The following is a 1068336-nucleotide window of genomic DNA, read 5'->3' on the forward strand; positions in this document are numbered from 1 at the left end:
CGATACGGTCCTTGCTGGGCACCCGGGGGCAAGAGCCACACTGGATCTCATCGCTCGGAGATTCTGGTGGCCTGCGCTTCGTAAGTCGGTTGAGGTTTTTGTGGCAGCTTGCGAGACTTGCGCTCGTGCCAAAGTCCCTCATTCACGGCCATCAGGTCCTCTCCTTCCCTTACCCATTCCTTCCCGTCCTTGGACACATCTGTCCATGGACTTCATAACGGACTTGCCTCGTTCCTCGGGGAAGACTGTGATTCTGGTGGTGGTGGACCGTTTTTAGCAAAATGGTGCATTTCATCCCTTTCCTGGTTTGCCCAATGCTAAGACGCTGGCGCAGGCATTTATTGACCACATTGTCAAATTGCATGGTATTCCTTCAGACATAGTCTCTGATAGGGGCACGCAGTTTGTTTCCAGATTCTGGAAGGCTTTCTGTTCTCGCTTGGGGGTTCGGTTGTCATTCTCTTCTGCTTTCCACCCGCAGTCGAATGGCCAGACAGAGCGCGTCAATCAGAATCTGGAGACATATCTGCGCTGTTTTGTGGCGGAGAATCAGGAGGATTGGTGTTCTTTTTTGTCCCTTGCTGAGTTTGCTTTAAATAACCGTCGTCAGGAGTCCTCTGATAAGTCACCATTTTTTGGTGCATATGGGTTTCATCCGCAGTTTGGGACTTTCTCGGGAGAGGGGTCTTCTGGTTTGCCTGATGAGGACAGATTCTCCTCGTCTTTGTCATCTATTTGGCAAAAGATTCAGGATAATCTAAAGAGCATGAGTGAGAGATATAAGCGTGTGGCAGATAAGAGACGTGTGCCTGGTCCGGACCTGAATGTTGGTGATCTGGTGTGGTTGTCTACCAAGAATATCAAATTGAAGGTTCCCTCCTGGAAGTTGGGTCCTAGGTTTATTGGGCCTTACAAGATCCTGTCTGTCATCAATCCTGTTGCCTACCGTCTTGATCTTCCTCAGACTTGGAAGATCCATAATGTTTTTCATAAATCCTTATTGAAACCTTATGATCAACCTATTGTACCCTCGCCTTTGCCTCCTCCTCCGATTATGGTTGATGGAAATCTTGAATTTCAGGTCTCTAGGATTGTGGATTCTCGTCTTGTCCGCGGTTCCCTCCAGTACCTCGTTCATTGGGAAGGTTATGGTCCTGAGGAGAGGATGTGGGTCCCTGTGACGGACATTAAGGCCACTCGTCTCATCAGGGCTTTCCATAGGTCCCATCCTGAGAAGGTGGGCCCTGAGTGTCCGGAGTCCACTCGTAGAGGGAGGGGTACTGTCACAACCAGACAGTTGAGAAGCTCTGACAGGAGCCTTTCAGATCCTCCTCCTTGAATTTCTTTGTTTTGGTTGAGTTCCTCATCTCGTTAGTCTATCTCAGCTGTCATGCAGTTGGACTGATTGCTGCCCTTTAAGTTCCTCCCCAGAATGCAGTAGTGTGCGGCTTATACAACTTCCTGGAGTGTGTGTGCATGCTGTTCCTAGTTCTCAGTCCACAGTCCACAGTCCCCAGTTCCCAGTCATCTGCAAGATAAGTACTGTTTATGTATTTATGATTTTCTGTTTTCTGGATCCAGGTGACCCTGACTCCCTCCGTGTCTGTTTACGGAGCCGGTGGTCGTATCCCCTCACTATTGTAGGGTCTTCAGGTGTAAGATAGTCGAGGTACGTGGATATGCGCCCATCCACCTTCGGGGTGGTCGCATAGGCTGAGCAATAAGGGAGAGCGGCAGGTCTCATGCAGGGGTCTCCCTTTTGTTCCTTAGTTGTGGATCCAGTGAGTCATTGTTTATATTGTATTGTCTTGTTTCCTGTACACCATCCGTGACAGTCTAATGGTGATGGTCATTCTACATCTAAAAGAAAGGCTTCAAATGCTTTGCACTGTTTGCACTGCTATAACATGGAATAAAACCTTTTTTTTCTCTCTATTACTTTATTGGTGCTGCCTCCATGTCCTTATTTTGTTCCACTAAAGAGTCACTGGGACACCTGCAGGGGCACACAGATTTTTTGTTGCTTTACTGATTCTGAAAGATGCTGTATGCTTTTTTGGGGGTTTAGCTGGGGGTCAGATAGGAATATTGGTGGCCTGCACGATGATGTGTGCAACCAAATATGTGACCTTCATACATACAGTAACTGTTTTGCTACCAAAAATGACTAACTATGCATGTTTCTGCATGGCATAGGGATGTACACAAGGATACATTCTCCCTAAAGTTTAACTGCAGGATGGGATAGACCTGACTTAACGCACTTCGTGACAAATTAATTCTGACCGAATCAAGTTTTTAAAAACCTTGCTCTTCTCTATTCAGTGCCTAATCAGTATGGGGAAGATTTATCAAAACTGTTACAAAGTAAATCTAGCTTAGTTGCCCATTGCAACCTATTGTACTTCACCCTTCATATTTCAGAGTTCCTTTGGGAAATGAAAGGCTCACTCTGATTGTTTGGTATGGGCAATTAAAGGGCATCTGTAAGCAGATTTGTATCAATGAAACTGTCTGAAACTGGCTGACCTGTTGCATGTGCACTTGTTAGCTGAAGGCATCTGTGTTGGTCCTACTATGTGCCCATATTGTTGAGAAAATTGATGTTTTAATATATGCAAATAAGCCTCTAAGAGTCGCGGGAGCTACACCTAGATGCTCTGCTCTCTCTGCAACTGCCGCGCCCTCTGCACTTTGACAGGGCCACGCAACAGGTCACAACCAGTTTCATAGGTACAAATCTGTGACATATGCCTTTTAAGCCAGTTTTCCTTTGCACCAGATCTGATAAATCTTCCCCTATGTGCATTTTTTTTCTTTTTATATTTTGACTTTTGTCAATGATAGAATAAACCTGTATGAGTAACATGTACAACAAAATTAGGTATTTACTTTGTTTACTTGCACTGAAAGCATGGCAAAATATTGACTTATTTTTACAATAATAACAACAAAAAGTCCAACAGTAAACATTGATGCTGGCCAGAAAAAGCATAAAATCATCTTTTGAGGTCCAAACTTTCTTATTAAAATAATACTCTTCTGTCTTCCTTTGGGATCAAAATAGCAGGTAAATGAAGCAGACTTATTAAATCTTCCTTGAATTTCCTGTACATGCATTGCAATTTCTGTGTAGTTTTCCTTACAATCAGGAATGTAGGAGCACTGCAAAGATAAAAGAATCACAGTTTTATTAACTATTAGCACATTATAAACAAGATCAGTCAGAATATCCTCTGAAGGAGTTCACATTAAAAAAAATCATATACAGGTGCATATCAATAAATCTGAATATCATTGAAAAGTTAATTTATTTCAGTAATTCAATTCAAAAAGTTATATATTACTGTATATAGATTCATTTCACTGATGTATTTCAAGCATTTATTTATTTTAAAAGGGTTTTCTGACATGTTATTACTAATGATGTATCCTCAGAGGTCATCAATATCTGATCAGTGAGGGTCCGACACCTGGGACCCCCGCCGATAAGCTGTTTGAGATGGCAGCGGCACTCCTGTGAGCACCGTGGCCATCTCCGTGCTCACCAAGAACGGCGCCATATATAGTATAGTGGCTGTGCTTGATATCGCAGCTCAGCCTATTTCACTTCAATGGGGCTGAGCTGTGCCTAAGCCACATGACAGATGAACATGCCATCACTGGCCTAGGAAAGGCAGCAAGAAGGCTGCTGCGCTTACAGAAGCACCGCTGCTTTCTGGAACAGCTGATCGACGGGGGTCTCTGGTGTTGAATCCTCACCAATCATATACTGATGACCTATCCACATGGTAGGATATGCAGTGTGTATCGGACGGCACTATGGAGGTAGCACGTGTCCTAGGGCAGGCGTCCCATGAAAATAGTGATAAAGAAGGACGGGCACTCACTGTTAGTTTCTTTTGGAATGCTTTGTTTATTGCCACATGCTAGTGACGCGTTTTGGCACAATTTGTGCCTTCTTCAAACTGTGAATCTCCAACACCATTACATTTAAATAGCCTGCCAAATAACAAAGTAGTGACGCCATGTTGTCATGACGACAGGGTAAACAATCAAAATAGAAAAAAAAGGATCACGTGTAAAGTCAAAACAATATCGTAAAGTCCATCTTGGTATTCAAGAATTGTGTAGTTCATATAGTTTCAGTTCCTCTGTGAAAAAATGATAGATAATAGTATATAATAAAATATAAATCCCAAAAAGCTGTTCAACTCATAGTTGCGATTGAGGCCTCTCGGCTCCAGTGTTTGGAGTCTGTGGATCCAGGAAGCCTCCCACTTGAGTAATAATTTGTTCCTGTCTCCCCCCCATATTCAATAATCTGGAAGCGTAGTTGCAAGAGGGTATGTTTTTGTTGGTGGAAATGGTATGGTATGGGTAACAATAGGTTGCCTTTCCTGATGGTAGACTTGCAGAATCTTTCATTCTGGTGGACATGCCACATACAGGTATTCTCTCTCCTGTGTATGTGGATGGGTAAGATGTGTACCTTTTATAACGTTAGAACAGTGTATACAATCCAGGCAGGGAAAGGTTCCTTGCTTAGGGGAGGAGAGTACACTTTGTCTGAGTTCTGTTCTATTGCTCCCAATGTCCACTCTGATGATTTGGTCCCTAATGTTATCCGCTCTTTTATAACAAATCATGGGTGGGCTCAGAAATTCCTCAATTTGTGGGTAGAAATTGGTTATAACATGCCAATGTTTATTAATGCAGCAAGTGATGGCCACAAAAAGAGAAAGGCGCTCATAGGGTGAGTACGTAAAAAAAAAAGGATCTGTCCAAAAGTCCTTAGGAAGGGGCCAGACCGCCGATCGAGTAAACTCTGGTACTGGAGCTCCACTAGACTATAGAAGTCTAGCAAGCGTGTGAACACAGGGCGCAGGCTCACAACCAGATGACAATTATAACAAGGTTTATTTGAAGACGGAACCCTTTATCAAGTCTAAAAAACATAAAGTGGAAAGTGATATATATCTCATATATATATATATAAATGAGTTTCTGTCTGTCTGTCTGTCTGTCTGTACTTTATGCGCGACCAAACGACTGGTCCGATCTTCACCAAATTTGGCACACAGGTACATCAGGTGTCCGGGAAGGTTTTAGACCGGGTCTCATCTCTCTAAGACGTACCGTTCCTGAGATATTTGAGGAGGTCACTGTTTTTAAAGGGGCAGGCACAGTGGAGGTCACTAATAAAGGGGCGGGCACTGTGGAGGTCACTGTTATTAAATGGGCGGGCGATGTGGAGGTCACTGTATTTAAAGGGGAGGGTGCTATGAAGGTCTTTGTTAAAGGGGCAGGCACTGTGAAGGTCATTGTTAAAGGGGCGGACACTGTGGAGGTCACTGTTAAAGGGGCAGGCACTGTGAAGGTCATTGTTAAAGGGGCGGACACTGTGGAGGTCACTGTTAAAGGGGCAGGCACTGTTAAAGGGGTGGGCACTGTGAAGGTCATTGTTAAAGGGGCACGCACTGTGGAGGTCAATGTTAAAGGGGCAGCCACTGTGGAGGTCACTGTTGGGGGAAACTGTCGATATCTTTTTACGACACACTGAAACATAAAATGAAATAGATGAAATACAGTCAGGTCCAAAAATATTGGGACATCGACACAATTCTAACATTTTTGGCTTTATACAATACCACAATGGATTTGAAATGAAACAAACAAGATGTGCTTTAACTGCAGACTGTCAGCTTTAATTTGAGGGTATTTACATCCAAATCAGGTGAACGGTGTAGGAATTAAAACAGTTTGCATATGTGCCTCCCTCTTGTTAAGGGACCAAAATGGGACATAATAATAATAAAACTTTCACTTTTTAATACTTGGTTGCAAATCCTTTGCAGTCAACTACAGCCTTAAGTCTGGAACGCATAGACATCACCAGATGCTGTTTTTCATCCCTGGTGATGCTCTGCCAGGCCTCTACTGCAACTGTCTTCAGTTCCTGCTTGTTCTTGGGGCATTTTCCCTTAAGTTTTTTCTTCAGCAAGTGAAATGCATGCTCAATCGGATTCAGGTCAGGTGATTGACTTGGCCATTGCATAACATTCCACTTCTTTCCCTTAAAAAACTCTTTACTTGCTTTTGCACTATGCTTTGGGTCATTTTCCATCTGCACTGTAAAGTGCCGTCCAATGAGTTCTGAAGCATTTGGCTGAATATGAGCAGATAATATTGCCCAAAACACTTCAGAATTCATCCTGCTGCTTTTGTCAGCAGTCACATCATCAATAAATACAAGAGAACCAGTTCCATTGGCAGCCATACATGCCGACGACATGACACTACCACCACCATGCTTTACTGATGAGGCGGTATGCTTAGGATCATGAGCAGTTCCTTTCCTTCTCCATACTCTTCTCTTCCCATCACTCTGGTACAAGCTGATCTTGGTCTCATCTGTCCATAGGATGTTGTTCTAGAACTGTGAAGGCTTTTTTAAATGTCATTTGGCAAACTCTGATCTGGCCTTCCTGTTTTTTAGGCTCACCAATGGTTTACATATTGTGGTGAACCCTCTGTATTCACTCTGGTGAAGTCTTCTTTTGATTGTTGACTTTGACACACATACACCTACCTCCTGGAGAGTGTTCTTGATCTGGCCAACTGTTGTGAAGGGTGTTTTCTTCACCAGGGAAAGAATTCTTCGGTCATCCACCACAGTTGTTTTCCATGGCCTTCCGGGTCTTTTGGTGTTGCTGAGCTCACCGGTGCGTTCCTTCTTTTTAAGAATGTTCCAAACTGTTGTTTTGGCCACGCCTAAGGTTTTTGCTATCTCTCTAATGGGTTTGTTTTGTTTTTTCAGCCTAATGATGGCTTGTTTCACTGATAGTGACAGCTCTTTGGATCTCATCTTGAGAGTTGACAGCAACAGATTCCAAATGCAACTCTGGACCTTTCATCTGCTCATTGTAATTGGGATAATGAGGGAATAACACACACCTGGCCATGGAACAACTGAGAAGCCAGTTGTTTTATTACTTTTGGTCCCTTAACAAGTGGGAGGCACATATGCAAACTGTTGTAATTCCTACACCGTTCACCTGATTTGGATGTAAATACCCTCAAATTAAAGCAGACAGTCTGCAGATAAAGCACATCTTGTTCGTTTCATATAAAATCCATTGTGGTGGTGTATAGAGCCAAAATGTTAGAATTGTGTCGATGTCCCGATATTTATGGACCTGACTGTAAACCCGTGCGAAGCCGGGTCCTTCTGCTAGTCTCTTAATTATATAAAAATCTGTGTCTGTTAGTTCTTAAAGCACGACCAAACGACCAGACCGATCTTCACCAATTTTGGCACACAGGTACATCAGGTGTCCGGGAAGGTTTTAGACTCTCAACTCTCTAGGATGTACAGTTCCAGAGATATTCACAAAAAAATTACTCACATTAGCCAATACAAGCCTGCAAGTCTTTCTCTTCAAATCCCAACTGCCATAAACAGTTTTACTCCAGGTTTCCATAACAACCCAGCCATTTTCTTTACTGCTTAAAGGGGCGGGCACTGTGGAGGTCACTGTTATTAAAGGGGCGGGCACTGTGGAGGTCACTGTTATTAAAGGGGTGGGTGCTATGAAGGTCCCTGTTAACTAGGCGGTAACTGTGAAAGTCACTAGTAAAGGGGTGGCCACTGTGAAAGTCACTGTTAAAGGGGCGGCCACTGTGAAAGTCACTGTTAAAAAAGCGGTCACTGTTAAAGGGGCGGTCACTGTTAAAGGGGAGATCACTGTTAAATGGGCGGGCACTGTGAAGGTCACTGTTAAAGGGGTGGTCAATGCTAAAGGGGCGATCACTGTTAAATGGGCGGGCACTGTGGAGGTCACTGTTAAACGGGCAGGCACTGTTAAAAGGGGCGGGCACTGTGAAGGTCACTGTTAAAGGGGTGGTCAATGCTAAAGGGGCGATCACTGTTAAATGGGCGGGCACTGTGGAGGTCACTGTTAAACGGGCAGGCACTGTTAAAAGGGGCGGGCACTGTGAAGGTCATTGTTAAATGTGGCGGCCACTGTGGATGTCAATGTTAAAGGGGCGGGTTCTGTAGAGGTCACTGTTATGAGGGAAACTGTTTATATCTTTTAACGACACACGGAAACATAAAATGAAATAGATTAAATATACCCGTGCGAAGCTGGGTCCTTCTGCTAGTATATATATACCGGATTTTTTGCCCTATAAGATGCAGCGGCCCATAAGACGCACCTAGGTTTTAGAGGAGAACAATAAGAAAAAAATATTTTCCATTACACCTCAGGTTAGACCAGCAATCAGACCCCCAAAGTTAATCAGACCTTAGCTTACAGCCCCAATCAGACCCCTAATGTCAACCAAACCTCAGATCAGACCCTCAATGCCTCAGATCTACCCACCAACCTTCAGCCATCTATCAGCCCCTATATGTCACCCATTAGCCCCTATATGTCAGCCATCAGCCCCATATATTCAGCCATCAGCCCCTATATGTCAGCCATCAGCCGTCATATGTCAGCAAGCAGCCCCTATATGTCAGCAAGCAGCCACCAGTGCAAATAAAATAAAAAAAACTCACTTACCTCTCCTGCTCCTGGACGTCACCGCTCCTCATCATCACGATCCTCTTCATCCTGCTGTCGGCTGTGTATCGCGGTGCACAGTGTGAAGTCACAGAGTGCCCTCACGCTGTGCGCAGCCCTGCACAGCCAATAGCCAAGCCAAGGACCAGAAAGCAGTGAGTACAGAGCCTTCACCGCTTCCCGCTCCTCCGGTACTAATGAAACGCTTACATAATGGACGCGCTTCATTAGTATTCGCCCCAAAAGACGCAGGGGCATTTGCCCCCAACTTTGGAGGGAAAAAGGTGCGTCTTATGGGGGGAAAAAATTATATATATATATATATAGAGAGAGAGATGAAACAAGGACAGCACTCCAAGTAAAAAAGTGGTATTTAATCACCCATGCAGATGGCAACGTTTCAGCTCAAACAAGAGCCTTTTTCAAGCCTCTTGTTTGAGCTGAAACGTTGCCATCTGCATCGGTGATTAAATACCACTTTTTTACTTGGAGTGCTGTCCTTGTTTCATCTCTGTTCATCTGGGGTAAGCAGCTATATCCCTGGACGTAGCACCCATACTGCCTGTTTCCAGTGTCGCCATTATTTTCCTTTTATATATATATATATATATACACACACTGCTCAAAAAAATAAAGGGAACACAAAAATAACACATCCTAGATCTAAATTAATTAAATATTCTTCTGAAATACTTTGTTCTTTACATAGTTGAATGTGCTGACAACAAAATCACACAAAAATAAAAAAAATGGAAATCTAATTTTTCAACCCATGGAGGTCTGGATTTGGAGTCACACTCAAAATTAAAGTGGAAAAACACACTACAGGCTGATCCAACTTTGATGTAATGTGTGTGGCCTCCACGTGCCTGTATGACCTCCCTACAACGCCTGTGCATGCTCCTGATGAGGTGGCGGACGGTCTCCTGAGGGATCTCCTCCCAGACCTGGACTAAAGCATCTGCCAACTCCTGGACAGTCTGTGGTGTAACGTGACGTTGGTGGATAGAGCGAGACATGATGTCCCAGATGTGCTCAATTGGATTCAGGTCTGGGGAACGGGCGGGCCAGTCCATAGCATCAATGCCTTCGTCTTGCAGGAACTGCTGACACACTCCAGCCACATGAGGTCTAGCATTGTCTTGCATTAGGAGGAACCCAGGGCCAACCGCACCAGCATATGGTCTCACAAGGGGTCTGAGGATCTCATCTCGGTACCTAATGGCAGTCAGGCTACCTCTGGCGAGCACATGGAGGGCTGTGTGGCCCTCCAAAGAAATGCCACCCCACACCATTACTGACCCAATGCCAAACTGGTCATGCTGGAGGATGTTGCAGGCAGCAGAACGTTCTCCACGGCGTCTCAAGACTCTGTCACGTCTGTCACATGTGCTCAGTGTGAACCTGCTTTCATCTGTGAAGAGCACAGGGCACCAGTGGCGAATTTGCCAATCTTGGTGTTCTCTGGCAAATGCCAAACGTCCTGCACGGTGTTGGGCTGTAGGCAGTGCTCCTCCTGTTACTTTTTGCACAAAGGCGGAGGTAGCGGTCCGGCTGCTGGGTTGTTGCCCTCCTACGGCCTCCTCCACGTCTCCTGATGTACTGGCCTGTCTCCTGGTAGCGCGTCCATGCTCTGGACACTACGCTGACAGACACAGCAAACCTTCTTGCCACAGCTCGCATTGATGTGCCATCCTGGATAAGCTGCACTACCTGAGCCACTTGTGTGGGTTGTAGACTCTGTCTCATGCTACCACTAGAGTGAAAGCGCCGCCACCATTCAAAAGTGACCAAAACATATCTCTTCCGACTCCCCAGGTCGCTGGTTCAGATACCTCCAACTCCGTAATTTCGTAAGCTCCTTGGCTCCTTGGCAACTATCCGCCCCTCTGACTAACGTTGAAAAACTCTGCACAGCAGCGTCAGGACCTTGTCATGGCATATCTTTGATCTACGGTCTGATTGGTGCAGTGGAGGTAGGGGATGGCACGTTAACCGAACAGTTGAAGGATTGTGTCTGGTTGGGAAGGTGAATTAGCGGTCACCATTTCCGCTGATCAATGGAATCGCTCCCTTCTGTTCACTCATAAGTCGACTGTTTCTTGTCGCCTACAAGAGTTGAATTATAAAATTCTTACACGGTGGTATAGGACTCCGGTCAAGCTACATCAGTTTTATCCCTCTGTTCCCAATACATGTTGGCGATGCCACGATGCAGTGGGCTCCATGCTCCACATCTGGTGGGACTGTCCTGGGGTCGCCCCCCTGTGGCAGGATGTTTTTGCTCTATATAACGCTTTGTACCGGACCTCTATATCACCGTCTCCTCAGATAGCTTTACTTTCTATCTATTCGGGTAGAATTCAACTTGTCAAGAAAGGTGCCCTTAGGCTATTTGTGCAGGCTGTGAGACATATCATACCGCGCCAGTGGAAATCAGCAGATAGTCTGCGGAGACTTACTTGGGTCCATGCACTGGACACTCTGGTCTGGATGGAAGAGCTGAGAGCTGAGGCCCACAATCAGACGCGTTCCTACTCGCAAACATGGGACCCTTGGCTGCAATTCAGAAGCTCTCCTAGATTTCACACTTGGCTAGATACTGGTAGTTGTACCTGGTGAAGTTCAGGTTTCTTTTTACACATCCCCTCCCCTCCCCCTGCATATCCTTCCCTTCCGTTTTCCAGCCCCTTGTCTTGTCTTGGTCTTATTTGTTCAGACTCATCACACTTATTTACATACTTATGATAGCCATGTTTCCTTTATAATTGGGCACAGGTTATATTGCCCTTTTCCACACTTGTCATGTGACTGTGTATCTCATTTTCATTTTTGCTTCAATAAATATGATTGAACCACAAAAGTGACCAAAACATCAGCCAGGAAGCATAGGAACTGAGAAGTGGTCTGTGGTCACCACCTGCAGAACCACTCCCTTATTGGGGGTGTCTTGCTAATTGCCTATAATTTACACCTGTTGTCTATCCCATTTGCACAACAGCATGTGAAATTTATTGTCACTCAGTGTTGCTTCCTAAGTGGACAGTTTGATTTCACAGAAGTGTGATTGACTTGGAGTTACATTGTGTTGTTTAAGTGTTCCCTTTATTTTTTTGAGCAGTGTATATATATATACAGTCGTGGCCAAAAGTTTTGAGAATGACACAAATATTAGTTTTCACAAAGTTTGCTGCTAAACTGCTTTTAGATCTTTGTTTCAGTTGTTTCTGTGATGTAGTGAAATATAATTACACGCACTTCATACGTTTTTAAAGGCTTTTATCGACAATTACATGACATTTATGCAAAGAGTCAGTATTTGAAGTGTTGGCCCTTCTTTTTCAGGACCACTGCAATTCGACTGGGCATGGTCTCGATCAACTTCTGGGCCAATTCCTGACTGATAGCAACCCATTCTTTCATAATCACTTCTTGGAGTTTGTCAGAATTAGTGGGTTTTTGTTTGTCCACCCGCCTCTTGAGGATTAACCACAATTCTCAATGGGATTAAGATCTGGGTAGTTTCCAAACCATGGACCCAAAATGTCAACGTTTTGGTCCCCGAGCCACTTAGTTATCACTTCTGCCTTATGGCACGGTGTTCCATCGTGCTGGAAAATGCATTGTTCTTCACCAAACTGTTGTTGGATTGTTGGAAGAAGTTGCTGTTGGAGGGTGTTTTGGTACCATTCTTTATTCATGGCTGTGTTTTTGGGCAAAATTGTGAGTGAGCCCACTCCCTTGGATGAGAAGCAACCCCACCCATGAATGGTCTCAGGATGCTTTACTGTTGGCATGACACAGGACTGATGGTAGCGCTCACCTTTTCTTCTCCGGACAAGCCTTTTTCCAGATGCCCCAAACAATCGGAAAGAGACTTCATCAGAGAATATGACTTTGCCCCAGTCCTCAGCAGTCCATTAACAAACTTTCTGCAGAAGATCAATCTATCCCTGACGTTTTTTTTGGAGAGAAGTGGCTTCTTTGCTGCCCTTCTTGACACCAGGCCATCTTCCAAAAGTCTTCGCCTCACTGTGCGTGCAGATGCACTCACACCTGCCTGCTGTCATTCCTGAGCAAGCTTTGACTGGTGGCACTCCGAACCCACAGCTGAATCCTCTTTAGGAGACGATCCTGGCGCTTGCTGGACTTTCTTGGACGCCCTGAAGCCTTCTTAACAAGAATTGAATCTCTTTCCTTGAAGTTCTTGATGATCCTATAAATTGTTGATTGAGGTGAAATCTTAGTAGCCACAATATCCTTGCCTGTGAAGCCATTTTTATGCAACGCAATGATGGCTGCACACGTTTCTTTGCAGGTCACCATGGTTAACAATGGAAGAACAATGATTTCAAGCATCACCCTCCTTTTAACATGTCAAGTCTGCCATTTTAACCTAATCAGCTTGACATAATGATCTCAAGCCTTGTGCTCGTTAACATTCTCACCTGAGTTAACAAGACGATTACTGAAATGATCTCAGCAGGTCCCTTAATGACAGCAATGAAACACAGTGGAAAGTTTTTTTGGGGAATAAGTTCATGGCAAAGAAGGACTATGCAATTTATCTGATCATTCTTTATAACATTCTGGAGTATATGCAAATTGCTATTATAAAAACTTAAGCAGCAACTTTTCCAATTTCCAATATTTATGTAATTCTCAAAACTTTTGGCCACGACTGTATATATATATATATATATATATATATATGAAACAATAATAGTAATTGTAAAAAATATAAGAGGAGGAAATTCCATGGGTTAAAAGGATACTTCTAAAAACTTATCTCAATAGAAAAGATGCTTAGAGGAGGATGAAATAATGCATTCCAAATATGGGGAAAACAGATAGAAATAATAAAAAAATATATATAATAAATAATATAAAATCAATAAATGAGTAAATAATTAATTAATACACAATTAATACATAGCCAAAGTAATATAGGGGGTGTAGTTACAATATCACATATACATATAGTGGTATATACAAATGTTAATATGAGCCCAGGGTGGTGTCGCGAGGGTATCAAGAGCCACGTCTGACTCCGTTATACCCGGGGTCAGGAAGTCGCAGCGGGTGGCTGCGCGCTCTATATCTAAAGATCATGGTGTTTCTTAGTTATTGTTTTCTGTGTTTGCCTTGCTATCCTTTTTGTCTCTCTCAGGGATCCGTAGCTTCTCCTCCTCAGCTGTTTCTTGTCTGCCACTCCCTACCTCCTTATATTCTCCCCTCACACTTCTCTAGTTGCCAGTTATAGAGCTTCCTGCCTGGACATCTATACTGACCCACTGGAGTGGTTAATCCTGGTTGTTGTTCCTGTGTGCTACCCTCCGGATCCCTGTTTGGCTTATTGTTGTCTCCTGTTGTCGCCCACCTGGGAATATATGTTGAGTCTGTGTTGTCTGTCCTCCCCTTGGTGTTTTCCCTTAGAGTTAGTGGTGCGGACTAGTGTTCCCATCGCCCTGTTCACTACCTAGGGCTCAGCTCAGGGAAAGCCAGGGCTTTAGGCACGTGATCGGCGTACGGGTGAGGAACCCGTCTAGGGACGTCAGGGCAGCCAGGTGCCAGCCGCCAGGTGAGTCAGGGGTCACCATCTTCCCTCTCACTTGGGCAGGGCCTTCCTCGTTCCCTCCCTCTGTGTCACGTATGTGATAGCCACGCCGACCGTGATAGGTGGCCGCATTCTGGGTAATACAAACCGGATTCCAAAAAAGTTGGGACACTAAACAAATTGTGAATAAAAACTGATGCAATGATGTGGAGATGGCAAATGTCAATATTTTATTTGTAATAGAACGTAGATGACAGATCAAACGTTTAATCCGAGTAAATGTATCATTTTAAAGGAAAAATACGTTGATTCCAATTTTCACGGTGTCAACAAATCCCAGCAATAAGAGGCTGGAAAAAGTAAATTTGAGCATAACGAAGAGCTGGAAGACTAATTAACACTAATTAGGTCAATTGGCAACATGATTGGGTATAAAAAGAGCTTCTCAGAGTGGCAGTGTCTCTCAGAAGCCAAGATGGGTAGAGGATCACCAATTCCCACAATGTTGCGCAGAAAGATAGTGGAGCAATATCAGAAAGGTGTTACCCAGCGAAAAATTGCAAAGACTTTGCATCTATCATCATCAACTGTGCATAACATCATCCGAAGATTCAGAGAATCTGGAACAATCTCTGTGCGCAAGGGTCAAGGCCGTAAAACCATACTGGATGCCCGTGATCTCCGGGCCCTTAAACGACACTGCACCACAAACAGGAATGCTACTGTAAAGGAAATCACAGAATGGGCTCAGGAATACTTCCAGAAACCATTGTCAGTGAACACAATCCACCGTGCCATCCGCCGTTGCCAGCTGGACTCTACAGTGCAAAGAAGAAGCCATTTCTAAGCAAGATCCACCAGCTCAGGCGTTTTCACTGGGCCAGGGATCATTTAAAATGGAGTGTGGCAAAATGGAAGACTGTTCTGTGGTCAGATGAGTCACGATTCGAAGTTCTTTTTGGAAATCTGGGACGCCATGTCATCCGGACCAAAGAGGACAAGGACAACCCAAGTTGTTATCAACGCTCAGTTCAGAAGCCTGCATCTCTGATGGTATGGGGTTGCATGAGTGCGTGTGGCATGGGCAGCTTGCATGTCTGGAAAGGCACCATCAATGCAGAAAAATATATTCAGGTTCTAGAACAACATATGCTCCCATCCAGACGTCATCTCTTTCAGGGAAGACCCTGCATTTTTCAACAAGATAATGCCAGACCACATTCTGCATCAATCACAACATCATGGCTGCGTAGGAGAAGGATCCGGGTACTGAAATGGCCAGTCTGCAGTCCAGATCTTTCACCTATAGAGAACATTTGGCGCATCATAAAGAGGAAGGTGCAACAAAGAAGGCCCAAGACGATTGAACAGTTAGAGGCCTGTATTAGACAAGAATGGGAAAGCATTCCTATTTCTAAACTTGAGAAACTGGTCTCCTTGGTCCCCAGACGTCTGTTGAGTGTTGTAAGAAGAAGGGGAGATGCCACACAGTGGTGAAAATGGCCTTGTCCCAACTTTTTTGGGATTTGTTGACACCATGAAATTCTGATTCAACATATTTTTCCCTTAAAATGGTACATTTTCTCAGTTTAAACTTTTGTTCCGTGATTTATGTTATATTCTGAATAAAATATTAGAAGTTGGCACCTCCACATCATTGCATTCAGTTTTTATTCACGATTTGTATAGTGTCCCAACTTTTTTGGAATCCGGTTTGTATATATATATATATATATATATATATATATATATATATATGTATGTATGTGTATATAGTATGTTAATTTTAGCCCAGGGGCTTGCTGAAGCAAGGATATGCCATAGACATATATGTGAGTGGCCACATTGTGGATAATATACAGGGTGGGCCATTTATATGGATACACCTTAATAAAATGGGAATGGTTGGTGATATTAACTTCCTGTTTGTGGCACATTAGTATATGTGAGGGGGGAAACTATTCAAGATGGGTGGTGACCATGGAGGCCATTTTGAAGTCGGCCAGTCGTATCATCTAAAGGCAATCGTCTATGCTGTGAAGATACGAGATGTGCAGCACCTGAAACTACGGATACTGGAAGCCTGTGCTAGCATTTCTCCTGCGGTGTTGCTATCAGTGTGTGAAGAGTGGGAGAAGAGGGTTGCATTGACAATCCAACACAATGGGCAGCACATTGAACACATTTTATAAGTGGTCAGAAACTTGTAAATAACTCATGAAAGAATAAAGTTACGTTAAAACCAATAAGTTTGATGTGTCACATGACCCTCTTCCTATTGAAAAAACAAAAGTTGGATTCAAAATGGCCGACTTCAAAATGGCCGCCATGGTCACCACCCATCTTGAAAAGTTTCCCCCCTCACATATACTAATGTGCCACAAACAGGAAGTTAATATCACCAACTATTCCCATTTTATTAAGGTGTATCCATATAAATGGCCCACCCTGTATATAGAAAGTCAATGTGTGGCCATATGATGGATATCACCAGATATAGCCCAGCAAAGAAGAGACATATACATATGCATGTGAAAGGTGGCCTAAAGTAATCGCTGTTCTCGGTTGAGAGGCAAAGACCTTTGGGGAGAGAAAGGAGACCTGTGAGGCTGCAGCAGATGATTTAGCACTGCCGCTTGCTATCGGCACGTGGGGCGCCTGATTCGCTGTGCGCTCACAGCGAAGGATTAGAGGAGTGGAGTGGGCGGGACTGGGAGCGCTGATTGGATGGCGGCTCTAGCGGGAATGGTCTGGATGATATTTAGTAATGCACTCTGAGAGTGGGGAGATGCAAGGGGGACCTATTTTGAGAGGTGACAAAACAAGAGGGTATTGCAGCGGGGTAAATGGTGACAGGAGCCTGCATTATTAGAAACCTCACATTGCAAAGGCACTTTGCCATTGAGACCAGGCTACCTAGTTCTGATACACAAGGGGACGACCCAGGAGGCACAGATCCTATGACCATGGTTCACACCAACCTAAAACTAAAATCCACGTTCAATCCCACCCACCATAAAGGGAAGGGAACCACATCAATACTTTTTCTCTCTAGTATCTAAAGATTTTAGAAGTATTAATAATGGCATCAAGATTAGGGATGAGCAAACCCGAACTGTACAGTTCGGGTTAGTACCGAATTTTGGGGTGTTCGTGCAGTGCAGTTTCTAGCTAAAATTTCTCTCAGGGCGAGTGTCAACCCCCCCCCCCCCCTCAAAACTGCTCGATGAAATAAGTGTCTCCCCGTTGTAGAAAATGTGGAACCACATTGCACGGACGGTCACAGTGACGCACCCAGTGACCCACTGTCCCACAGACTCAGGCTCTCACTCACAGCAGGCTTCTTTCTCAGCACTGCTCCGGGCGGGCGGTAACAGGCAGGCTCTGCGGGCGGCGGTGCTCACCTCACTACTGTACGTCACGCAGCGTGTGAGGTACAATGAGTGAGCGCCGCCGCCCGCACTGCCTGCCTGTGGGGGGACATTATTTTTAATAAGGAATCACTATGGACATTATTTAGAATGGAGGCTGCTGTGGGTGTCATTATAACTGTATAATGTCTGATAGGCCTAGTCCTGAGTTATATTACCCTGCCCTGTATAATAATGTACCCTGATACCCCTTAGTTATATTACTCCAGCGGGTAATATAACTAAGGGGTATCAGGGATGGGTACATTATTATACAGGGCAGGGTAATACAGTGAGGAACAGAAGTATTTGAGCACCCTGCGATTTTGCAAGTTCTCCCACTTAGAAATCATGGAGGTGTCTGAAATTCACATTGCAGGTGCATTCCCACTCTGCGAGACAGAATAAAAAATAAATAAATCAGGAAATCACATTGAATGATTTTTTAAGAATTTATTTGTCTTGCCCTGCTGAACATAAGTATTTGAACACCTGAGAAAATCAGTGTTAATATTTGGTACAGAAGCCTTTGTTTGCAATTACAGAGGTCAAACGTTTCCTGTGGTTCTTGACCAGGTTTGCATCCACTGCAACAGGGATTTTGGCCCACTCGTCCACACAGATCTCCTCTAGATCTGTCAGATTTCGGGCTGTCGCTGAGCAACACAGAGTTTCAGCTCCCTTCAAAGATGTTCTATTGGATTTAGGTCTGGAGACTGGCTAGGCCACTCCAGAACCTTGATATTCTTCTTACAGAGCCACTCCTTGGTTATCCTGGCTGTGTGCTTCGGGTGATTGTCATGTTGGAAGACCCATCCACGACCTTCAATGCTCTGACTGAGGGAAGGAGGTTGTTTCTCAAAATCTCACAATAAATGGCCCCATTCATCCTCTCCTTAATACAGTGCAGTCGTCCTGTCCCCTGTGCAGAAAAGCACCCCCAAAGCATGATGTTAACACCCCCATGCTTCACAGTAGGGATGGTGTTCTTGGGATGCAACTCATACTTCTTTTTCCTCCAAACACGACAAGTGAAGTTTAGACCAAAAAGTTCTACTTTGGTTTCATCTCACCACATGACTTTCTTCCATGCCTCCTCTGGATGATCCAGATGGTCATTGGCAAACTTCAGATGGGCCTGGGCATATGATGACTTGAGCAGGGGAACCTTCCGTGCAATGCATGATTTGAAACCATGACTGCGTAGTGTTCTACCGACAGTGATCTTTGAAACTGTGGTCCCAATTCTCTTCATGTCATTGACCAGCTCCTCCCTTGTAGTTCTGGGCTGATTCCTCACCTTTTTTATCATCAGTGATACCCCACAAGGTGAGATTTTGCATGGAGCCCCAGTCCGAGGGAGACTGACAGTCTTCCATTTTCTAACAATTGCTCCAACAGTTGATCTATTTTCACCAAGCTGCTTGGCAATTGCCCTGTAGCCCTTTCCAGCCTTCTGGAGATCCACAGATTTGTCTCTGGTGTCTTTTGACAGCTCTTTGGTCTTGCCCATGGTAGTAGTTGGCGTCTGACTGACTGTGGGGTGGACAGGTGTCTTTAAAGAGCTCAGACAGGTGCTACTAAGTTAGATTAATAAGTGGAGTAGAGGTGGACTTTTTAAAGGCACAGTAACAGGTCTTTGAGAGCCAGAATTATTGCTGTTTCTCAGGTGTTCAAATACTTATGTTCAGCAGTGCAAGACAAATAAATTCTTTAAAAGTCATACAATGTGATTTCCAGATTTTATTTTTTTATTCTGTCTCTCAGAGTGGGGATGCACCTACAATGTGAATTTCAGACCCCCCCATTATTTCTAAGTGGGAGAACTTGCAAAATCGCAGGGTGTTCAAATACTTCTGTTCCTCACTGTATAACTCAGCTCAGGACTAGGCCTATCAGACATTATAGTTATAATGAGTAATGACACCCACAGCAGCCTCCATTCTAAATAATGTCCATAGTGATCCTTATTAAACTTAATGTCCCCCACAGTAACAGTGGCCCCCATTTTCATGTCTCCCACAGTGGCCCCCCCATTGTAATTAATGCTTTGTACTGGACATCACTATGGCCTACAAGTTACCAGACGCTGGGGATACTCTCGTCTCCATAGGCTGCAACTAAAATAAAACTAGGAACATTCATCCTGGAGCCAGCATGGTGTTTAATAGGGGTTCTCCAGGAATTAAAAGAAAATACTTACATGCACATACTGCACATCACACATGTTATTACATATAGGCACATAGTACACATCACACATGTTATTACACACAGGCACATACTACACATCACACATGTTATTACATACAGGCACATAGTACACATCACACATGTTATTACATACAGGCACATAGTACACATCACACATGTTACTACATACAGGCACATAGTACACATCACATGTGCACTCACTTTTATTCAGGATTCCTGGGGCTCCATCATGCAGTGGAAGGGCAGTCCTGCAGCTAGTAACACTGCCTCTCCTGACAACCCTCCCCCTCCGACCCCGGTCCAGACTACATAACTGCATCATTTACACCAGCAGCTGTGTAAATAAGAGGGTAAGGGTTAACAGGGCACCAGCTAGCCATGGGGAAGGGAGGCAGTGACCAGCAGTTCTTACTGCAATGTCGGCTCCTCTGATCAGGAGCAGGCTGGGAGGAGGAGTCTTCTTATGATGTCTTCAGGCTTCTGAGTGCCGGACCGCAGGGCTGGCAGTATGATTAGACGTCACCACCAGCTACCTGCTACAGAAGTCGGGAGAGTAAAGAGATCGCTGTGCCCGGGTCTGAGAAAGTCTTGAACCCGGGCACAGGATTACAAACCCGGACTGTTCGGGTCAATCCCGTACGGGTGGCAACCCTAGGCAAGATGTCAGAGGGAGGGAGCCAGGGTGCATGGCAGAGAAACGACAAGAGGGCGCCCCTGCTGGCGCCCCCCTTCTGACAGCGCCCCGGGCGGCCGCTCGTCCCGCCCGCCCCTAGAAACGGCCCTGTGTTCGTGACACGGACCCGAACCCGAACATTTACGTAAAAATTCGGGTTCAGGTTCGTTGTTCAGGGATTTCTGTGGCGCATTTTGAAAGCCTGCAAAGCAGCCAATCAACAAGCGTCATACTACTTGCCCCAAGAGGCCATCACAGCCATGCCTACTATTGCCATGGCTGTGATTGGCCAATGCAGCATGTGACCCATCCTCTATTTAAGCTAGAGTCAAGTAGCGCTGCACGTCACTCTGCTGATACAAGCGTAGGGAGAGGATGCAGCTGCTGTTAGGGCGAGATTAGGCAGGGATTAACTCAGCAAAAACACTTAATGAAGTGATCGATCTACAGCTGTGAATCATTCAACTTCTGCTAGTTAATTGCTCACAGTTTTTAGGCTGCCCAGAGCGTTTTTCTGTCACTTTTTTCTGGGGTGATCGGCGGCCATTTTGTGTCTTGTGGTGCGCCAGACAAGCTGCCACCAAGTCCATTTAACCATCAATAGTAATTTTTTTTTTTTTGCTATATCCTACATCAGGGTCTTGGCTGTGCTTATTGTCACCCCTAGAAACTCAGGATAAAATTTTCTATATTTTATTGAGGGGTGAAATTCACTTGCAAAAATAGCAATCCCCTAAATCTGGTGTTCCAGCTGTGGCTAGCAAAGTGTAATACTGTCTGCTGTCTGGCAAAGGATATATTTTTTTCTGGGGTGAAATTCAATTGTCAAAATAGCAATACAATAAATCTTGTGTTCTTGCTGTGGCAGGACAAGTGTCACGAGTTGGAGGTCCCAGGAGAGACCACCGCGTCGTCAAGCAATAAACAAACGGAAATCAGGTACAGACACATAAGAGTTTATTGCACAAACAAAAACCAGGGAAGGCAGCACAGACAAAACATGAGCTCTATGTACCGTCAGCACAGTGGGAGAAAACCCCCACTGCGCCACTGTCTAGTAATACTCCAGAGGGGCGTGACTAAGCAACTCCTGGTATTCACTAGGGCCCCAGATGGTAGGGTTAGACTTTGCAGCAGGAAGTTGCCAGGGTCCACTCTGGAGCGTGACCTAGACAGTGACAGCAGGAACGAAAGGACAACAGGTACCAGAAGGTACCGACGGCACATAGGCAAACATAACAGACAGGCCAATACAAAACAGGGCAACTAATAACACAAGCAGAAATACATAGCAAGGAAACAGGAGTGACAATGAGCAGAGAAGGACTTGCTCCACCAGTAGTAAACTGCATGGCCTTGCGCATTGCACTCTGCTGCAAAGAAAGGTGCAGCAACGGCTTGCTGAACAGAGACATGAATACACACAAGGTAACTAAAACATAACTGACAGAACAGATAACAGAAACACAGGAAAGAGGACATCAAAGAGGACGGAAATGAACAAGTAGGAAACCCACAAAGCACAGACAGACAGACAGACACGGATCCCATGGGTCAGCAGCATGGGAGAGAGAGTACAAACCAGGAGCAGGACAAGACAACACACACCAGGAGAGCTGACCCAGAACTGAGGAAACCTCAGCCTTATATACAGGTTCCATGGGTGCAGCAGAGAAGCCACACCCATGGAGCAGACAGAGGATTAACTCCTTATAGGCACACAGGGGAGTTAACCCAAAAGGAATCAAAGAACACACAGAAACGGAGCTGCATCGAGAGCATAGACAGAAGGTCACAGCCAGAGGTAACGACTGTGACAACAAGTTTTATAGTGTCCATCAAAGCATAATTTTTGTTCTGGGTTGAAATTATAATAGCAATACCCTAAATCAGTGGTTTCTGCTGTTGCAGGCCAAGTGTAAATCTGTCCGTAAAAGGTGATATTACACTCAGCGTGCATCTCCAAGTGTATTTTTTTCCGTAAAAGGGTATATTACACAAAGTGTTAAATTACAATTTACAATTGCTGATAGCATAAGCCTTTAAATTTGCACGCACTATTGTGCATCTCATAGTGTATTTCTGTCCGTAAAAGGGCATTGTAACGGACCGTTTCAGCAGACAAGGGGTTAAAATCCGTTTAGGCGATAAGCCCCTTTCTGAGAGACAGGCCCAGCTACTGCAGAACACCAATGTCCCGAACTGGATACAAAGTAGCACTCCGAACTGGAACCTCACGAATAGCTGCTAGCAGACGAACAGGAAAAGCATACAATCCTGGCAATCGGTCTTCTAACAGCATACAGTGAATCCCCCCAATAACGAGACAAGGCTCCGTGTTGAGGGTCAAACAGTGGTCTGACTGTACTTCACGTACAGCCTCTTTTATTCACAAAAAACAAACATAGTACTGCCCACAGGGGTTTGAAATACAACCAATCAGTATATTACAAGACATACAATGTAACTACAGCAACCAATCGTTCACGCCCCCAAAGGACCAGAATGAAGACTGTAACATAGGACAACATATCCCCACAATGCATCATGGTTTCCTCCTCTCTGTCCAGACAACCTGAAGAGCAATCCAATTATCTCTGAGGACAAAAGGAGATCCCCAATACACATGTGAGGACAACAGAACAGACATCACCATTTTAAACACACAATGGGACAATAGAAACACACCCAGCATATTCCCTCCCCTTATCCTGAGAGGAGACTCAATTATACATACAGTTAAACATACTTTCTACCCAACTTTCATAACTCTAAAACCATACATCACATTCATAATAACTTCACACGCTACCGTGCATCTCTAAGTGTATTTCTTTCCGTTAAAGGGTATATTACAATAAGTGTTAAAATACAAGTGCTCAAAGCATAATCCTATATATTTTTTCACACGCTACTGTTAATCTCCAAGTGTAATTCTGTCCGTAAAAGGATACCTTTCATCCAGGGCATAAATACTAGGCCTACAATTGATATTCCCCTAAATATGTGGTTACTGCTGTGCCTGTATTAGTGTAATACGGTACATAAATAGATAGCCAGATAGTGTTCGGTGCCTGTAAAAAAAGGCCTGAATTTGAATTCAATACATTGGGCCAAATATTTTTTTTCTTATTGTGGTGAACGGTAACAATGAGGAAAACATCTATTAAGGGACGCGGACGCGGACATGGTCGTGGTGGTGTTAGTGTACCCTCTGGTGCTGGGAGAGGACGTGGCCGTTCTGTGAACCACGTCCTAGTGAACCAACTACCTCAGGTCCCAGTAGCCGCCAGAATTTACAGCGATATTTGGTGGGGCCCAATGCCGTTCTAAGGATGGTAAGGCCTGAGCAGGTACAGGCATTAGTCAATTTTGTGGCCGACAGTGGATACAGCACGTTCACATTATCTTCCACCCAGTCTTCTGCAGAAAGCGCACAGATGGCGCCTGAAAACCAAGCCCATCAGTCTGTCACATCACCCCCATGCATATCAGGGAAACTGTCTGAGCCTCAAGTTATGCAGCAGTCTCTTATGCTGTTTGAAGACTCTGCTGGCAGGGTTTCCCAAGGGCATCCACCTAGCCCTTCCCTAGCGGTGGAAGACATAGAATGCACTGACGCACAACCACTTATGTTTCCTGATGATAAGAACATGGGAATACCACCTCAGCACGTCTCTGATGATGACGAAACACAGGTGCCAACGGCTGCGTCTTTCTGCAGTGTGCAGACTGAACAGGAGGTCAGGGAGGAAGACTGGGTGGAAGACAATGCAGGGGACGATGAGGTCCTAGACCCCACATGGAATGAAGGTCGTGCCACTGACTTTCAGAGTTCAGAGGAAGAGGCAGTGGTGAGACCAAGCCAACAGCGTAGCAAAAGAGGGAGCAGTGGGCAAAAGCAGAACACCCGCCGCCAAGAGAGTTCGCCTGCTACTGGCCCCCGCCACCTGGGACCAAGCACCCCAAAGACAGCTTCAAGGAGTTCCCTGGTGTGGCAGTTCTTCAAACAATGTGCTGACGACAAGACCCGAGTGGTTTGCACGCTGTGCCATCAGAGCCTGAAGCGAGGCATTAACGTTCTGAACCTTAGCACAACCTGCATGACCAGGCACTTGCATGCAAAGCATGAACTGCAGTGGAGTAAACACCTTAAAAACAAGGAACTCACTCAGGCTCCCCCTGCTACCTCTTCTGCTGCTGCCTCGGCCTCTTCCTCCGCCTCTGGAGGAACGTTGGCACCTGCCGCCCAGCAAACAGAGGATGTACCACCAACACCACCACCTCCATCACCAAGCATCTCCACCATGTCACACGGCAGCATTCAGCTCTCCATCTCACAAACATTTGAGAGAAAGCGTAAATTCCCACCTAGCCAACCTCGATCCCTGGCCCTGAATGCCAGCATTTCTAAACTACTGGCCTATGAAATGCTGTCATTCAGGCTGGTGGACGCAGACAGCTTCAAACAGCTCATGTCGCTTGCTGTCCCACAGTATGTTGTTCCCAGCCACCACTACTTCTCTAAGAGAGCCGTGCCTTCCCTGCACAACCAAGTATCCGATAAAATCAAGTGTGCGCTGCGCAACGCCATCTGTGGCAAGGTCCACCTAACCACAGATACGTGGACCAGTAAGCACGACCAGGGACGCTATATCTCCCTAACTGCACACTGGGTAAATGTAGTGGCGGCTGGGCCCCAGGGGGAGAGCTCTTTGGCGCACGTCCTTCCGCCGCCAAGGATCGCAGGGCAACATTCTTTGCCTCCTGTAGCCTCCTCCTCCTACTCGGCTTCCTCCTCCTCTTCTTCCACCTGCTCATCCAGTCAGCCACACACCTTCACCAGCAACTTCAGCACAGCCCGGGGTAAACGTCAGCAGGCCATTCTGAAACTCTTGTGTTTGGGGGACAGGCCCCACATCGCGCAGGAGTTGTGGCGGGGTATTGAACAACAGACAGACAAGTGGTTGATGCCGGTGAGCCTCAAGCCCGGCCTGGTGGTGTGCGATAATGGGTGAAATCTCGTCGCAGCTCTGGGACTAGCCGGTTTGACGCACAACCCTTGCATGGCGCATGTGCTGAATTTGGTGGTGCAGAAGTTCATTCACAACTACCCCGACATGTCAGAGCTGCTGCATAAAGTGCGGGCCGTCTGTGCGCGCTTCCGGCGTTCACATCCTGCCGCTGCTCGCATGTCTGCGCTACAGTGTAACTTCGGCCTTCCCGCTTACCGCCTCATATGCGACGTGCCCACCAGGTGGAACTCCACCTTGCACATGCTGGACAGACTGTGCGAGCAGCAGCAGGCCATAGTGGAGTTTCAGCTGCAGCACACACGGGTCAGTCGCACTGCGGAACAGCACCACTTCACCACCAATGACTGGGCCTCCATGCGAGACCTGTGTGCCCTGTTGCGCTGTTTCGAGTACTCCACCAACATGGCCAGTGGCGATGACGCCGTTATCAGCGTTACAATACCACTTCTATGTCTCCTTGAGAAAACACTTAGGGCGATGATGGAAGAGGAAGTGGCCCAGGAGGAGGAGGAGGAAGAAGAAGGGTCATTTTTAGCACTTTCAGGCCATTCTCTTAGAAGTTAAAATATACAAGGATATTTATACCCTCCAGTGAAGTTGATACCGGATAAGCATTTTAAATTAATCTAATATATTTTGTTTTAAAAGTTTTTATAACATATTTTAAGACTTATATTGTATATAATTGATATAATTCATATATTTATAAGTAAGGAACAACAAAACGCACCTTCTCTAGAAAAATCGCATCCGCGATTTAACCGCATCAATACCGCATACGAATATTTATGTATAATAATGACAGAATCCAATGGCAAATGCTAAAAAAGACTATTGCTGAAAACTATCATACAAGTATATACCTTGAATGTGCTCTTTTTTCTACATAAGTTCCCATTTTGATTACTCCATACCAGATTTTACATCCGATCGGATCCATTCCATACTTTTGTTCCACCAGACCCTAAAGGATGTTGGGTATAAAAAGGGACATATTCCTTTGGCGGGTCACCACTGAGGAAGGGGCCAGGCAAAGACCCTGAAACGCGTTTGGTTACTGCAAGACCCGCACATCAGCTGATGAAAACGTACTTTGATCCTAACATCCTGGAATTGGATTATCACTCTTTCAAATTTTCGACTCTTCAACATAGAGTGAATACCTCGACTTAAACAAACTGGGTCCTGATTCCTACACACCTGCCAGACCTGAAAAAGCTGGTGAAGATCACTGGAGACTGTTCATATTGGGGACTACAGAACCACCCGAATCGCTCCAACGGATCTACTATAATCAGGTACCGCCGGATCTGTCATTGTGAGCCACGTGGGACGCCATTGTGAGCTAAAGTCAGACGGCAATTGAACTGTATTAAGAGGTGTATTCTATAGAGTGAACATATATTGAATATGTCTAAATTATCGTATTGAAATTATCGAATATGAACTTTGTCTAGAATATTATCTGAAAAAACACTGAGCACTTTACTGGCGAAGATTCTATAGATTTTTTCATCAATTTTTTTCATAGATTTTTTCCTTTCCACCGATCTTTCAGTATTTGGCATTTTTATCGATAATATTTATTCCCAAAGGTTTTTCTTGCCATTGTAGAAATTCCAATACTCATCATCTTAGAAAAGCTCAGTTTATATTTATACTTATATATATATATATTGGATGTATTGATATACCTTGTGATTTATTTTTTTATGTATAGATTTTATATATTTGTTTTATGATCAACTAGTTATCATTGTTTTAATACTGCATATTTTAAATTGTTGTCACCATTACCTATTTTTTGTCCGGATCTCTGTTTGGTCCAGGTGGAGAGTGCTCAGCCTTCCCATCTTTCACATTTTTACCTTTTATGACTGGGTGAGTCATTTTAGGCTTAGCAGCACCCAACCGATTACTATAAACGGAGTGAGCCACCATATCCTTGTATATTTTAACCTCGATTTAATCACCCAATTTAGTGAGCTCCTCCGGATTTAGTTATGGACATCTGGAACCATATGGAGACCAAACGTCAAAGTTGAGATGTTCAATTTTGATCCGAGAGAAGAAATACCAAACATTGATCAAACCACGACTGAGGTATTCAGGGAACTTGAAACTCTCCTTCATAAACAACTTAAGCAAAGATGGGAAATCAGATCTCTCACACAATATATAGAGAAAGGACATATCCCTAAAGGTCTCCTATTATCTAAAATCCCGGCACAAGACCTTGTCAACATTGATTTTGGCAAAGAATGGGATAAATTCTTCTTTGATCAGTCAGTGGCATTAATCCAACTGATTATTAAAAGAAGAACTCAAATATTAGAGGAAACCACAGTTAAAATCTCCAAAGTAAAGGAAGCCATAGACAAATTTCCAAAAAATGAGGAATTTAATACCTGGCAGGAAAGACTTTGTAAAAGTATTGATATATTAGAGCATGACATCATAGAAAAAAAGTTCAAAAAAATCAAATCTTTCACAAGCACAATTTATAGAAAGTACACAATCACTAGATACACATAGCAACACAAAAGATTCCAAAAAATTAACTAACACTAACCTAAATCACTCGACACAGGACACAGCACAAATTAAATCTATTATTCCAACCTCTAATAGGTATGAAGCCTTAATGAGTGATCATTTTTTAGACCGGACACCACCACACCACAGAGCACGAACGAGACAATAGGACACCAGGCACTCACCGAACAGATCACGTTATTCCCCTCCACCCACCTTACACCCATACAACCTGAGGAACAGACAAGAGAATGTAGACTGGGACCACAGAGCCCGTCGCGACTTATCGCCTCAGAGATGCAATCAATATCAGGAGCACGATTGGCCACAAGAGAGACAGAAAAATCACAAAAAATACACTTATCAAACAGAAAGAGAAAAACACGGAGGAGTCAACGAAAGAGATCACAATCACAACAGGAATTAAATGTATATCAACATGCCATAATTAATCTAAGTGATGTCAAATTAACTGAATCCCAAATCAAACTTTTAAACAAAGGGCTAAAATTTGCCCCTACTGCCAAGGCAAATAAATTCGATACGTATATAGAAATTGAAAAATATATCCGTAAACTTTGTCTTAAAAAATACTTCCTAAAGAATCCAATCATTGTAAATTCGGAGGAGAACTCAAAATATATACATACAGAATTGAGACCAAAATCTCTAAAATTCCCTAGACAAGAAATCAGTCCTGAAATGAATACATTTCGTAAAAGTGTGGAACAAGATATAAGATCATTAAATACTAAATTTATAAAAAACAATCTCTCTAATTTAGAAATCCAAGCAATAAAAAACTTACAATCTATGGAAAATATCACAATACGCCCCGCCGATAAAGGTGGGGCGATTGTGATTATGAACACTCAAGATTACAATGAGGAATGTAAGAGACAATTAACTGATACAAATACCTACACCAAATTAAATGCAGATCCAACAGAAAATTTTAAACTTATTTTAAAAGATTACTGTATTAAAGGCACACAAAATAAGATTTTATCAGACTATGAAGCAAAATTCATCGTAGACACACGATGTAAACTCCCTGTCTTTTATTGTTTACCCAAAGTCCACAAAAATCCAGTTAAACCACAAGGCCGCCCCATTATTTCGGGAATTGGCTCATTAACAGCAAACCGTTCTCAATACATAGACAATCTACTCCAACCTGTTGTAAAAAAAACTAGATCTTATATTAAAGATACAACTCAAGTAGTAGAAATTATTGAAAAGTTAAAATATGATCCCCAATGGATTTTGGGTACTTTAGATGTCCAAACACTATATACATCAATTGATCATACACAGGGAGTAGCAGCGATGAATAGCCAACTTAAAAACAGTAAACTATTTTATGACGAACAAATCAACTTTATAGCAGAGGGTGTAGAGCTGATTTTAAAAGCTAATTATTTTTATTTTGATGCAGAATACTATCTCCAGACCACTGGTACAGCCATGGGCACCAGGTTCGCCCCCAGCTATGCCAGCCTCTTCATGTCGGAGTGGGAAAAATTGACAATCAATCATATGCTGGGGTCGGACCTGGTGCTGTGGTACCGTTATATTGACGACGTGATCTTCATTTGGAGGGGAAGCGAAATAACATTGGCCTCCTTTCTAGAGAGGATTAATCAAAATCAATGGAACCTACGTTTCTCCTCCAAAATTAGCAAAACACATTTAGAATTTTTGGATTTAAATATCAGAGCAGAACAAGATCAATTAATATGCTCGACCTACCAAAAACCTACAGCCAAAAACAGTTTCATCCTCCATTCAAGCTGTTATCTACCTAGATGGCTGCATAATATTACGAGCAGCCAATTCAGACGTCTAAAGAGGAACTGTACTGATAATGACACCTTTGAACAAGAAGCTGAGGCATTAAAATTACAATTTAAAGAAAGGAATTACCCCATAAAATGTATTGAAGACTCGTTGAATAAGATAAAACAACTAGATAGAGAAACTTTTTTCAACAAAATTCCTAGAGACAGATAATTTTATAAAACATGAAAATACGCCAGAATTGGAACGTATAAACATCATTCTCCCTTTTAATACACACTATAAAAAGATCGAAAGAATTATCAATAAACACTGGCACTTTATCCAAAAAGATAAAACTATAGGAGCATTATTGCCAAGAACACCAACCATAGTTTACACTAAGGCCGCTAATTTAGGTTTGAAAATTGCTCCGACTGTTAAATCTAGAAAGTTTACTACGAACCCGTCCATGCATAAATGGCTTCATTTGAAAGGTTTCTTTAGGTGTAATATTTGCCCTAATTGTAAAAAGACACATTTCCCTAAAAAAACAATGAAAGTCTCATCCACTTCTAATGGTTTTATACAGGAAATACAAGACTTTTTAACCTGCAATAGTAAAAATTTTATTTATATTCTTCAATGTCCGTGCGACAAACAATATATAGGACGCACTAAAAGAACTTTAAAAGAAAGAATCTCTGAGAATTTTACTAAAATTAGAAGTGGATCGGACAAACATACTGTCTCGAGACATTTTAAACTGCATCACAATCAAGACCCAAATTGTCTTTCCTTTGCTGTTATTGAAAGGGTTAAATCACACTGGAGAGGAGGGGACTTCATCAAACAAATGTCCCGAGTGGAAACGAGATTTATTTTCATCCTTGATTCAATAATACCTATGGGCTTGAATGCCGAATCCGAACTCTTCGGTTTCCTTTGAGTCGGATTCAAGGGTGGCAGCCCTCCACCCGATGTTGGCCCAGAGGTGGTTTGCTGTACCCACTCTGGTCCCCTTGGGTGGGGGGCTTCCACTCTTTTCCCTTCCCTCCAGTGAAGTTGATACCGGATAAGCATTTTAAATTCATCTAATATATTTTGTTTTAAAAGTTTTTATAACATATTTTAAGACTTAGATTGTATATAATTGATATAATTCATATATATATATATATAAGTAAGGAACAACAAAACGCACCTTCTCTAGAAAAATCGCATCCGCGATTTAAAAACCGCATCAATACCGCATACGAATATTTATGTATAATAATGACAGAATCCAATGGCAAATGCTAAAAAAGACTATTGCTGAAAACTACCATACAAGTATATACCTTGAATGTGCTCTTTTTTCTACATAAGTTACCATTTTGATTACTCCATACCAGATTTTACATCCGATCGGATCCATTCCATACTTTTGTTCCACCAGACCCTAAAGGATGTTGGGTATAAAAAGGGACATATTCCTTTGGCGGGTCACCACTGAGGAAGGGGCCAGGCAAAGACCCCGAAACGCGTTTGGTTACTGCAAGACCCGCACATCAGCTGATGAAAACGTACTTTGATCCTAACATCTTGGAATTGGATTATCACTCTGTCGAATTTTTGACTCTTCAACATAGAGTGAATACCTCGACTTAAACAAACCGGGTCCTGATTCCTACAACCTGCCAGACCTGAAAAAGCTGGTGAAGATCACTGGAGACTGTTCATATTGGGGACTACAGAACCATCCGAATCGCTCCAACTGATCTACTATAATCAGGTACCGCCGGATCTGACATTGTGAGCCACGTGGGACGCCATCGTGAGCTAAAGTCAGAAGGAAATTAAACTGTATTAAGAGGTGAATTCTATCGAGTGAACATATATCGAATATGTCTAAATTATCGTATTGAAATTATCGAATATGAACTTTGTCTAGAATATTATCTGAAAAAACACTGAGCACTTTACTGGCAAAGATTCTATTGATTTTTTAATCGATTTTTTTAATCGATTTTTTCCTTTCCACGATCTCTCAGTATTTGGCATTTTTATCGATAATATTTATTCCCAAAGGTTTTTCTTGCCATTGTAGAAATTCCAATACTCATCATCTTAGAAAAGCTCAGTTTATATTTATACTTATATATATTGGATGTATTGATATACCTTGTGATTTATATTTTTTTATATATTATGTATAGATTTTATATATTTGTTTTATGATCAACTAGTTATCATTGTTTTAATACTGCATATTTTAAATTGTTGGATCTACATTAGGTGTAATAAATATTGTCACCATTACCTATCTTTTGTCCGGATGTCTGTTTGGTCCAGGTGGAGAGTGCTCAGCCTTCCTATCTTTCACAGTCTCTTAGAAGTGACTCAAAGGGAGGTGTTTTGCAACAGCAGAGGCCAGGTACAAATGTGGCCAGCCAGGGCCCACTACTGGAGGATGAGGAGGAGGTGGAGGAGGATGAGGATGAAGCATGTTCACAGCGGAGTGGCACCCAACGCAGCTTGGGCCCATCACTGGTGCGTGGCTGGGGGGAAACGGAGGACGATGACGATACGCCTCCCACAGAGGACAGCTTGTCCTTACCTCTGGGCAGCCTGAGCGACTACATGCTGCAGTGCCTGTGCAATGACAGCAGAGTTGCCCACATTTTAACATGTGCGGACTACTGGGTTGCCACCCTGCTGGATCCCCGGTACAAAGACAATGTGCCCACCTTACTTCCTGCACTGGAGCGTGATAGGAAGATGCGCGAGTACAAGCGCACGTTGGTAGACGCGCTACTGAGAGCATTCCCAAATGTCACAGGGGAACAAGTGGAAGCCCAAGGCGAAGGCAGAGGAGGAGCAAGACGTCGCCAACGCAGCTGTGTCACGGCCAGCTCCTCTGAGGGCAGGGTTAGCATGGCAGAGATGTGGAAAAGTTTTGTCACCACGCCACAGCTAACTGCACCACCATCTGATACGGAACGTGTTAGCAGGAGGCAACATTTCACTAACATGGTGGAACAGTACGTGTGCACAACCCTCCACGTACTGACTGATGGTTCGGCCCCATTCAACTTCTGGGTCTCCAAATTGTCCACGTGGCCAGAGCTAGCCTTTTATGCCTGGGAGGTGCTGGCCTGTTCGGCGGCCAGCATTTGGTTAGAACGTGTATTCAGCAGGGGACGTCATTACAGACAAACGCAGCCGCCTGTCTACAGCCAATGTGGACAAGCTGACGTTCATAAAAATGAACCAGGCATGGATCCCACAGGACCTGTCCATCCCTTGTGCAGATTAGACATTTATAACTACCTCCCCTTAACCATATATTCTTGTACTCCAGGGCACTTCTTCATTCAATCCTCTGTTTTTAATTTTACCATTATATTGCGGGGCAACCCAAAGTTGAATGAACCTCTCCCCTGTCTGGGTGCCGGGGCCTAAAAATATCTGACAGTGGCCTGTTCCAGTGGTGGGTGACATGAAGCCTGATTCTCTGCTATGACATGAAGCCTGATTCTCTGCTATGGGACCTCTCTCCTCTGTCTGGGTTCCGAGGCCTAAATATCTGACAGTGGCCTGTTCCAGTGGTGGGTGACATGAAGCCTGATTCTCTGCTATGACATGAAGCCTGATTCTCTGCTATGGGACCTCTCTCCTCTGTCTGGGTGCCGGGGCCTAAAAATATCTGACAGTGGCCTGTTCCAGTGGTGGGTGACATGAAGCCTGATTCTCTGCTATGACATGAAGCCTGATTCTTTGCTATGGGACCTCTCTCCTCTGTCTGGGTGCCGGGGCCTAAATATCTGACAGTGGCCTGTTCCAGTGGTGAGTGACATGAAGCCTGATTCTCTGCTATGACATGAAGCCTGATTCTCTGCTATGGGACCTCTCTCCTCTGTCTGGGTGCCGGGGCCTAAATATCTGACAGTGGCCTGTTCCAGTGGTGGGTGACATGAAGCCTGATTCTCTGCTATGACATGAAGCCTGATTCTCTGCTATGGGACCTGTCTCCTCTGTCTGGGTGCCAGGGCCTAAAAATATCTGACAGGGGCCTGTTTCAGTGGTGGGTGACATGAAGCCTGATTCTCTGCTATGACATGAAGCCTGATTCTCTGCTATGGGACCTCTCTCCTTGGTCTGGGTGCCGGGGCCTAAAAATATCTGACAGTGGCCTGTTCCAGTGGTGGGTGACATGAAGCCTGATTCTCTGCAATGGGACCTCTCTCCTCTGTCTGGGTGCCGGGGCCTAAATATCTGACAGTGGCCTGTTCCAGTGGTGGGTGACATGAAGCCTGATTCTCTGCTATGACATGAAGCCTGATTCTCTGCTATGGGACCTCTCTCCTCTGTCTGGGTGCCGGGGCCTAAATATCTGACAGTGGCCTGTTCCAGTGGTGGGTGACATGAAGCCTGATTCTCTGCTATGACATAAAGCCTGATTCTCTGCTATTGGACCTCTCTCCTCTATCTGGGTACCGGGGCCTAAAAATATCTGACAGTGGCCTGTTCCAGTGGTGGGTGACATGAAGCCTGATTCTCTGCTATGACATGAAGCCTGATTCTCACATGTACCTTCCCGGAAATGTTCGGGTTCGGGATCCGAACCCGACCCGAACTTCGTCCCGAACCCCATTGAAGTTAATGGGGACCCGAACTTTTCGGCACTAAAAAGGCTGTAAAACAGCCCAGGAAAGGGCTAGAGGGCTGCAAAATGTAGTTAAATCCCCTGTAAACAAATGTGGATAGGGAAATGAATAAAAATAAAAATAAAATAAATACAAATTAACCAATATCAATTGGAGAGAGGTCCCATAGCAGAGAATCTGGCTTCATGTCAGCAGAGAATCAGTCTTCATGTCATAGCAGAGAATCAGGCTTCACGTCACCCACCACTGGAACAGTCCATTGTCAGATATTTAGTCCCCGGCACCCAGGCAGAGGAGAGAGGTCCCATAACATAGAATCTGGCTTCATGTCAGCAGAGAATCAGTCTTCATGTCATAGCAGAGAATCAGGCTTCACGTCACCCAACACTGGAACAGTCCATTGTCAGATATTTAGGCCCCGACACCCAGGCAGAGGAGAGAGGTCCCATAACATACAATCTGGTTTCATGTCAGCAGAGAATCAGTCTTCATGTCATAGCAGAGAATCATGCTTCACGTCACCCACCACTGGAACAGTCCATTGTCAGATATTTAGGCCCAGGCACCCAGGCAGAGGAGAGAGGTCCCATAGCAGAGAATCTGGCTTCATGTCAGCAGAGAATCAGTCTTCATGTCATAGCAGAGAATCAGGCTTCACGTCACCCACCACTGGAACAGTCCATTGTCAGATATTTAGGCCCCGGCACCCAGGCAGAGGAGAGAGGTCCCATAACAGAGATTCAGGCTTCATGTCAGCAGAGAATCAGTCTTCATGTCATAGCAGAGAATCATGCTTCACGTCACCCAACATTGGAACAGTCCATTGTCATATAATTTATGCCCCGGCATCCAGACAGAGGAGAGAGGTCCCATAACAGAGATTCAGGCTTCATGTCAGCGACTCAGCAGAGAATCAGTCTTCATGTCATAGCAGAGAATCAGGCTTCATGTCACCCACCACTGGAACAGGCCACTGTCAGATATTTTTAGGCCCCGGCACCCAGACAGAGGAGAGGTTCATTCAACTTCGGGTTGCCCCGAAATATAATGGTAAAATGAAAATAAAAATAGGATTGAATGAGGAAGTGCCCTGGAGTACAATAATATATGGTTAAGGGGAGGTAGTTAATGTCTAATCTGCACAAGGGATGGACAGGTCCTGTGGGATCCATGCCTGGTTCATTTTATGAACGTCAGCTTGTCCACATTGGCTGTAGACAGGCGGCTGTGTTTGTCTGTAATGACGCCCCCTGCCGTGCTGAATACACGTTCAGACAAAACGCTGGCCGCCGGGCAGGCCAGCACCTCCAAGGCATAAAAGGCTAGCTCTGGCCACGTGGACAATTTGGAGACCCAGAAGTTGAATGGGGCCGAACCATCAGTCAGTACGTGGAGGGTTGTGCACACGTACTGTTCCACCATGTTAGTGAAATGTTGCCTCCTGCTAACATGTTCCGTATCAGGTGGTGGTGCAGTTAGCTGTGGCGTGGTGACAAAACTTTTCCACATCTCTGCCATGCTAACCCTGCCCTCAGAGGAGCTGGCCGTGACACAGCTGCGTTGGCGACCTCTTGCTCCTCCTCTGCCTTCGCCTTGGGCTTCCACTTGTTCCCCTGTGACATTTGGGAATGCTCTCAGTAGCGCGTCTACCAACGTGCACTTGTACTCGCGCATCTTACTATCACGCTCCAGTGCAGGAAGTAAGGTGGGCACATTGTCTTTGTACCGGGGATCCAGCAGGGTGGCAACCCAGTAGTCCGCACACGTTAAAATGTGGGCAACTCTGCTGTCGTTGCGCAGGCACTGCAGCATGTAGTCGCTCATGTGTGCCAGGCTGCCCAGAGGTAAGGACAAGCTGTCCTCTGTGGGAGGCGTATCGTCATCGTCCTGCGTTTCCCCCCAGCCGCGCACCAGTGATGGGCCCGAGCTGCGTTGGGTGCCACCCCGCTGTGAACATGCTTCATCCTCATCCTCCTCCACCTCCTCCTCATCCTCGTCCTCCTCGTCCTCCAGTAGTGGGCCCTGTCTGGCCACATTTGTACCTGGCCTCTGCTGTTGCAAAAAACATCCCTCTGAGTCACTTCGAAGAGACTGGCCTGAAAGTGCTAAAAATGACCCCTCTTCCTCCTCCTCCTCCTGGGCCACCTCCTCTTCCATCATCGCCCTAAGTGTTTTCTCAAGGAGACATAGAAGTGGTATTGTAATGCTGATAACGGCGTCATCGCCACTGGCCATGTTGGTGGAGTACTTGAAACAGCGCAACAGGGCACACAGGTCTCACATGGAGGCCCAGTCATTGGTGGTGAAGTGGTGCTGTTCCGCAGTGCGACTGACCCGTGCGTGCTGCAGCTGAAACTCCACTATGGCCTGCTGCTGCTCACACAGTCTGTCCAGCATGTGCAAGGTGGAGTTCCACCTGGTGGGCACGTCGCATATGAGGCGGTGAGCGGGAAGGCCGAAGTTACGCTGTAGCGCAGACAGGCGAGCAGCGGCAGGATGTGAACCCCGGAAGCGCGAACAGACCGCCCGCACTTTATGCAGCAGCTCTGACATGTCGGGGTAGTTGCGAATGAACTTCTGCACCACCAAATTCAGCACATGCGCCAGGCAAGGGATGTGCGTCAAACCGGCTAGTCCCAGAGCTGCAACGAGATTTCGTCCATTATCGAACAACACCAGGCCGGGCTTGAGGCTCACCGGCAGCAACCACTCGTCGGTCTGTTGTTCTATACCCCCCCACAACTCCTGTGCGGTGTGGGGCCTGTCCCCCAAACATATGAGTTTCAGAACGGCCTGCTGACGTTTACCCCGGGCTGTGCTGAAGTTGGTGGTGAAGGTGTGTGGCTGACTGGATGAGCAGGTGTAAGAAGAGGAGGAGGAAGCTGAGTAGAAGGAGGAGGAGACAGGAGGCAAAGAATGTTGCCCTGCAATCCTTGGCGGCGGAAGGACGTGCGCCAAAGAGCTCTCCGCCTGGGGCCCAGCCGCCACTACATTTACCCAGTGTGCAGTTAGGGAGATATAGCGTCCCTGGCCGTGCTTACTGGTCCACGTATCTGTGATTAGGTGGACCTTGCCACCGATGGCGTTGCGCAGTGCACACTTGATTTTATCGGATACTTGGTTGTGCAGGGAAGGCACGGCTCTCTTGGAGAAGTAGTGCCGGCTGGGAACAACATACTGTGGGACAGCAAGCGACATGAGCTGTTTGAAGCTGTCTGTGTCCACCAGCCTAAATGACAGCATTTCATAGGCCAGTAGTTTAGAAATGCTGGCATTCAGTGCCAGGGATCGAGGGTGGCTAGGTGGGAATTTACGCTTTCTCTCAAATGTTTGTGAGATGGAGAGCTGAACGCTGCCGTGTGACATGGTTGAGATGCTTGGTGACGCAGGTGGTGGTGTTGGTGGTACATCCCATGTTTGCTGGGCGGCAGGTGCCAATGTTCCTCCAGAGGCGGAGGAAGAGGCCGAGGCGGCAGCAGCAGAAGAGGCCGAGGCGGCAGCAGCAGAAGAGGTAGCAGGGGGAGCCTGAGTGACTTCCTTGTTTTTAAGGTGTTTACTCCACTGCGGTTCATGCTTTGCATGCAGGTGCCTGGTCATGCAGGTTGTGCTAAGGTTCAGAACGTTAATGCCTCGCTTCAGGCTCTGATGGCACAGCGTGCAAACCACTCGGGTCTTGTCGTCAGCACATTGTTTGAAGAAGTGCCATGCCAGGGAACTCCTTGAAGCTGCCTTTGGGGTGCTCGGTCCCAGATGGCGGCGGTCAGTAGCAGGCGGAGTCTCTTGGCGGCGGGTGTTCTGCTTTTGCCCACTGCTCCCTCTTTTGCTACGCTGTTGGCTCGGTCTCACCACTGCCTCTTCCTCCGAACTGTGAAAGTCAGTGGCACGACCTTCATTCCATGTGGGGTCTAGGACCTCATCGTCCCCTGCATCGTCTTCATCCCTGACCTCCTGTTCAGTCTGCACACTGCAGAAAGACGCAGCAGTTGGCACCTGTGTTTCGTCATCATCAGAGACGTGCTGAGGTGGTATTCCCATGTCCTCATCATTAGGAAACATAAGTGGTTGTGCGTTAGTGCATTCTATCTCTTCCACCCCTGGGGAAGGGCTAGGTGGATGTCCTTGGGAAACCCTGCCAGCAGAGTCTTCAAACAGCATAAGAGACTGCTGCATAACTTGAGGCTCAGACAGTTTCCCTGATATGCATGGGGGTGATGTGACAGACTGATGGGCTTGGTTTTCGTGCGCCATCTGTGCACTTTCTGCAGAAGACTGGGTGGGAGATAATGTGAACGTGCTTGATCCACTGTCGGCCACCCAATTGACTAATGCCTGTACCTGCTCAGGCCTTACCATCCTTAGAACGGCATTGGGCCCCACCAAATATCGCTGTAAATTCTGGCTATTGGGACCTGAGGTAGTTGGTTCACTAGAACGTGTGGCTGTGGCAGAACGGCCACGTCCTCTCCCAGCACCAGAGGGTCCACTAACACCACCACGACCATGTCCGCGTCCCTTACTAGATGTTTTCCTTATTGTTACCGTTCACCACAATAAGAAAAAAATTATTTGGCCCAATGTATTGAATTCTAATTCAGGCCTTTTTTTACAGGCACCTAACACTATCTGGCTATCTATTTAGGTACCGTATTACACTAATACAGGCACAACAGTAACGACAGATTTAGCTGAATATAAATTGTAGGCCTATTATTTAGGCGCTGGGTGACAGGTATACGTTTACGGACAGAATTAGACTTGGAAATGCACGGTAGCGTGTGAAGTTATTGAGAATGACCCTATCCGCACCTTCAATCTAATATACCCTTTTATGGATAGATTTAAAGTAGGCCTGATACAGCAGAAACCACTGATTTAGAGAATTGCTAAGTTGGGAATTGTATTTCAACCCAGAAGAAAAACTGTGCTTTGGCGGACACTAAATGAATTGACCAGCCTCAGCAATAAACACAGATTTAGCTGAATATAAATTTTAGGCCTATTATTTAGGCGCTTGGTGACAGGTATAGGTTTACGGACAGAATTAAACTTGGAAATGCACGGTAGCGTGTGAAGTTATTGAGGATGACACTATCCGCACCTTAAATCTAATATACCCTTTTATGGATCGATTTAAACTTGGCCTGATACAGCAGAAAAAAAATATTTAGGGAATTGCTAAGTTGGGAATTGTATTCAACCCAGAACAAAAACTGTGCTTTGGCGGACACTAAATGAATTGACCAGCCTCAGCAATAAACACTGATTTAGCTGAATATAAATTTTAGGCCTATTATTTAGGCGCTGGGTGACAGGTATACGTTTACGGACAGAATTAAACTTGGAAATGCACGGTAGCGTGTGAAGATATTGAGGATGACACTATCCGCACCTTAAATCTAATATACCCTTTTATGGATAGATTTAACCTTGGCCTGATAGTAATTACCTAAATTTGTGGTTTCTGCTCTAAGTTGGGAATTATATTTCAATTCAGAACAAAAACTGTGCTTTGGCAAACACTAAATAGATTGACCAGCCACAGCAGTATCAACAGATTTAGCTGAATATAAATTTTAGGCCTATTATTTAGGCGCTGGGTGACAGGTATACGTTTACGGACAGAATTAGACTTGGAAATGCACGGTAGCGTGTGAAGTTATTGAGAATGACCCTATCCGCACCTTAAATCTAATATACCCTTTTATGGATCGATTTAAACTTGGCCTGATACAGCAGAAGAAAATTATTTAGGGAATTGCTAAGTTGGGAATTGTATTCAACCCAAAACAAAAACTGTGCTTTGGCGGACACTAAATGAATTGACCAGCCTCAGCAATAAACACAGATTTAGCTGAATATAAATTTTAGGCCTATTATTTAGGCGCTGGGTGACAGGTATATGTTTACAGACAGAAATAAACTTGGAAATGCACGGTAGCGTGTGAACTTATTGAGGATGACACTATCCGCACCTTAAATCTAATATACCCTTTTATGGATCGATTTAAACTTGGCCTGATACAGCAGAAAAAAAATATTTAGGGAATTGCTAAGGCCTCTTTCACACTTGCGTTGTTGGGATCCGGCATGCACTTCCGTTGCCGGAGGTGCCTGCCGGATCCGTAACAACGCAAGTGTACTGAAAGCATTTGAAGACGGAACCGTCTTCCAAATGCTTTCAGTGTTACTATGGCACCCAGGACGCTATTAAAGTCCTGGTTGCCATAGTAGGAGCGGGGAGCGGGGGAGCGGTATACTTACAGTCCGTGCGGCTCCCCGGGCGCTCCAGAATGACGTCAGAGCGCCCCATGCGCATGGATGACGTGATCCATGTGATCACGTGATCCATGCGCTTGGGGCGCCCTGACGTCACTCTGGAGCGCCCGGGGAGCCGCACGGACGGTAAGTATGCTGCTCCCCTGCTCCCCGCTACACTTACCATGGCTGTCAGGACTTTAGCGTCCCGGCAGCCATGGTAACTATTCAGAAAAAGCTAAACGTCGGGTCCGGCAATGCGCCGAAACGACGTTTAGCTTAAGGCCGGATCCGGATCAATGCCTTTCAATCGGCATTGATCCCGGATCCGGCCTTGCGGCAAGTCTTCAGGATTTTTGGCCGGAGCAAAAAGCGCAGCATGCTGCGGTATTTTCTCCGGCCAAAAAACGTTCCGTACCGGAACTGAAGACATCCTGATGCATCCTGAACGGATTACTCTCCATTCAGAATGCATTAGGATAATCCTGATCAGTATTCTTCCGGCATAGAGTCCCGACGACGGAACTCTATGCCGGAAGACAATAACGCAAGTGTGAAAGAGCCCTAAGTTGGGAATTGTATTCAACCCAGAACAAAAACTGTGCTTTGGCGGACACTAAATGAATTGACCAGCCTCAGCAATAAACACAGATTTAGCTGAATATAAATTTTAGGCCTATTATTTAGGCGCTGGGTGACAGGTATACGTTTACGGACAGAATTAAACTTGGAAATGCACGGTAGCGTGTGAAGTTATTGAGGATGACACTATCCGCACCTTAAATCTAATATACCCTTTTATGGATCGATTTAAACTTGGCCTGATACAGCAGAAAAAAATTATTTAGGGAATTGCTAAGTTGGGAATTGTATTCAACCCAGAACAAAAACTGTGCTTCGGCAGACAGCAGACAGTATTACAATTGGCTAGCCACAGCTGAAACACCAGATTTAGGGTACTGCTATTTTGACAATTGTATTTTACCCCTCAATAAAATAGCAAGCACAGCCAAGCCCCTGATGTAGGATATAGCAAAAAAATAACCACACTATTGATGGTTAAATGGACTTGGTGGCAGCTTGTGCTGGCGCACCACAAGGCGCAAAATGGCCGCCGATCACCCAAGAAAAAAGTGACATAAAAACGCTCTGAGCAGCCTAAAAACAGTGAGCAATTAAATAGCAGCAGTTCAATGATCCACAGCTGTAGATCGATCACTGAATTAAGTGTTTTTGCAGAGTTAATCACTGTCTAATCTGGCCCTAACAGCAGCTGCAACCTCTCCCTACACTGATCAGAGCAGAGTGACGTGCGGCGCTACGTGACTCAAGCTTAAATAGCGGCTGGTTCACATGCTGCACTGGCCAATCACAGCCATGCCAATAGTAGGCATGGCTGTGATGGCCTCTTGGGGCAAGTAGTATGACGCTTGTTGATTGGCTGCTTTGCAGCCTTTCAAAAAGCGCCAAGAAAGCGCCGAACACCGAACCCGGACTTTTACGAAAATGTTCGGGTTCGGGTCCGTGTCACGGACACCCCAACATTCGGTACGGTTCGGGTTCGCTCATCCCTAATCATACATTATATACTTTTTATGAAAAATGTATTTACTACATATATATTTTACTGAATGTACGATTCATCTTATTCTGCCACAGATGTACGTTAGAGAAAATCCCCTGATTGATTGTGAGTGATAGCCCCTGTACAAGCAATGGTAGATAGCTGAACTCACTAATATCTCCAAATATAGGCACCAGTTGCATGTGATAATCCAGTGAGGAGAATACAATGGTAAAGCTTTGATCATTTATTGATTTGCCTTGAAAACAAATGCAGGGAATCAGGGAATGCTAGAGGATATTAGAGGTCAAAAAGAATTGCTCTTACCAGCTTAAAGGTCTGCGACAAAGAGGAAGTACGAAGGACCTTACAGGGAGAAGAGCAATGCAATGGATAATTTACATAACACACTATAAGATGTATTATAAGAATAACCACAGGGTGGCAGCGTTACACAACATAGTAAAAGATAAGATAATGCAAACACAACAATTGTAGAATAGAAGAATAAAGGCTGGAACAGCACACTCCCAATCTGAAATCCTTGGATTTCACTATATATGCAACTACAAAATGTCCGTGAAATGTTGGAACCTGAAAGACAAAAAACTAACCAAAAGAACACACTGGAAATGGTAGACTGGAACAGTCCAACGCCTTGAGTCTTCTGGATCCCAGGAATAAAGTTCCTCAAGTAAAAGAATCATTCCTCTATGGGTAAGAGGAGAACAATCTCAGATTCAGGTCTGATAAAGGATTTGGGATGGCCTTGTTTTGCGATGGGGACTTCCACCTTGCGAACTTTGCCATCTTCACTGATGAAGACTTTTGAGATGAGTCCCATGGGCCAGGAGTTTCTTTCCACCTTCTGGTCTTTCATGAGTACAAGATCTCCTATCTGTAAATTTGGCTTGACCTGTTGCCACTTTCTACGTGCTTGCAGAAGCGTTAAGTACTCTTTTTTCCACCTGCTCCAGAAACAGTTGGCCAGATGTTGAACGTGCTTCCACTGTTTCAGATATATGTTACTAGAAGAAGACTCTTCAGGTGGATTAGGAACAGATCCAAACTTCTGAGTGAGAAGAGTTGCTGGAGTGAGAATGGCAGGGGATTCTGGATCCATAGATACAGGTACAAGAGGTCTTGAGTTGACAATAGCGGATACCTCAGCCAGGAAGGTAGTCAAAGTCTCATGGGTGAGCCTTGAGAAGTTTAAGTCCATCAGCATACAGTCCAATATTTTGCAGGTGATGCCTATCATTCTTTCCCATGAACCGCCCATATGAGAGGCATGCGGGGGGTTAAAGATCCATGTACAACCATTATTGGTAAGTAGTCTTGAACTGGTTTAGAGTCAATTTGCAACTCTCGACAGGCTCCTATGAAGTTGGTTCCACAGCCAGATCTTATTTGCTTTACTGGTCCTGATGGCGACCACCAACTCTCAGCATGCCACGATCATCAATTACTGGTTTCAAGTTGACAATGGGGCTGCCTTTTGGTATATCTTGCTTGTCATGTATACATTTCAGTTCCATTTTAAAGGCACTCTGCTGTACGTTACGTATCACAAGCAATTCACTTAGAATAATGTCTTCTGCCGTGAGAGGTTTATGGCACAGGTGCCAACTGCGACAGTCAGTGTTATGCTTCTCTGCATGAAAACAATGAACAATGTGGACTAACCTTGCAATGATGTGAATGAGTCTTGACCATCTAGAGAAGCGTTCAAATCGATGACAGCCCAAGCCAGCCCTCCTTTCAGACTTGGTGAGGAAGGTAATAACTTCAGGCCGAATCTCTGGATCTTCATGAGGGTCCTGGAGACTGAAGACGTCTTGGGTAGGAGTTTCTTCATTCTGGTTCAGCAGAAACTCTGGACCTGTCAACCAAGAAGAAGTTGCAGAGACTCTTCCAGATGCCGGTCTGGTGGCGCAATCTGCGGGATTGAGATGAGATGGAACATAGTGCCACTGTTCAGGTTTAGAGGATCTTCTAACCCTTTCAATGCGGTTACTGACATAAATGTAGAAGCGTTTTGACTGGTTGTAGATGTAACCCAGGACAACCTTACTGTCTCTGTAAAATTGAATGTCATCCACCTGAATATCCAGCTCACGTTGTATAAAGTCCGCAATCTCTACAGCTAGCACAGTCCCACAAAGTTCGAGTCTAGGAATGGTGTGCTCAGGTTTTGGAGCTAATTTTGCCTTTCCAAACAGAAATCCAACATGTGCTTGATTGGAATAGTCTATTACCTTTAAATAAGCAACAGCTGCGATGGCTTCAGTAGACGCATCTGAGAAGATGTGGATTTCTCTCCTTCGAGTGGCTGTAAGGGGATGTTGGAGTGTAACACCTTGGTATGGGAATCCTGTCTAATGCATGCAAGCATTCCTTCCACAATTCCCACTTTTGTTGTTTGTCAGAGGGCAGTGGAGCATCCCAGTCAGATACAGACTCTGAGAACTGTCTTAACAGGAATTTGCCTCGTACAGTCAAAGGTGCCACAAATCCCAGGGGATCATATAGGCTGTTCGCAACTGAGAGAACTCCCCGTTAAGTAAATGGTTTATCTGCACAGTTAACTTGAAATCCAAGGGAGTCATTTGCTAAGTCCCACCTCAGGCCTAGACTTCTCTGTACTGGTGGATTGTCTATCCCTAGATTCAAATCTCTGAATTCTGTGGCATGATCGCTGGGCTGGAAGGCTTTCATTACGGCGGCACAGTTAGAGGCTATCTTATGTAACCTTAGACGAGACCTTGAAAGCATACCTTGTGTCCTTTTGAGAAGATCTATGGCCTCCTCCGCTGTAGGGAAGGATTTAAGTGCGTCGTCCACATAGAAGTCTCTCACAACAAAGTTTCTGGCATGTTCCCTAAATTCTGACTCACCATCTAAGGCAGCCCTACGTAGGCCATATGTAGCAACAGCAGGTGAAGGACTGTTACCAAACACGTGCACCTTCATGCGGCATTCAACCATTTCTTTGCTGGTGTCATTGTCTCTGTGCCAAAGAAACCTGAGGTAGTTTCTATGATCTTGCCGCACGATAAAGCAATGGAACATTTGTTTAATGTCAGCAGTAATGGCTACTGGCTCCTTTCTGAATCTCATGAGCACTCCCACCAGATTATTGGTCAGGTTCGGACCGGTGAGAAGGACGTCGTTCAGAGATACGCCGTTATGTTTGGCACTTGAATCGAATACCACTCTTATTTGGTTTGGCTTCCGTGGGTGATATACCCCAAAGGATGGAAGGTACCAGCATTCTTCATGCTCTTGTAAGGGTGGAGCCAGCTCTGCATGATCATTGTGAAATATCTTTTCCATGAAGGCCACAAAATGACTTTTCATTTCTGGTTTGTTTTTTAATGTACGTTGCAAGGAGATGAATCTGGAGAGTGCTTGTTCCCGGTTGTCAGGGAGTCTGGCTCTTACAGCACGGAAAGGTAAAGGTGCAACCCAGTGGTTAGATGCATCTTTGAAGAATTCATCGTCCATTATTTTAATAAACTCTTTGTCATCCATGGACAAGGCTAGTTTGTCGTTGTCTGGTGTTGTACAAAACACAGTTTTTCCCAAGTTGTCATAACTGGTAGGAATGATGTCTGGTGTCTTTAAGAGGTTAGAAAGCCTTTCCTTCACCTCATAATGATGAACACATGGCTTAAAATGAGATGTGTGACCATTGTTGAGCACAAAGGTTTTGAAGGAGTTCACTTGAGATGGTTTGTGGCTCTTATTTATACATACATCGCCCACGATTACCCAGCCTAAAATCGAGTCTCTGTGCATATGGGGCATTATCAGGACCGTTGCATTGTTGACGCACCTTGTGGACCCTCAGAATGTCTCTCCTAAGCAGAAGTAGGATGTCAGCATTCATGTCCATAGAGGGAATCTCACTAGCTAGATGTTTCAAATGGGAATGATGATATGCCGCTTCTGGAGTAGGAATTTCATCTCTTTCATCTGGTATTTGGTCGCATTCAATTAACGTTGACAAGGGTATATGAACGTTCCCTTTGATGGAGGAGATAAGGTATCCAGTGGCTCTTCTGCCATAAGTCTCTACACGACCAGAACAAGTGTTGAGGGTATATGGTGTTGCTTCTCCTGCTATGTCGAAAATCTCAAAGAATTTAGGTTTTGCCAGAGACCTATTGCTTTGTTAATCAATAATTGCGTACATTCTGATGGCCTTTTTAGATTGCCCTTCTGGGTAGACGTTGACCAAACACACCTTTGCACAGCACTTAGAATCAGCCTCCTTGCCACATATCGCCATACAGGAAGAGGAAATAGTAGTTGTAGCTAATTCTTGAGCTGGTGGCTCCCCGCCATGAAGTGCGACGGCATTGGTTGCAGCTTGAGATGGTGCGTTGTCTGAAGGCAAGGTAGGATGCATTGCTGTAACGTGCTTGTCACTGCTGCATTCTGCACACTTGATAATAACCTTACAGTCTTTCGCCATTTGATTATATAAGGCACAACACTTGTAACACACTCCAAGCTCTTTGAGTATCTCTCTGCGTTCTTGCAAGGTCTTTGCCCTGAGCCCACGACACTCCTTTAAAGGATGAGGTCTTTTATGGATGGGGCACATGCGGTTAGGGTCCTTTTCTTTGAGGACAGGGTATTCCTTCCTAGTATTGCAGGTTGAAATGAGTGGAACATTGGTTTTCCTAACGGATACTGTCCCCCTTAAGTCTCTACGTTTATTTGTGGTGTTGTCATACCTTGAACATGAGGATGAAGCAGGTAGAGTTGATTCAGTGAAGTCAAAGTTGGGGTCATTCTTCTTCCGAGCTTGGTCACTGATGAATCTGGTAAAATAAGAGAAAGAGGGAAAATACACATTGTGTTCTCTCTTGTATCTGGAGCCCTGGTCTGCCCATTTCTCTTGCATGCCATGTGGTAGTTTTGACACTATTGGATTGACGCCATGTGCGGTATCAAGGTAACTCAGTCCTGGCAGACGTGGGTCCATTTTTGCCAATTCAAGTTCTTTTAGTAGGTCGTTCAGATCCTGGAGTTTGCGATTGTCTTTGCCAGTTATCCTTGGGAAGGCTTGAAGTCTCCTGAATAAGGCACTTTCTATAGCTTCTGGACTGCCATAGGTCTGTTCAAGTCTCTCCCATGCTGCAGCGAGACCTTCCTCTGAGTGGCCTGCATGAACCACTCTTAATGTCTTTATGCGTTCTGCAGATTCTGGGCCTAACCATTTGATGAGCAAGTCAAGTTCCTCCATGGCAGTGAGGTTTATATCACCGATTACTGCTTTAAAGGTCGATTTCCAGGCCCTGTCGTTTTCGGCACGGTCATCAAACCTTGAGAGACTAATGTTAATCAGCTCCCTGCGCATCATGTTTCTGGCAAAGTCTGACATGTCTGATCTCCCATTCCATATTGCAGTATTGCATTGTGGTGTCTCTAGAGCATGTGGGGGCTCTGGCAGATAAGGTTGAGATTGATCAGGATGGAATGATGTGGCATAAGGATTAAGCTGTGGTTTAGTCTCTGGATGGTCAGCCCGCTTGGTGCTAGATATTACCTTATTACTGGGGTGTAGCGATTTCTGGTACTCTGTGGGTTCGCCCAGTTGGTGAGTTAGAAGTAGTGTTGGTGCATGCGATTTGACAGGAGGAGTAGGCGATGGTTGCCTTAGCACATACCTGGCAGTGCGGTCGGCTGGGTCTTCCTCTTCTCCTGGAACGAAACAGTCTGGGTCGGTACCTTGCCCTAATGCTTGCTCTAGGACCTTTATTTTAGCTAAGGTAGCTGCTTCTTCCCTTTCTGTCTGGAGGATCTTTAGCTGGGCTTCTGTCTCAGCCTCCATTTCTGCTTTCTTCTTCGTAATCTCCGCCTCCTTCTTATCAAAGGAACTTCTTACGCTAGCTTCCTCTGCTTCTGCCCGGACTTCTATAAGCTTGTCATGCAAGGCTGACCTTCCGGAACGAGAGGTTTTGGAAGATGAAAAGGTATGTTTTGTATGTTTACTTGAAGTTGATCGATAGGATCTCGCCTCCTGTAAGTGTGCGATGCAGAGTTCTACCTTGCTCTTAGCATCTTGTACTAGGGCATCCTTCTCTTCAAGGAGATTCTTTCTCTCACTCAGCTCCTCTGAGGCTTCGTCAAAATCAGAGTCGCTCAGGAAAGTGATGTACTTAGCAGAGAGTCGCTGATAGCGGACATAGGAGTTAGTTAAGCGATTCAACGTTGTGGTTAACTTTGTTGGGTTGTTGTTATATCGTAAAAGAGCTGCTATATAGTGTTCAGTTCTTTGCCATAAATCGTTTAAATTGTCACTGAACTCTTCTTTGGTCGTCTCAAAGTTCTCTCTAATCTTTTGTGTTGGCTTGATAACACGTTTAGATCGTACTGCTTGTTCTTCAGTTAACATGGACTCTGCTTCCTCCATATCTGAGTTTTTGGGAGCAGGGTGACTTTCTGTATGTTCAGTTACTGAGAGATCCACTAAGCCTCTTGTGGACATGTTATTCCTGTTTAAGCGGTACTGTCTCTTTAAGAGGGTATTCCAGCTTGTGCACTGTGCTTATGAAGCCACGTGCGTGTAAGATGGCGGACAGCTCTAAGCTCGCTGGCAGACTGTGTGTAGACATGCAAGACTGTAGATTTAAGCTTCTTTTTGACTATTCTGCCACAGATGTACGTTAGAGAAAATCCCCTGATTGATTGTGAGTGATAGCCCCTGTACAAGCAATGGTAGATAGCTGAACTCACTAATATCTCCAGATATAGGCACCAGTTGCATGTGATAATCCAGTGAGGAGAATACAATGGTGAAGCTTTGATCATTTATTGATTTGCCTTGAAAACAAATGCAGGGAATCAGGGTATGCTAGAGGATATTGGTCAAAAAGAATTGCTCCTACCAGCTTGAAGGTCTGCGACAAAGAGGAAGTACAAGGACCTTACAGAGGATGTGATGTCACAAAAGAGGGAGGAGAGCAATGCAATGGATAATTTACATAACACACTATAAGATGTATTATAAGAATAACCACAGGGTGGCAGCGTTACACAACATAGTAAAAGATAAGATAAAGCAAACACAACAATTGTAGAATAGAAGAATAAAGGCTGGAACAGCACACATATATATATTTTTTCTATTTTTATCTTTATCCCTTATATTATTTAATATTCGGCTTATTTTATTCATTCATCAATCATTCATTCATTATTTAATATTTTGGATAATATTTGGCTTGTTTCATTCCCCTTCCCTTCTGGAGGAATATAAGGTCAAGGTACATATATGTATATATATATAAGAATTGGTCCTTGGATAGTCCCCTGGGGTGGACATCCTGGACACCAGCGATGCCATCCTGGGCGGGGCCGACGGCCCGTCCCAGAGTGTAGCGCAGGATGGCGCCGGAATCCTCGCCGGAAGGTGCTGTGCGTTCCACTGTGGAACGCACAGGAAGTTACATTGCAGGCCACCTACCGGAAGTGGCCGTGCGTTCCACACTGGAACGCACAGGAAGTTATGTTGCAGGCCGCCTACCGGAAGTGGCCGTGCGTTCCACACTGGAACGCATGGCGATCCGGCCGGTCTCGGGCCTCTAATCATGGCTTTAAGCCAGGATATATATCAAAGGAAGCATATTCGGCCGAGATAATTTATTATTATACATGAGGGAAGTGGTCCTTCTGTGCACTATGACCATTTGTCCATTTTATATTGGAAAAACATTTACTTCCGGTTTCGTGCCCTCCTCCCCTGGGACGCCACCCCCATGTGCTTTTGTAATCCTATTTAAGCATCAATTAAAGGGGAAGTACACACAGTAGGATTATCTCCTCCTGAAGCACTGGAGACCTCTGTCAAAAGACCCCTGAAGGTAAATTTAGGATATCTCAATATGGTGTCAATAATGCAAACTAATTTTACTTGGAGTGATGATCCGGTTTAAATCAAAATCTGATAGTGAAGAAATATTCACTTATGTAGTTAATTGTATATGGTACTGTCTATAAGTTGAATACCTAACAGTCTGACTTTCAATTGGAACCACACTGCATTGGATGTCCATATTGTAGTTGTTCTTACATCTGGTCTTTTCTGCATATTAATCTTTTATGTATTAGAATATGTGCTTATTTATACATATGATTTTTTTGTGTATTCGGTTATTCTGTATGTTTTATTCTTTTCTTAATACCCCTGAAGAAGGAGGGTTGTGAGACCTCTGAAACGCGTTGGGTTATTCATATTTTCTACTGAAATAAACTGCATTTGATCAGAAGCCTTGTCGTTGGCTGCCATCAATTGATACCATCTGATATGCGATCCTGGCTAGGGGGGCAGTTAGTCACGGGTGTCTTGAGCTTTATTCTGTGACTACCTCCCCCCCCCCTCCCCCCCCCCCACTGTGAAGTGAGTACTTTAACTTTCAGAATCATCAACCTCCTCTTAGGAGATTATTCTGTATTATCTCATTATCTGGTATAAGGGGGTATTACTTACCACACCTATCTGCTCCATACTCTTGGGAGTGGCGCCTACTATAGTGTTCTCTTTCTTTGAATCACGTCTGGTTGGATCCATTCAGTTGGTTTGGAACCACCAGACTAGTTTCATCCATTACTGGTATTTGTCTATTGGGATTGAAGAATATTTTTTCACTTCCCTATAACACTTGTGCTGCCTTCCCTAAATAGTTACTGAACGGCACGTAGACGGTGGTGCTATTTTATTTTTCTTTATCTACACCAGCATCTTCTCCATCCCTCTGGCGCCTTTTCCCCAGGGCTGATACCCTGGTGGAATCACTCACCTCTTTTTTCTCTTCTCCTATTGTGTTATCGGCACTGGCCATGTTGGTGGAGTACTCAAAACAGCGCAACAAGGAACACAGGTCTCGCATGGAGGCCCAGTCATTGGTGGTGAAGTGGTGCTGTTCCGCAGAGCGACTCACCAATGCGTGCTGCAGCTGAAACTCCACTATCACCTTCTGCTGCTCGCACTGTCTGGCCAGCATGTGCAAGGTGGAGTTCCAACTTGTGGGCACGTTGCATATGAGGCGATGAGGGGGAAGGCCGAAGTTACGCTGCAGCGCTTACAGGCGAGCAGCAGCAGGGTGAGAACGCCGAAAGCGCGCACAGACGGCCCGCACTTTATGCAGCAGCTCTGACATATCGGGGTAATTTTTAAGGAATCTCTGCACCACGAAATTCAGCACATGCGCTAGGCAAGGGATGTGCGTCAAACCGGCTAGTCCCAGAGCTGCTACGAGATTTCGCCCATTATCTCACACTACCAGGCCGGGCTTGAGGCTCACTGGCACCAACCACTCATCGGTCTGTTGTTCAAGGCCTGTCCACAGCTCCTGCGCTGTGTGGGGTTTGTCCCCTGGCTGTGCTGAAGTTGGTGGGGAAGGTGTTAAGCTGACCGGATGAGGAGTCGGTAGAGGATGAGGAAGCGGAGTAGGAGGAGGAAGCAACAGGAGGCAAACTGAAGCGCCCTGCAATCCTCTGTGGTGGAAGGACATGCGCCAAACTGCTATCCGCCTCAGGCCCAGCCGCCACTGCATTTACCCAGTGTGCTGTTATAGAGCTATAACGTCCCTGACTGTGCTTACTGGTCCACGTATCCGTAGTGAGGTGCACCTTGCCACAGATGGCGTTGCGCAGTGCACACCTGATTTTATCCCCCAATTGGTTGTTCAGGGAAGGGATGGCTCGCCTGGAAAAGTAGTGGCGGCTGGGTACGACATACTGTGGGACAGCCACTGCGATAAGACCTTTAAAACTCTGGGTAGGGGGATACTTCCTCTTCCTCTCCAGTGTTTGGGAGATGGAGAGCTGAACGCTTCCGTGGGACATTGTGGAGATGCCTGGTGACCCAGGTGGTGGTGTTGCTGGCAGATCCTCTGTTTGCGGGGTGGCAGGTGGCACTGTCACTCCAGAGGTGGAGAAGAGGCTGAGACTGCAGCAGAAGAGGAAGCAGGAGGAGCCAGAGACCTTTCTTGGTTTTTGAGGTGTCTACTCCACTGCAGCTTGTTCTTTGCACTTAGATGCCTCGTCATGCAAGTTGTGCTCAGGTTGAGAACGTTTATGCCTCGCTTCAGGCTCTGATTGCACAGCGTGCAAACCACTCATGTCTTGTCGTCAGCATATTGTCTGAAAAATGCCAGGGAACTCCTTGGAGCTGGCTTTGGTGTGCTTTGTCCCTGGCTGCGGTGGGCAGTAGCAGGCGTACTGTCTAGGGGACAGCCGCTCCGCTTTTGCACCCTGCTTCCTCTTCTGCTGTGCTGGTGGCTATGTACGAACACCGCCTCTTCCTCCGAATGACATAGGTCACTCGCATGACCTTGATTCCATGTGGGGTCGAGGACCTCATCATTCTCCACATCATCTTCCACCCAGTCTTCACCGCTGCCCTCCTTGTCAGTCTGCACACTTTCGAAAGCCCCAGCAGTTGGCACCTGTGTTTCGTCATTATCCGAGACGTGCTGCGATGGTCCTCCCATGTACTCATCTTGAAACATAAGTGGTTGGGCATCGGTGCACTCAATCTCTTCAACTTCTGGGGCGGGGATAGGTGGATGGCTCTAGGAAACCCTGCTAACAGAGTCATCAAAAAGCAGAAGAGACTGCTGCATGACTTGGGGCTCAGACTGCTTGGCTGATTTGCAAGGGGGTGAGGTAAAAAACTGATGGACATCGGCTGCAGGTGCCAACTCTGATCTTTCAGCAGGAGACTACTGATCCAGACTAGGCCGGAATTTTAGTTTTTTGCACAAAATGGCTGTTTTCAAATAACTGAATATAACCACAGTATCTAAAGTGTGCATCTCACAATGACATTTGCAGCAAAGGCTGCAAAATTAACTTTTTGCCCAAAACGGGTGTTTGTTTAGTTTGTAAAATATTTTATTGTACATATCATAAAGAATGTCATACTTTGAGGACAAAAATTGCATCATAATGTGCTCCGCACAATGCAAGATAATGTTGACATCTACATATACAAATTTCAGTGAGTTTGTATAGCAAAAAGAAACAATTAACATTAACATTAAACAGAGAATAAAGTCATATTCATTGCATCGTATACCTTCTTAGTTATATTCCTAGGAGTTAATCGCTATATTCGCTGAATATCTCTTAATGCGGAAGACAGTTACATAAACATAGCAGGATTGGTCCAATCTAGGAAAAATCTCTTAATTTTTTCCAAACCCCCCAAACTCTATCGAACAGAGAAGTGTTATTAATCTCCCAGTGCGCTATCTTGCTCTAACCTGTACACTTGGTCACAGCGAGCCATCCATTGAGGGATAGTAGGCACACTCCTTGACTTCCAATTTGAAGCTATGAGGAGTCTGGCCACTGCCAGGAGCTGTTGTTGTAGGCGATTGGTATGTGTAGAGTGACAATTTGATGGTCTTAGGCCAATCAGGCAATGTTGTGGTGAAAAAGGGAAGGTCTTATCCTGCAATTTGGAAATGATATCACACACTCCCTTCCAGAAGGCTTCTATTAAGTGACAATCCCACCATATGTGTTTGAACGAGCCCTCAGTGTCGAGGCACCTCCAACACAACGGCGAGGAGTCAGGAAAAATCCTGTGCAGCTTTGCTGGGGTGTAGTACCACCTAGTGACCATTTTGAAGTAGTTCTCCTGCAGTCGCACACATCTGGATATTTTGCTGGTTTGTGATAGAAGTGTTCTTAATTCATCAGAAGAAAACGTAGGTACCCAGGCCTTTCTCCCACTCTTAATGAAAGGGGGGGCAATTGTTTGAGGAGATTCAAGTAGAGAGCGTATATTTTGGAGATTTTTTTACTTGATTACCTCCTCCCCATGGACATTTGTTCAAAATGAGTGGGGGTATTCCGGACCTGTGTTAGTCTCCCTGCAGTTGCTTTTAAAATGTGGGCATATTGGAATTGGGTTAGATTCCCAATTTGGGGTGATCCAGAGACATATCATCTCCCTCAGGAGAATTACCCAGTAGTCAGGTATTGGGGTAGAATTCGCTTTAATGCCCTTCACCCAACGTGGATCTAAATTCCGGGGAGGAATCCCATAAGACATCTCTGACTTGCAAAAGTAAAGAGATCAGTCCTGGGACCAGTTTCTCTGATATGCCGCGAACCATACTTTGAGAGTGTTGCGTATTAGGGGGTTAGTTATTTGCTTCATGATTGCCTGCCTGTGGCTTGTGAGTAGTGCTAATGAGCGCAAAGGGAAGCTCACTAAATCCTGTTCCACCCCCACATCCAACCTTTCTGGTGGGTTACGCATCAATCTAGGACCCTTAGGCCATGAATTGCTTTATAAATACAGAAGGAAGTCTGGGACACCCAAGCCTCCCAGCTTCTGAGGTTTGATCACTTGGCTGTACGGCAATCTAGGCCTGGCACTGCTCCAGAAGAAACACGACAATATCCCTTTCAGTTGAGTGAAAAACACTCTTGGTATAAAAATTGGTAAAGCCTGCAGGTAGTACAGGACCTTTGGAAGGGATCAGTGTTTTAATTAAGGTTCTGCGGCCAAACCAAGATGTAAATGGTAGAACCAGGAAGTCATAAGATCTTTAAATATCCGGGTATATTTTTTAAAATTTTCCGTATACAGCTGTGAGTAATGGGAAGTAATGTTCACCCCCAAGAAGGGAATGCTACTATTAGACCACTTGAATAGGGTACTAAGCTCTAAGAAAGCTTGTGTTTGCACGTCAAGAGAAATGTTCAAGACCTGCGACTTGGTGAATTAACCTTGAAATTAGAGAGGGATGTAATGATGAGGAGGAGGTCGTCTGCAATGCTGCAAGTGAGTGGGTTCTCCCTTTGATGGTCATTCCCGGATCTTTTCATCTCGCCGGAGAGCCTGTAAGAGTGGCTCCACTGACAGGATGAAGAGGAGCGGAGAAAGAGGGCCAGCCCTGGCTAGTACCATTGCTAATTGTAAAGGGCGGGGAGAGTATGCTATTTACAAGAACTCTGGCGCTAGGATTGTTATACATAGCCATTACTACTTCAATAAAGCTTAGAGGTATACCAAAGACCTTCAACGCTTTACCCATAAAAGTCCAGTCCACTCTATCAAAAGCCTTCTCGGCATCTGTGCCGAGAAGAACTAATGGAGTAGTAGTGGCGTGTGCATGGTGGATGATATTGATCAAGCGGCTGATGTTCATCCTTCTTTACGCCCTCCCACAAAGCCCACTTGTTCCATGTGGATCAAATGAGGCAAGGAGTGACTGGAGGCGGGAGGCCAGCATCTTGGCTGTAATTTTAGGTCCATATTTAGCAGGGATATCGGCCTATAACTGGCACATAACGCAGGATCTTTCCCTTCCTTGGGAATTATCGTTATTTGGGCAGCTAGCATATGGGGATGTAGGGGTTTTCCTTCCCATAATGAGTTGCAGACTAGTAGGAATCTAGGCAGGAGTTTTTTTTGGAAGGAATCATAGTATTTCATTGGTAACCCGTCTGGACCTGGACTCTTATGGAGGGGGGAATCCTTAAGGGCCTTTTCCAGTTCTGCAGAATTAAAGGGGCGGGACAATGCAAGTGATTGTTCGCTCGTTAGCTTAGGGAGGTCAAGTGTTGAGAGCCATTTCTTCATATCTGAGAGTTTAGCTACCCGGTCTAGAGGCGATGTCCCTTGGTTCAAGTTATACAGCTGGATATAATAATCCGTAAAGCAGGTCGCAATCTGCTCAGTTTAATAGACCGTTTGCGCTACTGGGGATTGTATTTTCTAAATGTATGACTGGGCTTTCCGTTTTTTAAGTTGGGACAGCATAAATTTAGAGGCCTTATCACCATGTGCATAGTATTTGAACTGGCGGACAAAAATAGTTTAGCTAACTTAGTGTTCAATAAGTTTTTCAATTGCATCAGATGTCAGCCTTTTTTTATGCAGAGATTCTGCTTTATATATCTGGCTTTGCAAATCAATTATATCTGCCTCTCTACTCTTTTTAAGGTACTAACCTAAAGATATGAAGTGTCCCCTCACTACTGCCTTATGTGCCTCCCACACCGTCCCCGGGGGATATCTCCGGTGAGTCATTGAGGGCAAAGTATTCCTCAATCTTCTCCTTCATGCTATCTCATGCTGCGGATTTTGCAGTAGGGTTTCATTGAGTCGCCATATCATTTCTCTTTTTGGGATATTAGGCATTTGGAAACTCATGAAAACCGGTGCGTGGTCCGACAATATTATGGAACCAATTGATGTCTTAGTACAATAAGGCAGCAGTGAGGTGGACACAAAGACATAGTACAATCTTTGGTAAGACTTGTGTGCTGGCGAATAGTAAGGCCTCATGCACACGACCGTTTTTTTTTTTACGGTCTGCAAAAACGGGGTCCGTAGGTCCGTGATCCGTTACCGTTTTTTCGTCCGTGGGTCCTCCTTGATTTTTGGAGGATCCAACGGACATGAAAAAAACAGTCGTTTGGTGTCCGCCTGGCCGTGCGGAGCCAAACGGATCCGTCCTGAATTACAATGCAAGTCAATGGGTACGGATCCGTTTGACGTTGTCACAATATGGTGCAATTTCAAACGGATCCGTCCCCCATTGACTTTCAAATGTAAAGTCTTAATATACCATAGGATCGGAGTTTCTCCAATCCGATGGTAAATTTTAACTTGAAGCGTCCCCATCACCATGGGAACGCCTCTATGTTAGAATATACTGTCGGATATGAGTTACATCGTGAACCTCAGATCCGACAGTATATTCTAACACAGAGGCGTTCCCATGGTGATGGGGACGCTTCTAGTTAGAATATACTACAAACTGTGTACATGACTGCCCCCTGCTGCCTGGCAGCACCCGATCTTTTACAGGGGGCTGTGATCAGCACAATTAACCCTTCAGGTGCGCACCTGAAGGGGTTAATTGTGCGTATCATAGCCCCCTGTAAGAGATCAGGGGCTATGATACTTAGCAATATTGGTTACTTAGCAATATTACAATATTAGAAGCATCATACTTACCTGCTGGCTGCTGCGATGTGTGTCCGGGCCGGGAGCTCCTCCTACTGGTAAGTGACAGATCAATGCGTCCGCACAGACCCTGTCACTTACCAGTAGGAGGAGCTCCCGGCTGACACACATCGCAGCAGCCAGCAGGTAAGTATGATGCTTCTAATATTGTAATATTGCTAAGTAACCATGGCAACCTGGCCTGCAGTAGCGTCCTGGTTGCCATGGTCTACCGATCGGAGCCCAGAGCGATTAAACTGGACTCCGATCGGAATCTCCGCTGCCACCAATGATCGGGCGGGGGGGGGGGGGGGGAGGGGGGGGCGGCCGCACACTGGCCACCAATGAAATTACAATAGAGGGGGGGGGAGGGGGGCCGGGGGAGGGAGGCCACACACTGGCCACCAATGATATTAATACAATAGAGGGGGGGCCGGGGGGAGGCCGAACACTGGCCACCAATGATATACAATAGGAGGGGGGGGGCCGCACACTGGCCACCAATGATATTCAAACTGGGGAGGGAGGGGGGTCTGCCCCCTGCTGCCTGGCAGCCCCTGATCTCTTATAGGGGGGCTATGATATGCACAATTAACCCCCTTTAGGTGCAGCACCTGCTGGGGTTAATTGTGTGGATCACAGCCCCCTGTAAGAGATCGGGTGCTGCCAGGCAGCAGGGGCAGGTCATGTAACACAGTTTCTCAGTATATTCTAACTAGAAGCGTCCCCATCACTATGGGAAACGCCTCTGTGTTAGAATATACTGTCGGATTTCAGTTTTCACGAAGTGAAAACTCATCTCTGAAAAAGCTTTTTATGCATACGGATCACGGACGCGGATGCCAATCTTGTGTGCATCCGTGTTCTTTCAACGGAACCCATTGACTTGAATGGGTCCGTGAACCGTTGTCCGTCAAAAAAAATAGGACAGGTCATATATTTTGACGGACAGGAAACACGGATCACGGATCGGCTGCAAAACGGAAAACGTCACAACGGCCACGGATGCACACAACGGTCGTGTGCATGAGGCCTTAGTGTAATCTTTTTGCCCCGGGTGTGATGCGCCCTCCAACTATCAACTAATCCACTATGTTGATGTTACTCTTAATAGATCTCAGTGCTCCATGGGAGACTTACGACCTTCCAAGAGAAGTATCTACGTCAGGGGAAATAGCGACATTCAGGTACCCTCCTAAGATTGTCGGGCCTTCCGCAAACCCCTGGAGCAGTGCCAATGTGTCCTTTAACCATGCCGCTTGTGCTGTATTCGGTACATATTACTACCAAACGTGTACATTTGCTGTCCTATCAGACCTTTGACGAAAATATACCTGCCCTCCGTATCTACAAGTGACGAACGCACACTCCAGGGGGACATGTCTGTGAACTGCTATACTGACCCCTTTAGAAGCAGATTTCGACGAGGTTGTTATGAAACCACTGATTATACGTCATGTGACTGAGCTTGGGCACATGATTCGTCCTGAAGTGAGTCTCTTGTAAAAGTAGATATTAGCTTTTAGTTTTTTCATTAAAGCACAGATCTGTCCCCTTTTGGCAGGCGCGTTCATCCCCCGCACATTAAAGGAACACACACTGGTTACAGCCATTCACAGTATAAGACACACAAGTTAATTTAGGCTAACCAAGAAGGTAATACTGGCATGTACAATACAGGAGCATCTCTGTCAAAAATAACAAAACAGAACAATGCTGGCATCTGGAGCGTCGGCACGTCTCCTAACTATTGCAGCAGTTTCTGTAATCTGCAGACTCTGCACCGGCGCTACTGAAAGCATCATATAAAAATAAAAATAAACTAAAGCTAACAAAACCAAAACCGTAGCTCCTTTAAGGAACAACTGATGATCCACACGGAGTAATGTGGGAATCGTGGGCGTAGGCTGCCACCTAGAGGATCTAGGAGGGAGAGCAGGCAGCTAATGCAACACAGGATCTACAAGGGGTTATACAGCAAGATAAGGCACATATCTTATAAAATCATATGCATAAGCAGTGTATACTCTGACGTTGGGGTCGTCCCGGACCCACCGGTGTCCAGGGGGCTATCAATGGTAACGCTGGAAGCTGGGTTAATTCCTGGACCGGGTTCCAGTCCTCGATCTGCAGGTCAGCTATGTCCAACTTTTCATAGACCCTTCTGAGGTCAGCAGGTGACCTTATTGAAATCTTCCTGTCTGGAAAACTTATCAGCAAACCGAATGGATATAGCCAGCGGTAAATTATTTTGCGCTCTCTCAAAATGTCCAATAAGGGCTTGAGCGCTTGCCTCTTCCTTAGGGTCAGCGGTGAGAGGTCTTGATAAATCAGGATATTAGAGTCTGCAAATGAAACGTGTGGTTTGGCACTGGCTGCTTTAAGAACACTTTCTTTTGCTTGGAAGCTAAGCAGCTTACATAACAATATCTCTTGGGGGCTCAGTAGGGCCCTGGCGGTGGGCGCAGGGCTCTGTGTGCTCTCTCCAGAGTAAAGTCCATGCTTTCCCCTTCCTGCATTAAGCTCTTGAAAAATTCCATGAGTGGGCCATAATGGCGTCAGCCTGTATAGACTCCGGGAATCCTCTAAGCCGCAAGTTATTTCGCCTGCCCCGATTATCCTGATCTTCTATCTGGCTATAAAGAGAATTCAAATGAGGCCTGTGCATGGTCCATATTGTGGGAGACCACGGTATTAAAATCAACAATGGCCGCTTGTGCATTCTCCAGCACTTCCACCCCGGTCGTTCTGTTGTTTAAGGTCATGTTTAAACTCTTTTAGCTCCATGACCAGGGGATCCAGTGCCTCCGACAACAATTGCCTCATAAAGGCTCTAGAGACAGGTAAGTCCTCTTTTACCCCAGGTGCTGCGGCTTCACTGCCTGCTCCGTCATCCGAATCGGAGACCTCCGGCGTCTCTGCTCTCTGTGCCATTTTGTCATTGCGCTTCACACTCTAAGGAGCCGCTTTTCTCACAAAGCGGTCCAAGTCTCCTTGACCTGGCAGCGATTTGCCGGTTCCAGGGGTCTCCTTCGCCTTGTCCCTTGTAGTTTTGCCCATGTTGGTGCTATAAAAAGAAGCTGAAAAGCCTGCTCACCGGCGATCCTCTGCAGAGCTCACACGGGTGTGTGCATCCGGCTCTGCAGCTAGGCTCCGCCCCCCAAAACGGGTGTTTGTTTGATAACTGAATATGACAGCAGTATATAACCCTTGAATTTCATTCACACGTGCTGATGCTGCAAGGGCTGTAAAATTGTGTATTTTGCCAAAAAAGTGTGTTTTTAAAAACCCAGAAAATTATGGCTGTATTTCTAGTTTAAATTGCACACTGAATAATCCAGATGTTGGATAATGCCAAAAATTGGTGCTTTCAAAGCCAGAGAATTAACATTTTTAAAACTTGTTTTTAACAATCACAGATGCAGCAAAGGATGCAATATTAAGTATTTAGATTTTTTTTTTTTATAACAGAATATGAAAGCTGTATAAAACGATTGAATTTCACATGTGCAGATGCAGCTAGGGCTGTAAAATAGTGTATTTTGCACTATATTTCTAGCCTAAATTGCACACTGACTAATCCAGATGTTGGATAAAGTTGTTTTTTTTGTAACAGAATATGAAAGCTGTATTTAACGCTTGAATTTCACACGTGCAGATCTGTAAAATACTGTATTTTGCAAAAAAAGGGTGTTTGTAAAAACCCTTAAAATTATGGCTGTATTTCTAGCTTAAATTGCACAGTGACTAATCCTGCAAATGCACCAGAAAAGGGTGTTTTTTTAAAACCAGATTATTAATGCAGTATTTCAAGCTTGGTTTTGAATGTCACAAAAGCTCAGATGTAGTGCTGGTGCACTGAGCTTGCATAAAATGTCCGCAGCCGCCGCCGACCTAACTAACAGACGGATAAAAGTTTTTTTTCTCTGTCACTGAGGAAAAGCAGCAGAGGACGAGCGGCCGGGCTCCTCAAAGACCATCCGGGAAGGTAGCCAGGAAAGACTGCAGATTATAGGTTGGACCTCCATATCCCAAATAGACATGCAGGGACACAATGGAGGCAACCTTGACCGCTCAGTGGGAAACCTCTGCCCATGTAACTCAAAGTGGATCAGGCACTGATTTAGGAATCCACGACAGGTCTTTGGATCACCACCATAGCGGGTTGGCAGAGGGAGTTGCACACCAGTGGCACTCATATCCGGATTCACCGATGTAATCGTAGCAGGGGTAGCAGCGACTGGCAACCCTGCAGTGGCTGGTGAAGAGATGGCATCCAGACAAGCAGCAACATTTTGCATTAACAGCATTAAGACATCCTGCCGTTCACTCTGGCGCTTTAATTCCTGTAACAGATCATGAACGACAGCCTTGGGATGACCAGCAGGGTCAATGGCCTGAGTGTACTGTCACGGATCAGCAGATGTGGACCCACTGTGACACTGACTGGCTGTACCCTGGAGGGGCATGACTAAGCAACTACCTGGTCTTCGCTAGAGCCTCTGATGCGAGAATAGACTTGGGCCATTAGGGTAGTTGCCAGGTGCCACTCCATAGCAGTCCTAAAGTCAGCAGAAGCTAGTCCAGGTGGACCAGAAGATACCTGAGATAGGTACCAGTAGTACAGGCGTGGTATACAGGCAGGGTCATTACCAGGAGCAACAAAGCAGGAACCGAAGGATGAGGCAGAGGTGTAGTCAGACAGGCAGAAGGTCAGAACAGGTGGCACAGGTACAGGTCAGGCAATCCAGGTCAGCAACGGGAGAGACAAAGCAAGCAGGCAGGGAATCAGATGATAAGCGGAGTCCAGGGACAAAGAATAGATCAGTAATACAAGTGGTTATGAAGCTCTTTAGCAACAGACTAGGACCTTGACACTCAGGCATCTGGGAAAAGGGCTGAGCCCTTAAGTATGGGTAGGAGAGCCAGGGTTGGTCAATGAGATCACCTGACCCAACCCAAGGAGTGATGGGTACCGCCCTTAGAGCGATGACACATGAAACCAGCTGAACTCATGCTGTGCCCAGGGCTGAATGAAAGCTGTGGAGCAGAATCCTCAGAAGCAACATCACTCACACAGAGTGTCCTGGACTGCAGCAGTAATTGGGAAGCACTGGCCACTGATCACCGAAGAGCACAGCGCCCGGGACCGCGGCGGTAAGCAGGGGAACAGCATCGCACAGCAGTCGCTGTTACAAGTATGCATCAGGATGTCTTCCGTTATGTCCCTTGTACTGTATTTGACCGGACAAATTACCGCAGTATGCTGCAGTATTTTCTCCGGCCAAAATCCTGGAACACTACCGCACTTGCCAGATCCGGCATTAATTTCCATTGAAATGTATTAGTGCCGGATCCAGTACCAAGTGCCAGTGGTTTTTTGATCTGTGCATGCGCAGTTCTTTCTAGCTTTGAAATAATTAAATACCGGATCAATTATTCCAGATGATACCGGAAAGACTGATCCGGTATTTCAATGCAAAAGTCTAACGGATCCAGATATGGATCCAGGAAAAAAAAAGATACCCATTTGCATATGGATTTCCGGATCCGGCAGGCAGTTCCGGCAACGGAACTGCCTGCTGGATTCTTCTAACGCTAGTGTGAAAGTTCCCTTATTGAGGTCTGTACTGCTTTAAATCGCAGCCATATACTGCTCTACAACTTGTAGCTCATCTATTGATTTTAATGCTGCTAACTTCTCACAGCTGCTGTCTGTAGTAACTTATTAACAATCCATCTCCCCTCTGTGGTTTTTTGCTGTTTCTGTAATTATGTTCAACACTCTGCTATGTATCGCTACAAGAGTATCATTCCAGTATAGATACAATGTTTCAACCGCCTATACACACACACACACACACACACACACACACACTTCCACTTCTCCCTGCCTGACTTCTAAATCTTTCCCTGTATCTCATTGAAACACAGCCCATGTTATCTGCTGTGTGCTGCCAGCTGAACTAAAATATGAATACAACCCCCCAACATGCGTGCCATCTTACGCCAATCTATACTTGGACTGGTGGGAGAAAGAAATTGTGTTTGGAGATGAACTAACAGAGTGGTCGTCCCATATTTCTTTTTGGTTAAGATACTTCGACGACGTGCTGATTTTTTGGACAGGAACAGCGCAGGAATTTGAGGATTTTGTGAAGGCCCTGAACATCAATAAATGTGGTCTCTTTTTTACATCAGAGATCAATTCAACTAAAATTATGTTATCGAACCTAACCATCATGAAGATGGACGATGGTAGAATTCACACTAGCCTCTTCCGCAAAAAGACGGCTAAAAACAGCTTATTACACTGGGATAGCTGCCATCCTCTCCCCCTTAAGAGAGTGATTCCAAAGGGGCAGTATCTTCGTGTACACCACAACTGTTCCTCTGTTTCAGATTTTAAGTCCAAAGCCAGGGATCTTGAGAATAGGTTTCTGAAGCGCGGATACCCAAATAAAATTCTAGCATCTGCATACCAGTACTCGGTGGCATGTACACGAGAATCTCTTTTGAATCCCAGAGAAAAACAGATAATGAACAGATTCGTTTAATAGCGACTTTTGATGCAGCCAATGGACCAATCCGTGATATTATACGTAGACATTGGAGTGCCCTTAAAATGGACAAGGACAATGAACATCTGGTAGGAGATTATCCGATTATCACCTACCACAGAGGACGGAATTTAAAGGACCGTTTGGTTCACTGTTTTTTTCAGACCTCGAGCCCCATTACATGGTTGACTAATCCTTTGCAAGGCACCTTTCGATGTAGTGGCTGTGTGGCATGTGAATTCATTAAATTGGGTGCCACGTTTGTTAGCACAGTCACTTCAAAATCCTTCAACATTCAGTGCTTTATTAACTACAGATCCTCTGGTTTGGTCTACTTGGCCACTTGCACAACAATTCGAGAATTTCGACGGAGAATTGGGGAACACATAAATGATATAAAGAAAAATGCTGACACCCCAATTGCACATCATGTTAACCTACATCATGCTGGCTATGTGCGATCGATTTAATTCCAAGGAATAGAGATTGTGAGACAGTCTCCCAAGGGGGCAACTTTGACCAACGTGTTCTCCAGAAAGAAGCCCAATGGACCTTAGGCTGAGTACAGTCTGTCCATTGGGACAAAATGACCATATTTCTTATGCATGTTTTATTGATCGTTAGTTCCTTGTTATGTAAGGGATATATTTCTGGTTTAATTGCGCCTGATATACACTCACCTAAAGAATTATTAGGAACACCATACTAATACGGTGTTGGACCCCCTTTTGCCTTCAGAACTGCCTTAATTCTACGTGGCATTGATTCAACAAGGTGCTGATAGCATTCTTTAGAAATGTTGGCCCATATTGATAGGATAGCATCTTGCTGTTGATGGAGATTTGAGGGATGCACATTTAGGGCACGAAGCTCCCGTTCCACCACATCCCAAAGATGTTCTATTGGGTTGAGATCTGGTGACTGTGGGGGCCATTTTAGTACAGTGAACTCATTTTCATGTTCAAGAAACGAATTTGAAATAATTCGAGCTTTGTGACATGGTGCATTATCCTGCAGGAAGTAGCCATCAGAGGATAGATACATATTCTCATTCTGTTTACGCCAAATTCGGACGCTACCATTTGAATGTCTCAACAGAAATCGAGACTTATCAGACCAGGCAACATTTTCCCAGTCTTCAACAGTCCAATTTTGGTGAGCTCATGCAAATTGTAGCCTCTTTTTCCTATTTGTAGTGGAGATGAGTGGTACCCGGTGGGGTCTTCTGCTGTTGTAGCCCATCCGCCTCAAGGTTGTGCTTGTTGTGGCTTCACAAATGCTTTGCTGCATACCTCGGTTGTAACGAGTGGTTATTTCAGTCAACGTTGCTCTTCTATCAGCTTGAATCAGTCGGCCCATTCTCCTCCGACCTCTAGCATCCACAAGGCATTTTTGCCCACAGGACTGCCGCATACTGGATGTTTTTCCCCTTTCACACCATTCTTTGTAAACCCTAGAAATGGTTGTGCGTGAAAATCCCAGTAACTGAGCAGATTGTGAAATACTCAGACTGGCCCGCCTGGCACCAACAACCATGCCACGCTCAAAATTGCTTAAATCACCTTTCTTTCCCATTCTGCCATTCAGTTTGGAGTTCAGGAGATTGTCTTTACCAGGACCACACCCCTAAATGCATTGAAGCAACTGCCATGTTATTGGTTGACTAGATAATTGAATTAATGAGAAATAGAACAGGTGTTCCTAATAATTCTTTAGGTGAGTGTATATAAGGATGGATAATATTCTACAATGCCCCCTTTGAGTTTCATCAAAAATAGGGCAGTGATTTTAGTTTGGTACAAATGTCCTCAATTTGGCCTTAATAAATTCCTTATATTCACATCTAAATATTTAGGGCAATTAACAAACTATCCCAGATAAGGAACTATTATCAATTTAATGTCCTTCCCCTTCATTAGTTCAACTCCAGTGTCTACCTCAATAGCTCATCCCGATTGTAAAGTTCGCTGTTTGGAATTTTGATTGTTATTTCCACCTATCTGGGTTCATTGTTTGATAATTGTCATCTATTATACAATGTCTTGACATTCAGTGTCATCTTACTCACTGACATTTTGTATATCCATTTTAAGATAATATACTGTACATCAATCACTCTGCTTTATATTATGTCACGCATCGCCCTATATTGGTAATTAGCAGCGCCGATGTATCGCTGCCTCATGGCAGTTTATCACCTTCCCCTGTCCCTGTTTGTCTCCACTATGGCACCTGTCAATGTTGTCCCGTTATTAATGGGGTTGAGCAAGCCCGAACTGTAAAGTTCGGGTTCGTACCGAACTTTTGGATTTTTGGACCCCGGACCCGAACCCAAACATTTCAGTAAAAGTTCGGGTTCGGTGATTTCTTGGCGTCTTTTGAAAGGCTGTAGAGCAGCCAATCAACAAGCGTTTAACTGTGTGCCCTTAGAAGCTATCACAGCCATTGCTACTAATGGCATGGCTGTGATTGGCCAGTGCAGCATGTGACCCAACCTCTATATAAGCTGGATTCATGTAGCGCTGCACGTCACTCTGCTGTTACTAATGTAGGGAGAGCATGCTGCTGCTGTGAGGGTGATAATAGGAAATAAACTTTAATCAGAACTGCAATTGAACTCAGCGATCTACATAGATTTAGTTGTGTGCGTGCAGTGCACAATCTTTTTACCCTGCCCTGAGCCCAGTGACAGAGAAAAAGAACTTTTATCCGTCTGTTAGTTAGGTGGGCGGCGGCGGCCATTTTATGCAAGCTCAGTGCACCAGCACAGCATATGTGCTTTTGTGACATTGAAATCCAAGCTTGAAATACTGCAAAAATAATCTGGGTTTAAAAAAACACCAATTTTTGGCAATATCCTACATCTGGTGCCTTTGCAGCATTAGTCAGTGTGCAATTTAAGCTAGAAATACAGCTATAATTTTCAGGTTTTTAAAAAACACCCTTTTTGGGCAAAACACTCAATTTTACAGCCCTTGCTGCATCTGTCAGTGTGAAATTCAAGCGTGATATACTGCTGTCATATTCTGTTAGTACAAAAAACACCCATTTTGGGCAAAGTACTTAATATTGCAGCCTTTGCTGCATCTGTTATTGTTAAAACAAGCTTTAAATACTTAAATAATTTTCTGGGTTTTAAAAAACACCAATTTTTTACAATACCCTCCATCTGGGGTCTCTGCCACATTAGTCAGAGTACAATTTAAGCTAGAAATACAGCTATAATTTTCTGGGTTTTAAGAAACACCCATTTTGGGCAAAATACTTAATTTGCGGCCTTGTCTGCATCTTACATGTGAAATTCAAACGTTATATACTGCTGTCATATTCTGGTATTAAAAAAACACACATTTAGGGCAAAAATCTTAATTTTGCAGCCTTGTCTGAATCTGTACGTGTGAGATACACGCTTTAGATACTGTTGTTCTATTCTGCTATTAAATAAACACCCATTTAGGGCACAAAACTTAATTTTGCAGCCTTTGCTGCATCTGTTATTGTGAGATACACCCTTTAGATACTGTTGTTCTATTCTTGTCACAGCGGACGTGCACTCAGACTAACAGATAAACCACCAACCAGGCTCTAGGCGAGAGGCAGGGGAAGGGTCACCTCCTAGCTAATCCCTGACCTCTCTCCCTGCACTGCTCAGCCCACATGCAGACCTTGGTGGTAGGTATGATGTGTCCCCGTGCCTTGGCTTAAACACCCTAAATTCCCTGAGATGGTGAAGAGGGGAAATAGGAGCAGCCTGCTCGCACAGAACCTGGATGGGAGAGATGACACAAAACAACCAAACTTGAAATCACACTTATCTTTCTAAGCTGGAACAGCCAACCTTCCTTCCTAGCTTCCAAGACCAAAGTGATTCCTATAATCCGCTCAGAGCACTGGGATGGAGTGCTATTTAAACTAATGACCCCACCCAGTGCACCTGATGAGAGGCGGATCCAGCACGGCTCCAAAACAAAACACTAAACTCGTGCTGCTATTCTGGCCGACCTTCGCACATCGTCAGGGCCGGGCATGACAATTCTGCTATTAGAAAAACACCAATTTAGGGCAAAAATCTTAATTTTGCAGCCTTGTCTGCATCTTTACGTGCTAGATACACCCTTTAGATACTGTTGTTCTATTCTGCTATTAAAAAAAAAACAATTTTGGGCAAACATCTTAATTTTGCAGCCTTCGCTGCATCTGTCATTGTGAGATACACCCTTTACATGCTGCTGTGCTATTCTGTTATTAAAAAAACACCCATTTTGGGCAAAATATTTAATTTGCGGCCTTGTCTGCATCTGTACGTGTGAAATTCAAGTGTTCTATACTGCTGTCATATTCTGGTATTTAAAAAAAACACACATTTAGGGCACAAATCTTAATTTTGCAGCCTAGTCTGCATCTGTACGTGTGAGATACACCCTTTAGATACTGTTGTTCTATTCTGCTATAAAAAAAACACACATTATGAGCAAGATCCTAAAAATATGAGGAGAGCGTCAAATAAGGGACGTGGCCCCGGTCGTGGTGCTGCTGGTGGAGCTCCTGTTGCAGGGAGAGGACGTGGTCGATCTGTGCCAGCTACACGCACAAGTGAAACACCTTCCTCAGGTGCGAGTAGGCGACAGAACTTTCAGCGTTATTTGGTCGGGCTTAATGCGGCTCTATGAATGGTGAGGCCAGAACAAGTACAGGCAATAGTAGATTGGGTTGCTGACAGTGCCTCCAGTTCCTTCACATTGTCTCCCACCCAGTCTCCTGCTGAAAGATCAGAGTTGGCACCTGCAGCCGTTGTCCATCAGTCTTTCACCTCACCCCCTTGCAAATCAGCCAAGCAGTCTGAGCCCCAAGTCATGCAGCAGTCTCTTCTGCTTTTTGATGACTCTGTTAGCAGGGTTTCCCAGAGCCATCCACCTAGCCCTGCCCCAGAAGTGGAAGACATTGAGTGCACCGATGCCCAACCACTTATGTTTCAAGATGAGTACATGGGAGGACCATCGCATGATCTGGGAGGACCATCTCGGATGATGACGAAACACAGGTGCCAACTTCTAGGGCATTCGAAAGTGTGCAGACCGACAAGGAGAGCAGGGGTGAAAACTGTGTGGAAGATCATGTGGAGGACGATGAGGTCCTCAACCCCACATGGAATCAAGGTCATGCGAGTGACCTGTGTAGTTCGGAGGAAGAGTCGGTGGTCGCACAGTACCACCAGCACAGCAGAAGAGGGAGCAGGGTGCAAAAGCGGAGCGGCCATCCCCTGGACAGTAAGGGACCGAGCACACCAAAGCCAGCTACAAGGAGTTCCCTGGCGTGGCATTTTTTCAGACAAAGTGCTGACGACAAGACACGAGTGGTTTGCACGCTGTGCAATCAGAGCCTGAAGTGATGCATAAACATTCTCAACCTGAGCACAACCTGCATTACCAGGCATCTAAGTGCAAAGCACAAGCTGCAGTGGAGTAAACACCTCAAAAACCAAGAAAGGTCTCTAGCTCTTCCTGCTTCCTCTTCTGCTGCAGTCTCAGCCTCTAAATCCACCTCTGGAGTGACAGTGCCACCTGCCACCCCACAAACAGAGGATCTGCCAGCAACACCACCATCTGGGTCATCAAACATCTCCACAATGTCCCACGGAAGCGTTCAGCTCTCCATCTTTCAAACACTGGAGCGGAAGAGGAAGTACCTCCCTACCCACCCGCGATCCTTGGCACTAAATGCCAGCGTTTTAAAATTACTGGCCTTTGAAATGCTGTCATTCCGTCTGGTGGAGACGGAGAGTTTTAAAAGCCTTATGGCAGTTGCTGTCCCACAGTACGTTGTGCCCAGCCGACACTACTTTTCCAGGCGTGCTATCCCTTCCCTGCACAACCAAGTTTGGGACAAAATCAGGTGTGCACTGCGCAACGCCATCTGTGGCAAGGTGCACCTAACTACGGATACGTGGACCAGTAAGCACGGTCAGGAACGTTATATCTCCATAACAGCACACTTGGTAAATGCAGTGGCGGCTGGGCCTGAGGCGGATAGCAGTTTGGTGCATGTCCTTCCACCACCGAGGATTGCAGGGCGCTTCAGTTTGCCTCCTGTTGCTTCCTCCTCCTACTCCGCTTCCTCATCCTCTACCAGATCCTCATCCGGTCAGCGTAACACCTTCACCACCAACTTCAGCACAGCCAGGGGTTAACGACAGCAGGCAGTTTGAAAACTTATCTGTTTGGGGGACAAACCCCACACCGCGCAGGAGCTGTGGATGGGCCTTGAACAACAGACCGATGAGTGGTTGGTGCCAGTGAGCCTCAAGCCCCGCCTGGTGTTGTGCGATAATGGGCGAAATCTCGTAGCAGCTCTGGGACTAGCCGGTTTGATGCACATATCTTGCCTGGCGCATGTGCTGAATAAAAATTTCCCCGATATGTCAGAGCTGCTGCATAAATTCCGGGCCGTCTGTGCGTGCTTTCGGCGTTCTCACACTTCTGCTGCTCGCCTGTCAGCGCTGCAGTGTAACTTCGGCCTCATATACGACATGCCCACAAGGTGGAACTCCACTTTGCACATGCTGGCCAGACTGTGTGACCAGCAGCAGGCGATAGTGGAGTTTCAGCTGCAGCACGCACAGTCGCAGAGTCGCTCTGCGGAACAGCACCACTTCACCACCAATGACTGGGCCTCCATGCGAGACCTGTGATCCTTGTTGCGCTGTTTTGCGTACTTCACCAACATGGCCAGTGCCGATAACGCCGTTCTCAGCATTACTATCCCACTTCTATGCCTCCTTGAAAAAACGCTGCTGGCGATGATAGAAGAGGACGTGGCACAGGAGGAGGAAGAGGGATAATTTCATAGGGTTTCCGGCCAGTCATTCACAAGTGGCTCTGAGGGTGGGTTCCTGCACCAACAAACGCCAGGTACACAATTGTCCAGCCAGGGCACAGTTCTGGAGGATGACGAGGTGGAGGATGAGGAGGAGGAGATGGAGGAGGAGGAACCAGCAGGGTGGCACCCAGACCAGCTCATGGCCATCACTGGTGCGTGGCTGGGGGGATACAGAGGACACAGACGATACACCTCCCACAGAGGACAGCTTTTCATTGCCTCTGGGCAGCCTGACCGATTACATGCTGCAGTGTCTCCGCAATGACCGCCAAGTTACCCACATTCTAACTTGTGCTGATTACTGGGTGGCCACGCTGCTGGATCCCCGTTACAAGGACAACATACCGTCCTTAATTCCCTCACTGGAGCGTGATCGTAAGATGCACGAGTACAAGCGCACGCTGCTGGTGGTATTCCCACCTGACAGCGGGGGCACAGTGGAAGCAAAAGGCGAAGGCAGAGGAGGAGGAAGAGGTCGCCAACGCAGCTGGGGCACCGCTAGCACCTCAGAAGGCAGGGTTATCATGGCCGAAATGTAGAAAAGCTTTGTCAGCACGCCACAACAACCAGCACCACCAGCTGATATGGAACGTCTTAGCAGGAGGCAGCATTTCACCAACATGGTGGAGCAGTATGTGTGCACATGCCTACACGTACTGAATGACGGGTCTGCCCCCTTCAACTTCTGGGTCTCCAAATTGGGCACATGGCCTGAGCTTGCCCTTTACGCCTTGGAGGTGCTGGCCTGCCCTGCAGCCAGTGTATTATCTGAACATGTGTTTAGCATGGCAGGGGGCGTTATCACAGACAAGCACAGCAGCCTGTTCACAGCCAATGTGGACAAGCTCACGTTCATTAAAATGAACCAGGCATGGATCCCACAGGACTTGTCCGTACCTTGTGCAGAATAGACATGTATACTGGCCTTAACCAGCCATTGTTATACTACAGCGCAATTGCTCATTCTTGTATTTTGGATATTTCACACTCTTTGAGTGTACCCTAATTAAATTATAAAACTTAATTTTTTTAACCAAAAACCAGTGTTGACTACCTCATCCTCCTCCACCACTGCTTCCACCTACACCGCTACGTCCACCGCCTCCTCAAACTCCTACTCCATATGGATCTCCACCTCATAAATAAAAAAATTTTTGTTTGTTTTTTTTGTACGTATTTTATTTTCGCTAATTTGTCTGTTACATTTTCGGGTGAAATTCACCAATTTTTGGGTGTGATATACCACTGCTCTACCTAGTAGACAGGTTAAAAAAATTCATTAATTTGTCTGTTACATTTTCCGGTAAAATTCACCAATTTTTGGGTGTGATATACCACTGCTATACCTAGTAGACAGGTAAAAAAAATTCACTAATTTGTTACATTTTCGGGTGAAATTTACCAATTTTTGGCTGTGATATACCCCTGCTCTACCTAGTTGACAGCTTAATAGACACTGCTCAAAAAAATTAAGGGAACACAAAAATAACACATCCTAGATCTGAATTAATTAAATATTCTTCTGAAATACTTTGTTCTTTACATAGTTGAATGTTGCTGACAACAAAATCACACAAAAATAAAAAAATGGAAATCAAATTTTTCAACCCATGGAGGTCTGGATTTGGAGTCACACTCAAAATTAAAGTGGAAAAACACACTACAGGCTGATCCAACTTTGATGTAATGTCCTTAAAACAAGTCAAAATGAGGCTCTGTAGTGTGTATGGCCTCCACGTGCCTGTATGACCTCCCTACAACGCCTGTGCATGCTCCTGATGAGGTGGCGGACGGTCTCCTGAGGCATCTCCTCCCAGACCTGGACTAAAGCATCTGCCAACTCCTGGACAGTCTGTGGTGCAACGTGACGTTGGTGGATAGAGCGAGACATAATGTCCCAGATGTGCTCAATTGGATTCAGGTCTGGGGAACGGGCGGGCCAGTCCATAGCATCAATGCCTTCGTCTTGCAGGAACTGCTGACACACTCCAGCCACATGAGGTCTAGCATTGTCTTGCATTAGGAGGAACCCAGGGCCAACCGCACCAGCATATGGTCTCACAAGGGGTCTGAGGATCTCATCTCGGTACCTAATGGCAGTCAGGCTACCTCTGGCGAGCACATGGAGGGCTGTGCGGCCCTCCAAAGAAATGCCACCCCACACCATTACTGACCCAATGCCAAACCGGTCATGCTGGAGGATGTTGCAGGCAGCAGAACGTTCTCCACGGCGTCTCAAGACTCTGTCACGTCTGTCACATGTGCTCAGTGTGAACCTGCTTTCATCTGTGAAGAGCACAGGGCGCCATTGGCGATTTTGCTAATCTTGGTGTTCTCTGGCAAATGCCAAACGTCCTGCACGGTGTTGGGCTGTAAGCACAACCCCCACCTGTGGACGTCGGGCCCTCATATCACCCTCATGGAGTCTGTTTCTGACCGTTTGAGCAGACACATGCACATCTGTGGCCTGCTGGAGGTCATTTTGCAGGGCTCTGGCAGTGCTCCTCCTGTTCCTCCTTGCACAAAGGCGGAGGTAGCGGTCTTGCTGCTGGGTTGTTGCCCTCCTATGGCCTCCTCCACGTCTCCTGAAGTACTGGCCTGTCTCCTGGTAGCGCCTCCATGCTCTGGACACTATGCTGACAGACACAGCAAACCTTCTTGCCACAGCTCGCATTGATGTGCCATCCTGGATAAGCTGCACTACCTGAGCCACTTGTGTGGGTTGTAGACTCCGTCTCATGCTACCACTAGAGTGAAAGCACCGCCAGCATTCAAAAGTGACCAAAACATCAGCCAGGAAGCATAGGAACGGAGAAGTGGTCTGTAGTCACCACCTGCAGAACCACTCCTTTATTGGGGGTGTCTTGCTAATTGCCTATAATTTCCACCTGTTGTCTATCCCATTTGCACAACAGCATGTGAAATTGATTGTCACTCAGTGTTGTTTTCTAAGTGGACAGTTTGATTTCACAGAAGTGTGATTGACTTGGAGTTACATTGTGTTGTTTAAGTGTTCCCTTTATTCTTATGAGCAGTGTATTTAAAAAAAAATTCTGTTACATTCTTGGGTTGACATTTTACATTTTTTGCTGTGAATAAACCCCCGCTCTGCATAGGTGACAGGGACCGAAATTCTTAAAAATAATCTGTTCCATTGGTGGGTGACATTAACCCATTTCCTGCAATGAAAAACCCCTGCTCTGCATAGGTGACAGGGACTTAAATTTCTAAAATTGGCCCTTTCATTTGATCCTTCTGCTTTAATAACTTGTCCCATATTTCCGCTTCATCCCATTGCAGCCATTGACCTCCCTTGAATGAGTTCTCCCTTTCTCATGCTCCCTCTCCGGCGTGGAACCCTGATTTGCCGATAACCGTGATCAACATGGTAGGCTCAGAAAAAAACGAAAGGGACGTGCGATCAGGCAGAAGTTATCTAGAATCAACAAAGCAGCAGCAGCAGGGCCTCTCCTGTCTAACGTTTCCTAGTACAAAATACCCCAGTGACATTCCATATAATTTTTTATTAATTATTCCAATAACAGGGCATCCTAAGAGTCCTGCATTGTTATTTATCGTCACTACCTCCCGAGTCGGGAGTGGGTAATTGCCGCTCGCCCCCTCCTTTCCTTCAATTCTTCTGTTTTAATAGCTTCTCCCACATTTCTGCTCGATCACAATTAAAATTCATCCTTTGATCTCCCTTGGATGTGGTCTCTCTTTTTCACGCTCCCTCTCCGGCGTGGAACCCTGATTCGCCGCTACCCGTTATCAACATGGTAGGCGTAGAAAAGAACATCGAAAGTTGATAGAGCAGATATCCAATTGGATCGTGAACATCGCCGCCTACTTCATTCATAAAGTAGGCGGCGCAGGCACGTGACATCAGTGATTTACGGCAGGCCGCCCGTCCCGCTCTGCCTGCTACAGGACATTTAGTAAGTAGTACAGATGGGGCTGGAGATCAGAACTTCAATGAAAGTTTTTATTATAAAAGGTTTAGGCTTTAAGGAAGTGAGTGAGCGGCGTGGCTGGAGTACAGTGACCGCACCGGCCCCGCCGTATTTGCATGACACTCCCTCCCCCCTCCAGCTGATACATCGCAGACTGCAATGCAGCATCGCAGACTGCAAAGTAAAATGGCAAATGTGATCACAACAATAGACAATCACAGTCTGCTTAAACTAATAACACACAAAGAATTAAATGTTACCATGTTTTTATTGAACACACCATGTAAATATTCACAGTGCAGGTGGACAAAGTATGTGAACCCCTAGACTAATGACATCTCCAAAAGTTAATTGGAGTGAGGTGTCAGCCAACTGGAGTCCAATCAATGAGATGAGATTGGAGGTGTTGGTTACAGCTGCCCTGCCCTATAAAAAAACACACACCAGTTATGGGTTTGCTTTCTTAACAAGAAGCATTGCCTGATGTGAATGATTCCTCACACAAAAGAGCTCTCAGAAGACCTACGATTAAGAATTGTTGACTTGCATGAAGATGGAAAGGGTTACAAAAGTATCTCCAAAAGCCTTGCTGTTCATCAGTCCACAGTAAGACAAATTGTCTATAAATGGAGAAAGTTCAGCACTGCTGCTACTCTCCCTAGGAGTGGCCGTCCTGTAAAGATGACTGCAAGAGCACAGTGCAGACTGCTCAATGAGGTGAAGAAGAATCCTAGAGTGTCAGCTAAATACTTACAAAAGTCTCTGGCATATGCTAACATCCCTGTTAGCGAATCTACGATACGTAAAACACTAAACAAGAATGGATTTCATGGGAGGATACCAGAGGGGAAGCCACTGCTGTCCAAAAAAAACATTGCTGCATGTTTACAGTTTGCACAAGAGCACCTGGCTGTTCCACAGCAGTACTGGCAAAATATTCTGTGGACAGATGAAACCAAAGTTCAGTTGTTTGGAAGAAACAAACAACACTATGTGTGGAGAAAAAGAGGCACAGCACACCAACATCAAAACCTCATCCCAACTGTGAAGTATGGTGGTGGGGCATCATGGTTTGGGGCTGCTTTGCTGCATCAGGGCATAGACGGATTGCCATCATCGAAGAAAAATGAATTTCCAAGTTTATCAAGACATTTTGCAGAAGAACTTAAGGCCATCTGTCCACCAGCTGAAGCTCAACAGAAGATGGGTGTTGCAACAGGACAACGACCCAAAGCATAGAAGTAAATCAACAACAGAATGGCTTAAACAGAAGAAAGTACGCCTTCTGGAGTGGCCCAGTCAGAGTCCTGACCTCAACCCGATTGAGATGCTGTGGCATGACCTCAAGAAAGCGATTCACACCAGACATCCGAAAAATATTGCTGAACTGAAATAGTTCTGTAAAGATGAATGGTCAAGAATTACTCCTGACTAGAGTTGAGCGAACACCTGGATGTTCGGGTTCGAGAAGTTCGGCCGAACTTCCCGGAAATGTTCGGGTTCGGGATCTGAACCCGACCCGAACTTCGTCCCGAACCCGAACCCCATTGAAGTCAATGGGGACCCGAACTTTTCGGCACTAAAAAGGCTGTAAAACAGCCCAGGAAAGGGCTAGAGGGCTGCAAAAGGCAGCAAAATGTAGTTAAATCCCCTGCAAACAAATGTGGATAGGAAAATGAATAAAAATAAAATAAATAAAAATTAACCAATATCAATTGGAGAGAGGTCCCATAGCAGAGAATCAGGCTTCATGTCAGCAGAGAATCAGTCTTCATGTCATAGCAGAGAATCAGGCTTCACGTCACCCACCACTGGAACAGTCCATTGTCATATATTTAGGCCCCGGCACCCAGACAGAGGAGAGAGATCCCATAGCAGAGAATCTGGCTTCATGTCAGCAGAGAATCAGTCTTCATGTCATAGCAGAGAATCATGCTTCACGTCACCCAACATTGGAACAGTCCATTGTCATATAATTTAGGCCCCGGCACCCAGACAGAGGAGAGAGGTCCCATAACATAGAATCTGGCTTCATGTCAGCAGAGAATCAGTCTTCATGTCATAGCAGAGAATCAGGCTTCATGTCACCCACCACTGGAACAGGCCACTGTCAGATATTTTTAGGCCCCGGCACCCAGACAGAGGAGAGAGGTCCCATAACATAGAATCTGGCTTCATGTCAGCAGAGAATCAGTCTTCATGTCATAGCAGAGAATCAGGCTTCATGTCACCCACCACTGGAACAGGCCACTGTCAGATATTTTTAGGCCCCGGCACCCAGACAGAGGAGAGAGGTCCCATAACAGAGATTCAGGCTTCATGTCAGTGACTCAGCAGAGAATCAGTCTTCATGTCATAGCAGAGAATCAGGCTTCATGTCACCCACCACTGGAACAGGCCACTGTCAGATATTTTTAGGCCCCGGCACCCAGACAGAGGAGAGAGGTCCCATAACAGAGATTCAGGCTTCATGTCAGCAGAGAATCAGTCTTCATGTCATAGCAGAGAATCAGGCTTCACGTCACCCACCACTGGAACAGTCCATTGTCGCATATTTAGGCCCAGGCACCCAGGCAGAGGAGAGAGGTCCCATAGCAGAGAATCTGGCTTCGTGTCAGCAGAGAATCAGTCTTCATGTCATAGCAGAGAATCAGGCTTCATGTCACCCACCACTGGAACAGGCCACTGTCAGATATTTTTAGGCCCCGGCACCCAGACAGAGGAGAGGTTCATTCAACTTTAGGTTGCCCCGCAATATAATGGTAAAATGAAAATAAAAATAGGATTGAATGAGGAAGTGCCCTGCAGTACAATAATATATGGTTAAGGGGAGGTAGTTAATGTCTAATCTGCACAAGGGATGGACAGGTCCTGTGGGATCCATGCCTGGTTCATTTTTATGAACGTCAGCTTGTCCACATTGGCTGTAGACAGGCGGCTGCGTTTGTCTGTAATGACGCCCCCTGCCGTGCTGAATACACGTTCAGACAAAACGCTGGCCGCCGGGCAGGCCAGCACCTCAAGGCATAAAAGGCTAGCTCTGGCCACGTGGACAATTTGGAGACCCAGAAGTTGAATGGGGCCCGAACCATCAGTCCAGTACGTGGAGGGTGTGCACAGGTACTGTTCCACCATGTTAGTGAAATGTTGCCTCCTGCTAACACGTTCCGTATCAGGTGGTGGTGCAGTTAGCTGTGGCGTGGTGACAAAACTTTTCCACATCTCTGCCATGCTAACCCTGCCCTCAGAGGAGCTGGCCGTGACACAGCTGCGTTGGCGACCTCTTGCTCCTCCTCTGCCTTCGCCTTGGGCTTCCACTTGTTCCCTGTGACATTTGGGAATGCTCTCAGTAGCGCGTCCTACAACGTGCGCTTGTACTCGCGCATCTTACTATCACGCTCCAGTGCATGAAGTAAGGTGGGCACATTGTCTTTGTACCGTGGATCCAGCAGGGTGGCAACCCAGTAGTCCGCACACGTTAAAATGTGGGCAACTCTGCTGTCGTTGCGCAGGCACTGCAGCATGTAGTCGCTCATGTGTGCCAGGCTGCCGAGAGGTAAGGACAAGCTGTCCTCTGTGGGAGGCGTTATCGTCATCGTCCTGCGTTTCCCCCCAGCCACGCACTAGTGAGGGCCCGAGCTGCGTTGGGTGTCACTCCGCTGTGAACATGCTTCATCCTCAGTCCTCCCTCCACCTCCTCCTCGTCCTCCAGTAGTGGGCCCTGTCTGGCCACATTTGTACCTGGCCTCTGCTGTTGCAAAAAACCTCCCTCTGAGTCACTTCGAAGAGACTGGCCTGAAAGTGCTAAAAATGACCCCTCTTCCTCCTCCTCCTCCTCCTGGGCCACCTCCTCTTCCACCATCGCCCTAAGTGTTTTCTCAAGGAGACATAGAAGTGGTATTGTAACGCTGATAACGGCGTCATCGCCACTGGCCATGTTGGTGGAGTACTCGAAACAGCGCAACAGGGCACACAGGTCTCGTATGGAGGCCCAGTCATTGGTGGTGAAGTGGTGCTGTTCCGCAGTGCGACTGACCCGTGCGTGCTGCAGCTGAAACTCCACTATGGCCTGCTGCTGCTCGCACAGTCTGTCCAGCATGTGCAAGGTGGAGTTCCACCTGGTGGGCACGTCGCATATGAGGCGGTGAGCGGGAAGGCCGAAGTTATGCTGTAGCACAGACAGGCGAGCAGCGGCAGGATGTGAACGCCGGAAGCGCGAACAGACGGCCCGCACTTTATGCAGAAGCTCTGACATGTCGGGGTAGTTGTGAATGAACTTCTGCACCACCAAATTCAGCACATGCGCCAGGCAAGGGATGTGCGTCAAACCGGCTAGTCCCAGAGCTGCAACGAGATTTCGCCCATTATCGCACACCATCAGGCCGGGCTTGAGGCTCACCGGCAGCAACCACTCGTCGGTCTGTTGTTCTATACCCCCCCACAACTCCTGTGCGGTGTGGGGCCTGTCCCCCAAACATATGAGTTTCAGAACGGCCTGCTGACGTTTACCCCGGGCTGTGCTGAAGTTGGTGGTGAAGGTGTGTGGCTGACTGGATGAGCAGGTGGAAGAAAAGGAGGAGGAAGCTGAGTAGGAGGAGGAGGAGACAGGAGGCAAAGAATGTTGCCCTGTGATCCTTGGCGGCGGAAGGACGTGCGCCAAACAGCTCTCCGCCTGGGGCCCAGCCGCCACTACATTTACCCAGTGTGCAGTTAGGGAGATATAGCGTCCCTGGCCATGCTTACTGGTCCACGTATCTGTGGTTAGGTGGACCTTGCCACAAATGGCGTTGCGCAGTGCACACTTGATTTTATCGGATACTTGGTTGTGCAGGGAAGGCACGGCTCTCTTGGAGAAGTAGTGCCGGCTGGGAACAACATACTGTGGGACAGCAAGCGACATGAGCTGTTTGAAGCTGTCTGTGTCCACCAGCCTAAATGACAGCTAAATAACTTGACCAGCAAAAGCAGTAATGACAGATTTGGATGAATATAAATGTGAGGCCAATTTTTTAGGCGCTGGGTGACAGGTATACTTTTACACACAGAATTAGACTTGGAATTGCACAGTAGCGGGTGTGTGAAGTTATTGAAAATAAATTGGTGACAGGCTCAGCTTGACCCTGATGTAGGATATAGCCAAAAAATAACCACACTATTGATGGTTAAATGCACTTGGTGACAGGCTCAGCTTGCCCCTGATGTAGTATATGGCCAAAAAATAACCACACTATTGATGGTTAAATGCACTTGATGACAGCTTGACCCTGATGTAGGATATAGCCAAAAAATAACTACACTATTGATGGTTAAATGCACTTGGTGACAGGCTCAACTTGCCTCTGATGTTGTATATAGCCAAAAAATAACCACACTATTGATGGTTAAATGCACTTGATGACAGCTTGACCCTGATGTAGGATATAGCAAAAAATAACCACACTATTGATGGTTAAATGTACTTGGTGGCAGCTTGTGCTGGCGCACCACAAGCCACAAAATGGCCGCCGATCACCCCAGAAAAAAGTGACTGACAAACGCTCTGGGCAGCCTAAAAACAGTGAGCAATTGAATAGCAGCAGTTCAATGATCCACAGCTGTAGATTGATCACTGAATGAAGTCTTTTGGAGGAGTTAATCACTGCCTAATCTCGCCCTAACGTCGCAGCTGCAACCTCTCCCAACACTTGTATCAGCAGAGTGACGTGCAGCGCTACGTGACCCAAGCTTATATAGAGGCTGGGTCACATGCTGCACTGGCCAATCACAGCCATGCCAATAGTAGGCATGGCTGTGATGGCCTCTTGGGGCAAGTAGTATGATGCTTGTTGTTTGGCTGCTTTGCAGCCTTTCAAAAAGCGCCAAGAAAGCGCCGAACACCGAACCCGAACTTTTACGAAAATGTTCGGGTTCGGGTCCGTGTTACAGTTCGGGTTCGCTCATCCCTACTCCTGACCGTTGTGCACGTCTGATCTGCAACTACAGGAAACTTTTGGTTGAAGTTATTGCTGCAAAAGGAGGTTCAACCAGTTATTAAAAATAAGGGTTCACATACTTTTTCCACCTACACTGTGAATGTTTACATGGTGTGCTCAATAAAAACATGGTAACATTTAATTCTTTGTGTGTTATTGTTATTAGTTTAAGCAGACTGTGATTGTCTATTGTTGTGACTTAGATGAAGATCAGATCACATTTTATGACCAATTTGTGCAGAAATCCATATCATTCCAAAGGCTTTACATACTTTTTCTTTCAACTGTATGTCCAGACATATCTCAACCTCCACTGACAGAACATTCCAGAATAGATAACTTATTGAACACCCCTCATACTAGCTCTTTAATAAAAATGGTGGCAAGGTGCAAATGTTTATACTTTAGCAGCAGGCACGATGTTTAAACTTCTCACAGTTTCTCTCCGTATCTGAGTCTGAATGTTAGAGGTAAACTGCTCCCTGAGTCAGTGTTCCAATATATCTATACTTTCTCTCAATCTGCACTTAATGTCCTGACAAACTTTAAATATGTAGTTGTATAATTTTTTTGATAATTTATTAAAAAGAAATTTTTTATTTTTTTGCATTGACAAGTATACTGACCTTTTGTTATGACACTTTGTTGGTTCTAGGGGCCTTCCATTTCTCTTGATCATCTTTGAGATATTTCTACACTTTGATTCGAGTCCACCTGGGGTAAAGGTTCTGTTGACTGGACATGATTTGGAAAGACACACCCCTTTCTATGTAAGGTCTCACAACTGACAATGCATATCAGATCGAAAACTCTTCCATGATGAGGAAAGAACTGACTGCACAGCTCAGAGACATGATTGTCTAGATGTTCAGATCTAAAGGGTACAGAATATTTCTGCTGCACTGAAAGTCCCCAAAACACAATGACCTATAATTTTTAAATTGAAAAGTTTGGAACAATCATAACTCTTCTTAAACCAAGAACCCAATGCTTAATCTGGCTGAGCTCCAAAGATTCTGTGTACAGATGGGAGAACCTTTCAAAAGGTCAACTATGACTGCAGCACTCCACCAATCTGGGCTTTATGGCAGATTGGCTAGAAATAAGTCTCTCCTCAGTTAAAGACACCTAAAAGCCTGCATGGAGTTTTCAATAAAATAAAAATCACCTGAAGGACTCTTAGGCCTCTTTCACACGAACGTGTGCACTCCGTGGCTGTTTGGTGGACCGCGGGTACCGTTTCGTGTACATTCACTTCAATGGGACTGCAAATCCGGAGATGCGGAATGGTGCGGGGTTTCGTCCTGCACTTCCGTTCCACAAAAAGAACATGTCCTATATTTTTGCGGAACGGCCGGATCGCGTACCCATTAAAGTAAATGGGTCCGCGATCCGCTGCGGCTGCCCCACGGTGGGTGTTCGAGCATTGCGGCCCGCAGCACGGCCACAGGGCGCACACGTTCGTGAGAATGTAAGAAACAAGAATATCTGGCCTGAAAATCTGAATGGCGCAAAGTACAGAGATATTCTTAATTAAAACTTGATCCATGTTTTAAACTTTAGACTAGATTGTCCACCTTCCAACAAGACATTGACCCAAAGCAGACAGCTAAGAAAACACAGGAGTGGCCTAGGAAACTGTCAATGTCCTTGAGTCACCCAGCCAAAGCCCTGACTTGAACACAATTGATAATATCCTGAGAGATCTGAAAATGGCTGTACACAGACAGTCCCCATTCAATTCATAATATTTACAGATTCTTTAACCCCTTCATGCCCAGCGCCGTACATGTATGGCGCGCTGATCGGGCGGGTGCAGGAGCTGCGCCCGCCCGATCAGCGGCAGGGGTCCGGCAGTCACTGATAGCCGGACCCCTGCTGTATGTGCCGGCATTGGTAAAAGCACCGAAGTCGGCGCATTAACCACTGCACAGCCGCGGTCAGCGCGGACCGCGGCACGTGCGATGTCCGTGCAGGGAGGAAGCAGCCATTGGGTCACTGCGCTGCTGTGACCGGGGCCCGATTGCAGGGAAGACAGTCTATGCCTTCCTTAGGCATCGTGGCTGCCTTCCGTAACAGCCTGTGAGATCCAGCCCCCTGGATCTCAGTCAGGAAGGCTGTAAGTGTATTACAGAAGTATTGTCATGCATTGTAAAGGGGATCAGACCCCCCAAAGTTGAATGTCCCAAGTGGGGACAAAAAAATAAAAAAATTTAGTTTACAAAAAATTTAAAGATTATTATTTTTTTTAAATAGGGAAAAAAAAGAAAAGTAGACATATTAGGTATCACCGCGTCCGCATTGACTGGCTCTATAAAAATATCACATGACCTAACCCCTCAGGGTGAAAACACCGTAATTTAAAAAAAATAAAAACTGTGCTAAAAAAAAACATTTTTTTGTCACCTTACATCACTAAAAGTGTAACTCCAAGCGATCAAAAAGGTGTATGCCCCCCAAAATAGTACCAATCTAACCATCCCCTCATCCCACAAAAAATGAGCCCCTAACTAAGACAACGCCCCAAAAAATATTAAAAACTATGGCTCTCAGACTATGGAGACACTAAAACATGAATTTCTTTTGTTTCAAAAATGATATTATTGTGTTAAATGTAAAAAAAAAAAAAGAAAGTAGACATATAGGCTACTTTCACACTAGCGTTCGGGTGTCCGCTCGTGCGCACCGTTTGAAGGGGCTCACGAGCGGCCCCGAACGCATCCGTCTGGCCCCAATGCATTCTCAGTGGAGGCGGATCCACTGAGAATGCATCCGCCTGCCAGCGTTCAGCCTCCGCTCCGCTCAGTGAGCGGACACCTGAACGCTGCTTGCAGCGTTCGGGTGTCCGCCTTGGCCGTGCGGAGGCGAGCGGATCCGTCCAGACTTATAATGGAAGTCAATGGGGACGGATCCGCTTGAAGATGACACCATATGGCTCAATCTTTAAGCGGATCCGTTCCCCATTGACTTTCAATGTAAAGTCTGAACGGATCCGCTCAGACAACTTTCACACTTAGAAAATTTTCTAAGTTTTAATGCAGACGCATCCGTTCTGAACGGATGCGAACGTCTGCATTATCGGAGCGGATCCGTCTGATGAAACATCAGACGGATCCGCTCCGAACGCTAGTGTGAAAGTAGCCTTAGGTATTGCCAAATCCGTAAGGACCCTGCCTCTATAAAAAAAACACATGACCTAACCCCTCAAGAATTATTTTTTTTTCAAAAAGCCATTTGCCACCTTACATCACAAAAAGTGTAATACCAAGCCATCAAAAAGTCATACACACCCCAAAATAGTACCAAACTGTCATCTCATTCTAGCAAAAAATGAGACTCTACCTAAGACAATCGCCCAAAAAATAAAAAAAACTATGGCTCTCAGAATATGGAAACACTAAACATGATATTTTTTATTCAAAAATGCTGTTATTGTGTAAAACATAAATAAATAATAAAGTATACATATTAGGTAATGCCGCGTCCGTAAGAACCCCGATGTTTAAAAATATCACATGACTTAATCCCTCAGACGAACACCGTAAAAAAAAAATATAATTGTCACCTTACATCACAAAAAGTGTAATAGCAAGCGATCAAAAAGTTATATGCACCCTAAAATAGTACCAATCAAACCATCATCTCATACAAAAAATAATAATTAGCCCCTACATAAGACAGTCGCCCAAAAAATAGAAAATAAACTATGGCTATCAGAATATGGAGACACTAAAATGTTTTATTATGTAAAACTGAACCAAACAACCATATTTGGTATTGTTGCTTGTGGAACACCTAAAGGGTTAACAAAGTTTGCAAAATCAGTTTAAATACATTGAGGGGTATATAGTTTTCTAAAATAGAGTCATTTTTGGGTGGTTTCTATTATGTAAGCCTCACAAAGTGACTTCAGACCTGAACTGGTCCTTAAAAAATGGGTTCTGGAAATTTTCTGAAAAATTTCAAGATTTGCTTCTAAACTTCTAAGCCTTCTAACGTCCCCAAAAAATAAAATGGCATTCAAAAAATGATCCAAACATAAAGTAGACATATGGGGAATGTAAAGTAATAACTATTTTTGGAGTTATCACTATCTATTATAAAAGTAGAGAAATAGAAATTTGGAAATTTGCAATTATTATACTGGAACTGGAATACGTGGTTCAGTTCTGGGCACCAGTCCATAAAAAGGATGCCCTGGAGTTAGAAAAGTACAGAGGAGAACAACTAAACTCATAAAGGGCCTGGAAGATCTAAGTTATGAGCAAAGATTAAATTAACTAACTGAATTTGTTTAGCCTTGAAAAAAGATATCTAACGGGGGGCAAGATTAACCTGTAAAAATATATAAACGGACCATACAAAAAATATCAAGGGAAGCTATTCTGTGTTAAACCCCCTCAAAAAACAAGTGGCCACTCCCTACGCCTGGAGAAAAAAAGATTCAGTCAAAAGAGGTGACAAGCATTCTTTACAGTAAGATCTGTGAATCTCTGGAATAGCCTGCCGCAGGAGCTGGTCAAAGCAAATACAGTAGATGGCATCAAAAAAGGTTTAGATTACTTTTTAATTCAAATAACATTGAGGCTTATGACAATGTATAGAAATCTTGTTCTACAAACCCTTTCCCCATGGTCCAAACCCTTTTTAAAAGGAAGATGGACATTGATCCAGGGCTTTGTTCCGTGGATCAATATAGCAGGATTACAAGTTGGACTTGATGGACTTGTCTTTTTCCGACCTTGACAACTATGTAACTATGTAACCTGACAGGGCTTGAGAGGATCTGCAGAGAAGAATGGCAGTAAATTCCCAAATTTAGATTTTAAAGACTGGAGACCCTAATTTCTGCCAGGGGTGATTCAACTAAGTACTAAGTAAAGGGTCTGAACTATGAATACTTATGCGAATACAAGATTTTAGTTTTTCCTTTTTAACCCCTTATGGACACATGACGTACCGGTACGGCATGTTTCCCGAGTCCTTAAGGACACATGACGTACCGGTACGTCATGGCTTTAAAACGCGATTGCGGCGCCGCTGGGGTTAATCGGAACAGGATGCCTGCTGAAATCATTCAGCGGGCATCCTGTCACAATGCCGGGGGGTCATGTGACCCCCCCATATCGGCGATCGCAGAAAACCGCAGGTCAATTCAGACCTGCGGTTTGCTGCGTTTCCCATCCATTTGGGTCTCCGGTGACCCGATGAACCGGAAAAAGACTGATCGGTGGTGTGATTACACACCACCAATCACAGTACGAACATTTGGGAGAGGCGGTGCTGGCCGTGGTGCTGAATGTCGCTGTCCAGGGTGCTGATTGGTGCAGGGAGAGAGGTGCGAGATTCAAACTTCCAGCGCTCCTCTCTCCCCTCCTCTTCCTGTTCAGCACCTGCACCCTCCAGCACCGTCCTCACCAGGCTTCTGCAATCCCCCCCATCGGCACCCATCACCCCCCTGCACCCATCACCCTCCAGGTAGGTTAGGGTCAGTGAGGGAGAGGCACCGTTAGGCAGGAATAGAAGGGAAAAGTTAGTTAGGAAAAAAAAACTTTATCTAAACTTATTGTTTTTTAGCTTTGAGACCCTAGACCCCCCCCCTGCCGAGATGAGGACATTTTGGGGCCTCGTGCTGCACATGGGTCTAGTGCAAAAACCCAGTGTCAGGCAGTACTGGAGTGGGGACGTCCTTTACCAGACCCCATTCTACAGTATGGCCATGACACACTCCCGGTTTGAGGCCATCTGGAAATGTCTGCATTATTCAGATATTGCAGCATGTCCCCTCCGAGGTGATCCTGCCTATGACCGTCTGTATAAGATACGGCCGGTCATCGATCACTTCGGGGCCAAATTTGTACAGGCCTATGTTTCTGGAAGAGAGATCGCGGTTGATGAGTTTCTCGTTGCGTTCAAGGGGAGACTCAGTTTCCGCCAATACATTCCCACTAAGCGGGCAAGGTATGGCGTGAAGCTGTACAAAATTTGTGAGAGTGCCTCAGGGTACACTTACAAATTTTGTGTGTACGAGGGGCGAGATTCCTGTATTCAACCCCCAGAATGTCCCCCCACTCTGGGTGTTAGCGGGAAACTCGTGTGGGACCTTATGTACCCACTGCTAGATAAGGGTTACCACTTGTACGTGGATAACTTTTATACTAGCATTCCCTTGTTCAGGTCCCTTGCCGCCAGATCCACGTTCGCTTGTGGGACCGTGCTGAAAAATCTGCGCGGCCTCCCTGCCCACCCCCTCCAGGTACCTATCCCCAGGGGTAAGACCTGTGCCCTTACCAGTGGAAACCTGTTGCTGGTCAGGTATAAGGACAAGAGGGATGTCCTTTGTGAGACAGTGACAGGTCTCACTCAGGTTAGAGGCATGGAAGGGGTGGATAGTGTGGTCCACACCCCTGTTCCACCTCAGGTGAGACAGCTGGAGGTAATCAGCCTGGCATAAGGCACCTCCCAGAGTGTCAGAAAGGGGGGAGTGTGTTACCTGTGGACAGAGGCCTGGAGGCTCTGTCTGTGTGGTCTCAGCTGGGCAAGGCTGAGGGACCACAAGGCTGGGAGATAGCCTGGAGTTGGGGGACGCAGCGACGCCTGGGAGGGTCGCAGGGCCATAGTCAAGCAGACTACTGAGCCCCAATCCCCCACAAGAAATACTGGACTGGAGACAGTGGGCGTACTGTGCTCTGTACAGCCAGGAGGCTGTGGGACATTGGCTGACAAAGCCGCATGTGTTCACAGGGTGTGAACTGTGACTTTAGGTGAGTCAGGATATTATATGTTTAGTTAGAGCCCAGCCGGGCAGGTGTTTATTTTGTACCATTTATGTTTGGATTGCTGAGGAGCCAAATAAAGTGATGTTTGGACCAGAAACTTGGTGTCTGGCGACGATATTTGTGTGAATCACCCCCGGAGAAGAGCTAACCCCCCACACCTTGTACTGTCCACAATCCACGGTAACGGCATCACCCCTGTCCCTGTGCGAGGTACCGCGGCAACGGTCCTCAAGCCCGATTGTATCATCGACTACAATCGGTATATGGGAGGTGTTGATCTCTCTGATCAAGTCCTCAAGCCATATAATGCCATGGCAAAACCCAGGCATGGTACAAAAAAGTTGCGGTCTACTTGGTACAGGTTGCCTTGTACAACTCTTTTGTACTATTCCGAAGCGCTGGCAGCACAGGGACATTCCTCCAATTCTATGAGGCAGTCCTCAAGGACCTGATTTTTTCAGACCGGGAAAGAGCAGGCCGAGTACCTTGGGAATTGGAGGCGCCCGGATCGTCCCTGGCCAACATTTTCCAGGTGTGGTCCCCCATACTGGAAAGAAGGGACAAACCCTAAAAAGATGCAGAGTGTGTCACAAGAGGGGGATACGGAAGGACACCACCTCTCAATGTGACACTTGCCCCGATCATCCGGGCCTCTGCGTTATCGATTGCTTCAGGGAGTATCACACTTCCATGGAGTACAACATTTTTATAATCCCCAACATTCCCCTAGAGAACATAAAAAACTATGGCTCTCAGACTTGAGACACGGAAACAATTTTTTTTTTCCAAAAAATATTAGTTTTAGTGCAGGCATCCTCAAACTGCGGCCCTCCAGATATTGTAAAACTATAACTCCCAGCATGCCCAGACAACCTACAGCCATCAGCAGGGCATGGTGGGAATTGTAGTTTTACAACATCTGGAGGGCCGCAGTTTGAGGATGCCTGCTTAGTGTCTCCAAAGTCTGAGAGCTATACATATTGGGCATCGCCGCGTCCGTAAAAATCGTCTCTATAAAAATAATATTTAACCCAACCCCCCCGGATGAACAGCGTTAAAAAATAAAAATAAAAAAACGTGTAAAAAAAAAGCCATTTTTTGTCACCTAACATCACAAAAAGTGTAATAGCGAGCTATCAAAATGTCATATGCACCCCCAATTAGTATCAATAAAACCGCCATCTCATCCCGCAAAAAATGAGCCCCTACATTAGATAGTCGCCCAACAACAACAAAAAAAAACTGTAGCTCCCAGGCTATGGAGATACTAAAATAATTTTTTTTGGTTCCTAGAATGATAATATAGTGTAAAATCTAAATACATTTTAAAATGTAGACATATTAGGTATCGCCACGTCCGTAAGAATCTTCCCTATAAAAATAACATTTGACCAAACCCCTCGGATGAACAGCGTTAAAAATATAAAATAAAAACGGTGCCAAAACACCATTTGAATCCTTTTTTTCTGGTAATAAAGCAAGGGTTAACGGCTAAACAAAACTAAATATTTATTGCCCTGATTCTGTAGTTTGCAGAAACACCCCATATGTGGTCGTAAATGGCTATATAGCCACACGGCAGGGCATAGAACGAAGGGAACGCCATATGGTTTCTGGAAGGCAGATTTTGATGGACTGTTTTTTTTTGACACCATGTCCCATTTGAAGCCCCCCCTGATGTAGCCTAGACTAGAAACTCCAAAAAAGTGACCCCATCTAAGAAACTACACCCCTCAAGGTATTCAAATGTTACTTTACAAACTTTGTTAACCCTTTAGGTGTTCCACAAAACTAAATAGCGAATGTAGAAACAATTTTAGAATTAAAATTTTTTGTTACCTTGCCTCAAAAAAGTGTAATATAGAGCAATCAAAAATCATATTTACCCTAAAATAGTCCCAAAACAACAACCACCTTATCGCGTAGTTTCCTAGATGGGGTCACTTTTATGGAGTTTCTACTCTAGGGGTGCAGCAGGGGGCTTGAAAGGGTACATGGTGTAAATAAACCAGTCCAGCAAAATCTGCCTTCCAAAAACCCCTTCTTCTATGTCCTGCCGTTTAGCCAAATAGTAGTTTACGACCAAATATGGGGTGTTTCTGCAAACTACAGAATCAGGGCAACCTATATTGAGTTTTGTTTGGCAGTTAACCCTTACTTTATTACTGGAAAAAATGGGTTGAAATGGAAAATTTTCCAGAAAATTTTAATTTCAAAATTGACTCTCCATCTGCCATTAACTAAAGGGTTAACAAAGTTTGTAAACCCAGTTTTGAATACCTTGAGGGGTGTACTTTCTTAGATGGAGTCACTTTTTTGGAATTTCTATTCTAGGGGTGCAACGGGGGGCTTGAAATGGGACATGGTACAAACAAAACCAGTCCTGCAAAATCTGCCTTGCAAAAACCATATGACGTTCCCCTCCTTCTTCTTGTTCTCCCGTTTAGCCAAACAGTAGTTTACGACCACATATGGGGTGTTTCTGCAAACTACAGAATCAGGGCAACCCATATTGAGTTTTGTTTAGCAGTTAACCCTTGCTTTGTTCCTGGAAAAAAATTATATTGGAAAAATTTCCAAAAAATTGAAATTCTTAAATTTTATGTCCATTTGCCATGAAGTCTTGTAGAACACCTAAAGGGTTAAAAAAGTGTGTAAAATCAGTTTTGAATACCTTGAGGGGTGTAGTTTCTAAAATGGGGTCATTTTTGGATGGTTTCTATTACGTAAGCCTCACAAAGTGACTTCAGACCTGAACTGGTCCATAAAAACTAAACTTCTAAGCTATGTAACATCCCCAAAAAATAAAATATCATTCCCAAAATGATGCAAACATGAAGTAGACATATGGGGAATGTAAAGTCATCACAATTTTTGCGGGTATTACTATGTATTACAGAAGTAGAGAAACTGAAACTTTGAAATTTGCAAATTTTTCAAAATGTTTTGTAAATTTGGTATTTTTAATGCAAAAAAATTTACTTTTTTGACCCAATTTTAGCAGTGTCATGAAGTACAATATGTGACGAAAATCTCAGAACGGCCTGTGTAAGTCAAAGCGTTTTAAAGTTATCAGCACTTAAAGTGACACTGGTCAGATTTGCAAAAAATGGCCTGGTCCTTAAGGTGAAATAGGACTGTGTCCTTAAGGGGTTAAATATATTAGCAAAACTTTTGAATATTCTGTTCTCACTTTGCAGTTATGGGTTATTCAGTGCAGAATGATGGGGTAAAACTTTAATTTTTTTATTTTAGCACAAGGCCGCAACATAACAAAATGTGAAAAAAGTGGAAGTGTCTAAAGACTACCCAGATATACACTGCTCAAAAAAATAAAGGGAACACTTAAACAACACAATGTAACTCCAAGTCAATCACACTTCTGTGAAATCAAACTGTCCACTTAGGAAGCAACACTGAGTGACAATCAATTTCACATGCTGTTGTGCAAATGGGATAGACAACAGGTGGAAATTATAGGCAATTAGCAAGACACCCCCAATAAAGGAGTGGTTCTGCAGGTGGTGACCACAGACCATTTCTCAGTTCCTATGCTTCCTGGCTGATGTTTTGGTCACTTTTGAATGCTGGCGGTGCTTTCACTCTAGTGGTAGCATGAGACGGAGTCTACAACCCACACAAGTGGCTCAGGTAGTGCAGCTTATCCAGGATGGCACATCAATGCGAGCTGTGGCAAGGTGGTTTGCTGTGTCTGTCAGCGTAGTGTCCAGAGCATGGAGGCGCTACCAGGAGACAGGCCAGTACATCAGGAGACGTGGAGGAGGCCGTAGGAGGGCAACAACCCAGCAGCAGGACCGCTACCTCCGCCTTTGTGCAAGGAGGAACAGGAGGAGCACTGCCAGAGCCCTGCAAAATGACCTCCAGCAGGCCACAGATGTGCATGTGTCTGCTCAAACGGTCAGAAACAGACTCCATGAGGGTGATATGAGGGCCCGACCTCCACAGGTGGGGGTTGTGCTTACAGCCCAACACTGTGCAGGACATTTGGCATTTTCCAGAGAACACCAATATTGGAAAATTCGCCACTGGCGCCCTGTGCTCTTCACAGATGAAAGCAGGTTCACACTGAGCACATGTGACAGACGTGACAGAGTCTTGAGACCCCGTGGAGAACGTTCTGCTGCCTGCAACATCCTCCAGCATGACCAGTTTGGCATTGTGTCAGTAATGGTGTGGGGTGGCATTTCTTTGGAGGGCCACACAGCCCTCCATGTGCTTGCAAGAGGTAGCCTGACTGCCATTAGGTACCGAGATGAGATCCTCAGACCCCTTGTGAGACCATATGCTGGTGCGGTTGGCCCTGGGTTCCTCCTAATGCAAGACAATGCTAGACCTCATGTGGTTGGAGTGTGTCAGCAGTTCCTGCAAGACGAAGGCATTGATGCTATGGACTGGCCCGCCCGTTCCCCAGACCTGAATCCAATTGAGCACATCTGGGACATCATGTCTCGCTCTATCCACCAATGTCACGTTGCACCACAGACTGTCCAGGAGTTGGCAGATGCTTTAGTCCAGGTCTAAGAAGAGATCCCTCAGGAGACCGTCCGCTACCTCATCAGGAGCATGCACAGGCATTGTAGGGAGGTCATACAGGCACGTGGAGGCCATACACACTACTGAGCCTCATTTTGACTTGTTTTAAGGACATTACATCAAAGTTGGATCAGCCTGTAGTGTGTTTTTCCACTTTAATTTTGAGGGTGACTCCAAATCCAGACCTCCATGGGTTGAAAAATTTGATTTCCATTTTTTTTATTTTTGTGTGATTTTGTTGTCAGCAAGTATTTCAGAAGAATATTTAATTAATTCAGATCTAGGATGTGTTATTTTTGTGTTCCCTTTATTTTTTTGAGCAGTGTAGTATATACATTTTTTAATTTTTGGAAAAAACAAGTTTTTTTTGTGTCACTGTATTCTATAAGCCATAATGTTTCTGTTGACAGAACTGTATGAAGGCTTTTTTTTTTTTTTTTAAGCACGAGTTGTTTTTTCTACCAGTGCCATTTTGGGATACAAATGGCATTTTAATCAATTTGTTTATCCCATTTTTTTATGGGGTTTGTGGAGACACAAGGGTCAGTGGGTGCTCTCAACTGCCGGCCTGGCTATTTTTATAAAGACCGTGCAGGGCTAGCACTCATACCACCAAACGTGTTCCTTTGCCATCGGTGAAACACTGCTCAGACAGGTTGAGGGTACAATGGTCCGGTAAGACTATTGCATAACCAACAGTCAGCAGCATATATTAAAGTCCCAGCAAGGACACAGAATGGCACATGTGACAGTGATTCACCTTACCACTATACAGATGACTGTGCTGAGGCAGGGGAGAGGTGAGTCCCTTTCCTTTCCTCTGACAGGCTGCAGGCACTAGGCCGGCAGCCTATCAGAGGCCGGGGGAATCCGGCGCAATGACGTCATCGCGCTGCCTGAGCTGTACAGCCCGGGACACAGGCCGGAAGAGGCCTGCATCGCATCGCTGCCAATGAGGTAAGTATAAGTGTTTATTTTTTTTGTGTACAATACTGGTGGCTACTGGCACATAATGGGGGGCTCTGGCTACTGGCACTTAATGGGGGGCTCTGGCTACTGGCACTTAATGGGGGGCTCTGGCTACTGGCACTTAATGGGGGGCTCTGGCTGTCATTACTGGCACATAATGGGGGGCTGTCATTACTGGCACATAATGGGGGGCTGTCATTACTGGCACATAATGGGGGGCTGTCATTACTGACACATAATGGGGGGCTCTGGCTACTGGCACATAATGGGGGGCTCTGGCTGTCATTACTGGCACAAAATGGGGGGCTGTCATTACTGGCACATAATAGGGGGCTGTCAATACTGGCACATAATGGGGGCTGTTATTACTGGCACATAATGGGGGCTGTCATTACTGGGACAAGGGGGGGCTGTCATTACTGGCACATTGGGGGGCTTTTATTACTGGCACATGATGGGGGGCTGTTATTACTGGCACATGATGGGGGGGCTGTCATTACTGGCACATGATGGGGGTCTGTTATTACTGGCACATGATGGGGGGGCTATTACTGGCACATTATTGGGGGCATCTACTGAGGCCACGAAGAAGAAGTGTTTTATATGGGGGGCTCTGTACAGTAGAATTTTATACTGGGACACATTATGGTGGGTACTATGAGGAAGGGGGGAGAGGAGTACTATGGGGTTATCTACGGGGGACACTAAGAAGGGGTATTTTATACTTGCAAATTATGGGGGACACTGAGGGCATCTACTGGGGCATTTTATACTGGTACATTATGGGGGGCACTAGGAGGAAGGGGGAGAGGAGCACTATGGAGGCATTTACTGGGGGCACTATATAGGGGTATTTTATACTGGCACATTATGGGGGCACTATGGGGACATTAGCTCAACTGGGGGCATTACAAGGGGGTATTTTTTGCACTGTCACATTATAAGGAGAATTATTTCTACTGGGGGGGGGGGGGGCATTATGGTGGGCTTTATTACTCCCCCATGGTGTGAGCTCCCTAGTAGCAGCACCATCCTCTCCCTGCTCTGGTATCCCTCTGCCCTTTCTACAAATCCTTATTATGAAATCTTTCTCATTAGGATAAAACACATCAGCTCCACCGACCCCCTGGCCAAGTGTTGAAGTGGTGTCCGAGATCCCCAAGGGCCAAGCCAAGTAATTGTAAGTTTTCATGTGAAATATGTTTGTTATACACATATAGCCTACACTGTGCCACACAGTATACAGTATACCTCTATACTGTGTAGTCTGTTCTATAAGCACCATTGTTTTGTGGCGGCGGACAGAAAATAATCTGGAAGTGCCCCTCCTGAGACCAGGCTCTGGATCCGCCACTGCACCCAGTTAAGCCAATTATCTCACACAGCTTAACTCTGTAAAAACTGGTTTTGGGCAGAAAAGCCATGCTTCCTTTGGTCACAAAGGACTTTTACTAACTTTTGAACCCCTGGTCTAATTCGTGCCATTTTTTGATATGTTGTTCCCATGAATGGATTGATTCTGAAAATATAAGTTTTATGTGGATGTGATGCATACTTTTAAAGTTATGAATATTGTATAAAACTGTATTTTCCTGCCTGTGATAATTACATTAACCCATTATGTAAGGTAATTGTATCACAGGCAGAGGGGAGGATTTTGTGTGGGAGTGTCTGAGTGTATTGTACATGTTTACTGGTTGTTTTACAAAACCCTGTGGGTGGTACTAATGTGTATATAAGAACAATAAACCCACAGCTCTGGCTGTCCACTGCTTTACCCTCAACACAGAGCTTGGTCTCGTTCTTTGGGGGATTGTATGCTGTTCCAGTCCGACTGCTAGGAGTGTAAACCTTTCATATGGTTTTTCCTATTCGGCTGTATGCAGCATTCATATGGTTTCCAGTTCGGGAGATTGGGGTCTTTAGTAGCTGCCTTTACATCTGGAAAGGGAATATCTCATAAACTGCGTTTACCCCCTTTTTATGTCTGGGGTGCCGTTACAGTCCCCATACAGCAGAAGATAGAAAGTGCAGAAGCCAAATTCCTGCCACAGTTTAGAGCTACTAAGCAGATGTCCTTTCCTGCAAGCTCCAGGTACATGAGAGTGCAGAAGATAATTTCCTGCCAACCATTGCCAATACCTGCTGTGACCTAAGACTAAAGCTGTATCTTGCTTGGATGAAAGTTACAATCAGTAAAGACAAGTTTGAACTTTACTCAAGGTCTGGATCTCAATTACTGCTGCAAATTCCTCTATTACTCCTACTAGCACCACATTCAATTTATTGAAAGTGAGCCAGGATCTAGGAGTCCAGCCGTACCCAGGTAGGAGACACTGTTGACACCATTACCACTACCATACAGAGACATTACACCACTCTGGCATTCCTAACCTGGTATGTGAGTTGCAACATCTTGGAGGGCCCTGTGACAGCACCCTGCGCACGCTGCAATTGGCGTCACGAACAAAACTATAGACTATGACCTACACCTGACCCAGCCATTGCATAATTTGGTGTCCGTGTAACTTTACCCACAGTCCAGCTCATTGCATATTGTATTACAGGTAATGTGCCTGGTTATGCAGCAGATGGCAGCGTATCCGGCAGAGATAGATCTTTAGATAGAATGGAGCTGACTATTCCATCCTCCACCTTTTTGGGCAGAAGTGGATTTGTCCTGTTTCCTACTGATTACTACAGTCGCTATGGAACACAGTATCTAAATGATTTAACGGCAGAGGGGATTATAGTTTTTTTTAAATTCTATTTCCTGAACATAATTATGGGGGCTTCCACCTCTCCTGAACTGTTCATAACATCATTTAGAAAACTTTTTAAAAGTTGCTTTACAGCAGTCACATGGGCCATAGACACACTGTACAGGAGGGGACCTCATTGACTTTTATGGAACAGTTTTCTAGGCATGCTCTTTTACCTGTGCAGAGGTCATCTTACAAGCAAGGAGCAGATACGCTTTGACAATCACCTATTGTGAATAGAGGATCCTGTGTTATCTATACACATTGGGCTGATATTTGTCATTTTAAACCTGCCTGCGTTGATAAGGCGATAACTGCATTAAAGTGATATGTACAAACCAAGAAGTGACACGGATCAGCGGGTGTAAACCCACTTTGCCACTGACTGGCTATACTCTGGAGGGGCGTGTCTAAGCAACTACCTGGTTTTCACTAGAGCCTCTGATGGTGAGGATAGACTTGAGCAGTTAGGGTAGTTGCCAGAGGCTACTCCAGAGCAATCCCCGAGTCAGTGGCAGCTAGTCCGGACAGACCAGGAGGTACCTGAGTTGGTACCTGAAGTATAAGCGTAGTCAGGCAAGCAGAGACATTAACAGGAGCAACGGTGCAGGACCGAAGGACGCAGCAGAGACGTGGTCAGACAGACAATAGGTCAGGCAGGCGGCACAGGTACAGGTCAGGCAATCTGGGTCGGCAACAGAAGAGTCAAAGCAAGCAGGAAGGGATCAGACGATAAGCAGAATCCAGGAACGAAGTATAGGTCAGGAGCACACATGAGTATCAGGAACTAACATACGCAAGGACCTTGACACTGAGGCATCTGAGGAGAGGGCTGAGCCAACTTAGTACCTGAAGGAGAGCCAGGTTGGTCAGCAAGGTCATATGACCTAATCCACACAGCCCAGGGAGTGATGCGCTCCGCCCATAGAGCAGTGTAACATGAAACCAGCCGAACACAGGCTGTGACCAGGGCTAAGTTGAAGCTGTGGAGCAGACTCCTCAGAAGCAATAGCAGAAACAGACCCCAGGACCGCAGCGGTGAAATGGGAAGCACGGGCCACAGGTCAACGCTGGGCAGGGGAACAGCGGCGTACAGCAGCCACTGTTGCATAAAGCATAGTGCCCAGTGTAAAAACTGCAGGTCTTTATGGTTTTTGTTTAAATATAGATATTGCCATGGAAAATTTAACTTATTAATAATTCTTTAAAAATGTGTTTAACATAAAAATGTAATTTAAACAATAGGTCATTTTCTGATAATACATTCCCATTAAATTACAGTTAAAAGGACATTTCAATGAGATTATTTTTAACTTAATATTTTTGAAGAGCAACTTTTAGAATTTGTAGCTGTTTTTCTTTTTCATTTTGGCAGTACTAAACCATTGAAAATTAAATCCACATTATTGTAGATAGGGAATCCATAGTCAGTTTACTGCTGCTGTGAGGGAAGATGATCCTCATTATAATAATAGGTGTAAAATTGGAATAACTGCATTATACTTCTATTTTTCTCTTGATAGGTCTACACAGGGGTGTAGCTATAGGGTGTCCAGAAGTAGCAGTCGCTACTGGGCCCCGGAGCCTGAGGGGGCCCAAAGACCCTTTTGCTGCATGTGAAGACAATGGTATTATAGAAAGTGCATGCTATTCAAGTTACACCTCTGGCTAGAGGTAAGGGGTTAGGTCAAGAATTTGCCATGGGGGGAGGAATGCCGTTTCAATTTTTGCCTCAGGCAGCACAATGGCTATGTGCTTCCCTTCCCCTGGCCACAAAGCACTGAGAGAAGGGGGGCCCAAGCTGAACTCTTGCACCAGGGCCCACGAGCCTTTAGCTACGCCCCTGAGTCTACAGTAAATAAAGATGCCCACAGAAGAACATTCATTAAATCGTCTCAAACACTTTCAAGCTCACTTCCGTAGTATAAAAACTATATAAAATGATCTCAAAAAGTATAACTTTACATTAACTAGTCTAATATGTGATGCTGTAATTGAGTTACTACAGGGGGACTCTGACGGTAAAAGTTAAGCAAGAGAGTTTGCCACGCTAAAAGTCCAAACTGAAAGAGCCAGGACAGGAAGTAGAATACATGGTGTAACTTAATAAAATGATTTCCACAAATCCATCCACCTGTTATCAATAGATAAAATTGTTGATGGAAATGTCTTTTTAAATCGCAAAACTGGTCATCATGCAAGTTTTTATTATTGAATAGGTTATTTCAAATAGGGAGATACCATAGGGGCATAGCGAGGGGGTCAGACGGGGCATGTGCCCCGGGCGCAGACTGTTGCAACATTGAGGGAGCACAGCCAAGCAGAAGGAATAACTGAGAGAGGAGGACACAACAGATTTGGCAGATAGAGGCCGCTTGCTTTTCACCCACAGCCCGCTCACACACTGCAGAGCTGCACACCTGCACTGCTTCCCCACACCCCCACTCCTTCCGATGCGGTCAGCTGTTCTGGACTTCAGAACAGCTGATCGCTAGTTAGCTTGCTAAAGGCTGTCTCTGCCGATAGCCTCTAGCAAACGATCCATCAGCCAGGGCGGCCAGGGCTGCACTCAGTGCAGTGACTCTGGCGCAGCCCTGGCAGGCCCGGCATAAAACAGCGGGAGAGAGGAGCATGGGAACAGTGGCCCCGACCACCATGCTGTGTTTCTGGTGTGTGCAGTGTCCAAGAGGAGAGCCTGAGAAGCCTGGAGGAGCTGTGCCCTGCCCTGCTGAGCTGTTGCCCTGGCCTCAGTGGCCTGTAGTCAACTGAACTGACCCCAGTCTCCCTTCCACCTTCAGCCAGGAGGATTCAGCCAGCCCAGGGCAGGTACAGTCATTGGCCATGTTTTTGACCAATACTGTTGTAGTGACTCAGTGATAGAAAAGGGTCCCCCCTCCCCCATAAACATTCCTGACTCAAGCCATACATACTGCCCACTGATCAAGCGGTTGCAGAAGCTGCAATTGCTTGATCAGAGGCAGGTGCCTACCCTGGCAGTCAGTTACTGACAGTCATGCCTGAGGCCTCTTCTGTACCCACTGGCATCAAGCGATGTCTGGGTACAGCAAGGGGCATAATTACTGTGAGGGGGCACAATGTGGGCATGAGTACTGTGTGGTAGCACTAAGAGGAAATGCTCTAGCTTACCCTGTTATACATTGAAATGGCTCATTCTTAAAGGACCAGCACAGCACCTCCTGCTGGGAATTTCACGGGGCAGTCACCATCCCTTCCTTATGTGGTTATTCTTTTTTCTCTGTCACCACAGGGACCTTAGTCCGTATCCTGCGGACATCACGCCGATGCCAGCAAAACCCTGGATGAGGTAGGACCAGTTGGGTCTTTCGTTTATTGCAAGGAGTATTAGTACGGCTGTGTACCCTATGATAGATTTTATTAGGTGGGACTAGGTGAGTATAGTCATGCATTGGGTGGAGTTAAAGGCACGCTGGGTGCACCGCTTAGCTACTGCCTCTTTATGTAAATTTGAGTCGGGGGGAAAGAGCAAATCTGAATCCTTGCCCCAGGTGCAGGAAAACCTAGCTACTCCTCTAGATACCAAATATATCTATATAATTTGCACTATTGTTACAATGGCACCTGTCAATGACAGCAAGTGAACAAGCATATATCAGTTCTTGAAGTTTTGCTGGGAACAGAAAAAATGGGCAAACTTAAAGGGGTTGAAAATGAGCTGTGTATAACTTGATGGACAATACATTAGTAAGTGCCTTGTATTAACTTTCTCTACATGATAAATGCCACTTACTGAAGTGAGACAATCCTTTTAAGGATCTGAGTGACTTTGACTATTATGATTGCTAGATGAATTGGTCGGAACACCCCACAGGCCTTGTGGGGTGTTCCAGTTATGCAGTGGGTAGTAACTACCAAAAGTGGACTAAGGACACCCATTGATAGGTCATACATGCCCATTACTTATGGCTGTTGCATGTGGGGAGCTAAGGCTAGCCCATCTGGTTCAATCCCACAGATTGCTTTAAAAGCTAATGCTGATCATTTTCAGAGGCTGATCATTATATCATTATTCAGGGAAACAGAAACAGAGTACCTCCCATACACTCTATTGTTCAAACAGCAACACTTTTATAAAATTGCAAAGCATTATCAAATTGCAACAAGTCATTAACAGTTTCAGGACCAATCCAATTTTGGTGGCAACGATTTCATTTTTTTCCTCCTCGCTTTCCAAAAGCCCTTTTTTATTTTTCGTCTTTTTGAGGGACGAGTTGTATTTTTTGTGGCACCAAGTAATGTTCAGTATGATGTATTGCAAAATAAATAAATAAATAAATAAATAAATTTGCCAGGTAGAGTGGAGAGTAAAGGAATTTGGCCATTGTTTTTTTTGGGGGGGGGGGTTCATTTTTACAGCCTTCACTATGCAGTAATTTTTATAAACCCCCCATGATTGTATTTTGGGTGGCAATCTGGTTCTTTTAAAGCTGGTCTCATGCGTGTTTTGTGCTTGCTTCACACATTACTGTTAACTATATAAGACATAACAGGCAGACAAATAAAACTTTGGCTTGTCTTACCATACCTTGTTATTCAACTCGGAAGATTCCTCTGTGTGATAAAGCATTAGAGCATCTTCTGAAAAATTCAAATTTACCAATACCTCCAGGCAGGGGTATTGTAATATACTTTCAGGCTTTGTGTTGGAATTATGAATACAGTTGGCTCTCTCTTTGAAAGTAGCTTGAACGAGGGTACACTTAGTTTCTTTAGTCCACACACTATGAAAACAAATATAATATAAGCTTTGTTGTTTATTAAATACGGTATTGACTTATGGAAAGCAGTACATGTAACATATGGTATAACTTTATAGTAATGCACTTTAGTTGTTTGATCTAACTGTTTGGTCCTGTGGTAAAAATGAAACTTGGATTGCTATGGGAAATTTGACTGTTATTGACTGTTATTTCATGATTCGTTTGAGTCTGTAAAATCAGTAGACTGTGCCTGCCATGATCTCACTGATCCTGGTGGGCATGGTCGCTGGAATGCTCATCTGTCCCTCCAGAAGTCCATGATCGTCAACGTTTTTCTGCCCCTTCACAGTGAGTCAGGGACGGGAAAAGAAAAAAAGAGTGTTAGTCACTGGACCTTCAGGTAGAGGGTCCCGAAATAACTTAGCAGGGCGCCAGAGGGAAGGCAAAAAAGAGCAATATATGAAAAATATAGATTTAAATAAGAAAAAATTATATTATACAAATATATTTCTTAGTGAAACATAGGTGGCCAGGCTGCCTATGGTCTCTACCTAGCCTTAGAGAACTCAGGGTAGGTGATAGAGAATGAGGATAGTGGTGCGGGAAACATGCTAAAAAGACCAAAAGAAGAGGCGCCAAATTCCCTAGGAGATAATCAGATAAAGGCTATGAGGTGGATCATAGAGACCCGTATAATGTAATCTATATAGACTTGTTTCCTTGTATCTCAAAGGATAGAGATATAGAGTAGCAATACTTACACATATCGAAAATTACGTGTTACAATCAAAATAGATTCATATAAAATCAAATATTAATATAAAACCATATAGAATCAAAGCCAAATTGACGATTATGTTCCATTATTTTGAACATTCATTTTAATTTATTTTAGCATTATCTATTTTAAGTCTTATCAGCATGCAGTCCCTTACCCAGATGTTTAGTTTAGTTTATTTTAAATTAATATCTACTCGTTCTTTTAACGTAAGAACTATTTATATGAATATGTAGTCTATAATCTACATGATTATTTGCCTGAATGTGTGGGTTCTAATGGCTGTCTATCATTATCTTTACGAATTTGTCTATGTACGCATGTATCTCTTTGCCCATTTGTTTATTTTTATTTTTTATTTGTATATATGAAAAGGTAGCCTTTCCAAAAGAAACGAGACACTGCTAAGGTTGAACAATGGAGTTTACGATTATAATTTAAATTCTTTCCTTCTAGTATATGTACTCTGGGCCCCTGCGTTCCACCGGTGCATGCCAAGTGACGACTGGTGACGCAGGCACCCGATCACACGACTCGGCACCCGATCATGTGACCTAACCATCGAACACTACATTTCTTTCGTTCACCTGAAACCGGAAGGCCGTAGCTTTCCTCCCTTTATTCTTTGGTGAGGTCACGTGTACTCACGGCCTGGTCTAAGTCACTGGTGATCATACTGATCAGGGCCCGCTGCCACTTGACCCCGCCTCCTAAGTGCCCCACATATTCGAATATTATGACAAGACGTATATGGTTTATTCTTCTGGTGTGCGCGATGTGTGGCTTCCGGTTCGGATATGCGTTCCACAGTGGAACGCACCAGAAGTTCCAGGGTGCGTTCCACTGTGGAGCACACCGGAGGTGGCGCATCGCCATTCTGGATATCTGAAGATTGCTGCAATGTTATAGTTATAGTGTCCTTTTATACTTATCCATGTGTTAGCTGTCTGTGTATTAATTTGAATTTAAACTTTGTGTATTAATTCCAATTTTAACTATATGGGCCGACAACTTGTTTCCGGTGCGTTCCAGCGTAGAACGCATGCGGAAACCAGAGGTGACGTCGCTAGAAGCCTTTTTGGCGTTTTTTTCATGTCTATTTAAATACCACCTTTTGTTATTGTACTCATATCTGCTCCTGATGAAGGGGACCCACTATTAGGCCCCGAAACACATTGAGCTTCCTCTTCTCCCCTACCCTGGCATTGGAATAAAAGAAAAAGTTCAAGATACACTGTTGAGTTTTTCTTGAGCTTTATCCCACATTACCCTCCTGGGTGAAGTGAGTCACTAACAATTTGGCTTTGATTCTATATGGTTTTATATTAATATTTGATTTTATATGAATCTATTTTGATTGTAACACATAATTTTCTATATGTGTAAGTATTGCTACTCTTTATCTCTATCCTTTGAGATACTGCAGCGTCCCACTACGTGTGTGTGGGCACTGCTTAAAAGTACTTTTTGATCTTAACAATTACATTGTGCAGTATGGTATAACTCTGTATGTATGTATCTGCAAAATCCCTGTTTCCAGGCAGATTAGGTGTAATTTATACATCCCGCCACTAGATGGGGATAAAGTTCAGGTCCTATATATACCCAGGTCAGGCCTAGTTAGTTAGTTGAGACAGATGAGAGTTGAATAGAGTGGTACCAGAGTTCAGTGTGGAGATCAGTAAGTAGACTGATACTGAGAGAGTGAAAAGGTGCAGATCCAGCACTTCAGCTCTGAAGAAAAGTTTTAGTCCAGAAAGGGACAAGATAAAAAGGACAGACTTAAATACATCCAGAGGATAAAAGCCGTAAACCAGGCATAAAGGACCTTTGGGATATTCAGGTGCAGGATACCATACCCTCCGGCAACCTAACCAAAATTGCACTGATATTGAAGCTAACCCACTGCTCCAAAACTAAGAAACCTGAAAAGCCTAGAAACAGTGGATTTGCAGAATTGACTCTGTACCATCAAAAGACTGCATATCTGTACTGCTGCAACCTAAGACATCTAAAGTAAAAGTTGTGAGTTGCATCTTACCACTGTCTACCTCCTTTTTACCACTACTGGTTGTACCACCATTAACGGTACTGGCGTCACGACAAAAACCATCAAGTGACTCAGCCGCAACAAGCACCCTAAGCACCCCTAACATCAAGGGCACCTCAACCACCATCTTGGCTGATGCTTCCTACCACAGAGCGTGCCCCGGAGGATTTCGTGCTGTCCACCTCAACACTGTGCTGCCAGCCCAGGGAGGCATTCTGCTAACCGTGAGTAAACTGATGAACTGTGTGTTATATTATTTGGCCCCTCATCGGTCCACCGTGCACCTCACGTGTTGCCCCTGCGACTGGCTGGCTGCAATACAAGGAAACAAGTCTATATAGATTACATTATACGTGTCTCTATGATCCACCTCATAGCCTTTGTCTGATTATCTCCTAGGGAATTTGGCACCTCCTCTATTGGTCTTTTTTAGCGTGTTTCACGCACCATTATCCTCCTTCACAGTGAGCACAGCCACCAGAGTAGTGTTTGGCCTGTCTACTCCACACTAAAGATGTGACCTCTATCTTCTTCCTGCAATCCTCTCTGCCAACAAGGCAAGCGCCCTGTCTCTGGCTCTCAAAGTGTGAGCATGTGTCCTAATCTGTCCCAGCCTATGACTAACTTTTCCAGGATATATAAGGCACCTTAGACTGTGGAAGAAACTATATGGATAATGCATGGATTGTTTCCCAGCATAATTAGGGGGCTGAAACTCTACTACCTCATTGGCCTTATAAATGCCCTATTGATCTTTTGCCTGGAACTACTGGGAACCAGTATAAATATAATACTGGCACCACAAATTTTAATATCTTAGTAGCACACAGGTGTATCTGCACATACTAAATACAATAGTTCTAAAAAAACCCTAAGAAAATGCCAAAAACTGATACGCACCGTATAATAAATAAATATATAAAGCTTTATTGGACAACACATGCTAAAAAACTATCCAGATAAATACTGGGAAACTGAAACCTGTGGATCTGAAAAGAAACAAGTTCTTGGCAATAACCAAAAAGAATGACCTTCCCTAACCTGTACGACATCCAACTAGAGGGACTTAGTATAGAGTAAAGATGACTGAACTTCCTGAAATTTGCTTTGTGTCCGATTCAGCAAGTTTTGCAAAATATTTGGTTTGGACCGGAATCAAAGTTTCTCCAGTTGTCCTGAAATTTGGTATATGACATCTAGTATCCTATGAGTCAGATTTTTTAAATGAAAAGATGTTATCTGTTTTTGTTAATTTTTTTTTTTACAAACTTTTGCTCTTTCTCTCCCCCCAACCCCCCCTCCCAACCTTCAAAGCTCTCGAACACAATGACAGCAGTAAAGAATAATGTCAGAGTGACATATATGTATATATGTATACTGTGGGTAAACACATGTTTAAAAACTGCACTGCCGCATGTGTTATGCTTTTTCATATTAGGCCTAGTTCATACATGAGTGATTTTAGCATATGTGGCAAAAGAGGTAAAGGCGCTCATAGGGTAATAGTTTTTTGATCAGTTGATTAAAGAATAAGTAGTAAATATGCTCACCTTTTGGTGTTGTGCAAGCATAGGCACAACACTAGTGTAGACGTGTATTTAAATAATGGTCGGTGCTGCCGGTATCGTTCGCTCCTCATTAGTGGAGTTGCCAAGTTTAAAAGGTGATCAGATTCCATAAATTAGGACAAATAGTGTTATACTAGTGATATATATAAAATACAGTATTAATAGGGTAAGGTACAAGCGGATACATAAATACATATATAAAAAAGACATATATAAAAAGGGGGATTCCTTCAAAAATTCCATCAATTGACGGTAAAAGAATTGTTTCTGAAATATAGCATGAATAAAATCATAAAACTACTGCGAGTGGGTGGTCATCATAGTTGGTTAATAAATATGTAAAAAATAAATATATATTAAAATATATTATTATTATATTATATATTATATCATTGTGTTTATATTAAGAACATAGTAACATGATAACTTGATAATATAATGGTGGTGACAGTTTATGATGTATTATTATATTATAAATAGGATAGCATGATGATGGGTTGTCAATCTGATGGTGCTGACAGTTCATAATGAAGGATTTTAATTGGGCTGAGAGGAAAGGGATAGGATAATACTAGTGACTAGTTGTAGATCACCCAATTTATTATGCTAGTAGTGATGGCCTTGCGGTTCGCCTGGCGGTCGGTTCGCGGCAAACTTTGCTCGCCTGCGATTCGCCGAACATGCGAACATATGGCGATATCGCGCCCGCCATATTCTTTAAAATTGTGAAGAACTTTGACCCATGACACATCCATCAGGTGGTACAGGCCAGCCAATTGAAAAGTTTCAGCACATGGACATACCCCCTACCTTATAAATAGACCCGATCTGGCCACCATTTTACATTCAGTCTTTTGTCAGTGTAGGGAAAGGTTGCTGTGTGGAGCAGGGACAGACTGTTAGGGACAAAAACGCTATGAAATAGGTCCACAAAAGTCCTTTTAAGGACTGGTATAGGTGTTCTATTGATAAGTGTGCAGTATAGAGGGGTGTAATACACTTATAATATACTTTCTAACATAGAAAGCATATTATAGTGGATTAGTATTGTGCAGCAGTGGTGAGCGGTTCTGCTTCGATACTGCAGCTACACAGAGTGACAACAACAGTTGGCCAGATCAAAAACACTCTCCAGGAGGTAGGAGTGTGTGTGTGTGTTAAAGTCAACAATCAAGAGAAGACTTTACCAGAGTGAATACAGAGGGTTCACCACAAGATGTAAACCATTGGTGAGCCTTAAAAACAGGAAGGCCAGATTAGAGTTTGCCAAACGACATTTAAAAAAGCCTTCACAGTTCTGGAACAACATCCTATGGACAGATGAGACCAAGATCAACTTGTACCAGAGTGATGGGAAGAGAAGAGTATGGAGAAGGAAAGGAACTGCTCATAATCCTAAGCATACCACCTCATCAGTGAAGCATGGTGGTGGTAGTGTCATGGTGTGGGCATGTATGGCTGCCAATGGAACTGGTTCTCTTGTATTAAATGATGATGTGACTGCTGACAAAAGCAGCAGGATGAATTCTGAAGTGTTTCGGGCAATATTATCTGCTCCTATTCAGCCAAATGCTTCAGAACTCATTAGACGGTGCTTCACAGTGCAGATGGACAATGACCCAAAGCATACTGAAAAAGCAACCAAAGAGTTTTTTAAGGGAAAGAAGTGGAATGTTATGCAATGGCCAAGTCAATCACCTGACCTGAATCCGATTGAGCATGCATTTCACTTGCTAAAGACAAAACTAAAGGGAAAATGCCCCAAGAACAAGCAGGAACTGAAGACAGTTGAAGCCTGGCAGAGCATCACCAGGGATGAAACCCAGTGTCTAGTGATGTCTATGCGTTCCAGACTTCAGGCTGTAATTGACTGCAAAGGATTTGAAACCAAGTATTAAAAAGTGAAAGTTTGATTTATGATTATTATTCTGTCCTATTACTTTTGGTCCCTTAACAAGTGGGAGGCACATATGCAAACTGTTATAATTCCTACACTGTTCACCTGATTTGGATGTAAATAGTCTCAAATTAAAGCTGACAGTCTGCAGTTAAAGCACATCTTGTTCGTTTTTTTATTTCAAATCCATTGTGGTGGTGTATAGAGCCAAAAATTTTACAATTGTGTCGATGTCCCAATATTTATGGACTTGACTGTATGTGGGAACCTCACCACCTCAGTGATTAATAACTGGACTGTTCAGTGTATGAAAAATGTCCCAATAAATGCAATGTTTGGCCCCGAAAGCTGCGGTGGACAACGATTCTTGTGAGAATGACCCCCCCCCCTTCAAGTACAGCGATCCCTTACACCACATAATCACTTGTTCTTTTCTGTGCTGTGAATGCCTAATGTTTGTGGCCTGTACTCCACTGGCCTGCAGTAAATTTGTTATCCACTGACCGCCTAATATATCTCCAGCCACATAATCACTTGTTCTTTTCTGTACAATGAATGCATAATTTTTGGGGCCTGTACTCCACTGGCCTATAGTAAAATTGTCATCCACTGACCGACTAATATACCTCCAGCCACATAATCACTTGTTCTTTTCTGTCAGGTGAATGCCTAATTTTTTGGCCCCTACTCCCATGGCCTAAAATAATGTCCATGTTGTGGGACTATTTGTGCACTTCTAGTAAGTATTTGGTGGCTGCAAATATTAACTGAAGGTTTTTTAGGTTCGCCTGCCATTAAAGTGAATGGGGCCCACAGCGAACGCACAGTTTGCAAACATATGATTGCGAACGCGCTTCCGCGAAACGTCTCGGCCGATGTTCGTTCATCACTATTAGTTCGTATCACAGGATGATAGCTATACTAGTGATACATGAGCCTTATTTCTGTTCATTTATTGCTCAGTAACTGTTTTTAATAAAAAATAAAAGCACTGCAATACAAAACTAACAATGGGCTCCTGGAAATGATATAAAGTAGCACAGACAATACTTCAAGGGGCTGTCTCACCTCATTAATCCACTGTATATCAATTCCTTGGCCTCCAGTAATGGTTTCTTCAATATACATCCCTTTTTTAATCTGGATTTAACTCCTGTAATTATCCTTTTTCTACCCCCAAACTGCATGCTCGTTTCTCAGGGTTACAGTAACCGCTGTAATGTTAGGAGCGGTGGCCGGGCAAGCATACTAATCCCCTCTGCTCTGGCTGCAGAGGTTGTTGGGTTTCACGGGAGCGAGCGCACACTAACACTTGCGCATGCGCATTCACTCCCAGCCCTGGCCACCTCGTATGAGCTATCAGGAACCATTATCACAGTTACAGGGCATGCATTACAGCTCTGTAACTGTGATATATAAAGGTAATTGTTTTCAGTAACACTAGGGCAGTAAACTGTGTGTTGATGACAGGAGGGGAAACTTTACACAGCACACAGAACAGATTGTGACAAGCAACTTACCATTGGATGTGGCGATTAGTGTTGAGCGCGAATATTCGAGCAGAGGAAGGCCTTTAAAGATTTCTTGATCATGCAGGCGGACCAGAGAACTCCCCTGTGTAACTTTGACATTAGCCAGTGGCAGCTCATGTGTGACACCTGCCGTTTTCTCAGGCCATTTGAAGAGGCCACTTTGTCAGTTGCAAGGACTACGGGATGAACAACGGGCTGGCCAGGGAATAGGAGATGTGGCGGCCCTTTATCTCACTGGCACCTGAGCCCTGTGGGGGCTGAACTGGAGGAGGACATTAACGCACAAGCAATGTATACAGAAATGGGTGGTTTTTCTGCACAAGTGACAGAAGAGGAGCAGAAGGAGCTAGAGGGCAATGAGGACCTGGCAGATGATCCTGACACACTGTGCAGTATGCAGTGGAGATGGAGGCACGGAGTCCCATATTATCAGGCATCAGCAGGAGGTGGCACCCGTTTCAAGCTTGGAGGTCAAGTATCAGGCTGTGGATACCAATCCCGCTGACCTCTAAACTGTGAGACAGATGGTACTAACCATCACTCTGTCTATCTATCTTTGCCACCTTACTGCATTATTTATTATTTATCTATTTGTTTATCATTTCACCTAATAATATACTGACCCCCTGAAGAACCCACTTTGTTGGGGGAAACGTGTCGGGGTCTTGGGGGGTTTCATACCCCCAAAACACCTGTAGGGTGATTTAGGGCAATTGAGTTCGGGAACGAGGACAGAGAGTGTCCACCATCTGGATTTGTATCTGGGCTGAGGGGTACAACATGGTAAACAAGGGTAAGTGAATTGGGAGTTGTTCTTATGACAGATCAGAAGGGAAAAATAAACAGTGTCATTAACACAAACTTACTGCTGACACCCTCTCCACTCTGTCATGGGGCCACTACTTGTAACTTGTAGTGTGTAACAGAACAGGTTCTGTAGAGATCTATGTGGAATAAGCTGACGGTGTAAAAGGAGTGCGCTCTTTCACGCTATAGTACAATCTTGGGTCACTGCGCGGTTCTTTATACCTAATGAAAACACTTACCTGTAAGGATAAGTTCGCAGTTATTTGGTCAATTTTGGCCCCATAACTGACCAAATAAGGGAAGTTTGAACTGATTCTAAGAGTGACACCTGTCAACTGTCTGTCATACTGCAGCACAGAAACTGTTTCACTACCACAGTGGACTAGCTATTCATGTTTTTGCAATGCACAGCGTTGTACAGCGATATACAGGCTGTCTGCAGATGGGAAATAGCTGATTTTTAATGCGCTTTGTCCGGAATAAATTCGGATCAAATAAAAAATGTTGGGAAAGTTCTCTAGTGGTTATTAACAGCAAACTGTACTAGGGACAAGAACCTTTTTGCCTGTTTTGACAGTCGGATGAAAAGTATCTCAAAAACTGTTTCAAAACCTGGTTGACCCTTTTAGTTTGACCGTTTCAGGGTGGAACGTGGATGAGAAGGACAACTTGATTACCAAACTCTTGTCGAATTTCGAGAGAAACTGTACCCCTCTGTCCAAGGTGATAGACTCTGGAATACCACGGAATTTAAGAATACTGTCATGAAACAAGATGGCAAATTTTTTTAGCATCAGGATTTTTTTTTCAACTGAATAAGATTACATTTTGAAGAACCTATACACTACCACCCAAATGAAAGTTTTACCCTGAGAAGAAGGAAGGTATGTTCTAAAATCTATAGAGACTTGGGTCCAGGGTCTCTGAGGAATGGGATAAGGTAAACCTGCAGGACGTCTCCTGGGTACTTGGGCCCTTGCGCAAACGTCACATGCAGAGACAAGGGCTGCTACGTCCCATGACTAAGTAGGCCACCAGTAAGAAATGGAAACCAGATGCCTAGTACCAGTGATTACCGGATGACCTGCAGGTACAGAACAATGGGACTCTTGCAACACCTTTAGATGAAGAATTGGAAAAACAAACAATTTGCCAGCGGAAAGATTACCAGGAGCCATGTTTTGACACCTTTTTATCTCGGAGGCTAGATTAGGATTAACGGCAGCAATGACCATACCTGGAGGAAGAATATTAACAGGTTCAGTCTCTATGGGATCACTAGTGCTAAAACTATGCAACAAAGAATCTGCTTTCACATTTCCAGATCCAGGATGATATGTAACAATAAAATTAAAACGCGTAAAATACAAAGGCCAGCATGCCTGTCTCGGGTTCAAGCACTTAGCACTATTTAGATACATCAGGTTTTTGTGATCGCTAAGTTCAATGATCTGATGCTGATCCTGATTGCCAATTTTATAATTCTCTGAGGAAAATTTTCTTGAAGAATGCACATGGCTTTAGATTCGTTAAGGAAGAAGATACCTGAGACAGTACTGCACCCACTCCTACCTCGAAAGCATCAAACTTAACACTGAATGGTTTGGTGGTGATGTCAGGATGAATAAGTAAAGGTACGCCAATGAACTTTTCTTTCAGTGTTTTAAAGGCGGACAGAGCATCAGGGACCAATGGAACAAATCCAACCTTCCTGGTTAAATCAGTCAAAGGCTTGGCATTAACTGAAAATTTTACATGAATTTTCTATAATAGTTTGCAAAACCAAGGAATTATTAACAGGCCTTAAGAGAAGTAGACCTAGCCCAATCAAGTACAGCTTGCACTTTAGCGGGGTCCATACAGAAACTTTGGGGTGGCAGGATATAACCCAGGAAGGAGACTTCTCTTACACCAAGTTCACATTTACTTGGCTTAGCAAACAGTTTATGGTATCTCAATATTTGGAGAACCTTTCTTACATATATACCATGAGTATACCAACCAGGATTGAGACATAGAACAACAAATTGACCCAGGAACTCTCAGAAAATATCATTCATCAGGTTTTGAAACACAGCGGGGCATTATACGTCCCAAAAGGCATCACTAGGTATTCAAAATGCCTTTCAGGAGTATTGAACACAGTAGACTCTTCTGAGATCAATTTTATTTTTTTAACTGCTGTGCCCTAACAATTTGATCGAACAGATTAGGAATGCGAAAAAAGCGATACTGGTTTCTGACTGTGATTTTCTTAAGTTCTCTGTAATCAATGGAAGGTTACAATCCCCATCTTTTTTACTCACAAAAAAGAATCTGGCTCCTATGGGAGCTACAGGCGATCAAATATGCCATTTTTTCTGACTATCTTTCATGGCCTGTCTTTCAGGCCAAGAAATATTGAAAATTCGGCCTTTGGGAGATTTGGCACCAGGGACAAGGTCAATGGTGCAATCATATGCGCAATGAGAGAGGCAAGGCTTCAGAGGCCTGTTTGGAAAAAAACATCTTGGAAGTCCTTGATGAGTTCAGGTAGTGGTCATTCCCCTAGTTCAAAACCATAGAGTTGGATAGCTAATCAGTGAAGGAGCACTAAGGACCCCATTTTACTAATTCTCCAGAACTTTAATTAAATACAGGACTATACAAACTCAACCAGGGTAAACTCAAGATGACATCAGCAGACAAATTTTTCATGACATACAAATAACACTTTTCAGAATAGATAGACCCGACCTTCATAACTTCATAATTCATACCCTCCAGCCAAGGGAGTAATATCCACCCCAGAGACCAGAGTGGGTTCAGGTAGTCTATGCCCCAGAGTCCCAAGGCTGACACGCAATCAAATATAACAAAATTAGCTGTCACTTAAGAACTCACAAAAGCTAAACAAAAACAGACCCTCCTGGTGAAGACAGATTAACAGCCAGTAAAACCCTATAAGTATTTTTCCAGAAATACCTGGGCTTCTGAGGGACCGCCTCGATCATCAATCAGACGCTGACGTTTTCTGCCTTTGGTGTTGGTGGAGCAAAGGCCATTCTTCATGTGGTGTTCCTTCCTTTGCTAGGAAGACATGGTGCCCACTTGCATGGGCACCTCAGACTCCACTGGCGACTTGAACACAGAGGCTATTGAGTCAGATAGCTAAAGCCATAATTTCATCTAGGGACCCTGGGGTAGGGTTACTAACTAAGAGGTTTTTCAGAGTGTCAGAAAGACCCAGTCTGAACTGTGACCTAAGGACCGGATTATTCCAGCCAGATGCATACACCATTTACAGAATTCAGAGCAATAATCTTACACTGGTCATCTGCCTTGATGTAAGAAAAGAGGCTGACTTTCAGCATAATCTGCCCTACCTGACTCATCATACAAGAGACCGAGGGCTAAAAAAAAAAGGCCAACAGAACAAAGTTCAGGAGAGTTTGGTAATAGCGAAAATGCCCAATCCTGAGGGTCCCGTGAAACAGAAATATGACAATGCCTGCTCTCAGTGCTTCAGTACCTGAGGAGCATGACCTTAGATGAAAATAAAGTTTATAGCTTTACAGCTGCAGAAAGTTAAAAAAAAATTACGGTCACCAGAGAAGTGGTCAGGAAACCTGACCTTAGGTTCAACCAATGATGGGGCTGTTGAAGCAGGGGAACTAGTCTGACGGGACTCTTGCTGCTGGACTTTCTCAGCTATATCCTGTACCAACTGGGCAATACCCACCATCTGTAAGGCCATGTCTGACATGGCGTCCATAATAGTGCAGGTGGACAATTTTTTTTATTTTATGGCCAGTAATAATGTAATGGCTGTAATGACGAGGATGGTGAGTCCCTGAACTAGAACCCAGTGCGCTTTCCCTACCTACTTGCAGGGTAAGCCCTACATGGCCAAACCGCAGCTGGACAACAGTCTCTACACTAGTATAGGTGCAGGACAAACAAGACACATAATACAGACAACACAAAAACATAGTCATATGAAATGGGTCAGAATCATATGAGCTATGCAGTACCAAACATGAGACAGAGAGTGGTCAGTGGACAAGCTGGGGTCAGAAACACTGGGAATAAATAACAATACAGGAACCAGGAACAAGGGAACCAGCTAGAGCCAACAAAGTCTATCACTGGCAATGGTGTATGGCCAGGAAGGGATTTAAATAGAGTCCCTGGACCAGAACCTGGTAGGACCATGACTCGGAGCAACATTAGTCAGAAACATAGGTACACTGTAATAGAGCAGCTGTTAGGGCAACGCTAGTGTACACTAGCCCCAAAACAGACTGCACCATTCAGAATCAAAAGACATCTAGAAGAGAAATTAGCTTAGTCAGGGAAAAAAGGCGATAAGGCATTCTTCAGATACATAAATTAAAAAAGGAAACTAAAACAAGGAATTACAAAATTAAAAACAAAAGAAGGAAGGTATATAGAAGAAGATAAAGAACTAGCTGACTGCCTCAATGAATACTTCTGTTCAGTTTTTACAAAGGAAAATGAAGGAAAAGGACCTCAGTTAGGAAAGAAGACTAATGAATCTTTTGATGCATGTGTCTGTACAGAGGAAGAGGTTCTAAGTCAGCTGTCTAAAATTAATACAAATAAGTCACAGGGGCCTGATGGGATACACCCAAAGCTATTAAAAGAGCTCAGCGGTTAACTAGCAAAACCATTAACAGATTTATTTAACCAATCACTGGCAACAGGAGTTGTCCCAGAAGATTGGAAATTAGCAAATGTTGTGCCCATTCACAAGAAAGGTAGTAGGGAGGAATTGGGCAACTATAGGCCAGTAAGCCTGACATCAATAGTGGGGAAATTAATGGAAACCATACTAAGGCCTCATGCACACGACAGTATTTTTTCACGGTCCGCAAAACGGGGTTCCGTTGGTCCGTGATCCGTGACCGTTTTTTCGTCCGTGGGTCTTCCTTGATTTTTGGAGGATCCACGGACATGAAAAAAAAGTCGTTTTGGTGTCCGCCCGGCCGTGTGGAGCCAAACGGATCCATCCTGACTTACAATGAAAGTCAATGTGGACGGATCCGTTTGACGTTGACACAATATGGTGCAATTGCAAACGGATCCGTCCCCCATTGACTTTCAATGTAAAGTCAGGAGTTAATATACCATAGGATCTGAGTTTTCTCCAATCCGATGGTATATTTTAACTTGAAGCGTCCCCATCACCATGGGAACGCCTCTGTTAGAATATACCATCGGATTTGAGTAAGATCGTGAAACTCAGATCCGATAGTATATTCTAACACAGAGGCGTTCCCATAGTGATGGGGACGCTTCAAGTTAGAATATCCTACGAACTGTGTACATGACTGCCCCCTGCTGCCTGGCAGCACCCAATCTCTTACAGGGGGCTGTGGTCCGCACAATTAACCCCTCAGGTGCCGCACCTGAGAGGTTAATTGTGCGTATCATAGCCCCCTGTAAGAGATCAGGTGCTGCCAGGCAGGAGGGGGCAGACCCCCCTCCCTCCCCTGTATTACATTCATTGGTGGCCAGTGCGGCATCCCCTCTCCCCCCCCCAATTAAAATCAAGTTCCAAATCCCCCATCATTGGTGGCCAGTGCAGCCTCACCTCTCCCCCCCCTAGTTAAAATCACGTTCCGAATCCCCCATCATTGGTGGCCAGTGTGGCCTCACCTCTCCCCCCCCCCCTAGTTAAAATCACGTTCCGAATACCCCATCATTAGTGGCCAGTGCGGCCTCACATCTCCCCCCCCTTGTTAAAATCACGTTCCGAATCCCCCATCATTGGTGGCCAGTGCGGCCTCACCTCCCCCCCTAGTTAAAATCACGTTCCGAATCCCCCATCATTGGTGGCCAGTGCGGCCTCACCTCTCCCCCCCCAGTTAAAATCACGTTCCGAATCCCCCATCATTGGTGGCCAGTGCGGCCTCCGTATCCCCCATCATTGGTGGCCGGGCGCTCCTCCTACTGGTAAGTGAAAGGTCTGTGCGGCGCATTGCTTATAGCAAAGACCTGTCACTTACCAGTAGGAGGAGCGCCTGGCCGGTCACAGACATCGCAGCTCGCAGGTAAGTATAATGCTTCTAAAAATTGCTAAGTAACCATGGCAACCAGGACTGCAGTAGCGTCCTGGTTGCCATGGTTACTGATCGGAGCCCCAGCGATTAAACTGGGACTCCGATCGGAACTCTCCACTGCCACCAATGATGAGGGAACGTGATTTTAACTAGGGGGGGGGGGGAGATGTGAGGCCGCACTGGCCACCAATGATGGGGGATTCGGAACGTAATTTTAACTTGGGGGGGGGGGGAGAGGTGAGGCCGCACTGGCCACCAATGATGGGGGATTCGGAACGTGATTTTTTTAACTAGGGGGGGAGAGGTGAGGCCGCACTGGCCACCAATGATGGGGGATTCGGAACGTGATTTTAACTAGGGGGGGGAGAGAGGTGAGGCCACACTGGCCACCAATGATGGGGGATTCGGAACGTGATTTTAACTAGGGGGGGGGGGAGAGGTGAGGCCGCACTGGCCACCAATGATGGGGGATTCGGAACGTGATTTTAACTAGGGGGGGGGAGAGGGGAGGCCACACTGGCCACCAATGAATATAATATTGGGGAGGGAGGGGGTCTGTCCCCTCCTGCCTGGCAGCACCTGATCTCTTACAGGGGGCTATGATACGCACAATTAACCCTTTAGGTGCGGCACCTGAGGGGTTAATTGTGCGGATCACAGCCCCCTGTAAAAGATCGGGTGCTGCCAGGCAGCAGGGGGCAGACATGTACACAGTTCTCAGTATATTCTAACTTGAAGCGTCCCCATCACTATGGGAACGCCTCTGTGTTAGAATATACTGCAACTTAAACCACTGCAAGTCTCGATGCAGCCTGGCAATCCACGTTCACCGCCGCGCCGCGTTCAGACACCGTGATGTATTGAACATTGCAACTAATGTAAGAGCAGAAAATTTTATATTTTATATTTTTGCACTAATTACAGGATATTACCCTATAGTTAAAGGCATGAAATATCCATCTTACTACCGGTCTCAGTGTGTGGGGAAAAAAAAAAAAGCTGAAAAAGCATTTATGCGATCCGTCTGTGCGAAAGTTGCCAACGGTCACAGATTACGGACGCGGATGCCAATCTTGTGTGCATCCGTGTTTTTTTACGGACCCTTTGACTTGAATGGGTCCGTAAACCGCTGTCCGTCAAAAAAATAGGACAGGTCATATTTTTTTGACGGACAGGAAACACGGATCACGGCCGCGGATGAACAACGGTGCATTTTCTGAGTTTTCAACGGACCCATTGAAAGTCAATGGGTCCGCAGAAAATCACGGAGAACTGAACAACGGCCACGGATGCACACAACGGTCGTGTGCATGAGGCCTTAAGGAGAGGATTGTGGAAAATCTAAAATCCCATGGATTGAAAGATGAAAAACAGCATGGGTTTACTTCAGGGAGATCATGTCAAACTAATCTTATTGATTTTTTTGACTGGGTGACTTAAATAATAGATGGAGGAGGTGCAGTAGACATCGCTTATCTAGACTTTAGTAAGGCTTTTGATACTGTCCCACATAGGAGGCTTATCAATAAATTGCAGTCTTTGGGCTTGGACACCCATATTGTTGAATGGATTAGGCAGTGGCTGAGGGACAGGCAACAGATTCAGACCAAGGTCTTGTTACCAGTGGGGTACCTCAGGAATCTGTTCTGGGACCCATATTGTTTAATATCTTTATCAGCGAAATTGCAGAAGGCCTCGATGGTAAGGTGTGTCTTTTTGCTGATGACACAAAGATTTGTAACAGGGTTGATGTTCCTGGAGGGATACACCAAATGGAAAAGAATTTAGGAAAATTAGAGGAATGGACAAAAATCTGGCAACTAAAATTTAATGTTGATAAGTGCAAGATAATGCACCTGGAGCGTAAAAACCCAAGAGCAGAATATAAAATCAGTGATAAAGTCCTAACCTCAGTATCTGAGGAAAGGGATTTAGGGATCATTATTTCAGAAGAATTAAAGGTAGGCAGACAATGTCACAGAGCAGCAGGAAATGATAGCAGAATGCTTGGGTGTATAGGGAGAGGCATTACCAGTAGAAAGAGGGAGGTGCTCATGCCGCTCTACAGAGCACTAGTGAGACCTCATTTGGAGTATTGTGCTCAGTACTGGAGACCATATCTCCAGAAGGATATTGATACTTTGGAGAGAGTTCAGAGAAGAGCTACTAAACTGGTACATGGATTGCAGGATAAAACTTACCAGGAAAGATTAAAGGACCTTAACATGTATAGCTTGGAAGAAAGACGAGACAGAGGGGATATGATAGAAACTTTTAAATACATAAAGGGAATCAACAAGGTAAAAGAGGAGAGAATATTTAAAAGAAGAAAAACTGCTACAAGAGGACATAGTTTTAAATTAGAGGGGCAAAGGTTTAAAAGTAATATCAGGAAGTATTACTTTACTGAGAGAGTAGTGGATGCATGGAATAGCCTTCCTGCAGAAGTGGTAGCTGGAAATACAGTGAAGGAGTTTAAGCATGCATGGGATAGGCATAAGGCAATCCTTCATATAAGATAGGGCCAGGGACTATCCATAGTATTCAGTATATTGGGCAGACTAGATGGGCCAAATGTTCTTAACTGCCGACACATTCTATGTTTCTATATTGTTGTTGTAAGATCCTCACCTGTCTCGCACTCCAGTGTGACCAAGAAGGGTCCTGGTGGAGCTGCGGGATAGGTTACGCATGTCTCCATTGATACACCATCTCCAACCCCCTTTGTAAACCGACGCAGGGATGTGTTCGCATGTGCGCCAGAGGGGAAGACAGCATGGCTTTCGGGGACAGCTTGGCCGGGCTTATCTCCGGTGCCTATTGCGGATTCCATCTCAGTGTCCATGTAGACATGCTTGCGCACTATCGCAGAGCCTGTTTTGCATCCGCGTTAACGTTTGAAACGGGTTCGCAAGGGGATACGTGGTCGCGTGTACGTGCTTCATATGCGCTTCGCCGACCAGCAAAGAGAATAGCACCTAGCCGCAAGTTCAAAGTAGATTAGGGTGCCGGCATTGGTATAATTGACTAATGACCGACCAAAGCCTTGTACACAGGTGTAGGGCAGGATCATGACCTATGGGGAGTGGACACTTGGCGCCCTGGGATTTGTTAGAAGGCACATAAAAGGTGGACTCCCAGGTCGGTCAGTGCCCTCTGTTATCCTTCCTTATCCAGGTGCAGGTCAGTATTGCTAGCTACTGGCTGAAGATTGCTGGGACTCCATCTGTTCCAGTGGGACCCAGGACCCGGGACTTTCCGTGATGCATCCGTTTACCTGCCAAGTTGCACAGAGACTTATGCACGGATCAGGAATACGGTTGGCTTTCCTTTGTTTTTTGTTTGCCTGATATTTGCCCAGTAAAGTTTACCTGGACTTTGTTTATTTTGTTAATAAACCCCTTTGACTTCATCCTCACTGGTCTGTTTCGTTGGTGCCTTGCATTACAGTTCTATATTAAAGGATTTGTCAGAACTTAAAATCGGTCAAAATGCAATGAAAGCGATAGAATAATTATACTAGTTATACTAATGTTCAAACCCTCTCTGCTTCTGAAACCACTTCAATGCTTTGAACACCTTTCATGCCTTTAGCCATTCTTTTCAACTAAGACAATACCTTTAATTAGGAAATATGTATTTTTTTTTCTTTTTAATGGTGAACAAACTAAAATAAATTTAAGATACAGTACCTTTTTATATACTTAGGCAGCACAGTCACTCCAAGTAGAAAAAACATCATTACGGAGCAGATAATCATTCCAATGCCCAAACAAACTGCTCGAGTTTCTCCTCTCTTTTGAGCCATGAAAAGTTTCTTCCCCATTTCTTCATTCATGCATTTAAGTTCAGAGTCAATAGGTCTTTCAGCAGTCCAACAACAGAAGTATGTGGTCTTTTTCTTTGTAGCTGCAAAATTCAGAATGTGTTGATTACCCCAGATGAGAACCATAACACATGTATCAAACAATGCATAATATTTCTCTATGTAAGAAATGACCTTGCCAACCACTTCCATTCAGTGTTGTATTAGTTAACATATACAATAGATTTTGCAATGCGAACACGGTCCAAAGCTAGTTGTTACAATGATGTTCAACAAGTTGCTGTCACGGCAGGGAGTGGGGGAAACCCCCCACCGTGCGGTGTCAAAGGAAAAAGGGGATCAGCCAGGCCAAAATGAGTGATAAAGGAGCAGGTCACCTCCTACCGCGTCCCTAATCCTCTCCCTGACTCCTCATATGAGTGGACCCCGATGGTGGGACGGCTCATACACTGGATACCCAATATCCTGAGTCGCCATGGAAATCCCTCACTTAGGAGCAGGGGAGAGACTACCTGTTCTTCCACAACACGGAAGAACAGGAGTCTCTAACTAAGGCCAGGCTGCAAGGAGGGGAAACACATACAGCTAAAGAAGATGGCAGGTAAGTGAAACTAGTAACACACTGACTGGAACCTGCGCACAAGTGCTAGTGTCCACACCAACATTAAAGGACACAGCACACACCGCGAACCACACAGGACCCAGGACACCATAGCTGCAATAACTTGAGACAGGGGAATGTCTAGTAAACATGACACCAAACACAACCAGACATGTAACACCAAACTAGACATACAAACACCCTGAACATAACCCACACCATACAAATAGGGACAGGAAGGGAAGGAGACACCGGGATGACATAGAACATCTACCACCACAAGGATGGCCCTCACTGGACAGATGGAACAAGCCGTGAACCACCAGCATACACCAAGGCTGGAGGAACCCAGAGCTTCAGGCATCCAGCAGAGGCTAAATACCCCAAGCAGCCACACCCACACACACATAAACCCAGTGTTCACAAAACACTAGGAAGGGCATTAACCCTTCCAACACCAGACAAGGGAAGGAAGCCACTTAAAGGGGAAGTGCACACACAAGCATACCAATCTACATGTTACCACCGGCAGCAGCATGCGCGGCAACCATGTCCCGGCAATCACGCAGAAGGCCGCGGGCAACCGCAAGTGTGGCAACAGTGTCACAGCGCAAACCAAAGGCCATGACAGTTGCACAAAATGAAGAAAAAATTGTAATCCAAAAATAGAGTGCTTATTCACCACAATGTGCAATGTTTCAACCCAGGTTCGGCTGAACTTCAGGTCAAAGTTCGTGTTCGGGACCCGAACTTGACCCCGAACCCGGACCCTATTAAAGTTAATGGGGACCCAAACTTCACTTTATTATTTTCCACTATAACATCTGTGGCAATTTGAACATTGAGGTGGTGTTTCCCCAGGTTCCAGTCCGGGACTTAGGGCATGCTCATGTCCAGGGATCCTATTTAATCCTGCTACTGGATCTTGGGTGTGTCTCACTCTGGAGAGTGTGCAGACAGAGGCCTGGTGAGGCTCTGTCAGTGTGGTCTCAGCTAGGCAAGGCTGAGGGGACACGAGGCTAGGCAATAGCCTGGACTTTGGGGGACTTGCACACAGAAGGCTGGAGTGGCTCTGTGTGGTCTGAGCCGGGAGGGCTGAGAGACCACTACCCCACAAGAGACACTGGTGTGGGAGCAGCCTGGAGGCTGCTGGAGGTTGGGCTAGGAAAGCCGCATCTCATCACGGGGGTGAACTGTGGCACGCTTTAGGTGAGTCAGGGAAACCTATGTGTTTAGATAGGGCCCAGACGGGCAAGGTATTTTATTTTGGCTTTGTGTGTTTTTCTTTATGCCGTGTGCCACAATAAAGCACAGTTTGGCCCCTAAATCCTGGTGTCTGTGAAGAAGTGTATGATTGCAACCACCGGAAAAGAGCTAATCTTAAGATAGAATGCTAAATAAAATGGACATTGAGGGGTTAAAAAAAAAAAAAACCTTGCCTCATCCACTTGATCCAGCAGCTGGTATCCTTTTCTTTCTTGTTTCTGCAGGACCTGCAAAAGGACCTGCGATGACGTTACTACGCTCACCACGTGGTGAGCGCAGTGACATCATCGCAGGTCCTTTTGCAGGTCCTGCAGAAACAAGAGGATACCGGCTGCGCGATCAAGTGGATGAGGATTTTATTTTATTTTTTTAACCCCTAAATAGCCATTTTATTTAGCATTGGGTTTTAAGAATGCTATTATTTTCCATTAGAATGGAAAATATTAAAATTACCCTAACACCGAACCCGAACTTCAGTGAAAAAGTCTGGGTTCGGGTCCGTGTACCCAAACTCACAAAGTTCGGTAATGAAAACTTTGCAGTTCGGGTTCGCTCAACCCTATTTCTTAACTTAAAAGGTTCTCTCTCCAAAAACACACAGCCACCTCATGGTATCTCCTACTCCCACCCAATAACACTTTCTCTGTTTCACCTTATTGCTGATGATATATCTCAAAATTCTGGTCCTCTTCAGCAAATCCCCACTTTCATATCGACCTCCCACTATTGATCTCATTCGACAACCCTTCAAATCTTAAAAACATTTCCCTTGCCCCTGTTTCCCCTGTCCATCTTGCATACGCATTATGGAATGCTCGCTCTGTCTGCAACCACCTTTCCTGCACTCATGACTTTTTGATCTCTCATAAAATTTTATTTCTGGGTTTAATAGAAACATGGCTGACACCCTCTGAAACTGCCTCCCCTGCTGCATTCTCTTAAAGAGGATCTCATTTTACTCACACCCTCCGTCCTGGCAGCAAACATGGTGGAGGTGTTGGTTTTCTTTCATCAGACAACTGCTCCTACAGCCCAACTCCACTGCCACCCTTCTTTATGCTCCCTTCATTTGAAGTAGACTCTGTATTTATCTACTCTCCCACTAACCTCCAAGTAGCTGTCATCTACTGCCCCCAGGCCCAGCCACCATCTTTATTGACCACCTTAACACCTGCCTACTTAACTTACTTTGTGTTGACATCCCCACTATCATTATGGGTGACTTCAACATCCCCATTGACACTTACCAGTCAGCTGCCTCTAAGCTGCTAGCACTCACTTTATCCTTTGGTCTCTCACAGTGGTCCTCCACTCCCACCCATAGAGATGGTCACACACTGGATCTTACCTTTACCTGCCTCTGCTATCTAAACTTTCTAACTCACATACCCCTATCTAACCACAACCTACTCAGATTCTCTTCACTGGGCTCATCAGCTGCTCCCCAGTCTATATACTGCGGGACAAGTAATGTGATATCAAGTTTTTTATGTGTATCGTATTTAGCAATTAGTGTATACAAGGACCCAGGTATCCATATGGGTTAATTTACCTTTAGCAAGGGCGTTATAAGGACGGGCAGTTGAGGCAGGTGGACAGAGTGCTCCTACCATCCAGGTGCATCTCTGGGCTGAGGATATTTTGAGGGACACCCTAGGGACAGACATTAGGGACCCATACGTGTTGCCCCTACTTCTATTTGTCAGCATCAGTCCTCTGCCTGGTCCTCAGTAGCTCTTCTATGTATTAGTCCATGTCTATATTGGTCCCCCTGTTAGGGACCTTGATTCAATGATTTTCAATAAAAGTTATGTTTTAGGTAGTTGATTTCAGTGATAGTGATTTTGACTCTACAACTACCCTTCAATTATTTTTCCCTTGACGAGCATATACTAGCACACCCTTAAACATCTTGACTTTGCTTGCTTTCTGACTCTTCTGCCATTCTCTACCATATGTTTCCTCCATGATGCAGATCCTGCCGCCACTCAGTATAGTGGCCCCCTCACACACACAACAAAACCAGAAAACCCTGGCAGACTAGCCTGACAAAATAACAGAGACAAGCTTCCAGGGTTGCAGAGCGGCGATGGAAGACATCCCATTCTAAGAAGCCATTCACCATATACAGTACAAACAATCCCTCCTCAATTTCTTGCTGCTAAAAACAGACCTACTGCGCATGTCTAGGGATAAGTGAACCCGAACTGTATAGTTCGGGTTCGTACCGAATTTTGGGGTGTTCGTGACACGGGTTCAGGTTCGTTGTTCGGCGATTTCTATGGTGCATTTTGAAAGCCTGCAAAGCAGCCAATCAACAAGCGTCATACTACTTGCCCCAAGAGGCCATCACAGCCATGCCTACTATTGGCATGGCTGCGATTGGCCAGTGCAGCATGTGACCCAGCCTCTATTTAAGCTGGAGTCAAGTAGCGCCGCACGTGACTCTGCACTGATCAGTGTAGGGAGAGGATGCAGCTGCTGTTAGGGCAAGATTAGGCAGGGATTAACTCAGCAAAAACACTTAATGAAGTGATCGATCTACAGCTGTGAATCATTCAACTTCTGCTAGTTAATTGCTCACTGTTTTTAGGCTGCCCAAAGCATTTTTCTGTCACTTTTTTCTGTGGTGATCGGCGACCATTTTGTGTCTTGTGGTGCGCCAGCACAAGCTGCCACCAAGTCAATTTAACCATCAATAGTATTTTTTTTTTTTTTTTTGCTATATCCTCCATCAGGGGCTTGGCTGTGCTTATTATCACCCCTAGAAACTCAGGATAGAATTTTCTATATTTTATTGAGGGGTGAAATTCACTTGCAAAAATAGCAATCCCCTAAATCTGGTGTTCCAGCTGTGGCTAGCCAAGTGTAATACTGTCTGCTGTCTGGCAAAGGATATATTTTTTTCTGGGGTGAAATTCAATTGGCAAAATAGCAATACCCTAAATATGGTGTTCCAGCTGTGGCAGGACAAGTTTTATAGTGTCCGTCAAAGCATAGCTTTTCTTCTGGGGTGAAATTCAATTGCCAAAATAGCAATACCCTAAATCAGTGGTTTCTGCTGTGGCTGGACAAGTTTCATAGTGTCCGAAAAAGAATAGCTTTTGTTCTGGGTTGAAATTCAATTGCCAAAATAGCAATACCCTAAATCTGGTGTTCCAGCTGTGGCAGGACAAGTTTTATAGTGTCCGTCAAAGCATAGCTTTTGTTCTGGGGTGAAATTCAATTGCCAAAATAGCAATACCGTAAATCTGGTGTTCCAGCTGTTGCTGGACAAGTTTCATAGTGTCCGTCAAAGGATAGCTTTTGTTCTGGGGTGAAATTCAATTGCCAAAATAGCAATACCCTAAATCAGTGGTTTCTGCTGTTGCAGGCCACGTGTAAATCTGTCCGTAAAAGGGTATATTACACAAAGTGTTAAATTACAATTGCTGAAAGCATAATCCTTTAAATTTGCACGCACTATTGTGCATCTCATAGTGTATTTCTGTCCGTAAAAGGGTATATTACACTCAAGGTGTAAATACAAGTGCTGATAGGGTCATCCTCAATAACTTCACACACTACCGTGCATCTCCAAGTGTATTTCTTTCCGTTAAAGGGTATATTACAATAAGTGTTAAAATACAAGTGCTCAAAGCATAATCCTATATATTTTTTCACACGCTACTGTGAATCTCCAAGTGTAATTCTGTCCGTAAAAGGATACCTTTCATCCAGGGCCTAAATACTAGGCCTACAATTGATATTCAGCTAAATCTGTGGTTACTGCTGTGGCTGGACAGGTTTCATAGTGTGCGTAAAAGAATAGCTTTTGTTCTGGGTTGAAATTCAATAGCCAAAAAAACAAAACCCTAAATCAGTGGTTTCTGCTGTTGCAGGCCAAGTGTAAATCTGTCCGTAAAAGGATATATTAGACTCAGCGTGCATCTCCAAGTGTATTTCTTTCCGTTAAAGGGTATATTACAATAAGTGTTAAAATACAAGTGCTCAAAGCTTAATCCTATATATTTTTTCACACGCTAAAGTGTAATTCTGTCCGTAAAAGGATACCTTTCATCCAGGGCCTAAATTCTAGGCCTACAATTGATATTCCCCTAAATCTGTGGTTACTGTTGTGCCTGTATTAGTGTAATACAGTACATAAATAGATAGCCAGATAGTGTTAGGTGCCTGTAAAAAAAGGCCTGAATTTGAATTCAATACATTGGGCCAAATAATTTTTTTCTTATTGTGGTGAACGGTAACAATAAGGAAAACATCTAGTAAGGGACGCGGACATGGTCGTGGTGGTGTTAGTGGACCCTCTGGTGCTGGGAGAGGACGTGGCCGTTCTGCCACAGCCACACGTCCTAGTAAACCAACTCCCTCAGGTCCCAGTACCCGCCAGAATTTACAGCGATATTTGGTGGGGCCCAATGCCGTTCTAAGGATGGTAAGGCCTGAGCAGGTACAGGCATTAGTCAATTGGGTGGCCGACAGTGGATCCAGCACGTTCACATTATCTCCCACCCAGTCTTCTGCAGAAAGCGCACAGATGGCGCCTGAAAACCAAGCCCATCAGTCTGTCACATCACCCCCATGCATATCAGGGAAACTGTCTGAGCCTCAAGTTATGCAGCAGTCTCTTATGCTGTTTGAAGACTCTGCTGGCAGGGTTTCCAAAGGGCACCCACCTAGCCCTTCCCCAGCGGTGGAATGCACTGACCCACAACCACTTATGTTTCCTGGTGATGAGGACATGGGAATACCACCTCAGCACGTCTATGATGATGACGAAACACAGGTGCCAACTGCTGCGTCTTTCTGCAGTGTGCAGACTGAACAGGAGGTCAGGGAGGAAGACTGGGTGGAAGACGATGCAGGGGACGATGAGGTCATAGACCCCACATGGAATGAAGGTCATGCCACTGACTTTCAGAGTTCAGAGGAAGAGGCAGTGGTGAGACCGAGCCAACAGCGAAGCAAAAGAGGGAGCAGGGGGCAAAAGCAGAACACCCGCCACCAAGAGAGTTCACCTGCTACTGGCCACCGCCACCTGGGACCGAGCACCCCAAAGGCAGCTTCAAGGAGTTCCCTGGCGTGGCAGTTCTTCAAACAATGTGCTGACGACAAGACCCGAGTGGTTTGCACGCTGTGCCATCAGAGCCTGAAGCGAGGCAATAACGTTCTGAACCTTAGCACAACCTGCATGACCAGGCATCTGCATGCAAAGCATGAACTGCAGTGGAGTAAACACCTTAAAAACAAGGAACTCACTCAGGCTCCCCCTGCTACCTCTTCTGTTGCTGCCTCTGCCTCTTCCTCCGCCTCGGGAGGAACGTTGGCACCTGCCGCCCAGCAAACAGAGGATGTACCACCAACACCACCACCTCCGTCACCAAGCATCTCCACCATGTCACACGGCAGCGTTCAGCTCTCCATCTCACAAACATTTGAGAGAAAACGTAAATTCCCACCTAGCCACCCTTGATCCCTGGCCCTGAATGCCAGCATTTATAAACTACTGGCCTATGAAATGCTGTCATTCAGGCTTGTGGACACAGACAGCTTCAAACAGCTCATGTCGCTTGCTGTCCCACAGTATGTTGTTCCCAGCTGCCACTACTTCTCCAAGAGAGCCGTGCCTTCCCTGCACAACCAAGTATCCGATAAAATCAAGTGTGCACTGCACAACGCCATCTGTGGCAAGGTCCACCTAACCACAGATACGTGGACCAGTAAGCATGGCCAGGGACGCTATATCTCCCTAACTGCACACTGGGTAAATGTAGTGGCGGCTGGGCCCCAGGCGGAGAGCTCTTTGGCGCACGTCCTTCCGCCGCCAAGGATCGCAGGGCAACATTCTTTGCCTCCTGTAGCCTCCTCCTCCTACTCGGCTTCCTCCTCCTCTTCTTCCACCTGCTCATCCAGTCAGCCACACACCTTCACCACCAACTTCAGCACAGCTCGGGGTAAACGTCAGCAGGCCATTCTGAAACTCATATGTTTGGGGGACAGGCCCCACACCGCGCAGGAGTTGTGGCGGGGTATTGAACAACAGACCGACGAGTGGTTGCTGCCGGTGAGCCTTAAGCCCGGCCTGGTGGTGTGCGATAATGGGCGAAATCTCGTCGCAGCTCTGGGACTTGCCGGTTTGATGCACATCTCTTGCCTGGCGCATGTGCTGTATTTGGTGGTGCAGAAGTTCATTCACAACTACCCCGACATGTCAGAGCTTCTGCATAAAGTGCGGGCCGTCTGTGCGCGCTTCCGGCGTTCACATCCTGCCGCTGCTCGCCTGTCTGCGCTACAGCGCAACTTCGGCCATCCCGCTCACCGCCTCATATGCGACGTGCCCACCAGGTGGAACTCCACCTTGCACATGCTGGACAGACCGTGCGAGCAGCAGCAGGCCATAGTGGAGTTTCAGCTGCAGCACGCACGGGTCAGTCGCACTGCGGAACAGCACCACTTCACCACCAATGACTGGGCCTCCATGCGAGACCTGTGTGCCCTGTTGCGCTGTTTCGAGTACTCCACCAACATGGCCGGTGGCGATGACGCCGTTATCAGCGTTACAATACCACTTCTATGTCTCCTTGAGAAAACACTTAGGGCGATGATGGAAGAGGAGGTGGCCCAGGAGGAGGAGGAGGAGGAAGATGGGTCATTTTTAGCACTTTCAGGCCAGTCTCTTAGAAGTGACTCAGAGGGAGGTTTTTTGCAACAGCAGAGGCCAGGTACAAATTTTGCCAGCCAGGGCCCACTAAAGGAGGACGAGGAGGACGAGGATGAGGATGAGGTGGAGGAGGATGAGGATGAAGCATGTTCACAGCGGGGTGGCACCCAACGCAGCTCAGGCCCATCACTAGTGCGTGGCTGGGGGGAAACGGAGGACGATGACGATACGCCTCCCACAGAGGACAGCTTGTCCTTACCTCTGGGCAGCCTGGCACACATGAGCGACTACATGCTGCAGTGCCTGCGCAACGACAGCAGAGTTGCCCACATTTTAACGTGTGCGGACTACTGGGTTGCCACCCTGCTGGATCCCCGGTACAAAGACAATGTGCCCACCTTACTTCCTGCACTGGAGCGTGATAGAAAGATGCACGAGTACAAGCGCACGTTGGTAGACGCGCTACTGAGAGCATTCCCAAATGTCACAGGGGAACAAGTGGAAGCCCAAGGCGAAGGCAGAGGAGGAGCAAGAGGTCGCCAACGCAGCTGTGTCACAGCCAGCTCCTCTGAGGGCAGGGTTAGCATGGCAGAGATGTGGAAAAGTTTTGTCACCAAGCCACAGCTAACTGCACCACCACCTGATACGGAACGTGTTAGCAGGAGGCAACATTTCACTAACATGGTGGAACAGTACGTGTGCACACCCCTCCACGTACTGACTGATGGTTCGGCCCCATTCAACATCTGGGTCTCCAAATTGTCCACGTGGCCAGGACTAGCCTTTTATGCCTTGGAGGTGCTGGCCTGCCCGACGGCCAGCGTTTTGTCTGAACGTGCATTCAGCACGGCAGGGGGCGTCATTAAAGACAAATGCAGCCGCCTTTCCACAGTCAATGTGGACAAGCTGACGTTCATAAAAATGAACCAGGCATGGATCCCACAGGACCTGTCCATCCCTTGTGCAGATTAGACATTTATAACTACCTCCCCTTAACCATATAGTCTTGTACTCCAGGGCACTTCTTCATTCAATCCTCTTTTTTTAATTTTACCATCATATTGCGGGGCAACCCAAAGTTGAATGAACCTCTCCTCCGTCTGGGTGCCAGGGGCCTAAATATCTGACAGTGGCCTGTTCCATCGGTGTGTGACATGAAGCCTGATTCTCTGCTATGGGAACTATCTCCTCTGTCTGGGTGTCAGGGGCCTAAATAAGTAAAAGTGGCCTTCTCGATCGGTGTGTGACATGAAGCCTTATTCTCTGCTATGGGACCTCTCTCCTCTGTCTGGGTGCCGGGGCCTAAATATCTGACAGTGGCCTGTTCCAGTGGTGGGTGACATGAAGCCTGATTCTCTGCTATGGGACCTATCTCCTCTGTCTGGGTGTCAGGGGCCTAAATAAGTAAAAGTGGCCTTCTCCATCGGTGTGTTACATGAAGCCTGATTCTCTGCTATGGGACCTCTCTCCTCTGTCTGGGTGCCGGGGCCTAAATATCTGACAGTGGCCTGTTCCAGTGGTGGGTAACATGAAACCTGATTCTCTGCTATGGGACCTCTCTCCTCTGTCTGGGTGTCAGGGGCCTAAATAAGTAAAAGTGGCCTTCTCCATTGGTGTGTGACATGAAGCCTGATTCTCTGCTATGGGACCTCTCTCCTCTGTCTGGGTGCCGGGCCCTAAATATCTGACAGTGGCCTGTTCCAGTGGTGGGTGACATGAAGCCTGATTCTCTGCTATGCGACCTCTTTCCTCTGTCTGGGTGCCGGGGCCTAAATAACTGAAAGTGGCCTGTTCCAGTGGTTGGTGACATGATGCCTGATTCTCTGCTATGGGACCTCTCTCCTCTGTCTGGGTGCCGGGGCCTAAATATCTGAAAGTGGCCTGTTTCAGTGGTGGGTGACATGAAGCCTGATTCTCTGCTATGGGACCTCTCTCCAATTGATATTGGTTAATTTTTATTTATTTTATTTAATTTTAATTCATTTCCCTATCCACATTTGTTTGCAGGGGATTTACCTACATGTTGCTGCCTCTAGCACTTTCCTGGGCTATTTTACAGCCTTTTTAGTGCCGAAAAGTTCGGGTCCCCATTGATTTCAATGGGGTTCAGGTTCGGGGCGAAGTTCGGGTCGAGTTAGGATCCCGAACCCGAACATTTTCGGGAAGTTTGGCCGAACTTCTCAAACCCAAACATCCACATGTTCGCTCAACTCTACGCATGTCTCATATTGCCCTTATCTCACAACCCTGAACAACTTTTTAACACGTTTACCTCTCTCCTCCATCCGCCAATGTCCCCACTCTCTCCCCTGATCTCAACTGAGGACTTGCCATATACGTTAAACAAAAGATTGACTACATCAGAGAAAGCTGCAGCCTACAGAACCCACAGTCCATCTACACAACTACTCAGTCCTCTTCCCCTACTCTCAAGATCACATCCCAAGACTTGTGCACTTGAATCGATTCCATCCAACCTCATCCCCAACCTCACCACCAAGGGCGGAGTGGCCATAGACCCTACAGGCAATTTTCCCGGTGGGACGATGCCCACAGGGCCACCCAAGCCCTCCTCACTGCTGCTGGGTTGGTATATACTACTGGGGGAACTATAGAGGACATTATTAGAAGTCCAGGCAGCATGCTGAATGTAGGGCTGGCTTGGTATTGTGGCCCACATCTCACCTCCTAAGCCCCCTGCATCATATCTTAATTAGAGACAATTGGAGGAGGAGGAGGACAAAAAGTGGCAGCTATTAATGGCTACCACAGAGGGACAGCTTCTAGGGAAGTATTCTGTGCTGCACTGTGGTATTTCTGACCCTGTCAATTTGTATTGGCCTCCTCTACTTGTGTTGCCCCACCTTCTGTCAATTTGGACCCACCAAGAACATTGGGACAACCTTTTGTTTTTTTTGCAGGGCCACTATAAGTTCCCAGTCTGCCCCTGCTCACCATAGTGTTTTATCCCTGCCCTAACTCATCTCTTCAACCTCTAGTGAAGACTAGGTAGTTGCTTAGTCACGCCCCTCCAGAGTATAGCCAGTAGGTGGCGCAGTGGGTCTACACCCGCTTGCATAACAAATATTACTCTGTCCTCCTCCTCCTTGAGCTGTCCTCTGCCTTTGACACTGTTGACCACTCTTGTTACAAACTTTCTCATTTCTTGGCATCATGGACTTGGCCCTCTCCTGGATCACGCCATACCTCACAGACTGGACACTTAGAGTCTTCTACTCCAAAACCATTTCCTCGTGTCATCCCCCATCTGTTGGTGTCCCTCAAGGCTCTGTCCTAGGACCCCTGCTCTTCTCAATGTACACCCTCAGCCTGGGACAGCTCAGAGTCTGGATTTCAGTATCCCTTTTATGCAGATGACACGCAAATTTACATCTCTGGTACAGATATAACTACCATCCTATTCAGAATCCCACAATGCCTATCTTCTATATCCTCTTTCTCCTCTTGCTATTTTAAAACTTAAAATGGATAAAATAGAATTTATCATCTTCCCCACCCATCTCATTCAATCCCCCAACAGACCTATCTATCATGGTGAATAGCTGCACACTCTCCCCGGCCAACCAAGTCTACTGCCTTGGAGTAACCTTTGATTCTTCCCTGTCCTTCAAACCGCACATCCAAGCCCTTTCCATCACCTGCTGCCGCCAACTCAAAAATATCTCTGGAGTCTGTGCATTCCTCTGCCAAGAGTCTGCAAAATGCTTGTACATGCCCTCAGGGCTGGGACAAGGCCATTTGGTGCCCAGGGCGAAGATGGCAAACTGCGCCCCCCCCCCCCTCGTTTTTAAGAAAGAATCAATGTTGTTTCAAAACAAGAATATACTTAAAGCAATAGAACAAAGGACTGTGGGACTTTGAAAGTCACAGACACTATAAAGTTCCCCCCCATCATCATGTGCCAGTATAAAGTCCCCCCCATCATCATGTGCCAGTTTTGTAATAAGCCCCCCCAATGTGCCAGTAACACTATTGTAAAAAAAAACACTTATACTTACCTAAGTGTCAGCGATGCGATGCAGCCTCTTCCTGTGTCCCACGCTGTAATGTAAGGCTCAGGCGGCACGATGACGTCATTGCGCTGGCCTCTGATAGGCTGCCGGCCTAGTGCCTGCAGCCAGGGGCGTACATAAAAATCACTGGGCCCCATAGCAGGAATCTAAATTGGGCCCCCATTCCCCTTTTATAGCCCCTCCCTTTGTTCCATGAACTATTCTTGCTGCTGCGTTTTATAATTTATGCCATCAGGGCCGGAATGGGATTACAAAACAGCCCTGGCACACAAAAGAGGTATAATAGATGCAGATGTATATTATATACAGCAGTGTACAGTTATGTGAGGTACGCGGTATAATAGATGCAGTGTGTATAGGTATATAGTATATTCCCTAGTGTTCTGATATGTGAGGTACAGGGTATAATAGATGCAGTGTGTACAGGTATATAGTATATACAGCAGTGTACTGATATGTGAGGTACGGGGTATAATATATGCAGTGTATACAGTATATACAGTAGTGTAATATGTGAGGTACGAGGTATAATAGATGCAGTGTGTACAGGTATATAGTAAATACAGCAGTGTATTGACACCTCGTACCTCACATATCAGTACACTGCTGTATATACTATATATCTGTACACACTGCATCTATTATACCTCGTACCTCACATATATAGTATATACAGAAGTGTACTGATATCTGTACACACAGCATCTATTATACCTCATACCTCACATATCAGTGCACTGCGGTATATACTATATATCTGTACATATTGCATGTATAATACTGTGTAATATATGCAGTGTGTGCATGTATATGTGTGTGTATATATATATATATATATATATATATATATATATACAGACTAGTGTATTGATGTGACACATAGAAGGTATAATACTGTAGATGCAGTGTTTATAGAAATATGTGGTCAGTTATGCATTATAGTCACTGTGAGGTACATGAGGTAGTGGTAACTGTCTGAAGTAGTATACATGAGTGAGCAATGAGTAAAAACAGGGCATGGAGGGGGGGGGGGGTAAATGATGAAAAGTGGAGGACCTCCTCTTACCTCTCCATTCCAGTCTGTATGGATCAATACAGAGCTGCTTGTGAACTTTTAATACTTGCTGTTAGGGGTTGAAGGACCTGTGATGATGTCATCACAGGTCCTGGCAGATGTACCTTTGAAACCTAGGAACTACACCATTTTTGGTGCAGTTCCTTTGCTAGATTCTGCAGGACCTGTGATGTTGAAGATGATGTCATCACAGGTCCTGGCAGATGCACTGTTCTAACCTGGGAACTACACTTTACACTGTGCAGTTCCCTTACAGGACCTGTGATGACATCATCAAAGGTCCTTTAGCTTTAGAAAGGTAAACAGGAGTAATTAGGGGGCGGGGCCTCTCCTCCACTTCGGTGCCTGCCTGCAGCCTATCAGAGGAAAGGGAAGGGACACGCCTCTCCCTCCCCTGCACCTCCGCTGGCACAGACAGTTTACAATGGAGATGAGCGCAATGGAAGCGCTCATCTCCCTGTGCCCGGCGGCGGCTGCTCACTTGGGGGGGGGGTCATTTTAGTTGGGGGGGCACAGCATGATGTAGGGGGGGCCGTGGCTGGCACTTCACCTGCGCCCCCCTCCTGTCCGCAAATGGTAGCGCCCAGGGCACCCGCTCCTTCGGCCCCTGCCTTGTACCGGCCCTGCATGCCCTCATTATCTCCGACCTAAACTACTGTAACATCCTCCTCTGTGGCCTTCCATCTAGCACCCCTCCAGTCTATCTCAACTCTGCTGCCTGACTAATCCACCTCTTCCCCGTTACTCCTGTGCCTCACCCTTCGTCCAATCCCTTCACTGGCTCCCCATTGCCCAGCAAATTCAGTTTAAAATACTAACAAATACATATAAGGCCGCCCATAACCTATCAGCTCCATATATCTCTGAGCTACTTTCCTGATACATCCCCACAAATAGGGATTCTCAACAACAACATCCTCCAAAAGTTTTTTCTTAGCTATCCCATGATGCATGTGTTCACTTGATAAAGACTGTTCTGTCCCAGCACAGGGAGATTCATTTCAGTTTAATTAAAGATCACATCTCACATCATTGGGTTATAGCACCATCTAGCGGTCTTAAAAATATATTACACATTGTTTGTCTGTTAATAAAGATTATTGTATTGTTGGGAGGTGCAAAGCACTGTGGGAGTGTAGTGCATTCTGGGAAAGAGAAGCCCAGTCTCCATGTTACAGAACATCAGCAGAGCTGTCTCCTGCATATCTTCTTCTTAAACTCCACCATCCTTTTGCAAGTATATCTGGTAAGACATACAGCCAGGTCCATAAATATTGGGACATCGACACAATTCAAAAATTTCTAGCTCTATACACCACCACAATGGATTTGAAATGAAACGAACAAGATGTGATTTAACTGCAGACTGTCAGGTTTAATTTGATGGTATTTACATCCAAATCAGGTGAACGGTGTAGAAATCACAACAGTTTGCATATGTGCCTCCCACTTGTTAAGGGACCAAAAGTAATGGGACAATTGGCTTCTCAGCTGTTCCATGGCCAGGTGTGTGTTATTCCCTCATTATTCCAATTACAATGAGCACATTAAAGGTTCAGAGTTCATTTCAAGTGTGCTATTTGCATTTGGAATCTGTTGCTGTCAACTCTCAAGATGAGATCCAAAGAGCTGTCACTGTCAGTAAAGCAAGCCATTATTAGGCTGAAAAAACAAAACAAACCCATCAGACAGATAGCAAACACATTAGGCGTGGCCAAAACAACTGTTTGTCACGGCTGAGGATGGGGAAAACCCTCAGCCGTGCGATGCTCAGAAATGTCCGGTCGCTACTCGGCCAGGGCAACAGCATTAGGGAGCAGGTCACCTCCTATTGCGTCCCTAGCACTGACCCTGTCTCCTGTCCGCATGAGCCGACCCTGATGGTGGGAGGACTCATACACTGGAACCTAATAGTCCTTGGAAGCCCTCAGGACGGCCCTGAACTAGGAGGAGGGTAAGACTACCTATTCCTCCTAGGCACGGAGGAACAGGGGTCTCACTGGCCAAGCAGCAGGGAGAAGGGGAACAAGAACAGCCTATGAATATGACAGGTGAACCTAACTGTTCCACACTAACCTGCCACAGCCTTGCTGACTGGAACCTGTGCTCAGGAATGCTGTCCACACAAACATAGACAAACAGCACACACATAAGCACACAGAGGAACCAGGACATTCATAGCTGCAATAACAACCAAAAGCATAGGACATAAACTAAACATCTGGGATAAGGATTTTATGACCGGAAGGGTGGCCCTTACTGGAAGGATGGTAACCAGCAGGAGGATGTCTCCAGCAGCATGGCTGAAGCACCCTTTGACTACTGCCTTCCACTGAGGCTTTATAGGGCCAAGTAGCCACACCCACAGTCAGACACACCCAGTGCACACACACACTAGGAAGGAGGTTAACCCTTCCAACACCAGGGAAGGGAAAACACCACTTAAAGGGGACGTGCACACAATAACATAAAACCAAGTGCACACATACACACATCACACGAAACCGCATGCACAACATAGCAAGCTGCAATGACACAGCTCAGACTGCTATGCTGCCACATACATACTGTTGCCAGCGGCAACCACAGGTGAGGCAAATACCACAGGCCTCACCTGTGATTGACAACCAAACTAAACCGCTGACAACCGCATGCGGTTCAGGAGTCACGGTCATAGCCATGGCCGTGACACTGTTTGGAACATTCTTAAAAAGAAGGAACGCACCGGTGAGCTCAGCAGCACCAAAAGACCTGGAAGACCACGGAAAACAACTGTGGGGGAAGAATTCTTTCCCTGGTGAAGAAAACACCCTTCACAACAGTTGTCCAGATCAAGAAAACTCTCCAGGAGGTAGGTGCATGTGTTTCAAAGTCAACAATCAAGAGAAGACTTCACCAGAGTGAATACAGAGGTTTCACCACAAGATGTAAACCATTGGTGAGCCTCAAAAACATGAAGGCCAGATTACAGTTTGCCAAACGACATCTAAAAAAGCCTTCATAGTTCTGAAACAACATCCTATGGACAGATGAGATCAAGATCAACTTGTACCAGAGTGATGGGAAGATAAGTGTATGGAGAAGGAAACAAACTGCTTATGTTCCTAAGCATACCACCTCATCAGTGAAGCATGGTGGCGGTAGTGTCATGGCTTGGGCATGTATGGCTGCCAATGGAACTGGTTCTCTTGTATTTATTGATGATGTGGCTTCTGACAAAAGTAGTAGGATGAATTCTGAAGTGTTTCGGGCAATATTATCTGCTCATATTCAGCCAAATGCTTCAGAACTCATTGGACGACGCTTCACAGTGCAAATGGACAATGACCCAAAGCATACTGCAAAAGCAACCAAAAAGTTTTTTAAGGGAAAGAAGTGGAATGTTATGCAATGGCCAAGTCAATCACCTGACCTGAATCCGATTGAGCATGCATTTCACTTGCTGAAGACAAAACTGAAGGGAAAATGCCCCAAGAACAAGCAAGAACTGAAAACAGTTGCAGTAGAGGCCTGGCAGAGCATCACCAGGGATGAAACCCAGCGTCTGGTGATGTCTATGCGATCCAGACTTCAGGCTGTAATTGACTGCAAAGGATTTACAACCAAGTATTAAAAAGTGAAAGTTTGATTTATGATTATTATTCTGTCCCATTACTTTTGGTCCCTTAACAAGTGGGAGGCACATATGCAAATGTTGTAATTCCTACACCATTCACCTGATTTGGATTTAAATACCCTCAAATTAAAGCTGACAGTCTGCAGTTAAAGCACGTCTTGTTTGTTTCATTTCAAATTCATTGTGGTGGTGTAGACAGCCAAAAATGTTAGAATTGTGTCTATATCCCAATATTTATGGACCTGACTGTATAGCTTTGTTTCAGGGACAGTATGTTATGCCCTATACTTATACGAGCCATTTGTATTCTTGTAGTTTTACCAATTCACAATCCTATTGTACCAATAAACAGGTTAGACTACAGAAAACAGTCCTCTTATTTGGAAGACAGGAATGGTTCATGCTGAGTGTCAGACTGCACACTGTGTGAACGTGTATGAGGACAGAACAGTAAAAGAGATGCTAGTCACCAGCGATAGTGGATCTGACTATACAGAGCCACCATCAGACACACGGTCCTGCGTAAACAATTGCAGCGGCTGCCATACAGCCACAAGAAGTGAGAGTGCAGCCCCCAGCAAGTGCAGCATGACCCAGACCACACTGAAGTCCGTTTCTACATATACTTAGGGCTCTTTCACACCTGCGTTATTGTCTTCCGGCATAGAGTTCCGTCGTCGGGGCTCTATGCCGGAAGAATCCTGATCAGGATTATCCTAATGCATTCTGAATGGAGAGAAATCCGTTCAGGATGCATCAGGATGTCTTCAGTTCCGGAACGGAACGTTTTTTGGCCGGAGAAAATACCGCAGCATGCTGCGCTTTTTGCTCCGGCCAAAAATCCGGAACACTTGCCGCAAGGCCGGATCCGGAATTAATGCCCATTGGAAGGCATTGATCCAGATCCGGCCTTAAGCTAAACGTCGTTTCGGCGCATTGCCGGAGCCGACATTTAGCTTTTTCTGAATGGTTACCATGGCTGCCGGGACGCTAAAGTCCTGGCAGCCATGGTAAAGTGTAGTGGGGAGCGGGGGAGCAGTATACTTACCATCCGTGCGGCTCCCCGGGCGCTCCAGAGTGACGTCAGGGCGCCCCAAGCGCATGGATCATGTGATCGCATTGGACACGTCATCCATGCGCATGGGGCGCTCTGACGTCATTCTGGAGCGCCCCGGGAGCCGCACGGACTGTAAGTATACCGCTCCCCCGCTCCCCGCTCCTACTATGGCAACCAGGACTTTATTAGCGTCCTGGGTGCCATAGTAACACTGAAAGCATTTGGAAGACGGTTCCGTCTTCAAATGCTTTCAGTACACTTGCGTTTTTCCGGATCCGGCGGGCACCTCCGGCAACGGAAGTGCATGCTGGATCCCAACAACGCAAGTGTGAAAGAGGCCTAAGTCTGCAAAGAGACATTAAACAGCCAGCAAAGGCACACAATGTATGCTAGCCAGGCATCCTCATACAGGATCAGGTCACGAGCAAGCTGCTCTAGCAAGTCCTCAATAAGAGAAAAGACTGCTCTCGGCTGTGCAGAAGCTGAGGCTGCAAAAGTAAGGTATTCCTTTGTGGCACAATAGATGCAACTAAAGAAAGAAAGCATCAAGGGAAAAAAAGAGAGCACGCCTGCAAGCGTCACTGGGAGAAGAGAAAGCACGTCTACAAGTGTCAAAGGAAGAGGAGAGAGCAAGTCTACACAGCAGCCGCAGTGGCCAAAGCAGCGTTCCTAGAAGCCTTGGAGTTTCCCGAATTCGAGAAACACAGCCAAGTACTTGGGCCAGACCTAGATCAACAAGATACAGGACAGCACATCTCAGAATATGTCGATCAGCATCCCGAGACAGATGACAACTATGAACCAGTATATCAACCAGCTTATACAGAGTGTCAAAGATCCTACCTTGAACCACAGTACCTCAAGCAGGACGGTATGCGACAAAGCGATGCTGACCACAACTACCGCCCTACAGAACGAATGCTACAACCTTTGCTTCGACTTAAAGGGATACCATTCGCGTTAAAACAGTATTATACAGACTTCCCTAAGCTAGAAACCCCTTAAAGGTATGGTGATACACCACACATGCAGCATAACAACACACCGGGTAGTATTGGCGCCAACAAGGCCGCCATGGACTTAGCTAAGTTCTTTGCTAAACAGGAGCTGGTTACCAAAAGACTTATAAATAGATATGTCGCGAACATAAAATTTTCCGTTCGCGGACGGCGAACGCGAATTTCCGCAAATGTTCGCAAACAGGCGAACCGGGCGAACCGCCATAGACTTCAATAGGCAGGCGAATTTTAGAACCCACAGGGACTCTTTCTGGCCACAATAGTGATGGAAAAGTTGTTTCAAGGGGACTGACACCTGGACTGTGGCATGCCGGAGGGGGATCCATGGCAAAACTCCCATGGAAAATTACGTAGTTGACGCAGAGTCAGGTTTTAATCCATAAAGAACATAAATCACCTAACATTCCTAAATTGTTTGGAATAACGTGCTTTAAAACATCAGGTATGATGTTGTATCGATCAGGTAGTGTAAGGGTTACGCCCGCTTCACAGTGACAGACCAAACTCCCCGTTTAACGCACCGCAAACAGTCCATTTGCACAACCACAAACTCCCCATTTGCACAAGGTTGGATACCAAGCTAGCCATGTCCCGTTCCTTGTCCTCACTGACGTCATTGAAGGTCTCTTCCTCCACCCAGCCACGTACAACACCAAGGGTCCCCGAAAGGTGACAACAAGCCCCCTGGGACGCCTGCTGTGGTTGGTCTTCCACCTCCTCAAAGCCACCTTCCTCCTCTGACTCCTCTTCTTCAGACTCCTCTCTCTGCATTGCCGCAGGTCCAGCAATCAACGACGACAAGGCTGCTTCTGGTGGTGATGGTGACCACAACTCTTCCTCTTCATGCTCATCTACGGCCTGATCCAGCACTCTTCGCAGGGCACGCTCCAGAAAAAACACATATGGGATGAGGTCGTTGATGTGCATTGGGTTTGACTGACCAGGTTTGTCACCTCCGCAAAAGGACGCATGAGCCTACAGCCATTGTGCATGAGCGTTCAGTAACGCGGCCAAAAAATACCCAGCTCCGCAGAGGCTGTCCTCTTTTTTTTTTATTAAAAAAATCTGTTCTTACCAGTTTAATCTCTGTTTTGTCCCCTATCAGGGGCCGGTGTATGGAATAGATTTTAGGAACCGAAGATGGAAAAAGGTGGTTGGTCGGTCCTCTTACTTCCAATTTGGGGCACTGAGCATGCGCCATTCAATGTACTGTGCAATCCCAATATGAGTGGTATGTTAAAGGACTTCTGTCACCCCACTAAACCTTCTTTTATTTTTTGTTTTGCTTACTTATAATCCCCACACTGCGATTTATGGCTACATAATCTAATTAATCATTTTTGTCCTGTAGATTTTGTTTAAAACATGCTTTTAAAATATGCAAATTACCTTGCTACCAGCAAGTAGGGCGGCTACTTGCTGGTAGCAGCCGCATCCTCCGATCCTAAAAAGGCCCCCTCCGCATTGTGATTGACAGGGCCAGGGAACGGAATCGTTCTCTGCTGGCCCTGCCTGTTAGCATTCAAAATCTGGCGCCTGCGCCACGGCCATACCTGTCTTCAATTGGCGCAGGCGCACTGAGAGGCAGCCGCTCGCTCGGCCGCTCCATCCTCAATGCGCCTGCGCCGGGTGTAGATGTGACGTCATCGGCGCAGGCGCATTGAGGATGGAGCGGCCGAGCGAGGGCCGCCTCTCAGTGCGCCTGCGCTGATTGAAGACAGGTACGGCCGCGGCGCCAGATTTTGAATGCTAACAGGCAGGGCCAGCAGAGAACGATTCCGTTCCCTGGCCCTGTCAATCACAATGTGGAGGGGGCGTCTTTAGGATCGGAGGATGCGGCTGCTACCAGCAAGTAAAAATAAAAAATTCCGCAGCACATCCAAATAGAAAAAAAAGTCGAAAAAGGCTTTATTCACCAGACATGCGACGTTTCAATCCTCTCAATGGGATTTTTCTCAAGCAGTCACTGCTTGAGAAAAATCCCATTGAGAGGATTGAAACGTTGCATGTCTGGTGAATAAAGCCTTTTTCTACTCCTTTACTATTTGGATGTGCTGCGAAATTTTAAATTTTTATATTTTGGAGGTGGATCGCCCCCACAGCCGCTGGCACTCCGACTGTACCTTACAGACAGTGGTGCTGCCCACACTTTTTTATCTGTATTGCTACCAGCAAGTAGCCGCCCTACTTGCTGGTAGCAAGGTAATTTGCATATTTTAAAAGCATGTTTTAAACAAAATCTACAGGACCAAAATGATTAATTTGATTATGTAGGCATAAATCGCAGTGTGGGGATTATAAGTAAGCAAAAAAAAAAAAAAGGTTTAGTGGGGTAACAGAAGCCCTTTAAGTAGTACTATTCCTATCAGGGGACGTGTATGGAATAGATTTTAGGGACCGGGAGATGGAAAAAGATGCTTGGTTGGTCCTCTTACTTCCAATTTGGGGCACTGCGCGTGCGCCGTGCAATTTACTGTGCTACCAGATATGGTATGTTAAGAGTACTATTCCTATCAGTTTAATCCCTGTTACGTCCCCTATCAGGGGACGTGTATGGAATAGAGTTTAGACAACCGCAAAGAGTTGTCAATAGTTGACACACTCATGACATAAATTTTATTCCTCTATGCGTCAATCTTGGTGTAGTGATGACTGTGCTCGTGCGCACGTTTGGGAGATTGCAGGCGATGGCGGTTTTTCAAAGCCTATGGTCGTGCTGAGGTAGTTCAGTGACAATTAAGTGACCCAGAAAACAATGATTCTGCAGTGTGGGCCCATTGTTGGCCTAGTAGGCTTTAATGATCACATTAGATGATCACAAAGAAAATTTATGTTTTTTCTATGCAAAATTATCCAGCCGATCGCTTTTGGTCTGTTCACAATGAAGCAACGACATTATCTCATCTGGGGTGTGCCAACATTGCCACTGCCGACACACTCATAGAGGTGATCGCTTCATTGTGATACGCAAGCCCCTTCACCACAACAAGGTAACGATCACGAAGGGGAATTGACACATGTATGTGCCTTTTTTTTTTGTTTGTTTTTGCAGCCACAGTGCAGCACCAGAGGCCAGAAAAATTTGACATGTACAGTCGTGGCCAAAAGTTTTGAGAATTACATAAATATTGGAAATTGGAAAAGTTGCTGCTTAAGTTTTTATAATAGCAATTTGCATATACTCCAGAGTGTTATGAAGAGTGATCAGATGAATTGCATAGTCCTTCTTTGCCATGAAAATTAACTTAATCCCAAAAAAACCTTTCCACTGCATTTCATTGCTGTCATTAAAGGACCTGCTGAGATCATTTCAGTAATAGACTTGTTAACTCAGGTGAGAATGTTGACGAGCACAAGGCTGGAGATCATTATGTCAGGCTGATTGGGTTAAAATGGCAGACTTGACATGTTAAAAGGAGGGTGATGCTTGAAATCATTGTTCTTTCATTGTTAACCATGGTGACCTGCAAAGAAACGCGTGCAGCCATCATTGCATTGCATAAAAATGGCTTCACAGGCGAGGATATTGTGGCTACTAAGATTGCACCTCAATCAACAATTTATAGGATCATCAAGAACTTCAAGGAAAGAGGTTCAATTCTTGTTAAGAAGGCTTCAGGGCGTCCAAGAAAGACCAGCAAGCGCCAGGATCGTCTCCTAAAGAGGATTCAGCTGCGGGATCGGAGTGCCACCAGTGCAGAGCTTGCTCAGGAATGGCAGCAGGCAGGTGTGAGCGCATCTGCACGCACAGTGAGGCGAAGACTTTTGGAAGATGGCCTGGTGTCAAGAAGGGCAGCAAAGAAGCCACTTCTCTCCAAAAAAAACATCAGGGACAGATTGATTTTCTGCAGAAAGTATGGTGAATGGACTGCTGAGGACTGGGGCAAAGTCATATTCTCCGATGAAGCCTCTTTCCGATTGTTTTGGGGCATCTGGAAAAAGGCTTGTCCGGAGAAGAAAAGATGAGCGCTACCATCAGTCCTGTGTCATGCCAACAGTAAAGCATCCTGAGACCATTCATGTGTGGGGTTGCTTCTCATCCAAGGGAGTGGGCTCACTCACAATTTTGCACCAAAACACAGCCATGAATAAAGAATGGTACCAAAACACCCTCCAACAGTAACTTCTTCCAACAATCCAACAACAGTTTGGTGAAGAACAATGCATTTTCCAGCACTATGGAGCACCGTGCCATAAGGCAAAAGTGATAACTAAGTAGCTCGGGGACCAAAACGTTGACATTTTGGGTCCATGGCCTGGAAACTCCCCAGATCTTAATCCCATTGAGAACTTGTGGTCAATTCTCAAGAGGCGGGTGGACAAACAAAAACCCACTAATTCTGACAAACTCCAAGAAGTGATTATGAAAGAATGGGTTGCTATCAGTCAGGAATTGGCCAAGAAGTTGATTGAGAGCATGCCCAGTCGAATTGCAGAGGTCCTGAAAAAGAAGGGCCAACACTGCAAATACTGACTCTTTGCATAAATGTCATGTAATTGTCGATAAAAGCCTTTGAAACGTATGAAGTGCGTGTAATTATATTTCACTACATCACAGAAACAACTGAAACAAAGATCTAAAAGCAGTTTAGCAGCAAACTTTGTGAAAACTAATATTTGTGTCATTCTCAAAACTTTTGGCCACGACTGTACACATGCCTGAAAAATTAGGTATTGTTGCAGCCGCTGCTGTAGCAGCGTCTAGAAAAATTGATGTTTTCCAGGCATAAAGTGCACTAAAACATTGCGGCTTGAACCCTAGTTGGTGGCGGAGAAGTCACGCACGTCATCCGGCATGCAGAGATTAAATACAGCAGCGTGTGGACCATTTAATGGCCCAAGGCATCTCATCAGGCCTTTTTTAGTCAAATGCATCCCCCACTGTCAGTCCCTTCGGGATTCATGCCTCATTCATCTTAATAAAGGTGAGGTAATCTAGACTTTTTTGACCTAGGCGACTTCTCTTCTCAGTGACAATACCTCCTGCTGCGCTGAAGGTCCTTTCTGACAGGACACTTGAAGCGGGGCAGGCCAGAAGTTCTATCGCAAATTGGGATAGCTCAGGCCACAGGTCAAGCCTGCACACCCAGTAGTCAAGGGGTTCTTCGCTCCTCAGAGTGTCGATATCTGCAGTTAAGGCGAGGTAGTCTACTACCTGTCGATCGAGTCGTTCTCTGAGGGTGGACCCCGAAGGGCTGTGGCGATGCGTAGAACTTCGAAAGCTCCGCATGTCCTCCATCAACAACACGTCTGTAAAGCGTTTTGTCCTTACCGGTGTGGTCGTGGTAGGAGGAGGATTACTTTCACCTCTTCCCCTGTTAGATTCCCGTTGTGCTGTGACATCACCCTTATACGCTGTGTAAAGCATACTTTTTAACTTGTTTTGGAACTGCTGCATCCTTTCCGACTTCCGGTAATTCGGTAACATTTCAGGCACTTTCTGCTTATATCGGGGGTCTAGTAGCGTGGCCACCCAGTACAGGTCGTTCTCCTTCAGCCTTTTTATACGAGGGTCCCTCAACAGGCATGACAGCATGAAAGACCCCATTTGCACAAGGTTGGATGCCGAGCTACTCATGTCCCGTTTCTCATCCTCACTGATGTCATTGAAGGTCTGTTCTTACCCCCAGCCACGTACAACACCACGGGTACCAGATAGGTGACAACGAGCACCCTGGGATGCCTGCTGTGGTTAGTCTTCCTCCTCCTCAAAGCCACATTCCTCCTCTGACTCCTCTTCCTCAGACTCCTCTTCCAGCGTTGCCGCAGGTCCAGCAAGCGATGCTGATAAGGCTGTTTCTGGTGGTGATGGTGACCATAACTCTTCCTCTTCCTCTTCACAAATGGGATGATGTCGCTGATGGTGCCTTCGGTGCGACTGACTAGGTTTGACACCTCCTCAAAAGGACGCATGAGCCTACAGGCATTGCGCAGAGGCTCTCCTAGCACCCCGGTCATACAAATACTCGGTAACGGCTTTTTCTTGTTGGAGCAGGCGGTCGAACATTAGGAGTGTTGAATTCCAACGTGTCGGGCTGTCGCAAATCAAGCGCCTCACTGGCATGTTGTTTCGCCGCTGAATATTTGAAAAGTGCGCCATGGCCGTGTAGGAACGCCTGAAATGGCCACACACCTTCCTGGCCTGCTTGAGAACGTCCTGTAAGCCTGGGTACTTATGCACAAAGCGTTGTACGATCAGATTACACACATGTGCCATGCATGGCACATGTGTCAACTTGCCCAAATTCAATGCCGCCAACAAATTGTTTCCGTTGTCACACACCACTTTGCCGATCTCCAGTTGGTGCGGAGTTAGCCACTGATCCACCTGTGCGTTCAGGGTGGACAGGAGTGCTGGTCCGGTGTGACTCTCTGCTTTCAGGCAAGTCAACCCCAAGACGGCGTGACACTGCCGTATCCGGGATGTGGAATAGCCCCTGGGGAGCTGGGGGGGTGTCGTTGATGTGGAGCATAACGCAGCAGAAGAGGACTCAGACGAGGAGGTTATGGAAGAGGATGGAGTAGGAGGAGTAGAGGAGGTGGCAGCAGGCCTGCCTGCAAGTCTTGGCGGTGTCACCAACTCCTCTGCAGAGCCACTCATTCCATGCTTGTCAGCCATCAGCAGGTTTACCCAATGCGCAGTGTAGGTGATATACCTGCCCTGACCGTGCTTTGCAGACCAGGTATCAGTGGTCAGATGGACCCTTGCCCGAACACTGTGTGCCAGACATGCCATTACTTCCTTTTGCACAATCGAGTACAGGTTGGGGATTGCCTTTTGTGCAAAGAAATTTCGGCCGGGTACTTTCCACTGCGGTGTCCCAATAGCTAAAAATTTTTGGAATGCCTCAGACTCCACCAGCTTGTATGGTAAAAGCTGGCGGGCTAAGAGTTCAGACAAGCCAGCTGTCAGACGCCGGGCAAGGGGGTGACTTTGTGACATTGGCTTCTTACGCTCAAACATGTCCTTGACAGACACCTGACTGTGGGCAGATGGGCAGGAACTGCTCAAGGCGAGAGACGGAAAGGAGGACAGCAGTGGTTGACGTGGTTGAAGATGCTGGACCAGGAGGAGGATGGCGGCTTTGAGTTTGTGTGCTGCTTGTACTCATGTGTTGATCCCATAGGCGTTTGTGATGTGCGATCATGTGCCTTCGTACCTAGGTGGGTGTTGGACTTCCCACGACTCAGTTTCTTTTGGCACAGGTTGCAAATGGCATCGCTGTTGTCAGAGGCAGACACACAAAAAAAATGCCACACTGCTGAGCTCTGCAATGACGGCATTCTGGTGGTGGCAACAGCATGCGCTGATTGGCGTGCTGTCTGGCTGACCCTGGGTGCCGATGCATGCTGTCTGACTGTGCCACTAGCTCTTTGCCACGACCTCCCCCTGCTTCCAACTCGTCTCCTCCTCCTCTCTGTCTCCCCATCTGAACTTTCCCCCTGTTCTTCTTCTCTTCTAGCGGGCACCCACGTGACATCCACGGACACATTGTCATCATCAACCGCTTCACTTGTATCTGACAACTCAGCAAACAAAGCAGCAGCGGGTACAACATCATCATCATCATTACACCGTACGTCCATGTGTGTAATGCTGCCTGACTGAGACATATCCCTGTTATCTACATCCTCTGGCAATAATGGTTGCGCATCACTCATTTCTTCCAACTGATGTGTAAATGACTCCTCTGACAGATCAAGTGAGGCGGCTGTGGTGCTAGTGTTGGTGGCGGCAGGCGGGGGAGTGGTAACTTGAGAGGTGCCCGAAGCTGAGCTGGAGGAGGATGGTGCGTCAAGGTTCCGAGCGGAAGCTGTAGAAGATTGGGTGTCCTGTGTTAGCTAGTCAACTATGTCCTCAGAACTTTTCGAGTTCAGGGTACGTGGCCTCTGAACACTGGGCATTATTCTAGGGCCAAAGGGAATCACAGCACCACGACCACGACGGCCCCTGCAGGGTGGCCTGTCTCTGCCTGTCATTTTTTTTTAGATTAGTTAAGTTGTACTATGCGTGCAAGCTACTGTGACACCAGATATGAGTGGCACTGTGCACTGGCAGAAGTTAGCAGAGTAGACGCTGTAGGCCTGACACACGCTTGCAGACAACTAACTGCTATTCAATCTATCACAGTCAAAATTGTATATTTTTTTTAAATGTACACTACTGTTACACCAGATATGAGTTGCACTCGTGTGACACTGTGCCCTGGCAGGCCCTGAAACGCACACGTGTGAAGGAAACTGACTGCTATTATTTCACAGTCAAAATTGTATATATTTTTTTTAAATGTACACCACTGTTACACCAGATATGAGTTGCACTGGTGTGACACTGTGCCCTGGCAGGCCCTGAAACGCACACGTGTGAAGGAAACTGACTGATATTATTATATTACAGTCCCAAAAATTTTTTTTACATTTTTTTAAAGGGTTTCTACCACTTCGTTTTCACATAATTAGCTTTCAGACACTAGCGATCCGCTAGTGTCTGCTCTACCAAACAATCCTATTCGGGACATCTCTAGTCACCAGGACAACACAGTAAAATGTGTTTGTAAATACCTTGACGGCGGTCACAGGACTGTACCACTCAGCTAGCTGCTCAAGAGGAAGAACAATCTGCTACCTACCAGTCTCAAAGCACTGCAAAATATGGGCTGTCAAAAGGGGTTGGCAGATGAAGAGGGGAGAGGTGTAAATTACTCTCTCCCTAATAAAGTTGACTGTTGCTTAAAGGATGACTAAGCTATTGAATGATCAGTACTATACAGATAAAAAAAAAATACCCAAGTTTGGACAGCATAATCTCTGGATCAGTCACTTCTCAGCCTTTTGGCTAAGATCAGTTGTAGTATCTGTTCTTAGCAGGTCCTGGTGGTATAGTCCAGGCCACCAAGATATAGAACAGAAAACCACACAGCATCCCTAGGGTGTACGCCTTTGGCCATTAGTGCAATATGGTAGGTGACCAAGGGACTGCCAGATCGAAGCCAGGGGCTGAGGCGTGTTTGAAAGCCTGAGGTGCAGAAGTGTGTGTTCACTTTACACGTTGTCTTTCACTAGAGTTTTCAGGGTTGCGGCGACCTTATGGGCAACCCCATGAGGTCTGGGAGTGTGTGGCCATTATGTTCCTCACCCCCCTATGAGGATAACAATCTGCTACCTACCAGTCTCAAAGCACTGCAAAATATGGGCTGTCAAAAGGGGTTGGCAGATGAAGAGGGGAGAGGTGTAAATTACTCTCTCCCTAATAAAGTTGACTGTTGCTTAAAGGATGACTAAGCTATTGAATGATCAGTACTATATAGATAAAATAAATAAATAAATAAATATCTGGATCAGTCATAGACAAAATGAATGTGTAGTGTCCCACTAGGTAAATGTGGGCACTACACAAGGGTCAATTAGGCCACGTTGTTTTCCACCTCCTGTGGGACGGTGGCAGTATATTTCACAGTACATTTTAATGCATTTTATGTATTTATGTGTATTTTTCCTGTAATATGTGCAGCAGGCCTATTAGGGTGTAGTTCAGCATCCTAGGCACTAGAGGGAGCTAGGGAACACCTAGTATATATATTTAGACCCAGACAGGGAGGAGTCAGTCTGTAGTCAGGAGTCTGTGGAGAGACAGAAGTGAGAGGGCACCAGCCAGAGACAAGCTGAGGGCCTCCTCCTGACATGCAGCTAGACAGCCCAGGCTTCTAGTTGCCACCAGGAGTAGTGATGAGCGGCAGGGGTCATATTCGAATTCGCGATATTTCGCTTATATTTTGTAGAAAATTCGTCAAAAATTTAAAAAATTCGAAAATTCGCGATTTTTTTTTACTCGGAATAAATCGGCAAGGTAATGATTGTGTAATATGCGAATTTTCGTAATTCGAATTTTCGTAATTCGAATTTTCGGATTCAAATTTTTTTGCGAATTTTTCAACTTACAACTATTAGACAAAGAAGATTATAGCACTATATTAGCTAAATTGCTATATATTCAATTTTTTTCGAATATTTGCTATATTGCTATAACTTTGTTTTTTCGAATATTCGTAATATTCTAAAACAAGAATATATAGCAATATAGCGAATATTCGAAAAAAAACGAATATAGGGCAAAATTCGCACACACTACTACTCCTAAAGTCAAGTATATTGCAGCCTTCTTATTGGCCCACAAGCTAGAAGCAGGGAGGGATCATGTGTACTGATTAAAAATAAAAAAAAAAAAAAATAAAAATAATAAAAAAAAGGGAAAAAAAAATTTGAATATTCGAAATTACTAATATATTACTATATTCTAAATATTCGCGAATTTTCGAAGTACCTATATTTGCGATAAAAATTCGAAATTCGAATATTCGTGATCAACACCAACCAGGAGGCTAGTGAAGAATTATAGCCTGCCTGAAGTTCCTGAGCCTCTGTTAGCTCAGAAGATTCACCCCAAGAGAAGAATTTGCCTCCTGGGAGAAACCTGCAGTTCCCTAACCAGAGCAGAGCAGAGCCAGTGTTCCAGCTAGTCAAGTAAGCTGAAGGGCAGAAGGATCATTAAACTAAAGCAAGGGATATATACCTGAGGAGGATTGCTACCAAGGATAAAAGCCAGCATTAGGGCATATGGGCCTTGGGATACAGACAGCCAGGATATCTGAAGAATAGTGCAGCCTGGTCTGTGAGTGTTGATTTTACCCTCTGAGTATCTTGCAAAGAACATTACCTGCCATTGATGTAAAGCCTGCTATTGATTACTGCTGCAAAGTGGAACTGAATTCAAATTGTATAAAGTTGAACTGTTTCCAGTAAAGAAAGTTTGGTTCACCCCAACAACGTGTTCCTCACTTATTACTACTACCAATCGGTGTGCCACCGGTACAGGCACGAACCTTAAAGGGACCTTGCCCTAGGCACATTAAACATCTGCAACATCCAGGGCACCTCACCCACCATCAGGCCTGGTCCCCATATACAGAGAGTGCCCCAGAGGACTTCTGTGCCAGCCTCTCCATCACTGCTGTACGCTGCCCAGGGTCATCCAACAAACTGTGAGTAACCCATAGCGACCCTCGTTTGCCTAAGTAACCGTGACCTCACATCGCTATACCCTGCAGGGCTGCGTACTGCATATTTTGGCGTCACGAACAGGATGTACGGATTATTCCTGCGCCATTGTGGAATATAAAACTGTGTGCCATTATTTGCCCATAAAGTGACTGAGCCCTACTTGTTTATTGGAAAAATTTATGGGCCAAAGAACTGTAAAATTTGCGGTGTGAAGCTGTATTTTGTGGACTGTTTTGCTGTTTTAAAGTCACCGCTTGCTGTCAGTGAATGGACAGCGATTTGCTTAAAGATGGCCGCCTAGACTGACTGAATTTATTGCTGTGTCATTTTTGTACATTGTTGGCGGGAAAATTGGCGCCTTCTGCAAAAAAAAAAAGTGCGGGAAAGACTGTATGTCTGCGCCACCGCCCTGTCTGCAAATTTACATGTCTGCTAAAATGGACTCCGCCTCCCCTATGCTGGAGTACCTGGGGGGCAGCCTCCCGGAGCAATGGGAGGTTTTGTCTACAATTATAGGTGCCGCCCTGTCGCTCTCCAGAGAAGGATCGAGCATGTTGGAGAGTGAGGACTGCTATAATTTTATGGCCGCACCTGTTGGATTAAAAATGGATTCTGCTAATATGGAGCAAGAGGACGCTCCACCGGCCTACTCTCCAGGACCGGAGAGACCCACCTGCCTGCCACCAGGAGCACAGCCTGAGCCTTACTTCGGCTCGTGGAAGGATTTTGCCAGGCCCTCTATGCAATGGTCGGCACTGATAGCAGAGGTACGGGAGGCCGCTATCAAGAAGACCACACGCACCAAGATATATTTTGAGGAATTGGCAAAGAATGTCTATGAGCGCCACACCGACACCCAACCCCGCCTGGAAATGAGAATGGGGTGGTGGTGGCCTTTGACAAGAACCGAGGCTTCGGTTTTATTAAAGACTATACGACCGGCAGGGATTTATATGTGAACCAACGATCCGTCAAACGGAGTTACCTCCCTGAACATTTGCATAACCTCCACGAGGGAGAGGAGGTAGAGTTCACCCCTGCCGAGGGCCTGCGAGGCCCCTACGCTACTGCCATGACCCGTCCCAGACAGAAATCCGAAGATTGGGAGGAGTCCGAGGAATTTTCCAGTCCGGAACGTGAACCGGAGCGCCCAGCAGAAGCTGCGCACAATACGTTTCAAGAGCGGGGCTCTTTCATTGGCCCAAACGTGTTCTGGCAGCCTACTGTCGTAGAGAAATGGGTGAGAACGTATCCCTCACCAGAACTGCCCCCGCCGGGAGAAGACTATAAAGGAACTAGAAAATCTGGAGCGATTTCATGCTGCACTGGACAATATTCGTAAGGGAAAGAGGGCAGACGCGGCGCTGGAATCTGCGGCGGCTGTGCCCGACAGTCAGGAGACCTTACCTGATCCTGCAGTGACGACGGAGGATTCCTGCAGCGACGCAGCGTCCGAGAAACTGGAGGACCAGATCGTGCGACTTGAGCTCCAACTGAGAGGCCTGCGCCAGCTTGCCACCTCCAGGATACCGTCTCCGCCACTTGAAAGAAAAAGTGCAACTAAGGACACAGACGTCTCTGAGCCAAAGGTAAGGGTGCCTATCCCTACCAGCCGGTTATCCATTGTGACCGCCGCTGCTGTTGCGGCGCCAAGGAGACTTACCTATGCCAGACACCATCGCGTGCAATCGGTGACACCTGAACCCACGGAGCCTCCTGCTGCGGTTGTACCTAGACCAGCGGGGCCTCCAACTGTAACCATGCCTAGGCCCATGCAGCCACCAACCATAATTACCCCTAGGCCTATGGGGCCTATACCAGTAAGGTGACCATTCATGCTTCAGCTGCCGCCCAATACTATTTTGTGGACCCATCCTTATATGGACCCTCGTGTCTGGCCCAGTTTGCAAGCAGAACCAGGATGTGCCACTGATGTTCAAAGTGGAACTGATACACACCTATGAGTAGGCCTGCCAGGCCATTATGCTGATTGCTTTTACCAAGGGACCCTATTAAAGAGGATTTAACCCTTCCAGGAGTCCTTTGTTTTGGCCTTATGAGCTGCTGCCAGTTCACCCACGGCTCAGTGGTGGTGGTAGGCCACTGAAATTACCAATGGCTACAAGGCCATCCAGTTTACAGGACCCCCTGCCTGCTTCAAAGAACTTAAAGCCAAGTTGTGCCTGTTATTTTATTTGCACTTTACCCTTTTAACCCCCTTTTCAGGTTGATTAAGGGACAATACAGCACTATTTTATATGCCATTTTTAATAATGTGGACTTTTGTGTGCTGTGACTTTTATATGCAACTCATAACTTTAAGGAAATGTGCCCAGAGATGACTCTAATTTATGTGGGCCTCTGAGATGCTGTTTTATTATGGACAATTGTACTTCAACCTTAGTATGGACTATCCTGGTATCCTTGATACGCTGCACCAGGTCAGCGCCCCCTGTTCCCTTATATTATCCTGAGAGAAGAGAACGACGCCCCTTTTCACCGGACTTGTTCCTTAGCCAGCGGAGCTGCCTGATATATATATATATATATATATATATATATATGTATTTGCAAATGTAGATGTGTGTTTCTGCTTTGCATTATTTTTGTCTTTCAGGTGCAGTTTCCAGCTGGGCAGGGCCCCTTTATGTTGCGCCGAGGACGGGCAACGTCACAGCAACGGGGTATGTAGTGTCCCACTAGGTAAATGTGGGCACTACACAAGGGTCAATTGGGCCACGTTGTTCTCCACCTCCTGTGGGACAGTGGCAGTATATTTCACAGTACATTTTAATGCATTTTAATATGTATTTATGTGTATTTTTCCTGTGATATGTGCAGCAGGCCTATTAGGGTGTAGTTCAGCATCCTAGGCACTAGAGGGAGCTAGGGAACACCTAGTATATATATTTAGACCCAGACATGGAGGAGTCAGTCTGTAGTCAGGAGTCTGTGGAGAGACAGAAGTGAGAGGGCACCAGCCAGAGACAAGCTGAGGGCCTCCTCCTGACATGCAGCTAGACAGCCCAGGCTTCTAGTTGCCACCAGGAGGCTAGTGAAGGATTATAGCCTGCCTGAAGTTCCTGAGCCTCTGTTAGCTCAGAAGATTCACCCCGAGAGAAGAGTTTGCCTCCTGGGAGAAACCTGCAGTTCCCTAACCAGAGCAGAGCAGAGCCAGTGTTCCAGCTAGTAAAGTAAGCTGAAGGGCAGAAGGATCATTGAACTAAAGCAAGGGATATATACCTGAGGAGGATTGCTACCAAGGATAAAAGCCAGCATTAGGGCATATGGGCCTTGGGATACAGACAGCCAGGATATCTGAAGAATAGTGCAGCCTGGTCTGTGAGTGTTGATTTTACCCTCTGAGTATCTTGCAAAGAACATTACCTGCCATTGATGTAAAGCCTGCTATTGATTACTGCTGCAAAGTGGAACTGAATTCAAATTGTATAAAGTTGAACTGTTTCCAGTAAAGAAAGTTTGGTTCACCCCAACAACGTGTTCCTCACTTATTACTACTACCAATCGGTGTGCCACCGGTACAGGCACGAACCTTAAAGGGACCTTGCCCTAGGCACATTAAACATCTGCAACATCCAGGGCACCTCACCCACCATCAGGCCTGGTCCCCATATACAGAGAGTGCCCCAGAGGACTTCTGTGCCAGCCTCTCCATCACTGCTGTACGCTGCCCAGGGTCATCCTACAAACTGTGAGTAACCCATAGCAACCCTCGTTTGCCTAAGTAACCGTGACCTCACATCGCTATACCCTGCAGGGCTGCGTACCGCACATGTGAGAATGCAAACAAATATAGGTGGTTTTAGAATCAACACAATAAATATCCTTATCTATGAATAAATATATATAAAAATAATAAATATCCTTAACTGTAAATAAATAAATATGATTAAGATAAAATGACATAAAATTACACAAGAAAATATATGCTAAAAATCATATGCACATAATATTCAAAAAAAAAGTTGAATCTAGCCGTTTTTGACTATAATTGTGAACTATGGAGGTGGAACTAAACCTATGAAGGTAAGTAGTACTTGTCCTATCTGCATTTACCCTCTCTGTTTACCTGAGGTTACTTTCAAAAGTCTCATTGAGACCATGTGGATTTAATTTATATATCCAGAACATCTCATATCTTTTTAGGGATTGTATACCATTATGGTGATGTTCGGCTACTTGTTCGATTGATACATTTTTGAAACCACCAAAGCTTCCCTCATGGAAATTGGCTGCATGCCTGGATATACTGGCCACTTTCTGGCTTCTTGTGACTAGTGTGTATGTAAGATGACTACATGGCACTTACTAATATAGCCTTTGTAGATACCCTTTGCTGTTTGCTATATGTGATAAGCCATGCACCTTGTTAGGAAAATCTTCTGTGCTGTCCACATAGAGATCCAGTTTATAAGATGGTCACTGATGGAGTGCCATGGAACTAGGCCAATCACTTCCATGTGATGTCTCCTTTATTAAACACACTGCACCTATACTAATCTCCCAACAGTACAAGTGCAGATGGCAGGTGAAGAGCATTTGAATGGAGGAGACATCATATGTAGATGATTTGCCTGGTCACATTACCCTTCATCAGCAGCAATTTTATGGACAGGACCTCTATAAGGACACCACAAAAGACTTAGTAAACAAGGGGGGATATCTTATGATATATAGAAAATGGTGCAGAATTTCATATGCTATATTAATAAATGCCACATAATCATTATACATCCACATTGGTCAACAATAATTAAAAAGCGGTCCATCCCTTTAAGAAATTCCTCAATTGTGGTTCAGGTCATGTTGTGTATTTACTGCAATGTCCCTGTTACTTACAGTATATTGGATAGATAATTCAGCCCTTGAGGTGTAGGATTAACAAACAGGACACTTCTCACTACTTGTTACGGACCAGTGAGTGTGAACCCATATCGCCAAGTAACTGGTTTAGCTTTGGACCAAATCCTGCAGGTAAGCTACCAGACCGTGAAGACACTAGGAGAGCTTGCAGGTGGGTAGTGGTGGATACAGAAACAAATGTAGTAATAGAGTAATGAGCGAGCACTCATACACTTGGCAACCAAATTGACATGTGCAGAAAATATTTATTATATCCCCATAAAATACAAGTAATAAAATTTATAAGAACAATGTAGCAATAATATACAACATTACAGTCACATATATTGTGGTAGATATGATCAACACTATATTCATATGACTCAATAGTGTCGATAAATTCAATAATATATATCACACCAAGAAACTTCAAGTATATGCTGTTATTTGGGAAAGAGGGGGTATTATCTTCTAGCGCTCTATCCCAATTTGGGAAACTGAATGTCACTGAAAATGCTGTAGGTGTATTCACTGGGAGTGCAATATGTTCATAAAGTGTCCACAGGAATCCTGATAATGTGAAAAGTCTCTTATAGCATATCCTTTTATGGTCGATATGAGCTTTGGATTGAAGAAAACTTTAAATCGATATTTGGCTTACCGTCTAGTGTCTGCTTTCTCCCTATTGCTTTAAATATTTGCCGGCTTATTCAGTCGCTCCATACAGCAAGCTGGTTTAAATTTCGCGGGAGTTGCCACTCTGTTCCGCAATTTCCTTTGGTGCAGCTTTCGACGATAAGAATAGTTAATCCTTTACTGTAGAGATTTTCTTCTGTATGGCCATACAGTATTATCGGAGGCTTTTCAATGCAGGTACATCACTTGTTTCACCATACGCGTTACGGGTAGATTCACTCTCCCTTCCTCAGTGGTCAAGTGTCTGCCTGCTCTGCCTCCATTTTTATCCATTCCTTTGATTGCTTCCCAAATCTCGGACACCTGTTGTTCATGCTACTCCCAGTTTGCAAGGGAATCCTCACACATAATCAAGGGATAATTCTATACAGCCTTGATTTAAAAAAAAAAAAAAATTCTTTTTTTTTTTTTCCTCTTGCAGTTTCCATGCGTTTTTTATGCGTTTTTTTGGGGACACATGCGTTTTTTGGCCCAGATGTCCCAATTGGTGTGATATATCATTATGTGAAATATAAACTTGATATCTGATTGCCAACACTTATAAAATGACTTTTTATAATAAAATATTATTAAACAAATTTTCAAGATTAAAATATCAATATAAGAATATAAAACAATAAATAATAAATGTGAGGAATCTTGAAAGTTTCATAGGAATCCTAGAGTTTGATACAATTATTCGGATTTGATAGAGAAAGAAGGGTGGGTATCTCGGAGCCAAGGACACGTCGCAGCGCCGATAGACGGCCTAGCATGCGACGTGCCGTCGGCCTCGAGACATCCAACCTACATAAATCCAAAAAATTCCAACTCCGAATTAAGGTCTTTCGGTTGTAGAGATCCAAATTCATAAATGCGTCTGGATTCTATCCTAGACATTTGTCTGATAAAATCACCGCCTCTCCAGTGTTTCTCCACCTTCTCCAGTGCCGTAAACACCAGACTTGATGCATCTCTTTATAATGTTTAGATAGGGAATGTTTATCATACCCCTTCCTGATGTTGGCAATATGTTCGGCCACTCTTTTTTTGAATGGCCTCTTGGTACGTCCTATATATTGTCTGTTACAGGGGCACTGGAGAAGGTAGATAACTCCACTGGAGTCACATGTAAGACAATCTTCTATCTCCCAATTATAGTTGTTCTGAGTCGAGGGGACATTAGTCGTCAGGCGGGGTTTTTTATTCATTCTACAACCCATACACCTTCCACATTTATAAAAACCCTTCAAACTCAGCCAAGTTCCTGAAAAACTCAACTTATTCTGTTTCCACGGTTTTACGGTAGGGGCCACCTTGATACCTAGATTGGGTGCCCTAGTGAAAGTAATCGTCGGAACAGTCGGGAGTAAGTGTCCCACAATTTTGTCATTCAACACATGGTGCCAATGGGTTTTAATAATTTTCTGAATCTTCCTATAATTCTCATTAAATGGAAGAACAACTCTCATGGCTTCTTTATTTAGTGTTTTATCTTCCTCATTATCCATCTCATTTTTATCTTTATTGTCCTCCTTATTAAAGAACTCTCTTCTATCTAATTTCCTAATTTGGTTGAGTGACTCCTCCACTAAGTTTTCAGGATATTCCTTCTCAATAAATTGTCTTTTCATCTCAATGGCTTCCATCTCAAAAGTATGTCCCTCTGTGCAGTTCCGCTTAATCCTACGGAACTGACCAGAGGGAACATTTGTCAGCCATTTCGGCAGGTGACAGCTAGAAAAATCGATATAACTATTTCTAGCTGTGGATTTACAAAATGTCTCACATATATATTTATTATCAGATTGTGTGATTAATAAATCCAAGAATTCGGTGCTCTCCTGTATGTTTGAGGTAAAGACCAGATTTAAATTATTAATATTGATTGTTTCTAGGAATTTTTCCAATTCTTCTTTACTCTTTTTCCAGATGAAGATCACATCATCTATATAACGGCGCCACAGGGCCAGATCCGTCCCCAGCCTTGGCTTGATGTGGTTATATTCCCACTCGGCCAAGAATAAATTAGCATAGCTGGGGGCGAATCTGGTCCCCATGGCGGTACCCCGCTTCTGCAGGAAGAATTCCCCCTCAAAAAAGAAGTAGTTGTGGCTCAGGATATACTCTATTCCTTTCGTTATAAACTCTTTTTTTATTGCTCCATACGAGCCATCTCTTATTAATTGCATTTTTACAGCATCAATTCCTTGCTGATGTTCAATCACAGTATAAAGTGACTGAACATCAAGTGTACCCATAATCCATCCAGTCTGGACATCTAAGTTTTCCAGAATCTGTATGATTTGGGTCGTATCTTTAATATAGGAATTGGTTTTCTTGACTATTGGCTGTAACTGTACGTCTATATATTTGGACAGGTTGGATGTGATAGATCCAATCCCTGAGACGATAGGGCGTCCTGGGGGATCATTCGGATTTTTGTGCACTTTGGGCAGACAGTAGAAGCATGGTAGCCTCCTCTGTGTGCCCAAAATGAAATCCAGTTCCTGCTGTGATATCGTACCATTATCCAATCCGTCCATACTGTATCTCCTGAGCTCCAACTCAAATCTCTCAAGGGGGTCTCCCCCCAATTTTTGATAGGTCTCCCCATCTGAGAGTTGTCGGAGACATTCCCTATTATAATTAATTGTGTCCATCACCACTACCGCACCTCCCTTATCCGCAGGGCGTATAGTGATGGAGTGTTTTTTTTGTAGTAGTTTCAATGCCTCAAACTCTCCTCTGGTAAGATTGTTTGTGGCTCTTGGTCTAGCTTTTAGTTTGCAAATATCTTCCTCTACACACTTCTGAAAGGCTCCTATTTCTTTGCTGATTTCACTCCTTGGGAACATATTTGATTTATTTTTTAGGAGGTTTTTGTTAGGGTTTTTTGTCTTTTTTACGTTTTTTTCAACTATCACTTTCTCATTCCTCACAATTGGATTTTTGATAAAATATTTTTTGAGGCAGATATTCCTTATTAGTTTTTGTACTCCTATATACGTAGAGAATTTATCCATCTTATTGGTGGGGGCAAACTTCAGACCTTTCTCTAACAGATTATTTTGGGTTTTAGTCAGGGTGGTTGAACTTAAGTTAATTATTGCGCTGAGATCCGTTGCTAGTGATGTCTTTTGTGATATGTGTCTCTTCCTCTTACTTCGTCTTGTCTTTCTGACCCTCCTCTGTGTCTTCAGTGTTGGTATCTTACTTGTTCTATGTGGTTCATCTTTTGGGGTGCATGGTGATCCTGTCTCTGTGATATGTGATGTTGTCCCTTCCCTGTGTTCTGGTATTGATAAGTGCTCTTGGGTCTTAAATTGTAGTGATGTGTCGGTGATTCTAAACTGTGATTTGGAGGTGTCCTTTCTCTGTGCCGTATTCGTGCTCTGCGATGTGCTGGGGTATGATCTAAAAAATGCAGATCAGACAGCTCCTCATATCTGTTTGTTACAGAGATTGAGTAGCTGTCTGATAAGCCCTGCCGATCCCTATCCCCTTCCCTTTTCTTCCCTTTTGGGATCTCATTCTGTGATAAGGGAATTTGTTCCCCAGATCTTTCACCCTGATGATTTCTCTGTGTATTCTGGTGTTTTTTAGTTTTTTTATTAATGATCTCACTCTCAATTTTATCTAATCCACTACAGAGTCTTTGTTGCCACATTTCAAATTCACTATTTCTAGAGAATTTTTCAAGGTGGTCTTTTAATTTTCCAATTTTTTGATTCAGCACTTCCAATAGTGCTGTTCTCCTTTTTATTATGAGTTGCATGAGTGAAATGGAACAGGAGAATTGTAATCTGTTCCATTCCACCTCAAACTCCTCATCCAGGAGATCTTGTGCTGGGGTTTTATTCAAAAATAACCCCTTAGGAATTTTACCATGCTCTATATACTGCTGTAGGGACCTTATCTCCCAATACTGTCTGAGTTGTTTCTGTAGCAGTCCCTCTAATTCTCTAAAGACATCTGCCATAGCTTTATCGCTACTAAAAACATCATCCTGCATATCATCAAATTTAAAATTTTCTGCTTTCGCCTTTTTGCTTTCAATGTGGTGCCAAATGTCCATAATCTACTGTAAAGGAGCTCACACACAGGGGTGAATAGTGCGTACAAAAAATAGTGGTAGGTTGTGGTGGCTCACTAGCAAGTAGTTAAGGTATGGTGCTGCAAGCTCATATAGAGGGAATCACCCCACCCTCTCTTAAAGGCAAATGTAGTAATAGAGTAATGAGCGAGCACTCATACACTTGGCAACCAAATTGACATGTGCAGAAAATATTTATTATATCCCCATAAATTTTATTACTTGTATTTTATGGGGATATAATAAATATTTTCTGCACATGTCAATTTGGTTGCCAAGTGTATGAGTGCTCGCTCATTACTCTATTACTACATTTGCCTTTAAGAGAGGGTGGGGTGATTCCCTCTATATGAGCTTGCAGCACCATACCTTAACTACTTGCTAGTGAGCCACCACAACCTACCACTATTTTTTGTACGCACTATTCACCCCTGTGTGTGAGCTCCTTTACAGTAGATTATGGACATTTGGCACCACATTGAAAGCAAAAAGGCGAAAGCAGAAAATTTTAAATTTGATGATATGCAGGATGATGTTTTTAGTAGCGATAAAGCTATGGCAGATGTCTTTAGAGAATTAGAGGGACTGCTACAGAAACAACTCAGACAGTATTGGGAGATAAGGTCCCTACAGCAGTATATAGAGCATGGTAAAATTCCTAAGGGGTTATTTTTGAATAAAACCCCAGCACAAGATCTCCTGGATGAGGAGTTTGAGGTGGAATGGAACAGATTACAATTCTCCTGTTCCATTTCACTCATGCAACTCATAATAAAAAGGAGAACAGCACTATTGGAAGTGCTGAATCAAAAAATTGGAAAATTAAAAGACCACCTTGAAAAATTCTCTAGAAATAGTGAATTTGAAATGTGGCAACAAAGACTCTGTAGTGGATTAGATAAAATTGAGAGTGAGATCATTAATAAAAAAACTAAAAAACACCAGAATACACAGAGAAATCATCAGGGTGAAAGATCTGGGGAACAAATTCCCTTATCACAGAATGAGATCCCAAAAGGGAAGAAAAGGGAAGGGGATAGGGATCGGCAGGGCTTATCAGACAGCTACTCAATCTCTGTAACAAACAGATATGAGGAGCTGTCTGATCTGCATTTTTTAGATCATACCCCAGCACATCGCAGAGCACGAATACGGCACAGAGAAAGGACACCTCCCAATCACAGTTTAGAATCACCGACACATCACTACAATTTAAGACCCAAGAGCACTTATCAATACCAGAACACAGGGAAGGGACAACATCACATATCACAGAGACAGGATCACCATGCACCCCAAAAGATGAACCACATAGAACAAGTAAGATACCAACACTGAAGACACAGAGGAGGGTCAGAAAGACAAGACGAAGTAAGAGGAAGAGACACATATCACAAAAGACATCACTAGCAACGGATCTCAGCGCAATAATTAACTTAAGTTCAACCACCCTGACTAAAACCCAAAATAATCTGTTAGAGAAAGGTCTGAAGTTTGCCCCCACCAATAAGATGGATAAATTCTCTACGTATATAGGAGTACAAAAACTAATAAGGAATATCTGCCTCAAAAAATATTTTATCAAAAATCCAATTGTGAGGAATGAGAAAGTGATAGTTGAAAAAAACGTAAAAAAGACAAAAAACCCTAACAAAAACCTCCTAAAAAATAAATCAAATATGTTCCCAAGGAGTGAAATCAGCAAAGAAATAGGAGCCTTTCAGAAGTGTGTAGAGGAAGATATTTGCAAACTAAAAGCTAGACCAAGAGCCACAAACAATCTTACCAGAGGAGAGTTTGAGGCATTGAAACTACTACAAAAAAACCACTCCATCACTATACGCCCCGCGGATAAGGGAGGTGCGGTAGTGGTGATGGACACAATTAATTATAATAGGGAATGTCTCCGACAACTCTCAGATGGGGAGACCTATCAAAAATTGGGGGGAGACCCCCTTGAGAGATTTGAGTTGGAGCTCAGGAGATACAGTATGGACGGATTGGATAATGGTACGATATCACAGCAGGAACTGGATTTCATTTTGGGCACACAGAGGAGGCTACCATGCTTCTACTGTCTGCCCAAAGTGCACAAAAATCCGAATGATCCCCCAGGACGCCCTATCGTCTCAGAGATTGGATCTATCACATCCAACCTGTCAAAATATATAGACGTACAGTTACAGCCAATAGTCAAGAAAACCAATTCCTATATTAAAGATACGACCCAAATCATACAGATTCTGGAAAACTTAGATGTCCAGACTGGATGGATTATGGGTACACTTGATGTTCAGTCACTTTATACTGTGATTGAACATCAGCAAGGAATTGATGCTGTAAAAATGCAATTAATAAGAGATGGCTCGTATGGAGCAATAAAAAAAGAGTTTATAACGAAAGGAATAGAGTATATCCTGAGCCACAACTACTTCTTTTTTGAGGGGGAATTCTTCCTGCAGAAGCGGGGTACCGCCATGGGGACCAGATTCGCCCCCAGCTATGCTAATTTATTCTTGGCAGAGTGGGAATATAACCACATCAAGCCAAGGCTGGGGACGGATCTGGCCCTGTGGCGCCGTTATATAGATGATGTGATCTTCATCTGGAAAAAGAGTAAAGAAGAATTGGAAAAATTCCTAGAAACAATCAATATTAATAATTTAAATCTGGTCTTTACCTCAAACATACAGGAGAGCACCGAATTCTTGGATTTATTAATCACACAATCTGATAATAAATATATATGTGAGACATTTTGTAAATCCACAGCTAGAAATAGTTATATCGATTTTTCTAGCTGTCACCTGCCGAAATGGCTGACAAATGTTCCCTCTGGTCAGTTCCGTAGGATTAAGCGGAACTGCACAGAGGGACATACTTTTGAGATGGAAGCCATTGAGATGAAAAGACAATTTATTGAGAAGGAATATCCTGAAAACTTAGTGGAGGAGTCACTCAACCAAATTAGGAAATTAGATAGAAGAGAGTTCTTTAATAAGGAGGACAATAAAGATAAAAATGAGATGGATAATGAGGAAGATAAAACACTAAATAAAGAAGCCATGAGAGTTGTTCTTCCATTTAATGAGAATTATAGGAAGATTCAGAAAATTATTAAAACCCATTGGCACCATGTGTTGAATGACAAAATTGTGGGACACTTACTCCCGACTGTTCCGACGATTACTTTCACTAGGGCACCCAATCTAGGTATCAAGGTGGCCCCTACCGTAAAACCGTGGAAACAGAATAAGTTGAGTTTTTCAGGAACTTGGCTGAGTTTGAAGGGTTTTTATAAATGTGGAAGGTGTATGGGTTGTAGAATGAATAAAAAACCCCGCCTGACGACTAATGTCCCCTCGACTCAGAACAACTATAATTGGGAGATAGAAGATTGTCTTACATGTGACTCCAGTGGAGTTATCTACCTTCTCCAGTGCCCCTGTAACAGACAATATATAGGACGTACCAAGAGGCCATTCAAAAAAAGAGTGGCCGAACATATTGCCAACATCAGGAAGGGGTACGATAAACATTCCCTATCTAAACATTATAAAGAGATGCATAATCAGGATCCATCAAGTCTGGTGTTTACGGCACTGGAGAAGGTGGAGAAACACTGGAGAGGCGGTGATTTTATCAGACAAATGTCTAGGATAGAATCCAGACGCATTTATGAATTTGGATCTCTACAACCGAAAGGCCTTAATTCGGAGTTGGAAATTTTTGGATTTATGTAGGTTGGATGTCTCGAGGCCGACGGCACGTCGCATGCTAGGCCGTCTATCGGCGCTGCGACGTGTCCTTGGCTCCGAGATACCCACCCTTCTTTCTCTATCAAATCCGAATAATTGTATCAAACTCTAGGATTCCTATGAAACTTTCAAGATTCCTCACATTTATTATTTATTGTTTTATATTCTTATATTGATATTTTAATCTTGAAAATTTGTTTAATAATATTTTATTATAAAAAGTCATTTTATAAGTGTTGGCAATCAGATATCAAGTTTATATTTCACATAATGATATATCACACCAATTGGGACATCTGGGCCAAAAAACGCATGTGTCCCCAAAAAAACGCATAAAAAACGCATGGAAACTGCAAGAGGGAAAAAAAAAAAAATATATATATATTTTTTTTTTTAAATCAAGGCTGTATAGAATTATCCCTTGATTATGTGGGAGGATTCCCTTGCAAACTGGGAGTAGCATGAACAACAGGTGTCCGAGATTTGGGAAGCAATCAAAGGAATGGATAAAAATGGAGGCAGAGCAGGCAGACACTTGACCACTGAGGAAGGGAGAGTGAATCTACCCGTAACGCGTATGGTGAAACAAGTGATGTACCTGCATTGAAAAGCCTCCGATAATACTGTATGGCCATACAGAAGAAAATCTCTACAGTAAAGGATTAAGTATTCTTATCGTCGAAAGCTGCACCAAAGGAAATTGCGGAACAGAGTGGCAACTCCCGCGATCTTTGGAACTCCCGCGAAATTTAAACCAGCTTGCTGTATGGAGCGACTGAATAAGCCGGCAAATATTTAAAGCTCCATTGAAGCAATAGGGAGAAAGCAGACGCTAGACGGTAAGCCAAATATCGATTTAAAGTTTTCTTCAATCCAAAGCTCATATCGACCATAAAAGGATATGCTATAAGAGACTTTTCACATTATCAGGATTCCTGTGGACACTTTATGAACATATTGCACTCCCAGTGAATACACCTACAGCATTTTCAGTGACATTCAGTTTCCCAAATTGGGATAGAGCGCTAGAAGATAATACCCCCTCTTTCCCAAATAACAGCATATACTTGAAGTTTCTTGGTGTGATATATATTATTGAATTTATCGACACTATTGAGTCATATGAATATAGTGTTGATCATATCTACCACAATATATGTGACTGTAATGTTGTATATTATTGCTACATTGTTCTTATAAATTTTATTACTTGTATTTTATGGGGATATAATAAATATTTTCTGCACATGTCAATTTGGTTGCCAAGTGTATGAGTGCTCGCTCATTACTCTATTACTACATTTGCCTTTAAGAGAGGGTGGGGTGATTCCCTCTATATGAGCTTGCAGCACCATACCTTAACTACTTGCTAGTGAGCCACCACAACCTACCACTATTTTTTGGATACAGAAACAAGGCAAACAGGAACCAAGACTGTAGCAAAGACAGGGCAGACAAACTAGAATAACTTAAAGGGATTCTGTCACCAGGTTTCACCCCTGTCAGCTAAACATATGCTGATGTTCAGGGCCTCATCACGATTCCTAATGTGGGCTTCTAAATGTGATCTGTAGCCTTATTTTGCTAAAAAACTGCTTTTACTAACCTGTCACTCAAAGAAATAAGGTGTCCAAGGGGATGTCAGGGGATGTCAAGGGATGCAAGGTGCCCGCCGCACCCACCGCCGTTCATGCCCAGTGCCGCCTTTCCAGACTTCTGCGCCGCCTCCTAATCCTCTGTGCCGCCTCTCGCTCTCCTTCCCTCCCCCCTCCTCCTGCTGTAAGATCTTGCGGTGCGCACAGGGCTCTACCTGATGCGCCCGTGCAGACTTCTCCATTTGGCTTCTTACAGCGAAGTGCGTATGCGCCGGCACTTCGCTCAACCCCCTGTATGACCTGCACTCTGGCGCCAGCCTCTCAGAGCCCTGTGCGCAGAGCGAGATGTTACAGCAGGAGGAGGGGGGAGGGAGGGAGAGCGAGAGGCGGCACAGAGGATTAGGAGGCACGCAGAAGTCTGGAAAGGCGGCGCTGGGCACGAACGGCAGTGGGTGCGGCGGGCACCTTGCATCCCTTGACATCCCCTGACATCCCCTTGGGCACCTTATTTCTTTGAGTGACAGGTTAGTAAAAGCAGTTTTTTTTAGCAAAATAAGGCTACAGATCACATTTAGAAGCGCACATTAGGAATCATGATGAGTCCCTGAACATCAGCATATGTTTAGCTGACAGGGGTGAAACCTGGTGACAGAATCCCTTTAAACATGAACTGAAAGCTGAACTGGGAAGTCAGGAGAACACAAGGCAGGATGGATACACAGCAGAAATACAGGCAGGATGGTGCAGGGAAGTCACAAGAGAAACGCTGAATTAGGCTTATTGCACACGACAGTATATTTTCACGGTCCGCAAAACGGGGTCCCGTTTTTCCGTGATCCGTGACCGTTTTTTTCGTCCGTGGGTCTTCCTTGATTTTTGGAGGATCCTCGGACATGAAAAAAAAAGTCGTTTTGGTGTCCGCCTGGCCGTGCGGAGCCAAACGGATCCGTCCTGAATTACAATGCAAGTCAATGGGGACGGATCCGTTTGACGTTGACACAATATGGTGCCATTCCAAACGGATCCGTCCCCATTGACTTTCAATGTAAAGTCTGGAGTCCCTTTTATACCATCGGATCGGAGTTTTCTCCAATCCGATGGTATATTTTAACTTGAAGCGTCCCCATCACCATGGGAACGCCTCTATGTTAGAATATACTGTCGGATATGAGTTAGATCGTGAAACCTCATTTCCGACAGTATATTCTAACACAGAGGCGTTCCCATGGTGATGGGGACGCTTCTAGTTAGAATATACTACAAACTGTGTACATGACTGCCCCCTGCTGCCTAGCAGTATCCGATCTCTTACAGGGGGCCGTGATCAGCACAATTAAGGGGTTAATTGTACTATCATATCCCCCTGTAAGAGATCAGGGCTGCCAGGCAGCAGGGGGCAGACCCCCCCCTCCCCAGTTTGAATATCATTGGTGGCCAGTGCGACCCCCCCCCCTCTATTGTAATAATAGGTTGGTGGCCAGTGCGGCCCCCCCCTCCCTCTATTGTAATTATTCGTTGGTGGCACAGTGTGCGCCCCCCCCCCTCCCTCCCCCTGAAGGGGTTAATTGTGCTGATCACGGCCCCCTGTAAGAGATCGGGTGCTGCCAGGCAGCAGGGGGCAGTCTTGTACACAGTTTGTAGTGTATTCTAACTAGAAGCGTCCCCATCACCATGGGAACGCTTCTGTGTTAGAATATACTGTCGGTTCTGAGTTTTCACGAAGTGAAAACTCAGCTATGAAAAAGCTTTTATGCAGACGGATCTTCGGATCCGTCTGTAAAAAAAATAACCTACGCCCACGGATCACGGACACGGATGCCAATCTTGTGTGCATCCGTGTTCTTTCACGGACCCATTGACTTGAATGGGTCCGTGAACCGTTGGCCGTGAAAAAAATAGGACAGGTCATATTTTTTTCACGGCCAGGAAACACGGATCTCGGATGCGGCTGCAAAACGGTGCATTTTCCGTTTTTTCCACGGACCCATTGAAAGTCATGGGGTCCGCGAAAAAAAAAGGAAAACGGCACAACGGCCACGGGTGCACACAACGGTCGTGTGAAAGAGGCCTTACTAAGGCTTCTATATACCCTTGCTGGTTACAGGGAGCCTTAAAGCTGGGGAATGTTTAGTGTACTTGCGTACTGGCTCTTTTAAAGGCCGGAAGGGAAGAAGCAACATGCCAGTGACCAGGCTGGATAGCATGGTTAGTTGCATGGCATGCATGCCCACAAGGAACAGCAGGAGGGTGTGTAGAACCCCAGAGTGGTGTTATCACTTCTGCACTGTCATGCATTTTCATAAGTGTACAGTCTTATTTGAAGATATTATAGTCTAAATATCAATGCTCATTGCTTTTAAGTGCAATCACAGACTGAACCAAAGTCAAAAATATTTCTGTAGGGTTGAAACAGGCCGAGATGAGGTTATGCTGAGTTCCGTTTGGGTAAAATGTTTGTAGGGATATAGAATGTATTGTCTTTTAAAAATTATTGTGAGCAGATGTAGTGTATCTGTTAATGCTATGATAGGTCCTACAGACATGTGTCTGTGAGAGAGAACCAAGCCATTTAAATAGCAATTTATTACTTTACTTCATTACAAAATCATTAAGGAAGTAATTGCCTTAAGGGGAAAGAGTTGGTGTGCAATGTCCCAGTCATGTATGCATGATTATATTCTATATATTTCTATATGGTATATTTAGATTTGCAACATATCTTAACCAATAAGTTATATAATGTGTCATCTATGAGTAACAGTGTGTCGATATATACAGTACAGACCAAAGGTTTGGACACACCTTCTCATTCAAAGAGTTTTCTTTATTTTCATGACTATGAAAATTGTAGATTCACACTGAAGGCATTAAAACTATGAATTAACACATGTGGAATTATATACATAACAAACAAGTGTGAAACAACTGAAAATATGTCATATTCTAGGTTCTTCAAAGTAGCCACCTTTTGCTTTGATTACTGCTTTGCACACTCTTGGCATTCTCTTGATGAGCTTCAAAAGGTAGTCCCCTGAAATGGTTTTCACTTCATAGGTGTGCCCTGTCAGGTTTAATAAGTGTTTTTTGCCTTATAAATGGGGTTGGAACCATCAGTTGTGTTGAGGAGAAGTCAGGTGGATACACAGCTGATAGTCCTACTGAATAGACTGTTAGAATTTGTATTATGGCAAAAAACGAGTGGACATCATTACTTTAAGAAATGAAGGTCAGTCAGCCGAAAAATTGGGAAAACTTTGAAAGTAAGGGCTATTTGACTATGAAGGAGAGTGATGGGGTGCTGCGCCAGATGACCTGGCCTCCACAGTCACCGGACCTGAACCCAATTGAGATGGTTTTGGGTGAGCTGGACCGCAGAGTGAAGGCAAAAGGGCCCACAAGTGCTAAGCATCTCTGGGAACTCCTTCAAGACTGTTGGAAGACCATTTCAGGTGACTACCTTTTGAAGCTCATCAACAGAATGCCAAGAGTGTGCAAAGCAGTAATCAAAGCAAAAGGTGGCTACTTTGAAGAACCTAGAATATGACATATTTTCAGTTGTTTCACACTTGTTTGTTATGTATATAATTCCACATGTGTTAATTCATAGTTTTGATGCCTTCAGTGTGAATCTACAATTTTCATAGTCATGAAAATAAAGAAAACTCTTTGAATGAGAAGGTGTGTCCAAACTTTTGGTCTGTACTGTATATACACTTTTCCATACTCTATATATAGTTTTGTTATGTATGGTTATATGTTTATGTATATCCCTACACTCTATATATTACATTTTATTACCACATAACATTGATTTTTAAATCACACAGCATTTGGTATTAATTAATTATTTTTCTTATTAAATAGGTTTTTATTAATGATCCCCCAAAAAAACCCGGTATGTACAAGTTATCTTCTATAATTCCACATGTGTTAATTCATAGTTTTGATGCCTTCATAGTCATGAAAATAAAGAAAACTCTTTGAATGAGAAGGTGTGTCCAAACTTTTGGTCTGTACTGCCATATATATTTCACTGACTGGATATAACCTTAGAAAGTTTAGAAAGTATTGAAGTTATCTTCCTACTAATTGGGTTTTATGAGGAGAGCTGAATATTATTACTCATCCATGTGGACGAGTTAAATATGTGAACCCGGATGCCAAGTAAAAGGCCCATTGTCCATTATCATGAATTTAAAAAGACGGTAGAAGATGGTGACTCCAACATGTCTAGATTATGGATAAGTAAAATGTCAGGAAGAAACCCTTAATACTGATATATTGGAGAGGTTAAAAAGGTCATGTTAACATATTAGGTATTTAGAATTAATGTTTGAAATTGTTATGTGGTACAACAGTGCCATCTAGAGGTGGATGGATAATAGTATGTCATTTTCACCAGTATTTCGGGGTTAAAATGACATCATTATTATCTGCATACGAATACACCCACCTTGTCTGATTGGAGATCCCTAATCTAGAAGGGGATGAGTTCTTAGATAACATGGAGTATAAAGTATGCATGTAAAAGGTTAGACAGGATCTACTCTTCAACTGAAACAACTGCAACTAACAACTTACTTCAACAAAAAAAAAAAACTTGGATACATTTTTGTCTACTGGAAGAGTTTTGAGAACTGATCACACCCGAAACCCTGTTCATCCTTGACCCGGTAACGTATATTTGTATTTACTGATTGTGGTATTAAGAAGATATTCCTCTCGGCATAAAGTCAAGAGTCCCCATACTGAGGGAACATATAGTGTTAAACACCTCCCTAATGCTAGTTGTCCTCTTAGCAAAGATGCATATTGCTAATGGGAGATTGGACATTATCTGAGTAGAGGAAAAACCTTTGGGAAATTATATTGTGGGATTGCCGAGTGGGATATAATATCATATTAATATCATATATATATATATATATATATATATATATATATATTTGATTGGTCATAAGGAGACGGTGGATCAGTTATGCTGCCAATATTAATCCATGTTTATTCTTTTTATATTCAATTGTGTATGATATATATTTTATTAGTCTTCAGATAATTTTATGCTGGTGAGAAAGCAATAGTGCGTTACACCACCATCTAGTGGTGGTTTGTTGGTACTGCGTCAATTTGTCTATCCATTGATCTTATGTCTGTTTTATATTGGATTTTACTCCTTTGTAAATACATTTTATATTTTTGCATAATTGATTGCTCCTTTGTTTTCATTAATTGCATAAATTTAATTTTGAGTCTCAAGATAAAATAAAAGGCGTTTTTATGTCCGCCTAGTGGATTTCCTGACTGATTTCCATATTTTATTGACATTTTATCTCTTATATAAAATATTTATATTTTATATAAGTTTGACAGCACCTTCCTACTGTCTTTATTGGTCTAACCTCATGTCATATTATGCATTTATTCCAGGTCCTCCACACTTTGCATTTCTAATGTTATGTAACTGTTCATGTAATGCACCTGGTTCACCAGCAGGTGGCAGAAAATAACACGGCAGAGCTACAGTTAGATAGAATGGAACCTTCCATTCCATTCTAACCCCTCCTCTGGAGAGAGGTGGCTGTCCTACTTCCTGCAGTAAGGGTGGGGCAGGAGTTCTAGTCTAGACATGCCCATGCCAGCCAGAGTACCCTAAGCTCTGATGGCCATGGAGGCCAAATCTTGAAGCCTCAAGAGCCAGGAGGAAAGTTCCCTGGCATAAACTAGAGTCAGACCAAAAAGTGAAGTGCAGCATACAGAAGAATCTTAGTTATACAGCCAACCTGTCAGTACAGCAGAGTCAGAGAGAAACAGATATAGCAGAGTTGATTTTGCCTGCCAGTTTCATGCTAAAGCCCGCTGGAACCAAGACAAAACCTGTAAATATTTTTTAAAACGTTTATACAAAGTAAAGCTGCCATTGAACTTCATCTCAAGGTCTGGACTCAAGTTATTCTTTTATCCTTCAATTATTCCCCCTATTTATTGCTTCGGAGCCAAAGCCTGGGGTCCAGCCGTATCCAGGTAGGAGAACCACCTGCAACGGGCGCCTCCTACTAGGGCCCTCTATGTCGAGGGTCCCTGGTGTAGGAAATGCCGAGTGCTATCGTGCGGCCTAAAATGTCTCTTTATGGGTGTTACACCCATAAAGAGACATTTTAGGCCGCACTATACCACTCGGCATTTCCTACACCTGGGACGCTCGACATAGAGGGACCTAGTGGGAGGCGCCCGTTGCAGGTGGTAGACATGAAATGCAGACCTAAGTCTTCTACACCAGGAAGATTTGAGCAATATTTTAATTATGCCAATTTAACAAATCCCCCTTGATTTTCTACACAGATTCTTGAAGCTGAAGCAGAGAGAATTTTTTTATTTTTTTTTTACACGCTAGCCTGTTTACTATCAGGGGTTGGCCACTTTCTGGCTACTTTTGACCAATGTGTAGAAAAGATGACTCTGCGGCAAATCATAATGAGGTCGTTATTATGGGGCACTTCAACTTCCTGGATATAGATTGGGAAACTGAAACCTTTAGATCTTGTAAAGGAAAAGGTTGTTGGCAAAGACAATTATCTTGCCCACCTAGTTCAGTATCTGACTAGAGGGATGGCCATACTGGACTTCGTATTAACCAATAGACCTGACAGAACAACAAATGTGCAGGCTGGGGGACACCTGGGAAATAGTGACCATAAAGTAATAACCTTCCAATTGTCATTCAAAAGTGTTTCTTCAGGGAGGCACAAAAATATGAGGCCATTAGCATCACCAACTGGGACAACTTCCTCAAAAATAAAAATGCTGCCACAAAATGGGATATTTTAAAAAGCACCATAAACTCTAATTGTGAAAGGTACATACCTTATGGTAATAAAAGGGTAAGAAAAAAACTATGTAAATCAATAGAGATTTAAAAGAAGCAATAAATGACAAAAAGAAAGCATTTAAATCACTGAAACAGGAGGGTACCGAGGAAGCCTTGAAAAACTATAAGGGGAAAAAAATTGAAAGGCAAATAAAAGCAGTGTTAGCCCTTTACTATTAAATATTTTTTTCTCTCCACGGTATTCACTGAGGAAATGCAGAATGTAAAACTCTGCATTAGAAGTGGCCTGGCTCACCTAGGAAGAAGTGCAGTGGTGTCTTAAAAAGATTAAAATAGATAAATCACTGAAACCGGATGGCATACACCCCCGTCTCCTAAGAGAATTAAGTAATGTCATAGCCAGACCCTTATTCATGATATTTAAGGACTCTATACTAACAGGGAGTGTTCCTTAGGATTGGCGCATGGCAAATGTGTCAATATTCAAAAAGGGGTCAAAAGCAGAGCCCGGAAACTATAGGCCGGTAAGTTTAACATCTGTCGTGGGTAAACTGATTGAAGGTTTTCTAAGCTATGCTATCTTGGAGTACGTCAATGAAAAAAGCATATAACAGCATGGCTTCGTGAGGAATTGCAATGAAAAAGGGGGTCAGTCAGCACATCCCAATGTGCAGATGCACGTTGCCATGGCTGAAAGCACAAAGACAAAAAAAGACAATGTAATAGCTCTCTGCAAACACAGATAAAGTACAATAATGCCATAATTCTAGAAATTATTCTGGTGCTAATGCTATGCTCATTTTATAAATTTGAGATTCTTGGCAAATACATTTTGTACAAAATGATTTGCACCTGTCTGCCGGCATCAAGGCGATCTCTATATGACAGGAACCTAACACAAAATGCTACCTGTTATGGTGCCATACTGGCCACCATAAAACACAGGGAATGCAGGTTCCACATGCATGCTGGGTCCACTCTGCCTTTTGCCGCTTTTGGTGCCATAATGGCCTCTGAGAAAGGCACCATGAGGAATTGGTCATGTCAAACTAATTTAATCCGTTTCTATGAGGAGGTAAGTTCTAGACTTGACCTGGGTAAGTCAATGGATGTTATATATGTTGACTTCTCCAAAGCATTTGATACTGTCCCACATAAAAGGTTAGTATATAAAATGAGAATGCTTGGACTAAGAGAAAATGTCTGTATGTGGATACGTTACTGGCTCAGTGATAAAAAAAAAAGAGGGTGATTAATAATGGTACACACTCAGATTGGATCACTGTCACTAGTGGGGTACCTCAGGGGTCAGTATTGGACCCTATTCTCCAATATACTTATGAATGATCTTGGAGAAGGTTTGCACAGTAACATATCAATTTTTGCAGACAACATTAAACTGTAATTAACATAGATGAGGACAGTATACTGCTACAGATGGATCTGGATAGATTGGAGGTTTGGGCAGAGTAGTGGCAGATGAGGTTTAACACTGACAAATGTAAGGGTATGCACATGGGAAGGAATAATGCAAGAAAAGGTGCATAGATGCCCGTGATGAGAACATAGTTCTGCCACTTTACAAATCACTAGTCAGACCACACGTGGAATATTGTGTACAATTCTGGGCTGCTGTAGACAGACATAGCAGAGCTAAGGAGGGTTAAGAGGAGGGCAACTAATGTAATAACGGGAATGGGTGGACTACAGTACCCAGAAAGATGATCCAAATTAGGGTTATTTAGTTTAGAAAAAAGAGGACTGAGTGGAGATCTAATAACTCTGTATAAACAGTACAGAGATATCTCCCATGATCTATTTATACTGTGACGAGGGGACATCCTGTGCGTCTAGAGGAAAGAAGGTTTCTACACAATCATAAAAGAGTATTCTTTACGATAAGAGCAGCAAGAATATGGAACTCTTTGCCTGAGGTGGTGTTGATGGTTAATTTACTCTAAGGCTCCTTTCAGACCAGCGTTCCTCCAGCAGCGAGTCCGCATTGCAGCACCCGGCCTGACCTCCCAGCACTGACAGGTTTCACATAGCATTATATTGATTTATTATGCTATGTAACCCTTACAGTTCTGGAATGTATTGGATAACACTGGCAGCATTATGCCAGTGTTATCCAATACATTCCAGAACTGTAAGGGTTATATAGCATCATAAACCAATATAATGCTATATGACCCCCGGCAGCGCTGGGAGATCAGGCCGGGAGCTGCGTTGCGGACTCGCTGCGGGAGGAAAGCTCGTCTGCAAGGTGCCTAAGAGTTCAAGAGGGGCCTGGATGTGTTTCTGGAGTGTAATAATATTACAGGTTATAGCTACTAGAGAGGGGTCGTTGATCCAGGGAGTTATTCTGATTGCCTGATTGGAATCGGAGTGAAATTTTTTCCTCTTAAATTAGGAAAATTGGCTTTTACCTCATGGGGGTCTTTTTCCTTCCTCTGGATCAACTTGCTGGATAACAGGCTGAACTAGATGGACAGATGTCTTTTTTCAACCTAACAAACTATGGGGGTCATTTATGAATCGATATAGGGCAAAGGGGATTTGCATCCGAATCTGTGACTTCTTCCCCATCCACGCCATGTACACCAGTTCTAAAAAAGGGGGCGTTGCATGGGCGGTGAAGGAGGCCGGCTGGCTGCCCATCTCATTTATCATTTTCACCTCTACATAACTTAGGTGCATCAAGCGCCAACGCAGGATTATTAAGACCAGAGTCTAAAAAGACAGTCTTAATAAATGACCCCATAAATTACTATGTTAAGTATTTATTAAGATTTTTATATCATTAAGAATTTATTATGAATCCTATAAATATTTATGTACTAATTTGTGATGGATCAGCAGTGCTCACAACAATGCTGATCATCTTTTTTTCCTGTCAAATTATAATTTTAACATGTTTGTTTCTACCTAATTATTAGCCTTTTTTACCTTATTCCTTTTTACCTTGTTCTCATTTGATTTTTTTCCCCCACCCAAATATGTATTTAAATCTGTATATTTTTTTCTTGGCTGATTGTACCTTATGAAGGCACCAGTTCAGCACCGCATTGTGTAGTATTCACTAATGGACCTCAAAATTTTACCTCCATGCACTTTCCTGTGTGTGTATACCTGTGCTGAAAGTGTCCCAGATTTTTTTGCATGTTTTATACTACAGTTGCAAGAAAAAGTATGTGAACCTTTTGGAATGATATGGATTTCTGCACAAATTGGTCATAAAATGTGATCTGATCTTCATCTAAGTCACAACAATAGACAATCACAGTCTGCTTAACCTAATAACACACAAAGAATTAAATGTTACCATGTTTTTATTGAACACACCATGTAAACATTTACAGTGCAGGTGGAAAAAGTATGTGAACCCTTGGATTTAATAACTGGTTGAACCTCCTTTGGCAGCAATAACTTCAAGCAAACGTTTCCTGTAGTTGCAGATGTGCACAATGGTCAGGAGTAATTCTTGACCATTCCTCTTTACAGAACTGTTTCAGTTCAGCAATATTCTTGGGATGTATGGTGTGAATCGCTTTCTTGAGGTCATGCCACAGCATCTCAATCAGGTTGAGGTCAGGCCTCTGACAGGGCCACTCCAGAAGGCGTATTTTCTTCTGTTTAAGCCATTCTGTTGTTGATTTACTTCTATGCTTTGGGTTGTTGTCCTGTTGCAACACTCATCTTCGGTTGAGCTTCAGCTGGTGGACAGATGGCCTTAAGTTCTCCTGCAAAATGTCTGGATAAACTTGGGAATTCATTTTTTCTTCGATGATAGCAATCCATCCAGGCCCTGATGCAGCAAAGCAGCCCCAAACCATGATGCCCCCATCACCATACTTCACAGTTGGGATGAGGTTTTGATGTAGTGTGCTGTGCCTCTTTTTCTCCACACATAGTGTTGTGTGTTTCTTCCAAACAACTCAACTTTGGTTTCATCTGTCCACAGAATATTTTGCCAGTACTGCTGTGGAACATCTTGTGCAAACTGTAAACGTGCAGCAATGTTTTTTTTGGACAGCAGTGGCTTCCTCTGTGGTAACCTCCCTTGAAATCAATTCTTGTTTAGTGTTTTACTTATATTAGATTCGCTAACAGGGATGTTTGCATATGCCAGAGACTTTTGTAAGTCTTTAGCTGACACTCTAGGATTCTTCTTCACCTCATTGAGCAGTCTGCGCTGTGCTCTTGCAGTTATCTTTACAGGACGGCCCCTCATAGGGAGAGTAGCAGCAGTGCTGAACTTTCTCCATTTATAGACAATTTGTCTTACTGTGGACTGATGAACAGCAAGGCTTTTGGAGATACTTTTATAACCCTTTCCAGCTTTATGCAAGTCAACAATTCTTAATCATAGGTCTTCTGAGAGCTCTTTTGCGCGAGGCATCATTCACATCAGGCAATGCTTCTTGTGAAAAGCAAACCCAGAACTGGTGTGTGTTTTTTATAGGGCAGGGCAGCTGTAACCAACACCTCCAATCTCATCTCATTGATCGGACTCCAGTTGGCTAACACCTCACTCCAATTAGCTCTTGAAGATGTCATTAGTCTAGGGGTTCACATACTTTTTCCACCTGCACTGTGAATGTTTACATGGTGTGTTCAATAAAAACATGGTAACATTTAATTCTTTGTGTGTTATTAGTTTAAGCAGATCTGTGACTTAGATGAAGATCAGATCACATTTTATGACCAATTTGTGCAGAAATCTATATCATTCCAAAAGGTTCACATACTTTTTCTTGCAACTGTATATACAGCACAGACATAATTCACTATGACTCTAGTTAATGGACCAAGCAGTGGTGGAACCAGGACAATTATAGTATCAAACCTACAGCATGATTGTGCTCGCATCTCATAATATGAGCTCAACAGTAAGTGTTCTTATTATTACTTTATTTTAGAAACATAGGGGCACATTTATTAAGACTGGTGTCTAAAATGCCCTAAAGCCCTAAAGGAGAGGTGGATCTGCCAAAGTTATGAAGAGGAGCATGCCTTTCCATAACTTTGGCGCATCCAGTGCCAGTTCTGAATGTAAGACAGCTTTCTAGCGGTCTTACATTTAGACCTTTTTCTATACCTAAAACAGGTGTAGAAAATGGTAAACTAGCTGGTGTCTTGTCCCCTTTCCCGCCCTCGCCACACCCACAATTTTAGACCTGTAGTAAGTAACTAACTATTGCACCGCTATCTGCACCTGAAATCCAACTGCATATTTCAGTATAGTACATGACCCCCATACATTGTGCACTATTGGGGCACCATGCTCTTTTCTTTTTATTATAGTTGTCATAAATGGTGGTGCATCACCCCCCTATTTGATTTGTGTCTCTTTCTCTGTGGGGTAGTAATTGGGATTATCATATGTATTGTACCTCTGCATATGCATTACATTGTACTGTAATTATGAAATACAAGAAGGGGCGGTCTTTTTGTACTTAGTTTAAAATTTCTAAAATATTTAATAGTTATTTGGAAAAAGATACCTTTCTTTACAAACACATCACTGTTATTTATTCTACTGCTGCATTTAGTTTGCATATTGTGAACCGCCTTGTCTCCGTTTTTTTATTATGATTATTGCAAAAAAAAAGTACATGTTTCATAAATGAGCACAGTTTCGGGACTATATATCTTACACCGCACAATTAAACATTTGCAAGATTACCTACAGTAGATAACTCTTTTATTTACAATGTGGATAGCACTTTGACAGTTATAGTATTGTATATGTTGTTTAATAGTTAGTTACTATACTTTCATACTCAACACTAGTGCATCTGTATAACAGAGCAATTTTTTTTCAAGTAAATGTAACCAGATTAAGTGGTAACTTGGCAAGTGACATGCTGTAGTATTATTATTATTATTGTTACGGATAGATAGACAGACAGGTATACAGCTATTATTGAATGCAAACATTTGCACAAACAATAAAAACTTAAAGATCCTTTCATAATTGATACTTACAGTGTATAGTAGTGCTTGCTTCTGTTACTTCTTGAGATTCTGCTCACTTTTCCATATTCCAGTAAAGAAATTGTTAACAAGTGTCCAGTAAAGGAACAGAGCTCCATGCTATTATTGGCTGGGTTGCTTCACACTGCTTCCATTATCAAAACAATTAAACTTATCTTAAGGCCATAAATGGTAAGGTATGAATCTCTCTTATGCTTCACCCATAGCTCCTCAGAAAGCTACGCTCACATTAAATACTGAAAAATTGTGTTTGAGTATTATTGAAATGCAGAAACTTTCTTGTTTCCAGTGTACTTATTATACGACTTAAGTCACATATTGAAAACATTATATAAGGTTTAAGAAGCAAGATGTGCATGCAGCTAAATTGGCATTTTCTCCATTTCTTAGTATATTATGGAAACAATTTAATAAAATCTGTTGCATTGTGTATCTCAAAAAGCTCTGTAAATTGCATTATTCCTTGTAAAGTGTTTTTGTTATCCAGGGTAGAAGAAGAGAGTGGTTGAGATGAAATGTTAAAATCTTTATGATCTTCATAAAGAAAGCCATGAGATGATGTATGGAAATAAAGCGCAGATGAAAGTACAGAAAGGAAAAGCTAGCTGATGATTAGACGGCAAGACTACTGACTACTGTTACTAGAACAGGTGTTGACAAGAACTGGAAGGTCTCACAAGACAAACACTGTAGCCTGTGGTATTGGTTTCACTGGTAACTGAGATGCTACTGGTACTAGCAAATAGAAGTGGAACAATATAGATCACATCACAACAGTTTTCTACCTTGTACATGTAGCTGGAATAAACTCATCTACCAAGATTTATTTCCCTGTTCATTAATAATATATTTACTGAGATTTCAAGTGGATGGTATTTCTTTCATGGAAAACTTGTTTCACATAAAATCCACTCAAAAGACAATGGATTATTGTCTCTGACTAGAGAAAACAAAAGTTCAGTCACCAGAGGTAAAAAGGCTTCTTTACTATCAGAGCTGTGAAACTGTGGAATAGTCTACCTCAGGAGAGTACCACAGGAAAAGGCTTAAGGCTGCATTCGATTAAACAATCCTGCAGGCGATTGTCGGGAGGGATACCTTCCAGGCAATTGCCTGCTCGCTTGCAGTGGAAACAGCTGCTATTGCATGCAGCAATCTCCTCCACATTTTAGAGAGGAGTGATTGCTAATGCCATTGCTTGCCCTCATACTGAATCATTGTCGGCAGAAGATCGTGATTAGACAGCATGATCTGTCACCAGCAAACAATGATGTTGAAAGATTCTAATTGCACAATGAACAAGCAGGTAATTTATGGCGGTGTTACACCACCAGATCATCGCTAACGAGCGTTCCTGCGAATAGCGATGGACGGTGGTATATACCACCACTGCTTCAATCACTTTTTTTGGGGGGGCAACTGGTATATCACACCAGTAGAAATTATTTGTTTCAATAACGCTTGTCCCTCTATATACCTGCCTTATCGCAGCAGAACCACACACAACTGCCGCACAATACAAATGCACTATAATATACTTTCTATGTTAGAAAGTATATTATAACATTGTACAAGGAAGGCAATCCATTAGAATATACATGAAGATAAAACTTAACCTTTAATAATGTTACTATTAAGGGCTTATTCAGACGGCCGTATGCTATCCGCAAAAATGCGGATCAGTTTTTTTGCGGATTAGATGCTGACCTATTCACTTCTATGGGGCTCTTTTCTATTCCACGCTTCCGCAAAACAAATGAAACATGTCCTATACTTGTCCGTGAAAATCAGGACATGGACCCATTGAAGTCTATGGGTCCGCAAAAATACTGAATGCTATCCGTTTTTTATGGACATGCTGAACTGTCCGCAAAAAAACGGATCTGCATGTTTGCGGATAGCATACGGCCGACTGAATGAGGCCTAAGGGTCCATTCACACGTTTGTAAGTGTTCTGCGGATCCGCAAAACACGGACACTGGCAATGTGCATTCCGCAATTTGCGGACCGCACATCGCCGGCACTATAATAGAAAATGCCTAATCTTGTCCGCAATTGCGGACAAGAATAGGACATATTCTATTTTTTTGCGGAAACGGAAGCACGGATGCGGAAGTGCGGATTCGCAAATGTGGATGCGGACAGAACATTCCGTCCCCATTGAAAATGAATGGGTGTGCACCCGTTCCTTAAAATTTCGGAACGGATGCGGACCCATTTTGGGGACGTGTGAATGGACCCTAAAAGATATCCCTCAAAGTGAAAATAAATAAAATTTTTAAAGTTAAGCAAAAAGCATAGATGTGGTAGGCAATAACAAGTGCTCAGCGGCACCAAATCAGAAACCATATGTCCTACCACAATCCGGGGGGTTCCAGTGCACATCGATGAATCCCGGAGGTAAAGCAAAAAACATCCATCCCTGGGCTAGATGATGATGTGGTATTGAACGACAGCGTGGGCAAAGAACTGTCCCTGATATTGCCCTACAGGGGGGTGCTATTCTGGCCCTGATAGCCTAACCACAGAGCACACGCCCTGTTAAGAGCGACCCTGTCCGGAACCTTACCTTATATAAAAATGGCCCTAGTAAGCCCCTAGCCCCTAAGTCCCTAAGCCCCTGACTTCCAGGTGATCACTATATAGATCTATCTAAGTTTTTTTGACTCATTATAAAAGTATATTATAAGTATATCACACCCCTCTGTGAATCACACCTATCAATAGCACACCTATACCAGTCGTTAAAAGGACTTTTGTGGCCCTATTTGCTAGCGTTTGGTGTCCCTAACAGCCTGTCCCTGCTCCACACAGACACCTCTCCCTACACTGGCAAAAGACTGAATGTAAAATGGCGGCCAGATCAGGTTTATTCATAAGGTAGAGGGTATGTCCATGTGCTAAAAAGTCTTAATTGGCTTTCCTATACCACCTGATGGATGTGTCATGGGTCAAAGTTCTTCACAATGTAAAAGAATATGGCGACCGCGAATATTGCCATATGTTCGCATATTCTGCAAATTGTGAACACGCAAAGTTCACAGCGAAACGACCACCAGGTAAACCGCAAGGTTTGGCCAGTGTAATACAGCCTTTATATCAGATGAGCGAACCTTAAGAGATTCGGTTAATTTCAAGTTCGACAAATTTTTCAAAAAGTTTGGTTCGGACCTGAATCAATTCTACCTAAGGATGAGCGAATCGATTCTTTTCAAAATAAAAAAAATAGTATTTTTTGAAACTGCATTTTTAACTCCTTAACCTCTTAAGGACATAGGGCGTACAGGTACGCCCTTGTGCCCTGGTACTTAAGGACACAGGGCGTACATGTACGCCCTGTGTATTTTCGATCTCCGCCGCACGGTGGGCGGTGATCGTAACCCCGTGCCTGCTCAAATCATTGAGCAGGCACTTGGGGCAAATGCGCCGGGGGGTCCGGTGACCCCCCCATGTATGCGATCGCAGAAAACCGCAGGTCAATTCAGACCTGCGGTTTTCTGCGTTTCCGGGTTGTTCGGGTCTCTGAAGACCCGATAACCCGGAACAGGATGGTGATGGTGGTGTGATTTCACCCCACCAATCACCATCCAGCGATCCTGAGTGGTGATGGTGACATCACCACTCAGGATCGCTTTCTGATTGGTCTGTGGGCGGTCCGGCGGCAAATTCAAAAGAGGCTGGCGCTCCTCTCCTCCTCCTTTTGTGTTCCGGAGCCGGAGGAGAGAGGAGCTGCCTGCACGTGTGTCCACCATCGCTGCCAGCACCCCCAGGACCCGATCTGTGCCCCCAGGACCCGATCTGTGCCCCAGCATCCCCCATCAGGTACATAGGGACAGCATAGGGAAAGTTTGGTTTAGGCAGGGAAAAAAAAGGGAAAGTTAGTTTCTGAACTTTTCTAACTTTGATTGCATCAACCTAAGTTAGGGTGTCTGGGGTCCACAGCACAGCTGTGTGACCCTAGACCCCCCAGGGGTGCTGCCACTTGCCCCCCCCACCCCCTGCCCCCCACACCTTTTTTGGGGTGCATTTTTTTTTTTGTGTACGCTGATTGTGGCCGGCACTTAGTGTCCGGCCACTGTTAGCGCATCGCACACCCCACCGCTGATCAACTTCGGACGGTTGATCAGCGGTTTTGATTTTTTTTCCCCCACATTTTTTGCCCTTTTTTTAGTTAGTTTATTTTATTTTTTTTCTGTTAGTTTTAGGGTGAGTTCGTGAACACCCGTGCCCCCACACACACGCACACAAAATAAAGAGTTACACACACGCACATATACACGCAGACACACACTCCCCTATGGCCCGCCGGACGTTCTCGGACGAGGAGGCATACGCCCAGCTTGCCTCCGACTCCGAGAGTCCCAGTGAGGATGAGGATGACCCCACATTCCTGTTGTCATCCGCATCCTCCTCATCATCTAGCGATGATGATGAGCCCCCAAGGCGGCGGAGACGCCGCCAGGCGGAGCAAGGGGACCGCCATGTTAGGGACCCTGTGGCCCACACTAGTACGAGCAGCTCTGGGGCTCGTACTGGTTTCCCGGCCCACCAGTTAAATCCACCGGAGCCCCCTGCCGGTGAACTTGTCTGGTGTAGCCCAGAGCGATACGAGCCCGTGATTCCTGATTTTGTAGGCCAATCAGGAATCCAGATTTCCACAGTGGGCTACACTGAATATGACTTTTTTTGTCATTTTTTCAGTGACCCACTGGTAAATCTGATGGTGGAGCAGACGAATCTGTACGCCCAACAGTTCGTCGCTCAACACCCGGGCTCCTTTTTGGCCAGGCCCGGTGGCTGGACGCCGGTCAGTGCAGCCGAAATGAGGATATTTTGGGGCCTCGTGCTGCATATGGGCCTGGTCAAAAAACCCAGTGTCAGGCTGTACTGGAGTGGGGACGTCCTATACCAGGCCCCACTTTACAGTACAGCCATGACACGCTCCCGGTTTGAGGCCATCCGGAAATGTCTGCATTATTCCGATAATGCAGCATGTCCCCCCCGAGGTGATCCTGCCCATGACCGTCTGTATAAGATACGGCCGGTCATCGATCACTTTGGGGCCAAATTCATGGAGGCCTATGTACCTGGAAGGGAGGTCGCGGTTGATGAGTCTCTCATTGCGTTCAAGGGGAGACTCATTTTCCGCCAGTATGTGCCCTCCAAGCGGGCGAGGTATGGCGTGAAGCTATACAAAATTTGTGAGAGTACCTCAGGGTACACTTACAAATTTCGTGTGTACGAGGGGCGAGATTCCCGGATTCAACCCCCAGAATGTCCCCCCACTCTGGGTGTTACCGGGAAACTTGTGTGGGACCTTATGTACCCACTGCTGGATAAGGGTTACCACCTTTACGTGGATAACTTTTATACCAGTATCCCCTTGTTCCAGTCCCTTGCCGCCAGATCCACGTCCGCTTGTTGGACCGTGCGGAAAAATCAACGCGGCCTCCCTGCCCACCCCCTCCAGGTACCTATCCCCAGGGGTGAGACCCGTGCCCTTACCACTGGAAACCTGTTGCTGGTCAGGTATAAGGACAAGAGGGATGTCCTTATGCTGTCCACAATTCATGGTAACGGCATCACACCTGTCCCTGTGCGAGGTACCGCGGCAACGGTCCTCAAGCCCGATTGTATCGTCGCCTACAATCGGTATATGGGAGGAGTTGATCTCTCTGATCAAGTCCTCAAGCCATATAATGCCATGCGCAAAACCCGGGCATGGTACAAAAAAGTTGCGGTCTACTTGGTGCAGGTTGACATGTACAACTCTTTTGTACTATCCCGAAGCGCTGGCAGCACAGGGACATTCCTCCAGTTCTATGAGGCAGTCCTCAAGGCCCTGATCTTTTCGGACCGGGAAAGAGCAGGCCGGAGTACCTCGGGAACTGTAGGTGCCCGGATCGTCCCTGGCCAACACTTTCCAGGTGTGGTCCCCCATACTGGAAAGAAGGGACGAACCCAAAAAAAGTGCAGAGTGTGTCGCAGGAGGGGGATACGGAAGGACACGACTACTCAGTGCGACACGTGCCCCGATCATCCGGGCCTCTGCATTGACGGTTGCTTCAGGGAGTATCACACTTCCATGGAGTACTAAATTTATATCCCAATTTAGCACTGACATCGGATAAAAAAAAATGGTTCTCAGACCTGAGACACCCAAAAAAACTAAAATAATTTATTAAAAGTAGACATATTAGGTATCGCCGCGTCGGTAATAATCTCCTCTATAAAACTACCCCATGACCAACCCCCCCAGATTAACACGGTCAAAAAAAAAAAAAAGGTGCAAAAAAAGTTTTTTTTTGTCACCTTACATAATAAAAAGTTTAATAGCAAGCGATCAAAAAGTCATATAGCCCCCAAAATAGAGCCAATAAAACCGTCCGCTCATTCCGCAAAAAATGAGCCCCCACATGAGATAATTGGATAAAAAATTTAAAAAAAAAATGACCCTTAGACTTTAGAGATACCCAAAAAATAATTTGTATCAAAAAAGATAATATAGTCTAAAACCTAAATAATTGTAAAAAAAAGTAGACTTATTAGGTATTGCCGCGTCCGTAAGAATCTCCTCTATAAAAATACCCCATTACCCAACCCCCCAGATTAACATAGTCAAAAAATAAAAAATAAATAGGTGCAAAAAAAGAATTTTTTTGTCACCTTACATAACAAAAACTTTAATAGCAAGCGAAAAAAAAGTCATATAGCCCCCAAAATAGTGCCAATAAAACCGTCCACTCATCCCGCAAAAAATGAGCCCCCACATGAGATAATTGGATAAAAAAAAATAAAAAAAATGACCCTTAGACTTTAGAGATACCCAAAAAAAAGATTTGTATCAAAAAAGATAATATAGTCAAAAACCTAAATAATTGTAAAAAAAAAGTAGACTTATTAGGTATCTATAAAAATATCCCATTACCTAACCCCCCAGATTAACACGGTTAAAAAAAAAAAAAAACGGTGCCAAAACCGCTATTTTTGGCACTTTTCCATTTCAATACGTTTTTTCCGGTAACAAAACAAGGGTTAACAACCAAACAAAACTTAATATTTATTACCCTGATACTGCAGTTTACAGAAACACCACATTTGTGGTCGTAAACTGCTGTATCAGTAAAAGGGAGGCCGCAAAAGGAAAGGACTGACATGGTTTCTGGAAGGCCGATTTTGATGGCCTTTTTTATTGACACCATGTCCCTTTTGAAGCCCCCCTGATGCACTCTAGAGTAAAAACTCCCCAAAACTGACCCCATCTAAGAAACTACACCCCTCAAGGTATTCAAAACTGATTATACAAACTTTATTAACCCTTTAGGTGTTCCTCAACAGTTAATGGCAAATGGAGATGAAATTTCAGAATTTAAATTTTTGGTAACCTTGCCTCACAAAAATGTAATATAGAGCAACCAAAAATCATATTTACCCTAAAAATAGTCCCCAAAAAAATGCCACCTTATCCCGTAGTTTCCAAAATGGGGTCACTTTTAGGGAGTTTCTACTCCAGGGGTGCATCAGAGGGGTTGAAACAGGACACGGTGTAAATAAAAAGGTCCATAAAAATCAGCCCTCCAAAAACCAAACGGCGCACCTTTCACTCTACGACCCGCTGTGTGGCCGTACATTAGTTTACGGCCACATATTGGGTATTTCTGTAAACGGCAGAGTCAGGGCAATAAAGATACAGTCTTGTTTGGCTGTTAACCCTTGCTTTGTTAGTGGAAAAAATGGGTTAAAATGGAAAATAAGGCAAAAAAATGAAATTTTCAAATTTCATCCCCATTTGCCAATAACTCTTGTGCAACACCTAAAGGGTTAACGACGTATGTAAAATCAGTTTTGAATACCTTGAGGGGTGTAGTTTCTTAGATGGGTTCACTTTTAGGGAGTTTCTACTCTAGGGGTGCATCAGGGGGCTTCAAATGGGACATGGTGTAAATAAACCAGTCCATAAAAATCAGCCCTCCAAAAACCAAACGGCGCACCTTTCCCTCTACGCCCCGCTGTGTGGCCGTACAGTAGTTTACGGCCACATATTGGGTGTTTCTGTAAACGGCAGAGTCAGGGCAATAAAGATACAGTCTTGTTTGGCTGTTAACCCTTGCTTTGTTAGTGGAAAAAATGGGTTAAAATGGAAAATTAGACAAAAAAATGAAATTCTCAAATTTCATCCCCATTTGCCAATAACTCTTGTGCAACACCTAAAGGGTTAACGACGTATGTAAAATCAGTTTTGAATACCTTGAGGGGTGTAGTTTCTTAGATGGGGTCACTTTTAGGGAGTTTCTACTCTAGGGGTGCATCAGGGGGCTTCAAATGGGACATGGTGTAAATAAACCAGTCCATAAAAATCAGCCCTCCAAAAACCAAACAGCGCACCTTTCAGTCTACGCGCCGCTGTGTGGCCGTACAGTAGTTTACGGCCACATATTGGGTGTTTCTGTAAACGGCAGAGTCAGGGAAATAAAGATACAGTCTTGTTTGGCTGTTAACCCTTGCTTTGTTAGTGGAAAAAATGGGTTAAAATGGAAAATTAGACAAAAAAAATTTAATTCACAAATTTCATCCCCATTTGCCAATAACTCTTGTGCAACACCTAAAGGGTTAACGACGTATGTAAAATCAGTTTTGAATACATTGAGGGGTGTAGTTTCTTAGATGGGGTCATTTTTGGGTGGTTTCTATTATGTAAGCCTCGCAAAGTGACTTCAGACCTGAACTGGTCCCTAAAAATTTAGTTTTTGTAAATTTCTGAAAAATTTCAAGATTTGCTTCTAAACTTCTAAGCCTTATAACATCCCCAAAAAATAAAATATCATTCCCAAAACAATTCACACATGAAGTAGACATATGGGGAATGTAAAGTCATCACAATTTTTGGGGGTATTACTATGTATTACAGAAGTAGAGAAACTGAAACTTTGAAATTTGCTAAATTTTTCCAAATTTTTGTTAAATTAGGTATTTTTTGGTGCAAAAAAAAATAATTTTTTGACTTCATTTTACCAGTGTCATGAAGTACAATATGTGACGAAAAAACAATCTCAGAACGGCCTGCATACGTCAAAGGGTTTTAAAGTTATCAGCACTTAAAGGGACTCTGGTCAGATTTGCAAAAAATGGCCTGGTCCTAAGGTGTAAAAAGGCTGTGTCATAGAAACATAGAAACATAGAAACATAGAAACATAGAAACATAGAATGTGTCGGCAGATAAGAACCATTTGGCCCATTCAGTCTGCCCAATATACTAAATACTATGGATAGCCCCTGGCCCTATCTTATATGAAGGATGGCCTTATGCCTATCCCATGCATGCTTAAACTCCTCCACTGTATTTGCAGCTACCATTTCTGCAGGAAGGCTATTCCATGCATCCACTACTCTCTCAGTAAAGTAATACTTCCTGATATTACTTTTAACCACTTCCCATCTGGGCCCTTTGCCCCCTTCCTGACCAGGCCAAATTTTGCAAAACGGACATATCTCACTTTATGTGGTAATAACTTTGGAACGCCTTTATTTATCCAAGTCATTCAGAGATTGTTTTCTCGTGACACATTGTACTTCATGATAGTCATAAATTTGAGTCAAAATATTTCACCTTTATTTATGAAAAAATCACAAATTTACCCAAAAATTTTAAAAAAATCGCAATTTTCTAAATTTCAATTTCTCTGCTTTTAAAACAGAAAGTGATACCTCATAAAATATTTATTATTTAACATTCCCCATATGTCTACTTTATGTTGGAATCATTTTGGAAATGTCATTTTATTTTTTTAGGACGTTAGAAGGCTTAGAAGTTAAGAAGCAATTCTTCAAATTTTTAAGAAAATTGCCAAAACCCACTTTATAAGGACCAGTTCAGGTCTGAAGTCACTTTGTGGGGCCTACATAGTGGATACCCCCATAAATGACCCCATTGTAGAAACTACACCCCTCAAGGTATTCAAAACCGATTTTACAAACTTTGTTAACCCTTTAGGCGTTCCACAAGAATTAAAGGAAAATGGAGATCAAATTTTTAAATTTCACTTTTTTGGCAGATTTTCCATTTTAATCAATTTTTTTCTCTAACACATCGATGGTTAACAGCCAAACAAAACTCAATATTTATTACCCAGATTCTGCGGTTTACAGAAACACCCCACATGTGGTCGTAAACTGCTGTATGGGCACACGGCAGGGCGCAGAAGGAAAGGAACTCCACATGGTTTTTAGATGCCATGTCCCATTTGAAGCCCCCTGATGCACCCTTACAGTAGAAACTCCCAAGAAGTGACCCCATTTTGGAAACTAGGGGATAAGGTGCCAGTTTTATTAGTACTATTTTTGGGTACATATGATTTTTTGATCATTCAATATAACACTTTATGGGGCAAGGTGACCAAAAAATTGGTTGTTTTAGCACAGTTTCTATTTATTTATTTTTACAGCGTTCACCTTAGGGGTTCAGTCAAGTGACATTTTTATAGAGCAGATTGTTACGGACGTGGCGATACCTAATATGTATACTTTTTCTCATTTATTAAAGTTTTACACAATAATAGCATTTTTGAAACCAAAAAATTATGTTTTAATGTGTCCATGTTCTGAGAGCTATAGTTTTTTTATTTTTTGAGAGATTTTCTTATGTAGGGGCTCATTTTTTGCGGGATGAGGTGACGGTTTTATTGGTACCATTTTGTGGGACATACGCGTTTTTGATCACTTGGTGTTGCACCTTTTGTGATGCAACGTGACAAAAATTGCTTGTTTTGACACAGTTTTTTTTTTTTTTTTTTTACGGTGTTCACCCGAGGGGTTAGGTCATGTGATATTTTTATAGAGCTGGTTTTTACGGACGCGGCAATACCTAATATGTATACTTTTTTTTATTTGTTTCACTTTAACACAATAATAGCATTTTTGAAACCAAAAAAATTATGTTTTAGTGTCTCCATGTTCTAAGAGCTATAGTTTTTTTATTTTTTGAGAGATTTTCTTATGTAGGCGCTCATTTTTTGCGGGATGAGGTGACGGTTTTATTGGTACCATTTTGTGGGACATACGCGTTTTTGATCACTTGGTGTTGCACCTTTTGTGATGCAAGGTGACAAAAATTGCTTGTTTTGACACCGTTTTTTTTTTTTTTTTTTTACGGTGTTCACCCGAGGGGTTAGGTCATGTGATATTTTTATAGAGCTGGTTTTTACGGACGCGGCAATACTAAATATGTCTATTTTACTTTATTTTTTCTATTTAAATTTTTTTTTTTTTATTCCTAACTTGGGAACTTTTTTTTTTTTTACATGTGAAACTTTATTTTATTTTATTTTTTCAACCCTTTATTTTTTTTATTTTTTTTTACACTTTTCGTCCCCCATAAGGTCATACAAGACCTCTGGGGGACATTTGCTTCACTTTTTCTTTTTTTTTTCACAGTTGATTTCTCCTGTAACTGGGGCTGAGATAGTAGCCCCAGTTACAGGACAAATGCACCCCTATAGAGGCTGTACAGCAGCAATCCTGCGCTGTACAGCCTCACAGCAGGGCTGATCGAGGTCTCTGAGAGACCTCACACAGCCCCTGCACTCTCCGGTCACGGCGGTCACATGACCGCCGGGCCGGAACAGGAAGCGCACAGCGCTTCCTTCTCTGCAGACACAGCGCTCAGTGAGCGCTGTGTCTGCAGCGATCGTGAAGGCAGGGACACCTGGGAACTGTCCCTGCCTTGTCTTAGGGTTGCCCTGCTGTCACTGACAGCGGGCAACCCGATCAGCAGCTGCACGATTAGCGTGCAGCTGCTATTTCTGACAGGACGTTTTAAAACGTGCTGTCAGAAATAGACGTCCACCCATAGGACGTTTATATCCTATGGGCGGACGTGAGGCGGTTAAACCTTTGCCCCTCTAATTTAAAACTATGTCCTCTTGTAGCAGTTTTTCTTCTTTTGAATATTCTCTCCTCTTTTACCTTGTTGATTCCCTTTATGTATTTAAAAGTTTCTATCATATCCCCTCTGTCTCGTCTTTCTTCCAAGCTATACATGTTAAGGTCCTTTAATCTTTCCTGGTAAGTTTTATCCTGCAATCCATGTACCAGTTTAGTAGCTCTTCTCTGAACTCTCTCCAAAGTTAAGGACCTTCGCCATACATGTACGGCGCAGCTGGACGTGACTTAAGGACCAGCGCCGCACATGTACGGCGCAAGGTCCGCAAGGCTCTGGGGGAGGATCGGGGAGGGAATCGCTGCACCATGCCGACTCTTACCGGCAGGCAGCCATGTCAGGTAAGGGCAGCATGGTGCTGCTCCGCCCCTCTACAGCTCCAAGCGATATGATTGGCCGATCAATGTGTCGGTCACATCGCAGCGCAGGAAGCTGTCATCAGCATCGTGGCGAGTCGGGAGGGGGTCAGGGGGAGGTGGCAGGTGCTGAACTGGTCAGCACCGGTCACCTCCGAGTTGAGGCAGGGGACACCAGTGTTTTGGGTCCCCTGCCAGTGCTGCGTTTGGCTGGAACAACACTATAGCTGCATAGGAAGAGCCAGAACTTCTCTGCATGCAGCCATTCTAGCTGGTGACTGCATGCAGAGAGGTTCTGTGCTGCTTGTGGCTTGCTGGGACTTGTGGTTCACACCACAGCGCTTTTAACCCCTTTCCTGCTGAAAAGGAGAAAGAAGAAGAACATCTGGAATAGCTGCACAGATTTTTTATTCATTTGCAGCTGTTCCAAATCCCTAAACCCTCCCCCCTCCGCCATTTGGTCCGTGCACTTTTTTTGGTAATTTTATTTTATTTTTTTACAATTTTCCAGCTCTGCACCACTTTTTTTTGCGTGCGAGCTGTGACCACCAAGTGCTATTCAGTGCATACTTGGGTTTTTTTTGTGCTGATTTTTTGGCAAATTTTTCATTTTTTTGGATTAAAAAAGAAAAACGTAGTTAGGGCTTTATATAAACATATAGAGTTCTATATTTCTATATATATATATATATATATATATATATATATATAGATATAAGTTACATTTTTAGCCAGTATTCACTTTTCTAACACTGTACAGAATTTTTATACACAGTTTTTGCACGATCTGTGTGCGTGCGTGCGTGCTGCAGAGCGCTGATCAGCAGTGTGCTCAGTAGCATCTGCACATTTTTGCTATTTTTTTTTTCTTCTTTTTTTTGGTGTGAAAAAAGAGCTGCAGTTTGTGGTAGTAAGTTAGAGAAATATACTGTATATATAAATTTCAGTGAGCGTGAGTTTAGATTTTTGCACGAATGCACCATCTGCGTGCGTGCATTTTGCTGAGCACTCTAGTAAATTTTTATACTACAGTTTTTGCACACACGCACGATCTGTGTGCATGTGTGCGTGCTGCAGAGCACCGATCAGTAGTGTGCTCAGTATCATCTGCACATTTTTTATTTTTATTTTTTTATTTTTAGGTGTGAAGAACTATAGTTCGAAGTTAGTGTCAGTTTAGGTTTTTGCACGAACGCACCATCTGCGTACGTGCATTTTGCAACCATTGAGCACCGATCAGTAGTGTCCGTTACTGATCGTGTCTGCTCAGTTTGCACTGTAATTATTTTTTTGTTGCAGAAAATACTTCTTTTTGTGCAGTAAAGACTTTTTTTGTGCAGAATACTTTTTAGTGCAGAAAATACTTTTTTGTGTAGGAAAGAATTTTTTTTTCAGAAAGGACTTTTTTTTTCACAACTTTTCTTCAAAATGTTATTAAAAATTTATTACAAGCCCCTTCACATGTGAAAACACTACATACACACCTCTAACACTAAATAAAGGTTTACACATTTCATACGTCACACTCCAATAAAATAAAAATGTCCCATTCACCCCAAGGAGTATACTCAGCTAAAGAGGCATACGCCATCCTTGCCTCCGATACTGAGTCTGCCAGTGAGTAAAAATAGGATGCCACTTTCCTCTACTCCTCTACCCCCTCATCATCATCATCCGCTGATGAGGGACCCTCTAGAAGGTGCCCCAGAGTAGCAGAGGAGGCAGCCCCCCAGAGTGAACCCACATGGACCCCACCGCCTGACGATTATCAGCCCCATATTCCTGAGTTTGTGGGAAACTCAGGAATTCAGATAGACTGTGTGGGCTTCACTGAAGTAGATTTTTAAAAAATCTTATTCTCTGAAGATTTTGTAAATTTAATGGTGGCCCAAACCAACTTATACGCCCAATGCCATACGCTAGACCTCAAGGTTGGACACCAGTTAGTGCAGCAGAGATGACGACATTTTGGAGACTCGTGCTTCATATGGGTGTAGTAAAGAAGCCAAACGTTAGACAATTTTGGAGTTCTGACATTTTCTACCAGACTCCTTTTTGAATCCAGAGGGAAAACAAACCAGGCTGGTGTAGTGAGCTTAATTTATATTTATATAAGTAGATATACAGTATAACGCAAGTTTGACCACAACGCGTGGTTGATTAAGTGTGTGGTTGTGTAAGTGTGTGATTTAAGATTAAGTGAGTTTAGATTCAAGGACTTCAGTGGGGGACTGCAATTAGCCAGTTTCTTATTACTACATTATATTGTATTTTTCGCTTTTGTGGTGTAATCCCCATTTAGTATGTGTTGCACAATTGACAACGCAGTCCAGTGCACATCTTGCATGATGTATGCAGTCCTGGAACAGCCGTTCGAGGGTGTATATCGAGTCCCTAAACGGGCAAGTTGCAAGACTGAGAGGCATTGACAATTTGCAAAAGAGTTGGCTTCTCACCGAGCAAGCACTCTTTGGGGTAGATGAGGGGGAGGGTGACAGAGAGGAGGCTGAGGAAAGTGAGGTAGCTAGCTGGGTAACAGTTAGAAAGCGGTGTAGAGGGAGGAGTGCCAGGGAGGCTAGCCCTGATCTGACACACCCCAACAAGTTTGCAGATGAAGGGGATGTCAGTCCAGGGATGGCACTGCTGCAGCCGGACACTTCATCTGCCAGTCAGGGGAATGTCAGCTCCAGTAAGTAGGGAACCAGGAGAGCAGGGCAATGCAGACAGGTGCTGGTAGTGGGAGATTCCATTATTAGGAAAACAGGGCAATCTGTCACAAAGACTGTGATCGCCGAACAGTGTGCTGTCTTCCTGGCGCTAGAGTTCGACACATCGCGGATCGAGTTGACAGATTAGGGAGATTAACAAGTGGCTCAAGAACTGGTGTAGAAGGAAGGGGTTTGGATTCCTTGAGAACTGGGCCAACTTCTCTATCGGCTACAGGCTCTATCGTAGGGACGGGCTGCACCTCAATGGGGAAGGGGCAGCTGTGGTGGGGAGAAAGATGGCTAGAAGGTTTGAGGAGTGTTTAAACTAGGGACTGGGGGAGGGAAATTACATTATAGGAGGGGAAGATAGTGCAGATAGAGACTGGGGGCAAGCTTGTGGGACTGGGGGAGGAATGGAAGGAGGGACTAGAACAGTTCAGAAGGAAAGGTGTAGGGTAAAAAATATACATAAACCTTGCAAATGTATGAATACTAATGCCAGAAGCCTAACTAATAAAACTGGAGAACTGGAATTAGTGATGTGTGAGGAGGACTATGACATAGTGGGAATAACTGAGACATGGCTGGATGATAGCTATGACTGGGCAGTGAATGTGCAAGGTTACAGTCTGTTTAGAAAGGATCGTCAAAACCGGAGAGGGGGGGGGGGGGGTATGCCTTTATGTAAAGTCCTGTCTAAAGCCCACACTCCGGGAAGATATAAGTGAGGGACATGAACATGTGAAGTCACTGTGGGTAGAGATACATGGAGCTAAAAACAATACTAAATTACTAATAGGAGTTTACTATAAGCTACCAAATATACCAGAGTCCACAGAAAATCTACTACTAAACAAGATAGGCAAGGTTGCAAATCATAATGAGGGGGTTATTATGGGGGACTTCAACTAACTGAAACTTGTATATCTCATAAAGGAAAGAGGTTCTTGGCAATAACCAAAGACAATTACCTCTCCCAACTGGTTCAGGACCCGACTAGAGGGACGGCCATACTGGACTTAGTATTAACCAATAGGCCTGACAGAACAACAGACGTGCAGGTTGGGGGACACCTGGGAAATACAGCCACAAAATGGGATATCTTTAAAAGCATCCTAAAATCTCATTGTGAGAGGTACATACCATATGGGAATAAAAGGATAAGGAACAAAAAGAAACCAATGTGGATAAATAGAACTGTAAAGAAAGCAATAAAAGACAAAAAGAAAGCATATAAATCACTAAAACAGGAGGGTAGCACAGAAGCGCTGAAAAACTATAAGGAAAAAAATAGAACATGTAAAAAACAAATAAAAGCGGGCAAACTAGAGACCTAGAGATTAATTGCCAAAGAGAGTAAAACTAACCCTAAAATGTTCTTCAATTATATACAGGGAGTGCAGAATTATTAGGCAAGTTGTATTTTTGAGGATTAATTTTATTATTGAACAACAACCATGTTCTCAATGAACCCAAAAAACTCATTAATATCAAAACTGAATATTTTTGGAAGTAGTTTTTAGGAGCGCGCGTTCACAGGATCGCGCAGTTCACAAGTTGAACTACAGCCTGCCAGCGGCTGTAGATGTTAAAAAATCGCATCAGAAAGGTATATTAGACGCTGTTTTGTTAACAGCGTCTGATATACCTGCTACCTGGTCCTCTGGTGGTCCCTTTTGCTTGGATCGACCACCAGAGGACACAGGCAACTCTGTAAGTAGCACCAAGCACCACACTACACTACACCCCCCCCGTCACTTATTAACCCCTTATTAACACCTGATCACCCCATATAGACTCCCTGATCACCCCCCTGTCATTGATCACCCCCTGTAAGGCTCCATTCAGACTTCCGTATGTGTTTTGCGGATCCGCGGATCCGCAAAACACGGACACCGCAATGTGCTTTCCGCATTTTGTGGATCCGCACATTGCCAGAACTATATAGAAAATGCCTTTTCTTGTCCTCAATTGCGGACAAGAATAGGACATGTTCTATATTTTTGCGGAAACAGAAGTGCGGACCCGGAAGTGCAGATCCGCAATTCCGGATCCGAGCGGGACAAAGTCTGTCCCCATAGAAATGAATGGGTCCGCAATTCCGTGCCGCAAAATGCGAAACAGAATTGCAGACGTGTGAATGGGGCCTAAGGGTCCCTTATCACCGCCAGTTAGTTAGCTACTTGTTAGGTAGTTAGCGCCCAGCACACCGCACCGCAGTCACTGATTAGTCGCTGATTAGTGTTATCGCTGTAGCTAATCAGCACTAGTACTATATAGTATCTGTAAGTGATCAAGACTGATCGCAATCAGATCTATATCAGTACATTAGGGTCACCTTAGGCTCTACAAAAAACGCAGTGTTCACCTGATCAGGCATGATCTTGTGCGCCCCAGTCCGCCCCACCGCAGTGGCAGAATTTTTTTTTATGATCACTGCAAAAACACCGTAAAATCGATGCCGTGCTATAAAGATCACTTTTGAGCTTTTTGGATCTTTATTAGCGATCGCAGCTTTACTTCGCAAGCACTCCTATGTCCTTTGCCCTCTTTTGGTATGGTGAGTTCATGTAAAATTGTATTTTTTGTCACAAGTTAGTGGAATATGAGACTTTGTAAGAAGAAAAAATATATATATAAAAATCAATTTCCGCTAACTTGTGCCAAAGAAAAAATTATTCTATGAACTCGCCATGCCCCTCACGGAATACCTTGGGGTGTCTTCTTTCCAAAATGGGGTCACTTGTGGGGTATTTATACTGCCCTGGCATTTTAGGGGCCCTAAAGCGTGAGAAGTAGTTTGGAATCCAAATGTGTAAAAATGCCCTGTGAAATCCTAAAAGTACTCATTGGAATTTGGGCCCCTTTGTGCACCAAGGCTGCAAAAAAGTGTCACACATGTGGTATCGCCGTACTCAGAAGAAGTAGGGCAATGTGTTTTGGGGTGGATTTTTACATATACCCATACTGTGTGTGAGAAATATCCCTGTAAATGACAACTTTTAAAAAAAAATTATACAAAGTTATCAATTTACAGAGATATTTCTCTCACCCAGCATGGGTATATGTAAAAATGCACCCCAAAACACATTGCCCTACTTCTTCTGAGTATGGAGATACCACATGTGTGACACTTTTTTGCAGCCTAGGTGCGCAAAAGGGGCTGAAAGTCCAACGAGTACCTTTAGGCTTTACACGGTTGCTCACAATTTAGCCCCGCCCAAAATGCCAGAACAGTAAACACACCCCACAAATGACCCCATTTCAGAAAGTAGACACCCCAAGGTATTCACTGAGGGGCATAGTGAGTCCGTGGGAGATTTTTTATTTTTTTGCCAGAAGTTAGCAGAAACTTTATTATTATTTATTTTCCTCAGAAAGTGTCATTTTCCATTAACTTGTGAAAAAAAATTAAATCATACATAAACTCACCATGCCCATCCGTGAATATTTTGGGGTGTCTTCTTTCTAAAATGGGGTCATTTGGGGGGGTATTTATACTATCCTGGCATTCTAGCACCTCAAGAAACATGACAGGTGCTCAGAAAGTCAGAGCTGCTTCAAAATGCGGAAATTCATATTTTTGTACCATAGTTTGTAAACGCTATAACTTTTGCGCAAACCAATAAATATACACTTATTGGATTTTTTTTTAATCAAAGACATGTAGCACAATAAATTCTGACACAAACTTGTATAGAAATGTAATTATATTTGAACAATTTTCCGAGAAAAAGTTAAAAATACACATTTTTTGAGAAAATTGCGGTCTATTTTGATTAATATCAGAAAAATGAAAAATCTCAGCAGCAATCAAATACCACCAAAAGAAAGCTGTATTTGTGAGAAGAAAAGGAGGTAAAATTTATTTGGGTGCCAAGTTGCATGACCGAGCAATAAACCGTTAAAGTTGTGAAGTGCCGATTTGTAAAAAAGGGCCTGGTCACTAGGGGGGTATAAACCTGTGGTCCTTAAGTGGTTAAAGAGTAATGAGGGGGGAGTCGCAGAGAGTGACGAGGAGAAAGCAAACCTATTAAATATTTTTTTCTCCAATGTATTCACTGAGGAAAATAAACTGTCGGATGAAATGCTGAATGTAAAAATTAATTCCCCATTAAAAGTGTCCTGTTTCACCCAGGAGGAAGTACAACAGCGACTTAAAAAGATTAAAATAGACAAATCGCCAGGAACGGATGGCATACACCCCCATATCTTAAGGGAAATAAGTAATGTCATAGCCAGACCCTTATTTCTGATATTTGCGGACTCTATACTGACACGGAATGTCCCACAGGATTGGCGCATAGCAAATGTGGTGCCAATATTCAAAAAGGGTCCAAAAACAGAGCCTGGAAACTATAGGCCGGTAAGTTTAACATCTGTTGTGGGTAAACTGTTTGAAGGTTTTCTGAGAGATTTTATTTTAGAGCATCTCAACGGAAATAAGCAAATAACACCATATCATCATGGCTTCATGAGGGATCTGTCATGTCAAACTAATTTAATCAGTTTCTATGAGGAGGTAAGTTCTAGACTTGACAGCTGCAAATCAATGGATGTCGTATATCTGGACTTCTCCAAAGCATTTGACACTGTACCACATAAAAGGTTAGTATATAAAATGAGAATGCTCGGACTGGGAGAAAATGTCTGTATGTGGGTAAGTAACTGGTTCAGTGATAGAAAACAGAGGGTGGTTATTAACGGTACACACTAAGATTGGGTCACTGTCACTAGTGGGGTACCTCAGGGGTCAGTATTGGGCCTTATTCTCTTCAATATATTTATTAATGATCTTGTAGAAGGCTTGCATAGTAAAATATCAATTTTCACAGATGACACTAAACTGTGTAAAGTAATTAACACTGAAGAGGACAGTATACTACTACAGAGGGATCTGGATAGATTGGAGGCTTGGGAAGATAAGTGGCAGATGAGGTTTAACACTGACAAATGTAAGGTTATGCACATGGGAAGGAATAATGCAAGTCACCTGTACATACTAAATGGTAAAACTCTCGGTAACACTGACATGGAAAAGGATCTAGGAATTTTAATAAACAGCAAACTAAGCTGCAAAAACCAGTGTCAGGCAGCTGCTGCCAAGGCCAATAAGATAATGGGTTGCATCAAAAGAGGCATAGATGCCCGTGATAAGAACATAGTCCTACCACTTTACAAATCGCTAGTCAGACCACACATGGAGTACTGTGTACAGTTCTGGGCTCCTGTGAACAAGGCAGACATAGCAGAGATGGAGAGGGCCAGAGGAGGGCAACTAAAGTAATAACTAGAATGGGGCAACTACAGTACTCCTGAAAGATTATCAAAATTTGGATTATTCACTTTAGAAAAAAGAAGACTGAGGGGAGATCTAATTACTATGTATAAATATATCAGGGGTCAGTACCGAGATCTATTCCATCATCTATTTATCCCCAGGACTGTGACTGTAATGAGGGGACGTCCTCTGCGTCTGGAGGATTGAAGGTTTGTACACAAACATAGAAGAAGATTCTTTATGGTAAGAGCAGTGAGACTATGGAACTTTCTGCCTGCCTGAGGAGGTGGTGATGGTTAGGACAATAAAGGAATTCAAGAGGGGCATGGATGTATTTCTGGAGTGTAATAATATTACAGGCTATAGATACTAGAGAGGAGTCGTTGATCTAGGGAGTTATTCCGATTGCCTGATTGGAGTCGGGAAGGAATTTTTTATTCCCCTAAAGTGGGGCAAAATTGGCTTCTACCTCACCGGGTTGTTTTTGCCTTCCTCTGGATCAACTTGCAGGATGACAGGCTGAACTGGATGGACAAATGTCTTTTTTCGGCCTTATGTATTATGTTACTATGTTACTTCAATTTACAGTCAGACCATGGAAACGATTTGAGTCAATTCGGAAATTCCTACACTACAATGACAATGCACTGTGCCTACCCCAAAACGACCCAACATTTGGCCCGTCTTTTCAAAGTTAGACCTGTCTTTGACCACTTCAGCACAAAGTTTGGTGAAGTGTACAACTAAAATGTATTTGTAGATAAGTCTCTATTACTGTGCAAAAGGAGGATTAGATTCCACCAGTACCTGCCTAGCAAACGGGCAAGGTATGGCATAAAGTTAAACAACCTTGTGAGAGTAGCTCCGGGTACACCCACAAATTCCGCATTTATGAAGGGAAAGATTCCCAGATAGTAATAGCAGAATGCCCCCCCATCCTAGGAGTTGCTGGGAAGATTGTGTGGGAATTACTGTACCCACTGCTGGATAACAATTACCACCTCTATGTGGATAACTATTATACCAGCATACCCCTATTCAGGTCCCTAACTGCAAGAGGTACTGTGGCTTGCGGCACAGTACGCAAAAATTAGAGAGGCCTCTCTAAATCCCTGGTAAACCCAGGCTGGGGAGGGTCCCAGTACCTCAGGAAGTTATGGTGCTAGTGTTGTACATTTTCCAGGTCCAGTTCCCCAGACAGCAAGGAAGGGAAGGACCCAAAAAAGATGCAGGGTGTGTTCCAAAAGGGGCATAAGGAAAGACACAATTTACCACTGCGAAACCTGCCCTGAAAAACCTGGCCTGTGCATGCAGGAGTCTTTCAGAATATACCACTCATCCATGGAGTATTAATTTAATTCCATCCTTTATGCGCCCATACAGCAGGCTACTAGTGTTGAGCGAATTTTTATCGGGAATATCGTCACTTCGCGATTTCGCGAATATTTCGAATATAGTGCTGTATATTCGTAAAAACGAATATTGTTTTTTTTTTTTTACACAAATTCACTGTACAGTCGTGGTCAAAAGTTTTGAGAATGACACAAATATTAGTTTTCACAAAGTTTGCTGCTAAACTGCTTTTAGATCTTTGTTTCAGTTGTTTCTGTGATGTAGTGAAATATAATTACACGCACTTCATACGTTTCAAAGGCTTTTATCGACAATTACATGACATTTATGCAAAGAGTCAGTATTTGCAGTGTTGGCCCTTCTTTTTCAGGACCTCTGCAATTCGACTGGGCATGCTCTCAATCAACTTCTGGGCCAATTCCTGACTGATAGCAACCCATTCTTTCATAATCACTTCTTGGAGTTTGTCAGAATTAGTGGGTTTTTGTTTGTCCACCCGCCTCTTGAGGATTGACCACAAGTTCTCAATGGGATTAAGATCTGGGGAGTTTCCAGGCCATGGCCCCAAAATGTCAACGTTTTGGTCCCCGAGCCACTTAGTTATCACTTTTGCCTTATGGCACGGTGCTCCATCGTGCTGGAAAATGCATTGTTCTTCACCAAACTGTTGTTGGATTGTTGGAAGAAGTTGCTGTTGGAGGGTGTTTTGGTACCATTCTTTATTCATGGCTGTGTTTTTGTAAAATAATAGCAAAGACAGGTGCACTCTGCGGTCTTACTAAACCCTCAAACTGATGTTAAAATTGAGATATTAGCCAACATATCCTACGGTGTAGGACATGTCTGAGACCGAGCACCGCACCAAGGTTTCTCAAGTAGCTCGGGGACCTAACACTCACCTACCTGCGCCGTATGGGCACTACCAGGAGCCAGTGGGCAAATTACAGGAGCATGAGGCCGACTCACAAACAACTCACCAGTTACCTCCAGCATGTAGCCATGATTGCAATGGGAGGAGGGAGGAGTCTGCGAGTCCCACTCAAAACTGGCTGATAAGGCCCAGGTCTCACAGGTGCACCTAAATGTAGCCTGTAGATGGAAAAACAGGCACATTTAAATTGGAGTTTATACACCTCCAGGCATCTCTATAAATACAAACTGAAAAGAATGGCGTGGCATTAACCAAGCAGGAAATGCTCAAACCCACATGCAGTTGTGCATATATATAGGGGAGCAAATCCTGCACTTGTGGCCCGTTGCTAATGACGATCCCCAGCAAAAATGCATACAGTGGAGGATGCCCGCAGCGAACCACAAGTACCACAATAGACATCCTACACAAGATAGCAATTATGTGGATGTGGTAATCAATATAGCAATATAATAAAATAATAGCAAAGACAGGCGCACTCTGCGGTCTTACTAAACCCTCAAACTGATGTTAAAATTGAGAGATTTGCCAACATATCCTACGGTGTAGGACATGTCTGAGCCCGAGCACCGCGCCAAGGTTTCTCAAGTAGCTCGGGGACCTAACACTCACCTACCTGCGCCGTATGGGCACTACCAGAAGCCAGTGGGCAAATTACAGGAGCATGAGGCCGACTCACAAACAACTCACCAGTTACCTCCAGCATGTAGCCATGCTTGCAATGGGAGGAGGGAGGAGTCTGCGAGTCCCACTCAAGACTGGCTGATAAGGCCCATTCCTCACAGGTGCACCTAAATGTAGCCTGTAGATGGAAAAACAGGCACATTTAAATTGGAGTTTATACACCTCCAGGCATCTCTATAAATACAAACTGAAAAGAATGGCGTGGCATTAACCAAGCAGGAAATGCTCAAACCCACATGCAGTTGTGCATATATATAGGGGAGCAAATCCTGCACTTGTGGCTGTTGCTAATGACGATCCCCATCAAAAATGCATACAGTGGAGGATGCCCGCAGTGAACCACAAGTACCACAATAGACATCCTACACAAGATAGCAATTATGTGGATGTGTTAATCAATATAGCAATATAATAAAATAATAGCAAAGACAGGTGCACTCTGCGGTCTTACTAAACCCTCAAACTGATGTTAAAATTGAGAGATTAGCCAACATATCCTACGGTAATTAAAATTGAGAGATTAGCCAACATATCCTACGGTAATTGGCTAATCTCTCAATTTTAACATCAGTTTGAGAGTTTAGTAAGACCTCAGAGTGCACCTGTCTTTGCTATTATTTTATTATATTGCTATATTGATTACCACATCCACATAATTGCTCTCTTGTGTAGGATGTCTATTGTGGTACTTGTGGTTCGCTGCGGGCATCCTCCACTGTATGCATTTTTGCTGGGGATCGTCATTAGCAACGGGCCACAAGTGCAGGATTTGCTCCCCTATATATATGTACAACTGCATGTGGGTTTGAGCATTTCCTGCTTGGTTAATGCCACGCCATTCTTTTCAGTTTGTATTTATAGAGATGCCTGGAGGTGTATAAACTCCAATTTAAATGTGCCTGTTTTTCCATCTACAGGCTACATTTAGGTGCACCTGTGAGGCCTGGGCCTTTTCAGCCAGTCTTGACTGGGACTCGCAGACTCCTCCCTCCTCCCATTGCAAGCATGGCTACATGCTGGAGGTAACTGGTGAGTTGTTTGTGAGTCGGCCTCATGCTCCTGTAATTTGCCCACTGGCTCCTGGTAGTGCCCATACGGCGCAGGTAGGTGAGTGTTAGGTCACCGTAGGATATGTTGGCTAATCTCTAAATTTTAACATCAGGTTGAGGGTTTAGTAAGACCGCAGAGTGCACCTGTCTTTGCTATTATTTTATTATATTGCTATATTGATTACCACATCCACATAATTGCTATCTTGTGTAGGATGTCTATTGTGGTACTTGTGGTTCACTGCGGGCATCCTCCACTGTATGCATTTTTGATGGGGATCGTCATTAGCAACGGGCCACAAGTGCAGGATTTGCTCGCCTATATATATGCACAACTGCATGTGGGTTTGAGCATTTCCTGCTTGGTTAATGCCACGCCATTCTTTTCAGTTTGTATTTATGGTTGTGTTTTTGGGCAAAATTGTGAGTGAGCCCACTCCCTTGGATGAGAAGCAACCCCACACATGAATGGTCTCAGGATGCTTTACTGTTGGCATGACACAGGACTGATGGTAACGTTCACCTTTTCTTCTCCGGACAAGCCTTTTTCCAGATGCCACAAACAATCGGAAAGAGGCTTCATCAGAGAATATGACTTTGCCCCAGTCCTCAGCAGTCCATTCACCATACTTTCTGCAGAAGATCAATCTGTCCCTGATGTTTTTTTTGGAGAGAAGTGGCTTCTTTGCTGGCCTTCTTGACACCAGGCCATCTTCCAAAAGTCTTTGCCTCACTGTGCGTGCATATGCGCTCACACCTGCCTGCTGCCATTCCTGAGCAAGCTCTGCACTGGTGGGACTCCGATTCCGCAGCTGAATCCTCTTTAGGAGACAATCCTGGCGCTTGCTGGACTTTCTTGGACGCCCTGAGCCTTCTTAACATGAATTGAACCTCTTTCCTTGAAGTTCTTGATGATCCTATAAATTGTTGATTGAGGTGCAATCTTAGTAGCCACAATATCCTTGCCATTTTTATGCAACACAATGATGGCTGCACGCGTTTCATTGCAGGTCACCATGGTTAACAATGGAAGAACAATGATTTCAAGCATCATCCTCCTTTTAACATGTCAAGTCTGCCATTTTAACCCAATCAGCCTGACATAATGATCTCCAGCCTTGTGCTCGTCAACATTCTCACCTGAGTTAACAAGACGATTACTGAAATGATCTCAGCAGGTCCTTTAATGACAGCAATGAAATGCAGTGGAAAGGTTTTTTGGGGATTCAGTTAATTTTCATGGCAAAGAAGGACTATGCAATTCATCTGATCACTCTTCATAACATTCTGGAGTATATGCAAATTGGTATTATAAAAACTTAAGCAGCAACTTTTCCAATTTAAAATATTTATCTAATTCTGAAAACTTTTGGCCACGACTGTACACATTTAATTTATTGTGTCTAAAAAGTCCAAAGGCTCCAATCTTTCTCACATTGATGAGTAAGTGATTAAAGTGTGAATCTTCGAAATGCGAATTTATTTGCGCTGCTGTGAATATCGGCACTTATCCCAGAAGAGAGAGGAAAAGAGCTTAGCTGTCACGAGGGTGTCAAGAGCCACGTCTGACTCCGTTATACCCGGGGTCAGGAAGTCGCAGCAGGTGGCTGCGCGCTCTATGTCTAAAAACAGTGTTGTTTCTTAATGGTAGCTTTCTGGGTTTGCCTTGCAATCCTTTTTGGCTCACTCAGGGATCCGTAGCTTCTCCTCCTCAGCTGTGTCTTGTCCAGCAATCCCAACCTCCTTATATTCCCATCTCTCACTTCTCTGGTTGCCAGATATAGAGCTTCCTGCCTGGACTTCTATACTGACCCACTGGAGCTGTGTAGCTGTGTTCCCTGGTTGTTGTTCCAGAACGTTACCCTCCGGATCCCTGTTGGGCTTTTGTTGTCTGCCGTGGTCGTCCACCTGGGATTATATGTTTTGTCTGTGTTGTCTGTCCTCTCCTTGGTGTTTTCCTTTTAGTGTCAGTGGTGCGGACTAGTGATCCCACCGCCCCGTTCACTACATAGGGCTCATCTTAGGGAAAGCCAGGGTTTAGGCACGTGATCGGCGTACGGGTGAGGAACCCGTCTAGGGACGTCAGGGCAGTCAGGTGCCAGCCTCAAGGTGAGTCAGGGGTCACCACCTTTCCCTCTCCCTTGGACAGGGCCTTCCCATTTCCCTCCCTTTGCGTGACGCCGGTTATTACATTAGCATTCATATAGCACCATATTCGCGAATATGTAGAACTTCATATATTCGTTTTACGAATATTCGTATTTTTTTTTGACAGTACACATTACAATGATCTGTACTGTGTAAAGTAATGTCATCCCCCCAGTTTATCGATTGTGTCCAAAAAGTCCAAAGGCTCTAATCTAACTCACATTGACGAATAAGTGATTGAAGCGTGAATCTTCGCAATGCAAATTTATTTGCGCTGCTGCGAATATCGGCACTTATCCCAGAAGAAAGAGGAAAAGAGCTTAGCAATTAGCATTTATATAGCACCATATTCGCGAATATGTAGAACTTCGAAATATTCGCTTTACGAATATTCGTAATTTTTTTTTGACAGTACACATTACAATTATCTGTACTGTGTAAAGTAATGTCATCCCCCCAGTTTATCGATTGTGTCTAAAAAGTCTAAAGGCTTCAATCTTACTCACATTGACGAGAAAGTGATTGAAGCGCAAATCTTTGTAATGCGAATTTATTTGCGCTGCTGCGAATATCGGCACTTATCCCAAAAGAGAGAGGAAAAGAGCTTAGCATACATATAGCATATTTTTTTTTATTTTTGTTTCCACTGTACAGATTACAATGATCTCTACTGTGTAGATTGTGTCCCAAAAGTCCAAAAGCTCCAATCTTACTCAGATTGCATAAGTGATTGAGGCGCGAATCTTCGTAATGCAAATTTATTTGCGTAGCTGCGAATATCGGCACTTCCTGAGGACACTAATCCCTCCCTTATTTTAGCTTGTGGGCCAATGAGAAGGAGTCAAACAGGTTAGCAACATCCCTAGCAACCAATCAGAAAGTTGCCCACCCCTTACTATATAAGATTTTTTCACGGCAGCCATTTTGTGCAGTTTTATGTGGTGGTGATTGAGAGAGGAGCTTGAAACTGTGCAGTGCTGTTCTTTGTCAAAAGCAAATTACAAATCGATTTTATTAGTTAGTGAATCTGATAGTGTTAGATAGGGTAGGTAAGTGTATCTGAAGGTTAAAGTTTAGGTGAAATATAATCATTTATTTAGGTTAGGTAATAGTTAGCTGATAGTTTCTAGTGCAGGGTGTAGTGTAGGGTATAGTTAGGTGAAATATATTAATTTATTTAGGTTAGTGAATAGTGTAGCTGATAGTTTATAGTGCAGGGTGTAGTGTATGGTATAGTTAGGTGAAATATATTAATTTATTTAGGTTAGGTAATAGTTAGCCGATAGTTTCTAGTGCAGGGTGTAGTGTAGGGTATAGTTAGGTGAAATATATTAATTTTTTTAGGTTAGTGAATAGTGTAGCTGATAGTTTATAGTGCAGGGTGTAGTGTATGGTATAGTTAGGTGAAATATATTAATTTATTTAGGTAAGTGAATAGTTAGGCTACTTTCACACTTGCATTGTTCTTTTCCGGCACTGAGTTCCGTCACAGGGGCTCTATAACGGAAAAGAACTGATCAGGTATGTCCCCATGCATTCTGAATAGAGAGTAATCCGTTCAGTTTGCATCAGGATGTCTTCAGTTCAGTAGTTTTGACTGATCAGGCAAAAGAGAAAACCGTAGCATGCTACGGTTTTATCTCCGGCTAGAAAAACTGAAGACTTGCCTGAATGCCGGATCAGGCATTTTTTCCCATAGGAATGTATTAGTGCCGGATCCGGCATTCAGAATACCGGAATGCCGGATCCGTCCTTCCGGTATGCGCATGCGCAGACTGAAGAAAAGGTGAAAAAATAAATGCCGGATCCGTTTTTGCTGGATGACACCGGAAAGAAGGATCCGGCATTTCAATGCATTTTTTCGAGTGATCAGGCATTTTTAAGACTGATCAGGATCCTGATCAGTCTTACTAATGCCATCAGTTAGCATACATTTTGCCTGATCCGGCAGGTAGTTCCGGCGACGGAACTGCTTGCCGGATCTCTCTGCCGCAAGTGTGAAAGTAGCCTTAGGGCTCTTTCACACCTGCGTTCTTGTCTTCCGGCATAGAGTTCCGTCGTCGGGGCTCTATGCCGGAAGAATCCTGATCAGGATTATCCTAATGCATTCTGAATGGAGAGAAATCCGTTCAGGATGCATCAGGATGTCTTCAGTTCCGGAACGGAACGTTTTTTGGCCGGAGAAAATACCGCAGCATGCTGCGCTTTTTGCTCCGGCCAAAAATCCGGAACACTTGCCGCAAGGCTGGATCCGGAATTAATGCCCATTGGAAGGCATTGATCCGGATCCGGCCTTAAGCTAAACGTCGTTTCGGCGCATTGCCGGAGCCGACATTTAGCTTTTTCAGAATGGTTACCATGGCTGCCGGGACGCTAAAGTCCTGGCAGCCATGATAAAGTGTAGTGGGGAGCGGGGGAGCAGTGTACTTACCGTGCGTGCGGCTCCCCGGGCGCTCCAGAGTGACGTCAGGGCGCCCCAAGCGCATGGATCACGTGATCGCATGGATCACGTCATCCATGCGCATGGGGCGCTCTGACATCATTCTGGAGCGCCCCGGGAGCCGCACGGACTGTAAGTATACCGCTCCCCGCTCCTACTATGGCAACCAGGACTTTAATAGTGTCCTGGGTGCCATAGTAACACTGAAAGCATTTGGAAGACGGTTCCGTCTTCAAATGCTTTCAGTACACTTGCGTTTTTCCGGATCCGGCGGGCACCTCCGGCAACGGAAGTGCATGCCGGATCCCAACAATGCAAGTGTGAAAGAGGCCTTAGCTGATAGTTTCTAGTGCAGGGTGTAGTGTAGGTATAGTGTAGGCTTTAGGTGTTTTTGAGTTTTCTAGTTTAGTGTCTGTAATTTACAAAAAAAAAAAAGTTTATTAGTTTTCGTTTATTACTGTTTAGTCTGTGTCGTGTCTGCGTTTTTGTCTATGTCTTCTGTTATTTAAAAAAAAAAATTATTAGTGTCAGTCTTTTACCGTTTAGTTTTATAGTATCTGCGTTATTGTCTGCGTCTTGTGTTAGTTAAATTAAAAAAGAAAAAAAAAGGTTATTAGTTTTAGTGTTTGTTTTTTGCTGGTTATTATGTGTAGTGTCTGCGTCCTTTGTTAGTTAACCACCTCAGCCCCCATAGCTTAAACACCCTTAATGACCAGGCCACTTTTTACACTTCTGACCTACAGTACTTTCACCGTTTATTGCTCGGTCATGCAACTTACCACCCAAATGAATTTCACCTCCTTTTTTTCTCACTAATAGAGCTTTCATTTGGTGGTATTTCATTGCTGCTGACATTTTTACTTTTTTTGTTATTAATCGAAATTTAACTATTTTTTTGCAAAAAAATGAAATTTTTCACTTTCAGTTGTAAAATTTTGCAAAAAAACGACATCCATATATACATTTTTCTCTAAATTTATTGTTCTACATGTCTTTGATAAAAAATAAATGTTTGGGTAAAAAAAAAAAATGGTTTGGGTAAAAGTTATAGCGTTTACAAACTATGGTACAAAAATGTGAATTTCCGCTTTTTGAAGCAGCTCTGACTTTTTGAGCACCTGTCATGTTTCCTGAGGTTCTACAATGGCCAGACAGTACAAACACCCCACAAATGACCCCATTTCGGAAAGTAGACACCCTAAGGTATTCGGCTGATGGGCATAGTGAGTTTATTGAACTTTTTATTTTTTGTCACAAGTTAGTGGAAAATGATGATTTTTTTTTTTTCTTACAAAGTCTCATATTCCACTAACTTGTGACAAGAAATAAAAACTTCTATGAACTCACTATGCCCATCAGCGAATACCTTGGGGTGTCTTCTTTCCAAAATGGGGTCACTTGTGGGGTAGTTATACTGCCCTGGCATTCTAGGGTCCCAAATGTGTGGTAAGTAGTTTGAAATCAAAATCTGTAAAAAATGGCCGGTGAAATCCGAAAGGTGCTCTTTGGAATGTGGGCCCCTTTGCCCACCTAGGCTGCAAAAAAGTGTCACACATCTGGTATCTCCGTACTCAGGAGAAGTTGGGCAATGTGTTTTGGGGTGTCATTTTACATATACCCATGCTGGGTGAGAGAAATATCTTGGTCAAATGCCAACTTTGTATAAAAAAAATGGGAAAAGTTGTCTTTGCGACGGGGTAACTACTGCACGTGCCACCGTACCAGCTTCAACTGCCCTTCTGGTGCTCACCACTTCACCATGTTGTACGGCAGTGCTGGTACTAGGTCCAGGAAGGGCTGCGCTGCTGGTGTATGCCTCACCAGGTGATCCGACAGCGCCAGCCCCACTCTGCTGCTCTTGAAGCGGATCCTGCGCAACCTGTGCTCTAGCGACACAGGGCTGGGTACGCCTGGTTCTATCAGGGACCTCAACCTCCTCGTCCGAACTTTGGGTCAGAGTGCCACTGCTTTCTACAGGTTCATATTCTGACCCGCTAGATTCGTCAGATGAGGGTTCCCATTCCTCATCCAACTGGGTCAGAATCCTGTAGGCCTCTTCAGAAGAATACCCCCTGTTTGACATTTGGACTACTAAATTTAGGGGTATTCCCTGAGACTACCCAAGAAAAAAAGCAAGCCTGTATTACAAAGGGGAGGCTAGCGAAGTACCGGAGGCCGCTGCGGTTGATAAAAAATATCAAAAATATATATTTTTTGTCACTGCGGCGGGGCGGTTGTGGGTGAACGCACGTGTGGGCGACCGATCAGGCCTGATCGGGCAAACACTGCGTTTTGGGTGGAGGGCGAGCTAAGGTGACACTAATACAATTATAGATCTGACTGTGATCAGTTTTGATCACTTACAGATACTATAAAAGTACAAATGCTGATTAGCGATACGCTAATCAGCGAATCAGTGACTGCGGTGCGGTGGGCTGGGCGCTAACTGATGCTAAACTACCTAACCAAGGGGCCTAAACTAACCTAAAACCTAACAGTCAATGCCAGTGAAAAAAAAAGTGACAGTTTACACTGATCACTTTTTTCCTTTCACTAGGTGATTGACAGGGGCGATCAAGGGGTGATCAAGGGGTTAATTCGGGTGATGGGGGTGATCTGGGGCTAAGGTGAAGTGTTTGGTGCTACTCACTGTGATGTCTGCTCCTCTGCTGGAACCAACCGACGAAAAGGACCAGCAGAGGAGCAGACAAGCCATTTAACACATCATATTTACTAATATGATGTGTTATCTGGCTTTTCATTCGTTTTTTTGAAAATCGCCAGCCTGCCAGCCAATTATCGTTGCTGGTAGGCTGGTGACGAACTTGTCCTCTAACTTTTGCCGGCCCGCGATGCGCATGCGCGGGCCGGCTTTGAGCGAAATCTCGCGTCTCGCGAGATGACGCGTATATGCGTGACTCTGCGCAGCGCTGCCGCCTCCGGAAGGCGATCCTGCGTTAGGCGGTCCGGAGGCGGTTAAATAAAAAAAAACAAAAAAAAAATTTTAGTGTCCGTTTTTTACAGTTTAGTTGGTGTATTTTTTTTCTATAATCAAATAAATATGAGGTCTTCACGATCGAGCAGCAGCAGCAGTTCGTCTCCTGTAGGACCAACCCCCAGCCCCCAAGAATCGTCCCTGCTCCTGTTTGACAGCGACAGTGAGAGGGACACTTTGGGGGAGGTAATGCAGGAGGCTGACTTGCAGTTCAGTCCTCAGAGTCAGGACCTTTTGGAAGGGATGGAGGAGGAGATAGAGGGAGTATCGCCTGTATGTACCCCAGTGACATCCCTTCCAACAGGTGCGGGCGGTTTCAGCCAGCGAAACCCCGCACCTAGTCAGACACAGGCGTCAGCGAGGGGACAGAGGAGCCAGGTCAGGGGCTCCACGTCTGCTGTTCCCCTCAGTCCACCACTGGTTGGCCCTGGGTCTGACATATCGGGGGACGAAGAGGAGGGTGACAGAGAATGGGTGCCACCTCCCTTGTCAGGCTTTAGCAGCACTAATGAGGAGGAAGGTAGGCACCAGAGGCAAATGGTGCGACAGGTTGCCAGTGAGCCCAGCATCAGGGGCTCCACTGGTAATGGCAGTAGGAGGAGGCAGCAGCAGCCAGCTCCACCTGTGCGCACCGAGCCCGAACAGGCGCAAGTCAGCACCACCCCATCTGATATGAGGTCGGTGCGTAAGTCGCCTGTTTGGGCTTACTTCACCCTGGCACCAGATAAGGCCACAATTGGCATTTGTAAGCTGTGCCATGCCAGGGTGAGGAGAGGGAGGTCTGCGGCTTGGCTGGGTACCACTGCCCTAACCCAGCACATGCGAGTCAACCACTGGCAGGAGTGGAAACAGATGCAGGATGGTCGTAGCAGCAGTGCCACCAGCAGTGTGCAGGGGACAGCAGCTCCTGCCACTGTCCTGCAGCCACTCCAACCACTTCCAACAAGGCATTCCCACTCCCCCGCTCCTTATCCTAGAGGTACTGGTACCGGCAGCCAGACCTCTGGCTCCATCGCACTCTCCTCTATGTCCTCCACTGCCGTCCGGCGCCAGCCCACGGTTGCAGACCTTTTTGAACGCACCGCGCACTACACCCCTGGGGACTGACGCATGCGTTCACTCAATGGGCTCCTGGCAAGGGTTATCACCCAACATCTGCTGCCCTTCAATCTTGTGGACAGCAATCCATTCCAGAAGATGTTGGAGCAGGCACAACCCAGATGGCGTGTCTCCAGTCGCCATTTCTTTGCCAGGGCCGGCGTTCCTGCCCTACACCAGCACATTGTGCAGAATGTATCCCTGTCGCTGGATCACGCTGTCAGCGACAGGGTGCATCTCACAATGGATGCTTGGACCAGCAGGCATGGGCAGGGACGCTATATCAGCTTTACTGCCCATTGGGTGTCCCTCCGCTGCTCTCCCCCCACAAGCCACTGTCTCCACGGCAGCTGAGCCCCCCAGCAAGCGTCCCCATAGCTACGCAAGTGTGGGGCACGTCCGCTGCCAGGCCGTGCTCCAGCTTGTGAGCTTAGGGGAACGGAGACACACTGGACCTGATGTTCTGGCCGCACTACTGGCTCAGGTCCAGAAGTGGCTGACACCCCGCAGGCTAGAAGCAGGTATGGTTGTCTGTGACAACGGCAGCAACCTACTCGCCGCCATCCATGCTGGCAGTCTAACACACATGCCCTCAACCTTGTTGTACAGAAATTCCTCCGAACATACCAAGGGTTGAGTGACATTGTGCCAAGGGTACGGGGGATTGGCAGCCACTTCCGATGCTCCCCAACTGCTGCCGCGTCCCTGTCTAAACTGCAGCAGAACAACAGCCTGCTACCTCACGGGCTGATTGTGGACAGTGTGACGCGGTGGAACTCCACCCTCCACATGCTGGAGAGGTGGTAGGAGCAGCGAAGGGACCAAGGCACTCCAGGGCCAGCACACCCACTCCCCTACATCACTAATGTGGAGTGGGGGCAGATACAGCAGGTCTGCCACGTGTTGGCCGCATTTGAGCAGGTGACCAAGATGGTTAGCGGGGAGCATATCGGTCTCAATGACGTGCTCCCCATAGTGTTCCTGCTGGACAGGACACTAGATCGCCTGCTCGAGGCTGGGGAGAGTGCCTTGTTGGAGCAAGAGGAGGCAGCAATGCTCCAACAGGACCAGGCCCAGGACGAGAAGGAGGAGGAAGAATTTGTAGACGTCCTGGAGTCTGGGCCTGGTCAGGAGGGAGAGCAGGTGACCTTATGGGTGAGATGAGGTCGTTCTACCAGTCTGCGTGACCCAGTAGCAGCAGCAGCAGCAACAGTCACCACCAGCGGCTGGTCATGCGGACCAGCCGCTGGTGGTGACTGCTGCTGCTGCTGCTACTGGGTCACGCAGACTGGAAGAACGACCTTATCTCACCCATGGGGTCCGTTGGAGCTTCCGACAGCATGAGTACCGACGACCCCATGGAGTACTGGGTTGCCAGGCTGGACACCTGCCGTGAGCTTGCTCAGTATGCGCTGGAGTTACTATCTTGCCCCCCCTCCAGCGCACTGTCTGAGCGGACATTTAGCGCGGCAGGTGGGGTGGTCACGGACAAGCGGACCCGTCTGTCCACTGACTCCGTGGACAGACTTACATTCATTAAAATGAATGAGTCCTGGATCGGCAGTGACTTCTTGGCCCCCGCTGTCAGTTCAGGCTGTTGAAGGGTCCCTTGTCCATCCCTCTCCTTGTCTCTCCATCCTAAACTCTGTTGTTTAAAGAAATATATATATATTTATTGATCTATTTAATTATGTATATATTAGAAATTTTAAATTATGACATTTCTTTGTTTTTTATTTATTCTTGTTTATGAATGATGAATTATTTAATTATTGATGAATTCTTAAATGTATTTATTGATGTATATATTTGTTTTTAATTAAAGCTGTTATTTAAAATTTATTTGTTTTAATGTTTTTATATATTTTTATATTTATTTATTTACTTAATGTAATGCGACATAAATTGATTGCTAACACACCAAAAATTATTTATAAATTAAGTATACGCGCCGCATGCATCGGTAGTCAACAATTTTTTCTTTAAAGCATATTGAGTCAGTATCAGAACACTGCAGCTACACAGCCAGCCTAACCATGTGATGATTCCTACAAGCCAGAGGGCACTAGTAGTGGTGCTGTTTATCAGCGGCTATCTCATCCTCCTTTTGTCTGTGAGGAGTAATGGGTACCGCTGCTCTCCACACCCATACACGATCTTCACCGCACACACGCTGGGCTCCAGGCCCACGACAGGACCTATCCATCCTGTGCCCGTCTGAGCACCGAAGGCACTGATGAGCCAGCTGTTCTTGGCCAGGGTCTTGAAGTATCCCCTGCTCATGCGCCGGGATTAGTTCACCTTCCCATCATCAAAGACTCAGCTGCGTTCCCCTGGCTGCTGTGGTTGTTCCAGGCGTTTGGGTCCAATGCGCATCCTGGATGAACTATTGCACCTCATTGTCTACAACCCGGGGGACGAGTGTCAAACAGTCCGTGGCAGACTTCACAGTTAGGCCTGTGTCACGAACCGGCAGGACAGGTAGTGAATCCTCTGGACCAGAGAGGCGATGGCGCGGGTAGTACTAGAGGACCGGTTCTAAGCAGTTACTGGTCTTCACCAGAGCCCGCCGCAAGGCGGGATGGATTTGCCGCGGCGGTAACACCCAGGTCGTGTCCCCTAGTAACAACTCGACCTCTCTGGCAGCTGATAAGGCGTGGTACACAGGGAGAAGGTAAGAGCGTAGTCGGACGTAGCAGCGGTCAGGGCAGGTGGCAAAGGTTCAAAGGCGAGTGGACGGTAGCAACGGGTACGGCAACAGGTAAGGCAAACTAACATCGTAGGGAACGCTTTCTCTGAGGCACAAGGCACAAAGATCCGGCAGAAAGCTGTGGGAGGAGAAGGTATAAATGGGCAGTGCACAGGTGCAGCCTAATTAAGTCAGCACTGCCTCTCACAACCTTAACCCTTAATAACCCCTTTGGACCAGGCACCAATCACTGGTGCACTGGTCCACTGGTCCTTTGAATCTAAGAGTCCCGGCGCGCGCGCGCCCTAGAGAGCGAGGACGCACACGCCGAGACGCTGGAGTGCTGCCTGGGGGCATACGCTGTGAGCGCTCCGAGGCCAGCAGGGGACCCGGAGCGCTCAGCGTAACAGTACCCCCCCTTTGGTCTCCCTCCCTTTTTGGTACCGAAGAACTTGCGGATGAGACTGCGGTCCAGGATGTTCTCCTCCGGCTCCCATGACCTCTCCTTAGGACCGCAGCCCTCCCAGTCGACCAAAAAAAATCTTTTCCCCCGGGAGATCTTGGTCGCCAAGATCTCCTTGACAGAGAATATATCGGAGGTACTGGCGACAGGGGTGGGAGAAACAAGCTTGGGAGAAAAACGGTTAAAGACAGCAGGTTTAAGAAGGGAGAAATGGAAGGAGTTATGGATTCGGAGGGAGGGAGGAAGATGGAGCTGATAAGAAACTTGATTGATGCGACTCTTGATTTTATAGGGTCCCAAGAAACGAGGGCCCAACTTGTAACTGGGACCCTAAATCAGATGTACCTAGAGGAGAGCCACACCTTGTCACCCGGACGAAATTCCGGTGAAGATCTGCGTCTCTTGTCAGCTTGAACCTTCATACGGGCGGAAGCCCTGAGGAGAGCAGCGTGGGTTTCTCACCAGATGGAGGAAGAATCCTGTACAAGATTGTCAACGGCAGGTACAGAAGAAGGAGTGGGAGACTGCGGCAGAGGTGGAAGAGGATGACGGCCAAAAACTACAAGGAAAGGAGACTTGTTAGAGGCAGAGGATTGTTTGTAGTTGTAGGAGAACTCCGCCCAGGGAAGTAGATCAGCCCAGTCGTCATGGCGTGAGGATACAAAGTGACGCAGATAGTCACCCAAAATCTGGTTCACCCGTTCTACTTGGCTGTTAGACTGAGGATGGTACGAAGAAGAAAAGTCCAATTTGATCCCGAGCTGAGCACATAGAGCCCTCCAGAATTTGGAGACGAATTTTACCCCACGATCCGAGACAATATGTTTGGGAAGGCCATGGAGACGGAAGATGTGTTGGAAAAATTGTTTGGCCAACATGGGTGCAGAGGGTAGACTGGGCAGGGGTACAAAGTGAGCGGACTTGCCATGGGAGGAGGGAAGATCTGTAATAAAGTCCATGGCGATGTGAGACCAGGGAACTTCAGGAACAGGTAGAGGCAAGAGGAGACCCGTTGGTTTCTGGCGAGGCGATTTATCCCGGGCGCAAATCGTACAGGCCTGGACGAAGTCCGAGACATCTTTCTCCAGAGAAGACCACCAGTACCTTTGGGAGATTAGTTGGAGAGACTTTAGCACCCCTGGATGACCGGCAAAAGGGGAGGCGTGGCCCAACTTGAGAATTCGCAGCCGCTGACGTGGAGGTACGTAGGATTTGCCAGGAGGAAGAAGGCGCAGGTCCACGGGAGCGACTGTAATAAGGCGTTCTGGAGGGATAATATATCGAGGTGTTAACTCGTCGCCCACCACATCAGAGGAACGAGACAGAGCATCTGCCCTAATGTTCTTACAAGCCGGACGGAAATGGATCTCAAAGTTAAAGCGGGCGAAGAACAGAGACCAACGAGCCTGACGGGGATTTAATCTCTGAGCAGGTTCTTGTGGTCCGTGAAGATGTACACAGGATGTGTGGCGCCCTTGAGTAAATGTCTCCATTCCTCCAGTGCCAATTTAATAGCCAGCAGTTCCCTGTCCCCAATGGAGTAATTTCTCTCTGCGGAAGAGAATGTTTTAGAAAAGAAGCCACAAGTTGAAGTCTTGCCCCGGGAAGACTTCTGGGTGAGGACAGCTCCGGCTCCCACCGAGGAGGCATCCACTTCAAGAGAGAAGGGCTTGGTGGAATCTGGTCTAGAGAGAACGGGTGCAGAGGCAAAGGCGGATTTCAGGGACTGGAAGGCTTCCTCGGCTTGGGAAGGCCAGGATTTGGGGTTAGCTCCTTTTCTAGTGAGGGCCACGATAGGAGCGACCAGAGTGGAATAGTGAGGGATGAATTGCCTGTAGTAATTCGCAAAGCCCAGAAATCTTTGTATGGCTCGGAGACCAGAGTGACGTGGCCAATCCAGAACCGCCGAGAGTTTGGCTGGGTCCATTTGAAGTCCTTAGGCTGAGATAATGTATCCCAGGAAAGGCAGGGAGGTCCGTTCAAAAAGACATTTTTCAAGTTTAGCGTACAGGCGATTTCTCCTAAGACGAGTAAGAACTTGTTGCACATGGACCCGGTGTTGATCCAAATTGGAGGAAAAGATGAGGCTATCATCCAGGTATACGACCACGCAGGTATAAAGTAAGTCCCTGAAAATATCATTGACGAATTCCTGGAAGACAGCAGGTGCGTTGCAGAGGCCGAAGGGCATCACCAAATACTCGAAATGGCCGTCCCTTGTGTTAAAGGCGGTCTTCCATTCGTCTCCCTCACGGATACGGATCAGATTATAGGCCCCTCGAAGGTCCAATTTAGTGAAGATCTTAGCCCCTCGGAGACGATCAAATAGCTCAGAGATTAGAGGCAGAGGGTAACGGTTCTTAATGGTAATTTTATTAAGACCTCTGTAGTCAATGCAGGGGCGGAGGGAGCCGTCTTTTTTAGTCACGAAGAAAAAACCGGCCCCAGCAGGAGAAGAAGATTTTCTTATGAATCCTCTCTGTAGGTTCTCACGTATATAGTCGGACATGGCAAGAGTCTCAGGAGGTGAGAGAGGATAAATTCTGCCCCGAGGTGGAGTAGAACCGAGTATCAGGTCGATCGGGCAATCATAGGATCGGTGAGGAGGAAGAACCTCAGCTTGTTTCTTGCAGAAGACATCCGTGAAGGAATGCGGAGAAGGCGGAGAAACTTGCGGGTTCTGTTTGACCAGAGCAGGCTTGAGAAAGCGGTCCGAACAGGAGGAGCCCCAACGCAGGATCTCACCGGTGGACCAATTCAGGACAGGGCTATGACGTTGAAGCCACGGCAGACCCAGGAGGAGTTCGGAGGAACAGAATGGAAGGACAAAGAACTCTAAAGTCTCGGTATGAAATATTCCGATGTCCATCTGCAGAGGCTGGGTACGGAACTGCACGGTGGCTGAGAGTCTCTCACCGTTAACAGTAGAGATGAAAAACGGCTTGGGTAGATGGATTACTGGAATACGGTACTTGTCAACCAAGGAGGCGTGAATGAAGTTGCCAGCTGAACCGGAATCCAAGAAGGCGGCTGCGGAGAAAGAGGACTTGGAAGAGATGATCAACTGCACGGGTATGATGAGACGTGGAGAGGAAGAATCCACACCTAGCAACGCCTCTCCCACGCTTACTAGGTGCGAGCGTTTCCCGAACGCGGGGTGGACGGAGAGGACAATCTCTAAGGAAGTGCTCGGTACTGGCACAGTACAGACACAGGTTCTCGTTTCTGCGGCGGCTTCGTTCTTGCGGAGTCAAGCGTGACCGATCCACCTGCATGGCTTCCACGGCGGAAAACCCAGTAGCGGGTTGAGGTGGATGCGGAAAAACGGGAGCCAGACGAGGAAAGCGTCTAGGACGAGCTTTTTCCTTTTCAAGGAGGAGTTCCTCTTGTCTTTCGGCGAAACGTTTGTCTATCCTAGTGGCCAGCAAGATGAGGTCACTAAGAGTGGAAGGAAGCTCACGTGCAGCCAGAACGTCCTTTACTTCACTGTTAAGTCCTTTCTTGAAGGTGGCGCAAAGGGCTTCATTGTTCCAGTTCAGCTCAGAGGCCAGGGTGCGGAACTGAATGGCATAGTCACCCACGGAAGAACCTCCTTGGGTCAAATTTAGTAAGGCAGTCTCTGCGGAGGTAACCCGGGCAGGCTCCTCAAAAACATTCCGGAACTCTAGGCAGAAGCTCTGGACGGAAGCGGTGACAGGATCTGCACGGTCCCATAGTGGTGTAGCCCAGGCCAGGGCCTTCCCGGACAGTAAACTGAGTATAAAGGTTACCTTGGCTCGCTCAGAAGGAAACTGGTCGGACAGAAGCTCGAGGTGGAGAGAGCACTGCGACAAGAACCCACGGCACTGCTTAGGATCTCCGTCATATTTGTCTGGTAAGGACAAACGGATTCTGGAACCGGTGGTAACTGCAGGCAGAGGTGATGCAGCAGGAGCAGACGGAGGAGCTGGCTGTTGCAGAGAAGGCAGGAGCTGCTGCAACATAGCGGTCAACTGGGCCAGCTGTTGACCCTGCTGGGCCACAATGGTGGTGAGGTCCTCCAGGCTTGGCAGGGGAACATCAGCGGGATTCATGGCCGGATCTTACTGTCACGAACCGGCAGGACAGGTAGTGAATCCTCTGGACCAGAGAGGCGATGGCGCGGGTAGTACTAGAGGACCGGTTCTAAGCAGTTACTGGTCTTCACCAGAGCCCGCCGCAAGGCGGGATGGATTTGCCGCGGCGGTAACTACCAGATCGTGTCCCCTAGTAACAACTCGACCTCTCTGGCAGCTGATAAGGCGTGGTACACAGGGAGAAGGTAAGAGCGTAGTCGGACGTAGCAGCGGTCAGGGCAGGCGGCAAAGGTTCAAAGGCGAGTGGACGGTAGCAACGGGTACGGCAACAGGTAAGGCAAACTAACATCGTAGGGAACGCTTTCTCTGAGGCACAAGGCACAAAGATCCGGCAGAAAGCTGTGGGAGGAGAAGGTATAAATGGGCAGTGCACAGGTGCAGCCTAATTAAGTCAGCACTGCCTCTCACAACCTTAACCCTTAATAACCCCTTTGGACCAGGCACCAATCACTGGTGCACTGGTCCTTTGAATCTAAGAGTCCCGGCGCGCGCGTGCCCTAGAGAGCGAGGACGCACACGCTGAGACGCTGGAGTGCTGCCTGGGGGCATACGCTGTGAGCGCTCCGAGGCCAGCAGGGGACCCGGAGCGCTCAGCGTAACAGCCTGTTTACCACTGTCGTGTGTGCCCCGTTGCCGTATTGCGGACCGCATTTGCGGAACCGCAATACACGGCTGCCATTCTGTGGGCATTCCGCATTACGAATGCGGACCCATTAACTTCCATGGGTCCGCTAATCCGGAGATGCGGAACGGAACCCTACGGAAGCACTATGGTGTTTTTCTGTGGGGTTTCGTCCCGTACTTCCATTCTGCAAAAATATAGATCATGTCCTATCTTTTTGCGTAACGGCCGGATCGCATACCGATTTAAGTGAATGGGTCTGCTATCCGCTGGGGCGGCCCCACGTACTGAGCTCGTGTACTGCGGACCGCATTTTGTGGGCCGCAGAACGACAAGGGGGTGCACATGCCCGTGGGAAAGAAGCCTTTAGGCCTCATGCACACAACCGTTTTTTTTTTGCGGGGTCCGTAGGTCCGTGATCCGTGTCCGTTTTTTCTTCCGTGGGTCTTCCTTGATTTTTGAGGATCCACGGACATGAAGGAAAAAGTCGTTTTGGTGTCCGTCTGGCCGTGCGGAGCCAAACGGATCCGTCCTGATTTACAATGCAAGTCAATAGGGACGGATCCGTTTGACGTTGACACAATATGGTGCAATTGCAAACGGATCCGTCCTCCATTGACTTTCAATGTAAAGTCAGGAGTCCCTATTATACCATCGGATCGGAGTTTTCTCCAATCCGATCGTATATTTTAACTTGAAGCGTCCCCATCACCATGGGAACGCCTCTATGTTAGAATATACCATCGGATTTGAGTTAGATTGTGAAAACTCATATCCGACAGCATATATTCTAACACAGAGGCGTTCCCATAGTGATGGGGACGCTTCAAGTTAGAATATACTACGAACTGTGTACATGACTGCCCCCAGCTGCCTGGCAGCACCCGATCTCTTACAGGGGGCTGTGATCCGCACAATTAACCCCTCAGGTGCCGCACCTGAGGGGTTAATTGTGCGTATCATAGCCCCCTGTAAGAGATCAGGTGCTGACAGGCAGGATGGGGCACACCCTCCTCCCTCCCCAGTTTTAAATTCATTGGTGGCCAGTGCGGCCCCCCTCCCTCCCCTGTATTACTGTACATTCATTGGTGGCCAGTGGGCCCCCCTCCCTCCCCTGTATTACTGTACATTCATTGGTGGCCAGTGGGCCCCCCTCCCTCCCCTGTATTACTGTACATTCATTGGTGGCCAGTGGGCCCCCTTCCCTCCCCTGTATTACTGTACATTCATTGGTGGCCTGTGGGACCCCCCTCCCTCCCCTGTATTACTGTACATTCATTGGTGGCCAGTGGGCCCCCCCTCCCTCCCTTGTATTACTGTACATTCATTGGTGGCCAGTGGGCCCCCCTCCCTCCCCTGTATTACTGTACATTCATTGGTGGCCAGTGCGGCCCCCCTCCCTCCCCCTCCTAATTAAAATCCCCCCCTATCATTGGTGGCAGCGGAGAGTTCCGATCGGAGTCCCAGTTTAATCGCTGGGGCTCCAATCGGTAACCATGGCAACCAGGACGCTACTGCAGTCCTGGTTACCATGGTTACTTAGCAATTTTAGAAGCATTATACTTACCTTCGCTGTCTGTGACCAGCCGGGCGCTTCTCCTACTGGTAAGTGAAAGGTCTGTGCGACGCATTGCTTATAGCACAGACCTTTCACTTACGAGTAGGAGGAGCGCCCGGCCGCCGGTCACAGACATGGCAGGTAAGTATAATGCTTCTAAAAATTGCTAAGTAACCATGGCAACCAGGACTGCAGTAGCGTCCTGGTTGCCATGGTTACTGATCGGAGCCCCAGCGAATAAACTGGGACTCCGATCGGAACTCTCCGCTGCCACCAATGATAGGGGGGTGGGGGATTTTAATTAGGAGGGGCCGCACTGGCCACCAATAAATGTACAGTAATACAGGGGAGGGAGGTGGGGCCCACTGGCCACCAATGAATGTACAGTAATACAGGGGAGGGAGGGGGGGCCGCACTGGCCGGTTAAAAACAAAAACATTTGTCAGTTACATTTTATGGTCAAATTCACAAATTTTTGGGTGTAATATACCCCTCCTCTACCTAGTTGTTTTCTGTCATAGACCCCTGCTCTACCAAGTACACAGGTTAATTAATTTCTGTAATTTTTCTGTTACATTCTTGGGTTGGCATTATACAATTTTAGACGTGAATAAACCCCCTGCTCTGCATAGGTGACATCGCAGAAGCCCTGATGGTTGAGAGAGGGAGACCCTCCCTCTATTAACCCCATGGATGCCGCTACTGCGGCATCTATGGGGTTACAGCAGTGTCAGCATAGAGCTGACACACGCTGCTGATGGCGGCGGCTCAGGAATGGAGCCGCCGCCATCACACACAGAAGGGGGACCGCATCGGGGGCAGGGGGCAGCGCTGGAAACGGGGGAGGGGGGACAGCATTTTACTTATTACAGATCAAGGCAGGAGGAGGCGGACCGCATCGGGGGCAGGATAAGAAGAAGGACAAGTAGGGGGCACAGATCGGGGCAGGAGGGGGCGGACCGCATCGGGGGCAGGATAAGAAGAAGGACAAGAAGGGGGCACAGATCGAGGCAGGAGGGGGCGGACCGCATCGGGGGCAGGATAAGAAGAAGGACAAGAAAGGGGCACAGATCGGGGCAGGAGGGGGCGGACCGCATCGGGGGCAGGGTAAGAAGGACAAGAACAAGAAGGGGGCACAGATCGGGGGCTTCAGGACACATTACCGATTTCAGGCTCTGATCTGCAGAGCGCAGATCAGAGCCTGAAACCGGCATTTTAACACTGCCTCGATCCGATTGGTTAGTCTGCACAGACTAAGCAATCGGATCGATTGCCGGCAAGGGGCCACTCTGATTGGCCCCTTTCTGGCATTACTAGACTGTATGCTGTCCGTGACAGCACCAGGGCAGGGGCAGAAGCTTTAATCCAAGCGCTTGGCAGCGCTTGGATTAAAGAGCTGGCTTGTCGTCTATACACGTGGTAGCTGCACGGGGTATGTGCAGCGATCACGTATATATACAGATTGCGGTCGTGAAGAGGTTAACCTGTCTACTAGGTATAGCAGTGGTACTTCACACCCAAAAATTGTTGAATTTCAGCTGATAATGTAACTGACAAATTCATTTTTTTTGTTAACCGGCCTACTAGGTATAGCAGTGGTACTGTCATGGCGGACGTGCACAGTTAAACAGATAACACACCAACCAGGCTCTGGACGAGAGACAGGGGAAGGGTCACCTTCTAATTTATCTAATTTATCCCTGACCTCTTTCCCTGCAATGCTCAGCCCACAGACAAACCTTGATGGTAGATTTGCTGTGTCCACCAGCCTAAACTAACAGAACCCTGAACTCCCTGAGATGGTGAAGTGGGGAGAAAGGAGCAGCCAGCTCGCACAGAACCTGGATGGGTAAGATGACATAAACAACCAAACAAGAAAAGACACTTATCTGCTGAGAGCAGGAACAAACAGCCAACCTTCCTTCCAAACTTCCCAGACAAGAATGAACAGTATAATCCGCTCAGAGCACTTTAGCTGGAGACCATTTAAACTAATGCCTCCACCCAGTGCACCTGATGCGAGGCGGATCCAGCACAGCATCAAAACAAATACTAGACTCGTGCTGCAATCCTGGCTGACCTCCGCACATCGTCAGAGTGGGGCATGACAGTACCCCCCCTTCTACGGGTGACCTCCGGACACCCTGGACCAACCTTATCCGGATGGGACCTATGAAAGGCCCTCACCAGACGGCTGGTGTTGACATCTGACGCCGGAACCCACATCCTCTCCTCAGGACCGTATCCCCTCCAGTGAACCAGGTACTGGAGGGAACTCCGCAGAACTCTCGAGTCGAGAATCCTGGAGATTTTGAACTCCAAGTTTCCCTCGACCAGAACAGGAGGAGGAGGCAATGGCGATGGTACCACCGGTCTAACATATTTTTTTAGTAAAGACTTGTGGAAGACATCGTGGATCCTCCAAGTCTGCGGCAGATCAAGTCGAAATGCCACAGGATTGATCACAACAGAAATCTTATATGGACCAACAAATCTTGGACCCAGTTTCCAAGATGGCATTCTCAACTTGATATTCCTAGTGGACAACCACACCAAATCACCCACACACAGGTCCGGACCAGTCACACGTCTCCTGTCAGCCATTCGTTTATACCTCTCACCCATCCTCTCCAAATTCCCTTGAATCCCCCGCCAGATAGAGGATAAGGCAGAAGAGAATCTCTCCTCATCTGGCATCCCGGAGGAACCAGACCCAGAAAAGGTACCAAACTGAGGATGGAAACCGTATGCGCCAAAAAATGGCGACTTACCCGTGGACTCCTGCCTACGGTTATTCAATGCAAATTCTGCTAAGGGCAAGAATGAGGACCAGTCCTCCTGATTCTCAGCCACAAAGCACCTCAAGTAGGTCTCCAGTTTTTGACTGTGGATGAAAAGCCGACGAGAAAGAAAGTTGAATGCCAAGTCGAGAGCAGAACGCCCTCCAAAACCTGGAGACAAACTGCGTGCCCCTATCAGAGACAATATCCGAAGGAATACCGTGCAATTTAACAATATTATCCACAAAAATCTGCGCAAGAGTCTTAGCGTTAGGCAGACTTGTTAGTGGTATAAAGTGAGCCATTTTACTGAAACGATCGACTACCACCAAAATCACTGTTCTCCCGGAGGAACTCGGTAGGTCCGTAATAAAGTCCATGGACAAATGTGTCCAAGGACGAGATGGAATAGACAATTGAAGAAGTGAACCAGGCGGTCGAGTATGAGCAACCTTAGACCGAGCGCAAGTTTCACAAGCTGCCACGTAATTCTCAATACTCTTACGCAAACCTGGCCACCAGAACCTCTGGGACACCAGATCACAGGTGGACTTACCACCAGGATGTCCAGCGAGAACAGTATCGTGATGTTCCTTGAACACCTTGTATCGTAGGCCCTCAGGAACAAACAACCTCCCTGGGGGACACGAACCAGGAGCCCCTCCTGAGCTCCCAACACCTCCATCTCCAATTCAGGGTACAGAGTGGAGACCACCACTCCATCCGCCAAAATCGGCGCTGGATCTTCTGAATCACCTCCCCCAGGGAAGCTGCGAGACAAGGCATCTGCCTTGACGTTCTTGACCCCTGGGCGAATGGTAACCACGAAATTGAACCTGGTAAAAAACAATGACCATCTGGCCTGTCTAGGGTTCAGACGCTTGGCAGATTGCAGGTAAGCCAAATTCTTATGGTCTGTATACACAGTAACGGGGTGAGAAGCCCCCTCTAACCAGTGATGCCATTCTTCAAAGGCCAACTTGATCGCCAACAACACCCTATCTCCAACATCATAATTCCTCTCGGCGACCGAGAGCTTCCTGGAGAAGAAGGCACACGGGACCCACTTGCCAGGAGAAGGACCCTGCGAAAGCACCGCCCCAACCCCCACCTCTGATGCATCAACCTCGACCACGAATGGCTGAGATACATCCGGCTGCACCAGAATGGGAGCAGACGCAAAACGCTCCTTAATAGCCGAAAAGGCCTGCAATGCCTCATCCGACCAGACAGAGACATCAGCGCCCTTCTTGGTCATATCAGTAAGAGGTTTGACTAGCGTGGAATAATTCAAAATAAATTTTCTATAATAATTCGTAAACTCCAAAAATCGCATCAAAGCTTTCTGATTCTCCGGTCGGTCCCACTCCAGAACCGCCCGGACCTTTTTGGGGTCCATACGAAAACCAGAATCAGAAAGCATGTATCCCAAAAATGGAAGCTCTTGCACCGCAAACAAACATTTCTCCAATTTGGCGTATAACTTATTCTCCCGCAGGATCGTCAAAACCTGTCTCACATGATCCTGATGGGTCTTCAGATCAGGAGAATAAATTAAAATGTCATCAAGGTAGACTACTACGAACCTCCCCACCAAATGATGAAAAATATCATTGACGAATCGCTGAAATACCGCTGGCGCATTCGTCAACCCAAAAGGCATTACCAGGTTCTCAAAATGACCCTCGTGCGTATTGAAGGCCGTTTTCCACTCATCGCCCTCCTTGATCCTGATCAGATTGTATGCTCCTCTCAAATCCAACTTGGAGAACACCTTGGCTCCAACAATCTGAGCAAAAAGATCAGAGATCAAAGGCAGGGGATATGGATCCCAGACTGTAATACGATTCAGCTCCCGGAAATCCAAACACGGTCTCAGTGATCCATCTTTCTTCTTCACGAAGAACAAACCTACAGCCACTGGAGACTTAGATGGTCTAATATGACCCTTTGCCAAACTCTCGGCGACATACTTTCGCATGACCTCTCTCTCGGGTTGAGAGAGGTTGTAGAGCCGAGACTTAGGCAACTTAGCCCCCGGAATGAGATTCACAGGACAATCATAGTCACGATGAGGGGGCAATTCCTGAGCCCCACCCTCCGCAAACACGTCTGAAAAATCTGAGAGATACTGAGGCAAGGCCGTAACGGACACTTCAGAAATAGATGTGACAAGACAATTATCCGAACAAAACTTGCTCCAACCAATGATTTGTCTTGCCTGCCAGTCTATAATTGGGTTATGTTTAGACAACCATGGCAACCCCAAAACTATTGGAGCTGGCAAATCCTTCATGACGAAACAGGAAATAATCTCAGCATGTGAATCACCCACCCTTAAATGAATATCATGAACAACGTGAGTAAGGCTCCCTTGAGAAAGAGGGGAAGAATCAATGGCAAAAACACGAATCTCGTTCTCTAACGTGCAAATACTTAGTCCCAAACCCTCAAGAAACAGAAAGTCAATTAAATTTACCCCAGCACCACAATCAAGAAAAACATCAACAAACACATTTCGAGACTCTAGCGCCACCATAGCTGAAAGGAGAAAACGGGAACTGCAGGGAACTTGCATACCAGTCTGCTCTACCACACCATTCATACTACCAAGTGTGAGGGAGGTTTTTTTTTCTTTTTCTTTTTTCTTTATCACTTTCCCCTGTGATTCAACATACGGACAAGAAAAAACAAAATGACCCCTCTTTCCACAAAAGAAACATAAATTGTGCGCTTTACGAAAGTCTCTACTATCCGAATGGATAGATATCTGACCTAACTGCATGGGTTCCTCTCCTACTCCAGAATAACAAGCAATATCCCCCTGGGCAGCTGGTGAAACAAAACCACACGCGGGAGGAATCCCCTGCACAGAGGGACCCATACACCTCTCTCTGATACGTCTATCCAAACGTATCGCCAAAGACATTGCATTTTCCAAAGTATCTGGGTATTCATGAAAAGCCAGAGCATCCTTCAACCTTTCAGATAACCCCTGACAAAACTGACTACGTAACGCGGGGTCGTTCCACCCCGACTCAGTAGCCCACCTCCTAAACTCAGTGCAGTAAACCTCAGCAGTATGTTTACCCTGTAGTAAGTTACGTAATTTTGACTCTGCCATCGAAACTCGATCTGGGTCATCGTAAATCAATCCCAGGGCTTTAAAAAATTCCTCCACCGACCGGAGAGCCAGAGAACCGGGCGGCAGGGAAAAAGCCCAGGATTGCGCGTCCCCTTTCAGCAAAGACATGACGATACCCACCCTCTGATCCTCATTACCTGATGAAAATGGGCACAATCGAAAGTACAACTTACATGATTCCTTGAAACGGAAAAAATCATCAGTACCCCCTGCAAATTTCTCCGGAAGAGCAACTTTAGGCTCCCCAACAATTTGACCTGTACCTGAAGCCAACACCCTCTGACACTGTGTGACCGTACTATGTAGATCCGCAACCTCCAGGGACAAACCGCTGCATGCGGTCAACCAGTGCATCAATTGACGCCATCACATAAACACTGAGAAATGGCGGTCACAGTATGGCGGATTATAATGTCACGGCGGACGTGCACAGTTAAACAGATAACACACCAACCAGGCTCTGGACGAGAGACAGGGGAAGGGTCACCTCCTAATTTATCGCTGACCTCTTTCCCTGCAATGCTCAGCCCACAGACAAACCTTGATGGTAGATTTGCTGTGTCCACCAGCCTAAACTAACAGAACCCTGAACTCCCTGAGATGGTGAAGTGGGGAGAAAGGAGCAGCCAGCTCGTACAGAACCTTGATGGGTAAGATGACATAAACAACCAAACAAGAAAAGACACTTATCTGCTGAGAGCAGGAACAAACAGCCAACCTTCCTTCCAAACTTCCCAGACAAGAATGAACAGTATAATCCGCTCAGAGCACTTTAGCTGGAGACCATTTAAACTAATGACTCCACCCAGTGCACCTGATGCGAGGCGGATCCAGCACAGCATCAAAACAAATACTAGACTCGTGCTGCAATCCTGGCTGACCTCCGCACATCGTCAGAGTGGGGCATGACAGGTACTCTACACCCAAAATTTGGTGAATTTCACCCGTTAAAATGTAAATGACAATTTTTATTTATTTTTTAACAGGCCTACTAGGTATAGCAGTGGTACTATACACCCAAAAATTTGTGAATTTCACCCGAAAATGTTAATGACAAATTTTATTTATTTTTTAACAGGCCTACTAGGTATAGCAGTGGTACTATACACCAAAAAATTTGTGAATTTCAATAGAAAATGTAACAGATAATTTTTTTTATTTATTTTACCGGTCTAATAGGTATAGCAGTGGTACTATACACCCAAAAATTGGTTAATTTCACCAGAAATTGTTAATGACAATTTATTTAGATTTTTTTACCAGCCTACTAGATATAACAGTGGTACTATACACCCAAAAAATTGTTAATTTCACCAGAAAATGTAACAGATAATTTTTTTAATTTATTTTACCGGTCTAATAGGTATAGCAGTGGTACTATACACCCAAAAATTGGTGAATTTCACCCGAAAATGTTAATGACAATTTTTATTATAAATAAAACGGGCCTACTAGGTATAGCAGTGGTACTATACACCCAAAAATTGGTTAATTAAACCAGAAAATGTTAATGACAATTTATTTTCATTTTTTAACCGGCCTACTAGATATAGCAGTGGTACTATACACCCAAAAATTGGTTAATTTCATGAGAAAATGTAATAGATAATTTTTTTTACTTTATTTTACTCGTCTAATAGGTATTGCAGTGGTACTATACACCCAAAAATTGGTTAATTTCACCCAAAAATGTAAATGACAATTTTTTCTTTTTTTTTACCGGTCCAATAGGTATAGCAGTGGTACTATACACCCAAAATTGGTGAATTTCACCCTAAAATGTAAATGACAATTTTTTTTTTTTTTTAACGGGCCTACTAGGTATAGCAGTGGTACTATTCACCCCAAAATTTGTTAATTTCACCCAAAAATGTAAATGACAATTTTTATTTATTTTTTACCCGGCCTACTAGGTATAGCAGTGGTACTATACACCCAAAAATCGGTTAATTTCACCCGAAAAAGTAAATGACAATTATAATTTTTTTGTTTAACCTGTCTACTAGGTATAGCAGTGGTACTATGCACCCAAAAATGTGTTAATTTTACTGTGAAATGTAACTGACAATCAATTATTATTATTTTTTTTATCGGTCTACTAGGTATAGCAGTGGTACTATACACCCAAAAATTTGGTGAATTTAACCCGAATATGTAAATGACAAAGTAGTGAAATGATATAAAATAAAACACGTACAAAAATAAATAAATGGATTTATGAGGTGGAGTTCCATATGGAGTAGGAGTTTGAGGAGGTGGTGGACGTAGCGGAGTTGGTGGAAGCGGCGGTGGAGGAAGACGAGATAGCCAACACAGGTTTTTGGTTTTAATTTAATTTTGTAAAGTTAAAGGTACACTCCAAAAGAGTGTGAAATATCCAAAATACAAACATGAGCAATTGCGCTGCTTAGTGCCGGTATACATGTCTATTCTGCACAAGGTACGGACAAGTCCTGAGGGATCCATGACTGGTTCATTTTAATGAACGTGAGCTTGTCCACATTGGCTGTGCACAGGCGGCTGCGCTTGTCTGTGATGACGCCCTCTGCCGTGCTAAACACACGTTCAGATAATACACTGGCTGCAGGGCAGGCCAGCACCTCCAAGGCGTAAAGGGCAAGCTCAGGCCATGTGCCCAATTTGGAGACCCAGGAGTTGAAGGGGGCAGACCCGTCATTCAGTACGTGAAGGCATGTGCACACATACTGCTCCACCATGTTGGTGAAATGCTGCCTTCTGCTAAGACGTTCAATATCAGCTGGTGGTGCTGGTTGTTGTGGCGTGCTGACAACGTTTTTCCACATTTCGGCCATGCTATCCCTGCCTTCTGAAGTGCTGGCCCAGCTGCGTTGGCGACCTCTTCCTCGTCCTCTGCCTTCGTCTTGTGCTTACACTGTGCCCCCGCTGTCAGGTGGGAATGCAACCAGCAGCGCGTCTACCAGCGTACACTTGTACTCGCGCATCTTATGATCGCGCTCCATTGATGGAATTAAGGACAGTACGTTGTCCTTGTAACGGGGATCCAGCAGCGTGGCCACCCAGTAATCAGCACAAGTTAGAATGTGGGCAACTCGGCGGTGTCACGAGTTGGAGGTCCCTGGAGAGACCACCGCGTCGTCAAGCAATAAACGGAAATCAGGTACAGACACATAAGAGTTTATTGCACAAACAGAAACATGGAAAGCAGCACAGATAAAACATGAGCTCTATGTACCGTCAGCACAGTGGGAGAAAACCCCCACTGCGCCACTGTCTAGTAATACTCCAGAGGGGCGTAACTAAGCAACTCCTGGTTTTCACTAGAGCCCTAGATGGTAGGGTTAGACTTAGCCGCAGGAAGTTGCCAGGGTCCACTCTGGAGAGTGACAGCAGGAGCGAATGGACAACAGGTACCAGAAGGTACCGACGGCACATAGGCATACATAACATACAGGTAAATACAAAACAGGGCAAATAATAACACAAGCAGGAGTTCATGCAAGGGAGCAGGAGTGGCAATGAGCAGAGAAGGACTTGCTCCACCAGTAGTAAACTGCATGGCCTTGTCATGCCACTCTGCTGCAAAGGCTTGCTGAACACAGACATATGAATACAAAACAGGGCAACTAATAATGCGAGCAGGAGTTCACGCAAGGGAGCAGGAGTGGCAATGAGCAGAGAAGGACTTGCTCCACCAGTAGTAATCTGCATGGCCTTGACATGCCACTCTGCTGCAAAGGCTTGCTGAAGACAGACATCAGAATAAACACAAAGTAACTAAAACATAACTGGCAGAACAGAAAGACAGAAAAAAGGACGCAAATGAACAAGTAGGGAAACTCACAGAGCACAGACAGACAGACACAAATCCCATGGGTCAGCAGCATGGGAGAGAGGACAAACCAGGAACAGGACAGACAACACACACCAGGAGAGCTGACACAGAACTGAGGAAACCTCAGCCTTATATACAGGTTCCATGGGTGCAGCAGAGAGACCACACCCATGGAGCAGACAGAGGATTAACTCCTAATAGGAATACAGGGGAGTTAACCCATACAGAACCACAAATAACACACAGGAACAGAACTTCAGCGAGGAGCGCCGAATGAGCAAGAACGGAAGGTCACAGTCAAAGGTAACGACTGTGACACTCCCACCCCTCAAAGCCCCCCCCCTCTCCTCCCAAACAGAAAGGGGAAGAAGAAGTGGGGGCAACAAACCAAACAGAACCAGGCAAGGGGACAGAAATCAAAGGGGTGACAAGGTACAAGGGCAGGAACACATACGACGACCGCAACCAGCCCAACCCCTGAAAACCAGCCTACACGGAGGGTCCGCAGCCAGTACGCCAGGGGAAGATAGCCAGCCAACACGGCATACACGTCAAGTGAACCGCACCAAGAAGTTACCTCCCCCTCCACTCTCCCTCTGGAGAATGACATGTCTGCCAAGAACTAATTTGCCAGACATGCAGAAACCCCCTTCCGGAGGATTGGGACCAGGAACAGGAACCAGACAGGAATACAAAGAAAATCAGAATCAAAGGGGTACAGAGGTACACAAGCAGAACACATAAGACAACCGCAGCCAGCACGCAGCCCCTAGCAACCAGCCTACACGGTAAACGCAGCCAGTACGCCAAGAGGAATGCAGCCAGCCTACACGGCCACAAAAGTCATGGTGAACTGCAGTGTGCTAACACCTCCCCCTCCACTCTCCCTCCGGAGAATGACATGTCTGCCAAGAACTAATTGGTCAGACATGCTGACACCCCCTTCCGGAGGCCCAGGAGCAGATACCTGCGCCGATAACGGAAAACACGGCCGTAGGCAGAACTGCAAGCAAAAAGGTTACACCGGACGTCGCCCCTGGCAACCAGCATACACGGTAAACACCGCAGCCAGTACAGCAAGGCAACCAAATCCGATACCTAAAGGCAGCATAGAGAGGGAAATACAGAAGGCACACACACATTACAGATAAGCAGAAAACAGAACAAAAAAAAACAAAAAAAACCTCTGTGAAAGTTCACTTGTTCATTCTGTCACGAGTTGGAGGTCCCAAGAGAGACCACCGCGTCGTCAAGCAATAAACGGAAATCAGGTACAGACACAAAAGAGTTTATTGCACAAACAGAAACATGGAAAGCAGCACAGATAAAACATGAGCTCTATGTACCGTCAGCACAGTGGGAGAAAACCCCCACTGCGCCACTGTCTAGTAATACTCCAGAGGGGCGTAACTAAGCAACTCCTGGTTTTCACTAGAGCCCTAGATGGTAGGGTTAGACTTAGCCGCAGGAAGTTGCCAGGGTCCACTCTGGAGCGTGACCTAGACAGTGACAGCAGGAGCGAATGGACAACAGGTACCAGAAGGTACCGACGGCATATAGGCAAACATAACAGACAGGTAAATACAAAACAGGGCAAATAATAACACAAGCAGGAGTTCATGCAAGGGAGCAGGAGTGGCAATGAGCAGAGAAGGACTTGCTCCACCAGTAGTAAACTGCATGGCCTTGTCATGCCACTGTGCTGCAAAGGCTTGCTGAACACAGACATCAGAATAAACACAAAGTAACTAAAACATAACTGGCAGAACAGAAAGACAGGAAAAAGGACGCAAATGAACAAGTAGGGAAACTCACAGAGCACAGACAGACAGACACAGATCCCATGGGTCAGCAGCATGGGAGAGAGTACAAACCAGGAACAGGACAGACAACACACACCAGGAGAGCTGACCCAGAACTGAGGAAACCTCAGCCTTAGGCCTCTTTTACACGGCCGGTTTTTTTTTTCGTTTTGCGGGCCGTTTTCAATGGTTCCGCCAAAAAAACGGAATGTACTCCGTATGCATTCCGTTTCCGTATTTCCGTTTTTCCGTTCCGTTTTAACATAGAACATGTCCTATATTTGGCCGCAAATCACGTTCTGTGGCTCCATTAAAGTCTATGGGTCCGCAAAAAAATGGAATGCATACGGAAGTGCATCCGTATGTCTTCCGTATCCGTTCCGTTTTTTGCGGATCCATCTATTGAAAATGTTATGCCCAGCCCAATTTTTTCTATGAAATTACTGTATACTGTATTTGCCATACGGAAAAACGGAACGGAAAAACGGAACGGAAACGGAAACACAACGGAAACAAAAAACGGAACAACGGATCCGTTTAAAACGGACCGCAAAACACTGAAAAAGACATACTGTCGTGTGAAAGAGGCCTTATATACAGGTTCCATGGGTGCAGCAGAGAGACCACACCCATGGAGCAGACAGAGGATTAACTCCTAATAGGAATACAGGGGAGTTAACCCATACAGAACCACAAATAACACACAGGAACAGAACTTCAGCGAGGAGCGCCGAATGAGCAAGAACGGAAGGTCACAGTCAAAGGTAACGACTGTGACAGGCGGTCATTGCGGAGACACTGCAGCATGTAATCGCTCATGTGTGCCAGGCTGCCCAGAGGCAACAAAAAGCTGTCCTCTGTGGGAGGTGTATCGTCTGTGTCCTCTGTATCCCCCCATCCACGCACCAGTGATGGCCATGAGCTGGTCTGGGTGCCACCCTGCTGTGAACATGGTTCCTCCTCCTCCATCTCCTCCTCCTCATCCTCCACCTCCTCATCCTCCAGAACTGTGCCCTGGCTGGACAATTGCGTACCTTGGGCTTGTGGTTGCAGGAACCCAACCTCGGAGCCACTTGGGAATGACTGGCCAGAAACCCTACGAAATGATCCCTCTTACTCCTCCTCCTCCTGTGCCACATCCTCTTCCATCATCGCCAGGAGCGATTTTTCAAGGAGGCATAGAAGTGGGATAGTAACGGTGAGAATGGCGTTATCGGCACTGGCCATGTTGGTGGAGTACTCGAAACAGCGCAACAAGGAACACAGGTCTCGCATGGAGGCCCAGTCATTGGTGGTGAAGTGGTGCTGTTCGGCCGAACGACGGCCCGCACTTTATGCAGCAGCTCTGACATATCGGGGTAATTTTTAAGGAATCTCTGCACCACTAAATTCAGCACATGCGCCAGGCAAGGGATGTGCGTCAAACCGGCTAGTCCCAGAGCTGCTACGAGATTTTCCCCATAATCGCACACCACCAGGCCGGGCTTGAGGCTGACTGGCACAAACCACTCATCGGTCTGTTGTTCAAGGCCCATCCACAGCTCCTGTGCGGTATGGGGTTTGTCCCCCAAACAGATAAGTTTTAAAACTGCCTGCTGTCGTTTACCCCCGGCTGTGCTGGAGTTGGTGGTGAAGGTGTTGCGCTGACCGAATGAGGGGCTGGTAGAGGATGAGAAAGCAGAGTAGGGGAAGGAAGCAACAAGAGGCAAACTGAAGCGCCCTGCAATCCTCGGTGGTGGAAGGACATGCGCCAAACTGCTATACGCCTCAGGCCCAGCCACCACTGCATTTACCCAGTGTGCTGTTATGGAGCTATAATGGCCCTGACCGTGCTTACTAGTCAACGTATCCGTAGTCAGGTGCACCTTGCCACACCTGATTTTGTCCCCTACTTGGTTGTGCAGGGAAGGAATTGCTCGCCTTGAAAAGTAGTGGCGGCTTGGCACGACCTACTGTGGGACAGTCACCGACATAAGGCTTTTAAAACTATCCGTCTCCACCAGACGGAATGACAGTATTTCAAAGGCCAGTAATTTAGAAATGCTGGCATTCAGGGCTAGGGATAGCGGGTGGGTAGGGGGGTACTTCCTCTTCCTCTCCAGCGTTTGGGATATGGAGAGCTGAACGCTTCCGTGGGACATTGTGGAGATGCTTGGTGACCCAGGTGTTGGTGTTGCTGGCAGATCCTCTGTTTGCAGGGTGGCAGGTGGCACTGTCACTTTAGAGGTGGATAAAGAGGCCGCAACTGCAGCAGAAGAGGAAGCAGGAGGAGCCAGAGACCTTTCTTGGTTTTTGAGGTGTCTACTCCACTGCAGCTCGTGCTTTGCACTTAAATGCGTGGTCATGCAGGTTGTGCTCAGGTTGAGAACGTTTATGCCTCGCTTTAGGCTCTAATTGCACAGCGTGCAAACCACTTGCGTCTTGTCATCAGCACATTATCTGAAGAACTGCAACGCCAGGGAACTCCTTTGGAGCTGGCTTTGGTGTGCTTGGTCCCTTGCTGCGGTGGGCAGTAGGAAGCATACTGTCTGGAGGATGGCCGCTCCGCTTTTGCACCCTGCTCCCTCTTCTGCTGTGCTGGTGGCTCTGTGCGACCATCGCCTCTTCCTCCGAACTAAATAGGTCACTCGCATGACCTTGATTCCATGTGGGGTCGAGACCATATCGTCCTCCACATCTGCAGCGTCCCACTACGTGTGTGTGGGCACTGCTTAAAAGCACTTTTTATATTTGAAACTGTATTATGTTGTATTGTATGACTTTGTACTATTATATCTGCAAAATCCCTGTTACCAGGCAGATTAGGTGTAATTTATACATCCCATCACTAGATGGGGATATAGTTTAGGTCATATATATACCCAGGTCAGGCCTAGTGAGACAGACCACTTGGGACCAAAGTTCAGATTAGTGGAGACAGGTCAGTGTGGAGATCAGTAAGTAGACTGATACGGAGAGTGAGAGAGTGCAGATCTAGCACTTCTGCTCAAATGAAAGTTTAGTCCAGAAATGGACAAGAGAAAAAGAATAGAGTTGAGCGAACACCTGGATGTTCGGGTTCGAGAAGTTCGGCCGAACTTCCCGGAAATGGTCGGGTTTGGGATCCGAACACGACCCGAACTTCGTCCCGAACCCGAACCCCATTGAAGTCAATGGGGACCCGAACTTTTCGGCACTAAAAAGGCTGTAAAACAGCCCAGGAAAGGGCTAGAGGGCTGCAAAAGGCAGCAAAATGTAGTTAAATCCCCTGCAAACAAATGTGGATAGGGAAATGAATTAAAATTAAAACAAAATAAATAAAAATTAACCAATATCAATTGGAGAGAGGTCCCATAGCAGAGAATCTGGCTTCATGTCAGCAGAGAATCAGTCTTCATGTCATAGCAGAGAATCAGGCTTCACGTCACCCAAAACTGGAACAGTCCATTGTCAGATATTTAGGCCCCGGCACCCAGGCAGAGGAGAGAGGTCCCATAACATAGAATCTGGCTTCATGTCAGCAGAGAATCAGTCTTCATGTCATAGCAGAGAATCAGGCTTCATGTCATAGCAGAGAATCAGGCTTCACGTCACCCACCACTGGAACAGTCCATTGTCAGATATTTAGGCCCAGGCACCCAGGCAGAGGAGAGAGGTCCCATAGCAGAGAATCTGGCTTCATGTCAGCAGAGAATCAGTCTTCATGTCATAGCAGAGAATCAGGCTTCACGTCACCCACCTGTCACGGCGGACGTGCACAGTTAAACAGATAACACACCAACCAGGCTCTGGACGAGAGACAGGGGAAGGGTCACCTCCTAATTTATCCCTGACCTCTTTCCCTGCAATGCTCAGCCCACAGACAAATCTTGATGGTAGATTTGCTGTGTCCACCAGCCTATACTAACAGAACCCTGAACTCCCTGAGATGGTGAAGTGGGGAGAAAGGAGCTGCCAGCTCGCACAGAACCTGGATGGGTAAGATGACATAAACAACCAAACAAGAAAAGACACTTATCTGCTGACAGCAGGAACAAACAGCCAACCTTCCTTTCTAGCTTTCAAGACCACAATGATGAGTATAATCCGCTCAGAGCACTTTAGCTGGAGACTATTTAAACTAATGACTCCACCCAGTGCACCTGATGCGAGGCGGATCCAGCACAGCATCAAAACAAATACTAGACTCGTGCTGCAATCCTGGCTGACCTCCGCACATCGTCAGAGTGGGGCATGACACCACCACTGGAACAGTCCATTGTCAGATAATTAGGCCCAGGCACCCAGGCAGAGGAGAGAGGTCCCATAGCAGAGATTCAGGCTTCATGTCAGCAGAGAAGAAGAGCAACGGAGCGGGGCGTAGCCGTAGTGAAGTGCGGCTTGACTTGGGGGGAAGACATAGGGCATTAAAAGGGTTAATGATTTTAGTGTGTCTGGGGAGGTCAGGTGCAGGGCAGGGGGGTGTGGTGTTTAGGTACATTTTCCCGGGCAGTATAAAGTGCAGGGTTTTAGTGGGAGGTCCATCTGACCAGTTTGTAGCCTGAGGGAAGTTGAAGTTGGAGTGTAGGGTCATGGCCTCCTTGGATGATATGCTGGCTGCGGTTCGGGCTGCTGCCGAACAACGGGGCATGGAGTGGCTGCAGCAGAATCTGATGGGTACGTTAGGTGTCCCTGCCATCTGCCCGGAGGATCCCCCTGTGCGGCCTCGGGCGCGTAGACCTGTGCCCCCTGAGCGTTAAAGCCCCGATGCTACCCCCAGGGCTCGTCGGCGCCTAAGGAGCCCCCCCAGGGACCCTCAGCTGCGGTCGGCGGTGCAGGCACCGCCTGCCTCACCCCGCCGCAGCGGGAGGAATCCTGCCCGGCGCGGCGGGCCTGCGGGAGAAGGCGGGTCCCCTGCCCGGCCTATTTCCCTTCATCGACGTGGGGGTGCTTCTGCTAGAGCGGCGTCCTCCCCCCGAGATGTCCCGCGGGGTGAGCGAGCCCGGCGCGTCTTACCTGTCCGGAATGTGGAGCCAGATGAGCCGGCGGTACGTCTGGCTGCAAGTGGGAGCGGTGCGGGCCTTCTTCCTGTGTAGGTGGGAGCTGCTGCGGTGCGGCTGCGGCCTGGTAGTACAGGTAGGCAGCTCAGGGATTGCGACGACCGGCCTGTGGAGGAGCGGCGACGAGCACGCCGGGTTACCGGTACCTCTGCTAGAACATCTGGGTGGCGGGCAGCTGTGGTGATGCGGAGCGGTGTCTGCGCTGGTTCCAGGCCTGGAGTGTCTTTCTGCGCCTCTGCTGGTGAGAGACGGACCTGCGCTCCGGCTGGAGCTGGGAGTTCATCATTTTCCTCTGGCCTGGTGGTACAGGAGCAGTACCACCAGGTGGCGCACTCTTCCTCTGTTCTCCCTGTGACTGATGATGAGGTGCCTGCGGAGCTGGCCCTGGAAGAGGGTGAAGTGGATCCGGGTACTGGACCTGAGGATGACGGGTGCCTGCGGCCTGCGGTGGAGCCGGCTTTGTCTTCTGCTGGATCGTCAAGGGCAACTTCCGGAGGATCTGCGCCTGCTGGGCTGACCACCCAGGGACGGCCAGGTATGGAGACGACTGGGGCTTTATGTGTTCCTGGGGTGGGGGGTGGGGTTTGTTTACCTAGTATGGGTTCTGAGAATTTTGCTAGGGAAATGCTGGCGAGTATCTTGTCCTTAGTGGTGGGGGCGGGTTCTGGAACTGGGGCGTCCCCGGCGGCGGTCTGGGCGCCCTCGGCTTCTGCACCTTTTTTGCCACAGGCGGCTGGGGGGGTTGGTTTGCCAGGCCCGGCGGTAGCGGTGCCCGCAGGGGCGGTTGGCGGTGGCGCTGTGGGCATTGATAAAGGGGCGGTCGTTGAGGATGTGAGGCTGGCGGATTCGGCAAGAGGGGAAATTTATGTATGTTTCGAGGGGCCGTTAGGGGCCCATTTGAAAATGGAGGTGAGGGAAAAAATCTGGAGGGGCGAGTATGTGGAGATTTTTTCTTTATTGCCTTTGGAGAAGTTTAATCTAGACAGGGGTAGAGTGGATGAGAGCAAGAAGGAGGACGAGGAAAAACGGCTATACAGGTTGATTCCTCGTACTTTTATGAACTGGTTGCAGGCGTTTGCAATTTTGGCGAGTGTTGTTGGGGAGAAGGCGCCGGAGCATTGTTCGGCCCTGTATTGTTACATGGACGCGATTGGGGAGGCATACAGGGTCTATGGCGGGTCTGCGTGGCTCCGCTATGATGACCAATTTAGGCAGAGAAAGGCGGTCCGGCCTAGCATTCGTTGGGATCCCAAGGACATTAGTTTGTGGATGCGGCTGATGTCGGCGCCAAAGGTGGGGCAGCAGCCCTTTCGTGGAGCGGCCAGGGGCTCCTCGGCCTCGGACTCCCAGGGTGGCAGTAGGAGGGGTTGTTGCTGGCAATATAATGAGGGATATTGCAAGTTCCTTGCGGACTGCTGGTATAAGCACGAGTGCTCAGGCTGCGGCGGTGCCCACAGTTTGTCGCAATGTTTTAAACGGGGTAGAGGAAAGAATTTTGAGATTGGGCAGAAGAGGGGTGACGCCGGTGAAGGTGGGCGAGATGGCCCCCTTTCTAAGTAATTACCCAGATAGGGAGGCGGCGGACTTGTTGTTCGTCGGTTTTACGGAAGGTTTCAGGATCCCATGCACTGCGGTGGGGCCGGTGGTGGCATCCCGTAATTTGAGGTCGGCCTTGCAGGCCGTGTTGTTGGTCCTTTTGTTGAGTGCCCTTTGCCGGGTTTATGGGTGTCTCCTTTGGGACTTGTTCCTAAGAAGGAGCCCAATAAATTCAGGCTTATTCATCACCTCTCTTATCCGCATGGGGGGTCGGTGAATGATGGCATTGATGAGGGCTTGTGTTCGGTTTCTTACACTTCCTTTGATGCGGCAGTTCGGTGGGTGCGTTTGATGGGGCAGGGAGCTTTGATGGCCAAGACGGATATTGAAGCGGCTTTCCGTTTGCTTCCCATTCACCCGGACAGTTTTCACTTGCTGGGTTTTAAGTGGGAAGACCAGTTTTATGTTGATTGTTGTTTGCCAATGGGTTGCTCCATTTCTTGTTCGTTGTTTGAGACGTTTAGTTCCTTTTTGAAATGGGTGGTGAAACAGGAGTCAGGGTGGAATTCGGTGTTGCACTACCTGGACGATTTTTTGTTTTTGGGTCCAGGGGGGGCACGTGTTTGTTCAATTTTGTTGCGGACTATGGAGCGGGTTGCGGCTCGGTTCGGGGTTCCCTTGGCCCCCGAAAAGACTGAGGGCCCTTCCACGTTGATTTGGTTTTTGGGCATTGAGATTGATAGCATGGCGATGGAGTGTCGGCTTCCTGCTGACAAGGTTGAGGATTTGCGTAATGAGGTGGCTTTGTTAGGACGGTTGAAGAAGGTGCAGCTTCATCGTGTTTAATCTGTTTTGGGGAGGTTGAATTTCGCCTGCCGCATATTGCCCATGGAGCGGGTTTTTTGTCGGCGTCTGGCGATGGCGACGGCGGGTGTAACGGTTCCGAGTCACTATGTTCGGTTGTCGGCTGAAGTCCGTGCGGACTTGGCTGTTTGGGGGGGTTTTCTTACTGGTTTTAATGGCAAATCGGTGTGGATGGAGGAACCGGTTACTAGTCTGGACTTGGAGCTTTGGTCGGATGCGTCGGGCTCTTGCGGTTATGTTTTTTTTTGTCAAGGGCAGTGGAGTGCTGGGTCATGGCCAGAGGAGTGGAGATCGGCCGGTTGGTTGGGTAACCTTGTATTGTTGGAATTGTTCCCTATTGTTTTGGCGACTGAGTTGTGGGGTGACGTGTTGCGAAATAAGCGGGTGAGGTTTTATTGTGATAATTTGGGTGTGGTTCAAGTGATCAACAAACAGCCGGCTAGTTCTCCCCCGGTTTTGCGGCTGCTGCGGCATTTTGTTCTTAGGGGTTTGGAGTTGAATGCTTGTTTTGTAGCGGTTCATGTGCCTGGGGTGGATAATTCAATTGCGGACTCCCTTTCTCGTTTCCAGTGGGATCGTTTTCGGCAGCTGGTTCCAGAAGCGGAGGTCCGGGGGTTGCCTTGTCCCAAGTGGCTCTGGCGCGTGGCCTTGGGTTGTCCTCGGGGTTGATCCAGTGGTCCGTGAGTACCAGCACGTGGTCTGCTTATTCGGCCGTATGGGTCTTGTGGGAGCGGTTTCTGGATCAGGTTGGTGGGAGTGATCTGTGTGGTGATTTTCAGACGTTGTTGTTTTATTAAGACAAAAACACAGAAATGAAGTGGCAATTCTGGAGGAGCTGCTCAGCCCCTGACACTGTGGCGTGTCTATTTAATGGAGGAGCAGCCCCACCGCATGTGGACCGCAATAATCGACTAACCCCAGCAAAATATGCATACAATGGAGGACGTCGACGCGGTCCACATGCACCACAAGAGCAAACTACACAGAATGTAGTAAATAAACATAGGAAACAAAGAGAGGATTTGCACCAACAAGAAATGCTACTGACTAAACAGGGGAGTCATACATGCAGGTATTAAAAGCTGAGACTTCCGCCAATATGTTCCAGTAAGGAAGATATCAGAGCCCATCACTGCACCACGTCACGGTCACTCAGCATGGCAGAGGGTCCTAGCCGCTGCTCTAACTATGGTGTGAACACAGTCTGGGGGTGTTGTAATTCAGCACACAGCCAAGCCTCCACACAAAGGCCCAGCATGAATACTGTGGCAGTGCAATGTGAATGAGGCCAGGCCGTGAGCCACACCTATACCAGACCATGTGATGGAGGTTACCAGGTGCAACAGAGTGTCCAAACACACCCAAATCTAACAAGACAAAAACACAGAAATGAAGTGGCAATTCTGGAGGAGCTGCTCAGCCCCTGACACTGTGGCGTGTCTATTTAATGGAGGAGCAGCCCCACCGCATGTGGACCGCAATAATCGACTAACCCCAGCAAAATATGCATACAATGGAGGACGTCGACGCGGTCCACATGCACCACAAGAGCAAACTACACAGAATGTAGTAAATAAACATAGGAAACAAAGAGAGGATTTGCACCAACAAGAAATGCTACTGACTAAACAGGGGAGTCATACATGCAGGTATTAAAAGCTGAGACTTCCGCCAATATGTTCCAGTAAGGAAGATATCAGAGCCCATCACTGCACCACGTCACGGTCACTCAGCATGGCAGAGGGTCCTAGCCGCTGCTCTAACTATGGTGTGAACACAGTCTGGGGGTGTTGTAATTCAGCACACAGCCAAGCCTCCACACAAAGGCCCAGCATGAATACTGTGGCAGTGCAATGTGAATGAGGCCAGGCCGTGAGCCACACCTATACCAGACCATGTGATGGAGGTTACCAGGTGCAACAGAGTGTCCAAACACACCCAAATCTAACAAGACAAAAACACAGAAATGAAGTGGCAATTCTGGAGGAGCTGCTCAGCCCCTGACACTGTGGCGTGTCTATTTAATGGAGGAGCAGCCCCACCGCATGTGGACCGCAATAATCGACTAACCCCAGCAAAATATGCATACAATGGAGGACGTCGACGCGGTCCACATGCACCACAAGAGCAAACTACACAGAATGTAGTAAATAAACATAGGAAACAAAGAGAGGATTTGCACCAACAAGAAATGCTACTGACTAAACAGGGGAGTCATACATGCAGGTATTAAAAGCTGAGACTTCCGCCAATATGTTCCAGTAAGGAAGATATCAGAGCCCATCACTGCACCACGTCACGGTCACTCAGCATGGCAGAGGGTCCTAGCCGCTGCTCTAACTATGGTGTGAACACAGTCTGGGGGTGTTGTAATTCAGCACACAGCCAAGCCTCCACACAAAGGCCCAGCATGAATACTGTGGCAGTGCAATGTGAATGAGGCCAGGCCGTGAGCCACACCTATACCAGACCATGTGATGGAGGTTACCAGGTGCAACAGAGTGTCCAAACACACCCAAATCTAACAAGACAAAAACACAGAAATGAAGTGGCAATTCTGGAGGAGCTGCTCAGCCCCTGACACTTGTTGTTTTATTGGTTGGGTGAGTCTTTTTCTTCCCAGGTTTCTTTCTCGGTGGTGTCTAAACGCGTTGCGGCTGTGGGATTTTGGTTGCGACTCCGTGGGCTGCCGGATATGTCCAGGAGTTTCTTGGTGCGGCAGGCTTTGAAGGGTTATCGCCGCGGGGCTGTGCATCGTGACACGCGGCGCCCGGTTTCCTTTCAGGTACTGCGGAAATTATGGAATGGGGCAGCGTTGGTGTGTTTTTCTAGTTTTGAGGTGTGCTTGTTCCGGGCTGCCTTTTCGCTGGCATTTTTTGGGGCTTTTCGGATCTCCGAATTGTTGGCTCGCACAAAACTTGTGGGGGGGGGTTTGCTGCGGGAGGATGTGTGTTTGAGCGAGGATGGTTTGTGTTGTTTGATACGCCGGTCTAAGACTGATCAACTGGGTAAGGGTGTTCGTGTGTGGTTGCGTCCATTGGTGGGGTCGGTGCTTTGCCCTGTGCGTTGTTTGGAGGAATTTTTGCGGTTGCGGCCGGATGTCGGGGGATCTCTGCTGGTTCATCAGGATGGGTCTGTGCTGTCAAGATTTCAGTTTGTGGCGGTTTTTAGGAAGTGCTTGGCGGCTGTGGGTTTACCGGCTCTGGATTATGCGGCCCATTCGTTTCGCATAGGTGCTGCGACAGAAGCGGCCAGGTGGGGTTTGGGTGAGGATGTTATAAAGCGGATAGGTCGCTGGGAGTCGTCTTGCTTCCGGTCCTATATTCGTCCTCATCTTGTGTAAGTTGGTATTGTGGCATGGGGTTCTTAAGGAGGTCTGTTAATGTGGTTTTTGTTCTGTTTTTTCTTATAGGGTCCGACGGTTGTCTGGCTTGGCTATTCGGTCATTCGTACGTGTATTGGGGGGCTTGTCGGGCGGATGTGCGGCGGAATGGAAGACAGTTGGGTTTTGATCCGGACGTGTTGCAGGTTAGGTGGATTGGCTTGCGGGGTCTTATGTGGGGGCGGGTTTTGCCCGAGTTGCAGGCTAATGTGGCATTGGATAGACCGCCAGACATATTGATGCTGCATGTTGGTGGCAACGACTTAGGTGTTCGGAGTTCACGAGATGTAATTCGTGATATTAAATTGGACCTGTTGCGGTTATTGTCCGATTTCCCGGGTTTGTTGCTTGTGTGGTCCGATGTGGTTGCCAGACGGACTTGGCGGCTTGCGAGATCTGTGGATAGGGTTAATAAGGCCCGCGCTAAGCTGAATAAGGAGGTGGGCCATTTTGTGAAGCGTCTGGGAGGTTTTGTGGTGCGTCATCGGGATCTGGAGGCGGCTTCGCCTCAATTCCTATGGTCTGATGGTGTTCACCTCAATGATGTGGGAGCTGATTTGTGGGCGTTAGGTGTTCAGGAGGGTTTGGAGACAGCCCTGAAGGTTTGGCGAGACGCCCATAGGTGAGGTGTCACCTCTGGTCATCTGTGGCAGGCAGGGTGAAGGATCCTGGAAGGTAATTCAAGGGTGAAAATGGTGCACTGCATGTGAAAATGTGCAACTCATGTGTTTTTGAAGCTGTACGCTGGGTGCCCCTGTTTGGGAAACTGGGCCTACAGGGTTATTTCCTGGAACTAAGAAATATTGGTGCCCTTGGGTTGGTGAGCGCGGCCAGGGGTAAGGTGGCGATACAAGTGAAAATGATGAGTAAGAGTACAGCTTGATTGGTTGCCTTCCGGGGTCCTTCTACAATGCAAGGGGTTGCAGTGTCGGGTTGGTTGGCCGCGGTCATGTTATGTTGGGTATATATATTATATATATGTTATTATGGAAATGCATAATTGTTTGATTAAAAGAGACATGTGAACATGTTGGGTTAATAAAGTTATGCTACGGCCCGTTTTACCACAGAAGGTCTCCGTGGCATTTGTGGGTATTGGGACTAGGGACAAGTTTAGTGACGGTTAGCCCGTAATAGTTCTTCCATCCCTTTAAGTCATCAGTCTTCATGTCATAGCAGAGAATCATGCTTCACGTCACCCAACATTGGAACAGTCCATTGTCATATAATTTAGGCCCCGGCACCCAGACAGAGGAGAGAGGTCCCATAACATAGAATCTGGCTTCATGTCAGCAGAGAATCAGTCTTCATGTCATAGCAGAGAATCAGGCTTCATGTCACCCACCACTGGAACAGGCCACTGTCAGATATTTTTAGACCCCGGCACCCAGACAGAGGAGAGAGGTCCCATAACAGAGATTCAGGCTTCATGTCAGCAGAGAATCAGTCTTCATGTCATAGCAGAGAATCAGGCTTCACGTCATCCACCACTGGAACAGTCCATTGTCACATATTTAGTCCCAGGCACCCAGGCAGAGGAGAGAGGTCCCATAGCAGAGAATCTGGCTTCATGTCAGCAGAGAATCAGTCTTCATGTCATAGCAGAGAATCAGGCTTTATGTCACCCACCACTGGAACTGGCCATTGTCAGATATTTTTAGGCCCCGGCACCCAGACAGAGGAGAGGTTCATTCAACTTTGGGTTGCCCCGCAATATAATGGTAAAATGAAAATAAAAATAGGATTGAATGAGGAAGTGCCCTGGAGTACAATAATATATGGTTAAGGGGAGGTAGTTAATGTCTAATCTGCACAAGGGATGGACAGGTCCTCTGGGATCCATGCCTGGTTCATTTTTATGAACGTCAGCTTGTCCACATTGGCTGTAGACAGGCGGCTGCGTTTGTCTGTAATGACGCCCCCTGCCGTGCTGAATACACGTTCAGACAAAACGCTGGCCGCCGGGCAGGCCAGCACCTCCAAGGCATAAAAGGCTAGCTCTGGCCACGTGGACAATTTGGAGACCCAGAAGTTGAATGGGGCCGAACCATCAGTCAGTACGTGGAGGGGTGTGCACAGGTACTGTTCCACCATGTTAGTGAAATGTTGCCTCCTGCTAACACGTTCCGTATCAGGTGGTGGTGCAGTTAGCTGTGGCGTGGTGACAAAACTTTTCCACATCTCTGCCATGCTAACCCTGCCCTCAGAGGAGCTGGCCGTGACACAGCTGCGTTGGCGACCTCTTGCTCCTCCTCTGCCTTCGCCTTGGGCTTCCACTTGTTCCCCTGTGACATTTGGGAATGCTCTCAGTAGCGCGTATACCAACGTGCGCTTGAACTCGCGCATCTTCCTATCACGCTCCAGTGCAGGAAGTAAGGTGGGCACATTGTCTTTGTACCATGGATCCAGCAGGGTGGCAACCCAGTAGTCCGCACACGTTAAAATGTGGGCAACTCTGCTGTCGTTGCGCAGGCACTGCAACATGTAGTCGCTCATGTGTGCCAGGCTGCCCAGAGGTAAGGACAAGCTGTCCTCTGTGGGAGGCATCTCGTCATCGTCCTGCGTTTCCCCCCAGCCACGCACCAGTGATGGGCCCGAGCTGCGTTGGGTGCCACCCCGCTGTGAACATGCTTCATCCTCATCCTCCTCCACCTCCTCCTCATCCTCATCCTCGTCCTCCTCGTCCTCCAGTAGTGGGCCCTGTCTGGCCACATTTGTACCTGGCCTCTGCTGTTGCAAAAAACATCCCTCTGAGTCACTTCGAAGAGACTGGCCTGAAAGTGCTAAAAATGACCCCTCTTCCTCCTCCTCCTCCTGGGCCACCTCCTCTTCCATCATCGCCCTAAGTGTTTTCTCAAGGAGACATAGAAGTGGTATTGTAACGCTGATAACGGCGTCATCGCCACTGGCCATGTTGGTGGAGTACTCGAAACCGCGCAACAGGGCACACAGGTCTCGCATGGAGGCCCAGTCATTGGTGGTGAAGTGGTGCTGTACCGGAGTGCGACTGACCCGTGCGTGCTGCAGCTGAAACTCCACTATGGCCTGCTGCTGCTCGCACAGTCTGTCCAACATGTGCAAGGTGGAGTTCCACCTGGTGGGCACGTCGCATATGAGGCGGTGAGCGGGAAGGCTGAAGTTACGCTGTAGCGCAGACAGGCGAGCAGCGGCAGGATGTGAACGCCGGAAGCTCGAACAGACGGCCCGCACTTTATGCAGCAGCTCTGACATGTCGGGGTAGTTGCGAATGAATTTCTGCACCACCAAATTCAGCACATGCGCCAGGCAAGGGATGTGCATCAAATCGGCTAGTCCCAGAGCTGCAACGAGATTTCGCCCATTATCACACACCACCAGGCCGGGCTTGAGGCTCACCGGCAGCAACCACTTGTCGGTCTGTTGTTCTATACCCCGCCACAACTTCTGTGCGGTGTGGGGCCTGTCCCCCAAACATATGAGTTTCAGAATATCCTGCTGACGTTTACCCCGGGCTGTGCTGAAGTTGGTGGTGAAGGTGTGTGGCTGACTGGATGAGCAGGTGGAAGAAGAGGAGGAGGAAGCTGAGTAGGAGGAGGAGGAGACAGGAGGCAAAGAATGTTGCCCTGCGATCCTTGGCGGCGGAAGGACGTGCGCCAAACAGCTCTCCGCCTGGGGCCCAGCCGCCACTACATTTACCCAGTGTGCAGTTAGGGAGATATAGCGTCCCTGGTCGTGCTTACTGGTTCACGTATCTGTGGTTAGGTGGACCTTGCCACAGATGGCGTTGCGCAGTGCACACTTGATTTTATCGGATACTTGGTTGTGCAGGGAAGGCACGGCTCTCTTGGAGAAGTAGTGCCGGCTGGGAACAACATACTGTGGGACAGCAAGCGACATGAGCTGCTTGAAGCTGTCTGTGTCCACCAGCCTAAATGACAGCATTTCATAGGCCAGTAGTTTAGAAATGCTGGCATTCAGGGCCAGGGATCGAGAGTGGCTAGGTGGGAATTTACGCTTTCTCTCAAATGTTTGTGAGATGGAGAGCTGAACGCTGCCGTGTGACATGGTTGAGATGCTTGGTGACGCAGGTGGTGGTGTTGGTGGTACATCCCATGTTTGCTGGGCGGCAGGTGCCAACGTTCCTCCAGAGGCGGAGGAAGAGGCCGAGGCGGCAGCAGCAGAAGAGCTAGCAGGGGGAGCCTGAGTGACTTCCTTGTTTTTAAGGTGTTTACTCCACTGCAGTTCATGCTTTGCATGCAGGTGCCTGGTCATGCAGGTTGTGCTAAGGTTCAGAACGTTAATGCCTCTCTTCAGGCTCTGATGGCAAAGCGTGCAAACCACTCGGGTCTTGTCGTCAGCACATGGTTTGAAGAAGTGCCATGCCAGGGAACTCCATGAAGCTGCCTTTGGGGTGCTCGGTCCCAGATGGCGGCGGTCAGTAGCAGGCGGAGTCTCTTGGCGGCAGGTGTTCTTCTTTTGCCCATTGCTCCCTCTTTGTCTTTTGCTACGCTGTTGGCTCGGTCTCACCACTGCCTCTTCCTCCGAACTGTGAAAGTCAGTGGCACGACCTTCATTCCATGTGGGGTCTAGGACCTCATCGTCCCCTGCATCGTCTTCATCCCTGACCTCCTGTTCAGTCTGCACACTGCATAAAGACGCAGCAGTTTGATCCTGTGTTTCGTCATCATCAGAGACGTGCTGAGGTGGTATTCCCATGTCCTCATCATCAGGAAACATAAGTGGTTGTGCGTTAGTGCATTCTATGTCTTCCACCGCTGGTCTAGGTGGATGCCCTTGGGAAGGTGGATGCCCTTGGGAAACCCTGCCAGCAGAGTCTTCAAACCGCATAAGAGACTGCTGCATAACTTGAGGCTCAGACAGTTTCCCTGATATGCATGGGGGTGATGTGACAGACTGATGGGCTTGGTTTTCATGCGCCATCTGTGCGCTTTCTGCAGAAGACTGGGTGGGAGATAATGTGAACGTGCTGGATCCACTGTCGGCCACCCAATTGACTAATGCCTGTACCTGCTCATGCCTTACCATCCTTAGAACGGCATTGGGCCCCACCAAATATCCCTGTAAATTCTGGCGGCTACTGGGACCTGAGGTAGTTGGTACACTAGGACGTGTGGCTGTGGCAGAACGGCCACGTCCTCTCCCAGCACCAGAGGGTCCACTAACACCACCACGACCATGTCCGCGTCCCTTACTAGATGTTTTCCTCGTTACCGTTCACCACAATAAGAAAAATATTATTTGGCCCAATGTATTGAATTCAAATTCAGGCCTTTTTTTACAGACACCTAACACTATCTGGCTATCTATTTAGGTACCGTATTACACTAATACAGGCACAGCAGTAATGACAGATTTAGCTGAATATAAATTTGAGGCCTATTATTTAGGCGCTGGGTGACAGGTATACGTTTACAGACAGAATTAGACTTGGATCTGCACAGTAGCGTGTGTGTGAAGTTATTGAGAATTACCCTATCAGCACCTTGAATCTAATATACACTTTTAGGGATAGATTTAAAGTAGGCCTGATACAGCAGAAACCACTAATTTAGAGAATTGCAAAATTGGGAATTGTATTTCAACCCAGAACAAAAACTGTGCTTTGACGGACACTAAATAACTTGACCAGCTAAAGCAATAATGACAGATTTGGATGAATATAAATTTGAGGCCTATTTTTAAGGCGCTGGGTGACAGGTATATGTTTACACACAGAATTAGACTTGGAATTGCACAGTAGCGTGTGTGTGAAGTTATTGAGAATAACCCTATCTGCACCTTGAATCTTATATACCCTTTTAGGGATAGATTTAAAGTAGGCCTGATACAGCAGAAACCACTAATTTAGAGAATTGCAAAATTGGGAATTGTATTTCAACCCAGAACAAAAACTGTGCTTTGACGGACACTAAATAACTTGACCAGCTAAAGCAATAATGACAGATTTGGATGAATATAAATTTGAGGCCTATTTTTTAGGCGCTGGGTGACAGGTATACGTTTACACACAGAATTAGACTTGGAATTGCACAGTAGCGTGTGTTTGAAGTTATTGAGAATAACCCTATCTGCACCTTGAATCTTATATACCCTTTTAGGGATAGATTTAAAGTAGGCCTGATACAGCAGAAACCACTAATTTAGAGAATTGCAAAATTGGGAATTGTATTTCAACCCAGAACAAAAACTGTGCTTTGACGGACACTAAATAACTTGACCAGCTAAAGCAATAATGACAGATTTGGTTGAATATAAATTTGAGGCCTATTTTTTAGGCGCTGGGTGGCAGGTATATGTTTACACACAGAATTAGACTTGGAATTGCACAGTAGCGTGTGTGTGAAGTTATTGAGAATAACCCTATCTGCACCTTGAATCTTATATACCCTTTTAGGGATAGATTTAAAGTAGGCCTGATACAGCAGAAACCACTAATTTAGAGAATTGCAAAATTGGGAATTGTATTTCAACCCAGAACAAAAACTGTGCTTTGACGGACACTAAATAACTTGACCAGCTAAAGCAATAATGACAGATTTGGATGAATATAAATTTGAGGCCTATTTTTTAGGCGCTGGGTGACAGGTATATGTTTACACACAGAATTAGACTTGGAATTGCACAGTAGCGTGTGTGTGAAGTTATTGAGAATAACCCTATCTGCACCTTGGATCTTATATACCCTTTTAGGGATAGATTTAAAGTAGGCCTGATACAGCAGAAACCACTAATTTAGAGAATTGCAAAATTGGGAATTGTATTTCAACCCAGAACAAAAACTGTGCTTTGACGGACACTAAATAACTTGACCAGCTAAAGCAATAATGACAGATTTGGATGAATATAAATTTGAGGCCTATTTTTTAGGCGCTGGGTGACAGGTATACGTTTACACACAGAATTAGACTTGGAATTGCACAGTAGTGTCATGACCCGGGTTGTATTCAAACCGGGATCTTCCTGGTCTCTTAAACCATAGCCTTACCTGTTGTGCTACAGAAGAGATCTAGACTTTGGGAATGTCCTTACTGTGTTCAACACTACATCATACTCTCTAGCTCCACCTGCTGCCAGCTGTGGACAATTCTCAATCTGGACAGCCTTTAAATAGGAAGTGAGGACATCACTCAGTGCCCGTTTATTTGGATTTCTTCCCTGGGTGTTTTGACTTCAGTGATCTTCCTTGTATTGAACTCCTGCCTGATATCCCGACTATTCTACAGCCTGCTGATTTTGTACCTTGCCGCCAGATCGTGAATGACCTTAGCCTGCCTGACTCTTCTCCGGATTTTGATTGTGAACTATTTGCCTGACGACGCTTTGCCTGGATCTCAAGCACACTACTTCCACTTCGGACACTACCTTTTGCAGGTACCTTACATAATAAACGGGCCACAATGGCAGTGGACCCTGCTGAGATTGTTAAGGCGATTACACATCAGGGACAATTGATCGGAGCTCATGAACAGCATCTTTCTTCCCTGGACGCCAAGTTAGATGAACTTTGCACCATGCTCAAATCTTGTTTGCCTGGTTCCTCTGCAACGGTTCAGACTCCGGATCCTACTCCTGCTATGGTCCAACCCGCCTCTTCTGTACCACCAAAACTTCCCTTGCCTGACAAGTTTGGTGGTGATACTGAGGACTGCAGAGGCTTTTTAAATGTTTGCCGTTTGCATTTCCGCAACAACCCTGTGACTTTTAGCACTTCGTCTGCCAAAGTGACTTTTGTAATTTCCTTGTTAAAGGGGAAGGCCCTGGCCTGGGTCTCTCCTTATTTGGAATGCAACGATCCTGTACTCCAAGATGCTGAAAAATTTCTGGCCTCTCTCCAGATTGTATTTGACAAGCCAGGTAGAGTTTCTGCAGCTGAGTACTCCCTCTTGGACATACAACAAGACACCAGATCTGTGGCACAGTATGCTATTGAGTTCCGTACCCTTGCTGCTGAAACAAATTGGGACTCAAGGGCATTACGTGCAGCCTTCCGAAAAGGTCTTACGGATCACATCAAGGACGAATTAGTCTATAAAGATCTCCCAGAAGACCTTGAGAAATTCATAGAGCTGTGTGTTCGTCTGGATGTCCGGTACCATGAAAGGTGCCAAGAGAGACTTAGAACCCGCAAGTTTCCTAGGCCAGTTTACCGTTTTGCCCCTAACTTCCAAGCACCACCTCAGCCAGAACCTGAAACCTCTGTTGAACCCCAGACACCTGTGGAACCCATGGAGGTGAGCCGTCTCCACCTAACTGAGTCAGAGAAACAAAGGAGGCGTTCATTGGGCCTATGCCTGTACTGCGGACTTAAAGGACATTTAGTATCTGTCTGCCCCTCCCGTCCAGTAAAAGGCAGGGTCTAACCAGTGTTGGAGGAGCTGGCTTAGACCTTACAGGTAGACCAAGATTACTGTTCCGACTACTATCCATTTATCTTCTAAGCTTGTTTTCTGTGAGGCTTTTGTGGATTCCGGAGCTGCGGGTATATTCTTGGACTACACTTTTGCAAGAAAGAACAACATCCCGTTTGTTCCTAAGTCTAGACCCCTGAACATTACCACCCTGAATGGACAGCCCTTGGGAGATGGTATTGTGAAATTCGAGACTACGACAATCACCCTGCAGGTAGGCCTCCTCCACAAAGAGGAAGTTGTCTTGTCTCTTATTGATTCTCCGCTTCTGCCTATCATCCTTGGTTACCCATGGTTACAACTTCACAACCCCTCTTTTGATTGGGAAAATGGAGAACTAACCTCCTGGGGATCGTCCTGTCGCCTTCGCTGTTTGTCTCAACCCAAAAGACTTTCTGCTTGCATGTTGGCTCCTGTGACTATCCCACCTACCTTGCCTCGTGAATACCATGACTTTGCAGACGTATTTTGCAAACAAAAGGCAGAGGTGTTACCCCCACATCGTCCTTTTGACTGTACAATTAAATTGATTCCCGGAGCACCTCTTCCCAAAGGAAAGACCTACCCCCTGTCTCTGCCCGAACAAAACTCTATGGAGGAATACGTAAGAGACAACTTGGAAAGAGGTTTTATCCGACCCTCTTCTTCTCCAGTAGGGGCAGGTTTCTTCTTCGTTGAAAAGAAAGATGGGGGCCTTCGACCATGCATAGACTATCGGGGGTTAAATCAAATCACCGTAAAGGACTCCTACCCTTTGCCACTCATTCTTGAACTATTTGATCTACTTAAGGGGGCTGTTCTATTCTCCAAGCTAGACCTACGAGGGGCTTATAACCTGATTTGAATTAATGAGGGGGACGAGTGGAAGACAGCATTCAACACTCGTAATGGACACTTTGAATATTTGGTCATGCCATTTGGCTTGTGTAACGCACCTGCTGTCTTTCAACGTTTCATGAATGAAATTTTTCATGATTTCAGCAACCGTTTTGTGATCATCTACTTGGACGACATTTTAATCTTTTCCAAGACTCTTCCAGAGCACATCTCGCATGTGAAACAGGTATTACAACGGCTTAGAGAAAACCATCTTTATGCAAAGATCGAGAAATGCAGTTTCCATCAAAGCTGTATTCCTTTCCTTGGGTACATCATAAGTGCTGACGGTTTCCAAATGGACCCTCAAAAACTTTCCGCTGTCTTGCAATGGCCCCAACCGACCACTTTAAGAGGACTCCAAAGCTTTTTAGGATTTGCAAATTACTACAGACGCTTCATTAAGAGTTTTGCCTCCATTGCGGCACCCCTTACTGCCATGACTAAGAAGGGTACAAATTGCAAGGCGTGGTCTTCAAAATCAGCTTTCCAGCGATTAAAGGACATGTTCAGTAAAGCTCCAATTCTTCAGCATCCAAATCCTGACCTCCAGTACATTGTTGAGGTTGATGCCTCTGAGGTTGGAGCAGGTGCCGTACTCTCCCAGAGACAGCCAAAGTCTGGTAGAATCCATCCAGTAGCTTTTTTCTCTAGAAAGTTTTCTCCGGCAGAGATGAATTATGATGTTGGGAATCGAGAACTACTGGCCATCAAATTGGCATTGTCTGAATGGCGACATCTTCTGGAAGGGGCTTCCAAACCTTTTACTATCCTCACTGACCATAAAAACCTACTGTATCTTCAGACTGCTAGACGTCTGAACTCACGTCAGGCTCGATGGGCTCTGTTTTTCTCCCGTTTTAATTTTGTCCTTTCTTACGTTCCAGGGCATAGAAACAAAAAAGCCGATGCTCTTTCCAGACAGTTCGCTTCCTCTGAAGAAGATCAACCAGCCGAGCAGTATATAATCCCACCTCACAAAATTGTCGCACAGATCTCTACGGCCCTTTCCCAACAGCTACAAGAAACCCAGAATCGTGTTCCCCAGGGCTTGAAGATACCACCAGGTCGCCTGTACGTAGCCCCTAGTCTCAGAAAACCTATACTCCTCTGGGCACATAATGGCGTGTTATCCGGTCATCCTGGTGTCACCATCACTCTTAAGACCTTGCAGCGTCATGTCTGGTGGCCTCGTATGAAAAAGGATGTTACTGACTATGTGGCTGCCTGCCCAACTTGTGCTGCTAATAAAGTACCCCGCACATTACCTGCTGGACTGTTACATCCACTTCCGGCACCTCGCCAGCCTTGGACCCATTTGACCTTGGACTTCATTGTAGACTTACCCAAGTCCGAGGGCATGACTGCTATATGGGTCACAGTGGATCGCTTTTCCAAAATGTCTCATTTTGTGCCGATTCCGGGATTACCTACAGCGAAAGCACTGTCCACTCTTTTCCTTTCCCATATTGTAAGACATCATGGCATACCTACCAATGTCATCTCAGACCGCGGATCCCAGTTCGTTTCCCGATTCTGGAGAGCGTTCTGCAAGAAACTGGGAGTAACGCTCTCACTCTCTACCTCACATCACCCTCAAACTGATGGTCAAACCGAACGCATGAACCAGACCCTAGAAACCTACCTTCGACATTATGTCAATGCCTTACACTCCAACTGGTCTGAGTATTTGCCTTTAGCTGAGTTCGCCCTAAATTCCCGTTGGCACAGTGCTCTTCATACCACACCATTCTACGCAGCCCTAGGCTATCACCCTCAGACTTTTCCCCTACTTCAGCCTTCTTCTGGTGTACCAGCAGCAGATCAGCGGGTGAAAAATATTCTACTACATTGGAAGAAGATTCGTTTATTACTACGGAAATCAGCAGGCAAGTACAGGCTTTTTTCCAACAGACGAAGACGCCATATACCTCCATATGTGGTGGGGGACAGAGTTTGGCTATCAACCAAGTATGTGAGACTGAAACAACCTTCTACCAAATTGGGCCCTCGATTCATTGGTCCTTACAGGATCATTGCTCGAGTTGGACCAGTTTCCTATCGCTTAAGATTACCTTCTTCTCTCCGGATACATCCCGTGTTCCACGTTTCACTCCTCAAAAAAGCTATTTTCAACCGCTACTCCAGATCACAACAGCTACCTCCTCCTGTTCTTGTTGATGGACAAAATGAGTTTGAAGTCTCCAAGATTCTTGATTCCAGAAGACAGGGCCGTGGCCTTCGGTATCTGGTTCATTGGAAGGGGTATCCTGTCACAGACCGCTCCTGGGTTCCAGCCAAAGATCTGCATGCCCCTTCTCTTATACGAGACTTCCATACCTCGTTTCCCACTAAGCCCCGCTAGGCCCCCGGAGGGGTCCATTGGGGAGGGGGCCCTGTCATGACCCGGGTTGTATTCGAACCGGGATCTTCCTGGTCTCTTAAACCATAGCCTTACCTGTTGTGCTACAGAAGAGATCTAGACTTTGGGAATGTCCTTACTGTGTTCAACACTACATCATACTCTCTAGCTCCACCTGCTGCCAGCTGTGGACAATTCTCAATCTGGACAGCCTTTAAATAGGAAGTGAGGACATCACTCAGTGCCCGTTTATTTGGATTTCTTCCCTGGGTGTTTTGACTTCAGTGATCTTCCTTGTATTGAACTCCTGCCTGATATCCCGACTATTCTACAGCCTGCTGATTTTGTACCTTGCCGCCAGATCGTGAATGACCTTAGCCTGCCTGACTCTTCTCCGGATTTTGATTGTGAACTATTTGCCTGACGACGCTTTGCCTGGATCTCAAGCACACTACTTCCACTTCGGACACTACCTTTTGCAGGTACCTTACAAGTAGCGTGTGTGTGAAGTTATTGAGAATAACCCTATCTGCACCTTGAATCTTATATACCCTTTTAGGGATAGATTTAAAGTAGGCCTGATACAGCAGAAACCACTAATTTAGAGAATTGCAAAATTGGGAATTGTATTTCAACCCAGAACAAAAACTGTGCTTTGACGGACACTAAATAACTTGACCAGCTAAAGCAATAATGACAGATTGTAATGACCGACGTCACGCACAGGGAGGAAAAATGGAAAGCCCTGCCCAAGGGAGAGGGAAAGGTGGTGACCCCTAACTCACCTTGCGGCTGGCACCTGACTGCCCTGACGTCCCTAGACGGGTTACTCACCCGTGCGGCGATCACGTGCCTAAACCCTGACTTTCCCTAAAATGAACGGGCCGGTTTGGGAGTGCTGGACAAGGAACAGCTGAGGAGAAGGAGCTACGGATCCCTGAGTGAGCAAACCCAGAAAGCTACCATAAGGAAACAGCCCTATCTTACATAGAGCGTGCAGCCAACCGCTGCAACTTCCTGACCCCGGGTATAACAGAGTCAGGCGTGGTTCTTGACACCCTCGTGACAGTACCCCCCTCTCTACGAGGGGCCTCTGAACACTCAGGACCAGGTCTCTCAGGATTAGAGGCATGAAAAACCCGAACTAGCCTGTCGGCGTTTACCTCAGACGCAGGAACCCACATTCTTTCCTCGGGACCGTAACCTCTCCAATGCACGAGATATTGAAAAGAGCGGCGGACCCGATGAGAATTAACAATTTTGAATATCTAAAAATTCTAGATTACCATCCACGACAACAGGAGGGGGTGGCAGCGGTGACGGTTCTAGAGGTGGAACATATTTTTTGAGTAACGACTTATGAAAAACATTATGGATTTTAAAAGTCTGAGGTAACTCCAGGCGAAAAGCCACGGGGTTGATGATGGCTACAATTTTGTAAGGGCCAATAAACCTAGGACCCAGTTTCCAAGAGGGAACCTTCAATTTAATATTCCTAGTAGACAACCACACATAGTCATTCACTCCTAGGTCCGGACCTGGCGACCGTCTCTTATCAGCCATGCATTTGTATTTACCTCCCATATTTTTCAAGTTAGCTTGCACCTTCTGCCATACTGATGAAAAAGATGACAAAAACCGTTCCTCTTCGGGAACCCCAGAAGACCCCCCCCTCTTTGAAAGTACAGAATTGGGGATGAAAACCATATGCACCAAGAAATGGTGACTTGCCAGTGGATTCCTGACGACGATTATTTATGGCAAACTCAGCTAACGGTAAATATGATGACCACAACTCTTGGTTTTCAGACACAAAACATCTTAGATATGTCTCAAGGTTTTGGTTGGTACGCTCAGTCTGTCCATTCGACTGAGGATGGAAAGTGGAGGAAAAGGACAAGTGTACCCCCAAACGGGAACAAAAAGCTTTCCAAAATTTAGAAATAAACTGGGTACCCCGATCCGAAACAACATCGGAGGGGACCCCGTGAAGCTTCACGATTTCACTGACGAATACCTGAGCAAGAGTCTTTGTCAATTGTCTTTTTATTGAAAAGCATATCAAAAGAGATGTTTACATACATTGATGCACAAATCAGAGTTATTACAGACAAGTCTAAAGCGTACTTTGACAGTATAGTGCATAGTATACATATGACATATATAAAGTGCATGTCTTCAGAGCAAGGTCATCTAGAACCAACTAATTGACATTTGGTGTGTGACCTGATGTAGGTAGGTCAAACAAACATATAAAAAGGGGGGGGAGGATGGGGGATGGGGGGGTGTCCTTAGAACTGGACAGATACGGTCTGAGGCTGTTAAGATAACCTTTGATGATTCCAAAGGGAGGAAGAAGGTTTAGCACCCTCCATTCTCACTAATGTGTCGTTCCTGTCTGGGGGGACATTTTCAAAGTTGTTTGTCTGTTGAAAATTGTTTAAGATGTTGGTGTACCATTCGCATATCTATATGTAATCCATGGGGCCCATAGCTTTTTGTGCTTCTCATGTGCCCTAAGTTCCCAGCCCGCTAGCTCTTCCATACGATGAACGTGATCTAGTTTGCTTAACCACTGAGAGGTGGTGGGGGGTTCTTTACTCAGCCACTTTTGGGGGATAAGTAGACGGGCAGCTTGAATCAAGTGTGTAACAAGTTTGTTCCTTGATGGCGATAGTTCTTTTGTTGGAAGCCATAAAAGAACCAACTCTGGGGTTAATGTCAGGTTAGTGTTTAGAATTTCATTAATGGTCCGAGAGACGTCATCCCAGTATCCTCTTATTTTAGAACAGGACCAAAAAATGTGTAGAAGAGTGCCACTCTCTTCCCCACACCTCCAACACCTGTCATGATCACTCAGACCACTAAGAAATAGTTGTTTAGGGGTGAGGTACCACTGTGTGAGGACCTTATATGAGTGCTCTTGGATCTTCACGCAGCGGGAGAAGCCATGCGAGTGTGCGTGCATACGGAGAATATCTGTCTCCGAAAAGGTAACCTTAAGGTCATTAGCCCAGGTGTGGACATATTGTGGAGTAATGCGACGTTGTGGTGAGATCAAGGCCAAATATATAGTGGATATCAATTTGCGTTGAGGGGAAGGGGGGGTTGCTAATTTTTCAAACCATGTCGGGGTCATTACACATGACTTCTGAGTAGTTAGTTGTTTCCCAGCAGATTTTATAGTTATTAGGTCTAGAAAGTTAAATGTACTCCAGGCTAAGCTAAGGGGATGTTGATCCGGTAAAGTGCCGTTTACCTTTCCTATAAAGTCAGCTGTGGAGAAATCTCTTAATCTGTGCCAAATCTGCGAGACCTGAGATCCTGGAGGCTGAATCGAGTGTGGTATGAGATCTGCTGGCATTATACTAGGAGGGTTCTGAAGGAGCCCATGTGCCTTGTTGAGCTGTTTAATGACCAGGCTAGTGCCCTTTAAGAGGACATGTGAATGGAGTGATGCATTTGCCTGACCCCATAGTGCTGCTTTCTGTGGTTGGGTGAGCTGCATTAGTTCCAGTTCCGTGCCCAATGTGCGGTAGACAGGGGAATAAAGCTGCAACCACCTCCTCAGGTGAATAGCCCTGTAATATGTTTGGACATCCGGCAGTGCTATACCTCCATGACCACGCCCCAGTATCAGCCTCTGGTGAGGAGCCCTAGCCTTCTTGCCGCCCCATAGGTAAGTCATAAAAAGCCTGCGAATCCTTGTAAAATATGAGTTAGGTAAAAATATTGGCAACATCTGTAGTACGTACATAATTTTTGGGAGGACAAACGCTTTTAGAATATTCTTCCTTCCCATCCAAGAGGAATAAGGGAGGCGTAGCGATTGGAGCAGGTTTTGGACCTCTGATATTAGGGGAGTATAATTAAGCCGGAATAAATCTTCCGTGCAGGCGGAAATCCTAACTCCTAGGTAGGAAACACAGGAGGACTGCCATTTAAATGGTGTATTTGATTTCAAAATGGCTATGGAGCTCGCCGGAGCATTAACGTTTAAAGCTTCTGACTTGGTATAATTCATTTTGTAGTTTGATAACCTACCATACTCTTTAAACAGTGTCAAAAGATGCGGGAAGGCCTCGACCGGGTTAGAAACCATGATCAGTAGATCGTCAGCATATGCCACGTTAATGTATTCTATGGCGTCATTTTCTGTTTTCACACCACGTATATTTACATGGTCTCTAATGGCCTGAAGAAGGGTCTCCATGACCAATATATATAAGGCAGGAGATAGGGGGCAGCCCTGACGTGTCCCGTTGCGAATAGGGAAGGATGGGGAAAATGTGCCATTGACCCTGATTCTAGCACTCGGATCCTTGTACAATGACATGACTGCCTCCTGAAATCTCGTCGGGATTCCAAACCTCAGTAGAGTCCTCCTCATAAAGTCCCAGCTCACCCGGTCGAAGGCCTTCTCCGCATCCACACTGAGCAGCGCCAAGGGGAGGTTTTTCTTTTTGGCCCACTGTATTGCTGTGATTAACCTACAGGAATTATGATTCCCTTCCCTCCCTGGAACAAAGCCAGATTGGTCAGGGTGGATAAGTTTAGGAAGTAGATTTCCCAGACGTGTCGCCTGAAGTTTGGCCCATATTTTTATATCTACGTTAAGTAACGAGATTGGCCTAAAACTACCGCATAGAAGGGGATCTTTCCCCGGTTTGGGGAGGATGGTTACCGTGGCCTCCAGTGATTGTTTATGAAGGGTTTCACCATTTAGGAGTGCATTGCACCACGTTACCAGGTGGGGTATTAATATATCTGAGAATTTTTTATAATAGCCCACTGGAAAGCCATCTGGGCCAGGACTTTTCCCCATGGGCATAGAGGCTAGTAACTTTTTCACTTCTAGTTCGGTGGCTGGCTCTAATAAGGTGTCACTTTCTTGGGAGGTTATCTGGGGTAGATTGAGGCCTTTCAAAAACAAGTCTGTTGCTTCTGGTATTGATGGATCTGGGTGATTAGGGTCTGACAGGCCGTATAGTTGCTTATAGAATTTTTGAAATTCTTCTGCAATGTCAGCTGTTTTATGCAGCATATTTCCAGTACTGGATTGGATATTGGGTATGAACATGGACTCTTTCCTTTGTTTAATAAGGGAGGACGTCAGTTTAGAACCTTTATCCCCGTGTGAGTAGTGTTTAAATTGGGCATATTGATAAGCCTTTGCGTTTTGAATGTTTAAATGGTCTTTTAGTTGTGATCTTAGCTGGGTCAGTTCAGTCTGGACTTTTATTGCTCTAGACCGTTTATGGACCGCTTCTTTATCTGCTATCTGAACCAAGAGATCGTGTAGGATCTTTTGTTTCTCTTTTTTAACCCTACTACCTAAGGCTATTAACTCTCCCCGGATAACCACCTTGTGCGTCTCCCACAGTGTCGTCTGGGGCATACCTGGTGTCGCATTATCTATAAAGAAGTCCTTTAATTTTTGCTCCAGGATTGAGGTATCTGCTTGTCTATCTAGCAGCGTCTCGTTTAAGCGCCACTGTCTAACTGAGGCAGGCAAGCTGGAAAATCTGAGGGCAGCAGAGACTGGGGCGTGGTCAGAGACGGACACAACACCTATGTCAGCCGAGTCCACCATATCCACGGCATTGCTTGACAGTAGGATATAGTCTAATGTTTTATATGATTTGTGTGGGGCCGAGAAGAAGGTGAAGTCCCTAGTATCTGGGTGGGTTAGTCGCCAGACGTCCAGCAGATTCATGTCTGATATGTACCTATTGATGCACCCCAGTGCTGATTGGGTCAATTGGGAGGAGCCGTCAGAAGCATCAATCAAAGGATTCAGTGTGACATTGAGGTCTCCCCCAATCAATCTAATCCCCTCTGCAAACAGATCTAGTTTACTTAGTGTGATCTTGATCCATTGTTTCTGGCCACGGTTAGGGCTGTATAGGCTAGCGAGTGTGACCTTTTGTGTACCTATGAGGCCTTTCACGAAAATGAAGCGGCCCTCAGGGTCCGTCAGGGTAGATATCAATGTAAATGGTACTTTTCTAGAAATTGCAATACCCACTCCTCTTTTTGCTTTCTCAAAGGCACTGAAATACCAGTGTTGGAAGTATGGGTTCTGAATTTTAGGTACATTTGTTTCTCTAAAATGCAGCTCCTGAAAGAAGCAAATATCTGTATTGTTCTTTTTTAGCAGACGGATGACCTGAGAGCGCTTTTGTGGGGTGTTAAAGCCCCTTACATTATACGTTGTACATTTAATTGACGACATCATTGAGAAAATGGGGTGACTTTGGAACCGGAGAACTCCAGTTATTCACATCGGCCGTATCTAGGGAGTGAACAAATAACATCACAACTAAAGTTTCTGTCAACATGACAAGTATAACAGTGCAATGACTCCCATGCCAGCAACACTGCAGCAGGTCACTTAGCTGCAGTGAAGCGGGCATGAGCAGCCATTTAATCAGGCACATGTACCAGGTCTGTGCCAAGATAACCCTGGTAGGTAGGGGGGGTACAAAGTGGAACCATATCTTCATAATGGTGTCCACATTGCGCCACCTGCTGAACTGGTGCGGGATAGCACCTTACATATTATGGTCTAGGTTGAATGCAGTAAAATAACATTGCAAAGCAGAATGTCTGCTCTGCAGATTACAACAAGAACGGGAACAATTCAGGACTCATGACAGACAGGTATACTTGCAGACTTAAGATGTGATATAATCAAGTAAGAACCTGTCCCTCTATGATGTCTGTGGAGAACTTCATCTGAGGTAAGATAACTCCTCTGTATAGTCTCTAGGACTTCAAGTGTCTCTTGATCTGTGCTGGTTCCTCTTCTGTGGAGCTTTAAGCCATCCTGAGGCCTCTGGGAGATCTGGCAGCTGTGTTCCAATCTCAGCAGACGGCAGCCATGATGGCACGTCTAGTGGGTCTGTTTGCAGCAGCTCCCAGGCCGCCTGGAGATCTTGTGGCAGGCGAATGGTGCAGCGCTTCCCATCTACAGCAAATGTGAGGCCGAAGGGGAATAGCCATTTATATGGCACCTTGTGATGGCGCAGATGGTCAGTGAGGGGCCGCAGCGCCCTCCTTTTATTCAATGTGGAGGATGCCAGGTCCTGGTAGATAGAGATTTTAGCCCCCTCATATATGATCTCCTTCATATTTCTGGCAGCTTGCATTAAGGCAGCAGTGTCCACATACCTCAGGAGGCCGCATACCACATCCCTGGGGTTCTCTCTCTCTTTTGGCTTCGGCCTGAGCGCTCTATGGATTCTTTCTATTTGAATCTCGGCCGCTCTGGAGCTTCCCAGGAGCAGGGAGAAGATGGTGCCGGCAGCTTCTGGTAAGCCTTCATGTGGGGTGCTTTCAGGCAGGCCGCGGATCCGGAGGTTTTTCCTCCTATTCCGGTTCTCCTGGTCTTCTATGAGGGAGTATGCAGTGTCCAGTGAGGCTGCCAGAGCCATGGTGTGATTGCTTGCAGCTCTGATGTAATTCGAGATGGATGCCTGGTTACTTTCCAGTGTTTCCACCCTCGTGCCGATATGCTTCAGGTCAGCTTTAATCTCCTGCGGATCCTGAACCACTGGGGCCAGGGCTGCTGATAAAGCCTGCTGCAGGAACTGCCTGGATATCGGGGCAGCACTTTGTGATGTGGGGCCTGCTGTATGCTCTGCAGCAGCTTCATCTTCTCCCTCCGAATCCCTGCCCCAGTCATCTAGTTCCGGCAGCACCATCTTAGGACCGGCCGACACAGGAGCTGTAGTTTTCTTGTTGAGATATTTATCCATATCTGAGGCACCGCGCTCCGGTTTGCTGACTTCAGGTTTCTCTCTGGGTATATATCTACCGACTTTTCCCATTCTTGAGCAAATTAGACCGCTGAATTTACCAGTTAGCAGAGTGGTAAGGAGGAGAGCTCTCCTACATGTGTCCTGCTAGGTCTGCAGTCAGGCTCCGCCCCTCCTAAGCAAGAGTCTTAGCATTAGGTAGTGCGGGTAACGCAATGAAGTGTACCATTTTGCTAAACCTGTCCACTACTACCAAAATAACTGTTTTACCCGCAGAGGTAAGTCAGTGATAAAATCCATTGACAGATGTGTCCACGCTCTATTGGGAATGACGAGTGGTAAAAGATACCCTGTAGGACGTGTATGTGAAACTTTTGCGCGCGCACAGGTAGAACAAGAAGACACAAAATCCAATACATCCTGACGCAAACTTGACCACCAAAAACGACGAGACAATAGCTCCAAGGTTGCTTTACTGCCCGGGTGCCCAGCAAGTGCCGAATTATGATGTTCCTTTAATAATTCGGAACGTAGGTTCAACGGTACAAACGATTTCTCTGAGGGGCAAGAGACCGGGGCGTCCCCCTGGGCCTCTAACACCTTCCCCTCCAGAACAGAGTGTACCGCAGAAACAACCACTCCTCTTTGAAGAATGGGCACCGGATCACTCACATTACCCCCTCCAGGGAAACAACGAGATAGTGCATCAGCCTTGGTATTCTTTGCCCTAGGACGATAGGTAATCACAAAGTTAAACCTGGTAAAAAATAGTGACCACCTAGCCTGTCTAGGGGTGAGACGCTTAGCTGATTCGAGGTACAGAAGATTTTTGTGTTCCGTAATCACAGTGACGGGGTGGACTGCCCCCTCTAAAAAGTGACGCCACTCCTCAAACGCAAGTTTAATAGCTAATAGTTCCCTATTGCCAATATCGTAGTTCTTTTCTGCTGCAGATCTTTCTTTTTAGAAAAGAAAGCACAAGGATGCCATTTGCCAGGAGACGGACCCTGAGACAGCACCGCCCCCACTCCCACCTCTGACGCATCGACTTCAACAATAAAAGGCTGAGAGACATCAGGTTGGACTAGTACAGGTGCTGAGGTAAACCTCTCTTTTAGAGAGGAAAAAGCAACTTTAGCGGCGTCAGACCATTTAGAAAAATCAGTCCCCTTCCTAGTCATGTCAGTAAGGGGTTTTACAATAAGTGAATAATTTTTAATGAATTTCCTATAGAAATTCGCGAAGCCCAAGAACCGTTGTAGTGCTTTGAGGTTCTCAGGAAGATCCCAATCTAAAATTGCCTGGACCTTCCTAGAATCCAAACGGAAACCTGAAGCAGATAAAAAATAACCTAGGAATTGTATCTCCTGAACGGCGAAGGCACATTTTTCAATTTTAGCATATAATTTATTCGTCCGTAGGACCTGCAGCACCTGTCTGACATGCACCTTATGTGTTCTCAGATCAGACGAATAAATTAAAATATCATCTAGGTATATTACCACAAACCTGCCGATTAGATGACTAAAAATGTAATTAACGAAATGTTGAAAGACGGCAGGAGCATTGGTCAGACCGAAAGGCATAACTAGATTTTCATAATGCCCCTCAGGGGTGTTAAAAGCTGTCTTCCACTCATCCCCCTCCTTAATACGATTCAGATTGTAGGCCCCCCTAAGATCAAGTTTGGAGAACCACCTAGCACCCGCAATCTGGTTAAACAGGTCAGGAATGAGAGGAAGAGGGTATGGGTCTCGGATGCTTATCCGATTTAATTCGCGAAAATCTAGGCAAGGACGCAGGCCCCATCTTTCTTTTGAACGAAGAAAAACCCTGCAGCCACGATTGAAGAAGAGGGTCTGATGTGTCCCTTAGCCAAGCTCTCTCAGATATAATCTTTCATGGCTTGTCTCTCTGGACCCGAAAGATTATATAACCTGGTCTTGGGTAATTTTGCGACGGGAATAAGGTTAACCGGGCAATCATAAGGACGATGAGGTGGTAACTTCTGACAACCCTTTTCAGAAAAAACATCCTCAAAATCCGAAATAAATGTAGGTAGGGTAGTTATGGAGGTGACTAAGCAATTGCTATTTAAGCAATTTTCTCTGCACTGCTCACGCCACTCCAATATCTCCCTGGCCTGCCAATCCACCACTGGATTGTGCGCTACCAACCAGGGAAGACCCAGCACTACTGGAGTGGGAAGCCCCTCCAGAACATAACATGAAAGCATCTCGTTATGGTGGTCCCCTACTCGAAGGTGTAAATTATGAACAATGTGGGTGAGGTTTCTCTGAGACAGAGGAGCAGAATCAATAGCGAATATGGGAATAGGTCTCTGTAGACAGAGAGACAAACCCATAGTGCGGGCAAAATGGGCATCTATCAAATTTACCACTGCTCCACTGTCTAGAAAGAAAGAATAAGTCTCTGTCTTATCACCAAAAACAATAACCGCTGGCAACACAAATTGCGATGTACGTATGGAGGAAACGTATACCCCCTGGCTGACATCCTCCACACAGCCTGGGGTTAGTAGTTTTCCGACGGTCTTTTGTTTCTGAGGAAAGAAGGACAGACATTAATGAAATGACCCCTCTCCCCACAAAAAAAAAAAAAACACGCCTACGACGAGCCTCAGGAGGACGGACCTGACGAGTAGTTCCTCCTAGCTGCATAGGCTCGTCTAAGTCCGTACAGACTAACTGCTGCTTGGGAGGGGTTACCAATTGCTCCGGTTTTTTCAACCTGTCCCTAAGGCGTCTATCTATTCGGATAGAAAGGGACATAACCGCATCAAGGGAAAAGGGGGTCTCATATAATGCAAGCGCATCCTTAACCCTTTCGGATAACCCAGAGCAGAACTGACTCCTGAGAGCCGGGTCGTTCCATTGGGTATCCGTAGCCCACCTACGGAATTCAGAGCAATACTCCTCTACCGGCCGCTCTCCTTGTAAGAGTCTCCGTAATCTTGATTCAGCCAGTGCGACTCGGTCAGGGTCGTCATATATGAGACCCAAGGTCCCGAAAAACTCATCCACTGACCGAAGAGCCTGGGAATCAGTAGGTAAAGAGAACGCCCAGGACTGCGGGTCCCCCTGCAGCAGGGAAATAACAACCCCCACCCGCTGTTCTTCATTACCAAAGGAGTAAGAGCGCAGTTTAAAATATAATTTACAGGCCTCACGGAATGTCAAAAACTTGTCCCTTCCCCCAGAAAATCTGTCAGGGAGAGGGACCTTGGGTCCCGCAACAACCTGGTTACCAGTAGCAACCGCTGGGCTTGCGGTCAGTTGTAATTGGTGCTGTTGCTGGAGGACCGACGCCTTCAATCCTGCCACCTCCAAAGACAGGCCATGAAATCGTTTGGACAGAGCAGCAATTTGATCCATACTGGATTCTAAGTAGGTAAAAAAAATATATATTTTTTTTACCTACACAAAATAAGGGCCAGATATAATGTAATGACCGGCGTCACACACAGGGAGGAAAAAGGGAAAGCCCTGCCCAAGGGAGAGGGAAAGGTGGTGACCCCTAAATCACCTTGCGGCTGGCACCTGACTGCCCTGACGTCCCTAGACGGGTTCCTCACCCGTGCGGCGATCACGTGCCTAAACCCTGGCTTTCCCTAAAATGAGCCCTAGTTGGTGAACGGGCTGGTGGGATCGCTAGTCCGCACCACTGTCACTAAGAGGGAAACACCAGGGAGAGGACAGACAAAACAGACAAACACATACACCTAGGTGGGCGACCACAATAGACCACAAAGGTCCAACAGGGATCCGGAGGGTAGCGTTCTGGACCAACTACCAGAGAACGCAGCAACACAGCTCCAGAGGGTCAGAATAGATGTCCAGGCAGGAAGCTCTATATCTGGCAACCAGAGAAGTGTGAGAGGGGAATAGAAGGAGGTTTACGAGTGCTGGACAAGTAACAGCTGAGGAGAAGGAGCTACGGATCCCTGAGTGAGCCAAAAGGATTTGCAAAGCAAACCCAGAAAGCTACCATAAGGAAACAGCCCTATCTTACATAGAGTGTGCAGCCAACCTGCTGCGACTTCCTGACCCCGGGTATAACGGAGTCAGGCGTGGTTCTTGACACCCTCGTGACACAGATTTGGATGAATATAAATTTGAGGCCTATTTTTTAGGCGCTGGGTGACAGGTATACGTTTACACACAGAATTAGACTTGGAATTGCACAGTAGCGTGTGTGTGAAGTTATTGAGAATAACCCTATCTGCACCTTGAATCTTATATACCCTTTTAGGGATAGATTTAAAGTAGGCCTGATACTGCAGAAACCACTAATTTAGAGAATTGCAAAATTGGAAATTGTATTTCAACCCAGAACAAAAACTGTGCTTTGACGTACACTAAATAACTTGACCCGCTAAAGCAATAATGACAGATTTGGATGAATATAAATTTGAGGCCTATTTTTTAGGCGCTGGGTGACAGGTATACGTTTACACACAGAATTAGACTTGGAATTGCACTGTAGCGTGTGTGAAGTTATTGAGAATAACCCTATCTGCACCTTGAATCTTATATACCCTTTTAGGGATAGATTTAAAGTAGGCCTGATACAGCAGAAACCACTAATTTAGAGAATTGCAAAATTGGGAATTGTATTTCAACCCTGAACAAAAATATATTGTTTGCCAGACAGCAGACAGTATTACAATTGGCTGGCCACGGCTGAAACACCAGATTTAGGGTACTGCTATTTTGGCAATTGTATTTCACCCCTCAATAAAATAGCAAGCACAGCCAAGCCCCATATGTAGGATATAGCCAAAAAATAACCACACTATTGATGGTTAAATGCACTTGGTGTGACAGCTTGCCCCATATGTAGGCTATAGCCAAAAAACAACCACACTATTGATGGTTAAATGCACTTGATGACAGCTTGACCCTGGTGTAGGATATAGCCAAAAAATAACCACACTATTTATGGTTAAATGCACTTCGTGACAGGCTCAGCTTGCCCCTGATGTAGTATATGGCCAAAAAATAACCACACTATTGATGGTTAAATGCACTTGATGACAGCTTGACCCTGATGTAGGATATAGCCAAAAAATAACCACACTATTGATGGTTAAATGCACTTGCTGACAGGCTCAGCTTGCCCCTGATGTAGTATATGGCCAAAAAATAACCACACTATTGACGGTTAAATGTACTTGGTGGCAGCTTGTGCTGGCGCACCACAAGACACAAAAATGGCCGCCGATCAACCCAGAAAAAAGTGAATGAGAAACTCTCTGGGTAGCCTAAAAACACTGAGCAATTGAATAGCAGCAGTTCAATGATCCACAGCTGTAGATCGATCACTGAATGAAGTCTTTTGGAGGAGTTAATCACTGCCTAATCTCGCCCTAACGTCGCAGCTGCAACCTCTCCCTACACTTGTAACAGCAGAGTGACGTGCAGCGCTACGTGACCCAAGCTTATATAGAGGCTGGGTCACATGCTGCACTGGCCAATCACAGCCATGCCAATAGTAGGCATGGCTGTGATGGCCTCTTGGGGCAAGTAGTATGACGCTTGTTGATTGGCTGCTTTGCAGCCTTTCAAAAAGCGCCAAGAAAGCGCCGAACAACGAACCCGAACCCGGACTTTTACGAAAATGTTCGGGTTCGTGTCACGGACACCCAAAAATTCGGTACGAACCCGAACTATACAGTTCGGGTTCGCTCATCCCTAATTATAATATCTGTGATACTTAATATAAGGTATAGAAGATAGCTTGTACATACCGTTTTTTTTTGGGGATCATTATTAAAAACCTATTTAATAAGAAAAATAATTAATTAATACCAAATGCTGTGTGGTTTAAAAATCAATGTTATGTGGTAATAAAATGTAATATATAGAGTGTGGGGATATACATATACATATAACCATACACAACAAAACTACATATAGAGTATGGAAACGTGTATATACATATATGTGTGTGTATATATAAGCATGTAAAAAGCAACTCATGTGCGGATGTTAGCTAAAAGGTACATGATATGTATATACAGTTGCAAAAAAAAGTATGCGAACCCTTTGGAATTATATGGATTTCTGCACAAATTGGTCATAAAATGTGATCTGATCTTCATCTAAGTCACAACAATAGACAATCACAGTCTGCTTAAACTAATAACACACAAATAATTAAATGTTACCATGTTTTATTGAACACACCATGTAAACATTCACAGTGCAGGTGGAAAAAGTATGTGAACCTTTGGATTTAATAACTGGTTGAACCTCCTTTGGCAGCAATAACTTCAATCACGTTTCCTGTAGTTGCAGATCAGACGTGCAGAACGGTCAGGAGTAATTCTTGACCATTCCTCTTTACAGAACTGTTTCAGTTCAGCAATATTCTTGGGATGTCTGGTGTGAATTGCTTTCTTGAGGTCATGCCACAGCATCTCAATCGGGTTGAGGTCAGGACTCTGACTGGGCCACTCCAGAAGGCGCATTTTCTTCTGTTTAAGCCATTCTGTTGTTGATTTACTTCTATGCTTTGGGTCGTTGTCCTGTTGCAACACCCATCTTCTGTTGAGCTTCAGCTGGTGGACAGGTGGCCTTAAGTTCTCCTTCAAAATGTCTTGATAAACTTGGGAATTCATTTTTCCTTCGATGATAGCAATCCGTCCAGGCCCTGACGCAGCAAAGCAGCCCCAAACCATGATGCCCCCACCACCATACTTCACAGTTGGGATGAGGTTTTTATGTTGGTGTGCTGTGCCTCTTTCTCCACACATAGTGTCGTGTGTTTCTTCCAAACAACTCAACTTTGGTTTCATCTGTCCACAGAATATTTTGCCAGTACTGCTGTGGAACATCCAGGTCCTCTTGTGCAAACTGTAAATGTGCAGCAATGTTTTTTTTAAACAGCAGTGGCTTCCTCTGTGGTATCCTCCCATGAAATCCATTCTTGTTTAGTGTTTTACGTATTGTAGATTCGCTAATAGGGATGTTAGCATATGACAGAGACTTTTGTAAGTCTTTAGCTGACACTCTAGGATTCTTTTTCACCTCATTGAGCAGTCTGCGCTGTGCTCTTGCAGTCATCTTTATAGGACGGCCACTCCTAGGGAGAGTAGCAGCAGTGCTGAACTTTTTCCATTTATAGACAATTTGTCTTACCGTGGACTGATGAACAGCAAGGCTTTTGGAGATACTTTTATAACCCTTTCCAGCTTTATGCAAGTCAACAATTCTTAATTGTAGGTCTTCTTAGAGCTCTTTTATGTGAGGCATCATTCACATCAGGCAATGCTTCTTGTGAAAAGCAAACCCAGAACTGGTGTGTGTTTTTTATAGGGCAGGGCAGCTGGAACCAACACTTCCAATCTCATCTCATTGATTTGGACTCCAGTTGGCTGACACCTCACTCCAATTAGCTCTTGGAGATGTCATTAGTCTAGGGGTTCACATACTTTTTCCACCTGCACTGTGAATGTTTACATGGTGTGAAACCATCGACTCCTATGTCTAATGTATGCAACAAAAAAGATAAAGTGAAGTCTCAAAGGAAGCAGCTGTTGCTGGGTGATTCAATCATAAGAAGTGTGGAGCTTAAAGAAAATGGTTTTGTGAGATGTCTCCCTGGGGCTACTGCTAGAAGAGATAGAAGACGTATTATTAATATTGTTAAGCAAGCAAAGCAGGAAGGGGACGTGGATGTTCTTGTCCATCTAGGGACAAATGACCTGGCTTGCAATGAAGTGTCAGAGGTGAAAAAATCTTTTATCACACTTGGTAATGACGTACAGGATTTTGCATCCACCATTTCATTTTCTGAAGTTCTGCCTGTGCATAATGTTCAGAATGATAGGCAGAGGCGCATAAAGGAGTTCAACATATGGCTTGGTAAATGGTGTCAAGAGCAAGGATTTGGCTTTGTTTCTCATGATAGCTCTACTTGGAATAGAAAGGAACTGTACAAAAAAGATGGTTTGCATCTTTCTCTCAAAGGAACAAATGTACTTAGTGAACAACTCCAAGAATTTGCGAAAGAGTATTTAAACTAGGAAGGGGGGGCAAAAGAGTGAAAATAAAAGAGTCCATTTGCCCCCCGAAACAATGCCAGAACAGGTCAGAAGCACAGAGGTTAAGAAATGATAAGCTCAGAGTCCTGTCTACAAATGCTCGCAGTTTAGGTAAAAAAATCAATGAACTTGATTCAATAATGGCATCTGAGAATGTAGATTTAGTGGCTGTTACGGAGACATGGTTTAATGAAAGAAATGACTGGGACATAACCATACCAGGGTACTCTTTATACAGAAGAGACAGAGAAGGCAAGAAAGGAGGAGGAGTGGCCCTGTATGTGAAAGATAGCATTAAATCTAACCTAATACAAGTTGGTGAGGCCAACATAGAGTCAGTTTGGGTTACGTTGCAGTTTGCTAACCATGCAGTAACTCGTGTAGGTGTGATATATAGACCACCTGGTCAAGTTAAAGAACTAGATGATCTACTAGTTGAATAAATAGCTAAAATGACAATGAAAGGAGAAGTTATCATTATGGGAGATTTCAATCTCCCAGATATAAACTGGAAAACCAAAATAGCAAGTTCTACCAGGAGTACAGATATTCTAAATTCCCTACTGGGGTTATCTCTACAACAAGTGGTTGAGGAGCCAACCCGGAGGGAGGCCATTTTGGATTTGGTATTCACAAACGGGGATTCGGTATATGATGTCATTGTAGGCGAAACCTTGGGAACTAGTGATCACCAGTCAGTGTGGTTTAATATAAGAACTGTGAAAGAGTCCCACCACACAAAAACAAAAGTTTTAGATTTTAGAAAAACAGACTTTTCAAAAATGAAATTAGTCATAAATGAGTCCTTATCAGACTGGAACAGATTACATGGAGTCCAGGAGAAATGGGACTACTTAAAAGGTGCATTATTGAAGGCAACAGAAAATTGCATTAGACTTGTCAGTAAAAGCAAAAAAAGGAGGAGACCACTGTGGTACTCAGCAGAAGTGGCCCAAATCATTAAAAATAAAAAGCTAGCATTTTGTAATTATAAAAAAAAACCAGAGCAATGAAGATAAGGAAATCTACAAGATTAGGCAGAGAGAGGCCAAGCAAGTTATAAGAACTTCTAAAGCGCAGGCAGAAGAAAAACTAGCTCAGTCTATGAAAAAAGGGGATAAGACATTCTTCAGATATATAAATGAAAAAAGGAAATTAAAACAAGGAATAACTAAATTAAAAACAAAGGACGGAAGGTATGTAGAAGAGAATAAAGGGCTAGCCGACTGCCTTAATGAATACTTCTGTTCAGTTTTTACAAAAGAAAAAGGAGAAGGACCTCCACTAGAAAGAATGACTAATAAATCGTTTGATGCATGTATCTTTACAGAGGAAGATGTTCTAAGTTTGCTGTCTAAGGTGAAGACAAATAAGTCACAGGGGCCTGATGAGATACACCCAAAATTATTAAAAGAGCTTAGTGGTGAGCTGGCAAAACCGTTAACAGATTTATTTAACCAATCATTAGTAACAGGAGTCGTCCCGGAAGATTGGAAATTGGCTAATGTCGTGCCCATTCACAAGAAAGGTAGTAGGGAGGAATCGAGCAACTATAGACCAGTGAGTCTGACATCAATAGTAGGCAAATTAATGGAAACCCTATTAAAGGATAGGATTGTGGAACATCTAAAATCCCATGGATTGCAAGATGAAAAACAACATGGGTTTACTTCAGGGAGATCATGTCAAACAAATCTTATAGATTTTTTTGACTGGGTGAATAAAATAATAGACGGTGGAGGTGCAGTAGACATCGCATATCTAGATTTTAGTAAGGCTTTTGACACTGTCCCACATAGAAGACTTATCAATAAACTGCAGTCATTGAGCATGGACTCCCATATTGTTAAGTGGATTAGGCAGTGGCTGAGTGACAGACAACAGAGGGTGGTAGTCAATGGAGAACATTCAAAACAAGGTCATGTTACCAGTGGGGTTCCACAGGGATCTGTACTGGGACCGATTTTGTTTAATATCTTCATAAGTGATATTGCAAAAAGCCTCTCTGGTAAGGTTTGTCTTTTTGCTGATGACACAAAGATAGGTAACAGGGTTGATGTTCCTGGAGGGAAACGCCAAATGGAAAAGGATTTAGGAAAACTAGAAGAATGGTCAGAACTCTGGAAACTGAAATTTAATGTGGATAAGTGCAAGATAATGCACCTGGGGCGTAAAAACCCAAGGGCAGAATATAGAATATTTGACACAGTCCTGACCTCAGTATCTGAGGAAAGGGATTTAGGAGTAATTATTTCAGAAGACTTAAAGGTGGGAAGACAATGTAATAGAGCAGCACGAAATGCCAGCAGAATGCTTGGATGTATAGGGAGAGGTATAAGCAGTAGAAAGAGTGAAGTGCTTATGCCGCTGTACAGAACACTGGTGAGACCTCACTTGGAGTATTGTGCGCAGTACTGGAGGCCATATCTCCAGAAGGATATAGATACTCTAGAGAGAGTTCAGAGAAGAGCTACTAAACTAGTACATGGATTGCAGGATAAAACTTACCAGGAAAGGTTAAAGGACCTTAATATGTACAGTATAGCTTGGAAGAAAGAAGAGACAGAGGGGATATGATAGAAACTTTTAAATACATAAAGGGAATCAACTCGGTAAAGGAAGAGAGCATATTTAAAAGAAGAAAAACTACCACAAGAGGACACAGTTTTAAATTAGAGGGGCAAAGGTTTAAAAGTAATATAAGGAAGTATTACTTTACTGAGAGAGTAGTGGATGCATGGAATAGCCTTCCTGCAGAAGTGGTAGCTGCAAATACAGTGAAGGGGTTTAAGCATGCATGGGATAGGCACAAGGCCATCCTTCATATAAGATAGGGCTGGGGGCTATCCATAGTATTCAGTATATTGGGCAGACTAGATGGGCCAAATGGTTCTTATCTGCCGACACATTCTATGTTTCTATGTTTCTATGTGTGTTCAATAAAAACATGGTAACATTTAATTCTTTGTGTGTTATTAGTTTAAGCAGACTGTGATTGTCTATTGTTGTGACTAAGATGAAGATCAGATCACATTTTATGACCAATTTGTGCAGAAATCCATATCATTCCAAAGGGTTCACATACTTTTTCTTGCAACTGTATATATGTGTATAAACAGAACTCTGGAAGGAGCCACATGTACAGAGGGAATTGCGCTTATAGTGATTTGCCAAGACTCACATGAGAACATTAGATGAGTTCTAGAACTAATGCTGGGGATAAAAGTAATGATGGATATAAGGTATTATACCATGGCCAGTATTAGGAATACAGAGGGGAGGGCTTGAATTACCTTGTCTGGGTCAGCGGTGCGGGCGGCACGGCCGGTGTTTCAGCAGCACATGGACAACGCTGACAATCGCAGCACACGCTCTCTGCTGCACTAGATAAGGAGGAGTGAGGAGGAACGGCGGTGCTCCATTGGAGGAGAATCCGTGGGGGGGAGCGGCGCTAGGGCGGCAGTTTGTGCGGCAGCGGATTGTGTACCACTTGATACTGGCTGTTTAGAGCATTGAAACCACTAGTGTGTATGAAAGGATGATGAGAGGATCAGGTAGATAATGATGGCAACATCTGAATGAATGATGTCACATATCTTCTGGTGGGATAAAGGGGAGAGAAACGTTACGATTGTATGAAGGGTGGTGACAGGGCAGATGAGAGGAATTGAAGGAAGGAATTGAAGGAAGATGGGGAGGGTAAATTGAGGGTAAATTGAGGGAATTAATGGGATTGGGACCATTGGTAGGGGTGGTGGGAATGAGGTGTAAAGTTAGCTGTGACTGAGGGGGGAAGATAAAGATGGAGAACCTTTGGAGGGGATAAGAAGCACTAGCACTTGCTTTCTAGACTTTGGTTTAGTCCATATGGTTCCAGGGAAAGCAGAGAAACCTAAACCTATTGATCCTAGCGACTCATTTGCATGGGGACCAATTCAGATGTCTTCAGCTGCCAAGTGCATATACAACAGGTCAGCCAATTTCATAGGTACAAATCTGCCGACAGATGCCTTTTAATGAATTCATCAACAATTCATGATTGCAATATCCCCAAAATCCATAAACATTGCATAATTAAAAGAGTACATCCATATCAGTGGTTGGGTAATTACATTTTATAAATACACTAGCTGAAGGACCCGGCTTTGCTCGGGTATATTTAATCTATTTCATTTAATGTTTGTGTGTGTCGTTAAAATATATTGACAGTATCCACTATAACAGTGACATCTACACCACCCCGCCCCCAAAACGGTGACCTCCGCAGCCCCCACCCCTTAACACTGATCCCCCAACAGCAGCCCACTACCTTAACTTTGACCTTTACAGCAGTCTTCCCCTTTAACAGTGACTTTCACAGCATACCACCCCCTTGACAGTAACCTCCACAGGGTCCCGCCCCCTTAACAGTGGCCTTTACTGGACCGGAGGTGTGTCCTTTTGAACAGCTCACTCTAAGACAGCAGCACTGTGCTGTCTGAGTGTAAGCTGCAGGAAAAAATCACCCTCCCTCCCACCTCTGCAGCTGACAGAAGTGGATTTTTACCTTCATTTTTTTCAATCCCTGTCGGCTGAGGAGTGGAGAGGGTGTGGCCTAACCAGATCGCGGCGCTGCTTAGCGAGACCTAGAAGTTGATTTTTAACTTCATTTTTTCAATCTCAGTCGGCTGAGGAGTGGGAGGGGGTGTGGCCTATCCGGATCGGGGGCATATCCTTTTCAACAGCTCACTCTAAGAGAGCAGTACTGTGCTGTCTGAGTGTAAGCTGCAGGGAGAAAGTCACCCTCCCTCCCACCCCTGCAGCTGACAGCAGTAGATTTTTACCTTCATTTTTTCAATCCCTGTCGGCTCAAGAGTGGGAGGGGGCATGGCCTAACCAGATCTGGGCATGGCTTATCAGGACATAGAAGTGGATTTTTACCTTCATTTTTTGATCCCCGTTGGCTCAGGAGTGGGAGGGGGCGTGACCTAACCAGATCAGGGGTGTTGCTTAGCAGGGCCTGGGGGCGGGGTTTTAAGTCTTTTGAGGGTGGACACATTGTGGCCGGAGGTGTGTCTGGGCTCCTTCTTGCCAGAGTGATGCCCCTCTGGGCACCTTACTGGCTCATTTTCATACCAAATTAACTGGATTTTCAGAGGATAAAAACATCTATTGCTGGAACAAAGGCACATCTTGAAATAAGGTACTAAGTGCTATTAGGCCATGGCTTTACTTCAATAGCAATTATCCTTGTGACAGATTTTATTTAACCCCTTAGGGACGCATGACGTACCGGTACGGCATGTTTCCAGAGTCCTTAAGGACCCATGACGTACCGATACGTCATGGGTTTAAAACGCGGGCATCCTGTCACAACGCCGGGGGGGATGTCACGTGACCCCCCCCGTATCGGCGATCGCCACAAACCGCAGGTCAATTCAGACCTGCGCTTTGCGGCTTTACCTGCGGTTGCGGCGGCTGTGCGGCCGTGCCATCGGGTCCCCATGCGGCTGTAGGGGGGACCCGATGGCATGGAAGGCAGTGCGATGTCTAAGGAAGGCATCGCGCTGCCTTCCGGTGAAGAGCCTGTGAGATCCAGCCCCCTGGATCTCACAGGCCCCGGAAGCTGTATGAGTAATACACACAGTATTACTCATACAGCCAATGCATTCTAATACAGAAGTATTGGAATGCATTGTAAAGGAATATACCCCCCAAAGTTCAAATCCCAAAGTGGGACAAAAAATAAAGTGAAAAAAAAAGTTGAAAAAATAAAGTTTCCCCCCCAAAAAATTTAAAGTTTCAAGTAAAAATAAACAAAAACGTCATTTTCCCCAAATAAAGTTAAAAAAAATTGGTAAAAAATAGGGGAAAAAGTATACATATTAGGTATCGCCACGTCCGTATCGACCGGCTCTATAAATATATCACATGACCAAACCTCTCAGATGAACACCGTAAAAAATAAAAATAAAAACTGTGCAAAATTTTTTTTGTCACCTTACATCACAAAAAGTACAACAGCAAGCGATAAAAAAAGCATTTGCCCACCAAAATAGTACCAATTTAACCGTCACCTCATCCCGCAAAAAATTAGCCCCTACCTGAGACAATCGCCCAAAAAATAAAAAAACTATGGCTCAGAATATGGAGACATTAAAACATCATTTATTTTGTTTGAAAAAAGCTGTTATTGTGTAAAAGTTACATAAATAAATAAAAAAGTATACATATTTGGTATCGCCGCGTTCGTATCGACCGGCTCTATAAAAATATCACATGACCTAACCTCTCAGAAGAACACCTTAAAAAAAAAAAAAAAAACTGTGCTAAATAAACCATTCTTTGTCACCTACATCACAAAAAGTGTAATAGCAAGCGATCAAAAAGTCACACGCACCCCAAAATAGTGCCAATAAAACCGTCATCTCATCCCGGAAAAATCATACCCTACCCAAGGTAATCGCCCAAAAACTGAAAAATTTGGAAACACTAAAACATGATTTTTTTTGCTTCAAAAATGAAATCATTGTGTAAAACTTACATTAAAAAAAAAGTATACATATTAGGTATCGCCGCATCTGTGACAACCTGGTCTATAAAAATATCACATGATCTAACCTGTCAGATGAATGTTGTAAATAACAAAAAATAAAAACGCTGCCAAAACAGCGATTTCTTGTTATCTTGCCTTACAAAAAGTGTAATATAGAACAACCAAAAATCATATGTACCCTAAACTAGTACCAACAATACTGCCACCCTATCCCGTAGTTTCTAAAATGGGGCCACTTTTTTGGAGTTTCTACTCTAGGGGTGCATCAGGGGGGCTTCAAATGGGACATGGTGTCAAAAAAACCAGTCCAGCAAAATCTGCCTTCCAAAAACCATATGGCATTCCTTTCCTTCTGCGCCCTGCCGTGTGCCCGTACAGCTGTTTACCACCACATATGGGGTGTTTTTGTAAACTACAGAATCAGGGCCATAAATATTTAGTTTGGTTTGGCTGTTAACTCTTGCTTTGTTACTGGGAAAAATGGATTAAAATTGAAAATTTGCCCAAAAATTAAAATTCTGAAATTTCATCTCCATTTGCCAATACTGCTTGTGGAACACCTAAAGGGTTAATGATGTTTTTAAAATCTGTTTTTAATACCTTGAGGGGTGTAGTTTCTTAGCTGGGGTCACTTTTATGGAGTTTCTACTCTAGGGTTGTATCAGGGGGGCTTCAAATGGGACATGGTGTCAAAAAAACCAGTCCAGCAAAACCTGCCTTCCAAAAACCGTATGGCATTCCTTTCCTTCTGCGCCCTGCCGTGTGCCCGTACATCGGTTTACGACCACATATGGGGTGTTTCTGTAAGCTACAGAATCAGGGCCATAAATATTGAGTTTGGTTTGGCTGTTAACCCTTGCTTTGTAACCGGAAAAAAATTATTAAAATGGAAAATCTGCCAAAAAAGTGAAATTTTGAAATTGTATCTCTATTTTCCATTAATTCTTGTGGAACACCTAAAGCAGGCATCCTCAAACTGCGGCCCTCCAGCTGTTGCAAAACTACAACTCCCAGCATACCCGAACAGCCTACAGGTATCAGTCTACAGCAGGGCATTGTGGGAGTTGTAGTTTTACAACAGCTGGAGGGCCGCAGTTTGAGGATGCCTGACCTAAAGGGTTAACGACGTTTGTAAAATCAGTTTTGAATACCTTGAGGGGTGTAGTTTCTTAGATGGGGTCACTTTTATGGAGTTTCTACTCTAGGGGTGCATCAGGGGGCTTCAAATGGGACATGGGTGTCAAAAAGAACTGTCCAGCAAAACCTGCCTTCCAAAAACCATATGGCATTCCTTTCCTTCTGTGCCCTGCCGTGTGCCCGTACAGCGGTTTACGACCACATATGGGGTGTTTCTGTAAACTACAGAATCAGGGCCATAAATATTGAGTTTGGTTTGGCTGTTGACCCTTGCTTTGTAACTGGAAAAAAATATTAAAATGGAAAATCTGCCAAAAAAGTGAAATTTTTAAATTGTATCTCAATTTTCCATTAATTCTTGTGCAACACCTAAAGGGTTAACAAAGTTTGTAAAGTCAGTTTTGAATACCTTGAGGGGTGTAGTTTATAGAATGGGGTCATTTTTGGGTGGTTTCTATTATGTAAGCCTCACAAAGATTTGCTTCTAAACTTCTAAGCCTTGTAACATCCCCAAAAAATAAAATATCATTCCCAAAATGATCCAAACATGAAGTAGACATATGGGGAATGTAAAGTAATAACTATTTTTGGAGGTATTACTATGTATTATAGAAGTAGAGAAATTGAAACTTGGAAATTTGCAATTTTTTACAAATTTATGGTAAATTTTGTATTTTTTTATAAATAAAAATGATTTTTTTTTACTTCATTTTACCAGTGTCATGAAGTACAATATGTGACGAAAAAAATATCTCAGAATGACCTGGATAAGTCAAAGCGTTTTAAAGTTATCAGCACTTAAAGTAACACTGGTCAGATTTGCAAAAAATGGCCTGGTCCTTAAGGTGAAATAGGGCTGAGTACTTAAGGGGTTAAAGCTCTCCTACAGCAGTGAAGATAATAGGCTGGGTTGTTATGGAAACCTGGCGTAAAACTGTGTATGTGGTGGCTGGAGGACCTGTGAGCTTCTACTGAGTGATAAGGGTCACGTGACCAAGCTTCTATTGGCTAATGCATTTTTTTGAGAATATCTCAGGAACGGTAAGTTCTAGAAAGCTGAGACCTGGTCTAAAACCTTCCCGGACAACTGATGTACCTGTGTGCTAAATTACGTGATTGTAAATGCGACGGTGCGGATTCCTTTATCGGACATACACACATATATACACTTAGCTTTATATATTAGATTAGATGTGTAAAAAAATTGGATTTCATACCATACCAATAGATATGTTTGCCCTCTATACAGTACGATGTTGTATGTCCTCGCGGGCAGGGCCCTCTCTCCTTCTGTACCAGTTTGTAACTCGTCTTGTTCATACTTAGTGCAATTGTCTGTATTATGTATGTGCACCCCTTTTCATATGTACAGCGGCATGGAATGAATGGCGCTTTAATAATAAATAATAATCATAATGTGTATAATGAAACACTTGCAGATCCTATAATCAGTCTAGCTCAACTGTTAAGGTGTTTAATCTTGTATAAAGACTGGCAAGGTCAGTGTCGGACCAGAGTACTTAGGGCCCACCAGTAAAATTTATTTTGGGGGCCCACCGTACGGATACATTGAAATAAAATAAATAATCGAACACATTTTTTATATGAACATAGGCTGGTTGAGGTGCTGTACATTGAGTATATGTATGTAGTGCAGTAAGTCTACTGTGTTATGTGCCACTTGTGCAGGGGGTGGGAGACTAGGGGCCCACCGGGGAGTCCCCTGTACCCCTGTGGGCCAGTCCGAGCCTGTGCAAGGTTCATCTAAATATGGGCATATGCTTCCATTTGATTATGAAACTTGATGTACCGCACAGGTGATGTAATGTCGACCTGTGCATGTGCCCCAAGCACTCCTTACTACCCAAACTCATCAAGGTGCCTATGAAATTGTGCCCACGTGTTGGTGAGTGCTCAGACGTCTACCGATTACAAAAGAATGAAAAAGATTATATAACACATATGCGGTAACAGAGAACAAAAGTGATGTCATTGGAAAAACTGTCCAATGAGAGTACATTCCCACGACCGTGCTGCAGTCATGCCCCTGTTGCAGACTGCATACAGCATTCAATGGGTTCGCAATCCACAAGATATGGCAAAAGATAGGACATTTTCTATCTTTTGCGTTGTGGAGGCACCGACGCGGAAGCCCATGTAAACATTTGTGTGAGTTTCTGGTTGTGTCCCTCTGCGGCGCAAAAGATAGGACATGTCCTATCTTTTGTCATTTCATACAGATCACAGACCCATTAAATGCAATAAGTCTGTACCACGATGCAGTTTTCACATGGCTGGTGTCTGATGCAGACCCACTGTTTACAGTCTGCCACCCAAGTGCAGTGGCAGCACGGTCGGGTGAATGTACCCTAAAACATAGCCTGACTTTCAGTGGCAGAATACTAATGAGGAATAAACTAACCAGGTTGCATGCGGGTGAGCCATATTGCTAATCCAATATGGTTGCCTATGAGATTATATTAAAAGAAAGATGGAGACATTGTTGTTGTGACTGGGGATAGTTCCCTCCTGTCACTCCTTCCATAATGTCCAGCAATGCTGGAACCTTTATGAAAACCCTCTCAGACACCTGATTTACCTATTTGCCAAACTATGATGCCTATTGAGGACAAAAAGACATTCACACAGATATCAAATAGAATAGGTCATCGAGAGACACATTTTTTCGTTTTATTTAACTTATATATTCTGCAGCGCTTTACAGACATTAGCATCACTTGCTGTCTCCAATGGGACTCACAATCTAAGTTCCTTACAGTATGTCTTTGGAGTATGGGAAAAAACGAGAGTACACAAAGGTACACAGGTAGATACACAGACAGGTTAGGTCAGGTAATGCAATAAAATAACAAAAGAACCAATACTCCACTGTTAGATCCCCAGTGGATTGAAAGCCACACTCTGGTGCCCCCCCCCAGACTTCGCTGCCGCCAGCAATGATGTACAACATCCGACTGCTGAGACCACGTAAACAAAGACCCAGGGCTACACGACGACATCTTGGATGGATTTTTTGTGACTGTCGTGTCACAGTCGCAGCATGTCGCAGTGCGACACCGTAGACTATCATAATAAAATTTGTGCGCGAAACTGGTGCGACAAAATGTCGCATGACACATGTCGTTTAGCCCTAGCCTAAGGCCGCATGCACATTGCCTTAACGTGTTTTGCGGTCTGCAAATCACATATACCGGCCGTGTGCGTTTTGCGGAATGAAAGGTCTGGACCTCAATAGACAAGTCCTAGCCTTGTCCGTGATATGGAAATTAATAGGACATGTTTTTTTTTTTTTGTCGGGGCGGCGGAACAGAGGTACTCCGTGTGCTGTCCGCATCTTTTGCGGCCCCATTGAAGTGAATAGGTCCACATTTAAGCTGCAAAAAATGCTCTCGGATGCGGACCGAAACAACGTTTGTGTGCATGAGACCTAAGGGCCACCAAAGTGTCAATGCTGGAGCTCCAGAAAACTAACACCAGAGTGTGGCTTTTTTCCCCCTCTTATTTAATCACATTGCTTGTCCAATTTCTTATGATCTAGAACCCCTTAAAATAAACCAGAAAGAATGAAAGGTATGGGAGTTAACCCCTACACTGCCAGTCACCTGGAAAGTGCACATGCACTCCTGTGTTTACTGACATAATTGCATTGATTGGTAACCAGTACACGAACCCTACATGGTTGGCACATATCTGCTGCTTTGATGTCACTGTGTTCATGCCAGTGGGGAAGGTGGTGCTCGTCTGTTGGAATCTACCTAGCATGTAGATGTGGATGGGAGCTGCTAGGGCTAATAGCTGGGAGCAGCCAGTGTGAGTCAGTGTGTGCTGTGAGAGAGGGGGAGAGGACAGCACAGCACCGCTCCACTACACCGCTCCACTGCACCGCTCCACTGCACCCGACCACTGCCCCCGCTCCATTTACAGTGTCAGCGGGTAAAGACAAGTGACAGGTGTCGTCTCCACGATGGGCGCCGTGATGGGAACCTTCTCCTCCCTGCAGACAAAGCAAAGAAGACCCTCTAAAGGTAAGAGCCTTCTGCTAGGTCCCTCACACTGTGCAGTCTGTAGGCAGCCTGCATGATCAGTATGCTGGGGGGGCGTCTTGATGCTGAACTGCTGTTCTAATCATGGCAGGCTGTATCTCTCTGATCTTCCGCCATATTTCATTATGGCTACTTAAATTGGAATTTCGGATTGAAAAATCGCGATGTGACAGATAGATCCATGATCCTTTGTGTGGGTGTTCTGATGGCTGATGCAGAGATTAGTATGTGTGTAGCTGCATCACATCTCCTGACACCCAGTGCTGTCGCCACCAGTCTGCCCTGTGCCAGGCTGCCCTGTGTTGCAGCATCCCTCAGGTGTGCATGGATTGTGATGCAACAAGATATTATTTTCTTATACATGATCTGGTTGGATTCACTGAATGCTGGGAATCGGGTCTCTTATATGGTGGATTCCAGTGTGAAACTGTTGCTTGTGATGGGAGGCATCTAATAACCGAGGTGTAGTCTATAATATTTGACTTTATCTCAACATAGCAGTTTAGAATTCTTCTAACAATTGTTGATTCTTGCAGTCTTCACTAATCTTTCTTTGCTGATTTTTTTTTTTTTGCTTGTGATGGTGATTGTGTTATGCCATTAGGTCAGCTCAGGGTGATTTATATTTTTTGCCTGTAAAATCTACTAAATCATTAATAAAATGTATGACTTGTTTCCCACAACCTACCACATGGGTGCACATAGATCTCTTAAGGCCCCATAGCATAATATAGTATGGACCCCCCTGCCCAACTCAATTTCCCAGTACCAGTATCACAGTCTATCCTAGGCAATGCCCCACATTTCCGACAGTTACTTTTTTTTTTATTAAATAGGAATTTTTATTTAAAAAAATTGTAATCAAAAAGTCGCCCTCCATCTCACCCAGTTTATCCAACTTCTAACTTAATTCTGAAGAACCATATTTCTTAATGTATTCACAGCAGATGGCTGACATAAATACACTGATAAATCTACAAAGCTTTCTTCCTGCAGCCACCACTAGGGGGAGCTCAGTGCATATGAATTTATACAGTTACCATTTACTGGAAACTGAAATAATCTCTTTGCATTGAGCTACACCTAGTGTTTGCTGCATGGAAATGCAGTGTTTTCTTGTAGACAAAATTAGGCTACTTTCACACTAGCGTTTCTATTTTCCGGTATTGAGATCCATCATAGGGGGACAAAACGTAACAGAACAGAATGCTCCAAAAAGCAGTCCGTTCCGTTTGGTTGCATTCCCAGCAAGCTGCGCTTTTCTTTCCATCATGGGATGCGGAGCAAGACGGATCCGTCATGACCCACAATGCAAGTGAATGGAGACGGATTTGTTTAACGCTGACACAATCTGACACAATAGAACACGGATCCGTCCCCCATTGACTTTCAATGGAGTTCATGACGGATCCGTCTTGGCTATATTAAAGATAATATAACCGGATTCGTTCATAACAAATGCAGATGGTTGTATTATCAGTAACAGAAGCGTTTTTGCTAATCCCTGTCGAATTCAGCAAAAACGCTAGTGTGAAAGTAGCCTTAGGAGTTCAGCCCTGGGCGCCCCTCCCTCTGATCCCCATAGCAGTTGTGTCATCTGACTTAATTGAAGTCATACCATTGGCCAACCAAAATTGTAATGTATTTGACAGACTGATAGGTTGTGCACAGTGCTATACGGGTAAGAACACCTTTTGGTATATGAGGGTTTTATTCGAATACCTTTTTTAGAAAAGTATTTGTATAAAGTACTACAGTATGAGGAAAAAAACAATAAAGTTAGGTGAACAAAGACCACTTTATAGGGTTGACAAGCTAAAAAGGTGGACCCCCACGGTTCTACTATTGATATCCTATCCTAAAATCCTAGATAAACCCATTGAATCACAACTCTTATTTAGTTCAATTCTATAGTAATATACCATATTTTCCGTTTATAAGACACACTTCATTATAAGATTCACCTATGTCAGGCATGCTCAACCTGCGGCCCTCCAGCTGTTAGAAAACTACAACTCCCATCATTCCCGGATAGTCTACAGCTATCAACCTACAGAAGGGCATGGTGGGGGTTGTAGTTTTACAACAGCTGGAGGGCCGCAGGTTGAGCATCCCTGACCTAATTTTTCATCAGACCTTAGTTTAGAGCTGCAATCTTTATCAGACCCCCAAACTTTATAAGACCACAGATCAGACTCCCAAACTTTATTACAACTCAGATCAGAATCCCCAATCTGAACCCACCAAACTGTATCAGACCTCACATCAGACCCCCTAATTAGGGTTGAGCGAACCCGAACTTTACGGTGTTCGGCACCCGAACCCGAACATTTCAGTAAAAGTTTGGGTTCGGGTTCGGTGTTCGGGTAATATTAATATACCATCGGATCTGAGTTTTCTTCAATCCGAGGGTATATTTTAACTTGAAGCGTCCCCATCACCATGGGAACGCCTTTATGTTAGAATATACCATCGGATTTGAGTTAGATCGTGAAAACTCAGATCCGACAGTATATTCTAACACAGAGGCGTTCCCATAGTGATGGGGACGCTTCAAGTTAGAATATACTGAGAACTGTGGACATAATGGCCCCCTGCTGCCTGGCAGCACCTGATCTCTTACAGGGGGCTGTGATCCGCACAATTAACCCCTTAGGTGGCGCACCTGAGGGGTTAATTGTGCGGATCACAGCCCCCTGTAAGAGATCAGGTGCTGCCAGGCAGCAGGGGCCAGACCCCCTCCCTCCTCAGTATTAAAATCATTGGTGGCCAGTGCGGCCCCCCCCTCCCTATTAAAATCATTGGTGGCTAGTGCGGCCCCCCCACCCCCACCCACCCTCTAATAAAATCATTGGTGTCCAATGCAGCCTCCCCTCTCCCCCCCTAATTAAAATCATTGGTTAACAACCCCCCTCTTCCCCCCACCCCCCATCATTGGTGGCAGCGGAGCGGCAGTTCCGATCGGAGTCCCAGTTTAATCGCTGGGGCTCCGATCGGTTACCATGGCAGCCAGGACGCTACTGCAGTCCTGGCTGCCATGGTTACTTAGCACTTTTAGAAGCATTATACTTACATGCGCTGTCTGTGGCCGGCCGGCGCTCCTCCTACTGGTAAGTGAAAGGTCTGAGCGGCGCATTGCTTATAGCACAGACCTGACACTTACCAGTAGGAGGAGCGCCCGGCCGGCCACAGACAGCGCACGTAAGTATAATGCTGCTAAAAGTGTTAAGTAACCATGGCAGCCAGGACTGCAGTAGCGTCCTGGCTGCCATGGTAACCGATTGGAGCCCCAGCGATTAAACTGGGACTCCGATCGGAACTGCCGCTCCGCTGCCACCAATGATGGGGGGTGAGGGGGGTTGTTAACCTGTGGCCACTGCCACCAATGATTTTAATTAGGAGTGGTGGGGGGGAGCTGCACTGGACAGCAATGATTTTAATAGGCACCTGAGGGGTTGATTGTGCGGATCACAGCCCCCTGTAAGAGATCGGGTGCTGCCAGGCAGCAGGGGGCAGTTATATGTACACAGTTCTTAGTATATTCTACAAACCGGATTCCAAAAAAGTTGGGACACTATACAAATCGTGAATAAAAACTGAATGCAATGATGTGGAGGTGCCAACTTCTAATATTTTATTCAGAATAGAACATAAATCACGGAACAAAAGTTTAAACTGAGAAAATGTACCATTTTAAGGGAAAAAAATGTTGAATCAGAATTTCATGGTGTCAACAAATCCCAAAAAAGTTGGGACAAGGCCATTTTCACCACTGTGTGGCATCTCCCCTTCTTCTTACAACACTCAACAGACGTCTGGGGACCGAGGAGACCAGTTTCTCAAGTTTAGAAATAGGAATGCTCTCCCATTCTTGTCGAATACAGGCCTCTAACTGTTCAATCGTCTTGGGCCTTCTTTGTTGCACCTTCCTCTTTATGATGCGCCAAATGTTCTCTATAGGTGAAAGATCTGGACTGCAGACTGGCCATTTCAGTACCCGGATCCTTCTCCTACGCAGCCATGATGTTGTGATTGATGTAGAATGTGGTCTGGCATTATCTTGTTGAAAAATGCAGGGTCTTCCCTGAAAGAGATGACATCTGGATGGGAGCATATGTTGTTCTAGAACCTGAATATATTTTTCTGCATTGATGGTGCCTTTCCAGACATGCAAGCTGCCCATGCCACACGCACTCATGCAACCCCATACCATCAGAGATGCAGGCTTCTGAACTGAGCGTTGATAACAACTTGGGTTGTCCTTGTCCTCTTTGGTCCGGATGACATGGCGTCCCAGATTTCCAAAAAGAACTTCGAATCGTGACTCGTCTGACCACAGAACAGTCTTCCATTTTGCCACACTCCATTTTAAATTATCCCTGGCCCAGTGAAAACGCCTGAGCTTGTGGATCTTGCTTAGAAATGGCTTCTTCTTTGCACTGTAGAGTTTCAGCTGGCAACGGCGGATGGCACGGTGGATTGTGTTCACTGACAATGGTTTCTGGAAGTATTCCTGAGCCCATTCTGTGATTTCCTTTACAGTAGCATTCCTGTTTGTGGTGCAGTGTCGTTTAAGGGCCCGGAGATCACTGGCATTCAGTATGGTTTTACGGCCTTGACCCTTACGCACAGAGATTGTTCCAGATTCTCTGAATCTTCGGATGATGTTATGCGCAGTTGATGATGATAGATGCAAAGTCTTTGCAATTTTTCACTGGGTAACACCTTTCTGATATTGCTCCACTATCTTTCTGCGCAACATTGTGGGAATTGGTGATCCTCTACCCATCTTGGCTTCTGAGAGACACTGCCACTCTGAGAAGCTCTTTTTATACCCAATCATGTTGCCAATTGACCTAATTAGTGTTAATTGGTCTTCCAGCTCTTCGTTATGCTCAAATTTACTTTTTCCAGCCTCTTATTGCTACTTGTCCCAACTTTTTGGGGATTTGTTGACACAGTGAAAATTGGAATCAACGTATTTTTCCTTTAAAATGATACATTTACTCGGATTAAACGTTTGATCTGTCATCTACGTTCTATTACAAATAAAATATTGACATTTGCCATCTCCACATCATTGCATTCAGTTTTTATTCACAATTTGTTTAGTGTCCCAACTTTTTTGGGATCCGGTTTGTAACTTGAAGCGTCCCCATCACCATGGGAACGCCTCTGTGTTAGAATATACTGTCGGATCTGAGTTTTCACGATCGTGAAAACTCAGATCTGAAAAAGCTAATACTATTATTTTCCGTTATAACCATGTTATAACGGAAAATAATAAAGTGAAGTTCGGTTCCCCATTGACTTCAATGGGGTTTGGGTCCAAGTTCGGGTCCCGAACCCGAACTTTTTTTTTAAGTTCGGCCGAACTCCCCGAACATCTAGGTGTTCGCTCAACTCTACCCCTAATCTTTATTGGACTTCAGATCAGACGCCCAAGCTGTATCAGACCTCAGATCAGACTCAAATCTGTATTAGAACCGACAATCAAACCCCCAATCCTCAGACATATGCAATGAGCAGGGCCGCGGTACAGTTACACGGACGCCAAATTATGCAGTGGGTCAGGATAGAGATATAATAGTCTATAGTTTGTTTGTGACGCCAATTGCAGCATGCGCAGGGTACTAACACAGGGCCCTTTAAGGTGTTGTAACTCACGTACCAGGTTAGGAATGCCAGAGTGGTGTAATGTCTCTGTATGGTAGTGGTAATTATGTCAGCGGTGTCTCCTACCTAGGTACGGCTGGACTCTTGGATCCTGGCTCACTTGCAATAAATTGAGTGTGGTGCTAGTAGGAGTAATTGAGGAACTTGCAGCAGTAATTGAGATCCAGACTTTGGGTAAAGTTCAAACTTGTCTTTACTAGTTGCAGCTTTCATCCAAGCAAGATACAGCATTAGTCTTTGGTCCCAGCAGGTATTGGCAATGTGTGGCAGGAAATTATCTTCTGCTCTATCATGTGCCTGGAGCTTTGCAGGAAAGGGACGTCTGCTTAGTAGCTCTGTAAAGTGGCAGGAATTTATCTTCTGCACTAATCTCTGCTGTCTTGGGGACTGACTAACTGAGGAGGAATATGTCTTCTCCTGGGGTCTCTGGACGGTACTCACAGTTATTGTCTCAGGGTATGGTTCTTCCTGTAACTGGAGGTGGCTGCCTGCTTTCTTCCAGCTGAGGCTGCAAGGCTCAGGCTGGGGATGATGATCACTTGTCTCAGCCGAGAAAAGATCCTGGCTTTGGATCCCTATATCTGGGAGCTCCTACACGCACACAGCCTTCCCCTAGCAGGGGTGGCTGGAACACTTGACTATAACTTCCTTCCCTCCCCATGAGGCAGTATGTGGGCACAGCCACTCTGCTCACAGAGGGGGGAGCTGAACTGGAATTAACTATTCCAGTTCAGAAACACTAAACTGGCTCTAAGTCTCTGCTAACACATTGTTGCCACCTGCTGGTGAACATAGAAATTACAGCAATATATATTTAACAAGGATTTGAATGCACATTTGTGAGGATATTATGTAAAATTACACAAGATGACAAGGTAAAGGCTCTTAACAGATTGTAGCAGGGTAGAAGAGTTTAGTAACAGAACTCTGGTGTGTTACATTTCCCCTTACTTCGAGTTAAGCCGCCCTCAGCTTATGCTTAGGAGGGAGAGAAATCAGCTCTGGGGTACCCAAATAAGTACAAAGTGCTACATGTATTACATATAAGACATACAAAGACAAACATATAACGGCTATCCCAAGGTTCCTGCCCGCATGAGCAGGATGTCCTTAATTAACAGTTTCCCTCTCTCGGTATAACCAGTGAACCAAGTACTGCACTAAGCAAACATTACTGACTAACTTTGAAGTGTTCTGGCCTTTAAACACCAAAGGAAGCATGGGTGTCTTTACTCTGTAGTCCCGCCTTTATGCAATGAAATGCCCGCAAATGGAAGGGTGGCTTTATCCTGTATTCCCTTCCCTGCACCAAAGTCTGAAAAATATAGCTTATAGCACGATCACTATGGTGACTATGGGTAGCTAAAATGTGGCTCTAAGGTTTGAGGCGCCATACCTTAGGCAAAGGCTCAGAAGGGGAGGTATTAGTGTCTCCATGCAATTCTGGCAATGTCACAGGAGGAGGGCATTATAATCCCATGGAACTCCTGGAAGAAACACCTCAGGATGGGAACAATCCTAAACACATAACAAGCGGGAAGGACGGGGTCTATTACTTCTAACCGTTCTACCCGTGTAGTTACTAGACCTGCCAGGACTTACCACTTGGTCCTACCCTGGGTACCTAGGATTAGTGATGGACGAACATCTGCTGGGACGGTACGCGATCGCGGGAACGCGATCAAATGTTCGCAAACCGCAAGTTCGCGGCGGGTCCCATTCATTTTAATGGCAGGCGATCCTGAAAAACCTTCAGCTCATATTTGCAGCCAAGAAATAATTACTAGAAGTGCGCAAATAATCCCACAACATGTACAGTGACATACCAGATGTATTATTCGAATTTGCGATCTCCATTAAAAAAAAATTCAATGCGAAATATCGGCAATATAATTTTCGCATACGCGCATGCGCAAATGCACTATACAGTACCCAAATGCACTATAAAGAAAGTATATTGGTATATAACACCTCACTTCAATCTGTTTTTTTTTTGGGGGGGACTGGTATATCACACCAGTAGAAATTACTTGTTGCAATAACGCTTGTCCCTCTATATACCTGCAGTATCGCAGCAGAACCGCACACAACTGCCGCACAATTCAAATGCACTATAATATACTTTCTAACATAGAAAGTATATTATAACATTGTACAAGGAAGGCAATCCATTAGAATATACATGAAGATAAAATGTAACCTTTAACCCCTTAGGGACCCATGACGTATCGGTACGGCATGGTTCCCGAGTCCTTAAGGACCCATGATGTACCGGTCAATTCAGACCTGCGGTTTGCGGCTTTTACCTGGTGCGGCGGCGGTGGTACCATCGGGTCCCCATGGGGCTGTGGGGGGGACCCGATGGCATGGAAGGCAGCGTGATGCCTTCCTGAGGCATCTGCGCTGCCTTCCGGTGACGAGCCTGTGAGATCCAGCCCTCTGGATCTCACAGGCTGGAAGCTGTATGAGTAATACACACAGTATTACTCATACAGCCAATGCATTCCAATACAGAAGTATTTGAATGCATTGTAAAGGATTAGAACAAGGGGAAAGAGAGGAGGAACAGAAAAAAGGAAAATTAACTAAGAAGTAAAAAGGGCGAATCGACACATGAGGAACAAACAAATGGTGACTATGGTGCCAACATAATCTGTCCACACATCAATTAAATACACACAAAAATAATCTACTACAAAAAGGGCTCTCCATCTGCCCACATAACAAAGTGAATGCATTTGAGCTATTCATGGATATTCAAAAGTTTAGAAGAAATCTGACCAATAAAAAGACATTTCGAAATCGAAACTTCCATATCCTAAAATCAGGGACCCACTGTACCATCCACTGAGCGAGATAAAAACAGTCCATCCAATGAAGATTTCAGACATTTAGATGTACGTCCCAAATCAATTTTTTTTTCCTTTACAGAGCCAAGGCCATTGCATCCCAACATTTTTTGACCTAATCTCTACAGACCTAAAAAAAATGCCACAAATTAAGCCAATACATTAAACTACAAGGGTAATCTAACCAAACTAGAACAAAAAGATCTTAATAACCTAAAAAATAATAGGGAATTAATTATCTGTCCGACAGAAAAAGGAGGTGCCCTAGTCATTAAAAATTATACAGATTACGATATGGAGGCCCAGAGAATCCTCAATGACACCATGTACTACAAAAAAAATCACTTTTGACCCTTTCCCAGGGGCAAACAAAAAATGTAGTAGTCTAATTAAAGACGCACATGAAAAAGGATATATAAAAAATATGAAAAAAAACTTCCTATTACCTAGAACACCATGTAACCCCTACTTTTAGAATGGTAGAATGGTAAGATGGTAGAATGGCAGGAAACATATGCATTCATGACCATGGACTTCACAGCCCTCTACACAAACATACAATATGACCTAGGCCTCCAGTGCATCAGAACAGTCCTAGAAGCAGATTCCAGCCTCAAACCTCACCAAATAAAGTTCCTATTGGAAAATTTACACTTCACACTACAAAATAACTACGTTATATACAATGGTACCACATACCGTCAGTGTAAAGGGACCGCGATGGGGACACGAGTATTGAAAAAACACACCGCCAACCATTCCATCTATAAAGATCGCATTGTATACTTCAAAAGATATATCAACAATATATTCATCATATGGAACGGAGATGAAGTATCTGCCAAGTACTTTAGTGAGTCCCTTCACCGCACTGATTGGGGCATCACTTTTAGTCCGAACTTTAACAAAACAGAAATAGAATTTTTGTATATTATTATTTCCAACCAGAACAACATTATATCTACAAAAACCTATTTTAAATCTGTTGACACAGTTACATCCATTAGTCAAGCTTTCACCACAAAAAATGGTTACAAAACATACTGTACCATATCGCCAATGCAAACGTATAAGGCAGAACTGCACTAATAAAAATGACTTCATACAGCAGAGCCACATTATCAAAAAAAAGGTTTTCAGATAAGGGATATCCCACCCAACTTATAAAAAATTATAAATAACAAAAAGCCTATCGTCATCCCAAGAGGAATGTCTAGCAAAAAACAAAGAAAAACGAGGGACCAGATTATATACATTTTATAACAGTACAGCACCTCAAATAAATACATCAAAGAGAAACTGGCCAAACATTGGCACATATTACTTCAGGACCCGCACTTAGCAAAACATATCTCTCCTGTACCCCCAAAATTACCTATAGACGGACCCCAACCATTAAGAGCATCCTAGCCCCCAGCAAACCCAAACAACATAACATCAAGAAAAAAGCTCTAAGATAATAACATCAACAGAACTGGGGAGTTTTAGATACAGATCAAATCAGTGTCTGCGCTGTAAAATTATCACCCACAAACAAACGATGTTCACTTCAAAATACAATGGAATTAAACATTATAAAACAACATATGTCGTGCCAGTCAATGTACGTCATATATCTGATCGAATGCGGTGCGGCCTACAGTACGTGGGGCCTACCACATAAGCATTACACTGTGGTATGAACCAGCACAGATATAACATACAACGCCACTATCAGAAACACAGTCTTTCAAGGCACTGCGCCTCAACACCTTATAAAGAAAAGCATCCCATTAAAGTCACCCTGTCTTCTGCAGAAAGCGCACAGGTGGAGCCTGAAACCCATGCCCATCAGTCTGTCACATCACCCCCGTGCATATCGGGGAACCTGTCTGAGCCTCAAGTCATGCAGCAGTCTCTTATGTTTGAAGACTCTGCTGGCAGGGTTTCCCAAGGGCATCCACCTAGCCCTTCCCCAGGGGTGGAAGACATAGAATGCACTGATGCACAACCACTTATGTTTCCTGATGAGGACATGGGAATACCACCTCAGCACGTTTCTGATGACGAAACACAGGTGCCAACTGCTGCGTCTTTCTGCAGTGTGTGCAGACCGAAAAGGAGGTCAGGGAGGAAGACTGGGTGGAAGACGATGCAGGGGACGATGAGGTCCTAGACCCCACATGGAATGAAGGTCATGCACTGACTTTCAGAGTTCGGAGGAAGAGGCAGAGGTGAGACCGAGCCAACAGCGTAGCAAAAGCGGTAGCAGGGTGCAAAAGCAGAGCAGCCGTCGCCAAAACAGTTTGCCTGCTACTGGCCACCGTCAACAGGGACCGAGCACACCAAAGGCAGCTTCAAGGAGTTCCCTGGCATGGCACTTCTTCACACAATGTGCTGATGACAAGACCCGATTGGTTTGCACGCTGTGCCATCAAAACCTGAAGCGAGGCATTGACGTTCTGAACCTTAGCACAACCTGTATGACCAGGCATCTACATGCGAGACACGGGCTGCAGTGGAGTAAGCACCTTCAAAACCAAGGAAGGGCTCAGGCCCCTCCTGCTCCCTCTTCTGCTGCTGCCTCGGCCTCTTCCTCCGCCTCTGGAGGAATGTTGGCACCTGCCGCACAGCAAACAGAGGATGTGCCACCAACAACACCACCTCTGTCACTAAGCATCTCCACCATGTTACTCGGAAGCGTTCAGCTCTCCATCTCACAAACCTTTGAGAGAAAGCGTAAATTCCCACCTAGCCACCCTCGATCCCTGGCCCTGAATGCCAGCATTTCTAAACTGCTGGCCTTTGAAATGCTATCATTCAGGCTGGTGGAGACGGACAGCTTCAAACAGCTCATGTCGCTTGCTGTCCCACAGTACATCGTTCCCAGCCGCCACTACTTCTCCAGGAGAGCCGTGCCCTCCCTGCACAACCAAGTATCCGATAGAATCAAGTGTGCACACACAGGATAAGATTAGATACACAGCTCAGCAGTCAGTATCGCACATGATAGGATTAGCTACACAGCTCTGCAGACAATATTACACAGGATAGGTTTAGATACACAGCTCAGCAAGAATTAGATACATCGTTTAGCAGACAGTATCAAACAGGATAGGATTAGATACATAGCTCTGCAGATAGTATCAAACAGGATAGGATTAGATACACAGCTCAGCAGACAGTATCACACAGTATAGTATTAGATACACAGCTCAGCAGATAGTATCACACAGGTACTGATTAGATACACAGCTCAGCAGACAGTATCACACATGATAGGATTAGATAAACAGCTCAGCAGACAGTATCTTTCACAGTTTAGCAGACAGTATAACACAGGATAGGATTAGATACATAGCTCAGCAGACAGTATCACACATGATAGGATTAGATAAACAGCTCAGCAGACAGTATCTTTCACAGTTTAGCAGACAGTATAACACAGGATAGGATTAGATACATAGCTCAGCAGACAGTATCACACAGGATAGAATTAGATAAACAGCTCAGCAGACAGTATCTTTCACAGCTTAGGCCTCTTTCACACTTGCGTTGTTGGGATCCGGCATGCACTTCCGTTGCCGGAGGTGCCTGCCGGATCCGTAACAACGCAAGTGTACTGAAAGCATTTGAAGACGGAACCGTCTTCCAAATGCGTTCAGTGTTACTATGGCACCCAGGACGCTATTAAAGTCCTGGTTGCCATAGTAGGAGCGGGGAGCGGGGGAGCGGTATACTTACAGTCCGTGCGGCTCCCCGGGCGCTCCAGAGTGACGTCAGAGCGCCCCATGCGCATGGATGACGTGATCCATGTGATCACGTGATCCATGCGCTTGGGGCGCCCTGACGTCACTCTGGAGCGCCCGGGGAGCCGCACGGACGGTAAGTATGCTGCTCCCCTGCTCCCCGCTACATTTACCATGGCTGTCAGGACTTTAGCGTCCCGGCAGCCATGGTAACCACTCTGAAAAAGCTAAATGTCGGCTCCGGCAATGCGCCGAAACGACGTTTAGCTTAAAGCCGGATCCGGATCAATGCCTTTCAATGGGCATTGATCCCGGATCCGGCCTTGCGGCAAGTCTTCAGGATTTTTGGCCGGAGCAAAAAGCGCAGCATGCTGCGGTATTTTCTCCGGCCAAAAAACGTTCCGTACCGGAACTGAAGACATCCTGATGCATCCTGAACGGATTTCACTCCATTCAGAATGCATTAGGATAATCCTGATCAGTATTCTTCCGGCATAGAGTCCCGACGACGGAACTCTATGCCGGAAGACAATAACGCAGGTGTGAAAGAGCCCTTAGCTGACAGTATCACACATCATAAGATTAGATACACAGCGCAGCAGACATTATCATAAAGGATAGGATTAGATACATAGCTCTGCAGATAGTATCACACAGTGTGTGTTCTGTGCAATGTATGCATTCCTTGAAGAGCCTTTCGAGGGTGAATACATTTGCACTAGATGCAATCATGTTGCATATTTGGAAGCCCAGATCTTGGATCTAAATAAGCAGTTTGAAACACTAGGGGCATTGCAGACCTGGAGAGAGGCTTAGACCTCACTGTGCAGGCACCGACTGGGGTCAGTGAAATGGAGGTGGAAGGAGGAGGGCAAGATCAGGACTATCAGATCAGCAGTTGGGTTAATGTAGGAAGAAGGGGAGAAGGGGTAGAGGGAAAAGTGCCAGGGAGGCTATTCCTGCACTTGAACGCTCTTGTAAATTTGCCTGTTTGGCTAATATTAGTGATGAAAGCCCAGGGCCAGCAACACTGCAGCATCGTGTTTCTCCTAGCAACCAGGAGGATAACGCTGAAGTAAGGATGGGAAAAAGAGTGCAGCAAAGGTTAGACAGATGCTGGTGGTAGGGGACTATTATTAGGAGGACAGACAGGGTCATCTGTCGCTGAGACCATGAATGTCGAACAGTGTGTTGTCTGCCGGGTGTTCGGGTTCGGCATATTGCGGATCGGATTGATAGATTGCTGGGTGGGCCTGGGGAAGAATCGGCGGTCATGGTACACATTGGCACCAATGACAAAGTCAGGGGGAGATGGAAGGTCCTTAAAAAAGATTTTACGGAACTAGGAGAGAAGCTTAAGTCCAGGACCTCGAAGGTAGGAGTGTTTGGGTTCATGGAGAACTGGGCCAACTTCTCTGTCGGTTACAGTCTCTACAGTCGGGACGGGCTGCACCTTAATGGGGAGGGTACAACTGCCCTGGGAGAAAAAATGGTTAGACGGCTGTAGGAGCTTTTAAACTAGGATCTGGGGGGAGGGTGGGGGTTCATACTATTAAGGGAGTAGATAGTGTAGATAGAGAGTGGGATATAGAAGGGGACAGTGGGGATTTAGTGGGGGCTGGGGTTAGCAAGGAAAGTAGGGAGAAGACTGGGCATAACAATACACTTATGAAAAATAGAACTGCTGGTAACAAGAACCTGTTACATACAAATAGAGATGGCCTTGCGGTTCACCCGGCGGTCGTTTCGTGGCGAACTTTGCGTGTTCGCGATTCAACGAACATTCGAACATATGGAGAAATTTGCGGCCGCCATATTCTTTTACATTATGAAGAACTTTGACCCATGACACATCCATCAGGTGGTACAGGACAGTCAATTGAGACATTTCAGCACATGGACATACCCCCTACCTTATAAATAAACCTGATCTGGCCGCCATTTTACATTCAGTGTTTTGCCAGTGTAGGGAGAGGTTGCTGTGTGGAGCAGGGACAGGCTGTTAGGGCCACAAAAGTCATTTTAAGGACTAGTATAGGTGTGCTATCTACAGTGGGATGCGAAAGTTTGGGCAACAATGTTAATCGTTTTTCCTGTATAAATCGTTGGTTGTTACGATAAAAAACTGTCAATTAAATATATCATATAGGAGACACACACAGTGATATTTGAGAAGTGAAATGAAGTTTATTGGATTTACAGAAAGTGTGCTATAATTGTTTAAACAAAATTAGGCAGGTGCATAAATTTGGGCACTGTTGTCATTTTATTGATTCCAAAACCTTTAGAACTAATTATTGGAACTCAAATTGGCTTGGTAAGCTCAGTGACCCCTGACCTACATACACAGGTGAATCCAAGTATGAGAAAGAGTATTTAAGGGGGTCAATTGTAAGTTTCCCTCCTCTTTTAATTTTCTCTGAAGAGTAGCAACATGGGGGTCTCAAAACAACTCTCAAATGACCTGAAGACAAAGATTGTTCACCATCATGGTTTAGGGGAAGGATACAGAAAGCTGTCTCAGAGATTTCAGCTGTCTGTTTCCACAGTTAGGAACATATTGAGGAAATAGAAGACCACAGGCTCAGTTCAAGTTAAGGCTCGAAGTGGCAGACCAAGAAAAATCTCGGATAGACAGAAGCGACGAATGGTGAGAACAGTCAGAGTCAACCCACAGACCAGCACCAAAGACCTACAACATCATCTTGCTGCAGATGGAGTCACTGTGCATCGTTCAACCATTCGGCGCACTTTACACAAGGAGATGCTGTATGCGAGAGTGATGCAGAGGAAGCCTTTTCTCCGCCCACAGCACAAAAAGTGCCGCTTGAGGTGGGCTAAAGCACATTTGGACAAGCCAGCTTCATTTTGGAATAAGGTGCTGTGGACTGATGAAACTAAAATTGAGTTTTTTGGCCAGAACATGGGGCGTTATGCATGGAGGAAAAAGAACACAGCATTCCAAGAAAAACACCTGCTACCTACAGTAAAATATGGTGGTGGTTCCATCATGCTGTGGGGCTGTGTGGCCAGCAGGGCCGTCTTTAATATTGATTGGACCCTGGGCAAGAATTTACTTGGGCCCCCTGGATCCCCCCGCCCCCCCGCACTTTGCTGTACTTGCTATACAGCAGGACACACCTGTCACGTCCAGGGCCTCCAGGTGACGTCTCCTCTCTGTCATCATCTTCTCTGTAGATCTTCTCTCTCATCATCTTCTCCACTCGGTCTGGACAACTTCTCTCAGCCGCCTCGTCTCTGCAGAGTGTGACACACAGACATCTTAGCTTCCTCACATTCTATCATTATCCCCCAAATGAAGGGGCCCAAAGACACTTGTGCCGCATAAGAAGACACACAAAGCACTGAGGGAAGGGGAGCCCAAGCTGAACTCTTGCACCGGAGCCCATGAGCCTTTAGTTACGCCCCTGCCCCCCCCCAATACCCCCAAATACTATCCTGAAGAAACATTACTGCCCCCCATAGTAATAGTGCTCCTCATAGTCCCACCAATAGTAATTCCCTTCTAAAATGCCCTCATTAGTAACACTGCCCCAACCGTGATAATGCTCCTCAACAATGCCCCCATTATTAGAAGAGCCCTCCCTTATTAATAATTCCCTCAGAGTCCCCAGTAGAAATAAGGCCCCCTATTGTTCCCCCAGTGGTAATAAAGCTCCCTACAGGCCCCTCAGTAGTAATAAGGCCCCCATAGTGCACTTAGTAGAAATAAGGCAGATCTATAAGACCCTCCTATAGAGCCCCCAGTAGTAATAAGACCGCCTATAATGTCCCCTGGATCTGCAGTGCCCCCTGCAGTTATAATCCTCCCTCCCCCATACAGTCCCATGTAAATAACATCACCTCCTCCCCAGCCGCCTTCAACGCACAATCCCATGTAAACATCACCCCCTAAGGCTACTTTCACACTTGCGTTCGTGCGGATCTGTCCTGTACTTGTACAGGACAGATCCGCACTGATAATACAAACAAATGCATCCGTTCAGGACGGGTTTGTTTGTATTAGATTTTAATTTCTAAGTCCCAATACGGATCCGTCCTGACTTACATTGAAAGTCAATGGGGGACGGATCCGTTTACAATTGCACCATTTTGAGTCAATGCAAAGGGATCCGTCCCCATTGACATTGTAAGTCAGGATGGATCCGTTTGGCTCCGCAAAGCCATGCGGACACAAAAACGCTGCATGCAGCATTTTGGGGTCCGCCTCCAAAACGGAACGGGAGGCTGTATGGAGCCGAACGAATGCATTCTGAATGGATCCGCATCCATTCAGAATGCATTGGGGTTAAACTGATGCATTTGGGGCTGCTTGTGAGAGCCTTGAAACGGATCTCACAAGCGGATCCCCAAACCCAAGTGTGAACGTAGCTTAAACATTAAGTCCCATGTACATAAACGTCATTCCCCCCCACCATCCACTTTCAACATACAGTCCCATGTAAATAACATCACTCCCTCCCCCAGCAACCAAGCACACAGTTCCATGTCAATAACATCCCTCCCTTCAGCCCTAACATACATCCCAGTTAAATAACTAAAACTCCTCTCACTTCACTTACCTCTCCTCATGTACACCATTAGGCTCCTCCTCCTCTTCACTCCGGTCCTATCCTGCACTGGTCACATGATGGTGACATCATCCAGGTCATCCTATCACAGCCTGCTTTGCTGATCACATGACCTGTGATGTCACCACAGGTCCTTCACCTCTACACCCAGTGTATTAGATTCAATTGTATTGCCGTTCTGTGTACAGCAATACAGTTGTATCTAGCAGGCAGGCAGGACATTCGGGGCCTGAGACAAAACATCAGGGGCCCAGGCCCCGAATGTTTTAACCTAGCGACGCAGTCACTAATGAATGGGAGTCGGGAAACAGAGCTCCCTTGGGCCCCCAGGAGCAACTGGGCCCGGGGCAGCTGCCCCTTTTGCCCTGCGGCAAAGACGGCCCTGGTGGCCAGTGCAGGGACTGAGAATCTTGTCAAAGTTGAGGGACGCATGGATTCCACTCAGTATCAGCAGATTCTGGAGACCAATGTCCAGGAATCAGTGACAAAGCTGAAGCTGCGCCGGGGCTGGATCTTTCAACAAGACAACGACCCTAAACACTGCTCAAAATCCACTAAGGCATTTATGCAGAGGAACAAGTACAACGTTCTGGAATGGCCATCTCAGTCCCCAGACCTGAATATAATTGAAAATCTGTGGTGTGACTTAAAGAGAGCTGTCCATGCTCGGAAGCCATCAAACCTGAATGAACTAAAGATGATTTGTAAAGAGGAATGGTCCAAAATACCTTCAACCAGAATCCAGACTCTCATTGGAACCTACAGGAAGCGTTTAGAGGCTGTAATTTCTGCAAAAGGAGGATCTACTAAATATTGATTTCATTTCTTTTTTGTGGTGCCCAAATTTATGCACCTGCCTAATTTTGTTTAAACAATTATAGCACACTTTCTGTAAATCCAATAAACTTCATTTCACTTCTCAAATATCACTGTGTGTGTCTCCTATATGATATATTTAACTGACATTTTTTATCCTAACAACCAACGATTTATACAGGAAAATCATGACGATTAACAAGGTTGCCCAAACTTTCGCATCCCACTGTATATGTGTGATATACCTATAATATACTTTTAGTCAAAAACACATAGATCTATATAGTGATCACCTGGAAGTCAGGGGCCTAGGGGCTAGGGGCTTACTAGGGCCATTTTTATACAGGGTTAGGTTCCATACGGGGTCGCTCTTATCAGGGCGGGTGGTCTGTGGTTAGGCTATCAGGGCTAGAATAGCACCCCCATGTAAGGCAATATCAGGGACAGTTCTTTGCCCACCCTGTCCTTGAATACCACATCATCATCTAGCCCAGGGATAGATGTTTTTTGCTTTCCCTCCGGGATTCATGGATGTGCACTGGAACCCCCCGGATTGTGGTAGGACATATGGTTTCTGATTTGGTGCTGCCGAGCACCTGATTTAGTGCCGCCGAGCACTTGTTATTGCCTACCACATCTATGCTTTTTGCTTAAAGGGGTTCTGCACTTTGTTTTAACTGATGATCTATCCTCTGGATAGATCATCAGCATCTGATCGGCGGGGGTCTGACACCCGGGACCCCCGCCGATTAGCTGTTTGAGAAGGCAGCGGCGCTCCAGCAGCGCTGCGGCCTTTTCGCTGTTTACCGCTGGCCCAGTGACGTCACGACTAGTATCAACTAGCGTGGGCGGGGCTAAGCTCTGTTCACTTGAATGGATGCTGATGATCTATCCAGAGGATAGATCATCAGTTAAAACAAAGTGCAGAACCCCTTTAACTTTAATAATTTAATTTATTTTCAAAATGGGTCCGCATCCGTTCCGCAATTTTGCGGAACGGGTGCAGACCCATTAATTTTCAATGGGGCCGGAATGTGCTGTCCGCATCCGCATTTGCAAATCCGCACTTCCACATCTGTGCTTCTGTTTCCGCAAAAAAATAGAACATGTCCTATTCAAGATTAGGCATTTTCTATTATAGTGCCAGCGATGTGCGGTCCACAAATTTCGGGAATGCACATTGCCGGTGTCCGTGTTTTGCACATCCACAAAACACTTACGAACGTGTGAATGGACCCTCATAGTAACATTATTAAAGGTTACGTTTTATCTTCATGTATATTCTAATGGATTGCCTTCCTTGTACAATGTTATAATATACTTTCTATGTTAGAAAGTATATTATAGTACATTTGTATTGTGCGGCAGTTGTGTGCGGTTCTGCTGCGATACCGCAGGTATATAGAGAGACAAGCGTTATTGGAACAAATAATTTCTACTGGTGTGATATACCAGTCGCCCCCCAAAAAAACAGATTGAAGCAGGGTGTTATATACCAATATACTTTCTTTATAGGGCATTTGGGTACTGTATAGTGCATTTGCGCATGCACGTACGCGAAAATTATATTGCCGATATTTCGCATTGAAACAAAATAATGAATGGAGATCGCAAATTCGAATAATACATCTGGTATGTCACTGTCCATGTTGTGGGACTATTTGTGCACTTCGAGTAATTATTTCTTGGCTGCAAATATGAGCTGAAGGTTTTACAGGTTCGCCTGTCATTAAAATGAATGGGACCCGCCGCGAACTTGCGGTTCGCGAACATTTGATCGCGTTCGCGAACCTTCCCGGCTGATGTTCGTCCATCACTACATACAAACATCAACCAAGGTAACTGCAAAATCCCGGATATTCACTTTACAGGTAATAGTAATTTAAAATGTATTTTCACAAATGCCAGCTAGCAAAATAGGGGAGCTGGAGGCTATGGTACTAACTAGAAGAACACATAGATATAGTTGGTGTTGCTGAGACATGGTTGGATTCTTCGCATGACTGGTCTGTAAATAATAAGGCCTCTTTCACACGGCGTCCCGGATTTGCTCTGGATGCGTCGTGTGTGCATTGAGGGAAACCCAAGCGAGTGTGCCTGCAATTTCAGTCAGTTTTGTCTGCGATTGCGTTGCATTTTTCAGTTTTTATAGCACGGGTGCGATGCGTTTTGCACGCGCGTGATAAAAAACTGAATGTGGTACCCAGACCCGAACCCGGACTTCTTCATTGAAAATGTTATTATTTTCCCTTATAACATGGTTATAAGGGAAATAATAGCATTCTTAATACAGAATGCTTACTAAAATGTTGATTGAGGGGTTAAAAAATATTAACTCACCTCATCCACTTGTTCGCGCAGCCGCATCGTCTTCTTTCTTCTTCTTTCAGGACCTGCAAAAGGACCTGTGATGACGTAATCACGCTCACTAAGAACATGTCCGATTCTTGTCCGTTTTAGGCATTGTTACAATGGATCCGCAAAAAAAACTGATGGCATACGAATGTATGCGGACCGCAAAACACATACGGTCGTGTGCATGTAGCCTAATACTGAGGATAAATGGGAGCGCTTTAAAGGGATTCTGTCACCAGATTTAACCCTATTAAGCTAGCTGACATTAGCGATGTGCTTATGTCAGCTAAACCTAACCAGCTTTATCTATGCCCCCATTACGCCAGAAATCTAACTTGTATAATATGCTAATTAGCCTCTAGGAGCAGGGGGGGGCGTTGTTCCTGCTCCTAGAGGCTCCGTTCTCCCACCTTTGTCGCCTCCCTCCAAGTCCTGATTGACAGGGCCAGGCAGCGCTTGCATCTGTCTGGCAACCCTTTGCTCTGGTGAAATCTCGCGCCGTCCAGTATTCGGCGCAGGTGCGGTGAGGAAGCTGACAGCCTGCAAGCGTCTTTCCCTCACCGCACCTGCTCCGAATGCTGAACGGCGTGAGATTTCACTAGAGCACAGGGCTGGCAGACAGATGCGAGCGCTGCCTGGCCCTGTTAATGAGGACTTGGAGGGAGTCGACAAAGGTGGGAGAACGGAGCCTCTAGGAGCAGGAACAACGCCCCCCTGCACCTAGAGGCTAATTATCATATTATAAAAGTTAGATAAAAGAAGAGATTAAGTACCTGGGGTATGTAATAGGTCAAACCTCAGTTGAACAAAGTTGAGGCAATTAGGAATTGGCCCACTACTCGGCAAGTAAGGTCATTTCTGGGTATGGTGGGTACTATATGAGGTTTGTCCCCAATTTGGTACGGTCGCCGCACCATTGACATTCCTTTTGAAGCGACACAAGTCAGTGACGGTTCAGTGGAATGAGCAGGCGGAAAAGGCTTTCTCCGCTTTGAAGTTTGCGCTGTGTGCGTCCCCGGTATTTGTGACGCCTGACTTCAAGAGGGAGTTTGTGGTACAGACCGATGCCTCGGAGCTGTACTCTCTCAGGACATCAATGGGGAGGAACATCCTGTTGTTTTCCTGAGCCGAAAGCTTACCCCAGCCGAGACTAGGTATAGTTTAGTGGAGAGAGTGCCTGGCCATCAAGTGGGCACTCGAGTCTCTCCGCTATTACCTGTTGAGAAGGAAGTTCCGTTTGGTGACCGGCCACTCCCCTCTCAAGTGGATGAGCCAGGCCAAAGAGAGGAATGCTCGGGTCACCATGTGGTTCTTGTCGTTAAAAAACTTTAAATTTTCTGTGGAAAATAGGGCAGGCAAGTTACAGGGAAACACAGATGCCCTGTCCCGAGTACACTGTCTGGCGGGTGTTCACCCCCTCAGGGTTGAACAAAGGGCGGAGGTATGTAGGAAGGCACAAGGAGCCGTCATTGATGGAAGGTACGGTATGTGTCACCAAGATTCCTGTTTGTTGTTAGTATGGCTGTAATGCCGATCTGGGCCGGCTCTTACTGGGAGTAGCCAAAGTGCTGGGTGAGTGTCTGCTCCCCACGCTTCAGGCCGTGTCTTTTTTGGCCTATATAAAACCCAGCCAGCAGTCTCAGCTGGGTGTTGTTTATCCTCCGTCTGACAGAGAACCTGGGGGAGTCTCAGTGTTTTGGGACCTGTGAATTTGTGCCGTGCTAAAGGGCTGAGAGCCGCATGCCAGGAAACAGGCCCCTAAAGCCTGCTGTGGACTGCGGGTGGAAAACTGCTAACCAGGTGAAGATTTTGTTCTACGGACATTGCATGGTGTGAACAAACACCATGACTGTGAATGGTAATTTTGTTTTTCCTTATGTGTGAATAAACACCGAACTGTTTAAGTTAAAGACTTTGTGAATGCCTCTATACTGCGTCCGCTAGCCTGTCTACCATATACTATATCTATATATACACAGTTGAAACCAGACAAACACATATTCATGTTTTTCTCAATATCTGACATGAAATTTAGAATAACCCTTTCCTGTTTTTAGTCAGTTAGGATTACCATGCTAAATTAATGAGAGAGAGAATATTTTAAGTCATGTTTATTACTTTCTGCAATGTCAAAAGTTTACATACACTAAGATTACTATGCCTTTACCCCTTCAGTACCGAGCCACTTTTCACCTTAAATCCAAGGCCTATTTTTGGAAATCTGACATGTCACTATATGTGGTAATAACTTTGGAACGCTTTTACTTATCCAAGCCATTCTGAGATTGTTTTCTCATGACACATTGTACTTCATGAGAGTCATAAATTTGAGTCAATATATTTCACCTTTATTTATGAAAAAATCCCAAATTTACCAAAAATTATGAAAAATTTGCAATTTTCTAAATTTCTATTTATCTGCTTTTAAAATAGAAAGTGATACCTCATAAAATATTTATAACTTAACATTCCTCATATGTCTACTTTATGTTGGCATCATTTTGTATATGTCATTTTATTTTTTTAAGATGTTAGAAGGCTTAGAAGTTTAGAAGCAATTTTTCAAATTTTCAAAAAAAATTCCAAAACCATGTTTTTGAGCACCAATTCAGTTATAAAGTGATTTTAAGGGGCTTACGTAATGGAAACCACCCAAAAATGACCCCATTTTTGAAATTACACCCCTCAAATTATTCAAAACTAATGTTACAAACTTTCTTAACCCTTGAGGTGTTCCACAAGAATTAAAGGAAAATAGAGGTGAAATTTTGAAATTTCACTTTTATGGTAGATTTTTTTATGTTAATAATTTTTTTCTTGCAACACAGCAAGGGTTAACAGCAAAATAAACCTGAATATATATTACTCTGATTCTGCAGTTTACAGAAATACCCCATATGTGGCGGTAAACTCCTCTATGGGCACGTGGCCGTGGTCAAAAGGAGCGGCATATGGATTTTGGAGGCAGATTTCGCTAGAATGGTTTTTAGGCACTATTTTGTATTTGAAGAGACCCTGATGTACCCCTACAGTGGAAACCCTCAAAAAGTTACCCCATTTTGGAAACTACACCCCTTAAAGAATATATTAAGGGGGTACTGAGCACTTTGACTCCCCTAAGCGTTTTACGGAATTTGGAAACCCTCGGCTGTAAAAATGAAAAGTTTTGTTTCTTCCAATAAAATGTTGCTTTAGGCCAAAATTTTTCATTTTCACAAGGGGTAACAAGAGAAAAAGCACCCTATAATTGGTTTCCCATTTTCTCCTGAATACGGCAACACCTCATATGTGGTGGTAAACTGCTGTGGGAGCACATGGCAGGATTTAGAAAGGAATAAGTGCCATATGGCTTTTGCAGCACAGATTTTGGTGGATAGGTTTATGGGTGCCATTGGTTTTTATTTTTTAAGTGATTGTCTTATGTGTGGGCTCATTTTTTGCGGGATGAGGTGACGATTTGATTGCTACTATTTTGGGGTACATAAGACTTTTTGATCACTTGGTATTAAACTTTTTGTGAGGCAAGGTAAAAATATGACTGTTTTGGCATAGTTTGTTTCAAGTTTTTTACAGCATTCACCTGAGGGGGCATATAATGTGATATTTTTATAGAACAGGTTGTTATGGATGCATCAATACCGAATATGTCTATCATTTTTATTTTTGTTAAGTTTTACACAGTGAAATAATTTTTGAACAGAATAAAATCTTGCTTTTGTGTTGCCATTTTCTGAGAGCCCTATTTTTTTTATTTTTTGGGCAACTGTCTTAGGTAGGAGTAAATTTTTTGCGGGATAGATGGTTTGATTGGTACCATTTTGGCGTATATAAGACTTTTTGATTGCTTGCTATTACACATTTTGTGATGTAAGGTGACAAAAATGGCTTTTTTGGGCACAGATTTTATTAAAGTTTTTTACAGCGTTCGCCTGAGGGGTTAGGTCATGTGATATTTTTATAGAGCAGGTTGTTACGGACGTGGCAATACCTAATATGTATACTTTTTTTATTTGTTTAAGTTTTACACAATAATATCATTTTTGAAAAAGAAATCATGTTTTAGTGTCTCCATAGTCTGAGAGCCATAGTTTTTAAATTTTTTGGCCGATTGTCTTAGATAGCGTATCATTTTTGTGGGATGAGATGATGGTTTGATTGGCACTATTTTGGGGTGTATATGACATTTTGATCGCTTGCTATTACACTTTTTGTGATGTAAGGTGACAAAAAAATGGTTTATTTTTTTGACGGTGTTCACCTGAGGGGTTAGGTAATGTGATATTTTTACAGAGCCAGTTGATACGGACGTGGCGATACCTAATAAGTATACTTCTGTATTGTAATGCATTGGCTGTAAGTGTATTACTCACTGTAATACACTTACAGCTTCCTGCCTGTTAGATCCAGGGGGCTGGATCTCACAGGTTGTCACCAAAGGCAGCCACGATGCCTAAGGAAGGGGTCCGGCTATCAGTGACTGCCGGACCCCTGCAGCTGATCGGGCGGGTGCAGCTCCTACGCCTGCCCGATTAGAGCGCCGTAGCTGTATGGCGCTGGGATTTCAGACCCGGATATCAGCGCTGTACTTGTACGGCGCTGGTATCCTACGGGTTAAACAATTCTGGACTGCACATATGATGATGTCATGTGTTTGGAAGGTTCAGTTAGGTTTGTTGTTAACATCTGAGTTAATTAAAGACACACCTGTGGATGTATTTAAATGCACACCTGAAACACACTGCTTCTTTGTGTAGCATCATGGGAAAGTCTAAAGAAATCAGCCAAGATATCAGGGAGAGAATTGTGGACTTGCACAAGTCTTGCTCAACCTTGGGTGCAACTTCAAGATACCTGAAGGTGCCTCGTTCATCTGTACAAACAATTATACACAAGTACAAACAAGATGGGAATGTCCAGAGATGAACGGGCTTTGGTCCAACATGTACATATCCACCCAAGAACAAAAGCAAAAGACCTTGTGAAGATGATGGCGGAAGCTGGTAAGATTGTGTCAATATCCACAGTGAAACGAGTACTGTATCAACATGAGCTGGAAGGCCACTCTGCCAAGAAGAAGCCATTACTCCAAAAGAAACCTAAAAAACCCAGATAAATGTTTGCAAATGCACACAGGAACAAAGAACTACATTTTTGGAGACATGTTCTGTGGTCTGCCAAAACTAAAATCGAACTTTTTGGCCATAACGACCATCGTTATGTTTAAAGGAAAAAGGGAGAAGCTTGGAAGCCGAAGAACACCATCACAACTGTGAAACACGGGGGTGGCAGCATCATGTTGTGGGGTTGTTTTGTTGCAGGAGGAACTGGTGCACTTCACAAAATAAATGGCATCATGAGGAAAGAAGATTATGTGGAAATACTTAAGCAACATCTTAAGACATCAGCCAGGAAGTTAAAGCTCGGGTGGAAATGGGTCTTCTTAATGGACAATGACCCGAAGCAATTGCCAAACTGGTTACAAAGTGGCTTAAGGATAACAAAGTCAATGTTTTGGAGTGGCCATCACAATGCCCTGATCTCAATCCTATTGAAAATGTATGGGCAAAGCTGTAAAGGCAGGTGAGAGCAAGGCAACCAGCAAACATGGCTCAGTTACACCAGTTTTGTCAGGAGGAATGGGCCCAAAATCCGACCAATTATTGTGAGAATCTTGTGGAAGGATATCCAAAACATTTGATCCAAGTCATACAGTGGGCAATGGTACCAAATATTTATGAAATGTATGTAAACTTTTGACTTTGCAGAAACTAATATAAATGCCTTAAAACATTCTCTCTCTCTTTCATTATTTTGGCATTTGGCAAATAATAATAATTATGGTAATCCTAATTGACCTAAAACAGGAAAGGTTTATTCTGATTTCATGTCAGATATTGAGAAAAACATGCATATGTGTCTTTTCATATAGTGTATGTAAACTTCTGGTTTCAACTGTGTGTGTGTATATACTGTATATACACACACAAACTACTATATTATATTTTAACATAAAAAAAAAAGATTAAATATATCTCAGTGGTTAGCACTGTTGCCTTGCAGCACTGGGATCCTGGGTGCAAGTCTGACCAAAGACAGCATCTGCATGAAGTTTGTATGTTCTCCCTGTGTTTGCATGGGTTTTCTCTGGGTACTCTGGTTTCCTCCCACACTCAAAAGACACACTGATAGGGACCTTAGATTGTGAGCCCCATTGAGGACAGTGTGATGCTAATGTATGTAAAGCGCTGCAGAATATGTCAGCACTACAGTTGTGTTCAAAATAATAGCAGTCAAACATCACTAACCTGATCAATCACTGTTTTTGGTAGAAATGATATTTCTACATGGCAAATAATTTACTAGCAGGCGTAGTAGAGTAATAGAAATCCAACAAACTTAACAGTCATGCCATGCATGCTGCTGATTCTCTGTAATTCAATCACTTATTGAAAGGGGCATGTTTAAAATAATAGCAGTGTGGAGTTCAATTAGTGAGGTCATTCATTCTTTTTTTTTTTTTTTTTACATTTTAATAATCGTCCAACAATTATATAAACATATCATTATTAACATGTGTAGCATCCACACGAAATAACAAACCCTAGCCCGGCTAGGCTCTAACTAAACACATAAGCGTATCCCTGACTCACCTAGAGAGCCATGTTCACACATGGAACACAAATGCGGCTTTCCTCAGCCATTCTGTCCAGCAACCTCCAGGCTGTGACACTTCAATACCTTTTGGGGGATTGTGGCCCAGTAGTCCTCCCGACTCTGGCCTCGTGATCCTTGTTCCCTTTAAAAGCCTGCCCTGAAATAGCTGAACCAGCTACACTATCTATATGGTGTCCCCCAACTACTTTAATGGACACCTGGACTAGGGCTTTTACTCCACCTTGGTGACACGCCCCTGGTGCAAACAACACCTCTATGTTCACATTGCCACATATCCCCCCCCTCCTCTGTTCAAACCTGTGGGGGTGAACACATGTACCAACTGGATGCTCGTGACAGGGCCATCTCTTCCAGGTCAACGTTCCCCCTGGAAGAGATGGCCAGCATCACATGATTCCCTTTATTTTGCAAGACCCAGGCCATCAGAGCTTGGTTTGTCATAAACACTGCCTTCCTACCTAGACTACAGTGTCTAAGGGCCTCCTCCGTCTCCTCTTCGCTGGAGAACTTAGCTTTCTGGCTTGCTTCTTCTCTAGATTTCTTCTTAGGCCCACAACCTTTAACTTCCGCAACCTTTACAGCCGCGTTTTCCATGGGGAGCTCCCGCCTCCTCCTTTTGTTGGAGATATGGTTGGTCAGTTTTAAACCACCCTTCGGCCGCTCTAATGTCATCTGGTGTTCCCACTCACTTTGTTTCTTTATTCTATCACCAGATAGCACTTCTCTTTTTTCTTTAGTCCCCACAGGGGTTACCTCAGATTTGGCTACAGTATCAGAGTCTTCTGCTTCTTCAGTGGCTGTCCCCACTTCGGCAGACCCCTCTTCAGCCTTATCCTTGGTCTTTGGAACATCTGAGGATTTCTCCCACTCCAACTCATCGGCCTTAGCTTCTTCAGCCTTTGAGTCTCCTTTGGAGTCTTCATTCACTTTGTTAGCTTTCTCATCCTTCTCAGACATGGCATCATATACTTCCAATCTAAACCCCTCCTCCTCTTTCTCATCAAGGTTGGAGGTACTGGGGACACCAGGGTCTTCACTAGACTCGTCATCTTCTGGTATTTTCTCCATAGGCTCATCACCCAGGATATTGTTCTGCTTTCGGGCAGGATTCAGGAGAGCCAGTCCATTGTAGTAGACAGGATCCTCATACTTGTCATCCGTCTATCCATATTTCTTCCCCAGAAGACTGCTGGCTTTCTGGAGGGCATTGACAGCAGAGGAAATGTCTTTCATGACCAGGTCCTGGTCACACACTGCCATGAATCTCCTGTCTTCTGCATCCACATCAGCTCTATCAACTGGTTCAGCAGATACATCTTCTATCTTCTTCTCGGCCTCTGCCGGCACCACTGCGCCACCATCTCCAGTCCCATTCTTAACAGGCTCTGGCTTAGACTTCTTGACGTCTTTCAGAGGACTCTCCTCTTCAGGTTTCTCATTTTCCACCTGTTGCTCGAGAGCACGCTTAGATTTCTCCAACTCAAAGACGTTCTTCCCGACGTCATCTTTTGAGCTCATGAGATTTTCCATCTCTGCTCTGAGTTGCCTGTTCAGCCTCTCAAATTTATCTCGCTCCTCAAGCACTTTTCCAAGGGCTCTGGCCAAGGAGAGGGCTTTGGTCTCCTTCTCCCGAGCATCAGCCTCCGATCGGTCACGTTCTTCGGTATATCGAGCCGATATGTATTTCTCTTCAACCAGGAGCTGGTCAAACTTCTTCTGTTTCTTCTCCAATCTAGACACAGTTTGTCTCTGGTGGTCCAGGTCCACCATCCAATCACGCAACTCTTGATCGAGTTGAGCCATCCTGGCTTCTAAATGTCTTTTTTCCTCCAAGAGAGCAGATTTTTCTGAGGCGCTGTTTAAGACCTCATCAGCCAGCTCATCCCTTTCCTGCTCTGCATGACATCTGGATTGCCCAGAAGCTACAAGTTCCTCGTGAAGTTGGAGAATTTTCGCTTCTATTTGTGACTCTAGATCCTTCAGTTCATTCATCTCTTTCTGAGTCTCTTCCTGTAACTCCTCTGGAGCTTTCTGCAGCTGCTCTGCGGATTACCGCTAGTCCCTTCTCTAGTGTATCTAGGGATTGTGCGAAGCGAGGGAAAGCATCTTCAAGTTTGTAGCTGTATTGACCTGTCAGGTCATCTACCCCTGCCTGGGTATGGGTCTCAGACAATAGGCTGCCGTCTCCCCAGTCAGCTCTCGTCCCGTCAGGTATAACTGTCATCTGGTCGCAACCACCTTAGTTTCACCAGAAACTGACATGGCAGCCTCACTCTTAGCTGCTATCAGCCACATTACATATATCACGTGTCCCACTCTTGTCATTATCATCCCTGACCTCTAGGGGCACACACCAGCTAATCCTCACATTGGACATTTCCTCAGTAGCCAAAGAACCCCATGGAGACTGCATACCCACTTCTGGTACATGTGGTACATACTCTAGCCCCGCCACATTGTCTAGAATGGGGTCTACTAGCGGTGTTCCTTCAACATTTATCAACACTTTTACATCAGACACATGTTTACCAACAGGGGGAGCTTCTTCACCAATCACAGCCTGCAAAGGAAAAGGCATGTCATTATTATCACATATTTCACATGACATCACATTCCCATTATGCATTTCGGCAAACATGGTACCATCACTTTGCACCTTATCAGCTCCACTGTTTCTAATGGTCACTTCATTTAATGGGCTAGGTACTAGTTCTGCGGGAGTTACGTGACTGACCGCAGAAGTGTTTCTACCCCAAAAATCACGGAACAACCTTCTCTCATGTACGGGCGAATTTACGGCAGCAAGTCCATCAGTCCCAGCTGTCACTATAGCCTCACACTCAGTGAGAACTACCTGACAGTCCTCATTAACCGCATGTCTGTCCAGCATATTTGTTACTTTATTTATCTCAGGTTTCCATATTATGCTACCTCTTACCCGGGTCATCATAGGGTCTCTAATTTTTGCCACACCATGCCTAGCCTTGGTCACGGGCATTTTGGGCAACACAACAACCTTCTCCCCTGCAAAGTCCTGCAAGGGAACAACCGCAACAGGCTTACCCGCCTGTTCAGACCCTGCATTTTCTCCAATGTCACACATTTCCAAGACAGTTCCTCGCCTCGGTGATTTATCACTCACCGTCCTAGCAGGTATCTCCTGCCGCCGGCTCACTGTCACTGGGTCTGTCACATAATTAATAACAGGAACGATCTTACCCAGCGATGTCACGGGTTCGGCAGTCCCAGAATCCAAGGATACTCCAGGATCCTCCATTACAAAATCACCTGCAGCCTCCTGACTTCAGTGGTTGCTACGAGAAACGCTGTGACTCCATCCTCCTTCCAGATGTGGAGTCACACTCTCGGGAGACCTAGAAGAAAAAAAGACAATGCAGCAGCACCCTGCAAATCAGATAAAGTACAACAATGCCATAGTCACAAAAATAATGATTACAAAAATTATGATGCTAATGCTACGCTTATTTATTTATTTATTTTGTGCCATAATGGCCTCCATTACAAAGGATGCAGGTACCAACATGCATGCCGAGCCCACTCTATAACCTTCCTGGTGCTAGACAGCTTCCAATGAATGTAGCGAGAGCAGGCTATAGTTTTATACTGAAAGTAATTAAAATCAGCCTATGGGGCAGACAGGCTAATCAGGAGTGCACGACTCGCTGGAGTGCCACATCTCCAGCACTGTAAATCTGCAAAAAAAGGGGGTTAGTCAGCACCTCCCAGTGCGCAGGTGCCACTGGCAAAGACCTAGAAGAAAAAAAGACAATGCAGCAGCACCCTGCAAATCAGATAAAGTACAACAATGCCATAGTCACAAAATAATGATTACAAAAATTATGGTGCTAATGCTATGCTTATTTATAAAGTGAGATGCTTGGCCATGCATTTTAATTATTTTCAGTATAAAGCTGTAGCCTGCTCTCACTACATTCATTGGAAGCTGTCTAGCACCAAGAAGGGTATAGAGTGGGCTCGGCATGCATGTTGGTACCTGCATCCCTTGTAATGGAGGCCATTATGGCACAAAAAATGGAAAAAGGCAGAGTGGATCCAACATGCATGTGGATCCAACACTCCCTGAGTTTTATGGCGACCATTATGGCGCATAATAGGTAGTATTTAGTGTTAGGACCCATCTAACAGAGATCGCCTTGACGTACGGCAGACGGGCTCAGATGGTTTTGTACAAAATGCATTGGCCAAGCATCTCACTTTATAAATAAGCGTAGCATTAGCACCATAATTTTTGTAATCATTATTTTTGTGACTATGGCATTGTTGTACTTTATCTGCATTGTCTTTTTTTCTTCTAGGTCTTTGCCATGGCAGCGTGCACCTGCGCACTGGGAGGAGATGACTAACCCCCTTTTTTTTCAGATTTACTCTCGGGAGACCTGTCATTGGGATCTCCAGCCACAGAATATGAGCCACTTGCTTCGCTCCATAACTGCTGGGCAGCCGCACGCTGTTGTGGTTGGTTGCCCTTAGCAACAGCCTCGCAGATCCTCGGCACATCCTCTCTAGGACTTTTTCTCTTCTGGTAGGCAACACTCGACCTCCTGAGAGCTGAACCGCTCTCCCCATCTTTATCTTCCCGACGGTTGCCCTTGGCAACGGCATATCTTTGCTTTTCCCCCGATAGTCCAGGAACATCACCAACCTCTTGGAACCTTGTACAGGGTCCATACAGTGTTGAAAACCCATTTCTGAAGGCCAGCTGCAACTGTGCCTCCAAAGCCTCTCACTCTGCATCAAATTTCGCCAATTCCTTTTTAGTGTAGCCAATTGCTATGGCCATTTCGTCTGCCTGTGGTATGCGCCAGCGCCGCCGGACGTACTCTTCCCCGAGACCCATGGTAGCAGCAAAAACTTTCAGCCACAAGTCCACTTTTGCTGGGCTACTGGCCCTTTAATTCACTGCAGTTTTACTTGCACCACAGCAAAATAGTCCACACTCTTATGAGCAGCACCTGCTCCACTGGACAAAAAAAAAAGCTTCCGGCCCTTTAACGCCACACACGGCAAAAAAAAATGCTTTTAGCAGCACCTGCAGTCTCAGCGTTGCCCCTAGCAACCGACCGTTGCCCTTCTCTCATGGACAACTTGCCCACATCCTCCACTAATTGTAGGGGATCGTCTCTTTTCAGGGGGTCACACTCACAGATATCTTCGCAGACACGATTATAATGTCCAAACTCTTGCTTTATTTCAGACACTTTAGCAAAGTACAGGTTAAGAAGTCGCAGCTTCAACTTATCACGTGTGACATCCACACAAAATAACAAACCCTTGCCCGGCTAGGCTCTAACTAAACACATAAGTGTATCCCTGACTCACCTAGAGAGCCATGTTCACACATGGAACACAAATGTGGCTTTCCTCAGCCATTCAGTCCAGCAACCTCCAGGCTGTGATCCTCCCGACTCTGGCCTCGTGATCCTTGTTTCACAGGCGTCACCGCGTCCCCCAAAGTTCAGGCTATCGCCTAGCCTCGTGGCCCCTCAGCCCACCCGGCTGAGACCACTCACACAGAGCCTCACCAGGACTCTGCTTCACAAGACACTCCAGAGTGAGCCACCCCCAAGATCCAGTAGCAGGATTAAATAGGATCCCTGGACATGAGCATGCCCTAAGTCCAGGACTGGAGCATGGGGAAGAGGCACCCACCCAACACATTGCCTGTTCCCAGTAAAAGCCCGCCCTGAAATAGCTGAACCAGCTACACTATCTATATGGTGTCCCCTAACTACTTTAGTGGACACCTGGACTAGGGCTTTTACTCCACCAAGGCCGGGCCCCTTGGTGACACGCTTTTGGTGCAAACAACACCTCTATGTTCACATTGCCACACCATGTATTCATAGTGGGGCTGTTTCGTGAAAACCAAGAACGTGCTATCAAAAGTCGTGCCAAAAATAAAAGATTTTTTTATGTTGTTGACAACTCACCTTGGCCAACTCACCCAGTACCCAACATTCAGCGGAGAAAGGGATCCGCACCTTCAGTTTTCCCTCAGTGTGTTTATTAATAGCCCCCCAATAATGTTTCAACTCTGGACAGGACCAGAACATATGCAAATAGTCCGCTTCAGGGACATTGCACCTGGGACAGTTAGAGTCATTCCTAATCCCACATCTATTAAGCCAGAGAGGTGTAACATAAAGTCTATGTAAACTATTAAACTGCACCACCACGTGATTAAAATTATGTGAGACCAATTTAAAATTCAAAGTCACCTTCTCCTAGTCATCCAAATGGATCATTGGACACTCATTTTGCCAAGTCCTCTGACCAGTAGAGAAAATACCTCCAAATCGAGTAATTAGTAAATTTTTATAAAGGTGAGAAATCTTCATCTTCTGTTCCAAATTCCCTATCCACTCATTAAATTGTGTTGAAGTGTGTATCTGCAACCTATTTTTTTCCTGTATACTCAAAAGTGCCGATCTTAATTGTAAATGACAAAACCATAATCATTTCTGTGCTTTTTCTCTCTGTGATAATTCTACAAATGAAATAATATCTCCATTACTTACTACCTGTGTCAAATATATAATATTACTTTTTTTGCCAGTATTGTTCCTTAGCTAGTTCATCTAGAGTTTGTAAATGCTTGTTATACCATAACGGAGTGCATCCTAGTGAACCTTTCACCCCACACCATAGTCTAATAGCCTGCCATGACTTCGTAAAAAGATTCTTGGCTGATCTAAATTCCCTATCGGAGTAGATCAGTTGATCAGACTCCAGTAAAGTAAAAAAAGTATCATATGGAGATCTGTTCACTAAGTCCCTACAAAGTGGGCTATCTTTCCATTCACGGAGAAAACAAAACTGTGCAGTTAAGAAATATCCCTTGAAACAGGGGAGGTTAATTCCTCCCCTCTCCAGGGGCTTATACCAATGCTCTAACTTAAGTCTTACCCGTTTCCTCCCGCAGAGTAGATCATTAATAATTCTTTCGATTACCTTAAAATACCTATCCAGGATCCAAACTGGAGAATTCCTAAAGAGATAGAGTAACTGAGGGAGAATCACCATCTTAACTAAAGACATTCTATCCGCCTTTGATAAAGGTAATCGAAGCCACTTTTGTCATTCATTCTTTGAAAAACAGGTTGCAATTATTGCCCTTATTTAAGGAAGGAAGGAAGCAAATGTTGTACATGTTAGTTACAGTGCATTTCTCTCTGAAATTCTGAGGAAAATGGGTTGTTCCAGACATTGTTCAGAAGAACAGCGTACCTTGATTAAAAAGTTGATTGGAGAGGGGAAAACACATAAAGAAGTGCAGAAAATTATAGGCTGCTCAGCTAAAATGATCACAAATGCTTTAAATAGCAACCAAAATCTGAAAGATGTGGAAGAAAGTGGAAGAAAGTGAAAAACTACCATTCGAATGGATAGAAGAATAGCCAAAATGGCAAAGACTCAGCCAACAATGAGCGCCAGGAAGATCAAAGAAGGTCTAAAGTTACCTGTGAGTACTGTTACAATTAGAAGACGCCTATGTGAAGCCAAGCTACTGTATCTGCAAGAAGCCCCCGCAAATTCCCATTGTTAAAAAAAAGACGTGCTGAAGAGGTTACAATTTGCCAAAGAGCACATTGACTGGCCTAAAGAGACATTTTGTGGACTGAGGAAAGTAAGATTGTTCTTTTTGGGTCTAATGGCTGGAGACAGTTTGTCAGATGACCCCCAAACACTGAATTCAAGCCACAGTAGACTGTGAAGACAGTGAAGCAAGCATCATGATTTGGGGATGTTTTTCATACTACGGGTTTGGCCCTTTTTATCGCATACCAGGCATCATGGATCAGTTTGAATACATCAGAATACTTGAAGAGGTCATGCTGTCTTATGCTGAAGAGGAAATGCCCTTGAAATAGGTGTTCCAACAAGACAATGACCCCAAGCACACCAGAATACGTGCAACATCTTGGTTCCAAACCTACAAGATTGACGTAATGGAGTGGTCAGCCCAATCTTCAGATCTTAATCCAATAGAAAACTTGTGGGTGACAGAAAAAATGCAGTTTCTGAGGCTAAACCAAGACATAGAGAAGAACTGTGGAAGGTAGTCCAATCATCCTGGGCTGAAATACCTGTTCACAGGTGCCAGAAGTTGGTTGACTCCATGCAACACAGATGTACAGCAGTTCTGAGAAACAGTGGTTATACAACTAAATATTAGTTACGTGATTCAAAGGAAAGCAAAATCTTCAAACATTTTTCAGTTTATATAGTGAATGTTTGAGTTTGTAAAGAAGAATACAAACACTGCTATTTTTTTTAGAAGGCTTTTGAGCTTTTCACTTTTTTAAACACACTGCTATTATTTTGAACACGACTGTATATAATTGAGCATAATAATATAATATAATATTTTATATATATATATATATATATATATATAGTAAGCATCTAAAGGGTGAGGTTATTGATGGTAAGTATGTGTCACTGAGGCTGCTGCTCTCAGTGATGTAAATCCCGGAGGTAAATGGCAACCAGTGATGTTAGATTGCTGAGTTTGTGGTAGCTGGAATTTGGGTCCGGGATTTAGGAGTGACTGAAGAGTTTGGGTGGGAAGGTCACTCCCATACTCCATCTCCTGTGTTACCACCTCACCCAGCTGGAAGCTAATTTAAAAGACACACTGTCAGTATGTGTGTGGTGTTGGTCTGCAGAGGACTTAGGAGCATTCCTCTCCACAGTGTTCCTGAGAAGGGAAAAGACCAGATTCTGCACAAAGGTGACTCCTGTATTTTGCCTGTTTAACAACTGAACTGTTATATGACACATGAGGGCTGAAGATAAGTGCTTTATGTGACTGAACTTTGATGGGCTGAAGCCAAGCCATCCTGTTGGAACAAATTTGAGTTGTGTTTTTTCCAATAAAACCCTTATGTTGCATCCAATCCTGCCGACTGCCTACCATTTGTACAGCTAATCTCCACAATATATATTCAAAAGGATGAGGCAGCACTCCAGACGTAAAGTGAAAAGAATAGTGGATCTTTTATTCCCCTCTGCAACGTTTCAACCGCTCAATGCGGTCTTTATCAAGCAAGACCGCATTGAGCGGTTGAAACGTTGCAGAGGGGAATAAAAGATCCACTATTCTTTTCACTTTACGTCTGGAGTGCTGCCTCATCCTTTTGAATTTATATCTACAGTTAGCCGTTTGAGCCTGCGGCTGTGAGGATTTTTTGCACCCTTTCTTTTGGTCTTGTGCTGCTGTGCATTTTTCTGTTTGATATATATATATATATATATATATATATATATACACACACAGTTGCAAGAAAAAGTATGTGAACCCTTTGGAATGATATGGATTTCTGCACAAATTGGTCATAAAATGTGATCTTATCTTCATCTAACTCGCAACAATAGACAATCACAGTCTGCTTAAACTAATAACACACAAAGAATTAAATGTTACCATGTTTTTATTGAACACACCATGTAAACATTCACAGTGCAGGTGGAAAAAGTATGTGAACCCCTAGACTAATGACATCTCCAAGAGCTAATTGGAGTGAGGTGTCAGCCAACTGGAATCCAATCAATGAGATGAGATTGGAGGTGCTGGTTACAGCTGCCCTGCCCTATAAAAAAACACACACCAGTTCTGGGTTTGCTTTTCACAAGACGCATTGCCTGATGTGAATGATGCCTCGCACAAAAGAGATCTCAGAAGACCTACGATTTTGCATAAAGCTGGAAAGTGTTATAAAAGTATCTCCCAAAGCCTTGCTGTTTATCAGTCTACGGTAAGACAAATTGTCTATAAATGGAGAAAGTTAAGCACTGCTGCTACACTCCATAGGAGTGGCCATTCTGTAAAGATGACTGCAAGAGCACAGCGTAGACTGCTCAATGAGGTGAAGAAGAATCCTTGAGTGTCAGCTAAAGACTTACAAAAGTCTCTGGCATATGCTAGCATCCCTGTTAGCGAATCTACGATACGTAAAACACTAAACAAGAATGTATTTCATGGGAGGATACCATAGAGGCAGCCACTGCTGTCCAAAAAAAACATTGCTGCACGTTTACAGTTTGCACAAGAGCACCTGAATGTTCCACAGCAGTACTGGCAAAATATTCTGTGGACAGATGAACCCAAAATTGAGTTGTTTGGAAGAAACACACAACACTGTGTGGAGAAAAAGAGGCACAGCACACCAACATAAAAACCTCATCCCAACTGTGAAGTATGGTGGTGGGGGCATCATGGTTTGGGTCTGCTTTGCTGCGTCAGGGCCTGGTCGGATTGCTATCATCGAAGGAAAAATGAATTCCCAAGTTTATCAAGACATTTTGCAGGAGAATTTAAGGCCATCTGTCGACCAGCTGAAGCTCAACAGAAGATGGGTGTTGCAACAGGACAACGACCCAAAGCATAGAAGTAAATCAACAACAGAATGGCTTAACCAGAAGAAAATACGCCTTCTGGAGTGGCCCAGTCAGAGTCCTGAACTCAAGCCGATTGAGCTGCTGTGGCATAACCTCAAGAAAGCGATTACATGGTGATTACATGGTGTGTTCAATAAAAACATGGTAACATTTAATTCTTTGTGTGTTATTAGTTTAAGCAGACTGTGATTGTCTATTGTTGTGACTTAGATGAAGATCAGATCACATTTTATGACCAATTTGTGCAGAAATCCATATCATTCCAAAGGGTTCACATACTTTTTCTTGCAACTGTATATATTGCAAAACAAAACATGCAATGCAACAGCTCTCTGCAAACCAAATAAAGTACAAAAATGCATAATAATTGCTAATGCTATACTTATAAATTAGAGATGCTTGGCAAATACATTTAGTACAAAATTATTTGAGCCCGTCTGCCGCACGTCAAGACGATCTCTGTAAGACGGGTCCTAACACTAAATACTACCCTTCATGTGCCATGTTGGCTACCATACAATTCAGGGAGTGTAGGTCCCACATATGTAACATCCCAGAGTTATGTTACTAAACACTTTTACCCCACTACAACATGTTAAGTGTATTTATCTTGTCATCTGGTATAATTTGATATCACATCCTCAATAATGTGCATATTCTAAGCATGTTACATGTAATTTGCTGTAATATTCATGTACACCAGCAGGTGGCAGCAATGTGTCAGCAGGACCTTAGTAACAGTTTAGCATATCTAGACTGGAATCGTTTATTACTACTACACAGAGACATTACCCCACTCTGGCATTCCTAACCTGGTACGTGAGTTGCAACACCTTAAAGGGCCCTGAGACTGTGACCTGCACACACTGCAATTGGCGTCACGAGCAAAAATCTTAACTATCATTTACACCTGACCCAGTCATTGCATATTGCTTGTGCCAGTGTGCATTAGTCCAATCCGGCTTACTGCATATGCATGCTGGGCCTGCTTTAATTTCTGTCATCTATGGTGCCAAAATGGCCTCCATTATATCCAAGGAATGCAGGTACCAACATGCATGCCAAGCCCACTCCACGCCTCTCCTGGTGCCAAATGGCCACCTAAGAATGCAATAAGAGTCCACACTATACCTCTCCTGGTGCCAAATGGCTTCCAGTGAATGAGGGAGAGCAGGCCAAGCTATATACTCACACTAATTAAAATCAGCCTATGGGGCAGACGAGCTGAGCAGGAGTACACGATTGAGGTGTCAGGAGTCTTACAGAGATTTCCTTGATGATGCGGCAGACGGGCTCAAATAATTTTGTACAAAATGTAGTTGCCAAGCATCTATAATTTAGCATTAGCATTAGCAATTATTATGCATTTTTGTACTTTATTTGGTTTGCAGAGAGCTGTTGCATTGCATGTTTTGTTTTACAGTGTTGTTTTCAGCCATAGCAACGTGCCCCTGCACATTGGGATGTGCTGACTGACCCCCTTTTTCTTTGCAATATATATATATATATATATATATACACACACTGCTCAAAAAAATAAAGGGAACACTTAAACAACACAATGTAACTCCAAGTCAATCACACTTATGTGAAATCAAACTGTCCACTTAGGAAGCAACACTGAGTGACAATCAATTTCACATGCTGTTGTGCAAATGGGATAGACAACAGGTGGAAATTATAGGCAATTAGCAAGACACCCCCAATAAAGGAGTGGTTCTGCAGGTGGTGACCACAGATTACTTCTCAGTTCCTATGCTTCCTGGCTGATGTTTTGGTCACTTTTGAATGCTGGCGGTGCTTTCACTCTAGTGGTAGCGGAGTCTACAACCCACACAAGTGGCTCAGGTAGTGCAGCTTATCCAGGATGGCACATCAATGCGAGCTGTGGCAAGAAGGTTTGCTGTGTCTGTCAGCGTAGTGTCCAGAGCATGGAGGCGCTACCAGGAGACAGGCCAGTACATCAGGAGACGTGGAGGAGGCCGTAGGAGGGCAACAACCCAGCAGCAGGACCGCTACCTCCGCCTTTGTGCAAGGAGGAACAGGAGGAGCACTGCCAGAGCCCTGCAAAATCACCTCCAGCAGGCCACAAATGTGCATGTCTCTGCTCAAACGTTCAGAAACAGACTCCATGAGGGTGATATGAGGGCCCGACGTCCACAGGTGGGGGTTGTGCTTACAGCCCAACACCGTGCAGGACGTTTGGCATTTGCCAGAGAACACCAAGATTGGCAAATTCGCCACTGGCGCCCTGTGCTCTTTACAGATGAAAGCAGGTTCACACTGAGCACATGTGACAGACGTGACAGAGTCTTGAGACGCTGTGGAGAACGTTCTGCTGCCTGCAACATCCTCCAGCATGACCGGTTTGGCATTGGGTCAGTAATGGTGTGGGGTGGCATTTCTTTGGAGGGCCGCACAGCCCTCCATGTGCTCGCCAGAGGTAGCCTGACTGCCCTGGGTTCCTCCTAATGCAAGACAATGCTAGACCTCATGTGGCTAGAGTGTGTCAGCAGTTCCTGCAAGACGAAGGCATTGATGCTATGGACTGGCCCGCCCGTTCCCCAGACCTGAATCCAATTGAGCACATCTCGAACATCATGTCTCGCTCTATCCACCAATGTCACGTTGCACCACAGACTGTCCAGGAGTTGGCAGATGCTTTAGTCCAGGTCTGGGAGGATATCCCTCAGGAGACCGTCCGCCACCTCATCAGGAGCATGCACAGGCGTTGTAGGGAGGTCATACAGGCAAGTGGAGGCCACACACACTACTGAGCCTCATTTTGACTTGTTTTAAGGACATTACATCAAAGTTGGATCAGCCTGTAGTGTGTTTTTCCACTTTAATTTTGAGTGTGACTCCAAATCCAGACCTCCATGGGTTGAAAAATTTGATTTCCATTTTTTAATTTTTGTGTGATTTTGTCAGCACATTCAACTATGTAAAGAACAAAGTATTTCAGAAGAATATTTAATTAATTCAGATCTAGGATGTGTTCTTTTTGTGTTCCCTTTATTTTTTTGAGCAGTGTATATATATACAGTTGCAAGAAAAAGTATGTGAACCCTTTGAAATTATATGGATTTCTGCACAAATTGGTCATAAAATGTGATCTGATCATCTAAGTCACAACAATAGACAATCACAGTCTGCTTAAACTAATAACACGCAAAGAATTAAATGTTACCATGTTTTTATTGAACACACCATGTAAACATTCACAGTGCAGGTGGAAAAAGTATGTGAACCCCCAAGAGATAATTGGAGTGAGGTGTCAGCCAACTGGAGTCCAATAAATGAGATGAGATTGGATGTGTTGGTTACAGCTGCCCTGCCCTATAAAAAACACACACCAGTTCTGGGTTTGCTTTTCACAAGAAGCATTGCCTTATGTGAATGATGCCTCGCACAAAAGAGCTCTCAGAAGACCTACGATTAAGAATTGTTGACTTGCATAAAGCTGGAAAGGGTTATAAAAGTATCTCCAAAAGCCTTTCTGTTCATCAGTCCACGGTAAGACAAATTGTCTACAAATGGAGAAAGTTCAGCACTGCTGCTACTCTCGCTAGGAGTGGCCGTCCTGTAAATATGACTGCAAGTGTCATGGAAGGTGTACAGCAAACTAGAAGACACAAAAGGAAGATCCGACTGACTGGATCCAAAACTAAGGAACCAAAGGGATAGCCCTGCAACAGACCTGGCTCTCTCCCTAACTGCTCAGCCTATGCAAAATTCTCAATGGTAGAAGATCGCATATCCTCGTACCTCGACTGTATAACCCCTGAACACCCTATAATAGTGAGGGAACACGACCACCGGCTCCCTACACTTGATACGGAGGGAGTCAGGGTCACCTGGATCCAGCAAACAGGAAAATACAAATGAATGAACAAAACTTATCTGTAGAAGACTCAGTAGTAGCAACCAGCATGCATACACTCCAGGAAGTTGTATAAACCGCAAAGTGAAGCAGTATGGGAAGGGATTTAAAGGGATGCAATCAGTGCAACTACATGACAGCTGAGAGAGGCTAACGAGATGAGAAAATGAAAGCAAAACATAAGGAACCTCAAGGAGGAGGTTCTGAAGGACGTCTGTCAGAGCTTCTCAGATGTCTGGTGGTGACAGCAAGAGCACAGCGCAGACTGCTCAATGAGGTGAAGAAGAATCCTAGAGTGTCAGCTAAAGACTTACAAAAGTCTCTGGCATATGCTAACATCCCTGTTAGCGAATCCACGATATGTAAAACACTAAACAAGAATGGATTTCATGGGAGGATACCACAGAGGAAGCCACTGCTGTCCAAAGAAATCATTGCTGCACGTTTACAGTTTGCACAAGAGCACCTGGATGTTCCACAGCAGTACTGGCAGATGAAACCAAAGTTGAGTTGTTTGGAAGAAACACACAACACTGTGTGGAGAAAAAGAGGCACAGCACACCAACATCAAAACCTCATCCCATCTGTGAAGTATGGAGGTGGGGGCATTATGGTTTGGGGCTGCTTTGCTGCCTCAGGGCCTGGACGGATTGCTATCATCGAAAGAAAAATGAATTCCCAAGTTTATCAAGACATTTTGCAGGAGAACTTAAGGCCATCTGTCCACCAGCTGAAGCTCAACAGAAGATGAGTGTTGCAACAGGACAACGACCCAAAGCACAGAAGTAAATCAACAACAGAATGGCTTAAACAGAAGAAAATACACCTTCTGGAGTGGCCCAGTCAGAGTCCTGACCTCAACCCGATTGAGATGCTGTGGCATTACCTCAAGAAATTGATTCACACCAGACAACCCAAGAGTATTGCTGAACTGAAACAGTTCTGTAAAAAGGAATGGTCAAGAATTACTCATGACCGTTGTTCACATCTGATCTGAAACTACAGGAAATGTTTGGTTGAAGTTATTGCTGCCAAAGGAGGTTCAACCAGTTATTAAATCCAATGGTTCACATACTTTTTCCACCTGCACTGTGAATGTTTACATGGTGTGTTCAATATAAACATGGTAACATTTAATTCTTTGTGTGTTATTAGTTTAAGCAGACTGTGATTGTCTATTGTTGTGACTTAGATGAAGATCAGATCACATTTTATGACCAATTTGTGCAGAAATCCATATAATTCCAAAGGGTTCACATACTTTTTCTTGCAACTGTGTATATATATATATATATATATATATATAGTTAGTCAGTCCAGAGAAATGGGCAGCACTCCTAAAAAAGCACTCCTGAAAAAAACTTTTATTCACCCATGTGGAAAATGCAACGTTTCGGCTCAGCAACAGAGCCTTCTTCAAGCAAAGTTCTCATTATATATATATATAGCAAACACAATCAATGTGAAAATTACAACCAAGATATAATTAATAAAACCAATTAAAAATAAAAAGTGACATATAATGAATAAAACAGTATTGCAAAGAACTAGTGCAAAAGTAATTACAATGCATAATCCAATTCATATTTCATGTCCAAAATCTTACATCAATGTACATTTGTAGATCATATAAAACATAATTGCCAATTAAAATGCATAGAATACCATGTGTACGATGATAAGTGACATGTGCAACCAATTTCATGTAATAAAGTGACCTGTGCGTGTTTGATGAAGTATCAACCAGAGGGAGGAGAGAGGAAAAACTCAGGAAATGACAAAGTCCACTGACCAGATGAATGGCTGCATCAGGTTGTCAAGCACCTGCTTCAACATGTCCCATACAGTAATGCGCATGTCTGGGTGACGTATCTAACCTGTGTTGCGTCAGTACGTCGGATGGCAGTTCCGGCATGCGCCAACCTCCCTGTCATGATCGCAGCCATGTTAGTTAAGGGAATACACCACAATCCACCTGGCGCACGCAAAAGAGCTACCAGCTGTGTCCAAGGTACAGAACTCTAAAAAAAGAGCAACCTGTAAATATTATGAGGGCAAATGACACTACGGACCCGGGCGAGAGCACCCGCATCCCTTGTCGAGCGTGGCACCCTCCCCTGTGGACGCAGATCAGACAAGATCCCGCATGTCGATGAGGGGCCATGTCCAATCCGCACCCTGATCCAAATTGCCACTAACACCCAGAAGTGTTTTCCTCCAGGAGGGTTCTCCTCCATAAGGGACACCAAATAGAGGCTTACTAGCATAAACAAGAATAAATAAACAGTGACACCCGGCATGAGAATAATCTGTTTCATAAGACAGTCTGTATATTTTCATAAAACAAGACGCAACATCCAGACATCTCGTCAGTCCCCGTCGACTCCTCACTTCCCTCCACAATACACCATCTGAAAAGTAAGAGAAAATGATCAGAAAAAGTTTTTTGTTAAAAATTCCCATACATCCGTATGTATATATTCTTTGTCCATAACAATTGCAACAACATACACAGGGATCACGCAGTTTGAATCCAAGGGGAATAGGGGGCAAGCCAACTCATCACAATATAACTCCAATCTTGTAGTCAATATTCAGACCATGCGGTTTCAAAGTATTAATTGGTAAATCCAATATAATTCTCTTTTCTTTAATAAATTATATCTATTGCCGCCTGTCCTGGGCATTGGCACATGAGCCACAATACACAATTTCAAATCCCTTTCTGAATGCTTGAACTCAGTAAAATGCTTTGAAATCGGTAAGTCAAGTTGTTTCTTTCTGATAGTGTAACGATGATTATTGAGTCGCGTCTTAAAATGAGTTGTAGTTTCACCCATATATACTAGGTTACATGGACATGTGAGGATGTAAATGACATAACTATAATCACATGTCAAATGGTGTCGGATTTGGTATAGGGTACCTGTACTTGGACATACAAAAGTTTCCCCTTTCATGACATATCTGCAATTAACACAGGCCAGGCAAGGATAACACCCAAGGCCCACCTTTGTCAATGTTGGTTTCCTATTGGTTTTTAATGGCCCAACATCAGCCTTGACAAGCTGGTCCTGTAGACTTTTGGACCTACGATATGATATCAATGGAGGGGAATGAAATTCAGTAACTGACTTATGGCACCCACCTAGTGAATTCCAGTGGTGCTTGATGATATTTCCAAACTCCATGCTATACTCAGTATAGGTGGAAATGAAAGGAATTCTGGACGGTTTAGTATGGGTCTTCTTCTTGGATAATGCGCTAGCTCTATCTAACTTAGAGACCATATCCTTATGCTGTTGTAGAAGTCTAGATGGATAACCACGCTCCTGGAATTTATCCACCATCATGTCAAGAGTGCTGTCTAATACAATAAAGTCAGATACAATGCGCCTTGCTCTCAAAAACTGTGAGCAAGGTAGAGACCTTACCATCGGTCTCAGATGGCTGCTACAGTATGCTAATATGGTATTTCTATCCGTTGGTTTGGTATATAAGTGGGTGTACAATTGACCATCGACCAAGACTACTTTGGTGTCCAAAAATTGCATCTCATATTGGAATTGCACCAGAGTGAACTGAAGCGCACTCTCAATATGATTCAAAAACATATGGAAATCATGAAGCTCTGATACAGTCCCAGTCCAGATGAGGAAGGTGTCGTCTATGTAACGCCACCATGCCAAAACATGGCAGAAATGGTGGGACACATAGATAACATCCTCCTCAAACTGTTGCATGAAGATGTTGGCGTAAGTTGGGGCCACATTGGACCCCATGGCCACGCCCTGCTTCTGTACATAATAACTGACCTGAAAAAGAAAATAATTGTACCTCAAAACAATCCCCAGAAGTGATAATACAAATTTACAAGCCTGTGGTGAGAGAAAAGACTTCTCAAGCATACATGAAACAGCAGTTAACCCTTTTTGATGATCGATGGAGGTATAGAGTGAGGTGACGCCAAAACGACCCTCTCTCTATGTATTAAATCCACATTCTGTAATTTCAGCAAAAAATCGGATGTATCCCGAATGTACAAATTACCCCTTCCCCCCCCCCCCTGGCAAAGCTGCGCAATAACTTGTCCAAAAATATAGCGATATGGCTGAAAATTGAATCAGAGACTAACATGATGGGACGCCCTGGTGGATCAATAAGTGATTTGTGGATCTTCGCAGCACATATATTACCGGAGTGATACCGTGAGATAATCAGATCAACATCAATAATACCAGCCATAACCGCATTAGATAGTTCTTCCTTAATCACTTCAGCAATCCTAAATTTGGGGTCAGCATCAATATGACTATAGATGGTGTTGTCACTAAGTTGTCTCAAAATTTCTGCAATATATTTCTGGGTATCCAACACAACCACCGTCCCACCTTTGTTGGGGTCATGCTTCAATTCACTTAAAGCATGATTGTAGTCATATTAGGATGCCTAAATAATCACCCAGAATATGTGTATTTAAGTGCCTCCATATCCGATTTTACAGCAGATATATATAAGCCTCTATCGCGGGTTTATTAACCACAGGATTGAAGCTACTTCTGGAGAAAAGATTGAACTGACTTAATAGGATGGAAGATCACTTCCGTCAGCTGCCAGACCTACCACCAAATACCCTCACTCCCCAAATAACACTCTGAAGCCAACTTCTTGGTATAAAAGGCCATAGCAGCCCTTTTATTAAACAAACAAATTCTTCATTAACTTTCTTTTAATGATCACAATAATAAACACATAAATTCGAACACATTGAAAAAGGATCCTAGAAGGCAACCCAAGCAAGCTGCGTTCTTCACTCCCATCTCCACTTGACTTTCCACCTTACCCTTGGCCTCAGTCACCAACCCAAAGGTACCAAATCCTCCAAAATTATATCTCCATCCACCCCTGTAGGCATTTTAGCCCAAACACGAGCCCCAGCCATCAGCTTACTGAACCTCATGAGATGCACGCTCCAACGTGTCATGCACCTCTTAAACATTGTATTGCCTTCCAGGACCCTCCATTAACCGGCCATGAACACAGGAGACACCTCACCTGTGGAAGTCCTGCCACACTCTCAGAGCTGTCTCTATACCCTCCTGTAACCCAAAGGCCCACAAATCCATACCCACATTATTGAAATGCACACCATCTGCCTTCCAATTCCCTATGGCGCACAACAAATCCGCCCTGGCGACTGACAAAACGACCAACCTCCTTGTTAAGCTTCGCCCGCACCCAAATAATTTGATCCACTGACCCCGCAAATCTCCACGACCTTCTAGCAACCACTTCAGACCAAACGACCATCAAATCAGGAAAATCTCCCAGCAACCGCAAAAGATCCAATTTGATGTCACGAATAACATACCTCGAACGACGAACACTTAAATCGTTCCCCAACATGCAAAGCTAAAATGTCAGGGGGCCTATCCAACATAGCAAAAGCATGGAATTCCGGCAACATCCGACACCACAAAAGCCCCCGCACACCAATCCACCGCACTTGCAACTCCTCAGGCCGGAAACCCAATCGCCTTCCATTCCTCCGCACGTCGGCTCTCAGCGCTCCCCAGTGAACGTACGAATGACCCTGATTCCACGCCAAACACGGAGATTACCCTAAAAAGCAAACACAATGAGACTTGCCCCAGACATGCAATTACAAACCAAAAAAAAGCCACTATAACATATGAGGGCGAATATATCCCCGAAAGCACTCTGATTCCCACCGTCCAATCCGCTTAATAACTACATCACTTAGGCCCCATCTTGCCGCCTCAGTCGCCGCTTCTATCCTGAAGGAATGAGACGCAAACTCCAGGGCAAAAATTCTTCCACACACCGAACAGGACACAGCACGGACCCAGCCAACGAGCGCAACAAAATACAAACCCCTCTACCGACTTGATCAGTTTTTGACCTCGCCTCGCGCACTACTAATCGCCACCAGCTCAGAGACCCTAAAGGCACCAAAGAAAGCCAAAGAAAACGCAGCCCGAAACAAACACTCCTCATACCAAGAATTGCACACCACACCCACCTGCTCCCACAACTGTTGTAACACCGAAAAAGAAGCCGGACGACGAGTGTCCTTCCTAACAGCACTGCGCCAATAGCCCTTCAGAGCCTGGCGCACCAAAAAACTCCGGAACATGTTGGCTAAACCTCACAAATGCAACCAAAAAACCACAGCCACAACCCTTTTATAAGCCACTGAGAAAGACAATCCCGAACTATAAGATAACCCCACAAAATAAACCAACAACACATGGAAATCCTCCACTACCTCACGACCCCCTACCTGATCCACCAACCTTTCCCAATGAGACCACATGGAAGAATAATCTAATCACGTACTCCTACTCACAGACGGCCTAATCAGATCTGATGAGACCCCAAGGCCACACTCCAGAGCCACTGAGGACAGGGCAGACCCTTCGCGTTAGCGCTCGGCACCAAACTGTGAAAACTGTCCCACTGAAAACAAGAAAGGGAATCAGCAATAGCGTTATCCACACCAGGAACATGCAATGCCACAAAACAAGCATTCAATCTTAACCCTCTGAGGACCAGGTGCCGAAGCAAGCGCACAACAGGGGGTGAATTAGCTGACTGACTATTAACCGCTTGCACAACACCCAAATTATATCAACAAAAACGTAACAACTCCCCCCACAACTCAGTTGCTAAAACAATCGGGAACAGCGCTAGATTACCAAGCAATCCGGCCCCTCTCCACTCCTCAGGCCAAGGACACGACCTCCATTGCCCTTGGCAAAATGCGCCATACCCTTTCATGCAGCACAGAAGCTAAAAACCAGAGCTCCGGCTATATTGCTGCCTAAACAACGAATGAAAGCGACGTAAAGAGGAAAAAACAGAGGAGTTAATAAGAAGAGAGAGAAGAGGACTGGGGACCTTCTGTTAAAATCTAGAGACGTTTACCGCAACATAAACAGAAGAAACAGAGGTCCAACTAGCGACGAGCGGGAAGAAGGAGAAAAGGCGCGAACAGCTGCAGAGGGAGACGCCGGAGGAAGCAAACTCAGACGCGTCACCTCGCAACTATTCTACAGAGACACCGGAGGTGAACCGAGATCAGAAAGAATTGAGCCTAACAACATCGGCAATACAGCGACGGTCAGAATCCTCACCAGTCAAGCAAATAGGTAACAGGGGCATAAGCGGAGCCGTGGGGATGCAGTAGGTCCGGTCCATTAAAGCAGAAAGACAGAGATAACTGGAGGGCCACAAGAAACAAACCCACAATATTAGAGGCTCACCGTATATCCGACAGGCAGGCAACCGTCGGAAGTTTGTTAGTGAGATTTTAAGGAGAGGACTGCGGTCAGCATAAGAGGTTGGTGACGGAGCTTACAGATCTGCAGGAAGACCTGGGCTTTGAGGAACCTGCCATAGACACAGCAGCCTAACCTACCACAGACACAAAGAATTACTGCTATTGATATTATTAATGAAGCATATTAAGCACAGAAAGAAATAAGTGACCCCTTTCACCAGAGAACCTCTCACTTCTATACCTCCACTTTCATAAGAAACTAAGGAGGAATTTGTCAAGCATTGAGATAAAAGAGGAAAGAAGGTTAAAGGCACAGACAAGAAAAAAAACACAGACCTCTCCCAATATACTATACAAAGCAGGAACAAATTTCAAAATATCACCAATGCACTTCACTACCACAATATACCTTATAGATGGGGCTTTCCAGTCAAACTGCTAATCCAAGATGGAGGAAGCACGAAAGTAGTATCCACAGTAGAACAAGGCCTAGATTTACTACAAAGATGGGATATAGCAGTTGAAGACACAGGCAATTCTTCTAGAGGAGCACAAAAGAGAGAAAGACCGCACCGAGAGAACCCACGCTGAAGAGATAATCCCCACAAAACAGGAACTCTCTTAATTAAATAAATAATAGTATTCTAAATACTAATGTGGGCAGGACAGCCAAAGAGCATTCACTCACCAAGCCATTGTGTAGCGAATAGCTACTCTAAGTCCTTATACTATTCTTTATTAATAGTAGTTCTTTGAAACATCGGTAAATCCGGTGTTAATTTACTGTTTTGCTGTAACTGTTATTGTTTGAATCCTCGAACACATATTGACCAGTCCTTGACACTGACTTTTAATCACTATACATTTTCTCTCCCTTGTTCTCATATGCATACCTAATATTCAACGAATTGTTAATCTAGGACTCGACTAAGGAACGAACAACTGTAAATAACTCTTGAACCGTGTGGTACTCCGACTTCAACAGGGTAAGACCAGACATTACATATTTTTTCACACAACTGGATCTCTCGATTGCCTGATTAAGGAAAGAGAGAGATCAAGATGACACTACAAATCCTCAGTTGCAACGTAAGAGGATTAAACAGCCCTCATAAACGCTCCTTCTTAAAACACGACATACAAAAATTTAAACCTGACATTGTTTTCCTTCAGGAAACACATTTTAAAAGTGAAGCCCATCCCCAGATCAGGATATCAGGATACTCAAAAATTTACTACTCAAATACAAGTGCAAAAAAAGCAGGCGTAGCTATATTAATCAAAGATTCAGTAACCTTTCAACTCATTGAACAGTCTTATAGTCCAGTAGGTAGATACATCATTCTTACATGTAATATAAACAACAGCACTTACACGCTAGTCAATGCGTATGCCCCAAATAATAACCAAATTAGTTTTTCAAATAAGCTAATGAGAAAAGTAAACAGAATGCAAAAAGGCATTCTACTGATAGGAGGGGATCTAAACTCAATTAACGATCCACAACTAGACACGAATGGCAAAAGGAACAAAAATAGAACTACCATCACTAAATGGCTGGCAGATAATGCTCTATACCAGGGGTAGGCAACCTCCGGCACTCCAGCTGTTGAGAAACTACAACTCCCAGCATGCAAACTTGTTCTGCTCTTATTAGAACTCACATCGAAATGAATGGAGCATGCTGGGAATTGTAGTTTCACAACAGCTGGAGTGCCGAAGGTTGCTGATCCCTGCTCTATACGATGTGTGGAGATGCTTCAATGCAACAGAGAGAGATTACACCCATTACTCACAAAGTCACAATAGTTACGCAAGGATCGACATGTTCCTTATAAAATCCCAAACTCTCAACGAAATATCAGCGTGTAAAATAAACATTACGTGGTCAGATCACGCACCCATCACCCTTGAAATCAAATTAACAAGTCATCAAAAAATGCCCTATCTTGGAAGAATAACACTTTCATCCTCTCAAATCCAGAATGCAGGGAATAATTAGAAATAAACTAACAGAATTTTTCGAATTTAATCAAAACTCAACGGATGACCCAATATTACTATGGAGGACACATAAAGCCTTTTCTAAAGGGATTATTATTCAGCAGACAGCCAGATTTAACAAATCACACCAAAAAGATATTACTGAAACCCTCAAAAAACTCAGTTCCCTAGAGAAGTTACACAAATCAAATAACTCATATGTCACCTTACAAGCCCTTACATCCACCAGACTCAAACTGCATGAACTTCTGGTTAAAAAACATTTAATAATAACAAAAAACACAGAAGCGAAATATTATAGAGACTACAATAAACCCTCAAAGTTAATGGCCAGCCACACAAAGTCAATTAGAACCCAATTTAGAATCAATCACTTAATCAATGAATCAACGAATGAGAAGATATCTAATCCAATAGAAATCGCTAATCAGATTGCACAATATTATAATAATTTATACAACTTAAAAGATGATACCACATTATCCCATCCCACTCAAGCAGAACACAATCAATATCTAAACAACTGTAAACTACCAAAGGTAACTGGAGACACTAAAGAATCCCTTACAGATTCAGAAATAGCAGCGACAATCAAGACATTAAAGCCAGGTAGATCTCCGGGGCCTGATGGATTCTCATCAGAGTATTACAAAACATATAGTGATGTCTTGATTCCTTACTTAACTAAAACTTTTAACAAAGCCAGAGAAGATGGTGAATTCCCCTCAGAAATGCTGGTGGCAAACATCATCACACTTCCCAAACCAGGGAAAGAGCCCACGTGCCCCGGAAATCTCAGGCCTATCTTGCTGTTAAACACAGATATTAAATTATACGCAAAATTAATAGCATATAGAATGCAGGACATAATGCCATCATTAATACACATGGATCAAGTGGGCTTCACTAAACATAGACAACCATATGATGGGTCTAGAAGAATCATAAATTTAGCTTGCTGGGCCAAAATGAAGAAAATGCCTTCTCTGCTCCTTTCTCTAGACGCAGAGAAGGCGTTTGATAGACTACACTGGGAATATTTGAAATCAGTCCTCAGACAATTTGACTTTCCGGAAAATTTCATCAAAACTATCTTCTCACTATACTCTAGACCATCAGCTAGGGTTCAGTGCAATGGAATTTTCTCAGATGCTTTTTACATAAGCAATGGAACCCGGCAGGGATGTCCCCTATCACCGATATTATTTATATTGGCTATAGAACCCCTAGCCTCAAGTATTAGGAATAATGAAAAAATTGAAGGCATCAAAATTTCCGGTAGAACATACAAAATTATCATGTTCGCAGACGACATGATTCTAACACTAACAAATCCAAATCAATCTGCCAGGGAAGTTCAAAAATAACTAAATAATTTTGGGATAATATCATATCACAAAGTCAATCAAAATAAGTCACACATATTGGGGATAAGACTGGATAAAAACATTATAGCCAAAATACAACAAAATTACAACTTTATTTGGAGCCCTAAATCCATAACCTTTCTAGGAGTAGAAGTAGCTCCAGATAAACAAACTTTAATAAGAGAAAACTATCCTTAACTGCTTGCCGAACTACAAAAAGAAATAAACACATTTTCAAATCGAGAATGGAGCTGGTTCAGTAGACTAACACTCTACAAAATGCTTATTTTGCCTAAAAAAGTTACAAACCCAAGCCCACTTTTATATGGAAAAACTCAAAACCCAGAATTTCGGCACACATCCTTAGTAAAAAGATCCCAAACGGGGGCATCGCATTTCCAAACCTAGCAGCATATCACAATACTACCCTTATAGCACAATCTATAGATTGGCTTAAAGACAAAGATAAACCGAAATCATGGACGCAAATAGAATCAGATTTTTTCCAAACTTCTGACTGGACACAAATTATAGTGAATGCCAACCAATTCACTGACTTACCGAAGATGTGTATACCCACAATTAGAGCAACACTAGAAGCATGGAACCTACACCTCAAAACAAACAGAAACCTTCCAAATATGGTAAAACATGATGTAAAACTAACATACCTCAAACATTTTTCAGCACTAAAAAACGTTGATTCATGGACGGACATGGGAATCTCATCCTTTAAGCAGATAATCAAGGACAATAAGATCCTGGAATTTGAAGACCTTCAAAAGAGCTTTATCTTAAAGCGAACCTTTCACCTCATTTTCACTTTATAAACTAGCAACAGTACCTTATAGATTATCTTGAGTGTGTTGTTATCCATGTTAGTGCCGCATTCCTGGGCTCTTTATACTTCAAAAAATCGTCTTATAAACCTCACATTCGGTGCTCCAACAGTCATGCAACCAGTCAAGGGGGTAGCCCTTCCATCTCCTCTGGCCGTACCGCCCCTGCCCTAACCCCTCCTCTATGCTCCTTAACTGACAGCCGGCTCAGTCGCCGGGACGGCGCTTCCGAAACCTGCGCATGCGCCGTCCTCCTGATTCGCCGCGCGATCCCGTCTTTCTTGCTGACAAAAGCGCGATCATGTAAGAGAATCGCGCATGCGCCTTACGCGATGCCGGCCTGTCTGCTCTCCTGTCTGCTCTCCCTCCCACGCGCACGGGAGGGAGAGCAGACAGGAGAGCAGACAGGCCGGCATCGCGTAAGGCGCATGCGCGATTCTCTTACATGATCGCGCTTTTGTCAGCAAGAAAGACGGGATCGCGCGGCGAATCAGGAGGACGGCGCATGCGCAGGTTTCGGAAGCGCCGTCCCGGCGACTGAGCCGGCTGTCAGTTAAGGAGCATAGAGGAGGGGTTAGGGCAGGGGCGGTACGGCCAGAGGAGATGGAAGGGCTACCCCCTTGACTGGTTGCATGACTGTTGGAGCACCGAATGTGAAGTTTATAAGACGATTTTTTGAAGTATAAAGAGCCCAGGAAAGCGGCACTAACATGGATAACAACACACTCAAGATAATCTATAAGGTACTGTTGCTAGTTTATAAAGTGAAAATGAGGTGAAAGGTTCGCTTTAACTAATAAAGATAAACCTACCTATATTGCTTTAAAAAATCTCTGGGAGAAGTACCCTAACACAGAAATGTATTTACCACACAACTTATCAAATCTATTAGATATATTACCTAGCCGACAAACAACAAAATATTTCAAAATGATATATGATCTAGCAAATAATGAGACTTGAAGAAACCTTTGAACGCACACCATTGGAGCAAAGAAAGCCACCACTTGCACTAACCACAGAGAACAATTTTTTAAGATAATATCTAGATGGTATTATACACCAGTAAAGCTGCACAAATTTTACAATACATGTTCAAATATGTGTTGGAGGAATTGTAATCAATGTGGTACCCTTTTCCACATCTTTTGGACATGTCCAAAGTTAGGAAAATTAAAAAGGGACTTACATGAATTAATCAACATGATAGCAGGCAAAAATATTTTGCTTACTCCGGAACTAGCCTTACTGAATATGGGAATGGAAGTGATAGATCCATTAGTCCAAACACCCATAATGCATATTTTCATTACCTATCGCACGTTGTTAGCAAAACATTGGAAAACAAACATAATTCCTAAAGTCAGTGAAGTTACAGAATTGGTATCTAAAAACTACATAAACGAACATATACATGCAACGATTAGGGGAAAAAGAGGTATTATGGAAAGAAAATGGAGGACATGGCTGTTTCACTACCCAAAATAAAAATCATATACATAATAGATGTCAAGGACTGGTCAAAACATCAAATATGTCAAACAACAAATATGACATACAAACACGAACGCACAGCAGAGGAATGTTAATAATTGTTTCTAAAATGTTTCTACTTTGTCTTTATTTTTATTTCTTCTTTTATATATTAATTTTCATAATTTTTTTGTATTATTTTCTTTTTATTTGAACTAATTAACGTACTTGATCAGTAACAATATAACTGAGACCTATTGTACGTAAAGTTAACTATAATACATGTAATAAGTATTATTCACATGACCTGTTGACAACAATTTTCGCTTACTGTACTATTGAACAAGTATGTAAGAATTGTTCTCTTTGCTAATGAAGAAAAACCAATAAAAATTTATTATGACTAAAACCGAGTAAATGAAAGCTCTCCGGATGAATGGGCAACAAACGAAAAGCAGCCTCAATGTCCATCTTCACCAACAACGCCAAAATACGTATACGACACTGAACATAAATCGTCATCAATACCATCGTTTATGGAACTCCCCGCAGGAAATGACAGATTATGAATAAGTCGAAACTTGTTCGGCTCCTTTCTTGGTACAAACCCCAACGGCGACACCCACAAACCCTGCATCGGACACTCTGCAAACGGGCCCGCTATTCTCCCCGCTACCACTTCCTTGGTAATCTTGTCAGAAACGACCACTGGGTTAGACAACGAGGAAGACAAGTTGCGATCTGCGACCACAACCCCCTCCGAAACACACGGGATCTTAAAACCGTCCCTAAGACCCGATAACAACAACTCCGCCGCCTCCCTATTTGGATAAATCCTTAGAAAAGGCTCCATCTCGACCACCTTCACCAGAGTCACCCCTCTTCTGCATAACCTCGTATCCCTTGCCTTTTCCGAGCTAAAAACAAGCTGTGAGCCCCGCCGCAACCTGAGCATTCGTACTTGAACCGGCAATCGGCCAGGTACTTACAGTACCCCTCATTAAATTGCCGACAGCATCCCTTTTTATTCCCACTATTTGAATCTGACGCTGAGGAACCCCCGGCCACACCCTGAAAGGGCTGGTTACCCCCTTTCGGAGCAGACATCAGCCGCATCCATAGGCTGATGTCCTTATGGTCCCACCTAATATCAGGCCAGACCGCCTTCCTCTGACAAAACTGCTCATCATACCTGAGCCACGCCAACCCCCCATATGTCCGATATGCCTCCCCAACCGCATCCATATAGCAAAAAAGCGCCAAACAGTGTTTGGGCGTCTTTTCGCCTATCACACTTGCCAATATAGCGAAAGCCTGCAGCCAATTCAGAAAAGTGCGTGGAATAAGCCTATATGGCCACTTCTCCTCCTCCTCTCTTTTGCTTTCATCCAACTTCACCCTATCCAACTGGAACTTCTCTAACGGAAGTAACAAAAATATTTCAACATACTCGTCCTTCCAAATCTTCTCCCTGACCTCCGGCTTCAAGTGTGCCCCACAACGGCCACTCAAAGCGCACGTAGACCTCCCCTTTTGCCGCATCCGCCAACCTAACGTCCTCCCCAACTTTACCTTTACTACCCCCGCTCACCACCACGTCTCCCACCGGAGCACCAACCGCCGCAGCAGTCACACATCCTACACTAACCACACTAGATTGTTCCCCAACACAACCTCCGGCCCAGACGCCCAGACCGCCACTGGGGAAGCAGCCGCCCCATTTCCCAAACACGAAATAAGTGACAACATACCCGACAGCAATTCCTGTGCGGAACTCTCAGGCCCAGCACTACCTAACTGATGCCCCGCAACCCCCCACACCCCAGAGCCTGACATAAAAAAATCTCTCACCTGGCTGAACCTGTGGTATCCTCCCAGTCGCTGCAAACCGCTCTGGAACTCTTCCTGGCATCACACCGACCGGACATGTAGAAGACGATGGCCCGACGCCAGCAACGGCCTCAGGCCTGTCGTCCGCTTCCCATTCTTCCAGGCTGAGTTCACCTTCCTCCAAATTCGGATCTGACTGGAGACCCCTACAGCCGTCCGCATGGCAGGGTAGCAGGTCCGATAACTTGCCGCACCTAGGCCCACCAGACGGTGGCCGCCGTCCCATAACCTCACTGGTCTCCTCCTCCCTTCTGCCAGCCCCCGACTCACTGGCCCGATAGCAAATAGCAGCATTACGCCCCCCTGTCGGGTCTTCTAACTGCTGCACTGGGGGTGGAGCCAAACCTGAACCCCCAGCCAGCGCTCTTCCCCTTGTCCTCTGGCCTGCAGTACCCATCATCGCCACCGGTGTCACTGTTCCCTCCGAAATCTCCTCCGGCTAAGAAGCAGATGACTGTTATCGGCCCACAGGAACAGGCCGCAACACCACCCGCTCTGTCGCTGCCACCCTCGCAGACGAGCCCTCACCACAGGACAGTGAGGCTGCATCCCCCGACATCCTCTCCACAGATCTACTTCCAGCCGCCCATCCAGGTAAGTCGCCAGCACCGGAGCACTCCTCGCCGGGGACATCCTGAGGTGAAAACACTGCACCACCCCGTGAACCCCCCCAGCCGAGCAAGGGACGAAAGGCGGGAACTAACCCATCCTTCTCCCGCAGGCCCCCAGACGCGGTGCTGGATTCCTCCCGCTACCTCGGCTGGCCGTAGCCTGATCAGCCCCAGCCGGCCGCAGCTGAGGGTCCCTAAGGGGGCTCCGCAAGCGTCGCCGCACCCAGGGGGTCGCCTCAGGGCTCAAACGCACAGGCAGCACAGACCGCAGGGACCTAACCCTACCTAACGCAGGCGGAGGCGCAGCTGGCGCCTCCATAGCTGCCTGCAAGCTCCTTTGAAGCCACGCTGTTCTGCCGGAGCCCTGACCGCAACTAGCAACTCGTCCAGAGAAGCCATAATCACTAACTAAGAGCCGCAGCACTACTCACATGCAACTCCAAAATCACCGGTATACCCTGGACACTGATGCAGATCCCACTCCTACTAGATTATATACAGCCTGCGAATTTAGATAACCCCGCCCCCTTTCTTAACCATACAGACACCTAACCCGTTATTGAACCACATTTTTAACTTGATAGAACGAAAAAAAGCTAATAGATCAAACTCAAGTTCAAACCAATCAATATGGGTGTTAGGACAAAAAGAAAGGCCTTTGCTTAAAACACTCACTTGAGTATCAGGCAGTTCCTTTGATGAAAAAATTTATCACAGTCATTTCTTTCTGGATGATGGAGTTTTGCCCACAGGAAGCCTTCTTCTATGCTTGTGGCCACCACGTCTGATGCGTTGTTTTCTTCTATCTCCAGCGACTCCTTGTCCTAAAAAAAATTGTTCAGTGGATATGGTCGCCTGTACATTCCTCTTTTTCTTCTTCCTAATATCTTGATACGTTTTCCCTCCTCAATATCCATCTGGAACCTTTGTAATTGTGTGGATAATGCATCATGATATTTACATGAATTCTCATTGGAAAGCAAAGCTGTGAGTTGTTGTTCAACATCCGCTAAATCCGACAATACAGTGGTCAATTCACATTGTAGATATTCCACATTCAATAAAATGAAATCCAGTGCATATCTATTCGACAAAGTCTCAAATTTCTTGCAAAAAGGTGAACTGCCGGCAAATAAATTAGGGCGTAAGTGCGATCTCATACCACTGGGGATACGCTGTACTTTATAGCAGTGTTTCCCAACCAGTGTGCCTCCAGATGTTCCATGCCGGAGAGGGAGCGTGAGAAAGAGAGACCACATCCAAGGGAGGATTAATTTTTTCAAATTTTAAATTATAGAGCGGAAATATGGGACAAAGTATTAATGCGTAAAAGTGGGACAACTTTTTAAAGTTTAAGCATTGAATGAAAGGATGTGGCTCGCATCAATTAATGAAGATTTTCTTAAATTTTTTCTATCCGTCAAAATTTGAATTTTTTTTTTTTTACCTGTCTACTCGGTATAGCAGTAGTACATCACACCCAAAAATGGGTGAATTTCAACCGAAAATGTAACTGACAATTTTTTTACCTGTCTACTAGGTATAGCAGTGGTACATAACACCCAAAAATTGTTGAATTTCCGCCGAAAATGTAGCTGACAATTTTATTTTATTTTGTACCGGTCTAACAGGTAGAGCAGTGGTACTTCACACCCAAAAATTGGTGAATTTCAACCGAAAATGTAACTGACAATTATTTTTTTTTTTTTACCTGTCTACTAGGTATAGCAGTGGTACATCACACCCAAAAATTGTTGAATTTCAAACGAAAATATAACTGACAAATTTTTTATTTTTTTATACCGGTCTAATAGGTATAGCAGTGGTACATCACACCCAAAAATTGGTGAATTTCACCAGAAAATGTAACCGACAAAGTAGTGAAATGACATAAAATAAAATACGTACAAATAAAAAATTGTTTTATGAGGTGGAGTTCCATATGGAGTAGGAGTTTGAGGAGGCGGTGGACGTAGCAGTGTAGGTGGAAGCGGCGGTGGAGGAGGACGAGGTAACCAACACTGGTTTTTGGTTTAATATTTTTTTTTTTATTAGGGTACACTCCAAAAGAGTGTGAAATATCCAAAATACAAGAATGAGCAATTGCGCTGCAGTATAACAATGGCTGATTAAGGCAGGTATACATGTCTATTCTGAACAAGGTACGAACAAGTTCTGTGGCATTCATGCCTGGTTCATTTTAATGAACGTGAGCTTGTCCACATTGGCTGTGGACAGGCGGCTGCGCTTGTCTGTGATAACGCCCCCTGCCGTGCTAAACACACGTTCAGATAATACAATGACTGCTGGGCAGGCCACCAACTCCAAGGTGTAAAGGGCAAGCTCAGGCCATGTGCCCAATTTGGAGACCCAGAAGTTGAGGGGGGCAGACCCGTCATGCAGTACGTGTAGGCGTGTGCACACATACTGCTCCACCATGTTGGTGAAATGCTGCCTCCTGCTAAGACATTCCGTATCAGCTGGTGGTGCTGGTTGTTGTGGCGTGCTCACAAAGATTTTCCACATTTCGGCCATGCTAACCCTGCGTTCTAAGGTGCTGGCGGTGACCCTGCTGCGTTGGCGACCTCTTCCTCTGCCTTCGCCTTGTAGCAGGGTGAGAACGCCGAAAGCGTGCACAGACGGCCCGCACTTTATGCAGCAACTCTGACATGCGCCAGGCCAGAAAAAATTTGTATTTTGCCCAAAAAAGGGTGTTTTATTAATAGGAGAATATAACCCCTGTATATAAAGGGTGTATCTTACACGCCCTGACCCACACTAGGCCACAATCCAAGATTTGCACCCAAAATGGCTGTATTTCAAATAACTGAATATAACCCCTGTATATAAAGGGTGTATCTTACATGCCCTGACTCACACTAGGCCACAATTAAAGATTTGTGCCCAAAATGGCTGTATTTCAAATAACTGAATATAACCCCTGTATATAAAGGGTGTATCTTACACGCTCTGACCCACACTAGGCCGCAATTAAAGATTTGTGCCCAAAATGGCTGTATTTCAAATAACTGAATATAACCCCTGTATATAAAGGGTGTACCTTACACGCCCTGACCCACACTTTGCCGCAATTAAAGATTTGTGCCCAAAATGGCTGTATTTCAAATAACTGAATATAACCCTTGTATATAAAGGGTGTATCTTACACGCCCTGACCCACATTTTGCCGCAATTAAAGATTTGTGCCCAAAATGGCTGTATTTCAAATAACTGAATATAACCCCTGTATTTAAAGGGTGTATCTTACACATCCTGACCCACACTAGGCCGCAATTAAAGATTTGTGCCCAAAATGGCTGTATTTCAAATAACTGAATGTAACCCCTGTATATAAAGGGTGTATCTCACACGCCCTGACCCACACTAGGCCGCAATTAAAGATTTGCGCCCAAAATGGCTGTATTTCAAATAACTGAATATAACCCCTGTATATAAAGGGTGTATCTCACAATGACATATGCAGCAAAGGCTGCAAAATAAACTTTTTTTTCCCCAAACGGGTGTCTGTTTAATAATTGAATATGATAACAGTATATAACCCTTGAATTTCACACATGCTGATGCTGCAAGGGCTGTAAAATTGTGTATTTTGGCAAAACAGTGTGTTTTTAAAAACCCAGAAAATTATAGCTGTATTTCTAGCTTAAATTGCAGAATGACTAATCCAGATAGTGTGTATTGCCAAAAAAGTGTTTTTTTACTAACAAAATATGAAGGCTGTATATAACGTTTGAATTTCACACGTGCTGATGCAGCTAGGGATGTAAAATAGTGTATTTTGCACAAAAAGGGTGTTTTATTAAAATACCCAGAAAATTATAGCTGTATTTCTAGCTTAAATTGCACACTGACTAATCCTGCAAATGCACCAGATGTTGTATTTTGCCAAAAATGGGTGATTTTTTACAACCAGATTTTTAGTGCAGTTTTTCAAGATTGGATTTCAATTTCACAAAAGCTCAGATGCAGTGCTGGTGCACTGAGCTTGCATAAAATGGCCGCCGCCCACCTAACTAACAGACGGATAAAAAAATATATAATTTCGGTCACTGGGCTCATGGCAGGGTAAAAAGATTGTGCCCTGCACACACACAACTAAATGTATGTCGATCGCTAGTTAGATTCACGTTCTGAACAAAGATTCAGTCAAATACTCTCCCTGAAGTCACCAGCCGCATCCTCTCCCTACACTAGTAACAGCAGAGTGACGTGCAGCGCTACGTGTAGAGATGTCGCGAACATAAATTTATCGTTCGAAAACGGCAAACGCGAACTTCCACGAATGTTTGCGGACTGGCGAACCGCCATAGACTTCAATAGGCAGGCGAATTTTAAAACCCACCGGGACTCTTTCTGGCCACAATAGTGATGGAAAAGTTGTTTCAAGGGGACTAACACCTGGACTGTGGCATGCCGGAGGGGGATCCATGGCAAAACTCCCATGGAAAATTACGTAGTTGACGCAGAGTGTGGTAAGTTGAATTTGCAATGCGATTAATATAACCTGCATTAATCGCATTGCGAATTCAACTTAGAGCTAAGTTCCTAATGGTTGTATTGCTAGAATTGACGAATATAACGAATATATCACTATATTCTCAATCTTTGTTATATTCTAGCAATACAACCATTAGGAACCCAGCTCTAAGTTGAATTCACAATGCGATTAATATAACCTGCATTAATCGCATTGCGAATTCAACTTAGAGCTAAGTTCCTAATGGTTGTATTGCTAGAATTGACGAATATAATGAATATAGCACTATATTCTCAATCTTCGTTATATTCTAGCAGTACAACCATTAGGAACCCAGCTCTAAATTGAATTCGCAATGCGATTATTATAACCTGTATTAATCGCATTGCGATTACAACTTAGTCAAATTTGTGACACTGCAGCTTCAGAATGAATCTAAGATGGATACTGTCCTTGCTTTTTAATAGGAGGTGGGAGGGTCTGGGAGGGAGGGTATGCTGATTGGCTGGAATGTGTCTGCTGACTGTGAGGTACAGGGTCAAAGTTTGCTCAATGATGTACAGGGGGCAGACCGAACATCGCATATGTTCGCCCGCCGCGGCGAACAAGCTATGTTCGCCGGGAATAGATCGGGACATCTCTAGCTACGTGACTCCAGCTTATATAGAGGCTGGGTCACATGCTGCACGGGCCAATCACAGCCATGCCATTAGTAGGCATGGCTGTCATGGCTTCTAAGGTCGGACAGTTAAACACTTGTTGATTGGCTGCTCTGCAGCCTTTCAGAAAGCGCCAAGAAATCACCGAACACCGAACCCGAAGCCGAACTTTTACTGAAATGTTCGGGTTTGGGTCCGGGGTCCAAAAACCCTAAAGTTCGGTATGAACCCGAACTTTATAGTTCGGGTTTGCTCAACCCTAGACAGCACTCTTGACATGATGGTGGATAAATTCCGGGAGCGTGGTTATCTATCTAGACTTCTACAACAGCATAAGGATATGGTCTCTAAATTAGATAGAGCTAGCGCATTATCCAAGAAGAAGACCCATACTAAACCGGTCAGAATTCCTTTAATTGCCACCTATACTGAGTATAGCATGGAGATTGGAAATATCATCAGGCGCCATTGGAATATACTAAGTGGGTGCCATAAGTCAGTTACTGAATTTCATTCCCCTCCATTGATATCATATCGTAGGTCCAAAAGTCTACAGGACCAGCTTGTCAAGGCTGATGTTGGGCCATTAAAAACCAATAGACATTCAACATTGACACAGGCGGGCCTTGGTTGTTATCCTTGCCTGGCCTGTGTTAACTGCAGATATGTCATGAAAGGGGAAACTTTTGTATATCCAAGTACAGGTACCCTATACCAGATCCGACACCATTTGACGTGTGATTCTAGTTATGTCATTTACGTCCTCACATGTCCATGTAACCTAGTATATGTGCGGTATGCCAGACCTTGCATGGGAATTATGTGTGAGGTCACGGTGTGAGCAATAGATGGGCCGAGGTAAATACAGGGAGTGCAGAATTATTAGGCAAATGAGTATTTTGACCACATCATCCTCTTTATGCATGTTGTCTTACTCCAAGCTGTATAGGCTCGAAAGCCTACTACCAATTAAGCATATTAGGTGATGTGCATCTCTGTAATGAGAAGGGGTGTGGTCTAATGACATCAACACCCTATATTAGGTGTGCATAATTATTAGGCAACTTCCTTTCCTTTGGCAAAATGGGTCAAAAGAAGGACTTGACAGGCTCAGAAAAGTCAAAAATAGTGAGATATCTTGCAGAGGGATGCAGCACTCTTAAAATTGCAAAGCTTCTGAAGCGTGATCATCGAACAATCAAGCGTTTCATTCAAAATAGTCAACAGGGTCGCAAGAAGCGCGTGGAAAAACCAAGGCGCAAAATAACTGCCCATGAACTGAGAAAAGTCAAGCGTGCAGCTGCCAAGATGCCACTTGCCACCAGTTTGGCCATATTTCAGAGCTGCAACATCACTGGAGTGCCCAAAAGCACAAGGTGTGCAATACTCAGAGACATGGCCAAGGTAAGAAAGGCTGAAAGATGACCACCACTGAACAAGACACACAAGCTGAAACGTCAAGACTGGGCCAAGAAATATCTCAAGACTGATTTTTCTAAGGTTTTATGGACTGATGAAATGAGAGTGAGTCTTGATGGGCCAGATGGATGGGCCCGTGGCTGGATTGGTAAAGGGCAGAGAGCTCCAGTCCGACTCAGACGCCAGCAAGGTGGAGGTGGAGTACTGGTTTGGGCTGGTATCATCAAAGATGAGCTTGTGGGGCCTTTTCGGGTTGAGGATGGAGTCAAGCTCAACTCCCAGTCCTACTGCCAGTTTCTGGAAGACACCTTCTTCAAGCAGTGGTACAGGAAGAAGTCTGCATCCTTCAAGAAAAACATGATTTTCATGCAGGACAATGCTCCATCACACGCGTCCAAGTACTCCACAGCGTGGCTGGCAAGAAAGGGTATAAAAGAAGAAAATCTAATGACATGGCCTCCTTGTTCACCTGATCTGAACCCCATTGAGAACCTGTGGTCCATCATCAAATGTGAGATTTACAGGGAGGGAAAACAGTACACCTCTCTGAACAGTGTCTGGGAGGCTGTGGTTGCTGCTGCACGCAATGTTGATGGTGAACAGATCAAAACACTGACAGAATCCATGGATGGTAGGCTTTTGAGTGTCCTTGCAAAGAAAGGTGGCTATATTGGTCACTGATTTGTTTTTGTTTTGTTTTTGAATGTCAGAAATGTATATTTGTGAATGTTGAGATGTTATATTGGTTTCACTGGTAAAAATAAATAATTGAAATGGGTATATATTTGTTATATTTGTTTTTTGTTAAGTTGCCTAATAATTATGCACAGTAATAGTCACCTGCACACACAGATATCCCCCTAAAATAGCTAAAACTAAAAACAAAAATATTCAGCTTTGATATTAATTTTTTTGGGTTCATTGAGAACATGGTTGTTGTTCAATAATAAAATTAATCCTCAAAAATACAACTTGCCTAATAATTCTGCACTCCCTGTAGAGTTCTGGTTACTCACGGTTATGTCGTCCCTGGGCAGGCTCGCATAAGTGAAAAGGAGAATGGCACAAGGATTCTCTGGGGCACACTCTGGTGTAAGGGACAATGGCCAGATGGTGGTTTGAGGTGCCCTTGGTGGTCTGTATTAATGTGCCAGTGGCAAGGTCCTTGTAGTCGTGATGCCAGTACCTTTTGTATGGAGGTACAACCATTTACTATAGTGTTAATAGAGGAACTGAGTCTGAGGCAAGCAGGATGAAACTCAAAATGGCACTTTACTGAAGATGACTCTTGATAATAATACATCCAATGGCATTAAACAGTCTCTTGATACAATCCGGCATTAAGCACAATCTCCCATACATATGGGGAAAGGGAAATGCAAATCCTCAATGAAGTACAGGCTCTTGTAATCAGGGCCGTCTTTAATATTGATTGGACCCTGGGCAAGAATTTACTTGGGCCCCCTAAATCCCCCCCCCCCCACCTCACTTTGCTGTACTTGCTATACAGCAGGACACACCTGTCACGTCCAGGGCCTCCAGGTGACGTCTCCTCTCTGTCATCATCTTCTCTGTAGATCTTCTCTCTCATCATCTTCTCCACTCGGTCTGGACAACTTCTCTCAGCCGCCTCATCTCTGCAGAGTGTGACACACAGACATCTTAGCTTCCTCATATTCTATCATTATCCCCCAACTGGAGTCCCCACAGTGTTATCCTGCTGCTTGCTGTGCCATCCCCCCGCCCCCCGCAGCCAGGGATGTAGCTATAGGGGGTGCAGAGATAGCAGTCGCTACCGGGCCCAGGAGCATGAAGGGGCCCAAAGACACTTGTGCCGCATAAGAAGACACACAAAGCACTGAGGGAAGGGGGGCCCAAGCTGAACTCTTGCACCGGAGCCCATGAGCCTTTACTTACGCCCCTGCCCCCCCACAATACCCCCAAATACTATCCTGAAGAAACATTACTGCCCCCCATAGTAATAGTGCTCCTCATATTCCCACCAATAGTAATTCCCCTCTAGAATGCTCTCATTAGTAACACTGCCCCAACCGTGATAATGCTCCTCAACAATGCCCCTATTATTAGAAGAGCCCTCCCATATTAATAATACCCTCACAGAGTCCCCAGTAGAAATAAGGCCCCCTATTGTTCCCCCAGTGGTAATAAAGCTCCATACAGACCCCTCAGTAGTAATAAGGCCCCCATAGTGCGCTTAGTAGAAATAAGGCGGATCTATAAGACCCTCCTATAGAGCCCCCAGTAGTAATAAGACCGCCTATAATGTCCCCTGGATCTGCAGTGCCCCCTGCAGTTATAATCCTCCCTCCACCATACAGTCCCATGTAAATAACATCACCTCCTCCCCAGCCGCCTCCAACGCACAGTCCCATGTAAACATCACCCCCTAAGGCTACTTTTACACTTGCGTTCGTGCGGATCTGTCCTGTACTTGTACAGGACGGATCCGCACCGATAATACAATGAATGCATCCGTTCAGGACCGATTTGTTTGTATTAGATTTGGATTTCTAAGTCCCAATACGGATCCGTCCTGACTTACATTGAAAGTCAATGGGGGACGGATCCGTTTACAATTGCACCATTTTGTGTCAATGCAAAGGGATCCGTCCCCATTTACTTACATTGTAAGTCAGGACAGATCCGTTTGGCTCCGCAAGGCCATGCGGACATAAAAACGCTGCTTGCAGCATTTTGGGGTCCGCCTCCAAAACGGAACGGGGGGCCGCACGGAGCCAAACGAATGCATTCTGAATGGATCCGCATCTATTCAGAATGCATTGGGGTTAAACTGATGCATTTGGGGCTGCTTGTGAGAGCCTTGAAACGGATCTCACAAGCGGATCCCCAAACGCAAGTGTGAACGTAGCCTAAACATTAAGTCCCATGTACATAAACGTCATTCCCCCCCACCCTCCACTTTCAACATACAGTCCCATGTAAATAATATCACTCCCTCCCCCAGCCCCCTCAAGCACACAGTTCCATGTCAATAACATCCCTCCTTTCAGCCCTAACATACATCCCAGTTAAATAACTACAACTCCCAGCATTGCTCTGCCTCTCCCTTCACTTACCTCTCCAGTCCTCATATACAGACATCAGCATTAGGCTCCTCCTCCTCTTCACTCCGGTCCAATCCTGCACAGGTCACATGATGGTGACATCATCCAGGTCATCCTATCACAGCCTGTTTTGCTGATCACATGACCTGTGATGTCACCACAGGTCCTTCACCTCTACACCCAGTGTATTAGTACGGCAATACAGTTGTATCTGTCTGGCAGGCAGGACATTCGGGGCCTGGGACAAAACATCAGGGGCCCAGGCCCCGAATGTTTTAACCTAGCGACGCAGTCACTAATGAATGGGAGTCGGGAAACAGAGCTCCCTTGGGCCCCCAGGAGCAACTGGGCCTGGGGCAGCTGCCCCTTTTGCCCTGTGGCAAAGACGGCCCTGCTTGTAATACATAAGAAAGCTACTGCTCAGACTAGGCTGGTAATAATAAATGTCTTACACTGGTCACAACTCCGGCCTGATCCTAATCCTGATTAAAGGTGCTTTTCTGAATCCGGAAACTTCTATTCCATTGTTGTTCTGACAGTTGGCCCGACTGTCCTCAGGATTTGAACTGAAGATGTAGATGCTTCATGCTACCTCCTACACCTATTACAAAGGTGCCTAATAAGTCCTCAGGTAATGACTATCTTGCTAATCCTTTGTCTTGCATAAACGTGATAATTCCTTAAATACTCGGCTGCATACAGTTTAGACATTGGTCACCCTGGAAGAGCGATCTATAGGAGTGGATTGCTCACTTCTAGGTAGAATGATTGCAGGTCTTAACCCTGGGCTATGGAACTGACAGGGACAGAGTAGAGAGGCTAGGAATATACCTCCCTCCAGATATTCAGCTACATGGCTGTTGTTTTCTTGTAGGCTCATGAGAGAACTGCATTCAACTGAACTCTCACTTGGATTTACCTGAGCTCATCTGCACTGGTTTGGATTGACCTCAACCAGGAACTGAACTGAACTGCACAGCCTAACTTAGGTCTGAGCTAAGCTATTTATACACACTGACACTGCTCCATCTTGTGGAGAAACAAGGGTAGTGCACCCTGACTAGGCCTGTGTAAAGGACATTTGCATATAGAATCACATTGTGACATGGAGAATATGACAGGAGATAAAATACCAAATACAGGCATATCACATGACATTAATACATAATTAAGATACGTTTGCGGGGCCCACGGTCACTTGAGTGGGACACTGCATATGTGGGTGAAACTATCTGATTTTAAGACGCGACTCAATAATCATCGTTACACTATCAGAAAGAAACGACTTGACTTACCGGTTTCAAAGCATTTTTACTGAGTTCAAGCATTCAGAAAGGTATTTGAAATGGTGTATTGTGGCTCATGTGCCAATGCCCAGGACAGGCGGCAATAGATCTAATTTATTAAAGAAAAGAGAATTATATTGGATTTACCAATTAATACTTTGAAACCGCATGGTCTGAATATTGACTACAAGATTGGAGTTATATTGTGATGAGTTGGCTTGCCCCCTATTCCCCTTGGATTCAAACTGCGTGATCCCTGTGTATGTGGTTGCAATTGTTATGGACAAAGAATATATACATACGGATGTATGGGAATTTTTAACAAAAAACTTTTTCTAATTATTTTGTCTTACTTTTCAGATGGTGTATCGTGGAGGGAAGTGAGGAGTCGACGGGGACTGACAAGATGTCTGGATGTTGCGTCTTGTTTTATGAAAATATACGGACTGCCTTATGAAACAGATAGATTATTCTCATGCAGGGTGTCACTGTTTATTTATTCTTGTTTATGCTAGTAAGCCTCTATATGGTGTCCCTTATGGAGGAGAACCCTCCTGGAGGAGAACACTTCTGGGTGTTAGTGGCAATTTGGATCAGGGTGCGGATTGGACATGGCCCCTCATCGACATGCGGGATCTTGTCTGATCTGCGTCCATAGGGGAGGGTGCCGCGTTCGACAAGGGATGTGGGTGCCCTCGCCCCAGGTCCATAGAGTCATTTGCCCTCATAATATTCAAAGGTTGCTCTTTTTTAGAGTTCTGTACCTTGGACACATCTGGTAGCTCTTTTGCGATCTGTCAACTATGGTGCGTGTGTACGCATGCGCCAGGTGGATTGTGGTGTATTCCCTTAACTAACATGGCTGCGATCATGACAGGGAGGTTGGGCGCATGCCCGAACTGCCGTCCGACGTACTGACGCAACACAGGTTAGATACGTCACCCAGACATGCGCATTGCTGTATGGGACATGTTGAAGCAGGTGCTTGACAACCTGACGCCGCCTTTTATCTGGTCAGTGGACTTTGTCATTTCCTGAGTTTTTCCTCTCTCCTCCCTCTGGTCGATACTTCATCCAACACGCATAGGTCACTTTATTACATGAAATTGTTTGCACATGTCACTTATCATCGTACACATGGTATTCTATGCATTTTAATTGGCAATTATGTTTTATATGATCTACAAATGTACATTGATGTAAGATTTTGGACATGAAATATGAATTGGATTATGCATTGTAATTACTTTTGCACTAGTTCTTTGCAATACTGTTTTATTCATTATATGTCACTTTTTATTTTTAATTGGTTTTATTGATTATATCTTGGTTGTAATTTTCACATTGATTGTGTTTGCTATATATATAATGAGCACTTTGTCCTAGAACTTTGCTTGAGGAAGGCTCTGTTGCTGAGCCGAAATGTTGCATTTTCCATATGGGTGAATACAATTTTTTTTCATTACATTTTTTGGGAGTGCTGCCCGTTTCTCTGGACTGTATATTGGGGTTTGCTTATCCCCTTCAGGGCTGTTGCATCCAATTGCTTTTTTCTAGCCGGTGCTGCCATTTCTTTTTTTTTTTTATTATATATATATATATATATATATATATATATATATATTTATATATATATGTAATTTATTATACTTATTTATTCAGCGCTGACATATTCTGCAGCGCTTTACATTAGCATCACACTGTCCTCAATGGGGCGCACAATCTAAGGTACATGTGTGTGTGTATATATATATATATATATATATATATATACAGTATCTCACAAATGTGAGTATGCCCCTCACATTTTTGTAAACATTTTATTATATCTTTTCATGAGACAACACTGAAGATATGACACTTTGATACAATGTAAAGTAGTCAGTGTACAGCTTGTATAACAGTGTAAATTTGGTGTGTCCTCAAAATTAACTTAACACACACCCTTTAATGTCTAAACCACTGGCAACAAAAGTGAGTACACCCCTAAGTGAAAATAGCCAAATTGTGCCCAATTAGCCATTTTCCATCCCCGGTGTCATGTTACTCATTAGTGTTACAAGGTCTCAGGTGTAAATGGGGAGCAGGTGTGTTAAATTTGCTTCTGCCAGCATTGCTGGAGAGGTTAAAAGGGTGGGGGGTCAGCCTGTCAGTGCTCGGACCATATGCCGCACACTGTATCAAATTGGTCTGCATGGCTGTCCTCCCAGAAGGAAGCTTCTTTTAAAGATGTTGCACAAGAAAGCAAACAGTTTGCTGAAGACAAGCAGACTAAGGACATGGATTAGGGCTCATGCACATGACCGTATGCCCTCCGAGACATACGGTCCGTGAGCGGGCCATATGTCCTGGAGTGGCATACATCGTGCACACGGGAGCGCACAGCATCATAGGTTACTATGATACTGTGCGCATCTGGCTGCCGTAGGACTATTGTCCTGCACTCATACGATCATATGAGTGCGGGACAATAGCCCCGCGGGCGGCCCGATGAGCACAGTATCATAGTAACCTATGATGCTGTGCGCTCCCATGCGCATAATGTATGCCGCTTCGGGACATATGGCCTGCTCATGGACCGTATGTCTCAGAGGGCAGTGAAACTATGTTCTGTGGTCTGATGAGACCAAGATAAATTTACTTGGTTCAGTTGGTGTCAAGCGTGTGTGGCAGCAACCAGGTGAGGAGTACAAAGACAAGTGTGTCTTGCCTACAGTAAAGCATGATGGTGGGAATGTGATGGTTTGGGGCTGCATGAGTGCTGCCGGCTGTGGGGAGCTACTGTTCATTGAGGGAAATATGAATGCCAACATGTACTGTGAGATACTGAAGCATGATCCCCTCCCTTTGGAAACTGGGCCACAGGGCAGTATTCCAAGGTAATCACCAAAAAAACACCTGCCTTACTAAAGAATTACTAATGTATCCAGACCTAAACCATATTGAGCATCTGATGGCGCATCCTCAAATGGAAGGTATAGGAACGCAAGATCGCTAAGGCTACTTTCACACTTGCGTTCGGAGCGGATCCGCCTGGTATCTGCACAGACGGATCCGCACCAATAATGCAAACGCTTGCATCCGTTCAGAACGGATCCGTCTGCATAAACAGCTTTTTCAGATCTGAGTTTTCACAACGTGAAAACTCAGATCCGACAGTATATTCTAACACAAAGGCTTTCCCATGGTGATGGGGACGCTTCAAGTTAGAATATACTAAGAACTGTGTACATAACTTCCCCCTGCTGCCTGGCAGCACCCGATCTCTTACAGGGGGCTGTGATCTGCACAATTAACCCCTCAGGTGCCGCACCTAAGGGGTTAATTGTGCGGATCTCAGCCCCCTGATCGGGTGCTGCCAGGCAGCAGGGGCCAGATCCCCCTCCCTCCCCAGTATTAAAGCATTGGTGGCCAGTGCGGCCCCCTCCCTCCCCAATTTTAAATTCATTGGTGGTCAGTGCGGCCCCCCCTCCCTCCCCAGTATAAAATTCATTGGTGGCCAGTGCGGCCCCCCTCCCTCCCCTGTATTAAATTCATTGGTGGCCAGTGCGGCCTCCCCTCTCCCCCCCCTAATTAAAATCTGTTGCTGGCCGGTCGCTCCTCCTACTGGTAAGTGAAAGGTCTGTGCTATAAGCAAAGCGCCGCACAGACCTTTCAATTACCAGTAGGAGGAGCGCCCGGCCGATCACAGACAGCGCAGGTAAGTATAATGCTTCAAAAATTGCTAAGTAACCATGGCAGCCAGGACTGCAGTAGCGTCTTGGCTGCCATGGTAACCGATCGGAGCCCCAGCGATTAAATTGGGGCTCCGATCGGAACTCTCCGCTGCCACCAATGATGGGGGGGGGGGTGATTTTAATTAGGGGGGGAGGGGAGGCCGCACTGGCCGCCAACGAATTTAATACAGGGGAGGGAGGGAGGGGGGGCCGCACTGGCCACCAATGAATTTAATACTGTGGAGGGAGGGAGGGGGGCCGCACTGGCCACCAATGAATTTAATACTGGGAAGGGAGGGGGGTCTGGCCCCTGCTGCTTGGCAGTACCCGATCAGGGGGCTGAGATCCGCACAATTAACCCCTCAGGTGCGGCACCTGAGGGGTTAATTGTGCGGATCACAGCCCCCTGTAAGAGATCGGGTGCTGCCAGGCAGCAGGGGGAAGTTATGTACACAGTTCTTAGTATATTCTAACTTGAAGCGTCCCCATCACTATGGGAATGCCTCTGTGTTAGAATATACTGTCGGATCTGAGTTTTCAGATCTAACTCAAATCCGATGGTATATTCTAACTGTCACGACCGTGGTTATGGTCGTGACTCCTATCACCGCAAGCTGTTGCCTGCGGTCTCGTGTGGTTGTTTCAGCCACAGGTGAGGGCCGCTTGTATGTTGCCTCACTTGTGGTTGCCGTTGGCAACATGCTCTATTTATGTGCCTGGCAGCATAGCAGCCTGAGCTGTTGCTTGGCAGCTTGCTGCAGTCTGCATGCGGTTGCACCTGGCAACCTGTCTTTGTAGGTGTGCCTTGTTGTAGGTTTGGTGTGCATGTGGTTTGTGTGTGTGCACTGACACTTCCCTTCGCCTGTGGCTGCCCGCGGCAACGTGTTGTATTGTTCACATGTGCTGGCAGTGTCTCGGCCTTCTGGCCGACTCCCTTGACACGGCTGCCGCGCATGTCGTTGCCTGCGGTAACAGCTGCAGGGTAATTGTGTGTGTGTATTTCCCTTTTAGTTGTGGTCTTCCCTTCCCTGGTGTGAGCAGGGTTAATTCCCTTCTTTCTGTGTGAACACTGGGTGTGTCTGAGTGTGGGTGTGGCTACATGGGCTATAAAGCCTCAGTTGAGACCTGAAGTCTGAGGGGTACTCCAGCCTTGTTTGTAAGCTGGAGGCACCCTCCTGGTTTATACCATCTGCCACAGAGAGCCACCCTTGTGGTCATAAATATTGTTTGATGTGATGAAGATGTGTCTGTTGTATGTTTCTTATTGCAGCTTATGGTCCTGGGTTCCTGTGTGATGTGTGTTGTGTGCTGTGTCCGTTTCTGTGTTAGGACAGCAGCACTTGCGCATGGGTTCCAGGCTTTGTGTCTGTGGCAGGTGGGTGTTCTGCTTATGGCATTTACCTGCCACTGCCATGAGTTGTATATGTCCCCCTTTATTGTAGCCTGGCCTGTGAGACTCCTGTTCCTCCGTGTCTAGGAGGAACAGGTCGTCTTACCCTGCTCCTAGCTTTAGGGATCAGCGGAGGGTTACTAGGGATCCGAGGTTCCGGACCATGAGCCCTCCTACCTTCAAGGTCGGCTCATGCAGCTAGGAGTCAGGGTCAGATTAGGGATGCGTTAGGAGGTGACCTGCTCCCTAATTCTGTGCTCCTGGCCAAGCAGCGACCACCATCTTCCGTCATCGCACGGCTGAGGGTTTTCCCCATCCTCAGCCGTGACACTAACATAGAGGCGTTCCCATGGTGATGGGGATGCTTCAAGTTAAAATATACCATCGATCCGATGGTATATTAATAGGAACTCTTGACTTTACATTGAAAGTCAATGGGGTACGGATCTGTTTGAAATTGCACCATATTGTGTCAACGTCAAACGGATCCGTCACCATTGACTTACATTGTAAGTCTGGACGGATCCGTTTGGCTCCGCACGGCCAGGCGGACACCCGAACGCTGCAAGCTGCGTTCGGGTGTCCGCCTGCTGAGTGGAACAGAGGCGAAACGGAGCCATACTGATGCATTCTGAGCAGATCCTTATCCAGTCAGAATGCATTGAGGCTGTACGGATCCGTTCAGGGCCGCTTGTGAGAGCCTTCAAACGGAACTCACAAGCGGAACCCCGAACGCAATTGTGAAAGTAGCCTAACATCCACCAGCAAGGCGATGTCCTCATGGAGGAGTGGAAGAGGATTCCAGTGGCAACCTGTAAAGCTCTAGTGAACTCCATGCTGAAAAGAGTTAAGGCAGTGTTGGAAAATAATGGTGACCGCACAAAACATTTGGGCTCAATTTGGCATTTTCACTTAGGGGTGTAATCACTTATTTTGCCAGTGGTTTAGACATTACTGGCTATATGTTGAGTTATTTTGAGGGCACACCAAATTTACACTGTTATACAAGATGTACACTGACTACTTTACATTGTATCAAAGTGTTGTCCCATGAAAAGATATAATAAAATATTTACAAAAATGTGAGACACTTTTGTGAGATACTGTGTGTGTTTGTGTATAATGTGTGTGTATATATGTGTATATATATATATATATATACACTGCTCAAAAAAATAAAGGGAACACTTAAACAACACAATGTAACTCCAAGTCAATCACACTTCTGTGAAATCAAACTGTCCACTTAGGAAGCAACACTGAGTGACAATCAATTAAACATGCTGCTGTGCAAATAGGATAGACAACAGGTGGAAATTATAGGCAATTAGCAAGACACCCCCAATAAAGGAGTGGTTCTTCAGGTCGTGACCACAGACCACTTCTCAGTTCCTATGCTTCCTGGCTGATGTGTTGGTCACTTTTGAATGCTGGCGGTGCTTTCACTCTAGTGGTAGCATGAGACGGAGTCTACAACCCACACAAGTGGCTCAGGTAGTGCAGCTTATCCAGGATGGCACATCAATGCGAGCTGTGGCAAGAAGGTTTGCTGTGTCTGTCAGCGTAGTGTCCAGAGCATGGAGGCGCTACCAGGAGACAGGCCAGTACATCAGGAGACTTGGAGGAGGCCGTAGGAGGGCAACAACCCAGCAGCAGGACCGCTACCTCCGCCTTTGTGCAAGGAGGAACAGGAGGAGCACTGCCAGAGCCCTGCAAAATGACCTCCAACAGGCCACAAATGTGCATGTGTCTGCTCAAACGGTCAGAAACAGACTCCATGAAGGTGATATGAGGGCCTGATGTCCACAGGTGGGGGTTGTGCTTACAGCCCAACACCGTGCAGGACGTTTGGCATTTGCCAGAGAACACCAAGATTGGCAAATTCGCCACTGGCGCCCTGTGCTCTTCACAGATGAAAGCAGGTTCACACTGAGCACATGTGACAGACGTGACAGAGTCTTGAGACGCCGTGGAGAACGTTCTGCTGCCTGCAACATCCTCCAGCATGACCGGTTTGGCATTGGGTCAGTAATGGTGTGGGGTGGCATTTCTTTGGAGGGCCGCACAGCCCTCCATGTGCTCGCCAGAGGTAGCCTGACTGCCATTAGGTACCGAGATGAGATCCTCAGACCCCTTGTGAGACCATATGCTGGTGCGGTTGGCCCTGGGTTCCTCCTAATGCAAGACAATCCTAGACCTCATGTGGCTGGAGTGTGTCAGCAGTTCCTGCAAGACGAAGGCATTGATGCTATGGACTGGCCGGCCTGTTCCCCAGACCTGAATCCAATTGAGCACACCTGGGACATCATGTCTCGCTCTATCCACCAACGTCTGTCACGGAACCATGAACCAGACGTACAACAAGAGATAAGTGAAAAAAAGAAGGCTTTATTGAAAATAAAGCTGTAAAGCAAAAGTCCAAACGGATGGTGAAACCGAGCAGAGTCTTTGCGAAGCCAGAGGTCAGGAACCAGAAGGGTAGTCAGACGAAGCCAGGATCAGGAACCAGCAGGGTAGTCAGACGAAGCCAGGATCAGGAACCAGCAGGGTAGTCAGACGAAGCCAGGATCAGGAACCAGCAGGGTAGTCAGACGAAGCCAGGATCAGGAACCAGAAGCAGCAGCAGTCTTAGAAGCATGTGAACACAAGAGGACCAAGCAAGGAACTGAAGCCACAGACCTCCTATATATATGAGCTAGGCATCCAGCTCCTCCTAGGGGAAGGAGGAGCCGCAGGGTGGAAGGCTACAAGAAACCCAGAAACCAAGATGGCCGCCAGCACATGTCAAACGAAGGAGAGCAGCAAGCAGGTAAGACCATGACAGTACCTCCCCCTCAAGGGCCCCTCCTCCGTGGAGCACAAAACGGTTTCTGAGGGAAGCGTGCGTGGAAGGCTCGGAGCAAGGCAGGAGCATGGACATCTGCGGAGGGAACCCAGGAACGCTCCTCTGGACCATAACCACGCCAATGGACCAAAAACTGCAACCGACCGCGGACCAGGCGTGAGTCCAGGATATTGCTCACCTCATATTCCTCACGATTGCCCACTTGGACCGGACGAGGCCGAGGAACCGAGGAAGTGAAACGATTACACACCAGTGGCTTCAACAGGGAGACATGAAACACGTTGGAGATCCGCATGCCAGGAGGAAGCGCAAGGGCATAGGCTACCGGGTTTACCCTGCGAAGCACTCGGAAGGGACCAACAAAGCGAGGCGCCAGCTTGGGAGTGGGCACTCGAAGGTTGAGGTTGCGGGTGGACAACCATACACGGTCTCCGACCTGGTAGGAAGGAGCAGGCGCTCGTCTGCGATCAGCCTGGAGTCTCTGGCGCTGCGCAGAGACCTCAAGGGACTTCTGGATCTGTACCCAAGAAGCACGTAGGACGGAAAGGTGATCCTCCACAGCCGGAATATCCTGGGGAGAGAATACCTCCGGTAACACGGCAGGTTGGAACCCATAATTGGCCATGAAGGGAGACGTCCCAGAGGAAGAGTTCACCGCCGTGTTCCTGGCAAACTCAGCCCAAGGCAGGAGGTCAACCCAATTGTCTTGGTGATCGGAGACATAGCAACGAAGGAATTGCTCCAAGGCCTGATTGGATCGTTCTGCGGCCCCATTGGACTGAGGGTGGTAGGCCGAGGAGAAGGAGAGATGAATCCCCAACTGGGAGCAAAAGGCGCGCCAGAACCTGGACACAAACTGACTCCCCCGATCCGACACAATCTCCTTAGGCAAACCGTGCAACCGGAAGACCTCCCTGGCAAAAATCGTGGCCAACTCTTGTGCAGAGGGTAACTTCTTGAGAGGAACACAGTGGCACATTTTGGAAAACCGATCCACAATCATGAGAATGACCGTATGGCCTCGGGATGCAGGGAGGTCCACAATGAAATCCATCCCCAGGTGTGACCATGGGCGCTCCCCGGTGGCTATGGGTTGCAGAAGGCCCAACGGAAGGTGCCGAGGGGACTTACTCTGGGCACAAACGGAGCATGCCGCTATATATGCGGCGATGTCGGAACGTAGGGAAGGCCACCAGAACAGACGTGAAACAGCCCAGGACAGCTGATTCTTTCCAGGATGCCCCGCGGTCTTGGAGTTATGGTAGGTTCGCAACAACCGAGTGCGCAACTCCTCAGGCACAAAACATCTGCCGTTGGGTCTCCCAGAGGGAGCACCAGATTGAGCCGCCAAAATCTGCTCACCCAGGGGAGAGGTCAGGCTGGTGCGAATGGCGGCCAGGATCTGATTCGGAGGTATGACCGAAGTCGGAATCGACTCCTCCCTGGACAGCTCGGAGTACTGCCGTGATAAGGCATCCGCCCTGATGTTCTTGGAACCGGGTAGGTAGGAGACCACGTAATTAAAACGTGACAAGAACAGAGCCCATCTGGCCTGACGTGGTGTCAATCTCTTGGCCTCAGAAAGGTAGGTCAGATTCTTGTGGTCCGTCAGGATGAGAACCGGAACCACCGAACCCTCGAGCAAGTGCCTCCATTCTTTAAGGGCCTGCACGATGGCCAATAACTCCCTGTCACCAATCTGATAGTTGCACTCCGCGGAAGACAGTTTCCGGGAGTAAAACCCACAAGGAAGCAGAGGACCCTCTGGTGTTCTACGCTGAGACAGAAGGGCGCCTACTCCCGTCTCAGACGCGTCCACCTCGAGGACAAAGGGCAACCCAGGGTTGGGATGCGACAGAATCGGAGCCGACACAAAGGCGGACTTTAGGGCCTCAAAAGCTCGGATGGCCTCGAGCGGCCAGACCTGGGAATTACTGCCCTTCCTGGTCAGATCCGTGAGAGGCTTGGCCAGCATGGAAAAGTCCCTGATGAACTTCCGATAATAATTGGCGAAGCCCAAAAAGCGCTGCAGGGAACGAAGACCACTGGGCTGGGGCCACTGTAAGACAGCCGAAACCTTCTCAGGATCCATGGAGAACCCCTCAGCGGAAATGATGTAACCTAAGAAGGTTACCTGGGATCGGTGAAATTCGCATTTCTCAAGCTTACCGAACAGCTTGTTCTCTCGTAACCGTTGCAACACTCGTCTGACATCCAGAATGTGGGCCTCCATGGATTCAGAATATACCAAGATGTCATCCAAATAGACCACCACACACTGCTGCAACAGGTCACGGAAAACATCGTTGATGAATTCCTGAAAGACTGCGGGCGCATTGCACAACCCAAAGGGCATAACCAAGGATTCGTAATGACCGGTCCTGGTGTTAAACGCGGTCTTCCACTCATCGCCCGCCTTGATCCTTACCAGGTTATATGCCGCCCTCAGGTCGAGTTTGGTAAAGACCGTGGCCCCTTTAAGGCGATCGAACAGCTCGGAAATCAAGGGTATCGGGTAAGCGTTCTTGATCGTGATGCGATTGAGACCCCTGTAATCGATGCAAGGCCTCAACTCACCGCCCTTCTTTTTCACAAAGAAAAATCCAGCCCCTGCCGGGGACGAAGATTTGCGAATGTGTCCGCGTGAAAGCGCCTCCCTCACGTACTCCTCCATGGCCTCATTCTCCGCTACCGACAGTGGATAGACTTTGCCACGAGGAGGAACGGCACCAGATTGTAACTCTATGGCACAATCGTATGGGCGGTGCGGAGGTAGGGCAACCGCGCGCACCTTATCGAATACATCCCGGTACTCCTCGTATTCAGGAGGCAGCAGAGAGTCCGAGGAAGTACACAGCAACTTGACAGACCCATGGATGCAACTAGCCCCACACTGCGGTGACCACGAGAGGATCTCGACCGATCTCCAATCGAAAGTCGGATTATGCTTCTGGAGCCAGGGGTACCCCAAGACCACCGAGTAGTGTGGAGACGAAATAACCTGGAGGCAGACCGACTCTCTGTGAACGGCACCAATGGCTATCCCCACTGGAAGGGTCTCATGAGTCACGTGTGGCGGCAGAAGGGGTCTGCCGTCTATCGCCTCAAGAGCCAGTGGGGAACCTCGAGCCTGCAGAGGAATGGAATTGGCGGCAGCGAACACACTATCAATGAACAAACCACCAGCACCAGAGTCCACCAACGCCTGGGTCGTCACCGAGCCCCCGACCCAGGAGAGGACAACAGTGATCAGTGGTTTGTCAACACGGGAAACCGGGGACGAGGAGACTCCACCCAAGATCTGCCCCCGACAGGATCTCAGGGTACGAGCGTTTCCCGGACGGTTCGGACATGCCAACCGAAAATGCCCACCGAGACCACAGTACATGCATCGGCCCTCGCGTCTCCGGAGTGCCCTCTCCCCCTCGGACAGGCGAGCAAACCCCAGCTGCATGGGTTCACCCCCAGACAAGTCATCCCCAGGAGGCGTGGGAGGAGAGGGAGGCACGGGTGGGACAGCAAACGTAGGCACCAATCTGTTAGAAGACCTCCGCAGGTTCTCCTTAAAGGAAGGTCTCTCCCTGAGTCTGGTGTCAATCAAAATCAGGAAAGAAATAAGAGACTCGAGCTCAACTGGTAGGTCCTTAGCTGCAACCTCATCCTTCAAGGCATCCGAGAGACCATGAGAGAAAGCAGCGACCAGAGCCTCATTATTCCAGCCCACCTCTGCTGCCAGGGTACGAAACTCAATGGCGTATTCAGCTACGGATCGTGAACCCTGTCTGATGGACATAAGGAGCTTCGCAGCAGAGGCAGCACGAGCCGGCACATCGAATACCTTCCGAAGAGAAGCAACAAAACCGGAAAACTCGGCAACCACCGGATTGTTGTTCTCCCATAAAGGGCTGGCCCAGGCCAAGGCCTTGTCCGAGAGCAGCGAGATCAAGAAGCCCACCTTTGATCTCTCAGTAGGAAAGGCATGTGGCAGCAACTCGAAATAAATGCCCACCTGGTTAAGGAAACCTCGGCACTGAGTTGGCTCTCCCCCAAAGCGCTGTGGAAGAGGGGCAGAACCGGTCATACCCCGAAACACCGCAGGCGCAACAATAGGTGTCGGGGTAGACTCTGGCGCAACAACCGGAGCGGCAGTAGGAGCGAGCCCAGGAGCGACAACCGACCCATCGGCAACGGGAGCGAAATGAGCCGTGCGTTCAAGCAGGGTTTGCAACGCCACAGCGAACCGACCCAACAGGTGATCCTGCTGATCAAGTCTGGCAACCAGCGTGGGTAGCGAGGATGGCCCTGTACCGTCAGAATTCATGGCTTGGTCCTAATGTCACGGAACCATGAACCAGACGTACAACAAGAGATAAGTGAAAAAAAGAAGGCTTTATTGAAAATAAAGCTGTAAAGCAAAAGTCCAAACGGATGGTGAAGCCAGAGGTCAGGAACCAGAAGGGTAGTCAGACGAAGCCAGGATCAGGAACCAGCAGGGTAGTCAGACGAAGCCAGGATCAGGAACCAGCAGGGTAGTCAGACGAAGCCAGGATCAGGAACCAGCAGGGTAGTCAGACGAAGCCAGGATCAGGAACCAGAAGCAGCAGCAGTCTTAGAAGCATGTGAACACAAGAGGACCAAGCAAGGAACTGAAGCCACAGACCTCCTATATATATGAGCTAGGCATCCAGCTCCTCCTAGGGGAAGGAGGAGCCGCAGGGTGGAAGGCTACAAGAAACCCAGAAACCAAGATGGCCGCCAGCACATGTCAAACGAAGGAGAGCAGCAAGCAGGTAAGACCATGACAACGTCACGTTGCACCACAGACTGTCCAGGAGTTGGCAGATGCTTTAGTCCAGGTCTGGGAGGAGATCCCTCAGGAGACCGTCCGCCACCTCATCAGGAATATGCACAGGCGTTGTAGGGAGGTCATACAGGCACGTGGAGGCCACTCACACTACTGAGCCTCATTTTGACTTGTTTTAAGGACATTACATCAAAGTTGGATCAGCCTGTAGTGTGTTTTTCCACTTTAATTTTGAGTGTTACTCCAAATCCAGACATCCATGGGGTGAAAAATTTGATTTCCATTTTTTTATTTTTGTGTGATTTTGTTGTCAGCACATTCAACTATGTAAAGAACAAAGTATTTCAGAAGAATATTTAATTAATTCAGATCTAGGATGTGTTATTTTTGTGTTCCCTTTATTTTTTTGAGCAGTGTATATATATATGTGTGTGTATATATATAAGTGACGTCATTCATTCTTTGAAAAACAGGTTGCAATTATTGCTCTTATTTAAAGAAGGAAGGCAGCAAATGTTGTACATGCTGGTTACAGTGCATTTCTCTCTGAAATTCTGAGGAAAATGGGTTGTTCCACGCATTGCTCAGAAGAACAGCGTACCTTGATTAAAAAGTTGATTAGAGAGGGGAAAACATTTAAAGAAGTGCATAAAATTATAGGCTGCTCTACTAAAATGATCACAAATGCTTTAAAATAGCAACCAAAAATTGAAAAAGTACTATTCAAATGGATAGAAGAATAGCCAAAATGGCAAAGACTCAGCCAACAATGAGCTCCAGGAAGATCAAAGAAGGTCTAAAGTTACCTGTGAGTACTGTTACAATTAGAAGACGCCTATGTGAAGCCAAGCTACTGTATCTGCAAGAAGCCCCCGCAAAGTCCCACTGTTGAAAAAAAGACGTGCTGAAGAGGTTACAATTTGCCAAAGAGCACATTGACTGGCCTAAAGAGACATTTTGTGGACTGAGGAAAGTAAGATTGTTCTTTTTGGGTCTAGTGGCCGCAGACAGTTTGTCACATGACCCCCAAACGCTGAATTCAAGCCACAGTACACTGTGAAGACAGTTAAGCATGGTGGAGCAAGCATAATGATATGGGGATGTTTCTCATACTACGGTGTTGGGCCTATTTATCGCATACCAGGGATCAGTTTGAATACATCAGAATACTTGAAGAGGTCATGCTGCTTTATGCTGAAGAGGAAATGCCCTTTAAATAATAAGTGTTCCAACAAGACAACGACCCCAAACACACCATGAGAGATGGTCTTTCGGTTCGCCCAGCGGTAGTTTTGCGGCGAACTTTACTCATTCGCGGTTCGCCGAACATGCGGCGATATTTGCCGGCGCCATATTTTTTTACATTGTGAGAACTTTGACCCATGACACATCCATCAGGTGGTACAGGACAGCCAATTAAGACGTTTCAGCACATGGACATACCCCCTACCTTATAAATAGACCTGATCTGGATGCCATTTTACATTCTGTCTTTTGTCAGTGTAGCGAGAGGTTGCTGTGTGGAGCAGGGACAGGAGGTTAGAGTGTTAATAGTGACACAAATCGCTAGCTAATAGGTCCACAAAAGTCCTTTTAAGGACTGGTATAGGTGTACTATTGTTTGGTGTGCAGTATATAGGGGTGTAATACACTTATAATATACTTTCTAATATAGAAAGCATATTATAGTGGATTTGTATTGTGCAGCATTGTGACTGGTGATCGGTTCTGCAGCGATACTACAACTACAAAGAGTGACAAACACAATTATAAAAAAGTATTATAACTTGTGTGATAGACCAGTGTCCCCCAAAACAACATATAGAATTGGGGTGTTATCTAAGAATATACTACTCAAATAGTGTATTTGGGTACTGCAGAAATGTATCCTCTTTAACTGCGTTACCTCTGCTACACGCAGTGAGAAAATTTTAAGGAAAACCTAAACTGATGTGAAAGACCAGTGGGCCCCAAAACAACATATAGAATTGGGGTGTTATATAAGAATATACTACTCAAATAGTGTATTTGTGTGCTGCACAAATGTATCCGCTTTCACTGCATTACCTCTGCTAGACACAGTGATAACATTTTAATATTATTATTTTTTTTTAAACTCGTGTGATTATAGACCAGTTGACAACAAAACGACAGATTGAAGCGGGGTGTTATATACCTTCTTCCACATACACTACGCTTCTGTATAGACTTTTGTCACCGGGTCATTTAAAAAATGACAGGCAGAGGAAGAGGCAGGCCCTTTCGCAGGGGTGTTAGGGGTAGGGCAGGAGCACCAGGCCATAGCCAAAGTGGGAAGTTGCAAAAGGTGCGTTCAATTTCGTCAAAGGATGCACCAGACTTGGTTGAGTGTGCTCACTCAGCCTTCCACTTCTGTACCCTCCTCATTCTCTCTATATGCACCCTCTTCACTCTCTTCTGTGTGCACCCCCAAAGACACCACCACCATTATATACCCTCCACTTGAGTCACAGGAATTATTTTCCGATCCATCACAAGACATTTCCGATGCGCAGTCATTCTTGGCATCGGATCAGGAAGAGGAGGTAGCAAGTGCAACAGCTGCCACTCAGCAGTCTGACGACCCAGATCAGCCCAAGGAGGTTGGTCCCCGCTGTTGCTGCCTACTCCGAGATCTCTAACGTTAGTGGTGGGGAAGGTGACGTCAATGATGACGTGTCTATGGACGTAACATGGGTGCCCACAAGAGAGGAAGAGGAGGGGAGTTCAGAGGAAGAGATGGACCAGCAGATAGGGAGGTGCAGCAGGCCGAACTTACATTGCACAGGAGGGACAAACCAGACTGCTAATGTATCAGGAGCAAGCCATCAACCATGTACGGTCACATCTGGCGCTCCCAGGATTCCGGCACATGGCTCCGCAGTGTGGGCTTTTTTTTAATGTGTCAGCTGCTGACAATAGTGTTGCCATCTGCAGCCTTTGCAGTCAACGCATAAGTCGCGGTAAGCCCAACACTCACCTAGGGACGACCACCTTAAGAAGGCACCTGGCTTCACATCACCGAGCCCAGTGGGATCAACGCCGTTAGAACCCACAAAGCCACACTCCAGGCTCTCTCCTCCCAATTGTCCTCCACTCCACCTTCCATCATGCCGTCCTCACGTTTGTCAGGAAAAAGGCAGGCTTCCATGGCCCAAATGTTCGAGCGTAAAAAAAATGATGACGCCGGATAACCCTCTTGCCCAACGGTTGACCGCTGGCTTGTCGGAACTGATAGCCCGCCAACTTCTGCCATATAAACTTGTGGACTTGGAGGCCTTTCAAAAATTTGTGGCCATTGGAACACCACAATGGAAGGTCCCAGGAAGGAAATATTTCTCGCAGAAGGGCATCCCAGAGCTTTATGGACACGTTCAGCGGCAAGTGAATGTATCTCTGGCACACAGTGTCGGTGCCAAGATACATCTTACCACAGACACATGGTCTAGCAAACTCAGGCAGGGAAGGTATATAACTTTTACTACAAAGAAAAAATGTGGGGGATTCAGTCAGCACAACCCTATATGCAGGTGCACATCGCTATGGCAAAATACATATACAAAGAAAAAGACACAACAGATTAACTGGTCAGGTGTGCATGACTGCATGGAGATCGCCACGCCTCCAATATATACTACAAAGAAAAAATGTGGGGGATACAGTCAGCACAACCCTATATGCAGGTGCACATCGCTATGGCGAAATACATATACAAAGAAAAATACACAAATGCAATAGCACTCTGCAACCAGCACTCCGCCCTGCCTCCATGCTGGATGTTGAATGAGGCATTGGTGTACATTTTGGCTCAGCATGCATGTTGGTACTTGCATCCCTGGATCCGATGAAATCTGTAATGGCACCGGACGGGGTTAAAAGCAGAGTGTGCCTGGCGTTCATGCTGTACCTGCGCTCCCTGGATTTTGTGTGGCTGTCATGGCCCATAAACAGGTAGGAACTAGTGTTAGGGACCACTCATAGAGGCAACCTTGACGTGGTCAGTGGCTTATTACGCTTTGGCCAAAATGTACACCAATGCCTCATTCAACATCCAGCATGGAGGCAGGGCGGAGTGCTGGTTGCAGAGTGCTATTGCATTTGTGTATTTTTCTTTGTATATGTATTTCGCCATAGCGATGTGCACCTGCATATAGGGTTGTGCTGACTGTATCCCCCACATTTTTTCTTTGTAGTATATATTGGAGGCGTGGCGATCTCCATGCAGTCATGCACACCTGACCAGTTAATCTGCCCTGGAGGCTGGTTTTAAAGTCAGTATAAAACTGAGTCTACTTCTACAGGGCCTACCAGTAGCCATTTGGCTCCAGGAGAAGTATATACTGGGCTCAGCATGCATGTTTGTACTTACATCCCTGGATTCGATGAAAGCTGTAATGGCACCGGACGGGGTTAAAAGCAGAGTGTACCTGGCGTTCATGCTGTACCTGCGCTCCCTGGACTTTGTGTGGCTGTCATGGCCCATAAACAGGTAGGAACTAGTGTTAGGGACCACTCATAGAGGCGACCTTGACGTGGTGAGTGGCCTATTACGCTTTGGCCAAAATGTACACCAATGCCTCATTCAACATCCAGCATGGAGTTAGGGCGGAGTGCTGGTTGCAGAGTGCTATTGCATTTATATAACTTTTACTGCCCACTGGGTGAACCTTCTGATGGCCGTCAAGGATGTAACCAGTGGCACCCATGTATATTTGGTTTTACCGCCACGGATTGCATGCAGACCTGCCTCTTCTTCTCCTCCTCCTACTCCATCCTCCCTCTCCTCCTCGGCTGACTCCTCCTTTTCCACTGCTACCGTCTCTTCTGCTGTGCCAACCAAGATCCACAGAACCTATTCGACATGCCAGGTTAGACGTTGCCATGCTGTGCTGCGTTTGTTGTGCCTGGAAGCCAAGAGCCACACCGGTCCTGCACTCCTTTCAGCTTTGCGTTCACAGGCAGATCAGTGGCTAACACCGCTCAATTTGACAGTTTTATAATGTGGTGTGCGACAACAGTGCCAATCTGCTGAGCGTGCTGAAACAGGGCAAAATTACACACGTGCCGTGCATGGCACACGTCCTGAACTTGGCCGTGCAGCGATTCCTTGTTAAATTCTCTGGGGTCCTGGACGTCTTGCGGCAGGCCAGGAAAATCGCGGGTCATTTCAGAAGATCTTACACGGCCATGGCTCGCATTGCTGAAATCCAGCGGCGACAGGAGAAACATGCAGTTAACGTCTACCTGTACGAACTCTGCGGCAGGACAGGTTCTGGGGAGCTTGGTTTTTTTTCACAGCGCCATTTGAAGAGATCACCAAACTGGTCAGTCGCAGCCAGGGCGCCATCAGTGACATCGTACCTTTTGCCTTCTTTCTGTAGCGTGCATTGTGTCGTGTCATTGATTAAGCTGTCGAGGAGCAGGAGCAGGAAGATGAGGAAGTAGCAATGCTGGATGAATTACCAGCGGAGGCTACTCCATCTGAGACAAGTCAACAACAGGAGTCTGAAGAGGAGTCAGAATAGGATGGTGTCGGGGAGGAGGAGGATCAAGAAGAGCATGCTTTAAACCTTTCTGGGATCCCTCGTGTTGTCCGTGGATGGGGGAGGAGAACGAGGACGACATTATCCTGGATGATGAGCAGGAGCCAGGCCACTACAACGCTTCCAGTTTAGTGCAAATGGGGGCCTTCATGCTCCAGTCTTTTGAGAGGGACCCCCGTATAAAAAGCATAAAGGGCAAGGACCAGTACTGGGTGGCAACGTATTTAGACCCCCATTACAAACAAAAAATGGCAGAAATGTTACCACCATCACAGAGGGTTGTCAGAATGCAGCACTTCCAGGCCTTTCTTAGAGAAATGCTGCATTCTGCTTTTTTGGGCGCTGGCAGAGGAGTTTCCACTCATAGAGAAACAGTTGTGGGTACCAATACAACAGCGACTGCAAAAAGAGGGCGGTTTGAAGATGTGTTGGTCACTTCTGATATGAGAAAATTCTTTCAGCCGACCCATCGACAGCTGTCCTCCGGATCCAGCCTCAGGGAACGCCTAGACCGGCAGGTGTCTGACTACATTGGTTTAACAGCCGATTTGGACGCTCTGAGAAGTGATGAACCCCTGGACTACTGGGAGGGCAGGCTTGACCTCTAGCCAGAACTTGCACAATTTGCAATGGAACTGTTGGCTTGCCCTTCACCAAGTGTCCTGTCCGAAAGGACGTTCAGCGCAGCTGGGGGGATCGTGACCGATAAGCGGACTCGCCTAGCTCACGACAGTGTTGACTACCTCACATTTCTAAAAATGAATGAGGCATGGATCACTGAGGAATTCAACACATGTGAACAGTAGACCATGTTTGTTTAAAATTCCTCATGACAGCCCATATCCGCCATCACCCATAACAATTTATGGTCCCTGTCTTTGGTAAATACAGCGGCATAAAATGCCTTTTATGTACGATGAATGCCTAAATTTTGGGGCCTGTAATGGCCGACACTTACTTATGTATCCTGTGAATGCCTAATGTACCACCAGCAACAGAATACAAAGTTATTTGCTGTCAGGGGAACGCCTGTCGGCTAATTTTTGAGGTCTATAATGGCCAACACTTAATTCTGTATCCTGTGAATGCCTAATGTACCACCAGCAACAGAATACAAAGTTATTTGCTGTCAGGGGAACGCCTGTCGGCTAATTTTTGAGGCCTGTAATGGCCAACACTTAATTCTGTATCCTGTGAATGCCTAATGTACCACCAGCAACAGAATACAAAGTTATTTGCTGTCAGGGGAACGCCTGTCGGCTAAGTTTTGGGGCTTGTAATGGCCGACACTTACTTCTGTATCCTGTGAATGCCTAATGTACCACCAGCAACAGAATACAAAGTTATTTGCTGTCAGGGGAACGCCTGTCGGCTAATTTTTGAGGCCTGTAATGGCCAACACTTAATTCTGTATCCTGTGAATGCCTAATGTACCACCAGCAACAGAATACAAAGTTATTTGCTGTCAGGGGAACGCCTGTCGGCTAAGTTTTGGGGCTTGTAATGGCCGACACTTACTTCTGTATCCTGTGAATGCCTAATGTACCACCAGCAACAGAATACAAAGTTATTTGCTGTCAGGGGAACGTCTGTCGGCTAATTTTTGGGGCCTGTAATGGCCGACACTTACTTCTGTATCCTGTGAATGCCTAATGTACCACCAGCAACAGAATACAAAGTTATTTGCTGTCAGGGGAACGCCTGTCGGCTAATTTATGAGGCCTGTAATGGCCAACACTTAATTCTGTATCCTGTGAATGCCTAATGTACCACCAGCAACAGAATACAAAGTTATTTGCTGTCAGGGGAACGCCTGTCGGCTAATTTTTGATGCCTGTAATGGCCAACACTTAATTCTGTATCCTGTGAATGCCTAATGTACCACCAGCAACAGAATACAAAGTTATTTGCTGTCAGGGGAACGCCTGTCGGCTAAGTTTTGGGGCTTGTAATGGCCCTCACTTACTTCTGTATCCTGTGAATGCCTAATGTACCACCAGCAACAGAATACAAAGTTATTTGCTGTCAGGGGAACGCCTGTCGGCTAATTTATGAGGCCTGTAATGGCCAACACTTAATTCTGTATCCTGTGAATGCCTAATGTACCACCAGCAACAGAATACAAAGTTATTTGCTGTCAGGGGAACGCCTGTCGGCTAATTTTTGATGCCTGTAATGGCCAACACTTAATTCTGTATCCTGTGAATGCCTAATGTACCACCAGCAACAGAATACAAAGTTATTTGCTGTCAGGGGAACGCCTGTCGGCTAAGTTTTGGGGCTTGTAATGGCCCTCACTTACTTCTGTATCCTGTGAATGCCTAATGTACCACCAGCAACAGAATACAAAGTTATTTGCTGTCAGGGGAACGCCTGTCGGCTAATTTTTGAGGCCTGTAATGGCCAACACTTAATTTTGTATCCTGTGAATGCCTAATGTACCACCAGCAACAGAATACAAAGTTATTTGCTGTCAGGGGAACGCCTGTCGGCTAATTTTTGATGCCTGTAATGGCCAACACTTAATTCTGTATCCTGTGAATGCCTAATGTACCACCAGCAACAGAATACAAAGTTATTTGCTGTCAGGGGAACGCCTGTCGGCTAAGTTTTGGGGCTTGTAATGGCCCTCACTTACTTCTGTATCCTGTGAATGCCTAATGTACCACCAGCAACAGAATACAAAGTTATTTGCTGTCAGGGGAACGCCTGTCGGCTAATTTTTGATGCCTGTAATGGCCAACACTTAATTCTGTATCCTGTGAATGCCTAATGTACCACCAGCAACAGAATACAAAGTTATTTGCTGTCAGGGGAACGCCTGTCGGCTAATTTTTGATGCCTGTAATGGCCAACACTTAATTCTGTATCCTGTGAATGCCTAATGTACCACCAGCAACAGAATACAAAGTTATTTGCTGTCAGGGGAACGCCTGTCGGCTAAGTTTTGGGGCTTGTAATGGCCCTCACTTACTTCTGTATCCTGTGAATGCCTAATGTACCACCAGCAACAGAATACAAAGTTATTTGCTGTCAGGGGAACGCCTGTCGGCTAATTTTTGAGGCCTGTAATGGCCAACACTTAATTTTGTATCCTGTGAATGCCTAATGTACCACCAGCAACAGAATACAAAGTTATTTGCTGTCAGGGGAACGCCTGTCGGCTAATTTTTGAGGCCTGTAATGGCCGACACTTACTTCTGTATCCTGTGAATGCCTAATGTACCACCAGCCACAGAATACAAAGTTATTTGCTGTCAAGGGAACGCCTGTCGGCTAATTTTTGGGGCCTGTAATGGCCAACACTTAATTCTGTATCCTGTGAATGCCTAATGTACCACCAGCAACAGAATACAAAGTTATTTGCTGTCAGGGGAACGCCTGTCGGCTAATTTTTGAGGCCTGTAATGGCCGACACTTACTTCTGTATCCTGTGAATGCCTAATGTACCACCAGCAACAGAATACAAAGTTATTTGCTGTCAAGGCTAATTTTTGGGGCCTGTAATGGCCGAGACTTACTTCTGTATCCTGTGAATCCACAAACAATAGCAGGGATCGCGCTGATACCAGCAGTGAAAGACACAATGCAGTCTTCAACACACGCTCCAGCAGGCAGCTGTTATCAATCCACTCCTATGGACGTCTCCTGCAGCGTCTTCCTACCAACCGAAATCTTCAAATATACGGCACCAGTTCCTTCACAAGGAAAAGAAACACATAGCGCAATACCCAAGTGGTAAAAGTAAGTATACAATTTATTGTACTTACAAAGTTCATGTAGTAAAAAGCATTTCATAAAATCGCACCCGACCCGGGTATCGCCTTAGGTTTCGTCAGGGGTTAAGGAACTGAATTCCCTCAGACTCGATGTTAAATAACCTTCCCAGATTGCTCTGGAGCAACACCCAACTTCCGTTACATATGCAGGTGACATATATTTAATACAAACAACACTAAAAACATCAATAATACAAAAATCAATAATACAAAAATATCAATTAAAAACAACATCTTACAAACATTATCCATATGCACTTCGCATGGGCAATATAGAGAAAGTTAAAATGTGACAGAGTTTACGCGGACTATGCAGCCTGCGATTATGACATGCAAGCTGCCTTGATATCCCATTCGATGTTAAGGCCGTGTGGTAGGAGGGTGCCCATCTCGTATATCCACTCTGATTCTCTTTTGTTTATCTGTTTGACAGGGTCTCCCCCTCTCCAGTGTCTCCGCACCAGTTCAATGGCACAAAATCTTAAACCACTAGGATTTTAATGGTGCACTTTTTTGAAATGTGCCGAAACACTGTGGGTCTCCAGACCCTTCTTGATGTTTCGGACATGTTCAGCAATACGAGTTTTTAATTTTCTCAGAGTACGACCTATATATTGTGTCTTGCAGGGGCACTCTAACAAGTAGATTACCCCCGCTGTTTCACATGAAAGATTCCCTTTTATTTTACAATCCTTATGTTTCGATGTTGATATCACCATACTCGTATTGGTATTTCTCTTATCTTCCTTGGCCCTATTTTTACACCCTATACAAAAACCGCACCATGTGAACACATCCCGATGGATGCGGGATCCCATTTCTTTATTAGGACATCCATGTACGATTTTGTTCCTAACAGTTGAAGCCCTTCTGAATATGAGGGGGGGTTTGTTTGGAATCTATTACACCATCATTCTTAAGGACATTCCAATTTTTGTTGATTATATCACTAATACGGGGGCAGTGGACAGAGTAAGTGGTGGAAAAAGCAAACCTGTACCGATCACTATAATCTTTCTTTTTATATTGATCACTGTTTTTTTCATCTTTACTTATTACACTGACATCTCTTACTTCATCCCTTTGTTTACACAACAGATCCATCGCATATCCTTTCTCCCTAAACCTTTCGAGAATTATATCACTTTGTGATTCAAAATCCTCAGCCTCAGTGCAGTTGCGCTTAATGCGCTGTAATTGCCCTTTAGGCACATTTTGGATCCATGGTCTATGATGGCAACTTCTCCTGTCAATATAACCATTGCGATCTGTAGGTTTAAAGTAGGTTTTAGTTTTTATCCTCCCTTGTTCAACCACAATTTTCAGATCCAGGAAATGGATCACCCTCTTGCTAATATTCTCAGTGAATACAATACTCCAGGGATTATCATTTATATATACAATGAACTCCTTGAGCGCGGTCTCTGTACCATGCCAAATACAGATGCAGTCGTCGATATACCTCTTCCATCATTCTCCATACACAACAGCGGGTCAATATAAAAATGTTCCCAGTATGACATAAAAATATTTGCAAAACTGGGTGCAAATTTAGCACCCATCGCGACGCCAGATACTTGCAAATAAAAATTATCCTCATACCAAAAATAATTGTGAGTGAGGCAGTATTTGATGCAATCCACAATAAATGTTTTATGTTCCTCACTCATCTTGATAGGTATAGGGGGGGGGGGGCATAGGAGAGAATACAATGGTAATTATAATTCTGGATCTGTTGTGTAAACAAAGGGATGAAGTAAGAGATGTCAGTGTAATAAGTAAAGATGAAAAAAACAGTGATCAATATAAAAAGAAAGATTACAGTGATCGGTACAGGTTTGCTTTTTCCACCACTTACTCTGTCCACTGCCCCCGTATTAGTGATATAATCAACAAAAATTGGAATGTCCTTAAGAATGATGGTGTAATAGATTCCAAACAAACCCCCCCTCATATTCAGAAGGGCTTCAACTGTTAGGAACAAAATCGTACATGGATGTCCTAATAAAGAAATGGGATCCCGCATCCATCGGGATGTGTTCACATGGTGCAGTTTTTGTATAGGGTGTAAAAATAGGGCCAAGGAAGATAAGCGAAATACCAATACAAGTATGGTGATATCAACATCGAAACATAAGGATTGTAAAATAAAAGGGAATCTTTCATCTGAAACAGCGGGGGTAATCTACTTGTTAGAGTGCCCCTGCAAGACACAACATATAGGTCGTACTCTGAGAAAATTAAAAACCTGCATTGCTGAACATGTCCGAAACATCAAGAAGGGTCTGGAGACCTACATTTCAAAAAAGTGCACCATTAAAATCCGAGTGGTTTAAGATTTTGTGCCATTGAACTGGTGCGGAGACACTGGAGAGGGGGAGACCCTGTCAAACAGATAAACAAAAGAGAATCAGAGTGGATATACGAGATGGGCACCCTCCTACCACACGGCCTTAACATCGAATGGGATATCAAGGCAGCTTGCATGTCATAATCGCAGGCTGCATAGTCCGCGTAAACTCTGTCACATTTTAGCTTTCTCTATATTGCCCATGCGAAGCGCATATGGATAATGTTTGTAAGATGTTGTTTCTAATTGATATTTTTGTATTATAAATTTTTGTATTATTGATGTTTTTAGTGTTGTTTGTATTAAATATATGTCACCTGGCCTCCGGATATAACGGAAGTTGGGTGTTGCTCCAGAGCAATCTGGGAAGGATATTTAACATCGAGTCTGAGGGAATTCAGTTCCTTATCCCCTGACGAAGCCTAAGGCGAAACCCGGGTCGGGTGCGATTTTATTAAATGCTTTTTACTACATGAACTTTGTAAGTACAATAAATTGTATACTTACTTTTACCACTTGGGTATTGCGCTATGTGTTTCTTTTCCTTGTGAAGGAACTGGTTGGTAGAAAGACGCTGCAGGAGACGTCCATAGGAGTGGATTGATAACAGCTGCCTGGTGGAGCGTGTGTCGAAGTCTGCATTGTGTCTTTCACTGCAGGTATCATCGTTTTAAGGAGACTGAACCTACTCCTGGATAAGGGTTCCGCTGCTTATTTGTGACTGTGCATCTAGTCCCCCCTTTTTGTATCCTGTGAATGCCTAATGTACCACCAGCAACAGAATACAAAGTTATTTGCTGTCAGAAGAACGCCTGTCGGCTAATTTTTGGGGCCTGTAATGGCCGACACTTACTTCTGTATCCTGTGAATGCCTAATGTACCACCAGCCACAGAATACAAATGTATTTGCTGTCAAGGGAACGCCTGTCGGCTAATTTTTGGGGCCTGTAATGGCCGACACTTATTTATCTTGTGAATGCCTAATGTACCACCAGCCACAGAATACAAAGTTATTTGCTGTCAGAAGAACACCTGTCGGCTAAATTTTTGGGGCCTGTAATGGCCGACACTTACTTCTGTATCCTGTGAATGACTAATGTACCACCAGCAACAGAATACAAAGTTATTTGCTGTCAGGGGAACGCCTGTCGGCTAATTTTTGGGGCCTGTAATGGCCGACACTTACTTCTGTATCCTGTGAATGCCTAATGTACCACCAACAACAGATTACAAAGTTATTTGCTGTCAGGGGAACGCCTGTTGGCTAATTTTTTAGGCCTGTAATGGCCAAAACGTACTTCTGTATCCTGTGAAGGCCTAATGTACTTCCAGCAACAGAATACAAAGTTATTTGCTGTCAGGGGAACGCCTGTCATCTAATTTTTGATGCCTGTAATGGCTGACACTTACTTCTGTGGACACATTTAACAGAAGTGTGAATGGACCCTATATGTATTTGACATGTAGTTACCGGCTGGTGTCAGTTCTGGCTGATTTAGGCCGAGCTATTACAGTAAAACCAAGCAATATTACAAAAAACACAATACACGTTATAACTGTACAAACGATTTATATAACTTAGTATAAAAAAAAAATATTCAATTAAGGCAATTTCTTTAAAAGCATGATAATCTCATGGATCTCCTTCATGGCCTGGCGTTACCTCTCCTCCATGCCCTTCAAGCGCTCATGAACATATCATTGAGATGCGCCCTTTGCAGTTTGGCCAATTTGGCCTTCAATATCTTCATTCCTGTTTGAAAAAAAAAAAAAATTAACATTATTTGCAACTCCTATTAAACCTTTAATTTGTGGTGCATATGACTTTATGATCGCTTGCTATTACACCTTTTTGTAAGAAAAGCTGTCCATAAAATTGCCTTTTTTAACAGTTGTAAATTTTTGTTTAAAAAGGTGTCCAACTAAGGGGTTATTTGGTATGATATTTTTAGACAGCTGGTTGTTACAGGTGCGGCCAAACCTACTACTTTACCTTATTTTATAGTAAATTGTCTTTTACACAATATAAGCTTTGTTGAACCAAAAACAATTCATGTTTTACTGTCTCCATATTTTGAGAGCCAAATTATTGATTTTATGTGGCAATTGTCTAACGGTTGGGTCTCATTTTTAGCAGAATGCACTGATCGATTGTTACTATTTCAGGGGGCATATGCCTCTTTAGCTAGCTTGGTGTTGCACTTTTAGTGATGCTAGGTTGAATAAATTCATATTTTTGTTTAATTTTTAAATTTTTTATTTTATTAAAATTGTTCACCGGAGGGGTAATATCATATGATATTTTTATATAGACAGTCGATATGTAGACGGCGGTACAAAATATGTCTGTTTGTCTATTGTTTACCTTTTTTTTTAATTTAAAGTCTTTATACACATTGACGATTTAAATCTCAATACATTAGTTAGTTATCTTTATGATCATTATATGGTATATTAGTTAGTTATATTTCAGTACATTATAATTTTATTTTGTTTGTTAGTTAATGATAATTCAATTGAGTTTAATATTATTTATTTGTTAAATCAATGGTTTTAAAGTAGAAATAAAGAGTTATTAACCAGTGTTCTTTTTGTGTATTACTAGAGTGTATGTTGTCGCCTCATTCTCGGCCCTTTTAATGTTTATGTACATGTTATGGATACATAATCATATTGCTATGTGCACATATTTACCCTCCTGGCGGGGGCTGGTGATCGCCTCCTCTTCCTCCGAGTCCTGAGATGGGGTGGTGCTGGAGGGTACAGCACTTTAAATCTCCTTCACTTCTCCCACATCTGGTGGGGGTGGCTGAATAGGCTGGGAGGGTCCGGCCTCCACCTCCTCTTTCTCCTCTACCTCCACAACCTCCAACGGTCGCCTTTTCCGAATGGAGGCAATAGGAACATCTGTGATCACAAAATGTTCAGATTTTAGATAAACAACTCTACAATCTTAAGAACATTTGATATAAAGATATTCCAATATGGAGGGATCTATATATAATTGCAGTGGCTGCCAGCTTAATGATGCATAACTCAATCCAAAATTTACAGTATGAAAAAAGACACCCCCTCCACAGTGTCTTGATGGAACAATAGGGCGAGAGGAGACCCATGGGATGGGATTATCTCCTCAGTGTATCATAGGATGATACAATTCTCTACACCAGAGTCGGCTACTTCTTAATCCCATCACTAACACAATAGGACAAAGGGACAAATAAACAAACACGTTCATTTGGAGTCTCTGAGCAGAGTTAACAGTTATTGCATTTATGGATTCACATCATGCTACTTTTAATGGGGAACCAAATAGGTCGGAGTGGGGGTCTCCATAGTCCTGTGTCCAAAGCCTGTAGTAAGGAGGCTAGGCCTCAGGCTTCTACTGCAGACACAGTGATGGTTCAGTCCGTCACTTGTCTGGCACAAAGCCAACACATCACATCACCCAAAGAACACCATCCCCACAATGAAACATGGTGGTGGCAGCATCGTGCTGTGCGGATGTTTTTCAGCAGCCGGGACTGGGAAACTGGTCAGAGTTGAGGGAAAGATGGATGGTGCTAAATACAGGGATATTCTTGAGCAAAAACAGTCCCACTCTGTGCGTGATTTGAGGCTAGGACGGAGGTTCTCCTTCCAGCCGGACAATGCCCCCAAACACACTGCTGAAGCAACACTTTAGTGGTTTAAAGGGAAACATATAAATGTGTTGGAATGGCCTAGTCAAAGCCCAGATCTCAATCCAATAGAAAATCTGTGGTCATACTTAAAGATTGCTGTTTGCAAGCGCAAACCATCAAATTTGAAGGAGCAGAATCAGTATTGCAAGGAGGAATGGGCAAAAACGCCTGTGGTAAGATGTGGCAACTGCTCATAGAGACTTATCCAAAGCGACTTGGAGCTGTGATGGCCGCAAAAGGTGGGTCTACAAAGTGTTGACTTTAGATGCGTTACAATCCATGTTAATTCTAGGGGGTGAGGCGCAAGCGCAAACCATCAAATTTGAAGGAGCAGAATCAGTATTGCAAGGAGGAATGGGCAAAAACGCCTGTGGTAAGATGTGGCAACTGCTCATAGAGACTTATCCAAAGCGACTTGGAGCTGTGATGGCCGCAAAAGGTAACAGGTAACAGAAAAGGTGCATAATTATTCACCCCCCTAAAGTCAACACTTTGGGGAGGTGAATAATTATGCACCTTTTCTGTTATTTTGTACTAATGGTTGTTTGCTTTACAATTAACCAATTTAAAAGAAGGTCAAAGTTGTGGGCCTGTTCTACAAATTAAATGATGCAAATCCTCAAACAATCCATGTTAATTCTAGGGGGTGAGGCAACAAAAAAAAGAACAAAGTCAAGGGGGGTGAATACTTTTGCTTAGCACTGTATACATTACAGAGTGTTGGCAAAACATACAAAAGTTATTTACGTATGTACCTGGGCATTTTTCGTCCCGGGTTCTTTTAATGAAACGGGGCTGCCTTCTTTTCATGTCTGACCATTTTTTTTAAATGGCCAGACGGCGGTGTGTGCGACCCATTTTGCTCCACATTTCATAGGCCAACTGCCGCACGATCTTCTGTTTCTCGGCGTGGGAGCGGGTGCTGTCGTAGCCCCGAACCAACATCCGCTGCAAGAGAAAAGTGCAGGCATATAATCCCAATTTTTAACAATGATAGTATGGAAATAAATTTAGTCAAGTAAACGGAAAAAAGTATTTAATGCTTTAAGGTGGAAATATTAGATTTAGGCCGCCTGCACCGCCAGTATTTGATGGTTCATTTACAGTTACCCAGGGTGCATCCCGGGGAGACGAACCAGCTGTACACCCCATACCGTACCGTCACTTCACTAGACAGGTACATCTCTGCTTAGCTGGACAATATCTGATAGCTCAGACCCCACCCACATACAGTCGTAATACAATCCCATCTTTTAACCGTAACAGTAAGACCGCATGCACACGGGTGTGTTTTTTCAAAACTACGGACCGTACAGACCCGTCCTGCCGTCCTGCAGAGTGGACAAGCGCATGGCGTCATTGGTTGCTATGACGACGTGCACTTCCATGCCACCACCGCTGTACTGTGATACACTTGTATGATCTATACAAGTGTATTACTGTACTGTGGTGGCGGCAAGAAGCACACGGCGTCATAGCGACTTAGCATTAGCAACCAATGAAGCCGTTCGCTCGGCCATTCTGCAGGGTAACCTAACATAGTGGGTGTGATGTCACAGGAATACTTAGTGCAAAAATCAATAATATCTAGTGAGACCTTATAAAATGTGAAGTTTGGTGCACTTAAGAAAAATGTAAATCGCAGAAGGTCGCACTGGCGATTTTTTTATAACACTCTTTATGCATATAAAGCAATTGTTCAGACATGCAGGTGAAATGTAATCAAATACACTACTTTAATGTAAGATTACTTACAGTCACCAGGAGTTCTTCCTCTTCCTCGTTGAACTACGCTCCAACCATCGCATCCATCTATTTGCTGCCTTCAGAACGCATGTGATCTTGCGATTAATACTTTGCCGAAATTTCGCAGATAAAAAAAAAATGCTTGCAGATCGTAAAATCGCTTAATACTTCTGGTATGTCAGTGTCCATGTTGTAGGACTATGTGTGCGCATCATAAGTATTTTGTGGCTGCAAATATGACCTGGAGGTTTCTCATGTTCGCATGCTATTAAAATGAATGGGACCCGCCGCAAACCTGAGGTTAGCGAACATTTGAGCGAGTTTGAGCGATCGCGTTCGCGAACCGTCCCATCTGATGTTCGTCCATCACTACACACCAGTAAACGTGCAACATCTTAGTTCCAGACCAACAAGATTGACGTTATGGAGTGGTCAGCCCAATCCCCGGATCTTAATCCAATAGAAAACTTGTGGGTGACATAAAAAATGCAGTTTATGAGGCTAAACCAAGAAATAGAGAAGAACTGTGGAAGGTAGTCCAATCATCCTGGGCTGGAATACCTGTTCACAGGTGCCAGAAGTTGGTTGACTCCATGCAACACAGATGTACAGCAGTTCTCAGAAACAGTGGTTACACAACTAAATATTACTTGAGTGATTCAAAGTAAAGCAAAATCTTCAAATATTTTCAGTTTATATAGTGAATGTTTGAGTTTGTAAAGAAGAATACAAACACTACAATTTTTATGAACAGTCTAATATTCACTTTTCTTAATTTTTTTAGAGAAACAACACAAATTTGATATATTTTTCTTCATGTTTTAATTTGGAATAGAATGTGTAGTGCTCCCAATGCATTTGTGTGTATGGAAATAAAAGCTGTTAGAAGGATTTTGAGCTTTATTCACTTTTTTAAACACACTGCTAATATTTTGAACACAAATGTATATATATATATATACAGTACAGACCAAAATTTGGACACACCTTCTCATTTAAAGAGTTTTCTTTATTTTCATGACTAGGAAGGCATGAAAAATATGAATTAACACATGTGGAATTATATACATAACAAACAAGTGTGAAACAACTGAAAATATGTCATATTCTAGGTTCTTCAAAGTAGCCACCTTTTGCTTTGATTACTGCTTTGCACACTCTTGGCATTCTCTTGATGAGCTTCAAGAGGTAGTCCCCTGAAATGGTTTTCACTTCACAGGTGTGCCCTGTCAGGTTTAATAAGTGGGATTTCTTGCCTTATAAATGGGGTTGGGACCATCAGTTGCGTTGAGGAGAAGTCAGGTGGATACACAGCTGATAGTCCTACTGAATAGACTGTTAGAATTTGTATTATGGCAAGAAAAAAGCAGCTAAGTAAAGAAAAATGAGTGGCCATCATTACTTTAAGAAATGAAGGTCAGTCAGTCAGCTGAAAAATTGGGAAAACTTTGAAAGTAAGGGCTATTTGACCATGAAAGAGAGTGATGGGGTGCTGCGCCAGATGACCTGGCCTCCACAGTCACCGGACCTGAACCCAATCGAGATGGTTTAGGGTGAGCTGGACCGCAGAGTGAAGGCAAAAGGGCCAACAAGTGCTAAGCATCTCTGGGAACTCCTTCAAGACTGTTGGAAGACCATTTCAGGGGACTACCTCTTGAAGCTCATCAAGAGAATGCCAAGAGTGTGCAAAGCTGTAATCAAAGCAAAAGGTGGCTACTTTGAAGAACCTAGAATATGACATATTTTCAATTGTTTCACACTTGTTTGTTATGTATTAACATGTGTTAATGTATTATGAATTAACATGTGTTAATTCATAGTTTTGATGCCTTCATAGTCATGAAAATAAAGAAAACTCTTTGAATGAGAAGGTGTGTCCAAACTTTTGGTCTGTACTGTATATATACACAGTATATTGTAGGAAGGCACAAGGGTCCGTCGTTGACGGAAGATATGTGTCACCGAGGTTCCTGGCCTCGGTGAAGTAAGAGCCGGTATTTTCAGGTGTCAGCGGCAGCTAATACTGATTGACACTTTACTATTATAATATGGCTGTATAGCTGATCCGGCACGGCTCTTACTGGGAGTAGACAAAGTGCTCGGTGGGTGACTACTCCCCACGTCCAGGCCGGGTCTTGACTGGCCTATAAAAAAAACAGCCGGCAGTGTCAGTTGAAAGTGATTACCTCTCTCTGACAGAGGAGCTCTGGCAATCGCTGGTGTGGGAACTGAGCTCTGTGCTGGGCTGGAAAGCTAAGGCCTGTGTATTGGGAGTGCAGGACACCTAAAGCCTGCATTTGGACTGCTGGAGGCAGAACCGCCAACAAGGTGACTTTTTTATGCAAGAACTTTCTACTTGGTGTGAACAAATAGGAAATGGCAGTGCGTCTTATGGGGCGAATTCTGCCGTTTACACTGATACACCGCCGACCGCATGCTGCACAGCGCGGTCGGAGGTGTATCAGCGAGGAGGGAGGAGGGGCTGGGGGCCGTCATCTAATTTTGCAATGGCAGCGGGGTCCGGTGCAGTCATTGTATTCTATTGCACCAGGCCCCACTCACTGTACTAATCGTATCTAACTGCAAACAATGTTTAACTATAGAATATCTTCAATCCAGCAGCCTGTACTTACGTCCGTAGCAGGCAGGAGGCTGGGCGGGTGGGCACTGGCAGCCCCACTGGAAGCAGGCGGCGCGGGCACGTGACGTAGTGAGTTACGCTGCCAGTGCCCGCCCACCCACGCAGTCTCCTGCCTCCTGCCTGCTATCTGCTACGGGCGTAAGTACAGGCTGATGGTTTGAAGATATTCTATAGTTAAACATTGCCTGCAGTTAGATACGATTAGTACAGTGAGTGGGGCCCGTTGCAATAGAATACAATGACTGCACTGGGCCCCGCTGCCATTACAAAACTAGTGTAGATGCCAGCCCCCACCCCCTGTATTGGGGGTCATTTACAATACACAGGGACACTGTTATGGGGGGGATCTGTGGATGACATATAGCATAAGATGCTATGTATTTGTCATCCACAGATCCCCCTCATAGCAGTGTCATGCCATCCACAGATGCCCCCATAACAGTGCCATCCACAGACGCCCATAAAAGTGCCATCCACAGACCCCCAAAACAGTGTCAGCCACAGATGCCCCATAATAGTGTCATCCACAGACCACCATAATAGTGTCACCCACAGATCCCCCATAACAGTGCGTCATCCACAGATCCCCCATAACAGTGTCATCCACAGATCCCCCATAACAGGTTCATCTACAGATCCCCCATAATAGTGTCACTCACAGGCTACCATTAGTTCAAAGCCCACCAAAAGCATACCTTTTTGTTCAAAATATTTTTTTTCTTATTTTCCTCCTCAAAAACCTAGGTGCGTCTTATGGGCCGGTGCGTCTTATATGGTAAACAATACAGTATATATACAGTGCCTTGCAAAAGTACTCACCCCCACCTTGACTTTTTTGTATTTTGGTGCCTCACAACCTGGAATTAACATGGATTGTTTGAGGATTTGCATCATTTAATTTACAGAACATGCCCACAACTTTAAAGATGTTTGTTTTTGTTTTTTATTGTAAAGCAAACAACAAATAGGACAAAATAACAGAAAAAGTCAATGTGCATAACTATTCACCCCCCAACCCCCAAAGTCAATACTTTGTAGAGCCACCTTTTGCGGCCATCACAGCTCCAAGTCGCTTTGCATAAGTCTATGAGCTTGCCACATCTTACCACAGGGATTTTTGCCCATTCCTCCTTGCAAAACTGCTCCAGCATCTATAAGTTGGATGGTCTGCGCTTGTGAACAGCAATCTTTAAGTCTGACCACAGATTTACTATTGGATTGAGATCTGGGCTTTTACTAGGCCATTCCAACACATTTACATGTTTCCCCTTAAACTACTCAAGTGTTGCTTTAGCAGTGTGTTTGGGGTCATTGTCCTGCTGGAAGGTGAACCTCCGTCCTAGCCTCACATCACGCACAGATTGGTACAGGTTTTTCTCAAGAATATCCTTGTATTTAGCACCATCCATCTTTGCCTCAACTCTGACCAGTTTCCCAGTCCCGGCTGATGAAAAACATCCCACACAGCATGATGCTGCCACCACCATGTCTCACTGTGGAGATGGTGTTCTTTGGGTGATGGGATGTGTTGGGTTTGCGCCAGACATAGCATTTTCTTTGATGGCCGAAAAGTTCAATTTTGGTCTCATCAGACCAGAGCACATTCCTCCATACATTTTGGGAGTCTCCCACATGCCTTTTCGCAAACTCACAACGTGCCTTTTTGTTTTTAGCTGAATGTAATGGCTTTCTTTTGGCCACTCTGCCATAAAGCCCAACTCTATGGAGCATACGGCTTATTGTGTAGAGATACTCCAGTCTCTGCTGTGGAACTCTGCAACTCCTCCAGGGTTACCTTAGGTCTCTGTCCTGCCTCTCTGATTAATGCCCTCCTTGCCCAGTCCAAGAGTTTTGGTGGGCGGCCGTCTCTTGGCAGGTTTGCTGTTGTGCCATGTTCTTTCCATTTGGTTATGATAGATTTGATGGTGCTCCTGGGGATTTTCAAAGATTTGGATATTTATAGGGAGTGAAGAGCTGCAAGCGCTTGTAATACTCACCCTCCCGGTCTTCATTCCTGGGGCCGGCGCTGTACTATCCTGACCCCGTACAGCATCAGAACGTAGTGAAACCTCTATGATCTCACGCTGCACTCAGTCAGGTGACAGTGCAGTACAGGCCGGAGAAGACATGGGAGCGCAACTGCTGCAGGAGATGGAAGGACCTGCGGCGCAGAAGTAATTGAAGTTTTTAATTTTATTCTGATGGGGGTTCTGGCAAGGAACTCTGATTGGGGGGGTCTGACAGTGAGGGCTGATCTGAGTTCTGATGGGGGGGCTAACAATGAGGGCTGATTTGAGGTCTGAAAAGGGTCTGGTATGAAATAAAGGGCTTATCTGAGGTCTGATGGGGGTCTCACATTGAGTGCTGATATGAGGTCTGATGGGGGTCTGAAATAAAGGGCTGATATAAGGTCTGATGGGGTCTGACATAGAGGTCTGATATGTGGATCTGATGTCATGTCCTGATATGGGGGTCTGATCCGATGTCCTGATATTTATGGGTGCCGATCTGATATGAGGTCTGATGAAAAATATTTTTTTCTTATTTTCCTCCTCTAAAACCTGGTGTGCGTCTTATCATTGGGTGCGTCTTATAAAGCGAAAAATATGGTATATGTATACTGTATTTTTCGCTTTATAAGAAATGCTTTTTTCCTAAAAGAGGGAGAAAAATGGAAGTGCGTCTTGTAAAGTGAATACTAGTGAGCACTTCCATTATAGAAGCACTCACTAGTATGCAGTAGGTTTCGGGGAGCGGGATGTGAAGCACTGTCGGTACTCACCCACCCTGATATTCTTCCCTGGGGCCAGTCAGGACAGTGCAGCGCAGGTTGGTGAAGACAAGAGTGTGCGACTGCTACAGAGACCACTGGTACTGGAGAGTAGCAGTGGAGCAGGAGATGTAACCTATTTATTTTATCTCTGATCTGAGGTCTAAAACAAGGGGCTGGCATGGAAGTCTGATTGGGGTCTGTTCTGGGTTCCTGATATGGTGGTCTGATTTAAAGTCTTGACATTGGAGTCTGATCTGAGTTTCTGATATGGGTATGTGATCTGATGTCCTGATATGGGAGTCTGATCTGATGTTCTGATATGGGAGCCTGATCTGAGGATCTGATATGGGGGTCTGATCTGAGGATCCTCTAAAACCTGGGGTGCATTTTATAAAGCGAAAAATTTGATATCTGTGTGTGTGTGTGTGTGTGTGTGTGTGTATCTATCTATCTATCTATCTATATATATAGCAAAAAAAACCACTGGCAGCACCACCCTGGATAGTGTGGAAAAATAGACGGGTGCAATGTCCAAGTATGGTAAAAGGTGCTTACCCACTTTAGAAGACAAAAAAATCGGACTGCACTCCAAGCATCTCTTCAAAAAAGTTTAGTTTTTAGTCACCCATAAGGTGGCAAAGCGACGTTTCGGCTCAAGCATGAGCCTTTCTCAAGGCTCATGCTTGAGAAAGGCTCATGCTTGAGCCGAAACGTCGCTTTGCCACCTTATGGGTGAATAAAAACTAAACTTTTTTGAAGAGATGCTTGGAGTGCAGTCCGATTTTTTTGTCTATCTATATATATATGTTAAAGAAAAACGGCAGCACTCCAGATTTGTGATGAGAAAATAGGTGGATGGTTTATTAACCCATCTAACAGCAACGTTTCAGCTCTCTCAATGGAGCCTTTGTCCAGCTGGACAAAGGCTCCATTGAGAGAGCTGAAACGTTGCTGTTAGATGGGTTAATAAACCATCCACCTATTTTCTCATCACAATTCTGGAGTGCTGCCGTTTTTCTTTAACATATTTATATGGGACCTTGGTCATAGGTCCTTGAAAGGATTTGCACCCGTTCTTAATGTGTGCTGCTTTTTTTCTTTTATATATATATATATATATATATATATATATATATATATACAGTTGCAAGAAAAAGTATGTGAACCCTTTGGAATTATATGGATTTCTGCACAAATTGGTCATAAAATGTGATCTGATCTTCATCTAAGTCACAACAATAGACAATCACAGTCTGCTTAAACTAATAACACACAAAGAATTAAATGTTACCATGTTTTTATTGAACACACCATGTAAACATTCACAGTGCAGGTGGAAAAAGTATGTGAACCCTTGGATTTAATAACTGGTTGAACCTCTTTTGGCAGCAATAACTTCAACCAAACATTTCCTGTAGTTGCAGATCAGACATGCACAATGGTCAGGAGTAATTCTTGACCATTCCTCTTTACAGAACTGTTTCAGTTCAGAAATATTCTTGGGATGTCTGGTGTGAATCGCTTTCTTGAGGTCATGCCACAGCATCTCAATCGTGTTGAGGTCAGGACTCTGACTGGGCCACTCCAAAAGGCAAATTTTCTTCTGTATAAGCCATTCTGTTGTTGATTTACTTTTATGCTTTGGGTTGTTGTCCTGTTGCAACACCCATCTTCTGTTGAGCTTCAACTGGTGGACAGATGGCCTTAAGTTCTCCTGCAAAATGTCTTGATAAACTTAGGAATTCATTTTTCCTTCGATGATAGCAATCCGTCCAGGCCCTGATGCAGCAAAGCAGCCCCAAACCATGATGCCCCCACCAACATACTTCTCAGTTGGGATGAGGTTTTGATGTTGGTGTGCTGTGCCTCTTTTTCTTCACACATAGTGTTGTGTGTTTCTTCCAAACAACTAAACTTTGGTTTAATCTGTCCACAGAATATTTTGCTAGTACTGCTGTGAAACATCCAGGTGCTCTTGTGCAAACTGTAAACGTGCAGCAATGTTTTTTTGGGACAGCAGTGGCTTCCTCTGTGGTATCCTCCCATGAAATCCATTCTTGTTTAGTGTTTTACGTATCGTAGATTCGCTAACAGGGATGTTAGCATATGACAGAGACTTTTGAAAGTCTTTAGCTGACACTCTAGGATTCTTCTTCATCTCATTGAGCAGTCTGCACTGTGCTCTTGCAGTCATCTTTACAGGACGGCCACTCCTAGGGAGAGTAGCAGCAGTGCTGAACTTTCTCCATTTATAGTGGGTCTTCTGAGAGCTCTTTTGTGCGAGGCATCATTCACATCAAGCAATGCTTCTTGTGAAAAGCAAACCCAAAACTGGTGTGTGTTTTTTATAGGGCAGGGCAGCTGTAACCAACACCTCCAATCTCATCTCATTGATTGGACTCCAGTTGGCTGACACCTCACTCCAATTAGCTCTTGGAGATGTCATCAGTCTAGGGGTTCACATACTTTTTCCACCTGCACTGTGAATGTTTACATGGTGTGTTCAATAAAAACATGGTAACATTTAATTCTTTGTGTGTTATTAGTTTAAGCAGACTGTGATTGTCTATTGTTGTGACTTAGATGAAGATCAGAACACATTTTTGACCAATTTGTGCAGAAATCCATATCATTCCAAAGGGTTCACATACTTTTTCTTGCAACTGTATATCATACAAAGAATTAGGGCAACACTGTCAATGTTCAATGTTAAAGTAGTGGGAGTGCCAGTGATTAATTATGATGTGACAAACCATCCAACAAAATTTTTTGTTGAGAACAGTCCCAGTAAGAGGACTGAAATGTAAATGGGTGAATAAAGGACACCATTCCTTTTCAGTGAATTTGATGTGCTGCATGTGCATGTGCTTTAACAAACCAGAGCGGTCCGCCCATGTACATAATGTCATGGATTAAGAAACAATAGACACGAAGGGCACACTCACCATAATAAGGAGTGCAAAAACAGCCAACAAATTGCACATCCAATAATTGTAAAATCTACAGTACAGACCAAAAGTTTGGACACCCCTTCTCATTCAAAGAGTTTTCTTTATTTTCATGACTATGAAAATTGTAGATTCACACTGAAGGCATCAAAACTATGAATTAACACATGTGGAATTATATACATAACAAACAAGTGTGAAACAACTGAAAATATGTCATATTTTTGCTTTAATTACTGCTTTGCACACTCTTGCCATTCTCTTGATGAGCTTCAAGAGGTAGTCCCCTGAAATGGTTTTCACTTCACAGGTGTGCCCTGTCAGGTTTAATAAGTGGGATTTATTGCCTTATAAATGGGGTTTGGACCATCAGTTGCGTTGAGGAGAAGTCAGGTGGATACACAGCTGATAGTCCTACTGAATAGACTGTTAGAATTTGTATTATGGCAAGAAAAAAGCAGCTAAGTAAAGAAAAACGAGTGGCCATCATTACTTTAAGAAATGAAGGTCAGTCAGTCAGCCGAAAAATTGAGAAAACTTTGAAAGTAATGGCTATTTGACCATGAAGGAGAGTGATGGGGTGCTGCGCCAGATGACCTGGCCTCCACAGTCACCGGATCTGAACCCAATCGAGATGGTTTGGGGTGAGCTGGACCGCAGAGTGAAGGCAAAAGGGCCAACAAGTGCTAAGCATCTCTGGGAAATCTTTCAAGACTGTTGGAAGACCATTTCAGGGGACTACCTCTTGAAGCTCATCAAAAGAATGCCAAGAGTGTGCAAAGCAGTAATCAAAGCAAAAGGTGGCTACTTTGAAGAACCTAGAATATGACATATTTTCAGTTGTTTCACACTTGTTTGTTATGTATATAATTCCACATGTGTTAATTCATAGTTTTGATGCCTTCATAGTCATGAAAATAAAGAAAACTCTTTGAATGAGAAGGTGTGTCCAAACTTTTGGTCTGTACTGTATAAAGCTATTTTATTGTAATGGACAAACAAACAAACACTTAAAAATTGTATACAATGGAAGATGTGCCTGTATAAATAAAACCAGGCACAGACAACCAGCCCACCAAAGTCCACAAATATGGACCAAACATGTAAAGTCCGGGACAATACACAATCAGATTTATTATCAAAATAATTATAATAATGCAGCATCAATAAATATAAGACAATACTTGCAGAAATAAAATATAAAATCACATAGATCCCGGACCTGTATGTAGGCCTATGTCGGAAAGACTGCCCCACGTGTATCGCCGCCTTCCTCAGGGGTATATTTGATAGATAAGTATGTTGTGACATAGATTGGAATGCAGAAATTGCACAAAATCAATATACAGTCAGGTCCATAAATATTAGGACACCAACACAATTCTAACATTTTTGGCTCTATACACTATACTCTATACACAATTAATTTGAACTGAAACGAACAAGATGTGCTTTAACTGCAGTCTGTCAGCTTTAATTTGAGGGTATTTACATGCAAATCAGGTGAACGGTGTAGGAATTACAACAGTTTGCATATGTGCCTCCCACTTGTTAACGGACCAAAAGTAATGGGACAATTGACTTCTCAGCTGTTCCATGGCCAGGTGTGTGTTATTCCCTCATTATCCCAATTACAATGAGCAGATAAAAGTTCCAGAGTTCATTTCAAGTGTGCTATTTGCATTTGGAATCTGTTGCTGTCAACTCTCAAGATGAGATCCAAAGAGCTGTTACTATCAGTGAAGCAAGCCATCATTAGGCTGAAAAAAACAAAATAAACCAGCTTTGACCAGCTCACTGGTGCGTTCCTTTGGTGCGTTGTTTTGGCCACGCCTAATGTTTTTGCTATCTCTCTGATGGGCTTGTTTTGTTTTTTCAGCCTAATGATGGCTTGCTTCACTGATAGTGACATCTCTTTGGATCTCATCTTGAGAGTTGACAGCAACAGATTCCAAATACAAATAGCACACTTGAAATGAACTCTGGACCTTTTATCTGCTCATTGTAATTGGGATAATGAGGGAATAACACACACCTGGTCATGGAACAGCGGAGAAGCCAATTGTCCCATTACTTTTAGTTCCCTTAACAAGTGGGAGGCACATATGCAAACTGTTGTAATTCCTACACCGTTCACCTGATTTGGATGTAAAAAACCCTCAAATTAAAGCTGACAGTCTGCAGTTAAAGCACATCATGTTCGTTTCATATAAAATCCATTGTGGTGGTGTATAGAGCCAAAATGTTACAATTGTGTCGATGTCCCAATATTTATGGACCTGACTGTAAATTCATGCTGAAGGTGGTTGAGTGGAAAAATAAGACAACAACTTATGTGTGGCTCTGAAAAAGAATAGAAGAAAAGTGATGTGAATAATGATAACAAAAACATTACATATACCAATTTGATTCAGTGGATTTAAACATTTAATCTATTCCATCTTCCTCAGCTATAACACTTTTTAATGACTGCCCCTAACCATAGTACATGTTATCTTATTTGACTAAATTCAGGAAGTGTTCTACCAAAGGTCTTTTTTCAGCATAATGTTTGATTTATGTTGACCTACTGTACTCCTTTTGGGTCATTTCACTAATATAACCCAAGCCACAAAGACACTTGATCAGATATCAGAGTTGCCATGACATTTGAAGTGTCCTCTGAAGGTAAATTTTTTGCTAGTGTTTTGATGGGAAAATGTGGGTCCTTTTGTGATATTGCCACACTGAGCACAAGGATATATACCACGGTTAGGGCTACCAGTGATTGTAGTCTGTACACTACTGTGCTCTGGGCCAATGTCTGATTTAAACAGTACAGGTATATCCCTATGTTTTGGTGCATTTGTATGCTATCATCGGTTTATTGTGAAAATTTCTGGGTATCTCTTTACTCAGGATATTCCAGTGTCTATAGATGATTTTTCCCAATTTGGTGAGGCTAGAAATGCGGTACTATATTGACCTGCTGGAGGGACCGGATATAAGACGGGCACCTGGAAAAGCATTTGGTTTTGTTTCTCCTAAGAGTCCATATAACTGCTTTTTATGTTACTCTTAAATCCGCGTCAAGGGATATGTTGGTTCTACCCACTTGCAATTGATAAAATCTACAGCATTTGCACAGGGTAGATAATGGCGTCATATCCACATCAATTTTTCTATAGCATGAAAATGTGGCTTTGTAAGACTGATTTACATGCATTGAACTTCATTGAAGATTTTTGCCATGTGTGCAAAAAGCACAAAGAATTGTTGAAATTGTACATAATGCATGTGATAGACATTTCTGGTATTAACAATACAGTTTATAAGACTGCACAGTTATTTTCTTTAGCTCAACGTGGAAGTTTTGCTGTACGGGCCTTCTAGTATTTTGCTAAGAATAAGTGTTCTACTGTGCATTATATCTTTTACAGGTCAACTGTATGTTTTGGACTACGCCCCTCGCCAAAACAAGTCAGGTATTGGATTTTTGTATTTCTGACTTGCTGGCTTATTCATTGGCATTAGAATCACAACATGTTCTATGGAATCCATTTGCATAAATTCATATATTTGTGTCATCCTTTTATGTTCTTGTGACATTGGGAAGGTTTGCTTTATTTTATTATAACAAAAAATCTATGCATACTGTTACTGCTCACACTTGCATTAGTTCTCCTTATGTTCCTATTATTATAATTAAAAGAAACAGAATATTACATAGGGTAATACAATATAGGAAACATATTCTGAACGAACAAATGTGGTGAATGCTTACATACGGTATTCCTCATGTGCAGAGTCACAACTGTACGCATATAAACAGTCCAACTCTCACAGTAGCAGCGCCACCAAATTGAGAAGAAAGACTTTATTACTAGAGACAGTCTAATAATTATACATTTCATAGTTAAGCTCCTTGCTTAGGCATAAAAACAATATGCATGGCACACTCTATATATACACACACCATATAGGCAGTAGCATATAAGAGGAGGGATTACAGAAAGTAATTAATGGTTAATAATAAAATACTCAATCATGTGTATTGAAAAAATAATAAAATATGATTGCAAGGCATTAGTGAATGGTTACATATTATAAAATTCAAAACTGCATATGGCACAGTGGTTCGACTATGATTGCTTGGCAGCTTTTGATGCTACTGGGGCACAATGATATAACTATGTAGTAATGGTGCCAGGATGGTATATACTATCATGGACTGTGACTAAGCAACCAAGACTTCTGATGCAGACCAAAAACTTTCACTTTTCTAATTAGAAAAGTTGTGCATGTGCATTGGCTCAGGCCAATAAAAGCAAGGTAACTGGACAACTGGGAACACTATAAAATAGAACTGAGGGGCACTATAGGCAGCCTGTGCTGCAATCAAGAGGAATTGTGGGTGCCAAGGATGAGCAAATTTCTCAAAATTCATTCCATTCTGATTTGTCTAAACCTGTAAAGAAAGTTAATATGGATACGAATCAATTCTACCTGATTTAGGGGGATTAAAGAGGCTGTCCTGCCATTTATATCGATGACCTATCATCAGGAAGGGTCATCAATATCTGATTAACAGATCCAGGGCCGTCTTTAACAAGGGGAAAAAGGGGCAGCTGCCCCTGGCCCAGTTACTGCTAGCCACTGCCGGGGTGTCAGGCTGACAGCTACACAGAGGGGTGCTGCCATGCCTGCCTGCCGGCACTCCAGGCAGCGAACTGTGAGAGCTGTGATTCTCTTAGGAGAAAGGACCTTAGATGACCACATCACCATGTGACCAGTAACCTAGCAATATTACTGTTCACATGGCTATGAGGTCATTAAAGGTCCTGTCTACCAGGAGTGTTGCTGCAGGAGAAGTTTGCCTTAATGGGGTATCATTCAAGGGAACGGAGCTTAGCCGCACCCACGCTAGTTGATACTAGTCATGACGTCAGTGGGCCGGCGGTAAACAGTGAGAAGGCCGCGGCGCTACTGGAGCGCCGCTGCCTTCTCAAACAGCTGATCGGCGGGGGTCCCGGGTGTCGGACCCCCGCCGATCACAAGCTGATGATCTATCCAGAGGATAGATCATCAGTTAAAACAAAGTGCAGAACCCCTTTAACTGTGGAGCTTTTTTTGTGAAGATAACATTAGGAAAAGGTGACAGGGGCTGTTATACTAATATACTGTAAGCTACTGTATACTGTGGGTGCTGTATACTGTGGGGAGCTGTATACTGTGGGGGGCTGTATACTGTGGTGTGCTATACTGCTCTACTGTATACTATGGGGTGCTGTATACTGTGGGGGGCTGTATACTGTGGGGGCTGTATACTGTGGTGTGCTATACTGCTCTACTGTATACTATGGGGTGCTGTATACTGTGGGGGGCTGTATACTGTGGGGGGCTATACTTCTCTACTGTATACTATGGGGTGCTGTATACTGTGGGGGGCTGTATACTGTGGGGTACTGTATACTGTGGGGTGCTGTATACTGTGGGGTGCTATACTGCTCTACTGTATACTATGGGGTGCAGTATACTGTAGGGGTGCTATACTGCTCTACTGTATACTATGGGGTGCTGTATACTGTGGTGTGCTGTATACTGTGGGGTGCTTTATACTATGGGGTGCTGTATACTGTAAGCTACTGTATACTGTAGGGTGCTATACTGCTCTACTGTATACTACGGGGTGCTGTATACTGTGGGGGGCTGTATACTGTGGGGTGCTGTAAACTGTAGGGTGCTGTATACTGTGGGGTGCTATACTGCTCTACTGTATACTATGGGGTGCTGTATACTGTGGGGTGCTGTATACTGTATATTGTGAGGGGCTTTATACTGTGGGGTGCTGTATACTGTGGGGTGCTATACTGCTCTAATGTATACTGTGGGGTGCTGTATACTGTGAGGTGCTGTATTCTGTATAGTTTGGGGTGCTGTATACTGTATACCGTGAGGTGCTGTATACCATGAGGTGCTGTATATTGTGGGGTGCTATACTGCTCTGCTGTATACTGTGAGGTGCAGTATTCTGTATAATTTGGGGTGCTGTATACTGTATACTGTGAGGTGCTGTATACTGTGAGGTGCTGTATATTGTGGAGTTCTATACTGCTGTACTGTATACTGTGGGGTGCTGTATACTGTGGGGGGTTGTATACTGTGGGAGGCTGTATACTGTGGGGTGCTGTATACTGTGGGGTGCTGTATAGTGTGGGGTGTTGTATAGTGTGGGGTGCTGTATAGTGTGGGATGCTGTATAGTGTATAGTTTGGGGTGCTGTATACTGTATAATGTGAGGTGCTGTATATTGTGGCGTGCTGTATATTGTGAGATGCTATACTGCTGTACTGTATACTGTGAGGTGCTGTATACTGTGGGGTGCTGAATACTGTATAGTGTGGGGTGCTGTATACTGTGGGGTGCTATACTGCTCTACTGTATACTATGGGGTGCTGTATACTGTGGGGTGCTGTATACTGTATATTGTGAGGGGCTTTATACTGTGGGGTGCTGTATACTGTGGGGTGCTATACTGCTCTAATGTATACTGTGGGGTGCTGTATACTGTGAGGTGCTGTATTCTGTATAGTTTGGGGTGCTGTATACTGTATACCGTGAGGTGCTGTATACCATGAGGTGCTGTATATTGTGGGGTGCTATACTGCTCTGCTGTATACTGTGAGGTGCAGTATTCTGTATAATTTGGGGTGCTGTATACTGTATACTGTGAGGTGCTGTATACTGTGAGGTGCTGTATATTGTGGAGTTCTATACTGCTGTACTGTATACTGTGGGGTGCTGTATACTGTGGGGGGTTGTATACTGTGGGGGGCTGTATACTGTGGGGTGCTGTATACTGTGGGGTGCTGTATAGTGTGGGGTGTTGTATAGTGTGGGGTGCTGTATAGTGTGGGATGCTGTATAGTGTATAGTTTGGGGTGCTGTATACTGTATAATGTGAGGTGCTGTATATTGTGGCGTGCTGTATATTGTGAGATGCTATACTGCTGTACTGTATACTGTGAGGTGCTGTATACTGTGGGGTGCTGAATACTGTATAGTGTGGGGTGCTGTATACTGTGGGGTGCTGTAAACTGTATAGTGTGGGGTGCTATACTGAATACTGTGGGGTGCTGTATACTATAGGGTGCTATACTGCATACTGTGGGTTGCTGTATACTATAGGGTGCTATACTGCATTCTGTGGGGTGCTAAATACAATAGGGTGCTATATTGCATACTGTGGGGTGCTGTATACTATAGGGTGCTATACTGCATACTGTGGGGTGCTGTATACTATAGGGTGCTATACTGCATACTGTGGGGTGCTGTATAATATAGGGTGCTTTACTGCATACTGTGGGGTGCTGTATACTATAGGATGCCGGGGTGCACTGTAACGCTAGGGTGAGCCGAGCCCCGGTCTCCTTCCTGCAGAGCGGTGCCCACTTCTAGCCTGAGCCCAGCTGCCCAGAGCACTGATCCTGAGCCGCTGGAGTCTTCAGAACTGGAAGTATTTACAGTCATTCATTGTACTCTACGAGGTGTGTGGATTTTTTGTGTGTGTTGTGGTGGAGGGCGTGATTGCATGCAAGGGTGTGGGAAGGCGGGATCCAGGGGGCCCAAGTACATTTTTGCCCAGTGTCCAATCAATATTAAAGATGGCCCTGAACAGATCAACCAATGAACGAGCGAAACGCTTGTTCATTTGTTGAAATTGATTGACAATCTGCCCCTCTAAAGGTGCAACAGATCACCCGATAAACAAAACGCTCATTCATTGGGTGAGACTGTTGTTCGTGCAGGATCCTAAATTATCGTTGTCTAAACAGCGATCTGCTGCACAGAAAAAATGCAGCTATATGTGACGAGCGATCGCAATCCTTCGTCCTCATACTGGAGGGTGTGGGTGATTGTTGCATATAAATGCAGCTCTTCACCTCCGCTTATCAAGCAGCCGACTGTTGGGAAGGATCGCTTCATTCCTGACAAGCTGCTGCTCATTGGCATTCTAAATCCACCTTTATATGATAAACCATCCAAACTGTAAATACCAAATTGATACTAAAATAATTCTCATGAGGACCAATATGTACTATAAGAGATCCAATGGTAAAAATCTCCACAATAGTAAATATAATAGAATAATTACACTAAAGTGCATGTGACAAAGGCAGTATTCTCCTTTCAGATCATATGTGGTATTTGCAATACATCTCCTAATGTAAACAGGAAATGTGCTGCTAACAGATTATGTTCATCCCTATATAGTTTGCACTGGGCTGTGTAAAACACCAATTAAACTGGCGCCAATTAATATGGCCACTACAAGAAAATTTAGACTGGCACATTCTTATTCATAGTCATAGGTGCATATCCATAAAGCAAACATAATTGATAAAAAAAATTATGGCTGCACACACATATAAGCAGTAAAGCTGAGAAATGGGGATCATTCTAAATTAAAGTGGTATTATACCTACTATAAATGGATCAATGGAAGCAGTGAAGGAACCAGCTACATTTGTACTTTGCTCAGAAGCCCCAGGCAGATGGGCGTTTGCTCAGTCTAAAAGAGGCGCTACCCTCAATAAATACTACAAGAAAATTTAGACTGGCACATTCTTATTCATAGTCATAGGTGCATATCCATAAAGCAAACATAATTGATAAAAAAAAATAATGGCTGCACACACATACAGTCAGGTCCATAAATATTGGGACACGGACACAATACAAATTTTTGACTTTATACACCACCACAATGGATTTGAAATGAAACGAACAAGATGTGCTTTAACTGCAGACTGTCAGCTTTAATTTGAGGGTATTTACATGCAAATCAGGTGAACGGTGTAGGAATTACAACAGTTTTCATATGTGCCTCCCACTTGTTAACGGACCAAAAGTAATGTGACAATTGGCTTCTCAGCTGTTCCATGGCCAGGTGTGTGTTAGTCCCTCATTATCTCAATTACAATGAGCAGATAAAAGGGCCAGAGTTCTTTCAAGTGTACAATTTGCATTTGGAATCTGTTGCTGTCAACTCTCAAGATGAGATCCAAAGAGCTGTTACTATCAGTGAAGCAAGCCATCATTAGGCTGAAAAAACAAAAGAAACTAATCAGAGAGATAGCAAAAACATTAGGCGTGGCCAAAACAACAGTTTGGAACATTCTTAAAAAGAAGGAACGCACCAGTGAGCTCACCAACACTAAAAGACCCGGAAGACCACGGAAAACATGATGGTGGATGACCGAAGAATTCCTTCCCTGGTGAAGAAAACACCCTTCACAACAGTTGACCAGATCAAGAACACTCTCCAGGAGGTAGGTGTATCTGTGTCAAAGTCAACAAACAAGAGAAGACTTCACCAGAGTGAATACAGAGGGATCACCACAAGGTGTAAACCATTGGTGAGCCTCAAAAACAGGAAGGCCAGATTACAGTTTGCCAAATGACATCTAAAAAAGTCTTCACAGTTCTGAAACAACATCCTATTAACAGATGAGACCAAGATCAACTTGTACCAGAGTGATGGGAAGAGAAGAGTATGGAGAAGGCAAGGAACTGCTCATTATCCTAAGCATACCACCTCATCAGTGAAGCGTGGTGGTAGTGTCATGGTGTCGGCATGTATGGCTGCCAATGGAACTGGTTCTCTTGTATTTATTGATAATGTGACTGCTGACTAAAGCAGTAGGATGAATTCTGAAGTGTTTCGGGCAATATTATCTGCTCATATTCAGCCAAATGCTTCAGAACTCATTGGACGGCGCTTCACAGTGCAGATGGACAATGATCCAAAGCATACTGCAAAAGCAACCAAAGAGGTTTTTTTAAGGGAAAGAAGTGGAATGTTATGCAATGGCCAAGTCAATCACCTGACCTGAATCCGATTGAGCTAGCTGAAGACAAAACTGAAGGGAAAATGCCCCAAGAACAAGCAGGAACTGAAGACAGTTGCAGTAGAGGCCTGGCAGAGCATCACCAGGGATGAAACCCAGCGTCTAGTGATGTCTATGCGTTCCAGACTTAAGGCTGTAATTGACAGCAAAGGATTTCAAACCAAGTATTAAAAAGTGAAAGTTTGATTTATGATTATTATTCTGTCCCATTACTTTTGGTTCCTTAACATGTGGGAGGCACATATGCAAACTGTTGATTTGGATGTAAATACCCTCAAATTAAAGCTGACAGTCTGCAGTTAAAGCACATCTTGTTAGTTACATTTCAAATCCATTGTGGTGGTGTATAGAGCCAAACATGTTAGAATTGTGTCGATGTCCCAATATTTATGGAGCTGACTGTATAAGCAGTAAAGCTGAGAAATGGGGATCATTCTAAATTAAAGTGGTATTATACCTACTATAAATGGATCAATGGAAGCTCTTAGCGCACATTTAGATCAAACTTGTGTCGGGCCCATCTACCAAGCGTTAAGGTGGCTTCCGCAGACGGGTCCCTGTCACTAATATACCGCCTCTCTTTGACTTATCCAAGTCCACATTTTCAAGAGCTTCCATTGATCCATTTATAGTAGGTATAATACCACTTTAATTTAGAATGATCCCCATTTCTCAGCTTTACTGCTTATATGTGTATGCAGCCATTATTTTTTTGTTATCAATTAATATGGCCAGGCATGTCCCTGTTTCAGCAACCCTTACTGTTACAGATTTGTCCAAGGTCAACTGGTGCTGGCGATTGAACAAGTCAAAGATCATCTGACTCAATATTTTACATTTACTGAAAAGGTCCAATTTTATGGGAAGCTCACAAGGCTGTGATCAGAGGAGAACTAATATCAATAATGACTTGAATCAAACAGCAAAGGACCTCACTTCTGAACTCATTGTCCTCCCAGATACCTGAGCTAGAAGCTATGCATCAAAAATTCAAAGCCCTCACAACGCTAGACAAACTTAACATATTGCATAAAAAAAGTACGTGTTTTTACGGCGGTCACTAAGGGGCCTTAGGCGCAGCTTTTTTACGGCGGACCAGTCTAAGCGCTGCATGGGTCCCCCGTTCAGTGGGGAGTGGGGGCCTGGCTCTCACATGAGAGCCGCGGCCCTGCTCTAACAGCCTGGACCAGTAGGAGTGCCAATCTGGGCTGTTAAATCTTTACATGCCGTGGGCCATGGCACCCGCCGCATGTAAAGTGCTGACAGAGGGATCGGACTCCCTCTGTCTCCCATCGGCACCCCGCAAATGCGATCGCGGGGTGCAATGTGTGTGAAGGCTGGCTGGGGTCATGGGGTCTTGAGTAATTTCCAGCAGGCTACGCCAAAGAATAGCATTGCCATTAAAATTCAATGCACTACAGGGATAGTGCATTGTATTTTAGAAGAAATCAAAATACTGTCTGTTATAGTGGTAAAAAAAACACATTTATAAAAAAAATATCCATAACAAAATAAGCTTTTTTTTCTATTGAAAATACGCTTTTCAATGAAAAAATGTTTTTAAATATCTCCCCCATATGTTCAGTATTGCCACATCCGTAACGAGCAGGACTACATAAGTATCATGTAAATTATCCCTTATGGTGAACGCTGTAAAAAAAAAATGCTAATTTATTCTTAGTTGCCCCCAAAAAAACTTAACAAGCAATCAAAAAGTGTAGTTTACTCCAAAATAAACCAATGAAAAATGCAAGTCGTCCCGCAAAAATTAAGCTCTCACACAACTCCATAGAAAGAAAATGAAAAATGTTTTAGGAAGGAGCGATGCAAAAACATTTTTTGTTTTCTTTTTTAAAAAAAGGGGTTTTATTGCAAAAAAGTAGTAAAATGTAAAAAATTATGTATTTGGTAACACTGTAATCGTACTGACCCAGAGAATAAAGATATTATGTTATTTGTACCGAAAAATGAAAGCCATAAAATTTATAGTGTAAAAACGCAGTGGCAGAATTGCTGTTTTTCCCATCTCCCTCCCAGAAAGAGTTAATAAAAGTTAATCAGAAAGTTATGTGTACCCCAAAATGGCCCCATTAAAAACTACAAAAAACAAGCCCTCATACAGCTATATAGACAGAAAAAGTTGTTGCTCTTGGAACGCGACAATGACAAAAAGAAGAAAAACACTTGGTCAGTAAGGCCAAAAACAGGCTGGTCACTAAGGGGTTAAACATCAAGTCTGCAAAAAATACTTCCATTCTAAATTTAAATACTCTTAACATGGCAATAAAAATAATCAGATCATGTTTACCATTATTAAAAAAAATAGAAAAAAAAAGCATGTATTAATAAGATCACTGACCCCCACAGTTCTTTAACATCGAACTCCAATAAGATTGCTGAGGTTTTTCTTGTATTCTATTCCAATCTGCAGTCTGGAATCAGAAGCACATAACCCTCAGAACCAAATTAATGTACAAACCACTATAAAACATTTTTACCCTGTTAACCTCCGAAATATATTAGAGGATGACAGCTTTTTATTGACATGGTCCTTCAATGATCAGGAGTTACGTAAATTGTTAATGTGTAAAATGTTAATTTCCATTCCATCTTGGAAAAGTCCTGGCCCAGATGGCCTTACCATAAATTTTATAAATCAATACTCCTCCCCCACTTCGCATCCTGAATCTTTAATACTCTTCTGAATGGGGATCAACTTCCCCCACAAGCCCTGGAAGCACACATAGTCATTCTCTCAAAGGAGGGGAATGAACCCATATTCAGTAGTTATAGACCTATTTTGCTATTAAACATGCATATCAAGTGGCGGACTAAGGCACCAGCTTGGAGGCTGAGTGCTATTCTCCCTAAAATAATTTACAGACTGGGTTTATGAAGGGGAGAAAAGGTGAGATTTTTTAAAACTGGTGTTCCCATACACCAGCCTTGTTCTCCCTGCACTTGCATGAGATGTGCCTAACTTATTAAGAGACTGAGTTCCACCTCTTTTTCACCACTTTGGAAAACTGGAGAGAAGCCTAAAAAGTCACAAATTATGACACACATATGGCGTGCCCCATAATATGCAACTTTTTTTCTCAGCAATTTTGGCATAAACTATTTCATAATTGTCCCTCACTACCTCTAGAGTTGTAAGATTAATTGACTATATTAGAACACGTAGAAATAACACTGGTTCTTCTTGACACAGATGCTGAGAAGGCTTTTGACAGGATCAGTTAGCCTTATATGATAATCACACTACAAAAAATGTTAAAAGCCATTCACTCTCTCTACAGCCGCTCAATGGTAAAGATTAGGATTAACACCATCCTTTCCAACAGCTTTGAAATTGAAAACGGGACCCCCTTCCCCCTCTATCCTCATCATGGTTATGGAGACGTTGCTCTACGACAAGATACCGTAGATTCAAGGCCTACAAATAGCATGCACAGACAATGTATTTATACAAAACTCCAAACATTTCTCCCACACATTAGGCTACTTTCACACTAGCGTTTTGGCTTTCCGTTTGTGAGATCTGTTCAGGGCTCTCAAAAGCAATACAAAACGGATTAGTTTTGCCCTAATGCATTCTGAATGGAAAAGGATCCGCTCAGAATGCTTCAGTTTGCCTCCGTTCAGTCACCATTCCGCTCTGGAGGCGGACACCAAAACGCTGACTGCAACGTTTTGCTGTCCGCCTGACGAAGCGGAGCCAAACGGATCTGTTCTGGCACACAATGTAAGTAAATGGGAACGGATCCGTTTTCTCTGACACAATCTGGCACAATAGAAAACTGATCCGTCCCCCATTGACTTTCAATGGTGTTCAAGATTGATCCATCATGGCTATAGAAAACATAATACAACCGGATCCGTTCATGACGGATGCATGCGGTTGTATTATTGTAATGGAAGCGTTTTTGCAGATCCATGACGGAAACGTGTGAAAGTAGCCTTACTCGACTATTCAATATATATGGTCAGATTTCCAATTTTAAAATTAATTTGAGTAAATACGAAGCACTTAATATCTTGCTTCTGAACCATACTCTATGTATGGTAATAGGAAACTCTTCTTTCTTCTGGCCAGCAGGTTCTACTAAATATTTTGGTATCTACCTCCCAAGAGATTCCACAAAATTGTATAACCTGAACTACTTTTCACTTCTTGCGGACATTCGGAATCAATTACATTCCCTGAAAATCCCTTGCTGTGGATGGGCCAAACTAATTTGATTAAATCTTTTTTAATCATTTACCTTATTCAGACTCTTCCCATCTGGATCCGCCTGAATAGAGCAATTGTTTTTTTAGAAACTGTTGTCTAGGGATTAGGGATAAATTTAAAAAAAATTTAGAACCCTTGGAGAGACCCCCAAAAACCCAGTTACCATCAATCACTGAAGCCCCTCCCTAATACTTCTTCTACCAGGTCAGGAGGTAGTTCTCTTTTTTCTCTGGGAAGGAGGTCACCCAAGACTGTCTTATTGGGGTCTGTGTTGTAAGATGTGTCGTGGAGGCCTTGGCCTCCCTGATATTTATTTCTACTCCAGTGCCAATCATATATGTCAGTGGTGTCACAAACCCAAACTCCAATCTATATATGACACTAGAGCTTCGCTGCCTGTCTTCAGTTGAGAAACAAGCCATGTGGGGTTTAGTCAAGCACTCTCCTATAAGAGGTACCATTTCAGTATGGAACAAATTTAAAGGGGTTGGTCACTTTCTGGTTACTGTTAGCCAGTGTGTTTGTAAGATGATTATATGGTACTTACTAATATAGCCATTGTTAAAATTCTGTGCCATTTTCTATATTTCTTTTGTGCTGTCCACATAGAGATTCTGTCCGTAAAATGGCTGCTGATGGGTGGTCATGTTGTTAGGCAAATCATCTTTTTGTGATGTCTGCTCTCCTCAGATACACTGCACCTGCCATCTAATCTTAAAATGATTAGAGTTTGTAGGTGCAGTGTGTTTGAATAAAAGAAAACAGAATATAGAAAATAGAAATACAGAAAATAGGACAAAACACTAACAATATTGCCTCAGCAAATGCCACAGTGCAGCACAAAATACTGGTGTCTGCTCTACAGTATGATACTGTATCATGTCTTTTCTAGATACATCAAAATTCAGGAGATCTCATTCAAATTGTTAACCAGATGGTACAGATCATCTGCCTTTCTCCCTGGAATAAAACATACTTGAATCTTGCTGGCAATGACATGAAGATGTAGCAGACGTCTCCCATATCCGGGAATTACGGACTTCTGGGAAGCTATACAATCTAATATAAATACATTTGCTCAACTTCTATCTAGCTAGACTCTGCTTTTATCCTATTGTAGAAACTCTATCCCACATTTAAACCCCACAAACCTAATCTACATACCCTCCTACTCACCACCTCCAAACTACTCAAATCCCTGATGTGGCGCTAATCAGATGCACCCACTATACAACAATGTGCCAATAAAGTGCAACTCATCCACAGAATGGAGCAATTGGTCTATTAGAAACTGTTGTCTAGGGATTATGGATAGATTTTTAAAAATGTAGAACCCTTGGAGAGACCCCCAAAAACCCAGTTACCATCGCTGATGCCCATCACTAATACTGCCAAACATAGGACCTACACCAGACCAATTTTATACTGGCCTAGTCAGGGCTGGGACAAGGTCCACCACCAACAGAGGCTGAGCAGCCCAAGTGCGCCCCCCCCCCCCCCCCCCCCGGGGCGTTCCTTGTAATTTTACCCCATCCAGAACCCCATCAGACCTCAGATCAGACGGAAAAGAATATTATCTTTATTTAAGAACTATCTTACTTTACTTCAGGGCAGACTCTCACGCTCTATCCCTGCTGGGGCCTGGGCTGGGTCGTGATGACACAGTGCTGTGCTGCTGCCTGCTGCTGCCCGCGCTGCTCCTGGTCTCCAGAGGGCGCACATGTGACCTGACTGCATACAGCGCGTCAGGTCAAAGTACGCGCTGTACGCAGCCAGTCAGGCAAGCGACTGAGCAGAGACCAGAGCAGCGGAGCGGCCGATCCAGGAGGCGGAGCGGGGAGGGAGCACGTAAGTCAGTGCCAAGTGTTCACTACTCCCCCCGTCCTCCAGCGTGGCCGGCAGCCTGGCAGGCGCAGCAGCAGCAGCGACGTGGTCAGTGGCCTGCCTGCCGCCCAGAGGCTGGAGCCTCCCCAGGATCTGTGTCGGCCCGGCCCTGGGCCTAGTCAATCTATGTACACAACCTGCTTAGTACAAATGCAGTAGATATATAGTAGATATACAGTACAGACCAAAAGTTTGGACACACCTTCTCATTCAAAGAGTTTTCTTTATTTTCATGACTATGAAAATTGTAGATTCACACTGAAGGCATCAAAATTATGAATTAACACATGTGGAATTATATACATAACAAACAAGTGTGAAACAACTGAAAATATGTCATATTCTAGGTTCTTCAAAGTAGCCACCTTTTGCTTTGATTACTGCTTTGCACACTCTTGGCATTCTCTTGATGAGCTTCAAGAGGTAGTCCCCTGAAATGGTTTTCACTTCACGGGTGTGCCCTGTCAGGTTTAATAAGTGGGATTTCTTGCCTTATAAATGGGGTTGGGACCATCAGTTGCGTTGAGGAGAAGTCAGGTGGATACACAGCTGATAGTCCTACTGAATAGACTGTTAGAATTTGTATTATGGCAAGAAAAAATCAGCTAAGTAAAGAAAAACGAGTGGCCATCATTACTTTAAGAAATTAAGGTCAGTCAGTCAGCCGAAAAATTGGGAAAACTTTGAAAGTAAGGGCTATTTGACCATGAAGGAGAGTGATGGGGTGCTGCGCCAGATGACCTGGCCTCCACAGTCACCGGACCTGAACCAAATCGAGCTGGTTTGGGGTGAGCTGGACCGCAGAGTGAAGGCAAAAGGGCCAACAAGTGCTAAGCATCTCTGGGAACTCCTTCAAGACTGTTGGAAGACCATTTCAGGTGACTACCTCTTGAAGCTCATCAAGAGAATGCCAAGAGTGTGCAAAGCAGTAATCAAAGCAAAAGGTGGCTACTTTGAAGAACCTAGAATATGACATATTTTCAGTTGTTTCACACTTGTTTGTTATGTATATAATTCCACATGTGTTAATTCATAGTTTTGATGCCTTCATAGTTATGAAAATAAAGAAAACTCTTTGAATGAGAAGGTGTGTCCAAACTTTTGGTCTGTACTGTATATGTTAGATATACAGATCAAATTAACACCCAGATTTGCACCCTGTTTCTATGTTTCCCCTCCACTCCCTCTATTCTTCTTGTAGCTGGCTTTACGAAGGAACAACCATGACATTGGCAGACATTCCCTATGTAAGGCTACGAATTGTTCCCATTTTCATGGCTTATTTATAACTGGAATTACTTGCTCATTGTACAGATTTGTCTATTTTCTTCAATAAAGATAGAATAAACACAAATATGAGACCAAAGTTTTAAATAAGATACAGCTTAATAATGAAAAATAATAATAATACTATGGATCTGTGATGTACTGTACGTCCAGCATTATGTGAGTAAGGTACTGTACACCCACGCTCAGGTTAGAACTCACAGCATTTTAGATTACCATGATGTTGTGAGTTTGGATCCAGTGAGCCATGGTTGAATCGGGAAGGTGGCCCTCACATGGACTGTTTTTCCTGGACCACACTCACCCATGTAAAATTAGCCTAATAATTTAATATAACCTTTTGGAAATATAAATAATTCAAATAGAATGCAATCAAATTATCCATTGACAATATTGTCCCATGTAAGGTTCTTCCCGCATTGACTATTGAATGAGTACATCCATTTGGTACGATCGTCCACATGAATATATTCCAGACCATATTTTTGACAAGAATGAGGAATTTACTGCAATTAACAGTCCACATCACTGGAGACCCCGAACTGGGAAGTACAGAACCATATGAAAAGAAAATCCACTTCAAAGTTTAAAAAAGATCCATATTCATATATGAGGTGCCCAGAATGTCCCATACCCCAGACTAGACTGTTAAGTTAATTCAGACCCCTCTCTGGTAGCAAGATGCCCCCTAGAGGAACAGTTGTGGAAACCACCAGGGCCGGCTTATATATAAAGTATACAGGAGTGAAACTTCCGCTGTAGCAGGCGGCTGCTACAGGACACTATTGCTTAGTTTAGGGACTCTCACCAGGCCAAGGGGCCCGGCATACCCTACAGTCTGACTCCTAAGTCCAGCACTGCGATACTATTGCTGAGCACTGGACAGTGGAGTCCAGAGGAGTACTAACAAACATCACAGAGGAATTTCTGCAGCCCCACCCCCTTGCCGGTGTCTACATCTTTGGCCCGCAAGAGAAGGAACCTTGGCTGTTCTGCGGCAGAAGGGGGAAAGAAGGAGACAGTGGGGCAAGAAGGAAAGGGTGGAGCAAAAGAGAAACATGGAAAACAAGACTGCAGGGAAGTGTAGTGGAGTCAGGCTGCATGTCTTTACTATCAACTGTGTACTATACATTACATGTGTCCTCACTACTGACTGTGTACTATATACTGCATGTGTCCTGACTACCGACTATATACTACATGTGTCATCATTACTGACTGTGTACTATATACTGCATGTGTCATTACTACCAACTTTGAATCCAGAGGTAAAAAACTTTTGAGGGTGAATATTTGCCCATTTGGAATCACACATTTGGTATCTAAACAAGCAAATTTCAACACTGAGAAGGATTGGCTATTTTGAAAATAATTTTCTGCTCACTGAGTAGGTACTCTATGGGGTAGATGCGGGGGAGGGTGGTCGCATGGAGGCTCAGGAATGTGAGGTAGGTAGATGGATAACAGAAAGCAGGGTAGAAGGAAGAGCGCCAGGGAGGCTAACCCACATCTAACACACCCCAACAAGTTTGCAAGGTTGGCAGATAAGGGGGATGTCAGTTCAGTGATGGCACTGCTGCAGAAAGACACTTCTTCTACAAGTCAGGGGAATGTCAACTCCAGTAAACAGGGGACCAGGAGAGCAGGGCAGGTAGTGAGAGACTCAATTATTAGGGGTGATCTGTCACATACACCAGAATCGTTGAATGGTGCGCTGTCTTCCTGGCGCTCCAGTTCGACATTGTGTATCAGGTTCACAGATTGACAGCCCCTCATAGTAAAGATCCAGTGGTCATGTTCCACATTAGAACTAATGACAACGTTACAGGTAGGTAGGGCATCCTTAAAAATTATTTTAGGGATTTAGGTCACAAGATTAGGGCAAGGACTTCAAAGTGTTTTCTGAAATGATACCTGTACCACAAGCCACACCAGAGAGGCAGTAGGTAGGAAGGTTAACAAGTATCTCACGAACTGGTGTAGGAAGGAGGGATTTGGGTTCCTGGTGAACTGGGCAGACTTCTCTGTCAGCTACAGGCTCTATCATAGGGATGGGCTGCATCTCAGTGGGGAAGGGGCAGCTCTTTTGGGGGAGAAGATGGCTAGAACATTGGAAGAGTGTTTAAACTATGGACCCGGGTGGAAGGTAATTACATTATAGGAGGGGAAGATGGTGCACATGGACACCTGGGGTGAGGTAATGCAAATGGGAGAGAAGTGGAAGGAGGGACTAGAACAGTTCATAAGGAAAGGTGTAGGGTAAAATATATACATAAACCTCTTAATTGTATGTATACTAATGCCAGAATTCTGACTAATAAAACTGGTGAACTGGAAGTAGTAATTTCTGAGGAGAACTATAACATAGACTTGGCTGGTTGATAGCTATGATTGGGTGGTTACCATACAGGGTTACAGTCTGTTTAGAAAGGATCATAAAAAACAGAGAATGGGACGGGTCTGCCTTTTATGTAAAGTCTTGTCTTAAGCCCACACTCCGGGAAGATATAAGTGAGGGACATGAACATGTGGAGTCACTGTGGGTAGAAATACACAAAGGCAAAAACAATAATACAATACTGATAGTAGTTTGTTATAAGCCACTTAATATACCAGAGTCCACAGAAAATCTACCACTAAAGGAGATAGATGAGGCAGCAAATAATAATGAGGTCATTATTATGGGGGACTTCAACTACCCAGATATAGACTGGGAAACTGAAACATGTATATCTCATAAACGAAACAGGTTCTTGGCAATAACCAAAGACAATTATCTCTCCCAACTGGTTCAGGACCCGACTAAAGTGACGGCCATACTGGACTTAGTATTAACCAATAGGCCTGACAGAACAACAGAAGTGCAGGTTGGGGGACACCTAGGAAATAGTGACCATAAAGTAATAACCTTCCAATTGTCATTCAAAAGAGTATTTCTTCAGGGAGGCACAAAAATACCAAACTTGAAAAAAGCAAAATTTGACCAGCTAAGAGAGGCAAGAGGAAAGACTGAGGGGAGATCTAATAACTATGTATAAATATATCAGGGGTCAGTACAGAGATCTCTCCCATCATCTAATTTTCCCCAGGACAGTGACTTGAGGACATCCTCTGCGTCTGGAGGAAAGAAGGTTTGTACACAAACATAGAAGAGGATTCTTTACGGTAAGAGCGGTGAGACTATGGAACTCTCTGCCTGAGGAGGTGGTGATGGTGAGTACAATAAAGGAATTCAAGAGGGGCCTGGATGTATTTCTGGAGTGTAATTATATTATAGGTTATAGTTACTAGATTTCTGGATAGGTCGTTGATACAGAGAGTTATTCTGATTGGAGTCGGGAAGGAATTTTTTTCCCCTAAGGGTATTTTCACACTAGCGGCAGGACGGATCAGACAGGCTGTTCACCCTGTCGGATCCGTCCTGACGCTATTTCGCTGTGCCGCCGGACTGCCGCTCCGTCCCCATTGACTATAATAGGGACGCAGCGAAGCTCCGGCGCAGCACAGCGGTGAGAGGCCGCCGGACTAAAAAGTCGGACATGCAGTACTTTTAGTCCGGCGGCCTTTCGCCATGCACTGCCATGTTGCGCCAGAGCTCCACCCTCGTCCCCATTATAGTCAATGGAGACAGAGCGGCGGTCCGGCGGCACGGCGAAATAGCGGCAGGAAGGATCCGACTGGGTGAACAGCCTGTCGGATCCATCCTGCCGCTAGTGTGAAAATAGCCTTAAATGAGGAAAATTGGCTTGTACCACACAGTTTTTTTTTTTGCCTTCCTCTGGATCAACTTGCAGGATAACAGACTGAACTGGATAGAGGGATGTCTCTTTTTAGCCTTAAAATTGTTAGCTGCGCCGCTATCTGCGACTTCACCCCATTTATGCCAGGTCTAAAATTGTCGGCAGGGAGGGGCCAGTAGGCCCGTCTCACTCACCATTTTCTACGCTAGGAAGCTGTCTTACATTTATAATTGGTGCTGGATGCGCTGAAGTTATGGAGAGGCCTGCTATGAACCTTTATTAAGACGGGCATCTAAAACACCTGTCTTAATAAGTGTGCCCCTATGTTACTATGTAACTGTGTATGATATATTTTGCTTGTGTCCTGACTAGTGTTGAGAAAATCGAAGCATCCAAAATGGAATTCAATCCGAAGTTTAGGAAAAATTCAATTAACCACAAATCCGAATTTCCTTGCACTTCATTGTAACAAATCAGATTTTTTCTAACATGGCAGCTGCACATGTTACAAAGTGAAACTAAGAAGCCTGGGAACATGATATAATGACATAATGCTGTACAGCCAGCGAATCAACAGATAGCAATCCCCTTTGATGTCACAGCCATATAAAAAGTCTCATTCTGCACGGTCTCCACTATTTCATGAGCTGAGTTTAGGGACAGATGTGACAAGCACTTATATGCTAGGGATAGAGTTTCAGAATTCGATTGTAGAATATTGGATAGGGAGAGTGCTGCGACAGTGTAGGGATATTGTGGGGAGAACATAGGGAGATGTAATCAACATGTGCATCTTGTTGAACTGCTGCCACAATCCCAGTAAATCTGTTAGTTTATACATAGAATTACCGTGTCTCAGTATTAAAGGGCAGTCTAATATATCGCCCTCTACATCTAGTTGAACTGCTGGCACATTCGCAGTTAATCTGTTCGTTTATACATAGAATTACTGTGCCTCAGTATCAAAGGGCAATCTAATATATCGCTGTCTGTACAGATGAAGCAGGGTTACCACTCAATCTCTTAACTTAAATTTCTCAACTCATCGCGTTATCTTGAGACAGAAGCCATTGAAAAGCAATTGAAGGTGTTTGCTTAACGCATTTAGTTTAGATAACACATCTCATAAATCATGAGTGTTAACTCTACTACATCCGTATCTTGTTAAACTGCTGGCACATTTGCAGTTAATCTTTTAGCTTTTGCATAGATATACTGTGCCTCAGTATTAAAGGGTAGTCTAATATATCACCGCATTTATCTTTTTCAACTGCTGAAACAATCCCGTTAATCTGTTAGTTTATATATAGAATTACTCTGTCTTAGTATTAATGGGCAGTCTAATATTTAGCCACGTACATCTTGTTTAACTGCTGCCACAATCCCTGTTAATTTGTTAGTTTATGCGTAGAATTACCATGTCTCAGTATTAAGGGGCGGTCTAATATATCACTGCATGTATCTTGTTCAACTGCTGGCACAATTTCTGGTAGTTTATACATAGTAGTACCATGGCTCGGTATTAAAGGGTGATCTTATTGCCTTGTGCAAATCCCAGTTAATTGGTTAGTTTATACATAGAATTACTGTGCCTCAGTATTAAAGGGCGGTTGAATATATTGCCACGTTTATCTTGTTAAACTGCTGTGACATTCATAGTTAAGCTGTTACATTACAAGGAGGAGCATGAGTGCGGGCGCACACAGGTGACGCGCGCGCCTCCCTCTCGTGCAGCGAGCTCCCAGCCCATGTGAGACACCGCCTCAGCTGAGAGTTTGCCGATCAGCTGTTTTCAGCATGCGATCTTTCCCATGAATGCTGTCGCGAATCCTGTGGTGAACCCTCACCGCGAACCCTGCCGTGAAACCTGCTACGGACCGCTATTACCCCCGCTGTCATGTATCCTATCGGTCCGTGTATTGATGAAAAGGCGAGCAGTGGAGCTCCAGCCGAACTTTTGCCCTGAGGGAGAGTGCGATTGGAGTACAGAGGAAGACGGGCAGCAATAGATGGTGGCTCGCTATCTAGGTCTGAAAGATGCCTACTCTCTTACCTCCAGGTCCCCCTCTTGACGAGAGCAGCAACAAGGTGAGATTTGTCGCTTCTGGTGTACTGCCGGAATGGAATCGGACATCTGGTCAGGCTACGTACCGAGGTGAGGCAAGCGGCGTAAGGGGAAATCACTGAGGGAAATTGGGGTTGCCGGCGGAGTGGTCTCGAGGTCCAGCTGGGGAGCCAGATGGCAGCTCTCCCCTTGCCTTGAAATATACATTGGAGGCTGAGTCTATACCCCGGAGCTGGAGGGAGACGGTTGATGCTATGCACCGTGACGGGTAAGAGGGGGTAAAGGAAGTGGAGAACTATTAAAATAATCTGGAATTGATTCTGGTGGAGGGTAGCTCCCTACAAACTTCCCTGCCCTTAGAGCAGATGCTCGGCAGGCAATCCTAATGTGGAGAAGATTAATGAACTCTTTTTTTGTGGAAAGAACGATGTATTTATGACTGCCGTTTTTTTTGGAGCCCTATGTGATGAGTACATGTGAATGAGCCCTGTAGTGGCAATGTAATACATGATAATATGCCTCTTCAATTTGTGTAGCTGGAAGACAAGAACTTTGGAGGCACCTCCTTTCCCCCTCTGAGGTCGATCTTGTTGGTTCCTATTTCAAGAAGACCGGTGGATTGTAAGATCCTGGACCTTTTTTTGCTTTTGCTCCTCTTTATATGTACAGCCGCATCTTTTCCTGCCCCCTTATTAATACAATGGTGGATCACTTGAACTCTTCAATCTACTGCTTGAATTGGCAGTATTGCAGGCCTACAATCTGGTGTTTGGTTAAGGCTCAGTCGTTTCTGATGAACTGTTTCTGGATAACTGCTGTATGAACTATTTAACTATTTATGAACGCTGAACTGTTCTTTTTTTTATTTATTTTTATTTATTAATTGGCTGATTGTAAATAGCAGATTAAATATATTTTTGCTATATAAGCGATAGTAAAATTGGGGAGGAAAAAGAAAAGGGGAAGGGAAAAGAAGAGAAGGGAAGAGGGGGGAAAAGAGAAAAAGGAAAAAAGAGGGGAAGGGAAAAGGAAAAAAAAAGGAAAAAAGGGAAGATAGAGGAAGGGAAAAGAAAAGAAAAAGGAAGAAAAAGAAGGAAAAAGGGAAAGAGAAAGAAAGAAAAAGAAAAAAAAAATCTAGAAATGTCAAGACAGGGGGTAGGCAAAAAGGGGAGAGCTCAACCAGAATTAAATATTTCAATCTCTCCAATGTTTAAGAGAGCAGAAAGATCGAAGCAACAATTATTGATTAATACAAGTGGACAGATTAGTCCTCCTAGGAGGAAGAAGGATGATATACCCCAAATTCAGGAGGGGGAACCTCCCTGTTCAATAGAGAAAGTTAATATGAGACCTCCTGTTGATGAATTCCAGCATGGGGGGAGTGGTAACAAACAGTCAAAAAATGTGAAGAGAACTCAGGAAAAGCAGGTGCCAAGCCTGCAGGATATATTTCGAGAAATAAAAAAATGTAACCTGGCAATACAGGATCTCTCTCTCCATACTGGAAACATTAAGGAAACGGTGGGACTCCTCAGGACAGATTTACAAAATATAAAGACAGGCTGGTAGAAGTAGAGAAGAGAACATCTGACGCTGAGGACCTGCTGCAGACAATAGTTAAAGAAAAAAGGAGGAAAATAGAGAACTCAAAACTAAATTACTGGACTTGGAAAATAGGTCTAGGAGGTCCAACTTGAGATGTTTGGGGTTTCCGGAGGGTGTGGAAGGACGTGACCCTTGTGGTTTTATACAAACTTGGCTAAGGGAACAACTGGGTCAGGATATTTTAGATTATAAAAATTTTATAGAGCGAGTTCACAAACTGTCGGCAAGGCTGCCTCCCCCGGGTACAAGACCGCGACCAATTATAATTAATTTTCTATCAGTTAGAGATAAGAAGGAGGTAATACACAGGTCAAGAATTAAGGGGAAGCTAGAATATGCGGGCACAATAATAATGTTATTCTCTGATTATGCAAAAGAAACAGTAAGAGAAAGAAGTCAATTTATTGACTGTATTAAATAATGTAAAGTACTCAATGATGTTTCCAGCTACAGGTAAGTTGAGAGTTGAATGGGAGAATAAAATCTGGTTCTTTGATACAGCAGAGGCAGCGGGAGAAGGTATGAAAGAAAAGATAAAAACTCGAGGTGTAAATAGGGCTGGGGCCTAGCCAGGAGGGAGCAATGCAAGAGAGCGGGCCAGGTTCGGATGTTATCCTGGGCCATTCAGGCAGGGTGGGTTATGGAGGGTTTGGTAACCTGTTGCGGCGTTCATTCCTGAGAGGGAAGCAAAAGGGGGGAAAAAATTATTTTTTTCTCCTGCTCCTTTTTCTCCCCTCTCCTCTGCCCCCCCTGGTGCAAAAAATATATATTGATAACCCCATAGTACAAAATTATAAAGAGTGGATAGATAAAGTGGACAAATTGGAAACGGATCTGCTCCTAATGGTGGAACAACAGAAAGAGAACTATTTAAGGGATAACTACATATATGCACATATACAGTACCTGGTAAATTGCTGGCTGCTTTGGTGGCAACCCAGACAAAAAATAATAAATATATTCACTGTCTGATAGATAAATCTGGCCATAAAATTACTGAACAAATGGCTAAAATAGTTCTCCTTAAGGAATACTTTGAAGATATGTATAGTAGTGAGATAAACAAGAGTGTGGTGGAATTACAGTTTGTGACGGTCACGTACACTACACACAGGGGGGAGGATAGTGACCACTGCGCTCCACCCTCACCCCTGGCCCTGCCTACTTGCCTCGCAAGTCCTAATGACAGGGGACAACTGGACGACAGTCCCTAACTTAGGATACGTGCTGGGAAGACAGACAAGACAAATAACGGAACATGAACGGACCGGGTCAATACCTAGAGAGCTACGCAGTACTAAGGAATGAGCAGAGAATAGTCAGGAAAAGCCGAGGTCAAATACCAGGAGAGAAACGAAGTAAAACAGGAGTCCGCAAAGAATCGTCAGGTGGAAGCCGGGGTCAGGATACCAGGAGAGATGCGCAGTACAGGAGGAGCAGGCAGAGAATCGTCAGGGAACACAGGATCAGGTAAGTATGCAGGAACAAAACAATCACCAGATACCTAAAATTAACAGGCAACCTGTGGCCAGCAGGCTGCCTGTATTTATAGTGGGGAGTGAGGGTCATGTGACGTGGCCAGCGTCACATGACCGACAGACAGACAAATCGAGCACCGAGTGATCAGGTCGGCGCTCAAGGCAGACCTAGGAGCAGGGAGCCTCCCAGCTTGCAAAGCCGCCCTGGGAACGAGGCCAAACACAGATCCTCGCTCCCGAAGCTAAGCAACAGGTCTGTGGCTGATGGGAGACCGAGTGCGCCTTTGGCGCCCGTGACACAGTTTTTAGGTAAAATGACTATTACTATGTTAACTGCTGATCAAAGAGAAAGCCTAGAAGCTCCTATAGACTCTGTAGAAGTGGAGGCAATATTGTCAAAGATAACTAAAAATAAGACCCCAGGAATAGATGGGATCCCATTTGAAATTTACGCCCAATATAAAGAATTATTAATTCCGAAACTGCTCACAATGTGGACCGCTTCGCGGGAATTAGGAAAACTCCCAAATCGGCTTGTATCCCGATTGATCCCCTGAATGGCTTCTCACCAGGACTACTGGAAATTAAAGAGATGCAGGAATCGGTTAAGTATCTAAGTATTCAGATAACATCTAATCCCAGGGATTATGTACAGTTGAATATACTCCCCAAAATACATGAGATGCGTAAAAAGATAGAAGTTTGAAAGAAAATACATATTTTGATGGCAGGCCGCATTTCACTGGTGAAAATGTGTATATTACCCTCTTTGAATTACATGCTCTGGAATGCACCGATAATAATCCCTAAGAGAATTTTTAAAACAATAGTTACTTTAATAACAGACTGGATATGGCGAGGTAAAAAAACGAGAATAAGAGCACAGATATTGTATATTCATGAGAATCTTTATTTTATTGCTGGACAGATTAAAAACATGATGAGCAAGTCACATAGCTATAGGAGTATGGTAGCAGGGATCAATAAAAACTTGGAAAATTGTAGCATTTTGCAATTAGTAGAAGCGGATATTCTGTCACAACAACAAGTTAATAAAATACCCTTATTTGAGTTGTGGACTAAATCTTGGAATAGGGCAAAGGAACTGTGGTCCCAGAAGAAAATACACTCAGACACCCTGCTATGGGATAATATTCATTTAAGGGAACGAGGAGAGAGGTAAGTGAAGTAGTTTTTAAATTTTTTTATTCCCCTCTGTCTCCTCCAGGAGAGGGCTAAGCACCAGGGAAGGTACAACGGGGTATGCAACCTAGTATTGATAGTCATTGTTTATACTGTAAAAGAATAAGAAAATGGAAAAAAGATAATGTTTGAATATTTGTACTAAATAAGTATTAATAAAGATTATTTAAAAAAAAAAGCTGTTACATTGCTAATGCAGTTATTGTACACTACGGCCAAAGACAGTTGCTAGGGGCATCCAAAAAAACGGGCAGTGGCAAAAATGTTGATGTAGCTGACAAAAGTAGCAGCAGAAGAAGGGGTGATGCTAGCGGCAGCTGCAGCAACAGGCCAACAATCCAGCTGTACTCTTTAACATCATCTTAAGTGACAGCTAGGAATCTGTGGGATCCTTTGACACCACGCTTAGTTGGCATGGCCCAGGATCTGCCTCTGTGCTCTCACCTGACCTGAACCTACCTCTTGCTTTTGCTGCTCTTCTTTTTAGTGAGGATGAGCTTTGTGAGGACAGTCAGCATTTACAAGCCAGCACAGACTTGGAGGAGAGGTCTGCTGCGGACTATTCTAGGTATGCAACTATCGATGATGACAGGTGGGAGCACATGTTGAGAGAGATCAGGGGCGTGCACAAGAGACAGGTGAGGGTGACACAAGTGACCACCAAACTGATGTAGATGATTATGTAGCCGATCACATGTGGGAGCCGGGTATAGAGTGAGCATCATCATTATCAGGGGCCAAGGGTGGCAGCATGCCCTTGAGACAGCAGGGTGGAAGTGTGCCTGTGAAACAGCAAGGTGGAAACAGTGGGAGATCTGTAGCCAAATGCGGAGGGGTATACCATCTGCTACTTGAGAGACTACATGTGAGGAACACACTAGCAGTGCACAGAGTCATAAAAGCAGCGGCAGGCAGGAATCACACAGTGTTGGAGGGAAAATGCCATACTAGGCAGTGTCTGAATTTTTCTCCAAGTCACTGGGGGACGCTAGTGTGGCAGTATGCACAATATGTGGGCAGAATTTGAATCACAGCCAGGGTGCTAATGTTTGCACGACGGCCCTGCATGGAGTGTCACCATAAAGTGGCCTGGGAAAACCGTGCCACTCACTTAGTGTTACAGCCTGATACAGCAACCGCTGTATCTCTCAGCAGCCCCAGGTCAGTAGAAGGAAGCTGTTGTTCCTTCCCATTTACTTTAATGTTGTCTATTGATCCTGAAGTTCCTCCTCCGACTCCTCGTCACTTGTTTAGACAGCAATTACTGAGGTGATTGCAAAAAGACAACAGTACGTGTGCGCTCATCCAATGGCGCAGAAGCTGAACGTGCACTTGGCCTACTTGCTGGTACTACAGTCCCTCGATTTCCATGTAGTTGAGTCTGCACATTTCAGAGAATTGATGGCTTGTACCAAAGGTGGAGATTCCCAAGCTGACATTACTTTTCCAAAAAATCTGTACCAGTCCCTGCACATGTACGTTGAGCAGAAGGTGGGCCAGTCCTTGGGCCTCTTGATATCTGTTAAAGTTCATGCCAGGGATGATGTATGGAGTTGTATGGTCAAGGACAATATATATCATTCACAGCCCACTGGGTCAGTGTTGTTCTGGCCCAGGCACAACAGCAACTTGGCCAGGTGATGGAAATGCTAGGATTTCTGCACCAATATCCTCCTCTGCCTCCTCATCCTCCACCTTGTCCTCACCCTCCCCTCTAGGTACAGTTCACAATGGTCCTCCAGCATATCACCAATGCAAAATTAGGCATTGTCATGCGATTCTGCACCTGGTCAACCTTTGTGAACAGAGCCACACCGGGGAGGAAAGTTCTGCGTCATCAATAAAGAAATTGAACACTGGCTATCTCATCGCCAACTGGAGATAGAAAACATGATTATGGGAAGAACATTTTGTCTGTGCTGCATCAGGGAGAGCTTACCTATGTGCCCTGCATGGCACACATCTTCATTCTTGTTGTCAACCGGTTGCTCAAGAGCTGTTAAAAATGTCCAGAAAACGGTGCATGCACTTCAGCCACTCTTCCCGTGAAAAACACACCCTCTTTGAGTTGCAAAGGCAAAATAATTTTCCCCAACATCACCTGATATGTGACGTTTCTACCCATTGGAACTCAATGGTCAACAATTTCTTAATGCTGCAGATGGTCAGGACTTCTCCCCTGTGTAACTTCCAAGGAGAATGAACTGGCAGGGGAGGAGGACATAAATGCTTTGGAATTTCATACACAACTAGATGGTTTATCTGCCCAAGCGACAGAAGTAGGAGGAGCATGACACATTGTTAGACCCCCCACTACCAGTCAAAAATGGGGGCATTTTTTTTATACATTCTGAGAAGGATGCAAAAATGGACTACTATAGAGACATGCTGTGTAGTCAGTTGGTCAGTGCCCTCGAGCGCCATCACCCATCCTCAGGAAGGTCTGATTGGGGGCACCCTCTATGCTCACACTCCACTGCCAGACTGCTAGGGGGGAAGGGGGGGCATGAGCAGCACTAGCTCCATATGCAGCAAATTCAGTCTGGAGTCTATGATGAGCAGTTTTCAGCCTCCTACTTAAGAAACCACCCAGCAGCAGGACATGCAGCAGAACCTCAACCAGCAGGTGGTGGCATACTTGAACTGCTCTATGTCACTCATGTTTACCTGCCCGGCTAGTAGTGTGGCATCAGAGCTGGTGTTCAGTGCATCGAGGGGCATAGTTACCCCTAAGAGAACTCGCCTTTCCTCCCAAAATGTTGAGAGACTAACCTTCATAAAGATAAATCAGGCATGGATCAACTTGTGCCTAATGCAACAGAATAAATCATTTTGCCACTAATGATCATACTGTGGTGTGCTACCAAACTGGAATATTCTGCAAAATGGAATGTTACTTCTGGCGACATGCTGCTGCCACCAGCCTGCTGCCTCTACTGCCATTCCTACAATGGGGCTTCTTGACATACTGATATCTACATGTTTTAAAAGGATATGCATGCCTTTGGGCCTTTCTATCACCTTCTGTTTTTGGGTTCTGCTACTACTGTGATCTGCCACTATTATGACTCCGATTGTTGTAATAGCGATTTATCCCTAGTGAGAACTCTATGCCTGGCCTGTATAAGCAGATATAATCACTACGGACAATCCTTATCAGATAGCTTGAACTCACCAACACCGAGTTTATCCATGTAAGTTGCTTTATTCTGTAAGCCAGATAACAGAGTACAGCAGAACAGATGGATTCCATGGAGTCAAAAGATGATGGGTACATGAGAATACATGTGTATACCTGTGCATATGCTGGAGCAGTATGAAGAAACAGGAAGTGAGGTACACAGAAGAAGGGGTGGAGCAATGAAATGAATCACAGATATCACGAACAAGAAAAACAAGTGCACGGCCACTAGATGGGAGCATATAACCAAATATAGAATATATGAATGGTTCAATGAATTAAACTATGACCATGGGCCACTATTGTTCCTGTTAACTGCTGTTGGCCCCCACCACCACTCTGCTATGGGGCCACTATTATCCCTGTTTGTCTGTGTTAACATCACTGTTTACCTTTCTGATCCATCAGAAGATCAAAAAAGGGATCCTTTATTTTGAGCAGAATAAGGCCTCTTTCACACAGTCAGTTATTGATCAGTACATACAAGCAAGCAAACACAGGACATAGATCATACAAGACAAATAGGAACCAGCACAGAAGCAGGTGCCTGACCACAAGCAGAATGGAAGCATGGCAGTCTCAGGCAGAGCTGCACGCAGACTAGAGATCCTCCCTCCGGAGAACCCAGGGACCCTCTCATGAAGGCAGGACAAACACAGGAACAGAAGCAGTAAGGCACTGCAGGACAGACAAGGAACAGACTAGATCAGAAGCCTTATGCACTGCCAGGCTGGACATAGGACAGGATCAGAAGCAGTATAGCACTGCCAGGCTATCAGATGCAGTTAGAGCACTGCTAGGCTAGACATGGAACAGAGTGGATCTAGACAGAGAACAGGTACAGAAGAACAGGCAAGGCATGGACTAGGATAACATCATCATCACAGGAGAGGTACAGAAGAACAGATAAAGTAATAACAACAATGCTTTACCAGACGACACCACAAACAAGGGCAGATGGCAAAACCCCCTGTGTCAGCAGCAAGGGGCTACACCCAGCAAGGCACAGAAACAGACTGACCCCCTGGATGAGAAGCAAGGTGCAACACCCAGCAAGTCCCAAGACAGACTGACCATAAGCCCAACAGCTCTCAGATGAATATAGCTGCGATAAGGAGGGCACCTGATAAGCCACCCCCAGGAACAGATCAGGGGAAGTTAACCCCATCAGAACCAGGAGTAACCAAAACCATAGAACATACAATCACAAGTGTCAGTTCACACCAGACAGAATGCTGCAGCCAGCATGCCCGAATGAAAACCAGCATACACAGGGTAACTGTAGCCAGTACGAGTTTACAGGCAGCCAGCCTACACAACAACGAGTAACAGAACCGCACTGTGTTACAAACAGACATGCATTCATCCTCAGACCTTGTTCACACACAAGGCCACAGCCAACACGCGTCACAGAACCAGCATACATGGGAACACCCACAGCCAGTACACAAAGTGCATGCAGCCAGTCTGAACGGCACCAGTAACAGGAACCACAGAGATACAGACACAGGAATCCACAAACACAAGCCACTGTTCACACACAAAACCCCAGCCAGCGCGCAGCCCCAATCAACCAGCATACATAGGTGACAGCCTGCAGCCAGTACGCAAGGGAGCCTGCAGCCAGCCTACACAGCAACTGTGACAAGAACTGCTCAGAGATGCAGACAAGGGGAGAACACACATTCACAGTCAAGTTCACACAAGACACCGCAGCCAGCACGTAGCCCCAAGTAACCAGCAAACACAGGAGTCAGCCTGCAGCCAGTACGAGAAAGCGCATGCAGCCAGCCTACACAGCTACAACTGTCACAGTGAACCGCACAGTGATAAAGCCTCTTTCACACAGTCATTATTTTGTAAGCCAAAAGCAGGAGTGCGTTCAAAACACAGATGAGATGCAAATATTTCCATTACATTTTATCACTGTTTTGGACCAACTCCTGCTTTTGGCTTACAATTACTGATCAAATACTGACCGCCTGAAAGAGTCTTTATGGTTGCTTTTTTTGGTGTTTTCTGTTCTTCTGACGGATTAGAAGAATGGAAAAACACACAGTGATTTATTTAGTTATTTCCTGATATTATTTTGATTGGTACAGGCTTACCTACCTTTGTGTTATATACATTGTGGGATTTTGCTCTGGTAGACAGGCTAGCGGACGCAGTATAGAGGCAGCCACAAAGTCTTTAACTTAAACAGTTCGGTGTTTATTCACACATAAGATAAAACAAAGACCGTTCAGAATCTTGGTGTTTGTTCACACCATGCAATGTCCATAGAACAAAATCTTCACCTGGTTAGCAGTTTTCCATCCGCAGTCCACAGCAGGCTTTAGGGGCCTGTTTCCCGGCATGCGGCTCTCAGCCCTTTAGCACGGCACAAATTCACCGGTCCCAAAACACAGAGTTCCCCAGCTTCTCTGTCAGATGGGTATAAACCACACCCAGCTAAGACTGCTGGCTGGGTTTTATATAGGCCAAAAAATACCCGGCCTGGAGCGTGGGGAGCAGCCACCCACCCAGAACTTTGGCTACTCCCAGTAAGAGCCGGCCTGGATCGGCTTTACAGCCATACTAACAACAAAACAGTGTTAGTCAGCACTAACCGCTGACGCTTAAAACTACCGGCTCTTACCTCACCGAGGCCAGGAATCTCGGTGACGCATACTTTCCATCAATGACGGCCCCTTGCGTCTTCCTACATACCTAACCCCTTTGTTTAAAGGGGTGAACACCCGCCAGACAGTGTACCCGGGACAGGGCATCTGTGTTTCCCTGTAACCTGCCTGCCCTATGTTCCATGGAAAACTTGAAGTTTTGTAAAAATAAGAACCATCTGGTAACCCGAGCATTCCTCTCTTTGGCTTAGCTCATCCACTTGAGAGGGGAGTAGTCGGTCACCAGACGTAACTTTCTCCCCAACAGATAATAGCGGAGAGACTCAAGTGCCCTCTTGATGGCCAGGCACTCTCTCTCCACTATACTGTTCCTAGTCTCGGCTGGGGTAAGTTTGCGGCTCAGGAAAACAACAGTATGTTCCTCCCCATTGATGTCCTGAGAGAGTACAGATCCGAGGCCTACTTCAGAGGCATCGGTCTGTACCACAAACTCCCTCTTGAAGTCGGGCGTCACCAACACCGTGGACCCACACACGGCAGACTCCAAAGCAGAGAAAGCCTTTTCCGCCTGCTCATTCCACTGAACCGTCACTGACTTGCATCCCTTCAAAAGGCCTGTCAATGGTGCAGCAACTGTAGCAAAATTGGGGACAAACCTCATATAGTACCCCACCATACCCAGGAATGACTTTACTTGCCAAGTAGTGACAGGTCGGGGCCAATTCCTAATTACCTCAATTTTGTTCATCTGAGGTGTAATAATTCCGCGCACAAATAAATACCCCAGGTACTTGGTCTCTTCCAACCCTATTGTGCACTTTTTTGGGTTAGCAGTTAAGCCAGCCTTCCTAAGGGAGTCCGCTACAGCCTGTACTTTAGGTAGGTGACTTTCCCAGTCGGTGTTGTGGATAACGATATCGTCCAGGTACGTCGAAGCGTACCGACGATGTGGACGGAGTACAATGTCCATTAGCCTTTGAAACGTGGCGGGAGCTCCATGTAGACCAAAGGGTAATACCTTGTACTGATACAGCCCCTCTGGCGTGATGAAAGCCGTTTTTTCCTTGGCAGCCTCCGTCAAGGGTACCTGCCAGTACCCTTTGGTGAGGTCCAACACAGAAAAATACTGAGCCTGGCCCAACTTCTCAATAAGCTCATCCACTCGGGGCATGGGATATGCGTCAAACTTGGACACCTCATTCAGTTTGCGGAACTCGTTACAGAACCACAATGTCCCATCCGGCTTGGGTTTTAAGACTATCGGACTGGCCCATACACTTTTTGACTCCTCGATGACACCTAGCTGGAGCATTAGCTGCACTTCCTCTGCGATGGCTTGTCGCCGAGCCTCGGGTACCCGGTATGGTTTTAACCAGACTTTTGCCTGAGGCTCAGTGATAATGTCATGTCAGACTATGGAAGTGCATCCAGGGAGGTCCGAGAACATATCCGTGTTCCGACTAATGAACTCCCTGGCTTCCTGAGCCTGTTTAGAGGAGAGTCTGTCAGCAATTTTCTCTGTGGCAGCCGCTTCCCTTGCTTCAGACAGAGGGGCCGAAACTGCTTTCCCTAGGAACCCTGGTTGTGGGCTGTCTTCCGTACAGGTTTCCCTATCTTTCCAGGGTTTGAGCAGATTCACATGGTACACCTGCTCTGGCTTTCGCCTCACTGGGCGGTGTATCTTCTAATCTACCTCTCCAATTTTTTCAAGCACCTCGTAGGGCCCCTGCCACCTAGCTAGGAACTTAATGTCTATGGTTGGTACCAGAACCAATACCTGATCACCCGGGTTAAAGTTCCGGACCCGAGCCTGCCGATATTAGATCCTACTTTTGGCTCGCTACGCTGCCTCCATATGCTCCCTAACCAGAGTTAAAACAGTTTCCATCTGTCCTTGCATCTGGGTGACGTACTCAACAACACTTCTGTGCGGTGTGGGTTGTTATTCCCACGCCTCTTTGGCCATGTCCTACAGACAGCGAGGGTGTCTGCCGTATAGCAGTTTGATGGGCGAGAACCCAGTAGAGGCCTGGGGCACTTCTCGCACTGCTAACATGAGATAGGGCAGAAGAAGGTCCTAGTCCCTCGTCTTCCTTAGAGACCACTCTTTTTAGCATATTTTTCATGTTTGATTAAACCTCTCTACCAGGCCATCCGTTTGCGGGTGATACATGGACGTCCATAGCCTTTTTTATGTGGAGAAACTTACAGAGTTCCCTCATGACCTTGGACAGTCAGAACCTCCTTAGGCAGACCCACGCGAAAAAAACATCTCCATTAACTCCTTAGCTATGAGTGTGGCTGATGTATGCCACAGTGGCATCGCCTCTGGGTACCGAGGGGCGTAGTCGAGGACAACCAAGATGTGTTGGTGTCCTCTAGCAGACTTCAGTAAAGGGCCTACGAGATCAATAGCGATTCGCTCGAACGGGACCTCGATAATCGGGAGGGGTACCAGGGGACTATGGAAATGTGGCTGGGTGCTAGTTATCTGGCAGGTTGGGCAAGACTTACAATATTCTTCTATCTGAACACACTGGGCCAGTAAAACCTCTTTAGAATCCGATCTTGCGTTTTTTGCATTCCCAGATGACCCCAGAGAACATGCTGGTGGGCTAACTCTAACACAAATTTGCAATAAGCCTGGAACACCACCAACTGTTCAATCGATTCACCTCATAGCTGATTTACTCGATACAACATCTCTTAATGAACCTCTGCCCCCGGTTGTTGTGGTTCCACATCTATTATTAATGCATTTATCCAGGTTCGGGATAGGGTTAGGTCCCGATTTTGTGCAAAATTATCCCCGGAGACATTGAGGTCGGCTAGCTCCGGACCTGGCGGCAAGTTCTGCATGTCTCCCACCATCACACTCAGCAGGGTTGTCTCCCCCTCTTCCACCGAACTCTAGTCTCCCCCTGAGCCAGGCCACTCTGCTAGGGTCACATCTGTCTCACGGGTATAAGTAATTTTTGTTTCCGGCCATATAGTCTCTCTCAATTATTAGTTCATACGGTAATTTTGTGGCGACGGCCACCTCATGAGCCCACCTCCCGGCCACTGTTGATATAGAGACCAGGGAGGTGGGATAGTCCTTTAAGTCTCCATGAATGCACACAACGCCGACCCTTCGGCCAGTATATTTGACGGGGCGCACCAGGACATCTCTTACCAGGCTCCCTGAATCTAGCATTGCCACCGCCAGAGTGTTCCCCACTTCCACCTGGCACAGATGGCTATCGTCTACAGTCTCGGAGGTACCTGTGGCACACAGCTTCCTGGCATAGCCATAGTTGGTATCCATGGGTTCACCCAAATGGAGACAGTCGGCCCTTATGTATCCAGGCTTGTGACACCACCAGCAAACCACCGGGGCTGGGTCTGCAGGGGATGCATCCCGGGCGGGTTCGGCTGGCAGAGATTTCTGGGGTTTCACGGGCCCCCTCCCAAAAGAACCCTCCTGCAAATTTCTGGTGGCCTCGTAGCGCTCCACCAGGTTGACCATTTTTAAGGCATTACCAGGAGACACCTGGCCGATCCAGTGCTGGAGAGGGTACGCTAAAGCCCTCCAAAACACATCTGCCAACAGACGGTCCAGCATAGCAGTGGAGTCAATATGTCAGACTGCAGCCATTTCTGCAACCGGTGTAGCAGGTCATAATATTGTGGTCTGGCGGGTTCAGCCGAGTTAAATTCCCACTGGTGCACCCACTTATTCCAGACCAATACATTCACCCCCAGTCTCGCCAGGATATCACCTTTTACGGTCAGGTAGTCGGCCACTTGATCATCGGGAAGATCAAAAACACTTGCTGGGGCCCAGACGCCAGGAACGGAACTACGACCTCAGCCCACTGGTCTCTGGGTAACTTCTCCCTTTTAGAACATCACCATATAGGTCTCGATGTCATCCGAGGGGGACATCTTAGGGATCGCCGCACAGACAGCTTTCCGGGCATCGTGGACGTTCTGGGCCGCTTCGGCAGCTTGCAACGCCTTATTTTGTAATAGCAGCTGGTTAGTTTCCTGCTGCTGCTTGTTAGCCTCCCGCTGCTGCAAGTTAGCCTCCAGGAGGGCTCTCACGACCGCCTCCATTTTGTCAAGGGACACGGGTCGTAACCTTGCCGGCTTAATGTAGGACATGCACTTGTGCCCGAGAAAAACAAAAAAACTTTTCGGCCTTCAGGCCTGCCTCACTGCGTTTGCTCACATCCGACACCAATTTTAGGGTTTTGCTCTGGTAGACAGGCAAGCGGATGCAGTATAGAGGCAACCACAAAGTCTTTAACTTAAACGGTTCGGTGTTTATTCACACATAAGGAAAAACAAAATGACCATTCACATTCTTGGTGTTTGTTCACACCATGCAATGTCCATAGAACAAAATCTTGACCTTGTTAGCAGTTCTCCATCCGCAGTCCACAGCAGGCTTTAGGGGTTTTATATAGGCCAAAAAAGACCCGGCCTGGAGCGTGGGGAGCAGATACCCACCCAGCACTTTGGCTACTCCCAGTAAGAGCCGGCCCGGATCGGCTTTACAGCCATACTAACAACAAAACAGTGTTAGTCAGCACTAGTTGCCGCTGACACTTAAAACTACCGGCTCTTACCTCACCGCGGTCAGGAATCTCGGTGACACATACCTTCCATCAATGACGGCCCCTTGCGCCTTCCTACAACATGTATTTCCATCTTTTGTGGGAGCTATGCGGGTGCTTTGGGATCGTATACTCTTTAGTCTACATTCACACAGCCGTATGTGTTTTGCGGTCCGCTAAATTGCGGAACGGATGCAGACCCATTTATACAATCGTGTGAATGGACCCTTAAAGAGTGACTCTTAAAGGGGTTATCCAAGTTCACAAACAGCCTTCCCATGTGCCCCTCACAGGTAATATACTGACCCTGCTCCTTGCGCTGCTCCTGATCCCCACACCGCCGCTGCTTCTTCTCCCTGAAAACCTCCAGTGTCGAGGGAGCAGCCAATGGCAGGCGGAGATGTGAACGAGCCTCCCTAGCGTCGCAGGTGACGCTAGGGAGGCTTGTCCTCATTCTCGCTTGCCATTGGCTGCTCCCCCCTCCCCCCAACACCGGATGCTTTTATTCGTGTACAGGGAGAAGCAGCGGCAGTGTGGGGACCAGGAGCTGCGCGGGGTAACCTCTGAGGGATCCAGTACATGGGGGGGTTGTTTGTGAAATTGGATAACCCCTTTAACTGCAACTTCGAATGAAGGTGACAACTACACGTAAAATTAATGTTCATAATATGATTTTATTACATCTAACAATAATTATATATATATATATATATATATATATACACTGTATATTGAAATATGATGTTCTTTTAGAAAGGTATTCAAAGAATAGAAAATTACAGTTATCGATTGAGTTGACAGTGACACATCAGCTGAAAGTTTCAGCAAAAAGCAGTCAGTCTTGGGAAAACATTTCTACCAAAGCGTCCTTCCATAGATGAACTTCAATGGCTTACTGAAAAGTTCCAGCTTTTATACTATTAAACCCTAGTAGAATGTAGCCACTTTATGCAATCTAGAAGGTTTACTTTGTATATCTTGTTTATCTTGGTTATTATTTCACACCTTGGAGTGGCCAATTCCCAGATCCGCAATAAATCAGAATCCTAAGATAACCTTGACAGACAATAATTAGCTTTCTTGCACAGACATTGCATTTTCAGGTCAAATAAGTGGATAATACTTTGTACACATATTTTAAGACAGGTCATTTCAGTTCCGTCTATCAGAAAAAATGGATAAAGTCTACCACAAACATTTCAGACAAGTTTCTTTGTTTATTCCATCAGACTAAAATGGACAAGGTCTCTCACAAACATGTCAAACAAGTCTTCAATTTATACATAAGGCATGCTAGTTTTGTCAGACACAAATAATCAGAGACTCCACTTTAGTGTGCATGCTGGGAGTTGTAGTTTCAGAGCGGCCAAAGTGTTGAAAGTTGCTGATTCCTAGCCTACAATATTGATGTTTGGCGGTGCACAATACAGCTCTGCTTGGTGCATTGTTCAATTGTGTTAGGTTGGGGTTACATGACAATCTTGGTTCAACGAAGGACCAAAGTGCAGCCATAGAATTTAGTGGTGTTGCAGCATGACTCACAGGTTGCTGCGACCCCGCCTTATAATTGTAACAAATCCAACCCTGCTGGTTATTTTCTTTTTATATCCTTTATATGAGTGGGTGGGTTGTATGGCTAGTGAGTTCGATCTTGACTAGCCGCAGAAGTAGGGGTTGCAGAGGATGAGGGGGTTGGGTTAAAAATAGGTTATAGGGCCCAGTCATTTTTAGTTACACGGCTGACAGTATATATACATATGTATCAATACAATCAGCACCCTTCATGATTAATTACATTTTATGTAGGGCACTGTTCTAATACTAAGTGTGTTAGAATGCTGCACTACATAAATAACACAGTCATTAATATGGAGTTGCCCCCCCCCCCCCTTCCCTTCTCCTTTGTACTTAAAACAGCTTTGACTCTTCTGATAAGACTTTCTACAAGATTTTAGAATGTGTCTGTTGTAATTTTTGCTCATTCATCCAGAAGGGCATTTGTGAGGTGAGACACTGATGTTGGATGAGTGGGCCTGGCTCGCAATCTCCATTCTACTTCATCCCAAAAGTCTGTATTCCGTGTGGTCTAGTCAGGTTCTTCCACACTCACCCTACCATGCCTTTATGGATTTGCACTGAGGCACTGTCATACTGAGAAAGAAAAAGTGCTCCCCCCAAACTCTTCCCACAAAGATGAATTTGGATGCATGGCAGTGTCTAAAAATGTCTTGGTCCATCAGATTCTTCCCTCCACAGAACATGTTTCCACTGCTCCAGAGTCCAATGGTCCATTGCTTTATACCACTCTATCCAGTGCTTGCCATTGTGCTTGGTGATTTAAGGCATGCATGCAGCTGCTTGGCCATGGAAACCCATGCCGTGATGGTCCTGGTCCTGGTTTTTGCGCTGATGTTAATACCACAGGAAGTTTGGAACTCTAAACCTCAGTTTGCAGTTTTTGAGTTAGCAGAATGTTTACATAACTCTGCATTTACTTATATCTCAGGCAAATGTGTAAATTATTACAGGTGTGGTCTTTAGAGATGAGCGAATTTTTCAAAAATTCGATTTTGCCAGTTCGCTGATTGTCACTGCTAAAGGGGCAGGTACTGTGGAGGTCACTGTTAAAGGGACGGGCAATGTGCAGGGCAGTGATAAAGGAGCGGGCACTGTGAAGGTCACTGGTAAAAGGGGCGGTCACTGTTAAAGGGGCAGGCATTGTGGAGGTCACTATTAAAGGGGCAGGTATTGTGGAGGTCACTGTTAAAGGGCTGGTCAATTTTAAAGAGGCAGGTACTGTTGAAGTCACTGTTAAAGGGGCGGGCACTGTGAAGGTCACTGTTAAAGGGGTGGGCACAGTGGAGGTCTCTGTTAAAGGGGCGGGCACTGTGGAAGTCACTGTTAAAGGGGTAAACACTGTGGATATCACTGTTAAAGGGGCGGCCATTATGAAGGTCACTGTTAAAGGGGTGGTCAATTTTTAAAGGGGCGGGCACTGTGCTTGTCATTGTTAACCGCCTCCGGATCGCCTAACGCAGGATTGCGTTCCGGAGGCGGTCGATTCATTCCTCCTAGACGCATATATGCGTCATCTCGCGAGACACGAGATTTCCTGTGAACGCGCACACACAGGAGCTGCAGGTAAACAAGCTGATCTACAGCCTGCCAGCGGCGATCATTCGCTGGCAGGCTGTAGATACGATTTTTTTTACCCCTGAAAGGTATATTAGACGCTGTTTTGTTAACAGCGTCTAATATACCTGCTACCTGGTCCTCTGGTGGTCCCTTTTGCTTGGATCGACCACCAGAGGACACAGGCAGCTCTGTAAAGTAGCACCAAACACCACTACACTACACCCTCCCCCCTGTCACTTATTAACCCCTTATTAACCCCTGATCACCCCATATTAGACTCCCTGATCACCCCCCTGTCATTGATCACCCCCCTGTAAGGCTCCATTCAGACGTCTGTATGTGTTTTGCGGATCCGCAAAACACATTCGGACATCTGAATGGAGCCTTACAGGGGGGTGATCAATGACAGGGGGGTGATCACCCCATATAGACTCCCTGATCACCCCCTTGTCATTGATCACCCCCCTGTAGGGCTCCAGTCAGACGTCCGTATGTGTTTTATGGATCCTCGGATCCACGGATCCGCAAAACACATACGGACATCTGAATGGAGCCTTACAGGGGGGTGATCACCCCATATAGACTCCCTGATCACCCCCTGTCATTGATCACCCCCCTGTCATCGATCACCCCCCTGTAAGGCTCCATTCAGACGGCCCGTATGTGTTTTGCGGATCCACGGATCCGCAAAACACTGACACCGCGGATCGCAAAACACGGACACCGGCAATGTGCTTTCCGCATTTTGCGGATCCGCACATTGCCAGAACTATATAGAAAATGCCTTTTCCTGTCCGCAATTGCGGACAAGAATAGGACATGTTCTATAGGCTCTACAAAAAACGCAGTGTTCGCCTGATCAGGCCTGATCTTGTGCGCACACTTGCGTTCAGTCCGCCCCAACGCAGTGACAGAATTTTTTTTTTCTGATCACTGCAAAAACACCGTAAAATCGCTGCAGCGCTATAAAAAGATCACTTTTGAGGGGCATGGCGAGTTCATAGAAGATTTTTTTTTTTTATCACAAGTTAGCGGAAATATTTTTTTTTTTTTTAGAGTTTTTTTGTTTTTTCTTACAAAGTCTCATATTCCTCTAACTTGTGACAAAAAATAATAAATCTCACATGAATTCACCATACCCCTCACGGAATCCAAATGCGTAAAATTTTTTAGACATTTATATTCCAGACTTCTTCTCACGCTTTAGGGCCCCTAAAATGCCAGGGCAGTATAAATACCCCACATGTGACCCCATTTTGGAAAGAAGACACCCCAAGGTATTTCATGAGGGGCATGGCGAGTTCAAGTAAAATTTTAATTTTTGTCACAAGTTAGTGGAATATGAGACTTTGTAAGAGAAAAAAAAAATAAAAAATCATCATTTTCCGCTAACTTGTGCCAAAAAAAAAAAAAATTATAGGAACTCGCCATGCCCCTCACGGAATACCTTGGGGTGTCTTCTTTCCAAAATGGGGTCACTTGTGGGGTATTTATACTGCCTTGGCATTTTAGGGGACCTAAAGCGTGAGAAGTAATTTGGAATCCAAATGCGTTGAAAATGCCCTGTGAAATCCTAAAGGTGCTCTTTAGAATTTGGGCCCCTTTGCGCACCTAGGCTGCAAAAAAGTGTCACACATGTGGTATCGCCGTACTCAGGAGAAGTTGGGCAATGTGTTTTGGGGTGTATTTTTGCATATACCCATGCTGGGTGAGAGAAATATCTCTCTAAAATGACAACTTTGTATAAATAAATGGGAAAAGTTGACTTTTAGAGAGATATTTCTCTCACCCAGCATGGGTATATGTAAAAATACACCCCAAAACACATTGCCCTACTTCTTCTGAGTACGGCGATACCACATGTGTGACACTTTTTTGCAGCATAGGTGCCCAAAGGGGCCCAAATTTTAAAGAGCACCTTTTGGATTTCACAGGGCATTTTTTAGGCATTTGGATTCCAGACTTCTTCTCACGCTTTAGGTCCCCTAAAATGCCAGGGCAGTATAAATACCCCACAAGTGACCCCATTTTGGAAAGAAGACACCCCAAGGTATTTCGTGATGGGCATAGTGAGTTCATGGAAGTTTTTATTTTTTGTCACAAGTTAGTGGAATATGAGACTTTGTAAGAAAAAAAAAAATCATCATTTTCCGCTAACTTGTGACAAAAAAAAAAAACTTCTATAAACTCACTATGCCCATCATTGAATACCTTAGGGTGTCTACTTTCCGAAATGGGGTCATTTGTGGGGTGTTTTTACTGTCTGGACATTGTAGAACCTCAGGAAACATGACAGGTGCTCAGAAAGTCAGAGCTGCTTCAAAATGCGGAAATTCACATTTTTGTACCATAGATTGTAAACGCTATAACTTTTGCGCAAACCAATAAATATACACGTATTGCATTTTTTTTTTATCAAAGACATGTAGAACAATACATTTTGAGAAAAATTTATATAGAAATGTAGTTTTTAAAAAAAAAATACAACAGAAAGTGAAAAATGTCATTTTTTGGAAAAAAATTCGGTCAATTTCGATTAATAACAAAAAATGTCAAAATGTCAGCAGCAATGAAATACCACCAAATGAAAGCTCTATTAGTGAGAAGAAAAGGAGGTAAAATTCATTTGGGTGGTAAGTTGTATGACCGCGCAATAAACCGTGAAAGTAGTGTAGTGCAGAATTGTAAAAAGTGGTCTGGTCATTAAGGGTGTTTAAGCTAGGGGGGCTGAGGTGGTTAAAAAGGACCTTTCACTACAATAAAAAATCTAAACTAAGCATACAGACACGGAGTGCGGCGCCCAGGGATCTCCCTGCACTTACTATTATCCCTGGGCGCCGCTTTGTTCTCCTGGTATAGGCTCCGGTATCTTCATATTTTTGGCTCAACTGGGTGGAGCTTGCCGGAGTCTCCTTCTCCGAAAATATGAAGATACCGGAGCCTATACCGGGAGAACGGAGCGGTGCCCAGGGATAATAGTAAGTGCAGGGAGATCCCTGGGCGCCACTCTCCATGTATGTATACTTAGCTTAGATTTTTTATCGTAGTAAAAGGTCCTCTTTAAAGGAGCGGGCACTGTGGAGGTCACTGTTAAAGGGGAAGGCACTGTGGAGGTCACTGTTAAAGGGGCAGACACTCTGGAGGTCACTGTTAAAGGGGCAGGCACTGTGGAGGTCATTGTTAAAGGGGCAGGCACTGAGGAGGTGACTTTTAAAGGGGCGGGTATTGTGGAAGTCACTGTTAAAGGAGCGGCACTGCAGAGGTCACTGTTAAAGGGGCAGGGACTGTGGAAGTCACTGTTAAAGGGGCGGGAACTATGGAGGTTACTGTTAAAGGGACGGTTCACTATGAAGGTCACTGTTAAAGGGATGGTCAATGTTAAAGGGGCAAGCACTGTGGAGGTTACTGTTAAAGAGGCAGGTGCTGTGGAGGTCACTGTTAAAGGGGCGGACACTGTAAACGTCACTGTTAAAGGGGAAGCCACTGTGGAGGACACTGTTAAAGGGGCGGTTACTATTAAAGGGACGGGCAATGTGGAGGTCACTGTTAAATGGGCAGGCACTGTGTAGATCAGTATTAAAGGGGCAGGCACTGTGGAGGTCACTGTTAAATGGGCGGGCACTGTAAAAGGGGCGGGCACTGTGGAGGTAATTGTTATAGGGGTGGGCACTGTAAAAGTCACTGTTAAAGGGGCGGGAACTGTTGAGGTCACTGTTAAAGGGGTGGCCGCTATAAAGATCACTGTCAAAAGGGTGGTCACTGTTAAAGGGGCAAGCACTGTGGAGGTCACTGTTAAAGTGGCAGACACTCTGGAGGTCAGTGTTAAAGAGGCGGGCACTGTGGAGGTCACTGTTAAAGGGGCGGGCACTGTGAAAGTCACTTTTAATGGGGCGGGTACTGTGGAGGTCACTGTTAAAGGGTCAGCCACCATAAAGGTCGCTGTTAAAGGGGTGGTCACTGTTAAAGGGGAGGGCATTGTGGAGATCATTGTTAAAGGCGCAGGCACTGTGGAGGTCACTGTTAAAGGGTCAGGCACTGTGGAGGTCACTTTTAAAGGGGCGGGCACTGTAAAAGTCACTTTTAAAGAGGCGGGTACTGTGTAGGTCACTGTTAAAGGGGTGGTCACTATGAAGTGCACTTTGGCACTGTGCATGTCACTGTTAAAGATGCCGTCACTGTTAAAGGGGTGGGCACTGTGGAGATCACTGTGAAAGTGGCAGGCACTGTGGAGGTCACTGTTAAAGGAGCGGGCACTGCAGAGGTCACTGTTAAAGGGGCGGGCACTGTGGAAGTCACTGTTAAAAGGAGGGTTCACTATGAACGTCACTATTAAAGGGGTCGTCAATGTTAAAGGGGCGGGTACTGTGGAGGTCACTGTTAAAGTTGTGGACACTGTAAACGTCATTTTTTAAAGGGGCGGCCACTGTGGAGGACACTGTTAAAGGGGCGGTTACTATTAAAGGGACGGGCAATGTGGAGGTCACTGTTAAAGGGGCGTGCATTGTGGAGGTCACAGTGGAGGTCACTGTTAAAAAGGTGGACACTGTGTAGATCAGAATTAAAGGGGCGGGCACTGTGGAGGTCACTGTTAAAGGGGCGGTAACTGTTAAAGGGGCGGGTACTGTGGAGGTCATTGTTAAAGAGGTGGGCACTGTAAAAGTCACTGTTAAAGGGGCGGGTACTGTTGAGGTCACTGTTAAAGGGGCGGCCGCTATAAAGATCACTGTCAAAAGGGTGGTCACTGCTAAAGGGGTGGGCACTGTGGAGATCATTGTTAAAGGGGCGGGCACTGTGGAGGTCACTGTTCAAGGGTCATCCACTATAAAGGTCGCTGTTAAAGGGATGGTCACTGTTAAAGGGGAGGGCATTGTGGAGATCATTGTTAAAGGGGCAGGCACTGTGGAGGTCACTGTTAAAGGGGCAGGCACTGTGGAGGTCACTGTTAAAGGGGCAGACACTGGAGGTCACAATTAAAGGGGCGAGCACTGTGGAGGTCACTGTTAAAGGGGCGGTCACTATTAAAGGGGCGGGCACTGTGGAGGTCACTTTTAAAGGGGCGGGCACTGTGGAGGTCTCTGTTAAAGGGGCGGGCACTTTGGAAGTCACTGTTAAAGGGGCAGCCACTATGAAGGTCACTGTTAAATGGGTGGTCAATGTTAAAGGGGTGGGCACTGTGGAGGTCATTTTTAAAGGGACAGGAACTGTGGAGGTCACTGTTAAAGGGCGAGTACTGTGAAGGTCACTGTTAAAGGGATGGTCAATGTTAATGGGGCAGGCACTGTGGAGGTCACTGTTAAAGGGGTGGGCACTGTGAAGGTCACTGTTAAATGGGCGGGCACTGTGGAGGTCACTGTTAAAGAGGCGGGCACTATGAAGGTCACTGTTAAAGGGGTGGTCAATGTTAAAGGGGCAGGCACTGTGGAGGTCACTGTTAAAGGGACGGGCACTGTGGAGGTCACTGTTAATGGGTCGGTGTCACAGCGGGCGTGCACTCAGAATAACAGAAAACCTACCAACCAGGCTCTGGGCGAGAGACAGGGGAAGGGTCACCTCCTAGCTAATCCCTGACCTCTTTCCCTGCACTGCTCAGCCCACCTGCAGACCTTTATGGTAGGTATGAGGTGTCCCCGTGCCTGGGCTGACAAAACCCTAACTTCCCTGAGATGGTGAAGAGGGGAAATAGGAGCAGCCTGCTCGCACAGAACCTGGATGGAAAAGATGACACAAAATAACTAACACACTTATTTCTCTGAGCTGGAACAGACAGAGAACCTTCCTTCCTAGCTTCCAAGACCACAATGATTTGTATAATCCGCTCAGAGCACTGGGCTGGTGAGCCCTTTAAACTAATGACCCCACCCAGTGCACCTGATGAGAGGCGGATCCAGCACGGCTCCAAAACAAACACTAAACTCGTGCTGCAATCCTGGCCGACCTCCGCACATCGTCAGAGTGGGGCATGACAGTCGGACACTGTGGAGGTCACTGTTAAAAGGGCCATCACTGTTAAAGAGGTGGGCACTGTGGAGGTGACTGTTAAAGGGGCATGCACTGTTCTAGGTCACTGTTAAAGATGCGGTCACTGTTAAAGGGGCGGGCACTGTGTAAGGTCACTGTTAAAGGGGCGGGCACTGTGGAGGTCAATGTTAAAGGGAAGGGCACTGTGGAGGTCATTGTTAAAGGGGCGGGCACTGTGGAGGTCATTTGTTAAAGGGCCGGGTACTGTAGAGGACACTCTTAAGGGGGAACTGTTAATATCTTTTAATGACACATGGAAACATAAAATGAAACAGATGAAATATACCCGTCCAAAGCCGTGTCCTTATGCTAGTCTCTTATAATATAAGTTTATGTCTGTACGTCTGTCTGTCTGTTCTTTTTTGCACGACCAAACGACTGGACTGAGCTTTACCAAATTTGGCACACAGTAACATCAGGTGTCCGTGAAGGTTTTAGACAGGGTCTCGGCTCTTAAGGACGTACCGTTTCTGAGATATAGAAGCTCGCAGGTCCTTCAAAGCTTGAAGGTCCTTCGTCTACACATACACACAGTTTTACACCAGGTTTCCATAACAACCCAAACTTTTTTCTTCATTGCTGCAGGTCAGCTTTAAAGGGGAAGGGCACTGTGGATGACACTGTTAAGGGAGCAGAGTGCTGTGGGGGTCACAGTTCAGGGGGCAGGTTGGGTGGCCATTCAGGCCATCCTTAAAAGACGGACTTCAAACTTCACCCCCAGGTCCCGCTAAGCCATGCTGCTGAGATGCAGGGCCGGCTCTATAATAAAGAAGGCCAAGTGGCTGCTTGAGGGCGCAGAGGGCGGCGCCAGGGCCGATTTTTTTAATTTTAATTTTTTAAATACATAATTTGCAGACTTGCCCCGCCGGGCCCGGCCACCCGCCACAGCCTGCAGTTGTGCCGTGTGGCCCCGGCCCTCACCTCTTCACAGAGCGGCACGCAGGCTCAGCAGCAGCATGGCATCGGCAACACAGACAGTCACGGGGTCAGGGGGTGTGACTGCCGAGTGGCGCTGCTGCGGCGGGCAGCAGGCAGCAGCAACTGGTGTAGACTTGGGAGAGGAGGTCTGGAGACTGAAGGCGGAGCTGTTGGTGGTGAGTAACTGTGTGGACAAATGTCTCTGAGTAGTCTGTCTGTGCGGCCCGCAGGGAGAAATATCTGTGGCATGGGGGGGGGTGAAATGGACATGATGGAGAAATGTTACAACATGGATGGAGGGGGGAAATATGGCAACATGGATGAAGGGGGAGAAATGTGACATGGAGGGGGAGAAATGTGACATGGAGGGCTGATGTGACATAGGTGATTTGACATGGAGGGAGAGAAATATGACAACATGGATGGAGGGGGAGAAATGTAACAATATGGAAGGAGGGGGAGAAATGTGACAACATGGATGGAGGGGGAGAAATGTGGCAACATGGATGGAGGGGTGAAAAATGTGACAACATGGATGGTGGGGGGAGAAATGTGGCAACATGGATGGAGGGGGAGAAATGTGGCAACATGGATGGAGGGGGAGAAATGTGAGGGCTGATGTGACATATGTGATTTGACATGGAGGGGGAGAAATGTGACATTGAAGGGATGAAATGTGATATGGAGGGGGAAAAATGTGACATGGAGGCCTTGAAGGGGAGAAATGTAACATGGGAGGCTGATGGCTGACATGGGGGCATGATGGCTGACATGGGGGGCTGATCTGAGGCATTGGGGGTCTGATCTGAGGTCTGATTAACATTGGGGGTCTGATTGCTGGTCTGACCTTAGGTGTAATGGAAAACATTTTTTTCTTATTATCCTCCTCTAAAACCTAGGTGCATCTTATGGGCCGGTGCGTCTTATAGGGCGAAAAATCCGGTCCTCAAATCAGCGATTGTCTGAAGCAGAGCGAAGATACCAGGACCACACAGAGGAGAAGCCAGCTGATGCAGACGGGATCAGGGCTGAGCTGCGGGAGGGGGGGGGGGCAAAATGTAGCTTTGCTTGTATTGGCAAAAATCCTTGCACTGGCCCTGCTGAGGTGGGAGGGACGGTGACTTTCTACCTGCAGCTCACACTCAGACAGCACAGTACTGCTGTCTTACAGTGAACTGTTTAAAAAGGACATGCCCCCAATCCAGTTAAACCACACCCCCTCCCACTCCTCTTCTGATAGGGATTGAAAAAATAAAGTTAAAAATCAACTTCTAGGTCCCACTAAGTCACGCCCCAGATCTGGTTAGGCCACACCCCTCCCACTTCTCTGCCAACAGGGATTGAAAAAAAGAAGTTAAAAATCAACTTCTGTCAGCTGCAGAGATGGGAGGAATGGTGACTTTCTCACTGCCGCTCACACTCAGACAGCACAGTACTGCTTTCTTAGAGTGAACTGTTCAACAGGACACACCCCTAATTCGGTTACACCATACCCCCTCCCACTCAGCCGACAGTGATTGAAAAAATGAAGTTAAAAATAAACTTCTGTCAGCTGCAGGGGTGGGAGCGAGGGTGACTTTCTCCCTGCAGCTCACGCTCAGACAGCACAGTGCCAGACGGAGGACAGGGAGTCTGAAAGCCGACTGTCCAGCCTAAAACTGGACCACTGGCCACCATAGGGGCAGGCTGCTGTGGAGGTCACAGTTAAGGGGATGGTCCGCTATTAAGGTAAGTGTTAAGGGGCATATTGCTGTAAAGGCCACTGTTAAGGGGGCAGGCCCCTGTGGAGGTCACTATCAAGAGAGTGGTGTGCTGCGAAACTCACTGTTAAAGTGGAAGGCTGCTGTGAAGGTCAAAGTTAAGGGGATGAACTACTGTAGAGGTTTCATTTTAAGAAAAGCGGGGCACAGTGGGGGGGCAGTGTTAAGGGGTGATGGGCTGTGGAGTTCATAAATATACCTTCTTCTCTTTTCATTTTTTCTCTCTTTGATTTTTCACTTTCTCATATTATTTTCACTTTTTCACTTTTTTATATTAGTTTCATCCCTTTATATAATTTTACTAGCAGAAGGACCCGATTTCGCACGGGTATATTCCATTTATTTCATTTTATGGTTCCGTGTGTCTTAAAAAGATATCGACAGTTTCCCCCATAACAGTGACCTCTACAGTACCCGCCCTATTAACAATGACCTCCACAGTGCCCGCCCCTTTAACATTGACCTCCACAGTGCCTGCCCCTTTAACAGTGACCACCCCTTTAGCAATGACCACCCATTTAAAAGTGACTTTCACAGTGACCGCCCCTTTAACAGTGACTTTCACAGTGACCGCCCCTTTAACAGTGACTTTCACAGTGACCGCCCCTTTAACAGTGACTTTCACAGTGACTGCCCCTTTAACAGTGACTTTCACAGTGACCGCCCCTTTAGTAGTGACTTTCACAGTGACCGCCTCTTTAACAGTGACTTTCACAGTGACCGCCCCTTTAACAGTGACTTTAACAGTGACCGCCTCTTTAGTAGTGACTTTCACAGTGACCGCCTCTTTAACAGTGACCTTCACAGTGACCGCCCCTTTAACAGTGACCTTCACAGTGACCGCCCCTTTAACAGTGACTTTCACAGTGACCACCCCTTTAACAGTGACTTTCACAGTGACCGCCTATTTTGTAGTGACTTTCACAGTGACTGCCCCTTTAACAGTGACTTTCACAGTGGCTGCCCCTTTAACAGTGACTTTCACAATGATTGTCCCTTTAACAGTGACTTTCACAGTGACTGCAACTTTCACAGTGACCGCCCCTTTAACAGTAACTTTCACAGTGACCGCCCCTTTAACAGTGACTTTCACAGTGACTGCCTCTTTAGTAGTGACTTTCACAGTGACCGCCTCTTTAACAGTGACTTTCACAGTGGCCGCCCCTTTAACAGTGACTTTCACAATGACTGCCCCTTTAGCAGTGACTTTCACAGTGACTCGAATTTTCACAGTGACCGCACCTTGAACAGTGACTTTCACAGTGGCCGCCCATTTAAAAGTGACTTTCACAATGACTGCCCCTTTAACAGTGACTTTCACAGTGACCGCCCCTTTAGTAGTGACTTTCACAGTGACCGCCTCTTTAACAGTGACCTTCACAGTGACCGCCCCTTTAACAGTGACTTTAACAGTGACCGCCTCTTTAGTAGTGACTTTCACAGTGACCGCCTCTTTAACAGTGACCTTCACAGTGACCGCCCCTTTAACAGTGACTTTCACAGTGACCACCCCTTTAACAGTGACTTTCACAGTGACCGCCTATTTTGTAGTGACTTTCACAGTGACTGCCCCTTTAACAGTGACTTTCACAGTGGCTGCCCCTTTAACAGTGACTTTCACAATGATTGTCCCTTTAACAGTGACTTTCACAGTGACTGCAACTTTCACAGTGACCGCCCCTTTAACAGTAACTTTCACAGTGACCGCCCCTTTAACAGTGACTTTCACAGTGACTGCCTCTTTAGTAGTGACTTTCACAGTGACCGCCTCTTTAACAGTGACTTTCACAGTGGCCGCCCCTTTAACAGTGACTTTCACAATGACTGCCCCTTTAGCAGTGACTTTCACAGTGACTCGAATTTTCACAGTGACCGCACCTTGAACAGTGACTTTCACAGTGGCCGCCCATTTAAAAGTGACTTTCACAATGACTGCCCCTTTAACAGTGACTTTCACAGTGACTGCGACTTTCACAGTGACTTTCACAGTGGCCGCCCCTTTAACAGTGACTTTCACAGTGACCGCCTCTTTAACTGTGACTTTCACAGTGACCGCCCCTTTAACAGTGATTTTCACAGTGACCGCCAATTTAACAGTGACCGCCCCTTTAACAGTGACTTTCACAGTGGCCGCCCCTTTAACAGTGACCACCCCTTAAGCAGTGACTTTCACAGTGACTTTCACAGTGACCACCCCTTTAACAGTGACTTTTACAGTGACCGCCCCTTTAACAGTAATTTTTACAGTGACCACCCCTTTAACAGTGACCGCCCCTTTTAACTTTGACTTTCACAGTGACCGCCCATTTAACAGTAACTTTCATAGTGACCGACCCTTTAACTGTGACTTTCACAGTGACCGCCCATTTAACAGTAACTTTCACAGTGACCGCCCTTTTAACAGTGACTTTCATAGTAACCGCCTCTTTAGCAGTGACTTCCACAGTGGCCGCCTCTTTAACAGTGACTGCCCCTTTAACAGTGACTTTCACAGTGGCTGCCCCTATAACAGTGACTGCCCCTTTAACAGTGACTTTTACAATGACAGCTCCTTTAAAAGTGAATTTCACAGTGACCACCCCTTTAACAGTGACTTTCACAGAGGCGCCCCTTTAACAGTTAGTTTTACAATGACTGCCCCTTTAACAGTGACTTTCACAGTGACCGCCCCTTTTAACTTAGATTTTCACAGTGACCGCCCATTTAACAGTAACTTTCACAATGACCGCCCCTTTAACTGTGACTTTCACAGTGACCGCCCTTTTAACAGTGACTTCCACAGTAACCTCTTAATAGGGACTTTCACAGTGACCGCCTCTTTAACCCCTTCAGGACACAGCCTTATTCCACCTTAGGGACCAGGCCATTTTTTGCAAATCTGACCAGTGTCACTTTATGTGGTGATAACTTTAAAACGCTTTTACTTAGCCAGGCCATTGTGAGACAGTTTTTTCGTCACATATTGTACTTCATGACACTGTTAAAATTGAGTAAAAAAAAAAAACATTTTTATTAATAAAAAAATACCAAATTTACCAAAATTTGGGGAAAATGTGCAAATTTCTAACTTTCAATTTCTCTACTTCTATAATACATAGTAATAACTCCAAAAATAGTTATTAATTTACATACCCCATATGTCTAATTCATGTTTGGATCATTTTGGGAATGATATTTTATTTTTTGGGGATGTTACAAGGCTTAGAAGTTTAGAAGCAAATCTTGAAATTTTTCTGAAATTTTCAAAAACCCAATTTTTAGGGACCAGTTCAGGTCTGAAGTCACTTTGCGAGGCTTACATAATAGAAACCACCCAAAAATGACCCCATTCTATAAACTACACCCCTCAAGGTATTCAAAACAGATTTTACAAACGTCGTTAACCCTTTAGGTGTTCCACAAGAATTAATGGAAAATAGAGATACAATTTCAAAATTTCACTTTTTTGGCAGATTTTCCATTTTAATAATTTTTTTCCAGTTACAAAGCAAGGGTTAACAGCCAAACCAAACTCAATATTTATGGCTCCGATTCTGCAGTTTACAGAAACACCCCATATGTGGGCGTAAAACGTTGTACGGGCACACGGCAGGGCGCAGAAGGAAAGGAATGCCATACGGTTTTTGGAAGGCAGATTTTGCTGGACTGGTTTTTTTGACACCATGTCCCATTTGAAGCCCCCCTGATGCACCCCTAGAGTAGAAACTCCATAAAAGTGACCCCATGTAAGAAACTACACCCCTCAAGGTATTCAAAACAGATTTTACAAACGTCGTTAACCCTTTAGGTGTTCCACAAGAGTTATTGGCAAATGGAGATGAAATTTCAGAATTTAAATTTTTGGGCAAATTTTTCATTTTAATCCATTTTTCCCAGTAACAAAGCAAGGGTTAACAGCCAAACAAAACTCAATATTTATGGCCCTGATTCTGGTGTTTACAGAAACACCCCATATGTGGTCGTAAACTGCTGTACGGGCACACGGCAGGGCGCAGAAGGAAAGGAATGCCATACGGTTTTTGGAAGGCAGATTTTGCTGGACTGGTTATTTTGACACCATGTCCCATTTGAAGCCCCCCTGATGCACCCCTAGAGTAGAAACTCCAAAAAAGTGGCGCCATTTTAGAAACTACGGGATAGGGTGGCAGTATTGTTGGTACTAGTTTAGGGTACATATCATTTTTGGTTGCGCTATATTACACTTTTTGTGAGGCAAGGTAACAAGAAATAGCTGTTTTGGCACAGTTTTTATTTTTTGTTATTTACAACATTCATCTGACAGGTTAGATCATGTGATATTTTTATAGACCAGGCTGTCATGGATGCGGCGATACCTAATATGTATACTTTATTTTTATTTATGTAAGTTTTACACAATGATTTCATTTTTGAAGCAAAAAAAAATCATGTTTTTGTGTTTCCATAGTCTGAGAGCCATAATTTTTTCAGTTTTTTGGCGATTACCTTGGGTAGGGTATGATTTTTGCAGGATGAGATGATGGTTTTATTGGCACTATTTTGGGGTGCGTGTGACTTTTTGATCGCTTGCTATTACACTTTTTGTGATGTAATTGGCAAAAATGATTTATTTAGCACAGTTTTTATTTTTACATTTTTTACAGTATTTATCTGAGGGGTTAGGTCATGTGATATTTTTATAGAGCCGGTTAATATGGACGCGGCGATACCTAATATGTATACTTTTTTTTTATTTATGTAAGTTTTACACAATGATTTCATTTTTGAGGCAAAGAAAATCATGTTTTAGTGTTTCCATAGTCTGAGAGCCATAATTTTTTCAGTTTTTCGGCGATTACCTTGGGTAGGGTTTCATTTTTTGCGGGATGAGATGACGGTTTGATTGGCACTATTTTGGGGTGCATATGACTTTTTGATCGCTTGCTATTACACTTTTTGTGATGTAAGGTGACAAAAAATGGTTTATTTAGCACAGTTTTTATTTTTTATTTTTTACGGTGTTCATCTGAGGGGTTAGGTCATGTGATATTTTTATAGAGCCGGTTGATACGGACGCGGCGATACCTAATATGTATACTCCCCCCCCCTCCCTATTTTTTATGTATTAATTTATGTAAGTTTTACACAATAACAGCTTTTTTAAAACCAAAAAAATTATGTTTTAGTGTCTCAGGTAGCTGCTCATTTTTTGCGAGATGGGGTGACGGTTAGATTGGTACTATTTTGGTGGGCAAACGCCTTTTTGATCGCTTGCTGTTGTACTTTTTGTAAAGTAAGGTGACAAAAAATGGTTTATTTAGCACAGTTTTTATTTTTATTTTTTTACGATATTCATCTGAGGGGTTAGGTCATGTGATATGTTTATAGAGCCGGTCGATACGGACGCGGCGATACCTAATATGTATACTCCCCCCCCTCCCTATTTTTTACCATTTTACCTTTTAATTTTTTGGGGGGAAAACTTTTTTTTTTCCACTTTATTTTTTGTCCCACTTTGGGACTTGAACTTTTAGGGGTCTAATCCTTAACAATGCATTCCAATATTTCTGTATTGGAATGCATTGGCTGTATGAGTAATACTGTGTGTATTACTCATACAGCTTCCGGCCTGTGAGATCCAGGGGGCTGGATCTCACAGGCTCGTCACCGGAAGGCAGCGCGATACCTTCCTTAGGCATCGCGCTGCCTTCCATGCCATCGGGTCCCCCCTACAGCCGCATGGGGACCCGATGGCACCGCCGCAAATCGCAGGTAAAGCAGCAAACCGCACGTCTGAATTGACCTGCGGTTTGCGGCGATCGCTGACACGGGGGGGTGACGGGGCCCCCCCGCGTATTTAGCCAAGGTGCCTGCTCAATGATTTGAGCAGGCACCGGGTTCCGATCACCGCCCGCCGGGGGGGCGGTGATCGTAAATACACAGGACGTAGCCATACGCCCTGTGTCCTTAAGTACCAGGACATAAGGGGGCGTACCAGTACGCCCTGTGTCCTGAAGAGGTTAATAGTGACTTTCACAGTGACCTCCCCTTTAACAGTGACTGCCCCTTTAACAGTGACTTTCACAATGACTGCCCCTTTAACAGTGACTTTCACAGTGACCGCCTCTTTAACAGTGACTTTCACAGTGGCCGCCCCTTTAACAGTGACTTTCACAGTGGCCACCCCTTTAACAGGGACCTTCATAGCGCCCACCCCTTTGATAACAGTGACCCCCACAGTGCCCGCCCATTTAATAACAGTGACCTCCACAGTGCCCACCCATTTTATAACAGTGACCTCCACAGTGCCCGCCCATTTATTAACAGTAACCTCCACTGTGCCCACCCCTTTAAAATCTGTGACCTGTACAGTGTTCTCCCGTTTAAGCAGTAAAGAAAAATGGCTGGGTTGTTATGGATACCTGGAGTAAAACTGTGTTTATGGCCGTTGGTATTTGAAGAGAAAGACTTGCAGGCTTGTATTGGCTAATGTGGGTTATTTTTGTGGAATATCTCCGGAACAATACGTCCTAGAGAGCTCAGACTCCATCTAAAACCTTACCGGACACCTAATGTACCGGTGTGCCAAATTTGGTGAAGATCGGTCCAGTCGTTTGGTAGCCGCAAGGCTGCTGTGACGATTGTAAAGATTGATGGCAAGTCTCAGGGGTCCTCAGAAAATTCTCCTGGAGGGAAGCCAGGCCCGGCGGTTGTAGGCTGGGGTAACATGCGGCCCCAGGAGTCAGTTAACATCTATAGCTCCAGGATAAGGGCGTACCTCCGGGAGTGCGAGGAAACCGGCAAGACCTAAGGGTGGAAAGACGCAAGGCGGATAGAGCGTCTTAAAGGAGCAGACCACAGATTTTGGCAAATATAAAGAAGCTGAAAAAGGAAATAAAAGGGTTGGAAGACAGAAGGGCGACCATTCTTGTAAATAGGGGCCCTTTTAAAGAAAAGCTAGAGAAAGGGGTCCATTTCAAAGAAATGGAAAAGCAGCAACCGCATAAAACAGCTGTGAAGGCTGAGGAGACGGAGGCTGAGGATACCTCGGAGGCGGAAGAAAGGGAGGAAGGAGAGGACGTACCTGTTTTCATGGCTGTTTCAGATACCAGTTCGGGGATCGCGGCGGAGCAGGTCTGTCTGCCCCCCACCAGCTCGGATGACGACTTTGAGGCTGAGAGCAGTGGAGTAGGGGGGCAGCTGATAGCGCAAATCTGGCAGTTGGAGTCCCCCAGAATAATCAAAGACGGCCTGGGGTTTGGCGACGAATTACCTGAGGAAGAAGAAAATCCAAAGAGCAAGAAAAAGACAAAGAAGAAGAAAAAAAATATTGGTGAGACAAAACTTATATATGTGTCCCAGCAAATGCGCTCTGGGCCGGCTGCAAAGTCGATTCAGAGTGCAGCCCTCATTAGCCCCTCTAGCCCATTCTCTGTAGTGGGACCGGAGCATGGGAATGGGGAGATTGAGCATAGAAAGTTGGCGCAGGACGCCGTCCCTGCATGCGGTGGCGTAGACTGCAAGAAGGAGGTGCTGATGAGTGACGGCTCAATGGCTCCAATAGAAAGCAGGGGGGGGCATGCCAAAACATCGGGAGGCCCCGCCCACCGCTGCTAAGGAAACGCTGGATAAGTGCGTGGTGCGGCGGTGTGGGGAGGCTGTTGCTGCCCCCTTGCAAAGAGCCATGTTGGGTCCCTGCCTCCTTTGCCACTGTTAGCTCTGCCGCGCCTGTGTCTCCTGCTGTCCCTCCCGCCTGTGTTGGTGTGCTGGCAGTGGAGGGGGGCGGGGCCAGGATGGTGGGAGCGTCCGTAGACACGCCCGTAGGAGTGTCTGTGGGCGGGGGTGGGGGGAGCAGGATCCCTGCGGTCGCTGTGTGTGAAGCCGGAGCAGCTGGGTTTGCTGGGAGCAGTGGTGCCACAGAAAGCCAACCTGGAGTGTCAAGGAAGGAAAGCCCTGTTGGTAAAGACAATAGGAGGGTTGTGAAGGCAGCCAAAAGGGCTGGAAAGATCAAGGCAAAAACTGTAATGAAAACTGTAATGCAATATTAAGTGTTGAGGGCAGTGGACTCTGCTGCATCCCCTCTGTCCTTCTCAGGAGAGGGGGAGGTGAGGAGGTTAGTAGCAGAAGCCCAAATACATTTACCACATCAGGACAAAAGAGCCAATGAAGCCGATGAAGCAGCCGCAAAGGCTGTGAAGGCTGAGGCTGAAGTCCCTACTGTCCTTACTGTCCCCACTGTTCCCACTGGTCCAGCAGTGTGTGTGTGTGGGGGGGAGGATGATATGGTGGTGGCTGCCACAGAGGCGGTTACCCAGGGTAATAGTTATAAAGCTGTTAGTGATAGTAATAAAGTTGTTGGTGTTAGGGTTGCTGTTCCGGATCCCGTGGGGGGGACGGGGGGTCGGCCGGCCACTGTAAAAGCGGTGGGGGCCCCTCGTGTAGTCCCTTCAGGGGGCTCTGGAGCAGCTCCTCCTGTAGGAAGTGTGGGGGGGGGGTCGGCTCGGCTGCCCCTCCTGCGTCCGTAGTACCTGGCAGAAGTTATGCCTGTGTGGCTGCGGCTGTAGGTGGGGGAGGGGCTGTCCTCGTTGGCTTACTCGCTCTCACAGTCTGGTGATGGTGACTTGCAGCGGCGACTGCTGGAGGCCCTCAAAAAGGGGGAGAGCTCCATCACTGTAGAGGGGAAAAAGGTTGATCTGTCGTTCTGGATAAACAGACATGGCATGAGGGCCTTCCGAGAGGAGAGCGGGGGCGAGACCACCTGGTCTTCACCTACAGCCAGCCCTGGAGTCAGATGGAATGTGATCTGTCTCAAGTGGAGTAGCGATGAAGCCTGCCCTACAAGAAAGAGGGTGGCGGAGCTCCTGCTTGGGATGGCTCCAAGGAGTTCGACGTCAGTTTTGTCCGGCCGGTGGGGCTAGAGCTCTTCTGGTCCGGATATGAGCTGGCGAAGAACACGCCGGACTGGCGCGGTTTCCTTGCAAACCCGCTCTCTTGCGTTGACATCATGACCTGGCTGGGCAGATATGGAGAGATCCAGTGGTTTCCATCTAAGAACCTGGATGAGTTTGGCATTTGGTCGGATGCCTGGACTTTTAGCATTAAATGTAAGCATCTGGGGAGTACGGTTTCCCACATACCATCATCTGCCTTTATCGGCCATGACAGGATTTTGGTTTTCTACAGGGGGCAGCCTAAGCTCTGTCACAAGTGCGGCAGCCCTTCACACTTTAGCGCCAGCTGCCAAGTGCAGAAGTGCGCGCTGTGTGGGGGGACTGGTCATCTAGCCGCATCTTGTGGGGAGATTAGGTGCGACCTGTGTGGTGAGCTTAGTCACCCTTTCAGTCGCTGTCCTCTCTCTGAGGTCAATGAGGCCCGAGCTCACGCAGGAGTGGGCCGGGAGGTCCCTTCGGCTGAAGCGGGTTCTGGCAAAGACAGCAGAGTTCAGGGGTCGGTGAAGAACAAAGATGGTCCGTTCCGGCAGAGGCGGAGGGAGAAGCGCCATGTGGAGAGGGAGCGGGAGGAACCCCGTCCTGGGGTGATGCCAGCTCCTTCCCAAACGGCTGCCCTTCCTGCATTGGAGACCCTAGGGGACAGGGAGCTGAAAGAGGAGATTGAAAGACTGGAATGTGCCGAGGAGACTCTGTCCTCGCACTATGAAAGCGCTGCAGAGGATAGTGGGACAGAGTCCAAAAAAATTAGACGGAAATATTGTACTAAGAAAAGACCTGGCCTGACCAAAGTAGCCAGGGAAGGCATAACCGGCTCCCCTCTGGAGCTCTCCAACCGGTTTCTCACCTTGGATGAGACCTCCGCCTCCTCTTCTTCTGAGGAGGTTGAAGGTGGGAGACCAAAGGAGGGAGGGCCTTCAGCAGGCCCTGCGCCCCCCTCTGGTGGGGATGCGGGGTCCTCAGAAGGGGTGGCAAAACCGGGCCCTGAGAACGAGAAAGCCAGGGGTGATGCGCAGAGGGAGACGGTGGTGGCAAATGAGATGGACACCACTGTCTCCCTCAAGAGAGGTCGTGCTGCCCTAGAAGACAGCCCCGGGACGGGGAGGAGGGTTGAAAAGAGTGGGAAGAAGGCCGTCTAATTCAATCACTCTGAATGGCGGTACCCGCTCTGCTGACACTGACGACCATTAATGTCGCCAGCATTAAGTTGAATGCGGCTCGTTTTGCGGCCTTTTATTTTCTCAGCCGAATTGAGGCTGACATTTTGTTTTTGCAAGAGACCAGGCTAACAGATTTGGCAGCAATTCATAAAGCCTGGAGGGAGTGGAGATCAGGGCCCTCCTACTGGTCTCTTGCGGCTGAGCCGTACAGCGAAGTGGCGGTCCTTTTTACCGCACCGGTAGAATGCAGATGAGTAATTGAGTTGGAATTGGGGAGGTGTTTGATCCTGGATGTCCTCATGAAGGGACAGGAACTGCGCCTAATAAACATCTATGGCCCCCAGTCCAAAAGGGACAGGAAAAGTCTCTTTATGAGTATCAAGCCTTTTCTTTTTACAAGTCGGCAGGTGGTCTTTGGAGGGGACTTCAACACAATCAGGTCCCAGGATAGGGGAGGCACCAGAGACCGGCTGTCTTATGATAGCATCTTTTTAAATAGTGTAGCTAGTAAGGATCGTCTGGTGGATGTCCACATTAGGCATACCCCAGGCCACGGGGGTTTCATTTAATATAGAGAAAGTCAGACTAGGTCTAGAATAGACAGGTTTTATTTAAAGGAGGAGGCTTTTTTCTCGCCCTTAAAGGGAATCTGTCACTGGGATTTTGTGTATAGAGCTGAGGACATGGGCTGCTAGATGGCCACTAGCACATCTGCAATACCCAGTCCCCATAGCTCTGTGTGCTTTTATTGTGTAAAAAAAAATGATTTGATACATATGCAAATTAACCTGAGATGTGTCCTGTACGTGAGATGAGTCAGGGACAGGACTCATATCAGGTTAATTTGCATATGTATCAAATTATTTTTTTTACACAATAAAAGCACACAGAGCTATGGGGAATGGATATTGCGGATGTGCTAGCGGCCATCTAGCAGCCCATGTCCTCAGCTCTATACACAAAATCCCGGTGACAGGTTCCCTTTAAGGGCTGTAGAGGTAGAATTCTCCGATCACTGTCTGATTATGTTTTCTTTGAATATTTCAGAATCCCCCCAAATGGGAAGAGGTCACTGGAAGCTAAATTCGGGAGTCCTGGAGGAAGCAGAGGTGAGACAATCCTTTGAGGACTTCCTTTAGAGTCAGGTAGCTTTGCTGTATCTTTGTGATACTAAGTCAGAGTGGTGGGAGATATTCAAAGATCTGGCGGCAAAGTTCTTCCATCAGCTCTCGAGCCTCAGGTCCCTGGACAGGTACTGCCTGTATCAGGGTCTGAGGAGGAAACTCGAGCATCTGGTCTTGACTGGAGGTAGCCGCGAGGATATCTCCAGAGTGAAATCTTTACTCAAGAGGTGCCAGTATCATAGGCACACATCTTTGGTTTTTGAGATGGACTTTGGGAAGTACCGCCCGCCCGACCCTTACAGAAACTGCAAGATGTCAGTGAGTAGTAAGTTGGTGACAGGACTGGTTGATAGTACAGGATCCCTGAACAGGTCCAGATCAGGGATCCTGAAAATCGTCAGATCCTTCTACTCGTGCCTCTTGGGAAAGAGGGATCTGGATCGGGACAGGATGTCGGCTTTCCTGGCTAAAATCATCCCTGAGTCAGGAGCTCACCTCTCTTTTGACGTTTTGGTGGAGGAGATCCGAAAGGAGGAAGTAATCCTGGCGGTGGAAGGGTTAGCTCTGAAGAAGTTGCCAGGCCTGGATGGCTTAACATCCGAGTTTTTTAAGACCTTTAAGGACTCTTTAAGTCCCCTCTTGACTTTTTTGATGAGTGTCTCTCCTGGGGCACTCTGCCGAAGTCAATGAGGAGGTCAGCCCTGATCCTTCTGTCAAAGGGTAAATATCCGAGCCGTATTGAGAACTGGCGGCCCATAGCACTTCTCAATACGGACAGAAAGATTCTGGCCAAGATACTGTTCAACAGGTTGGTGAAGTTTGCGCCACAACTCCTTTCAGTGGCCCAGCATTGCTCGGTTCCAGGCCGCAGTACTTTTAGTGCTGTGCTCGGTGTCTGAGAGGCAGTGGAACAGAGTAGAGCAGGTCACTGGAAGGGGTACATGCTATCCTTAGATCAGGCAAAGGCGTTTGATCGGGTGAACCACGAGTACCTCTGGTCGGTCCTTCTGAAGTATGGCTTGCCGGGGGGGTTTGTTGATTGGTTAAAGACCATGTATGCTGGGGCGGAGAGTTTCCCGCTTGTGAACGGTTGGTCTGGCTGCTCTTTCGAGGTTGGGTCTGGCGTTCGTCAGGGTTGTCCTTTGGGCCCGCTTTTATACGTGTTCGCGATTGATTCCTTTCTTAAGAGGATCAATCGTGGTCCGTTGGCGGGAGTCGGGATGGATACGGCAGCACCAGAAGCCACTCTGTGGGCAGTAGCATACGCTGATGATGTCACCATTTTCGTGTCCTCGAGAGGGGAGGTGGAATAAGCGATGTCTGAGGTGGACTGCTACTCGGAGGCATCCGGGTGCATGATCAATCGGGATAAGTGCGAGAGTCTCTGGCTGGGAGGGGGTGATCCAGTCTTTGATCTCCTGGACACCCTTCCAGGGCCCCAGTCGTCAGCCAAAGTCCCAGGAATCCATTTTGGCCATGGGGATTGCCCCACCCAAAATTGGGACGACAGGCTTAAGATCGCCGCTAAGAAGGTTGACCAGTGGAATGGTTGGTCTTTGACCCTCAGGGAAAGGGTGAATCTGATCAAGACTTACCTTCTCCCTTTGCTGATCTATTTGGGCAGTGTGTATATCTTGCCAGAGCCTCTCTGGACTCGGGTTTATAGCCTGTTCTTCCAACTCTTATGGGGGAGTAGGCTGAACCTGATCAAGAGAGAGGTGACTTATCGCACAAGGAGACTAGGGGAGTTATCTATGGTTAACCCTGTGTTGTTTCTTGTGAGCACCTTTGTTAAGACAAATTTGGCAAACCTCTGGTTGGAGAGGGCTCCTCTGTGGATAGTCTCCTGTAGGGGATGGTTTCGGCCTTTCTTCCAGGAATGGGAGATAGGAGGGCAAGTGAAGGACTTGCGTACACCTCAAGGATATCTTCCGGCTTATGTCACCCCGATTCTGAAGGTGATCCGTTGGTGGGGTTTGAAAGTGAGGGAAATCAGGACTCTGTCAAGGAGATCCCTTGACGAGAGGGTCTTGTCCCACTTTCAAAAGCCCCTGGCCCTCAAGGATTTCCCAAGCCGGTATCTAGACAAGGGGTTACAGTTGCTAAATTCGACAAGGATCCCGTTGAAGTTTTGGGACTTGGATTGGCGCTGCTTTCACGGGAGGCTGTTTGTAAGGGACAACTTGAAGTACAGGAACTCTGAGGAAAGGGGTTGTCCCCGGGAGGAGTATACAAACGGGTGGGAGCTTCAATTGGCTGGCCTAGGCTAGCCAGCCTCTCCTATGTGGAGTGGGCCTATAGAGTGTTCAGAGACCTGGGAAGGAGGGACCCGTGCACGGTTTTCTTAGTTAGCATAGTGATTAGGTTCTGCACATGGAATGCACGGTGTTTAGTTTCTACACAACAGAAAGTCCTCCCAGTGGAGGAGGTTTGTAGGAACACCCTGGGTTACCTGGTGAAGGTGCGTTCTCTTGAGTATGAGAGACTGGGTACCAGTAGGGCCTCTCTCCTCTGGAGAGGCTTTGCTTTTAATTTACCGTAAGTCTAGTCATACTGTTCCTAGTGGTGGGCTGATGCTTTCACCTTAGATTTTTGTTTTGTGACATATTGAGGTATTGAAAAAAGGCTTGCAAAGACCGAACTTGGGCCTTCGGGAAATTGTATAGTTAAGTAGTTGCGTTAGTTGGTTATTATGTTTGTTAGAGGTAAGGAGAGTTGGGGTTAGTTAGGTGGGGTGGGTGAGGGAGGGGGGGTGTTTCTATGTGTGTTTATGAGTGGGGAGGCCTGCATCTAGCCCTGGACTATGCGGACATGGGAGGACATGGGGCGAGGGGCTAGATGTGGGTGGTGGAGGAATGGCTGGCCTCGGACTATGCGGACATGATAGAGACATGAGGCGGAGGTCAGCCCTGGGTCCCGAGTGATGGGTAAGATAGAGTAGATAGGGGTAGAATAGAGTTAGGCTAAGTTTGTTTGGAAATTTTTCTAAAAATAGATGACGAAAAAAAAAAAAAAAGTGACCGCCCTTTAACAATAACCTCCACAGTGCCCCCTTTAACAGTGACCACATCTTTAACAGTGACCTGCACAGTGTCTGCCCCTTCAACAGTGACCTCCACAGTGCCCGCCCCTTTAACAGTGACCTCCACAGTGCCCTCCCCTTTATGAGTGACCTCAACAGTGCCTGCCCGTTTAACATTGACCACCCCTTTAAAAGTGACTTTCATAGTGGCCGCCCCTTTAACAGTGACCTTCACAGTGCCTGCCCTTTTAACAGTGACTTTCACAGTGCCCATCCCTTTAACAGTGACCTCCACAGTGCTTGCCCCTTTAACATTGACCACCCCTTTACCATGACCTTCATAATTTCCACCCCTTTAACAGTGACCTTCACAGCACCCGCCCCTTTAACAGTGACTTCCACAGTGCCCGCTTCTTTAACAATGACCACCCCTTTAACAGTGACCTCATAGTGGCCGCCCCTTTAACAGTGACCTCCAGAGTACACACCCCTTTAACAGTGCCCACCCCTTTACAAGAGACCGCCACAGTTCACGCCCCTTTAACAGTGACCTCCACAGTGCCCGCCCCTTTAACAATGATCTCCACAGTGACCTCGACAATGCCCGCCCCTTTAACAGTGAAAGTCCCTATAACAGTGACCTCCACATTGCCCGTCCCTTTAATAGTAACCGCTCATTTAACAGTGACCTCCAAAGTGGCCACCCCTTTAACAGTGACCTTTATAGTGTCCGCCCCTTTATCAGTAACCTCCACAGTATCTGCCGCTTTAACAGTGACAGCCAAAATGCCCGCCCCTTTAACAGTGACTTCCACAGTACCTGCCCCTTTAACAGTGACCTCCACAGTTCCCGCCCCTCTAACAGTGACTTTCACAGTACCCGCCCTTTTAACAGTGACTTCCACAGTGCCTGCCTCTTTAACAGTGCCCTCCACAGTACCTGCCCCTTTAACAGTGACTTCCACAGTGTCCACCCCTATAACAGTGACCTCTGCAGTGCCTGCCCCTTTAAAAGTGACTTCCAAAGTACCCGCCTCTTTAACACTGACTTCCACAGTGCCCGCCCCTTTAACAGTTACCTCTGTAGTGCCTGCCCCTTTAACAGTGACCTCCACAGTGCCCACCCCTTTAACAGTGACCTCCACAGTGCCCGCCCCTTTAACAGTAACTTCCACAGTGCCCGCCCTTTTAACAGAGACCTCCACAGTGCCTGCCCCTTTAACAGTGATCTCCACAGTGCCCGCCCCTTTAATATTGACCTCCCCAGTGTCCACCCCTTTAACAGTTTCCTCCACAGTGACCTCCACAATTCCCACCCCTTTAACAGTGACCGCCCCATTAGCAGTGACCTCCACAGTACCTGTCCCTTTAACAGTGACCTCCTCTTTAACAGTGACCTTCATAGTGGATGCTCCTTTAACAGTGACCTCCACAGTACCTGCCCCTTTAACAGTGACTTCCACAGTGCCTGCCTGTCACGGAGGGAAGTGGGGGAAACCCCCCACTGTGCGGTATCAAAGGGTAAAGTGGGAACAGCCTGCCCAAATGGAGTAATAAGGGAGCAGGTTACCTCCTACCGTGTCCCTAATCCTCTCCCTGACTCCTCACTGTATGAGCGGACCCCGATGGTAGGACGACTCATACTCAGGATTCCTAGAAACCCTAAGTCGCCCTGGTAATCCCTCACTTAGGAGCAGGGGAGAGACAACCTGTTAATCCCAGTCATGGATGAACAGGAGTCTCTATCTGAGGCCAGGCTGCAAGGAGAGGGGAACACATACAACTATAGAGATGGCAGGTAAGCGAGACTAGTAACACACTTACCTGCCACAGACACACTGACTGGAACCTGTGCACTAGTGCTGATGTCCACACCAACATTAAAAGGACACAGCACACACCACAACCACACAGGAACCCTCACTGGTGGCCCTCACTGGACAGATGGAATATGCCAGGCGATAGCTCCAGCATACACCATGGCTGGAGTACCCCCCAGCTTCAGGCATCCAGCAGAGGCTAAATAGCCCAAGCAGTCACACCCACACACACATAAACCCAGTGTTAACAAAACACTAGGAAGGGAGTTAACCCTTCCAAAACCAGACAAGGGAAGGAAGTCACTTAAAGGGGAAGTGCACACACAAGAATAGAAAGCTACACGTTGCTGCAGGCAACACATGCGTGGCAACCATGTCACGGCAATCACCCAGAAGGCTGAGACACTGCCACCGCATGCACACACAGCCACACGTTGCCGCGGGCAACCGCAAGTGTAGCAACAGTGTCACAGCACACACCATAGGCCGTGACACTGCCCCTTTAACAGTGAGCTCCACAGGGCCTGCCCATTTAACATTGACCACCCCTTTAACAGTGACCTTCATAGTGGCTGCTCCTTTAACAGTGACCTCCACAGTGCCCGCCCCTTTAACAGTGACCTCCACAGTGCCCGCCCCTTTAACAGTGACATCCACAGTGCCCGCCCCTTTAACATTGACCTTCCCTTTAACAGTGATATCCACAGTGCTTGCCCCTTTAACATTGACTTCCATAGTGCCCGCCCCTTTAACAGAGACCTCCACAGTTCCTGCCCCTTTAACAGTGACTTCCACAGTGCCCACCCCTTTAACAGTGACTTCCACAGTGCCCACCCCTTTAACAGAGATCTTCACACTGCCTGCCCCTTTAACAGTGATCTTCACATTGCCCTCCCCTTTATCAATGACCGCCTTTTTAACAGTGACCTCCACAGTGCCCGCCCCTTTAATAGTGACCTCCACAGTGTCCACCCCTCTAACAGTGACCTCCACAGTGACCTTCACAATGCCCGCCCCTTTAACAGTGACCGCTCCATTAACAGTGACCAGCACAGTGCCCGCCCCCTAAACAGTGACCTCCACAGTGCCCTTCCCTTTACTAGGGATCACCACTTTAACAGTGACCTCCACTGTACCTGCCCCTTTAACAGTGACCTCCACAGTGCCCGCCCCTTTAACATTGACCACCCCTTTACCAGTGACCTCCACACTGCTCGCACCTTTAAGAGTGAACTCCACAGTGGCTGTCCGTTTATTAGTAGCCCCTTTTCCCCATGCATGTAGCAGTGTAGTTGTGCCGTTATACGTAATTTGACTGAATATTTAAGGACCTGCGAACTGCTAAAATCTGTGATCAGTTGTTATGGCAACCTGGAGTAGGACTTGCAAGCTTCTATCGGCTAATAAGAGACATGTGACCGCTTCTATTGGCTAATGCAGGTCATTTTTTGGGAATATCTCTGGAACGGTGCGTCCTAGAGAGCCGAAGGTCTGAAACCTTCCTGGACACCTGATGTCCCTGTGTGCCAAAATTGGTGAAGATTGGTCCAGATGTTTGGTTGCACATAAAGAACGTCCAGACAGACGGGAAGAAAGACGTCTATATATACACTGCTCAAAAAAATAAAGGGAACACTTAAACAACACAATGTAACTCCAAGTCAATCACACTTCTGTGAAATCAAACTGTCCACTTAGGAAGCAACACTGAGTGACAATCAATTTCACATGCTGTTATGCAAATGGTATAGACAACCGGTGGAAATTATAGGCAATTAGCAAGACACCCCCAATAAAGGAGTGGTTCTGCAGGTGGTGACCACAGATCACTTCTCAGTTCCTATACTTCCTGGCTGATGTTTTGGTCTCTTTTGAATGCTGACGGTGCTTTCACTCTAGTGGTAGCATGAGACGGAGTCTACAACCCACACAAGTGGCTCAGGTAGTGCAGCTTATCCAGGATGGCACATCAATGCGAGCTGTGGCAAGAAGGTTTGCTGTGTCTGTCAGCGTAGTGTCCAGAGCATGGAGGCGCTACCAGGAGACAGGCCAGTACATCAGGAGACGTGGAGGAGGCCGTAGGAGGGCAACAACCCAGCAGGACCGCTACCTCCGCCTTTGTGCAAGGAGGAACAGGAGGAGCACTGCCAGAGCCCTGCAAAATTACCTCCAGCAGGCCACAAATGTGCATGTGTCTGCTCAAACGGTCAGAAACAGACTCCATGAGGGTGATATGAGGACCCGACGTCCACAGGTGGGGGTTGTGCTTACAGCCCAACACCGTTCAGGACGTTTGGCATTTTCCAGAGAACACCAATATTGGCAAATTCGCCACTGGCGCCCTGTGCTCTTCACAGATGAAAGCAGGTTCACACTGAGCACATGTGACAGACGTGACAGAGTCTTGAGACGCCGTGGAGAACGTTCTGCTGCCTGCAACATCCTCCAGCATGACCGGTTTGGCATTGGGTCAGTAATGGTGTGGGGTGGCATTTCTTTGGAGGCCCGCACAGCCCTCCATGTGTTCGCCAGAGGTAGCCTGACTGCCATTAGGTACCGAGATGAGATCCTCAGACCCCTTGTGAGACCATATGCTGGTGCGGTTGGCCCTGGGTTCCTCCTAATGCAAGACAATGCTAGACCTCATGTGGCTGGAGTGTGTCAGCAGTTCCTGAAAGACGAAGGCATTGATGCTATGGACTGGCCCGCCCATTCCCCAGACCTGAATCCGATTGAGCACATCTGGGACATCATGTCTCGCTCTATCCACCAACGTCACGTTGCACCACAGACTGTCCAGGAGTTGGCAGATGCTTTAGTCCAGGTCTGGGAAGAGATCCCTCAGGAGACCGTCCGCCACCTCATCAGGAGCATGCACAGGCGTTGTAGGGAGGTCATACAGGCACGTGGAGGCCACACACACTACTGAGCCTCATTTTGACTTGTTTTAAGGACATTACATCAAAGTTGGATCAGCCTGTAGTGCGTTTTTCCACTTTAATTTTGAGGGTGACTCCAAATCCAGACCTCCATGGGTTGAAAAATTTGATTTCCATTTTTAAATTTTTGTGTGATTTTGTTGTCAGCACATTCAACTATGTAAAGAACAAAGTATTTCAGAAGAATATTTAATTAATTCAGATCTAGGATGTGTTATTTTTGTGTTCCCTTTATTTTTTTGAGCAGTGTATATATATGTAGATCCATAGAAAAGGTCAGGCAGCACTCCTTCACATGCAATAACAGTTATGCGGTGCCCGCGGTGGTCCCTCGATACAGGACGGATAAACAACAGAGAAAATCCGCAGCACTCCTTGAAGTAAAAAATGTGCAGTTTAGGCCTCCTGCACATGACCGTTGTGTGCACCCGTGGCCGTTGTGCCGTTTTCCGTTTTTTTTCGCTGACCCATTGCACCGTTTTGCAGCCGCATCCGTGATCCGTGTTTCCAGGCCGTGAAAAAAATATGACCTGTCCTATTTTTTTCACGGCCAACGGTTCACGGACCCATTCAAGTCAATGGGTCCGTGAAAGAACACGGATGCACACAAGGTTGGCATCCGTGTCCGTGATCCGTGGCCGTAGGTTACTTTTTATACAGACGGATCCGAAGATCCGTCTGCATAAAAGCTTTTTCATAGCTGAGTTTTCACTTTGTGAAAACTCAGAACCGACAGTATATTCTAGCACAGAGGCGTCCCCATGGTGATGGGGACGCTTCAGGTTAGAATATACTAAAAGAACTGTGTACATGACTGCCCCCTGCTGCCTGGCAGGTGCTGCCAGGCAGCAGGGGGAAGCCCCCCCCCTGTAGTTAACACATTGGTGGCCAGTGCGGCCGCCCCCCCCTCCCTCCCTTGTAGTTAACTCATAGGTGGCCAGTGGGCCCCCCCGTAGTTAACACATTGGTGGCCAGTGTGGCCGGCCCCCCCCTCCCTCCCCTGTAGTTAACTCATTGGTGGCCAGTGCGGACGCCCCCCCCCTCCCTTGTAGTTAACTCATTGGTGGCCAGTGGGCCCCCCCCTCCCCTGTAGTTAACTCATTGGTGGCCAGTGGGCCCCCCTCCCCTGTAGTTAACTCATTGGTTGCCAGTGGGTCCCCCCCTCCCCTGTAGTTAACTCATTGGTGGCCAGTGCGGCCGCCCCCCCTCCCCTGTAGTTAACTCATTGGTGGCCAGTGGGCCCCCCCCTCCCCTGTAGTTAACTCGTTGGTGGCCAGTGGGCCTTCTCCCCTCCCTCCCCCTCCTAATTAAAATCTCCCCCCTATCATTGGTGGCAGCGGAGAGAACCGATCGGAGTCCCAGTTTAATCGCTGGGGCTCCGATCGGTAACCATGGCAACCAGGACGCTACTGCAGTCCCGCGAGCTGCAATGTTACCTGCGAGCTGCGATGTCACTTACCAGTAGGAGGAGCTCCCGGCCGGACGCAAACATCGCAGCTCGCAGGTAAGTATAATGGTTCTACAAATTGCTAAGTAACCATGGCAACCGGGAGTGCAGTAGCGTCCTGGTTGCCATGGTTAGCGATCGGAGCCCCAGAGATTAAACTGGGACTCCGATCGGTACTCTCCGCTGCCACCAATGATAGGGGGGAGATTTTAATTAGGAGGGGGAGGGAGGGGAGAAGGCCCACTGGCCACCAACGAGTTAACTACAGGGGAGGGGGGGGGCCCACTGGCCACCAATCAGTTAACTACAGGGGAGGGGGGGGCCCACTGGCCACCAATGAGTTAACTACAGGGGAGGGGGGGGCCCACTGGCCACCAATGAGTTAACTACAGGGGAGGGGGGGCCCACTGGTTTACCAATGAGTTAACTACAGGGGAGGGGGGGGGCGGCCGCACTGGCCACCAATGAGTTAACTACAGGGGAGGGAGGGGGGGGCCGGCCACACTGGCCACCAATGTGTTAACTACAGGGGGGGGGCAGCACCTGCCAGGCAGCAGGGCGCAGTCATGTACACAGTTCTTTTAGTATATTCTAACCTGAAGCGTCCCCATCACCATGGGAACGCCTCTGTGTTAGAATATACTGTCGGATTTGAGTTTCACGATGTAACTCAAATCCGACGGTATATTCTAACATAGAGGCGTTCCCATGGTGATGGGGACGCTTCAAGTTAAAATATACCATCGGATTGGAGAAAACTCCGATCCGATGGTTTATTAACTCCTGACTTTACATTGAAAGTCAATGGGGGACGGATCCGTTTGAATTTGCACCATATTGTGTCAACGTCAAACGGATCCGTCCCCATTGACTTGCATTGTAATTCAGGACGGATCCGTTTGGCTCCGCACGGCCAGGCGGACACCAAAACGACTTTTTTTTCATGTCCGTGGATCCTCCAAAAATCAAGGAAGACCCACGGACGAAAAAACGGTCACGGATCACGGAAAAACGGAACCCCGTTTTGCGGACCGCAAAAAAATACGGTCGTGTGCAGGAGGCCTTATTCACACATATTCAAAAGATGAGGCAGCACTCCAGAGGTAAAGTGAAAAAACGATGGACCCTTTATTGACCCCTCGTTTTTCACTTTACCTCTGGAGTGCTGCCTCATCTTTTGAACATATATCTAGCTATTAGCCGTTGAGCCTGCGGCTGGGAGGATTTTGCACCCGTGCTATTGGACTAGTGCTGCTGTGTTATTTTTTGTTTGCTATATATATATATATGTGTATTGTAGGCCAGTGACATCACATTCATTGGTCATGAAGTAAAGGCGCAGCTCAGCCAATGGATGGCTCTCTGCTTGATAAGCTGCCAGGAGTCCGTGGTGCTCTTTGGAGTACTGCAGCCTCCTCAAAAAGCTGATCGCTGGGAGTTCTCATTTGAAGCAGGGCCGGCGCTACCATAGAGGCAAGGGGGGCAATTGCCCCCGCGCCCCCGACTCCTTAGGGGCCCCCAGCGCCGGCCCGGCCGCAACTACTAATTGAATAATTCTATTGTCAATTTGTGTGCCTGTGTCTGGAGAGACGCCGCGCCGCCGCCGCAGTAATGTAATTAATAAATTAAAACTAACTGGGCTGGTCCGGAGTCTGGACTGGAGTCAAGTGGAGGGGCCCCCCCACCGGGCGCCGGTGGCCGCTGACTCACCTGACTGTGCCTGCGCTGCGCTGCCGCTGCTTGTCATTTTAAGAGATTCGAGACTGGAGCAGCGGCATGCACGGCACAGGCAGGCACGTCTAGCGTCTGGCTGACGTACGTTGCCACAGGCTCCGCCCCCCCGCCCTGGATTGAACTTAAGGAGGCATTGAGGCAAGGAGCAAGCAGCAATTAAGCAACAAGCAAGCAAGCACCATTGGCATTTGGCAGCCAGCCAGCCACAGCCCAGAGCCCAGTCTGTCTCTGCCAGCAGCGCCAGGGAAGGCCCGCCGCCCACAGACAGAAGGCAGCCAGCCCACAGCCAAGTTCCAAACTTCCAACTGACTGTCTGGTAGGGTCATAATTCATTGGTTATATTGTTTTGTTGTTAATTAAACTGGATCGGATCCATGATCCATCCATCCATACCATTCCCAGTGTTTCCCACTCAATGACTTACTTAGTTCGGCACCATCTCACCCGTCCGGGCCGTCCCAGTGTACTACTAGTCCGCCCTGCGGGCTGCTGCCCTGGTTCTGTTTGTGTTTGGAGTCAGTTGGACTGGAGAAATGTGCATTTGGGGGGCAGGGGGGTGGCAGTTACTGGTACTATCAGTAACTGCCACCCCCCTGCCCCCCAAATGCACATTTCTCCAGTCCAACTGTCCAAACAGAACCAGGGCGGGCTAGTATACTGGCACTGGGACGGGTGAGATGGTGCCTGGGATGGATCCGACCCAGTTTAATCAACCAACCTACCAGTAACTGGCCCCCTCACACCCCCCAAATGCACATTTCTCCAGTCCAACTGTCCAAACAGAACCAGGGCGGGCTAGTATACTGGCACTGGGACGGGTGAGATGGTGCCTGGGATGGATCCGACCCAGTTTAATCAACCAACCTACCAGTAACTGACCCCCTCACACCCCCCAAATGCACATTTCTCCAGTCCAACTGTCCAAACAGAACCAGGGCGGGCTAGTATACTGGCACTGGGACGGGTGAGATGGTGCCTGGGATGGATACGACCCAGTTTAATCAACCAACCTACCAGTAACTGGCCCCCTTACACCCCCCAAATGCACATTTCTCCAGTCCAACTGTCCAAACAGAACCAGGGCGGGCTAGTATACTGGCACTGGTAAGATGGTGCCTGGATGGATCCGATCCAGTTTAATCAACCAACCTACCAGTAACTGGTTGGTTGATTAAACTGGATCGGATCCATCCAAGGCACCATCTCGCCCGTGCCAGTGTACTAGCCCGCATTTGTTTACAATATGGGACGTTAAAGTCAGCAAGTGTCATGTGGGGGGGGGGGGGGCCCTTATTGTTTTCCGCCCCAGGGCCCCATTTCACCTAGAACCGGCCCTGATTTGAAGGTTATCTCATCTGCATAGCCCACCTTCTTCATTTTGTTTCTTTGTTTTATTGTGGAATGTGCTTTTTTTACAGCATATAGATCGCCCGGGATTCTCTGGCAGCAAAATCAGACCATGCAGTATGGTTGGTTTCTTGCATCAAGTACAGACAATGCATTGTGTTTTTTTTCTTACATCACGTTCAGACCACACAATGTGAATCGTACCCTGTTGCTTGTATATTTGCATCAGTTACATTTATTGCTTTCAGTGTTGCTGGCATCTGTTACTTTTCACTCCATGCTGGTCTTACTAGGGATTTTATTCTGAGTGCTCTGTTACTGTTACCATTGTAATGGTTCCAAGTGTAGCAGTATTAATTGTCTCCTCGTAGTGTCCTCTCTGTTGCCACTGAGCATAATTATTTATCTGATATGTATTGTCATTCTCTGGTTTACCATTTTAGGATCTGTTAGCTTTTCTCCATTGCCTGCATTTTCATACAAGCTTTTGTTTCCTTTATCAACCTTTTAGCAGTTTGAGTCTGCATGCTATTATGAGCTGTTGTTCTCTGTTGTCACCCATTTAGGCCTCTTTCACACTACAGTATGTCTTTTTTTGTGTTTTGTGTTCCGTTTTTCACGGATCCGTTTTTCCGTTTTTTTGTTTCCGTTGTGTTTCCGTTTCGGTTCCGTTTTTCCGTTCCGTTTTTCCGTATGACATATACAGTATACAGTAATTACATAGAGAAAATTGGGCTGGGCATAACATTTTCAATAGATGGTGCCGCAAAAAATGGAACGGAAACGGAAGACATACGGATGCATTTCCGTATGTGTTCCGTTTTTTTGCGGACCCATTGACTTTAATGGAGCCACGGAACGTGATTTGTTGCCAAATATAGGACATGTTCTATCTTTCAATGGAACGGAAAAACGGAAATACGGAAACGGAAGGCATACGGAGTACATTCCGTTTTTTTTGCGGAACGATTGAAATTAATGGTTCCGTATACGGACCATATACGGAACGCAAAAAACGGCCCGCAAAATGAAAAAAAAAAACGGTAGTGTGAAAGAGGCCTTAGTCTGACAGGCTACTGTTCTGATTTTTCAGACAGGGATATACAGAAGCCTCCCTGCTTCCTTGTTCGCTTTGTTTATTGCCTATCTGCAGTTCTGGGAATCTCTGCAAATATTGAATCCATATGTGTCTGAAGTGTGATATTTTTCCAATAAATAACTGCAGCCTCCCAGGGGTTATAATATTGAATAGAGTCCTGACTTAGGATCTCTGAGCCTTATTGTGCTTTCCACATCCAAGCACTATAATATGTGGTTATTTTATATTTATTAGAAGATTACTCCTCTGTTTTATGCAGAGATTGTGGCTCCCCCCAGGAAGAAGTCAAATTAAAGATGCAAGTGGCCAAGTCTCAAGCGGCAGGTTCATCAGCAGCACAAGTCTTACTCAAAACGCTATAGGGCTGTTGCACACGAGCGAGTCCATTGTGGGAATCACGCTCCATGTGTGAGAGTGATTCTCCGTTCTGGACTTGCAGGAGCGCATAGCATTATACTGATTTATAATGCTGTGTGCTTCTGCTTGACCTTACTTCTACAGGATCATAGTGACACAAACCTGTCAGTATGATTATGTAACAGTAAGATCAAGCAGAGGCACATACAGTAGATTTATAAATCATGATAATGTCATATGCTACTGCGAGTCCAGAATGGAGGATCATGCTCACACACGGAGCGTAATTCCCACAATGGACTCGCTCGTATGCAACAGCCCTAACAAGCATAAAGCATAAAGCATCCTTATGTTTTGACTCCAGTGTGTCTGAGGGCTAAATTAAAGTACTCACTTTGATTATCCTAATCTAATGATAGTTTTCAATAAGGTGCCTTGCAGGAATATTCAGAGACATTCTTAAATCTAACAACTCTGGATCTACAAAGATGGTATTTGGATACCAGTAATTCACCTGTCAGCTGCAAGGGTGAAGAAGTTCTATCCGCAGAATTTAGAAGTCATCAGAAAAGGCAGCAATTTAAAATTTTGCCACAAACTACCTGAATGTTTCTATTGAACCACAAAAAAGATCTTTGTATCATACAAGAGAAATTCCTTATGAAGATGCATTAGTTCCATATCCACTTAGTCTTAAAGAAGGGTGTTTGCTTGTGTGTTCTCATTCCCTTACGTCCTACCGGCAGCACAGATGGGGTTAACTGCCCCCTGTGGACTGGTAGGACCGGCGGAATTTTTAATGAGCCCAAGAACCAATAACAAGAGTTCCCACTCCCTCAAAAGGAGGGAACTACCCCCCAACCACCATGTTTTTTTCTGTCCTCTGGACAGGTGGACTGGCGTGCAGCTCCCCCCTCCTTTTTTTTTCCTTGGGGGGAGCATAGGAGGGGATATGACATTTGTCTTCCCCTTATATTTTCCAGTATCTTTAGGGCTATTTGCCTTTCTCTTTCTCATGTCCCTTCCTCCCCCTCTAACCTTGATCTTTCCTCAGGTTTTTCGGTCCTCCTCATGTTGTTCGGGGCTGTGTGCTGACGGCGCCGCTTCCGAGACTCGCGCCGCGGTCTCCCTGGATGACGTCACCAGTGACGTCACCGCTCTGCGGCTCCCTCGCTCGCATCCCTACAGGAGAGGGGAGGGGGGAGGGAGGAAGTCAATGACCCGTTTGAGGGTACATTCTGTTCGTTTTTTCTTTTTCCTGCAGGGAATGATTAATTCCCTGATCTCTGGGGGGAATATCTTCCCCAAGTTAAAAAAAAAAAAGGGAGGAAAGGGAAGAGTGACAGAAAGTAGGAGTGTAGTGGGCGGCAACATCAAGTTTGATTAATTGGCTGCAAGGTCTCTGCCTTTGGGCGGTCCCTCACACCTCCTTATAAGCCCCCAGTTACCCTCACTCAGTCTCTGGTTGTGCAGCTTTTTTTTTTAGCAAGCCTCCAGAGAGTCCTATTGTGCTGAGAGAGATTTTCTCTATCATTTCTGGTGATATTGAGACTGAAACTTTGTTTCTGTTGGTGGGCTTATTCTCAAAATTTTAATTTTGTCTTCATTTTGCTTAATAGGGGTTTAATCCTCCTCTTCCTTTTTTCGCAGTTATGTCTTCTCCACGAGACGCTGACCAGCGGAAGGCCACCGCCAAACGCAAACATTTGGCTTGCTTCAACTGTGATACCCCCTTAGATGACGACTGCCAATACTCAAGATGTGACAGCTGCCGTTCCCGTACCACTGCTGAACCCACGATGCAGGAGATGTATCAGTGGGCTAGATGCTATGTGGATGATTCTATCAAGAAGGGTGGTCAAGCTTTTAAATGAGAGGTTGCCAGGACCCTCCCAGACTCCTATGGAGGTCACCGCACCAAGCGAGAGACCCGCTGTTGTTTCAGTGGGCTCATCTTCCTCGGACGAGGAAGAGTTAACCTCATGTTTTTTTCCGCCAGAAAAAACTCAAAAGCTTCTAAAGTCCATCCGGTCGGTGGACCAGGATGTTGACGTTGGGGAGTCCTCCGATTCCGCTGGTCGGGCACAGCGTGTCTTCAAAGCGGATGAGACCCTCCGTTCAGCCATGCGTACTGAAATTAAGAAACCGGAGAAAGGACCAGTCCTGACTCGCAAATTTAAAATGATGTTTCCGATGGCGAATCCCTTAATGGAATCGTGGGGTTCCATTCCCAGGGTTGACATGGCCATAGCCAAGTTGTCTAGACGCACTCTGGTGCCCGCAGATGATGGGTCGAGTCTGCAAGACCCTCTTGATAGGAGGGCGGAGTGCACTTTAAGAAGAGGCTATTCAGCCGCTGCAGCTTCAGCTTCTACTGCTATAGCAGCATCTGAGGTGTCGTCCTTCCTGAGGAGTAAGTTAAGCCAAATTCAGACCGACGTGGACCAGAGTGTGTCCCGTGATGATATCCTGGCCGCCTTCAAAACGGTGAATCTGGCCATGCGATACTTCGCAGGTGCAGCTAATACTAGCGGCCAAGACCATGGGCCTAGTCTCTGCGGCCCGTAGACCCTTATGGCTAAAACCATGGAAGGCAGATAATGCCTCAAAGTATAATTTATGTGGGCTTCCGTTCGAGCCCGATCGGCTTTTTGGGTCCGAGCTGGATAAGATCATGGAGGGCCTCTCTGACAAGAAGGGCAAGAGTCTTCCTCAGCAGCCCTTTTGAGGACGCCCCAGTCAGCATCCAGGCAGCGGACAGGGCCAACAGGCTACTTCCCGTAGAAACGGGGGGGGGGGGGGCAGTCGAGGCGCCCCCGCAGACCAACTGAGGAGGCCAATCCCTCCTGACTGCGGGCCTCTCAGAGGCCCTTGGTTTCCCCCTGCTGTCCCCGCCGTTACGCCTCTGGGTTTCCCCGTACCCTCTCCCCAGATCCCTGTGGGAGGACGCCTTGCCCATTTCAAAGAGATTTGGTCCCAGGAGATTGCAGACCCTTGGGTTCTAAGCATCATCTCCTCCGGGTACCTGATAGATCTCGCCTCTCTCCCCCAAGAAAGATTCCTCATCAATCGGGGCTTTCAGCCTGCCAAACAAAGGATTTTAGAATCCTACATCCAGGACTATATTTCAAAGGGGGCTCTAGACGAGGTTGCGGCAGGGGAGCAGGGTCTAGGGATCTATTCACCAGTATTTCTGGTTCCCAAAAAGACAGGCGATCTCCGGATGATCGATTTAAGACATCTCAATCGATTCATAAAGAGACCAAGGTTTCGTATGGAAACCATAAGGTCAGTCAGCCACATTCTCAAACTCGGAGATGTGATGGCCACACTGGATCTCAAGGATGCTTATCTCCATATTCCGATCCTTCCCGCATCTCGGAAATATCTCAGGATCGCGGTCCAGATTTCCGGGGTTCTCAGGCATTTCCAGTTTGCCGCTCTCCCTTTTGGAATCTCATGCGCCCCCCTTATCTTCACCAAGGTGGTGGTAGCGGTGGTGGCAGCTCTGAGACTTCAAGGACTGACCATTGTCCCTTACCTGGAGGACTGGCTCCTTTTGGCGGCCACCGTTCCAGTTCTCACCCACCATCTTCATTTGGCAATTTCCTTTCTGCTCCGCCTAGGGTGGATCATCAACTGGCAGAAATCGAATGTGAGCCCTTCGACTTCAATACAATATCTAGGTTTCATAATCAACTCTGTGGAGATGTCTCTTCAGTTGACATTGGAAAGGAAGTCCCGGGTACAAGACCTGGCAAGGTTCTTATCGGTACCACGACGAGTATCCATTTGGACTCTCATGAAGATGTTGGGGCTCATGTCAGCGGCTGCAGATGCAGTCCCTTGGGCATTATGGCACCTTCGCCCTCTTTAAACAGAAGTTTTGAACAAGTGGGACGGTAGCCCTACGGGGCTAGATTCCCTATACTCTCTATCCTCCCAAACTCGAAATTCCCTGAGATGGTGGTTCCATCTCCCTGCAGGGAAGTCTATGACCCAACCAGTTTGGCTCATATTGACTACAGACGCGTCCCTAGTAGGCTGGGGTGCTCATCTGGACGGTTCCACAGTTCGGGGAACTTGGTCTCTCATGGAGCAGCGTCTCTCCTCCAATCTCCGAGAGATGCGAGCTATCCGGCTAGCCCTCATACACTTCGCCCCTCAAATCCGGGGCAAAGCGGTGAAAATACAGTCAGACAATATGACTGCTGTTCTTTACATAAACAAACAGGGAGGCACGAGATCCCTACCCCTTCTTGCAGAGATCGGGGTAATTCTATGGTGGGCAGAGTTGAACCTATCCCATCTATCTACCACCCACATTCGGGGGTCCCTCAACATGATTGCAGATCGTTTAAGCCGCGGATTACCGACCATGGAGTGGTCTCTACGTCCGGAGATCTTCAATCAGATAGTCCTGAGATGGGGATTACCGGAGGTGGATCTCATGGCAACCAGGTTCAACGCCAAGGTACAAAGGTTCTGCTCTCTATACAGGGAGGACAACCCCCTGGCGATAGATGCTCTGTCGATACCGTGGAGGTTCAGGCTGGCTTACATCTTCCCTCCCTTTTCCATGATACCGAGGGTATTGATGAAGATTCATCAGGATCAGGCCTCGGTAATAGCCATCATTCCGTTCTGGCCCAAGAGATCCTAGTTTACCCAGCTCATTCAGATGAGTCGGGGACAATACTGGAGACTCCCCCCGGAGCAGACCCTGGTGTCGTGGGACACACATCTCTGCCCAGATCTGCACAGATTCAACCTGACAGCCTGGAGGTTGATCAGTCCCTTCCCAGAGTAGAAGGGCTCTCTGAGGCGGTCCTGAGAACGTTATCACATTCAAGAGCGGAATCCACTAAGAAGGCCTACTCCAGAGTGATGAGAATCTTCACCTTATGGTGTGATTCTAACCATGTGGCGTCTGCAGATCCGCCCCCTTTCCGCCATATTACAGTTCCTTCAGGATGGACTAGACAAGGGCCTTGCTCCGGCCACTTTGAAGGTACAAGTTTTTGCCATCTCGGCCTGTTTAAACAGGCCATATTCTCGGGACCCGCTGATCAAACGCTTCCTTAAAGGAGCCGAGAGATTGAGGCCTACAATACTGAGACCCATTCCTCAGTGGGATCTTTCAGTAGTGCTCAATGGGTTAGCATCTCCCCCCTTTGAGCCATTGGAGGAGGTCGGGTTCAAGTTTGTCACCTTAAAGACAGTCTTTCTGCTAGCTGTGACTTCAGCTAAGAGGGTTTCGGAGTTACAAGCCTTTTCGGCTCTGCATCCATATATAACCTTTTTGCAGGACCGGGTTCTCCTAAAATTCTTACCCTACTTCAGACCTAAGGTGTTATCCTTTCAGAATGTCAATCAGGTAATTTCTTTACCAGTCTTATTTTCTTCCGCCTCCTCCGATGTTCCTGTCAGACATCCTCTGGACATTTCGAGATGCCTCCAGACTTATGTGGATAGGTCCAGGGAGTTCAGGATTGATGAGAATCTCTTCATCCTGTTTGCCGGTAAATCTAAAGGCCGTAAAGCGTCTAAGGTTTCCATTAGTCGCTGGATCAGGGAAGCCATTAGGGAGTCTTTTCTGTCTCAAACTCTGGACCCTCCAGAGTTCATTAAGGCCCATTCTACTAGGGACGTTTCAACCTCAGTGGCAGAAAGAAACCAACTTCCCTTAGAGCTAATCTGCAAGTCGGCTTCCTGGAGCTCCGAATCAACCTTTATCTTGCACTACAGAGTCGGTGCTAAGTTTGCGGAGTTTTCGGCCTTTGGGCAGACTATTCTTGATTCTGCCAGGCAGGAAGGCCCTCCCTAGGGATTCTTCTTGTTATCTCCCCATCTGTGCTGCTGGTAGGACGTAAGGGAATCGTTAATTTCTAACGATAATTTTTTTCCCTTAGTCCTAACAGCAGCACACAAATTTCCCACCCTAAGTACGTATGCTTGCTGAAAACACGGTGGTTGGGGGGTAGTTCCCTCCTTTTGAGGTAGTGGGAACTCTTGTTATTGGTTCTTGGGCTCATTAAAAATTCCGCCGGTCCTACCAGTCCACAGGGGGCAGTTAACCCCATCTGTGCTGCTGTTAGGACTAAGGGAAAACAAATTATTGTTAGAAATTAACGATTACTATATTACAACAAATGGAGTGTTTATTCTCGATATACTGTGTCCACAATTATTAGGCAAGTTGGATTTTTGAGGATTAATTATATTTTGAACAACTACAGTGCTGTCTGTGAATCACAAATGTTAATAAACCTCAACCCTGAATATTTAAAGTGGCTCTATCCCCAGGATCCCTATTAAAACAGACATACCGGCTGGTAGGGCTCATCATGCTAATTAAAACAATACCTTTCTTTTGTCTGTTTTTATTCAAATGCAAATGAGAAGTTCGAGCACCAGGAGGCTGTATAAATCCTTTGAGCACTGCTTTGTAACACCCACTGTGCTCTGCACACTCTCCCTCCTCTTCATTGAAAGGGCTAGACATATACACTATAGTATCTCACAAAAGTATGTACACCACTCACATTTTTGCAAATATTTTATTATAACTTTTCATGAGACAACACTGAAGATATGACACTTTGATACAATGTAAAGTAGTCAGTGTACAGATTGTATAACAGTGTTAATTTGGTGTGCCCTTAAAATAACTCAACACACAGCCTTTGATGTGTAAACTGCAGGCAACAAAAGTAAGTACACCACTAAGTGCAAATGGCCAAATTGTGCCAATTAGCCATTTCCCCTCCCGGTGTCATAATAATAATAATAATCTTTATTTATATAGAGCCAACATATTCCGCAGCATTTTACAGTTCAAGGGTTCATGTACAAACATAGCAACAGACAAGTCAATAATTACAACAAGATGAATGAAGACCCTGCTCGCAAGAGCTTACAATCTACTGTATAAGGAGAATGGTGCATTTATCTTGGGAGAAAAGGGGATCAGATATAGAGCTGCATGAGCCGGTCAGAAGCCAATATATGAAGTGCTTCTGGGTGCGGTGGAGGAGTTTGGTAGAGTATCAGGTTCAGGAAATGATCAATAAGCTATGTGGAGAAGAGTTAGATCAGGGGATGTGATAGGCCATCCTAAAAATATGTGTTTTTAGGGAGTGCCTAAAACTCTGTATGTTGTGATTTAGCCAGATTTTTTTGGGGTTAGGGCATTCAGAGAACCGGTGCAGCTTGGGAGAAATCTTGAAGCGGGGAGTGAGAGGTTCGGATTATGGTGGAAGTCGGTCGTAAGTCATTGGTTGAACGGAGAGCATGGGTAGGGTAGTAGACAGAGATGAGGGAAGAGATGTAGGGGGGTGCAGCACTGTGGAGAGCTTTGTGGGTAAGGACAAGAAGTTTAAATTGGATTCTATAGTGTACAGGTAACCAGTGCAATGACTGGCACAGGGCGGAGGCATCAGAGTAGTGGTTGGACAGATAGGTGACCCTGGCTGCTACATTAACCACCTGCCATCTGGGCCATTTGCCCCCTTCCTGACCAGGCCAAATTTTGCAAAACTGACATATCTCACTTTATGTGGTAATAACTTTGGAACGCCTTTATTTATCCAAGTCATTCAGAGATTGTTTTCTCGTGACACATTGTACTTCATGATAGTCATAAATTTGAGTCAAAATAATTCACCTTTATTTATGAAAAAATCCCAAATTTACCCAAAAATTTGAAAAATTCGCAATTTTCTAAATTTCAATTTCTCTGCTTTTAAAACAGAAAGTGATACCTCATAAAATATTTATTACTTAACATTCCCCATATGTCTACTTTATGTTGGCATAATATTGGAAATGTCATTTTATTTTTTTAGGACGTTAGAAGGCTTAGAAGTTTAGAAGCAATTCTTCAAATTTTTAAGAAAATTGCCAAAACCCACTTTTTAAGGACCAGTTCAGGTCTGAAGTCACTTTGTGGGGCCTACATAGTGGATACCCCCATAAATGACCCCATTGTAGAAACTACACCCCTCAAGGTATTCAAAACCGATTTTACAAACTTTGTTAACCCTTTAGGCGTTCCACAAGAATTAAAGGAAAATGGAGATCAAATTTTTAAATTTCACTTTTTTGACAGATTTTCCATTTTAATAAATTTTTTTCTTTAACACATCGATGGTTAACAGCCAAACAAAACTCAATATTTATTACCCAGATTCTGCGGTTTATAGAAACACCCCACATGTGGTCATAAACTGCTGTATGGGCACACGGCAGGGCGCAGAAGAAAAGGAACTCCACATTGTTTTTAGATGCCATGTCCCATTTGAAGCCCCCTGATGCACCCTTACAGTAGAAACTCCCAAGAAGTGACCCCATTTTGGAAACTAGGGGATAAGGTGCCAGTTTTATTAGTACTATTTTTGGGTACATATGATTTTTTGATCATTCATTATAACACTTTATGGGGCAAGGTGACCAAAAAATTGGTTGTTTTAGCACAGTTTCTATTTATTTATTTTTACAGCGTTCACCTGAGGGGTTCAGTCAAGTGACATTTTTATAGAGCAGATTGTTACGGACGTGGCGATACCTAATATGTATACTTTTTCTCATTTATTAAAGTTTTACACAATAATAGCATTTTTGAAACAAAAAAAATATGTTTTAATGTGTCCATGTTCTGAGAGCTATAGTTTTTTAATTTTTTTAGAGATTTTCTTATGTAGGGGCTCATTTTTTGCGGGATGAGGTGACGGTTTTATTGGTACTATTTTGTGGGACATACGCGTTTTTGATCACTTGGTGTTGCACCTTTTGTGATGCAAGGTGACAAAAATTGCTTGTTTTGACATCGTTTTTTTTATTTTTTTACGGTGTTCACCTGAGGGGTTAGCTCATGTGATATTTTTATAGAGCTGGTTTTTACGGACGCGGCAATACCTAATATGTATACTTTTTTTATTTGTTTCACTTTAACACAATAATAGCATTTTTGAAACCAAAAAAATGATGTTTTAGTGTCTCCATGTTCTAAGAGCTATAGTTTTTTATTTTTTGAGAGATTTTCTTATGTAGAGGCTCATTTTTTGCGGGATGAGGTGACGGTTTTATTGGTACCATTTTGTGGGACATACGCGTTTTTGATCACTTGGTGTAGCACCTTTTGTCATGCAAGGTGACAAAAGTTGCTTGTTTTGACACAGTTTTTTTTTTTTTTTTATGGTGTTCACCCGAGGGGTTAAGTCATGTGATATTTTTATAGAGCTGGTTTTTACGGACGCGGCAATACCAAATATGTCTATTTCATTTTATTTTTTCTATTTGTAACATTTTTTTTTCATTCCTTACTTGGGGACTTTTTTTTTTTACATGTGAAACTTTTTTTTTTTTTTTTTTTTCAACCTTTTATTTTTATTTTTTTTATTTTACACTTTTCGTCCCCCATAAGGTCATACAAGACCTCTGGGGGACATTTACTTCACTTTTTCTTTTTTTTTTCACTGTTGATTTCTCCTGTAACTGGGGCTGACATAGTAGCCCCAGTTACAGAAGAAATGCACCCCCCAGAGAGGCTGTACAGCATAATTCTGCGCTGTACAGCATCTGTGCAGGGCTGATCGAGGTCTGTGGATGACCTCACACAGTCCCTGCACTCTCCGGTCACGGCGGTCACATGACCGCCGGGCCGGAACAGGAAGCGCACAGCGCTTCCTGCTCTGCATACACATCGCTCGGTGAGCGCTGTGTATGCAGCGATCCAGAAGGCAGGGACACCTGGGCACTGTCCCTGCCTCCTCTCTGGGTTGCCCTGCTGTCACTGACAGCGGGCAACCCGATCAGCAGCTGCACGATTAGCGTGCAGCTGCTATTTCTGAAAGGACGTTTTAAAACGTGCTTTCAGAAATAGAGGTCCACCCATAGGACGTTTATATCCTATGGGCGGACGGAAAGTGGTTAAGAATAGATTGGAGAGGGGGAGGCCAATTAATAGTGAGTTACAGTAATCGATGCGGGAATGGATCAAGGCAACAATGAGAGTTTTTGTTGTTTCCATACTGAGGAAGGTGCGGATTCTAGAGATGTTTATGAGGTGCAGACGACATGAGCGGGAGAGAGATTTAATATAGGGGGTGAAAGAAAGATCACGTCACCCCGAGACAGTGGGCATGCTGCCTAAGAGTGATGATGGTGTCGCACACTGAGAGGGAGATATCAGGTTTGGGTATGTTAGTAGATGGAGAGAACAAAAGAAGTTTAGTTTTTAAAAGATTTAGTTTCAGGTAGAGGGGACCTAAAGTTAGAGACAGCAGAGAGACAGTCACTGGTGTTCTGTAGTACAGCAGGGGTGATGTCGTGATGAAGTATATCTGCTGATGGTCTGTCCAATTGGGGCTGTGTACAGAGAGAAGAAGAGGAGGTCTGGGACTGAACTCTGAGGAACTCCAACAGCGAGAGGGAGAGGTGAAGAAGTGCAGCCAGCGAATGATACACTGAAGGAGCAACCAGAGAGATAGGAAGAAAACCAGGAGAGGGCAGTGTCTGTTAGTCCGATGGATTGGAGCATGGTGAGTAGGAGATTTTACCATGGTGATGGATCATGTGATGACCGGAGTGACGTCACCACAGGTCCTGTTGCTCCAAACAGCTAAGATGAAGACAGAAGAGAAGCCGGCTCCGCGAACAAGTGGATTAAGGTGAGTTAAATTATTATTCTTTTTTTTTTAACCCCTCCAGCGCTATTTTACTATGCATTCTGCATTCAGAATGCTATTATTTTCCCTTATAACCATGTTATAAGGGAAAATAATAATGATCGGGTCTCCATCCCGATCGTCTCCTAGCAACCGTGCGTGAAAATCGCACCGCATCCGCACTTGCTTGCGGATGCTTGCGATTTTCACACAACCCCATTCACTTCTATGGGGCCTGCGTTGCGTGAAAAAAGAATATAGAGCATGCTGCGATTTTCACGCAATGCACAAGTGATGCGCGAAAATCACCGCTCATGTGAACAGCCCCATAGAAATGAATGGGTCGGTATTCAGTGCGGGTGCAATGCGTTCAACTCACGTATGGCATCCGCACGGAATACTCACCCGTGTGAACTCAGCCTTAACCTCAGCAGCAATGCTGGTAACACTCAAACATCTATTTTAAAAAGAACCTCTGCATATCACTCTGAGCACATGCACTCGAGTTCTTTGCCATGAGGTGCCATGTTGAACTTCCAGTGACCGGTATGAGAGATTGTGAGAGCAATAACACCATATTTAACATACCTGCTCCCCATTCACACCTGAGACCTTGTAACACTAATGAGTCACATGACACGGGTGTGAGTGCTTGTACGGGTCATCAACCGCAAAGTGTATTCATCGCTAAGTGTCATGCAGTTAAACATGGCATGGCATGAATCTAACAGCCATCTCGTAAACAATACTAGAGACGCATATATTTACTGTACGTCTGCTCACGTACTATATCTAATCATGTTAATAAATATACATTTCCTTATATATTTGTTATATTTTCTCTTTACCATCCATCGCTACACGTCACCTTTCACCAATATTATGTGTTTTTTTAGACTTGAAAAAGGAGTCTGAAACACGTTGTCGCTCTGTACCAAATTGCTAGTCAGACCACACATGGAGCACTGTGTACAGTTCTGGGCTCCTGTAAACAAAGCAGACATAGCAGAGATGGAGAGGGTCCAGAGGAGGGCAACTAAATGTAATAACTGGAATGGGGCAACTTCAGTACCCTGAAAGATTTTCAAAATTAGGGTTATTCACTTTAGAAAAAAGACAACTGAGGGGAGATCTAATTAATATGTATAAATATATCAGGGGACAGTACAGATATCTCTCCCATCATCTATTTATCCCCAGGACTGTGACTGTGACGAGGGGACATCCTCTGCGTCTGGAGGAAAGAAGGTTTGTACACAAACAGAGAAGAGGATTCTTTACGGTAAGAGCAGTGAGAGGGGCCTGGATGTATTTCTGGAGTGTAATAATATTACAGGCTATAGCGACTAGAGAGTTATTCTGATTGCCTGATTGGAGTCGGGAAGGAATTTTTTATTCCCCTAAACCATACCTCACAGTTTGCTGAAGTTGGTGTTGAAGGTGTTACGCTGACCGGATGAGGAGCTGGTAGAGGATGAGGAAGCGGAGTAGGAGGAGGAAGCAACAGGAGGCAAACTGAAGCGCCCTGAAATCCTCGTGGTGGAAGGAAATTCGCCAAACTGCTATCCGTCTCAGGCCCAGCCGCCACTGCATTTACCCAGTGTGCTGTTAAGGAGATATAACGTCCCTGACCGTGCTTACTGGTCCACGTATCCGTAGTTAGGTGTATCTTGCCACAGATGGAGTTGCACAGTGCACACCTGTGTTTGTCCCCCACTTGGTTGTGCAGGGAAGGGATGGCACGCCTAGAAAAGTAGTGGCGGCTGGGCACGACATACTATGGGACAGCCACCACCATAAGGTTTTTAAAACTCTCCGTCTCCACCAGAGGGAATGACATCATTTCAAAGGCCAGTAATTTTGAAATGCTGGCATTCAGGGCCAGGGATCGCGGGTGGGTAAGGGGGTACTTCCTCTTCTGCTCCAGTGTTTGGAAGATGGAGAGCTGAACGCTTCTGTGGGACATTGTGGAGATGCTTGGTGACCCAGATGGTGGTGTTGCTGGCAGATCCTCTGTTTGCGGGGTGGCAGGTGTCACTGTCACTCCAGAGGTGGATGAAGAGGCCGAGACTGCAGTAGAAGAGAAAGCAGGAGGAGCCAGAGACCTTTCTTGGTTTTTGAGGTGTCCACTCCACTGCAGCTCGTGCTTTACACTTAGATGCCTAGTCATGCAGGTTGTGCTCAGGTTGAGAACGTTTATGCCTCGCTTCCGGCTCTGATTGCACACCCCCTCGTGTCTTGTCGTCAGCACATTGTCTGAAGAACTGCCACACCAGGGAACTCCTTGGTGCTGGCTTTGGTGTGCTCGGTCCCTTGCTGCGGTGGGCAGTAGCAGGCTTACAGTCTAGGGGACGGCCGCTCCGCTTTTGCACCCTGCTCCCTTTTCTGCTGTGCTGGTGGCTCTGTGCGCCCACGGCCTCTTCCTCCGAACTACACAGGTCACTCGCATGACCTTGATTCCATGTTTGGTTGAGGACCTCATTGTCCTCTACATCATCTTTCACCCAGTCTTCACCCTTGCCCTCCTTGTCGGTCTGCACACTTTCGAAAGCCCCAGCAGTTGTCACCTGTGTTTTGTCATCATCCGAGACGTGCTGCGATGGTCCTCCCATGTACTCATCTTGAAACATAAGTGGTTGGGCATCAGTGCACTCAATCTCTTCCACTTCTGGGGCAGGGCCTGGTGGATGGCACTGGGCAACCCTGCTAACAGAGTCATCAAAAAGCAGAAGAGACTGCTGCATGACTTGGGGCTCAGACTGCTTGGCTGATTTGCAAGGGGGTGAGGTGAAAGACTGATGGAAATAGGCTGCAGGTGCCAACTCAGATTTTTCAGCAGGAGACTGGGTGGGAGACAATGTGAAGGAACTGGAGGCACTGTCAGCAACCCAATCTACTATCGCCTGTACTTGTTCTGGCCTCACCATTCGTAGAGCTGCATTAGGCCCGACCAAATACCGCTGCAGGTTCTGTCGCCTACTCGCACCTGAAGAAGGTGTTTCACTTGTGTGTGTAACTGGCACAGATCGACCATGTCCTCTCCCTGCAACAGGAGCTCCACCAGCAGCACCACGACCCTTCTTTGACGCTCTCCTAATATTTCTCAAATTTAGTATCTTGCCCTAAATGGGTGCTTTTTTATAGCAGAAAAGAACAAGAAGAAAAGTATCTAAATGGTATATCTCACACGTACAGATGCAGACTAGGCCGCAATTTAAGATTTTTGTCCAAAATGGGTGTTTCTCTAATAAGAGAATAGAACAACAGTATCTAAAAGGGTGTATCTCACAATGACATATGCAGCAAAGGCTGCAATATTAAGTATCTTGCACAAAAAGGGTGTTTTTTTACTAACAGAATATGACAGCAGTATATAACGTTTGAATTTTACACGTGCAGATGCAGCAAGGGCTGTAAAATTGTATATTTTGCCCAAAAAGGGTGTTTTTTAAAACCAAGAAAATTATAGCTGTATTTCTAGCTTAAATTGTACACTGACTAATGCGGCAGAGGCCCAAGATGAAGGTTATTGCCAAAAATTTGTGTTTTTTCAAAGCCAGAAAATTATTGAAGTATTTCAAGCTTGTTTTTAACAATCACAGATGCAGCAAAGGCTGCAATATTAAGTATTTTGCCCAAAAAGGGTGTTTTTTTAATAACATAATATGGCAGCAGTATATAACGCTTGAATTTCACACGTGCAGATGCAGCAAAGGCTGTAAAATTTTATATTTTGCCCAAAAAGGGTGTTTTTAAAACCCAGAAAATTATTGCTGTATTTCTAGCTTAAATTGCACACTCACTAATGCTGCAAAGGCACCAGTTTTAGGATATTGCCAAAAAAGTGTGTTTTTTTTAAACCAGATTATTATTGCAGCATTTCAAGCTTGGATTTAAATGTCACAAAAGCACATATGCAGTGCTGGTGCACTGAGCTTGCATAAAATGCCACCGCCGCCCACCTACTAACAGACGGATAAAAGTCCTTTTTCTCTGTCACTGGGCTCAGGGCAGGGTAAAAAGATTGTGCACTGCACGCACACAACTAAATCTATGTAGATCGCTGAGTTCAATTGAAGTTCTGATTAAAGATTCTGTCCTATTCTCTCCCTCACAGCTGCAGCATCCTATCCCTAAACTAAGCACAACAGAGGGACGTGCAGCACTACGTGACTCCAGCTTATATAGAGGCTGGGTCACATGCTGCACTGGCCAATCACATCCATGCCATTAGTAGGCATGGCTGAGATGGCTTCTAAGGTCACACAGTTAAATGCTTGTTGATTGGCTGCTCTGCAGCCTTTCAAAAAGCGCCAAGAAATCGCCGAACACCGAACCCGAACTTTTACAGAAATGCTCGGGTTCGGGTCCAGGGTCCAAAAATCTTAAAGTTCGGAATGAACCCGAACTTTACAGTTCGGGTTCGCTCAACCCTAGTTATAACCACATAAAGTGACACGTTTGCAAAAGATGGCCTGGTCCTTAAGGTGAAATATGGCAGGGTCCTTAAGGGGTTAAGTCACATATTACTATCAACAGCAAAAGACAATGAACTCACAGTACTACATTACAAAGGACCTTTCACCATTCCTGACATGTCTTCTTCAATTACTTCATGTATCCCCCATGTACTAACAATTCTGGAGCATTTTTTCTTATGACTCTATGTTGTGCAATTCCTTTATATTATTTCTACTAGAAGTTATGAATGATTTGCTATTAGCCTTCAGTAAGTAATGGTACAGAGGGGTTTTGAAAAGTTCTTAACATCCCTCTGTACCCTATTATTGCAGGCTAATAGCAATTCCATTATTACTTCTAGCAGGAATAATAAAGAAACAGCACAACATACAGTCATACTAATAGATGCTCCATGTTATTACATGGGGAATGCACAAAACTAGTAAAACATGCATGTCAGGAGTGGTGAGGAGTGGTCCTCTTAAACTATCGTACTGTGGGGATTCGCTCTGGTACAGAGGCAAAAACCAGTTTGTAAAGCAAAACTTTATTCACACATAAGCCAAAAACCAAATGACACTTTGCAGTATTGGTGTTAGTTCACACAATGGAAAGTCCACGGAACCAAAAATCACCTTTTTGGCAGTTCTATCTCCAGCGGTCCACAGCAGGCTTTACGGAGGCCTGTTTCCCCAGCGTGTGTCTCTCAGACCATCAGCACGGCACAAAGCCTCAGATTCCAAAAACAGAGCCTCAGCTGCTGAGCCCAGCTGCCTATTAAAGGACTGCCAGGTGCTGCCAAAACACGGACCGGCACTTAAACTCCGGTCCAGTATTTGACCTCATCTGGCTGGAAACCAGTCCAGCCCCACATGTTGGGAGGAAAATACCTGCCTTCCCAGACAAAACCCCTCGCTTTATTACATACCCCCCTTTCTTCAACCCTGAGGGGGTGAACACACTCCAGACAGAGTGACCGGGACCGGGCATCCGCATTTCCCTGTAACCGGCCTGCCCTGTGTTCCACTGAAAACTTTGGCCTGGCTCATTCATTTGAGAGGGGAATGGTCAGTCACCAGGCGTAACTTTCTCCCCAAAAAATTATAGCGGAGAGACTCGAGTGCCCACTCTCTCCACTATACTATACCTGGTCTTGGCTGGGGTGAGCTTACGGCTGAGGAAGACAACGGGATGCTCCTCCCCGTTGACCAGATCCAAAAAACAGAGCCTCAGCTGCTGAGCCCAGCTGCCTATTAAAGGACTGCCAGGTGCTGCCAAAACACGGACCGGCACTTAAACTCCGGTCCGGTATTTGACCTCACCTTGCTGGAAACCAGCCCAGTCACACATGTTGGGATGAAAATACCTGCCTTCCCAGACAAAAACCCTCACTGTGTCACACTACATATTACATATGTGGTCATGTACCAACATTAGGGAAAAAAGAAGTGGCATAGCTGGCAATAGCAAATAACCCAATTCCACTTGTAATGTTGTTCACCTACTTTTGCAAATGAAAGGAGGATTCAGCCTGGTTGTTATCGCCAATAGTGATGGCCGAACATCGGCCGGGACGGTTCACAACCGCGATTGCGCGAACGCGATTAAATGTTCGTGAACCGCAAGTTAGCGACGGGCCCCATTCACTTTAATGGCAGGCGAACCTGAAAAACCTTCAGCTCATATTTGCAGCCACCAAATACTTAGTAGAAGTACACAAATAGTCCCACAACATGGACACTGACATACTAGAGGGGGATCAATGACAGAAATTCCAACAAAAAATATGTATCTTAATCAGGGGACATTTTTATGCGTTTTAAAAGGGAAATTCTCTGAAATGTGTGAAAATTTTTATTTTAGGCCACGGGAGTACGGGCCTTAAAAATTAGGCATTCCCCGGACATAAAAGAAATTCTGATTATGTGGCTCCAGGTACATTATGTGGTCAATGGATAAAAGTTTTACTGTAGGCCACTGGACTACAGGCCCCAAACATTAGGCATTCACCGGACAGAAAAGATCAAGTGATTATGTGGCCGGAGGTATATTACACGGTCAATGGATATCAATTTTGCTGCAGGCCAGTACAAATACAGGTCAAATACATATGTTTAAAAGAACTAAAAATATTAAATTGGATTAAAAACATGGCTAACGAAATCCCCCCTCTGGAGAAAAACTCTAATGATAATAGTTGAAATTCGAGTCATCACTGGTGTTGAATTACTCCAAGGCCCCAACAATTATTCATTCACTGTACAGAAAAGAACAAATAAGTATATGGCTGGAGGTAGATTACACGCTCATTAGATATCAATTTTACAGCAGGCCAGTGGACTACAGGCCCCAAAAATTATGCATTCAGCAGACAGAAAAGAACAAGTAAGTATGTGGCTGGAGGTAAATTACACAGTCATTGGATATCAATTATGCATTTAGCAGACAGAAAAGAACAAGTGAGTATGTGTGTCACGAGTTGGAGGTCCCAGGAGAGACCACCGCGTTGTCAAGCAATAAACAAACGGAAATCAGGTACAGACACACAAGAGTTTATTGCACAAACAAAAACCAGGGAAGGCAGCACAGACAAAACATGAGCTCTATGTACCGTCAGCACAGTGGGAGAAAACCCCCACTGCGCCACTGTCTATTAATACTCCAGAGGGGCGTGACTAAGCAACTCCTGGTATTCACTAGGGCCCCAGATGGTAGGGTTAGGCTTTGCAGCAGGAAGTTGCCAGGGTCCACTCTGGAGCGTGAACTAGACAGTGACAGCAGGAACGAATGGACAACAGGTACCAGAAGGTACCGACGGCACATAGGCAAACATAACAGACAGGCAAATACAAACAGGGCAACTAATAACACAAGCAGGAGTACATAGCAAGGAAACAGGAGTGACAATGATCAGAGAAGGACTTGCTCCACCAGTAGTAAACTGCATGGCCTTACCCATGGCACTCTGCTGCAAAGAAAGGTGCAGCAAGGGCTTGCTGAACAGAGACATATGAATACACAAGGTGATTAAAAAATAACTGGCAGAACAGATAACAGAAACACAGGAAAGAGGACATCAAAGAGGACATGAATGAACAAGTAGGAAACCCACAGAGCACAGACAGACATACACGGATCCCATGGGTCAGCAGCATGGGAGAGTAAGTACAAACAGGAGCAGGACAAGACAACACACACCAGGAGAGCTGACACAGAACTGAGGAAACCTCAGCCTTATATACAGGTTCCATGGGTGCAGCAGAGAGGCCATACCCATGGAGCAGACAGAGAGGATTAACTCCTAATAGGAACACAGGGGAGTTAACCCATACAGAACCACGCCATATCAGCATGGCTTTGTGAGGGATCGGTCATGTCAAACTAATTTAATCAGTTTCTATGAGGAGGTAAGTTCTAGACTTGACAGCGGCGAATCAATGGATGTCGTATATCTGGACTTCTCCAAAGCATTTGACACTGTACCACATAAAAGGTTAGTATATAAAATGAGAATGCTTGGACTGGGAGAAAACATCTGTAAGTGGGTAAGTAACTGGCTCAATGATAGAAAACAGAGGGTGGTTATTAACGGTACATACTCAGATTGGGTCACTGTCACTAGTGGAGTACCTCAGGGTTCAGTATTGGGCCCTATTCTCTTCAATATATTTATTAATGATCTTGTAGAAGGCTTGCATAGTAAAATATCAATTTTCGCAGATGACACTAAACTGTGTAAAGTAATTAACACGGAAGAGGACAGTATACTACTACAGAGGGATCTGGATAGATTGGAGGCTTGGGCAGATAAGTGGCAGATGAGGTTTAACACTGACAAATGTATGGTTATGCACATGGGAAGGAATAATGCAAGTCACCCGTACATAGTAAATGGTAAAACACTCGGTAACACTGACATGGAAAAGGATCTAGGAATTTTAATAAACAGCAAACTAAGCTGCAAAAAAACAGTGTCAGGCAGCTGCTGCCAAGGCCAATAAGATAATGGGTTGCATCAAAAGGGGCATAGATGCCTGTGATGAGAACATATTCCTACTACTTTACAAATCATTAGTCAGACCACACATGGAGTACTGTGTACAGTTCTGGGCTCCAGTGAACAAGGCAGACATAGCAGAGCTGGAGAGGGTCCAGAGGAGGGCAACTAAAGTAATAACTGGAATGGGGCAACTACAGTACCCTGAAAGATTATCAAAATTAGGGTTATTCACGTTAGAAAAAAGACGACTGAGGGGAGATCTAATTACTATGTATAAATATATCAGGGGTCAGTACAGAGATCTATCCCATCATCTATTTATCCCCAGGACTGTGACGAGGGGACATCCTCTGCGTTTGGAGGAAAGAAGGTTTGTACACAAACATAGAAAAGGATTCTTTACGGTAAGAGCAGTGAGACTATGGAACTCTCTGCCTGAGGAGGTGGTGATGGTGAGTACAATAAAGGAATTCAAGAGGGGCCTGGATGTGTTTCTAGAGCGTAATAATATTACAGGCTATAGCTACTAGAGAGGGGTCGTTGATCCAGGGAGTTATTTTGATTGCCTGATTGGAGTCGGGAAGGAATTTTTTATTACCCTAAAGTGAGGAAAATTGGCTTTTACCTCACAGGGTTTTTTTGCCTTCCTCTGGATCAACTTGCAGGATAACAGGCCGAACTGGATGGACAAATGTCTTTTTTCGGCCTTATGTACAATGTTACTATGTTACTATGTAAATAACACACAGAAACGAAACTTCAGCGAGGAGGGCCGAACGAGCAAGGACGGAAGGTCACAGCCAGAGATAGTGGCTGTGACCAATGTGGCTGGAGGTCATTAGATATCAATTTTACAGCAGGCCAGTGGACTACAGGCCCCAAAAATTATGCATTCACCGTATAGAAAAGAACAAGTATGTATGTGGCTGGAGGTAGATTACACGCTCATTGGATATCAATTTTACAGCAGGCCAGAGGACTACAGGCCCCAAAAATTATGCATTCAGCGGACAGAAAAGAACAAGTAAGTATGTGGCTGGAGGTATATTAGGCGGTCAATGGATATCAATTTTACTGAAGGCCAGTTCAAATACAGGTCAAATACATATGTTTAAAAGAACTAAAAATATAAAATGTAATTAAAAACTTGGCTAATGAAATCCCCCCTCTTGAAAAAACCCCTAATGATAATAGTTGAAACACATGGTCGTCACAGGTGTTGAATTCCTCAGAGGCCCAAAACATTAGGCATTCAACGGACAGAAAAGGCGTTTTATGCCTCATTATTTAGACAGGGACCATTCTTTGTTCTTGATGTTGTAGGATATGTGTGGACTGGCATGAGGAAATTCAATTAAACGTGGTTGTCACAGGTGTTGAATTCCTCTGAGATCCATGCCTCATTCATTTTTATAAATGTGAGGTAGTTCACACTGTCGTGAGCTAGGCGAGTGCGCTTAACGGTCACGATCCCCCCTGCTGCGCTGAACATCCTTTCGGACAGGACACTGGACTTCCATGGCAAATTGTGCTAGCTCTGGCCACAGGTCAAGCCTGAACACCCAGTAGTCAATAGTCCAGGGGTTCCTTGCTTTCCAGAGTGTCCACATTGGCCGTTAACCCGATGTAGTCGGACACCTGTCGGTCTAGGCGTTCCCTGAGGCTGGATCCGGAGGGTGGCTGTCGATGGGTTGGCTACAAGAATGATCTCATATCTGAAGTGACCAACACATCTTCAAACCGCCCACTTCTTGCATGCGCTGTTGGATTGGTACCCGCAACTGTTTCTCTGTGAGTGGAAATTCCTCTGCCAGCGCCCGCAACAGCAGAATGCAGCATTTATCGGCCTGGAAGTGCTGCATTCTGACAGCCCTTTTTGATGCTGGTAACATGTCTGCCATTTTGTTTTTGTACCGGGAGTCTAAGTACGTTGCCACCCAGTACTGGTCCTTGCCGTTTATGCTTTTTATATGGGGGTCCCTCTTCAAACACTGGAGCATGAAGGCCCACCATTTGCACTAAACTGGAAGCAGTGGAGTGACCTGGCTCATGCTCATTGTCCAGGATAATGTCGTCCTCGGTCTCCTCCCCCCATCACCAGGGATCCCAGAAAAGTTTAAAGCATGCTCTTCTTGATCCTCCTCCGCACAGTCACCATCCTCCTCTGACTCCTCTTCAGACTCCTGTTGACTTCTCTCAGATGGCATTAATCCAGCATTGCGACTTTCTCATCTTCCTGCTCCTCGACGGCTTGATTAATGACACGACGCAATGCACGCTCCAGAAAAAGGAGGCGTAAGGTACGATGTCACTGATGGCGCCCTGGCTGCGACTGACCAGTTTGGTGATCTCATCAAATGGTGATCTCATCAAATGCGCCACGCATGAGCAGCCACTGGCACTGTGAAAAAAAAAACAAGCTCCTCAGAACCTGTCCTGCCGCAGAGTCCATACAGGTAGTCGTTAACTGCACGTTTCTGCTGGAGCAGCCTATCAAGCATATACAAGGTTGAGTTCCATCGCATCGCGCAGTCACAAATTAGACATCTGACGGGCAGGGGGTGTCGCTGCTGAACGTCAGCAAGGAGAGCCATGGCTGTGTTAGATCTTCTAAAATGGCCAGATATTTTCCTGGCCTGCCGCAAAACGTCCTGGACCCGGGGCATTTTGCAATGAATCGCTGCACAACTAAGTTCAGGATGTGTGTCATGCACGGCACGTGTGTCAGTTTTCCCTGTTTCAGCACCCTCAGCAGATTGGCACCGTTGTCGCACACCACTTTACTAACTGTCAAATTGGGCAGGGTTAGCCACTGATCGGCCTGTGATCGCAAAGCTGAAAGGAGTGCAGGACCAGTGTGGCTCTTGGCTTCTAGGCACAACAGCCGCAGCACAGCATGGCAACGTCTCACCTGGCACATCGAATAGGTTATGGGGTGCTTGGGGGGTGCAGCGGAAGAGGCGGTATCAGTGGAAAAGGAGGAGTCAGCCGAGGAGGAGCGGAGGTTGGAGTAGGAGGAGGAGAAGAAGAGGCAGGCCTGCATGCAATCCGTGGCGGTAACACCAAATACACACGGGTGCCACAGGTTGCATGCTTGACGGCCGTCAGAAGGTTCACCCAGTGGGCAGTAAAAGTTATGTACCTTCCCTACCCGTGTTTGCTAGACCACGTGTCTGTGGTCAGATGTATCTTGGCACCGACACTGTGTGCCAAAGATATATTCACTTTCCATTGAACGTGGCCATATAGCTCTGGGATGCCCTTCTGGGAGAAATATTTTCTTCCGGGGACCTTCCACTGTGGTGTGCCAATGGCCACAAATTTTCTAAAGGCCTCTGAGTCCACCTGTTTATATGGCAGTAGTTGGCGGGCTAGCAGTTCTGACAATCTGTCAGTCAGCCGTTGGGCAAGAGGGTTATCCGGCGTCATCTTTAGAAGCTCGAACATTTGGGCCATGAAAGCCTGATTTTTGCCAGATGAACACGACAACGGCACGGTGGAAGGTGGAGTGGAGAACAAATGGGAGGAGAGAGGAGAAGGAGAAGAGGCTGGACGTGGAGCGCCAGAAGTGTGGCTTTGTGGGTTCTGATGGTGTTGCTCCCACTGGGCTCGGTGATGGGAGGCCAGGTGCCTTCTCAAGGCGGTCGTCCCTTTGGCTTACAGCGACTTATGCGTCGACAGCACAGGCTGCAGATGGCAACACTATTGTCAGCAGCGGAAACGTTAAAAAAGCCCACACTGCTGAGCCATGTGCCGGCGTCCTGGGAGCGTCAAATGTGACCATGTATGGTGGATGGCTCGTTCCAGATACATGAGCAGTCTTCTTTTTGCCTCCTCTGCACTGTAAGTTCTCCTTCTCCTCCCTATCTGCTGCTCCGTCTCTCCCTCTGAACTCCCCTCCTCTCCCTCTCTTGTGGGCACCCACGTGACGTCCATCGACACGTCATCATCGTCATCTTCACCACCACTGACATTAGAGATCTCGGAGTAGGCAGCAACAGCGGGGACCACCATCCTTGGGCTGATCTGGGTATTGTCGTCAGACCGCTGGGTGGCGACCGTTGATACCTCCTCTTCCTGATCCAATGCCAAGAATGGCTGCGCATCGGTAAGGTCTTGGAATGGATGGAAAAATAATTCCTCTGACTCGAGCGGAGGAGATATGGTGGTGGTGTCTTTGGGGGTGCACACAGCAGAGAGTGAAGAGGGTGTAGATAGAGAGGATGAGGAGGGTGCAGAAGCGGAAGGCTGAGTGAGCCACTCAGCCAAGTCTGGTGCGTCCTTTGACGTAATTGCACGCACCTTGGCCTGCCTCTTCCTCTGCCTGTCATTTTCAAAATGACCCTGTGACAAAAGTCCCTATAGAAGAGCAGTATTTGTAGAAGAAGGTATATCACACCCCTGCCTCAATCAGTTTTTTTGGGGGGCAACTGGTATATCACACCGGTAGAAATTATTTGTTCCATTAGCGTCTGTCACTCTGTGTAGCTGCGGTAACGCAGCAAAACCGCAAACAAATGCTGCACTACCCAAATGCACTATTTAGAAAGTATATTATTGGTATATCACACCCCTGCTTCAATTTATTTTGGGGGGCAACTGGTATATCACACCAGTTGAAATTATTTGTTCCAATAGCGTTTGTCACTCTGTGTAGCTGCGGTAAGGCATCAAAACTGCAAACAAATGCAGGGATGTAATACTACCACTTTACAAAGCGCTGGTGCGGCCTCATCTGGAATATGCAGTCCAGTTCTGGGCACCAGTACATAGAAAAGATGCACTGCAGCTGGTAAAAGTACAGAGGAGATCGACTAAAATGATAAGGGGCATGGAGGGTCTTAGTTATGAAAGAAAGATTAAAAGAATTTAATTTATTTAGTCTTGAGAAGAGACGTCTAAGTGGGGACATGATTAACCTATAAAAGTATATAAATGGGCCATACAAAAAATACGGCGAAAAGCTGTTCCATGTAAAATGTGCTTTAAAGACAAGGGGGCACTGCCTCTGACTGAAGAAGAAAAAGTTCAGTCTCCAGAAGCGTCAAAGCTTCTTTACTGTAAGATCTGCGAATCTGTGGAATAGGCTTCCTCAGGACGTGGTCACAGCAAGAACAGTAGACAGTTTCAAAAAGGGTTTAGACGAATTCTTAACAGTAAAAAACATTAATGCTTATGAAAATGTGTAGAAATCTGAGTCTCACTTCCTTCTGGGATTCGCGTCCCCACCTATCCCTTGGTTGAACTTAATGGACGTATGTCTTTTTTCAACCGTATTAACTATAACTACATGCTGCAAACAAATGCTGAACTACCCAAATGCACTATATAGAAAGTATATTATTGGTATTTCACACCCCTGCCTCAATCAGTTTTTTTGGGTGGCAACTGGTATATCACACCAGTAGAAATTATTTGTTCCAATAGCGTTTGTCACTCTGTGTAGCTGAGGTAACGCAGCAAAACCGCAAACAAATGCTGCACTACCCAAATGCACTATATAGAAAGTACATTATTGGTAGAGATGGCCTTGCGGTTCGCCCGGCGGTCGTTTCACGGCGAACTTTGCTTGTTCGCTGTTTGCCGAATGGGCAAACATATGGAGATATTCACGCCCGCCATATTCTTTTACATTGTGAAGTACTTTGACCAATGACACATCCATGAGGTGGTACAGGACAGCAAATTGAGACATTTCAGCACATGGACATACCCCCTACCTGTCACGACCATGGTCATGGTTGTGACTCCTGTATCCGCAGGCTGTTGCCTGCGGTCTGGTTTGATTGTTCAACCACAGGTGGGGGCCGCTAGTATTTTGCCTCACTTGTGGTTGCCGCTGGCAACATGTGGTTGTATTGCAGTTTGGCAGCCTGAGCTGGTGCTGGGCAGCTTGCTGCAATGTGCATGCGGTTGCACCTGGCAACCTGCCTTTAGTTGTGTGCACTTTCCCTTTAAGTTGCTGTCTTCCCTTCCCTGGTGTGAGAAGGGTTAATTCCCTTCCTAGTGTGTGTCCACTGGGTGTGTCTGTGGCAGGTAGGTGTGGTACTAGTTGCACTTACCTGCCATTGCCATATGTCTGTTTCTGTTCCCCTTGCAGCCCGGCCAGTTTAGACTCCTGTTTCTCCGTATCCAGGAGGAACAGGTGGTCTACCCAGCTCCTAGTTCAGAGATCGGCGGAGGGTGAGTAGGGATCTGAGGTTCCTGAGCATGTGCCCTCCTACCTTCAAGGTCGGCTCATGCAGCTAGGAGTTAGGGTCAGTTTAGGGATGCATTAGGAGGTGACCTGCTCCCTTATTCTGTTGTCCTGGCCGAGCAGCCACTAACATCTCGTGGCATCGCACGGCTGAGGGTTTTCCTCATCCTCAGCCGTGACAGTATGACCACAATGGCTCCTCACGGGGCGTGGCCCTCGAAAGAGGGTGCAGCATGTACCGCCATCTGTTGATGGGGTGCATGCGCGTTCTCCGGAGGGAGAGCGTTATGGGGGTTTCGCCGCTGACGGCCCGGTGAGTGGCTTATTCCCCGCCATTTCTTCACCGTTGCCTGTTTTGGTGTCCCCTTATTTTTTATTCCCTCACTGTGGTTCGTTTGGTGTGTGGTTGCACACCTTCGAAAGAGGGTGCAGCATGCAGCGCCATCTGCTTTTGGCCTGCATGCGCGTTCTCCGGAGGGAGAGCGTTTTGGGGATCACCGTTTACGGCACAGTTGGTGGCTTATTCCCCGCCACCTTACCTTCCGTGTCCATGTTGGTGATCCCTCGTCCCTCTCCATGTTCCTATCTCTGGTAGTCTGCTGGCAGCATTCCGTTAGTGTTCCGGCGGCGTGCTGGTTGGAAGTGTCTGTTGGCAGCGACTGGAGTGGGGACGTGAGTGGAGAGTGGACGCAGTGTTAGTGCGCTCTCCCCGGGCTGTTTCTTTGCTGGTCTCTGGTTCCTGTGTGTTGCTCCGGAGCCTGGCAGTCGGCTCCTGGTTCCTGTGTGTTGCTCCAGGGGCCGGCAGCAGTCCTGGGGAGACGCATATTCTGACACTGATTCCCCTTCTCCTATCCCCTTGTATGGGTCCCTCTCTGGTTTTCCTTTTTTTTTGGTGGGGGGGCTTTGAGGGGTGGGAGTGTCATGACCATGGTCATGGTCGTGACTCCTGTATCCGCATGCTGTTGCCTGCGGTCTGGTTTGATTGTTCAACCACAGGTGGGGGCCGCTAGTATGTTGCCTCACTTGTGGTTGCCGCTGGCAACATGTGGTTGTATTGCAGTTTGGCAGCCTGAGCTGGTGCTGGGCAGCTTGCTGCAATGTGCATGCGGTTGCACCTGGCAACCTGCCTTTAGTTGTGTGCACTTTCCCTTTAAGTTGCTGTCTTCCCTTCCCTGGTGTGAGAAGGGTTAATTCCCTTCCTAGTGTGTGTCCACTGGGTGTGTCTGTGTGGGTGTGGCTACTTGGGCTATATAGCCTCAGTTGAGACCTGATGTCTGAGGGGTACTCCAGCCTTGTTTGTAAGCGGGAGGCACCCTCCTGGTCCCTTATTCCATCTGCCAGTGAGGGCCACCCTTGTGGTCATAAATTGTGATACACGATGTTATGAAGATGTGTTTGTGTTATGCTTATTTGTTGCAGCGTATGGTCTCCTGGGTTCCTGTGTGGTGTGTGTGCTCTGTCTCTTGTGTTGTTGTGGACAGCAGCACTTATACTTCGGTTCCAGGCTCTGTGTCTGTGGCAGGTAGGTGTGGTACTAGTTGCACTTACCTGCCATTGCCATATGTCTGTTTCTGTTCCCCTTGCAGCCCGGCCAGTTTAGACTCCTGTTTCTCCGTATCCAGGAGGAACAGGTGGTCTACCCAGCTCCTAGTTCAGGGATCGGCGGAGGGTGAGTAGGGATCCGAGGTTCCTGAGCATGAGCCCTCCTACCTTCAAGGTCGGCTCATGCAGCTAGGAGTTAGGGTCAGTTTAGGGATGCATTAGGAGGTGACCTGCTCCCTTATTCTGTTGTCCTGGCCGAGCAGCCACTAACATCTCGTGGCATCGCACGGCTGAGGGTTTTCCCCATCCTTAGCCGTGACACTATCTTATAAATAAACCTGATCTGGGCACCATTTTACATACAGTCTTTTGCCAGTGTAGGGAGAGGTTGCTGTGTGGAGCAGGGGCAGACTGTTAGGGACACAAAACGCTAGCTAATAGGGCCACAAAAGTCCTTTTAAGGACTGGTATAGGTGTGCTATCGATAGGTGTGACTTACTGAGGGGTGTAATATATTTATAATATACTTTCTAACATAGAATGTATATTATAGTGCAATTGTATTGTGCAGCAGTTGTGTGGGGTTCTGCTGGGATACTCCAGCCACACAGAGTACCAAACGCTATTGGAACCAATAATTTCTACTGGTGTGATTTACCAGTTGCCCCCCCCAAAAAACTGATTGAAGCAGGGGTGTTCTATACCCATTATATCCTTCCTATATAGTGCATTTGGGTATTGCAGCATTTGTTTGCGGTTTAGCTGCGTTACCTCAGATACACAGAGTGACAAACGCCATTGGAACAAATAATTTGTACTAGTGTGATATACCATTTGCCCCCCCCCCCAAAAAAAAAAATTTGATTGAAGCAGGGGTGTTATTTATGGTAAAATCATTTGCAGTCATTTCTTGTGAAAGAGCATAGGGCGGTATTTCAGTAATACACAAAACATTTAAACGCACTGCACAGTTGCATTAATTTCTGGTGAAAGAGTATAGGGGCTTATTTCAATAAAAAATAAATAATAATACATACGCACTGCTGGTGAAAGCGTATAGTGGCCTATTTCAGTCCAACAAGAAAAATAAATTTTCAGTTCACTTCTGCAGTTATTTCTGGTGAAAGCCTATAGGGGCGTATTTCAGTAGTACAAGAAAACTATATTCTCAGTTCACTGTTGCAGTTATATCTGGTAAAGCCTTTACTGGCGTATAGCAGTAGAAAAAGAAATATACATTCGCCATTTGCTACTGCACTTATATCTTGAAAAACATTTATTGACGTATATTAGTAGAAAAATAAAAATATATTCAGCTTTTACTGTTGCAGTTATATAAGGTAAAGCCTTTAGTGGTGTATTTCTGTACAAAAATCAAGATATATTCAGCGTTCAGCGCTGCAGTTATATGTGGGAAAGTCCTTTTTGCGGTATGGACTGAATTACGTTGTATTAAAATTTTGTGTTTATGTTTCACACACTGTGCACTTACGTTACGACATCCATAAGAGCGGCGCACCAATACAGGTGAATACACTATGCACTAACCCTGCACAAAAATGCAAAATAATTCACACTAGCCCGCATCTATCTACGGTATTGCTTACTGGACACTATGGAGACTTTTCTGCAGCACAGAAACCGCACGAGGTCAGCGTCTCGCTCTTTCAGTGTGGACCTACTTCCTCCGCTACGTACTGTTCACGTCAGAAAAAATCTTGTATTCTGCATTAAGAGCTGCACTGAGATGCGCTAAAATCTCTTTAGAAATATTTGGGTGGCAAAAAATCTTGTCTTCAGCGTTAAGCGCTGCACTGATATGCGCTAAAATCTCTTTTGAAATATTTTGGTTGAAATAAAAATTTACACCTCCTCCATTAACTTCCTCATCTCTTCATTAACATCGGACACACTAACTTTACACCCCCCAGCTATATATCTAAGTGGTCCCTGCATCACCAAAAAGCGAATAAAGGTAAATGATGCTGCCTGCCTGTTAAAGGGAAGTACAGCATGATACCATAATACATTTGATATGACATTTAGCAAGAGTGCCACATATAGCACATAGTGGGACACTGCATCAAGATGAATCAGGCGTGGATCAGCCAGGATTTCAACACACCAATGCCTGATGCATCAGATTAGATATTCCATGGTGCCACACCAACATTTTGACAAAAGAGACCGTTTTCTTCTGGCTACCTGCCTCAGCTACTATTCTGATGCTGTTACCCGCCTGATGCCAAACATCTGAGACTGAAGAGACGTTCAACATCCCACTCACACAGGGGGTTCTCGATCTATCAAATAAATCAACTGAACCATATATTTGTGGTGAAAGGGGGGAGGTCACAGCTTTATTACAAAGACAGTCTACCTATAAATTCCAAGCCGCTGCACTTTCTTCATCACCTAATATGCCTGCTCACCATGGCCACGGTGAGCATGTCTTTGTGGAAACTTCAGGTGACTTCCACTTATCCATCTTCTTCTTAGACAAGGTCCTCCCACTGCCACCGGAGCCGGGTGTAAGCCTACACCGAGCTCCGACCCCCCCCAACAAAATGAAGAGGGCTCTATAAATGGCATCCTGCAACCCCGAAAGAAATATGTCCAGACCTATATCGTTAAGGTGTACTCCATCCCGGAGCATTAAGTTACGGTTGTCTCCCTCCAACTGACGGTGGCGAACCACTACCCCACCTTTCGACCTAACTTGTCTAGACACCCACATATTCAGCAAGCGGTGTGCCCTCTCGATGCAGCTGTTGTTCCTTGCTCCTCTCCACAGCAGACGGGGAACTACCTCGGACCAAACCACAACCAAGTCATGAAAAAAGGCTGGGAAAATGGAAATCAACGCCAAAATCCAAACTGCGCATAAATCGTTGCCACCGGCGTGGATAACCAACACAGTGGGACCACGGGATTCCAAACTAATGGTCACCACTTACGGTAGAACCTGCCGCCATTTAAGACCCCGAACACCTCTCCAGAACATGTCCGCTTGCAAGAAACCAAATTGCAAGCCTCCCGGGCAGTATGATGCCCTTTGCGCGGCCCAGTAAATGTAAGTGACCAAGCAACCACACCACCGGCCTCCTAAAAGGAAAAAACTGTTAACCGGTTAATAAATCAGGCCTTATATATCTGCAAAAACAATCAGATTTCCATCTCCCAAGTCTCTTAACTTGCGCCTCAGTCATACCTGCCTTATCCGCGACCGTAGCTGCCTGCCCCAATGCGAAAATAATGTGCACCAAATTCTGACAGGGACAAACCTGACTTAGCGATACAATGTTTGAAGATGGTAGTGAATTGATATTTGGTAAGAGGAGAATCGTCGGCGCATGAACTAAGAAACTATGGGCCCTTGGACGGACGGCAGAAAATTAACGAACCACACGCACTGGGCAAATTCCGCCATCAATACCAGAGATATATTTCCAAACGCCTTGCCCATAAACATCCGTTTTCGAATGATGAATGCGTACCTTTACTGCATCCGGAAAAAAGCACGTCTTCCTCAAGTAGCGGAGACTCGGTGGTACCTGACAGGGCTACTAATTCTCCCAGACACATAGCACAGAAGAAACATAGCACAAAAGCGCATGAAAATAGCCGCGATTCGTATTTGGAAGAACAAACAAAAGGAAGAACGTCGCAAAGTCTCCGTAGTAAAGCAAATGCTGTTTGTCAACTGGACGAGATTCCTTCCTCCACCTTTTATAATCAACGAAATGGCAAAATCTTTAGTGACGTCATGTATACCCAACGTTTTTGAACCACGCCCGACGAACACCTCTTATCACGAAGATGACACAAATATAAATGTGTGACCTCACGACAATAGTCAGATGTAAGTAACGCGTCATCCTCAGTCAATGCCAACCATTCAAACCATGCCTTACCATAACTGAACCAGGTGGAAGGAGCCACTGCATTCTGAATCAGCGGCCTTAACCTGTCAGCGGAAGGTCGCATAGAAAAGGAGGACATGGGAAGCCCAACGGGTCTGAAGTTGGATACAACGTCCTGAAACGATTAAACTGCAAACGAGAAAGATTGTCAGCCATCACATTACACTTACCCGGCACATTACACGCCTTGAAAACCACGTTATGCAATAAACACGTTAGAACTAGCTGACGCAACAGCGCCAGTACAGGCAGAGAATGAGAGGTTAAACTATTAATCGCTATAACTGCTCTTCATTGTCCGCCCAAAACTGAATATGCTTGTTCCCAAACTGAGGACCCCATACTTCCATCACGACCACAATCGGGAAGAGTTTCAAAAAGGTAAGATTTTTTGTCAAACCGCGATCTGACCAATCTGATGGCCAAGGCGCTGCCGACCAGCGATCCTAAAATATCGCAGCGTAGCCCAAAGAACCCTCCACATCAGTAAAAAGGTGAAGTACGTTGCTGTCGATTTCGGGTTCTGGAAAACCCGAAACACCGACGTAGTAATGCAGGAACCGTAACCAAAATCGAAGGTCATCTTTCGTAGATTTTGGTAATCGTATGGTGTGGCTGACGAACGTCCGCCGTTTCCAGCGCCAAGTGCCGTGAAAAAACCCGCCCCATCGGAAAAATCCGGCATGCAAATGCTTACCGACCTAGGAGAGACTGCAAATGCACAATCTTTTGTTCATCCAGACAGTTATTGACGGCAGCATGCAAGCGCATCAGCTAATCCTGTGGCAAACTAAGCAAGCCCCTCGCTGTGTCAATTTGGATACCTAGGAAAGACAACGCGTGGGACCTTCAGTCTTTTCCTCGGCTAACGGAATTCCAAACCGCGCTGCAAAAAAACAAAATGTCGCCAGCGTTGACGCGCAGACCTCAGACCCGCTTGGACCAATAAAAAGGAAGTCGTCCAGATAATGCGCAACCAAAATGTTCCCAGTCTCAACTTTTACTACCCACTCTAAAGAACAAATAAACATCTCGAAGTACTTACACGAAATGGAGCAACCCATGGGAAGGCACATGTCAAAGTAGAAGAAACCATTCAACTGACAACCAAGCAGATGGAAGCAATCCGGGTGGGCTGGCAGAAGCCGGAAGGCAGATTGTTTGTTTTTGCCAAGAGGGCCCCCGGGCCAGCTTTCACAATTAGGCGTAAAGCCGCATCAAAAGAGGTATATGAGACAGCCGCCTCTTCCTTTGGAATCGCATCATTGACGGAATACCCTTCCGCAAATGATAAATGGTGTATTAATCAAAATTTTCCCGACTCTTTTTTTGGGGCCCATACCAAGAGGGGACACCCGTAAATTGTTAAATGGGGGCTCCCCGAAAGGCCCAGCCATATGACCCAGAGCAACCTCCTTGTCTACTTTCACCTGTGCCTCCCCAGGGTGCTCCAAAACTGACTTCATGTTACCTATGAACACAACCGAGTAAAGGGGTAGATGAGGAATCCAGAAACCAAACTCAGAACCTTCAGAATATCGCCTGGGATATCGTTCGAGCCACTGGCACATCCTTTGCACGTTCACCGGGGTCCTCTGATCTGGTAGGAACCGCCCTGCCCGCAAAAGTGTTTTTTTTTTAAGCACCTGAGGTCCGAATGGGACCCACCACAGAGGGAGCACTCATGCTGGAACTTGCAGGATGCAAATAGTGAGCTCCGTTGAAGAGCCAACAAGCTCCAGGCCGTCGACCTCCTGCTGCAGGGCCATAGGAACCCACAGCATTTGGTGTCTGAAAGGATGAGGAAGGGCGGGACGACATCATTAATTGGATCCAGACATCCGTGGCTTTTGACGCCCAACCAACATCGAGGCTCAATGCCAGACGGTGTCTGAAATCCTTGTCATAACGCCACCACGCCGTACCACCATGTAACTTGTGGGCCGAATAAATTGAATCAACAAAAGTGAACAATTCCCACATTTTGTCTGGGTGACGCTGACTATATATCCCAGCCAATATAGAAAAAGCCTGTAACTAGAGTTGAGCGGACACCTGGATGTTCGGGTTCGAAGGGTTTGGCCGAACTTCAGAAAAAAGTTCGAGTTCGTGACACGAACTTGACCCCGAACCCCATTGAAGTAAATGGGAACCCGAACTTTTGAGCACTAAAATGGCTGTAAAAATGTCATGGAAAGGGCTAGAGGGCTGCAAATGGCATCAAAATGTGGTTAAGAGCATGGCAAGTGCTCTGCAAACAAATGTGGATAGGGAAATGACTTTAAATAACATAAAATACGTGAAAATAAAAAATAATAATCTTGATCTAGGAGGACGAGGTCCATATGGAGTAAGAGGTTGAGAAGGGGGTGGATGTGGCGGTGTAGGTGGAAGCGGCGGTGGAGGAGGAGGAGGTAGCTTACACTGCTTTTTGGTTTTAAATGTATTTTTATTTTTTTAAATTACGGTACACCCCAAAACATTGGGAAATATAACCTGTGATAACCCCATTCAGTCCTGCTAAACACATGTTCAGACAATACACTGGCTGCAGGGCAGGCCAGCACCTCCAAGGCGTAAAGGGCAAGCTCAGGCAATGTGCCCAATTTGGAGACCTAGAAGTTTCAGAACCATCAGTCAGTTCGTGTAGGCGTGTGCAAACATATTGACCCACCATGTGGGATGTTCACGATCCAATTGGATATCTGCTCTATCAACTTTCGATGTTCTTTTATGCGCCTACCATGGTGATCATGGGTAACGGGGAATCAGGGTTCCAGGCCGGAGAGGGAGCCTGAGAAAGGGATACCACATCCAAGGGAGATCAATGGATGAAATCTGATCGGGTGGAAATGTGGGACAAGTTATTGAAGCGGAAACATGCAAGGAAGGCAACAGGCGCACGGCAATTACCCACTCCCGTCTTGGGGAGGTAGTGACGATAAATAACAATACAGGACTCTTAAGATGCCCTGTTATTGGAATGATTAATTAAAAATTACAGGGAATATCACTGCAGTATTTTGGATTAGAAAACGTTAGAAAAGAGAGGCCCTGCTGCTGCTTTGTTGACTCTAGATAACTTCTGCCTGGTCGCCTGAGCGCAAATTTCGAAAAAATTATTGAAGCGCCAATATCCGACAAATTAGTAAAGCGCAAATGTGGGACAAATTATTGAAGCGCAAATGTGGGACAAATTATTGAAGCGCAAATGTGGGACAAATTATTGAAGCGCAAATGTGGGACAAATTATTGAAGCGCAAATGTGGGACAACTTGTTAAAGTTTAAGCATTGAATGAAAGGAGGAGGCGCACATCAAGTAAAGAAGAATTTCTGAAATATTATTCCCTGTCAACTATGCAGAGCAGGGGTTTATTCACGTCCAAAATTGTAAAATGTTAACCCAAGAATGTAACAGAAAAATTACTGAAATTTATTAAGCGGTCAACTAGGTAGAAGAGGGGTATATCACACCCAAAATTTGTGAATTTCACCCAAAAATGTAACAGACAAATTTGAGTTTTTTTTTCTACCTGTCTACTAGGTATAGCAGTGGTACATCACACTCAAAAATTGGTGAATATCACCCGAAAATGTAACAGACAAAGTAGTAAAATGACATAAAATAAAATACGTACAAAAAAAACAAAAAACAAACTTGATTTATTAGGTGGAGTTCCATATGGAGTAGGAGTTTAAAGAGGCGGTGGAAGCGGCGGTGGAGAAGGACGAGGGAGCCAACACTGGTTTTTGGTTTCAATTTTAATTTTTTTATTAGGGTACACTCCAAAAGAGTGTAAAATATCCAAAATACAAGAATGAGCAATTGCGCTGTACTATTACAATGGCTGGTTAAGGCAGGTATACATGTCTATTCTGCACAAGGTACGGACAAGTCCTGTGGGATCCATGCCTGGTTCATTTTAATGAACGTGAGCTTGTCCACATTGGCTATGGACAGGCGGCTGCGCTTGTCTGTGATGACGCCCCCTGCCGTGCTAAACACATATTCAGATAATACACTGACTGCAGGGAAGGCCAGCACCTCCAAGGCGTAAAGGGCAAGCTTAGGCCATGTACCCAATTTGAAGTTGAAGGGGGCAGACCCGTCATTCAGTACGTGTAGGCATGTGCACACATACTGCTCCACCATGTTGGTGAAATGCTGCCTCCTGCTAAGACGTTCCATATCAGCTGGTGGTGCTGGTTGTTGTGGTGTGCTGACAAAGCTTTTCCACATTTTGGCCATGCTAACCCTGCCTTCTGAGGTGCTGGTGGTGCCCCAGCTGCGTTAGCGACCTCTTCGTCTGCCTTCGCATTGTGCTTCCACTGTGCCCCCGCTGTCAGGTGGGAATGCCACTAGCATCGAGTCTACCAGCATGCGCTTGTATTCGCGCATCTTACAATCACCCTCCAGTGACGGAATTAAGGACGGTACGTTGTCCTTGTAACGGGGATCCAGCAGCGTGGCCACCCAGTAATCGCTACAAGTTAGAATGTGGGCGACTCGGCGGTCGTTGCGGAGACACTGCAGCATGTAATCGCTCATGTGTGCCAGGCTGCCCAGAGGTAACGAAAAGCTGTCCTCTGTATCCCCCCAGTCACGCACCAGTTTAGGCCATGAGCTGGTCGGGGTGCCACCCTGCTGTGAACACGGTTCCTCCTCCTCCATCTCCTCCTCCTCTTCCTCCACCTCATCATCCTCCAGAACTGTGCCCTGGCTGAACAATTGTGTGCCTGGCGTTTGTGGGTGCAGGAACCCACCCTCGGAGCCACTTGTGAATGACTGGCCGGAAACCCTACAAAATGATCCCTCTTCCTCCTCCTCCTCCTGTGCCACATCCTCTTCCATCATCGCAGGCAGCATTTTTTCAAGGAGGCATAGAAGTAGGATAGTAATGCTGAGAATGGCGTTATCGGCACTGGACATGTAGGTGGAGTACTCGAAACAGCGCAACAAGGAACACAGGTCTCACAAGGAGGGCCAGTCATTGGTGGTGAAGTGGTGCTGTTCCGCAGAGTGACTCACCTGTGCGTGCTGCATCTGAAACTCCACTATCGCCTGCTGCTGCTCGGACAGTCTGGCCAGCATGTGCAAGGTGGAGTTCCACCTTGTGGGCACGTCGCATATGAGGCGGTGAGCGGGATGGCCGAAGTTACTCTGCAGCGCTCACAGGCGAGCAGCAGCAGGGTGAAAACGCCGAAAGCACGCACAGACGGCCCGCACTTTATGCAGCAGCTCTGATATATCGGGGTAATTTTTAAAGAATCTCTGCACCACCAAATTCAGCACATGCGCCAGGCAAGGGATGTGCATCAAACCGGCTAGTCCCAGAGCTGCTACGAGATTTCGACCATTATCGCACACTACCAATCCTCGCTTGAGGCTCACTGGCACCAACCACTCATCGGTCTGTTCAAGGCCCGTCCACAGCTCCTGCGCGGTGTGGGGTTTGTCCCCCAAACCGATAAGTTTTAAAACTGCCTGCTGTCGTTTACCCCTGGCTGTGCTGAAGTTGGTGGTGAAGGTGTTACGCTGACCGAATGAGGAGCCAGTAGAGGATGAGGAAGCGGAGTAGGAGGAGGAAGCAGCAGGAGGCAAACTGAAGCGCCCTGCAATCCTCGGTGGTGGAAGGACATGCGCCAAACTGATATCCGCCTCAGGCCCAGCCGCCACTGCATTTACCCAGTGTGCGGTTATGGAGATATAATGTCCTTGACCGTGCTTACTGGTCCACATATCCGTAGTGAGGTGCACCTTGCCACAGATGGCGTTGTGCAGTGCACACCTGATTTTGTCCCCCACTTGGTTGTGCAGGGAAGGGATGGCTCGCCTGGAAAAGTATTGGCGGCTGGGCACGACGTACTGTGGGGCAGCCACCGCCATAAGGCCGTTAAATCTCTCCGTCTCCACCAGACGGAATGACATCATTTCAAAGGCCAGTAATTTAGAAATGCTGGCTTTCAGGGCTAGGGATCGCGGGTGGGTAGGGGGGTACTTCCTCTTCCTCTCCAGTGTTTGGGAGATGGAGAGCTGAATGCTTCCATGGGACATTGTGGAGATGCTTGATGACCCAGGTGGTGGTGTTGCTGGCAGATCCTCTGTTTGCGGGGTGGCAGGTGTCACTGTCACTTCAGAGGTGTCACCGCCAGCTCTGTGAGAAGATCTGGCAGACGTTTGTCACGAGTTGGAGGTCCCAGGAGAGACCACTGCGTCGTCAAGCAATAAACGGAAATCAGGTACAGACACATAAGAGTTTATTGCACAAACATACATGGAAGGCAGCACAGACAAAACATGAGCTCTATGTACCGTCAGCACAGTGGGAGAAAACCCCCACTGCGCCACTGTCTAGTAATACTCCAGAGGGGCGTGACTAAGCAACTCCTGGTTTTCACTAGAGCCCTAGATGGTAGGGTTAGACTTTGCCGCAGGAAGTTGCCAGGGTCCACTCTGGAGCGTGAGCTAGACAGTGACAGCAAGAACGAATGGACAACAGGTACCAGAAGGTACCGACGGCACATAGGCAAACATAACAAACAGGTAAATACAAAACAGGGCAAATAATAACACAAGCAGGAGTTCATGCAAGGGAGCAGGAGTGGCAATGAGCAGAGAAGGACTTGCTCCACCAGTAGTAAACTGCATGGCCTTGTCATGCCACTCTGCTGCAAAGGCTTGCTGAACACAGACATATGAATACAAAACAGGGCAACTAATAATACAAACAGGAGTTCATGCAAGGGAGCAGGAGGGGCAATGAGCAGAGAAGGACTTGCTCCACCAGTAGTAAACTGCATGGCCTTGTCATGCCACTCTGCTGCAAAGGCTTGCTGAACACAGACATCAGAATAAACACAAAGTAACTAAAACATAGCTGGCAGAACAGATAACAGAAAGACAGGAAAGAGGACATAAAAGAAGACGGGAATGAACAAGTAGGGAAACCCACAGAGCACAGACAGACAGACACGGATCCCATGGGTTAGCAGCATGGGAGAGAGAGTACAAACCAGGAGCAGGACAAGACAACACACACCAGGAGAACTGACCCAGAACTGAGGAAACCTCAGCCTTATATACAGGTTCCATGGGTGCAGCAGAGAGACCACACCCATGGAGCAGACAGAGGATTAACTCCTAATAGGCACACAGGGGAGTTAACCCATAAAGAACCACAAATGACACAGGAACGGAACGTCAGCGAGGAGCACCGAACAAGCAATGACGGAAGGTCCCAGCCAGAGATAGTGGCTGTGACAACGTTCTTCTCTACCTGGTGTATGATGTTCTTTGTTTTGGTTTCACTTTCTCATCTCCTTTTCTTCTCCCAGCTGTCACCTATTTGCACTGATTGTCTCCCTTTATATTTCCTCCCATACTGCCTCACTTTGCGGTTTATACTTCTTCCTGGAGGCTGCTTCTCCTGATTCCTCAGATAAGTCTGTTTCCTTTATTTGTGTTTCTTGCTGGCTTGATTGTAAGTGACCCTGACTCCGTCCGTGTTAAGTGCAGAGAGCCGGTGGTCGTGTCCCCTCACTGTTGTAGGGTTTTCAGGTGTCACATACTATAAGGTACGAGGACATGCAATCGTCTACCACAAAGATCTTTGCATGGGCATAGCAGTCAGGGACAGCTCTAGGGGTTTTATAGGGCTCACCCATATGCTCCTTAGTTTGGGATCAAGCCAGTCGGATGTTTATTTAGAAGTTCCAGCTTTCTGCAACACCATCCGTGACAAGAGGTGGATGAAGAGGCCGAGACTGCAGCAGAAGAGGAAGCAGGAGGAGCTAGAGACCTTTCTTGGTTTTTGAGGTGTCGACTCCACTGTAGCTCATGCTTTGCACTTAAATGCCTGGTCATGCAGGTTGTGCTCAGATTGAGAACGTTTATGCCTCGCTTCAGGCTCTGATCGCACAGCATGCAAACCACTCGTGTCTTGTTAGCACATTGTCTGAAGAACTGCCACGCCAGGGAACTCCTTGGAGCTGGCTTTAGTGTGCTTGGTCCCTTGCTGCGGTGGGCAGTAGCAGGCGTACTGTCTAGGGGATGGCCGCTCATCTTTGCACCCTGCTCCCTCTTCTGCTGTGCTGGTGGCTCTGTGCGACCACCGCCTCTTCCTCCGAACTACATAGGTCACTCGCATGACCTTGATTCCATGTGGGGTCGAGGACCTCATTGTCCTCCACATCATCTTCCACCCAGTCTTCACCCCTGCCCTCATTGTCAGTATGCATACTTTCGAAAGCCCCAGCAGTTGGTACCTGTTTTTTGTCATCATCCGAGACGTGCTGCGATGGTCCTCCCATGTACTCATCTTGAAACATAAGTGGTTGGGAATCGGTGCACTCAATCTCTTCCACTTCTGTGGCAGGGATAGGTGGATGGCCCTGGATAACCCTGCTAACAGAGTCATCAAAAAGCATAAGAGACTGCTGCATGACTTGGGACTCAAACTGCTTGGCTGATTTGCAAGGGGGTGAGGTGAAAGACTGATGGACATCGGCTGCAGGTGCCAACTCTGATCTTTCAGCAGGAGACTGGGTGGGAGACAATGTGAAGGAACTGGAGGCACTGTCAGCAACCCAATCTACTATCGCCTGTACGTGTTCTGGCCTCACCATTCGTAGAGCTGCATTAGGCCCGACCAAATACCGCTGCAGGTTCTGTCGCCTACTCGCACCTGAGGAAGGGGTTTCACTTGTGCATGTAGCTGGCACAGATCGACCACGTCCTCACCCTCCAACAGGAGCTCCACCAGCAGCACCACAACCTGGACACGTCCCTTATTTGACGCTCTCCTCATATTTCTCAAATTTAGAATCTTGCCCTAAATAAGTGTTTGATTAATAGCAGAATAGACTGACAGTATATAAAGGTTGTATCTCACACGTCCTGATCCAGACTAGGCCGGAATTTAAGTTTTGTGCACAAAATGGCTGTTTTTCAAATAACTGAATAGAACCACAGTATGTAAAGGGTGTATCTCACACATACAGATGCAGACTAGGCCGCAATTAAATTTTTTTGCCCAAAATTCCTGTTTTTCAAATAACTGAATAGTACCAAAGTATTTAAAGTGTGTATCTCACAATGACATATGCAGCAAAGGCTGCAAAATTAAATTTTTTGCCCAAAATGGGTGTTTGTTTAATAACTGATTATGACAGCAGTAAATAACCCTTGAATTGCACACGTGCTGATGCTGCAAGGGCTGTAAAATTGTGTATTTTGCCCAAAAAGGGTGTTTTATTTGTGAACCGAGAGCAAGGCAGGTGGTTTGACTCCACAACCAGAAAATTGCATTTACTATAAATTAATAAAAGCAGGTTAACAGTGAAGTTACAGAGGTAAAGACAAGCAAAATATTCAAAACAGTATAAACAATACAAGTTAAACACTGCAACAATTTTCACCTTTACTGTGTCTGTATTCGCAGTGCGGACACTAAGAAATAATAGTCCCAGAAACTGTCCCTAACTGATCCTAACGTTCAAGCGGGTGCGCACCCCCCTTATCCCATTGGTCCAGGTGGACCGCTTACAGTTTGTGGAAGTGCACGGTGGGGCCCGATGTCGTCCTTTTCCTTTAACCAACGCAGGATCTGCAACAAAGAAGTCCTCCTCAGCAGGCCGGAAAACCAGTTGAATATAATCCAGAATCTTACAGTTACTGTCCGGTACCTCGACATCACTGTGAGTCCCTTTACTGTTTGTGGCAGCTCACTCAGCCCAATGTCGGCTCCATAGGTTAGTTGCTGCACACAGTCCTTTTTAACTTGGCTTCACTAAATACACGGTCTCTTTGTACTCTATTCATCTCTAGACCGAAGTTCACACAGCTTGGCCACACAGGGAAGTCCTTTAGTATCTCCACACACGTCTTACACAACACAGAACTTGTTTTCTATCTTGCCAATATGGCGGCAGTTGTAGTTCAAGTCTCTCTTCCTCCTTCCTGCTCACACTGAGGCAGGGTGACATCATAAGGGCGTGTCACTTCAACACTTAGCTGCTGCCTTACATAACCAGTATCACAGTAATACACTTTCTCTATGGTAAACTCCAATGCAAATTGGTACTATGCTGCCATCTATTGACCAAACGAATACTGCAGGCATTTTACATTACATTTTAACACAGTTTACCAGGATAATGAAACTTAGAGACATTACATGACTGTTTCTTACATATTAATAGAAGAATATAACCACAGTATCTAAAGGGTGTATCTCACACGTCCTCATTAAAGTTTTTTGCCCAAAAAGGGTGTTTGTAAAAACCCAGAAAATTATGGCTGTATTTCTAGCCTAAATTGCACACTGACTAATCCTGCAAATGCACCAGATGTTGTATATTGCCCAAAAAGTTAGTTTTTTTACTAACAAAATATGAAATCTGTATATAACGTTTGAATTTCACACGTGCTGATGCAGCAAGGGCTGTAAAATTGTGTATTTTGCAAAAAAAGGGTGTTTGTAAAAACCCAGAAAATTATGGCTGTATTTCTATCTTAAATTGCACACTGACTAATCCTGCAAATGCACCAGATGTTGTAGATTGCCAAAAAAGGGTGTTTTTTTAAAACCAGATTATTAGTGCAGTATTTCAAGCTTGGATTTGAATGTCACAAAAGCTAAGATGCAGTGCTGGTGCACTGAGCTTGCATAAAATGGCCGCCGCCCACCTAACTAACAGACGGATAAAAGTTATTTTTTTTCAGTCAATGGGCTCAGGGCACGGTAAAAAGATTGTGCACTGCACCCACACAACTAAATCTATGAAGATCGCTGAGTTAAATTGGAGTTCTGATCACAGATTCTGTCCTATTCTCTCCCTGAAAGCACCAGCAGCATTCTCTCCCTACACTAGTAACAGCAGAGTGACGTGCAGCACTATGTGACTCCAGCTTATATAGAGGCTGGGTCACATGCTGCACTGGTCAATCACAGCCATGCCATTAGTAGGCATGGCTGTGATGGCTTCTAAGGTCACACAGTTAAATGCTTGTTGATTGGCTGCTCTGCAGCCTTTCAAAAAGCGCTAAGAAATCGCCGAACACCGAACCTGAACTTTTACTGAAATGTTCGGGTTCGGGTCCGGGTCCAAAAATCCTAAAGTTCGGTACCAACCCGAACTTTACAGTTCTGGTTCGCTCAACCCTACCTGTAACCAGGTGCCAAAAGTATTGGCGACTTTGAGCTTCCTATCATCAGATTTCTCTACACATTTTTCCTTTACGACAGTCAATTGATCGACTGCCAACAAGGACCAAATATCCACGTACTCACAGTTAACAATTTTTTCCTTAACCTCCTGAGTGACCTGACCACCTAACGGGGCCACTCCACAAAAAAAAGCATTGCGAAACAAAAGGCCGGATGAATCCACACTCGCCGGCAGTGGAGGCACCACCCCTGGCGTCGCCACTGAACTTTCCAACTTGGCAACCAATGTTGTTAATGCGCCCAGCATATCGCCAGAACCAGATACATTCCCACCTACCCATGCCTGTAAACAGGCAGACTCACCACTTAGCGGTAGTGCGGCGGCAGAAGAAACAGGAACAGGAGGGGAAAGCAGCACAGGAGCGTCAAGAGCCATAACCACAGGTGCGGATCTAGCTACCTGCAAAGGGCTGCGAGAACGCCTCCCCCGACTTTGTCTCAGTCTGCGACGGTCCCTCCTGGATGAACGACCACAAAATTCCACACTGAAACGCGAGGAAACCGACCGATCTCTGTGCCTTCTGTAGCCATGCGGACTGCTGTGTCTGCGACCAAAATGCGACCGTCCACCGTAGTCCGACCTCCTGCTGTGAGACTTACGGACCGCGCTCCGGCTGCAAGATACGCTACTGACCATTCATTTCAATGGGTCCGCAAAAAACACGGACAGCACACTGTGTGCTGTCCGCATCAGTATGTCCGTTCCGTTGCTCCGCAAAAAAAATTGTGCATGTCCTATTTTTTCTAGTTTGCGGACATGGATAGGCATTATTACAATAGATCCGCAAAAAAAACGGATCCGCAAAAAAAACGGATGCCATACGGAACGTTATCCATTTTTTCTGCGGATCCGCAATTTGCGGACCGCATAACACATACGGTCGTGTGCATGTAGCCAGACAATGAGACGTCTCAATTGGCTGTCCTGCACCACCTGATGGATGTGTCATGGGTCAAAGTTCTTAACAATGTAACAGAATATGGCGCTGGCGGACATCACCATATGTTCACCCGTTCGGCGAATGAGCAAAGTTCGCAGTGAAATGACTGCCGGCCGGACCGCAAGGCCATCTCTAATCGCCAACTGTGACATTTTTCATTTACACATAGTTACTAATTACATTACCCACATAGTCAACATACAGTGTGTATTGATAGACATGTAGTGCTCATTGTTTATTATTCACTTACGGCAGCTCCATGACCGGACACAGGAACATCAGTGGTCACGATACATATATGGCCTTTTCTTGGATTGACCAGACCCACTGTGGCCTTGATGCTGCACTTCCGGAATTGGTCCCTGCAGCTCCGCCACTGAGTCTTGACTTCATCAACTTTGTAAGAAAAATGCCAGAATACAATTTTTACCAAACAATACAATCCTACAGAGGACAACGTATGCCATGTGCTATGCTAGGGAGGACAACGTATGCCATGTGCTATGCGAGGGAGGACAACTTATGCCATGTGCTATGCTAGGGAGGACAACGTATGCCATGTGCTATGCGAGGGAGGACAACTTATGCCATGTGCTATGCTAGGGAGGACAACCAGTGGCGTACCGCCCATAGAGGCAGACCACGCCATTGCTATGGGGCCCGCGGCACTGGGGGACCCGGAGCGCAGAGAAGGCCCCGCCCACTCATGACATGCGGCAATGCGGCTGCTTTTCTTCTCAGGCTCAGCCAACTCTTCTTCCGCAATCTCCGCCACCAGCCAGCCGCCCCCCGCCCGGAGTCTGACATGATATCCTGACCTGATCCTGACCTGACTGCTGCGCAATCAGGATCAAACCAGCCTGCAACTGCAAGTAGCGCTCGCTGGCCAATCAGCACAAGGCAACTCTGTTGAGGCAGCTGCTGATTGGCCAGTGTGCGGCGTGCGCAAGGGAGGCGGGAGAATCGGTTCGCCGTCGGCCATCGCCAGTGTGCCTGAGGAGCAGAGCTGCAGAGGAGACGAAGTCAGAACTTGAAGCACCCTGTCGGACTGTCCCACTCCCTGGCCTGAACACAGAGAGCAGACTCAGTCAGCACAGCAGAGACTAGGTATGATGATAATGTCAGACTCAAAAACCATTTTACTCAGAGATTGTCAGACACTGACAGCCTGACAGTCCAGGCACAGGCAGCAGAAGAGAGGAGGGGTGGGGGACAGCCAGGACAGGGTGGGACATGCTTCAATCCCACTCCAGTGAGTCCTGTTGTCCTCTATGAGCCCCAAAATTCCTATGGGGGAGAAGTAGGAAGAAAGCACACTGTCCTGAGAATTTTGGGGGGCATTAGGGGTTGGGGGGGCTCATAGAGGACAGTGTGCTTTCCTCCTACACCTACTCCTTCCTAACAACCCCCCTCCCCCGGGCATTTTGGAGGGCATTAGGGGTTGGATATTAACCCCTCTAACTCCTTGCTGCTAATGCTGAGTGTGCACATAGCCACCAAATGATATTTCACCAACCAGCCAAACTCCCTGGATCAACGACCCATCTCTAGTAGCTATAGTCTATAACAGGGATGGCCAACCTGTGGCTCTCCAGCTGTTGTAAAACTACAATTCCCACCATGCCCTGCTGTAGGCAGTCTTTGCATGCTGGGAGTTGTAGTTTTGCAACAGCTGGAGAGCCTCAGGTTGGCCATCCCTGGCCTATAATAGTATTACACTCCAGAAATACATCCAGGCCCCTCTTGAACTCTTTTAGCGAACTCACCATCACCACCTCTTCAGGCAGAGAGTTCCATAGTCTCACTGCTCTTACCGTAAAGAATTAACTTCTATGTTTGTGTACAAACCTTCTTTCCTCCAGATGCAGAGGATGCCCCCTCGTCACAGTCCTGGGGATAAATAGATGATGGGAGAGATCCTTGAACTGACCCCTGATATATTTATACATAGTTATTAGCTCTCCCCTCAGTCTTTTTTCTGAAGCGAAAAACCCTCATTTTGATAATCTTTTAGGGTACTGTAGTCCCCCATTACAGTTATTACTTTGGTTGCCCTCCTCTGAATCCTCTCCAGCTCTGCTAAGTCTGACTTGTTCAAAGGAGCCCAGAACTGTACACAGTACTCCATGTGTGGTCTGACTAGTGATTTGTAAAGTGGTAGGACTATCTTCTCATCACCGGCATCTATGCCCCTTTTGATGCAACCAATCATCTTATTGGCCTCGGTAGCAGCTGCCTGACACTGGTTTCTACAGCTTAGGCTACATTCACACGTCCGTAGTGTGTTGCGGACCCGCAAATTGCGGGTCCGCAACACACCAGCCCGTCACCCCCATAGAAATGCCTATTCTTGTCCACAAGCTGCGGACAAGAATAGGACATGCTCTATCTTTTTGCAGAGCTGCGGACCCAAAATCGGGGCCGTGCTCCGCAATTGCGGCTGCAGACAGTACACTGTGTGCTGTCCGCATCCATTCCGTCCCCATTTTGCGGACGTGTGAATGGAGCCTTAGTTTAATTCCTAGGTCCTTTTTCATGTCAGTATTACCCAGTGTTTTATCATTTAGTATGTACGGGTGACTTGCATTATTCCTTCCCATGTGCATAACCTTACATTTGTCAGTGTTAAACCTCATCTGCCACTTATCTTCCCAAGCCTCCAGTCTATCCAGATCCCTCTGTAGTAGTATACTGTCCTCTTCTGTGTTAATTACTTCACACAGTTTAGTGTCATCTGCAAACATTAATATTTTACTGTGCAAGCCTTCTACAAGATCATTAATAAATATATTGAAGAGAATAGGGCCCAATTCTGACCCCCTGATGTACTCCACTAGTGACAGTGACCACCCTCTGTTTTCTATTACTGAGCCAGTTACTTACCCACATACAAACATCTCTCCGTAAAGGACTGACACCTTCAGATTTATACTTTTTACCATTTATATAATTGAAGAACATTTTATGGTTAGTTTTGCTCTTTTTGGCAATTAATCTATCGGTCTCTAGTTTGGCTGCTTTTATTTGTTTTTTACATATTCTATTTTTTCCCTTAGGCCCCTTTCACACAGGTGAGAATTTTGTGCGGGTGCAGTGCGTGAGTTAAGCGCATTGCACCCGCACTGAATCCGGACTTCAATGTGGCTGTGTACATGAGCAGTGATTTTCACGCATCACTTGTGCGTTGCGTGAAAATCGCAGCAAGCTCTATGTTGTCCGTTTTTCACGCAACGCAGGCCCCATAGAAGTGAATGGGGCTGCGTGAAAATCGCAAGCATCCGCAAGCAAGTGGGGATGCGGTGCGATTTTCACCCATGGTTGCTAGAATACAATCGGGATGGGGACCCGATCTTTATTATTTTCCCTTATAACATGGTTATAAGGGAAAATAATAGCATTCTGAATATACAGGGTCGGCCATTTATACAGGGAGTGCAGAATTATTAGGCAAGTTGTATTTTTGAGGATTAATTTTATTATTGAACAACAACCATGTTCTCAATGAACCCAAAAAACTCATTAATATCAAAGCTGAATATTTTTGGAAGTAGTTTTTAGTTTGTTTTTAGTTTTAGCTATTTTCGGGGGATATCTGTGTGTGCAGGTGACTATTACTGTGCATAATTATTAGGCAACTTAACAAAAAACAAATATATACCCATTTCAATTATTTATTTTTACCAGTGAAACCAATATAACATCTCAACATTCACAAATATACATTTCTGACATTCAAAAACAAAAACAAATCAGTGACCAATATAGCCACCTTTCTTTGCAAGGACACTCAAAAGCCTGCCATCCATGGATTCTGTCAGTGTTTTGATCTGTTCACCATCAACATTGCGTGCAGCAGCAACCCCAGCCTCCCAGACACTGTTCAGAGAGGTGTACTGTTTTCCCTCCTTGTAAATCTCACATTTGATGATGGACCACAGGTTCTCAATGGGGTTCAGATCAGGTGAACAAGGAGGCCATGTCATTAGATTTTCTTCTTTTATACCCTTTCTTGCCAGCCACGCTGTGGAGTACTTGGACGCGTGTGATGGAGCATTGTCCTGCATGTCTTGAAGGATGCAGACGTCTTCCTGTACCACTGCTTGAAGAAGGTGTCTTCCAGAAACTGGCAGTAGGACTGGGAGTTGAGCTTGACTCCATCCTCAACCCGAAAAGGCCCCACAAGCTCATCTTTGATGATACCAGCCCAAACCAGTACTCCACCTCCACCTTGCTGGCGTCTGAGTCGGACTGGAGCTCTCTGCCCTTTACCAATCCAGCCACAGGCCCATCCATCTGGCCCATCAAGACTCACTCTCATTTCATCAGTCCATAAAACCTTAGAAAAATCAGTCTTGAGATATTTCTTGGCCCAGTCTTGACGTTTCAGCTTGTGTGTCTTGTTCAGTGGTGGTCGTCTTTCAGCCTTTCTTACCTTGGCCATGTCTCTGAGTATTGCACACCTTGTGCTTTCGGGCACTCCAGTGATGTTGCAGCTCTGAAATATGGCCAAACTGGTGGCAAGTGGCATCTTGGCAGCTGCACGCTTGACTTTTCTCAGTTCATGGGCAGTTATTTTGCGCCTTGGTTTTTCCACACGCTTCTTGCGACCCTGTTGACTATTTTGAATGAAACGCTTGATTGTTCGATGATCACGCTTCAGAAGCTTTGCAATTTTAAGAGTGCTGCATCCCTCTGCAAGATATCTCACTATTTTTGACTTTTCTGAGCCTGTCAAGTCCTTCTTTTGACCCATTTTGCCAAAGGAAAGGAAGTTGCCTAATAATTATGCACACCTAATATAGGGTGTTGATGTCATTAGACCACACCCCTTCTCATTACAGAGATGCACATCACCTAATATGCTTAATTGGTAGTAGGCTTTTGAGCCTATACAGCTTGGAGTAAGACAACATGCATAAAGAGGATGATGTGGTCAAAATACTCATTTGCCTAATAATTCTGCACTCCCTGTATGGATACACCTTAATAAAATGGGAATGGTTGGTGATATTAACTTCCTGTTTGTGACACATTAGTAAATGTGAGGGGGGAAACTTTTCAAGATGGGTGGTGACCATGGCGGCCATTTTGAATCCAACTTTTGTTTTTTCAATAGGAAGAGGGTCATGTGACACATCAAACTTATTGGGAATTTCACAAGAAAAACAATGGTGTGCTTGGTTTTAACGTAACTTTATTCTTTCATGAGTTATTTACAAGTTTCTGACCACTTATAAAATGTGTTCAATGTGCTGCCAATTGTGTTGGATTGTCAATGCAACCCTCTTCTCCCACTCTTCACACACTGATAGCAACACCGCAGGAGAAATACTAGCACAGGCTTCCAGCATCCGTAGTTTCAGGTGCTGCACATCTCGTATCTTCACAGCATAGACAATTGCCTTCAGATGACCCCAAAGATAAAAGTCTAAGGGGGTCAGATCGGGAGACCTTCGGGGCTATTCAACTGGCCCACGACGACCAATCCACTTTCCAGGAAACTGTTCATCTAGGAATGCTCGGACCTGACACCCATAATGTGGTGGTGCACCATCTTGCTGGAAAAACTCAGGGAACGTGCCAGCTTCAGTGCATAAAGAGGGAAACACATCATCATGTAGCAATTTCGCATATCCAGTGGCCTTGAGGTTTCCATTGATGAAGAATGGCCCCACTATCTTTGTACCCCATATACCACACCATACCATAAATTTTTTTGTTCCAACAGTCTTGGAGGGATCTATCCAATGTGGGTTAGTGTCAGACCAATAGCGGTGGTTTTGTTTGTTAACTTGACCATTCACATGAAAGTTTGTCTCATCACTGAACAAAATCTTCTGCGTAAACTGAGGGTCCTGTTCCAATTTTTGTTTTGCCCATTCTGCAAATTCAGTGCGCAGATCTGGGTCATCCTCATTGAGATGCTGCAGTAGCTGGAGTTTGTAAGGGTGCCATTTGTGAGTAGCTAATATCCGCCGAAGGGATGTTCGACAAATGCCACTCTCCAGTGACATGCGGCAAGTGCTACGCTGTGGGCTCTTGCTGAATAAAGCTAGGACAGCCACTGATGTTTCTTCATTAGAGACAGATTTCATGCGTCCACATTTTGGCAAATCCAACACTGAACCAGTTTCACGAAACTTAGCAAGCAGTTTGCTAACTGTAGCATGGGAGATGGGTGGTCTCGTAGGGTGTCTTGCATTGAAATCTGCTGCAATGACCCAGTTACTGCGTTCACCAGACATCAACACAATTTCTATCCGCTCCTCACGTGTTAACCTCGGTGACATGTCAATGGCTGTAAACAAAGAGAAACTTGTAACTTTATTCTTTCATGAGTTATTTACGTAAAAAACAAAGAACACCATTGTTTTTCGTGTGAAATTCCCAATAAGTTTGATGTGTCACATGACCCTCTTCCTATTGAAAAAACAAAAGTTGGATTCAAAATGGCCGACTTCAAAATGGCTGCCATGGTCACCACCCATCTTGAAAAGTTTCCCCCCTCACATATACTAATGTGCCACAAACAGGAAGTTAATATCACCAACCATTCCCATTTTATTAAGGTGTATCCATATAAATGGCCCACCCTGTAGAATGCAAAGTAAATTAGGGATGGAGGGGTTTAAAAAAAAATAATTAAAACTCGCCTCATCCACTTGTTCGCGCTGACCGACTCGTCTTCTTTCTTCTTCTTTGAGGACCTGGGAGGAAAAGGACCTTTGGTGACGTCACTGCGCTCATCACATGGTCCATCACTATGGTGATGGACCATGTGATGAGCGCAGTGACGTCACCAAAGGTCCTTTTCCTCCCAGGTCCTCAAAGAAGAAGAATAAAGAAGACGAGCCGGGCAGCGCAAACAAGTGGATGAGGAGAGTTTCATAATTTTTTTATTAACCCCTCCATCCCTAATTTACTTAGCATTCTGTATTAAGAATGCTATTATTTTCCCTTGTAACCATGTTATAAGGGAAATAATAAAGATCTACAGAATACCTAACCCAAACCCGAACTTCAGTAAAGAAGTCCGGGTTCGGGTATGGGTACCACATTCAGAATTTTCTCACGCGCGTGCAAAATGAATTGCACTCACGTGAAAAAAAACCTGAAGAACGCAACGCAAACGCATACAAAACTCACCCCACTCGCAGGCAAAATCGCACGATTTTCCCGCGACGCATCCGCATCCGGATAGGCCCTCACACGCGACGGCCGTGTGAAAGAGGCCTTATAGTTTTTCAGTGCTTCCTCGCTACCCTCCAGTTTTAGTGATCTAAATGCTTTCTTTACAGTTCTATTTATCCACATTGGTTTTTTTCTTGTTCCTCCCCCTCATAAGGTATCTACCTCTCACAATTAGATTTTAGGATGCTTTTGAAAATATCCAAATTTGTGGCTGTATTTTTATTTTTGAGGACTTTGTCCCAGTTAGTTAAGCCTATGAGCTCTCTTATTTGGCTAAATGTAGCTTTTTTTGAAGTGTGGTAAAAAAAAACATGTTTTAGTGTCTCCATAATCTGAGAGCCATAGTTTTTTCAGTTTTTTGGCAATTGTCTCAGGTTGGGTATCATTTTTGCGGGATGAGATGACGGTTAGATTGGTACTATTTTGGGGTGCATATGACTTTTTGATCGCTTGCTATTACACTTTTTGTGATGTAAGGTAACAAAAAAATAGCTTTTTTGACACAGTTTTTTTATTTATTTTTTTACAGTGTTCACCTGAGGGGTTAGGTCATGTGGTATTTTTATAGATCAGGTTCTTACGGACATGGCAATACCTAATATGTCTACCTTTTTATAATTTATCAGGGTTTTACACAATAATATCATTTTTGAAACAAAAAAAAATCATGTTTTAGTGTCTCCATAGTCTGAGACCCATAGTTTTTGTATTTTTTGGGCCATTGTCTCATGTAGGGGCTCATTTTTTGCGGGATGAGGTGACGGTTTGATTGGTACTTTTTTTGGCGTACATGCGACTTTTTTGATCACTTTTATTACCTTTTTTGGGAAGTAAGGTGGGCAAAATTTCAATTTCCTCATAGTTTTTATTTTTTTATTTTTATGGCGTTCATCATGCGGGGAAAGTAACATGACCGTTTTATAGATCAGGTCGTTACGGACGCGGCGATACCTAATATATGTAGTGTATTTTATTTTTTTCATTTTTATTTAGTGATAAATATGTTTTTTTTAAACGTTACTTTTTTCACTTTTTTTCACTTTTTTTTGGACCCAGACCCACTTGGTTCTTGAAGATCCAGTGGGTCTGATGTCTGTATAATACAGTACAGTACAATATATATTGTACTGCACTGTATTTTATTTGCACTGAACAGATCTATGCCTTTTAGCACAGATCTGTTCAGCACCATGGACCGCAGGATGCCTGAGAGGCGTCCTGTTGCCATGGGAACCTTCCCCGTCTGCTCAGTAGTGGTCAGAACTGCGCAGACGGGGAAGGGTAAGGACGGGGCTGTCGGGGGGCTGTCTGGGGGCTCTCTCCCTCTCCCATCGGGGGGCTGCAAAGGCACAGCAGCCCCCCGATGGGAGAGGGAGGGAGCTCCCTGAGCTGTTAACCTTTTCCATACAGCGGTCCGTACGGACCGCTGTATGGAAAGGGTTAAACGGCTGACATCGCATCGCAGATGTCAGCCGTTTATACCAGGGTGTCAGCAATGTGCTGGCACCCTGGTATACCCACTAACCACCAACGATCATTCAAGGGGAGACGGGCGGGGATCGCGATCCCGCCTGCCGCACCGCCCGCCTCCCACACCTCCCGCACCGCCTGCGGTCAGGGACCGCGGGGATCAGAAACTGCAGAAAGCGCTACAAACCGCAGGTCTGAATTGACCTGCGGTTTGAAGCGATCGCCGATAGGGGGGGGGTCACAGGACCCCCCTCGGCGTTGACCCAAGGTGCCCGGCTGTGTGTGACAGCCGGGATCTCAGCGCTGTCACCATGTCTGCAGACATGGTGACAGTTGAATGCCATGACGTGTATACTCATCATGGCGCGCTAAGTAGCAGTGCTCCATGACGAGTATACTCATCATAGGTCGGGAAGATTTTCACACTCTCTCCTTCTCTGATCGCTTCCCTGACAGGAATTGGGGCGATCAGAGAAGGAAAAGCACATAGTCCCTCCTTAACCCCTTCTTACCTGCCCCGATGCGCTGCGATTGGTCCCTCTGCAGTAATGGACCAATCACAGCGATCGCGGGCGGGTCAGAGCTCCGATACAGTTCCTGTCGGCTTCTCTGGTTGCCTAGCAACCCCAGCACGCCGGCTTCACTGAACCTTCAGCGCTTCGCTCCCTGCGCTGAACAGAGAAAGCCGATCACGTACATGCACGTGGGGATGCGGTGAGGCACCACATTCTCCCACGTACATGTACGTGATGTTGCGTGAAGGGGTTAAAGAGCACACCAAATGCTTGAAATAACTTCTTTATTAACTTCAGCTTTTCTTCATATAACACTGCCGTCTCCGCAGCAGATAGTCCAAAACACATGTTGAATAAAGGCTAGCTGTGCGACCAAGACTCCTGCTGTGTGTGAGGCTGGCTGTGATTGGTCTAGACTTCTGCCCAGCAACAACAGTTTAACGCTATGCTTTCTGTTGTTTCTGCTGTGTTATTGAGCTTACCTCACATCCATATAATGAATCTTAAAGGCATATTATCTTTTCTGCTTCTGTAAACACAAAACACAACAGCCACGTGACATCCAAACATAAAGTCACTGTAAATAACTCTGCTTTTGTCTTTAACACACAAACATAGGAACTGTATTAAGGTTATTGGCAGGTTTAGCTGTATAAACGTTTCAGCTATATTAGCAACCTAGGACAGGTCTTCGCTGTCTTTGTCTTTAGACTTGCAGAAGCTGGAAAAACTAACTTTGATTGATATGCAAATGAGCACTCGCAAGTGCCCAGGGGCGGCATTCACTGTGTTGGTGCCCAGGCTGCCCTGCCTTTTTTCACCACCCCAGCCTCTGCATATGCCCGCCCTCCTATTCCCTTGCATCATCCTAAGGTCCGGCCGAGATCCCGCGACTGTGCACTGCCTCGCCGGGCCGGATCATGCACACTGCGTAGCCCATTGTTGGCATGGCATCGCTTTAACTACTGCGCATGCTCCGGCGAACGGCGCAAAACCAGCGGCAATGTGGCGTTTGCAATCCTTTTAGTAGATGATCGTTCAATGCAACACCATCATACTTTGCTTAGCAATCAAATACTACTCTAATCTTATCTGGTTTCTTTGAGTGGTAGACACCTTGATGTGGGATGTACGACACTTCCTTCTTTAGGCTGATTATTAACTTTCTCTGCATTTCCTTTTTCAAGGATGCCTTGAGTTTGGGATCTCTTCCCATCCTTTTCTTCAAACATTTCAATCCTGCTAGGGCAAGATTTCTGTTATTTGGCAGACGAGGTTGTTCTCTAAAAGGAAAGGGCATTTCAAGATGACCTTGTTGATTCTGTTGAATATTGTCTTCTAGAGTGTGTACGAACTTTATGTCTTCTTGGGATACACTCTTTTCTTTAGAACTTATGTCTGCAAAGTCGTATTCAAGGATCTTGATTACTTTCGCTGGACTTACAGTTGGTAACTCTTGGACAGATATTCGATGACACAATCCTGTCACCTGTATTGAGTTTGCGATCTGCTGTTTTCCTCCAACAACACCCCATACTAGATCAGTTTGAACAGCGTAGGGTTCACCCTTTCCAACACCAAACTCCTTCAGCGGGGACATTTCATAAGATATAACAGATAGGTGCTGTTTCACTGGTAGGTATGCAATCTCGATCTAGAGGTAGGTCGTCTTTTGTATAAGCTGGAGGTAAATCTAATGTGCAGTTTGAATGAAGTCCTTTAACTCTCAGTCCTTTGACCCTTTGACTGTTCACTAATGTGTCTCTCCATTCCCATCATTGTGGCGAGTTTGAGCTTCACTGAAAAAAAACAAATAAATGGCGGCTCACCTTTTTCACCTATTCCAGCAGTAGAGCAGTATTCTATTGAACTATGACAATATATTCAGCAACATATCCCTTACATTTACCAGTGGATGGCCTTTCATATGATGTTGATGTATGGAATCAACTATATGAGGGTCTCCACTGATGTCCATTATGTAGACCTTGATCTTCTACACATTCAATTTCTATTGAGGTCATTTTTATGCCAAAACGCATCAAAAAAGCATGTGCGTTTTTGCGTTATATTTGTGTTTTTGCGATTTTTATTTCCATCTATATGTTTTCTATTTTATTACAATCACTTAATGTCTTCAGCAATATATCCCTTTAATTTTAGAGTGTTTTTCAAGTGGAATATATATATGGTATCATATGTCTTTGATGTATATTTATGTATATGAGTTCGTATTGGTACCTACTGTGTGGGCCTTGATCCTTTATATTTCGATTGAGGGGATTCTTATGCTTAAACGCACCACAAACGCAAGTGCATTTTCTACTTCATTACTACTACTCCGTGCCAGAACTTGGGATAGACCATTTCTCCATCATCCAATTAAACTATTCGAGTATATAAATGCTTCACTCCCTGCTTGCCAGATACCACCACTGAAGAAGGGGAGGTACCCCGAAACGCGTTTGGTCGGTTCGGACGGAGTAGCAAGCCAGGACTCGCATGGACTTTGCCGCAAGCGGCTTCCTTTTTAGGGTATATTACGGCCCTCTATTATATCTAGGAGTATTGACTAACTCCTCATCATACCATCTATCTGGAGGAGCGGAACCGACAAACGCTATCTTTGCAGTACACTACCGCCCGATCACATGCACGGGCTCTGAGTCACGTGGAATCCCTGCCAAGTCACGCGGGACGCCACGAGAATACCACGAGACTACACGGGACACCGGCAGTTAGTCTCGGCGGTGGAATAGAGGGGATTTCGAACAACTAACTTACCTCTCGGCGGTAAGATCAAAATAAACAGCGTGAACCAGGACCGGCCTGCCATCCGGTGGTAACGTATATGGTTCTTCCTTAACATTGTTCAAGTTAATATATGGACACATTCCCATGAGCGTTTGTCTTATATGTCATTTACCAACAAGAGATAGACAGTTGCAAGAAAAAGTATGTGAACCCTTTGGAATGATATGGATTTCTGCACAAATTGGTCATAAAATGTGATCTGATCTTCATCTAAGTCACAACAATAGACAATCACAGTCTGCTTAAACTAATAACACACAGAGAATTAAATGTTACCATGTTTTTATTGAACACACCATGTAAACATTCACAGTGCAGGTGGAAAAAGTATGTGAACCCTTGGATTTAATAACTGGTTGAACCTCCTTTGGCAGCAATAACTTCAACCAAACGTTTCCTGTAGTTGCAGATCAGACATGCACAACGATCAGGAGTAATTCTTGATCATTCCTCTGTACAGAACTGTTTCAGTTCAGCAATATTTTTGGGATGTCTGGTGTGAATCGCTTCCTTGAGGTAATGCCACAGCATCTCAATCGGGTTGAGGTCAGGACTCTGACTGGGCCACTCTAGAAGGCGTATTTTCATCTGTTTAAGCCATTCTGTTGTTGATTTACTTCTATGCTTTGGATCGTTGTCCTGTTGCAACACCCATCTTCTGTTGAGCTTCAGCTGGTGAACAGATGGCCTTAAGTTCTCCTGCAAAATGTTTTGATAAACTTGGGAATTCATTTTTCCTTTGATGATAGAAATCCGTCCAGGCCCTGACGCAGCAAAGCAGCCCCAAACCATGATGACCCCACCACCATCACCATACTTTACAGTTGGGAAGAGGTTTTGATGTTGGTGTGCTGTGCCTCTTTTTCTTCACACATAGTGTTGTGTGTTTCTTCCTAACAACTCAACGTTGGTTTCATCTGTCCACAGAATATTTTGCCAGTACTGCTGTGGAACATCCAGGTGCTCTTGTGCAAATTGTAAACGTGCAGCAATGTTTTTTTTGGACAGCACTGCCTTCCTCTGTGGTATCCTCCCATGAAATCCATTCTTGTTTAGTGTTTTACGTATCGTAGATTCGCTAACAGGGATGTTAGCATATGAAAGAGACTTTTGTAAGTCTTTAGCTGACACTCTAGGATTCTTCTTCACCTCACTGAGCAGTCTGCGCTGTGCTCTTGCAGTCATCTTTACAGGACGGCCACTCCTAGGGAGAGTAGCAGCAGTGCTGAACTTTCTCCATTTATAGACAATTTGTCTTACCGTGGACTGATGAACAGCAAGGCTTTTGGAGATACTTTTATAACCCTTTCCAGCTTTATGCAAGTCAACAAATCTTAATCGTAGGTCTTCTGATAGCTCTTTTGTGCGAGGCATCATTCACATCAGGCAATGCTTCTTGCAAAAAGAAAACCCAGAACTGGTGTGTGTTTTTTATAGGGCAGGGAAGCTGTAACCAACACCTCCAATCTCATCTCATTGATTGGACTCCAGTTGGCTGACAACTCACTCTAATTAGCTCTTGGAGATGTCATTAGTCTAGGGGTTCACATACTTTTTCCACCTGCACTGTGAATGTTTACATGGTGTGTTCAATAAAAGCATGGTAACATTTAATTCTTTGTGTGTTATTAGTTTAAGCAAACTGTGATTGTCTATTGTTGTGACTTAGATGAAGATCAGATCACATGACCAATTTGTGCAGAAATCCATATCATTCCAAAGGGTTCACATACTTTTTCTTGCAACTGTATTGGCTCTACGTACAGTTATACAACCTCGCAAGGAACGCTAGTACACTGTACTCTTAGTACATCTGGTTCCATTGCTGTCCATACAAGGCTTTATTTGGTCATCATAAAAGCCAGAGACATTATCTATCAGTCCTGTCCTCCCACAGATGTACCAATACATCCACGATTCGCCTATCACTCCCTATGTGAATTCTATGTATTTTATGCAATTTTATGTTTTTTAAGATAGTAGTGTCTAATGAGTTTTAATTAGGTTTATTAAATATTGCACTTATATGCACACGCTGTCCTGGGCTCCTTAATATTTGAGTGTCCCTATTCTTTTATTGAGTTTGAGCTTCACTGGTTCTGTAGCTACTTGTAATTTCTTGCAGATTTCTTGATCAATGAAGGTGACATCACTCTGTGCATCCAGCAGCGCATAGGCATATACCTTCTTGTTCCTCCTTTTAGGATTTGAAATTCAAACTGATACAACCATTGATGTGCAGTCGCTTTCTTCTTCCCTCACTCTGCAAGAGAATACCAATAATTTATTTCTTTCCTCAGTATCTTTAGGTATTGAGGATTTATCTTTCTTTGAATGCTCTTCATGTAGTGGTGTAGGATGGCGTCCTTTGCAAAAGCTGCATGTGGCCTTTTTCTTACACTCCTTAGTAACATGGCCTTTTCTTAGACAACCGAAACACAGTTGGTTCTCAAGTACAAACCTTTTCTTTTCATCTAGGGACTTCTCCTTCAATTGTTGGCACTTGTGTATGGAGTGGTTCTCTCCACAGAACATACACTTAAGGTAGTCTAAAGATTTGTCGGTTCTGTCTCTCTACTGATCCCAGTAGTGACTTTGGACTTGCTCTCGTAGGTATATGGACCTTTAGCTGCTGCGTTGGTTGCTAAGCTAGTTGCTCTTGCACGTCTTATCTCTCTTGCAGGCCTTTCTTGTAAGGATTTTAAGAAGTAAGATGATGTTACTGGATTACATGCTATCCGTGCTTCCTCATTGACAAACTCAGAGAACTCTTTAAACTTGGGAAGTTCTTACCAAGATCTAACGGTTTAGTCACATAGCGATTCCATTTAGAAGACACTTCTTCAGGTAGCTTAGTTAGCATCCTGTGGTTTTCTAGATAGTCATTTAGTACTTCTAGTCCTTGAACATGTGGGATGGCATTGCTGCCTGCTTGCAGGAAGTCACCATACTTCGAGTCTGAAGTGTTCTTTAGGACCTATTTTAGGCCAGTTATTCAGTTTCTCTCTAAAGACTCTTTCTTTGTACTAAGAAAGGATGACCATATCTTGCACAAGCTTGCTTGTAGGCTTCGTCTCTTCTATAGAAGTTACCGTCAAGAACTTTCTTTGCTTCCCCCACCAACATATCTCTGCAGGTAGAATAACTTGTCAACTGGACTGAAGCAATGATGCTCAATGATCATTTCAAAGCTTGCCTTCCACTCTATGAACTTCAGTATGTCTCCTGAAAATACAGTAGGTTCCGGAACGGGAAGTCTAGCTAGGACTGTTCTCTGTTGTCTTGCTGGGACAATGGTTGTAACACTCTCCTGAGCATTGCCGTGACATCTAGGAATAGAATCATCCTGTTCTATTTTCTCACTTAGTTCTGAATTAGGCGAGTCCCTTTCTTTATCTTTTCTGGTAGAGATAGAGGGTAAATTCACACTCCTTTTTCCTGACACTGGACTAGGCTTCTCTTTGTTTTTCTGAGCAGGGATTGAAGGATAATAACTTATTTCTTCACTACATGCTGGAGATTCCCATCCATCCTCCTGGGCATATGGAGGAAAGTAGGAGTCTGTTTCTTCACTTAGTACAGATTTGAACTACTCTGATTCATATCCTCTTCGTGTACTCTGAGTCTGGCTTCTATAATCTTAACTTCTTTCTGCCTTTCCAGACTTTTCATCTGTTGGCGCTGTGCTTCCATTTCAGCTTCCATTTGACGACGCTGTGCCTCGATGGCAGCTTCCATCTCACTTTCTGCTCTCTTGACAGAATGTTGTTTAGCTAATTCCTTTCTTTTGGCTGAAGTACTTGAGGACTCTGATATGTGGGTGGCACTTCTGCTAGCGAAGAAAGTCACACTTGAGATTGTGGTTTCCCCTAAGGCCCTAGCATAGTCTCTCATAAAAAGCTTGTTCATTCTCTTTCTTGCTTTAACTTCATCATAGTTTGCTGCAAATAAAACTTCTCTCATGAGCTTTACTAAATCTTTAGTGACCGCAGTACGTGTCCATGTTCCTCACAATATCCTGGGAAGGTGTCGTAGACGACCGCAGGTTGACATATGCTGCCATAAGCTCTGATTCAGATTCTTCTACCGTCTCACTCAAGTTCCTTTTTATACTTTCTTGCTTCAGCTTTCTACGAATGTCTTTAATGTATGATTTCCACCTATCATACATGAACTTCTCTTTTAATGCTGCTTCTTGCTCCAAATTTTCCAGCATTTTTGGGGTCGGTTTTCTGGCATGTGATGAACATCTTAGTTCATTTGTTAGGGCTAGATTTGTTTGAGGCAAGACTAGTGCTGCATTAGACTCTTCTAACTCAGACAGGTTCTCTTGCTCTTCACTTTCTACCCTATCTATCTTTGTATCCTTTAACAGTGGCATGGTAATACTAAGCTCGGACATTTAACTTTAAATACTATAACAATCAATACAAAGAATGAGATACTTTTCACTTTAAATGCAATACTGACAAATGCAGAAATAAATTACTTTCACTTTAAATGTAACAGAGTCCGTGTATTACAAACTGTCCTTTGTCTTTTATTCCTCAACACAAAAATGTCACTTTATACCAAAACTTATGTGCAATGATAAGTAATAAGGAAAGCTCTGACCTTATTTTGAAGAGCAGTAACGAATGTCTGTCTTAAAGGAGACGTGTCTTTTCTTGATGATGCGATGCGATGCTCTGCGCAGACTTGCGATGCTCTGCGCAGACTTGCGATGTGCTGGCTTGGATACGCTGTTGCCAAAAAATCTAAATTCTGAAATTTTATCACCATTTGCCATTAACTCTTGTGGAACACCTAAAGGGTTAACGACGTTTGTAAAATCAGTTTTGAATACCTTGAGGGTGTAGTTTCTAGAATGGGGTCATTTTTGGGTGGTTTCTATTATGTCAGCCTCACAAAGTGACTTCAGACCTGAACTGGTCCCTAAAAAGTGGGTTTTAGAAAATTTCTGAAAAATTTCAAGATTTGCTTCTAAACTTCTAAGCCTTGTAACATCCCCCAAAAATAAAATATCATTCCCAAATTGACCCAAACATGAAGTAGACATATGGGGAATGTAAAGTAATAACTATTTTTGTAGGTATTATTATGTATTATAGAAGTAGAGAAATTGAAACTTGGAAATTTGCAATTTTTTTTACAAATTTTTGGTAAATTTGGTATTTTTTTATAAATAAAAAAGATTTTTTTTTACATCATTTTACCAGTGTCATGAAGTACAATATGTGACGAAAAAACAAGCTCAAAATGGCCTGGATAAGTCAAAGTGTTTTAAAGTTATCACCACTTAAAGTGACACTGGTCAGATTTGCAAAAAATGGCCTGGTCCTTAAGGTGAAATAAGGCTGTGTCCTGAAGGGGTTAAGCCACCATGACGTACCTGTACATCATAGACTGCAACAGATACATACAGGTTCGTCATGGCAGAAAACTGTCACCATGTCTATAGACATGGTGACAGTGCTGAGTCCCTGGCTGTTACACACAGCCAGGGATCTCAGCTATCCGGCCCCAGACCAATGAGGGCGGCCCCGGGCCAGTGATCGCTCTGATTGGCTAGTCTGTACAGACTAGCCAATCAGAGGATTCTAATGCCGGGTAAAAGTTCTGATCCCCCTACGCAACTTGCTCTATAAAACTATCATGTGATCTACCCCCTAAGGTAAATGTCATTAAAAAAAATTAAAACTGTGCCAAAAAAGCTATTTTTGGTCACAATACATCACAAAAAGTATATTACCAAGCGATCAAAAAGTCAGATACGGACCATAATAGTATAAATCAAACCATCACCTCATTCCACAAAAATGAGCCTCTACATGAGACAAATCGCCCACCCAAAAAAAAAAAAAAATTTTGAATATATATATATATATATATATATATATATATATATATATATATTTCAGAAAATGGCGACACAAAAACATTATTTTTAAATTAAAAAAAATTGACATTAGGTATCACCATCACCATGTCGGTATCAACCTGCTACCTGCTAAAAATGGCACAGGATCTAATCTGCCAGGTGAACATCGTGAAAAAAAACTGAAAATAAAAACTGTGCCATTTTTGGGTTACCGTGCCTTACAAAAAGTAGAGCAATCAAAAATCCTATGTACCCCAAAATAGTATCAATAAAACTGTCAAATGGGGTAACTTTTTGGTAGTTTCTACTGTAAGGGTGCATTAAGGGGGCTTCAAATGTGACATGATGCCTAAAAACCAGTCGAGCAAAATCTGCCCTCCAAAAACCATATGTTGCTCCTTTCCTTCTGAGCCCTGCTCTACACCCATACAGCCCATAGGGTGTTTCTGTAAACTGCAGAATCAAGGTACTAGTGAGTTTTGTTTGGCTGTTAACCCTTGCTGTGTTACAGGAAAAAATTTATTAAAATGGAAAATCTGCAACAAAAAAAAAAGTGAAATTTAGAAATGTAATCTTAATTGGAACACTTAGGGTTACCAAAGTTTGTAAAATCTGTTTTAACTAACCTGTAGTTTCTAAAATTGGGTCATTTATGGGTGGTTTCTACCATGTAAGCCTCACAAAGTGACTTCATAACTGAACTGGTCCTTAAAAAAGTGGGTTTTGGAAATTTTCTTGAAAATTTTAAGAATTGCTTCTAAAGTTCTAAGCCTTCTATTTCTAGAAAACAAATACAATTTTCAAAATTATACCAGCATAAAGTAGACATATGGGGAATGTAAAGTAATAACTATGTTGTGAGGTATTACTATCTGCCTTAAAAGCAGAGAAATTCAAATTTAGACTTTCGAAATGTTCTGTAAATTTAGGATTTTTTCAATAAATAAACATGATTTATATCAACTCAAATTTACTACTATAAGGAAGTAGAATGTGTTATGAGAAAACAGTCTCAGAATGGCTTGGATAAGTAAGTTATTACGACATAAAGTGACACGTCAGATTTCCAAAATTTCGGTGAAAAATGTTTCAGTCCTGAAGGGGTTAAATTTGAACTATGTGCCAACACAGATTTTTGCCTACTATGTCACATTATCAGTCATTCATAGTATTGTCAGCTTAGTGTATCTATCCTCTGGATGGTAAAACACATCTTGTACAGCTGTACTCCCCCTCCCCCCACAACCACAGACAAAAATTCTGCTAAAATGGAAAAAAATAAAATAAATATCCTTGCAGGTAGCTACTTTTGATGCTCTGCAGCAGCTGCAGTTTTATAAGGCAGCTCCTCACGTCACACTCCCAGGTTGAAAGCTTACCCTGTCTTGTCCTATTGTACACAATTATTTTTTTGTAGTCTTTCTCTTCACTGTTCCTGACACTAGAATAGAAGCTTGATTGTGACCGTACATTGTCTCTAAGACCCTTTTGTGCCAGGGACTGCTACACCTATCTATCCTCATTCATAGACAACACAGAATTACATTCTAGTCATTCTGCAAGTACACCTCCCTGCCTGCTTCAGCAATGATTGGCTCATCCAGGCTCCCTGGCAGCCTGTGAGCTAATCAGGGTGTCACGTGCCGGAGGCCCAAGGCAGACCTCCAGGACGTCTTGCAAACAGGCAGATACGGACCAGGGACCAACAGAGTACTTTATTACAATGTAATAAAAGAACATGACAGTAAAGCAGGTTAAGCAACAGTGGTAGCACTACCACAGTACCAAGTGCACTGGCAGACCAGAGACAAAACCCACAGGGCGGAGAGCCAGTGAGCCCCGTTCTTCACAGAGCCTCTGGTGGTGGGGATGAACTGGGCCGAGGGCTCACTGGTTGCACCTCCAGGAAGGTCCCGGTACACTTGGCCGCTACCTGCAGAGAACAATGCAAGCACCAGCGGAACAGACAACAAAACTAAAACCCAAGCAAACACAGGACATGGTTCAGACAACAAACGTGAACCAGCACAGAAGCAGATGCCTGGACCCCAAGCGGAATGGAAGCATGGCGGTCTCAGGCAGAGCTGCACACAGACTAGAGATCCTCCCTCCGGAGAACCCAGGGACCCTCTCACGAAGGCAGGACAAACACAGGAACAGAAGCAGTAAGGCACTGCAGGACAGACAAGGAACAGACTAGATCAGAAGCAGTAGGCACTGCCGGCTGGACATGGAACAGGGAGGAACAGAAGCAGTTTAGCACGCTAGCAAGCTATCAGACGCAGTTAGAGCACTGCTAGGCTAACATGGAAAAGAATGGATCTAGACAGAACAGGTACCGAAGACCAGACAAGGCAACAACATCACCAATGCATAACGGCTCCATTCAGACATCCGTAGTGCATTGCGGATCTGCAATACACCCGGCCGGCACCCCCATAGAAATGCCTATGTTTGTCCACAATTGTGGACAAGAATAGGACATGCTTTATTTTCTTGTGGAGCTGCGGATTGGAAGATTGGGGCCACGCTCCGGAAATGCGGATGCGGAGAGCACAGTTTGACTACCAAAAAGACACCGCAGCCAGCACGCAGCCCCAAGCAACCAGCATACACAGGTTTCGGCCTGCAGCTAGTACACAAGAGAGCATGCAGCCAGCCTACATGGCCAAAATTGTCACAGTAAACCGCACTGTGACACAGGACAAGCCCTTCCCCCCTTTCTCTCCACATCCCTCTTCTTCCTCCCTAGTGCTTTTTCCCATCGACGTGCAGTAAGATGGTGATGTGTGCCGTTTTACTGGATTCGTCTAAAACGTACATGAAAAGCTTCACGCTGCGTTCAGTCCTGAGCGTACGGGATGGAGCGCTCTGTATGCTCGATTGTATGCGCGTTTACAGACGCGGCTCCGGAACAAGCGAACGCCCATTGTCGCGCGTTCCCGCTGAAGTCTATGTACGGGAACGTGCGACAAGACGCCCCAAAGAAGCTCCTGTACTTCTTGGGGCGTCGGGCGTTTTACAGCGCGATCGTACGCGCTGTAAAACGCTCAGGTGAGAACCATGCCCATAGGGAAGCATTGGTTCTTGCCTGTTGAGCGTTTTACAGCGCGTAGGAACGCGCTGTAAAACGCTCAGATCTGAACCCAGCCTCAGGTTCGGCTGCCGGATGTAAAATGGTTTGCTCATCTCTAGTAGAAACTATCTGGTGATCAATTTGCTGATATGTTAATTGTATTCACCACTATCATTTTTATGGTTGGAAGATCGATTAAATCTGCCATGAGAATTGCATCAGTGAAAGGAGGTATATTATGTGGCAGCATGGGCTAAGTTGTGCTGTCAAAGTTACTGCTCTCATTGTTTGTGTATCACAGATATACCGTATTTATCGGCGTATAACACGCACTGGCGTATAACACGCACCTTCATTTTAAGGGAAATTTCAGGAAAAAAAATTAAATTTCAAATTGTACTGCTATGGGGTGGGGGGATCTGTGGATGGAGCTGTTATGGGGGGGATCTGTGGATGACACTGCTATATGTCATCCACAGATCCCCCTCATAACAGTGTCCCCCAATACACCGGGCCCCGCCGCTCACCGAAGTATTTATAAACGTGAATCCTTATCCTGTTATTAAGCTGCCCTCTCCCATGTTCCCATGTCCCCCCTGTATCCCCACAGCACTTACTTAAGCTTCAATAGCAGGCAGAGCGGACGGCACCAGTAACGTCACTCACTGACGTCGCGCGTCTGCTCCGCCTGCTTCATTCATAAAGGGGGCGGAGCAGACGCTCAACGTCAGTGAGTGACGTTACTGCTGCCGTCCGCTCTGCCTGCTATTGAAGCTTAAGTAAGTGCTATGGGGATACTGGGGGGACATGGGAACATGGGAGAGGGCAGCTTAATAACAGGATAAGGATTCACGTTTATAAATACTTTGGTGAGCGGCGGGGCCCGGTGTAAGAGTACAGTGACTGCACCGGGCCCCGCCCCTAGTTACGGACTCCAGCCCCTCCTCTCTCCCGGCTCATACAGCACAGTCTGTGATGCTGCATCTTTGCCGGGCCGCAATGAATATCGGCGTATAACACGCATACATCATTTGCCCCCTATTTTCAGGGGGAAAAAGTGCGTGTTATACGCCGATAAATACGGTAATAGTCAGTATTAGTGAATAAATTATATGATTCTTATTTATCAAGGCTTAAGTGTGCTATACTTACATAGTTGTTAAGGTTGGAAAAAGACAAAAGTTTATTAATGCTCATAAGTAAAAAAGTTCCAGCTCACCATATATATTCGGTGCACGGAGCGGACCGGACTCGTCCTTTGTATAGTTGAAAAAAATTCTAGAGTCTCCAGCATCCGAAAAAATCAGCATCGTATTTCAATTCTGGTTAAAAGTACGTAGATAAGACTTCACCTCCCTCCACCACAGGTTAACATGTTTCAAACGCAATGTTCTTAATCAGAACCTTCTGACGTGTGCAACACCTAGGGGGAAATAGTCTTCTTCCACCAATAGAAAGGAAAGGGAGGGGGGAAACAGGTGTATGTGGACAGAGGAACAATTAACCCCGGGTTGCACACCTCAAAATCTACTTGCCAGCACCAACATGATATTTAACATCTCAAATTCGGTGCATATATTTAATACCATTTTCTGCTAACTAGCTTGCTCATATACACAAAGCTTATCTGCAAATAAGTGAAATTAAAAACACAATATAAAAATACAAAGGCTTATCTTGAATACAATCAAAAAAGAGCACCTCCAGGAAAGCCGCAATGTGTGAACAGTCTCCGAGTTCCAAATCTAGGCGGAGATCAATTAATACCCTAATCTTGGTAGGTGATCAGACTATAAATGACTGGGTTTTCAATTCATGTGTGTGTAGATCTTGAGACACAGGTGGCCTGTGCTGACAATGCACCTCATCCCAAAAAAAAGAAAGGAAAAAAAAAATATATATATATATATATATATATCTTTTTTTTTTTTATTGTCTATCTAAAGTGGAAACGAATATAGGGAATTTTACATACATGTAAAAGACTATTGATACAGGTACAATTCCCTTTTCTGATTGATTCCTGACGGGAAACGGGTACCTAATCTAAATATCAAGAAAGCCTCATGTAATAATATATTCTTTAGATTACCACCCCTAAAAGGAAGTGACACTTTCTCAATCGCATATACCCAAAAGCTATCCACATTTCTGTTGTGTTTGGTAATAAAATGATTTGCTGCACTTTTTACCCCGTTGACAGAGGATAGTTGTTTTAATGAATTGCCCGCCATCTAGGACATTTTGAGATAGCTGTTAGGAGGTGATAGGGGCAGTGGTTACATTAGGGTGAACTGGCTCCAGACAGCCCAGAGAGACCACCAGTAGAGAGGATTGTTTGATCTACCGGCAAGCACAAGCAGCTTCCAGTTTCGTTATCCCCCATCCAGACGTAGGTGACCATTTATAGGTGCTTAGCAGGTGGAAATTTAGTGTCTTGGCACCCATTATGTGTCCTGTCATTGACAACCAGCCACTGTCGCCTTCGATTGCAGTGTTGTCATGATTAAGAAACCTGGACTGCTACAAAATGGAACCATGTCATCTTTGGCAACAAATCCAGGTTCAGTTTGGAATCTGACAACGACTGGGTTCTAATATGAAGGCCTTGTGGTGAGTGTTTCAATCCTGCCTTTGCTGTGGAGCGACACACTGCCCCAACTGCTGGTAGGATGATCTGGGGAGCCATCCCATATGACAGTCGGTCACCCCTATTGTTATATAAGGGACACTAACAGCTCAGAGATATGTGCATTATTTCATGCGGCTACATGTGTTTGCCTCCCATGCATTCCTTCCAGCTAGTATTTTTCAGCAGGATAATGTTCGCTCACATACAGCAAGAGTTTACTAGGAATGTCTTCACCAGATTGCAACACTTTCTTGGCCTGCCTGGTCACCAGATGTATCACCGATCAAGCATTTATGGGACCAGCTGGGATGCTAACTTTGGCTGCATCTTATGCTACTTTCACACTAGCGTTTTAATTTTCCGGTATTGAGATCCGTCATAGGGGCTCAATACCGGGAAAATGCTTCTGTTTTGTCCCCATTCATTGTCAATGGGGACAAAACTGAACTGAACAGAACAGAATGCTCCAAAATGCATTCAGTTCCGTTTAGTTGCATTCCCATACCGGAGAGAAAACCACAACATGTTGTAGTTTGCCTTCCGTCCCAGGATGCGGAGCAAGACGGATCCGGCATGACCCCCAATGCAAGTCAATGGAGATGGATCTGTTTTCTCTGCCACAATAGAAAACGGATCCGTCCTCCATTGACTTTCAATGGAGTTCATAACGGATCCGTCTTGGCAATGTTAAAGATAATACAACCGGATCCGTTCATAAAGGATGCAGATGGTTGTATTATCAGTATCGGAAGCGTTTTTGCGCTATCGGATGCGTTTTTGCTCTAAAGGCCCAACTGCGTCATCTATGGGCAAATGTGGACATACAAAGCCTGTATGCCCAACTATATCTCATCTTGTATCCAGACTACAGGCAGCAAAATGGGGTGCTAGAATCTCATTTCATTTGTACTGTTTTCCACAATAAAGGCATGCTTTCTTTCTAATATTGAAATTAATTACATATATCATCATTACATTCACACAAGTTTCATTTGATTCCTACAAATCCTTCTTGGTGCATAAAATTTTTGTAAATTAATGTATTATTGAGGGTGCAGAGAGTTGTGACCTAGTAAAACAAAATTCATTGTAGGATGCAGTGGACGATATGGGGGGGAGAACAGCAATATTGTACATTGGCTAGTGGATTTTTGGTGCCAGAGCTGCCTTTGAATCCCAGTCTGGCTTAGGTTTTGCCTCTTACAATGTAGGGATGAAAAAGAAAAAAAAAATTAATTATTAAAAGCAGTCTGTCAAAAAAAGTATGCTTACCAAATATCTCCCAGCATATGGTAGGATACTTGAAAGCATTCACACATATCTTTGTGGCTGTTCATTGTTTTTGATTGCAGAGAAAAAGTTGGCAAGTGCATTAGGGTGGTCCCAGTCCTGGCAAGTGCTACAGGTCTCAGTTGCAAAGTGGGCCTCCCTTCTTTTTCCCTGATTGACAGCCCCTGACCTTTTCCCACTTCACTAGTATGCACATGGAGATTACATACATGTGTGGTCCAGCTTTATGTGGTAGGTAGGCTTCATGCTGTGTACAACAGCTGCGAAAGTGTGCCACACGTGTGGTGGGCTTGAAACAAATGGCACATGCACAAGATTTCAGACTGGGACACCAGACTCGGAAAAAGGCTGGTATGTCAATCAGTACAAAAGGTGAGGTGATTGAGGGGTTAAGCAATGTATGTTTCATATTTAAACACTTGATATAAATGTTGTCTGTTTTAATTAATATAATTATGTTAAGGATCAAACTATATAATATTTTAATTCTTAAAATTATCATATTGCATTTTCTTTTTTGTAGACAAAGTTGAAGATGAGCTTGAAATGGCAACAGTCTGTTATCGCCCAGAAGGACTAGAACAACTAGAAGCACAAACAAATTTTTCAAAACGAGAACTCCAAGTTCTTTACCGGGGTTTCAAAAATGTAAGTTTATATTTCTACAGTTTAGAACATTGCAAATGTTTAATAAAGAGGTACTAATTAGGTTTTTTTTAAATGGATATTGTGAAAGTAAAATGTTGTGATTAAGGCCTCATGCACACGACAGTTGTTTTTTGCATCTGCAAATTGTGCATCCACCCAAAAAAACTGATGCGGCATCCGTTTTTTTGGGAGGATCCGTTTTTTTCCACAGATCCCTTGTAATAAATGCCTATCCTTGTCTGCAAATGTGTAAAAAGTAGGACATGCACTATTTTTTTTGCTGAAGGTAAACACGGACAACGGACGCGGAACACAAACGGATGAACTATCAGCATTTTTTTGCTGACCCATTGAAATGAATGGGTCCCCATCCTATCCTCAAAAAAAAACGGAACGGAGGCCGAGAAAAACAACTGTCGTGTGCATGAGGCCTAAAGATGAGCACATTTCTTGAAATTTTTTCTGGGTCTGCTTCGAACCAGACAATGGGGGTCATTTATCAAACTGGTATAAAGTAGAACTGGTTTAGTTGCCCATGCCAACCAATCAGATTCCACCTTTCAAGCTCCTTTGGAAAATGAAAAATACAATCTGATATGTTGCTATGGCCATTTAAGCCAGTTCTACTTTACATCAGTTTGATAAATGACCCCCAATGTCTTTTTCTGAGCAAGAGGTTCTAAAGGAATCCTTTTTTGGAGAACTGAAACAGGACTGATGTTATCAAGAAAATACAAATACTGTATTGTATTTGTTGATGAGCGAAGTTTGATTTGTGACGAATTCAAAATGATGGCTTTCAGGGTTTAATCAGTTAAAACAAAATAAAAAAATACTCACCTTATCGATTTGATCGCAAAGAGCCTGCCACAGCCATCTTGATTGAAGACACTGTGCGAAATTTCTCACGTTGACATGATGACGTCATCACAGAGATTTTGCACGGTATTTTTAATCATATGACGGCTAGCTCTTCACATGCAACATCTGTGCCCTCACCTGTCCTGAAACTGCCTTTTTCTTTCGCTGCTCCTTCTGCTCGGGAAGTAATGCATGCAGAAGGTTCTGCTCCGCTTTTCAGCGAGGATGAGCTTAGTGAGGACAGTCAGCATCTACAGGGCAGCACAGACTTAAAGGAGAGCTCTGTTGTTTCCTCCGTTAGGCAAGCAACTAGCGAAGATGACAGTCCGGTGGGAGCACCTGATGCGAGCAGTCAGAGACGTAGACATTAGTGTTGGGCAAGAATGCTCGGCCGAACACTTTTGTACTCCAGCATAGCGATGCTCATTCTGAACACCGCGTGTGCTCGAACGCGATGCTCGAGTCTCCTCCCCGCACATTTGTTGGCTGCTACGCAGCTAATAAACATGCGCGGAGGTACTGGCACTCACTGTAATGCCGTAGCCATGTTGGCTATTGGCATTACAGTGATTGGCTGGCTGACACGTGGTTCGGCTCAGTCTTAGTCAGGGAGAGCTGCAGCAGAAGAGACAGATAGTGTAGGGACAGGAATTGGTTTGTTTGTTAGGCAGGTTTTCACTAGTGAAAGATGTTAGAGACCCAAAAGTCCTTTTAAGGACTAATGTTTTATCTGGCTGCCATATATATTATTAGCGCAATCTGCGCTAAATTGCGTGCAATTGTTTGGCCGCTGATGACAGAGACACAACCTCTGATACATCTGTTGTGTTACATTTGCACTGTGAAATTCAGCGCAATTGTTTGGCCGCTGGTGACAGCGAAATTACCTGCGCTACATCTTCAGTAAAACGTTAGAGCTTCCGAAATATCAGTGACATTCAGTGTAATTTTTTCGCCACTGGTGACAGCGACCTTACCTGCGCTACATATCCTGTATAACGTTTGCCCATCCTAAATATCAGTGACATTCAGTCTAATTTATTTGCGCATACACTTACAAAACCTGCGCTACTGTACGTGTGACATACTTGCAAGCATATATACCATTTAATATGTTGAAGGCGAGCAGTAAGGGGCGGGGAAGTGGCCATGCTGCTGATGGTGCACGCAGAGGCCGTGGCCCTGTGGGCAATGAAACTGTGCCTGCTCCCAGAGCACAAGAAACACACTCATCCATGATACCTAGCTTTATATCCCGGTTTGAAGGGCGGCGCAGGACACCACTCTCGACGTCACACCAGTGCGACCAGGTGGTCGGTTGGATTGCAGCAGATAATTCTTCCAGTCGGCTAAGCACCACCCTGTCTTCCACAAAGTTCAGTCTCAGTTGCCAAGAGTCTGGTCAACAGAATCCTCACCCTGATCCTCCTTCCTCTCACCTTGGAGAGTCTTGGCTAACAAGTGATCCCGCACTCTGATATTCCGAGGAGCTGTTTTCATCGCCATTCCTTGATTTGTCCCTCTCACCAAGCCCGCTTGAAGAGGGACATGAGGAGATCTTGTGCACTGATTCCCAAACTCTTGAGCATCCACAGTCATAAAAATATGATGGTGGGGAACGGCAATTAGTGTTTCACTAGGTGGATGATGATGATGAGACACAGTTGCCAATAAGTCAACCGCAAATAGTGTCTCAAGAGGTTCACGATGAGAATTAGACACAGTTGTCAACAACAACAAGTGAGGTTCTTGTTAGGTCAACAAGTCAGGAGGATGACCAGAGTGAGGAAATGGAAGAGGAGGTGGTGGATGATGAAATCACTGACCCATCGGTGTAGGAACCCCAAAAAATCTGGGGGGGACAGCATTTTTGCTCGCCGGGTATATTCTTATTCAGTAAACTGCGAGTTGTTTATATCGTTAAATTTTAAGTGTGTGTGTGTGTGTGTGAAACCCCCCCCCCCCCCCCCTCCGGATCAGTACTCTGGGCAGCTGGGCTCCGGGCTGGAAGTGGGCACAATAAGAAAAAAATATTTTTCATTACACCTCGTGTCAGACCACCAATCAGACCCCCAATGTTAATCAGACCTCAGCTAACAGCCCCAATAAGATCCCCAATGTTAATAAGACCTCAGATCACACCTCAGCTCAGACCCCAATATGAATGACCCCCAATCAGACCTCAGATAAGAGCCCCAGTGCCTCTCATCAGCCCCCCAGTGCCTCTCATCAGCCAGTAATAACAGCCCCCCAATCATGTGCCAGTAATAACAGCGCCCCCCAATCATGTGCCAGTAATAACAGCCCCCCAATCATGTGCCAGAAATAACAGACCCCCCCAATCATGTGCCAGTAATAACAGACCCCCCCAATCATGTTCCAGTAATAACAGACCCCCCCAATCATGTGCCAGTAATAACAGACCCCCCAATCATGTGCCAGTAATAACAGACCCCCCCAATTATGTGCCAGTAATAACAGACCCCCTCAATTATGTGCCAGTAATACCAGACCCCCCCAATCATGTGCCAGTAATACCAGACCCCCCAATCATGTGCCAGTAATACCAGACCCCCCCCCCAATCATGTGTCAGTAATACCAGACCCCCCCCAATCATGTGCCAGTAATACCAGACCCACCCAATCATGTGCCAGTAATACCAGACCCCCCCAATCATGTGCCAGTAATACCAGACCCCCCCAATCATGTGCCAGTAATACCAGACCCCCCAATCATGTTCCAGTAATACCAGACCCCCCAATCATGTGCCAGTAATACCAGACCACCCAATCATGTGCCAGTAATACCAGACCCCCCCAATCATGTGCCAGTAATACCAGACCCCCCCCCCCAAATTCCCCAATTATGTGCCAGTATAATACCAGACCCCCCAATCATGTGCCAGTAATACCAGACCCCCCCAATCATTTGCCAGTAATACCAGACTCCCCAATCATGTGCCAGTAATACCAGACAGTCCAGACCCCCCCAATCATGTGCCAGTAATACCAGACCCACCCAATCATGTGGCAGTATTGTAATACCAGACCAGACCCCCCCAATCATGTGCCACTATACCAGACCCCCCCCCCCCCCCCCCCCAATCATGTGCCAGTAATACCAGACAGACCCCCCCAATCATGTGGCAGTAATACCAGACACCCCCCCAATCTGTGCCAGTAATTCCAGGGCCCCCCCAAATTCCCCAATCATGTGCCAGTATAATACCAGTGCCCCCCTTTTATGTGCCAGTTTAAAAAAACTAATTATTGTATATAATATAGTTAAAAAAAAAAAATTAACACTTATACTTACCTCTTTGGAGCGATGCGATGCAGGCCTCTTCCAGCCTGTGTCCTGACTCCAGCGCTGTACGGCTCAGGCGGCGCGATGATGTCATCGCCCCACCTACGCCGGCCTCTGATAGGCTGCCGGCCTAGTAGTGCCGGCAGCCTATCAGAGGAACAGGAAAGGGACACACCTCCCTGCCCTGCTCCTCCGCAGCCTTCTGTTTGTATCGCTGTCCTGAGGACAGCGATATAAACAGAAATAGATCACCATGGAGATGAGCGCTTCGCTTCCACAATGGAAGCGCTCATCTCAGTGCCTGCCCCGCCGCCGCCGCACACTGCACACAGACACTGCCGCTGGCCTGGCTGGAGCATGGGGGGGATTAAACCAAACCTGTCCCCCCCGCATTATTTCCTGGGGGGGATCCGTCCCCCCCGCTTCCTACGCCCATGCACTGACCCAACCTGGAAAGGTGGCAAGCTGAGCGAGGACAGCAGTACAGAGGGGGAGGGATCCGCAGCACCTCAACAGGCTGGAAGAGGCAGTGGGGTGGCAAAAGGGAGAAGGTGGTCCACACCAAACAGGCACGCAACTGTTCCCCGAAGCACCCCCTTGTGTCAATCTCCCTTGCCAAGGTGTAGGTGTTCCGCAGTCTGGCGCTTTTTTTGAGGACTGTGCGGATGATAAAAGAATTAATTGGCAACCTGTGCCGTACCAAAATGAGTAGGGGCGTGAACACTAGCAACCTCACCACCACCAGCATGATCTGCCACATGGCATCAAAGCACCCTAATAGGTGGGCCAAACGCCTAAGTCAACAATCAGTGTCTGCGGGTCACACCACTGCCTTCTCTTCCCCTGTGTTACCTGCTGGACAATCCCCTGTCCAAGACTCAGGCCTGGATGCCTCCCGCCCTGCACCTGGACCTTCACAAGCGCCATCATCTACCACATCCACTTCTGTGTTCCAGCACAGCGTACAGATGTCCATCCCCCAGGCCTTTGAACGAAACCTTTCCAAATTGCTGGCCCTGGAAATGTTGCCATTTAGCCTTGTGGACACCGAGGCTTTCCGCAGCCTGATGGCGCTGGCCGTCCCTCGTTACTCAGTCCCCAGCTGCCACTATTTTTCCCGGTGTGCCATCCCCGCCTTACACCAGCATGTGTCCCGTAACATTACCCGTGCCCTGACCAACGCAGTTATTGAGAAGGTCCACTTAACGACTGACACATGGACAAGTGCTTGTGGACAGGGATGCTACATTTCCCTGACGGCATACTGGGTGAACTTTGTGGAGGCCGGGAGCGAGTCGTACCCTGGGATGGCACAGGTGCTACCGACGCCAAGGATTGCGAGCCCTATTTCCATCTGGATTTACGCCACCACCTACATTAGTGGCTGCAACCCCCCCTTCTCCTCCTCCACTTTGACCTCTGAATTTTCATTGTGCAGTACCAGTTAGCCATCAGTCAGTAGCTGGAAGCAGTGTTGCACTGCAGTGGGGAAGCGCCAACAAGCCGTCCTGAAAGTTATTTGCTTAGGTGACAAATAGCACACCGCCGCAGAGCTGTGGCAGGGTATAAGGGACCAGACTGAGCTGTGGCTCTCGCCACTCAACCTACAACCAGGCATGTTTGTGTCTGATAATGGCCGTAACTTGTTGGCGGCTTTGGAGCTCGGAAAGCTCACACACATACCATGCTTAGCCCACATGTTAAACTTAGTGGTCCATTGGTTTCTCAAAACCTACCCCAATTTGCCTGAGCTACTGGTGAAGGTGCGCGGTGTGTGTGCCCATTTCCGAAAGTCATCTACAGCTGCCGCTGGTCTGGCAATGCTGCAGCAGTGCTTGCAATTGCCAGCTTACTGACTGTTGTGCGATGTAAGCACGCGTTGTAACTCCACGTTCCACATGTTGGCCAGGCTTTGTGAGCAGCAGAGGGCAGTAGTGGAATACCAGTTGCAATATGGTAGTCGCCTTTCCAGTCAGCTTCCGCTCTTCACAAGTGACGAGTGGGCATGGATGTCTGACCTCTGTGAGGTTTTACGCAACTTTGAGGAATCAACACAGATAGTGAGTGGCGATGCCGCTATTATCAGCATAACCATCCCACTTCTGTGTCTACTGAAAAGCTTGCAGCTCACAATGAAGGTGGACGCTTTACATGTGGAAGAGGTGGGAATGGGGGAAGACAGTGCACAGGGTGATTGCCAGACCACCCTCCGTTCGTCTTCTCAGCGCGAATTGGATGATGATAAGGAGGAGCAGGAGATGGTTGCCTCTGCTACAGAGGGTAGTACCCATAGCAGATTTATTTCATCTGTTCAGCGTGTTTTGGAAGATGGTGGAGTACGTAGCAGACCGTGTCAGCATCCTCAATGATCCCTCTGCGCCTTACAACTATTGGGTGTCCAAGCTGGACACGTGGCACGAACTGGTGCTCTACGCCTTGGAGGGGCTGTCCTGCCCTGCCGCCAGCGTTTTGTCAGAACGGGTATTTCGTGCTGCTGGGGGCATAATAACTTGTTACGACACTCACCGCCAGGTAGATGAAGCCGCCGTTTAGTGAATAAGCCCCTTTCTCCAGAAATGCAGTTTTTAATCCAGCCGATCGTCAAACTCCCGAATGGAGCATACGAAGTGGCAACTCCCGATCAGCAATTCAGTCGAACTCCTTCCACAGCTAGCAATATACGAAAGCGCTGTCCCAATAATAAATCCCTCCACAAACGAGACCAAGCTCCGTCTTGAAAGTCAAACAGGAATCAATTTTATTGAGGGCTACCCACCCGTATTTATGTAGGTCTCCATCTGGTGGACACGCCCCTAGGGGACCAGACTGGAGACTGACACAGGACAGACATGCAGCACTACAGAGACAATACATCCCCACAATGCATCATGGTCTCCTCCTCTCTGCCCTGGAGACCTGAGGAGTAATCCCATTATCTCTCAAGACAGAGGGTAACCACAATACACATGTGGGGACAACAGAACAGACATCACCATTTAAACATACAATGTCACAACCCTTTTCAATACACAGACATTTAACATCCCAAAATGGCACGCATTAGACCAGGAGTTCAAGTTAGTTTAAGTCCTTTGTGAACAATGAGGCCATTTGGGTTAACTAGCAGCACACTCTTCTCCTGGGTGGCCGTCCGTTCAGTAGTTCCAATCGGTATTTGGGGAAACACACGAACAGGGGCATACGGACAGGAAATCCAGCGAAATGAAGGCAAACAGACGAACCAGCAATATAGGCCTATACAGATGGATCTGTCACATAACTGATTACCGCATCCGACTGTCAACTGAAAATGGTGACAGGTTGACTCTTATCAAAATGAACAAGGCCTGGATTGCCCCTGATTTCTCTACTCCACCAGAGGAAAGCGGTTGAACATAAATGCACTTTAAATGTGGCTTTTATGGTGTATTGAATACACTGTATTTCCATGCACCACTTCAACCACGAAAAAGGGTATATGGTTCAATTGTCCTTTTCTCGTCGTCCTCCTCCATCATATAAACATGCTTATTAGGCTGCCCTCATTCCTAATGTTTTAGAGGGTCACGAGCAGGCCCTCGCCCATAATGTTTTAGATGGTCAGCTCAGCAGCAGACCCTCACCCCTAATTATTTAGATGGTCAGATCAGCAGCAGGCCCTCGTCCCTAATGTTTTAGATGGTCAGATCAGCAGCCGACCCTCACCTCTAATGTTTTAGAATGGTCAGATCAGCAGCAGACCCTCGCCCCTAATGTTTTACAGGGTCACCAGCAGGTCCTTGCTCCTAATGTTTTTGAGGGTCACCAACAGACCATCAATCATAATTTTTCAAGGGTGTGTATGATGCCCTCCTTTATGTGTAATAAAAGGTGTATTGGAGTGCCGGTTCCTTGTAATTTTTGGCAGCCCTTTCACTTAGTGCATAGGCTTTATAAGTGTAGGAGTTCCACTACCTAAACAATTGTACCACAATGTGAATGAGGCCCTCCTTTATGTGATATACAAGTTGTTTCGGAGTGCCTCTTCCTTGTAATTTAGCGCTTGCACTTTATATACAAGTAAATATACAGTAAAGAATGTTTCCTAACAATTTTTCCTCTAAAATCGATTTTATCTTCGGTTTGGTGCGTATTATTGTCAGTCTGTAAAAGTGGCGTACTACTTGGACAACATCGTTCCCAGCAGCCACCTGGGAGTCCAAGATGCATCCAGACATCCTCCCCATGCTGTTCCTGAACCATTTCAGTGGTGTTTCCTTCAATTTCTGATTTTTCCTACGAACCAGACTATCTCCCCTCTTCAGAGCGTGGGGTGCCTGTTTTAATGCTCGGGTTCTCCCATTCACTTCTATTGTGCTCAGGTGCTCTGCCGAGCACCCCAAAGTGTTCTACTCGAGCACTGGAGCACTTTGGTGCTCAATCAACACTAGTAGCCATAAGACTGGTGAGGGTGACATATGTGATGACCACAACGTAGTGGATGATGATGTAACCGATCGCATGTGGGAGCCGGATGCAGAGGGGGCATAAGCATCATCAGGGGGTGAGGATAGCAGCAGGCCCATGAGACAGCAGCCGGGTATCAGAATGCTGATGAGGCAGCAGGGTGGAAGCACTGGGAAATCTGCAGCTAAAAGCGCCCAGGGTAGACCGTCTGCTACTCAGGAGCCTAACTGTCAGATAACAACTAGCGGTGCACAGGTTCATAAGGGCAGTGGCAGGCAGTCAGCACAGAGTGTTGGGGGTAAAATGCCATATTCAAGTCAGGGAGGATGTTAGCGTGGCGTTATGCAGGATATGTGGACAGAAGGTGAAGTGCGGTTAGGGTGCTAATGTTGGCACCACGGCCCTGCATCAAAACATGGGGAGTAAAAATAAAGTGGCCTGGGAAAACAGTGGCACTAGTGTAGTGGTGCAGCCTGACATGGCAACCGCTGCATCTCCCAGTAGTCGCATGCCTTCTCAAGCAGTCAGCGATCCTTCACCTCATCAGGAGGAAACTGTCATTCTTTCTCTTCGTCTATTCTTCACCTGTTTTGCCAGCAATCTGAACATTTCAGAGAACTGAAGGCTTGTGCCCACCCAAGGTTGAGAGCTCCAAGCCATCATTACTTCTCTAAAAAGCTGTACCAGCCCTGCATACGTATGTTGAGCAGAAGGTGGGCCAGCCCTTGAACCTGTCAGTGTCTGGTGCAGTTCATGTCAGCGCTGACGTGTGGAGCTGTAACTATGATCAAGGATAATATATGTCCTTTACAGCTCACTAGGTAAATGTGGTTCCAACCTAGGCACACCAGCAACTTGGCCTGGCGATGGCAATACCACCTCTGCATTGTAATAGTGGAATTTCCTGCCTCCTCATCTTTCACCTTGTCCTCAACCTCCACTGTTAGCACTGTTCAAAGAGGTCCTCCAGGATACCACCTATTCAAAGCAGGGCATTGTCACATGGTTTTGCACCTGATCAGCCTGGGCAAACATAATCACACAGAGAAGGAACTGCTATGGGTCATTGTAACAGCACCCCGGGCATAAAAGGGGGTAAAAGCCGTTTAAGAGATATTCCCTTTCCAGATGCAAAGGCAGCTACTAAAGACACCAATCTCCCAAACTGGAAACCATATGAATGCTGCATACAGCCGAATAGGAAAAACCATATGAAAGGTTTACACTCCTAGCAGTCGGACTGGAACAGCATACAATCCCCCCAAGAACCAGACCAAGGTCTGTGTTGAGGGTAAAGCAGTGGACACCCAGAGCTGTGTGTTTATTGTTCTTATATACACATTCTTACACATTAGTACCACCCTCAGGGTTTTGTAAAACAACCAGTAACCCTGTACAATACACTCAGACACTCCCACACAAAATCCTCCCCTATGCCTGTGATACAATTACCTTACACAATGGGTTAATGTAATTATCACAGGCAGGAGAATACACAGTTTTACACAATGTCTTCTATCCTGGAGACAATTGGTAAGTAATCCAATTTATCTCCAAGGGCAGAGGCAAAACTCCATTAGCCACATAGTAGCAAAAGACAATAAAAGACATAAGAATATTTAACTGTGCAGCTATTGCATCAAACATAGACATTTAACATATCCCCAGATAGCTCAGGTCTGAGTGCATTCAATTATTAGGTGAATGGCACTCAGACTACACGAATACAGTTCAATTGTCATGGAGCCAAATTCTTTCACATAGTCTTTGCAGGGGAAAATCAAGCGTTTCAACATGGGGCCATAGTCTAAAGGAAGCAGGCGGGCAACCAGGCTTCTCTAATGCAATGTGGCGAGATTGGTCTCATCACATCTCTCCCCTTTTCCAAACAGACTAACAGGGTATTTGACTTCCTGCCAGTCAGTGCCCTTGTTAGTCCAGCAGCCCACCCACAAAACAGAAACAGCAGTACAGCCCACCCACAATAAATGGTTACTACACCTGAGCAAGGGAGAAACCTGTCCATGTCCAGGTGCCTCACTACGGCTGTGTGGGGGACTGGTAGACTGCCTTGGTGGGTTGCTGAGTGGGCAGAGACCAGCGGTACTCTGCCCTGGTGCCAGCGCTACCACGGAAGTAGGCTGGTTGGAGCCTGGTAGTTGAAGGGGGAGACCGACTGTCTCCCCTTTAGATAGACCACCATGCTGCTGTGGGAGAAGACCGACTGTCTCCCCTTTCGCTAAACAGCCCTGTTCCTGGGGGACAGGACCGACTGTCCCTACCCCCTGTGCTGTGGCTACAGAGACCACGGTCCCATCTGCACTGTTGTGGGGCTTACTGTCTCCCCCTGGTGCGTTAAACTGCCGCTGGGGGATGGAGACTGGGCACCAAATTCCCTGTAAATCACACGGCCGCTGGGGAATGGACACTGTGCTCCCAATTCCCTGTAAATCACACGGCCGCTGGGGAATGGAGACTGGGCTCCCAATTCCCTGCAATTCACACTGCCAATGGGGAGAGGGGGTAACAAGCTCCTCTCCCATACATACTTCCAGCCTCTGGGGAGGGAGACCGACTGTCTCCAGTCCCAATACAGTGTCCTGTTGCTGGGACAAGGAGACTGTGCTCTCTATTCCCTGTAGGACACTCTGCCAATGGGGGGACAGGACCGACTGTCTCTGCCCCCTGTAACTCAGCCTGCCGCTGGGGAATGGAGACTGGGCTCCCAATTCCCTGCAGGACCGGTGGAGAGACCTCGGTCCCACCTCCACCGGCCACCTGGGGTTCTTCCCAGTAAACCTCCACAAAACTTCATTAGCCACATGGTAGCAAAAGACAAAAAAAGACATAAGAATATTTAACTGTGCAGCTATTGCATCAAACATAGACATTTAACATATCCCCAGATAGCTCAGGTCTGAGTGCATTCAATTATTAGGTGAATGGCACTCAGATTACACAAATACAGTTCAATTGCCATGGAGCCAAATTCTTTCACATAGTCTTTGCAGGGGAAAATCAAGCGTTTCAACATGGGGCCATAGTCTAAAGGAAGCAGGCGGGCAACCAGGCTTCTCCAATGCAATGTGGCGAGATTGGTCTCATCACAGTCATCAACCAAGAAATTGAACCTGGCTATCTCTTCACCAACTGGAGATAGGAGCCATGGACACCGATAAGAAGAACATTCTCTCTGCGCTGCATCAGGGAGGGCTGACCCACACATCGTGTGTGGCGCACATCTTCAATCTCGTTGTCACCCGGTTCCTGAAGTCACCAAACTACAAGACGTCTTAATAATTTCAAGGAAACTGTGCATGCACTTCAGCTGCTCTTACGTGCAAAATACGCCCTCCTTGAGCTGCAAAGGCAGAATGGTGTTCTCCTACATCGACTCATATGTGACGTTTCCACATGTTGGAACTCCACGCCCCACATATTGGACCAACTGTATGTGCAGAGGAAACCCATGACCGATTTTTGATGATGCAAACTACTGACACCTGCCGTTTGCTCAGGCCCTTTATTTGTCAGTCACCAGGACAATGGGATAATTTATATAATTCCGGAGGGGATGCTGATAAATATGACTGGTGAGGAGACAGAATACGTGGTGCCTACATCTCAAGGCCACCTGAGCCCAGTGGACACTGAACTGGCAGAGGCAGAGGGGGACAAGCAGGAGGAGATAAACTCTTAGGAATTCTATACAGACTGTGAGAATTTTCTCTGGTAGGCAGGTTAGCAGACGCAGTATAGAGGCAACCACAAAGTCTTTACCTTAAATAGTTCAGTGTTTTATTCACACAAAAGGCAAAACAAAATGACAGTTTGCATTATTGGTGTTCGTTCACACCATGGAAAGTCCACAGAACAAAAACATTTACCTTGTTAGCAGGTTTTCAGCACCGGCCCACGGCAGGCTTCAGGGGCCTGTTTTTCAGCATGCGGCTCTCAGCCCTTTAGCACGGCACACACCTTCAAATCCCAAAATGCAGAGACAACTTGCTGATGAGCCCAGCTGTCTTTTAACCTCTTGGGGACACATGACGTACCGGTACATCATGATGTCCTGGTACTTAAGGACACATGACGTCCCGATACGTCACGTGTATTTCCGATCACCGCTGTGCGGCAGGCGGTGATTGGAACTGGGTGCCTGCTGAAATCAATCAGCAGGCATCCTGGGACAATGCCGAGGGGGGTCCTGTTACCCCCCGTATTGGCGATCGCTACAAACCGCAGGTCAATTCAGACCTGCGGTTTGCAGCGCTTTTGGAAGTTTCTGATCCCTGCGGTCCGTAGGGTTCGCTTGCCCCCTCTCTCAGGATGGCCGAGTGGTTAGCAGAGTGTCAGCACATTGACACTCAGCTTGAAACGGCTGTCATCTGTGCTCACAGATGTCAGCCTTTCAACCTCTTCCATGCCGTGGTCCGTAGGGACCGCTGTATGGAAGGGGTTAACAGGGAGGAAGCTCCCTTTCCCATCGGGGGCTGCTGTGCCATTTCAGCCCATGATTCTTGACGGGATCACAGAGGGAGGGGCCCCCCTCCCTCCCCATCACCCGCTGCTCTGTTGTGGCAGCGGGTGATGGTTACCATGGCAATCGGCCACCTTTACAGGCTTCTGGCTTTCCATGGTGCTGATCAGACTTCTGCTAAAGGCAGAAGTCTGATCAGACTAAGTGTAAAGTGAAAATACAGTACAGAACACTATATAGTGTAGTGCAGTGTACTGTATTATACAGACATCAGACCCACTGGATCTTCAAGAACCAAGTGGGTTTGGGTCAAAAAAATGAAAACGGTGTAAAAAAAAAGCCATTTTTTGTCACCTTACATCACAAAAAGTGTAATAGCAAGCGATCAAAAAGTCATATGCACCCCAAAATAGTGCCAATCAAACCATCATCTCATCCCGCAAAAATCATATCCTACCCAAGATAATCGCCCAAAAACTGAAAAAACTATGGCTCTCGGACTATGGAGACACTAAAACATGATTTTTTTTGTTTCAAAAATTAAATAATTGTGTAAAACTTACATAAATAAAAAAAAAAGTAGACATATTAGGTATAAAAATACCACATGATCTAACCTGTCAGATGAATGTTGTAAATAACAAAAAAATAAAAACGGTGCCAAAACAGCTATTTCTTGTTACCTTGCCTCACAAAAAGTGTAATATAGAGCAACCAAAAATCATATGTACCCTAAAATAGTACCAATAAAACTGCCACCCTATCCCATAGTTTCCAAAATAGTGTCACTTTTTTGGAGTTTCTACTCTAGGGGTGCATCAAGGGGGCTTCAAATGGAACATGGTGTCAAAAATCCAGTCCAGCAAAATTTCCTTCCAAAAACTGTATGGCATTCCTTTCCTTCTGCGCCTTGCCATGTGCCCGTACAGCAGTTTACGATCACATATCGGGTAAACTACAGAATTCAGGCCATAAATATTGAGTTTTGTTTGGCTGTTAACCCTTGCTTTGTAACTGGAAAAAACTGATTCAAATGGAAAATCTGCCAAAAAGTTAAAAACTTTGAAATTTTATCTCTATTTTCCTTGAATTCTTGTGGAACACCTAAAGGGTTAACAAAGTTTATAAAATCTGTTTTGAATACCTTGAGGGGTGTAGTTTGTAAAATGGTGTCATTTTTGGGTGGTTTCTATTATGTAAGCCTCACAAAGTGACTTCAGACCTGAACTGGTGGGGAATGTAAATTAATAACTATTTTTGGAGGTATTACTATGTATTGTAGAAGTAGAGAAATTGAAATTTGGAAATTAGCAAAAAAAAAATTAAAATTTAGATTTTGTTTATAAATAAAAAATAATTTTTTGGACTCCATTTTACCAGTGTCATGAAGTACAATATGTGATGAAAAAACAATCACAGAATGGCCTGGATAAGTAAAAGTGTTTTAAAGTTATTCACACATAAAGTGACACTGGTCAGATTTGCAAAAAATGGCCTGGTCCTTAAGGTGAAAATAAGCCCGATCCATAAGGGGTTAAGGACAGCTAGGTGTTGTCAAATCCCGAACCACCACTTAAAATCCAGTCCGGTGTTTCACCCCGCCTGGCTGCAAATCAGCCCAGCAGCACACACTGGGAGGAAAATACCTGTCCTCCCAGACCATAGCCTACACTGTGTCACAAGACCTAGGCAGTTTATCTGCCCAAGTGACAGCAGAGGAGCAGGAGGAGCTAGAGGGCAACAATGCAGATGACCCCCACAGACCATGGAAGTATACAGTAGAGATGGAGGCAGAGAGTCCCTCCTGCAAATGGCCAGATGCATGCTGAGTTGTTTGCGTAGTGAATGCCACATTATCACCATTCGGCAGAGGGATGACTATTGGCTCTCCACAATGTTAGACCCTCGCTACCGGTCCAAGATAGGGGTCTTTTTTTCCACCTTTTGGGAGGGATAAAAACGACTTTGTAGTCGGTTGGTCAATGCCTACGTGCCCCATCGCCAATCATCATGAAGTTCTAATCGGGGAACCCTCTGATCTTGCACTCTACTGCCATTACTGCTGGAGGGAAGGGGGGGGGGGGGCAGAAGCAGCACCAGTTCCATCAGCAGCAACTTAAGTCTTGAGTCTCTAATGAGCACTTTTCTTCACCTGCGTACTGAAGAAACCACCCAGCAGCAGCAGGACATGGAGCAGAACCTGAACCAGCAGGTGGTGGCATACTTGGACTGCACCCTGTCACCCCAGATCCAAGATCCCACTGGTAAAAGCTCTCCTGCCCGGCCAGTAGTGTGGCATCAGAGCAAGTGTTTAGTGTGGTGGGTGGCTGCGAACTGTCATTTTGTTTTTCCTTTTGTGTGAATAAACATTGAACTGTTTAAGTTAAAGACTTTGTGGTTGCCTCTATACTGCGTCCGCTAACCTGCCTACTAGAGTAAATCCCCACAATTGCTGTCAGATGTGGGCAAATGCAGTGAGGCTGGCCTGAAGGCCAAAAAGTTTTAGTTTTTTCCCGGGCTCGGGTGTATGTCTCATATCAAGCCGGCAAGGTTACGACCTATGTCCCCTGACAAAATGGAGGCAGTCGTGAAAGCCCTCATGGAGGCTAACTTGCAGCAGCGGAAGGCTAACAAGCAGTAGCAGGAAACCAACCATCTGCTATTACAGCATGCAATGGCGTTACAAGCGTCAGGAGCATCTCAGAACGACCACGATGCCCGGAAAGCTGTCCGTGCGGAAATCCCCAAGATGACCCCTGCAGACGACGTCGAGACCTATCTGGCGGTGTTTGAAAAGTTGGCCGTGAGGGAGAAGCTACCCCGAGACCAATGGGCTGAGGTCGTCGCTCCGTTCCTGGTGTCCGGACCCCAGCAGGTGTTTTTTGACCTACCAGATGATCAAGCGACCGACTACCCGACTTTAAAGGGTGAGATTCTGGCAAGACTGGGGGTGAATGTGTTGGTCCGGGCCCAGTGGGTGCATCAGTGGGAATTTAACCCGGCTGAACCCGCCAGACCGCAGTATTATGATCTGCTACACCGGTTGCAAAAATGGCTGCAGCTAGGTGTCTCCTTGTAATGCCCTAGAGATGGTCGACCTGGTGGAGCGCTATGAGGCCACCAGAAATCTCCACCCTCAACCAGGCGGCTAGTGCCAGCAAAACCCGATGTACAGTCGTGGCCAAAAGTTTTGAGAATTACATAAATATTGGAAATTGGAAAAGTTGCTGCTTAAGTTTTTATAATAGCAATTTGCATATACTCCAGAATGTTATGAAGAGTGATCAGATGAATTGCATAGTCCTTCTTTGCCATGAAAATTAACTTAATCCCAAAAAAACCTTTCCACTGCATTCCATTGCTGTTATTAAAGGACCTGCTGAGATCATTTCAGTAGTCGTCTTGTTAACTCAGGTGAGAATGTTGACGAGCACAAGGCTGGAGATCATTATGTCAGGCTGATTGGGTTAAAATGGCAGACTTGACATGTTAAAAGGAGGGTGATGCTTGAAATCATTGTTCTTGTTACCTGCAAAACAACGCGTGCAGCCATCATTGCGTTGCATAAAAATGGCTTCACAGGCAAGGATATTGTGGCTACTAAGATTGCACCTCAATCAACAATTTATAGGATCATCAAGAACTTCAAGGAAAGAGGTTCAATTCTTGTTAAGAAGGCTTCAGGGCGTCCAAGAAAGTCCAGCAAGCGCCAGGATCGTCTCTTAAAGATGATTCAGCTGCGGGATCGGAGGGCCACCAGTGCAGAGCTTGCTCAGGAATGGCAGCAGGCAGGTGTGAGCGCATCTGCACGCACAGTGAGGCGAAGACTTTTAGAAGATGGCCTGGTGTCAAGAAGGGCAGCAAAGAAGCCACTTCTCTCCAAAAAAAAACATCAGGGACAGATTGATCTTCTGCAGAAAGTATGGTGAATGGACTGCTGAGGACTGGGGCAAAGTCATATTCTCTGATGAAGCCTCTTTCCGATTGTTTGGGGCATCTGGAAAAAGGCTTGTCCGGAGAAGAAAAGGTGAGCGCTACCATTAGTCCTGTGTCATGCCAACAGTAAAGCATCCTGAGACCATTCATGTGTGGGGTTGCTTCTCATCCAAGGAAGTGGGCTCACTCACAATTTTGCCCAAAAAACCAGCCATGAATAAAGAATGGTACCAAAATACCCTCCAACAGCAACTTCTTCCAACAATCCAACAACAGTTTGGTGAAGAACAATGCATTTTCCAGCACGATGGAGCACCGTGCCATAAGGCAAAAGTGATAACTAAGTGGCTCGGGGACCAAAACGTTGACATTTTGGGTTCATGGCCTGGAAACTCCCCAGATCTTAATCCCATTGAGAACTTGTGGTCAATCCTCAAGAGGAGGGTGGACAAACAAAAACCCACTAATTCTGACAAACTCCAAGAAGTGATTATGAAAGAATGGTTTGCTATCAGTCAGGAATTGGCCCAGAGGTTGATTGAGAGCATGCCCAGTCGAATTGCAGAGGTCCTGAAAAAGAAGGGCCAACACTGCAAATACAGACTCTTTGCATAAATGTCATGTAATTGTCGATAAAAGCCTTTGAAACGTATGAAGTGCGTGTAATTATATTTCACTACTTCACAGAAACAACTGAAACAAAGATCTAAAAGCAGTTTAGCAGCAAACTTTGTGAAAACTAATATTTGTGTCATTCTCAAAACTTTTGGCCACGACTGTACTGCCTGCAGACCCAGCTCAGATGGTCTGTTGGCGGTGTCACGAGCCTGGTCACATCAGGGCCGACTGTCTTCATCGGAGGAAACCCATGGACACTAACTTTGGCTACCGCCCCTCAATGTATGCTAGGAGGCTGTGTGCCACTGGTAACCGCAAGACAATAGTCACCTGTGCCAGTTACAAGTGGGAGATACCCTGGCGGTGGCACTCCTGGACTCAGGGAGCCTGGTGTCACTGGTAAGAGCTGCCCTCGTGCAGTCCGCCAAATATACTGGCCGATAAATCAGCATTTTGTGCATCCATGGAGACTTAAAGGACATCCCACCGCCCTGGTGACTATCAATGGTGGCCGGTAGGTGGACTCATGAGGTGGCCGTCGCCACAAAGTTACATTATGAATAGAGTTGAGCGAACACCTGGATGTTCGGGTTCGAGAAGTTCGGCCGAACTTCCCGGAAATGTTCGGGTTCAGGATCCGAACCCGACCCAAACTTCGTCCCGAACCCGACCCCCATTGAAGTCAATGGGGACCCGAACTTTTCTGCACTAAAAAGGCTGTAAAACAGCCCAGGAAAGAGCTAGAGGGCTGCAAAAGGCAGCAACATGTAGGTAAATCCCCTGCAAACAAATGTGGATAGGGAAATAATAAAAATAAAAATAAAATAAATAAAAATTAACCAATATCAATTGGAGAGAGGTCCCATAGCAGAGAATCTGGCTTTACGTCAGCAGAGAATCAGTCTCTTCATGCCATAGCAGAGAATCTGGCTTCACGTCACCCACCACTGTAACAGTCCATTGTTATATATTTAGGCCCCGGCACCCAGGCAGAGGAGAGAGGTCTTGTAACAGAGAATCTGGCTTCATGTCAGCAGAGAATCAGTCTGCATGTCCTAGCAGAGAATCATGCTTTACGTCACCCAACACTGGAACAGTCCATTGTCAGATATTTAGGCCCAGGCACTCAGGCAGAGGAGAGAGGTCCCGTAACAGAGAATCTGGCTTCATGTCAGCAGAGAATCAGACTGCTGGTATCCAGGGTAACAGGGGGAGGGGATACCACCTTTAACTCACCCTTGGCCCCTTTACCCAACCTTGACCCATAACAAAAGACACCGACAACTGTATCACTTTATTGCTGGATGGTGATCGGCCACAGCTTCAAGCTTAAAGCGGCAAACCTTAATAAACCATAATATCGGAACGGTATGCCAAAGGCTGGACTCCCAGCGGGCAAGTTAAACCGTAATCATCAGAGCTGTCTGCCAACCGCTGGACTCCCAGCGGGCAGTTACTCCATCTGCTACCACCATATCTCCGCTGTACTCAAATGCCGCCAGCTGTGACTTCATAAACTCGACCAAAATTCGTAGCTCTCCAAAGCCGTAATCATCGGAGCAATATCCAAAACCGCTGGACTCCCAGCAGGGTCTCTTAAAAATAGAAAAACAAAACAAAATAACCAAGTATCCATAACTGAACAGAACCGTGCACTTCGACCCGCCTCCCAAGAATAAACGCAAAGGGGGGGCCAATCTGCTTCCACTTGCAAGAGGAAGTGACCAGGACAGAGAGGAGGTATATGTGACCTTCAGGATTTCCTGCACTGCCCCCATCCTGTCTAAGGAGGTTCCCCAGGGATTAACCCTCAATGACCCTAATCTGCAACCTACTTAACCATTACTAAGACGGGGCCAGATTCCTAAACGCCCCTAAGGGGAAAAGGGGGGAAGGGGGAGGACCATCAGTCCCTAAGCAGCCTCCCTATATAGTCAGGCGCTTTCCAGTCTTCATGTCATAGCAGAGAATCAGGCTTCACGTCACCCACCACTGGAACAGGCCACTGTCAGATAATTTTAGGCCCCGGCACCCAGGCAGAGGAGAGAGGTCCCATAACAGAGATTCAGGCTTCATGTCAGCAGAGAATCAGTCTTCATGTCATAGCAGAGAATCAGGCTTCACATCACCCACCACTGGAACAGGCCACTGTCACATATTTAGGCCCAGGCACCCAGGCAGAGGAGAGAGGTCCCATAACAGAGATTCAGGCTTCATGTCAGCAGAATGGAGGGGTGTGCAGAGGTACTGTTCCACCATGTTATTGAAATGTTGCCTCCTGCTAACACGTTCCGTATCAGGTGGTGGTGCAGTTAGCTGTGGCATGGTGACAAAACGTTTCCACATCTCTGCCATGCTAACCCTGCCCTCAGAGGAGCTGGCAGTGACACAGCTGCGTTGGCGACCTCTTGCTCCTCCTCTGCCTTCGCCTTGGGCTTCCACTGGTACCCCTGTGACATTTGGGAATGCTCTCAGTAGCGCGTCTACCAACGTGCGCTTGTACTCGCGCATTTTCCTATCACGCTCCAGTGTAGGAAGTAAGGTGGGCACATTGTCTTTGTACCGGGGATCCAGCAGGGTGGCAACCCAGTAGTCCGCACACGTTAAAATGTGGGCAACTCTGCTGTCGTTGCGCAGGCACTGCAGCATGTAGTTGCTCATGTGTGCCAGGCTGCCCAGAGGTAAGGACAAGCTGTCCTCTGTGGGAGGCGTATCGTCATCGTCCTGTGTTTCCCCCCAGCCACGCACCAGTGATGGGCCAGAGCTGCGTTGGGTGCCAGCCCGCTGTGAACCTGCTTCATCCTCATCCTCCTCCACCTCCTCCTCATCCTCGTCCTCCTCGTCCTCTAGTAGTGGGCCCTGTCTGGCCACATTTGTACCTGGCCTCTGCTGTTGCAAAAAACCTCCCTCTGAGTCACTTCGAAGAGACTGGCCTGAAAGTGCTAAAAATGACCCCTCTTCCTCCTCCTCCTCCTGGGCCACCTCCTCTTCCATCATCGCCCTAAGTGTTTTCTCAAGGAGACATAGAAGTGGTATTGTAACGCTGATAACGGCGTCATCGCCACTGGCCATGTTGGTGGAGTACTCGAAACAGCACAACAGGGCACACAGGTATTGCATGGAGGCCCAGTCATTGGTGGTGAAGTGGGGCTGATCCGCAGTGCGACTGACCCGTGCGTGCTGCAGCTGAAACTCCACTATGGCCTGCTGCTGCTCGCACAGTCTGTCCAGCATGTGCAAGGTGGAGTTCCACCTGGTGGGCACGTCGCATATGAGGCGGTGAGCGGGAAGGCCGAAGTTACGCTGTAGCGCAGACAGGCGAGCAGCGGCAGGGTGTGAACGCCTGAAGCGCGAACAGACGGCCCGCACTTTATGCAGCAGCTCTGACATGTCGGGGTAGTTGTGAATGAACTTCTGCACCACCAAATTCAGCACATGCGCCAGGCAAGGGATGTGGTCAAACCGGCTAGTCCCAGAGCTGCAACGAGATTTCGCCCATTATCGCACACCACCAGACCAGGCTTGAGGCTCACCGGCAGCAACCACTCGTTGTTCTATACCCCACCACAACTCCTGTGCGGTGTGGGGCCTGTCCCCCAAACATATGAGTTTCAGAACGGCCTGCTGACGTTTACCCCGGGCTGTGCTGAAGTTGGTGGTGAAGGTGTGTGGCTGACTGGATGAGCAGGTGGAAGAAGAGGAGGAGGAAGCTGAGTAGGAGGAGGAGGAGACAGGAGGCAAAGAATGTTGCCCTGCGATCCTTGGCGGCGGAAGGACGTGCGCCAAACAGCTCTCCGCCTGGGGCCCAGCCGCCACTACATTTACCCAGTGTGCAGTTAGGGAGATATAGCGTCCCTGGCCGTGCTTACTGGTCCACGTATCTGTGGTTAGGTGGACCTTGCCACAGATGGCGTTGCGCAGTGCACACTTGATTTTATCGGATACCTGGTTGTGCAGGGAAGGCACGGCTCTCTTGGAGAAGTAGTGCCGGCTTGGAACAACATACTGTGGGACAGCAAGCGACATGAGCTGTTTGAAGCTGTCTGTGTCCACCAGCCTAAATGACAGCATTTCATAGGCCAGTAGTTTAGAAATGCTGGCATTCAGGGCCAGGGATCGAGGGTGGCTAGGTGGGAATTTACGTTTTTTCTCAAATGTTTGTGAGATGGAGAGCTGAACGCTGCCGTGTGACATGGTTGAGATGCTTGGTGACGCAGGTGGTGGTGTTGGTGGTACATCCCATGTTTGCTGGGCGGCAGGTGCCAACGTTCCTCCAGAGGCGGAGGAAGAGGCCGAGGCGGTGGCAGCAGCAGAAGAGGCCGAGGCGGCAGCAGCAGAAGAGGTAGCAGGGGGAGCCTGAGTGACTTCCTTGTTTTTAAGGTGTTTACTCCACTGCAGTTCATGCTTTGCATGCAGGTGCCTGGTCATGCAGTTTGTGCTAAGGTTCAGAACGTTAATGCCTAGCTTCAGGCTCTGATGGCACAGCGTGCAAACCACTCGGGTCTTGTCGTCAGCACATTGTTTGAAGAAGTGCCATGCCAGGGAACTCCTTGAAGCTGCCTTTGGGGTGCTCGGTCCCAGATGGCGGCGGTCAGTAGCAGGCGGAGTCTCTTGGCGGCGGGTGTTCTGCTTTTGCCCACTGCTCCCTCTTTGTCTTTTGCTACGCTGTTGGCTCGGTCTCACCACTGCCTCTTCCTCCGAACTGTGAAAGTCAGTGGCACGACCTTCATTCCATATGGGGTCTAGGACCTCATCGTCCTCTGAATCGTCTTCCACCCAGTCTTGATCCCTGACCTCCTGTTCAGTCTGCACACTGCAGAAAGACGCAGCAGTTGGCACCTGTGTTTCGTCATCATCAGAGACGTGCTGAGGTGGTATTCCCATGTCCTCATCATCAGGAAACATAAGTGGTTGTGCGTTAGTGCATTCTATCTCTTCCACCCCTGGGGAAGGGCTAGGTGGATGCCCTTGGGAAACCCTGCCAGCAGAGTCTTCAAACAGCATAAGAGACTGCTGCATAACTTGAGGCTCAGACAGTTTCCCTGATATGCATGGGGGTGATGTGACAGACTGATGGGCTTGGTTTTCATGCGCCATCTGTGCGCTTTCTGCAGAAGACTGGGTGGGAGATAATGTGAACATGCTGGATGCACTGTCGGCCACCCAATTGACTAATGCCTGTACCTACTCAGGCCTTACCATCCTTAGAACGGCATTGGGCCCCACCAAATATGGCTTTAAATTCTGGCGGCTACTGGGACCTGAGGTAGTTGGTACACTAGGACGTGTGGCTGTGGCAGAACGGCCACGTCCTCTCCCAGCACCAGAGGGTCCGCTAACACCACCACGACCATGTCCGCGTCCGCGTCCCTTACTAGATGTTTTCCTCATTGTTACCGTTCACCACAATAAGAAAAATATTATTCGGGCCAATGTATTGAATTAAAATTCAGGCCTTTTTTTACAGACACCTAACACTAAGTCTATCTGGCTAACTATTTATACGCACACCAGTAATGACAGATTTAGCTGAATATAAATTTGAGGCCTATTATTTAGGCGCTGGGTGACAGGTATACGTTTACGGACAGAATTAGACTTGGATCTGCACTGTAGCGTGTGTGTGAAGTTCTTGAGAATTACCCTATCAGCACCTTGAATCTAATATACCCTTTTAGGGATAGATTTAAAGTAGGCCTGATACAGCAGAAACCACTAATTTTGAGAATTGCAAATTTGGGAATTGTTTTTCAACCCAGAACAAAAACTGTGCTTTGACGGACACTAAAAATAACTTGACCAGCTAAAACAGTACAGATTTGGATGAATATAAATGTGAGGCCTATTTTTTAGGCGCTGGGTGACAGGTATACGTTTAATCACAGAATTAGACTTGGATCTGCACTGTAGCGTGTGTGTTAAGTTTTTGAGAATTACCCTATCAGCACCTTGAATCTAATATACCCTTTTAGGGATAGATTTAAAGTAGGCCTGATACAGCAGAAACCACTAAATTTGAGAATTGCACATTTTTGGGAATTGTTTTTCAACCCAGAACAAAAACTGTGCTTTGACGGACAGTAACAATGACTTGACCAGCTAAAACAGTACAGATTTGGATGAATATAAATGTGAGGCCTATTTTTTAGGCGCTGGGTGACAGGTATACGTTTAATCACAGAATTAGACTTGGATCTGCACTGTAGCGTGTGTGTTAAGTTTTTGAGAATTACTGTATATACTGGCGTATAAGACTACTTTTGAGCCCTAGAAAATATTTTCTAGAGTGGGGGGTCGTCTTATACGCCGGGTATGGCGGGCGCTGCGGTGCCGGGACGCCCGAATTATCAACAGAGAGAGCCCGGGCTATTGCCTTGTATCCCCAGCAGCTGAGAGCTGCGATGTAACCCACGGCATATGCCCCCCCTGCTCTGTACCTTGTATGCTCCTTGTACCGCCATCCTCCCGGCCGCTCGCATCTCGCTCCTGCGCATGTGCGAGATCTCCGTGCGGCGTATCTAAGTGCGGCGCAGATGTGCATATGTGAATGTGAATATGAAGAATAACATAACAAAAACATGTTCAGGGTATAGGTGGCACATGTTTAGGGTCTGGAAGGCAGGGAGGGAGGACAAGGAAGGTGGTGGGATGCAGGGATGGTGGTGATACCATGGGATGGCGGTGGTACCTAGGGATGGTGGTGGGATGCAGGGATGGCAGTGGTATCTAGGGATGGTGGTGGGATGCAGGGATGGCAGTGGTACCCAGGGATGGTGGTGGAATGCAGGGATGGCAGTGGTACCCAGGGATGGTGGTGGGATTCAGGGATGGCAGAGGTACCCAGGGATGGTGGTGGGATGCAGTAATGTACTGCTGTGTGTTGAAAAAGGGGTAGTCTTATACGGCGAGTATATCCCAAACTCTATATTTTCTGTGTAAAAGTTGGGGGTCGTCTTATACGCCCAGTCGTCTTATACGCCGGCATATACGGTACCCTATCAGCACCTTGAATCTAATATACCCTTTTAGGGATAGATTTAAAGTAGGCCTGATACAGCAGAAACCACTAATTTTGAGAATTGCAAATTTGGGAATTGTTTTTCAACCCAGAACAAAAACTGTGCTTTGACGGTGTCACGACTGTGACTGATCCAGACAGGTCTGGGAGGAGAAGGTTGCAGCGACTTGCTACTCGCGATAGCTTGTGAGTTTGCTCCGTGGTTCAGGGTATGTCATCTGGGTTTTGCCTTGTGAACCTTTTTGTCCTGACTGGGAGTTTGTAGGCATCCTTCTCAGGTGAGTCCTGTCTGCCACTCCCAGCTACTATATTAGTTTCAGTTTCACTTGCATTGAATGCCAGATATAGTCCTTACTTCCAGTGCTACTCTGACCTTGGAAGGAGATCGTTTGATGGTGTTGCTGTGGAGCTCTTGTCCGGCGTGGACTGTCGTGTTTGGGATCGCCTTCTCTGCTCGTGACTGGATAAGTCTATCTCTGCTGTTGTTTGTTTGTTGCTGTCTTCCCCTGTTGTTTTCCTAGACGTGAGTGATGGTGACTAGCGCTCCCATCGGCCTTTCCCCAGTCCAGTCTTGTTAGGGCGACTGAGGGTTTAGGCATCCTGCTCGCCGCACGGGTTCACACCCCGTCTAGGGTATCAGGGCAGACAGGTGCCAGCTTAGGGTTAGTCAGGGGTGACCATTCTATTTCCCATCCGTAGATAAGGGTCCCCCTTCCCCTCCATCTGGTGCGACACGACTGCTGCTGGGATAGCGGTTGTGACAGTATATTTGGCCTTTTAAAAAAAAAAAGTGACATTTCCTTTTTTTTTTTTCTGCTTGCTGTTTTGCTTTGTATTTTGTCTGTTCCACTATGGATCCGGTTTCGGTTTTGGCGAAACAATTACAGGGGTTATCCCTTGAAGTGGCAGGATTAAAAGCAACAGTGCTGCAGCAGCAATCCTTGGGTTCCACCGTTGCTATGGGAAACCAAGGTACTCCTGAGCCAAAAGTGGCTTTACCTGATAGGTTCTCAGGAGGGAGAGACCAATTTGTAACCTTCAGAGAAGCTTGCAAATTGTTCTTCAGGTTACGCCCTAGATTCTCCGACGGTGAGGAACAACGGGTGGGCATGGTATTTTCTCTCCTGCAAGGAGATCCGCAGGCTTGGGCTTTCTCCCTACCATCAGACTCTCCGGCCTTACGATCAGTGGAGGAGTTTTTTGAAGCCCTGGGTCTCGTATATGATGACCCGGACAGGGTCTCACTGGCTGAGTCTAAGCTACGTAGACTTCGGCAAGAGAACCGGTCTGCTGAACTATATTGTTCCGAATTCCGTAGGTGGGCTACTGATACGTTATGGAACGACTCGGCCCTTAGGAGTCAGTTCTGCCAGGGGTTGTCTGAAAAATTAAAAGACGCGCTGGCGGTATACGAGGTCCCTGGGTCTCTTAAGGCTGCTATGTCTCTGTCCATAAGAATCGACAGACGACTCAGGGAGAGACTATTAAATTTTACGGAGGCCTCTATAGGGCAGGGATCGGTCTGTTATGGTCCAGTCGAACCAATGCAAATAGGGGGCGCCACTAGACGGGTGAATCCTCCTAAGTTCCGCCGTAGGTCAGAGGTTTGTTTTCGTTGTGGGGGGAGGGATCATTTTGTAAAGGTTTGTCCCTCAGAACCCAAGAGACCACAAACAAAGGAGCCGCCGGAAAACTAGAGTCCCCAGATTGTGCGGAGGAGAACAGTCTGGGCGTATTCGTTTCCTCCATACGCATGTCTCAGTTTTTGTTGTCCGCTACCGTTGAGGCGGGCAATAAAACTGAGATCTGTTCCGTCTTTTTGGACAGTGGGGCGGGGGTCAACTTGGTGGATTCACGGTTTGCTCAGGCTCTGGGTTTTACTCCGGAACCGGTATGCAGAACTATTCCTGTTTTTGCCATCGACTCCTCCCCTCTTACTCAGAGAGAGTTAACTCAGATCATCCATAATATCCATCTGCAGGTAGGGGACCTCCATAAAGAGCATATCTCTTGTTATGTCCTGGACGGTCTTCCGGCTCCTATGGTATTGGGGCTTCCCTGGCTGGTGACTCACAATCCAGTGGTGGATTGGCAGGCCGGGGAGATTGTGGAGTGGAGTGAACATTGTAAGGACAACTGCTTGAGTAGTAGGTGCTTTACCCTCTCTGTAACATCTTTACCTGCCTTTCTGTCAGATTTTATGGATGTGTTCTCTGAGAAGGGTTGTCAGGGGTTACCACCTCATCGTCCATATGATTGCCCGATTAATCTATTACCTGGGGCAAAACTACCTAAAACCCGGTTATACAATCTTTCCGGCCCGGAGAGGAAGGCTATGAAAGATTATATTTCGGAGAGTTTGGCTAAGGGACACATCAGACCCTCTTCTTCACCTGTGGCTGCAGGGTTCTTTTTCGTTAAAAAGAAAGATGGGGGCCTACGTCCTTGCCTGGATTTCCGGGAATTAAACCGGATAACTATCCGAGATCCCTATCCTCTTCCTCTCATTCCCGACCTCTTTAATCAGGTTGCTGGTGCTAAATGGTTCTCCAAAATGGATCTCAGAGGAGCCTATAACCTGGTTCGCATCAAAGAGGGGGATGAGTGGAAGACGGCTTTTAATACCCCGGAAGGGCATTATGAAAATCTGGTCATGCCATTTGGTCTTACTAATGCGCCTGCGGTATTCCAACATTTTGTCAACAATATTTTTAGTCACCTTATCGGGAGATTTGTTGTGATATATCTTGATGACATCCTGGTCTATTCCCCGGATCTGGATACTCATAAGATCCATGTGAGACAAGTGCTGCAGATATTAAGGGCCAACAAATTGTTTGCTAAGTTAGAAAAATGTGTGTTCGCCGTAAAAGAACTGCCATTTCTGGGGTATGTGTTGTCAGATTCAGGTTTCCGCATGGATCCAGAGAAAGCCCGGGCGATTATAGACTGGGATCTGCCTGAGAACCTGAAGGCATTGCAACGCTTCCTGGGGTTTGCCAATTTTTATAGAAAGTTTATAAAGAACTATTCCTTGGTGGTCAAACCACTGACGGACATGACCCGAAAGGGATCCGATTTTTCCAAATGGTCACATGCAGCCAAAACTGCCTTTGCATCTCTGAAGGAGAGATTCACCTCGGCCCCTATTCTCGTACAGCCAGATGTCTCGCTTCCTTTTATTGTAGAGGTTGACGCATCAGAGGTGGGGGTGGGAGCGGTACTATCTCAGGGCCCGTTTCCTGGTGAATGGCGTCTGTGTGCTTTCTTTTCGAAGAAATTGTCTACTGCAGAAAGGAACTATGATATTGGCAACAGGGAACTTTTGGCTATTAAGTTGGCTTTTGAGGAGTGGCGTCATTTTTTGGAGGGGGCGGTTCATCCCGTCACGGTGATTACTGATCACAAAAACTTATTATATCTGGAGTCTGCTAAACGTCTCACCCCTAGACAGGCTCGGTGGTCGTTATTTTTTACTAGGTTTAATTTTGTAATAACCTATCGCCCGGGGGCAAAAAATACTAAGGCGGATGCATTGTCTCGAAGTTTTCCTGGAGGGGGTGATGTTGAGGTACCAGAGCCCATTTTGCAAAAGGGGGTGGTGGTCTCTGCATTACACTCAGGTTTGGAGGGGAGGGTGTTGGAAGCTCAGGGGGACACCCCGGTCTCCTGCCCCTCGGGTAAACTGTTTGTGCCAGAAAATTTACGACTGGAGATACTAAAAGAACACCATAACTCCACACTGGCAGGACACCCAGGTAGTAGGGCAACCTCTGAGTTAGTGTCTCGTCGGTTCTGGTGGCCTAAATGGCGCCAGGAGGTGTTGAATTTTGTGTCTGCATGTGCTACCTGTGCTCGTTCTAAGGTAGATCATACTCGTCCGGCAGGGCGTCTTTTACCTCTGGCCATCCCCAACAGGCCTTGGACGCACCTGTCAATGGATTTCATTACGGATCTACCAGTATCAGCGGGGAAGACTGTTATTCTTGTAGTTGTTGACAGATTCAGTAAAATGGTGCACTTTATTGCTCTTGCCGCATTGCCTAATGCTAACACACTGGCTCAGGTTTTTATTGACCACATCGTGAAGCTTCTCGGGGTCCCTTCCGATATTGTTTCGGATCGTGGTACCCAATTCGTTTCTAAATTTTGGAAAGCTTTTTGTTCTCGTTTAGGGGTTCATCTGTCGTTTTCTTCATCTTTCCATCCGCAGTCCAACGGTCAGACTGAACGTACCAATCAAAACCTAGAGACATATTTGAGATGCTTTGTTTCCGAAAATCAGGAGGAATGGTCATCTTATTTACCGTTAGCCGAGTTTGCCATTAATAATCGCCGTCAAGAATCCACTGATTAGTCACTATTTTTTGGTGCGTATGGTTTCCATCCTCAGTTTTGTACGTTTAGTGAGGGGGGGCCGTCTGGGATTCCCGAGGAGGAACGATTTGCGTCTTCACTTTCTTCAGTGTGGCAGAGTGTGCAAGAAAGTTTGAAGAGAATTGGTGGTAGATACAAACGTGCGGCTGATAGGAAGCGCTCTGAAGGTCCGGACCTTGGGGTGAATGACTTGGTGTGGTTGTCTACCAGAAATATCAAGTTGAATGTTCCCTCATGGAAATTAGGTCCGAGATTTATTGGTCCTTATAGGGTAATTAAGATCATTAACCCGGTGGCTTTTCGTCTGGAGCTACCTCAGACTCTAAGGATCCATAATGTCTTCCACAGATCTCTGCTTAAGAGATATGTAGAACCTCCTGAACCATTGCCACTACCGTCTCCACCGGTGGTTGTTGATGGCAGTCTTGAGTTTCAGGTAGAAAAGATTGTTGATTCACGATATGTTCGCCGCTCTCTTCAGTACCTGGTGCACTGGAAAGGTTATGGTTCCGAAGAGAGAATTTGGGTTCCAGCATCAGAGATAAAAGCGGACAGACTCATTCGGGCTTTTCATAGCTCCCATCCGGAGAGGCCTGGTCTTGAGGGTCCAGGGGCCCCTCGTAGAAAGGGGGGTACTGTCACGACTGTGACTGATCCAGACAGGTCTGGGAGGAGAAGGTCGCAGCAACTTGCTACTCGCGATAGCTTGTGAGTTTGCTCCGTGGTTCAGGGTATGTCATCTGGGTTTTGCCTTGTGAAACTTTTTGTCCTGACTGGGAGTTTGTAGGCATCCTTCTCAGGTGAGTCCTGTCTGCCACTCCAAGCTACTATATTAGTTTCAGTTTCACTTGCAGTCATTGCCAGATATAGTCCTTACTTCCAGTGCTACTCTGACCTTGGAAGGAGATCGTTTGATGGTGTTGCTGTGGAGCTCTTGTCCGGCGTGGACTGTTGTGTTTGGGATCGCCTTCTCTGCTCGTGACTGGATAAGTCTATCTCTGCTGTTGTTTGTTTGTTGCTGTCTTCCCCTGTTATTTTCCTAGACGTGAGTGATGGTGACTAGCGCTCCCATCGGCCTTTCCCCAGTCCAGTCTTGTTAGGGCGACTGAGGGTTTAGGCATCCTGCTCGCCGCACGGGTTCACACCCCGTCTAGGGTATCAGGGCAGACAGGTGCCAGCTTAGGGTTAGTCAGGGGTGACCATTCTATTTCCCATCCGTAGATAAGGGTCCCCCTTCCCCTCCGTCTGGTGCGACACGACTGCTGCTGGGATAGCGGTCGTGACAGACGGACAGTAAAAATAACTTGACCAGCTAAAACAGTACAGATTTGGATGAATATAAATGTGAGGCCTATTTTTTAGGCGCTGGGTGACAGGTATACGTTTACGGACAGAATTAGACTTGGATCTGCACTGTAGCGTGTGTGTGAAGTTCTTGAGAATTACCCTATCAGCACCTTGAATCTAATATACCCTTTTAGGGATAGATTTAAAGTAGGCCTGATACAGCAGAAACCACTAATTTTGAGAATTGCAAATTTGGGAATTGTTTTTCAACCCAGAACAAAAACTGTGCTTTGACGGACAGTAAAAATAACTTGACCAGCTAAAACAGTACAGATTTGGATGAATATAAATGTGAGGCCTATTTTTTTAGGCGCTCGGTGACAGGTATACATTTAATCACAGAATTAGACTTGGATCTGCACTGTAGCGTGTGTGTTAAGTTTTTGAGAATTACCCTATCAGCACCTTGAATCTAATATACCCTTTTAGGGATAGATTTAAAGTAGGCCTGATACAGCAGAAACCACTAATTTTGAGAATTGCAAATTTGGGAATTGTTTTTCAACCCAGAACAAAAACTGTGCTTTGGCGGTCACTAAAAATAACTTGACCAGCTAAAACAGTACAGATTTGGATGAATATAAATGTGAGGCCTATTTTTTAGGCGCTGGGTGACAGGTATACGTTTAATCACAGAATTTGACTTGGATCTGCACTGTAGCGTGTGTGTGAAGTTCTTGAGAATTACCCTATCAGCACCTTGAATCTAATATACCCTTTTAGGGATAGATTTAAAGTAGGCCTGATACAGCAGAAACCACTAATTTTGAGAATTGCAAATTTGGGAATTGTTTTTCAACCCAGAACAAAAACTGTGATTTGACGGTCACTAAAAATAACTTGACCAGCTAAAACAGTACAGATTTGGATGAATATAAATGTGAGGCCTATTTTTTAGGCGCTGGGTGACAGGTATACGTTTACGGACAGAATTAGACTTGGATCTGCACTGTAGCGTGTGTGTGAAGTTCTTGAGAATTACCCTATCAGCACCTTGGATCTAATATACCCTTTTAGGGATAGATTTAAAGTAGGCCTGATACAGCAGAAACCACTAATTTTGAGAATTGCAAAGTTGGGAATTGTTTTTCAACCCAGATGAAAAACTGTGCTTTGACGGACAGTAAAAATAACTTGACCAGCTAAAGCAGTAATGACAGATTTGGATTAATATAAATGTGAGGCCTATTTTTTAGGCGCTGGGTGACAGGCTCAACTTGCCCCTGATGTAGTATATGGCCAAAAAATAACCACACTATTGATGGTTAAATGCACTTGATGAAAGCTTGACCCTGATGTAGGATATAGCAAAAAATAACCACACTATTGATGGTTAAATGCACTTGGGTGACAAGGTCAGCTTGCCCCTGATGTAGTATATGGCCAAAAAATAACCACACTATTGATGGTTAAATGCACTTGATGAAAGCTTGACCCTGATGTAAGATATAGCAAAAAATAACCACACTATTGATGGTTAAATGCACTTGGGTGACAAGGTCAGCTTGCCCCTGATGTAGTATATGGCCAAAAAATAACCACACTATTGATGGTTAAATGCACTTGATGAAAGCTTGACCCTGATGTGGGATATAGCAAAAAATAACCACACTATTGATGGTTAAATGTACTTGGTGGCAGCTTGTGCTGGCGCACAAGCAAGCCACAAAATGGCCGCCGATCACCCCAGAAAAAAGTGACTGAAAAACGCTCTGGGCACCCTAAAAACACTGAGCAATTGAATAGCAGCAGTTCAATGATCCACAGCTGTAGATCGATCACTGAATGAAGTCTTTTGGAGGAGTTAATCACTGCCTAATCTCGCCCTCACTGCCTAATCTAGCCCTGCAGCGCTACGTGACCCAAGCTTATATAGAGGCTGGGTCACATGCTGCACTGGCCAATCACAGCCATGCCAATAGTAGGCAAGGCTGTGATGGCCTCTTGGGGCAAGTAGTATGATGCTTGTTGATTGGCTGCTTTGCAGCCTTTCAAAAAGCGCCAAGAAAGCGCCGAACACCGAACCCAGACTTTTACGAAAATGTTCGGGTTCAGGTCCGTGTCACCCCAAAATTCGGTACGAACCCGAACTATACAGTTCGGGTTCGCTCATCCCTAATTATGAACTAATAATTGGGAGACTTCCCCGGTTTCCCGTTACTGTGACCTGAGGCGAGAGTCACCAATACCCATGAGACAGGGGTAACCCTAGCAGAGTGGCCTGGCTCAGGGGGGAGACCAGAACCCTGGAAACCTGAGACCGAAGGGCCAGCAGTAGGGGTGACCGCCACTTTAGTGGAAGAGGGGGAGACAACCCCGCTAAGTGTGATGGTGGGAGACGTGCAGGACTTGCCACCAGGTCCTGGGTTGGCAGACCTCAACATCTCCAGAGATAATTTTGGTACAGCACAGCACCAGGAGCCTGGGAAAATGTGTTAGTAGTTGAGGGTGAGCCACAACAACCAGGGGCCAAGGCTATGTTCCCCCGTTTTGTGATTCAACAGCAGATGCTGTACCAGGTAAATCAACTACGGGGTGAGCATATTGAACAGTTAGTGGTGCCCAAGGCGTATCGCAAGCTCGTGTTGGAGTTAGCCCACCAACATGTTCTTGGCGGACACCTGGGCCAGCAGAAAATGCAGGACCGGATTCTACAGTGGATTTACTGGCCAAGTGTGTTCAGAGAGGTAGAAGAGTATTGCTAGTCTTGCCCAACCTGCCAGACAACCAGCCCCCAGCCACATTTCCGTAGTCCCCTGGTCCCTCTCCCAATTATTGAGGTTCCATTCGAGCGGATTGCTATGGATCTCATAAGCCCAGTACTGAAGTCTGCTAGAGTGCACCAACACATCTTGGTAGTCCTGGACTATGCCACTCGGTACCCGGAGGCGATGCCACTGCGACATACCTCCGCCAAACTCATAGCCAAAAGAGTTAATGGAGATGTTTTCCCGAGTGGGCCTACCTAAGGAGATTCTGACCGACCAGGGGACCCCTTTTATGTCAAAAGTCATGAGGGAACTCCGTAAACTACTACAGTAAAACAGTTATGGACATCCATCTATCACCCGCAAACGGACAGCCTGGTAGAGAGGTTTAATCAAACCTTGAAAAACCTGTTAAAGTGGGTGGTGTCTAAAGATGGGAGGGACTGGGATCTTCCACTGCCCTATCTTATGTTTGTAGTGCGAGAGGTGCCCCAGCCCTCTACTGGGTTCCCGCCCTTCGAACTGCTTTATGGTCGACATCCGCGTGGTCTGTTGGACATAGTCAAAGAGGCGTGGAAACAACAACCCACACTGCATAAAAGTGTGATTGAGTATGTCACTCAGATGCAAAATTGGACAGTATTGCTGCTGGTTAAGGAACATATGAAGGCAGCTCAGCGAGCCCAGAGTAGAGTCTAAAATCGGCAGGCTCGGGTTCGCAATTTTAACCCGGATGATCTTCCATCAGAAGAACAAAAAAATAACAAGAAAAACAGGTCCAGTTGTTTGAGCACCCATAAGGCCTCTATCACATGGTCAGTATTTAGCATCAGGATTTGATCATGATTTGGAAGCCAAAAGTAGGAGTGGGTCCAAAACACAGAAGACATGCAAATATTTCTATCACATGTTTTCTCTGTTTTTGACACACTGCTGTGCCTTGCCAATACTGATTAAATGCTGGCCAAATATTGACGGCTTGAAGGTGGATGCTCAAACTACAGGACACCCTCCCCACTATCATGGGGCCACTAATTGAATCTTGGGCCACTGCACTGTTAAGTCCATGCCGATAAATTAGAGCTGACTCTAACATTGACCTTTAAGTTCACACTTCTGTTATTTGGTCAGTTATTTCCATCACTTTTTGTAAGTCAAATTCAGGAGCAAAATCTACTCTTGGATTGGGTATCTTGAATAGTTCTACACCTGCTCTGTGGTTTTGACCTGCACCTGCTTTGGGCTGGGCTGACAATAACTGATGAGTATAACTGATCAAAAAAGTGTGAAGTAAGCCTAAGGCCTCATGCACACGACCATTGTTTTGGTCCGCATCAGAGCCGCAGTTTGCCGCAGGATGCGGACCCATTCACTTTGATGGGGCCGCAAAAGATGTGGACAGCACTCCGTGTGTTGTTCGCATACGTTGCTCCGTTCCGTGGTCTGAAAAAAAAAAAATAACCTGTCCTATTCTTGTCTGTTTTGCGGACAAGAATAGGCAGTTATATCATTGGCTGTCCGGAACGCACGCGGACGCCATCGTGTTTTGCGGATCCGCAATTTGCGGACCGCAAAACACACAACAGTCGTGTGCATGAGGCTTAATAGTGATGCACAGTCTTTCTATAGCTAACAGAAGGGATTCGAACGCATGTGTTTGCATTGCCACAACATTTTGAAAGAACCTTTTTTTCTCTACTACTTTATTAAAGCTCTATGTCCTTTTGTTCCACCAAAGAGTTGTTGGGACACCTGCAGGGGTACACAAAGTTTTTTTTTTTTCTTTACTGAAGGATGCTGTGCGCTTTTTTTGGTTTAGCAGGTGTTAGCTAGGAATGTTGGTGGCCTGCACAATGATTTGCACATCCATACAGTATATGAGACCTGCCTGTCATTCTGACGCACAAAAACTGTGGACTAGCTATGCATGTTTCATGTTGATGTAAACCAGAATACATTCTCCCTAAAGTTTACTTGCAGGCTTGGATAGACCAGATTTAATGTGCTTCATGACAAACGAATTCATCACAATGCAATTTTTGGGTAAAAATTCGGCAATGGAACTGAATCGAATTTTTGAAAACTTCGGTCATCATCATCATGACTGACAAAATGAGTGCCAGCCTTGACTCCCAGCTTTGCTTGAGAAAACTCCACTTACCCATGCACCACCAACTACTCATCCTCAAGTCATAGCTCTTCATCCTCCCCTGCTTCCTCCTTTATGTGTCTTTGCCCATGCAAAACCCCAACAACCACAGGGGATACAACAAGATGTGGAAGCTGATCTTCTTCCATAATTCCTTGTTTTATTAGCGTGAGCATAACCTGTAATATAAATATTCAGGGGAATGACATAGTAGATTCTGCTATTTTCTCTACTTACAAATCTGATGGCCTCATCAAAAGTCCTGAGTACATGACACATGTCCCTTATAATCTGCCGCTGTGCTCAAAATAACACATGCTCCCTGCTGTGGTGGTCTGTTGACTGACGTATTCATAAATGTTACCCTGCAGCATATGCAAGGTGGAATTCCAGAGAGTTGAAACAAGCAGTTGCAGAACAAGCAATGCAAAGGCAGATAGTTACTGAATGTCACTGCAAGTGCAGGAACGTGTTTATAGCCACATAAGAGCGTCTGAAATGCTATGCACTTTCCTGGACATGGACCTTCTGCAAGCCACCATAACTTTTAAAAAAGTATTGCACTTTCAAATGTATCATGTGAACAATGCAGGGAGAAATTATATCCCCCAAATGCACCACAGCAGCAATGCTCATGCCATAGTCACCATTGCTCAGTTGTAATTGGAGGGGAGAGACATCCAGTGGGAAATGTGCTACAGGTTGCACATTAGCAATAGATTCACTCTGTTGCAACCTTGTGGCCAGGCTCATTAGTTGAACAACAGCATGTAAAAACTGCAGTTTAAACATATGATAGGAGGTTATCAGGAGTTATCCCAGCCACATCCATATTCATGGGCTGTGCTAGGAGGGTTTCCATGCCAGCCAAGTACTGGCTGGTCAACCTGCCTGTTAGCTAATTCCTAATTAACTTGCCTGTGATTATGTTTGTATCAAAGTTCTATACTGTGTGACTTCCTACTGACTTTTCTGGTGAACTGACTAATGGCTTGTTTTTGGTTTACCTTGTGGCTGATGTGCCTGGTTATATACTGTAGACTCTCCTGGTACCTGACTTTGCCTCTGGATTAACTTTTTGTGTACTGGATCATGTCTGTCTATCCTAATTTTGACCCTGTTTGTTGACTTCCCTTTGTACCTCGCTGGTCATTCTGGTAGATCTGCCACTAGTGGGCCAAACCAGTTTTCTGTTATCAGCTCCGTAGGTAGGCTCTGGTGAAGGACCTAAGGGAACCTAAGCCTTAGTTTCCTACCACCTGGAGTGGTTTTGGAAGGCTGGTAGCTGTTTTGGGGTTCACTGGTCCAAACGAGGACCTTAGTACTCCATAACAAAGGGTGGGGGGGAGTGGAAGCAATGCTGTGACTTGTTTCTATTGGGGATGGGAGGTTGCCCATTGAGGATGATATGGAGGAAATGAATAAGCGCTTGTTGTGTGATTCAGAATGGCACAAAAGTGGAGGTGTCAAAAGCACCTGGCAGAGAACAAGGAACGGATTTTTTTTGTCAATGGTGACTAGGTATCTTGCGTTGAGAATGAGCAAGTGCAGTCATTTGGCTAACTTAGTATAGGAACTGCCCAGCACACAATCCTGTTGCAGTGATGCAGTGGGAAGGAATCAGTCCAATATCTGTAGTACGATAAGTTCCATTAGCCACTGATTGATCTTTAGGGTTTCTTTATTGTATTACTTTATACAGAAAGTACAGGACACATTTCGGACCATGGTGTCCAGTACCTTCTAATTTCTATGCTTATTTTGTAAATTTGAGATTCTTGGCAAATACATTTTGCACAACATTATTTGGGCCCGTATGGGATGTACTGACTGACCCCCTTTTTTGCAGTTGTACTGGAGCTGGAGGTGTGGCTGACTCCAGTTAGTCTTGCATTCCTGACCAGCCTGTCTGCCCCATAGGCTGGTTTAATCAGTGTAAGTATAAAGCTGTAGCCTGCTCTCATTGCATTCATTGGAAGCCATCTGGCATTAGGAGAGGTTTAGAGTAGGCTCAGCATGTATATTGGTACTGGTACCTGCATTCCCTGGATTTAATGGAGGCCATTATGGCACCAAAAATGGTAAAAGGCAGAGTGGACCCAGCATGCATGTGGAATCTGCACTCCCTGAATTTTATGGAGGCCAGTATGGCACATAACAGGTAGTATTTAGTGTTAGGTTCCCATCTTATAGAGATCGCCTTGATCGCCGTTTGGCAGACAAGCCCAAATGATTTAGTAAAAAATGTATTTGCCAAGAATCTCAAATTTACTAAATAAGCGTAGCATTCGCACCAGAGTATTTTTCTATAACAACGGCATTATTGTGCTTTATTTGGTTTGCAGAGTGCTGTTGCATTGTGTTTTTTTCTTCGTGTTTCTAGCCATAGCAGCGTGCACCTGCGCATTGGATGTGCTGACTGACCCCCTTTTTTTGCAGCTGCCCAACACACAGTCTTCATCATAGTTATCATCTCTGCCACTTTTCACCGACTATGCTATGTCATGGGGTCCTTGCCCCCTTCCCACGATTCCCTCTTACCCAAGTGCCACCACCACCACCACCACCACCACCATGACTGCCAGTGTCCTTATTACTACAGCTACCAGTGCTACTACAACCAGCATCTGCACAGCTATGCTTTTCAGTCATCAAGTCCTTTGCCTCTGCTGGAATCTCCTCCTCATAGCAGTCCAAGCGCCGAACTGTTCTCACACAACTCATCAACAAGAACAGTATCTTGAATATCTTCCCTAGCATCTGGGGTGTTGTCTCTTAGGTAAATCAAGGAGGGGGCAATCAAGACACAGATAATTGAAATCAAAGGTTTGTCTGGCACTGAAAGGGGGAGGAACCTGAGGAGTGCACTGAATGTTGGCTAAAAGGCATGGTGTCTGTTTCAGATGTAAGCCATCCAGTCCACAATGTCATCTACTTCCTCAGCCATTAATGTGTCACCTACTGGAATCAAGAGAGAAATGTAACCTGCTACTACTACTGGCTAGATGGCTGGTGTCCACTGTGCTGCTTAAACTAGTGCAGCCACCCACTTTCTCATTTGCGGATAATGTAGCATAGATCTTTATTTTTCCATTACCCCACTCATTGACACTCTGTTGTTTGTCAAACATTTTAATTTGAAGTCTATTTAACCCTTTCACACATTTGGACATAACTGTACGTCCAAATCGCATGTAAGCAGTTATGTCCAAACTGCTTACCGGGGCTGTGACACTATAAATAGAGCAGAGACACCAGAGAAGCCGGCAAGGGACCAGTAAGAGTAATCCCTTGCCAGAAAGCGCTCTGATTAGTTATTCTTTGCAGACTAACCAATCAGATCACTTCAGTAAGAACGCTATGATCAGAGCCTGAAATCAGGCAAGAGCCCCTGTGTGCCGCAGTGCCCCTGATTCCTGTACTGCCCCTCATATGCCCCCATTCTCCCCCAAATACCGCCAATTTCCCCCAGATGCCCCATGCAGCCTGCTCCTCTGTGCCGGCTAAGATGACAGGATTTCAGGAACAGAGCTGTTGCCATCAGCAGAGAGTGTCAGCTGTAACTTACAGCTGACACTCTGCTGCAATGGCTGAAATCTATGCTGGCGCCGATCTTGGCCATTTAACACCATAGATCCCGCGGTCAGTAGCCACCCACGGCATTTGAGAGGGAGGGAGCTACCTCTTTTATCCATCAGGCCGCCGATGGTTCAGTGGCAGCTGTCCAATGGTTTCCATGGCAACCGGACACCTTACAAACGCATTCTGGCTTGCCATGTACCTGATCTGATCAGGCTTAGTCTAAGGCCTCATGCACATGACCGTATGTATTTTGCGGTCCACAAAAAAATGGATACGCAAAAAATACGATGACGTCCGTGTGCATTCCGTATTTTGCGGAACGGAACAGCTGGCCCCTAATAGAACAGTCCTATCCTTGTCCATAATGTGGACAATAATAGCACATGTATTATTTTTGGGTGGAACGGAAATACGGACACACGGAAACGGAATGTATGCGGAGTAACTTAGTTTTTTTTGAGGACCTATTGAAATGAATGGTTCCATATATGGTCTGCAAAAAAACCGGAACGGACACGGAAAGAAAATACGTTTGTGTGCATTAAGCCTAATACTGACAATACAGTGCATTGCAATAGATGACTATTGCAATGCACTGAATAGCCATCAGGCCCACTGGATCTTCAAGTTCCAACTGGGTCTTGATTAAAAAAAAAAAGTGTAGAAAAAAAATAAAAATAAAATGAAATAAAAATGTTAATAAAAATAAAATAAAAATGGTATTTTCTCAAATCCGTTCATTTATTAGTCATGTAAGAAGGTACCTCGAATAATTGTGGATGGAAGGTATGTGTCCCCGGGGTTCCTGGCCTCGATGAAGTAAGAGTCTGTATTTTATGTGTCAGCAGCAGCTATTTCCGGGACGGCTCTTACTGGGAGTAGTCAAAGTGCTGGGTGGGTGACTACTCCCCATGTTCCAGGCCAGGTTTTGCCAGGCATAAAAACCAGCCAGCACTGCCGGCTATGGACTTGATGAGGCTGAACTGCTAATAGGGTGTGAATTAACACCCAGGAGAAAAAGTGACTTTTATTATTTATGCGCTTTTCTTGTGTGTGAACAAACACCAAGCCACCTGCGTTTTGTGATACACCTTATCTGCATTTTGTTATACACCAATGTGTGAATAAACACCGCTGTTTGATTCAAGAACTGTGTACTTTGCCTCTATACTGCATCCGCTAGTCCTAACTACCAGGGCGAATCCCCACAATTGGTGGACGATGCGGGCCAGCACAGTGAGGCTGAACGCCGATATATTTTTGGGTTTGCATTTTTTGAGCACAGTTGTATGTCATACATCAAACCAGCTGTATTTCAACCTGTGCCCCACGACAAAATGGAGGCTGTTGTGAAGGCCCTCATGGAGGCTAATTTGCAGCAGCAAGAGACCAACCTGCACCAATGGGAGGCAAATAAGCAGCAGCAAGAGACCAACCAGTTGTTGCTACAACACGTGATGGCTTTGCTTACAGCAGGAGCAACCCCAAACATCCACAATGCCCGGAAAGCAGTCCGTGCAGCGATCCCTAAGATGACACCCGCAGACGACATCGAAACCTACCTGGCGATGTATGAGAAAGTGGCCACCAGGGAAAAGCTGCCCCAAAACCAGTGGGCTGAGGTCGTCGCTCCTTTCCTGGCATCAGCGGGTGTATTTCGACTTGCCGGACGATCAAGCGGCCAACTACCCGAAGGTAAAGGGTGAGATTTTGGCAAGACTGGGGGTGAATGTGTTGGTCCGGGTCGAGAGTGTACATCAGTGGGGGTTTATGCCAGCTGAGCCCACGAGACCCCAGTATTATGACTTACTCCACCTTTTGCAAAAGTGGCTACAGCCTGATGTTCCTGAGTCCCACGGCTATGCTGGATAGACTATTAACTGACATATTCTGGGAGCGCTGTCATCCCCTCTCCAGCACTGGATCGGCCAGGTTTCTCCTGGAAATGGTGGACCTGGTGGAATGCTATGAGACCACCAAGAATCTCAAGGGGGGTTCTTTTGGGAGGAGGGCAGGAAAACTCCAGAACTCCCCACCCCAGGACCACTGGTATGAGCCATTGAAACACCCCCGGGAGGTTCCCCGTATGGGCTGGAACCAATTAATCTGCTGGCAGTGTCAGGAACCTAGCCACACCAGGGCTGAGTGTCCTCATCGGGTTGAGCCCATGGACACGAATTGTGGTTACCGACAATCGCCATATGCTAGGAAACTGTGTGCCACAGGTACCCCGGAGGCTCTAGACCACTTGTGCCAGGTGAAAGTTGAATACACTCAAGCGGAGGCGCTGCTGGACTCGGGGAGCTTGGTGACTCTGGTAAGGGCTACCTTGGTGCGGTCTGCTGAGTATACTGGCCAGAAAGTTGGGGTGATGTGCATTCATGGAGACTTGAAAGACTACCCCACCGCGCTGGTGTCTCTAACCACGGTGGCCGGCAGGTGGACCCACGAAGTGGCAGTCGCCACAAATCTCCACTATGAACTCATAATAGGGAGAGACTTTCCAGGTTTGACTTCCCTATGGCTGTTTTTGAGAGTTAAGGATACCCCTGAGACAGGAATAAGCCCAGGAGATTGGCCTTATTCAGGGGGACGGCAAGAACCTTGGGAACCTGAGGCCGAAGGGCTAGCAGTAGGGGTGATTGCCACTTCGGTGGAAGAGGGGGGGACAACCCTATGCAGGGTAATGGTGGGAGACGTGGAGGAGTTGCCACCGAGTCCTGGGTTGACAGACGTCAACGTCTCCGGTGAGAATTTCAGTACAGCCCAACGCCGAGACCGAACCCTATCCCGGGCCTGGGAGAATGTGGAAATACTTGATGGTGTACCCCAACAACCTGGGGCCGAGTCGATGTTTCCCCTTTTTGTGGTCAACCAGAATATGCTATATCGGGTAAACCAGCTGGAGGGTGAACCTGTTGAACAGTTGGTGGTGCCTAGGGCCTATCGAAAACTCGTGTTATAGTTAGCCCACCATCATGTTCTCGAGGTTACCTGGGACTGCAGAAGACACAGGACCAAATACTAAAACTGTTTTACTGGCCCAGTGTATGACTTTTGTAAGTCTTGCCAGACCAGCCAAACCACTAGCCCCCAACACCTGTTCCACAGTCCCTTAGTGCCCCTCCCGATTATCGAGTTACCATTTGAGAGAATCACTATGGATCTTGTGGGCCCAGTACTGAAGTCCACTAGAGGGCACCAACACATCTTGGTTGCCCTGGACTACGCCAGTCGGTCCCCGGAGGCAGTGCCACTGAGACATACATCGGCCAAACTCATAGCAAAAGAGTTAATTGAGATGTTTTCCAGAGTGGCGATAATCAAAGAGGTTCTGACTGACTAGGGGACTCCTTTTGTGTCCAAGGTCATGCGTGAGCTCTGTAAGTTGCTGAATATCAAACAGATACGGACATCCGTCTATCACCCGCAAACTGATGGCCTAGTAGAAAGGTTTAATCAAGCGTTAAAAACTATGTTAAAACAAGTAGTAGCTAAGGATGGGAAGGACTGGGACCTCCTTCTGCCCTATCTTATGTTCGCAGTGCGAGAAGTGCCCCAGGCCTCTACTGGGCTCTCGCCCTTCGAACTACTATATGGCAAACATCAACGTGGTCTGTTGGACATAGCCAAAGAGGCGTGGGAGAAACAACCGACACCATATAAAAGTATTGTTGAATACGTCACCCAGATGCAGGGACGCATGGAAACCGTGTTGCCGCTGGTAAAGGAACATATGGAGGCAGCTCAGCGAGCTCAAAGTCGGGTGTATAATCAGCAGGCTCTGGTCTGGATCTTTAACCCAGGAGATCGGGTTTTGGTTCTGGTACCAACAGTGGACAGTAAGCTACTGGTTAAGTGGCCGGGACCCTACGAAAAAGGTTGGAGAACTAAACTACAAGGTACACCAGCCAGGGCGGCGAAAGCTGGAGCAGGTGTACCATGTGAATTTACTCAAACCGTGGAAGGATAGGGAGACCAGTACTGACGATAGCCCGTGGACGAGTTTTCTAGGGGGAGAGGTTCCGGCCCCTAAGTCTGATGTAAGGGATGCGGTTGCCACAGTGAAAATTGCTGACAGGCTCAGGAGGCCAGGGAGTTCATCAGCAGGAACACGGATGTGTTCTCAGACCTCCCTGGACGCACTTCCATAATCCAGCATGACATTGTCACTGAGCCTCAGGCCAAAATCCGGTTGAAACCATACCGGGTACCCGAGGCTCGGCGACAGGCCATCTCTGAGGAAGTACAACTTATGCTGCAACTAGACATCATCGAGGAGTCTAGAAGTGAGTGGGCCAGCCCTATAGTACTGATACCCAAACCGGACGGGACGTTCCGGTTTTTGTAACGATTTTTGAAAATTAAACGAGTCCGACGCGTATCCCATACATCGGGTAGAAGAGCTGATTGAGAGGTTAGGACAAGACCAGTATTTTTCTGTTTTGGACCTCAACAAAGGATAGTGGCAGGTACCCTTAACGGAGGCTGCCAAGAGAAAACGGCATTCATCACACTGGAGGGGCGGTACCAGTATAAGGTGTTACCCTTTGGTCTGCATGACGACTGCGCCACTTTCCAAAGTCTAATGGACATTGTGCTGCGACCACATTGTCAGTACACTTCGGCTTACCATGATGATATTGTCATCCACAGTTCTGACTGGGAAAGTCACCTTCCCAAAGTGCAGGCTGTAGTAGACTGCCTTCAAAAATCTGGACTAACCGCTAACCCAAAAAAATGTGCGATAGGGTTAGAGGAGACAAAATACCTGGGGTATGTCATTGGGCACGGAGTGATCAAACCCCAAGTAAACAAAATAGAGGCGATAAGAAATTGGCCCCGACCTGTCACCACTAAACAAGTAAAGTCGTTCCTAGGAATGATAGGCTATTACATGAGATTTGTTCCCAACTTTGCCACTATAACCGCGCCCTTGACAGAGCTCTTAAAGGGACGAAAATCAGTGATGGTTCGCTAGGATGAGCGGGCGGAAGAGGCCTTTTCTACTTTGAAGTCGGCCCTGTGCGGGTCACCAGTTTTGGTGAAGCCCGACTTCAATAGGGAGTTCGTGGTACAGACAGATGCCTCCGAAGTAGGCCTCAGTGCTGTACTCTCTCAGAAAGTCAATGGGGAGAAGCATCCCGTTGTCTTTTTAAGCTGCAAGCTTACCCCAGCCAAAACCAGATATAGTATAGTGGAGAGAGAGTGCCTGGCTATCAAGTGGGCACTCGAGTCTCTCCGCTGCTATTTGTTGGGGAGAACGTTCTGCCTGGTGACTTAACACTCCCCTCTCAAGTGGATGAGCCAAGCCAAAGAGAGAAATGCCAGAGTCAGGTGGTTTCTGTGCTTACAGAACTTTAAGTTCTCCATGGAACACAGGGCAGGCCAGTTGCAGGGAAACGTGAATGCCCTGGTCCGGGTATACTGTAGGCAGGTGTTCACCCCCTCAGGGATGAACAAAGGGGGGGGTATATAAGAAGGTACCTGGAATCATCGTGGATAGAAGGCATGTGTCACCGAGATTTCTGGCCTCGGTGAAGTAAGAGTCGGTATTTTATGTGTCAGCAGCAGCTGTTACTAATTGACAACTTGAGATTTAGCATGGCTGTCATAGCTGATCCGGGACGGCTCTTACTGGGAGTAGTCAAAGTGCTGGGTGGGTGACTACTCCCCATGTTCCAGGCTGGGTTTTGCCAGGCATAAAAACCAGCCAGCACTGCAAGGTGTGGTGGATTTACCTCCCTCTGATAGTGGAGCTCAGGAGTCTGTGTGCTGTGAACTGAGGGCTGTGCTAGGATTTGAGGTTTGAGCCAGACAGCAGGACTCAGGCCCCTCTAAAGGCGAACCGGCCGCCTATGGACTTGATGAGGCTGAACTGCTAATTATGAATTAACATCCAGGAGAAAAGGTGACTTTCCTTGTGTGTGAAGAAACACCAAGCCACCTGCGTTTTGTGATGCACCTTATCTGCATTTTGTTATACACCAATGTGTGAATAAACACCGCTGTTTGATTCAAGAACTGTGTACTTTGCCTCAATACTGCATCCGCTAGTCCTAACTACCAGATCGAATCCCCACAGTCATTAAAAAATGGAAAAAAATAACCCTACACATAATTGGTATTGCTGCATCCATAACAACCTGATCTATAAAAGTATCATGTTACTAATCCCGCACAGTAACCTCTGTGGGTTCGGCTGAACTTCATTTCAAGTTCAGTTCGGGTTCTGAACTTGACTCTGAGCATAAAATACATAAAAATAAAAAAAATAACAATCTTGAACCAAGAGGCGGAGGTCCAAGTGAGGTAGGAAGTTGAGGAGGCTGTAGAGGTGGAGGTGTAGGTGGAAGAGGCGGAGGACGTGGAGGCAGAAGCCAACATTCTCAGTTTTTTTTTTAAATATGTCTGTCAATTCTGTTTGTGACCTTTAGCCATTTTTGGGGGTGTAGCCAGTATATTTCTCTACTCTGCCAATATAAGACATAATAATCTTGAGCCAGGAGATGGAGGTCCGAGTGGAGGAGGAGGCGGACGTGGTGGTACAGGCGGAAGATGCAGAGGTGGCGGGGGAGGAAGTCAACACTGTTTCTGTTTATTTATTTTTTTTATGTGTGTCAATTCTGTGTGCAACCTGTAAGGGGTTGCTCTCTCAGGAAGGGCGGCAGTAACAGATTTGTTAGCAGACAACAGGATTAAAGTCCAAATTGATGCTTTATTTTATGACATTCCGGCAATTTACAGGCAAACCAGTTATAGTTCACTAGGTACGGTGAAGTTCCAGCACCACAAAACAAAAGCCAAACAAAATAAACTCCTGACCGTCTGGGCTCTAACTAATACAGATTAGTGTGTAGCTCAACTATTGAGCGCAGGTAACACACAGAAACTCCAGCGTATCTAGCCAGCAAGGCAGCCAGCTTCCTAGACTTCTTCCAGGCATAACTCTCCCAGACTGACAGCCTGGGATGTGCTTTTATTTCCTCCTAAAGATTCCAGCTGGCTACACCTGGGGATCCCTCAGGCAGGGGCAGACTGAGAACCCTCAGGGCCCCCGGGCAAAATAAATCAAGGGCCCCCTTACAGGCCCCACCCATGTTCTGCTGCAAGCCGCACCCTTGTCCCGCCTCCATGCCCCGCCTTCAGCCACATCCTACACAATCTTTAATAAGATTTCAAAGTTAAAGCGACACAAAAGGCACCCAGACCACTTCAGCTCATTGATGTGGTCTGGGTACAGTGTCCCTTTTGCAAATCGAACTGCAATGTTATAGAGAAAAACTGCATTGTTTACGTTCCAGCAATAAGTCAGCCTCTAGTGGCCGGCAGCTACCTGAGGGCTTCCTGGAGTAAAACAGACCTTTGGTCTGGTATCTGACGCTGGACGTCCTCACACCCTGCATGATGACCTCCAGGGTCAAATTTTTCCCCATAGGAAAGCATTGATTCAATGCTCTCATATGGGGTGATCTAATCTCAGCGTCCATTAGTGAGCCTCTGTTAGAAGCAGTGTGGGCATAACTACTGTGAAGGGGGCACATATCTGGGCATAGCTACTGTGAAGGGGCCACATATCTGGGCATAACTACTGTGAAAGGGGGGGAGGCCGTTCACAGTAGTTATTAATCCCTTTTAGCAGTCTCCCCTTCAGTGAATGGGGGACTGCTGAAAGGGGTTAATAACTACTGTGAAGGGCCTAGCCGTCTGGGCAACCCCACAGATCATCCCCCCACCCACCTTGTACTTGTTCCACTGATCTGCTACTTGCGGGCTACATGGGCATGAGTTCAGTCACTTCGGTGCGCAATCCCATCCTGAGGCGCGTGATCCCGCGAGACCCGTGACCTACAGCGGCAGGTCTTGCGGGATCACGCGCTGCAGGACGGGATTGGCCACCGAAGTGACTCAACTCATTCCCGCGCAGCCCACAAGTAGCGGAACAATTACAAGAGGGGTGGGGAATAGCCAAATAAAAAAATATTTTGAACCAAAAGGTGTTATGGGGGATCTGTGGATGGCACTGTTGTGGGGGGATCTGTGAATGGCACTGTTGTGGGGGGATCTGTGGATGGCACTGTTGTGGGGGGATCTGTGGATGGCATTGTTGTGGGGGGATCTGTGGATGGCACTGTTATGGGGGCTCTGTGGATGGCACTGTTGTGGGGGGATCTGTGGATGGCACTGTTGTGGGGGGATCTGTGGATGGCACTGTTATGGGGGGATCTGTGGATGGCACTGTTATGGGGGGATCTGTGGATGGCACTGTTATGGGGGGATCTCTGGATGGCACTGTTATGGGGGCTCTGTGGATGACACACTGTTATGGGGGCTCTGTGGATGACACACTGTTATGGGGGCTCTGTGGATGACACACTGTTGTGGGGGGGCTCTGTGGATGACACACTGTTGTGGGGGGGTCTCTGTGGATGACACACTGTTGTGGGGGGGTCTCTGTGGATGACACACTGTTGTGAAGGGGGGGCTCTGTGGATGACACACTGTTGTGGGGGGGGGATCTGTGGATGACACATATATAGCAGTATATACAGTGTCATCCACAGATCCCCCATAACAGTGTCCCTGTGAGTGAATGATCCCCAATACACTGCGCATGCACGAAAAAGACGACTTGGCGCAGGCGCAGTAGAGGTTAACAAAATGCAAACAAAAATAAAGGTTAACAAAATGCAAATATCTAGACCTCTTCAGCACCTCTGTGACGTTTAATTGACAGTATTATGTCTATATCATGGAAAATAGTTTTAAGGAAATGAAATAAAGATTTAAAATTTTATATTAGTCAGCAGTTCAAGCTAGACGTAATGCAAAACTATCTCCCACGATATAGACATAATACTGTCAAGTAAACGGAACACCGGCGCTCTGGCGTTGTAATGGCAGCGGGGCCCGGTGCAGTCACTGTATTCTATTACACCGGGCCCCGCTCACTGTAATACTAATATTCCGATGTGAACAATTTGAAATCCCCTGCGATCCTCTCCCTCTCTGTACTCACAAACTCAGTAGCAGGCCGGGCGGCAGCGCAACTCACTGACGTCACGCGCCTGCTCCTCCCACTTTATGAATGAAGCAGGAGGAGCAGGCGCGTGACGTCAGTGAGTTGCGCTGCCGCCCGGCTTGCTACTGAGTTTTAGAGATGGGAAGTTCGGATCTTTTTCATGAATCGGATCTTCGGTTCACTTCCTGAGCCGGCAGAAGCAAGTGAACTGAAGATCAATGCGCATGCTCAGCTCATCGAATCTTCGGTTCACTTGCTGAGTCGGCTCTCAAGTGAACCGAAGGTCAGGAGGGACTCGCTCCTGGCAAACACAGCCTGCTGCAGTGGAGCAGACTGATGTAATTACACTGTATAGTTATTGCAGGGATTTAGATAATGGTCTAAGAGTTTATTAGTTAAAAGAATCAAATGAGTCAGAGACTCATTTGATTCTTTGAGTTAAAATAATCCTGTCACCGAGTCCCTGCCAGGCTTCCTGCTCTGCTACATTGCTGCAAGCACCCTGTACACACACAGCTCTGCTACATTGCTGCAAGCACCCTGTACACACACAGCTCTGCTACATTGCTGCAAGCACCCTGTACACACACAGCTCTGCTACATTGCTGCAAGCACACTGTACACACACAGCTCTGCTACATTGCTGCAAGCACACTGTACACACACAGCTCTACTACATACAATACTATACCACCCCCCCCTCCCCGGACGGACTTGTCAGGAGACAGGGAGCCGCAGAGCAGGAAGTCTGGCGGCAGGGACTCGGTGACACAGTCTCTGACTCATTCGATTCTTTTAACTAATAAACTCAGACGATTCTCTAAGTCCCTGCGACTCCCTCTGTGCTGTGAGTCAGTGCTGGACTGCTGGTTGCCTCTGATTGGTTGGAGGGCGGGGAGGGGCGGGGCTAGCTTCCACTGTCGGCTCCTATTACACTGCCTACTGCTGCCTCTATGCTACTGAGGTTGTGAGTACAGAGAGGGAGAGGATCGCAAGGGATTTCAAGTTGTTCACATAGGAATATTACTATTACAGTGAGCGGGGCCCTGTCCGAAGTGCCCGACCGGTCAGTCCGCTGCTGCCCTCAGGCTAGGGAAAAACCTGCCCTGCAATAGGTGTGGACTGGGGAGGTACCACTTACAAACCTACCTTCCCAGTCCAAATAAAATCCAGCCCTTGAACTTTTAAACAAACTGTCTCAGCAAGCTACACCTTGCTGAAACCACTTTAGCTTTTCTGGATTTTACTTATTTCCCCCAGTTGAGGAACCTGGGTGAGATATACACCCCTTCCAAGACTAACCATTTTTTGGGGTGTAGCAGTATACTTCTCTACTCTGCCAATATAAGACATCAGGGGCATTGCTAGGGTCTCAAAAGATCTGGAGCCCAAGCCCCAATGAATATGGCCCAATCCCACCCCCCTCCCCACACACCGCATTTTGCTGTACTTGCTATACAGCAGCACATACCTGTCACATCCAGGAGCTCCAGGTAATGTCTCCTCCGATGTAGATCTTCTCTGTTCTCATCTGAGGAGTCAGGAGTGATCTCAAGACAAGTGTGAAAGAGCCAATTGTGGGTGCGGATGGTAAGGATGTGGAAACCTTATGGGTGGAAGTTGAAAGGGATATAAACACTGAAAAAATAATACTTGGTGTAATCTATAGACCCTCTAATATCACAGAAGAGATAGAAACACAACTGTATAACCAAATAGAGCGGGCGGCACAGGCTGGTACAGTGGTCATAATGGGAAATTTTAACTTCCCAGATATTGACTGTGGTCATGGTTCTGCCTCAACTGCAAAGGGGAGAAAATTCCCCAACTTGCTGCAGGACCACTTTATGGGCTAGTTTGTAGAAGCTCCCACTAGGGGCGGTGCTCTGTTGGATCTGGTAATTTCTAATGATACAGAGCTTGTTGGTAATGTTACTGTTCGAGAAACACTAGGTAAAAGTGACCACAATATAATTATAGTCCCGTCCCCCTAAACTATAAAAGGCAAACTGTGTCAGGCAGAGCAAAGACACAGAATTTCAAAAAGGCTAATTTCCCTGGGTTGAGGGCAGCATTTCAGGGCATAGACTGGGTGCAGCTACTGTCACAAAATAATACTGAGGATAAATGGGAGAGCTTCAAATCCACATTGAGTAATTGCACTAAAAAATTTATTCCTTTAGGTAACAAGTATAAATGGCTAAAATTACCCCCCCCCCCCCCCCACCCCATGGCTTACAGCTACTTTGAAAAGGGCAATAAAAGATAAAAAGAGAGCATTCAAAAAATACAAATCTAAGGGGTCAGCTGTAGCATTTGAAGATTACAAAGGGCTTAATAAAATCTTTAAAAAGAAGATAAAATTAGGGTTCAGTGTTCGGCGATTTCTCAGCGCTTTTTGAAAGGCTTCAGAGCAGCCAATCAACAAGCGTGTAATTCTGTGCCCTTAAAGCCATCACAGCCATGCCTAGTAATGGCATGACTGTGATTGGCCAGTGCAGCATGTGACCCAGGCTCTATATAAGCTTGAGTCACGTAGCGCTGCACGTCACTCTGCTGTTACCAGTGTAGGGAGAGGATGCGGCTGGTGATTTCAGGGAGAGAATAGGAGAGAATCTTTGGTTCAGGACGTAAATCTAACTCAGTGATCGACATACATTTAGTTGTGTGGGTGCAGGGCACAATCTTTTTAACCTGCCCTGAGCACAGTGACCGAAAAAAAATAACTTTTAAAAGTCTGTTAGTTAGGTGGGCAGTGGCGGCGCCCATTTTATGCAAGCTCAGTGCACCAGCACTGCATCTGAGCTTTTGTGACATTGAAATCCAATCTTGGAAAACTGCACTAATAAACTGGTTGTAAAAAAATCACCTTTTTTTGGCAATATACAACATCTGGTGCATTTGCAGGATTAGTCAGTGTGCAATTTGAGCTAGAAATACAGCCCTAATTTTCTGGGTTTTTTAAAACCCCCTTTTTGTGCAAAATACACTATTTTACATCCCTAGCTGCATCTGGACGTGTGAAATTCAAACGTTATATACAGCTTTCATATTCTGTTAGTAAAAAAAAAAAAAACTTTTTGGGCAATATACAACATCTGGATTAGTCAGTGTGCAATTTAAGCTATAAATACAGCCATAATTCTCTGGGTCTTTAAAAACACACTTTTTTGCCAAAATACACAATTTTTCCGCCCTTGCAGCATCAAAAAGTTTAAAATTCCAGGGTTATATACTGCTGTCATATTCAGTTATTAAACAAACACCCTATGGGCAAATTATTTTTATTTGGCAGCCTTTGCTGCAGATGTCATTGTGAGATACACCCTTTATATATAGGGGTTATATTCAGTTAATTGAAATACAGCCATTTTGTGCACAAATCTTCAATTGCGGCCCAGTGTGGGTCAGGGCGTGTGAGATAAACCCTTTAAATACAGGGGTTATATTCAGTTAATTGAAATACAGCCATTTTGGACATAAATCTTTAATTGCGGCCTAATCTGTATCAGGGCGTGTGAGAAACACCCTTTATATACAGGGGTTCTATTCAGGTATTTGAAATACAGCCATTTTGGGCAAACAAATTTAATTGAGGACTAGTCTGGTTTAGGGCATGTGAGATACACCCTGTACATACTGTCGTTCTATTCTCCTATAAATTAAACACCCATTTAGGGCAAGATCCTAAATTTGAGAAATATGAGGAGAGCGTCAAATAAGGGACGTGGCCCAGGTCGTGGTGCTGCTGGGGGAGATCCTGTTGCAGGGAGAGGATGTGGTCGATCTGTGCCAGCTACACGCACAAGTGAAACCCCTTCCTCAGGTGCGAGTAGGCGACAGAATCTGCAGCGGTATTTGGTCGGGCCTAATGCGGCTCTACGAATGGTGAGGCCTGAACAAGTACATGCTATAGTAGATTGGGTTGCTGACAGTGCCTCCAGTTCCTGTCACGGCTGAGGATGGGGGAAACCCTCAGCCGTGTGCCGGAGGATGTTGGTCGCTGACGAACCAGGACGAACAGGATTAGGGAGCAGGTCACCTCCTAACAGCGTCCCTAACCTGACCCTAACTCCTACCTGCATGGGCCGACCTTGAAGGTAGGAGGACCCATGCGCAGGAACCTCGGATCCCTACTCGCCCTCCGCCGGTCCCTAGGCTAGGAGTCAGAGTAAGACATCCTGTTCCTTCTGGATACGGAGGAACAGGAGTCTAACTGGCCAAGCTGCAAGGAAGGGAGAACAAGTGCAACCTGTGGCAGTGGCAGGTACTTGCCACAAACATCACACTGACCTGCCACAGACAACCAAGCCTGGAACCCATGTGGGTGTACTGCCCACAAACAGCAGTACTCAGCACACAAACATACAACACACGGGAACCCAGGACCACAGGTGCAATAAAACAACATAAAGCAAACACATCTTCAGACACCAAAGGACATATATAAGCTTATGACCAGAAGGTTGGCCCCCACTGGCAGTTGGTAAGTAACCAGGAGGATGTCTACAGCCAGCATGGCTGAAACACCCTCTCTGGCTACTGCCTACAACTGAGGCTATATAGGGCCAAGAGGCCACACCCAACACTCAGACACACAGAAAGGGAGTTAACCCTTCCAATACCACAGAAGGGAAAACATAACATAAAGGGGAAGTGTCAAAACTACAAACACACTGTGGCTGTTGCCGCAGGCAACAACATGGGTGGCAAGCGTGTCCTGGGAGTCAGCCCGAAGGCCGGGACACTGCCACCACATGTACACATACAACCAAACGTTGCCACGGGCAACCACAGTGAAGGGAAGATGTCAGTGCACACCACACACAAAACAGAGTGCACACAGACATACGAAAGTGCATACAAACGTGCACATAACTCCAAGGGAACCGCACACATAGCTGTTGTCCGCGGCAACCGCACCTGAGGCTAACTACATTATGCCTCAAGCTGCGGTTGACACAACAACCCAAAACCGCGGGCAACGGTATGCGGCTCCCAAGGAGTCACGGCCAAAACCGTGGCCGTGACAGTTCCTTCACATTGTCTCCTACCCAGTCTCCTGCTGAAAGATCAGAGTTGGCACCTGCAGCCCATGTCCATCAGTCTTTCACCTCACCCCCTTGCAAATCAGCCAAGCAGTCTGAGCCCCAAGTCATGCAGCAGTCTCTTCTGCTTTTTGATGACTCTGTTAGCAGGATTTCCCAAGGCCATCCACCTAGCACTGCCCCAGAAGTTGAAGAGATTGAGTGCACTGATGCCCAACCACTTATCTTTCAAGATGAGTACATGGGAGAACCATCGCAGCACATCTCGTATGATGACGAAACACGGGGGCCAACTGCTGGGGCTTTCGAAAGTGTGCAGACCGACAAGGAGGGCAGGGGTGAAGACTGGGTCGAAGATGATGTGGAGGACGATGAGGTCCTTGACCCCACATGGAATCAAGGTCATGCGAGTGACCTATGTAGTTCGAGGAAGAGGCGGTGGTCGCACAGAGCCACCAGCACAGCAGAAGAGGGAGCAGAGTGCAAAAGCAGAGTGGCCGTCCTCTAGACAGTACGCCTGCTACTGCCCACCGCAGCAAGGGACCAAGCACACCAAAGCCAGCTCCAAGGAGTTCCCTGGAGTGGCAGTTTTTCAGACAATGTGCTGACGACAAGACACGAGTGGTTTGCACGCTGTGCAATCAGAGCCTGAAGCGAGGCAAAAAAGTTCTCAACCTGAGCACAACCTGCATGATCATGCATTTAAGTGCTAAGCACGAGCTTCAGTGGAGTAGACACCTCAAAAACCAACAAGAATCTCTGGCTCCTCCTGTTTCCTCTTCTGCTGCAGTCTCGGCCTCTTGATCCACCTCTGGAGTGACAGTGCCACCTGCCACCCCGAAAACAGAGGATCTTCCAGCAACACCACCTCGTGCAGTCTCGGCCTCTTCATCCACCTCAGAGGATCTGTCATGGTCTTACCTTCTTGCTGTTCTCCTTGGTTTGACATGTGCTGGCGGCCATCTTGGTTTCTGGGTTTCTTGTAGCCTTCCACCCTGCGGCTCCTCCTTCCCACTGGGAGGAGCTGGATGCCTAGCTCATATATATAGGAGGTCTGTGGCTTCAGTTCCTTGCTTGGTCCTCTTGTGTTCACATGCTTCTAAGACTGCTGCTGCTTCTGGTTCCTGATCCTGGCTTCGTCTGACTACCCTGCTGGTTCCTGATCCTGGCTTCGTCTGACTACCCTGCTGGTTCCTGATCCTGGCTTCGTCTGACTACCCTTCTGGTTCCTGACCTCTGGCTTCGCAAAGACTCTGCTCGGTTTCACCATCCGTTTGGACTTTTGCTTTACAGCTTTATTTTCAATAAAGCCTTCTTATTTTCTCTTATCTCTTGTTGTACGTCTGGTTCATGGTTCCGTGACATTAGGACCAAGCCATGAATTCTGACGGTACAGGGCCATCCTCGCTACCCACGCTGGTTGCCAGACTTGATCAGCAGGATCACCTGTTGGGTCGGTTCGCTGTGGCGTTGCAAACCCTGCTTGAACGCACGGCTCATTTCGCTCCCGTTGCCGATGGGTCGGTTGTCGCTCCTGGGCTCGCTCCTACTGCCGCTCCGGTTGTTGCGCCAGAGTCTACCCCGACACCTGTTGTTGCGCCTGCGGTGTTTCGGGGTATGACCGGTTCTGCCCCTCTTCCACAGCGCTTTGGGGGAGAGCCAACTCAGTGCCGAGGTTTCCTTAACCAGGTGGGCATTTATTTCGAGTTGCTGCCACATGCCTTTCCCACTGAGAGATCAAAGGTGGGCTTCTTGATCTCGCTGCTCTCGGACAAGGCCTTGGCCTGGGCCAGCCCTTTATGGGAGAACAACAATCCGGTGGTTGCCGAGTTTTCCGGTTTTGTTGCTTCTCTTCGGAAGGTATTCGATGTGACGGCTCGTGCTGCCTCTGCTGCGAAGCTCCTTATGTCCATCAGACAGGGTTCACGATCCGTAGCTGAATACGCCATTGAGTTTCGTACCCTGGCAGCAGAGGTGGGCTGGAATAATGAGGCTCTGGTCGCTGCTTTCTCTCATGGTCTCTCGGATGCCTTGAAGGATGAGGTTGCAGCTAAGGACCTACCAGTTGAGCTCGAGTCTCTTATTTCTTTCCTGATTTTGATTGACACCAGACTCAGGGAGAGACCTTCCTTTAAGGAGAACCTGCGGAGGTCTTCTAACAGATTGGTGCCTACGTTTGCTGTCCCACCCGTGCCTCCCTCTCCTCCCACGCCTCCTGGGGATGACTTGTCTGGGGGTAAACCCATGCAGCTGGGGTTTGCTCGCCTGTCCGAGGGGGAGAGGGCACTCCGGAGACGCGAGGGCCGATGCATGTACTGTGGTCTCGGTGGGCATTTTCGGTTGGCATGTCCGAACCGTCCGGGAAAACGCTCGTACCTGAGATCCTGTCGGGGGCAGATCTTGGGTGGAGTCTCCTCGTCCCCGGTTTCCCGTGTTGACAAACCACTGATCACTGTTGTCCTCTCCTGGGTCGGGGGCTCGGTGACGACCCAGGCGTTGGTGGACTCTGGTGCTGGTGGTTTGTTCATTGATAGTGTGTTCGCTGCCGCCAATTCCATTCCTCTGCAGGCTCGAGGTTCCCCACTGGCTCTTGAGGCGATAGACGGCAGACCCCTTCTGCCGCCACACGTGACTCATGAGACCCTTCCAGTGGGGATAGCCATTGGTGCCGTTCACAGAGAGTCGGTCTGCCTCCAGGTTATTTCGTCTCCACACTACTCGGTGGTCTTGGGGTACCCCTGGCTCCAGAAGCATAATCCGACTTTCGATTGGAGATCGGTTGAGATCCTCTCGTGGTCACCGCAGTGTGGGGCTAGTTGCATCCATGGGTCTGTCAAGTTGCTGTGTACTTCCTCGGACTCTCTGTTGCCTCCTGAATACGAGGAGTACCGGGATGTATTCGATAAGGTGCGCGAGGTTGCCCTACCTCCGCACCGCCCATACGATTGTGCCATAGAGTTACAATCTGGTGCCGTTCCTCCTCGTGGCAAAGTCTATCCACTGTCGGTAGCGGAGAATGAGGCCATGGAGGAGTACGTGAGGGAGGCGCTTTCACGCGGACACATTCGCAAATCTTCGTCCCCGGCAGGGGCTGGATTTTTCTTTGTGAAAAAGAAGGGCGGTGAGTTGAGGCCTTGCATCGATTACAGGGGTCTCAATCGCATCACGATCAAGAACGCTTACCCGATACCCTTGATTTCCGAGCTGTTCGATCGCCTTAAAGGGGCCACGGTCTTTACCAAACTCGACCTGAGGGCAGCATATAACCTGGTAAGGATCAAGGTGGGCGATGAGTGGAAGACCGCGTTTAACACCAGGACCAGTCATTATGAATCCTTGGTTATGCCCTTTGGGTTGTGCAATGCGCCCGCAGTCTTTCAGGAATTCATCAACGATGTTTTCCGTGACCTGTTGCAGCAGTGTGTGGTGGTCTATTTGGATGACATCTTGGTATATTCTGAATCCATGGAGGCCCACATTCTGGATGTCAGACGAGTGTTGCAACGGTTACGAGAGAACAAGCTGTTCGGTAAGCTTGAGAAATGCGAATTTCACCGATCCCAGGTAACCTTCTTAGGTTACATCATTTCCGCTGAGGGGTTCTCCATGGATCCTGAGAAGGTTTCGGCTGTCTTACAGTGGCCCCAGCCCAGTGGTCTTCGTTCCCTGCAGCGCTTTTTGGGCTTCGCCAATTATTATCGGAAGTTCATCAGGGACTTTTCCATGCTGGCCAAGCCTCTCACGGATCTGACCAGGAAGGGCAGTAATTCCCAGGTCTGGCCGCTCGAGGCCATCCGAGCTTTTGAGGCCCTAAAGTCCGCCTTTGTGTCGGCTCCGATTCTGTCGCATCCCAACCCTGGGTTGCCCTTTGTCCTCGAGGTGGACGCGTCTGAGACGGGAGTAGGCGCCCTTCTGTCTCAGCGTAGAACACCAGAGGGTCCTCTGCTTCCTTGTGGGTTTTACTCCCGGAAACTGTCTTCCGCGGAGTGCAACTATCAGATTGGTGACAGGGAGTTATTGGCCATCGTGCAGGCCCTTAAAGAATGGAGGCACTTGCTCGAGGGTTCGGTGGTTCCGGTTCTCATCCTGACGGACCACAAGAATCTGACCTACCTTTCTGAGGCCAAGAGATTGACACCACGTCAGGCCAGATGGGCTCTGTTCTTGTCACGTTTTAATTACGTGGTCTCCTACCTACCCGGTTCCAAGAACATCAGGGCGGATGCCTTATCACGGCAGTACTCCGAGCTGTCCAGGGAGGAGTCGATTCCGACTTCGGTCATACCTCCGAATCAGATCCTGGCCGCCATTCGCACCAGCCTGACCTCTCCCCTGGGTGAGCAGATTTTGGCGGCTCAATCTGGTGCTCCCTCTGGGAGACCCAACGGCAGATGTTTTGTGCCTGAGGAGTTGCGCACTCGGTTGTTGCGAACCTACCATAACTCCAAGACCGCGGGGCATCCTGGAAAGAATCAGCTGTCCTGGGCTGTTTCACGTCTGTTCTGGTGGCCTTCCCTACGTTCCGACATCGCCGCATATGTAGCGGCATGCTCCGTTTGTGCCCAGAGTAAGTCCCCTCGGCACCTTCCGTTGGGCCTTCTGCAACCCATAGCCACCGGGGAGCGCCCATGGTCACACCTGGGGATGGATTTCATTGTGGACCTCCCTGCATCCCGAGGCCATACGGTCATTCTCATGATTGTGGATCGGTTTTCCAAGATGTGCCACTGTGTTCCTCTCAAGAAGTTACCCTCTGCACAAGAGTTGGCCACGATTTTTGCCAGGGAGGTCTTCCGGTTGCACGGTTTGCCCAAGGAGATTGTGTCGGATCGGGGGAGTCAGTTTGTGTCCAGGTTCTGGCGCGCCTTTTGCTCCCAGTTGGGGATTCATCTCTCCTTCTCCTCGGCCTACCACCCTCAGTCCAATGGGGCCGCAGAACGATCCAATCAGGCCTTGGAGCAATTCCTTCGTTGCTATGTCTCCGATCACCAAGACAATTGGGTTGACCTCCTGCCTTGGGCTGAGTTTGCCAGGAACACGGCGGTGAACTCTTCCTCTGGGACGTCTCCCTTCATGGCCAATTATGGGTTCCAACCTGCCGTGTTACCGGAGGTATTCTCTCCCCAGGATATTCCGGCTGTGGAGGATCACCTTTCCGTCCTACGTGCTTCTTGGGTACAGATCCAGAAGTCCCTTGAGATCCAGAAGCGCCAGAGACTCCAGGCTGATCGCAGACGAGCGCCTGCTCCTTCCTACCAGGTCGGAGACCGTGTATGGTTGTCCACCCGCAACCTCAACCTTCGAGTGCCCACTCCCAAGCTGGCGCCTCGCTTTGTTGGTCCCTTCCGAGTGCTTCGCAGGGTAAACCCGGTAGCCTATGCCCTTGCGCTTCCTCCTGGCATGCGGATCTCCAACGTGTTTCATGTCTCCCTGTTGAAGCCACTGGTGTGTAATTGTTTCACTTCCTCGGTTCCTCGGCCTCGTCCGGTCCAAGTGGGCAATCGTGAGGAATATGAGGTGAGCAATATCCTGGACTCACGCCTGGTCCGCGGTCGGTTGCAGTTTTTGGTCCATTGGCGTGGTTATGGTCCAGAGGAGCGTTCCTGGGTTCCCTCCGCAGATGTCCATGCTCCTGCCTTCCACGCACGCTTCCCTCAGAAACCGTTTTGTGCTCCGCGGAGGAGGGGCCCTTGAGGGGGAGGTACTGTCATGGTCTTACCTTCTTGCTGTTCTCCTTGGTTTGACATGTGCTGGCGGCCATCTTGGTTTCTGGGTTTCTTGTAGCCTTCCACCCTGCGGCTCCTCCTTCCCACTGGGAGGAGCTGGATGCCTAGCTCATATACTGTATATAGGAGGTCTGTGGCTTCAGTTCCTTGCTTGGTCCTCTTGTGTTCACATGCTTCTAAGACTGCTGCTGCTTCTGGTTCCTGATCCTGGCTTCGTCTGACTACCCTGCTGGTTCCTGATCCTGGCTTCGTCTGACTACCCTGCTGGTTCCTGATCCTGGCTTCGTCTGACTACCCTTCTGGTTCCTGACCTCTGGCTTCGCAAAGACTCTGCTCGGTTTCACCATCCGTTTGGACTTTTGCTTTACAGCTTTATTTTCAATAAAGCCTTCTTATTTTCTCTTATCTCTTGTTGTACGTCTGGTTCATGGTTCCGTGACAGGATCTGCCAGCAACACCACCACCTGGGTCACCAAGCATCTCCACAATGTCCCACGGAAGCGTTCCACTCCAGTGTTTGGGAGACGGAGAGCTTAAGAGGAAGTACCCCCCTACCCACCCGCGATCCCTGGCCCTGAATGCCAGCATTTCTAAATTACTGGCCTTTGAAATGCTGTCATTCCTTCTGGTGGAGACGGATAGTTTTAAAGGCCTTATGGCGGTGGCTGTCCCACAGTACGTCGTGCCCAGCCGCAACAACTTTTCCAGGCAAGCCATCCCTTCCCTGAACAACCAAGTAGGGGACAAAATCAGGTGTGCACTGCGCAACACCATCTGTGGCAAGGTGCCCCTCACTACGGATACGTGGACCAGTAAGCACGGTCAGGGACGTTATATCTCCATAACAGCACACTGGGTAAATGCAGTGGCGGCTGGGCCTGAGGCAGATAGCAGTTTGGCACACGTCCTTCTACTACTGAGGATTGCAGGGCGCTTCAGTTTGCCTCCTGTTGCTTCCTCCTCCTACTTCGCTTCCTCATCCTCTACCGGCTCCTCATCCGGTCAGCGTAACACCTTCACCACCAACTTCAGCACAGCCAGGGGTAAACGACAGCAGGCAGTTTTAAAACGTATCTGTTTGGGTGAAAAAACCCACACTGCGCAGGAGCTGTGGGTGGGCCTGTAACAACAGACCGATGAGTGGTTGGTGCCAGTGAGCTTTAAGCCCGGCCTGGTGGTGTGCGATAATGGGCGAAATCTTGTAGCAGCTCTGGGACTAGCTGGTTTGACGCACATCCCTTGCCTGGCGCATATGCTGAATTTGGTGGTGCAGAGATTCCTTAAAAATTACCCCGATATGTCAGAGCTGCTGCATAAAGTGCGTGCCAACTGTGAGTGCTTTCGGTGTTCTCACCCTGCTGCTGCTCGCCTGTCAGCGCTGCAGTGTAACTTCGGTCTTCCCGCTCGCCGCCTCATATGCGACGTGCCCACAAGGTGGAACTCCACCTTGCACATGCTGGCCAAACTGTGTGAGCAGCAGCAGGCGATAGTGGAGTTTCACGGGTGAGTCGCTCGGCGGAACAGCACCACTTCACCACCAATGACTGGGCCTCCATGCGAGACCTGTGTTCCTTGTTGCGCTGTTTCGAGTACTCCACCAACATGGCCAGTGCCGATAACGCCGTTCTCAGTGTTACTATCCCACTTCTATGCCTCCTTGAAAAAACGCTGCAGGCGATGATGGAAGAGGATGTGGCACAGGAGGAGGAGGAGGAAGAGGGATCATTTCGTAGGGTTTCCGACCAGTAATTCACAAGTGGCTCCGAGGGTGGGTTCCTGCACCCACAAACGCCAGGTACACAATTGTCCAGTCAGGGCACAGTTCTGGAGGATGACGAGGTGGAGGATGAGGAGGAGGAGGAACCATGTTCACAGCAGGGTGGCACCCAGACCAGCTCATGGCCATCACTGGTGCATGGCTGGGGGGATACAGAGGACACAGACAATACACCTCCCACAGAGGACAGCTTTTCGTTGTCTCTGGGCAGCCTGACACACATGAGCGATTACATGCTGCAGTGTCTCCGTAATGACCGCCGAGTTGCCCACATTCTAACTTGTGCTGATTACTGGGTGGCCAAGCTGCTGGATCCCCATTACAAGGATAACGTACCGTCCTTAATTCTCTCACTGGAGCGTGATCGTAAGATGCGCGAGTCCAAGCGCACGCTGGTAGACACGCTGCTGGTGGCATTCCCACCTGACAGCGGGGGCACAGTGGAAGCACAAGGCGAAGGCAGAGGATGAGGAAGAGGTCGCCAACGCAGCTGTGGCACCGCCAGCACCTCAGAAGGCAGGGTTAGCATGGGCGAAATGTGGAAAAGCTTTGTTAGCACGCCACAACAACAAGCACCACCAGCTGATATGGAACGTCTTAGCAGAAGGCATTTCACCAACATGGTGGAGCAGTATGTGTGCACACGCCTACACGTACTGAATGACGGGTCTGCCCCCTTCAACTTCTGGGTCTCCAAATTGGGCACATGGCCTGAGCTTGCCCTTTACGTCTTGGAGGTGCTGGCCTGCCCTGCAGCCAGTGTATTATCTGAACGTGCGACAGGGGGGCGTCATCACAGACAAGAGCAGCCACCTGTCCACAGCCAATGTGGACAAGCTCACGTAAATTAAAATTAACCAGGCATGGATCCCACAGAACTTGTCCGTACCTTGTGCAGAATAGACATGCATACCTGCCTTAACCATTTTTATACTGCAGTGCAATTGCTCATTCTTGTATTTTGGATATTTCGCACTCTTTTGGAGTGTACCCTAATAAAATAAAAATATTTAAAATGAAGAACCAGTGTTGGCTACCTCGTCCTCCTCTACCGCCGCTTTCACCTACACCGCTACGTCCACCGCCTCCTCAAACTCCTACTCCATATGGAACTCCACCTCATAAATCAATTTTTTATTTTATTTGGACGTATTTTATTTTATGTCATTTCACTACTTTGTTAAATTTTCGGTTGAAATTCAACAATTTTTGGGTGTGATGTACCACTGCTATACCTATTAGACAGGCAAAAAAATAAAATAAAATTTGTCAGTTACATTTTCTGGTGAAATTCACCAATTTTTGGGTGTGATTTACCACTGCTATACCTAGTAGACAGGTTAAAAAATAAAATAAATTTGTCAGTTACATTTTCTGGTGAAATTCACCAATTTTTGGGTGTGATGTACCACTGCTATACCTATTTGACTGGTAAAAAAAAAATTGTCAGTTACATTTTTGGGTGAAATTCACAAATTTTTGGGTGTAATATGCCCCTCCTCTACCTAGTTGACAGCTTAATAAATTTCAATAATTTTTCTTTTACATTTTCGGGTGACAATAAACAAATTTTTTCTGTCATAGACCCCTGCTCTACCAAGTAGACAGGTTAATAAATTTCTGTAATTTTTCTGTTACATTCTTGGGTTGACATTTTACAATTTTAGACGCGAATAAACCCCTGCTCTGCATAGGTGACAGGGAATAAAATTTCTGAAATTCTTCTTTAATTGATGCGAGCCACCTCCTTTCATTCAATGCTTAAACTTTAACAAGTTGTACCACTTTTGCGCTTCAATAATGTGTCCCACATTTCCGCTTTACTCTTTTGGCCCACATTTGCGCTTCAATAATGTGTCCCACATTTCCGCTTTACTGTTTAGGCCCACATTTGCGCTTCAATAATGTGTCCCACATTTCCGCTTTACTCTTTTGGCCCACATTTCCGCTTTACTCTTTTTGCCCACATTTGCCCTTCAATAATGTGTCCCACATTTCCGCTTTACTGTTTTGGCCCACATTTGCGCTTCAATAATGTGTCCCACATTTCCGCTTTACTCTTTTGTCCCACATTTCCGCTTTTCTCTTTTTGCCCACATTTGCCCTTCAATAATGTGTCCCACATTTGCGCTTTACTCTTTTGGCCCACATTTGCGCTTCAATAATGTGTCCCACATTTCTGCTTTACTCTTTTGGCCCACATTTGCGCTTCTGTAATTTGTCCCACATTTGCGTCTCAATAACTTATCCCATATTTCCGCTCGATCCCCAAAATTTTTTATAAATTTATCTCCCTTAAATTTGGTCTCTTTTTTGGGGGGCAGAGTCTAGCAGCCAAGCCGGATGCAGGCTGTGTGAGGAGCTCCGCTGCAGACCGAGTCCCTTTGAGCTATTTTAAGCTACAATTACAGCACAAAAATGGGCAAACCCAGTAAAGAAAAGCCCAAAGACACCCCAGGATAACTAAAATCGGCAGTTGGCCAGGGCGATTTGGACAGATTCGTCAGAAGGACGGACATGCGGTCCGATGCCAAGATGGCGCCGAGCTGACAAGCTGCTCTCATTGATGAGGAAGAGGCCGAGTCAGAGGGAGAAGGAGAGTGTGAATCGGAAAGTAATACACCTGCAGATGACGTACCCCTCACCAGGGACTTTATGAAAGACCTCATGAAAGCTGCTCTGGAGCCTCTCCGACAAGATCTCTCTGAAATAAAGTCCGATGTACGGCAGTTAAGCGTCAGAGTGGATGAAATTAAAACTGAGCAACACAAGATCATTGACTTCAGTGAACAAGTGTCCCATAACCTGGATAATGCGCAGGCTCATATTAACTATCTTTATTCCCTGGTGGAAGATCAAGACAACAGGGGCCGCCGGAACAACATCAGGCTAAAAGGCATACCGGAATCGGTGCCCCTGGAGTCTCTTCAACAAGAGGTTGTACAATTGTTCGCTCGATTAGTCCCAGACAGCCAAGGAGCATTGGTGCAGCCTCATCTGGAATATGCAGTTCAGTTCTGGGCACCAGTACATAGAAAGGACGCACTGCAGCTGGAGAGGGTACAGAGGAGAGCGACTAGACTGATAAGGGGAATGGAGGATCTTAGTTATGAACAAAGATTACAATAATAGAATTTTAGTCTTGAGAAGAGACGTCTAAGGGGGGACATGATTAACCCATACAAATATATAAATGGGCCATACAAAAAATACGGTGAAAAGCTGTTGTATGTAAAATGCGCCCTAAAGACAAGGGGGCACTGCCTCCGATTGTAGAGGAAAAAGTTCAGTCTCCGGAAGTGTCAAAGCTTCTTTACTGTAAGAACTGTGAAGCTGTGGAATAGACTTCCTCAGGACGTGGTCACAGCAGGAACAGTAGACAGTTTCAAAAAGGGTATAGACGAATTATTAAAAGTAAAAAACCTTAATGCTTATGAAAACAAGTAGAAATCTGAGTCTCATTTCCTTTTGGGATTCGCACCCCACCTATGCCTTGGTTGAACTTGATGGACATATGTCTTTTTTCGACCGTATGAACTATATCTAAATAATCTTCTCCATTCAGTCTGGACAACTTCTTTCAGCCATGCCTCGTCTCTGCAGAGTGTGACACACAGACATCTTAGCTTCCTTACATTTCTATCATCATCTCCCAACCTGGAGTCCCCAGTGTTATCCTGCTGCTCGCTGTGCTCCCCAATACCCCCAAATACTATCCTGAAGAAAAATGACTGGCCCCATAGTGCTCCTCATAGTCCCACCAATAGTAATTCCCTTCTAGAATACCCTCATTAGTAATACTGCCGCCTACAGTGCCCCCAACAGTGATAACGATACTTAATAGTACACCCATTAGTAGAAGAGCTCTCCAGTATTAATAATACCCTCACAGAGTAGAAATAAGGCCTCCTATTGTTTCCCCGGTGGTAATAAAGCTATCTACAGACCCCTCAGAAGTAATAATGCCCCCATAGTGCTCTTAGTAAAAATAAGACGGCTCTATACATCACTCCTATAGCGCCCCCAGTAATAATAAGAATTCCTATAATGTCCCCTGGATTTATAATACCCCTATAGTGCCCGCAGTATTTATAATGCCCCTGCAGTGCCCCCTGTAGTTATATTCCTCCCTCCGCCATAGAGTCCCATGTAAATAACATCACACCATCTCTCCAGTTCCCTCAAATATACAGTCCCATGTAAATAACAGCCCTCTCTATCTACAGCCACCTCCAAAATACAGTGCCATGTAAATATCACCCCCTCCCCAGCTGCCTCCAACAGGCAATCCCATGTAAACATCACCCCCTCAATATTTAGTCCCATGTAAATAACATCATTCCCTTCCCAGCAGCCACCTTTAACATACAGTCCGATGTAAATAACATCACTCACTCCCTCAGACCTCTAACATTCAGTCCCATGTAAATAACTTTACTTCCTCCCACAGCCACCATCTACATACAGTCCCATGTAAATAACATGTGTTCAAAAAGCGTTTACTAAATAAACAAAGAAAGAAGCACCATAAGGTGAATATCGTATGCACGAGTAAAAAATGAATACTCCAAGTGGAGGCTCACCTTAGAGGGTTGTGCAAGTGATAGGCACAACCCTATTGTAGACGTGACAGGAATAATTTCCATGCAGAAATAGATACAGTCATCCTTCGGCGCAAGACGAACCAAACAATCAGAAGTTGCAAGTTGCAGGAGTCTTCATCAAAGGTTTCTTCTTTTTTTTTTTCTTCCAAAGACACTTCACAATGCGTTTCGGGGAATACTTCCCCTTCCTCAGGTGAAAACATTTGATGAAGACTCCTGCAACTTGCAACTTCTGGTTAGTTCGTCTTGCGCCGAAGGATGACTGTATTTATTTCTGCATGTAAATAACATGTTCCCCTCCCCAGCCACCTCCAACACACAGTTCGATGTAAATAACATCCCTCCCCAGCACAACTCCCAGCATTCCTCTGCCTCTCCCTTCACTAACTTCTCCTCATGTGCAGACCTCACCACAGCTTCTTCCCCCAGGACTTCTCCTCTTCACTGCCGTCCTCTACTGCACTGGTTACATGATGGTGACATCTTCGAAGGTCCTTCTCAAACACTTTTATTGGTCACATGGACCTGTGATGTCATCACAGGTCCTTCAGCTCTTCCAATGCATTAGATTCAATTGTATTGCCATCCTGAGGACGGCAATACAGTTGTATCTAGGTGGCAGGCAGTACATTCGGGCCCAGGCCCAGAAAGTCTTAACCTAGCAATGCCCCTCTAAGACATAATAATCTTGAGCCAGGAGGCAGAGGTCCGAGTGGAGGAGGCAGACGTGGGGGTGCAGGCAGAAGAGGTGGAGGAGGTCACCAACTTTTTTTGTTTCGTTATTTGGTTTGTGAAGGCCCCAAAACAATGGGAAATTACAAAAAGAATGCACAAACTGTGCTGGCGTATAACAATGGCTGGGTGCCACCAGTATACCTCTCCACTCTGGCCAAGGTTCAGACAAGCCCTGTGGGATCCATTCCTGGTTCATTTAATGAACGTGAGCTTGTCCACATTGGCTGTGGACAGGCGGATGTGTCTGTCTGTGATTATTTACTCCCCCCGCCGTGCTAAACACACGTTCAAACAATACAATTGCTGCAGGGCAGGCCAGCACCTCCAAGACGTAAAGGGCAAGCTCAGGCTACCGTATGTGCCCAATTTGGAGACCCAGAAGTTAAATGGGGCAGACTCATCAGGCAGTACGTGCAGGCATGTACTGTTCCACCATGTTGCTGAAACCCTGCCTCCTGCTAAGATGGTCCATATCAGATTATGGTGCTGGATATTGTGGCATGCAGACAAAGCTTTTCCACATTTCGGCCATGCTAACCCTCCCTTCTGAGGTGCCCCTGCTGCATTGGTCACTTCCTCTTCCATTTCCACCTCGTGCTTCCAGTGAGCCCCAGTTGTCAGGTGGGAACTCCATAAGTAGCGCCTTTAACAGTGCTCTCTTTTAGTCGTGCATCTTCCGATCACGCTCCAGTGACGCAAGTAAAGGTTGTCCTTGTAGCAGGAATCCAGCAGGGTGGCCACCCAGTAATCAGCACTGGTAAGAATTAGGTCACTCATGTGTGCCAAACTGCCCAAAGGCAACGACAAGCTGACCTCGGTGGGAGGTGTATTGTCTGTGTCCTCTGTATTCCCCCAGCCCCTCTCCAGTGATGTTCGTGAGCTCCTCATCATCATCATCCTCCAAAACTGTGCCCTGGCTGGACAGTTGGGTACCTGGCCACTGTTGGTGCAGGAACCCACCCTCTGAACCACCTATGGACAACTGACTTGATAACTGTGGGAATGATCCCTGTTCCCCCTCTTCTTTCTCCTGTGCCACATCCTTATCCATCAGTGCCTGAAGTGTTTTTTCAATGAGACATAGAAGTGGGACGGTTCAGGCCATTTTGGTGGAGCACTCGAAACAGCTCAACGTGACACACACATCCCGCATGGAGGCCCACTTGTTGGTGGTGAAATGGTGCTGTTCCGCAGAGCGACTCACCCGTGCGTGCTGCAGCTGAAACTCCACTATCGCCTGCTGCTTCTTGCACAGTCTCTCCAGAATGTGCAAGGTGGAGTTCCACCTTGTGGGTACATCGCATATGAGGCGGTGAGCGGGAAGGCCGAGGTTACGCTGCAGCACAGACAGGCGAGCAGCAGCGTGGGTTAGAACACTTATAGGCAGCCCTCACTTTCGGCAGCAGCTCTGACATATCGGGGTAATTTTTCAGGAACCTCTGCACCACCAAGTTCAGCACATGTGCCGGGTAAGGAATGTGCGTCAAACTGGCTATGCCCAGAGCTGCTACGAGATTTCGCCCATTGTCGCACACCACCAGGCCGGACTTGAGGCTCAATGGTACCAACCACTCATCGGTCTGTTCTTCCATGCCTGCCCACAGCTCCTGCGTGGTGTGGAGTCTTTCCCCCACACATATGAGTTTCAGAACCGCCTGCTGTCGTTTCCCCCTGGCTGTGCTGAAGTTGGTGGTGCATGTGTTGCTCTGACGTGATGAGGAGGTGGTAGAGGAGGAAGTGGAGTAGGAGGAGGCAACAGGAGGCCCCGAGAAATGTCCAGCAATTCTCAGTGGCGGTAGGACATGCGCCAAACCGCTGTCCACCTCAGACCCAGCCGCCACTACATTTATCCAGAGGGCAGTTAGGAAGATATGTCTCTGCCCGTACTTAATGTTCCACGTGTTGGTGGTTATATGGACCTTGCCACTGATGGGGTTGTGCAGTGCACACCTGATTTTTTCCATCACTTGTTCTTGCAGGGCAGGGATGGCCCACCTGGAAAAGTAGTGGTGGCTGGGAACCACATACCATGGGACAGCTGCGGTAATTATGTTTTTAAAACTCTCCATCAACCACTAACAACGGAGGGGAGAAAGTTGAACACAGCAGAGCAGGCTGCATTAGGACATGTTCATAGGATCGGGTTTTGTGTTATGCAAATTCACCATGGATTCTGACTATAAACCACAGAAATCTGCAAATAAAACATGTTTATGTAAATCCTATGTAGATACTTTGTTTTTCAGCGCATAATATGTAGCAATAATAAATATTGTTTTTAACAGAAGTTTATGAAAGTGTCACAAAAATACCACATTCATGTTTATTGCCAGCAGAATACTAGTGGTATACACACTAAACCCTGAGAGAATGCAAAAAGTGTCCTATGGGACTTTTCTTCAAGAAAATGGTGCTACATGATCAGTTCACATTTGTATATGTTCTGAAAATGTCTGCTATTCTTGTTTCAAGATTCAGTTTCATATTAACTAAGTATTTTTAGCGATTATATATGTATACACTTTGTGTGTGTTTTGTTTTACATAGGAATGTCCTAGTGGGGTTGTTAATGAAGATACATTTAAGCAAATCTACTCACAATTCTTTCCACATGGAGGTGAGTATTTTATGTTGCATAAGATTCATTAATGGTAGTTTTCTTATATTGGCATTGCCTTCCCTAGTGTAAAAAAAATGGGAAAAATGTAATAAAAAAGTTCTAGTTTTACACAACTATTTTTAACTCGTATGACAAAAGAGACATTATCCACTAAGCTAAATGTGCATAGAACTAATGTACTTTCTATGCACAAAGGGGGAATTTATCACAAATGTTGCACCTTTTCTTATTTTTACACCAGTTTTGAAAAGTGGGTGGTAAAGTGGGCATGGTAAATTATGGAAATTAGCTTCACTTCAGATGTATAGTTTTCTAAAGAAATCACAACCTCACTACAGTAGGGGAGTGAAGTAAAAAAAACTGGAGTTGCATTTCTAGACAAATCGGGTCTTTTATCAAAGACCTACGTATTACCCCGGTCTTAGATATTCCCCACACTTCTGGAAAATGCGCTTAATTTATGACGATACACAGGCCTGATCATAAATTAAGTGCATCCTCTGGCAGTCTGTGCTCCTAGACTGAAGTATCTGGAGTAGATTTCAATCATTAGTCATGCCAGAACACTGGCGTAAGTTATAGTGAATGTGTCGGGGCCTATGGCCCCAACCCCACCATGCCCATCCTGCCCTTGCCACGTCCACCTAAATTTAGGCACAGTGCTGTTCAAGAAGTCGCAAACTGTAGTTTGAGACTTTTTTAAAACCAGTCTCTGGCAGAGAGGGTCATAAAAACATTTGATATATTTGTTGCAAAGTACACCAATGCTGACACAGGCAAAACTGACTTCAAATATTACCCTTATGATAAATCCGCACTGTTTTTGCCTTTAAATATACAAAACAACATGACATTTTGAAGTATATATTGAGAAATGCAAAACACAGATTTTATATGTTAATTGTTGATCTTTCAAGAGATACTTGAAATACAAACTAGCCTTTCTGGCTATCGCTATCCGCTTCATCTTTTATCAGAGCTGGCTTTATCCTGAATAAATAAAAAAGTGTTGATTCTATTGAGTAACAGCATATATTATAATAGTAAACCATTATTAGAGATACTGCGCACTACCTTTCCCTATACTATTGCTGGTTCCTATGCTAGAAACAACTATAGAGAAGTACCAATATAAAACCAAGATTACCTTGTTACTGATTCTATTTCCGTGGTCTGTACTTTCTCCTTTAATGCAGCCTTAAATCCAGGGTATATCGGGTCTGGTATCTATGTTATGGAGCGCCCCCGGCCGGTGGCGTCGCTCCGTTCCTGTAAGTTAAAAAGCTGACGCTCTCGTGGAGCAACTATTGACGTCACTGTTAGAGCTAACTAATGGTTGCGAGTGCCAAACCTCCAACGCGTTTCGCTCAGTACGCTGTCCTTCGTCAGGGAATCATTCTGGAATCAATCTCCCTATCTTAACCCTTAGTTCTCCCCTTCAAATAATCATATATTGAGCTACTAGTGACATTGTTTTTCATCTTCTTGCTATGATTTCTTTTCTGCACCAGTTCTGCATTCACACAGGTGTGTATACACCATTCTCAAGTTCGTTTCTCTATATGCACCATCTCCCTCTTAATTACTTCTCATTTTTGACCGAAACGTCACTTGAATGTGAAGTTGCCTTACGAATAGTGATAGACGAACATCTGCTGGGCGATCAAATGTTTGCGAACCGCGGCGGGTCCCATTCATTTTAATGGAAGGCAAACATGAAAAACCTCCAGGTCATATTTGCAGCCACAAAATACTTACTAGATGTGCACACATAGTCCCACAACATGGACACTGACATACCAGAATTATTAAGCGAATCTGCGATCTACATGCATTATGTTTTTATCTGCGAAATTTCGACAAAGTATTAATCGCAAGAGCACATGCGCTACAAAGGCATGGCCTACAGCAACTGGTTTGCACTGACTAGCAATTAAATGGATGCGATGGTTGGACGAAGTTCAGCGACGAAGAGGAAGAACTCCTGGTGACTGTAAGTAATCTTACATTAAAGTAGTGTATTTGATTACATTTCACCTGCATGTCTGAACAATCTCTTTATATGCATAAAGAATGTTATAAAAAAATCGCCAGTGCGACCTTCTGCGATTCTAATTTTTCTTAAGTGCACAAAACTTCACATTTTATAAGGTCTCACTAAATATTATTGGTTTTTGCACTAAGTATTCGTGTGACATCACACCCACTATGTTAGTAGTATATATGTATGGAAAGCATAGAAATATATTTCACATGCACATTGCACATCCATTGTCATGCCGCACACTATATTCCGCACACACACTATTTACCGCACACACACACTATATACCGCACAGACACACACTATATACCGCACACACACACAGAGTCTATAGATTATAGTTTGTATCCTGTTGGTCAGGACTCAGAAGAAGCTTTCTTTGTCAGACAGCCAGTATTTGCTGGTTAATTTAGAGTTACCCAGGGTGCATCCCGGGAAGGCGAACCAGTTGTACACCCCATACCGTACCGTCACTTTACTAGACAGGTACATCTCTGCTTAGCTGGACAATATCTGATAGCTCAGACCCCACCCACATACAGTCGTAATACAATCCCATCTTCTAACCGTAACAGTAAGGCCACATGCACACGGGCGTGTTTTTTCACAACTACGGACCGTAAAAACCCAGGCTAATGTCCTGCAGAGTGGACGAACGCACGGCGTCATTGGTTGCTAACTCGCTATGACGCCGTGCGCTTCTTGCCGCCACCGCTGTACAGTAATACACTTGTATAGATCATACAAGTGTATCACAGTACAGCGATGGTGGCCGGAAGCGCACGTCGTCATAGCAACCAATGACGCCGTGCGCTCGTCCACTCTGCAGGACGGCAGGATGGGTTTGTACGGTCCGTAGTTGTGAAAAAACACGCCCGTGTGCAGGCGACCTAAATCTAATATTTCCATTTGAAAGCATTAAATACTTTTTGCAGTTTACTTGAGTAAATTATTTTCAATACTATTATTGTTAAAAATTGGGATTATATGCTTCCATTTTTATCTTGCAGCGGATGTTGGGGCGGGGATATGACCGCACCCGGTCCCACCCCGAGAAGCAGCGGATTGTACGGGAGTTGGCCTTTGAGATCTGGCGCCAAACGGGTGTAAAACACCAACGTCTGGCCATCATTAAAAAATGTTCAGACATGAAGCGAAGACATCCCCGGTTTATAAAAAGAATCTGGGACGAAAAATGCCCAGGTAAATGCGTAAATAACTTTTGTATGTTTTGCCAACACTCTGTAATGTATACAGTGCTAAGCAAAAGTATTCACCCCCCCTTGACTTCGTTCTTTTTTTTGTTGCCTCATCCCCTGGAATTAACATGGATTGTTTGAGGAACATGCCCACAACTTAGACCTTTTTTTAAATTGGTTAATTGTAAAGCATACAACAAATAGAACACAATAATAGAAAAGGTCAATGTGCATAACTATTCAAACCCCTAAAGTCAATACTTTGTAGAGCCTCCGTTTGCGGCAATCACAGCTCCAAGTCGCTTTGGATAAGTCTCTATGAGCAGTTGCCACATCTTACCACTGAGATTTTTGCCAATTCCGCCTTGCAAAACTGATTCAGCTCCTTCCAATCGGATGGTTTGCGCTTGTGAACAGCAATCTTCAAGTCTGACCACAGATTTTCTATTGGATTGATATCTGGGCTATGACTAGGCCATTCCAACACATTTACATGTTTCCCCTTAAACCACTCAAGTGTTGCTTTAGCAGTGTGTTTGGGGCAATTGTCCAGCTGGAAGGAGAACCTCGTCCTAGCCTCAAAAAACGCACAGAGTGGGACAGGTTTTGCTCAAGAATATCCCTGTATTTACCACCATCCATCTTTCCCTCAACTCTGACAAGTTTCCCAGTCCCGGCTAATGAAAAACATCCGCACAGCATGATGCTGCCACCACCATGTTTCATTGTGGGGATGGTGTTCTTTGGGTGATGTGATGTGTTGGCTTTGTGCCAGACAAGTGACGGACTGAACCATCACTGTGTCTGCAGTGGAAGCCTGAGGGCTATCCTCCTTCCTACAGGTTATGGACCCAGGACTATGGAGACCCCCACTCTGACCTATTTGGGTTAGAGGGAACTATAATATTTGTGGTTGAGTTTATAGGCCACATCTTTCCTATTCCCCATTAAAGTTGCATGGTGTGAATCCATAAACATAATAAGGGTTAACTCTGCTCTGAGACTCCCAATGAATGTGTTAGTTTATTTGTCCCTTTGTTCTATTATGTTAGTGATGGGATTAAGAAGTAGCCGACTCTGGTGTAGAGAAGTAGATCATCTTATGATACACTCAGGAGATAAATCCATCACATGGGTCTCCTCTCGCCCTATTGTTTTATTAAGACACTGTGGAAGGGATGTCTTTTTGCATGCTGTTCATTTTTTATTGAGTTATGTGTCATAAAGCTGGCAGCCACTGCAATTATATATAGATCCCTCCATATTGGAATTTCTTTATATCTAATGTTAAGATCTCTAAAATCTGAACATTCTGTGATCACAGAAGTTCCTATTCCCTCCATTCGGAGAAGGCGATCGGCGGAGACCGTGGAGGTTGAGGAGGAAGAAGAGGAGGAGGCCGGACCCTCCCAGCCTATTGAGCCACCCCACCAGATGTGGGAGAAGTGAAGGAGGTGGAGGTGGAAAGTGCTGGACCATCCAGCACCGCCCCATCTCAGGACTCGGAGGAAGAGGAGATGATCACCAGCCCCCGCCAGGAGGGTAAATATGTGCACATAGCAATAGGATTATGTATCCATAACATGTACATAAGCTTTAAAAGGGCCAACAATGAGGGGACAACATACACTATAGTAATACAAAAAAGAACACTGGACAATAACTCTTTAATCTACATTAAAACCATTAACTTAACTAATAAATAATATTAAACTCTATAGAACTATTACTAACTAACAAACAAAATTAAATTATACTGTACTGAAATATCACTAACTAATAAACTATATAATCATCATAAATATCACTAACGTATTGAGATTTAAATCGTCAATATGTATAAAGACTTTAATAATTTTTTTTTTTTAAATGTTAAAAAATAGACAAACAGACATATTTTGTACCGCCGTGTACATATCGACCGTCTCTATAAAAATATCCTATGATCTAACCCCTCAGGTGAACACTGTAAAAAAATAAAATAAAGAAACAAAAAAATAAAATACTAATTTAGTCATCTAACATAACGAAAAGTGCAAAACCAAGCTATCAAGAAAGGCATATGCCCCCCAAAATAGTAACAATCGGTCAATTCATTCTGCCAAAAATGAGACCCTAACATTAGACAATCGCCAAATAAAAACAATAATATGGCTCTCAAACTATGGAGACAGTAAAACATGAATTGTTTTTGGTTCAACAATGCTTTTATTGTGTAAAACAGAAATAACAAAAAAATAAGGAAACATATTAGGTCTTGCCGCATCTGTAACAACCAGCTGTATAAAAATATCATACAAACTAACCCCTCAGATGGACACCTTTCAAAACAAAAATTTAAAACTCTCCAAAAGGGCATTTTTTTGGACAACTTTTAGCACAAAAAGGTGTAATAGCAAGCGATCATAAAGTTAGATGCACCACAAAATAAAGGTTTAAAGGTTTAATAAGAATTGTAAATAATGTTCATATATATATTTTTTCAAACAGTACTGAAGACATTGAAGGCCAAATTGGCCAAAATGCAGAAGAAGCACCGCCACGAAATGCGGGCCATTCAGGAGCGCATGAAGGCCATGGAGGAGAGGCAACGCCAGGCCATGAAGGGGGTGCAGGAGATGCTCCTGCTATTGGAAAAGTTGGCATAATTTTTTATTTTATTTTTCTAATAAGTTATATAAATCGTTTATACAGTTATAACGTGTGTTTTGTTTTTTGTAATATTGCTCTGTTGTAGTGTAATAGCTCGGCCTAAATCAGCCAGAACTGACAGCAGCCGGTAAATACATGTCAAATACATATAGGGTCCATTCACACATCTGTAAAATGAGTCAGCATCCGTTCCACAATTTAGCGGAACGTTTACAGACCCATTGATTTTCAATTCCAGTCAGAAAAATTAGGCATTCACAGGATAAATAAGTAAGTGTCGGCCAGTACAGGCCTCAAAAAATTAGCCAACAGGATTTCACCTGACAGCAAAGAACTTTGTATTCTGTGGCTGGAGGTACATTAGGCATTCACAGGATAACAAAGTAATTGTCGGCCACTACAGGCCCCCAAAATTAGGCATTCAACGGACATAAAAGGACTTTTATGCCGCTGTATTTACCTAAGACAGGGACCATGAATTGTTATGGGTGGTGGTGGATATTTTTGGGCTGTCATGAGGAATTTGAATCAAACATGGTCTACTGGTCTTCCGAGATCCATGCCTCATTCATTTTTAGAAATGTGAGGTAGTCAACACTGTTGTGAGCTAGGCGAGTGCGCTTATCGGTCACAATCCCCCCTGCTGCGCTGAACGTACTTTCGGACAGGACACTGGACAAGGGGCAAGTTAACAGTTCCATTGCAAATTGTGCAAGCTCTGGCCAGAGGTCAAGCCTGCCCACCCAGTAGTCCAGGGGTTCATCACTTTTCAGAGCGTCCACATCGGCCATTAACCTGATGTAGTTGGACACCTGTCGGTCTAGGCGTTCCCTGATGCTGGATCCGGAGGACAGCTGTCGATAAGTCGGCTGAAAGAATGATCTCATATCAGAAGTGACCAACACATCTTCAAACCGCCCTCTTCTTGCAGGCGCAGTTGGATTGGTACCCGCAACTGTTTCTCTGTGAGTGGAAATTCCTCTGCCAGCGCACGCAAAAGCAGAATGCAGCATTTCTCGAAGCAAGGCCTGGAAGTGCTGCATTCTAACAGCCCTCTGTGATGGTGGTAATATTTCCGCCATCTCTAGGTGAGTGTTGGGCTTACCGCGACTTAAACGTTGACTGCAAAGGCTGCATATGGCAACACTGTTGTCAGCAGCGGACACGTTAAAAAAGCCCACACTGCGGAGCCATGTGCCGGCGTCCTGGGAGCGCCAGATGTGACTGTACATGGTTGATAGCTCGCTCCTGATACATTAGCAGTCTGGTTTGTCTCTCCTGTGCAATGTAAGTTCTGCCTGCTTCTCCTCCTTATCTGCTGGTCCATCTCTCCCTCTGAACTCCCCTCCTCTTCCTCTCTTGTGGGCACCCACTTGACGTCCATAGACACGTCATCATCGACGTCATCTTTCCCACCACTAACATTAGAGATCTTGGAGTAGGCAGCAACAGCGGGGACTAACCTCCTTGGGCTGATCTGGGTACTGTGTCAGACTGCTGAGTGGCGGTCGTTGCTACCTCCTGTTCCTGATCCGATGCCAAGAATGGCTGCGCATCGGAAATGTCTTGTGATGGATCGGAAAATAATTCCTGTGACTCAAGCGGAGGGTATATGGTGGTGTTGGTGGTGGTGTCTTTGTGGGTGCACACAGCAGAGAGTGAAGAGGGTGCAGATAGAGAGGATGAGGAGGGTGCAGAAGCGGAAGGCTGAGTGAGCCACTCAACCAAGTCTGGTGCGTCCTTTGACGTAATCGAACGCACCTTCTGCAACTTCCCACTTTGGCTCCGGCCAGGTGCTCCTGCCCTACCCCTACCACCCCTGCGGAAAGGCCTGCCTCTTCCTCTGCCTGTCATTTTTTAAATGACCCTGTGACAAAAGTCTCTAGAGAAGCGCAGTGTATGTGGAAGAAGGTATATAACACCCCGCTTCAATCTGTCGTTTTGGGGGGCCACTGGTCTATCACACCAGTTATAATACTTTTTTTCCAGTAACGTTTGTCACTGTGTGTAGCAGAGGTAACGCAGCAAAAGAGGCTAAATTTCTGCAGTACCCAAATACACTAATTTGAAAGTATATTGTTATTTGTGGTCGTGGCTACCGAGAGAATGCACCCTATCCCACCTGAAACTACCTTGCGCCTAAGCGGTTAGAGTTGTGCCGCAACCGCGACGTAGCAGGGACACCAGAAAGAGGGCAAAAGGCATACAGAGTAGCAAGAGTAATTTTTTACGACATAATCACAAGACCAAACTTTGGTAAGCCAATGACATCTCAGTTTTGGGATGAGGAATGTAGCGACTAAAGCAGGAGGAGCGCCAGCGACCCAACTTCTGGATAACGTGCGCTGGCACCTGATTTTTGGAGGCCGCGGACTTCAACTGCTGAAGAACTCTGACAGGGCACCATCGGCGAGACGTGGGGAAGTAGGACACTGGGATCGGAGGACCTGTCTGAGAGGTCTTGGACGTCCTCAGTAGTAACGTGAAACCCTCAAGATGCGGAACTAGTTGGCTAACTGTGACAAACTTACTGCTATTGGGGGGACAATAAACTCACCAGGCCTCAAGAAACCGTAAAAGGCTAAATAAATAGCCGCTTTAAGCACCAAGCTGGGCAAAACCCCGAAAGGATTCTTATCCAGAACGTCAGACAGGTTACGGAATAGCCTCCCAGTAACGGCTTGTTTGCGTACCTGGCCTCCTGGGCCACATTTGCTTAACCCCCTCAGCGTTGCTTTGACTGCGTGAACAGAAAACAACGAACCCCGTTCTGGATGACTAACGGAAAGGAAATGCTGCACCCCTGACAGGTATTATTTCACTGTGTTGTGTGATAACTTGGCAGTAACCTATAAAAGAAAGGATGTACTCGATGAAGCTGGACTCTCCTTGAGGGCATTTCTCCAGGAATTTGCAATATACGGCCCACCCACTGCGGTAAGCCCTAGCCATGTTCGGAGAAAGTGACTCGGCTAATAAGGTATGGGCTGTGGCCAGGTGACTAGTCAAACCAATATTAGCAACTAGTGGGGAGGGACAGCAGCGCCCTTAACATCCGCCTCTGGCATGACCTGCGAAAAAAGAGAAAAATTAACCCTCGACAAGGCGTCAGCTGCCACATTTTGAGAACCTGGTACATACGTACAAACCGGATTCCAAAAAAGTTGGGGCACTAAACAAATTGTGAATAAAAACTGAATTCAATGATGTGGAGATGGCAAATGTCAATATTTTATTTGTAATAGAACGTAGATGACAGATCAAACGTTTAATCCGAGTAAATGTATCATTTTAAAGGAAAAATACGTTGATTCCAATTTTCACGGTGTCAACAAATCCCAAAAAAGTTGGGACAAGTAGCAATAAGAGGCTGGAAAAAGTAAATTTGAGCATAACAAAGAGCTGGAAGACCAATTAACACTAATTAGGTCAATTGGCAACATGATTGGGTATAAAAAGAGCTTCTCAGAGTGGCAGTGTCTCTCAGAAGCCAAGATGGGTAGAGGATCACCAATTCCCACAATGTTGCGCAGAAAGATAGTGGAGCAATATCAGAAAGGTGTTACCCAGCGAAAAATTGCAAAGACTTTGCATCTATCATCATCAACTGTGCATAACATCATCCGAAGATTCAGAGAATCTGGAACAATCTCTGTGCGTAAGGGTCAAGGCCGTAAAACCATACTGGATGCCCGTGATCTCCGGGCCCTTAAACAACACTGCACCACAAACAGGAATGCTACTGTAAAGGAAATCACAGAATGGGCTCAGGAATACTTCCAGAAACCATTGTCAGTGAACACAATCCACCGTGCCATCCACCGTTGCCAGCTGAAACTCTACAGTGCAAAGAAGAAGCCATTTCTAAGCAAGATCCACAAGCTCAGGCGTTTTCACTGGGCCAGGGATCATTTAAAATGGAGTGTGACAAAATGGAAGACTGTTCTGTGGTCAGACAAGTCATGATTCGAAGTTCTTTTTGGAAATCTGGGACGCCATGTCAACCGGACCAAAGAGGACAAGGACAACCCAAGTTGTTATCAACGCTCAGTTCAGAAACCTGCATCTCTGATGGTATGGGGTTGCATGAGTGCGTGTGGCATGGGCAGCTTGCATGTCTGGAAAGGCACCATCAATGCAGAAAAATCTATTCAGGTTCTAGAACAACATATGCTCCGATCCAGACGTCATCTCTTTCAGGGAAGACCCTGCATTTTTCAACAAGATAATGCCAGACCACATTCTGCATCAATCTCAACATCATGGCTGCGTAGGAGAAGGATCCGGGTACTGAAATGGCCAGTCTGCAGTCCAGATCTTTCACCTATAGAGAACATTTGGTGCATCATAAAGAGGAAGGTGCAACAAAGAAGGCCCAAGACGATTGAACAGTTAGAGGCCTGTATTAGACAAGAATGGGAGAGCATTCCTATTTCTAAACTTGAGAAACTGGTCTCCTCGGTCCCCAGACATCTGTTGAGTGTTGTAAGAAGAAGGGGAGATGCCACACAGTGGTGAAAATGGCCTTGTCCCAACTTTTTGGGGATTTTTTGACACCATGAAATTCTGATTCAACATATTTTCCCCTTAAAATGGTACATTTTCTCAGTTTAAACTTTTGTTCCGTGATTTATGTTCTATTCTGAATAAAATATTAGACGTTGGCACCTCCACATCATTGCATTCAGTTTTTATTCACGATTTGTATAGTGTCCCAACTTTTTTGGAATCAGGTTTGTACTAGTAATACAGAAATTATGTTGCAACGAGAGTTGAACAAGACGCCTCATGAGACACATGACATGTGATGACTTAGACAAACCACTGGTTATAATATCTACCACTGCGGCGTTGTCTGTTACAAATAACACAGTGAGATTTGTCCAGCAGCTGCCCCAGATAAAGGCGGCCGCCACTATGGGGTACAACTCAAAGAGTGCTGAGATTTGCAGGAAACCCGGGATCTGTCTAACCTCAACTGGCCACTCACCTGCGACCCAGTGGGTGCGAAAAATAGCAGCAAAACCTGTGCCAGCAGCCGCGTCCGAGAAGATTACTGGAGACAGGTTAGAAAACTCAGGAATAAACAAGGACACCCCATTCCACTGGCTGAGGAAGTGGTCCCACATGTGTAGGTCAGATAAGGCCTGACTATCCAGGCGTACCGGGCTGTCCTCATTTGGAGCAGTAGCGAGAAGGGCCAACAAGCGGGAAATGAATGACCTGCCTTGCGGGATGATCCTCATAGCAAAATGTAACATGCCCAGTAATGACTGTAAATGAGCCTTAGTGACCACGGTGGTAACTGAGAACCTGTGAACGACTTCCCTGATCCTAACTAACTTGTCCGACGGCAATCTGGCTAACATGTTTTCCGAATCTAACACTATGCCTAGGAAAGTAATGACTGTGGATGGGCCCTCAACTTTCTTGGGGGATACAGGAACACCCATCTGAGAAAAAAATCTAAAGTTTCCCAAGACCCGGGGGGGGGGGGGGGGGGGCTGCCCTGGCTTCTCTATCAGCAGGAAATCATCCAAGTAATGGATGACGTGCTCACAGTGGATTTTATTCTCTAATACCCAATGGAGGGCCTGAGCCAACTGATCGAACAGCCACGGGCTGCTCTTAGAACCAAAAGTAAGTGGAAAAGTAGTATTGGTCCCTCCACTTAATGCCGTGCCACTGCCAGTGAGCTGGAGTAATAGGGAGTAACTTAAAGGCATCAGAGATATCGGCCTTGGACAATGCTGCTCCGGGTCCTAACCAAATAATAATGGTGATAGCCTGGTCAATGGAAGAATACCTCATACTCACTTCCTCTGATGGAATAAGGGAGTTGAGGCTAGGAACATGGGAACCATGCGGGGCTGACAGGTCTATGATCAGTCTCTCCTTCTTACTAAACTTACCATTGACCACCCCTATGGGACTAACTCTCCACCACTGGAAAGGGGGCACCTTAAAAGGACTGATCAAAAAAACCTTATCTAACTCTGCATTTATCAACTTGTCTATGGCGCTAGGATTCTTGCCAGCTGACTGAAGATTCTTACATTCGTGCGTAAACTCTGGAATGGTGACCAACCCGGTATGAAAACCTTTAGAAAATCCTGAAATCAAAAACTCCACGAAACCTGGATTAGGATGACCCACCAAGAACCCCCGTAAGCAACCAGTATCCACGACACCCATGTAGGCTTTCATCGACTTTAATGTACAAGCGACTTTGGGGTGGGCCCTGAAGCAATTAGAACAAATATGTAGCAAGCGGCATTGACTGAAATTACATGAAGAGTAGTTGTAATTGTTACAAATCTGGGCCCTACCCAACTGAACAATAGGCCGACCCAACTTGTCAACTGAGCTGGAAGACCTGAAAACGTCTAGTGGTCCGGCCGACGAACCAGAAGGGTTAGACGGCGCACTGGTGGCTGACTTGTGGCACCACTCAGCTGAGTGAAAAATCAACTGAAATAACTAACAGGAAGGAGCTTTCAAACCAGCAAAATGCCTACAAAATAACTCAGTGTCTAAATTGGACCAATCTGTGACGAACTGAAACTGCGCTAAAGCCGCCGCTGCCTTGGCGGAAAAGGAACAATGATAATCATAAAACGAACACCCGCCTTACTTATACCCTAACTCTGTGACTCGGAAAAGGTACAAATCAAGTTCTTCCCTCCTATCAGGCCTAACAGAACATATCACATCTCTGAACAGACTGAACGCCATGACAAATTCGGGTATCGTCAACTTGCGATTGAGCCTGTGGTCACGGCCTCTCAGCACCACAGAGACCTCACCGCAGGCAATGACCTTACTGTCGGACATGTCCCTGGTGGCACACAGCAAAGAAGCAAGGTTAACATCCCTACCCTCTAATATATCCTTTTTGATGTTAGCCGGAACAAAATGTGCAGGAAAGACATTGGGAACGGCCTGCGTTGAACGACACCTGTTGCGGATGTAGAGGCAACGGGTAGGTCCGGAGAAGAGACAGGAACGACCGATGCACGAGACTCTACCGTCTCCAACCTTGCTTGTATACTAGTAACGGACGACATTAAGCTATTCAACATGACGTGTAACTGGGTGAGTGACGTTTGCACCGTGGCCATGGAGATGTCATCTTGACATGGAGCCACTGAGTCTTTCAACAGCCGGTACAACTCAGCCTTCCTGGCGGAAGCCAGGAGAGGAATACCCCCTCTTCGTTAGTTCCGTAGTAAGCATAGGGATAGTCCATGCACGCAGGGACGGAATACTGCCCCCTTCAGACATTCCCACAACATCCTCATCCACGGAAGCCTCAACTATATCTGAAGCTCGCGACATTTCAGCTGTAGAGACAATATAACACGAAACAACGGACAGCAAATGAGACATGAACACCACTTGCAACCTCCCCCCCCCCCCCCCCCCCGACGTGTACCCCTACTACCTGGCAGGTAAGCCAAGATCCTGGACATAACTTGAGAGAAACGCTTGAACCTAGAAGCAAACAATTATGCCGTCAACACTGGATTACACACCACGCCGGGAGGAAACCACGAACAACAGTAAGAAGAGGGTGAGCAAACGAGACTAGCGAGTAGAATTGAAGGAGACTATGTTAACTTATATTGTTTACTCTTTATATCACCTTTCCCTTTTTTTTTTTTTTTTTCTTTTTTTTTATCATTTCTTATTTTTTTTCTCCCTCTCCAAAAAGTTTCCCTCATAACAAGAACATGACCTGTGACCTCAACCGCACAAATTATGGCCTGCGAGCCATACCCACTAACCCTGCCTACTGCCTGGGAGAAGGAAAAAAGAAAAACAACCTGCGACTATGTCCTGCCTCCCTAACTGGGAGAGCCTCAGTTGATAAGGCGCTAACGAACCCCATGAATGAGAAATTAACTGCAGTCAAATTATGGCCTGCGAGCTGTACCCACTAACCCCGCCTACTGCCTGGGAGAAGGAAAAAAGAAAGACAACCTGCGACTATGTCCTGCCTCCCTAACTGGGAGAGCCTCAGTTGATAAGGCGCTAACGAACCCCATGAATGAGAAATTAACTGCAGCCAAATTATGGCCTGCGAGCCGTACCCACTAACCCCGCCTACTGCCTGGGAGAAGGAAAAAAGAAAAACAACCTGCGACAGCCTCAGGTGATAAGGCGCTAACGAACCCCATGAATGAGAAATTAACTGCAGCCAGAGACCACACAGCACTTCCTCTAAGACCACCCCCCCCCCCCCCCCCCCCGGCCCTAACTCCCTACCCTACACTCCTCCATATTAATCCACTACCCTCCCTGGACACAGTTATTTTTCCCTTTTTTCCCCAATTATTTATATATATTTTTTCTCCTCCTTCTACCCCTGGAAAAGACTGGCACCCTCAAGATTACCACTAACCGACCCGGTACAGGGCTCCAACCGACCCGGTACAGGGCTCCACACACACACTGGCTCACAACCTGCCAGTACTGATAACAGGACCGACCGGAGACAACCCTGTGACTTTTCAAAACCCCTCGACAAGCCCCCCCCCGCACCCTGTATCCCTGCCTATCTAACAGCACGGCGGCCCGTGCCAGACATTAAACAGACTGCTGAGCGGAGACACGCTGCCCCCTGCACCCTAACGTGTCATGCCGCGTGGAGAGCTAGCGTTGCTCCCTGGCAGACCGCTCCGGTGCGGGGGTGCCCCCCCTCACCTAGGGGGCCGACCCACCGCCGGCCGGACTCAGAAGCGCTGGGCTGCAGGACATGGCAGCTACTCACCGTAAAGGGACACCGCTGACAATGAGACACCGCTTCTCCGCATACACCGCTCCCTGCATACACCACTCTCCAAACAGTAGGAACCCAGGTACCGCTCCAAAACGCCCAACAACGTACAAAGTGGGAGGGACAGCGGCCGAACATAAAGGCAGCAGTGCCCCTCCCACAAATACAGGCCAATGAATCGGCCTTTACACATAGCACCCCTCTTCAATCTGTCATTTTGGGGGACAACTGGTATATCACACCAGTTATAATACTTTTTTTCCAGTAACGTTTGTCACTGTGTGTAGCAGAGGGAACGCAGCAAAACAGAAAAACAAATTCTGCAGTACCCAAATACACTATTATGAAAGTATATTGGTATATAACACCCCGCTTCAATCTGTCGTTTTGGGGGGCCACTGGTCTATCACACCAGTTATAATACTTTTTTCTAATTGCGTTTGTCACTCTTTGTAGTTGTAGTATCGCTGCAGAACCGCTCACCAGTCACAATGCTGCACAATACAAATCCACTATAATATGCTTTTGTAATGATCGGCGTCACGCAAAGGGAGGGAAATGGGAAGGCCCTGTCCAAAGGAGAGGGAAAGATGGTGACCCCTGACTCACCTTGCGGCTGGCACCTGACTGCCCTGACGTCCCTAGACGGGTTCCTCACCCGTACGCCGATCACGTGCCTAAACCCTGGCTTTCCCTCAGATGAGCCCTATGTAGTGAACGGGGCGGTGGAATCACTAGTCCGCACCACTGACACTAAGAGGAAAACACCAAGGGGAGGACAGACAATACAGACAAACATATAATCCCAGGTGGGCGGCAACAGCAGACCACCAAGGCCCAACAGGGATCCGGAGGGTAACGTTCTGGAACAACAACCAGGGAACACAGCTACACAGCTCCAGTGGGTCAGTATAGAAGTCCAGGCAGGAAGCTCTATATCTGGCAACCAGAGCAGTGGGAGAGGGAAATATAAGGAGGTTGGGAGTGCTGGACATGAAACAGCTGAGGAGAAGGAGCTACGGATCCCTGAGTGAGCCAAAAAGGGTTGCAAGGCAAACCCAGAAAGCTACCATTAATGAACAGCACTGTCTTTAGACATAGAGCGCGCAGCCACCTGCTGCGACTTCCTGACCCCGGGTATAACGGAGTCAGGCGTGGCTCTTGACACCCTCGTGACAGCTTTCTATATTAGAAAGTATATTATAAGTGTATTATACCCCTATATACTGCACACCAATAGCACACTTATTACAGTCCTTAAAGGACTTTTGTGGACCAATTAGCTAGCGATTTGTGGCACTAACAGTCTGTCCCTGCTCCACACAGCAACCTCCCCCTACACTGACAAAAGACAGAATGTAAAATGGCAGCCAGATCAGGTCTATTTATAAGGTAGGGGGTATGTCCATGTGCTGAAATGTCTAAATTGACTGTCCTGTACCACCTGATGGAAGTGTCATGGGTCAAAGTTCTTCACAATGTAAAAGAATATGGCGGGCGCGAATATCTCCATATGTTCGCATGTTCGGCGAACGAGCAAAGTTCGCGGCGAAACGACCGCCGGGGCGAACCGCAAGGCCATCTCTACTTACGAATAAAGATTGAATTCTGCATAGCATTGGAGTGCTGTTTTTTATATCTGTTACTAAAGTTAGGTTGGGAAGCCATAACAACAAGCACCAAAGACATAGAAGATAAGAGTGCCGCGCCATCCTTATACAATTATTTTCTGCACCATTAATCAGAAACATTATTGGAGTTTTTTTTAAATATATATAAAAAAATTATCTAGAATTTACACCTAGTTATAGCGCCAAAGAGATTAATTTCCTAGATTTAACTATTTATTTTGAAGGGGATAAAATATGTACTAAAACATTTAATAAACCAACTGATGTGAATAGTTTTATTTCTAAAGAAAGCTGTCACCTTCCACGATGGCTTGAGAACATACGAAGAAGTCAATTTTTACGTATTAAGAGGAACTGTACCGAGGTGGAGGAATATAAAAAAAACAAGTGGAATATGTGCAGAATTGTTTTTAATCCGAAGGGTATAACAAAGAGAAACTAATAGAGCAAAAAATAAAACTAGGGCAATTAAATGGATAGATCCTGCTGTAAGATAACGATGATTAACAGAAAAAATAAGAGAAATAATAATTATACACCGTATAATGGCCAAACTAAACACTTTAAGAAGGTTATTACTAGATATTGGGGTATCTTAAAAGAAGATAAGGTAATTGGAGAATTTATCCCGGACATTCCAAGATTTGTATACCGAAAAGCAAAAAATGCAGGTAATATGGTGGCATCAACAAGGGAATGCGTGGCTATAAATAGTAAAAGGGACGTACATATTACAAATAAAAACTCATTAAAAGGCTTCTACCCATGTAAAAGATTTATGGTATGTAAGAAGTCACTAAATAATAATAATAAACAAGCCCAAATAGAGAATAAGGATGGATCATATAAATATGAGATTAGGGAGCACATCACATGTCATAGTCGGGGGGTAATATATGCAACTACATGCCCCTGTGATAAAGTCTATATTGGCCGTACAAAAAGATAGTTAAAGAAAAGAATGGGAGAGCATGTGTATAATATTCAAAGAAAATTTGAGGGGCATCCATTATCATGGCATTATAAAGTGAAACATGAACGGAAGTTTGGAGGTTCAACATTCTGTGGGTTGGAAATAGTGAAAATGGATAAGCGGGGAGATGATTATATAAAAGTATGTCAAGAACAGAAACAAAGTGGATTTTCAACATAAATTCTTTGGCACCTATGGGTCTAAATGCTGAAATAGAATTATTTGCCTTTGATTAACAGTGCAGAAAAGAAATCATAGCGAGAAGATGAAAAACAATGTCACTAGTAGCTTAATATATGATTATATGAGGCGGTGAACTAAGGGCTAAGGAAGATTGAGAGAGTATATAAGTATGATATCTGTGAGAGCCAGACTATGCACTGTATTCCCTGTTAACTATCAGACAGTGTCAACTGGGCTGCTGAAGTATGTAGAAGAACTCAGAATTCATTCCAGACTGAGATTCTTATGAATATACAACAGTACAGCAGTTGAAAAGATGATCTTTTGTCAGGGTTTAGCAGAAGATGTTTAGTCACACCAAGAGGTAGATAACAGTGCACTAGAGTCAGGAATAAGGGAAGAAGTAATAGATAGGGAGGATAGACACAGGGAGGTAGCTGGGACAGACTTGTAAAAAGGTAAACTGAATAGCTTAAACAGCAATGTACCATGAATAACATCAGTCTGGGGACATGACAGACCTGAGAACAACCTAATACAGTAATGCAGACCTTAGGTAAGACCCCTAATTTAGATTTCATGCTAGACCCCAAAATACACTCACCTAAAGAATTATTAGGAACACTATACTAATATGGTGTTGGACCCCCTTTTGCCTTCAGAACTGCCTTAATTCTACGTGGCATTGATTCAACAAGGTGCTGATAGCATTCTTTAGAAATGTTGGCCCATATTGATAGGATAGCCTCTTGCAGTTGATGGAGATTTGAGGGATGCACATCCAGGGCACGAAGCTCCCGTTCCACCACATCCCAAAGATGCTCTATTGGGTTGAGATCTGGTGACTGTGGGGGCCATTTTAGTACAGTGAACTCCTTGTCATGTTCAAGAAACCAATTTGAAATGATTCAAGCTTTGTGACATGGTGCATCATCCTGCTGGAAGTAGCCATCAGAGGATGGATACATGTTCTCATTCTGTTTACGCCAAATTCGGACTCTACCATTTGAATGTCTCAACAGAAATCGAGACTCATCAGACCAGGCAACATTTTTCCAGTCTTCAACAGTCCAATTTTGGTGAGCTCGTGCAAATTGTAGCCTCTTTTTCCTATTTGTAGTGGAGATGAGTGGTACCCGGTGGGGTCTTCTGCTGTTGTAGCCCATCCACCTCAAGGTTGTGCATGTTGTGGCTTCACAAATGCTTTGCTGCATACCTCGGTTGTAACGAGTGGTTATTTCAGTCAACGTTGCTCTTCTATCAGCTTGAATCAGTCAGCCCATTCTCCTCTGACCTCTAGCATCCACAAGGCATTTTTGCCCACAGGACTGCCGCATACTGGATGTTTTTCCCTTTTCACACCATTCTTTGTAAACCCTAGAAATGGTTGTGCGTGAAAATCCCAGTAACTGAGCAGATTGTGAAATACTCAGACCAGCCCGTCTGGCACCAACAACCATGCCACGCTCAAAATTGCTTAAATCACCTTTCTTTCCCATTCTGACATTCAGTTTGGAGTTCAGGAGATTGTCTTGACCAGGACCACCCCCCTGAATGCATTGAAGCAACTGCCATGTGATTGGTTGACTAGATAATTGCATTAATGAGAAATAGAACAGGTGTTCCTAATAATTCTTTAGGTGAGTGTAGATCAGCATCAGACCAAAAAATAAATACCTGTTTTTCTTGTCTGTGTTTTCCTTCCCCCTATCTGGGCATCAGGGTATCTTGGTTCACTGTTCAGTCTGCCGGAGCTACGCCCACTACATCTCCTGTGGCCATGTCACTACACCCACACATAAATCCTGCTAGGGGGTTGTCTCTTGCTGCATGACATCACTGACAGTCCACAAGCTCCTCCCTCATTAATCTGCAGAGTGTAATAAACAACAGACCTCCCAAGTGTCCCTCATTTGGAGGGATAGTGCCTACTTTTGATCCATGCAGTTGGGGGATGTGTACTAGGATAGTGCGCAAATATGATACCTTTTGGCGCAAATACACAACCACAATGGATGTAGTAACATAGTACATAAGGCCGAAAAAAGACATTTGTTCATCCAGTTCGGCCTGTCATCCTGCAAGTTGATCCAGAGGAAGGCAAAAAAAAAAAAACTGTGAGGTATGGTTTAGGGGAATAAATAATTCCTTCCCGACTCCAATCAGGCAATCAGAATAACTCCCTGGATCAACGACCCATCTCTAGTAGCTATAGCCTGTGATATTATTACACTCCAGAAATACATCCAGGCCCCTCTTGAATTCCTTTATTGTACTCACCATCACCACCTCCTCAGGCAGAGAGTTCCATAGTCTCACTGCTCTTACCGTAAAGAATCCTATTCTATGTTTGTGTACAAACCTTCTTTCCTCCAGACGCAGAGGATGTACCCTCATCACAGTCACAGTCCTGGGGATAAATAGATGATGGGAGAGATCTCTGTACTGTCCCCTGATATATTTATACATATTAATTAGATCTCCCCTCAGTCGTCTTTTTTCTAAAGTGAATAACCCTAATTTTAAAAATCTTTCAGGGTACTGAATTTGCCCCATTTCAGTTATTACATTTAGTTGCCCTCCTCTGTACCCTCTCCAGCTCTGCTATGTCTGCTTTGTTTACAGGAGCCCAGAACTGTACACAGTACTCCATGTGTGGTCTTACTAGCGATTTGGTACAGAGCGACAACGTGTTTCAGAGGGAATATGCTCCTTTTTCAAGTCTAAAAAAACACATAATATTGGTGAAAGGTGACGTGTAGCGATGGATGGTAAAAGAGAAAATATAATAAATATATAAGGAAATGTATATATAAAAAAACAAAATATGATAAGTAATAATAAGGGATAAAAATTATTCAATACGTAGAAAAGATGGTTGAAGACGTAAAAATTAACATGATTAGATATAGTACGTGAGCGGACGTACAGTAAACATGTGCGTCTCTAGTATTGTTTACTGTACGTCCGCTCACGTACTATATCTAATCATGTTAATTTTTACGTCTTCAACCATCTTTTTACGTATTGAATAATTTTTATCCCTTATTATTACTTATCATATTTTCGTTTTTTTATCTATACATTTCCTTATATATTTGTTATATTTTCTCTTTTACCATCCATCGCTACACGTCACCTTTCACCAATATTATGTGTTTTTTTAGACTTCAAAAAGAAGTATATTCACTCCGAAGCGCTATGTCGCTCTGTACCAATCAAAAATAATAAAAAAAGATTATATATACCGTATTTTTCGCCCTATAAGACGCACCGGCCCATAAGACGCACCTAGGTTTTTGGGGAGGTAAATAAGAAAAAAAATATTTTTAACCAAAAGGTGTGCTGTGTGTTTGGTGGGTTTGGAACTAATGGTGGTCTGTGGATAGCACTATTACTGAAGATCTGTGGATGACGGACACTGTTATGGGGGGATCTGTGGATGACGGACACTGTTATGAGGGGATCTGTGGATGACGGACACTGTTATGGGGATCTGTGGATGACTGACACTGTTATGGGGGGGATCTGTGGATGACGGACACTATTATGGGGGGATCTGTGGATGACGGACACTGTTACGGGGGGATCTGTGGCTTGCACTGTTACAGGGGGGGTCTGTGGATGGCACTGTTACAGGGGGGATCTGTGGATGGCACTGTTACAGGGGGGATCTGTGGATGGCACTGTTACAGGGGGGATCTGTGGATGGCACTGTTACAGGGGGGATCTGTGGATGGCACTGTTACAGGGGGGATCTGTGGATGGCACTGTTACAGGGGAGATCTGTGGATGGCACTGTTACAGGGGGGATCTGTGGGTAGTATACCGGAGCGGCGGGGCTATACTACACTGACTGCACCGCCCCGCCGCTATTGCCGGCTCACAGCTCCTCCTCCCAGTCCCTCCCCGAGTCCCCGCTCGCTCGTACATCGCAGCTTGCGATGTAAAACTGCAAGCATTCGCCCCATAAGACGCAGGGGCATTTTCCCCCCATTTTGGGGGGAGAAAAGTGCGTCTTATGGGGCGAAAAATACGGGTAGATCCGAGTGGCATAAAAACACACTTCTTGAGTCTTCTGGAAAGCATCATGTGTCATCCTCAGTAATTTCATCTTCTACAGGAAATGTGTATACGAAATTGCACCCAGAGCCCTTAAAGAAGCTGTGAGGGAAAAGCGATTGAATGGGCACCTTGCTATATGTTTTAGAGGAAGGACTGTTTTAGTCTGTTATGTAAGTAAGAAATAAAAGTAGAACAAAGTGCCAGAATGGATTTCCATCTCAGCGTCAAATGGTATATCTCAGCTGTCGGCAAGACGTGGAAAGGAAGGACAACTAAGTGTGATTTATCCTAATCAGAAGTTAACATACATGCTTATCAGGATAAGAATTTTTAACGAACATTGGGAGTGGTGAGAAAAACGCACGTTAAACACAGTAAAGGCACATGTAATGTTTAATTTACTCCAAGTGGTTTTTTGTATTTTAATTCTTTTACCCGCCATAATCACAGGAAGGTTTGTGGACTCGTATTTTAGAGTGTGAATATCTACTCTTATTAAAGGGGGAATTATATCTGCCAATAACACAAGGGGTGCCATTCTATATTCTAATAATACAGAGTGAGGGTCATTATATATTCTAATAATACAGAGGGGTGCATTATATATTTTAATAATACAGAGGGGGCCATTGTATATACTAATACAGAGGGGTCCCTTATATATTATGGTAATACAGAGAGGACTTTTATATATTCTAATAATGGGAGAGGGGCATTATTTATTCTAATACAACAGAGGGGGCAAATATTCTAATAATCTGGGGAGGTGGGGAGGGGATTATATATATACTACCAATACAGAGGGGGGCATTATGTATGCTATCAATACAGATAGGGCATTATAATACAGGGAGCACTGAAGGGGGCTTTATAAATACTGGAGCTACTACAGGGGTCATTATAACTACTGGAGACACTATAGGAAGCTTTATTACTACTGTGGGCTCTATAGGGGTGCCTTTTAGAGTGGCCTTATTACTACTGGGAGCTCTATAGGGGGCCTTATAGAGGGGCACTGTTACTGCTGGGAACACTATAGGGGTAATTTTCTTTACTTGGGCCCTATGAGGGCTTTATCAATATTTTAGGGGAGCTGTGGGTGCATTATTATTGAGCACAATATGGAGGACATTACTAATGGGGTTTCTAATGGGGGTACTGCACTATTATTATTGAGAGCATCCTGAAAGTGCTATTAGTATGGGGGGGACTATCTGTATGGTACTGTTGTTTCTGCAGTATAGTATTTGGAGGTATTGGTTAGAACAGCAGGCTTAGTATTGGGGTTACTAGCAGGATGATAATGTTGAGGCACCAGAAAGGAAATTATAATAGAAAAGTTGGTAATCTTAAGATATTTCTGTTGTGAAGTCTGCAGAGAAAAGACAAAAAGCAGCCGGAAGAGTTTAATAAAGGCAGTCTGATATCCATATGGAGAAGATGAGGAAAGAGAACATCTACATCAGAAAGGTCATCACTGGATGTAAGAGGTACCGTATTTTTCGCCCCATAAGACGCACTTTTTCTCCCCCCAAAATGGGGGGAAAATGCCCCTGCGTCTTATGGGGCGAATGCTTGCAGTTTTACATCGCAAGCTGAGATGTACGAGCGAGCGGGGACTCGGGGAGGGACTGGGAGGAGGATCTGAGGGCCGGCAATAGCGGCGGGGCGGTGCAGTCAGTGTAGTATAGCCCCGCCGCTCCGGTATACTAATATAAGATGTCTTATTCAAATAATAGTTATTAAACATGCCCCCTCACTCCTAATAGTACCTTACATCCTAACAGCTTCTGTAGAATGCAGGCAGGCAGGCCGGGCGGGCGGCAGCGTAACTCCCTGATGTCACGTGCCTGCGCCGACCTACTTTATGAATGAAGCAGGCGGCGCAGGCAAGTGACGTCAGTGAGGGACGTGCCGGCCGCCCTGCCTGCCGGCATTGTACAGAAGCTGTTAGGATGTAAGGTACTATTAGGAGTTGGGGGGCATGTTTAATAACTATTAATTGAATAAGACATCTTATATTAGTATACCGGAGCGGCGGCGGGGGGAGGGATCTGTGGATGACATTTTTATGGGGGACATCTGTGGATGGCACAGTTATGGGCTGGGGGGGTCTGTGGATGGCACAGTTATGGGCTGGGGGGGTCTGTGGATGGCACAGTTATAGGCTGGGGGGTCTGTGGATGGCACTGTTATGGGGTGGGGGGGTCTGTGGATGGCACATATATAACAGTGCCACCTACAGATCCCCCTTGTAACAATGCCATCCACAGATCCCCCCTGTAACAGTGCCATCCACAGATCCCCCCTGTAACAGTGCCATCCACAGATCCCCCCTGTAACAGTGCCATCCACAGATCCCCCCTGTAACAGTGCCATCCACAGATCCCCCCTGTAACAGTGCCATCCACAGATCCCCCTATAACAGTGCAAGCTACAGATCCCCCCATAACAGTGTCCGTCATCCACAGATCCCCCCTGTTTGTATTGTTTATTGTATATGTGTAACGCCTGTAGGTAGGGACAGACATGGACAGTGAGCCCTAACTTAGAACCCAGCCCGTTTTCCTTACCTACTTGCAGTAGACCTAGGTAGCAAGACTGCAACTAGTCGACAATCCCTATGCTACAAAGGTGCAGAGAAAAACAAACATCTAGAGACAAATGACACAAAGACAGAGTCATACATAAATGAGTTAGAAGCAGGAGGAAAACCCAGTACAAAAACGAGAGACAGAGGGTGGTCAAAAGACGAGCCAAGTTCAGAACCAGATGGAATGCACAGTACAAATCACGAGAGACAGAGAGTGATCAAAGGACAAGGTCAAAAACATGAGCAATCCAAATCAGCACAGGAAACTAGCTAGGGAGCCTAAACAAGACTATCAGTGGAACTGGTGTATGGCCAGGAAGGGGTTTAAATAGAGCACCAAGTCCGTGGTTCAGCACCTGATATGCGCTCCATTAGTCAGAAACACTAGCACACAGGACTAAAGCAGCTGAGCAATCAAACCACTGCTTATCTCCTCCAGCACACGCCCGCTGCAGGTAGAAACAGAGCATTGCATCCTGTTGCTAAGGATGCTTTCACGTCACCAGGGGGCTTGGATGTTTATGACAATATGTTCCTTCTATGTAAAAACTTGACTAAACAGTTGTGATTAAAAACGTTAGTATTATAATTTAACTCCTTAAGGACACAGCCTTATTTAACCTTAAGGACCAGGCCATTTTTTGCAAATTAGACCAGTGTCAATTTATGCGGTGATAACTTTAAAACGCTTTTACTTATCCAGGCCATTCTGAGATTGTTTCTTCGTCACATATTGTACTTCATAACACTGGTAAAATGGAGTAAAAAATCTTTTTTATTTATAAAAAAATACTAAATTTACCAAAATTTAGGAAAAATTTGCAAATTTCCAAGTTTCAATTTCTCTACTTCTATAATACACTGCTCAAAAAAATAAAGGGAACACTTAAACAACACAATGTAACTCTAAGTCAATCACACTTCTGTGAAATCAAACTGTCCACTTAGGAAGCAACACTAAATGACAATCAATTTCACATGCTGTTGTGCAAATGGGATAGACAACAGGTGGAAATTATAGGCAATTAGCAAGACACCCCCAATAAAGGAGTGGTTCTGCAGGTGGTGACCACAGGTCACTTCTCAGTTCCTATGCTTCCTGGCTAATGTTTTGGTCACTTTTGAATGCTGGCGGTGCTTTCACTCTAGTGGTAGCATGAGACGGAGTCTACAACCCACACAAGTTTATCCAGCATGGCACATCAATGCGAGCTGTGGCAAGAAGGTTTGCTGTGTCTGTCAGCGTAGTGTCCAGAGCATGGGGGCGCTACCAGGAGACAGGCCAGTACATCAGGAGATGTGGAGGAGGCCGTAGGAGGACAACAACCCAGCAGCAGGACCGCTACCTCCGCCTTTGTGCAAGGAGGAACAGGAGGAGCACTGCCAGAGCCCTGCAAAATGACCTCCAGCAGGCCACAAATGTGCATGTGTCTGCTCAAACGGTCAGAAACAGACTCCATGAGGGTGATATGAGGGCCCAACGTCCACAGGTGGGGGTTGCGCTTACAGCCCAACACCGTGCAGGACGTTTGGCATTTGCCAGAGAACACCAAGATTGGAAAATTCGCCACTGGCGCCCTGTGCTCTTCACAGATGAAAGCAGGTTCACACTGAGCACATGTGACAGACATGACAGAGTCTGGAGACGCCGTGGAGAACGTTCTGCTGCCTGCAACATCCTCCAGCATGACCGGTTTGGCATTGGGTCAGTAATGGTGTGGGGTGACATTTCTTTGGAGGGCCGCACAGCCCTCCATGTGCTCGTCAGAGGTAGCTTGACTGCCATTAGGTACCGAGATGAGATCCTCAGACCCCTTGTGAGACCATATGCAGGTGCGGTTGGCCCTGGGTTCCACCTAATGCAAGACAATGCTAGACCTCATGTGGCTGGAGTGTGTCAGCAGTTCCTGCAAGACGAAGGCATTGATGCTATGGACTGGCCCTCCCGTTCCCCAGACCTGAATCCAATTGAGTACATCTGGGACATCATGTCTCGCTCTATCCACCAACATCACGTTGCACCACAGACTGTTCAGGAGTTGGCAGATGCTTTAGTCCAGGTCTGGGAGGAGATCCCTCAGGAGACCGTCCGCCACCTCATCAGGAGCATGCACAGGCGTTGTAGGGAGGTCATACAGGCACGTGGAGGCCACACACACTACTGAGCCTCATTTTTGACTTGTTTTAAGGACATTACATCAATGTTGGATCAGCCTGTAGTGTGTTTTTCCACTTTAATTTTGAGTGTGACTCCAAATCCAGACCTCCATGGGTTGAAAAATTTGATTTCCATATTATTTTTTTTTGTGTGATTTTGTTGTCAGCACATTCAACTATGTAAAGAACAAAGTATTTCAGAAGAATATTTAATTAACTCAGATCTAGGATGTGTTATTTTTGTGTTCCCTTTATTTTTTTGAGCAGTGTACATAGTAATACCTCCAAAAATAGTTATTAGTTTACATTCCCCATATGTCTACTTCATGTTTGGATCATTTTGGGAATGCCATTTTATTTTTTGGGGACGTTACAAGGCTTAGAATTTTAGATGCAAATCTTGAAAATTTTCAGAAATTTTCAAAAACCCACTTTTTAGGGATCAGTTCAGGTCTGAAGTCACTTTGCGAGGCTTACATAATAGAAACCACCCAAAAGTGACCCCATTCTAGAAACTATACCCTCAAGGTATTCAAAACTGATTTTACAAACATCATTAACCCTTTAGGCGTTCCCCAAGAGTTGATGGCAAATGGAGATGAAATTTCAGAATTTCAATTTTTTGCCAAATTTTCCATTTTAATCCATTTTTTCTACTAACAAAGCAAGGGTTAACAGCCAAACAAAACTCTATATTTATTGCCCTGACTCTGTGGTTTACAGAAACACCCGATATGTGGTCGTACACCACTGTACGGCCGCACGTCAGGGCGTAGAGGGAAAGGAGCGCCGTGTGGTTTTTGGAAGGCAGATTTCGCTGGACTGGTTTATTTACACCATGTCCCATTTAAAGCCCTCTGATGCACCCCTAGAGTAGAAACTCCAAAAAAGTGACCCCATTTTGGAAACTACGGGATAAGGTGGCAGTTTAGTTAGGACTATTTTTAGGGTACATATGATTTTTGGTTGCTCTATATTAAATCTTTGTGAGGCAAGGTTACAAAAAATAGAAATTCAGAAATTTCATCTCCATTTGCCAATAACTCTTGTGGAACACCTAAAGGGTTAAAACTAGAGTTGAGCGAACCCGAACTGTGCCTACTATTGACATGGCTGTGATTGGCCAACTGCAGCATGTGACCCTGCCCAGCCTCTATTTAAGCTGGAGTCACGTAGCACCGCCCGTCACTCTGCTCGGATTAGTGTAGGGAGAGGCTGCAGCTGCTGTGAGGGAGAGATCAGGGAGAAATCTTATCAAGAACAGTTTTTTGTACTAAGCGATCTACAGCAAAAGTGTTTTGTGGGTGCAGTGCACAATTTTTTTAAGCCTGCCCTGAGCCAACTACTGCTGAAAACGAACTTTTTTTTCTTCAGTTAGTCAATATCAATACATGATCGACAGCCATTTTATGCAACGATAGTGCACCAGCACAGGCTATCTGCAAGTCTGCAAGTCCAGAAATACTGCTTTTTGCTTACTGGGGTTAAAAAAACGACATCTGTTAAATATAGTGCACATCTGGGATTACACGTTCATAAGTGACTGTCACATTTAGGCCAGAAATACGGCTTTTTGGTTACTGGGGTGAAAAAAGCCTCTGATATACTGCACATCTGGGATTACACGTGCATAAGTGACTGTCACATTTAGGCCATAAATGCGCCTTTGGCATACTGGGGTTAAAAAAGCCTCTGATATACTGCACATCTAGGATTACACGTGCATAAGTGACTGTCACATTTAGGCCATAAATACGGCTTTGGCATACTTGGTGAAAAAAGCCTCTGATATACTGCACATCTGGGGTTACATGTGCATAAGTGACTGTCACATTTAGGCCAGAAATACGGCTTTTTGGTTACTGGGGTGAAAAAACCCTCTAATATACTGCACATCTGGGATTAGACAAGTATAAGTGACTGTCACATTTAGGCCACAAATAAGGCTTTTAGGATACTGTGGTCAAAAATCCCTCTGATATACTGCACATCTAGGATTACACGTGCATAGGTGACTGTCACATTTAGGCCACAAATACAGCTATTAGGTTACTCTTGTTAAAAAAAAACTTTTTTTCATATACTGCACATCTGTGATTACACTTGCATAGGTGACTGTCACATTTAGGCCACAAATAAGGCTTTTAGGATACTGTGGTGAAAAAAATACTTTTTTTCATATACTGCACATCTGTGATTACACTTGCATAGGTGACTGTCACATTTAGGCCACAAATACGGCTATTAGGATACTGTGGTGAAAAAAATCCTTTTTTTTCGTATATTGCACATCTGTGATTACACTTGCATAGGTGACTGTCACATTTAGGCCACAAATAAGGCTTTTAGGATACTGTGGTGAAAAATCCCTCTGATATACTGCACATCTGGGATTACACTTGCATAGGTGACTGTCATATTTAGACCACAAATACCGCTGTCATATAGAGTTAAAAAAAAAAAAATTGAGTGCAATACCCTACATCAGGGTTTTTATTGGCGGTTAATTATTTTTAACAGACTTAACCACTTTTTACTTTGCTTTGTGAATGCTAACTATGAGGCAAACATCTAATAAGGGACGCGGTCATGGTCGTGGTGGTGGTGTTGGTGGAGCCTCTGGTGCAGGGAGAGGACGTGGCCGTTCTGACACAGCTACACGTCCTACTGAACCTACTACCTCAGGTCCCAGTAGCCACCAGAATCTACAGCGATATTTGGTCGGGCCTAATGCCGTTCTAAGGATGGTAAGGCCTGAGCAAGTACAGGCGCTAGTCAATTGGGTGGCCGACAGTGGATCCAGCACGTTCACATTATCTCCCACCCAGTCTTCTGCAGAAAGCGCACAGGTGGCGCCTGAAACCCATGCCCATCAGTCTGTCACATCACCCCCGTGCATATCGGGGAACCTGTCTGAGCCTCAAGTCATGCAGCAGTCTCTTATGCTGTTTGAAGACTCTGCTGGCAGGGTTTCCCAAGGGCATCCACCTAGCCCTTCCCCAGGGGTGGAAGACATAGAATGCACTGACGCATAACCACTTATGTTTCCTGATGAGGACATGGGAATACCACCTCAGCACGTCTCTGATGATGACGAAACACAGGTGCCAACTGCTGCCTCTTTCTGCAGTGTGCAGACCGAAAAGGAGGTCAGGGAGGAAGACTGGGTGGAAGACGATGCAGGGACGATGAGGTCCTAGACCCCACATGGAATGAAGGTCGTGCCACTGACTTTCAGAGTTCGGAGGAAGAGGCAGTGGTGAGACCGAGCCAACAGCGTAGCAAAAGCGGGAGCAGGGTGCAAAAGCAGAGCAGCCGTCGCGAAAAGAGTTTGCCTGCTACTGGCTACCGTCAACAGGGACCGAGCACACCAAAGGCAGCTTCAAGGAGTTCCCTGGCATGGCACTTCTTCACACAATGTGCTGACGACAAGACCCGAGTGGTTTGCACGCTGTGCCATCAGAGCTTGAAGCGAGGCATTAACGTTCTGAACCTTAGTACAACCTGCATGACCAGGCATCTACATGCGAGACACGGGCTTCGGTGGAGTAAGCACCTTCAAAACCAAGAAAGGGCTCAGGCCCCTCCTGCTCCCTCTTCTGCTGCTACCTCGGCCTTTTCCTCCGCCTATGGAGGAACGTTGGCACCTGCCACCCAGCAAACAGAGGATGTGCCACCAACAACACCACCTCTGTCACCAAGCAATTCCCACCTAGCCACCCTCGATCCCTGGCCCTGAATGCCAGCATTTCTAAACTACTGGCCTTTGAAATGCTGTCATTCAGGCTGGTGGAGACTGACAGCTTCAAACAGCTCATGTCGCTTGCTGTCCCACAGTACGTCGTTCCCAGCCGCCACTACTTCTCCAGGAGAGCCGTGCCCTCCCTGCACAACCAAGTATCGGATAAAATCAAGTGTGCACTGCGCAACGCCATCTGTGGCAAGGTCCACCAAACCACAGATACGTGGACCAGTAAGCACGGCCAGAAACGCTATATCTCCCTAACTGCACACTGGGTAAATGTAGTGGCGGCTGGGCCCCAGGTGCAGAGCTGTTTGGCGCACGTCCTTCCGCCGCTAAGGATCGCAGGGCATAATTCTTTGCCTCCTGTTGCCTCCTCTAACTCCTCCTTTTCTACCACCTCCTCATCCGGTCAGCGACAGACCTTCACCACCAACTTCAGCACAGCCAGGGGTAAATGTCAGCAGGGCGTTCTGAAACTGATGTGTTTGGGGGACAGGCCCCACAACGAGTGGTTGCTGCCAGTGAGCCTCAAGCCCAGCCTGGTGGTGTGCGATAATTGGCGAAATCTCGTTGCAGCTCTGGGACTAGCCTGTTTGACGCACATCCCTTGCCTGGTGCATGTGCTGAATTTGGTGGTGCAGAAATTCATTCACAACTACCCCGACATGTCTGAGCTGCTGCATAAAGTGCGGGCCGTCTGTGCGCGCTTCCGGCGTTCTCATCCTGCCGCCGCTCGGCTGTCTGCTCTACAGCGTAACTTCGGCCTTCCCGCTCACCGCCTCATAAAGACGTGCCCACCAGGTGGAACTCCACCTTGCACATGCTGGAGAGACTGTGCGAGCAGCAGCAGGCCATAGTGGAGTTTCAGCTGCAGCACGCACGGGTGAGTCGCACTGCGGAACAGCACTTCACCACCAATGACTGGGCCTCCATGCGAGACCTGTGTGCCTTGTTACACTGTTTCGAGTACTCCACCAACATGGCCAGTGGCGATGACGCCGTTATCAGCGTTGCAATACCAATTCTATGTCTCCTTGAGAAAACACTTAGGGCGATGATGGAAGAGGATGTGGCCCAGGACGAGGAGGAGAAAGAGGGGTCATCTCTAACACTTTCAGGCCAGTCTTTTAGAAGTGGCTCAGAAAGAGGATTTTTGCAACAGCAGAGGCCAGGTACAAATTTGGCCAGCCAGGGCCAACTACTGGAGGACGAGGAGGATGAGGATGAGGAGGAGGATGGGGATGAAGCATGTTCACAGCGGGGTGGCACCCAACGCAGCTCGGGACCATGACTGGTGCGTGGCTGGGGGGATACGGAGGATGCAGACGATACGACTCCCACCTCTGGGCAGCCTGGCACACATGAGCGACTACATGCTGCAGTGCCTGCGCAACGACAGCAGAGATGCCCACATTTTAACGTGTGCTGACTACTGGGTGGCCACCCTGCTGGATCCCCGTTACAAAGACAATGTGTCGTCCTTAATTCCCTCACTAGAGCGTGATCGGAAGATGAGCGACTACAGGCGCACGCTGGTAGACGCGCTCCTGAGAGCATTCCCGACTGACGCCGGGGGACAAGTGGGAGCACAAGGCGAAGGCAGGGGAGGAGGAAGAGGTCGCCAACACAGCTGTGTCAGTGCCAGCACCTCAGAAGGCAGGGTTAGCATGGCCGACATGTGGAAAAGCTTTGTCACCTCACCGCAACAACCGGCCCCAACTGCTGATATGGAGCGTGTTTGCAGGAGGCAGCATTTGAACAACATGGTGGAACAGTACCTGTGCACACGACTACACGTACTGACTTATGGTTCTGCCCCATTCAACTTCTGGGTGTCCAAATTGTCCACATGGCCAGAGCTTGCCCTGTATGCCTTGGAGGTGCTGGCCTGCCCTGCAGCCAGTGTACTCTCTGAACGTGTATTTAACACGGCAGGAGGCGTCATTACAGACAGACGCAGCCGCCTGTCTACAGCCAACGTGGACAAGCTCACATTCATTAAAATGAACCAGGCTTGGATCCCACAAGACTTGTCTGTACCTTGTGCAGAATAGACATTTATACCACCATCAAACATACATTCTTGTACTCAAGTCAAGTGCAATGATTCTTTGTTTTATTTTTTTTTATTTGTCCCAATATTTTGGGGGCTGCCTACACCAATAAAAAAAAAACATTGTTGGCTACCTGTTCCTCCACCTACAACACCACATTCACCGCCTCCTCAACCTCCGACTCCATATCCACCTCCTTCTCTGAGTTGCAGGTTAATAATTTGTAATTTTTTGTTATTTTATTTCATTTTAAGTTATTTCCCTATCCACATTTGTTTGCAGAGCAGTTGCCATGCTCTTAAGCACATTTTACTGCCTTTTACATCCCTCTAGCCTTTTCAAGGACTATTTTAGAGCCATTTTAATTCAAAAGAGTGCCAATTTTAGTGCCCTAAATTGAAAAAATTCTTATTTTCAATTGTCGGGTGACATTTTACCATTTTTGCCGTATACAAACCCCTGCTGTGCCTGGGTGACAGGGGCCTAAATCTCTCAAAATCCACTATTGTATTGCTGGGTGACATGAACCCCATTTTGCCGTGAATGAACCCCTGCTGTGCCTGGGTGACATGGGCCTAAATCTCTCAAAATCCTCTGTTCTATTGCTGGGTGACAAGATCCCCCTTTTGCCGTGAATGAACTCCTGCTGTGCCTGGGTGACAGGGGCCTAAATCTCTCAAAATCCTCTGTTCTATTGCTGGGTGACATGAACCCCCTTTTGCCGTGAATTAACCCCTGCTGTGCCTCGGTGACAGGGGCCTAAATCTCTCAAAATCCTCTGTTCTATTGCTGGGTGACAAGAACCCCCTTTTGCCGTGAATGAACCCCATCTCTGCATTGCTGACAGGGAATTAAATTTGGTGAAAACATCTGTTACTGATCGGAAGATGCGCGACTACAAGAGCACGCTGATGATAGCATTGCCACCTGACAGCAGGGGCACAGTGGAAGCACAAGGCGAAGGCAGAGGAGGAGGAAGAGGTCGCCAACGCAGCTGGGGCACCACCAGCACCTGAGAAGGCAGGGTTAGCATGGCCAAAATGTTGAAAAGCTTTGTCAGCCTTGGAGGTGCTGACCTGCCCTGCAGCCAGTGTATAGTGTGAACGTGTGTTTAGCACGGCAGAGAGCATTATCACAGGCCGCAGCCAATGTGGACAAGCTTACGTTTATTAAAATGAACCAGGCATGGATCCCACAGGACTTGTCCGTACCTTGTGCAGAATAGACATTTATACCAGCATCAACCATCCATTCTTGTACTCAAGTGCACTTATTCTTTGTTTTATTTTGTTATATGTCCCAATATTTTGGGGGATGCCCCAATTTAAAAATAAAAAATTACACAAAGTGTTGGCTACCTATCCCTCCTTCACCGCCATTTCCACCTACACCACCACGTCAACCTACACCGCCACATCCACCGCCTCCTCAACCTCATACTCCTAGAGCCAGATTATTATTTTTAATTTTTCTGTATTTTATGTTATTTTAAGTTATTTCCCTATCCACATTTGTTTGTAGAACAGTTGCCATGCTCTTAAGCACATTTTAATGCCTTTTGCAGCCCTCTAGCCCTTTCCAGGACTATTTTAGAGCCATTTTAGTGCCCAAAAGTACGGGTCCCCATTGAATTCAATGGGGTTCGGGGTCAAGTTCGGGTCCCGAACCCGAACTTTTTTTTCAAGTTCGGCCGAACCCGAACATCCAGGTGTCCGCTCAACTCTAGTTAAAACGGTTTGTAAAATCGGGTTTGAATACCTTTAGGGGTGTAGTTTCTTAGATGGGGTCACTTTTATGGAGTTTCTAATCTAGGGGTGCATCAGGGGGGCTTCAAATGGGACATGGTGTCAAAAAAAAAACAGTCCAGCAAAATCTTTGTTCAAAAAACCATATGGCGCTCCTTTCCTTCTGCACCCTGCCATTTGGCCATACAGCATTTTATGACCACATATGGGGTGTTTCTGAAAACTATAGAATCAGGGCAATAAATATTGAGTCTTGTTTGACTGTTAACCCTTGCTTTGTTAACGGAAAAAAATGATTAAAATTGAAAATTTGGCCCAAAATAGCTGTTTTGGCACAGTTTTCTTTTTTTTTTTTTTACTGTGTTCATTTGAGGGGTTAGGTCATTTTTATAGAGCAGATTCTTACAGATGCGCCAATACCTAATATGTCTACTTTTTTAAATTTATTTAGGTTTTACACTATAAAATAATTTTTTGAAAAAAAAACAAAAAACATTTTAGTATCTCCATAGTCTGAGAGCCATAGTTTTTTTTATTTATTATTTTCTGTACGATTGTCAGTGGCTAAATAGAATTAAAATTGGGGAAGGGAATTATAAATTTAGTACTCCATGGAAGTGTGGTACTTCATGAATCAACCGTCAATGCAGAGGCCCGGATGATCGGGCACGTGTCACACTGAGTGGTGGTATTCTTCCGTATCCCCCTCTGTGAAGGGCGCCTCCAGTTCCCGAGATACTCCGGCCTGCTCTATCTCGGTCAGAAAAGATCAGGGCCTTAAAGACTGCCTCATAGAACTGGAGGAATGTCCCTGTGTTGCCAGCGCTCCAGGACAGCACAAAAGAGTTGTACAAGGCAACCTGTACCATGCAGACCGCAACTTTTTTGTACCATGCCCGGGTTTTGTGCATGGCGTTATATGACTTGAGGACTTGATCAGAGAGATCAAATCCTCCCATATACTGATTGTAGTCGACGATACAATCGGGTTTGAGGACCATTGCCGCAGTACCTCGCACAGGGACAGGGGTGATGCAGTTACCGTGAATTGTGGGCAGTACAAGGACATCCCTCTTGTCCTTATATCTGACCAGCAACCGGTTTCCACTGGTAAGGGCAAGGGTTTCACCCCTGGGGATAGGTACCTGGAGCGGGTGGGTAGGGAGGCCGCATTGATTTTTCTGCACGGTCCCACAAGCGGACGTGGATCTGGCGGCGAGGGACTGGAACAAGGGGATACTAGTATAAAAGTTATCCTCGTACAGGTGCTAACCCTTATCTAGAAGTGGGTGCATAAGGTCCCACACAAGTTTCCCGCTAACACCCAGAGTGGGGGGACATTCTGGGGGTTGAATACGGGAATCTCGCCCCTCTTAGACGCGAAACTTGTAAGTGTACCCTGAGGTACTCTCACAAAGTTTGTACAGCTTCACGCCATACCTCGCCCGCTTAGAGCGAACATACTGGCAGAAAATGAGTCTCCCCTTGAAGGCAATGAGAGACTCATCAACCGCGACCTCCCTTCCAGGTACATAGGCCTCCAAAAATTTGGACCCAAAGTGATCGATGACCGCCTGATTTTGTACAGGCAGTCATAGGCAGGATCACCTTGGGGGGGACATGCTGCATTATCTACATAATGCAGGGATTTCCGAATGGCCTCAAAACGAGATCGTGTCATGGCCGTACTGTAAAGTGGGGTCTGGTAGAGGAAGTCCCCACTCCAATACAGCCTGACACTTTTTTTTTGACTAGGCTCATGTTTAGCACGAGGCCCCAAAACGTCCTCATCTCAACTGCACTGACCGGCCCTAGCCAAAAAGGAGCCCAGGTGTTGAGCAATGAACTGTTGGGCGTACAAGTTTGCTTGCTCCACCATCAGATTCACAAAGTGGTCACTGAAAAAAAGACTAAAATAGTCATATTCAGTGAAGTTGAACGCCACTGTTGGAATCTGGATTCCTGGTTGGCCAACAAAATCAGGAATCACAGGCTCAAAATCCTCTGGGGTACACCAGACAAGTTCACCGGTAGGGGGCTCAGGTGGACTTATCTGGTGGGCCGGAAAGCTAGTACGAGCCCCAGAGCTGCTCGTACTAGTGTGGGCCCCTTTCTCTGTCTGGCGGGGATCTCTGCCGCCTTGGGGGCTCATCATCATCGCTAGATGTACGCGGTTGACAAGAGGAAAGTGGGGTCATCCTCGTCCTCACTGGGGAGTCGGAGGCAAGCAGAGCGCATGCCTCCTCGGCCGAGAATGTCTGGTGGGCCATAGGGGAGCGTGTGTGAGTGCGTGTGTGGAAAACTTTATTTAGTGTGCGTGTGTGTGGGGGCACGGGTGTTCGCGTACTTATCCCTAAACCCTAAACTTAACAGAAAAAATAAAAATTTATTTAAAAAAAGCCCCAAAAATGTATAAAGAAAAAAAGATTCAAACTTGCTGATCAGCGGTCCGATGTCGCCATCACCTCTCAGAATCGCAGGATGGTGATTGGTGGTGTATTATCACACCACCGATCACCATCCTATTCCGGGTTATCAGGTCACCAGAGACCTGAATAACCCGGAAACGCAGCAAACTGCAGCTCTGAATTGAACTGTGGTTTGCTGCGATCGCCGATACGGGAGGGGGGGGACACAGGACCCCCCTCGGCATTGTCCCAGGGTGCCTGCTGATTGATTTTAGCAGGCACCCAGTTCCGATCACTGCCCGCCACGCGGCGGTGATGGGAAATACACAGGGCGTAGAGGTACGCCCTGTGTCCTTAAAGGGCTTCTGTCACCCCATTAAACCGTTTTTATTTTTTTTCTTTACTAATAATCCCTACACTGCGATCTCATCATACATAAGCTAATTAATGATTTTCGTTCAGTAGAATTTGTTAAAAATCTATTTTTATAATATGTAAATTACCTGTCTACCAGCAAGTAGGGCGGCTACTTGCTGGTAGCAGCCGCATCCTCCGATGGTAATGACGCCCCCTCTGCTTGTTGATTGACAGGGCCAGCGGATGGGATCTTTCTCTGCTGGCCCTGCCTGTTTTGATTCAATATCTGGCGCCTGCGCCGCGGCCGTACCTCTCTTCAATCTGCGCAGGCGCACTGAGAGGCGGCCACTCACTCGGCCGCTCGCTCCTCAATGCGCCTGCGCCGGGTGTAGATGTGACGTCATCGGCGCAGGCGCATTGAGGATGGAGCGGCCGAGTGAGTGGCCGCCTCTCAGTGCGCCTGCGCAGATTGAAGAGAGGTACGGCCGCGGCGCAGGCGCCAGATATTGAATCAAAACAGGCAGGGCCAGCGGAGAAAGATCCCATCCGCTGGCCCTGTCATCAACAAGCAGAGGGGGCGTCATTACCATCGGAGGATGCGGCTGCTACCAGCAAGTAGCCGCCCTACTTGCTGGTAGACAGATAATTTACATATTATAAAAATCGATTTTTAACAAATTCTACTGAACGAAAATCATTAATTAGCTTATGTATGATGAGATCGCAGTGTAGGGATTATTAGTAAAGAAAAAAAAAAAAAACGGTTTAATGGGGTGACAGAAGCCCTTTAAGTACTGGGACATCAGGGCATACCTGTACACCCTGTGTTCCCCAACAGGTTAATGTATTGTGATTGTCCATATTGCTTCCTTTGCTGGCTTGATTAATTTTTCCATCACATTATACACTATTCATATCCATGGTCACGACCACCCCGCAAACCATCAGTGGTGGCCATGCCTGCACACTATAAGAAAAATTACCAACCTATGCACACTCCTGTGTTTCCAGCCACCAGAGAGGCTGTCACTTTTTCCTATAGTGAGCAAGCACGGTCACGACTGTTGGATTGCTGGGTGGTCGTAACCCCTGGATACGAGAAGGTATAAAGTGATGGAAAAAGGAATCAAGCCAGCAAAGAAAGCAATAGGGACAATCACAATATGTTAATAAGTGGATTGTATTAACTCTGTCTACATGATAAACACATAAAAGTACTGCTAACATGTAACACCAGAAAATATGTCAGTAGACTCTGATGGAGAACAAAAAGCATTAATAAAGTCACCCTATTTTTAAGAAAAGGTTTGCTTCTGTGATATTTTACCTCCCATTAGTCAGCAACCAAACAAAAACTGGCATGGTCCTGGCATGGTTTTTAAAGGGTGTATATTCATTGTTTTTGTTTTTTAATTATATATGTGGATTCATTTGATATATTAATAAAAAAAAATGACATAGCATGTCTAAAACTAATATAAATGTAATTGCTATTGTATTGTAGTAACATACATAGTAACATAATATATAAGTCCGAAAAAATACTTTTGTCCATCCAGTTCGGCCTGTCATCCTGCAAGTTGATCCAGAGGAAGGCAAAAAAAAAAAAACTGTGAGGTATGGTTTAGGGGAATAAATAATTCCTTCCCGACTCCAATCAGGCAATCAGAATAACTCCCTGGATCAACGACCCATCTCTAGTAGCTATAGCCTGTGATATTATTACACTCCAGAAATACATCCAGGCCCCTCTTGAATTCCTTTATTGTACTCACCATCACCACCTCCTCAGGCAGAGAGTTCCATAGTCTCACTGCTCTTACCGTAAAGAATCCTATTCTATGTTTGTGTACAAACCTTCTTTCCTCCAGACGCAGAGGATGTCCCCTCGTCACAGTCACAGTCCTGGGGATAAATAGATGATGGGAGAGATCTCTGTACTGTCCCCTGATATATTTATACATAGTCATTACATCTCCCGTCAGTCTTCTTTTTTCTAAAGTGAATAACCCTAATGTTGATAATATTTCAGATTATTGTAGTTGCCCCATTCCAGATATTACTTTAGTTGTCCTCCTCTGAACCCTCTCCAGCTCTGCTATGTCTGCCTTGTTAATAGGAGCCCAGAACTGTACACAGTATTCCATTTGTGGTCTGACTATTGATTTGTAAAGTGGTAGGACTATGTTCTTATCACTGACATCTATGCCCCTTTTGATGCAACCCATTATCTTATTGGCCTTGGCAGCAGCTGCCTGACACTGTTTTTTTTTTTTTTTTTTAACTCGATTTATTAAAAAAGAATAAGACAAGTATGGCATACACATGACATCATGATGACCCACGCAGGGGTCAATTAGAAATGCAGGTACAGTACATTCACATAGGTACACTAACATGTAGCTGGAGTCGCATACGTGAGATTACATGACATTGGCTGGGATGATACAAGTTCCATACATCACAGACATAGTACATACACAAAGAGCTAAACATTAGAGGTAACATCACATCCCCACAAAATTTCACTTCATGGGGCAAAGGATCCTTTAAGGGCCGTCAGCTGTCGGGTGCAGATGCGAAGTATGCAAAGTGATTGGAGATGCGCACCAATCTCCCCACACCTTATCAAACTTTTGTGGGCACCCCCTGTGTTTATAGACAATATTCTCCATGGAGACTGCATTATTTACAAGAGAAAACCATTGTCCCTTTGAGGGAGGGGAGTCTCCCATCCATCGTAGGGCTATCGCCTTCCTGGCTAAAAATAGGGTTTCTTCTAAGAAGATTCTGTGGTAATGTGACCACGATTCTTCATCTATAACACCTAGGATACACATCTTGGGACACAGCTGCAATGTCGGAGGGACCATGGTCTCGAGAACCTCCAGTACCGAAACCAATACTGGCGAATGATTGGACAGTCCCAAATCATATGCCAAAAATTAGCACCCTCCGCATCGCACCTATGACACCTGGAGTGATCCATCCTACCCATCTTTTGAAGTCTAGTGGGAGTAAGATAGCTGCAGTGAAGGATAAAAAGCTGAATCATCCTGTTGTTTATAGAGGGTGATACTCTGGTTGGGCCAATTAAAGCCTCCTTCCACTCCTCAGCAGATAAAGAGGGTATTAGCAACTTCCACCTGTCCTCGACAGCCAACGGAGTTACCAACATACGGCAGTCAAGCAAGTGTGTGTAGAGAGCAGACACCATTCCCCTAGGGCCCTGAGATTTCAAAACCCCAATGATAGGGTACTTAGATATGCTCCCACTCCCGCTCCGGAACTGGGTCTGCAGCGCGTGCCGCAGTTGAAGATATCTGTAGAAAAGAGTACTTGGCACCTGAAATCTGTCCTATATCTGGGAGAATGAGCTTAGCTGCCCACCCAGATATAGATCCCCCAACACTAGTATCCCATACCTTTTCCACTCAGACACCCCTTCCAACCGTGTCAGGTGAGGAAACATACAATTGTCCCATATGGGGACTTCACTAGGTAAGTCCTTGTAGGTATTCAGTTTGGACGCCTGCCATATCTGATGGGCTAGCTTGTGAATTGGAAGGATGCCCCTTTGTAGATGGCGAGAGCCTTCCAGGACAGGCCACAGCGTAGATACCTGCAGATAGTCATGCAGATAGGATTCTGCGTTAGGCCGTGGAGCCTCAGTAACCCAGCACCTCAAAAATCTCAGCTGACTTGCTATAAAGTAGGGCTGCGCATCTTCACTCGTCTCACGATTCGATGCGATTACGATTATCAAGTCCACGATTCGATTCGATTCGGCGATGCATCACGATGCATCAAGATTATTACCCAAGTCCCCTTGTTTTTCAATTTTACATCAAAAAATTAATTTAATCAGTCAGAAATTGCACAAAAATATTTATTTGTATCTGCTATTTAAACAAATCATACCAAGTTCCCTGCATATCATATAGCAAAGTCTGAATGAACAAAACAGTGCAGCAGACAACAGTATTTATTTAAAACAGTACTGTCAGTGTCTCTGTAACATTAAACTGTTGTGCTGGCCTGGCTGGTGCAGTTAGTTTATAAGTTTTACAATAGTTTTACCATATAATATATATTATATATTATATAATATTAAACAGTACCTACAAAAAAAGGAGCACTTCAGTTCCTGACTGTAAAACATCACAGTGAGTCAGTGAACCTATAACACAGTCAGTGAACCTATAACACAGCGGCTCTATCGTCTTCAAAAGGTAGCGAAACCCACTGTTTTCCACAACAGAGTAAGGGCGCAGGTCCTTCGCTATGAAAGCAGCTTTTGTTATTCTCTTTACCTTTTCAGAGTTGGGCGGCAAAGTTGACTGTAACATTGCATCAATTCTTGGCTGATCTGGGTTCATTTCCTTGGTGGTGGTGGTGGTGGTAGGTTTTAGCATTTCTGGGTGAAAACGGCTGACGTGGTTTCTCAGATTAGTAGTATTCCCTAGATATTTAATTTTTGTGTGACAGATTTTACACACAGCGTATGACTTGTCCAATTCGTGCTTCCTACTTTTTTCATAAAAGCCAAAATGTTCCCAGATGTTTGCTTTTAAAAAGCTAGGTGCATTTTTTATCTCTCGTTCCTTTTGTTCTACTTCTGCCATTTTTATTTACTAGCAAATGCAATGCATGCCAGGCATCTATGTGAATTTGTGAGTAGGGATGACACAAGTCTTGAATTTGAGTGACTAAGCCTAAAGCCTGCCACGAGATCAACAGAAAAAGTAACACTGCTGGCTGCTGGTGGTGGTCGGGTGGAGCGATTCTCCTCCTGCCTGTGGTGGGCTGGACTGAGCCTGAGGAGTGAGGAAAAACGGACAGGTGGTGACTGAGGTGACACAATTTTTTTTTTTAGGTACGGTAATAAGTTAATAACAGGCAGTGACCAGCTGCAGTCTCTGTGAGTGGTGTATCTGTGTGATGGTCACCTACCTGTCACAACAAGGTGGCAGAGTCTGGCTGGCACGTGGCACCTGCGCAGGCGCAGGGGCGTAGCTAGAAATGACTGGGCCCCATAGCAAAAAAAATTTATGGGCCCCCCGGTGGTGACCTCTATGAACCTTGTAAAGAAACCAAGACAATGGGGACACGGGACATAGCTTTCTGTAGCAGTTACATCTGACTCCGGTCCCCGAGGGGCCCAAAGGCACCAGCATAAATGGCACATGGTAGGCGGCGGTAGAGAGTTTACATTGGTGCTCGAGGCTGTGCTTAATGCTACTTTCACACTTGCGTCAGAGGATTCCGGCAATCTGGACGCAAACGGATGCATTTGTCAGGCGGATCCGTCTGACAAATGCATTGAAATACCGGATCTGTCTCTCCGGTGTCATCTGGAAAAACGGATCCGGTGTTTATTTTTTTCACAGATTTAAAGGTCTGCGCAGATCGGAAGAACGGATCCGTCAATGCAGCAATTTTAATGCCGGATCTGGCACTAATACATTTCAATATAAGTTTAAAGCTGGATCCGGCAAGTGTTCAGGATTTTTGGCAGGAGAGAAAACTGTAGCATGCTGCGGTATTCTCTCCGGTCAAAAAACGTAAGAGGGACTGAACTGATGCCTCCTGAACGGATTGCTCTCCATTCAGAATGCATTAGGATAAAACTGGTCAGTTCTTTTCCGGTATTGAGCTCCTAGGACGGAACTCTATGCCGGAAAAGAAAAACGCAAGTGTGAAAGAACCTGAGAGACCATCAGTATGTTAGTCCTGGAGGTTTCAGGTTGATAGATCCTGTGTATGCTACATTGTATCCACAATAACCATCCTCTCAGTAGGGACTGATACACGTGTGAAGGGGCTCTGATGGTGCAGGATCAGTAACTGTCAGTAAATCTGACACCCCAGCAGTTTCAGATCCCTGCCCTTAGCTGAGAGTTGTCAGTGTGGATCACCTCCTGCTGGGAGCAATCTCCAATAGTGTGAGATAAATGTAGACATTCCCAGACTGGCCACTAGGGGCCGCTGTTTGACCGCCTTTCATAGACCCGGAACCTAAAGTTCCGTCCACTGTAGTAGACGGAGGGGAAGAATAAGAAGAGACACAACCGAAAAAAATAAAGAAGAAACATGGCGCGGGCGGCAAAGGTATGAGAAGCGGCAATATGAGCTGTGTAGGTGGCAGGCGGTAGGTGGGTGTATATGCTGTGTAGGTGGCAGGCGCTTTGGAGGTAGATATTACATACTCATAGGTGACAGAACTTACCTCGCCGCCAGCCACCGCACGTCCGCACTGCCGCCTGCTTCTGAGTGTCTGACTGGGAGCCGGAGATGCGCGGAAACCACGCCTCCGGCTCCTCCTCACTCAGTCAGACCTGGCTCACTCAATGTTGTGGCCACCCCCTCTGACACGTCAGCGGGAGGCGGGAGGCGGGAAAAAAACTTTTTTCCGACTCGGCTGCACGGCGGACGCGACGCTGACGTCATCAACATGCATCGATTATTTAAAGCAACCGCATCGATGCAGAATCGCCGGGGGTCGAATCGCGATGCATCGATGCATCGATTATATTCGACAGCCCTACTATAAAGTAAAGGAAAAAATCCGGAAGGGAAGCACCACCCTGCAGCTTTGATCTTTGAAGAACCGGGAGTGAGAGCTTTCTTCTGGATTTGCCCCAGACAAAGGCAGTTATCAAAGCGTGAATGCGCTTAAAGAAACCTCGGGGGACCGGAGTACACGCGTGGGATAAAAGGTACAGACCTTTGGGCAGCAGCACCATCTTCACCAGATTCAGTCTTCCCATTACTGACAATGGGAGGGATTCCCACGTTTTTAATTTATCTTGATACATGGATTCTAAGGGTTCAATATTCAATACGTAGGAGAGTTGGGGTTCTTTGGTGATTATCACTCCTAAATACTTAAATCTATCAACTACAGGCAGATTATAATGGCACTCCGGCCAATCATGTATCCATAGGGGCATAATGGCTGACTTGTCTCAATTTATGTGTAATCCAGAGTATTGCCCAAAGCACTCTATGATTTCAATCGCTCTCGGAAGAGACATTTCCGGATCGGACATAAATAGGATCAAGTCATCTGCATACAACCCTATTCTATCCTCTCTGCCTCCCTCACACACCCCTTTGTAGATTCGATCCCGTCTAAATCAGATGGCCAAGTGCTCTATTGCTATTGCGAACAACAGAGGCAAGAGCAGGCATCCTTGCCTTGTACCTCTATGTAAAGAAAGCCTGTCAGAGTATGAACCATTAAGCTGAATACACGCTGTGGGATTCCTGTACAGAATGTCTATCCATCTAATGAAATTGGGACCAAAGCCAAAGCTCCTCAGCACAGCTACTAAGAAGGGCCATTCTAGGGAGTCAAAAGCTTTAGCTGTATCCAGAGAGGCTAGTGCCCACCTTTCTTTCTCGGCAACTCCCACCTGTGCAATCACTTGAGCCCTCCTAATGTTGTCTGAGGTGGATCTCCCAGGCATAAAGCCAGATTGATCAGAATGTATCACAGACGTGATCACCTTGTTCAATCTGTTGGCTAGAATCCTAGTTAGGATTTTATAGTCCAAGTTCAAAAGAGAAATTGGACGATAAGATCCGCAGTCCAACGGATCCTTGCCGGGTTTCAAAATGACCACATAAGAAGCATCGTACATAGAATCTGGCAAGGAGCCGCGGGAGTGCGCCGCTCTGTACACCTTCAACAGTTGTGGACCCAAGCTCTCTCCATATCTAGAGTATACCTCCACCGACATGCCATCCGGGCCAGGAGCCTTCCCTACCGGTAAATCCTTAATAGCCCGTTCCACTTCCTCTAAAGTAATATCCTCCTCCATAATGCCCCTGTCTAGATCGCCCAGCCGAGGATAGGACACTTCACTGAGGTACCTCTCTAATTCCTGCCCGGAGTAGGTAACCGCCGACTTGTATAGATCTTTATAAAAGTTATGAAAGCATTTCAGTATGGCTTGCACCGACTCCACTATTCGCCCATTAACCTCTCGTATGCGGAGTACTGGTGGAGCCATAGTGTTGGTACGTGCGATATGGGCAAGTAACTTCCCTGTCTGATTACCTGTTTCAAACGCCTGTTGCTTAAGGAAAAAGAGTTTCCTCTTGCTCTTTTCTTCCAAATATAACATGTACTGCCTCCCTCTAGACATCCACTCCACTCTGTGCTCCTCAGTAGGAGACTCAGTGAACGCCTTCTCAGCCTCCCTGCAGCTAGCATGTAAGTCATCCTCTTTACGCTGCGAATCTCTCTTAACATACGATATGGAGGACTTAAGACAGCCTCTGAGGTATGCCTTCAATGTCTCCCACAACAGCAGGGCATCGGTAGAGTCGCCCTGAGCCTCGAAAAACATGCTCAGCTGATCAGGGATTCTGTCATTTAAACCGAACAGGGTGAGCCAAAAAGGATGTATGAGCATTTTACTGCCCATACTGACATAATCAGACATGGCCAATTCCGCCAGGACTGGGGCATGGTCAGAGGGCCCTTGCGGTCCAAGGCGGATATCCACCAGGTCAGTATACACTATGGAGTTAGCGAATAAGTAGTCTATTCTAGACAGGGCTCCTCTGGCGGGGGTGAAACAGGAGTACTCCCTGGTGTGTGGATTCCTGGCTCTCCACATATCTATCCATCCCATCTCTTGGGAAATTCTAGCAAGAGCACACCCACCTCTGTCGGCCCTGCAGCTAAACCTGTCTAGATCAACCCTCATCACTTGGTTGAAATCTCCCATACATAAGAAACGGGCAGTGGGATAGTTGGCCATGAAGCCCACGACTGCTTGCAGCAGGGAGAGAGATGCAGGAGGTGAGTTATACAAATTAACAATCACATAGGGAACACAGTCAATATGAGCATATATGAAAATGTACTGTCCCCCTGGGTCCACAGCTGAATGATGAATCTCGCACCTGAGGCTTCTATGAAACAGCAGGGCGACTCCCCTGGAGTGGGAGCTGCCGTAGGCATTAAACAAGTGTTGGGCCCAGGGCTTTTTTAACCTGTTTCCCGTTTCCGGGGTGAGATGAGTCTCTTGAAGGCCCAGAATATGTGGATTAAAGGACCGAATCTGGGAGAACACCGCTATCCTCTTTTTTGGATCACCCAGCCCTCTCACATTCCATGACATCACTCTCAAGGGAGCCATGGTAACACTAGTATTGAATCAAGGACATATATCCACCCATGTAGCACGTGTGTCTGAAGTTCAGTCATAAGGACTACATGGGAAAGTTGCTCCCCTGCTATTATCATGAAGAAAGTTGGCCATACTTGAGACATGTAAGCTTGAGTATGCAGTAACATAACACATAACAGTAACATTGATAACCTGAACGCGTCGGGTCCAGAACCGACAAACCTGGCGGTCCTTAACTCGGGGACCTGCATGGTGTAGATAGGTGTTGTAACCATACAGATATTGCTCTCCCCCTCATTACAGCTAAGGCATGAAAAACTAGTATTGATACATGACATTGGGACAAATTGATATAACATCCGCGATTATACTCAGATAAGCCCCTGAGGATTAAGTGTGCAGTCCCAGGAGGCCAACTAGATTGGACGACATTCCTAAAACTTGGCCGGGACACACTATATCACATAGCAAACATCATCAAAGTCAGGGGGTCTTCAGACAAGTCCCATCCGAAACAGACATGAGGGGATGGTTAATACTTGCTGTGTGCAGGCGATGAATAGGTCAGCGCGGTGGAGGACACGCAGATCTCCTCGAGGCCCAGTCCTCAGCCTCCCTGGGGTCACTAAAGAAAACGGTTTTCTCGCCATCTATGACTCTGAGGCGGGCCGGGTAGGCCATAGAGTACTGTAGATTTAGTTCCCGGAGGCGGCGTTTAACCGCAACAAATGTGGCTCTCCTCTTCTGGAGATCAGCTGAGAAAGCCGGGAAAAGGGAGACCCGTGCATTGTCGTGCCTGATATCCTGCTTGCTTCTAGCCTGACTAAGAACAAGATCGCGGTCTCTCCAATTCAAAAGGCGCGCCAGGAGAGGTCTTGGGGGAGCTCCGGGTGGGGGGTATCTGGCTGGAACACGGTGGGCTCTCTCCACCGCATACGCAGGAGAGTAGGGCGCCTCAGGAAACTGCTCCTTGAACCAGGCCTCCAAGAATGCCGCCGGATCTCTGCCCTCAGCTTTCTCAGGTAGGCCCAGGATCCTCACATTATTGCGACGCAATCTATTTTCCAGGTCGTTGCACTTCTGTTGCCACTGACCAACGGAGCGCTCCAGATCTTGCACTCTCCCTTCCATCGGTCTGGTTAGGTCTTCCAGGGCAGACACTCGGTCCTCAGTGGTCTTGACCCGATCCCTCAGTTGCTGCATATCATGGCGGAGCAGGCTGACATCCACCCTCACCTCCAGCTTCCCGGTGAGCGAGGACTGGCATGATGATATCACCACCAGCAGCTGATCGTAAGCAGCTTTGAGAGTAAACTCAAGCTCGTTGTTGTCTTTAGCCTCTGCCTGCTGGGCGGCCTGCCCGCGGGTGACTGCCACGCGCGTTGGAGTTGTGGTCGCGGCGCCATTTTGGGCCTCAGGTCTGGCGAACTCTTTCAGCCTCTCAGCGGCTGTCTGTGCTTTGTTAGGCCCCATATTCGGTGTGCGGGGTCTCCTCCTGCGTCTACACACTGTCCATTCTGTGCCTGGAGTCGGCAGTTTGTCAGGATGGTGCAGGATTGTTGAGGGTAAGCGGAGCTGCTCTCAAACGCGTGCTCTCATGCCGGTAGTTGGCCAGTTTTTACTGCTCAGTTTGCTGTTTATTAAAATTCCTAGGTCCTTTTCCATGTCAGTGTTACCGAGTGTTTTACCATTTAGTATGTATGGGCGATTTGCATTATTCCTTACCATGTGCATAACCTTACATTTGTCAGTGTTAAACCTCATCTGCCCAAGCCTCTAATCTATACAGATCCATCTGTAGCTGTATATTGTCCCCTTCAGTGTTAATTACTTTACACAGTTTAGTGTCATCTGCAAAAATTTATATTTTACTGTGCAAGCCTTCTACAAGATCATTAATAAAAATATTGAAGAGAATAGGACCCAATACTGACCCCTGAGGTACTCCGCTAGTGAGTGACCCCATCTGAGTGTGTACCATTAATAACTACCCTCTGTTTTCTATCATTGAGCTAGTTACTTACCCACATACAGATGTTTTCTCCCAGTCTGAGCATTCTCATTTTATATACTAACCTTTTATGTGGTACAGTGTCAAATGCTTTGGAGAAGTCCAGATATACGACATCCATTGATTCACCACTGTCAAGTCTAGAACTTACCTCCTCATAGAAACTGATTAAATTAGTTTGACATGACTGATCCCTCATTAAACCATTCTGATATGATGTTATTTGCTTGTTTTCATTGAGATCCTCCAAGATAACATCTCGTAGAAAACCTTAAAATAGTTTACCCACAACAGATGTTAAACTTACAGGCCTATAGTCTCCAGGGTCTGTTTTTGCAACCTTTTTGAATATTGGCACCACATTTTCTATTCGCCAATCCTGTGGAACACCCCCTGTCAGTATAGAGTCAGTAAATATCAGAAATAAGGGTCTGGCTATGACATTACTTAATTCTCTTAGGATACGGGGGTGTATGCCATCTGGTCCTGTTGAGTCTGCACACTGCAGAAAGACGCAGCAGTTGGCACCTGTGTTTCGTCATCATCAGAGACGTGCTGAGGTGGTATTCCCATGTCCTCATCATCAGGAAACATAAGTGGTTGTGCGTTAGTGCATTCTATCTCTTCCACCCCTGGGGAAGGGCTAGGTGGATGCCCTTGGGAAACCCTGCCAGCAGAGTCTTCAAACAGCATAACTTGAGGCTCAGACAGTTTCCCTGATATGCATGGGGGTGATGTGACAGACTGATGGGCTTGGTTTTCATGCGCCATCTGTGCGCTTTCTGCAGAAGACTGGGTGGGAGATAATGTGAACGTGCTGGATGCACTGTCGGCCACCCAATTGACTAATGCCTGTACCTGCTCAGGCCTTACCATCCTTAGAATGGCATTGGGCCCCACCAAATATGGCTGTAAATTCTGGCGGCTACTGGGACCTGAGGTAGTTGGTACACTAGGACGTGTGGCTGTGGCAGAACGGCCACGTCCTCTCCCAGGACCAGAGGGTCCACTAACACCACCACGACCATGTCCGCGTCCCTTACTAGATGTTTTCCTCATTGTTACCGTTCACCACAATAAGAAAAATATTATTCGGGCCAATGTATTGAATTAAAATTCAGGCCTTTTTTTACAGACACCTAACACTATCTGGCTATCTATTTAGGTACCGTATTACACTAATACAGGCACACCAGTAATGACAGATTTAGCTGAATATAAATTTGAGGCCTATTATTTAGGCGCTGGGTGACAGGTATACTTTTTTATGGACAGAATTAGACTTGGATCTGCACTGTAGCGTGTGTGTGAAGTTCTTGAGAATTACCCTATCAGCACCTTGAATCTAATCTACCCTTTTAGGGATAGATTTAAAGTAGGCCTGATACAGCAGAAACCACAAATTTTGAGAATTGCAAATTTGGGAATTGTTTTTCAACCCAGAACAAAAACTGTGCTTTAACGGACACTAAAAATAACTTGACCAGCTAAAACAGTACAGATTTGGATGAATATAAATGTGAGGCCTATTTTTTAGGCGCTGGGTGACAGGTATACGTTTAATCACAGAATTAGACTTGGATCTGCACTGTAGCGTGTGTGTGAAGTTCTTGAGAATTACCCTATCAGCACCTTGAATCTAATATACCCTTTTAGGGATAGATTTAAAGTAGGCCTGATACAGCAGAAACCACTAATTTTGAGAATTGCAAATTTGGGAATTGTTTTTCAACCCAGAACAAAAACTGTCCTTTAACGGACACAAAAAATAACTTGACCAGCTAAAACAGTACAGATTTGGATGAATATAAATGTGAGGCCTATTTTTTAGGCGCTGGGTGACAGGTATACGTTTAATCACAGAATTAGACTTGGATCTGCACTGTAGCGTGTGTGTGAAGTTCTTGAGAATTACCCTATCAGAACCTTGAATCTAATATACCCTTTTAGGGATAGATTTAAAGTAGGCCTGATACAGCAGAAACCACTAATTTTGAGAATTGCAAATTTGGGAATTGTTTTTCAACCCAGAACAAAAACTGTGCTTTGACGGACACTAAAAATAACTTGACCAGCTAAAACAGTACAGATTTGGATGAATATAAATGTGAGGCCTATTTTTTAGGCGCTGGGTGACAGGTATACGTTTAATCACAGAATTAGACTTGGATCTGCACTGTAGCGTGTGTGTTAAGTTTTTGAGAATTACCCTATCAGCACCTTGAATCTAATATACCCTTTTAGGGATAGATTTAAAGTAGGCTTGATACAGCAGAAACCACTAATTTTGAGAATTGCAAATTTGGGAATTGTTTTTCAACCCAGAACAAAAACTGTGCTTTGACGGACACTAAAAATAACTTGACCAGCTAAAACAGTACAGATTTGGATGAATATAAATGTGAGGCCTATTTTTTAGGTGCTGGGTGACAGGTATACGTTTAATCACAGAATTAGACTTGGATCTGCACTGTAGCGTGTGTGTGAAGTTCTTGAGAATTACCCTGTCAGCACCTTAAATCTAATATACCCTTTTAGGTATAGATTTAAAGTAGGCCTGATACAGCAGAAACCACTAATTTTGAGAATTGCAAATTTGGGAATTGTTTTTCAACCCAGAACAAAAACTGTGCTTTGACGGACACTAAAAATAACTTGACCAGCTAAAACAGTACAGATTTGGATGAATATAAATGTGAGGCCTATTTTTTAGGTGCTGGGTGACAGGTATACGTTTAATCACAGAATTAGACTTGGATCTGCACTGTAGCGTGTGTGTTAAGTTTTTGAGAATTACCCTATCAGCACCTTGAATCTAATATACCCTTTTAGGGATAGATTTAAAGTAGGCCTGATACAGCAGAAACCACTAATTTTGAGAATTGCAAATTTGGGAATTGTTTTTCAACCCAGAACAAAAACTGTGCTTTGACGGACACTAAAAATAACTTGACCAGCTAAAACAGTACAGATTTGGATGAATATAAATGTGAGGCCTATTTTTTAGGTGCTGGGTGACAGGTATACGTTTAATCACAGAATTAGACTTGGATCTGCACTGTAGCGTGTGTGTTAAGTTTTTGAGAATTACCCTATCAGCACCTTGAATCTAATATACCCTTTTAGGGATAGATTTAAAGTAGGCCTGATACAGCAGAAACCACTAATTTTGAGAATTGCAAATTTGGGAATTGTTTTTCAACCCAGAACAAAAACTGTGCTTTGACGGACACTAAGGCCTCATGCACACGACCGTTGTGTGCATCCGTGGCCGTTGTGCCGTTTTCCGTTTTTTTTCGCGGACCCGTTGACTTTCAATGGGTCCGTGGAAAAATCGGAAAATGCACCGTTTTGCAGCCGAGACCGTGATCCGTGTATCCTGTCCGTCAAAAAAATATGACCTGTCCTATTTTTTTGACGGACAACGGTTCACGGACCCATTCAAGTCAATGGATCTGTGAAAGAACACGGATGCACACAAGATTGGCATCCGTGTCCGTGATCCGTGGCCGTAAGTTACTTTTATACAGACGGATCCGAAGATCCGTCTGCATAAAAGCTTTTTCAGAGCTGAGTTTTCACTTCGTGAAAACTCAGAACCGACAGTATATTCTAACACAGAGGTGTTCCCATGGTGATGGGGACGCTTCAGGTTAGAATATACTAAAAGAACTGTGTACATGACTGCCCCCTGCTGCCTGGCAGGTGCTGCCAGGCAGCAGGGGGCAGCCCCCCCCTGTAGTTAACACATTGGTGGCCAGTGTGGCCGCCCCCCCTCCCTCCCTCCCCTGTAGTTAACTCATTGGTGGCCAGTGTGGCCGGCCCCCCCCCTCTCTCACCTGTAGTTAACTCATTGGTGGCCAGTGGGCCCCCCCCTCCCCTGTAGTTAACTCATTGGTGGCCAGTGCGGCCAGCCCCCCTCCCTCCCCTGTAGTTAACTCGTTGGTGGCCAGTGGGCCCCCCCCTCCCCTGTAGTTAACTCATTGGTGGCCAGTGCAGCCGGCCCCCCTCCCTCCCCTGTAGTTAACTCGTTGGTGGCCAGTGGCCCCCCCCTCCCTCCCCTGTAGTTAACTCGTTGGTGGCCAGTGGGCCTTCTCCCTTCCCTCCCCCTCCTAATTAAAATCTCCCCCCTATCATTGGTGGCAGCGGAGTGTACCGATCGGAGTCCCAGTTTAATCGCTGGGGCTCCGATCGGTAACCATGGCAACCAGGACGCTACTGCAGTCCCGGTTGCCATGGTTACTTAGCAATTTGTAGAACCATTATACTTACCTGTGAGCTGCGATGTCACTTACCAGTAGGAGGAGCTCCCGGCCGGACCTGTCACTTTCCAGTAGGAGGAGCTCCCGACCGGACGCAGACATCGCAGCTCACAGGTAAGTATAATGGTTCTACAAATTGCTAAGTAACCATGGCAACCGGGACTGCAGTAGCGTCCTGGTTGCCATGGTTACTGATCGGAGCCCCAGCGATTAAACTGGGACTCCGATCGGTACACTCCGCTGCCACCAATGATAGGGGGGAGATTTTAATTAGGAGGGGGAGGGAGGGGAGAAGGCCCACTGGCCACCAACGAGTTAACTACAGGGGAGGGAGGGGGGGGCCGGCCACACTGGCCACCAATGAGTTAACTACGGGGGGGGGGGCTGCCCCCTGCTGCCTGGCAGCACCTGCCAGGCAGCAGGGGACAGTCATGTACACAGTTCTTTTAGTATATTCTAACCTGAAGCGTCCCCATCACCATGGGAACGCCTCTGTGTTAGAATATACTGTCGGATTTGAGTTTCACGATGCAACTCAAATCCGACGGTATATTCTAACATAGAGGCGTTCCCATGGTGATGGGACGCTTCAAGTTAAAATATACCATCGGATTGGAGAAAACTCTGATCCGATGGTATATTAACTCCTGACTTTACATTGAAAGTCAATGGGGGACGGATCCGTTTGAAATTGCACCATATTGTGTCAACGTCAAACGGATCCGTCCCCATTGACTTGCATTGTAATTCAGGACGGATCCGTTTGGCTCCGCACGGCCAGGCGGACACCAAAACGACTTTTTTTTCATGTCCGTGGATCCTCCAAAAATCAAGGAAGACCCACAGACGAAAAAACGGTCACGGATCACGGAAAAACGGAACCCCGTTTTGCGGACCGCAAAAAAATACGGTCGTGTGCATGAGGCCTAATTTGGGCCTTACTGACAAAGCGTTTTTCTTCCTTTTTTCATCGTTGAGATCCAAGCGCTATAACTTTTTTATTTTACCATCTATATAGCTTTATGAGGGCTTGTTTTTTGCAGGACAAGTTGTAGTTTTCAATGGCGTCATTTTGGGGTAATTTTAACTCTTTCTTTGAGGGAGATGGGAAAAACAGCAATACTGCCACAGCGTTTTTACGTTATAAATTTTACGGCATTCATTTTTCGGTATTAATAACATAATATATTTATTCTCTGGGTCAGTGATACCAAACACATAGGTTTTTTCTGTTTTACTACTTATTTGCAATAAAAAAAACCTTTTTTTTAAAGAAAAAAATGCTTTTGCATTACTGCTTCCCAAGACCCATAACTTTTTTTTTTTTATTTCTATACAGTTGTGTGAGGGCTTGATTTTTGTGGGACAAATTTTATTTTTCATTGGTATTATTTTAGAGTAAATGGCGCTTTTTGATCGATTGTTATTTCAGTTTTTTCGGTGGCAACTAAGAATAAATGAGCAATTCAGTTTTTTTTTAGTTTTTTTATTTTACGTCGTTCACCGTAGGGGATAATTTACCTGATATTTATGTAGTCCGAGTCGTTATGGACACGGAAATACCAAACATATGGGGGAGATATTTTTTTTGCAATTTTTTTTTATTTCAATGGAAAAAAGCTTAATTTTTTTAATGGGATTTTTTTATTGAATAAATGTTTTTTTGTGTGTTTTTTTTCCCACTTAATAGTCCCACAAGGGGATTATAACAGACACCATTCTGATTGATTTAAAAATGCAATGCATTATCCCTATAGTACATTGCATTTTAATGTCAGTGCTATTCTGACATTGACCAGCAGGCTGCGCCAGAGAGACCCCAGCCAGCCTTCACACACATCGGCACCTCTCTATCGCATTTGTGGGGTGCCAATGGGAGACAGAGGGAGTCCGTTCCCTCTGTCAGCACTTTACATGCGCCGGGCGCCATTGCCCACGGCATGTAAAGTGTTAAACAGCCTGGATCGGCACTCCTGTGAGCCAAGCCCATGCTCCCCACTGCATGGGAGACCCGTGCATCCCTTAGACCGGGACACCGTAAAAAAGCGGCGGCCCAGCCTAAGGCCCCTTAGTGACCGCAGTAAAAAGGCGTATGGCTCGTCGCTAAGGGGTTAAAGTTCGGTGCACAAGGTTCAGACTATCTAAGAATTCCGTTATGGATTCCGCTACCACGGTCCATAAGTTATGGTCTGTGGTAGCGGAATCCATAACGAAATTATTAGATAACCCGAACCTTGTACGCCGAACTTGAAACACAAGTTCGCTCATCCCTAACTGCGACCACAGGGGTGAATAAAGTGTTTTTCTTTTCACAAATTTTTTGGGAGAGTGCTACAATTTTTTAAAATTCTTATATTGTTTTGGATATTTGGCCTGATGTGCTGCCATTGTCATAAAATTCTTCCATGCCGTGAACCACAGAAACAAGTTCCATATCAATTACATTACAAAATGTTAACCTGCTAGGGAAAAATGCTGTAATTGTACTCTACCACTCCAAATTCTATATGCCGATATGGGGTCTTTTCCGATCCGTGCCCTGCTTATGTTGATGCGGGCTCACTGTATTTAGGCTGCTGAGCTACTCAAAACTCTGCTCTCCCGGCGTCACACATGGTTGGGGACAGTATCCTCAGTCTGCCTCTGTCTTCTATTGGTCGAGTGGTCCTCTCTGTTTGAACTACAAAGGGAGGATTCCGATGTACTTCTAGGATGTAGAAAACTAAGATAGAAGCATAGAGATAGGAGTGGCAATTGTAAAGGGCCCCAGAAAACCGCACTTCTACTTACAAACGCGTTTCGAAGCTAACATGCTCCTTCCTCAGTGGTAATAGATAAGTGTTCGCTTGGTTGAGTTTTTATAAGGTTGTTCATTAATTAGGAGGGCGGTATTTGCCATAATTGATATCTTTTCCAATACCTGGACTGGAATTAAATCTATACTCAACTAGATGGTGGACCTCCCAAAAGGGCATTTCACATTATCATATATTATCGGATGATAGTGTGCAACATAAAAATAACATGAAATAAAAACATAATGCAAAGATATACCCAAAGTAAAATAAAACCATAACACAAAATACGCCTGTGCGTTTTTGATGCGATTTCTAATATTTTTTTGTGAACAGTTCTCCATATTCATTTTACTGTCTTTATAATCATGTTCATTTGAAAAAGATCCATTAAAGGCCTAAATTTCACATGATGTATTGATTTTGTTTTCCTTTCTTATGTAAAATTATTTCAAAATTTTTTTTTTACATAGGAAAGGAAAACAAAATCACTAGAAAAAAAAATAAAAAAATAGAAAAACAGACATATTTGGTATCACCGCTTCCGTAACAACTGGCTCCTTAAAAATACCACATGACCTAAAAATAAAATAAAAACTGTGCTAAAAAAACTATTTTTTGTCATCTTACATCACAAAAAGTGCAACACCAAGCAATCAAAAAGGCGTATGCCCCCCAAAATAGTACCAATCTAACCGTCACCTCATCCCGCAAACAATTAGCCCCTACCTAAGACAATCGCCCAAAAAATAAAAATAAACTATGGCTCTCAGACTATGAAGACACTAAAACATGATTTTTTTTGCTTCAAAAATGCTTTTATTGTGTTAAATGTAGAAAAAAATGAAAAAAATTACATATTAGGTATCACTGCATCCGTAACAACCTGCTCTATAAAAATACAACATGACCTAACCCCTCAGGTGAACACCGCAAAAAAGAATAAAGTAAAAACGGTGTAAAAAAAACATTAAATAGCAAGCGATCAAAAAATCATATGCACCCCAAAATAGTGGCAATCAAACCGTCATCTCATCCCACAAAAATTATACCCTACCTAAGACAATCACCAAAAATAAACTATGGCTATCAGACTATGGAGACACTAAAACATGATTTTTTTTGTTTCAAAAATGCTTTTATTGTGATAAATGTAGAAAAAAATAAAAAAGTATACATATTAGGTATTGCCACATCCATAACAACCTGCTTTAAAAAAATATTACATGAACTAACCCCTCATGTGGACACCGTAAAAATAATAAAATTTAAAACTGTTTAAAAAGCCATTTTTTGTCACCTTACATCACAAATTTTTTTGGGTTTCAAAATGCTTTTATTGTGTTAAATGTAAAAAAAATTAAAAAGTAGACATATTAGGTATCGCCGCATCCGTAACAACCTGCTCTATAAAAATACCACATGACCTAACCCCTTAGGTGAACACCGTAAAAAATAAATAAAGTAAAAACTGTGTCCAAAAAGCCATTTTTTGTCACCTTACATCACAAAAAAATGTAATAGCAAGCGATCAAAAAGTCATATGCACCACAAAATAGTGCCAATCAAACCGTCATCTCATCATGCAAAAATTATACCCTACCTAAGACAATCGCCCAAAAAAAAAATATATATATGGCTCTCAGACTATGGAGACACTAAAACATGATTTTTGTTTTTGTTTCCAAAATTCTTTTACTGTGCAAAACTTAAATAAATAAAAATACATATTAGGTATTGCCGCGCCTGTAACAACCTGCTGTATAAAAATATCACAAAAACTAACCCCTCATTTGGACACCGGAAAAAAAAAAACCTGTTAAAAAAGCAATTTTTTTGTCACCTTATATCACAAAAAGTGTAATACCAAGCAATCAAAAAGTCATATGCACCCTAAAATAGTACAAATCAAACCATCATCTCATCCTGAAAAAAATGAGCCCCAACATAAGACAGTTGCCCAAAAAAAGAAAAAAAAACTATGGCTTTCAGAATATGGAGACACTAAAATATAGTTTTTTTCAAAAATGCTTTATTATGTAAGACTAAAACAAACAACAACAAAAAAGTTGTCATATTTGGTATTGTCGCGTCTGTAATGACCTGCTCTATAAAAATAGCACATGATCTAACCTGTCAGATGAACATTGTAAATAACAAAATAAAAACAGTGCCAAAACAGCTATTTTTTGTTACCTTGCCTCACAAAAAGTGTAATATAGATCAAGCAAAAATCATATGTACCCTAAAATAAACTTTTTTAGAGTATCTACTCTAGGGGTGCATCAGGGGATCTTCAAATGTGACATGGCAACCTAAAATGATCCCAGTGAAATCTGCCCTCCAAAAACCACATGGCGCTCCTTTCCTTCTGCGCCCTGCTGTGTGCCCCTACAGCAGTTTACGACCACATATGGGGTGTTTCTGTAAACTACAGAATCAGGTTAATAAATATAGAGTTTTATTTGGCTGTTAACCCTTGTTTTGTTACTGGAAGAAATTGATTAAAATGAAAAATCTGCCAAAATAGTGAAATTCTGAAATTTCATCTCCATTTTCCATTAATTCTTGTGGAACACCTAAAGGGTTAACAAAGTTTGCAAAAATCAGTTTTGAATACTTTTAGGGGTGTAATTTCTAAAATGGGGCCATTTTTTGGTGTTTTCTATTATGTAAGCCTGACAAATTAACTTCAGACCTGAACTGGTCCTGAAAAAGTGGGTTTTGGAAATTTTCTGAAAAGTTTCAAGATTTGCTTCTAAACATCTAAGCCTTCTAACGTCCCCAAAAAATAAAATGGCATTCACAAAATGATCCAAACATAAAGTAGACATATGGGAAATGTAAAGTAATAACTATTATATGAGGTATCACTATCTGTTTTAAAAGCAGAGACATCATGGGTGTACTACAGCCGTGTCCACATCAGTTTTTTACTCGTTTCGCACCTGCCTTCTCAGGGGGTACAACAAGCATTATTAATCATTTGAAAACCATGCTGATTTGAGGTAGAACTGCAGGATGTTATGGTTTTCAGCTGCTACATGTGTCTATAACCTTAATAAATAACTATTTTCAGCTTTTACCTGAAGAGTTATGTATAACATATTAAATGTAATAAATATGTTTATTTTTCCCTAATAACTTATATTTTGTATTTTTACTCCACAGATGCAAGCATGTATGCACATTATCTATTTAATGCATTTGATGCTGCCCAGTCTGGATCAGTAAAATTTGAGGTAAATCATCACATTAATAAAATAAAAGACAAAAAATAAATAAATAGTCATTTCTTATAAGTGTACTTTTTAAAAAGCGCTGACTAGGTTAATTACGTGAGCCATGCAGGGAACATGTGCTATTTCCCCCTGGTCTAGTGCAGCAAGTATTTTTCCTTCACCTTAGGCCTCATGCACACGACCGTTGTGTGCATCCGTGTCCGTTGTTCCATTTTCCGTGATTTTCTGCGGACCCATTGACTTTCAATGGGTCAGTTGAAAACTCGGAAAATGCACCGTTTTTCATCCATGTCCGTGATCCGTGTTTCCTGTCCTATTTTTTTGACGAACAACGGTTCACGGACCCATTCAAGTCAATGGGTCAGTGAAAAAACACGGATGCACACAAGATTGTCATCCGCGTCCGTGATCCGTGTCCGTAGGCTACTTTCACACAGACGGATCCGCAGATCTGTCTGCATAAAAGCTTTTTTAGATCAGAATTTTCACTTCGACAGTATATTCTAACACAGAGGCGTTCCCATGGTGATGGGGACGCTTCAAGTTAGAATATACTAAGAACTGTGTACATGACTGCCCCCTGCTGCCTGGCAGCACCCGATCTCTTACAGGGGGCTGTGATCCGCACAATTAACCACTCCTGAGGGGTTAATTGTGCGTATCATAGCCCCCTGTAAGAGATCAGGTGCTGTCAGGCAGGAGGGGGCAGACCCCCCTCCCTCCCCAGTTTTAAATTCATTGGTGGCCAGTGCGGCCCCCCTCCCTCCCTCATATTATATTCAATGGTGGCCAGTGCGGCCCCCCTTCCTCCCCTGTATTACATTCATTGGTGGCCAGTGCGGCCCCCCCTCCCTCCCTCCCCTGTATTAAATTCATTGGTGGCCAGTGCGGCCTCCCCTCTCCCCCCCTCCTAATAAAAATCCCCCCCCCCATCATTGGTGGCAGCGGAGAGTTCCGATCGGAGTCCCAGTGTAATTGCTGGGACTCCGATCGGTAACCATGGCAACCAGGATGCTACTGCAGTCCTGGCTGTCATGGTTACTTAGCAATTTTAGAAGCATTATACTTACCTGCGCTGTCTGTGCCCGGCCGGGCGCTCCTCCTACTGGTAAGTGACAGGTCTGTGCTATACGCAATGCACCGCACAGACCTTTCACTTACCAGTAGGAGGAGCGCCCCCGGCCGAACTTTAGGATTTTTGGACCCTGGACCTGAACCCGAACATTTCAGTAAAAGTTCGGGTTCGGGGTTCGGTGTTCGGCGCTTTCTTGGCGCTTTTTGAAAGGCTGCAGAGCAGCCAATCAGCAAGGGTTTAACTGTGTGCCCTTAGAAGCCATCACAGCCATGTGATAAAGACCACACAGGTCGAAACGTTGCATAGTGTTGGTGAATAAACCTTTGAGAGAATCAAGACTGGAGAGTTTTTTACAAGTGCATCTAGTGTGGGTCAGGGCGTGTGAGATACACCCTTTAAATACAGGGGTTCTATTCAGGTATTTGAAATACAGCCATTTTGTGCACAAATCTTTAATTGCAGCCTAGTGTGTCTCAGGGCGTCTGAGATACACTGTTTATATACAGGGGTTTTATTCTTCTATTAATAAAACACCCTTTTTTTGGGCAAAAAACTCAATTGTTGCGCCCTTGCAGCATCAAGACGTTTGAAATTCCAGGGTTATATACTGCTGTCATATTCAGTTATTAAACAAACACCCGTTTGGGCTTAAAAAATTTATTTGGCAGCCTTTGCTGCAGATGTCATTGTGAGACACACCCTTTATATATTTGGGTTCTATTCAGATATTTGAAATACAGCCATTTTGGGCATAAATCTTTAATTGCTGCCTAGTGTGGGTCAGGGCATGTGAGATACACCCTGTATATACAGGGGTTATATTCTTCTATTAATAAAACACCCTTTTTTGGGCAAAATACACAATTGTTGCGCCCTTGCAGCAGAGGAGACGTTTGAAATTCCAGGGTTATATACTGCTGTCATATTCAGTAATTAAAACAAACACCCGTTTGGGCTTAGAAAATTTATTTGGCAGCCTTTGCTGCAGATGTCATTGTGAGACACACCTTTTATATATTTGGGCTCTATTCAGATATTTGAAATACAGCCATTTTGGGCATAAATCTTTAATTGCGGCCTAGTGTGGGTCAGGGCATGTGAGATACACCCTTTAAATACAGGGCTTCTATTCAGGTATTTGAAATACAGCCATTTTGTGCACAAATCTTTAATTGCAGCCTAGTGTGGGTCAGGGCATCTGAGATGCACTTATATACAGGGGTTTTATTCTTCTATTAATAAAACACCCTTTTTGGGGCAAAAAACACAATTGTTGCACCCTTACAGCATCAAGACGTTTGGAACTCCAGGGTTATATACTGCTGTCATATTCAGTTATTAAACAAATACCCATTTGTGCTTAAAATTTTTATTTCGCAGCCTTTGCTGCAGGTGTCATTGTGGGACACACCATTTATATATTTGGGTTATATTCAGATATTTGAAATACAGCAATTTTGTGCACAAATCTTTAATTGCGGCCTAGTGTGGGTCAGGGCATGTGAGATACACCCTTTAAATACAAGGCTTCTATTCAGGTATTTGAAATACAGCCATTTTGGGCAGAAATCTTTAATTGTGGCCTATTGTGGGTCAGAGCGTGTAAGAAACACCCTGTATATACAGGGGTTCTATACAGGTATTTGAAATACAGCGATTTTGGGCACAAATCTTTAATTGCGGCCTAGTGTGTGTCAGGGTGTGTGAGATACACCCTTTAAATACAGGGTTTATATTCAGGTATTTGAAATAAAGCCATTTTGGGCACAAATCTTTAATTGCGGCCTAGTGTGTGTCAGGGTGTGTGAGATACACCCTTTAAATACAGGGTTTATATTCAGGTATTTGAAATAAAGCCATTTTGGGCACAAATCTTTAATTGCGGCCTAGTGTATGTCAGGGTGTGTGAGATACACCCTTTAAATACAGGGTTTATATTCAGGTATTTGAAATAAAGCCATTTTGGGCACAAATCTTTAATTGCGGCCTAGTGTATGTCAGGGTGTGTGAGATACACCCTTTAAATACAGTGGTTCTATTCAGGTATTATAAATACAGCCATTTTGTGCACAAATCTTTAATTGCAGCCTAGTGTTTGTCAGGGCGTGTGAGATACACCCTTTAAATACAGGGGTTCTATTCAGGTATTTGAAATACAGCCATTTTGGGCAAACAAATTTAATTGAGGCCTAGTCTGGTTCAGGGCGTGTGAGATACACCCTGTACATACTGTCGTTCTATTCTACTACAGTCCTGATCAAAAGTTTAAGACCACTTAAAAAATGGCAAAAAATCATATTTAGCATGGCTGGATCTTAACAAGGTTCCAAGTAGAGCTTCAACATGCAACAAGAAGAAATGGGAGTGAGACAAAACATTTTTTGAGCATTCAATTTAATGAAAACAACGAATAAACTGAAACAGGCTGTTTTTCAGCTGATCAAAAGTTTAGGACACCACCTCCAAAAAAAAACTAAACCCCCCCAAAACAGAAATCCAACTTCCAAACATGAACTAAGTAATGAGTAGATCCGTGGTTATTGTTTATCACTTAAAAAATTTGTTTTGGCATGCTTGATACAAGCATTTCCATGAGGTGAGTGGGAACATTTCTCCAAGTGGTGAAGACGGCCGCACAAAGGCCATCTACTGTCTGGAACTGTTGTCCATTTTTGTAAACTTCCCTTGCCATCCGTCCCCAAAGGTTCTCAATTGGATTTAGATCAGGGGAACACGCAGGATGGGCCAAAAGAATGATGTTATTCTCCTGGAAGAAGTCCCTTCTCCTGCGGGTATTGTGTACTGTAGCGTTGTCCTGTTGAAAAACCCAGTTGTTACCACACAGACGAGGGCCCTCAGTCATGAGGAATGCTCTCTGCAACATCTGGACATAGCCAGCGGCCGTTTGACGCCCTTGCACTTCCGTTTGACGCCCTTGCACTTCCTGAAGCTCCATTGTTCCACTGAAGGAAAAAGCACCCCAGACCATTATGGCGCCCCCTCCACTGTGGCGCGTAGAAAACATCTCAGGTGGGATCTGCTAGTCATGCCAGTAACGTTGGAAACCATCAGGACCATCAAGGTTAAATTTTTTCTCATCAGAGAATAAAACTTTCTTCCACCTTTGAATGTCCCATGTTTGGTGCTCTCTTGCAAAGTCCAAACGAGCAGTACTGTGGCGTTCAATGAGACAAGGTCTTTGAAGATGTTTTTGTTTTTGAAGCCCTTCAGTCTCAGATGCCGTCTGATGGTTATGGGGCTGCAGTCAGCACCAGTAAGGGCCTTAATTTGGGTCGAGGATCGTCCAGTGTCTTGACGGACAGCCAATTGGATCCTCCGGCTCAGTGCTGATGAAATTTTTTGGGGTCTTCCACTTGACTTTTTTGTTCCATAACCCTCAGGATCATTTAAGAAATTCCAAATGACTGTCTTACTGCGTCCCACCTCAGCAGCGATGGCGCGCTGTGAGAGACCCTGCTTATGCAGTTCAACAACCCGACCACGTTAAAAAAGGGAGAGTTTTTTTTGCCTTTGCCATCACGACGTGTGACTACCTGACAGAAAATGACAATGAATCCACATCTTTGCACAGATTTGGCCTTTTAAGGGCATGTGGTCCTAAACTTTTGATCAGCTAAAAAACAACCTGTTTCAGTTTAATCGTTATTTTCAATTAATTAAATGCTCAAAAAATGTTTTGTCTCACTCTCATTTCTTCTTTTTGCATGTTGAAGCTCTACTTGGAACCTTGTTAAGATCCAACAATGTAAAATATGATTTTTTGCCATTTTTAAAGTGGTCTTAAACTTTTGATCAGGACTGTATTAATTAAACACCCATTTAGGGCAAGATCGCAAATTCGAGAAATATGAGGAGAGCGTCAAATAAGGGACGTGCCCCAGGTCGTGGTGCTGCTGGTGGAGCTCCTGTTGCAGGGAGAGGACGTGGTCAATCTGTGCCAGCTACACGCACAAGTGAAACACCTTCCTCGGGTGCGAGTAGGCGACAGAACCTGCAGCGGTATTTGGTCGGGCCTAATGCGGCTCTACGAATGGTGAGGCCTGAACAAGTACAGGCGATAGTAGATTGGGTTGCTGACAGTGGCTCCAGTTCATTCACATTGTCTCCTACCCAGTCTCCTGATGAAAGATCAGAGTTGGCACCTGCAAGCGATGTCAATCAGTCTTTCACCTCAACCCCTTGCAAATCAGCCAAGCAGTCTGAGCCCCAAGTCATGCAGCAGTCTCTTCTGGTTTTTGATGACTTTGTTAGCAAGGTTTCCCAGGGCCATCCACCGATCCCTGCCCCAGAAGTGGAAGAGATTCAGTGCACCGATGCCCAACCACTTATCTTTCAAGATGAGTACATGGGAGGACCATCGCAGCACGTCTCGGATGATGACGAAACACAGGTGCCAACTGCTGGGGCTTTCGAAAGCGTGCAGACTGACAAGGAGGGCAGGGGTGAAGACTGGGTGAAAGATGATGTGGAGGACGATGAGGTCCTCGATCCCACATGGAATCAAGGTCATGCGAGTGACCTATGTAGATCGGAGGAAGAGACGGTGGTCGCACAGAGCCACCAGCACAGCAGAAGAGGAAGCAGGGTGCAAAAGCGGAGCAGCCGTCCTCTAGACAGTACGCCTGCTACTGCCCACTGCAGCAAGGGACCGCGCACACCAAAGCCAGCTCCAAGGAGTTCCCTGGCGTGGCAGTTCTTCAGACAATGTGCTGACGACAAGACACAAGTGGTTTGCGCGCTGTGCAATCAGAGCCTGAAGCGAGGCATAAACCTTCTCAACCGGAGCACAACCTGCATGATCAGGCATTTAAGTGCTAAGCACGAACTGCAGTGTAGTAGACACCTCAAAAACCAAGAAAGGTCTCTGGCTCCTCCTGCTTCCTCTTCTGCTGCAGTCTCGGCCTCTTCATCCACCTCTGGAGTGACAGTGCCACCTGCCAACCCGCAAACAGAGGATCTTCCAGCAACACCACCACCTGGGTCACCAAGCATCTCCACAATGTCCCACGGAAGTGTTCAGCTCTCCATCTCCCAAACACTGGAGAGGAAGAGAAAGTACCCCCCCTACCAACCCACGATCCCTAGCCCTGAATGCCAGCATTTCTAAATTACTGGCCTTTGAAATGCTGTCATTCCGTCTGGTGGAGACGGATAGTTTTAAAGGCCTTATGGCGGTGGCTGTCCCACAGTACGTCGTGCCCAGCCGCCACTACTTTTCCAGGCGAGATATCCCTTCCCTGCACAACCAAGTAGAGGACAAAATCAGGTGTGCACTGCGCAAAGCCATATGTGGCAAGGTGCACCTTACTACGGATACGTGGACCAGTAATCACGGTCAGGGACGTTATATCTCCATAACAGCACACTGGGTAAATACAGTGGCGGCTGAGCCTAAGACGGATAGCAGTTTGGCGCATGTCCTTCCACCACCGAGGATTGCAGGGTGCTTCGGTTTGCCTCCTGTTGCTTCCTCCTCCTACTCTGCTTCCTCATCCTCTACCAGCTCTTCATCCGGTCAGCGTAACACATTCACCACCAACTTCAGCACAGTCAGGGGTAAACGACAGCAGGCAGTTTTAAAACGTATCTGTTTGGGGGACAAACCCCACACCGCGCAGGAGCTGTGGACGGGCCTTGAACAACAGACCGATGAGTGGTTTGTGCCAGTCAGCCTGAAGCCCGGCCTGGTGGTGTGCGAGAATGGGCGAAATCTCGTAGCAGCTCTAGGACTAGCCGGTTTGACGCACATCCCTTGCCTGGCGCATGTGCTGAATTTTGTGGTGCAGAGATTCCTTAAAAATTACCCCGATATGTCAGAGCTGCTACATAAATTGCGGGCCGTCTGTGCGCACTTTCGGCGTTCTCACCCTGCTGCTGCTCTCCTGTCAGCGCTGCAGCGTAACTTCGGACTTCCCGCTCACCGCCTTATAAGCGACGTGCCCACAAGGTGGAACTCCACCTTGCACATGCTGGCCAGACTGTGCGAGCAGCAGCAGGCGATACTGGAGATTCAGCTGCAGCACGCACGGGTGAGTCGCTCGGCGGAACAGCACCACTTCACCACCAATGACTGGGCCTCCATGTGAGACCTGTGTTCCTTGTTTCGCTGTTTTGAGTACTCCACCAACATTGGCCAGTGCCGATAACGCTGTTCTCAGCGTTACTATCCCACTTCTATGCCTCCTTGAAAAAACGCTGCTGGCGATGATGGAAGAGGATGTGGCACAAGAGGAGGAGGAGGAAGAGGGATCATTTCGTAGCGTTTCCGGACAGTCATTCCCAAGTGGCTCTGAGGGTGGGTTCCTACACCCACAAACCCAAGGTACACAATTGTCCAGCCAGGGCACAGTTCTGAAGGATGACGAGGTGGAGGATGAGGAGGAGGAGGAGGAACCATGTTCACAGCAGGGTGGCACCCAGACCAGCTCATGGCCATCACTGGTGCATGGCTGGGGGGATACAGAGGACACAGACGATACACCTCCCACAGAGTACAGCTTTTTATTGCCTCTGGGCAGCCTGGCACACATAAGCGATTACATGCTGGTGTCTCCACAACGAGTTGCCCACATTTTAACTTGTGCTGATTACTTGGTGGCCACATTGCTGGATTCCTGTTACAAGGACAACGTACCATCCTTAATTCCATCAATGGAGCGTGATCGTAAGATGCGCGAGTACAAGCACACGCTGGTTGACGCGCTGCTGGTGGCATTCCCACCTGACAGCAGGGCACAGTGGAAGCACCAGGCGAAGGCAGAGGAAGAGGTCGCCAACGCAGCTGGGGCACCGCCAGCACCTCAGAAGGCAGGGTTAGCATGGGCGAAATGTGGAAAAGCTTTGTCAGCACGCCACAACAACTAGCACCACCAGCTGATATGGAACGTCTTAGCAGGAGGCAGCATTTCACCAACATGGTGGAGCAGTATGTGTGCACACGCCTACAAGTGCTGAATGACGGGTCTGCCCCCTTCAACTTCTGGGTCTCCAAATTGGGCACATGGCCTGAGCTTCCCCTTTACGCCTTGGAGGTGCTGGCCTGCACTGCAGCCAGTGTATTATCTGAACGTGTTTTTAGCACGGCAGGGGGAGTCATCACAGACAAGCGCAGCCGCCTGTCCACAGCCAATGTGGACAAGCTCACGTTCATTAAAATGAACCAGGCATGGATCCCACAGGACTGGTCCGTACCTTGTGCAGAAAAGACATGTATACCTGCCTTAACCAGCCATTGTTATACTCCAGCGCAATTGCTCATTCTTGTATTTTGGATATTTCACACTCTTTTGGAGTGTACCCTAATTTTAAAATTTTTTATTAAAGCCAAAAACCAGTGTTGGCTACCTCGTCCTCCTCCACCGCCACTTCCACCTACACCGCAACGTCCAACGTCCAACTCCTACTCCATATGGAACTCCACCTGATAAATCTAATTTTTTTTTTATTTGTAAATATTTTACTTTATGTCATTTCACTACTTTGTCAGTTACATTTTCTGGTGAAATTCACCAATTTTTGAGTGTGATGTACCAATGCTATACCTAGTAGACAGGTAAAGAAATATATATAAATTGGGTGTGATACCACTTCTGTACCTATTAGACCGGTATAAAACAATAAAAAAATTGTCAGTTACATTTTCAGTTGAAATTCAACAATTTTTGGGTGTGATGTACCACTGCTATACCAAGTAGACTGGTAAAAATAAAAATAAAAATTTGTCAGCTACATTTTCGGGTGAAAGTCACCAATTTTTGGGTGTTAAGTACCACTGCTATACCTAGTAGACTGCTAAAAAAAAAAAAAAAAAAAATATCAGTTACATTTTCTGGTGAAATTCACCAATTTTTGGGTGTGATGTACCACTTCTATACCTATTAGACCTGGAAAAAAATATATAAAAATTGTCAGTTACATTTTCAGTTGAAATTCAACAATTTTTGGGTGTGATGTGCCACTGGTATACCAAGTAGACCGGTAAAAATAAAAATACAAATTTTGTCAGTTACATTTTTGGGTGAAATTCACCAATTTTTGGGTGTGATTTACCACTGCTATACCTAGTAGACCGGTAAAAAAATATATAAATTGTCATTTACATTTTCTGGTGAAATTCACCAATTTTTGGGTTTGAAGTGCCAGTGCTATAACTAGTAGACAGGTAAAAAAAAAAAAAAAAAATCAGTTACATTTTCTGGTGAAATTCACCAATTTTTGGGTGTGATGTACGAGTGCTATACCTAGTAGACAGGTAAAAAAAATATATAAATTGTCATTTACATTTTCTGGTGAAATTCACCAATTTTTGGGTGTGATGTACTACTTCTATACCTATTAGACCAGGAAAAAAAATATAAATATTGTCAGTTACATTTTCAGTTGAAATTCAACAATTTTTGGGTGTGATGTACCACTGCTATACCTAGTAGACCGGTAAAAAAAAAATATACAAATTTATCAGTTACATATTCTGGTGAAAATCACCAATTTTTATGTGTGAAGTACCACTGCTATACCTAGTAGACTGCTAAAAAAAAAAAAAAAATTATCAGTTACATTTTCTGGTGAAATTCACCAATTTTTGGGTGTGATGTACCATTTCTATACCTATTAGACCGGGGGAAAAAAATATAAAAATTGTCAGTTACATTTTCATTTGAAATTCAACAATTTTTGGGTGTGATGTACCACTGCTGTACCTAGTAGACCGGTAAAAAAAAAATTTAATTGTCAGTTACATTTTCTTGTGAAATTCACCAATTTTGGGGTTTGAAGTACCAGGCTATACCTAGTTGACAGGTTAAAAAAAAAAAAAAAAAATTCAGTTACATTTTCAGTTGAAATTCACCAATTTTTGCGTGTGATGTACCACTGCTATACCTTGTAGACCAGTAAAAAAAATTAAAACATTTGTCAGTAATATTTCCATTTGAAATGTAACAATTTTTGGATGTGATGTACCACTGCTATACCTAGTAGACCGGTTAAAAAAAAATAATATTTGTCAGTTACAATTTTGGGTGAAATTCACAAATTTTTGGGTGTGATGTACCACTGCTATACCTAATAGACTAAAAAATATATATAAATTGTCATTTACATTTTCGGGGGAAATTCACCAATTTTGGGGTGTGATGTACCACTTCTATACCTATTAGACCGGGGGAAAAAAATATAAAAATATAAAAATATAAAAATTGTCATTTTAAGTTGGAATTCAACAATTTTTGGGTGTGATGTACCACTGCTATACCAAGTAGACCGGTAAAAATAAAAAATTGTCAGTTACATTTTTCGGGTGAAATTCACCAATTTTTGGGTGTGATGTACCACTGCTTTACCTAGTAGACCGGTAAAAAAATTAAAAAATTGGCAGTTACATTTTCTGGTGAAATTCACCAATTTTTGGGTGTGAAGTACCACTGCTATACTTTGTAGACCAGTAAAAAAAATTAAAACATTTGTCAGTAATATTTCCATTTGAAATGTAACAATTTTTGGATGTGATGTACCACTGCTATACCTAGTAGACCGGTTAAAAAAAAATAATATTTGTCAGTTACAATTTTGGGTGAAATTCACAAATTTTTGGGTGTGATGTACCACTGCTATACCTAATAGACTAAAAAATATATATAAATTGTCATTTACATTTTCGGGGGAAATTCACCAATTTTGGGGTGTGATGTACCACTTCTATACCTATTAGACCGGGGGAAAAAAATATAAAAATATAAAAATATAAAAATTGTCATTTTAAGTTGGAATTCAACAATTTTTGGGTGTGATGTACCACTGCTATACCAAGTAGACCGGTAAAAATAAAAAATTGTCAGTTACATTTTTCGGGTGAAATTCACCAATTTTTGGGTGTGATGTACCACTGCTTTACCTAGTAGACCGGTAAAAAAATTAAAAAATTGGCAGTTACATTTTCTGGTGAAATTCACCAATTTTTGGGTGTGAAGTACCACTGCTATACTTTGTAGACCAGTAAAAAAAATAAAAAAAATGTGTCAGTTACATTTTCAGTTGAAATTCACCAATTTTTGGATGTAATGTACCACTGCTATACCTAGTAGACCGGTAAAAAAAACCATATATATTTGTCAGTTACATTTTTGGGTGAAATTCACCAATTTTTGGGTTTGAAGTACCACTGCTATACCTAATAGACTTCTAAAATAATATATAAATTGTCATTTACATTTTCTGGTGAAATTCACCAATTTTGGGGTGTGATGTACCACTTCTATACCTATTAGACCGGGGGGAAAAAATATAAAAATTGTCAATAACATTTTCAGTTGAAATTCAACAAATTTTTGGGTGAGATGTACTACTGCTATACGTAGTAGACCGGTAAAAATTAAAATTTGTCAATTACATTTTCGGGTGAAATTAACCAATTTTTGGGTGTGATGTACCACTGCTATACCTAGTAGACGGGTAAAAAAAACAAAAAACATAAATTGTAATTTACATTTTCTGGTGAAATTCACAAATTTTTGGGTGTGAGGTACCACTGCTATACCTATTAGACCGGTATAAAAAAAAGATACATTTGTCAGTTACATTTTCAGTTAAAATTCACCAATTTTTGGGTGTGATGTACTACTGCTATACCTAGTAGACTACTAAAAAAAAAATTGTCAGTTACATTTTCTGGTGAAATTCACCAATTTTTGGGTGTGATGTACCACTGCTATACCTAGTAGACAGGTTTAAAAAAAATAATATGTCAGTTACATTTTCTAGTGAAATTCACCAATTTTTGGGTGTGATGTACCACTGCTATATCTAGTAGACAGGTTTAAAAAAAAAATTGTCAGTTACATTTTCAGTTTAAATTCACCAATTTTTGGGTGTGATGTACCACTGCTATACCTATTAGACCGGTAAAAAAAAAAAATTATTTGTCAGTTACATTTTCAGTTGAAATTCAAAAATTTTTGGGTGTGATGTACTACTGCTATACCTATTAGACCGGTAAAAAAGAAAAGAATTGTCAGTTACATTTTCTGGTGAAATTCACCAATTTGTGGGTGTGAAGTATCACTGCTATACCTAGTAGACAGGTTAAAAAAAATAAAAAAATAATTTCAGTTACATTTTCTGGTATAATTCACCAATTTTTGGGTGTGATGTACCACTGCTATACCTATTAGACCGGTAAAAAAATAAATTGTCATTTACATTTTCTGATGAAATTCACTAATTTTTGGGTGTGAGGTACCACTGCTATACCTATTAGACCGGTAAAAAAAAAAGATAAATTTGTCAGTTACATTTTCAGTTGAAATTCAAAATTTTGTGGGTGTGATGAACCACTGCTATACCTTGTAGACCGGTGAAAAAAATAATAATTGTCATTTACATTTTCTGGTTAAATTCGCCAATTTTTGGGTGTGAAGTACCACTGCTATACCTAGTAGACAGGTTAAAAAAAAATAATTGTCAGTTACATTATCAGTAGAGATGTCGTGAACGGCGAATGCAAATTTTCGCAAATGTTCGCGAACGGGCGAACCGGGCGAACTGCCATAGACTTCAATAGGAAGGTGAATTTTAAAACCCACAGGGACTCTTTCTGGCTACAATAGTGATGGAAAAGTTGTTTCAAGGGGACTAACACCTGGACTGTGGCATGCCGGAGGGGGATCCATGGCAAAACTCCCATGGAAAATTACGTAGTTGACGCAGAGTCGGGTTTTAATCCATAAAGGGCATAAATCACCTAACATTCCCAAATTGTTTGGAATAACCTGCTTTAAAACATCAGGTATGATGTTGTATCGATCAGGTAGTGTAAGGGTTACGCCTGCTTCACAGTGACAGACCAAACTCCCCGTTTAACGCACCACAAACAACCGCAAACAGTCCATTTGCACAACCGCAAACTCCCCATTTGCACAAGGATAGAAACCAAGCTAGCCATGTCCCGTTCCTTGTCCTCACTGACATCATTGAAGGTCTCTTCCTCCACCCAGCCACATACAACACCAAGGGTCCCCGAAAGGTGACAACAAGCCCCCTGGGACGCCTGCTGTGGTTGGTCTTCCACCTCCTCAAAGCCACCTTCCTCCTCTGACTCCTCTTCTTCAGACTCCTCTCTCTGCGTTGCCGCAGGTCCAGCAATCGACGACGACAAGGCTGCTTCTGGTGGTGATGGTGACCACAACTCTTCCTCTTCATGTTTATCTACGGCCTGATCCAGCACTCTTCGCAGGGCACGCTCCAGAAAAAACGCATATGGGATGAGGTCGATGATGTTGCCTTGGGTTTGACTGACCAGGTTTGTCACCTCCGCAGAGGCTGTCCTCTTTTTTTTTTTATTAAAAAAAATCGGTTCTTAACAGTTTAATCTCTGTTTTGTCCCCTATCAGGGGCCGGTGTATGGAATAGATTTTAGGAACCGGGAGATGGAAAAAGATGCTTGGTCAGTCCTCTTACTTCCAATTTTGGGCACTGCGCATGCGCCGTGTAATGTACTGTGCAATCCCAATATGAGTGGTGTGTTTAATTAGTACTATTCCTATCAGTTTAATTCCTGTTACGTCCCCTATCAGGGGACGTGTATGAAATAGATTTTAGGAACCGGGAGATGGAAAAAGATGCTTGGTCGGTCCTCCTACTTCCAATTTGGGGCACTGCGCGTGCGCCGTGCAATGTACTGTGCCACCAGATATGAGTGGTGTGTTTAAGTAGTACTATTCCTATCAGTTTAATCCCTGTTACGTCCCCTATCAGGGGACGTGTATGGAATAGATTTTAGACAACTGTTCTGGTTCTGGCCAAGCTGCCAGTTCGGTTGATGTACTGATCCAAATCAATTAGTGTACGTGCACGGAGAGATCAAACTGAGACAACCCACAGCACGGGGTTAAACAGGATCTCTGCTTTATTTTCTGAAAACAGCATAATACATAGGTTTTACGACAGGGAGAGGTGGGAGGGGGGGTGAGTGAAAGATAAAGTATATCTTCCCTATTGGCTACAAACACTGTACTTTTTCTGTAACCTTCACAGCTCAGAGTAAATTCCTCCCCCCTCCCTCCTGGCTCGTGGGAGAAACCGTTACTTCTTTCTACTTTCTAACTGCTTGCTTGAGCTGAACGGAAACCTCTTTGTAACTGCTTGCTTGAGCTGAACGGAAACCACAAAGAAACACATGATAAAACACAAAGTAAGATTCTAGTTTATAGGTGTTGGCTGAATGCCTGGCCGCCATCTTAGCTAAACATAGTCCTCAACAAGCAAGTATCCATTTTGTATTAATAGTCCATAACAGTCCCCCCTTGGAAACTTGATTGTAGACTTTCCCTTCGCCTAGCGAATCCCCTGGGCATACCATTCGTATCCTCTTCACCCGCAGTGGCGACAACCTACCCCTTATAGGTAGGCTCCCGGTTGCTCGGACTTGTGGTAATACCCTGGGATTCATCTCACCCTATCTCAGCCAGGCATCATTGTGAGGAGGGGGAGCTGTGTTGAACGATGTTTCCTTCTGTCCTTCCTCATCGTAGAGGAGCATAATAGGTCGTTCATCAGTTTTCTTCATTCTTTTTGAAAAGCGGGTCACACAAATAAGAACGAGCTTAATCACTACATATATCACCAATATTATTAGGGCTACCTGTAATATTACTTGGACAATTCCCATGAGCCAACCCCCAATACCTTTTGACTGACTTTCGGTGTCGTTAGCTAATATACCTGTGATAAGGTCCTGTACAGTACGGTTGTTACAGGGCAGATCCTTTCCGTTCACAGCATCTACACCAATACACTGCACGTGGCTGTCTGTTTTTTGAATCATTGCAACCTGAGTGTATGTGTGGACTAAATGTCATACCTTTGGTTTGTACTTGGAGACAATAACAGTGTGTCCAGCTAGGAAAACATGTGACATTAGCCCAGTGTCCCTCTTGCCAAGGAGTAGAGCTATGATCTACCGAGGGTCCTGATCTGTTTATCATGAGCCATGGGGCATCTGCCCACCCTGCAACAGGTAAGGCTACTTCCCTGTCCTTGTTTGTACTGGATTTAACTTGGTGTATACTAGTGAGAAAGATGGTAGAATTAGACAGGTCAATCAGTTCAGAAAGGTCCAGGGGTATTGCAAAATAAGGCATACTGGTTGAACTCACGGGACTGTGGGTACAGATCCAACAATCTCTCAGAGTTTCAGTCTCCTTCAACCCCTGGACTAAAATTTGATGGTGCCGTATCAGTGAATTGTCCCATTCATCACCCAGTGGCGTGAATACTGCAGATATGCCCACTGTCAAAGTCATGATCAGTATGTGAATCCTCATGGCTTATGGTTCCTGGGACGGTGGGACAGCCTTCACTCTTTTACAATGTAAAGCGTGGATCCAGGTGAGTCTCCCTTCGAGTTTCACAGAGGTTGGGGTGGTCAGCAACACCTGGTAAGGTCCCTCGTATCGTGGTTCGAGGGTGCTTCTGACGTGTTTCTTGACCACCACCCACTCTCCAGGTTTGAGAGTGTGGCTTCCCTCCAGGGAGTTAGGATCTGGAATGGAAGAGAAAACTTGTGCATGTATATTAGACAATTGCTTGCTCAAGGCTATCACATATTTTGCAACAGATTCATAATGCATTTGTAACTGTTGTGGGAAATACTGTCCCATTCTTGGCCCTGTTCCAAATAAGATCTCATATGGGGTTAGTTTGTGTGGGGGCCTTGGTGTATGCCTAACTGAAAAGAGGGTTATAGGCAAACACTGAACCCAATTAAGCCCTGTCTCCATGGTCATCTTCAGCATTTTAGATTTTAACACCCCGTTCAATCTTTCGACTTTGCCGCTGCTTTGGGGCCTGTATGGGGTATGATACGCCAGGTGTGACCCTACCATCTTCCAGACCTCTTGGGTTAGACTAGCAGTGAATGCTGGGCCCTGATCACTCTCAATGACCTCAGGTACTCCGAACCTACAGACAAGCTCCTGCATCAGTTTTTTTGCAGTAGTGGTTGCTGTCTGGTTTCGGACGGGGTAGGCTTCTGGCCACCCAGAGAACAAGTCTATCACTACTAGCACATATTGAAACCCTTGGCACATTGGCATCTGGATATGATCGATTTGTATCCTCTGAAAGGGATATAAGGCTTTCGGGAGACATTTTCTGGGAGTGGGCTCGGTTCTACCTGGATTACACTCTGCACAGATGAGACACGCTTGGGTATGTCTCACCAGGACAGGGGTTATCCCTGGGGCCACCCATATTTTGTCAATTAGTTCTTTCATGATGGTTTTGGATTGGTGGGTGGGCCCATGGGCCACTGAGGCTATTAGGGGATAAAGAGCTCTGGGTAGGCAGACTCTCTTTCCTTGTGTCCAGAGTCCAGATTCTTCTTCGAGGGCTGATTCTTTCAGCCAGATTTCCTTTTCCCTGGGAGTGGCCTGTTTCTGCATTTGTTTCAGTAGGTCCCATGTGATTTCTTCTTGTTCCAGGTCCTCCTGTGTTATCATAATCTGGTCTGACTGGACTCTTTCCTCTTTCACTGCTGCTTCCTTGGCCGCTTGGTCAGCTAGGGCGTTTCCTCTGGCCTCAGGGGTGTCAGCTCGAGTATGGGCCTTTACTTTGATCACTGCCACTTGGTTGGGCAGGAGTACTGCTGCCATTAGGGCTGCTACTGCTGCAGCATTCTTAATCGGGGTTCCTGCAGCTGTGATGTAATCCCGGGCCTTCCATATTAGTCCAAAGTCATGAACCACTCCAAAGGCATATCTAGAATCTGTGTAGATATTGGCGGTAGAGTCTTTTGCCATGAGGCAGGCTTCAGTGAGGGCAATGAGTTCAGCCTCCTGTGCTGACTGGTCTGGGCGCAATTGTCTTGCACACAGCACTTCATGCTCACTTGTGACTGCCATGCCTGTATGGAACTTCCCCTTGTCATCGGCGTACCTTGAGCCGTCCACAAAGAGAATCCAATGAGGGTTTGTCAGAGGAGTGTCTTGGACTGATGGTGGTGTCCCTACTTCAGCTTCCATCATTGTGATGCAATCATGTTCTTGTTCCTTGTAAAGAGAGTCGGTTGAGGCCCATAGTTCTTCTTCCTGAAGATCCTCTTCAGCATGTAGATCAATAAAATCTTCAGAATCTCCATTATACTCCCCCCTTGGAAGAGGAAGGAGTGCAGCAGGATTTTACAGCCGGAAAGGAAGGTTGTAGTTGGGGATGCCAAGAGCAGGGGCAGATGCAATGGCGGCCTTCAATGACTGAAAAGCTTCTCCGGCCTCCATTGTCATCTGGAAAGGAGTAGCAGCATTGCGAGGTATACAGTCATATAAGGGCTGCATGAGGATAGAAGCATCAGAGATCCAGGGCCTGCAGTAGGAGATGAGTCCCAGAAAGGTTTGCAGCTGATGAGGAGTGTCCGGGAGTTGGATGTCAGAGATAGCCTTCTTCCTCGCCTCAGTTAGGTGCTTGTGACCTTGAGAGATGCAATGACCTAGGAAGACAACTTTGGGGAGACACAGTTGTAGTTTGGCTTGTGAGACTCGACATCCAGAAGAGGCTAAAAACTGGAGAAGTGAGACAGATTTTGTCATGCAGATTTGGGGAGAGACCGCACAGAGGAGAAGGTCATCCACATACTGGAGGAGTTCCACATCCGGGTGATCTGCTTGCCAGGGTTGCAGAACAGAGGACATAGCCTTGCTGAAGCAGGAAGGGCTGTTTTGAGCCCCTTGAGGCATAACAGTCCAGGTGTACTGTTTGCCTGCATGTGTGAAAGCAAAAAGAAACTGACATTTCTCATGTAAGGGAACAGAAAAGAATGCATTGGCCAGATCAATGACAGTAAAAGTTGTGGCAGTGGGTGGAATGCCAGCAAGGAGTGTGTGCGGATTGGGGACAATAGGTGTCTCAAGAACAGTAGCCTCATTGACAGCTCGGAGGTCCTGCACCATGCGGTACGTTGGAGGCTGTCCTTTCTCCCTTTTCTTCCGTACTGGGTAAAGGGGTGAGTTACAGGGAGAAGTAGTGATCTTGATTGCCCCATTCTGCAGGAGGGCCTGCACCTGGAGGGTAATAGCATCCTGTTGTGAGATAGAAAGCGGATATTACGCTTTGTATGGCAGAACCTTGGGATCCTTCAGGGTCACAGTGACCGGTGGGACATTGAGGCGTCCGATATCATGGGGTCCTTTGGTCCAGAGAGTATTGGGGATGAGGTGCAAAATGGTTTGCAGCGAATCCCCTTGTTCATATGAATCAGTGCAGAATTTTATTGTCAGACATCCAGCAGCCGTGGGTGTCACATAATTTGAGTGAAAACAACAAAGACCAAGAAGCAAGACAGTTTCTTATCAGAAAGAGGATCTTAAACTAACACAGCAGAAACTAACATTTCTGTGAAAAGAAAAAAGGTGGGGGTCAACTGATCCCCCGTAGCTGTCCTGCAATGTGGTGGAATGATCTGATAATCTTGCTTTCGCCCATTTGTCTGTAATTGTTCTATAAAGAATTCTCCAGACTCATGATCCCGGGGGTCAAAGTTAGCACCTTTAAGTTCAGGGATGTGGATTTGATCCATTACCAGTGTGGAGTATTCACCTGTCTTGTTTTCCACTATACTTTGCAGGTCTAACCATGTGCACCCATAGGTTTGGTGCACTTGAGACAGTTTCCTGAAAAAGGGCATGGGATGGGTCTCAGGGTCAGGCAGTAAATTCACTATGGTGAATAACTGTTGTGGGGATGTGGATTCTGCAGCACCGTCTGCATCCCCCTGTTCTGCTTCATCAGGTTGCCCCCCTACCATTATAGGAGTAAGGGTGGCAGGTGAGTGTGGTAGCATGAATGTACCGTCCGGGTTAACCATGGGGTACAAGGTAGTAGGAAGGGGCAAGGGTGACATAGGAGTGACGGGGGGGGGTCCGGACCGAATGATATTAAAGGTCCGTACATGGGCGTTGCCTGGGGACAAGATGGCGCTGTAGCTAACACGGGAAGTGATGGGACGTGCCGGGGAGTAGTTACCAAGGTGTGGTTTTGTGGGTGGGGAGCCCCACAGTGAAGGCACGTATTTCGGGAGGAGGGATTCTGTTGACCACATGTTTTGCAGGTCCACCCACCTGCTTTCTTCCCGGCGCCATTTATAGGGTGTTGGCAAGTCATGTATCAATGCAACACCAGGTTTACAGAAATATCTCTGTCTTTTCTCATCCAAATTTTGTTCTCCCCCCCGTCTGTTCAAATTCTTTACTACAGTCCAACCACACACGGACCATGTCTGTCAATTTATCATCTTCTAACTTCCCCCTCTTCTCGTTTAACAACACTTGCCAGGTGGCACTACAAAGGATGCCTCCTTTACAGACACTATAACTCTTCTCCAACTTAGTTAATCCTTTTATGAAACGTTTGCCTCTCCTGTCCGCCACGTACTGTTCAGGAGAACAGTAACCCTTCGGGACACTTTCCTCATTTCCCATTATCTGGATCCTTCACCTTGTTCTGGACAACACAGAAACCTGATATAACACGTTGAGCCTAATGTCCTACACACTCTGGGTAGACACTGGCCGGTCTCCTCCCTTCTGTCGCCTCTCGGTCACAACACCAGGGTGACCGATTGACACAGGCACTTTAGGAGACCTTTGGGTTTCTATCAGTCTGTGTTTCCGTTACAAAGGGTCGCACATTAAAAACAATAAACCACAATACATCAAGGAAGAACCCTTGCGTACTGTCTAATCGTCTCTCGCACCTACTGGAGCCGCCTAAAGACCTCTGTATAAAGTAATCACTGGACGTGAAGACCTTTGAGTCCCGGCAGCACACTCTGGGCTACCCCGAACCGCTCTCCACCCATCTGTGATCGTCCCCTTTATGGAGATTTGAGTCAGACGCCGGGCTGAACTCCAATACAGGCACACAGGAGAACTCCGTGTCTCAGTCAGTGATACTTGTCAACAGGGTCTTCACAACTTTATAGGCACAACACAGTACATCAAGACTTTAAAAAACATATGGGGTTCTTACTTTCATGCCCTCGAGGACGTCCCAGACTGCTTCCGCACCCCTCCCTCAGACGAACTCCAAGAGGCTACACCAGGGGACACTTTATAGGCAAGATGACTCAATTTTCTCACCTCATATCACGGGTTGCGATCCCGGTGTCCGTTAGTGCGCCTCTCCTCGTCTGGTCTCTGGGGGTACGGGAACAGAGGGTCCAATCCTCGAGCCCCACAATGGGCACCAAAATTGTTCTGGTTCTGGCCAAGCTGCCAGTTCGGTTGATGTACTGATCCAAATCAATTAGTGTACGTGCACGGAGAGATCAAACTGAGACAACCCACAGCACGGGGTTAAACAGGATCTCTGCTTTATTTTCTGAAAACAGCATAATACATAGGTTTTACGACAGGGAGAGGTGGGAGGGGGGGTGAGTGAAAGATAAAGTATATCTTCCCTATTGGCTACAAACACTGTACTTTTTCTGTAACCTTCACAGCTCAAGAGAAACCGTTACTTCTTTCTACTTTCTAACTGCTTGCTTGAGCTGAACGGAAACCTCTTTGTAACTGCTTGCTTGAGCTGAACGGAAACCACAAAGAAACACATGATAAAACACAAAGTAAGATTCTAGTTTATAGGTGTTGGCTGAATGCCTGGCCGCCATCTTAGCTAAACATAGTCCTCAACAAGCAAGTATCCATTTTGTATTAATAGTCCATAACACAACCACAAAGAGTTGTCAATAGTTGACACACTCATGACATAAATTTTATTCCTCTATGCGTCAATCTTGGTGTAGTGATGACTGTGCTCGTGCGCACGTTTGGGAGATTGCAGGCGATGGGGGGTTTTCAAAGTCTATGGTCGTGCTGACTGAGGTAGTTCAGTGACAGTTAAGTGACCCAGAAAACAATGATTCTGCAGTGTGGGCCCATTGTTGGCCTAGTAGACTTTAATGATCACCTTAGATGATCACAAAGAAAATTTATGTTTTTTCTATGCAAAATTATTCAGCTGATCGCTTTTGGTCTGTTCACAATGAAGCAACGACCTTATCATCTGGGGTGTGCCAACATTGCCATTGCCAACACACTCATAGAGGTTGTCGCTTCATTGTGATACACAAGCCCCTTCACCACAACAAGGTAACGATCACGAAGGGGAATTGACACATGTATGTGCCTTTTTTTTGTTTTGTTTTTGCAGCCACAGTGCAGCACCAGAGGCCAGAAAAATTAGGCATGTACACATGCCTGAAAAAACAGGTATTGTTGCAGCCGCTGCTGTAGCAACGGCCAGAAAAATTGATGTTTTCCAGGCAGAAAGTGCACTAAAACATTTTGGCTTGAACCCTAGTTGGTGGCAGATAAGTCATGCAAGTCATCCGGCATGCAGAGATAAAATACAGCAGCGTGTGGACCATTTTTAGCCCAAGGCAGCTCATCTCATCACCAGGCCTTTATTAGTCAAATGTATCGCCCACTGTCAGTTCCTTCGGGATCCATGCCTCATTCATCTTAATAAAGGTGAGGTAATCTAGACTTTTTTGACCTAGGCGACTTCTCTTCTCAGTGACAATACCTCCTGCTGCACTGAAGGTCCTTTCTGACAGGACACTTGAAGCGGGGCAGGCCAGAAGTTCTATTGCAAATTGGGATAGCTCAGGCCACAGGTCAAGCCTGCACACCCAGTAGTCAAGGGGTTCATCGCTCCTCAGAGTGTCTATATCTGCAGTTAAGGCGAGGTAGTCTGCTACCTGTCGGTCGAGTCGTTCTCTGGAGGGTGGACCCCGAAGGGCTGTGGCGATGCTTAGGACTTAAAAAGCTCTGCATGTCCTCCATCAACATCATGTCTGTAAAGCGTCCTGTCCTTGCCGGCGTGGTCATGATAGGAGGATTACTTTCACCTCTTCCCCTGTTAGACTCCCGTTGTACTGTGACATCACCCTTATACGTTGTGTAAAGCATACTTTTTAATTTATTTTGGAACTGCTGCATCCTTTCCGACTTGCGGTAATTCAGTAACATTTCAGGCACTTTCTGCTTATGCAGCGTACTCAAGTTAGGTGTAGAAATGTTCCTGGGTGTTGTAGTGCAATAGACACTAACCTGAGACGGCTGACTCTCTGCAAGGGCAGGTGATGATGAGAAATGTTCGTGACGCCAGTGCCAATTAAACGGTGGCACGCCGTTTGCTGAAAGCAGGAATAACTGAGGAACCACGTGATGTTAAAACAGAACTCAAACTTTAGTAGTCATCATATAGGGACATTAACGGAAACGCAGTTCCTTTGCAGACAGTTGATTTTCAATACAGTTGATGCAGGCAATATATGTATAGCAAGGTGACTTCAGAGTGTTAAACACAGGACTTGCAGTACAGGCAGCTTGCACTCTATTCCTGACTGATCCTGGAACATAGAAACTCTTCTCCAAGGTCCAATGCCCTAGCTCTGGCGTATATCCTTGGTTTTATCTCTATCAAGTACCTCCTCTGTTGTCTTGAGTACCTCTTGCTTTTCTTGACTTGCCTCTGTCTCTCTCAGCACAGACTCTGGAAACTTCTGAACTCCCTTCCTGGCTAGGCCCTAGCCTATTTATACTGAACTGGGGGGCTCCCTCTGCTGGCTGGAACAAAGATTGCCTGCACCAGGCCTAACTGGCTTAAAGGGAAACACACATTACATTCTAGCAGTGTCGGGTAACCTACCCGTATGCTGCACACCCCCAGACTTTAACGTGAGTAAGGCCTCGTACTCACACACCTTCCTGAACCGCCATAACATGGTACATAACATATGCATTACATTATAAATACAATAAATAATTATTTAACATTTGTAACTCAATGAACAAATGACACAAGGGAAAGGGGCGTCTTCTTGCTTCTTAGGCACGGCCGCTGACCTGGCACAGCGGACTTAGGGTGAACCAGGTTAGTCCATTGTCTTTGGTGACAGTATAATAACAGAACTACCCAGGAGTTTCTTGTGGGTGTATCACAGGCAAGGGCTCACGTGGGGGAGTCCATTCTTGCGCACAAATGTCCAGCAAGGCATTACCAGTAGCAACTGCTTGGGAGGAGACACCACCAGAATAGTCAAAGTCTCCTAAACGGACTGGCGGGCGTCCCCTGGTCATCCGGGTAGACCTTCTCAATATAGGGGTCTCTTCTTCCCTTAGCAACGAGGTAGAAGAGAGAGAAACAACAGGAGGGTCTCCATCAGTGAGATCTTGGTCAGGAACAACAGGAACAACAATATCCACTACAGGGGGAACTGGATCCGGGGCATCTCGAACCGGCTCTTCTGGAGGTGAAGATACAGTAGGTGCTGGAGCGGGCACCAACAAGTTCAGGCACGGTGTCAGAAGCCAATGCATGGGATCAGCGTCATATCTTAGATTACTTACAGCCTGCATAGGATCCTCGGGCTGTATTGCTGACTCTGACACAGGATATTCAGATCCAGAACTCTCGGCACTGGGTTCTGGTGTCAGGCAGAGCTTTAACCGGTTTCGGTGTACAATTTGGGATCCCTTGCCTTCCCGGGTAATCTCATAAGTGTGAGTTCCAACATTTGGGATTGCAGTGACAACATAGGGACTTCGCTCCCATTTACTGTCCAGTTTACTGGTACGGCGGTTATTCTTTAACCATACCACGGCCCCTATTGTCAAGGGTTCTGCATGGGCTGCTTGATCATAGTCTCTCTGCTGTCGGTCCCTAGCATAGCCCATACGTTCCTGAACAATGGCTTTGGCTGTATTCAATCGCCTTTGATGTTCAGCAACCCAGTCGGTGTTAGGTAATGGGTTAATGCAATCAGGTACGTGTATGTCCAATGAATGATCAGCAGGCAATGTCCCTTGGCGCCCAAACATCAAGTAAAAAGGGGTATACCCGGTGGAACAATGTATGGTATGATTGTATGTGAACATGAGCTGTGGCAACAGATTAGGCCAATCTCCTCTGGTTTCAGGAGGCACGGCCCTCAGCATCTCTATCAAGGTCTGATTCATTTTTTCACATAATCCATTACCTTGAAGATGGTAGGCCGTTGTCCGGATCTTCTTACAGTTGTGTAAGCGGCACAGTTCATGGAACAGATGGGACTCAAAAGCAGGTCCTTGATCGGTGAGGATCTTTTCTGGAGATCCGTAGGGCAGGAGGAAGTGCTTCCAGAACAGTTCGTCTGTAGTCTTGGCTGTCTGGTCTCTCACAGGCACCGCTACAACAAACTTAGTGAAATGGTCAATAATAGTCATGGCATAAGCATACCCTGAGCGACTAGGCTCCAGTTTCACATGGTCGATGGCGACAAGTTCAAGAGGACGAGTACTTACAATGGGTCTCAGTGGTGCCCTCTGATCATGGTGCTCACTTCGTTTTAAGGCACAGGCTACACACTCCCGACACCACTTCTCCATGTCTTCTCTCATGCCCACCCAGTAAAACCGCTGGCGGATAGTAGCCTCAGTCTTTTGGACCCCAAAGTGACCGGATTGATTGTGGTACATCTCCAACATCATACCTGCATCTCGTCGGGGTATGAGAATCTGGTGCACTCTCTCGTTGGACACTGGGTCTAGGCTTCTCCGTAGCAATAGGCCCTTTTGTATGAAGAGTTGATGGCGCTGTCTCCACAGTTTGATGAGCTCAGGATCTGCACTCTTACGCCGAATCCTCTCAGGGGCTCTGCCACTAGTAATGAAGTCCAACAACTCACCCAGCACTCTACTTTCAGACTGTAGTTTCACCCACCTTTCTTCTTTAGGTTCAGGCCTACTGGAGGGTGAAGGAACTGCAGCTCTGTCATTGGTAGCTCGAGCCTGATCCTGTTGAGCAAATTTGTTATAGAAAGCCGGCATTTCTACATCTTCCCAAGCATCCCGCCCATCATCAGGAGCTGTCTCTGTGGGAAGCCTGGATAGAGCATCAGCATTGTCATTAGTACGTCCAGCACGATATTTTACAGAGAAATCATAGTTGGCGAGGCGAGAGGCCCATCTCTGCTCCAAGGCCCCTAATTTAGCTGTATTTAGATGTGCCAGAGGGTTATTGTCAGTGAATGCAATGAACGGGGTGGCGGCTAGATAATCCTTGATTTTTTCTGTCACTGCCCACACTAATGCCAGGAACTCTAGTTTGAAGGAACTATAATTCTGGTCATTTTTCTCAGCTCCTTTCAGGGAGCGGCTTGCATAAGCTATCACTCTTTCTTTTCCCTCTTGGATCTGGGCTAACACAGCTCCCAGGCCTCGCTTGCTAGCATCAGTATACAGATGGAAGGGCTTGCTGCAGTCTGGATAACCTAACACAGGAGGCTCGGTCAGTTTCTTTTTTAGCAATTGGAACGCTATCTCTCTTTCCTCATTCCACTCAATGGGCACAGGAGTTCTAGGACTTTTCTTGGGTTGCCCCCTCAAGAGCTCCTGGATAGGATCAGCTATTTGAGCAAAATGGGGGATAAAACGTCTATAGTAGCCGGCAAAACCAAGGAAACCCCTCACTTCCTTGACGGTAGTAGGAACCGGCCAATTACGGACAGCCGCTAGCTTATCAGGGTCAGGTTGCACGCCCTCTCCGCTGACCACATGCCCCAGGTATCTTACTGCAGGTTTGAGCAGGTGACACTTGGATGGCTTTACCTTCAAGCCATATTTGATAAGGATTTCAAATACTTCTGCCAAATGTTTCAGATGGTCTTCATATGTTTTTGAGTACACAATGACGTCATCTAGATACAGCAGCACTGTTTCGAAGTTTTTGTGACCCAAACACCGCTCCATTAGTCTCTGGAAAGTTCCTGGGGCATTACATAGCCCGAACGGCATACAATTGAATTCATACAGGCCCATGGGAGTGGTGAAAGCAGTCTTTTCCCTATCTGCAGGGGCCATGGGTACTTGCCAGTAGCCACTGGTCAAGTCCAATGTGGAGAAATAGGCAGAGGAGCCCAGAGCAGTTAGTGACTCCTCAATGCGGGGCAGTGGGTATGCATCTTTGTGGGTTATCTGATTAATTTTCCTATAATCCACACAGAAACGGATACCACCGTCCTTCTTCTTTACAAGGACTAGGGGTGCAGCCCACGGACTACGGCTGTCCCGGATTACATTAGAGTCTTTCATCTCTTGGATCATTTCTTTTACAGTCTGATATGAAGTAGGTGGTAAAGGTCTGTATCTCTCCTTGATAGGAGGATGAGAGCCAGTAGGTATGGTGTGTTGTATGGCACTCACCTCTCCATAATCAGTAGCATGCTTACTGAAGGCCTGGTGGTACTCTTTGACAAGCTGTATAATCCCTTCTTGTTGTTGTTGGGGGGTAGTCTCGTCCCCCACATGGAGCTCTTCCCACCAGGGCACTTGTGGCTGGGTCACCGACGGACGTCCGCTGACTGCAGCTGGCGGCTTTTCTGTCACTGGAAGACGAATGACGTCTTGGAAGGACACCTGGGACAGCTGGGCAACACGGCAATGCTTAGTAAGCGCAACAGGATGATCACTCAGGTTAATCAGACGGACAGGTACTTTACCTTGGGAGACGTTCACCAGGCACTTGGCAGCTCTCACATAAGGGTAATCCTCCATCTGGATTGGTTCTACCAGGGCTGGATAATCTCGGCCTTGGACTCCCAGGACCGCACGACACCATAAAAGAGTTTGAGAATTAGGAGGCAAAGTCACAGGCTTAATATCACTAATCCTGGCAGTACAAATTTCTCTTTTCCCATTAGCAAACCTCTGCTGGGCACTTAACACAGTAATAGTCTTTTGAATCACCCTCCTGGATGCAGAGGAAGCAGTGGGCAAAGTCTGATGTAATACGGCAAGTATTTCTGAATAACAGTTTTTGAAGACATTGGTGCCTAGAATGACAGGATGTCCTCCTCTGTCGCCGGCCTGTACTACTATCACCCCCTGTTGCGGTAAGGTTACTTCTCCCACCTGCAGGGTGGGTTCCCAGTATCCATGAATCTTTACTGGTTTGCCATTGCTGGCGATAATTTCCACCCAGGATTCAGGCGGCTGGGTCAATTGGTTCTTGTCCCAGAATCTTTCAAAGGCGGGCAGCTGAATAGTAGTGACCTGAGACCCAGTATCTAATAGGGCTTCAAAGGGGACCCCGTTGATCTCTATATTGATTTTAGGATGGGATCCTACATAACGTGGCATCCAATTTGGATCCTCTGGACCTAGTGTTCTACCTCCCGAGGGGTGGTCCTCAGCCTCAGGGGTTGCCCGTTTAACTGCCAGCACGTGGATTCTGTGTGTCCCAGCTTTTTGCAGTATGTACACACGGGCCTCTTGCGACCTCTATTACGCCTCCCAGGATCCCTGGGGTGAGTCTCTTCTGTCATTATGGGTTTTTCCCATTCCTCTATTTTTCTGCACACTTTCTCTAGACTTTTAGTGAGGTGATTTACTTGCTCTGTCAGCATGGCAATAGTATCGGTAGCTGACACTTGAACAGCTTGACCGGCCTGAGCTTGGTTAGAGATAAGCGGTTTCACCCTGCAGGCTGATGACTCAGGTGGGGTGCTCAACTCCGTAGATACTGCTGACCCCAGAATTTTTATAGCCAGTTCTTTAAAGTCCAGAAAGGCACTGTTAGGGTGCTGGGCGGACAGCATCTTTAGTTGGGTCCTTATTTGCTCACTAGACACCCCGTTGATAAATTGTTCCCTCAAGGTCTGGTCCTGATTATCAGCCTCTTTGGGATCTATCTGGATTACAGCCCCTAAAGCCTCCTGAAGTGATAGGGCATAGTCACGGAGGGACTCACCGGACTTCTGTTTCTTGCCAAAGAAGTGCATCTTTATCTCTGAGGCAGTCCTAGTTTCAAAAGTGGCCCTGAGGAGGGTGAATATCTGTTCTAGAGTACTCCGCTCAGTAGCAGGCCAGGATAATACCTCCCTGCGGGCAGCTCCCTCCAGCTGCGCTAGCAGGATTTCCATTTGCTGATCGGCATTTATGGGGTACAGTTTGAATAATGCCAGCAACTTTTCTTTAAAGTCTCTTAGGGTATGGGTCTCTCCTTTATAGCGGGGAAACCATGGGGCCCCGAAATAGTAAGGCATGGTAAAGGGCATCATACTGGGGGCTATAGAATGATTAGGAGCCGCAAGCTCTCCCGGGGCCGGCTGCTCGGGAACTCCCGGTTCTAACATGTTAGCTTATTGCGATGCGGCCGCTGGTGACTAAAGGGGCCGGAATAATCCCCTTCCCTCCGGTTACAAGTTCTTACCGGTATCGCCGGGCTTGCGCAGGCCAAGTCTCGAGAGATCCCGGACGTCCTGAGTACGCGATGACGTAGAAGAAGCAGGGCCGCGGCGGTGCGATGATGAAGAGGGGCGGGATTCTCTGTGTCTTGGAAGGGATCCGCCCACGAAGGTCCTCAGCAGCGCGGGAAACTTTTACTCCAGGCGGCCGGTGGCCATCTTTTAGCAAGAAACGCTGTCTATTTACTGACAGCAAGCAGGATGATAAAAAGTCCATAAAACCACACTCCGGTGTGGCGATTTCTTTCCTCTTGATAGCGCAACACTGCACAGCGCTTTTTGGAGGTTTTAGGCACACTTTGGTATGTTTTTCAGTCCACAAAGTCCACTTTAATAAAACAGGCAATTTGTCACTTTGGTCACAGGGCAACTGTATAAGGCACAAAGTTCACGCTTCTTGCACTAGAAAGCGTGCGTATCCTGTTCGTGACGCCAAAAGAGAGGTGCAGCGTACTCAAGTTAGGTGTAGAAATGTTCCTGGGTGTTGTAGTGCAATAGACACTAACCTGAGACGGCTGACTCTCTGCAAGGGCAGGTGATGATGAGAAATGTTCGTGACGCCAGTGCCAATTAAACGGTGGCACGCCGTTTGCTGATAGCAGGAATAACTGAGGAACCACGTGATGTTAAAACAGAACTCAAACTTTAGTAGTCATCATATAGGGACATTAACGGAAACGCAGTTCCTTTGCAGACAGTTGATTTTCAATACAGTTGATGCAGGCAATATATGTATAGCAAGGTGACTTCAGAGTGTTAAACACAGGACTTGCAGTACAGGCAGCTTGCACTCTATTCCTGACTGATCCTGGAACATAGAAACTCTTCTCCAAGGTCCAATGCCCTAGCTCTGGCGTATATCCTTGGTTTTATCTCTATCAAGTACCTCCTCTGTTGTCTTGAGTACCTCTTGCTTTTCTTGACTTGCCTCTGTCTCTCTCAGCACAGACTCTGGAAACTTCTGAACTCCCTTCCTGGCTAGGCCCTAGCCTATTTATACTGAACTGGGGGGCTCCCTCTGCTGGCTGGAACAAAGATTGCCTGCACCAGGCCTAACTGGCTTAAAGGGAAACACACATTACATTCTAGCAGTGTCGGGTAACCTACCCGTATGCTGCACTTATACCGGGGGTCTAGTAGCGTGCCACCTAGTACAGGTCGTTCTCCTTCAGCCTTTTTATACGAGGGTCCCTCAACAAGCACGACAGCATAAAAGAGCCCATTTGCACAAGGTTGGATGCCGAGCTACTCATGTCCCGTTCCTCGTCCTCAGTGATCTCACTGAAAGTCTGTTCTTCCCCCCAGCCACGTACAACACCACGGGTACCAGATAGGTGACAACGAGCACCCTGGGATGCCTGCTGTGGTTGGTCTTCCTCCTCCTCAAAGCCACATTCCTCCTCTAACTCCTCTTCCTCACACTCCTCTTCCAGTGTTGCCGCAGGTCCAGCAAGCGATGCTGATAAGGCTGTTTCTGGTGGTGATGGTGACCACAACTCTTCCTCTTCACGCTCATCTACGGCCTGATCCACCACTCTTCGCAGGGCACGCTCCAGGAAGAAAACAAATGGGATGATGTCTCTGATGGTGCCTTCTGTGCGACTGACTAGGTTTGTCACCTCCTCAAAAGGACGCATGAGCCTACAGGCATTGCGCATGAGCGTTCAGTAACGTGGCAAAAAATTCCCAGCTCCGCAGAGGCTGTCCTAGAACCCCGGTCATACAAATACTCGTTGACGGCTTTTTCTTGTTGGAGCAGGCGGTCGAACATTAGGAGTGTTAAATTCCATTGTGTCGGGCTGTCGCAAATCAAGCGCCTCACTGGCATGTTGTTTCGCCGCTGGAAATCTGAAAAGTGCGCCATGGCCGTGTAGGAACGCCTGAAATGGCCACACACCTTCCTGGCCTGCTTGAGGACGTCCTGTAAGCCTGGGTACTTATGCACAAAGCGTTGTACAATCAGATTCAACATATGTGCCATGCTCGGCACATGTGTCAACTTGCCCAAATTCAATGCAGCCAACAAATTGCTTCCGTTGTCACACACCACTTTGCCGATCTCCAGTTGGTGCGGAGTCAGCCACTGATCCACCTGTGCGTTCAGGGCGGACAGGAGTGCTGGTCCAGTGTGACTCTCTGCTTTCAGGCAAGTCAACCCCAAGATGGCATGACACTGTCGTATCCGGGATGTGGAATAGCCCCTGGGGAGCTGGGGGGGTGCCGTTGATGTGGAGCAAGACGCAGCAGCAGAAGAGGACTCAGCCGAGGAGGTTAGCGAAGAGGATGGAGTAGGAGGAGTAGAGGAGGTGGCAGCAGGCCTGCCTGCAAGTCGTGGCGGTGTCACCAACTCCTCTGCAGAGCCACGCATTACATGCTAGGCAGCCGTCAGCAGGTTTACCCAATGCGCAGTGTAGGTGATATACCTGCCCTGACCGTGCTTTGCAGACCAGGTATCAGTGGTCAGATGGACCCTTGCCCCAACACTGTGTGCCAGACATGCCATGACTTCCTTTTGCGCAATCGAGTACAGGTTGGGGATTGCCTTTTGTGCAAAGAAATTTCGGCCGGGTACCTTCCACTGCGGTGTCCCAATAGCTACAAATTTTTAGAAGGCCTCAGACTCCACCAGCTTGTATGGTAAAAGCTGGCGGGCTAAGAGTTCTGACAAGCCAGCTGTCAGATGCCGGGCAAGGGGGTGACTTTGTGACATTGGCTTCTTACGCTCAAACATTTCCTTGACAGACACCTGACTGTGGGCAGATGAGCAGGAACTGCTCAAGACGAGAGACGGAGTGGCGGATGGTTGAGAGGGGGCAAGGAGGACAGCAGTGGTTGACGTGGCTGAAGATGCTGGACCAGGAGGAGGATGGCGGCTTTGAGTTTGTGTGCTGATTGCACTCATGTGTTGATCCAATATGCGTTTTCATTTGAGATCATGTTCCTTCGCAAAGCAGTTGTACCTAGGTGGGTGTTGGACTTTCCATGACTCAGTTTCTTTTGGCACAGGTTGCAAATGGCATCGCTGGTGTCAGAGGCAGACACACAAAAAAAATGCCACACTGCTGATCTCTGCAATGACGTCATTCTGGTGGTGGCAACAGCATGCGTCAATTGGCGTGCTGTCTGGCTGACCCCGGGTGCCGATGCATGCTGTCTGACTGTGCCACTAGCTCCTTGCGGTGACCTCCCCCTGCTTCCAACTCGTCTCCTCCTCCTCTCTGTCTCCCCATCTGAACTTTCCCCCTGTTTTTCTTCTCTTCGAGCGGGCACCCACGTGACATCCACGGACACATTGTCATCATCAACCGCTTCACTTGTATCTGACAACTCAGCAAAGGAAGCAGCAGCGGGTACAACATCATCATCATCACACCGTACGTCCATGTGTGTAATGCTGCCTGACTGAGACATATCCCTGTTATCTACATCCTCTGGCAATAATGGTTGCGCATCACTCATTTCTTCCAACTGATGTGTAAATAACTCCTCTGACAGATCAAGTGAAGCAGCTGTGGTGCTAGTGTTGGTGATGACGGCAGGCGGGCGAGTAGTAACTTGAGAGGTGCCCAAAGCTGAGCTGGAGGAGGATGGTGCGTCAAGGTTCCGAGCGGAAGCGGTAGAAGATTGGTTGTCCTGTGTTAGCCAGTCAACTATGTCCTCAGAACTTTTCGAGTTCAGGGTACGTGGCCTCTGAACACTGGGCATTATTTTAGGGCCAAAGGGAATCACAGCACCACGACCACGACGGCCCCTGCGGGGTGGCCTGCCTCTGCCTGTCATTTTTTTTTAGATTTGCTTAGTTGTACTATGCGTGCAAGCTATTGTGACACCAGATATGAGTTGCGCTGGTGACACTATGCACTTGCAGGGCCTTAAACACACACACACGTGCAGACAACTGACTGCTATTTATTCACAGTCAAAATTGTTAGTTTTTTTTTAATGTAATCTAATGTGACACCAAATTTGAGTTGCGCTGGTGACACTATGCACTTGCAGGGTCTTAAACACACACACACGTGCAGGCAACTGACTGCTATTTATTCACAGTCAAAATTGTGGTTTTTTTTTAAATGTAATCTACTGTGACACCAGATTTGAGTTGCGCTGGTGACACTATGCACTTGCAGGGCACGAAACACACACACACACACACGTGCAGGCAACTGACTGCTATTTATTCACAGTCAAAATTGTTAGTTTTTTTTTATGTAATCTAATGTGACACCAAATTTGAGTTGCGCTGGTGACACTATGCACTTGCAGGGTCTTAAACACACACACACGTGCAGGCAACTGACTGCTATTTATTCACAGTCAAAATTGTTGTTTTTTTTAAAATGTAATCTACTGTGACACCAGATTTGAGTTGCGCTGGTGACACTATGCACTTGCAGGGCACGAAACACACACACACACACACGTGCAGGCAACTGACTGCTATTTATTCACAGTCAAAATTGTTAGTTTTTTTTTTAAATGTAATCTAATGTGACACCAAATTTGAGTTGCGCTGGTGACACTATGCACTTGCAGGGTCTTAAACACACACACACGTGCAGGCAACTGACTGCTATTTATTCACAGTCAAAATTGTTTTTTTTTTTAAAATGTAATCTACTGTGACACCAGATTTGAGTTGCGCTGGTGACACTATGCACTTGCAGGGCACGAAACACACACACACACGTGCAGGCAACTGACTGCTATTTATTCACAGTCAAAATTGTTAGTTTTTTTTTATGTAATCTACTGTGACACCAGATTTGAGTTGCGCTGGTGACACTATGCACTTGCAGGGCATGAAACACACACACGTGCAGGCAACTGACTGCTATTTATTCACAGTCAAAATTTTAGTTTTTTTTAAATGTAATCTACTGTGACACCAGATATGAGTTGCGCTGGTTTCACTATGCACTTGCAGGGCCTTAAACACACACACACACGTGCAGGCAACTGACTGCTATTTATTTACAGTCAAAATTGTTTTGTTTTTTTAAATGTAATCTACTGTGACACCAGATTTGAGTTGCGCTGGTGACACTATGCACTTGCAGGGCACGAAACACACACACACGTGCAGGCAACTGACTGCTATTTATTCACAGTCAAAATTGTTAGTTTTTTTTAAATGTAATCTAATGTGACACCAAATTTGAGTTGCGCTGGTGACACTATGCACTTGCAGGGTCTTAAACACACACACATGTGCAGGCAACTGACTGCTATTTATTCACAGTCAAAATTGTTGTTTTTTTTAAAATGTAATCTACTGTGACACCAGATTTGAGTTGCGCTGGTGACACTATGCACTTGCAGGGCACGAAACACACACACACGTGCAGGCAACTGACTGCTATTTATTCACAGTCAAAATTGTTAGTTTTTTTTTAATGTAATCTAATGTGACACCAAATTTGAGTTGCGCTGGTGACACTATGCACTTGCAGGGTCTTAAACACACACACATGTGCAGGCAACTGACTGCTATTTATTCACAGTCAAAATTGTTGTTTTTTTTAAAATGTAATCTACTGTGACACCAGATTTGAGTTGCGCTGGTGACACTATGCACTTGCAGGGCACGAAACACACACACACACACACGTGCAGGCAACTGACTGCTATTTATTCACAGTCAAAATTGTTAGTTTTTTTTTAAAATGTAATCTAATGTGACACCAAATTTGAGTTGCGCTGGTGACACTATGCACTTGCAGGGCCTTAAACAAACACACAAGTGCAGGCAACTGACTGCTATTTATTCACAGTCAAAATTGTTTTTTTTTTTTAAATGTAATCTACTGTGACACCAGATTTGAGTTGCGCTGGTGACACTATGCACTTGCAGGGCCTTAAACACACACACACGAGCAGGCAACTGACTGCTATTTAATCACAGTCAAAATTGTTGTTGTTTTTTAAATGTAATCTAATGTGACACCAGATTTGAGTTGCGCTGGTGACACTATGCACTTGCAGGGCATGAAACTCACACGCACGTGCAGGCAACTGACTGTTATTATATTACAGTCAAAAACCTTTTTTTTTTTTTTTAAATGCAAGCTACTGTGACACCAGATATGAGTAGTGGCACTGGGCAAGTGGGCACAGTATACGCTGTGAGCCTGACACACACGCTGGCAGGAAACTACAATTAGATTACACAGGAAAAAAAAAAAAAGCAGACTGATGTTCTAGCCCTAAAAAGGGCTTTTCGGGGTGCTGTCCTTACAGCAGAGATCAGATGAGTCTTTCAGGACTGTAGTGGACACTGAATACACTAGCCTAGCTATCGATTTCCCTATTAAATCAGTAGCAGCTACACTGTCCCTCCTCTTACTCTGAGTGCAGCTTCCGAATGAATCTAAAATGGATGCTGTCCAGGAGGTCTGAGGGTCTGGGAGGGAGGGTATGATGCTGATTGTCTGGAATGTGTCTGCTGACTGTGAGGTACAGGGTCAAAGTTTACTCAATGATGACGAATAGGGGGCGGACCGAACATCGCAAATGTTCGCCCGCCGCTGCGAACGCGAACAAGCTATGTTCGCCGGGAACTGTTCGCCGGCTAATAGTTTGGGACATCTCTAATTATCAGTTGAAATTCAAAAATTTTTGGGTGTGATGTACCACTGCTATACCTAGTAGACCGGAAAAAAAAAAATTGTCATTTACATTTTCTGGTGAAATTCACCAATTTTTGGGTGTGATGTACCACTGCTATACCTAGTAGACAGGTAAAAAAAAAAAAAAAGTTTGTCAGTTACATTTTCAGTTGAAATTCTAAATTTTTGGGTGTGATGTACTACTGCTATACCTAGTAGACAGGTAAAAAAAATATATATAAATTGTAATTTACATTTTCTGGTGAAATTCAAATTTTTGGGTGTGAGGTACCACTGCTATACCATGTAGACAGGTAAAAAATAAAATAAATATGTCAGTTACATTTTTGGGTGAAATTCACCAATTTTTGGTTGTGAAGTACCACTGCTATACCTAGTAGACTACTAAAAAAAAAATTGTCAGTTACATTTTCTGGTGAAATTCACCAATTTTTGGGTGTGATGTACCACTGCTATACCTAGTAGACAGGTTTAAAAAAAAAAAATTGTCAGTTACATTTTCTGGTGAAATTCACCAATTTTTGGGTGTGATGTACCACTGCTATACCTAGTAGACAGGTAAAAAACAAAAAAATTGTCAGTTACATTTTCTGGTGAAATTCACCAATTTTTGGGTGTGATGTACTACTGCTATACCTAGTAGACAGCTAAAAAAATAAATAAATTGTCAGTTACATTTTCTGGTGAAATTCACCAATTTTTGGGTGTGATGTACCACTGCTATACCTAGTAGACCGGTAAAAAAAAAAAAAAAATTGTCATTTACATTTTCTGGTGAAATTCACCAATTTTTGGGTGTGAAGTACCACTGCTATACCTAGTAGACAGGTTAAAAAAATAAAATAAAAATTTCAGTTACATTTTCTGGTATAATTCATAAATTTTTGGGTGTAATGTACCATTGCTATACCTAGTAGACAGGTAAAAAAATAAAAATTAATTGTAATTTACATTTTCTGATGAAATTCACCAATTTTTGGGTGTGAGGTACCACTGCTATACCTATTAGACCGGTAAAAAAAAGGATACATTTGTCAGTTACATTTTCAGTTAAAATTCAACAATTTTTGGGTGTGAGGTACCACTGCTACACCTATTAGACCGGTAAAAAAAATGATAAATTTGTCAGTTACATTTTCAGTTGAAATTCAACAATTTTTGGGTGTGATTAACCACTGCTATAGCTTGTAGACCGGTAAAAAAAATAAAAAATTTGTCAGTTACATTATTAGTTGAAATTCAACAATTTTACCACTGCTATACCTAGTAGACCGGTAAAAAAAAAAAATATTGTCATTTACATTTTCTGGTGAAATTCACCAATTTTTGGGTGTGATGTACCACTGCTATACCTATTAGGCCACTGCCGCATGATCGATACAGGTGAGAGCCACTGCCTTCAGCACCTGAACATCCTCTTTATTCCCTGAAGAGCCATACCTGGCGAAACGCGTCGGATGAAAAAGGAAATCAACCGCAGAGAGGTAAGAGCATAGGGACTTTTAGTACAGGCCCGAGGTTCCTGAGGCTGGGGGTAGTCTTTTTAAAGACGAGTGCCCCGACTACAGCCATTAAGGCTATCACCCTGACTAGATTAGGTCAAGTAGGGTAAAGGCATAGGGACTTCTAGTAAAATTAACTAGGCTCTCCCCTTATATGTAATAGGCCTTTTAGACAGGTACATCACTCTAAACCAGTACTATTAAATTGGTCCCTCTTCTCTCTCTCTAATTTAAATAGCGCAGTAGTTTCACTAAACTCAGTCGTCTCATCATTATTTTAAATGATAAGAATAAAAGTTAAATCTTAAAATAAGTATAATAAGGCATACTCAGTAAATAATAAACAGATATTTGAGACCACTGAGAATACTTTATAGTGGGTCTATCTTATAGACACCTACTATAAACATATGACACTATACCTATTAGACCGGTAAAAAAAAAAAATTATTTGTCAGTTACATTATCAGTTTAAATTCAACAATTTTTGGGTGTGATGTACCACTGCTATACCTAGTAGATTTGAATTGGTCAGTTACATTTTTGGGTGAAATACACAATTGGTCAGTTACATTTTGGGGTGAAATACACAATTTTTTGGGTGTGAAGTACCTAGTAGACTTCTAAAAAAATTAATTGTCAGTTACATTTTCTGGTGAAATTCACCAATTTTTGGGTGTGATGTACCATTGCTATACCTGGTAGAGAAGTTTTTGCAGCTTAGTTGGCTGTTTATTAAAATTCCTAGATCCTTTTCCATGTCAGTGTTACTGAGTGTTTTACCATTTAGTATGTACGGGTGACTTGCATTATTCCTTCCCATGTGCATAACTTTACATTTGTCAGTGTTAAACCTCATCTGCCACTTATCTTCCCAAGCCTCCAATCTATCCAGATCCCTCTGTAGTAGTATACTGTCCTCTTCAGTGTTAATTACTTTACACAGTTTAGTGTCATCTGCGAAAATTGGATATTTTACTATGCAAGCCTTCTACAAGATCATTAATAAATATATTGAAGAGAATAGGGCCCAATACTGACCCCTAAGGTACCCCACTAGTGACAGTGACCCAATTTGAGTGTGTACCGTTAATAACCACCCTCTGTTTTCTATCACTCAGCCAGTTACTTAATACTTACCCACATACAGACATTTTCTCCCAGTCCGAACATTCTCATTTTATATACTAACCCTTTATGTGGTACAGTGTCAAATGCTTTGGAGAAGTCCAGATATATGACATCCATTGATTCGCCGCTGTCAAGTCTAGAACTTAACTCCTCATAGAAACTGATTAAATTAGTTTGGCATGACCGATCCCTCATGAAGCCATGCTGATATGGAGTTATTTGCTTATTTCCATTGAGATGCTCTAAGACAGCATCACTTAGAAAACCTTAAAACAGTTTACCCACAACAGATGTTGAAATTACCAGCCTATAGTATCCAGGCTCTGTTTTTGGACCCTTTTTGAATATTGGCACCACATTTGCTATGCGCCAATTAAGTGGGACATTCCCTGTCAGTATAGAGTCTGCAAATATCAAAAATAAGGGTCTGGCAATGACATTACTTAATTCCCTTAGGATACGGGGGTGTATGCCATCCGGTCCTGGCGATTTGTCTATTTTAATATTTTTAAGTCGCTGTTGTACTTCTTCCTGGATCAGACAGGACACTTTTAGGCCTCCTGCACACGACCGTTGTTTGCACCCGTGGCCGTTGTGCCGTTTTCCGTTTTTTTTCGCGGACCCATTGACTTTCAATGGGTCCGTGGAAAAATCGGAAAATGCACCGTTTTGCAGCCGCATCCGTGATCCGTGTTTCCTGTCCGTCAAAAAAATATGACCTGTCCTATTTTTTTGACGGACAACGGTTCACGGACCCATTCAAGTCAATGGGTCCGTGAAAGAACACGGATGCACACAAGATTGGCATCCGCGTCCGTGATCCGTGGCCGTAGGTTACTTTCATACAGACGGATCCGAAGATCCGTCTGCATAAAAGCTTTTTCAGAGCTGAGTTTTTACTTCGTGAAAACTCAGAACCGACAGTATATTCTAACACGCTTCTAGTTAGAATATACTACGAACTGTGTACATGACTGCCCCCTGCTGCCTGGCAGCACCCGATCTCTTACAGACCCCCCTCCCTCCCCAGTTTTAATTTCATTTGTGGCCAGTGCGCCCCCCCCTCCCTCCCGCTATTGTATTAATTTCATTGGTGGCCAGTGTGCGGCCTCCCTCCCTCTATTGTATTATCATTGGTGGCCAGTGTGCGCCCCCCCTCTATTGTTTTAATATCATTGGTGGCCAGTGTGCTCCCCCCCCGGCCCCCCCTCTATTGTTTTAAAATCATTGGTGGCCAGTGTGCGCCCCCCCGGTCCCTCCTATATTGTTTTAATATCATTGGTGGCCAGTGTGCGCCCTCCCCTCTCCCCCCCCCAATCATTGGTGGCAGCGGAGAGTTCCGATCGGAGTCCCAGTTTAATCGCTGGGGCTCCGATCGGTAACCATGGCAACCAGGTTACCGTGCGCCGCACAGACCTGTCACTTACCAGTAGGAGGAGCTCCCGGCCGGTCACAGACAGCGCAGCAGGTAAGTATGATGCTTCTAATAATGCTAAGTAACCATGGCAACCAGGACTACAGTAGTGTCCTGGTTGCCATGGTTACCGATCGGAGCCCCAGCGATTAAACTGGGACTCCGATCGGAACTCTCCGCTGCCACCAATGATCGGGGGGGGGAGAGGGGAGGACGCACACTGGCCACCAATGATATTAAAACAATAGAGGGGGGCCGGGGGGGGCCGCACACTGGCCACCAATGATATTAAAACAATAGAGGGAGGGGGGGCCGCACACTGGCCACCAATGATATTAAAACAATAGAGGGGGACGGGGGGGCCGCACACTGGCCACCAATGATATTAAAACAATAGAGGGGGGGCCGGGGGGGCCGCACACTGGCCACCAATGATATTCAAACTGGGGAGGGAGGGGGGTCTGCCCCCTGCTGCCTGGCAGCCCCTGATCTCTTACAGGGGGCTATGATAAGCACAATTAACCCCTTCAGGTGCGGCACCTGAGGGGTTAATTGTGCGGATCACAGCCCCCTGTAAGAGATCAGGTGCTGCCAGGCAGCAGGGGGCAGTCATGTACACAGTTCGTAGGATATTCTAACTTGAAGCGTCCACATCACCATGGGAACGCCTCTGTGTTAGAATATACTGTCGGATATGAGTTTCACGATCTAACTCAAATCCGATGGTATATTCTAACATAGATGCGTTCCCATGGTGATGGGGACGTTTCAAGTTAAAATATACCATCGAATTGGAGAAAACTCTGATCCTATGGTATATTAACTCCTGACTTTACATTGAAAATCAATGGGGGACGGATCCGTTTGCAATTGCACCATATTGTGTCAACGTCAAACGGATCCGTCCCCATTGACTTGCATTGTAAGTCAGGACGAATCCGTTTGGCTCCGCACGGCCAGGCGGACACCAAAACGACTTTTTTTTCATGTCCGTGGATCCTCCAAAAATCAAGAAAGACCCACGGACGAAAAAACGGTCACGGATCACGGACCAAAGGAACCCCGTTTTGCGGACTGTGAAAAAATACTGTCGTGTGCAGGAGGCCTTAATGGGGAATTTATTTTTACATTCAGCATTTCATCTGATAGTTTATTTTCCTTAGTGAATACATTGGAGAAAAAAAATATTTAACAGCTTTGCTTTCTCCTCGTCGCTCTCTGCGACTCCCCCCCTTATTACTCTTTAAAGGGCCGACACCTTCAGATTTATACTTTTTAAAATTTATATAATTGAAGAACATTTTAGGGTTAGTTTTACTCTCTTTGGCAATTAATCTCTCGGTCTCTAGTTTGGGCACTTTTATTTGTTTTTTACATGTTCTATTTTATTCCTTATAGTTTTTTAGTGCTTTCGTGCTACCCTCCTGTTTTAGTGATTTATATGCTTTCTTTTTGTCATTTATTGCTTTCTTTACAGTTCTATTTATCTAAATTGGTTTCTTTTTGTTCCTTAACCTTTTATTCCCATACGGTATGTACCTCTCACAATGAGATTTTAGGATGCTTTTAAAGATATCCCATTTTGTGGCTTTATTTTTATTTTTGAGGACTTTGTCCCAGTTAGTTAGGCCTATGGCCTCTCTTAGTTGGCTAAATTTAGCTTTTTTGAAGTTTTGTATTTTTGTTCCTCCCTGTAGAAACGCTCTTTTGAATGATAATTGGAAGGTTATTAATTTATGGTCACTATTTCCCAGGTGTCCCCCAACCTGCACGTCTGTTGTTCTGTCAGGCCTATTGGTTAATACTAAGTCCAGTATGGCCGTCCCTCTAGTCGGGTCCTGAACCAGTTGGGAGAGGTAATTGTCTTTGGTTATTGCCAAGAACCTGTTTCCTTTATGAGCTATACAAGTTTCAGTTTCCCAGTGTATATCTGGGTAGTTGAAGTCCCCCATAATAACCACCTCATTATGATTTGCCGCCTTGTCTATCTCGTTTAGTAGTAGATTTTCTGTGGACTCTGGTATATTAGGTGGTTTATAGTAAACTCCTTTTAGTAATTTATTATTCTTTTTAGCTCCATGTATCTCTACCCACAGTGACTCCACATGTTCAAGTCCCTCACTTATATATTCCCGGAGTGTGGGCTTTAGACAGTACTTTACATAAAGGCATACCCCCCCTCTCCGGTTTTGACGATCCTTTCTAAACAGACTGTAACCTTGTACATTAACTACCCAGTCATAGCTATCATCCAGCCATGTTTCCGTTATTCCCACTATGTCATAGTCCTCCTCACACATCACTAATTCCAGTTCCCCAGTTTTATTAGTCAGGCTTCTGGCATTAGTATACATACATTTGAGAGGTTTATGTATATTTTTTACCCGACACCTTTCCTTCTGAACTGTTCTAGTCCCTCCTTCCATTCCTCCCCCAGTCCCACTACCTTGCCCCCGGTCTCTATCTGCACTATCCTCCCCTCCTATAATGTAATTTCCCGCCCCCCCAGTCCCTAGTTTAAACACTCCTCCCCCATTGAGGTGCAGCCCATCCCTACGATAGAAACATAGAAACATAGAAACATAGAAACATAGAATGTGTCGGCAGATAAGAACCATTTGGCCCATCTAGTCTGCCCAATATACTGAATACTATGGATAGCCCCCGGCCCTATCTTATATGAAGGATGGCCTTATGCCTATCCCATGCATGCTTAAACCCCTTCACTGTATTTGCAGCTACCACTTCTGCAGGAAGGCTATTCCATGCATCCACTACTCTCTCAGTAAAGTAATACTTCCTTATATTACTTTTAAACCTTTGCCCCTCTAATTTAAAACTGTGTCCTCTTGTGGTAGTTTTTCTTCTTTTAAATATGCTCTCTTCCTTTACCGAGTTGATTCCCTTTATGTATTTAAAAGTTTCTATCATATCCCCTCTGTCTCTTCTTTCTTCCAAGCTATACATATTAAGGTCCTTTAACCTTTCCTGGTAAGTTTTATCCTGCAATCCATGTACTAGTTTAGTAGCTCTTCTCTGAACTCTCTCTAGAGTATCTATATCCTTCTGGAGATATGGCCTCCAGTACTGCGCACAATACTCCAAGTGAGGTCTCACCAGTGTTCTGTACAGCGGCATAAGCACTTCACTCTTTCTACTGCTTATACCTCTCCCTATACATCCAAGCATTCTGCTGGCATTTCGTGCTGCTCTATTACATTGTCTTCCCACCTTTAAGTCTTCTGAAATAATTACTCCTAAATCCCTTTCCTCAGATACTGAGGTCAGGACTGTGTCAAATATTCTATATTCTGCCCTTGGGTTTTTACGCCCCAGGTGCATTATCTTGCACTTATCCACATTAAATTTCAGTTTCCAGAGTTCTGACCATTCTTCTAGTTTTCCTAAATCCTTTTCCATTTGGCGTTTCCCTCCAGGAACATCAACCCTGTTACATATCTTTGTGTCATCAGCAAAAAGACAAACCTTACCAGCGAGGCCTTTTGCAATATCACTTATGAAGATATTAAACAAAATCGGTCCCAGTACAGATCCCTGTGGAACCCCACTGGTAACATTACCTTGTTTTGAATGTTCTCCATTGACTACAACCCTCTGTTGTCTGTCACTCAGCCACTGCCTAATCCACTCAACAATATGGGAGTCCATGCTCAATGACTGCAGTTTATTGATAAGTCTTCTATGTGGGACAGTGTCAAAAGCCTTACTAAAATCTAGATATGCGATGTCTACTGCACCTCCACCGTCTATTATTTTATTCACCCAGTCAAAAAAATCTATAAGATAGAGCCTGTAGCCAATAGAGAAGTCGGCCCAGTTCTCTAGGAACCCAAACCCCTCCTTCCTACACCAGTGCTTGAGCCACTTGTTAATCTCCCTAATCTCCTGCTGCCTTTCTTGTGTGGCCCTTGGTGCAGGCAGTATTTTGGAAAACACTACCTTTGAGGTCCTTGCCCTAAGCTATTGACCTAAATCCCTGAAATCATTTTTAAGGACTCTCCACCTACCTCTAACTTTGTCATTGGTTCCGATATGGACCATGACCACTAGATCTTCTCCAGCCCTTCCCAGTATCATATGTTTAGTTAAAGCCCAGCCGGGCAGGTGTTTGTTTATTGTTTCCTGTGGCGTAAACACAATCCATGGGGCCCCGGTGCGAAACTGATCCAAGGGGCCCCCTCCCTGTCTCTGCCCCTCCCGACCCACCGCCGCCCCCCCTCCAACTTGCCTCCAACCCCCCCACTACTGCTTTATAGTGTCCACTGACAGGGTCATACTGCATCCAGATAAATAATGCTATATAGTGTCCACTGACAGGGTCATACTGCATCCAGATAAATACTGCTATATAGTGCCCACTGACAGGGTCATACTGCATCCAGATAAATACTGCTATATAGTGCCCACTAACAGGGTCATACTGCGCCCAGATAAATACTGCTTTATAATGCCCACTGACAGGGTCATACTGTGCCCAGATAAATACTGCTACATAGTGCCCACTGCGTCCAGATAAGGAGGTGATACCACGTCCGTGGCCAGGTAAATAGTGTCGGTGCTCAGCCTTCATCCCGTGCTCCATTTTCCCCACCGCAGAGGTGTGCATTTGGTGCTGCCTCTTCTCCTTTGTTCTTTGGCCCCCACAAGTAACCCCATGATCATTGCCACAACTTTGGGACTTAGCAAAAACCAAATCATTAGACCAGGGGCAATCTGACCAAACACCTCCCCTCCCCCTCCACTGCAGTCAGTTTGGGGATCAGTATGGGTCCCGCAGCGGTTCCCCTGATCATCGGCCCTAACATACTTACCTGCTCTGCGCCGTGGGCCGCGGCTACTCTTCCTCTCTGGCAGAAGTCGTGCTCGCTCTTCTGTCTTCCTGGCCGGCGCTGCACTGTCACCTGACAGCGTGCAGCGTCAGGTCATAGTGCGCGCACTACGTCCTGGCGCTGTATGTGCTCAGGACAGTGAAGCGCCGGCTGGGGAGGGTAAGGGGAGGGCCTTGCGGAAACCAGGAACACTGGGCCCCAGGTACATACAGCACTACTGCAGGGGCCAGGGGTCCACAGGCGGCCGGGCCCCCTGGAGTGCTGCCGGGCCCTGTCGCAATGATTGTTTTGTTGTATTGCTGGTGTGCCAAAATAAATGCACTGTTTGGACTGCTACATGGTTTTCAGCTAGATATCTGTGGCCGAAACTCCCAGAGATAGAGCTAATTCCTCACACTACATACCTCAAAACCCATTTAATAGATTCAGCAACCTCCAAAAACGTGAGGTACCGTATACTGGATCTACCAATGAGATTAGTGAAATCATCTTTTTATGTATATTTTAATATATCTTTTTAACCTGGGCTAATCATACTATGTTTTTATTATCATTTTTGAAGATAATCTACCCCTATATATGTATACCCCTTTTCATATGTACAGCGCTATGGAATGAATGGCGCTTTAATAATAAATAAAAATAATAATCTAATATGAAATAATTACTGTGAAACTATTTGATCTTATTACCTTCTTATAATTAATTAACTATTATTTATTTATTATTTGAAGATAACTAGATATAAAATTATCTCTATTGAAATATGAATGGTCCCACAATACTTGAACCTTCTAGTAGCCCAAAATAGATCCAAATAACACACCAAAACATACCAATATATACAGGCCTTTCATTATTAATTTATTATTTATAATAACTATTTATATTCATATTTTTTTTTATTATTTATTATGTCTTCTTTTTGCATTCCCTACCTTCTCTATTAATTATTTTATAACAATAGGGTATTTGAGATATGCCCCAAATAAATACATCCCATATTTCAACACAATACTTAGGTGAACCCTATATACAGTGGCAGAATATAATTGGCCCACACGCCCACAAACTACGGCGGGGCACGGGAGCAGTATAGTTCCCTGCCTCCTGATTACCACTATAGGCTTCAGGCCTAGTAGGCCTGAAGCCTAGGCGGTAGTAAAATCCTGGAGCAGGTAGGCGTGATGACGTCATCGCGTGCCTGTGCCAAGACGCAGCACACTGACTTGCAGCATTTACGAGTAGTAAAATCCTGGAGCAGGTAGGCATGATGACGTCATCGCGCGCCTGTGCCAGGACGCAGCACACTGATGTGCAGCATTTACGAGTAAGCGCCGACTGGGACACAGGTAAATATTAGCTTTTATTTTTTTGTGTGCCAACTTTAGGGGACATTACTGGGGGGCACAGGAGAATATTACTGAAGGGACAGTGGGGGAAAAACTACTACGTGGGGGAAAATTACTAGTGTGGGGGAAATAAATACTGTGGGGGCAGTGTGGGGGACAATTAATACTGTGGGGGCAGTGTGAATAAATTAATACTGTGGGGCAAATTACTTAATTAAGGGCAGTGTGGGGGCAAATTACTTAATGGATGGCAGTGTGGGGGCAAATTACTTAATGGATGGCAGTGTGGGGGCAAATTACTTAATGGGGGCAGTGTGGGGGGTTATTACTTGATGGGGCAGTGTGGGGGAAATTACTATATGGGGCAGTGTGGAAGAATTTACTATATGGAGCAGAGTGGGGGAAATTACTATATAGGGTAATGTGGGGGAAATTCTATTAGGGGACATTATTTTTGGGGATACTATACAGGCATTATTACCTGGAGCACAATGTAGGGTAATATTATTACTGGGGGCACTCTAGGGGACTTTATAACTGCTGTACACACTATAGGGACCTTTTGGGTAATTTATCAAACTGGTGTAAAGTAGAACTGGGTTAGTTACCCATTGCAACAGATTCCACCTTTCATTTTTGACAGCTCCTTTGGTAAATGGAAGGTGGAATCTGATTCATTGCTATATGGCACCTAAGCCAGTTCTACTTCACACCAGTTTAATAAATTACCCCAATTATGAGAACTCAAACGTGTCTGTGTAACAAACTCTGTAGAGACGAGATGTGGCTGAAAGAATTAGTCATGGCGATCTGGGTCAAACGGAGGAGAAGAGAAGATCTACATGACAGGAGATGTCACTGGATGTAAAAGGTATGTGATGCTATATTCCCCTATATGTAGAGCTGGCTCACTACTGTGACCTGTGTCTCATCTTCTTCTCCAAGTCCTTTTTTTATCATAATCATATGTATTTTAAATTTGGGAACAAAATTTTTAATTTGTCACCTGCAGTCCTATGTAACAGCCCAGATAACAGTGATAACTTTCTCTGTGCAGATAATGTAGTAGATGTTCCATGTAGTCCTATGTAACACCACACATAACACAATAGTTCACTGTGTTATGTGGGGTGTTACATAGGACTGCAGGTAACATCTATGATATCTGTACTCAGAGAGTTATGAGATGGTGGGGGTCAGACTCCTGGCACCCCAGCCAATCAGCTGTTTGAGGAGACCACGACATTCCAGTGAGCGCTGCAGCCTCTTTGCTCCTTACCAAGCTCAGCGCTGTCCATTTGATAGCACTGTGCTTGGTATTGCAGCTCAGTCCCAATCACTCAGATGGGACAGAGCTGCACCTAGACCATGTGGCCTAGGAAGAAACTGTGGCGCTTACGAAGCACCGCAGCCTCTTCATACCGAAAAATACCGAAAAAAAACTAAAACTAAAATAGAGGGGGGGGGGGGGGGCGAGTTGGGTAGACAGCCCTGGGCCCATCATGCACTAAATCCGCCCCTGCATATATAGTACAATAAACAGATGTTTTACACCCTATTCCACCTCCTGTAGCAGCAATTTCTTTGCGCAGGTCCGCTCCCCTGAACCACTGATGCTGATTGATTTATGAATTAGCACATATTCCCACTATAGTACGGATACCTCACCCAGCTTCCTTTCCTACACAGAGCTTGTCCTTCACCCAGCGTAAAAACTTCTGGGCACCAGCTCCATCTGACAGCTGACAGCCCCAGCCTCAGATTGCTTTTTGAATTGACATATATTCCCATTATAATATGGACACCTCACCCAGTTTCCCTTTCCTACATAGAGCCTATTCTTTACCCAGCTTAACAACTGAGAGCCGCCAGCCCCAGCCTAGGGGAGAAAAACTAGCGCTGCCCTGGTGAAACAAGAACGTCTCTTGAACTCTGGAGCTTTGATACTTCCTATACGGCCCCATGTAACATTGTAACTTCCTTAGATAAGCATGAAATATCATGATAGAAGTCCAGTATTCATTAATGAACCCCTGCGCATAGCGGACCGCAGCATCTTCTGTGCAACAAGGGAAACACACGATCGCTCGAGATCTCTATTATACGAGCATACCGCCGAACCAGAATGTAAATAAGAACAAACTCAATAGATTCTATGTTTACAAACACTTACTCACACAACGGAAACTCCTCCATTGGACTATTAACATAGAGGATTATGCAAAAACACACCCAGGTTTCTCCCCTCCCACCCCCTGGCCTGCGCGCCAAAAATCTTAAAAAAATCTCTGAATATGTATGTCATCTGTATTACTGTCCTAATGAAGGGGGCGCTCCGCCCTTGACACTCATCGACTGAAAATGAATGACTTCATGCTTTTACCAATACTTACCTGGTACCAGACTCCTGCTGACAGCGCTGATATAGAGGTTCCAAATTTTCCTCCTTTTTCTTCACTGACCTTTTTAATTGTATGCATTTTATCGGTTATTCATTCAATAAAGATATTTGAAATGATAGTTTTTTAATAATTTAATGGTTCATGTGGCTTTTCAGATTCAGTTTCATACACGTAGCCAGCAATGATTTAGTTCTAGGTAGTTAGGTTAATATTAGATTAGCAGATTTTCCATCATTAGTATTGCCTGCAGACATATTTATCTCTATCATTTTTGAACTGAGAGAAAACACCTGATTTACAATTGCTGACTCTCATGACTGTTACCACACCACTAATTTACAGTATTTTTCTTGTAGGATTTTGTAGCCGCTTTGTCAATTTTGTTAAGAGGAACAATTCGTGAAAAGCTGAGGTGGACTTTCAATCTGTATGACCTAAACAAAGATGGATACATCAACAAAGAGGTATATATTATAAGGGATTTCTCAGGAGTAAAACAGCACAATGCGCATGAAGTCTAATTTGGTGATTTATACATTGGCCAACAGTTGCAGAGCCATTTTGGACACTAAAATCCTTAAGTCATTTATCAAGGGTTGCAGTGCGCTCTTTTGTGCCCAGCTTGTGCCATCAAAGACACACATCTCATATAACTATGTCATATGTGAATGTAACCAAATTTTTAAGCACACTTTAGGGCTGAGAACACAGGAGCCACCATTTGGCTTTTGGAGCATGGATTTTGCTCGATTTATGGATGCCATGTTGCTTATGCAGAGCCACTAAGATACCAGTACAGTTGAAAACCCTAATAAGTGGCCCCATTTTTGGAAAATGCATTCCCTAGGACTCATCTATGGAGTGCACTTCTAGGGTTGTGCATACTTTGGCAAGCCTGATGCGAAATTGATCAGAGAACAGGCCCAGTATGAAATGGGTGTTAATATGTGATGTCATTTGGAGTGGGCTTTATCAGTTATCATTATTTAATGAATATCCATGTCCAGGTGTAGTAAATTAAATCTACCAAATAATTATGTGGCGTTACTGGTAATATAAGTTAGGCCTCATGCACACTGCCGTTGTGTGGCCGTTCCGTGCATTGGGGACCGCAATTTGCCAATGCACGGGCCCCATCCATGCGGCAGCCGCGATGGATCCAGACCCATTCAACTTGAATGGGTGCGTGATCCATCCGCACCGCACAAAAATAGAACAAATTCTGGAGGCACGGACAGAAACACCACGGAAGCACACCATAGTGCTTCAGTGGGGTTACGTGCCTCCGTTCCACACCGCAGCTCCGGATTATCCATTCAAGTGAATGGGTCCGCATCCATGATACGGGGCGCACACGGCCGGTGCCCGCATACTGCGGACCCGCTATTTGCGGGCCGCAGTACGGGTCACGGCTGACAACGGCCGTGTGCATGACACCTTAGTCTGGACCACCAATTTGCATCACTACATTCCAACAGCCATAAGGTATTATTATTTTCACATTTAACTGGTGGAGCGATGTGTAAATGGAACAAGCTGGACCGCAGGGGAAACACGTGACGCTACTGTGGGCTGATGGGGGTAGTAGTTGTTTGTACTCACAGTTAGCAGAGCCTCCCTGGGCTGACAGTGCAGTGGATGAGAAGACAGCACTAAATCCTCTGGGGCACTCTCTATTGCAGGGAACACCAGCCAGATGGAAGTTGAGGTGTCCTTAACCACCTCAGCTCCCCTAGCTTAAACAACCTTAAAGGGACACTGACAGGCCAAATCAGCATATAGTTATATATATGACATTACAGGTCATATACAGTCTATTAAAAGCATCTAAGTATCCCCCCTGTCCACCTTCTAAATACCGAAATATAAAGTTTTATAACCTGCCTGTCTCGTCACCAATCTGCCCAAGGGGCGGCGTTTCATCTCAAAATGCGCCCAGCCAGCCGCTCCCAACTGCCGTTCTGAAGCCCCGCCCAGCTCATCAATATTCACTTCGCTGGGCGGCGGCTACAACTCTCCCCAGTCACGATCCTGCGCATGGGCAATTGAATCCTCCTGGCATCGTTCATGTCAAATCTGCCCATGCGCAGGATCGTGACTGGGGGCTTCAGAACGGCAGTTGGGAGCTGCTGGCTGGGCGCATTTTGAGATGAAAAACGCCGCCCCTTGGGCAGATTGGTGACGAGACAGGCAGGTTATAAAACTTTATATTTCGGTATTTAGAAGGTGGACAGGGGGGATACTTAGATGCTTTCAATAGACTGTATAAGACCTGTAATGTCATATATATAACTAAATATGCTGATTTGGCCTGTCAGTGTCCCTTTAATGACCAGACCACTTTTTACAATTCTGCACTACACTACTTTCACGGTTTATTGCTCGGTCATACAACTTACCACCCAAATGAATTTTACCTCCTTTTCTTCTCACTAATAGAGCTTTCATTTGGTGGTATTTCATTGCTGCTGACATTTTTATTTTTTTTGTTATTAATCGAAATTTAACGAAATTTTTGCAAAAAAATGACATTTTTCACTTTCAGTTGTAAAATTTTTCAAAAAAAACAACATTTCTATATAAATTTTTCTCTAAATTTATTGTTCTACATGGCTTTGATAAAAAAAAATGCAATAAGTGTATATTTATTGGTTTGGGTAAAAGTTATAGCGTTTACAAACTATGGTACAAAAATGTGAATTTCCGCATTTTGAAGCAGCTCTGACTTTCTGAGCACCTGTCATGTTTCCTGAGGTTCTACAATGCCCAGACAGTAGAAAAACCCCACAAATGACCCTATTTCGGAAAGTAGACACCCTAAGGTATTCGCTGATGGGCATAGTGAGTTCATAGAACTTTTTATTTTTTGTCACAAGTTAGCGGAAAATGATGATTTTTTTTATTTTTATTTTTTTCTTACAAAGTCTCATATTCCACTAACTTGTGACAAAAAATAAAAACTTCCATGAACTCACTATGCCCATCACGAAATACCTTGGGGTGTCTTCTTTCCAAAATGGGGTCACTTGTGGGGTAGTTATACTGCCCTGGCATTTTAGGGGCCCTAATGCGTGAGAAGTAGTTTGAAATCCAAATGTGTTAAAAATGCCCTGTGAAATCCTAAAGGTGCTCTTTAGAATTTGGGCCCCTTTGCCCACCTAGGCTGCAAAAAAGTGTCACACATGTGGTATCGTCGTACTCAGAAGAAGTAGAACAATGTGTTTTCGGGTGTATTTTTACATATACCCATGCTGGGTGAGAGAAATATCTCTCTAAAAGTCAACTTTTCCAATTTTTTTATACAAAGTTGTCATTTGACAGAGATATTTCTCTCACCCAGCATGGGTATATGTAAAAAGACACCCCAAAACACATTTCCCTACTTCTCCTGAGTACGGCGATACCACATGTGTGACACTTTTTTGCAGCCTAGGTGCGCAAAGGGGCCCAAATTCCGTTTAGAAGGGCATTTTTAGACATTTGGATTCCAGACTTCTTCTCACGCTTTAGGGCCCCTAAAATGCCAGGGCAGTATAACTACCCCACATGTGACCCCATTTTATAAAGAAGACACCCCAAGGTGTTCCGTGAGGGGCATGGCGAGTTCAAAGATTTATTTTTTTTGGCACAAGTTAGCGGAAATTGATTTTTTTTTGTTTTTTCTCACAAAGTCTCCCTTTCCGCTAACTTGTGACAAAAAATAAAATCTCCCACGGACTCAATTTTCCCCTCAGCGAATACCTTGGGGTGTCTACTTTCCAAAATGGGGTCACATGTGGGGTATTTATACTGCCCTGGCATTTTAAGGGCCCTAAAGCATGAGAAGAAGTCTGGAATATAAATGTCTAAAAAATTTTACGCATTTGGATTCCTGTGAGGGGTATAGCGAGTTCATGTGAGATTTTATTTTTTGTCACAAGTTAGTGGAATATGAGACTTTGTAAGAAAAAACAAAAAAAACAAAAAACAAAAAAAATCAATTTCGGCTAACTTTTGACAAAAAAATAAAAATCTTCTATGAACTCACCATGCCCCTCAAAAGTGATCTTTTTATAGCGCCGCTGCGATTTTACGGTGTTTTTGCAGTGATCAGAAGAAAAAAAATTTAGGCCACTGCGGTGGGGCGGACTGAACGCAAGCGTGCGCACAAGATCAGGCCTGATCGGGCGAACACTGCATTTTTTGTAGAGCCTATAGTACATGTCCTATTCTTGTCCGCAATTGCGGGCAAGAAAAGGCATTTTCTATATAGTTCTGGCAATGTGCGTATCCGCAAAATGTGGAAAGTACATTGCCGGTGTCCGTGTTTTGCGGATCCATGGTGTCCGTGTTTTGCAGATCCGCGGTGTCCGTGTTTTGCGGATCCGTGGATCCGCAAAACACATACGGACGTCTGAATGGAGCCTTACAGGGGGGTGATCAGGGAGTCTATATGGGGTGATCACCCCCCTGTAAGGCTCCATTCAGACATCCGTATGTGTTTTGCGGATCCGTGGATCCATGGATCCGCGGATCCGCAAAACACATACGGACGTCTGAATGGAGCCTTACAGGGGGGTGATCAATGACAGGGGGGTGATCAGGGAGTCTATATGGGGTGATCACCCCCCTGTCATTGATCACCCCCCTGTAAGGCTCCATTCAGACGTCCGTATGTGTTTTGCGGATCCGTGGATCCGCGGATCCGCAAAACACATACGGACGTCTGAATGGAGCCTTACAGGAGGGTGATCAATGACAGGGGGTGATCAGGGGTTAATAAGGGGTTAATAAGTGACAGGGGGGGTGTAGTGTGGTGGTGTTTGGTGCTACTTTACAGAGCTGCCTGTGTCCTCTGGTGGTCGATCCAAGCAAAAGGGACCACCAGAGGACCAGGTAGCAGGTATATTAGACGCTGTTATCAAAACAGCATCTAATATACCCTTCAAGGGTTAAAAAAATCGCATCTACAGCCTGCCAGCGAACGATCGCCGCTGGCAGGCTGCAGATCCACTCGTTTACCTTCGGTTCCTGTGAACTTGCGCGCCTGTGTGCGCGCGTTCACAGGAAATCTCGCCTCTCGCGAGAGGACGCGCCGGCGCGTCCAGGAGGAATAACAGGGCCGCCGCCAGGACGCAATCCTGCGTACGGCGGTCCTGTAGTGGTTAATGGTGTATGTGTTTAGGGTGCTTTGGTAGCTGGGCCCCTGTGTTCGGGACGCCAGCACCATAAGGTGCAAATGTTGAGAGTATTAGTAGTAATCATGAGAAGTCGGTTGTAATCAAACAGTTGAACATTTACTGGTTCAATTGTCTTGAGGTAGTCAGTACAGATACAGTTCATTTGTATGGCATGAGTGATGACTCAGAAATAGCTTCAATAGTATTCCTTTTATCAGGTTTAGGCAATTGTCAGTTGAGCAGTTCTTTTTAAGGCTGACACTTTACAGGCAAGACTTCTGTAATTATTCTTAGTCCAAACTATAGCACTCTGGTACTAAATATGCTGTTTTGTACTTATCTTCAGCTATCCAATAAGGGCGTTTCTCCCTCGCGGCAGACAAACTCTTATTAAATTATTTGCAGGATGCTCTCCTGAGGTATTCAGGTTTACTATATCTGGGAAGGCTTCTAGTGAATAAGGCCTTTAATCATCCAGTCGAGTCCAGGAACTTGGAAAGTTACTCTTGGTCACTTGTGCTTGTGAAGTCCATAGGCCAGACTCAGCTCTAACCTTCACTAGACTTGCTTCATATTTAAACATAGACTTACTGTCCAGTGCTAAGCTGCTGTAACTACTCTTAGGCTAGTTTCACACTAGTGGCAGGGGACTCCGGCAGGCTGTTTCGGCGGGTGAACAACCTGTCGGATCCATCCTGCCGCTAGTTCACGTGTGCCCCCCGACTGCCGGAGTCCCCTGCCGCTAGTGTGAAAGTACCCTTAGTTTTTCCTCTCCAGGATTGATCAGGTCTGGAGGAAAGAAATTGCAGCTACATGGTGGATAAGGCCTGATTCTCTCCTCCATACACTTGCTTTCCTCTCTCACACTAACTACTTTACTTCAACCAACTTTATTAACACACCCTAAGCTATATATACTATGTGATGCTAGCACCACCTAACGGCGAATGGGTGTAATGACATTGCCAGCCTGATAATTAGGAAATACCATACATTGCAAATACCTTAGATAAATAGGCAGATGTTTACAGTGTCCCTTTCACACACATATGTGGGACGCTGCATAAACATGGCGCCTGGTCACCTGTGCAGCTGGCGCCATGGCTGGCAGATCTCTGCTGTTTCAAACAGCAGAGACTTGCAGCTAATTAAAGGCTTTAGATGCCATGATCAAGTGAGATCACAGCATCTAAATGCGCAAAAACCCGGAAGCTCCTACCGATGCTCCGTGCGGCCAATGTGTGCATCGGTAGTTGTGCTGAACACTGTAAGCCTCGCTGACGAAGCTTATATTGTTCATGCTACAATTCTTATTTGGGCCACCAGATGGCAGGCCAGGATAATAAATGAGCAATTTCCAATGTAAATCTCATTTTAAAAATCCCTGATAGAACAAAACAAAAATTAAAAAAACATTATTTATAGGCTCATATATGAGCTTCAAAATCATCAAAATATATAAAAAAATATTAAAGTTTAAATCACCCCCCTTTCTGTATAATAATTTTTTTTTATACCTAAATAACAATAAGTTGTACTTTCTAATGCCACCATCAATTATGGCATAACTGACCCATGCCCTTTATTCTCTGGGTCAGTACGATTATAACAATACCCCCATATGTATAGGTTTTTTATGTCTAAATAGTGTAAAAATAAATTTAAACTTTGATTAAATTATATATTTTTTTTACATTACCATATTCTCACCCCCATAACTTTTTTTTATACTTATGTCTACTGAGCTGTTTAGTGGCTCAATTTTTTGCAGGACAATCTGTAGTTTTTATTGATACCATTTTGGAGTGTGGGTGACTTTTTGATCACATTTTATTAAAATTTTTGGGCTGCAGTGGATTTTTTTTTTTATATTTTAAAAGTATGGGCGTTTTTGGTCGCAAATTATGATACCCATGATGTTTATATTTGTCCCGCCAAAAAATAAGCCGTCATACAGCTATGTGACCAGGAAAATAGGGAAGAAAAATAAAAACACAAAAACAAAAAAAAAATCCGGTATCCTAAGGCTTAAAGGTTTGTTGAAACCGCCAATCTTTATAAATGGCCACTATAATAGAGATGACACTTCTATAATAGAAACAATTTAAAAAAATGATAATTTTATGCTGAGAGTGCTAACTTTTCAAATCCATTTTGGGTACATGGTATTTTCATGGCTGTTCTCTTTTTAACAGCCGGTGAATAGTGGATGTAAAAAGACAGGATATGTCACAGGGCACCATTAAAATTAGGCTACTTTCACACTTGCGGTAGCCTTTTCCGGCAGGCTGTTCCGACATTTAGTCCTTACTAGAGGCAAAAAGCCTGATGCAAAAAGCTTGGTGACGTCACACTAGGTCCTGGTGACTAGTGAGGAGCAAGTGTCACTGAGCATACAAGGGGATGAGGTGAGTGCTTTTAATTTTTTATTTGTTGGCACTAATGAGGGTTGGGGTTGTGTTGGGAGCATTATTATGGCCACTTTGGGGACATGTATACAGGGGGCACTATGAGATTTATATATATATATATATATATATATATATACACTGCTCAAAAAAATAAAGGGAACACTTAAACAACACAATGTAACTCCAAGTCAATCACACTTCTGTGAAATCAAACTGTCCACTTAGGAAGCAACACTGAGTGACAATCAATTTCACATGCTGTTGTGCAAATGGGATAGACAACAGGTGGAAATTATAGGCAATTAGCAAGACCCCCCCAATAAAGGAGTGGTTCTTCAGGTGGTGCCCACAGACCACTTCTCAGTTCCTATGCTTCCTGGCTGATGTTTTGGTCACTTTTGAATGCTGGCAGTGCTTTCACTCTAGTGGTAGCATGAGACGGAGTCTACAACCCACACAAGTGGCTCAGGTAGTGCAGCTTATCCAGGATGGCACATCAATGCGAGCTGTGGCAAGAAGGTTTGCTGTGTCTGTCAGCGTAGTGTCCAGAGCATGGAGGCGCTACCAGGAGACAGGCCAGTAAATCAGGAGACGTGGAGGAGGCCGTAGGAGGGCAACAACCCAGCAGCAAGACCGCTACCTCCGCCTTTGTGCAAGGAGGAACAGGAGGAGCACTGCCAGAGCCCTGCAAAATGACCTCCAGCAGGCCACAAATGTGCATGTGTCTGCTCAAACGGTCAGAAACAGACTCCATGAGGGTGATATGAGGGCCTGACGTCCACAGGTGGGGGTTTTGCTTACAGCCCAACACCGTGCAGGACGTTTGGCATTTGCCAGAGAAGATTGGCAAATTCGCCACTGGCGCCCTGTGCTCTTCACAGATGAAAGCAGGTTCACACTGAGCACATGTGACAGACGTGACAGAGTCTGGAGACGCCGTGGAGAACGTTCTGCTGCCTGCAACATCCTCCAGCATGACCGGTTTGGCATTGGGTCAGTAATGGTGTGGGGTGGCATTTCTTTGGAGGGCCGCACAGCCCTCCATGTGCTCGCCAGAGGTAGCCTGACTGCCATTAGGTACCGAGATGAGATCCTCAGACCCCTTGTGAGACCATATGCTGGTGCGGTTGGCCCTGGGTTCCTCCTAATGCAAGACAATGCTAGACCTCATGTGGCTGAAGTGTGTCAGCAGTTCCTGCAAGACAAAGGCATTGATGCTATGGACTGGCCCGCCCGTTCCCCAGACCTGAATCCAATTGAGCACATCTGGGACATCATGTCTCGCTCTATCCACCAACGTCACGTTGCACCACAGACTTTCCAGGAGTTGACAGATGCTTTAGTCCAGGTCTGGGAGGAGATCCCTCAGGAGACCATCCGCCACCTCATCAGGAGCATGCACAGGCGATGTAGGGAGGTCATACAGGCACGTGGAGGCCACACACACTACTGAGCCTCATTTTTACTTGTTCTAAGGACATTACATCAAAGTTTGATCAGCCTGTAGTGTGTTTTTCCACTTTAATTTTGAGTGTGACTCCAAATCCAGACCTCCATGGGTTGAAAAATTTGATTTCCATTTTTTTATTTTTGTGTGATTTTGTTGTCAGCACATTCAACTATGTAAAGAACAAAGTATTTCAGAAGAATATTTAATTAATTCAGATCTAGGATGTGTTATTTTTGTGTTCCCTTTATTTTTTTGAGCAGTGTATATATATGTCGCAGGGAAATGATAAAAATGGAGATTTGATCAAATCCTTAAGGGAAATGATGAAAATGGAGATTTGAATGCTGCAAAACACCTGAAAAGATGCTGAAGCTGAAAAAAAATGAAAGAAGTTTCTTTGAAGATTTTAAAGACGTGTTAGTGGATTCCACAGTTTTGGTATATGTACCTAAGGTAGATAGAGACCCATTAGATGGAAATAACATTGTGGGGATCGTATTAGATATAAAAAATAATTTATACCAAATTGGTACCTCAATTGGAATTATAAAAGATTGGCTACCTAGAGACGCTCTTCAAATAGCTACTACAACATTTACCAAAACAGTTCCCCCGAACTAACCTAAGTCTGCGTGAGATTGCAGGAAAATTATCCTTATTTGGAGGTCAAGGATTTAAGAAGTGTTCTTGTAAACAATCCAAAATACAATGTAAAACAAAAAGATGTGCCTGTAAAAATAAGTAACTCGAGATGCCACAAATCAACATGTTTTAATAAAAATGAATGAACATTATTATTTATTAATTACATTCACTAAAAATGTTTAAAATTTCACTAAAAATATCCTTTTTGTTTTTAAAAATATCAGCTTAAGTACCTATTTCTTACAATATTATTTAATTTTATTATTATATTTTCAAAAATATTGAACTTTTCACTAAAACAGTTGAAGGATTTGATGATCAAATCACTTACTTTCTTTAATAATTTGTGTTTCAATGACTATTGTTGTATTACCTACTCTACATTTATTAATGCATGGCTTACTAAATAAATACTTTTAATATCTAAACAATATTATTTAATATTATTATTATATCAAAAATATTAAACTTTTCACTAAAACAGATAAAGGATTTGATGATCCTGCATGCATGGCTTACTAAATAAATACTTTTAATATCTAAACAATATTATTTCACCATAAATCCCTCTAATAGCAATGAGGCAATGTTGTGATTATAAATGCCACCAACTAAAAAAAAAAGTGCCTGTTCCTGCTAAAAGATCCCGATGGTTATGAAATCTTAAAAAGGGACCCCACCAAAATGTATAGGAAAGAACTTAAACAAATACTGACATCAGCACAATCCAATAAAATCATCAATAAAGATTTAATTTGGGTTTTTATTTCCACTTCATCCTCAGACTGACATTCTATAGTCTCCCAAAAATGCAAAAAGGCACCACACCTCTACATGGCAGACCCATTGTGTCTGGAGTAGACAGCCTCAGTTAGAACTTGGGAACTTATATTGACCAGGTTCTGGTGTCATTTGCTAGGACTCTACCATCATATACCAGAGACACAATGGATCTGCTCGTGTTGAGGGCAGGACTGTATTTTCAACTAGGCATAGGAGGGCATCGGCATGCCAGAGAGACATTTAATTTTTTTATGTATCTTTTTTTTTTTTTTTACATTCCTCTCTTCTGCCCTGCTGGGCTGAAGTGCCGTTCTCCTCCCTCTCCAATGAACTGGGTGCCAGGTTTTAAGCTAAGGGTGGGTTCACACTAGCGTTACGGAGTCTGTTATGGCTTTCCGTTATAACAGGATTATAATGGAATGGAATGCAAAATGGAAGCCTTTAACCCCTTAAGGACCGGGCTCATTTTCACCTTAAGGACCAGGCCATTTTTTGCAAATCTGACCAGTGTCACTTTAAGTGCTCATAACTTTAAAACACTTTGACTTACCCAGGCCGTTCTGAGATTGTTTTTTCGTCACATATTGTACTTCATGACACTGCTAAAATTGGGTCAAAAAAGTTAATTTTTTTGCATAAAAAAATACAATTTTTACCGTAAATTTTGAAAAATTTGCAAATTTCAAATTTTCAGTTTCTCTACCTCTGTAATACATAGTAATACCCCCAAAAATTGTGATGACTTTACATTCCCCATATGTCTACTTCATGCTTGAATTGTTTTGGGAATGATATTTTATTTTTTGGGGATGTTACAAGGCTTAGAAGTTTAGAAGCAAATTTTGAAATTTTCAGAAATCTTCAAAATCCCACTTTTTATGGACCAGTTCAGGTTTGAAGTCATATTGTGAGGCTTAGATAATAGAAACCTCCCAAAAATGACCCCATTCTAGAAACTACACCCCTCAAGGTATTCAAAACTGTTTTTTCAAACTTTGTTAACCCTTTAGGTGTTCCACAAGAGTTAATGGCAGATGGAGAAACAATTTTGAAATTTATATTTTTTGGAAAATTTTCCAATATAATCAATTTTTTCCAGGAGTAAAACAAGGGTTAACTGCCAAACAACACTCAAAATGGGTTGCCCTGATTCTGTAGTTTGCAAAAACACCCCATATGTGGTCGTAAACTACTGTTTGGCCGAACGGTAGCACATAGAAGGAGGGGAACACCATATGGGTTTTGGAAGGCAGATTTGGCAGGACTGGTTTTGTTTATACCATGTCCCATTTGAAGCCCCCTGTTGCACCCCTAGAATAGAAATTTCAAAAAAGTGACTCCATCTTAGAAAGTACACCCCTCAAGGTATTCAAAACTGGGTTTACAAACTTTGTTAACCCTTTAGGTGTTCCACAAGAGTTAATGGCAGATGGAGAAACAATTTTGAAATTTCTATTTTTTGGAAAACTTTCCAATATAATCAATTTTTTCCAGGAGTAAAACAAGGGTTAACTGCCAAACAACACTCAAAATGGGTTGCCCTGATTCTGTAGTTTGCAAAAACACCCCATATGTGGTCGTAAACTACTGTTTGGCCGAACGGTAGCACATAGAAGGAGGGGAACACCATATGGGTTTTGGAAGGCAGATTTGGTAGGACTGGTTTTGTTTATACCATGTCCCATTTGAAGCCCCCTGTTGCACCCCTAGAATAGAAATTTCAAAAAAGTGACTCCATCTAAGAAAGTACACCCCTCAAGGTATTCAAAACTGGGTTTACAAACTTTGTTAACCCTTTAGGTGTTCCACAAGAGTTAATGGCAGATGGAGAAACAATTTTGAAATTTATATTTTTTGGAAAACTTTCCAATATAATCAATTTTTTCCAGGAGTAAAACAAGGGTTAACTGCCAAACAACACTCAAAATGGGTTGCCCTGATTCTGTAGTTTGCAAAAACACCCCATATGTGGTCGTAAACTACTGTTTGGCCGAACGGTAGCACATAGAAGGAGGGGAACACCATATGGGTTTTGGAAGGCAGATTTGGTAGGACTGGTTTTGTTTATACCATGTCCCATTTGAAGCCCCCTGTTGCACCCCTAGAATAGAAATTTCAAAAAAGTGACTCCATCTAAGAAAGTACACCCCTCAAGGTATTCAAAACTGGGTTTACAAACTTTGTTAACCCTTTAGGTGTTCCACAAGAGTTAATGGCAGATGGAGAAACAATTTTGAAATTTATATTTTTTGGAAAATTTTCCAATATAATCAATTTTTTCCAGGAGTAAAACAAGGGTTAACTGCCAAACAACACTCAAAATGGGTTGCCCTGATTCTGTAGTTTGCAAAAACACCCCATATGTGGTCGTAAACTACTGTTTGGCCGAACGGTAGCACATAGAAGGAGGGGAACACCATATGGGTTTTGGAAGGCAGATTTGGTAGGACTGGTTTTGTTTATACCATGTCCCATTTGAAGCCCCCTGTTGCACCCCTAGAATAGAAATTTCAAAAAAGTGACTCCATCTAAGAAAGTACACCCCTCAAGGTATTCAAAACTGGGTTTACAAACTTTGTTAACCCTTTAGGTGTTCCACAAGAGTTAATGGCAGATGGAGAAACAATTTTGAAATTTATATTTTTTGGAAAATTTTCCAATATAATCAATTTTTTCCAGGAGTAAAACAAGGGTTAACTGCCAAACAACACTCAAAATGGGTTGCCCTGATTCTGTAGTTTTCATAAACACCCCATATGTGGTTGTAAACTACTGTTTGGCCGAACGGTAGCACATAGAAGGAGGGGAACACCATATGGGTTTTGGAAGGCAGATTTGGCAGGACTGGTTTTGTTTATACCATGTCCCATTTGAAGCCCCCTGTTGCACCCCTAGAATAGAAATTTCAAAAAAGTGACTCCATCTAAGAAAGTACACCCCTCAAGGTATTCAAAACTGGGTTTACAAACTTTGTTAACCCTTTAGGTGTTCCACAAGAGTTAATGGCAGATGGAGAAACAATTTTGAAATTTATATTTTTTGGAAAATTTTCCAATATAATCAATTTTTTCCAGGAGTAAAACAAGGGTTAACTGCCAAACAACACTCAAAATGGGTTGCCCTGATTCTGTAGTTTGCAAAAACACCCCATATGTGGTCGTAAACTACTATTTGGCTAAACGGCAGGACATAGAAGAAGGGGAACGTCATTTTTGGAAGGCAGATTTTGCTGGACTGGTTTATTGACACCATGTACCCTTTCAAGCCCCCTGATGCACCCCTAGAGTAGAAACTCCATAAAAGTGACCCCATCTAGGAAACTACGGGATAAGGTGGTTGTTGTTTTGGGACTATTTTTGGGGTAAATTTGATTTTTGGTTGCTCTATATTACTCTTTTTTGAGGCAATGTAACAAAAAAATGTAATTCTAAAATTGTTTCTACATTCACTATTTGGTTTTGTGGAACACCTAAAGGGTTAACATAGTTTGTAAAGTAACTTTTGAATACCTTGAGGGGTGTAGTTTCTTAGATGGGGTCACTTTTTTGGAGTTTCTAGTCTAGGCTACATCAGGGGGGGCTTCTAATGGGACATGGTGTCAAAAAAAAAACTGTCCATCAAAATATGCCTTCCAGAAACCATATGGAGTTCCCTTCGTTCTATGCCCTGCCGTGCGGCTATATAACCATTTACGACCACATATGGGGTGTTTCTGCAAACTACAGAATCGGGGCAATAAATATTTAGTTTTGTTTGGCTGTTAACCCTTGCTTTATTACCGGCAAAATGGATTCAAATTGAAATTTTGCCCAAAAATTGGTGTTTTGGCACAGTTTTTATTTTATATTTTTAACACCGTTCATCCGAGGCGTTTGGTCAAAAGTTATTTTTATAGCGACGACTTTTACGCACGCGACGATGCCCAATATGTATGGCTCTCAGACTTTGGAGACACTAAGCAGGCATCCTAAAACTGCGGCCCTCCAGATATTGTAAAACTACAATTCCCACCATGCCCTGCTGATGGCTGTAGGTTGTCTGGGCATGCTGGGAGTTATAGTTTTACAACATCTGGAGGGCCGCAGTTTGAGGATGCCTGCTCTAAAACTAATATTTTTTGGGGAAAGAAAAATTGTTTCCGTGTCTCCAAAGTCTGAGAGCCATAGTGTTTTATGTTCTCTAGTGGACTGTTGAGGATTATAAAAATTTAGTACTCCATGGAAGTGTGATACTCCCTGAAGCAACCGTCAATGCAGAGGCCCGGATGATCGGGGCAAGTGTCACATTGAGTAGTGGTGTCCTTCCGTATCCCCCTCCTGCGACACACTCTGCACTTTTTTTGGGTTCGTCCCTTCTTTCCAGTATGGGGGACCACACCTGGAAAGTGTTGGCCAGGGACGATCCGGGCGCCTCCAATTCCCGAGGTACTCCGGCCTGCTCTTTCCCGGTCCGAAAAGATCAGGTCTTTGAGGACTGCCTCATAGAACTGGAGGAATGTCCCTGTGCTGCCAGCGCTTCGGGATAGTACAAAAGAGTTGTACATGGCAACCTGTACCAAGTAGACCGCAACTTTTTTGTACCATGCCCGGGTTTTGCGCATGGCGTTATATGGCGTGAGGACTTGATCAGAGAGATCAACTCCTCCCATATACCGATTGTAGTCGACGATACAATCGGGCTTGAGGACCGTTGCCGCGGTACCTCGCACAGGGACAGGGGTGGTGCCGTTACCGTGGATTGTGGACAGCATAAGGACATCCCTCTTGTCCTTATACCTGACCAGCAACAGGTTTCCACTGGTAAGGGCACGGGTCTCACCCCTGGGGATAGGTACCTGGAGGGGGTAGGCAGGGAGGCCGCGTTGATTTTTCCGCACGGTCCCACAAGCGAACGTGGATCTGGCGGCAAGGGACCTGAACAAGGGAATGCTGGTATAAAAGTTATCCACGTACAAGTGGTAACCATTATCCAGCAGTGGGTACATAAGGTCCCACACGAGTTTCCCGCTAACACCCAGAGTGGGGGGACATTCTGGGGGTTGAATACGGGAATCTCGCCCCTCGTACACACGAAATTTGTAAGTGTACCCTGAGGCACTCTCACAAATTTTGTATAGCTTCACGCCATACCTCGCCCGCTTTGTGGGAATGTATTGGCGGAAACTGAGTCTCCCCTTGAACGCAACGAGAGACTCATCAACCGCGACCTCCCTTCCAGGTACGTAGGCCTCCATGAATTTGGCCCCAAAGTGATCGATGACCGGCCGTATCTTATACAGCCGGTCATAGGCAGGATCACCTCGGGGTGGACATGCTGCATTATCGGAATAATGCAGACATTTCCGGATGGCCTCAAACCGTGTACGTGTCATGACCATACTGTACAGTGGGGTCTGGTATAGGACGTCCCCACTCCAGTATTGCCTGACACTGGGTTTTTGGACTAGACCCATATGCAGCACGAGGCCCCAAAATGTCCTCATCTCGGCTGCACTGACCGGCGTCCAGCCACCGGGTCTAGCCAAAACTGAGCCTGGGTTTTGAGCGACGAACTGTTGGGCGTACAGATTCGTCTGCTCCACCATCAAATTCACCAGTGGGTTACTGAAAAAAAAACTAAAATAGTCTATTTCAGTAAACCCCACTGTGGGAATCTGGATTCCAGGATTGCCAGCAAAATCCGGAATCTCAGGCTCAAAGTCCACTGGGGGACACCAGCTAAGTTCATCGGCAGGGGGCTCCGGTGGACTTATTTGGTGGGCCGGGAAACCAGTACGAACCCCAGGGCGGCTCGTACTAGTGTGGGCCACAGGATCCCTAGCATGTGGGGCCCCTGGCTCCGCCTGGTGGCGTCTCCGACGCCTTGGTGGCTCATCGTCATCCGATGATGATGAGGAGGATGCGGATGACAAAAGGAATGTGGGGTCATCCTCATCCTCACTGGGGCTCTCAGAGTCGGAGGCAATCTGGGCGTATGCCTCCTCGGCCGAGAACATCCGGCGGGCCATGGGTGTGTGTGCGTGTAGGTGTGCGTGTGTGGAAACCTTTATTCTATGTGCGTGTGTGTGGGGGCAACGGGTGTTCACGTACTAAAAAAGGCAAAAAAAAAAGGGCAAGTGTTAGGAAAAAAAAAAGTTAAAACTTGCTGATCAGTGGTACAACGCTGATCAGCGGTCGGTGGGGTGGTGGGGCGGGCGATGCGCTAACACTGGACGGACGCAAAAAAGTGCCGGCCAGTCAGCGCACGCAAAAAAAAAAAAAAGTGGTGGTGAGGAAGGGGGGAGGCTGGTGTGGGGTGGGGGAGGGGGGCTGGTGGGGGGTGGGGGGGGGGGTGGTGGGGGGGTGGGGGGGGACAAGTGGCAGGGGGGGTCTGGGTTAGGGTTAGATGGATAGATGGAAGTTTGGAATAAAAGTTTTTTTTTTTTTTTTTTTTCCTAACTAACTTTTCCCTTCTTTCCCTGCCTAACGGTGCCTCTCCCTCACTGACCCTAACCTACCTGGGTGGCGATGGGTGCAGGAGGGTGATGGATGGCGATTAGGGGGACACAGGAGCTCGTTCTGGACGGTGCTGCACGGTCAGGGTGCTGGACAGGAAGAGGAGGGGAGAGAGGAGCGCAGGAAGTTTGAATCTCGCGCCTCTCTCCCCTGCACCAATCAGCACCCTGGACAGCGGCGTTCAGCACCAGGGCCAGCACCGCCTCTCCAAATCCTCGGACTGCGATAGGTGGTGTAAAATTACGCCACCGATCGCAGTCTTTTTCCGGTTCATCGGGTCACAGGACACCCGAATGGACCGGAAACGCAGAAAACCGCAGGTCTGAATTGACCTGCGGTTTTCTGCGATCGCCGATACGGGGGGGTCAAATGACCCCCCCCTGCGTTGTTACGGGATGCCGGCTGAATGATTTCAGCCGGCGTCCCGTTCCGATTAACCCCTGCGGCGCCGGAATTCCGAATTTAAGTCAGGACGTACCTGTACGCCCTTGGTCCTTAAGGACTCGGGAAATAGGGCGTACCGGTACGCCCTGCGTCCTTAAGGGGTTAAGAGGCATTCTGTTTTGCTCCGTCCTAATAGAAGTCTATTGACAGGACTTTGTTTTCCGTCTTGCATAACGGGAACCAGACGGATCCGTTTTGATTCCCATAGACTTCTATTAGGACAGAGAGCAAACGGAATGCCTTTTAAAGGTGTCCGTTTTGCAATCCGTCCTTCCGTCTTAGGGATTCTGTTATGTTCCGTTATAACCCTGTTATAAAGGAAAGCCATAATGGACTCCATAACGCTAGTGTGAAGCCACCCTAACTGATGGAGCAGCAGTGAATGGGGAATGTTGCTTCACCAATCAGCTTCACAGATCAGTGCAGGCCCACCAAGGAAAAGGAATGGAGTAGCCTGTGTGACTTGCCACCCACAACCTGCCAGCTTCTGAGCTGACACTTGAGGGGATTAAGTCCGTGCAGAGTAGCCCCTGCCCTTTGTTCAGCCAAGGCGACTTCATTCCTGTGAGTCAGGCTTCAAGTGAGCGCAGAGCTTGCAGCCTCCTCATAGTGTGACATTCCATGTGTGACCAGGCAGAGATTCCTGATAAGGGAGCCAGCAGCCATTGGTTTTATAGTGTAATTTTGGTGCAGACAGCAGTACCGAAATTCCACTGAAAACTTGCCAGTGGCCACATCCTTCCTGACTCCAATACATCTCAATGGGAGGCAGCACTGAGGATCACGGCGTATATCCACAGTTGGGCTGAAAAGGGGCATTCCCATTGTCAGAGCAGCTGCAGCTTTAAAGGCTACGGTATGTACACCTTTGGGGGCAATTTTTTTTATTATCGCATTGTACTTATTTTGAGCTAAAAAAAAAATTTTTCAATTGATTTTTATAAAAAAAAATATATGGAACCCTTTCTTCTGTACATAGCTGAGATGCTCTTGTAGTAGCCTCTGGATTTTCTCTTTTTCCTGTCAGTTGGGGAGCTGATGGGCTCTTTATCTCTGCTATCTTGACATTATAAACACTAATTATAGCTCAGTTCTTAATCTTACTGATAAGAATGGGTCTTAAATAAGTGTTTGACTAGAGATGGCCTTGCGGTTCGCCCGGCAGTTGTTTCGCTGCAAACTTTGCGATTTGCTGAACATGCGAACATATGGCGATGTCCGCGTGCGCCATATTCTTTTGCATTGTGCTGAACTTTGACCCATGACACATCGATCAGGTGGGACAGGACAGCCAATTGAGATGTTTCAGCACATGGAAAAATAAGAGCAGCAGAGGCTGCAACAACTACAAACAAAAGTGAAGTAAATCTATCACACAGTAAATTAACGATCCAGAGTATATAGGAGCGTATAATAAAGCTACTACACAGCAACACCACCTCTAACCTATTCATAAAGTACCTCACTTATCTTCACTATCCGTCACATGTCCCTACCCCTCACCCTCTCCCTCCCCCCGTTTCCACTTACCTTCCCCTCTGCTGTTTAGTCCATTAGTACAAGCCAGCTACAACAGCGAATCATTGAGCATATAGGTAGGAATAAATTGAGTAAGACTGCATCACTGAGAGTTTTAACGTCTATAGTTTAGTAGTTATGTTCTAAGTGTAAAAATACTACATATATATTAAAAATATGAAATAAAAGTGAAGTTTTAATTCAATAAACAGTACATGATCCAAAAACGTAAATAGGTCCTGAGTGACCACCAGTTAGTAAATTTAAATACTAAAACGTTAACTTGTACTGTGAGGTCAAAAGGTAAAAATAATTTAAAAGTTTCAGCACATGGACACACCCCCAACCCTATAACAGAACCCGATCTGGCAGCCATTTTACATTAGGCGTTTTGCCAGTGAAGGGAGAGGTTGCATTTTGGAGCAGGGACAGGCTGTTAGGAACTTAGGGACACCAAACGCTAGCTAATAGGGTCACAAAAGTCCTTTTAAGGACTGGTAACGTTGTGCTATCGATAGGTGTGATACACAGAGGGGTGTGATATACTTATAACATACTTTATAACATAGAAAGTATATTATAGTGTATTTGTATGCTTCCAAAAAATACTGATTGAGGCATGCCATATATCAGCTTCCACAAAATAATGATAGAGGTTTTCCATATACCTGTGTCCACAAAATTACTGCTTGAGGGTGATATACCAGCTTCAACTAACAACTGATTGAGGCCTGCCATATATCAGCATCCACAAAATAGTGATATAGGTTTTCCATATACCTGCATCCACAAAATTACAGATTGCGGGTTTTGATATACCTGCTTCAACTAACAACTGATTAAGGCCTGCCATATATCAGCTTCCATAAAATAGTGATAGAGGTTTACCATATACTTGTGTCCACAAAATTACTGCTTGAGGGCGATAAACCAGCTTCAACTAACAACTGATTGAGGCCTGCCATATATCAGTTTCCACAAAATAGTGATAGAGGTTTTCCATATACCTGTGTCCATAAAATGACTGCTTGAGGGTGATATACCAGCTTCAACTAACAACTGATTGAGGCCTGCCATATATCAGCTTCCACAAAATAGTGATCTAGGTTTTCTATATACCTGCGTCCACAAAATTACTGCTTGAGGGGGCGGAGCTAGCCGCGTCAGGAGATGGCTGCTTCATTTGAGTGCTCCTGATCACAGCGCTTACTATAGCTTGATTCCGTGTTCCCACAAAGCTCAATTATGGGGAAACCAACAAAAGATAAAGCCAGGGAGTCCCAGGGGACCCCCAGACACAGCAGGGGACAATCGGACATGGATAAATATCTAAAAAAGATGTCCTCTCCGGCGTGCAGATCCAAGATGGCGCCGGATACCACCACTGCACAGAGCTATACAGAAGACTCAGATGATGAAGGCTCCTGCGCCATGTCAGAAGCACATAGCGAGCGAGACTCGATGCCTATCACCAGGGCTTTCCTCAAAGAGACACTGGCCCTTGCCTTCGAGCCAGTTATGAAAGAATTGTCTGCAATAAAAGCAGATATTAAGCTAACAGGACACCGTGTTGCAGCTCTAGAAGAAACACAAGCCGCGATTACCAAGCACAGCGGAGCCCTGCAAACTAACATTGAGGAAATGCAAGAGCAGTTAAATACAGCTTTTCTACACCTCGAGGACCAAGAAAACAGGAGCCAGAGGAAAAATATCCGTATCAGAGGTGTTCCTGAGGACATTCAAACGGAGGCGATACTAACTACGGTTAGTCAGATTTTCTCTTCTATACTGGGCCAGGACAGAGCCTCCGGGGTGGTTACTGAAAGAGCTCATAGAGCCCTAAGGCCAAAGCCTCAACCAGAGGCCCCACCGCGTGATATTATCTGCGGACTACTCAGCTACATTGATACAATTGCCATACTAACTGCCGCCAGAAATAAAGGAGAAATACTCCTTGACAACAACAAAATCCAGATTTTTCAAGATCTGGCGGCAAGTACGCTGGCCAAACGCAGAGCACTGAAACCGCTAACAGACCTACTTAGAGCGAAAAAACACCCCCTGCGCTGGCTCTACCTATTCGGACTATAAACATCTATTAATGGCAAGCAAGTCATAATTCAGCATCCGACCAATCTTACCAAGGTGTGGAACATTTTGAAAATGGAGCCTTTGGATATACCCTCCTGGTTGCCTCTAGCTGGCGGAACGAAAATACCACCATTACCCACAATGGAAGACTGGCAGATTGGCAGAAAATTCAAGTCGCCTCCAGCGAAAAAGCGCCAAGCTGAGTTAAAAGACACCTGAACATAGAGTCTCTCTCTGAGTAAACTCTCAACTGTTCCCTCCGTGCAGGGAGCCTGGTAAAATCGCATTTGTTTTATGCCTCACTATGCTATACTTAGCGACATAATACTTGCTCTTTCAGGCACATCCAGATGCTCTGTCACGAGGGTGTCAAGAGCCACGTCTGACTCCGTTATACCCGGGGTCAGGAAGTCGCAGCGGGTGGCTGCGCGTTCGATGTACAAAGACAGTGCTGTTTCGTAATGGTAGCTTTCTGGGTTTGCCTTGCAATCCTTTTTGGCTCACTCAGGGATCCGTAGCTTCTCCTCCTCAGCTGTTTCTTGTCCAGCAATCCCAACCTCCTTATATTCCCATCTCCCACTTCTCTGGTTGCCAGATATAGAGCTTCCTGCCTGGACTTCTATACTGACCCACTGGAGTTGAGTAGCTGAGATCCTTGGTTGTTGTTCCAGAGTGTTACCCTCCGGATCCCTGTTGGGCCTTGGTGGTCTGCTGTTGTCGCCCACCTGGGATTATATGTTTTTCTGTATTGTCTGTCCTCTCCTTGGTGTTTTCCTCTTAGTGTCAGTGGTGCGGACTAGTGATCCCACCGCCCTGTTCACTACACAGGGCTCATCTTAGGGAAAGCCAGGGTTTAGGCACGTGATCGGCGTACGGGTGAGGAACCCGTCTAGGGACGTCAGGGCAGTCAGGTGCCAGCCGCAAGGTGATTCAGGGGTCACCACCTTTCCCTCTCCCTTGGACAGGGCCTTCCCATTTCCCTCCCTTTGCGTGACGCCGGTCATTACATTATATCTGGCCCTTACTTTGTGTAGGTAAAAAAAAATAAAATAAAAAATAAAAATTTCTTTCTACCTACTTAGAATCCAGTATGGATCCAATTGCTGCTTTGTCAAAGCAACTTCAAGGCCTGTCCTTGGAGGTGGCAGGATTGAAGGCGTCGGTCCTCCAGCAACAGCAGCAATTGCAACAGACCGCAAGGCCAACGGTTGCTACAGGTAACCAGGTTGTTGCGGACCCCAAGGTTGTTCTTCCTGACAGATTTTCTGGGGGAAGGGACAAATTTGTGACGTTCCGTGAGGCCTGTAAATTATATTTTAAACTGCGCCCTTACTCCTCTGGTAATGAAGAACAGCGGGTGGGGGTTGTTATTTCCTTGCTGCAAGGGGACCCGCAATCCTGGGCGTTCTCTTTACCCACTGATTCCCAGGCTCTCCGGTCAGTGGATTAATTTTTTGGGGCCTTGGGTCTCATATATGACGACCCTGACCGAGTCGCACTGGCTGAATCAAAATTACGGAGACTCCTACAGGGAGAGGGGCCAGTAGAGGAGTATTGCGCAGAGTTCCGTAGGTGGGCTACGAATACCCAGTGGAACGACCCGGCTCTCAGGAGTCAGTTCTGCTCTGGGTTATCCGAAAGGATTAAGGATGCGCTTGCGCTGTATGAGACTCCCTTTTCCCTTGATGCGGTGATGTCCCTTCCTATCAGAATAGATAGACGTCTTAGGGACAGATTGAAAAATCCGGAGCAATTGGTAACCCCTCTCAAGCAGCAGTTAGTCTGTACAGACTTAAACGAGCCTATGCAGCTAGGAGGAACTACTCGTCAGGTCCATCCTCCTGAGGCTCGCCATAGGCGTGGGGTTTGTTTTTTCTGTGGGGAGAGGGGTCATTTTATTAATGTCTATCCTTCCTTCCTCAAAAACAAAAGACCGTCGGAAAACTACTAACCCCAGGCTGTGTGGAGGATGTCAGCCGGGGGGTATACATTTCCTCCATACGAACATCGCAATTTGTGTTGCCAGCGGTTGTTGTTTTTGGCGTTAAGACGGAGACTATTTCTTTTTTTCTAGACAGTGGAGCAGGAGTAAATTTGATAGATGCCCATTTTCCCCACACTATGGGTTTGTCTCTCTGTACGCTACAGAGACCTATTCCCATATTCGCTATTGATTCTGCTCCTCTGTCTCAGAGAAACCTCACTCACATTGTCCATAACTTACACCTTCGGGTAGGGGACCACCATAACGAGTTGCTTTCATGTTATGTTCTGGAGGGGCTTCCCACTCCTGTGGTGTTGGGTCTTCCCTGGTTGGTAGCGCACAATCCAGTGGTGGATTGGCAGGCCAGGGAGATATTGGAGTGGAGTGAGCAGTGCAGAGAAAATTGCTTAAATAGCAATTGCTTAGTAGCCTCCATAGCTACCATACCCACATTTGTTTCGGACTTTGAGGACGTTTTTTCTGAAAAGGGTTATCAGAAGTTACCACCTCACCGTCCTTATGACTGCCCGGTTAACCTGATTCCCGGTGCAAAATTACCCAAGACCAGGTTATATAATCTTTCGGGTCCAGAGAGACAAGCCATGAAAGATTATATCTCCGAGAGCTTGGCTAAGGGACACATCAGACCCTCTTCTTCACCCGTTTTCTCTTCGTTAAAAAGAAAGATGGGGGCCTGCGTCCTTGCCTAGATTTTCGCAAATTAAACCAGATAACCATCCGAGACCCATACCCTCTTCATCTCATTCCTGACCTGTTTAATCAAATTGCGGGTGCTAGGTGGTTCTCAAAACTTGATCTTAGGGGGGCCTACAATCTGATTCGTATCAAGGAGGGGGATGAGTGGAAGACAGCCTTTAACACCCCTGAGGGGCATTATGAAAATCTAGTCATGCCTTTCGGTCTGACCAATGCTCCTGCTGTCTTCCAACATTTCGTTAATGACATTTTTAGTCATCTTATCGGCAGGTTTGTGGTGATATACCTAGATGATATTTTAATTTATTCGTCGGATCTGAAAACACATGAGGTGCATGTCAGACAGGTACTGCAGGTCCTACGGACGAATAAATTATATGCTGAAATTGAAAAGTGTGTTTTCGCCGTTCAGGAAATACAGTTCCTAGGGTATTTATTATCTGCTTCAGGTTTCCGTATGGATCCTAGGAAGGTCCAGGCAATTTTAGATTGGGATCTTCCTGAGAACCTCAAAGCACTGCAACGGTTCTTGGGCTTTGCAAATTTCTATAGAAAATTCATAAAAAATTATTCGGTGATTGTAAAACCCCTTACTGACATGACTAGGAAGGGGACTGATTTTTCTAAATGGTCTGACGCCGCTAAAATTGCTTTTTCCTCTCTAAAAGAGAGGTTTACCTCGGCACCGGTACTAATCCAACCTGATGTCTCCCAGCCTTTTATTGTTGAAGTAGATGCGTCAGAGGTGGGAGTGGGGGCTGTGCTGTCTCAGGGTCCGTCTCCTGGCAAATGGCGTCCTTGTGCTTTCTTTTCTAAAAAACTATCTGCAGCAGAGAAGAACTATGATATTGGCAATAGGGAACTATTAGCTATTAAATTAGCGTTTGAAGAATGGCGTCACTTTTTAGAGGGGGCAATCCACCCCGTCACTGTGATTACGGACCACAAAAACCTTCTGTACCTCGAATCAGCTAAGCGTCTCACCCCTAGACAAGCTAGGTGGTCACTATTTTTTACCAGGTTTAACTTTGTTATTACCTATCGTCCTGGGGCAAAAAATACCAAGGCAGATGCATTATCGCGTTGTTTCCCTGGAGGGGGTAATGTGAGTGATCCGGTACCCATTCTACAAAGAGGAGTGGTTGTCTCTGCGGTACACTCTGTTCTGGAGGGGAAGGTGGTAGAGGCCCAGGGGGACTCCCCGGTCTCTTGCCCCTCAGAGAAATTGTTTGTACCGTTGAACCTGCGTCTCAAATTATTAAAGGAACATCATAATTCGGCACTTGCTGGGCACCCGGGTAGTAAAGCAATCTTGGAGCTATTGTTTCGTTGTTTTTTGGTGGCCAAGGTTGCGTCAGGATGTAATGGATTTTGTGTCTTCTTGTTCTACTTGTGCGCGCGCGAAAGTCTCTCATACACGTCCTGCAGGGTCTTTATTGCCACTTGTCATTCCCAATAGGCCATGGACACATCTGTCAATGGATTTTATCACTGACTTACCTTTGTCTGCGGGTAAAACAGTTATCTTGGTAGTAGTGGACAGGTTTAGCAAAATGGTACACTTCATTGCGTTACCCGCACTTCCTAATGCTAAGACTCTTGCTCAGGTATTCATCAGTGAAATCGCGAAGCTTCACGGGGTCCCTTCCGATGTTGTTTCGGATCGGGGAACCCAGTTTATTTCTAAGTTTTGGAAAGCTTTTTGTTCCCGTTTGGGGGTACACTTGTCCTTTTCCTCAGCTTTCCATCCTCAGTCGAATGGACAGACTGAGCGTACCAACCAAAACCTTGAGACATATCTAAGATGTTTTGTGTCTGAAAACCAAGAGGTGTGGTCATCATATTTACCGTTAGCCGAGTTTTCCATAAATAATCGCCGTCAGGAATCTACTGGCAAGTCACCATTTCTTGGTGCATATGGTTTTCATCCCCAATTCTGTACTTTCAAAGAGGGGGGTCTTCTGGGGTTCCCGAAGAGGAACGGTTTTTGTCGTCTCTTTCATCTGTATGGCAGAAAGCGCAAGCTAATTTGAAAAATATGGGAGGTAAATATAAATGCATGGCTGTTAAGAAACGGTCGCCAAGTCCGGACCTAGGAGTGAATGACTGTGTGGTTATCTACTAGGAATATTAAATTAAAGGTTCCCTCTTGGAAACTGGGTCCTAGGTTTATTGGTCCTTACAAAATAGTAGCCATCATTAACCCCGTGGCTTTTCGCCTGGAGCTACCTCAGACTTTTAAAATTCATAACGTCTTCCATAAATCGTTACTCAAAAAGCATGTTCCACCTCTAGAACCATCACCGCTGCCACCCCCTCCTGTTATTGTGGATGGTAATCTAGAGTTTCAAATATCCAAAATTGTTGATTCTCGTCGGGTCCGCCGTTCTCCAATATCTGGTGCATTTGAGGGGTTACGGTCCCGAGGAAAGAATGTGGGTTCCAGCGTCTGAGGTAAACGCTGACAGGTTAGTTCGGGTTTTTCATGCCTCTCATCCTGAGAGACCTAGTCCTGAGTGTCCGGAGGCCCCTCGTGGAAGGGGGGGTACTGTCACGAGGGTGTCAAGAGCCACGTCTGACTCCGTTATACCCGGGGTCAGGAAGTCGCAGCGGGTGGCTGCGCGTTCGATGTACAAAGACAGTGCTGTTTCGTAATGGTAGCTTTCTGGGTTTGCCTTGCAATCCTTTTTGGCTCACTCAGGGATCTGTAGCTTCTCCTCCTCAGCTGTTTCTTGTCCAGCAATCCCAACCTCCTTATATTCCCATCTCCCACTTCTCTGGTTGCCAGATATAGAGCTTCCTGCCTGAACCTCTATACTGACCCACTGGAGCTGAGTAGCTGAGATCCCTGGTTGTTGTTCCAGAGTGTTACCCTCCGGATCCCTGTTGGGCCTTGGTGGTCTGCTGTTGTCGCCCACCTGGGATTATATGTTTGTCTGTATTGTCTGTCCTCTCCTTGGTGTTTTCCTCTTAGTGTCAGTGGTGCGGACTAGTGATCCCACCGCCCTGTTCACTACACAGGGCTCATCTTAGGGAAAGCCAGGGTTTAGGCACGTGATCGGCGTACGGGTGAGGAACCCGTCTAGGGACGTCAGGGAAGTCAGGTGCCAGCCACAAGGTGAGTCAGGGGTCACCACCTTTCCATCTCCCTTGGACAGGGCCTTCCCATTTCCCTCCCTTTGCGTGACGCCGGTCATTACATGCTCATACCGATTGTTATTTCTATTTTTCACTTACTTTTTTTTTGTGTCGCACGATTATATTGTGGTATGAGATGTCACTGAAACCCATGCCCTATTGTGTTTTGATCGAATATACTGTAGTATGAGATATTATTAGAATTCATACCCTACGTTGTCATACTCGATTACGCTGCAGCATGGGACATTGCTAGAACCCATGTATCACTGTCTCCAAAGCAGCTCTCCTAACTGCACTTAACTAATTTTCACGAGCTGTTACTAGAATTGATTAAGGAGTTGGAGCTTGCTGTCGGTGCTTTATAACGAGCAAACATCGGGGTTCATCTTGAAATATGCATCTTAGTACCCAGACATGAGTGGTACACACGTGCTCCATAATGCTATTATTTCTGGGTACATAAGTGTTTGCTTTTTGTGATGTGCTGTCTCATGGTCCATACCCTTTCCCCCTATGACACCCCTGAGCGATTATGCTTATAACTTAAGTAATCATCTTAAAGGGAACTTATGAGGAGGTGCTGTATGGGGAGAATGAGATAATTTAAGTTTACAGATGAGAAAGCTTCCCGCTCTCCCCAACCAGCACATCCACATTTAAACTGCGCTGTGTGAATGCACATAGGCTTTGTGTAATACACAGTTTCTCCTACCTCCCCTCCTTCTCTCTACTCGCCCCTTATACTCTTTTCACTTATTTACCTTACCTCTTACCTAAATCTAAACCCCCCCTCTCTTAAACTACCCACTCCTCACGCTTGATCAAATCATTGGTTAAGGTAAACCATTGATAGCGAAACGATTTTATTAAGTGGTAATGTCGGTTTATATTGCCATTAGTTTCACTTTTCGGTTGTTTATACTGTATGTTAGTTCTATAATTGGGTCTTGTACATGGTTCTACCGGTGGTACGAGTAAGGATCACACGGCATCAACTTTTCTTATGAATGAATGGGCTTTCTAAAAGTAGTCTCATTTAATGTCAAGGGGCTCAACATCCCCCAAAAGAGGAGCCAAGTCTTTCACTTGCTTAAAAAAGAAAAAGCAGATCTTCTGTTTCTACAAGAAACTCATTTTAAGCATAACCATGTTCCTACATTATTCACCAAACGTTATAAAAATTGTACCACAGCACGCATTCCTCGGCTTCCAGAGGGGTTTCTATAGGAATAGGAACCAATGTTCCCTTTCAAGCACAAGCTCATTATATAGACCCCGAGGGACGATATATATTTTTGAAGGGAACATTATATGACAGTAAGGTTACTCTTGTTAATATATACACCCAAACACCAAACAAATACCCTGGCTTACAAAGCTACTACAGTCTTTACATGACTTTAGAGAGGGAATACTAATAATAGGAGGTGACTTAAACTTGGTGTTGGATCATCCTTTAGACTCTACGTCAGTTACCCCTAAATTCACGGCCAAACAAACTTGTAAATTAAAAAGAGCATTCGCTTCCCACCAAGTTTCAGATGTATGGAGAATAGTACACCCAAGTAATAAGGACTTCACCTTCCATTCAGTGGTACACAGAACCTACCGACGCCTGGACTACTTGTTAGTTTCCAATCACATTATTGAAAGGGTCAAGCATTCCGCTATAGGCCAGATCACGGTTTCAGACCATGCTCCGGTCTCCTTAGAAATTCAGCTGAAAGGCATCCCCCCCCCCCAAAGAGTGGTCCTGGAGACTAAATGAAACCTTGCTGGAGAATGTACAAGATAGACTTAAGCTGGAGGAGAAACTAAAACTCTTCTTTGAACTAAATGACACCCCCCACATAGATAATACCATCATATGGGAATCACACAAAGCCTATATAAGGGGAGAACTTAGAGCCCTGGGGGCTTGGGTACGTAAGCAAAGAACAGCAAAAATAGACTCCATAATTGCCCAAATTTCTGCTCTAGAAAATGTCAACAAAATTTCCACAACAGAAACTAATTACACTGATATTACTAAGCTTAGAAGCCAACTGAAAGATCTATTAAATATTAAATCAGCTAAAGCCCTTAGAACAGTCAAATTTAAGTACTTCCTTCATGGTAATAGAGGCCCAAAACTCCTCTCGCAAATGATAAAAGGACAAAGAGAAAAAGCATTCATTCCCAACATAAAAACAGAAAATGGTCTTAGCATCTCCAACACCCCGTCTATAGCTAAAGAATTTGCTAACTCTACTCAGAGCTCTACAATATCCAGCCGAACGATCCCTCCCAGATGGTCAAGAAAATAGAATCATTCTTGGACTCGGTCCAAGTCCCGAAATTAACTGAAACAGACAAAAATATATTACTATCACCGGTAACTGAAAAAGAAGCCACAGAGATTTTGCCCAGGACCAGATGGACTCCCTATCATTTATTACAGAAAATTTCAGAAAACAATCATACCACATTTTGTGAATATGTGTAACTCTCTACTAAAAAGGAACTCACTCCCCCCACAATCACTTATGGCCCATATATCAATTATCCCTAAGGAGGGGAAAGACCCCACCAAATGTAGCATCTATAGGCCAATGTCATTCTTAAATGTGGACATTAAGCTTTGGGCCAAACTTTTAAGCCACCGTATTGCGAAACTCCTCCCCAGATTAATAGGTGAGGAACAAGTTGGATTTGTTAAAGGCAGGGAGGGGAAACACAATGTAAGCAGAGTCCTTCACGCTATTTATTATGCAACAAAACATAATATCCCCTTGACACTCATGGGAACTGATGCAGAAAAGGCCTTCGATAGGGTCAATTGGGTCTTCATGGAAAGCACTTTAAGACACTTTGGCTTCCCACTCATGCTTATCGCAGCTATTTTCTCACTTTATAGAAGCCCATCAGCGAGAGTTTTGGTAAATGGCACACTATCACCCCCATTACATTTTTTGAACGGGACAAGGCAGGGCTGCCCCCTATCCCCGACTTTATCCATTCTAACTTTGGAGATACTTTTGAGTAAAATTAGATCCTCCAGTGGGATTAAAGGTCTGAAGGTTAATGGGAGGTCTCATTCGCTAGCAGCTTTTGCCGATGACCTGCTATTGTTTATAACAAACCCCAAAGAGGAAATTACAGAAATACTGAGAATATTAACAGAATATGGAGAAATCTCCAATTTTAAGGTCAATTATGACAAATCAGAGATATTAAATATCACTGCTAACAAAAACCACATGGCTGAGATTAAATCTCTAACCTCATTCCAGTGGCCAACAGAAGCTATTTGGGAATTATGATACCAGCAGACCTGAAAAATCTTTTCAGACTAAACTATTCCCCCCTATTCACCAAAATAAAATCCTTCCTAACCTCAGTTAAACTTCCATTTCTCTCATGGATGGGTACAAAAATTTTACTCACTACATATGTGCTACCTCAAATACTGTATACTTTAAGATGTCTTCCCGTTCCACTTTCCAATAAATATTTATCAGATTTCCCTAGCCTTTTCACCCCATTTCTATGGCAGAACACGCTTGGCGTATTCCCTTGTCATAAGAAAATCTACAAAGGGAGGCCTTTCACTGCCCGATATAAGATCATACTTACACGCTATACAATTAGAGAGGTGGATAGACCTAGCTAGGACCAACAACAACTCATTATATGCCGATCTAGAAAAAGCTTTAATGGGAGAAGAGACCCTACACCATTTGTGGGTTAAACCACCTTTTCTTAGTAAAAAAAAAAGCCCACTTAGCGACCTTACCCGTTGCATGTTACAATAATGTGGGAAAACCAAAGACCTACACATGTCCTCAAATACTTTGTCCCCTATAGCTCCCTTGTCGGTTCTCCCGTACTTCCTTAATCCGAAAGGCAGAGGCTTCCATAGATCATGGCTTTATCTATCAAATATTAGTCTCTGAGTTAGCAAAAGCCACGGATCTGTCGGAATTCCTACAAAGTGTTACCTCACACATCCCAAATCATATACGAACAGACCTAGTAGATTTGGACATCAAACTCGCATGCAGAAAGTATAAGAAGCTTTATGCAAACCTCCCTGACCCAACATGGTTGGAAAATTGTACCTTACTCCCATCCTCTCCGCCCAAGATATTGTCCAGCATATACTCCCAACTTGTGCTTGGCCTCTCCACAACTTGACCCTACTATCTTAGGATGTGGGAAAGGGAGCTCCAGATTAACTTGTCAGAGGAGGAGGCCAACTTTGCACTTAAACACTCACATGGTTTCTCTAGGTGTGTCCGCCTCCAAGAAAACTCATTCAAAACCATCTCACGCTGGTACAGAACTCCCAGCTTCCTACATAGCATACATTTGTCTCCCACTGATAAATGTTGGAGATGCCTAGAAGAGACAGGAACTATATCTCATATTTGGTGGTTCTGTACTAAAATTGGCCCCTTCTGGAAAGAGGTCAAATGCACTATTAACAAACTTTGTAAGAGTATTGTAACCCTCACACCAGAACTTATTCTGCTATGGAGGCCCCAGAAGGATCTTAAACCCAATGCTAATAATCTAGTTACTCATCTGATAACTGCAGCAAAGTATATCATTCCCACCAAATGGCGTGATACAGAACCACCAACCAACAAAGAGTGGTTAGATAAAGTCCAACAAATCTGCCTTATGGAAGAAATGGTGGGATGGGACAGGGGGAGTAGGGGTGCTTTTCTTACAATTTGGCAGCCCTGGTTAGACTTTCACAGAACCGCAACTCAGACTTAGGGTTATACTCTGAAGTATGGAGGGGACAGAATTATCTCTGCCCTCCTCCTATGCTTATTACATCTTAGCACCTTTTATTTTTACTTAGTCATATGTCCTCTGGCATTGTTCAGACTTACTTAAACGTTTTGTAGCAATTACACCCATATCGCCGATGTACTTCGCTGAGATTTACTCATGTCCCAACACAACACGATTACCCTTCTCTGGTCACTAACAATTTTTAAATTGTCTCATCAGGGAAGAGGTTCTAAGAATCTAGTACAGACCCTTGTTTTTTTCCTATTCTGTTACTACATGTTTTGTTTCTTACATGTTTTCACTGGTACATGATACTTATCTGGATTTCATGTTACACTCCAGTTACAAAAGCAATTTATATTCTGAGATATCCACTATATACTTTTTGCTGATTGAAACTCTGGCTACAGATATACTATTATAATTTCCAACTTTCTAACTTCTTCATACGGGAATCCTGTTTATTACTCAGTTGTGGAAAGATCAATCTATGTATGTACATTTGCCAGATATTCTGTAAAACTCTATATGTGATGCTGTACATGTATTTATTTAATCACGCATTCATGTGCTCATGCTTTCATGTATTATTGTATTCTTATTTTTTGAAAATTCTCCTAAAATAAAGAATATACAAAAAAAAAATTACTGCTTGAGGGTGATATACCAGCTTCAACTAACAACTGATTGAGGCCTGCCATATATCAGCTTCCACAAAATAGTGATAGAGGTTTTCCATATACCTCCGTCCACAAAATTACTGCTTGAGGGTGATATACCAGCTCCAACTAACAACTGATTGAGGCCTGCCATATATCAGCTTCCACAAATACTGCTTTTCTATAGGGACTTTGGCACAGGGTCATTTTGAAAATGACAGGCAGAGGAAGAGGCAGGCCGTTCTGCAGAGGTGATAGGGGTCGTGCAGTTGCACCAGGCCGGAGCCTAAGTGGGAAGTTGGAGAAGGTACGTGCGATTATGTCAAAGGACGCACCAGAGTTGGTTGAGTGGCTCACTCAGCCTTCCGCTTCTGCACCCTCCTCATCCTCTGTATCTGCACCCTCCTCACTCTCTGCTGTGTGCACCCCCAAAGACACCACCATAACCCCTCCACTCGAGTCAGAGGAATTATTTTCCCATCCATTCCCAGACTTTACCGATGCGCAGCCATTCTTGGCATTGGATGAGAAAGAGGAGGTGGCAACGGCAACCACCCAGCGGTCTGACAACAGTACCCAGATCAGCCCAATGAGGGTGGTCCCCACTGTTGCTGTCTACTCCGAAATCTCTAATGTCAGTGGTGGTGAAGGTGACGATGACGTGTCGATGGATGTCACGTGGATGCCCACAAGAGAGGAAGAGGAGGGGAGTTAAGAGGGAGAGACGGAGCAGCAGATAGGGAGGAGAAGCAGACAGAACTCACAGGAGGAATGCACAGGAGGCAAAAAGCAGACTGCAAATGTATCTGGAGCGAGCTATCCACCATGCACGGTCACATCTTGCGCTCCCAGGACGCCGGCACATGGCTCCGCAGTGTGGGCTTTTTTTAGTGTTCCCATCTGCAGCCTGTGCTATCAACGCATAAGTCACAGGGCCCAACACTCACCTAGGAACGACCGCACCTGGCCTCCCATCACCGAACCCAGTGCGAGCAATGCCGTCAGAACCGACAAAGCCACACTCCCGGAGCTCCACGTCCTGCCTCCAGTGGCGGATTACAATAGGGACGTTCGGGTCGGCAGCCCCGGGCCCAGCACCGCTGGGGGGCCCAATGCTGACCCGAACGCCCACATACTGCGGCGGGGCACGGGAGCGCATAGCTTCCTGTCCCGTCGCCGATCACCGCCATAGGCTTCAGGCCTTGTATGCCTGAGGCCTATGCGGTACAGAAATCCCGGCGCAGGCGTGCGCGATGACGTCATCGCGCGCCTGTGCCGGGACGCAGCACTGTGACGCGCCTGACTCATCCCGCCTTCCTCTGCGAGCAAGCGCCTGGCCCTGGACATAGGTGAGTATTTATCTTTTAATTTTTTTGTTCATTTTTTATTTTTTTATTTCATGTGCCTACTTTTGGGGGGGGGGGGGGCGCTACACACAGGAGGACATATTAGGGAAGTTAAATCGAGTACATGGGGGGGGGAATGTGGGGGCTGTATGGGGCCAAATTATTATGGGAGGGAATACTATGTGGGGGCAAATTACTAGATGGGGCAGTGTGGGGGCAAATTGCTATGTGGGGGCAGTGTGGGGGCAAATTGCTATGTGGGGGCAGTGTGGGGGCAAGTTATTATGGGAGGGAATACTATGTGGGGGCAAATTGCTATGTAGGGGCAGTGTGGGGGCAAATTGCTATGTGGGGGCAGTGTGGGGGCAAATTGCTATGTGGGGGCAGTGTGGGGGCAAATTATTATGGGAGGGAATACTATGTGGGGGCAAATTGCTATGTGGGGGCAGTGTGGGGGCAAATTGCTATGTGGGGGCAGTGTGGGGGCAAATTGCTATGTGGGGGCAGTGTGGGGGTAAATTATTATGGGAGGGAATACTATGTGGGGGCAAATTGCTATGTGGGGGCAGTGTGGGGGCTAATTGCTATGTGGGGGTAGTGTGGGGGCAAATTATTATGGGAGGGAATACTATGTGTGGGCAAATTTCTATATGGGGCAGTGTGGGGGAAACTATTGTGTGTAGGGAAATTGCTATGTGGGGACAAATTACTATATGGGGCAGTGTGGGGGCAAATTACTACGTGGGGGCAGTGTGGGGACAAATTACTATGTGGGGCAGTGTGGGGACAAATTACTATATGGGGCAGTGTGGGGGCAAAATACTACGTGGGGGCAGTGTGGGGACAAATTACTATATGGGGCAGTGTGGGGACAAATTACTATATGGGGCAGTGTGGGGGCAAATTACTATGTGGGGGCAGTGTGGGGGAAACTATTGTGTGGGGGCAGTGTGGGGGAAATTGCCATGTGGGGACAGTGTGGGGAAATTGCTATGTGGGGACAGTGTGGGGAAATTGCTATGTAGGGGCAAATTACTATGTGGGGGCAAATTACTATGTGGGGGAAACTATTGTGTGGGGAAATTGCTATGTGGGAACAGTGTGGGGAAATTGCTATGTGGGGGCAAATTACTATGTGGGGGAAGTGTGGTGGAAATTACTATGTGGGGGCAGTGTAGGGCAAATTACTGTGTGGGGGGCAAACTACTATATGGGGGTAGTTTGGGGGAAATTACTGTGTGGGGGAAAATTACTATGGGGGGATTACTATGTGGGGGCAGTGTGGTGGAAATTACTATATGGGGGTGTTGCTATTGGGGAGGCACTGTAGGGGCAATTCTATTATTTCTGGGTACACTATACAGGGATTATTGCCTGGAGCACAATATAGGGTGTTATTATTACTGGGGGCACTCTAGGGTACATTATAGCTGCTGTGGACACTATAGGAACATTTGGGGTAATTTATCAAACTGGTGTAACGCAGAACTGGCTTAGTTGCCCATAGCAGCCAATCAGATTCCACCTTTCATATTTGACGGCTCTTTTGGAAATCCAGTTCTACTTTACACCAGTTTGATAAATTACCCCAATTATGTCTATTAGGGTCACTATTTTTTCAGCAGTATACTTCCTGGGGCATTGGAAGCACAACGGGCACAGTATTGGGGGTGGCAGGATGACGCTGTGGGGACACCAGGATGAGGAGGTTGATGGAAAAATTTAGAAATCTAACGTGTCTGTGTTACAAACTGTAGAGACGAGATGCGGCTGAAAGAATTTGCCATGGTGGTCTGGGTCAAATGGAGGAGAAGAGGAAAGAGAAGGTCTACATGACAGGAGATGTCACTGGATGTAAGAGGTATGTGGTGCTGTATTCTCCTCCATGTCTTTTTTATTACAATTTGGGGTATTTTTTTTTAGTCTGAAGATGTCATATGGCCTAAGAAGAGGACTGTGGCGCCCATGAAGCACCGCAGATTCTTCATACAAAAAAAAAAACTAAACTAAAATGGAGGGGGGGTGGGGGCCCAAGTTGGGTAGACAGCCCCGGGCCTATCATGCACTTAATCCGCCCCTGCCTGCCTCTCCTCCTTCTCCTCTCTCCTCCCATTTGTCCTCCACTCCACCTTCCACCGTGCCGTCGTCGCATTTATCTGGCACAAGGCAGGCTTCCGTGGCCCAAATGTTCGAGCGTAAAAAAAATTATGACGCCGGATAATCCCCTTGCCCAACGGCTGACCGCTGGCTTTTCGGAACTGCTAGCCCGCCAACTACTGCCATATAAATTGGTTGGCTCGGAGGCCTTTAGAAAATTTGTGGCCATTGGCACACCGCAATGGAAGGTCCCCGGAAAGAAATATTTCTCCCAGAATGGCATCCCTGAACTATATGGCAATGTTCAGTGGCAAGTGACTGTATTTCTGGCACACAGTGTTGGTGCCAAGATACATCTAACCACAGGCACGTGGTCTAGCAAACACAGGCAGGGAATGTACATAACTTTTACTAACCTTCTGACGGCCATCAAGCATGTAACCCGTGGCACCCGTGTGGATTTGGTGTTACCGCCACATATTGCATGCAGGCCTGCCTCTGTCTCCTCCTCTACTGACTCATCCTTTTCCACTGCTACCGACTCTTCCTCTTCACCCCCCCCAAGCTCCGCAGTACCTATTCGACATGCCAGGTGAGACGTTGCCATGCTGTGCTGCAGATGTTGTGCCTGGAAGCCAAGAGCGACGCCGGTCCTGAACTGCTTTCAGCTCTGCAGCCATAGGCCAATCAGTGGCTAACCCTGCTCAATTTAACAGTTGGTAAAGTGGTGTGCGACAACGGTGCCAATCTGCTGAGCGCTGAAACAGGACAAAATGACACACGTGCCGTGCATGGCACACCTCCTGAACTTAGTCGTGCAGCTATTCGTTGCCAAATACCCCGGGGTCCAGGATGTCTTGCGGCAGGCCAGAAAAATCTCTGGCCATTTTAGAAGATCTTACACGGCCATGGCTCACCTTGCTGATGTTCAGCAGCGACACCACTTGCCCGTCAGAAGTCTGATTTGTGACTGCCCGACGTGCTGGAACTCCACCTTGTATATGCTTGATAGGCTGCTCCAGTAGAAATGTGCCGTTAACGAATACCTGTACAAACTCTGCAGCAGGACAGGTTCTGGGGAGCTTGTTTTTTTTTCACTGCGCAAGTGGCTGCTCATGTGTGAAGCATGCAGACTTCTGCGGCCATTTGATGAGATCACCAAACTGGTCAGTCGCAGCCAGGGCGCCATCAGTGACATCGTACCTTACGCCTTCTTTCTGGAGCATGCTTTGCGTTGTGTCATTGATCAAGCCGTCGAGGAACAGGAGCTGGAAGATGAGGAAGTCGCAATGCTGAATGAATTCCCAGGAGGGGCTACTCCATCTGAGACAAGTCAGCAGGAGTCTAAAGAGGAGTCAGGAGGAGGATGGTGGCTGGGGGGAGGAGGAGGAAAAGCAAGAAGAGCAAGCTTTAAACTTTTTGGGGATCCCTGGTGTTGTCTGTGGCTGGGGGGAGGAGACCAAGGATGACATTCTCCTGGGCGATGAGCAGGAGCCAGGGCGCTCCGTCGCTACCAATTTAGTGCAAATGGGGGCCTTCATGCTCTAGTGTTTGAAGAGGGACCCCAGTATAAAAAAGCATAAAGGTCAAGAACCTGTACTGGGTGGCAACATACTTAGACCCCCGTACAAACACAAAATGGTGGACATGTTACCAGCATCACAGAGGGCTGTCAGAATGCAGCATTTCCAGGCCTTGCTGCAAGAGAAGCTGCATTCTGCTGTTGTGGGCACTGGTAGAGGAATTTCTACCCACAGCAAAACAGGTGCAAGTACCAATCTTACCGCGCCTTCAAAAAGAGGGCAGTTTGAAGATGTGTTGGTCACTTCAGATATGAGATCATTCTTGCAGCCAACCCATCGACAGCCGCCCTCCGGATCCAGCCTCAGGGAATGCCTAGACAGACAGATGTCTGATTACATTGGGATAATGGCCGATGTGGCCGCTCTGAGAAGCAATGAACCCCTTGACTACTGGGTGTACAGGCTTAAGCTGGCACAATTTGCCATGGAACTCTTGGCTTGCCCCTCGTCGAGGGTCCTGTCCGAAAGGACGTTCAGCGCAGCAGGGGGGATCGTGACCGATAAGCGCACTCTCCTACAGTGTGGACTACCTCACATTTTTAAAAATGAATGAGGCATGGATCTCGGAGGAATTCAACACCTGTGATGACCACGTGTAATTGAATTTTCTCATGCCAGCCCACACATATCCGCCACCACCCAGAACAAAGAATGGTCCTTGCCTTATGTATATATAGAGGCATAAAATGCCTTTTATGTCAGGTGAATGCCTAATTTTTGGGGCCTGTACTGACAGTTATATATTTATCCTGTGACCGCCTAATGTACCTCCAGCCACAGTATCCAAAGTTATTTGCTGTCAGGTGAATGCCTATTACTGAATTTTTGGGGCCTGTACTGACCGACAGTTAAATTTTAGCCACATAATCACACCCCTGTCTCACTCCTCTGCCTCTCCTCTGCATATGAACCGCATTCACCATAAGGACCTTCTAATGTCACAGGGTCATGTGACTGTACCCCCTTATACCCTGCATTGTGCCCTCCTACCACACCATATGCAGTGCCACTAGTCATTCCCTGTACTGTGTCCTCTTATACTTTTTTATCCGGTTACGGAATGATGGTGTTTTCCCGTTACTCTATGGTATGGCGGTGATATTCAATAAATGGATGGCCATAATTGTATCCATTTCCCTGCCCACGCTGTCCTTTTTTAGACCTGGCATAAGTGGGAAAAATATGCTTATTGCGGGGCTAAGGACCTTTGCGCCACAATCTGTGTCAGAAATACGCCTAACATAGACATATTTCTATATAATAAATGACCACCTAATTGTATTATTATTTGGGGGTAGGGTTAATATCTTTATATTATACTAGCAGAAAGACCAGGCTTCGCACGGGTATATGTTATCTATTTCATTTAATGTTTCTGTGTGTCATTAAAAGATATCGACAGTATCCCCCATAACAGTGACCTCTACAGCACCCTTTAACAGTGAACTCCACAGTTCCCCACCTCTTAACACTGACCCTTCACAGTGCCCCGCCACTTTAAAATGGGACCTCCACAGCAGCCCTTCCCCTTAACTTTGACCTTCACAGCAGCCCGCTCTTTAACAGTGAGTTTCACAGGACCCTACTCTCTTGACAGTGACCTACTCAGGGGCCCGCCACCTGAACAGTGACCTTCACAGTACCCAGCTTCCTTAACAGTGACCTCACAGTACCCTGCTGCCTTAACAGTGACCTCCATGCAGTTGCCCCTTTAATAGTGGCCCCTGCCCCCTTAACAGTGATCTCCACAGCGCCCTGCACCTTTAACAGTAACATCCACAGTGCCTGCTCCTTTAACAGTGACCTACACAGCGCCCGCCTCTTTAACAGTGACCTCGATAGTGCACGCTCCTTTAACAGTAACCTCAACGGTGCCTGCCCCTTTAACAGTGACCTCCACAGTTTCCGCCCCTTTGACATTGACCACCCCTTTAATAGTGACCTTCACAGTGTCTGCCCCTTTAACAGTGACCTCTACAGTGCCCACCCCTTTAACAATGACCTACACAGTGTCCGCCCCTTAAACATTGACCACCCCTTTAACAGTGACCTTTATAGTGGCCGCCCCTTTAACAATGACTTTCACATTGCCCGCCCCTTTAACAGTGACTACCACAGTGTCCACCCCTTTAACAGTGACCTCCACAGTGCCTGCCCCTTTAACAGTAACTTCCACAGTGCCCACCCTTTTAATAGTGACCTCCACAGTGTCCGACCCTTTAACAGGGACCTCCACTTTAACAGTGACCGCCCCCTTTAACAGTGACCTCCACATTGCCCATCCTTTTAATAGTGGTCGCCCTTTAACAGTGATCTTCACAGTGCCTGCCCCTTTAACAATGACTTTCACAGTGCCCACCCCTTTAATAGTGACCTCCAGTGTCCGCTCCTTTAGCAGTGACCTTTACATTGCCACGCCTTTAACAGTGACCACCCCTTTAACAGTGACCTCCACAGTGCCCGCCCCTTTAACAGTGACCTCCACATTGCCCATAATTTTAATAGTGGCCGTCCTTTAACAGTGACCTCCACAGTGCCCACCCGTTTAGCATTGACCACCCCTTTAACAGTCACCTTCATAGTTGCCACCCTTTAAAAACGACCTCCACAGTACCCGCCCCTTCAACATTGAACTCAACAGGGGCTGTCCGTTTAATAGTGACCCCTGCCCACCATGCATGTGGTAGTGTAGTTATGCCATCATACGTCATATGACAGAATATTTTAGGACCTGCGAACTGCTAAAATCTGTGGTCAGTTATGGCAACCTGGAGTAGGACCTGAAAGCTTCTATTGGTTAATAAGGGACATGTGACCGTGTAAATGGAAGTTCGGATTTAAGTGAAAAGCTTGCTGGCTTCTATTGGCTAATGCAGGTCATTTTTGGGGAATTTGTTCTGGAATGGTAAGTCCTAGAGAGCTGAGACGGTCTAAAACCTATCCAGACACCTGATGTACCTGTGTGCCAAATTTGGTGAAGATCAGTCCTGTCGCACATAAAGAACGTCCAGACAGACAGAAGTCTAGACAGACAGACAGAAATTCATTTTTATATATATAGGAGACTAGAAGAAGGACCCGGCGTCCCACGGGTATATTTCATCTATTTCATTTTACTTTTCCGTGTGTCGTAAAAAGATATCAACAGTTTCCCCCATAACAGTGACATCTACAGTATCCGCCCCCTTTAACAATAACCTCCGCAGTGCCCGCCCCTTTAACAGTAATCTGCCCAGGGCCTGCTCCTTTAACAGTGACCTCCACAGTGGCCGCTCCTTTAACAATGACCTCCACAGTGCCCGCCCCTTTAACATTGACCTCCACAGTGGCCGCCCATTTAAAAATTGACCTCCACAGTGGCCGCTCCTTTAACATTGACCTCCACAGTGCCCGCCCCTTTAACAGTGACCTTTACAATGTCCGCCCCTTTAACAGTGACCTCCACAGTAGCCGCCCCTTTAACAGTGACCTTCACAGTGCCAGCCCCTTTAACAGTGACCTCCACAGTGCCTGCCCTTTTTACAGTGACCTCCACAGTGCCTGCCCCTTTAACAGTGACCTGCACAGTGCCTGCCCCTTTAACAGTGACCTCCACAGTGCCTGCCCCTTTAACAGTGACCTCCACAGTGCCTGCCCCTTTAACATTGACCATCCTTTAACAGTGACCTTTATAGTGGCCGCCCCTTTAATGGTGACCTTCACAGTGCCCTCCCCTTTAACAGTGACCTCCACAGTGCCCGCCCCTTTAACATTGACCACCCCTTTAACAGTGACCTCCACAGTGCCTGCCCCTTTAACATTGACCACCCCTTTAACAGTGATATTTATAGTGGCCGCCCCTTTAACGGTGACCTTCACAGTACCCGCCCCTTTAACAGTCACCTCTGCAGTGCCCGCCCCTTTAACAGTGACCTCTGCAGTGCCTGCCCCTTTAACAGTGACCTACACAGTGCCCGCCCTTTTAGCAATGAACTCCACATGAAAACTCCTGATGGGAATACCCCTTTAAGAACCTGCAAACTGCTAAAACCTCTGATCGGTTGTTATGGCAACCTGGAGTAGGACCTGCGAGCTTCTATTGGCTAATAATGGACATGTGACTGTGTAAATGGCAGTTCGGATTTAAGTGAAAGGCTTGCTGGCTTTTATTGGCTAATGCAGGCCATTTTTTGGAAATATCTCAGGAACGGTAAGTCCTAGAGAGCTCAGGCCCAGTATAAAACCTTCCCGGACACCTGATGTACCTGTGTGCCAAATTTGGTGAAGATCGGTCCAGTCGTTTGGTCACGCATAAAGAACGTCTCGACGTCTAGACAGTCAGACAAACAGACAGAATCTCATTTTTATATATATATAAGAGATAGATTAGTAACATAGTACATAAGGCCGAAAAAATACTTTTGTCCATCCAGTTCGGCCTGTCATCCTGCAAGTTGATCCAGAGGAAGGCAAAAATTATACTGTATTGTATTATACTGTGCCCTGCATTTCCGAGTAGAAAATTATCCTTGGGAAACACAGTCCTCATCCCTGACCACCAGGACCAGGTAGCGCTCTGTGAGTACATGGCGGCCTCCCCTCTCCGCCACGCTGCTCCGCTGTGTACTGGTGCTTATTCTGACACTAGGGCTGGGTTCACATCCTATTTTAGCCATCCATTTAATGCATACCAAAAATTTATGCGTTAACAGATGCCTCAGACTGATGTCGTACAGTGGCGTCCGTTCACCATACAGTCCCAATGTAGAAAAAAAAATTGAGTTAATGTATGTATTTTTTTAATGGACTCTGCAGGACACAAAAACGTGGAGAGCTGCACATTTGTGTTTCCGATAGGCTCCAGCAGGGCACATTTTTGAGAGTTTTCCTATAAGATGCTTAAAAATTGCCCCTGATTAAAATACATATTTTTTGTGGAAATTTTTGCCAATGATCCCCCTCTGGTATATCACTGTCCATGTTGTGGGACTATTTGTATACTTCTAGTAAGTGTTTGCTGGCTGCATATATGACCTGAAGGTTTTTCAGGTTCGCCTGCCATTAAAGTTTATGGGGCCCGCCGCGAATGCACGGATCGCGAACACGTGTTCGCAATTAGTCCCGGCCGATGTTCGTCCATCACTATTTATGACCTCTTAGTACTTTAGAGATAAGGTTTAATAGATGACCTGCACAAAGTGAAAGTACCAGTCACACAGTTAGGGTCCATTCACACATCCGTAAGTGTTTTGCGGATCCGCAAAACACGGACACCTGCAATGTGCGGTCTGCAATTTGTGGACCGCACATCACAGACACTATAATAGAAAATGCCTTTTCTGGTCCGCAATTGCGGACAAGAATAGGACATGTTCTATTTTTTTCAGGAACGGAATTGCGGATCCTGAAAAAACGGATCCTGAAAAAATGGATGTTAATCCCAAAAATGCGGATTCGCATCCTTTCCAGCCCTAGAAAGAGAATAGGTCCGCAAATTGCGGAACGAATGCGGAACCAAATTACGGACGTGTGAATGGACCCCTCAGAAAAACAGGTACCCCTTTGTGACAGAACGGCTCAATATTTTTAATTAAGGTCAATTGAAAATATGATTTAAGCTAAAAAAATGCAATCATAAACAAAAATTACCTCCGAAGGTGCCACTTCACGATCATCAATGATGCTTCCCATTTAAATGAATGGCGACCCAAAATTATGCTATAAAACCCACCATGTGAATGGTCCCTTGCTGTCTCACTTGTCCCTCCACAGGGTTCTTGTCAAGCTGACCCGCTTCCCACTCTTCAGTCCATGCTGTCTTTCATTACCTTGGCCTCTCTCCTGCATAGTGCCCTAATATTTTGTGTTCTTCTTTTTCCTCTCCCTCACAGAATTCTTCCACATAGTGTCTCCCTCTTTCCATCTACACTACCCCCGCCCTTCAATAGAGACCGCTACCTGGTCATTTCTCCCCCTCCTCTCCTTCACTTCATCACTGTTAGGGCTCATTCAGATGGCCATATGAATGAGTTTGCATCCATTCTGCAATTTAGCGTAATGGGTGCAGACCCATTCATTTCTATGGGGCACACCGTGTTCTGTCCGCATCCGTGGTTCTGTTCCGCGGCTCTGTTGAAAACATAGAGCATGTCTAATTTGGACAAGAATAGGCATTTTCTATTATGGTTGCAGCCATGTGTGGACCGCAAATTGCGGAATGCACGTTGCCGGAATCCGTTTTATGCTGATTTGCAATTTGCAGATCCGCAAAACACTACGGTCGTCTGAATGCACCCCTATTTTGAGTTTAAGTAATAATCAGCTTGCATCAGTTTGCTTCACATATGTCAGAGATCAGTTACTTTTTATAATACCTTTTCTCCAGTCAAAAATTACAGATGTCTGAAAGAACTGACACAAACCAGATTATGTTAATGTCCACAGCCAGATTATGTTAATCTATATTGTTGAATTCTACTCCCCCTAGTGGACACCTTTAACACTGCATTTGTTCTTTTCTGTATTGTCCTGAAGTCATGTGACACTGAGTAGAGTAATAGAATGCAGAACCGCACTCAATTCAGATGTCTCTGGTGCCAATCAAGGGCTGCGAACAGCCAGTATATATATAACGAAAATTGAGGCACTCAGATTTAGGTTATTGCAATCAAACTTTTTTTTTTTTTTCACGTTTTTGCAGTAGTTTCATCCAAAAAGCCCAATTAGATCCTTTGTACAAACAGTATATTAAGACCAGACGTTTCGGTCATTTCAGACCTTCATCAGTGGTCACATTTTTTATCTGTTCTGGTAGGGAGATATGGACATCAGGGCTTGGCCAGACGTTTCGGTCATTTCAGACCTTCATCAGTGGTCACATTTTTTATCTGTTCTGGTAGGGAGATATGGACATCAGGGCTTGGCCGTACATCCAAGCCCTGATGTCCATATCTCCCTACCAGAACAGATAAAAAATGTGACCACTGATGAAGGTCTGAAATGACCGAAACGTCTGGTCTTAATATACTGTTTGTACAAAGGATCTAATTGGGCTTTTTGGATGAAACTACTGGAAAAACTTGAAAAAAATAAATATAGTTTGATTGCAATAACCTAAATCTGAGTGCCTAAATTTTCGTTATATGTGACACTGAGTAGACGCTCTGTGATCAGGAAGCAGATTGTTCTTTATGCCAGCAGCCATATTTCCTAGATTCACCCTGTACTGTTGCATCCACATGCATCTATCCTTCATCCACGTCAATCCAAGCATCGTTGTTATGTCAAACCTTATAATTTACTTATATCTGCAGTGTAGGATGCATATTTTGTTGTATACATACATTATGTTAGAGCTTTCAGTTAGGTCATAGCTAATCTACCTGTCACATACTCCTAGATCTGTGTACTTTCTCTCTACTAAGATTCATACATCATGTTTTCATCCATAGTTCATGATGTCATAGTTCCCTTATCTGCAAAAGCATTTTATGTCAGATCTTCCACAGTGTATTCTTATGCATCACTGTTCTTTGATGTATGCTTTATTGTATTAATCCACTCTCTGCATTACATGTATGGTCTTATACTATGCTTTGTCTGTATTCACAGTTTTACCTTCTTTTGATCATACACATTAAACACGTTACCAGAACTTTCACAGTGTAGTGATTGAAGGGCGAGTAAACTACCTGTCGAATTATTCTTCACAATAAGGGGAACAGGACAGTGTAATACACTTAAAGCCAACGCATTACAATATTGTAATGCATTGTATAGGGGATCAGACCCCCAAAAGTTGAAGTCCCATAGTGGGACAAATAAATTCAAAATAAAAGTTTCAAATAATAAAAAATAAGTTTTAAGTAAAAAAAAAAGCGCCCTTTTGCCATAATTAAGTTATAAAAAAAAATAGGAAAAAAGAAAAGTAGACACATTAGGTATCGCCGCGTTTGTATTGACCGGCTCTACAAAAATATCACATTATCCACCGTGTCAGGTGAACGCCATAAAAAAAAAAGTGCCAAAACAGCCATTTTTTGGTCACCTCCCCTCACAAAAAGTGTAATACCAAGCGATCAAAAAGTTGTATGTACCCCAAAATGGTACAAATCAAACCATCATCTCAACCCACAAAACCATCATCATCTCAACCCACAAAAAATGAGACCCTACATAAAACAATCGCTCAAATCTTTTTTTAAAAGTATGTCTCTCAGTAAATGCCAACACAAAAACAAGATATTTTTCTTTTCAAAAATGCTTTTACTCTAAAACTTAACAAAAATAAATAAATAGACACATTAAGTATTGACGCGTTCATAACAACCTGCTCTATAAGGGTACTTTCACACTAGCGTTATTCCTTTCCGGCATTGAGTTCCGTCCTAGGGGCTCAATACCGGAAAAGAACAGATCAGTTTTATCCTAATGCATTCTTAATGGAGAGCAATCGGTTCAGGATGCATCAGGATGTCTTCAGTTCAGCCTTTTTGCCTTTTCAGGACGGAGATAATACCGCAACATGCTGCGGTTTTATCTCCTGCCAAAATTCCGGAACACTTGCCTCAATGCCGGATCCGGCATTTTTTTTCAAAATGCATTAATGCCGGATCCGGCCCCGAGTGTTCCGGCAAAACGGATACTCAGACCACAAAAAATGTGAAAAAAATAAATGCTGGATCAGTTTTTTCCGGATGACACCGGAAAGACGGAATCCTCTGCCACAAGTGTGAAAGCACCCTAAAAATATCCCATGATCTACCCCCTAAGGTGAATGCTGTATAAAAATAAAATTAGAGACTGTGTCGAAACAGAATTTTTTTTTGTCACGCTGCCTTACATAAAGTGTAATACCAAGCGATCAAAAAGTCACGTGTACCCCAAAATCAAAACAACCATCATGTCATCCTGCAAAGAATGAGACCCTACCTAAGACAATCGACAGAAAAATAAATAAAAATATGTCTCTCAGAACATGGCAACACAAAAACAAGATTTTTTTCTGTTCAAAAATGCTTTTACCGTGTAAAACTTAACAAAAGTAAAAATAATACACATTAGGTATTGTCGTGTCCGTAACAACCTGCTCTATAAAAATATCACATGATATATTCTGTCAGATGAACGCTGTAAAAATCTAATAAATAAAAACTATGCCAGAACTGTCATTTTTTTGTCACTTTGCCTTACAAAATGCATAATACAGAGTTATCAAAAAGTCATATATACCCCAAAACGGTACCAATGAAAGCATCACATCTTCCCGCAAAAAATGAACATCCACATAAGACAATCACTCAAAAAATAAAAAATAATGGCTCCCGTAAACCAATCTATCAAAAATTTGTGCTGCAAAAGCACTATGGCGCTCCTTCCTTTTTGAGTCCTGAAGTGTTCCCCCACAGCAGTTTACCAGCACATATGGGTTGTTGCCGTATTCAGGAGAAAATGTGTAACACATTATGGGGTGTTTTTACTCCTGTTACCCCTTGTGAAAATAAAAAATTTGGGGCTAAAGCAACATTTTATTGGAAGAAATTAAAGGGAACCTGTCACCAGTTTTATGGTGTCCTAACTAAGGGCAATATAAATAAGTGACTGATTCTCTTAGCAAAATGATGGGTCACTTTCTTTAATTGACCCAGTCAATCTGCCAACGTCTTGTATTGAAAAGCTCTAGCTGATGATGATGAGTCATGAATATTTATGACCTCCTGACTCTCCCCGCCCACCTGCTGCTGATTGACAGTTATTTTCCATATGAATCAGCAGCAGGTGGGCAGGGGAGTGGCTATAGCTCTGAATTAAATAAACGCTGGACTCAATGACATCACGCTGGACTCAAATCAGCTCATTAGCATACGGCATATGGCAAGTTTGTATATATATTATGACGTAACCATCTGTCAAACCAGTAAGTCAATACATCTAAAGTAATTTTTAGTAGTTAATGATTGTATATAATTAGTTAGATAATAATCAAATATCCAAACTTTTCCTTTTCACAGCCAACTGTTTTAAAATTTCATAAGACGCTTATGGGGTCAAAGTGCTCAGTATATATTAATAAATTCTTTGAGGGGTTCTTCGTGTAGTTTGCAAAATGGGGTCACTTTTTGAGGTTTTCCACAGTAGGGGTACATCAGGGTCTCTGCAAATACAAAATGGTGCCCAAAAACCATTCTAGGAAAATCTGCCTCCAAAAAACCATATGGCGCTCCTTTCCTTCTGACCATTGCCATGTGCCTCTACAGCAGTTTACCACCACTTATGGGGTATTTTTGTAAACTGCAGCATCAGAGTAATGTATGTATATTGATGTTTATTTTGCTGTTAACCTTTGCTGTGTTGCAAGAAAAAAATTATAAACATAAAAAATCTGCAAAAAAAATGACATTTTGAAATGTAACCTCCACTCTTCCCCTCAAGGGAACATCAAATTGGAATTGGGTTGTGGTCACCTTGTAACTGAATTGGTAGTTAAAAAAATGGTTTTTGAAAAATTGCTTCTAAAATTCTAAGCCTTCTAATGTCCTAAAAAAAATAAACGACATTTAGAAAATGATGTCAACATAAAGTACCGTAAACAAATAAAAAATATAAAGTAATAACTATTTTGTGAGGTATCACTATTAGGGATGAGCGAACCCGAACTGTATATACATTTTCGTAAAAGTCCGGGTTCGGTGTTCGGCGCTTTCTTGGCGCTTTTTGAAAGGCTGCAAAGCAGCCAATCAACAAGCGTCATACTACTTGCCCCAAGAGGCCATCACAGCCTTGCCTACTATTGGCATGGCTGTGATTGGCCAGTGCAGCATGTGACCCAGCCTCTATATAAGCTTGGGTCACGTAGCGCTGCACGTCACTCTGCTGATATAAGTGTAGGGAGAGGTTGCTGCTGCGACGTTAGGGCGAGATTAGGCAGATTAACTCCTCCAAAAGACTTAATTCAGTGATCGATCTCCAGCTGTGGATCATTGAAGTGCTGATATTGAATTGCTCACTTTTTTTAGGCTGCCCAGAGCGTTTTTATATCACTTTTTTCTGGGGTGATCGGCGGCCATTTTGTGGCTTGTGGTGCGCCAGCACAAGCTACCACCAAGTGCATTTAACCATCAATGGTGTGGTTATTTTTTGCTATATCCTACATCAGGTGCAGGCTGAGCCTGTGTCACCCAAGTGCATTTAACCATCAATAGTGTGGTTATTTTTTGGCCATATACTACATCAGGTGCAGGCTGAGCCTGTGTCACCCAAGTGCATTTAACCATCAATAGTGTGGTTATTTTTTGCTATATCCTACATCAGGGTCAAGCTTTCATCAAGTGCATTTAACCATCAATAGTGTGGTTATTTTTTATCCATATACTACATCAGGTGCAGGCTGAGCCTGTGTCGCCCAAGTGCATTTAACCATCAATAGTGTGGTTATTTTTTGGCCATATACTACATCAGGGGCAAGTTGAGCCTGTCACCCAGCGCCTAAAAAATAGGCCTGACATTTCTATTCCTCCAAATCAGTACTGTTTTAGCTGGTCAAGTTATTTTTAGTGACCGTAAAAGCACAGTTTTTGTTCTGGGTTGAAAAACAATTCCCAAATTTGCTATTCTCAAAATTAGTAGTTTCTGCTATATCAGGCCTACTTTAAATCTATCCCAAAAAGGGTATATTAGATTCAAGGTGCTGATAGTGTCATTCTGAAAAACTTAACACACACGCTACAGTGCAGATACAAGTCTAATTCTGTGATTAAAGGTATATCTGTCACACAGCGCCTAAAAAATAGGCCTGACATTTCTATTCCTCCAAATCAGTACTGTTTTAGCTGGTCAAATTATTTGTAGTGACCGTAAAAGCACAGTTTTTGTTCTGGGTTGAAAAACAATTCCCAAATTTGCCATTCTCAAAATTAGTAGTTTCTGCTATATCAGGCCTACTTTAAATCTATCCCAAAAAGGGTATATTAGATTCAAGGTGCTGATAGTGTCATTCTGAAAAACTTAACACACACGCTACAGTGCAGATACAAGTCTAATTCTGTGATTAAAGGTATACCCGTCACACAGCGCCTAAAAAATAGGCCTGACATTTCTATTCCTCCAAATCAGTACTGTTTTAGCTGGTCAAATTATTTGTAGTGACTGTAAAAGCACAGTTTTTGTTCTGGGTTGAAAAACAATTTCCAAATTTGCCATTCTCAAAATTAGTAGTTTCTGCTATATCAGGCCTACTTTAAATCTATCCCAAAAAGGGTATATTAGATTCAAGGTGCTGATAGTGTCATTCTGAAAAACTTAACACACACGCTACAGTGCAGATACAAGTCTAATTCTGTGATTAAAGGTATACCTGTCACACAGCGCCTAAAAAATAGGCCTGACATTTATATTCAGCTAAATCTGTCATTACTGGTGTGCCTGTATTAGTGTAATACGGTACCTAAATAGATAGCCAGACAGTGTTAGGTGTCTGTAAAAAAAGGCCTGAATTTTAATTCAACACATTGGCCCGAATAATATTTTTCTTATTGTGGTGAACGGTAACAATGAGGAAAATATCTAGTAAGGGACGCGGACGTGGACATGGTCGTGGTGGTGTTAGTGGACCCTCTGGTGCTGGAAGAGGACGTGGCCGTTCTGCCACAGCCACACGTCCTAGTGTACCAACTACCTCAGGTCCCAGTAGCCGCCAGAATTTACAGGGATATTTGGTGGGGCCCAATGCCGTTCTAAGGATGGTAAGGCCTGAGCAGGTACAGGCATTAGTCAATTGGGTGGCCGACAGTGCATCCAGCACGTTCACATTATCTCCCACCCAGTCTTCTGCAGAAAGCGCACAGATGGCGCATGAAAACCAAGCCCATCAGTCTGTCACATCACCCCCATGCATATCAGGGAAACTGTCTGAGCCTCAAGTTATGCAGCAGTCTCTTATGCTGTTTGAAGACTCTGCTGCCAGGGTTTCCCAAGGGCATCCACCTAGCCCTTCCCCAGGGGTGGAAGAGATAGAATGCACTAACGCACAACCACTTATGTTTCCTGATGATGAGGACATGGGAATACCACCTCAGCACGTCTCTGATGATGACGAAACACAGGTGCCGACTGCTGCGTCTTTCTGCAGTGTGCAGACTGAACAGGAGGTCAGGGATCAAGACTGGGTGGAAGACGATGCAGGGGACGATGAGGTCCTAGACCCCACATGGAATGAAGGTCGTGCCACTGACTTTCACAGTTCGGAGGAAGAGGCAGTGTTGAGACCGAGCCAACAGCGTAGCAAAAGACAAAGAGGGAGCAGTGTGCAAAATCAGAACACTTGCCGCCAAGAGACTCCGCCTGCTACTGACCGCCGCCATCTGGGACCGAGCACCCCAAACGCAGCTTCAAGGAGTTCCCTGGCATGGCACTTCTTCAAACAATGTGCTGACGACAAGACCCGAGTGGTTTGCACGCTGTGCCATCAGAGCCTGAAGCGAGGCATTAACGATCTGAACCTTAGCACAACCTGCATGACCAGGCACCTGCATGCAAAGCATGAACTGCAGTGGAGTAAACACCTTAAAAACAAGGAAGTCACTCAGGCTCCCCCTGCTACCTCTTCTGCTGCTGTCGCCTCGGCCTCTTCTGCTGCTGCCGCCTCGGCCTCTTCCTCCGCCTCTGGAGGAACGTTGGCACCTGCCGCCCAGCAAACATGGGATGTACCACCAACACCACCACCTGCGTCACCAAGCATCTCAACCATGTCACACGGCAGCGTTCAGCTCTCCATCTCACAAACATTTCAGAGAAAGCGTAAATTCCCACCTAGCCACCCTCGATACCTGGCCCTGAATGCCAGCATTTCTAAACTACTGGCTTATGAAATGCTGTCATTTAGGCTGGTGGACACAGACAGCTTCAAACAGCTCATGACGCTTGCTGTCCCACAGTATGTTGTTCCCAGCCGCCACTACTTCTCCAAGAGAGCCGTGCCTTCCCTGCACAACCAAGTGTCCGATAAAATCAAGTGTGCACTGCGCAACGCCATCTGTGGCAAGGTCCACCTAACCACAGATACGTGGACCAGTAAGCACGGCCAGGGACGCTATATCTCCCTAACTGCACACTGGGTAAATGTAGTGGCGGCTGGGCCCCAGGCGGAGAGCTGTTTGGCGCGCACGTCCTTCCGCCGCCAAGGATCGCAGGGCAACATTCTTTGCCTCCTGTCTCCTCCTCCTCCTACTCAGCTTCCTCCTCCTCTTCTTCCACCTGCTCATCCAGTCAGCCACACACCTTCACCACCAACTTCAGCACAGGCCGGGGTAAACGTCAGCAGGCCGTTCTGAAACTCATATGTTTGGGGGACAGGCCCCACACCGCACAGGAGTTGTGGCGGGGTATAGAACAACAGACCGACGAGTGGTTGCTGCCGGTGAGCCTCAAGCCCGGCCTGGTGGTGTGCGATAATGGGCGAAATCTCGTTGCAGCTCTGGGACTAGCCGGTTTGACGCACATCCCTTGCCTGGCGCATGTGCTGAATTTGGTGGTGCAGAAGTTCATTCGCAACTACCCCGACATGTCATGCATAAAGTGCGGGCCGTCTGTTCGCGCTTCCGGCGTTCACACCCTGCCGCTGCTCGCCTGTCTGCACTACAGCGTAACTTCGGCCTTCCCGGTCACCGCCTCATATGCGACGTGCCCACCAGGTGGAACTCCACCTTGCACATGCTGGACAGACTGTGCGAGCAGCAGCAGGCCATAGTGGAGTTTCAGCTGCAGCACGCACGGGTCAGTCGCACTGCGGAACAGAACCACTTCACCACCAATGACTGGGCCTCCATGCGAGACCTGTGTGCCCTATTGCGCTGTTTCGAGTACTCCACCAACATGGCCAGTGGCGATGACGCCGTTATCAGCGTTACAATACCAGGCCCAGGAGGAAGAGGAGGAAGAGGGGTCATTTTTAGCACTTTCAGGCCAGTCTCTTCGAAGTGACTCAGAGGGAGGTTTTTTGCAACAGCAGAGGCCAGGTACAAATGTGGCCAGACAGGGCCCACTACTGGAGGACGAGGAGGACGAGGATGAGGAGGAGGTGGAGGAGGATGAGGATGAAGCATGTTCACAGTGGGGTGGCACCCAAAGCAGCTCGGGCCCATCACCTGTGCGTGGCTGGGGGGAAACACAGGACGATGACGATACGCCTCCCAAAGAGGACAGCTTGTCCTTAACTTTGGGCAGCCTGGCACACATGAGCGACTACATGCTGCAGTGCCTGCGCAACGACAGCAGAGTTGCCCACATTTTAACGTGACTACTGGGTTGCCACCCTGCTGGATCCCCGGTACAAAGACAATGTGCCCACCTTACTTCCTACACTGGAGCGTGATAGGAAGATGCGCGAGTACAAGCGCACGTTGGTAGATGCGCTACTGAGAGCATTCCCAAATGTCACAGGGGAACCAGTGGAAGCCCAAGGCGAAGGCAGAGGAGGAGCAAGAGGTCGCCAACGCAGCTGTGTCACGGCCAGCTCCTCTGAGGGCAGGGTTAGCATGGCAGAGATGTGGAAAAGTTTTGTCACCACGCCACAGCTAATTGCACCACCACCTGATACGGAACGTGTTAGCAGGAGGCAACATTTCACTAACATGGTGGAACAGTACCTGTGCACACCCCTCCACGTACTGACTGATGGTTCGGCCCCATTCAACTTCTGGGTCTCCAAATTGTCCACGTGGCCAGAGCTAGCCTTTTATGCCAGCGTTTTGTCTGAACGTGTATTCAGCACGGCAGGGGGCGTCATTACAGACAAACGCAGCCGCCTGTCTACAGCCAATGTGGACAAGCTGACGTTCATAAAAATGAACCAGGCATGGATCCCACAGGACCTGTCCATCCCTTGTGCAGATTAGACATTAACTACCTCCCCTTAACCATATATTATTGTACTCCAGGGCACTTCCTCATTCAATCCTATTTTTATTTTCATTTTACCATTATATTGCGGGGCAACCCAAAGTTGAATGAACCTCTCCTCTGTCTGGGTTCCGGGGCCTAAATATGTGACAGTGGCCTGTTCCAGTGGTGGGTGACGTGAAGCCTGATTCTCTGCTATAACATGAAGACTGATTCTGTGCTGACATGAAGCCAGATTCTCTGTTACGGGACCTCTCTCCTCTGCCTGGCTGCCTGGGCCTAAATATGTGACAGTGGCCTGTTCCAGTGGTGGGTGACGTGAAGCCTGATTCTCTGCTATAACATGAAGACTGATTCTGTGCTGACATGAAGCCAGATTCTCTGTTACGGGACCTCTCTCCTCTGTCTGGGTGCCAGGGCCTAAATGTGTGACAGTGGCCTGTTCCAGTGGTGGGTGACGTGAAGCCTGATTCTCTGCTATGACATGAAGTCTGATTCTGTGCTGACATGAAGCCAGATTCTCTGTTACGGGACCTCTCTCCTCTGTCTGGGTGCCAGGGCCTAAATGTGTGACAGTGGCCTGTTCCAGTGGTGGCTAACGTGAAGCCTGATTCTCTGCTATGACATGAAGACTGATTCTGTGCTGACAAGAAGCCAGATTCTCTGTTACGGGACCTCTCTCCTTTGTCTGGGTGCCAGGGCCTAAATGTGTGACAGTGGCCTCTTCCAGTGGCGGGTGACGTGAAGCCTGATTCTCTGCTATGACATGAAGACTGATTCTGTGCTGACATGAAGCCAGATTCTCTGTTACGGGACCTCTCTCCTCTGTCTGGGTGCCGGGGCCTAAATATGTGACAGTGGCCTGTTCCAGTGGTGGGTGACGTGAAGCCTGATTCTCTGCTATGACATGAAGACTGATTCTGTGCTGACATGAAGCCAGATTCTCTGTTACGGGACCTCTCTCCTCTGTCTGGGTGCCAGGGCCTAAATGTGTGACAGTGGCCTGTTCCAGTGGTGGGTGACGTGAAGCCTGATTCTCTGCTATGACATGAAGACTGATTCTGTGCTGACATGAAGCCAGATTCTCTGTTACGGGACCTCTCTCCTCTGTCTGGGTGCCGTGGCCTAAATATGTGACAGTGACCTGTTCCAGTGGTGGGTGATGTGAAGCCTGATTCTCTGCTATGACATGAAGACTGATTCTGTGCTGACATGAAGCCAGATTCTCTGTTACGGGACCTCTCTCCTCTGTCTGGGTGCCGGGGCCTAAATATGTGACAGTGGCCTGTTCCAGTGGTGGGTGACGTGAAGCCTGATTCTCTGCTACGACATGAAGACTGATTCTGTGCTGACATGAAGGCAGATTCTCTGTTACGGGACCTCTCTCCTCTGTCTGGGTGCCAGGGCCTAAATGTGTGACAGTGGCCTCTTCCAGTGGTGGGTGACGTGAAGCCTGATTCTCTGCTATGACATGAAGACTGATTCTGTGCTGACATGAAGCCAGATTCTCTGTTACGGGACCTCTCTCCTCTGTCTGGGTGCCGGGGCCTAAATATGTGACAGTGGCCTGTTCCAGTGGTGGGTGACGTGAAGCCTGATTCTCTGCTACGACATGAAGACTGATTCTGTGCTGACATGAAGCCAGATTCTCTGTTACGGGACCTCTCTCCTCTGTCTGGGTGCCAGGGCCTAAATGTGTGACAGTGGCCTCTTCCAGTGGTGGGTGACGTGAAGCCTGATTCTCTGCTATGACATGAAGACTGATTCTGTGCTGACATGAAGCCAGATTCTCTGTTACGGGACCTCTCTCCTCTGTCTGTGTGCCGGGGCCTAAATATGTGACAGTGGCCTGTTCCAGTGGTGGGTGACGTGAAGCCTGATTCTCTGCTATGACATGAAGACTGATTCTCTGCTGACATGAAGCCAGATTCTCTGCTATGGCATGAAGAGACTGATACTCTGCTGACGTGAAGCCCGATTCTCTGCTATGGGACCTCTGTCCAATTGATATTGGTTAATTTTTATTTTATTTATTTTTATTTTAATTCATTTCCCTATCCACATTTGTTTGCAGGGGATTTACCTACATGTTGCTGCCTTTTGCAGCCCTCTAGCTCTTTCCTGGGCTGTTTTACAGCCTTTTTAGTGCCGAAAAGTTCGGGTCCCCATTGACCTCAATGGGGTTCGGGTTCGGGACGAAGTTCGGGTCGGGTTCGGATCCCGAACCCGAACATTTCCGGGAAGTTCGGCCGAACTTCTCGAACCCGAACATCCAGGTGTTCGCTTAACTCTAATCACTATCTGCCGTAAAAGCACAGAAATTCATATTTAGAAAATAGTGAATTTTTCCAAATTTTCTCAATTTTTTTTAAATAAAGGTAAATTTATCACTAACATAAAGTACAATGTGTCACAATGAAAATCTCAGAATGACTTGGATAAGAAAAAGCTTTCCAAAGTTATTACCACAAAAAGTGACACATGTCAGATTTTTGTAAATCTGACAGGGATTTAAAGTTATGCTGTTACACAGTTAATATTTACATTAATGTATATAGAAATTTATATAGTTTATTCTTTTGTACCATTTCCTATGGATATTTCTATGGTTTGTTATATGCTGCCATCTAGTGGCCTTGTTTGGTAAGGCCTCATGCACACGACCCTATTTTTTCACGGTCCGCAAAACGGGGTTCCGTTGGTCCGTGATCCGTGACCGTTTTTTCGTCCGTGGGTCTTCCTTGATTTTTGGAGGATCCACGGACATGAAAAAACTGTCGTTTTGGTGTCCGCCTGGCCGTGCGGAGCCAAACGGATCCGTCCTGAATTACAATGCAAGTCAATGGGGACGGATCCGTTTGACGTTGACACAATATGGTGCAATTTCAAACGGATCCATCCCCTATTGACTTTCAATGTAAAGTCAGGAGTTAATATACCATAGGATCGGACTTTTCTCTAATCCGATGGTATATTTTAACTTGAAGCGTCCCCATCACCATGGGAACGCCTCTATGTTAGACTATACTGTCGGATATGAGGTTACATCGTGAAACTTATATCCGACAGTATATTCTAACACAGAGGCGTTCCCATAGTGATGGGGACGCTTCTAGTTAGAATATACTACGAACTGTGTACATGACTGCCCCCTGCTGCCTGGCAGCACCCGATCTTTTACAGGGGGCTGTGATCAGCACAATTAACCCTTCAGGTGCCGCACCTGAAGGGGTTAATTGTGCGTATCATAGCCCCCTGTAAGAGATCAGGGGCTACCAGGCAGCAGGGGGCAAACCTCCCACCCTCCCCAGTTTGAATATCATTAGTGGCCAGTGTGCGGCCTCCCCTCCCCTGCCCCCCCCCTCTATTGTAATATCATTGGTGGCCAGTGTGCGGCCCCCCCTCTATTGTATTAATATCATTGGTGGCCAGTGTGCGGCCTTCCCTCCCCTGCCCCCCCCTCGGTCGGCCCCCCTCCCCCCCTCTATTGTAATTTCATTGGTGGCCAGTGTGCGGCCTCCCCTCTCCCCCCCTCCCTGCCCGATCATTGGTGGCAGCGGAGATTCCGATCGGAGTCCCAGTTTAATCGCTCTGGGGCTCCGATCGGTAACCTTGGCAACCAGGACACTACTGCAGGCCTGGTTGCCATGGTTACTTAGCAATACTACAATATAAGAAGCATCATACTTACCTGCTGCGATGTCTGTCTCCGGCCGGGAGCTCCTCCTACTGGTAAGTGACAGATCAATGCGCCGCACAAACCTGTCACTTACCAGTAGGAGGAGCTCCCGACCGGAGACAGACATCGCAGCAGCCAGCAGGTAAGTATGATGCTTCTAATATTGTAATATTGCTAAGTAACCATGGCAACCAGGCCTGCAGTAGCGTCCTGGTTGCCATGGTTACCGATCGGAGCCCCAGAGCGATTAAACTGGGACTCCGATCGGAATCTCCGCTGCCACCAATGATCGGGCAGGGGGGGGAGAGGGGAGGCCGCACACTGGCCACCAATGATATTAATACAATAGAGGGGGGCCGCACACTGGCCACCAATGATATTACAATAGAGGGGGGGGCGGGGGAGGGGAGGCCGCACACTGGCCACCAATGATATTAATACAATAGAGGGGGGGCCGGGGGGGAGGCCGCACACTGGCCACCAATGATATTACAATAGGGGGGGGGGGGGGGGGGGGCGCACACTGGCCACCAATGATATTCAAACTGGGGAGGGAGGGGGGTCTGCCCCCTGCTGCCTGGCAGCCCCTGATCTCTTACAGGGGGCTATGATACGCACAATTAACCCCTTCAGGTGCAGCACCTGAGGGGTTAATTGTGCGGATCACAGCCCCCTGTAAGAGATCGGGTGCTGCCAGGCAGCAGGGGGCAGTCATGTACACAGTTCTCAGTATATTCTAACTAGAAGCGTCCCCATCACTATGGGAACGCCTCTGTGTTAGAATATACTGTCGGATTTGAGTTTTCACAAAGTGAAAACTCATCCCTGAAAAAGCTTTTATGCAGACGGATCTTTGGATCCGTCTGTATAAAAAGTAACCTACGGCCACGGATCACAGACGCGGATGCCAATCTTGTGTGCATCCGTGTTCTTTCACGGACCCATTGACTTGAATGGGTCCGTGAACCGTTGTCCGTCAAAAAAATAGGACAGGTCCTATTTTTTTGAAGGACAGGAAACACGGATCACAGATGCGGCTGCAAAACGGTGCATTTTCCGATTTTTCCACGGACCCATTGAAAGTCAATTGGTCCACGAAAAAAAAACGGAAAACGGCACAACGGCCACGGATGCACACAACGGTCGTGTGCATGAGGCCTAATGCAGTTGTTTTTCCATGTTCCCTCCCTGAGATCTATGACACATTCCTTTGTGTGATGCTCCACCCTTTCTTTTTTTAGTACAGCACTTCCTGTGTCATGGATGCAGCTAACAGGTCATGTGTAACAGGGACACATCTATTCTCTATGGTACGCTAAAGAAAGTATCATCTTTTGACTAGTGATGGATGAACATCTGCCGGGACGGTTCGCAAACGCGAACGCGATTAAATGTTCGTGAACCGCAAGTTCGCGGCGTATCCCATTCATTTTAATGGCAGGCGAACCTACAAAACCTTCAGCTCATATTTGCAGCCAAGAAATAATTACTAGGAGTGCACAAATAGTCCCACAACATGGAAAGTGACATACTAGATGTATTATTCGAATTTGCGATCTCCATAAATACACTATACAGTACCCAAATGCACAAAGAAAGTATATTGGTATATAACACCCCGCTTCAATCTGTTTTTTTGGGGGACGACTGGTATATCACACCAGTAGAAATTATTTGTTACAATAACGCTTGTCCCTCTATATACCTGCGGTATCGCAGCAGAACCGCACACAACTGCCGCACAATACAAATGCACTATAGTATACTTTCTAACATAGAAAGTATATTATAACATTGTACAAGTAAGGCAATCCATTAGAATATACATGAAGATCAAACGTAACCTTTAAAAATTTTACTATGAGGGTCACTTCACACGTCCGTAAGTGTTTTGCGGATCCGCAAAACACGGACACCGGCAATGTGCATTCCGCAATTTGTGGACCGCACATCGCCGGCACTATAATAGAAAATGCCTAATCTTGTCTGCATTTGCAGACAAGAATAGCACATGTTCTATTTTTTTTTCTGAAACGGAAGCACAGATGAGGAAATGCGGATTCACAAATGCGGATGTGGATCCGCAAATGCGGATGCGGACAGCACATTCTGGCCCCATTGAAAATGAATGGGTCTGCACACGTTCCGCAAAATTGCGGAACGGGTGCGGACCCATTTTGTGGGCGTGTGAATGGAAAAAATATCCCTCAAAATGAAAATAAATTAAATCATTAAAGTTAAGCAAAAAGCATAGATGTGGTAGGCAATAACACGTGCTCGGCGGCACTAAATCAGGTGCTCGGCGGCACCAAATCAGAAACCATATGTCCTACCACAATCTAGGGGGTTCCAGTGCACATCGATGAATCCAGGAGGGAAAGCAAAAAAACATCCATCCCTGGGCTAGATGATGATGTGGTATTGAAGGACAGGGTGGGCAAAGAACTGTCCCTGATATTGCCCTACAGGGGGGTGCTATTCTGGCCCTGATAGCCTAACCACAGACCACCCGCCCTGATAAAAGCGACCCCGTCCGGAACCTTACCCTATACAAAAATGGCCCTAGTAAGCCCCTAGCCCCCTGACTTCCAGGTGATCACTATATAGATCTATGTGTTTTTGACTAGTTATAAAAGTATATTATAAGTATATAGCACCCCTCTGTGTATCACACATATCGTTAGCACAGCTATACTAGTGCTTAAAATTACTTTTGTGGCCCTATTAGCTAGCGTTTGGTGTCCCTAACAGCCTGCCCCTGCTCCACACAGCAACCTCTCCCTACACTGGCAAAACACTGAATGTAAAATGGCGGCCAGATCAGGTTTATTTATAAGGTAGGAGGTATGTCCATGTGCTGAAATGTCTCAATTGGCTGTCCTGTACCACCTGATGGATGTGTCATGGGTCAAATTTCTTCACAATGTAAAAGAATATAGTGGGCACGAATTTCTCCGTATGCTCGCATGTTTGGCGAATCGCGAACACGCAAAGTTTGCCGCAAAACAACCGCCAGGCGAACCCCAAGGCCATCTCTTCTTTTGACTGCATAATACTGAAATCCATTCATTCTGCTGTATCCTATTGTATGATGTACAGAATAAAGCAATTTTGTAGATGAACACAGTGTTGGTGAGTTGAGCTATCTGATGAAGATTGTCCGCAGTGATTATATCTGCTTATACAGGCCAGGAATAGAGGTCTCACAAGGGATAGATTGCTATCACAACAATCGGGGTCAGAATAGTCAAAAGATGCATAGAATTCCTACAGCCTGCTGTGTATATGTGTGTACCTAATCTGCAATCAATCTCAGTGCCATCCGCCATCTTGTGAAAGCACATGGTCGCATAAGCTTACTGCACTTCACGGGAATGTTGAAAACTGTTTCTCTACATTGAACTGTGTTACCTCACCTGTCTAAGCTGCTGTTTGTCTTCTTAAAGAGACAGTACCGTTTTTTGCAAAACCGTAAAAAATGTCTAGACAAGGCTCTGAACACTCTTTTATGGCCAAACCAATGCAGATACATCATGCCTCTGAACCGGCAGACGTACAAGGAGCAGATTCTTCAGATATTACCGAGTGTAAGACCCAAACGTACAATAAAACTGACACAGAAACTCAGACAAAACTATGAAGCCACTAGAAATGAGTTCTCCAGTAATCTGTCAGACCTCTGGGACAGAACCTCACACTGCATGTCAGTTTTGTCACACTTTAATGATCAACCAGCTGAATTAAGAGACTCTATAAATCGCCTATTTGCTGTGTATGAACGCTACCAGTGGCTGTCTGCAAAATACTCAGCTCTCTTGCAGGACTCTAATATAGAGGATTCTTCAGCAGAACTGACCAGGACTGATGCACTGAAACAACAAAGGGATCTCATAGTGCAAAATGCTAAGTTTAAGGCAGAATTCCGCATTACTCACAGATCCACCTCAACCAAGCACACTGCACTTTCTTCTATATCCTCTTGCTCCAGAAGTTAAACATTAAGCGACAAGCTAATAGAGTCCCGCACTGATGCGGAATCAAAAAAAGCGCAAAGCTCTTTTACCAGAAAGGAAGCAGAGGTAGAAGCACACAAGGCAGCTCGCCATGCTAAGATGGTAGCTCACCAAGCCGAGTTGAAAGACCAGAGCAAAGCTCACCTAATGGAGTTGGAAGCTCAAGGCAAAGCTCGCCAAGCAGAAAGGGAAGCTCAAAGCAAAGCTCTCAAAGCACAAATGGCTGCTCAACAAGCAGAGGCAGATTCACAAATAAAGATTCTGAAAATTGAAGGGGAGAAAACAACTTCCCTAGCTGAAAGTCATTGAACAAGCAATGGGACAAAGTACTAATTCAGACTGCCTTATCCCAGCAAAACTGGAAGATCTAGTTGAACACAACAGTGAATACGTACTAAAGCATAACATTTGCAAAGATACAATCATCTCCTGTACCTACTACTAACAACACTGTTCTGACTCTCAACACAGAGACCTCTCAGCTCCATATGCCTAAGCCTCTTCAAGTCTACAACACAAGTACATCTATGCAGCAAACCACATCAACTCCTGACAACAACAAGGTGACTTCCAGTGATAAGCCAGCACAAACCTTAAAGACTACACCACAATTAAACGCTCATGCAACATCATTTTACCCTGGTAAACCTCACGCTACATCACCAGAGAACTTTCACACCCAAGTCGTTCCACAAGTTACTTTGGCACCAAAGAGTTGAAGATCAGACTTGAACGACTTTGCCAAATATATGGTACGCCGTGAGCTCATTAACACTAGTGGTCATATTGGAATTTGCAATATTTCCCCTGAAATGGTTTTCACTTCACAGGTGTGCCCTGTCAGGTTTAATAAGTGGGATTTCTTGCCTTATAAATGGGGTTGGGACCATCAGTTGCGTTGAGGAGAAGTCAGGTGGATACACAGCTGATAGTCCTACTGAATAGACTGTTAGAATTTGTATTATGGCAAGAAAAAAGCAGCTAAGTAAAGAAAAACGAGTGGCCATCATTACTTTAAGAAATGAAGGTCAGTCAGCCAGCCGAAAAATTGGGAAAACTTTGAAAGTAAGGGCTATTTGACCATGAAGGAGAGTGATGGGGTGCTGCGCCAGATGACCTGGCCTCCACAGTCACCGGACACCTGAACCCAGTCGAGATGGTTTGGGGTGAGCTGGACCGCAGAGTGAAGGCAAAAGGGCCAACAAGTGCTAAGCATCTCTGGGAACTCCTTCAAGACTGTTGGAAGACCATTTCAGGGGACTACCTCTTGAAGCTCATCAAGAGAATGCCAAGAGTGTGCAAAGCAGTAATCAAAGCAAAAGGTGGCTACTTTGAAGAACCTAGAATATGACATATTTTCAGTTGTTTCACACTTGTTTGTTATGTATATAATTCCACATGTGTTAATTCATAGTTTTGATGCCTTCATAGTCATGAAAATAAAGAAAACTCTTTGAATGAGAAGGTGTGTCCAAACTTTTGGTCTGTACTTTACATATAAAAAATGCAGTAAGAATAGATATATAGTATACACAAGAGTGTACGAGGTGTAATTTATACCTCATACCTCACATATCATTGCACTGCTGTATATACTATATATCTGTACATATTGCATTTTTAATACTGTGTAATATATGTGGGAGTTAGCTTTACAAATGGTAGGCAGTCGGCAGAATTGGATGCAACATAAGGGTTTTATTGAAAAAAACAACAAAAATTGTTCCAACAGGATGGCTTAGCTTCAGCCCATCAAAGTTCAGTCACATAAAGCACTTATCTTCAGCCCTCATGTGTCATATAACAGTTCAATTTTTAAACAGGCAAAAATACAGGAGTCACCTTTGTGCAGAGTCTTGTCTTTTACCTTCTATGGGAGAGGAATGCTCCCAAATCCTCTGCAGACCAACACCACACACAATCAAATAAATCCCAGCAGGCGTATCGATTTTTTCAATGCTTTATTGTTCCATGTTACAGGACGTGTTTCGGCACGTCCATCCTAGGATCCTAGTCGCATTGTCTTCATTGAAACTGAGGGTTTTCGTACCACTCATCATCAGTATGGTGGGAGCACGTCTTAAACAAACAGTTCAATCAAAGGTAAAGACAGCTCACCACTCAAAATCGCTTGCACAGGAAGGGATCGCTCCCACTTCAAAATCAAATAAATCCCAGCAGGCGTATACATTTTTTCAATGCTTTATTGTTCCATGTTACAGGACGCGTTTCGGCCCGTCCAGCCTTCCTCAACTGCATGTTAACCCTTCCATGACCAAGGGTCATTGATGCCCCAGTGTCCAGGTGTCATGGTCTTACCTGCTTGCTGCTCTCCTTCGTTTGACATGTGCTGGCGGCCATCTTGGTTTCTGGGTTTCTTGTAGCCTTCCACCCTGCGGCTCCTCCTTCCCCTGGGAGGAGCTGGATGCCTAGCTCATATATATAGGAGGTCTGTGGCTTCAGTTCCTTGCTTGGTCCTCTTGTGTTCACATGCTTCTAAGACTGCTGCTGCTTCTGGTTCCTGATCCTGGCTTCGTCTGACTACCCTGCTGGTTCCTGATCCTGGCTTCGTCTGACTACCCTGCTGGTTCCTGATCCTGGCTTCGTCTGACTACCCTTCTGGTTCCTGACCTCTGGCTTCGCAAAGACTCTGCTCGGTTTCACCATCCGTTTGGACTTTTGCTTTACAGCTTTATTTTCAATAAAGCCTTCTTATTTTCACTTATCTCTTGTTGTACGTCTGGTTCATGGTTCCGTGACATTAGGACCAAGCCATGAATTCTGACGGTACAGGGCCATCCTCGCTACCCACGCTGGTTGCCAGACTTGATCAGCAGGATCACCTGTTGGGTCGGTTCGCTGTGGCGTTGCAAACCCTGCTTGAACGCACGGCTCATTTCGCTCCCGTTGCCGATGGGTCGGTTGTCGCTCCTGGGCTCGCTCCTACTGCCGCTCCGGTTGTTGCGCCAGAGTCTACCCCGACACCTGTTGTTGCGCCTGCGGTGTTTCGGGGTATGACCGGTTCTGCCCCTCTTCCACAGCGCTTTGGGGGAGAGCCAACTCAGTGCCGAGGTTTCCTTAACCAGGTGGGCATTTATTTCGAGTTGCTGCCACATGCCTTTCCTACTGAGAGATCAAAGGTGGGCTTCTTGATCTCGCTGCTCTCGGACAAGGCCTTGGCCTGGGCCAGCCCTTTATGGGAGAACAACAATCCGGTGGTTGCCGAGTTTTCCGGTTTTGTTGCTTCTCTTCGGAAGGTATTCGATGTGCCGGCTCGTGCTGCCTCTGCTGCGAAGCTCCTTATGTCCATCAGACAGGGTTCACGATCCGTAGCTGAATACGCCATTGAGTTTCGTACCCTGGCAGCAGAGGTGGGCTGGAATAATGAGGCTCTGGTCGCTTCTTTCTCTCATGGTCTCTCGGATGCCTTGAAGGATGAGGTTGCAGCTAAGGACCTACCAGTTGAGCTCGAGTCTCTTATTTCTTTCCTGATTTTGATTGACACCAGACTCAGGGAGAGACCTTCCTTTAAGGAGAACCTGCGGAGGTCTTCTAACAGATTGGTGCCTACGTTTGCTGTCCCACCCGTGCCTCCCTCTCCTCCCACGCCTCCTGGGGATGACTTGTCTGGGGGTGAACCCATGCAGCTAGGGTTTGCTCGCCTGTCCGAGGGGGAGAGGGCACTCCGGAGACGCGAGGGCCGATGCATGTACTGTGGTCTCGGTGGGCATTTTCGGTTGGCATGTCCGAACCGTCCGGGAAACGCTCGTACCCTGAGATCCTGTCGGGGGCAGATCTTGGGTGGAGTCTCCTCGTCCCCGGTTTCCCGTGTTGACAAACCACTGATCACTGTTGTCCTCTCCTGGGTCGGGGGCTCGGTGACGACCCAGGCGTTGGTGGACTCTGGTGCTGGTGGTTTGTTCATTGATAGTGTGTTCGCTGCCGCCAATTCCATTCCTCTGCAGGCTCGAGGTTCCCCACTGGCTCTTGAGGCGATAGACGGCAGACCCCTTCTGCCGCCACACGTGACTCATGAGACCCTTCCAGTGGGGATAGCCATTGGTGCCGTTCACAGAGAGTCGGTCTGCCTCCAGGTTATTTCGTCTCCACACTACTCGGTGGTCTTGGGGTACCCCTGGCTCCAGAAGCATAATCCGACTTTCGATTGGAGATCGGTCGAGATCCTCTCGTGGTCACCGCAGTGTGGGGCTAGTTGCATCCATGGGTCTGTCAAGTTGCTGTGTACTTCCTCGGACTCTCTGTTGCCTCCTGAATACGAGGAGTACCGGGATGTATTCGATAAGGTGCGCGCGGTTGCCCTACCTCCGCACCGCCCATACGATTGTGCCATAGAGTTACAATCTGGTGCCGTTCCTCCTCGTGGCAAAGTCTATCCACTGTCGGTAGCGGAGAATGAGGCCATGGAGGAGTACGTGAGGGAGGCGCTTTCACGCGGACACATTCGCAAATCTTCGTCCCCGGCAGGGGCTGGATTTTTCTTTGTGAAAAAGAAGGGCGGTGAGTTGAGGCCTTGCATCGATTACAGGGGTCTCAATCGCATCACGATCAAGAACGCTTACCCGATACCCTTGATTTCCGAGCTGTTCGATCGCCTTAAAGGGGCCACGGTCTTTACCAAACTCGACCTGAGGGCGGCATATAACCTGGTAAGGATCAAGGCGGGCGATGAGTGGAAGACCGCGTTTAACACCAGGTCCGGTCATTACGAATCCTTGGTTATGCCCTTTGGGTTGTGCAATGCGCCCGCAGTCTTTCAGGAATTCATCAACGATGTTTTCCGTGACCTGTTGCAGCAGTGTGTGGTAGTCTATTTGGATGACATCTTGGTATATTCTGAATCCATGGAGGCCCACATTCTGGATGTCAGACGAGTGTTGCAACGGTTACGAGAGAACAAGCTGTTCGGTAAGCTTGAGAAATGCGAATTTCACCGATCCCAGGTAACCTTCTTAGGTTACATCATTTCCGCTGAGGGGTTCTCCATGGATCCTGAGAAGGTTTCGGCTGTCTTACAGTGGCCCCAGCCCAGTGGTCTTCGTTCCCTGCAGTGCTTTTTGGGCTTCGCCAATTATTATCGGAAGTTCATCAGGGACTTTTCCATGCTGGCCAAGCCTCTCACGGATCTGACCAGGAAGGGCAGTAATTCCCAGGTCTGGCCGCTCGAGGCCATCCGAGCTTTTGAGGCCCTAAAGTCCGCCTTTGTGTCGGCTCCGATTCTGTCGCATCCCAACCCTGGGTTGCCCTTTGTCCTCGAGGTGGACGCGTCTGAGACGGGAGTAGGCGCCCTTCTGTCTCAGCGTAGAACACCAGAGGGTCCTCTGCTTCCTTGTGGGTTTTACTCCCGGAAACTGTCTTCCGCGGAGTGCAACTATCAGATTGGTGACAGGGAGTTATTGGCCATCGTGCAGGCCCTTAAAGAATGGAGGCACTTGCTCGAGGGTTCGGTGGTTCCGGTTCTCATCCTGACGGACCACAAGAATCTGACCTACCTTTCTGAGGCCAAAAGATTGACACCACGTCAGGCCAGATGGGCTCTGTTCTTGTCACGTTTTAATTACGTGGTCTCCTACCTACCCGGTTCCAAGAACATCAGGGCGGATGCCTTATCACGGCAGTACTCCGAGCTGTCCAGGGAGGAGTCGATTCCGACTTCGGTCATACCTCCGAATCAGATCCTGGCCGCCATTCGCACCAGCCTGACCTCTCCCCTGGGTGAGCAGATTTTGGCGGCTCAATCTGGTGCTCCCTCTGGGAGACCCAACGGCAGATGTTTTGTGCCTGAGGAGTTGCGCACTCGGTTGTTGCGAACCTACCATAACTCCAAGACCGCGGGGCATCCTGGAAAGAATCAGCTGTCCTGGGCTGTTTCACGTCTGTTCTGGTGGCCTTCCCTACGTTCCGACATCGCCGCATATGTAGCGGCATGCTCCGTTTGTGCCCAGAGTAAGTCCCCTCGGCACCTTCCGTTGGGCCTTCTGCAACCCATAGCCACCGGGGAGCGCCCATGGTCACACCTGGGGATGGATTTCATTGTGGACCTCCCTGCATCCCGAGGCCATACGGTCATTCTCATGATTGTGGATTGGTTTTCCAAAATGTGCCACTGTGTTCCTCTCAAGAAGTTACCCTCTGCACAAGAGTTGGCCACGATTTTTGCCAGGGAGGTCTTCCGGTTGCACGGTTTGCCTAAGGAGATTGTGTCGGATCGGGGGAGTCAGTTTGTGTCCAGGTTCTGGCGCGCCTTTTGCTCCCAGTTGGGGATTCATCTCTCCTTCTCCTCGGCCTACCACCCTCAGTCCAATGGGGCCGCAGAACGATCCAATCAGGCCTTGGAGCAATTCCTTCGTTGCTATGTCTCCGATCACCAAGACAATTGGGTTGACCTCCTGCCTTGGGCTGAGTTTGCCAGGAACACGGCGGTGAACTCTTCCTCTGGGACGTCTCCCTTCATGGCCAATTATGGGTTCCAACCTGCCGTGTTACCGGAGGTATTCTCTCCCCAGGATATTCCGGCTGTGGAGGATCACCTTTCCGTCCTACGTGCTTCTTGGGTACAGATCCAGAAGTCCCTTGAGGTCTCTGCGCAGCGCCAGAGACTCCAGGCTGATCGCAGACGAGCGCCTGCTCCTTCCTACCAGGTCGGAGACCGTGTATGGTTGTCCACCCGCAACCTCAACCTTCGAGTGCCCACTCCCAAGCTGGCGCCTCGCTTTGTTGGTCCCTTCCGAGTGCTTCGCAGGGTAAACCCGGTAGCCTATGCCCTTGCGCTTCCTCCTGGCATGCGGATCTCCAACGTGTTTCATGTCTCCCTGTTGAAGCCACTGGTGTGTAATCGTTTCACTTCCTCGGTTCCTCGGCCTCGTCCGGTCCAAGTGGGCAATCGTGAGGAATATGAGGTTAGCAATATCCTGGACTCACGCCTGGTCCGCGGTCGGTTGCAGTTTTTGGTCCATTGGCGTGGTTATGGTCCAGAGGAGCGTTCCTGGGTTCCCTCCGCAGATGTCCATGCTCCTGCCTTGCTCCGAGCCTTCCACGCACGCTTCCCTCAGAAACCGTTTTGTGCTCCGCGGAGGAGGGGCCCTTGAGGGGGAGGTACTGTCATGGTCTTACCTGCTTGCTGCTCTCCTTCGTTTGACATGTGCTGGCGGCCATCTTGGTTTCTGGGTTTCTTGTAGCCTTCCACCCTGCGGCTCCTCCTTCCCCTGGGAGGAGCTGGATGCCTAGCTCATATATATAGGAGGTCTGTGGCTTCAGTTCCTTGCTTGGTCCTCTTGTGTTCACATGCTTCTAAGACTGCTGCTGCTTCTGGTTCCTGATCCTGGCTTCGTCTGACTACCCTGCTGGTTCCTGATCCTGGCTTCGTCTGACTACCCTGCTGGTTCCTGATCCTGGCTTCGTCTGACTACCCTTCTGGTTCCTGACCTCTGGCTTCGCAAAGACTCTGCTCGGTTTCACCATCCGTTTGGACTTTTGCTTTACAGCTTTATTTTCAATAAAGCCTTCTTATTTTCACTTATCTCTTGTTGTACGTCTGGTTCATGGTTCCGTGACACCAGGTCAAAATTTACAAATCTGACATGCGTCAGTTTATGTGGTAATAGCTTTGGAACACTTTTATTTATCCAAGCCATTCTGAGATTGCTTTCTCGTGACACATTGTACTTCATGATAGTCATAAATTTGAGTCAATATATTTCACCTTTATTTATGAAAAAATCCAAAATTTACCAAAGAATTATAAAAAAAATTCACAATTTTCCAAATTTCAATTTCTCTGCTTCTAAAACAGAAAGTGATACCTAATAAAATATTTATTACTTAACATTCCCCATATATCTACTTTATGTGGGCATCATTTTGGAAATGTCATTTTATTTTTTAGGACGTTAGAAGGCTTAGAAGTTTAGAAGCAATTTTTTAAGTTTTTAAGAAAATTTCCAAAACCCACTTTTTAAGGACCAGTTCAGGTCTGAAGTCACTTTGTGGGGCTTACAAAGTGGAAACCCCCCATAAATGACCCCATTGTAGAAACTACACCCCTCAAGTTACTCAAAACAGATTTTGCAAACTTTGTTAACCCTTTAGGTGTTCCACAAGAATTAAAGGAAAATGGAGATTACATTTCTAAATTTCACTTTTTTGGCAGATTTTCCATTTTATTACTTTTTTTTCTTTAACACGTTGAGGGTTAACAGCCAAACAAAACTCAATATTTATTACCCTGATTCCACGGTTTACAGAAACCCCCCACATGTGGTCGTAAACTGATGTAAGGGCGCACGGCAGGGTGCAGAAGAAAAGGAGCGCTGTATGGTTTTTGGAAGGCAGATTTTGCTGGACTAGTTTTAGATGCCATGTCCCATTTAAAGCCCCCCTGATGCACCCATAGAGTAGAAACTCCCAAAATGTTACCCTATTTTGGAAACTAGGGGATAGGGTGCCAGTTTTATTGGTACTATTTTGGGGTACATATGATTTTTAATTGCTCTATATTACGTTTTTTTGTGAGGCAAGGTAACCGAAAAATGGCACTTTTTTTTTTATTTTTTTACAAGATTCATCTGACAGGGTAGATCATGTGCTATTTTTATAGAGCAGGTTGTTACGGACGCAATGATATCAAATATGTCTACTTTCTTAGTTTGTTTGTTTCAGTTTTACATAATAAAGCATTTTTGAAAAATAAATTATGTTTTTGTGTGTCCATTTTCTGAACGCCATATGTTTTTTTCTTTTTCTGCCGATCGTCTTGTGCAGGGGCAAATTTTCTGCAGACAGTGTTGAGGTTTTTATTGGTACCATTTTTGGGTACATAGGATTTTTTGATCATTCATTATTACACTTTATGGGGCAAGATGCCCAAAAAATTGGCTGTTTTGGAACAGTTTTTATTTATTTATTTTTACAGCATTCATCTGAGGAGTTAGGTCATGTGATAGTTTTATAGAGCAGATCGTTACGGACATGGCAATACCTAATATGTATACTTTTTCTTATTTATTTAAGTTTTACACAATAATAGCATTTCTGAAACAAAAAAAATGATGTTTTAGTGTCTCCATAGTCTGAGAGCCATAGATTTTTTATTTTTTGAGCGATTTTCTTATGTAGAGTTAAATTTTTTGCAGGATGAGGTGACGGTTTTATTGGTACCATTTTGTTTGATATACCCCTTTTTGATCGCTTGGTGTTGCACTTTTTGTGATGTAAGGTGGCAAAAATGGCTTTTTTTTACACAGTTTTTATTTTAATTTTTTTATAGTGTTTATCGGACGGGGTCTATCATGTCATATATTTATAGAGACGGTCGTTACGGACGCAGTGATACCTAATATGTGTCTTTTTTTATATATACACACTCACCTAAAGAATTATTAGGAACACCTGTTCTATTTCTAATTAATGCAATTATCTAGTCAACCATTTACATGGCAGTTGCTTCAATGCATTTAGGGGTATTGTCCTGGTCAAGACAATCTCCTGAACTCCAAACTGAATGTCAGAATGGGAAAGAAAGGTGATTTAAGCAATTTTGAGCGTGACATGGTTGTTGGTGCCAGACGGGCCGGTCTAAGTATTTCACAATCTGCTCAGTTACTGGGATTTTCACGCACAACCATTTCTAGGGTTTACAAAGAATGGTGTGAAAAGGGAAAAACATCCAGTATGCGGCAGTCCTGTGGGCAAAAATGCCTTGTGGATGCTAGAGGTCAGAGGAGAATGGGCTGACTGATTCAAGCTGATAGAAGAGCAACGTTGACTGAAATAACCACTCGTTACAACCGAGGTATGCAGCAAAGCATTTGTGAAGCCACAACACACACAACTTTGAGGCGGATGGGCTACAACAGCAGACGACCCCACCGGGTACCACTCATCTCCACTACAAATAGGAAAAAGAGGCTACAATTTGCACGAGCTCACCAAAATTGGACTGTTGAAGACTGGAAAAATGTTGCCTGGTCTGATGAGTCTCGATTTCTGTTGAGACATTCAAATGGTAGAGTCTGAATTTGGCGTAAACAGAATGAGAACATGTATCCATCCTCTGATGGCTACTTCCAGCAGGATAATGCACCATGTCACAAAGCTCGAATCATTTCAAATTGGTTTCTTGAACATGACAATGAGTTCACTGTACTAAAATGGCCCCCACAGTCACCAGATCTCAACCCAATAGAGCATCTTTGGGATGTGGTGGAACGGGAGCTTGGTGCCCTGGATGTGCATCCCTCAAATCTCCATCAACTGCAAGATGCTATCCTATCAATATGGGCCAACATTTCTAAAGAATGCTATCAGCACCTTGTTGAATCAATGCCTCGTAGAATTAAGGCAGTTCTGAAGGCAAAAGGGGGTCCAACACCGTATTAGTATGGTGTTCCTAATAATTCTTTAGGTGAGTGTATATATATATAGGAAAAGGCAATACATTTTTTTTAATTTATATTATTTTTTTTATTTTTTTTTACTTTTATTATTTTCACTTTTTTTTTTTTGTCAAGTCCCTTTTGGATCTTGAAGATCCAGTGGGGCTGATGGCTGTACTATACTTTGCAATGCTCTTGCATTGCAAAGTATAATACTATCAGATGTCCTGTAGGTGGCAGCAGCGGACGCCTTTGCAAAGCGTCCGGTTGCCATGGCAACCATCGGGCGCTGCCATCACAGCGCGGCAGCCCCGATGGTTGAGAGAGAGAGCCCCCTCCCTCTATTAACCCCATGGATGCCGCTGCCGCGGCCTCTAAGGGGTTACAGCAGAGTGTCAGCATAGAGCTGACACTCGCTGCTGATGGCAACGGCTCAGGAATGGAGCCTCCGCCATCAAACACAGCAGGGGGACCGCACCGCATCGGGGGCAGAGGGCAGGGGGCAGCGCTGGAAAGGGGGAGGGGGAAGGTACGGCCAGCATTGAGGTGGCACAAATGGGGGCAGGATGAATGTATGGGGTGGGGAGGGGGCGGACCGCATCAGGGGCAGGCTTCATGAATATGGATGGGGCAAGGGGAACTGCATCAGAGGCAGGCAGGGACAAGGGGGGGCTTGGAGGCGCACAGGAAGGGGGCACAGATCGGGGGGCACGAGGACTCTATCTGATTTCAGGCTCTGATCTGCAGAGTGCAGATCAAAGCCTGGAACAGGCATTTTTTCACTGCCGCGATCCGATTGGTTAGTCTGCACAGACTAACCAATCGGATCGATTACCAGCAAGGGACCACTCCGATTGGTCCCTTGCCGGCATTACTGCACTGTATGCTGTCCGTGACAGCAGCAGGGCAGGGGCAGAAGCTTTAATCCAAGCGTTTTGCAGCGCTTGGACTAAAGAGCTGCCTGACGTCTATACACGTGCTATCTGCACGGGGCATGTGCAAATAGCACGTATATGAACGGATTGCAGTCGGGAAGGGGTTAACAACTGTTATAGGTCTAGTCACATGACCCTGCCAATCAATTCAAACAGGAAGTGACATCATATCAAAATTAGTATCAAAATTGCATTTAAATAACACCCTTGCGAATACTACAATGAAAAAGTACTCTTACGAATACTACAACGAAAAATCTCCTCCCATCATGTTCGCGCCATAGTTGTCTGTAAGGAAAATTTATATTAAAAACATATCACTTCATAATCCCTATTAAGACCCTTGGGGTGTAAAGTGTCAAGGGTATGAATCCAGAACGCCTCCCTTTTGAGTAATAACTTCTTAAAATCCCCTCCTCTCCGTGGTAAATATACATGCTCAATAACTTGGTATTTCAATTGTCATTGGAGTATGACCTTCCCACCCAAACTCTTCAGCGATCTAACATCACTGGTTGCCATTTACCTCCGGGATGTACATCACTGAGAGCAGCAGCCTCAATGACACATACTTACCATCAATAACCTCTCCCCCTTTGGATGCTTACAATATATATATATATACACTGCGTGCAGAATTATTAGGCAAATGAGTATTTTGACCACATCATCCTCTTTATGCATGTTGTCTTACTCCAAGCTGTATAGGCTCGAAAGCCTACTACCAATTAAGCATATTAGGTGATGTGCATCTCTGTAATGAGAAGGGGTGTGGTCTAATGACATCAACACCCTATATTAGGTGTGCATAATTATTAGGCAACTTCCTTTCCTTTGGCAAAATGGGTCAAAAGAAGGACTTGACAGGCTCAGAAAAGTCAAAAATAGTGAGATATCTTGCAGAGGGATGCAGCACTCTTAAAATTGCAAAGCTTCTGAAGCGTGATCATCGAACAATCAAGCGTTTCATTCAAAATAGTCAACAGGGTCGCAAGAAGCGTGTGGAAAAACCAAGGCGCAAAATAACTGCCCATGAACTGAGAAAAGTCAAGCGTGCAGCTGCCAAGATGCCACTTGCCACCAGTTTGGCCATATTTCAGAGCTGAAACATCACTGGAGTGCCCAAAAGCACAAGGTGTGCAATACTCAGAGACATGGCCAAGGTAAGAAAGGCTGAAAGACGACCACCACTGAACAAGACACACAAGCTGAAACGTCAAGACTGGGCCAAGAAATATCTCAAGACTGATTTTTCTAAGGTTTTATGGACTGATGAAATGAGAGTGAGTCTTGATGGGCCAGATGGACGGGCCCGTGGCTGGATTGGTAAAGGGCAGAGAGCTCCAGTCTGACTCAGACGCCAGCAAGGTGGAGGTGGAGTACTGGTTTGGGCTGGTATCATCAAAGATGAGCTTGTGGGGCCTTTTCGGGTTGAGGATGGAGTCAAGCTCAACTCCCAGTCCTACTGCCAGTTTCTGGAAGACACCTTCTTCAAGCAGTGGTACAGGAAGAAGTCTGCATCCTTCAAGAAAAACATGATTTTCATGCAGGACAATGCTCCATCACACGCGTCCAAGTACTCCACAGCGTGGCTGGCAAGAAAGGGTATAAAAGAAGAAAATCTAATGACATGGCCTCCTTGTTCACCTGATCTGAACCCCATTGAGAACCTGTGGTCCATCATCAAATGTGAGATTTACAAGGAGGGAAAACAGTACACCTCTCTGAACAGTGTCTGGGAGGCTGTGGTTGCTGCTGCACGCAATGTTGATGGTGAACAGATCAAAACACTGACAGAATCCATGGATAGCAGGCTTTTGAGTGTCCTTGCAAAGAAAGGTGGCTATATTGGTCACTGATTTGTTTTTGTTTTGTTTTTGAATGTCAGAAATGTATATTTGTGAATGTTGAGATGTTATATTGGTTTCACTGGTAAAAATAAATAATTGAAATGGGTATATATTTGTTTTTTGTTAAGTTGCCTAATAATTATGCACAGTAATAGTCACCTGCACACACAGATATCCCCCTAAAATAGCTAAAACTAAAAACAAACTAAAAACTACTTCCAAAAATATTCAGCTTTGATATTAATGAGTTTTTTGGGTTCATTGAGAACATGGTTGTTGTTCAATAATAAAATTAATCCTCAAAAATACAACTTGCCTAATAATTCTGCACTCCCTGTATATATATATATATATATATATATATATATAAAGAGAGAGAGACCAAAAAGCAGGCAGCACTCCAAAGTAATGGTGAAATATATAAAACTTTATTAACCCATTGGGTGAATAAAGTTTTATATATTTCACCATTACTTTGGAGTGCTGCCCACTTTTTGGTCTCTTCATACTGGGTAAGCTTTTTCCCATTTGGGCTGTGCACCCGTTTTCTTTTTCTTTATTTATTTTCCCGGTGCTGCCGTTTTTCTACTTTTATATAGAGATATATATATATATATATATATATATATATATATATATATACTGTATATATTATACTATACAGAGCAGTGTATAGTACAAACTCAAATAGCTGCTAATACGATACCATATTGTCAATCACAGCCAAATGAATTGTGGACTTCACTATCTGTCATTTTAACCAGTTACATTTCCTTACTTAGGAGGCTATTGAGTGAGGGGTCCTATTAGCCCTCATCTTTAGGCCTTAATACATAGGACTACCGTAAATAATTATATGTGGATCTGTATGTTAGTGTGTTATTTTACATATGCGATTTTATTCATGCGATTTTACTTATGCAATTTTATGCAATGGTATTATTATATGAAATGTTATTTATGAATTAGTATTTATTCCCATTTTAGGCAACCTTGCAAATAAATTGAAGTTTCAATCTACATCTCCAGATTACTAATGCATGGTGTCAAAGGTTGAGTGCCAGTCGCTACACTTTATTTCAAATTAGCTTTTTTTTTTTGACTGGGTGGGTAAACATGTGACTAGAGCACCCATCCACACCTACAGGTGGGCGACCCTCTATAACCTTCCTTTTTTCATATCTCATATACAAATTGGACTTGCAACTATTTAGGATATTATTAGTTATGCAGATTCTTGTCATGTACTGCATTGTTACTGTTTTTCTCCTAAAAATCGAAATTTTTATTTTCATTATTTTGTTAGTATTTTGTATTTCCACCTTTGGCTTTCAACACAGCCTGAATCCTTCTGGGAATGCTCTCAATCAGATTCAAGCATGTTTCGACCGCAATCTGTTCCCAGGTCTCTTTTACACGTTCCCAATGTTGGTGTGTACTGGTCGACTTGGGTACGAATACAGCTTTTTCTTCAACCCACAAGTGTTCAATTGAATTGAGGTCTGGGGACTGTGGAGGACAATCCAGCACCTCTACTTCATTGTCATTGAACAATTTCTTTGCCAGTCTCTATGCTTTGGGTTGTTGTCCTCTGGAACACTGTGTCATTATTTCATACCCATAGTATGAAGTAACTCGTCTTGTAGGATACTTACATACAGTGCGTTGCAAAAGTATTCACGCCCCTTGACTTTTTTCGGATTTTGTTACATTACAGCCTTAAGTTCAATGTTTTTTTAATCTGAATTTCATGTTATGGTTCAGAACACAATAGCCTAAGTTGGTGAAGTGAAATGAGAAAAATATATAAATAAAACTATTGTTTAGAAATAGAAAACAGAAAATTGGCATGTGCGTGTGTATTCACCCCCTTTGTTAGGATACCCATAAAAAGCTCTGGTGCAACCAATTACCTTCAGATGTCACATAATTTGTGATATTATGTCCACCTTTCTGCAATCTAAGTGTCATTACATATACACACATTTTTTCAAAGGCCAAGAGGCATCACTAACCAAACACTGCCATGAAGACCAAGTAACTCTCCAAACAAGTAAGGGGCAATGTTGTTGAGAAGTACAAGATAGGCTTATGTTATAGAAAAATATGCAAATCTTTGATGATCCCCAAGAGCACCATCAAATCTATCATAAGCAAATGGAAAGAACATGGCACAATAGCTAACCTGCCAAGAGACGGCTGCCCACCAAAACTCACGGACCGGACAAGGAGAGCATTATTCAGAGAGGCAGCACAGAGACCTGGAGGAGCTGCAGAGTTCCACAGCAAAGACTGGAGTATCTGTACATAGGACGACAATAAGCCACACGCTCAATGGAGTTGGGCTTTATGGCAGAGTGGCCAGAAGAAAGCCATTACTTTCAGCTAAAAACAAAAAGGCACGTTGTGAGTTTGCAAAAAGGCATGTGGGAGACTCCCAAAATGTATGGAGGAAGGTGCTCTGGTCTGATGAGACTAAAAATGAACTTTTTGGCCATCAAAAAAAACACTATCCCTGGTGCAAACACAAGACATCACATCACCCAAAGAACACCATCCCCACAGTGAAACATACTGGTGGCAGCATCATGCTGTGGGGATATTTTTCAGCAGCCAGGACTGGGAAACTGGTCAGAATTGAGGGAAAGATGGGTGGTGCTAAGTACAGGATATTCTTGAGCAAAACCTGTACCACTCTGTGCGTGATTTGAGGCTAGGACGGAGGTTCATCTTCCAGCAGGACCATGACCCCAAACACACTGCTAAAGCAACACTTGAGTGATTTAAGGGGAAACATGTAAATGTGTTGGAATGGCCTAGTCAAAGGCCAGATCTCAATCCAATAGAAAATCTGTGGTCAGACTTAAAGATTCCTGTTCACAAAAGCAAACCATCCAACTTGAAGGAGCTGGACCAGTTTTGCAAGGAGGAATGGGCAAAAATCCCAGTGGTAAGATGTGGCAAGCTCATAGAGACTTATCCAAAGTGACTTGGAGCTGTGATTGCTGCAAAAGGTGGCTCTACAAAGTATTGACTTTAGGGGGGTGAATAGTTATGCACATTGACTTTTTCTGTTATTTTGTCCTATTTGTTGTTTACTTCACAATAAAAAAAAAAAACATCTTCAAAGTTGTGGACATGTTCTGTAAATTAAATGATGCAAATCCTCAAACAATCCATGTTAATTCCAGGTTGTAAGACACCAAAATACAAAAAAAGTCAAGGGCGGGTGAATACTTTTGCAAGGCACTGTATAACTCAGCATTGAGACCACCATCAATCCTGGTCAAGTATCCAAAGCCTTTGGCTGTAAAATAATCCAATATTATCATGCTTCCTCCACCGAACGTGACAGTTCCTTAAATTTCTTGATCCGTTAGCCCCCTTTTCCCTTGTTTCTTCCAGACCCATTTGCACCCATCAGACCTCAGTCTATTGACTTTCGTCTCATCGCTCCTAATCACCCAGTGTACATGATTATTAGATCTCCGCTAAGTCGTCATTTTTTCTAAACTGAATGATCCTAATTTTGATAATCTTTCTAGGTTCTGTTGTTCAATCTTTCAAGTAATTACTTTAGTTGTCCTCCTCCTGAACCTTTCCAGCTCTGTTTCTTTTTCACAGGAGCCCAGAACTGTACACATTACTCCATGTGTGGTCTGACCAGTGATTTGGAAAGTGGCAGGACTATGTTCTCATCATATGCATCTATGCCCCTTTTGATGCAACCCATTATCTTATTGGCCTTGGCAGCTGCCCGAAAACTGGCTTCTATAGTTTAGTTTGCTGTCCACTAAAATTCCTAAGTACTTTTCCATGTCAGTGTTAACCAGTGTTTACCATTTAGTATGTACGGGTAACTTGCATTATTCCTTCCCATGTGCATAACCTTACATTTGTCACTATTAGACCTCATCTGCCACTTCTCTGCCCAAGCCTCCAATCTATCCAGAGCCAACTGTAGCAGTATACTTCCATGTTAATTACTTTACACAGTTTAGTTTCACCTGCAAAAATTTATATTTTACTGTGCAAGCCCTCTACAAGATTACCAGCCTATCATTTACGGGCTCTGTTTTTTACCCCTTTTTTAATATTGGCACCACTTTTCTAAGCGCCAATCCTGTGGAACACTCCCTGTCCTTAAATATCAGAAATAAGGGTCTGTTTATGACATTAATTATTTCTCATAGAACATGGGAGTGTATGCCATCTGGTCCCAGCGATTTGTCTATTTTAATCTTTTTAAGATGCTGCTGCACTTCCTCCTGGATCAGACTGAATATATATGCTCATGAAATCGCCTATGTAATAAGAAAATAGTTTTGCCAATATAATAAAAGTCACATGTGCAAAACACTACATACACAACAAAATCCAACTTGCATGTAATCAGCTGATTAACTGTATTTAATATGGGACCTGCACGGAACATTTTCCTAGTATGCATTGGATTAAAGTGTGAACAATTATCACATTTGTGGTTCACATTGTGGTTTGGGATCATATTACACAACCATGTTGCATTTGTTCTATCTGTATAATAACTAGAGATGAGCGAATTTTTAAAAAATTTGATTCGGACGGTTCTCTGAGTTTTACAAAAAAATTATATTCGATCTGAATTTATTTGTGATGAATCACGTTAAAAATCAGCTATTTCTCGACTGTAGAGAGCTTGCATATTGGAATAGAACACTGTGCATTGCAGAAACATGCATAGGTATTCCGCTGTGGTAGTGAATCAGTTACTTTGCATCTGTATGACAGGCAGGTGACGTGGCTAAAACTGACCAAATAACTCAAGTGTGAATTTATCCTTACAGGTCAATGTTAGCATCAGGTATAAAGAACCATGCAGTGGCCTACGATTGTACTGTAGAGTGAAAGAGAGCACTCCTTTTACACCTTTTACACAACTGATTCCACATAGATTTCTAAGGAAACTGTTCTGTTACACGCTGATACAAGTAGTGGCCCCATGACAGAGTGGAGAGTGTGTCAGCAGTAAGTTTCTGTTGAAGTCATTGTTTATTTTGCTCTTCTTCTGGTCCCTCATAATAACAACCCCCAAAAAATGGATCCTGTCTTTTGAGCATCCACCTTCACATGGTCAGCGTTTGGTCAGTAATCTATCAGTATTGTTAAGGTAAAAAAGAAACAGGAGTGGATCCAAAATAGAGATGACACGTGATTGGAATGTTTGCATGTCTTCTGTGTTTTGCAGACTTCATATACAATTCAGCCATATAACATTTTGAATTTTTGTTGTTAGATGAGAAGGATACTACTCACCCTTCAGAAGACCTCATAGTACTTTCTTTACTTTATTTTTCACAATTAAAAAATGTTGCATGGCTCTCAGGCCCACTTGTTCAGAGTTTGCAGAGTTGTAAACCAGATATTCAAGCGCAACGTTTCGGGGGTCACGCCCCCTTACACATGCGTGAAGATCAGGTGTAACCAACAGCCTTAAATATTCAAGGGCATGGGCGTAGTGTGTCTCGAATTTCAATTTGTGTCTAAAAACATTAATTTGGTTACAAATTGACATTTCACAAAAATACTATAAAATTACAGATGTCGTTCAACCCTTTTGGTTTTAATGTAAATTAGTTGTGCACACCTCATATGGGAGTATATGTTTGTATATGTATACACAATACTTTCCTCGTGTACGGTATTCAATATTTATTATACATATAAAACAGTCTATTGAATGTTATATATCATCACCAGTATTAAGAATATTTTTTCAATGTATAATGGTCATAGCAGAGTATGGGGTTTAAAGGGTTTCTACCACCTCGTTTTGAGAAATTTAGCTGTCAGACACTAGCGATCCGCTAGTGTCTGCTCTACCAAACAATGCTATTATAATAGCTTTTTGTGCAGCCGTTTCCATAAAAAACGAACTTTTATCGATATGCTAATGAGCCTCTAGGTGCTATGCGGGCGTCTTTTCAGCACCTAGAGGCTCGGTCTACCTTCACAAAATGCCGCCCAGCGCGTCCCTCCAGCCCGCCCATCTCCTCTGGAATGCGATCCTCCCTCTGAGTCAGCGGACGAATTCTCGCACGTGCGCCGTGCGCGTCTGTCTTCGGCGCAGGCGCAGTTAATGTCTGAATGCTTTCTGCACAGACATCTCCACGGTCAGACATTAACTGCGCCTGCGCCGTAGACAGACGCGCACGGCGCATGCGCGAGAATTCGTCAGCTGACTCAGAGGGAGGATCGCATTCCAGAGAAGATGGGCGGGCTGGAGGGACGCGCTGGGCGGCATTTTGTGAAGGTAGACCGAGCCTCTAGGTGCTGAAAAGACGCCCGCATAGCACCTAGAGGCTCATTAGCATATTGATAAAAGTTCGTTTTTTATGGAAACTGCTGCACAAAAAGCTATTATAATAGCATTGTTTGGTAGAGCAGACACTAGCGGATCGCTAGTGTCTGACAGCTAAATTTCTCAAAACGAGGTGGTAGAAACCCTATAATGTAATATATTCCCTAAAGTGATATTGTGCCAACAAAATTAATATATGTGAGTAATCACGTGAATTAATAAGTGCAAAAATGTATACCTTCTAGGTATAATATAAAAAGTGTTATAAGTGCTTAAGTTTAACTGCAATGAGGTACATGCCACAATAGACAGGAACGTTATATTACAATTCAGCGGTTGTTATCTCTACATCTATAGCTATTACAAAATTGTATTAAATAAGCTATGAGTTCTGATCAGAATATTGTCCAACATGGATTAATTACTGTATTTTTCGCCCTATAAGACGCACCGGCCCATAAGACGCACCTAGGTTTTTGAGGAGGAAAATAAGAAAAAAAATATTTTGAACCAATAGGTGTGCTTTTGGTGGGTTTTGAACTAATTGTGGTCTGTGGATGGCGCACTGTTATGGGGGATCTGTGGATGGCGAACTGTTATGGGGGATCTGTGGATGGCGAACTGTTATGGGGGATCTGTGGGTGACGCACTGTTATGGGGGATCTGTGGGTGACACTTATGGGGGATCTGTGGGTGACACTTATGGGGGATCTGTGGGTGACACTTATGGGGGATCTGTGAGTGGCTCTTATTGGGGTCTCTGGATGGCACTGTTATGGGGATCTGTGTTTTACAGTTATGGGGGGGATCTGTGGATGACACATATATAGCATCTTATGCTATGTGTCATCCACAGATCCCCTCCATAACAGTTTCCCTGTAGTGAATGACCCTCAACACAGTGGGTGGGGGGTCGCATGTGCTTTTATAATGACAGCGGGGCCCGTGCAGTGACTGTATTCTACTACATGGGCCCCGCTCACTGTATAATCGTATCTGTAATAGTTAATTATGTATATACCGGTAATCGCATAATCAGCGCCTGTATTACTTACAACTACAAGCGCTCGGTAGGTAGCAGAGAGGAGGGAAGAGGCAGGCCGGGAGGACGGGCGCTGGCAGCGTGAGTCACCACGTCATGCGCCCACGAAGCCTGCTTCATTCATAAAGTGGGCGGCGCAGGCGCGTGACGTAGTGACTCACGCTGTCAGTGCCCGTCCTCCCGGCCTGCCTCCTCCCTCCTCTCTGCTTCCGAGCTCTTGTAGTTGTAAGTAATACAGGCGCTGATTATGCGATTACCGGTATATACATAATTAACTATTACAGATACGATTATACAGTGAGCGGGGCCCGTGTAGTAGAATACAGTCACTGCACGGGCCCCGCTGTCATTATAAAAGCAGATGCCGGCCCCCAGCCCCTCCTCCCTCACAGCTGATACACCCGCCGCGCGGCATCGCGGCGAGTGTATCATTGAAAACTCTGCAAAATCAGCAGCATTCGCCCCATAAGACGCACTGCTATTTTTTCCCCACTTTTGGGAGGGGGGGAAAGTGCGTCTTATAGGGCGAAAAATACGGTATATATGAATGACCGCACCAAAACCGCAATCTGATTAGAATTTTGTCTAACATGAATAATTACATATGAATGACCGCACTAAAACCGCAATGTGTCTAGCCAAACTATATCTATCTCTAACATAGTCAAAATACCTGCAACAAAAGAACGAACCCATAGCAGGTTTTCTAGCCAACTCAGGATACCAATCCATATCAGATATTCCAGCCGACTTAAGGCATTGACCCAATAAGACTATAAAAGGTCCATCATATCTGGGGGTCTCATGACCACTGAGGAAGGAGACCGAGATCTCCGAAACACGTCTGGTGAAAGAGGACCCCCAGCTGAACGTTTCTCATCAACACCGGACCCCTATGTCCTCAAAGAGCGCTCTAATTAAGTTTTCCTGACGTAACACCTGACGTCTATTGCAGCCCTACAAAGTCAACCTGTATTCCGGACCTGGTAATCATCCCACACCTACGGAGATGCCTTGGCGGATACAAGCACTACAAGTTCTGTAGGCACGTGGGACGCCGCGGCCACAGCTATATATAATACCAACGGGCTACTACAAACTATACAACACCATCAGGTTGCTCACATCAGGATTTAAATTCGGAGACAACTAACTGTGAGTAAGAGATACAATACTCAACTATTCTCAGTGCATGAATGTAGATAATAAGTCGGCCGACAGACTGAAACTATAAAAATACAAAATGGAACCTACATTTATATGACATTGTAACTGGAGGAATTAAAATACCATCTATACATCACAGGGTGACTTTTGCATCGCTACCCTGTAGGAGGAACTATAACCTTTATAGTATTGGATGAGATATAACCGTTGATCATTGCTGGATAGGATATGAGTGTCCAGGTTCGCGTCATATAGTGTAGTGAAATTATTGCTGATTTGCCGGATGAAATACAACAGAATGTGGTTTTGTATTTTATACTATATTATTATCTAATTTTTAATACCGTATTTTATACTATATTATTATTCAATGCTGTTTTTTTTACAGTATATATTATTGTGTTTTGAATCATCGCTAAAAATAAATCAACTCAATTGCTCTCCACATTGTTGAACCGCTGAATTGTAATATAACGTTCCCTGTCTATTGTGGCATGTACCTCATTGCAGTTAAACTTAAGCACTTATAACACTTTTTATATTATACCAAGAAGGTATACATTTTTGCACTTATTCACGTGATTACTCACATATATTAATTTTGTTGGCACAATATCACTTTAGGGAATATATTACATTAAACCCCATACTCTGCTATGACCATTATACATTGAAAAAATATTCTTAATACTGGTGATGATATATAACATTATATGTATAATAAATATTGAATACCGTACACGAGGAAAGTTTTTATGTATACATATACAAACATACACTCACCTAAAGAATTATTAGGAACACCATACTAATACGGGGTTGGACCCCCTTTTGCCTTCAGAACTGCCTTAATTCTACGTGGCATTGATTCAACAAGGTGCTGATAGCATTCTTTAGAAATGTTGGCCCATATTGATAGGATAGTATCTTGCAGTTGATGGAGATTTGAGGGATGCACATCCAGGGCACGAAGCTCCCGTTCCACCACATCCCAAATATGCTCTATTGGGTTGAGATCTGGTGACTGTGGGGGCCATTTTAGTACAGTGAACTCATTGTCATATTCAAGAAACCAATTTGAAATGATTCAAGCTTTGTGACATGGTGCATTATCCTGCTGGAAGTAGCCATCAGAGGATGGGTACATGGTGGTCATGAAGGGATGGACATGGTCAGAAACAATGCTCAGGTAGCCCGTGGCATTTAAGCGATGCCCAATTGGCACTAAGGGGCCTAAAGTGTGCCAAGAAAACATCCCCCACACCATTACACCACCACCACCAGCCTGCACAGTGGTAACAAGGCATGATGGATACATGTTCTCATTCTGTTTACGCCAAATTTGGACTCTACCATTTGAATGTCTCAACAGAAATCGAGACTCATCAGACCAGGCAACATTTTTCCAGTCTTCAACAGTCCAATTTTGGTGAGCTCGTGCAAATTGTAGCCTCTTTTTCCTATTTGTAGTGGAGATGAGTGGTACACGGTGGGGTCTTCTGCTGTTGTAGCCCATCCGCCTCAAGGTTGTGCGTGTTGTGGCTTCACAAATGCTTTGCTGCATACCTCGGTTGTAACGAGTGGTTATTTCAGTCAACGTTGCTCTTCTATCAGCTTGAATCAGTCGGCCCATTCTCCTCTGACCTCTAGCATCCACAAGGCATTTTTGCCCACAGGACTGCCGCATACTGGATGTTTTTCCCTTTTCACAACATTCTTTGTAAACCCTAGAAATGGTTGTGCGTGAAAATCCCAGTAACTGAGCAGATTGTGAAATACTCAGACCGGCCCGTCTGGCACCAACAACCATGCCACGCTCAAAATTGCTTAAATCACCTTTCTTTCCCATTCTGACATTCAGTTTGGAGTTCAGGAGATTGTCTTGACTAGGACCACACCCCTAAATGCATTGAAGCAACTGCCATGTGATTGGTTGACTAGATAATTGCATTAATGAGAAATAGAACAGGTGTTCCTAATAATTCTTTAGGTGAGTGTATACTCCCATATGAGGTGTGCACAACTAATTTACATTTTATACTTATTCCTTAATCTAAACACTGGGTGTGTCTATCAGTTGGAGCACCCGCCCCATATATAACAACAAGGTGAGCCGTCACAACCCAATATACTTCGTCTTTTGGTTTTAATGTTTCCATTTTTGTAATCCATCTAGTTTCATGCTGCAACAATTTATTCTTATTATTTTCTGGAGTAAATCCAGGTTTAATATATTCTAGTATTGCCCATTTTATTTCGTTCCATTTATGTTTCCTTTCCTAACAAGATTGCAACAATGTAGTTATTTTTTTTCTTCTTTTTTGCTATCAGTGGATTCCACGTATCTTTGGCCTCATGCACACGACCGTTGTTTTATTCCGTGTCCGTTGTTCAGTTTTTCGTGATTTTCTGCGGACCCATTGACTTTCAATGGGTCCGTTGAAAACTCAGCTAATGCACCGTTTGTCATCCGCGTCCATGATCCGTGGTTCCAGTCCGTCAAAATTTTCCCATTCCCATTCAAGTCAATGGGACCGTGAAAAAATGCGGAGGCACACAAGATTGTCATCCGCATCCACGCGTCCGCGTCCGTTTTTTTCCTATCATTTGTATGGCAAACTTGACTTAGACTTTTTTTTACTTTCCTTAATGTTTGGTGATCCTCCAAAAATAAAGGAAGACACACGGAAACAAAAACGGAAACGGATCACGGAACAACGGAACCCCATTTTGCGGAACGGAACACAACAACGGTCGTGTGCATGAGGCCTTTTTATGTTGGATTTGTGTTCTATGAGTCTTGTCCGTATTTCTCTTTTAGTTTGTCCTATATACCACATGCTGCAATGTATTTTTGGTCATGCATGTAGTATAGTGGCGCATAGGAATTCTATATCCTTTTCTGGAATGATTGATGAAATCTCCCTTTATAATTTGGTTGCAGTTCATACATGACAAGCATGGGAACGTGCCTCTTTTTTGTGTGTCCAGGAAGGATTGTCGATCCTTTTTTTGTATTTTTACATCTCCCTTAATTAATCTATTACCTATTGTTCACACTTTTTGGTAAGCAAAGTTAGGTTTTGATTTAAAAAGGTTTCCATATTTTTTATCATGTTGCAAGATATCCCAGTATTTATTGATAGTTTTTTTAATTAAAGTCGCATGACAGTCGTAGGCGCCTATATATACTAGGCGCTCATTTGCATTTTTCTTATTTTGCCTGATAAATAGGGTATCTCTTGGAATATGTTCAAATTCTTTTTCTGCTGTATCGATAATATTTTTGGGGTATCCTCGGTCTAGAAATTTTTTAGATATGGCTTTTTTTTTGTTTTCAATAATCTTGATTTGTTTTAGTTATACGTTTAGCTTGCATTAGCTGACTTTTTAATATACCTTTAAAAATATATGGGGCGTGGTGGCTAGTGTAAAGCAATAGATTGTTTTGATCGGTAGGTTTGGAGTATAATATGGTGTTAAAACCTCCTGTTTCTTCTTTTATGATTTCTACGGAGTATAATATGGTGTTAAAACCTCCTGATTTCTACATCTAGGAATTGTATTGTAGTGGGATGGTAATGTAGTTGAAATGTAATTGTTTCGTGACATGAATTGAGATACAGTATTCAATAAATGTCAATAGGGATTGTTCAGTATCTCTCCAGAGAAGGAAAATATTGTCCAAATAACGTAACCATGTGGTTGTGGCAGATAATTTTCCTGTACTGAAAATATAATTTTCCTCAAACATGGCCATGAAAATATTTGCAAAACTTGGTGCTGCGGAGGACCCCATCAAAGTCCCCCGCAGCTGCAAGTAATAGGAATCGTCAAATCGAAAGTAGTTTTTAGTGAGGCCGAATTCTAGGAGGGTCATAAGAAAAGCTGTTATCCATTGTTGCATCCTGCATAAGGATCTCCCTGATGCACTGCAGACCCTCCTGTTGGGAAATGTTAGTATATAGACTTTGTACATCAAGGGTACATAAATATGTTACCCCTTCGCTGGTTTGTGTATTTAAAGAGGACCTTTCACTAGAATAAAACGATTTACATTGATTTCTTTCTACATGATAAGGTAAAAAACTAAATAGATGCCTGTTAGACACTACTGACTTCCTAGAAAGATTAAAGAGGACCTTTCACCAGAATAAAACATCTAAACTAAGTATACAGACATGGAGAGCGGCGCCCAGGGATCCCCCTGCACTTACTGTTATCCCTGGGCGCCGCTCCGTTCTCCCGGTATAGCCTCCGTATCTTCATAGTTAGGCTCCACCCAGGGGAACCTGCCGGCACCTCTTTCTCCTATGCTGTAGCGCTGGCCAATCGCAGCGCTCAGCTCATAGCCTGAGATTAAAAAAAAAACTCTCAGTCTATGAGCTGAGCGCTGTGATTGGCCAGCGCTACAGCATAGGAGAAAGAGACGCTGTCAGGTTCCCCTGGGTGGAGCCTAACTATGAAGATACCGGAGGCTATACCGGGCGAACGGAGCGGCGCCCAGGGATAACAGTAAGTGCAGGGGGATCCCTGGGCGCCGCTCTACACGTCTGTATAGTTAGTTTAGATGTTTTATTCTGGTGAAAGGTCCTCTTTAATCTTTCTAGGAAGTCAGTAGTGTCTAACAGGCATCTATTTAGTTTTTTACCTTATCATGTAGAAAGAAATCAATGTAAATCGATATAGGTTGTAAGAGGGATCCTATGCAGGAAACAATGGGTTGTCCTGTTTTTTTTTTCTGTGTTTTGCATCCAGTCCTGCTTTTGGCTTCCAAACCATGAACACAACACATCTTGATGCAAAATAGGGACTGTGCGATACAGGCCTAATGGATGCTCCAAAGACAGGATCCGTTGTGTTTATCATTTTTCCATCCTGACAGATCAGAAGGTGGGTAAAATAAACGGTGATGTCAACAAGGCCAAACATAGACACTAGTGGCCCTGTCACAGAGTGGTGAGGTGGCAACTGCATGAAGAGTCAACACAGTGGCCCAGTTGCAGTATGGGGAGGGTGGCAACCGCATGAGAGTCAACATAGTGGTCAGTCACAGAGTGGGGAGGGTGGCAAATGCATGAGGAGTTAATACAATGGCCCAGTCACAGAGTGGTGAGGTGGCAACCGCATGAGCAGTCGACACAGTGGCCCAGTTAGAGCTGTTTTTTTGAGCTCTGTATATACAAAAGAGAGGGCATCTCATAAGGGTGGTGCAACTGGTGGAAATACCTCAAATAACATACTTAACTGTCTGCCTGTTGATATGGTCCTTAATATGCTAAAAAACCTTAAACGTGAACAAGGCCCCAGGTCCAGATGGATTACACCCTAGAGTTCTAAAGGAGCTTAGTTCAGTTATTGCTTTGCCTCTGTTCATAATATTTACAGATTCTTTAATGACAGGCATTGTACGAAGAGACTGGCGCAAGGCAAATGTGGTGCCCATTTTCAAAAAGGGTGCTAGGTCTTCACCACAAAAAAAATTTGAGGGCCTTCTATGGGACTACATACAGGATTATGTAACTGTCCATAATATAATTAGTTATAGCCAACATGGTTTTACTAAGAACAGAAGCTGTCAAACTAACCTGATTTGTTTTTATAAGGATGTGAGAGAAAATTGGCTTCATGATCGTATACAAGGAGCAGTGATGAGCGACAGGGGCAATATTCGAATTCGCCATATTTGGCGAATATTCGTCATATATTCGCGAATTCGTGAATTTGTAATCTCCAGTCATTATTTTCTTAAATGCGAAAATCGGTATTCGGAAAATGCATGCAAAAAATTTGCGATATGAAAATTTGCGATCAACACTACTCCTAAAGTCAAAGATATTGCAGCCTTCTCATTGGCCCACAAGCAAGAAGCAGTGAGGGATCATGGGTACTGATGAAAAAAAATCTAGAATATTCACGATTACGAAGATATAGCACTATATTCTAGATATTTGCAAATTCTCGATGTGCCAATATTCACAATAAAATTTGCGATCAACCCTACCAAGGATTTGTGGTCAATGATTCCTGCTCTGAATGGTCCCCAGTTATAAGTGGGTACCCAAGGTTCTGTGCTGGGTGTGATATTTAACTTATTCATTAAAGGCATAGAGGATGGGATTAATAGTGCTGTTCATATTTTTGCAGATGACACCAAACTTTGTAATACAGTCCAGTCTATGGAAGATGTTAACTTACAAGCTGACTTGGACAAACTTACTGTTTGGGCCTCCACTTGGCAAATGAGGTTCAATATAGATAAATGTAAAGTTATGCACTTGGGGGCTAATAATCACACAACAAAAATAAACTTTTCGTCTGCTACTGGGCAAAAAACATTTGTCCTATACTAAATCGAGTATGCGGATTACAAATCTGAAGTCAGAATTGTTGTAACACGTCACAAAATTTTGATATGCATAAGTATGCCTAAATAAATTAAGCAGTTGAAAAGCATTGAATAATTTTGAACAGAACGAGTTTTACTCCAACAATTACCTGATCTACAACAAAGTTTGCGTAGTAAACAGTGTATGAAAATGTAATGGAAGAACAAAATTTAAAAAAATCTTGTTTTTCAGTTTAAAAGTCTTACTTGAGCATGGCCCAGTACTATTAAAAGTTCTTCAGGCATCTGCTTTTGCGTTTGTGAATGGTCATATTTTCCCATTGCAAAAACCAGCAGTAGTCCCCCATCATGTTGGGATTCCAGCGGCAGTGGCGTGCCCGGGGGGGGCGTGGGGGCGGGGAGGCGTTCCGCCCCGGGTGCCGGCTCTCACGGGGGTGCCAGCAGGCCCAGAAGCAATGAGCTCTTCCTTCAATACAGATGGAAGCGCTCATTGCTGAAGCGCTGACACCCACATACTGAGGCGGGGCAGGGAGCGGAGGGCATAGTTCCCTGCCCCGTCGCCGATCACTGCCATAGGCTTCAGGCCTAGTAGGCCTGAAGCCTATGCGGTAGTGAAATCCCGGCGCAGGCGCGCGGTAAAATTGACCTTTTATTTTCATTCTCCAGGTCAGTACGACCTGGAGAATGAAAATAAAAGGTCAATTTTACCGCATAGTGTACAATGTAAAAAAAATAAAATAAAAACCTTTATCAGAATTGCGATTTTTCCCAATTCTACCCCATTTGGAATTTTTTTCCTGCTTCCTACTACATGGTATGCAACTGTAAATGGTACCATTAGAAAGTACAACTTGTCCTGCAAAAAATTATGAATGGAAAAATAAAAAACGCCAAAATGAAGAATCCTAGGGTCTTTAAGTGGTTAAAATCTAGATGTGTTGGAATATATTTGGATTCCATATTTGGAATCAGTGCGCTCATTTTAATATAAATCACATTTTTCTCTCAGTAGCAAAATCATTGTTGCGCGGTGAATCTGTCCTAGAGGGAGTAAAACTGGGAGAGTCACTTGTTCAGAAGGATCAGCGTGTATTAGTAGATCATAGTCTAAATAACAGTATGCAATGCCAGTCAGCTGCCTCTAAGGCCAACAGAATTTTGTCTTAAAAGAGATATGGACTCACAGGACAGGGGTGTAATATTGCCACTATACAAAGTGTTGGTGCAGCCTCAACTGGAATACACAGTTCAGTTCTGGGCATCAGTCCATAAAAATGATGCCCTGGAGTTAGAAAAAGTACAGAGGAGAGCAACTAAACTCATAAATGGCCTGGAAGATCTTAGTTATGAGCAAAGATTTACCCCTTTAAGGACCCGAGCTGTACATGTACGGCTCTAGTGGATGTGGCTTAAGGACCAGTGACGTACCCCCGCCCGATCAGCGGCACGGATCCGGCAGTCACTGACAGCCAGGCCCCTGCTGTATACGCGGGCATCGGTAAAAACAGCGATGCCAGCATATTAACACCTTGTATGCCGTGGTCAAAGCTGACCGTGGCATGAGGAGGGTTTGCGGAGGGTACGGGTGCCCTCTGCATCTCCATCGGGTCCCTGCGCTGCATTGGGGCTTGCCTTCTATGGAAGCCTGTGAGATCCAGCCCTTAGGCTGTTTCAAGTAAAAAAAAAAAAGCCCTTTTCCACAGAGTGGCAAGGTGACATAGTGTGGAGGTGGCAGCAGCATCAGGAGACTACAGAGTGGCAAGATGACAGTGTGGAGGTAGCAGCAGCATCATGAGACCACAGAGTGGCAAGGTGACATAGTGTGGAGGTAGCAGCAGCATCAGGAGACCACATGGTGGCAAGGTGATAAAGTGTGGAGGTGGCAGCAGCATCAGGAGACCACATAGTGGCATGGTGACATAGTGTGGAGGTGGCAGCAGCATCAGGAGACCACAGAGTAGGAAGGTGACATAGTGTGGAGGTGGCAGCAGCATCAGGAGACCACAGAGTGGCATGGTAACATAGTGTGGAGGTAGCAGCAGCATCAGTAGACCACAGAGTGGCAAGGTGACATACTGTGAAGGTGGCAGCATCAGGAGACTACAGATTGGCAAGGTGACATAGTGTGGTTGTAGTAGCAGCATCAGGATACCACAGAGTATAAAAAAAAGGACACCACAGAGTGGCAAGGTGACATAGTGTGGAGGTGGCAGCAGCATCAGGAGACCACAGAGTGGCAAGGTGACATAGTGTGGAGGAAAAAGCTGAATCAGGAGACCACAGAGTGGCAAGGTGACATAGTGTGGAGGTGGCAGCAGCATCAGAAGACCACAGAGTGGCATGATGATATAGTGTCGGGGTGGCAGCAGCATCAGGAGACCACAGAGTGGCAAGGTGACATAGTATGGAGGTGGCAGCAGCATCAGAAGACCACAGAGTGGCATGGTGACATAGTGTGGAGGTGGCAGCAGCATCAGGAGACCACAGAGTGGCAAGGTGACATAGTGTGGAGGTGGCAGCAACATTAGGAGACCACAGAGTGGCATGGTGACATAGTGTGGAGGTGGCAGCAGCATTAGGAGACCACAGAGTAGGAAGGTGACATAGTGTGGAGGTGGCAGCAGCATCAGGAGACCACAGAGTGGCATGGTAACATAGTGTGGAGGTAGCAGCAACATCAGGAGACCACAGAGTGGCAAGGTGACATAGTGTGGAGGTGGCAGCAGCATCAGGAGACTACAGAGTGGCAAGGTGACATAGTGTGGTGGTAGTAGCAGCATCAGGATACCACAGAGTAAAAAAAAAGGAGACCACAGAGTGGCAAGGAGACATAGTGTGGAGGTGGCAGCAGCATCAGGAGACTAAAGAGTGGCAAGGTGACATAGTGTGGAGGAAAAAGCTGAATCAAGAGACCACAGAGTGGCAAGGTGACATAGTGTGGAGGTGGCAGCAGCATCAGAAGACCACAGAGTGGCATGGTGACATAGTGTCAGGGTGGCATCAGAATCAGGAGACCACAGAGTGGCAAGGTGACATAGTGTGGAGGTGGCAGCAGCATCAGGAGACCACAGAGTGGCAAGGTGACATAGTGTGCAGGTGGCAGCAACATCAGGAGACCACAGAGTGACCCAGTGACAGAGTGGGGAGGAGGGTGTCACTAACTGTACCCACTGACGATGGTGGGTGTGAGAAAGAGCACTTGGCATCAGATGTGTGGCATCAGGCGGGTGGCAGCATCAGAATAGTAGCTGAAGCAGGTAGCCAGAAGAAACCGGTCTCTTTTGTCAAGGTTTGGGTGAGGCAGCATGGATGATCTAATCTGATGTATCAGGCATTGGTGGGTGTAAATCCTGTCTGATCCACACCTGATTCACCTTGACAAAGGTCAGTCTCTCCACATTTTGGGTGGACAGGCGAGTTCTCCTTGGCTCCGTCGCACTAAACACCCTCTCTGATGCACACTACTGGCCGGGCAGGACAACTCGTCCAGTTGCGGCCACAAATTCAGTTTGGCTGCCTAGTAGTCCAGCAGATGTTCAATGATGCCTGGCAGGGTGCAGTCCAAGTATGCCATTAACTGCTGGTTCAGGTTCTGCTTTATGTCTAGCTGCTGGTGAGTAGTTTCTTCACTATGCGGGTGAAGAAAGCTGCTCATCAGCGACTGCTGCTGATGGAGCTGGTACTGCTCCTGTCACCCCCCTCCCAGCAGCCATGGCAGTGGAACGTGAGCACAGAGGGCCCACCCAGTCAGACCTGCGAGAGGATGGACGATGGCACACATAGGCAGTGGCCAACTGACTACATAGGATGTCTCTACAGTAGTTCAGTTTGTTCTTCCTCTCAGCGGGTGTAAAAAAGGCCCCCATTTTGGACTGGTAGCTAGGGTCTAACATGGTGGAGAGCTAGTAGTCATCCCTCTGCCGAATGGTGACAATTCGGCTGTCACTACGCAAGCAATGAGCATGCATCGGGCAATTTGCACAAGTGACTCGGAGGGACTCCCTGCCTCCATCTCCACTTCTTACTGCCACGGTGTGTCTAGGACATCTGCCTCGTCTTCCTCATCTCCCTCTTGCTCCTACGGCTGCTCCTGCTCCTCCTCTCCTGTCACCTGTGTAGAAGAACCACCCATTTTGCTACACATTGCTTGTGCTCCAATGTCCTCCTTCTCCTCCAGTTCAGCCCCCACAGGGCTCATGTGGCCGTGTGATGTATGCGCCACATCTCCTGTTCCCTGACCAGCCAGATTTACCAGCATCTGTTCCAGGACATGAAGCAGTGGAATGATGTTGTTCATCCCGTAGTGACAAATAAAGTGGCCTCCTCAAAGGGCCCGAGCAAACGGCAGGTGTCACGCATGAGCTGCCACTAGCTAACATCGAAGTTACACAGGGGACTACCTCTGTCCGCCTGTATCATCAATAAATCGTTTATGGCCTTTCTCTGTTCATATAATCGGTCCAACATATTGAGAATGTGGGGGTATGGCTTAGCCCTCCTTGATGCAGCGCCGACACCATGTTATTCCCGTTGTCATTCACCATGGTTCTGATTTTGCGTTGTCGAGGAGAAAGCCAGGATTCAATTTCTTGATGAAGGACGCGGTATGTGGTATGCTGGAGGAGCCCTGTGAATTGTTCCTGCAGTGGAGGCTGAGGACATGGTGGAGGATGAGGAGGCGGACAGTGTCGCAGGGCCAACAGCGTGAGAACGTGGAGGCGGAAGCGGCGTCACCTGGTCAAGTTGCTGGTGTGGCTGAGCAGGAACCACATTTACCCAGAGGGCCGTAAAGGACATATATTGTCCTTGACCATAGTTACAGCTCCACATGTCGGCGCTGCTGTGCACTTTTGCGGACACCGACAGGCTCTAGAACTGGCCCACTTTCTGTTCAACATAGTTGTGCAGGGTTGGTACTGCCTGCTTGGGACTCTCCACCTCGGCTCGGCACAAGCCATCAGTTCTCTGAAAGGTGCAGAGTCCACCACTTGGAAAGGGAGGGACTGCAGTATCAGCAACATGGCCAGGAGCACGTTCGGCTTGTGTGCCGTTGGATGAGCACACGCTTATTGTTGTCTCTTGGCAATCGCTTTGTTGATCGATTGCTGATGAAATGACTGACAAGGAGCAGGAGCATCAGGACCAGTAGATAGATGATGGGAAGAACAGACAGTTCCCTTCGGTTGAGGTGGTGGAGCCATGACTGCATGAAATCCGGTGCGAGCCACTGGGTGATGCAGCAGTTGCTGCGGCAGGCTGGACCACAACATTGGAGCCACGGTTCACCCAGGACACTTTATGGTGACGCTGCTTATGTTGACGCAGGGCCATGGTGCCAACATTGGCCCCCTGGCCAGGCTTCACCTTCTGCCCACAAATTCGGCAAATGGTCATGTTCATCTCCTCTAGCGGCTTAACAAAAACTGCCACACTGCCGAGTATGCCATTTCCCCCCCAACACTCTGCACTGACGGCCAGCTACCTGTCACAACCAGACAGCTGAGAAGCTCTGACAGAAGCCTTTCAGAACCTCCTCCTTGAGTTTTCTTTGTTTTGGTTTTCAGTTCCTCATCTCGTTAGTCTCTCTCAGCTGTCCTGTAGTTGGACTGATTGCATCCCTTTAAATTCCTCCCCATAATGCATTAGTGTGCGGCTTATACAACTTCCTGGAGTGTGTGTGCATGCTGTTCCTATTTCCCAGTCTTCTACAAGATAAGTGCTGTACATTTATTTGTGATTTTCTGTTTGCTGGATCCCAGATGACCCTGACTCCCTCCGTGTCTAGTGTAGGGAGCCGGTGGTCGTGTCCCCTCACTATTGTAGGGTGTTCAGGTGTCATATAGTCGAGGTACGAGGATATGCGACCATCCACCTTTGGGGTGTTCGCATAGGCTGAGCAGTCAGGGAGAGTACCAGGTCTCATGCAGGGGTCTCCCTTTTGTTCCTTAGTTTTGGATCCAGTGAGTCATAGATTCTTTTGCATTGTCTTGTTTCCTGTACACCTTCCGTGACATTATAAGCCGCCAAAACCGTCTCAAGCATGGATCCGGTTTCACTTTTGGCTGAACGCTTCCAGGGTCTTTCATTGGAGGTAGCTGATCTCCGTAAGACTTTTTCTCAGTTTCAAGTGACCGGTTCAGCTTGCGTTCATGGAGTTTGTTCTGAGCCTAAGATCTCGCTTCCGGATACGTTCTCCGGGGGTAGTGAGAATTTTGTGCGTTTTAGAGAGGCTTGCAAACTCCATTTTCGCCTTCTTCCCCATTCCTCTGGTGATGAGGAACGGAGGGTGGGGATCATTATATCGCTGCTCAGGGGTAACGCTCAGTCCTGGGCCTTTTCGCTGCCAGAGGGGGCACGGCCCCTCCGTTCAGTGGATGAATTCTTTTTAGCCCTCGGTCAGATGATGATATATGATGATCCGGATCGTATTGCTCTGGCTGAGTCTAGACTACGTCTGTTATGCCAGGGTAAACAATCCGCAGAGATATACTGCTCAGAATTTCGGAGATGGGCAGCTGATACTGGTTGGAATGATGCTGCACTCCGAAGTCAATTTTGCCATGGTCTTTCAGAGGGATTGAAAGATGCATTTGCCTTTCATGAGAGGCCTATCTCCTTGGACTCTGCTATGTCTCAGGCTGTTCGTATTGACAGGCGTCTTAGAGAGAGAGGAGAGATCTCTCCTTCCTGTCATACTCAGTCCCGGGACAGTGCACCGGTCTCCTTCTGTGCGCAGGGGTCTCAGTCGCTGTCAGCCCCTTCTGAGCAGGAGCCCATGCAGCTGGGGTTGATTGCCTCTGACAATAGAAGATTCAGCCCGCATGGGAGGGTTTGTTTTTGTTGTGGAGGTATAAATCATTTGGCAAATGTTTGTCCCTCTAGGAGATTCAGGCAGTTTTCTGGGAGTAATAAAGAAACAAAAAGGAAAAAATCTTTTAAAAATGTTCTGTCTGTTACTATTGGCAGGGTTGAGGCGGAAATTGAAGGTTTTCCGTTTGCTTGTAGTTCCCGTTTTGTCCTGCCTGCTAGGGTGGCGCTAGAGAGCAAGAGCATTTTTTGTAAGATTTTTGTGGATAGTGGAGCAGCTGTCAATCTCATTGATAATCAATTTGCAATAACTCATGGTTTCCAGGTATGCACTTTGGGAAAGGATATTCCTGTTTTTGCTATTGATTCCGCTCCACTTTCTCAGAAATCATTAAAGGGCATAGTTCACAATATCCGTTTAATTGTGAGTGATACTCATGTTGAGGATGTGTCATGTTTCGTCCTTAGCGGTTTGCCTACTCCTCTAGTGTTGGGGCTACCCTGGCTCACTAAACATAACCCCACCATTGATTGGCAAGCGAGGCAAATAAATGGTTGGAGTGACTTTTGCAGAGAGAATTGCCTCACGACATCTGTTTCTGAGGTTTCTACTAAGACTGTACCACCTTTCCTCTCTGAATTTCGGATGTCTTCTCTGAGAGTGGAGTTCAGGATTTGCCCCCGCACAGGGAGTACGATTGCCCTATTAATCTCATCCCAGGCGCCAAGCTGCCTAAATCTCGTTTATACAATCTTTCCCAACCTGAGAGGGTCGCTATGCGTGCTTATATCTCTGAGAGTCTGAGAAAAGGACACATACGACCCTCGAAGTCACCTGTTGCTGCTGTTTTTTTCTTTGTTAAGAAAAAAGATGGTTCTTTAAGACCTTGTATGGATTTCAGGGAGCTGAACAGTATCACTATTCGTGACCCTTATCCGCTTCCTCTGATCCCGGACCTGTTTAACCAGGTTGTTGGGGCTAAAGTCTTTTCCAAATTAGACCTAATAGGGGCATACAACCTGGTCAGGGTCAGAGAAGGAGACGAATGGAAGACGGCCTTCAATACCCCTGAGGGTCATTTTGAGAATTTGGTTATGCCTTTTGGTTTGATGAATGCCCCAGCCGTTTTTCAGCATTTCGTGAACAGCATTTTTTATCATTTAATGGGAAAATTTGTATTAGTGTATTTGGATGACATTTTGATTTTTTCTCCTGATTTCAAAACTCATAAGGAACACTTACGTGAGGTCTTGCTCATCCTGTGGGAGAATAAATTATACGCAAAACTGGAAAAATGTGTGTTTGCGGTTCCAGAAATTCAATTTCTGGGGTTTCTTCTCTCCGCTTCTGGTTTTCGCATGGACCCCGAGAAGGTCCGCGCTGTGCTTGAGTGGGAGCTTCCTGAGAATCAGAAGGCGCTGATGCGTTTTTTGGGCTTTGCCAATTATTACAGGAAGTTTATTTTGAATTATTCCTCTGTTGTTAAACCACTCACTGATATGACCAGAAAGGGGGTAGATTTTTCTTCCTGGTCAGTAGAGGCGCGTAAGGCCTTTTCTAATATCAAGGAGAGTTTTGCTTCCGCTCCCATCCTGGTACAACCTGATATTTCTTTACCCTTCATAGTTGAGGTTGATGCTTCTGAGGTGGGTGTGGGTGCAGTCTTGTCTCAGGGTTCCTCTCCTGCCAAATGGCGACCGTGTGCCTTTTTCTCGAAGAAACTCTCCTCCGCAGAGAGAAATTATGATGTGGGAGATAGGGAATTGTTGGCCATCAAGTTGGCTTTTGAGGAATGGCGCCATTGGCTAGAGGGAGCCAGACACCCTATTACCGTGTTTACTGACCATAAAAATCTGGCCTACTTGGAGTCAGCCAAGCGTCTGAACCCGAGACAGGCCAGATGGTCTTTGTTCTTTTCAAGGTTTAATTTTGTTGTCACGTTCCGCCCTGGGGTTAAGAATGTGAAGGCAGATGCCCTATCACGTTGTTTTCCGGGAGGTGGGAATTTTGAAGACCCGGGTCCCATTTTGGCTGAAGGTGTGGTGGTCTCTGCTCTTTTTCCTGAATTGGAGGTAGAGGTGCAGGCAGCCCAGTCGGAGGCTCCTGATCTTTGTCCTCCTGGGAGGTTGTTTGTGCCTCTCGCTTTAAGACACAAGATTTTTAAGGAACACCACGATACGGTCCTTGCTGGGCACCCAGGGGCAAGAGCCACACTGGATCTCATCGCTCAGAGATTCTGGTGGCCTGCGCTTCATAAGTCGGTTGAGGGTTTTGTGGCAGCCTGCGAGACTTGCGCTCGTGCCAAAGTCCCTCATTCACGGCCATCAGGTCCTCTCCTTCCCTTACCCATTCCTTCCCGTCCTTGGACACATCTGTCCATGGACTTCATAACGGACCTGCCTCGTTCCTCGGGGAAGACTGTGATTCTGGTGGTGGTGGACCGTTTTAGCAAAATGGTGCATTTCATCCCTTTTCCTGGTTTGCCCAATGCTAAGACGCTGGCGCAGGCATTTATTGATCACATTGTCAAATTGCATGGTATTCCTTCAGACATAGTCTCTGATAGGGGCACACAGTTTGTTTCCTGTTTCTGGAAGGCTTTCTGTTCTCGCTTGTGGGTTCGGTTGTCATTCTCTTCTGCTTTCCACCCGCAGTCGAATGGCCAGACAGAGCGCGTCAATCATAATCTGGAGACATATCTGCGCTGTTTTGTGGCGGAGAATCAGGAGGATTGGTGTTATTTTTTGTCCCTTGCTGAGTTTGCTTTAAATAACCGTCGTCAGGAGTCCTCTGATAAGTGACCATTTTTTGGTGCATATGGGTTTCATCCGCAGTTTGGGACATTCTCGGGAGAGGGGTCTTCTGGTTTACCTGATGAGGACAGATTCTCCTCGTCTTTGTCATCTATTTGGCAAAAGATTCAGGATAATCTAAAGAGCATGAGTGAGAGATATAAGCGTGTGGCAGATAAGAGACGTGTGCCTGGTCCGGACCTGAATGTTGGTGATCTGGTGTGGTTGTCTACCAAGAATATCAAATTGAAGGTTCCCTCCTGGAAGTTGGGTCCTAGGTTTATTGGGCCTTACAAGATCCTGTCTGTCATCAATCCTGTTGCCTACCGTCTTGATCTTCCTCAGACTTGGAAGATCCATAATGTTTTTCATAAGTCCTTATTGAAACCTTATGTTCAACCCATTGTACCCTCGCCTTTGCCTCCTCCTCCGATTATGGTTGATGGGAATCTTGAATTTCAGGTCTCTAGAATTGTGGATTCCCGTCTTGTCCGCGGTTCTCTCCAGTACCTCGTTCATTGGGAGGGTTATGGTCCTGAGGAGAGGATGTGGGTCCCAGTGACGGACATTAAGGCCACTCGTCTTATCAGGGCTTTCCATAGGTCCCATCCTGAGAAGGTGGGCTCTGAGTGTCCGGAGTCCACTCGTAGAGGGAGGGGTACTGTCACAACCAGACAGCTGAGAAGCTCTGACAGAAGCCTTTCAGAACCTCCTCCTTGAGTTTTCTTTGTTTTGGTTTTCAGTTCCTCATCTCGTTAGTCTCTCTCAGCTGTCATGTAGTTGGACTGATTGCATCCCTTTAAATTCCTCCCCATAATGCATTAGTGTGCGGCTTATACAACTTCCTGGAGTGTGTGTGCATGCTGTTCCTATTTCCCAGTCTTCTACAAGATAAGTGCTGTACATTTATTTGTGATTTTCTGTTTGCTGGATCCCAGATGACCCTGACTCCCTCCGTGTCTAGTGTAGGGAGCCGGTGGTCGTGTCCCCTCACTATTGTAGGGTGTTCAGGTGTCATATAGTCGAGGTACGAGGATATGCGACCATCCACCTTTGGGGTGTTCGCATAGGCTGAGCAGTCAGGGAGAGTGCCAGGTCTCATGCAGGGGTCTCCCTTTTGTTCCTTTGTTTTGGATCCAGTGAGTCATAGATTCTTTTGCATTGTCTTGTTTCCTGTACACCTTCCGTGACACTACCACAGCCTCCGTGAACCACTGCACCACTACTTTCCGGGCAGGTAGGCTCCTACGAAGTAGATGGGCTACCCCGGGCACGTTTGGCTCCCGACCTCTCACTGCTGCCACCCTGCTGACTCACAGCCACGCTACCACCTTGCTGACTCAGTCGCCACCACACACTTCTCCTGATGATGATGAAGCCCCTTCTTCACCTGGCTCCCAAGTGCGACCGGATACATCATCATCCACTACATCATCATCCACTACATGCACGTCACTGATGTGCCCCTCAATGGTTTCGCAACACCAGCTCTCACGCGAGACTCATCATCACTACTTGCCTGCCTACCGGAGGAAGCGACAGATGTCTACGCCAGATCTTGTCTGGGCAGTAGATGCAGACTGTCCTCTAGTAGCTCATCCTCGCTGAAAAGTGGAGCCGAGCCTACAGCATACAATACTTCTCGCGCTGAGGGAGCAGAAAAGGACAGAGGCAGGTTGAGGACATTTGGGGACACAGGGCCATGCCAACTAAGCATCGAGTCAGAGGAAAACACCGACTCTTGGCTGGGGGTGTCTGATGTCACTTGCAACCAAGTCAAAGACCGAGTCAACCATTCAAGCACCGCTGGGTTGCTGGTCAAGCCACGACCGCTAGATGACACTGGGTGCTCAGGCCTCTCGCTGCGACTCCTGTTGCCACCCCCCCTTCTTCTGCTGCTACTTATGCCTGTGACAGAAACATTTTGGCCACTGCCCGTTCCCATTGAAGGGCCTGTCACTTGTCTGTCTGACAGATTGCAAAATAAAAGAATTAAATGAAAAGTAACTTAATACACCAAAAAAAGACTGTAGAACAATGTAACTTCACCGCAGAACGGCTAATAAGATGTACAGTACTTCTTTTTTCCCCTAATACACCCATAAAAAGACTGTAGAACAATGTAAGTTCACTGCAGAACGTCTAAAAAGACGTACTTTTTTTTCCACTAATACACCCTAACAAAGGATGCAGAACAATGTAACCACCGCAGAACGGCTAATAAAACATACTTTTGTTTCCACACAATACACCCAAAAAAAGACTGTAGAACAATGTAACTTCACCGCAGAACGGCTAATAAGAAGTACATATATTACCTATTAATACATTCCATAAATGGCTGTATAGCAATGTAAATTCCCTGCAGAACGGCTAATAAGACCTACATATATTTCCTATTAATACATCCCGTAAATGACTGTATAGCAATGTAAATTCACCGCAGAACGGCTAATAAGACGTGCTGTACAAATAGAACGGCTAATAAGAACAGCTAATAAGACGAACATATATTTCCTAATAATATATATATTTCCTAATAATACACCCCGTAAATCTCTGTATAGCAATGTAAATTCACAGCAGAACATAAATTCACAGCATAAGACGTACGTTATGCAAAACGGAAAACAAACTTCTGTCGACCAAATGGATCCGTTATGATTGCCAATAGACTTCTATTATGAAAGAAAGCAAAACGGAATGCCTCTTAAAAGCTATCGTTTTGCATTCCATCATAATAGAAGTCTATATGCAGCATAACGGATCCGTCCTGGTTTCCGTTATGCAGGACTGGACTCTTGCATAATGGGAATCAGGAAAGTTCAGTTATGCTGCCCATAGACTTGGTATGGGACGGGAGGGAGGTGTTATCAGTGACTGAGAGCTATCTCGGTATACACACTTATACACCAATGCAATCAATCACTGACTGATAACTCCTCCCTCCTGTACCAGTGCTGTTCACAGGAGGTACAAAAAGCAGAGATACAAATGAATAAATTGCAGGTTTTACGGAATCCTACAAAACAGATTTGTCTTATTTTTATAATGCATTTACATAATGCATGCATGTATTATTATAAGAAAAAGGAAAAAGTCTGGTACCGTGTTAGACAACTAGAAAACTAGTTTAGGGCTCTCATAAATAGAAACAAAGTAAGAGTATTGCAGGTTTGTTACCTTTTAATGGCTAGCAAAAATAGAAGTAATGATGTTACATAGCGAGCTTTCGAGACATCACCAGTCCCTTCATCAGGCGTTGTATTATTATAGGTATGGGCCAATTACTGGATTGCATAAACCTGTGTATCCTTCTATCTACCTCCTGTCTCATGTGGAAACACCCCTCTCCCTGTTTGCATTGATATAAAAAAAATATTGGAGTGCAGTAATTTTTATGCTATGACTAAGGCCTCATTCACATTTCCGTGTCAGTGTCACGTCCGTGAAAAAAAGCATATGTGTTTCATCTATGAAGCTGTCCGTGAAGGATCCATGGTTGGTCCGCGTGTCCGTTTTTACCATCTGTGTGTAATCCGAAATTCACTGACGTTGCTTAGCTGAAAATTAATTTCCAAAGAATTTCCTATTAGTCTTCAGTGAAAAACGGCCGCAACACAGACACAACACGAATGTGTGTCAGTGATTTTCACGGACCCATAGACTTCAATGGGCGTGCTTGGTCCGCATCACGGATCAACGTAGTGCATGTCACGATTTTTTTTACTGACCCACCCCTAAGGCTTCATTCACATTTCCGTTTTTCACTGACATGTGCTATCCGCATTTTCTGCGGACAATACACGTACCCATTGTTCACATTTCAGTATTTTTTTAATGACCGTGGGTCAGTAAAAAAATCACGAGGACATGCACTACCTTGATCCGTGATGCAGACCAAGCACGCCCATTGAAGTCTATGGGTCCGTGAAAATCACTGACACACATCCGTGTTGTGTCTGTGTTGCGGCCGTTTTTCACTGAAGACTAATAGGAGATTCTTTGAAATTTTTTATTTTTTTGTGTCCTACTGTATGTATAATAACGAATTGTATTTTGAACTGCTGGGCTGAACTTTTTTGACATTACAAATGGATACTTCTTGGGAGCCAGCCCTGAGATCTGTGCATCTGACCACAGACCACTTTGTATTGGCAGGTGAGCTGAAAAAAAATTGCTTTCTATTTGCATATAAATAACTTTTCTTTGTCTCTTTCAAACAGGAAATGATGGATATAGTTAAGGCCATATATGACATGATGGGTAAATGTACCTACCCTGTACTCAAAGAAGATGCCCCCAAGCAACACGTGGAATTATTTTTTCAGGTTACTATATAATTTCTTTTATTTAATGTTATTAATGAATTGTAGTCAAGTGACAAAAGACATGCAATGCAATCTCATTTAACATGAAACCGTAGTAGTATCTTTAATATACTGTATATTCATTCTCAGTGGATATCTATGAACTCAGAACAATCAATCTAAGCCAGAATTCTCCTCTATTTTGATCAGAAAATGTGCATCTTTGAGTTCACAACACACACAAAGGGGCAGACTTTCTAATTTTACATGGGACGATTATTGGGAATGAAGTTCTTATTAATGCTCATTGCTGATAATTGATACGTATAAATGTAGCACAGATCACCAAGTGAAAGCATTGTTAATGTGGCACCCAAAATCATCCTGTGTAAAGAGGCATCTGCTGCTTGGAAACCTTGAATCTGTATGTGGATGAGCTATTGCAGTGGTGATTGCTTGTCCCTATACAGAGGAGGTGATTGCTTTATGTACGTATATGCTGCTCTCACATTCTCTGACGTTGAGGCAACTATCTGGAATGACCAATTTGCTCTCAGTGATCGCCTGCCCAGTTGGCTGGTTGGAAGGTTAACCCTTTCAGTACCAAGCAATTTTTCACTTTAAATCCCAGGCCGATTTTAGCAAATCTGACATGCGTCACTTTATGTGCTAATAACTTTGGAACGCATTTACTTATTCAAGCCGTTCTGAGATTGTTTTCTCGTGACACATTGTACTTCATGAGAGTCATAAATTTGAGTCAATATATTACACCTTTATGTATGAAAAATCCCAAATTTACCAAAAATTTGGAAAAATTCACAATTTTAAAATTTTTTATTTCTCTCCTTTTAAGACAGATAATAATACCTCATAAAATAGTTATTAGTCAACATTCCCCATATAAAAAATAGTTATGGGAAGCTCACCAAAATATAGCATGGCCTGCTACCATCCAATAGCTATACAATAAATATACAAAAAGATGACCAGCTCACAAGAAGTCAATTACATCAAATTTAATCCCAACCTATAAAATTATGCCAGATATTGGCCAATCATACATAAAGATATGCACTATTGTGTGCTGACATGAGCACACCAAATAGCAGTATAAAATCAAAATACAATTATGAATCTAAAATAGCAATAAAATTATAATAGTCACGGTCCATCCTTTATACTAAGCTGCGGAGCTCTCGCAGCCTACTCTATAATATTTGGACTGCAGCCCTACGTTGTTTTCCTTTAAATTTTCTCAATTGATGTATTTTCAACAGGATGGTGGAATGTTCTATGGGGCATATGTGAGTGTCCAGTGTCAATTCACACTGATAGGTGCGTTAAATGATTAACAGTAATAGAGCGCAAGTCCACTTACGTGTCCAGTCGCTTCGCCGCCTTTGTAATGTAACGGGTAGTTTTCTTTTATAGCGCTTGTGCGCTTCGTGCCCGATGTTGATAGTATCTACACAGTGACGTCTGTTGGCATACAGTCCAGGTATCGGCCGCTCCACGAATAGTCTCCAGTTACTAATGACGCTGCGCGCCTGCGCAGTGCGGCTTTCCGGGCGCTGACTGTTCCACGTGTGATCTCTGGTTGTTAGCAGTACTGGGCACCTGCGCAATACAAGGTTCCGGACACTCACAGCCCCCACTACGATGGTCTAGCTTCACACTTGCAAATTTTCCACTTTTCAATAGAAATGTTACACCAATTGTAACAGGGGTGCAGTTTTCTAGCCAGACGCGTTTCAAAACCGCATGGGTTTCTTCCTCAGTGGCAGTATATTGAATGAAGAAAGGGGGACATATTGCTCCTTATAAGGAGCCTAAGTAAAAATCTAAACCTGGACCGTGCCGTGACTAATCATTCCATATACTAAACAATCCTATATCAAGTACTCATTCAATCATAAAATATAGGTTATTCACCTCATGTATATTAGTGTTGTACACTGCATACTAACATCATTAAATATTATAGTGATATTACATTATGTAAACATCGTATACAAAATCCTGATCCAGCAGACCCATTTCCAGCTGAATACGGCAACACCCCACATGTGCTCAAAAACGGAAATTTGAGCACATGACAGGGTTCAAAAGGACAGGAGCACCAGAGGGCTTTTTGAAGACAGATTCTACAGCATTGGCTTTTTGGAGCTATGTTGCATATGAAGACACCCTTAGGAACCCCTACAGTGGAAACCCCCAAAAAGTGACCCTATTCCAGAAACTAGATCCCTCAAGGAGTATTTCAAGGTGTGTAGTGAGCACTTTGACCAATCAGGCGTTTCACAGAATTAGGAAATACTTGGCTGTGAAAATGAAAAATTACCATTTTATTCCAGAAAAAGTTGCTTTACACCCACATTTTTTACTTTCAGAAGGGGTAACAGGACAAAATGCACCCCGCATTTTGTTACCCATTCCCCCCTTAATACGGCAGCACCCCATATGTGCTTGTAGCCTGCCATATGGGCGCATAGCTGGACTCTAGAAGCAAAGAGCAAAATATGGATTTTGCAGGCTTGAATAAACAGACATGGATTTTAGGTGCCATGTCGCATGTTAAAAAATTCCTGAGGTCCCCAGAAATTAAAAACCCAAAGTGACCCCATTTTGGAAAGAGCACTACCGTACGAACATTTTAAGTGGTCACCTTTGACCAAACAGTTGTATTACAGAAATTAATATGTAGTGGTTGGTGAAAAGTGGATATGTAAGCTCTGTGGACAAAATCAGTTATAAGGCGGTAAAATTAAAGGGTACATCAAGGATGAAATTATTCCATGGATGAGTGATAGATTCTGAAACAATCCTTGACGCACAGGCCAGGTTTTTCAGGGCAAGTTTTGGAATGGTATCTTTCCTTATCCCCCTTTTGGAACACACACTGCATCTTTTTTGGGTCCTTCCCTTTCTCGCTGTTTGGGGGACTTCACCAGGGAAATGTTGCCCTGGTACAACTCGGGCAGGATAACTTACAGAAGTACTGGGACTTTATTTTTATTGCTTGGTTTGAAAAAATTAGAGCCTTTATCACCACCTCTTGAAATTGTAGGAATGTTCTTGGATGGCCTCTAGACATAGGCGTGCGCACGGAGTGTGCCAGGTGTGCCTGGGCACACCCTAATCAAACCTCAAAATTGAGGTTATGTCACCTCCAGCAGCTGCCTCTTGAGCCCGCTAGCCGGCGAATACTAATGAGCGCTCATTAGTACCAGAGGACCAGGAAGCCGTGAACGCACTGTACTTACCGCTTCCTGGTCCTCGGCTGTCCAGAAGCAGTGAGGTAAGTGTTTTTTTATTTTATAAAAAATTTGGCTGCTGGGGGCATAATGGGGGCTAATGAGAGGCATAATGGGGGCTAATGAGAGGCATAATGGGGGCTAATGAGAGGCATAATGGGGGCTAATGAGAGGCATAATGGGGGCTAATAAAGCATATGGGGGCTAATGAGAGGCATAATGGGGGCTAATAAAATGCATAATGGGGGCTAATGAGGCATAAGGGCTGATAATAGGGGCTAATGAGGCATAAAGGCTATAGATACAGTTGCTAGAAAAAGTATGTGAAGCCTTTGGAATGATACGGATTTCTGCACAAATTGGTCAAAATGTGATCTGATCTTCATCTAAGTCATAACAATAGACAATCACAGTCTGCTTAAACTAATAACACACAAAGAATTAAATGTTTTAATTGAACACACCATGTAAACATTCACAGTGCAGGTGGAAAAAGTATGTGAACCCCTAGACTAATGACATCTCCAAGAGCTAATTGGATTGAGGTGTCAGCCAACTGGAGTCCAATCAATGGGATGAGATTGGAGGTGTTGGTTACAGCTGCCCTGCCCTATAAAAAACACACAACAGTTCTGGGTTCGCTTTTCACTATCTTCCCACTAACTCCTAGGACAGGGGGGCATTCTGGGGGTTCAATCCGGGTGTCCCTCCTTTCGTAAACCTGGAACTTGTGAGTTTACCCAGAGCTATTCTCACAGACTTTATACATTTTTATTCCATACCTTGCCCGCTTGCTGGGCATGTATGGCGGAATCTCACCCTCCCATTGAAAAGTAATAGAGATTCCTCTACGCAGACATTCTGTTCTGGGGTGTACACTTCTGAGAACTTTATGTTGAAGTGGTCAAGGATGGGCCTAATTTTGAACAGATGGTCAAATGCGGGGTCATTCTGGGGTGGGCACTGTGCATTATGGTTGTAATGCAAAAATGGCATTACTGTAAATTGGAGTGTGGTACAAGACATCCGCACTCCAATACTGATTAACCTTTGGTTTTCTTTACTAAGCCCGTATGCAGCAAGAGCCCCCAAAAGGTCATCATCTCTGCTGCATTTACTGGGGTCCAACCTTGGGGTCTAGCGTATGGTGTTGTGGAGTTCTGGGAAATAAATTGCTGGGGCGTATAAATTTGTTTGGGTTACCATCAAATTTATTAAATCTTCAGAGAAAAAGATTTAAAAAAATGCAATTTCTGTGAAACCCAAACAATCTATCTGAATTCCTGAGCTGCCCACAAACTCAAGAATTTGGGGCTGATAATCCTCAGGGGGTGGGTCCATATGGGGTCACTCTGGGGGGCTTTCTCCACTGCTACCCTGGGGCGCCTTCTAGAGGGTCCCTCATCACCGGATGATGATGAGGAGGAGGGAGTAGAGGAGTAGAGGAAAGTGGCATCCTCTTCTCCCTCACTGGCTGACTTAGTATCAGAAGCAAGCATGGCGTATGCCTCTTCAGCTGAGTAAACTTGTTGGGATGGATGGGCCATTTTTATTTTATTGGGGTGTAACGTGTGAAATATGTAAAACTTTATTTAGTGTGGGGTGTGTATGAGATGCTTTCACACGTGAAGCGGCTTGTAATAAATTGGAAATTAAATTTAGGAGAAAAAAGGGAGAAGGAGAAAAGGAGAAAAAAAAATTAGCAAAAAATTGTGCACAAAAAAAAGCGGTGAAAAATGAGCAGACGCGATCAGTAATGGACACTACTGATCGGTGCTCAGTGTTTTCAAAATGCACGCACGCAGATGTGTGTTCGTGCAAAATGCTAAACTGACACTAAACTGACACTAACTGAAAATGATATATATATAGATATATATAACTTGAAAAAGATAGGACTGCACTCCAGATAAAGTGAAAAATCAGTGGAGCTTTATTCACCCATAACTTTGGCAACTTTGCGACGTTTCGGCTCACAAGAGCCTTCTTCCAGCATAGAAACAGTGAAAATAACAATCATATAAAGGCAAGTCTCAAGTGACTGGCCAATCATACTGTGATTACAATCATGATTAAATTGGATACATATGGTACATATAAACAAAAGTGCATGTGCGTAAAGTGACATGTGCTTAAGAGATCCGCATCACAAGAACATAGTCCCTGGTCATCGATCATATAGACATGTAATATATAAATAATATAAGTGTATATTAAAGTGCATACATATATTAGATGAAGATCAACGAAGTCGCACCTCTCGATGTAATGGCGCCAGCATACACCATCGTATTCCGTTGAGCGTCTCCATTCTCTCACTGCGCATGACCAGATCCGCGTCATCATCCATCATAGCGCTTACATGTGACGCATGCGCTCCATCAAAATTACACTACAGGCACCATCTTGATAGAGGGCAACATTGCCCAACGGTTGCATAAGTGCCGTATGTGCATACATTCAATAGGCTAAACGCTTTCCTATGTAGTATATTAAGCCGCAGTAGGTAAATCCTACATAAATCAGCATCTGGAGAAGGTACCAACTCTGCGGAGATGGATCCTGTCCACTAGATGGCATATGTCAGAGGGGGACACGTCAGTATACCCTGCCGGCATCGCCAAACTAATTGCCGAAAATAACGCAGCCATAGGGGAATTCTTTAAGGAAAGAGTAGCCGGATAAAGAAAAATTCATATCTGGAAATACGCAGCGAGAAGACTGTTGATGTTGCAGCTCGGTATCATCATCATCAAAGAGGGCCAGTTCAAGGATCTCCATCCAAAAGAAATGTTTTTTTTTAAAAAAAATTGTTGTTCTAAAAGGCAAAGATAAATATAACAAATTAATTACAGATTGATTAATCTGTGTCACAATGATTATCAATGTGTGTTATCACCGTTTCAAGGCACTTTTATACAACCAAAGAGAAAGATCAAAAGACGCAGGGAAGATCAAGCTAAACCTCAAAGCCAGACATCTCATCTAAAATCTGCATTAAGCCCATTAGGATGTAGACTGTCCAAGGTATATATCCATCTTAATTCTCGCTGTTTCAAGATTGCCAAATGGTCACCACCTCTCCTGGGCATTGCCACATGGTCGATTATCCAGCATCTTAGATCCCGTTCACCGTGGTGAAGGGATCCAAAATGTCTGGAAACCGGCAGATCGGTGCGACTTTTTCTAATTGAATTCCTATGGTTATTTAACCTGACCTTCAATTCCGTAGAAGTTTCTCCTACATATATTAGATTGCAGGGACATGATAAAACATAAATGACATATGATGAGGAACATGTCAAATGATATTTAATAGGGTATTCTCTTCCTGTGGATGGATGTACAAAAGATTTTGATTTATTTATATAGCGACAGTTGACGCAATTAAGACACGGGAAACATCCCAGTCCCGCCTGCGTCAACGGTCGCTGAATGACATTTCTTTTTGGACCAACATCTGCCTTCACCAGATAATCTCCTATATTTTTATTTTTTCGATACGATAACAATGGAGGATTCTCAAATTCAGCGACGTCTTTTATTCCTCTACTCAGAATATTCCAATTCTTTTTAAGGATCTGTCCTATTTCTACACTGTAATTAGAATATGTGGACATAAAAGGTATTCTCTGAATTTTTGAGAGAGTAGGTTGTACACGTTCTGGACACATATCAAGAATTTTGCTTTTTTGTTCATTCAGCAGTTTGCGAGGATAGCCACGTTCTCTGAATTTGTCAGCCATCATATCCAATGTGGCTGGCAATTCAGTGTGGTCCGACACAATTCGTTTTGCCCTCAAAAATTGAGATTGAGGAAGATGTTTGATCAGGCTGCGTGGGTGATTGCTTTCAAATCGAAGAATTGTGTTTCTATCTGTCGATTTGACAAACAAACCCGTACTAATATGATCTTCATTCAATTTCACATTAGTGTCTAGAAATGACAAATTAGTTTTAGAATAAGATATAGTATACTGAAGATCAATATCTATACTATTAAGATAGTCATGAAATTCAACCAACTGTGTTTCGGTGCCAGTCCATAGGAGGAAGACGTCATCTATGTACCTCCACCACCTCAAAACATGTTGAAAGTGGTGCGATACATAGATGAGGTCCTCCTCCACATGGCGCATATAGATATTTGCGTACGTTGGGGCCACATTTGACCCCATCGCAACGCCGCGTTTTTGATTAAAAAAGGTGTCTTGGAACAAAAAATAATTATTTTCAAGTATCAATTTTAGAAGGGAATTAATGAAACATTTTGTCTCAGTAGAGATGTCTGTACCATCAAGATATTTGTTGACCGCTATAATACCTTTCCTATGTCCTATTGATGTGTACAACGATACTACATCAAAGGACACAAGAAATAGAGAATTAACATTGCTGCAATCCACTGATCTCAACTGTTCTAGAAAATCACCTGTGTCTTTAATGTAAGATTTCCCTGCCGTTGAGAAGTCCCTGAGCATTTTGTCCAAAAAGATGGCTATTCTACTGAATACAGAGTCTGAGCCTGATACGATGGGGCGGCTAGGAGGATCCACAAGGCTTTTATGCACTTTGGGTAATATATATATTACAGGGGTAACAGGAAAGGGTACCTCCAGATATTCCCTGAGATCTTCATCTATAGTGCCCGCCACCACCGCATCAGACAGAATCTTCTTAATAGTATTCATAATGCTGAATTTGGGATCGCCCTGTAGGATACCATATACATTAGTGTCTGCCAATTGACGCTGACTTTCTTTAATATATTTAGATCTATCAAGTACAACTACCCCCCCGCCCTTATCGGCGGGTTTAATTGTTATATGGGCGTTGTCTTTGAGTTGCGACAGAGCCTCAATTTCAGCTGTAGTCAAATTAGGTTTATTCAATATGTTAGATTCTCCCAATGAGGCTTTTACATTTCTGACATCCCTTTTGACCGCAGCAATATAAGCCTCTATAGCTGGCTCATTAACAATCGGACAAAAAGAACTCTTGTTTGTCAAGCCTAATTTTTTAAGTGTTAATTCACTAGAGCATATTTGTAAACTTGGAGTGGTACCCCTAAAAAAACTTTTTAGCTTCACAGAACGAAAAAAACAATTCAAATCAATTTCCAAGTCAAACCAGTTACCCTTGGAACTGGGGCAAAATGTGAGTCCTTTGGACAAAACGCTATGTTGAGCATCAGTCAGTTCCACAGAGGATAAGTTGAAAACTATGGCCTCTTTCTGTATGTCGATGCCTTCGTCGACTGCAGCCTGGTCCTGTTGTAACGTTGTTTTATTCCCCCTTCTATATCTGTAGCCACCTCTTCTGGTTCTTTTTCTTTTTCTTTTTTTGATATCCAAGCTGTTCCCTAAAAAAACAGCATTATCTTCATCTGCAGACGGTTGAGTGTTCTTTCTCTTTTTCTTATTATCACGGTTAAAGCCATTGGTAGAGGAATCTGAGTGCCACTTATAAATATCTCCTTTTCTATAATCTTCGGCATCACGTACCCATTTGTTCCTTTTACCTTCTTCTAATTCAGCTTGCAATTTTGCTAATTGACTTTTCATTTCATCTTTATATTGTAAAAATTCATCATCCGACAAAAATGTTTGTAATAAACGTTCCACCTCAAGCAAATCCTCAGAAAGTGTTACTACCTCTACTTGTAAAAATTCAATATTTAGCAAGATATAGTCCAATGAATATCTGTTAGACAATGTTTCAAATCTTTTGCAAAATAAATCATTTGTTGGAAAAAGATTAGGACGTAAATTGGAGCGCATGCCCCTAGGTATCTTCTTATCTTTGTAATATTGTCCCAATGTGGCCATATGCAGTTTCATGGCAATAAGACGTCTGGACAGAATAATATACTTGCGTTTGAGTTCTTTTAAATTAGGAGCCTGTAGAAAAGAAGCGTCGCTTTCAATCCCCCGCATGATTTGCTCGACCTCCTCAGCAGTATATGTGCCGCCATAGGGTGTATCATTAGAAGACATGTTCAAAGAATTTTCAGGTGTGCTCACCCACGGTGCCGATATAAATTGAAGAAAATCCAGCGGGAGCACCACCAAGAGTCGGGTGCAAAATCCCCAAGGGCAGCGGCAATACCCCAACAATACGACTTGAAAAAGATAGGACTGCACTCCAGATAAAGTGAAAAATCAGTGGAGCTTTATTCACCCATAACTTTGGCAACTTTGCGACGTTTCGGCTCACAAGAGCCTTCTTCCAGCATAGAAACAGTGAAAATAACAATCATATAAAGGCAAGTCTCAAGTGACTGGCCAATCATACTGTGATTACAATCATGATTAAATTGGATACATATGGTACATATAAACAAAAGTGCATGTGCGTAAAGTGACATGTGCTTAAGAGATCCGCATCACAAGAACATAGTCCCTGGTCATCGATCATATAGACATGTAATATATAAATAATATAAGTGTATATTAAAGTGCATACATATATTAGATGAAGATCAACGAAGTCGCACCTCTCGATGTAATGGCGCCAGCATACACCATCGTATTCCGTTGAGCGTCTCCATTCTCTCACTGCGCATGACCAGATCCGCGTCATCATCCATCATAGCGCTTACATGTGACGCATGCGCTCCATCAAAATTACACTACAGGCACCATCTTGATAGAGGGCAACATTGCCCAACGGTTGCATAAGTGCCGTATGTGCATACATTCAATAGGCTAAACGCTTTCCTATGTAGTATATTAAGCCGCAGTAGGTAAATCCTACATAAATCAGCATCTGGAGAAGGTACCAACTCTGCGGAGATGGATCCTGTCCACTAGATGGCATATGTCAGAGGGGGACACGTCAGTATACCCTGCCGGCATCGCCAAACTAATTGCCGAAAATAACGCAGCCATAGGGGAATTCTTTAAGGAAAGAGTAGCCGGATAAAGAAAAATTCATATCTGGAAATACGCAGCGAGAAGACTGTTGATGTTGCAGCTCGGTATCATCATCATCAAAGAGGGCCAGTTCAAGGATCTCCATCCAAAAGAAATGTTTTTTTTTAAAAAAAATTGTTGTTCTAAAAGGCAAAGATAAATATAACAAATTAATTACAGATTGAGTGTGGTACAAGACATCCGCACTCCAATACTGATTAACCTTTGGTTTTCTTTACTAAGCCCGTATGCAGCAAGAGCCCCCAAAAGGTCATCATCTCTGCTGCATTTACTGGGGTCCAACCTTGGGGTCTAGCGTATGGTGTTGTAGAGTTCTGGGAAATAAATTGCTGGGGCGTATAAATTTGTTTGGGTTACCATCAAATTTATTAAATCTTCAGAGAAAAAGATTTAAAAAAATGCAATTTCTGTGAAACCCAAACAATCTATCTGAATTCCTGAGCTGCCCACAAACTCAAGAATTTGGGGCTGATAATCCTCAGGGGGTGGGTCCATATGGGGTCACTCTGGGGGGCTTTCTCCACTGCTACCCTGGGGCGCCTTCTAGAGGGTCCCTCATCACCGGATGATGATGAGGAGGAGGGAGTAGAGGAGTAGAGGAAAGTGGCATCCTCTTCTCCCTCACTGGCTGACTTAGTATCAGAAGCAAGCATGGCGTATGCCTCTTCAGCTGAGTAAACTTGTTGGGATGGATGGGCCATTTTTATTTTATTGGGGTGTAACGTGTGAAATATGTAAAACTTTATTTAGTGTGGGGTGTGTATGAGATGCTTTCACACGTGAAGCGGCTTGTAATAAATTGGAAATTAAATTTAGGAGAAAAAAGGGAGAAGGAGAAAAGGAGAAAAAAAAATTAGCAAAAAATTGTGCACAAAAAAAAGTATCTTCTGCACACAAAAAAAAGCGGTGAAAAATGAGCAGACGCGATCAGTAATGGACACTACTGATCGGTGCTCAGTGTTTTCAAAATGCACGCACGCAGATGTGTGTTCGTGCAAAATGCTAAACTGACACTAAACTGACACTAACTGAAAATGATATATATATATAGATATATATAGATATATATACAGTCCTGATCAAAAGTTTAAGACCACTTGAAAAATGGCAAAAAAATCATATTTAGCATGGCTGGATCTTAAAAAGGTTCCAAGTAGAGCTTCAACATGCAACAAGAAGAAATGGGAATGAGACAAAACATTTTTTGAGCATTCAATTTAATGAAAACAACGAATAAACTGAAACAGGCTGTTTTTCAGCTGATCAAAAGTTTAGGACCACACCTCCAAAAAACAACTAAAACCCCCCAAAACAGAAATCCAATTTCCAAACAGGAACTCAGTAATGAGTAGCTCCGCCGTTATTGTTTATCACTTCAAAAATTCGTTTTGGCATGCTTGATGCAAGCGTTTCCATGAGGTGAGTGGGAACATTTCTCCAAGTGGTGAAGACGGCCGCACGAAGGCCATCTACTGTCTGGAACTGTTGTCCATTTTTGTAAACTTTCCTTGCCATCCATCCCCAAAGGTTCTAAATTGGATTTAGATCAGGGTTCCCCGCAGAATGGGCCAAAAGAGTGATGTTATTCTCCTGGAAGAAGTCCCTTGTCCTGCGGCCATTGTGTACTGTAGCGTTGTCCTGTTGAAAAACCCAGTCGTTACCACACAGACGAGGGCCCTCAGTTATGAGGAATGCTCTCTGCAACATCTGGACATAGCCAGCGGCCGTTTGACGCCCCTGCACTTCCTGAAGCTCCATTGTTCCACTGAAGGAAAAAGCACCCCAGACCATTATGGCGCCCCCTCCACTGTGGCGCGTAGAAAACATCTCAGATGGGATCTGCTTGTCATGCCAGTAACGTTGGAAACCATCAGGACAATCAAGGTTAAATTTTTTCTCATCAGAGAATAAAACTTTCTTCCACCTTTGAATGTCCCATGTTTGGTGCTCTCTTGCAAAGTCCAAACGAGCAGTTCTGTGACGTTCAAGGAGACGAGGTCTTTGAAGACGTTTTTTGTTTTTGAAGCCCTTCAGTCTCAGATGCCATCTGATGGTTATGGGGCTGCAGTCAGCACCATTAAGGGTCTTAATTTGGGTTGAGGATCGTCCAGTGTCTTGACGGACAGCCAATTGGATCCTCCGGCTCAGTGCTGATGACATTTTTTTGGGTCTTCCACTTGACTTTTTTGTTCCATAACCCTCAGGATCATTTAAGAAATTCCAAATGACTGTCTTACTGCGTCCCACCTCAGCAGCGATGGCGCGTTGTGAGAGACCCTGCTTATGCAGTTCAACAACCCGAACCACGTTCAAAAAGGGAGAGTTTTTTTGCCTGTGCCATCACAACGTGTGACTACCTGACAGAAAATGACAATGATATCTTTGCACAGATTTGTCCTTTTAAAGGCATGTGGTCCTAAACTTTTGATCAGCTGAAAAACAGCATGTTTCAGTTTAATCGTTATTTTCAATTAATTGAATGCTCAAAATTTTTTTTGTCTCACTCTCATTTCTTCTGGTTGCATGTTGAAGCTCTACTTGGAACCTTGTTAAGACTTGTTAAGATCCAACAATGTAAAATATAATTTTTGCCATTTTTCAAGTGGTCTTAAACTTTTGATCAGGACTGTGTATATATGTATATATATATATATATATATATATATATATATAAAACTAACTAATTACCACCAGTGATGGCCAGTTCGAAGTGTTCACCCGCGAACACATGCAGGCTGCCATCTTGACTCACAAGTCCGGCGATGCACAGGTAAGCCCTTACCTGTGCCTGTGTCGGGAGCTGGTCTGAAACAAATGCGGTCACCGGGAGCAGGCAGTTCCGAGAACAGCCGCCGGGGGCCTTTATCAGAACTGCCTGCTCCCGGTGACCGCATTTGTCAAGATAGCAGCCCGCATGTGTTCACTGGCGAACACTGCGAACTGGCCATCACTGCCTACCACTAACTGCAGGTCTTCACAGAAAAAAATGTAAAAAAATAAAATAAAAATGTGTAGAATTAAATGAGCACACTAGTTATCGGTGCTCTGCAGCACACACTCACACACACAGATCGTGAATGCGTGCAAAAACTGTAGTATAAATACTCACTACAGTGGTTAAAAAGTGAACACTGGTTAGAAATTTCACTTATATCTGTATATATAGAAATATAGAGCTCTATATATACCGTATTTATATAAACCCCTAACTACAGATTATTATTTTTTAACCCAAAAAGAAATAATTGCAAAAAAAAAATTATAAAATAGCGCAAAAAATAATCCCCCGGTGCTGATCAGGCAGGTATGTACTGAACAGCACTTGGTGGTCACAGCTCGCACGCAGAAAAAGCTGTGCAAAGCTCGAAAATTGTAAAAACAAGAATAAAAAACAAAACAAAAAAGCGCTCGGACCAATTGGCGTCCGTAAAAAAAGAATAGGGGATGGGAGGCAGGGAGAAGGGGGGGGCAGGGACAGGAACGGAGGGTGGTTTAGGGACCTGGAACTGATGCAAATGGTAAAAAAAAAATCACTGCAGCAGTTCCAGATGTTCTTCTTATTTTCTTCTTTTTTCTTCTTTTTTCAGCAAATAGAATCACAGGAAAAGAGCAGTGGTGTGGAACCACAAATCCCAGCAGATCAGATACAGCACAGAGGGGCACAGGTCCACTCTGCATGCAGTCACCAGCTAGAATGGCTGCATGCAGGGAGGATCTGCCCTTTTCTGTGCAGATGTAGCGCTGCCATTGGCTGGAGCATTGTTCCAGCCAATAGCAGCACTGGCAGGGTACGCCAAACACTAGTGCCCCCTGCCTGACCCAGGGGAGACAGGTGCTGAGTTGACCAGTTCAGCACCAGTCACCCCTGTACATACTATGTTCCACCCCCCTGCAGCTTCCTGGATGAATAAAAAATCATCCGGAGCTTCGATTGGCCGGTCTGCAGAAATCGGCCAATCGCAGCAATCCATGTTGCAGGGGGGGCGGAAAAACCTCCCTCTGCCCCCTGGGAAGATGGCTGCCTGCCGTCCTGAGCATCCATCATCACCCGGTCACCGAGCGATTTCTCTCAGGGACCGGGTGAACACAGCGCCGTAGCTCTACGGCGCTGGTATTTTAAACCCAATTCCCAGCGCCGTACAGCTACGGTGCTGGTATCCTACGGGTTAAATGTGTGCTAGATTTATCACAGTAGCTGATGCTGGAGGATAAATTTGGTGCATCTTAAGACTGTATAGTCTAAGTTTATACTACAAATTAGCTGGTTTATTTTAGACCACAACTTTATGCCAAAATTCTGGCAATATTTTGGCACACCACTGGTGCAGATTTACTAGTACTGTCTAATAGTTAAGCAGTGTATACTTAGTCTAGACAGCTTAAGGATCTGTCAGCAGATTTGTACCTATGAAACTGGCTAATGTCTGCTCTCTCTTCAACCGCTGCGCCCTCTGCACTTTAATTACAGGGCCAGACAGTGAAAACATAACACCCAGCTCTGTCAATTAAAGTGCACAGGACGCAGCAGTTGCAGAGAGAGCGGAGCATCTAGATGTAACGGCAACACCTCTGTTGCTCCAAGAGGCTCATTTGTAGAGATGAGCGAATCGAATTTGACGAAGTAGAATTCGATCTGGATTTCAGGAAATATTTTATTCGTATGGAAGTCGAATTTCCTTGCGCTTCATGGTAACAAATCAGATTTTTTTCTAAAATGGCTGCTGCACATGTTAGAACGAGGAAGCAAGAAGCCCAGGAACAAGGGATCACCCACAATGCCATGCATGCAGCAAGACAGCCAATCAGCCAGCCCCTGTGATGTCACAGCCCCATAAAAAGCCTCGGCCTGCTATGTCTCCACCATTTTCCAGTGAAATAGGGACAGTGTTTAGAAACTACATGAGTGAGGTTGACATTTTAAGATCCAAAATGCGTAGACGCTGTGTGTCTGTACTGTGTCATTGGATATTTTAGCGCTTTAAAGTATAAAGGCTATTTTTATGGGAAGCTGGACGTCTCTCCTTGTTTTGGATTATAAACCGTTTGTAACGGTCACGTCCACACACACACAGGGGGAAGGGTAGTGACCACTGCGCTCCACCCTCACCCCTGGCCCTGCCTACTTGCCTCACGAGTCCTGATGACAGGGGACAACTGGATGGCAATCCCTAACTTAGGATATGTGCAGGGAAGACAGACAAGACAAAATACGGAACATGAACGGACCGGGTCAGAACCAAGAGAGCTACGCAGTACAACGGATTAAGCAAAGAATGGTCAGGAGAAGCCGGGGTCAAATACCAGGAGAGTAGCGAAGTACAAGAGGAGTCCTAAGAGAGTAGTCAGGTGGGAGCCGAGGTCACAATACCAGGATGTATGCGCAGTACAGAAGGAGCAGGCAGAGGATCGTCAGGGAACAGGATCAGGTAAATATTCAGTAGTCCAACAAATAGCCAGGAGCCTAGAAATTAACAGGCAACCTGTAGCCAGCAGGCTGCCTGTATTTATAGTGGGGAGTGAGGGTCATGTGACGTGGCCAGCATCACATGACCGACAGACCAACCAGTCGAGCACCGAGTGATCAGCTCGGCGCTCAAGGCAGACTAGGAGCAGGGAGCCACCCAGCTAGTAAAGCCGCCCTGGGAATGAGGTCAAACACAGAACCTCATTCCAAAAGCTAAGCAACAGTTCTGCGGGCAATGGGGGACCGAGTGCACCTTCGGAACCCCGTGACACCGTTTTGGGGTATATTTATTTTATCTATAAGTACATCAATTCACCCTTGCTTCTGTAGTGAAAGTGCGGTCTGATACAAACAGTTTTGGGTTGTATTTAGTTTATATATAGGGATCAGTGGACCGCTGGATGTCCAGGTTCGAGGGGTTCGGCCAAACTTTGTTTCAAAGTTCAATTCGGGTTCCGAACTTGACCCAAACTTGACCCCGAATAATAATCCCAATTGAAGTCAATAGGGTCCCGAACTTTGGGGTACTAAAATGCCTGTAAAAAAGTTATAGAAAGGGCTAGAGGGCTGCAAAAGGCTCAAAAGTGGGTGTAAGAACAGTACAATTGCTCTGCAAACAAATGTAGATAGGTAAATGGCTTAAAATAAGATAAAATACATACAAATTAAAAATAACAATCAGAGGCAGAGGTCCAAGTGGAGTAGGAAGTTGAGGAGGCTGTGGCCGTGGCGGTAACATAGTAACATAGTACATAAGGCCGAAAAAAGACATTTGTCCATCCAGTTCGGCCTGTCATCCTGCAAGTTGATCCAGAGGAAGGCAAAAAAAAACAACTGTGAGGTAGAAGCCAATTTTCCCTACTTTAGGGGAATAAAAAATTCCTTCCCGACTCCAATCAGAATAACTACCTGGATCAACTACCCGTCTCTAGTAGCTATAGCTTGTAATATTATTACACTCCAGAAATACATCCAGGCCCCGCTTGAATTCCTTTATTGTCCTCACCATCACCACCTCCTCAGGCAGAGAGTTCCATAGTCTCACTGCTCTTACCGTAAAGAATCCTCTTCTATGTTTGTGTACAAACCTTCTTTCCTCCAGATGCAGAGGATGTCCCCTCGTCACAGTTACAGTCCTGGGGATGAATAGATGATGGGATAGATCTCTGTACTGACCCCTGATATACAGTCAGGTTCATAAATATTGGGACATCGACACAATTTTAACTGCAGACTGTCAGCTTTAATTTGAGGGTATTTACATCAAAATCAAGTGAATGGTGTAGGAATTACAACAGTTTGCATATGTGCCTCCCACCTGTTAAGGGACCAAAAGTAATGGGACTATAATAATAATCATAAATCAAACTATCACTTTTTAATACTTGGTTGCAAATCGTTTGCAGTCAATTACAGCCTGAAGTCTGGAACGCATAGACATCACCAGATGCTGGATTTCATCCCTGGTGATGCTCTGCCAGGCCTCTACTGCAACTGTCTTCAGTTCCTGCTTGTTCTTGGGGAATTTTCCCTTCAGTTTTGTCTTCAGCAAGTGAAATTCATGCTCAATCGGATTCAGGTCAGGTGATTGACTTGGCCATTACATAACATTCCACTTTTTTCCCTTAGAAAACTCTTTGGTTGCTTTTGCAGTATGCTTTGGATAATTGTCCATCTGAACTGTGAAGCGCCATCCAATGAGTACAGAAGCATTTGGCTGAATATGAGCAGATAATATTGCCCAAAACACTTCAGATTTCATCCTTCTGCTTATGTCAGCAGTCACATCATCAATAAATACAAGAGAACCAGTTCCATTGGCAGCCCACGCCATGACACTACCACCACCATGCTTCACTGATGAGGTGGTATGCTTACGATCATGAGAAGTTCCTTTCCTTCTCCATACTCTTCACTTCCCATCACTCTGGTACAAGTTGATCTTGGTCTCATCTGTCCATAGGATGTTGTTCCAGAACGGTGAAGGCTTTTTTAGATGTTGTTTGGCAAACTCTGATCTGGCCTTCCTGTTTTTGAGGCTCACCAATGGTTTACATCTTGTGGTGAACCCGCTATATTCACTCTGGTGGTCTTCTTTTGATTGTTGACTTTGACACACATACTCCTACCTCCTGGAGAGTGTTCTTGATCTGGCCAACTGTTGTGAAGGGTGTTTTCTTCACCAGGGAAAGAATTATTCACCACAGTTGTTATCCACCACAGTTGTTTTCCGTGGTCTTCCGTGTCTTTTGGTGTTGCTGAGCTCACCGTTGCATTCCTTCTTTTTAAGAATGTTCCAAACATTTGTTTTGGCCACGCCTAATATTTTTGCTATCTCTCTGATCGGTTTGTTTTGTTTTTTCAGCCTAATGATGGCTTGCTTCACTGATAGTGACAGCTCTTTGGATGTCATCTTGAGAGTTGACAGCAACAGATTCCAAATGCAAATAGCACACTTGAAATGATCTCTGGACCTTTTATCTGCTCATTGTAATTGGAATAATGAGGGAATAACACACACCTGGCCATGGAACAGCTGAGAAGCCAATTGTCCCATTACTTTTGGTTCCTTAACAAGTGGTATGTACATACAGTACAGACCAAAAGTTTGGACACACCTCATTCATAGAGTTTTCTTTATTTTCATGACTATGAAAATTGTAGATTCACCTTTTGCTTTGATTACGGCTTTGCACACTCTTGGCATTCTCTTGATGAGCTTCAAGAGGTAGTCCCCTGAAATGGTTTTCACTTCAGAGGTGTGCCCTGTTAGGTTTAATAAGTGGGATTTATTGCCTTATAAATGGGGTTGGGACCATCAGTTGCGTTGAGGAGAAGTCAGGTGGATACAGAGCTGATAGTCCTACTGAATAGACTGTTAGAATTTGTATTATGGCAAGAAAAAAGCAGCTAAGTAAAGAAAAACGAGTGGACCCTCTCCAGCTCTGCTATGTCTGCCTTGTTCACAGGAGCCCAGAACTGTACACAGCACTCCATGTGGTCATGAGTAAGGATCAGAACTTGACGATCTGAAACGCTGGATTTTATTCTGCACCTATGAAATAAAGATTATCACATATTACCACTACCATCCTGGAAGCTGGATTATTTTCTAGTACTCCATGTGTGGTCTGACTAGCGATTTGTAAAGTGGTAGGACGATGTTCTTATCACGGGCATCTATGCCCTTTTTGATGCAACCCATTATCTTATTGGCCTTGGCAGCAGCTGCCTTACACTGTTTTTTGCAGCTTAATTTTCTGTTTATTAAAATTCCTAGATCCTTTTCCATGTCAGTGTTACCAAGTGTTTTACCATTTAGTATGTACGGGTGACTTGCATTATTCCTTCCCATGTGCATAACCTTACATTTGTCAGTGTTAAAACTCATCTGCAACTTATCTGCCCAAGCCTCCAATCTATCCAGATCCCTCTGTAGTAGTATACTGTCCTCTTTAGTGTTAATTACTTTACACAGTTTAGTGTCATCTGTGAAAATTTATATTTTACTATGCAAGCCTTCTACAAGATCATTAATAAATATATTGAAGAGAATAGAACCCAATACTGACCCCTGAGGTACCCCACTAGTGACAGTGACCCAATCTGAGTGTGTACCGTTAATAACCACCCTCTGTTTTCTATCACTCAGCCAGTTACTTACCCACATACAGACATTTTCTCCCAGTCCGAGCATTCTCAATTTATTTACTAAACCTTTATGTGGTACAGTGTCAAATGCTTTAGAGAAGTCCAGATATACGACATCCATTGATACGCCGCTGTCAAGTCTAGAACGTACCTCCTCATAGAAACTGATTAAATTAGTTTGGCATGACCGATCCCTCATGAAGCCATGCTGATATGGCGTTATTTGCTTATTTCCGTTGAGATGCATTAAGATAACATCTCTTAGAAAACCTTCAAACAGTTTACCCACAACAGATGTTAAACTTACCGGCCTACAGTTTCCAGGCTCTGTTTTTGGACCCTTTTTGAATATTGGCACCACATTTGCTATGCGCCAATCCTGTGGGACATTCCCTGTCAGTATAGAGTCCCAAATATCAGAAATAAGGGTCTGGCTATGACATTACTTAATTCTCTTAGGATACGGGGGTGTATGCCATCCGGTCCTGGTGATTTTATCTATTTTTGTCAGACAGGACACTTTTAATGGGGAATTTATTTTTACATTCAGCATTTCATCTGACAGTTTATTTTCCTCAGTGAATACATTGGAGAAAAAAATATTTAACAGCTTTGCTTTCTCCTCGTCGCTCTCTGCGACTCCCCCCTCATTACTTTTTAAAGGGCCGACACCTTCAGATTTATACTTTTTAACATTTATATAAGTGAAGAACGTTTTAGGGCTAGTTTTACTTTCTTTGGCAATTAATCTCTCGGTCTCTAGTTTAGCCGCTTTTATTTGTTTTTTACATGTTCTATTTTTTTCCTTATAGTTTTTCACTGCTTCCGCGCTACCCTCCTGTTTTTTATGCTTTCTTTGTGTCATTTATTGCTTTCTTTACAGTTCTGTTTATCCACATTGGTTTCTTTTTGTTCTTTTTGTGTGGTGTAGGTGGAAGAGGTGGAGGAAATAGCCAACACAGTTTTTTTGTTTTGTTTTTATGTTTTTAAATGTGTCTGTCAATTCTGTGTGTGTCCTTTAGCAATTTTTGGGGGTGTGGCCGGTATATTTCTCTACTCTGCCAATATAAGACATAAAAATCTTGAGCTAGGAGGTGGAGCTTTGAGTGGAGGAGGAGGGGGACATGGAGGCGTAGGTGGAAGAGGCGAAGGAGGCGGGCGAGGAAGCCAACAATGTTTGGGTCTTTTCCATGTGTCCGTCAATTCTGTGTAAGGTTGCTAAGGGCAACAGCATGACAGTTTGGTGCTTGTCTGAGGGAGCAGGAGGAGCCTCTGATCTTTCGTGGTCCTTGAGGTGTCTACTCCACTGTAGCTCGTGCTTTGCGGTTAGATGCCGGATCATGCAGCTGGTGCTCAGGTTTAGAGCATTTATGCCTCACTTCAGGCTCTGACTGCACAGCGTGCAAACCACCTGTGTCCTGTCATCAGCACACTGCCTGAAGAACTTCCACGACATGGAACTCCTTTGGGCTGGCTGTGGTGTGCTATGTCTCTTGGCACGTTGGGCAGTAGCAGGCGTACTGGCTGGGGGATGGCCGCTCTGCTTTTGCACCCTGCTCCTTCTTTTGCTGTGTGGCTGGTGCTGTGTGACCCCCACCTCTTCGTCCAAACTGCACACGTCACTGGCATGACCTGTATGCCATATGAGATCTAGGACCTCATCATCCTTCACATTATATTCCACCCAGTCCTCACCCCTGCCCTCCTGGCCGGTCTGCACACTATAGAAAGCCCCAGCAGTTGACACCTGTGTTTTGTCATTGTCATCAGAGTGCTGTGGTGGTTCTCCCACGTCCTTATCCTCAAACATAAGTGGTTGGGCATCAATGCACTCAATCTCAGTCACTTCTAAAAGCCAAATCTACCCCAAAATGGTCCCAATAAAAACTACAGCTTGTACCGCATATACAGTTGCAAGAAAAAGTATGTGAATCCTTTGGAATTTTATGGATTTCTGCACATATTGGTCATAAAATGTGATCTGATCTTCATCTAAGTCACAACAATAGACAATCACAGTCTGCTTAAACTAATAACACATTAAGAATTAAATGTTACCATGTTTTTATTGAACACACCATGTAAACATTCACAGTGCAGGTGGAAAAAGTATGTGAACCCCTAGACTAATGACATCTCCAAGAGCTAATTGGAGTGAGGTGTCAGCCAACTGGAGTCCAATCAATGAGATGAGTTCGGAGGTGATGGTTACAGATGCCCTGCCCTATAAAAAACACACACCACTTCTGGGTTTGCTTTTCACAAGAAGCATTGCCTGATGTGAATGATGCCTAGCACAAAAGAGCTCTCAGAAGATCTACGATTTAGAATTGTTGACTTGCATAAAGCTGGAAAGGGTTATAAAAGTATCTCCAAAAGCCTTGCTGTTCATCAGTCCACGGTAAGACAAATTCAACACTGCTGCTACTCTCCCTAGGAGTTGCCGTCCTGTAAAGATGACTGCAAGAGAACAGCGCAGACTGCTCCATGAGGTCAAGAAGAATCCTAGAGTGTCAGGTAAAAACTTACAAAAGTCTTTGGCATATGCTAACATCCCTGGTAGCGAATCTACGATATGTAAAACACAAAACAAGAATGGATTTCATGGAAGGATACAACAGAGCAAGCCACTGGTGTCCAAAAAAAACATTGCTGCACGTTTACAGTTTGCACAAGAGCACCTGAATGTTCCATAGCAGTACTGGCAAAATATTCTGTGGACAGATGAAACCAAAGTTGAGTTGTTTGGAAGAAACACACAACACTATGTATGGAGAAAAAGAGGCACAGCACACCAACATCAAAACCTCATCCCAACTGTGAAGTATGGTGGTGGGGGCTTCATGGTTTGGGGCTGCTTTGCTGCATAAGGGCCTGGACGGATTGCTATCATCGAAGGAGAAATGAATTCCCAAGTTTATCAAGACATTTTGCAGGAGAACTTAAGGCCACCTGTCCACCAACTAGCGCTCAACAGAAGAGCAACAGGACAATGACCCAAAGCATAGAAGTAAATCAGCAACAGAATGGCTTAAACAGAAGAAAATACGCCTTCTGGACTGGCCCAGTCAGAGTCCTGACTTCAACCAGATTGAGATGCTGTGGCATGACATCAAGAAAGCAATTCACACCAGACATCCCAAGAATATTGCTGAACTGAAACAGTTCTGTAAAGAGGAATGGTCAAGAATTACTCCTGACCGTTGTGCACGTCTGATCTGCAAATATAGGAAACGTTTGGTTGAAGTTATTGCTGCCAAAGGAGGTTCAACCAGTTATTAAATCCAAGGGTTCACATACTTTTTCCACCTGCACTGTGAATGTTTACATGGTGTGTTCAATAAAAACATGGTAACATTTAATTCTTTGTGTGTCATTAGTTTAAGCAGACTGTAATTGTCTATTGTTGTGACTTAGATGAAGATCAGATCACATTTTATGACTAATTTGTGCAGAAATCCATATCATTCCAACGGGTTCACATACTTTTTCTTGCAACTGTAATAAGCCCTCACACTGCCCAGTTAACAAAAAAAAAAAAAGTTATCGCTTTTAAAAGCCATGACAGAAAATTCCATATTAGAAAATCTAGATGCTACTCCTTCGCTTCTGAGCCCTGGTTTATACCTAAATAACAGTTTATGACCACAATTGGGTGTTACTATATTCAGGAGAAAATGGGTAGCTAATTGTGGGGGGATATTCTCCTGTTATCTTTTGTGAAAAAGATAGTTTGGGCCTAAAGCACCATTTTCTTGTAAAGAATTAAATGTCATTTTTCATTTTCATAGCCAAGTATTATAAATTCTATGAAGCACCTATTGGGTCAAATGTTCACTACACCCCTTAAAATTCCTTGGGTGGTGTAGTTTAAAAATAAAGGACACTTTTTGGGGGTTTTCACTGTGGGGATACCTCAGGGTCTCTTCAAATGCAACATGACGCCCTAAGACCATTCCAGCAAAATCTGCCCTCCAAAAACCATATTGCGCACCTTGCCTTCTATGCCCTGCTGGGTGCCCATACAGCGGTATACTACCACATATGGGGTGTTTCTGCAAACTTCAGAATTGGGGTAATAAATATTGAGGTTTGTTTTGCTGTTAACCCTTGATGTGTTACATAAAAAAAATTATTTAAATGGAAAATATGCAAAAAAAAAAAAAAAAATTCACATCTATTTTGCTTTAATTCATGGGCAGCACATTGGCTCAGTGGTTAGGACTGGTGCCTTGCAAAAATCTGACCAAGGACAACAGGTGTCCTAGGTTCGATTGGGATCCTAGGTTCGAATCCGACCAAGGACAACATCTGCATGGAGTTTGCGTGGGTTTCCTACAGTTACTCCAGTTTCCTCCCACACTCCAATTATGTACTGATAGGGAACTTAGATTGGGAGCTACATTGGGGACAGTTGATTGTTAATGTCTGTAAAGCGCTGCGTAATATAGCAGCGCTATATAAGTGTAAAAAATTACTAAAATAGTTTGAGGGGTGTAGTTTCTAGATTGGGTGGTTTCTATTATGTGAACTCCTCAAAGTGACTTCAGAACTGAACTGGTCCTTAAAAAAGTTGATTTTGGAAAAAAAATATGTAACAAGTCTCTTTTTATTAAAGTTTTCAGATATACAGTTATATTGACAATACAGTAACAAAGTGGTACAAGCATTGAAAAATTGTACATCTGTATAATATTAGCATTACACGCTTTTGCATCAGAAAAAAGGTTGAAAGAGGGGGGGTAAGATGTGTTGGAAGCATGGGTGTAGGAAGCGGGGGGGACAGATCCCCCCCAGGAAATAATGCGGGGGGGACAGGTATGGTCAAATCCCCCCCAGCGGCAGCGGGGCAATGTGTGCGGCGGCGGGGCAGGCACTGCGATGAGCGCTTCCATTGTGGAAGCGAAACGCTCCTCTCCATAGTGATCTGTTTGTATCGCCGTCCTCAGGACAGCGATACAAACAGAAGGCTGTGCAGAGGAGCAGGGCAGGGAGGTGTGTCCCTTTCCTGTTCCTCTGATAGGCTGCCGGCACTGAGCCGTACAGTGCTGGAGTCGGGACTCAGTGACAGGCCGGAAGAGGCCTGCATCGCATCGCTCCAAAGAGGTAAGTATAAGTGTTAATTTTTTTTTCTTCTTAATATATACAATACTTTGTTTTACTGGCACTTAATTGGGGGGGAGGGGGCTATTACTGGCACTTGATTGGGGGGGCTATTACTGGCACTTGATTGGGGGGGCTATTACTGGCACTTGATTGGGGGGCTATTTCTGGCAATTGATTGGGGGGGGCTATTACTGGCACATGATTGGGGGGGCTATTACTGGCACATGATTGGGGGGCTATTACTGGCACATGATTGGGGGGGCTGTTATTACTGGCATATGATTGGGGGGGCTGTTATTACTGGCATATGATTGGGGGGGCTGTTATTACTGGCACATGATTGGGGGGGCTGTTATTACTGGCTGAGAAGAGGCACTGGGGGGCTGATGAGAGGCACTGGGGGGGTGATGAGAGGCACTGGGGGGCTGATGAGAGGCACTGGGGCTCTTATCTGAGGTCTGATTGGGGGACATTCATATTGGGGTCTGAGCTGAGGTGTGATCTGAAGTCTTATTAACATTGGGGATCTTATTGGGGCTGTTAGCTGAGGTCTGATTAACATTATGGGTCTGATTAACATTGGTGGTCTGACCTGAGTAGCTTGGAGAAAAAGGCCTCACAGTCTCCCACACTCCTTCTGCCTGGCCAAGCCAGCCAGCACCCCTGAGTCTTCAGAACTGTAAGTGTGTGTGGGGGGGGGGGGGGGGGTTTCACACACACACACACACACACACACTTAAAATTTTACGATATAAACAACTCGCAGTTTACTGAATAAGAATATACCCGGCGAGCAAAAATGCTGTCCCCCCCAGATTTTTGGGGGTTCCTACACCCATGGTTGGAAGGTGGGGGGAAGGTGGAAGATTTTGGGAAAAGAAGGGGGGGTCTACAGAAGTCCTTATAACTAGGACAGGTAAACAAGCAGCCTTGGATATCTTCTAAACAAGCATAGTACAGGAAAGTTTAAGGAAAATGAATAGTGTTGTTCTTTCTTATAGTATGTTATCATCTGGTGTCATGTCTGCAGACAAGTCCCGAGATATCTGAACATCGAAACATGTGGGTCACACATAGGTCAGTGCTAAATGAATATAGGCTGATTTGAAGGTGGGGTATATAGTCATCCTGTATGAGGATGTCAAAATGCCCGCCACGGGGTCCATAATTGAGTAAAATTAGAATGTGTTCTGGTTGCCCAGCTCGCCAGCTCCTCCATCAAGTATATCTGGTATATTTTTGTGTTCCTTTGTTCCAAAGTAGGAAGGTTGGTCTGCAACCAGTACAATAGAATCAGCAGTCTAGCCGCCTGAATTAAGAGAGTTGGAAGATCTGATAATGCAGGTTGCCATTGCTTTGAAGGAAGCCAGAGTAGTACTGATTGGGGGGACAGTTGGATCGAGGACCCACATATTTAGATGATCTTTCTCGCAAAGAGTCCTGCATATTGCCTGTCTGATAAGACTTCTAATTCTATGTTGGATCCTAATGTTCTATACTTTGGGACACAAAGTTGGAGCCACCTTTTCATTTGTATGGCTTTATAATAGAGGCGTAGATCCGGTAGTCCAAAGCCACCATGTGGCGATCTTTTATCAGTTTATCGTATGCTATTCTAGGCTTTTTATCCTTCCAGAGGAAGGTTATGAAAGTGGATCTGACCTGTGCAAAAAAAGAATTTGGGAGGTGGATGGGGACCATTTGTAATCGGTACAGGAGTTTTGGGACTATGTATGTTTGGAGGAGGTTTTTACACCCTATCTAGGATACCCATGGTAGAGCCAGAGAATGTAGTTGGTTCTTAATCTTCTTCAAAAGGGGGAGATAATTGGATTGGTATAGCTTTAAAGGTTCACTAGTGAGTGCTATTCCCAAGTATGGCAGTGAGTCTGAACTCCATTTGAAAGGGATGGAGGATTTAAGGGAATGAATCGTCGGGGCCGAGAAGGAAATGCCCAGAGCCTCACTCTTGGAATAATTTATCTTAAATTGAGATAGACTGCCAAATGTATTAAAGAGGTCTAAAAATTGTGGAAATGCCTATATAGGATTTGTAATCAATAATAGCAGGCAGGGCCGTCTTTTAAATTGATTGGACCCTGGGCAAGAATTTACTTGGGCCCCCTGGATCCCGCCTTCCCACACCTTAAAAAAAAGCAAAAATCTTATACTCACCTGTTTCCTTTCACTGGCGCTCACTAGCTGCTGGTACGGCGAGGGATGGTGCAACGCAGACGCGCACACCTCACCGCGTCCTGGCACAGGCGGGCGTGATGACATCATCACGCCTGCCTGCGCTGGGATTTCACTACCAAATAGACCTCAGGCCTGTAGCCTATGACAAGTCTTGTCGCCATCTGCAAATTTTAAGGCGCATGGCGACCATTTTGGTCGCCATCTGGAGCGCTGTATTGCATCAGTGACATGAACACTCTCCACATATAATGATATATTACATCAGTGACATCACCGCTGTCCACATATAATGTTATATTACATCAGTGACATCACCGCTCTCCACATATAAGTGATATTTTACATCAGTGACATCACCGCTGTCCACATATAGGCGATATATTACATCAGTGACATCACCGCTCTCCACATATATGTGATGAGCGGTGATGTCATTGATGTAATATATTACTTACCGGTATATGTGGACAGCAGTGATGTCACTGATGTAATATATTACTTATGTGTGGAGAGTGGTGATGTCACTGATGTAATATATCACTTATAAGTAATATATTACATCAGTGACATCACCGCTGTCCATATATAGGTGATATATTACATCTGTGACATCACCGCTCTCCACATATAAGAGGCATATTACATCAGTGACGTCATCCCTTGGCGCTGGGGTGCGCAGCCAGGGCCGGCCTTAGGTGTTCAGGCGCCCTGTGTGAGCTAACCTTGTGGTAGTGTTACCTGCAGTCCTATGTAAAACCACAGATAACACTAGTGCTAAATAATGTAGTAGTGTTACCTGCAGTCCTATGTAAAACCACAGCTAACACTAGTGTAGATCATGTGGAAGTGTTACCTTAGTCCTTAGTGTGCCTCCCTGTGCCTATCGCACAGACTCCATGCTGGCGCTGCCTCCTCTTCCATCTTCTTCCTCTTGCCCCGCACAGAACGTTCTGAAGCAGCTGCGTCAAGACATAGGAACACTGTGGGCATGGTGATACACACAGGGAGAGACACACACACACAGGGACAGACACACACACACACACAGGGACGGACACACACACACAGGGACGGACACACACAGGGACGGACACACACACAGGGACGGACACACACACACACAGGGACGGACACACACACACACAGGGACGGACACACACAGGGACGGACACACACACACAAAGGGAAGGACACACACACAAAGGGACGGACACACACACAAAGGGACGGACACACACACACACACAAAGGGACGGACACACACACACACACACAAAGGGGGACACACACACAAAGGGACAGACACACACACACACACAAAGGGACACACACACACACACACAAAGGGACAGACACACACACAAAGGGACAGAGACACACACACACAAAGGGACAGACACAGTTAAAGTCCAACCCTTAATGGCCCCCAAAATCCCTGGGGGGGGGGGTTGATGTAGTAGCAGGAAAGCACACACTGTCCCCCTGTCCTATATGAGCCCCCCCCCCCCCCCCATGGCTACCAAATACCTGTAAGTTTTGTTAGTTGCTTGGCTGGCTCAGGCTGTGTCTGTTGTGGCTGCTGGCTCGGGCTCCGCCTCCTTCCTCTCTCTGCCTGTGCGGCAGCTGCGTTTGCTCCAGCGGCCACTGGTCTGCTCTGTTAAAGAGACAGGCAGGCCAGGCAGCAGAGCGGAGCGCAGAGCGGCCACGGGCCCCGCCCCCTCCTCAATCAGTCTCTTTCTATAGTCCGGAGTTGGACCGTGACTTTGTGATGTTACATGGCCGGCGGGCGGCGGCGGCAACAAAATATAGGGAGCCCAAGTAAAATCCAAGTAAAATGCTGCTTGGGCCCCCCAGGAGCAACTGGGCCCGGGGCAGCTGCCCCTTCTGCCCTGCGGTAAAGACGGCCCTGATAGCAGGTCGTCTGCAAAACAGCACATATATGTTCAGTTTTGCCTACTTTCAAGCCTTTTATAAGAGGGTTGTCTAGAAAAGCCTGTAGTAGGGTTTCTGTTAGCGGTTTTTCTTCAGGCAGGTTTATGATGGTTATATGATGAGGCATCAGACCTCCAACCTGTGAATATTTCTCTGTACAGCGAATATCCGGTTTGCTTCTGGCCAGGAGGTAGAGATCAGCCCAGACTGAACTTGGGTTATCAAATACCTGAAATCTTTATTTCACAGCACATACTTATAGGTCTTTTGGGGGGGTGGGAACATAATGTTTGGCAAGATACAAGTGAAACTCTGTTAAACAATACTGGTATCTGCTATATACAATACATGAAAGGGTTATTTTACATATTGACCAGGTTGATCTAAATGCTAACAAGTTGAATGACTTGTCATAGGTTGCTGTCATTGTATGTGAGGTGTGATTTTAAATAGCCATTTCTAAGGGAGGAAGGTGCTATTGTGTCCGGCAACTTGCAAAGGGTGTGAGATGTGCTAATTCAGGGTACTGTATTCCATAAGCCTTGTATATTTTGTATAATCTGTGATGTATCAATAGTAAAATTATGAAAAATCCCTTTCAGTTTCCATTACCAGTATGAACAGCGAAGGGCATAGTGGACACCCCTGGCGTGTCCTATTGGTGATATTAAAGGACCTCAATACAGTTCCATTAACTCTTACCCTAGCACTAGGCTTGTGGTATAGGGACATAACCGCTTGAATAAAGGAGGCCGGTATTCCAAATAGCTGCATATAAAGCCAATCAACTCTATCAAAGGCCTTTTTGGAATTGGTGCTTAGAAGCACAAGGGGTAGCTTTCGTCTCTTGGCCCAAGTGATAGCATTAATGAGTCTACATGATTGGAAATTTCCCTCTCGACCCACGACAAAGCCTGTTTGCTCCTGGTGGACAATATTGGGGGTGATGGCATAAAGTCTAGATGCTAGTAGTTTGGCCCATATTTTTATATCTAAATTTAGTAATGAGATAGTCCTATAGTTGCTGCATTCCTTGCTGTCTTTACCTTCTTTAGGGATTATGGTAATAGTAGCTTCAAGTGCTTGCTTCAGGAGAGGTTCTCCTTTAGCAAGAGCCTGACACCTACTGGTAAGTGGGGAGCGAGTGTGGGAAGTAGTTTTCTATAATATTCTATAAGACCATCTTGTCCTGGACCCTTACCCATGGGTATAGTCTTGATAATTTGTTTAACCTCCTCCTCTGTAATGGGAGCCAGTAAGGGTGAGCACTCCTCTGCATTTAGTGTAGGAAGATTAAGGGTGCTGAGGAACTTGTCAATTTGGGATTCCCTGTCAGTGTCCTGATGTCTATCTGCTGAGGTGTGATGGGTGGTGTCTAGGTTGTATAGTGTTGTGTAGTAAGAACAGAACTCCTCTTATATGTCATTTGTGGATGAAACCATCGATCCCATCCTTGTTTTTATGGTCGAGATATATTGTGTTTCAGTGCGTTTTTTAATGAAATAAGTCATTAGTTTGTTTCCCTTGTCTCCATGTGTGTATTGCTTAAATTTGGCATATTGATATGCTTTTGCGCATTTTATGTTAAGAAGCTCTTTTAGCTGTTGTCTTAGAGAAAGAAGTTCTTCTTGAGCTAGCGTCAATTTAGATTGTTTCTGAATGGTTTCAATAGAGGAAATTTGACTCAGCAGGGAATTACGTTTTTTTCTGTCTGTCTTTTTTAAGTTTTGACCCAGCACTATAAATTCCCTGCGTATGAAAGCCTTGTGGGCTTCCCAGACTATGGCCTGGGATGTATCTGATGGTTTGTTGTCTTGGAAGTAATGTGTTAATTTTCAGGAGATATCTGATAGATTTTTATTGGAGTCTAGAAGGGTCTCATTTAAGCGCCACATCCATTCTCGAGGAGATAGGTTAGTGAAGGAGAGCAGGGTTGTCACTGGTGCATGATCTGAAACCGTAATATGGCCTATAGTAGAGCTGTGTAACATACAGTACAGACCAAAAGTTTGGACACACCTTCTCATTCAAAGAGTTTTCTTTATTTTCATGACTATGAAAATTGTAGATTCACACTGAAGGCATCAAAACTATGAATTAACACATGTGGAATTATATACATAACAAACAAGTGTGAAACAACTGAAAATATGTAATATTCTAGGTTCTTCAAAGTAGCCACCTTTTGCTTTGATTACTGCTTTGCACACTCTTGGCATTCTCTTGATGAGCTTCAAGAGGTAGTCCCCTGAAATGGTTTTCACTTCATAGGTGTGCCCTGTCAGGTTTAATAAGTGGGATTTCTTGCCTTATAAATGGGGTTGGGACCATCAGTGGCGTTGAGGAGAAGTCAGGTGGATACACAGCTGATAGTCCTACTGAATAGACTGTTAGAATTTGTATTATGGCAAGAAAAAAGCAGCTAAGTAAAGAAAAACGAGTGGCCATCATTACTTTAAGAAATGAAGGTCAGTCAGTCAGCCGAAAAATTGGGAAAATTTTGAAAAAAGGGCTATTTGACCATGAAGGAGAGTGATGGGGTGCTGCGCCAGATGACCTGGCCTCCACAGTCACCGGACCTGAACCCAATCGAGATGGTTTGGGGTGAGCTGGACCGCAGAGTGAAGGCAAAAGGGCCAACAAGTGCTAAGCATCTCTGGGAACTCCTTCAAGACTGTAGGAAGACCATTTCTGGGGACTACCTCTTGAAGCTCATCAAGAGAATGCCAAGAGTGTGCAAAGCAGTAATCAAGGCAAAAGGTGGCTACTTTGAAGAACCTAAAATATGACATATTTTCAGTTGTTTCACACTTGTTTGTTATATATATAATTCCACATGTGTTAATTCATAGTTTTGATGCCTTCATAGTCATGAAAATAAAGAAAACTTTTGGTCTGTACTGTATATATGTGTGTCCTGAAAAGCAGTATGTAATCTATCCTCTGGTACGTACGGTGAACTGCTGACAATAATGTATAGTCCCTATCAGTAGTGTTAAGTGTTCTTTAGGTGTCAATGTGATGATTATCCCTCAATATCTTTTGAATGCCCGCTAATGTTTTTTGGGGTTTGGTTGAGGTGTTTGAAGAGGAATCCAATAAAGGATTCAGTGACATGTTGAGGTCCCCTTCTATTATTTTGATTCCCTCAGCAAATTCCTGGAACTTAGATAGGGTGGATTTGATCCATTTGTGCTGCTGAGTGTTTGGAGCGTAAAGGTCTGCCATAGATACTAGAGCTTGCCCAATTTTCCCTTTAATAAAGAGGAATCAACCATCTGGGTCTTGTTGTACTACCATAAGGGTAAATGGTATATGTTTCCCAATCGCAATACTGACCCCCCTAGCAGCTGTTTGGTATGTGCAATAAAATCCTTGTGAGTAATGTGTATGAGAAATTCTGGGGATATTGCCTGTTTTAATATGGGTCTCCTGTAGAAAACAAATGTCGGCCTTGTTTCTTTTCAGATGAGTGAGGATCTGTGACCTTTTTTGAGGGGTGTTGAAGCCCCGGACATTAAAAGTAGTTGTGTTTATAGTCGCCATTTAACACCAGATGTGATAGTCATTTTGAGCTTCAGAGAGGTCACCCAAGGCAAAACAATGTATAAAAACATAATATAAAACAAGAACAGAATAACATGTTCTAACTTTCTGTGCCATGTACAATATTAGTTTCAGTTTTCTAGTAGCGCCATATTCTGCGTCACATAGCAGGTACCATAGCGCAAGAAGAAAAAGTATCTGGGTGGTCCCTAAGATAGACCACTGTTACAAGGTGTGTGGGGGTCAGCAGAGATGGGTAATCATCCTAACCCTAATCCTCACTCCCGTGCCTTTGAAACAAATATACCTGTTTGACAGAGAGATAATAAAGAAAACAGAGGGAAGGGGGGGTGAGGGTGAGAAGGGGAGACATGCTAAAATCAGCTCTAACACACAATCCCACAGACCCCCAATCACACAGATATACATTAGGTATAAGTAGTGGGGAGAAGAAATAACGTCGGAGATGTATATAATGCCATAACATTAGGTCAGTTCACAGATATCTGTGGTAGCACCTCTTTTGCTGATCATAGAGGTGTTGCATAGGATTCCACGGACATTGTAGGAAGTAAACTATGGAAGGATACTGGTGGTAATTGTCCAGGTCCCAGACAACTATATTAATTGGATGTATCGCCTTATGTGGGTCTCTGTTAAACTTGTGAGTCCTTGATTCTTCCAAGTATTATATAGGCATCTGATGGTACTTGAAAAATAAGGCCATCACTAATAAGACAGAAAAGTGTCTGGTATGTTTAACTGGACTCTAGGGATCCCTCCAATTGTCCATTATCTCCATAGCAATGTTGGGGAATTTATTGTGGCTCATTGTAGGCACCTCTTACTGTTGGGGGCCTTATGTTTAGAGACTATTTCCCAGGGTTCCAAGGTAGGTAGTGATGGTAGCTTAGCCATGGAAATATCCACTGGGAGCCAAGGTTCTATGGGCAGCGGGGAAATGTCCAATATGCTCTAGGCAGTGTCTAGATCTTGGGGCATGCGGACGACGCATCGGCATCCATTTTTTGTAAAATTGAGCCCGAAAGGAAATAGCCAACTGTATAATAGCTTTTGATTCCGCAAATGGTCGGTAAGCGGTTTCAGGGTGTGGCGTTTAGCTAAAGTTGAGGGGTCCACATCTTGACAGAGGAGAACTGCTGAGTCTGCCATACCTGAGATCTTTCTTATCGCGGGAAGCTTGCATGGCTGAAGCTCAGCAGCCCACAAACAACATCTCTAGGTGGTTCTCCTTGCCGTGGCGTGGGACGGAGAGAGCGGTGGATCCTTTCTATAGTGATGGCTTCTGCTCTGTTTTCTCCCAGTAGATCCATGAAAAGCTTCATGGCAGCAGTTTCCAGATCCTCTGGTAACACCGACTCAGACAGCCCGTTTATCCTGATATTTTTCCGGCGGCTTCTGTTTTATTGATCCTTAATCATGAGGTAGGCATTATTGAGCGTGGATATCTGAGTTTCTAATGATTGTGCTAGGGCCGCGCTATGTGCAACGACAAGGCTTTGGTTGTTTTCTAATTTATACACCTGATGCCCAAAAGCTCTCATATCTTAACTAAAGTCCCTGATTTCCTGAATCAGCAGAGCCATGGCCTGGGACAGGGTGGCTTTGAAAAAGGCTTTTGTAAGTGCGCCCCCTATCTTCCACCTGCGCAGCTTCTCCTAGTGCTTGTGTGCAGTCTCAGTCTGCTTCTTCTTCTCCTTCAGAGTCCCGCCCATATGCCTGTAGCGGCATCTTGTCTGAACGAGCCGGGGATGCCGCTAGTTTTCTTCTGAGAAATCTATCCATTTCTGTTTGATATTTATTTTGCTTGGGGGTTCCAGTGGCATCCCTGGGTCTCTCTCTCGTCCTATCTTGACCATATTATCAATGTTTCTGATACGTTTTTGCTGGAAGGCATGGGTCTGTGAGGCAGGAGCTCTCTCTCAGACCTCGGTCTTGTTCAGCAGTTAGGCTCCGCCACCCGGAAATTTTCTTTAAAATGTAAAATTTCTTCAAAAATTCTAAACCTTCTAACATCCCAAAAAATAAAATTACATTACCAAAATGATGCCAAAATAAAGTAGACATATGGCGAATGTTAACTAATAAGTATTTTATGAGGTATCACTATCTGTCTTAAAAGCAGAGAGATTCAAATTTAGAAAACAGTGATCTTTTTCAAATTTTCGCTAACTTTTGGATTTTTTTTAAATAAATTAAGGTAAAATATATTGACTCAAATTTACCATTAACATAATGTGCAATGTGTCACAAGAAAACAATCTCAGAATGGCTTGGATAAGTAAAAGCATTCCAAAATTATTACCACATAAAGTGACACATGTCAGATTTGCTAAATTAGGCTTGGTCAGGAAAGGGGGTAAATGGCCAGGTCTGGAAGTTGTTAACTATTATATTTCCCAGTGACAAGAACAGTGTTTTTTCACCAAAAAATAGGTAGGTCTCAACAACTCAATTAAGGCCTCTTTCACACTTGCGTTGTCCAGATCCGTCGTGCACTCCATTTGCCGGAGGTGCCCGCCGGATCCGTAACACCGCAAGTGAACTGAAAGCATTTGAAGACGGATCCGTCTTTAAAATGCGTTCAGTGTTACTATGGCACCCAGGACGCTATTAAAGTCCTGGCTGCCATAGTAGTAGTGGGGAGTGGGGGAGCAGTATACTTGCCGTCCGTGCGGCTCCCGGGGCGCTCCAGAATGACGTCAGAGCGCCCCATGCGCATGGATGACGTGATCCATGCGATCACGTCATCCATGCGCGTGGGGCGCCCTGACGTCACTCTGAAGCGCCCCAGGAGTCGCACGGACGGTAAGTATACTGCTCCCCCGCTCCCCACTACACTTTACCATGGCAAACAACTTTAGCGTCCTGGCAGCCATGGTAACCATTCAGAAAAAGCTAAACGTCTGATCCGGTAATGCGCCGAAACGACGTTTAGCTTAAGGCCGGATCCGGATTAATGCCTTTCAATGGGCATTAATTCCGGATCCGGCCTTGCGGCAAGTGTTCAGGATTTTTGACCGAAGCAAAAAGCGCAGCATGCTGCGGTATTTTCTCCGGCCAAAAAACGTTCCGGTCCTGAACTGAAGACATCCTGATGCATCCTGAACGGATTTCTCTCCATTCAGAATGCATTGGGATAATCCTGATCAGAATTCTTCCGACATAGAGCCCCGACGACGGAACTCTATGCCAAAACAGAACAACGCAAGTGTGAAAGAGCACTAAGAGGCTGATTAGCTATTATATTTCCCTGTGACGGTGGCAAGTACAGTTTATTTACCAAAGAAATAGGTAGGTCTCACCGACCCAATTAACAGGCAGATTAACTATTATATTTCCCTGTGACGTAGCAAGTACAGTGTTTTTTCACCCAAAAAATAGGTAGGTTTCACTGACTCAATTAACAGGCTGATTTACGATTATATTTCCCTGTGACAGTGGCAAGTAAAGGTTTTTTCACCAAAAAAAAGGTAATATCTTACCAACACAATTAACAGACTGATTAACTATTATATTTCTCTGTCACTGGTGCAAAGGAAAAAAATGGCAACAGGTCACCCTCAGACCGAACAGCACGATTAAAGGGGTATTCTCATCTTCCCTTTTCATACTTACCTTCCTTGAGCGCGACGTTCACTTCCTGGATTCTTCTCCCGGCCGGGCCGCGCTTGCGCAGAAGACTGAAGATTTTCTCCCGGCCAGGCTGCGCAATGTCCTGAACGCTCACGCCGCTGCGCATGCTCCATGGTGACTTACTCCTGGCCTGTATAGTACAGAGACGGTGTGCGCGTTCGCGGCTCTGTACTATACTGGCCAGGAAGAAGTCATCATGGCGCATGCGCAGCGGCGCGCGCGTTCAGGACATTACGCGGCCCGGCCAGGAGAAAATCTTCAGTCTTCTGCGCAAGCGTGGCCCGGCCGGGAGAAGAATCCAGGAAGTGAGCGTCTTACAGCGACAGGCCAGAGCTGCCAGTGTTCTCTAGCAGTCGTGTTTTGACCAGCAACTTCGTCGCAAGTGACATCAGACACCCCCAGCCAGGAGTCAGTAGGTTCCTCTGACACGATGCTTAGTTTTCATGGCCCGAGAACAATCTCCGTGCCGCCACCTGTCCTCAATCTGCCTTTGTCGTTTTCTATTCCTTCAGCACTAGAAGTATTGTATGCTGTCAGCTCGGCTCCACTTTTCATTGAGGACGAGCTTCTAGAAGACAGTCAGCAGCTACTGCCCAGCCAAGATGTGGAGGAGAGATCCACTGCTTCCTCCGGTAGATGGGCAAGTAGTGACGACGAGAGTCATGTAGGAGCTGGTGCTGCGAGCGGTCAGGCACGTGGCCCTGAGACTGGCGAGGGTGACATCAGTGATGTGCAGACAGAAGTGGATGATGATGTAGCCGATTGCATCTGGGAGCTGGGTGAAGAGGGGGCTTCATTATCATCAGGAGAGGAGGGTGGCAGCTTGCCCGTGAGGCAGTGGCTGAGCCAGCATGGTGGTAGCGTGGCCATGAGTCAGCGGGGTGGCAGTAGTGGGAGGTCGGGAGTCAAACGTGCCCGGGGTAGACTGCCCGCAACACACGAGCGTACCTGTCCAGAAAAAAGTAGCTATCACCCAGTGGCCCACACCCCTTTTCCTGCAGTCAAGGCTCCACCACCTCAGCAGAAGGGAGCTGTGTTTCCTTCCCATCATCTACTGGTCCTGATACTCCTGCTACTACTCCTACTACTCCTCATCACTCATTTTGTCTGCAATCAATCATAGAGGCGATTGCAAAATGACAACAGAGTGTGCGCACTCATCCAACAGTGCAGAAGCTGAATGTGCTCCTGGCCAATTTGCTGGTACTACAATCCCTCCCTTTCCATGTGGTGGAGTCTGCACATTTCAGAGAACTGATGGCTTGTGCCAAGCCAAGGTGGTGAGTCCCAAGCCATCATTACTTTTCCAAAAAGGCAGTACCGGCCCTGCACACGTATGTTGAACAGAAGGTGGGCCAGTCCTTGAGCCTGTCGGTGCCTGCTAAAGTTCACGGCAGCACTGACGTATGGAGCTGTAACTACAGTCAAGGACAATATATGTCCTTTATGGCGCACTGGGTAAATGTGGTTTCTGCCCAGCAACGCCAGCAACTTGGCCAGGTGATGGCACTGCCGCCTCCACATTCTCAAGCTTTGGGTCTTGCGCCAATGTCCTCCCCTGCCTCCTCATCCTCCACCTTGTCCTCAGCCTCCACTGCAGGCATAATTCGGAGTGCTCCTCCAGCATACCACATGTGCAGGGCATGGCAGTGTCATTCTGTTCTGTACCTAGGTTGGTCACACAGAGGAGGAACTGCTCCATGTCCTCCATCAAGAAATCGAATCCTGGCTGTCTCCTTGCCAATTGAAAATCGGAACCATGGTCATCGACAATGGGAAGAGCATCGTGTCGGGAGCTGCGTCAAGGAGGGCTGAGCCATGCGCCTGCATGGTGCACATATTTAATCTGGTTGTAAAGCAGTTCGTGAAGTCTTTCACCCATCTGCAATATATACTGAAAATGGCCAGGAAACTGTGCATGCACTTCAGCCACTCTTACACTGCAAAGCACACCCTTCTTGAGCTGCAAAGTTAAAATGGCATTCCCCAACAACGGCTGACATTTCCACCCACTGGAACTCCACCCTCCACATGTTGGACTGACTATATGAGCAGAGGAAGGCCATAAACAATTTATTGATGATGCAGGCAGACAGGAGCACTCCCCTGTGTAACTTTGACGTTAGCCAGTGGTGGCTCATGTGTGACACCTGCCATTTCCTCAGGCCCATTGAGGAGGCCACTTTATTTGTCAGTTGCCAGGACTACGGGATGAACAATTTCATTCCAATGCTTCATGTCCTGTAACAGAAGCTGCTAAATGTAGCTGGTCAGCATCTGGCCAGGGAACAGGAGACATGGCGCCTACATCTCACAGCCACATGAGCCATGTGGGGGCTCAACTGGAGGAGGAAGACATTCACAAGCAATGTATACAGAAATTGGTATTTTTTTCTGCAGAAGTGACAGGAGAGGAGAAGTAGGAGGAGCAAGGGGAACTAGAGGGTGATGAGAAAGACCAGGCAGATAACCCCGTGTGTTGACTCCTCATGCTGTTGCAACCCTCACAACTCTGTCACTGGGCCACTGTGTGGACTCCTCATGCTGTTGCCACCCTCACTACTCTATGACAGAGCCGCTATTGTCCTTGTTTGGCCTTGTTGACATCACCATTTATTTTACCCTTTTTCTGATCTGTCAGAAGAACGGAAAAATGAGAAACACAATGAATCCTGCCTTTGGAGCAGCCGTAAGACCTGTACGGTCCCTATTTTGCATCAGGATTTGCTCATGATTTGGAAGCCAAAATGTCACGAGGGTGTCAAGACCCACGCCTGACTCCGTTATACCCAGGGTCAGGAAGTCACAGCGGTTGGCTGCGCGCTCTATGTAAGATAGGGCTGTTTCCTTATGGTAGCTTTCTGGGTTTGCTTTGCAACCCTTTTTGGCTCACTCAGGGATCCATAGCTCTTTCTCCTCAGCTGTTCCTTGTCCAGCACTCCCAACCTCCTTATATTCCCCTCTCACACTTCTCTGGTTGCCAGATATAGAGCTTCCTGCCTGGACATCTATTCTGACCCTCTGGAGCTGTGTTGCTGCCTTCTCTGGTTGTTGGTCCAGAACGTTACCCTCCGGATCCCTGTTGGACCTTTGTGGTCTGCTGTGGCCGCCCACCTGGGTGTATGTGTTTGTCTGTATTGTCTGTCCTCTCCCTGGTGTTTCCCTCTTAGTGTCAGTGGTGCGGACTAGCGATCCCACCGGCCCGTTCACTATCTAGGGCTCATTCTAGGCAAAGCCAGGGTTTAGGCACGTGATCGCCGCACGGGTGAGGAACCTGTCTAGGGACGTCAGGGCAGTCAGGTGCCAGCCGCAAGGTGAGTCAGGGGTCACCATCTTTCCCTCTCCCTTGGGCAGGGCTTTCCCTTTTCCCTCCCTGTGCGTGACGCCGGTCATTACATTATATCTGGCCCTTATTTTGTGTAGGTAAAAAACAAAAAAATAAATAAAATTTTTACCTACTTAGAATCCAGTATGGATCCAATTGCTGCTCTGTCCGAACAATTTCATGGCCTGTCTTTGGAAGTGGCAGGATTGAAGGCGTCGGTCCTCCAGCAACAGCAGCAATTACAACTGACCGCAAGCCCAGCGGTTGCTACTGGTAACCAGGTTGTTGCGGAACCCAAGGTCCCTCTCCCTGACAGATTTTCTGGGGGAAGGGACAAGTTTTTGACATTCCGTGAGGCCTGTAAATTATATTTTAAACTGCGCCCTTACTCCTCTGGTAATAAAGAACAGCGGGTGGGGGTTGTTATTTCCCTGCTGCAGGGGGACCCGCAATCCTGGGCGTTCTCTTTACCTACTGATTCCCAGGCTCTTCGGTCAGTGGATGAGTTTTTTGGGGCCTTGGGTCTCATATATGACGACCCTGACCGAGTCGCACTGGCTGAATCAAGTTTACGGAGACTCCTACAAGGAGAGCGGCCGGTAGAGGAGTATTGCTCTGACTTCCGTAGGTGGGCTACGGATACCCAATGGAACGACCCGGCTCTCAGGAGTCAGTTCTGCTCTGGGTTATCCGAAAGGGTTAAGGATGCGCTTGCATTATATGAGACCCCCTTTTCCCTTGATGCGGTTATGTCCCTTTCTATCCAAATAGATTGACGCCTTAGGGACAGGTTGAAAAAACCGGAGCAATTGGTAACCCCTCCCAAGCAGCAGTTAGTCTGTACAGACTTAGACGAGCCTATGCAGCTAGGAGGAACTACTCGTCAGGTCCGTCCTCCTGAGGCTCGCCGTAGGCGTGGGGTTTGTTTTTTTTGTGGGGAGAGGGGTCATTTCATTAATGTCTGTCCTTCTTTCCTCAGAAACAAAAGACCGTCGGAAAACTACTAACCCCAGGCTGTGTGGAGGATGTCAGCCGGGGGGTATATGTTTCCTCCATACGTACATCGCAATTTGTGTTGCCAGCAGTTATTGTTTTTGGTGTTAAGACGGAGACTATTTCTTTCTTTCTAGACAGTGGAGCAGGGGTAAATTTGATAGATGCCCATTTTGCCCGCACTATGGGTTTGTCTCTCTGTACGCTACAGAGACCTATTCCCATATTCGCTATTGATTCTGCTCCTCTGTCTCAGAGAAACCTCACCCACATTGATCATAATTTACACCTTCGGGTAGGGGACCACCATAACGAGATGCTTTCATGTTATGTTCTGGAGGGGCTTCCCACTCCGGTAGTGCTGGGCCTTCCCTGGTTGGTAGCGCACAATCCAGTGGTGGATTGGCAGGCCAGGGAGATATCGGAGTGGAGTGAGCATTGCAGAGAAAATTGCTTAAATAGCAATTGCTTAGTCGCCTCCATAACTACCCTACCTACATTTATTTCGGACTTTGAGGACGTTTTTTCTGAAAAGGGTTGTCAGAAGTTACCACCTCACCGTCCTTATGATTGCCCGGTTAACCTTATTCCCGGCGTAAAATTACCCAAGACCAGGTTATATAATCTTTCGGGTCCAGAGAGACAAGCCATGAAAGATTATATCTCCGAGAGCTTGGCTAAAGGACACATCAGACCCTCTTCTTCACCCGTGGCTGCAGGGTTTTTCTTCGTTAAAAAGAAAGATGGGGGCCTGCGTCCTTGCCTAGATTTTTGCGAATTAAATCGGATAACCATCCGAGACCCATACCCTCTTCCTCTCATTCCTGACCTGTTTAACCAGATTGCGGGTGCTAGGTGGTTCTCCAAACTTGATCTTAGGGGGGCCTACAATCTGATTCGTATCAAGGAGGGGGATGAGTGGAAGACAGCTTTTAACACCCCTGAGGGGCATTATGAAAATCTAGTTATGCCTTTCGGTCTGACCAATGCTCCTGCCGTCTTTCAACATTTCGTTAATGACATTTTTAGTCATCTAATCGGCAGGTTTGTGGTAATATACCTAGATAATATTTTAATTTATTCGTCTGATCTGAGAACACATGAGGTGCATGTCAGACAAGTACTGCAGGTCCTACGGACGAATGAATTATATGCTAAAATTGAAAAATGTGTCTTCGCCGTTCAGGAGATACAATTCCTAGGTTATTTTTTATCTGCATCAGGTTTCCGTATGGATCCTAGGAAGGTCCAGGCAATTTTAGACTGGGATCTTCCTGAGAACCTCAAAGCTCTGCAACGGTTCTTGGGCTTCGCGAATTTCTATAGGAAAATCATAAAAAATTATTCAGTTATTGTAAAACCCCTTACTGACATGACTAGGAAGGGGACTGATTTTTCTAAATGGTCTGACGCCGCTAAAGTTGCTTTTTCCTCTCTAAAAGAGAGGTTTACCTCGGCACCTGTACTAGTCCAACCTGATGTCTCTCAGCCTTTTATTGTTGAAGTCGATGCGTTAGAGGTGGGAGTGGGGGCAGTGCTGTCTCAGGGTCCGTCTCCCGGCAAATGGCGTCCTTGTGCTTTCTTTTCTAAAAAACTATCTACAGCAGAAAAGAACTACGATATTGGCAATAGGGAACTATTAGTTATTAAACTAGCGTTTGAAGAATGGTGTCACTTTTTAGAGGGGGCAGTCCACCCCGTCACTGTGATTACGGACCACAAAAATCTTCTGTACCTCGAATCAGCTAAGCGTCTCACCCCTAGACAAGCTAGGTGGTCGCTATTTTTTTTACCAGGTTTAACTTTGTTATTACCTATCGTCCTGGGGCAAAGAATACCAAGGCTGATGCACTATCTCGTTGTTTCCCTGGAGGGGCTAATGTGAGTGATCCGGTACCCATTCTTCAAAGAGGAGTGGTTGTTTCTGCGGTACACTCTGCTCTGGAGGGGAAGGTGTTAGAGGCCCAGGGGGACGCCCCGGTCTCTTGCCCCTCAGAGAAATTGTTTGTACCGTTTAACCTGCGTTTCGAACTATTAAAGGAACATCATAATTCGGCACTTGCTGGGCACCCGGGTAGTAAAGCAACCTTGGAGCTATTGTCTCGTCGTTTTTGGTGGCCAAGGTTGCGTCAGGATGTATTGGATTTTGTGTCTTCTTGTTCTACCTGTGCGCGCGCAAAATTTTCACATACACGTCCTGCAGGGTCTCTATTACCCCTCGTCATTCCCAATAGACCATGGACACATCTGTCAATGGATTTTATCACTGACTTACCTTTGTCTGCGGGTAAAACAGTTATTTTGGTAGTAGTGGACAGGTTTAGCAAAATGGTACACTTCATTGCGTTACCCGCACTACCTAATGCTAAGACTCTTGCTCAGGTATTCGTCAGTGAAATCGTGAAGCTTCACGGGGTCCCCTCCGATGTTGTTTCGGATCGGGGTACCCAGTTTATTTCTAAATTTGGGAAAGCTTTTTGTTCCCGTTTGGGGGTACACTTGTCCTTTTCCTCAGCTTTCCATCCTCAGTCGAATGGACAGACTGAGCGTACCAACCAAAACCTGGAGACATATCTAAGATGTTTTGTGTCTGAAAACCAAGAGTTGTGGTCATCATATTTACCGTTAGCTGAGTTTGCCATAAATAATCGTCGTCAGGAATCCACTGGCAAGTCACCATTTCTTGGTACATATGGTTTTCATACCCAATTCTGTACTTTCAAAGAGGGGGGGTCTTCTGGGGTTCCCGAAGAGGAACGGTTTTCGTCATCTCTTTCATCGGTATGGCAGAAGGTGCAAGCTAACTTGAAAAATATGGGAGGTAAATACAAATGCATGGCTGATAAGAGACGGTCGCCAGGTCCGGACCTAGGAGTGAATGACTATGTGTGGTTGTCTACTAGGAATAATAAATTAAAGGTTCCCTCTTGGAAACTGGGTCCTAGGTTCATTGGCCCTTACAAAATTGTAGCCATCATAAACCCCGTGGCTTTTCGCCTGGAGCTACCTCAGACTTTTAAAATCCATAACGTCTTTCATAAGTCGTTACTCAAAAAATATGTTCCACCTCTAGAACCGTCACCGCTGCCACCCCCTCCTGTTGTTGTGGATGGTAATCTAGAATTTCAGATATCCAAAATTGTTAATTCTCGTCGGGTCCGCCGCTCTCTTCAATATCTGGTGCATTGGAGAGGTTACGGTCCCGAGGAAAGAATGTGGGTTCCTGCGTCTGAGGTAAACGCCGACAGGCTAGTTCGGGCTTTTCATGCCTCTCATCCTTAGAGACCTAGTCCTGAGTGTCCGGAGGCCCCTCGTAGAAAGGGGGGTACTGTCACAAGGGTGTCAAGACCCACGCCTGACTCCGTTATACCCGGGGTCAGGAAGTCACAGCGGTTGGCTGCGCACTCTATGTAAGATAGGGCTGTTTCCTTATGGTAGCTTTCTGGGTTTGCTTTGCAACCCTTTTTGGCTCACTCAGGGATCCGTAGCTCTTTCTCCTCAGCTGTTCCTTGTCCAGCACTCCCAACCTCCTTATATTCCCCTCTCACACTTCTCTGGTTGCCAGATATAGAGCTTCCTGCCTGGACATCTATTCTGACCCTCTAGAGCTGTGTTGCTGCGTTCTCTAGTTGTTGGTCCAGAACGTTACCCTCCGGATCCCTGTTGGACCTTTGTGGTCTGCTGTGGCCGCCCACCTGGGTGTATGTGTTTGTCTGTATTGTCTGTCCTCTCCCTGGTGTTTCCCTCTTAGTGTCAGTGGTGCGGACTAGCGATCCCACCGGCCCGTTCAATATCTAGGGCTCATTCTAGGGAAAGCCAGGGTTTAGGCACGTGATCGCCGCACGGGTGAGGAATCCGTCTAGGGACGTCAGGGCAGTCAGGTGCCAGCCGCAAGGTGGGTCAGGGGTCACCACCTTTCCCTCTCCCTTGGGCAGGGCTTCCCCTTTTCCCTCCCTGTGTGTGACGCCGGTCATTACACAAAAGCAGTAGTGAGTACAAAACACAGAAGACATGCAAACTTTCCAATCACATCTCTGTTTTGGATCCACTCCTGTTTTTCTTTTTTGGCTTTAGCAATACTGATGAATTACTGACCAAATGCTGACCATGTGAAGGCAGATGCTCAAAATAGAGGAACCCATTTTTGGGGGTTGTTCTTATGACAGATCAGAAAAAGGGCAAAATAAACAGTGACGTCAACACAAAATTACTCCTGACACACTCTCCACTCTGTCAGGGGGACGCTACTTGTATCAGTGTGTGACAGAACAGGTTCTGTAGAAATTTATGTGGAATCAGCTGACGATGGTGTAAAAGGAGTGCGCTCTTTCACTTTACAGTAAAATCTGCACTTTTTTTATACCTGTCGCTAACATTGACCTGTAAGGCAAGGTTCACACGTGAGTTATTTGGTCAGTTTTGGCCCCATAACTGACCAAATAATTGGCATGTGAACTGATTCTAAGAGTGACGCCTGTCATCTGAGTGTCATACTGACTCACAGTATTCTGCAATGCACAGTGTTTTACACCAATATACAGGCTCTCAACAGCCAGCAAATAGATGTTTTTCAACAGCAATAACAACAATAAATTTGGATCAAATCAAATCTTTTTGGGAAATTCGGCGAACCGTCCAAATCGAATTTTTGAAAAGTTTGCTCATCTCTACTCATTTTCATATATTAACACATCATTATTCTCAGCATTGCGGGCACATATGAACATGAGACCAACACAGATGTCTTTAGCTGCCAAGTGCACATGCAACAGGTCCGCCAGTTTCATAGGTACAAATCTCCTTACAGATGCTCTTTACACTGTGTCAGGTTTAGCGTTAGATTTCGTAGCTAATTCTTGATGATAAAACAGGCACATTCGTAGACTGTCTAGTCTAACTTTACACCATCTAATTGTTTTTGACACACACTGTCATATTTTAAAGCAAGCCCCCTTTTTCTAATCCAAGATCTGTTGTCGGATGAAGCATAAATATGTCTAAAAAATATCTGAAACAATAAATATGGTCATGGTGCAAAGAAGGTATGCCAGTTTTCTGCACCAGAATTCTGGCAGATTTTTAATCCTAAAGCTGACTTAGTTATACAACCCATGCCCCCTTGCCACAATGCCGAGTGGAAAGTTATTTATTTTTTTATACGACAGATTCAGACACACAGTAAACCCATACATTTGCCTCTTCCACTGAGCTTCATTACAAAAATTTAACACATTCAAGAAATTTATTAAGACTGATGTTTCATACACTATTTCTGGTGTAAATTATAGTGAATATGTCTTGCCACTGGGAGGCCATCCCCCTACCAGCTAAGCCAAGGCTCAAACGTAGTGGAAGCAAGTGTAGAAAGCAGTGAATAATATAGTCACACATTTTACAAACAAATGCAACTTTTTTCCAACATGATTCTGGTGCATATTTATTAATTGTACGCAATGGGCACTCTTTGTTTGAACAATAAAAATAACAGTAGTATTTGTGTAAACCGGACTTTCTATTATTTTAACGGTTTTTAAAGCTGTCTTATGTTACTATGGTGATGATGCCGGCGAGAGGGTAAATACACGCATACACCAATGTCATCACGTGCGGCCTGAGGAAGCGTAGTACGAACAAAGCGGCTGTTGCCTGTGAGCTGTGTTGTACCTGCATCCAGTATGTTTTTATGGACAATGTTGCAATAAAGCTACTGAAATATTGGTGAGTGCTCCTAATTCTGTTCTGGTTAAATATTAAATTTAATTAAACCAGCATATACACATGATTACTGCAGAAAAACACAAGATAGGGCAGCAATCTACCTGTGAATGATAACTAGAAATTGAATGGCAGGCCTCAATTGTCCATTTACGTGAATTTCTTTTCCACATAGGGTTCAATTTCAATTTAATTAAAACAGTGTGAGTGTTGATGAGATATTAAGGGTCAAGCTCAATAGTCCGTTTTCGTATATTCAGTTTCCACACATTTGGGGACTTGTTCAATTTAATTAAACCAGCATATACACTCACCTAAAGAATTATTAGGAACACCTGTTCTATTTCTCATTAATGCAATTATGTAGTCAACCAATCACATGGCAGTTGCTTCAATGCATTTAGGGGTGTGGTCCTGGTCAAGACAATCTCCTGAACTCCAAACTGAATGTCAGAATGGGAAAGAAAGGTGATTTAAGCAATTTTGAGCGTGGCATGGTTGCTGGTGCCAGACGGGCCGGTCTGAGTATTTCACAATCTGCTCAGTTACTGGGATTTTCACGCACAACCATTTCTAGGGTTTACAAAGAATGTTGTGAAAAGGGAAAAACATCCAGTATGCGGCAGTCCTGTGGGCAAAAATGCCTTGTGGATGCTAGAGGTCAGAGGAGAATGGGACGACTGATTGAAGCTGATAGAAGAGCAACGTTGACTGAAATAACCACTCGTTTCAACCGAGGTATGCAGCAAAGCATTTGTGAAGCCACAACACGCACAACCTTGAGGCGGATGGGCTACAACAGCAGAAGACCCCACCGGGTACCACTCATCTCCACTACAAATAGGAAAAAGAGGCTACAATTTGCACGAGCTCACCAAAATTGGACTGTTGAAGACTGGAAAAATGTTGCCTGGTCTGATGAGTCTCGATTTCTGTTGAGACATTCAAATGGTAGAGTCTGAATTTGGCGTAAACAGAATGAGAACATGTATCCATCCTCTGATGGCTACTTCCAGCAGGATAATGCACCATGTCACAAAGCTCGAATCATTTCAAATTGGTTTCTTGAACATGACAATGAGTTCACTGTACTAAAATGGCCCCCACAGTCACCAGATCTCAACCCAATAGAGCATCTTTGGGATGTGGTGGAACGGGAGCTTCGTGCCCTGGATGTGCATCCCTCAAATCTCCATCAACTGCAAGATGCTATCCTATCAATATGGGCCAACATTTCTAAAGAATGCTATCAGCACCTTGTTGAATCAATGCCACGTAGAATTAAGGCAGTTCTGAAGGCAAAAGGGGGTCCAACACCGTATTAGTATGGTGTTCCTAATAATTCTTTAGGTGAGTGTAGGTGATCAGTACAACAATACCCAGGCTAGGGCAGCAATTTACCTGTGAGAGTTAACATAAAATGGAGTGTCAGGCCTAAGCCCTTAATAATCCGTTAACATTCATTTATTTTTCCATACAGTTGAAATTTTATTTTTTGGGACTTTTGGTTCAATTTAATAAAACCAGCATATAGGTGCTCAGCACCAATACACAGGCCAGCACACAAAAGTATGTGAAGGATAAAGAATTTAGGCCTAAATACCTGTGTTGATGGTGGTGGTAATAGTGGCACTGTCACTACCAGAGCTTTGGGACGTTCTCACAGCTCTGTTTCTCCACCCCTGTGATGATGTCACTACTAGAGCTGGGAGGAGTTCTCACTACTCTGTTTACTTTTGGTTTCTTTCACCACAGCTGTTCTTCATGTATTTGATTTTCCTCTCTTTATATCACCCCTCCTCCTATGATAGGATGTGGATTATAGTTCTCACTTCAGTTGTAGCTCTTGCTTTAGTTTCTTCACTTGTGGCTATCAGTTCACTGGACCTGTGTTCTGCTGCAGCTAGCACTCCGGATATTGCCAGCCTGTCCTTGGATCCGTCTTCTCTGCGGCTGCAACACCTCCAGCTAAGTGTGCAGATATTGTTGTGTTCCTGTTTATTTCTGACTGGATCTGAGGTGGCCACGGTTCCCTCCATATACTGAGTAGGGCACTGGTGGCCGTGCCCCTTCCACTATTGTAGGGGTTACAGTGGTCATTAGTCTTAGGCACGTGGGCATGCCTCGTTCCGCCATTGGGATCCGGGCATGTGCTTTAGCAGAATAGGGAGAGCGTTGAGGGTCGGACAGGGGTCACCCTTTATCCTCCCTAGTTCTGGGTCCAGTCAGTAGCTCTGTACTGTGTATTACTATTGTTGCTCACATACAGCCGTGACATTATAATCCACCAAAACCGTCCCTTTTTGACATGGATCCACTCTCTGACCTGTTTGACCGCATGCAGGGTCTTTCTTTGGAAGTAGCGGATCTCCGTCAATCTATGACCCAGCTTCAAGCATTGGGCCCTGCTCCGGCTCATGGAGTCTGTTGCGAGCCAAAGGTCTCACTTCCGGAGACGTTCTCCGGGGGCAGTGAGAATTTTGTTCGTTTCAGAGAGGCATGCAAACTCCATTTTTGCTTGTGTCCTCACTCTTCTGGTAATCAGGAGCAGAGGGTGAGGATTGTCATTTCCCTGCTCAGGGGTAATGCTCAGACTTGGGCTTTTTCGCTGCCATCAGGGGATCCCTCCCTTCGATCCGTGGAGGGATTTTTTGTGGCCCTGGGGCAGATTTATGATGACCCGGATCGTGTTGCTCTGGCCGAATCTAACCTACGTGTTTTATGCCAGAACAAACGGTCTGCGGAGCTTTATTGTTCTGAATTTCGGAGATGGGCAGCTGATTCGGGTTGGAATGATGCTGCACTCCGGAGTCAGTTCTGTCATGGTCTCTCGGAGAGATTAAAAGATGCGTTTGCTTTCCATGAGAGACCAACGTCCTTAGAGTCTGCCATGTCCTTGGCGGTACGCCTTGACAGGCGTCTAAGAGAAAGAAACGAGACCTCTCTGTCCAGCCATTGTCAGTCTAGGGGCAGTGGTGCGGACTCATTCAGTGTGCAGGGGCCTCATCCTGTCTCGCTCTCCTCTGAGGAGGAGCCCATGCAGCTAGGTCGACTTGCCCCTGATAAAAGAGGATTTAGTCCTCAGAGTATGGTGTGTTTTTGTTGTGGGGGCATAGGTCATTTGGCAAATGTTTGTCCGTCTAGGAGATTCTTGAACCGTACTAAGAGCGATAATAAGAGAAAAATCTCAAAAGGTGAATCATCAAGTTCTGCTTCATCTGCTACTTTGGGCAAAGTTGATGTAGGATTTGATGCTTTTCCTCTGAACTGCAGTTCCCGTTTTCTCCTGTCTGCCAGGGTGGCGCTAGAGAGCAAAGTCATTTCTTGTGAGATTTTTGTCGATAGTGGAGCGGCCGTCAATCTTATTGACACTCAATTTGTAGCCATGCATGGTTTTCAGGTGTGCACTTTAGATAAAGATATACCTGTTTTTGCTATTGACTCTGCTCCACTCTCACAGAGATCTCTGAAGGGCATTGTTCACAATATCCGGCTAGCTGTAGGTGACACTCATGTGGAGGATATATCTTGTTTTGTCCTTAACGGATTGCCGTCTCCTCTAGTTTTGGGGTTACCCTGGCTCACTAGACATAACCCCACTATTGATTGGCAAGGAAGGCAAATAAATGAGTGGAGTGATTTTTGTAGAGAGAATTGTCTCACAGCGACTTATGCAGAGGTGTCTACTAAAACGGTGCCATCATTTCTCTCTGATTTCTCGGACGTGTTTTCCGAGAGCGGTGTTCAGGAGCTACCTCCTCACCGGGAGTTTGACTGTCCCATTAACCTCATTCCCGGCGCCAAGCTGCCAAAAGCACGCCTCTACAATCTCTCACAACCGGAAAGAATCGCTATGCGAACTTACATCTCCGAGAGTCTCGAAAAGGGGCATATTCGTCCCTCAAAGTCACCTGTGGCCGCGGGGTTTTTTTTTGTTAAAAAGAAAGATGGCTCTCTGAGACCTTGCCTAGATTTTAGGGAGCTGAACCGTATCACGATTCGCGATCCCTATCCCCTTCCTCTGATCCCGGACCTCTTCAATCAAATTGTTGGGGCCAAGGTGTTTTCCAAATTGGATTTGAGAGGCGCGTACAACCTGGTCAGGGTCAGAGAGGGGGATGAATGGAAAACGGCCTTTAATACCCCTGACGGGCATTTCGAGAATCTCGTTATGCCTTTTGGCCTGATGAATGCTTTCAGCATTTTGTTAATAGTATTTTCTATCATTTAATGGGGAAATTTGTATTGGTGTATCTTGATGATATTTTGATTTTTTCCCCTGATGTTCAGACCCATCAGGATCATCTTTTTCAGGTTCTGCAGATTCTGTGGGAAAATAAATTGTACGCCAAGCTGGAGAAATGTCTTTTTATGGTATCGGAGATTCAATTTCTGGGTTTTCTCCTCTCTGCTTCTGGTTTTCGCATGGATCCCGAGAAGGTCCGTGCTGTACTTGAGTGGGAGCTTCCTGAGAATCAGAAGGCATTGATGCGCTTTCTGGGTTTTGCGAACTATTACAGAAAGTTCATTTTGAATTATTCCTCTGTTGTCAAACCCCTCACTGACATGACAAAAAAGGGGGCGGATTTTTCCTCTTGGTCGGAGGAGGCGCTTACAGCCTTTTCTAAGATTAAAGAGAATTTTGCGTCTGCTCCCGTCTTGGTGCATCCCGATGTTTCCTTACCTTTTATTGTTGAGGTGGATGCTTCCGAGGTGGGTGTGGGTGCGGTTTTGTCCCAGGGCCCTTCCCCTGCCAAGTGGCGACCCTGTGCCTTTTTCTCTAAAAAACTCTCCCCAGCAGAGAGAAACTATGATGTGGGAGATAGGGAGTTGTTGGCCATCAAGTTGGCTTTCGAGGAATGGCGCCATTGGTTGGAGGGGGCCAGGCACCCTATCACCGTTTTTACCGACCATAAGAATCTGGCATACTTGGAGTCGGCCAGGCGTATGAATCCGAGACAGGCCAGATGGTCTCTGTTCTTCTCCAGATTCAATTTTGTTGTTACATTCCGACCTGGGATAAAAAATGTGAAGGCTGATGCTCTCTCTCGCTGTTTTCCGGGAGGAGGAAACTCCGAGGACCCGGGTCCCATTTTGGCGGAGGGGGTAGTTGTTTTTTGCTCTATATTCTGATTTGGAGGCCGAGGTCCAGGCTGCCCAGACTGAGACACCTGCCCGTTGTCCTTCTGGGAAGTTGTTCGTGCCTCCTGAGCTACGTCACAAACTCTTTAAGGAGCATCATGATACGGTTCTTGCTGGTCACCCCGGGAGTAGAGCCACGGTAGATCTCATTGCTCGGAGATTTTGGTGGCCGGCTCTTCGTAAGTCGGTGGAGGGTTTTGTGGCTGCTTGTGAGACGTGCGCTCGCACTAAGGTCCCTCGTTCACGGCCTTCAGGTTCCCTTCTCCCGTTACCCATTCCTTCCCGTCCTTGGACACACCTGTCCATGGACTTTATCACGGATCTTCCTCGTTCCTCGGGGAAGTCGGTGATCCTGGTGGTGGTGGACCGTTTTAGCAAGATGGCTCATTTCGTACCTTTCCCTGGTTTACCCAATGCTAAAACGTTGGCGCAAGCTTTTGTCGACCATATTGTTAAATTGAACGGCATTCCCTCTGATATTGTTTCCGATAGAGGCACACAGTTTGTGTCCAGGTTCTGGAAGGCTTTCTGTTCTCGCCTGGGGGTTCAGCTGTCCTTCTCTTCTGCTTTTCATCCGCAGTCGAATGGTCAGACTGAGCGCCTCAATCAGAATCTGGAGACATATTTGCGCTGTTTTGTGGCAGAGAACCAGGAGGATTGGTGTTCATTTCTCCCTCTTGCTGAGTTTGCTCTGAACAACCGTCGTCAGGAATCTTCTGATAAGTCACCATTCTTTGATGCATATGGGTTCCATCCGCAGTTTGGGACATTCTCGGGAGGGGCTCTTTCTGGTTTACCTGAGGAGGAGAGATTTTCCTCGTCTTTGTCTACCATTTGGCAAAAGATTCAGAGTAATCTTAAAAAGATGAGTGAGAGGTATAGGCGTGTGGCTGATAAGAGACGTGTGCCTGGTCCGGACCTGAATGTGGATGATCTGGTGTGGTTGTCTACTAGAAACATTAAGTTGAAGGTTCCCTCCTGGAAATTGGGTCCCAAGTTTATTGGGCCTTATAAAATCTTGTCAGTCATCAATCCTGTTGCCTTCCGTCTTGATCTTCCACGGGTTTGGAAGATACATAATGTATTTCACAGATCTCTCTTAAAACCATATGTCCAGCCCAGGGTACCCTCCTCTTTGCATCCTCCTCCGATTTTGGTTGATGGCAATCTGGAGTTTGAGGTTTCCAGAATTGTGGACTCTCGCATTGTCCGCGGTTCTCTTCAGTACCTCGTTCATTGGAAGGGTTATGGTCCTGAGGAGAGGATGTGGGTTCCGGTGTCGGACATTAAAGCCACTCGCCTCATCAGGGCATTTCATAGGGCTCATCCTGAGAAGGTGGGTCCTGGGTGTCCGGAGTCCACCCGTAGAGGGGGGGGTACTGTCACTACCAGAGCTTTGGGACGTTCTCACAGCTCTGTTTCTCCACCCCTGTGATGATGTCACTACTAGAGCTGGGAGGAGTTCTCACTACTCTGTTTACTTTTGGTTTCTTTCACCACAGCTGTTCTTCATGTGTTTGATTTCCCTCTCTTTATATCACCCCTCCTCCTATGATAGGATGTGGATTATAGTTCTCACTTCAGTTGTAGCTCTTGCTTTAGTTTCTTCACTTGTGGCTATCAGTTCACTGGACCTGTGTTCTGCTGCAGCTAGCACTCCGGATATTGCCAGCCTGTCCTTGGATCCGTCTTCTCTGCGGCTGCAACACCTCCAGCTAAGTGTGCAGACATTGTTGTGTTCCTGTTTATTTCTGACTGGATCTGAGGTGGCCACGGTTCCCTCCATATACTGAGTAGGGCACTGGTGGCCGTGCCCCTTCCACTATTGTAGGGGTTACAGTGGTCATTAGTCTTAGGCACGTGGGCATGCCTCGTTCCGCCATTGGGATCCGGGCATGTGCTTTAGCAGAATAGGGAGAGCGTTGAGGGTCGGACAGGGGTCACCCTTTATCCTCCCTAGTTCTGGGTCCAGTCAGTAGCTCTGTACTGTGTATTACTATTGTTGCTCACATACAGCCGTGACAGGCACCCATAGCCACAGCATTGGTGGTGGGGGCAGTAACAGTGGCAGTTGGGGAAAACTCAGCGCAGGGGAGTTATCACACAGTCTGAAAAAAAAATTACAGGGAGGGTGAGGACTCTGATGGTGATTGTGTGGTGCGCAGAAACTGGGAGCCAGATCGGGGTGCTGAGGAGGAGGTAACATCAGTGGAGAAGAGTGATGGCAGCACCAATAAAGAGCAGAGGACATGTACCTCCCAAAGAACAGCCAGAGCCACGTCTGGTTTGAGATCTTGTGATGCCGCTAACACTGTGGGTGAGTTAGGCCCAAAGCGTGCCAGAGATAAGCCCAGCTTGACTGCCTGTGGCTCTTTGCAAGCAACTCCCGTATGGCACTTTTTCTCCCAAAGGCCAGCACACAAAACCAGAGCCATGTGCAAGATCTGCAGGATTAAAATAAGCCCTGGCCATTCAAACACACTCATAGGTACCAGAGGTCTATTGCAGCATATGAGGCGGCATCACCAGATCCTTTGGTAAAATACAACTGGCCAGCATTTCCAATCAGAACAAGTCTGTCCTTCTTTGCTTGGTCCTCTTTGTGGCAGCCAACCAACATCCCCAAGCAATACTTAATCTTTGTCATCATTATAATCATAACCACCTTCTTCTCCTGTTAAGACTCGTTGTTGTCCTTGGCTCCATCATGAGACATCTATAACGGAATGTTTGGCCATGAAAAACATTCTCCACCAGCATTTAGCTTGTTTACAAGCTGAACCCCCACCTGGTCACAGTTGCTGCAGTACCACTGTAGTAGTGCCCATTCTCAAGTGGCGGATAATGTCGGCCATTCTCGCTGTGCGGCAAGCTGCACTCAATGGTGGACACGTGCAGGGACTGTTCATATATTGTATGGTCCACTGGGTCAATGTTTTTTGCTGCAGTAGAGAGACAGCACTTCAGCAACATGGCCAGGTCCTTTTGACCCCCTCGCACTATATCATTGGACTGACTCCCACATCAGGCTCTTATCTGTCTCCTCCACCTCCTTCTCCATGGACATAGTCCCGTCCACAACAGCAGCAACATCGTCGCTCGCACTACCCTTCCTTCCTATCAGATGTGTTAAGTCACACGTTGCCATGCCGTATTGGAGCCATACCAGCAAGCAGTTGCATCTCAAGTACATCAAGCAGCAAACATTCCACTGGCTGTCATGCCACAGACCTCAACTGGGCAACAATGGGCACAACATCCTGGCCGCCCTGAACCTAGGAAAAATAAAACATGCTCCCTGCATAGCCTTTTAAAAAAATGCACTGGTTTGCGCAAGCTGTTGGCAATGTCCAGGAGACTATCCCGCTGTCCAGGACTTTCAGCATCAAAATGTTCCGCCGCTACACTGCTTATTCTGCGATATTCCATCACACTGAAATTCAACTTTGAACATGCTCAAACATCTGTACAAGCAGCAGAAAGCCATGAATGATTTGGTCATGAACCAGACCACCTCAGCAGGTAGCATGAGTTGTTTCTAGTTTGGCAGTGGCAGCTCATACCATTCATGCAGTTCTCCCTCATCCCCCTCATATGTATTTTTGAAGAGACATTAACGCTTATGCAACTTGTGGCTCTGTAGGACCCACAATGAGAAACTCCCATGGAGAAGTAGGAGAAGGTGCTGCCACTTGAGAAAGAGGAGTCGGAGTTGGAGCAGATAGAGAATGATGATGATGGTGGTCACACCGGCCATTACACCCAATCTTCTCAGTGGGGAGTGGAAGTGGAAAGAGCTGGCTCTTCCCTTGTACATTGTATTAACTTTCTCCACATGATAAATGCCATTTGCTGAATTGAGCACTTTACTTCTTTGGACTACAGCTGCCACATAATAAATAAATCTAAAGTCTCACAAACAGTCTAGCTGTAGCCCGGCCTTTGTCTTTATCTGTACTAATTTGCCTGAGAAAAACCTGGGGGTATCTGCAATGGTTTATATACAGTATATGTAGTTGTGTAGTGTTATGTATTTTCATGTTTTGGCCCTGTATTCCAGCTAGAGGGAGGAATGGTTGGCAGGAACTGGGCTAACCACCCTCTTCCTCCCCTCTTGGCAGGGGTGTTCTGGTCTGCTCCCTTCCAGCATGGGGAGTTCTAGAGAGCTCTAGTGTGAGTTAGCTGAGCAAGCTTGGAATGAGGGAGCACATCCATCTGCTCCAGCTCCATGGGCCTTGGGACTGAAAATACAGTTTGTATAATGGCAGTCAATAGGAGAACCCGAGCATTAAACCAGGCACCCCCTGCTCTGAAGAGGGAAGGGTGCCTGGTTCATAGAAAAAAGTCTAAAATTGATGGAAACACCACCAAAATGGTTCGTGAACAGCATGGGAAACATGTTGTCCGAGTAGTACACCACTTTTACAGACTGACAATAATACGCACAAAACCGGGAAAAAAAATGTTTTAGAAAATTTGTTAAGAAACATTCTTTCCTGTATATTTACTTGTATATAAAGTGCAAATGCTGCAAAAAATTACAAGGAAGAGGTACTCTGATACAACCTATATATCACATAATAGAGGGCCTCATTCACATTGTGGTACAATATTTCAGGTAGTGGGACTCCTACACTCATAAAGCCTATGCACTAAGTGAAAGGGCTGCCAAAAATTACAAGGAACCGGCACTCCAAAACACCCTTTGTTACACATAAAAGAGGGCATCATACACACCCTTGAAAAATTATGATTGATGTCCTGCTGGTGACCCTCAAAAACATTTGGAGCAAGGGCCTGCTGATCTGACCATCTAAAACATTAGGGGCAAGGGCCTGCTGCCGCATTGGTGACTCTAGATAACCTATGGGTGATTGCACGTCCCTGTGATGGTGACGATCCATTTGGATGACTGCCCTATCAGCTTTCGCTGTTCTTTTCTGCGCCTACCATGGTGATCACGGGTAACGGGGAATCAGGGTTGGATGCCGGAGAGGGAGCTTGAGAAAGGGATACCACATCCAAGGGAGGTCAATGGGGGGTCGGTCAAGTTATTAAAGCAGAAACATCCAAGCAAGGCAGCAGGCCCGCGGCAACTACCCACTCCATACTCGGGGAGGTAGTGATGATAAATAACAATAAAAAAATACAGGGAATGTCACTGCGGTATTTTGGATGAGGAAACGTTATACAGGAGAGACCCTGCTGCCGCTTTGTGGACTCTAGATAACTTCTACCTGATCGCACGTCCCCGTGACATTCACGATCCATTTGGATATCTTCCCTATCAACTTTCGATGTTCTTTTATGCGCCTAACATGGTGACCACCGGTAACGGGGAATCATTGTTCGATTTCGGAGAGGGAGCCTGATAAACAGCTACTAATTCAAAGCAAGGCAGCTGTCACGGATGGTGTACAGGAAACAAGACAATGCAATACAATAATGACTCACTGGATCCACAACTAAGGAACAAAAGGGAGACCCCTACATGAGACCTGCCACTCTCCCTAATTGCTCAGCCTATGCGAACACCCCAAAGGTGGATGGGCGCATATATCCACGTACCTCGGCTATCTAATACCTGAAGACCCTACAATAGTGAGGGGACACGACCACCGGCTCCCTACACAAGACACGGAGGGAGTCAGGGTCACCTGAAAATCCAGCAGACAGAAAATCACAAATAAAGGAACAGCACTTATCTTGCAAAGGACTGAGGAATAGAAACAGCATGCACACACACTCCAGGAAGTTGTATAAGCCGCAACCTAATGCATCATGGGGAGGAACTTAAAGGGAAGCAATCAGTCCAACTGCATGACAGCTGAGATAGACTAACGAGATGAGGAACTTAACCAAAACAAAGAAACTCAAGGAGGAGGATCTGGAAAGCTCCTGTCAGAGCTTCTCAACTGTCTGGTTGTGACAGTACCCCTCCCTCTACGAGTGGACTCCGGACACTCAGGGCCCACCTTCTCAGGATCATGTGTATAACAGACTATATGGGTCCTCTCAGTAGGTGGTCACGCTATTTAATTATATATCACAGAAATTTTCAAGGGTCATGCGACCAAAGCGTGACTTGAATCACCTACTGACTGAATTGTGTTTTAATATAAAACTTCTATCTTTATTATTTTTATTTAAAACATAAACACTCTATTTCAGGATTAAAAGTCCTCAGAGTGAGCAGTGAGATTATACATAGGTAAATATACCTGTTCTCGGTATATCCCGCTAGGTAAATTAGCTCCTGATAAGGCTCTCAGGGCTTACCTAGATCCCTAAATTTATCTCAGCAATCTGTATTTAGTTGCCTATATGTCTCAAGTGTAGAGCCTCTCACTTGCTCAATCTGATACTAAAATGTAACAACTCCCGCTTCCCTACATGTTTCGCCGAACTTCGGCGTCCTCAGGGGATATGCAGGTTTGCAGTGGAGGGGGCGGTCCCTAGTTTACATATGTTCGGTTCCTGTGGGCGGGATGATTTTGGCCAGCCACACTGCGCTCCTAATGAATGGCGTAGATGACTGCCAATCATATTCCATTCCGGTACCAGTTGTCCGCGTCACCCTGCTGTCACTGGTGACGTAATCACGCGTCACTTCCTCCCTACGTTGCTGTTGGCTTCCGCCAGTCTCTCTATGCTTCCGGCACCTTTGTGTCCACGTCACTTGTCCCCTACTGATGACGCCCACTCCGGCGTCGGGCACTCAAAGGTGACGTCTATTTACAATCGTCTGCTGGATTTTGGCCACGCATGCGCCGGTGACTTAGGATATTTTCAGTTAGGTATGCCCAATGTTATTCAAATAGTGCACCTTACATTTAAACTTCCATTCATGCTTGGAGACAATCTTATAGTCTCCCTTCCATATGCTTCACATTCTCTATTATCTTGAGGTCAGGGAGTGGATGATATGTGATTCAGGCCCTTCATTTTTATATCAGATATTATATTCTGTTAATATACTGGATCTTTAAATCTAAAATGAACTTAGATACTGGATCTTTGATTCTATAATGAACTTAGATACTCATGATCTTTCTTCTTATATTTCTATTATTTATTTTTTATTTATTTATTTATTATTTTTTATTATTTTTTATTATTTATTTAATTTTATTTTTTCCAGAATTGTATATTTTCTATATTATTATAATTCTTTCCAACCTCTCTTTTCATTTCTGTACTATAATGGTGCTCATTTCTGTGTCTTCTACTTAATTATTCCCATCTTATCTTTTTTATACAAACTATCCTGTGCTACCACAACGTATTCACCTAAATCAAGGGGGCGTAGAAATTAAATAATACGTTGTGGTAGCACAGGATAGTTTGTATAAAAAAGATAAGATGGGAATAATTAAGTAGAAGACACAGAAATGAGCACCATTATAGTACAGAAATGAAAAGAGAGGTTGGAAAGAATTATAATAATATAGAAAATATACAATTCTGGAAAAAATAAAATTAAATAAATAATAAAAAATAATAAAAAATAATAAATAAATAAATAAAAAATAAATAATAGAAATATAAGAAGAAAGATCATGAGTATCTAAGTTCATTATAGAATCAAAGATCCAGTATCTAAGTTCATTTTAGATTTAAAGATCCAGTATATTAACAGAATATAATATCTGATATAAAAATGAAGGGCCTGAATCACATATCATCCACTCCCTGACCTCAAGATAATAGAGAATGTGAAGCATATGGAAGGGAGACTATAAGATTGTCTCCAAGCATGAATGGAAGTTTAAATGTAAGGTGCACTATTTGAATAACATTGGGCATACCTAACTGAAAATATCCTAAGTCACCGGCGCATGCGTGGCCAAAATCCAGCAGACGATTGTAAATAGACGTCACCTTTGAGTGCCCGACGCCGGAGTGGGCGTCATCAGTAGGGGACAAGTGACGTGGACACAAAGGTGCCGGAAGCATAGAGAGACTGGCGGAAGCCAACAGCAACGTAGGGAGGAAGTGACGCGTGATTACGTCACCAGTGACAGCAGGGTGACGCGGACAACTGGTACCGGAATGGAATATGATTGGCAGTCATCTACGCCATTCATTAGGAGCGCAGTGTGGCTGGCCAAAATCATCCCGCCCACAGGAACCGAACATATGTAAACTAGGGACCGCCCCCTCCACTGCAAACCTGCATATCCCCTGAGGACGCCGAAGTTCGGCGAAACATGTAGGGAAGCGGGAGTTGTTACATTTTAGTATCAGATTGAGCAAGTGAGAGGCTCTACACTTGAGACATATAGGCAACTAAATACAGATTGCTGAGATAAATTTAGGGATCTAGGTAAGCCCTGAGAGCCTTATCAGGAGCTAATTTACCTAGCGGGATATACCGAGAACAGGTATATTTACCTATGTATAATCTCACTGCTCACTCTGAGGACTTTTAATCCTGAAATAGAGTGTTTATGTTTTAAATAAAAATAATAAAGATAGAAGTTTTATATTAAAACACAATTCAGTCAGTAGGTGATTCAAGTCACGCTTTGGTCGCATGACCCTTGAAAATTTCTGTTTCCACCTTCTCAGGATGGGACCTATGGAAAGCCCTGATGAGACGAGTGGCCTTAATGTCCGTCACTGGGACCCACATCCTCTCCTCAGGACCATAACCCTCCCAATGAACGAGGTACTGGAGGGAATCGCGGACAAGACGAGAATCCACAATCCTAGAGACCTGAAATTCAAGATTTCCATGAACCATAATCGGAGGAGGAGGCAAAGGCGAGGGTACAATAGGTTGAACATAAGGTTTTAATAAGGACTTATGAAAAACATTATGGATCTTCCAAGTCTGAGGAAGATCAAGACGGTAGGCAACAGGATTGATGACAGACAGGATCTTGTAAGGCCCAATAAACCTAGGACCCAACTTCCAGGAGGGAACCTTCAATTTGATATTCTTGGTAGACAACCACACCAGATCACCAACATTCAGGTCCGGACCAGGCACACGTCTCTTATCTGCCACACGCTTATATCTTTCACTAGTGCTCTTTAGATTATCCTGAATCTTTTGCTAAATAGATGACAAAGACGAGGAGAATCTGTCCTCATCAGGTAAACCAGAAGACCCCTCTCCCGAGAAAGTCCCAAACTGCGGATGAAACCCATATGCACCAAAAAATGGTGACTTATCAGAGGACTCCTGACGACGGTTATTTAAAGCAAACTCAGCAAGGGACAAAAAAGAACACCAATCCTCCTGATTCTCCGCCACAAAACAGCGCAGATATGTCTCCAGATTCTGATTGACGCGCTCTGTCTGGCCATTCGACTGCGGGTGGAAAGCAGAAGAGAATGACAACCGAACCCCAAAGCGAGAACAGAAAGCCATCCAGAATCTGGAAACAAACTGCGTGCCCCTATCAGAGACTATGTCTGAAGGAATACCATGCAATTTGACAATGTGGTCAATAAATGCCTGCGCCAGCGTCTTAGCATTGGGCAAACCAGGAAAAGGGATGAAATGCACCATTTTGCTAGAACGGTCCACCACCACTAGAATCACAGTCTTCCCCGAGAAACGAGGCAAGTCCGTTATGAAGTCCATGGACAGATGTGTCCAAGGACGGGAAGGAATGGGTAAGGGAAGGAGAAGACCTGATGGCCGTGAATGAGGGACTTTGGCACGAGCGCAAGTCTCGCAAGCTGCCACAAAACCCTCAACCGACTTACGAAGCGCAGGCCACCAGAATCTCCGAGCGATGAGATCCAGTGTGGCTCTTGCCCCTGGGTGCCCAGCAAGGACCGTATCGTGGTGTTCCTTAAAAATCTTGTGTCTCAAAGCGAGAGGCACAAACAACCTCCCAGGAGGACAAAGATCAGGAGCCTCTGACTGGGCTGCCTGCACCTCTGCCTCCAATTCAGGAAAAAGAGCAGAGACCACCACACCTTCAGCCAAAATGGGACCCGGGTCTTCAAAATTCCCACCTCCCGGAAAACAACGTGACAGGGCATCTGCCTTCACATTCTTAACCCCAGGGTGGAACGTGACAACAAAATTAAACCTTGAAAAGAACAAAGACCATCTGGCCTGTCTTGGGTTCAGACGCTTGGCTGACTCCAAGTAGGCCAGATTTTTATGGTCAGTAAACACGGTAATAGGGTGTCTGGCTCCCTCTAGCCAATGGCACCATTCCTCAAAAGCCAACTTGATGGCCAACAATTCCCTATCTCCCACATCATAATTTCTCTCTGCGGAGGAGAGTTTCTTCGAGAAAAAGGCACATGGTTGCAATTTGGCAGGAGAGGAACCCTGAGACAAGACCGCACCCACCCCTACCTCAGAAGCATCAACCTCAACTATGAAGGGTAACGAAATATCAGGTTGTACCAGGATGGGAGCGGAAGCAAAACTCTCCTTGATATTAGAAAAGGCCTTACGCGCCTCTACCGACCAGGAAGAAAAATCTACCCCCTTTCTGGTCATATCAGTGAGTGGTTTAACAACAGAGGAATAATTCAAAATAAATTTCCTGTAATAATTGGCAAAGCCCAGAAAAAACGCATCAGCGCCTTCTGATTCTCAGGAAGCTCCCACTCAAGCACAGCGCGGACCTTCTCGGGGTCCATGCGAAAACCAGAAGCGGAGAGAAGAAACCCCAGAAATTGAATTTCTGGAACCGCAAACACACATTTTTCCAGTTTCGCGTACAATTTATTCTCCCGCAGGATGAGCAAGACCTTACGTAAATGTTCCTTATGAGTCTTGAAATCAGGAGAAAAAATCAAAATGTCATCCAAATACACTAATACAAATTTTCCCATTAAATGATAAAAAATGCTGTTCACGAAATGCTGAAAAATGGCTGGGGCATTCATCAAACCAAAAGGCATAACCAAATTCTCAAAATGGCCCTCAGGGGTATTGAAAGCCGTCTTCCATTCGTCTCCTTCTCTGACCCTGACCAGGTTGTATGCCCCTATTAGGTCTAATTTGGAAAAGACTTTAGCCCCAACAACCTGGTTAAACAGGTCCGGGATCAGAGGAAGCGGATAAGGGTCACGAATAGTGATACTGTTCAGCTCCCTGAAATCCAGACAAGGTCTTAAAGAACCATCTTTTTTCTTAACAAAGAAAAAACCAGCGGCAACAGGTGACTTCGAGGGTCGTATGTGTCCTTTTCTCAGACTCTCAGAGATATAAGCACGCATAGCGACCCTCTCAGGTTGGGAAAGATTGTATAAACGAGATTTAGGCAGCTTGGCGCCTGGGATGAGATTAATAGGGCAATCGTACTCCCTGTGCGGGGGCAAATCCTGAACTCCACTCTCAGAGAAGACATCCGAAAATTCAGAGAGGAAAGGTGGTACAGTCTTAGTAGAAACCTCAGAAACAGATGTCATGAGGCAATTCTCTCTGCAAAAGTCACTCCAACCATTTATTTGCCTCGCTTGCCAATCAATGGTGGGGTTATGTTTAGTGAGCCAGGGTAGCCCCAACACTAGAGGAGTAGGCAAACCGCTAAGGACGAAACATGACACATCCTCAACATGAGCATCACTCACAATTAAACGGATATTGTGAACTATGCCCTTTAATGATTTCTGAGAAAGTGGAGCGGAATCAATAGCAAAAACAGGAATATCCTTTCCCAAAGTGCATACCTGGAAACCATGAGTTATTGTAAATTGATTATCAATGAGATTGACAGCTGCTCCACTATCCACAAAAATCTCACAAAAAATGCTTTTGCTCTCTAGCGCCACCCTAGCAGGCAGGACAAAACGGGAACTACAAGCAAACGGAAAACCTTCAATTTCCGCCTCAACCCTGCCAATAGTAACAGACGGAACATTTTTAAAAGATTTTTTCCTTTTTGTTTCTTTATTACTCCCAGAAAACTGCCTGAATCTCCTAGAGGGACAAACATTTGCCAAATGATTTATACCTCCACAACAAAAACAAACCCTCCCATGCGGGCTGAATCTTCTATTGTCAGAGGCAATCAACCCCAGCTGCATGGGCTCCTGCTCAGAAGGGGCTGACAGCGATTGAGACCCCTGCGCACAGAAAGAGACCGCTGCACTGTCCCGGGACTGAGTATGACAGGAAGGAGAGATCTCTCCTCTCTCTCTAAGACGCCTGTCAATACGAACAGCCTGAGACATAGCAGAATCCAAGGAGGTAGGTCTCTCATGAAAGGCAAATGCATCTTTCAATCCCTCTGAAAGACCATGGCAAAATTGACTTCGGAGTGCAGCATCATTCCAACCAGTATCAGCTGCCCATCTCCGAAATTCTGAGCAGTATATCTCTGCGGATTGTTTACCCTGGCATAACAGACGTAGTCTAGACTCAGCCAGAGCAATACGATCCGGATCATCATATATCTGACGCAGGGCTAAAAAGAATTCATCCACTGAACGGAGGGGCCGTGCCCCCTCCGGCAGCGAAAAGGCCCAGGATTGAGCGTTACCCTTGAGCAGCGATATAATGATCCCCACCCTCCGTTCTTCATCACCAGAGGAATGGGGAAGAAGGCGAAAATGGAGTTTGCAAGCCTCTCTAAAACGCACAAAATACTCACTACCCCCGGAGAACGTATCCGGGAGCAAGATCTTAGGCTCAGAACAAACTCCATGAACGCAAGCTGAACCGGTCACTTGAAACTGAGAAAAAGTCTTACGGAGATCAGCTACCTCCAATGAAAGACCCTGGAAGCGCTCAGCCAAAAGTGAAACCGGATCCATGCTTGAGACGGTTTTGGCGGCTTATAATGTCACGGATGGTGTACAGGAAACAAGACAATGCAATACAATAATGACTCACTGGATCCACAACTAAGGAACAAAAGGGAGACCCCTACATGAGACCTGCCACTCTCCCTATTTGCTCAGCCTATGCGAACACCCCAAAGGTGGATGGGCGCATATCCACGTACCTCGGCTATCTAATACCTGAAGACCCTACAATAGTGAGGGGACACGACCACCGGCTCCCTACACAAGACACGGAGGGAGTCAGGGTCACCTGAAAATCCAGCAGACAGAAAATCACACACAAATCACACACAAATAAAGGAACAGCACTTATCTTGCAAAGGACTGAGGAATAGAAACAGCATGCACACACACTCCAGGAAGTTGTATAAGCCGCAACCTAATGCATCATGGGGAGGAACTTAAAGGGAAGCAATCAGTCCAACTGCATGACAGCTGAGATAGACTAACGAGATGAGGAACTTAACCAAAACAAAGAAACTCAAGGAGGAGGATCTGGAAAGCTCCTGTCAGAGCTTCTCAACTGTCTGGTTGTGACAGCAGCATGAGTTCCAGGCCTGCATGTGAGCTGACCCTATAAAATATTTAAGTCACGGGCCTGCAGGTGAGCTGACCCAGTAAAAGATTCGAGTTGCGGGCCTGCAGGTGAGCTAAACCAGTAAAAGATTTTAGGTGAGGGCCTGCTGGTTAGCTGAGGTGGAACCGACAAACCCAACTTGAATTTGATGGCTGCATTAATCTGCAGGTGACGGTGCAGGTGACGGTAATAAAGCTCCACAGATTGTTTCCATCTGCATCTTTCTAAACAATCTGTGGTCTTTTATCCAGACTCATTGTGCCACTATGTGGCCTCCTCATGCTGCCATCTCCACACCATGTGACCTTGCCACTCATTTTTATCACCATGCTGCTGCTGATGCAGCTTAAAAGAGCTCAAAGCGATCACCAGGCCCACAATCTAATTAAGGTTTTACGCACAAAACCAATGTAAAAAAATCGATTTTATAGAAAAAATTTATTGAAAACATTATTTTCTGTATATTTACTAGTATATAAAGTGCAAGTTCTGCCAAAAATTGCAATGAAGAGGCATTCCGATACAACCTGTATATCACATAAAGGAGTGCCTCATTCACATTGAGTTGCGGGCCTGCAGGTGAGCTGACCCTGTAAAAGATTAGATGCGGGCCTGCAGGTGAGCTGACCCTGTAAAAGATTTGAGTTGAGAGCCTGCAGGTGAGCTGACCAAGTAAAAGATTTTAGGTGCGGGCCTGCTGCTGAGCTGACCCTCTAAAACATTAGGGGCGATGACCTGCTGCTGAACTGACCCTCTAAAACATTATGGGCGAGGGCCTGCTGGTGAGCTGACGCTCTAAAACATTATATGCGAGGGACTGCTGCTGAACTGACCCTCTAAAACATTAGTGGCGAGGGCCTGCTGCTGAGCTGACCCTCTAAAACATTAGAGGCGAGGGCCTGCTGGTGAGCTGACCCTATTAAAAAAGTAGAGTAGAGTAGAGGGAGCATATACAATCTGGATGGATTGTGGTGGAAAAGGTGCATGGGAATACACTACAGTAGATTGAGTACATTATAAATGATAGATTGAAATTGCCTTTATGTTCATCATCAGCTCAGCTCTCCTCTGGTGGAGTTGAGAAGTCAGGGGTAACCCAGGCCTTGTTCATTTTTAACCTGTCAGCATTGCCAGTGGACAAGCGGATACGCTTATCTGTTATAATGCCACCAGCAGCACTAAATACACGCTCAAACAAAATGCTGGCGGCAGGGCAGGCCAGCACCTCTAAGGCGTAGAGCGCAAACTCGTGCCACGTGTCCAGCTTGGACACCCAGTAGTTGTAAGGCACTGAGGGATCATTTAGGACAATGACACTGTCTGCTATGTATTCCTTCACCATCTTCCAAAACTTTTCCCTCGTTGTACCACTAGGCCGCGCTTCAGGGTGAGGGTGCTGGGGAATGCGTACCGAGGGACGGCCGCCGACATCAGGCTGTGGAAGGCCTCAGTGTCCACAAGCCTAAATGGCAACCTTTCAAGGGTCAGTAATTTTGAAAGTTACGCATTTAGTGCTATGGCTTGTGCGTGGGTGGGTATTTGCGCTTGCGTTCAAATGACTGTGTTATGGACATTTGGACGCTGCGCTGGGACAGGGAAGTGGATGTTGTTGCTGATGGTTCATGCAAAGGTCCAGGGTGAGGGGCATCCGGGCCTGCGCCTTCGACAGGGGATTGGCCAGCAGTGCGTAACACAGGAGAAGAGGAGGCAGTGGTGTGACCCGCAGACCCAGATTGTAGACCCAGGCGTTCGGCCCACTTGTTAGGGTGCTTGGATGCCATGAGACGGATCATGCTGTTGGTGGTGAGGTTGCTAGTGTTCACGCCCCGGCTCATTTTGGTATGGCACAGGTTGCAAACTACCACTCTTTTGTTGTCTGCACTTTCCTCAAAAAAGCGCCATACTGCCGAACACCTACCCCTTGGCAAGGTATATTTACGCATGGGGGTGCTCGGTGTAACGGTTGTGGGCCTGTTTAGTGTAGGCCAACTTGTCCCTTTTGCAACTCCACTGCCTCTTCCAGCCTGTTGCGGTGCTGCGGATCCCTCCCCCTCTGTACTGCTGTCCTCGCTCGGCTTTTCACCTTCCCATGTTGGGTCAGTGACCTCATCGTCAACCACCTCCTCTTCCACTTCCTGACTCTGCTCATCCTCCTGACTAGACCTAACCACAACCTCAGTGATTGGTAACTGTGTCTCATCATCATCCACCTTGTGGACGAATGATTGCCATTCACCACCGTCATCTTCTTGAGACTGTGGCTCAAGAGGTTGTGAATCAGGGCACAATATCTCAGGTCCCTCTTCAAGCATGCTGGGCGCGAGGTCCAAATGTAATAGTGGCGCTGAATACAGCTCCTCAGAATATCCCAGTGTGGGATCACTCATTTGGCAAGCCTCTCCATGGTGTGAGGAAGGATGATCAGAGAGAGGATTCGGTTGGATGGACTTGGTGGGAGAGAGGGTGGTGCTTATCCGACTGGAAGCATTATCTTCAGCAACCCAACCAACTGTTCACACTGGTCCGACTTGGACAGTGTTGTTCTGCGCCGCCCAGCTAAGTTGGACATGAAGATGGGTACAGTGGATTTTATTTTATTTTTCTGGGGCACTGGCAGGCACAGTTTAATTGCGCCCAGGGCCACGGCCTCTGCGCGCACCATCAGCATCACGCTCACTTCTCCGTCCCTTAGTGCTCGCCTTCTTCATATTAATGGTTTTGTCACTAGATGTGGCGCAGATTGTTTTACAGTCCGCTAAAGACACCGTTTTTGGATGCAGGACAGTATATGTCACAGAAACACACAGAATATGGACACTAGATTAGGCCCAGAGTATTGGAATTTGCCCTAAAGAAACAGTTTTTGGATGCAGGACAGTTTTTGGATGCAGGACAGTATATGTCATAGAAACACACAGACTATGGACACTAGATTAGGCCCAGATTTTTGGAATTTGCAGTACAGACACTGTTTTCTGATGTAGTTCATATTTATATTTTTCACTATATCTGGGCCTGACAACCACACAATGTATTGAAGCGCAGATCACACAATTCACGGATTGCACCGTTGACAGCAAAAATGTGGATAGATTATGGGAAAAAAATAGTGTTTTCTGTATTATAATTTTTTCCCTATATCTGGGCCGGACAACCACACAATGTATTGAAGTGCAGATCACATAATTCATGGATTACACCGTTGACAGCAAAAATATGGATGTGGTACTCGGCCGAGTACCGCCATGTGCCCAGCATAGCGATGCTAGAGTCGAACAAGTATTCGGCCGAGCATGCTCACTCATCACTAATGGCTAACCATTAATCATCAAACTGCTTTATGTGAATAATATGTCTGTCCGTACGTAAGCAAGCAAGCATACAGCTTGCTATTCTGGCCAGCAAGCCTGAGGACACAGTTCTTTCTGGCTCTGCCTCCCACTGAGATGATTGGTCAACATGGCCAGTGTCATCATCATCATCCTTCCCCTCCTTCTCCAGTAGCAGCTCCCATTCTCATCCTCCTTCCAGTGGCGTACCATCAATTTAGGCAGACCACGCACTGGCTATGGGGGTCGTGAGGTTAGGGGGCTCTGCCAGGCTGTCTGGCCCCGCCCCCTTTCCGACTTGATTACACGCTGCATACCAGTAAGATTAGACAGATTAATTCTTCCCCTCCTCCTTGCCTCTGCTGATGAATGGCATTGGCCCCTGCCCCTGTCTGTCAGAACAAGTCAAGTACCACAGGCCAATAATCAAGGAGATGCTGTGCTGCCTGCACTGCATATAGGCCAGCTGACACCTGACCTCTGCTCTGTATTCTGCCGCTGAAGTGTTACAGTCCAGCGCCTTTGTAATGAGAGCAATTTGAGAGCCCTCAGCCCATCCATCTTCCATGCAGCCCATGGCTGAGGTCCTAAATCCTGGTGACCTGCAGGAGAGACTGGAGAGCATGGACAGATTCAACTAGCAGACGCAAGTGCAGCAGTCGGCATCTGAGTGACTGTGCTGCAATGTGGAGGGAGGAATATGGGGAGGTCTGTGTGGCTTGCACTAGTAGTAATAGCTTACTATAAGTGCAAGACACTGTCACAGATGTACCGAGACATACGGACGTCGATAGTGAGTGGCAGGAGATCTGTAAGACTGGCAACACGTGGTTTTATCTGACAGGTTTTCCGTGTGGATCATTAGACGTCTGTGTTGTTTCTGGTAATGGCCACACCCCTTGCCTCCAATATCACTGCAACACCCCGCAACCTCACTAATTAGCTTTAATAATTGTACTTTTTTTTTTTGGGGGGGGGGGGTTCTAATTCTGAGTTTTGCTATGGGGCCCCATGATTTCTATGTACACCCCTGCCTCCTCCATGAGACTTTCGACTTGAATCCAGAACAGCTACACGGTGGCCAGCAAGGTATGCAAGCTGTTTTTCTTCTGCTGTCATCCCTTGTTACATCAGCCTGAGCATCTGTTTAAAGATGACTATCAAGGGTATGACATTGTTTATGCCACAGATGCCACAGTCCCCACTGAAAAATGTTTTCGATTTTCAAACAAGGAGGAGGAATCTGAGCTGGAGAAGAAGCATGATAAAGACACTGTACTGCTTAGGGATGCTGGCTGGCTGCCAAAAAGACGGCCAGGAGGAGGAGGACAGACTTGTTCTAATTAGGAATGCTGGCCAGTTCTATTTTCCCAAATGATCTAGTGATGCTGCCCAAATGATCTAGTGATGCTGCCTCATGTGCTGCAATAGAGTTCTGGTACCTATGTTTGTGTTTAAACACCCACGGCTTATTTTAATCCTGCAGATTTTGCACACGGCTGTGGTTTTGTCTGTCGGCAACTTGTGGAGAAAATAAACCATACAAGATTTTCTCGCACAGAACTAGCTGCAGCCAAGCTTGGTGTAGGGCTGGGACGTTTTGAGCCTACGCCCACAGTATCAACAGCATCACCAGTTCCTGAGCTGTCAATAAGAAAAGCAGATCTGGCCCTGATAGTTTTTTGGGAGGTTTTGGCTTTATGTTGTCTCTGCTCTTTATTACCACTGCAGCCACCTCCCTACTCCTGCCCTGATGTCACCAAATCCTCAGCACCCTGATCTGGCTCTCAGGTTCTGTCCAACACACAATCATCATCATAGTCCTCACCCTCCCTGCCACTTTTATCAGACTGTGAAATATCATTGTGTGTTCTTCCCCCCCCCCCCCCTCCCCTCTTGATTCCCTGGTCTGTATTTGTACCACAGTGTCACTATTGCTACCATTACCCCTACCTCCATGGCTAAAAGTGCTACTACCACTACTGACCAGATGACTTGTGCTGCCACTGCTGATGCTACCCCTATTCTGACTCTGGGAGGACAAGGCCTTTCATTTTGCACTCTTCTGTTTTCCAAACATTTTATTATGAGGCCTATAAATGAAAAGTCGACAGGTTTCCAATAAATGAAAAGTTACTGGTTTGGTACACACAGATTATTAAATGGTAGTAGCAAAATTGCAAGTGTGTTTTCTATAATTTAGAGACAGAGGCACTATTAAATGTTCCTCCCCTTCTACAAGCACACTGGACATTGGTATTGACCATTTACTTTGGAAATAGGCAACCTTTGTTTTTCAACAATGTGTTTAATGTCACTGGGTCAACATTACATTTTTGTAGCAAAATGTCTTTGAAACATACAGTCTGTCAGTCAGCCAGCCTGATATAACACTTGTTTACCCATTAAATAATTGGACTAAATTGTAAAAAACACTGTCTGATGCAGTAACCTGTCCACCAACATGGATAACACAATGTAGTGTTTATGGCGAATATTTTTTTTCTACTAGCTCTGAAAAACACATCTTCCGATATGAAATTATTGGACTGAGGCCTCATGCACATGACCATTCCATTGTTTGCGGTCTGCAAATTGCGGAGGGAGGGGACCCGGGCAACCTCGAATACTTGGTCAGCCTGGTCGAGCGGTACGTGGCCACCCAGGATTTGGTGCGGGACACTTCTCAAAAATGTGTGACACCTCAACCCAGGGCCCCACTTATAGACTGGGAAAAAGTCCCTATGCCAAGCAGGGGAAAATGCAGCCCATTGGCCCATTAAGTGTGCCCCATGGGCTCGGGAAGACACTTTTATCCGATGCTGGCGGTGCCAGGGGCCTGGACATAGGGCCGATAACTGCACCTTGACCACTGAACCCATGGACTTCGGGTTTGCTTGCCAGTCCTTACTCTACGCCAGGCCTGTCTGTACCACAGCCACCCTGCTGAGCACTAATGAACCTCCCATGTGCCAGGTGTCCATTAACGGGTACCGGATTAACACGCTTTTAGACTCCGGGAGTCTAGTGACCCTAGTGCACGGGTCACTGGTTTCTCAGAAAAATCCCTCTGAACAAAAGGCCTCTGTTATCGGTATCCATGGGAATACCCAAGAGTGTTTGACGGCGATGGTTGTCATGGCCACGCCCGGCGGGGAGGCACAGCATGTGGTGGGAGTGGTAAAGAATCTTACATATGGGGCTATTTTGGGAAGAGACTTACCCATATTCTGGTCCTCATGGAAGGACAGAGCGAGATCTCCGGGGTACCAGTCATAGGGGTCCCCATCATAGGGCCAGAGTGTAACCTCAATAGGTTTCTCCTAGAGGTATTGGCCGGGGAGGCCGCAGAGGCCCCATCTATCCTGGAGCTGGTAGGTGTGGTGACACACTGGGACTAGAGACAGTGACAAAAATGCGTGACATGGTGGTGGATGGCAGTCCAGTCCAAGCATTGTTGGACGCAGGGAGCCAGCTTGGTGGCTGGGGACAACGTGTTGGACAAAAATGCTAAGTGTGCTGGAGATACATGGGGATAGCGAGAACTATCCGGTGGCTGTCGTTGAGTGTGAGACTCCAATGGGAATTGGGACTTATGACCTTGATGTTGCAAATACGCTCATGCATGATGTAATGTTGGGATGATTTCCCTTTGTTGTGGGGAAATGGAGACACTTCTTCAGTAAGTGACAAAACTCCTGCAGAACCTGTACCTATCCCCTTAAATTAAGGTGTAAGGGATATTCACAGTATACACAATGGTTTATGTGAAACAACCATTGAAAACAATGTGGCAGATAAGGTGCAGAGTGAACATGTCAAATGAACTGTAATGCATAATAAAAGTGTGGGGTCATCTAAATAGATGATGATGATGATTACACCCCCTTTCCTTTGCATGTTGTGATGCTTATGCTTATTGATGTTGAAAGCACCCAGCTGAGGGAACCCACTGTGATAAATGTGCAGGAAAGTGAAGAAGTGCTACAGGGTGTACCACACATACCAGGTGCGGATAAGCAGCCTCCATAGTGTTCTATGGTTAGTGAGCTCGGGTGCAGGGTTGATGAAGGAGTTGTGACATACAACGTGAACCAGGTACATGAAAGAGAGCCTCAGCGGGTTCAGGACATGAACCTGATCAAGCGGGGAAAGGTCAACATAGAGTCCGAGAACTATACCCATGCAGCTCAGAGCTGGGGGTATAATAGAAAAGCCAATAAGGCGCTGGTTGGGACTAGTATAGACGCTCCAATGTCAGTCCCGACAGAGGTTTGTGTAAAAATAGCAGAAACCCTGACCAAACAACAAAAATGGGAGGTCAGAAAGTTAGTGCAGCAGAATACCGATGTCTTTTCAGAAAAGCCCGGCCGTACATCGGTGGTCCAGCATGATATTGTCACCGAGCCGCGGGTAAGGGTACAAGTGAAACCGTACCGTGTGCCAGAGGCCTGGAGACAAGCCATTACAGAAGAGGTACAACAGATGTTTGGCCTAGGAGTTATCGAGGAATACAAGAGCGAGTGGGCCAGTCCCAATGTGTTGATTCCAAAGCCAGACAGGTCGATATGATTTTGAAATGAATGAAGTGTCGAAGTTCGACCTTTATCCAATGCCCCGGGTTGACGAGCTGATTGAAAGACTGGGCCAAACCCAGTACTTCACAAACCTGGAATTGACCAAGGGTTACTGGCAGGTACCTCTGACAGAGTCAGCAAAGGAAAAGACCGCCTTTGTCACACCGGAAGGACTTTACCACTATATCGTTTTGCCTTTTGGGTTACATGGGGCCCTTGCCACATTCCAGATGCTAATGGGCATAGTCTTAAAACCTCATAGGAAGTATGCTTCAGCCTACTTGGATGATATCATTATCCATATTGGTGACTGGCAGTCTTATTTGTCCCATTTGCAGGCAGTCGTGGACTCACTCTGAGATGCGGGCTTGACTGCAAATCCTCCAAAGAGTACCATAGGGCTAGAGGAGGCTCGTTATTTGGGGTACGTGATTGGCCGTGGGATCATCAAACCTCAAATAAACAAAGTCGATGCCATTCAAAATTGGCCCTGACCTCTCACAATGAAGCAAGTCAAAACGTTTCTCGGCATAATTGGGTATTATAGGTATTGACCGATCTGCTAAAAGGAAGGAAGTCAGTCAGGATTCGATGGAATCCTTAGGCAGAAGAAGCATTTCATGCCCTGAAATTGGCCCTATGTGAACAGCCTGTCCTGTCCAACCCCAACTTTAAAGATGAATTCATCATCCAAATGGACGCGTCTGAAGTAGGGCTAGGAGTCGTTCTGTCACAAAAAGTGAACAGAGATGAACATCCCATCACTTATTTGAGTAGAAAGCTTACCCCAGCAGAAAAGAACAACAGCATAGTAGAAAAGGAGTGCCTAGCTATCAAGTGGGCCTTGTAGTCCTCACGGTACTACCTGCTGGAGCGACATTTTCGCCTGTTGAGGGACCATTCACCATTGGTCTAGATCAGGAATTCCAAGGAGAGAAATGCTCGGGTAACTAGGTGGTTTCTCTCCTTGTAGAATTTAAATTTCTCGGTGGAAGCAGGGTAATGCTGATGCCCTGTCACGAGCATCATGTTTTGGTGCAGGTGTTCACCCCCACAGGTTTGAATAGAGGGGGGAGGGGTATGTGAGCAGTAACAGGCCTCATATATGAAGGACGGTATGCATCTCTGAGAGTGGTGCAGGAAACCTATTAAGGAGATGCATATCTAGGTTTGCTGAGGTGCACCTGAGACGTGCCACCAAGGTACCTGGCCTTGGTGGAGTAAAAGCCGTTAGCTTGTGCGTCCACTAGAATAGATAGTGGACGCTCTTGTTAACTAGCATAGCTGGTTTCAGCTAATCCGGTCCTGGCTTTTACTGGGAGTAAGCAAAGAGCTTGGTGGGTGCTTACTTCCCACGATCCACTCCGGGGTTTATACTTGGCCCATGTCCACGATTGCATTTAAAAGTCAGCAGCATGAGGCAGGGTGTGTCTGTTGAGTGAGAGGCTGCAGATCACACACTGAAAGGCACGTGTGAAGGAAATGTTAGGAGTTATACATGTTAACATGTTTACTGCCACCTGTAGGCTATCTAGATATGATAGTTTATAACCTTTGTTATATTGTTTGTGTCTGAATAAAGTTTGTTGAATTACCTCAGATCGCCTCAGGAAACATGGTGTCAGAAGTGGAGAGGGCTTTGGTGTTTTAGAAACCACTAAAGTCCTAATATCAGAACAAAAGATCAACAAGAATAGTTTCTCTGGTAATTTATTAATAAGATACACACAGTGTTACAGAAAATGGCTGCAAACAACTTCCCTGTGCCGTCTCCCATGGACTGTAAAGGGGACCTGGCAGTTAACTGGACATATTTCAAATCCCAGTGGGAAGATTATGAGGTGGCAATTGAACTTGATAAGAAAGACTCCAAGGTAAGGATGGCAACACTGCGCTCAGTGATGAGGAGAGACTGTCTGCGTATTTATCAGCACCTCTCACTCTCTGATGCCGACAAGCAGGACATAGAGAAAACTCTGGATGCATTACAGAGTCATTTTATGCCTTCACGTAACATCATTTATGAGAGGTACATATTCAATACCACAAACCAAGGCCCATTGGAAACTATAGATCAGTATGTGACTAGGCTGAGGCAGCTAGCCGCTACATGTGAGTTTGGAGTATTACATGATGAACTTATCAGAGACAGAATAGTTCTGGGATCAAAAGACATTGAAATAAGTGAAGTGATTACACCAGGTACATCTCCAGATGAGACAACTCCCAAAGAAACAGGGATGGATGATCATATGCAACAATGTGAAGCTCCTGCCACACTAAGACGTACTAGAATTAGGGTTATTAGAACATACAAAATCCTTATATCTTGTTGGTGTTCTAATAACCCTAGTTCTAGTACGTCTTGGTGTGGCAGGAGCTTCACATTGTTGCATATGATCATCCATCCCTGTTTCTTTGGAAGTTGTCTCATCTGGAGATGTACCTGGTGTAATCACTTCACTTATTTCAATGTCAGATTTGTCATCTGCAGTCCTCAGAAACTTCCTATTCCTTCTGTACAACTGTCCATTTGTTTCCACTTTATAAGATCGTGGAGCAACTTTCTCCAAACAAATACCTTGTCGCCGGACACAGAGTCATCATACCAAAAAACATGCGCCCAGAAATGATAGCGAGGACTCATTCTAGACACTTAGGAATAGAAGCATGCCAAGGATGTCATCTTTTGGCCACACATGGGCCCAGAGATTATAGAGACAATAGAGAACTGTAATACTTGCAATGAGTATATGCGTAAACAAACAAAAGAACCTCTGATGACTCACAAATTGCCCACTCTACCCTGGAGCAAACTAGGCATGGACTTATTTTCCTTAACAGGACAAGATTACTTAATAATTGTTGATTATTATTCAGATTTCTGGGAAATTGATTTAGTTTCTGATACCACCTCTAAAACAATTATAGATTGTTGCAAAGCACATTTTAGCAGACATGGAATCCCTGATTCTGTAATTACAGATAACGGACCACAGTTTGTCAGCTCAGAGTTTGCACGATTTTGTAGAGAGTGGGAATTTGAACATCTTACATCATCCCCATATCACAGTCAGTCCAACGGTAAAGCTGAAGCTACTGTAAAAATAGCAAAAACACTCATAAAGAAAGCTAAACGAGATGACAAGGATATCTGGAAAGCGGTTCTTGACTGGAGAAATACCCCATCAGAAGGCACCAGCAGTAGTCCTGTACAACGGCTAATGTCAAGAAGGACCAGGACTTTACTTCCGACTGCTCAGAAACTGCTGTTTCCAAAGGTTATAAAAGGAGTGGTCGAGAACCTAACTGACAGACGCAAAAAAGCAAAGGCATATTATGATAAAGGAGCCAAGGAACTTCCCGAACTAAGCATTGGTCAGCCAGTGCGAATACAACCATCGCCGTCGTCAACAGATGAAATTTGGCGACAAGGTATTTGTTTGGAGAAAGCTGCTCCGCGATCTTATAAAGTGGAAGCAAATGGACAGTTGTACAGAAGGAATAGGAAGTTTCTGAGGACTGCAGATGACAAATCTGACATTGAAATAAGTGAAGTGATTACACCAGGTACATCTCCAGATGAGACAACTTCCAAAGAAACAGAGATGGATGATCATATGCAACAATGTGAAGCTCCTGCCACACCAAGACGTACTAGAACTAGGGTTATTAGAACACCAACAAGATATAAGGATTTTGTATGCTAGATACATTATAAAAAACATTGTCACCTTTGGAATGTATTGTGGTATCCAATCATCTTATGTTATATATTACTTGATTTCACAAGAAAGGGAGGATGTTAGGAGTTATACATGTTAACATGTTTACTGCCACCTGTAGGCTATCTAGATATGACAGTTTATAACCTTTGTTATATTGTTTGTGACCGAATAAAGTTTGTTGAATTACCTCAGATCGCCTCAGGAAACAGGAAACACTGGCCTGTGAGCTGATTGCCTGACCCAGCTGTAACTGAACTGTAAGTTGGCTGGAACAAGCAATAAACCGTGTTGAAGAGACTGTTGTTTCCCTTCCTTTCTTCAACATATTCATGTTAGCCCTTGACATATAAGGATGTGAAACTACTGGTCCCAGCATGGCCTGACCAGGTGTAAAGGTATGCTGGGAGTGGTAGATTCACAAAAGAGAATGCTACCACCAATCACCCTGTATACCATATAAGTGACTACAGCACTGATCAGACACAGTGGCAGAATAAACATTTAGTGACTTACAGGTGACATCTCCACCTGAGTTCTTGTCTTTCCTCATCTTTCCATCCAGTTCAGACACCATGATGACTTCTCCCTGCCACAACTTGTCTCTGCTGAGTTTGCCACTGAGATGTAACATAGTATATAAGGCCGAAAAAAGATATCTGTCCATCCAGTTCGGCCTGTCATCCTGCAACTTGATCCAGAGGAAGGCAAAAAAAAACAAAAAAACAGTGAGATAGAAGCCAATTTTCCTCACTTAAGGGGGAAAAAATTCCTTCCCGACTCCAATTAGAATAACTCCCTGGATCAACGACCCCTCTCTAGTAGCTATAGCCTGTAATATTATTACACTCCAGAAATACATCCAGGCCCCTCTTGAACTCTTTTAGTGAACTCACCATCACCACCTCCTCAGGCAGAGAGTTCCATAGTCTCACTGCTCTTACCATAAAGAATCCTCTTCTATGTTTGTGTACAAACCTTCTTTCCTCCAGACGCAGAGGATGTCCCCTCGTCACAGTCACAGTTCTGGGGATAAATAGATAATGGGAGAGATCTCTGTACTGATCCATGATATATTTATACATTTTGTATTAGATTGCCCATTTTAGTCATCTTTTTTCTAAAGTGAATAACCCTCATTTTGATAATCTTTCAGGGTACTGTAGTTGCCCCATTCCAGTTATTACTTTAGTTGCCCTCCTCTGAACCCTCCCCAGCCTGCTATGTCTGCCTTGTTCACAGGAGCCCAGAGCTGTACACAGTACTCCATGTGTGGTCTGACTAATGATTTGTAAAGTGGTAGGACTATGTTCTCATCACGGGCATCTATGCTTCTTTTGATGCAACCCATTATCTTATTGGCCTTGGCAGCAGCTGCCTGACACTGGTTTCAACAGCTTAGTTTGCTGTTCACTAAAATTCCTAGGTCCTTTTCCATGACAGTGTTACCCAGTGTTTTACCTTTTAGTATGTACGGGTGACTTGCATTATTCCTTCCCATGTGCATAACCTTACATTTGTCAGTGTTAAACCTCATCTGCAACTTATCTGCCCAAGCCTCCAATCTATCCAGATCCATCTGTAACAGAATACTGTCCTCTTACGTGTCAATTACTTTACACAGTTTAGTGTCATCTGCAAAAATTTATATTTTTCTGTGCAAGCCTTCTACAAGATCATTAATAAATATATTGAAGAGAATAGGGCCCAATACAGACCCACTAGTGACAGTGACCCAATCTGAGTGTGTACCATTAATAACCACCCTCTGTTTTCTATTACTGAGCCAGTTACTTGCCCACATGCAGACATTTTTCCCCAGTCCGAGCATTCTCATTTTATATACTAACCTTTTATGCGGTACAGTGTCAAATGCTTTGGAGAAGTCCAGATATACGACATCCATTGATTTGCCGCTGTCAAGTCTAGAACTTACCTCCTCATAGAAACGGATTAATTTAGTTTCACATGGCCGATCCCTCATGAAGCCATGCTGATGTTATTTGCTTATTTTCATTTATGTACTCCAAGATAGCATCTCTTAGAAAACCTTCAAACAGTTTACCCAGGACAGAAGTTAAACTTATCGGCCTATAGTTTCCGGGCTCTGTTTGTGGACCCTTTTTGAATATTGCCACCACATTTGCTATGCGCCAATCCTGTGGAACATTCACTGTCAGTATAGAGTCCTTAAATATCATAAATATGGGTCTGGCTATGACATTACTTAATTCTCTTAGGATATGGGGGTGTATGCCATTTGGTCCCGGCGATTTGTCGATTTTAATCTTTTTAAGATGCCGCTGTACTTTTTCCTGGGTCAGATTTGGCACTTTTAATGGGGAATTTACTTTTACATTCTGAATTTCATCTGATTATTTAGTTTACTATAACTATAGTATAACTATACTAGTTTATTTTCCTCAGTCAATACAGTGGAGAAAAACAATTTTTAATAGCTTTTGCTTTCTCCTCATCGCTCTCTGCAACTCCCCCCTCATTACGCTGTAAAGGGCCGACACTTTCAGATTTATGCTTTTTACCATTTATATAATTGAAGAACATTTTAGGGTTAGTTTTGCTCTCTTTGGCAACTTTTTGGTGACTTTTATTTGTTTATTAAATATTCAATTTTTTCCCTTATAGTTTTTCAGTGCTTCCTCGCAACCCTCCTGTTTTAGTGATTTAAATGCTTTATTTTTATCATTTACTGCTTTCTTTGCAGTTCTATTTATCCACATAGTTTTTTTTCCTGTTCCTTAACCTTTTATTCCCATAAGGTATGTACCTCTCAAAATTAGATTTTAGGATGCTTTTAAAAATATCCCATTTTGTGGCTGTATTTTTATTTTTGAGGACTTTGTCCCAGTTAGTTAGGCCTATGGCCTCACTTAGTTGGCTAAATTTGGCTTTTTTGAAGTTTGGTATTTTTGTTCCTCCCTGAAGAAACACTCGTTTGAATGACAATTGGAAGGTTATTACTTTATGGTCACTATTTCCCAGGTGTCCCCCAACCTGCACGTCTGTTGTTCTGTCAGGTCTATTGGTTAATACTAAGTCCAGTATGGCCGTCCCTCTAGTCGGGTCCTGAACCAGTTGGGAAAGGTAGTTGTCTTTGGTTATTGCCAAGAACCTGTTTCCTTTATAAGATATACAGGTTTCAGTTACCCAGTCTATATCTGGGTATTTGTAGTCCCCCCCAAATAACAACCTAATTTTGTTTAGTAGTAGATTTTCTGTGGTATATTAAGTGGTTTATAATAAACTCCTATTAGTAATTTATTATTTTTTCCTCCATGTATTTCTACCCACAGTGACTTCACATGCTCATGTCCCTTACTTTCCTTCTGAACTGTTCTAGTCCCTCCTTCCATTACTCCCCCATTCCCATTACCTTGCCCCTGGTCTCTATCTGCACTATCTTCCCACCCTATAACGTAATTACCCCCCCCCCCCCCCCGTCCCCCGTCCCTAGTTTAAACACTCCTCCAACCTTTTATCCATCTTCTCCCCCAACACAGCTGCCCCTTCCCCATTGAGGTGCAGCCCATCCCTACGATAGAGCCTGTAGCCGACAGAGAAGTCAGCCCAGTTTTCCAAGAACTCAAACCCCTCCTTCCTACACCAGTTCTTGAGCCACTTGTTAACCTCCCTAATCTCCCGCTGCCTTTGTTGTGTGGCTCGTGGTACAGGTAGTATTTCGGAAGATGCTACATTTTGAAGTTCTTGCCCTAAGCTTTTGACCTAAATCCCTAAAATCATTTTTAAGGACGCTCCACCTACCTCTAACTTTGTCATTAGTTCCGATATGGACCATGACTGCTGGATCTTCTCCAGCCCCTCCCAGTAATCCGTCAACCCGATCCGCGATGTGTCATACTGGAGCGCCAGGAAGACAACACACCATTCGACGATCCTGGTCTTTGTGACAGATTGCCCTATCTGTACCCCTAATAGCAGCATACAGTGTGCTCCTAAATACAGTCATGGTAGTAAGACACACTCTGTGCCCCATGTATATATAGCCTCATGCTCCGCATCCCCTGTATATAGTGCCACATGTGTTCTGCCCACTGTATAAAGTGTCCCTTTATATAATGCCAGGATCTATGCACCCTTTATTTAGTGCCTTTTCCTCTTTGGTGCCTCATGTTCTGTGCCCCCTATAGTGTGCCTCATGCTATAACCACTCCTGCACAGGCCTGCATCTTTGGAATGTTACCACCAGCATCAGAAAAAAAGGCTCCAAATAGTGCATCAGGGAACTACTGGTTACCTGCCTCGCCATATGGCACTTTTTTGTGATGTAGATTCAAGCCCATCCAGAAGGGGCTATAAAGATATCTGCAGAATGTTGCAGCTGTGGCATGTGCCTGCTCTTTCACAGCAGTTATGCTCCCTCATAGTAAGAATGTAATGCTAGTGCCCTCACACAGTTGAATGCCCTTTAAGGGACCCCTCAGAGTAGAATGCCCCCTTTGTACCCCTGAACATTAGTTATGCCCCTTTAGTGCCTAACAAAGCAATTATTCCCCATAATGCCCCCACACAGTATTTACGCCCCCTTAGTGCCCACACACAGTAAATATGCCCACATACTCCCCCTCCCCCTACTAGTTATGTCCCTGTAGTTTCACCTCATAGTAGTTATGACTAGGGATGAGCGAACCCGAACTGTATAGTTCGGGTTCGTACCGAATTTTGGGGTGTCCGGACCCGAATCCGAACATTTTCGTAAAACTCCGGGTTCGGTGTTCGGCGCTTTCTTGGCGCTTTTTGAAAGGCTGCAAAGCAGCCAATCAACAAGCGTCATACTACTTGCCCCAAGAGGCCATCACAGCCATGCCTACTATTGGCATGGCTGTGATTGGCCAGTGCAGCATGTGACCCAGCCTCTATTTAAGCTGGAGTCACGTAGCGCCGCACGTCACTCTGCTATGATCAGTTTAGGGAGAGGATGCAGCTGCTGCTGTTAGGGAGAGATTAGGCAGGGATTTACTCAGCAAAAACACTTAATTCAGTGATCGATCTACAGCTGTGGATCATTGAACTGCTGCTATTTAATTGCTCACTGTTTTTAGGCTGCCCAGAGCGTTTTTATGTCACTTTTTTCTTGGGTGATCGGCGGCCATTTTGTGTCTTGTGGTGCGCCAGCACAAGCTGCCACCAAGTCCATTTAACCATCAATAGTGTGGTTATTTTTTTGCTATATCCTACATCAGGGGCTTGGCTGTGCTTGCTATTTTATTGAGGGGTAAAATACAATTGGCCAAAATAGCAGTACTCTAAATCTGGTGTTTCAGCTGTTGCTAGCCAATTGTAATACTGTCTGCTGTCTGCCGAAGCACAGTTTTTGTTCTGGGTTGAATACAATTCCCAACTTAGCAATCCCCTAAATATTTTTTTTCTGCTGTATCAGGCCAAGTTTAAATTGATCCATAAAAGGGTATATTAGATTGAAGGTGCGGATAGTGTCATCCTCAATAACTTCACACACTACCGTGCATCTCCAAGTCTAATTCTGTCCGTAAACGTATACCTGTCACCCAGCGCCTAAATACTAGGCCTACAATTTATATTCAGCTCAATCTGTCGTTACTGTTGTGCCTGTATTAGTGTAATACGGTACCGTGCATTTCCAAGTTTAAATAATTCTGTCCGTAAACGTATACCTGTCACCCAGCGCCTAAATAATAGGCCTAAAATTTATATTCAGCTAAATCTATGTTTATTGCTGAGGCTGGTCAATTTATTTAATGTTCGCCGAAGCACAGTTTTTGTTCTGGGTTGAATACAATTCCCAACTTAGCAATCCCCTAAATATATTTTTTCTGCTGTATCAGGCCAAGTTTAAATTGATCCATAAAAGGGTATATTAGATTAAAGGTGTGGATAGGGTCATCCTCAATAACTTCACACACTACCGTGCATCTCCAAGTCTAATTCTGTCCGTAAACGTATACCTGTCACCCAGCGCCTAAATACTAGGCCTACAATTTATATTCAGCTCAATCTGTCGTTACTGTTGTGCCTGTATTAGTGTAATACGGTACCTAAATAGATAGCCAGATAGTGTTAGGTGCCTGTAAAAAAAGGCCTGAATGTGAATTCAATACATTGGGCCAAATAATTTTTTTATTATTGTGGTGAACGGTAACAATGAGGAAAACATCTAGTAAGGGACATGGTCGTGGTGGTGTTAGTGGACCCTCTGGTGCTGGGAGAGGACGTGGCCGTTCTGCCACAGCCACACGCCCTAGTGAACCAACTACCTCAGGTCCCAGTAGCCAGCAGAATTGACAGCGATATTTGGTGGGGCCCAATGCCGTTCTAAGGATGGTAAGGCCTGAGCAGGTACAGGCATTAGTCAATTGGGTGGCCGACAGTGGATTCAGCACGTTCACGTTATCTCCCACCCAGTCTTCTGCAGAAAGCGCACAGATGGTGCATGAAAACCAAGCCCATCAGTCTGTCACATCACCCCCATGCATATCAGGGAAACTGTCTGAGCCTCAAGTTATGCAGCAGTCTCTTATGCTGTTTGAAGACTCTGCTGCCAGGGTTTCCCAAGGGCATCCACCTAGCCCTTCCCCAGGGGTGGAAGAGATAGAATGCACTAACGCACAACCACTTATGTTTCCTAATGATGAGGACATGGGAATACCACCTCAGCACGTCTCTGATGATGACGAAACACAGGTGCCAACTGCTGCGTCTTTCTGCAGTATGCAGACTGAACAGGAGGTCAGGGAGGAAGACTGGGTGGAAGACGATGCAGGGGACAATGAGGTCCTAGACCCCACATGGAATGAAGGTCGTGCCACTGACTTTTAGAATTCGGAGGAAGAGGCAGTGGTGAGACCGAGCCAACAGCGTAGCAAAAGAGGGAGCAGTGGGCAAAAGCAGAACACCCGCCGCCAAGAGATTCCGTCTGCTACTGGCCACCGCCATCTGGGACCCAGGACCCCAAAGGCAGCTTCAAGGAGTTCCCTGGCATGGCACTTCTTCAAACAATGTGCTGACGACAAGACCCGAGTGGTTTGCACGCTGTGCCATCAGAGCCTGAAGCGAGGCATTAACGTTCTGAACCTTAGCACAACCTGCATGACCAGGCACCTGCATGCAAAGCATAAACTGCAGTGGAGTAAACACCTTAAAAACAAGGAACTCACTCAGGCTCCCCCTGCTACCTCTTCTGCTGCTGCCGCCTCGGCCTCTTCCTCTGCCTCTGGAGGAACGTTGACACCTGCCGCCCAGCAAACAGAGGATGTACCACCAACACCACCACCACCTCCGTCACCAAGCATCTCAACCATGTCACATGGCAGCGTTCAGCTCTCCATCTCACAAACATTTGAGAGAAAGTGTAAATTCCCACCTAGCCACCCTCGATCCCTGGTCCTGAATGCCAGCATTTCTAAACTACTGGCCTATGAAATGCTGTCATTCAGGCTGGTGGACACAGACAGCTTCAAACAGCTCATGTCGCTTGCTGTCCCACAGTATGTTGTTCCCAGCCGCCACTACTTCTCCAAGAGAGCCGTGCCTTCCCTGCACAACCAAGTATCCGATAAAATCAAGTGTGCACTGTGCAACGCCATCTGTGGCAAGGTCCACCTAACCACAGATACGTGGACCAGTAAGCACGGCCAGGGACGCTATATCTCCCTAACTGCACACTGGGTAAATGTAGTGGCGGCTGGGCCCCAGGCGAAGAGCTGTTTGGCGCACGTCCTTCCGCCGCCAAGGATCGCAGGGCAACATTCTTTGCCTCCTGTTGCCTCCTCCTCCTACTCGGCTTCCTCCTCCTCTTCTCCCACCTGCTCATCCAGTCAGCCACACACCTTCACCACCAACTTCAGCACAGCCCGGGGTAAATGTCAGCAGGCCATTCTGAAACTCATATGTTTGGGGGACAGGCCCCACACCGCGCAGGAGTTGTGGCGGGGTATAGAACAACAGACCGACGAGTGGTTGCTGCCGGTGAGCCTCAAGCCCGGCCTGGTGGTGTGCGATAATGGGCGAAATCTCGTTGCAGCTCTGGGACTAGTCGGTTTGACGCACATCCCTTGCCTGGCGCATGTGCTGAATTTGGTGGTGCAGAAGTTCATTCACAACTACCCCGACATGTCAGAGCTGCTGCATAAAGTGCGGGCCGTCTGTGCGCGCTTCCGGCATTCTCATCCTGCCGCTGCTCGCCTGTCTGCGCTACAGCGTAAGTTCGGCCTTCCCGCTCACCGCCTCATATGCGACGTGCCCACCATGTGGAACTCCACCTTGCACATGCTGGACAGACTGTGCGAGCAGCAGCAGGCCATAGTGGAGTTTCAGCTGCAGCACGCACGGGTCAGTCGCACTGCGGATCAGACCCACTTCACCACCAATGACTGGGCCTCCATGCGAGACCTGTGTGCCCTGTTTCGAGTACTCCACCAACATGGCCAGTGGCGATGACGCCGTTATCAGCGTTACAATACCACTTCTATGTCTCCTTGAGAAAACACTTAGGGCGATGATGGAAGAGGAGGTGGCCCAGAAGGAGGAGGAGGAGGAAGAGGGGTCATTTTTAGCACTTTCAGGCCAGTCTCTTAGAAGTGACTCAGAGGGAGGTTTTTTGCAACAGCAGAGGCCAGGTACAAATGTGGCCAGCCAGGGCCCACTACTGGAGGATGAGGAGGACGAGGAGGAGGTGGAGGAGTATGAGGATGAAGCATGTTCACAGCGGGGTGGCACCCAACGCAGCTCGGGCCCATCACTGGTGCGTGGCTGGGGGGAAACGCAGGACGATGACAATACGCCTCCCACAGAGGACAGCTTGTCCTTACCTCTGGGCAGCCTGGCACACATGAGCGACTTCATGCTGCAGTGCCTGCGCAACGACAGCAGAGTTGCCCACATTTTAACGTGTGCGGACAACTGGGTTGCCACCCTGCTGGATCCACGGTACAAAGACAATGTGCCCACCTTACTTCCTGCACTGGAGCGTGATAGGAAGATGCGCGAGTACAAGCGCACATTGATAGACGCGCTACTGAGAGCATTCCCAAATGTCACAGGGGAACAAGTGGAAGCCCAAGGCGAAGGCAGAGGAGGAGCAAGAGGTCGCCAACGCAGCTGTGTCATGGCCAGCTCCTCTGAGGGCAGGGTTAGCATGGCAGAGATGTGGAAAGGTTTTGTCAACACGCCACAGCTAACTGCACCACCACCTGATACGGAACGTGTTAGCAGGAGGCAACATTTCACTAACATGGTGGAACAGTATGTGTGCACACCCCTCCACGTACTGACTGATGGTTCGGCCCCATTCAACTTCTGGGTCTCCAAATTGTCCACGTGGCCAGAGCTAGCCTTTTATGCCTTGGAGGTGCTGGCCTGCCCGGCGGCCAGCGTTTTGTCTGAACGTGTATTCAGCACGGCAGGGGGCGTCATTACAGACAAACGCAGCCGCCTGTCTACAGCCAATGTGGACAAGCTGACGTTCATAAAAATGAACCAGGCATGGATCCCACAGGACCTGTCCATACTTGTGCAGATTAGACATTAACTACCTAGCCTTAACCATATATTATTGTACTCCAGGGCACTTCCTCATTCAATCCTATTTTTATTTTCATTTTACCATTATATTGCGGGGCAACCCAAAGTTGAATGAACCTCTCCTCTGTCTGGGTGCCGGGGCCTAAAAATATCTGACAGTGGCCAGTTCCAGTGTTGGGTAACGTGAAGCATGATTCTCTGCTATGACATGAAGACTGATTCTCTGCTGAGTCGCTGACATGAAGCCTGATTCTCTGCTATGGGACCTCTCTACTCTGTCTGGGTGCCGGGGCCTAAATATCTGACAGTGGCCTGTTCCAGTGTTGGGTGACGTGAAGCATGATTCTCTGCTATGACATGAAGCCTGAATCTCTGCTATGAGACCTCTCTCCTCTGTCTGGGTGCCGGGGCTTAAAAATATCTGACAGTGGCCTGTTCCAGTGTTGGGTGACGTGAAACATGATTCTCTGCTATGACATGAAGCCTGAATCTCTGTTATGGGACCTCTCTCCTCTGTCTGGGTGTCGGGGCCTAAATATGTGACAGTGGCCTGTTCCAGTGGTGGGTGACGTGAAGCCTGATTCTCTGCTATGACATGAAGACTGATTCTCTGCTGACATGAAGCCAGATTCTCTGTTATGGGACCTCTCTCCTCTGCCTGGGTGCCGGGGCCTAAATATCTGACAATGGACTGTTCCAGTGTTGGGTGACGTGAAGCCTGATTCTCTGCTATGACATGAAGACTGATTCTCTGCTGACATGAAGCCAGATTCTCTGCTATGGGACCTCTCTCCAATTGATATTGGTTAATTTTTATTTATTTTATTTTTATTTTTATTCATTTCCCTATCCACATTTGTTTGCAGGGGATTTAACTACATTTTGCTGCCTTTTGCAGCCCTCTAGCCCTTTCCTGGGCTGTTTTACAGCCTTTTTAGTGCCGAAAAGTTTGGGTCCCCATTGACTTCAATGGGGTTCAGGGTTCGGGACGAAGTTCGGGTCGGGTTCGGATCCCGAACCTGAACATTTCCGGGAAGTTCGGCCGAACTTCTCGAACCCGAAGATCCAGGTGTTCGCTCAACTCTAGTTATGACCCATTAGTGCCCCCAGATAGTAGTTAATCCCCTTAATTGTGCCCAAAGAGTAAAATGCCTCTTTAGTGTCCCTACACTGTAAAAGGCCCCCTTGGTGCCCTCAAGTAGTGATGCCCACTTGGTGCTCCCATCTGATAGTGCTGTCCCCTCTGTGACTCCAATCCAGTCGTTCTGCCCTCTTAGTGCCCCATCCACTAGATCTGCCCTCTTAGTGCTCCTAATCCAGTAGTTTTGCCCCCTTAGTGCCCGCATCCAGTAGTTCTGACCCCTTAGCAGGGGCGTCGTTAGGTCAAAACATTCGGGCCTTGAGCCCCGGATGTTTTGACCAGTGCCCCGAATGTTATGCTGGCACGCAGTGGCGTAACTACCAGGGATGCAGGGGAAGCGGCTGCTTCGGGGCCCGGCAACCTGACACCAAGTGTCTTGATTATCTAATGCAGTTTTTCAAGCCAGCCACCTTTACATACAGTGCGGCGCCGGCAACATTGGGGGCCTGGCCTGTCCATCATCACCGCCCGTCCCGTTTGTGACTGAATCTGAGCAGCGCAGTCATTTCCACAAATCTCCTGCACAGCCTAGGGTTGCCTCCTTTCCCATCCCCGGCTCTTCTGCTGCATTACTTTCCTATCACGACACCTCCCCTCTTCCCTGGTCTCCGTTACCGGGCCCAGGAAAGCTGCCGGACTCTCACACAACACTCTACAATCAGTGTGCCGGCTCCGAGTGACGGTTCCCGGGGGATGAGGGCCACTTTACTCTAACTGGAGGTCACTAATGGGGCATTATTCTGTGGTTGTAGGGGCGTAGCTTAACACGGGGTGTGAAGTCGCTGTCATACTGTGGCTCCCCAGGAATATTAAAGCCCCCATTAGCGCCCCCAGTAATAGTAATGCACCAAGTAATAGTAATGCCCCCTCAGTAATAGTAATAGTGTGCCCCAGTAAGAGTAATGGTCCTATTAGTGTGCCCTAGAATGAATAATGCCCCCTATTAGTGCCCCTCAGTAAGAGTAATGCCCCCAGTAAGAGTAATGCCCCCATTAGTGCCACCTAATAAGAATAATGCCCCCATTAGTGACCCCCAGTTAGAGTAAAGTGGCCCTCATCCCCCGGGAACCGTCACTCGGAGCCGGCACACTGATTGTAGAGTGTTGTGTGAGAGTCCGGCAGCTTTCCTGGGCCCGGTAACGGAGACCAGGGAAGAGGGGAGGTGTCGTGATAGGAAAGTAGTGCAGCAGAAGAGCCGGGGATGGGAGGAGCGCAGGCCCGCGGCTCGTCTCATAGTTATCCGGCCTGATCTGGGAGTGAGAGCAGCTCAGTCCCGGCGCGACCTCCATGCTGTGGGGCGAGGGTTTGCTGCTCTCCTTCAGCAGCGTCTTCGTGCTCCTGCTCCTCAACACCCGCAGCCCCCAGCTTCCAATCCATCCTGACCGGCGGCCTCATCCTTTTCAGGTTCGAGCCGGTCCCGGAGTGCCGGCCGCTCACAGCTCGCCGACGCTCACTCACAGCCAGTTGTCAGGACCATGAGCGAGCAAGTCAGACAGTCTGCACTGCAGTTTAAAATGAATCCTGTGTCCGGGTCTGAGAAAGGCTTGTACCCGGACACAGGATTACAAACCCGGACTGTCCGGGTCAATCCCGTACAGGAGGCAACCCTAGCACAGCCCGGAGCCTGACTCCGCCCACTCATGTGACTGATCATGTGCTCGTGACATCATGAAAGGTCTTTTTGCGCACTAGGAACTATCATCTCCTGAGGTAGGACGTGTGAATGGAGCATTTCTAGCATTGATGTAGATACAGGAGACATCGCTCCTTGTATTTAGGACTGTCCCAGTATACAGTAGTAAGGAAAAAGTAACCATAAACCACTGGTCTCTATATGCACATTGATAGACCAGAGGCGTTGGTGATACTTTATCTGAGGTGCATGTTTTGGCTGTATTCTGCCCCCTGTCCTGTACTGTACCCCCTATGCTGCACTGTGTGTGCCTCCTGCCCTGTACTGTACCCCCTATGCTGCACTGTGTGTGCCTCCTGCCCTGTACTGTACCCCCTATGCTGCACTGTGTGTGCCTCCTGCCTTGTACTGTACCCCCTATGCTGCACTGTGTGTCCCCCCTTGCCCTGCACTGTACCCCCTATACTGTATTGTGCCCCCTGTCCTATACTGTACCCCCTATACTGTATTGTGCCCCCTGTTCTATACAGTACCTCCTATGCTGTATTGAGCCTCATGCCCTGTACTGTACCCCCTATGCTTCACTGTGTGTGCCTCCTGCCCTGTACTGTACCCCCCATGCTGCACTGTGTATACCCCCTGCCCTGTACTGTACCCCCCATGCTGTATTTTGCCCCCTGCCCTGTACTGTGCCCCCCATGCTGCACTGTGTGTGCCTCCTGCCCTGTACTATGCCCCCTATGCTGTATTCTTCCCCCTGCCCTATGCCCCTATGCTGCACTGTGTGTGCCTCCTGCCCTGTACTGTACCCCCTATAATGCACTGTGCCCTCTATGCTGCACTGTGTGTGTCCCCTGCCTTGTACTGTACCCCCTATAATGCACTGTGCCCCCTATGCTGCACTGTGTGTGCCCCCTGATCTGTATTGTGCCCGCTATGCTGTACTGTGCCCCCTGCCCTTTAGTGTGCCCCCTATGCTGCATTGTACCCCCTATGCTGCACTCTGTGTCCCCCCTTGCCCTGCACTGTACCCCCTATACTGTATTGTGCCCCCTGTCCTATACTGTACCCCCTATGCTGTATTGTGCCCCCTGTTCTATACAGTACCTCCTATGCTGTATTGAGCCCCCTGCCCTGTACTGTGCCCTATACCCTGCACTATGCCCCATTATTATACCCTGTAGGATGCACATTACAGGAGCATAAGGGGATACCCCCTGTACTGTGCCTACTAACCTGTACTATGCCCTTATACACTGCATTGTGCCCCCTTACCTTAGCCTGTACAGTGCCCCTAATCATACTATGTACAGTGCCCTCTTATATTCCATACTGTGCCCCTGGTCACATACTGTACTGTGTCCCCTTATACCCTGTTATCCAGTCACTGTATGGCAGTGCTATCCAGTCACTGTATGGCGACGTTATCCAGTCACTGTATGGCGGTGCTATCCAGTCATTGTATGGCGGCGTTATTCAGTTACTGTATGGCAGTGTTATCTAGTCACTGTATGGCGGTGTTATTCAGTCACTGTATAGTGGTGTTATTCAGTCACTGTATAGTGCCGTTATCCAGTCATGATATAGAGGTATAACGTTATATTGTTTTGTTATCCAGTCATGATATGATATATTATCCAATATAGCGGCATTATTTAGTCTCTATATGTTGGTGATTATATAGTCACTAAATCTATTATTATTCGGGGGTAGGGCTAATATCTTTACAGTATTTACTGTAGATTCCAGACTGTAGTGTACAGTCCATACTACAGATCGCCAGGACCAGGCTGTGCGCTTTGCCAGCCTTCTGTACTACAGCATGCAGTACATTGCAGCCTCCCATCTCTGTCTCTAGTGCTTGCCACTTGGCACTATCATGGCACACTAAGGCCGGTTTCACATCACGTTTTGCCATTGGTCTAATGCAAGAGTAGGCAACCTACGGAACTCCAGCTGTTGTGAAACTACAACTCCCAGCATGCATTTTTGCTCTGCTCTTCTCATAACTCCCATAGAAATTAATGGAACATGCTGGGAATTGTGGTTTCACAACAGCTGGAGTGCCGAAGGTTGCTGACCCCTGGTAATGTATACATAAAATGTATATGTTAACAGGTGACTCAGACTGACATCATACAGTGGCATCTGTCACCATAGAGCCCCGTTGTAAAAAAATAATAATAATGATACGTTAATGTATACGTTTTTTCTTTTTTAACAGACTTTGCAGGATACAAAAGCGTAGTGTGCTGCGCTTTTGTATCCCATTTTCCAATATAAACATCAAACGGATGGCAAAAATGTGATGTGAACTCTCCCTTACATATGCACATATAGGATGCCAGGATAGTCATGGAGGGGGGGGCCCCATACAAAATTTTGCTGTGGGGCCCAGTCAGTTCTAGCTATGCCCCTGGTTGGCAGGGCCGGCCGCTCTGACTCTCCTGCGCTGCGCAGCCCCGCCATCCTAATCCGTATCCTGCAGTAACTGAACTTTAAAACAGCGCTCATGATCTCATTACTATCTTACACACTCAGCTCCGGAAACATGCAGTGCGGGCGGCGCTCGTTCACTGACGTCATGCGCCTGCTCCTCCCCCTAGGCGGCGCAGGCGCATGATGTCAGTGAGTGAGCGCCGCCCGCACTGCCTGTTACTGGAGCTGAGTGTGTAAGTCAAGATAGTAATGAGATGAGCACTGATTTAAAGTTCAGTTACTGCAGGATACGGATTACCGAGGGGACGATCTGTGGGGTTGCCCAGACAGCTAGGCCCTTCACAGTAGTTATTAACCCCTTTCAGCAGTCCCCCATTCACTGAAGGGGGGACTGCTGAAAGGGGTTAATAACTACTGTGAAGGCGGGACTGCTAAAATGGGTTAAAGTACAAGGGGGGGTGGGGGGATGATCTGTGGGGTTGCCCAGACGGCTAGGCCCTTCGCAGTAGTTATTAACCTCTTTCAGCAGTCCTCCATTCACTGAAGGGGGGACTGCTGAAAGGGGTTAATAACTACTGTGAAGCCCCCCCCCAGGCAATGGGGGTGTGGATTCATGGGGTGGGGGCGTGGCTTCACAGGGGCGTAATACAGTGGGCTTGTGCCCTGGATGTTTTTAGACCCTAGCAACGCCCCTGCCCCTTAGTGCCCCCCAATCCAGTATTTCTGACCCCTTAGTGTTCCATCCAATAGTGCTGCCCTCTTACTGCTCCCAATCCATAAGTTTTGCCCCCTTAGTGCCTCCAATTCAGTAGTTATGCATCTTAGTGCCCCCATCCAGTAGTTTTGCCACCTTACTGCCCCTCTCCAGTAGTGCTGCCCCCTTAGTTCCCCAAATCCAGTAATGCTGACCCTTAGTGCCCCCATCCAGTAGTTCTGCCCCCTTAGTGCCCCATCCAGTAGTTTGCCCCTTAAGTGCCCCATCCAGTAGTCCTGTCCCTTTAGTGCCCCCAATCCAGTTGTAACAGCGTCCTCTGTGCGATGCTGTCCTTCTGCTTACCGATGCGGTTCCAGGCACCGTGCTCATCTGTGATCATGGTCTGTGCTTCCCTGTCTCTGCTGCAGCTTTGGGTTCTGCCTGTGTGGTTAGCAATACTCCATTGAAGATTCCGCTCCACAGCTTCCATTCAACCTGAACACTGCTTGAACTCGGCTTCGGTAGTGGCAGTACGCATCACCCCCTGGGCGGGGCTGAGTTGTGTCAGGTGATCTCGTTAACCTATCCTGGCTCTCCTGCAGGTACTTTAGTAGCTCAGGACTCTAGCCAGACGCCTCAGTGTCAAGGTCCTAATCTTGTGCTAAAGAGCTTGCTTATCAATCGTGTTCCTGACTTCGTGCTTCGTTCCTGGACTATCTCCTATCCCAGCCTGCTTGCATCACCTCTCCTGTTGCCGACCCGGATTGTCTGACCTTACTCCTGTGCCGCCTGCCTTGACCTTTTGCTCGTCCTGACTACGTCTCTGCATCATCTTCCAGTTCCTGTCTTGTTTCTCCTGGTCACGACCCTGCCTGATTTACTACGTCTGTACTGTCGGTACCTTCGCAGGTACCTCCTGGTCTGCCTGGACCAGCTGTCACTGACTAGTTTACGCTCCAGAGTAGTTCCTGGCAACTACCCATGGTCAAGCCTATCTTCACCATCTGAGGCTTTAGTGAAATCTGAGTAGTTGCTTAGTCACACCCCTCTGGAGTATTGCTAGTCAGTGGCACAGTGGGTTCAGTAATTCTGCCCCCTTAGTTCTCCATCCAGTAATGCTGCTTCGTTTGTGCCCCCAATCCAGTCATACTGACCCTTAGTGCCCCCATTCAGTAGTTTTTCCACCTTAATGCCCCCTATCCCGAAATGCTGACCCTTAGTGCCTCCATCCAGTAGTTTTGCCCCCTTAGTGCCCCAATCCAGTAGTGCTGTCATTTAATGCCCCCAATCCAGTAGTTCTGCCCCCTTAGTGCCCCCATCCAGTAGTTCTGCCCCCTTAGTGCCCCATCCAGTAGTGCTAACCCTTAGGGGCCTCATCCAGTAGTTTTGCCCCCTTTATTGCCCCATCCAGTAGTTTTGCCCCCTTTATTGCCGCATCCAGTAGTTTTGCCCACTTTAGTGCCCCATCCAGTAGGTTTGCCCCCTTAATACCCCCAATTCAGTAGGTCTGTCCCCTAAGTGCTCCCAATCCAGTAATTTAAAAAAAATATCTAATACTTACCTCGCAGCCTTCTTTCCCCTGTGAGCAATGAACATCCCGCTCTCTCCAGTAGCAGGCACAATGTGATGACATCATCACGCCTGCTGAGCTGGAGAGCGGACAGGCAGATTCCAGTCCTGTGTCCTCTTTGTACACAGCTCAGCAGGCGCAATGTGTCACTACATCATGCCTGCCCCTGGAGAGAACACAGGCTGACTCATAGTGAATCAGGGAGCTGACAGCTCCCTGCTTCACTATGGCATTCAGCTAGTAAAGGGGCACCTGAAAGCTGGATGAATCGTTCTGGATGTCTGGAAAAGGGGACCATCTTCAAGAGTGCAGGGTAGTGCTTCCTATGCCGTCGCACAGGTCGCACACCCCAAAGGTCAGCCCTTACCACAGGCAGCGATTATTAGAAAGATTATTACAATGGCATGCCTAGGAGTCTTCACAAAGCCACAGGCTGTCATGTAACACAGCTGGCCACGCCATATATGGAGCAAGCTCGGTTTCTGTGCACATTTCATTCTTTATACACTTTAAAATCCTTTAAATGTTTTAATGTTTTTCTCTCTTGCTTTTATTTAGAAAATGGATAAAAATAAAGATGGAATTGTAACCTTGGATGAATTCATAGAGTCATGTCAAGAGGTAAGACATTATTATGATTGAGTTATTCTGTTTGCTGTAATACACACTGAGCAAAAATATAAACGCAACACTTTCGGTTTTGCTCACATTTTGCATGAGCTGAACTCAAAGATCTGAAACATTTTCTACACACACAAAAGACCCCTTACTCTCAAATATTGTTCACAAATCTGTCTTAGGCTCCATTCACACGTCCGCACATGGGTCCGCATCCGTTCCGCAATTTTGCGGAACAGGTGCGGACCCATTCATTTTCTATGGGGACTGAATGGATGCGGACAGCACATTTGCGGAGCGCGGCCCCGATCTTCAGGTCCGCAGCTCCGCAAAAGATAGAACATGTCCTATTCTTGTCCGCAGCTTGCGGACAAGAATAGGCATTTCTATAGGGGTGCCGGGCGGGTGTGTTGCGGATCCGCAATTTGCGGGTCCGCAACACACCACGGATGTGTGAATGGAGCCTAAATCTGTGTTAGTGAGCACTTCTCCTTTGCCGAGATAATCCATCCCACCTCACAGGTGTGGCATATCAAGGTGCTGATTAGACAGCATGAATATTGCACAGGTGTGCCTTAGACCTCCCACAATAAAAGGACACTCTGAAATGTGGGGGGGGGGCAGAAAACCAGTCAGTATCTGGTTTGGCCACCATTTGCCTCATGAAGTGCAATACATCTCCGCATAGAGTTGATCAGGTTGTTGATTGTGGCCTGTGGAATGTTTGTCCACTCCTTTTCAATAGCTGTGCGAAGTTGCTGAATATTGGCAGGAACTGGAACACGCTGTCTTATACGCCGATCCAGAGTATCCCAAACATGCTCAATGGGTGACATGTCCAGTGAGTTTTCAGCTTCCAGGAATTGTGTACAGATCCTTGCAATGTGTGGCCGTGCATTATCATGCTGCAACATGAGGTGATGGTCGTGGATGAATGGCACAACAGTGGGCCTCAGGATCTCATCACGGTATCTCTGTGCATTCAAAATGCCATCAATAAAATGCACCTGTGTTCGTTGTCCATAACATACGCCTGCCCATACTATAACCCCATCTGCCATCTGCCCTGAACAGTGAAAACTGGGACTCATCCGTGAACTGAACCCCTCTCCAACATGCCAGACGCCATTGAATGTGAGCATTTGCCTACTCAAGTCGGTTACTACTATGAACTGCAGTCAGGTCCAGACCCCGATGAGGACGACGAGCGTGCAGATGAGCTTCCCTGAGACGGTTTCTGACAGTTTGTGCAGAAATTCTCTGGTTATGCAAATTGATTGTTGCTGCAGCTGTCCGGGTGGCTGATCTCAGACGATCATGGAGCTGAACATGCTGGATGTGGAGGTCCTGGGCTGGTGTGGTTACACGTGGTCTGCGGTTGTGAGGCCGGTTGGATGTACTGCCAGATTCTCTGAAACGCCTTTGGAGACGGCTTATGGTAGAGAAATGAACATTCATTGCACGGGCAACAGCTCTGGTAGACATCCCTGCAGTCAGCATGCCAATTGCACGCTCCCTCAAACGTTGCGACATCTGTGGCATTCTACTGTGTGATCAAACTGCACATTTTAGAGTGGCCTTTTACTGTGGGCAGTCTAAGGCACACCTGTGCGTCTAATCAGCACCTTGATATGCCACACCTTGGGTTAATCTTCTCAGAGTGTGTAAACTTTATGCATCCCTGATTGTCTTCAAAGATGGGAGTGGGTTGTGACATATTCAGTCCCATGTCTAGTAGAAATTGACGAATTCAAATGGCTTCTTGACATGCATGTGCTGCTGCTATGTATTCTGCTTCAGTTGAAGAGAGTGCAACAGTCACTTGTTTCCGACTAGACCAGCTTATTGCTCCTTGTCCATACTGGAAGATGTAACCACTTGTAGATTTGCAGTCAGTGGTGTCTCCAGCCCGATCGGCGTCTGCATATCCAATCAGTTTTGGGTTTGATGATGCTGGAAGTCGCAGCTCCATCCGATTTGTTCGCTTTAGGTACTGCATTCCCCTCTTTACTGCGTTCCAGTCGCGTTGACATGGTGTTGCGACTTTCCTGCAAAGTATTCCCACTGCTACGGCGATGTCTAGTCTTGTCACGGTGGCGATGTATAGCAATTCTCCGATTGCCCTGTGATAATAATCATTGTTAGGTAACAAGTCTTCTGTTCCATTGTTTTTCAGATAATCTGGTTCCATTGGTGTTCTCGCTTCCTTTGCATCTTGCATGTGAAACTGTTCTAATATTTCTGTAATTTTTCGACTTTGGTTAAGTAGATAGATTCCATCCTCTTCCCACTCGATTTGTCTTTCTAGGTAGTGAGTAATGTTCCCCAACTCTTTAATTTCAAAATTTTGTTTCAGTTTGTGAACTATTTGGTCATAGTCCCCTTCTTGTTCAAAACACGTCAAGATGTCATCAATGAAAATTAGGATGTATGTCCATTTGTTCTCTTGATTCTTTGAATACAGACATGGATCTGCTTTACTTCTTGAGAATCCTTATTTTGTGAGTATTTCGTTCACTCTTTCATTCCACACTCTTGCCGCTTGCTTGAGCACATAGATGCTCGTTTGCATACAAGGTTCTTTTCCTTTCCTAAATCCTGGTGGCTGTTCCATGTATAGATCCTCTTTGATGTCTCCATACAGAAAAGCAGTTTTGACGTCTAGGTGCTTCACTTGCATTCCCTTTCCGGCAGCAATGCTAAGGAGTGTTCTTATAGTGGAATGTTTCACAACTGGAGCAAATGTCTCATCATAATCTTTTCAAAATTTCTGAAAGTATCCATTGGCAACTAATCTTGCTTTGTATCTATAGATGTTTCCTTCTGCATCGTATTTCACTTTAAAAGTCCATTTGCTTCCGATAGTTTTGCGACCAGTAGGGAGTTCTGTTAGTGACCAGGTTTTATTTTCTTGAAGTGATTTTTGTTTCTTCTTCAGCTGTTTTTCTCCACTGATCGGCTTCCCTTCTCTGCAAAGTTTCTATGTCTTCCCAGGATGTTGGCTCCTATGTTTGATGTGTTTTAGCAGCATATGATAACCTGCGGTGTGGTATCCCTTTTATCATGCGAGAGGATCTTCTGATTTCTTGTTCAGTGGGTTCTACTGGCTCATTGATTGTAAGTTCCACTTCTTGTTCTGGCTCTTGTCCTGCTTCGCATGGGTCAGCGTTCCTTGCTGATTCAGCATGCAAATCCTCTCCACATTTTTCAAGAATTGTATTATCTGGTGCTTTGCTTTCATCAAAATAAACACTGCGGCTTACTGTGACCTTGTTGGTTTTTGAACAAAGGATTCTATATCTCTTACTATGCTCACTGTAGCCCACCAGAATGTTTCTATGGCTTTGTTCTCCAACTTGGAGCGTTTCTCACTTGGAATGTGGGCATATGCTTTATAGACAAACACTCTGATGTTCCCTACGTTAGGTTTTGATCCATTCCACATTTCATATGGTGTACTCTCAATAACTTTTGATGGGAGCCTGTTTTGTAGGTATGTTGCAGTCATTATGGCTTCTCCCCAGTATTTGTTAGGTAAGGCAGCATCTAAAATCATACATCTGGTCATTTCTACAAGAGTGCTATTCTTTCTTTCTGCTACGAGGTTTTGCTCAGGAGTGTATGGTACAGTTGTTTGGTGTATAATACCTTGTTTCTTTAGGTATGATTCCATCTCTGTACTCATATATTCCCCTCCATTTTCAGTGCGTATTATTCCAGGTTTCCTTTGAAACTTGTTGCTTGTCATAGCTACAAACTCTTGAAGTTTTTCTAATGTCTCACTTTTGTGCTTCATTAGATACGTTATTGTGTACCTAAAATAATCGTTGATGAAAGTCAGTAAATATCTGTTCCCGCCGGGTGTGGTGGTTTTCATTGGTCCTCACACATCACTGTGTATCAGTTCCATGGGTTTAGTGGTTTTTCTCTGACTGATCTGTGGAAGAGAGGTTCGGGTGGCCTTTGCTTTGATGCAACACGTGCACTTGCTGAGTGTGTGGCAAGGCAATATTTCCATGTCTTCTGATAGACCTCTCTTTGCAAAGTCCTTTATAGCTTCTGGCTTTCGATGCCACAATCTTCTATGCCACAGGTGGATGCACTTGTCATGTGGGTTATGGTTATTGCCGCTTTAGCCTTCTTACTTTCAGTGACGAGTTTGTACAGATGTTCATTTAACCTTCCTCTTGCTAGAATTTGCTTTCCATTGAATTGTGCATTCATAACCTCTGTACTGGACAGTCAGTCCATTGCTTGCAATGGTTTTAACTGATTGGAGGCTTCCTTCTAAACTTGGAACATACAGAACATTCTTTACAAGGATGCTCTGCTTGCCCCTGATGGTGTTTTAAAGTTCAGAAACCCCTGACCATTACCTTCCACTGTAATACTTTCCCCATTTGCTAGGAAGACTTTGTCTTTTACACTAAAATCAATTTCTGTGAATGTCTTGTCGCTTGTCATGTGACTTGTTTCCCCTGAATCAATGTACCATCCATGTGAGGTATTATTCTGAGTCACTTAAAAGTACCACACCATGATGCACTTTCATTTTCTTTTATGAGCGCTTTAGCTCTTTCTCTTGTGGGTAGCTCCCGCTTTCGCTGCTCAGCTTTCCAGATTGAACAGTTCTTTTTCAGATGACCGGCCTTTTTGCAGCAAAAACATACCCTGGTTTCTTTGCTTTGTCTTATGCCTTCATGCACCTTCAGAGCTGTCTCTGATCTCTCCTTCTAGTCTTCACTATGCAGATTTTTCTTTTCTTCTGCTTCCGAAATTCATCAACTAGTTTTCCCTTTACATATTTTAGTTCAGTTTCTAGTCTAGTTTCTAGAGTATTTATAAGTGCACTGTATGATTCTGGAAGGCTGCATAGCAGTAATGCTACTACACGATTGTCCTTCATTTCTTCACCTATTGCACCTAGCTGGTCCACAATCTCTAGCATAGTCTTTACATGTTCACCCATTTCCTGCCCTTTTTCCAGCCTCATCTTATACAGTTTACGCAGCAGATATATCTTATACAGTTTACTGTTTAGGCTTGCACGTTCATGCAGTTTTTGTAATGCAGTCCACATACCTTTAGCTGTGTTTTCTTTCCTTATATGAATGAGTTGATCATCCTCCATAAACGGGCTTATGACTGCTTTTGCTTGCCTGTTTTTCCTGTCCCATTCTTCGGGGTTGTCATTGGGTCTGTGTGTATCTAGTACCTGCCACAAGTCATCTTTGGATAATAACATTTCAAGCTTAAACTTCCATAGCTGGTAGTTGGTATTGTTGAGCTTTGCTATTGTAAACTTCATATCTGAAGCACTTGCCATCTTTCAATGAATTGGATGCAGCTCTTGTTTCCTCTCATAGGATTTGGTAGGATCGTAGATGCAGTACTTACTTGCTTGTAGTTTTTTCTTTTTCTAGTGTCTAGAGCTGGGCCCATAACCTGTTGGTTATGTATAAGAGAAGACACTAGTAGCTTGTGATGGGGCAGAACTTGGTTTACTTGTGTGGATTAAGTTCCAAACATAAAAGACATTTCAGCAAACTGTAACAGCAGCCATCTTGGTATAAAGAGAGAGAAGAGAAACCAACAAGTTTTTACAGATATACACAACTGGTAACCTTAACATACAGTGCCATCTACTGGTAAAGTGATATTAATACACAATACTGTAAATGGTACATGCTGTTGCATCCCCAACATGTGAATGGTACCGTGAAAAGCCTATACTATTTGAATAATATCATTAATCCAGTCATTGTGCTTCTGCATGAACAATACAGGCCTAATTTAATCTTCATGAACGACAATGCTCCACTCATTGAGGTCGCATCATTAGGGAATGGCTGCTGGAGACTTGGGTACCTCAAATGGAGTGGTCTGCACTTTCTCCAGTCCTGAATCCAATGGGATCAGCTGAGTCGCTGCATTGAGGCTCGTAACTCTGTACCCCAGAACCTCAATGACCCAAGGGCCACTCTTCTTCAGCAGAAAATAAGTTGACTTGTGAACAGCATGGGACGTTGTTGTCAAGCTGTAATTGATGCTCAAGGTCACATGACAAGTTTTTGAGACTGACATTTTTTGTGCAGCTATAAATGCCACTGTTGTTGGCTTTTGTTTCAATAAATTGTTTGAAATGATTAAATCACTATTGCAGTCTTCTACTTAAATGCCCTACTTTCATGATATAATATCACCGTGAAGTTTTCCATAAATTTTGCCCGAAAGCCAAATATTCCGAACTTTTTGTCAGTAGTGTACATGATTACTACACCAATACACAGTGTAAAAGTATCTCTGAGTGATAACAAATTTAGGCATAAATCCATTTACTTTATTTATGTCAAATATTTCCAATCATCAATTTATTTATTGGGTTTTTTTGGGGGGGGGGAGATTTGAAATTATTAAAAACAGCATATACGAGATTACTACACCAATACACAGGGCAGCGTACAATATTGTCTGAGAGGTGAACATCTGTCTGATATCCGGAATAAGCGCGACACATCAGTGGCACGTCACGTATGTGATCTGCATGACGGTAACCCTGATGTGTTAAAAATACAAGGGATTGATCAGGTAAAAATATCTGTCCGTGGAGGTGATATTGACATACCCCTCTTACGTAAAGAAGCAATGTGGACCTATAAGTTGCAGACAGTTCAGCCACAAGGGCTTAATGAAGCCATATCATATGCCAGCTTTATCTGATGTAATAGCCACACTACAACTAGGAGGATGTACTGTATCCTACTAATGAGTTGCATGTTTGGTATTGTTGTACTGCTCCATGGCATTGTTTACCTATTTTAATATTTATCCATTCTCCTGTGCATTTATTCGTGTACATATTTATTACCATAATGTACACTGTGCGGTTATTCATGATGTGTCGAGCTGAGGTCTTAAGTAACAGAGCTAAAGCCTGTATTGAGTGGGGTCGCCCCTCCCCGCTGCTGGTACACAGCTTAGACGGGGATTGGTACGTGCAATTTCGGCGTATCACTATAAATTATGGGTCTCAATACCGGATTGGTCTCTGCATCATATGACAGTACATGGGCCGCGATTTTGTTTCCCCAAACTAATTGCGCTAGTGCGCTATACTTGCCGAGAGGGGTAGGTAACAGTACGGCTTCCTCCGGTCAGAGGACGGAGCTATTTAGCCCGCCCCCAGGTCTGATTCGCTATGGAACCGTCACACCCCTCCCGATAGGCGGGGCTTCGGCCATATGATGTCGGCGTTTGCCTGGCCGCGCGCGGCCATTACAACGCCGAAGCCATAACACGCTACAGTGTGGCAATTCTGTCCTGACATAGGCATACTAGCTCCTGAAGATACGCGACACTCATATGTCGCGTGGAAACGCGTAGAGCTGCTGATATCCCTTGAAGCACGGCTCTCTAGGCAGGGGGCACTTGATGCAATACCTACCCTGAAGCCTTAGAGTGTGTATGTGATGCATGAATGGAGCCAAAATATATTGGCTTGAGGTGTGTGTTTTGAGCCAAAATATACTGGCTGTGAGTGATTGTGTATAGCCCCAACATACTGGCTAAAGGTGCAGGGCTGTTACGTATACACTGGCCGCAGTTATACACGGATATTGGTCTGATCACTGCACTGCCTGATGGTACAGTCCCCTGAGACTTTATCCGGGTAGAGACAGTGCGACATACCGTGTTTCACATGCGACCTATGATCAAAGTGGCACAGCCGCACCAGTATATATATACATCTCATACAATCACCGGCTAGTAGCACACCAGCGTCCCCTCTACACTGAGTCCGTGTTCCATATCTGGACTTGCATATTAGCAACAACTAGCTAGCAAGCCAGTTCTTTTAGTCCAGTCTCTTAATTGCACATAGGACTTATTTATGCTCGTCCTTTGTGCATTTTGATACTGGTGCCTGGTGGTCACAGACTGTGACATATTGGCTATTTGCCCCTTTTTAAACGGATTATAATAAAGATTTGTTTTGTTCTTTTTAACGTTCATCAGGCTGTGAATCTATTAGTATCAACGAACGTCTACCTATTTATTAGTTTTTGTGTGATATTGTCTGAGAGGCCCAAATATGTCAGGGCTACAGAAAGGTTCCAAACAAAGACCCTGAGCCAGAATGTGGATAGTAACAGCACCAGTTATCTGTCCAGAAGTAGTAGGCCACAGTCGTTCCTGCTGGCTTCGGAAAGGCACAACATTATCTTTGAGGAGAAAGAGGATGAGATTGTGGCTTGTATGGCTCATTCCTCCTCTCGCAGCAGGATTGTGCCTTGTATAAAGGGGTCACAGTTTTTCTCACGCTCCTCCTCTTTGCAGCCTGGAAAAGGGTTTCAGTGAAGTCTGCTTAGTCTTTATTGCCCCTTCCTAGTGGAAAGCCCACCACTCCCTACAACAGATAGTCCCCATGTTGACGACTTGTGTTACAGCAGTCAGTGTTTGTACTGCCCTGAGAAGGAGGTGGAGGGGGCTGCAGACCCCAGGCATAGTCATGTTGGTGATGGTAGTAGTGGCACCCATAGCTTCAGCATTAGCATCGGAGGCAGCAACAGTGGCAGTGGGGGCAGAGCAGGGGAGGGGGGCCAAAGAACTGTCACGGCCACGGTTTTAGCCGTGACTCCTTGGGAGCCGCATACTGTTGCCCGCGGTTTTGGGTTGTAGTGTCAACCGCAGCTTGAGGCGTAATGTTGTTGGCCTCAGGTGCGGTTGCCGCGGACAACAGCTATGTGTGTGGTTCCCTTGGAGTTATGTGCACGATTGTATGCACTTTTGTATGTCTGTGTGCACTCTGTTTTGTGTGTGGTGTGCACTGACATCTTCCCTTCACTGTGGTTGCCCGTGGCAACGTTTGGTTGTATGTGTACATGTGGTGGCAGTGTCCCGGCCTTCGGGCTGACTCCCAGGACACGCTTGCCACCCATGTCGTTGCCTGCGGCAACAGCCACAGTGTGTTTGTAGTTTTGACACTTCCCCTTTAAGTTATGTTTTTCCTTCTGTGGTATTGGAAGGGTTAACTCCCTTTCTGTGTGTCTTAGTCATGGGGTGTGTCTGACTGTTGGGTGTGGCCTCTTGGCCCTATTAAGCCTCAGTTGTAGGCAGTAGCCAGAGAGGGTGTTTCAGCCATGCTGGCTGTAGACATCCTCCTGGTTACTTACCAACTGCCAGTGGGGGCCAACCTTCTGGTCATAAGCTTATATATGTCCTTTGGTGTCTGAAGATGTGTTTGCTTTATGTTGTTTTATTGCACCTGTGGTCCTGGGTTCCCGTGTGTTGTATGTTTGTGTGCTGAGTCCTGCTGTCTGTGGGCAGTACACCCACATGGGTTCCAGGCTTGGTTGTCTGTGGCAGGTCAGTGTGATGTTTGTGACAAGTACCTGCCACTGCCACAGGTTGCACTTGTTCTCCCTTCCTTGCAGCTTGGCCAGTTAGACTCCTGTTCCTCCGTATCCAGAAGGAACAGGATGTCTTACTCTGACTCCTAGCCTAGGGACCGGCGGAGGGTGAGTAGGGATCCGAGGTTCCTGCGCATGGGTCCTCCTACCTTCAAGGTCGGCCCATGCAGGTAGGAGTTAGGGTCAGGTTAGGGACGCTGTTAGGAGGTGACCTGCTCCCTAATCCTGTTCGTCCTGGTCAAGCAGCGACCAACATCCTCCGGCACACGGCTGAGGGTTTCCCCCATCCTCAGCCGTGACAGTATGACCAGAAAGGCTCCTCACCTGGTCCTTCCCTCGAAAGAGGGTAAAGCATGCACCGCTATCTACGGATGGGGTGCATGCGCGTTCTCCGGAGGGAGAGCGTTATGGGGGTTTCACCGTTTACGGCGCAGTGACTGGCATTCCCCGCCATTCCTAGTTCACCGTTGTCCGTGTTGGTGTCCCCTTTTGTTTTGTCTTTCCCCTCCCCCCCTCCCATTGTTTTTTGTGCCTCACCAACCTTCCCCTTTTGTTGTTGGAGGGGCTTTGAGGGGTGGGAGTATGCATTCCCTCGAAAGAGGGTGAAGCATGTATCGCCGTCTGCGGAAGGGGTACATGCGCGCTCTTCGGAGGGAGAGCGTTCTGGGGGTTTCGCCTCTGACGGCGCGGTGAGTGGCGTTTCCCCGCCATCATCGTTGCCTCGTTTGGCGTTCCCCCTGATTTTTAGAACACGTGGTGTTTGTTTGGTATGCGGTATGCCACCTTCGAAAGAGGGTGCAGCATGCAGTGCCATACCTTTGTGGCCTGCATGCGCGTTCTCCGGAGGGAGAGCGTTCCTGGGGGTTCTCCGTTTACGGCACGGTTGGTGGCTTATTCCCCGCCACCTTACCTTCCGTGTCCGTGTTGGGGATCCCTCGTCCCTCTCCATGTTCCCATCTCTGGTCGTTTGCTGGCAGCACTCCGTAAGTGGTCCGGCTGCGTGCTGGTTAGGAGTGTCTGCTGGCAGCGACTGGAGTGGGGACGTGAGTGGAGAGTCCCCTCGTCCATCTCTCGGTGGTTCTCTCCCCTGTGTCGCTGGTGCGGGCTGCAGGCCTCGTCGGACTGGCTGTGTTGTGTGCTGGGAGAGGATGCAGCTGACAGCGACTTTTTGGGAACCGTGTCTGAGAGTGGACGTCCCCTTCTCCCATCCCCTGGTGTGAGTCCCTCACGTGTTTTTTTTTTTTGGTGGGGGGGCTTTGAGGGGTGGGAGTGTCACGGCCACGGTTTTGGCCGTGACTCCTTGGGAGCCGCATACTGTTGCCCGCGGTTTTGGGTTGTAGTGTCAACCGCAGCTTGAGGCATAATGTTGTTGGCCTCAGGTGCGGTTGCCGCGGACAACAGCTATGTGTGCGGTTCCCTTGGAGTTATGTGCACGATTGTATGAACTTTTGTATGTCTGTGTGCACTCTGTTTTGTGTGTGGTGTGCACTGACATCTTCCCTTCACTGTGGTTGCCCGTGGCAACGTTTGGTTGTATGTGTACATGTGGTGGCAGTGTCCCGGCCTTCGGGCTGACTCCCAGGACACGCTTGCCACCCATGTCGTTGCCTGCGGCAACAGCCACAGTGTGTTTGTAGTTTTGACACTTCCCCTTTAAGTTATGTTTTCCCTTCTGTGGTATTGGAAGGGTTAACTCCCTTTCTGTGTGTCTTAGTCACGGGGTGTGTCTAACTGTTGGGTGTGGCCTCTTGGCCCTATTAAGCCTCAGTTGTAGGCAGTAGCCAGAGAGGGTGTTTCAGCCATGCTGGCTGTAGACATCCTCCTGGTTACTTACCAACTGCCAGTGGGGGCCAACCTTCTGGTCATAAGCTTATATATGTCCTTTGGTGTCTGAAGATGTGTTTGCTTTATGTTGTTTTATTGCACCTGTGGTCCTGGGTTCCCGTGTGTTGTATGTTTGTGTGCTGAGTCCTGCTGTCTGTGGGCAGTACACCCACATGGGTTCCAGGCTTGGTTGTCTGTGGCAGGTCAGTGTGATGTTTGTGGCAAGTACCTGCCACTGCCACAGGTTGCACTTGTTCTCCCTTCCTTGCAGCTTGGCCAGTTAGACTCCTGTTACTCCGTATCCAGAAGGAACAGCATGTCTTACTCTGACTCCTAGCCTAGGGACCGGCGGAGGGCGAGTAGGGATCCGAGGTTCCTGCGCATGGGTCCTCCTACCTTCAAGGTCGGCCCATGCAGGTAGGAGTTAGGGTCAGGTTAGGGATGCTGTTAGGAGGTGACCTGCTCCCTAATCCTGTTCGTCCTGGTCAAGCAGCGACCAACATCCTCCGGCACACGGCTGAGGGTTTCCCCCATCCTCAGCCGTGACAAGAACCCACCGTCAGATCCCACAGTCTGATAGAAGTGAAAGGGAAGGTGAGGACTCCAATGACAAATGTTTGCTGGACAGGACCTGGGAGTTGGATCGGTGTGCTGAAGAGGAGGCAATATCAGAGGAGGAGGGTGATGGCAGCAATAGAGAAAAGGCCACAAACCTCCAAAAGAACAGCCAGGGCCACGTCTGCTTCATGATCTGCTGATGCCGCTGATGCTGTGGGTGGCTTAGGCCCAAACGTACCAGACCAGAGCTAAGGTCAGCTGCCTCTACCTCTGTTGCATGAGGATCTCCAGTCTGGCATTTTTTCTCCATACTGCTGGAAGACAAAAGTATTACCTTGTGCAAGAGCAAAATATAACGTGGGCAGACAAACACAAACGTAGGCAACCACATGAAGCTGTTTTACCCTATTATGTGGGAAAACAGAGGTGGCAGCCAGCTACCACAATAGGAGTTCCCTCCTTCTCCTGGTCACTCTTTTGGCATCCAGGCCGCATCCATGGACAGCTCCTCCTCCACACCATCGTCAGCCATTGATAGTGCGTGGCCAGGAAACAACTCAACATGCCCAGCAATCTGATGGTGTGTAAGATTAATTACCACCTGGCCAAGTTGCTGACATACCATTTAGTCGAGTCTGCTGCCATTAGGGAGTTTAGCCTCACTGGAAGATTCCTAGCGGGCATTATTTCTCCCAAAAGCCATCCCTACCTTGTACTCTCACGTGGCAGAAAACATGGGACACTTCTGCAATTCTTTCTGTGTGGCAAGGTTCACGCCATTCTGTACACCTGGAACAGCTTTTACGGGCAGGGACACTACATGTCTTTCACAGCCTACTCGTCAGTGTTTTTCTTCTGGCAGCTTTGCGTCAGCACCCCGAAAATGAGGCCATGTCCTTTTGTCTACCCATGATTGTGTCGGCCTGACTCCCACACCAGGCACTTCACCGCCTCCTCCATGGACACTGGCCAGTCCCAAACAGCAGCAGGGCGCAAGATTGCTCGCACTACCCCTCCTTCCTATCATATGTGTCAAGTCATGTGTTGCCACGCCATGTTGAAGCTGATCAGCCTGCGAGAGAGTGGCCACACCGGTGAGCAGGTGTTAAAGTACAAACAATATGAAACAAGCAGCAGGGGGCACACCTATGAGTATAATATAGGAGTGAAGGCCTTGGTATCAAAAAACGAACATGAACTAAACCAAGTAAAGAAATACCACAACTAGACCGCACCTCCAAAAATATTCCCCATGTGCCACCACTGTGTTTCTGATAAATAGTGAAGGCTGTGTACAGCCTGTAATTGTGGGAGGAGCTCCATCCCCTACTTATACTCAGCGGTCCAGAGGATGAGGGCGCTCGTTCCTGTGCATGGTTCCTAGCTCAGCAGACGATTGTGACGCCACTTCTGGTTCGGCAGCTTCCGGTTTTGTTCCTGCAGAGTGCGGCGCCCGCGGTAAGTGAGATCCTCGGTGCTTCCATCTGGCCGCAGCCTCACCTCCTGCCGTTTCATCTTCACGGCCGGACGCGCTCGGCAACCTGGGGGGCCCTCCAAGCTTCGGACGGGCGGTTCCGTTCGACGTCCAGGCGGCTTCCCATCCTGGCGCTCAGCCAGCCCGGATCCGTCCTTCCCAGGGGCGTGGTCTCAGCAGCCATACCCATATATCATGGGAAGGCTTTGCCTGGCCTTCATAGGAATGTGCAGGGGTGATGATTAAGTCATGAGGGTCCAAAGGGGAGCCAGGGTCCTGGGAACTGCAGATAGGCAATACCTTAAGTTACCAGGAGGCGTCTGCAGCTGTGCTGTATGTACATCCAGCCGCTGCAGGCCTGCACGCAGCAGGTGCTGTCTGTCTGTCAGTTACCGCCCTTAACCCCTACACTTCCAAAAAAAAAAATGTTAATCATTTGCTGCCAATTGCTCCAACACGGCGTACATTACAACAGGGGTCCCTGATTCAGCCATATTGGTTATCCATGCCGCTCAGGTTCTTCCGCAGGGGGTCGGGTGGACCCCATTCTTCAGGCCTAGTATCGGTTATGTTGTTAGACGATTGCCCGGGCCCTGTTTGGTGCGTTCAGGTTCTGTTCTGCTTCAGCTCCATGTGATCACCAGAGTCGCCAGGTTAGGTTGCCTGGGACTGCTCGGGGTCTTGTGGTTGCCTGGGTCGCTCAGGTCCATGCTTGCCTGGGTCGCTCAGGTTATTCTTGACTGAATCGCTCGGGTTTGTGTATTCTCCTGAATCACTCAGGTGTGTATTTTCCTGAACCGCTCAGGTTTTCATGTGTGTTTTTTGTTTTTTTCCCCCAGATTCACTCAGGTTTCCTGTATTTCCCTGATTCGCTCAAGTTTTACGTATTTCCCTGAATCGCTCAGGTTTTATGTATTTCCCTGAATCGCTCAGGTTTTATGTATTTCCCTGAATCGCTCAGGTTTTATGTATTTCCCTGAATCGCTCAGGTTTTATGTATTTCCCTGAATCGCTCAGGTTTTATGTATTTCCCTGAATCGCTCAGGTTTTATGTATTTCCCTGAATCGCTCAGGTTTTATGTATTTCCCTGAATCGCTCAGGTTTCATGTATTTCCCTGAATCGCTCAGGTTTTCATGTATTTGCCTGAATCACTCAGGTTTCTTGTATTTGCCCTTTTCTTTCAGGGTGTAGGTAAGGGCCGGACCCGTTCAGGGTACAGGTAATGCCTGACTCACCCAGGTGTCTGTCATTTCCCATGAAAGGTGTATATTGCCTGATTCGCTCAGGATTCTTTGTATTTGCCTGAATCGCTCAGGATCCAATATATTTGCCTGATGTGCTCAGGGGTTTCCAGCAGTATCCAGTGGTTCCTGTTCACCCAGTTCGTGTTCTGCATGTTTGAATCCCTGATTCGCTCGGGTCTTTTTGTAGTGTACGGGGACTGTAATGCCCGTCACTACAAAAGTGTCACTTGGTGTGCTGTCGTCCCCCCTTATTTATGGGGAAGTTGGTATATGTCATCTTTATAAATTGTCATGTAATGTAATGCTATGTATTTCCCTGTTACTGTGACACTTGCATGTACAGGCCTGCTAGGGGTGTCATTCCAGCTTCTAGTCACTAGAGGGAGCTAGGGAGCCCTAGTTTATATAAGGCCCAGTCAGGGAAGTGAAGGGGAGTCTAGTCTAAGTGTCTGTCTAAAGCTGCAGCCTGTAGTCTGAAGCTGGAGCTTAGACTATGTCAGAGACAAGTCCAGGCCTGAAGCCTGCAGACCAGGAGAGGGTATTGCAGTCCCTGTAACCGGGTTCCAAATCCAAGGAGAAGGTTCCCCTCCTGAATATATATATATATGCAGAAGCAGGAAGACCACTGTTCAGAAGTTTCTAGAGCCTGAGGAAGCTGAGAGGGAGACAGAGGCAAAAGCGCAGAAAAGCAAGAGGTACTCAAGATAACAGAGGAGGTACTTTATAAAGCTAAAACCAAGGATATACGCCAGAGTTAAGGTATTGGGCCTTGGAGGAGATTTGCTATGTTCCAGGATCAGTCAGAGATAGAGTGCAAGCTCCTGTACTGCAAGTCCTGTGTGTTTAACACTCTGTAGTCACCTTGCTCAATCTGTATTGCCTGCATCAACCGTATTGAAAAATCGACTGTATGCAAAGGAACTGCGCTTCCGTTAATGTCTCTATGAAAACTACTAAAGTTGGAGTTCTGTTTTAACATCACGGTGTTCCTCATTTATTCCTGCTATCAGCAAACGGCGTGCCACCGTTTAATTGGCACTGGCGTCACGAACATTTTCCTACCATCACCTGCCCTTGCAGAGAGTCAGCCGTCTCAGGTTAGTGTCTATTGCACTACTACACCCAGAAACACTATTAAACACAACTTGAGTACGCCGCACCTCTCTTTTGGCGTCACGAACAGGATACGCACGCTTTCTAGTGCAAGAAGCGTGAACTTTGTGCCTTATACAGTTGCCCTGTGACCAAAGTAACAAATTGCCTGTTTATTTAAAGTGGACTTTGTGAACTGAAAATCATACCCAAAGTGTTCCTAAAACCTCTAAAAAGCGCTGTGTAGTATTGCGCTACCAAGAGGAAGAAAATCGCCACATCGGAGTGTGGTTTTGTGCACTTTTTACAATCCTGCTTGCTGTCAGTGAATGGACAGCGTTTTGCTAAAGATGGCCGCTGAGCTTGCTGAATTTACTGCTGCGTCATCTTCATCCCGAAAAGGCGGGAAAAATTGGCGCCTTTCTGAGGAAATAGCGGGAAGGAGTTCAAGGTCAGGCGCCACTGCTTATCTGGACATTTGCATGTCTGCCAGCATGGACACCGCCTTCCATATACTGGAATACCTGGGGGGCGGCCTCCCAGTGCAGTGGGAGGAGCTGGCTGATTTAATTGACGCGACCCTATCGCTCTCCAGGGGAGGATCGAGCATGTTGGAAAGTGAACAGAGCGTTGCTGCAGCGTCCGCGCCTGACATACCAGAGATGACTGATATTGGTGTAGAGCCAGAGGAGGCTCCACCGGCCTACTCTCCGGGACCGGAGAAACCCGCCTGCCACCCAGGGGAGAAAGAACCAGAGCCCTGCTATGGCTCATGGAGAGACTTCTTTCAGCCCTCTTTCAAATGGTCCTCACTAATGGCGGAGATCCGGGAGGCCGCTATAAAGCGGAATACCAAGACCAAGATCTACTATGAAGAGTTGACTAAGACTATCCATGAAAGACACACCAACACCCAACCCCGCCTGGAAAGGAGAAAGGGAGTGGTGGTGTCCTTTGACAAAACCCGTGGCTACGGGTTCATCCAAGACTATCTGACTGGCAGAGACCTATATGTGAATAGAAGGTCTGTCAAGAGAGACTACCTCCCTTCCTATCAGCACAGCCTCCGCGAGGGAGAGGAAGTGGAGTTCACCCCTGCCGAGAGCCTGAGAGGCCCTTATGCCACTGCCGTGACCCGTCCCAAGCGAGAACCTGAGGACTGGGAGGCAGAAGAAGAAGACTACTCTGGCTGCGAGTGGGAACCGGAACGCTCTCCAGAGCCGGCCCATCACGCCTTCCAGGAGCGGAGCTCCTTCATTGGGCCTAACGTCTTCTGGCAGCCAACCGTGTTGGAAAAATGGGTGAGCCCTTACCCTTCCCCCGAGCTGCCTCGTCGGGAGGAAGACCATGCAAGAAATGGAAAATCTAAAGGGACTTCGAAATACCTTTGAGAACATCCGGAGGGGTCGGAGACCCGATGCATCACCAGAACCTGCAGAGGCCGAGTCCGAGCCATCGGTGACTGTACCTGCGCCTGCAGATGACCACGACTTTGACACGGAGAGCATCGGTGAGCAGATTGTCCGGCTGGAGGAGAAGTTGCGGGAGCTGCGCAAGATCGCGACTGCCAGGATCCAGACGCCGCCAAAGAAGGACGAGGTAAGGGTGCCTGTCACCACCCGTAGAGTACCTTCTGCTGCCACCGCTCCGCCAGTGCCCCAAAGAAGACCCCCTGTTGCTGTGAATTGCTGCACAGAGCCCACCGGACCGCTTGAGGTGGCGGTAACCGCTCCATTCCATCCCACCATTATCATGCCGGGACCGGTACGGTCCACCCAAGGGTTTACCCCTAGGCCCATGGGGCCAATACCTATTAGGGGCCCCTTTACTCTGCAGCTGCCCCCTAACACCGTTATGTGGGCCCATCCTCCTGTAGAGGACTACTACAGGCCATATTTGCCAGCAGGGTCAAGTGATTATGATATGCCTCTGTAAATCAGCCTGCTAGGCCTTTTGATTTATTTCATCAATGAATGAGGGTATTAACCCTTCCAGGACAGGAGTCCTATGTTCCTGGTCGTTTGTGGCGACTGCCAGTTCATCCACGGCTCAGTGGTAGGTGTTGACCACTGAAGTAATAAAGCCAACAAAGCCAAGTTTGTTTCCAGGACCTCCTGCCTGCTTTTGCTACCCCCCACGCCAAGTTGTGCCTGTTCCTTAGTTGCACCTTTTACCCTTCCCCCCCTTTTCAGGTTGATCAGGGGTATTACAGCACCTGTTTTATATTCTACAATTTTATTGTGCAACTTCATACTAAGGAACCGTGCCCGGAGACAGACTCAAAAGGACCTGAGCCTCTGAGATTTTTGCTCTTTTAAAAGGAAATGTGCCCAGAGATGGACTCCACCGCATGAGAGCCTCTGTGATTTAATAGGAAAATAACCTGGGTACGGACTCATGTTTGTTCTTTGAGCCTCCAAGAACTTTTATACTGTTTTATCTATTGTGCTGTTCTATTATGGACTTATTCATTGTCATGGACTATCCTGGTTATAATGTTACGCTGTGCCAGGTCAGCGCCCCAGTTCCATTCACTATCCGGAGGAGAAGAGAACGACGCCCCTTGTCACTACCCTTCACCTTTGCCAATTGGACCTGATATGAACGTAAATGCAGATGAATTACATAAATGTATGCCTGCATGTCTCTTTTTTCTGTTTCAGGTAGAGATTCCAGTTGGGCGAGCCCTGATGGAGTACGAGGGCGTACTCAGCTTAAAGCAGTGGGGTATGTAGTGTACGGGGACTGTAATGCCCGTCACTACAAAAGTGTCACTTGGTGTGCTGTCGTCCCCCCTTATTTATGGGGAAGTTGGTATATGTCATCTTTATAAATTGTCATGTAATGTAATGCTATGTATTTCCCTGTTACTGTGACACTTGCATGTACAGGCCTGCTAGGGGTGTCATTCCAGCTTCTAGTCACTAGAGGGAGCTAGGGAGCCCTAGTTTATATAAGGCCCAGTCAGGGAAGTGAAGGGGAGTCTAGTCTAAGTGTCTGTCTAAAGCTGCAGCCTGTAGTCTGAAGCTGGAGCTTAGACTATGTCAGAGACAAGTCCAGGCCTGAAGCCTGCGGACCAGGAGAGGGTATTGCAGTCCCTGTAACCGGGTTCCAAATCCAAGGAGAAGGTTCCCCTCCTGAATATATATATATATGCAGAAGCAGGAAGACCACTGTTCAGAAGTTTCTAGAGCCTGAGGAAGCTGAGAGGGAGACAGAGGCAAAAGCGCAGAAAAGCAAGAGGTACTCAAGATAACAGAGGAGGTACTTTATAAAGCTAAAACCAAGGATATACGCCAGAGTTAAGGTATTGGGCCTTGGAGGAGATTTGCTATGTTCCAGGATCAGTCAGAGATAGAGTGCAAGCTCCTGTACTGCAAGTCCTGTGTGTTTAACACTCTGTAGTCACCTTGCTCAATCTGTATTGCCTGCATCAACCGTATTGAAAAATCGACTGTATGCAAAGGAACTGCGCTTCCGTTAATGTCTCTATGAAAACTACTAAAGTTGGAGTTCTGTTTTAACATCACGGTGTTCCTCATTTATTCCTGCTATCAGCAAACGGCGTGCCACCGTTTAATTGGCACTGGCGTCACAAACATTTTCCTACCATCACCTGCCCTTGCAGAGAGTCAGCCGTCTCAGGTTAGTGTCTATTGCACTACTACACCCAGAAACTCTATTAAACACAACTTGAGTACGCTGCATTTTTTCATGCGGAGCGGCATCGGTCAATGATTCTTTCCGATCAGGGTCATCCTTCAATTGGCCATGGCACCCAGGCTGCATCCTGGTCTCCGTTGCTTCTTCGGTGCCACCAGGTCACACCCCTCTCCGGGTCTCGTGTCAACGCAAGCTTGTTTTGTTTTTTCATATAAACAGGGCCTCAGGCCTCCGGAATTCCGGTCCACTCACAGTCGTCTCGCTGTAGTCCCCCGTGTCCGGTTACCCCAAGGTGCCAGGTTCCAGGTAAGGTCATAACCGAGCGGCGTCATCATGCTCCTCCGCTGCTCAGGGCTTTCCTTATTCATTACGGGCTTCCATTCCTAGGTCTCCAGTGTCGCCGGAGAGTTAGTCAGTGCTGTCAGTTTTTTCGGGTAGGTTGCGATTTTTTTTCTATGCCACCACTCCATAAAAAAAAAAGAAAAAAAAAAGAATGGGGCAAGTCTTTAAGATTACTTGTACATATGCTTACCTCTAAAGATGTCCCAAGCTTCAGAGGTGGATGACAACGTGTCCTTACCCGGGTCCTCGGTGTCGGGACGCGCCAGTAACCCTTCCCTTTGTAGCTGGACAATTCCAAAGCTCATAGCAGAGCTTAATCGAAGAGGAATCCATCACCCCGCTTCTGCAAGGAAGGCGGAACTCTATCGTCTCCGGATGGCGGAGCCAGAGGGTTCAACCGACCAGCCCTCTCTCTCCTCCATTCAGCTGTCCCTGCTGCAGTTGCAGTCCACCATCGGCAGTCTGGCCGGTTCGGTGGCAAATATCCAAGCCAGAATGGGGGAATTGGAGTCCCGGCCTCCGGTGGCGCCACCATCTCCAGCTCCACCACCCATTCCCTCGACGTCTCAGGACGCAGCTCCAGGTACGGTCTGTGCCAGCCCCCAGATCGCTCCCTCGCATTTTATCCCGGAGAACTTAAAAAGGGATATTCTAGCGGGGAAAGATGTCAACCTGGCATCTATTCTCATTGCGTCCCAGGACATTTCTGAGAATAAAATAATTAATTGTGGGGAGGTGTCGGTGGTTCTCAGGGCCAAGGATGCCCGCTTGAACCTTAAACTATCTATCCCCGAATTCGTACTGGCTTTTAGCCTCTACAGAGACACCATCTGCTCTGCCCAGCCACACAGATGTGAGGAACTGGACTCTTACTTATACCGCATTACCGACCTAGGTTACAAGTACGGTGGCACTAACTTCTATGACTATCACAGGTCTTTCTCGGCCAAGGCAGCCGCTGCCCTCGCCCAGTTTCAGTTCATCACTGACTGGGCGAACCTCGACATGGAGCTATTCTGTCGACATTTCGCCGGGTTAAGGGCTCCCACTTGTGCGGCTTGCCAGTCAATCCAGCATACCGCAGACTGGTGCCCCAACCTTCCCACCCCGGCCCGGGAGGGTTCTCTTCCAGGTCTCTCCAGCGCCCAGCGGTTCCAGGCCTCAACCGATAAACTGGGTAGACCTATCACGTATTTGGGTCAGAGTCAAGTCTGCAACAACTTCAATTCAGGGGGTTGCGGGTTTAACAGTTGTAGAGCTCTGCATATCTGCTCTCTCTGTTTTAGGGCCCATCCTCGCCCTAGCTGCCCGAAAAGGCAGCACAAGAACCTATGACTAGCCGACATCAACATCGAGCTCTTGGGCGTTCTTTTGCAGGACCATCCTGATCGCCAGTTATCCCAGTTCCTTCTCTCCGGATTCGAGAGGGGCTTCCACACGGGTTTCATTGCCCTCCCTCAAGTTTCCTGGGAGGGAAGAAACTTGCTGTCGGCTACCCAGGAGCCGGTGGCAGTGGATACCCTGTTGCAGGCCGAAGTTCGGAAGGGGTTCCTGCTGGGCCCGTTCCAGTCTATCCCCTTCGCAACTTGGAGGGTGAATCCAATTGGCCTGGTTACCAAGCAGTCCTCCAATAAAAGGCGATTAATCTACGATTTGTCTGCTCCTCACATGTCTCCCATTCCCAGTTTGAATTCCTTAATCCCATCGGAAGAATTCTCCATGAGGTATTCGTCCATCGATGAGGCCATCCAGTATGTCTTGCTGGCTGGGGAAGGGGCTTGGTTGGCCAAGGCCGACATGGCGTACGCATTTAAGCTGCTCCCTATCCTTCCATAGCTATGGAAATATTATGGCTTGCATTGGGCGGACAGGTACTACTTCGCCAACTGGCTCACCTTCGGATCCAAGAGCAGCCCGTGGCTGTTTGATAGATTCGCATGTGCCTTGCATTGGATCCTGGTTCATCACGGGGGTTTGGACATGGTCATCCATTATCTCGACGATTTCCTGATTGTCGAGAGGCCTCAGGGCGTCCCCTCGGGCTTGGCAAGTTTGCTCCAGCTTTTCGCCAGGCTTGAGGTCCCCGTGGCGGCTGCTAAGACGGAGGGACCAGGCACCAGGGTTACCTTCTTGGGCATCATCCTTGTTTCTGTCAGCATGGAATCCAGCCTCCCCATGGCGAAGCTGGCTAATATCCAGGCCGCTGTCTCCTCCGCAGCTTTGTCTAGGGTCTTGTCCAAGCGGGAGCTCCAGTCGCTGTTAGGTCACCTCAACTTTGCCTTCAGGATCATGCCCCAGGGCAGATCGTTCACTTCTCGGCTCCTCAGTCTACTCCCGTCAGCTCCGGATCAGGATTCCACCGTCCAACTGGACGGACATGCCATGGCGGATCTCCAGATGTGGCAATCTTTCCTTGCCAGGTGGAACGGCATTTCCCTGTTCGTGCCATCCCCGGATTCCGCGTCCCCCACGGTCTTCACCGACGCTGTGGCCTCCCGTGGGTTCGCGGCCATTTTCCATCCGCACTGGTTGGTCGGCAGTTGGCTGGTGGAATTCATATCCGATGCCGGTTCCATGAAGTCGTCTCCGTTATTGGAGCTATACCCGATATTGGCAGCCGCCCAGGTTTGGGGTTCACTCTGGGCTAACAAATCGGTGATTTTTATGACAGACAGCCAGGTGTTGGTAGAAGTCATCACGAAAGGGAGGGCAAAGTCTCAGAAAATCATGTCCCTCCTCCGTAAGTTAGTTTGGCTGTCCTTGCAGTTTAATTTCCATGTATTTGCATTTCATATCCAGGGGGCAAAGAACATTGCGGCCGATGCCTTATCCCGCTTTAATTATGACATCTTTTTTCAGGAACTTCCAGAGGCAGACCCTGTCGGTACTCCAGCTCCGCCATTCAGCTCCCTCCTGTTGGACTAGGGCACCTGATAGCCTCCGCTCGGATTTTAGTCCAGCATTCTTTAGCCGCCAATACCGCCAGGAATTATGACGCCGAGTTCAAGGTCTTTCGTCAGTTTGTAGATACCCATCCTCAGGGGAATGTGGACGAAGTCTCATTCCTCATGGCATTTATAGCTCATTGCCATTCCCACCGCCACCTATCGTTCAATTCCATCAAGCTGTATCTGGCAGGTATCCAGCACCATCGGATGCTCAGTGACCCCTCTGCCAAGTCCATTCTGGCTAATCAGGCCATTAAGGCTACTCTCAGGGGTATTCAGAAGGATAGCACAGGGGTTCAGGTGCGCAGGCAACCAGTCTCAGGTGAGCTATTCCACAAGTTGTCCATAGCCCTAGACGGTCTCCCTTTTGGGCACTCGGCCAGCCTCACCACCAAAGCGGCCATGTACCTTGGGTTCTATGGGTTTCTTAGGCCAATTGCTGGTGTCCCATCAAGGTTCTCACGGAACTTTTAGCCTCACTCCAGTCTGCCGCCTTAGACGGCCCGTTGCTCCCGATAGACAGTAGGCCCCTTTCTTCTGCCCTTTTCATCTCCAATGTTCGCACACTAGCGGCAGGGTTGGGATACAATCCCAGTTCTATCTCCAGGCACTCCTTCCGCATAGGGGCCGCTTCTGCAGCGTCCAGACATCAGGTGCCGGCTCATGTGATCCGCAAGATGGGTCGTTGGCAGTCGTCATGTTACGCGAGGTACATTCCTAATCCCCAGGTTGAAATTTCCAGAGCCTTTTGTTCATTAGCATTATAGGTTTCATTTGCTCAATAAACTGTTGCACCCTACACTGTGGCAGTCGTCATTATTTTGCCCACATATTTAGGCTTTACCTCGTCTCTTGCTCCGGGCAGATAGGTCAGGGCAGTACGTAGGCATGCCTCTTCTGTTCCTCGCTCAGCTCCTACTACAAATAGTGAAGGCTGTGTACAGCCTGTAATTGTGGGAGGAACTCCATCCCCTACTTATACTCAGCGGTCCAGAGGATGAGGGCGCTCGTTCCTGTGCCCCTCCCTCCCATCCCCTTTTCTCATCTATCCCGCCTTGGGTGGCCCACATATTTAGGCCTTACCTCGTCTCTGGCTCCGGGCACACTCCAGCCAGATAGGTCAGGGCAGTACGTAGGCATGCCTCTTCTGTCCCTCGCTCAGCTCCTACTACAAGTATATTGTTGAACCGATTTTAGGCATTTGCTGTTATATTCTTGATAATCTTATACATAGATTGTTCAATGGTGGTATTTTTGTATATGATTTTACCCACTAGTGGGGAATGCTCCATGAATTGATGTTTTTAATGAGTTTGTTTCAATAAATCATGTTTTATTTTTAGAGGTGCGGTCTAGTTGTGGTATTTCTTTACTTGGTTTAGTTCAGGTGTTAAAGTACATCAAGCAGCAAAGTGCTGCACCACTAAGTTGATGATGTGCACCATGCAGGGAGCATGTGTTATTTCTCCAACGTTCAGGGCAGCCAGGATGTTTAGCCCATTGTCACTGACCACCTTGCCCAGTTGGAGTCGGTGGGGTGACAGCCAGCTGCCCTGAACCTGAGAGAAATAACACGTGCACCATGCAGGGAGCATATCATCAACTTAGTGGTGCAGCTCTTTCTAAATGGTACACTGGCTTGCACAAGGTGCTGGCAAAGTCCAGGAGACTGTCCAAACACTTCAGCCACTCTTACATTCCGAGGAAAGCTCTCCTGGACTTGCATCAACACAACGGCCTGCAGCTTCACCTCTTGATCCGCGATGTGCCAACTCGCTGGAATTCAACATTGTATTTGCTTGAGCATCTGTATGAGCAGTGGAAAGCCGTGAACAATTTTGACATGCACCAGATAGCATCAGCAGCAAGGAGCATGTGTTACTTCGAGGTCCGGCAGTGGCAGCTCATCAGACATTCCTATTGGGTGCTTAAGCCCTTCGAAGAGGCCACAAAGCTTGTCAGCAGGGACAACTGTGGCATGAACGATGAGAAGAGCAGCTGACACATCTTACAGTCTGCCTTATAGCTGTTGGGGACACACAAAGGAAATCTGCCATAAAGGAGGTGGAGGAGCAAGAGGACGATGGCACCAGCCAGGACACCCAATCGCATCAGTGGGGGCGGAGCGGGAAAGAACTTGCAGAATGGTGTATCTTTGACATCAATCATTCTGATTACTGGATAGTCATGCTTTTATACCCTTTCTATCAAAAGCAAAATGACGGAATGTTTTCCTCTAGCAGAAATGGAGGTCATATTACGTTATTACCAAGAAACACTATGTATGTAGCTTGCCACAGCTTACTGCAAGCAAACATCTGCCACCAGCGTGTCTGACAGAAAGACCCCTCTAGGCCCTATGACACAGTGAAGGGTCTGTTAGTAGATGGGAGGTATTTTCCTCCCAGCATATGCTGCAGAGACCAATTGCAGCAAGGTGAGGTCAAGCACTAGGCCGGATTTCACTTGCCGTTCCAGGACTTGCGGACACCCAGCTCTCATTAAAAGCAGATAGTGTGTGGGATAGGTCTGTGTTATGGCGTTTGTACCTGTGTGGATGTTTGCAACCTGTCTGGGAGGACAGGTTGACTTTGGTCAGGACTTGAACCCTTTCAGCGGATCTGTGGCAAGGTTTGAACACAACCCAGGACTTGAGCAGTACACACGGTACCTGCAACACGGTGTGAACTCAACACCAGGACTTTATCTATATACGTGGTACCCGCAGCATGATGTGAACTGAACACCACGACTTAAAACAAAGGTGAAGTTGCTTTTTTCTGTTTGGTGATACCTGCCAAGTGTAAATAACACTGAAGTCTGGTAAAGAACAGTTTTTTGTGCCTCTGTGCTGCGTCTGCTTACCCTGCCTACCAGAGCGAATTCCCATAGCCTCCCCCCACAGTCACACACCCCCCCCCCCCCCTTCCCCGCTCTCATGAGCAGTACAAGCCACAGCAGCCATTTCAGTCTCCTCAACATGATGCAGCAGTTTTTCCATATGCCATGCCAGGTGGAAGCCGACAGCTCCCGCCTCAGGTGGCGCATACCCTTTTCCCTGACCCCCATGGATTTCTGGACAGGCAGGCTGGCATATACACAGCCTCCAGTGTCAATTCAGAGGGTTTTCAGAGCCGTGGTGACACCCAAACAGACCAAGTTGTCCTCTGCTAGTGTCTAAAACATCACTTTTGTCAAAATAAACCAAGCCTGGATTTGGGAGGATTTTCAAATTCAGTCTGCTGAGGTCAATAAATAGATCTGGCCTTTCTGGTGGTGCCCCATCTTGCCACTGTTGCTGTCTGCCAACCATCATGTTGTGTATGGCTTCTGCTGCTGCCACCATCATACCACCGCTGCCATCATGCCACTGCTGTGGCCAACCAAGCATCATCTTCTGTAAGGCTGCTACTGACTGCCAACATGTGCCATATGTCTCTAATACCCTACCCTTTCCACATCTACACTGCACTGCTGCTGCTCCCAATTAACCCTTAGGATACCGGTATTTTTTTTTTTTTTTGTTTTTGCGTTTTCATTTTTCTTCCCTATCTTCCTTGAGCCATAACTTTTTTATATTTCCATTCATATATCTGTATGAGGGCTTATTTTTTGCAGGACAAGTTGTACTTTCTAATTATGGCATACAATGTAGTGGGAAGCCGTATAATAATTCCAAATGGGGTGGTATTGGAAAAAAATGCAATTCCTCCACCGTTTTACGGGTTTTGTTTGCACGTAGTTCCGTTTGTGGCAAAACTGACCCATGCCCTTCATTCTTTGGGTCAGTATGATTACAACGATACCCCATATGTATAGGTTTTTATGTCTAAATAGTGTAAAAATCAATGTAAAGTTTGAAAATAATTTTTTTTTTTTACATCACCATATTCTGACACACATAACTTTTTTATAGTTATATCTACTGAGCTGCGTGAGAGCCCATTTTTTGCAAGACAATCTGTAGTTTTTATTAATACCATTTTGGAGTGTGTGTGACTTTTTGATCACATTTTTATAAAAAAATTTTGGCATAAGAGAAGCAATAAAAAAATGGCAAATTGGCCATTTGCCGTATTGGCAAATATTTTAATATTTTAATAGTATGGGAGTTTTTGGTTGCGGTGATACCCATGATGTTTATATTTTTTGTTATTTAGGTATTCATTTTTTTATTTATTTATACGGAAAGGGGTGTGATTTAAATTTGTTTATATTTTTTTTTAAAACATTTTTTCTAACTTTTATTTTTTATTTTTGTAATGATTTTGAAGCTCATATTTAAGCCTACAAAACAATTTTTTTTTATTTTGAACAATCATGTATTTTTAAACTGGACTTATTACTGAGAATTGCTTATTATTATATTGCATTTCTTATGTTGGCCTGCCATCTGGAGGCTAAAACAAGAATTCCAGTTTGAATGTTCTCAGCCTCTTCAGAGAGGCTAAGCGCATTCAAACCAATTACCGGCATCCCCATTGGCCACAGGGGATACCAGTAACACTCCCGGAAGTGCAACCTCACTTGATCACGGCATCTAAAGCCTTTAATTACCGCAATTGGCATTATGGCAGGCATTCTGACCCAGAAAGGCATAATTTTTATATGGTTGGTCCCCCAACAATTCCCATTTTATTTTTTCCATAACACCATCTGTCCTTGATAGGGGACAATTTTTGGAAGCTTTGGAATACGAAAAAGCATAACACATCCAATGGCTCAGTGTGTTTTTAACTTCCTGTAATTTGACGTACGGATACGTCATGATGATCAAGGACAGGCACTGGAGCTGAGTGTGCCTGATCAATGCAGGGGTCAGGCTGTGAATGACAGCCAGGAGACCCTGCTGTATCTGCCGGCATTGCTATAAACGCTGATGCCACAGATTAACCCCTTATATTCCGCAATCAACGCTGACTGCGGCATATACGATTGGCCACTCAAAGGCCTCAGGGTCTGCCATGTACAGAAGCCTGTGATGCACGCTGTCAATGTATTACACTGAAAATCAATGTAGTACAATATAGCATGTATACATTCAAACAGTGATCAGACTCTGAAATGTTCCTGTACTGGGACAAAAATAAAAAGTGAAAAAAGGTTACAAAAAAGTGTTTTATAAAAATAAAAAAATTAAAGTTTACAGTAAAAAAAAGTGCCCCTTTCCTTTCATCAAGCAATTTTTAATTTAAAAAAAAAAAAAAATGTTATAAAAAGAGACTTATTAGATATTGGCGTGTCCATAATGAGCAGCTCTATAAAAATATCACATGACCTACCCCCTCAGATGAGTTCCGTAAACAAATCTGCCAAAACAGCCATTTTTAGGTCAAATTGCCCCAAAAAGTGTAATATTGAACTATCAAAAAAATCATATGTACCTAAAAAATTTTACCAATAGAAATGTCAATTAATCCCACAAAAAACGAGCCCCTACACCAGACATGCTCAACCTGCTGTGCTCCACTTTTTTCAAAACTACAACTCCCAGCATGCCCGAACAGCCTACAGCAATCGGCCTACAGCAGGGCATTGTGGAAGTTATAGTTTTACAACAGCTGGAGCGCCGCAGGTTGACCATGCCTGCCCTACACAAACAATCGGCAGAGAAATAAAAAAATATTTTTTAAATGGAGACACAAAAACAAGATGATTTTTTAATTTTTTAAATACCTTTATTGTGTAAAAGTGAAATAATAAAAAAAATATATATATACATATTAGGTATTGCTGCATCTGTAGTGACCTGCTCTATAAACATATCACATGATCTAACCCCTCAGATGAATGCCGTAAAATGGTACGAATAGAAATGTCAACTCTTCCCCAAAAAAATGAGTTGCTACACAAGACTATTAAAAAATATAGCTTTCAGAAAATGGAGACGCAAAACATGATTTTTGTTTTTTATTTATCATGTAAAACTGAAACAAAAAATTTTTAATAGACATATTTGGTAACGTCGCGTCCATAACAACCTGCTCTCTAAAAATTACACATAATCTATCCTGTCAGGTGAACGCCGTAAAAGCAACAAAATAAAAGCTGTGCCAGAACAGCCATTTTTTTTATTACCTTGGCTTAAAAAAGGTGTAATATCGAGCAATCAAAAATCTTATGTACCCCAAAATAGTACCAATAAAACTGTCACCTTATCCCATAGTTTCCAAAATGGGAGTTTCTACTGTAGGGTGCATCAGGGGGTCTCAGGGGTCTTCTAATGCAACAAGGCAACTTAAAATGATCCCAGTGAAATCTTCCCTACAAAATCCATATGTTGCTTCTTCCCTTTTGCACCCTGCCATGTGCCCATACAGAAGTTTACTACCACAAATTGGGTGTTTCTGTAAACTGCAGAATCAGGGTAATAAATATTGTTTTGTTTTGCTGTTAACCCTTACTGTCTTACAGGAAAAAATGGGTTTAAATGAAAAATCTGCAAAAATAAGTGAAATTTTGAAATTTATCCTTTTTTCCATTAATTCTTTTGGAACACCTAAAGGGTTAACAAACTTTGTAAAATCATATTTACATAACTTGAGGGGTGTAGTTTCTAAATGGGGTCATTTGTGTGTGGTTTCTATTATGTAAGCCCCACAAATGGGGTAATTTATCAAACTAGTGTAAGGTAGAAGTGGTTGCCCATAGCAATCAATCAGATTCCACCCTTGATTTTCCAAAGGAGCTGTCAAAAATTAAAGGTGGAATCTGGTTGCTATGGGCAACCCCAAAAATGACTTCAAAACTGAACTGGTCCTTTAAAAAGTGGGTTTTGGAAATTCTTAATGTTAAAAACTGCATCTAAAATTGTACATCTAATTGTACATCCAACAACAAAAAAATGGCATTTACAAAATGATACCAACAACAAAAAGTAGACAAATGGGAAATGTAAATTAATAACAATTTTATACTGTATCACTATCTGTCTTAGGGTCCATTCACACATCCTTGTGTGTTTTGCGGATCCGCAAAACACGGACAGCGGCAAGGTGCGTTCCGCATTTTGCGGACCGCACATTGCCGGCACTAAGAGAATATGCCTATTCTTGTCCGCTATTGCGGACAAGAATAGGACATGTTCTATTTTTTTCAGGATCGGAATTGCGGACCCGGAAGTGCGGGTCCGCATTTCCGGATCGGGGCAGCACGTCGTGCGGCCCCATAGAATTGCGGATGTGTGAATGGAGCCTTAAAAGGGGTTCTATGGGCCTTTTATTCCTCAGGATAGGTCATCAATATCAGATCGTCTGTGGTTCGACACCCAGCACCCCCACCGATCAGCTGTATGAGGAGACTCTGCGCACATGCTGTCTCCTGTCTCTCTTCCTGCTCTGCTGCTGCTATGTCGATGGCAATGCAGCAGTGAGCAGGAAGAGAGAAGCTGTTCGGCGGCGGTGCTGGTTGTCGGACCCCCAACGATCTAATATTGTTGACCTATCCTGAGGATGAGTCATCAATATTAAAAGCCCGGGTAACCCCTTTAACCGCCTAACGCAGGATCGCGTTCCGGAGGCGGCAGCCCTGCGCACAGTCACGCATATATGCGTCATCTCGCGAGACACGAGATTTCCTGTAAACGCGCGCACACAGGTGCGCGCGTTCACAGGATCGGAAGGTAAGCGAGTGGATCTCCAGCCTGCCAGCGGCGATCGTTTGCTGGCAGGCTGGAGATGCGATTTTTTTTTTTTAACCCCTAACAGGTATATTAGACGCTGTTTTGATAACAGCGTCTAATATACCTGCTACCTGGTCCTCTGGTGGTCCCTTTTGTTTGGATCGACCACCAGAGGACACAGGTAGCTCAGTAATATGTAGCACCAAACACCACTACACTACACCCCCCCTGTCACTTATTAACCCCTGATCACCCCATATAGACTCCCTGATCACCCCCCCTGTCATTGATCACCCCCCTGTCATTGATCACCCCCTTGTAAGGCTCCATTCAGACGTCCGTATGATTTTTACGGATCCACTAATACATGGATCGGATCCGCAAAACACATACGGACGTCTGAATGGAGCCTTACAGGGGGGTGATCAATGACGGGGGTGATCACCCCATATAGACTCCCTGATCACCCCCCTGTCATTGATCACCCCCCTGTAAGGCTCCATTCAGACATTTTTTTGGCCCAAGTTAGCAGAATTTTTTATTTTTTTTCTTACAAAGTCTCATATTCCACTAACGTGTCAAAAAATAAAATCTCACATGAACTCACCATACCCCTCACGGAATCCAAATGCGTAAAAAATTTTTGACATTTATATTCCAGACTTCTTCTCACGCTTTAGGGCCCCTAGAATGCCAGGGCAGTATAAATACCCCACATGTGACCCCATTTTAGAAAGAAAACACCCCAAGGTATTCCGTGAGGGGCATATTGAGTCCATGAAAGATTGAAATTTTTGTCCCAAGTTAGCGGAAAGGGAGACTTTGTGAGAAAAAAAATATATCAATTTCCGCTAACTTGTGGCAAAAAAAATTTTATTCTATGAACTCGCCATGCCCTTCATTGAATACCTTGGGGTGTCTTCTTTCCAAAATGGGGTCACATGTGGGGTATTTATACTGCCCTGTCATTTTAGGGGCCCTAAAGCGTGAGAAGAAGTCTGGGATCCAAATGTCTAAAAATGCCCTCATAAAAGGAATGTGGGCCCCTTTGCGCATCTAGGCTGCAAAAAAGTGTCACACATCTGGTATCGCCGTACTCAGGAGAAGTTGGGCAATGTGTTTTGGGGTGTCATTTTACATAAACCCATGCTGGGTGAGATAAATATCTTGGTCAAATGCCAACTTTGTATAAAATATGGGAAAAGTTGTCTTTTGCCAAGATATTTCTCTCACCCAGCATGAGTATATGTAAAAAGACACCCCAAAACACATTGCCCAACTTCTCCTGAATACGGCGATACCACATGTGTGACACTTTTTTGCAGCCTAGGTGGGCAAAGGGGCCCACATTCCAAAGAGCACCTTTAGGATTTCACAGGTCATTTACCTACTTACCACACATATTAGGGCCCCTAAAATGCCAGGGCAGTATAACTACCCCACAAGTGACCCCATTTTGGAAAGAAGACACCCCAAGGTAAAGGTATTCCGTGAGGGGCATGGCGAGTTCCTAGAATTTTTTATTTTTTGTCACAAGTTAGCGGAAAATAATGTTTTTGTTTTTTTTTTCTTACTAAGTCTCATATTCCACTAACTTGTGACAAAAAATAAAAACTTCCATGAACTCACTATGCCCATCACCAAATACCTTGGGGTGTCTTCTTTCCAAAATGGGGTCACTTGTGGGGTAGTTATACTGCCCTGGCATTTTAGGGGCCCGAATGCGTGAGAAGTGGTTTGAAATCAAAATCTGTAAAAAATGGCCGGTGAAATCCGAAAGGTGCTCTTTGGAATGTGGGCCCCTTTGCCCACCTAGGCTGCAAAAAAGTGTCACACCGTACTCAGGAGAAGTTGGGCAATGTGTTTTGGGGTGTCTTTTTACATATACCCATGCTGGGTGAGAGAAATATCTTGGCAAAGACAACTTTTCCCATTTTTTTTATACAAAGTTGGCATTTGACCGAGATATTTATCTCACCCAGCATGGGTATATGTAAAATGACACCCCAAAACACATTGCCCAACTTCTCCTGAGTACGGCGATACCAGATGTGTGACACTTTTTTGCAGCCTAGGTGGGCAAAGGGGCCCACATTCCAAAGAGCACCTTTAGGATTTCACAGGTCATTTACCTACTTACCACACATATTAGGGCCCCTAAAATGCCAGGGCAGTATAACTACCCCACAAGTGACCCCATTTTGGAAAGAAGACACCCCCAGGTATTTCGTGATGGGCATAGTGAGTTCATGGAAGTTTTTATTTTTTGTCACAAGTTAGTGGAATATGAGACTTTGTAAGAAAAAAGAAAAAAAAATCATCATTTTCCGCTAACTTGTGACAAAAAATAAAAAGTTCTATGAACTCACTATGCCCATCAGCGAATACCTTAGGGTGTCTACTTTCCGAAATGGGGTCATTTGTGGCGTTTTTCTACTGTCTGGGCATTGTAGAACCTCAGGAAACACGACAGGTGCTCAGAAAGTCAGAGCTGCTTCAAAAAGCGGAAATTCACATTTTTGTACCATAGTTTGTAAACGCTATAACTTTTACCCAAACCATTATTTTTTACCCAAACATTTTTTTTTATCAAAGACATGTAGAACAATAAATTTAGAGAAAAATTTATATATGGATGTCGTTTTTTTTGCAAAATTTCACAACTGAAAGCGAAAAATGTCATTTTTTTGCAAAAAAAATCGTTAAATTTCGATTAATAACAAAAAAAGTAAAAATGTCAGCAGCAATGAAATACCACCAAATGAAAGCTCTATTAGTGAGAAGAAAAGGAGGTAAAATTCATTTGGGTGGTAAGTTGCATGACCGAGCAATAAACGGTGAAAGTAGTGTAGGTCAGAAGTGTAAAAAGGGGCCTGGTCATTAAGGGTGTTTAAGCTAGGGGGGCTGAGGTGGTTAAATCAGAAGAGATTACTGAGCAATTTAAACTCTTTTACAAATCACTATATAACCTCCCCTCCCATGAGCTAACATATTCTGCCGAGGAAAAAATACCTCACATTAAACGTTTTCTAGATTCTCTTACCCTTCCAGCCCTATCACCTACCCAAAAAGACCTCCCTTTCCAGACCATTTTCGGTCCCGGTACTAGATGCGGCTGTAAAATCAACCCCTAAAGGGAAATGTCCAGGCCCGGATGGCCTCCCAATAACTTACTACTCCTCTTTTAAAGATATCCTTACCCCCTACCTACTCCCAATATATAACTCATCCCTGTGTGGACTCCCAATTACTACGGATATGACTAGGGCAACCATCACCATTATACCCAAAGTAGGAAAAGACCCTACCTCCTGCTCAAACTACCGCCTCATTTCCCTAATCAATGTAGACCTAAAGCTTTTAGCCAAAATTCTTGCCCTCCGCCTGAATAACCTTCCTACCACCTTAATCCACCCAGCTTTTGACAGGGTTGACTGGTCTTGCATTCGATTTACTTTGCAAAAATTCCAAATCCTGGAATCTTTCATTAACTCAGTTTTCTCAATGTATGCCCACTCCTCAGCGTCCCTGTCGGGCAATGGGATCCTCTCCTCTAGCTTCCGAATGAGAAACGGGACCAGACAGGGATGCCCTCTCTCCCCTCTCCTCTTTGTCCTCGTAATGGAAACCTTGTTACAGGCCCTGAGACAAGAGGAAGATATTAGAGGCCTACAAGTTGAGGGAATAGAATTCAAACTAGCTGCCTTTGCAGACGACCTCTTAATAATTACAACCAACCCTTCCAAATCTATGCCCATTATACTCTCATTACTGAGCCACTTCGGATCTTTATCCAATTTCAAAGTCAATCCCGCCAAATCCCAAGTCCTACACATGGGCCTCCCCTCTGCAACCCTCACTACCCTCAGGGCTACCTCCCCATTTAACTGGGACACCCAACAATTGACATACTTGGGAGTGAAGCTTACCCCACAATTATCAGATCTTTATGCGCTGAACTATAAACCACTACTGACGTCCATTATTGCCCAACTAGACTCATTAAACTTCCCATTTTTGTCTTGGTTTGGGAAAAAAAACCTTATGTCCCTAGTAATGCCAAGAATTACTTATCTAATGCAAACACTCCCAATAGAAATACCCAACACATTTTTTACCCTCTTGAATAAACACATTAGAAAGTTCATTTGGCATGGAAAGGCCCCTCGTATCTCTTTCCTCACGCTTTCCAAACCAAAAAGAGCTGGGGGAATAGGATTGCCAGACCCTGAAGTATATATGAAAGCCATCCTCCTATCCAGGATTATTGACTGGATTAGATCTCCCTCCACCAAAAGCTGGCTCACACTGGAAAATTCTTTCCTAAACTCACCATTAAGGGCCCTCCTGTTGGCTGGTAAATCCCCCCCCCCCCTCTATCCCCAACTCTATGATAAGAAATACCTTAAAAATTTGGAAGTGGTTCTCAACCAAAGAGGGATCTATATCCCTACCCTCCCCTTTGCTACTCATTAAAGATATAGTCTCTCTTGCTCCTAAAGAGCTTAGAGAATGCTTTCCCCCCTCCCTACGGCTTTCTGACACCCCTATAAGAGAACTGTTAGACCTTGATGGAACCTTACCACCTGACCAGAAAATACTTGAGTTACTTAAGGTGAAAGCTTGTAACCCCATTCCACTGAGATTCCTTAGAACGGAGATCCTTTCCTCCCTTAAAAATACTCCACCCCAAGGAGAACTTTCCTGGTTCGAAAAGCTATTAAGTAACTCCCGTTATCCCCCTAAGCTTATCTCCACAATATATAAGAACCTAAAATCCCCAACCTCTGATCCTAAACCAGCTATTGTGGGACTATGGGAAAGAGATCTACAACTTACTCTGTCAAGTTCAGAAGTTTCCAGCATGTTGATCACTCCGCATAAGATCTCCAGATGCGCTCATACCCAAGAGAATAGTTATAAAATCCTCTCTCATTGGTATAAAACGTGCCTTTATAAAAAAGATTCATCCGACCTATGTTGGAGATGTAAAAAAGAAAAAGGCTCCTATTTTCATATCTGGTGGTCTTGCGAAGTGATTAAACCATGGTGGGAAGAAATAGTTAAAATTATCAATAAAATATGCCAGACCACCATTGCCTGCTCCCCAGAACTAGTTCTGCTCTCATTAGGGATCCAAAAAACCACCAAACATCAAGCGTCCCTTTCCTCTCTTATGCTGGGAGCCGCTAGACTATTGCTTCCAAAGTTCTGGAAGCAATCCCCAGTTTTGAGAGTTGGCACGCTAAAATTGACCAGATTTACAGGCTTGAAGAAATCTCACACTGGGAGCTAACAACTAAATCCAATTTTCCTAATATCTGGAACCCCTGGAAAAAATTCAGGCATTTCTCTTAAAATTCGCTCCTTTCCCCCCCCCCCTCCCTTTCCCCTCCTCTTGACTAATCCTTTGTACCCCCACCTTATCTTATGTTGATTTGTTGTTGCATCTCATGCCTGCATATCTTTTACAACCTATATTGATGGCAACTGCTACACCCTGCCATAAATATGATTATGTAATGCATGTCAGTTGTATACCTGTAATGTTGACTGTTTTTTTATATGTTCTAAAAACAAAAAATAAAAATTGTCAATATATAAAAAAAAGAAAAAAAAAGGGGGCCCACATTACTTTACCAGGAAACACTGTGTATGCAGCTTGCTCTCTGCCCCTGCAGAGTCATCCATTTCACTGTGGCACAAGCAGCAGAAGCCAGTTCAGTCTCCTCAACATAATAGAACAGATTTACTATTGATGTCGTGTCATTCAAGAGCTTAGGGAGTGTTGAGGGGGAGAGAAAAAGCAAAAATTTATATAAAATTAACAAAAAGAGAAAAAAATTTCCTAAACATTCCAAGTCCTAGGAGACGAGTGAATGTTCTATACCAATTTCCAGGGGAATTGGAAACAATTTGGTTTGGCCCAAATCTTGACAGGTTCGCCCATCTCTACTTTGGATCTTAAAATATGATCCTTACTGTCTGTGAATTTATTTTGGAACTCTCCTCTTAGGTTCATTCATTCAACGTGTCCCCTGGCTTCCTCAAGGTATAATTTTTATAAACTTTACATAAGAGTTTCTACCAAAAATAATTTTAAGAAACATCATTTAAAGAGAAGGTTGGGTGTTTTCTATGTACTGTATCTCATTCCAAAACCCTCTGGGTAATGAAGTATAATCATTGATTTGATATGTTAATCCCCATATACAGAAGAAATTTAAGATCTAGAAAATCAAGTTGGTGATTTCCATCCTAAAACCAAGAGATGTTATGATCTTCCAAGATTCAAAAGATGCATACCTGTATATTCAGGTCTTTTTACCACACCTGATTTTCACTGCCCTGCCCCGTGAGCTATCTCTATCTTTCCAACTTTCCAACATCCAACTTTATAAAATGTGGTGTAGACAGTGACCATGACTTTTAGAACTGATCTGTACACAACAAGAAGTGTCTGGGTAATTTTTTAAATTTTAGAGACATTCAAATTTGTAAAAAATATCACCATAATAACGTGATTTAAACAATAACACTTTCTTTATATTAATTCTTTTAAGGAAAATATTGTTTTGAATTATTATATAAAGCACTATTTATTTACAGTGAGGTAGTCTTTCTTCACATTTTAACTGTTTTCTTTTTTTCTATTTTTAGGATAACAATATTATGAGGTCATTGCAACTATTTGAGAATGTTATGTAGCATGAAGACCAATGTTTATTATGGAGAACAACCATATATTCCACCTTGTGAAACAAAACAAAAAGAAACCTCAGAAAAATGTATCATCCTGACAGTTTAAACATTTTTCAATGAAGAAAACCATTTTCTAAAGATCCATAGAACCAACAACTTCCACATGTTCACCTCCATTAAATTTGGATTTACTACCTGAATGCATTATTTGAATGAATATGTCTGATTATTTTTATTTTCCAGGTTATTTGTAGATATTCTGTTGTTACCTGTAAATGTTTCTGCTTTTATTAACTGATCTTGTTAGAATAAGTAAAAATGTAAAACCTCCTTCAGACATTAACTGAGATTGGAATTAATATGATTACTAATAAAAAAAAAATATATACGTTTTTGATATGAATGACAAATGAAGCCTGAATTATAAAAGAGTCATAAGCCCTCTTATCTGTGATACAACTGTTCTATGACCTGGCCAGCAAATGCACATCCACTGCCAGAATGGTTACCCGCACTAGCACTGCAGCAAACCTAAGAATACATGCACATGACCATATGTATTTTGCAGTCCGCAAACCACAGATTTGCAAAATTAGTATACTGGCTGTCTGCATCGCACACTTTTCTCTGTCCCTATTATAGACATGGCTATTCTTTTCCACAAAACAGACAAGAATTGGACATGTTCTATAATTTGTGGAATGGCTGCACTTATGCAGACAGTACAGGGATGACATCCATGACCTGTATGCATTTTTTGAGACCAGACTGAAATTAATGGGTCTGTGTCCGATCTAGAAAAAATGCGGATTGGAAGGGAACCAAAATTACAGTTTAGTTCAGCCTCATGCACACAAGGGTCCTGCCTATACCTGTATATAGTAGAGCAATATACAGGACACAGCCTAATAATTCACCAGCCTCCCTCTATTAGGCCCTTTAAAATGTATCCTTTATTTGAATGTATTAAATGAAACAAAAACAGAACTAAATATGTTAAAACCTTATTGCACCTACGTCCTAATAGTATCTGAGTCAGAGGCTACTTGTTTTATAGCCTCACTGTATTATTCAGTAGGCTAGAGGCTCCTAATTGTTTGCATCACTACCTATCTCTATATCACATATTCATTCTATCTAGCAACTAGGCTCCAGAGCCCTAGTTGATTGTGCAACAATACGACGTGGTGCTATTAAAATAGCAATTGATAAGCTACTGCCCGCCCAACATGTTTTGCGGAAGTAGCAGCGTCATCAGGGGACTACAGACATTAACAAGATTGACATATATATGCCTAACCCTGCCCCCCTTTAATTAGACTGAGTCCCCTCTGTGGAGGACCGAAAAAAACAACAGCACTCTAAAAAAATTCTTTGCAGGCTTTTTAATTTCAGGGCAACTCCACAAAACGTGACGTTTCGGTCATAAGACCTTCATCAAACACTGTGTGATAATAAGGCAAGAATAATACATAACATAAGTTGCAGGTATATGTAACAACATCAAGGTAGTATATACCGAACATGAACATATTTTGACGGGACCTTACATACATAATACAAGACATTACATAATGTTGCGGAAATATTAATATTTAACAATCTCAGCTTGATTCAATTGAATATATTGCCATAACAGAGGTCCGACGACGTCTTATATCTGTTGAATCAGCATTCAGGTTAAATATTGAGATATAAAATGATACATTCTACAATCTCTATGGTGACGACAACAGCAGCTAATTCAACTGTAGTAATTATAGCAGTATTTGTACCAAAGCGCATAGTGGACTGAAAAACCGAAATATGAGTCTAAAATGTGTAAACTAAAAATAGAAGTTACAAAAGAGTAAACTAAATCGGAACGGGGTGCCCCCATAATGTCCAAAACACTTACTAAGTTGCCATTGAGGAAGTATATGGAAAATTGATAGAGCTGTATGGTATATTCACACCCATGTGTTTGCTTCACTATATAGTCTACATTTTAGACTCTCATATTTCGGTTTTTAAGTCCACCATGCGCTTTGGTACAAATACTGCTTTAGTTACTACAGTTGAATTAGCTAGTTGTTGCCTGAAATTAAAAAGCCTGCAAAGAATTTTTTTAGAGTGCTGTTGTTTTTTCTGTCATTGTATGATTCTGGCTGGGAAGCCAGCACAACAAGCACCACCTTAATATTAGACAAGAGAGACACGCCTTGTCTGTATCAGTAGAGGACCGACATGTCCCAATGATGAAATTGCTGAAGGTCACATGATCGGACCCAAAGTCACGTGATCGCATCGCTAGCCCTGCATAATCAAACAGGGATTCAGCTTAGGTCACTTGATCGGGAGCATTCATTGCTATATTTGCTGATACAGATTCAACACTCATTGCTGTATTCCCCAACGCTGATTCGGCACAGCAACAGGAGTTCTTACTGCAGATTCAGCACAGCATTGGCACGGCTTTGGAGATTTTACTTACCAGCTTTCAAGTTGGCTCCCTTTACTATAAACACCACAAAAATTGCAGATATGGTTGAATATTAATCCTTTATATTCAGTGCTCTCATAAATGACATCTTCATTGTGAATAAATAAGTTAAATAATATCATTGAGTTATTGATCATTCTCATTGTTATCAATATTTACAAATAGTGACATATTATGATGGACTTGTGTCACTCCGATGACAGGTTATTGGTTCCTAAACCAAACCAAGGAGCCTAATTTATATAGTTGTTAATTACATAAATGCCTTGATTGAATAATAAATCTGTCCTACATGTTGATGCACAGGTATATATAAGCCACAAACAGGGTTGCCACCTTTCTCAACTGGTATGGTTGAGGGAGTGGCTTAACACTGGGTGTTATTTGACACCAATAGTTTGATCGTATTGAGTTTTGTCCCCCTTTTTTTGAATTTTTTTTATATTTTTCCAGTTTTTAAAGGGAATCTCTCACCACGATTTTGGGCAATTATCTTAAGTAATACATGAGTAGTCCTGCAAATAAGTAGTCCAGATCACTATTATTTATTTGCCTACTGCCCCGTTACCCTGCTGTCTGAACTCAAAGCTGTGCAAAAATACTTAGTCTGAGCTGCTGTGTGTTCTAACATAATGGAGAGGATTCCTGTGTACATGCACAGCAGTCCTGACAATGTATTTTAGTGCAGCTCTGTGTGCTGACAGCTGGGGAATGGGTGCAGTAGGAAAATAAAAAATAGTGACCTGGACTGCTCCTGTATTACTGTAGATAATGTTCCAAAATCGGGGTTACAGATTCCCTTTAAAGAGGTTGAGTAGTGATTTAATATTAATGACCTCTCCTCAGGATAGGTCATCAATATCAGGGTCCAACTCCCAGCACCCTCCTGTGCTGCTTCCTCTTCAAAATTAACTACGCCTTGTCTCCTTTGCAGCGGCCATGGTTTTGAAGTTTTGAAAATTTTTATTTGGTCGAACTTCGACAATAAATTTGATTCGTTACAAAATAATTTGCCACGAATCGCAGTAAATCAGGTATACCCAGGCCACTCTGCCTAATCATATTTATCCCACATGGTGGCCAAATCTCAATGTTAAGTATTGAAACTGCAGGGAGAGTATCGCTGTGTACATTACATTTTAGTGCACCCACATTCATGGATAATCTGTTCTGTAGGTACTGTGCCATCAGTATTACAGGTGTAATTTATTGCTGTCTTCATAACTGTGCATTGCACCAAGATTCATAGCTAATCCCTTCTGTTAAACAAAAAGAAAAGCATACAGCACCCTTCAGTAAAGCAGAAAATCTGTGCGCACCCCTGCAGTGCGATGGCTCCCTAGTGGAAGAAAATAAAGAAAGGGAGGCAGCGCCAATATAGTAGTGGCAGCCTAAATACATGCTTTTTAATCCCTTCTGTTAGTTGTAGATTTACCAATGACAAAGTTAGAGGAAGGTGGAATGTCCTTTAAAATGATTTTAGGGATTAAGGTCAAAAGCTTAGGCCAAGGACCACAACGGTAGTGTTTTCCGAAATACTGCCTGTACCACGAGCCACACAAGAAAGGCAGCGGGAGATTAGGAAGGTTAACAAGTGGCTCAAGAACTAGTGTAGGAAGGAGGGGTTTGGGTTCCTGGAGAACTGGGCTGACTTCTCTATCGGCTACAGGTTCTATCGTAGGAATGGGCTGCAGCTCAATGGGAAAGGGGCAGCTGTGTTGGGGGAGAGGATGGCTAGAAGGTTGGAGGAGTGTTTAAACTAGGGATTGGGGGAGGGTAATTATGTTATAGGATGGAAAGATAGTGCAGATAGAGTCCGGGGGCAAGGTAGTGGGACTGGGGGAGGAATGGAAGGAGGGACTAGAACAGTTCAGAAGGAAAGGTGTAGGCTAAAAAATATACATAAACCTTAATTGTATGTATACTAATGCCAGAAGCCTGACTAATAAAACTGGGGAACTGGAATAAGTGATGTGTGAGGAGGATATGACATAGTGGGAATAACTGAGACATGGCTGGATGATAGCTATGACTGGGCAGTTAATGTACAAGGTTACAGTCTGTTTAGAAAGGATCGTCAAAACTGGAGAGGGGGAGGGGTCTGCCTTTATGTAAAGTCCTGTCTAAAGCCCACAGTCCGAGAAGATATAAGTGAGGGGCATGAACATGTGGAGTCACTGTGGGTAGAAATACATGGAGGCAAAAATAAAAATAAATTACTAATAGGAGTTTATTATAAACCACCTAATATACCAGAGTCCACAGAAAATCTACTACTAAACAAGATAGACGAGGCGGCAAATCATAATGAGGTGGTTATTATGGGGGACTTCAACTACCCAGATAGACTGGGAAACTGAAAGCTGTACATCTCGTAAAGGAAACAGGTTCTTGGCAATAACCAAAGACAATTACCTTTCCCAACTGGTTCAGAACCCAACTAGAGGGACGGCAATACTGGATTTAGTATTACCAATAGACCTGACAGAACAACAGATGTGCAGGTTGGGGGACACCTGGGACACCTGGGAAATTGTGACCATAAAGTAATAACCTTTCAATTATCCTTCAAATGAGCATTTCTACAGGGAGGAACAAAAATACCAAACTTCAAAAAAGCTAAATTTTGCCAACTAAGAGAGGCCATAGGCATAACTAACTGGGACAAAGTCCTCAAAAATAAAAATACCGCCAGAAAATGGGATCTTTTTATAAGCATCCTAAAATCTAATTGTGAGAGGTACATACCTTAAAGGAATAAAGGGTTAAGAAACAAGAAGAAACAAATGTGGATAAACAGAACTGTAAAGAAAGCAATAAATGACAAAAAGAAAGCATTTACATCACTAAAACAGGAGGGTAATAAGGAAGCACTGAAAAACTATAAGGAAAAAAAATAGAATATGTAAAAAACAAATAAAAGCCACGAAACTAGAGACCGAGAGATTAATTGCCAAAGAGAGCAAAACTAACCCTAAAATGTTCTTCAATTATATAAATGGTAAAAGGTATAAATCTGAAGGTGTCGGCCCTCTACAGAGCAATGAGGGGGAAGTTGCAGAGAGCGACGAGGAGAAAGCAAAGCTATTAAATATTTTTTTCTCCACTGTATTCACTGAGGAAAATAAACTGTCAAATGAAATGCACAATGTAAAAGTAAATTCCCCATTAAAAGTGCCCTGCCTGACCCAGGAAGAAGTACAACAGCGACTTAAAAAGATTAAAATAGACAAATCGCCAGGACCAGATGGCATACACCCCCGATCCTAAGAAAATTAAGTAATATCATAGCCAGACCCTTTTTCTGATATTTACAGACTCTATACTGACAGTGAGTGTTCCACAGGATTGGCGCATAGCAAATGTGGTGCCAATATTCAAAAAGGGTGCAAAAAAAGACCCTGGAAACTGTAGGCCGGTGTGTTTAACATCTGATGTGGGTAAACTGTTTGGAGGTTTTCTAAGAGATGCTATCTTGGAGGATCTCAATGAAAACAAGCAAATAACATCATATCAGCATGGCTTCATGAGGGATCGGTCATGTCAAACTAATTTAATCAGTTTCTATGAGGAGGTAAGTTCTAGACTTGACAGTGGTGAATCAATTGATGTCATATATCTGGACTTCTCCAAAGCATTTGACACTGTACCACATAAAAGGTTAGTATATAAAATGAGAATGCTTGGACTGGGAGAAAACGTCTGTATGTGGGTACGTAACTGGCTCAATGATAGAAAACAGAGGGTGGTTATTAATGGTACACACTCAGATTGGGTCACTGTCACTAGCGGAGTGGGGGTCAGTATTGGGCCCTATGCTCTTCAATATATTTATTAATGATGTTGTAGAAGGCTTGCACAGTAAAATATAAATTTTTGCAGATGACACTAAACTGTGTAAAGTAATTAACACTGAAGAGGACAATATACAGCTACAGATGGATCTGGATAGATTAGAGGCTTGGGCGGAGAAGTGGCAGATGAGGTTTAACACTGACAAATGTAAGGTTATGCACATGGGAAGGAATAATGCAAATAAGATAATGGGTTGCAGCAAAAGGGGCATAGATGCCCATGATGAGAACATAGTCCTACCACTTTACAAATCACTAGTCAGACCACACATGGAGTACTGTGTACAGTTCTGGGCTCCTGTGAACAAGGCAGACATAGCAGAGCTGGAGAGGGTTCAGAGGAGGGCAACTAAAGTAATATTTGGAATGGAGCAACTACAATACCCTGAAAGATTATCCACATTAGGGTTATTCACTTTAGAAAAAAGACAACTGAGGGGAGATATAATTACTATGTATAAATATATCAGGGGACAGTACAGAGATCTCTCCCATCATTTATTTATCCCCAGGACTGTGACGAGGGGACACGCTCTGCGTCTGGAGGAAAGAAGGTTTGTACACAAACGTAGAAAAGGATTCTTTACGGTAAGAGCAGTGAGACTATGGAACTCTGCCTGAGGAGGTGGTGATTATGAGTACAATAAAAGAATTAAAGAGGGGCCTGGATGTATTTCTGGAGTGTAATAATATTGCAGGCTATAGCTACTAGAGAGGGGTCGTTGATCCAGGGAGTTTTTCTGATTGCCTGATTGGAGTCGGGAAGGAATATTTTCCCCCTTAAGTGGGGAAAATTGGCTTGTGCCTTACAGTTGTTTTTTTTTGCCTTCCCCTGGATCAACTTGCAGGATAACAGGCCGAATTGGATGGACAAATGTCTTTTTTCGGCCTTATATACTATGTTACTATGTCAGTATTACAGGCCAATATTACCATCAGGTCTAATTTATCGCTGTGGTCTTAACCCTGCAGTGCCCCAAGATTCAAGTAGCGGCCCCATGACAGAGTGTGGAGGGTGGTAGCAGTACCAGTGACAGTAGTGGCCCCACGACAGAGTGGGGAGGGTGGCAGCAGTAGTGACAGTAAGGCTGTTTTCACATTACTGTTTCTTTTTTTGTTCTTCTGAGCTGACAGAAGAATAAAAACATACGAAGCCTGAATTTTGAGTATCCATAAAGCCTCTTTCAGACGGTCAGTATTTGATCAGTAATTGTAAGCCAAAACCAGGATTGGGTCTGTGTGGGGACTGTGTGAAAGATACCTTATGCTCAATTTGCATCCATTTTGGTAGTTTGCATCTGAAATCCGTTTTTTTAACAAGGAAAAAAACTCCTGCATGGACTTTTATGGTTTCTTTCAAATGAATGTTATCGCAATTCATGCGATTCTCATCTTCTTTGTGTGGTGCCAAATCAATTAGAAGTATAAGTATGTACGTACCATACTGCTTTCATAATGAGACCAGACACACCAGTTGGTTTCATGAAAGCATCTTCTCATCCCCCTGAGCAAGAGCAGGAAGAGACCCTTTATTTAAGTTACATTCACTAAAATAGCAGACATGACATCACAAAAGGACCATTGGCTCCTTAACCTGATAATAGTGGTTTCAGCAACTTCAACTCTGAGTTCATAGGTATATTTGAAAACTGCAACCTAATCCCCCCTTCCCCCTCCCCTAGTGACCTTAAGACAAAGGACTGCACTCGTGGATCATACATCTGGTTTGCATGAAGGGAAAGAGAGATTCTGCTTTTCGGCGCTCCAAAACCCAGTCAAACTTGAATGTCAAACTTCTTTTATACCAATTAAAAGATTATCATTAAAAAAAACGCGTTTCGGGGAATTAAGATCCCCTTCCTCAGTTTGGATAATTGGATACAAACTTAAGGTACATAAGGAGGTATATATAGTGTAAAAAACCGCCAGAAAACCGCATGAGGGGGTCGAGTTGGTATTCAGGAAACACCCCTAGTTTTTTCATAGACAATGATTTAAAGCATACAGTTTAAAATACATTCGCTCAATTAAAAATGTTTTAATGTGTACTTGTATTCAAATCTTATTAAAAGAACTTGTATCTATATTTTTTTAGTGATATATTAATTTTCGGGACATTTACTGTACATTCAAAAGGACCTTCAGTCTGGGTTAAGGACCTAGGTCATGTAATCGCATAATGAGGTCACATGTCTTGGATTGGGACATGTGACCGCTGCAATGCAGAGAAGGGGGGGCGGAGAGAAAGGGGAATGGGTTGAGGTAGATGGGACGGGCTTTGTCATCCATGCGATCATGTGACCGCAGTGTGGACTCGATCTGTGCAGGCCGGTGTTCTGCCAGATCTCTATACCTTGCGAAAAGTCGATACTGGAAGTGACGCAGCCGCACAGGAATCAGTTGGAGGAGGGTGTGCGTGGCGCTGCGAATGCGCACATCCACTGGCTTAGGAAAGAATCGTTGCAGCGCCGCGATAGAAGTACTTTGTGCACCGTGCGTGCGCACTTAGGGGTATAGAGATTTTGCAGCGCAAAATGTTGCATCAGATCTCCCTACCCCTGAGAGCGCACGCGTGCATAAATCATCAGATCAATTCGGGATGAACTGCAACTGATGATATGTGCGCACTCAGGGGTAGGGAGATCTGATGCAACATTTTGCGCTGCAAAATCTCTTTACCCCTAAGTGAGAACGCGCGGTGCACAAAATACTTCTATAGCGGCGCTGCAACGATTCTTTCCTAAGCCAGTGGATGTGCGCTTGCGCAGCGACGCGCACACCCTCCTCCAGCTGATTCCTGTGCGGCCGCGTCACTTCCGAGTTATATATGGAAGATTAAGTAAAAAATAAATATTAAATGATGTTATGAATGAGTTGATATATAATAAATAATAATATTAAAATATATATATATATTATAATAGTATAAATGAGAGAAAAAAAAAAAATACATATATATATATATATATATATATATATATATATATATACATACACCCATTTCTCTTCCTTCTTTTGCACCAAATGATGGTGCGGGATTGCGGACCTAGATGTTGTTTGCTGTGCGCTAAAAAGTGGGAAGTTGGGAGTAATATGAAATTAAATAAAGGGTATATTTATATGAAATTAAAGGGTATTGACTATGTGTCCATGTGTGGGATAAATAGGGGTTACAAGAGAATAAAAGAAGAGTATCAATTGTGTCATCATATATGTATGTAATGGACAAGATGTTAGTATAGAGGATGCGTGGATGATATATTTTGGAGACATATTTGGATGATTGTAGAGAGTGGGTGCGCGTGGATTTATATGGTGGGACTGAAGTATCTTGAGAGATGTGTTTTGTTTGTCACTTTTGCTCAGATGCGTGGTGTGTGTGATTGATGGATGAGTTTCAATGTCGGGGGTTATTGTTTATTTGGGACCTGTAGATTCGGGAACGTAAGAGGCCTACACATTAATTTCAAAGGCCTCATTCAGGCCATATGGGTTTCGACTATTTAATCTGAAGATCTAGTACATGAGCTACCTCCATGGTAGTTTGCGGTGTGTCTTGACACACTGTATTTTGGGAATTGTTTTCTTATATTTGACCTGTCCTATTCTGTTCCGTAGGGTCTGTATGGTCCGTCCCACATATATTAGGTTGCATGGGCATTCTAGTATATAGATGACATGTGTAGAGCTACAGTTGAGGTTTGTGGAGATTGGGTGTGAGGACCCATTATTTGTATTCAAAAAGAAGGTTGTTTCACATATCATTCTACAGCAGAAACATCTGGGCTGTTTGCATCTCCAGCTTCCGTTTTTCAGTGGGTTTCTTGGTTCTTCTTTTCTATTGATGGTATCTCTGAGTTTGCTTGGGGCTAATAAGTTCTTCAGTGTGGGTGCTCGTCTGTCGTTCAGCGAATACCAATATTCGGCTAAAATGGATCTGACCTTATTATGACCCTCACTGAAGGTGGTGATGAAGTTGTTTTGGTATTTGCCAGTTCCGGTAGACTTTTTTAGTTTGGGTTCCAAGCATTCTAATTGTGTTCAGTTGGCCGCTTTACTCTGTGCTGCAGTAACAATACTCATGGGGTACCCTTTCTCTTGAAATCTGGTAGTCAGGATTGCGCTCGGTTGTTTGAAATCATCTTCCAGTGTGCAATTCCGTCTAATTCGTTTGAATTGGCTGTAGGGTATGTTCCGTTTCCATTTCTTGTAGTGAGTGCTGGTATAGTTAAGATAGCTGTTGCTGTCTACTTTTTTGAAGAATGTCTTTGTTATTATGTTCTCATTCTCCGATGAAATTGCAAGGTCCAAAAATTCGATTTGTGAGGTGTCTTGGGTGCCCGTAAATGATACTCCCCAATCGTTTAAGTTTCAATGCGAAATGAAGTTTCCCGCGCTCGTTTCGTCCCCTTTCCAGATGAAAATCAAATCGTCTATATAACGCCTATAGTACAGTAGATTATGTTATCATTCTAGAAGTGCGATATGTGTATATATGATTCCTCGAAGGCCCCCATAAAGAGGTTTGCGAAACTTGGTGCAAATCTCGTCCCCATAGCAGTCCCTCGTATTTGTTTGTAGATGTTGTGTTGGAATTTAAACACGTTGTGGGTGAGGATGAACTGTATTCCGCCGAGGATAAAGTTCTTTTGTTCCACAGGAATAGCCGGGTCCGCATTAAAAAATTTGGATGTGCATTTCTTCCTAGCTCATGTGAGATATTGGAGTACAATGCCGAGACATCTAGGGTCAGCCACCTGTATTCCTCATCCCATTTGATGTCCTTTAGTTGTGTTATAAGGGCTATGGTGTCCCTTAGGTATGATGTGAGGTTAGTCACGTATTTCTGTAGGAATGTATCTATGTAGTGGGATAAATTGCGAGTAAGTGAGTGTACTCCTGAGATTATTGGCCGGCCTGGGGGATTTTTTAGATCATTGTGTATTTTAGGGAGATGGTAAAAAGTGGAAAGGGTGGAATCCTTCACCATGATATATTCTTTTTCTTTTTTCCAAGTAGGTGCGATGCTGGTTTTATTAGTGCAGTAAATTCTTCTCTATCCTGTGTGGAGGTGTCCTCCTGGAGGGGAATGTAGTAGTTGGTGTCGGATAGGATCCTTAATGCTTCCCTAATGTAATCGTCTCTGTTTTGTATGACTATGCCCCCTCCTTTGTCGGCGTTACGAATCACAATATTTTTGTTTTCCTGCAGTGTTTTGAGGGCAGTTTTTTCAAATGGTTTAAGGTTCTGTTTGAGGATGACTTCGTCATTAATATGACGGAATTCTTCAGACACTACTGTGTAGAAGGTGTCTACAAAGTTCCCTTTATGGTGGGTCGGATAAAAGTTAGACGAGGGTTTCAGTCCTGATGGTATAAATTCTGTTGTATCATCCTTCCTTTCAGTGGTGGGCAAAGGTTCCTTAGGTTTCATTCCACTCTGTGTTTTGTTGAGTATTTCAAAATGTAATTTGATTATTAATTTTCTTACAAAGTGATTGAGATCCAAAAAAAGTCTGAAGTCATCTGTCTTTGAGGATGGACAAAAAAAGAGGCCTTTCATTAATAGTGAGTTCTCATTCTTAGTGAGCGTATGACTGGATAGATTGAAGATACCTGCAGTTAAGTTTGCTTTCGTCCTGGTCTCTGCTCTTGTTTTCTTTTTGCTGCCGATGCCTCCCCTGTCCTTTTCTACATTTTTTCTTTTTCCCGTTTTGATTTTAGCAGATGAAGAAATTGGGTGATGGTGGTCATTTTGGGGCTTTTTAACCACCTCAGCCCCCAGTGCTTAAACACCCTGAAAGACCAGGCCACTTTTTACACTTCTGACCTACACTACTTTCACCGTTTATTGCTCGGTCATGCAACTTACCACCCAAATGAATTTTACCTCCTTTTCTTCTCACTAATAGAGCTTTCATTTGGTGGTATTTCATTGCTGCTGACATTTTTACTTTTTTTGTTATTAATCGAAATTTAACGATTTTTTTGCAAAAAAATGACATTTTTCACTTTCAGTTGTACAATTTTGCAAAAAAAACGACATCCATATATAAATTTTGCTCTAAATTTATTGTTCTACATGTCTTTGATAAAAAAAAAATGTTTGGGTAAAAAAAAATGGTTTGGGTAAAAGTTATAGCGTTTACAAACTATGGTACAAAAATGTGAATTTCCGCTTTTTGAAGCAGCTCTGACTTTCTGAGCACCTGTCATGTTTCCTGAGGTTCTACAATGCCCAGACAGTACAAACACCCCACAAATGACCCCATTTCGGAAAGTACACACCCTAAGGTATTCGCTGATGGGCATAGTGAGTTCATCGAACTTTTTATTTTTTGTCACAAGTTAGCGGAAAATGATGATTTTTATTTTTTTTTTCTTACAAAGTCTCATATTCCACTAACTTGTGACAAAAAATAAAAAGTTCTATGAACTCACTATGCCCATCAGCGAATACCTTGGGGTCTCTTCTTTCCAAAATGGGGTCACTTGTGGGGTAGTTATACTGCCCTGGCATTCTAGGGGCCCAAATGTGTGGTAAGGAGTTTGAAATCAAATTCTGTAAAAAAATGACCTGTGAAATCCGAAAGGTGCTCTTTGGAATATGGGCCCCTTTGCCCACCTAGGCTGCAAAAAAGTGTCACACATCTGGTATCTCCGTACTCAGGAGAAGGTGGGGAATGTGTTTTGGGGTGTCATTTTACATATACCCATGCTGGGTGAGAGAAATATCTTGGCAAAAGACAACTTTTCCCATTTTTTTATACAAAGTTGGCATTTGACCAAGATATTTATCTCACCCAGCATGGGTATATGTAAAAAGACACCCCAAAACACATTCCCCACCTTCTCCTGAGTACGGAGATACCAGATGTGTGACACTTTTTTGCAGCCTAGGTGGGCAAAGGGGCCCATATTCCAAAGAGCACCTTTCGGATTTCACAGGTCATTTTTTACAGAATTTGATTTCAAACTCCTTACCACACATTTGGGCCCCTAGAATGCCAGGGCAGTATAACTACCCCACAAGTGACCCCATTTTGGAAAGAAGACACCCCAAGGTATTCCGTGAGGGGCATGGCGAGTTCCTAGAATTTTTTATTTTTTGTCACAAGTTAGTGGAAAATGATGATTTTTTTTTTTTATTTTTTTTTCATACAAAGTCTCATATTCCACTAACTTGTGACAAAAAATAAAAACTTCCATGAACTCACTATGCCCATCAGCGAATACCTTGGGGTCTCTTCTTTCCAAAATGGGGTCACTTGTGGGGTAGTTATACTGCCCTGGCATTCTAGGGGCCCAAATGTGTGGTAAGGAGTTTGAAATCAAATTCTGTAAAAAATGACGAGTGAAATCCGAAAGGTGCTCTTTGGAATATGGGCCCCTTTGCCCACCTAGGGTGCAAAAAAGTGTCACACATCTGGTATCTCCGTACTCAGGAGAAGGTGGGGAATGTGTTTTGGGGTGTCATTTTACATATACCCATGCTGGGTGAGATAAATATCTTGGTCAAATGCCAACTTTGTATAAAAAAATGGGAAAAGTTGTCTTTTGCCAAGATATTTCTCTCACCCAGCATGGGTATATGTAAAATGACACCCCAAAACACATTCCCCAACTTCTACTGAATACGGAGATACCAGATGTGTGACACTTTTTTGCAGCCTAGGTGGGCAAAGGGGCCCATATTCCAAAGAGCACCTTTCGGATTTCACTCGTCATTTTTTACAGAATTTGATTTCAAACTCCTTACCACACATTTGGGCCCCTAGAATGCCAGGGCAGTATAACTACCCCATAAGTGACCCCATTTTGGAAAGAAGAGACCCCAAGGTATTCGCTGATGGGCATAGTGAGTTCATGGAAGTTTTTATTTTTTGTCACAAGTTAGTGGAATATGAGACTTTGTATGAAAAAAAAAAAAAATCATCATTTTCCACTAACTTGTGACAAAAAATAAAAAATTCTAGGAACTCGCCATGCCCCTCACGGAATACCTTGGGGTGTCTTCTTTCCAAAATGGGGTCACTTGTGGGGTAGTTATACTGCCCTGGCATTTTCCAGGGGCCCTAATGTGTGGTAAGTAGGTAAATGACCTGTGAAATCCTAAAGGTGCTCTTTGGAATGTGGGCCCCTTTGCCCACCTAGGCTGCAAAAAAGTGTCACACATGTGGTATCGCCGTATTCAGGAGACGTTGGGGAATGTGTTTTGGGGTGTCATTTTACATATACCCATGCTGGGTGAGAGAAATATCTTGGCAAAAGACAACTTTTCCCATTTTTTTATACAAAGTTGGCATTTGACCAAGATATTTATCTCACCCAGCATGGGTATATGTAAAATGACACCCCAAAACACATTCCCCAACTTCTCCTGAGTACGGCGATACCACATGTGTGACACTTTTTTGCAGCCTAGATGCGCAAAGGGGCCCAAATTCATTTTAGGAGGGCATTTTTAGACATTTGGATACCAGACTTCTTCTCACGCTTTGGGGCCCCTAGAATGCCAGGGCAGTATAAATACCCCACATGTGACCCCATTTTGGAAAGAAGACACCCCAAGGTATTCAATGAGGGGCATGGCGAGTTCATAGAAATTTTTTTTTTTGGGCACAAGTTAGCGGAAATTGATATTTTTTATTTTTTTTCTCACAAAGTCTCCCGTTCTGCTAACTTGGGACAAAAATTTCAATCTTTCATGGACTCAATATGCCCCTCACGGAATACCTGGGGGTGTCTTCTTTCCGAAATGGGGTCACATGTGGGGTATTTATACTGCCCTGGCATTCTAGGGGCCCTAAAGCGTGAGAAGAAGTCTGGAATATAAATGTCTAAAAAATTTTACGCATTTGGATTCCGTGAGGGGTATGGTGAGTTCATGTGAGATTTTATTTTTTGACACAAGTTAGTGGAATATGAGACTTTGTAAGAAAAAAAAAAAAAAAATTCTGCTAACTTGGGCCAAATAAATGTCTGAATGGAGCCTTACAGAGGGGTGATCAATGACAGGGGGGGTGATCAATGACAGGGGGGGTGATCAATGACAGGGGGGGTGATCAATGACAGGGGGGGTGATCAATGACAGGGGGGTGATCAGGGAGTTTATATGGGGTGATAACCACAGTCATTGATCACGCCCGTGTAAGGCTTCATTCAGACGTCCGTATGCGTTTTGCGGATCCGATCCATCTATCAGTGCATCCGTAAAAATCATGCGGACATCTGAATGGAGCTTTACAGGGGGGTAATCAATGACAGGGGTGTAATCAATGACAGGGGGGTGATCAGGGAGTCTATATGGGGTGATAACCACAGTCATTGATCACGGCCCTGTAAGGCTTCATTCAGACGTCCGTATGCGTTTTGCGGATCCGATCCATCTATCAGTGCATCCGTAAAAATCATGCGGACATCTGAATGGAGCTTTACAGGGGGTTGATCAATGACAGGGGGGTGATCAGGGAGTCTATATGGGGTGATAACCACAGTCATTGATCACGCCCCTGTAAGGCTTCATTCAGACGTCCGGATGCGTTTTGCGGATCCGATCCATCTATCAGTGGATCCGTAAAAATCATGCGGACATCTGAATGGAGCTTTACAGGGGGGTAATCAATGACAGGGGGGTGATCAGGGAGTCTATATGGGGTGATAACCACAGTCATTGATCATGCCCCTGTAAGGCTTCATTCAGACGTCCGGATGCGTTTTGCGGATCCGATCCATCTATCAGTGGATCCGTAAAAATCATGCGGACATCTGAATGGAGCTTTACAGGGGGTTGATCAATGACAGGGGGGTAATCAATGACAGGGGGGTGATCAGGGAGTCTATATGGGGTGATAACCACAGTCATTGATCATGCCCCTGTAAGGCTTCATTCAGACGTCCGGATGCGTTTTGCGGATCCGATCCATCTATCAGTGCATCCGTAAAAATCATGCGGACATCTGAATGGAGCTTTACAGGGGGGTGATCAATGACGGGGGTAATCAATGACAGGGGTGTGATCAGGGAGTCTATATGGGGTGATAACCACAGTCATTGATCACGCCCCTGTAAGGCTTCATTCAGACGTCCGGATGCGTTTTGCGGATCCGATCCATCTAGATCCATCTATCAGTGGATCCGTAAAAAATCATGCGGACATCTGAATGGAGCTTTACAGGGGGTTGATCAATGACAGGGGGGTAATCAATGACAGGGGGGTGATCAGGGAGTCTATATGGGGTGATAACCACAGTCATTGATCATGCCCCTGTAAGGCTTCATTCAGAGGTCCGGATGCGTTTTGCGGATCCGATCCATCTATCAGTGCATCCGTAAAAATCATGCGGACATCTGAATGGAGCTTTACAGGGGGTTGATCAATGACAGGGGTGTAATCAATGACAGGGGGGTGATCAGGGAGTCTATATGGGGTGATCAGGGGCTAATAAGGGGTTAATAAGTGACGGGGGGGGTGTAGTGTAGTGTAGGGGTGCTTGGTGGGACTTTACTGAGCTACCTGTGTCCTCTGGTGGTCGATCCAAACAAAGGGGACCACCAGAGGACCAGGTAGCAGGTATATTAGACGCTGTTATCAAAACAGCGTCTAATATACCTGTTAGGGGTTAAAAAAAACACATCTCCAGCCTGCCAGCGAACGATCGCCGCTGGCAGGCTGGAGATCAACTCTCTTACCTTCCGTTCCTGTGAGCGCGCGCGCCTGTGTGCGCGCGTTCACAGGAAATCCCGGCTCACGCGAGATGACGCGTATATGCGTCGCTGAGCGCAGGGCTGCCACCTCCGGAACGCGAATCTGCGTACAGCGGTCCGGAGGTGGTTAAGATCGGATACATCATGGTGGGAGTCAGTAGAGGAGGTAGCTCTAAAAAAGATACCGAAGTGCAGGGCTCGGTATTGGGATGTTCCATTTGATTCACTCATGCTCATGGTTCTTAACTGGAGTAATGATTGGTAACTGATGCTGCTGGTAGTTGAATCTATTGGGTCCTGGTCTAGTGTGGGCTGCTCCTCTAGGTGGAGTAAGGCTGATAATGAGGGAATCTGCTTCCAGATCTGACACAATGGAAGGTATAGGAGATGTTAGCGTGGATTCCAGAGATGAGTTGGGGTGAACAGTGAACTGGGTTGGGGGCAGATTTAGTGGCGCACACTCCGCTATGATTTCTGGATCAGAGATGGAGGCAGGGTTTTTACATGATGTAGGGTTCATAGGGCATGGGGTTGTTTTGGTGATGTTAGGTAAAGGGTTATAAAATTCCAAAACTGATGTTATAGTGGAGATATTGGTTTCATTACATGGATTTAGTGTATGTTGTGGTTTTGTAGTGGTAGGCATATTCCTGGTGTGTTTTGTGGATTGGTTATATACTGGTTGTTGTGGTTTATCATTGGTTCCGAAATTCCAGTTGTTCTTGTGCCTGTTGCTATTGGTGTATATGTGGTTGTTATCGGGCACAACCCTAAAAGGTGAGCCTCTAATCGCAAAGCATTTCTGTCCTATCCATAAACTAGGACATACTACCCTATTGTGCGCTATTTTCCTGAGCCCTATGCACATCTGGGTTGCCTACTACAGAATGTTCACCTTATATATAGAGAGAGAAATAAAACCTATCTCTCACAAATCCCTCCTTTTGTGGGAAATAGACCAAAGGTGAACAGGCAAAGTGAGGTACTTTTCGAACGCCCTAAACAGCGAAGAGCTGGACTTTCCTTTTTGCTTCACCAGGTCCCCTCAACTCCCTCAACTTGCCTTCACCTTGTCCTATTTACCCTGCAACCATCAACAAGATTTTATTTACTTCAGGATGGAATAATCTTTGTCTTTGACAGGGGCACAGCACATATACATTGTGTGGGCATTAAACATTTTTAAAAACATTTTTTCTAAAACGGAGAACTATATAACAGCCTGTTAAAACCAGATGCTAAAAACATTGTAGTCACTGAACCAGTTCCCAAAACATTGTTCTGGCCATGATGTGATTAATTTCTGACTTTTTCTAGTCAGTTCATTTGATAAAGTCCATCAGTTTCTTCAGATCATTGGTGATCCTTCTATCAGGGGCAATCTTGTCTGGAATGTAGATGCAGCAGGAACTTCCAACCATCTTGTAGACCCCTCCTTTTTCTGCTGTCAAGGACCAGTCGGTTCTGTAGAGTCATTACCTGAAAAGAGCTCAGTTGTTCCGCCATTCCCTTCGCAGCATCACAGGTGTAATTCACAAATCTCTGTTGATGACAATAGAGATGTTAATCCAATCTACATTTTTTTTATTACTACTAATCGTGAGAATTAATGACTCAAATCCTGCAGCTATCTGACTTTTAGCTTTAAATTAGTCAGAAACTCTTCTACAGAGTCAAAGGATGTAGGGAGTGACCTCCTTAGTCGTGACCGGACATTGTGTTGCTTACTGATTTGATCTCACTCAGGAGGTGAGAATAGAATAAATGGCATCAGTACTTGATCATGAACAATATCTTGGAGGGAAACCACCAAAAGGCTTTCCTGTATAAAATCCTGTCTCTAAAGCCAGTTTGTCTTCATATTTTTAAATTGGCCAAATATTTAATGCCAATTATAGGTAAGGGTGTAGGAGCCACAGATGCAACTGAACTTGGAGGTTTTTCCCTAACCAACATTACAGGATTACACTCATTATTTTAACAACTGTTTGGTGGTGTTCCCTTCAGGACAGTTATACTTTGCTACAAACCTTCACATTAACTGATTCTAGAGGTAGTTTCCACTGGTTTATATTCCCAAGTTAACACTTCAGACTAATGCTCCATTCTGTTAATCTCCAATATCCACAGTTGGTATGGTCATATCTAAACACAATATGCTGCATCTGGAGCTGTTGGGGAAATAGAGACCTAATCTAGGGGCATTCCCAAAGAGTACTTCATAAGGACTTAGGCCTATCTTCCGGTCAGATGTGTACCGGATGGAGAAAAGCCCCAGGGGTAGGTACTCTTACCTCAGTCAGTATCTTTTAGCTGTAGCCTTTGCTACAGGCCAAATCTCTGAATATCCTGGAAAGAGATCAATACAGACACCGACATATTCACACTGTTCCACCTTTGTTCTGAATGTAGTAAATCCGCAGTCTCTGAAATGGGTAAGATGACCTTGGCATATGCCTTACTGGAACTCCCATAGTTCTCCCATCATTATTACAGCATTCACCTTCAACTAACCTAGTGGCAGCATTGTTGAACCCAGGAGCCATCCACCACAGAACCCAATCACACCTTCTCTCTCATGATTTGCCCATGTTCTAAATCCATCCTCTTTAGTAAGAGTGCCTTTGGAAGGAAAAGTTTCTTACCAACTATCCAGAGTCCATTCTCAATCATCACTTCTACCTTTATTCTTTGATGTTTCCTTTCAGCCCTTGTAGCCTGTATCTGAAAAAAACAAACTTTTGGAAGTCCACTGGCCCTAAGCCATCCTGTATCACACAAACTTCCACTTAGTGTAGACTTCAGGTAATACCTTCTCAGGCAGCATCAGGGCATCAAACATCTTTCATACACTCAGCATTCATTATTGATTGGCTTACCCATGGACCAAAAAAAATCGATGCTTCACCAGATTAGACCATAATAATGAGTGATACCGAAGGCATATCTGGCTTAATATTGATGTTAGCAGTCTTACCCTCAGCCATCTTACAAACCTCAGTGAGTTTCTTCAGCTCTGTCTCCTGCACTAACATTGCTGGAGGGAGTGGTTCTTTCTTGACAACATCAGATTAAGTAGGAACAGCATCTCCTGTCCGAGATGATTCATCTTCCAAGAAACTGAAATTATCTACCAGAAACTCACAAATTTGGTTATTAATTGGAGACAGTCATGTGAATTTTTATTTATAGAGATGGGAAAACACTACTACTCCCTCCCCCCTCCAGAGGCAGCAGAGTAGTTGGATGTAAATTTGTGAACCTTTAAGGCGGTGATCAGTTAGTGAGAGGAGTAGGAACTGCATTACTATCTACTCCTACACATGTGATACTACCCTTTGCCATGAGAGATCATGGAACATGTTTGCTATGAGGCAATGAAGGCAGATCCTAAGGATTGTATAGATAATAGGGATCTAGCATTTGATTCTGGGTTGTTAATTCCCTACAGGCGTTGCACTTGAAGGGGCTGAACATTTGTTGCTTCTCCCATGGGTGAGGAAGTGGGCAAGTACATACAAAGTCCTCCTTCCTCCCTCTAGTGGGGAGGACGCCCGCCTTAGGCCTTTGTTCAATTCAACTTCAACAAAATGGAGGGCTATAGTGAACTTCACTCAGGCCTAGCTAATACTAGACCTTTCCAGATCAGCCTTAAGACCATCCACAAAGGCAGCACTTAAGATTTTCTCATGCATATCTAAGGTAAGCTCAAAAACCCAAATCCACCCAACTTTCCTGGAGTCTAGTGAAAACTTTCTCCACACTCTCTGCCCTGTCCTGATGCATATTCAGACAATGTGACAGGATAATCACCTAAACGCTTCCTCCCAGACTTCGCTATGCATTGCTCACCCGACAACAATGTAGTATCGTCCACTTCACAATGTCCAACAGCTGAAGCTATAACTTGAGAGAAAAAAATCACCAGCTTTATATTGGACCAAACCTCACTAATAACATGAGAAAACTCTCCATATTTAACTAATTCTCTACAAAACAGCATAAGTAAGTGCTCTGAATTGGGAATTGTACTCATCAGGTAAAATTGATGTTATTTCTGGGGATGGTAGATGTCATACATCATACCATGATGCAGATATTCATACACATTTCTCTGACTGCAACCCAAATAAGTCTGAATAAGGACTAAGAGTCCCTAGATTGATAGGATTGGAGCACTTTCTTAACTAGTGAAACATACTATTGGTAAAGGTTATTTTGAGACATTATTGGATCTATTCCAATACTGGAGCCCTGTCTGGAAGATCTATAGATAACACACGTTAGTATCTTCACAGTCTGCAGATGCATTACCAATTACCAGCACCCACCATAAGGGGGATTAAATTCTTGAGGGGGAGACTTTACTAGTGCACAATAGGGGGAAGGAAAGGGAGGGATAGAAGGAGCAAAAAGCATGGTGGGAGGTGTTCCTGTTGGAAAGGAGCACATTCCAAAGCAGAGTGCAGAGGAGGGGCTAACAGAAGGAACAATAGGAGTTTTTGTAGAACTACAAGGACACAGATTAACCAATGTGGGTTTCAGCAGATTTTGAGAAAGGGGGATGGGATGCCAGATGATTTTTTCATTGTTCTCTGTAGGATTCAAATCCTCCATCTTGCAATATAAATACTGACCATTTTTCTCAACTTCCTATCAGTCAGTTCCATAGACAATTTTCACCATAAATCAGCTTTCACCAGCCTATTACCCTTTAATCAACATTCCTTTTCCTTCAATACACTTTGCCACAAACTTTCATTTAATCTACCGGTTTCTGGCATACCAATTGCACTCATGAACGATTTTAACTTAATAACTGAAACTTTAGTTTCGATATGCAGCCTCTAGGGATAACTCTTACACAATACTACGTATTTCCGGATAATACCGGATATCTCTGCTACACAGTATCACAAAATGCTTTCAACTTTTTTTAATGAAACATTTTCCTCTCTTTCTTGCATTAGCTGTGCCGCTGTTAACATCTCCTTATTATATCCTGTGACATTAAAATTGCACCGTTTTTGTGGTTATACACAGATCAAATGGTATCTGATTACTATTGAACCCGCTAGAGCAGTTACCCAAAGATTTAACAATTATCTAATCACTACCGAACTTACAATTCCTTTGGTGAAGACCCCTGGTCCTATTCACCTCTGTAGGGATGCAAAATCTTAATAACTTCCAATTTCTTATTATTCTGCCGATAAGGGACACACAGTCCTAAAGAAATGCAGCCAATATGAACCCTTTGGGACTCATATAGTCTTAAAGATATCCAAGTGATATCTCATCCTACGGAACACACAGTTTTAAAGATATTTGGCTGCTATGTAACCTAATTAGGGTACACAAAACTACTATGCAATTGGTGTTAATCCTACTCAATTCCCAGGGGGTTCACTACTCATGAATCTCCAAAAACTCTCATCAGTGCTTGGCTTAGGTCCAATTCTAAGTCACGGATATCCGACTCAGCTGTCTATCAATTTCCGCTTCGTTTCAGCACATCCTACCACATGAAAAGCCACACAAAGAAGGAATATTGAAATGGGTTCTTTCATTCTAAAGGACAGATCAGCTAAAATTTGAACCCTTCTATAGCGATAACACCAATTCAACTCTTGAGAATCTACTTGGGCAAAAGGCTCAGAAAGGGTATTGTAAGAATAAAACTTCTTACCTTTGCTGCAGCTTGTGACCTCGTCTCATGGTTTCACGCAAGTCCTCTTGTGGCGTTTGAATCGGAAGTTATGCAAGCTTTCTGCCCACCCAGGGATGCCAAAAATGTTATTGCAATTCATGCGATTCTCATCTTCTTTGTGTGGTGCTAAATCAATTAAAAGTATAAGTATGTACGTACCATACTGTTTTCACAATGAGACCAGACACACCAGTTGGTTTCATGAAAGCATCTCCTCATCCCCCTGAGCTTAAATAGTAGACATGACATCACAAAAGGGGTGTTCCAGAACCCCCCACATCCCACACAAATCATGGGCAATGGCGCTCACAGGCAGCGACCAACTGACTACACAGCATATCTATATAGTAGTCCATTTATGCATTCCTCAGAAGTTCTAAAAAATGCCCCCACTTTTTGACCGGTGGCGATGGTCTAACAGTGTAGATAGCCAGAATTCATCCTTCTGCCAAATCCTGACAATGCGGCTGTCATTAAGCAAACAAGAAAGCACGAATCTGGCCATTTGCACAAGAGACTTGGAGGGCCTCCCTGCCTCCATCTCCACTGCATACTGTCATGGTCTGTCGGGGTCATCTCATCATCTTCCTCATCGCTCTCCAGCTTATGTCTTCCTTCTAGTCCTCATCCTCCATAGTGCTCAGGTGGCCGTGAGATGTAGGTACCACATTTTCTGTCCCCTTGCCAATCAGATTTGTGAGCATCTCCTCCAGGACATGAAGAAGTGAAATGAAATGATTCATCCCGTAGATCTGCCAACTGACAAATAAAGTGGCCTCCTCAAAAGGCCTAAACAAACGGCACATGTCACGCAGGAGCTGCCAATAGCTAACATGGAAGTGACACCGGGGAGTAGAATTGTCTATCTGCTGCATTAAGAAATAGTTGTATTGGATAACACTGATATAATGCTGTCAGTGTCATCTAATACGTTCCAGAACTGTAAGAGTTACATAACATCAAAAAATCTATATAATGCTATGTGACCCCTGCAGTGCTGGGAGTTCAGGCCGAGTGCCTCGCTGCGAGTCCGCAGCAAGACACTCGCTCATCTGAAAGGGGCCTAAATGAGTGGCACGGTTTTCCCACGCCACTTTATGGTGTTGATCCATGTGTTGAAGCAGGGCCGCCGTGCCAACATTAGCACCCTGGCCACGCCTCACCATCTGCCCACATATCCTACATACTGCCACGATAACATCCCCCAGCGACTTGTTGAAAAGTTTCCGCACTAGCTAGTATGGCATTTTCCCTCCACCACTGAGTGATGCCTGCCTGCCACTGCTTTTATGAATCCATGCATTGCTAGTGTGTTCCTCACAGGTAGTCTCCTGAATAGCAGATAGTGTACCCCTCCTGTGTTTGGCTGCAGATCTCCCACTGCTTCCACTCTACTGTTCCATGGGCACGCTGCCACCCTCAACCCCTAATAATGCACCCTCTTCACCTGGCTCCTACAAGCATTCCTACATCATCATCTACATAAATTGGGTCGTCACTTGTGTCATCGTGACTAGGAAAGAGCGAACCCGAACTGTATAGTCCGTGACACGGACCCGAACCCGAACATTTTAGTAAAAGTCCGGGTTCGGGTTCGGTGTTCGTCGTTTTATTGGCGCTTTTTGAAAGGCTGCAAAGCAGCCAATCAACAAGCGTCATACTACTTGCCCCACGAGGCCATCACAGCCATGCCTACTATTGGCATGGCAGTGATTGGCCAGTGCAGCATGTGACCCAGCCTCTATTTAAGCTGGAGTCACGTAGCGCCGCACGTCACTCTGCTGTGCTTAGTGTAGGGAGAGGTTGCAGCTGCGACGTTAGGGCGAGATTAGGCAGTGATTAACTCCTCCAAAACACTTAAGTCAGTGATCAATCTACAGCTGTGGATCATTGAACTGCTGCTATTCAATTGCTCACTGTTTTTAGGCTGCCCAGAACGTTTTTCAGTCACTTTTTTCTGGGGTGATCGGCGGCCACTTTGTGGCTTGTGGTGCGCCAGCACAAGCTGCCACCAAGTCCATTTAACCATCAATAGTGTGGTTATTTTTTTGCTATATCCTACATCAGGGGCAAGCTGTCACCAAGTCTATTTAACCATCAATAGTGTGGTTATTTTTTGGCTATATCCTGCATCAGGGGCAAGCTGCCACCAAGTCCATTTAAGGCTACTTTCACACCTGCGTTTGACGGATCCGCACAGACGGATCCGCACCTATAATGCAAACGCTTGGATCCGTTCAGAACGGATCAGTTTGCATTACCATGAACAAAAAAAAAAAAATTTTTTTTTTTTTTTTTTTTTTTTTTTTGTTCATGATAATGCAAACGGATCCGTTTTGACTTTACATTGAAAGTCAATGGGGGACGAATCCGTTTGAAAATTGAGCCATACTGTGTCAACTTCAAACGGATCCGTCCCCATTGACTTGCATTGTAAGTCTGGACGGATCCGTTTGCCTCCCCACGGCCAGGCGGACACCTGAACGCTGCAAGCTGCGTTCAGGTGTCCGCCTGCTGAGCGGAGCGGAGGACAAACTGTGCCAGACTGATGCATTCTGAGCGGATCCGCATCCACTCAGAATGCATTAGGGCTGGACGGATCCGTTCGCGGCCGCTTGTGAGAGCCTTCAAAAGGAACTCACAAGCGGAGCCCCGAACGCTAGTGTGAAAGTAGCCTAACCATCAATAGTGTGCTTATTTTTTTGCTATATCCTACATCAGGGGCAAGCTGCCACCAAGTCCATTTAACCATCAATAGTGTGGTTATTTTTTTGCTATATCCTACATCAGGGGCTTGGCTGTGCTTGCTATTTTATTGAGGGGTGAAAATAGCAAGGGTATATTAGATTCAAGGTGCTGATAGGGTCATTCTCAATAACTTCACACACACGCTACTGTGCATATCCAAGTCTAATTCTGTCCGTAAACGTATACCTGTCACCCAGCGCCTAAATAATAGGCCTCAAATTTATATTCCGCTAAATCTGTGGTTATTGCTGTAGCTGGTCAAGTTATTTTGTGTCCGTCAAAGCACAGTTTTTGTTCTGGGTTGAAATACAATTCCCAACCTAGCAATTTCCTAAATTAGTGGTTTCTGCTGTATCAGGCCTACTTTAAATCTATTTATAAAAGGGTATATTAGATTCAAGGTGCTGATAGGGTCATTCTCAATAACTTCACACACACGCTACTGTGCATATCCAAGTCTAATTCTGTCCGTAAACGTATACCTGTCACCCAGCGCATAAATAATAGGCCTCAAATTTATATTCAGCTAAATCTGTCATTACTGCTGTGCCTGTATTAGTGTAATACGGTACCTAAATAGATAGCCAGATAGTGTTAGGTGTCTGTAAAAAAAAGGCCTGAATTTGAATTCAATACATTGGGCCAAATAATATTTTTCTTATTGTGGTGAACGGTAACATTGAGGAAAACATCTAGTAAGGGACATGGTCGTGGTGGTGTTAGTGGACCCTCTGGTGCTGGGAGAGGACGTGGCCGTTCTGCCACAGCCACACGTCCTAGTGTACCAACTACCTCAGGTCCCAGTAGCCGCCAGAATTTACAGGGATATTTGGTGGGGCCCAATGCCGTTCTAAGGATGGTAAGGCCTGAGCAGGTACAGGCATTAGTCAATTGGGTGTCCGACAGTGGATCCAGCACGTTCACATTATCTCCCACCCAGTCTTCTGCAGAAAGCGCACAGATGGCGCCTGAAAACCATGCCCATCAGTCTGTCACATCACCCCTATGCATACCAGGGAAACTGTCTGAGCCTCAAGTTATGCAGCAGTCTCTTATGCTGTTTGAAGACTCTGCTGGCAGGGTTTCCTAAGGGCAACCACCTAGCCCTTCCCCAGCGGTGGAAGACATAGAATGCACTAACGCACAACCACTTATGTTTCCTGATGATGAGGACATGGGAATACCACCTCAGCACGTCTCTGATGATGAAGAAACACAGGTGCCAACTGCTGCGTCTTTCTGCAGTGTCCAGACTGAACAGGAGGCCAGGGATCAAGACTGGGTGGAAGACGATGCAGGGGATGATGAGGTCCTAGACCCCACATGGAATGAAGGTCGTGCCAGTGACTTTCACAGTTCGGAGGAAGAGGCAGTGGTGAGACCGAGCCAACAGCGTAGCAAAAGAGGGAGCAGTGGACAAAAGCAGAACACCCGCTGCCAAGAGACTCCGCCTGCTACTGACCGCCACCATCTGGGACCGAGCACCCCAAAGGCAGCTTCAAGGAGTTCCCTGGCATGGCACTTCTTCAAACAATGTGCTGACGACAAGACCCGAGTGGTTTGCACGCTGTGCCATCAGAGCCTGAAGCGAGGCATTAATGTTCTGAACCTTAGCACAACCTGCATGACCAGGCACCTGCATACAAAGCATGAACTGCAGTGGAGTAAACACCTTAAAAACAAGGAAGTCACTCAGGCTCCCCTGCTACCTCTTCTGCTGCTGCCGCCTCGGCCTCTTCTGCCGCCTCGGCCTCTTCCTCCGCCTCTGGAGGAACATTGGCACCTGCCGCCCAGCAAACATGGGATGTACCACCAACACCACCACCTGCGTCACCAAGCATCTCAACCATGTCACACGGCAGCGTTCAGCTCTCCATCTCACAAACATTTGAGAGAAAGCGTAAATTCCCACCTAGCCACCCTCGATACCTGGCCCTGAATGCCAGCATTTCTAAACTACTGGCCTATGAAATGCTGTCATTTAGGCTGGTGGACACAGACAGCTTCAAACAGCTCATGTCGCTTGCTGTCCCACAGTATGTTGTTCCCAGCCGGCACTACTTCTCCAAGAGAGCCGTGCCTTCCCTGCACAACCAAGTATCCGATAAAATCAAGTGTGCACTGCGCAACGCCATCTGTGGCAAGGTCCACCTAACCACAGATACGTGGACCAGTAAGCACGGCCAGGGACGCTATATCTCCCTAACTGCACACTGGATAAATGTAGTGGCGGCTGGGCCCCAGGCGGAGAGCTGTTTGGCGCACGTCCTTCCGCCGCCAAGGATCGCAGGGCAACATTCTTTGCCTCCTGTCTCCTCCTCCTCCTACTCAGCTTCCTCCTCCTCTTCTTCCACCTGCTCATCCAGTTAGCCACACACCTTCACCACCAACTTCAGCACAGCCCGGGGTAAACGTCAGCAGGCCATTCTGAAACTCATATGTTTGGGGGACAGGCCCCACACCGCACAGGTGTTGTGGTGGGGTATAGAACAACAGACCGACGAGTGGTTGCTGCCGGTGAGCCTCAAGCCCGGCCTGGTGGTGTGCGATAATGGGCGAAATCTCGTTACAGCTCTGGGACTAGCCGGTTTGACGCACATCCCTTGCCTGGCGCATGTGCTGAATTTGGTGGTGCAGAAGTTCATTCGCAACTACCCCGACATGTCAGAGCTGCTGCATAAAGTGCGGGCCGTCTGTTCGCGCTTCCGGCGTTCACATCCTGCCGCTGCTCGCCTGTCTGCGCTACAGCATAACTACGGCCTTCCCGCTCACCGCCTCATATGCGACGTGCCCACCAGGTGGAACTCCACCTTGCACATGCTGGACAGACTGTGTGAGCAGCAGCAGGCCATAGTGGAGTTTCAGCTGTAACACGCACGGGTCAGTCGCACTGCGGAACAGCACCACTTCACCACCAATGACTGGGCCTCCATGCGAGACCTGTGTGCCCTGTTGCGCTGTTTCGAGTACTCCACCAACATGGCCAGTGGCGATGATGCCGTTATCAGCGTTACAATACCACTTCTATGTCTCCTTGAGAAAACACTTAGGGCGATGATGGAAGAGGAGGTGGCCCAGGAGGAGGAGGAGGAAGAGGGGTCATTTTTAGCACTTTCAGGCCAGTCTCTTCGAAGTGACTCAGAGGGAGGTTTTTTGCAACAGCAGAGGCCAGGTACAAATGTGGCAAGACAGGGCCCACTACTGGAGGACGAGGAGGATGAGGAGGAGGTGGAGGAAGATGAGGATGAAGCATGTTCACAGCGGGCTGGCACCCAACGCAGCTCGGGCCCATCACTGGTGCGTGGCTGGGGGGAAACGCAGGACGATGACGATACGCCTCCCACAGAGGACAGCTTGTCCTTACCTCTGGGCAGCCTGGCACACATGAGCGACTACATGCTGCAGTGCCTGCGCAACGACAGCAGAGTTGCCCACATTTTAACGTGTGCGGACTACTGGGTTGCCACCCTGCTGGATCCACGGTACAAAGACAATGTGCCCACCTTACTTCATGCACTGGAGCGTGATAGTAAGATGCGCGAGTACAAGCGCACGTTGGTAGACGCGCTACTGAGAGCATTCCCAAATGTCACAGGGGAACAAGTGGAAGCCCAAGGCGAAGGCAGAGGAGGAGCAAGAGGTCGCCAACGCAGCTGTGTCACGGCCAGCTCCTCTGAGGGCAGGGTTAGCATGGCAGAGATGTGGAAAAGTTTTGTCATCACGCCACAGCTAACTGCACCACCACCTGATATGGAACGTGTTAGCAGGAGGCAACATTTCAATAACATGGTGGAACAGTACCTGTGCACACCCCTCCACGTACTGACTGATGGTTCGGCCCCATTCAACTTCTGGGTCTCCAAATTGTCCACGTGGCCAGAGCTAGCCTTTTATGCCTAGGAGGTGCTGGCCTGCCCGGCGGCCAGCGTTTTGTCTGAACGTGTATTCAGCACGGCAGGGGGCGTCATTACAGACAAACGCAGCCGCCTGTCTACAGCCAATGTGGACAAGCTGACGTTCATAAAAATGAACCAGGCATGGATCCCACAGAACCTGTCCATCCCTTGTGCAGATTAGACATTAACTACCTCCCCTTAACAGTATATTATTGTACTCCAGGGCACTTCCTCATTCAATCCTATTTTTATTTTCATTTTACCATTATATTGCGGGGCAACCCAAAGTTGAATGAACCTCTCCTCTGTCTGGGTGCCAGGGCCTAAAAATATCTGACAGTGGCCTGTTCCAGTGGTGGGTGACATGAAGCCTGATTCTCTGCTATGACATGAAGACTGATTCTCTGCTGACATGAAGCCTGAATCTCTGTTATAGGACCTCTCTCCTCTGCCTGGGTGCCTGGGCCTAAATATGTGACAGTGGCCTGTTCCAGTGGTGGGTGACGTGAAGCCTGATTCTCTGCTATGACATGAAGACTGATTCTCTGCTGACATGAAGCCTGAATCTCTGTTATGGGACCTCTCTCCTCTGTCTGGGTGTCGGGGCCTAAAAATATCTGACAGTGGCCTGTTCCAGTGGTGGGTGACGTGAAGCCTGATTCTCTGCTATGATATGAAGACTGATTCTCTGCTGACATGAAGCCAGATTCTCTGTTACGGGACCTCTCTCCTCTGCCTGGGTCTAAATATCTGACAATGGACTGTTCCAGTGTTGGGTGACGTAAAGCCTGATTCTCTGCTATGACATGCAGACTGATTCTCTGCTGACATGAAGCCAGATTCTCTGTTACGGGACCTCTCTCCTCTGCCTGGGTGCCTGGGCCTAAATATCTGACAATGGACTGTTCCAGTGTTGGGTGACGTAAAGCCTGATTCTCTGCTGACATGAAGCCAGATTCTCTGTTACGGGACCTCTCTCCTCTGCCTGGGTGCCTGGGCCTAAATATCTGACAATGGACTGTTCCAGTGTTGGGTGACGTAAAGCATGATTCTCTGCTATGACATGCAGACTGATTCTCTGCTGACATGAAGCCTGAATCTCTGTTATGGGACCTCTCTTCTCTGTCTGGGTGCCTGGGCCTAAATATCTGACAATGGACTGTTCCAGTGTTGGGTGACGTAAAGCATGATTCTCTGCTAGGACATGCAGACTGATTCTCTGCTGACATGAAGCCAGATTCTCTGTTACGGGACCTCTCTCCTCTGCCTGGGTGCCGGGGCCTAAATATATGACAATGGACTGTTACAGTGGTGGGTGACGTGAAGCCAGATTCTCTGCTATGGCATGAAGAGACTGATTCTCTGCTGACGTGAAGCCAGTTCTCTGCTATGGGACCTCTCTCCAATTGATATTGGTTAATTTTTATTTATTTTATTTTTATTTTAATTCATTTCCCTATCCACATTTGTTTGCAGGGTATTTACCTACAGGCTGTTTTACAGCCTTTTTAGTGCCGAAAAGTTCGGGTCCCCATTGACTTCAATGAGGTTCGGGTTCGGGACGAAGTTCGGGTCGGGTTCGGATCCCGAACCCGAACATTTCCGGGAAGTTCGGCCGAACTTCTCGAACCTGAACATCCAGGTGTTCGCTCAACTCTACCTATCAGCACCTTGAATCTAATATACCCTTTTAGGGATAGATTTAAAGTAGGCCTGATACAGCAGAAACCACTAATTTAGAAAATTGCTAGGTTGGGAATTGTATTTCAACCCAGAACAAAAACTGTGCTTTGACGGACACAAAATAACTTGACCAGCTACAGCAATAGCCACAGATTTAGCTGAATATAAATTTGAGGCCTATTATTTAGGCGCTGGGTGACAGGTATACGTTTACGGACAGAATTAGACTTCGATATGCACAGTAGCGTGTGTGTGAAGTTATTGAGAATGACCCTATCAGCACCTTGAATCTAATATACCCTTTTAGGGATAGATTTAAATAACCACACTATTGATGGTTAAATGGACTTGGTGGCAGCTTGCCCCTGATATAGGATATAGCCAAAAAATAACCACACTATTGATGGTTAAATGGACTTGGTGGCAGCTTGCCCCTGATGTAGGATATAGCCAAAAAATAACCACACTATTGATGGTTAAATGGACTTGGTGGCAGCTTGTGCTGGCGCACCACAAGCCACAAAATGGCCGCCGATCACCCCAGAAAAAAGTGACTGAAAAACGCTCTGGGCAGCCTAAAAACAGTGAGCAATTGAATAGCAGCAGTTCAATGATCCACAGCTGTAGATTGATCACTGTCTTAAGTGTTTTGGAGGAGTTAATCACTGCCTAATCTCGCCCTAACGTCGCAGCTGCAACCTCTCCCTACACTTGTAACAGCAGAGTGACGTGCAGCGCTACGTGACCCAAGCTTATATAGAGGCTGGGTCACATGCTGCACTGGCCAATCACAGCCATGCCAAAAGTATGTGATGGCCTCTTTTGGCAAGTAGTATGACGCTTGTTGATTGGCTGAAAGCGCCGAACCCGAACTTTTACGAAAATGTTCGGGTCCGTGTCTCGGACACCCCAAAATTCGGTACGAACCCGAACTATACAGTTCGGGTTCGCTCATCCCTAGTAATGATGTGACGAAAGGTCTCAATATAACATCCTCGTATTCGCTAGCAGGTTAAGTCAACGAGTCATTTCCTGAGACTATCGGTCGTCCCGGTATCGGTGTCTTATTTTTATGCACTTTTGGGAGTTCGTAAATGGTTGCAATCTTTGGACTTTTATTGTACAGGAATTCAAATTCTTCTTTAGATATCAAGCACTGATCCCTGGCTGTCCTCAAAATTTTTTGTAGTTCACTCAGGTATTTATTTATAGGGTTTCTCTTAAAATGTCATGTTTTTTTATCCATCAACAGTCTTTCTACCATCTGATCATAATTTATCCTATCTTGGACCACTATATTACCTCCCTTGTCGCTTGGTTTTCTAACAATATTTTTATTTGCCTTCAGTTCATCAAGTGCTTCAACTCCTCAGATGTTAAATTTCCTCAGAATTGTATCCGTTTTTATTTGCAATTTCTCAATCTCTTGAGATACCAATTCTACAAAGGCTTGAATATTTTTATACTGTGTGAAGGGAGGCGTCCATCTGGGTTTCAGATCTGTTAATGGAGGATCAATCTCAGAGACAAAGCCTTCACTCTCCATTTGAAGACTCTCCAGGGTCCTCAGTGCTTGTTGTTCTTTCTGGATCCATTTACCTGTATTAAACGTTGTGTTTACAAATTGCTTGTGCAGTGCTAACTTTTGTGCGAAAATTTTTTATATTCTTCACCCAAGTAAATTTATCAACTCTTGGTGCTGGTGCAAATGTGAGACCTTTTTGTAGTAGTGTTGACGGATTTATAACCTGGGCCTTATTTGGTTCCTCAACCATTTGATCTGTCCTAGCCACACCTTCATAGTGGGCATGAATTTTCTCTGGTGTAGGGCACAAGTCAGATCCCTTGCTGTGCCCACCTTTACCATTATTTATCATTTCGCATTGTACCCCCATTTTTCCCTATCTCTCAGTTGGACACCATTCTGTCCTAAAAAAAGGGGGGGCTGTGGGTGGTACCGCAAACATATTTACATTTGGCTGCCCCGCTGATGTAGGGCCCAAGTTCTGCTGTACTGTCATACTGGAGGTATTTGTCCCTAAGTGCATTGATGACGCTGCTTCTGGGATGTTCTGCATATTTGTTGTTTTTGACACTGTCTGGATGGTATTGCCCACCTGTTGTGGTACTTGTGCTCCAGCAACAGAAGTACTGGAGAACATTAATGCTGAATGTTTTTTTTAACACCATCCCTCCCAACAATTTGGCAACAAAACTGAACAACTTGGGTCTCAGCTCACACCTGTGCAAATGGATACTGTATTTTCTTACAAGAAGACCACAAATCGTACGCATGGGCAAGCACTTCTTTTCCTCCTTAACACTAAACACTGGGGTACCCCAAGGCTGTGTGTTGAGCCCTCTCCTTTAGTCCCTCTTCACAAATGACTACAAACCAATTCACAATACCAATACCATTATAAAATTTGCAGATGACACGACCGTGATAGGCCTAATCTCCAACAATGATGAAACAGCCTATAGGAAAGAGGTTGAGAACCTACAGAGATGGAGTAAGAACAACAACCTCATACTCAATACCAAGAAAACAAAGGAGCTGATTCTAGATTTTAGGAAAAAGAAACTAAAGGGACACCCATCTATTAGCATAAATGGTGGAAATGTGGAGATAGTTCAAAGTTTCTGATTCTTGGGAGTTCATATTAGTCAGGACCTGTCATGGATAAAAACTACAACAGAAATTACCAAAAAAGGCCTCCAGAGGCTTCATTTTTTGAGAAGTCTGAAGAAAGCACAACCCCCCAAAACAGCTGCTAGTCAATTTTTACAGGTGCACCATAGAATCTGTTATCACATACTGCATTACAGTGTGGTACTCTGGCTGCTCTTCTGAGGACAAGAAGACCCTCAAGTGCATCATCAGATTGGCTGGAAGAATCACTGGTAAAAATAATGTAACAAAAACAAAGACAGGTGCACACTGCGGTCTTACTAACCATTGTACTGGTGTAAAATTGAGAGATTAGCCAACATATCCTGCTTGGAGGACATGTCTGAGCCCGAGCACCGCGCCAAGGTTTCTCAAGTAGCTCGGGACCTAACGCTAAACCTACCTGGGCCGTATGGGAAATACCAGGAGCCAGTGGGCAAATTACAGGAGTGCAAGGTCCGACTCACAGTTAATCTCCCAGTATCCTCCCAGTGACCATACATACAGTGGGAGGAGGGAGAGAGCTCTGAGCCCCACCCAAGACTGGCTGGTATAGCCCGGGCCTCACATGTGGACCAGAATGCTGCCTGTGGATGGAAATAAAGGCACATTGAGACTAGGAGTTTATACACCTCCAAAAAATTCAATATACAAACTATAGATTGGCGTGGTATTAAAAAGCAGGAAGTGCTCAACCCCATATGCAGTGGTGCATCTATACAGGGGGGGGCAGATCCTGCACTTGTGGTCCTTTACAAAAAAATGGGCCACAGCACTCTATTCATAGAATGGCGAGGGTGGGTGCACGTCCGGGTTGTGTTCTAAAGCTCCACCTCCAGAACTTGTAAGTGTCACAAATATTTAGACCGCACTCCTTTGTAGGTGATAATTAAATGATTTTATTTCATGTTATTTCAGCCGGAATAGGTGGTTTGTCAGTTGCAACGTTTCAGGCGTAATAGTCGCCCTTCATCAGGCTGACAAGACATAATGTACAGAAAGAAAAAATTCATATGGTGATCATAGAAATCAAAAATACATGATAATATAAATAGATGCACAAAAAAATTCATATGGTGATCATAGAAATCAAATTTACATGATGATATAAATAGATGCACAAATACATGATTATACAGTTAAAAATATAACATGAAAAATGAAAAAGAGAGTGGGGACTCTCTGGACGTGTAATATGGCAATGTTAGAATCACATATGCCATACATATTCCAAGACGCTCCATTCTATACAGTAGCACTGGATGAAAATGTGCTAGATACAAGAGTGTTGGTATTATGCGTGGTGTGCACTGTGGCCAACAGAAAAAATGATTGCCCCAGAGCACGGCAGTGCATCAGTTGAGACATCTATTGTGGCATAGAAAATTTACTTCCTGTTATGGCAGCAAGCCATATAACTACATATGAGGAATAGATTTGGATGGCGGGGCAGTCGGGGCACACCTGCGGCAGAGGAGCTGCCACTGGTTAGCCCCAAGTGTCACACCATCCAAATAGAACTGAGACAACATGAAACAGTGCATAGTAGAAATAAGAGGGGAAAGAACTCCTAGGAGTGCATAAAAGACCTTCTAAGGATGAAATATAATGAGGTAGAGGAGGCTTCTGGGATACGAGGACCAGTACAGGATAACAAGTTTCACAGCAAAATATTCAGGCATTAAGGCATCGGTAAATGACTCACCACTCTGAGGACCACACTGGGTATACAGCCGGCGCTTGTTTGCATGTGGGGTGCGCCATCTTTAAGTATTCCCTGGTGTACTGTGGTAGGTGGATAGGAGTCATGTGGTGCCGGTGGTGGGCGGGCCCAGTCGCCGGAGCAAGGCCTGGAATTCAGAGCGCATTCCGACATGGGTAAGTATGCCGGTGCGTCCCTTCCGGTTATCGGACTAGTACCCGGAAGTGCCGTGCGTGAGTGCCGTGCGTGTCACGGTGGTTGTAGTGTCATGTGACCTAGTCACATGCTCGCATTAGCCCATAAATACATATGTAACCATATAATATTGAAATGCAGGGCATCGGATTGTCTGTGTCACAGAAACATGTGTATCCATTAAATACAATTTATGACATAATGGGTAACAGGAAGAGGAGACTGTCAAAGATATACCCACTTGATTGTTTATCCCGGCTACTTAGTTCCAAGTTGCATCAGGGGAGGATGACCGTGGAGCTAAGTAGGCTGGACTGGGTTGGACGAGGTAATCACCCAACCGTCCATACGAGAACATAAAGCCAAAAGCTAGCACAGTGTTCTGAAGACAGGTAAGAACAGTACCACGAGATAGTGGGGCACGGTTGAACCACGAGGTGGTAGGTCAAGGACCTGGTGGTCTCGGCTAAACCCTTTGGATGCTCAGCGGAGGTATCTTGGGACCGTAAAGTGTGCTTTGCGGAAGTCACCATCCGCTACTGAACAGTTCTGGTCCTGTAAGAGAAGCACATGAAACAGATATAAAATACATTATGGAGGACTTGATATACAATTGGCTTAAAAAATAATTGGCCTAAAAATAATCCTTGTTTAGCCCGACGGGTTGCAGGGTACATAACCGACGGATCCAGGACATCTCTCTCTCCTGAAGCACCGCCTGGCGGTCACCCCCTCGTCTAAGAGGAGGAATCCAGTCAATTACCTGGAAACGTAATTGGCTGATGGCGTGTTTATGTTCCAGAAAGTGTTCGACCAGAGGGGCATCAGTTTTTTCGGTACGGATATTCGATTTATGTTGGCAGATCCGTTCTTTGATTTTTTGAATGGTCTGACCAACATAGCCGAGGCCGCATGGGCATTTGATAAGGTATACCACGAAGTTTGTCTGGCACGAAAAGTGGCCTTGGATCTTAAACGTCTTCCCTGATGTGGGGTGAGTGAAGGTGGGACCTTTGGTGACGCTGCTGCATTGGGCACATGAAAGGCACGGGTAAGTGCCATTGATAGGGGAGCCTGTGATGGTGGTCTGGATTCCGGAGCTCTTGTTACTCCCAATGTCTGATTTAACTAGTAAATCTCTGATGTTTTTCGCTCTTTTGTAGGACATAAGAGGCACTTCTCTAAAGACATTGGGGAAATTACTGGCAAGGATGTGCCAGTGTTTATTGATGATTTTTTTGATCTCCCTGCTTTGGTGTGAAAATGTTGTAACGCATGGGATACGTTTATGGCTGGAAGATTCTGAACGCGCCTTAGGTGTCAGGAGATTATTTCTTGGGATCTCAGCTATTTTTCGGGTATGTGAGTCTAGGATGTGGGATGGGAAGCCCCTTGCCATGAATTTAGATGACATCTCGTGGAGTCTGTGGTCCAATATGGATGGGTCGGATACAATCCGTTTAACTCTCATCAGCTGAGATCGGGGTAGGGATCGAATAAGACCTGGAAGATGAAAGCTATTGTACCTCAGTAGGCTGTTTCTATCGGTGGGTTTAGTGTACAAGTCAGTGGTGATGACTTTGTCCCTTACCTTTAGGCAGACATCCAGAAAAGAGATCTCGGTCTGGCTGGAGCTCAGAGAGAGAGAGATGCTGGAAACGCCGGTGTTGATGTCCCGATGGAAGGTTTGCAGATCTTCCTGTGTACCCTGCCAAATACAGAAGACATCGTCAATATATCTAACCCAGCTATGTACGTGATCCTGAAACATTGCATGGGGGTATACGACCTTCTCCTCAAAGGAATTCATAAAGATGATGGCGAACGTAGGAGATACGTTACACCCCATCGCTGTCCCGGACATCTGTAAGTAAAATTGGTCCAAAAAGAAAATAATTACGCTTGAGGACAAAAGCGTCCAACCCAGTCCAGCCTACTTAGCTCCATGGTCATCCTCCCCTGATGCAACTTGGAACTAAGTAGCCGGGATAAACAATCAAGTGGGTATATCTTTGACAGTCTCCTCTTCCTGTCACCCATTATGTCATAAATTGTATTTAATGGATACACATGTATCTGTGACACAGACAATCCGATGCCTTGCATTTCAATATTATATGGTTACATATGTATTTATGACTTGGATGTTCTGATGCCTTGTACTCCGGTGGATATATATATATATATATACACCTCTGATTCAGACGGCTAATGATCTGACGCGCAGGCATCTTAGTGGGACTCTGCCCAACATGCCTCACCTTAACTGGCCGCTCATGATCTTATACTGCATATCTGAATGGAGATATATATATATATATATATATATATATATACCGGAAGCCTTTTGTTCTGTTGCAAATTATAGAGACACTGCTCTGCCCTTGTGCCCCAGTACCACTCCCTAATGAACGCAGGCATTTCTTTGTGGACATTGCCTTATGTCCCAGTACCGCCCCTTTATTAGTGCAGGCTACTATGTAGGGACATTACCCAGTCAATGTGTCCCAATACCGCCCCCTAATTAGCGCACGGCTGTAGTATCACTCCCGTTCCCTGTACCCCCATCAGGGCTAATGCGATCATGTGACTAGGTCACATGACACTACAACCACCGTGACAAGCACGGCACTTCTGGGTACTAGTCCGATAACCAGAAGTGACGCACCGGCATACTTACCCATGTCGGAATGCGCTCTGAATTCCAGGCCTTGCTCCGGCGACTGGGCCCGCCCACCACCGGCACCACATGACTCCTATCCACCTACCACAGTACACCAGGGAATACTTAAAGATGGCGCACCCCACATGCAAACAAGCGCCGGCTGTATACCCAGTGTGGTCCTCAGAGTGGTGAGTCATTTACCGATGCCTTAATGCCTGAATATTTTGCTGTGAAACTTGTTATCCTGTACTGGTCCTCGTATCCCAGAAGCCTCCTCTACCTCATTATATTTCATCCTTAGAAGGTCTTTTATGCACTCCTAGGAGTTCTTTCCCCTCTTATTTCTACTATGCACTGTTTCATGTTGTCTCAGTTCTATTTGGATGGTGTGACACTTGGGGCTAACCAGTGGCTGCCCCGCCATCCAAATCTATTCCTCATATGTAGTTATATGGCTTGCTGCCATAACAGGAAGTAAATTTTCTATGCCACAATAGATGTCTCAACTGATGCACTGCCGTGCTCTGGGGCAATCATTTTTTCTGTTGGCCACAGTGCACACCACGCATAATACCAACACTCTTGTATCTAGCACATTTTCATCCAGTGCTACTGTATAGAATGGAGCGTCTTGGAATATGTATGGCATATGTGATTCTAACATTGCCATATTACACGTCCAGAGAGTCCCCACTCTCTTTTTCATTTTTCATGTTATATTTTTAGCTGTATAATCATGTATTTGTGCATCTATTTATATCATCATGTAACTTTGATTTCTATGATCACCATATGAATTTTTTTGTGCATCTATTTATATTATCATGTATTTTTGATTTCTATGATCACCATATAAATTTTTTCTTTCTGTACATTATGTCTTGTCAGCCTGATGAAGGGCGACTATTACGCCTGAAACGTTGCAACTGACAAACCACCTATTCCGGCTGAAATAACATGAAATAAAATCATTTAATTATCACCTACAAAGGAGTGCTGTCTAAATATTTGTGACACTTGTGGTCCGCTGCTAATGGCGATCCCCAGCAAAAATGCACACAATGGAGGATGCCTGCAGCGGACCACAAGTACCACAATGGACATCCTACACAGGATAGCAAATGTGTGGATGTGATAAACTGTTAAAATAATATAACAAAAACAAAGACAGGTGCACACTGCGGTCTTACTAACCCTTGTACTGGTGTAAAATTGAGAGATTAGCCAACATATCCTGCTTGGAGGACATGCCTGAGCCCGAGCAGTGCGCCAAGGTTTCTCAAGTAGCTCGGGACCTAACACTAAACCTACCTGGGCCGTATGGGCAATACTAGGAGCCAGTGGGCAAATTACAGGAGTGCAAGGTCCGACTCACTGTCAATCTCCCAGTAACTTCCAGCATGTAACCATGCATACAATGGGAGGAGGGAGAGAGCTCTGAGCCCCACCCAAGACTGGCTGGTATAGCCCGGGCCTCACATGTGCACCAGAATGCTGCCTGTGGATGGAAATAAAGGCACATTGAGACTAGGAGTTTATACACCTCCAAAAAATTCAATATACAAACTATAGATTGGCGTGGTATTAAAAAGCAGGAAGTGCTCAACCCCATATGCAGTGGTGCATCTATACAGGGGGGGCAGATCCTGCACTTGTGGTCTGCTGCTAATGGCAATCCCCAGCAAAAATGCATACAATGGAGGATGCCTGCAGCGGACCACAAGTACCACAATGGACATTCTACACAGGATAGCAAATGTGTAGATGTGATAAACAGTTAAAATAATATAACAAAAACAAAGACAGGTGCACAGTGCCATTAGCAGCGGACCACAAGTACAGGATCTGCCCCCCCCCCCCCCACCCTGTATAGATGCACCACTGCATATGGGGTTGAGCACTTCCCACTTTTAAAGAATCACTGGTACTCAGTTACCATCACTGGATGACATCTTCACTGCTTGTTGCAGCAACAAAGCAAAAATTATCTGCGGGGATCCAACTCACCCCAGCCACAGCCTTTTCACTCCCCTACTCAGCCTTTTCACTCCCCGTCTTAGAGCCCTACATGCCCGCACCACTAGGCTGAAGAACAGCTTTTACCCCAAAGCAATCAGTCTCCTAAATGCTCAGAGACTATTGCCCCTTCCAAGGATAGAAACTACCACAGACTGAAAGTGACTGCTGCATTCATGAACCCATGATGATCTCTTGTCTGCAGTGGTGTCTGATCAGTGTGTATATATACTCAAGCACTTCCTACTTTGCTCTTGCTATATATATATATGCTGTGAACTGTGAATAGTAATGCTTTCTAGTGCAATGTGTTTCTTTTTTTCTATTGTAATACTTTAATTTAAATGTCAGTTCTTTGTTCCTCTGTCCATGGCATCTAGGATTTCTCCAAACATTTCATTGTATTGTACATTGTATTCATTGTATTGTACAGTGACAATAAAGGTATCTTATCTTATGTAATAAAATAGAATGGGCACTCATATATCTAGTTCACTAGGTAGGCAATGCGACTCAAATAATATAGTAATGGTATATTGGTTTATTGATAGCGATATATATATGCAGGTATATATCAATATACAGTTGATAATGAAAACCTAATAACTCTACCCTCTGAATAAATTGATAAAACTCACATAAAAATAGTAAATAAAATGGGCATGGATCTATCCACTGTTATAGCTAATGGAAAGCCGGAGATCCAGTCCAGCGTCGATAGAAGGAACACAATAATAGTCCATTATTTACAACAGTGGCTAGCAGCAAATATAACTCCAGGGAAATCTGTGGGTGAATAAATGTTCAAATAAATCAATGAATAAATATGTGAAAAATAGACAGTGAAATAACACAGTGACTAAAAAGTGTCCAATAGATAAATGTGGCAAAATATGGCACACAAAATCTATTGGATCAACAATATGGTGTGAATAAATAGTGAATATATAAATAAATAAATAAATATCTCTGGAGAGTAAATACAATTGCTGTCTCCCACTGGTAGTACTGTTCCAAAAATGGTCTCTCCATTTAAGAGAGACCATTTTTGGAACAGTACTACCAGTGGGAGACAGCAATTGTATTTACTCTCCAGAGATATTTATTTATTTATTTATATATTCACTATTTATTCACACCATATTGTTGATCCAATAGATTTTGTGTGCCATATTTTGCCACATTTATCTATTGGACACTTTTTAGTCACTGTGTTATTTCACTGTCTATTTTTCACATATTTATTCATTGATTTATTTGAACATTTATTCACCCACAGATTTCCCTGGAGTTATATTTGCTGCTAGCCACTGTTGTAAATAATGGACTATTATTGTGTTCCTTCTATCGACGCTGGACTGGATCTCCGGCTTTCCATTAGCTATAACAGTGGATAGATCCATGCCCATTTTATTTACTATTTTTATGTGAGTTTTATCAATTTATTCAGAGGGTAGAGTTATTAGGTTTTCATTATCAACTGTATATTGATATATACCTGCATATATATATCGCTATCAATAAACCAATATACCATTACTATATTATTTGAGTCGCATTGCCTACCTAGTGAACTAGATATATGAGTGCCCATTCTATTTTATTACTATTGTTTTCTGGTGATTGGGTACAACATCTGTCTGGTGCACCTTGCCATCATAAACCAGAGGTGAGCCGTCCCTTATCTCTCCTTTACATCTTATCTTATGTACTTGTAAAAATGAATAATATCACTTTGACCAAATCTACGTTTTTAGCCAGCTTAGATGTAGAGTCCTTGTTCAGCAATATCGAACATGAAATTGGCAATAAAGCAGTAAAGTACTTTCTGGATACAAAAAGCACATGTTTCCACGAGCACAATGAATTTGTATTGATTTTGTTGAGATTTATACTAACTTTCTATGCAACGGTACCTTTTATCATCAGACTAAAGGTACCGCGATGGGCACCCCTTGTGCACCAACTTTCGCTAATAATATTCTAGGGTGGTGGGAAGATAAAATTGTTTTTTCAGAGTCACATTTTATTTTGGGGAAGATTCATTGACGACGTGCTGTTGTTCTGGGAAGGAGAAAAACCTGAATTTATAGAATTTATTAATAGACTGAATAACAATGACATAGATATGCATTTTACCTTTGAAATTCACCCAAATGAAATTTGCTTTTTGGATTAAAAAATCCAGAAAGATGGAGATGGGCACATTCTGACGGATATTTTTCATAAGCCGACCTCGACGAATAGTCTCCTTCATTGGACAAGTTGGCACCTGACAGCACTAAAGAATGGAATACCGGTTGGGCAATATTTAAGAGCTAGGAGAAACTGTACCACGGAGGAGGCTTTTAAAAGAGAGGCAGATGATCTATTTAAATGCTTTAGGGCTAGAAGTTACAAATGAAAAACCCTTAAAAAGGTTTACAACAGAGCGAAGAGTCAGAAGTGAGAGGATCTCTTATCACAAAAAAATAGGAATGACCGTACACATGAAACCAAAGTAATAAGATGCATTGGAACATACGACGGTAACCACCAACAAATAATGAACATCTTGAAAAAACATTGGAAAATGCTTACCAGTGATTCGGACCTGAATGGGGTATTATCACCTTATCCCAGTGTAACCTATAGAAGAGGACAGAATCTTAAGGAAAATTTAGCCCATAGCTTCCTCCCTAAAATGCAATTAAGTAATGAATCTTGGTTAAAATCAAAAATTATGGGGTGATTCCCATGTGGGAACTGTACCCTATGTAAATACTTACCCAAGATCAAGAATACATTTTGGTACTGATAAGTTTGGATAAATTATGTTAAAGGACTTCTGTCAGCCCACCAAACCGTTTTTTTTTTTTTTGCTTAATAATAACCCCTACACTGCGATTTATCCATACATAAGTAAAATAATAATTTTGGTTCAGTAGAATTTGCTAAAACCCTATTTTTATAATATGTAAATTACCTTGCTACCAGCAAGTAGGGTGGCTACTTGCTGGTAGCAGCTGCATCCTCCGATGGTAATGACGTCCCCTCTGCTTGTTGATTGACAGGGCCAGCGGACGGGATCTTTCTCCGCTGGCCCTGCCTGTTTTCATTCAATATCTGGCGCCTGCGCCGCGGCCGTGCCTATCTTCAATCGGCGCAGGCGCACTGAGAGGCGGCCACTCACTCGGCCGCTTCATCCTCAATGCGCCTGCGCCGATGACATCACATCTACACCTGGGGCAGGCGCATTGAGGATGAAGCGGCCGAGTGAGTGGCCGCCTCTCAGTGCGCCTGCGCCGATTGAAGATAGGTACGGCCGCGGCGCAGGCGCCAGATATTGAATGAAAACAGGCGGGGCCAGCGGAGAAACATCCCGTCCGCTGGCCCTGTCAATCAACAAGCAGAGGGGGCGTCATTACCATCGGAGGATGCGGCTGCTACCAGCAAGTAGCTGGTAGCAAGGTAATTTACATATTATAAAAATAGGGTTTTAGCAAATTCTACTGAACCAAAATTATTATTTTACTTATGTATGGATAAATCGCAGTGTAGGGGTTATTATTAAGCAAAAAAAAACAAAACGGTTTAGTGGGGTGACAGAAGCCCTTTAAATGGGCCTGCACAATTGGTTTTCATTATCCCTGGCTCTCCATATAAAACCATGATTCAATATAATATAAAAATAACATGATTGAGTATGATTTATTAAAATAGTGTTCTAAATAATTTTATACGGTAAATAAATTCATTATAAATTATTACGATACCATAAGCAATATCAAGTAGCAGTGAACATCACAATACACAATAGCATGATCATGTAAAAAATTATTTATGAATATATGAAACAATTATGAACTGACGTTACATCATAATAAATATGTTAAATAGGATATATAGATTAATTTGGTAATATAATAGATTATTGAATTACGGTAACTCTAACACAAATTGAGTACACTGTAATCACATTAATTTGTGTATAATAAAGTGTGATGAGTTTATAATTAATTAAATATAGATACATATATATATATATATATATATATATATATTTACTGTATATGTAGGATCACTTTTTTTATTTAATTATGTTTAATTACACTTTCACATTTTTTCTGCCCCATTGGATATGGGGGTTAATGTAGTTTATATCTAATCCAATCATGTATCAAATAATGTAGTTCATGTTTAACCCCTTCCCGACTGCCATACGGCTATATACGTGCTAGCTGCACATACCCAGTACAGCTAGCACATGTATAGACGTCATGGCAGGTCTTTAATCCAAGTACTTTTCAGCGCTTGGATTAAAGCTTCTGCCCCTGCACTGCTGCTGTCATGGACAGCATACAGTTCAGTAATGCCGGCAAGGGACCAATCCCCCTTCCCCCGATGTGGTCCCCCTGCTGTATTTGATGGTGGCGGCTCTATTCCTGAGCCGCCGTCATCAGCAGCGAGTGTCAGCTATATGCTGACACTCAGCTGTAACCCCTTAGATGCCACGGCAGCGGCATCCATGGGGTTAATAGAGGGAGGGGGCTTCCTCTCTCAACCATCGGGGCAGCCGCGCTGTGATGGCAGTGCCCAATGGTTGCCATGGCAACCCGACGCTTTGCAAAGGCGTCCGGTGTTACCATCCACACGACATCTGATAGTATTATACTTTGCAATGCAAGAGCATTGCAAAGTATAGTACAGCCATCAGCCACACTGGATCTTCAAGATCCAAGTGAGACTTGATTGAAAAAAAAAGTGAAAATAATAAAAGCAAAAATAAATAAATAAATAAAAATGTAAATGAAAAAAATTCATTAGCTTTTCCTATAAATAATGAAATATATCACATGATCGACCCCGTCTGATAAACACCATAAATTTTTTTAAATAAAAACTGTCAAAAAAAGGCATTTTTGTCACCTTACATCACAAAAAGTGAGAGAGCGATCAAAAAGGCGTATGTCAAACAATATGGTACCAAGAAAACCGTCACCTCATTCTGCAAAAAATGAGACCCTACATAAGAAAATCGCTCAAAAAATAAGTATTTGCCTAATAAGCATGCAGCCACTACAACCACCAACGAAATGGAGTGCCATTAATGTACAAAAAGTATACCGTATTTTTCGCCCTATAAGACGCAACGACCCATAAGACGCACCTAGGTTTTTGAGGAGGAAAATAAGAAAAAAAATATTTTTAACCAAAAGGTGTGCTTTTGGTGGGATTTGAACTAATGGTGGTCTGTGCATGACACTATTATGGGGGATATGTGGATGACGCACTGTTATGGAGGGATCTGTGGATGGCACTGTTATGGGGGATCTGTGGATGGCACTGTTATGGGGGATCTGTGGATGGCACTGTTATGGGGGATCTGTGGATGGCACTGTTATGGGGGGGGGTGATCTGTGGATGGCACTGTTATGGAGGCGGATCTGTGGATGGCACTGTTATGGGGGGTAGATCTGTGGATGGCACTGTTATGAGGGGTGGATCTGTGGATGGCACTGTTATGGGGGATCTGTGGATGGCACTGTTATGGGGGGATCTGTGGATGGCACTGTTATGGGGGGGTGATCTGTGAATGGCACTGTTATGGAGGGGGATCTGTGGATGGCACTGCTATGGGGGGTGAATCTGTGGATGGCACTGCTATATATGTGCCACCCACAGATCCCCCACCCCATAACCATGCCATCCACATATCCCCCACCCCATAATAGTGGCATCCACAGATGCCCTGATATACCATAGCTAAACCTGTGGGAGGGGGGAGGGAGGAGGGGCCGGTGCACTCACTGTACTCCGGGCCCACCGCTCACTCACTTCCTTAATGCCTAAACATTTTATAATAATAGCTTTAATTGACGTTTCGATCCCCAGCCCCATCTGTACTACCGTACTTACTAAATGTCCTGTAGCAGGCAGAGCAGGGCGGGCGGCCGGAACTAACTGATGTCACGTGACGTGCCTGCGCTGCCTACTTTATGAATGAAGTAGGCGGCGCAGGCATGTGACGTCAGTGAGTTCTGGCCGGCGGCCCGCCCTGCTCTGCCTGCTACAGGACATTTAGTAAGTACGGTAGTACAGATGGGGCTGGGGATCGGATCGGAATGTCAATTAAAGCTATTATTATAAAATGTTTAAGCAATAAGGAAGTGAGTGAGCGGCGGGGCTGGAGTACAGTGACCGCACCGCCCCGCCGCATTTGCATGACACCGGCCCCTCCTCCCTCCCCCCTCCAGCTGATACATCGCAGTCTGCAATGCTGCAGCATCGCAGACTGCGATGTAAAATGGCAGCAGTCGCCCCATAAGACGCAGGGGCATTTTTCCCCCACTTTTGGGGGGGGGAAAGTGCGTCTTATGGGGCGAAAAATATGGTATTTAGACACACTATACCACCAACGCTTATAAATAATATACCCATAATTAATAAATATATATATAATTAAATATATAATACCAAATACCGCAGCAGCACAGTCAGACCGCATGCACTGGGTGCAATTCCTCACAGAGGTCGGCTTCTCCTCCACGACATATACTTTCCAAAGAACGAGGCAGCACTGCGAGGTTTCGGTGACAGGGTGAAGACCCCAAACTTTATTCCCCAGCAATGTTTCGGCCTGCTCAATGAGGCCTTTGTCAAGCTATACAACAGTGCATAATACAGGGTATATATACCCACAAGCCAGTGCAGTCACATGGTGCAATTAGTGAATTCACATGTTAACAATAATAAAATCACATGATTTGAATCAGTGCTATGTCACATGATACTCTGTGTTAAATCCACATTAATAATAAATCCATATAAGTACAAAATATAAAAACATACTCTCAGTGATTATGCAATCAATGATATACAATGCAAACTGTGTTTCCCATACATATATCTATATCCCTTAGCGTCCAGCAAAAGGGAGCCAAGGGCCTATCTGAAGTGAAATACAGAAGTGCCAAGTGCAAATCAAGGGTTAAAAACTATTGACATATAAGAAGGATACAGCTGTATCCTATAGAAATTTAAAATAGCGTGGCCGCGAGTGTTGGCGTCCCCATCTCTGCCGTGCGCATGCCCCGGGCCAGACAGTCCTCCCCCGCCTCCCGGCTCCCGCACCGCAACCACGCTCTCCCGTTCCCTGGAACGCAGCGTCATACCATGGAGCGCATCGCACGCATCGTAGAGGAGGGAGGAGAGTAAGGACATGTGACACGGCTACAATCACACAGCATCGAGGGGGCGTGCCAATGGTCATGGCAACCTGGGATGTATTATCCCTATAAGGGAATCAGTGGGGGCATCCGAACTGTCACATAACTGCATTCTATCAACACTTATACCTCCGTGGATGAGGGGGGCCGAGGGTTAGCACTATGTTGTGAGTGGCAACCGATATGTGATGATATATATATATATATATATATATATATACACACACACATATATTTATGATAGATATATATATGAATACACATATATATATATTTGTGTAATATATATATATATATATATATATATACACACACAGTACAGACCAAAAGTTTGGACACACCTTCTCATTCAAAGAGTTTTCTTTATTTTCATGACTATGAAGGCATCAAAACTATGAATTAACACATGTGGAATTATATACATAACAAACAAGTGTGAAACAACTGAAAATATGTCATATTCTAGGTTCTTCAAAGTAGCCACCTTTTGCTTTGATTACTGCTTTGCACACTCTTGGCATTCTCTTGATGAGCTGAAAATTAATGGGGTATGATACTCCAGTGACAGGATGTGTGAAGCTGTGTCCTTTGCCAATATGCTTGCAATTGACACAGCTAAGACACAGAAAACTACCCAGACCACGTTGGGTGAATTTCATTTGATGTGTTCTCTGTTTAGGGCCACATTCTGCTCTCACTAATTGATCTTTCAGACTGCTAGCTCTCCGGTATGACAACAGGGGAGGCAGTCTGAATTTCTGAACATCACTGAATGTATTCCCCAATATACTCTAATGCCGTTTAATAATTCTACCAATGGCGGCGCTTTCCTGTGAGTAGAGATAAAAGGTATCCTGCGTGAGGAATTATCAGTACTCTTGCCTGCTAGGGTGTCAGCTCTATTGATATTGTATGCCCTCTGTTTATGTTTATACAGTAACTTAGGCGGATAGCCCCTGTTTTCAAATTTCTTTGACATTTTGTCAAGGGCCTCCATCAGATTACTGTCCTCTGAAGTTATCCTTCATACTCTCAAAAATTGAGAGTACGGTAAATGTTTCACCATATTTCTCGGATGATTACTATCATAACGTAATATGGTGTTTTTGTCAGTGGGCTTCGTATACAGTTTTGTATGGAATCTGTCCCGAGAGAATGTAACCGTGGTATCAAGGAACTGTACCTCAGTGTATGAATAGACCAATGTAAATTGAAGATCACTATTTTTGCTATTAAGGTTGTGAAAATCAATCAATGCATCTTCGGTGCCGGTCCAGATGAGGAAGACGTCATCGATGTAACGCCACCACCGCAGAACATGTCTGAAGTGGTGCGAAACATAGATGACGTCCTCCTCAAATTTTCGCATGAAAATATTGGCGAACATTGGGGCTACATTGGACCCCATCGCCACACCCCTTAATTGTTTATAAAAAGTGTCCTGAAATAGAAAATAATTCCAATGTAGGACAATGTGCAAAAGAGATAAAATAAAATTCCTGGCAGGTTCAATCATAGAGGAGAGCTCTAGCATATGTTTAACTGCTGCTATACCTAGTGTATGATCGATAGAAGTGTAAAGAGAAACCACATCAAAGGATGCAAGGATATATGATCGCTCATTGTCAATCTCAACAGCATTAAGTTTACAAAGAAAATCTGTCGTATCTTGAATATGCGAGACTGCCCCTGTCGCGAAATTGTGGAGTATACCATCCAAAAAGATAGCAATATTACTAAATATCGACTCAGAACCTGACACTAGGATCGCCTCAAATTGCTCTTATCAACTGAAGAAATCACTATGTTTCTGGAAAGATCAGCTGCATGGTTATTAATGACCCAAGGTGACTCTGAGGAAATCAAACGATCCAAATGGAATAGAGATTTAGACGACTATAAGAAAGGGAATATTTACACTTGGCAGACTGATACAAAAAATCTAAATGTGAATTATAATGACAATAAAAGGAAGAGAAGAGCTTCACAGATGCCTAGTTCATCTCGCACCCCTTTTTTAGGGAAGGAACCGGATCTAATAAACGAAACCGCACCCGAAGAGGGGGACGCAGACACAGACGCCAACAGAAGAACCCGGAACAGCAAGGTGCGCTCTCAGAACAAACCGCACATAAAGAAGAAATGACTGTCATTAATTTGTCTTCAAAGTTATTAACTCCATTTCAAGTGAGTGTACTCTCCAAAGGATTGTCATATTGTCCCAATACACGTTAATTGGTTTAATCTAGAGATGGATTTATATGCTTTTTTTAGGGCCATAAAATTGAAAATTTGGATCCATAACAAGTTTCGGACTGACCCTCCTCAGGCAAGTGAATTCTGCATGAGGAGACTCAATCTGCCGGCTAAAAGCACCTTCACACCTGTGGTTAATAACCCAGCGTTGAAGACATACACTCACCTAAAGAATTATTAGGAACACCATACTAATACGGTTTTGGACCCCCTTTTGCCTTCAGAACTGCCTTAATTCTACGTGGCATTGATTCAACAAGGTGCTGATAGCATTCTTTAGAAATGTTGGCCCATATTGATAGGATAGCATCTTGCAGTTGATGGAGATTTGAGGGATGCACATCCAGGGCACAAAGCTCCCGTTCCACCACATCCCAAAGATGATCTATTGGGTTGAGATCTGGTGACTGTGGGAGCCATTTTAGTACAGTGAACTCATTGTCATGTTCAAGAAACCAATTTGAAATGATTCGAGCTTTGTGACATGGTGCATTATCCTGCTGGAAGTAGCCATCAGAGGATGGATACATGTTCTCATTCTGTTTATGCCAAATTCGGACTCTACCATTTGAATGTCTCAACAGAAATCGAGACTCATCAGACCAAGCAACATTTTTCCAGTCTTCAACAGTCCAATTTTGGTGAGCTCGTGCAAATTGTAGCCTCTTTTTCCTATTTGTAGTGGAGATGAGTAGTACCCGGTGGGGTCTTCTGCTGTTGTAGCCCATCTGCCTCAAGGTTGTGCGTGTTGTGGCTTCACAAATACTTTGCTGCATACCTCGGTTGTAACGAGTGGTTATTTTAGTCAACGTTGCTCTTCTATCAGCTTGAATCAGTCGGCCCATTCTCCTCTGACCTCTAGCATCCACAAGGCATTTTTGCCCACAGGACTGCCGCATACTGGATGTTTTTTCCCTTTTCACACCATTCTTTGTAAACCCTAGAAATGGTTGTGCGTGAAAATCCCAGTAACTGAGCAGATTGTGAAATACTCAGACCGGCCCGTCTGGCACCAACAACCATGCCACGCTCAAAATTGCTTAAATCACCTTTCTTTCCCATTCTGACATTCAGTTTGGAGTTCAAAAGATTGTCTTGACCAGGACCACCCACCTAAATGCATTGAAGCAACTGCCATGTGATTGGTTGACTAGATAATTGCATTAATGAGAAATAGAACAGGTGTTCCTAATAATTCTTTAGGTGAGTGTATGTAGGATGAAGGTGAGACTCTTACCTTCATCCTCAACAATATAATTTTTGTTGGAAGTGGCCTATTATATGTTGGAGGTGCTTATAACAATGAGCAGGGCCAACATTTTACCGCGCTACATTTTTATTCGTAAGATGGGATTAGAAAGCCGCATGACACTTTTTTTTCTTTTCGGACCCCCCCTAGACAAAATTCCTGGTTGCTCCCCTGGCTATATACACTGCTCAAAAAAATAAAGGGAACACAAAAATAACACATCCTAGATCTGAGTTAATTAAATATTCTTCTGAAATACTTTGTTCTTTACATAGTTGAATGTGCTGACAACAAAATCACACAAAAATAAAAAAATGGAAATCAAATTTTTCAACCCATGGAGGTCTGGATTTGGAGTCACACTCAAAATTAAAGTGGAAAAACACACTACAGGCTGATCCAACTTTGATGTAATGTCCTTAAAACAAGTCAAAATGAGGCTCAGTAGTGTGTGTGGCCTCCACGTGCCTGTATGACCTCCCTACAACGCCTGTGCATGCTCCTGATGAGGTGGCGGACGGTCTCCTGAGGGATCTCCTCCCAGACCTAGACTAAAGCATCTGCCAATTCCTGGACAGTCTGTGGTGCAACGTGACGTTGGTGGATAGAGCGAGACATGATGTCCCAGATGTGCTCAATTGGATTCAGGTCTGGGGAACGGGCGGGCCAGTCCATAGCATCAATGCCTTCGTCTTGCAGGAACTGCTGACACACTCCAGCCACATGAGGTCTAGCATTGTCTTGCATTAGGAGGAACCCAGGGCCAACCACATCAGCATATGGTCTCACAAGGGGTCTGAGGATCTCATCTCGGTACCTAATGGCAGTCAGGCTACCTTTGGTGAGCACATGGAGGGCTGTGTGGCCCTCCAAAGAAATGCCACCCCACACCATTACTAACCCAATGCCAAACCGGTCATGCTGGAGGATGTTGCAGGCAGCAGAACGTTCTCCACGGCGTCTCCATACTCTGTCACATGTGCTCAGTGTGAACCTGCTTTCATCTGTGAAGAGCACAGGGCGCCAGTGGCGAATTTGCCAATCTTGATGTTCTCTGGCAAATGCAAAAACGTCCTGCACGGTGTTGGGCTGTAAGCAAAACCCCCACCTGTGGACGTCGGGCCCTCATATCACCCTCATGGAGTCTGTTTCTGACCGTTTGAGCAGACACATGCACATTTGTGGCCTGCTGGAGGTCATTTTGCAGGGCTCTGCCAGTGCTCCTCCTGTTCCTCCTTGCACAAAGGCGGAGGTAGCGGTCCTGCTGCTGGGTTGTTGCCCTCCTACGGCCTCCTCCACGTCTCCTGATGTACTGGCCTGTCTCCTGGTAGCGCCTCCATGCTCTGGACACTACGCTGACAGACACAGCAAACCTTCTTGCCACAGCTCGCATTGATGTGCCATACTGGATAAGCTGCACTACCTGAGCCACTTGTGTGGGTTGTAGACTCCGTCTCATGCTACCACTAGAGTGAAAGCACCGCCAGCATTCAAAAGTGACCAAAACATCAGCCAGGAAGCATAGGAACTGAGAAGTGGTCTGGTGTCACCACCTGCAGAACCACTCCTTTATTGGGGGTGTCTTGCTAATTGCCTATAATTTCCACCTGTTGTCTATCCCATTTGCACAACAGCATGTGAAATTGATTGTCACTCAGTGTTGCTTCCTAAGTGGACAGTTTGATTTCACAGAAGTGTGATTGACTTGGAGTTACATTGTGTTGTTTAAGTGTTCCCTTTATTTTTTTGAGCAGTGTATATAAAGTCTGATGGGGGTCTGAAATACAGGGCTGATGGGGTTCTGAAATGGAGGGCAGATATGGGGGTCTGATGTGATTTCCTTATATGGGGGTCTGATCCGATGTTCTGATATTTATGGGGGTCTGATCTGAGGTCTGATGAAAAAAATATATTTTTTTTTAACCAGCAGTTCATAAGAAATTATGAACTAACCGTATATCACATACAGTTGCAAGAAGAGGTATGTGAACCCTTTGGAATGATATGGATTTCTGCACAAATTGGTCATAAAATACTGTATATAAACAATAAAAAAATAAACATACCAGGTAACGCCGTGTCTGAAAATGTCTGAACTATTAAAATGTCATAACGGAATAGTGGCGGTGGTGAATGTCATAATGGAAAAAAAAATTAAAATACATGATTTGCAATTTTTTTGTCAACCCCACCCCCAAAAGAAATTGAATAACAATGATCAAAAAGTCGTACTTACCACAAAAATGATACAAATAAAAACTACAGTTCATCCTGTAAAAAACAAGCCCTTATAAGCTTTGTGGACAGAAATATAAAAAAGTTATGGCTGTCAGAAAACGGCGATGCAAAGAAAAAAGATTTTTGTGGACTCACCTGTAAAATCTCTTTCTCGCTGAGTTCATTGGGGGATACAGGACCGTAGGTATAGCTGCTGCTGCCACTAGAAGGCGACACTAGGCTAAAAAGTGTTAGCTCCTTCTGACGGCTATACCACCTCCTGCCTGGAGAGAGCATATCAGTTTGTGCACAAGCAGTAGGAGGAGAAAAAACCCAGAAATGAAATAACAGAACAACCAGTGGGTCCGAACACATAACTGAGGACCCCACCAATCAAACAACCACCGTCACCCGTGGCAAAATTAGAGAACAAACAATGGGTGGGAGCTGTGTCCTTCAATGAACTCAGCGAGAAAGAGATTTTACAGGTGAGTCCTCAAAAATCTTGTTTGTTCGCTCGTATCATTAGGGGACACAGGACTGTGGGAAGTTCCAAAGCAGTCCATGGGAGGGAAAAAAACCACACGCCTGTCGCGGGAGCCTAACATACGGCAGCCTGCAAGACCTTTCGACCCAGAGCGGTGTAGGCCGACGCAAAGGTATGCACTTGGTAGAACTTGGTAAACGTGTGCAAGGAAGACCAGGTTGCTGTCTTACACAGCTATAAAGTGGAAGCCTGGTGGAAACGAGCCCAAGAAAGGCACACCGCCCTGGTCGAGTGAGCCGTGATGCGGAGGCGCTCAAACTACGATATGTATGGTCCTATGCCTTGGCAACGACAACCAAAAAATCTTCAGGGGCTTGTCTGGAGCGGAGAAACTCCCTGGCAGCTAGCCGAGGGAGAGTCATCCTGAACCTGGAAAGTGTCGCAGACAGCTGCGACCAGACTGTCTACCATGAAAGCAATCTTTGAAGATTGTTCCTGATCTGAATATGGCCCAATCCGGTTCCGCGCGGTCAGTGCGGCTGCTTGGGCGGGAGGGCAAGGGCCGGTCTGGGCACACAGGGTGTCCGACTGGTCGTGAGGAAACTTGAGTTCGCATTTTGCTCAAGTGTAATGGGTAGGGGCTGATGGTGGGCGGGCGTCACTTGTAGGATTCTGACATGGCTGAATAAGTATAAACCAAGAGCTGGAGGGATATAGGTCGGTCCCAACAGAAAAAGGTGCATGTGGAACCAGGTCCTGATGTTCCCCAGTAGAAGCTTACTCACAGAGCCAGCGCGGGAAAAAGAGGGTGCTCCACCCTCCCAGAGGCATTTGGTGGGAAGGAGAGTCCCGCCCCCTTAAGTGTAGGGGGAGGAGGGAGGGCCTTGGAGGAATTGCAGCTTAGTAGGCTCCTGAGACCGGGGACTAAATTAGTTCAGGCGGCATGCCGTGAAGCGGCGCGCTGCCCGGAAGAGAAGGCATACGCTGGAGGGCCCACCAGAGGGGAATCCTGAGAAACGAGGGGATCGGGAAGGCTGCAAACCGGGGTAGACCTGAGATGGGACCGGGACCTAAATTAGAGGAGCGGGTGGCCGGAACGGCGCTTTCGCGCGGACCGTAAAAAGGAGTGGCGGAGGTGCCTCCCAAGGTTACCCATACCAGGGGCCAAACTGTAGCCATGGAGGAATAGGGGAGAGGAGGAACAAGTGGACCCTGGGAAGAGAAGGGGGGTTGTGGAGGGGAGCATAGTAATACTCACCCAATCACAACTACTCACCCCATCTTCTTCCTCTTCTATTCACCCTCCCTCGGTGGGCCAGCAGGAGCACCTCCTCAACTGCTGGTGCCGATGTGGCAGGGAGCTGGCATGAAGGGAGGGTCTGCCGGATCCAGGTGCCCCCTGGCTGGCGGGATACAGAGTAGCTGGGCTGCCCTGGTCCTCTTTTTCTTCTTGGGGGTGCTGGACGGGGAGGGAAATCGACCTGGTCCATGCTTCCCGGGTGGAACAGGAAGGCTAGGAAAAAACATAGCAGAATTGAGGTCTGCCTCCTACGACACTAAGCTATAAACTGATATGCTCTCTCCAGGCTGGAGGGGGTATAGCCGGCAGAAGGAGCTCACACTTTTTAGCCTAGTGTCGCCTCCTAATGGCAGCAACAGCTATACCCACGGCAGGGGAGGGCTGGCAGCCTTAGTCCTGGGGGGCAAATCCAGTCAAGTGGCCCATTTTTAGCCCCGCCCATTATTAAAAGCCCCTCCTACATTTAATAGGCCACTCCCAACACACACTGTACAGCTGACATTCTATAGTTGAGGCCTGTCTACACATCATACGGAGAGGGGAGGCCTGTACTGGCTGCACTGCCTGCTTATATAACAAGCTACAGCCAGGAAGCTCCTCCGCTCTCCTCCCTCCCCTGATCCTGCTCAAGGCCTGTGGTTCCCCCCACCATCTGCCACCCGCCCGTGGCCTGCTGCCCCCTTTCGTCGTCCTCACCCAGCTCTGAATCCTCCTTCTGCAAATGGCAGGGGGAGGGGCCGGAGCATCTCCTCTCCTACATAGCACCACATACCTCTTACATCCAGTGATGTCACCTTTGTTGTAGACGTTCTCTTTCCTCATCTTCTCCAGTCAGACCAGACCGCCATGATGATTTTTCTGCCATCTCCCGTCTCTGCAGAGATTGAGAAACAGACATTAGTTTCCTGCCACCACCAATACTATACTGCAGAAACAGTCCCCCTGGAAATACTACTACCACACAGATAGTGCCCCCAATACTATACTGCAGAAACAGTACCCCTGGGAATACTACTACCACACAGATAGTGCCCCCTTAAACAATTATTGGCACACAGTGCTCTAAAAAATAACTGCGCCCAGACACTAATAGTATAAAGATAATGTCCCCCAAAAATAATTGTGCTAAGCTGATACTATGCCAGGGTGCCCCCAAAGTAACAGTGCTCCCCAAAATCCCACCAATAGAAATAATTCTCTGGCAGAGCACACTTAGTAGTAATAATGCCCCTATATTGCCCTAGTAATCATGTTCCTCATAGCCCCCCAGTAGTAGTAAAGCTCCCCATAATACCCCCTAGTAGGACTAATTTTCCCTATATGACAGTACATGAAATACCCCCGCTTAGTGCCCGCAGTTGAGCTAATGTCCCCATAATGTATGCCAGTATAAAATACCCCTATAGAGTGCCCCAGTAAATGCACTCATACTGCTCCTCTCCCCCTTCCCCATATGCCAGTAAATAAAATGCCCCTTAGTACCCCCAGCAGATGCCCCTATAGTGCTCCTCTCCCCCACAATGTGCCAGTAAGAAAATTCCCCTTCTTAGTGCCACCATATGCCCCAATAGTGCTCCACTCCCCCATAGTGCCCCCAAATAATGCCCCATAGTGCTGCTCTCCCCTATAGTGCCTCCCATAATGTGCCAGTAAAAAATGCCCCCTTAGTGCTACCAAATGCCATAGTGCCCCCCATAATGTTCCAATACAAAAGGCCCCTTTAGAGCCCCCACTTATCCATAGTGCCCCCAAATAATGCCCCTATAGTAACACCAGATGCCCCATAGTGCTGCTGTCCCCTATAGTGCCCCCCAGAATGTGCCAATAATTTAAAAAAAAGCCCCTTTAGAGCCCCAAGATACCCCCATAGTGCTCCTCTCCCCCATGGTGCCCCCCATAATGTGCCAGCAAGAAATGCCCCCATAGTGCCAGCTCCTCCAATAGTGCCAGCTCCCCCCCATAGTGCCATCCCCCTTATAGTGCCAGTTCCCCCATAGTGCTAGCTCCCCCATAGTGCCAGCTCCCCTATAGTGCAAGCCCCCCCATAGTGCCAGCTCCTCCCCCATAGTGTCAGCCCCCCTATAGTGCCCCCCCATAGTGCTAGCTCCCCCAAAGTGCCAGATCCCCCCCCATAGTGCCAAATCCCCCCATAGTGCCAGATCCCCCCCCATAGTGCCAGCCCCCCCTATAGTGCCAGATCCCCCCCATAGTGCCAGCTCCCCCTATAGTGCCGGCTCCCCCAAAGTGCCAAATCGTCCCATAGTGCCAGATCCCCCCATAGTGCCAGCCCCCCCTATAGTGCCAGATCCCCCCCCCATAGTGCCAGATCCCCCCCATAGTGCCAGCTCCCCCTATAGTGCAAGCCCCCCCATAGTGCCAGATCCCCCCCCCCATAGTGCCAGCCCCCCGCAAAGAAGAAAAAAAAAACCCACTAATACTTACCTCCATCAGCAGCGATGCAAGCCTCTTCTGGCCTGTGTCCCTGCTGTGTGCTGCCGGGCTCAGGCATCGCAATGATAATGACGTCATCGCGCTGCCTGAGCCGGCCTCTGATAGGCTGCAGGCATTAGTGCCTGCGGCCTATCAGAAGAACAGGGGAGGGACACGCCTCTCCCTCCCCTGCCCCACAGCATGGCCGCAATGACATCCAGGGCCGCGCCGCCTGTGGTGATCGGCGGTGCGGCCCTGAAGAATAAAAAAAAAAAAAAAATTTAAGATGGGTGGCCCAGCGGCCGTTTATTTAGGGCGGCCTGGGGGGCAATTGCCTCCCTGCCCCCCGGCCCAGCCCGCCCCTGAATGACATCCAGGGCCGCGCCGCCTGTGGTTATCGGCGGTGCGGCCCTGAAGAATAAAAAAAATAAAAAAATAAAAATTTAAGACGGGCGGCCCAGCGGCCGTTTATTTAGGGTGGCCTGGGGGGCAATTGCCTCCCTGCCCCCCGGCCCAGCCCGCCCCTGACCCACGGTCCTGTGTGCCCCAATGATACGAGCGAGAAATGTGATTTTTCATTTTTAGGTTTGGTATTGATGTATTCATATTGAGCCGCAGAATAAGGACGCCTGTCATTTTTAGCGCACAGTAAACGCAGTGATGGTAAAACCCCAAACACCCTTTGAGGATTTCTTTTTTCAATTTAACCCCACAAATAATTTTTTCCCTATTTTCCAATAAGACATGGTAAATGAAATGGTACCCTTAAAAAATACAACCTATCCCACAAAAAATTTGCCTTCATATGGCTATATGAAAGGAAAATTAAAAAATTATGGCTATTGGAATGTGGGGGGGGGGGGGGGGGGGAATCCTAAATATCCGATCGGCGGAGGTCCGACACCCTCGCCTATCAGCTATTTGAAGAGAAGGTGGCGCTTTCTGCAAGCGTTGCGTCCTGTTTCTGACAATGCCCGTCACTGTGAAACAGCTAAATAATATCACAGTTCTAACCAGACCAATAGGGGCAGGAATGGTCCCCACAAATGATGTGCATAGCCAGCTATTCCCCATCACTAAGGTAAGGACGAGGTCGGGTGGGATTCAGCCAGCTCCCTGACAGCGGCCTATATACTACTGCAGTTCAGGACCTGACCACAAGGGGGCAGGAATGGTCCCCACAAATGATGTGCATAGCCAGCTATTCCCCATCACTAAGGTAAGGACGAGGTCGGGTGGGATTCAGCCAGCTCCCTGACAGCGGCCTATATACTACTGCAGTTCAGGACCTGACCACAAGGGGGCAGAAATGGTCCCCACAAATGATGTGCATAGCCAGCTATTCCCCATCACTAAGGTAAGGACGAGGTCGGGTGGGATTTAGCCAGCTCCCTGACAGCGGCCTATATACTACTGCAGTTCAGGACCTGACCACAAGGGGGCAGAAAAGTCCTTACCAGTGATGGGAAAGAATTCACCCTGAGTCGGCTAATCCCCATCACTGATTAGGACCAGGTCCTTACGTAGAAGGGAATTTAGTCCTAACCCCTGCTAAAAAGATCCCGAGTCACAAAGAAACCACTCTTCCCATCCACACAACAGCCAGCTTCTCCTCTCCACCAACGTGCTCGGAAGTTTCTCTTGCGATTGTGAGACCCCGCCCCTTAGACAACGAGACCCCGCCTCTTCCCGTGACGTCATAGCTACCGGGAGCAACAGTCTGTGAAGCGACATGGCGGCAGCTGTGGATCTGGAGCTTAAGAAGGTACAAAACGCTGCACAAACTGTGGTTTTTGTGTTGTATGGCGAAATTTCACTTTTGTATACATCCCGATGTAAGATCTAGTCAGTGTTCTCTATGTGTCTGCTAAATATGACGGATCTATGCAGAGAACGCGGTTTCCACGCCAGTGCTCTAGGGTATGTTCAGACAGAGGGCATTGCGGTGTGCGGCGGTTTTCTAGCAGTAACCGAACCAGGAATGGACCAGTTAATTCTTGACATTGTGCTTTGCGCAGTACAATGGAAATGATGGGCGCTGCCTTCAGCACAGATTTGGGGATGTTTTTGGGACAGTGAATTAAACAAAATCCTGGTGTGTTTTTTTTTGTTTTGTTTTGTTGTCACTTTTTTTCTTTAAAGAAAGTCTTTCACCTAAAATCACCATTATATTCCCTTCTATGATGTTAGTACATAAGGATCTCCATTACACTCCCCATATTAGAATGCTACCTTCCATATTGCTGTCCATCGCTGGCTTTCTCAGAAAAACACTTTTATTCAATATGTTAATTAGCTTCTGAAGGTGCCCAGGGGCGGCGTTCACGTGGCCGGTGCCCAGCCCCTCGTCGCTTTTCATACGAAACTCCCTCCCCCTTTATCCCCCAGGCCCGCCCTAGGTTCTTCTGATTACGTCCTCTTCTTAGTGAGAAATCCAGCGCCGTTCAACCGATTTGCCGCACCTGCGCACTTCATTCCCCATTATAGGCAGAGGCCCAGGGTCGGCACATGCGCTTTAAACACTGTTGAACGGCGCTGGCGCTGGATTTCTCACTAAGAGGAGGACGTAATCAGAAGAACCTAGGGCGGGCCTAGGGGTTGAAAGGGGAGGGGTTTCGTATGAAAAGCGCCGAGGGGTCTGGGCAACGGCCACGCGAACGCCGCCCCTGGGCACCTTCAGAAACTAATTAACATATTTAATAAAAGTGTTTTTCTGAGAAAATCGTCAATGGACAGCAATATGGAAGGTAGCATTCTAATATGGGGAATGTAATGGAGATCCTGATGTTAGTGTTCTATAATGGTGATTTTAGGTGAAAGACTCCCTTTAACCTCTTGGACACAGGGCGTACAGGTACGCCCTGATGTCCCGATACTTAAAGGGAACCTGTCACCTGGATTTTGGGTAAGGAGCTGAGCACATGGGTTGCTAGATGGCCGCTAGCACATCCGCAATACCCAGTCCCCATAGCTCTGTGTGCTTTTATTGTGTAAAAAAAACACGATTTGATACATATGCAAATTAACCTGAGATGAGTCCTGTCCCTGACTTATCTCACATACAGGACTCCTCTCAGGTTAATTTGCATATGTATCAAATAGGTTTTTTTACACAATAAAAGCACACAGAGCTATGGGGACTGGGTATTGAGGATGTGCTAGCAGCCATCTAGCAACCCATGTCCTCAGCTCTAAACCCAAAATCCAGGTGACAGGTTCCCTTTAAGGACACAGGATGTTCGGAAGTTTCTGATCGGGATCAGAAACTTCAAAATGACCGAACTTTTCATTTTTAACCCCCCCCCTGCAGCCCTCATTCTTATGTGCCGGCGGGGGGTGGGGTATGCGGGCGGTGCTGGGGAGGGGGCGGATGGGCACGCAATCAGCCGCCAGCCCCCTCTCTTAGGATGGCAGAGCGGTTAGCAGAGTGTCAGCACAATGCTGACACTCTGCTTGAAACGGGTGACATCTATGCTCACAGATGTCAGCCGTTTAACCCCTTCCATGCCTACGGACCGCTGTATAAAAGGGGTTAACAGGGAGGTAGCTCTCTCCCATCGGGGGCTACTGTGCCGTTTCAGCCCCCGATTCTTGACGGGATCACAGAGGGAGGGGGGCCCCCCTCCCATCACCCGCTGCTCTGTTGTGGCAGCGGGTGATGGTTACCATGGCACGCTCATGTTCCCTCAGCAGCACAGGGGAGAAGGAAGCTGTCCTCCCTCCCCCTGTGCTGCCGCTGCCACCAATAAGAAGAGAGGGGCGGGCGCACTGCGCCACCAATGATAGTACTTTTCCTACACAGAGCGTCACCCAGCGATGTCCCAGCACTTCCCATTATTCCTGGGCACCGCTCCGTTCACCCGCTGTGCCCCATTACTGTCTCCTCTCCTGCTCCATATGCTAATTATTATCAGAGCAATGGGGAGGAGACATCAGCTTCTCAAGTGGGCGTTCCTTCTCGCTGCGCTGCGATTGGACAGCGCTACAGCCAGGGAGAAGGAACGCCCACTAGAGAAGCTGATGTCTCCTCCCCATTGCTCTGATAATTAGCATATGGAGCAGGAGAGGAGACAGTAATGGGGCACTGCAGGTGAACGGAGCGGCGCCCAGGACTAATAAGTGCTGGGACATCTCTGGGCGCCGCTCTGTGTAGCCTAATACTGGACCCAGGAAAAGTAGACTTTAACACATAATACAGGAGGCGGGTGCCGGCAGCAGAATCGCATTGCCGGCACCCTGCCCCTGACGGGGAGCTGCGATCATCGGCAGTTAACCCCTCAGGTGCGGCACCTGAGGGGTTAACTGCCGCTGATCTGCCAGTACCCGCCTCCTGTATTAAGGGGTAATTATCATTGGTGGCGCAGTGCGCCCTCAACCCCCCCACCCCATTAAAATCATTGGTGGCACAGTGCGTCGGCCCCTCTCAACCCCTCAGTATTAAAATCATTGGTGGCAGTGGCCACAGAGTCCCCTCCCCCTCATTGGTGGTGCAGTGGCAGCTTCTGATCGGAGCCCCAGCTGTGTAATCCTGGGGCTCCGATCGGTTACCATGGCAGCAAGGACACTACTAAAGCCCTGGCTGCCATGGTAACATCCCTGATGCTGTGTGCACAGAGCAGCAGGGACAGTGTGAGGTCCTATTCACCCTTAGGCCCCTTTCACACGGGCGAGTATTCCGCGCGGATGCGATGCGTGATGTGAACGCATTGCACCCACACTGAATACCGACCCATTCATTTCTATGGGGCTGTTCACATGAGCGGTGATTTTCACGCATCACTTGTGCGTTGCGTGAAAATCGCAGCATGCTCTATATTCTGCAAGCAAGTGCGGATGCGGTGCGATTTTCACGCACGGTTGCTAGGAGACGATCGGGATGGAGACGCGATCATTATTATTTTCCCTTATAACATGGTTATAAGGGAAAATAATAGCATTCTGAATACAGAATGCATAGTAAAACAGCGCTGGAGGGGTTAAAAATAAATAATAATTTAACTCACCTTAGTCCACTTGATCGCGTAGCCGGCATCGCTTCTGTCTCCTTTGTTGAATAGGACCTGTGGTGAGCATTAATTCCAGGAACAGGACCTTTGATGACGTCACTTTGATGAATCACCATGGTAAAAGATCATGTGACGTACCATGTGATGACCGGAATGACGTCATCAAAGGTCCTGTTCCTGGAATTAATGCTCACCACAGGTCCTATTCAACAAAGGAGACAGAAGGAGATGCCGGACCGCGATCAAGTGGACTAAGGTGAGTTAAATAATTTTTAATTTTTTTTTAACCCCTCCAGCGCTGTTTTACTATGCATTCTGTATTCAGAATGCTATTATTTTCCCTTATAACTATGTTATAAGGGGAAATAATACAATATTACAGAACACCGATCCCAAGCCAAACATGCGCGATTTTTCTCACGCGAGTGCAAAACGCATTACAATGTTTTGCACTCGCGCGGAAAAATCGCGGGTGTTCCCGCAACGCACCCGCACATTTCTCCGCAACGCCCGTGTGAAAGGGGCCTTATAGAGCTCTATTAGGGTGAATAGGACTAGCCCCTCTAGGGGAGAAATAGTTATTCAATAAAAAGTGTAAAAAAAAAAAGTAAAAAAAAAAACCCCCCACCAAAATATTAAGTATGAATCACCCCCTTTCCCAATTTCACATATAAAAAGTTTAAATAATAAACATATTACATATCGCCACGTCAGAAAAGTCCAAACTATTAAAATATAAAAGAAAATCTATGCGGTGAACGCCGGAACAGAAAAAATAAATAAAAACTGCGCGATTCGCCATTTTTTAAAATGCGGAATGCACGTGGCTTTTTTGTGTGGCTTTTTTTTTTCGCGTGGTATCGACTGGTATAGAGTATCGCAATACTTTTTCATGGTATCGAAACCGAATCAAAAATTTGGTATTGCAACAACTCTACTGCTTAGTTTGCTGTTTATAAAAATTCCTAGGTCCTTTTCCATGTCAGTGTTACCGAGTGTTTTATCATTTAGTATGTACGGGTGACTTGCATTATTCCTTCCCATGTGCATAACCTTACATTTGTCAGTGTTAAACCTCATCTACCACTTCTCTGCCCAAGCCTCCAATCTATCCAGATCCATATAGCTGTATATTGTCCTCTTCAGTGTTAATTATCGTATTTTTTGCTTTATAAGACGCACTTTTTTTCCCCCAAAAGAGGGGGGGGAATGACAGTGCGTCTTATAAAACGATGGTTGACTTTTTTTTTTACAGGGCTGACACTGATATATCGCCGGCCGCTATGCTGCACAGCGTGGCCGGCGATACATCAGTTACAGTGCGGGGAGGGAGGAGGGGCTGGAGGCAACTCACAGCAGGGCCCGGTGCAGTCACTGTATTACACCGGACGCCTGCCGGACCGCACGCTGCATTCATAGTGAGTACTGATGCAGGCGATTAGGCTAGTTTATCAATAGGAGAGCGATTGATTCAGGAATAATGAGTGATTTTACATACAAAGAGACTTCTGTGCGTGCGGCCCAGTGTAATACAGTGACTGCACTGGGCCCTGCTGTGAGTTGCCTCCAGCCCCTCCTCCCTCCCCGCACTGTAACTGATGTATCGCCGGCCACGCTGTGCAGCATAGCGGCCGGCGATATATCGGTGTCAGCTAGTTTATCAAAAGGAGAGCGATTGACTCAGGATTAAAGAAAGATTTTACATACAAAGAATAAAGCACTGTAATGCTGTGAAACATAGGGCCATGAGGGGGACCAGCATAAGATGCTATATGTGTGTCATCCACACATATAGCATCTTATCCTGGCCCCCCTCATGGCCCTATGTGTCACAGCACACATCACCCATAACAGTGCGTCATCCACAGATCCCCCCCCCATAACAGTGCGTCATCCACAGATCCCCCCCCCATAACAGTGCGTCATCCGCAGATCCCCCCCCCCATAACAGTGCGTCATCCGCAGATCCCCCCCCCCATAACAGTGCGTCATCCGCAGATCCCCCCCCCCATAACAGTGCGTCATCCGCAGATCTCCCCCCCCCCCATAACAGTGCGTCATCCGCAGATCCCCCCCCCCATAACAGTGCGTCATCCGCAGATCCCCCCCCCCATAACAGTGCGTCATCCACAGATCCCCCCCCCTCCATAACAGTGTCATCCCCAGACCATTAGTTCAAAATCTACCAAAAGCACACCTTTTGGTTCAAAATATTTTTTTTCTTATTTTCCTCCTCAAAAACCTAGGTGCGTCTTATAAAGCAAAAAATACGGTACTTTACACAGTTTAGTGTCATCTGCAAAAATAGATTTTACTGTGCAAGTCTTCTACAAGATCATTAATATATTGAAGAGAATAGGGCCCAATACTGACCCCTGAGGTACCCCACTAGTGACAGTGACCCAATCTGAGTGTGTACCATTAATAACCACCCTCTGTTTTCTATCATTGAGCCAGTTACTTACCCACATACAGACATTTTCTCCCAGTCCGAGCATTCTCATTTTATATACTAACCTTTTATGTGGTACAGTGTCAAATGCTTTGGAGAAGTCCAGATATACGACATCCATTGATTCGCCGCTGTCAAGTCTAGAACTTACCTCCTCATAGAAACTGATTAAATTAGTTTGACATGACCGATCCCTCATGAAGCCATGCTGATATGATGTTATTTGCTTGTTTTCATTAAGATCCTCTAAGATAACATCTCGTAGAAAACCTTCAAACCGTTTACCCACAACAGATGTTAAACTTACCGGCCTATAGTTTCCAGGCTCTGTTTTTGGACCCTTTTTGAATATCGGCACCACATTTGCCATGCGCCAATCCTGTGGGACATTCCCTGTCAGTATAGAGTCTGCAAATATCAGAAATAAGGGTCTGGCTATGACATTACTTAATTCCCTTAGGATACGGGGATGTATGCCATCCGGTCCTGGCGATTTGTCTATTTTAATATTTTTAAGCCGCTGATGTACTTCTTCCTGGGTCAGACAGGACACTTTTAATGGGGAATTTACTTTTACATTCTGCATTTCATCAGTTTAAATTTTTTTTTTTTAATAGCTTTGCTTTCTCCTCGTCGCTCTCTGCAACTTCCCCCTCATTGCTCTGTAGAGGGCCGACACCTTCAGATTTATACTTTTTACCATTTTTATATAATTTTTTACGAACATTTTAGGTGGAGGAATTTCGTTTTGTTTCCCAATTCCACCCCATTTGGATTTTTTTTTTTACTGCTTCCCACTACATTTTATGCCATAATTATGCCGCTCATGTGCACAGCCCCATAGAAATGAACGGGTCCGGATTCAGTGCGGGTGCAATGCATTCACCTCACGCATTGCACCCGCGCGGAAATCTCGCCCATGTGAAAGAGGCCTTAGGAGCCAGGGACACAGTATAGGACCAGTCAAAGCAGTCTCCCCTTCAAATAGTAAAACTGCAGAGTGAAATATGTAAATTACTCCTTTGCTTTTCCCACAAAAATAAAAATATACATACATGCATACATACATACATACTCAGGTGGACAAAATTGTCGGTATCCTTCCGTTGTGCTACTTTCACACCTGCCTAGACAGTTGCAGAAGTCTAATTTAGTGCAGTTTAGGGTACCATCATTCATTAGTTTGTTTTATAAAATATTCTGTTGAACCACAATTCAAAAGCAATGTCTGATTTTGATCCTGGTCACCAGTGCATTATCTATTTGCCATGGCAATTAGGTTATGTTCTGCCCTGTGTTGTATACATTGAAATGCCTTCTCCATAACTAAAGTTGTCTTTCGTTGTGAACGTTATTATATTACTATTTTTATCACTTATTTCCTGCTTTTCGTTCCTTTCATTACTTTTTTTTTTTTCTTATTTCTCTGCCCTGTGAAGCGTTTTTCTTATTAGTTCTTCATTATTAAATTTTTTGTAATTCACAGGCCTTTACAGAACTTCAGGCTAAAGTGATGGACACCCAGCAAAAGGTGAAACTAGCTGACCTTCAGATAGAGCAATTAAATAGAACAAAGAAACATGCCCATCTTACAGATACTGAAATTAAGAACTTGCCTGGGGAAACTCCAATGTATGAAGGTGTGGGAAGAATGTAAGTAAAAGTGTTCGCTATATTCATTTTTAGAAAAGAACTGGAAGACTGTCTCCATAGTCTGAGCCATAGTTTTTTTATTTTTTGGGCGATTGTCTTAGGGGCTCATTTTTTGCGGGAAAAGGTGACTGTTAGATTGGTACTATTTTGGGGGGCATACGCCTTTTTGATCGCTTGGTGTTGCACTTTGTGATGTAAGGGGACAAAAAAAGTTTTGTTTTTATTTATTTTTTTGACTGTTCATCTGAGGGGTTAGGTCATGTGATATTTTTATAGAGCTGGACTATACTGACGCAGCAATACTTAATGTCTACAATTTTTATAATTTTTTTTAACTTTATTTTGGGTAATGGTGTGTGTTTTTTAAAGGTTTCTTTTTTTTTTTTTTTTTTTAGCAAGTGCCCACTGCATGCCTCCTGAAACATAAGATTCATACTTACCTGCTCCACACCGCCCCAGTCCTCCACTATGCCTCTGCTGTCTTCCAGTCCCCATACTGTGCATGGTCACATGCCTGGTCGCAGGTGGTGCATGGTCACATGCCTCGCTGCAGCCAATGACTGGCTTCAGTGGTGATGTGGCCACAAACTAGGCAATGGCTGCAGCCGTACATGTGACCATCCCCATACACTGTTGGATGTAAACAGTGCAGGGACTGGAAGGAGGCAGCGCGGAGGACCAGTGTGGTCTGGTCTGTGTGACTGGTACTTACACTTTGTGCCAATAAACCTTAACTCTAAACTACTAAGAGGTCATAAACACTTATTTAAGCCACATTTTTATCAGGTAAGGCCTCTTTCACACTTGCGTTGTCCGGATCCGGCGTGTACTCCACTTGCCGGAATTACACTCCGGATCCGGAAAAACGCAAGTGTACTGAAAGCATTTGAAGACGGAACCGTCTTCAAAATGCGTTCAGTGTTACTATGGCACCCAGGACGCTATTAAAGTCCTGGTTGCCATAGTAGGAGCGGGGAGCGGGGGAGCGGTATACTTACAGTCCGTGCGGCTCCCGGGGCGCTCCAGAATGACGTCAGAGCGCCCCATGCGCAGGGATGACGTGTCCAATGCGATCACATGATCCATGCGCCTGGGGCGCCCTGACGTCACTCTGGAGCGCCCGGGGAGCCGCACGGACGGTAAGTACACTGCTCCCCCGCTCCCTGTTACACTTTACCATGGCTGCCAGGACTTTAGTGTCCCGGCAGCCATGGTAACCATTCAGAAAAAGCTAAAAGCCCCTTTTTTTACACTCAATAAAACCACTCAGATATGGGACAGGTATATTGCGGACATGCTAGCGGCAATCTAGCCGTGCATGTCCGCATCTCTATAGGGTAAAAAGAGGTGACCGAATCAATTTAAAGGGAACCTGTCACCAGTTTTATGGTGTCCTAACTAAGGGCAATATAAATAAGTGATTGATTCTCTTAGCACAATGCTGGGTCACTTTCTTTAATTGACCCAGTCAATCTGCCAGGATCTTGTATTGAAAAGCTCTAGCTGATAATGATGAGTCATGAATATTTATGAGCTCCTGACTCTCCCCACCTACCTGCTGCTGATTAACAGTTATTTTCCATATGAATCAGCAGCAGGTGGGCAGGGGAGTGGCTATAGCTGTTAATTAAATAAACGCTGGACTCAAATCAGCTCATTAGCATGCGGCATCTTTGTGTGTATGTTATGAGGTAACCGTCTGTCACACCAGTAAGTGAATACATCTAAGGTACTTTTTAGTAGTTAATGATTGTATATAATTAGTTAGATTATAATCAAATATCCACATGACAGGTTCCCTTTAAGCCATAAATTGAACACAATATGCAATAATATATTTGTAATCATTTCATAGATGTCTGTTAAACTTTTTACAAGAATCCTATAAGCAAATATCACGGAATGCCTTTTGACATAAGCTGCCTCTTTTTAGGTTTGTTCTTCAAACTAAAGAAAAAGTTCACAGTCAACTACTTCATAAACAAAAAATTGCCGATGATAAGATAGCTGAAATAGAGGTTAGTACTTTTTCTTTTGTACCTAGCTGTTAATGTTATTTGGACAGCAGTGGAAGGTTGAGACTAGTGATTGGCTGCAGCCGTCAGATGATGTTGACTTTGTCGCTACTGCAGCAGAGTAAGGCGATTGTCATCTCTCCGGTTTAAATTCCGGCAGGCTGTTTCGGCAGAGAACAGCCTGCCGGATGCGGACAGAAAGTCCGCCAGCTCCATTAAGTAAAATGAGGTCCGTCTGAGATCCTAAAAAGAGCCTGGCCAGAAGCACTAGAGTTGCAGTCCAGGATCTGCCAGGTAGGTACTTACTAGTTCTTTATGCATACGCATCCTGAAAGTTGTCAGGTTTCCTTCTGAAACCAGACAACCTCTTTAAGGCCTGAATGAAGCAGCAAAAGCCAGAAAGTGACAGGGTTAATTGGAGGCAGCTGGACACAAACCAATGGGACACCACTGCCCAATCTGTACAGGAAATGGTGAAGCTAGTTTTCCAGTTCTACAGAGCAGTGAGCCCCAAAAGTACTATGTGGGCTAGGAGACCAGTGGAGGCAGAGAAGCAAAGGCACCAAGTACATGCTGTGTTGATGGAGGAGACTGGAACAGCGCAGAGAAGAGCAGCCTATCCCCAGAGCAGATCTCACGTGCCTGACCTAACCACCACTCCAACCTGGCCACTTGGTAACCGGTTATGCAACCTCCTGAAGTCTCAAAGCCTCAGAGACCACTTCCCTATTTAAGAACTCAGAAAACCCTTTTACCTTATTACTGATGATCTGTCCTCTGAATAGGTAATCCGTATCTGATCATTGGGAGTCCAACACCTGGGACCCCCGCCGATCAGCTGTTTGAGAAGGCACGGACACTCGCCGTATTGATGCGGCCTTTTCTCTGCTCACCAAGCACAGTGCAATCGATTTGATAGCAGCTGTGCTTGGTATTGCAGCTCAGCCACATTCCCTTTAGTGGCTAGTAGAGTTGAGCGGACACCTGGATGTTCGGGTTCGGCCGAAGTTGAAAAAAAGGTTCGGGTTTGGGACCCGAACTTGACCCCGAACCCCATTGAAGTCAATGGGGACCCGAACTTTTGGGCACTAAAATGGCTCTAAAATAGTCCTGGAAAGGGCTAGAGGGCTTCAAAAGGCATCATATGTGCTTAAGAGCATGACAACTGTTCTGCAAACAAATGTGGATAGGGAAATGACTTAAAATAACATAAAATACAGAAAAATTTAAAATAACAATCTGGATCTAGGAGTAGGAGGTTGAGGAGGCTGTTGACGTGGCGGTGTAGGTGGAATCGGCGGTGAAGGAGGAATAGGTAGCCAACACTGATTTGTTATTTTTAAATTAGGGTATCCCCCAAAATATTGGGCCATATAACAAAATAAAACAAAGAATAAGTGCACTTGAGTACAAGAATGGATGGTTGAGGCTGGTATAAATGTTTATTCCCCAGTCGTCTCCATGACACCACATCCTGAGATTGACTTCCTTCTGATTGGACAGGAAAAACAGAGGTTTAAAAACCCCACCCGCTCCCTCCATCGCCAGTGTTTTTCCTGTCCCATCAGGATAGGAAGCCGGAGAGGTGTATGGAGCTCTAGCTGGGCTCGCCTGTTTTTTTTTCCTCCATTACAGGCCGGGGTCGGATCTGCAGGGCAGCTCTCCCTCCTCCAGGTTAGGCCTGGGCTCGGGCGCATTGCGATATGCCCCCCTGCGAAGATCCCCTCTGCGGCAGTTCAGGGGGACTTAATGCAGAGGGGAAAGAAGATGATGGCGGATCGGCACTATGATGAGTCCCGGCCGGCAGGCGGGTGACGTCAGACGCAGGGGGCGGAGCCAAAGCGTCTTGACGTCACTAACATGTGCCGCAGGTCCTGGCAGGGCAAAGTAGGCTATAAAAACCCACAGGACCTGCAGAATGGCGCCCTGCACAGCGCGGCTTTCCCTATCAGGAGTGTGCCCCTGGAAGCGGTCGGGAGTCAAGATGAGCACCCCCCCCTCACGCCGGGCTCTGGAACCGAGCCTGCAACCAATCCAGGGACTGTGAGTAGCCTGCTCTCAGGCACATGACTATGTAATGCTGGGTTGGTCTGCTCATCCTTCCCTCCCTTACCTTTCAGGGAGAAAAGGATTCAGCTACTACCACTAAGAAAGCCAGGAAATGTGGTATCCGCAATAAACGACTGTCCAATACAGGGACTAAACCCCTTTGTAAGGAATGCACTTCCAATGTTGTTAAATCAGAATCTTCCAGCTTCCTTTAAGATATTAGAAAAGTAGTTAAAGAGGAGGTTCAGTTGGCCTTAACATCTAAGGAACCAACACCAAAAATCACTCCTCCTCAAGACATCCGCGGAAGTCGTTTACTCTAAATCAGTACAAAAACAATTCGCATCCTCAGATGAAGATAACGAATACAAACTATTTTTGTTCAATTCGGATGACATTGATGAGCTGATCAAAGCTATCAGAGCTACCATTCAAATGGAAATACCAAAGAAACCTAGGTCAACACAAGATGAGATTTTTGGGGGTCTAGGAGAAAGAAAAAACGCGGTCTTTCCAGTACCAGATAATGTCCAGAAGTTGATATGTTCTGAGTGGGAGAAACCAGACAAAGGATCCTTTATTCCAAGGGGGATTAAAAAGCGTTACCAGTTTAGCCCGGATGACTGCACTGACTGGGAAACTATCCCTAAAGTAGACGCACCAGTAGCTAAGGTGGCTAAACATACAGCTCTACCCTTTGAAGATTCAGCACAACTAAAAGATCCATTAGATAGGAAAGCAGAAAGTCTTTTAAGAAAGACCTGGGAGGCAACAGCGGCCCTTCTCAAACCAGGAGTAGCTTCAACCTGTGTAGCTAGAACATTAAACTTATGGCTAGAGCAACTAGAAATCCACCTAGTCAATAAAACGCCACGCGACCAGATATTGGAGAGCTTGCCCTTATTAAAGATGGCGACCTCCCTTTTTTTTTTTTTTTTAGCAGATGCAGCAGAGTTTGTCAAACTGTCCGCCCGGACAGCCGTTTTATCTAACACGGCGAGACGGGCTTTATGGCTTAAAGCTTGGTCAGGAGACATTGCTTCCAAAAATAAACTAATCGCGCTCCCCTTCCATGGTCAATACGTCTTTGGAACGGACCTTGACAAAATCTTAGAGAATGCTACTAATAGAAAAAGGGGAATCCCAGAAGAAAGATACAAACAAAAAAGGCAGTTTTTTCGTGACCGACACTATCAACCCGAAAATAGGAAAGATAAAGGGAAGTCCGGAAGGTGGAGCTATGCAAAAGGAGGCAGGGGAAGAAATTTACTTTTCAACCCAAATCGAGCAGAATCCTTCTCCACTAATACCAAACAATGACTCCATACCAGTAGGGGGAAGGCTCAGCTCCTTTCAAAAATCTTGGGAGCACATAAAAAACAATGCGTGGATATTAAACATTGTAGAAGAGGGTTACAGAATAGAGCTACTTTCTCCCCCTCCACAAAAATTTGTTATTACTACCCTTCCTACATGTCAAACTGGTACCTTTTAAAAAACGACATCAAAGATTTGTTAAGCTTGGCCGCAATAGAACCTGTCCCAGAAGAGCAGATAGGACTAGGATTCTATTCCCGTCTCTTTATAATAAAAAAAACCGAACGGGAAATCCAGAGTTATAATAAATTTAAAATACCTAAACAGATTCGTCAAGTATCAAAAATTCAAAATGGAAACTCTAAAGTCGGCAGTAAAGCTTATAAAAAAAGGACGCAGTAATGGCCACAATAGACTTAAGGGATGCCTATTATCATGTCCCGATACACATGTCATCAAGAAAATTCCTGAGGTTTGCAATAGAGTTCAAGGGACACATTCAACATTTTCAATTCAAGTGTCTCCCTTTTGGGATCTCCTCAGCTCCAAGAACCTTTACAAAGGTAATGGCGGAAGCCATAGCAAGTCTAAGAGAGAGAGCAATCTGCGTGATCCCTTATCTAGACGACCTGTTAGTAGTTGCAGAGAACAAAACTCTTTTAGAAGTCCACCTCCAGACAGTCTTGAACCATCTCCAGGGCCTAGGTTGGATAATCAACTGGGAAAAGTCAGATTTAATCCCGAACAGGCAAAAGATATTCTTAGGCATAACTCTAAGTACAGTCGCCCAAAAATCATTTCTTCCGCCTCAAAGTAAAAAAACTTCAAACGTTGAGGAACTTCAAGAAAGTAAAATTCTGCTCCATCCGACAGTGAAGCAATGAAGGTGTTAGGAAGCCTTTCCGCATGTATCCCAGCAGTGGCCTGGGCACAATTTCACCTAAGACCACTTCACTTCAAAAATTCATTCTAAACAAGTGGAACAGATCTCAAACGACTCTAGAAAAACTAATATTTTTAGATCAAAAAGTGAAGAATTCCCTGAATTGGTGGCTCAGAGACCAACCTAAAAAATTGGGTATTTTGGGCCCAAGAACAACCCTTAGTAATTACAACGGACGCGAGCCTCCAGGGTTGGGGAGCATTAGTCCAAGGGAACTCCTACCAGGGGAAATGGCCAAATTACGTGAAACATCAATCCTCAAACTTCAGGGAACTGCGGGCAATTTGGGAGGCATTGAAACGCACGAGTCTGATCTCAGTAGGACGCCATGACCGAGTGTATTCAGACAATGCAACAGCAGTGGCGTTCATCCAGCACCAGGGAGGCACAAGACACTGTCTACTACAGGGCCCATCAAACAAAATTTTCTCCTGGGCAGGGGAAAATATACAGTCACTATCAGCAGTCCACCTGAAAGGATCTATAAATGTTCAGGCCGACTACCTGAGTCGCTACACGTTAGACTTGGGAGAATGGAGGTTATCCCCGGAGGTTTTCCAACTAATCACAAGGAAATGGGGCAGACCGACAGTAGACCTATTTGCGTCCAGAAAAATTCACCAGTTGAGTCAATTCTTCTCCCTCAACCCAAGGGATCGTCCTCTGGCAGTGGATGCTTTCGACCAAAACTGGACGATGAATCTAGTCTACGCATTCCCTCTGTTTCCACTGATCCCCAGAGTTCTCCAGAAATTTCAGAAGGAAAGATGTACGTTAATTATGATAACCCCCCTCTGGCCCAAGAGGAGTTGGTTTGCGCTGTTAAAAGCCCTCAGCATAGAAGCCCCTCTCCTTCTACCTCTGAGGCCAGACCTTCTAAGTCAGGGACCTATTACTCACCTAGAGCTACGGATGTTAAAGTTATCAGCCTGGATTCTGAAGAATCCACTCTGTTGAACCTAGGGTTATACAAAAAAGTAGTGAACACTTTACTCCTAAGCAGGAAGCAAAGCACGAACGATAAATATTAGAAAATATGGGAAAAATTCGCTGAATGGTCAGGAAAATCCTTTGACCAGTTCAAGTCCAATATCCCACTAATCTTGGAATTCCTTCAGAAAGGCTTAAATTTAGGACTGTCCCCTAATACCCTTAGCGTCCAAGTGTCGGCGCTAGGAGCCTTATATAACACCAGCCTCAAAGAACATCCCTGGGTAACTAGATTTCTCAAGGCAGCAGATAGGGTCAGACCCACAAAAACATGGTAGCTCCTTGGAATCTCAATACGGTGCTGGCCGGCCTGACTTCTGGTCCGTTTGAGCCTATAGACGCAATACCCATCAAGTGGCTTACCATCAAAACTATCTTCTTAGTGGCAATAACATCGGCCAGAAGAGTCTGTGAGCTGCAGGCCTTGTCCATTCAAGAACCTTTTTTTTCGGTGTTCCATGACAAACTAGTTCTTAAATTAGATCCTAGGTTTCTCCCAAAGGTAGTCTCTACCTTCCATAGGTCACAGGACATTGTACTTCCCTCATTTTGCAACAATCTTAAAAACGAACAAGAAATCTCCTACCACACATTTGACGTTCGGAGAGCAGTCCTAAAATATCTGGAAGCAACCAGACAGTGGAGATTAGACAAAAATCTTTTCGTCCAGTTTTCAGGTCCCAATAAGGGGAAAAAAGCAGCAAAAAGCTCCATCTCCAGATGGTTAAGATTAGCTATTTCTAAAGCATATAAAGTCAAAGGGGGAAAAAAGCCCCTGCTTCCCTGAATGCACATTCCACAAGGGGCATGGCCGCCTCCTGGCCGGAAAAAGCTTCAGACTCTTTACAGCAAATTTGCAGAGCAGCAACTTTGAAAAGAATTCATACCTTTTACCAAGCATTACAGATTAGATATCCTTGCCAACGACGACTTAAGGTTTGGATGTAAAGTCCTCTCTGCAGTTGTCCCCCCCCCCCCCCCCCCCCCTAATAATTTTCTTTGATATTTACTCAGGATGTGGTGTAATGGAGACTGGGGAAAAGAGTATTACACTCACCGGTAATCCGGTTTCCTGGAAGTCTCCATGACGCCACATGCATCCCACCCTTTAGGTACTTAATTCAGCAGTTTTTTTTTTTTCTGTTATTATAATATCCTTTCATCCTGGGGTTCTTCGTTAAAATACACTGGCAATGGAGGGAGGGGGTGGGGTTTTTAAACCTGTGTTTTTCCTGTCCAATCAGAAGGAAGTCAATCTCAGGATGTGGTGTCATGGAGACTTCCAGGAAACCGGATTACCAGTGAGTGTAATACTCTTTTCTGCACAAGGTACGGACAAGTCCTGTGGGATCCATGCCTGGTTCATTTTAATAACCGTAAGCTTGTCCACATTGGCTGCGGCCTGTGATAATGCTCTCTGCCGTGCTAAACACACGTTCACACTATACACTGGCTGCAGGGCAGGTCAGCACCTCCACGGCTGACAAAGCTTTTCCACATTTTGGCCATGCTAACCCTGCCTTCTCAGGTGCTGGTGGTGCCCCAGCTGCGTTGGCGACCTCTTCTTCCTTCCTCTGCCTTCGCCTTGTGCTTCCACTGTGCCCCCGCTATCAGGTGGGAATGCTATCATCAGTGTGCGCTTGTAGTCGCGCATCTTCCGATCAGTAACAGATGTTTTCACTAAATTTAGTTCCCTGTCAGCAATGCAGAGCAGGGGTTCATTCACGGCAAAAGGGGGTTCATGTCACCCAGCAATACAACAGAGTATTTTGAGAGATTTAGGCCCCTGTCACCCAGGCACAGCAGGGGTTTGTATACGCCAAAAATGGTAAAATGTCACCCGACAACTAGAAATACGAATTTTTTTCAATTTAGGGCACTAAAATTGGCACTTATAATTTTTTTTTAAAGGCTCTAAAATAGTCCTTGAAAGGGCTAGAGGGATATAAAATGTGCTTAAGAGAATGGCAACTGCTCTGCAAACAAATGTGCATAGGGAAATAACTTAAAATGAAATAAAATAACTAAAAATTACAAATTATTAATATGCAACTCGGAGAAGGAGGTGGATATGGAGTCGGAGGTTGAGGAGGCGGTGAATGCGGTGTTGTAGGTGGAGGCAGCAATGGAGGAGGAGTCTTCTTTCTTCTTTCTTGGTATAAATCTCTAATCTCTATTCTGCACAAGATACAGACAAGTCTTGTGGGATCCAAGCCTGGTTCATTTTAATGAACGTGAGCTTGTCCATGTTGGCTGTGGACAGGCGGCTGCGTCTGTCTGTAATGACGCCTCCTGCCGTGCTAAATACATGTTCAGAGAGTACACTGGCTGCAGGGCAGGCCAGCGCCTCCAAGGCATACAGGGCAAGCTCTGGCCATGTGGACAATTTGGAGACCCAGAAGTTGAATGGGGCAGAACCATCAGTCAGTACGTGTAGTTGTGTGCACAGGTACTGTTTCACCATGTTGTTCAAATGCTGCCTCCTGCTAACACGCTCCATATCAGCAGTTGGGGCTGGTTGTTGCGGCGAGGTGACAAAGCTTTTCCACATGTCGGCCATGCTAACCCTGCCTTCTGAGGTGCTAGCGCTGACACAGCTGCGTTGGCGACCTCTTCCTCCTCCCCTTCCTTCGCCTTGTGCTTCCACTTGTCCCCTGGCGTCAGTCGGGAATGCTCTCAGGAGCATCTTCCGATCACGCTCCAGTGAGGGAATTAAGGACGGCACATTGTCTTTGTAACAGGGATCCAGCAGGGTGGCCACCCAGTAGCCAACACAACTCTGGGCAACTCTGCAGTCGTTGCGCAGGCACTGCAGCATGTAGTTGCTCATGTGTGCCAGGCTGCCCAGAGGTAAGGACAAGCTGTCCTCTGTGGGAGGTGTATCGTCTGCGTCCTCCGTATCCCCCCAGGCATGCACCAGTGCTGCGTTGGATGCCAACCCGCTGTGAACATGCTTCATCCGCCTCCGCCAAATTTGTACCTGGCCTCTGCTGTTGCAAAAACCCTCTTTCTGAGCCACTTCTAAAAGACTGGCCTGAAAGTGTTAGAGATGACCCCTCTTCCTCGTCCTGGGCCACATCCTCTTCCATCGTCGCTCCACTGCAGACCGTGTCTGGTCATGCAGGTTGTGCTAAGGTTCAGAACGTTAATGCCTTGCTTCAGGCTCTGATGGCACAGCGTGCAAACCACTCGGGTCTTGTCGTAAGCACATTGTGTGAAGTGCCATGCCAGGGAACTCCTTGAAGCTGCCTTTGATGTGCTCGGTCCCTGTTGACTGTGGCCAGTAGCAGGCGAACTGTTTTGGCGACGGCTGCTCTGCTTTTGCACCCTGCTACCGCTTTTGCTACGCTGTTGGCTCGGTCTCACCACTGCCTCTTCCTCCGAACTCTGAAAGTCAGTGGCACGACCTTCATTCCATGTGAGGTCTAGGATCCAGTCTTCCATCCAGTCTTCCTCCCTGACCTCCTTTTCAGTCTGCACACTGCAGAAAGACGCAGCAGTTGGCACCTGTTTCGTCATCATCAGAGACTTGCTGAGGTGGTAATCCCATGTCCTCATCAGGAAACATAAGTGGTTGTGCGTCAGTGCATTCTATGTCTTCCACCCCTGGGGAAGGGCTAGGTCGATGCCCTTGGGAAACCCTGCCAGCAGAGTCTTCAAACAACACAAGAGACTGCTGCATGACTTGAAGCTCAGACAGGTTCCCCGATATGCACGGGGGTGATGTGACAGACTGATGCGCATGGGTTTCAGGCGCCACCTGTGCGCTTTCTGCAGAAGACTGGGTGGGAGATGATGTGAACGTGCTGGATCCACTGTCGACCACCCAATTGACTAGCGCCTGTACTTGCTCAGGCCTTACCATCCTTAGAACAGCATTAGGCCCGACCAAATATCGCTGTAGATTCTGGCGGCTACTGGGACCTGAGGTAGTAGGTTCAGTATGACGTGTAGCTTTGGCAGAACGGCCACGTCCTCTCCCTGCAACAGAGGCTCCACCACGACCATGACCGCGTCCCTTATTAGACGTTTTCCTCATAGTTAGCGTTTACAAAGCAAAGTAAAAAGTGGTTAAGTCTGTTTAAAAATTAACTGCCAATAAAAACCCTGATGTAGGGTATTGCACACCAATTTTTTTTTTTTTAACTCTATATGACAGCGGTATTTGTGGCCTAAATGTGACACTCACTTATGCACGTGTAATCCCAGATGTGCAATATATTGGAGGCTTTTTTCACCCCAGTAACCAAAAAGCTGTATTTCTGTCCTAAATGTGACACTTATGCTTGTCTAATCCCAGATGTGCAGTATATCAGAGGCTTTTTTCACCCCAGTATGCCAAAGCTGTATTTCTGGACTTGCAGACATGCAGATAGCCTGTGCTGGTGCACCATAGTTGCATAAAATTTCTGCCGATCATGTATTGATATTGACTAACTGAAGAAAAAAAAGTTTGTTTATAGCAGTAGTTGGCTCAGTGCAGGCTTAAAAAAATTGTGCACTGCACCCACAAAACACTTTTGCTGTAGATCGCTGGGAACAAAAAACGGTTCTTGATAATATTTCTCCCTGATCTCTCCCTCACAGCAGCTGCAGCCTCTCCCTACACTAATCCGAGCAGAGTGACGGGCGGCGCTACGTGACTCCAGCTTATATAGAGGCTGGGTCACATGCTGCAGTTGGCCAATCACAGCCATGCCAATAGTAGACATGGCTGTGATGGCCTTTTGGGGCAAGTAGTATGACGCTTGTTGATTGGCTGCTGTGCAGCCTTTCAAAATGCGCCATGAAAATCGCTGAACCCCGAACCTGAACTTTTATGTAAATGTCCGGGTGCCGAAAACCCTAAAGTTCGGTACGAACCCGAACTTTACAGTTCGGGTTCGCTCAACTCTAGTGGCTAGGCCACGTGACCTTTGAACATGTCCTCACATGGCCTAGGGAAAGCTCTGAGAAGGCTGTGGTGTTACTACGAGCGCTGGTGCCTTCTCAAACAACTGATTGGCAGGGGTCCAGTGTGTGGACCCCCACTGATCAGATACTGAGAATCTATAGAGGATAGGTAATCGGTAAAAGATCTCAGAAAACCCCTTTAAAGCGCCACCAGACCCGTTTCAAATATAAAGCACAGCAGAAACACTGAGAAGGTGGCTTTGGCGGCAGGAGCAATGCGTAAGCAGCAGCCACAGCAAAAAACAATAGAGAGCACAGGATAGCAGTTGACCTCCAGTGACATTGTTTAGTAGTATAAATGGGGGGAAAAAGCCAGCACCTTCTTCCTTATTAAATATCCAACATGTCCAAAAAAAAAGAGCAATTTTTCTGGTTATAACGAGCCTTTCTCAATCCATGAATCAATGACTTAAAGGGGTTGTCTCATCATAGACAATGGGGGCATGTCGCTAGGATATGCCCCCATTGTCTTATAGATGCGTGTCCCACCGCTGGGACCCGCACCTATATCGAGAACGGAGCCCCGCAAGGTGTTGGCTGGAGGGCTCCGGTCCGGCCACCACCAAGCCGGCTCCCCATAGAAGTGAATGGGATTGTACCTCGCGCCCCCGCTCCCTTTAATTTCTATGGGGCCGACTGAAATGGCCGAGCCAGCGCTCTGTTATTTTCGTCGGCCCCATAGAAAATGAATGGAGGGTGATGAGACAACACCTTTAAAGATTTAGATAAATCAGGTAAGAGTGACTAAAAAACAATATCCAATCATAGTGTATACCCATTACTAACATTTATCTCATCTGTGAGCCAAACAATACTTCTCCAGAAATCATATTGCACCAGAAGAGCAGAGGGGCCGTAGAATGGTTCCTCCACATGTTGGCAACGTTCTTATGATGGAACAACGCACGGAACAATCATCAGCTCATAGCTACGTCACAGATTGCCAGTTAACAGAGCAAACCAAGCTTCAATACATAAAGTTTAGACACTAGTCCCTACCACCAGCCTCAAATGTTCCATTTGATACAGTATTCCTTCATTTCACTCTGCCGCTGCACCAATCACATTATACATGGCTAATACCAGCTCCGAAAAACCTATCCCCGTAATGATGTCAGTACGCGATCTGCATATTGAGGACTGTCACTTTTCCATGACAACTCTCCTCCCTACAGTCAGCACAACTAAACAATGGACTCCACAAGGGAAACCAAACTCAGTATGTGCTTTTGCATATTCCACCAGGGGCCCAGTTTTCACAGATCTTGCTATCTTAACTGCAGCGACTAGAACAACATGTATACCGTCATTCTAAATAAAACCGGATGTCTTTCCACTGTCATATCTGTAGCTCCGATCAACCCCGTAAACCCCTCTGCTCACCACCATTTACAAAAAGGAAGAAAATCAAGTGTTAATAAGTATCTATAACATACACCATAATTGTATAAAAACTCCATTAACCAGTGTTGACCAGCCTGTTTTGGGCCTTAATGACCAAGCAGTTTGTTTAATGTTTTCTTTGTCACATTCCAAGAGTTATAACTATATCACGTCTATGAAGCTGTATGAGGACTTGTTCTTTTGTGGGGGGTTTTTAATTACTGTGTACAGTGAAGTACAGAATAAGTTACATATGAATTGTGTAGTGTGCGTCATTACGTATGCTGCGATACCAAATACGTGGAGAGGATTTTATTAGCAATTTTTTTCAGTGGTAATTTTATTTTATTTTTCAGCACCCAGCCATTTTTCACCTTAAGGACCAGGCCATTTTTAGCAAATCTGACCAGTGTCACTTTATGTGGTGATAACTTTAAAACGCTTTTACTTATCCAGGCCATTCTGAGATTGTCTTCTCGTCACATATTGGACTGCATGAAAGTCATAAATTTGGAGCAATATATTTCACCTTTATTTATGAAAAAATCTAAATTTTCGGTAAATTTGAGAAGTGTTATGTGAAAATAGTTATTACTTTACATTCCACATATGTCTACTTCATGTTTAGATCATTTTGAAAATGACATTAATTTTTTTGGGGACATTAGAAGGCTTAGAAGTTTAGAAGCAAATCTTAAAATTTTTAAGAATTTCCAAAGCCCAATTTTTTTCAGGACCAGTTCATAAATCACCCCATTTTAGAAACTACACCCCTCAAGCTATTCAAAACAAATTTTACAAACTTTGTTAACCCTTTAGGTGCCTCATGAGAATTAAAGGAAAATTTCCCTTTTTTTTTTTTTTTTTTTTTTTTTTTTAACCCACTTACGGACACATGACGTACCGGTTTGTTTCCAGAGTCCTTAAGGACACATGATGTACCGATACGTCATGTGGTGTTCCGATCACCCCACCCCTTGTGTCGGCGATCGCCGCAAACCGCAGGTCAATTCAGACCTGTGGTTTGCGGCTTTTACCTGGTTTCGGCGGTGGTGCCATCGGGTCCCCATGGGGCTGTGGGGGGGACCCGATGGCATGGAAGGCAGCGCGATGCCTTCCTGACGCACCTGCGCTGCCTTCCGGTGAAGAGCCTGTGAGATCCAGCCCCCTGGATCTCTCAGGCCCCGGAAGCTGTATTAGTAATACACACAGTATTACTCATACAGCCAATGCATTCCAATACAGAGGTATTGGAATGCATTGTAAAGGAATATACCCCCAAAAGTTCAAGTCCCAAAGTGGGACAAAAAATAAAGTGAAAAAAAAGGTGAAAAAATTAAGTTTCCCCCCCAAAAAATTAAGTTTCAAGTAAAAATAAACAAACGTCATTTTCCCCAAATAAAGTTAAAAAAAATTGGTAAAAAATAGGGGGGGGGGGGGAAATATACATATTAGGTATCGCCGCGTCCTTATCGACCAACTCTATAAACCTATCACATGACTTAACCCCCCAGAGGAACACCGTAAAAAATTAAAATTGTGCTAAATAAACTATTTTTTTGTCACCTTACATCACAAAAAGTACAACAGCAAGCGATCAAAAAGGCGTGTGCCCACCAAAATAGTACCAATCTAACCGTCATCTCATCCCACAAAAAATAAGACCCTACCTGAGACAATCGCCCAAAAAATTAAAAGTATGGCTCAGAATATGGAGACACTAAAACATCATTATTTTTTTTTTTTGTTTCAAAAATTATATTATTGTGTAAAACTTACATAAATATACATATTAGGTATCGCCGCGTCCGTAGCGACCGGCTCTAAAAAAATATCACATGACCTAACCCCTCAGATGAACACCGTAAAATTTTTTAAATAAAAACGGTGCTAAATAAACAATTTTTTTGTCACCTTACATCACAAAAAGTGTAATAGCAAGCAATCAAAAAGTCACACGCACCCCAAAATAGTGCCAATAAAACCATCATCTCATCCCGCAAAAATCATACCCTACCCAAGGTAATCGCTGAAAAACTGAAAAAATTATTGCTCTCAGACTATGGAAACACTAAAACATGATTGATTTATTTTTTGCTTCAAAAATGAAATCATTGTGTAAAACTTATATAAATAAAAAATATATATACTTATTAGGTATTGCCGCATCCGTGACAACCTGGTCTATAAAAAAATATCACATGATCTAACCTGTCAGATGAATGTTGTAAATAACAAAAAATAAAAACTGTGCCAAAACAGCTTTTTCTTGTTATCTTGCCTCGCAAAAGTGTAATATAGAGCAGTGTTTCCCAACCAGTGTGCCTCCAGCTGTTGCAAAACTACAACTCCCAGCATGCCCGGACAGCCTTTGGCTGTGCAGGCATGCTGGGAGTTGTAGTTTTGCAACACCTGGAGGCACACTGGTTGGGAAACACTGATATAGAGCAACCAAAAATCATATGTACCCTAAACTAGTACCAACAATACTGCCACCCTATCCCGTAGTTTCTAAAATGGGGCCACTTTTTTGGAGTTTCTACTCTAGGGGTGCATCAGGGGGGCTTCAAATGGGACATGGTGTAAAAAAAAACAGTCCAGCAAAATCTGCCTTCCAAAAACCGTATGGCATTCCTTTCCTTCTGCGCCCTGCCGTGTGCCCGTACAGCAGTTTACGACCACATATGGGGTGTTTCTGTAAATATTTAGTTTGGTTTGGCTGTTAACCCTTGCTTTGTAACTGGATTATTAAAATGGAAAATCTGACAAAAAAGTGAAATTTTGAAATTGTATCTCTTTTCCATTAATTCTTGTGGAACACCTAAAGGGTTAACAAAGTTGTAAAATCAGTTTTGAATACCTTGAGGGGTGTAGTTTATAGAATGGGGTCATTTTTGGGTGGTTTCTATTATGTAAGCCTCGCAAAGTGACTTCAGACCTGAACTGGTCCCTAAAAATTGGGTTTTTGAAAATTTATGAAATTTCAAGATTTGCTTCTAAACTTCTAAGCCTTGTAACATCCCCAAAAAATAAAATATCATTCCCAAAATGATCCAAACATGAAGTAGACATATGGGGAATGTAAAGTAATAACTATTTTTGGAGGTATTACTATGTATTATAGAAGTAGAGAAATTGAAACTTGGAAATTTGCAATTTTTTACTAATTTTTGGTAAATTTGGTATTTTTTTTTTATAAATAAAAATTAAGGGGTTAAGCATATTTAAAATTTTAATCTATATTTTATTTTTTTCTGCAACACATAGTAACATAGTACATAAGGCCGAAAAAAGACATTTGTCCATCCAGTTCAGCCTGTCATGCTGCAAGTTGATCCAGAGGAAGGCAAAAAAAAAAACTGAGGTAAAAAACCCCTGTGAGGGTTAACAGCCAAACAGTGGAAACCCCCAAAAAGTGACCCCATTCCGGAAACTACACCCTTAAAGGTGTGTAGTAAGCACTTTGACCCATCAGGTGTTTCAAAGAATTGGGAAACACTTGGCTGTGAAAAGGGAAAATTTAAAAAAAAATTCCATAAAAAGTTGCTTTACGGCCACATTTTTCACTTTCACAAGGGGTAACAGTACAAAATGCACCCCACATTTTGTTCCCCATTTCCCCCTGAATACGGCAACACCCCATATGTGCTCAACAAATGATGTATTGGCGCACAGCAGGGCTCTAGAGTCAAACAGCAAAATATGGATTTTGCTGACCTCAATTGGCAGACATTGATTTTAGGTGCCATGTCGCATTTAAAACATTCCTGAGGTCCCCAGAAATTAAAACCCCCAAAAATTGACCCCATTTTCGAAATGGCTCCGACGTGAACTGGCTGAACATTTTAAGTGATAGGGTAATTTTCAGCACACGGGTGTCTCACAGAAGGCAGAAACACTTGTTAAAGTATTTCAAAGCACACATTTGTGAGAAAAAAAAATTACTAGCAGACCCCAATTTTTCACTTTCACAAGAGTTTAAAGGAGAAAATGCACCCCAGTATATGTTCCCCATTTTCTCCCCATTCAGGAAACAACCCATATGTGCGTGTAGTCTGCTGTATGGGTGCACAGCAGGGCTCTACAGGCAAAGTGGAAAATATAGTTTTTGCAGGCTTGAATAAACAGACATGGATTTTAGGTCCCATGTTTAATTAAAAAGATTCCTGAGGTCCCCAGAAATAAAATTAAAAAAAAGTGACCCCATTTTGGAAAAAGCACCCCCGTACGAACATTTTAAGTGGTAGAAAGGGTACTTTTCAGCAAACTGGTGTTTTACAGAAATAAATATGTAGTGGTTGTTGGAAAGTGGATATGCAAGCGAGGTGGACCAAATCAGAGATATAAAGTGGAAATATTACAGGGAGCATAAAGGATGAAATTAAATTAATACTCAATGGATCAGTGGTAGATTTTAAATCACTCCTGCATGCACAGGCCAGGTTTTTCAGGGCAGGTTTTACAGTGGTAAATGGTGTCTTTCCTTATCCCCCTTTTGGAACACACCCTGCATCTTTTTTGGGTCCTTCCCTTCCTTGCTGTCTAGGGAACTTGACCTGGAAAATGTTGCCCTGGTACAATACTTGCACCATGACTTCCAGAAGTACTGGGACCCTCCCCGGCCTGGGTTTGAAAAATTAAGCCCTTGATAACTACCTCTTGGAAGTGAAGGAAAGTTCCTGTGTGGCCTGCAGATTGAAATGGAACATACGCATTGCACATTGCCATCTGTAAAATGAAAAACGAAAATGTGGTACAAAAAGCTGGCCATACACATTGGTGTATGGTCAGCTTTTTGTACCACATTTTTGTTTTTCGTGTGGCACTGTAGGGCTTCAGAAGTTGATCTGAAAGGGCCACCCCTCCCATGTGCCTGTTGTGTCCTGCACTACAATCTGGTTTGGGGATAGTGGTAGTGGTACCACGTACAGGGGCAGGGGAGCTGGCGTTGGTGTGAATGGTGGTCAGTACAAGGATGTCCCTCTTGTCCTTGTACTTAACCACCAGCATGTTCTCACGGAGGAGAGCCCTCTTTCACCCATTCTCAGTGGTTGCCCTACCAGGGATCTAAGGAGGCCTCTCTGATTTTTGTGCATTGTGCCGCAAGCCACAGTACCTCTGGCAGTTAGGGACGTGAATAGGGGTATGCTGGTATAATAGTTATCCACATAGAGGTGGTAACCCTTAACCAGCAGTGGGTGCATTAAGTCCCACAGGATCTTCCCACTAACTCCTAGGACAGGGGGGAATTCTGGTGGTTCTATCCGGGAATCTTTCCCTTCGTAAATGTGGAACTTGTGGGTGTACCCGGAGCTATTCTCACAAAGTTTGTATATCTTTATGCCATACCTTGCCCGTTTGCTAGGCAGGTACAGGCGAAATCTAATCCTCCCTTTGAAGAGTAAAGGGACTTATCTGCACAGACCTTTTTATCTGGGTTGTACACCTTGGCAAACTTGGTGTTAAAGTGGTCAATGACAGGCCTAACTTTGAACAGACGGTCAAATGTTGGGTCGTTTTGGGGTGGGTACTGTGAATTGTCATTGTAGGGTAGGAATTTCTTAATTGATTAAAATCGCTTCCGGTTCATGGTGTTACTGTAAATTGGAGTCTGGTATAAAATCTCCGAACTTCAATATTGCCTAACTATTTTATTTTTTATTTTTTTTACAACGCCCATATGCAGCATGTGTCCCCAAAACTTCATCATCTCTTTTGCACTTACTGGGGTCCAACCTAGGGGTCTAGCGTATAGCGATGTAGGGTTCTGAGCAATGAATTGTTGGGTGTATAAATTGGTTTGGGACACCATTACATTAATAACATTTTCAGAGAAGACTTAAAAAAAATCAGTTTCTGTGAAGCCCGCACAATCTATCGCAGACTGCAATGTATCAGCTGGAGGGAGGAGGGGTCGGTGTCATACAAATGCGGCGGGGTCGGTGCGGTCACTGTACTCCGGCCCCGCCGCTCACTCACTTCCTTAATGCCTAAACCTTTTATAATAATAACTTTAATTGAAATTCCGATCCCCAGCCCCATCTGTACTAAATGTCCTGTAGCAGGCAGAGCAGGGCGGCCGGCTGTAACTCACTGATGTCACGTGGCTGCGCCGCCTACTTAATTCATAAAGTAGGCAGCGCAGGCACGTGACATCAGTGAGTTACGGCAGGCCGCCTGCCCTGCTCTGCCTGCTACAGGACATTTAGTAAGTAGTACAGATGAGGCTGGGGATCGGAACTTAAAGTTATTATTATAAAAGGTTTAGGCAATAAAGCAGTGAGTGACAGCGGGGCCGGAGTACAGTGACCGCACCGGCCCCGCCGCATTTGCATGCCACCGGCCCCTCCCACAGGTTTAGCTCCGGTATATAAGGGCATCTGTGGATGCCACTATTATGGGGTGGGGGATATGTGGATGGCACTGTTATGGGGTGGGGGATCTGTGGATGACACGTATATAGCAGTGCCATCCACAGATCCACCCCCCCCCCCCATAACAGTGCCATCCACAGATCCACCCCCCCCATAACAGTGCAATCCACAGATCCACCCCCCCCCCCATAACAGTGCCATCCACAGATCCACCCCCCCATAACAGTGCCATCCACAGATCACCCCCCCATAACAGTGCCATCCACAGATCACCCCCCCATAACAGTGCCATCCACAGATCACCCCCCCATAACAGTGCCATCTTCAGATCACCCCCCCCCATAACAGTGCGATCCGCAGATCACCCCCCCCATAACAGTGCCATCCGCAGATCACCCCCCCCATAACAGTGCCATCCGCAGATCACCCCCCCATAACAGTGCCATCCGCAGATCACCCCCCCCCATAACAGTGCCATCCGCAGATCACCCATCACCCCCCCCCCCCCCCATAACAGTGCCATCCGCAGATCACCCCCCCCCCCATAACAGTGCCATCCGCAGATCACCCCCCCCCCCCCATAACAGTGCCATCCGCAGATCCCCCCTTAATAGTGCCATCCGCAGGCCACCATTAGTTCAAAACCCATCAAAAGCACACCTTTTGGTTAAAAAAATTTTTTTTCTTATTTTCCTCCTCAAAAACCTAGGTGCGTCTTATAGGAAGGTGCGTCTTATAGGGCGAAAAATACGGTATGTAAATTACCTTGCTAAGGAGCCCAAGGAGTTATCGCACGATCTGTTGGAGCCCAGCTGCGCCCATCGTTCCAGAGCCCAGCACCGTCAACCAGTTAATTTATTCACTGCACTTGCCCTCACATCATTCCTTCCAAGCGCTGTAATCTCGCGCAGGCGCAGTCTACAGTCGTGGCCAAAAGTTTTGAGAATGACAAAAATATTAGTTTTCACAAAGTTTGCTGCTAAACTGCTTTTAGATATTTTGTTTCTGTGATGTAGTGAAATATAATTACACGCACTTCATACGTTTCAAAGGCTTTTATCGACAATTACATGACATTTATGCAAAGAGTCAGTATTTGCAGTGTTGGCCCTTCTTTTTCAGGACCTCTGCAATTCGTATTGTTGGGCATGCTCAATCAACTTCTGGGCCAATTCCTGACTGATAGCAACCCATTCTTTCATAATCCCTTCTTGGAGTTTGTCAGAATTAGTGGGTTTTTGTTTGTCCACCCGCCTCTTGAGGATTGACCAAGTTCTTAATGGGATTAAGATCTGGGGAGTTTCCATGCCATGGACCCAAAATGTCAACGTTTTGGTCCCGAGCCACTTAGTTATCACTTTTGCCTTATGGTACGGTCCTCCATCGTGCTGGAAAATGCATTGTTCTTCACCAAACTATTGTTGGATTGTTGGAAGAAGTTGCTGTTGGAGGGTGTTTTGGTACCATTCTTTATTCATGACTGTGTTTTTGTCCAAAATTGTGAGTGAGCCCACTCCCTTGGATGAGAAGCAACCCCACACATGAATGGTCTCAGAATGCTTTACTGTTGGCATGACACAGGACTGATGGTAGCGCTCACCTTTTCTTCTCCGGACAAGCCTTTTTCCAGATGCCCCAAACAATCGGAAAGAGGCTTCGTTGGAGAATATGACTTTGCCCCAGTCCTCAGCAGTCCATTTACCATACTTTCTGCAGAAGATCAATCTGTCCCTGATGTTTTTTTTTGGAGAGAAGTGGCTTCTTTGCTGCCCTTCTTGACACCAGGCCATCTTCCAAAAGTCTTCGCCTCACTGTGGGTGCAGATGCGCTCACACCTGCCTGCTGCCATTCCTGAGCAAGCTCTGCACTGGTGGCACTCCGATCCCGCAGCTGAATCCTCTTTAGGAGACTATCCTGGCGCTTGCTGGACTTTCTTGGATGCCCTGAAGCCTTCTTAACAAGAATTGAACCTCTTTCCTTGAAGTTCTTGATGATCCTATAAATTGTGGATTGAGGTGCAATCTTAGTAGCCACAATATCCTTGCCTGTGAAGCCATTTTTATGCAACGCAATGATGGCTGCACGCGTTTCTTTGTAGGTAACCATGGTTAACAATGGAAGAACAATGATTTCAAGCATCACCCTACTTTTAACATGTCAAGTCTGCCATTTTAACCCAATCAGCCTGATATAATGATCTCCAGCCTTGTGCTCGTCAACATTCTCACCTGAGTTAACAAAACGATTACTGAAATGATCTCAGCAGGTCCTTTAATGACAGCAATGAAATGCAGTGGAAAGGTTTTTTTTGGGATTAAGTTAATTTTCATGGCAAAGAAGGACTATGCAATTCATCTGATCACTCTTCATAACATTCTGGAGTATATGCAAATTGCTATTATAAAAACTTAAGCAGCAACTTTTCCAATTTCCAATATTTATGTAATTTTCAAAACTTTTGGCCACGACTGTACATAGTAGTTTGCGCCCATGCGGACTACTAGCACAGGTTTCGGCGAACCAACTGCGGGAGTCGGCGCAGTTGGGTCGCCGAAGCTATTGCCAGTAGTCCGCACGGGCGCAGACTACTGTGTCTCTCCGCTATTTGTTGGGGAGAAAGATCCGCCTGCTGACAGACCACTCCCCTTTCAAGTGGATGAGCCAGGCCAAAGAGAGAAATGCCTGAGTCACCAGGTGGTTCCTGTCCTTATAAAACTTTAAGTTCTCCGTAGAACACAGGGCAGGCCGATGCAGGGAAACGCGGATGCCCTGTCCCGAGTATACTGTATGGCATGTGTTCACCCCCTCAGGGTTGAACAAAGGGGGGGAAGTATGTAAGAAGGTACAAGGAATCATCGTGGTTGATGGGTACGTATCACCGAGGTTCCTGGCCTTCGGTGGAGTAAGAGCCAGTTTTTATGTGTCAGCAGCAGTTGCTGTTTGACACCTTAATACCTTGTATGGCTGTATAGCTGATCGGGGACGGCTCTTAATGGGAGTAGTCAAAGTGCTGGGTGGGTGACTACTCCCTATGTTCCAGGCCGGGTTTTGCCAGGCCTAAAAATCCATTATTTTTCTCAGTCTGACAGTGGAGCTCAGAAGGTGTGTGTGCTGGGATCTGAGGCTTGTGCCGTGCTGGAGGGCTGAGACCCGTCTGTAAGGGAAACGGGCCCCCTAAAAGGCTGCTATGGACTGCTGGAGGCAGAACGGCCAACAAGGTGATTTTTGTCATGTGGTCTTTCCATTGTGTGTGAACTAACGCCAAGATTGCAAAGTGTGACATTCAGTTATTGCTTTGTGTGAATAAACACAGAAGTTTGAGTTGTAACTGGTAATTTGCCTCTGTACTGCGTCCGGACTGGTGAAAAAGTGGTGGGATCCTTTATTCACCCAGGTAGCGACGTTTCGGTCCGCTTACTGGGACCATTTTCAAGCAATGCATACATTACAATGGTGGGTTTTTATGTGGTCATCTCAATTAACATACATAAGTGATACTTAAACAAAATAGTAAAAATAAGATACAATACATTTTAAGTGAATACATCCGGACATCGTATAGGAGAGACAATGCAGTCAAGTACATGAATACATATAGCTCAGATATAAGGAGCCATCGGTACATGAAATATATACTTATAACACTAAAGTGATAATCAAAGTTGAATAATTGTCACCTGTAAATGTGACGTTGTAGAAGGGCCTGGTATGGGATCGGGCAAGCTCAGATTACAGGTGGACGCAGGATTCCGTGCTGTGTCTCGTGGATGCGGCGTCCCGGAACTAGATTTGCGCATGTCCGTGACGTCATTAGAAGAGCGGTCACAATGATGTATCACATGATCGCCGCGTCACAGGCACTATAGATAAAGTGCTTCAATATCAGTACGGAGTAACATCTGAGGTCAAATGTCGTTCAGGATGCTTTTCCCAGGGTACAGAATAGGGTGATGTGCTATCAAACGATGCACTATCACTCAGATTGTGTAAATGAGGGAGGAGGGGACAGCATATGCTGATGCCCTAGCACTCCCTACATTAACACTTACCGGGCAAAAGGCTTCCAGAATTGACCATAACAAATGAGAAAAACACATGCAAAAAGACGCATTAATGTGATTACAAAAGAAAATGCAATATAGTCCGGGATGAACCGCGCATATCCAGAACATCTGTCCTCCTGCTGAGCTGAACCCTTCCATCCATAGGTCCTATATGTGGAATAAAAAAGTGAAAAATGTGAATTAAAAAAATATATTATCCAAATATATTTTTAGTTAAAAACATAACAAATTTCTCATTACTGGGATCGACAAGGACACAAGAACGTGTAATCATATGAATAACCAAGGTTTGTACTCTACATTTAGGCCATTCGGCTTAATAGATTGTAATTTAAAGATCCACTCGGATTCACGCTTTTTAAGCATTTTGATACGGTTACCTCCTGTGCGTGGCAATGGGACATGGTCTAGGATCATGAACTTTAGATCACTTTCCCCATGTCCCATGTTCGCAAAATGATGGGAGACTGGCAAATCCTTTTGCTTTTTTCGTATCGAAAAGCGATGCTGATTTAAAGCGGGATTTGAAGTCACATGTAGTTTCACCTGGTATAAAAGCTTGCAGGGACACCATAAAATGTATATAACGTAACAAGAATCACAAGTTAAATAAAATTTAAGTGGATATGAAACTCCGGTGTTCGGATGAATAAAATCACGTCCCTTCACCATGTACTTGCAATTTACGCAGTGAAGGCACGGATAACTGCCACACTTTCTAGGGGCTAAAAGTGACTGATGTACACCCTTTTGTGAGCCTATGTCATTTTTGACTAGTTTATCCTTAAGATTACTAGCTCTCTTATATGACATTATAGGTCTATTACAGAGTTCAGGGATATTCTTGTGTTCGGTGCCTAAAATTGGCCAGTGTTTATTGATAATTTTACCTACATGAGTACTGGCTTCACAAAAGGTGGAGACGAAGGGTATTTTTTGAGATTGATCCCTCTTTGTACCATGAAATAAATCCCTTCTTTCTCTCTGGTTGATGCGGCTCAATTGTTGTTGTAAGACTGATACTGGATAATGTCTCTGTCTGAATGATTGTGTCATTTTTTCTAAAGTGCTGTCAAGCGTATTAGTGTCACTTACTATCCTCTTGACTCTAGTAAATTGGCTATACGGCAGTGACCGCACCATCGTCTGAGGATGAGCACTGTCATACCTCAGGACGGTGTTGCAGTCAGTAGGCTTCGTATAGACCTCAGTTTTTAACAATGTACCAATACGTTGAACACTGACATCCAGAAAATGCAGCTCGCTGGTGGAACATTCCAAAGTGAACTGTATATCCGGAACCAAACTTTTCAAGTATGTGTGAAACATATGTAGTTCGGCAGCCGTGCCCATCCAGATGACAAAAATATCGTCTATGTATCTCCACCACCTCAGCACATGGCTGAAGTGGTGGGACACATAGACGTACTGTTCCTCCAAATGAGAGACGACCATGTTGGCGTACGTGGGAGCCACATTCGTCCCCATGGCCGTCCCCCTAACCTGCATGTAATAATCATCGCCAAAAAGGAAATAATTATTATACAGGATCAACCGTAACAGTCCAAGAAAAAAAGTTTGAGCCTCAGTAGAGTAGTTAGACTGTGCCAGGGCCGATTCTACAACTGCTAAACCGATGTTATGCTGTATAGAGGTGTACAGACTGACGATGTCTCTATAGAGAGAGTTTGTTTGTCTGTACGTTCGTTATGCGTGACCAAACGCACACGGGTACATCAGGTGTCCGGGGAGGTTCTAGACCAGTTCTTGGCTATTTAGGACTTACCGTTCCTGAGAGATTCCCAAAAAATGACCTGCATTAGCCAATAGAAGCCTGCAAGTCTTTCACTCATATCCCAACTGCCATATACACGGTCACATGTCCCTTATCAGCCAATTGAAGCTTGCAGGTCCTACTCCAGGTTGCCATAACTGATCACAGGTTTCAGCAGGTCACAGGTACTTAAATATTCAGTCGTATGACTCCACAACTACACTGCTACATGCATGGGGGGCAGGGGTCACTATTAAACGGACGGGTGCTGTGGAGTTCACTGTTTAATGGGTGATCAATGTTAAAGGGGTGGGCACTGTTGATGTCACTGTTAAAGGGGCGGGTACGGTGGAGGTCACTTATGAGGGTGGTTACTGTAAAGGTCACTTTTGAAGGGGCAGGCACTGTGGAGGTCACTGTTATGGGGGAAATGTTGCTATCTTTTTACGACACACTGAAACATAAAATGAAATAGATGAAATATACCCGTGCAAAGCCGGGTCCTTCTCAGTGGCGGATCCAGAGCCTGGTCTCGGGAGGGGCACTTTCAGATTATTTTCTGTCCGCTGCCACAAAACAATGGTGCTTATAGAACAGACTACGCAGTGTAGAGGTATACTGTATATTGTGTGGCACAGCGTATGCTATATGTGTATAACAAACATATGTCACATGAAAACTTACAATTACTTGACTTGGCCCTTGGGGATCTCGGACACCACTTCCACACTTTGGCCGGGGGCTCGGTGGAGCTGATGTGTTTTATCCTAATGAGAAAGATTTCATAATAAGGATTTGGAGAAGGGGCAGAGGAATAGTAGAGCAGGGAGAGGCTGGTGCTGCTACTAGGTGGGTCATACCATGGGGTAATAAAGCCCACCATAATGCCCCCCCAGTAGAAATAATTCTCCTTTTATAATGTGACCGTGCAAAAAATACCCCCTTGTAATGTCCCCATAGTGCCCCCATAATGTGCCAGTATAAAATACCCCTATATAGTGCCCCTAGTAAATGCCACCATAGTGCTCCACACCCGTAGTGTAGATGACCCCATAGTACTCCTCTCCCCCCTTCCCCATAATGTGTCCCAGTATAAAATTGTACTGTACAGAGCCCCCCATATAAAATACCCTTTCTTTGTGGCCTCAGTAGATGCCCCTATAGTGCCCCAATCATGTGCCAGTATTAATAACAGCCCCCCCATGTGCCAGTAATAACAGCCCCACCATGTGCCAGTATTAATAACAGCCCCCCCATGTGCCAGTAATAACAGCCCCCCCATGTGCCAGTATTAATAACAGCCCCCCCATGTGCCAGTATTAATAACAACCCCCCCATGTGCCAGTATTAATAACAGCCCCCCATGTGCCAGTATTAATAACAGCCCCCCATGTGCCAGTATTAATAACAGCCCCCCCATGTGCCAGTATTAATAACAACCCCCCCATGTGCCAGTATTAATAACAGCCCCCCCCCATGTGCCAGTATTAATAACAGCCCCCCCCATGTGCCAGTATTAATAACAGCCCCCCCCATGTGCCAGTATTAATAACAGCCCCCCCCATGTGCCAGTATTAATAACAGCCCCCCATGTGCCAGTATTAATAACAGCCCCCATGTGCCAGTATAAGTATTGTATATATTAAAAAAAACACATACTTGCCTCCATGTCAGCGATGCAGACCTCTTCCGGCCTGTGTCCCGAGCTGTACGGCTCAGGCGGCGCGATGACGTCATCGCGCCCCCTGCGCCGGCCTCTGATAGGCTGCAGGCCTAGTGCCTGCAGCCTATCAGAGGAAGGGAAAGGGACACGCCTCTCCCTGCCTCAGCACAGCCATCTGTATAGCTGTCCTGAGGACGGCGATACAGATGACTACGGAGATGACTGCTTCCACAATGGAAGCGTTCATCTCCCTGTGCCCCGCCGCCAACTCGGGGAGGGGGGGTGGGGGGCAAATGCTCCGTTGCCTTTCTCTCCCCCCCCCTGGATCCGCCACTGGTCCTTCTGCTAGTGTGTGTGTGTGTATGTATGTGTGTGTTTCACCCAAAAAAAAAAACTGCAGATGCAAATGAGCACGGTACTGATCGGTGCTCTGCTGCACGCACACAGATCGTGCGGGCGTGCAAAAACTGTAGTATGAAAATTCACTACAGTGTTAGGCTACTTTCACACTAGCGTTCGGGGCTCCGCTTGTGAGTTCCGTTTGAAGGCTCTCACAAGCGGCCCCGAACGGATCCGTACTGCCCCAATGCATTCTGAGTGGATGCGGATCCGCTCAGAATGCATCAGTTTGGCACCGTTTGGCCTCCGCTCCGCTCAGCAGGCGGACACCCGAACGCAGCTTGCAGCGTTTTCGTGTCCGCCTGGCCGTGCGGAGCCAAACGGATCCGTCCTGAATTACAATGCAAGTCAATGGGGACGGATCCGTTTGACATTGACACAATATGGTGCAATTTCAAACGGATCCGTCCCCCATTGACTTTCAATGTAAAGTCAGGATTATACCATCAGATCTGAGTTTTCTCCAATCCGATGGTATATTTTAACTTGAAGCGTCCCCATCACCATGGGAACGCCTCTGTGTTAGAATATACTGTCGGATTTGAGTTTCACGATGTAACTCAAATCCGACAGTATATTCTAACACAGAGGCGTTCCCATGGTGATGGGGACGCTTCAAGTTAGAATATACTGAGAACTGTGTACATGACTGCCCCCTGCTGCCTGGCAGGTGCTGCCAGGCAGCAGGGGGCAGACCCCCCCCCCCCCCTCCTGTATTTAACTTATTGGTGGCCAGTGGGGCCCCCCCTCCCTCCCCAGTATTAATTGTAAGCAGTGCGGCCCCCCTCCCTGTATATTCATCGGTGGCCAGTGCGGATATTAAATATGAGCAGTGCGGTCTCCCCCTCCCTCCCTCCCCAGTATTAAATATGAGCAGTGCGGTCTCCCCCTCCCTCCCTCCCCAGTATTAAATATGAGCAGTGCGGTCTCCCCCTCCCTCCCTCCCCAGTATTAAATATGAGCAGTGCGGTCTCCCCCTCCCTCCCTCCCCAGTATTAAATATGAGCAGTGCGGTCTCCCCCTCCCTCCCTCCCCAGTATTAAATATGAGCAGTGCGGCCTCCCCCTCCCTCTCTTCATTGGTGGCCAGTGCGGATTCAAAGTATTGTGATCAGTGCGGCCTCTCCTCTCGACCCCCCCCCCCCCCCCCATCATTGGTGGCAGCGGAGAGTACCGATCGGAGTCCCAGTTTAAATCGCTGGGGCTCCGATCGGTTACCATGGCAGCCAAGACGCTATTGCAGTCTTGGCTGCCATGGTTACTTAGCAACAAATAGCAGCATTATACTTACCTGAAGAGCTGCGATCTATGTGACCGGCCGGGAGCTCCTCCTACTGGTAAGTGACAGGTCTATAGGCAATGCGCCGCACAGACCTGTCACTTTACCAGTAGGAGGAGCTCCCGGCCGGTCACATAGATCGCAGCTCTTCAGGTAAGTATAATGCTGCTATTTGTTGCTAAGTAACCATGGCAGCCAAGACTGCAATAGCGTCTTGGCTGCCATGGTAACCGATCGGAGCCCCAGCGATTTAAACTGGGACTCCGATCGGTACTCTCCGCTGCCACCAATGATGGGGGGGGGGGGGGGGAGAGGAGAGGCCGCACTGATCACAATACTTTGAATCCGCACTGGCCACCAATGAATAGAGGGAGGGGGAGGCCGCACAGCTCATATTTAATACTGGGGAGGGAGGGAGGGATGGGGAGACCGCACTGCTCATATTTAATACTGGGGAGGGAGGGAGGGGAAGACCGCACTGCTCATATTTAATATCCGCACTGGCCACCGATGAATATAGAGGGAGGGGGGCCGCACTGCTTACAATTAATACTGGGGAGGGAGGGGGGACCCGCACTGGCCACCAATAAGTTAAATACAGGAGGAGGGGGGGGGGGGGTCTGCCCCCTGCTGCCTGGCAGCACCTGCCAGGCAGCAGGGGGCAGTCATGTACACAGTTCTCAGTATATTCTAACTTGAAGCGTCCCCATCACCATGGGAACGCTTCTGTGTTTAGAATATACTGTCGGATCTGAGTTTTCCGAAGTGAAAAATCAGATCTGAAATAAACTGTTATGCAAACGGATCCGTTCTGAACGGATGCAAGCGTTTGCATTATAGGATCGGATCCGTCTGATGAAACATCAGACGGATCCGCTCCGAACGCTAGTGTGAAAGTAGCCTTAAAGTGAACACTGGCTAAAAATTAACTTACCGTATTTTTTGCCCCATAAGATGCATTTTTTCACCCCCAAAATAAAAATACCCCTGCGTCTTATGGGGTGAATACTAATGAGCGCTTTATAATGGAAGCTCACATTAGCATCGGAGGACTGGGAAGCTGTGAAGGCAGATACCTTTCTTTATCCTGCTTCCCAAAAGAGTGAAATAAAAAGTGATCAAAACCAAAATAGTACCAACTCATCCCGCAAAAAATAAACCCTCACACAGCTCCGTCAATAGAAAAATTGTGCACTGAAGTGCCATATCTGTGGAAAAGTTGCAGTCTTTGCACCATATGCTGTCTATTAATTTTTGCAAAACACCTCTGGGATCAAAATGCTTACAATTTTACCTTGGTAAATTCTGTGAGCGGTGTGGTTTCTAAAATTAGGTTGCTTCTTGGGAGTTTTTTTACATTCAACCTCAGAGTCACTGCATTTGTCGGTCAGTGCTGTATAAATCGCCAAATGCACTGGTGCTCTTTCTGTTCTGTTCCCAAACAGCTGTTTATGTCCACGTGGGGAATATTGTCTTACCTGTGGAAAATTGTTTAACACAATTTGGGAAGCTTTTTCTGCTGTTATCACTTGTGAAAATGAAACATTAGAAGCTAAAACTACATGTGTTTGAAAAAAGATTTCATTTCTTTTCCCAATTTTATATTCTACCCCTTGAAAAGTTCCTAGTGGGGTGTAGCTTCAAAAATGGGGTCATTTCTTGTGATATTTTACTGTAGGGGTACCTCGTAGTCTCCAATTGTGACATGGCACCTGAAAACTATTCAATTGACATCTGCCTGCCAAAAGTGCTTTTTCCCTGTGTCCATACAGTAGTTTACGACCACAATTTGGGTGTTGCTGTTTTCATGAGAAAATGGATAGGAAGTTGTGGGTTGCTTTTTCTCATGTTTCCCTTTGTGAAAATAAAGAATGTGTTGCTAAAGCAACATTTTATTGGGAAAAATGGCCAAATGTTTCTAAATTCTGTGAAACGCTTGTTGGGTCAAAGCACTCGCTATACCTATTGAAAAATTCCTTGAGGGTTGTTGATTCCAAGATAGGGTTAATTTTGCAGAGGTTTCCACTGTAGGGGTACTTCAAGGTCCAGCAAAATCTGACTTCCAAAAAGTATATGGCGCTCCTTCTATTCTGAGCTCTGCGGTGTGCCCATAGACTAGTTTTCTGTAAACTGCAGAATCAGAGTAATAAATATTGAGGCTTGTTTCGCTGTTAACTCTTGTGTTACAAACAGAAAAGGATTAAATTGAAAAATCTGCCAAAAAAATATACATTTTCTAATTTCACCTTCATTAATTTAATTCCCGTGGAACACCTAAAGAGTTAAATAAAATGTTTATTAAAATCAGTTTTTAACTTGATGGGTGTACAGTCGTGGCCAAAAGTTTTGAGAATTACATAAATATTCGAAAAGTTGCTGCTTAAGTTTTTATAATAGCAATTTGCATATACTCCAGAATGTTATGAAGAGTGATCAGATGAATTGCATAGTCCTCCTTTTGCCATGAAAATTAACTTAATCCCAAAAAAACCTTTTCCGCATTTCATTGCTGTCATTAAAGGACCTGCTGAGATCATTTCAGTAATCGTTTTGTTAACTCAGGTGAGAATGTTGACGAGCACAAGGCTTGAGATCATTATGTCAGGCTGATTGGGTTAAAATGGCAGACTTGACATGTTAAAAGAAGGGTGATGCTTGAAATCATTGTTCTTCCATTGTTAACCATGGTGACCTACAAAGAAATGCGTGCAGCCATCATTGCGTTGCATAAAAATGGCTTCACAGGCAAGGATATTGTGGCTACTAAGATTGCACCTCAATCCACAATTTATAGGATCATCAAGAACTTCAAGGAAAGAGGTTCAATTCTTGTTAAGAAGGCTTCAGGGCGTCCAAAAAAGTCCAGCAATCGCCAGGATCGTCTCCTAAAGAGGATTCAGCTGCGGGATCAGAGTGCCACCAGTGCAGAGCTTGCTCAGGAATGGCAGCAGGCAGGTGTGACCGCATCTGCACGCACAGTGAGGCTTTTGGAAGATGGCCTGGTGTCAAGAAGGGCAGCAAAGAAGCCACTTCTCTCCAAAAAAAACATCAGGGACAGATTGATCTTCTGCAGAAAGTATGGTGAATGGACTGCTGAGGACTGGGGCAAAGTCATATTCTCCGATGAAGCCTCTTTCCGATTGTTTGGGGCATCTGGAAAAAGGCTTGTCCGGAGAAGAAAAGGTGTGCGCTACCATCAGTCCTGTGTCATGCCAACCGTAAAGCAGCCTGAGACCATTCATGTGTGGGGTTGCTTCTCATCCAAGGGAGTGGGCTCACTCACAATTTTGGACAAAAACACAGCCATGAATAAAGAATGGTACCAAAACACGCTCCAACAGCAACTTCTTCCAGCAACAGTTTGGTGAAGAACAATGCATTTTCCAGCACGATGGAGCACCGTGCCATAAGGCAAAAGTGATAACTAAGTGGCTCGGGGACCAAAATATTGACATTTTTGGTCCATGGCCTGGAAACTCCCCAGATCTTAATCCCATTGAGAACTAGAGTTGTTGCGATACCAAATTTTTGATTCGGTTTCGATACCATGAAAAAGTATTGCGATACTCGATACCATTCGATACCACGCGAAAAAAATAAACAAAAAAAGCCACGTGCATTCCTCATTTTTAAAAATGGCGAATCGCACAGTTTTTATTTTATTTTTTCTGTTCCGGCATTCACCACCTAGATTTTTTTTTTATATTTTAATAGTTTGGACTTTTCTGACGTGGCGATGTAATATGTTTATTTATATATTTTATATGTGAAATTGGGAAAAGGGGGGTGATTTATACTTCATATTTTAGTGTTTTTTTTTTTTTCACTTTTTATTTAATAACTATTTCCCCCCTTAGGGGCTAGAACCTGGGATCTTTCATCCCTTTTCCTATTCACCCTGATAGATCTCTATCAGGGTGAATAGGACTCCACACTGTCCCTGCTGCTCTGTGCTTTGTGCACACAGCATCAGGGATGTTACCATGGCAACCAGGGCTTCTGTAGCGTCCTGGCTGCCATGGTAACCGATCGGAGCCCCAGGCTTACACAGCTGGGGCTCCGATCAGAAGCTGCCACTGCACCACCAATGAGGGGGAGTGGAGAGGTCCCTGTGGCCACTGCCACCAATGATTTTAATACTGGAGGGTTGAGAGGGGCCGGCGCACTGTGCCACCAATGATTTTAATGGGATGGGGGGATTGAGGGGGGGGGGCACACTGCACCACCAATGATTTTACCCCTTTATACAGGAGGCGGGTACTAGCAGATCAGCGGCAGTTAACTGCCGCTGATCGCAGCTCCCTGTCAGGGGCAGGGTGCCGGCAATGCGATTCTGCTGCCGGCACCCGCCTCCTGTATGTGTTAAAGACTGACTACTGTATATGAGTCCAGACTTTCACTATTAGGCCACACAGAGCGGCGCCCAGCGATGTCTCAGCACTCACCATTAGTCCTGGGCGCCGCTCCGTTCGCCCGCAGTGCCCCATTACTGTCTCCTCTCCTGCTCCACATGCTGCTGATTACTATCGGAGCGATGGGAGGAGACATCAGCTTCACTAGTGAGCGTTCCTTCTCCCTGGCTGTAGCGCTGTCCAATCGCAGCGCAGGGAAAAGGAACGCCCACTAGTGAAGCTGATGTCTCCTCCCATCGCTCCGATAGTAATCCTATCATTGGGGGCGCAGTGCGCCCGCCCCTCCTCCGCCCCTCTCTTCTCATTGCCGCCCCTCCTCCACCCCCTCTCTTCTCATTGCCGCCCCTCCACCGCCCCTCTCTTCTTATTCCCGCCCCTCCTCCGCCCCTCTCTTCTCATTGGTGGCAGCGGCAGCAGCACAGGGGGAGGGAGGACAGCTTCCTTCTCCCCGTGCTGCTGAGAGAGAACATGAGCGCGCCGATAGCAGCGCGCTCATGTTCAGAGATACTAGACTGCGCAGAAGCGCAGCCCAGTATCGAAAAAACGGAAATCCCGGTATCGTATCGATACCGGGACAAAAGTATCGATTGGGTATCGAAATTTCGATACCCGCAACAACCCTATTGAGAACTTGTCAATCCTCAAGAGGCGGGTGGACAAACAAATACCCACTAATTCTGACAAACTCCAAGAAGTGATTATAAAAGAATGGGTTGCTATCAGTCAGGAATTGGCCCAGAAGTTGATTGAGAGCATGCCCAGTTGAATTGCAGAGGTCCTGAAAAAGAAGGGCAAACACTGCAAATACTGACTCTTTGCATAAATGTCATGTAATTGTCGATAAAAGCCTTTGAAACGTATGAAGTGCGTGTAATTATATTTCACTACACCACAGAAACAACTGAAACAAAGATCTAAAAGCAGTTTAGCAGCAAACTTTGTGAAAACTAATATTTGTCATTCTCAAAACTTTTGGCCACGACTGTAGTTTCTAAAATGAGGTAATTTATAGGGACTTCTATTATTTTACAAATGTGCAATGGGGCCTGAAACATGGGGTCCTGACACAGGAGTAGGGCCACAACTGGGATATTTCTGAAAAGGGGAGAAAATAAGGTGATAAAATGTGTGGTACATTTTTTCATTCCAAGTCATATCTCAATGCCTTTTAAAGGGTTAAACATTCTTATAGGATAGCTACTTTACATCTGATAGAATTGGAGGCAGGGCTTGCTATAGGTGGGTTCACATCACATAATCAGCCTTCCGTCAGAGGTATACGCCACGAGGATTCCTTATGTATACCTATGATGGAAGGCTGTAACAGAACTCACAGTATAGGCATACAGTGAGAAAGGCTGCCAATATATTCCCACCCCCTCTGTAGCAGCCCTACCTAGCAGCAGCAGGCTCCCAGTGCACGGATGGAGTCGCATGACTATCCTCATCATGGCTCCTCCACCTAAAAGCACTGTGTGTCCACCTGATTTCTTCAGTTAACCCTTTCTTCAGTAACTTCTGTAGCTCACAAGCTTCTAAGCTGCCTTCTGGCTGTAACTCACTACTCGTGTCAGCTAGCCACCGCCCCCCTCCCCTTGAAACACAACCATGAGGATTTATATTTCCTTTGTCCTATTGCAGGAATCTGAACGTCTGTCTACATATTGAGGACAAAGTCCTCAAAAATAAAAATACAGCCAAAAAATGGGATATCTTTAAAAGCATCATAAAATCTCATTGTGAGAGGTACATACCATATGGGAATAAAAGGTTAAGGAACAAAAAGAAACCAATGTGGATAAATAGAACTGTAAAAAAAGCAATAAATGACAAAAAGAAAGCATATAAATCACTAAAACAGGAGGGTAGCACGGAAGCACTGAAAAACTATAAGGAAAAAAATAGAACATGTAAAAAAACTAATAAAAGCGGCCAAACTAGAGACCGAGAGATTAATTGCCAAAGAGTAAAACTAAAATGTTCTTCAATTATCTAAATGTTAAGTATAAATCTGAAGGTGTCGGCGAGGAGAAAGCAAAGCTGTTAAATATTTATTTTCTCCAATGTATTCAGTGAGGAAAATAAACTGTCAGATGAAATGCTGAATGTAAAAATAAATTCCCCATTAAGTGTCCTGTCTGACCCAGGAAGAAGTACAACAGCGACTTAAAAAGATTAAAAAAGACAAATCGCCAGGACCGGATGGTATACACCCCCGTATCCTAAGGGAATTAAGTAATGTCATAGCCAGACCCTTATTTCTGATATTTGCAGACTCTACACTGACAGGGAATGTCCCACAGGATTGGCGCATAGCAAATGTGGTGCCAATATTCAAAAAGGGTCTGGAACCTATAGGCTGTTAAGTTTAACATCTGTTGTGGGTAAACTGTTTGAAGGTTTTCTAAGAGATGCTATCTTAGAGCATCTCAATGGAAATAAGCAAATAACGCCATATCAGCATGGCTTCATGAGGGATCGGTCATGCCAAACTAATTTAATCAGTTTCTATGAGGAGTAAGTTCTAGACTTGACAGCAGCGTATCAATGGATGTCGTATATCTGGACTTCTCCAAAGCATTTGACACTGTACCGCATAAAAGGTTAGTATATAAAATGAGAATGCTCGGACTGGGTGAAAATGTCTGTATGTGGGTAAGTAACTGGCTCAATGATAGAAAACAGAGGGTGGTTATTAACGGTACACACTCAGATTGGGTCACTGTCACTAGCGGAGTACCTCAGGGGTCAATATATTTATTAATGATCTTGTAGAAGGCCTGCATAGTAAAATATCAATTTTCGCAGATGACACTAAACTGTGTAAAGTAATTAACACTGAAGAGGACAGTATACCACTACAGAGGGATCTGGATAGATTGGAGGCTTGGGCAGATAAGTGGCAGATGAGGTTTAACACTGACAAATGTAAAGTTATGCACATGGGAAGGAATAATGCAAGTCACCCATACATACTAAATGGTAAAACACTCGGTAACACTGACATGGAAAAGGATCTAGGAATTTTAATAAACAGCAAACTAAGCTGCAAAAACCAGTGTCAGGCAGCTGCTGCCAAGGCCAATAAGATAATGAGTTGCATCAAAAGGGGCATAGATGCCCGTGATAAGAACATAGTCCTACCACTTTACAAATCGCTAGTCAGACCACACATGGAGTACTGTGTACAGTTCTGGGCTCCTGTGAACAAGGCAGACACAGCAGAGCTGGAGAGAGTCCAGAGGAGGGCAACTAAAGTAATAACTGGAATGGGGCAACTACAGTCCCCTGAAAGATTATCAAAATTAGGGTTATTCACTTTAAAAAAAGACTGAGGGGAGATCTAATTACTATATATACACATATATCAGGGGTCAGTACAGAGATCTCTCCCATCATCTATTTATCCCCAGGACTGTGACTGTGACGAGGGGGCATCCTCTGCGTTTGGAGGAAAGAAGGTTTGTACACAAACATAGAAAAGGATTCTTTACGGTAAGAGCAGTGAGACTATGGAACTCTCTGCCTGAGGAGGTGATGATGGTGAGTACAATAAAGGAATTCAAGAGGGGCCTGGATGTGTTTCTGGAGTGTAATAATATTACAGGCTATAGCTACTAGAGAGGGGTCGTTGATCCATGAATTTATTCTGATTGGAGTCGGGAAGGAATTTTTTTATTCCCCTAAAGTGGGGAAAATTGCCTTGTACCTCACAGGGTGGTTTTTTGCCTTCCTCTGGATCAACTTGCAGGACGACAGACCGAACTGGATGGACAAATGTTTTTTTTCGGCCTTATGAACTATGTTACTATGCCAGATTTCTAAAATCTGCCTTGGTCATTAAGCCCTTTTCAGGCCTGGTCATTAAGGGGGTTGGCCAGTTTCCAGTATTAGGCCTAGTTCACACAATCTTTTTTTTTTTTTTTTTTTTGCGAGTGTACGGGCCGTTTTTTTAAAAATGATTCCGCATTAAAAACGGAATGTGTTCTGTAAGCATTCCATTTCCGTTGATCCGTTTAAAAATAGAACATGTCCTATTATTGCCCGCAAATCACGTTCCGTGGCTCCATTCAAGTCAATGGGTCCGCAAAAAAAACGGAACACATACAGAAATGCATCCGTATGTCTTCCGTATCCGTTCCGTTTTTGCTGAACCATCTATTGAAAATGTTATGCCCAGCCCAATTTTTTCTATGTAATTAATGTATACTGTACATGGCATACAGAAAAACGGAAAGGAAACGGAAACACAACGGAACTCAAAAACAGAACAACGGATCCGTGAAAAACGGACCGCAAAAAACTATAAAAGCCATACGTTCGTGTGAACTAGGCCTTAATGTCATAATCTAGATCATATCAGTGGGGGCTGACATCCTCGCCATTCGGCTGTTTGAACAGAAAGCAGCTCTCATTCGAGTGCTGCCTGCTCTTCAGTGTTTACCTGCTCGCTGTCAACATTGCTCACTAGCAGGTGTAATTACAGCTCCTCCATCCTCATTCATTTCAATGGGAAGGAGCAATTTCAATCAGTCTGCTCCGTCCTATTGAAGTGAATAGGGATGGAGGAGCTGTAATTAAGCTTGGTAAACACTGCGATCATGACGGCAAGCATTAATCAGTGAAGAGAAGACAGCGCTTGCATGAGCGCTGCGTTAACCTTCAACTTTGACCCCTGTCGACCTGATAGTGGTAACCTATCCTGGTCTTTACAGATCACTTTTTAGCAGTATACTTCTAATCATTATAGGCAGGATTAGAATAACAGATTATAGATTACAGGATCCACCATTTGCAACTGATGTCACAACTGATCTACTCCCGCCTGACCTAAGCACAGATCACAGAGCATGCCTAGAAAAATCTTGCATAGAAGTCAATGAGGTCCCCTTCTGTCCATTGTAACTATGGCCCTTGTATCTGTTTTAAAGCATATCTCTAAATGCTGTTGACAGCTCAGACAAGATGGCAGCCCCATTATCATGTCCAGGAAATGGAACAAAAACAAAAATCTACGATTATAAAATTAGAGATTAGGAAAAAAGATTTGTCACTATCTGATTTTTAACTGGAAGAAAGAAAAATTATAGATGAAACATTTCCCTTTAAAGGCTAACTGTTATATTTTCTCTAATTTAATTTTCATATATGATGTTGCTGCTGTGGTGATAATCCATAATCACTAATTATTGTGTCCACATACCATTTGTTTAATAAGATTCCGTCCATAGCAACCGCTCCTCACAAGACTTCTTTCTGACTATATTCTCAAGATGGCCGCCGATGCTCTTACCCTGAGGCTAAGACCTCCCTCCCTAACTACCCAGAATTCATTTGGCTCATCTTGGGAACGCGCAGCTTCTCCCCAACCAATCGGCTTTCTCCAGACTTAAACGCGCCCTCTTCCTCCTGAGTAATCGAGAATATTCTAATTGTGAATTTTTATCGCGAATATTGGCACTATCCCAGTCCGACGGGAGTGCACACGAAGCGTTTGGAACTGCCCACTACTACGTCCTCCGTCTTCTGTATATAGAAGATGGGAGACGGAGGATACATAGCATAGCTGTTTTAGCCGCACCACTGAAATGCCTGGGGGAGGAAAGAACATGCTGCAATTACTAGGTAATTCAATACCTATACAAAAGTATTAACTAAGGTAAACTTGGTCACACCAATCCAATTACATAAAAAAATTACAGTTTAAGACTACAATGGAAGTTACACATTCCCTATGGCTTCACTCTTTATCTCCGTTACTGTAAACTATTTAACAGGAAAACTGATATTGTTGTCAATCAATTCCAGTGCAACCTTCATAACAGCCATTTTGGAAATGTAAGCCCTGTTTGGGTGCTATGGATAATGAGGCCAGTTTTTCAGCTTTCTGTCCCAATATCAATTTACAATACATTATTTTGTATCTGTATCTTACAATATTTTATTTTGTTTTGCAGCAGAAAAAGTTGTATCTGGAGAGAAGTGTGAAAGAAGCTGAAGATAACATTAGAGAAATGCTAATTGCTAGAAAATCAATGTAATGGCAGTGAAATGTTCATATATTGTAGGGTATTAAAATGGCTCTAATATAAGACTAAATGTAACAAATGTGTTTTGTTAAAGTTTTTGAGTTGCACATTAAATGATCATGTTTATGTACATAAATTAACCAAAACCTTTAATCAGACCTTTTTAGGCTACTTTCACACTAGCGTTCGGAGCGGATCCGTCTGATGTTTCATCAGATGGATCCGCTCCGATAAGGCAGACGTTCGCATCCGTTCAGAACGGATCCGTCTGCATTAAAACTTAGAAAATTTTCTAAGTATGAAAGTAGCCTGAGCGGATCCGTTCAGACTTTACATTGTAAGTCAATGGGGGCGGATCCGTTTGAAGATTGAGCCATATGGTGTCATCTTCAAGCAGATCCGTCCCCATTGACTTACATTGTAAGTCTGGACGGATCCGCTCGCCTCCGCACGGCCAGGCGGACATCCGAACGCTGCAAGCAGCGTTCAGTTGTCCGCTCACTGATCGGAGCGGAGGCTGAACGCTGGCAGGCGGGTGCATTCTCAGTGGACCCGCCTCCACTGAGAATGCATTAGGGCAAGACGGATGCGTTCGGGGCCGCTCGTGAGCCCCTTCAAACGGAGCGCATGAGCAGACACCCGAACGCTAGTGTGAAAGTAGCCTTAAATGTCCATATAACGTTTCTTCACATGCTTTAGAAGGACCATACAGTATTGTAATGGGCTGATTTTCTAGTTACATAATATGCTTTAAAGACACGTTTGTCAATTTCAACAATCGGATGAAAGGGGATGTGGATAAAGGCAAGAGGAGTGGGGAGCTTGATATAAATCGCATCAAATACCTGGACTGGCTAATGGTTTGTTGACTGACATTTGATTACCCATTATGGCTAAGGCTAGGTTCACATTGCTGTTTAAAATTCTGGCGCCCAGCAGCAATATTTTGTCTGGCCAATTGCCGGTACTCATACCAGAAACCTGACGACCCCATTGTAGGGAATGGATTATATCCGGCGTTAGCGGTATCTGGTATTCTGTTCCTGTGCCAGAGCAGAATACCAGAATTTTAAACATCGCTGTAAACCTACGCTAAGTCAAGAGAGTAGTCCAAAAAGTTAAAGGGGTTCTACAGTTTGTTTTAACTGATGATCTATCCTCCGGATAGATCATCAGCATCTGATCGGCGGGGGTCCGACACCCGGGACCCCTGCCGATCAGCTGTTTGAGAAGGCAGCGACGTGGCCTTCTCACTGTTTACCGCAGGGCCAGTGACGTCACGACTTGTATCAACTGGCCTGGGTGCGGCTAAGCTACATTCAAGTGAACAGAGCTTAGCTGCGCCCAGGCCAGTGATACTAGTAGTGACGTCACTGAGCCAGCTGATCGGCGGGGCTCCCGGGTGTCTGATCCCTGCCGATCAGATGCTGATTATCTATCCTCTGGATAGATCATCGGTTAAAACAAACTGCAGAACCTCTTTAACCACCTCAGCCCCCATAGCTTAAACACCCTGAAAGACCAGGCCACTTTTTACACTTCTGACCTACACTACTTTCACCGTTTATTGCTCGGTCATGCAACATACCACCCAAATGAATTTTACCTCCTTTTCTTCTCACTAATAGAGCTTTCATTTGGTGGTATTTCATTGCTGCTGACATTTTTACTTTTTTTGTTATTAATCGAAATTTAACGATTTTTTTGCAAAAAAATGACATTTTTCACTTTCAGTTGTAAAATTTTGCAAAAAAAAACGAGATCCATATATAAATTTTGCTCTAAATTTATTGTTCTACATGTCTTTGATAAAAAAAATGTTTGGGTAAAAAAAAAATGGTTTGGGTAAAAGTTATAGCGTTTACAAACTATGGTACAAAAATGTGAATTTCTGCTTTTTGAAGCAGCTCTGACTTTCTGAGCACCTGTCATGTTTCCTGAGGTTCTACAATGGCCAGACAGTACAAACACCCCACAAATGACCCCATTTCGGAAAGTAGACACCCTAAGGTATTCGCTGATGGGCATAGTGAGTTCATAGAACTTTTTATTTTTTGTCACAAGTTAGCGGAAAATGATGATTTTTTTTTTTTCTTACAAAGTCTCATATTCCACTAACTTGTGACAAAAAATAAAAACTTCCATGAACTCACTATGCCCATCAGCGAATACCTTGGGGTGTCTTCTTTCCAAAATGGGGTCACTTGTGGGGTAGTTATACTGCCCTGGCATTCTAGGGGCCCAAATGTGTGGTAAGCAGTTTGAAATCAAATTCTGTAAAAAATGGCCGGTGAAATCCGAAAGGTGCTCTTTGGAATGTGGGCCCTTTGCCCACCTAGGCTGCAAAAAAGTGTCACACGTGGTATCTCCGTATTCAGGAGAAGTTGGGGAATGTGTTTTGGGGTGTCATTTTACATATACCCATGCTGGGTGAGAGAAATATCTTGGCAAAAGACAACTTTGTATAAAAAAATGGGAAAAGTTGTCTTTTGCCAAGATATTTCTCTCACCCAGCATGGGTATATGTAAAATGACACCCCAAAACACATTCCCCAACTTCTCCTGAATACGGAGATACCACATGTGTGACACTTTTTTGCAGCCTAGGTGGGCAAAGGGGCCCAAATTCCTTTTAGGAGGGCATTTTTAGACATTTGGATACCAGACTTCTTCTCACGCTTTGGGGCCCCTAAAATGCCAGGGCAGTATAAATACCCCACATGTGACCCCATTTTGGAAAGAAGACACCCCAAGGTATTCAATGAGGGGCATGGCGAGTTCATAGAAAAAAAAATTTGGCACAAGTTAGCGGAAATTGATTTTTTTTATTTTTTTCTCACAGTCTCCCTTTCCGCTAACTTGGGACAAAAATTTCAATCTTTCATGGACTCAATATGCCCCTCAGCTAATACCTTGGGGTGTCTTCTTTCCAAAATGGTGTTATTTGTGGGGTGTTTGTACTGCCCTGGCATTTGAGGGTCTCCGCAATCATTACATGTATTCTCCTTATATTGAGCATACGGGTAATGAGATTTTTTTTTTTCCTTTCAGCCTCTGGGCTGAAAGAAAAAAATGAACGGCACAGATTTCTTCATTCGCATCGATCAATGTGGATGAAAAAATCTCTGCCAAAAAAAAAAAGGAGGGGAAAGGCGTCTGCCAGGACATAGGAGCTCCGCCCAACATCCATACCCACTTAGCTCGTATGCCCTGGCAAACCAGATTTCTCCATTCACATGAATCGATGTGGATGAATACATCATTGCCGGGATTTTTTTTTTTTTTATATACAAAGTGTTTGCCAAAGCATAGGAACACCGCCACCTCCTCAGCTCATATGCCTCGGCAAACGTATCTTTTACTGCAGAGAAGAAATCTCGTCTTGCAGCGCCGCTTACACCGACTTGCGTGTAATCTGACAGCAGCGCAATGATTCTGTCAGAATGCACATCAGTGCTGCAGCTAGTCGATCGGTTGGTCCACCTGGAAGGTAAAAAAAAAGAGAAAACCAGGCCGCAACACAATAATTTTATTAACTTTGGAAGAGAACATATAAACTTTAACTTTTTGAACTGAACATTAACCTTTTTGCTTACTGGTGTTTTTTTTTTTTGTTTTTTTTTTTACCTTTATAGAACAAACCTCTCCTTCCCCATGGGTCAATGTGCAAAGCGCAAATCGCCCAAAGATGTGGCGAAGTACATTATGCACTTTGTCCCATGTGAAAGGAGACGTTTGCAGCAGCTGTGAGTGAATGGGCCCTAATAGCCCTGTGTGCCTGTCCTGGTGAGATGTGATCCCTATGCTAGGTGTACCTGTGTGTGGTACTTCCGGAAACACTCTCCTAAGCATAGGGCAGGGTGGTCAGGACAGTCAGGACAGAAATAGCGGGTGTCACGCCTTATTCCACTCCTGCTACAGACACGACATCTTTTTCGGGGTGACGGTTGGGTTGAGGTACCAGCAACGACATTGGGGAAATGTCGCTTGTGTAGACGGCTAACTACACTGGTGGATGGGGCCACGGAACCTTCTGGATACAGGAGGTTCTCGATGATCTCTTCCTGGAATTTGAGGAAGGATCGTGTTCTCCCAGCCTTACTGTAGAGAACAAAACTATTATACAGAGCCAATTGAATCAAATATACAGACACCTTCTTATACCAGCGTCTAGTTCTGCGGGAAACTAAATACGGAGACAACATCTGGTCATTGAAGTCCACCCCTCCCATGAGCAAATTAGTCGTGGACTGAGAGGGGCTTTTCAATGACACGGGTTGCTCGCTCAATTTGGATTGTCATGTCTGCGTGAATGGAGGAGAGCATATAAACGTCACGCTTGTCTCTCCATTTCACTGCGAGCAGTTCTTCGTTACACAAGGCAGCCCTCTCCCCCCTTGCAAGACGGGTGGTAACGAGCCGTTGGGGGAAGCCCCGGCGACTAGGTCGCACGGTGCCACAGGCGCAAATCCGTTCTAGAAACAAATGCCTAAAGAAGGCCACACTTGTGTAGAAATTGTCCACATAAAGATGGTACCCCTTGCCGAATAAGGGTGACACCAAGTCCCAGGCAGTCAGGGCAACTGACCGGCTCCAGGGTCTGATCTTTTCCCTCATAGACACGAAATTTGTGGGTATAGCCTGTGGCCCTTTCACAGAGCTTATACAATTTGACCCCATACCGGGCACGCTTGCTTGGGATGTATTGTTTGAAGCCAAGGCGCCCGGTAAAATGTATTAGGGACTCGTCTATGCAGATGTTTTGCTCGGGGGTATACAAATCTGCAAATTTCTGGTTGAAATAGTCTATGAGGGGCCGAATTTTGTGGAGCCGGTCAAAAGCTGGGTGGCCTCTGGGACGGGAGGTGGTGTTGTCGCTAAAATGCAGGAAACGCAGGATGGTCTCAAATCGTGTCCTGGACATAGCAGCAGAGAACATGGGCATCTGATGAATTGGGTTCGTGGACCAATATGACCGCAATTCATGCTTTTTAGTTAGACCCATGTTGAGGAGAAGGCCCAGAAAAATTTTAATTTCGGAAACTTGGACTGGTTTCCACCGGAAAGGCTGGGCATAAAAGCTTCCCGGGTTTGCGGTTATACATTGTGTGGCATACCGATTTGTTTCTGCCACAACTAAGTCTAAGAGCTCCGCAGTCAAGAACAGCTCAAAAAATCCCAGGGCCGAACCGATATGAGCCGTCTCAACCCGAACGCCAGACTGGGCGGTGAAAGGGGGAACTAATGGTGCGGCTGAAGTTGGTGACTGCCAATCAGGGTTTGCCAGCACCTCAGGGATTCTAGGGGCTCTACGGGCCTGTCTGTGCGGTGGCTGCGACGGGGTAACTACTGCACGTGCCACCGTACCAGCTTCAACTGCCCTTCTGGTGCTGGCTACTTCACCATGTTGTACGGCTGTGCTGGTACTAGGTCCAGGAAGGGCTGCGTTGCTGGTGTTATGCCTCACCACGTGATCCGGCAGCGACAGCCCCACTCTGCTGCTCTTGAAGCGGATCCTGCGCAACCTGTGGTCTAGCGACACGGAGCCGGGTACGCCTGGTGCTATCAGGGACCTCAGCCTCCTCGTCCGAACTTTGGGTCAGAGAGCCACTGCTTTCTACAGGTTCATATTCTGACCCGCTAGATTCATCAGATGAGGGTTCCCACTCCTCATCCGACTGGGTCAGAATCCTGTAGGCCTCTTCAGAAGAATACCCCGTTTGACATTTTGGACTACTAAATTTAGGGGTATTCCCTGAGGCTACCCAAGAAAAAAAGCAAGCCTGTCTTACAAATGGGAGGCTAGCGAAGTACCGGAGGCCGCTGCGGTTGATAAAAAATATCAAAACTGATTTTTTTTATCGCCGCAGCGCGAGTAAAGTGAATGTGCAGTGATCAAAAAAAATATATTTTTTGTCACTGCGGCGGGGCGGGCGTGGGTGAACGCACGTGTGGGCGACCGATCAGGCCTGATCGGGCAAACACTGCGTTTTGGGTGGAGGGCGAGCTAAGGTGACACTAATACAATTATAGATCTGACCGTGATCAGTTTTGATCACTTACAGATACTATAAAAGTACAAATGCTGATTAGCGATATGCTAAACAGCGAATAAGTGACTGCGGTGCGGTGGGCTGGGCGCTAACTCACGCTAAACTACCTAACCAAGGGGCCTAAACTATCCCTAAAACCTAACAGTCAATACCAGTGAAAAAAAAAAAAGTGACAGTTTACACTGATCACTTTTTTTCCTTTCACTAGTGATTGACAGGGGTGATCAAAGGGTTAATTGGGGTGCAGGGGGGTGATCTGGGGCTACAGTGTACTGTTGGTGCTACTCACAGTTCAGTCTGCTCCTCTGCTGGATCCAACCGACGAAAAGGACCAGCAGAGGAGCAGACAAGCCATATAACAGATCATATTTACTAATATGATCTGTTATATGGCTTGTGATTCGTTTTTTTGAAAATCGCCAGCCTGCCAGCCAATGATCGTTGCTGGCAGGCTGGTGACGAAATTGTTCTTTAACTTTTGCCGGCCCGCGATGCGCATGCGCGGGCCGGCTCTGACTGAAATCTCGCGTCTCGCGAGATGCCGCACGGATGCGTCCAGGAGGAATGAATCAACCACCTTCCGGACGCATCCGTGCGTTAGGCGGTCGGGAGGTGGTTAAGAAGAGATCAAGCAAAAGCATAACAAAATATAGCAAATGCACTGAATGCTTCTAGAGTTGCAATTGGAAGCATTTAAAGGAACACTGTCAACGCTACCTGGATGTGACAAAGGAAACCATCATCGGCTGCTACCAGATTCCTGTGGCAGGTGGTCAAAAAACAAACAAACTCTTAACTCCACTGATTAATGAGAAAAAAAAGGGGTTGACTGAAATGTAAATATCGCTATTAATCAAAGGTGAATACCGTATGAAAGATTATACAAACCGGATACCAAAAAAGTTGGGACACTAAACAAATTGTGAATAAAAACTGAATGCAATGATGTGGAGATGGCAAATGGCAATATTTTATTTGTAATAGAACGTAGATGACAGATCAAACGTTTAATCTGAGTAAATATCATTTTAAAGGAAAAATACGTTAATTCAAAATTTCACGGTGTCAACAAATCCCCAAAAAGTTGGGACAAGTAGCAATAAGAGGCTGGAAAAAGTAAATTTGAGCATAATGAAGAGCTGGAAGACCAATTAACACTAATTAGGTCAATTGGCAACATGATTGAGTATAAAAAGAGCTTCTCAGAGTGGCAGTGTCTCTCAGAAGCCAAGATGGGTAGAGGATCACCAATTCCCACAATGTTGCGCAGAAAGATAGTGGAGCAATATCAGAAAGGTGTTACCCAGCGAAAAATTGCAAAGACTTTGCATCTATCATCATCAACTGTGCATAACATCATCCGAAGATTCAGAGAATCTGGAACAATCTCTGTGCGTAAGGGTCAAGGCCGTAAAACCATACTGGATGCCCGTGATCTCCGGGCCCTTAAACGACACTGCACCACAAACAGGAATGCTACTGTAAAGGAAATCACAGAATGGGCTCAGGAATACTTCCAGAAACCATTGTCAGTGAACACAATCCACCGTGCCATCCGCCGTTGCCAGCTGAAACTCTACAGTGCAAAGAAGAAGTCATTTCTAAGCAAGATCCACAAGCTCAGGCGTTTTCACTGGGCCAGGGATCATTTAAAATGGAGTGTGGCAAAATGGAAGACTGTTCTGTGGTCAGACGAGTCACGATTCAAAGTTCTTTTTGGAAATCTGGGACGCCATGTCATCCGGACCAAAGATGACAAGGACAACCCAAGTTGTTATCAACGCTCAGTTCAGAAGCCTGCATCTCTGATAGTATGGGGTTGCATGAGTGCGTGTGGTATGGGCAGCTTGCATGTCTGGAAAGGCACCATCAATGCAGAAAAATATATATTCAGGTTCTAGAACAACATATGCTCCCATCCAGACGTCATCTCTTTCAGGGAAGACCCTGCATTTTTCAACAAGATAATGCCAGACCACATTCTGCATCAATCACAACATCATGGCTGCGTAGGAGAAGGATCCGGGTACTGAAATGGCCAGTCTGCAGTCCAGATCTTTCACCTATAGAGAACATTTGGCGCATCATAAAAAGGAAGGTGCAACAAACTATTTCTAAACTTGAGAAACTGGTCTCCTCAGTCCCCAGACGTCCGAGTGTTGTAAGAAGAAGGGCAGATGCCGCACAGTGGTGAAAATGGCCTTGTCCCAACTTTTTGGGGATTTGTTGACACCATAAAATTCTGATTCAACATATTTTTCCCTTTTTAAAATGGTACATTTTCTCAGTTTAAACTTTTGTTCCGTGATTTATGTTCTATTCTGAATAAAATATTAAAAGTTGGCACCTCCACATCATTGCATTCAGTTTTTATTCACTATTTGTATAGTGTCCCAACTTTTTTGGAATCCGGTTTGTAATAAAATGTAACATTTAATCAGACCTCTAAAATAAGTGAGTAGAGATATACAAATTAAATAATATAGATTTTCCCTAGAAAATTAACAATTGATACACGGCTGTATCCAGGTGCACGGCAGCACCAAACCAGAAACTGTATATTTAAAGAACACAATTCTCCTACAACATCCTGGTATAGTTGCTTGCGGTAGTCATTCTGGAGGTTTGTTCAGATGACACTTTGTGTTCTGCTGTGGGGGTAATCCAGTACGGCTTCCTTTAATTGGAGGAACACACAGTAAAGGAATTAAAATCTGGCCCTTGATAGCCCTGAGCACCCGCCCCTAAATAAAAGCACTAGAATGGCCTGTCAAATGTTCCCTACATGCATGTTTCACCTTGGATCATCAGGGCAAATGGCATTGGCTGAAGTCTAGATATGAGATAAGGGGTGTTGTCAAATAAGCTAATCCCCCTATTTTACATATACATATGAACTATTACAGGGCTCACTGTAAAAAACAAAAAAAAAAACAAAGGCACAGATGGAGCCCAGTGGGCACGCCCCAATCCTGCTAAGGGTCTCACCAGGTTTGTTAACATTCATCATGTGTCCCTCTGATTAAAGGAATCCATTTCGGATACCCCCACAGCAGAACAGAAATGGTCATCTAAACAAACCTCCAAAACTACTACTCCAAGTAACTATGCCAGGATGTGGTAGAAGAATTGTGTTCTTTAACCCCTTGAGGACCGGGCTCATTTTCATCTTCAGGACCAGGCCATTTTTTGCAAATCTGACGTCACTTTATGTGGTGATAACTTTAGAAGATTTTTACTTATACAGGCCATTCGGAGATTGTTTTCTGGTCACATATTGTACTTCATGACAGTGGGAAAACTGAGTAAAAAAAAAAAAATTTGTTTATAAAAAAAAAAAATCTAAATTTACCAAAAATATGGAAAAATTGGCTAATTTCCAAATAAAAATTTCTCTACTTTTATAATAGATAGTAATACCTCCAAAAATAGTTATTACTTTATATTCCCCATATGTCTACTTTATGTTTGGATAATTTTGTGAATGCCATTTTATTTTTTGGGGACTTTAGAAGGCTTAGAAGTTTAGAAGCAAATCTTGAACTTTTTCAGAAAATTTCTAAAACCCACTTTTTCAGGACCAGTTCAGGTCTAAAGTCACTTTGTGAGGCTTACATAATAAACCACCCAAAAAATGACCCCATTTTACAAACTACACCCCTCAAGGTATTAAAAACTGATTTTACAAACTTTGTTAACCCTTTAGGTGTTCCACTAGAATTAATGGAAAATAGAGATAACATTTCACATTTTTTGGCAGATTTTCCATTTGAATCATTTTTTTCCAGTTACAAAGCAAGGGTTAACAGCCAAACAAAACTCTATTTATGGCCCTGATTCTGTAGTTTACAGAAACACCGCATATGTGGTCGTAAACTGCTGTACGGGCACACGGCAGGGCGCAGAAGAAAAGGAATGCCATACTGTTTTTGGAAGGCAGATTTTGCTGGACTGTTTTTTGACACCATGTCCCATTTGAAGCCCCCCTGATGCACCCCTAGAGTAGAAACTCCAAAAAAAATGACCCCATTTTAGAAACTACGGGATAGGGTGGCAGTTTTGTTGGTACTATTTTAGGGTACATATGATTTTTGGTTGCTCTATATTACCTTGCCTCACAAAAAGTGTAACAAGAAATAGCTGTTTTGGCACCGCTTTTATTTTTTAGTTTCAATCGTTTTTTATTTTATCAGCACCACGAAACAAAAGACAATGGAGCAACTAAACGTGGACGCAGCCACATGAGACATACGAATGTATGTGAACAAAGTCAGCAAAACTGTGGTCGCAGCCACTATTGAGTGATAGCGGATGCCAATGGTATATCAAATAGGTTAGACACAGTAATAGTATATGTCGACCATAATGCAATTGTGGTACCAAGGCATCTGCGCAGATGCTGTCTATCCGTCGCAATTGCGAGGCAGATTCAAACATATAAGTCAGGAAAGACTAAACATAAAAGAAAAGAAAAGTGAACAATGTAGTCACTAATTTGGTGACCAGCAAACAATTCAAGTAGTAACCAAGAGCTGTGGTAGGCCACAGAGCAAAATAGGGTACAGTGACGCCTAAGAAGAAAGAGGAGAGCAAAGAAAAGGAAAGAGAAAAAACAGAGTAAGTGGGTACACCAGTTGCATCTCCGTTGCTTCAGCAGTCATCTAGAAATCATCCCTCAGGGGGAGTAAAAAGTGCTGTGAGTCTACCCACTCCAAGCCGACTGTCTCAATTTAGTGGGAATAATTGATGAGGGTAAAGAGTATTCATACCTGCAAGTCTGATTGATCTCTTGTATGACTTCGGAAATCGAAGGAGGGGCCAGGTTTTTCCAGTGCCTGGTAATGACCAGTTTGGCGCTAAGCAAAATATGGCCAGTAATATGTCTATGCGGTAGAGAGATTTCGTTAATACCAATGAACAACAAGGCTAGCTCTGGGGAGGGGTCCATTCTATGATCTGTTAGAGTGGAGACAAGTTGGAAGACATTCCTCCAGTATTCAGTAAGGATAGGGCAGGACCAGAGGATATGAAGCAAGGATCCGCCACCTCCACAACTCCTCCAACAATATGGTGATGTAGAAGGGTAGATTATATGAAGTCTCTGGGGGGTAAAGTACCAGTGAAGAATAGTTTTTAGACCAGCTTCATAATGAGTGACACATTTGAAATTTGATACGATAAATCCTATGGCAGCAATCCAAGAATCATCAGGAAAGATCTTGTATAGTTCCCTTTCCCATCTATGGATGGGAGGGGACTTAATAAAAGTAGCTTTATCCCCCAGTAGATCATATAGGTGTCTCGTGGAATGTCTCTTGAAAAGAGAGGGGAATTGAAATAGTCGCAAGACAAATGAGTTGACCTGGGGAGGAGATTGTAGGGTCTTTTGAAAGGAAGTGACGGAGTCTTAAATATGTATAAAATTCAGAGTGAGGCAAAGCAAAGGTACTTTGAATGGTGGCAAAGGGGAGAATAGAGTGGTCTGCCATCACTTGGGAAATAGTGACAATCCCTCTATCTCGCCATGGCGCTAGGTTAATGTCGGGTATGGACAATTCAATAGCACGTGTGGAAGCGATTTTAAATAACCGGGAAGATGTGTCTTTCGATGTGCTATGAATGTTGGTCCAAAGGGCACTGGCATGTGATATTGTAAGGAAAGGATGTGCGGGGGAGGCAGGGCCCCATAACAGATGGATCAAGTAATCTCTAACCGGAACCTGTTTCAATGCATGAGATTCAATCTGCTGCCACGCTTTTTCATTATTGGACGCCCACCATTCCCTAGCAAAGGAAAGGCCTATTGCTATAAAATAATCTTTAATGTCAGGGAGACCTGCTCCGCCAGCACGTTTCCTTCTGTTCAGGAGTTCACAAGCCACTCTAGGCTTAGAGTTTCCCCAAATATATTTGCCCAGCAGTGCTTGAGCTTTTTGAAAGAATGCAGCTGGGATCGGGATTGGAAGGGCCCGAAAAATGTAAGTCATTTTCGGTAAGGTCATCATCTGGAAAGATGCTATCCTACCCACCCAAGAGACCGTCTGCATAGAGAAGCTCGCGAAGTCTGAAGACAGGGTGGTAAGAAGGGGAACATAGTTCCGTGTGTAAAGCAGAGAACAGGGCGAGGTGATCTTGACTCCTAAATAGGAAACCTCTGAACACTGCCAGTCAAGGTCATGACAGGCTTTTAAAGTGGCTACATCAGAGGGCGGAATATTGATAGGAAGGGTCTGTGATTTCGAACTGTTAATTTTATAATATGAGAGGGATCCATAATGGAAGATTACATAGAGTGTGGCTGTAAGGGATTGCAAGGGATTTGTTAGAGTGAGTATGATGTCATCAGCTTAAAGGGTAATAGTGTGGGATCTATCGCCGACCGTAATCCCAGATATGGTGGGTAAGGCTCTAATATGTTGTGCCAACGGCTCTAATGCAAGAATAAATAGGAGCGGGGACAGAGGACATCCCTGTCTCGATCTATTGGTTATTATGAAGGGGTCCGATAGGTTTCCATTGATCCACACTCTCGCCGAGGGATGAGAGTATAAGCTGCTAATGGCATGGATTATCTGTCCTGAAAAACCCATCCATCTGAGAGTAGAAAAAGCGTAATCCCAATGCAAGCGATCAAACGCTTTTTCAGCGTCCAGGGTCACTGCAAGCATAGGGAGGGTATGAACCTCTGCAAAATTGACCAGGTCTACAATGCGTCTGGTGTTGTCAGAAGCCTGTCTTCCTGCCACAAAGCCGGTCTGCTCTGAGTGGATCAAAGAAGGGATCAAGGGAGAGAGCCTGCTTGCAATGAGCTTGGCAAAAAGTTTTATATCAGAATTTAACAAGGAGATCGGCCTGAAATTTTGGGGTATATCAGGTGACTTACCAGGCTTGGGTATCGTGACCACTAGTGCCTCAAGCATGTCATTGGGGAAGGGGTCACCCTCCGTAACTCGATTTAAAAAGATCTAGTAGGTGGGGGAGGAGGTCAGGCAGGAAATGACGGTAATATTCATTCGATAGGCCGTCAGGGCCTGGGGATTTTCCCAACGGTAACGACGAGACTACTTTAGTCAGTTCCTGAGAGGAGATTGGGGCATTAAGGGATTGAAGTTGGGATTCAGTTAGAATGGGTAAAGAAGCTTTGGAGAGAAAGTCTTCTACTAGGGTCGAGTAGTCCTGTGGAAGTGAGGTATGGTCTTTTAAATTGTATAGGGTCTGATAATATAGTTTAAATTGGTCAGCGATGTCCCTCGGGTCTAGCAACTTCGCTTTTGTAACCGGATGAAGCAAATATGGAATTCTGGATTTGGATTGTTGCTTTTTAAGCTGCTGGGCCAAGAGATGCCCCGCTTTATTTCCTTGGGCGTAAAATTTGGATTTCATTCTAAGGAGGGATTTATGGTAATTTTGTAATAGTAGAGCACTCGGTTTATTTCGCGCAACCCGGAGGGAGTTGGAGGCCTGTATTGTAGGGGAGGACTTATTAATATTCTCCAGATCAGCTATCTCTTTCAAGGTCAACGTTATCTCTCTCTCTCTCTGTTTCTTTAAGTTGATGTTCAATTTAATCAGGGAACCTCTCATAAAAGCCTTATGAGCCTGCCATAACACAAAATTACTCGAGACGGAGCCAGCGTTGAATTGAAAGAACTCGCGGAGGTGGGCAGACAATTCCTCCGTGGGTTTAGGGTTGTTAAAGAGAAAAGTGTTGTTTCTCCACACTGGGGCCCTGTGAGATTGATATTGCTCATCAAGAGTGATTGTGATGGGAGCGTGGTCAGACCACTTTATCAGGCCTATATCTGTGGAGAGGGTATGGAGCAGGGAAGTATGGTCAACCAGGAATAGGTCTATTCGAGAATAGGAGAGATGTGGAACGGAGAAAAAGGTATAATCTCTTTCCAGATTATGTTGGGCTCTCCACACATCAATTAATCCCTCTGTCTGCAAAAAAAGAGGCTATTCCCGCATCTGTTTTACGGGAGGGGGAGGAAGAGTCGAGGGCAGATTGTAGGACCGAGTTAAAGTCTCCACAGAGAATCAATTTACCTTGCTTAAGTGAATTAACCTGCCGCGTTACTTTATGTAAAAATGCTAATTGGTGTGAATTGGGGGCGTACAAATTGACAAGAGTGTACACTACATTATTTATGGAGCATACTAATATGACATAGCGGCCAGAAGGGGCTATCTTGGAGGCAATTGGGGTGAATGCTACCGTGTTTTTAACTGCAATAAAAGTACCTCGTTTTTTTCCTGGAGAAGTGTGAGTGGAAGATGTTCGAAAAGAGGCGGTGATGAATTCGAAAGGCGTCAGCTTGGAGAAGGTGGGATTCCTGTACACACTGCACGTCAGCATGGGAAGTCAAAGCTTCAGACCAGAGATAAGCTCGTTTCTGAGGGCAGTTGAGGCCTTTAACATTGAGGCTCATAATCTTAAGACCCATCTCTATGCACAGAAGGTCACCTATATGCTAGGAGAACAACGGAGATACAACTTTAGATCAGTACAATACAAAAATATAAATACAAAATCGGGCAGTAATTCCCCGGGGTCACTGGGGGGATATCAGCCACCCAGGGAGGGAAGGGAAGGAAAGGGTTAAAACAGAAGAAAAAAAAAGGAAGAGAAAAAGCTAGGACAGAGTAGGGTGGAAGACTACTAATCTTGTCACCCGGATAGATTAGGGGCGAAAGTCCAACGCCAGGGCTAACGAGGCAAAAGGACAAGTAGAAGGATGTAGGGGGTCGTACCGGTCCTGTTTGAGCAGTAGGAAAGCAGCCCAATAGTAGAATCCATGTCTTGTAACAGTTCCATCATCAGGTGGGGTTCTATGCACTCAGGATGTCCGTCCCTGTAGGAGTGATGTAGACAAAAGTAGAGTATATGTTCAGGTCTCTGTAGAGGATGGATGAGACGAATGCGAAGCAGGGGGATCCCTTCCAGTGGGTTTTGAGGAGAGAGGTATACACCAAAGCCGGAGGAGTTGCTTTTCCTCATCCAGATTTTTGATTGCGTGAATTTGCCCATTTCTACGGATGAGAATTTTCAGAGGGTAACCCCATTTATAAGGGACATCACTGTCCTGGAGAGCTGTAGTGATGGGTATTAACTCTCTGCGATGTCGAAGCGTGAGTCTTGACAGATCAGTGAAAAGCTTAACCGACTGATAAGGAGCAGGAAGCGGTTGCTTTCTTCGCGCAGCTAACATCATAGCCTCCTTGGTGTGAAAGAAGTGAATGCGTGCAAGGGTATCATGTGGGATGTGTGACTCTAAATGAGAGGGTTTTGGTATTCTGTGGGCCCGATCAATGATCATGTCGGGAGCCGGGATCTGAGGCAGGAGTATTTTCATGAGACCTTTTCAAATATGGTTGCAAATTCTCAGGGGTCACCTCCTCAGGGATGCCTCTAATCTTTATGTTTCGTCTAGAGCGGTCCTCCATATCTGCCAACTTTAAATAGATGGCCTCAATCTGGTCGGCCATGTCATTATGAGCGTCAATGAGCTCGTTTTGGGATGATGCAAATTCCCCCATTTTTATTTCAATATGGTTAATTTTGTCTTCAGCTGTCTGCATTCTTGTGATTACTGGGTTAAGCAGTTTCTCCATGTCAGTGCTGAGGGAGAATTTCAGGGCCAGCAACATGGTTTTAAGAGAGTCTTCAGTGACTAATTTATCAGATGTAGAGAGCCTGTGAAAAGGGTCATCAGGCTGACCAGCGGCATAAGTTTTGCCAGAAAAGTCACTGACCTGCCGTCCAGAGGAATCGGAGACATCCAGATTTGTTTGGTGGGAGTCGCTGAGTTGCGGCCATGCATGGAGGCCAGCGCTGCCAGAGGGAGATCGGGCGCCATCTTGGCCCACATGTGCGGGATCTGTGATGTCGGCAGGGGTCGGAGGAAGAGACGGCTGGGACCCATGGAGGAGGTGAGCTAGCTCTGACTGGTCCGGTGGGGACGGAGAGCGTACCGCAGGTGAAGGCGACGGAGCGCTGAGAGGAGATGCTGGCGGGGATTCAGTCATGAGGCCGGCGCCATCTTTTCCTCTGCCTCTGGTGAAGGAGGAGTCCACCGGTCCGTACTGGAGTTTAGGTAGGGACCTCTTAGATTTCCCCATAGTAGCAAGGGAGGCAGAAGGCAGAAAAATCAACCACCCGGATGATTATAATGCAAGGCTGGCTGAGTAAACGCCGCTGCGGTGCAGGAGCTCCTCTTTCATGCGGCCATCTCGGTCAGCAGCCAGGCCACGCCCTCTTACGGATGCGGAGATAACTAATAGGTATACTTTTTTTTTATTTACTTAAGTTTTACACTAACAGCTTTTTTAAAACAAAAAAAATGTTTGTCTCCATATTTATTTATTTTTTGGGCAATTAGGTAGGGGCTCATTTTTTGCGGGATGAGGTAACTGTTAGAGTGGTACTATTTTGGTGGGCATACGCCTTTTTGATCGCTTGCTGTTGTACTTTGAATGTGTCACCTTACATCACTCAATGTTTTTGGTCACTTCGTTTTCTACAAAAAAATAAATGAAAAGTGATCAAAAAGTCATACACACCTCAGAATGGTATCAATGAAGTTCAGATTACCCCTCAAAAAATGAGCCCCCATACAGCTCCGTACACATAATTACAAAAAAGTTATAGGAGTCAAAATATCGCCCCCACTTTAAATTTTTTTTTTTCTCACTATCAAAGCGCAAGAAAAACTATACATATAAGGTATCGCCAGATTCGTACTGACCTGTAGAATAAAAGTAACCGGTCAGTTTTATCAAATGTCTTCAATTAAAAAATTAAAACTAGTGGAATTGCTTTTTTTTTTTTTGCAATTTCACCCTATTTGGAATTTTTTTTTTTCAATATTAAATGGTGGCGTTGTAAAATAAAACTCTGGGCCTAGAAGAGTTAATCATAAAAATTTCACTAATATCATTGCATCACCTGCTGTGAATAAGAAGGGTAATTTTTTGCTATCTAGTTTTCCCTGTCCTTCCAAACGATTCACAAAAGGACTGACTATGACGGGAGATTTATTATACTTGTAATATCAATAATGCAATCTACACCTTAGTATCTTTTGTATGCACCAAATGTAAATCAGTTCGCATTTACTAAGGAGGTAATAGCAACTGCTCTATCCCTCAAACAAGGCTCTTTAGTGATCTGTGGAGACTTAAAGGGGTTGTCAGAGTTAATTTTTTGTATGTTTCTAACTAGGCAAATGTAAGGACTTTACAATTCACTTACTTTATCTTCATTTGCTGCTTTCTTACATTTCACTGAGGGTCATATGACCTGTGATGTCAGCTTCTCCCCCTGCTATGATGTTTTGTGCACAAGCATGAGAGAGCAGATATATGCCTGTACAAGAGAAGTCACTGTGCTGGCCACCTACCCCCTCTCCACTGCCATCTGCTGCTCTCTCCCTGGATTCTTAACCCTTTCAGCAGCACAGACTCAGGGCTGAAGGCTTTACTGAGTAGCTGCAGGCAGTGAGGAGACAAATGCTGGGCACAGGAGCGGACAGAGGAGTTCTGCAGAGCATTGCGCAAGAACAGGTAGGGGGAAGATCCTGTGTGTATCAGCAGTGTCATTATACAACTGGGACTAGCAGTCCTACACATACAACATACCGTTAAGTCTCCCAGCAGGCAGACATGTCACTGTCACTCAGGGCAGACTTGTATGCACTCCCTTTGCAGAGCAGGGGGAGGGGCAGAGATTGTTGTTGTTATTGCAGGTAAACAAAGGGCCAGAAGAGAAATAAGAAAATTGATAGCGCTCATCTCCAGTCATCTGTATCGCCATCCTCAGGACAGCGATACAGATGCCTGCCTGTGCTGCGGTAGGGGAGGGAGAGGCGTGTCCCTTTCCCTTCCTCTGATAGGCTGCCGGCCTAGTGCCTGCAGCCTATCAGAGGCTGGCGCAGGCGGCGCGATGATGTCATCGCGCTGCCTGAGCCATACAGCGTGGGACACAGGCCAGAAGAGGCCTGCATCGCATCACTGACATGGAGGTAAGTATGTGTTTTTTTATTTATTATGTACAATACTTTTACTGGCAAAGGGGGGGCTGTTTGTTATTACTGGCAAAGGGGGGGCTGTTATTACTGGCACAGAGGGGCTCTTATTACTGACACAGAGGGGCTCTTATTACTGGGGGCTCTTATTACTGGCACAGAGGGGCTGTTATTACTGGCACAGAGGGGCTCTTATTACTGGGGGCTGTTATTACTGGCACAGAGGGGCTCTTATTACTGGGGGCTGTTATTACTGGCACAGAGGGGCTCTTATTACTGGGGGCTGTTATTACTGGCACAGAGGGGCTGTTATTACTGGGGGCTGTTATTACTGACACAGAGGGGCTCTTATTACTGGGGGCTGTTATTACTGGCACAGAGGGGCTGTTATTACTGACACAGAGGGGCTCTTATTACTGGGGGCTGTTATTACTGGCACAGAGGGGCTCTTATTACTTGGGGCTGCTATTACTGGCACAGGGGGGCTGCTATTACTGGCATAGGGGGCTATTATTACTGGCACAGGGGGGGGTTAATACTGGCACATGATTGGGGGCACTATAGGGGCATTTACTGAGGCCACAAAGAAGGGGTATTTTATATGGGCTCTCTGTACAGTACAATTTTATACTGGGACACATGGTGGGTACTATGGGGAAGGGGGGAGAGGAGTACTATGGGGTCATCTACGGGGGACACTAAGAAGGGGTATTTTATACTTGCAAATTATGGGGGACACTGAGGGCATCTACTGGAGCATTTTATACTGGTACATTATGGGGGGCACTAGGAGGAAGGAGGGTGTGGAGCACTATGGGGTCATTTACTAGGGGCACTATATAGGGTTATTTTATACTGGCACATTATGGGGGCACTATGAGGACATTAGCTCAAATGGGGGCATTACAAGGGGGTATTTTTTGCACTGTCACATTATAAGGAGAATTATTACTACTGGGGGGGGGGGCATTATGGTGGGCTTTATTACTCCCCCATGGTATGACCCCCTAGTAGCAGCACCAGCCTCTCCCTGCTCTGCTATCCCTCTGCCCCTTCTCCAAATACTTATTATGAAATCTTTATCATTAGGATAAAACACCTCATCAGCTCCACCGAGCCCCCGGCCAAAGTGTGGAAGTGGCGTCCGAGATCCCCAAGGGCCAAGCCAAGTAACTGTAAGTTTTCATGTGAAATATGTTTGTTATACACGTATAGCCTACACTGTGCCACACAATATTATTATTATTATTATTATTATTACAAAAAACAGTAATAATTGAATGCAGTGACAATAATTTATGATAATAAAGAGTGGACACATAGTCCTACAGATACAACCGGCCCTTTGAGGGTGACCAAACTGCTGATGCGGCCCCCGATGACACCCCTGATCTAGGGCATACAGTACTCAAAAGTTTCGCTTTTACTCGCACGGGGATAAAGGCACTAAGTTGATGGCTGCCTTGATTAAACAGAAGAGAGAAACTACATTTATCTCTAACACTAAAACCAAAAGTAGGGAACTAGTCTCTAAGACAAGGGATATTGCCGCTGAGTTCCACCAGTTCTATCAGGAGCTCTATGGGCTCAAGGACTCAGGGGAGGTGTCTAAGTTAGCCAGTGATTCTGAGATGGATAGATTTTTAGATAAATTAGACCTGCTGCACTTATCCGACCCGGAGAAGGCTGAACTATTGGCTTCAGTCACAGAGGAGGAGGTCACTCATGTACTCAGCTCGATGCCCCTAGGCAAAAGCCCCGGCCCAGATGGCCTGCCGTTGGGGTACTTCAAGAAGTTCTCAGATATCCTTATACCACATCTCACCAAATGGTGTAACTCGCTTATGACAGGTTCCTGCCTACACAAGCAATCTCTAGAAGCAATAATTACAATTCTCCCCAAGGAGGGTAAGGATCCTCAGCTGTGTGGGAGTTACCCATTTCGCTCCCTAACGTGGATGTTAAATTATGGGCAAAATTACTAGCTACCCGCCTCAGCCACCTTCTACCCAGACTGATACACCCTGAGCAGGCAGGGTTTGTCCCGGGCAGGGAGGGATACCATAACTCCTGTAGACTTATCACAATAATACAGAAAGCTGAAAGGAAGGGCCTTCCACTGATCCTTTTGGGAATTGATGCGGAGAAGGCCTTTGACAGGGTGAGCTGGGACTTCCTTCAGAAGACGCTGCAGAAATCTGGCTTCCCAGTACAATTCCAACAGGCCATTATGTCCTTGTACAGGGATCCTAGCGCCAGGAGAGGGGTTAACGGAGTACTGTCTGCCCCATTCCTCATCAAAAATGGTACAAGACAGGGGTGTCCCTTGTCTCCCTCCTTGTACATTTTAGTAATGGAAACTTTACTACAAGCCATCAGAGGCCATCCAAATATACATGGTATCCAGACTATTGAGAATGGCCCTGAATATACCAATGCAGCGTTTGCTGATGATCGTCTTGTCATGCTTTCCAACCCTGTCGAGGCCTTCCCGCATCTACTAGAACTCTTTACCCAATATGGATGTCTTTCAAACTTCAAGGTCAATCAATCTAAGACAGAGGTGATGAACATCTCGGTTCCTCAGACGATAGTCTCTGCCCTTAGGGCTTCATCCCCGTTTAAATGGCAGGAATCCCACATCTCCTATTTGGGAATTAAAATCCCTTCACGACCAGATAATTTATTTCAGCTAAACTTCCTCCCCACTAATCAAAGACATACAGGCACACTTACGGCCCCTCAGAGTCCCCTATGTTTCCTGGATGGGCCGGAAGAATCTGTTAAAAAACTTTCATTATGCCCAAAATATTATATACGATGCAGATGCTCCCCATTTTCCTCCCCTGTTCCTTCTTCTCCCATATAAGGAGGGCTTTTTCCACCTTCCTTTGGGATGGTAAGATACCTAGAATAGCCTACTCTAGACTAATACTCAGAAGGGAGCATGGAGGGTTCCGCCTCCCGGATGCTCAAACGTATTACCAAGCAATACATCTTAAAAGATGGTTACAATTACATACCCCTAGTTACAGGGTCCTAGGCAATGAAACTGAATTATTCCAGCTCACCCAGGCGCAGAAGGCGGTCTATGGAACCTTAATAAGACATCATTGAAAGATCATCCCCTTCTTAGGGGAACAGCCTCGGTGTTAAGAACCCTTTCAAACCACAACCTACTGAGACATCCTTCCTTAAACAGGTCAGCAGACCTTGTACCCTTCGTCGTGAGACCCAAAGTGGTAGCTCCAGTTCTGATCTGGGGGAAACTTAAAAACTTCACAGTGGACGAATTCCTTGAAAGCCTATCTTATAGGCTGGGGGGCAGATCATCCTCTGAGCCTAGTCCTAAAATCTGGTAATTTCCTGGAATCCTCAGAGCTTAAAGTAACAGGCAAACTACTATTAGACAAAATAGGGGAGAACAGGGACAAAACATGGTTCGAGAAACTAATGCAAATGGAGGTCTTTCCTAGGAAACTGATTTCACAATTTTACCTCTCCTTGTTGACCCCATGACGTAAAACTACACCACCATACATACATTCCTGGGCTTCAGAGCTTGGTAGAGAGTTTTCTGAAACAGATATTATGTGCATGCACTCGCACTCTCATGGGTTCTCAAGATGTGTTTGGGTCCAAGAACACTCCTTCAAAGTCCTAACGCAGTGGTACAAGTCTCCCAAGCAGATGTTTGTAAGGGTTCTTCTGAGCTCTGATAGGTGTTGGAGATGCAAAACAGAATCTGGTTCCTTGAGTCATATTTTTTGGTCATGCCCTAAGATTGTAATGTTCTGGTCGGAGGTATCACAAATAGTCAACAGTTTGGTCATACAGCCCATTACTCTTACTCCAGAGGCAGTACTCCTGTGGCTCCCTACACCAACCTGGAGGTGTTCGAAGAGAAGTCTCGCGACTCATTTAATTCAAGCAGCAAGACTGCTCATACCCCTGAATTGGCTCAGGGAAGACCCTCCTACCATAGATCAATGGAGGGATAAAGTTGACCAATTGTGCGGATTGGATGAGTTGGCGAGTTGGGAAGATGGAGAACATGAAAAATATCTGAAGCAATGGAACCCGTGGATAAATTATAGGCTTACCAACACAAATTTTAACGTTTCACAATAGAGAGGCAAAATCCGGGCTAGTCTTGGCCTTAACTGGGTACGGTTTGGTTGCATATCTCCGACCATAAATAAAATTTGTGTGTTTTTAAGCCTTTTCCTTGAAACAGAACCTCGACATTGTTTGGATTATTCAACTACTTAAAGGGCTTCTGTCACCCCAGGGGGCGGTTTTCTGCGGCTGCTACCAGCAAGTAGACGCCCTACTTGCTGGTAGACAGGTAATAAGCATATCATAAAAGTAAGTTTTTTTGCCAAATCTACTGAACGAAAATTATTAATAACATAATGTATAGCAATATCGCAGGATAGGGATTATAAGTACACAAAAAAAAAAAAAAGTTTAGTGGGGTGACAGAAGCCCAAGAGAGACGGGGTCGAGGTGTTTAGCGCCTCGGGGCACGTCTGCCCCCCCCCCTTATCCCCTCTCCTTATTCTCCATTACCCTTCTCCATCCTTCCCTACAGTTCCATCTAATTATTATGTTCATAAGCCATAATGTCCTTCCGAAAGCACAGCTTTCAAATCAAGATGTGTTGTTTTTACTGACAAGCCATGGGTGCCTTAATGTGAATATCATCTTGTTGTATAACACATTGTCAATGTATGATATTTATGGTAATTTACTATTCTTGCTCAATAAAAAGAAATTTGAAAGAAAGATCCCAACTGTCCATACAATTTGCGCATTACCTATTATCAGAGGATTTATATGACACTTGGAAGGTACTATATAATTCGGAGCACCCCCATAAACAATACTCTAGGATAGACTTGATAATTGTTGACAAATGGTCCTTACAAAAAATCATGTCCTCTAGCATCTAGCAATCTCCTGTCAAATCTCCGAGCGATTTAACCAAGTCCCTCATCCTCCTTGGAGGACCAATAATTACCACTTATCCTTGCCTTCTACCCATTCTTAAATTAATGAAGTCCATCAAGCATAGGCGTGCGCAGCCTATTGCATTAGGGTGTGAACCCTAAAGCACAAACACACGCCGCGCGGGTATTTATGTACAGTTGCAAGAAAAAGTATGTTAACCCTTTGAAATTATATGGATTTCTGCACAAATTGGTCATAAAATGTGATCTGATCTTCATCTAAGTCACAATAATAGACCATCACAGTCTGCTTAAACTAATAACACTCAAATAATTAAATGTTAACATGTTTTTATTGAACACACCATGTGAACATACAAAGTGCAGGTGGAAAAAGTATGTGAACCCTTGGATTTAATAACTGGTTAAACCTTCTTTTGGCAGCAATAACTTCAACCAAACGTTTCCTGTAGTTGCAGATCAGACATGCACAATGGTCAGGAGTAATTCTTGACTATTCCTCTTTACAGAACCGTTTCAGTTCAGCAATATTCTTGGAAAGTCCGGTGTGAATCGCTTTCTTGAGGTCATGCCACAGCATCTCAATCAGGGTTTAGGTCAGGACTCTGACTGGGCCACTCCAGAAGGCGTATTTTCTTCTGTTCAAGCCATTCTGTTGATTTACCTCTATGCTTTGGGTCATTGTCCTGTTGCAACACCCATCTTCTGTTGAGCTTCAGCTGGTGGACAGATGGCCTTAAGTTCTCCTGCAAAATGTCTTGATAAACTTGGGAATTCATTTTTCCTTTGATGATAGCATTCCGTCCAGGCCCTGACGCAGCAAAGCAGCCCCAAACCATGATGCCCCCACCACCATACTTCACAGTTGGGATGAGGTTTTGATGTTGGTGTGCTGTGCCTCTTTTTCTCCACACATAGTGTTGTCTGTTTCTTCCAAACAACTCAACTTTGGTTTCATCTGTCCACAGAATATTTTGCCAGTACTGCTATGGAACATCCAGGTGCTCTTGTGCAAACTGTAAACGTGCAGCAATGTTTTTTTTGGACAGCAGTGGCTTCCTCTGTGGTATCCTCCCATGAAATCCATTCTTGTTTAGTGTTTTACGTATCGTAGATTCACTAACAGGGATGTTAGCATATGCCAGAGACTTTTGTAAGTCTTTAGCTGACACTCTAGAATTCTTCTTCACCTCATTGAGCAGTCTGCGCTGTGCTCTTGCAGTCATCTTTACAGGACGGCCCCTCCTAGGGAGAGTAGCAGCAGTGCTGAACTTTCTCCATTTATAGACAATTTGTCTTACCTTGGACTGATGAACAGCAAGGCTTTTGGAGGTACTTTATTACCCTTTCCAGCTTTATGCAAGTCAACAATTCTTAATCGTAGGTCTTCTGAGAGCTCTTTTGTGCAAGGCATCATTCACATCAGGCAATGCTTCTTGTGAAAAGCAAACCAAACCCAGAAAAGGTGTGCGTTTTTTATAGGGCAGGGCAGCTGTAACCAACACCTCCAATCTCATCTCATTGATTGGACTCCAGTTGGCTGACAGCTCATTCCAATTAGCTCTTGGAGATGTCATTAGTCTAGGGGTTCACATACTTTTTCCACCTGCACTGTGAATGTTTACATGGTGTGTTCAATAAAAACATGGTAACATTGAATTCTTTGAGTGTTATTAGTTTAAGCAGACTGTGATTGTCTATTATTGTGACTTAGATGAAGATCAGATCACATTTTATGACCAATTTGTGCAGAAATCCATATCATTCCAAAGGGTTCACATACTTTTTCTTGCAACTGTACATAAATACGCGCGCGGCGTATGTTTGTTTGTGCTTTAGGGTGCACACCCTAATGCAATAGGCTGCGCACGCCTATGCACATACACAGATAATAAAGTTATGAGAAA

The 1068336-nt window shown here is 45.3% G+C and overlaps 3 protein-coding genes and 1 pseudogene across 3 annotated transcripts; 3 read left to right on the plus strand and 1 right to left on the minus strand.

Moving 5' to 3' along the window:
• Nucleotides 1–2713: 2713 nt before the first annotated feature.
• Nucleotides 2714–177228, minus strand: KCNMB1 (potassium calcium-activated channel subfamily M regulatory beta subunit 1). The gene is made up of 4 exons (XM_040404759.1): nucleotides 177110–177228; nucleotides 118785–119001; nucleotides 100221–100416; nucleotides 2714–3165 (listed from the first exon to the last, which is right to left on the minus strand). Exons 2-4 carry the CDS (start codon nucleotides 118928–118930, stop codon nucleotides 2881–2883), a joined length of 627 nt encoding a protein of 208 aa, XP_040260693.1. The 5' UTR covers nucleotides 118931–119001; nucleotides 177110–177228; the 3' UTR covers nucleotides 2714–2880.
• On the plus strand, nucleotides 147064–147164 carry LOC120987376 (annotated as a pseudogene).
• A 103787-nt stretch (nucleotides 177229–281015) lies between the features above and the next one.
• On the plus strand, nucleotides 281016–937201 carry KCNIP1 (potassium voltage-gated channel interacting protein 1). The gene is made up of 9 exons (XM_040404788.1): nucleotides 281016–281076; nucleotides 390202–390246; nucleotides 529709–529833; nucleotides 598122–598191; nucleotides 656165–656235; nucleotides 704242–704349; nucleotides 806658–806762; nucleotides 900209–900271; nucleotides 937107–937201. Exons 1-9 carry the CDS (start codon nucleotides 281016–281018, stop codon nucleotides 937152–937154), a joined length of 696 nt encoding a protein of 231 aa, XP_040260722.1. The 3' UTR covers nucleotides 937155–937201.
• A 59100-nt stretch (nucleotides 937202–996301) lies between these two features.
• Nucleotides 996302–1043509, plus strand: PFDN1 (prefoldin subunit 1). The gene is made up of 4 exons (XM_040415670.1): nucleotides 996302–996388; nucleotides 1003568–1003734; nucleotides 1005668–1005752; nucleotides 1043306–1043509. Exons 1-4 carry the CDS (start codon nucleotides 996356–996358, stop codon nucleotides 1043387–1043389), a joined length of 369 nt encoding a protein of 122 aa, XP_040271604.1. The 5' UTR covers nucleotides 996302–996355; the 3' UTR covers nucleotides 1043390–1043509.
• The last annotated feature ends 24827 nt before the right edge of the window (nucleotides 1043510–1068336 follow it).

This window comes from Bufo bufo, chromosome 1 (genome assembly GCF_905171765.1).
Source record: "Bufo bufo chromosome 1, aBufBuf1.1, whole genome shotgun sequence".
NCBI classification, from domain to species: Eukaryota; Metazoa; Chordata; class Amphibia; order Anura; family Bufonidae; genus Bufo; species Bufo bufo.

Excerpts from the sequence above, each read along its gene's own strand:
- KCNMB1 (XM_040404759.1), bottom strand. The coding sequence starts at position 118,930 with ATGAATGAAGAAATGGGGAAGAAACTTTTCATGGCTCAAAAGAGAGGA. Across the intron at positions 100,417-118,784 it reads CTGCCTAAGTATATAAAAAG|TGTGTGGACTAAAGAAACTA; the intron begins GTACTGTATCTT and ends TTGTTTTCATAG. Across the intron at positions 3,166-100,220 it reads CTTCCGAGTTGAATAACAAG|TGCTCCTACATTCCTGATTG; the intron begins GTATGGTAAGAC and ends TTATCTTTGCAG.
- PFDN1 (XM_040415670.1), top strand. The coding sequence starts at position 996,356 with ATGGCGGCAGCTGTGGATCTGGAGCTTAAGAAG. Across the intron at positions 1,003,735-1,005,667 it reads TATGAAGGTGTGGGAAGAAT|GTTTGTTCTTCAAACTAAAG; the intron begins GTAAGTAAAAGT and ends GCCTCTTTTTAG. Across the intron at positions 1,005,753-1,043,305 it reads ATAAGATAGCTGAAATAGAG|CAGAAAAAGTTGTATCTGGA; the intron begins GTTAGTACTTTT and ends TTTGTTTTGCAG.
- KCNIP1 (XM_040404788.1), top strand. The coding sequence starts at position 281,016 with ATGGGCGCCGTGATGGGAACCTTCTCCTCCCTGCAGACAAAGCAAAGA. Across the intron at positions 281,077-390,201 it reads GCAAAGAAGACCCTCTAAAG|GTCAACTGTATGTTTTGGAC; the intron begins GTAAGAGCCTTC and ends TATCTTTTACAG. Across the intron at positions 806,763-900,208 it reads ACGTGGAATTATTTTTTCAG|AAAATGGATAAAAATAAAGA; the intron begins GTTACTATATAA and ends GCTTTTATTTAG.